We start from the raw sequence: 1063309 nt of genomic DNA, 5'->3' as shown, positions 1-1063309 counted from the left end.
CAAAGTTATACAACTTTGTAATGTATGTTATGTCTGTGAATGGCCCCCTTCCCCGTGTCCTACCACCCCCACCCGTGTACCTGGAAGTGTGGTGCGCTATACATACCTGTCACGTGCCGACTCGTCTCCGATCTTCAGTCAGCGATGTCGTCTTCGGCCGAATCCCTCCGTCCGTCCTGAGTGCCGGCCGCCCTTTGCCGCGTCATCGGCTGCTTAGCCGCGATTGGCTGAGCATAACTGTGCTCTGCCAATCGCGGCTGAGCATCTGATGACGCTGAAGAGGGCGGCCGGCACTCAGGATGCTCAGAGGGATTCGGCCCGGACGTCCGAAGACGACATCGCTGACTGAAGATCGGAGATGAGTCGGCACGTGACAGGTATGTATAGCGCACCACACTTCCGGGTACACGGGTGGGGGTGGTGGGACACGGGGAAGGGGGCCATTCACAGACATAACATACATTACAAAGTTGTATAACTTTGTAATGTGTGTTATTCTGTGAATAATTGTTTACCGCCGCACTACCCCTTTAAGGAAACATAAAGTACTACAACCTATTCTTGCTGCAGATCAGCAGGAGTCCCAGGTGTCAGAGCCCAACTAGTTATACACTGATGGCCTATTGTAAGGCTAGGCCATCAATGTACTATTCTGGAAAACCTCTTTAAAGAAAATGTGTCATCAGAAAGTGACCTATTGTTTAAATTAAGCTTTTCTTTTTTTTTTTTTGTTAACCATATTTTTAAAATGTTTGGGTTTTTTATTTTTTCTATGTTTAAATCTAAACACATTTAACACATTAATGGTGTTCTTATATAATCAAAGTTCCAGTGTTTTACTATCTATAAACTATCTATAAAATAATCCTGAAATCTTGCTGTTTTCATTCTGGCCACTAAGCCTAATAATAAGATGACACCTTCTGAAATTTTCAGAATTTTCCTCTTTATCATCACAGGCTGAAATACAATAAAGGTCACACCAGAATATAGATAAGACAGGATCAGGCCATTCACAGTAGGTGGTGGTCACAGCTCATCACCTTCTTTTCCCTGGCACAGTAATCTGTGTAAAACCCTAACTGCCTTGTTTTGCCAATAGCAACCAACCATAGCTCAGCTTTCATTTCACCCACGAAATGAAAGTTGGACTGAGATTGGCTGCTGTGAGCATAATAACATACATAAATTAAATAAAAATGTTAAAAGCATGTTAAATGTTAAAGCATGAGAAAGGTAACTGGTGACGAATGCAATAAACATTTGCATACAATTCTTTTATTATGGTTTTCTAGTTAATGATATGAAACAATCCCTACCAATGCAATTTTCTAGCACAAGTTCCTGTACAGATGTAATGTTGTGCCTTTCTAGCCTGTGTGCTGTCTCATCGTCATTAGTCCTTGAATTATGGGCATTGTAGATCTCTGCTGTTCACTGTATTACTTTTATGTTCCTACCAACAAAACTGCCACCTGTTCTGGCACATAATTCTACATCCTCACAAAGAACAGAGCACCTTACATGATTGATTTCATCGCTCTCATGCTTTTATGGCAATTTACAAAATGGTTATGCATTTTAAACCCTCCTTTCAACAAAAAAAATAAAAAAAAATACAAAAATAGTAAAGTATTTCCCGTTTTTTGCTGGGAAGTTGATTTTTAGGTAAAGCGTGTATTTTCCTTTTAAAGACAGTCTGGTTGAAAGAAAATAATCACTTTTTATATATTTTCCCAAAAAAAAAAAAACTGTTAGCAGGTGACTAATTACATTTTTAGTAATTATTCGAGTATTTTTGTACATAATTTGTTAACTTTAATAAAATATTCCACTTAAAAATAAGAGCAGGCGTGCATATGCAGTATGATTGTGAGAATTATGCCAAATAATTTATGTATTGAAACGGTTTGTAAATATGTGCTTTTTAAATAATAATTCAGCCATATTGACTTTACAGTTTTGAATGTCAGAAGAAAATATATGGTAAAGAATATTTATGTTTTAGTAAAAGATCTTAAAGCGGGATAGTAATTTTAGCTTTGTACCGGGCTCTTTTGCAGTTTGGAATTTTTAGAACTGGTTGTGGCTTTGGGATATAACATTACAGTGTTGTGATTTTAACATATTTAACAGATGACTGGGGCAAGGAGACTATATGTTTGTATATCTTTGCATATACAGGACATAGATTTATAAAAAAAGATGCATTGCCGTTGGTTTCAATTTTGGCATTATGACATAACAGGCTCTTCTGATTTATCTGTGTAGTATATAGTTGATTTGTTGTACAGTGTTTTACAGCAAGTGTTTTCTTTATGTTCTTTTTTTTTTTTTCTCTCTTTTTTTTTTTTCCTGCGGCCATCTTCTATTTCTGGCAACCAGCAGAAGTGTTAAATTTAATATATGCGTGTATTACTGGACTCATTCATGCATAATAATTATTATGATGAATTCTTTACCAGATGTGCATATTAGATGGTTCAGCAATGGAACAAAATAAAATAAAGTTACTTGGATAATATATAAATATCCTTTGTTTTTCTTTGAAAATGTTGTTTAATCAGTAGGATGTGTGTACAGTGTATGCTATACAATACCATTTGTTCATTTCATTTTCATGAAATTAAAGCATATTTCCACAGATCTCAACAAAACTTTTATGGTATGTGTCTCATGATTTCCAATAAAACCACTATATATCTCGGTTACAAATTCCATGTCTTACCTATCTTTCCAACAAGATATATGTTTTATCTTCTGGGGCATAAATACAATGATCCCTGGATCTCACAATAACTTGAATGCCATTAAAGGAGTAGTGCGGCGCTAAGAAATTATTCACACCCCGTCTGTAATCTTGTCAAAGACATCATCTTCGGGAGGCAGGCCAACCCGCTCCTGCCGTCCCTCATGCCGCGCCCCCCTCTGTCGCGTCATCCGCTGCTCAGCCGCGATTGGCTGAGCAAAACTGTGCTCAGCCAATCGCGGCTGAGCACAGTTCTGACGCGGCAGAGGGGGGCCGGCAGGAGCGGGTCGGCCGGCCTCCCGAAGATGACGTCTTTGACAAGATTACAGACCGGGTCGGTTGACACCGATCAGGTATGTATACTGCACTACAATTCCGGGTACATGGGCAGGGAACAGGGAACACGGGAAGGGGGCCATTCACATACATATCTTACATTAAAAAGTTGTATAACTTTGTAATGTGTGTTATTTTGTGAATAATTTCTTAATGCCGCACTACCCCTTTAAAAGTCTTAATTCATTTGTCTTCAAAATCTGATATATAAACATATGCGTACTATGTAGCTTATGACCACTTTGCCAGACCTTGCCAGCACCTCACCAACAGCCCTATAAACCCTTACTGCTGGGAAAGCACTGATTTAGGAATTGGACTCTGGCCTTTCTGACTTGTAAGCACATAAACATGTAATCACTAATACCAGGCCTACAAAGAAAGATACAATGACTGTGCTAACGTTGTTTCACCTCAGTGAGAGGGATAAAAAGAAGAGATTTTTCCCAATGTGAACCTGTGCCATAAAATGCAGAGACTGGATGTAGCTGGACCCCATGGGTGATTTAGTAACATAGGAATACCATACATAAAAGAACTCTTAGGCAGTTGCTTTCTGCAGTCCTAGAGAATGGATCACATTTTAACGTCAGCAGTTTTCCACTGTCATATAAATCTCTTTTAGAATTGTTCAATTACTTCAGTGTGCACAGTGACTTCTACATGTTTCCTAAATGTGTTTCAGTTTATGCGCTTAGCAGGTGTAAGCATTATCCTTTACATTAAAAAGTAAAAACAAGTGCACACCAGAAACTTGATATTATCCTCTGAGACAGAAACCTTTTTTGTCAAGGTCTTCCAAGGAGTGCTTATTAAGTCTGCATGAAAATATATATAGTAAAGCTCTGCATCACTCTAAAGGGTGAAATTTATGAGCGTAGGAAATCTGGCTGACAACACCTGGGATTATAAAGCACACATTGAAATATGACCCCATAATGTATCACTCTGCAGCTTTGCAACTGGTTGGAATACTGCGGTAAATATGTATGCACATATACTGTATATCTCAGAAATAGCTTCAAATCTCCAACAGTCAAAATTCATTACATTATCAAGGCTTTAAAACAAGCTAGTTATTGTCAATAGCAATATAATTATTTAAATTTTTCTTTATGTACTAAGAAAAGTACAAGCGCCAAATCAATCTTTCAGACTTTTCTCTTAGCTGCAATTCTACATTTAGTAATGGGGAGGGATGAAAACCATTGGATCTTCCTTTATGACATCTATATGCCTACTATATGCCTAATAGGACCTAAGCGATCTCTAAAGACCAGTGTAAGTTTGAAGGTTCAGTGTTTGGCATGGGAAATATATTCTTTATTCCAGAGGAAAAATTATAATGTACCATTATTTGTGAACCTTTTTATCAGTGCAGTAGAATATAGAATTATATCTTATATAAATCTTGGGAAATTTTTAAAAATGTGATGAAAAGATTTCAGCATTTTGCTGCCTTGAATGTTTTTCTCTGAACTGATCACTAGTGTTTGCCTGTTTCCTTAACTTTAAGCTTAACATGTTGATTAGATTTTGGTGGGATCTTTCCAACAATTGCAGCCTCCATACAGAAGATGACCAATCGTTTGTTCCCAAAGAAGGTCAGTTAAAATGAGAGGGGTCTGGGAAAGGCTTTATTTTCATTTACTCATAAGAAGAAACATGTATGTTTTGTGGAGTATGCATGTTAATTTTGGAATAAGGAAAAATAGCTGTCAGTAGAGATGAGCAAAGCGAATCATGATTCGCAGTGAATTGCTCTGTCATTTTACTTTATTCTCTAAGCAAATTCCTGTTGATTTGTTAAGGAATTTTGCAAAAAAACAGCAAAATAGCGGCTGCACATGCTGTATGGAGCATCACTGGGCGGGAGGAAGGGATTAACCATAATCCCTAGCGCCCATCCAATCAGCTGCAGGCCCCTCTGTGATGTCAGCACCTCCCCCTCATCCTCTATATAAGGTGGTTTGTTAACAGAGGCGGCTAGTTGGCTGTGTGTGGAGGAGAGAGCAGGATGGTCGCAGGCAGTTAGAGCAGAGCAGGGAGAGACTAACAGTTATATAGGGATAGAGAGGAATGGAAGAAATTGGTTGATTGGCTAATTGACTTCTTTTTTTTTTTTTAATTTGTGATTTCCAGTTTTTGACACATTTACAACAACATGCTTTAACAAATTTGCCGTTCTGTTATAGTTTCAATACTGGAGCTACTATAGTTTTCGCTGTTTTAATGAAAGTTCGCAAAACAAATTTCCAGCTGCTTCGCTCATCTTTAGCCATGCATATGGCCAGTTGTACAGTGGAGATGAAAGAACAGAGGTAAAAGTCACAGTGTAGAAAATATTCTTGGTGATTCCTAGAAACATTCAGATCGATAATAACCTTAGTTTCTTCAAATGAAATTATACTATGGGTATAAACTGCAATCCTCATAGCTAATAGATGTTCAGTATAGTCTCAAAGACGACTATGGTTGCCATATATCAGCACATGCATAAGTCCTAGAAGTACATTTTTTAATAATTTTTATTGCTTATGTAGAAGATATTTGTAAATTATTAAAATTAAGGATCATATAGATTTTACATAAGTATATAAGAAAGAATATAAGCCTTTCTTAAATAAATTTCCCGCTGAAAACCAGATTTTACCAGCTTCACTGTCTTACAGTAAAGAACCTTTTCACACTGAACTTTTAACCTTAAAGGAGACCTCCAGCCAAAATATGTTTTTATATGTTATGTTATTTTATACGCAAAGTTAGACAAATTCCTAATGTACACTAATTATGGGAAATGAACATATAGTGCTATTTCTCTCAATTTACTAGATCAGGAATGGTTACATTTCTCTATAAGGGTGGGTTCACACCAGGCTCGGACTGGGCCACCGGGGGGCCGGGGAAACCCCCGGTGGGCCCCGAGCTGGAGTGGGCCCCCCCGCTCCTAGGAGGGCCAGGGGCCGCGCCTCCCTTTTTAACTGGAAGCGATCGCAACAATCGCTTCCAGTTAAATGTACGGAAGTGTTCTGATTGACAAAGCGGGAAGCCGTAGTGATGGCGCTGGCGGCACTTCGCAACGGAGCTGCTCACCTGTCAGGAGAAGAGAGAAGAGGAGGCCGGCGACCGACGGGGGATCGTGTGGTTAGGTGAGTAGTCTTGTGTTTTTTGTTTTTTTTTTTATCAGAGGGGGTAAGATAAGGGGGGGGGGGCTGTATACAGGGGGAGGACAACATAGGGGGGGTATATACAGGGGGAGGACAACATAAGGGGGGCTGTATACAGGGGGAGGACAATATAAGGGGGGCTGTATACAGGTTGGAGGACAACATTAGGGGGGCTGTATACAGGGGGGACAACATAAGGGGCTATATACAGGGGGGAGGACAACATAAGGGGCTATATACAGGGGGAGGACAACAGAAGGGGGGCTATATACAGGGGAGGACAACATAAGGGGGGCTGTATACAGGGGGAGGACAACATAAGGGGGGCTATATACAGGGGGAGGACAACATAAGGGGGGCTGTATACAGGGGGAGGATAACATAAGGGGGCTGTATACAGGGGGAGAACAAAAGGGGGGCTGTATACAGGGTGGAGGACAACATAAGGGGCTGTATACAGGGTGGAGGACAACATAAGGGGCTGTATACAGGGTGGAGGACAACATAAGGGGCTGTATACAGGGTGGAGGACAACATAAGGGGGGCTGTATACAGGGGAGGACAACATAAGGGGGGCTGTATACAGGGGAGGACAACATAAGGGGGTCTGTATACAGGGTGGAGGACAACATAAGGGGGGCTGTATACAGGGGAGGACAACATAAGGGGGGCTGTATACAGGGGGAGGACAACATAGGGGGGCTATATACAGGGGGAGGACAACATAAGGGGGGCTATATACAGGGGAGGACAACATAAGGGGGGCTGTATACAGGGGAGGACAACATAAGGGGGGCTGTATACAGGGGAGGACAACATAAGGGGGTATATACAGGGAAGGAAAACATAAGGGGGGCTGTATACAGGGGGAGGACAACATAAGGGGGGCTGTATACAGGGGGAGGACAACATAAGGGGGGCTATATACAGGGGGAGGACAACATAAGGGGGGCTGTATACAGGGGGAGGACAACATAAGGGGGGCTATATACAGGGGGAGGACAACATAAGGGGGGCTATATACAGGGGGAGGACAACATAAGGGGGCTGTATACAGGGGAGGACAATGTAAGGGGGGCTATATACAGGGGGAGGACAACATTAGGGGGGGCTGTATACAGGGGGAGGACAACATAAGGGGGGCTATATACAGGGGGAGGACAACATTAGGGGGGGCTGTATACAGGGGGAGGACAACATAAGGGGGGCTATATACAGGGGGAGGACAACAGAAGGGGGGACTGTATACAGGGGGAGGACAACAGAAGGGGGTCTGTATACAGGGGGAGGACAACAGAAGGGGGGCTGTATACAGGGGAAGGACAACATAAGGGGGGTATATACAGGGGAAGGACAACATAAGGGGCTATATACAGGAAAGGACAATATAAGGGGGGCTGTATACAGGAAAGGACAACATAAGGGGGGCTATATACAGGGGAAGGACAACATAAGGGGCTATATGGGGCAAGGACAACCTAAGGGGCTATACGGGGGAATAGACAACATAAGGAGCTATATGGGGGGTAGGGATGGCCAACATAAGGGGGCTATCTATATGGGGGGATGGATAACACAAGCGGGCCAGTTATAAGGGGGATAACACAGGGAGCCATCTATAAGGGACACTGGTTGGGGGCAATTTATAAGGAGGACAACACTGAGGAGGCATCTATAAAGGGCACTACACAGAGGGGGACAACAATGTATAAGGGTAACTATACTGGGTGCGGTGTGTATACAATAGGGCATACACAGAGAGGGGCATCTACTTTAGTGGACTACACAGAGGGGTCATCTATAAGGGGACTACACAGAGGGGGCTATATACTATAGGGCAGGAATAGGGAACCTTGGCTCTCCAGCTGTTGCAAAACTACAGCTTTAGCTGTGGCTGTCCAGGCATGATGGGAGTTGTAGTTTTGCAACAGCTGGAGAAGTTCCCTACCCCTGATATAGGGAATGCACAGAGGTTGTCATCTACTGTAAGGGAATTACACAGAGGGGGATCTCTACTATAGTAGAGGCACACAGGGCCATCTATATGGAGAACTGAACAAGGGGCCATCTACAAGGTGTGTACACTATATATATATATATATATATATATATATATATATACACACACACACACACATACACACACTACAAATAGTCAGGGCTAATCACTGAGAGAAGGTGTAAAGGGGCCAGTACAGATGTGCAGTGTGTAGAGAGATGAGGATGGTGACAGAGTAAGGAGCCTAATATATTTCTCTGGCAGATTCTGTGGATTCGTGGCTCGGAGAAGTTCTCATAAGGGCCCAGGGCAGATGGAGAAGAAGATGAAAAGGGAAGAACTCCGATCAGAGAAGACGTCCTCTGTGAGTCACTAAATCTATGTGCACTGTAACGTGTAGAGCTGGGGCTACCTCTATATGACTGTATGAGGGGATATTGATCTTTTGTTCAGAGGATTTTATTCAGTAGCAGCGGTGGTGTTAGTCAGTATTTGGTGGTGTTAGTCAGTATGTGGTGGTGTTAGTCAGTATGTGGGGGTATTATTTGTTACTTGTAATCTGGTGTAGTGTTCATTGGTCTTAGTATACCAGATTTGGTCAGTAACAATATAGTAGCAATGGTTGTGGTGTTGCGGTAATATTTCCCCCTTGTATACTGGTAATATTGGTCTCAGTATACAGGATTTGGTCAGTAACAGTATAGCGGTAATATGTATGGTGATACTATTTCCCTCCTGTATACTGGTTTATTGGTAATATCGGTCTTGATAGACAGGATTTGGTCAGTTACTATATAGCGGTAATATGTGTGGGGATATTTGCTCTTTGTATACTGGTGTTATTGGTAGCTGTATGACTTGTATCTAAGTATACAGCGTTATCATACAAAAAAATTGTCTTATAGCCTAATTACACCGGCCAATAATCGGTAACAAGCGCTCCTAGGAAGTCTATTCAGCCGATGATCGGCCCATGTAAAAGTGCCAGAGATCTGCTGACATGCAAGCAAATGTCCCATAGTCGACTGATTTGATCTTTTGTGCGGCTAAGATCATTGCTGTCGGCTGCACATCACCTGCCCTGCTGATTAGCAATCATTTGCAGCCCTATGCTGCCCCATATCACGCCGTGTTAATGGACCCTTATTAATGTTACCATAGATAAGTGCGGTGGCAGAAGGGTGGGCCCCAAAAATGATTTCCCCTGGTGGGCCAAGGCACTCCAGTCCGACACTGGTTCACACTATGAAATTCTTGCGGATAAACTCCGGGGAATTCCGCAGTATGTCCACGCGCCTTTCTGCCGGCTCCATAGACACCATTCTATGGGCCGGCTTTTTCCGCTATTAGCCGAAAGAACTGACATGTCACTTCTTTCGGCGGATAGCGGAATACGCCGGCCCATAGAATGGTGTCTATGGAGCAGGCGGAAAGGCGTGCGGCGATGCACACGGACAGCCGACGGAATTCCGCTGAGTTTATCCGCGAGAATTCCGTAGTATGAACCCACCCTAAGAGGGTGACATCATGACCCGGTTGTTATACCTGAAGGGTCCTGCAGGGGTCGCAATATATGTAGAAACTACAGTAACTTAGATTACGAGCGTTTTGCAAAAAGAGCTCAGACTTTTTTTAAATTGTAACTTGGTTTAAGAGCAATGCTTTGGTTTAAGAGTTCCCTGTACTGGGTGTGAGCGGGAGTGTGAGAGGGGCATGGTCTGCATAGGGTGGTCTACAGCCCTGTACTCTGACCCAGGAAGTCTCCCTCATCTTCCAAATCATAGCAGATCCACTTCAGACTGGGGCTTGCATCAGGGGGGATAGGATGTGGAGGTAATCTCTTCATAGCTGTAACCCTTTTCTCCCCAGACAGAGTGCTGCATGTATGTGCCCACATATGTCCTGCTCATTCCTTCACATTGCTGTATAGAGAAGTTTCTGTCACTGTCCTCCTGCACTGTGATTCTCACTTCCTGATTGGTCCATGCTGAACAAACCCCTCTTCCCCATTGCTGTCATGTGACCACACAGACCTATGACAGCAGCCCTACTTCTCTATTCTAGCCTGTTGTACTACACTACTGCATTATGAGGATCTGCAGCTCCATCCTGTATCTACAAACTGCTGCTGTTTCTTCAGGTTTATGCACATACTATACATTATACTCCACATGCTGATTGCTGTACTGTACAGCAGTTTACAATATCACATATTCAGCTGTTTCTCATTGTTTGTTTCATCTGTTTACATGCTATTCAGAATCATTATACTGTATTTATTTAGCTGATGTGATGTTTAAAATAATAAAAAGGCCATGCATACCGATCTGCACTCCCACTGCACCCTCCTGCTTGAATCTCTGGGTCCCCTTAGCAGTGACTGCCTGCTGAGCCAATCACTGAGCTGCCCTGCTGAAGCCAGTGATTGGTTGAGCAGGCAGTTACTGGTGGGAGCTACCTGGAGATGAAGCAAGAGGGTGGTGGGGGAGCTCAGACTGGTATACATGGCGTTTTTATTATGTTTAACAAGGCTATGGCATTATATTCTTGCAGTGGGATGAAAATTTGCTGTGAGAATGGAGAGCCATAAACTTTTATAGTAGTCAGTATTGCAGCGGATTTTATATAGTAGGTGTGAACGTACCCTACCTGAATATTTTGTATGGGCCATTTATATATTAGCACAAATTGTTGTCCCTTTAGGTGTCTTCTCAAGACTCAATTTAAGTGCTTTGCTTTTCTGCATAACTAAGGTTATCCATTGATCGGGTATCTTTTTTCACAAAATTGTGTTTAACACTAAACTACTGTACATACTTGGTTTAACAACCTGAGGCAACTTCTTGAAGTCTATACTAACTGACCCACTGGCTATTTTTACATGATAGTTCTTAAGCTGCCAGTGAAGAAAACTTTTTACTCCAATCTTACACTACTTGCTGCTGACTTGAAGGAATGTAAAATTCATTCACTTGAAAAAAAAAAAAAAAAAAAAGATTTTCCAGCTGCCTGAGGCCAAGTGCTTACATTGCCTCATAGCAGAAGTGGCCCTGCTCAGCACCATTCCTAAGCTTATATACTGGACATTTCATAATCTTACTGTATAAAGGATTTCTTGGTGGTCTCCCTCCTCAAAATGCATGTTATTGTTGGACAGTGCTGTAGGAGGTTGGGCTTAACGGCCATAGGGTCCAGGGGGTGTCCATTTTAATATTCGCCCCAGGCATTAGAAAGGCTAGAATCGGCTCTAGTGCTGTGAACTCCTTGTATGGAAAGGGGGTGTCAATATCCCTTTAAATCCAAAGGCAAAACCGCTTTCCTTTTATAATAAATTATATTTGACATTATAGTTGGCTGTTTACATCATGTTAGAATAGCCATTTCAAGTGTACACTTGATCTACACTGACAAAATAATAAATAAAATGATGTACCCAGATAGCAGATTGCTGCAAAACTCAGCATGCAGTTATGTCTGAGGCAGATATGTAAGTGATTACAGGTGCCCTCTGATCAGACACTTGCCACAAAGGGTATGAAAGTGCCATTGTGCCCTGAAAAAGGCTCGCAGACAGGGGCGGATTAACTTTACCATAGGCCCCGGCTTGCTCACCAAGCCTGGGCCCCCTACCCCACTGTAACTATGGCAGCACTAGCATAGTGTTTGTAGTACAGGCTAGATAATGTTATGCTGCCCTGATCTGTGCAAAGTTTCTATGCCGCAATGATTTCACACTACAAACGCCAGTAGTCTGTGCAGTGAGCTTATATAGCAGGGGTCCTCAACTGGCGGACCGCGGTCCGAACCCGGACCGCGGAGGCCAGCTGTCCGGACCCCTGGTCAGACCTCCTAACTGCCCCGGATCCGGTCCGTCCCGCTCCCCACCGCACTGCCTCCCGCCCCATAGGCGTACTGTCCTTAGATGTCAGTACGCCTGTGGGGCTGGGGGCAGTGTTGGTCCGGCCCCCGGCTGATACGCGCTCTGTAGGGATGTCCCGGGGATTCCCCAGCAGAGCGCGCACCACAGACCTCAGTGTACGCTGCCGGCCTGTCCTTCCCGGAAGTGCAGGCCGGCGGCGTACGCTGAGGTCACTGATGCGCGCTCTGCTGGGGAATCCCCGGGACATCCCTACAGAGCGCGTATCAGCCAGGGGCCGGACCGACGGGAAGAGAAGAAGACAGCCGCAGCGGGGAACGAGGTGCTAGGTGAGTTGTTTTTGTTATTTTTTTTTTTCGGTCTGGGGGGCATCTACAAGGGGAGAGCGCACAGGTGGACTATATACTACAGGGGGGACCTCACAGGGGGCTATATACTACTTAGGGGGCTATATACTACTGGGGGGAGCGCACAGGGGGCTATATACTACAGGGGGGACCTCACAGGGGGCTATATACTACAGGGGAAAAGCACAAGGGGGGCTATATACTACTGGGGGGAGAGCACAGGGGCGCTATATACTACTGGGGGGAGCTCACAGGGGGCTATATACTACAGGGGACAGCGCATGGGGGGGCTATATACTACAGGGGGAGCTCACAGGGGGCTATATACTACAGGGGGGAGCTCACAGGGGGGCTATATACTACTTGGGGGGAGCTCACGGGGGCTATATACTACTGGGGGGAGCTCACGGGGGCTATATACTACTGGGGGGAGCTCACAGGGGGCTATATACTACAGGGGGAGAGCACAGGGGGGCTATATACTACTGGGGGGAGCTCACAGGGGGCTATATACTACTGGGGGACAGCGTACAGGGGGAGAGCGCACAGGGGGGCTATATACTACTGGGGGGAGCTCACAGGGGGCTATATTCTACAGGGGGAGAGCGCACGGGGAGAGCGCACGGGGAGGCTATATACTACTGGGGGGAGCTCACAGGGTGCTATATACTACAGGGGGAGAGCGCACAGGGGGCTATATACTACTGGGGGAGCAACAGGGGGTTATATACTACTGAAGGAGAGCGCACAGGGGGGGCTATACACTACTGGGGGAGCAACAGGGGGGCTATATACTACCAGGGCAGTCACCCCCTTTGTACCTAATATCAAAGGCCTGGTGAGAGAGAAAAAAATGCCAATTTTCCCGCTAATAAGCAGCAATTCTGTATATAAATAGTTGAACGTTTGTGACAAAGTAACAAAACACGTTTTCTACTGATGTTCAGCTCGGACCTTCACCTGACAATAGACCCCGGTAAGTGGACCTTCACTAAAAGTTGTTGAGTACCCCTGTTATATAGTATAGTTACCTCCCAGCAGACATTGGCCATGCCCACAATACTAAAGCTGCCTAGCTATGCAATACATACACTGAATTGTTGCCAGCAATTGGCTGGTGCTATGTGACATCAGTGGTGGCCAGATGATAGTTAGGGGCAGGGATATTTGGCTGACAGCCTGGATCTCAGTCAGAGACTGGGGTCACATGGTCTGGGTAAATTTTGTTTTAAAGTTTTTATACCATATTATATTTCATACGTCATGGTGCTTGTTTCAGTAAAAAGTGATCTTTTATCATCTGTGGATTGTGCTACCTGGGTGGGGCTTCATGGACGCAGCGCAACTTAGCCTGGCCCACGTGGTCACCGCAGGCCCCGGTGCATAGGCCCCATCCCCTTGCCGCCCATTGGTATGGGCTGGTCTAGAGGGGGTGGAGCCTAGACCTTAAGGTCGGCACGTTCCAATAGCCGTCAAAGGGGTGGGGCCTAGATAGCAATGATGTTGCAGAGGGGGTCTATGGCGCAGTTGTGGGCGGGGCTAAGTGGCGATTCGGTTAAGAAGCCCTCTCCAGGTGGTACAATCCACAGATGATAAAAGATCACTTTTTACTGAAACAAGCACCATGATGTATGATATAAAATAAGGTATGAAAACGGCAAAGTTTACCCTTTACACCTGTATAGAGAAGTCATAATGCAAAAAGGGGGGGGGGAGCAGTGTCACTTTAAGTTACATATGAATACTTAATAATTTTAAATTTAATAATTTTCCTTATCTGGAGTTCCCCTTGAAGGAGGCATTGGGAGCAGTGGGCACTCTGGATAGTTCTTAAAGATCACCTTTAAAGAAGACAGTTTGAACTGCCAACAAGCACAAGCAGCTCCCACAGTTTTTTTTGTTTACTACATTCATTACACCTGTGTCTCTGCCCAGAGCATTTCCAGGCACTTAGCACAAGAAATTAGGTGCCACAGCACCCATTATGTGTCCTGTTATTGACAGCCAGGGACCATTACCTTCATTTTCAGGTATCTTTATTAGGGCATTTAGGGTGCATTCCATGTTCTGTGAAGTTGTCTGTGCGCAAGGACAAATTGGTTGAGCGGCCTATCACTTCAGAGACTGGGAGCAGGCAAAAGCTAGAAGAATACCGGGAGTGTGGAGGGGAATGTATAAACTTTTTTTTTTTTTAAACACAGTCAGCTGTTGGACACGCATCACTATTACACTTACACAGTCGGCGGCCAATTATTCTTCAACAGGTTGAGACAATGATCAGTCGAGGATCATTGATTCGGCCGAACGTTGTCTTTATCATACAGAGCGATAATCTGCTGAATCAGCCTGACTGGGCATATTATCGCTCCGTGTGATAGGACCTTTACCTTGCAGAAAGCAGATCTTAAAAAGATTGCCACAAAAACATGGACCTACCTTTAAAGGCATATTCTCATCAGAAGTTGTGGATAGGGAATAACTAGCTTATTGGTAGAAGTCCGACCCACACTGATCCTGATAATGGAGAAGAGTGTCCCTTAAAAAAATGGAGCAGCAGGGCCATTTCATGGCTAGAGCTTCATTCACTCTGTGGGGCTTTGAAACGTTGCTTAGCTCTGAAATGTCCCAAAGTCTCATATGGAATGCTTCACTGCACTGCCACTCAATTCATTTGGAGGATTTTTGACCTCTGGAACATGAAGGGGCCAGGTGGATAGAGCCTGCCAATCATATATATATACTGTGGATTGGGAATTATGTTTGATGATGAAAGTAAAGATGAATTATTACACTATTGGTGTACTGCTGATTATTTTTTCCTGTTGATTTTTTATTTCAGTCAAAACCAGGATTACCCACCTCACATTAACAGATGTGGATTGTGTGCATTCAAACTATTGGTTCATCATAGGCAATTTCACCTGCTGTCAGCAATAAGGCCAAGGATTAGCACAAAGCTGATAAATGTTCATTGATGTACTCAATATTTTTCTTTTAATCATAGATTGCAGCTAAACTATGGATTACGCTCCCAACAATTGTACATTACTCTAGATGTATGGCCTGGACAATTTAGCACCACAAGCCTGACACTAAAGTGATAACTTTACTTTGCATATTCCCAGTTTTATTTTTTTTCTTTATTGTATTTCAGCATGGCGTATACCATTGCATAAAAACCATTGAACATCATGCAGAAAACATATGTGCATTTCAGATGCCAATTTGTTGCAATATTTTAAAAAAGGTATTTTTTTCTACATGTGGTGCTACACTATACATACATTCAGCCCCTGCACCATGAACAACATTATTAAAGAGGACCTATCACTACTTCTGACCTGTTTGTTATAATAAAATATTTGTAAAAATGTACATTATGGGAGATATTTTTTTTTTTATTTCCTTTTCCTTGTGCAGTTCTTCTTTTAAGTCTCCTGAAATGTATGAATAAATTAACAACCTTACTTTTACGTCTTAACAATTTACCTTCCCTCTTGTCTCTACAGTGTCAACACGTTAATACACCCCAAAACAGTACTTATCAGCTGGTGTATACCCCGCAGGAAGTGGTGTACTCTTTCCATGTCCATTTCAGGAATTGTCCAGATCAGTAACAAATCCCTGCAAAAAAAAAACTCTGGAAAGAATACACTATACTATACTTTTACTATACTTTTCAACTGGAAAGAATACACTATTTCCCCCAGAGCATTCAGCAGCTAATAAGTACTGGAAGGCTTGAGGTTTTTGAAAAGAAGTCATTTACAAATATGTATAACTTTCTGACACCAGTGTAGATAATGTTAGGGTTTGTCCAAGTGGCTACTATATTTGTAGTCTTGGTAGTGGCTCAACTACCTCAACTGTTTTCTGTGTATTAAAAGGGTATTCTGACCTAATAACCTACCCGATACCTACAGCATAGGAGATATGTGTAAGATTGCAGGGGGTCTGACTTATACAATGCTTGGCTACCTACAGCAGCTCCCATAGAGAATAAATGGAGCCAATGTGAGTGGTCAGACCCCATGTGATCTCACACTGATAATTTGGAATGCCCCTTTAATACGTATCCATTGCAATTAGATTTCTTATTACTTTATATTTTTAATAATATATTGTTTTTCTTTTATGTAGTAACAATTGCATTTATTACAGCTATATTTTTAAGTTTTATTTTTATGTTTGGAAGCAAGACATCGCTGGAATTAAACAGTGGATGATTTGAAGACTAGCAATGGAAGTAAAACACTTGGGGAAAGAACCAGAATAAGTTATATGGAAGCTTTAGTCACATATTTCCTAGTGAGGCTGGCAGATTCTTCTCTTTGCTCTTGCATTTGGTAATAGAAGCCAAGAGTGACACAACAACCAGCTCTTAGTTGTGTAAAGTGAGGAAGAAAGCATGTTAAATATTTATACATGACATTTTGTCCTGCCTCATGAGATGGGGTCAGATAAGGCTTCAGTGTAGATTAAACCCTAAAATTCACAGCTCTTTTACTCAAAGTTTTATCTCTTATTTTTTTCTGTGTGCAACAAAATAAGAAAATTGAATGGAGATTTTCTTAGAAATGAAGCCTAAGAAAATAAAGTAAAAAGTTTATATATTTAATTGGGCAAATCCAGTGACAGTGACCAACTTTCAGTGTTAAAGTTTTTCTTTAGTGGGTCAGAGACACTACTACTGAGGAGCTCATGAAACCTACTTGTTATAGGCCATTAAGAGTGAGTGTGATGATGGAAACAACAAATAAATAAACAAACGGTATAGCTGGGCAGTGTCCATAGGAAATGTTTCAGCATATGCCAAGTTGATCATTCTTTGGACGAAGGAAGGAATCCGCCCGTGCATAGAATAGAGTCTATGACACGGGTGGAGACGCGCGCTCCAAACGCTATCCGTGAGCAGGCACGAGGGGCGGATTACACAACAGACTTTCCGTCTAAATTACTCAGTGTTTACATACCCTAATAGAACAATGGCACTCACCAATATAAGAAATATGGATTCTACGCTTAATCCCTGTTCTGGGTTGAGTATTAGCAATGCTCATATGTTCAACTAATACTGCAGTCTCTCAGAGCTACACATACTCCACTCACTTGGATGCATATATAGATCTCCTGTAGACTTTTAAGGGAACCAATCACCTGAAAAATCGATATGAAGGCAATAATATGTGCTTATACACCCTCTAACACACTTTCCACACATATGTCTATAGCAGCTGCCCCTGTCCCACACACCCCAAAATCATATTTTAAAATTGTCCCCGCCGTATGCTAATTCCAGGAAGGTAGTCATGTGGGTGTTTCATCATTCCAATAAGTCGCGGCCTGGGGGGGGGGGCTTTGGCTGTAATCACGCCCCTATGGGCGTCATACACAGCCCCTGTCACTGCATCATAATCCGGGGGCAGGGCTTAGACTGTGTAACTGAGATCCAGCATAGCGGCTCCATATGCTCCTGCACTGTGTATGTGTAAGCTGTCCTCTCACACAGGCAGCTGCTGCCTTACACAGCCTCCCTGAATGAATGGCTAAAATCATTCATTCAGGGACACTCTTATCCCCCCCTCTAGCAGTTACAGTGTGTGGCCCCCTCCTCTCTCTCCTCACATGCTTCTGGTGCCGCTCCGCTCTGTCTCTGATGCTGTCAGAAAGAGATGGAAGATAAGGAGTGCAGTGGCCAGGAGGAGGAAAGGAGAGGGGAGGGGGAAGAGGAGGGGGGCCGCTGCTGTGACAGGATGATGTAGTCACACGGATAACATGTGGAGAGAGCGGAGGGGGAGGGGAGATAAGAGCATCCCTGAATGAATGATTTTAACCTGTGTAAGGCAGCAGCTGCCTGTGTGAGAGGACAGCTTACACATACACAGTATAGTGGGAATAGGGAGCTGCTATGGATCTCAGTTACACAGTCCCAGCCCCGCCCCTGGATTATGATGCAGTGACAGGGGCTTTGTATGACGCCCATAGAGGCATGATAACAGCGATACCCCGCCCCCCGAGGCCGTGAATACTTGGACTGAACAAACGCCCACATGACTACCTTCCTGATACATGTGTGGAAAGTGTGTTAGAGGGCGTATAAGCACATATTATTGGCCTCATATCAACTTTTGAGGTGATTGGTTACTTTTAATGGGGAATGACAGAGAATGCTTGACCAGAAGCAAAAAGAAGATTTCCTTAGTCTTAATATTGCTGTGATCAAACCTTTACTGATCAGACATTAATGACAAATGAAATCATTATGCCATACATACATTCAAATGTAAAAACTCCTTCCAATATTCCTAGTTGTATCTGTGATATAAATATAGCTTTTATTTCTTGATACTCCTGTATTTTTGCTCTCTGATTTACTCTCTATCATTTATGATAGCTTTAGGTGCCATAAAAATCCTCTTTTTTGTAGGGGTGTGTAAATTAAATAAAAAAAAAAAAACTTATTGTTGGCTAAGTTCAACACAAGGGTCACAAATGATGAGAATGCACCTCTTGTGATTAAACATGTAATACTGGGAAATAACGGAAGCGTTAAAGCTTTCTAAGAAATGTTTTGTCAGCATTCCAAATAGTTCAGCAAGTCCATGGAGCCTGGTAACCTTATATTTAATTGCACAGCTTTATTACTACATAGACAAATATGAAATGCACAGGATGGCCAGTTTATAACTTGCCCCTTTCCTGTCCTTAGGTAATAATGTCTGTTCTATTGTCAATCCATTCAATTTATCTCTATGTTTATTTAACAACACCTTGGGGTATCAACGCTTTATTAAAACCATCAACAACTTGTTGTAAGTTAACCTCCTCACTAGCTACTCTACAAACCCTGAAAGTTGACTCTATTTTTATGTGTTTATTTTGTATGAGCCCATCCTGTTCTGGAACCAGGATATTGCCCTTCTGATTGTATGTTTGGGGTCATTGTCCTGCTGAAACACCCACTTCCAGGGCATTTCTTCTTCAGCATAAGGCAACATGACCTCCTCTAGAATTTTAATATATTCAATATTCATATTGGTCCATATTTATGTGATGAATGGGCCCAACTCCAGAGAATAAGAACCATTCCCAAACTGTTATGGTTGCAGCTCCATGTTTTACTATCTTAACAGTATATTGTGGCTCGAATTGTGTTTATGGGTCATCTCACAAACTGTCTGTCGCCTTTAGACCCAATAAGAACAGTCTTGCTCTGATCTATCCATAGAATGTTGTGCCACTTCTCTTTAGGCCAGTCAACGTGTTCTTTGGGAAACGGAAACTTTTCATCACGGGTCTTTTGCTCAGCAATGGTACTTCATGAGGTTTTTTTTTTAAATAGTTTGGTTTCACATACAGTAGTTGTCTCACATAGGATCTTCTTTGATTTCCCTGAAGCTAATCATTGGATGATTATTTAGCATTCTTGTTACTGTATGATCTACATGGATAATAGTATTTCTTTCTTTATTTCTTTTCACATTTAGATTAACATTTTAAAACATTAGAGATCATTTAAGCTGAGCAGCCAATTGTTCTCAGTACTTTTTTAGGCTGGGTTCACACTACGTATATTTGAGGCTGTATTTTTGAGGCTGTATAGCAACCAAAACAAGGAGTGGGTTGAAAACACAGAAAGGCTCTGTTCACATAATGTTGTAATTGAGTGGATGGCCGTCATTTAATGGCAAATATGTGCTGTTATTTTAAAACAACGGCTGTTGTATTGAAATAATGGAAGTTATTTACCGTTATATGGCGGCCATCCACTCAATTACAACATTATGTGAACAGAGCCTTTCTGTGTTTTCAATCCACTCCTGGTTTTGGTTGCTAGGAGGACCTGACATGAGGACCAAATACAGCCTCAAATATACATAGTGTGAACCCAGCCTTATACTGTATGTCTTCTCCCCTCTAATCAACTTATTGATCAAAGTTCTTACTTATTATCTGTTTTTGTTTTTCTTGCTTTTTTTTAATATCTCAGACAGATTGATAAATCTGGGCCAAATTATCTTATCCTATTAAGCTATGCAACATTTGTTGAAATGACAGTGCCTATTTATTCAATTTTATAGCACTACCAAATGTCTAAATGTAGCCTTGTCCTAAACCACATACCCCTGGGTGATATTTGTTATACTGGGGTCATGTTTTTTCTTAACTTGGCAGCAGTGGTAAGTGCTGCCCATAATTGGTCCCTATAAAATGGCCAGTGGTTGGCAATCTCTTGTTATTTGGCTTATCGCATCTTTTGTGCAGGCCATAAAATAATTGCCAGTAGGTTTCACATCTTCGCGTGTAAACGTAAATGTGCGTCCAACTATGATGACATCAAAAGGCTGCATAAAACATACAATGATCGTTTGTGTGCCCAGCTGCATGATTGATTGAGTCTTGTGAAGGCTCTGCTTGCTACAATAGTCGAGCCATTATGGTGCCTTCACACACACCGGAGATCCGCAGCAGAAAATCTGATGCGATAATGTGAAGCTACCCTAACACTTACATTTTTTGTTGGATCCACTTCTGGCTCAAAAACTGCATTTGGCATAAAATGCTGTAAGTGAAACAACATTTAATTAATTCACCAAATCTTATAATGGTTTCACATGTTTTCATTGACCTTCTACATTCACTATAAGATGATCACTATAAGAATACTTAATTTATGTAATCACAGACAAACACAAATATTTCTACTAACATTACTTATTCCTAATAGAACTAATAATGAGTCACATAGGGATAAAATTGAAAACAGCAGGCAATTTTCTAGACCCATTTGTTTTCAAAAATTGCTTTTACTCGTTGTTATTCTTGAAAACACTCAGTTTAATGATCTTTCACACTGGTCATTAATAGTGACCTAAATTTCATGTAACCGGTAGCACATATTTCTCTTATTTCCTTAAATCAAGAGCAACAATCAAAAATACATCTTTAATGAAATGTTACATGCTATGACTAAAAAACAAATTATATAAATGGTCCTATTCTTATATCTTTACCCAGTGATGGACCTTGGATCCCTCACTTCAGTCCTCTGGTGTATAGAGCTGCAGTGAAACCCACACCATCTGTTTTTGTCCCACAGCAACCAATCACAGTTAAGGTTTTATTTTATTAGAATGTGTTAAAGAAAACAAAACACAAACTTTTATTGGTTGCTATGGAAAAATGAGACCATGTGGGTTTTAGGCAGATTTATCTGTTGCAGAAATGTTTTCAACTGTCCCATTTACCTTAATTGTGTTTGCAGAAATCACTTCGAAACTAGAGACAGGTCTTATTTAGTGACAAGTCTGATTACTGATCAAGCTATTGCTCTGTATTGCCCTTATTAAAGCCTGCTTGAAGAAACTCCAGGGTCCACTGGGGTTATTGTTCTCAAGCTCATATTACACAGCACAATATTGAGGCGCAAGCAAGCGCTGACCTGTCATCTCACTGCTAACTTCCTACTCATTCCCTGCTCGTTGCCTGTGCTATTACATGCAAAGACAGCGATTGAGAGCAGTGGGAGGGCTTTCCATTGAAGAGAGCGGAGGTCTGCTGCCACTGCTCCTGTTGCACCGTTGTGATCGTGGTTAGACAGACTCTGTCCCCCTAGGGAATGTGTCACTTTTTGTTTTATTTATTATATTTTTTTCATTTAATTAATATCTTTAAAAAAAAAAGAGTTAGACTTTGGTTTCTGTTTTTGTCTTTTATAAAATGAACAATAATGTGCTGCACTGGGGGCTGCCATTTGCAATAGCATCTGTGTATGTCTCTGTGCACAAAACCTACACAGTTGCTTTATGGCAGCCCTCAGTACAATGGACGGCTCCAGTCCCGTCTGCTACAATGTAGCTGAGAAGAGGGAGCCAGACGCCATACTGCTGGAGCGCCCAGGGAAGGTGCATTGTGTCCAGCACTGACCTCAGCAGGTAGCTGTGCTCTCCCTCTCCTTCTCCTCTTGCTCAAGGCCCTATTCCTCAGAACGATTATCATTCATAAACTCGCTCCAACGACCGCTCGTTAACGATAATCGTTTTACGGTAGAGGTGTAAACGAGCGTACAGCAAAGGCGAAATCGTTATATTGTTGTTCAAAATAGTTTTTAAGCATGTCAAAAAAAAAATCGTTGGTCTTTGAAAGATAATTTGCTAATCATTTTGTAAAATTAGAAATCTTTTAGTCGTTCGTAAAAAGGTAAAAAAAAAAGTAGGTGTGTCGTATGGTCATGATCACCCCGGCGAACGTTTTAAACGACCATGTAACAACCGCAAAATAATCGCTACACTACATATATCGTTCACATACCCACAAAGTCCAGGCAGTTGAACAGTTAAAGTCTTTACTGAAGACCTTTGTAGTGAAGTACAAGTATATATCGAAAGGTGGTACACAGACTCACTTGGACAATAAACAATTATTTCACAGTTCAGAAATCTTGATAATACCATAAGCGTTTGTACTTTGACTTGTATAAACACAGCTGGCTTGCTGGCAGACAAAGTGAGATAAAAGTTGATACTGTTTCAGGTACAGTGTGTACAGAGTCTCTCAATACTATCGACACGTACAGTAGATTAGACCTTGATGAGAATTTAGAATAGCTTTGGCATGTAGTTGTAGCTTTGGGAAGTCTGCAGGTTACAGACTGGGGGACTTATTCAGACAAGAGGTACTCAGCTGGGGCCATTAGAAGAGAGGAATGAACATTCGCCTGATCTATCCTGTGGGCATGGAGTGACACACAATCAGGGATTACAGGGCCACCTAATGGGAGAGTTAGCCATTGATTGTACCCCTTAGGAACCTAGCGAGTGTCAGTAGAGACTCTGCACTTAGGTTAACTACTGGCTTGTACAGTAACCCAGTAAACTTGTGGAGCAATCTGAGGTAGAAGATCGGCCTCCTGGCATGAATAGGTTTAGTCCCGGTCATAGGGTGTATAGTGGTAATAGTAGTGTTATACTGCATCTCGGAAAGGAGGGTGAAAGCAAATTCTGCACATAGGGCGCCATCTATCCTAAGTCCTGCACTATAGAAACAGCGCAAGGAGGGGAAAAAGGTGTAAGTAATGTGCCAGTCAGCAGCAGTGGGGAATAGAGACAGCATATCTGCTGCGCCCCCCTCCCCTTGAAAATAAACATCATATAGACACCAAATAATACTGCCACACAATGACCACATATTACCACCACATAGTGACTAACTATTATCACCAGAGATGAGAGAATCTAGAGTAGGAACGGAGCACTTTGTTTCTATCTGCATTCTACTCATCAGGCTGCGGGCTTTGAAGTCTGCTCCGCTCCCTGCAGCTTCTCCCCAGTTGCTGGGAAAAAGTGGATCCAACAATTCTGTTCATTTCTACTGTAAATTTGCTTATCTCTAACTATGAGCAATACCAATATTGCTCATAATGATGATAATAATGCTTTTATGTGTATAGCGCACACAGATTCCGTAGCACTTTACATAGTTTAGCCAATTATTGCTCCCTGTCCCCAATAGGGCTCATAATCTAAATTCACCTATCTGTATGTTTTGGGTGTGGGAGGAAACCAGAGTACCCGGAGAAAACCCACGCAAACACATTATTGCAGTACATATGTTCCTCTTTTGATTAATAGAATCTGCACTTGATTGCTAGGGGCTATATCCCCTTACCGGCATCACAACGTAATAGTACAGTACATTGTGGTTCAGAAAAGGGTTTATAAGGTCCCTTCTGCTCCTCTACAATATTATAATGCCTTTTCTTTGCCCACAAATTATAATATTCCCTCTTCTTTGCTAACCCCAAATAGCAATAACCCCCCTGTACTTCCAAGTAACCATAATCTCCCTCCTGTGCCCCCATCTCCTAGATAATTAAGTGAAAACACACAATCTACTCACCTCTCCAGTCGCTCCCACATTGCTGTGTCCTGGTGCAGGCTGCATGCATATGTCATGGAACTGCCAGACAAACATCACTAGCTGTTCCAGATCATTTCTAAACCATAGGCTCACCTCCCCTGTTGATGTAACATTATTTATTGGTAATGATGGTGCCTATGTAAAGCTGTGGTAGCTTTTTGTGCTGCTTCTAGCCTCTTGCTCTATAATGCACAAGAATCCTCCTAACATTGCTGGTAATGTAATTTTAGTATCTCAAGTCACAGTGAATTCTTCCAGCTTTGAATTTGAGAAAGATTTTTTTTTTTTTTATAATTCAGGCTTATATTAATTATTGAGATGTGAGGTGATATATGCTATTTAAATAGAAAGCATTGATGACATCATCATTAGAAGTAGCCAATTATTTACTCTGGTAGCCTTGCTTGATTTTATTAATTAACCAGGTTTTTCTGCTCTCTAGCTCAAGTAAATCTGTATGTTACACATCCAATTATCTATAAATGCAACAGCTGTTTCTTGAAGAACAAAATCAAGTCATCATTTACTGGGACTGTTCCTCTATTTATTCACATTCCATTAAAGCTGTTCCCTCTGGTAGATGACTGCCCCTCCTCTCATGTGCTTATCCACTTGACTGGTCAAACTTTTTCCTTAATTTATCTGCCGTGCATTATTTTCCATTTTATCAATATTGGCAATAAATTTACTATATGCAAAAAGTCAGTGAAGACTATGAATCATGTATATTCTGTGTAGTCATCTATATTCTTCTTAAAAAAAAATATTATTTATTAGCATCTGAGGTTCAATTATGGAAAATTAAAGTAATGAAAAATACAAACCCCTTTAGCTCAGATCTTTGCTACATTATCAGCTTCATGATGCCTATTATCTTTATGTTAGGAATCATGAACTGAGAATTTGTTACATTCTAATGAACTAAACTGCTAAAATTGCTGCTGGAGATCATATATATTGCCAATTAACATAGCAGAATGCTTCATTTACCACCTAAGCTGACTTAGATGGTATTGCTTGGTCAACTAGTTCAAGAACCTTATACTTTCTAAATGTTGGCACCATTGTTTGGACATCTAAAAAATTTAAATAGTTAGAGCTAGATGGGCCAAATCCAATAACATACTAAGTATTATGAGCTATAGCTTATGGGGGAAATGGCTGCTTACAAAGATAATGTTTAAATGTAATCAGTCTCTATGTTTACCATGACTGTATAGCATTTATTTCACTTTCATGTTGCCTGAACCAAGTCATTGGGGTGGTGCCCAGTGGCCTCTCCCTGCCCTGCCAGCCTTGATTGATAGATATCTCAGTATATTTTTATTACTATAACCCAAACAGGAAGAGATATATCTGTCAAAGATGGTGCAGTAAGGAGAAACCCCCCAGATAACTCAAAGTTCAAGCAGCATAAAAGTGGTGATAGGTTCCATTTAAACTTGATTTACTGGGTCACTGGTAGGAACTATTACTGCTGAAGAACTAAACTTTCACAAAGATCAGGTCCGCCTAGAATTCTGCACATTGGAGGTAACCCTGTTTGTCTTGTTATTCTAGTATCTGGGTTCCTGATTATGTTGGAAACCACACTCCTGGCAAAATTGACACTTGATGTAAAAGGAATAAAATTATTGTTATATTCTTCCTCTACTTACTGCTTGGCTATGTTATACCTATCCTAGTGCATTGCATTAATATGAGCTTCTTCAATTCTTGTTTTGCTAAAACAAGATTCAACCATTGTGGATGTACTAAACCTATTGAGCAATTTTTCAACCTTTTTGTTGCTACTAAATAAAAATCGATAGGAATCACCAGTCTTTTCCTCCTCTCTCATCCTAAGTTTAGAGACACCTTCATCAGAACCCCACTATTCAGACAAGTATGGTATATACTGTGGATTTGCTAAAAAGAGCCTTCAGCGAAATAATCCTGGTGGTCAAAATGTTTAGTTTGTGTTTATTTAACTCCTTAAGGACCCATGAAGTGCCATTACCTCATGGAATCCTGTCACTTAAGGACCCATGCCGTACCTGTACGCCAGTGGGTCCGGCGGCGCTATGAAGTGAGCTTAGGAGCTAAGCTCACTTCATAGCAAGTGTGGACCAGCTGCTATATGCAGCCAGATCCTTACTGTTAATGACGGGACGCCGCAATCGGCGCAGCCACTCGCAGTTAACCCCTGCAGTGCCACGGGACTTAACACAGTGACAGAAGCTGTAGCTCCTGTCACTGTCCAATTGGGACCCCCGCAGTGTGATGCAGGGGTTCCGATCCTTCTATCTGACTACCGGTGGTCCCTTACCTTCCTCCCGGCAGTCAGATCAGCGATCGATGCATAGTCTGCCACAGGCAGGCTCTATGCAATGATCGCAGATTACACTGCTCAATGCTATGCTAAAAATGTTTTAAAGGTTTTTAAAAACACACCATGGCCCCTCCCCCAATAAAAAATTAAATCACTCCCATTTCCATTTTATAAATAAAACATTAAAAAAACAACATATTATATACCGTAGCATGCGTAATTGTCCGATGTAATAAAATAAATTAATATTTTTCCCACACGGTGAACTGCATAAACAAAAAGCAGTAAAAAAAACGCAACAATTGATAATTTTTATTAATTTAGTTTTTTTTTAATTTATAAAAATTGATCAATGCATCCGATCTATACAAATATGGTACTAATAGAAACTAAAGATCATGGCACAATAAGGGTCACAATAGGGCCATTGTAATCACACCTATTTGCAAAAAAAGTTTTGCTCTTAATAAAAATAGTAAAACATATCACTGTATTGAGACTGACCTACAGAATAAATAAATCATGTCAGATTTACTGTAAAGTGCATTATGTTAACACGGAACCTCCCAAAAATTTGCAGAATTGTGTTTTTTTTTAGCCAACTTCACCCCATAAATAATATTTTGGGGGTTCTGTCATACATGTTATAGCAGATTGAAAGACGCCATTACAAAGTACACCTGTTCCTGAAAAAAACAAGCCCCCACATGGCCCTGTAGATGAAAAAGCGAGGAGGGAAAAACAAAAATGCAAAACTGTAAATTGGCCCAATCCTTAAGGCCATTTTGGGTTCTGTCCTTAAAGGGTTAAACCAAAAAATACATTACCAAAGGAAATACAAATCTATTCATTTTTCTCTACTGATATTTTCTAGTTTTATTGCACTTGTAGAAATGACTAGTTCCACAGTGACAACAGTGACAATTCTACTGGCTCTATATGATAATGAATTCTTTTGCAGAATTACACAGACTCCCTGTTGTCAGTCACGTTTCTGGATACCACAATATGGCATTGCTATAATTACCAGCTTGAATTAGCTGATTCAGGTGTTGAGGAAGAATTACATTCAATCACTGTCTGACAAAGAAACTATTGCGGCAACAGCTGCAGAAAAATATATTCAAAGATATTCAACAGAGCTCTTTGCCTACCTAAAGTAGATCATGGTTTTAATGTTATTTACTTTGTTCCAGGAAAAATGTCTTCGCTATATTCTTGTCATCTAACCTCAGTCTGAACCCTATTCAGATCTGTTTTTATTTGAATACTCCTTTTTTGTTTCACAAAGACATATATCCATAACCACAGAGAAACCTTTACTATACCTATTCTATATAGGCCTTTGTTTTCTAAATGCACCAATGTACCAATAACCAATGAGGAAAGCTTCTCACCGGGTCCCGCGCGCTGCAGCTCCAGAGCGGCCTGTCAGCTCAGACGGGCCGCTCTGAAGCTGGAGCGTGCGGGACCCGGGGAGAAGCAGAGCGCAAGAGGAGCCCTGCAGCATGGATAGGTAATGTATAGAGTTTGGAAATCGTCAGCTGCCGGCCACACATCGCTTTTACAATTAGCAATGCACAGTCGGCGGCCGACAATTATAGGTCCAAACCTATATCAACAATTAGTTGATGATCGTTGTCATCGGCTGATCATTTTGTTTTTTACACAGAGCGATAATCGGCCGGATAGGGCCGATTTGGACGATTATCATTGAGTGTAATAGGGCCCTAAGAAAACACTCAGGGAGGCTGTCATGGCTCTCAATTAAGCAGTAATGTACATCATACTCTACAGGGAGATTTATTTGAAAGAGGCCTTAAGTATTGTGTTGTAAGTTAGGATAAAACAATCTGAACCAGAAATATACACTACATACCTTACTGTATGTGTAATCTTTTGTATTACATGCAATGCTGGAAGTGATATTCATTTTCTGCCAGAAACATTTTGAGACAGTGCTCCATTTTTCTTAACATATTGTCAATTATGTTGGAAGAATAGCAGCATTCTCACATTAGATGTTTCCCCTTTAAATCTTCCACAATGGAAGGCCTGTTCTGTTCTTCCTTTGAGCATACCCCTCAGAAAGAAGTCTAGTGGTATAAGATCCAGCTACCACGATGCCCCTTTGAAATCATTTTGTTGCCGAAAGAAAGGACACACTTCTTGCCAATATGTGACACATTGCTCCAAGTTATTGGAAATAACCTTATTAACCCATTAACTCACAATTATCAAGTCTTTTCACAAACTATTCAAAAATGTCATGGTACACATTGAGGTTCACTGTGGAAATGGGCCTGCACGGTGAACAGCGTAAACAAAAAGCAGTAAAAAAAACGCCAAGATTGATAATTTTTTTTTTTTAATTTATAAAAACTGATCAATACATCTGATCTACACAAATATGGTACTAATAAAAACTAAAGATCATGGCACAATAAGGGTTACAATAGGGCCATTGTAATTACACCTATTTGCAAAAAAAGTTTTGCTCTTAATAAAAATAGTAAAATATCACTGTATTGATTCGGGGTTACTAATTGGCCTTTGGATGCGGCTTAATTGAAAAGTCCATTGAATTTAATAGTAAAAACGGAGAAAGGACAGTGACAAAAGAAAAACTATGTGTGAACAACTAATAAAAAATGTCCGATGTTTGCAAAACATGTCTGAAAATAATGATCATGAACATTATTTTGACATCCGCGGCAATAACGTCCATTATTCAATGCAGTGTATGCATTAGATGTCCATCTTTCCATTGACTTCAATGCATTGCCATTGCAGTCAGTTAAATTGCTGCAAAAACGGACATTATTTTAAATTGTAAAAGCGTCCACCTTTTCTTTATTTTTGACGTTGTGTGAACATAGACATACACTGGCTTTTTAATCATGTAGAGATTTTTCATGAGTGGCAAAGGGATTGTCAGAAGCTCATATATGGGTCTTTTGCACATCAACATATCCCACTAATGAAACCCCTCCTGATTCAAGGACCATGTGTCCTGTATTCCTTTGAAGTCCTTCCCAAATGTCTGGAGCTTGTGACAGTATTAATATGTGTGACAGTATTAATAATGTGTGCGGTGCTGCTCACACTCAAGCAGTGCTGCAAACATTAAAACCCCTCCATGCGAGGAACATTTATAGGGTTTGCAGCTGCACGGGGCATCAGCAACACAGTAAGTATATAAATGTTTAAAGTGTTGATGTGAAGGGGTTAAAGGGGTAATAGTTTTTTCTAATACATTGCTTTTATATAGTTAGATTACGTTGTATTATAAGTTCATTAAAATAAATGTATAATGTGTATCCTATAAGATACAGCCTGATACTGATCTCTCCTGTAAGAGCTGATAAGGATAAAAGGATATAGGCTAAAGCTATATCTCTTAGGCTACTAATAAACCAATGGAGAGGTAGAACGGCACTGTGTTGACTTATAATCCAAGAAGCTTCTAGCTTGAGGGTGCACGGCTCAGGTAACCGACCCCAGGAACCTTCAACGTAGTAATACAAGAGGAAAGAGACGGCACTCCGGAATGAAGTGATGGTGTACTTTATTCACCCAACACAAATGGCAACGTTTCGACTCTACTCTAGAGTCTTTCTCAAGGCTTGAGAAAGACTCTAGAGTAGAGTCGAAACGTTGCCATTTGTGTTGGGTGAATAAAGTACACCATCACTTCATTCCGGAGTGCCGTCTCTTTCCTCTTGTATCTCTTAGGCTACTATATACTGTGAGTTTGGGGACAGAAGTTCTATGTCACTGATGTATCACTTGCTGCGCTTAGATAGGACTCATAACAAGTGCAGTATTAGGTCTCTGCTCCTTCGTCCAGAGATATCATGGGAAATCTAGACTGCATTAGGAGAACTGCATCAGAGGGCAAATAAAAATCTAAATGACAGACAACCCATGCATGCCACATAAACTAAAATAGGTATACACAAAGCATACACAGGAGCATCTACTTTATTATTTAATAATAGCCACTATATAAGAAAAAAAGAAAACTTGGAGCGCCTCTTTAATATAGCCTTTACAGCAATATAGCATATAATGTACAATAATCATCAATAATAAACAACATGACCAATAAATAATAGAAACAGCAATGCACAAAACATATAAAAACTGGTTTCTTTTATAGTTTAATATGTCATCGTTATGGACAGTATTTGTGCTGTTAAAGAAAAAAAGAAATAAGCACTTGAACAAAAAGGCAGCAGTCAAATGAAAGTCACTTACTTTAGACCAGATTATTTCAGGATTTCTTATGTAATTCCTCAAAATTAAAATTTTCCATTGCTTCAAAGAAAGAATGTATTGATTAAAAACTTAAATTCACCACAGGCTAAAAGATTTCAGCTAGAACAGTCACTGCACTTTTGCTCTGTCTGTGCTTTAAGAGCATAAAAACCATTGATTGGCATCTGGTAACAAGTCTATGCTAAAGGCTAGAAGCTCCTACAGCCCAGGTATTTATAGATGTCTGTTAACCCTGTGTCTAGGAAATATATGGAATTAGAAGTACAGCAGGCTTGATAACAAACTTATACATTTTACTTTCATAAAATGTGATGTCATATTTTTCCAGTGTTTAACAGAGAGCTAAAAGTGCAAGATGTTCTAAATGGAGCCATTAAAATGATATTACAGAAGCATGCTTAGTACTAGAGAGCGTCTTTCAGTTATACACCGGCGCCCTGCTATTCATCATGGGAGAAAACCCAATTTGTACAACACTAATCAACACTTCCTTCAAGAAAAGTAGCTCGAGAATGAGAAAAGTGCAAAGAAAAACATGTTAAAAACATACAGACATAACTGTGAAGCCAAAATAAATAAAAAGAAGAATTAAAAGACAGGAAATGAGAGAACTCAGTAATAGTAATGTGTAATTTTACATATTTTATTTTTCTTTAGCATAAAAATTATATCATTTATGCTTTCAACTTTACAGGCTGAAAGAAGCAAGTCACGTTATGTAACAGCATAAAAGAGAATAATGGGTTACTAAGATTAACAGGTTATTACAGAAATACATTGCTCTCTGCTCACTGAACTGGCAGTTGATCCTTGTTTCAGTCATTTGTCCCGAAAAATTGAACCATGTAGCCAAGATGTATGAAACTTTTCACTTGTTTTGTATAGGAAGTAAACATTAGGTAAGCTTTGGGTATTATCATGTAGTTTAAAGGGGTTATCCAGCGCTACAAAAACATGGCCACTTTTCCCCCTACTGTTGTCTCAAGTTCAGGTGCGGTTTGCAATTAAGCTCCATTTACTTCAATGGAACTGAGTTTCAAAACCCCATCCAAACTGGAGACAACAGTAGGGGGAAAGTGGCCATGTTTTTGTAGCGCTGGATAACCCCATTAAAGGCTAATCAGTCAGTGGTCTTCCCCTAGCTAAATTGCTGACCACTTCATAAAGTCCAGGAGGAGTGGAATGATACCTTAGGTTCATGACTGAAATAAACATTGTTCTTTGTCCCAGATGTTGTCACTGCAAGTGTCAAAGAGAAGGGTCCTCTTCCATGCCTGGAGCTTTGCATTGAGCGTTCCCTCCTGCTAGAGTTGTCAATCATATATGAGAGGAGGGGCCAGTAAAGCTCTCAAGGCAGAGAGCTCAGGGCACATACTCTGATACTTTTATCTCGGCTATGCAGGCAGAATGACTGAGACCAAAGGTAAATAGAAATTAATTTTTTTGCTCAGTAGTGCCAGTATGGCAAATATATCTGCTATGTTCTGGTCCCTTTATGATGTGATTGGCAAGAATGTTACAGTGTCTTGTGTGTGCACAGGAAGTCTGTTTCTCTATTCATTTTATGAGAGGATCAATGTGGCTCTCATAGTTATAAATTAAGAAACGGACTTCCTGTGCACACACAATTCACTGTAACATTCTTCAAGAGCCTTCTAAGAGCCATAGCGCTTTTATTTTTTCCCTTACAGGGCTGGTTGGGGTGTCATTTTTTTGCGCCATGATCTCTAGTTTTTATTAGTATCATATTGGTGTAAAAGAACATTTTTGATTTTAAACTTTTATTGGGGGTTTATAAGGGTTTTTTAATACTTTTAAAAACCTATTTTTTTAATTACAATTTTTTTTAGACTTTTATTTCACTGTAAAACATGCAATCATTAGATTGCATAGCATAGATAAGTATTATCAGCGATCTGTGCATAGAGCCTGCCTGACAGCAGTTTGGGTGTATAGAGTATGGGGGCTACCTGCAAGTGGGGGAGTGTATAAAGTATGGGGGCTACCTGCAAGTGGGGGAGTGTATAAAGTATGGGGGCTACCTGCAAGTGGGGGGAGTGTATAGAGTATGGGGGCTACCTGCGGGGGTGGAGGGTATACAGTATAGGGACTACCTGCAAGGGCGAGAGGGTGTATAGAGTATGGGGGCTACCTGCAAGTGGGGGGAGTGTATAGAGTATGGGGGCTACTCGCATGGGTGGGGGTGTATACAGTATGGGGGCTACCTGCGGGGGGAGTGTATACAATATGGGGGCTAACTGCACTCCTGCACCTGCAGGGAGGGAGTGTATACAGTATAGGAGTACCTGCAAGGGGGGGGGGGAGTGTATACAGTACAGGGGCCACCTGCAAGGTGGGGGGTATACAGTATTAGAAACTTTGAAACCTCTTCTGAGTTGTCCTCACCAAGGATGAAAGATAGTGCCTAAGAGCGCCAGATTATGATGATGCAGGATTGTGTATGCACTTATTATAAGCTGCAGGTTTTCTGCACACACACCTTACTTATGGTCTGCAGTCGGCAGGGGGGCCCAAACTATACACTACAGGTATACAGGACCTCCACAACTATATACTACAGGTATACAGGACCTCCACTAACACTGTCAATATTGTATATAACCAGGCTCAGCATAACACTACCAATGTTATACATAACCAGGCTGTATATAACACTGCCAATGTTGTATATAACTAGGATGTATATAACACTGCCAATGTTGTATATAACCAGGCTCAGTATAACACTGTTATTGTTGTATACCAGGTTGTATACTGTATAACACTGCCAATGTTGTATATAACCAGGCTCAGCATAACACTACCAATGTTGTACATAACCAGGCTGTATACTGTATAACACTGCCAATATTGCATATAACCAGGCTGTATATTACACTGACAATGTTGTATATAACCAGGCTGTATATAACACTGACAATGTTGTATATAACCAGGCTCTGTATACAGGCTGATCACATGACATCTCAGTTTGGCTATTAGGTATTAAGAATGTTTAAAGTTTTTAGTTTATATCTAATGTGCATAAGCTACAATTTACATAAACACTGCAGAACTGTTGGGGTATATAGTGTATAAAGGGATATATAGGGCTCCTGGCGATTTCCCCTTAAACAAAAAAAAACCCCAAGGGCATAGATTTGACTCCTGGGTGACCTTGGAACAAATCTAATTAACACACTGACACTTTATACCCGGGCATCGCCGGGTACATTTTCTAGTGTATCTATCTATCTATCTATCTATCTATCTATCTATCTATCTATCTATCTATCTGTCTATCTATCTGCGTATTGTAACGTGAAGGGGTTAATAGAAATCTTAGCTTCATATTTTGTATTCATTTCTGTGATAAAGCAGTATTTTCATACATTGTTAATACATTTTATACTTATTCTGTATGTTTATACTTTTTGGCCCAAATACATATTGGAAATTAAAATATTAATTCTGTTTTTAAAATTAAAAGGTGTGAGTCATAAGGTAAGGTTGGTAAAATCAGATGTGAAGGATATACAAATATTAAAGGAGAACAAATGTGCTGTGTTTGGTACAATAACTTGCCTGTACTGTTTGACCCTCCCATTATTTAAATCAGCCCTGTTTCCTCTCTGAGCTGTGACCCTGTTGTTGCCATGCAACAGTGCAGACACTTTCCCACAATGCCCCTTACTTGCAGGCTAAGTGGAGACCAACCGCTAGTACTTCCTGGAGACTGCAGTTAAATTGAGTATGCGTACTGTATGCCTGGCCCATCTTAGTGGGTTGTTTCCAAGGTTATCGAACCAAGGCAGGCACACGGGGGATTAGTAGGCCTATATCTCCCATACCGCACAGTTTCAGAAATACTTTTAACTTGAAATATCTTTAATTTCACATAATGTATCAGTTTAGCCCTATACTTCTTTATGACACTACCCCTTTTACCAGTAAACACAGAGCTCACCAAAAACATTTGTCCTAAATAATATCACTATTGGTCAATTGTAAATATTTTACAGTTTTCAGTCTAAAATAGAATTTGCTATGAATTATTTATATAATTCAATGTTTTATTGTGCTGAGGAAAGAAAATATTCCCACTTGAGACTGTCACAGTCTTACATGGGTCAAAGCAGAGTCACAGGCAGTTTGACAGATTCATCAGATTGATGTTTGGGAACATCTGATAGTATGAGTACATGTTAGTGCTATCACTGTATATTGTCTGATTTTGGTTTTATTCATGTATTCATTTCCTTTTGCTTACATGGCACTACCATACTCTACAGTGCTGTACACAGACTGTCATCACTCATTTTAGTCCTGGATCCTAATTGCTCTGCCCCCCCCCCCCCCACACACACACACACACTCACTCGCTCGCTGCCGATGCATGCAATAGCGCCGGCAGTGAGCAGGGAAAGAGGAGCAAGCAAACGCTGACAGCGCTCATTTGCTCCTCTCCGCCGCCCCGTGTATTAGAAGCTTAAACCAGATTTCCTGCACCAGCAGACAGCTGATTACAGGGAAGCGAGGCACCTAGGGGGACATTTATCAAGGATGGGCTGGTATACTCGTACACCACTCTCAGATAAAGCCCATCCCACTTTTCCCGACCGGATTTACTAAGAGGCACACACCTCTTAGGTAAATCCAGCAGGACCAGCACCTGTCACACGGCAGGAACGGAAATCTTTACCTGCCCCAGAGCAGGTGTAAATTTCTGCCATTTTTATGCCTGCTATTCTGAAAAAAAAAAAAACCCTAATAAAAAAAAGATATGTATCTGTTTCTAAATATTTAAAAAATCTAGGTGATACATTTATATATTTTTTACTTCCTGCTCTGGTGACCTTATTCCTTTACACATCCTCCAGTTACTGAAAAGGGTTCATCCTGTGTAGCTAATGATCAATCTCTTATGTCCTATTCATCTCCAAACTCCTGGAACCCTCACACTAACTTTCTGTTTTATAACTCTCTTTTCAACCACCTCCAGTCCGGTTTCTGTACCTTACATTCTACAGAAACCAGTCTTACTAAGGTGTCAAATGACCTTGTAATACCTAAATCCCAAGGTAGCAACTATGCTGATCCTCTTGGATCTCTCTGCAGTGCAGTCTAGATCACTGACTCCTCCTCGATATGCTCTGCTCTATTAGCCTTAAGGATTCTGCTTTCTCTTGACTGTCTTCCCACCTCTCTTACCACTTTTTCTGTGCATCATTCACTAGCTGTACTTCTCTTCCCTTACCATTGGGGTTCCATTGAATCCTGGGTTCTCTCCTCTGTTCTTTTTATACAGCCCCTATTGGACAAACTATCAGCAGATTTGACTGTTTGTACCATCTCTATGTTGATTACACTCATCTTTACACCTCTTCCTATACTATCATCCATTGACTCTTTCAAACTCTGAACTCCTAGGTGGACATCAAGAGGCCCCCAGGATTGATGTAGATGTTCATTGCCTCTATATAAATTCCATGTTTCTGGAGCCCCTGACAGCTATACCAGCTCAAAGCTCAAATAAATTTTCCTGGCATTTTTCTGCGCCCCAATAAATTAAATGCGGCACACGCAGAGAGTGCGCCCTATTTGCGTTCGGCTGCACCCACAATCCCGCACTCTCCCTGCCTCTCTGCCTTTTGGTGCAGAGGGCCCAATTGCAAATAAAATATTAGCAAAACTAGCATTTGTGTATAGATTTATTTGCACCATAAAATAGCCGTTGCGCCATATAATAAAAACCCTTGTGTTTCCTCCTATTAATCTACCAAAACTTGACCTTTCCATCTCTGTTTGTTGCACCACCATTATTCCTATGCAGCAAGCCCACTGTCCTGAGGTCATGGTAGACTAATTTTTCTTTTAGACTCTATGGGGGAATTTATCAACCGTGTGCCTGGCATACGTCATGGAAAAGGCGACGATTTTTCCACAAACCACTTGTTTGCATGAAAATCTGCACCTTTACGCCGATGTACACTCTTCTTGCCTGTTGGACGTGCAGGCGGACACAGCAAAGACAGTCTCTGCATGTCACTGCACTAAATATCTATTCAGTTCAGTTATACAAAACTGTTATTGAAAAAAGATCGCCATTTTTTTATTTTGGTGGTTTTCGTGTTTATGCCGTTTACCCTATGGTAAAACTGACATGTTAAATATGCTCCTCAAGTCAGTTTGATTACAACAATATGTAACTTTCATTTCATTTGATGGCTTTTAAAAAACCTAAAAACTTGTTAAAACTTGCTCTATAACCATCCTTATAATGCTTTTATCCTTTGGTCTATGGGGCTGTGTGAGATGTCATTTTTGCACCATGATCTGTACTTTCTATCGGTATCTTGATTGCATATACTGTATGTGACTTTGAATGGCGCTTACGCCATTTACCATGCGAGATCAGGAATGTGTGATACCAAATATGTTTATTTATAAAATAGGAAAAGGGGGGTGATTTTATTTTTTTTACACATTAACTAGAAGTGTAGTATAACTACATTGATCTCTCATTGAGAGCTATGCAGAACATATGTATGCATAGATCAATAAGATTGGGGGGGGGGTCCCACCACTAGACCACCAGGTATGGGGAAAAGAGACATTTAAATGCAGCTGTGAGCTGTCACAGTCCAATATCACCGTGCCCGCTAACTGCCGCGGTAGCCCCATGGCGTAACCCCCTCTGAAGTCCCCTAGCCGACCCGGGGCATACATGTACGCTCTTGGTCATAAGGCAGGCTGTAGTAGTAACCAAGTCACAGCAACCTAGTAGGCTGGCATGACAATGGAACACCAATTATGTGCTTCTCTAATGTTTAAATAGCCGCCAATGGACCATTAACTGTGGAACCATTAAATGACACCATTCCTGATGCCCCATGGTAAATGGTGTCTAATACAGTTGGCTTTTAAAAGGCAGGGAAGGCAGACCAAGATTCCTGATTGGGCTTCCTGCCCATTTATCCTGTTGTCTGTGGTCTCAGCCCCTGGTTCCTGTGGTCTCAGCCCATGACTGCTGTCCTGTTTCCAGCTGTGAGTCCTGCTGTGTTCCTGCCTGCCTTCCTGCCTATATGTCTCCAGCTGCTAGCTGCTAGCAAGCCAAGCCAGGGGAAGCAATCCAACCCACCTTACAGTGGGCTCTGCTGACCAGACCAGCAACTAGAGATGAGCGAACCAGACGGATTTCTGGTTCGTATGAATCAGAAATCTCGGTGGCTGACTCCCGCTGTCTGCCAGCTCTGTGCAGCGGGTGGATACATTGTAAGGAACGCCTGGAAAACTGGGATACAGCCATTGGCATTGGCTGTATGCCAGTTTTCTAGGTGTTCCTTACGATGTATCTACCCGCTGCACGGAGGGAACAGGCAGCGGGAGTCAGCCGCCGAGATTTCTGATTCATACGAACCAGAAATCCGTCTGGTTCGCTCATCTCTACCAGCAACCCTTTAGATTCGGCACCTTGGTGCAGCTTATGCCATCACTAGAGACGGTTCAGTGGATCCACGACTCCAGTCGTTACACCATTTATGCAAAATAATATGTAATTGTACTAAATACACATTTCTGTAAACATAATAATGATTGATAATAATGATGACAGCATTATTTAAAAGGTAGGGACATTGAGCATCCCTCTGCCATCATCCTCTCCAGCAGCCACAGCCCATACAGCTCTGGGAGTCGGGTTGTGACATTACCATTTTATCCAGGAAGTGAAGCCTTGATGCAGTAGTAAGTGCAGGGAAAAAAGCACTTTATAAGCATTTCCCGTAATAAGTGTATATTGGGGATTTGTATAACTTTTGGGGGGAAATACAATACTTTAATAAAAAATTTTGCCAGACTTCTCCTTTAATTTGCCAAGAGGCCTGGGGCCCTGGTGCTGTAATGTTGTGTAGAAATTTACGGAATCAATCCTATTTACAATTCATAAATGTTGGTTATCTGTCTTAAGGCAGGTGCACTTTAATTTATCTACAAGAAAATTAAACTTTTTGATCTTAAAGCATTTCAAAAATATACAAGCACTGTGACACAGCTAAATAAGTAGTAAATAATGCCAAGTGCCCTTACATCTAGAGAAATTCATTTCAAGGGCTCAGTCCCTTGCCATATATTTGTTCCTCCTTCAATTTCAATCAATTGGATTTAAAAATGCACTGCCAGGACATTTCGATCTTGCATAAAATTTCTGTAGATGATCTGACAAAAGTAAGAAAGATGATGATGTTGAGAGGAGTCGTAGGAAGCAGCAGAGTCATATTTTATCACAGGATGCCACAGAGAGTCAGTTAATGTTTTGAGAAAATAACTTACAAATATTTATAATCTCTGAATTTACAAGCAATCTTCCATAGAGTATACTTATTTACTTAACTGTGAGAGTGACTCCATAAACACACCTAATAACTCATAAACACATGGTCGTAAAAATGTATGATGAATAAAAAAAATGGTTCAATGTAACACATAATAATAAACTTAAGAGCTGTATAAGAGCCTCTGTAGCAAGATTATAATTTTTGTGAATGGCATAAAAGCTTTCCTTTTATTATCCAATTTTTCCATTGAATCTTTAAAATGCAATTTGTGCAGTCTATGTTTGCTCACTTTAGAATGAATATATAAACATGTTCTGTAGTATATTGATGGCGAATAAACTATCTTAGCCAGGTACGTGCTTATTGCAGTTTTACATAATTTTACAATAAGAACAATAATAATAATCATAATAATAAACTGCTTGATTACTAGGCTACAAAATAATTTTTCATTATTCTAAATCACTGCAGTAAATGCAATTACAAGCAGAGAACACTATAGTAGTGCTGAGTTTCCTTTTTAAAAACATGCAAATTTATTTGAGGAAAAGGAATAAAAAGACTTCCAAGGTCAAAGATTTTGAAGTTGTTCTAAATTTAAAAAAAAAGTTTATTTTAACAATGTTTTTTTTCCATCTTGGTCTGTCTATAAACGTATTCACTGAGCCAATCGAAGGTAATCATTAAACACAGAATTTGGCTGCATTCACACTTTCCGTAAGTATTGTCTGCACGGTACTGTACTGACACAGCCCCCAAGGGATGGAGTATACAAAAAATTAGAAAGAAAAAACACAATACCTAACTGCAAGACACATTATAACTTGTTCTTATGTGTTTTGCAGTAATCTGATCAGTCGAGCATAGTGCTCAACACTAATAGGGAACAAAGAGAAACTTACTGTAAGGGTGGTATTATACGGCTCGATATTAAGGAGCAAGTGAGTGCAGACCCGTCAGACCTGTCAGATTCCCTTTTGCTGTCTTTGCAATTACATGCACAGACATCAAGCAGCAAGGAGCGGAAGGCCAGGGGGAGTGGTGGTCGCCGTCGCTATCATTGTCATTTTGATAGGAAAGTGAGTAAAATAAAGCCTTATAAGGCTGGCACTAAAAATGCCAAAATTGGTACATGAGAGTTAGCTGAGAGTCAGTGGGGAAAACTAAAATGCAATGTCTACAGAACATTTTTGGTATGGCGCTTTTTTCAGGGCAGTGTGGCATTTTACAGAGCGTTTGCAGTTTCGTGAAATTGCAGCAGGACCTACATTCTGTAAAACCAAATAAATTTAGTGCAGAAAAGAATCGCAGGGGGTGAAGGGCCAAACATAAAAACACCAATATTAATTTACACTAAAATAAACACCAGAAAAACTGCTGGCATGTGTTTTTTTTTTTTTTGGGGTGGGGGTTTGGTTATTTTTTCCTGGTGTTTTTACCAACGAAACAACCATCTTTTGGCTCCCTTCACACATTTGTTTTGTGATGAAATTCATGAATTTGAATTTCTAACATGGATTTTCTGCAGCAGGGACTGTGAACTTTTTCATAAAATTGCCTTATGGCTGTTTTCACACTAGCTGTCAGGTTTAGGAGACATTCATGATTGACCTTCTTCAGTTACCACTGTATTTTCTAACAGGTATATAGAAAATGATTTTCCCAGGCTGACTGTCTGTAAAATTATATGTTCTATATTCATTTATTGCAGTGTTCAAAAGAAGCCAAAAGCCAAATTAAGGGAAAATGACAGAACAATACATTGGTTAAAGCCCTCATGCTAAGTTAGTTCATGTTCCATTTCATGGAATCTGAAGTCATTTACATCTGTCAGACATTACAAGCTAGACAACAGAGAGCTAAAATTTTGGCAATACAGTGGTACCTTGGTTCTCAAACTGCTCGGAACTCATGCATGTAAAATAAAGTTACAAGTTTTAGGGAGCTGGGAGCTGCATTTTTTCTTGGACTTTCTGTTACGGGATACGGACTGCAGTACTGCCACACATGCTCCAAGACTGGGGAAACCAAACATCAGGTATATACATTGCAAAGGGTGAGCTGATAATCCTGTCCTTTCACTTTCAAGGAAAGTTTGCTTTGGTTCTCAAACTCTTGCTCGGTTCTCAAACTTTTCGGTTATCCAGTCTTCAAGTACAGTAATATCGCATATTTGAACAAAAATTTACCTGGAAGTAATGCTCAGAATTCAAATTTTGCTCGGTATTTGAACGTTTTTGCGAGAATGGATGGTAGGTTGTACCTGGTGAGTTTAGCACTGGTGAGGCTTCACATACAGTACAGTACTATATAAGTATTCTGACAACGCACAAAATACAATTTTATTCTCATTTTTACATTATACTATCACTGACTGATTAGGAAATTTCAAATGTACCTTTTATTAATCACTTAAAATACAAAAAAAAAAAAAAATAGAATCCAAACAAAGTCCAAATGTGACATGTGCTTAACTTAGTACTATATAAGACTGCTGGAGTACTGTACATACACAGTACAGTAGTAGTACAGTCAGTGCACCACAATTTACCATATTTTACAGTGTTGGGGTGAGGGGGGGCTATACAGTAAAGGATAAGTGAGAAGTTAGTGACTACTATACTATAATTGCTGGTTTTGTTGAACTTTTCTTTTTTAAAATGTACTATACAGTACAGTGTTGTTCTGTACTGTACTGTGGGGATTTTTTTTTACACTTTCAATGTAATTAATAAGTATTGTTGGTAATTATTGGTAGGTGCTGGAACCAATTAAAGTTCAAGAACCGAGGTACCACTGTATTTTGGGCTTCATCTTACCCACCCATTTAGAGTATGATTTGAAGTCCCATGTGTTGTGCTGCTTTAGGACAATCAGGAAAACTAAAATGTACTTACTGAAATTTTAATTTCCTGGAGTCCGTAGGCAGCACAAGTTTCACACCCTTGATTACTTGTTACTGCTACATGAAAAATAGACTGGTTCCTGGTCTGGTGATCAGTGTTGATTTTTTTTCTAATTAACCTGCCTCTTTAACCCATGTGTTGTGCTGCCTATTCACTCCAAGAAATAAACATTTCGGTAAGTAAATTTAGTTTTTTCAAAAAGGTATATTGTTACTCTATTATATATGATGTCTAAGAAGATATTTAAGCATCCTTATAAATATATCATTATTCTGCACAATCTGCAGTAGGATATTTGAATATTGTATACACCTCACTGTTTGATTTTTTTTCATACCTTACTATAGAGATTTAAACCATCTGTTATGCATGTCTCTCTACATTTACTGTTAACTTTTATGTGATTCTTTTCTATTTAGAAACACAATAACTTGCTTTTTTAGATGAAGTACAATACTACTGAGCGCATGCTTTGTACTTTATGCCTGAGCTGTGTATTCAATTATATAAATCAGACTTGAATAGTTACATTTGGCGTATCAAATAGATCATATCATGCCAGATTTTATTCCAACACTATATCCAATAGATTGAGGTATTGTAGACCTTCCGGGGTGACTGAAGTGACTATCTGTATACACTCCAGAACTGAAAATAGACATTCAATTGTTGAGATAGGGAACAAATTAGCATACAATAAAATGCCTCCAAAAGCCTCATAAATGACAGCAGATGGTGAGGTCAGCTTGTTAGCTACATTTACCTAATTAGAAAGTTTCTCCATATTGTCAGGTATAACAGCTGTCAAAAATGCTTCTCATTGCTGCATGATCATCTCCAATAAACCTGTCATAGCAAAGATTGCCAAAAGTTTCTGCTATGATCAGATAATGTTAGCTAATTAGTAATCTAAATAAAATATCAGAGAAGAACATTACAGATAAGAATAAACATCAGCACATCAAGAAATGAATGGCAATGACATTTTGTCACTGTTGATATTTAAATCATTGCCAGCTTCCTTGTATCACTGCAGGAAAACCTCAGACTTAATAGATACATGCAGGAATGATTCTACATTATTGGTATAAGCACACCTGTCAATATAAATTAACAACTGTTATTTGGCCTCAAAATGATGTCAGTCTTAAATGACAGCTGTCAAACACCCCCCCCCCAAAAAAAAACAACAAAAAAACATACACACAAAAACACAAAAAAGACAACAGCTCACTGCTAATGGCAAGATAAAGACACAATACAGATATAAAAATCGCTAAAACTGACAAAAAAAATTTCCATAATAATATTGAGCCTCTTGGTTACCATTGGCAAATAGTGTAAACCATCCTACCACAATAAAGCGGCCTTATACCTGGGATGAACCTACACTGTACTTTGGCACTCTTCATGGCATATAAGCAGCCTATGCTCTGGGTATGCAGGATCCATCTAATACTGGCATAAATAATAACCACCTAGGTGGGATGGGTGGAGTGCACAACCAAGCAGATGCAGCCACTCCCCTACTCCCCCATCTGCAATACAGAATCTGCGCCTTCTCCCTGGCGTACGCCTTGGGTGGAACCTTCGTAAATGTCCCCCAGAGTGTTCACAAATTACAACTATTGCCCCAGACATCAGAAAGAAATATTTGTGGAGAATTAACCCCTTAATAACCACAGGCTCAAAGGTACGCCCCGCAGCCCATGCCTTAAGACAAACGGTCGTACATTTACGCCCGCGGTTTACCTAATCGCTGTGTGTACACACACAGCGATCGGGTAATGATGGCTGCTATAATAGATAGCAGGCCATCTCTGCTTGTCAGCAGACAGTTACTGCTATTGGCCAATTCAGACCAGCCGATGACAGCTGAAAACAGCTTTCCAGGTCATCGGTGACCCGGAAATCAATGGCGATTGGTGCTGTCGATTGCCTGGCCGGGATCGGCCGGATGATCACGGCGTTAAATGTAAAAAAAAGTGTTTTACCTGAGTCTGCAGAACAGGTGTGTGGGGTGTAGGTCTACTGCCCCCTAGCGGCTGATTAGTGTATATAATACACTAATCAGTAGCTTTGGGGTTTGCAGGTAGTGTTTTTTTTTTATTACGCGCCCTACCGCCGCTGAGTGCTGATCAGCGTCGCACGTAAGTGTGCCACTAATCAGCATCTCCTCCTTTTTGGCGCAGGTTTTTTTTCCCCCTCCTGGTTAAAAGAAAGCCACTTCTTTTCTATATCCTACCGCCAATGTCTGCTGATAAGTACCGCACATAAGTTCGGCATTTATCAGCAAATCCTTTTATGGTTTAGGTTCCCCCCCCCCCCCCCTTACTGTTAAAAGAACAAATAAAAACCACTACATTACACTACACTACTTGAAATAAAGTTTTACACTTCACCACTACACTACAATACACATTTACACACCCCATATACTAATCCCCATATGAAGATGGCCCAAGGTGTTGTCGGCGAAGGAGGCATACGCTCTTATTGCCTCTGACACCGAAACAGCCAGTGAAGATGAATGGGAGGATCCTTTTTTCCTCCATTCATCATCATCATCCAGTGATGATGAATATCCACATAGGCATCCAAGGAGGACGCCTCGGGTTGCCCCCCAGACACGTCATCCCATCTTGCTCCCCGCCCCCCAGATACGTCATCCCATCTTAACCTCCCACCCAAAAAGGTGACCCTATCCCGCCCCCCAGACAGGTGACCCCATCTGGACCCCAGCCGCCCAAAATTAAGAACCCCAGAGTCCTGGTTTTGTAGCATGAGCAGAAATCTAAATTAACCCCACATGCCTCAGAGAAAAAGGCTTTTTCAAGCTCTATTTCTCTGAGGACCTTATAAATTTAATGGTGGCAAAACAGAACTCTTCTTCCTTTGCTAGGCCCATGGAGTGGACCCCTGTTGATGCAGCGGAAATAAAAAAAAGGTGGGGTCTCCTGCTGCACTTGGGCCTCAGGGTACACTTACAGATTTAGGCCATATTCACACAACGTAAGTTCCGCATTAATCACGGCCGTTGTTGCAACGGCATAATTAGTACAGGACTTACGTTGTGCTGCAGGGTGAGGGAATCCTGGCGAGAGTGTATACACATAGTATACACTCTGGCCGAGATCCCTAGCGGCGCTGCGAGAATTTGACATTTCAGTTTTCTGCAGCCGCTATTCAATGAATAGCGGCTGCAGAAAACCCTGTCAGTGCACACAATGGATCGTGCGGCTCCGAATGCATGCTCCATTGTGTGCAGTGGGGAGTTCTGATGCGGGTGGGCACGGATGCGCCCGCAACAGAACTCAGCAGCGCTAAAGATCATCCGTCCAGAACTGGAATACTGTCCGGCATTATCTTTTCTGAGACCGGACGTTCCATGAACCGGCCGGGCCACGGAACGGCTGGTCTCTTACAAGGTTTGAATATAGCGTTGGACGAAGGAAGGGACACCTAAATCCAACCCCCAGAATGCCCCCTATCCTCGGAGTTAGCAGGAAGGTTGTTTGGAAACTGATCTTCCCACTGCTGGATAAAGGTTACCACCTGTATGGGGATAACTTTTATACCAGCACCCCCTTTTCTGGTCCCTCGCTGCCCGAGCTACTCTAGCTTGTGACACAATCCGAAAAAATTAGAAGCAGTAATTAAAGCCCTAATATTTAGCAGCCATAAAGAGGGCCCCAGCACTTCTGGATATGAAGGACCCCATATCTAACCAGGAAAAACCTTTTCCAGGTGATGTCCCCCACACTGAAAAAAAAGGGGAGATCTCAAAAGAAGTGCAGAGTGTGCCATAAAAGGGGGATCAGAAAGGACACCATTTTCCAGTGTGACACCTGTCCTGATCATTCCGGCCTCTGCATAAAGGATTGCTTTAAGGCGTACCACACGTCATTGGAGTTCTAAAATGTCTAAATTGTTTCCCTTATTCCTATTTCAGGGGTCACATTGATCCAGGGATTATTTTGATTGCTATTTTGGTGTCGGGAAGGATTTTTTTCCCTGTGATGAGGCTACTGTCATCTGCCTCACAAGGTTTTTTTTTGCCTTCCTCTGGATCAACATAGGTTGAATTTGATGGACTCCTGTCCTTTTCTACTTTATAAACTAATAATTGGCATAATGCCCACAAATAAATTAAAATTGTCCCTTTTCCCCAACTAAATTGGCATGGCCCCTATTCCCATTAGAGGCTTGCCATGTTCCATTTACAAAGCCCCTGTGCTGCTAAGACACCGAAAATCATTCTGAAAACTACACCCCCTAGGGAATCTAACAAGGGGTGCAGCGGGGATATGGCCCCCTTGGTGATGGGCACATTTGTACCAAGAAAATGAAATAAATCGTATTTTTAATTTTCATAGCACATGTTCTACATATGTGCCCTTCCATATGCTCACTGCACCACTTGTTAGATTCCAGATTTGAGGGATGTAGTTTCCAGAATGGGGTCACTTGTGGGGGGTTACCACTGTCCTGGCAGCATATGGCACATTATGTCCACATGTGGGGTATTTTCATACTCAAGGGAAATTACCCTAGACGTTTTGCATTTATTTTCTCTTTTAACCCCTTGTGGAAATGAAAAAAAAAATCAAGGCTAGACCAACAGTTAGTGTACGGAAATACCCCACATGTGGACTCAAGGTACCATGCGGTAGCAAGACGAGCCTCCAAAGAGAAGAAGCGCCATTTGGATTTTGCAGGCTGGATTTGGCTACAATGGATGATGAACACCATGTTTCATATTACAAAGCCCCTGTGCTGCCAAGACAGTGGAAATTACCCACAAGTGACCCGATTCTGGAAACTACACACACACACACTACATACTCTCCATCCCTCCGGTGACGATCGCCACTCAAATCGCCCGCCGTTCGCGTCTCCGTCACTTTCGGGTTCATGGGAGAGAAAAGGCTGCTGGTGCGCTTGCAAAAGGCTGCGATCCCACAGCTGCGCCTCATTAACCCCTTAAACACTGTGATCTATAGCGACTGCAGCGTTTAAGGTACTCAGTGACATAGCATGTACATGCAATCTATTGAATGAACAAAATTCTATTACAATCTATTACAATGAAAAAAAAGTGTTAAAAAAAATTGTAATCAAGTTTTTAAAAGTATTTAAAAAAAACCTTACAACCCCCCCTCCCAATAAAAGATTAAAATACCCCCTTGCTCAATATAAAAATAAAAATATTAAAAAATAAATAAACATATTACATATTGTAGCGTGCGTAAATGAAAAAAAAAAAAACACAGCAGGATTGCTGATTTTAATAAATTATATATCAGAAAAAAATTAATAAAAAGCAATAAAAAAAATTCTGTTACACCAATATGATATTAATAAAAACTAAAGATCATGGCGAAAAAAAATGACTCCCCAACCAGCACTGTAGGTGGAAAAATAAAAGCTCTGTGGCTCTTAGAAGGTGAGGAGGAACATTGCATTAACTTGACCCGGACATCCGGGAATCAAAGTGCTCTGTCTTGAAGGGGTTAAGTACTATGAGTTTAGAGTCACTGATACAGCATCAGGGTGTGATTACATGTGCATTTTTTGGCTTTTTTGCACCAATTGTCGCTATAGCATAGCATAAAATACAGCTGTTACACAAAAGTGGTTTTCAAATACAAAGCCTTTTTTCTAAAAGTCTAAAAGCCACTGGTTAACCCCCTTTTGACCATAGGTCACTGATGCACGAATGTTCAGGTCACAATAAAGCAGTGTTTCTCTCCTCCTAGCGTTCTAAGAGCAATAAGGTTCCCCCCCAGAGCTGATCATGGCTCATTTTTGCGACATGATGCAAATGGGAGTTTTTGATTGATTCCCCCCCCCCCCCCCCCGATAAATCATTTAAAAAAAAAAAATCAGCAATCCTACAGTTTTTTTCCCTTTTCATTTTACATTGTTCACTGTGTGTGAACAATATTGCTAGCCATTTGCTAATGTCTTTGAAAAAGTAAGCGTGTGCTGACAAAACAAGTCTCATTAGGCATAAGGATTATTTTAAACATCTACTGCAGTTACTAATAGGATGCCTTTACACACACCGGATCTTCAGCGGATCCAGTGCCTAATCACCTCAATGAGAATACATACTTGTACAGTGGGGAAAAAAGTATTTAGTCAGTCACCAATAGTGCAAGTTCCACCACTTAAAAAGATGAGAGAGGCCTGTAATTGACAACATATGTAGACCTCAACTATGGGAGACAAAATGAGAAAACAAATCCAGAAAATTACATTGTCTGATTTTGTAAGAATTTACTTGTAAATTATGGTGGAAAATAAGTATTTGGTCAGTAACAAAATTTCATCTCAATACTTTGTTATACACTCACCGGCCACTTTATTAGGTACACCATGCTAGTAGCGGGTGGTCTTCTGCTGCTGTAGCCCATCTGCCTCAAAGTTCGATGTACTGTGCGTTCAGAGATGCTCTTCTGCCTACCTTGGTTGTAACGGTTGGCTATTTGAGTCACTGTTGCCTTTCTATCAGCTCGAACCAGTCTGCCCATTCTCCTCTGACCTTTGGCATCAACAAAGCATTTCCGCCCACAGAACTGCCGCTCACCGGATGTTTTTTCTTTTTCGGACCATTCTCTGTAAACCCTAGAGATGGTTGTGCGTAAAAATCCCAGTAGATCAGCAGTTTCTGAAATACTCAGACCAGCCCTTCTGGCACCAACAACCATGCCACGTTCAAAGGCATACATGGCCCCATTCATTCTTTCATGTACCCGGATCAGTCGTCCTGGCCCCTTTGCAGAGAAACAGTCCCAAAGCATGATGTTTCCAATCCCATGCTTTACAGTAGGTATGGTGTTTGATGGATGCAACTCAGTATTCTTTTTCCTCCAAACACGACAAGTTGTGTTTCTACCAAACAGTTCCACTTTGGTTTCATCAGACCATAGGACATTCTCCCAATACTCTTCTGGATCATCCAAATGCTCTCTAGCAAACTTCAGATAGGCCCAGACATGTACTGGCTTAAGCAGTGGGACACGTCTGGCACTGCAGGATCTGGCGGCGTAGTGTGTTACTGATGGTAGGCTTTGTTACATTGGTCCCAGCTCTCTGCAGTTCATTCACTAGGTCCCTCCGTGTGGTTCTGGGATTTTTGCTCACTGTTCTTGTGATCATTTTGATCCCACGGGGTGAGATTTTGCGTGGGCCCCCAGATCGCGGGGGGGGGGGGGATAATCAGTGGTCTTGTATGTCTTCCATTTTCTAATTATTGCTCCCACAGTTGATTTCTTCACTCCAAGCTGGTTGCCTATTGCAGATTCAGTCTTCCCAGCCTGGTGCAGGGCTACAATTTTGTTTCTGGTGTACTTTGACAGCTCTTTGGTCTTCACCATAGTGGAGTTTGGAGTCTGACTGTTTGAGGGTGTGCACAGGTGTCTTTTTATACTGATAACAAGTTTATACAGGTGCCATTACTACAGGTAATGAGTGGAGGAAAAAAAAGACTCTTAAAGAAGAAGTTACAGGTCTGTGAGAGCCAGAAATCTTGATTGTTTGTAGGTGACCAAATACTTATTTTCCACCATAATTTGCAAATAAATTCTTACAAAATCAGACAATGTGATTTTCGGGATTTGTTTTCTCATTTTGTCTCTCATAGTTGAGGTCTACCTATGATGTAAATTACAGACGCTTCTCATCTTTTTAAGTGGGAGAACTTGCACTATTGGTGACTGACTAAATACTTTTTCCCCCCACTGTATGTAAGTTAACCCTCCACCGGCTGGAGCATACGTCACCTCCTCCCCGCTCCGGCTTGCTTTTGGGGTTCCCGGCGTCTGCTTGTCCCGCTCAGCCAATCAGTGTGCTGCCCCGCTGCAGCCACTGATAATTGGGGCCAGGCTCCCTATGTAGATAGACTGAGATAATAGTGCCTCCCATAAAGGCAAGGATCTGTAGAATCTGCAGGTACCAAGAGCATCATGAGTATACCATGTACTGGAGGTTTAGGGTAGGTTAGTATATCTTCTTTTTTATTTTTATACCACCCAGAGTCATAATTTTTATAATTTTAATCATTATAATTTTTTATCCTTGGAAAATCCCTTTAAGAGAGGCTTAGCCTACTGCTCATGATGCCTACTACATAAGAAGACCCTGCAGTTAAACGTTATGTAGAAGCATACTGTCTGGTTCTGTTAACCAATTCGATGTTACCACTTGAAAACAGTAGGTTAATATTATTATATGTATAATTGTATATCAAATATAGTTTCAGTGCATATAAATTGATACTGAGGCATTGGGATAGAACCTATAATGGTAAATAGGATCCAACTTTGTATTTAATAGTCTTTGGATCGGAAAGAGAACTGACTTGCACTCTTTAGTTAGAAAGCTTTCTTTTTAGAGTTGACATTTTGTAGTGGTGAAGCTGAAAAGTAAGCGCCCATCATTCCTTATTATATATGTGATTGGTGATTATCTAATATGATTAGTACTTGATAAGTTGAATACTTTAACCCCTTAGCGACCCATGACGTATCTAATACGTCATGGCGCCGCGGGGGGTGTTCAGAGCGGGGTCCAGCCGGGCAGTGCCTCTGTTAGCCGGCGCGGGTCCCGTTGCCGCGTCGGCTAATTAAGCACTTCGATGCAGCTGTCAAACCTGACAGCTGCATTGAAGTGCTTTATGCACACTATCCCTGGTGTCTAGTGGGTGGGATCTCCCCCCCGCGATGCGATCGCGGGGGGGAGATCCATTCTTCTGGCCGTGCCGGGCCTCAGCGTCGGAATGACGCTGATCCCGGCTCGGCAGTAGATTGCTATGGCCTGCAGCAGGCCATAGCCATCTATGACCGATCTCATGGATCTTTGCTGTGTATATACACAGCATTGATCTCTATGAGAGATCATTGCTGTGTATATACAAGCCCCCCAGGGGGGCTTCTAGTACATGTAAAAAAAAAGTAAAAAAGTGTTTTTATTATCCCCTAATAAAAGTCCAAATCACCCCCCTTTTCCCATTTTATAAATATAAATTAATAAATAAATAAACATATTTAGTATTGCCGCGCACGTAATCGCCCGAACTATTAATTAATCACATTCCTGACCTCGCACGGTAAACGGCGTAAGCGCAAAAAAATTCCAAAGTGCAAAATTGCGCATTTTTGGTCGCATCAAATCCAGAAAAAATGTAATAAAAAGCGATCAAAAAGTCGTATATGCGCAATCAAGGTACCGGTAGAAAGAACGCATCATGGCGCAAAAACTGACACCTCACACAGCCCCATAGACCAAAGGATAAAAGCACTATAAGCCTGGGAATGGAGCGATTTTAAGTGACATATATTTGTTAACAATGGTTTGAATTTTTTACAGGCCATCCGATACAATATAAGTTATACATGTTATATATCAAAGTAATCGTAACGACTTGAGGAACATGCATAACAAGTCAGTTTTACCATAGGGTGAACGGCGTAAATGCAAAACTCCCCAAAATCAAAACAAATTCATTTTTTTTTCAATTTGACAGCGCAAATGATTTTTTTTCGGTTTCACAACATATTTTATGGAAAAATTATGCCTGTAATTGCAAAGTACAATTGGTTTCGCAAAAAATAAGCACTCATATAAGTCTCTAGGTGAAAAAATGCAAGCGCTATGGACTTTTAAACATAAAATGGAAAAAGCAAAAACGAAAATTGGCTTGGACCTTAAGGGGTTAATCAAGGTAAACTTGAATGTTTTGCAATCTAAAACAAATGTTTATTTATATCATCAAAATGAAAGTCTATTTGTCTGTCTGTCCCGTATAGACTTCCAAACGCCTGAACCGTTTGACCCCAAATTTGGTCCACAGATACATTGGGAGCCCGGGAAGGCTAGATCGAAGGTCCCGTCCTTGCCAGATGTACAGGAGAGGAGGGGAATGAGGAAGTCCGCCTCATAGAAATGAATGGGAAAATCTCCACACTGCACACGCAGGTGACATAATTAGTTGCAGCTCTGCCCAGCAGAAAATGGCAGTTGGGCGCCTTAGCAACCAATAGGATTACTTCTTTCATTTTTCACAGGGAGCTGTGGTTGCTAGGGCGGCTGCCTCACAACATCCACAGAAATAACTGGTAGACCCCCTACTCCATCTATACAGCACAGGTATACAGGGTGGTATAACCAGCTGCTGCTGCCCTAAGCACTAAACCCAAAGACCCCCATATTTACTCACTAATTAGCATCATGATAGATTGGTAAGTAATAGCTCAAGAGGTCACATTTAACACCACCATATCAGACCTGACCAATACCGCCACACTGTGACTGGATAACACCGACATACCAAACCTGACCAATACTGCCATACTGTGACTGGATAACACCGCCATACCACACCTGACCAATACCACCATACTGTGACTGGATAACACCGCCACACCAGACCTGAACAATACCACCATACTGTAACTGGATAACACAGCCATACCAGACCTGACCAATACCGCCACAGTGTGACTGGATAACACTGCCACACCAGACCTGACCAATACTGCCATACTGTGACTGGATAACACCGCCACACCAGACCAATACCGCCACACTGTCACTGGATAACACCGCCACACCAGACCTGACCGATACCGCCATACTGTGACTGGATAACACTGCCATACCAGACCTGACCAATACCGCCACAGTGTGACTGGATAACACTGCCACACCAGACCTGACCAATACTGCCATACTGTGACTGGATAACACTAGATTTTTTGGCAAGTCTGAACAGGAGGGGGAAAAAATTAAAAAGTTGCTTCCTTCCCCCTGCTCCCCGGTGCTGCACTAATGTGCCTAATGGTAAATACGACCCTGCAGGTATACAGGACACTACAGGTATACAGGACCCCAAAACTATACACTACAGGTGCACGGGACCTCCACCAACTATATACTACAGGTATACAGGCCCTCAAACTATACACTACTGGTATACAGGACCTCCACCAACTCTATACTACAGGTATACTGGACCTCCACCGACTATATACTACAGGTATACAGGACCCCAAACTATACACTACAGGTATACAGGACCTCCACCAACTATATACTACAGGTATACAGGACCCAAAACTATACACTACAGGTATACAGGACCTCCACCAACTATACACTACAAGTATACAGGACCCCAAAACTATACACTACAGATATACAGGACCTCCATCAACTATATACTACAGGTATACAGCACCCCCACCAACTCTATACTACAGGTTTAAGGGATCCCAAACTATACACTACAGGTATACAGGACCTCCATGAACTATATACTACAGGTATACAGGACCCCAAAACTATACACTACAGGTATACAGGACCTCCACCAACTATATACTACAGGTATACAGCACCTCCACCAACTTTATACTACAGGTATACAGGACCCCCAAACTTTACACTACAGGTATACAAGACCTCTACCAGCTATAAACTGCAGGTACAAAGGACCCCCAATCTTTACACTACAGGTATACAGGACCCCCGAACTATATAGTACAGGTATACAAAACCTCCCTCAACTATACACTACAGGTATACAGCCCCCCACTACACACTACCGGTATACAGGACCCCCTTAACTATACACTACAGGTATACAGCCCCACCCAACTATACACTACAGGTATACAGGAAAGATGTTTGAAGTTTTTAGTTTATGTAAATTGTAGCTTATGTACATTAGAAATGGTGCAGAACTGTCGGGTATATAGGGGGATATAGGGCTACTGGCGATTTCCACTTAAACAAAAAAAAAACAAGGGTATAGATTGGCCTCCTGGCATCTTAGAATAAATCTAATTAACACACTGACACTTTATACCCAGGAAGCGCCGGGTACATTTTCTAGTACAGTATATTTTTCAATTTGTATTTAGTTATGATAATATTAAACAGGGTTAATTATCATTTAGTACTAGGGTTATATGGAAGGCCTTTTTTATAATTGCAAATTAAATTATTACTTCATCTTTTTGAGGCTTTGTGGGGGTACTTTCCAGTGCATTCAGGGATTGTGATATAGGTTATACACAAAAGTATAATCTTAGGATATATAAAGAAAAAAACAAACAATATATCAACAAATTAATTCTGAGATATATCAGAGACACAAAGAAACATGCAAAATAAAACATGCAAAAAGTATATGGCTATGTTTATACATAGTATTCAGTAGAATGACGGCTGTTGAAACATTATTCTAGTTCATACGGACAAGCAGAGAAAGGAGCACTGCACCTCACACCTATGGCTGACACTAATGCCTCTCAGCTACATTTAAAAACCAACGCCAGGATGTTGGTATATAATTTGATCAAACCCACTTTATAAGAAGAAAGATGAGGGCACTCACCAGATTCGTGATCTCTTCTTTATTTAAGCGTGCATTAAAAACTTACGGACATCCAGGGCCACATAGTAGACGCCAAGCACTGACGAAGCAGGGTGATTACAGCTGTTTCGCGCGCATGCGCGCTTCTACTGATACCGCCTCTCTCACATGTTCGGGGTTAAGAAGACTTCACTCCGTGACGTGTGTGAGTGGGCGTTACAAAACCAACATTTAAAACCATATTAAAACCAAAATTTTCTGCAAAGTTCCAAGTGGTGACTTAAATGAACATATTTAATTCAACTTTGTCATTTAGTCCGATCTCGCCTTCTGCATTTGTTGCTAGTATGAGGCGGCTTTCTTTTTGTAATAATATTTTATTTACATCTATACCTGCTGTTCCTTTTACTCGCTCTAATCCTACAAATTTTAAACAATCCTTTCTTCCTTGGTGTTTTTCTTTTATGGGTCTTATTAATCTAGTTGCTCCTTTGTTTGTCCTACAAGAATAAACGTGTTCGTATACTCTTCGGTTTAGTTTTCTGGTAGTTTTTCCGATATAATGTACCCCGCATTCGCATACTAAGGCGTATACTACCCCTTTTGTTTTGCAACAAATAAAGTCTTTTATGACACAGGTAATACCGCCTAATGTAACGTTTTTTGTTTCTAGGCACTGTTCACACCATGCACAATTACCGCATTTAAACATTCCTTTTGGCATTGCTGTGCGTATCCAGTTCGGTTCTTTTGTTTCTCTGAACCGGCTGTGCACTAGCATGTCTTTCAGATTTTTACATCTTTTAAAGGTTACTAGAGGTTTTTCTTGGTATATTTTGGACAGAATCGGATCGTTCTGTATAAGGTACCAGTTATTTTGTATGCTGCTGCGTATTAAATTTGCTATGGGGCTAAACTTAAAAGCAAACGCAAATCTGGAATTTTGATTCTTATGTTTTTCTTTTTTTCTTATTAATAACTGGTCTCTTTGTTTTTTTAAGGCTTTATTTTGTGCTTGTAGCAGCTCTCCTTTGGGGTAACCCCTTTGGACCAAACGCTGGGTAAGTTCTTTAGCTTTTTGTATGTAAGCCTCATCGGTGCTATTTATCCTCCTTAGTCTAAGGTATTGGCCGTATGGGACTGCAGTTTTTACGTGTTGTGGGTGGTAACTGTTGAAATGTAACAGTGTGTTTGAGGCTGTGGGTTTTCTATAACTAGTGGTTTTTAGTACGTTGTTATCTATTTTGATCAGGACATCTAGGTATTCGATTTCTTGTGCATTTATTTTGCTGGTAAAGGACATGTTGTATGTGTTTCCGTGAAGATAATTCATGAATTCTTTAAACTCCATTGGGGTCCCTAACCAGACAACAAAGATGTCATCGACAAAACGCCGATAACATCTGAGGTATCTCGAAAAAGGATTTTTCGGGGTGAATATCATTTCTCTTTCAAACTCTGCCAGGAAGAGATTGGCTAAGGTACATGTGACGGGCGTGCCCATCGCTGTACCGCCGCATTGTGCATACCACGTCCCATTAAAAGTAAAGGTATTATTTTCTAAAATGAATTGCAAGCTGTCACATATAAATTGAATGCAATCTTTGTTAGTTTCTGTATTATCTAAAATAGATCTTATTGTTTTCACTGCTAGGTGTTGAGGTATCTTGGTGTATAGGCTTTCTATGTCAATTGTAGCTAGCCATGCCCCTTCTTCCCATTGTGTAGTTTCTAATGCTGCTAGGAAGTCATTTGTGTCCTTAACCAACGCTGCATTCAATTTATATGTGACAGCTTGCAATTCATTTTAAAAAATAACACCTTTACTTTTAATGGGACGTGGTATGCACAATGCGGCGGTACAGCGATGGGCATGCCCGTCGCACGTACCTTAGGCAATCTCTTCCTGGCAGAGTTTGAAAGAGAAATGATATTCACCCCGAAAAATCCTTTTTCGAGATACCTCAGATGTTATCGGCGTTTTGTCGATGACATCTTTGTTGTCTGGTTAGGGACCCCAATGGAGTTTAAAGAATTCATGAATTATCTTCACGGAAACACATACAACATGTCCTTTACCAGCAAAATAAATGCACAAGAAATCGAATACCTAGATGTCCTGATCAAAATAGATAACAACGTACTAAAAACCACTAGTTATAGAAAACCCACAGCCTCAAACACACTGTTACATTTCAACAGTTACCACCCACAACACGTAAAAACTGCAGTCCCATACGGCCAATACCTTAGACGACTAAGGAGGATAAATAGCACCGATGAGGCATACATACAAAAAGCTAAAGAACTTACCCAGCGTTTGGTCCAAAGGGGTTACCCCAAAGGAGAGCTGCTACAAGCACAAAATAAAGCCTTAAAAAAACAAAGAGACCAGTTATTAATAAGAAAAAAAGAAAAACATAAGAATAAGAATCAAAATTCCAGATTTGCGTTTGCTTTTAAGTTTAGCCCCATAGCAAATTTAATACGCAGCAGCATACAAAATAACTGGTACCTTATACAGAACGATCCGATTCTGTCCAAAATATACCAAGAAAAACCTCTAGTAACCTTTAAAAGATGTAAAAATCTGAAAGACATGCTAGTGCACAGCCGGTTTAGAGAAACAAAAGAACCGAACTGGATACGCACAGCAATGCCAAAAGGAATGTTTAAATGCGGTAATTGTGCATGGTGTGAACAGTGCCTAGAAACAAAAAACGTTACATTAGGCGGTATTACCTGTGTCATAAAAGACTTTATTTGTTGCAAAACAAAAGGGGTAGTATACGCCTTAGTATGCGAATGCGGGGTATATTATATCGGAAAAACTACCAGAAAACTAAACCGAAGAGTATACGAACACGTTTATTCTTGTAGGACAAACAAAGGAGCAACTAGATTAATAAGACCCATAAAAGAAAAACACCAAGGAAGAACGGATTGTTTAAAATTTGTAGGATTAGAGCGAGTAAAAGGAACAGCAGGTATAGATGTAAATAAAATATTATTACAAAACGAAAGCCGCCTCATACTAGCAACAAATGCAGAAGGCGAGATCGGACTAAATGACAAAGTTGAATTAAATATGTTCATTTAAGTCACCACTTGGAACTTTGCAGAAAATTTTGGTTTTAATATGGTTTTAAATGTTGGTTTTGTAACGCCCACTCACACACGTCACGGAGTGAAGTCTTCTTAACCCCGAACATGTGAGAGAAGCGGTATCAGTAGAAGCGCACATGCGCGCGAAACAGCTGTAATCACCCTGCTTCGTCAGTGCTTGGCGTCTACCATGTGGCCCTGGATGTCCGTAAGTTTTTAATGCACGCTTAAATAAAGAAGAGATCACAAATCTGGTGAGTGCCCTCATCTTTCTTCTTATAAAGTGGATTTGTATGCTTCCTGTATTTTCCTGAGTGAGCACCAACCAGTGATCCTAGATAAAATTTATACTAAGTCTAACAACTCCGAACAACAAAAAAAGCTCCTAAGCCGGAATCAGCAGCAGTGCCGGTAACTGTGTACTTTTTCTTGGTAATTTGATCAAACCATACTGCCCTATGTACCACGTACAGGTCCTCTGGTCCACATGAGTCCCTACACTACCTCACCACTGTGCCAGTCAGCGACCGCTAACCCTGCAGAGCGAGCACAAACAGGGAAGGGAGGCCATAGAACGGCCGGGGGGGGGGGGCCTTGGAGACTGGTCCTGTGACAGTGGGGTTGCAGGACCGTTCTATGGCCTCCCTTACTTGCTTGTGCTAGCTTTGTGGGGTTGGCGGCCGCTGACTGACACAGTGGTGAGTTAGTGTAAGGACTCATGTGAACCAGGGGACCTGCACATGGAACATGAGGCAATATGATTTGATCAAATTATATACCAACATCCTGGCATTAGTTTTTAAATGTAGATGAGAGGCATTAGTGTCAGTGCTCCTTTCTCTCCTTGTCCGTATTATTCTAGTTTAGGTGGACTAATTGGCCTTTGGGAGTGTCTTTATTTGAAAAGTCCATTGAATTTAATAGTAAAAACGGAGAAAGGACGGTGAAAAAAGAAAAACTGTATGTGAACAACTAAAAAATAATGTCCAGTGTTTGCAAAAGATGTCCGAAAATAATTGTTATGATCATTATTTTGACAGCAGCGCAGGCAACATCCGTCATTTTATATACTGTGTGCATCGGACATCCATAATTCTAAATTGTGGCATTAACAATTCGCAATTCTTTTTAAAAAGAATAGGCGTCTGCCTTTTCTCTTTTTTTGAAGTTGTATGAACATAGCCAATGAGTAGTTTTCCTATCACAGCCATTAAATGGGTCACTTTATTTGGGAACACATTTTTAATAATATTGCTTATGAATCTGCCTGGGACAAAAACTGATTTGCCCATAGCAACCAGGGCAATCAGAGCTCTGCTTTTTTACCACAGCAATGTGAGAGGTGAAAACTGAGCTTTGACTGGTTGTTCTGGACAAATCAAACACTTCAAAAAAACACTGTAATAAAAAGAAAGCCCACAGGGTGGTCCTTTATTTCTAGGGCCTGTTAATAGCTACTGTATTACCGAGAAAATGAATGAAAATATAGATATTTTATAAAAAAATTCACCTCCACTAGGGTTAACAAATTCTCCAAAGACTGTCCTAAACTCTTTCTTTGATGGGTATGCAGGTTACTAACATATAGCATCTCAAATCTACCTCAGAAATGAACTGGTTTCTTAAAAAATTGATTTTGGAAATTGTGATGGAACTTTGTAAATTCACTGCTGAACCTTTAAGCCCTGTAGCATCCTAAAAAAGTAAAATGTTGTTTACCAAATGATGCCAACATAAAGTGGACATATTGCAAATGTTAATTATTAGCTGATTTACAGACCGTAATCACAGAATGTATGAATGTCCCATAGATATCAACCAGTATTTATCACTAACAAAGTACAATGTGTCTTGAAAAAACAAACGATCTTAGAATCACTCGGTTAAGTTTAAGCATTAAAAAGTTTATAGCACATAAAAAGGGAGACAGATCAGATTTAAAAAATGGTCTTGATCCTTGGGGTCACAATGGGCTTGGTCCCTAGGGGGTTAAATCTTTGCTTAGTAGAAGGCTCTATGCCTATTTCAATTAACTCTACTTGGTTTGGTTTCTCCTATGAAGATAAAGTGGAATCCTAATGGACACAATACAGAAGTTGTACAGATGTAGAAGACGGGGGAAAACTTTTTATAGCATTTATATAGTGTTGGAATTGTGATTTATAAGGTGGTAGTTGAATCAAAATCAATATGAAAAACAAATCTTGTTCAACAAATATGACTACTGGTAATGCAATTGTAAGATATCCAAAGACAAAAACTGAAAAAAAAAACAGGCTTATATGTATAATGTACTGTAAGGGCTCTTCTGCAAACTACAGAAAGTGTCAGTGCTCAGAATCATTCATGTGACATTCTTGTTTATTATTCTGGGAATGTCTTTAGCTGTACTTTGCCGATACATTTTGTTGGTGACATATGGCTCACTATATACACATCTATGGATTAGTAGTTAATGTAGTAGCTAATGGGATTCTACAGTTACTCCCTGAACAGAATTTTTATCCTACTGGCTGTGTCATTTATATGTGCGGTTTCAAAAATATTTCAAATGGAAAAAGATAAATAGGATATTTCTACAGCTGTCCAAATAACTGGATCAGAATTGCCATGGTAACTGCTACCAGGAAACACTTTAGGATCCATCCAAGTCAAAGATTTACTATTTGACAAATTCAGTTTTTCTCTATCTGAGATACAAAAATGCACCTGCAATTTTGGATGTACGATAAGCATTTCTGAATGAAACATGCAGGAAAATACCAGTAGAGGAAAAAGCAAAGAGAGAAAACAGAATAGGTTGAAGATGAAAAAAATGACCTTTTTATTTAGATATAAGGTAAATGTGTATTGCAATATAATAAGTGCACCCACTTCTGAGGTACATACAGCAGTAAAAAAAAGGGGCATAAGTAAAAGGAAAAAAAATAAATGTGGACTACAGTAATTATGTGCCAGGGTCACTGATTTAGAGGAACAGTCTAAATATGTATAGGGTGGATTGGCAGATGGAGCGAGCAGGACACTATTCCCACTCTTCCCTCTCTAGAGCGGATTACTAGGTAAGAACATTACATGTTGAGATTTCAAAGAGGATGGAATAATGAATAATGTTTGACAGGGAACATGTTGTTTCTCTGCCATAATGTATCTTTATATTCATCCCCTGACTAATTACAAATCTAGATAATCTGTACAAAAGAATTTTTGTAGCAAAATGGACTGATAAGCTATCCACAGGTTAGTCAGTAAGGGGGCCAACACTAGGCACCCATGACGACTAGCTTTTGACTTGAATGGGAACTGAGCTGCAGTTACAGGTCACCAACACTGCATAGTAAATGGAGTTACACTGCGTTCACTGTGTAGTGTGGGCACCAAACAGCTGATCCGTGCGAGTGCTGGACGTATGCTCCCCAAAGATCAGTCTATCAACGTACTACTCAGAAACTAAAAATTAGAGTGGCTGAACACATTGCTGCTCCTACCATTACTGCTACAAAGTGCTACCTATGAGGAGTCTCCAGGTACTTTCTTAAAAGAAGAGTCTACTGGTTCAGAATGCTTCTCTTGAAACGGTTTGATTTTTGGATTAATATTTATGAGCTGTACTGGCCAGTATGGTCAGTGGTAAGAGCTGATGATCCAGAATCCTGACCTATAGACCAATAGTTACAAAAGTATTCCCTGCCCTGTCGAACCCTTTTCCAGTCCAAAGTGTATTTATGCATCCAATCAAAAGCATCCTTGTATAATATAACTTTTAAGGACTTAAGCACAATATAAGGACAGTATGGTGGCTTAGTGACCAGTACTTTTTTGGAGCCTGCATTACAGTGTGACCGAACATGTCATCTACAGTACATCTACTTGGAGTTTGTATATTCTTCCTACGTTTGCATGGGTTTCTTCCAGGTATTCTGGTCTTTTCCCACACTCAAAAACATACTGGTGGGTGAAATTGACCCATTGTCTAAAATTGCTAATTTAGTCTCAATGGGAACACTGCACTGGTACTGCACTGTAGAATATGGCATTGTATAAGCGACTAGAAATAAAAATATATATCATTTCAGAAATGGGTCATCATAATGAATATATCTTACTCTTTTATAACTTTTAATGTCTTTATTTTACCAGATGCAGCTGTGCAAATTTGTACTGTTAACTATACAAGAAGATTCTGTAGGCCCTCAACTTTGATTATTGAGCTGTTTAAATGTAATGTCAGTACTCCTTGCTACAGTTTTTTTTCACTAAATCACCTTCATGTCACCCAACAGTCCATGGAGCTGAAATAAGTGCTAAAGACATGCACTCACTAATGAACAGAGCAGGGACAGTCACGACCTTCAAGATACTAGTACAGTAATTTACAAAGGATTGGGTTAACCACTCATTTAAAGGCCAGTAAAAAATAAGTTCCAGTTCAGGCATTTTCATTAGCCCACCATGATTCATTAACCACCATTCATTATTGCTGATTAATTTGCTCCTGCTCAGACAAACAGATGAAAAATCTTCAACTTTTTAGTCTGATACAAGAGATACACCTTGGCAGCTGTGAGCATAAAATACATTGACTTATTTTATGTGCCTTTTATGGAGAGGATCAATTTACCACATATATAGAATTTATGTTTACTACAGTCTATGTTCAGTTAACAGAAACTAATGTTAAATTACCATATTTATCTTGGTTTACAGTTTCATAAATATATTTGCAAAGTTGTCATAATGATCAAACATTGTACAGTTCATTATAGACAGACAGATAATTCAGCCAAATCCACCCTGCAATTTAAAATGTGAAGCAACAAAATTAATTAAAAGCAAAAGAAAATTCTATTTTCACATGATCAATGTGATCTGTAAATGATATTGTTTTATGCAGGCTGTTCAACCATTCTTATTATAACTACTCAAGAGTTGGTGCAGCAGTTTGCATTTTAGGAACATGTGTTACATGTGAATATCACATCAGTACAAAATAATGCAATCTATCAATAAATAAAAATAAATAATTTTTTGTGCAGAAATTTTTACAGGATAGGTACCTCACAGACCATCCCTCGAACTGCAGATGGAACTAAAGACACTGGACCAATGAGTAGCCACTATGCAACTATGTTAGCACAGGCTGAGAAAAAAAAGTGCTATTAAGGCCGTACTGTGGCACTCTGTAGCATGAGGTATCTATGCTGTAATATTGGACATTGTTCTTTGTTTCCCTGCATAAATAACTACTTGGGATTGAATAAGTCTTTACAAGTGAACAATAAAGCGAACTCTTTGCTGATGATTAAAGATTAGCATTGTTTGTTGTTCCTTGAGATTTATCTTGAGTGGTGGTTCAGTGTCAATGCAATAAATGATTCGTAGTTGTCACTTAGACTAATGGCCCTATTCCACGGAACGATTATCGTTCGTTTTCGGACGATATCGACCGCTACGGACGATAATCATTCCGTGGAATAGAGTGCAACGATCAGCCGACATCGTTCATGTCGGCTGATCGTTGCAGTCGCTTGTTTTTCAACATGTTGAAAAACAAGCGACTGATATAGCAGCGATCTGCTGCCGTCGCTCCGTTGAATAGGAGCATCGGCAGCAGATGCTGCTATATCCTATGGGCTGCCCGGACGATCTAGCGATCCCCCGGGCAGCCCCCCCGCAGCTCCCCGCCGCCCCCTCCCGCACTCACCCGCTCGCTGCAGCCGCGTTGAATAGCGGCGGCAGCGAGCGGCGAACGAGGAGCAAACGAGCGCTGACAGCGCTCGTTTGCTCCTCCAACGACCCGTGGAATACGGGCTTAAGGGTACTATTACAGTGGTGGTGCAGTGTCAATGCAATAAATGATTCGTAGTTGTCACTTAAGCCCGTATTCCACGGGTCGTTGGAGGAGCAAACGAGCGCTGTCAGCGCTCGTTTGCTCCTCGTTCGCCGCTCGCTGCCGCCGCTATTCAACGCGGCTGCAGCGTGCGGGTGAGTGCGGGAGGGGGCGGCGGGGAGCTGCGGGGGGGCTGCCCGGGGGATCGCTAGATCGTCCGGGCAGCCCATAGGATATAGCAGCATCTGCTGCCGATGCTCCTATTCAACGGAGCGACGGCAGCAGATCGCTGCTATATCAGTCGCTTGTTTTTCAACATGTTGAAAAACAAGCGACTGCAACAATCAGCCGACATGAACGATGTCGGCTGATCGTTGCACTCTATTCCACGGAACGATTATCGTCCATAGCGGTCGATATCGTCCGAAAACGAACGATAATCGTTCCGTGGAATAGGGCCATTAGACTAAGGGTACTATTACACGGAACGATAATCGGCCGAATCGGTCCGATTCGGACGATTATTGCTCTATCTAATAAATACAGCGATCAGCTGATGACAATGATCATCGGCTGATTGTTGTTATAGGTTCTGACCTATTTTCGTCGGGCGCCGACCGCGCACCGCTACGTGTAATAGCGGTGCGTGGCCGGCAACTGATGATATACATTACCTATCCACGTTCCAGGGCTGCTCCTGCGGTCCGCTGCCCGTGATTGGCCGGGCGGCCTGTCAGCTGACAAGCCACTCTGAAGCGAGAGCGCGCGGGACCTGTGGAGAAGCGGACTGCAGGAGCAGCCATGGAACGTGGATAGGTAATGTATGTAGTTTAAACAAGGGCTGCAAGGACATCGGTAATGATGACCTTGCAGCCCCTGTTAAACGATTATCGTGCCGTGTAATAGGCCCAGTAAACGAACGCCGATGTAGCAGATTGCTGCTCGTTTACAGGTATTATCGGGCCCCCATCGGCCCGTGTAATACCACCCTAACATTTAAGGATGTGGGAGCCCTACACTTTGGATTGGATTAAAAACATTTATTGGATGGCTATATTACTCTTACCTTCCTGAGAATAATTTGTTGTATCTTGTCCAGGGCATTTAGCTTCCTTGAGTAGGCTAGAATATCGGTGGCCAAAATGAGTAGAGAAAACCAAGTGATGTAGGGTAAGGTTCCACTGTGGGGTTACCCTTTAAAAGGTGGGCAACACTTGCTAAGGAGGGCATAATAGGACCTAAGTGCAGAAATAGTTGCCTTATACTGGGCATATGGATGGTTCACAACATCAACTGAATTAACAAATAATACATATTCGGTCCATATTAATAACTAGTTTTTGGAAACACATTGATTGGTATATTTTAATGTTGTTATATAAAAGTTTTAAGGGAGCACTCTGTTTTTTTTTACTAAAACATGTGACCTACAGAAATAAGTGGTGGGGCAAAAAGTTGATTGGCTCTATGTTTCACTAGTTTCAACTGTACATATGTCCTGACCATGCAGATACAATTATTTTTCTTTCTATTGTACTATATGTACTGTAAATACAACAAAAAGGTAATTATATATTTATGTGTGTAATGACATTTTTTCCCCCAAATATAACTTATATCTTACCCACTACTCAACACTCAATACCCATGCTCAATACTTAAACCAAAATGTAACATTTGAATATTACCAACAAAAAGGAACATTAACATTTTAAATTCACTAAATTCCCTCCCTTATATACTATATAGAAATGGCATAACAATAAAACTGTAGATAACTCATTAAGAAAGAAAAAAGATTATAGAAAAAGAATTTTTTATTTCCATAATGTTTCAAAGATATAAACTTTGAAGGTATCGATAATGTGTGACTCCAGGGTACTTTATAGCTTATAGCAAGAGGGTTTTTCACATTTCGCTCCGATACTCTGAGTGGGCTTCCTTCCTGAGGGATCAGATTGTTTTTGTCATTTGAATTTTTATGGTGTGATTCCTCAAAATGTTTGGAAACGAAGCATAAAACATGTCCTGGTTTTAACAACCTCCTGAAAGCAAAGGGATTATGATAAAGGTCTGTTCTGTGAATTATATCCCCACTCTTCAGCCAGTGGACTTTGGCATATAACAGCTGTGATTTATAAAGACGATATGTCACAGAAATTAATTTTTCAGTGCTTTAAAAAGAAGATGCCATAAGCTATGGTAACAATTCATTTCTTTTGACTCAAAAATGTTATTACATTCTCCAGAAATGCAGATGAAGACAAAATTGCTTTTGTGAATAATTCCTGCTTTGTGTACTTGACTGTTGATATTTTGCAGATGCTGCCTAACAGAGAAACTAAATGAAATGTAACTATTTAAACTGGGATTAAAGGCCTTAATGTTGTTTTTTTTTCCAGACCTAGGGTGCAGATAAGCTGCACAGCTTAGGAACAAATATACTAAATCTGAATAAATGTTTGCTAGAGGTGAGAGATCCAAATAGAATCTCTCCATATGCTCAGGAATCCACAGAGACTCATTATAATTCCCGGACCTTCTGAGTGCAGTGTTTTTCAGTCATGACAACACTTTCCGCCATTTGATTTTATCTCGGTGCTACATAATACATACTTGTTTGACCTCCTGTGTACAAGATCTTTTCTTTCTCCTATCTTACCAGCCAGGCCAGGTTAAATTATCATTTCAACAGTGTTACAAGAACATGATTAATGAAAATAAAACCAACAAAAACAACAAACCAAGGCTAGTTGAATCAATACATAACAACCTCAATCTGCAAACTTTCTTTGTCAGAAAAACAACAAAGGTCACTTTGCTGACCTGTACTTTTGCCTCGGAGATAGGAAAGTAAAGTTCTGTATGTCATACATTAAACTGCATTCAACTCGAAAAAACAATGCACCCTATGTTTACATAGATGACTTTCATAAGAGCAATTCATTTTCTAAAAGCATAGCTGTCATCTTAGTAATGTCCTTTCGTGAGGCAAAGTGCATTCACCTTGGTTGCCAGGATACTACCTTAATTTTAAAATGTAAAGTTCACACAGCTCTTACAGACTCGTATTAGGAAGACACTGAAGTGGAAAGAAGAAGAATAAAATTTTATGTCAATTCATACTTGGGACCTGATTTGTCAACCTCTGCGAAGAAAAGCTTGAGAAAATCTCATTTGGGACTCAATTATTTCTTGCGCAAGTTGTATGAAAAATATCCCTCAACAGCGATCATGTACAACCAAAAGAAAAAGTGTGTCCTGTTATAGACTGTCAAGCAATTATCATTAAGATTTCTCACACAATATGACATCTGAAAAGGCTTTTGACACAAAGACGATGTGTAATGGTGAATGGCAGTTACAGATGATGTAACCTGTAACCAATTTCCTATAAAAAGTTTTAAATTAGTTTTTAATAAAACATAAGGTATTCAGATGGTGCTAGTGTGGAATTATCTATTGGGAACAAAAGTACAATCGTTTTTTTCAAATGTTCTCAGGTTAGGGAAGGGTTAAATTACTGGAAAAGAAATTAATCACTTGCCGATTATGGCCATGTTCACACAACATAAGTTCAGTATTAATCACGGCTGTTGTTGTACATCGGCAACAACGGCCGTGATTAATACAAAACTTACATTGTGCGGCTGTCTATAGAATCCCGGCCGGAGTGTATATACATAGTATACACTCCAGCCGGGATCGCTAGCGGTGCCGCAAAAAACTGACATGTTTCTGCGGCCCCTGTTCATTGAACAGCAACCGCAAAGAACCTGTCAGTGCACACAATGGAGCGTGCGGCTCCGGCCGCACGCTCCATTGTCTGCAACAGCAAATTGCCATCTAAATTCAGCAGAAATAAAGATCATCCGGGAATCATCTTCTCTGACACCGGCCATTCTGTGATCTGGCCGGGTCACAGAACGGTCGTTGTTTTACAGGATGTGAACATGACCTATAAGTATAAGTGACAGCCTGATTAAAGGCACAGATAGTTTATTACCACACCTGCCTTCACAATGACCATATACATGACATTCTATGAGGGCTGTGTACACAGCCCAGGAGGTGGCATTTCTTGCCCTGGTGATCATGTAATCTCTGGATACTGAGTGGCTGCTGGATCTTAGTAGACACAGATCCGCTCTGTAGCAAGTGTCAGGGGGCTGTATCTCCCCTGTAACTGTAGCTAATATGGCAGTCCTAATAACAAAAGAAATCAGCAATAACAAATATATAGTAGTTTTAACATTCCCCATAAAAGCATTTTATGATATTTGGCCATATGTAAAATAAAGCAAACAGTAAAAAGAAAGAAAAAAAACCCATAAACAAATGACAAATAAAGGGAAACCATGACCATAAAATGCTACAAAAGCTATCAGCATCATGTTATAGAGGAAAGAGAGAGAGGGATGAGCAGATTGATATATCTCTTTACGGGAAAAGATTCAGTATAACTTATTTCTTTATTGATTGAAATCTCTGATCTTTCCATGCTAAAGAGTCCAGTCCATTGAGTGACAATGTCCATGGGAGGTAACACAGAATGATCAGGGATTTAAATTAACATGTTACAAGTTATACTGAATCTTTTCCCACAAAGGTATATATCAGTCTGCTCAGCTCTATAACATGATGGTGATAGATTAGAGAGCATTGTCTTGGTGACAGATTCCCTTTAAATCACAGCGTTTAGCCCTATACCGATGGTGGATAAGGCAGTCAATGATCATTTAAATAGCTGCTTCTGCTCAGTCAAAAGGCAGCTTTCAAAATCACAATATGGTTGGATTATAGCATTGCCCCCAGTTATAAAAAAAAATGTATTGTAATGATAAGGAAAATGCTCTTATGACCTTTAGTAAAAATGAAAATAAAAAGGTTAGAATTTAAACCACAGTCTCCAGCCCTTTCCCCTATATACATTTCCTATGTGACAATGACCGTAATAGAAAGGGGGGGGGTTAAAAAAAACAAACATTTATTTGGCTTTTTTGTTTAACATTTTGATCCTATATAAAAAGGGAAAAAAAAATATAAATATAAAAAATGACATAAGAATAAAGTCCTGTGTATCGTAGAATATGAAAAACATTATATATTTATGATATCAAGCTTATCAAGCTGATATCAAGCGTTCGAATCTGCATGTACTAAAAAAACTAAAATGTGTCTGAGGGGAGAGACTGACTGGTACAGAAGTGGATAAAACTGATTCTTTGCATTCTTTACTTTACTAAGTACTTTAGTCTTATTCCATACTTACTAAAAAGAACTGCAGAGGTTGATTGGTACATCCTAATAGCTGGTTTTAGTTTTGACTCTTTGGCTGTTGTATAGCCCATTACTGCTATCTCCTGCCAAGTCTTGCTGTTCCTTTCTGCTGTTTATACTGGTCAAAGTATGTGCAGGAAACAGTGTCATTTAAAGGAGAGGTCTGGTGTGGGAGGAAAAAATCATTTCAGGCAGGGGGTGGGGGAACATAATTAAGAAGGTATATTTACCCGTCCCTGTGCCCACGCAGCGATGGAAAACCAGATGGGCCTGATGATTAGAGAGTGGTCAATGTTGTACCCATCCTCAAGAGAGGTAGAAGAAAAGAGTCCAGTAACTACAGGCCTGTTAGCTAGACATCTGTAGTAGTAAAATTATAAAAAAACTCTTCTAAAATAAAAGATAATTGACCACCTAAAAACCAACAACTTGTTGGACCCAAACCAACATAGCTTTACTGACTAAGTAGCTTGACAAAGTCAAAAAAGGTGGTGCTGTTTTATTAACCTCTTCAGGACTGAACTGATTTTGGCCTTTAGGACCAGAGCCCATTTTTTAAATCCAACCTGTCTCACTGTATGTGGTTGTAGCTATGTGATGCTATAACTTTCCTTTCTGATTCTGAGATTGTTTTTTGTGACATATTGTACTTAAGGTTAGTGGTAAATTTTGGCTGATATACAAAAAAAACTGAAAAAAAAATTTACAAAATTTGAATTTTTCTCATTTAAACTTTTCTGTGATCACCGTGCAGGTTTATTCATGTAATAATTTTATTGCCAGCATCACTATGCACGCGGCGATACTAAATATGTGGCGCAGCTCGTCACGTCCATCTGCCAGAACTGTGATTCTACTGGTACGTGATTATGCAGGAAGGGGTTAAAAAAAAACTTTCACATATTAAAAGTTTTTTGCGGACAAGGTCGGTGATCAGATCTACAACAATCACATGAATGACTTATAATGTAAGTCCATCGGTCTGTCCTGGTCTCTCCCAGCCTGTTCTTATTATCGGTTGGGATAACTAGAGGTATCTGAAAAACAAACATAAATAAGCAAATGAAGAACGCTCTTCCCTGGTGTACTAGTGGGTTTGGTTAGCGCCTGTGTTTGTGAACTCCAGGAGGACATAAAAAATTAAAGTCCTGTCTGCAGTTCACACCACATTTGCCAGCCACTGTTGCTAGGGCAGCTGGGAAGCGTGGCCAAAGAGTGCTGGGAGACTGTGTTCCCATACTGCATTTATATTTAAAAAATGCACTTATCCCAGAGAGGTGGGAACAGATGGATGTTTCTAACCCCAGAAGAGTTAAGTGGTGATGCAAAGCATCACCCCTTACTCTTAATAGACTGGGCAGAGGCATACAATGTATGCCTCTTGCTCAGCCCGACCAGGGCTCTATAGCATAGAGGCCCATTAAGGAGCAGAAGCTTTCTGGTCTTTAGCAGGAAACCATGTACAGAGCAGGAACTCCTGTCACTATGAAAGGAGTCCAGGCTTCTCCACAGTAAATAGTAGTGCTCTATGTACCACTGTGTACTACACAGTCTCAGGAAGAAAATGGTGATGCTAGACATTGCCACTTACCTCCTGCCTTACACAAACCTGCCGTCCAGTGTGTTTTGGTGACCTCCTTCCTCTGCACTGCAGGCATACTAACAATTGATGTCATCAGGTCTGCTTGAGGGCAGAAATCACAGACTGTTAGTGTAAGCCGCAGTCCCGTGAACATATTTTCAGGCATAATTTAAGCAAATTCCTAGAAGAAATTTTAACTCCTATAATTGTAAATCCTATCTCGTTTTAATAAGCCCACCCACAAGTGGTGAGAGCAGTGCAAAAAGATTAAAAATCAAATAGATGAAAATGTTTGCACAATGTAAAGCTTGGCCTAAAAGCAATGTAAAAGCAATAATAAATCCCCCCTCCAAACAATGTTTTCAAATAATCCTTATTCATTATGAAGCAGTGAGCTTCTAAACAGTCAGAGCACTACACTACCCAACTGTACTTTGAAGAGCTCACTGCATCATAAGTCAAACTATTTTGGACTGTTAATTCTCTTCAAAGTTAGAATAAAAGTGAAACACAGATTCTAAGAGTTTATAAGAACATCGCACAAAGATGACCCAGAATTTAGTGCACAATAGAAATTATTACATGCACAACATGCTTTGAATCTTACAAGACTTGTCATATCCTGCATGGAGAAGGAATATGTGACAGTGATTAAAATGAAGCTAAAAACACATCTAAAAGAAGTAAAATTTAATACTGTGATTAAGAGGACTGAAAAGAAACATATTCCTCTACAAGTAAAGTTAAAGAAGAGAAAGAAGGATGCATTTCTACACAATATCTAGAAATTGGGTCAGTGATTTTAAATTGGGTAATAAAAAAAAGCTATGGAAATAGGCATATTGGATCACAAGCTAGTATTACTGTCTATGGTTATGTTCACACAACAAAAGGCGGCCGCCTTCTCTTTTTAGAAACTTGTCCATTATTGCTGCCATTTAATTGACTTTGATGCAATGCATTGAAGTCAATGGAATGACGGACGACAATTGAATACAGTGTATAAAATGACGGACGTTGTCTGCACAGACATCAAAATAATCATCATTCCAGTTATTCAAAGACACACCTAAAGGGCAATTAGTCCACCTAAACTAAAATAATGTACCAGCTGTCATCATTGCACTGGCAAGTGGACGAACAGTGAAATGACGGCCATCATTTCAAACTCAAAATGACGCACATCATTTTAAACGGAGGTACTGATAATGTCAATGTGATTGATCTTACTACATTGTAACTATCCAATAATTGTGTTGCCTAACAGAAAATGGGTTTTAAATTTTTGCATTAATTCAGAGTTTGATTATATGACATTTGAGCTTATATTGTATATTGATATTTGAAAGGCAATGTTTAATCCACCCTTGCCTGCTGTGTTTTGTATTTCTTGGAATGTGTATTGAAGCATGTCTGGGCATTAAAGGGGTTATCCAGCGCTACAAACATGGCCACTTTTCAACCTCTCTTGTCTCCAGGTCAGGTGTGGTTTCAATTGGTTTACTTCAGTGGAATTGAGTTTAAAACCCCACTCAATCTGGAGACAAGAGAGGGGAAAAGTGGCCATGTTTTTGTAGCGCTGGATCACTCTTTAATCTAGCCTATCTCCTTGTCGAATCTCACAGATGGTAAAAGGGCAGCTTTGAGGTGGTTGAAAAATAAGAGATCTATGATGGTAAGAACAAAAGGCAAGGGTGGCAATATAGTCAGCTTAGTGCTCATTTTTACCCGTTCCCTGCTCTCTGCCTGTGCTATTACACACACAGACAGTGAGTGGGCAGCAGCTGGAGGGGCGTCCTGAACAATCCTTAGATAGTTAGGTAGCCCACTGAAGTCAGCTGCCATCTGCTGGGTTGCTCCTATTACACGGAGCGATGCACAGCAGACTGTAGTTGACATAATCATAATCTTTCAACATGTTAAAAGACCACGGTCAGCTGGCAATCTGCATGTCAGCTGATGGTTGCCTTACAGCATGCGCTATTACACTAAACGATTATCGTCTTGAACGGACAGTAATCAGCCAAGTAAGGCCAATAATCATTTAGTGTAATAGGGCCTTAAGATACGTAAATAGGCCTCCTGATCCTCCGACTGCATTGGGTAGAGGCTTGCTTATGGAGCTGATCTTAAAATATTCAAAGGGTTACTGGTGAACTGTTGGAAACATTGGAGTCATTTGGCTGGAAGGAGGAATTATGAATTGGCTAGTATAAATGTTGGTAGCCTCTACAACAACATCCCTCAGTATGCAGATGAAGAAAGGGCAAAATAATTGTTTGTATATAATAACCAATATGATGCTTTGTTTGTTAACTTTTTGGGGGTTTGTTACAGTTTGTTTTGAAATCCAATGCATTCCAATGTAATGACATCTCCCTATGTCTGCGGATCTGTACCTGATATGGAGGCCAGTTACAGTGCTACTTGGGCCCTGTGTGTTTGTTTTTATGTGACAGCAGTTAAGGGCTGGCTAATCAAAAGAAGTCTTCTGACCTATTTGATCTTGGTTGAGTTTGTTAATCTAGAAGGTGCCAGAATTACTGTAGTTTTGGGAGCAGCGCATCCTTAACATCCTTAGGCTGGGTTTGCAAAAAATGGATAAAAAACTGATGAAAAAAATGGATGCAACTATGTGCATCCGTTTTGATCCTTTTTTCCATTGACTTCTATTATAAAAATAAAAAAGGATCAAAACGGATCAGTTTTTTTTAGCTTACACAAAAACGTGGTAGTCCTCTTTTTTGTGTCCGCTAAAAAAATAATAGAAGTCAATGGAAAAACGGATCAAAATGGATGCACACATTTTACATTTGCATTTGTTTTTTCTATCCGTTTTCCATCCATTTTTTGCAAAAAAACGGATTGCAAAACGTAGTTTGAACCCAGACTTAGTGCATTCCCTTGTGCATACAATTAATAGAGCAAAAGAGCATTCATATTGACAGCCGTAATAACTGAATGATTATTTGTAACCAAGAACAAAGGGTTTCTGATTTGTGTTATGATGAGATTAGTAGAACATTTTATTAATCTATCTGTACGTTTGATAGTATAAAGACAAAAATTACAAAAAAAAATGCTGTTTAGTTGAAATGCTGCCAATGTTATATTTATGCTGGATTTTAACTGACACTTAGAATACTTAGAATACATAATAACACATAGACATTCAATGTAAAATTAAAAACTTGACAAAGAATAGACTGTGTGGGTCTGTAAATGTTTAATTAATTTGTATACTGAACAAAGTTTATTTTATATTATTTTTACATTTCCTGCCAAGGCTACTATATTAATTATCATAAAAAGTTACACACAGAGGCATGTAGTAATAAAAGAAACCTAACTCTCTGTTGACAAAGACATTCTGTGTCCTAATGAACATTCTAAAATTTCAATCTGGGCTGGTTTTAGGCCCAGTGTGGCCCTACGCAAAATTAAAAGTAAGGGCGCATGGGTAGTCCAGTTGGTCTGTCAAGTCCCGTTCCCTAACTTGTGCTACATCTTAGCTGATCTTTGCTAATAGGGTTGTGCTGCTAACTGCAGCTGATGAGTTTCTAGTAATGATAATTTGCAGGTTGCAATGTGACCTACATCAGCCGAGATGCAGAAGAATTAAAGGAATGTGATCTTCATGGTCACATGATGATGCATGAATGTCCAGGTCACACTCATGCGGTGCTCTATATTTTTTTTTTCCACACCTTGTAAGCACCAGAAATATTTTATTTTTCCACCTACAGGGCTGTTTAGGGATTATGTGGCATTCATTCTCTATTTGTTTACCATGTGGGAACAGTGTCATTAACCCCTTGGTGTCCCATGACGTACCTGGTACATCATGGTGGCACTTGGGGGGGGGGGGGTTAAAAGAGGGGTCGCACTGGGACCCTGCTTTGAACAGCGCCACTACTGGCTGCTATCAGAAAGGCGCTATTAGCTGATGCGGGCCGTTCACTGTGTTGGCTAATTGAGTACTTAAATACATCTGTCAAAACTGAGTGCTATGAAAACAATAACATATGCGACTGGTCCGAAGACTCACCAAGCCAGGTACTTTGCATTGGATGAAGTAGAGTTGAATGCAGCCCTAGGAAGTTGTGGAAAACATGGATACAGTTATAGGCTGTTAAGTCAATGCTACTCATGACGTGACCCCTCTCTATACTGGGTGGCTTCTGGCTGCTATCAATAGCTGGGGGCTGACTCTAATAGCCGTCATGAAGCGATCGTCCATGCCGGCTTAATTAATAATTTAGATCACCTTCCCACAGTGAGATCACAGGGAGCCGATCCAATGTAAAAGGCCTCCTGGGCTGCCTGACATCAGTGATTGCTTTAGCTTGTCTACAGCAGGCTTAAAGGAGAAGTCCGGCAAAAATTTTTATTAAAACATTGTATCGCCCCCCCAAAAGTTATACAAATCACCAATATACACTTATTACGGGAAATGCACAGAAAGTGCTTTTTTCACTGCACTTACTAGTGCATCAAGGCTTCACTTCCTGGATAAAATGGTGATGTCACAACTCGACTCCCAGAGCTGTGTGGGCTGTGACTGCTGGAGAGAATGATAGCAGAGGGATGCTCAGTGTCCCTCCAGTGCCCTGTGTCCCTTAGTGTCCATCATCCTCTCCAGCAGCCACAGCTCGCACAGCTCGGGTCATGACATCACCATGTTATCCAGAAAGTGACATCACCATTTTATCCAGGAAGTGAAGCCTTTACATCCAGGAAAAAAGCACTTTATAAGCATTTCCCTTAATAAGTGTATATTGGGGATTTGTATAACTTCTGGGGGGCAATACAATACTTTATTAAAAATTTTCTCCGGATTTCTCTTTTAAGTAATTATGTGCAAAAATGATGGAGTACATATTACATATTGATGTATATATTGATCCCTATGAGCAGTAATGGTATTACTCTTATTTAGTCTTCTAGGGGGACTACCAAAGTGTGTGATTTTTTAAATCACCTCCCCTCTTCCTATCCTCTCCCCATGTGGAATCACCTGAAAAAACTAAAGTAAAAATTTAAAATATGCTGCGTCATGAAGGGGTCATATACACAGCTGTATAAAAACTGCACAGCAGTAAAGAAGGTGATAGCATTGTCCCTGGCAATATCTGTGGTAACACAATGCTCAAAAGAAAAAAGAAAAAACTTCACACAGCTGATGTTTTAAAGCTTTGATAATGGTCTCTCCTATGTTATTCTGTGTCACAGATCAAAGGAGCCACAACAGACATGGTAGTAAATGTTCAAAAGGACTAGTTCCATGTAGTTAAACATCCATGTTCATTTAACCTACTTAAGATTTTAAGTAGAAACAATAGTTCCTGACAGTGAAAAGTCTGTGCATTTCAGATCCTTCTCCAGGACCTTACTTATGACTAAGGGCCCTTTTACATGGACCGATTATAGCTAATGAACATTCCTAAGAACTCCTAAGAATTCTTGGCCTCTGTAAAAGAGCCACCAACAAGCTATTGTCTGACTGAACAGTACATCATGCCTAGTGAAGGTTCTGCAAACCAGCACTGATCTCACCGATGAGCACTTATTTGCTGCCTCACATTGGGCCATGTTAAAAGTGAAGTAAACTGATATATAAATGTGAGCCCCTGCCATCCCTTAAAGCCCCTTCTTATGCACAATGTACAGACATTATTCTAGCTCATTAACAAGCTGGCATCCAGCACCTGGGCTGAATAGGGTCGAACCAACGAATTGGACAGGCCATGAAGGGAATGACAAACACCACTAACAACCTGTCATTTCTTAATGGGAACCTATTAAGTCAGTACCAAGTATAAAGCTGTTGAAATAGGCAAATAGGTGAAAGGGAGGTAAAACAAATGACGCATTTGTGTTTGCTGGTGGCCTATCAGGAAAGACGTGATTAAAAAAAAAAAAGAGGGAAGTGTTTTTATAAAAAAAACTGAACTCATCAAGGAGGCTCAATCTAAGAGAATATTATTTTACTAAAAGAGTAGTAGATGTTCAGAAAAAACTGTCCTGTACATTCATCAGTCAAGGCAGGGGGGTGGGAGGGAGGAGGCTTGCATGCCGTGGCTCAGCATCATTTGTGTCACTTCAGCTTCCAAGGAAAAATGCGATTTTATAACTGCAAAAGGCCATCAGAAAGGCAAATGCATCATTAGTTTTATTTCCCTATCACCTTTTTGCACATGTCTTCAGCTTTGTACCTGGTATGGACCTGACAGATGCTTTTAAAAATCCAGACTCAAAAATAGGACCTAAATGTCCCTGGAAAACCATGTTTTGCTAAGGATAGGCAGTTACCCTAGATTTCAGACATCTTACCCAGCTTACCTTGGATTCACTATGCAATATGCAATCCAATATGCAGACATAAAGGAGGAATCTTAAAATAGTGATCCTGGACCACTACTTATGTCTCTGTACCACACTACATACACACAAATATGTATACACACACACGCACGCACGCACAGCTATCACTATTAAAGCCAGTAATGTAGATATTATATTTCCGCTGAATATGAACCTACACTAGATCCTTAAAATAGCACATAGTCTAAGAGAAATAAAAATAGGAAAGATGCATAAATTTTTTTTTATTATATACAAATATTTAGATCTGTCCCTAGTCTACACATACTGTATCTTTCATTGAAATATAATAAAGTTTTACCCTTGATTAGTTATAGACTAGCTAATATCACCCCAAATTACTGCCTTTTATCATTAGGAGAAATGAGCCAACTGAATACCATAATTACATACTTTATCACCATAGTTTTACACATTAGCTTTTGCTACATTGTCTACCTATTGTACACCTCACAATAATTCTTATCACTGCCAAGCATATCCTGGAATTGATGTGCAGCATATTCTTGTGGTTAATAAATGCTAACAACTTAAGGTATTCACACCTATTTCTTTTTTGGTAATAAGATGTGATACTATTACTGTTTTTGTCATTACATCCTGGAAAAGGATGTGGGTTATGATCTTTTTTTTTATCCCAGCCACCTTTACTAAGTTTCCACTAAAAGGAGAATTATAATCTGTGTTCACTTTTAAGTATTTTATTCACTCACCATTAACAAGAGAACATATTCAAATTAGTAAATGTTCAATAGTGAAATTAGTAAATGAGGGAATGCTCAGTAAATTCAGCAGGAACCAAGGAGACTGGTGAACAGACTTTCAAATAGCCAACAGCTTTTTTGCCTCTTGTTGAATATAGTGTATATGGAAACCTGCATAATGTAGTTTGGTGCATGTCATTTTAAGAAGATGAGTCATATCTGTACATCAACAGAATAAAACAAAGTTTGAAGTTTGGATATTGATAAGTGTGGAGGGTACTGTAAGTTAAAGTGGCAAAACACGAGGGTGGAGGCCAGTGGGTAGAATGTACTGGCATGAATACACTACTGTGCAGATTATGTGCTAGGGAGAATCAGCAGTCAATAATAGTATAGACATCCCCTGCAATGTTGGTATTGCAATCTTAGATTTTCAACTCTTACATTAAAACATATTTTATTATTATTTTTACAAGCCAATGCAGTTTAAATATATTATTCTGTTTTATGACCATACCACTGCTGGGCTAATTGACAGCTCTGATGGGAGCTATCTCACAGGATGATAAGTGCTATAAATGCATAAGTATTTGGCTCATGCCCCCACAATACCATTACTTTATTCTCAAAAACATCTTGTCACAGAAAATAGCTTGGAATAAGAAAGTCATAGGCTACGTTCACACAACGTTTTTCCCTCTCTGTTTAAAATGATGTCCGTCATTTCACTGTTTGGCAGCCCATCAGTGCAGTAACAGCTACTGGTACAATATTCTAGTTTGGAATTACTAATTGGCCTTTGGGTGTGTTTTTATGGAAAAGTCCAGTGAAAGGACGGTGAAAAAAGAAAAACTGTGTAAACAACTAAAAAATAATGCCTGCTGTTTTTAAAAGATGTCCCAAAATAATTGTCACCATCATTTTTTTGGACATCTGCACAGACAATGCCTGTCATTTCATACATTGTGTGCATTGGACGTCCGTCATGTCACCCACAAGCTTAGATTATGGACGGGGATTGAACAGGGTTAAATCTTTTGTAACCAGAGTTTCTCTTTAAACATTTAGTATACTTCAATAACATCTAAAATTGCACAAATATTTTTTTTTTTATCCTGGATGTTTGGTTATTCTTTAATAAACTGTACTATTCCACTGAAAGCAGTCCTTTTTAGGAGCCTATTTGTAGCTTAGCTGACATAACGTTTCAAAAGGTGCATCAAATAAGGAACATAACACCCCCAGAAAATAAACATATCTAAAATCTTGCTTTTGCATGCAATTAAATTTAAAAACACATATTCATGGCGACAGATACATTTTAAAATTAAATTACTGGAGTAACTGTAAGAAAAGTATGGAAGTGTTCCTGCCTGATGAATTCTTTACAACCTGTGACCACATGTATACATCTTATGCTGCATTTACACAGGCAGAATAATCTGACCAATTTTGGAAGCCAAAGTCAGGAATGGACTTGAAAAGAGGAGAAATCTCAGTCTTTCCTTTATGACCTGTTCCCTGTTTATAGTCTGTACCTGGCTTTGGCTTCAAAAATCTGTCAGATAAATCTCTCTGTGTAAACACACCATGAGGGTTCATTTACACAGAAAGATTATCTGACAGATTATCTGCCAAAGATTTGTAGCCAAAGCCAGGAGTGGATTTGAAAAGAGGGAAATCTCAGGCTTTCCTTTATGACCTGATCTCTGTTTATAGCCTCTTTGTGGTTTTGGCTTCAAATCTTTGGCAGATAATCTGTCAGATAATCTTTCTGTGTAAATGGACCCTTATTCCAACCCATTTTTCTCTCTTATATAGTTTAATAGTTACAACCAAGACATAAAACAGACTCAACATAAATAAACTGGGCTACTACAAAGAATCCAGGATCTACTTGTACATGTCAATAACAGCATTTTCTTACAAATTAAATCCCCTCAAGAATAAAAACTGTCTTTATTAAGACCGTTAGGCCATTGCACTTAAGGCAAATCTATCCACATTTCTTCTCAGGAAATCCTGATAGATTTCCTAGTCTTATTTGGTACAGACACCCTTCAGAATTTTTTCCTGAAGGGTGTCCGTGGTGGAAAAAAGTACCGAAAATTATAGGACCTGCCCCATAGAACGGGGAATCTAGAATTCCAGCTAACTCTGGATGCGTATCTGAAAACTGTCCTGAATTCCAAATGCACTGCATGACAGCCCGGTCCAGCACCAGCACTACTAATCAAGAGTGCATCCAGTACAATGCGACGCTGCGTTTGACGGGCCAGAAGCCAATGGCTCAATCACTGTTAGTCGCTTTTCTGGCCACAAAAGGTTGCTCTCTACCCCACATCGCTGCGGCATGGTTTCACTTGTGCACTTGCAGAGCCAGAAGACAGAGAGAGAAGCTGGCCAGGAGCACTGCTGCAGCTGTGCAGCAGATGAGTATGCATTTTGTTTTATACAGTCAGGAAACAAGGATGGCTTCCTAAAGTCTTCTGAAAGGCTCTAACTTGACAAACCCTGCAGGTTTAATAATATTAGTTAAGCTAGGAATTCCTTTAAGGGCAATGCGTACATTGGGGGTGTCATGAGACATGAGCGTGTAGAATCCAAAAGTGAAGGTTCAGGTATGTTGGATTTCAACTGCCCAAAAGATTTGTTTGATAAGCTGTGGCCAGAAAGGCTTTTTCATACTGGCTAAAATACAGTTAATAAGATAGTACAGGGACTTTAGATAATGTTTAAAGGGGTATACCACAGACAAACAACATTTTTGATACATTGCTTTGATAAACTTATATTACTTTGTAATATAATTTTATAGAAAAATTTGTATTTTTTACATACTTACTTCAATCTAGTGGCAGCAGGAAGGGGCGACATGGTCCTGCTGCTGCCACCATTTGTTTGCTCTAAGCCCTGCAGTTCCTGATCCCCTGCACTGAACAGAGTCCTCCCACCCCACCCCCACCCTGTGTACTGTATATTTTTAGTTCATGACGCAAAAAAATGTGTCCAGCCTTACTAACTGGAGTGTTTGTCATGTTGCATTTATTTCTATAGTGCAGGGGTACTCAACAATTTTTAGTGAAGGTCCACTTACCGGGGTCTATTGTCAGGTGAAGGTCCAAGCTGAACATCAGTAGTAAACGTGTTTTGTTAACTTTTCACAAAGGTTGAACTATTTACATACAGAATTGATGCCCCTGTGCGCTCTTCCCCTGTAGTATATAGCCCCCCTGTGCGCTCTCCCCCAGTAGTATATAGCCCCCCTGTGCGCTCTTCCCCTGTAGTATATAGCCCCCCTGTGTGCTCTTTCCCAGTAGTAAATAGCCCCCCTGTGCGCTCTCTCCCAGTAGTATATAGCCCCCCTGTGCGCTCTCCACCAGTAGTATATAGCCCCCCTGTGCACTCTCCCCCAGTAGTATATAGCCCCCTGTGCACTCTCCCCCAGTAGTATATAGCCCCCTGTGCGCTCTCCCCCAGTAGTATATATCCCCCCTTTGTGCTCTCCCCTGTAGTATATAGCCCCCTGTGCGCTCTCCCCCTGTAGTATATAGCTCCCCTGTGCTCTCTCCCCTGTAGTATATAGCCCCCCTGTGTGCTCTCCCCCAGTAGTATACAGTCCCCCTGTGTGCTCCCCCCAGTAGTATATAGACCCCCTGTGCGCTCTCCCCCATTAGTATGTAGCCCCCTGTGCGCTCTTTCGCAGTAGTATATAGCCCCCCTGTGTGCTCTCCCCCAGTAGTATATAGCCACCTGTGCGCTCTCCCCCAGTAGTATATAGCCCCCCTGTGCACTCTCCCCAGTAGTATGTAGCCTCTCTGTGCGCTCTCCCCAGTAGTAAATAGCCCCCCCCTGTGCGCTCTCCTCCAGTAGTATAAAGCCCCCCTGTAGTATATAGCCCCCCTTTGCGCTCTCCCCCATTAGTATGTAGCCACTCCTGTGCGCTCTCCTGCAGTAGTATATAGCCCCCCTGTGTGCTCTCCCCCAGTAGTGTTAACTTTTCACAAAGGATGTTGAACTATTTACATACACAATTGATGCCCCTGTGCGCTCTCCCCTGTAGTATATTGCCCCCCTGTGCGCTCTTCCCCAGTAGTATATAGCCCCCCTGTGCGCTCTCCCCCAGTAGTATATAGTCCCCCTGTGCGCTCTCCCTCCTTAGTATGTAGCCCCACCTGTGCGCTCTCCCGCAGTAGTATATAGCCCCCCTGTGCACTCTCCCCAGAAGTATATAGCCCCCTGTGCGCTCTCCCCAGTAGTATATAGCCCCCCTGTGCACTCTCCCCCAGTAGTATATAGCCCCCTGTGCGCTCTCCCCCAGTAGTATATAGCCCCCTTTGCGCTCTCCCCCTGTAGTATATAGCCTCCCTGTAGTATATAGCCCCCTGTGCGCTTTCCCCCTGTAGTATATAGCACCCCTGTGCTCTCTCCCCTGTAGCATATAGCCCCCCTGTGTGCTCTCCCCCAGTAGTATACAGCACCCCTGTGCACTCTCCCCAGTAGTAAATAGCCCCCCTGTGTGCTCTCCCCCAGTAGTATATAGCCCCCCTGTAGTATATAGCCCCCTTGTGCGCTCTCCCCAGTAGTATATAGCCCCCCTGTGCGCTCTCCCTCTGTATTACATAGCCCCCTGTGTGTTCTCCCCCTGTAGTATATAGCCCCCCTGTACGCTCTACCCCTGTAGTATATAGCTTCCCTGTGCTCTCTTCCCCTGTAGTATATAGCCCCCCTGTGCGCTCTCCCCCAGTAGTATACAGCCCCCCCTGTGCGCTTTCCCCCAGTAGTAAATGTGTGTCACAGCTCTGTATATTGTAAGTGTTATAGATGTTCTTAGAGTCTGGATGGAACTGGAATATTTTCATTCACAGTCAGCAAGTAGAGATCTAAACCTACACTACACCCCTCCCCCCGAAAACAGATGTCCGTTATGCAGCTGATAGCTACACCATGTGCACATCAGCTCTGCTACATCATCAGCTAGTATGGAATACATATTGGGGTGAGGTGATGCAAAAGTAGAGAAAAAAAAAACGTCCTGTTAACTGTGCAATAGTAATGACAGCAGCAGCCAGGAAAGAAAGCTAAGGAGGCGAGTAAGCAAATGGGCCAATCAGGGAAATGCATGATGGGAATTGTATTTTCCTGTCTGGCGCCATCTTGGATATAGATCGACTTTTAGAAAAACTTGTAACTCAGGAATGGCAGCAGCTAGAAAGACAGGAGATAGCTCAAAATACTTAAGAGGACTTAGGGGCCTATTCCATGGAGCGATAATCGGCCGAATCGGAACGATACGGCCGATCATCGCTTCGTGGAAGAGAGAACGATCAGTCGATCAGTCGAACGTGTTTTTTTCCCCATAATAGTTCTAACTGTTGTTTTTTGTAGGCTCTTTCATTGGCTTTCTCGAGGACCTCAAGGGGATATCCTCTTTTTAGCAGCCGTGTGGTAAGTTCTTTTGCCTGTTCTAGATATGTGTCATTTGAGCTATTAATTCTCCATAAACGTAAATACTGGCCATAAGGTACGGCCAGTTTTGTGTGTGTCGGGTGATAGCTGGAATGGTGCAAAATAGCATTGGAGGCTGTGATTTTACGATAGCTTTTTGTATGGATGCTGTCGTTGTCTATCGTGACTAAGACGTCTAGAAATTCTGTTTGGGTTTTATGCCATTTGCTGGTGAAAGTCATGTTCATCTCGTTGTTATAGAGGTATCTTACAAACAGGTTAAATTCTTGTACTGTTCCTGACCAAACCACAAAGACGTCATAGACGAATCTACGATAACAACGGATATATTTTAAGGGTTATCCACTGTGAATACCAATTCTCTTTCTTTTTTTTTTTTTTTTTTTTTAAATTCTTTATTCTTTTCAATTTAACCAATTCAACAATCTTAAAAAAGAACCATTATGAGATTAACATACCATTTCATATATCCAGGAGAATATACACATTCCTCCCTATTTTCCCCCCCACCTCCTCCCCCCCCCAAAACCCCCCACCCTCCCACCCCACCCAGCCCCTGACCAGCCGTAAAAGAGGTAAAGGGAAAAGGAAGAGGGAGAAAAAAAAATAAAAAAAAATTAAATTTATAATAAACCGAAATAATATAACCACACACGTACTTGTCAACCATCTTTTCAAATCCAATCTTTCCACATCCTAATTAACCTTCCACCTCCCGAACCCTCCCTCCCTACTTCAGGGGCTTCCATTCTCTTAATTTTGCTAACCTGATTAATCCATTCCTGTTTAGTAGGTCCTTCCGGGTTTAACCAATTCCTTAAAATTATTAATCTTGCTTGGAACAGAACAGCATTGACAAGGGCATATTGCTTCCCCATCTCGCTGCTCTCTCCCAATACAGCACCTTCAAATCCAAGGGGTTCACATAACACTCCCCTAGCCTGAAGATCGCCCATAACCTCCAACCAGAACTTCCCAATCACTGGGCAAGACCAGAACATATGACTCAAACCCGCATCCTCCATATTGCACCGAATGCAGACCGAGTCTTCTCTAAGTCCTATACGTTTCATTAATACGGGTGTATAATAGGACCGATGTAGAATTTTAAACTGCATTAATTGATACTCCGGATTTGGAGACACCTTGGACATGCTACCCACAATACTATCCCAAAACCCATCAGATAGTGTACCTATTTCCTTTTCCCATTGATTCCTAAACCCACACAGTGCAGTTCTATATTTTTGCTTCCCCAAAATTTTATAGATTTTAGAAATACGGTGCCTAGTGATATCAATACCCCTCAGCTGTTCAATGGCCTCACTAAAATCTACCCTAAAGAGTTCTTTATCCTGGGTCTTAGCAAAGGCATTTTTCAGCTGAAAGTATCTGAATCTGTGCCCCCAATCTTCACTGTTGCCTAACTCACACTCATCTTTGAGAACCCCCCCCCCCCCTTGAAAAAATCTACAACTTTAAACTTATGTGTTTTTTTCCAAAAATTTTGTGTGGGAATTTTAATAAACTCTTCAAAACAATTATTATCCCATAATTCTGTGAAATCCAAACTACCCCTTACTCTGCAAATCCTTTTTATCTCTTTCCAAACTTTGGCTAAGTGTGCCCCAAACCAGTCCTTCCCCTGACTCTTAACTTGTATCCCCCCTGACTCACATTGTGTAATTATGTCTTTATCCTGTTTAACCAAACCTTGATCCCTAAAAAAGAAGAGCATCTTAGTGTCCAATAGAAACGAAAACTGGGCACTCAAGTAATATAGCCTAAAATCCGGTAAATTCAGTCCGCCTTCCTTTAACGTAGGACAAAAATGGGAGTACTTTAGTCTAGCTCTCTTTCTCCCCCAGATTAACCCATTCAGAACAACCTCAAGGCCTCGAAACCATTTATCTTTAATCCAGACCGGAGAGGCTGACAAATCTGGGGGAGCACCACCATCTTTATTAGTGCAATTCTAGATGACATCGAAATAGGTAATTTTCCCCATATCTTAGCTTTACCTTTAATCTTGTCTAAGGCCTTCTTCAAGTTACATTCTATAAACCTATGGGGGTCCACCGTAATAGCAATCCCTAGGTAATCCAGTTCCTGTTCTGGCCTAAGAATTTTAAGTCCCTCTATGGATGAACTCAAATTCCCAACCAAAGGGAGGACTGATGACTTGGTCCAATTTATCTCCAATCCCATAGGTCCTCCAATATTACGAAACCCTTCCACTATAATTGGTATACTTTCCCTGGGATTGGAGACAAAGAGTAGCAGGTCACCAGCGTAAAGAAGTATTTTCTTATCCTTACCTCTAACCCCAAAACCTTGAAATTTACAGCACCTACGCAACCATTCTGCCAAGGGCTCTATATATAAGCAAAATAAAGTGGGGGAGAGGGGGCACCCTTGTCTGGTACCTCTATTGATTTTAAAAGAGGGAGTCAGGACCCCATTAACACTGACTTTTGCCTGCGGGTTTTTATACATTAATTGTATCATGCGAATCAGGCCCTCACCAACACCAAAAGCCCCCAAGGCCTTCCACAAATACGACCATTCAACACGATCGAAAGCCTTGGTAGCATCCAATGCCACCAAGGCTCCATCGCTCCCTTCCGCAATCTGCATATTAAGAAAGGTTCTCCTGATGTTGATGAAGACCGTACGCCCCGGCCTAAAGCCGCTCTGGTCATCTGAGATCACATCCTCCAAAACAGAGTTTAACCTTCTAGTTACCAATTTAGAGAAAATTTTATAGTCTGTATTGAGCAGAGAGATGGGGCGATATGCCTCCACCTCAACTGCTTCTTTCCCCTTCTTTTTAATGAGGGTGATGACTGCCTCCTCCATTGAGCCTGGTAACTCCCCCTGTTCACAGGATTCATTAAGAATCCTCAACAAAATTGGTAGCAGTACCTTAGAAAACCTACGATAAAGTTCATATGGAAGGCCATCTGGGCCTGGTGCTGAATTACCCTTAATAGAGGCCAGGGACTCTTCTAATTCTGTTAGAGTAATAGGCTGTTCCAGGTAGCACATCTTTTCCTCTGGAACCCTAGGCAGCTGTATATGTGCAAATAAATCATTATCTAAACCGACAAGATTGGGATCAGAGGATGCATATAGACCTGAGAAGAAATCCACGAACCTGTCCCTTATCTGGGTTGGATCAGTTATCAAAGAGCCGTCAAGGCCCCGGATAGCTTTAATTTCAGAAATTTCAATCTGATTCCAAATCAGATTAGCAAGAAACCTCCCAGGTCTATTGCCTTCCCTGTGCCGTTTCTTGTCAGAAAATAGCATTTTGTTGTGAGACTTTACCATCATATAATTAGCGTACTCTTCTTGAGCTATTTTTAATTTGTCTAAATACTCCTCCCCTAGATTAGAAGAATATTCCTCCCGAGCTTTATCAATATTCTCTACAAGGGCCTTTTCTTTAGCCACAAAGCTCTTTTTTTTCTTACATATTTCCTTAACGTATAACCCCCTCAAGAAAGCTTTCAGAGCATCCCATACAAACTGGATTTTGGCCGAACCCACATTGTGCTCCAAGAACATCTCAATTTCTTTAGTAATAAATTCTTCATTACCCAATAAAGAAAACCAATGTGGGTTCAGTCTAAACTGACGAATAGTGGCCCTTGCCATGCCCACCCCCCGTGTCTCCCAAATCAGAGGCGTATGGTCTGATATAGATTTAGGCGCATAACTTATATGACTAACCTCCCTTAATCCACCTTGATTGCACAATAAGAGATCAATACGCGAAGCAGACTTGTAGGCCGAGCTAAAACAGGAGAAAATATTGGTCGAAGGATTTAACAATCTCCACACATCATACCATCCCCCTTCCTCCGCAAACCTCTTCAAAGGGGAATTAACAATCATTTGCCTACAGCTCGAGGACCGCCTATCCCTAGGCTCCATCACACAGTTGAAGTCCCCGGATATAAACAAATTGATATAGTCCTTATCTTTACTAAAATTGCATAACTCCAGAAGTACGTCCATGGAGAAAGGGGGGGGAAGATATACAAAAGCCAAAATTGTGCTTATCCCTTCCAGAATCCCCCAGATGAAAACAAATCTCCCTCTACTATCCGACCGATGTCCCTTAATTTCAAGATCTACCTTCCTATGCACCATGACCGTCACCCCAGAGGAATATGAAGAACCAAATGAGTGTAATACGGTTGAGGTCCAGCCCTTTGAAATACACCGCACGGATTCACAGGTAAGGTGTGTCTCAAGGAGGCATACTATCGCCGGTAGATAGCTATTAATCCGATCAAATACACTAAACCTCTTGAGGCGATCACCTAAGCCACGTACATTCCATGAAATAACCTTAACCATCTTAGATCAATCACGCATAGAAAGAACAAAGCACCGGAAGAATAGAAAAAAAAAGAAAGGGGCCCCTAACCCCCCCCCCCCCGGCTGATCCCCGCCCGAATCCCCCACCCCTTTCCACCCCTTTTAACACTTGCCAACATACCAAGGGTTCCTACTACTACACCCTCCTCCCCCCCTGCTGCTCCCATGCCCTCCACACCCCCCCCCCTCCGCTCACACCCCCCCAGCTCAACACTAGTCATTACGGGCCTATCATGCATACAAAATAAATAACAGGGGAGCAAATTCTCCTCATAAACCTTCCCTTTCCAACCAATCAGAGGCTGATAGTGGGTCATTGAAAAACATAACATTGTTGTTATACATGATTCTAAGCCTGGCCGGGAACAACAAGGAGAACTTAATCTCCGCCTGATGTAACCGTTTTTTAACCCCTGCAAAGCTTGCCCTTTGAGTTTGTGTGGCTCTGGAGAAGTCGGGGAAAACCGCCACCTTATTGCCGTTATATTGTAAATCTCCCAAATTCCTCGTCTTCCTCAGAACCACAGAATTTTAGCTATTTACGTGCGTGGGAGGGCACCAGGAGGTGGGGCTCTTGCAGGGACCCTATGTGCCCATTCTATCCCAAATAGTGGGGACAGCTCCGTCTCCCCTACCGTTTCTTTTATCCATTTTTGTAAGAACTCTGTGGCATTATTCCCCTCAGCCCCCTCCGGGAATCCCACTATCCTGAGATTACATCTTCGTGATCTATCCTCTAGTTCTTGCAGTTTGGTCCTAATCTCTAGATTATCTTTCCTCAGACCTTTCAATTCCCTATGTGAATGTTTCAGGGCTAGATCAATAGTAGGCATTTCTTTTTCTATTCCCATCACCCTGTCCTTAACTTTATTAAGGTCATCTTTGATTAATGTAATATCCGACGAGACCTGGGATAATTGAGAGGATAGCCCTGAGATAGCCCTGACACAGTTCTGTACTTCAGCCAATATCTCACCTAATTCTGGTTGGGGGGCTCCTCCTCCCGCCTCCCCCTCCCCTTCGGTGCCCATATCTGCCAATACTGAGTATCTAGTCCCGGGAGTACCTGAATTAGAGACGAGGGAGAGTCTATCTTTAGTACCAGACCTTTTCCCTGCCGGAGGGGTCTTTAAAAATTTGTCCAACCTGGTGCCCTCCCCCTTATCTTTCGGGGAACCTTTAGGAGCCCCTTTATTAGCTGGTTTAGGTGGCATAATTGTAGTAACCTCGCTACAAAAGGGAAGGGGGAAAGAAATAGTCAACTACTTGGAATGCTCATCTAGCAAATTAAAGAACGAATCCAGTATCCTTAACTATAGTATACACATATAATAGGGCAAATACTACTTCTGTATATAAGAGTGCACACCAAGGATATATGATATGCCCTTCAAACGTCCTAGATTGTAAAATTTGTACAGCACAAACAATGGGCACATATAATAGGGCAAATATTACTTCTGTATATAAGCATGAACACCAAAGATATATGATATGCCCATCAAACGTCCTACATTGTAGAAATTGTGCAACACAGACAATGTCACAGCCCTTAGCTCTACGTGCAAAAGCGAAACCAAGGATCAGTCACACGCAGCGCCAATCCCAATGCATAGGATGCAGTCCAATGTCTTTAAGATAAGATTGTGCAACTTCCAATGAGGAGACAGCCTTTAATACAGCATTACGACCAGCGAAGATCAATCGGGCCCCTGCAGGACCTAGGAGAGAGTATATATGGAGCCATAAGTCCGCAAGATCCAATACAGCGGTGAGAAAAGGGAAAGGGGAAGCCACCGCTAATTCTCATGATATTTGTGGAAGGAGAGGAGGGGGGGGGGACCTCAATAAGGTTGTGGGTACCTTCCAGCCAGCATGTTATAATCTCCCGTTTAAGACATGGTGCCCAGACGTCCTGGAGCATACATTTCCGATGCAATTTTCCGCGGTACACCCTATCTTTTCCCTCTCATACTGAACATCCATCGGACTTATAATAGGGCTCGTGATAAGGCATCAAGGGAGTGCAGACAGAAATGTTCAATAACAAAGTCTCGCCACTTATGCTCCTGTAACAGAAGCCAAACCAGTTGTTATTAGTGGCAAGTCCTTCTTTGGAAATCCCACAATCCCAAAAAAAATACATCACAGTACCTCAGAGCTCCTCAGGGCCCATGCGTTCATGTGCAGGTCTCAAAATGGTGGAAGGTGTTTGTAGCTTTCCCCAGGTGACCTGTTCTTATATATGTTCACCCCATCAAACTCAGACCCGACATACCGAGTGCCGAGCATCCGCCGGCACCTGGGGACGCCGCACCCGGATACCGCCACCGTCCACTGTCGCAGCCTGCCACCAGGCACCCCCTCATGAGCCACACAGGGGCTCTCCCCCTCCTACCCTCCACCTTGCTCCATGCTCCAAGGGACTCCTTAGTCCACCTCCTCGACACTCCACTCGTTTGGTCTGCCTTTCCCAGACTTCTCAGCCTCCATGTGACGTCTCCAGCCGGCTCACGTGACTCCGTTCCTCCAACTCCAGCAGCCTCCCGGAAGCCGTCTTCCCCGGAGAAACCGCGATCCATCATTGCTGCCTCAGGCCAGCCTCCTCTCCCTGCGCCACCGGCCGCCGCGTCCCCCAGAATCACCCGGAGCACGACTCGGTCAAGCAGGTAAACGGGCCGTCGGGCAGGGGAGCGTTCATGCCGAGGGAGGGAGGGACGGGGGGGAGGGGGGAATCCGGAGGGTGTTCACATCCGCAGGGAGGATCGCAGCGGCGTTACGTCGTGCCGCACATGTCCACCCCAATTCTCTTTCTAACATGGCTAAGTACAGATTGGCGAGGGTACAAGCGACGGGCATACCCATCGCTGTACCCTCGCCCTGCACGTACCATTCATCATTGAATATGAAGCAGTTGTTCTGGAGGATGAAGAGCAGGACTTCACAAAGAAAGTCTATAAAGTCTTTCCCCTTTTCAGTTTTTTTCTAAAAGTCTTTGTACCGTGGAGACCCCTAGATTGTGCGGTATCCGCGTATAGAGACTTTCAACATCAATAGTCCCCATAATGTCTCCTTCATGCCATTGTACCTCTGAAAGTGTTTGCAAAAATTCATTTGTGTCTTTTACTAGAGATGGCACACTCTTCAAGAGTGGTTTTAGTAGCCATTCTAGATATTTTGATAATGGCTCTATTACTGAGCCTATGGCTGTAACAATAGGTCGACCCGGGGGTGGGTTAATCCCTTTGTGTATTTTTGGTACATGGTACCATTCTGCATTTTTCGGGGATGTGGGGAGCAATTTCTCAGCCATATTTTTAGATAGCACATTATTTTCCACGTAGGTGCGTAAAAAGGTCTGTAACTTTTTTGGATTTTAGGGGTTGGGTTCTCTTTAAGTTTTGTGTATGTTTTTATATCTCCTAACTGTCTTCTACCCTCAGCTTCATAATCTTTCCTCCACATTATAACCAAGTTTCCCCCCTTGTCGGCTTTTTTACATATTATTTCGTTGTGCTCTTTATTCCAGTGTGGTTGAAAAAAAATCATATATTGCCAGGGCTGTATGGAAAAGAAAAACAAGCTATACTTACGGGCCCCTGGTCCCCTGCAGCTCCCATTCAGGTCCTTCTGGTCCCCTCCCACTCGTCTTTTCTGCCAGCTTTTGAGACAAGAGCTCGGAGCACCACATGGCCATGATGTGACACCACTGCGGTCAGTAACTGGCTGAGCAGGCAGGTCCTACTCTGAGCTTTAAAGGGGTAGTGCGGTGTCAGACATTTATTCACTAAATAACACACATTACAAAGTTATACAACTTTGTAATGTGTGTTATTTAAGTGAATGGCCCCCTTCCCGTGTTCCCCCACCCCGGAAGTGTGGTGCATTATACTCACCCCATTACTGTCGACCCTGGCCACCATCTTGGGTCAATCGCGTCATCTTCAGGAGGCTGGCCGGAACGCTCCAGCTGTCCCTCATGCCGGCCCCCCTCTGGCACATCATCAGCTGCTCAGCCACGATTGTATGCATATACACACAGTGGAGAGAAAACATCTAAAGTGTATATGTGATTTATTTTTTTTTCCAAATATTTTTATTAGATTTTTTAAATTTTATCTATAACAATACAGTTACATATCAAAGGAAGACATAAATAGGATACAATATAGTAAGTTTGAAAACAATTTTGCTATAAAAAAACTATAGAATCTAAAGAACAAAAATTAATGCTCTACAGGATCGAAAGAAATGTAGATAAAAATCTCTGTCTTTAATATAATTAAGGAACTCTGAGTACTCCTAGGGTGCCCCTTGCCTCCGCCGTTTGATACCAAACAGTATTACAAAAGTGTTTCATAACAGCTTCCCTCTCCTCCTGCGACATAACCTTTATGAGAAAAAAATTTTGTGGAAACATCTTTGTTGCAGATCGCATCCAGCATTTCCCAATGAAGAGTTTCTTTAAGCAAGGTTGTTAGCTCAGAAATAGTGGGAAGTGTGTCAGAGATCCAGTGGTTTAGTAAGCCTTTTAAGGCTAATAACAGAGTAAGATGAATACATTTTGAGGCTATAGGTTTTTCAAAGGGATCTCCATCCCCGGCCACCACAACATGAAAAACATAACTGAGTAGAGTTAGAGGTATGAATTCATTCCATGTATTCTGAATAAAGGTTTGTACTAATTGCCAGTATGTCTGAATTTGAGAACAAGACCAAACACAGTGTAATAAATCTGCGCTAGGTTCTTTACATTTTGGACAATATGTCAAGAAATCATCTGGCATGGTGGAGTAAGAAAAGTTAAAAGTGTAAATTGCCTTATGGAGTAGCCAGAAGTGGATTTCCCTCAATTTCACACGGGGAGTGGGTGCAGTAACATATCGGATGCTATTTAGCAATTTTTGTTCCAAATTATCTGTTTGTATTTCTGCAGCCCATTTCCGAAGAAAAGGGGGAGGAGATTTGTGTAAGGAATCAACACATATCCTACGGTATATTTGTGAAAGAGATAAGGTAGGAGAAGAATTGGAGCATAGAAATTCAAAATCATTAGTTTTTTCTGCCTTCGCACAAGATTTAACTCTATTAATAGCAAAAGAACACAGTTGTTCAAATAAAACCTGGTGATGGGGAGGGATATCATACATGTCTCTAAATTTTTCCCAAGATAACAACTCTCCCTTATCTGAGTCCAGTAAGTTACTTAAGTCAGTGATTTGTTTTTGTTTCCACACCATATAGTCAGGATTGATGTTACCATGTAGAAAGAGGGGATTGTCCCATAATGGGAAAAACTTAGAAAGACTAAATGGGAGTTTATACAATTTACTTAAAGCTTTCCATGTGGCCACGGTATCAGCGATAATAACATTGTGTTTTAAATGTGAGGGTAGTTCTGAAATAGAGAAGTGAAGAAGCGAAGCCAAAGGCCAAGGAGAAGAAAGAGCAGACTCCAAGGAATAATTAGAAAAAAAAGAAGTACCGTTAATCCAGTCTCTGATGTGTCTGAAAATGGAGGCCAAATTATAGAATCTGATATTAGGTAATTGAGCACCACCTTTATGTTTGGGAAGGCTGAGAGTATCATATGCTATTCTTGGTCGTTTTGACCTCCAAATAAATTTGGTAAAGGCTGATCTGAGTCGAGAAATATCCTTATGTTTTAGTAGTAAGGGGATCATTTGTAAGGGATACAATAATTTAGCAAATTACATCATCTTAATAAGATGAATACGGCCTAAGATTGAAAGGGGTAAATTTTTCCACCTATCAAGTTCTTGTTCCATTTTTTGGAAGATTGGGATATAATTTAATGAGTAGACAGAAGAAGGGGTATGTCCAATTTTAATTCCTAAATATAAAAGGTGTTGTTTTGCTATACCTATACCTTCAGGGTAAATATGGGGAGCCAAGTGTGGTATTAAGGGTAACAATTGGCTTTTAGTAATATTAATTTTAAAACCAGAAAATGAGCCAAAGTTTTTCAAGATTTTTAAAACACCAGGGATGTGTGATGTGGGATTTTCTAGGAATAACAAGGTGTCATCAGTGAAGCAAGCTATATGTACTTCTTCATTGCTTACTTGAATGCCTTTAAATTCAGGTGTGAGGAGAAGAAATCTAATTAAGGGATGTAATGCTACATCAAAAAGAAGGGGGGACATTGGGCAACCTTGTCTGGTTCCTTTAAGGATTGGAAAAGTGTCAGACAAGAATCCAGGTGTATGAATGCGAGCTATTGGGTTATTGTATAAGATAAGATAAGATCTTTAAAAGGTCCTGTAATGCCATAACGAGAGAGGGTCATATCCATCCATTCCCAGTTAAGATTATCAAATGCCTTTTCAGCGTCTAAGGCAAGCAGTCCTGGTGAATGGTTTGGATTTTCCCTTCGTCGTACTACTTCCTGTACGGTTAGAACTGTCCTAATATGAGTTATTGCTGAGCTGCCCTTTATAAAACCAACTTGGTGGCTACTAATCAACCTAGGGAGAAATAAAGCAAGCCGGTCAGTCATAATTTTCGTAAGAATTTTTAAATCTTGATTTATAAGAGAAATAGGCCGATATGAGGATGGAAGTTGTGGGTCTTTCCCTTGTTTATGGAGTAAACTAATATAGGCCATTTCCCCTAAAGGTAACATGCATTTATTATCTATTATATGTTGATATACTTTTTGGAGAGTTGGAACCAGATCAGTATTTAGAACTTTATAAAATTCTCCACTAAATCCATCTGGGCCTGGTGTTTTATTATTATGAAGGGAAGATATTGTTTTAGAGATATCCTCAGGAGAGATGGGGGCATTTAATGATGCCAGAGAAGATTCATCCAATTTGGGAAGATTCAGAGACTGGAGAAACTGTTGACCCGCTAAAGGATCTATAAGATCAGAAGAGTAAAGGGATCGGTAAAATTTTTGAAGAATATTAGAAATAGTTTTTGGATCAGAATGTAATAAACCATTATGATCTTTCATATTTTTGATATGGGAAATAGGGCGTTTACTTTTTGCTAAGTTAGCTAATAGTTTTCCTGTTTTATTACCATATTTATAAAGACGAGAAACATAGTGATCTTTATATAAATTATTAAGTTTTTCTTGAGCTAATTCAAATTCCTTTTTTGCTATACACCAAAGGGATTTATTTTGTTCAGAAGGTAAAGATAAGAAGGTAGTGTATGCATTACTAAGTTTAGTAGTAAGAGTATTGTAAGAGGCGGTCGCTTCTTTTTCACGGGCAGAGAGATAAGATATTATATTGACCCTTAGCACAGCTTTGGCAGTTTCCCAGAACAGTATAGGAGTTGTGGTATGTTGCGAATTAGTGTCGCAAAACTGTGACCACCATTTTTTAGAAGAAGAAGATTTTTGAAGACTTCATCTGAAGCTAAAACTGCTGGGAATCTCCAAATAATGTCTGTTCCTTTAGGGTAAGAATCACGTAGGGTTAAAGTAATCGGAGAATGGTCAGATATAACCATATCATTTATGACAGAGTCATCTAGTAGGCTCAAGTCTCCCTGTGAGACTAACATATAGTCAAGTCTGGACCAAGCCATCTGAAAATGTGAGAAAAAAGAAAATTCTCTTTCTTCAGGATGAAGATGACGCCAGGAATCCACTAGATGAGTACTAGATAACAAATTTGTTAAAAATAATTCAGGAGGAGGAGAATTCCTTGTCAGAGGAGTGGAACGTTTCCTATCTTCATGCGGGTGTAAAACTGTATTGAGGTCACCTCCTACTATTATTTTGGATTCACCATCTTGAAGAAGGGACGATTCTAAGTGTTGGAGAAATGGAGCTCGTCTGTTATTAGGGCCATAAACATTATATAAGCTTATATGTCCAGATGGAGTATCCAAAACCATGTGGTGAAATCTCCCTTCTGAGGTTTGAGAAACAATAAAGTGGACACAATTTCTATGAATAAGAGTTACCACACCACGCTTCCTATTTTGAGCAGGAGATCCAAAGACTTAACCTACCCAAAACCTTTTCATTCTAACATAATCTGATTCAGACAAATGAGATTCCTGTAATAACGCTACATCCGCTCCCAGTCTTCTAAGGTGTTTAAGGATGAGCACTCTTTTGGAAGGAGAGCGCAAACCTTTTACATTCCAAGAAACGATTTTCATAAAACCCAGGAGCGGATGAAGTGATAAGAGGCAGGCACCACAAGAGCACACAGCAGTAGTAGGGATAAGAAAAATATAGATGAGAGATTCATGTTACAATTACACCTGACAGCATAAAAACTGAAAAAAACCTTACATAATATATACAGAGAGCAGTATAGCAATAATATTGCAATATATCTAAATCTTACAACTAAATAAGCAAAAGAAAGTTGGTATAAGACTTCACTTTTTTCACACAGAAACATGCGGAGTATTCGCTGACTCCGAGCGGGCATATAGCCTGGTGAGAAAATAGAAAGATACAAGAAAAAGAAGAAATAGAAAACAAATAGAAACATGGCGAGAAAACGTAACTCGCTAATATCAATAATACTACATAGCAATATCTTTTCCTATACATTTTCCTATTCAAGCAGGATTTGTACAAGTAAACAAATGCCATGACTAATTTGGTAAAGGAAAACTCTTTCTTTAAGGTGAAACCTTAGGAAGTCATAGTAGAATAGGAGAAGCATAAGTAAAGGGAGAAAATGATGGAATATAAAGGAATAGGAGATATAAATAAATATCTGAAGTAAGATGATGACTCTTGTTAGACATGTTAGTCAGTATAGTTCATCACTCCATATCTGCTGAAGGAGATGTAGGACTATCAAGACGTCGTCTCTTGTTCTTATCCCCAGGAGGAGTAGCAGAAGTCGGGTCTCTCAAATTCTCTAGGAGAGACGAAGCTTCTTCAGGGGTCTGGTATACACTGGTAGATCCATCTGATTTGAAGACTTTTAGAATAAAAGGGAAGAGGAGTGCAAATCTTATTTGCTGATGTACTAGAGCCGTACATATTGGTGCAAATGCTTTTCGTTTTTGGACTACTGTAGCAGAATAGTCATTGAATATCAGAATTTTGTGACCTCTTATAAGAACTTCAGTTTTCATTTTCCTAAACGCCTGTAAAATAGCAGCTTTATCTGCATAATTAAGATATTTGACTATCACTTGTCTCGGTTTGTTAGTAGTCGCCTTTTTGGAAGGGGTTAAAGTGTTTGCTGGAGGGCCTATACGATGTGCGCTTTCTACTTGACAAGAACCTTGTAAACCTAGGGTCTGTGGTAATTCTGAGGTACAGATGATGGATAATTGTGACAATGCTATGCTTTCAGGCAGACCTATTATGCAAAGGTTACTCCGTCTTGATCTATTTTCTAGATCATCTGTCTTGTCCCTTAATGTTGCTGTAAGTTTCAAAGTTGTTTGTAGCTTAGATTTAGTCGTGGCTAGTTCATCCTCCACTAACCCTAGGCGCTCTTCTAATTCATGTATTTGGGAGGTATGATGAGAAATGTCTCCCTGTATAGCAGATAGTGAGGTCATTATAGTGGCTTCCAAGGAAGCAGTAATGTCTGGTATTATTATTTTGGCCACTTCTATGGCTAGTGATTTACAGGAAATAGACAGTCCAGGAATAAAAGATTCAGTGTTGGGGTCATTTGTGACCATTTCAGAAGAAGCAGGAGGTGAATGATTTATATTTGTGTCTCCTGTGGTGATGTGCTGCGCTGCTGTGTGAGGAGACACAGCCATCTTGGATTTTGTTTTCTCCCTCTGTGGGAGAAGTATAGAGGAAGAGGGGGCTCTGTGTTGCTTCCCAGCGCGCTGCTGTTGTTTCTCCATGTCCCTAACGGGTAGAGGAGTATGTCACGTGCTCTAGTATTTACCGTGGTAACGGGTTACAGCTGGGAGCCGAGTCTATAGCGAGTTACTGTGGGAGCTCCTTCACAGTGCTGCCATCCTGTGCGCGCTGGAACTGGAAGTCCTATATGTGATTTATTAATCAAACCATATCTATTTTGGTTAAAGCGTAACTATAAAATATTTTGACCATTTAGTTTTAGTTAGTTAAGGCCATTTTAAGAATTTTTGCAATATACAATAATAATCTAAAATGAACAGTTTTTCTAATACATGTGGCTGAATGTGCTCTCAGCCCTCTGCCTGCCTGTGCATTACTTGTCCATTCCTGCTGGCCACGCCCCCCTGGAGATCCATACTCTATGTACGGGTTCTCAGCCAGCAAGGACATGACAGGCAGCTCACACTGTAATCCCCCCACTGTTTTATGTAGTGTAGCGCAGGGCTGGTATATGTAGTGTAGGGCAGTGATAGCAGATAACAGTGTGCACATTCATTATACATGTTCCCATAAGTCTCTGGTGGTCTCTGCTATGTTAGGGAGGCAGCAGGTGCACTGTACCCACAGACCCCCAGCTTCCCACTCCTACCTCAGTGTGGAGCCGGCAGCACTGCATCCCCACTGAGCAGGAAGTAGTGGAGGCTGAGGGGTTTGCTGTGCAGGACAGGCTGAGGCTCGGGGCAGGCTGTCAACAGAGGTGGGTGTTGGCTTTTTTTCTGGCTTTTTGTCAATCTCGCACTCATTTTCATGTGAGCTTTCAACATAAACAGCTCTGAAATGTAAATAGTTTTTTCAGCCAATTTTTTTTAGCACTGCTTATAGAAAACCAAGTTGAAGGTTTTTTTATACATTCCCCAACGAAGTAAAAAGGGGAAACAATTGCTAATTTTTTGCCCATAATATCATAGTTTTATTGGACAGTTACTGGAGCAGTCCACTAAAGACTTACTAGGTACAGGGTCACTGTTGTGCTCTGCCACCCTTACTCCTTCTGGTCTATTTTTTTCCAGCTGTTGCTGCAATGCCACCTCTGTCCAATCGGGTATACATGGACCCTCATTGGGGATTTAAAGGAACAATGTGTCTCCCCCTATTTCTGCCTCCTTCAATCCTATTTCACCAGCACCTATTTGAGGTACTCCATCGGTTCATTCTTGCATGAGTGTTGTTGGATATTTGTGTTCCTAGAGAAGTTGTGCTCCTGTGTTTGCTATTCACTGTATCCTGAGCTCTGCCTGTTGCTCGGATTGGGTTTATTAAATTAGACTATACAACCTGCATCTGAAGAAAACTGCACTGCCCCTGATTGACTACTCTGCTGCTTTGTTCCTGCTACCATGCTGATTCTCTCATTGACCCAGAGATTATTTGTGGGATGGATCAGTAGAGTCTAGCAGGCACTTGTAGTTACTACTGGTGGGTGTGAAAACATAAGAATGCTCTTCAGATTTTTTAAAACTTTGTACTATCCTAGTATCTAAAGGCTATGTTTCATAAGCAAATTACTTATGGTTTAAAGGGGAATTTTTTTTTTCTATTTACATTATTTTCTATGTACATTAAAAGTTATATAGATGTTTCTATATAATGTATTACCATATATGTGCAGTTCTGCCACACTGGTGGCTGATAGAAATCCAGGAAGTGAAGAAAAATGGCGTCTGTACCAATTCACATTGTCTCCTCTGCCTCTGTCTCACATTGTGTGTGTTTGCTGAGGACAGGCTGATGATGCAGACAGGGGGCAGGGTGTGATGTCACAGGAGGCTTGGCTGGATCCCCCAATCCCCTGAGTAATCCACCATATCTGACGGCCAGGAGCAGCTGCTGCACTGATTTCACTAATTGTGCTGTGTGGTGTTACAGGTAGTAACTGTGTGCTGTGTGGGTGGGACCACAATAAAATTATACCAAATGGTGAATAATGCAAATAATTCAGTAACAAAATGAAACTGCAATGTGTGAACTTAGCCTAGATTTTCTGTAACAGCTTTGGGTGGGGAATGAGCAGGGTGGAGAACTCTGGTGAACAGCATTACATTCCTGACTTAGTACTGCATTCTGGGAACTGTTCAACTAGGAAGTACAGAAAGACAATACAGAACAAAAACCCCCCAAACAAATGGATTTTGGGTAGTTTCAAAACTGGGATAGATAGGTAAGTAATGCTATATACTTCTGCAGAAGTTTTATTAACCTCTACCTGAAGTTCCCCTTTAAATGAAGTTTTTAGGTTAAACATATTTTAAAGGCTTTTTGCAGTTTTTTTTCTTCTCATTTTCGTATCTATATTTTAAAAAAACTTAAAATCTAGGCACCAGTATATAGATAAAGGAGGAACACACAATAGCTTTTTCCTCCTTCCTGTAGAATGACTCCTATAAAAGTCCCTGAGCACGCTCAGCAGTCTTTCTTAGGCTTCTAGGACAAGGGACTCAAACTACCAGTGCCAAAAGGCTGGTGTAATTTGCACTAAATAAAATGGTTTTCATGGCTGTACCACAATTTAATGTATTTAGGAAACTTTTTAGACACTTTTGCAACTTGTTCAACAAAGAAGTCAGCGTGTAATGCTGCCGGGGTGACAGCCAGTTATATTCTGTTACTCATTGCTTGTGGCATCCTGGTCCTGTGGCGGCAGGTGTTCACTATTGTCCTCTCTCCTTTTGGCTTGGGCTCTATGCTTCTGCCCCCCCTGCAGTTCCTTCTCTGAATTTTAGAGAGTGTGTGCCCCTGATCACCAACATTTAAAGGACCAGCATACCCCTAATTATTTTTCCTTCACCTTCTACACCTATTCTCAGCTCATCCACTTGTTTCTCCTTGCCTGAGTGTTGTTGGTTTCTTGTGTTCCTGAGTGAAGGTGTGTTTCTGTGCTCTTCAGTGTATCCTGACCCATGCTTTTTTCTCAGATAACGCTTGCCTGGCTGAGTCCTTCATAACTGTTTTCCTCTCCATTGCTGACCTGAACTACCTGACCTGCATCGGAAGCCCCCTGCACTGATCCTGTGCCTCAATATATAACAGATCTCAACCTATGACTTTATACACAGTTTATACTGTTCGCTACAGTTTTATTTTGGCTTTCATGTTGCTGGTACTCCTTTTTAGGTTGTGTACAAATCAGAAAATCCTTCTCTGTGTGGGTAGCCTACTAGATTGGAGCGCATAGAAACTTACAGATTTAGATTGCATATCATGAAATGTACAATAAGATGGATAGCAGTAAAACAGAACAAAATATCCAGAAACAACAATCCAACTTATTTGTGTTGTCTGATCAAGTGTAAGCCATATATTGTAAATCACATACAACAGAAAAAAAGGAAAAATTGTCCGCACATCTATGACTCTGTTCACACTGCAGGTTGCACGCTGCTTGTGGCTAAAGTTATATCTGCAGGAGCAGCGTGCAACCTGCAGTGTGAGTCATAGATGTGCGGCCAATTTTTCCTTTTTTCTGTTGAATGTGGGGGGGGTGGCTACCTCCTGTTAGCTTGCACTCCACCCATGTCCCAAGGGTGCTATAAAACGAGATCATTTGGCTGCTATCTGCCCAGTTGTAGGCTTATTCAGCCCAGGAGAGGCCATTGCTAGTGTGCAAATGCTCGAGTAGGGACCATGTCTCAAGGACGCCTTAACGTGGCGACATGATACACTCTGTTTGATTAAATAGATCACTTTTTAATATCTACAGAGCAGATGTTTACCGTGTGTACGCTGGGAGGAGTATATACGGTAAGCCCTTGCACCTGTGGGTTGCTGTTGCGCCTTTTGTTTTTTGTTTGTAAATCACATAGATTTGTAAAATAAAACAAAACAGCAAGCATAACAACAGATACCAACACCTGTCTTCTGTCTGGCTAAAACAGGAGTGAAGGTGTCACTGCATTTCCTACAGGACATTTTTAAAGAATTATGATGTTTAAAGTGAGAGGACAACAAAGTCATGTTTTTCCTCTTATGGACATAGATAGGCCAATGTTCCCATATATAAAAGAATGTCCTTCTTTGACCCTTAAAGGGGGCTAAGAGACATTAATAACTAAATTGGATATCTACCTGTTTAAATATATTCATCTGTGATAGAGGAAATGTCCCCAAAGTAGGTAATTTCCTTGTAGGTAGCCCCTAATGTAGACATCCCCCTGACAGTTGCCCCCCCCCCCAGTAAATAATATCCCCCAAGTAAGTAGCCCCCCTTCATGTAGGCATCCCCCAAGTTCAATAGGTATTCCCCCAGTAGGCACATCCCACCAGAGGCATCAGTGTTGCAGTCCTTGTGCGTCTCCTCATGACATCATTCATGCACTGAAGCACTGGGGGTGGGAGCGGTCACTTGTATAATGTATAAGTAGATGTATAATGCTACCTGTGGCTGCAAGAGTGAATGGTGGGGCCAAGAACCAATGGCTCCTCGTTGTCAATCATATTGCCGCATTGTTAAAACCACGAGTGCTTATTGCGAATGCTTACAGTTATAGGCCCAACACTTGTCCTGCCGCCCTCTTCTATGAGCAGGTGGCGCTGTTTGAGAAGTGGCCTCATGGCAGAAGTTGGCAAAAAGGATGGATAGTTCATATTCGTTTGTTACAGACTTGCTGTGATATATGCTTACATACTGTGGATTTGTTCCTTTGTCTGGTTGTTATACAATGCACCCCTACTAAAAATCCTAGTTAACTAGCCCAGAAAGGACAACTCTTATAGGTTAAGTTCAGTTCTGCCATCTTGTTACCAGCCAGCAGCATTACAATTATGGACTTATTAGACATTCACATGAAAAGATAAAAATGCCTATACCAATAAACTAAAAAGTAGACAAAACAGTTGTTGGGGTAGTTTTTTGTGGAGTTTTTGCAGCCCTAAAAAGCTATGCAAGTTTTGTCTGACAGCAGCCTTAGAAAGCTTTGGCATGTTTCACTCTCTTACTGTCTATATTTATAGAAATTTATTCCCTTATAGGCATAGACTTTTTGTTACATGGCTGAACATAGAATGCTTCTTTCCACAGCAACAACCTACATTACTCCTTACTATTTATAGTTACCATATAATCTTAGTGATCATTACATTATTCGCCATAAGACACATGGAATTAAAGTCTGAACTGCCAGAATACACACAGACAGGTGATAGGAAAATTGAAACCATGGGGACTAAAGGTTAAACACTGCCTGTAAACAGGCGATAAGCCTGTCGAGAGCTGTCAGGCACTTTTACCACACAGAAACAGTGATGCATACCTAATGATATTTATCTAGTGTACTCTGAAGTATGTTAAGAACTTCTTTTGAGAGATATGCACTAACCTATACTAGGCACTTGAGAAAAAATAACTGAGTTGTTTGCTGTTGCTGAAGATCCAACTACAAAATACAAACAGAATTAATATCTACAATATAGAACTCAGAAAAGACCATTTTAATAGTATATTAGTTGTTCTTCTACTTTTAGAAGGTGCATTGCACCCTTGTAGAGTGAAAAATACAATGATGTACAGGTATTGCACAATAGATTTCACACAAGTGTATCATGTAGTGATAGAGCCTATGGCTTTATCCATATTTTCCAGGACTCCCGGAGGTTGCATCCAACTTCTCCAGACAGCGGAAGTAAAATCCCAAGTGTTTGGGTTAGCGCATCGCTAGCATCAAGTGTATCAAGATTATTATTATTTATTTATAAAACGCCCTTAAATCCAGAGCACTATACAAGCGAAAGGGGTAACAAATAGGAACAATACAAGATCAAAACACATTACATGAAGGCAGACCGGCACATGGGGAAAGAGGACCCTGTCCGCGAGTGCATACAATCTATAAGGTACTGGGAGAGAAACAGGAGGTAAAGTGCAGCCAGTCAAGTGTGATGCAGAATTATTATAGGTTGTAGCCTAGTTTGAAGAGATGGGTTTTTAGGTTACTTTTGAAGGACTTGATGGTGGATGAGAGCCGGATGTGTTGGGGTAGTGAGTTCAAGAGTATGGGGGAGGTCACTGGAGGATTGGAGGTTGTGTGAGGGACGGTAGCGGGATATCAGGTCGGAGATGTACGGAGGGGACAGGTTGTGGATGGCCTTATACTTCAAGGTCAATATTTTAAAGTGAATAGGTTGAGCAATGGGGAGCCAGTGAAGGGATTGGCAGAAGGGAGAGGCAGAGGCAAAGCGAGGTGAATGGTGAATTAGTCGGGCAGCAGAGTTAAGGATAAAGTTAGATGGAAGGCCAGAGAGGATGTTACAGTGGTCCAAGTGGGAGATAATGACAGCATGTACCAGCAGTTTTGTGGAGTCAGGGCTGAGAAAAGAGCAGATTCTGGAAATGTTTTTGAGGTGAAGGCGGCAGAAGGTGGTCAGGGCCTGAAAATGTGGTTTAAAAGACAGGGCAGAGTCAAAGGTGACTCCAAGGCAGCGGACTTGGGGGACAGGGGACAGAGTGCAGCCATTGATAGTGATTGACAGATTAGACAGCGGGCTGGAGCGAGATGGGGGAAAGATAATTAGTTCTGTTTCATCCATGTTGAGATTTTAAAAAACAAGAGGAGAAGAAGGAAGATATGGCCGATAGACATTCTGGAATCCTGGATAGCAAGGAGGTGACATCCGGACCAGAGAGGTAGATATGAGTGTCATCGGCGTAGAGGTGGTACCTGAAGCTGTAGGATTCTATGATATGTCACAAGCCAGAGGTATAGATGAAGAAGAGAAGAGGCCCAAGAACAGAGCCTTGGGAACACTAACAGTGAGGGGACGAGGAGAGGAGGTGGTGTGGGAGTGGGAGACACTAAAAGTTAGATTGGAGAGGTAAGAGGAGATCCAGGAGAACGCTGAGCAAGTAACGCCAAGGGATGAAAGAATTTGTAAAAGGAGAGAATGGTCAACTGTGTCGAAGGGACAAGATAGGTCAAGGAGAAGGAGCACAGATTGTTGGCGTGAGGCTTTGGTAGTTAGCAGGTCATTGGCCACTTTGGTTAAGGCAGTTTCTGTGGAGTGGTGGGGGCGGAAGCCGGATTGCAGGGAGTCAAAAAGCAAGTTGGATGAAAAGTGGGAGAAAAGTTCATCATAGACATGTTGTTCCAAGAGTTTTGAGGCAAAGGGGAGAAGTGAGATGGGGCGGTAGCTGGATAAGAAAGTAGGGTCAAAGGATGGCTTTTTAAGGATGGGTGTGATGGTTGCATGTTTGTATGGCTATGGGAAGACACCAGAAATTAGTGATAGACTGAAGAGATGGATTAGCGCTTGGACAAGTGCTGAAAAGAGGTTGGGGATAAGGTGGGATGGGATCGGGTCAAGTGCGCAGGTGGTGAGGTGGGATGTGGAGAGTAGTTTGGAGAGAAGTTCTTCAGTGATGGTGGAGAGGTGAGTTAGTGGGGAAGAGCACTGGATTTGCAAGAGAGTTAAAATTAACTCCCATCTCCAACATTATTGGCATATCCATAGGATTACCAAGGAGTACCGTACCACAGGATATGCCATAAACAATTGATACATGTGGGTGTCACATTAATATTAAGTATAAGGGCCCTCTGGCCCTATCTGGCCTGCTTGTGGTGGCTTAATGGGTTTCGGAAACCAAAACCAGTCAAACTGGGCAGCAATCCAGGATCTGAAGTTAAGTAAAAAGTGTTTTATACAACTTTGGTCCATTAGTTTTAAGTTGTTTTCTGAAACCTAGACACCTCTGGCTACTGTGGGCAGGCTGCCTAAAGCCTGGGGGCCCCTTGTCCTAAAAATAGGTGTGGGTGCCAGAGGTGGGCACATATCTATCAGATATTCTCTGCACATCCTGTATATGCGGTATAAATGTTAAAAATGGAAATACTCTAACAAAGTAATGTGACCATAAACAAAATAAAATATAGTGGGTGCGATTAAGGAGAGGAATTTCTAGATAAAGAGTACTCCATCCAGATAAAACCACCAATATTTGAATTTGTTATCTGAAAGCAGGTTACAGTGTGGTATGCCACTGTTAGTGTTTTTATGCACCTGTCCAGAAGTTCTCAGGTTTAGTGGTGGATGAGGTACTCTAAAGTTTCCCCACTAGGTGTCAGTGTTTCTAATATATTTACTGTATATGTTATTATTATTATTATTGCTGCACAGCTGAAGGAAGCAATGGGTTAATGTTGTTTGTACCAGGTGTTATGTGCTGACCACTAAGTTGTGCTCTTTCTTTTTCTACCTATCCTATCCTTGCTCTCTTACACTCACAGCCCTGTAGGAGGAGTTAGCTCAGTGTGGGAGGAAGTCAAGCAGTTGAGTTCAGATTAATGGTCTGTGTGAAAAGATGCAGCTAGAGACCAAGAGTTTTCCAAAAGCAACTTCTACTTACACTATGCAGTGCTAAGCACAAGTAAGGGAGAGTAGGCACCAAGAAACACCCTAGCCCACGCCAGGAACCCAAAGTGCAGGACAGTCTCCTAAAGCAAAAGGAGTTGATCCCAGTAGGACAGAGCTACCGTTACATATACAAGTCTACGTATCCTACTGTGCAGTGCAGGTAACTGGGAAACCTCAGACACCTAGCTACCACAAGATAACCAAGGCTGGGGCTTGTGCCACCCACCTAGGATGGGTTCTACGATACTAGGGGGCAGAAGGCAGTAAGACATAGTCTAAACATAAGTACGAGTACTGTATGTGAGTGACGTGGATTGCACATGCTTGGACAAGGGGAACATCACAAGACATCTAACTCTGCCGAGCTCCCTAACATCTGCCTGACCAGGAGACATCTCTCCCCTGGTCTCTTCTTATGCATGTCTATCAGTGACATTTATCAGTGATATACACCAGCAAGTTCCAGGCATCCAATACATGCATCATGTGTATCAATTATATGGCAGATACCTGAACCATCTGTGCCTAACTACTATCTGCAGAACTACTCATCTCCACTACAAACTACTAAGGGCCCTATTCCACAGTAAGGATAATCGGCCGAATCGGCCCCATTCGGCCGATTATCGCTTGGTGAAATAGAGATAACGATCAGCTGATGGTTGTGTCATCGGCTGATCGTTCATTTAGGGCCAGACCTAAAATCATCATTCCCCCACCGCGCATCGCTACGGATGAATAGCGGTGTACGGCGGGCGACCGACGATTTGAGAAGCAGCAGCAGTAGCATGCATTACCTGTCAGGTCTTCTGCTCCGCTTTGTCTTCCTCCCGGGGTCCCGCGCGCTCTGGCTTCAGAATGGCCTGTCAGCTGATGGAGCGCTCAGCCAATCACAGGCCGGGAGCCCCTGCGGCCTGTGATTGGCTGAGTGGCCTGTCAGCTGACAGGCCATTCTGAAGCTAGAGCGCGCGGGATCCGGGGAGGAAGACAGAGCGGAGCAGAAGACCTGACAGGTAATGTATGCTGCAAGGACATCGGTAACGATGTCCCTGCAGCCCTCGCTCAACGATCATTGGGCCGTGGAATAGGCCAAGTAAACGAGAAGCGATCTAGCAGATCGGCGCTCGTTTACATCGTTGATCGGGCCTGCTAATATGGTTATCATCATTCCCCCACCTATATGAACATGGCATCTGTCTAGAGAACTCCTTACTGAGGACAATATTGACAGCATCTCCACATCATTCCCTGATGAACCTATGCACACCACAAAGGGGAAACCTGTGAAGGATCTCAGTTATCTTACATTGTAGAAATAAAAGTACTCACTTGAGCCACATCACCTCATATGTGACTCTATGCCGTATACTTACCAGACAAAACCATTCTGATCTTCTGATCACACCTACATCACACATCTTCAGACAGTCTGCACCTTGACTCCACGACTGTCTATTATAGAGCCAGATACCGCCTGGCTAAGGGACGCCTGACCCAGCGGTTCTCGATATATGTTAGGTAGGGTATAACAGGGCTACCTCCCAGACAGTACCCTAGCCTATTATAATCTTTTTGTACTTCTACTGCACAAAATTGGACTAATTATATATATCACTTCACTGCACTTTATGCTCATACTAATAAAGTCGCTTTTTTGCATCAATTAGGTCTACCACAATAGTCATTTATCCTGTTTTTTTCTTGTTTGTATAGTCGACTTGTGGAGACGGCCGCCATATCCATACAGCTAGGTACTCTAATTCTATTCATTTACATAAACGTGAGTACGAGTATAATTTCACTACTAAAGATCTCTACCAAGGTTCCGTCAAAATACAAGGCTACATTGGGTTTAGGGTTCCTTCAGCAAACTCCTCTCCTCTTCTTTCTACCTTCTACAAAGCACTATAACTACTTCTTCTACTCTTCTCAAGCACCGACCTCAAGCACTAAGTTAAGCACTCAAGTCTGTATCTGTATTTATTGTCTGTAAACGTGTACTGTTAACCTGCAAAAGCTCTACAGTAAAGTGTTTCTAATTTTATATCAATATCACACCACCGCACATCTTGGGTTATCTTTCCCCCTCCCTGTGGGTGGCGGTGCCGACAATCTGTGTGGGTCCGTTGCCACTGCAGGTTGCCGTGACAAGAACCCAAGGGACCCATAACAACACGGAAGGCTACCGACTATTTTGGGGAATACAGCCAGCCATACAAAAAAGCGGGTACCAACATCACACCTGTGTGCTGGACTAGCACTGGTGTCACGACAAATAACATCACTGGTTAAGCTTATAACAAAAACACCCAAATTCACCACAACAGTTCCTTACAGAAAAATTATCTGACAGATTATCTGCCAAAGCCCTGAATGGTTTTGAAAAGAGGAGAAATCTCAGTCTTTCCTTTATATCAACAAGGATTCCTGTCACTTCACCACAGCTTTAACTTGCAAAAGTGTGTTTATTTACAAGACATGGTGCACACATACAATCAGGCAAGACGCGTTTCGGCAAAGTCGCCTTTATCAACTGCCTAATACAAACAGGAAACTGACTGTCTTTATACACGTAAGAGGCACTTCTCGATGACGATCCAAGTATGTCAGTGTCGCTCTCAGTGACGTAATCAGTCACCCGGGAAACCAGTAAACAAGTTCATTACGATGGAATAGAAGTGCCGTGCAGCTGCTACAATCATTACGCGCTGAGTAAACAAGAAATCATGGGTGTAAGTAAGGCAACCCGAACCGCAACATATGAACACACATGTAAACATACCACATAAAAACATGTAAAATACATACAAAAGTTAATACACAACTATAAAGGTTAGTACATGCATAAGAGAGAATACTAAAAGAGCCTACCACCATTCCATTCAATCTATGATAGTAATCTGAAAAATATAAAATACATAAATATTAGATTTGTATATATTAAATTAGCGATTGTCCAAGATGATCAAAAGTAGAATAATGTAGCCAATAAATACATATAGAAAAGGTATAAGATAGTAGTGCCATGAATCTACATAAATCCCGACAATTCATACTCCCAGTTTAACCCTCTAGGTTCGAGGGTCCGGAGAGTATGTATCCAAAACGCCTCACTGCGGCGTAGTAATGTTTTCAAATCACCTCCTCTTTTTGAGGGAAACACTTTCTCAATGACCTGAAATTGAAGTTGTGACAAGTTGTGTTGATGTTCTCTAAAGTGATGTGGTAAGGGGAGTAATGTATTGCCGCACCTAATTGTGGATTTATGTTTGCAAATCCTCGTCTTAATTGCTTGCATAGTCTCCCCTATATACAACTTGCCACATGGGCACTTGATCAAATATACTACGTTTTTCGTGTCACATGTGTTGATATATTAAGATTGTATCCACGGGCACCACGTGACGGAGTGCCGACATTGTAGCTGCATAGTCTTTCCTTTATGACCTGTTCCCTGTTTATAAACTGTTTCTGGCTTTGGCTTTAAATCTTTGGCAGATAATCTGTCAGATAATCTTTTGGTGTAAGTGGACCCTTAACAGGGGCCAAATGATTATCAGCCGGAATGGCCAGTACTCGTCGGAGTATGGCCAATAATCCTTTGGTGTAATAGGATCCTTTGCTGTTCAGGGAACAGGACTGGTGCGTGGGGTCTGTATACAGGGAGAGAGGACTGGTGTGTAGGGGGTCTATATACAGGGGGAGAGGGGGCGTGTCCTGCTGTGCATGAAGGAGGCAGCGTGTTAGCTGAGCTCCCGTTTACATCGGCCTAAAACCGACACAAACCGACCTGACTCGGAGTAAAAACCGGCTCATTCACTGTCTGAAGACACGGAGCACCCTTTGGCAGCCATGAGAGGCAAAGGCAAGAAGAAAGATCCTGCAAAAACCCTGCAGTTTGCCCCAGCTCCCTCTGCAAACCAAGATGGCGCCAGCCCATCCTCCCCAGCGCGCGCTCAGACAGATGGCGCAGCTACACAAAAGAAGGCACCTACCATGACTAAAGGCCCTATTCCACCAACAGATCTGACGACAGATTATCTGCCAAAGATTTGAAGCCAAACCCAGGAGTGGATTTGAAAAGAGGAGAAATCCAGTCTTTCCTTTATCACCTGTTCTCTGTTTATAGTCTGTTCCTGGGTTTGGCTTCAAATCTTTGGCAGATAATCTGTCGTCAGATCTTTTGGTGGAATAGGGCCTAACGTCACCTTTAGAAGCTCCTTTTGAGGAGGTGAGTGACTACACACAAATATTACAACCCCTACTATCTCTGCCTTACTGCAGTGGCAGCTCTCCGTCTGACTCCTCATCCTCCAGCCACAATCTCCTCTCCTACAGTAATGAGAGGAATCAGCAGGGCGCACAGACAGCGTGTCTTTTGGAGATAGATATGCCTTCACTACCTCCTACCCCATTGTCCTGGAAAACTCCTATCTCCTTGCAGAGGAAGCCCGACTCTCCTCAATCCATAACTAGTGCATCTGGCCTGATCACTAATGAGGATTCCCCCCTTACCATGCGCATGATGAGGGTTCTGATGGGGGAACTTAAGGATTCCATACGTGCTGATGTCCTACAGATATGCGATACCATGCAGAAAGATATAAACAGCATTGGTGAACGCACAAGCCATATAGAAACAAAAATGGCAGAATACTCTGCAGCCCACAATGATCTAGCGGACTCTAACAATGCCCTGGAGGAAGAGGTAGAGACACTAAAACTAAAGCTTGCGGACATGGAAGACCGTTCCAGGAGGAACAACGTGCGCCTCCGTGGGGTCCCCGAAACTATACCGCAAGAAGATTTGCTGGACTACGCAACAGATTTCTTTTCTATTTTATTACCCTCTGCCTCCAACTCTGACCTTGTCATAGACAGGATTCACCGTCTGCCCAAACCTAGGAACTTTCCGGCTGCCATTCCAAGGGATGTAATCCTCAGGATCCATTTTTCCCATATTAAGGAACAAATCATGGGCGAAATGAGGAAGAAACCCTCGCTGCCAGAGCGTTTCCAGAACATTTCTATCTTTGCAGATCTCTCCGCCACTACAATGCTACGCCGTCGAGCATTTGCTCAAAGCACCAAGATCTTGAGAGAGAATAGCATCCAATACCGCTGGGGGTTTCCAGTGAAATTAATCATTGCCTATAATGGCAATAAAGTAATTGCCAACTCCCCTGAGGACGCTATGAAGTTATGCCACACTTGGAACCTTCAGCCGCGAGATCATCGCTCTTCTGGAAGCAAAAGGGCCTCGACACCCCGCATCTCCCCGGAGTGGTCCATGGTTCCTCCTTTAAGGCAAAAACTTATCTGAAGCATCTTCCTTAGTACTTTATGTAATCAGGTTTGTGCCTTGATACCAATACCCTGATGGGTTGCAACATGGTGCACCGGTGCTGTTATTTTTCATTTTTGTTATAGAGTAATTATACTTTTATATAATGGTTACTCCAAGTCTAAGCCTCAAAGGCTGTTAGGGACATGTAGTGTATCACCGAGTAGATCTCGGCCCCCTTCTCATGGATACCCCTGCAGTCATCCTTGCTATAACTTGCATATTCCTAACCTATCCTTTTGATGGGTCACCCAGAGTTACTCATAGTTATGTTTATTTCTGTTCATGTTATATTGTGTGTTGTGAATTGTTGTGGCCAACCTGCAAAGTGTACTACTACCTTACATGTGGCAGAATACCCACTGTGTCATTGGATCGTCACTCTTCTTTCCAGCGGCTTACCCTAACTCCCTTTAACTGGTATTATGGTACTGAAATTTCTCTCCCTTAACGTAAAGGGATTAAACTCTTCATATAAGAGGAGCTTATTATGGAGGGAAGCAACGTCCCAAAACGCGGATGTCCTATACATACAGGAAACCCATATTAATGACTCAGATTTCTTTCGCCTAAAGCATAAGAGATATCCTGTAATAATATCCTCTCCAGCCGTTCAAAAGAAGAGTGGTGTATCAATTGCTATAAGGGACAGTGTAGCGGTATCCATCATGGATACTATTGTAGACAAAGATGGCCGCTATGTTATTTTGCAATGCCTACTAAACAATATCCCCTACACACTGGTAGCAATATATGCCCCTAACAAAAGACAACACAGATTTTTACTTTCCCTTCTCTCTACTATATCCAAAATCTGCAAAGGTTCCTTGGTCATATGAGGGGATATGAACAAAACATTATGGCCCTCAGTGGACTCCTCTAATTCCAAGCCACTTACAGAACCCTCTCCTTTCACGTCCACCCTCCATAAACATAGACTGTATGATCCCTGGAGACTCCAACATGCCTCGGAACGAGATTATACATTTTTCTCCCATACTCATAGATCCTATTCCAGGATCGACTATTTTTTAGTGGACCATCTTTCTCTCTCCTCTGTCACTTCTACCAGTATAGGAACGATACTTTGGTCTGACCACGCTCCTATAGTGTTGGAAATGTCTGAAACTCACTCTTCCCCCAGAGACTCAGTGTGGAGATTGAACAACTATATTCTGAAACATCCTTCTTACCTTCCCGATCTGTCTTCCTCTCTTTCTGGTTTCTTTTCTATCGACGGCAATCATGCAGTATCTGATGTTACTCTATGGTGTGCCCATAAGGCCTCCATTAGGGGACAATTTATAAAGCAAGCGTTGTTTGATAAAAAGGAAAAAATGAGAAAACTTCTCTATATACAGGAGAATCTAGCAAACCTACATATGCAAAATAAGCACAAGTATAGTCATGCTGTCGCCACCAAAATATCTCAATTGACTAACCAGCTTCACGAGCTATTAGCACATAAGCATGATTTTGCATTACGCCGTCTAAAGCTCAACTATTACTGGCATGGCAACAAGCCTTCGGCTTTGCTGGCTAAATGCCTATCTAACCAAGCTGCAAAAGCTAGGATTCCGTATTTATTAGACAAGCATAATGTAAAAATCATGGATCCCAAGGGTATTGCCAATACCCTTGCGGAGTACTACAATTCCCTGTATAATTTGTCACATGATACATCCACTCCCCAGCCTTCCCAAATAGATATAGATTCCTTCTTGAACAACCTATCCCTTCCCTCACTTACACAAAAACAAGCTAATTCCCTGTCACAACCAATTAGTGAAAATGAAGTACTGCAAATAATTAGGACCCTAAAAGCCAATAAATCCCCCGGCCCTGACGGATTCACTAACGAATATTATAAGGTTCACCAAAAAATCCTAGCCCCGTACCTCACTAGAACATTCAATGCCATTGTGTCCTCGGGTTCCCCCCCCAGCCGAGATGCTGAGAGCCTTGATAATAACTCTGCTCAAGCCAGGCAAATCCCCAGATTCTCCCTCCAATTTTCGGCCTATATCTCTGCTTAACACAGATATTAAAATATATGCTAAACTTCTCTCTTACAGATTGTCCGACTTGATCCCCCAATTGGTTCATAACGACCAAGTTGGCTTCACCAGAGGTCGTCAAACAGTCGACGGAACAAGGAGAATAATCAACATCATTCACTTGGTGGGTTCACGGCGAACGCCTTCTTTGCTCCTCACCCTGGACGCGGAGAAGGCGTTCGACAGGGTCCATTGGGGATATTTAAAATCAGTGTTGATCAAATTTGGGATCCAGGGCCCCTTTTTACAAGCCGTAATGGCACTATACACCTGCCCCTCTGCCCAGGTGCTCTCTTCTGGCACCCTGTCTAAGTTATTTCCCATGACAAATGGAACGAGGCAGGGGTGCCCCCTGTCCCCTTCCATATTTGTTCTGTCTATTGAACCCCTGGCTCAGGCCATACGAACGGACCCAGTGGTTGAGGGTATTCGCATAGGGGAACGTGATCACAAAATTGGACTCTTTGCGGACGACATAGTACTTTGTCTGTCCTCCCCTAAGAAATCATTGCCACGTGTCTGTAACATTACAAAACTTCGGGAATATCAGTTACTATAAAATTAAGTCCCTGATTTTAGACATAAATGTTCCCCCAGAAACAAAAAGCGGTTTACAAGAACAATTCCCTTTTCAATGGTCCTCTGGTTCAGTGCCATATCTAGGCATCATATTGACGTATCCGCTATCTAAGTTGGTTCAAGTGAACTTCAGATCCCTAATTTCTGACCTAACTAAAGAAACCAATAGATACTCTAAATTACTGATCTCTTGGGTGGGCAGAATAGCCTCTGCCAAGATAGTGATACTCCCCAAGATGCTGTATTTTTTTTAGGAACCTGCCTGTTAAACTCTCTTTGTATATCCTCAAACGGTTACAATCTCTTATCACACAATTTGTCTGGCTTGGGCAGAGGGTCCGAGTGGCCATGCAGTTTTGTGTAGACCAATAGGGGAGGGTGGTCTAGGGTGCCCCAATATTAGACATTATTACTACGCTACAATACTAGACCAATTGCGACACTGGTGACTGAACGACAAATCTAAATTATGGGTAGACATAGAGGCCTCATTAGCACCCACTAAAGCGCTCCGTAACCTTCTCCACCTCTCTAGACTACAGCACATTTCTTCAAAAGACTTTTCACCCACTATGTTGGCCGCTATCCATGTATGGAATAGCCCTGAAATCAAATCTTCTCTTCTTCCTACTAACTATCTCTCCCTTTCTTTGGATATATTGCATGGTCTTATCCCAGATTCGAATTACACTCCTTGGAAACTAGCAGGGATTTCTAGCATAGCTGACCTATATGACAATGGGGTACTACGTCCCTTTTCTGATATCACTTCTCGATTTGGAATTCCCCAAAAAGACTTCTACAAATATTTACAAGCGAGACATTGCCTGAGTAGTTTTACCCCTCCCACTAAATCATCTTCACCCCTGTTTGAGCGATTTTTTGGGAACAGCTCCCTAAAACCAAAAGGTCCCTCTCAGGCATACCACGCACTCCAGGCGGAGCCCCGAATATTCCTTATTTAAAGAAATGGGAAAAGACCTTAATATAACCATTACTCCTGAACAGTGGAGGGACTCCTTTGGGTTAATTCCCAAGGTGTCCCGTTGCGTTAATTACCTTGAATCAGCTAGAAAACTAGTTTACAGATGGTACATGACTCCTGACCATCTTGCTAAACTTTTCCCTGACTCTTCCCCAACCTGTTGGAGGTGTCAGGAAACTACTGGTACACTACTTCACGTGTGGTGGTCATGTGCACGAATCACTACATTATGGCAACAAATACATTCACTCTTAGAGCGTGTTGTGCAGTCTAGGATAGCCTGGATGCCTGAATTAGCTTTACTTAATTTAGGCATGGATAATTGGGCTGTTTCAGACATAACAGTAGTTTTACACATCTTGCTTAGTACCCGTAATGCTATTGCTAAGCGATGGAAAAGCACGGAACTGCCCACTATAGAGGAAATTCTAGCGATAGTTCGCTACAACTATCAGATGGAAATGTCCATAGCACGCCGTCTGAACTCTTTTCATACAGTGCACACCAGATGGAGAGATTATGATTTGGCGTCTAGGCCTTCACAGAGTGTACAATGACGTTCAGTCTGATCACTATTGTGCCGTACATACTCCCCCCTTTCTATATTTTTCTAGTGGGTATTGGTCTTGTACATTTTGTACTTCATCTTGTCTCCTCTAACCAGAGTTTCTTACCATTGACATGTATTTTCTGGAACCATTCATTGTACACTTGTATCTGTACTTTTGCTTTCACTGCTTGTACATGATGTTGGCTCAGTTAGTTCTGTAGTGTTAGTCTGTTTGTTAATACTACTGCTACCTACTAACTATTGGATCTAGCGCTGTATTTTGGTAACTTGTAGTTACCTGTATGTTGATTTTGTTTATTTGAAAATAATAAAAATTATATATCATAAAAAAAATATATACAGGGGGAGAAGACTGGTGTGTGTGGGGGTCTGTATACAGGGGGAGAGGACTGGTGTTTGTGGGGTCTGTATAGAGGGGGAGAGGGCTGGTTTGTGTGAGCTCTGTATACAGGGGGAGAGGACTGGTGTGTGTGGGGTCTGTATACAGGGCTAGAGGACTGGTGTTTGTGGGGTCTGTATACATGGGGAGAGGACTGTTGTGTGTGGGGTCTGTATACAGTGGGAGAGGACTGGGGTGTGTGGGGTTTGTATACAGGGGGAGAGGACTGGGATGTGTGGGGTTTGTATACAGGGTGAGAGGACTGGTGTGGGGGGTCTGTATACAGGGGAGAGGACTGGTGTGTGTGGGGGTCTGTATACAGGGGGCAGGGACTGGGATGTGTGGGGTTTGTATACAGGGGGAGGGGACTGGGATGTGTGGGGTTTGTATACAGGGGAGAGGATTGATGTGTGTGGGGTCTGTATACAGGGGGAGAGGACTGGTGTGTGTGGGTCTGTATACAGGGGAGAGGACTGGTGTGCGGGGTTTGTATACAGGGGGAGAGGACTGGTGTGTGTGGGGTCTGTATACAGGGGGAGGGGACTGGTGTGTAGGGGGGTCTGTACACAGGGTGAGAGGACTGGGGTGTGTGGGGTCTGTATACAGGGGGAGAGGACTGGTGTGTGGGGTCTGTATACAGGAGGAGAGGACTGGTGTGTGGGGTCTGTATACAGGGGAGAGGACTGGTGTGTGTGGGGTCTGTATACAGTGTTTATGGTTTGACGCCAGTGTTTATGGTTTGACGTTCAAACTGACTGCGTCCAATCCCATACTGCAACAAGAGTATTGGATTTTAGGAAGACAGATTTTAAGAAAATGGGGGAGTATTTAGAGAAAGAATTAAGAGGGTGGGATAAAACATCGGGAGCGAACACTCAGTGGGCAGAATTTAAAAAATGCCATATTAAAGGCAACTAGACTATATGTACGAGAAGTTAGCAAAAGTAAAAGGAAGAAGAAGCCATTATGGTTTACTAGAGAGGTCAAGGCCATTGTAAAGGGAAAAAAGGCAGCGTATAGGAAGTATAAGGAGACTGGGAATGAAGCTGACAGAGAGCTGGCAAAATCTGTTACTGCGGGGAATAAAACCTTCTTCAGATATATAAGTGACAGGAAGAAGAAGAAGAAGAATTGGTGCAGCATTCCTAAAATAAGTAATGGGGAGAATACGTTTATTGATGAAGATAAGGCAGTCGCTGACTATTTGAATAGTTACTTCTGCTCAGTGTTTTCAGAAGGCGGCCTTCACAATCACAGGATGGTTGGACACAGCATTGCCTCCAGCTATGCGGGTTCAGCTCCAGTATTTTCAGAGGCTGAAGTTGCAGAAGAACTTGCCCGTTTAAAGCTGAATAAGGCGATGGGTCCAGATGGGATCCATCCCAGGGTTTTAAAGAACTAAGATCTGTGATTGCTGCCCCCCCCCCCCCGACAGATCTGTATAACCAATCCCTGCTAACAGGAGATGTCCCCGATGATTGAAGAACGGCCAATGTTATACCAATTCATAAGAAGGGGAGTAGACAAGAGCCCAGTAACTACAGGCCAGTGAGCTTAACATCTGTAGTAGTAAAAATGATGGAAACTCTTCTAAAAAAGAAGATAATGGATCACCCCCAAGAATCAACAATTTGATGGATCCAAACCAGCATGGCTTTACTGAGGGCCGATTATGTCCGAGTAATCTCATTTCTGATTTCTTTGATTATGCCACAAAAGTGCTGGATGAAGGTGGTGCTGTGGATATTGCCTATCTGGACTTCAGCAAAGCTTTTAATACAGTTCCCTATAAAGAGCTGATAGAGAAGTTAGAGAAAATTGGACTTAATCCCTGGATAGTTCAGTGGATTTGTTGTTGGCTGAAGGATAAATATCAGAGGGTTGTTGATAATGGTGTATATTCTGAGCAGAGACTGGTTACAAGTGGTGTGCCACAAGGGTCTGTTCTGGGTTCTATTCTTTTTAATATGTTACATAGGAGAAGGTTTGGTAGGTAAAGTTTGTCTGTTTGCTGACGACACAAAAGTGTGCAATAGGGTTGATATTCCTGGGGGTGTCAGTAATATGGAAAATGATTTAGCTTTGCTAGATAAGTGGTCCAAACAGTGGAAAGTGAAGTTCAACGTTTCCAAATGTAAAATAATGCACTTGGGGAGGAGGAATCCTCTATCCGAGGATCACATCCGCAGTACTGTGTTGGAAAAGACTTCAGAAGAGAAGGATTTAGGGGTAGTGATTTCTGACAGCCTTAAAATGAGTCACCAGTGCAACCAGGTGGTGGGGAAAGCAAATCATATGCTGGGGTGTATAGCTAGAGGTATAACCAGTAGGAGGAGAGATTGTAATCCCGCTGTATAGAGCTCTAGTGAGACCACATCTGGAATACTGTCTCCAGTTCTGGAGACCTCATCTTAAAAAGGACATTGATAAAATAGAACGGGTCCAAAGACAGGCTACAAAAATGGTGGAGGGTGTGAGGCATAAACCATATCAGGAAAGAGTTAAGGATTTGAATCTGTATAATCTGGAGGAAAGAAGGGAAAGGGGGGACATGATTGAAACCTTTAAGTATGTTAAGGGACTAAATAAGGTTCAGGAGCTTAAGAACAAGATGACACAGTGAGAGGTTAGTTGGGGGAAAGATCAGAAGCAATGTGAGAAAATTTTTTAATTTAATGAAAGACTTGTAGATACCTGGAACAAACTTCCAGCAGAGGTGGTTGGTAAATCTACAATAACAGAATTTAAACATGCCTGGGATAAACATACATCTATCCTAAGATAATAAGAAAGAAAATACTAAAAGATGGACCCAGTGGTCTTTTTCTGCCAACAATCTTCTATGTTTCTATCTTACAGAGCAGAGGACTGGTGTGTGGGGTCTGCATACAGGGGGGAGAGGACTGGTGTGTGGGGTCTGCATACAGGGGGGAGAGGACTGGTGTGTGGGGTCTGCATACAGGGGGGAGAGGACTGGTGTGTGGGGTCTGCATACAGGGGGGAGAGGACTGGTGTGTGGGGTCTGCATACAGGGGGGAGAGGACTGGTGTGTGGGGTCTGCATACAGGGGGGAGAGGACTGGTGTGTGGGGTCTGCATACAGGGGGGAGAGGACTGGTGTGTGGGGTCTGCATACAGGGGGGAGAGGACTGGTGTGTTGGGTCTGTATACAAGGGGAGAGGACTGGTGTGTGTGGGGTCTGTATACAGGGGAGAGGACTGGTGTGTGGGGTCTGCATAATGGGGGAGAGGACTGGTGTGTGTGGGGTCTGCATACAGGGGGAGAGGACTGGTGTGTTGGGTCTGTATATATGGGGAGAGGACTGGTGTGTGCGGGGTCTGTATACAGGGGAGAGGACTGGTGTGTGCGGGGTCTGTATACAGGGGAGAGGACTGGTGTGTGCGGGGTCTGTATACAGGGGAGAGGACTGGTGTGTGCGGGGTCTGTATACAGGGGAGAGGACTGGTGTGTGCGGGGTCTGTATACAGGGGAGAGGACCGGTGTGTGCGGGGTCTGTATACAGGGGAGAGGACTGGTGTGTGCGGGGTCTGTATACAGGGGAGAGGACTGGTGTGTGCGGGGTCTGTATACAGGGGAGAGGACTGGTGTGTGTGGGGTCTGTATACAGGGGAGAGGACTGGTGTGTGCGGGGTCTGTATACAGGGGAGAGGACTGGTGTGTGCGGGGTCTGTATACAGGGGAGAGGACTGGGAGAGGACTCTCCCCCTGTATACAGACCCCCCACACACCAGTCCTCTCCCCCTGTATACAGACCCCACACACACACCAGTCCTCTCCCCCTGTATACAGACCCCACACACACACCAGTCCTCTCCCCCTGTATACAGACCCCACACACACCAGTCCTCTCCCCCTGTATACAGACCCCACACACACCAGTCCTCTCCCCCTGTATACAGACCCCACACACACACACCAGTCTTCTCCCCCTGTATACAGACCCCACACACACACACACCAGTCTTCTCCCCCTGTATACAGACCCCACACACACACCAGTCCTCTCCCCTGTATACAGACCCCGCACACACCAGTCCTCTCCCCTGTATACAGACCCCACACACACACCAGTCCTCTATCCCTGGATACAGACCCCACACACACACCAGTCCTCTCCCCCTGTATATAGACCCTACACACCAGTCCTCTCCCCCTGTATACAGACCCCCACACACCAGTCCTCTCCCCTTGTATATAGACTCCACACGCCAGTCCTCTCCCCCTGTATACAGACCCCACACACACCAGTCCTCTATCCCTGGATACAGACCCCACACACCAGTCCTCTCCCCCTGTATACAGGACCCCACACACACACACCAGTCCTCTCCCCTGTATACAGACACACACACCAGTCCTCTCCCCCGTATACAGACACATACACCAGTCCTCTCCCCTGTATACATACCCCACACACCAGTCCTCTCCCCCTGTATACAGACCCCCCCACACCAGTCCTCTCCCCCTGTATACAGACCCCACACACCAGTCCTCTCCCCCTGTATACAGACCCCACACACCAGTCCTCTCCCCCTGTATACAGACCCCCCCCCCACACCAGTCCTCTCCCCCTGTATACAGACCCCCCCACACACCAGTCCTCTCCCCCTATATACAGACCCCCACACACACACACACCAGTCCTCTTCCCTGTATACAGACACACACACCAGTCCTCTCCCCCGTATACAGACACATACACCAGTCCTCTCCCCTGTATACATACCCCACACACCAGTCCTCTCCCCCTGTATACAGACCCCCCCCCCCCACACCAGTCCTCTCCCCCTGTATACAGACCCCCCCCACACACACCAGTCCTCTCCCCCTGTATACAGACCCCCCCCCACACCAGTCCTCTCCCCCTGTATACAGACCCCCCACACCAGTCCTCTCCCCCTGTATACAGACCCCCCCACACCAGTCCTCTCCCCCTGTATACAGACCCCCCACACCAGTCCTCTCCCCCTGTATACAGACCTCACACACCAGTCCTCTCCCACTGTATACAGACCCCACACACCAGTCCTCTCCCACTGTATACAGACCCCACACACCAGTCTTCTCCCCCTGTATACAGACACACACCAGTCCTCTCCCCCTGTATACAGACACATACACCAGTCTTCTCCCCCTGTATACAGACACACACACCAATCCTCTCCCCCTGTATAAAGACCCCACACACCAGTCCTCTCCCCCTGTATACAGACCCCACACACCAGTCCTCTCCCACTGTATACAGACACATACACCAGTCTTCTCCCCCTGTATACAGACACACACCAGTCCTCTCCCCCTGTATACAGACACATACACCAGTCTTCTCCCCTGTATACAGACACACACACCAGTCCTCTCCCCCTGTATAAAGACCCCACACACCAGTCCTCTCCCCCTGTATACAGACCCCACACACACCAGTCCTCTCCCCCTGTATAAAGACCCCACACACCAGTCTTCTCCCCTTGTATACAGACACACACACACACCAGTCCTCTCCCCCTGTATACAGACCCCACACACCAGTCCTCTCCCCCTGTATACAGACCCCACACACACCAGTCCTCTCCCCCTGTATAAAGACCCCACACACCAGTCTTCTCCCCTTGTATACAGACACACACACACACACCAGTCCTCTCCCCCTGTATACAGACCCCACACACCAGTCTTCTCCCCTTGTATACAGACACACACACACCAGTCCTCTCCCCCTGTATACAGACACATACACCAGTCCCCTTCCCCTCTTATTGTGGATATTGGAGCTCCCTTCCCTGTTTCCCAGCATACAGGAGTGCACAGTGCAGCATCTCACTGCTTCCTACTTCCCCCTTGTAAGCTCAGCACAGCCCCGCCCCTCCTGCTGACGTCACACTCATAGCAGAGGCTACACACAGTGTGAGGCAGCGTGACCCCGGGAAACAGGAAGACAGGCAGGTAATGGCACGTGCGGGCTGCTCACACTGAAGTGACATGCTGTGGTAGAGGCTGACTGCTCTATACACGTTACGGGGCCGGCTGTTCCAGCTGTCTCTGCATCACATAGGGGGTGCAGGAGTTCTGTTTGAGCAGTTACAGGGCGGTTCACCTGTGTATGAAGCAGCATGGCAGCTGTTGCACGCCGCCTGTGCTCTGTGCATTGTGTTCCCATTAATAAAACGTGGTGCTGATGTCCCCAGCCACAGGGTACAGGTCTATCTGTATAGTGCAGACAGCACCGGGCTGTGTCCCGCAGTATAGTTAGTAGCCAGTATCAGACACCCACCAGGCGGCGGGGACAGTTCAGCTTTAGGAGTGGGGAGGGCACGTTGTGGGCGGGGCATCGCAGTGTGGGCCCTTCATCCCAGAATTTAAAGGGGTATTCCCCCCAAGAGATAAAAAAATAAAATGCTCCCAAACCTAGCTAGTCTCACTCACCAAGTCCCCCTGAGAATTTTGAGCCATCTCCCGTCTTTCTAGCTGCTGCCGTTCCATAGTTACAAGTTCAAACTATATCCAACATGGCGCCGGCCAGAAAACTACATCTCCCATCATGCAATGCTTATGCTGGTTGGTACATGATGTAGCAGAGGTGAGTGAGCGGCATAGCAGAGTCGAGTGAGTGAGCGGCATAGCAGAGTCGAGTGAGTGAGCGGCATAGCAGAGTCGAGTGAGTGAGCGGCATAGCAGAGTCGAGTGAGTGAGCGGCATAGCAGAGTCGAGTGAGTGAGCGGCATAGCAGAGTCGAGTGAGTGAGCGGCATAGCAGAGTCGAGTGAGATAGCTGCACAGCAGTTGAGTGAGTTGTGAGGTGAGTGGGGGGGGCTGTAGAGGCAATTGTGCCGCTGCAGGGGGGGTGTTGCGGTGCTGCGAGTGAGTCACGTGTGGGCATTGGGGAACAGTCTTTGCCATGCGCCGCCGGTGAGTCGCGGGGGGGTGCTGCTGGCTAGTCATGGGGGGGGGGCACTTGGTTGGGTGCTGCGGGCTTGTGGGCGAGTCGCAGGGAGGGAGTGCCGTGGGCTGCCGGTGAGTCTTGCCGCCGGGACTTGCTGGATGAGCACTGGAACAGGAGCACAGCACAGGAGCGCTCACATGGCGGGTGTGTTTGTGCTGCGGGTGAGCGCTCCTGTGCTGTTACACCTCCCCCTGCACACACACAGCTGACGGTGCCCGCTCCTGTGCTGTGATACCTATGCTGACATTGTGCAGGATCTGGCTGGCACGGAAGGTAGAGCAGACAGTCGGCTGTGTGTGTGTGCAGGGGGAAGTGTCATAGCGCAGCATAGGAGCAGGGAATGGTTATATCGGGGGGGGGGGGGAGCGAGCCGGGGGATCATAGGAGCGGACATGGCTGTATCTGGCGGGGGGGAGCGAGCCGGGGGATCATAGGAGCGGGCATGGTTGTATCAATGGGGGGGGGGAGCGGGCCAGGGGATCATAGGAACGGGCATGGTTGAATCTAGGGGAGGCGGGGGATGTCACAGCACAGGGGCGAGCGGGGGGGGGGATGACAAGAGCGGGCATGGTTGGAGGTGTGTGTGGGGAGGGGGTCACAGTAGCACTGGAGGAAGCTGAGGGAGACTGTAGCTGTCCTCCCTCTCTTCAGTGGGCTGGGTTAACCTGGCCCATTGAAGAGAGGGAGGACAGGTGATGCCGTCTCGGTGGGTGTGGGCCAGGAGCAGGGAGCGTGTCTGGTTGGACTCAGAGCTGATGATTCTATGTATTCCCTGGGGGTGAATGCACCTAGATAACAGCAAAATTGTGCAGAATCCATAATAAGTTGATATTGGAAAGATGTAAAGCGACGGGTAGGCAACATATTAATGCAAAAATAATTTTGGGGGGAATACCCCTTTAAAGAGCCATGTCCCTATATCAGGGATGGGGAACCTCCAGCCCCCTGGATTCCCATAAGGTCTGGATAACCAAGGCTTTGAGGGGCTAAAGGTTCCCTATCCCTGCACTACAGGAAGGGGGCACATCAGGAGGTTCCCTGTCACTGCCCCCTAGTGTGCAGCCATGCTGGAGAGCCAGTGATCTCCTGCAGGTGGGGTGACCATACAGCCTGTGACCCTGACCAGTCAGGATGGGGGTTCTCTGACAACTGGACAAGCACTGCTGGAAAACACTCATTATATGTTGAAAATATTGTGTCCTGAGGCCGTTGTAAGTTGAGGGACTACTGTATTGGGCAAAATGTTAACACTGTCGAACCAGCCTTATCTATCATCTACCCAAAATGTAAAAACTCTGCAGCTGGTGCAAGGCTACCTCTGCTCTGAACCAGGTAAATAGATTTCACTTTTGTTAGAGAAAAAATCCTGTGCACAATTTTTTTTCAAGCCGTGTGTGCATTGTATTTTTCTATGCCATGGAATACATAGAATCATGGAATCTTGGGCATTACATTGGATTTCTGCTATGTATTTGTCTCTACATTGCTTGAAATGGAGCTTGCCTAAATTCTGGGTCTTGCCTCTCCCCAATGGGTAGAATATGAGGAACCAGGCTGCGGTTCAAAAAAGGACCGTCTTCCCCGTGTCGTTGTTCTATGTGAAAAACTTAAAGCGAATGTACCTGATGGTACGTTTGCTTTAACCCTTAGGGGACACAGCCAGTTTTCATTTTTGCGTTTTCGTTTTTCTTTCCTTGTGTATATAAGGCCATATCACTTGCATTTTTCCCCCTAGAGACCCACATGAGCCCTTATTTTTTTGCCCCACTAATTGTACTTTGCAATGGCAGACATAATTTTTTGCCTAAAATATGCTGTGGAAGCAGAAATAAATTATATGTGTGGTGAAATTTTCTTATTTGTGGGGGGGGGGGGAATAGGTTGTTTTTACGCCGTTCGCCCTTGGGTAAAGGGCTGCATATAGCACCCGGGATCGCGGCAGCTAGGAGTTTAGCCTCATTTACACTTCTCATAACTCCTTAGTGACCGCCAATGCGCCTTTTTAATGCAGTCACTAATGGGCCTTATTCCGATGCCTTTTTATGCCAACTGCGCTGGCATTGCGGGAGATCTTCTGTCAGTATGACAGCCAGGCTCCTGCTGAAAATACCTGGATATTTTAACCTATTACATGGGTTTCGATAGCCCTCTGCTGCTATACTTACCGATCAGAAGCCCAATAAGGGCTGGCTTTTGATCGGTCTCCATTGCATCATCCCAGGGGCGTCTAAAGCCAGAGGCATGGCTGTGTAGGTTGCCTGTCTGCATAGTGCTGCCATGTACAATACACTGCGCTACAATGGTAGTGCAGTGTATTGTAACAGTGATCAGCAGATCATTGGTTAATGAACACTAGTAAAACTAGTGTTAAAGTAAAAAAAAGTGTAATAAAAAAACCACCCTAATAATATAATAACCATAATAACCACCCCCCAAATAATAAAATGACATTTTGCTCCCCATGCAAAATGAATTGTTACATAAACATAAAACGCCCCAAAAAGTATAAGTTTGGTAATGCCACATCCGAAATGACCCAAGCTGCAAAGCCATACCATTATTTGTTCAACACAGTGCTTGTCAAACTGCCTCAGAAAAACAACATAAGGCTGGGTTCACACTACGTATATTTCAGTCAGTATTGTGGTCCTCATATTGCAACCAAAACCAGGAGTGGATTAAAAACACAGAAAGGATCTGTTCACACAATGTTGAAACTGAGTGGATGGCCGCCATATAACAGTAAATACCTGCCATTATTTCAATATAACAGCCGTTGTTTTAAAATAACAGCAAATATTTGCCATTAAATGGCGGCCATCCACTCAATTTCACCATTGTGTGAACATAGCCTTTCTGTGTTTTCAATCCACTCCTGGTTTTGGTTGCAATATGAGGACCACAATACTGACTGAAATATACGTAGTGTGAACCCAGCCTTATAAAAGAGATCGGAAAAAAATTGGAATAAAACTATACAGCTTCCTGCAGAAAATTAGCCCACGGCCAGCTCCGCTACAAGAAAGATTATAATGCCGCCACCCACTTCCCGTTATTTCCGCTGAAATATGTATATGCTAATTAGCCGCTCTGTAGCACTGGAGGCCAGCCCGGAGCCTGAAATTCCTCCTCCTCTCTGCCCCCCTCGCTGACTCGCCTTCCTCAGGTTTCACTGGAATGCCTCCTATTCTAATTGCGGCAGGCCTCTTATTAAAGGGGAACTCTGGATAAGAAAAACTTGTTTTCTATTAAAAGTACATTAAAAGTTATATAGATGTGTCTATACAATGTATTACTGTATCTGTACGGTTCTGCCACACTGGTAGCTGATAGAAATCCAGGAAGTAAAAAAAAAAAAGGCCCCTGTGCCTGATTATAATATGTGCGTGGAAATAAAAAAAAAAATACTAAAAGTTCTTTACTTTATTCCAATATCAATGTTACAGGTACAGTGTGCTGTGTGGTGTTACAGGTAGAGAATACAGTGTGCTGTGTGCTGTTACAGGTAGAGAATACAGCGTGCTGTGTGGTGTTACAGGTAGAGAATACAGCGTGCTGTGTGGTGTTACAGGTAGAGAATACAGTGTGGTGGTACAGGTAGAGAATACAGTGTGTATTGTGGTGTTACAGGTAGAGAATACAGTGTGCTGTGTGGTCTTACAGGTAGATAATACTTCTTGCTGTGTGGTGTTACAGGTAGAGAATACAGTATGCTTTGTGGTGTTACAGGTAGAGAATACAGCGTGCTGCGTGGTGTTACAGGTAGAGAATACAGTGTGGTGTTACAGGTAGAGAAAACTGTGCTGTGTGGTGTTACAGGTAGAGAATACAGTGTGCTGTGTGGTGTTACAGGTAGAGAATACAGCGTGGTGTTACAGGTAGAGAATACAGCATGCTGTGTGGTGTTACAGGTAGAGAATACAGCGTGCTGTGTAGTGTTACAGGTAGAGAATACAGCGTGCTGTGTAGTGTTACAGGTAGAGAATACAGCGTGCTGTGTGGTGTTACAGGTAGAGAATACAGCGTGCTGTGTAGTGTTACAGGTAGAGAATACAGCGTGCTGTGTGGTGTTACAGGTAGAGAATACAGCGTGCTGTGTAGTGTTACAGGTAGAGAATACAGCGTGCTGTGTGCTGTTACAGGTAGAGAAAACAGTATGCTTTGTGGTGTTACAGGTAGAAAATACAGCGTGGTGTTACAGGTAGAGAATACAGTGTGGTGTGTGGTGTTACAGGTAGAGAATACAGCGGGCTGTGTTGTGTTACAGGTAGAGAATACAGCGTGCTGTGTGGTGTTACAGGTAGAGAATACAGAATGCTGTGTGGTGTTACAGGTAGAGAATACAGTGTGCTGTGTGGTGTTACAGGTAGAGAATACAGAATGCTGTGTGGTGTTACAGGTAGAGAATACAGAATGCTGTGTGGTGTTACAGGTAGAGAATACAGCATGCTGTGTGGTGTTACAGGTAGAGAATACAGCATGCTGTGTGGTGTTACAGGTAGAGAATACAGTGTGCTGTGTGGTGTTACAGGTAGAGAATACAGTGTGCTGTGTGCTGTTACAGGTAGAGAGTACAGTGTGGTGTTACAGGTAGAGAATACAGCATGCTGTGTGGTGTTACAGGGAGAGAATACAGTGTGGTGTTACAGGTAGAGAATACAGTGTGCTGTGTGCTGTTACAGGTAGAGAGTACAGTGTGCTGTGTGGTGTTACAGGTAGAGAATACAGTGTGCTGTGTGCTGTTACAGGTAGAGAATACAGCGTGCTGTGTGGTGTTACAGGTAGAGAATACAGTGTGCTGTGCGGTGTTACAGGGAGAGAACACAGTGTGCTGTGTGGTCTTACAGGTAGAGAATACAGTGTGCTGTGTGGTGTTACAGGTAGAGAGTACAGTGTGCTGTGTGGTGTTACAGGTAGAGAATACAGTGTGCTGTGTGCTGTTACAGGTAGAGAGTACAGTGTGGTGTTACAGGTAGAGAATACAGCATGCTGTGTGGTGTTACAGGGAGAGAATACAGCGTGCTGTGTGGTGTTACAGGTAGAGAATACAGTGTGCTGTGTGCTGTTACAGGTAGAGAGTACAGTGTGGTGTTACAGGTAGAGAATACAGCATGCTGTGTGGTGTTACAGGTAGAGAGTACAGTGTGCTGTGTGGTGTTACAGGTAGAGAATACAGCGTGCTGTGTGGTGTTACAGGTACAGAATACAGCGTGCTGTGTGGGTGGGACCACAATGATATCATAAATTACTGCAAATAATTCAGTAACACAATGAAACTGCAATGTGTGAACACAGCCTAGATGTTCTGCAACAGCTTTGGGTGGGGAATAGGCAGGGTGGAGGACTGTGATGAACAGCTGAGGGAAAGCATTGCATTCTGGAACCTGTAGTACTGTGTACAACTGATAAACCAGGAAGTGCAGAAACACAAAACAGAACAAAACCCCCCAAAACAAATGGATTTTTGGTAGTTTCAAAAATGTAATAGATAGGTAAGTAATGCTTTATGCTTCTGCAGAAGTTTAATTTTTTTTAACCTCTACCTGGAGTTCCCCATTTAAAATCTTGGAACACCTGCCACAGAGCCCGCCTTCTGTCTTCTGCCCGGCCGCAGTGTTCTCATGCCGGATCCCGAGCGCCGTCATCAGTCGTGCCAGTACAACCTGAGGACAGCGTGTCACCGAGGGGGGCGGAGAGAAGGTGGAATTACAGATGCCGGGCCGGCCTCCCGTGCTTTAGGGCAGCTAATAAGCATATACATATATCGGCGGAAATAACGGGAACCGCGCAGCATAATAAAAAAGCTACACAAGACCAGACAGTACACTGCAGTGCCGACAGGATAGTATGTATGGCTCATATTTACTAGTCTAATGGTACATTCTCTTTAAGGATGGGGGAACCTGTGAACCTCCAGTAGTTGCAAAACTACATATCCCATCATGCTAATTGGAATTGCATTTTGCAGCAGTTAGAGGGCTACAGGTTCCCCATCACTGGGCTATATGAGAGAATTTTCTAAATTTGGCAGCCCCTCTAAGGCCACTTTTATGTAAATATTTTGTATCAGTTTTATTTAAACCATGAGGATAATACAATGCCTCATTTATGTTTTAGTAAACATGCTGCTCAGTATTTGTAATAAGTCAAAGGGAGGAAGACAAATCTTGCCATTATAGTTTATATCTTTATTGGTGGTTCTACTGGTGGTGGCTAAAATACTGAACAGAAAACACACTGTCTGAATTGTACACACAGCTATGTCATCTTGTTCTCTTCTTTTTGTATAGATGATGGCACATTTCTTTGGAAGAAAACATATCCGTGCATTTGTCAGTGGATTTTTTGTGGCAGTGCCAGTCACTGTGACTTTCCTTGATCGTGTAGCTTGCATAGCAAGAGTGGAAGGTGTTTCAATGCAGGTAAAACATTTTTTTTTATATGTATCTACTTTTTTCTATGACTATTTTACATTTCTGCCTATGTGGCAGAACAATATGTGTTGAAGCTAATATGTGTATTCAGCCACTAAGTGTCTTGCCATCTAGAGGCTAGGTTAAGTAAAATAATGTGTTAGGAAAAATGGCACTTAACTCACTTTGGAACCTCCCTTCAAGGGTTTTTCTGGCTGCTGGTATCCCACCGATGAGAAGGTCAAATGTCCCTGAAATGAAATGAGGTTTCCAAACATTTTTAAGGTGAAGGCAGGTTCCGCCGTCAATAGGAAATAACTTTGTTGGGATAACTATTATTATTTTTTTTTTTAAACCCAATTAAAGGGGTTATACTTGTAGTGCTACACACAGCAAATAGTCACAGGCAATAATTCCCCCACCCCCCAATAGTAATATTGGAGAATTCCTCATTTTTGACCTCAATCAGTTGCTTTAGGTGTAGGGTGTCTATAAAGTACATCTCTCTGGAGGATTTGGTCACCTCAAAGATGTCAGTGGAATATCTTCATTTCTTCTATGGTGTGAAAATTGAACAATTGATTCCTTGTTTCTCCATATACAGTTGATGATTACCAGTGTACAGGGTACCTTTCTAATAAAAGGGACTGTCAAAAGCAAATAATCATGGTAACAATCACCTTTGTACAATACCACTTAAATTCTTGGACAGACCTTTTTTGTCCCTTGTTTTTTTTTCTACATTTTAGATTCGTAAAATAATGAAGGAATATATGTGGAGTTAAGTAAACAAAAAGTGTTAAACCAAAGTACATTTCGTATTTTAGTTTCTTCAAAGTAGTTCCCTTTTTCTTTGATGTTGGCTTAGTACACTAGCATTCTTTCAGTTGGCTTCATGAGGTAGTCACCTGGAGTGGTTTTCCACCAGGTATGCCTTGTCATGAGTAAATTTGTCATATCCCTTGCCTTTATAATGTGTTTGAGATTAACATTTGTGTTGTGCTGAGGTAGGATTAGTAGTATTACGCAGTATTTAGCCCTATTCAGCTTTCGTTCTAATCCACACTATTGCAAGAACCACTAAACAAAATAAAGATAAACATCATCCTATCATCACTTTAGAACATTAGGGTCAGTCACTCTAAAAAATTACAAGAAATTTGAAGGTAACCTCAGGCGCAGTCATGAAAACTTCCCTGAGGACTTTCCTATGAGGGTAAGACCATGAGTTACCTCTGTTGCAGAGGATAAGTTCATTATACAGTAGTTACCAGCCTCACAAACTACAAATTATACAGCACCTCAGATTAGAGCCCATGTAAATGCCTTACAGAGATCACGTACCAGACACATATCAACATCTCCTACCTGTATGGTAGAATTGCTGCAAAAAGCCACTATTGATAAACAACAAAAAGAGTTGTTTGGGCCTAGGAACACAGAAGGAATAGACGTAAGACTAGAGAAAATGTATACTTTGTTTTGAGTCGTAACTTTTGATCCCAACCTCCATGTTTTTGTGAGACACAAAAAGAGGTCAGCAGATGTCTTGTACATGGTATGATTCCTACCGTAAAGCAGAAACGAGGAGTTATGGTGTGTGGGTGCTTTGCTAGCAACACATTTGGTGATTGATTTAAAATTCAAGGCGCAATTAACCAGCCTGGCTACAACACCATCCTATCCAGTTTGCGCTTAATGGGACCATCATTTGTTTTTTAACAGGACAGTGACTCCAAACAACCCCCCCCCCCCATGCTATGTAAGGGCTTTTTAATCAAGACAATTGATGGAGTGTGTTGTCAGAGAATGAGGCTTCAGCCAATTGGTTTGTGATGAGGTGGACTGCAGACTGAAGAAAAAGCAACCAACTCTGGAAATGCCTTTAAGACTGCTGGAAAACCCTTCAAGCCATCTCATAAAGCTGATTAAGAGACTGCCAAGAGTGTGCAAAGCTGTCATCAAAGCAAAAGGAAGCTACTTTGAAGAATCTAAAATAGAAAACCTATTTTGGTTTAACACATTTTAGTTTTTATGTCCTCCAGGATAATTTACAATGTAAAAAAAAACAATAAAAACCATGGCATTAAAAAGTGTGTTGAAACTACTTTTATATTGCACAAAGACTTTACTTCCTCATTCATGCATTATGATATGCATGTTATTGGAAGGGATACCATACAGATGATATAGATCCTGACAATGTAATTGCTTGCTTGCTTTTGACAGTCCCTATTTGTCATTGTAAAAGCACCCTATTAATGGCACTCACGGACCCACTTTTCGCCATGAAACACATATTTGTTTGTAACTTTCAGCTAGTTCTCTGTTATCTAGAAATGAATGTTTTTCTCTCCAAGAGATTTGTCTTTTGGAGAAAGGTTTTAAAAAAAGGTTAATTGGGAAAGATCTGAGAATCCTTACATGTGAAACCGATTAATTTTATGCTAGCTAGAAGAAGCAAACCCAACAGATTACTCCAAACACACTCTTTTGTATATTGGAGTGATTTATGTGGAACACTTGAAAGATGGTGGTTGGAGAGGAGCGAGAGAGGAGTACACCCAGCATGTAGCCTTTTATTGATATGCAGTATATGACCATGGGGCACTCAATAGTCTTAACTTCAAGCTAACGCTGTGTGATCCCAGAAAGTTTGATTTCTAATAAACCTCTTAGACTGCCAGCAGTGTTGTGCTCTCATTATCTGGCCTCTCGCTGGGTTTGAAATTAAAAGTTCTGTCAAAAAGAGCAGGACACTTTTAAAAATGTAACTACATTGTGTTCTAGGACTTCTGGAGTACTGAAAGACAGTGACTTTAATAGTGTCCACTGATAATTTTTTTTTTTAAAAAATTATCTGAAAATGTGGCATATGCAGTTAAACCCTGTTGTCTGTTATGGTTTGTGCTGACTTGATTATTTTGCCACTGCTATAAATTATCCTTTGTGTCTGTGTATTTCCCTGCCAGTCCATGTCTACCACAATTCAGTAGGGAGAAGGAGAATAACTGCATTCATTTTTATGCTGCAATAGAAGGAACCTGATATTTCAAAATGTCACTTTTTATTCTTGGTCTCAAATGTGTACGCCATCCCCTGAGATGTCAGCTAACAAGATGTTATTAACAAGGCACCAAACGTTTATTTCAACATAATAAGCAAAATAGCATCAACTGTTACACTGAAGTGTTATTTTATACAAAATATATCAGTGTTTTGTTGTTTTGCTTGACGCTTATTAACTATTATGATCTGAGAAGGATGTGGTACATCTGACAGTGCAGATGCTTTACAACTTTGGATCATTGATGCTGTTAGTAAATTATTGTTAATACACTGACATTATACAACAGGCATTCTAGTCTCTGCCTTACGCCAGATCTGTTGTACATCCAGGTCAGAAGAGTTACTAGAAAGAAATGGCACAAAAAACACTGCTGCTAGCTGCAGTCTTTAGTATTGCATGTAAGAATGCCATTAAATTGAATCTGTCAGCTGTAGTTTAGCTTCCAAACTGCAGGCACTCTACGATAGCTGTTAGGTCAAGGAGACTCATGTTACATTTCATGAATCCAGCTGTGCTTCCAGAATGTAATAGAAAAGCTTTTATTCTGAAGTACAGCAAGTTCTGCAGCAAGCTGTAACACCTCCTTAGGGTCCTATTCCACGGACCAATAGGGGCCCGATCAACAATGTAAACGAGTGTTGATCTGCTAGATCGCCGCTTGTTTACTGGGCCTATTCCACGGCCCTATAGTCGTTTAATGAGGGCTGCAGGGACATTGTTACCGATGTTCTTGCAGCCCTTGTTTAAAGGTCATTAGAGATGAGGGAACCTGGAGCATGCTCGAGTCGTTCCGAACCCGAACTTTCGGCATTTGATTTGCGGTGGCTGCTGAACTTGGATAAAGCCCTAAGGCTATGTGGAAAACATGGATATAGTCATTGGCTGTATCCGTGTTTTCCAGACAACCTTAGAGCTTTATCCAAGTTCAGCAGCCGCCACTAATCAAATGCCGATCGTTCGGGTTCGCTCATCTCTTAAGATCATACATTACCTAACCAGGCTGCAAGGCTTCTCCTGCGCTCCTTCTTCCTCCCGGTCCTGTGCGCCGCAGCAGCTTCTGAGCGGCCTGTCTGAGCTGACAGACCGCTCAGCCAATCACTGGCCACGGCGGTCCTGGCCAGTGATTGGCTGAGCGGGCTGTCAGCTCAGACAGGCCCTTCCGAAGCTGCTGCGGCGCACGGGACCAGAAGGAAGAAGGAGCGCAGGAGAAGCCTTGCAGCCTGGTTAGGTAATGTATGATGTGTTTAAATCGTTGGTCGCCGGTCGTTGGTCACCGTTATTCCACGTAACAATGCGCGGTCAGTGCCCGATGATTTTAGGTTTTCACCTAAATAAACGATCAGACGATGACACAATCATCAGCTGATCGTTGTCTCTATTCCACGGAGCGATAATCGGTCAACTCGGGCTGATTCGGCCGATTATCGTTCCGTGGAATAGGCCCCTTAGTCCTTCCTCTCATGACTGACCTTGCTTGGGATGGAGGAAGCATTCCAGCTTCCATCTTTTCAGGAGCTTGGGAAAGCCTCTTTGATTCTTTGTACCATAAAATAAAAAAAAAATCTTTCTACATCCTGGAAGCACAGCTGGATATATTAAAGGTACCATTTGTCTCCTTCACCTAACAGCTATCTAATAGTGTCAGCAGTTTGGAATTACAACTGACAAATTTCCTTTAAGGCTCCGTTTACACAAAGAGTAAAACTGGCATAATTCTGCGGCAGAGAATCCCACCAACCTCGGTCTCATAATGGCAGTCTATGGGAGGCTCGCTCAACTCCTCTCTCCGTGCTGAAGAATGGACATGTCCTTTCTTTAGCGTGGAGAGAAGAGGTGCACAAGCCTCCCATAGACTGCCATTATCACATGGAGGCTGGCAGGCTTAAATTTCGCTAGTTTTACTCCGTGTGAATGGAGCCTGAAGGGAACCAATCAGGAGTATTTAGCATCTAATAATAATAATGACGACAATAATAATAATATTATAATAGAGCTGCTAAAGCGCTCCCTTACCATAGTCTGTGTGCCGTCTTCTGTTAGGGTGTATTTGAGAAAACTTTTTTTTATTCCAGTATGTGGTGCAGCGGGAGAGCCGTGACTAGTCATCTGGCTGGTGTCCAGGCCCTGACTAGTCACGGCTCTCTCTCAGTGCGCTCTGCTGGAATTATTGACAGGTAAAGTGGCCTGTTAGAAGCCCAACAACTTATTTTTATCCATAATACCAGCACTAGATGAAAGGCAGACCCCGGGACCGGACATGGCGTGATGAAGTGTAGAAGACGATAATAGCAGTTTGGGGATGGGTATTGGCTGGTGAAGATTTGCTTTAACATGGGAGGAGGGGATTTTCAATACCATGCCTGACCACTTGGGCCTCCTTCAGCCTCTGTAAATGGTTGATAATCACTACAGAACATTTTTAGTAAAAGAGGAGGAGGATTTTAGGTGTAAGTCAATAGCAGAGCGTTAAATAGGGGTAAGGTGGCAGACAGAGATGAGAGAAGATTTAGGGAGGTGCAGCACTGTGGAGAGCTTTGTGGGTGAGCAAGAGGAATTTATATTGTATTCTGTGTTTAATATCGAGGCAGTGTAGTGACTGGCATGGGGGGGGGGGGGCATTGGTATAGTAGCTAGACAGGGAAATAAGTCTGGCTACTACATTGTGAATTGACTGGAGGGGGGAGAGTTTGGAGAAATGAAGTTCAATCAGTAAGGAATTGCAATAGTCAGGAATGAATCAGAGCGACAATGATAGTTTTAGCTGATTCAACAGTAAGGAAGTAATGGATTTTAGAGATGTTAAGAGATGCACGTTAAAGGGTTGGAATGTGGGAAGTAAAAGACATATCGGAGTCAAACAATACACCAAGGCAGCGAGCTTGCCATCTACGGGTTATGGTTGTACCACAAATAGGGAAATGTCAGGGGCAGGTTGGTTAGCAGAGGAAGGAAACATAAGAAGTTCTGTTATAGTTAGAGTGAGCTTTAGAAATAGGAGGAACTTAATGTTAGAGATGACAGACTGTCACTGGTGTTTTGTAGTAGTGATATTGTGGGAGGAGGTATATAGCTGGGTGTCGTCAGCATGGAGAACCAAACTTGCTAATAGTTTGTCCAATGGGCAAAGTGTAAAGTGAGAAAAGGAGAGGACCCAGGACTGATCCCTTAGGAACCCCAACAGTTCCTAAGGTGAATGGAAGACAAGGTGGTAACAGACACTTAGATCATTGTTATTAATGGTCTGTTTAAATAGGCATAGAGAGAAAACACATATCACACCCCTTTTGCATGCCTTTGGGCCCCTCTGGTTAGGGAAGCTCTGAGATACCATTACAGAGCTTCTGCATTTGGGAGCACAGCGTTTCATACGAGCGTCATGCTCAGGGTTTTTTTTTTTAGTGATGGGAAGATGATCTTTTTAGTTCCCTGTCACAGTACCTGCCGACAGCGATGCGTGCCAGTGAACACAAAGCTGCCAAATCTAAACAATGGGCTGCAGACGCAAGTGCGGTTAATTAACTAGAAGCACTAGACATAGGGTTAATAGTTGCCATAAATGTGGATCACATATAGAGATTGCGTATGGAATACACTTTTTCTGTTCATCAATATCAAAAAGGTTTTTTCTTCATGCATTTTTGATGTACATTCTAGCTGTAGTAAAGAAATAGCATCAAAATGGCAATGCTCATCTAAATCATACAAATCATCTGACACTTAAATCCTACCATATAATCTAAACTAAAAGTGTGTGGCTGTATTGCAGTGCTTGATAAATTACAGTGCATTCTCTTTAGAAGCACAGCAAATGTATTCTTTCAGTTTATTTGATGTCTATGAAAATTATCTCAAGATGGTCAATTTTAAGAGCAACTGAAGAGCTTTATGGCTTTCCACTTCAAAATAATAGTTTTTTTTGTGGAGATATAATTGTGACTTCTTTAGTTAGAGTTGACAAAACATTGTACCCGCATTGTCCCTGTCTTCTAAGTTTGTGTTTAAAGAATCAGTCTTGTGTAAACACGTCTATCATGTTCTGGACTTCTATGTATATTGCACTTACTTTCTTGTAGTCCAACCTCCTTTCCGCTTTTTTCATTCATTTGAAATTTTTAGATTTCATCCTGCGTCTCGAATTTTTGCTATCAGCGCCATGATGCAGCAGCATAGCGTCATATGTACAGATAGAGCCAGTATCGTCTATGTCTGCTAGAAGGAAAATGTAATAATCCTTTATACTGTATTTATACAGTCATGGTTATAACTGTGTTAGAGGAGCTGTAACAAAATAGAGATCATGGAGTGTCTCCCCCCCTCCTGGGGAGAACCTATGTGGAATATTCTATGAAATTCGTTATATAGGAGGTTCTAGTAGCTCACATGGGATTCCCATTTAGAGCACAGAAACACATGTAATTTCCATGGAGGGCACCAAGAGATCACATGACTCAACTAAAGAAAATTATTTTAGGAATTTTCATATTGAAAAGAATAGCTAAATAAAGTAATACTAGCTGAATTATTATTAGAGATGAGCGAAGCTCGAGCATGCTCGAGTCGATCCGAACCCGAACTTGGCATTTGATTAGCGGTGGCTGCTGAACTTGGATAAAGCCCTAAGGCTATGTGGAAAACATGGATATATTCATTGGCTGTATCCATGTTTTCCAGACAACCTTAGAGCTTTATCCAAGTTCAGCAGCCCCCGCTAATCAAATACCGAACGTTCGGGTTCGGATCGACTCGAACTTGAACCTGGTTCGCTCATCTCTAATTATTATATATTTGGTGACTAACTAACCATGCTTATCTCCTGTGCTTCTCTCCACCATACTTTTCCCCCCTGCTTCTCTCCCCCATGCTTCCCTCCTGTGCTTCTCTCCACCATACTTCTCCCCCCCGCTTCTTTCCTGTGCTTCTCTCCACCATACTTCTCCCCCATGCTTCTCTCCTGTGCTTCTCTCCACCATACTTCTCCCCCATGCTTCTCTCCTGTGCTTCTCTCCACCATACTTCTCCCCCATGCTTCTCTCCACCATACTTCTCCCCCTGCTTTTCTCCTGTGCTTCTCTCCCCCATGCTTCTCCCCCCATGTTTCTCTCCTCCATACTTCTCCCCCCTGCTTCTCTCCTGTGCTTCTCTCCCCCATGCTTCTCTCCTGTGCTTCTCTCCACCATACTTCTCCCCCCTGCTTCTCTCCTGTGCTTCTCTCCCCCCTGCTTCTCTCCTGTGCTTCTCTCCCCCATGCTTCTCTCCTGTGCTTCTCTCCCCCATGCTTCTCTCCTGTGCTTCTCTCCACCATGCTTCTCTCCTGTGCTTCTCTCCACCATGCTTCTCTCCTGTGCTTCTCTCCACCATACTTCTCTCCTGTGCTTCTCTCCACCATACTTCTCCCCCCTGCTTCTCTCCTGTGCTTCTCTCCACCATACTTCTCCCCCCTGCTTCTCTCCTGTGCTTCTCTCCACCATACTTCTCTCCTGTGCTTCTCTCCACCATGCTTCTCTCCTGTGCTTCTCTCCACCATACTTCTCTCCTGTGCTTCTCTCCACCATACTTCTCCCCCCTGCTTCTCTCCTGTGCTTCTCTCCACCATACTTCTCTCCTGTGCTTCTCTCCACCATACTTCTCCCCCCTGCTTCTCTCCTGTGCTTCTCTCCACCATACTTCTCCCCCCTGCTTCTCTCCACCATACTTCTCCCCCCTGCTTCTCTCCTGTGCTTCTCTCCCCCATGCTTCTCTCCTGTGCTTCTCTCCACCATACTTCCTCCCCCCTGCTTCTCTCCTGTGCTTCTCTCCCCCATGCTTCTCTCCTGTTCTTCTCTCCACCATACTTCTCCCCCTGCTGTTCTCCTGTGCTTCTCTCCCCCATGCTTCTCTCCTGTTCTTCTCTCCACCATACTTCTCCCCCTGCTGTTCTCCTGTGCTTCTCTCCCCCATGCTTCTCTCCTGTGCTTCTCTCCACCATACTTCTCCCCCCTGCTTCTCTCCTGTGCTTCTCTCCACCATATTTCTCCCTCCTGCTTCTCTCCTGTGCTTCTCTCCACCATATTTCTCCCCCCTGCTTTTCTCCTGTGCTTCTCTCCCCCATGCTTCTCTCCACCATACTTCTCCCCCCTGCTTTTCTCCTGTGCTTCTCTCCCCCATGCTTCTCCCCCCATGTTTCTCTCCTCCATACTTCTCCCCCCTGCTTCTCTCCTGTGCTTCTCTCCCCCATGCTTCTCTCCTGTGCTTCTCTCCACCATACTTCTCCCCCCTGCTTCTCTCCTGTGCTTCTCTCCCCAATGCTTCTCTCCTGTGCTTCTCTCCCCCATGCTTCTCTCCTGTGCTTTTCTCCCCCATGCTTCTCTCCTGTGCTTCTCTCCACCATGCTTCTCTCCTGTGCTTCTCTCCACCATACTTCTCTCCTGTGCTTCTCTCCACCATACTTCTCCCCCCTGCTTCTCTCCTGTGCTTCTCTCCACCATACTTCCCCCCCTGCTTCTCTCCTGTGCTTCTCTCCCCCATGCTTCTCTCCTGTGCTTCTCTCCACCATACTTCCCCCCCTGCTTCTCTCCTGTGCTTCTCTCCCCCATGCTTCTCTCCTGTGCTTCTCTCCACCATACTTCCCCCCCCCTGCTTCTCTCCACCATACTTCCCCCCCGCTTCTCTCCTGTGCTTCTCTCCCCCATGCTTCTCTCCTGTGCTTCTCTCCACCATACTTCCTCCCCCCTGCTTCTCTCCTGTGCTTCTCTCCCCCATGCTTCTCTCCTGTTCTTCTCTCCACCATACTTCTCCCCCTGCTGTTCTCCTGTGCTTCTCTCCCCCATGCTTCTCTCCTGTGCTTCTCTCCACCATACTTCTCCCCCCTGCTTCTCTCCTGTGCTTCTCTCCACCATATTTCTCCCCCCTGCTTTTCTCCTGTGCTTCTCTCCCCCATGCTTCTCTCCTGTGCTTCTCTCCACCATACTTCTCCCCCCTGCTTCTCTCCCCCATGCTTCTCTCCTGTGCTTCTCTCCACCATACTTCTCCCCCTGCTTCTCTCCTGTGCTTCCCCCATGCTTCTCTCCCCCATGCTTCTCTCCACCATACTTCTCCCCCCTGCTTCTCTCCTGTGCTTCCCCCATGCTTCTCTCCTGTGCTTCTCTCCCCCATGCTTCTCTCCTGTGCTTCTCTCCACCATACTTCTCCCCCCTGCTTCTCTCCTGTGCTTCTCTCCTCCATGCTTCTCTCCACCATAATTCTCCCCCCTGCTTCTCTCCTGTGCTTCTCTCCACCAAACTTCTCTCCCCCCTGCTTCTCTCCGCTGTTTCTCTCCCCATCCCCAGGTTTCTCTCCCCCCCCTTCTTCCTCACCTACTCCGAGATGGTCGCCGCTGCTGTCCGCCTCACCTACTGGCCGCCTAGAGGGCCCGGATGTGCTCCTCCAATCAGCGGAGATCGGGAGCGTGGTGCGCTGCGGCGGGCCGTAGAGCACACGTTGATTGGATGCGTGCATCACGGCCTGCCGCAGCTCACCACGCAACTGCCCGCATTATAATCCGCCACTGATCACTGCGCATTGCCGGGGAACAAAACACAGGGGCACCATAGTTTGGGGAACTTTCCCCGCGGCACACCCGACCATGTGTCGCGGCACACTGGTTGAAAATCACTGTTTTAGAGCAACATAAAGTGGTGACGGATACCCTAATTCTGCTAATGTGTCTCTTAAAGGGAATGTGTAATCAGAAAATGCCTTATTTAAATAATGTTTTCATGTTAAACATATTTTTAAGAATTTTGGTGACCTTTTCTCTAATTTTACATTTTACTACCTATATTATAAAATATACCTGAAATTTTGCTGTTTTTATTCTCACCTCTGGGGCTAAAACTAAGCTGAGACTTCCTGTTGTGTCTGTGGTGAAGAGGAGACTGCTGTAAAGGGATCTGTACAGGATTACAACGACATTTGACACCAGTAGATAGACGACAATAGCAGCTCCCTGTGGAATGGCCATTCAGGTCACATAGTACGCTCTCTAATGTTTCACATTCATTTCATGGGGACAGGGTCTGTCTTTTGTCATCTATGTTCATGAGCCTGGCTGTAAAGCATGTCACTAAATGCTGTAAAAACAGCTCAGGCAAGATGACAGCACCCATAACAATGAACAAAAATTAAATAAAAAAATAGAAACTGATTAAAATAAAAGAACAGCTTTTAGTATCTGACTCTAATCATTGAAATAAAATATAGGTGATACATTCCCTTCAAGACACATTAACGAAAAAAAAGTGAGGTTCCAACAAAATCCAGTAGTAGAAGAAAAAAAAGTTACTTCTTTATAGATATCAAACTACATGCACCTTTTTGACCATTTGGGCCTTTGTCAAGCATACATGAAGAGGTGCACCATGGAGCTATGAAGGCATATGTGACAAGGCCTTGACCCCTCTCATGGTGCTTCAATAAAATAAGCTTCCCTCCTATAGAAAATAAAACCTGGTGTGTGCATCATTATCAAGTGTATAATGTGACTGTTGTTTATCACGTGTCAAGTAAATACCTTCATCTTCAGCACAGTTTTCACAAAATGTTCAAATAAATATGCTTTGATGCACTGAGGATGGGTCTACCGCCTTGATCCACCCCACCCATGCTTCCTTATGAATATTCACCCGCAGTGATAAATGGCCGGAGTGATGTCTCTGCAGAGTGCTGTATGAATATTTATTAGGAGGGCAGTTGTTCTGCTCCCAGTGCACCAAACCACCTAATTTGTGTATTGTATATATACATTGTGTATATATGTGTGTGTGTGTGTGTGTGTGTGTGTATATATATATATATATATATATATATATATATATATATATATATACACTACCGTTCAAAAGTTTGGGGTCACATTGAAATGTCCTTATTTTTGAAGGAAAAGCACTGTACTTTTCAATGAAGATAACTTTAAACTAGTCCTAACTTTAAACAAATTCACTCTATACATTGCTAATGTGGTAAATGACTATTCTAGCTGCAAATGTCTGGTTTTTGGTGCAATATCTACATAGGTGTATAGAGGCCCATTTCCAGCAACTATCACTCCAGTGTTCTAATGGTACAATGTGTTTGCTCATTGGCTCAGAAGACTAATTGATGATTAGAAAACCCTTGTGCAATCATGTTCACACATCTGAAAACAGTCTAGCTCATTACAGAAGCTACAAAACTGACCTTCCTTTGAGCAGATTGTGTTTCTGGAGCATCACATTTGTGGGGTCAATTAAACGCTCAAAATGGCCAGAAAAAGAGAACTTTCATCTGAAACTCAACAGTCTATTCTTGTTCTTAGAAATGAAGGATATTCCATGCGAGAAATTGCTAAGAAATTGAAGATTTCCTATAACGGTTTGTGCTACTCCCTTCAGAGGACAGCACAAAAAGGCTCTAACCAGAGTAGAAAAAGAAGTGGGAGGCCGCGTTGCACAACTAAGCAAGAAGATAAGCACATTAGAGTCTCTAGTTTGAGAAAAAGATGCCTCACAGGTCCCCAACTGGCATCTTCATTTAATAGTACCCGCAAAACACCAGTGTCAACATCTACAGTGAAGAGGCGGCTGCAGGATTTTGGGCTTCAGGGCAGAGTGTGCAAAACAAGGGTCCGTGGAGTCTCGGTTGCGAGTCTCAAAACACGGTATAGCCAGATATCTCTAGCCTGTTGCCACGGGGTGCCTCTATGATGGGGAGAGCACCACACCACCCTGATAAATAGCCCCTTAAGTCCCACTCAGTTGCGAGTATTGGAACACAAACCGGGAAATACCAGGGTGGCCCCTTTTTGTCAATGTCTAACTCAAGGTACGAGTATTGCAATCATGACAAGGGCTTGCCAAGGCAGGCCTCCATCCACAGACAGCCGTTTCGGGGTTTTTGCCCCTCGTCAGTGTGGAGTAGGATTCTGGCTAGTTGGTGCAATGACAAATCAATCAACAAAACACAGTAGTCACTGAACTCAAGGAGAACAGTGAAAAACACTCCAGTGAAGTACTCAATCAAGAGTCTCCACTGATGACCCCAAAAATTTAAATATGCAAAACAAGGGTCCGTGGAGTCTCGGTTGCGAGTCTCAAAACACGGGAAGTGTGACTTTTCATGGAAAACACAAAATTGTTTGGGTGACCCCAAGCTTTTGAACGGTAGTGTGTGTGTGTATATACATTGTATGTATATATAGTGAATATTTAAAGAAAGCGTTAATGAGGATGAAGGTACATGAAAAAGGACCTTCTACGTTCCATGCACTATGGAAAAATAACAGCAGGTTAGTGTCTTTTAATTATGGAAAAAGTGACACAGCATCAACATAATTACTCTGGCTTCAGATATGGCAGCATAGACCTGGAAACAAATTCACTTTAAAATAGTATTCTAGTCTTATTAAAGGGGTTGGCCACATTATAGTATTTTTATGTTTTTCAGTGTAGAGCATGTACTCACTTAATTTACTCACAGCAGCTCCCTTTGTGCGCCATGGAACGGAAATTAGACTGCCCTCCTCCAGACAGTTTTGTGCTGCTCTTTGTTGATTCTGTTTATAAGATGGCTGAGCACAGAGGAGCATGTGACCCTGCCCTGCCCTCACTGTACTGATCCTGTATATGTCTATGAAGGACACAGAGGGTGGGGCATGGTCACATGCTCCTCCATGTTGGCCATCACACAGCTGGACAGCACAGCCTTGAAGAGGGGAGTCTGTTTTAGCTTTCTGTGGTACACAGGGAGCTGCTGTCAGTATAGCTGTGAGTAAACTTAATACTGTGTAAACTAAGGAATTTTGCTATAAAGTTGCCAACCCCTTTAAGTTTTGCTTTATTAAGCATAGGTAATAACAGGCTGATTAGTCTGGGTCTGACTAATGGGACTCCCACTGGATTTGGAAACAGGAACATAATTGTCTCTGAAATGAAAACTGCACACCTCTTGTGCATGGCCAGCATTCATTTATTCTCTGTAGAGCCATCGGACAATTCTGAGTTCAGCACTTGCCAATGTTTGATAGTTCTATAGAGAATGAATGAAGTGCTGGCTGTGCACACAAAGCACGCACCATTCAGTCTGAGGACAATTTTGTCCCTGTTCTGAATATCTGTGGGGGTTGAGTGGTCAGACCTCCAATCAGCTTGTCATGTCCTATCCTGTGAATAGGTGGTAACTTAAAGAGACTGTCAGTAGGCCTATGCTGTCCTATCTCAGGGTAGCATAAACTAGTGACAAAGAAGCTGAACAGAATGATGTATCACTTAATGTACATTGTTCTGTGCAACTGATTGGGAGATATCCTCCTGAATAACATGGACAGCTAGATTTGCATTTCCAGGGAAATACATAGGGGGAGATGTTTTAAAGGGTGTAAAATTTAGACTGGTGCAAACTGCCCACAGCAACCAATCACAGCTCCTCTTTCCTTTCAGCACTGCCTAAAGCTGAGCTGTGATTGGTTGCTGTGGGCAGTTTGCACCAGTCTAAATTTTACACCCTTTGATAAATCTCCCCCATAGTGCTTGAAAAGAGCGCCCCTTTCACAGTGACTTCCCTTTAAGAGAAACTTTAATCCTGGGTGCCGTCTCTTTAAGAGCGACTTGGGTCCCATCCCTTTAAGAGCAACTTGGCTCCCATCCCTTTAAGAGAGACCTGGGTCACTTTAAGAGCGAAGGGACCCAGGTCGCTCTTAAAGGCACCCAGGTCGCTCTTAAAGGGACCCATTTCGCTCTTAAAGGGACCCATTTCGCTTTTAAAGGGACCCATTTCGCTTTTAAAGGGAGCCAGGTCGCTCTTAAAGGCACCCAGATCGCTCTTAAAGGGACCCAGGTCGCTCTTAAAGGGACCCAGGTCGCTTTTAAAGGGAGCCAGGTCGCTCTTAAAGGGACATATTTCGCTCTTAAAGGGAGCGACTTGGGTCCCGTCCCTTTAAGAGCGACTTGGGTACCGTCCCTTTAAGAGCGACTTGGGTCCCGTCCTATTAAGAGTGACTTGAGTACCGTCCCTTTAAGAGCGGCTTGGGTGCCGTCCCTTTAAGAGCGGCTTGGGTGCCGTTCCTTTAAGAGCGGCTTGGGTACCGTCCCTTTAAGAGCGGCTTGGGTGCCGTCCCTTTAAGAGCGGCTTGGGTACCATCCCTTTAAGAGCGGCTTGGGTACCGTCCCTTTAAGAGCGACTTGGGTACTGTCCCTTTTAAGAGCGACTTGGGTCCCGTCCTATTAAGAGCGACTTGGGTGCCGTCCCTTTAAGAGCGGCTTGGGTACCGTCCCTTTAAGAGCGACTTGGGTACCGTCCCTTTAAGAGCGACTTGGTTACCCTCCCTGCTACATGCCTGCCTCAGCTCTGCTATTTTACTCACTGAACTCTGCTACTTATAATGGTATAGAAAGATCATTGCTCGGTTACCATGACAATCTTTCTCATGTCGGTGAGATAAAATCGTTAAGGACCTTCCATATATTACATCTTCTATTGGCCAATAGTGGACATGTGACTGTGGATGTTGTGATACATGCCTGACAAGACCTTAGAGTTCCTATTGGCTGCTATATTTCAGCTATTTGCATATGTGCTGTGATTGGCTGTTAGCGGTTAGAGTGTGCTTATTATTTCTAATGGGCCACTATTTTTTATGGGAAATTTGGGGTCTTTAAATGTAAATTTCTTAAAAACGACAAATCCGATCGAAACGAAAAATAGATAGCACACCACACACCTCCGCAGTTTGAACAGAGTGTGTGCGCAAAGCGGTTCGGGCTGTATTACGCGCAGAAATATGGCTGAAAGAAACGGAAGACGAAGAATACGGATTACAATATAGTGCTTTTCAAGCACTATAATAAGTAGTCTTCTCCATTATGTGCATGTGCCCAGTAGCCCTGGATATTCATAAGAAGCAGAAAAGTCCGCCCACTAGCTGCTGACTGGCAGTTATCTATCCATGCTGTGCATAGGCAGTCAACTGTCAATCAGTAGCTGGAGGGAAGGGGTAATGGTATGGCAAGAATCCTATTCTCCTGCATATCAGGAGAACGGCTGAATAGAATGAAGTAAGTAATACACTCATCTGTTCAGCATTTATATGACAAGTTTATGCTGCATAAACCTAGTGACAGATTCCCTTTAATGAGATAGGAACACCTATTTAAAATATTTACACTTGTACTGCTTTTTTTCCCTTTTACAAAATGTCATAATGATTGTTATTGTTAAGCAGTGTTGTTGGCCTCTTCTATATCAGACTTATGGGGTACAACAGAAGGATATGATTGTATGGCAAGAAAACTTAAAGCAGCCATGTGCCATACTACTGTGTTACACAGTGTATTCACTGCTGGTTTGCCTCTGGCTTGCAGTTTAAATTTAAGTGGAAATATTGAGCCATGTCAGTACATGCCAAACAAATGCCAACAAGATGATTCTAGCTTTTCGCTAGCTGCCCGAGGCAGATTTTAAATAGTGGCCCCCCACCCCCCAGGAGTGAATATATCACACACATAACTTTATACCAAGAGTTAATATATTGCACACATAACTATAAGTCATCCGTGTATAAACCAGATATTTAACTATATACCAGTGGTGAATATATTGTGTACATTATTATATACCATCAGTGAATATATTGCAGACATAATTATATATCAGCACTGAATATATGGCACACATAACTATATGTGCCAACATTAAATATGTTGCATACATAATAGTGCCAGACTCAGTGGTTGTGGCATAGAGAGAATAGCTAGTGCCATGCCTCTAACATTGTCAGCATAATAGTAAAAGTCTAACAGACCCCCCTAAAAGTGCCAGTCTCGGGGCCCCCTGGAACTTTTCTACCCACACAGACCAAAGTTTTCTTGTACTCTGTGGTACCACTGAATAGCCAGCCCTAGCCCAGGGTGCCGCTGCACAGTTCTTAGTCAGCCAGACCTTTTCATTTTGGTTAAATGAGACTGGCTTAACTAAAATGACTGGGCAGAAGTTCCTGTAAGCTCAGGATCTAGAGAATCTGCTGCTTGAGGTGAGATGCGGCTCTGAACACTGTAACTAGTCAGTGAATGTGCTGTGACCACAGAGACAGTAGTTGAACACCCGATGAAAGCTTCAAAATGCAAATATGAATGGGGAGTAATAACATAAAGAGTAAGTGGGGGATTTAAAGGGGTAGTGCGGCGCTAAACAATTATTCACTAAATAACACATTACAAAGTTATACAACTTTGTAATGTATGTTATGTTAGTGAATCGCCCCCTTCCCCGTGTCCCCCGTCCGCCATCTTGTGCCATGACGTAATCTTCGGCCGGCCGGCCAAACCGCTCCGACCGTTCCTAGTGCTGGCCGCCCTCTGCCGCGTCATCAGCTGCTCAGCCGCGATTGGCCGAGCACAGTTATGCTCAGCCAATTACGGCTAAGTAGCTGACGACGCGACAGAGGGCGGCCGGCACTAGGGACGGTCGGGGCGGTTAGGCCGTCCGTCCGAAGATGACGTCATGGCACAAGATGGCGGACGGGGGTCAGCTAGAGGCAGCTATATATAGAACACTACACTTCCGGGTCTGTTGTGGGTGGGGGAAAACACGGGGAAGGGGCTGATTCACTAACATAACATACATTACAAAGTTGTATAACTTTGTAATGTGTGTTATTCAGTGAATAATTGTTTAGCGCCGCACTACCCCTTTAATAAGTACATATAAACATCTGTGTTCCTTAAATTGTCACAACTTTTTGTGCAGTCACTTCATTACTCAAAAATCTGCAACTTTTTCCTTCTTTATAAATCCTGCTTAAGTAACTGTCCCACTGGTAAGGATCATTTATATACTGTGGGGGAAATTTACCAAGCAAATTGTGGAGTTTCCCACATGTAAGTATTCCTTGGCCAGTAAGGATCATTTACATAGTGTGACTGCTTGACATTTGCACAAGTGACTGATTAAAAGGGGACAAGTTTGAGATCACAGGGAGTCCACGCTCCTCCGTGCTCCTCGGGGATCTCTATATCAGTGTCCTTGCTTCTTTGTTATGAATGAAGCCGCGGTTGGCAGCTCCATTCATTCTTAGTTGGGATGGATGCAAAAGTATTGCCGTTAGGATGGATTTATCATAGGTAATACTAATGTTGATTTTTCAGAAAATCCGCAGCAGAAATCAACAGCTAAAACTTGAATATCTGGCACTAATTGGTCTGTAAGTCTGCGTTTTGATTAGCACCATTGTTCACCATTGTGACTTTTCCCAGAGGAAAAGTTTGAAAGCTCGAAGTTCACCCTTATCCTTAGCGCTCCATGCCCTGTAGAGAGTTGTCAGCAGGTTCTACCCTGCTGATAGTTTCCCTTTAAATGTAAACATGGCTTTAGAGAAGTGTACAGTTTTACAAAATGTGTAAACGGAAACGATTAAATGTATTCATCTTACCTAGCATTTTACAGCATAATATTACTGATTTATTGACACTGCAACAAAGACAGTAGAGGAAAATAAGGAAGAAAGCCATCAGATTTGAGGAGGTGATCTAAGTGTTCTAGTTCCACAGTCTGTTTCTTGTATTACACATTGTATGAAAGTGAATCCCAATTTTTATAGAACCGGTATAGGTTCGGTAGCGGACAGAACAGTACATCACACTGATGTATGTGGTTTATAGCTTTGCAGTTGAACAATCGAAAACATTTAATTAGTGTTTTTATGCCATGAGTCCTAAAGAGAAGAGTGTATGTCATATTTGTGTCACATTTTTTACAGGTTTAAAAAGAAACAGACAAAATCTTTGTCCATTTTGTTTTTCCTTGCACCCTCACTTTGGCTTAGCTTGAGTTAAATGACCGCATTTATCCTCTCAAGTTTTATAGTCCCAGCTGTATACTTTGTATTGAAACCAATGTACTTCTTACTCTTTGACGCTCAGTGATGCTTCTTCTCGGCAACATATACTTGTTCTTCCATTTTTATGCGGGCGATAGATTGGAAGAGGGAGAGAAGGCACAAGGGAAATATTTTTTACATAAAGCTGTCTTCTTTCATTTTCAGCCTTCTTTGAATCCAGGTGGGAGCGATGAATCAGATGTAGTGCTCTTAAACCGATGGAGCATGCGGAATTATGAAGTTCAGCGAGGGGACATTGTCTCTCTAGTGTAAGTGGACATTTTCTGCTTGCTTGTGATCTCTGTTTTCTGTCTGACCGGTGAAGTATGCTGAATGGGAACATTACAATTGCTGACGCAGGACATATGTGTAAAAAGGGAAACAGTTGTTATTTCTCAATGTTATTTCTAATATGCTATGGGTATTGTTGCACTGGGGGGTGAGTGTTGACTTTGGTTTAGTTTATCTCCGTATGTAATAGACTGACCTGATCCTGCTTTATTGATTGCAATTTCTTTTTGACACTGCAACTATAGAAGTAATGAAGCTGCTTTTTCTTTCTGCTGTTTGCGGTCTAGGGTCCGAGCCAAAAGATGGCACTGTTTCACAAATAATAATGAGACTTAATTAAAGTGGAGAAGTTAGTCAATAAGAGACCATTGCAAAGCACGAACATGTGTCAGAGACGCACATGGTTATTTGCGCTATAAGGGATTACGCCTCATAGTCTCTGTACATCACTTCCATTTATAGAATCTTAACCTTTCCTAGCAATGCAGCTTTTTATGTATGTTCATTGCATCTACTTGCTGATTCTCACTTGGATCGCGTGGTTGTTTTTGACTCCTTTGAAAGTAGACCTGACAGTCCTTGTAGTTAGAAAATAGTTAAGGAGCAGAGATTGTGATTTTATCGCACAATAGCATTTCCATGAATGCATTAGTACATGATTAATTGACCTGTGCTGTCCACATATCTGGTGAATCTCACATCCTGTTGTCAGAATCTCTGTGTTACTAGCCTGCTACAAATCGGATGGTCCTCTGGAGTCCTCATTACTCTTTTGTCTCCAGCCGTACAAGGTTACGTTACACTTAGCTTGTGATGGAGAAGATGTTCACCCACCTGGAATAGGTCACAGGATTCATGCTGCTGCAATGTTATTCTTCTCCTTCATGCTGCTAAGCACAGTGAAAATTACAAATACATTGTAATGGATAACGCAACCCTAAAAAAAAAAAAAAAAAAAAAATGTATTCATGCTTTTTTTTTTAATGTCCTGAGGCGTCACCTACAAAAGGATACTGGTAAAATAGAGCAGGTTCATGGACAGGCTAAAAAAGGTGGATACTCTTAAGCATAAAACATAAAAACAGATCTAAAGTGTTAGTGTCATTTGTAGTGTCCTCAGACTGAAAAGTTACTGATTGCACCAGGTATTACTTCTTAGACCTGACACGGGATAAAGACTGGGAGAAGGCGCAGTAGCTCTCCCCAGGTGTCAGTCAATTCCATCTTTACTTTAGTCTATGGAGTGGACAGGTTGGATGTTCTACCGGCCTGTGAGTGAAGTGCACTGCCCCACACTTCCCCAGCTATAACTCTGGATTTCAGCATGTGTCAGGAGTGAGACGTGGTGCGATCAATAACCTTTCACATGTGGACATGTTAAAAGTTACTGCAAACACACTGTAAAACACCGGCCGTTCTGTGACCGAGCGTCATAAAACAGCCGTTGTCAGTGAAGATCATCCTGGCCAGTACTGCAGTAACGGCTGGATGAACTTAATTTCTGTTTAGCTGGGATGGAGGCGCATTCAAGTGTGCCCGCATCCCAATTCACCATAGCACTCAAGGCAAAGTGCGTCCAGAGCTGCACTTTTCATTGTGTGAACTGTCAGTGTTGTGCAGCCGCTATTACTGACATGTCAGTTTTTCCTGTGGCCTCTTGGAATTCCGGCCTGAGTGTATACTATGTATGTGGCCGGGATTCCATTGACTGCAGTGTAAATCGGCAACAACAGCCATGATTAATAGAAAATTTAAGTTGTGTGAACATAGCCTAAAACTGTAAAGAACTAAGGGGAAGATTTATCAAGTTTTCATATACAGTGGTACCTCGGTTCTCGAACTTAATTGGTTCCGGAAGGCAGTTTGAGAACCAAGCAGTTTGAAAACCGAGCAGTGTTTTCCCATAGGAAATAATGTAAATGTGATAAATTGGTTCCAGCAGCCACCAATAATTACCTCCAATACTCATTTATTACACTGATAAGTGCTCAGTATAATCACTACAGTACAGAAAAGCACTATACTGTACAAGACATTAAACATAAGAAATGTTCATCAGAACCAGCAATTATAGTACAGTAGTCACTAACTCCTCACCCATCCTTTATTGTATAGCGTCCCCCCCATCCAAGCACTGTAATGTATGGGAGATGGTGGTGCACTGTTTGCACTACTACTGTACTGTATATGCACTCCAGCAGTCTTATACAGCACTGTACTGTATGTGAAGCCTCACCAGTGCTTAACTCGCCAGGTACAACCCACCATCCATGCTCGCAAAAACGTTAGAAAACCGAGCAAAGTTCGAACTCCAAACACTACTTCTGGGTAAATTTTCGTTCGAATACCAAGCAGTTCGAGTTCCAAAGCGTTCGAAAACCGAGGTATTACTGTAATAAGATTCTCAATGTCCATAGCAACCAGAGCTCAGCTTTCATTTCTCATATTGCTTTGGTAAAATGAAAGCTGAGCTGTGGTTGGCTGCTGTGGGAAACAAAGAAAATCTCTGGGGGCACAATATGAAATTAGTCGGGGGAAAATCAGCAGATGTGGTTGGTAAATTCACAGTGATTTTACACATGCCTGGGATAAACATATATCTATCCTACTATAATAATAGAAAGGAAGTAATATAAAGGCAGACTAGATTGACAAGATGGTCTTTTTCTGCAGACAGTTTTCTGTGTTATCTCTGTAGATCAATAGTTTCCAATGTGGTCAGGCACGGTGAGGATGTGTCACTGCAGCACTTTCGAGGATATGTTTTTATAGCTGTGTTGGCAGCACATCTACTTTAGGAGACTGAGGCTAGTGTTATTTCCTGAGTAAATGTACCTGGTTCCTAACTAAAGTTTCATGTGCTCTTTCTATTGCTGTGCAAGAGTATTCTGTTCAGGTTCCAGGTGTCTGTTGCATATTTGTGGCAGTGAATGATTTCTGACCCACTTTATGATTGAGGGTGGTTCAACCTCTGTGCCCACCACTAATCCCCTAAGAATAAGAATGAAGTCGAATTCAGAGCTGCATCCACTTTATTTCTCCCCTGCACAGGGGTGAGCTGCCTGCCCGTGATCCGTATAAAAATTAGCTTTTTTACACAAAGCTGCATTTGAAATTCAGTCATTTCCTCCTGTAGAGTTTTAACTTGAGGAAATTGTAAACCACTGATGCCATAACAAAAGAAAATATAAAAACTATGTAAAAAGTAGTTGGTTAACATAGGTACTATTTTAGGTTACATGGGTAGTGCTAAGTACCAACCATTATTATTGTAGAGAATTGTAGCATAGCAAATGTGCTGTGTAATATAAACTGTAGACAAAGTACTTCAAAGAAAAGACAAAAAGAGGGCACTCACCCGTTATTTCACTTCTTTATTCTTATTTCATGCAGCCATAATCCATAAGCCTGCACTCGCCGGCAAGGACGCCAAAACCCTCCACAGACACGTGACAGCTGTTTCGCACGTTACCTACGTGCTTCGACTGACGTCAGTCGAAGCACGTAGGTAACGTGCGAAACAGCTGTCACGTGTGAGTGCCATCTTTTTGTCTCTTCTTTGAAGTACTTTGGAAATTAGTGGCTTATACTGCCTTCATAGAGTGAGCACCCCCGTAAGAACTGCTTGTACCATTATACTCACGATCATATATCCTCCACCAGCAACGTATTGAGCCAGTAGCAGTGCCAATCGCTTTATCTGTTTGAAGCATAAACTGTAGACAATCAATGTCTTACGTAAATCAAGCTTCAACATCAATTTCAATACCAGAAGAGAGAAACATAAATAGTTAAAGGGGTTATCTGGTATAATAAAATTGTATTTAGATGGGGCTCACCTTCCTCCCGTATCCCTTTTTTGTTATCTCCCCCCCACTGCCCCCCCCCCTCGCGTGTGCTGTCTTGTCTGTCCTCCCTAATCTCCCTGTTTATATGACTTAGATATATTACAATGCGCCTTTTCAGCGCTAGCTTTTGACGTCTTAACTGTCAGATAAGAGTTTACATTAGCTTTGTCTATGTTTTATAGTTCTGCAAAAATTTGGGTTCAAAATCTTTTGAGTCAGCTTATTATGGATGGAATTCTCTGTCATACTGTTTGTATTTTCTTTGGCTGTGCCATCCTTGTTGATTTCTTTTCTCATTCTCTGAACTATATTTTGGACTGTTTCCATGTCTGCATTCTGTGGAACCCTATTAAAATCAGATTGAACATAAAATTGTATTTAGATAAAATAATAACCCCCAAATATATAACTTATTATTGGTTTTGCATACTTTAACCCAGAGAGGAAAGAGAAAATAGAAAAACTACAAAGTGTCTACGTCTCTCTCAGTAGATAAAACGTGATCCTCTGATGTCACAGGAGGCTTCGCTGCATTTTGTCTGTGAGCTTTAACCCCAGCCCTAAATGATGTTAACATCTGTGACCAGTCCCCCCCCCCATCTGTCATATACACAGATACATAGATATATCTTTGTTGGGACATTTAGGGTGCCTTCACAGGTACCGTATTGCTGCATATTTATCGCTGCGTGTTTGGTGCGATTTTTACATGCGAGTTTTGATTTTCATATGATTTTTACTCAGTGTGAACACATCCTTAGGCAGAGTAAGGTGAGATTACAACATGCTGAATTGTGTAGCAGGTGCTGCATCCTCACTGATAGCCTGCAGTGAAATAAGATGCAACAGGTTTGGGCAGGAAACTGGCAGGAGTACTGGGGGAGGTGAGTAGGCAGGGTGGGAGGACTGTGAATAGCTAATGCTGCGTTTACACAGAGAGATTTATGTGATAGATTTTTTAAGCCAAAGCCAGGGACAGACTATAAGCAGGGAACAGGTCATAAAGCAACAACTGAGATCTCTCATCTTTCCAAATCCATTCCTGGCTTTGGCTTCTGAAATCTGTCAGATAAATCATTCTGTGTAAACGCACCATAAAGAAGCGCAATGCATTTTAAAATTTTCCATGCTGAGCAATTGATCAGCCAGTAAGTGCAAAATATCAAAAAATACAGCTAAGACCCCTAAATCAAATAGATTTTTGTATAGTTTCAGACACGGGTTGACAGGTAAGGAATGCTATATGTTTCTGCAGCATGTTTATTTTTTTTTTGTCTGATGTCAGAGTACCCATTTAAATGGTACCTACAATTACAAACGTGCAGCAGGATACCTTCTCAAAACTCCTGCTGCTCTGATGTCCGCTTCTAAAGTGAGTGCTCTACAGACCTTCCGGAAGCTCCACAGGCTGCATTGTTGGTGTGTTGATTCAATCTATGGAGTTTTAGGCACATCCGTATAGGCTCACTTTAGAAGCAGCAGAGCAGCAGGAATTTTGAAAAGGTATATCCTGCTGCATGTTTGGAATTGTAGGTACCCTTTAAAGAGGCATTGTCATGAAAAAACTTTTGATATGATATGAGAGACATGTCAAAAATTTTCATTGCTCAGAGTCTGAGTGTTCAGACCTTGACCGATCAGAAGAACAAGCCGAGAGAGGCCATGCTCAGTGCATTCCTCTTCTTCTCCTGTCATCTAATGAGACAGCCACATAATGGAAGTCTATGGGGCACATCTCCTCATATAGACAAAGAGCGGGGAGAGGATCACATGGCAGATTTATCATTTAGTTTCACTGATATTTGCAACATCAGATCTGCTGCAGGTCTTGTACATGTAAATGTACCCTGAAGTTGAAAGTGAGAGAAGTAAGAGAATTAAAAAAAAAATGTGCAGAATGTAGTGGGCTTATGCTGGGGTAGAAATACTAAAAAATGTGTACTCACTTATCCACATCTTCTGCTGCCACTGTTCTGATGGAGCCTGATCCCACCTATCTCCATCTTCACTAAAAGCATTGTTTGGTCAGTTAGACAATTGCCACAGCAGTGATCTAGGTGGGGCATTAAATCACATGGTTACAGTTTTTTAAATGTTTTACCCTTGCTTGTGCCCATTGTACTTTAAAGCGAACCTGTCACCTTCCGTGCCGGGATAGAGCCCGGCCGACCCCCTGGTGCAGACTCATATACTTACTGCTTCTACGAAGTTCCAGTCCCGGAGCCCGTCCCACCGCAGAGATATCCCCACGGCGGCATGGGCTCAGAGACTTCGTGGAAGCAGTAAGTATATGTGTCTTTATTGGGGGGTCGGACGGGTGACAGGTTCCCTTTAAAAAGTATTCCCTGGACAGCCTCTTTGATTCTCTCTGTTGTAATAGGTAGCAGTCATATGTTGATAAATCAGAGATAGAAGGTATCCGTTTTGAAGCCATGATGCTTTTTTTTTTAGTAAAATTGTTTCCCCCAAAAATAAAAAGTAAGCTAGCACCTAAATGAGGGATGAAGGTCACTGCCACCAGATTAAAGGGGCATTCACACATTCCATGAAACACAGAACCTACAGACTGTGAAGCTGCGCAGTGGAATGAGTGTTTAAAGGACAAGTGCCATGAAAAACTTTTTCCCAGTAATTGAAGTACATTACAAAGTTATATAACTCTGTAATGTGCTTCAATCATCTATCTGCCTCCCTTCCCTGTCTTTTCCCCCCTCCACCCCCCACCAGGAAGTGTCCTAACTCACACAGACCTAATTACTGTTGTCACCGTCACCAAGCTCTTCTCTCAGCTCCTTCTCCTGTTACAGCAGCCCCCCTCCCCTGCCTTGTCAGGTGTCTCAGCTTGCTCAGCTCCCATTGGCTGAACAACTGCAAGCCATCACTTGGACTGGGGAAGGGGGGGGGGGGGGGCTGCTGTAACAGGACCTAGACCAGCCGTCCTGCTGATGACTCATCCTCACAAGAAGGAGCTGCCTGGTGACGGCAGTAATTAGGTCTGTGTGAGTTAGGACACTTCCTGGTGGGGGATGGAGGGGGGTAAAGACAGGGAAGGGAGGCAGATAGGTGATTGAAGCATATTACAGTTATATAACTTTGTAATGTGCTTCAATTACTGGGAAAAAGTTTTTCATGGCACTTGTCCTTTAAATCTTTGTGGGACTGTATTGACACATCCGCGTATTGACACTGCACAGCTTCACTGTCTGTAGGTTCTGTGTTTCACATAATGTGTGAATGACCCCTAATTCTGCCCCCATATAGGCTAGCTTAAACCTGTTGACACATGCCCTTTAACTCTTCTGGGACTTCTGATGCATGGTATAATACCTTAGTACGTCACATTTCTTTAACATAACAATACGTTTTTAGTTTTGTAAGTTTTCTAAACACTTTCCACTGCAGTATTAAGTAACAAATAAATTTTTTCACATTCTTATCTTTCTTGGTGCTTTTAACAACGTTATCTAAGTACATGGGGAAAGTTGTAGATTGCTATCTCCTCTGGTTTAGACTGATTTCGTTCTGAGTAGTTATCTAGAACTAGCCTTTCAAGTGTAAATGATGTTATGCCATGACAAAAAAATAATGTGTTGACTATCTATGTGAAAGATTTAATCATTGCCTCACATTTTCTTTTAAAAAGTATTGCTGCTATTTCCCATCACCATGACATTACCTACAGAGAGATGAACTTAGCCCTTAGGGGAAGGAAACCTCAAGAAGGACCCTCCTCTCTTTCCCTAGATGGGGGTCTGAACTGCCAAGGTCTTGATGAGGTTGGGGGCCCCATTATTCCCTTAGTCTGGGTGTACTGGCCTTACTTTTTTTTCCCCTCAAGGCAGTCACCTGCAGGGGGTATAAGTGCAGGAGCTGTGGTCCTGGTCCAGAATGTGCGAGTAATAAAGGCAGATATGACAACACACGCCATAGAGCTTCACAATGCGGTTTTGACTTTTAGTCTTTCTCTGCTTCAACCAGCAAGCTGTTGCATCTGCCCGCAGAACCCCGTTTGCAGTACTCTGCAGGATGAGCAATTGTGGCGATTCCAGCCGGTGGGAAACCTCAGATGGTTTAGCCAAGACTTTAGGCATGGTACCTAAAAGAGGATGTACCACCAGGTACATCCTCTTTAATCTGAACCGAATGGTTCCCGTGCACGGCGCCGGTCTATGCACCGGAACCGGATGGTGCACAAGTACTGGAGGTAGGTCGGCCCGCCCCCAGTGGGAGGGAATTCCCTCCCCTGTATGATGCGGCTCCCTTAGAATGAATGGATCCGCGTCATAGAGGGGAGGGAATTCCCTCCCAATGGGGGCAGTCCGGCCGGCCTCCAGTGCTTGAGCATCGGCTGGTTCCGGTGCATAGAACGGCACCGTGCACGGGAAGCCGGCTGCAGTCGGAAAAACGGACCGCGGCACCAGCTTCCCTGTGACAGCGCCGTTCGATCTGTCGGTTCAGATTAAAGAGGATGTACCTGGTAGTACATCCTCTTTAAGAATATACCCCTGGAATATGAAGAATTTGGCTGTGCCGTCTCTTTTTTTTTAGTCTGTTCAGTATATGATCAGACAAGAGATTCAGAACCCTATTAGAGGGACAGAGAGGAATCCCGAACGAGTTGGTTCCACCTTGACCCCTATGGTTCAAGTAATTCTTGTTTCGTAGTAAATTGCTAGATTCATAGTTTGTTCTGAATCTGGTGAAGCTTCTTCTTCAGAAGATGAAATGGACACTTAGTTTTTTCTAGTAGATACAAATCAACTGGTCATGGATCACAAAGTTTTGAATATAGGGGAGCAGAAAGATATTCAAGATATGCTTTTTGAGCAGTAAGATATGAAATAAATAAATGTTTTCCTGTATACAGAAATCAAGATAGAAAAGCCTTTACTCCTAAGATACAGCAGCTTGGGACCAACTTGCAGACGGTCTTTACCATTTGGATATATTCAAGGGTCCAGTGCATAAAAGAGTGGGGCCTTTCCTCAAAAAATCTTGTGAGGCTTTTGTAGTAGCCTTTTAAAGGGGTATTCCCATCTCAATTAATATAGTCAAACTTGTAGGACTTGTCAAATTTATATATTTTTGCAAATACATTCATTTAGCAAACTGACCACCTTCTCCTGATATGCTGCTCTTCCATTTCCATTGTTGACAGCTTGTTGCCTAGGTTACAGACCACCACTCTCCTCTAAAAACAGTGGTCTGGCTGGAGTATATATAGCTAAAAAGTAGATGTGTATAGGTATACAATATGTAAAAATATTCAAACTATAGTGATATATACACCAGCCGGACCACTGTCTTTGGAGTGGTGGTTCGTAACCTAGGCAACGAGTTGTCAACAATGGCAGAGAAAATGCAGCATATCCGGAGGAGACAAGTTTGCTAAATGAATGTTTTTGAAAAAATCTGTAGGAAATTATTAAACAATCAAATGCGGGTGAATAGGAGCAGGGCCTAATTATAAGACCGGCATACGAGTACGCTGGTCTTAACAAATGTCCCCCTGAAGCTACAAAGCTTTTATGTTTTATGGTGTTTTTTCTCTCTTTCATAACATTTTGTAGGTCATTAGTTTTTGTCAAAAAAACAACAAGCTCTGGCATTTTAATTTCGTCTGTTTAGTGGGATTTTTGTCTCCCATAGATCTTTAAGTTAAAATAAATGCCTAAAAATATAATGCATGTGTAAATTTGTGTGGGTGCCACTGCTTCTTATTGTATTTTTTCTTTATTAGAAACCCTTGAATCACATGATCAAACAATTACATGACTTTTTGGAGAAAAAAATACAATGAAAATGGCATCATGGCAGACAAAGAAAATTGTGTGCCATTTTTTAGTCCTAAAAAATGCAAGATGAAACCATTGTCTGAAGGAAACCTAAAGGTGGACCCGAAGTGGAATTGTTTGCATTAACTAATATAGATCCCTCATATATAATAGCTTATAATATATATGCCATTTAATTGATAGCTTTTCATAGTTCATTTTTTACAGGGTGTGGCGTACTTCTCTGTAGTCCAACAGGACAATAGCTTTCATTAAAGCGTCTTGTTTTTTTGTGACCTGTGAGTTTCCCTCTCTTTGATAACTACTGTGCTGTCATTTTTTTATACCACATCGGTAACATATGAGCTTTGATAAATGTTCCCCGGGGCTTTGAGCTTCAAAAAGCTCTTTTATGATAAAAACTATAAAAGACTTAAACATGTCCAAGAATAAAAAAGCATCCTAATTGTTGGGCATGGCTTTTGCTCCTTACATTAACTCTCCAGTTTTAGGTCAGACTCTTGAAGCATGTATAAAAGAAGTGATAAGATAGGTACAGGAGATAAATACATCTTTATGAGCGCAACTCGGGCATGCTCAAGTTCAATCATTCTGCATTTGAATACTGGTGGTCAAAGAAGTTGGGTTTAGCGCTAGGGAGTCCTGCTGGATACACTTTGTTTTTTGGCTAAAAATTTGTGAACCTCTAGCACGCTTGGGTCCTTCCAAACTCTAGCATGCTGCATTGAATATCAGTAGCTTAAGAAGTTGGATACATCCCTTGGGAGTCCTGGAAAAAATGGATACATCCATAGCTTGTATCCTTGTTTTCCAGGACTCCTTATGGCTGCATCCAACTTCTTCAGCCACTGGCAAAAAAATTTCAACCAATGGGACTTGAGCATGCTCCAGTTGCAGATTAATTCAGTTAAATCATGAACCCTGTGAATCTTTTGGTAGTTGCATGACTCCAATTTTACATGGAGACACCATATTACAGTATATTTAATGCCGAAGGGTTGTAATATGGTCATATAGGGACTTACTTTGTCGATGTAGATGCTTGTGCATGCTGTAATGCTGTGTGAATGGACTGTTAGGGTGGGTTCACACTGAGGAATTCTCGCGAATAAATTCTGCGGAACTCCGTCGGCTCCGCTCCGTCTGCTCCGCCCGTGCCATAGACACCATTCTATGCACGGGTGGATTCCGCCGAAAGAATTGACACATCAATTATTTCGTCAGAATCAGCTGGCCCATAGAATGGTGTCTATTGAGCCTGCGGAAAGGCGCGCAGCCGTGCGCGTACAGCCTACGGAATTCCGCAGAATTTATTCGCGAGAATTCCTCAGTGTGAACCCACCCTTAGTTAGAAATCTAGACCAATGAAAGCAGTAGTAGGGAGAAGAGATGGTGAATAGCAATGTGTGGTCCATTGTGTGAATGTATTTGCTTTCTGTGCTGAAACATGCTTGATATGAGACCTAATTGATCAGGTTTGGCGGGAGAGAGGCGACAGGGACCATGATAGACGAGCGTTCACCCTGCAAGCACAAGATGGGGCTGGTGCGGTCGGGTGGCCCGGGGGGGGGGGGGGGGGGGGGGTTTGGGGTCGGTTGTTGGGGAGCTTTGGGGGATGGTTGAACTATATACTGCGCCCCCTGCTGGACCCTTCAGGTATAAACCGGGCAAAATTGAAGCATGTCTGATCTACTAAATTGAGGGAAATATCACTATATGTGCATTCCCTATAATTAGTGTACGTTAGGAATGTGTCTTAACTTTGCTTATGTAATAACGTATTGAAAAATAGATTTTGTCCGGAGTTGTCCTTTAACTGGTGCCAGTCTCACAAGACAATCAATGGTATTCACTTTCAGTGATTTTAATGTTATGGCTAATAGATAATATAGCTTTGCGCAGAATGTTTGTGTACTTTTATTGTATCATCCAGTGGTGAATATTTGTACTGACATGAATTACGTAAGTATGCTAATCCTATCCACACATGTTCTACTGATGATTTTGTTGCCTAAGGCTAATTATAGCAGTTTTTTTTTTTCAACTTATAACTAAATTGAGCATGTTGATATGTAATGCAACAGATGACCTTCAGTAGGCCAGATGATCACTTACAAAATGAAAGATTACATTACTTTAGCTTTCCATTCTAATAAGATGTTTCCGAATATTTATTTTTCTTCGTAAAATGCATGCGAGCATTGCAGTATCTGAGATCTCAGAGCTATAACTGAGTGGGTACAGGACTTGGAAGAATGATAGAGCCCCTTTCTTTCGCAGCCATTGGGATATTGCTTTGGTAGAGCGGAACATTTGAAATTGGACTTAACTCTATCTGACTGCTTTATGTGAAGAATTATGCCGCATCCACGTAACAACTGATGTGGACTGTCAACAAGCAAATCTCACAAATGCTTAACCCCTTAAGGACAGAGCCTGAAATGGCCTTAAGGACAGAGACAAATTTTATGAATATGACCAGTGTCACTTTATTCATTAATAACTTCGGGATGCTTTTACCTATGCGGCTGATTCTGAGATTGTTTTCTCGTGACATATTTTACTTTACATTTCTGGTAAAATGGAGTCGATACTCATAACGAATCTTTATGAAAAACACCAAAATAACGTGAAAAATTGTGAAAAAATGCATTTTTCCAACTTTGAAACCTTTCTGCTTATACAGAGAATGGTTATGCCACATAAATTATATATTAAATAGCATTAGCAACATGTCTACTTTATGTTGGCGGCATTTATTAAACTATATTTCATTTTTTTTTAGACAATAGGAAGCTTAAAACATTAGCAGCAATTTTCCAAATTTTCTGTAAAATTTCAAAATCAGATATTTTTAGGGACCTGTTCAGGTTCAAAGTGTATTTGAGGGGCCTGTATGTTAGAAAGCCCCACAAAGCACCCCATTTCAGAAACTGCACCCCCAAACTCTGCAAAAGCACATCCAGAAAGTTTTTTAACCCTTTAGGGGAGTCACAGAAATAAAAGCGAAGTGTGTAAGAAATTTGAAAATTTTTATTTTCTGTGCAGAGATTTTATTGTAATCCAATATCTTTCATAATGATAAACCTATTACTAGGGCTGGGCGATATTGGCCTAAATTAATATCGCGGTTTATCGTAGATGTAGCCGCGGTAATGATAATTGAACGATAATTATGACATGCCCTGTTTGCAAGCCACACCCCTTTTGCAAACCACGCCCATTTGGCCATGTCAAACTGACAATTTTGTTTCAATAATTTTTTTTTTTTAAAAAGGAACTCACTGAGCAGCAACACAAGGCAGGGCCATTTACTCTATAGTCATTATTATTATTTGTCATTATTAGGGGGTCTCAGAAGAGACCTGGACGTGTATAACCAGGTATACAGCCATACCTGTATATACACATCCTGTATTGTGTACCTAGCTGTATACCTGTATGTACACGTCCCGTAAAGTGTACCTAGCTGTATACCTTTATGTACACGTCCCGTAGTATGTACATGGCTGTATACACACGTCCTGTAGTGTGTACATAGTATGTACATACGACAGGACGTGTATTTACAGGTATTCAGCCATGTACACACTATAGCTGTAGGAGCAGTGCAGACTAGGAAAGCAGGGTGACAACCCCTGTAGGTGCAGTCCTCTGGATCTGAATGAGGAAAATATTCCCCCTCAGATGTGTCATCTGTTTTTATACTGGAAAGTCCCAGGTTGGTATGTCCCACAAGCTGCACCATATTGAAGCGTATGTACTGCATTAAAATCTATTATGATCAGGTACTGCTATAAGACAGAACTTCCTATATATATATATATATATATATATATATATATATATATATATATATATATATATTATACACACACACATACACACACTGAGGCTATGTTTACATTGATGTCACATTCCATTATCACTTACAGAAATAAAATATGGAACCCAACAGCCCCCCTGTCTGTTATTGGGGTTCACCAGGTGCAGGTGGTGGTCATGTGTGGCTGGATCCTGCACTGTTCTCAACGAAAACATGGACAGAGGTGTGAACAGAGCAATAAAGTGACAGTACAATAAAGTAACCGGATCACAAGGGGTCAATCCCATGTAAACAAAGCTCCAGCTCCTGCTAATTGTCAGTGCTATATAGCAAGTAGGCCATGTGATAGCTTCACACTAGGATAGATTCTCCATTTAAATCTCAATTTTTTTCCCCTTTATGCTAAATAAACACAACATTTTTCTGCCTGCAGCGTCAGATGACATTTGAGACAACAACTATATTCCTTCCCAGTGTACCAGTGCTCCCCCTGTGCCCCCATGTAGTAGACAAGCCCCCTTTGTGCCTCCTTCATAAGTAGGTTTGCCAAATATGTGCCACTCTGTGCCCCCATATAGTATAGGAGATCTTTGTGCTTCCATCTAGGTAGGATGTAGTAGTGGAGGTATAGTGGATAAGGGTTGTAATAGTACAGGTATAGATGAGGGGTGTAGTGGTAGTACAGGTATAGATGAGGGGTGTAGTGGTAGTACAGGTACAGATGAGGGGTGTAGTAGTAGTACAGGTAAAGATTAGGGGTGTAGTAGTAGTACAGGTACAGATGAGGGGTGTAGTAGTAGTACAGGTACAGATGAGGGGTGTAGTAGTACAGGTACAGATGAGGGGTGTAGTAGTAGTACAGGTACAGATGAGGGGTGTAGTAGTAGTACAGGTATAGATGAGGGGTGCAGTAGTAGTACAGGTACAGATGAGGGGTGTAGTAGTAGTACAGGTACAGATGAGGAGTGTAGTAGTAGTACAGGTACAGATGAGGGGTGTAGTAGTAGTACAGGTACAGATGAGGGGTGTAGTAGTAGTACAGGTGCAGATGAGGGGGTGTAGTGGTAGTAGTACAGGTAGAGATGAGGGGTGTAGTAGTAGTACAGGTACAGATGAGGGGTGTAGTGGTAGTACAGGTAGAGATGAGGGGTGTAGTGGTAGTACAGGTACAGATGAGGGGTGTAGTGGTAGTAGTACAGGTATAGATGGGGGTGTAGTAGTAGTACAGGTAGAGATGAGGGGTGTTGAAGTAGTAGTACAGGTAGAGATGAGGGGTGTAGTAGTAGTACAGGTACAGATGAGGAGTGTAGTAGTAGTACAGGTACAGATGAGGGGTGTAGTAGTAGTACAGGTACAGATTAGGGGTGTAGTAGTAGTACAGGTGCAGATGAGGGGGTGTTGTGGTAGTTGTACAGGTAGAGATGAGGGGTGTAGTAGTAGTACAGGTACAGATGAGGGGTGTAGTGGTAGTACAGGTACAGATGAGGGGTGTAGTGGTAGTAGTACAGGTATAGATGGGGGTGTAGTAGTAGTACAGGTAGAGATGAGGGGTGTAGAAGTAGTAGTACAGGTAGAGATGAGGGGTGTAGTAGTAGTAGTACAGGTACAGATGAGGGGTGTAGTGGTAGTACAAGTAGAGATGAGGGGTGTAGTAGTAGTACAGGTACAGATGAGGGGTGTAGTAGTAGTACAGGTACAGATATGGGGTGTAGTGGTAGTACAGGTAGAGATGAGGAGTGTAGTAGTAGTACAGGTAGAGATGAGGGGTGTAGTAGTACAGGTACAGATGAGGGGTGTAGTAGTAGTACAGGTACAGATGAGGAGTGTAGTAGTAGTACAGGTACAGATGAGGGGTGTAGTAGTAGTACAGGTACAGATGAGGGGTGTAGTAGTAGTACAGGTACAGATGAGGGGTGTAGTAGTAGTACAAGTGCAGATGAGGGGGTGTAGTGGTAGTAGTACAGGTAGAGATGAGGGGTGTAGTAGTAGTACAGGTATAGATGAGGGATGTAGTAGTGGAGGTATAGTGGATATGGGTTGTAATAGTACAGGTATAGATGAGGGGTGTAGTAGTATATCCTGAGGATATATTATTATTTTTTAAAGATTGGATAGCCACTTTAGGCCACAATCTCACATGCATGCAAATGCATCCTAATCCCAGAAACATTGTGCAACTGCTGGAAAATGCCATTGGCTAGGTTTCAAGCATGTGTTTGCATGCATGTGGGAATGTGGCCTTAAAAGGGGTTGGCTATCTTATAGCTGTTCTTAAATAAAATAGCATTGTTAAAAATATTGGATTTACTGCCTCTGTGCTGTATAATAAAACTTTACACCTGTTGTCCCTCATTATAGCGGCCAGCTATATGGCTTTCCTCTGCCTCTCCACAGCGGTGCAATGCATCCGGAAAACAGGCACAGTTATGCAGCTGTTGGGTATGCTGGGGGCAGTAGTTATGCACCATTTCAGCTGTTGGGTATGCTGAGGGCAGTAGTTATGCACCATTTCAGCTGTTGGGTATGCTGAGGGCAGTAGTTATGCACCGTTTCAGCTATGATGGATGCTGGGGGCAGTAATTATGCACTGTTTCAGCTGTTGGGTATGCTGGGGCAGTAGTTATGTACTGTATCAGCTGTTGGGTATGCTGGGGGCAGTAGTTATGCACTGTATCAGCTGTTGGGTATGCTGGGGGCAGTAGTTATGCACTGTATCAGCTGTTGGGTATGCTGGGGGCAGTAGTTATGCATTGTTTCAGCTGTTGGGTATGCTGGGGCAGTAGTTATGTATGTTTCAGCTGTTGGGTATGCTGGGGGCAGTAGTTATGCACTGTTTTAGCTGTTGGGTATGCTGGGGGCAGTAGTTATGCATTGTTTCAGCTGTTGGGTATGCTGGGGGCAGTAGTTATGCACTGTTTCAGCTGTTGGGTATGCTGGGGCAGTAGTTATTTACTGTATCATCTATGATGGATGCTGGGGGCAGTAGTTATGCACTGTATCAGCTGTTGGGTATGCTGGGGCAGTAGTTATGCACTGTTTAGCTGTTGGGGTATGCTGGGGCAGTAGTTATGCACCGTTTCAGCTGTTGGGTATGCTGGGGGCAGTAGTTATGCACTGTATCAGCTGTTGGGTATGCTGGGGGCAGTAGTTATGCACAGTTTCAGCTGTTGGGTATGCTGGGGCAGTAGTTATGCACTGTATCAGCTGTTGGGTATGCTGGGGCAGTAGTTATGCACTGTATCAGCTGTTGGGTATGCTGGGGCAGTAGTTATGCACTGTTTAGCTGTTGGGGTATGCTGGGGCAGTAGTTATGCACCGTTTTAGCTGTTGGGTATGCTGGGGGCAGTAGTTATGCACTGTATCAGCTGTTGGGTATGCTGGGGCAGTAGTTATGCACTGTTTCAGCTGTTGGGTATGCTGGGGGCAGTAGTTATGTACTGTTTCAGCTGTTGGGTATGCTGGGGCAGTAGTTATGCACTGTATCAGCTGTTGGGTATGCTGGGGCAGTAGTTATGCACTGTATCAGCTGTTGGGTATGCTGGGGCAGTAGTTATGCACTGTTTAGCTGTTGGGGTATGCTGGGGCAGTAGTTATGCACCGTTTCAGCTGTTGGGTATGCTGGGGGCAGTAGTTATGCACAGTTTCAGCTGTTGGGTATGCTGGGGCAGTAGTTATGCACTGTATCAGCTGTTGGGTATGCTGGGGCAGTAGTTATGCACTGTATCAGCTGTTGGGTATGCTGGGGCAGTAGTTATGCACTGTTTAGCTGTTGGGGTATGCTGGGGCAGTAGTTATGCACCGTTTTAGCTGTTGGGTATGCTGGGGGCAGTAGTTATGCACTGTATCAGCTGTTGGGTATGCTGGGGCAGTAGTTATGCACTGTTTCAGCTGTTGGGTATGCTGAGGGCAGTAGTTATGTACTGTTTCAGCTGTTGGGTATGCTGGGGCAGTAGTTATGCACTGTTTCAGCTGTTGGGTATGCTGGGGCAGTAGTTATGTACTGTATCAGCTATGATGGATGCTGGGGGCAGTAGTTATGCACTGTATCAGCTGTTGGGTATGCTGGGGCAGTAGTTATGCACTGTATCAGCTGTTGGGGTATGCTGGGGCAGTAGTTATGCACCGTTTTAGCTGTTGGGTATGCTGGGGGCAGTAGTTATGCACTGTATCAGCTGTTGGGTATGCTGGGGCAGTAGTTATGCACTGTTTCAGCTGTTGGGTATGCTGGGGGCAGTAGTTATGTACTGTTTCAGCTGTTGGGTATGCTGGGGCAGTAGTTATGCACTGTTTCAGCTGTTGGGTATGCTGGGGCAGTAGTTATGTACTGTATCAGCTATGATGGATGCTGGGGGCAGTAGTTATGCACTGTATCAGCTGTTGGGTATGCTGGGGCAGTAGTTATGCACTGTATCAGCTGTTGGGTATGCTGGGGCAGTAGTTATGTACTGTTTCAGCTGTTGGGTATGCTGGGGCAGTAGTTATGTACTGTTTCAGCTGTTGGGTATGCTGGGGCAGTAGTTAAGCACTGTTTCAGCTGTTTGGTATGCTGGGGCAGTAGTTATGTACTGTATCAGCTGTTGGGTATGCTGGGGAAGTAGTTATGCACTGTATCAGCTGTTGGGTATGCTGGGGCAGCAGTTATGCACTGTTTCAGCTGTTGGGGTATGCTGGGGCAGTAGGTATGCACTGTTTCAGCTGTTGGGGTATGCTGGGGCAGTAGTTATGCACTGTTTAGCTGTTGGGGTATGCTGGGGGAAGTAGTTATGCACTGTTTCAGCTGTTGGGGTATGATGGGAGTAGTAGCTAGACAGAGGAGAGAGAAGACTTACAGCATGGGCAAAGGATACTGGACGCTGCAGGAATTGCTGAGGAGGGAGGAGGCACACGACCTGGCAGAGGTCACAGGTCACCACACAGAACGCCGCAGCTGACTGATTTCTGTCCTGATGACCTGTCCGTTACACAGATCAGCAGGCTGCAATGTCGGGGGCTGTAGCGTGCTCCTCACACACCCTGCTTCCCTGTCAGTGTGATGAATTGATTCCCACCGCATTATCACTGATCTCCGCACCGGCAGACTCCTGAGTCCCGGACTCCCCCACCTCACAGCCGCGCTGATCCTCACAGGCACATCTCCTCCTCCGCTCTCTGCATTGTCACCACTGACCCAATCACAGGAACTCAGCTGTCCCTGCGGCCTCCTCCTCCTCCAGATACCGGAGAGCTCGTTCCGCTATAGGAAGGAGCAGGTCAGTGCCGGCTTCAGCAGCTTCGATTAATCGCCCAGCCCTACTTCACACTCCTCTATCTCCAGCCTCTGGCACCCCCGCAGCGGCACTCAGGGACCTCTCCCTATAACTGCGCGCAGCCCCCTCCCCAGCATCAGCACGGCACCTGTTGGTGTCAGTGCTCGGTTCACCGCCGGTCCCCGCATCACGCCTCAAGGCAAGGGAGTGCGGCCCGGGACCCCCAGCACTGCATGCTGTATATAGAGGATGCTGTGAGACCGGGAAGCTCAGTGTGAGAGCGGCCGGAAGGGGAGTATAACCTGTCAGTGTCCTGGGGCGGGCGGGTGAAAATACCGCAGATACCGTCCTAGCGAACTTGAGGTCGGTTAACCGAGGCCAGGGACAGTATCGGTATTTTCACGGTATACCGCCCAGCCCTACCTATTACCAGAGAAATGCACCCCAATATTTATTGCCCCGTTTCTGCAGTTTATAGAAATACCCCATATGTGGCCCTATTGCGCTATTTGACGCAACCACAAGCCTCAGATATAAGGGAGCGCCTAGTGAATTTCAACGCCTCCGTTATATTTGGTCATTTTTGACCGTACCACTTCAGGTTGGCAGAGGCTCTGGGGTGCCAAAACCTAAAAAACACCCCTAAAGTGACACCATTTAGAAAACGGCACCCCTCAAGGAATGTAACAAGGGGTGCGGTGAGCATTTGGACCCCACAGGTGCTTCGCAGATTTTCAGAACAATGTGGTGTAAAAAAGGAACAATTCTATTTTTTACACTAAAATGTTGTTCTAGCCTTCATTTTTCATTTTTACAAGGGGATAAAAGAAAAAAAAAAAACATCAAACATGTAGCGCAGTTTCTCCCGAGTACAGAAATACCCCACAGCCTCCAAAGGGAAGGAGCGCCAATTGGCCTTTGCAAGCTGGATTTTACTGGAATGGATTTCAAGGGTCATGTTGCATTTACAGAGCCCTCGTGCTGCCAAAACACTGGAAACCCCCCACAAGTGACCCCATTCTAGAAACTACACCCCTCAAGGAATCTAACAAGGGGTTCAGTAAGCATATGGACCCCACTGGTGACGGGCACAAATGTGGAACAATGTGACGTGAAAAGGAAAATTTCATTTTTTCACTTTCACGGCACAAATGTGGCCGTAATCAAGGGGTCCATATCCTCACTGCACCCCTTGTTAGATTCCTTGAGGGGTGTAGTTTCCAGAATGGGGTCACTTGTGGGGGGTTTCCAGTGTTTTGGCAGCACGAGGGCTCTGTAAATGCGACATGGCGTTCATCATCCATTCTGGCCACATCCAGCCTGCAAAATCCAAATGGCGCTCCTACCCTTCGGAGGCTTGCCTTGCGCCCACATGCCGCTTTATGTCCACATGTGGGGTATTTACGGACTCAGGGGGAATTGCTCTACACATTTTGTGTGTTTTTTTCTCTCTTAACCCCTTGTGAAAATGAAAAATGTAAGGCTAAACCAACATTATAGTGTAAAAAATGTAATATTTCATTTTCACGCCATATTGTTCCACATTTGTGCCTGTCACCAGTGGGGTCCATATGCTCACTACACCCCTTGTTACATTCCCTGAGGGTGTAGTTTCCATAATGGGGTCACTTGTGGGGGGGTTTAACTGTCTTGGCAACACAGGGGCCTTTTAAATGCAACATGGCCCCTTCGAAATCCATTCCAGCCAAATCCAGCCTCAAAAAGCCAAATGGCTCTCCTTCCCTTTGGAGGCTTACCCTGCAACTGCATGGCGCTTTATGTCCACATGTGAGGTATTTCCGTACTCAGGGGAAATTGCTCTACACATTTAGTGTTTTTTTTTAATCTTTTAACCCCTTGTGAAAATGAAAAAATCAAGACAAGATCAATGATTTAGTGTAAAAATTAAACATTTTTTACACTAAATGTTGGTCTAGCCTTGATTTTTTCCTTTTCCACAAGGGGTTAAAAAAGAAAGTGAACAGAAAACGTGTAGGGTAATTTCCCCTGAGTACGAAAATACCCCACATGTGGATATAATGTGCCATATGGGCACAGGGCAAGCCACCAAAGGGACAGAGCGTCATTTAGAGGCTGGAATGGAGGATGGAGGCCATGTCGCAATTAAAAAGCTCCTGTGCTGCCAGGACAGTAGAAACCCCCCACAAGTGACCCCATTATGGAAACTACACCCCATAAGTAATCCAACAAGGGGTACAGTGAGCATGTGGAACCCACTGGTGACGAGCACATAAGTGGAACATGTGCCATGAAAATGTGGCCCAAATGTGGCCGTCACCAGGGGGCCATATCCCCACTGCCCCCCTCGTTAGATTCCTTATGGGGTGTAGTTTCCAGAATGGGGTCACTTGTGGTGGGTTTTTACTGTCCTGGCCGCACAGAGGCTTTGTAATTGCATCATGGTATCCTCCAATGGGAATGGCGGCCATACCTATTTAGCTGGGGAAAAGGGACAATTATTAATTTATTTGGGGGTATTAGGCCAATTATTGGTTTATAAGGTAGGAAATGACAGGTGTCCATCAAATTCAACCTGTGTTGATCCAGAGGAAGGCAAAAAACCCTCGTGAGGCAGACAACAGTAGCCTCATCACAGGGGAAAAATTCCTTCCCGACTCCATAATGGCGATCAGAATAATCCCCGGATCAACGTGATCAGCCGCTATGGGGCAGTAGAGCGACGCTGCCGGAGATTGCCGACATCCGCCGAACCCGAGGACCCGATGGGATTTCCGACGCTGGACGACCAAACCCGGAAGAAGACGCGAGGACGGCGAGGACCAAACCCGAAGAAGACGCGAGGACGGCGCGGACCGCAGATCTTCGCTCCGGACGCCCAGATCAGGTGAGTATGGTACACCTGCACCACACACACCTGTTCTGCACCCCTCAGCTACCTATATGAGGGGTGCAGAACCTGACAAAACTGTTTTTTTACAGTTTGATCGCCATGATGGGCCGGCCGGTACTGGCCGGACTATCACGGCGATCATGGGGGTGGCATCGGCGCCATCTTTCCCCAGTACACTAATGGCGATTGGTGCTATCTCGGACAGCACCAATCGCCATTGCTTTCCGGGTCACCGGGTCACCAATGACCCGGAAAGCTGTTTTTAGCTGCTATATACTGATCTGTATTGATCAGAATATAGCAGCGATCGTCGGCATGGGAGGGGTTAATCACCCCCCGTGCCGACGAGCAGAGATGGCCTGCTATACATTATAGCAGGCCATCTTCCCCGACCGCTGTGTGTGAACACACAGCGATCGGGGAAACATCGGGCGTAAGTATACGCCCGTTTGCGTTAAAGCCCACCCTGCGGGGGCGTATGCTTACGCCCGATGTCGTTAAGGGGTTAAAGTATATAGTGCCATGTTATTTACAAATGTGGTGGTCATTTTTTTGTAGACCTAATGAAGCTGTCTATACATATGTTTGGTAAGCAGTAACTACACAAATATTTTCTTGTCTTCTAGAATAAAAATGCAACAGTGTATAGGGACAGCACTTATCCAACATATAACCACCGGGTTACTCACCGGGTGATAGTGCTTGCATTTAACCCCTACATCACCATAGAGCCTTGTAAACACATCTATTCACAAATTGGGATATCCAATACGGAGAGCCAACAGATCCAAACACCCAGGGCAGTCCAAAAAAAAGACAATGATCAGCTCACAAAATAGCAAGAAAACAGAAAAAAAACAGGATTGCGCTCAGAATAAATGATGAACAATCAGTAAGGGGCGCCAAGAGAAAATATGTGATACTCACTCCACATGGGGGACAGATCCGTTATCACCTTTATGAAGCCTAAAATAGTGTTCACATGTGCATCTATATATAAAATAACTTACACTCCTGTTGCTCTGTCTGTTCTCCAAACACCGGGTGGTGCGGTGGAAGTGATGTCAACATGCATGCGGCCGGAAACACTCTGCGCTCCACACAGTGGAACGCACCATGTCCCGGTCCACCAGAAGTGGCGTCAATCCTTGTTGGAAGGCACCAAGCATGCAATCGCCTGTGCGCTCCATCCTGGAATGCACATTGAAGCAAAGGGAAAGTGAATCTTAACATATGTGCGCTCCATCCTGGAATGCTCATCACATACTACAATACAGAGAAACAGGTTGCTGATCTCAAGGAGACCAACCAAATAACAACACTGCTGGCTGCTAGTGAAAGCGCTCCATGCAGTGAAATCCTAGGTGCATTGCCCCCTGGGAAACATGAACATGCAAAAGAAGAGCCTCATCGAAGAGTCTTGAAACACAGGACCAGCCAGATATCTCTCTGGAAAAGACCCAGCCAAGGGGTGGCTCCTGTAAGGAAACCACCAAAACCACCACAATAAGTGGCCCTATACGTCAATGTATTGACAAGGGAAAACCAAGCCCAGGTAACCATCCACATACAGCTGTTTCGGAGGGTTGCCCCTCATCAGTGTGGAGCAGGATTCTGGCTAGATGGGAGAAATACGTAGTAGAGCCATAAGAGAAACAGATTGCTGACCTCAGGGAGACCAGCCAAATGATAACAATGCTGGCTGCTAGTGAAAGCGCTCAATGCAGTGAAATCCTAGGTGCATTGCCCCCTGGGAAACATGAACATACATGAAAAGTCTTCGGAGCCTCATCGAAGAGTCTCAAAACACAGGACGAGCCAGAAATACTACAATACAACAAGTCTTATTAAACACAATTGCAAGGGATTGTTGTATTGTAGTATGTGATGTGCGTTCCAGGATGGAGCGCACATATGTTAAGATTCACTTTCCCTTCGCTTCACGTTCCAGGGGATTGCGTGTTTGGTGCATTCCACCGTTGGAAGGCATAGAGGATTGACGCCACTTCCGATGTGCCGAGACATGGTGCGTTCCAACGTGTGGAGTGCAGAGTGTTTTTGGACACTTGCATATTGACGTAATTTCCGCCGCGCTACCCGGTGTTTGGAGAACAGACTGAGCGACCGGACAGTAAGTTATTGTATATATAGGTGCACATTTGTGAACACTACTTTTGGCTTGATAAAGGTGATAATGGATCACCGAAACGTGTTGCCTGTGACCTTTTGGACTTCTGTAATGTGTGACCCAAATTAACCTGTTTACCGTTGGTGAATCCTGAGTGGACTTGCTACATGCCTACTTGGAGGGGGATATAGATAAGGTGCTTTATCTGTCCCCCATGTGCAGTGAGTATCACATATTTTTTCTTGGCGTCCCTTACTGATTGTTCATCATTTATTCTAAGAACAAAAAGAGAAATATTTTGTAACTGGAAAAAGTCTTCACTTCATAGATTGTAAAGACAGTTTCTGTAAAATGAACAGGCCTTTGCAGGACTCTGTAAACAAATGGCTATGCAGAAAAAAAATCAATAGTGCATGGACAGAAAATCATTAGGTGTCCTAATAAAGTTCATGATGAAACTTTATGCATGCCGCCGGAAAGGTCATGTGCTGACTGCATTAGCTCTGGTGACATATTTCTCAACTGTGCTGTAAATACACTGACTGAGAAGTGAGATGTAAAACGGTGGAAACGCACCCCTCGCAAATAATGGTGTCTGTCATGACAACTTCTCCACAGGCTATGCCTAATAACAAGTCCTCTATTCCGCCTTTAACTTTCTTTGTAAGTTTGGTCTAAATTTCTGTCAACTGTTGTTCCATGACAACAGTATGCTTTTGCTCTAATTCTAAAAAAACTGGTTTAGACATTTCTGATTATTCATCTAATAAGTCATGTTAAACTCTGTGCATGGAATATAGGGAATCAGAAAATGTCTTGCTTCATTGCCTGGCAGCTTTTTTCAAGGCTAAAGGAAGGGAAGGTAAAGCATTTCATACATTTCCTATTGATCTAAAGATAGACTAGATTAGAGGTTATCTCTAATGCCCTTGAACACCCTTTGCTGTCAGATATTTGCATTGATAGCTTGCATTGTCTTGCCATCTAATTACTGCTGTGTTACAAAATATTGTACTTCAACACTGATTATACAGTTTTTAATGTTTTGACACACTGTTTAGGAAGTTTGGGAAATGAAATGCTCATCAAACAGGTCGCTATAAAAAAATAAATAAAGATTTATGTACTCAAAACTGTTCACCCAAAACACAAAATATCTTTACATTAAACTATTTATATGCTTTGGCGTGCAAAATAGCAGGAATCACCTTGACCCCTATGTCCAAAGGGATCCTGAAAGTTTGACTAAGCTACTAAACGTGTAACCGCCAGCTACATACAATAAGGGGAGGAAATAAGTAACATAACAATGTTAGGAGTGGGATGTCGTAAGGAGTGTGTAGCAGTTTTCTTTCCCTTACGTGTGTGTGTGTGTGTGTATGTATGTATATATATATATATATATATATATATATATATATATATATATATAATATATATTTTAATTATTATTATTTCATTCGAGACATTTTTCATGAAGTATGATCTAACAGTTTAAATTCATATTTGATATGTGGTCATTCCCTTTAAATAAAAAGAATGTTAAAGGGGGAATTCGGCCAATTGTAAAAATCCAGGGCTGGCAGAGGGGCGAGTGGGAACATAAAAAAACACATTGGGGGACATTTATCAAAGGGTGTAAATTATACACTGGTGTAAACTGCCTACAGAAACCAATCACAACTCAGCTTTCATCTCTGGTAAAATGAAAGCTGGGCTGTGATTGGTTGCAGTAGGCAGTTTACACCAATGTATATTTTACACCTTTTGATAAATCTACCCTTAAATTTACCCATTATACCTGTGTAGAAAAGTCATAATGCAAAAAGGGGGGGGGGGCAGTGTCACTTTACAGCTAAAAAGAATATTTCCTTTTGTAATGATTTTGTATCCTTATTGGTTTGATGATATGGCTAGATGCGTCGTTTGTATAATGTTATTTTGTTATCAGTACCAAGAATAGATTCCTTGTAGACAATTGTGCAATGTCTCTCTTTGGTAATTATGTTAACTTTAATTGTATTAGGAAATTACTGAGTAATTGGAAGATGCACTGTGTTTTGTCGTGAAGTCTTATTAGAAACATATATCAAAAGTAAAAAAAAAATTAGATTAGCTAGTTAGAAAGAATCTTTGCACATATTTAGGTTGATAAATAGTAGCTGTGTGCTCCTGAGAGTTGTTTTAAGGTTGGACCAGATAAAATTCCACGTGTTACTAAAGCCCTTATTACATGGGGTGATATTGAGATGCAAACGAGCGCTGCTGCTCCTTGTTTCTCACACATCGGTAATGGGCCGGTAAGAGCCGAGGCGGCCGCGAGGAGCTGCGAGGGGGGGGGGGGGGGGGGTTGGTTCTGCCCGGGTGATTGCTAGATCGTCCGGACAGCCCATAGAGCAGATCAGCAGAGGCAGTGGTCAGTCCAGCTGTATGTGATGTCGCTCGGCCCTCGGCCTGTCTTCCTGATATACAGGAACGTTCATCATCACCCAGGCTTTAAGATGCCCATAGGAAAGAAAGAGCAGTCCCGGCACAATCTACCCTGTCGCACGCTTTCTGTCAGCTGACTTCCTCGGGTATATGTTCTGTCAGCTCACAGCTGACTTTCTCAGGGGTATATGTGGAGGTGTGCTTTCGACTTTGGGGGAACAGTTTGGGTAAAGCTTATTTCTGGTCCAGCATGGTTCCAGTGCACAAAGCAAGGTTCCACACTTTTTTTTTTTCTTTACATCAGTGTCTTGATAAATGGGCAACAAGTCCAAGAGATACACTTCGCAGTCTTAGAAATTCTTCCCAGAAGAGTGAAAGCTGTTAAAACTACAGAAAGGGGACAAACTCTATATTGTCTACAGATTTAGAATGGGATGCCCAAAAACCTCTGATAAGTATAACATGCATTCTCCCAATACTTTTATCCATATACTGTATGTCAAGTCATGCACCTTTGCTTAAAAAATATTTTCTTTGTTTATTAAACTTAGGCCCTGTTTACATATCAAGATACAGACCCAATACAGATTTGAAAATCACGAAAAAAAATCTTCATAAAAATAATGAGGCTCTTGGTATACCATTTGCAAAAAGTGCAAACCATCCCACCACGATAAGGTGGCCTCATGCCCGAGATGGACCCTACTCTGTACTTTGGCCTCTCCATGGCTAATAATAAGTCTGTGCTTTGGGCATGCAGGATCCAACCAATAATGGCAAAAATAACCACCTGGGTGGGATGGTTTTAGTGCATGACCAAGAAGAGGCAGCCACTCAACTTGGTTGTGCACTCCAACCATCCCACCGAGGGGATTATATTTGTTGGATGCCCAGGGCATAGGCTTATTATTAGCCAAGAAGAGGTCACAGTTAGTGTAGGTCCATCCCAGGCATGAGGCCACCTTATTGCGGTAGGATGGTTCACACTATTTGCAAATGGTAACCAAGAGCCTCACTATTTTTATGAAGATTTGTTTAGCTGTTGGGGGGGGCTGCATTCAGCGATTTTCATATCTGTAGTGGGTCTGTTTCTTGCCATTAGCTGTCAGCTGTTGCCTTTTTGTGTTTTTGTGTGTCTGCAATTTCAGCCAGAGCAAAGTGCTCCTACCTAGTGTGAATGGTTTATACACAATAGTTCCAATGGACATTAATAACAGTATATTAGTCTCTGACTAACAGGGTTGATTAACCATTTTGAGTTCTGTCCACAACTGTACCAAATAATAGCCTTACTAAATAACCACTAACACACAACAAGGCTAAACATTTAAAAATATAAATTTTTTATTAGCAAGATTAAAAAATCTCAAAACATTTCATAGTGCAAAAAGGAATCCAGCAAGGACAAACCGAAACCACAGTACTACAATAATATAATAATCTGCATATATATGGGCAAGCGTATCTAAGACATAGGTATCAGTACATGCAGTGTATCCACATGGCCTCAGGGTCGCAACCGCAGACCTGCACAACCCGAGACTATCTATCCAAGGTACAGTGTCTCTTACCCATAGTGGATTCTGGGGTCCGTAACCCCGACGCACGTTTCGCGTAAGATCGCTTTCTCAAGGGGCCTAGTGTGAATGGTGTTGTAGGAAAGCTGATAAAATTAATCTTTTTGTCTGCATCTCTTTCACATATCTGCTAAATCTGTCCGCATTTGAAGACCCGCAAATGCAGACAGATGTGGACCTATTCATTTCTCATAACCTCATACACGCATCCATACGTGTTTCGAATGTGTGTTGGGACACCCTAGTTACCAGTGAATGTCATAACAAGGAAAGGTACTGTCATGGAATATTTCTGCATTTATGAAGGTGAAAATGTCTCTTATTAGTCATCTTCACTGTAGAAATTAATATGTAAATGCTGATGATGGGTCATCGCACTGTGACTTCTAGCACCTAGTTGAATGATGACACTAGCGAGGTGTTTTGTGTTTAATAGTATTTTCATCCATCCTTTTTTTTTTCTTGCTATATTGTGTAGACAAATATAACTATCTAGTAAAGCAGGATTTTATGTCAGCATGTGAAGAAGCATGTCAAAAACTAACGCATGATTGCTGCAATGCCATGAATGTAACATTATTCTGGATCACAGACTGTTTCTGCTGAAGAGAACTATGTATGGCATGTAAATGAAATCAATGTTCTGTCAGTGCATGTTGATGTCTTATTATACAGTATATTTGTGATATTCTATGAAATATATCTATACCGAATATATAATAACATTTCTCTTTTATAGTTCTATAAAAGGGAATACATTATCTTATTTAATGTTGGATGGAACACAGTGAGATGGCCTGAAGAGAAAGCTATGTATATCAATACTAGAAGTACCCAGCTCTGAGTATAAAGTGTTTGTCTTTTTGTGTGTTTATTGAATTTGTTGCAGGGGTGCCCCAGAGGCCAATATGTGCTCTTGTTTTTTTGTTTATTGGAAAGTCACTAGAAGCATTATATACCCGGAAGGTTTTTTTTTTGTTTTTTTCATTTTAACCTCCAAAATACCTAATAGCCAAACTTTTAGGAGATGAAGTTATAACACTGCATGACAGAACCTGCTGATAAACAAAATTGGCAGATTTTTACTTATTCTAACTCTGGAGCAAGCAACATTCAATCAACCTTGTGAGAAACATGCAAAATGCAGATTTATGACAGCCACCTGCAGCGACTGGCTTTTGCAAGTGAATCAAAATAAAAAAAACTTGTCACTTTAGTAGTTGGGGTCTGAGTGTTCAGACCATGACTATTTTAGGGAACGGGAGAATGGGGCAGCTGAGAATCCCTCTGTCACTTACCATTTTCTTTGACACCACTGTGAACCTGATGTGCACCTGAATATTTTTGAACAGTTTGTGAGTCAACTGGATGATCATGAATTAACAACAGGTTACTTCTAACAAAATGGAGTGATGTGTCACACATCGGCAAGGAGCAAGGCAGAAATTCTCTGTCAGCAACAATAACATGACTAGACTTCATTCTTTAGGGTATACTCAAACGTATAGTCTATCCAAACAAACCTTGCACTGTGGAATAGTTAAAGATTCCGGGTGCCGCATGTAGCCCGGGACCGCGGCTATAAGCGGGCACTGTCCGATCACCGTGCCCGCTAATTAAGTAATCAGATGCAGCTGTCAAAGTTGACAGCTGCATCTGATTACTATATGCAGCCTCTTCCCTGGTGTCTAGTGGGGGGATCGCCCCCCTGCGGTGCAATCGCGGAGGGAAATCCCTGTATCAGTTACCTGCCGGGGTCTGCCCCATAATGGCGCTGGTCCCGGCTCGGCACTCGGTTGTTTTCTGCTGGAGCAGCCAAAAGCAATCGAGTGCCGATCTCATTGATCTATGTAGTATAACTATACTGCATAGATCTCAATGAGAGATCAGTGTACTTATACTAGAAGTCCCCCAGGGGGAATAACCTTATCCCCAGGGAGAATAACCCTAACCCCAGGGAGGCTTCTAGTGTAAGTGTAAAAAGTGTTTCTATTAATAAAAAGCCCCGTGCCCTAATGAAAGTTTTAATCACCCCCCCTTTTCCCATGTTATAAATAAAAATAAATAAATAAACATGTGTGGTATCGCCGTGTGCGTAATCGCCCATACTATTAATTTATCACATTCTTAATCTCGCACAGTAAACACCGTAAGCGCAAAAAAATCCCTAAGTGCATAATTGCTGTATACAATAGTTGTACTTTATAATGATGTCTTTCATTCTACCATAACATGTATGATGGAACCCCAAAAATATTATTTATGAAATATAAATTGGTGAAATTGTAAAATAGAATGCAATATGGTAACTTTTGGGCGTGTTCCTGTGTCTACGTAATGCATTATATGGTAAAAGCGACATGATACCATTATTCTATAGGTCAGTCCAATTATTAATAAAATGGCCCTATTGTGACTCTTATAACGGTTTAATTTTTTCACCTACAGGGCTGTATGGGGTGTCATTTTTTGCGCCATGATCTCTAGTTTTTATTAATACCATATTTGTGTAGCTCGGACGTTTTGATCACTTTTTGTTAATTCTTTTTTATGTATAATGTAACAAAAAAATCGGCAATCCTGGCACTTTTTTCCTCTTTTCGTTTACGCCATTCGTGATGACGATTGTTGTATAATATGTTTATTTATTTGATATGTTTTATTTATATTATTGGAAAGGGGGGTGATTTCAACTTGGGATATTCGTTAAAACTTTTTTACTTTTTTTTTTTTTTTTAACACATTTTAAGTCCCCCTGGGGGACTTTTACATGCAATCAATAGATTACATACACTGTACAGTGCTATGCCATAGGCATAGCATTGATCAGTGTAACAGGCGTTCTGCTCATTGAGCCTGCCTGTGGCAGACTCAAGCAACAGAGCGCCAATCGGACTGCACAGAGGAAAGTAAGAGACCTCCGGTGGTCCGTTAAAATGTTCGGGAGCCACACTGTGGGGCTCCCGATCGGTAGGTGACAGGGGCTGCCCCTGTCACTTACACCTAAACGGCGTTTAAGGGGTTAATGGCCGGCTGCAGCTTGATTGCTGCAGTCTGCCATTAACGGTGAGGGCCCGGTTACTCACTTCAGCTCCGGAGCGCCCTTCATAGCGGGATAAACACCCAGGACTTACTGGTGACAGACTTCCAGGGCTTAACTGTGCATCCAGGGTTGTCTAGGGGTTAAAAAAACGAAAACGCATTTCGGGATCGCACCGATCCCTTTCTCAAGGTTAGACACTGTGTCAATACTCAAGCAAAGAGCTTAAAATGTTTCAGAGAACAATGTCGGCTGATTGTTGCATTCATTGTTGTAGTCATTTGTCTTTCAACAACAAATGACTCATATAGTAACGATCTGCTGCCGTCACTGGGTGGTATAGGAGCGGGGGCAGCAGACCGCTTCTATACGCTATGGGCTGCTGGGACGATCTAACGATCACCTGGGCAGCCCCCCCACAGCTCCCCCCCCCCCCGCTCTCACCGCCGCCACGCGCAATAGTGGAGGCAGCGAGCGGGGAACAAGGAGCAAATGATCGCTTGCAGCGCTCATTTGCTCCTCACAGTCGCCCAGTATAATAGGGGCTTAAAGGAGAAAAAGGAAAAGAGAAAGGAGGAAAAGTTTTATTACAGTATTGTATTGCCCCCCAAAAGTTATACAAATAACCAATATACACTTAATATGGGAAATGCTTATAAAATGCTTTTTTCCTGCATTTACTACTGCATCAAGGCTTCACTTCCTGGATAAAATGGTGATGTCACGACCCGACTCCCAGAGCTATGCGGGCTGTGGCTGCTGGAGAGGATGATGGCAGGGGGACACTGAGGGACACAGGGCACTGGAGGGACACTGAGCATCCCCTTGCCATCATCCTCTCCAGCAGCCACAGCCGCACAGCTCTGGGAGTCGGGTCGTGACATCACCATTTTACCCAGGAAGTGAAGCCTTGATGCAGTAGTAAGTGCAGGGAAAAAAGCACTTTATAAGCATTTCCCATATTAAGTGTATATTAATTTGTATAACTTTTGGGGGAGCAATACAATACTGTAATAAAAATTTTCGCCGGACTTCTCCTTTAAGCCTTTTCCCATTCCTGTTATACGAGGACTGAGCTGAGCAATAGGTACTTTTCTGCAGATTCAGTGGAAGTGAGACCCATAGTGACTGAAATACATTTTTACAGGGTAAGAAAACAAACTTTTTAATGACATTGGGGGGAAGGGATGAATAAAAAAAAGTGTGCTGCACATTATGAAAATTCTGGAATTTTTTGAAAATATTTTATTCACTGATGAAATAATGTCTGGACTTCATAAAATGTTGGTTACTTTTAAACATTTTCGTAAACTGTAAAATATATTAATAATCCTCAATGTAAGTATAATACCTTATAGAACTGAGAAGGCAGACCTGACAAGTTTCTTAACTAGATGGCTTTGTTTCTAGATGTTTTTTGCTAGCACCTACAGAAATGGTTTGATTATTGGAAACCTGAATTAAAAATCAGAAAGGAGTTTGAGAGTATGTAAGTGACAGCCCCCTTAACCCCCCGCCGGCTGGAGCATGCATTACCTACTCGATGCTTCGGCTTACTTCAGGGGTTTCCGGCGCCTGGACGTCGCGCTCAGCCAATCAGTGGCTGCGGCGGTGCAGCTCAATCCCGATGTCAATGCTGCTGCAAGTATGTCTTCTCATTGAAAATCACTGTTACGTGTAAAACTGGCCCTTAACATAAATTACAACTCACTGATAATAGTTGATTCTGCATCATATAATTTAGATTTGGTTTAATGATATCTCTATGCACAATGCACTATTGTGTCATCGTGGAACCCACCAAACAGCTGGATATAAAATTTGGTGCACAGCACATACAGTACATTTTGGTGCACACATTTTCTTTGTCTATATTGTGGAAGTACCTGAAATTCCTTACTATCTCACCATTTTATTTTAAGTGCAATGTGGACCGCTGTGTTTGTTTATTCCCTATATGCCTCTTTTAATGTACAAGTAAGGTTTTTAGGAAAAATTTTATCTTACCAGTAAAAACTTTTTATTTATATGCTGGAGAAGAACCATTTTGTAGGCTTTTCCATCTGTTTTCTTCCATCTGAGTAGAAATGAGTGGCCATTTGAATCGTCCAATATACCATTCTTGCATTATTTGTGGAAAGAACTTTATATGTGGGTTTTCATGTTGATTCCTCTTTACTCTAAGCTTTGTACATTCCGGGCTTATTCACATCTTGTAGTTATGTCGCATTGATGCTATTATGGCATCAGTTTTCTGAAATCATGGCAAAACCTGAGCTCATTAGTTACAAAACCAAGATATGACCACAATCTCAATAAATTCTAATTGTCATACAGCAATATAGAAGCAAAGCTAAGTGGCAGCAAGGCTTTTCAAGCTTCTGAGGGCTGTAACACCCCCTCACCTCCCCTTGCATTCCTGCTTGGAGCTCAGCTTGTACATGATTGTCAGTCAAGCAGTGTCAGGTATGGTAGGGGTAGTTAGGAGGTATTTCAGCTTGCAGCATATCAGAAGCTTGGCAAAGCCTCTCTGACACTTTTCACTCAAGAATAAAGCATTTTTCTAAATTATGGTAGCACAAACGGATATATTAAAGGTAACATGTGTCACCTTGACCTCACAGCTATATAACAGTGTTATCAGTTTGAAATGTAAATAGCATCTGACATATTCACTTTAATAGATGCTTTTTAACATGTACGGGGGGGGGGGGGGGGTCAGTGTTGCAATATGTTAAATAATGCTGTCCACTGCTGCCAGCAACCTATTGTTAATGGTAAAAGCCAAGGATCAGATTCATATCAACTTAAAAGACACATCTCAATCCATTGTTTGCTGTTACAAAGCCAGAATATTCTTGATGGATCCTGAACTTCCCCAGTTACCTGCCAACACATACTGTGCATATGAAACTCATATCACTGTAGGTCACTGAATTCATTTTTAAAATGCCAATTGACATTATTTCTCTGGGGAATTGTAGATTGCAGTCTAGCCCACTACAAATGTGGAAATTCAGCGTTGTAGGAAAAAAAAAATCTAATTTGTAGTACAGAGACAGTCTAAGTTGAATTGGGTTTGCCGTTTACAGCATTTAAATCCTGCTAAATGGTAATAGCAGACTAAACTAAGCCTCGGTGTCCCTGTCTGCTTGCTGTAAGGAAAGCAATTGAGCATTCTTTGCATTGTTCTGACACAACTGCTCCTGATTATTGGCCATTCATCTGTTTTGCATAAATGAAGCTGAAGTTGAAGTACTGATAATTATCACTGCAGTTTATTTCCCTGTGATCCCAGACAATGTGGAGGGATCAATTTGGTCATTCAATCTTGAGAATGTAGTGCAAGTGTGTGAGAGTGTTCATTTTAATTTTTCTTATCCTTACATTCTCTGTTAAACACTATGAAGAAACCTGGATGAATATGATCTTTAAGCAATTTGCTACATGCATGTACATCATGAAAAACCTACTTTATTTTATAGTCAGTGATAAAAAAAAATTATTGAAGTGTGAGAAAGGCCAGCTTCACATGACTGTAATTTTAGCAATTGTGTTATGGTACACCAAGACTTTATGTAGTTTTTTCTCTCTCTCGTAAAAATGGTTGTTGTTTTTTAAGGACTTTTTCATTGGTGGCCTACTATTAAATGTGAAGGACAGCTGAGGGTGCACAACCACTATATGGCCATGTTCACATATGGCACAAACAGCAACTGTTCTGTGACAAGACCGTGTCACAGAAAAGCCACTGTCTCAGATGTTTACCCGGGCGATACTGCGGTATCGACCGGATGAACATCTCTTTATTTGAATTGGATTGCGGGCACATTTGCTTGTGCCCACACTCCAATTAGCCATAGAGCACAATGTAAAATGCATCCGGGAACCGTACTTTATATTGTGTGCACAGTCTATGTTGTGTGGCTGCTGTTCACAAAATAGACATGGCAGTTTTCTTTGTGGCCGCATTAAATCTCGGCCGTAGTGTATACAGTGTGTATACACTATGGCTGTGGTTCCATAGGCTGTAGTGTAATCGCCCACTATCATTAAATAACGGCCATTATTGCAAATCTGCAACACCGGATGTTTACTGAAAAATACACTGTGTGAACGAGGGCTGTAAATGTATGAAGTTATCTGCTTACAGCTTAGTTCCCTGTGTATGTGGTCACTGTACCTCAGGCAGACAGATGATCAACAGGGGTTTCAGACCCCTACCCATCAGGCATTGATGGTCTTTCCTGAGGATAAGACCTCAATCGAAAAGTCCTAGAAAACTACTTTAAAGAAGCAGTTCACCCAAAAAAATTCCCCCCCCCGGTAGCCGCTGGGATGTACACTCACGGAAGATGATCGATGTCCCACGGCGCAGCTCCGTTCCCATCCCGCGGTGCCATTCAAATCCGCCGCGCACTCACTTCCGCTGGCGCTGTGACTCCTCTTCTCTGAGCTGTCATTATAGGCCGAAAGTCACTCGCTTCTATGCATTCTCTATGGAAGGGTACTGGACCATGGCTTATTGTAGTGACCAGAAATGTATTCGTTTTCAATGATATTTTGTAAACTTTAACTCCTAGACCTGGTCTCTGTGTCATTTGGGCAAATGGAGATTTCTTTTTCCTGGACTAAATAGTCATAGCGTCATAAACTCCGTACTTAGCACAATTGTCCTGCTCTGTTCTTATGCTTTAATCTCCAGCATGAGATCTACATAATGAAATTACATAACTCACTCAGTTACATAATAGTTATTTCTCTAAAGAAAACTGACCCCACAACTTAATATACCCTTTAATTTAGTTATTCATGGAAAATTGCTATAAGTCATGTTGGTTAGGAGTTTCTATGTAACTTTTCTCTGGGCAATCTATTTTGCACTGGGTGCTTGTCCTGTCATAGGCTGGGTTCACACACAGTATATTTCAGTCAGTATTTGGTCCTCATGTCAGGTCCTCATAGCAACCAAAACCAGGAGTGGATTAAAAACACAGAAAGGCTCGGTTCACACAATGTTAAAATTGAGTGGATGGCCGTCATATAATGGTAAATAACTGCTATTATTTCAATACAACAGACGTTGTTTTAAAATAACAGCAAATATATGCCATTAAATGACGGCCATCCACTCAATTACAACATTATGTAAACAGAGCCTTTCTGTGCTTTCAATCCACTCCTTGTTTTGGTTGCAATGAGGACCACAATACTCACTGAAATATACTGTGTGTGAACCCAGCCATAGACTGTACCATGACGATTTGGCTACATATAGGATTGTAATGGTCTTTAGTTTCCAGGTTCAGGTTCTTCTTTGGTTACTGGTCAGCATGCTTCTGGGTTATCATATTTGTGATAAAGTGCCACCAATTTTTCTGTTGTCTGCTATGTAATCAGGATGGGACCACAGCACAAAAGAACAAAGTGCTTCTAAGAAAACAGGCTGTAGCTATATTTTGTTGGTCAATTACATATACTTATTACATTGTTAATATATATGCATAGTTTAATTTAGAATTTCAGTTTGCAATTTTAGTAATATCTCAACGAGCTGTTAGTAGGTCTTTAAAAAGCTGAATGTTATCTGTATGAAGAGTAACATTGTTCCATTGCAATCACTCCAGCATTGATAAATTGATATTATGCAAAGTTGATTTTATATCCTAACATTTTTAAGCCATTCTCCTTCAAAATTTGCTGATGAAATCTTGAGATAAGTGGTTCTTGTTCACTGATCAGTATGCCGTGTGTGAGCACATTGTGCTGCCAAAATGAGGTTTACAAAATGGAGGTGCTGAATACAATTATTTTTAAGCATTAGCTAAGCTACAATGTTTTGTAAAAGGACCTGTAACTTTTTATTGTAGTTATGTGAAGAACAGAAACTTGTCCCTTGATTTCTAGATGTCAAGCCTAATACATTACACCGTATCTTCCAGAACACCTGCTGGAGAGAATACGAGAGACTGACCCCAAATCTCATCAATCAACAAACCCTCAGGCTTTAGGACCTGGGATTTAAGACACCTTTTTATAAGCTTCACCCCTAAAATTAAATTTTTATTGTAATTATTAAAAGTATAAATGCAGCACACGACTGAAAACACAAATTGCTAACTGTACAAAAAATATAATATGTAATTCTGATCTTTTAATCCCTACTATAAAGCAGATTATAAGCTTTGCACACCAATACCACCCCAGAATTATATAGTGGGTATAATAAAGCTGACTGCCAGATATGCTGAATCCACCAACATATATTACTTTAGCAATCAATCATTAAAATTTAATTGGCCTTTTCAACATGTTTTGTCACATACAGTGAAATTTGGTTAAATAGTTGGTAATGCGGTAAATACTATTTTACCAATGTATCTCAACCAATTATTCTCCAACAATCTTTATGCAATATAACTCTGAACCGAAGCATTAACCCTGCGCTATACCCCGTAACCTAAGTTAATAATGCAATGGGACCTATTGGTTATTTCTCCACTGTTGTTTTTTTATTTTTTTCTCTGTTGGAATTTCTTTGAAGTACAGGAACGCTGAAATAATTATACTACACATTACAGTTGTCTATGACAGCACCACTTTTGTCCTCACTTTGGGCATGTTAATTGTTTGAGCAAGTGAATCGAGCTGAAAGGGAACCTGTCACCCCCCATGCCGGGGTGACAGGCTCCCGACCCCCCGTTAGAGCCCACCTATACTAATCCCGCCGGGTCCCGCTTCTGGATCCGGTTGGGTGACTGAGATATCAGCCGCTGCAGCCCGGCGCGTGCGCTGAGAGATGAGTCCAACGCTCATAGAGAATGACGGAGCGCTGGACTCTCCTGTCATTCTCTATGGGTGTTGGACTCATCTCTCAGCGCGCGCGCCGGGCTGCAGCGGCTGAGATCTTCATCACCCGACCACCTCCAGAAGCGGGATTAGGTGAGTATAGGGGGCTCTAACGGGGGGTCGGGAGCCTGTCACCCCGGCACGGAGGGTGACAGGTTCCCTTTAATTGCAAAGTAGCTGTGTTTTTTTTATAATCCTGTATAACCCCTTTAAGGACTGTATCCAGAGAGTTGTGGTCATTGATTCCTATTTTAAGTCATGCCATTTAGTACTTGGTCCCCTTCTATTTAACTTTTTATTAATGACATAGAGGATTAGATTTACAGCAATGTTTTTATGTTTGCAGATAACATCAAGCTTTGTCATACAGTACAGTCTATGGAGGATGTGCAGATGTTGCAAACAGACTTAGGGCCTTAATACACAGAATATTGTGTAATAAAGACAATGATCAGCTGATGACGATGATCATCGACTTATTGTGTCTTTAGGTCCGGACCTAAAATCGTCAGCCGTCGCTAGCGCATTGTTACGTGTAATATCGATGTGCGGCCAATGGCTGATGAATCTGTGAAGAAAATAATAAACTGTATACATTACTTCTCTATACTTCCTGTTGCTGTCTTCCTGAAGCCACCGGTACAACTTCAAAGCTGCTCTCTGAAGTGACAGGCCACTCAGCCAATCACTGGCTGGGATGGGATCACTGCGGCCAGTGATTGGCTGAGCAGCCTGTCACTTCAGAGACTGGCTATGAAGTTTTACTTACGGCTGGAGGTGCATAAAGACACAGAGGAGCATGGAGAGGTAATGTATACAGTTTATAGTTAACTAGATACACCAGGAACTGCAGGGACATTGCTGATGATGCTGCTTAATAATCAAGTGGTGCAATAAGCTCAGTAAACAAGCTCTAATCTAGCAGATCAGTGGTCATTTACTAAGGTGATCAGGCTGTGTAAAAAAGTCCTTAGACACACTGAAAAAACAGTGTCTGGTCTTTTTTAGACATGATGATGAGAGTTGAGACTAAGTTTAATCTTGGTTCATTCAGACCAGAGAATCTTGTTGACAAATTCCAGGTGGTCTTTCATACAGTATGTCTTTTACTGTAGAGAGGCCTCTTTCTGGCCACTGTGCCATAAAGCCCTGGCTGTTGGTGTGCCGCAGTGATAGTTGTCCTTCTGTTTTTTCCAATGTGCCCACTTTGGAGCTCAGCCAAAATATGCACTATGATATTTAGATATACATACTGTGGCAGTATCCATGTACACTGTGCCGCTCCTGGTGCTGTGTAAATGGAGAACTAGATTGATAGACAAGGTAACCACCGCGGCGCTCCAGATGAAATCAAACAAACAGGTTTATTCCTCCCATTGGTGCAACATTTCGCTCATACAATCAGAGCTTTCTCAAGCAGAAGAAGCTTAAGAAAGCTCTGGAGCGCCGCGGTGGTTTACCTTGTCTACACAGCTGTGCTGAAGTGGTTTCACAGTGCACACTGCTGGCACCCCCCACAAGAACTTATCCGCACGAGCGCTGCTCCCACTATACACATACATAGATAGATAGATAGATAGATAGAGAGAGAAACCTCAATGGACCACCTGAACAATCTAAGGATCATTCGGGCAATCCCTCCCTGCTCACTGTCTGTGTGTGTAATAGCACAGTGCAAAGAGAGGTGAAACAAGGGGCATGCGAGTGCTGGGCACTGTCATTAACGGCCTGGGCTGCCAAGTAAGGCCAATAATCGTTCAATGCAATAGGGTTATAAGTTAGTACATGTAACTTGGACCACAACCATGTTTTATATGTCTCTGCTCACTTCCCTAAAACATCGGGCCAAGTAATACGACCTTTAGGGTACAAGCACACAGGCCGGATCCGCAGTGGATTTCTTGCTGCCATTTCTACTGTTTCTGCTATTTCATATTGTACCTGCTCCGAGCTCCGGCTTGCTTCGGGGGCTCCGGACGTTTGGACGTCCCACTCAGCCAATCCTGGTCAGCCTGATTGGCTGACCAGGACGTCTAGCCGGGAACCCCCAGAGCAAGCCGGAGCTTGGAGCAGGTACAGTATGACCCGGCCGGCAGGGGGTTAACGGGTCTGTCACTTACATACTTGCGGTGGGATGTTAATCCCTCTGTTAGTATGTCTTCTCATAGAAACTACAGGCAAGGGATCAGCAGCGGATTTCAGTACGAATTCGCAAAATTTAAAAGTATTTTGTTAGACTACAGATAAATTACTAACATGATAAAAATATCAAATTCCTCACATTTACTTACCTAAAATCCCATCATCATGTATTTTTAACTTTGATTAGATATAATGTAGTATAGATAATTACTGTTCATGACAGTCAGGCACGCTGTAGTGCTTATGGTACTGTTACATAGTACTTATACGTGCAGGAGAACGTGTTGTTGATCTGATCACCAGGAAGCTGTTGTGACCTCGGACTGACACATTTTTGCATCATTATATGTTGATTATGTCAGGTGTTCTGATCTGAAAGAGTGCTTAATACCGCAGAATATTCATACTTCAAGGGTGAGGATAACATTAATTATGCCATTTTCCTAATGACCATGAGGTTAATGGCCCACCAGAGGAGCTGAACAAAGCTGTGGCAGCACTTTACTGATAATGACTTTTCTGAGAGGAATATCTTTTGTATAACCTGCTTATGTGTAATAGGTCAGATTTGTATTCTTGTGTATTTCCTTGCTAGTCTTGCTCACAGCCAATAGTGAGGCTTGTTCTTACCTTGATTTTCTCAGTAAGTTTCTAAAAAAACAACAACATGACAATATACCTAAACAGATACATGAACAGGAAGGCATATTAAAGGGGTTGTTCACCAATTTTTTTTTCTTTCAAATCAACTGGTGCCATAAAGTGCAAGAGATTTGTAATTCACTTCTATTAAAAAATCAAGTCTTCCAGTACTTAGCTGCTGTGTGTCCTGCAGGAAGTGGAGTATTCTTTCCAGTGTGACACAGTGCTCTCTGTTGCCTCCTCTTTCTATGTCAGGAACTGTCCAGAGCAGCAGCAAATCCCCATAGAAAACATCTCCTGCTCTCCAGACTGGAAATAATACAACTTCCTGCTGGGCATACAGCAGCTGATAAGTACTGGAATGCTTGAGATTTTTTTAATAGAAGTAAATTACAAATCTCTGGCACTTTATGGCAGCAGTTGATTTGAAAGAAAATTTTTTTTGTTGCACAACGGTCGGAAAGAATTGACATGTCAATAATTTTTACGGCTGTAGCGAAACAACGGTCGCTGTTCAATACAAACGTTCATTGTTTGCATTGACAAATGCAACCCATTTTTTGTATATGAACGGTCAGTTCTTGTTAAAAAATATGTTGTGTGAACATAGCCTGAAAGGGTACTCTAGTGAGTAAAACATTTTCTATACATTGTTTTAATAAAACAATTTTACTTTGTAATATAACTACATTACAATAAATATATACTTTTTTATTTATATACTATTATACGGGAAAGTGACAGCAGTAAGGCCTAATTGCTGCCACTAGAGATGAGCGAACCTGGAGCATGCTTGAGTCGATCCGAACCCGAACTTTCGCCATTTGATTAGCGGGGGCTGCTGAAGTTGGATAAAGCCCTAAGGCTATGTGGAAATCATGGATATAGTCATTGGCTGTATCCATGTTTTCCAGACAACCTTAGAGCTTTATCCAAGTTCAGCAGCCCCAGCTAATCAAATACCTAACGTTCGGGTTCGATCATCTCTAGCTCCAACCAATGTTTTTGTCGGAAACTGCAAGGTTACCAAAGCCCTGGTCCCTGCTTTCCTGCTCTGATCAAGCGCTGCCACTGACAAATCACTGCTAATACAGAGACTCTGCCTGTATACTGTATGTTTTTTATTGCATTAGAATATGCAGAACCCTAAGTTAGGCTGGCTGTCAATAGCATTGTGTGCACAGGCTGCTGGAGCCAGTAATGCTCAATTGCCATTATTCACTCCTATAGGAATCTGAACGCCTGTACCACTTAACCCCAAATTTGGCACATAGTTACAATAGGTATCTAGTAATTTTTCCGTAAAGGTCTTGACCTTGCAGAATATATATTCTGCAATGGACATTTCGGTCCCCTGACATTTTTTAAATGGTATTTTTCCAAAACAATACATAAACACAATAAATGACAGTGATTATGGTTAGGGCGGCCCCTTACCAACCAGGTCTGATGGCCTGCCCTGTGGAAAAGAAATTAAAGTTAGAAACCTGAAAAACCCTGTTAGGCAAAAAAGGCACTTAACTTGGGTCATAAATTGTCATTCCAAAAAAGGGACACCTTAAATGTAAACCAAGTGAAATATTTAAATCACTGTGCAAAATGTTGGCATATATTAATGTAAATGTAGTTAAAATAATGAAATGCAATGCCTCAGCGAGACAGGTTAATGCAGTTGACACTATTGTATATTGGTATATAAAAGCACATTGAAGAACTTCATAGAATGAGTTTGTTGGTGCTAATGTGACAATTAGCCATGCTCTAGGTTTTTACAAATTAGCGCATTCTTAACTGTGTTAATGGTCATCGTCATCTGTTACAGCTGATTTACTCACATAATCTTTGGCAAACTGATTTTTTTTTCAGGCACTTCAATATGTTGTTTTTTTAATGTAGCTGACTGCAGGGATAGCAACTTTTTTTGCCCTCTGAATACCATTAGGCTGGATTCACACTGCCTAAAGGGGTAGTGCGGCGCTAAACAATTATTCACTAAATAACACACATTACAAAGTTATACAACGTTGTAATGTATGTTATGTTAGTGAATAGCCCCCTTCCCCGTGTTCCCCCCCCCCCCCCCACGCTAGATCCGGAAGTGTAGTGCTCTATACTCACCTGATCCGTGTCGACCCCCGTCCACTATCTTTTGACAATGATGTCATCTTCGGAAGGCTGGCCGAACCGCTCCGACCGTCCCTCGCGCCGGCCTCCCTCTGCCGCGTCATCAGCTGCTCAGCCGCGATTGGCTGAGCATAACATAAAATTGCATTGTTTTTTTTTTTTTTTTCTTGCATTTTTGTCACCTTTTGTGGTCCAGCAGCTAGGCCATATGATGGCAGAGGAAAAAAGTTCAGCAGACAAAAATGCCTATGCCACAAAAAAGATCATTCACACATAAAGTCAAAAACGCTAGAAACAATGACAAAAAGAAAACACAAACGCATGAAAAAAATACCATGCGCCACATGGATTGTTCTTGATTTCTTTCTGGAAGTGTGTGTGAGGGCACCCTCAGGGCTGTTTCACATGGTGATTCTCTGGACAAATGTGACAAAATGCCATGGAGGATGCATGGTCCAAATTGTTCGGCTTCCTAGCTGATTTTTGGATCAGTGTCAGGTTTTCTCAAATACAGCATTCTGTAGTCATGATGTTTTTATCACATTAAAATTCTTGGATAACATGGAAAAAAAAAAAAAATGTGACTTGTAAAGAGAAAAACAACTGAAAGACCCTGCATTAATGTGCATCATAGAGTAGAAAAAAACATAGTTTTTTCTGGAGTTTTATGTTCACATTAATTTATGCAACTGAAAATCCATACATCTGAATCAAGGTAAGAACATTGATTTCTGCTAGCCTCATTCGTATGAGACAGCCGATTGATGCTGTCTGAAACTGTAGATTTCAGCAGATTTCCTTGATTGTCATCCATTTATCAGCATAAATCCAGCATACTGGATATTTTCAATTGGTGATAGCCACAATCACAAGTTTATGTTTTTGCCTTTTCTTTTTAACTAATGCTTTAAGTAGTCTTTGTGCATCAAAAGAGCATGGAGTAATAAAGCTAAGAGTGAATTCTGTTGATGATATATATATTATATCTGTATTGAGTAAACACCCACTTGCATTTAATGTGTGTTTTTATTTTAAATACATTACATGCTTTAATAAAGTTATATTAGTAATAAAGAGGCTGCCGTGCACAGAGTGGTATTCACAGGCAGTTTCCCCTGTGTACTGTATTTTCTAATAAGAATATACAGTACAGGAACTGTCCAGAGCAGGAGAGGCTTATTATTGGGATTACCATAGAAAACATCTCCTGCTGTGGACAGTTCCTGTCTCGGCCAGAGATGTCAGCAGAGAGCACTGTGTCAGACTGTGTCAGCTAATAAGTTTGGAAAGACTCTAGATTTTTTAATAGAAGAAAATTACAAATCTATATAATTTTCTGACACCAGTAGATTTGAAAGAAAAAGGTTTTCGCTGGAGTACCCCTTTAAAGGGGTTTTGTGAGCAAAATATACTGATCAGTGGGCCTGTATTACACAGTGAACAGTTTTGTTCTGTGTAGTGGCCGGACGTGGTTACTGCAGCTCAGCTGCAGTTACACATCACCACAGCTTAAAGGGGTAGTGCGCAGCCCTACCACAGACACACAGAATAAACACTTACCATCCCTCCAGTGACAATCACCATTCGAATTTCCCACCAGCCACGTCCCCGCCATCTTCGGTCGTCATCCTCACTTACAGGTCCGGGTGTAGTGAATGGGAGAGAAAAGTCTGCTGGTGCGCATGCGCTCCGGCAGCCTTTTCATTGGCTAGAGCACATCACATGGCTTCCAGCAAGCTCAGCCAATCAGGGCTGAGCAAGCTGAAAGCAATGTGATTCACCCTAACCAATGAAAAGGCTGCTGGTGCGCATGGGAACGGGGCCAGACAGACTTTTAACACACATTACAAAGTTATATAACTTTGTAATGTGTGTTAATTAAAGTGACTGTACCACCAAGCCCAGGCTGAAGCACTGGAGGCGGGCCGACCCACCCCCAGTGGGAAGAAACCCCAGCCCCTTCATGATGTGACTCCATTAGAATCAATGGAACCCTATCATAGAGGGGCTGGAGTTTCTTCCCACTAAGGGTGGGTCGGTCCACCTCCAGTGCTTTAGCCTGGGGCTGGTGGTACAGTCACTTTAAGTAGAAAAAGAAAAAATGCTGCACTACCCCTTTAATAGGAACAGAACCTAGTGCTTATTTTTATTAGTATATTTTATGGTAAATTGAAAGGTGTCTTTACAAGCCATAACAGGTCCTGCAAAAAAAAAAAAAAAAAGCCCCCCAAACCCCCAATATAGCTCATAGATGGAAAGAGTTATGGCTTTTAAAAAAAATTAAGTGGAAAAAATAAATATACAACAATGAAGATTGGTCAGGTATTGTAGGGATAAGGCAACACACTTACTTGCTTAGTAAGTCCCAGCTGAGCGTTTAATTTATTTGCATTACAGTTTGTCATCTGAAAATAAAGAATACATTCTTTGTTTTCTGAACTCCAATTGAGGCCATGTAATTTAATTAGCATCTATTTATCATAATACTGCTGTTTTCTATTATAGGTGATATATGATGATTTGTATGTAAATGTAATAAGGCATATATAAACAAGACTTTTTTCCATCTTCATACAATAAAAGAAAAAACAAAGCTAGGTCTGACATGGTGTTTCTAGCAAAAAGTAGAAAGGTTGTTAACATGGAGTGCAATAAATTATACTGCATACTAGTTCATACTCTGTGTTATGCCCCCTTCACATGTCCAAAAAATCTTATCAGGAAATCCAGACACCAATTAGGAGTGACGGACATCCGTCAGGAGTTTTCTTGAAGGACAATAGTTGAAGATCTTTTAGATCCTTTCTTTTTTTCATCCGGAATTCTGTCACGGGGCGCCGTAATAACGCACACTATCGGAATTGGTTGGCAGGACAACACTGGGCATGTGTCATCTGCTGGCAGCTGCAGCTGGAGGAGCCCGAGAGAGAGCACCCTGCTGGATGCAGAGCTGCAAAGCACAATCTGGGGTGGGTGAGAGGCTGGAGCAATTTTAAGGTGACAGGCTGGGGCAGGAGAGTGCATAGGGCACCCCACCCACCCAGGAAGAGGCAGTGCCTGTACGGCAGACTGGAGCTGGAGCACATTGGGAGTAAACTGTACACACTGCCAGCATGGCCTGGATCCCAGCTCATAGCACTGTTGCTGCAGGAGACACCTTGGTGAGAGCCAGGCAGAACCCCACTGTGGTGTACCAGGGTCGACAGCCTGCTGCTCACCCTACTTGTAGCACCTGCCTTGGCTCCCCCTACAGTTGTTAATAACAGGGGATCAACTATACAGTTGTCACAAAGTGGCACTTACCTTACCACCCCTGCCCTATGTCCCCCCTATTTCTACCTTGTGGGCCCTGCTTTATGCCCTCCCCTCTTCCTTGTGGCCCCTTCCCTATGCCCCCTTTTTTCTACCTTCATGTGTGTGGTGGTCATTGCTGGGATGTATCAGGAAATCCTGAAGGTAAAAACTGATTACTGTCCTGATGGCTTCCTGAAGCCTTTTGTGGCTTCCTGATCAGGATTTCCTGATAGTAAAAACTGTCACTGACATGTGAAAGGGGTCTTAGTTACAAATTTTAGTGACAAAATGGTTAGAGTTTTTTTTAATCTTTCACCATATTACACAGTACGACAGTCATTAGTTATGATCGTTACCACGATTGTTCACTCCATCTGATCCCAGCAAAAGAGCAAACAATGTGGAGTTAGGGTGCGTTTACACAGAAAGATTTATCTGAGAGGATAGATCTGTTTTTCCTTTATGATCTCATCCCTGTTTATAGTCTGTTCCTGGCTTTGGCTTCAAAGATCTGTCAGATAAATCTGTCTGTGTAAACGCACCATTACACGCAACGATTAGCGAACGACTAACAATGATTTTGGTGTCAGCACAAAATCAACGATCAACGACACATGAATGATTTGCCGTTGGCCGTTGGATCATTTCCAGCATTTACAAAAAACTATTATTGTTTAAATTCGAATGAAATAACAAATTTTCAAACAATAATTATCCCGTGTAATACAGCCCTCAGAATGGCTGTAGTGTCACATCACATCAGGAGCCTTAGTGCAGATTTGAGCAAACGCTGAATACAACAATGCACCTTGCAGTGCTTTTTAGTCCAGTAAATTGCCTGGCACTGTAAAGGAAACCCAGGGGACCACATTATGTTCAGTTGTGCCCATTTGGTGTCTGTATTTCTTATTATTCAACAGATTGATCATTATTTTTGTTGTTCTGTTTCTATAATAAAGCAGAACTATGTAACTGCTTAGCTCAGATGTGAATGAGTTCTAAGTGCTTTGGAATATTTCATGTTTTTTTTGCTGGTTACAAATTGTGGGCATTCTTCTGCTGAAAAGCTGGGATTCCAGTAGTTGTTCTCATTTGGTCCTTTTTCACTGGCAGTAGTTTTTGTTTTTTGATGAAAACTATTGTACTTTTATTATTTTCTTTTTAAAGCTTTTTAAACTTCCCCTTTCTTAAAAAAAAAAAAAAAAAAAAAAAAAAACAAGTACAAGTTTACTTTTTGAATCTACTTCTCTTACTGTTGTCCAAAATGCAGAGAGATATTGGAGCGTGATGCAGCATCCTGTCCTCCATTATAGCTATAGTTTGCATTTAGAAAATGAATGCTTTGGACTTATCAGCTAGTCATAATAAAACTCAGGTGGAACAGTCTGCAGTAAATGTCTTTATGTATATGTAATAACAGTAAAAAAATAGAAGTACCAGACGCACAGTCATAAAAGATTAAACTTCCCAGATTTAAAATGGACATACTTCAATGCTATATAAAAAGGAAGGGTGAAATCATTGTAACAATACCTAAGCTAACTTGGCAGAAAAATTAACCAGCGGCCTAGTGTTTCTTGCCAGCTGGTAAAGCTAAAATATTTTTATACTTCAACTTCAGAGCTTTATAATACTGGGATGAATGTTACCATAATTAAAATTTAGCGCCAAATCACTGACATAGACATAACTCATATATAAAATGACTGCAGATCTTTGGTAGTGATGCGGCCCTGATGCAGATGTGTGTCTGTTGAATTAAAGAGTTTTTCTGCTTTATTATTACTTGTCCCCTATGCGCTCCATTCATTTTCTATGATGCCGAAGGAGATAACCAAGTAAAGCACTCGGATCTTTTGGTGGCTCCATAGAAAATGAATGGGGTGACGGGCCATGCGCCGACCTGTGGCTCTATTCAAAACAAAAGAGCCGGGCCGCTGATCTAGAGATCCGCGTGGGGGTCCCATAGGTCAGACTTCCCTTCACTATACATGTCCCTATTCTGTGTGTTTTTTTTATGCAAATGAGCCTCTATAGTCCCACTTTTGAAAATTTGAAATGTGAATAAAATAGCAAGAAAAAGATTGGTGAGTGTCACAATTTTTCCCTATAGTAATTTTCAATGTAATATGCTGTACAGATCACTTTCAAGCAGCCACCTCCTTATCATCTATATAATAAAAATGAAAGTCTGTCTGTCTGTCTGTCTGTCTGTCCCAAATAGACTTCCAAACGCCTGAACCGTTTGACCCCAAATTTGACACACAGATACATTGGGTGCCCGGGAAGGTTATTGCGAAGGTCCCGTCCCCGCCAGATGTACAGGAGAGGAGGGGGAGGGGAAAGAGAGGCGCCCCATAGAGATGAATGGGAAAATCTCCTCACTGCAAACACAGGTGATATAATTAGCTGCAGCAGACATGGCAGTTGGAGCCTTAGCAACCAATAGGATTACTGCTCTCATTTTCACAGGGAGCAATGGTTGCTAGGGCAGCTGCCTCACAACATCCACAGTAATAACTGGTAGACCCCCTACTCCATCTATACAGTACATGTATACAGCACCCCCTACTCCATCCATACAGTACATGTATATACAGGACCCCCTACTCCATCTATACAGTACATGTATATACAGGACCTCCTACTCCATTTATACAGTACATATATATACAGGGCCCCCTACTCCATCTATACAGTACATGTATAAAGGATCCCCTACTCCATCTATACAGTACATGTATATACAGGGCACTACAGGTATACCAAACTGTGACTGGGTAACACTGCCACACCAGACCTGACCAATACCGCCATACCAGACATGACCAATACCGACACACTGTGACTGAATAACACTGCCATACCAGACCTGACCAATACCGCCATACTGTGACTGGGTAACACCGCCACACCAGACATGACCAATACCGCCATACTGTGACTGAATAACACTGCCATACCAGACCTGACCAATACCGCCATACTGTGACTGGATAACACTGCTATACCAGACCTGACCAATACCGCCATACTGTTACTGGATAACACTGCCTTACCAGACCTGACCAATACCACCATACTGTGACTGGATAACACTGCTATACCAGACCTGACCAATACAGCCATACTGTTACTGGATAACACCGCTATACCAGACCTGACCAATACCGCCATACTGTGACTGGGTAACACCGCCACACCAGACATGACCAATACCGCCATACTGTGACTGAATAACACTGCCATACCAGACCTGACCAATACCGCCATACTGTGACTGGATAACACCGCTATACCAGACCAATACCGCCATACCCCCTCGAAAAGACACCAGATTTTCTGGCAAGTCTGAACAGGAGGGTACTGCCCCTCTGCAAGGTGCTACCCTACGCACCAGACCATGGGTGCCTAATGGTAAATACGACCCTGCAGGTATACAGGACACTGACACTTTATACCCGGGCAGCGCCGGGTACATTTTCTAGTAACAGATATAAAAGGAACTTTCAGCTTGGTTTTAATTGATAGTTATTATTGATAGTAAGCATGCAGTAGGCTGCCTGGACATATATTCATAGTTGCTGTTATGCATAATAAGATCAGTTTATCAAAGTTGCAAAAAGGGATAATTATTGGCCTTCAGGCCAGTATTTTTGAAACGGCACTGTTTGGGAACTGTGTGCTTTACTGCTGTGGTGAAAGAGTAGTGGGAGTGCACAAATGATGCTATTGCAAATAAGCGGCCTGGAAACAGCACCACGTCCCATTGATGGAAAAGGTGAACATCTACTATGAGGGTCCACAAGAGCGGACTGACAGGCTACAGTGGAGTAGCTTAGCACCCAAATGAAGCAGAGGGCTATCAGACGTGTGTAAAACATCTCTTAGTTGAACCCTACTGAGTTTGGGTCTCTGAAGCAGATGGATGGTCACTGCCTTTTTGCTAATAAAGTTATATCAGCAGAAATGGTTTCAGTCTTTATTGCAGCATCAGAATTGTCATGTTTTCTGCTTCATCGAACAGATGAGATGTTGGTGTGTCAGATGAGAGAAAACGGAACGCCCTGCAACCATTGCTGGAAGAACACATGCTGGCAAGAGCAATGTTGTGGTCTGGGAAATGTTTTTGTTACATTCTCTGGGTTCACTCATCTATATGGAAGGCACTCTAAATGGCCTCTATAACCTGTAACATCCTACCAGGACCTTATTAGGTCACTCCCAGCCATCTAGCTGCTTTTTGTCCTGCATAATGCATTTACGCTGGATTCTAGTTGGCCCTAATGATGTAACTGCACACCACAGCAGCAGCTGATAAGTACTGGAAGGCTTTATTATTTTTTTGTAAATAGAAATCTTTTACAAAACTGTATAATTTTATGACACCAGTCTATTTGAAAACAAATCTATTTTTCTGGAGTACCCCTTTAACAGCGTGTGCCAGAATCATGCACATGAATACATGTGGCAGTCAGTTTAAAGGACAACTCCCGCGGGACCCCAAAAAAAAAAAAACACAGACACACACAGACACCATACTCACCATCTCTCCGGTGACGATCGCCACTCGATTCGCCCACCGTCCGCCTCTCCGTCGCCGCCTTCCGCCATCCAGCGATGTCTCCAACTTCCGGGTCCAGGGGATGGAAAAGGCTGCCAGTGCGCTTGCGCACCGGCAGCCTTTTCATTGGCTGGAGCGCGTCACATGGCTTCCAGCAAGCTCAGCCAATCAGGGCTGAGCAAGCTGGAAGCCATGTGATGCGCTCCAGCCAATGAAAAGGCTGCTGGTGCACATGCGCACCAGCAGCCTTTTCATCCCCATTCACTTTGCATGAAGACGCCGAGGAGGAAGAAGACCCGGACCGCCCCTCGGCTCTGACGTTGTCGTCACCAGATGCCGCCCCGGAGAAGAGGACCGTGACGATCGTAATAGGTAATGTATACATTCCTTAACTTCCGGGGTGGGGGGTCGGGGGTCCGAAAGTGGGGGAAGGGGGCCAGGCCGGGTATTTAACCACATTACAAAGTTATATAACTTTGTAATGTGTGTTAAATGAGCAAAAAAAATATTTTTGTGGGAGTTGTCCTTTAAACTGCCAATAGACTATGAGAGTATATTGTAGTTTGTACATCTGCACCTAAGGCTAATGCTAACATGTACTATATGTTTAGTTACTTTGAACAAGAATTACTTTGTTGCTTTGCATGAAAACATTTCAAGAAGTATTTTACCCAAGAGTATTCATTGGTATCTCCGCGTGCGTAATCGCCCGAACTATTAAATTATGGTATTCCTGATCTCACACAGTAAATAGCGTAAGCACAAAAAAGCCAAAGTGCAAAATTGCAGATTTTTGATCACGTCAAATCCAGAAAATGATCAAAAAGTTGCATATACGCATTATATACTGATAGAAAGTACCGATCATGGCGCAAAAAATGACACCTCACATAGCCCCATACACCAAAAATAAAAGCGTTTATAAGGATGGTAATAGAGCAGTTTTAAACATATTTTTTTATTTATTTATTTTTTTAAAGCAGTCAAATAAAAGAAAAGTTATATAAGTTGCCTATCGTAATCGTACTGACTTGAGGAACAGAGAACATGTCAGTTTTATCACAGGGTCAACGGTATAAACACGAAACCCTCCGAAATGAAAGAAATTGCGCAAATGATTTAAATTCTGATCTCACAGCATATTTTATGGAATAATTAAGTCTGTCATTGCATAGTACATTTGGTGTCACAAAAAATGAGGGATCATGTGGGTCTGTAGGTAAAAAAAGTGCAAGCGCTATGGCCTTTAAACACGAAGAGGAAATAACGAGTGCAAAAATAAAAATTGGCCTGGTCATCAAAGGGTTTAAGAGAGAATCAAATACAAATTTGTGCACTGACCCCTCAGGTCCTGAAATAGGTATCACACAGTATTAGTATTGCCAGTCAAGAGTCTTAGGAATGTTTTTGTGGCATTCTCTGGGTCTACTCATCCATATGAAAGGCACTGATCTGGATATAAGTTTGTCCTTGCATCCTACACCCATCCATTGTCTTCGCTGGGGGGGATAGGATCTGTTTGTCATATGGCTAAAAATTGTCCAATGTCGGTTGGAAGAGCACGACCAAGTACTTTCTCAGACTTGGACCCAATTGAGCATCTGCGGGAGCTTATGAGAAGTTGTGTTTGCTCTATAAGCTCACTCACACACTCCCTCTAGCAGCTGTGGGATGCACTGCATCTAGGATGGCCCCAGTAACCTGAGGCAATCTACCAGGACCTTATTGGATCACTGCTTTCTGTCCTGCATAACGCATTTACACTGGATATTAGTTGGCGGCCCTAATAATGTAAATTGATTGTGTATTTTTAACATGATAACTTGATTTAAACAATAGGTCACCTTCTGGTGACACATTCTCTGTAATAACTGCAGGTCTGCTCTAAATCACATAATAGATATACTGCACTTTCTACTTGGTTCTGTGTCTGTACTTGAGACCTCATGATGATTCATAGTGGGTGGAGAATGTCTCTTACCTTTATAGAATACGGTTAGAGAACATCACTTCCTGCACTTGGTGTATTTCTCTGTTTGGGATAGTGTTGTATTGCTCTTTGCTTTTTATCTATTTATTAATGATAGTTTCTTGCCCTCTAATGATTTTAGAATTTGTTTTGTGGGAGATGAAGTTTCTAGCCTTGGAGTAACAATTTGGAAAACATGTTTTTACTAGAGATGAGCAAACCTGGAGCATGCTCGAGTCCATCCGAACCCGAACTTTCGGCATTTGATTAGCGGTGGATGCTGAACTTGGATAAAGCCCTAAGGCTATGTGGAAATCATGGATATAGTCATTGGCTGTATCCATGTTTTCCAGACAACCTTAGGGCTTTATCCAAGTTCAGCAGCCCCCGCTAATCATATACCGAACGATCGGGTTCGCTCATCTCTAGTTTTTACTTGACATTACATTTTTATTTGACAGTACATCTATTGTCTTAGCTTCCATGAACAGAAATAATTGCAGTTTTTTTTCTTGTACAGCAAATATCACAGCTAATGCTGCAGCATGTGCTTATGTGGTAACCTTCTAAGAACTATCTCCCATCATAAACCTAATTTATTGCATGTTAGTTGGGGGACATTTTACTCTTCATCTGAGCTGTGTTAATAGCCACTAATAACCTGCAGACAGCAGGGGGATATTAATCAATAATTGCATTATGGAAGCGGTGCACCCCTATATGTCCCCTATGCAACATGAATCCGGTTCATCAACACAGAAATGGCAGCTTTTACCTAGCATTGTTTCCACAACCTTCCTAAATCAAAAAGTGATTAAGAATTTTCAAGAATTATTTCTACTCCATATGACTCACACCACACAGTGTGGGGAAATTGAAGTGAATATGCACCATAAACAACCACATCTATGAAGTACACAAGCATTTGCACAAAGCCTATGGTTGTGGTATAACCACATAATATTTTCACTTATTCATTAGTAATTGCATTGTGCCTTTGCTCTCAAAGGGATACTCCAGAAAATGTTTTTTTAAATAACTGGTGTCAAGAAGTTACACAGTTTTGTAATTTACTTATACTGCTGTATACCCTGCAGGAAGTAGTGTATTTTTTCTAGTCTGACATGATGCTCCCTGTTGCCACCTCTGTCTGTGTTAGAAACTGTCCAAAGCACAAGAGGTTTTCATTAGGTATTTTCTACTGCTTTGGGTAGAAGTGGCATCAGGGGGCACTGCTTCCTGTAGGACATACAGCAGCTGATAGGTACTGGAAGGCTTGAGTTTTTTTTTTTGTTTAAATAGAAGTAATTTACAAATCTGTATAACTTTCTGATACTGGTTGATTTGAAAACAATTTCATTTCTCTGGGGTTCTCCAGACGCCTGACAATAAATACTGTTCTGGGCCATTACATACCCCTTTAACAGTGTACCAGAATCATGCACATGAATAGTAGGAATGAGTGAATTTACAGTAGTAGTGAAGTGCTTCACTAGATCCAGTCCTGGGAAGCTTCTCATACTGTAGTTTCCTAGAATCGGATCCAGCTTAGTCGAGCGACATGGAGTTCAAAGGCAACTAGCTGACAAGCTGACCTCCAAGCCTAGTGAAGCAATTTGCTTTGCTCCTACTGTAAATGCGCTTATCCCTAATGAATAGTAATAAATATGGCAGTCAGTTAAAACTGTTATTAGATTATGCCAGTGTATAGTAGTTTGTACATCTGCACCTACAGAATACCTTCTGAATGCTAGCATGTTCTATATGTTTAGTTACTTTGAACAAGAATTACTTTGTTGCTTTGCATGAAAACACTCTAATTTGTAAGTATTTCTACCCAAGAGTATTCATTCGCATAGATGCCTCCACTGGCTCTTCCAACACCTAGGTGAGAAAAGCATTAAGAAGAGAATGAAAGAGAGAGCTCTGCTCTGACCCCTCAAATCCTGGAATCAGGTATAACATTGTAGAAGTATAGGCAGTCCAAGAGTCTTCATTTAGTGCAAGCCCCAGTACCTCTATTACAACAGTGTCTCCATACTGTAAGGGCCCTAATAATGAATGAAAAATCATTATATTGTTCAAATTTAAGCAATAATCTTTGTGTGTGTATACAGGCAACAATCAAATGACTAACGAAAATGTATTCGCATGTTGTTGATCACCTCATTTGAGCCGACCAAAAAACCATTGTTAATTCTTTGCAAACCTTTCGGTGTATCATTCGTTCGTAATTATGATGATTCAAATACTAGAGTGTATGAATGATCGTAATTGTAATCATAACTAATGACTATAGTTCCATGTATTATGGTGAATGATTTCACTTTGTTTCCAAAAGCCCTTGTTTGTAATATATATATATTTTTTTCATCTGGACCGGAAATGTCAAAGGTTACATTCTGTACCATTACTAGTTTTCCATGCTTCCACACTACTTTACTGAGGCACTGTACATATGCCTGGCCACTCACATGAGACATGAGGAGGTGATCAAAAGATGTTTTTTTTTTTTTGTAGAACTGAGGTGTACATAAACATACCTGTGCCCAATGGTTACAGAATGTACAATTATGCATTTATAGTGTGTGTATGTATATATATATATATTCACTTCCTGCTGTGGGTGGAGGAAGGGGCCCCCCACAGTCACTGTATGTTCTTGCCAACAGCACTGTGCTCCTTGCCTCTGTACTCTGCTACTTCTTTGTTCAGCACTGCTATTCTGTGTACAGCTTTGCTGTGTTAAAGTCCCATCCTACCAGTTCTGTGGGGCTGGGAGCTGGCAGTGTGAAGATTACTACAGATAGGGTGGCAGAGCAGGAGTGGGTCATCAGGCCAGCCACTGTTGATAACACAAGAGTAGTTGTCGAAAACCTAATGACAGACAGCTTGGGGTGCCTAGCAGGGAGACAAAGTGAATAAGGTAAATAGAACTTGTTGTTTCTCAACTTTCAATGACCTTTTGTTTTATATTTAATTGTTGTTTTGAGAATACTCCTTTAAAATTTGTGATAACAGAGGTAAACTTGCTGAGTGCAGTATATATATCGCTGTACAGCTCTTTCACTAACTTGCACAAACATCCTCCCCTAAGCTCATATTCAGTTTTATAGGAAGTGTTTCTTTATATGTATAAATACACGCGCACCCTAAGAGCACTGTAAAGAGACTATATGTTATCTCTTAGAACGTAGTATAACTATACCTGTGCTGACCAGGAAACAAACATTTCTAACTGCTTGCCACTCTGAAAAGTAAGTATACATTCTCTTCACACACACATACAAGCTTACACATCTTTATTAGTTCTGGTCAACGAGTTGATTCTTTTTTCTGTCCTTTTATTTTTGTATTTCAGCAAATACCATGGATACTACAGAGAACACTTCATCCATTTCAATGGAAGAATATGACTATTCCTCAGTTTACTTTGTCAAAACACTGGACCCAATATATTCCATTTTCCAGCCCACTTTATACGCTATTATATTTTCTTGTGGGCTTGTTGGGAATTCCTTGGTCTTGTGGGTATTAATATGTTTTAAGAAGATGAACTCTTTGACTGACCTTTATCTTCTCAACATGGCTATTTCCGACTTGATGTTTATATTGTCATTACCATTTGTAGTTTACCAACGTCTCAATAATTGGGTGTTTGGTGATTTCATGTGCAAAATGTTATCTGCAATGTTTAACGTTGGGTTTTTTAGTGGTATATTCTTTATAACAGTCCTAAGTGTAGATCGATATCTGGCAATTGTCCATGTTGTGTTATCACTCAAATTTAGAACAATGAAACTGGGGCTGATTGTTACATTTGTTGTGTGGTCTTTCTCTTTTTTATTGTCTGCAATGATTTTTTTGTTTGTCAGAGAGGAAACCAATAATACCTTCACTGACTGTACAGTTTCTTATCCCGAAGGTCAGGAATATTGGTCTATCCTGTCATACTTAGAGGTCAATATCTTTGGTTTGGTTATCCCTCTGCTCATGTTAGTGTTCTGTTACTCACAGATTATCAGGAATTTACACAACAGCAGGAATATGCAGAAGAGATATGCTGTGAAGCTGATCCTTATACTTGTCCTTGTGTTCTTTGTATGTTGGACTCCCTATAACATAATTATCTTTTTGAGAATATTAAACTTGTTGGGTGCTTTTGATGATCCTGAGAAGAAGTTGGAAACAGCAATGGAAATTTCTCAAACAATATCTTTTTTGCATTGCTGTTTGAATCCCATCATTTACACATTCGCTGGAGACAATTTTAAGAAGCACCTTTTCTGCATGTTCAACAATTTGTTAAAATACATGCATATAAACAGAAGATGTGGATCATTCGAGAATGCCAGTGTTGATCGATCATCCATTACAGGAAGAGAAACACGTTCTTTTTCTTCAGATGCCATACTTTGAATTTACTATTCAATTGGATAGTGTTAAGACTATAGACTTGTATGTTGTAAAGAGATCTCTGAAGGGATGTTAATAGTTCAGCAAGTGTGACACAAGTCAGATTAACAAAGAATTATTGCTTCACTAAACATTATAGCCAATATTTGACAGCAAGCATAAACTGGTATTACCATGTAGAGGATTTATGACATAGGATATGCTATAAATGTCTTATAAATTAGAGTCTCACTTGTTGGACCAGCGGTCTATTTCAAAGCAGCCATCACCAGATGCTTCTGCCATTGAAATCAGTTGAGAATTGGGGGAGATTTATCAAAGGGTGTAAAATTTAGACTGGTGCAAATTGCCCACAGCAACCAATCACAGCTCAGCTTCCAGGTCTGGTGAAGGAAAAGAGGAGCTGTGATTGGTTGCTGTGGGCAGTTTGCACCAGTTGGTCTTTTCCATAATCCCCATTATCAATTTTGAAAAGAGAGTACCATGGTAACCTCTATTTCAAAACAACGGCCATGAACAGCCATGCTGTGGGGGTCCTGATCAGTCAGTGACAGTTGCTCATTCTGTCAGTGACAGTTGCTCATTCTGTCTCTAACTTCTTTAAACGGTGCGATCGCTATGCATGGTAGCGTTTGAGTAATGACAGGCAGCTGCATGACTGTGGCTGCCTGTCACTTCCTACAGCTCCAGGGAAACTAATGTGTGCAGGGATGATCGCATTGAAATGTCCCCGCACACATTACAACCTCTTCACAGCCAGGAACGTTTATATACTTATATAGCCCTATGGCTGACATGAAGAGGTTAATCTTACATCACACCACAATGCAAGATGAATATATAATTCCTTGCAACAGCTATAAAATTATCTCCTTTATGTCTCCTTTTTCACTTAGGAATCCTTCACTTTATATGTTTGCTTTTTTGTCAGATTTTTAAGTTGTACAACCTAATTTGCCTTTATGATTTTGGATGTGTGATGAGTAGAGGTTGTCTGATGATTACGCTCGATGACATATCTGCCTAAACTTAGGAAAACCCCTTTAAGTGCAAAGAGTTCAGAGTCTATTTTTAGTGTTACTTGTTAAACACTTTTAACACTGATTAAAAATGTTTTTTCTTTTGCTATCAGTCATTAAAAAGTGTACCTATTTTTTTTGTTCCATTCTTAGGGTAGATACACATGTACACAGCAGATTTCACGCGGCAATACTCTATATTATCATGATCTATAGCTCTGCATTCTCGCAGCAGATTCGAATGTAGCCACTGCCTACTTAAAGTATAACTGTTATTTAATAAATTTTTGCAAAAAAGAATAGTGCAAGTGATTTTAAGAAACTTTGTAATAAGTTTTATTAAGCTAAAGAGTTTCCTTCTGTAGTTAAAAAGCTGTTTTCCAGCCTCTTTCTACACTTCTTATTCATTTTCAAAGTCACCTACATTACAGAAGAGCATGGTTAAGATGGGTTTGCTGTGTCCATTAAAGGGACAGTGTCACATTTTTGAAAATTTTTAAATAAAAAGTAACAAGAAAAAAATAGGTGTGTTGTATTTATTTATTTATTTTTTTTTTTTACATTGGTCTTGAGTGTCTTTTATTCAAACTAATGTATTCACAGGTGGCTGCCATTTTCATACTGTCTGTGTGTGACGTCATTTCACGACACACATACAGACACTATACGGCACCTCCATAACATTGGAGTGAACCGACGGAGTCCGTCTGGTTCACTCAAACTGGAGGCTCAGTCACTGTGTACTGCGCCCCCCTGTCACCCCAGCATCTCTCCCCCTGTCACCCCAGCATCTCTCCCCCCTGTCACCCCAGCATCTCTCCTCCCTGTCACCCCAGCATCTCTCCTCCCTGTCACCCCAGCCTCTCTCCCCCTGTCACCCCAGCATCTCTCCCCCTGTCACCCCAGCCTCTCTCCCCCTGTCACCCCAGCGCCTCTCTCCCCGTCACCCCAGCCTCTCTCCCCCCTGTCACCCCAGCCTCTCTCCCCCCTGTCACCCCAGCCTCTCTCCCCCCTGTCACCCCAGCCTCTCTCCCCCCTGTCACCCCAGCCTCTCTCCCCCCCTGTCACCCCAGCCTCTCTCCCCCGTCACCCCAGCATCTCTCCCCCTGTCACTCCAGCCTCTCTCCCCCCTGTCACCCCAGCGGGGTATGGGCCGACCTAGAGGGGGTGGGGCCTAGACCTTTAGGCCAGCATGTTCCAATGGTCAGCGTTGCCTACAACATTGCCTACAACGTCATGGAGGGGTGGGACCAAGTGACCTTCTGCCTTGAATCCCCGCCCACGTAGCACAATCCGCAGATGATAAAAGATCACTTTTTACTTGAACAAGCACCATGACGTATGATATAAAATAAGGTATGAAAACTGCTAAATTTACCTTTTACTTCTGTGTAGAGATGTCAGAATGCAAAAAGGAGGTGACAGTGTCACTTTAACCCTTAGAGGACTCGGCCAATTTCAATTTTAGCATTTTCGTTTTTTCCTCCTTGTGTTTAAAAGGCCATAGCATTTGCATTTTTTCACCTAGAAACCCACATGAGCCCTTATTTTTTGCGTCACTAATTGTACTTTGCAATGACAGGCGGACTTTTTGCATAAAGTATACTGCGAAACCAGAAAAAAATTCAAAGTGTGGTGAAATTGAAAAAAAAAAAACGCATTTCTTTTATTTGGGGGGTTTGTGTTTTTACGCAGTTCGCCCTGGGGTAAAACTGACTTGTTATATATGTTCCTCAAGTCGTTACGATTAAAAGGATATATAACATGTCTAACTTTTCTTTTAACTGATGGCCGGTAAAAAATTCAAACCATTGTTAACAAATATATGTCACTTAAAATCGCTCTATTCCCAGGCTTATAGCGCTTTTAACCTTTGGTCTATGGGGGTGTGTCAGGTGTCATTTTTTGCGCCATGATGTTTACTTTCTATCGGTACCTTAATTGCGCATATGCGACTTTTTGATCGCTTTTTATTACAATTTTTCTGGATTTAATGCGACCAAAAATACGCAATTTTGCACTTTTTTTTTTTTTGCGCTTACGCCATTTACTGTGTGAGTTCAGGAATGTGATTAATTGATAGTTCGGGCGATTACGGACGCGGCAATAGCAAACATGTTTATTTATTTGTTTATTTTTATTTATAACATGGGAAAAGGGAAGGGGGCTTTTTACTTATAATATCACTTTTATTTTTACTTTTACACATATACTAGAAGCCCCCCTGGGCGGCGCCATCTTGGAGAGTTCCCCGGACGGCAGCAGGTACAGACAACGTCCCGGAGGAGCGATCTCACCCACTATACCACCACCGATCATCTGTAGCCGGTAATCGGAGGCAGCTGTCATCTTTGACAGCTGCCTCTGATTACCTGATTAGCGGGCACGGCGATCAAACCGTGCCCACTAATAGCCGCGATCCCGGGCTACATGCGGCACCCGGGATTGCGTCGGTTCAGAGCGCGGCCATCACGCGGCCCCGCACTGAACGCGGCAAGGCAGCCCTGGACGTACGGGTACGTCCAGGGTCGCCTAAGGGTTAAGTATATAAGAAAACTCTTTTACCTAATAAAACCTTTTACAGAGTTTCTTAAAATCACCTGTACTATTGATTTCTGCAATGTGACTGTTAAATGACAGTTACACTTTAACCCATGACTGCTGGACTTTAACAAACTAATGGGCAGGTAATGTATTAGCTTGTTAAAGCCCGGCAGATGATGGGTTAAGTGGGCATTGTCTACGGAACATTGAATTATAGGCCCAGTGTAAAATATAGACTGATGTAAACTGCCCAACCAATCACAGCCCCTCTTATCTTACTAGAGCTGAAAGCTGAGCTGTGATTGGTTGCTGTGGAAGTTTACACCAGTGTATATTTTATTCCCTTTGATAAATCTTCCCCATAGTTTTTAGAAGGTGAGATAATTAAAGAGTTAAAGGGGTTCTCTAGGACATTAAGAAGTTAAAAGAATGCTACAAAATGTGGATCCATGCATAACTAAAGATGTTTCCATATCTGCTCATTGTGCAGAAAAACCTGCTGGTTGGGAGAGTGTCAGTAGTTCTCTGGCAGCCCCACCCTGCTCTCTCTCATCACTCATCCTAGCAGTCTACATATCATGTTCTGCCCCCATCAGGCTTTAGGGTGTGTTCTCACTCTTCCATTTCTCTGTACTGTGGGTGGATATTCAGTGTGGCGCAAGCACAGCTCAGAAGAAGAAGAAAGTTATATCCATAAAACCCCTTCAGGGTAGCTTCGCACGTAACATATTTGCATCAGATTTCACGCTGCGAGTTTGCAGCGAAATCTGCTGCAAATCCTGCTACTGTGATTTTCAATGGGGTGACATACCCGCCCCTTTAAGCCCCCACCGCCTGCCACATACATTACCTGCTCGGCGCTGCTCCGGCTCCCATCCGCTGCGAATCCGCTCCGTGTGAAGCTACCCTTAATTTTTATAGATAGAGAGGCTGGGGACAGGGGTGATGTGAGTGTTGGCAATCTCTGCACAGTGCTGTATTATATGTTAGCACTTACAGTGGTCCCTTAAGTTACAATATTAATTTGTTCCAGGATGACCATTGTATGTTGAGTCCAAAACTCTATGAAAAAAAACTGTCCCCAAAATGACATCCTAAAATTAGAAAAAAAATGAAGATTTAAAGAATAATATGCAGATAACTAATATGGATTAAGTCCTCATATACGACAGCCAGAAAGAGCTACCAGAAGCTGTACAGTACTTTCTATGTAGAGGAAATGAGTGTTTTTAGGGTACTGTACAGCTCACACAGGGTCCCAGAAACATAAAATGAAACTACCCTCACCTGGTTCCCAAAGAAGCAGTTTCTCCTGGCACAGATAGAAAGCAGTACAGGACATGTATTATCACACTGTACTGTAGAGAGGAGATACTAAACAGCCAATCACTGCATGCACTAATACCGGGGTCTTACCAGTAAAATGGCCTCTGTTATTGGTCAATCATCTAATTATTCACATGTGCTGCAAATTTGGACTGCATGTTGAGTCTGGTCTCAAGATACAATGGTCCAGAAAGAAACATTGTATGCTGAAAATATTGTAACCTGAAGACATTGTAAGTTGAGGGACCACTGTATGTTAATCTGTGCAGCGTAGCCAGCCATATGTGCTGTATGCCAGCTGCAATTAAAGGAGAAGTCTGTTGAAAAATTTTATTAAAGTATTATATTGCTCCCCAAAAGTTATACAAATCACCAATATACACTAATTACAGGAAATGCACATAAAGTACTCTGGGAGTCGGGTCGTGACATTACCATGGTTTTCAGGAAGTGAAGCCTTGATGCAGTAGTAAGTGCAGGGAAAAAAGCACTTTATAAGCATTTCCCGTAATAAGTGTATATTGGGGATTTGTATAATTTATGGGGGGCAATACAATACTTTAGGTTACAAACCCACTTGGCGGGTCTGCAGCGAGTCTCCATGCTGCGTTTTTGCAGCGAGACTCGCTGCAGATCCCGGCCCTATGCTTTTAATGGCAGACAAACACGCAGCAGGGATGTACATCCCTGCTGCGAGTTTGTCTGCAGCCCACCCCATTAACCCCCCGGCCGCCGGAGCTGATACTTCACCTGATCCCGGCTCCGGCGGTTCCCGATGTCTTTAGCAAGCCGGAGCGGGGACCAGGTGAAGTATATGCTCCAGCCAGCCGCCCGCAGCCCCGATCGCACGCCCCCCCGCAGCACCGATCGCTTACACGCCCCCCTGCAGCCCCGCCCGCTCGATCGGGGGGGGGGCGTGCGATCGGTGCTGCGGGGGGGGGGGGGCGGCCGGGGCGGCGGGGGGGGCGATCGGGGCTGCGGTGGGTCGATCGGGCGGCCGGGGCTGCGGGGGGGCGGTCGGGCGGCCGGGGCTGCGGGCGGCTGGCTGGAGCATATACTTCACCTGGTCCCGCTCCGGCTTGCTGAAGACACCGGGAACCGCCGGAGCCGGGATCAGGTGAAGTATCAGCTCCGGCGGCCGGGGGGTTAATGGGGAGGGCTGCAGACAAACTCGCAGCAGGGATGTACATCCCTGCTGCGTGTTTGTCTGCCATTAAAAGCATAGGGCCGGGATCTGCAGCGAGTCTCGCTGCAAAAACGCAGCATGGAGACTCGCTGCAGACCCGCCAAGTGGGTTTGTAACCTTAATAAAAATTTTCGCCGGACTTCTCCTTTATTTAGCAGAAATGAGAAATGTTACATTGTAAGTAATAGTCTACTATGTGTTACCTATTTATAATAATAAAACCGAACTCTGTTGACCATTTCCAGTCTTCAAAGAGAAGTCTAAAAATCAAGTACAGAATACAGGAAATGTCAGTCACCACATGTAGTGAAAAACAGAACATGTAAGTGTTTATAATTTATTTAAAAAATAAGTTTAAAGCTTATTATTAAAGGGGTACTCCGGTGAAAAATAATTAACCTGCAATAGAAGGGTTAAGTCAAATTATATAACATTGCAATATACTTACATAATGGGTTCCTGCAGCTTGCTCTTCTTTTTGACACCTGCACCACCCCGCAGGAAGTTGTACACCTGAAGTCCTCCACTTGACTGTCGACCCCCGTTTTCGGCCGCCATTTTGTGACAAAATGTCACTAACGAACTTCTCTGTCTCTCCCCATATGCCAATCATCTTCCTGGTCACCAGGTCTTCCTGGTTTCCTCTGATTGGTCAGAATCAGCCTATCAGCGCCTCCCTGTTTGCACAGGCTCACTGTTCTGGTGATCATAGGAATGCCGGGAACACCCACCAGCAGGGGGCAGCATCACAGAGAGAGATAGGGAGATAAAGCATGGCTGCAGCATCTCCCTCCGTCCTGACTGGAGACTCCTCTCCTCCTGAAGCAGCTGTCAGCTGCCTGCACGGAGGAGCATCCTGTGTGGTTGGATCACCTCTGACCCCCTAGCCCTCTCCTGCCGGGACCTTGCACAGGGACAGCCACAGCTCCTTCCTCCTTCTGTGTCACTGATAAGGTGTGTGTGGGGGAGGGGGTTGTATGCTCCCTGCTAGCTTAGGGTGGTATTACACGAAGCGATTATCGTTCGAATAATCGTTCAATCGGTCGTATTTGAACGATTATCTTTAAGTGTAATAGTAGACAACGATTAAACGACGAACGATTGGTCGTTGGTCGTTTAATAGGTTTTGAATCTATTTTTATCGTTTGTCTTTTACACATCGTTCGCACATCGTTCGTTTGAATAAGATGTCGTTAGCCGTTCCCTGTTCATTCGCAAATTGAAAGGGGAGTGTTCTTGAATTTTGTTGCTCCAATATAACCGATAATCTTTCCGTGTAGTAAAACGAACGATTATTAGGCAACCGCTATTGCGATCGTTGGAGATCGTTTATCGTTAATCGTTAATTGAAAAAAATCGCTTCGTGTAATACCACCCTTACAGAGAAGCATAAGTGTGGAGTTTTATTCCTACAGGAGCTGTGACATTATAGGACTACAGCTCCCAATGTGGTCTGTCTGCTGCCCCCTACCCAAAGGCACAGACAGACCACACTGGGAGTTGTATTCCCACACTGTCTATATAGTAAGGTACCCTGTGACTGCAGCTCCTGTAGGACTGAAAAAACTCCTTATGTGTAATAGTCACCCTGCATACAGTCATAGAATTACTACCAAGTGTTTCATATTACCTTGCAGTGCCAGGCTGGATGTATATGTATACATATATGCAGTGTCAGACTGGAGATATATATATATATATATATATATATATATATATATATATATATATATACATCCAACCTGCCACTGCACATACTATATATATGTGTGTATATATATATATATATATATATATATATATATGTGTGTATATATATATATATATATATATATATATATATATATATATATATATATATATAGTAAGTGCAGTAGCAGGCTGGAGATGGTAGTATCAGGCCTGGTGTGGCAGTGTTATCCAGTCACTTTATGGTGGTATTGGTCAGGTGTGGTATGGCAGTGTTATCCAGTCACAGTATGGCGGTATTGGTCAGGTCTGGTATAGTGGTGTTATCCAGTCACAGTATGGCGGCATTGGTCAGGTCTGGTAAGGCAGTGTTATCCAGTCACAGTGTGTCGGTATTGGTCAGGTCTGGTGTGGCAGTGTTATCCAGTCACAGTATGGCGGTATTGGTCAGGTCTGGTATGGCAGTGTTATCCAGTCACAGTTTGTCGGTATTGGTCAGGTCTGGTATGACAGTGTTATCCAGTCACAGTATGGCGGTATTGGTCAGGTCTGGCAGTGTTATCCATTACAGTATAGCGGTATTGGTCAGGTCTGTTGTGGCGGTGTTATCCAGTCACTTTATGGTGGTATTGGTCAGGTGTGGTATGGCAGTGTTATCCAGTCACAGTATGGCGGTATTGGTCAGGTCTGGTATAGCGGTGTTATCCAGTCACAGTATGGCGGTATTGGTCAGGTCTGGTAAGGCAGTGTTATCCAGTCACAGTGTGTCGGTATTGGTCAGGTCTGGTGTGGCAGTGTTATCCAGTCACAGTATGGCGGTATTGGTCAGGTCTGGTATGGCAGTGTTATCCAGTCACAGTTTGTCAGTATTGGTCAGGTCTGGTGTGGCAGTGTTATCCAGTCACAGTATGGCGGTATTGGTTAAGTCTGGTGTAGCAGTGTTATCCAGTCACAGTATGGCGTATTGGTCAGGTCTGGTGTGGCAGTGTTATCCAGTCACAGTATGGCGGTATTGGTCAGGTCTGGTGTAGCAGTGTTATCCAGCACAGTATGGCGGTATTGGTCAGGTCTGGTGTGGCAGTGTTATCCAGTCACAGTATGGCGGTATTGGTTAGGTCTGGTGTAGCAGTGTTATCCAGTAACAGTATGGCGGTATTGGTCAGGTCTGGTATGGCAGTGTTATCCAGTCACAGTATGGCGGTGTTATCCAGTCACAGTATGGCGGTATTGGTCAGGTCTGGTGTGGCGGTGTTATCCAGTCACAGTATGGCGGTATTGGTCAGGTCTGGTATGGTGGTGTTATCCAGTCACAGTATGGCGGTATTGGTCAGGTCTGGTATAGCGGTGTTATCCAGTCACAGTATGGCGGTATTGGTCAGGTCTTGTATGACAGTGTTATCCAGTCACAGTATGGCGGTATTGGTCAGGTCTGGTATAGCGGTGTTATCCAGTCACAGTATGGCGGTATTGGTCAGGTCTGGTATGACAGTGTTATCAAGTCACAGTATGTTGGTATCAGATCAGGCAGGCTCAATGAGCAAATCGCCGCTAACACTGATCAATGCTATGCTTATGGCATAGCAATCATCGGTGTAGAAATCAAAGTACTGTATGTAAAAGTACCCCAAAGGGACTTCAAATGTATAAAAAAAAAGGTTAAAAAACACTAACACACTACCCCAAAACCCCTCCCCCAATAAAAGTTGAAATCACCCCCCCCATCCCATTATATAAATAAAACATAAAAATAAATAAACATATAATATACCGTAGCGTGCGTAATTGTCCAATCTATTAAAATATAATAAGCGTCATTGCAAACGGTGAACGGGTACACGAAAAGAGGGAAAAAAGTGAGGATTACCGATTTGATGTTACATTATATATAAGAAAAAATTTATAAAAAGTGATCAAAACGTCCGATCTTCACAAATAGGGTATTAATAAAAACTAGAGATCATGGTGGAAAAAATGACACCCCATACAGCCCCGTAGGTGAAAAACTAAAACCGTTATAAGGCTCACAATAGGGCTATTTTATTAATAATTAATTGCCAAAAAAAAGGATTTCATTTAAAAAATATATATAACATAAGAGAATCTATGTAACCTGCATATGGTTGTGTTCGAGCTGACCTATAGAATAATAGTATCATGAAGCTTTTACCGTATAGTGCATTACGTAGACACAGGAACCCCCCAAACGTTACCATATTGCATTCTTTTTTACGATTTCCGATTTCACCAATTTATATCTTCATAAATAATATATTTGGGATTCCATCATACATGTTAGGGTAGAATGAAAGACGCCATTACACAGTACAACTATTCCTGTAAAAAACAAGCACTTACATGGCTTGTAGATAGAAAACTGAAAGTGCTAGAGCTTTTAGAAGGGGAGGAGGGAAAAAACGAAAGCGCAAAGATCAAAATTTGCGCGTTCCACTGGGTAATTTTGGGCCTGGTCCTCAAAGGGTTAATGTGCAACCTTGTTTATATTTTAAGGCTACAAACACATGCCGTATCCACAGCGAGTTTCTCACTGCGAATACGCAGTGAAACTCGCTGCGGATCCCGGCCCTGTGCTCTCAATGGCAGACAAACTGACAGCGGGGATGTACATCCCTGCTGCGAGTTTGTCCACAGCCCGCCCCATTAACCCCCCGGACGCTGCGGGGCAGCGCACTGATTGGCCGAGCAGGACGTACTGGGAACCGCCGAAGCAAGCAGGAGTGGGGACCCGGTGATGTATAGTCTCCAGCGGCTGGGGGGTTAACGGGGCGGGCTACGGATGTACATCCCTGCTGCGAGTTTATCTGCCATTGAGAGCAGTTAAAAAATGTGTAGAAAAAATCCAGACAATGCATGTGGCCAAAACCATGTGTCCATTTCTTCCCCAGTAGCCGGGAGGGGGGGCCCCATTGGAAAGTTTGCTATGGGGCCCAGCCATTTCTAGTTACACCCCTGTGTATGTGTGTTTGTGTGAATGATGCTGCAGTGTGTGTATACAGATAATGTGTGGGGGTACATAGGGGGAGATTTATCAAAGGGTCTAAAATTTAGACTGGTGCAAACTACCCACAGCAACCAATCACAGCTCAGCTTTAGGCAGTGCTGAAAGGAAAGCTGAGCTGTGATTGGTTGCTGTGGGCAGTTTGCACCAGTCTAAATTTTACACCCTTTGATAAATCTCCCCCATAGTGTATATATATGTATTTGTGTGACTAAACCTTTAGTGTTTGTGTATAGATATAGTGTGGGGACCTGTATATATGTCACATTAAAACATAAAGAGACATGTCATATAGAGACCCCGGCACTGCACCAATAAAAGACACCGGCACTGCACCAATAAAAGACACCGGCACTGCACCAATATAGAAAAATGAGAATGCTATTGTACTACTCCAATCAATATGTATACAACACAGCAAGGTAGTGCTGGTCTATATAAATATATATGTATCATGCAGCCTACAGACATAAAGATGTCAGAGTGCAAAAACAAGCTGGGGGAGAGAGCAAAGTATGTATATCACCAGTAACATAGAGCCCAGGATCCAATGAGCCCCAACCTGGACTGCATGTTACTGGTCATATACATACTTTGCTCTCTACCCCGGCTTGTTTTTGCACTCTGACATTTTTATGTCTGTAGGCTGCATGATACATATATTTTTATATAGGAGAGCACTACCTTGCTGTATATACTTATATAGGAGAGCACTACTTGCTGTGTTGTTTACACATTGATAAGAGTAGTACTATAGCATTCTCATTTTTGTATATTGGGTACTGTTCATACTTTGGTCAGATGTACCGGTGGGAAGTTTGTTACATCATGGTCTCCTGGTATGTATCATGTATTTAAAGGGAACCAATCACGCTAAAAACGGCCATAAAGCTAACGAAACGTGCTGGTACATCACCCAGCACGCTTCCCAAACATAACCCTGTACCCTGCGTACCATGTACATATAATCCGCAGAGTCAGTTTAATTATCTCCTGTATGTAAATGACCTGCTGAGTAGTCATGGTGGGCGGGTGGCTTGTTCAAGTAGTCATGGTGGGCGGGTGGCTTGTTCAAGTAGTCGTGGTGGGCGGGTGGCTTGTTCAAGTAGTCATGGTGGGCGGGTGGCTTGTTCAAGTAGTGGTGGCTTGAAAAGAACTGCATGCTGACGCCTGCGCAGTGTAGTACAGCAGCATCTTCTCCCGCTGTACTGCACGTGCAATGCCGCAACCCCCCCCCCCCCCCTCCCGTCTCCCTGTGACGTCAGCATGCAGTTCTTTTCAACACTCCCAGAGGGGCGTAATTACAGCGCCGGAGCCGGCCCAGGACCGTGACTACTTGAACAAGCCACCGGCCCACCATGACTACTTGAACAAGCCACCCGCCCACCGTGACTACTTGAACAAGCCACCCACCATGACTACTTAGCAGGTCATTTACATACAGTGCGGGAGATAATTAAACTATCTTTGCGGTTTATATGTACATGGTACGCAGGGTACAGGGTTATGTTTGGGAAGCATGCTGGGTGATGTACCAGCACGTTTCCTTAGCTCTATGGCTGTTTTTAGCGTGATTGGTTCCCTTAAATGTTTTTGCTTGCTGTGTACTATTTTCAATAAAGATTTTTGGTGTATTGCATTTGTTTGTGCCATGCTGGTGTTTCCATATACTGAGCCCCCACAGAACAATGTATTCCGGTCTCCCAAAAAGCATCCAGTTTTCAGTACACCTAGAATCCTCAAAATACAACAGCTGCAGGCACTACAACTCCCAGCATTTATTGACAGCACACAATGCTAATGATATGGTGTGAGATGTAGTATATTTGAATGGACAATCCTCTGATAATAGCTAGTGCTGTATATAGATTAATTGATGGATCTTCATGGCTGATGGTTGTGACAAACTGCAGCCACTAGAAGCCTCTACACAGCCATCAATTGTTAAAGGATTGTCGTCTCTAGAACTACAACTCCCAGCATACCCTCATAGCAGGCCCGTCTTAACAGCATTATGGGCCCCTGGGCAGAGGTGCGATTTGGCCCCCAGCCCCCCCTGGCCGCCACCATCAAACCCCCCCCCCCCATCTATGCAACCCCGCCCCTAGCCAGTACAATTACGTACAATAAAAAATACAAATTATTGTTAACATAAACTTTAATTCAAAAAACAGTCTCTCAGCAGCACAGCACACATAGCATACCCCAGCACACATACCCCATTACACATAGCATACCCCAGCACACATACCACAGCACACATAGCATACCCCAGCACACATACCCCAGCACACATAGCATACCCCAGCACACATACCCCATTACACATAGCATACCCCAGCACACATACCCCATTACACATAGCATACCCCAGCACACATACCCCATTACACATAGCATACCCCAGCACACATACCCCAGCACACATAACATACCCCAGCACACATACCCCATTACACACAGCACAGCACACATACCCCAGCACACATACCCCATTACACACAGCACAGCACACATACCCCATTACACATAGCATAGCACAGCACACATACCCCAGCACACATAGCATAGCACAGCACACATACCACAGCACACATAGCATGGCACAGCACACATACCACAGCACACATACCCCATTACACATAGCAAACCCCAGCGCTCATACCCCAGCACACATACCCCATTACACACAGCACAGCACACATACCCCATTACACACAGCACACATACCCCATTACACATAGCACAGCACACCCCATTACACATAGCACAGCACACATACCCCATTACACACAGCACACATACCCCATTACACATAGCACACATACCCCATTACACATAGCACAGCACACATACCCCATTACACAGCACAGCACACATACCCCATTACACAGCACAGCACACATACCCCATTACACATAGCACAGCACACATACCCCATTACACATAGCACAGCACACATACCCCATTACACATAGCACAGCACACATACCCCATTACACATAGCACAGCACACATACCCCATTACACATAGCACAGCACACATACCCCATTACACATAGCACAGCACACATACCCCATTACACATAGCACAGCACAGCACACATACCCCAGCACACATAGCATAGCACAGCACACATACCCCAGCACACATAGCATGGCACAGCACACATACCCCAGCACACATAGCACAGCACACATACCCCATTACACATAGCAAACCCCAGCGCTCATACCCCAGCACACATACCCCATTACACACAGCACAGCACACATACCCCATTACACACAGCACACATACCCCATTACACATAGCACAGCACACCCCATTACACATAGCACAGCACACATACCCCATTACACACAGCACACATACCCCATTACACATAGCACAGCACACATACCCCATTACACAGCACAGCACACATACCCCATTACACATAGCACAGCACACATACCCCATTACACATAGCACAGCACACATACCCCATTACACATAGCACAGCACACATACCCCATTACACATAGCACAGCACACATACCCCATTACACATAGCACAGCACACATACCCCATTAACATAGCACAGCACACATACCCCATTACACATAGCACAGCACACATACCCCATTACACATAGCACAGCACACATACCCCATTAACATAGCACAGCACACATACCCCATTACACACAGCACACATACCCCATTACACACAGCACACATACCCCATTACACACAGCACACAAAGCCCATTACACACAGCACACATACCCCATTACACACAGCACACATACCCCATTACACACAGCACACAAAGCCCATTACACACAGCATACATACCCCATTACACATAGCACAGCACACATACCCCATTACACATAGCACAGCACACATACCCCATTAACATAGCACAGCACACATACCCCATTACACACAGCACACAAAGCCCATTATACACAGCACACAAAGCCCATTACACACAGCATACATGCCCCATTACACACAGCACACATACCCCATTACACACAGCACACATATTCCATTACACACAGCACACACTCCTTACTTCATAGCACAGCACACTCAGCAGAGAACACTTACCCCATTGCATACTCAAGAACACTCGCACTCTGATGCTCTATCCCGGGTGAGGGCTCGGGGGGAGGGGTTGTTCTACTGCGTCCTCCGAGGGAGGGGGGGGGAGTGCAGGCCACTCTACTGCCCTGGTGGGGGAGAGCAGACTCCAGCAGCTGTGCACGTGCACTGCACAGGTCCTGTGTGTCGGGGCTAGGAGGTCGGGAGGCGGCTGTGAAGCCACCAAACTCCAGCTGCTCACTTAGGCACCGACGAAATTGCAGAGCGTGCGTGCGTACCTCAATGTAGCCAGCCGCAGCCTGCTTGCTTTAATTGATTAGGGGACGTTTGGCTGCAGAGATCTTTATAAGCAGCCCCAGGCCCGTTTAAAAACCTTGCCTGGCAGGGAGCAGCGTCCGCAGCTGGCCCCTCTCCTCCTCGGGGCCCCGGCTGCACATGCAATAGGTCTGCCACTGGGGCAGGGGCCCCCTAGAATGCAAGGGCCCCCGGGCAGCCACCTACCATGCCCAATGGGTAAGACGGCCCTGCCTCATAGCTGAATAAGTGTAAGGCATTCTGAGAGCAGTAGTTCAACTAGTTGTGGACACAGATCAATCCAGCATAAAATCAGGTCAGCATGTTACTTCTCAATGGTTCTTCATTGGTGGGCACCAATGGGATCATTTTCCCTGGTGGGCCCCAAGTAGCACAGTCGAACAATGGATAGATAGATATTTAGATAAGAGATATAGCATCCCAGTCTCTTGGTGGCTCTGTAGGGGTGGGGGATTTCACTACAGGTTTCCCTGTCACCCCCTCTGTGACCCGCCATCTAGTGTGGCTCCTCAGATGGCACAGCCACAACTCCCAGTATGCCATGGTGACATTACATGATGGGAGTTGTAGTTAAAGGGGTAAGGGGTATTCCCCTCATAATCAAAAAAAATTAAATGCTAGACAACCTTGCCAGTCATACTCACCAAGTCCCTCTGAACATTTTGAGCCATCTCACTCCTCTTTATGTGCTGACATTCTTGTTTTTGCACTTTTTTGTAAATGTTTGTATACAGCTAACATGGCGCCCGCTGGGAAACTACATTTCCCATCATGCATTGCAGCGCTGTCATTGGTCCATGTGTGTGCCGCCCTCTGCTCACTCATTATGCAACAAGTTGGACAGTCCTGCACATTATCGGCATCTTCAGCGGCATCTTCCCTAACCATACCCGTAGTATGTAGTTTTCATACTTGGAGCCCTCCCGATTGCATAACTACAGCTACCATCATGTACTATCACCACAATATGAGGATGGGGCTTTTAGTTATGCAACCAGGAGAGCTCCAAGTTGGAACAATACAACTCCCATAGAGTATTTAGCCAAAACATGACCATGGGTGTTGTAGTTCTGCAACTTGGAGCTCTCCTGGTTACATAACTACAACTACCATCATGTACCATCAACACAAGATAAGGATGGGGATCGTAGCTATGTAACCAGGAGAGCTCCAAGTTGTGTCTCGATCGTTAAAACAGACTGCCGAAGGTCTCTTACCTTCCTCTGTGCGGTCCGATCGGCGATCTGTTCACTAAGCCTGCACAGGCAGGCTCAATAAGCAGATCGCCTATCTCACTGATCAATGCTATGCCTATGGCACAGCAATGATCAGTGAAGAAATCAAACAAATGTATGTACAAGTCCCCCAAAGGGACTTCAAATGTGTAGAAGTTAAAAACACCAATACACTACCCCAAAGCTTCTACCCCAAAGCCCCTCCCCCAATAAAAGTTTAAATCACCCCCCTTTCCCATTATATAAATAAAACAAATAAAAATAAATAAATAAACAGATAATATACCGTAGTGTGCGTAATTGTCCGATCTATTAAGATTTAACAAGCGTCATTGCGAACGGCGAACACGTGAAGGGGGAAAAAAGGCCCATTTTATTAATAACTAATTGCTAAAAAAAGGTTTTCATTTAAAAAAAAATATATAACATTAGAGAATCTGTGTAACCTGCATATGGTTGTGTTCGGACTGACCTATAGAATAATGGTATCACGTCACTTTTACCATAAAGTGCATTTCGTAGACACAAGAACCCCCCAAACGTTACCATATTGCATTCTTTTTTATGATTTTACCTATTTATATTTTCATAAATAATAATTTTGTAATTATCATACATGTTATGGTAGAATGAAAGACGCCGTTACAAAGTACAACTATTCTTGTAAAAAACAAGCCCCCACATGGCCTTGTAGATAGAAAACTGAAAGTGCTAGAGCTCTTAGAAGGGGAGGAGGGAAAAACGAAAACACTAAGATCAAATTTTGCGCGGTCCACTGGGTCATTTTGGGCCTGGTCCTCAAAGGGTTAATCGAACGCCTTCCGCCCCCGCCTGTGGTATCTGCCTGACTCCCTCTGACCCATGAATTAACTAATAGATGCTTCTGGCAGCCTAAACTAGTACCAGCAGGTCTGCAGCCACCTGGGGAGTTCTGTGTGGAGGGAGAGGTAATGCAAAAATTATAAAAAGATTAGCACTCACCAGTTCAACCATAATCTAAATAAAATGAAAACAGTATTACCAAAACAAAGAAGAAAGCTCCAGCCAGAGCTTCACCCAGGCAACAATGGTTTTGTTCAGTGCTAATGTGTATATAATTTTTTCCGCTCAGTAGAAGCCCTGTGTAAGCAGGTGACGTGCCTCTGACAATTATGCATTGAATGAGCATCAATATCATTATTGTGGCAGTGCGGCCAAGCTGCACCAGTTGTTGTGCCTTGTGACAGCTCTGCAAACAAGCGTCAAACACAGAGTTCATAGCTCGCTTGGTGCAGCCCATCGGCCTATGTAAAAGGGCCTTCAGTTTGGTGACTTTCTTTGCAAAAAAAGACATGGGGATGGGGTTTTGTGGTGAATAAACCACACTATAAATCTGCAGCAGATCGACCACAACTGGACCTGGACGGGATGTCACCCCAAGATATATATCTTACTAATAAAGTTTTAATACTATTTCATGTGAATCACCCCTGACAGGAAGTTGAAAATAGAACTACAAAATGTGTACTGTCAACAACTCCTGTCTTCTCCCTCTCTCCATAGGCAATGCATCTTCCTCTGATGTCACAGGAGGCTTGGCTTGATCTTGTGTCTGAGCCCTGCCCCCTAAATCATATGACACTATAGCTCTAACCAGCCCCCTAAATCACCATCTCCCTTTCATATAAACGGATACCTTTATAACTTTATTGTGACATTTAGGCAGAGTGAAAAGTGTTTACAGCATGGTTTTTAACAATGTATGACCTAGATAAAATATGTGTATGTTAATTGATACAACTTTATCCGACTGTGTTACTTTTTTGTGGAAGTTTTTGCTAACAATTTTTCCACAGGACCATTATGGTATTCTTGAGGGGTTATCTGGCATAGCACTTTGATAGCTTACATATAAAAATGTTACAGTCATTTAACCAGTACATGCTTGGAATTGCTAATTGGTTTGGTCATTATGGTTTCTAAATGGTTTTGCTATTAAGGGGTTAAAAGTATGTACACTGTTATTGAGCATGCCATGAATCATGCATGGATGCGGGTAGTAAACCCATATCTGAATACACCAGGCTGTCAGGAGTCTCTGCTCCACTGTTTGCCTATAGGGCAAATATCCTGCTTAGCAACCATTCATTCATTTCTCATTGAAAGCATAATAATTATTCACTAGCAGCTAGCTCAGCATTTTATTTCTTCTGTAACAACATGTGGAAATAGTGATAAGATTTAAAGGTAATGGTTACTTTGTTGAGAAGGATACATTTCCCTCAAATTGTTATACATAGTACATTACATTACATTATTATATTTTACTTTTAAACATATGTATGTTTGTTTGTTTCAGATTTTTAGAAACATTTAGGGGGACTTTTATTATTAAGTCTTAAACGTGCGATTTTTCGACAGAGTATTCATTTGTTTTTTACCCAGCCGCGTTGGAGTAATTTAATAAATATTCATAAATTTGTAAATGAAAATAATTGCAGAATGATAAATTTGGTGCAAATCCCAGATTATGCAATTTTTTGGGTGAGTACTCAAACTCTTTTGGCAAATAATATCTAAAAAATGTTTGTCTGTCTAATGCTGGTTCAATAAATGGGTGCTAAAACCATATATTCAGAAAATAGGTGCAACAGCCTTGATAACTGAACCCTTTAGTATTTTAACCATGAGAGTTCACTAAGATTTCTGTCAAGTTAAAGAGCTTCTCAATTGAACTATGGATCATCTTAATCATTTTTAGTCCAGCATGCAGTCTGCACATAAAGATTATATTTGCCCTTACTTAAAAGGAATACATTATCAGAAAATGACATTAGATGTAGCTCCTATGCTTCTGTGTTAATCTGTGTACTTGACTGTAGATATAAATTCCTAGTTAATAAAGTCTTGTTATTACAGCAGCTTCTGCAGTGATGCAAGGAGGCAGTGTCTGCAATGTGAGGGTAATATTCTAACAAGGGAGGGAGAGGAGCGAAAAATCTAATGTAATCTTACACTAACCTTGACTGACCGTGAGCTGCAAATCCACTGCATTTGTAACTTGGAAAATCAGAGCTTTGATTGTCAGAGCCCATGATAACGATTATCATGTGGAAAATCGTTATCATTCGAATTTGAACGATAATCGTTTCGTGTAATTGCAGGCAACAATTGTGTCCCAGCTCTGGGATCAGACAGTGTAAAAGATCATAGTAATGATCGTTATAACGATCGTAACTAACAACTATCGTTCTGTGTAATATGGTGAACGATTTCAAGTTCACGATAAACAATCTCGTTAGTGATCGTTAATCAGTAAAAATCGCTTCGTCTAATAGGACCCTTAAAGGAGTTATCCAAAGCTACAAAAACATGGCAGCTTTCTTCCAGAGACAGCACAATTCTTGTCTCTAGTTCAGGTGCGGTTTTCAATTAGGCTCCATTCACTTGAATGGAACTGAGTTACGGAACCCCAACCAAACTGTAGACGAGAGGTGCTGTCTCTGGAAGAAAGTGATCATGTTTTTGGAACGCTGGATAACCCCTTTAAGACTCTAAGGATCTGCGAGGTTTTGGTTATTATTACAGATTGTAGTAAAAAAAAAATTCTCTTGTTTATGCAGAGTTAACAGTGTGGTCATTTCCCTCATTTGAACGTTGGCAATTTCTCTTGTATTTTTGGCAACACAGTAGGATATATATGTGAGCAGCAGGCTGTATCGTAAATGGTCATTTTGCACAGGGTTATTTTGTTGATTGCAAACTATTTAGAAACTGCTTTTCTTTATTTGGAGAATAATGCTGATGGTCTAGCATGCTTTGGAGTTGTGTTACGTCATCAAGTCTACTCAGTGTAGTCAAATTGGATACTTAGTATGCATATGAAAAACCAGCAAACTTTTGTCATTGTTGCTGTGATGTTGTAAGGAATCGATAATAAGCTAATCTTTTGCATTCTGCCATATTTATGGCTTGCTGTTTGAGTTGGAAGCACACCTTGTTGATTCTTTGTGAAGTAAAGTAATATTTTTTGTCATTTAATTCAGCTGACTTTGTTTCCTGAAGGTAATAGAATTAGATTTTCCTGAGGCAGAGAATAATTGTGTTAGCAATTTCCTATGTGGTAAGTATTTCAGCAGTAATTCACTTTCAGAAAATCACTTGCTGTACAATAGGAGTTCTTAGGGGGCAAAGCGCTCAGTATCCCATCATTATGTATTAGTACCCAATTCATCACCAAAGTGCTGATCATAACCAGCTATTTGGAATTCTTCTTGATTAGTTAAAATATTTCCATACGTTGAGCGGCCGAGATGTAATTTACATTGGGCCATAGAAATTAAATCTGGTCTTTCACAGCCTTATAAATTTACCTGCTACGTATATAAAGAAGGTCATGTAAAATTGCTCTGGACATCCTGTAGAATTCAGCCAAGTACTGTGATAAAACGAGTTGCGAATAGGGTACTTTGTGGGATCAGAATAAATGATCTTTCATTAAATCTGAGTAGTATAAGACTACAGGTGTAAAGTAAAGCTTCTGCACACAACTGCCAATGGGGATTAAATGTAATTTCTTTTTTTTCCCTAGAACTGTACAGTGTAAACTATGTAATGCATTTGTCTATAATGTTGTTACTTACATGCGATAAGAACATTTGATGACTTGTTATCCATGATTAGAAACACATGGCTGCTTTATTCCAGAAACAGCACAACTCTTGTCTCCATTTGGATGTGGTTTTGCAATGAAGCTTCAATTGACATGAATTGCAGAACTGCACCCAAACTGGAGACAAGTGTTGTGCTTTTTCTTCCATGTTTTTCTAAGCCTGGATAACCACTTAAGGGTTGCTGTTTCCATGTTTTTCCATGCAGTCCTTAGGTTATATCCATCATCTCCAGGCAGCGGGATTCAAATGCCGATCATTCAGGTTCTTTTGAACCCAAACTTTGGGCAAGTTTGATCATCTCTATTGGCAGGGCTTCTCTTTACATTCAGACGGTGTCAATCCCCACTGTCTGGGTGGGAAATGACATGGCAAGGTGACTAACCACACTCAACTTTGTAGTGTTCCTGACCACCTACAAGTTCATACAATCTGTTTATACTTATTGGGCTTTATGGTTACATACTGCAAACAACACTTGTATAATCACTACTTGCAGTCATTAAAGGGGTTGGCCACTTTAAAGTAAAATATGTCAGTGTATAGTAATAGTAGGTGTAGTCACTGTATATACTGACAGCAGCTCCCTGTGTACCTCATAGAGCTAAAATCAGACTCCCCTCCTCCAGGCTGTGCTGTCCTGCTCTGTGGTGTTTCTGTCAATAAGATTGCTGACATGGAGGAGCATGTGACCATGCCCTGCCCCTTGTGTCCTCTACTGAGCCTGTATATACCTATGGAGGACACAGAGGGCGGGGCATGGTCACATGCTCCTCCGTGTCAGCCATCTTATTGACAGAAACACCACAGAGCAGGGCAGCCCAACCTGGGGGAGGAGAGTCTGATTTTAGCTCTATGAGGTACACAGGGAGCTGCTGTCAGTATATACAGTAAGTAAAATACTAATGCTGTACACTGACCTATTTTACTATTAAGTGGCCAACCCCATTAATGATTTAGCTTGTCTTGAGAGATAAACTGCAAAGGAGGATGAGTTTGATCTCGAGTATATTGGATGTGGGGTCAAAATGTCCTGCTAATGGGAAATCTTTGCAAGTATATGTATCACACATGCATACCGGAGTAAAAAACAATGTCACGTTGTAGCACAGTATACAGTTGTAGGTTTTTATTTGTGTGAGTGTCCTTAATCTACCTTTATTGACAAGAAACTAGACATCTTTTTGGCAAAATGAAGTACTCTGGAGTACAACCTTCAGATATTCACCTGATAATTACCCATAAAGGTCATTGTGTTAGAAAAAACCGTAGAGACAGTTTTTTAAATGGAACAAATCACGTAGATCATAAACACATACGTATCTGTTTTATGAGTCTATTTATACACTTTCAGGTTTAATGTGACATGCATTCAAAGTATTCTGGCTGTAACTCATGTGATACAAGCTTGCCACCTGTAGGTATCTGAATAAAAATAGTTCTGTTTAACAATACTCTATGTAGCATAGTATTGATGATCTATCTACATATGTTCTTTTGCCTTTCACTGAAAGGGGATTGTCCTAGATTGAAAAAAGGTCTGCTAATTCCCCCAGCAAGCTTTTCATGCTTGTCAGTGGGCTGTTTTAAGGTAGTGTTACTCTGGCCTATTCACTCGAATGAATGCGTACCATAAAAATATGTCATTTTGCATCACTTATATTTGCTTTGTACTTACAATGCCTTATTGTGGCTGACTGCAGTCACTACTTTTCTGTCATTTATTTTTATTAATTTTTTCAGTATAAATGGATTGTATAATACACTGTATAATATACTGTTGAAATTAAATGTACGGCAACATATACAGTGAAACGGATGAAATAAACTGTGAAACAGATGCAAAAACGTTTTAGGCATTATTCACACTACAGAATTTCCGCTGACAAGTCAATTCTTTTGGCAAATGTCTGAGTGCGCGTGAGACACCCTATTGAATGATAGCGACAAGTAGAACTTCAAGTGGAGTCCCAGCCGTGGACTCTGCTTAAAATTCTGCAATAATTCCGTAGTGTGAACGGCCCCTTAAACTAGAAGAATTCCTACAGTATTTTTACTGTATCCAGTAGATTGGATACACCCCTGTGGCTCTGATATGCTTTTTTTTCCTGTGGGGATCCTAAAATGGTCATGTTACTTCTATTGCAGTATAATAAACTACATCACCCAGGATCCCTCACAACTCTCCTGTGTGGCAGTTTGTGCAGATTAACAGCAACAGAAGTCTAAAGTCCCTGTTACACGGGGTGATATTGAGGAGCAAACGAGCGATGTCAGCGCTAATTTGCTCCTCATTCCCTGCTTGCTGCTGGCGCTATTACGCGTGTTGGCAGCGAGCGGGTGAGAGCTGGGGGGGTGGGGGGCGCTAGATTGTCTGAGCAGCCAATAGAAGATATCAGTCTGCTGCCGCCGCTCCTATTTCACGGCGCAATGGCAGCAGATTGTTGCTATCCTGGTCAATTGTCTTTCAACATGCTGATTGTTGTCTTCTATTACACCAGATGATTATTGGCCGCAACAGCCATTATTGTCCACATACGGATGATAATCGTTTAGTGTAATAGGGCCTTAACTCAAGATGGGTGTCTCAAGGACAGTGGCATGTGCTGTTAAACAGTAGTCCACATACTTGTCCTGCTGATAATGAAAGGGGTACTTCAGCGAAAAGCTTTTTCCCAGTAATTGAAACACAATACAAAGTTATATAACTATGTAATATGCTGTAGTCACCTATCTGCCCCCTTCTCTATCTTCCCCCTCCACCCCCCACCAGGAAGTGAAGTAAACTCATTCTTACCAAATGACTGTTGACCCCAGGCTTTCCTGTGGCAGCCATTTTGTGACAATTACAACATCAAGAGGGAGGCGGGTCTAAGCCCTGTTAAGCCAGCCTCCCTTTGTGAAATGACACAGGTTACTCAACTCTGATTGGCTGAGCAAGCTGTAAGCTATCTAACAGTTTTAAGTAGTCAGTTAGACACCACAGGAGACAAAGTGCATCATGGAAAACCCCAAGCCAGGAAGAAAAGAAAAAAAATTAAGCCACCAACTGGAGGTTCAAGGACCTGCAAACAGCGGGAAATTCAAATGGAGACAGACTAAGGAGAGATTGTTTTTTGTTTTTTTAATAAATGAGTATGTCATTGCAGAGTACGATTGGTGTCACAAAAAATAAGAGGAGCTTGTGGGTCTGTAGGTGAAAAAATATTGGAGCTATGGCCTGTTAAACACAAGGTACAACAAAAAAAGTGCAAAAATTAAAATTGGCTGTGTCATTGAAGTGTTAAGATTGTCTAAAATTTGTGATTTGTTACAGTCTCGCTACATTTTATCAGTAATCATTGCAATAATCCAGATAATTTCAGAAGGTCCTATTACACCTCAAAATTTACAAAAGCAAGCACCAAGTTGTCAGGTCGGCCCCATTCCCTGCCTGCTACACTGTTCTATTACACACACACACACAGTGAGCGGCAGGGCTGTGGAGTCGGTAAGCCGCGGCTCCGACTCCAAATCCTGAATTTTATCAGGACTGACTCCGACTCCTGCTCCTTCATAAATGGCCAGTCATATACCAGGGGATTTATTTATCACACTGGCTCAGCAGCTTCTCCCTAATGTCCTACATGATCATGGGGCGACTTCTGAGGGAAGAAGGCAAAGATATAAAGCAGCTTCTCCTGTGTGTGCAGTGGATGCAGCCAGTCTCCAGCCTCCATGTCCTGAACAACTCAGAACTAGACTAGATGGAGCAGGTGGTCTTTTAGTTTCTAACTAAATATTCACCATACACACAGAAACACTGCTAACAATGCCAGATACCTGAGAGGTCAGCCATAGTGATATAGAGGGGTCAGCCATAGTGATATGAAGGGGTCACTGTGGGTGTGGGGGCACGCCATAGCACACACACACACAGCTGCAGCCATAGCATACACACACAGCCTGCTGAAGCCATAGCACACATACAGTACACACAGCCTGCTGTAGCTATAGTATACACACACAGCCTGCTGCAGCCATAGCATACACACACAGAGCCTGTTGCAGCCATAGCATACACAGATGTAGCCTGCTGCAGCCATAGCACACATACACACAGCCTGCTGCAGCCATAGTAGATACACATACACAGCCTGCTGCAGCCATAGCATACACACACAGCCTCCTGCAGCCATAGCGCGCACGCACACACACACACACACACACACACACACACACAGCCTGCTGCAGCCATAGCATACACACATGTAGCCTGCTGCAGCTATAGCACACATACACACAGCCTGCTGCAGCCATAGTAGATGCACACATATACACAGCCCGCTGCAGCCATAGCATACACACACAGCCTGCTGCAGCCATAGCATACACACACAGCCTGCTGCAGCCATAGCATACACACACTGACAGACACACACATACACGCACACACAGCCTGCTGAAGCCATAACACACACACAGCCTGCTGCAGCCATAGCATACAAACATGTAGCCTTCTGCAGCCATAGCACACATACACAAAGCCTGCTGCAGCCATAGTAGATGCACACATATACACAGCCCGCTGCAGCCATAGCATACACACACAGCCTGCTGCAGCCATAACATACACACAAAGCCTGCTGCAGCCATAGCACACACTCTCACAGCCTGCTGCAGCCATAGCATACACACACAGCCTGCTGCAGCCATAGCATACACACACAGCCTGCTGCAGCCATAGCACACACACAGCCTGCTGCAGCCATAGCATACACACACAGCCTGCTGCAGCCATAGCATACACACACAGCCTGCTGCAGCCATAACATACACACACAGCCTGCTGCAGCCATAGCACACACTCTCACAGCCTGCTGATGCCATAGCATATACACACAGCCTGCTGCAGCCATAGCATACACACACAGCCTGCTGCAGCTATAGCATACACACACAGCCTGCTGCAGCCATAGCGCACACACACAGCCTGCTGCAGCCATAGCACACATACACACAGCCTGCTGCAGCCATCGCACACACACACACACACACACACAGCCTGCTGCAGCCATAGCATACACACATGTAGCCTGCTGCAGCCATAGTAGATACACACACATACACAGCCTGCTGCAGCCATAGCATACACACACAGCCTGCTGCAGCCATAGCACAAGCACACCGCCTGCTGCAGCCATAGCATACACACACAGTCTGCTGCAGCCATAGCACACATACACACAGCCTGCTGCAGCCATAGCGTGCACACACACACACACACACACACACACAGCCTGCTGCAGCCATAGCATACACACATGTAGCCTGCTGCAGCCATAACACACATACACACAGCCTGCTGCAGCCATAGTAGATACACACACATACACAGCCTGCTGCAGCCATAGCATACACACACAGCCTGCTGCAGCCATAGCACAAACACACCGCCTTCTGCAGCCATAGAACACTGAAGAAAAACACCACATTTAGGACAGAGGTTATTGCTACACTACTTATGTCTTCTTCTCCTCCTCCTCTATATTACGCAGGATATGTTTATATTACACTGCTGCTCATATACAGTCACCCAGCATCCAGGAAGAGAACAATACAGATCTCCCCCCACACAGTACAACTTTTCCTCGACCACCCTTATCTAATGGGACCAGTGTCCTATTAGAATGTTGCTTATAATATATATTGATGAGCAAAACTTAGTTCTTTGTAATCCCAGTAGAACATAACCTAAAAAAATGATTTTACAGTCTTTAGCTTGTATTCTTCACATCCTAATTAATTTACAGCAAAACGCTTCTGGTTCTTTATTCAACGGTATTGGGGATAAATATAATTAGTGATACTAATTTCTTTGTTATGAGAGACAGTGCACTAACTTGCTTATGCACACAAATTTAATTTATCAGTTCCTGTATAGCTAGCAATTTCAGAAAGAGCTACTTGCCTGGTAGCAGCCTGAATGTCTAGAATATGTGGAAACATGCAAATTTGGATGGCTTTAAGAATGCTAGGAGATCGTAAATCCTTGTAAACATTTATTCTTTGTGAAAATGCAGGAATTGGTGTCAACTTCACATCTTATAAGACTTTGTCAGCACTAATTACGGGAGTCATGGCATACATACAACTTGTAATCTGTTTACTTAAATATTCATTCTTTGCTGAAATAAAGGCACGTTTCTGAAAGTTAGTATAAATGCAAAGTAGTTTAGTAAGGTATTTGTTTCCATTAAAGAGGCTATACCATTAAAGGTATACTTTTCAGTAATGGATTTCCTGGATAGTGCTGAGTGTTCCCAGCCATTTTATTATGGCAATATATATGGGTAAAAATAAACTCAATTGTGTAATTCTTTACTGATACATTGAGGTTTTTTTTTTTTTTTTTTGTCATTTGGAGAGAAAATGTAACACTATAATACTTTTAAATTGCATTAAATATATATGTATTTTCTTTTTCATTTTTATGCATATATAATTTATTTTACATATTAATCAGCCCGTTGTTTCATAAAAGACATTTTCAAACAATTTTTATTATTGCTATTTGCCCCTGTAATTGGGGCTGACATATTAGCCCCAATTACAGGAGGAATACAGGGGGAATTTATGAAGATTTAATCAATCTGTTGGACTTGAGGCTGTCGAATGGCAGGCACAGAAGTATATGTCATATAGATTTATCCTGTTATTTATGCCTGCTGTCTTGATAAATCAGACACAGGAGGAGACCGTGTGAGCCCTGGATAACATGGATAAAGCCTGTGACTGTATCCATGTTTCCCAGGACTCCCTAGGGCTATTTTCAACTTCGTCAACCACTGATATTCAAATGCCAAGTCACACTCATTTCTGCTGTTGAGGTGTTTTGGTGCACTGGAGGTGGGTCTACCACTCTCAGTGTACCAGTCTGCCCGGCCAGCCCACCCTCTCCTAACTAATATTGTTAGGAGGAGCAGGGTGGTCAGGGTGAATCAGTGCACTGTTAGCACTGAGTGGAAGTCCTGAGCCCAGTGCACCAGAAAAACTCTATTAACCCATTAACGACATAGGGCATATATTTACGCCCTGATGCCGTTAAGGACGTTCAGAGCGGGGCCGCGCGGCGACCCCGCTCTGAACCGCGGCGGTCCCGGGTGCCTCTTATAGCCCGGGACCGCCGGTATTAGCGGGCACGGTCCGATCGCCGTGCCCGCTAATACAGTAATCAGATGCAGCTGTCAAACATGACAGCTGCATCCGATAACCGGACGTAGCACTTCCCTGGTGTCTAGTGGAGGAGATCGCTTCTCCGGGATGTTATCCCGGAGGAGCATTCTCCGTTTCTGAAGCCGGCCGGGGACCGCTCCAGGATGGCGCCGTCCCCGGCTCGGCACTCGTTTACTTCCGGCTGCAGCAGCCGGAAGTAAACGAGTGCCTATCTCATGGATCTCTGCAGCATATCTATGCTGCAGAGATCTCTGTGAGAGATCAAAGCACTTATACTAGAAGTCCCCTAGGGGGGCTTCTAGTATAAGTGTAAAAGTAAAAAAAAAAATGTTGTTAATAGTAAAAAGCCCCCTCCCCTAATAAAAGTCAGAATCGCCCCCCTTTTCCCAGGTTATAAATAAAAGTAAATAAATAAATAAACAAACATATTTGCTATTGCCACATGCGTAATCGCCCGAACTATTAATTAATCACATTCCTGATCTCGCACGGTAAATGGCGTCAGCGCAAAAAAATCCCAAAGTGCAAAATTGCGCATTTTTGGTCGCATCAAATCCAGAAAAATTGTAATAAAAAGCGATCAAAAAGTCGTATATGCGCAATCAAGGTACCGATAGAAAGAACATATCATGGCGCAAAAAATGACACCTCACACAGCCCCATAGACCAAAGGATAAAAGCGCTATAAGCCTGGGAACGGAGCGGTTTTAAGTGACGTATATTTGTTGACAATGGTTTGAATTTTTTACAGGCCATCAGATACAATATAAGTTATACATGTTACATATCGTTTTAATCGTAACGACTTGAGGAACATATACAACAAGTCAGTTTTACCCCAGGGCAAATAGCGTAAAAACACATTTCTCCCAAATAAACAAAATGCGTTTTTTTTTTTTTCAATTTCACCATACATTTATTTTTTTACTGGATTCACAGTGTACTTTATGCAAAAATTCAGCCTGTCATTGCAAAGTACAAGTGACGCAAAAAATAAGGGCTCATGTGGGTTTCTAGGTGGAAAAATGCAAGTCCTATGGCCTTTTAAGCACAAGGAGGAAAAAACGAAAATGCAAAAATCGAAATTGGCTCTGTCCTTAAGGGGTTAAAGGAGAAGTCCGGTAAACAATTTTATTGAAGTATTGTATTACTCCTCAAAAGTTATACAAATCACTAATATACACTTATTTTGGTAAATGTTTATAAAGTACTTTTTTCCCTGCACTTACTACTTCATCAAGGCTTCACTTCCTGGATAAAATGGTGATGTCACGACCCGACTCCCAGAGCTGTGCGGGCTGTGGCTGCTGGAGAGGATTATGGCAGGGGGACACTGAGGGACACAGGGCACTGGAGGGACACTGAGCATCCCTCTGCCATCATCCTCTCCAGCAGACACAGCCCGCACAGCTCTGGGAGTCAGGTCATGACATCACCATTTTATCCAGGAAGTGAAGCCTTGATGCAGTAGTAAGTGCAGGGGAAAAGGCACTTTATAAGTATTTGACGTAATAGGTGTATATTGGTGATTTGTATAACTTTTGGGGGGCAATACAATACTTTAATAAAAATTTGCGCCGGACTTCTCCTTTAATTAAATAAAAATGGCTCAGCAGCCTGTAGCAATCAAGTGTTGAGAGCATTGTATTGACCTCTATGAGCAATAATAGTATTGCTCATAGCAGTCCTCTGGGGAGGGGGAATACAAATATTAAATAAGAAATTTATAATAAAATTTTATAATAAAAAATACCTTTTCTTATAATTAAAGTTTGAACCACGCCCTTTTTAAAATTTTCAATAAAAAAATATGAACAACAACAACAAAACTGTAGTATCACTGCTTGCGGAATCAACCAAACTATTAAATCATAACATTCTTGATCTCGCATGGTAATCATTGTAACCGCAAATCCCCATCAAAGTACAAAATTGTAGATTTTTGGTCACATCAAATCTAGTAATAAATTATTAAAAAGTGATAAAAAAAAAATCACATAAATGCAAGCGAGGTACCGATAAAAATTACAGGTTATGGCACCAAAAATGACCCCTTAACCCCTTCAAGACAGAGCCCTTTGATGCACAAAAGTCCGGGTCAAATGCAATGTTTCTCCCCGCCTTCTAAGAGCCATATCACTTTTATTTTTCCACGTACAAGGCTGGCTGGGGAGTCATTTTTTGCGCCATGATCTCTAGTTTTTATTATTATCATATTGGTGTAACAGAAAAATTTTGATTGCTTTTTATACATTTTTTGTGATATATAATTTATTAAAGGAGAAGTCCGGCCAAAATTAATTTTTGATATGTTGTTACTTATGAAAAGTTATACAAATTTCTAATGTACATTAATTATGGGAAATGCACATATAGAGCTATTTCCCTTAATTTAGTAGATCAGGAAGTGTTAGAAATATCTCTGAAGAAGTGACGTCACGACCCAGGGTGTAATTCCTATGGAGTGTCCAGCAGGGGGCGCTCTCTATATAGAAGTCTATGGGACTTTATTGTTTCTATGGGTTTCTATGTAATGTAATGTAATGTAATGTAGTGTACAGTGCTTTATTGAATGAATACATCTATGGAATACTTTGGGGAGCAAGTGTCCTTGCTCCCCAAAGTATTGCATAAATGTATTCATTCAATACATTCAATACACAGTAAGCCCGCCGATCCGCCGCATTTCCGCCGAATTTCCGCCGCATTCCCGCCGATCCGCCACACGCTGATCCGCCGCATTCCCGCCGATCCGGACCATATACATTGAACTACAGCTCCCATCATCTGCTTCTAGTATGAACAGGTGATGGGAGCTGTAGCTGGGTAATGGATATGACATGCCGCCGGGCGCAGGGGGGAGCCGCTCAGTACACAGGAGCGCTCCCCCCTCCTCCTCCTCCTTCCGTGATAACTTCCGCCTATAGCAATGCTGACTCCCTGCCTGGCCGCCGCTCTCCGCTCTCCCCCCCATACATACCGGCTCCCGATGCATCCTGGTGTCCGCGCTGATGCCGGGAGCCGGTATATGAGAGCGGAGAGCGGCGGCCAGGCAGGGAGTCAGCATTGGTATAGGCGGAAGTTATCCCGGAAGGAGAAGGAGGGGGGAGAGCTGCTGTGTACTGAGCGGCTCCCCCCTGCGCCCGGCGGCATGTGATATCCATTACCCAGCTACAGCTCCCATCACCTGTTCATACTATAAGCAGATGATGGGAGCTGTAGTTCAATGTATATGGTCCGGATCGGCGGGAATGCGGCGGATCGGCGGGAATGCGGCGGAAATTCGGCGGAAATGCGGCGGATCGGCGGGCTTACTGTGTATTGAATGTATTGAATGAATACATTTATGCAATACTTTGGGGAGCAAGGACACTTGCTCCCCAAAGTATTCCATAGATGTATTCATTCAATAAAGCACTGTACACTACATTACATTACATTACATTACATAGAAACCCATAGAAACAATAAAGTCCCATAGACTTCTATATAGAGAGCGCCCCCTGCTTGACACTCCATAGGAATTACACCCTGGGTCGTGACGTCACTTCTTCAGAGATATTTCTAACACTTCCTGATACACTAAATTAAGGGAAATAGCTCTATATGTGCATTTCCCATAATTAATGTACATTAGAAATTTGTATAACTTTTCATAAGTAACAACATATCAAAAATTAATTTTGGCCGGACTTCTCCTTTAAAATCAGCAATCCTGGTGCGTTTTTTTTTTTCTTTTCCATTTACGCCATTCACCGTGCGGGAACAATAATGTTATATTTTAATAGATCTTACAATTCCACACGCTACGATATGTAAAATGTTTATTTATTTTTGTAATGGGTAAGGGGGTCTTTTAAACTTTTATTGGGCGGGAGTTATAAGGGGTTTTTTAATACTTGTATAAAACTTTTTTTATTACACTTTTTTTTACACTTTTATCACTGTAAAATATACAATCATTAGATTGCATATACTGATCTATGCAATGTCATAGCATAGCATAGGTCAGTGTTATCGGTGATCTATGTATAGAGCCTTCCTGAGAGCAGACTCTATACATGGATCGACGAACCAACAGGACGGTAAGGAGCTGCAGTGGTCCCGATCACTCAGTGACAGATGCTTGATCTGTCACTGAGCACCTTGAAGAGGATGTACCATCAAGTACATCCTCTTTAATTTGACCCACCGATAGAACGGCGCAGTCGCGGGGAAGCCGGTGCTGCAGTCCGTTTTTCGAACTGCTGCCCGATTCCCGTGTACGGGATGCCGGCTGGCCCGCCCCCAGTCCTCTAAGACGCGGCTCCATTGATTCTAAAGGAGCCGCATCATAGAGGGGTGGGAATTCCCTCCCACCAGGGGCGGGCTGGCCGGCCTCCAGTGCTTGAGCACCGACCTGGAACCCATGCATAGAATGGCACCGTACACGGGATCGAAAAACGGACCGCGGCACCGGCTTCCCCGTGACGGTGCGTTCTATCGGTGGGTCAAATTAAAGAGGATGTACCTGATGGTACATTCTCTTTAAACCTCGTTATCGCTGTAGATCACAGCGTTTGAGGGGTTAATGAGAGTCAGCTGCGGGATTGCAGCTGACTCACATTACCTCTGGCCCCAAACTCAGTGATGTGAGCAGGATCGCTCTCCCATTGCTGACGTGAAGGGGTAAATAACCCCATGGAGCAAATAATAAGAGAGTTATAAGGATTAGAAAAGAACAGTTTTAAGCAAATTAATTAAATTTTTTAAATAAAATAAAAGTTACATAATTTTTTTTCTTTCTCCAATGAACGATAAATGATTGCAAACAAGCACTTTTGGGATCAGCCTGAAATCATTCACCATAACACAGAAAGATAGTTGTTAGTTTCGATTGTAATTGCGGTCATTCGTATACTCTGGCCTACACATGATGTGTACATACACTGAAAGATTTGTGACCAATTAGCAAACAATGATTTTTGCTTGAAAGATGCAGTCAACAACATACAAATTTTCATTAGTTGTTTGATTATTGCCTGCATACATGCAAAAGTATTATCGCTTAGGACTCGTGGTCCTGAGCCTAGGGCAGCAGTGTTGGGGGGGAGCACTTAAGTGATTAAAAAAAGTATACACTCACCGGCCACACTCACCGGCCACTTTATCAGGTACACCATGCTAGTAACGGGTTGGACCCCCTTTTGCCTTCAGAACTGCCTCAATTCTTCATGGCATAGATTCAACAAGGTGCTGGAAGCATTCCTCAGAGATTTTGGTCCATATTGACATGATGGCATCACACAGTTGCTGCAGATTTGTCGGCTGCACATCCATGATGCGAATCTCCCGTTCCACCACATCCCAAAGATGCTCTATTGGATTGAGATCTGGTGACTGTGGAGGCCATTTGAGTACAGTGAACTCATTGTCATGTTCAAGAAAACAGTCTGAGATGATTCTAGCTTTATGACATGGCGCATTATCCTGCTGAAAGTAGCCATCAGATGTTGGGTACATTGTGGTCATGAAGGGATGGACATGGTCAGCAACAATACTCAGGTAGGCTGTGGCGTTGCAACGATGCTCAATTGGTACCAAGAGGCCCAAAGAGTGCCAAGAAAATATTCCCCACACCATGACACCACCACCACCAGCCTGAACCGTTGATACAAGGCAGGATGGATCCATGCTTTCATGTTGTTGACGCCAAATTCTGACCCTACCATCCGAATGTTGCAGCAGAAATCGAGACTCATCAGACCAGGCAACGTTTTTCCAATCTTCTACTGTCCAATTTCGATGAGCTTGTGCAATTGTAACCTCAGTTTCCTGTTCTTAGCTGAAAGGAGTGGCACCCGGTGTGGTCTTCTGCTGCTGTAGCCCATCTGCCTCAAAGTTCGACATACTGTGCGTTCAGAGATGCTCTTCTGCCTACCTTGGTTTTAACGGTTGTCTATTTGAGTCACTGTTGCCTTTCTATCAGCTCGAACCAGTCTGCCCATTCTCCTCTGACCTCTGGCATCAACAAGGCATTTCCGCCCACAGAACTGCCGCTCACTGGATGTTTTTTCTTTTTCGGACCATTCTCTGTAAACCCTAGAGATGGTTGTGCGTGAAAATCCCAGTAGATCAGCAGTTTCTGAAATACTCAGACCAGCCCTTCTGGCACCAACAACCATGCCACGTTCAAAGGCACTCAAATCACCTTTTTCTCTTCTCGCCCTATGACGGCACCCCTGGAGAGGACCACCTCCTATTCCCATTGGACAGGAAACAGAACACTGGACCTTAAAAGAATCGCCTCCTCTCACCACACCAGTTACTGTTTCCTGTCCCATGGGAGCAGGACATGGAGGGTCTCCTCCAGGGACCTTCATAGGGCTGAGGGATCACCGGCAGACGGGTACCGGCTCCCGAGGTATTTATACCTAAAGACTGAGGCCCGTCCAGCACCTCCAGATGATCGGGCCCCGCGCGTCTCCCGGCCCCTCTGGCGTCCGTCCCGGTGAGTAGGACGGCGGGGATGCGCATGCGCGAACTGGGGGACGCAGGAACGCAATGACGCAGTGGCGCGATGACGTAATGACGTCGGCGCAGCGTCCCCACGTGTCGCGGCGCGCTCCCGGAAGCCGTGATGACGCGGGACGGGCTTCCGGAGGGGGGATGTCCCTATAGGCCTTGCTCTATAGGCCCAGGCCACGGCTTGCCGGGGGTGACGGCGGGAGGGTGTGCCGCATCAGCGCCGCGGCGGGGGCGGGGTCAGCCGGCCCTAGGTGCATTGGCGCCATATTTAAAGCAGCAGAGCTCAGAGTGCCTTGCACCTGCATAAAGAGCCTGCTGCTAGGAAGACGGTTACTGTGTGCTGTGCTGTGCTTTGCTGTGCTGTGCTTTACTGTGCTTTGCTGTGCCAGCTGTGGGGACCTGAGACCAATCCTGGGTCAGATGGAGTCCCAAGGCGCTGAACAATCCCAGACCTCTGCTACAGATAATCCAGCGGTATGGTGTGGTAAGAGGGGTTCTCCCCATATATGTATTTTAAACACACTATCTTATCAGGATGTTATGGTTTGTATTTTAGGAGGGATCCTCTAAAAAGGAGCGTACTAAGATTAAGGAGTGTCCGGTCTGCAGAAAGAGGCTTAGTAGTTCATACAATAAGACCTTGTGTGGGGGGTGCATGAACCGAGTATTAGAAGATCAAGGACCATCCTTCATTAGAAACATGAGAGACATGGTTAGGCAAGAAATCAGGGTAGGTAGAAGTATCTTGTTTCATCATTTAAATTTCGCTTTAGCTCCCCTCTACGAGTGTACTTATTGTTGTATTTCTGCAGGCCTCCCTACCCTCTCGCCCAACTTCCTCTGAGACGCCTGGAGTCAGCATTAACCCACCTCCTGACTCTCAGCCACTGGTCATTGCGGGACCAAGTCAGCAGATGGATCCCTCTCCTATAAATGAGGAAGATCAGGATCTATCACTAGAGGTGGACGATCAGGGTGAATTAGCCTCTGATCCAGAGGAGATCTCAGGGGAGGAATCTGCAGGGTCACTGTTACCAATTGAATCCATAGACGCTCTCATTAAAAATGTTAGACTAACTATGGAGATTGACGATACCCCTCAACCCAGATCCGTACAGGACATTATGTTTGAGGGGTTAGCCCCAAAAAAGAGACTGGTGTTTCCAGTACACCAGAGTATTAAGACTCTTATCTGTCACGAGTGGGCTAATCCAGACCGGAAATTCTTTATCCCACGGGCTGTAAGTCTGGTATTACATCTATCTTTGAAGAAAACTATGTAATATGACACTTATATTGATTCTAACCTTTTTCCTATTTTTAGTACAAAAGGAAATATCCCTTCGGTCAGGAGGACTGTGAATCCTGGGAGGGGGCCCCTAAGATAGATCATCCAGTGGCGAAGATCTCAAAAAAGAATGCACTGCCCTTCGAGGACACAGCAGTGCTTAAAGACCCTCTAGATAAAAGAGCCGATATATATTTAAAGAAGTCTTGGGAAGCATCCACATCCGCATTCAAGCCTTTGATTGCGACGACTTCAGTAGCTAGGTCACTAAAAATGTGGATGACTGAACTTAAAGATAAGGTCAAGGAGAGTAATCCAAATCAGGACTTTAATCAGGCATTTACTACGATTGACAATGCTGTGTCATTTATTTCAGAAGCATCAGCAGATGCCCTAAAGCTGTCAGCCCGATCAGCGGCCCTTTCAAACTCAGCCCGAAGATCTATATGGGTAAAGGAGTGGAAGGGTGATACCACATCAAAGGCCAAGCTATGTGGAGTCCCATGTGAAGGGAAGCTTCTATTTGGGTCTGCCCTGGAGTCTATCCTAGAGAAGGCCTCTGACAGAAAGAAGGGATTCCCCCTTATACCCCAACAGACCAGTAGACCATTCAGGGGAAGAGGTAGGAGACCTAGGGGGGGAAATGTCAGTAGTAGGAAAGATTGGCGACCTCAGAAGAAGAATAAGGGTTTTCTCTTTCCTTCTTCTGACAAAAAGGCCCCTCAATGACATGAGGTCCCTGTGGGAGGGCGTTTAGCTTGTTATTTTTCACAGTGGTGTACAATTTCTGGTAGCACTTTTGTGTTGGATACAATAAAATTTGGCCTTAAAATTTCTTTTTCGTCCTCCCCAGGGGAAAGATTTGTATGTACTGACCTGTCATCAGACCCTGACAAACACATGGCTCTTCTAGCTGAGATCCATTCCCTTCTAAATAAAAAAGTGCTTATCCCGGTTCCCGGGGAACAGAGGGGAGTGGGATTCTACTCCACTTTGTTTCTTGTGAAAAAGCCCAATGGTTCATACAGAACAATAATTAATCTCAAGCCACTAAACAGGGCCCTTACTTACGAGAGGTTCAGAATGGAGTCAATATCTTCTGCTATTCTGAATCTCTCGGAAAACTGCTTTATGGCCACCATCGATCTCAGGGATGCTTATTATCATATTCCTATGCATCCTGACCATTACAGATTTCTGAGAGTGGCGGTGAACATGGGCTCAGAGTTTTCTCATTTCCAGTTTACAGCCATGCCATTTGGTATCTCTCAAGCTCCCAGAGCATTCACCAAGGTAATGGCAGAAGTCATGGCACATGTGAGAGAAAGGAATATCATCATTGTCCCCTACCTTGATGACTTTCTGATTATTAACAATTCACAGACGGCCCTAGAGGCAGATATTAGATTCATAGAGTCAGTTTTTTTCTCTCTGGGATGGGAAGTCAATGAGGAAAAATCCAACAAAACGCCTAGCCAGCGGTGTAAATTCCTGGGGATCTACCTAGACTCCAGGGTTCAAAGATCCTTTCTCCCAGAGAATAAGATCTTACAGGTCCAGACAAGAATCAGGCAGCTCTCGGCTGATCCCCTTACTACTATGAGGTCAGCCATGTCATTGTTAGGACTCTTGACTTCTTGTATCCAGGCAGTACCGTGGGCACAGTATCACACCAGAAGGCTCCAGTGTCAAATTCTGTCTGAATGGGATGGCATAACTGATTCCCTAGATTCCCCTTTTTCTCTATCTCCACAGACTTTAAGATCCCTGTCCTGGTGGGAGCAACGGGAACATCTAGACAAGGGCCTTCCATGGAACATCACGGAAGTAAAGACTATTACAACAGACGCCAGTCCTTCTGGATGGGGGGCTCATACGGGACCTCTTCTTCTACAAGGGAAATGGAGCCCGGAAGAAGCCAGAGAATCCCAAAACGTACGGGAGTTAAAGGCAGTTTTTCTCTCTTTAATACAGGCACTACCAGAGCTTCAGGGGAGAAACGTAAGGGTACTGTCGGACAACGCGGCGGCAGTAGCCTACCTAAATCACCAAGGTGGAACCAGATCAGCCGACCTGATGAGGATCACACACCATATCTTCAGGTTGGCAGAACCTCATTTTCTTTCTCTGACAGCACTACACCTAAAAGGATCAGACAATACAACAGCGGACTTCCTCAGCAGGAACAAGCTAAAACAAGGAGAATGGGAACTATCCCAGGAGGTTTTCCATCAAATCTGCAGTCTCTGGGGGACCCCGAAAGCAGACCTGTTCGCCACCAGGACGAACAGAAAAGTAAGAGAATTTTATTCCCTGTCTCAGAAGGACAACCCCGCTGCCATAGACGCACTAGCACAGAATTGGGACAGCGGCCTCCTTTACGCCTTCCCACCGATCAGGCTTCTATCTCGGGTGATACGCAAAATCAGGCAGGACAAAGCAGACGTCATTCTGGTTGCTCCCTTCTGGCCCAGAAGGGTGTGGTTCGCCTGGTTGAGGAGACTGTCGATAGCAGACCCCTGGGTGCTTCCGGAGAGACGGGATCTCCTACACCAGGGACCAGTACTTCACCCGACAGCACAGAACCTTCACTTAACAGCCTGGCGTGTGAAAGGCAGCTTCTGATTGACAGAGGACTATCCCCTCAGGTGATATCCACACTTTTAGCCAGCCGAAAGAGGGTTACATCAGCCATTTACCTGAGAACTTGGAAGGCCTTTTGTAGGTACGTGAACCAGCCAATCAATGTAATTGCTCCTCCTAATATTCCACTAATTCTGGACTTTCTGCAGGAGGGTCTTAACATGAACTTGAGACCAAGCACTATAAAAGTTCAAATTTCAGCCCTTAGTGCACTTTTTGATTTCAGATTGGCTGAACATCCATGGGTGAAAAGGTTCACGAAAGCTGCAACTAGACTGGCTCCCAGTATAAGATCAAGACTCCCTCCTTGGGACTTAAATATAGTGTTATCAGGACTGACCATTTCTCCATTCGAGCCAATGTTAGAATTACCTATCAGGCTGCTATCCTGGAAACTTGCTTTCTTGCTCGCTATCACATCAGCCCGAAGGGTTAGCGAGATCAGAGCCTTCTCCATCAACCCTCCATACATGACAATTAGGGATGATAGAATTATCTTATCTCCTGACCCTGCCTTTCTCCCAAAGGTGGTATCCAATTTCCACAGGTCCCAGGAGGTAGTTCTTCCCTCATTTTGCACTAATCCATCCAACGATAGAGAGGCAGCCTTTCATACATTGGACGTTAGGCGTATTCTGTTACACTATCTGGAGGTCACTAGGGATTGGAGACAGACTGATAATCTCTTAGTATCCTTCCAGGGAAAGAACAAGGGTAAAGCAGCTACCTCACAAACCATCGCTAGATGGGTAAAACAAGCCATAGGGGAATGCTATAGATCCAGTGGAAAGGATATCCCCGTAGGGTTTGGGGCACACTCCACCAGAGCAGTAGCCACTTCCTGGGCAGAGAGGGCATCAGTCACATTAGAGCAGATCTGTAGGACCGCTACTTGGAGCACTCCACACACCTTCTTTAGACATTACAGATTACAACTATCGTCAACAGAGGACTTGACGTTTGGTAGAAGGGTACTGCACGCAGTGGTCCCTCCCTAGGCGGGGGAAATTCCTAATCTAATCTCCAGGGGTGCCGTCATAGGGCGAGAAGAGAAAACAAGAATTACTAACCGGTAATGTCTTTTCTTTGAGCCCATGACGGCACCCCGCCTAATACCCGCCCTTGAAAGAGATATGACATACCTTGACGTAGTTAATGTATGTTTAGATGTATATACTTTATTTAAAAAAAAAAAAAAAAAAAAAAAAGCGTATATATATATATATATATATATAGACATATAAAGATGTATATAGAGGTAGATATATACATATGGATATATGCAGATATTATATAACACAGTTAGTATGCTATGTTGTGTTTGTTAAAAAGATTCGCTCCTAGGATCCTTGCAAAGAACTGGTGTGGTGAGAGGAGGCGATTCTTTTAAGGTCCAGTGTTCTGTTTCCTGTCCAATGGGAATAGGAGGTGGTCCTCTCCAGGGGTGCCGTCATGGGCTCAAAGAAAAGACATTACCGGTTAGTAATTCTTGTTTTTCCCCCATACTGATGCTCGGTTTGAACTGCAGGAGATGTGCCATGTGATTGGCTGATTAGAAATTAAGTGGTAACGTGCAGTTGGACAGGTGTACCTAATAAAGTGGCCAGTGCGTGTATATTTTAGCAGTAGCTGCTGCTGCCATGCTGTGGCCTGGCAAAAAAAAAAGCAAAAAACATTTCCACCTTGGGTTGAGACCACATGCATCATATCTGAGAATTTCACTGCAAATCTACAGCTGCAGTATTCTCCGCATCTTGTGTTTTTTTTTTTATTATTTCACCGCTTTCTGTGTATAGTAATGACCATACTCCCAGATAGGGTATGTGCACACTACCGAACCTGGGTGGATCAACTGCCACGGATTCCACAGCTTACCCCCACATTCTTCGGGCAGACTGCAGAATCTGCTTGTGCATAGAATAAAGTCTATGGCAAAGGCGGAAATGTGCGCGGCCGCTAGCGGGAGCGAGCTGCAGAAACTGTGGCGGGTGAAACAATTCTTTGCTTGCCTGAAACAGTTCTTTGCTTGAAGAATTGTCTTAATGGGGTATATTCAATCCGAGTGCCTAGGGTAGCACAAATTCTAAACACAATACTGATTGTGCAGAGTGGTCTGAAAAACAGGACATGAGTTTGGATCTGTACCAAGAAAATCTTTAGTGGCGTCCAACAGAACTGCAAATCAGCTATTGCTTTTACTATATTTTTATTTGGCTTCAGCTCTTTTGTATTTCATAGGCCAATTACTTTCTAAGTCTTTTTTTAAAATAATATGTAATAGTATTTTTACTTTAATAGCTTGTTCTTCTTTAGATAACAATGTAATAATGCCTATCATTGCACAATTAGCAGCGCATTCTAGAATATCATTATATCCATTGTTCCTTATGTTCTTTTGTTAAGCGTTAATAATGCAGTAGAATAAAATTGTACTGCATTATATGTTTCTTTTCAAACCCTGAATATTTCTTTCTCTTTTTGTCCATTAAAGTTACCACAGCACCATTATACCTGCAGCCTGCTAGCTTTGCCTTCTTTGAAATCTGTGGGGAGGTTTATGAAGTTACTTGTATAATAGCATGCTACTTTCAATGACAAGGTGGTTTATGCTTCAATGTACATTTCATCCTCAAATCAAACATGTTACAATCTGATTCACTTTGATAATATGAAAAACTAAAAAAATATATTCTCTTCACATTTATATTCTAAAAGCCAATAGAATTTGTACACAGCATAAAAAAAGAATTTATGATAAAAAGGAATTTTTGAATAGCTGGAGGAGTATGCACTTTAGGGGTTGCAAAATGTTTTTTTTTCCCCATAGTGTTTTACTTAATTATATTTTATTGAATTAAATTAAACTAGCCTTATACGCAGTTAAACAATCTTTTTTTCCAATTGGTATTTCATACAGTAAATTTGATGCAGATTTGTGACTTAGCACCAGTTCCATTAATCAGAATATTTTTTATGACTGTAACAACATTCTAATGTATGGGACTGTTGCAGAATTTTTTGCAACAAATTTGCCACATGGTAATATACCCTCACTGTTGATGGTAGGTTTTAGGTATGCCGTAATTCTCCTTAGCTTCTAAGAACATCAAGCTTCTGCAACATCAAGTGCATATACATTACCTTCAGGACTTATAATGTCTAGTCTATAGAATGTCTTACATGTGCATCGTTTTGAATGTGTGGGCACAGGAGCTGTACCCAAGTGATGACAAGAGCCTAGATGACATCTGGGTTCCCACTTTAATGGCTAGGATTAGAGAGAGCTCTCATTCCAAAGATTTTAATGCTTAAAGCTAAAGCAGTGAGGCTTCCTCCATCAGCGGCCTCCAGTCCAGTCTTGGCTCTCAGGCCATGCTTCAGGCATGGCCCAGTATCAGTGGCCCAGTTTAGTTCTCTTTTACTGACAGGCAATAATTCTTTGTTAGACTGAATATATCAAAGCATTAGGTAAGTACCCTAGTGGGACCTAGAAATAATAAACTTTATTAAAGAGGATGTTCCCCCAGGTACATCCTCTTTAATCTGACACAGGGATAGAACGGCGCCGTCACGGGCAAGTCGGTACGGCGGTCCGTTTTTCGATCCGCGGCTCGGTTCCCATTTACGGCGCCGTTGTATCCACGGGTCCTGGGCCGTTGCTCAAGCACTGGAGGTAGGCCGGCCCGCCCACAGTGGGAGGGAATTCCCCCCCCTGTATGATGCGGCTCCATTGATTCTAACTGAGCCACGTCATACAGGGGAGGGAATTCCCTCCCACTGGGGGCGGGCCAGCCCACCTCCAGTGCTTGACCACCGGCCCGGGACCCGTGGATACAACGGCGCCGTAAATGGGAACCGGGCCATGGATCGAAAAATGGACCACGGCACCGGCTTGCCCGTAACGGCGCCGTTCTATCCCGGTGTCAGATTAAATAGAATGTACCTGGTGGTACATCCTCTTTAAATGGCATTAGGAGAACAAAGGTTTAAGGAGATTTATTAAGAGTGGCATGCTTATTTAAAATACAACCCTGTCCCCATTCATGCGGTGGGACCTTCGCAGAATCACAGGGATTGTGCAGTAATTTGACATGGTTTACACCTATTTCCAGGCTGAACCATGATAAATTAGGCGTGGCCTTCTTCCTACCTCACTGTGCCCCCCTGCCCACCCGTCAGGCAAGAGGGCTGGCATATGCTACAGAAAAAACAAAAATCTGCTCTTTTTCCATAGTGTATGCCAGGGCGAATTTTTGATAAATGTGAACCTAATTTTTGATGTTGAGGTGTACAGGACGCAACATAAAGTCTCCTGTCCTCAGCATAGAAAGTGGTTCACACCTTCCAGAATCTCTTTCTCACTGTTTTATGTAAGGACTCGCTTAAAGGTGCGTTTACACAGAGAGATTTATCTGACAGATCTTTGAAGCCAAAGCCAGGAACAGACTATAAGCAGGGAACAGGTCATAAAGGAAACACTGAGATTTCTCCTCTTTTCAAATCCATTACTGGCTTTGGCTTCAAAAATCTGTCAGATAAATCTCTGTGTAAATGCACCATTATCTATATTAACCCCTTAAGGTCAAAGCCTATTTTCGTTTTTGCGCTTTTGCTTATTCCATTTTAAGTTTAAAAGTCCATAGCGCTTGCATTTTTTCACCTAGAGACGTATATGAGCGCTTATTTTTTGCGAAACCAATTGTACTTTGCAATGTCAGGCATTATTTTTCCTTAACATATGCTGCGAAACCGTAAAAAAATCATTTGCGCTGTCAAATTGAAAAAAAAAAAACGAATTTGTTTTGATTTCGGGGAGTTTTGCATTTACACCGTCCGTCCTATGGTAAAACTGACTTGTTATGCATGTTCCTCAAGTCGTTACGATTACTATGATATATAACATGTATAACTTATATTGTATCGGATGGCCTGTAAAAAATTCAAACCATTGTTAACAAATATACGTTCCTTAAAATCGCTCAATTCCCAGGCTTATAGCGCTTTTATCCTTTGGTCTATGGGGCTGTGTGAGGTGTCAGTTTTTGCGCCATGATGTGTTCTTTCTATCGGTACCTTGATTGCGCATATACGACTTTTTTATAGTTTTTTATTACATTTTTTCTGGATTTGATGCGACCAAAAATGCGCAATTTTGCACTTTGGAATTTTTTTGCGCTGACGCCGTTTACCGTGCGAGATCAGGAATGTGATTAATTAATAGTTCGGGCGATTACGCGTGCGGCGATACTAAATATGTTTATTTATTTATTTATTTATATTTATAAAATGGGAAAAGGGGGGTGATTTGGACTTTTATTAGGGGAGGGGATTTTTTATTAATAAAAACACTTTTTTACTTTTTTTTTTACTGTAACTAGAAGCCCCCCTGGGGGACTTGTATATAGACAGCACTGATCTCTCATAGAGATCAATGCTGTGTATATACACAGCAAAGATCGATTAGATCGGTCATAGATTACTATGGTCTGCTGCAGGCCATAGCAATCTATTGCCGAGCCGGGATCAGCGTCATTCCGACGCTGAAGCCCGGCACGGGCAGAAGAACGGATCTCCCCCCCGCGATCGCATCGCGGGGGGGAGATCCGTCCCACTAGACACCAGGGACATGCGGCGCAGTGCCTCTAAGTGCAGCTGTCAGGTTTGACAGCTGCACTTAGAGGCTTAATTAGCCGGCGCGGCAACGGGACCCGCGCCGGCTAATAGAGGCACTGCCCGGCTGCACGTGTCAGCCGGGATCAGCGCCGTTCAGAGCGGGGTCCCGGCGGGACCCCGCTCTGAACACCCCGAGCGGCACCATGACGTATCAGATACGTCATGGGTCGCTAAGGGGTTAATTACCTCATTATTTGTCTGTAATTTTTATCTTGGGATGACAATTTGGGGACATCAAAACCTTGTTTCCCAGAGAGTTGTGGGCTCAGGATACAATATTTTTTACAGTGTTCATTGTGGAATCGATTTATTTTGTAGCTTTAGGGACCGCTGTATTTGTTGGGGGGGGGGGGGGGGCGGGGAAAGCCCACAAACATTGACAGAAAACGAAGTACTTGCAATGATGTGATAAAAACATTTTTAAGTATTGTAAACCATGAGGAGTGTTAGTAGGTAATATCAAAGATTGTTGAGAACAAATTCGTTTTGTAGTGGTAGGTTTTGGATGCATAAGACGCGAAAAATAATCATGGACAAGGGAGAAGCAGTATCTTTTGCAAGGGGCTAAATTTTAGCGGGTCCAGTGTAAGAAGCATAAGATGACCTAGAAGCATTCTCGGGGATACCCCCTCTTGAAATTTGGTATAGATGTAATCTTCCTGGATACACCCCTCTGTTTGGAATAATTCAAAAGTACTGTTCTTGATCCTGTATAGATTTTAAACATGAATCTTACTTTCTATTTAAAAAATTATAAATAAAGATTGAAGTAAAAAAAAGTATTGTAAATCATAAAAAATCTATTCATATTGGGTTTATTGTTATTGTTTATTGTTGGTTATGCCACACAGTGAATGGTTCAAGATGTAAAAAAAAAAAAAAGAAAAGAAAGAAAAGGTGGAAATTCTGTTTATTCCATTCTCCCACAAAAAGTAAATAAAATGTTATAGGTTGTTTTTATAATAAAATGGTAGCACTGAAAAACACATTCATTTATGAAAACAGAAAAAATATGGCTATTGGATTGCAACCAAACAAATATTGCCTGATCCTTAAGGCATGGATCAATATAGCTCAATGCCTCAATTATCAGAACTGCCTTAAAGAGAAACTGGCTTTGCTGCCCGTATCAGCCTAGTAAACATCAATTTTAATTTCTTAAACTGCTGTTGCAAAACTAATTCTCAACTGGTTGAAGTGCAGCAAGAGTAGTTTTTCTCCTAGAAAGCATCAATAAATAATATTTTCACCATATTTTGCCTGCAGCAGTACTTACAGTGATATTAATGCTTTCTGAATGTTTCAGAATTTATTGAAGAAACGTTATTTTACATGGCTCTTCCGTGTAATGGCCCTACAACAAAATATCCAACCCAACACTGAATGTTGCACCTTTTCAGCCTTCCACTGAAATTTCACAATTCCTATTCAAATTAAGGGACTGTCGATGTGAAGCAGGACTGGGCTTCCACAATGACAAATCTGCTTTGTAACTGCTTTCTACTCCCTACAAGCAATGAGGATCCTGAAACTTAACCTATAATGATCTAATTTACTTTACATTATTAGTATTTTAAAATGGGTGTTTGAAAGGTCAACTTTGGTGCTAAGGAAATGGAAAAAAAAAATAGACGGACATAGATCTTATTCTCACCATCCCTCCTGAATCGAGCACAATTAGAAAATCCCTCCAGCCGCGGCCCCCGGCAGCTTACAGTCCATGTCTTCAGTTCATTCTCACTTCTGGGTTCCTCTGTAATGAATAGCAGAGAAAAGGCCACTGGCAGCCTTTTTATTGGCTGGATTGCGTCACATGGCTTCCAGCTTGCTCAGCAAATCAGGAGGGGGGTTAAGGGGGGGGGGGGCATAAAGGTGGAACAGCTCCGGACAGCTGATTAACACACATTACAAAGTTATATTACTTTGTAATGCATGTTAATTAAGAGGAAAAAGAAAGGTCGGAGTTATTTTTATACTCTTTTAAGCCAACTTCATTGGGTAGTTCTCAGGGTTGGGTGTTTTTAGAGGTTTAATAGAATCCATGTAATAGTTCATTCTTTAAAATCTATAAATAATATATTTAGAAGAATAATCCTTTTTTGAAACTCTAATTTAGAGAAACCGTTACATAATGTGATGATGGCAATCTATAGTGGACTATGGGATATGAATTTGCTAAATCTACAAAAAAGGCTCCTGAGATTTAGTATAATTGACCCTATTTTGAGCCTATATATAGCAAGGCAATTACAATTAGCCCAAGGGTTTTTTCATCCAAAAATGGCATTATTTGATTAATAATTAAAGAAGTAAATAAGAATATGCACATCATGCAGGAATTCTGTTCCCTGCTACATTTACATTAAAGCTTATTAAAATAAGTACTGGACATTCAATCACATAATATGGAAATTGACTTTAAAACTTTATTATCTCTAACCTGTGAACCTCTTTTAGTTAATAAAAAAAAAAATAAACTAAAACTTTTTCATTTCTAGCATATTAGTAATCTGGTATGTAAAACTGATGATTTAGTGTCTAAAATTGCTGAGCCATTAGTAGCAAAATAAAGATATGCGGTCTTGTTTCCAGAGTGATTGGATTTATTTGCATATAATTTAGAGAAGCATGCTAATTTTTCTTAAGTTAGTAAATGCTGAAAGCCACAGTTTGTCATCACAATTATTGTTATAAAGCCCTTTACAATTCTTTATGAATGTTTTCTACTTGTTTTTTATTACATTTTTATTAATCAATTACTTTATTTGGCAGGATGTTGGACATTTATTGTTAGAATAATGCGTCAACTTACTGTATTCTGCACTTACTGTATTCTGCACACTGTACATAGCATTCAAATCAGATCCTGTCCCCACTGGGGTTCACAATGTAAATTCTAAATTCACCTAGTAGTATGTTTTGGAATATGGGAAGAAACTGGAGTATCTGGAGGAAACATGCTGCCTGTTCTTGGTGGGAGTTGAACTAAGGACCCCTGTGCTGCAGTGCTGACCACTTTGCTACTAGGCTGCCATTGGACTCTACATATACAACACATACTATATACACAGTATCTAATCTTGGACAACACCTTTAATTAGCACTTTTGTAGCCTCCTGTGGGGGGATAAAAAAAAATTTCTTTAATTTGGAGATGGAAAGAGGTGGTAAGAGATTTGCCTTGAGGTTTTTTTTTTTTAATTGACCCAAGTCACATGTTACAGCTCTTCAGTCTTTATGGAAGAAAATAATTTTTGGAGGGATAGAGGGGCACTGCCATATGCCTTTTTTGCAACAGGTCAGTTTATAACATTTCTGATTGGCTAGGTTTATAACCTTCAATTGTAAGAGCATCTAGGTAAAACAGTGGAATCCCAAAGCAATATTGGTGAAGCCACAGCAGACATCATTACCTAGGGAACCCAAACATGTGCCCCTTGCTGCTGGAGGCCCATTCAGTTGCCATTGCTGCGCCTTCCTCTTTAGCTGTAAACCCTTCTAATGAGTGCTTACAATTAACTACGGAATAATAGTGTCCATAAGAGGCGGATAAAGGCAAGAAGTTACTGGAGAACTAAAATGAGTCAGGCTTAGGAGAGATATCACTAGCAGCTAGAAGCAGGAGGATAAGTAGACAGAGCAAATGGTTGAAGTTTACCTATCATCTTTAGCAGGCAGCAGGATACGCTGTCAAAATCCTGCTGCTGTGTTCCCGATGCAGACTTGTGCTAGAGACAGAGTTATTCCAGCAGCGCAGTTGATTGACTGGTATAGAATGCGCTGCCAGGAGAAATTGCCTCTGGTGCATACCTGCATCGGGAGCGCAGCAGCAGGATTTTGACAGTGTATCCTGCTGCCTGCTAAAGATAATAGCAATGATGATAGTAAATAGTGCATGTCAGCAGTGCATTTGCTCCCTGGGAAACATAAATATGCAAAAAAAGAGCCCTTGGTGCCTCATTTAAGAGTCTTGAAACACAAGACCAGCCATCCCTCCGGTAAGGACCCAGCCAAGGGGTGGCTCCTGTAGGGAAACCACCAAAACCACCATATTAAGTGGCCCTATAAGTCAATGTAATGACAAGGGAAAACCCAAGGCCAGGTATCCATCCACAGACAGCTGTTTTGGGGTGTTGCCCCTCATCAGTGGGGAGCAGGATTCTGGCTATGTGGGAGCAATGCCTAGTAGAGCTATCAGAGAACTAGATCACTGATCTCTGGGAGACCAGCCAAGAGAGAGGAACTGATGTGCATGAAGTCTTCTGAATTCATGGCAAAGACATAACATATAGATAAGTACAGTCTGACACAGTGCTCTCTGCTGCCACCTTTCTCCCAGACAGGAACTGTCTAGTGCAGAGAGGTTGTTTATGGGGATTTACTACTGCTCTGGAAAGTTACTGTCTTGACCACAGATGTCAGCAGAGAGCACTGTGTCAGACTGAAGAGAAAACACCACTTCCTACAGGACGTATGGTGGCTGATAAGTACTGGGAGACTTGATAGTTTTTAATAGAAGTGAATTACAAATTAATATAACTTTGTGAAACCAGTTGATTTGAAAGAAAAATATTTTTGCCAGAGTATCCCTTTAATAGTACCTGATACTCAGGGATACAACAAGATTCATTTTAAAATGATGTAGTAAATCTGAATCTTTTTAAAATAGCTAAATTAACATTTTCATGAGAGTTTGTCTTTCTGTTCATTCATTTTATAAATCTTTTATTTTTTAGCTACATTTCATATACTTAAACTGCTGAATTTATTGTGATCATCCGGTAGTTCATCTCCTGTTTTTATATTTAAGATGTATTTCCAGTAACAGCTGTTTGACAATTATGTCTGTCTTAGATACTTTACAAAAAGGTTAAGATCAGATGATAAAGTGACTTGCACTTTCCTTTGTCATTAGGGTATACTTTTTAACCAATGAACATATGGACGACACTGCAAACTGGAGGAGAGTGTAGGGTGGCAGTAATAATTAGTGCTCCACAAGGTGCTCATTCAACTGAATCCAAGCTAAATAGCCATTCATTAACAACTTGTCTTTCACATTATAAGGGAAATATATGGGATCACTAGGGGTAATATTAAATTTATTACCATCATTTAACTGATGGCTTGAGAGTAATGTCTGATTCCATTGGCATGGTATGTATTTTTGGTATGTTTTTTTTTTTTCCCTTATTTTTTTTGTTATCTATTTGTAAAAGGAAATATAGATATTTTAGAATTGGCGTTTATCCCATTTGATATAAACAACCAAGATGCATTTTCCTTGTTTTTAAGGACACTCAACTGGTTATACTAACATATTGTTGTATTAAAAATAAATCTAGCGTTCTCAACAGAAACATGATGGAGAGTGATTGCTAGGCATGAAGTAATTTAATAGATTTAGTTTGTTAAAATAACATTCAGCTTGGTTGAACACAAAGGACTGATTTGGTGTTTAAATAACAAATAAATAAAATTGAAAACTTGCAATAGAAGTAGCTTGTCGGCACTACACCAATGTATGTGGGCTGAAAAAAAGGGAAATTTTGGCAGCACATCTATGACTCTGTTCACACTGCAGGTTGCACGCTGCTTGTGGCTTAAGTACAGACAAAAAACAAAAGGTGCAACAGCAACCAACAGGTGTAAGGGCTTACCGTATATACTCCTCCCAGCGTACACACGGCAAACACCTACTCTGTAGATATTAAAAATTTAAATATAATTTTTTTTTTTAGAAAAGTGAGGATCTTAACAAACTATTTGATCAAACAGAGTGTACCATGTCGCCAACGTTAAGGCGTCCTCGAGACATGGACCCTACTGTAGCATTTTCACACTAGCAATGGCCTCTCCTGGGCTGAATAAGCCTACAACTGGGCAAATAGGAGCCAAATAATTTCTTTTATAGCAGCCTTGGGACATGGGTAGAGTGCAGGCCAACAGGAGGTAGCCCCCCCCCCCCACACACATTCAACAGAAAAAAAGGGAAATTTTGGCAGCACATCTATGACTCTGTTCACACTGCAGGTTGCGCACTGCTTGTGGCTTAAGTACAGAAAAAAACCAAAGGTGCAACAGCAACCCACAGGTGTAAGGGCTTACCGTATATACTCCTCCCAGCGTACACACGGTAAACACCTACTCTGTAGATATTAAAAATTCTAATATAATTTTTTTTTTTTAGAAAAGTGAGGATCTTAGCAAACTGTTTGATCAAACAGAGTGTACTATGTCGCCAACGTTAAGGCGTCCTCGAGACATGGACCCTACTCTAGCATTTTCACACTAGCAATGGCCTCTCCTGGGCTGCAATGTATGGGGGCTGCAATGAATTAGAAATCCCAGGAGGAAAGCCAGGTGGTGCTCAAGCCACATACTCATAGAAAAGTCAGTCACATAGCAAGTACAAAAGCAGTAGCACTCACTCTTGTCCACTCTTCATGGATCTCTTTGTGTTTGTGAAACTGCATCACATAAAACTTGCTGACATCAGCAGAGAGACTCTAGTCGGGTGCACAGTGACAGCCTTTTCACGTTCACATTGGGCTTCTGGCAGTGGGTTATTCCTCTCTACAAGTTAAAAAAAACCTTGGCCAAGTATGCATTTGTACACATTTGACTGATGACTATCTAAAATGCATGGCAACCCCAACATTACTGACCAAACACTAGGATTTACCTGAATAAATAGACTGAAGTGGTAAAAGTGTTAAATGTATGGTCCAGTCCTAAAGGTGCACATTAGCTGTGTTACTAACAGGGTGAGGTTTTCTTTTCCTTTTCCTTGCACAACTGTTTGGCAAAGTACAATACTTTATAAAGGACAGTTAGCTTTAAAAATCATTTGAAAAAGAAAAACCTGTGCTGTAATGGGAATAAATATATCGCTCAGTGTTTTTACTGGAATGAATGTGACCTTCATGCAGTATTCGGCTGTTGTGCACTAGATTGCCGTTGGCTCTCTCCTCTCGATGGCCTGTGAGTGATCATTGATGGACATAGCAGCTGTGTATGGTGTCTGTCGAGTTGTTGTAATCAAAGCAAAATATTCACAAATGGAAAACTCTTGAACTTTTTATAGACTACTTTCAAAGTCTAAGTCCTTTGATAAATAAAAGCTAAAAATGTATCAAAGAAGTAAAATTCCTTGAGGATTAATTCTCTGTGTTCTAGCTGATAATATTTTTAAACCAGAGTTTTACATTTTACTATATTTATGTTACTGACCTCTTCACAGTAGCCTAAATAATGTACATTTATGAAGCCGGCAAAATTTTGGGGCAGAAATTGATATGTTATGTTAAAATACATTGAACTAACTGAAATAAATAGAAGCAATACTGTTTACATTTTTTTTGGTTAAGATAAATTGCTATGTTGTAGATTTAAATCCCATAACACAGGTTCATTTCTGTGTAGGATTTTATTTCATAGCACATCTTTAACACATTGCTTGTATTTTAAATGCTGCAAACGTTTTTTGTGAAAATCTTCAGCATACATGCCACATTTAGCCTTACCCTTAGGCTGCATTCCCATGTTCTGTATGTACAGTCCACAGGCAGCGTGTATGGCACGGATTGAACTGTGGGAACTCCTAGCCATGTCATTTCAGTACTGCAGAGCGTTAACTGTTTCGGTGCTCACTGCATAATAATGAATTATAATGCAGGGAGTTCCGGCAGTTCAGTCCATGCCATACAGGCTGCCTATGAAATATATATACTGAACATGGGATTCAGCCTGAGAGTTCAGGGCGTGCACCTGTTGTTTCAGGAGATGCATCCATGAATTAGAGGCTGATTCACTTTTTTTTCTTTTTTTTTTTGCTGCAAGGTTACTAATTCCATTGACTAAACCATGTTAGACTGGGTTCACACTCCATTTGGGGAACTCCATCACAAGTTGTGTTTATTTTGCATGAGTGGGCAGAAAAATACTGCAACTGGTCTTTTCGATGGAGGCTCCGAACAGATCCCTGGTGGAAGTGTGAACCCAGCCTTAGCTATCAAAATAGGTATTTAGAATTAGGCTACATTCACATGTTCAGTAGAATTTCAGGAAGGTATATGATGTCTCCAATGGTCCGTAATCTTTGTCAGCATTCTGCAAAAAATGTGTCCATTTTGCATCAGTAATCTGTATTTTTTTGTGAATAAGCAAAGAAGGGGAATGTGATAGTGTAAACAAATGGGAATAATGGTTTAAAATAGTTACTCATCCCTATTTTTTGGGGATTGTTTTATTGGATTTGCGGACCTTTAGGATGTTTCTTCTATAAAAAAAAATTACTAATCTGCAAAAATAATGTCAGTTTTCAAAGCTTTCTATAGGACAAGCTGTGCTGTAATTACAGTTCATACTAAAGCTTGTCAATAATTTTTACAGATTACGGATCAGCAGTGTGAGCAGCCTACTGGGAATCAATGGGCCCTAAATTTGTCCGTAATTGCATATGTGCAGTTACAGACAAGTTTATGGAACTTGTGAATGTAGCCTAAGAGATGAGTGAACCATGAGTGTGCTTGGGCATTTGATTACCGGTAGCTGAAGAAGTTGAATGCAGCCCTATGGGAGTCCGCAGCCTATGGCCATGTTTACATGGTGTAAGAGACCGTCCGTTTCGTGACCTGGCCGGGACACGAAGTGGCCAGTCTCTTAAAAGATTATCCCGGCCGGTACTGCAGTACCGGCCGGATGATCTTTCGGCCTGCACAGTTTTGATGCGGGCCCATCCGTGTGCGCCCGCATCAGAACTCCCCACAACACACAATAAGCAAACGGCCAGAGCCGCTCGCTTCATTGTGTGAACTGACAGAGCTTTCTGCAACGTGTCAGTTCTTTGCGGCGCCGCGGGGGATCCCTGCCCGAGCATATACGATGTGTATGAGTTCCGGCCAGGATCCCATAGAAGGCTAAGCAGCATAGCTTTACATAAAGCCGTACTTTTACGAAAAGTTACGTTGTGTGAATATAGCCTATGGCTTTATCCATTGAGGCTGTATTCAACTTCTGTATCAACCATCATTGGCTGAGCTACTCTTCAGAATAAGCTGGCATTGAGTACACCTTTAAATATTTTTTTTGTTTAATTTTTTTTTTTTAAGAATTTTGTTAATGTTTTTTTTTTTTTTTTTTTTTACATTTTATTGTCTATATTATAAAATAATCCTAAAATCTTGCACTTTTTATTCTCACCACTAAAATTAAGCTTAGACTTCCTGTTCTGTCTGAAGTGATAAAAGTAGGGTGTTGTATAGTGATTTGTACAGCATTACAACTGTATAACACTCTATACATTGCTAATATGGTAAATGACTATTCTAGCTGCAAATGTCTGGTTTTTGGTGCAATATCTACATAGGTGTATAGAGGCCCATTTCTAGCAACTATCACTCCAGTGTTCTAATGGTACAATGTGTTTGCTCATTGGCTCAGAAGGCTAATTGATGATTAGAAAACCCTTGTGCAATCATGTTCACACATCTGGAAACTGTCTAGCTTGTTACAGAAGCTACAAAACTGACCTTCCTTTGAGCAGATTGTGTTTCTGGAGCATCACATTTGTGGGGTCAATTAACCTCTTAAGGACATAGGACGTACCGGTACGTCCTATGTCCTCATTAGCACTTCAAAGCGGGGCCGCGCGGCGGCCCCGCTTTGAAGTGCCGCGATCCCGGGTGCCGCGTGTAGCCCGGGACCGCCGCTATTAGCGGGCACGGTCCGATCGCCGTGCCCGCTAATTAGCTAATCGGAGGCAGCTGTCAAAGTTGACAGCTGCCTCCGATTACCGGAGGCAACGTTTCCCTGGTGTCTAGTGGGGGAGATCGCTCCCCCGGGACCTTGTCCCGGAGGAGCGATCTCCGTTACTGATGCCGGCCGGGGACGCGTCCAAGATGGCGCCGTCCTCGGCTCGGCACTCGTTTGTTTCCGGCTGCAGCAGCCGAAAGCAAACGAGTGCCGATCTCATGGATCTCTGCAGCATATCTATGCTGCAGAGATCTCTATGAGAGATCACAGTGTATATACTAGAAGTCCCCCAGGGGGGCTTCTAGTATATGTGTAAAAAAAAAAAAAAACGTGTTGTTAATAGTAAAAATCCCCCTCCCCTAATAAAAGTCTGAATCACCCCCCTTTTCCCAGGTTTTAAATAAAAGTAAACAAATAAATAAATAAATAAACATGTTTGGTATCGCCGCGTGCGTAATCGCCCGAACTATTAATTAATCACATTCCTGATCTCGTACGGTAAACGGCGTCAGCGCAAAAAAATCCCAAAGTGCAAAATTGCGCATTTTTGGTCGCATCAAATCCAGAAAAAATGTAATAAAAAGCGATCAAAAAGTCGTATATGCGCAATCAAGGTACCGATAGAAAGATCACATCATGGCGCAAAAAATGACACCTCGCACAGCCCCATAGACCAAAGGATAAAAGCGCTATAAGCCTGGGAATGGAGCGATTTTAAGGAATGTATATTGGTTAACAACGGTTTGAATTTTTTACAGGCCATCAGATACAATATAAGTTATACATGTTATATATCGTTTTAATCGTAACGACTTGAGGAACATGCATAACAAGTCAGTTTTACCCCAGGGCGAATGGCGTAAAAACACATTTCCCCCAAATAAAAGAAATGCGTTTTTTTTTTCAATTTCACCACACTTTGAATTTTTTTCTGGTTTCGCAGTGTACTTTATGCAAAAATTCAGCCTGTAATTGCAAAGTACAATTAGTGACGCAAGAAATAAGGGGTCATGTGGGTTTCTAGGTGGAAAAATGCAAGTGCTATGACCTTTTAAACACAAGGAGGAAAAACCGAAAACGTAAAAACGAAAATGGGCCATGTCCTTAAAGGGTTAAACTCAAAATGGCCAGAAAAAGAGAACTTTCATCTGAAACTTGACAGTGTATTCTTAGAAATGAAGGCTATTCCATGCGAGAAATTGCTAAGAAATTGAAGATTTCCTACAACGGTGTGTACTACTCCCTTCAGAGGACAGCACAAACAGGCTCTAACCAGAGTAGAACAAGAAGTGGGAGGCCGCGTTGCACAACTAAGCAAGAAGATAAGCACATTAGAGTCTTTAGTTTGAGAAACAGACGCCTCAAAGGTCCGCAACTGGCATCTTCATTAAATAGTACCCGCAAAACACCAGTGTCAACATCTACAGTGAAGAGGCGGCTGCGGGATTTTGGCCTTCAGGGCAGAGTGGCAAAGAAAAAGCCATATTAGAGACTGGCCAATAAAAGAAAAAGGTTAAGAAAGGCAAAAGAACACAGACATTGGACAGAGGAAGACTGGAAAAAAGTGTTGTGGACGGATGAATCCAAGTTTGAGGTGTTTGGATCACAAAGAAGAACGTTTGTGAGACGCAGAACAAATGAAAAGATGCTGGAAGAATGCCTGACGCCATCTGTTAAGCATGGTGGAGGTAATGTGATGGTCTGGGGTTGCTTTGGTGCTGGTAAGGTGGGAGATTTGTACAGGGAAAAAGGGATTCTGAATAAGGAAGGCTATCACTCAATTTTGCAACGCTATGCCATACCCAGTGGACAGCGCTTGAATGGAGCCAATTTCATCCTACAACAGGACAATGACCCTAAACACACCTCCAAATTGTGCAAGAACTATTTACAGCAGAAGCAGGCAGCTGGTATTCTATCGGTAATGGAGTGACCAGCACAGGCACCAGATCTCAACCCCATTGAGCTGTTGTGGGAGCAGCTTGACCGTATGGTACGCCAGAAGTGCCCATCCAACCAATCCAACTTGTGGGAGCTGCTTCTAGAAGCGTGGGGAGCAATTTCTCCAGCTTACCTCAACAGATTAATAGCTAGAATGCCAAAGGTGTGCAATGCTGTAATTGCTGCAAAAGGAGGATTCTTTGACGAAAGCAAAGTTTGATGTAAAAACAATGTTATTTCAAATACAAATCATTATTTCTAACCTTGTCAATGTCTTGACTCTATTTTCTATTCATTTCACAACGTATGGTGGTGAATAAGTGTGACTTTTCATGGAAAACACAAAGTTGCTTGGGTGACCCCAAACTTTTGAACGGTAGTGTATATATGTATCAGCTGGGGGGTGGGGGGGGGTACAGGTCTATAATAAACAATGTATACTTACCTGCCCCTGTGCCCGGCAGGAGTAATTCTCGGTCTGGTTTCACGTTCATCATGGCCCCGTCTCCTTCTGCAGCAACAGCCGGTTTGTGAGTGCATCAGTGTCCCACCCCAGTTACTAATTGGCTGAAAGGGCAGTCCATCGGCCAGGTATGTGACATTGCAGTATCAGAAGCTGTTGGAGGCTGGTGGTTTGAAGATATCGGGAAGGCATCGCTGTGAGGGCACATGGATGGAGTATACTTTATTATGTTCCTGCACCCCCTGCCTCCCTCTGCTTTTTTATTTTTATGGGACTTCTTCTTATATAGAACATCTTCTTAATAGAACTTTCCTGGTATATTTTCTTCTTAAATATTCAAACCAGCTACTAATACGTTTGCTTGTAATCTGTTTTTGATTAATACATTTTTTAATAGTTTTTTTTTTTTATTTCATGTGTGTCATAAATCTTGCTTGATCTGCTGTTAACAGTATAAAGCAGGGTGCCCATAATGAAGAGTGTGAGATTTACATTTTTAGGTAGTGTCAAAGAAAAATTGAACTTGAAAACTCAATATAAACCTTAGTTTAGGTGATGAAATTTTTTTTTTAAAGAGCTGTGTTTGAACTCTCCTGTAAGAGTTATTTAGTTTCCTTGTTCTCCTCAAGTTTAAACAAATATCATAGTCACATTTAGTGTTTGGCAGGTGGAGATCACCAAGAGACTTCTTATGTTGAGAAAAAGTTCTTAGAAGTTTTACAATGGCAATGAAATCCTTAATCAGCTTCACGGTTATTGATAGTAATTATCTTTTCTTCAGGTGCTGTGAGGCTTCTAGCATCCTTCTGAGGCTTGTAATGCTTTCTACCAGTAACTTTATTGACTAATTAAAATTGCTACTATTTAATATTGCATTACAATATAAACTCTGTATGCCATTGAAGCCTCCACTAGGCTCACACTTAAGTACTGCGTTCACATTGCAGTGACCAAGAATAACTAGATGTTCATTGGTCGAAGACAAAACCAACATTTTCATTTGTAAATTGTAGGGTTTTGCTTTAATTAAATTTTATTAATAAAAGACCGATATGGTAAGCAAAGCAATCTAATCTGCGGTGGCTGATGACAGATTGGGTTATTTACAGCAGTTTAGTTGGTTAACTTTTAAGGCTATGTTCACACAACGTGAACATCTGGCCGTTCTGTGACCCCGGCCAGGTCACGAACTGGCCCGTCTCTGCCCGGATTATCGCGACTGGTACTTAAGTACCGGCCAGATTATCTTTCCGGCCGCAGAGTTCTGATGCAGGCGCATCAGCGCGCGCCCGCATCAGTGCTTCCCCCTGCACACTATGAAGCAAGTGGCCGGAGACGCTCGCTTCATAGTGTGAACTGACAGGATTTCCTACGGCCGCAATTCATTGAATTGCGGCCGCAGAAAACTGACATGTCAGTTATTTGCGGGGCCGCATGAGATCCCGGCCGGAGTGTATACGATGTGTATACACTCCGTCCGGGATCCCATTGAAAGTAAGGCATTGTTTCACCCCACAAAAACTACGTCCGTTGTTGCCATACTATACAGGGAAATTTAGGATGTTTTAAGTGGAACGCATCTTTGTTGCATAAATGAGTCTCTTGTAAAAAGAGAATATCACAATTAGAAGAAAGGGCCTCTTTCCACGTAAATCATCTCTTGAACGGAGAATTAACGAACATTTAAACTTAAAAAATTAACACCCATTGTGAGGTAAGTATAAACAAGACTTGAGCAGTGTTGTTAGTATTATAAACATAGTAATGGCAATCAAGTATAAAAGGCTGTATACATAAACATCAGAGGACCAAGCAAACAATTTATTTTGTAAGGAATAGAAAACTGAAAAAATTTCAGAAAAAAAAACCATAAAGAAAATATTTTTCTCTTTCAGGGAAGCTAGGTGGGTAAAGCCTTAGCCCTTTAGGGTGCCTTCACACCTACCGGATCCACAGCGGATCTCACTTCTGCGGATTCGAAGCGAGAACCGCAGCGGATCCGGTACCATTCACCCCTATGATAGCACATATTCGCAGCGGGATTAAAATCCCGCTGTGAATATGTGCTTTAACCCCTCTCTGTCCGCACCCCCACCGCCGCATTAGCCCATCCTCGGCCGCATCCCCCCATCCCCGCCGCATCCAGCAGCCCGCATCCCCAGCCGCATCCTGCAGCCCGCCGCCGAGAGCATAAAGTACCTGCTCGGCGGCGCGGCTGCAGTGAGGCTCCCGACTCCGGTTCCGCTAATGAGTAGGATGCAGCGGGGGATGCGGCCGGAGATGGGGATGCGGCCGAGGATGGGCTAATGCAGCAACGGGGCTGCCGTCAGCGAGGGGTTAAAGCGCATATTCACAGCAGGATGTTAATCCCGCTGCGAATATGTGCTATCATAGGGGTGAATGGTACCAGATCCGCAGCGGTTCTCACTTCGAATCCGCAGAAGTGAGATCCGCTGTGGATCCGGTAGGTGTGAAGGCACCCTTAAGGACGGAGACAGTCTTCATTTTTGTGCTTTCGTTTTTTCCTCCTCGTGTTTAAAAGGCCACTGCGCTTGCATATTTCCCCTACAGACCCACATGAGCCCTTATTTTTTGAGACACCAATTATACTTTGCAATTACAGACTTCATTTTTCTATAAAATATTCTGCAAAACCAGAAAAAAAAATATATGTGCAGTGAAAAAAAGGTAGAATTCCTTATATTTTGAGGGTTTTTGTGTTTACACCGTTCGCCCTATGGTAAAACTGACATGTTATCTGTTCCTTAAGTCCGTACGATTACAACAATATGCAACTTGCATGACTTTTATATTATTTGATGGCTTTTAAAAAAATTTAAACCTTTAAAAAAAAAAAACTAAATTTGTTTAAAATTTGTCTATTCCCATCCTTATAACGCTTGTATTGTTTGATCTATGGGGCTGTGTGAGGTATCATTTGTTTGCGTATATGGGACTTTTTGATCACTTTTTATTACATTTTTTTTCTGGATTTGATGTAAACAAAAATGTGCACTTTTGCACTTAAGCGGCTTTTTGCACTTACGCTGTTTACCGTGTGCGATCAGAAATATGATAATTTATTAGTTAAGGCGATTACACATACGGGCTGCAATACTAAATATGTTTTTTTTTAAATTAATTTATTTATTTATTCTCCGATTGAGATCAATGCTGTGTATATAATAGAGCACTGATCCATCAGATCAGTGTTCTATTATACTGGTCTGCAGCAGACCAGATGCACTGATTGCTGGGCCGGGATCAGCGTCATTCCAACGCTGAGCCCTGGACGGCTCAGTAAATGGGATCTCCCCTCTGCGATCCCATCGTGGGGGGGAGATTCCCCCCACTAGACACCAAGGAGAGGGGCCAAGCACTATTTAAATGCAGCTGTCAGCTGGATTTAAATAGTTAATTAGCCAGCAGCTGTGATTGGCTGCGCCGGCTAATGCCAGCGATCCCCAGCTGCACATAGCAACTGGGGACCGCGGGCTACAGAGAGGGCTCACACCAGGAGCCCTCTCTGTTTACCAGCTGCATGATGGGTATACTCGTCATGCGTCGTTATGAGGTTAAACAATCAATATGTCAAGATTGGAAGTACATTGTGTTGCTAGAAATATCTTCTTTTGTATCTATAAGCCCTTTTCTGATTACGCTCCTAGTAGATTGAAACTAGTTGAGGGGCATTGTGCTTTATGTTTTGATATCACCACACCATTAGCCTAGTACTGGCATGATAGTAGTCTGCAGCTACATTGGGGCTAGTGTATTACTGCCAGATCAGACATATATGGCATTAATTACTTTATTTTTGTATTGTCAAATCTCTTTTTATTTTATTAGAAAACTGACAGCAGCTACATATAATGGCATAAAAACAAGTCATTTCCCAAAATTTTTGGTAACAGGGTAACATAAACAGAAGTCTTACACCAATTCAAATAAAGTAAGCGGACAAGTCAAGAAAACAATAAATATGCTACTTTCCTTGCCATATGACAAGTCAGAAAAACATGGTATAAATACAAGACCTAGGAAGAACTGGAAAAACAAAGAGAAGGGTGGAGGGATTATACCAGCATCCAGCAGGGGAAGCAGAGAAATTAGAGGAATAATACTAATTTACTGGCTGCCATAATCTCATAGCTAATAGCTAACCACTTTGCCGAAGGCAATCCAGGGGACCACAATGTCAGATACCTAACATTTTGCTGATAGGTTTTGATTGTGCATTGATAGCACATCTTCTACCAGAAGGAAGCTCTATATTGTCAACATATTTGTCTCTTAGTACTTTTACCTTTTTTCTTCTCCAGAGCTCTATTTTTAGGTGAAAACTATAGTCTGGGCTCATTTTTGTTGTCATAAATTTTGTCAGCAATTCTGTATTCCCAGATCTGTAATTGCCAGGTAGACATGGCTCGACTTTGGTCTTAAAATTTGATGGAATTACAGCTTAATTATGCTTGGGTGGAATTTCTTTAGGACCTATATTACATTTAAATGTTTAATGCCAAGCTGTCAAGATAGATTCAACTGACATACGAGTTTATTGTTGCATTTGTGTGGTAAACTCTATACAGTTCTGCTATGGGTACAAATATGTCTAATAATACATTAGAAAAGCACTACATCTTTGCTGTATTTTTATACTTTTATTGTCTTCTGCTAGTATTGGAGTCTTTTCCTTTGTGTTCAGATGAACACCTCAGTATTTTAACACACGTCTTTCATTAAAAAAAAAACTCCCATGTTAACTACTATGACAGATTTTTTTTTAAATTGTTTAGTGTTGGTACCATGTAGCTGCAGACAGCTCCCATTAAATTGATTGGGAGCTGTACTGTAATATGCCAGTGCCGCCACTACACAATTAACTAATACAACTGCTTCTGGCCATTCATTGTGTATATGCAAGAGCTGCATCTCCACTAAATGGCTCATTGGTAGCAGTGCCATTTTACATGGATGGCCAATAAGACATTGATGGTCTATCCTTTGGATTGGCCATCCATGTAAAATGCCTGGAAAATCCCTTTAAATCATCATGCAAAATTTATAGTGGTCTGCTTTACTAAAGTAAAGTTGGTCATACACATACTGTAAGATTGAAGTCAGCCAAACCCACTCCCTCAATGCTGATTGTGCATGTGTTTTCAATAAAGGAGGGGGGTTAAATAGAAACTGACAGCATGAATATGCTTAAATCCGTGTGGCCACTTTCCCATTGCCGATCACATGAGCAGTTCGTAAAAAAAAAAATTTATCCCGGGCTGACAGTGTCACAGTGGCGTGTCTATGACACTGTCAGGGCATGTCCCATTTGGCCTCTGCCCATCCCATTCTCCAGCCAATGCAGTATTCTCTGGCTGCTGCTGCCCCCTCCTACATCTGTCAATCATTCTGGAGGAGGCAAGCAGCCTGAAAGTACTGTTTTGGCTGGAGGGGGGGGGGGGGGGGGAAGGCTGTGTGGGGCAGGTGTTGGCAGTGTCAGTGACACTCAGACTAGGGATACATATATATATATATATACACTACTCGTGTTTGGCAATGGGAGGCTATCAGCACAAATCTTCTGGTATAAGGAAGCTCTGTATGGACAACCCTTATCTCCCCTGGTATCTGATCTGCTATTAGGAGCCCCACATGTTAGATGGTTGGCCACTGTTGCCTAAAGAAGCAGATTTGACTGACATTTATCACATGTGTAAGATGTCCCCGACTTGCAAATCTGTAGTTCAACAAGTAATCCTTGTATCTTCAAGATAGTAGGTGCTGGCCATGGCCATATGTCACATGCAACAGCCACTAGTGCTGAATCATCAGGACCCTTTGAATTAATCTTTAATAGGACCGTTAGTGAATTTTATGATTATTGGTCCAATTTATGGTATTTTTCTCTACTTTATTTAATGAGAAAAGGATTCTGGTAATTAGTTTCACCAAGAAGTTATATATCGATTTTAATTCTATGACATGGACAATAATAAGTTTTTCATTTTCAAAAAAATTATATATTTTGTTTCTAATGATTGTCTTTTCATACAGTGCCCCAAAATAGTATCTTAAAATGTCCTTCTTATGAATTCCTTACCCTTGGTAATTGGCATTTCTAAGGTGAAATGAAGCTGGTGACATGTACTGTGTCTTAATATTGAAAATGGAAAGTATATAATCTACTCCCTCATTGTTATGCGCTGCAACAATGATGATATGGCTTCTTTTGTTAGATACCGACTTATCTTTTTTGTTAAATTAAGAATAGGATGATGAGGGGCCTATGCTCACTTCATAACGGGCTCCATTTTTCACTTAAATTATGTTTTCAATTAATGTGCATTTTTTGCCAATATCTTTTTTACTAGAACAATAGATGAGGCTCTTGCAATGTGCGATGGAAAAATGCCTCTGTGTTTGAATTAATAATTTTAAATTATTTACTATGCTTTCTTTTTCAATAAATATTTTATCATACTAAAGATGAGCTTTATTATACCCTAAGCTTATGGTCAGTCAAAGCTTTAATGGTAACTATTGTAATTGGGTCTAAAATAGTGTTACTATGCCAGGACATAGAAGCCTACAAAGACATGACACAGTTAATGTAGTATTTCAGATGTGCCAAAGGTGGGATGGCATTAGTGATTGAAGTTTGTATGTCATGTTATAAGAGGCTTACAATGTTTAATATTCCAACCTCTTTAGGTCCACAGGTATTTGGGGCAAAGGGATTATCAAGTGCTAAAAATTGAATCCGTCTTTCAGATTGTTCAGTTTGTAGTTCTTAAATTTAAGATTTGTTAAGTAGTATATCTTTCTGGATTTGTTAACAAGTAGTAAACCTGTGTGCCTGGTGGTAAATGAAACATTACAGTTTAAGCACATTTAGTTCTTTGCTGTTAAGTCTATCATTTCAGTTTCGGTAACATTGTAACATTTGCTTAAATGTATGAAATAAAATGACTCATATAGATTATATATAATATATGCATTATAAAAAGAAAAAAATATAAGGTCTCCAGGATCATACTACCTGTTACCACTGTTTACTGACACACTAGGATAATTCTCTAATGTTAATCAATGGATGTAGTTTACTGGAAAGAACAAGAGGAATATCATTGGAGCTGGCTTATGCCATGTGTAGAGGGTGAGGTTTGACCTAAATAATAAGATGAATTAGCTTTCTTTAGCTCCTGCCAACATATTTTGCAATGCTTTACAGTTGGAAAAACAACAAACAAGTAATGCATTAAAACAGAAGTCAAAATATTGTCTTTGTTTTCTCCTTTGCAAAAGTTGAAGAATGGAATACCATAGTAAACTATGCCATTTCCATAGACCAAATCCTATAAATAAATGTATCCATAAATAGCTTACCATATTGATCAAAAGGTGACACATGCTAGCATATGGCATCCATCAGAGACAGTCACTTAACAGACGCATGGGCTTATCGATAGCTTTTTATGACGTATCTGTTGAACAGGTGCTATTTTAACCCATGGGCGAGGAAGTCCACCATTTGGAATTGATTTAAAGGGACATTCTAGCAACTAAAATCTTATCCCCCTATCCACAGGATAAGTATGTACCCACAGGGGGCCCAACCTTTGGGATCCCCAGAGATTTTAAAAACGGGGACTTGAAGTGTTACTGTTGTTATAACTTTCAGGCTGGGTTCACACTACGTATATTTCAGTCAGTATTGTGGTCCTCATATTGCAACCAAAACCAGGAGTGGATTAAAAACTGAGAAAGGATCTGTTCACACAATGTTGAAATTGAGTGGATGACCGCCATTTAATGGCAAATATTTGCTGTTATTTTAAAAACAACGGCTGTTGTATTGAAATAATGGCAGTTATTTACTGTTATATGGCGGCCATCTACTCAATTTCAACATTGTGTGAACTGATCCTTTCTGTGTTTTTAATCCACTCCTGGTTTTGGTTGTAATATGAGGACCACAATACTGACTGAAATATACGTAGTGTGAACCCAGCCTTAGGCTATGTTCACACTGCGTATGAATCCGTCCGTAGTGCGAACCGCGAATATACGCACGTAGTTTTGAGGTTGATGCGTTCGCTTGAAAGTATACGATATACGCCCGCACAGTGCACACTACGTATGAGCTTACGGCCGGATCGTATACGGCGCTGTGAAAAATGAACAAGACCATTGTTTGAGGACGGAAATGTTGAAACTCACAGCCGTGGATTTCCATGCGGTCCCGTACGGAATACTTATTTCAGCCAAATTGAACTTGATTTTTCGATCCAAAAGGTTCTGTGTGGTTTATGGGGCTGGGCGAAGATTTCCAAGTAAATGACCTGTTTCAGATCGCTTTGAAACAAGCTAGGGAAGCAGAACTGTACTACGGGCGTATGTTCGCGGTTCGTACGCATCCGGCCGCATGTCGATTTTTCGCACTACCGTAGTTTCAGCCGCACATGTACGTCAGCGTAAGACCTGCGTACAGATTCGTACGCAGTGTGAACATAGCCCTAAAATGTAAACCAACAGTAGATGTGATATAAAGCAAGTTTGCAATTTTCATTCATTCATTTTTTTTTTTTTTTTAGTTATCACACTTTAAAATGAAGCTGAACATACCAGAAATTAAGGGCCATTCTCCTGAAGGCAGATTTTTAGTCTGGTTTAGTCACATGACTGCCTTCTTTTTGAGCTCTCAGATGACCTGCACTTCCTGTGTTTAGACTCTTTGGAAAAAAAATGTCACTAAACACAGGAAGTGACATGTTTTCCATGGTAACTAAAAAAAAAAATTAAATTAAATAATGACTGTAAATTGCAAACATGCTTTATATCACATCTACGGATAATTTAGATTTTCAAAGCCAAAAAGACAGTGACACTTTAATTCTCCCATCTGAATGAAGCAACAAGTTGGCACAAACACTATTTATTCACTATGGAGCCTGTGGAGATAGTTGGGTTGCCGTACTCCAGAGGTCAGGTAACCAGCAATCAAACTTTAACACATCCATCTAAACAGTGGCATCCATCACCCATGAGCTGTAATGGGATCTGTTAAAGAAATATTAATCTATGACGGATGCCACTCTTAGGCCTGCTTCGTACTAGAGGTATACATAATATTTTATAAAAAACCTTTAGGGTGCGTTCACACGTATAGGATCTGCAGCAGATTTACTTTGGATCTGCAACTTCAAAATTGCGCCATCAAATCTGCTGCAGATCCTGTACTTGTGAACGCACCCTGAAGAAGTATCCACCTATGCAAAGCCAACCCTTGGATACCAGCATCTATAAATAAAACAATATCGCAAATATCTGAATCTGAAATATAGAAATTTATTGCAAGCCTGATGTACATATGCATATTTGCTGAAATATTCTCAGTACATAAAGAACAGTTTTCAGTTTTAGGTGTAAGTAGGGTTACATTCTAGTAACGCATTATTAGTGGTATTTTCCCTTTTAGAACAAGGTGTAGCAAGGTACAGAGCCACCTTGTGTGATATTATTTTACCTTTCATTACCATGGTTGGATCTTTATGTACCTTGAAGAACTTTCAGTTATGTCTTTTCTTTCATTTACTTCAGCAGCAATTGTAACCTCCACCATTGCCCATAATGCTTGATTTAACATCACAATTCTTTTCATGCATTTTTGTTCAAATGTTTCTTCCCTTTAGCACTGACTGTGCACTTAGACTCCTGAGAGCCTCTTTGTCCAAATATCGTTCAAAAAGATGTAATATTTCCAGTTCTGTTTGCTTTCCACTGCTTTCTCCCTCATGGATACGCAGGAAGTGATGAGGTTTATTTGATGAAGCTTTGATCGCGTCCCACTAGGATTTAAAAACTCATACTTTATTTTTAGCAATGCCAGAGATATTTTGAGATCTTGGAAGAAAAAAAATCTTTTCAGGACTTAAGACTTAAAGAGTGCATGTAATTTTTATTTAGCTTTGCTTCGTTTTTACGTTGTTCTTTTAACCCCTTTGCATACATGGATGTACAGTTATGTCCTGATTGTGGCCTTATAACCGCAATAGTATGTAATAGTATGTTAATTTAATCGTATGGGCACAGGATATGTGCCATCAGAGGTGGGTGACAGCTGTAATATACATCCTACTGCAGTGGCTTGGATACATAAGGCTGATCCTAGCTGTGCATCCTCCTAGATGCTGTGGTCAATGCGAACCCCATGCCCTGCCCCCAAGGGTCCAACAATGAGCCTGTATATGTAAACAGTGAGAAATACAACTGATCCTGCAAAAGGCATACCCCTGTATAGCTACATTGTACATTTAAAAAGTTATGACTTCTAGTGCATGAATGCAACAACAATAACAACAAAAATTCCTAAATGTCAAAATAGGCTCCATTCTCTGAAAAGCTCTGAAGGCATACAAAGAAGATTTAAAACAAAAAAAAAGGGTTATGACCCTTTGCTAAAGCTTCAATTTGCTGTACGTCTCTGTTTAGACACCTGCTCTGAAAAATATGTCATTAGGTACCAGTTCAGACATATTTACATATGCACATGGGATGCTGATGTTAAAATAGCAGACTATAGTCCAGTCGCACCTGCTTACTGTTAGCAGTGCTGATAGATGAGTAGGATAATTGATGGGCTAAACACATAAATACATGTAGCAGGAATTACATCTGCCAACCATTATATCGAATCTAGCAAATGAATTCTGATATGCCAGACTGAAAAAAAAATTATGTAACTGAAATCATGAGATGAAACAGATAAATAATGTAACAATCCGTATTGGTAACTTTGAGTATTCAGTGATGGGCATATTCTGATGCTTCATTTCTATGCATATTGCATTCTGGTTTTCATACTATTGAGCTAAATCATTTTACCCTTTGCCTTTAAAAACCTTTGCACTATTTATTTTTTTTATTAGTTTTCTAAATGCAAGATAGTCTAAATATTCTTCATTAGAAATATACTACTATTTAGCTTCTAGTCAAACAACGGTAAGATAAAGTCCATCAGAGTTTGACAAACTTTTCACTCTCAGTATTAGAGATAACAACAGCAGGAAGTTGCACAATAGCTCAGAGACAAATAATTTTTCAACTATGCCCATAGCCTTTACAATCATCAAAAGGTGTTTTGACATAGTACATTATAACCACAGCAGAAACTATGTGTACATGTAGTTGCACATATACATGATTACTACCAGGGCCAGACTGACCATCTGGCAGTTTTGGCAAATACCAGATGAGACTGTGCCCTCTGTGGGACACTCTTCTTCACCCAACCAGTAAATCAAGTATTCTTCTATTTTGCACATATCATGGCAAAAACTACACACTTATCACCACAGCTTCTAGCTGCCACAAAATCTTATATCCTACCTGTATCTACTACTAAACACCAAAGTAAGATTTCAAGTAATATAGATTGTGAGAAGTAACTAGAGTTTTGGCTATATTATTTCCTTTTTTCTGTAATGCTTTTCATTTTTTTCTCCTTGATGTAACAATGTCCAATGTGTCTTTTTCCGTCTTAGTATCATTTTACAGGGCTTGGCAGCACTTTCCCTTTGGGTTTTCTAATTACAGTGTATTTTTCACTATGCCTGTGATAACCAATTTGTTCAGCAGATCATCCATAATAGCTTTCAGTAATGTGGATATAGCTAAGGACGTCTCGAATGAATGTGCTTTATGATGAAAATACTGTATAATGTGCTCCACCTTAATTATCTATCTTGACATGGTTGCAAGTTGGCTGCTATTGTCTCATGTAATCCATTTCAATTCACAGTGCATTTTAACATCTTTCTTTATTACTCTAAACTCCTAATCCCAAAAAGATGTTATAATGTAGATAAAGGAAAGAGATTCTTAGTCACTACTTGGGGACTCAAAAAAAATATTCCTAAGGCTTCCCTTAGAAACACATTTTGAATTGTGTTTTTTTTTTCTTTTTGAGCTAAAAAAACACCCCAAAAATTGCCAGCAGTTTTCTGGCCTCTCGGCTAACATCTGACCACAGTGGTTTTGGTGTTTTATTCCATCATAATGGAATCTAAATCTTTGGTAATAGCGCTCCACCAAATTTCACTGCACATGGCGTCGATAGCAGATAAAAACATTGGGCGAAATTGCCTAGGCCACCAATTCTGTGCTGGTAGAAGAGAAACACTGGCCCCAGAATCCCCCTTATGTTTTGGGTGTGTTCTTGGTTTGAACATTAAAAGGACTTAAAGGAGAAGTCCGGCAAAATTTTTTATTAAAATATTGTATTGCACCCCAAAAGTTATACAAATTACAAATATAATTTTATTAGGGGAAATACACCTAAACTGCTTTTTTCCCTGAACTTACTACTGCATCAAGGCTTCATTTCCTGGATTAAATAGTGATGTCACAACTTGACTCCCAAAGCTGTGCGGGGGCTGTAGCTGCTGGAAAGGATGATGGCAGAGGGATGCTCAGTGTCCCTCAGTGTCCCCCTGCCATCAACCTCTCCAGCAGCCAAAGCCGGCACAGCTCTGGAAGTTGGGTCGTGATTAAAGATGAGCGAGTAGTGAAATATTCGACTTTCGAGAATTCGAATCGAATAGGCACCGATATTCGACTATTCGAACGAATAATCAATCCCATTATAGTCTATGGGAAAAAAATTTGAGGCACTTGAAAATCCAAATTTGATCACTTGGAGGTCACCAAGTGCCCCATGAAACCTCCCTAAATGATGCCAACACCTCCGGAATGACACTGTGACATCAGAGGGGGGCCTGGGTGCACCCAACACCCCAAAATCACAGTATAATGCCACTCTCCGCAGTTGCAAAGGAAAAATATTTGCGAACGCTTTACGAATGTTTACGGCAATGTTCACACATTTCCTTCGTATTTCGTGCGCATCGTTACATACATGATTCCAATGTGCGTCCGTAGAACGTCACGTTATACGCGCGTATTACGCTGTACGAATGCTAGGCCGCAGCAGAGCAGAGATTAGGCATCTTGCACTATAGGTATCACGTGCCTTTTACTGGGCAACCGGCACAATAGGTATCACTTGCCTTTTACTGGGCAACTGGCACAATAGGTATCACTTGCCTTTTACTGGGCAACTGGTACAATAAGGTATTACATGCCTTTTACTGGGCAACTGGCACAATAGGTATAATGTTTATGTGCCCTTAGTGGGCTAAACCAGGGACACTATAAGTCACTTGTACCCACAGGGTACTGGAATGAATACAGCTGCTGATGCTGATGCTGCTGCTGCTGTTGTATCATCTATTTCTTAGCACTGTGAAGTGCTTTTGATTCAGAGATGACTTTTTCTCTTGATCTTAGCCCTGAAAAGGACTTTTGGGTTCAGTAGTAATCCTGCCTAACCAAAACGCTACTAAAACCTATCTCTCCCTGCTCGAAGATCTGTCCCTGGCTAGGTTGAAAGCTCATCTGCGGTCGAGAGGCGGAAGTCAATTATTAAATATTCAAGGTTATGTGGTTCAGCCATCCAATGAGGGTAGACGCCGTTTTCGCGCTGCGTGCGTACTCCCAGGGTCCCTCACGGCCTCCCTGCATGGTGATTGGATTAAAAAAAGTGCCAAGTGCTATGGGAGGGCTTTCAAATGTTTCCATTTGTATAACTTTTGGGGGGAAATACAATACTTTAATAAAGATTTTCGCTGGACTTCTCCTTTAAATTATTTTTCATGATGCGTACTATAAATAAGCTTTGTCATGTTTTACAACTGTCGCACAACTGTGCATATTGTGAAAAATAAGTTAAGGTATTTTAGCATTACCTGTACTTATATCTGCTTTTCGGGATTTTTAACAAGTCTGTCATGAAGCATAGAAACTGGGATATTTTGCTCCATGGGTGTAGCTCTATTTACTGCGGCTGCTCTTTTGGATTGGAATTAATGCTTGCTGTTCAGCAGGGAAGCACCCCATTGAGCTATACTATTGAACTCTGTTTGTGTCTGCAACTGGCTTGAATACGACAGCATGGCCTAAAGACACAGCTGAGACTGGGATGGCAGCTTGATTTTATCACTTGTCAGAAGACACTTCGCTAAGCGCTTTTACGTTTACATGGATGTTTGTTTCTTTATGATTTGTTGCCGATTCTAAGGTTTGATTTCTACCTACCATTGCATTGTGTCTTCCAGAACCCCTTCAACCTTATCTAGCCACAGCTAAGCAAATCTGAATACTGTTTCCAAATATATAAGCTGCAAGAATAAATTGGCACACTAACTCTACCATGTTCTAAAATGTGAAAGGTTGGTCTATAAAATGAGGATGCTGGGACTAGGGGAAAACATATGTAAATGGGTAAGTAGCTGGTTGAGTGATGGAAAACAGAGGGTGGTCATTGATGGAACATACTCTGATTGGGTAATAGTTACTAGTGGGGTACCACAGAGGTCATTGTTGGGTCCACTTTTTTTCATATGTTTATTAATGACCTTGTAGATGGGCTACAGAGTAGAATATCCATTTTTGCATAAGATACTAAACTGGGTAAAGTAATCACCACAGAAGGATAATATAATATTAAAGAGGGATTTGGAAAAGCTGGAGGCTTGGGCAGAGAAATGGAAGTTTTATGTGGATAAATGTAAGGTTACGCATTTGGGCCGTAGAAATAATAAGTACAGTTATGTGCTAAATAATAAAACACTGGGTAAAACTGCTTCTGAAAAGGACCTGGGGGTATTGGTTGACGGTAAACTCAACTTTAGTGATCAGTGCCAGGCAGCAGCTGCCAAGGCTAATAAAAGAATGGGATGCATCAAAAGAGGTATAGATGCTAAAGATGATAACATAGTTTTGCCTCTTTATAAATCACTGGTCAGACCACACATGGAATACTGTGTACAGTTTTGGGCACATAAGGGTATATAAGAAGGACACAGCTGAACTGGAGCGGGTGCAGAGGAGGGCAACAAAGGTCATTAAGGGAATGGGTGGGTTGCAGTACCAAGACAGATGTTTAAGCTTAGGGTTATTTAGTTTAGAAAAAAACATGTTTAGAGGTGATCTGTTCACAATGTACAAATATATGAATGGACAGTACAAAGATCTTTCTTTTTACTCCTACTGTAGGTCTGTAACTATGACAGGGAGGCATCCTCTACATATAGAGGAAAGATGATTTCACCATCAGCACAGATGCAGATTCTTTACTGTAAGAGCAGTTAGACTATGGAACTCTCTACCACATGATGTTGTCATAGAAAATTAATTAAATAAGTTATATATTGAAAAATATAATATTACAAGTTATGGGCATTAGATTTCCAGTGATACGCTGATCCAGGGATTATTCTGATTGCTATTGCAATTGGGAAGGAATTTTCTCCCTGTGATGGGGCAATAGTCATCTGCCTCATAGGGGTTTTTATTTTCCTCTGAATCGACGCAGTAGGGTTTCTCTAGATTGAACATGATGGACTCTTGTCTTCTTTCAATCTTAATAACTATGTTACTATGTTACAATCTAATAAATTGCCACGTCATGCTGAGAAAATGTGTAAAGGGGGAGATTAATCAGTATTAAGCCTTAAAATTATTTTTGCTCCTAGAAACAGCATTTCTGGAGTATGTTCTCAATGCCCTCTGCATGGTGCCATTCTATTTTATTCAGTTGACTTCCATTACACGTCTATGACAGCAAATACACGCAGTAGAGACGAACGAGTATAGACATAACATTATTTGTTTTGGTCACCCCCCCCCCAAAAAAAAAAAAATAAAAATAAAAAATGACCAATTGGAAATGACCAAAAAAGCACCCACAAATTGGACCAAAACCTACAGATTATCCCGCAATAAACAATGGACTGCTGAGGACTGTAATGCCTCCTCATTCACTCTCCCATCCCTGAGGCTGCTTGGAACTCTGCTGTCAATCAAGCAGGGACAGGGTAGGGAGGAGGAGAAAGCAGGCATTACAGGCTGCAGCAGTTCAGGCGCTTGGGAAAGCTTTTTTGACACTTCACATGGGAAAATGAGAGTATTTTTCTATATTCTGGAAGCACTGTAAGATATATGAAAGGTAGTTTGCAGCAGGAATTGCAGATGACATTTACTTTAAACAGTCAATGCCAAAATGGGCTGTGACACTAAGCGGTAAAAGTCTACAAGAACACCTATAATAATTTCTTTTAACAATAATAAATTAGGTTGCAGTTTTAAATACTTGATGATAAAGATGAGATACGCCACTATTTGTATATAATAGGATTATATGTGTACCTTTGGGGATGTTTTCATTCACCCTTTCCCCAGCCACTTTTCTTTTTGCACTTTTGTTTTTTCCACCTCGTGTTTTAAAGGCCATAGCACTTTTTCACCACCTACAGACCCATATGAGACCTTATTTTTTGCAACTCCAATTGTACTTTGTAATGACACAATTATTTCCTAAAATATGCTGTAAAAAAGAAATATTTGCATTGTGCAAGGTTTTTTTCCCAGGTTATTAATGGAAAAAACAACAACTGTTTTTTATACACACTAATTGGTAGTCCTTCTAGGGGACTTCCATGAGCAATGCGCAGGGTGCTCATAGAGATCAATGCAGTAAATATGTACTGCATTGATCCATCATAATAATGCCTTATTGCTAAGGGCTGTTGAAGCCTCTAGTAATCAATTGCCAAGTCAGGATTTGCACCATTACTTCGCCAAGTAAGTATGGCGGATCCCTTCCCCTCCAGCAAGGGAACGCCACAGTTTTGAAATTGACATTTGAATAGTGAATAAAATGGCACAACCAATCGGTTCCTACTGGCTAATAGCCAAGGTCCCCAACTGCTGATAGTAACCGAGGGCCGCATGGTACTGAGGGGGCTCATGTTGTACCCTCTTAGCACCACAATGGCATAGCCTGATGTCATGATGGGTTAAGGGGTTAAAGGCAACCTGTCACTGGTGTTGTGTGTTTTAAACTGCAACCACAATGTTTTAGGGCTTTTAGGGTAGAATCACACATTTAAGATCTGCTGCAGATCTTATGCTGTGTTTAAAGGGAATGTGTTACCTAGATTTTTTTTTACCGATGAATCAGATACTAAAACATAAAAAAAACATTCCACAGGGAGCTGCTAGTGTCTTAAGGGCATATTACATGACACAATTTTCCAGGGGAAATAAGCTCGCTTCCACTTCTTACTCCACTCGCTGCCTGTGCTATTACACGTACAGACAGCTAACAAGAGGGGCCGCCCTGAACAGCTGGTTATCAGTAAGGCTGATAATTGTTTTGTCGAGTAGGGCCTTTATACTGGTTTTATCTATCTACATGTGTCACTGTAATGCTGTACAGATCACTTTACTGCAGTCTCCTCTTATCACCCCAGCAGGAATTATTTTTTATAATATAGATAGTAAAATGGAAAATTTGAAAAAAACATCACAAAAAATAATAAAAATATGTTTACATAAAAACTTGACATAAACAATAGGTCATTTTCTAATGACACACTCCCTTTAAAGCGTAACTGTCATGTTTTTTTTTATTGCAGAAATCAGTAGTATAAGCGATTTTAAGAAACTCTAATAGGTTTCATCAGCCAAAAAAGCCTCCTTCTGTACTCAAGAAGCAATCTCCCAGCCTCCCCCTGTGACTTCTTATCTGTGCATTATCAGGCAAACACGTCTTCATTACAGAGAAGCCAGTGAAGACGGGTTCTGCTCTCTCCATTGTAAGCCTATGAAGGGGGGAGGGGCTGAGGGAGATGAGGGAGCAGGAAGAGGTGACAGGAAGGTCAGCTGTTTGTAGACTGTCTGGGCACCTAAACCGCAGGATTCAGGTGTCAGAAAGGTCAGTGCTTATCTATGAACTTACTGAGAGAAGATTGCAGGGTGTTGTGCTGTGCAGGGCTGCTCCGTGCTCAGTCACTCCTAACAGCCCCTCCCCTCTCCATAGCCACATAATGGAGACAGAAATCCTACTGCTTCTGATGTGAGGTGGGAGGCTGTGAGATTGCTTTTTCAGTCCAGAAGGAAACTCTTTTAGTACATAAAACCTATTACAGAGTTTCTTAAAATCGCTTGTACTGTTGATATTCAATGTTTTCAGAAAAATGGCCCTGAAATGAGAGTTACGCTTTAAGCGTTTAGTTACAGTGATATCTGTAATGTCAAAGCTGCAGCAGATCTGCCCCCTTACACAATATTACAAACATGCCTGTGCTATGTTACAAAAATTTACATTTGTATTGAAAATATTATTGCAACGTGCTGTATACAAATTGAATACCCAGAGTCACAGGGGCAGGCACATGAGTTCCATTCACTGCTGTAAGGCCAATATACAGCTTCAAAACTGACCACTCTTGGATAATGTGCATTCACCTCGGCTTGTGAAATCAGCACTAGGAACTACAGTTGGGTATACTGAGGCTGTAATGCAGCATTATAGCAATTACTCATGAAGTCGCATGGCCCACCCTAGTCACTTTAGATACTGTTTTTCCATACAACTTTCCATGACCTAGCACAAAAAGTTTCTAGTACTGTGTAAAAAGCTCTACTGCACTGTGGATTTTGTTTGAAATGGACAGCTCTGGTCAAAAGTTGGCACAATGTGAAGGTACTATAGATCTGGATGAACATGGACATGTGCAGAAATCCATCCTATAAAAAAATAAAATGCCCAAAAAGCATACAAGTGAACTTACCGATCCCCCATGACACCTTTCCCACTTGCCTACTCTGCTCCTTGCCCTGGTTTCAAACTTATAAGATCCTAGTTTTACATCATGGCACCTGGCCGGGAAACTACATCTTCCAACATACATTGCATCTCAGAGTCAACCGCCATGTACCCGCCCCATCTCATTCTGCTTCTGCTTTGGCCAGGTGATCACTAATAGGTGAGTCAGTTACAGTAGACATGCTACAGTTAGCTTGGCCCACAGAAGAGACAGTGATACCATGTCCTCTGTTTTAAAAGAGAAACAGATCACTGATCTCAGGGAGACCAGCCAAACGATGACACTGCCGGCTGCTATTGAAAGCGCTCAATGCAGTGAAATCCTAGGTGTATTGCAGCTTCAGGGTGTGATTCAGCATGTGATACAGACAAACGGACCAATTCATGAAATGGAAGCCTATTACAAACAAGCTTAGATTATACATGGGGATTGAATAGGGTTAACAATTTCCTAAAATGCCAGTTATCCCCCCGTCCATATGTTTGTACAGTGATGCCAGGTTTTTGTACATAAAACATAACTACTTAATCCTAAATTTATGGGATTGTTTTTGAATTTTTTTCTTTTCATTTTAGAATATCACTTTGAACCCCATTGGAATCCGGAAAAGAAATTGCATGCTGATATAATTTCTACTTAGCATTCAGTATTACAAAATATTCTTCTTTGTATATGTAGTTATCAAGCCTCTAATGGATTGCAGATCCTATATGATAGATTGTTGTGTTTCCTAGTTGGATTTGGAAATGAATGCAGGACATAGATTGCTGTTTTGAGCTTCCCAGTGTGCTTGCTTTCTTTTAATGCCTGAATGCTGCTCTTGCTTTTATGATTTTGATAGCTGAACTCCTCTGGGGAGCATAACACTGCATTGCTTGTTCATTGGATTTGAGAGGTGTCATTATTTGTCTTGATAGTTTTGAGACGACATACAAGCAAGCGTTTGCCAACAAAGCTGTTTTTTTTCTGTTGTTGTAGGAAACATAGCAGTGCAGAGACATATTATATTGCTTATAAAGAGTAAAAATGTGTACATTATAAACCTTCACTTTACTGTTACCAATGTAGATTACATAGATAAATAACACACCTTTATCATGGCACACTTGTTTACCACCCAAAAGCAAGGGAGAGCCTACTGAGAGACATCATTAAAATCTTTGGGGGACATTTATTATCAGGCTAAGGGTAGCTTCACACGCACCGGATCTGCAGCGGATTTTACGCTGTGATTTGCAGCGAAATCCAATGCGGATCCGGGGTGTAGGGAAATTCTATGGGGTCCCGTACCCGCAGCAGAATTTTCATTGCGCTGCAGATATGGGACCCAGCCCCTTTAACCCCCGACCGCTCTCTGCCCGCAGCCCCGGCCCAGAGCATACATTACCAGCGCGGCTGTGTGAAGCATACATCACCTGCTCCAGGCTCCTGCTAGCTTCGGAGCCACCCGGTAACTCCCGGTGGTCAGCTAATCAGTACGCTGCAGCTGCGGGGAGATGCTGGGTGGCCCCGAAGCAAGCAGGAGCCTGGACCAGGTGATGTATGCTCCTGGCCGGGGATGACAGGGGTTAAAGGGGCCGAGTTACATATCTGCAGCGAAATGAAAATCCGGAATGAAAATTTTACACTACCAGGATCCGTAGCGGATTTCGCTGCAAACCTGCAGCGTAAAATCCGTGAAGGCACCCTAAAATCTTATGGCGCAGATGGACCTGATGCGTGTAAATTTTTATTTGTATCATGTCTTTGTGCACCGCTTGTGCCAGAGGGTGGGGGAGGGGCATAAAGGGGTTGCGGCACAGGATTTATGCAACATCACAGAACTGTACTGGTATGTTTTCAAAGACCCAAAAACCTAAATAACATAGTAAAGCCCACAATGGCTGATAAGACAATCTCCTCCCTTTGTTAATACCATTGCTACTAATAATTGTAGTGTTATATAAGTTATAAAGGTGAAACTGAACATTTCTCCATTCTTGGCTGTTATTGCCAAGAATGCCATCTGATGGGTGATTGCAGAGAAGTGCGAATATATACAAAAATAAAAATAGGTGGGCACTACGAAAAAAGTCTCTCTAGGTGCTACATTCCTACATACATTATAGACATAAAGCACAAAAAGGTGAAAATGTGAATGCTGTAACACATGTAATAGCATATTTAATTTTATCTTCTTGGTACTTAAAGGGGTTATTTAGCATTAACAAGAACTACAAAACTATCACAGACTGTTTACTTGGTCACCGAGCATAGCAGTGCAGTGTTTTTGGCCCCTCCATTTCCCCCCTATTCTTAACATACATCGCTCGAAAGCTCACTCTATAAATCGCTCCATTTTGGGTTTACCGCAGTTTTTTTCCCAATGTTTCCCTATGCACCTTCTGTCTTCTGAAGCTTAAGCGCGTGGAATCGGGGAGGAAGCAAATCGTCAGCCGTCGGCCGCACATTGCTATTACACGTAGCAATGCGTGGTTAGCACCTAATGATTTTAGGTCAAGGCCTGAAGAAACTAATACTTCTTCGGCTGATCATTGTCTCTATTACATGGAGCAATAATCCGATTCGACCAATTATTGCTTCATGTAATAGGGCTTGAAATCCTTCCCAGCCATGTCTTTTGTGCCTTGTGCCTTGGTTAGGATAAAAAAATATCTTTTATTCTGCAATAGTCGAGTTAATAAGGGGGGGCATGCACACTGTTTAGGCAAGCAATGAATCCTGGAGAGATTCTGCCCAGGGGCTTTCCTAATGATGAGGAGAACGGGGAGGAAGAAAGGAGAGGCATCATAGGGCTAGGGCAAACAGATGCTTTAAGCCACACCTCATTGACTCAGATGTGGCATATTAAAAGATAATTTTTTACCCCAACCAAGGCACCAATCGCTTTTTAAAGGATTAGTGGTTTGGGGAGGGGGGTTGATTGATACAGTATCACTTTAAGTGTAGTGTCCCCCTCAGAGCTTGTAAGGCCATATAAACCATGGACCAGACCTCTATCAGGACAATAAAACTTTCACACTGCTTTTCTAAGTTCTTCCCTAACAATGTATGGCTGGCTAATCTTCCCCCAACATACAGATGTTTCTGCTTGTCTCTTGTCTAATTTACCTCTCCTATTTCTGTGTTCTTTTGTGTATAAATATGTGCTTCTTCAGTTATTGTTTTACGCTGTGTCTGATGAAGAGGCCAGTACTGTAGCCTCCAAAACTCACACTTTATCATCTTTTTTTAGTTAGCCAATTAAAGTTATCAGATTTGATGTATAATTTCTTAAGGTAATGCTATCCTTTATGACATAACATAAATCTGGGTTGAGTTGTAATACCACACACAACCAAAGGACAAGTGATGCTATATATATATATATATATATATATATATATATATATATATATATATATTTATTTTTTTTAGTAAGCAGCTATGTTTTTCTAATCCTAGACAAACACCTTTAATTGGGCGCCAGCTACAGGGCAGCATTACATTTTGCTTATTATATTCCTGTTGTGTTATTTTACAGTGATGTGTAATATGTACTGATACAATGCCCTCTAAAATTCTGTTTAATTTTTCATTTATTTTTTTTTTGCATTTTATGCTTGCTTGCACTGTGGAATATTTGGTGTGATATAAATAAAGCATAATAAATTACAGAACTTTCTGCTTATCAAACATCATTGCTTTCATTATATTTTACTTGAAGGGTTGTTCAGACTAGTATATGATGTCTTACTGGTTTTGCTCAGTAGGTGAGAAGTGATAAATAAAAGTAAGTGGAATAAAATACAGCTAGAGGGTAGGATAAAAGGAACTGTATTGGATAATACAACAGGGTATGTATAATTTACTTTATACATGCGGCGACAGTATTTGAAAATGTTTTGGGCAATATACATTGCAAAATAACATTTTAGCCAGTTTGACATGTTGACTTTAGGTATTTCTGGTGTTCAGAAATTCTGAACACAACATGCAGCTGATTGTTATTTCAAAGACCAATGTCTTTCTTTCGACTGAGTAAAACCCTAATTATAACTTCCATCTGGGTGTATTCTTACCTTGTATCAATGCGGGCTAAAATACTTAGGTGGTGTGATGTGTTTGGCATTTTTTTATTAATTTATTATTTAACGTTTGAAAAAAACAACTGCGCCACCAGGATCCCCACGCCGGCGTCAAGCAGGTACCGCAAAATACCAGTACCAGTACCCGCAATGGTATGGTTGTAAAATTTTTCAAAACATTTTTTTATATTTGTGGAAGTTGTTGTCTTTAATTGTACTGTTATATCTCTATATCCATACACTTCATATTTGTTTAATATATTCATAGCACATATTCGAACAGTGCCACTTAACTTATACTTTACATGTATTCAGTCAATATGCCTGAACTGCTAAATTATAATGTAACAAGCAGGGGTGGGACATTGGGCAAACAGTGAACCGTTTTTAAAGTAATGTGTTAGCAGGCTAAATGGGGAAGTGTAAGGCCCCTTTCACATGTCCGCAATATACGGTCCTTGTATGGGCAGTAGACTGCAGATCTGATCTTGGCGCTCCTGACATCATGATTCATTATAAAGCTCGGGAGTTTTGAAACTGTTTAATTCTCTGAAATCCGGTCAGCATTATACTGTCCATGCACGGACCATATATTACGGATGTGTGTTTGAGCCCTAAGGATCTGTGAGACTTAAGGTCCAAACTGTAATGGCTAAACAACTGGATCAGAACATCTCAAAAACTGCAGATCTGATGGCGTGTTCCCGGTGTGCAGTGGTTAGTACCTACCTAAAGTCATCTAATTCAAGGGGTTATCCAGCGTTACAAAAACATGACCACTTTCCCCCTACTGTTGTCACCAGTTTGGGTGGGGTTTTGAAACTCAGTTCCATTAATGTAAATGGAGCTTAATTGCAAACCGCACCTGAACTTGAGACAACAGTAGGGGGAAAAGTGGCCATGTTTTAGTAGCACTGGATAACCCCTTTAAGGACAGCCATTGAAGTGGTGATAGAACATGGATTCCCAAGACTTATTGATGTCTGTGGGGGACAAAGGTTTGCATGCTTATAGCAAAACTGTCACAGTCCTCTAAAAGTATTTTTATATGTATATTTGAGGCTGTATTTGGTCCTCATGTCAGGTCCTCATAGCAACCAAAACCAGGAGTGGATTGAAAACACAGAAAGGCTCTGTCCACACAATGTTGAAATTTAACGCCATATAACGGTAAATAACTTCCATTATTTCAATACAACAGCCGTTGTTTTAAAATAACAGCACATATTTACCATTAAATGACGGCCATCCACTCAATTACAACATTATGTGAACAGAGCCTTTCTGTGTTTTCAATCCACTCCTTGTTTTGGTTGCTATACAGCCTCAAACATACAGCCTCAAATATACGTAGTGTGAACATAGCCTCAGTCTGTAAAACACGGATGACACATCATACCAGGCACGGAAACAGTCCAAGTCGGGCATTCAATGTCCATTTTGTCCATGTTTCATGCGTGAATGCAGCCTTATATTTTACAACCTCTCCTTCTCACCCTTCAGTGTCCCCGCTTCTTTCCATTGTTGGGTTAAAGGGGTTATCCAGCGCTACAAAAACATGGCCACTTTTCCCCCTACTGTTGTCTCCAGTTCAGGTGCGGTTTGCAATTAAGCTTCATTTACTTCAATGAAACTGAGTTTCAAAACCCCACTCAAACTGGAGACAACAGTAGGGGGAAAGTGGCCATGTTTTTGTAGCGCTGGATAACCCCCTTTAATCACAAGCAAAAATGTCTGTTTCCCTTTCATTTTCAAAATAAAGTTCTAATATTGAACAAACCCCTTACATTTGTTTATGTTCTATACATACATCTTTCTATCAAATATTAATGATGATATTTTTTTTAAAAAAAGTAAACCACCTATTTAACTAGCTTGACTTACCTTTATTGAGAATGTTTTTTTTCAGGGAATTAGGTTGAAAGTTACAAGTTGTGTGGGATGGCTTGTCGTATATGTTTATAAAGGACAGGCTCTTAGCATGATTGTGGGGTAAAGAATTATCACACAATGTATCACTGTGACAATACGTTATACACAAATGTTTCTTATTTAGTGTGAGTAAACATCCGCTAGTTTCTCAATGCATAAATAGTACAAAAGTCATATACACTAGTGTTGCTTTACTGAAATTGAAAAGTGTGTCTCTAAGCAACAGACTAGCTACATCAGAATTAAGGATTATTTCAGTGCATCTAACTACATGACTTATGTTTGAACTTGGCTTTTATACTGGTTCTTGGCTTCTGTTATTACATGAAAAGAATTCACTTTTTTTTGAGTGTCTAGAGGCAAATTATATGCAATTAGTGAATTGTTGTAGAAAAGGTTTTATTTATAAATCCTGTTAACTTAAAAGGGTTTCCAGGCCCAGAAAAATGTTAAAATCCGGGTGTAAAAATTAAATAAAATAATGCTTTCATCTGCTCTTATCCCCCACTGGTGCTATCCTGACAGGTCTCCGTACCCGCTGCTCTCTGCTGGTTCCTGTGGCATGTTACCCCACAGGAACTGACCGTTCAGCCACCTACTAGCTGAGGTCAGTGAATGGCTGCGTGGGCAGTTTTTTTGGGGATGATGAGTCATAAAAGTAGTAGTAGTGAGTATCAGGGACAGGATTACATGGTTTTTGCAGATGAAACTGTCAGTGAAATGAAATAGAAATAGTGTGAGAATATGTTCCTGTTAGTGTCTTAATTTAGCATCATTTAGAACTGTCACAAGAGGCAGAGAACAAACTCTTCTCCTCTGATAGATTAAAAATTGCACTGACATGCACCACCACAATCCCATTCATGGCTAATGCACAGGATGTCAACATGGTTGTATGTGTCAATTAAGAGAGAGCGAGCACAATGTCACAGCAAGGGGTGCTGTGGCCTGTAGACCTCCCATGACCCCCCTGGGCCCCCATAAAAGTGGAAATTTTGGGAAACTAAAGGCAGAAACAGCTTATATAAAGGTATGGAATGTATCCTTACACTAAGAGCTACTTGACTGTGCTAAAGTAATATATACAGATTGTTCCAGTGGACTTCTACAAGAGTAAAACACGTAATAGATAGTACACCTATAACAGTCTGTTATAACTATATGTCTACAACAACATCCTCTAAATGATAAACACAGAAAAATTAGATACAAAGAAGTCTAAAATTAATTAATTTTATTGCTAAACCAGAAATGACAAAAAAAAACAAACAAAAAAACTAGAGGCAATCACCAACAAGACACCGTCCAAGCATTTAAATGGGATGGGTCTTATACAATCACATGGGTCAGTGCAACTACATATAATGTAACACAGGTTACCATAGATTATCACAATTGAAGGTGTGTTTTTACAGTGGATATTATTTGCACACAGTGGTGCTACACAAACTATCCCACTTAAGACACAGCATAAATTACATTGCACTATGCCAACATCTCACCAGTATACTGAGACTCTCGCTCCTAATCACTTAGGAGCAAAGATGTACTAGTGTATCCAAAATAGCTGATGCTATGTGTTATACAGATCACCCATTATATATAGAATAATCATCTCACCCATAATCCTGGACTGGAACCCCGACACGCATTTTGCGATCCTTTCTTAAGAGGTGAGCTTTCATATGTATTAAAGGGGTAGTGCTGCGCTAAACAAATATTCACAAAATAACACACATTACAAAGTTATACAACTTTGTAATGTGTGTTATATATGTGTTTCCCCCCACCCACGCTAGACCCGGAAGTGTTGGTGCATTATACTCACCGCATCTCGTGTTGACCCCCGTCCGCCATCTTGGGACAATGACGAGTCGTCAGGACTCAGGAGGCCAGCCGAACCGCACCATCCGTCCCTCGTGCCGGCCCCTCTGCCGCATCATCAGCAGCTCAGCCGCGATTGGCTGAGCATAAATGTCCTCAGCCAATCGCGGCTAAGCGTAACTGTCCTCAGCCAATTGCGGCTGAGCATAACTGTGCTCAGCCAATCGCGGCTGAGCACAGCTATGACACGGCAGAGGGGGGACGGATGAAGCGGTTCGGCCGGCCTCCCGAAGACTACGTCATTGTCCCAAGATGGCGGACGGTGGTCGACACGAGATGCGGTGACTATAATGCACCAACACTTCCGGGTCTAGCGTGGGTGGGGGGAAACACGCGGAAGGGGGCCATTCACATACATAACACACACTACAAAGTTGTATAACTTTGTAATGTGTGTTTTTTTGTGAATAATCGTTTGGCGCCGCACTACCCCTTTAAATGGAACATTTCTAGTAGGAGATATCTAAAATAAAACTATCCATTCATGATTTCATTCTTCATGACTGTAAGCCTTTCTATGCAAACTTTCCATTGCCTAGGACACATTTTAATTTTGCTGTGTACCTAAATATCCTGTAAAAGGCAAACTAATGTTTTACAAAGCTTTGTCCAAGCTTTTTCTGTGATGTTTTTTCATGTTATCTTTCAGTACTCTAGCCTGAGGAATATTCCGTTCCCTGTAGCAGATATTATACCAGTATAAAGAAAATGGCTAAGGGTATGTTCACACTAAGGAATCGGCGAGGAATTTGAAGTGGAATCCGTGCTTAATTTCCAGTTGGTTCCGCTTGAAATTCCGCCTGCCAAAATATAAACAGAGCAGTGTCCCATTGTTATCAATAGGATTTCCGCTCTGTTGTACACACGGCGGAATTTTCATGCAGAATTTTTCACTGCTGATCCTTTTTCCGCCCTAAGAATTGATATGTTAATTTTTTGGGCTAATTCTACTGGAGAAATCCCATAGAAGTCAATGACGCTTGAATTCTGCTATTTATACTTTACCTGCGGAATTTTAAGTGGAATCCATAGGAAATTAAGCAAGGATTCCACTTCACATTCCTCACCAATTCCTCAGTGTGAACATAGCTTCAGGGTATGTTCACACATTCAGGTTTTTAATTGCAATTATTGAATACAAATCCAGGCATGGACTAGATAGAGAAAAAGTCTTAGGGGCACATATATCAATGTGCGCTTTTTTGTGCAGCTCTAATTAAAAATTTCCCAGGTTTAATGCCACTGGCTTTATCAAAAGTGCACGCCCCTTCATAAATCCAGCGTAGAGAAGGGTGCTATACAGCAGGCAAAAAACTCTGTCAGGTCGAAGCTGGCATAGAATTTTAGCTTGTTTTCTGTATAATTTGGGCAAACATGTTGACAAATTTTGCGTAGGGGGGCGGAACATATCTCCCCTCCGCCCATGTGGCACACAAGGCGCAAATTTGTACAAAAATAATCACACAGTTTTTGCGCAATGGGGGGGTCCTTGCACAAAAAAAATTGTGATTTTTTTTTTTTTCAAGTTTGCACTAGATGCAGAGCTTGATAAATGTGCCCCTTAGGCCACATATACATGCTCTATAGATTACAGATGCTACGGAGCGTGAAGCTGCGGGCCAGCATTGGGAAGTGATGATACATGATGCCGTGAGCTCCAAACCTATACCAATCTTTCTGCTACTGTAAAGACACAGCCATATGTCTGTGTCTTTACAGTAGGTAGAATATTTGAATAGGGTTGGAGCTCCTGACTTCATAATGATACATGACGCTAGAAGCCTGTAGCTTCACGCTCCGTAATCTATGGAGCGTGTGCTTTATTTATGATTTGTTCCTGGCTGTGTATTCAATATTGAAGCTCTCTCGCCTCAATGGAACCATGTCACAAATGGGAGGGGAGATCGTCACACTGGGGGCGGGCAGGCCAGATTCATGCCCAGCCAGTACTCAGTAATAGACCGCCCCCTGTGCGTGGGATCTGGGCGGCTGTTCAAAAATTTACTTAAACCGGCGTCTGATATGATTTAGTAATATCACACTGCCTTAGCATTCACCCGATTCATTAACCTCTTAAGGACCCATGACGTACCGGCACGTCATGGATCACTGTCACTTAAGGACCCATGACGTGCCGGTACGTCATCCCTTTAAACGGGCGCCGCGGCCGGCCGGGTCCCGATCGGGGGAGATAGCCTGCTATAATACATAGCAGGCCATCTCTCCCTGTCGGCATGGAGGGTTGTTAACCCCCCCCATGCCGACGATCGCCGCTATTGGCTGATAAGCCCATAGCGGCGATCGGAACCTTTCCGGGCCATCGGTGGCCCGATGACCCGGAAAAAAATGGCGGTCGGTGCTGTCCGAGGACGGCACCGACCGCCATTACTGTAAAAAGTAATGGTGGTCACGGTACCACCGTCCCGATCGCCGTGAACGGCCGGCCAGCCGGCCGGCCGTTCACGGCGATCAAAGTCCCCACAAGTAATAAATACCTGCTCCGGACCCCTCAGCTAGGTAGCTGAGGGGTCCGGAGCAGGTATTTGTACATTACTCACCTGTCCCGGGGTCCTGATCGGCGTCTTCCGGGTTCCCGGCGTCCACTTCCTCTTGTCGGGACTTCGGCTTCTTCCGTGAGTCCCGATCGGCTGTTTCCGGCTCCAGCGTCGTCTATTTTCGTATTTTTCCGGCTCCAGCGTCGTCTATTTTCGGATCTTGCGCTCTGCTGCCCCCTAGCGGCTGATAAGTGTAATACACGTATCAGCCACTACAGGGATGTTCAGAATGTAGTAAAAAAAAAAAAATTTTTCCCAATTTTTTTTTTTTCTATTTTCCGCACCCTATCGCCGCTGAGTGTTGATCAGCATCGCACGAAAGTGCGCTGCTAATCAGCAACTCCTCCTTTTTGGCGTAGGGTGTTTTTTTTTTATATCCTACTGCCACGGTCTGCTTATAAGTGCCGAACATAAGTGCGGCATTCATCAGCAACACCATTTTTGGCGTAGGTTTTTTTTGTATACTTACTGTAAAAAACACGTAAAAAAACACTACATTACACCACACTACATTGAATAAAGTTTTACACTACACCACTACATACCCCATATACCAATCCCCATATAAAGATGGCCCCCAGGGTGTTTTCGGTGTCGGACGCATACATTATTATTGCCTCCGACACCGAAACAGCCAGTGAGGATGAATTGGGGGGATCCTTCTTTCCTCCATTCATCCTCATCCTCCTCATCATCCAGTGACGTGTCTGGGAGTAGCGTAGCGTACGCTGCCCCCCAGACACGTCTTTTCCGCCAGTACCGTCCCAATAAGAGATGACGGTATGGCGTGAAATTCTACAAACTCTGTGAGAGTACCTCAGGGTACACTTACAGATTTAGGGTACGTGCACACTGCGGAATGGCGAAGGATAACCCTTCGTGCATTCCGCAGCTGGCACCCGCCGGCGGACTGATGCAGGTGCGCGTCTCCGCCTGTGTCATAGACTCTATCCTATGCATGGGCGGATTCCATTATCCGTCATTCCATCAACACGTTGGACGCAGAGCGGAATCCGCCCGTGCATAGAATGGAGTCTACGACACGGACGGAGACGTGCGCCTGCATCAGTCCGCCGGCGGGTGCCAACTGCGGAATGCACAAAGGGTTATCCTTCGCCATTCCGCAGTGTGCACGTACCCTTAGAGTGTATGAAGGAAGGGACACCCGAATCCAGCCGCCAGATGCCCCCCCCCCCATCCTCGGAGTTAGTGGGGAGATCGTCCGGGAACTGATCTTCCCACTGCTGGATAAAGGTCACCACCACCTGTACGGGGATAACTTTTATACCAGCACCCCCTCTTCTGGTCCCTCGCTGCCTGAGCTACTGTAGCTTGCGGCACGATCCGAACATATCAGAAATAGTAATAGCGCCCTAATATTTAGCAGCCATGGAGCGGACCCAGCGCTTCTGGATATGAAGGACCCCGTATCGCACCAGGACAACATTTTCCAGGTGACGTCCCCCACACTGGAGAACAGGAGACCCCAGAAGAAGTGCAGAGTGTGGCGTAACAGGGGGATCAGGAAGGACACCATTTACCAGTGTGACACCTGTCCTGATCACCCCGGCCTCTGCATACTGGATCGCTCCAAGGCGCACTACACGTCATTGGGGTTCTACATTATCTAAATTCTGTCCCTTATTCCTATTTCAGGGGTCACGTTGATCCAGGGATTATTCTGATCGCCATTATGGAGTCGGGAAGGAATTTTTCCCCTGTGATGAGGCTACTGTCGTCTGCCTCACGAGGGGTTTTTGCCTTCCTCTGGATCAACACAGGTTGAATTTGATGGACACCTGTCATTTCCAACCTTATAAACTAATAATTGGCCTAATACCCCCAAATAAATTAGAATTGTCCCTTTTCCCCAGCTAAATAGGTATGGCCGCCATTCCCATTAGAGGATGCCATGATGCAATTACAAAGCCTCTGTGCGGCCAGGACAGTAGAAACCCCCCACAAGTGACCCCATTCTGGAAACTACACCCCATAAGGAATCTAACAAGTGGGGCAGCGGGTATATGGCCCCCTGGTGACGGCCACATTTGGGACGTGAAAATGAAAAAAATGGTATTTTTTATTTTCACGGCACATGTCCTACACATGTGCCCATCACTAGTGGGGTCCATATGCTCACTGCACCCCTTGTTAGATTCCTTATGGGGTGTAGTTTCCAGAATGGGGTCACTTGTCGGGGGTTTCTACTGTTCTGGCAGCACAGGAGCTTTGTAATTGCGACATGGCCTCCATCCCCCATTCCAGCCTCTAAATGGCGCTCTGTCCTTTTGGTGACTTGCCCTGTGCCCATATGGCAAATTATGTCCACATGTGGGGTATTTTCGTACTCAGGGGAAACTACCCTACACGTTTTGTGTTCATTTTCTTTTTTAACCCCTTGTGGAAATGGAAAAAAATCAAGGCTAGACCAACATTTAGTGTAATTTTTTTAAAATTTTTACTCTAAATCATTGATCTTGTCTTGATTTTTTCATTTTCACAAGGGGTTAAAAGATAAAAAAAAACACAATGTGTAGAGCAATTTCCCCTGAGTACGGAAATACCCCACATGTGGACATAAAGCGCCATGCGGGTGCAGGGTAAGCCTCCAAAGGGAAGGTGCGCCATTTGGTTTTTGAAGGCTGGATTTGGATGGAATGGATTTCGAGGGGCCATGTTGCATTCAAAAGGCCCCTGTGTTGCCAAGACAGTTAAACCCCCCACAAGTGACCCTATTATGGAAACTACACCCCTCAAGGAATGTAACAAGGGGTGTAGTCAGCATATGGACCCCACTGGTGACGGGCACAAATGTGGAACAATGTGGCGTGAAAATGAAATATTAAATTTTTTACACTATAATGTTGGTCTAGCCTTGAATTTATCATTTTCACAAGGGGTTAAAAGAGAAAAAAACACACAAAATGTGTAGAGCAATTTCCCCCGAGTCCGTAAATACCCCACGTGTGGACATAAAGCGCCATGTGGGTGCAGGGCAAGCCTCCCAAGGGAAGGAGCGCCATTTGGATTTTAGAGGTTGGATTTGGCTAGAATGGATGATGAACGCCATGTCGCATTTACAGAGCCCTTGTGCTGCCAAAACACTGTAAACCCCCCACAAGTGACCCCATTCTGGAAACTACACCCCTCAAGGAATCTAACAAGGGGTGCAGTGAGGATATGGACCCCTGGATGACGGGCACATTTGTGCCATGAAAGTGAAAAAATGAAAATTTTCACTTTCACGTCACATTTTTCCACATTTGTGCCCGTCACCAGTGGGGTCCATATGCTCACTGCACCCCTTGTTAGATTCCTTGAGGGGTGTAGTTTCCAGAATGGGGTCACTTGTGGGGGGTTTCCAGTGTCTTGGCAGCACGAGGGCTCTGTAAATGCGACATGGCCCTTGAAATCCATTCCAGTGAAATCCAGCTTCCAAAAGCCAATTGGCGCTCCTTCCCTTTGGAGGCTCGTCCTGCGCCCGCTTGGCACTTTATGTCCACATGTGGGGTATTTCCGTACTCGGGAGAAACTGTGCTACATGTTTTGTGTTTTTTTTTTCCTTTTATCCCTTTGTGAAAATGAAAAATTGAAGGCTAGAACAACATTTTAGTGTAAAAAATACTTTAGTCTTTTTTCAAGCCATATTGTTTGGAAAATCTGTGAAGCACCTGTGGGGTCCAGATGCTCACCGCACCCCTTGTTACATTCCTCGAGGGGTGTAGTTTTCTAAATGGTGTCCCTTTAGGGGTGTTTTTTAGGTTTTGGCACCCCAGAGCCTCTGCCAACCTGAAGTGGTACAGTCAAAAATGACCAAAAATAACGGAGCCATTGAAATTCACTAGGCGCTCCCTTATATCTGAGGCTTGTGGTTGCGTCAAATAGCGCAATAGGGCCACATATGGGGTATTTCTATAAACTGCAGAAATGGGGCAATCAATATTGGGGTGCATTTCTCTGGTAATAGGTTTATAATTATGAAAAATATTGGATTACAATAAAATCTCTGCACAGAAAATTAAAATTTTCAAATTTCTTACACACTTAGCTTTTATTTCTGTGACTCCCCTAAAGGGTTAAAAAACTTTCTGGATGTGCTTTTGCAGAGTTTAGGGGGTGCAGTTTCTGAAATGGGGTGCTTCGTGAGGCTTTCTAACACACAGTCCCCTCAAATACACTTTAAACCTGAACAGTTCCCTAAAAATATCTGATTTTGAAATTTTACTGAAAATTTGGAAATTTGCTGCTAATGTTTTAAGCTTCCTATTGTCTAAAAAAAATGAAATATAGTTTAATAAATGCCGCCAACATAAAGTAGACATGTTGCTAATGCTATTTAATATATAATTTATGTGGTATAACCATTTTCTGTATAAGCAGAAAAGTTTTAAAGTTGGAAAAATGCATTTTTTCACAATTTTTCACGCTATTTTGGGTTTTTTCATAAAGATTCGTTATAAGTATCGACTCCAATTTACAAGAAATGTGAAGTACAATATGTCACGAGAAAACAATCTCAGAATCAGCCGGATAGGTAAAAGCATCCCGAAGTTATTAATGAATAAAGTGACACTGGTCAAATTCATAAAATTTGCTCCGGTCCTTAAGGCCATTTCAGGCCCGGTCCTTAAGGGGTTAAGGGTCCATTTACACAGAAAGTTTATCTGACAGATTATCTGCCATAAATATGAAGCCAAAGCCAGGAATGGATTTGAAAAGAGGAGGAATCTCAGGCTTTCCTTTATAACCTGATCTCTGTTTATAGTCTGTTTCTGGCTTTGGCTTCACATTTTTGACAGATAATCTTTCTGTGTAAACGGACCCTAAGAGGTGTACACGCATGCCGCATTTTTGAACTGTAATTGCAACAAACTAATCGGTCAGTTTTGCCCAGAAAACCACTCAAAAACATAATAGAAAAATACTTGTAGTCTGTGCTTCCAATTTATATCAATGCTTCAATGAAAGAAGGCTTATTGAAAAATTTTTTGTGCTTTCCTTTAGCTATTCTGCTGTACGCTACAGTCTAACTTTCTGACTGCCAAGGGGTTAGGTAAGGAAAACACATATATATGCCGAGAGAGCTAATGTTATTGCATGTAACATTAGCTCACCTAGTTATTCTTTTAGAATACATTTACACTACCCTGTGGCATCACAAGAGATTGCCTTTATCTGATTCTCTTGTAGGGTGGCGGTCGATGTGTACTTGTAGTTTACAATATGCAAATAGCAAAACAGGCCTGCTTTAGCAATCATTTGTCTAAATGTATAGAAATGAAATGTTATGTCTCTGGTGAGGCAGCGTTCTCTTCCTGGCCTGCCTGCATGCGTGCTGGATTCATTTATTGTTTAGATGAAATGAAATGACTGCTGTTCAGTAAACAAATTGGGACTCTCTTAGCTGCTCTTTGTCATAAATAATCGTAGAGGAGATTGGATTCTCCAGATTTATTGCTGAATTAAATGATCGCTGAGCAATATGCACCTGTCCTTGTCCTCTTCCCTTATTGCTATCTTTATTTCCCAAAAGTTTATAGTTTTTCCTCTTTCTTTAGTGCTTCTAGGATTATATGATCCATGACCCTGAGGGTATAAAAATTGTCTTTATCTGCGTAGGGTAGTTATTTCTTGGTTTGGCTCAGGGCACCTCCTGTGGTCAGGTCAAATGGCTCTCGTTTTTCATATTAACACTGACTGATGTCTTTTTAAAAGTTGTTTGCTATATAAATACCTTCACATATTTCAACAGCTTCTAAAAGAGCTTGGGGCTGACTTCTGTATCCAAAGCTATGACATGTGACTAACAGCCTCCGTATTTTGCTGTGCAAGCACTGGGCTGGGGGTGAGAGCAAAGAGCAAGAAGAGAACGGTTCTTAAAACCAGCAATGACGTAGCTCAAGGGTTTTTACAGGATATAACTTAGAACCTATATCAAAGGACATCATATGACCCTCAAACACAACAGAATGACATTACTGTAGTTCTGTGGTGTGAATGTAATTTTGTAGTTTAATCTGTTATTCTGAACCTTTCATACTTTTTACTAAACTCCAGTTACTTACATAAAATGTCTTTTTTCCCCTGCTATCCACTACTCGTAAGACCACCTATAGAAATCAGGAGAATGAGATCTATGTCTATGCTCCCCTTGTTATTATGTCACACTATGCATTCTATTAGTAGTAGGAATTTATTGCTATTGTACAGGGTCCATTACTTTTTAACAGGTGCACTAAATGGAATTATTACTTGTGGTGGGGCCTGTGGGTGGTTTGTGATACCTACCCGAATCACCTGTTGAACATGTGTGATATGCATTGGCCTTATGAAGTACAATATTAAGATTTTTCTCAGCTATCTAAAAAACATCCTAAGGGTTCATTCACACATACAGGATCCGCAGCAGATTTGATGCTGCAAATATCATTGGCACTTAAAGTGTAACTTTCATTTACAATATTTTTGTAGAAATCAATAGTACAAGCTATTTTAACAAACTGTATAATAAGTTTTGTTAGGCAAAAAAGACTTGTTCAGTACCTCAAAAGCTGTTTTGCCTCACTACCTCACTTCTTATCTGCTCATTATTAGGCAAAGTCATAATCATTACAAAGGAGCAAAGTGAAGACGGGTTATGCTGTGTCCATTATAACTTATGAAGAGAGGAGAGGCTGAGGGGGATGAGTGAGCATGAAAAGGAGGCAAGCATCTGTGTAGTTTGGAGACAGTCTGGGCACATAAAGCACTGGATTCACAAGTCAGAAAGATCAGTGCGGGTCTGGGAGCTCAATGAGATAAGTTTTCAGGATGATATGCTCTGCAGGGCTGCCTTTTCTCCTCTCTATGGTCACTCATGCCCCTCGGCCATTCCCTCCTCCATAGAGCATTATGGACACTAAAAAGCTGCTACTTCTGAAGTGAAGGGGGAGGTTGCAAAACAGCTTTTTGAGTACAGAAAGAGACTCTTTTGCTTCATAAAACCTATTACAGAGTTTCTTAAAATTTGTTGTACTATTAATACTTATTGATTTCTTAAAAGTGACATTCAAGTGACAGTTACGCTTTAATGACTGAACACAGCATGAAATGAGCAGCTTCAAACCCGGGCCATCAAATCTGCTGCAGACCCTGTACGTGTGAATACACCCTAAGGCTATGTTCACACTACGTGAAATACCGCCGCTCCGTGACCCAGCCGGGTCAGGGAACGGCCGGTCCCTGCAAAGATCATCCCGGCAAAACCGGCCGGATGATCTTTCCGCCCGCAGTGTTCTGATGCGGGCGCATTTGCGCGTGCCCGCATCAGAACTCTCATAGCACACAATGAAGCAAGCGGCTGGAGCCGCTCGCTTCATTATGTGAACTGACAGGGTTTCCTATGGCCACAATTCACTAAATAGCTGCCGCAGAAAACTGGCATGTCAGTTCTTCGCGGCGCCGCATGGGATCCCGGCCGGAGCGTATACTAAGTGTATACGCTCCGGCCAGGATCCCATAGAAGAAAAGGCAGTGTTCCACTCCCCATGGCAACAACGGCCGTGCTTTTACATAGTGTGAACATAGCCTAAGGTTTTTTTTACACTATTTCCACTAGTATTTTGGTTGGTATTTTTTTTTTTCAACCAAAATCAGGACTGGGTTGAAAATACAGAAACATGCATATCTTTCCTTAATAAATTTGCCCTGTATGTTCCACTCCTAGTTTTGGCTACAAATACTGATAGAAATACTAACCAAAATACTACGTGTGAACATAGCCTAATATTGACTCTTTCTGGCCAATCTGCTTTTCTGTTCTCAATGCAGTTTTCTACTAGATTTTTGGAGCAGAACAAAGTTTAGTTTGAGGTAAAATTAGCTGCCTTCCACATCTTCATCCACTGGGGAGTCAGAAAAGTAGACAAGGAATATCAAACCTTAGTTCAAAGAAAATACAGTGAACACTGGAGAGAAGTTCTACCAAGAGTGTTTGAGCAAATGGATGGTAAGTGTGTAGTATATTTTTACCTCTTCATAGAAGTCTGTCTACCTTTTAAATATAAAATAAAAACCTTCAGCTCAGATGTATCAGTCTGTCTAAGATAAAAATGTGTCTGGTTCTTATCTCAGACAGATAGCCACCAGTCACAACTCAGCTTTTGTTTCTTAAAATATTACTATCTGTCACATTTTTGTCTTAGTTTGATAAATCTTGGCCTTGGCATATAAAGAGGACTTTGATTCTGAGGAGGTATTCTCTCATTCCATGCACAGTCCAAAAATACAGACAATGTGCTATAAAACAAATTCAGAGTCCCTGGCATCATTATTCATTATGATACCAGGAGCTCCGAAACTGTTTAAATCTTTGCAATGTGTCAGTACAGTAGCGTGAAATTAGTTCCTAGAATCATAACGAATGTTGATGCTGTTAATTCTGTTCTGTGACACATTGTCAATATTTATGGAGCATGCATAGAGAGAGTGAATGCCTTCTGACATCAAAAGCCTTTAAAGTAAATATGTTATCTAAAAAAATGTTTTTTAATTATTACAGCCAGATTCTAAGACATGTTACTTTTTTCTAATTTGTTTTTACTTTTTGATTGTAATTTTTATTTTTAATTTCATTTTAGTACATCAATGTGTGAGGCAGCTATGTGGCCTAAGCTGTTTTTTAACAGAAGTTAGAAATATGCTTTACAGCAAGCCCCATGTACTTACAAACCAATAAAGCTACTAGATAACTATTAATCAAGGTGTGTTGATTGAAGAATAGTCCCATTCGTTATACTGACCCCTTACCATCAAAGTGATAGGCTATGTTCCCATTACAGAAATAAGCCGTCATTTACCAAATAATCATCAGGATTATTTACGGCCGTCTTTATTACCAAATGGCCTCCTGTTCCCGTACTGGGAACATAGCCATATCTGGCAATGGTGTTTTAATTTTAACTCTTCGCCAACATTTGCATTCAATGTATTCTTGAAAAAAGTGACTTTAACTTTATTCTGTTGGTCAATAGCAATAATAAAATAAAAACGTAACAAAATATTTTTGCATTTTGACATGTGTAACTTGAATGTTTCCATTAGATATGAACGCAGCAGCTTTATATGAAGCCAAACTGATCATTGATTGAATCCATGTTTTCAAGGCATTTTCCAGGCGGCCGTCAGGATCTATTCATCCCCTTGATGGAGCTGCCACTCTGCGGGATTCAAATAATAATTATTATTATTTATTTATAAAGCGCTCTTAATTCCAGCGAATTCCAGACAATCGGTTTTGCTTTGTATGAAGCAAAATGAAGCTGCTTCGCTCATGTCTAATTTCAATCTATGGAGCTGTAGGGCTTGTTTATTTGAAAGGCAATTTGTAGTTTTTGTTGGTCTTATATTGGTGTATATGTAGTTTTTTGCCAATTGTTTAAAGGAGAAGTCCAGCGAAATTTTTTTATTAAAGTATTGTATCGCCCCCCCTAAAGTTATACAACTTACCAATAGAAACTTACTATGGGAAATTCACAAAGTCTCAATTTCCTGGATAAAATAGTGACGTCACGACCCGACTCTCAGAGCTGTGCGGGCTGTGGCTGCTGGAGAGCATGATGGCAGAGGGATGCTCAGTGTCCCTCCAGTGCCCTGTGTCCCTCAGTATCCCCCTGCCATCATCCTCTCCAGCAGCCACAGCCCGCACAGCTCTGGGAGTCGGGTCGTGACATCACCATTTTATCAAGGAAGTGAAGCCTTGATGCAGTAGTAAGTGCAGGGAAAAAGCACTTTATAAGCATCTCCTGTAATAAGTGTATATAGGTTTTTCGAATAATTTTTGGGGGGCAATCCAATACTTAAATACATTTTTTTTTACTGAACTTCTGCTTTAATCCATAATGTTTTGAAGTCAGAGTAATTAAAAATAGCAATTATATCATTGGGTAATTCTCGCTTAGAAAATAGTCACCATGCAGGATAAATAATGTTACATTGTATGGGTAAACTAAGATTTTATTAAAGCATCTAGTCTTGAGATACAGTATATTCCAGTGACATGTGTCAATACAGTGTCAACATGTGTTAGGTTCTAAGTAATGAACTTATATTACATAAAAAAAAGGAAAAGCATGTGCAAGGTAGAGACATTAAGGCTGTCTGATTACACATGTTCTCGCCTTAAAGATGAACAGACAAGGGACAAACTAGACGAGAGCTAAAGGGAGACCATAAAAGGATGAGCATCATGTCCAATAAAAACCACTATGTGAGACAAAATCATAAATTTTATTAATTGTCCATGATAATTTGAAAATTTCGGATCCTGCTGGGGCTCTGGGGGACATGTCAGTAATGTATATTTACTTGTCCCGCTCCCTAACACTAGACACTTTAAACAGATTTTTTTTTGTGGATTTCATTTGGTTTTGTAATTTCTCTTTCTTAAATACTTGATAAAGGGGTATTTTGGTGGCCCTAAAATGAGTTGTTGTTGGACATTCAAAATTAAAGGGCAACAAAGGTATAGCAACTGGCACTACTACCCTTACTCTGAAATAGCAGTGGGTATATAATAGGAGTAGGACATGCTATTCAGATGTCCCACTGGTTGTGCATCCACATAGCACAGTCTTGCAAGATAAACTTCATATAGAAGAAAAAAAAATGTACCTGTGGCATCTCTGCATTCTGCTATTTTTTACCCAGTTATCCAGCTGGCTTCCGATCCTTGAAGCTTAAAGAGAATATTTTATCAGAAAAGAGAGATGTTGTCTAACCCCTTAACAACCCATGATGTATCTCATACGTCTTGTTGCTGAAAGGGGGGTTCAGAGAGAGGCCGTGCCATGACTCCACTCTGAACCGCTGCAATCCCAGCTGCTTTCTGCAGCCCGGGACCGCAGCTATTAGCGGGTGCGGACGATGGCCATGCCCGCTAATAAGGACATTTAAATGAAGCTGTCAGACATGACAGTTAATCGGGCGGGATAATTAATGTAACGTGTTAATAGACTGGGTCATTACGAATGTGGCGATACCAAATATGTGTATTTTATTTATAGGGGGTCATTTATAAAGGGGGTGGGGAATGTATATATTTATTTTTTTAGTTAGTTAATAAATTAATTAATTTATTTATTTTACTTTATTTTATGTGTGTGGTGTTTTTTTTTACTGTAATTTTATTATATGTATAATGCATTACAGCATTCTAGGGACTGCAAGGGGAGACAGAGAAAGAATGACGTTCGGGGAACGTCATTTTGCAGGAAATACCTGCATTACATGACATTCCCCAAACGTCATACTGCAGCAAGGGGTTAAATTAAGTTTCAGTGTTTTTTCCATTTCCAATTTTCTATTTTTTATTATAAAATAATAAATGTTTTTTCTTTGAAGTTAAGTGATCTGCACAGCATTACAGTTATAGGTGACACCAGTAGACAGACAGCACCACTACAAGACAATAGCAGCTCCCTGTGGAATTACCCCTTTAAAGGTCACAGAATACGCTTAGTAATGTTTCATATTCATCTAAAGATGACAGGTTCTGTCTGTTGTTGCTTATGTCGATGAGGTTTGCTGTAAAGCATGTCACTAAATGCTGTTAAAACAGCTTGGGCAAGATGGCTGGACCCATATATATGTACTAAAAAAAAAATTACAGTCAGAAAATAGAGATTGCATTTGAGTTTTTGCTCGTGGCACAACACCCTAAAGCCCCTATTACATGGGGCGACTAGAGGAGCAAACAAGCGTTCTCGTTCCCCGTTCCCCGCTCGCTGCCGCAGCTAATACATGCAGCAGCAAGCGGGTAAGTGCAGGGGAGGCCTCAGGAGGTGCGGGGGGGGGGGGGGATGCCCGGGTGATCACTAGATTGCCTGGGCAGCCTATAGATGGCGTCAATCTGCTGCTGCCGCTCCTGTTCCACTGTGCAATGGCAGCAGATCGCTGCTATCACAGTCGTTTGTCTTTGAACATGTTGAAAGACAAAAGACTGCAACGATCAGCCGACATCATTAGTCGTAACGGTGGATAATCGTTCCGTGTAATGGGGCCTTAAAGCGACTCTGTACCCACAATCTGTCCCCCCCAAACCACTTGTACCTTCAGATAGCTGCTTTTAATCCAAGATCTGTCGTGGGGTCCATTCGGCAGGGGATGCAGTTATTGTACTAAAACAACTTTTAATCCGGCAGCGCTGTGTCTAACGGCCGGGGCTTACATTTGTATATGCATTAGGCTGGCACCACCTCTCCGTCCTTCCTCCCCACCCTCCTCATCATTAGGAATGAACCAGGAACATTTACTGCTGTTTGAGCTTTGCACAGGTGTATTAATGATCCAGCCCATGTTCATTATGCACACAGGAAGCAATCTGCCTGGATCATTCCTAATGATGAGGAGGGTGGGGAGGAGGGACAGAGAGGTTGTGCCAGCCTATTGCATATACAAATGTAAGCCCCGGCCGTTAGACACAGCGCTGCCGGATTAAAAGTTGTTTTTATGACAATAACTGCATCTCCTGCCGAATGGACCCCAGGACAGATCTTGGATTAAAAGCAGCTATCTGAAGGTACAAGTGGTTTGGGGGGGGGGGTCAGATTGTGGGTACAGAGTCACTTTAAAGAAATGCAAAAGAGACAGCACATCCACCAGAAATCCTTGAGGTTTATTCACACACCAGTGCGACGTACTATGCCGATACGTGAATAAACGCTTACTGTGCGAGATCAGGAATGTGATAATTTAATAGTTCGGGCAATTGCGCGCGGCGGCGGCAAGCCACAGCAATCTTTTGCTGAGCTGGGATCAGCGTCATTCCGACGCTGAGGCCCGACACGAGCAGAAGAACGGATCTCCCCCCCGCGATCGCATCGTGGGGGGGAGATCCGTCCCACTAGACACCAGGGATGCATGGATCAAAGCCTCTAAGTGCTGCTGTCAGGTCCTGCGCCGGCTAATAGAGGCACTGCCCCGCTGCACATGTCAGCCGGGATCAGCGCCGTTCAGAGCGGGGTCCCGGCGGGACCCCGCTCTGAACACCCCCCGCGGCACCATGACGTGTCAGATACGTAATTGATCGCTGAGGGGTTAATTGCAGGGGCTTAATGTAAGCTACCCCTTTTAATTTCACAATGAGGACTCTTTAGCTTTGAAGATATTACCCTATGGTGCGTCTGTTATCTTTTAAAGCAAGACTGTACAACGTGGTTTTGACTTGCTTTGAGCACCATGACATAGTGGACATCCTAAAAAGAGTGTATTGCATCTGTTGTCCCATTGACGTCCCTTTCCTTCTCAATGCAGCAATAGGGTATTGATGGGTCTATTAGATCATTAAAACACTTTAGCAATACATTGCAATGCAGGTTTGGACCTGGCATATTTATAATGCATCTAATGAAATAAACACTTAATTATAGTTTACTGTAAACACCATATAAAAGTAAAATCATGCCCCCCATTAACCACCCTAAAAAATTATAAAAATCGACCACCTGTCCCATAAAAAGTCATTATCAGGATGCAATAAGTAATACAAATACAGGGTAATAAAAAAAACACACACATTAGCAACCTAAACCCCCAGTGTGAGCTGTGTCTTTTTGCAAAACCGTGGAGAGGCGAATAGTGACAGGTACCTTTTTAATAAAAAGGCTCTTTACCGTCCTCCATAGAGCCACCTCTGAAGCCTGAGCTCTGGCAATGCTTTGAAGAGCCATCTCAGACATACTTCATAGGATATAGGCAATATAAGTTGCTGAGCAGGACTGTTATGAGCATCTTAGCAGTTTATAAAAGAAATGCAAGTATTTTTCTATTAATATGCAAATACTAAAATGTAAACAATTTATTTTTATCAGGTATTTACCAAAAGTGAGTCGATTATATAGAACTGTATGTGGCAAGTTATGAAAAATGTCACATTTGAAAAATAACATTTATGGAATAAAATGTGTCCAGTACACATCCTCGTTCTTGTCTCAGAGAATAATCGGTTTGTACATGTAGAATATGTGTGCCAGCGGCATTGTTTCTGGGATGTGTCAACCTTTAAGACCAAGTGTCATTCGCTGTGTAAGAAAATGATTTGTATGATGCTTAAGAGCTTGTAATTAACCTGATTTTTATGTGTTTATTTTAAGTGTTATTGACAATAGAATTTTTTTTAATCCTGTACATAAAATAGCATTGTATTGGTTGTGCATTATCTTTATTATATACAGAGGAAAGGATTATAGGGCTATTGCAGCCCTATGCAACATAAATGTTCAAGCAAATTTGTCAGCTGCGATGTACATTCCAAACTTCTAACACTGTAAAATAGTTGTTAAGTCAAGGAGACACATGTTATACTTCATATATCTGTCTGTACTTCCATGTTCAGAAATGTTTTTTTTCTCCTTTTTTTTTTCTTTTTCTACTGTGCAAAGTGCCAAAAAGGCTTTCTCAAGCACCTAAATGACTTCGAGCTGGTATACCTCCTCTCTCTCTTTCCATTCCTGATCTCACTTGTGGCTTAGTTTCTAGCTGTCAATCGAGGAGAAAAAGGAGCAAGGAGCCATTCCAACTTTCTGCAATTAAGCAGCTTGGGAAAGCCTCTCACACTTTGTATAAGTGAATAAAAACATTCTTCTACCTTATGGTAACACAGATTGATTGAAATGTACCGTGTGTCTCTTTGACCTTACAGCTAACAATGTCAGTTTGGAATGAGAATTTCAGATAACAAATTCACTTAAAATATCTTACATAGGATCGTCTCTCCAAAGACAAACAAAAAAAGTGTGTCAACTACTGGGATTTCTATCATGTAACCACTGCAACAGAATTAAAACATGATTGTGATAAACATATATCATATAAGATAATAATAATCATAGTAAATGGAAGTAAGGGAAGACTAGATGGACCAGTTGGTCTTTTTCCTCCGACAATCTTCTATGTTTCTATGTAATATTTCATCACAAATTTCCCCTGCAGCCAAACTTGTGGATGAGTATATACCTGACCATTTATGTCTATCAACATATATTTTACGTTTATTTAGCAGCTTTCATCTTGGCTAATCTTGGAGAGAAAGTGGAGGACTTATCCAGTTGCCCTTGTGGTACAGCCAGATACAGTAAAAATACTGCAGACCTTTTTTGCTGCATATGACTATGTGAGTCATAGGGGCAGTGACTTTCCTTAAGGAGCCCGAAACAGCTGTATGCAGATGGGAAATCTTTCCTTTTGGAGAGATTGTTTGGCTTGGCATAAAAACCCCAGTCAATGTTCTAAGGCTCCTTGAATGAGCGAGGCTTGACTTGAAGGGACATCTGTTTGCTCAAGAGGTGTAAGAGCTATTTTGCATATCCTTATGACCATATGAGAAATTATACCTTTTATTGCACATTGCTTGATTTTTACAGTGGGATTACTCACTGTATTGGAGAGAAGAAAAAAGTATTTGGGTAGGTATCCTGGCGCTGGCAAAATTTCCTTCACAATGAGTGGAGTATAAAACATAAAATGGCTGATTTATTTGATAAAATCAGTAAAAATGTACAGAAAATAAGCAATTACGTGTTTCGTGAGTTGCATCTCCCTTCATGAGATAGCATCACACCAAAACTAAACACAAGAGTGGTGCTGTCTCTGGAAGAACATGGCCATGTTTTTCTAAGGCTGGATAACCCCTTTAAGGATCTACTCTCATCAAACAGATAGTACTAGCAGATTGGTGGGGTGGGTTGTTAAATACGTAGTCACTTTAAAAAAGGAAAGGGAATGCTGTGAATGCTAGCCTCATATTCTGCTATTATGCTGTGAATGCTAGCCTCACATTTATACCCCCTGAGCCTTATATTCACACCCCCTGAGTCTAGCATTCACATTACTTTTTAAAAGTAAAGTGACAAATGCAGATAGTCAACCATATAGTAAAGTCTCTGTATCTTGGAAACAAAAGATTGAAAGGGCAATCAAACAGCACTCCAACTGTGTCTGCAGTGCACAAAGCAAATAACATAGCAAATGATGAATGAATCCCAGCACTCGCTATTCCCTGCTCTTTGGATTTTATTGAATCAGTGTAACGCTGCACGCGTTCCGACCTACATCAGTCTTATTCAACAGCTATTGAAAAAGACCGATGTAGGTCGGAACGCGTGCAGTTCTGATTCAATAAAATCCAAAGAGCAGAGAAAATAGTGAGTGCCAGGATTCATTCATCATTTGCATCTTGGAAACGGGAGGGTGCAGACACGGAATAAAAAGGCATTGATCTCAGCACACCCAAGGCTAGAAAATGATGTGAAACTTAATTTCTTTATACTAACCACAAGTCCTCATTTAAAGGGCTGTTTTATGAGCTGATCACTGCCGTTCTTGCTCCTGCCACTTCTGGCATTAAGCTTGTCAAGCATTTCACCTGCAGGTAAAATGAAATACTACATGGTGACTATACAGGTAAATGGTCCTCCATGTTATCAATATTAGATTGCATGAGCCCACCAGATCCCAAGCCGCCCTTACAATCCTATCTCCATTTGGGCTCTTGAGTCTTCATAGTGGGTGACCATCTCTAGAGTTGTAATGAGACAACCTCTCATAATTAATAATACAAACCTAACGTGACTGTAAACTATGTAATAGGTAACATGTAGTAATAAAATAAAAGTAATCAGAGACCAATATATTTAACCTATATTAAATGGAAACATAAACATTATGTATATGAAGCTAGCAGTGTAGTCGTATCACTGGTGCATTCCATAAAGTGTAAATGTGCTGAGCCAGGGTGACTACAATGGAAGTAATAATGGATGCTTCTCAAAGCAAGCAATCTTGAATCTAATCTTTGTGCTCTTGAAAGTACCGATTTACAAAAACTATTCTTGGGTAAGTGTGTAGAAAAGCAATTACTAAAGTTAACCTTTAAGAAAAAGAATTGGTGTAAAGGAACACTTTACATTTTCCTAATGTGAAAACCACCAGCATCAGCTCTTTTGCTGCACATTCATTAATTTGCCTATTACCTAAGTTTTTGGCTGTTAAAGAAAATGGATGTTGTGGAGCTCTCATTGGTGTGGAAGTAGAACAGCTTATCATTTGTTGTTTTTTCTGTAAATGTGTTTGTGCTGAGCGAATAAATGAAAACCGCAGAAAGAAAAAATAATTGCACTAGGTGATCAAATGATGGAGGTTTTCTTTTTATTATCATCTGAATGTCATTTATGAGGCTGAATTGTTGCTATACAGGGCTACAAACAGTGTATGTCAGCAAAGAGCAGCTCAAGTGTTTCAGATAAAAGTCATTTTTGTGAGTTTATTATAGCTCTATACAATTGGAAAATAATAGGAATTCTGTAAAGAGTACTTGGTTTCATCAGGTTCTCTCTATACAATCTGAAATGCTGTAAGAATGGCCTACTACAGTGTGAATGCCCTCATATTCAGGCACATCGATTTTGTTTGCAGTGATTTAACTAAGTAGTAAGGTCATAAAATGGCCTGTTGTTAATATCAAGTTTTTATGTTAAGCATATTTTATATATTTTAGTGGGGTTTTATGTCACTATAAATAAAAAACCAAACCAACCGAAAAGCTCATAGGCTGACACTATGTTCTGCAACAATCACTTCTTAGCAGCAGGGATAAGCGAACTTGCTGAACCTGAACGCTCAGTTTTTGACTCTCAGTGGCTGGTGAAGTTGGATGCAGCCCTAGGGACTCCTGGAAAACATGGATACAGCCTATTCTTCATCAGTGGTTTCCAGGACTCCCTATGGCTTTATCCATCTTCTCCAACCTTTACTATAAAAGGTAAAGTTCCTTCGCCTTGCACCTTGACCTTTACAAGTTGTTATGGAACATTAGGATATCTCTAAATGCTGTTAGTCCTTTGTGTAATGTGTATAAATACATGCATCTTAAAGGGGTTATCCAGCGCTACAAAAACATGGCCACTTTCCCCCTACTGTTGTCTCCAGTTTGGGTGGGGTTTTTAAACTCAGTTCCATTGAAGTAAATGGAGCTTAACTGCAAACCACACCTGAACTGGAGACAACAGTAGGGGGAAAAGTGGCCATGTTTTTGTAGCGCTGGATAACCCCTTTCAGGAACAAGATCGTGGAGTTAATAGCCATAATATCTTAAGACAATCTGGATCTGGTTGCTATAGCAGAGATATGTTCTGAGATATAATTTGTACATGAAAGATGGAGTACATAAAAGAAAAGATGGGGTAGCCATTTATGTTCTTTGTTCTAAAGGCCAACATTGCCTGTGTTTTTATGGGATTAAAGGGATTATCACAAGATTTTACCTAGGATGTGCAAAAAGTATCTGAATGGTGGGGGACTGAGTGCTGGCTCTCATCATGGGAACAGAGTTTTCCTTTTACCCTCTTAGAGCCATAGTATAGTATGCTCAATGAAGCATCATTCATCCTCTATGGTACTGAAAAAGATAGCACAGCACTAGCCTCTTTGGTAGTCCCACAACAAGTAAATGAAACAGCAGGGGAATATGGAACAATTATTGTGGTTGTTGGGGGCCAAGTGGATGGTTCTTCACAAATAGGATGCTCACTACATACCCTATGGGGGACATTTATTAAGTCCGGCTTTTTTTACGCCGGACTTATAAATGTCCCCGCATCTCCGGCGCTACGGAGATTTATGTAGAGGCGGACTGCCTCTACATAAATCCCGTGCGCGTCGGTGCGCACAGCCGAAAACCTATGCCACCTGAAAGGTGGAGTAGGTTTTCGGCGTATCTTTGTGCGGAAAAAATGATAAATAGCGCGGACTCTGAGTCCGCGCCCCCCGTAACGCCCCCTCCCCACCCCCTCCCCGCCCCCCGGCGTACTCGGCGGAAAGTGCCGATATGCAAATATTTTATTCGCAAATCGGCCATTTGCGAATAAAAAAATACGCAAATCGGCACTTTCCGCCGCAAATCATCCGTACGCCGGATGATACATGTCTCCCTATGTGTTCTTATGCAGTGTTGCCTGTTAGTAAAAAAAGCTGGCACCCACTAATAGGAATCTATATATAGCAGTCCTGTGGGCATTTTTGTGACTCACAGATGCTATATTTCACTACCAGCCCCTGGACTTGCACCACAGGGTCAGCAGTCAGAAGGCAATCGGAGCCCCCTTACTGTTATATATAAGCACTGTGTTATGTATTCTCACTACAGCCAGTTATTTTTATAGTTTTTTTATTTTAATTCAGCCTGTACACCTAGGTGAAGAAGCAGCTTTTCCGAGCACATTTCAAGTCTGTATGGACAGATAAATAGTAAGCCTTGTGTTTCTCCATGATTACTGGCCATTTAGAGTTGTTGAATTTCTCCTGTCACTGTGCCCTTGGACCTGTTAAGTGGGTCCAAATAATGACATCATGCAATATAAAAGCAATGATGATGTGTAGCACGGTTCATCTGTCATGGTGCTGTGACAGAAATGGGCATTTCCTAAAGGTACTTTAGTGAGAACTGACAGAAACTGAGCTTATTGCAGTAATATATGGAGCTTTTGGAAGCATGCAAAGCCATTTTAACATTTGCAATAAATCCTGTAGACTGCCTTAACTAATAAGACATTTCCCTTTTTCCCTTCAGTGTGTTTCTACGCTTTCCTGTTATTTAGAAAAACAATACTTTAACATTTGAAAAATTTGCACTGTATGTAAAGAAGGGAATGCTAGATTTGTTGAGCTCAGTCCTGTGATTTTTGTGGGTAGAGTGAGGGCTGAAGTTTTTTTGGTTTGTAATTAGCAGTAGATGCTCGTGTGACTTTAAAGCAAACCTGTCAGCAAGAAAACAGAGGTGTAAATAAGCCCGTACTTTTACGTAGTGTGAACATAGCCTAAAAGTGTGCATACACAAACAAGGTACCTCTAGCACAGTTATTAGAATAGACTCCAATTGTATTGCAACTGTTAAGTGGTTAAACCCATCCATTGGTGTTGGTAATGTAGCCATTTGTTACCGCTAGTTACACCCACAGAATAGCTACACATCAAAATAAAGTGTATAGACAAAACCCTTAGCTACAACTGGTAGTCAAAAACATCACAAATTACCCCAGAAGCATCAGAGACTAGCACAAGCAGACTAGCATCTTTATAAAATAGAATGGTTAGAGAGGGAGAAAAAACATCTAACCTGCTTTCTCCAGACAGAGCCCCTGCTACTAAAGGGCCGACCTTGCCAAACTGTCTACTAGATTACTAATAAATCCCTAAGCTTTACTACCGACTCATCGCCTTTTCTATAAACACAAAAACAGAAATTGAATCTTTTCCAAAGTGTTTCTGTCATGGTAACACAGCTTCCTCAGGCGAAGAGAAAGTACAGATAAAGACAATTGCTGGTAGTAAGTTGTGTATAGCTTCCTGGATGCAGAGAAGTGTCTATTCCATTCACAATCTATCAGTTTCTTTACACTCAGAAAAACTTTTATGGGCTCAAATATATTTTGGTCAGTATTTGGTCCTCATTTTGGAACTCCATTTTAGTTTATTTTAGGATGCATATAAAGAGAAAACAAACGGTGCCCACCAGATTTTACAGTGCATAATAATCTGGCTTTACTAAGACATCTTGGGAGCGGGGGAGGAAAGAGTCGGGTGAGCGCAGTTTCGCTGCTTTGTCAGACCCTTACGTGTCTCCTATGGCCATAATCTGTATCCATGTTTTCCATGATTCCCTAGTGCTGCATCCAACTTCTTCAGCCACCGGTATGCCAAACGATCAGATTTGAGCATGCACGAGTTGTGTTCATGTCTAATTAAGATATTATTGAGAAATTATAATTGAGATTATCTAGTACTGTATAATGTACTATTTTTTTCTGTCTATCTATCTTTGTGTTATTTTAATTATATCCTCCAAAATTGCTATTTGTTGTCCTTTTTTCTTCTTAACTATTTGCTATTTATAATGGACTATGGTTTCTTTCTTAATTTTAATACTTAGAAGATTAGAAGATACAGTTGAGAAAAAGCCTAATTCTTCCAAATTAAAATAAAAAAGTCTGATCAGTGCGGAGAAGAAGAATTAGCTGCAGGGCCACTACAAAATAGCACAGTATTGAGCATTAGGGACTGACATTTAATCCACATAATTGGTTATCACCCAGTGGGCTAAAACAATGGACGGCATAATTATGACTTAAAAGGAAAGCAAAACTGTTAATACTCTGCTTGACTGGAAATTGCTTGTAAGCCAACATTGCTTTGTGCTTGTACAGTAACACAATATTTTTTCTTAGCACAAATGCAGTTGTAAGTGAATACTTTACAGTCGCTGCAAATGTTTGTTACATATTGTCCCTTGCATTATTTTGTTGTTTGTTTTATACGGACCTTGAAGTTATTAAATCAAATAATTTTCAACAAAGCAAATGTGATATAAGCACGGTGCATAATATTATTGGTTTAAGGCTATGTTCACACACCGTTAGAGACCGGCCGTTCCGTGACCGGTACTTAAGTGCCGACCGGATGATCCGTCCGACCGGAGCCGCTCGCTTTACTGTGTGAACTGACAGGTCTTTCTGCTGCCAGAATTCATTGAATTGACATGTCAGTTTTTTGCGGCCCCGCATGGGCTCCCGGCCGGAGTGCATACGTTGTGCGTATGCTCCGGCCGGGATCCCATTCATCAAAAGGCATTGTTCCACCCCGCAAAACTACGGCCGTAGTTCTGCGGCGAGAACTATGGCCGTAGTTGTACGTTGTGTGAACATAGCCTAAGAATGTACACTACCGTTTAAAAGTTTGTGGTCACATTGAAATGTCCTTATTTTTGAAGGGAAAGCACTGTTCTTTTCAATGAAGATAACTTTAAACTAGTCCTAACTTTAAAGAAATACACTCTATACATTGCTAATGTGGTAAATGACTATTCTAGCTGCAAATGTCTGTTTTTTGGTGCAATATCTACATAGGTGTATAGAGGCCCATTTCCAGCAACTATCACTCCAGTGTTCTAATGGTACAATGTGTTTGCTCATTGGCTCAGAAGACTAATTGATGATTAGAAAACCCTTGTGCAATCATGTTCACAGTCTAGCTCGTTACAGAAGCTACAAAACTGACCTTCCTTTGAGCAGATTGAGTTTCTGGAACATCACATTTGTGGGGTCAATTAAACGATTAAAATGGCCAGAAAAAGAGAACTTTCATCTGAAACTCGACAGTCTATTCTTGTTCTTAGCAATGAAGGCTATTCCATGCGGGAAATTGCTAAGAAATTAAAGATTTCTTACAACAGTGTGTACAGAGTAGAAAAAGAAGTGGGAGGCCGCGTTGCACAACTAAGCAAGAAGATAAGCACATTAGAGTCTCTAGATTGAGAAACAGACGCCTCACAGGTCCCCAACTGGCATCTTCATTCAATAGTACCCGCAAGGCTGCAGGATTTTGGGCTTCAGGGCAGAGTGGCAAAGAAAAAGCCATATCGGAGACTAGCCAATAAAAGAAAAAGATTAAGATGGGCAAAAGAACACAGACATTGGACAGAAGAAGACTGGAAAAAAGTGTTGTGGACGGATGAATCCAAGTTTGAGGTGTTTGGATCACAAAGAAGAACGTTTGTGAGACGCAGAACAAATGAAAAGATGCTGGAAGAATGCCTGACACCATCTGTTAAGCATGGTGGAGGTAATGTGATGGTCTGGGGTTGGTGCTGGTAAGGTGGGAGATTTGTACAGGGTAAAAGGGATTCTGAATAAGGAAGGCTATCACTCAATTTTGCAACGCCATGCCATACCCAGTGGACAGCGCTTGATTGGAGCCAATTTCATCCTACAACAGGACAATGACCCTAAACACACCTCCAAATTGTGCAAGAACTATTTACAGCAGAAGCAGGCAGCTGGTATTCTATCGGTAATGGAGTGGCCAGCGCAGTCACCAGATCTGAACCCCATTGAGCTGTTGTGGGAGCAGCTTGACCGTATGGTATGCCAGAATGGCCCATCCAACCAATCCAACTTGTGGGAGCTGCTTCTCGAAGCGTGGGGTGCAATTTCTCCAGCTTACCTCAACAGATTAACAGCTAGAATGCCAAAGGTGTGCAATGCTGTAATTGCTGCAAAAGGTGGATTCTTTGACGAAAGCAAAGTTTGATGTAAAAACAATGTTATTTCAAATACAAATCATTATTTCTAACCTTGTCAATGTCTTGACTCTATTTTCTATTCATATCACAACGTATGGTGGTGAAGAAGTGTGACTTTTCATGGAAAACACAAAATTGTTTGGGTGACCCCAAACTTTTGAACGGTAGTGTATGTGTTCTCGTTTAGAATAACAAAGTAATCGAAACTTAATTTCTGCAGCACTTGCCATCAGGAAAAAGAACACCCTCACACTCATTATAGACTCATTGGTTGCCAGTCCCATTTGAATTAAGTGAGTTTGGGCCATATTTATCTAATCTCCATAAGGCATGTTTATAGTTTTATGTGAGGATCTTACGTTTTAAGCAAGATTTGACAACAGTTTAATGTGTATGTTTACTTGAAAATCCAACTTGGCTTCCATTTTCTGTTTTATATTATTTTTTTTATTTAACCAGTGCTGCAAATCCCCTTTCCCAATAAAATATATTGCAATTATCATGTCTGGCGTACAAAGACTAATATTTCATGGCCGGAAAGCTTACTTGTCATTATGCATTTTCCGATAAGTGTGCAGTGGCTCCTAAGGCCAGAGGATCAAGAAACCATGAGTACATCCACGCAGGGTAAGTTCAGTGCACAAGCCTTATTGAAACAAAATAGTGCTTGTGCACTGAATTCGCCAAAGTTGAGTTGACATACCCATGGGTACCTGAGCTTCTGGTGGCAGGAGTGACTGCATGCTGTGATTGGAAAAAAGCCTGCCTAATGACAAGTACCAGTTAAAGAGGTTCTCCCATATTAACTAACATAGTTGAACTTTAGGGCATGTCAAGTTATATATACAGTACACTATATCCCTGTACATCTACCTACATTATAGCTTTATAAACACAAGACAGACCACTGCTTTTGGAGCAGAATGGTGGCTGGTAACCTAGACAATGAGCTGTCAGCAAGGAAAGGAAAAGAGCAAAATATTAAGGGCAGTAGAAGTAAAACCATCAGGGTGCTAAAGGGGCTATCTTAAAGAAGGAAAAGCAATTGTTTTCTTTGTTTCTTGCAGTTTTCTTTTGCCTCTCAGTAATGTTGTGTGGCCATTGGTTATGCAGTAATCACAATGCAGTACCCCCCCCAAAAAAAAAAATAAAAAAAAATCCTCCACTTCACGTTTCAAGCATTATAATCATTATAATTAGTTCTGAGATTAGTGGGAGCTTGGATTGGAGTGCTGCTAGTAAGAAAATGTATTTCATTTCCTTCCCTCTTTACATTTTACCCCTTTTAGCTACTCCTATTCATTATTCTTTGGCAGAAGCACCTTCTTGTTTGTTGGATGACTTATATGGGGCCCTTGCACACTACGAAAATCAAGTGGATAAGCTCCAGCGCATTCTGTGCTCATTCCCTCTTGAAGATCTGCTCATCCTATAGCCTCCATTCTATGGTCTTGTGGATTCCATTGTCCATCCAAAGAATTGACGTGTCAATTCTTTTTTGGGTGGATGGCGGAATCTGTCTGAATAGAATGGAGAGCTTAATGGTTGGGTCAAGGAACCTTCTGATTGGAAGTGGGTATTGTATTCCCACATTCCTAGGCTTCTAAACGAATAAACAAACTGGAGGGACTGTGGTGAAAATGCTATAATAAATCTTATAGCATGTATTTATTAATAAACATAAACATGTACATTAACCCCTTAACGACATCGGGCGTAAACTTACGCCCTCGCGCCCTGGTACTTGGCGCATCAGGGCGTAAATTTACGCCCGATGTTTCCCCGATCGCTGCGTGTTCGCACACAGCGATCGGGGAAGATGGCCTGCTATAAATCATAGCAGGCCATCTTAGCTTCACGGCACGGGGGGTGGTTAACACCCCCCGTGCTTACGATCGCCGCTATAGGCTGATCAATTCAGATCAGCCAATAGCAGTGACCGGCACCTTTCCGGGTCATCGGTGACTCGATGACCCGGAAAAAAATGGCGGTCGGTGCTGTCCGAGGACAGCACCGACCGCCATTACTGTAAAAAGTAATGGTGGTCACCGTGCCACCGGCCCGATCGGCCGGCCGTTCACGGCGATCGGGCCGGTGGCACGGCGATCAGAGTCCCACAAAATAATAAATACCTGCCCTGGACCCCTCAGCTAGGTAGCGGAGGGGTCCAGAGCAGGTATTTGTACATTACTCACCTGTCCCGGGTTCCTGATCGGCGTCTTCCGGGTTTGCGGCGTCCTCCGTCATTCCGTTCGGTCTTCGGGTCTTTCCGGCGGTCCCCGTCGTCTTCTTTCGGCTATTTTCGGCTCCAGCCTCGTCATTTTCCGGATTTTGCGCTCTGCTGCCCTCTAGCGGCTGATATGTGTAATACACTTATCAGCAGCTACAGGGATGTTCAGAATGTAGAAAAAGTTTTTTTTTTTTTCCAAATTTTTTTTTTTCTATTTTCTGCACCCTATCGCCGCTGAGTGTTGATCAGCATCGCACGAAAGTGCGCTGCTAAACAGCAACTCCTCCTTTTTGGCGTAGGGTGTTTTTTTTCTATATCCTACTGCCACGGTCTGCTGATAAGGCATTTATCAGCAACTCCTTTGTTGGCGTAGGTTTTTTTTTTATACTTACTGTAAAAAAAACACGTAAAAAACACTACATTACACCACACTACATTGAATAAAGTTTAAGACTACACCACTACATACCCCATATACCAATCCCCGTATAAAGATGGCCCCCAGGGTGTTTTCGGCGTCAGAGGGATACGTTATTGCCTCCGACACCGAAACAGCCAGTGAGGATAAATGGGGGGATCCTTCTTTCCTCCATTCATCCTCATCCTCCTCATCATCCGGTGACGTGTCTGGGGGTAGCGTAGCGTACGCTGCCCCCCAGACACGTCTTTTCTGCCAGTACCGTCCCAATAAGAGATGACGGTATGGTGTGAAATTCTCCAAACTCTGTGAGCGTACCTCTGGGTACTCTTACAGATTTAGGGTACGTGCACACTGCGGAATGGCGAAGGATAACCCTTTGTGCATTCCGCAGCTGGCACCCGCCGGCGGACTGATGCGGGCGCATGTCTCTACCCGTGTCATAGACTCCATTCTATGCACGGGCGGATTCCGTCGTCCATCCAAAGAATGAATACGTTGGACGGAGAGCGGAATCCGCCCGTGCATAGAATGGAGTCTATGACACTGATGGAGACTTGCGCCCGCATCAGTCTGCCGGTGGGTGCCAACTGCGGAATGCACAAAGGGTTATCTGTCGCGATTCCGCAGTGTGCATGTACCCTTAGAGTGTATGTAGGAAGGGACACCCGAATGCAGCCCCCAGATGCCCCCTCCCCCCCCATCCTCGGAACAAGTGGGAAGATCGTCCGGGAACTGATCTTCCCACTGCTGGATAAAGGTCACCACCTGTATGGGGATAACGTTTATACCAGCACCCCCTCTTCCGGTCCCTCGCTGCCCTGTAGCTTGCGGCATGATCCGAACATATCAGAAGTAGTAATAGAGCCCTAATATTTAGCAGCCATGGAGCGGCCCCAGCACTTCTGGATATGAAGGACCCCGTATCGCACCAGGGCAACATTTTCCAGGTGACGTCCCCCACACTGGAAAACAGGAGACCCCAGAAGAAGTGCAGAGTGTGGCATAACAGGGGGATCAGGAAGGACACCATTTACCAGTGTGACGCCTGTCCTGATCCCCCCGGCCTCTGCATACTGGATCGCTCCAAGGCGTACCACACGTCATTGGGGTTCTACATTATCTAAATTCTGTCCCTTATTCCTATTTCAGGGGTCACGTTGATCCAGGGATTATTCTGATCGCCATTATGGAGTCGGGAAGGAATTTTTCCCCTGTGATGAGGCTACTGTTGTTTGCCTTACGAGGGTTTTTTTGCCTTCCTCTGGATCAACACAGGTTGAGTTTGATGGACACCTGTCATTTCCAACCTTATAAACTAATAATTGCCCTAATACCCCCAAATAAATTAGAATTGTCCCTTTTCCCCAGCTAAGTAGGTATGGCCGCCATTCCCATTAGAGGATGCCATGATGCAATTACAAAGCTTCTGTGCGGCCAGGACAGTAGAAACCCCCCACAAGTGACCCCATTCTGGAAACTACACCCCATAAGGAATCTAGCAAGGGGGGCAGCGGGGATATGGCCCCCTGGTGACGGCCACATTTGGGACGTGAAAATGAAAAAAATGGTATTTTTTATTTTCTCGGCACATGTTCTACGTAAGTGACTGTCACCAGTGGGGTCCATATCCTCACTGCACCCCTTGTTAGATTCCTTATGGGGTGTAGTTTCCAGAATGGGGTCACTTGTCGGGGGTTTCTACTGACCTGGCAGCACAGGAGCTTTGTAATTGCGACATGGCCTCCATCCTCCATTCCAGCCTCTAAATGGCGCTCTGTCCCTTTGGTGGCTTGCCCTGTGCCCATATGGCACATTATGCCCACATGTGGGATATTTTCGTACTCAGGGGAAACTACCCTACACGTTTTGTGTTCATTTTCTTTTTTAACCCCTTGTGGAAATGGAAAAAATCAAGGCTAGACCAACATTTAGTGTAATTTTTGTAAAATTTTTACTCTAAATCATTAATCTTGTCATGATTTTTTCATTTTCACAAGGGGCTAAAAGATAAAAAAAAACAATAAATGTGTAGAGCAATTTCCCCTGAGTACGGAAATACCCCACATGTGGACATAAAGCACCATGTGGGTGCAGGGTAAGCCTCCGAAGGGAAGGAGCGCCATTTCGTTTTTGAAGGCTGGATTTGGATGGAATGGATTTCGAGGGGCCATGTTGCATTCAAAAGGCCTCTGTGTTGCCAAGACAGTTGAAACCCCCCACAAGTGACCCCATTATGGAAACTACACCCCTCAAGGAATGTAACAAGGGGTGTAGTGAGCATATGGACCCCACTGGTGACTGGCACAAATGTGGAACAATGTGGCGTGAAAATGAAATATTACATTTTTTACACTATAATGTTGGTTTAGCCTTGAATTTATCATTTTCACAAGGGGTTAAAAGAGAAAAAAACACACAATATGTGTAGAGCAATTTCCCCCGAGTCCGTAAATACCCCACATGTGGACATAAAGCGCCATGTGGGCGCAGGGCAAGCCTCCAAAGGGAAGGAGCGCCATTTGGATTTTGGAGGTTGGATTTGGCTAGAATGGATGATGAACGCCATGTCGCATTTACAGAGCCCTCGTGCTGCCAAAACACTGGAAACCCCCCACAAGTGACCCCATTATGGAAACTGCACCCCTCAAGGAATCTAACAAGGGGTGCAGTAAGGATATGGACCCCTTGATGACAAGCACATTTGTGCCATGAAAGTGAAAAAATGAAATTTTTTACTTTTACGTCACATTGTTCCACATTTGTGCCCGTCACCAGTGGGGTCCATATGCTCACTGTGCCCCTTGTTAGATTCCTTGAGGGGTGTAGTTTCCAGAATGGGGTCACTTGTGGGGGGTTTCCAGTGTCTTGGCAGCACGAGGGCTCTGTAAATGCGACATGGCCCTTGAAATCCTTTCCAGTGAAATTCAGCTTCCAAAAGCCAATTGGCGCTCCTTCCCTTTGGAGGCTCGTCCTGCGCCCCCTTGGCACTTTATCGCCACATGTGGGGTATTTCCGTACTCGGGAGAAACTGCGCTACACATTTTGTTTTGTTTTTTTCCTCTTATCCCTTTAAGAAAATGAAAAATTGAAGGCTAGAACAAAGTTTTAGTGTAAAAAATAAATTTTTCTTTTTTCACGCCATATTGTTCGGAAAATCTGTGAAGCACCTGTGGGGTCCAAATGCTCACCGCACCCCTTGTTACATTCCTTTAGGGGTTGTATTTTCTAAATGGTGTCCCTTAAGGGGTGTTTTTTAGGTTTTGGCACCCCAGAGCCTCTGCCAACCTGAAGTGGTACAGTCAGAAATGACCAAATATAACGTTGAAGGCGTTGAAATTCACTAGGCGCTCCTTTGTATCTAAGGCTTGTGGTTGCGTCAAATAGCGCAATAGGGCCACATATGGGGTATTTCTATAAACTGCAGAAACAGGGCAATAATTATTGGGGTGCATTTCTCTGGTAATAGGTTTTATAATTATGAAAAATATTGGATTACAATAAAATCTCTGCACAGAAAATTAAAATTTTCAAATTTCTTACACACTTAGCTTTTATTTCTTTGACTCTCCTAAAGGGTTAAAAAACCTTCTGGATCTGCTTTTGCAGAGTTTGGGGGGTGCAGTTTCTGAAATGGGGTGCTTTGTGGGGCTTTCTAACATACAGGCCCCTCAAATACACTTTAAACCTGAACAGGTCCCTAAAAATATCTGATTTTGAAATTTTACTGAAAATTTGGAAATTTGCTGCTAATGTTTTAAGCTTCCTATTGTCTAAAAAAAATGAAAGATCGTTTAATAAATGCCGCCAACATAAAGTAGACATGTTGCTAATGCTATTTAATATATAATTTATGTGGTATAACAACTTTCTGTATACGCAAAAAAGTTTCAAAGTTGGAAAAATGCAGTTTTTCACATTTTTTCACATTATTTGGGTTTTTTTCATAAAGATTCGTTATGAGTATCGACTCCAATTTACCAGAAATGTAAAGTACAATATGTCACGAGAAAACAATCTCAGAATCAGCCGGATAGGTAAAAGCATCCCGAAGTTATTAATGAATAAAGTGACACTGGTCATATTCATAAAATTTGTCTCTGTCATTAAGGCCATTTCAGGCTCTGTCCTTAAGGGGTTAAACACAAACATAAATAGTAGGTTATGTCGATATGTTGATTTTGGGCATAGATAGAGGGGGTAGAGATATGTGATAGGTTACCCCTGGCTGACCCTGCCTAGTGCTGAGGTGGGACCTCTGGTTCAGGCATCCCCAAATGACTGGAGGGACTGATCCTGTGCTAGGGTTGTGTAGGTCTGTCCCGTCACAGATATCGGTTGTCTTAGTACATAAAGATGAAGCAATATACAAAATGGATAGCATATGAAAGGCAGGTATAGATGTTTAAGTTGTGATTCTGATATCCCTTCTTCCGTTTATCCAACACGTTTCCCTTGTTCTATGACGACAAGTTCCTCAGGGAATAGGAAGAATGTTGAAGTATAGTTTGCGATATTCCTGTAAGTAGGGACATATGTTCAGTCATACATAAGGGTAGTGAATACTGGTAGAAAATGTGTTTGAATTTAGTGCAGAAGCATACCTTAGTTAGGCTGGGTTCACACTGCGTTTTTGCAATTCGTTTTTTTCATCCGTTTTTTGAAAAAAAGGATGAAAAACAGATTGCAAAAACAGATGCATTTGTGTGCATCCGTTTTGATCCGTTTTTCCATTGACTTGCATTATAAAAAAACTGATCAAAACGGATCAGTTTTTTTTGATGGACACAAAAACGTTGCTGACGCTATTTTTTTTTGTCCGTAAAAAAAAACGGATCCGTTAAACGTATGCTAAAAACACAGTTTGAACCCAGCCTTAGGGTAACAGTCTGATCCAATAAAGTAATATTTTCGTATTGAGTTATCAGATGAAGTGCTGGGGGTGTCCCCCTAGTCAGCTTGTGGGGGATCACCGTTTAACTCTCTGAGATACGTCAGGTGGAGTTTGTGGTCTCTTTGTCCTAGAACAGTCAATACCCCAAATTATATTCTGGAAGAAACATGTACTGGTGAATTCATAGTACCCTAGGTATTGATGCACTCACCAGGTTTGTGTCTGGTCTCCTGCGTTAGAGAGGTTCTGCCTCTTCGATATAGCCAACTGCTTAAATGAGCTGTAATAGAACAAATAGCATAGAGATTCAAGGCCTATAAAGAAGCCGCACTTAGTGATATATGGTGAAATAATATGGTATATACAATGTATGATAAAGAGTGTTACAGTTATAAAAGCCGATATTAACATATGTGTGATGATTCATTAGCTAGTGGATGTTAGCATAAATTGCTACATATAGTGGTAACTATTAGCCCAGCCCTCCGGATAGTAGTCAAATAGTGTAGTAGGTTCAGTATATAGTACTGAGCGCCAGAGTTAAGAGAGCCGACATTGACATCTGTGTGGTATTGGGATATAAATTGCTACATGTACAAGTAGCTACTCACTCAGACCCCAGATCGTATTTGTAAATAGATGTAGCTTTGTAGATGGACGTAGCTTCTAATCCTGCAGAGTGATGTGCTGCGGAGCATTCACTGGGGCTGTTCTGTAGTCTCAAGGGTGCTGAGACAGCTGCCGTCTGAGAGTCAGTGCCGTTGGAGGCGCGTCCTCGTGTGCGGGCTTCTGTTAGTTAGTGTCGGCTGTTACGGTGCGGGGCGCCTATATTCATATCGAGGCACGTGCTTTTGAGGGGGCAGGGTCTAATGACGTTGGTCTGACGTGTCCCGGGGATTGCCGTGTAGCGATTAACTTTTGCATGTATAGGTTAATGATATCTGTTGTGTTATTTAACTGCTTATATATATATATATATATATATATGTTCTGCCTTCTGAAACATAGGGGAGGGAAATAGTAATAATGAATAGCTGTAGGATTCTATATGTAGATACGAGATATTAACTAGAATACATTAACGGTAGAGGAGCAGAGCTATATTATTGACAAGATGTAGGTTTGGATAATCACACGTATGGTTTGAGAGTTAGAGTTCGTGTTGTGGGTTCTACTGTAGGTATGAATACCATGGGATGTTGGGTTATAGATGGAGGTGTATATAATGAATTATGATGTAGGTTCAGAGATGTGTATATTAGATGATTCACATATGGATAATGCTCTAGGTTTGATTTGTATATAGAGTGGGTGGTGTGTATATAGGATGAATTGTTGATGTTATATTAATCTACTTTATTATAATTTTAGACATGGGGTGTAAACATGGGGTATTGTCCTGTATATAGGGTCAGACTAAGTAAGGAGTGTGTGTGAGATGTGGGTGAACATGGTTATAGTCTGAGAGATGAACTCCGTGTAGATATGTAGTATGCTGGAATTTAAGTAGGAGTATTGTGGTGGGAAGGGTAGGTAATTCTCTTAAATAAAGCTGGTGTAGAGTAGTGGGTCATTCAAGCCCTGTGGTTCTAAGGTTTTGAGTCTGTATGTCCACTCTGCTTCTTTTCTAAGTAGGTGATTATCAAAATCTCCTCTTCTGATGGATCTGTTGATTACTTCGATGACTTGAAACTGTATCCGGAAAGGTTCTTCTGGGTGGGTGGTGCGCATATGGAGGACTATGGGTTTTGGTCTGCTATGCTCAATGTCTCCAACATGTTCCAAAATTGGTAAGCTGAGTTCTCTTATTGTTTTGCCGACATATGATTTAGGACAGGGGCAAGTAGCCAGATAGATTACTCCCGAGCTTTTGCAGTTTGCAAAAGTGTTATTGAAAAATGTTTTCGGTACCTGTTGTACTGAAAATGTTTTGGAAACCTTTATGAATTGGCAGGCCTTGCAGTTTCCACAGCGGTAAGTTCCTTTCACCTGTCATGTAAGCCATGTTCCCTGGTTTGTTGGTGGGGTGAAGTGGCTATCTGTAAGAGAATCTCCAATATTTCTTTCTCTTCTAAAAGTGATGGTAGCTTTATTGCTGATCATTCCTTTGGTCAGGGGTACACTGCGTAGAATAGGCCAAAATTTGTTCAGGATTTCCCTTATTTGCGGGGCTGCAAGATCAAAGGTTTCAATAATTCATGTTTCGTTGTCCGTCTTAGTGTCAATTTGTTTGGGGATCAATAGGTCTTGTCTGTTGCAGTTCAGGGCAAAGTGAAAGGCTTTTTTAGCACTTTGTTGGGGTATCCCCTATTCCTGAATCTGGCTCTCAGGAGATTAGCTTCCCTTTTAAATGCCTCTATGGTGGAGCAGTTTCTATGTAGGCGTAGAGACTGTCCTTTTGGAATGTCCCTTTTGAGGGGCATGGGGTGGTGGCTTTCCCATCTCAGCAGGCTGTTACCCGCTGTTTGTTTACGGTAAACTGTAAACTGTTTTGTTCCAGGTGAATGTTGACATCTAGGAAGCAGAGGGTGATTTCTTGTAGTTCTGATGTAGTTCCAATTTCATTTTCGTTAAGGGAATGAACAAATTCATTGAATGATGTTCGTGTTCCTGTCCATACGATCATGATATCATCTATAAATCTTCCCCACTAAGTGATTTTGGGGTGGAATGATGTGAATTTTGCTCCGAATACCATGGAGCCTATGGGACGGGCAGATCTTCAAGCAGGAGCGCAGGAGGGGGTGGACAAGTGCACAGAATTCCTAGTGCACAGATTTCGGTAGTGTGCAAGGGCCCATATCCTTAACTGTATTCTTCCTTATCAAGCTATCCTGCATTGCTGCTTATTTATGTTATATGATATCAACAGTAATCCACTGGGTCATAGAAAGTAAAGACAAAATGCTCTTAAGTATTAGATGCAAGTGCTCTTGTGTATAATTTATTTGGAATAATGGTAATCAGAGACAGAGTATTCGACGTTTCGGTGGTGACACCTTTATTTAGGAGTCTGTGTGTCAGAAGGCAGTTGGAGATGCGGAAGTGGATGGATTGGCAAAACGGCGCCTGTCTGGAGATGCAGGTCCGGTTCTGGCTTGGGAGCCCACGGTGGCCCTGGAAGCATGAGGTTCCAGATGGCAGGACCAGGAACCCGGACCAGGCGGTGGTCTGTGGTGTGTCCATAGTGTGGGGGCCAGCGAGGCTAGGTTGCTTAGTGATGACCTAGCCTAGCTGGACCGCGAACATCATGGACCACCGTCTGAGAAGCAATTCCAGTATGTAGACTGAAACCACACCGCCAGCCACACCTCTTAAACTGCTTTGCTGGGACCCATACTGGTGCATTGTGCAGCACATAAAGAAACTGGGGCATTAAAATCATTTTGACTTAGTTGGCCCCCCCAACTACAGATAAGGGCAGTTTACACTAAATCTTGACCTTTTCCTTGGATCTGGCCAGAAGAGGAGATGGTTTTAGGAAAGATATTTACTAATATTTGGATCCATATGCATCTCTAAATTCTTAAATTGGGTAACCCTGGTCGTCCACCTCCTGATAGGAGGGAAGAGGATCCAGGGACAATAGTGACAATTTATCCCAATTAATTAATAGGCCAGAGTACCACCCAAAAGTAGATATGAGGTTCATGACTGACTGCAGGGAGTGACCAACATCTCCCAAAAAGAGGAGCATATCATCTGCATATAATGCTGTTCAATCCTCAATTCCGCCATGTCCCAAACCCACTATCTCCCCCAAGGCCCAAACCATTTACCTTAACCCCTTAACGACATCGGGCGTAACTATACGCCCCCGCAGGGTGGGCTTTAACGCAAACGGGCGTATAGGTACGCCCGATGTTTCCCCGATCGCTGTGTGTTCACACACAGCGGTCGGGGAAGATGGCCCGCTATAAATCATAGCAGGCCATCTTAGCTTCACGGCACGGGTGGTGGTTAACACCCCCCGTGCTTACGATCCCCTCTATAGGCTGATCAATTCAGATCAGCCAATAGCGGCGATCGGAACCTTTCCGGGTCATCGGTGACCCGATGACCCGGAAAAAAATGGCGATCGGGCCGGTGGCACGGCGATCAGAGTCCCACAAAATAGTAAATACCTGCCCTGGACCCCTCAGCTAGGTAGCCGAGGGGTCCAGAGCAGGTATTTGTACATTACTCACCTGTCCCGGGCTCCTGATCGGCGTCTTCCGGGTTCGCGGCGTCCTCGTCTTCGTTCGGGTCTTCGGCTTCCTCCGTGACGTCACGTTCGGCTTCTCTCGGCTATTTTCGGCTCCAGCGTCAGCTTTTTCCGTATTTTGCGCTCTGCTGCCCTCTAGCGGCTGATATGTGTAATACACTTATCAGCAGCTACAGGAATGTTCAGAATGTAGAAAAAGTTTTTTTTTTTTTTTCCAAATTTTTTTTTTTTCTATTTTCCGCACCCTATCGCCGCTGAGTGTTGATCAGCATCGCACGAAAGTGCGCTGCTAATCAGCAACTCCTCCTTTTTGGCGTAGGGTATTTTTTTTCTATATTCTACTGCTACGGTCTGCTTATAAGTGCCGCACATAGGTGCGGCATTTATCAGCAACTCCTTTGTTGGCGTAGGTTTTTTTTTTATACTTACTGTAAAAAAACACGTAAAAAACACTACATTACACCACACTACATTGAATAAAGTTTGACACTACACCACTACATACCCAATATACTAGTCCCCATATAAAGATGGCCCGCAGGGTGTTTTCGGTGTCGGACGCCTACGTTATTGCCTCCGACACCGAAACAGCCAGTAAGGATGAATGGGGGGATCCTTCTTTCCTCCATTCATCCTCATCATCCTCATCATCCAGTGACGTATCTGGGGGTAGCGTAGCGTACGCTGCCCCCCAGACACGTCGTTTCCGCCAGTACCGTCCCAATAAGAGATGACGGTATGGTGTGAAATTCTACAAACTGTGTGAGAGTACCTCAGGGTACACTTACAGATTTAGGGTACGTGCACACTGCGGAATGGCAAAGGATAACCCACCCTGATGCAGGCGTGCGTCTCCACCCGTGTCATAGACTCCATGTTATGCATGGGCGGATTCCGTCGTCCATCCAAAGAATGAACACGTTGGACGGAGAGTGGAATCCGCCCGTGCATAGAATGGAGTCTATGACACGGGTGGAGACGTGCGCCTGCATCAGTCCGCCGGCGGGTGCCAACTGCGGAATGCACGAAGGGTTATCTGTCGCGATTCCGCAGTGTGCTCGTACCCTTAGAGTGTATGTAGGAAGGGACACCCGAATTCAGCCCCCAGATGCCCCCCCCCCCCCATCCTCGGAACAAGTGGGAAGATCGTCCGGGAACTGATCTTCCCACTGCTGGATAAAGGTCACCACCTGTACGGGGATAACTTTTATACCAGCACCCCCTCTTCCGGTCCCTCGCTGTCCGAGCTACTGTAGCTTGCGGCACAATCTGAAAATATCAGAAGCAGTAATAGAGCCCTAATATTTAGCAGCCATGGAGCGGACCCAGCGCTTCTGGATATGAAGGACCCCGTACCGCACCAGGACAACATTTTCCAGGTGACGTCCCCCACACTGGAGAACGGGAGACCCCAGAAGAAGTGCAGAGTGTGGCGTAACAGGGGGATCAGGAAGGACACCATTTACCAGTGTGCCACCTGTCCTGATCCCCCCCGGCCTCTGCATACAGGATCGCTTCAAGGCGAACCACACGTCATCGGAGTTCTACATTATCTAAATTCTGTCCCTTATTCCTATTTCAGGGGTCGCGTTGGTCCGGGGATTATTCTGATCGCCATTATGGAGTCGGGAAGGAATTTTTCCCCTGTGATGAGGCTACTGTCGTCTGCCTCACGAGGGGTTTTTGCCTTCCTCTGGATCAACACAGGTTGAATTTGATGGACACCTGTCATTTTCAACCTTATAAACTAATAATTGGCCTAATACCCCCAAATAAATTAGAATTGTCCCTTTTCCCCAGCTAAATGGTATGGCCGCCATTCCCATTAGAGGATGCCATGATGCAATTACAAAGCCTCTGTGCGGCCAGGACAGTAGAAACCCCCCACAAGTGACCCCATTTTGGAAACTACACCCGATAAGGAATCTAACAAGGGGGGCAGCGGGGATATGGCCCCCTGGTGACGGCCACATTTGGGACGTGAAAATGAAAAAAATTGTATTTTTTATTTTTTCGGCACATGTTCTACGTAAGTGCCCGTCACCAGTGGGATCCATATGCTCACTGCACCCCTTGTTGGATTCCTTATGGGGTGTAGTTCCCAGAATGGAGTCACTTGTCGGGGGTTTCTACTGTCCTGGCAGCACAGGAGCTTTGTAATTGCGACATGGCCTCTATCCTCCATTCCAGCCTCTAAATGGCGCTCTGTCCCTTTGGTGACTTGCCCTGTGCCCATATGGCACATTATGCCCACATGTGGGGTATTTTCGTACTCAGGGGAAACTACCCTACAAGTTTTGTGTTCATTTTCTTTTTAACCCTTGTGAAAATCAAGGCTAGACCAACATTTAGTGTAATTTTTGTAAAATTTTTACTCTAAATCATTAATCTTGTCATGATTTTTTCATTTTCACAAGGGGTTAAAAGATAAAAAAAAACATTTAATGTGTAGGGCAATTTCCCCTGAGTATGGAAATACCCCACATGTGTACATAAAGCGCCATTCGGGTGCAGGGTAAGCCTCCGAAGGGACGGAGCGCCATTTGGTTTTTGAAGGCTGGATTTGGATGGAATGGATTTCGAGGGGCCATGTTGCATTCAAAAGGCCCCTGTGTTGCCAAGACAGTTGAAACCCCCCACAAGTGACCCCATTATGGAAACTGCACTTCTCAAGGAATGTAACAAGGGGTGTAGTGAGCATATGGACCCCACTGGTGACGGGCACAAATGTGGAACAATGTGGCGTGAAAATGAAATATTACATTTTTTACACTATAATGTTGGTTTAGCCTTGAATTTATCATTTTCACAAGGGGTTAAAAGAGGGAAAAAAAACAAAATGTGTAGAGCAATTTCCCCCGAGTCCGTAAATACCCCACATGTGGACATAAAGCGCCATGTGGGTGCAGGGCAAGCCTCCCAAGGGAAGGAGCGCCATTTGGATTTTGGAGGTTGGATTTGGCTAGAATGGATGATAAACGCCATGTCGCATTTACAGAGCCCTCGTGCTGCCAAAACACTGGAAACCCCCCACAAGTGACCCGATTCTGGAAACTGCATCCCTCAGGGAATCTAACAAGGGGTGCAGTGAGGATATGGACCCCTTGATGACGGGCACATTTGTGCCATGAAATTGAAAAAATGAAATTTTTTACTTTTACGTTACATTGTTCCACATTTGTGCCCGTCACCAGTGGGGTCCATATGCTCACTGCCCCCCTTGTTAGATTCCTTGAGGGGTGTAGTTTCCAGAATGGGGTCACTTGTGGGGGGTTTCCAGTGTCTTGGCAGCACGAGGGCTCTGTAAATGCGACATGGCGCTTGAAATCCTTTTCAGTGCAATTCAGCTTCCAAAAGCCAATTGGCGCTCCTTCCCTTTGGAGGCTCGTCCTGCGCCCCCTTGGCACTTTATCGCCACATGTGGGGTATTTCCGTACTCGGGAGAAACTGCGCTACACATTTTGTGTCTTTTTTTGCCTCTTATCCCTTTAAGAAAATGAAAAATTGAAGGCTAGAACAACGTTTTAGTGTAAAAAATAAATTTTTCTTTTTTCACGCCATATTGTTCGGAAAATCTGTGAAGCACCTATGGGGTCCAGATGCTCACCGCACCCCTTGTTACTTCCTTGAGGGGTGTAGTTTTCTAAATGGTGTCCCTTTAGGGGTGTTTTTTAGGTTTTGGCACCCCAGAGCCTCTGCCAACCTGAAGTGGTACAGTCAAAAATGACCAAATATAACGGAGGCGTTGAAATTCACTAGGCGCTCCCTTATATCTGAGGCTTGTGGTTGCGTCAAATAGCGCAATAGGGTCACATATGGGGTATTTCCATAAACTGCAGAAACGGGATAATAATTATTGGGGTGCATTTCTCTGGTAATAGGTTTATAATTATGAAAAATATTGGATTACAATAAAATCTCTGCACAGAAAATTAAAATTTTCAAATTCCTTACACACTTAGCTTTTATTTCTGTGACTCCCCTAAAGGGTTAAAACACTTTCTGGATATGCTTTTGCAGAGTTTGGGGGTGCAGTTTCTGAAATGGGGTGCTTTGTGGGGCTTTCTAACATACAGGCCCTTCAAATACACTTTAAGGCTGGATTCACACGCTGTAACTGTGCGGCTGTATTTTTTATGCGGCTGTAAATGTGCGGGTGAAACTCCGGCCGTGGGAAAAAATAGACATGCGGCTCAAAACATACGGTCATTTACTTGGAAATCTGGTTCAACTAAAAATATCAAATAAAATGTTAAGAAAGTGATGGAAACACCTCTGGATGCATCTGGGAAAGCAGGGAACACAGTTTACATGAATCGCTATTACCGGGGTTTGCGATCCTCTGCACTATAGCCGATGTCTCTCATGGTTAATATATTGAATTAATAAAACACATTTTCTGTCTAATAAAGTCCCTTTTATTGTTCAATAATTAAATGTAAACGATTCCATCATTTTGCAATTAAATATACTGTTAAAATAAATATATATATATAAATAAATGTATATTTATATATATATATTTATTTTTTGACAGTATATTTAATTGCACAATGATGGATTCGTTAGAATTAAATTATTGACCAACGAAACTGAATTTATTTAAACGAAAATGTGTTTTCTTAATTAAATATTAATTAGTACAGGAAACTCCATAAGCCGGTAATTCATATGCCAGCAATAGAGCATTCTGTACTAATCATCACTTAACTTTAATGAAAACATCAAATGTTTCTTCTAATTATGTTATGACAATAGCATTATTAGAAGAAACATTTAGAATTATATGTGCGCTCAGCTGATTGGCTGATCGGCTCAGCGCACATATAATTAGCGGGTCCGCAGTACAGTGACTTCATTGTGCTGCGGACCAGCGAAGAGGACGCATCGGGGTGAGTATAGAGCTCTCCCCACCCCCTCCCCAGCACTGCACCCCTCCCAACAAGGAAGGGGGGTCACTTAACCCCTTCCTTGCTGGGATGGGTGCAGTCTGACATCAGTCTGGCCCCCAAGGGGTTAAGGGGGATGCAATACATCCTCCCTTAACCCCTTGGGGGCCAGACTGTAAGCAGCGATCTGTAAAGATGCTGCATACTGTAAGGTGCACAACACCGCTCACAATGATGGGTGTTGTGCTCCTGTTTGTGTGTTTTTGTGTGTTTCTCCCTTTTTGTTTTTCAGATATCGGTATCCTGGGGATTACGTCGGATTCCATGGACTACGTCGATGACCAGCGTTTTTTTAATGTTTTTTTTAATAAAATGGTCAATGAGGGGTGTGGGGGTGTTTTTATTTGAATAAAAAAATTTGTAAACTTGTGTCTTGTCTTTATTTCTTTACTTTATAGACTTAGTAGTGGAAGCCGTCTAATAGACGGAATCCATTACTAAGTCGGGGCCTAGTGTTAGCCGGTATAAAATGGCTAACACTAACCCCCTATTATTACCCCAGTACCCAATGCCACCAGGGGTACTGGGAAGAGCCGGGTGCCAGTGGTCCTGGAGCGTCAAAATTGGCGCTCCTGGACCGGGCGGCAGCAGGCTGGTAAGATTTAGGCTGGGGAGGGCCTAAACCAATGGCTCTTCCCACCCTGGTGTTACCAGGCTGCTGTCGTTTGGTTTTTAACCCGTCTGGTTATAAAAATAGGGGGGACCCTATGCGTGTTTTTTTTTAAATAAATAAATAATTAAAAAAAAACGCATAGGGTCCCCCCTATTTTTATAACCAGCCGGGTTAAAAACCAAACGACAGCAGCCTGGTAACACCAGGGTGGGAAGAGCCATTGGTTTAGGCCCTCCCCAGCCTAAATCTTACCAGCCTGCTGCCGCCCGGTCCAGGAGCGCCAATTTTGACGCTCCAGGACCACTGGCACCCGGCTCTTCCCAGTACCCCTGGTGGCATTGGGTACTGGGGTAATAATAGGGGGTTAGTGTTAGCCATTTTATACCGGCTAACACTAGGCCCCGACTTAGTAATGGATTCCGTCTATTAGACGGCTTCCACTACTAAGTCTATAAAGTAAAGAAATAAAGACAAGACACAAGTTTACAAATTTTTTTATTCAAATAAAAACACCCCCACACCCCTCATTGACCATTTTATTAAAAAAAACATTAAAAAAACGCTGGTCATCGACGTAGTCCATGGAATCCGACGTAATCCCCAGGATACCGATATCTGAAAAACAAAAAGGGAGAAACACACAAAAACACACAAACAGGAGCACAACACCCATCATTGTGAGCGGTGTTGTGCACCTTACAGTATGCAGCATCTTTACAGATCGCTGCTTACAGTCTGGTCCCCAAGGGGTTAAGGGAGGATGTATTGCATCCCCCTTAACCCCCTGGGGGCCAGACTGATGTCAGACTGCACCCATCCCAGCAAGGAAGGGGTTAACTGACCCCCCCTTCCTTGCTGGGATGGGTGCAGTGCTGGGGAGGGGGTGGAGAGCTCTATACTCACCCCGATGTGTCCTCTTCGCTGGTCCGCAGCACAATGAAGTCACTGTGCTGCGGACCGGCTTATTATATGTGCGCTCAGCCGAACAGCCAATCAGCTGAGCGCACATATAATTCTAATTGTTTCTTCTAATAATGCTATTGTCATAACATAATTAGAAGAAACATTTGATGTTTTCATTAAAGTAAAGTGATGATTAGTACAGAATGCTCTATTGCCGGCATATGAATTACCGGCTTATAGAGCTTCCTGTACTAATTAATATTTAATGAATAAAACACATTTTCGTTGAAATAAATACAGTTTCGTTGGTCAATAATTTATTTCTAACGAATCCATCATTGTGCAATTCAATATACTGTCAAAAAATAAATATATAGATAAATATACATTTATTTATATATCTATTTTTTTTAACAGTATATTTAATTGCAAAATGATGGATTCGTTAGAAATAAATTATTGATCAACGAAAGTGTCTTGATTACAAAGAAAATGTGTTTGATTAATTTAATATATTAACTATTAGAGGCATCGGCATTCGGCATCATTGCCGGCTATTTTTGAAGTACTCCGTACGGACCGCCTGTCAATCCACGGCCGCATATTCAGCCGCAAACAATGGTCTTGTTCATTTTTTACGGGTCCGTTTACGATAGGGCCGTAGATTCATACATAGTGTGCACTGTGCAGCCGCATATCCTATACTTCCAAGCATACACACGAACCACCAAAAATACCGCCGCACAATTACAGCCGCAAATACAGCCGCACTCTTACAACGTGTGAATCGAGCCTAAACCTGAACAGGTCCCTAAAAATATCTGATTTTGAAATTTTACTGAAAATTTGGAAATTTGCTGCTAATGTTTTAAGCTCCCTATTGTCTAAAAAAAATGAAAGATCGTTTAATAAATGCCGCCAACATAAAGTAGACATGTTGCTAATGCTATTTAATATATAATTTATGTGGTATAACCACTTTCTGTATACGCAAAAAAGTTTCAAAGTTGGAAAAATGCATTTTTTTCAAATTTTTTCACATTATTTGGGTTTTTTTTCATAAAGATTTGTTATGAGTATCGACTCCAATTTACCAGAAATGTAAAGTACAATATGTCACGAGAAAACAATCTCAGAATCAGCCGGATAGGTAAAAGCATCCCGAAGTTATTAATGACTAAAGTGACACAGGTCATATTCATAAAATTTGTCTCTGTCATTAAGGCCTTTTCAGGCTCTGTCCTTAAGGGGTTAAAGGAGACCTGTCACCCCCTGTGTCGGGGTGACAGGCTCCCGACCCCCAGCTAGATGCCCTTACACTGACCTCATCTCGCCGAGTCCCACTCCTGGAGCCGGTCCCAGGACGGAGGTATCCTAGCTAAAAGCCGGCGCACGCACTTTGGAGATAGGTCCGGCGTCCATAGAGAATGAATGGAGCCGTGCCGTGTCCGGCTCCATTCATTCTCTATGGACGCCGGACCTATCTCCACAGCGCACGTGCCGGCTTCTGGCCAGGATATCTCCGTCCCGGTAGCGGGACTCGGCGAGATGAGGTCAGTATAAGGGGATCTAGCTGGCCGTCGGGAGCCTGTCACCCCGGCACGGGGGGTGACAGGTCCTCTTTAAAGGCTTAATAGCAGGAGCAAAAAAGGAATGGGCAGAGGGGGGAATGAGTCAGACAGTAACCCATTGACCCTGAGTCTTGCCCTAGGTTCTGTGTATAACAACTGATCCAGAAAATAAACACCGTCCCGAAGTCCATATTGGCAAGAACACACCACAAGTATTCCCACTCAACGCTGTCAAAAGCTTTGGCACTCACCTTCTTCCTAGTTTTCTGGTTGTCATAAAATGTCACTCTCCTCTCTAACTTGAGTTTATCTACTCAGTATGAGTTATGCCGCAGCTGCTGTTGTTTTGAAATGTTAAGTGCCACTGGATGTTACATCAATTGTGATAAAATAAAAGAAAGAAATTGAACATAAACATAAAAAATCCAAACATACCGCCTGCCTTTTGCTTCTGAAAGTTTCTCTTTAGTTAGGTGTCTTTTAAGCACAGCTTGACATAACTCCTTATCATTCCGCCATACATATTACAGCATATGTTGAAGAGCTGATTTACAGATCTGTTTACAAACAGAATGATAAAGCATTGTTTTAGGAAACATTCCAAGCTTAATATATGTGTGACTTGTAGAACACTATATACTTGTTTGTTTGAGCAAACCTTGCCTCAAGCCCTTCTTGTCTACCCTCAAGCTACTATTTAATATTAATGTCTAACTGGATGTGTTGCTCCAAAAGTCCCAAACTGAGAAGAGTTTGATTAGAACTTTTGATCTCTGTTAGATATGAAGCTTGTATGCTCACAGTAAAATTCACTAGTTTCGAACTAAAAATAAAATAAAATTCCCTGCTTTTCTTGTCTAAGTAATTGGAGTTATCCAAGAGGAACTGATCTACATTAGAGACCACAATGTCCTCCCTTGTGCATAAGGACCATTTAGAAGAATTTTTTTCTATATGAAATACATGCTGTAAACTCAGTTTAGTTAATTAAATATTTCCTTGACAGCCACTTCTGTATAACTTATTTTTGAGATATTTAAAGGGGATATGCAAGATCTACATACATGTGTAACACTTGTTTTCTTCATCACAAAACAAGGTCAAGTCATATTTTTTTTAGAATTCTGCATTATGCTATTTCTGGAAATGTATGAATAATGCTAGGGCTTCATTTTTACATTTTGTAAGATTAATTTTAACTATGGAGCTATTTTGTTTTAATTTATGTTGTGAGGCATGGCTCAACCCTCTCAGGTCTTACAGGGATTTGAGTACAACCCTTAACTTCTAATGTAGTTTACATTATGTAAATGATGTCCGGAAAGAAGGAGAGAAGAGGTAAAAGAGAAGAAGAAAAGAGAGAAAATAGAGGGGGGAAAAAAGGTAACCACTGTTGGTTTGAGAAAGTAGAGAAATTATTGGACCTCTTGGGGGTGGAGCTGAAGAGGACATTATATATGTACTTAGAAGTGACCCCATACAGTGCAAGGGAGAAGGGTTTCCCATGGAAGAAGTTTCCTATCTAAAAGTTCACTGAAAAGGAAGAGGAATAATTGAGAAAGAAGAGATGGTCAACAGTCAGTGGTTTACTTGGGATGTTTTATTATGGAAGGGAAGTTAACTACAAGAGTGGAAGAGACATGAGAGGGGACAGACAGTAAAAAAGTGAAATTATTAGCAATTGTGGGTTTAATTTGTTTGGGGGTGTTTTTTGTGATGTGTTTTACATAATTCTTTTGTTTAACAAAAAGAAATCTAAAAAAGTATTTATAAGTAGTCAAAGGGGTTGTGTCACAAAGAAAACTAGGTGTATAGTGATGTATTACGATAAATGAAACATACTTCAAATATACAAGCATTTCTTAAAGTGTATCTTTTAGGAGATATAGACTTACTAATTTCCCATGTGCCTGCATTGTTTGATGACCTTTTGCCCTTGCTTAAAGCCCACTGAGCATCCAGTAGGTTGGGTCACTGATGCCCAGCCTAATTGCAGTCACATGATTTGTCCCATTAGTACTGGCAGTGGGTTTTAACTTTATATGCAAGCAAGGGGGATTGTGAAAAAGTATCTGTAGTGTTGCATGGCAACAGCAGGGTCACAGTTCATGGAGGAAACCAGGTGGTGGTCAGATATCTAGGGAAGAAAAAAGATGTAGTGATGTAAGCTACTTTACTAAAAACAGCACGTTTTCCTTTACCTATATGGTACGCATCTGATTTTACTTTTACTGATCTTCTTTGCTTCATGACACCACCCCTTTAAAAGTTCATTGGCTAGCTGAACCCTTAGCCAAGACCTGTATTAGGGTTATAGCAAAGATGCTTCCGATGTCAATTTAAGAATCCACTTTGCCACCACTTCCATATAGAATTTTTTTATCATCTGTAAGCTGCAGGTAGCCGTGGGTTCAAATCAGATATACAAAACTTTCCAGTATATTTTTTCTTTGTATAGGTTCTATTCCTAGTTTTGGTGCACAAATACCGATGTGAAAAACTGAACAGAAGTATAAACTTGGCTTAGGGATATGTTGCTCTACTCGTCTACTGAAATATGTTACAGATAGATTTTACTGCAGATCTTACCACTAGGCTATATTCACACATGGTAAATAAAACATTGATTTTTTTTTCTTTTTAGCTCTGTACTATTGATTTTAGTTGGGCTTGCACAGTCCAGCAAATGCATGGAAGAGATTTTTCTCTCTCAGAATTCATTCTAATAGTTGTGCTTTTTGTGAATTTACCTTAACAAGGGGTAGTATAATTTGAGAATCTGCTGCATGTTATCTGCCGTTACCTTCTTATGTGCATTGTATGTTATGTTGTTGGGGATTGTGACCACATAAACTGTCATGAAAAACCACAAAACACACGTGAACATGTCCTAAAAGTGTACTAGTGTGAAATAGTAGTGTCCCTTCAGAGCAGTAGATGTGTCTTCTGAAGAGGAGCCACCTCTGTGATATATTATAAATGTGCTGGAATATCAGTACTGAATTACTTGAATTAAAAATCTCAGCATGATAGAACCAACCAGAGAAAACACAAATCACGTTTGAGCCGCACATGTTTTCCTGATGCTAGCTACCGTACATTTTCAATTCTTTATATACTTATGTATATAAGGACTTACTTTTTATATGATGTAATAATTTTCTCTTACACATAGGTCAATAATAAAGTAGATTGCTTTTCAATCCATAATTACTATGCGTTATATTTTACATCTGAGAAAAAGAGTAAGAAAAAATACATACTGTTTGTAAAGAATTCCCCACTGAAAAAGCTTTTATTTTTCAGTAAATGACATAGTACGCACACAGACTGTACCCAAATCACCAAGGCGATGAATGTTTAAAGCATTTCTACATCCAGCTGCCTCTCTTGGTAATTAGATGAGTATAATGGCACTTGCTTAGAGATAGCTAATTACAAAAAATCTATGGCTCCCAAGACTAATTATTTGAGTAATGATAACGTATTAGCCATTTCTAAATTTCAGTCTCAGTGAACCATGCTGCATGCCAACATATAAGCAATGTATGTCAAGAAGTGCATAAATTAGAATAAATCAAATACCTTCTGCACCTTCCGAGAATAAGGCTTTGTCATTTTGTTTCATTTCAGCCTATGTTCATTTGTGCCCTGTCGTAGCAATTTCAATATTTTAGATAAGAAACATGTGGTCAGAAAATACTGATTTCCAGCACAGATAAGTTTCTACAGAAACGAAACTTTCTTCCTTCTTTCAGTAATAAAGTCATTGAACTTCATCATTGAAAATATTCTTTACATAATGCTGCGTTTACACAGACAGATTTATTTGACAGATCTTTGAAGCCAAAACCAGGAACAGACTATAAACAGGGATCAGGTCATAAAGGAAAGACTGGGATCTATCCGCTTTTCAAATCCATTCCTGGCTTTGGCTTCCAAAATCTGTCAGATAAATCTTTCTGTGTAAACGCACCATAACTGTTTAGTATTTCAGACAATGGGGGAGATTTATCAAAGGGTGTAACATTTAGACTGGTGCAAACTGCCCACAGCAACCAATCACAGCTCAGCTTCCAGGTCTGGTGAAAGGAAAGCTGAGCTGTGATTGGTTGCAGTGGGCAGTTTGCACCAGTCTAAATTTTACACCCTTTGATAAATCTCCCCCAATGTGTTTTTCACCAATAATTCAGAGAGTAAAGAAAGTAAAATTATGCTAGAGATAGTTACTGCCACACATAACTTCTGGGGCATCTAATTGACCCAGAGGGCTCTAAAAATCTCTTTTGTATACAAAGCACAAGTTAAAATGTCCATTTAGTGGGCGAGAATACACCGGGACTTCACCATAGTAAAGCAAGACGTTACCAGAAACTTCCTTCTAGTGTCCCTGTAATTCTGTTTAGCTTGGGGAAATTTTATATTATCTTGAGCTTTGCTCCTCTAAACCTTCTTGAGGGTGCCTTCACACCTACCAGATCCACAGTGGATCTCACTTCTGCGGATTCGAAGTGAGAACCGCTGCGGATCCGGTATCAATTCAACCCTATGATAGCACATATTGGCAGCGGGATTAACATCCCGCTGTGAATATATGCTTTAACTCCCTGGTGCCCGCAGCCCCGCCGTCGCATCCCCCATCCCCGGCGGTGGCACATCCCCCCCCATGCCGGCCACATCCCCCCATCAGCCCATCTCCGGCCCGCCGCCGCGAGCATACGTTACCTGCTCGGCAGCTCGGGATGTTAATCCCGCTGCGAATATGTGCTATCATAGGGGTGAATTGATACCGGATCCGCAGCGGTTCTAGCTTCGAATCCGCAGAAGTGAGATCCGCTGTGGATCCGGTAGGTGTGAAGGCACCCTGAGGGTACGTACAGCGTATTTTCTGCAGCGGATCCGCAGCAGATTTCATTTAATTAACTAAACACAGCATCAAATCTGCACCATCAAATCTGCTGCGGATCTGCTGCAGATCCTGTAGGTGTGAACGCACCTTAAGGGTAGCTTCACACATACCGTATTTTCTGCTGTGGATCGGCAGCAGATCCGCTGCAGATTTGACTAAATGAATGAACAGAGCATTAAATCCGCATTGTAAAATCCGCTGCGGATCTGCTGCGGATCCGCAGCGGATTTTACAATGCCGATTTAATGCTTTGTTCATTCATTTAGTCAAATTTGCTGCGGATCTCCTGCGAATCCACAGCAGAAAATCAGCTGTGATACGGTAGGTGTGAAGGCACCCTAAAGAGAAAAGTTATAATCAAGCTGTGCCAGTATATGCCAGTTTGTTAGAAATCAAAATAGACATATTCCTTAAACTGTTAATGCATGTGTAAAATGTCATAACATAACTGTGATACGGTATTTATGATATATTTCATTTTAAGATGCAGTTTGTGCTAGAATTTTGGCTTAGTCTGAGTTCCCCTATGTTTGTTTCCTTGTCATGGTAAACATAGGGTTCAGCCAGAAGATCTCAGAATAGTGCCATTTAAGTTAACATCTGTCACCCTATTAAAACTAGAACTGAAAGTTAGACCTTAAAGACTGTTGGAGAGACAGGAAATAGACTCCTATAATGAAATCATACCCCCAGAAAAATTAGTAATAAACAATTATCATATAAAATATATGATGTGATATTTAATTTATCACATTTTTTAAAACACAAAAAATAATATGTAAAGGAAGGAATGGAAACACCACAAACAGTGGGGAAAAAAAGTATTTAGTCCGTCAAAATTTCATCTGAATACTTTTTTATATATCCTTTGTTGGCACTGACAGAGGTCAAACGTTTTCTGTAAGTTTTCACAAGGTTGGCACACACTGTTGTTGGTATGTTGGCCCATTCCTCCATGCAGATCTCCTCTAGAGCAGTGATGTTTTGGGGCTGTTGCTTTGAGATCTAGAGACTGGCTAGGCCACTCCAGGACCTTGAAATGCTTCTTACGAAGCCACTCCTTCGTTGCCCTGGCGGTGTGCTTTGGATCATTGTCATGTTGAAAGACCCAGCCACGTTTCATCTTCAATGCCCTTGCTGATGGAAGGAGGTTTGCATTCAAAATCTCACGATACATGGCCCCATTCATTCTTTCATGTACCCGGATCAGTCGTCCTGGCCCCTTTGCAGAGAAACAGCCCCAAAGCATGATGTTTCCACCTCCATGCTTTACAGTAGGTATGGTGTTTGATGGATGCAACTCAGTATTCTTTTTCCTCCAAACATGACAAGTTGTGTTTCTACCAAACAGTTCCACTTTGGTTTCATCAGACCATAGGACATTCTCCCAATACTCTTCTGGATCATCCAAATGCTCTCTAGCAAACTCCAGACGGGCCCAGACATGTACTGGCTTAAGCAGTGGGACACGTCTGGCACTGCAGGATCTGAGTCCCTGGCGGCCTAGTGTGTTACTGATGGTAGGCTTTGTTACATTGGTCCCAGCTCTCTGCAGTTCATTCACTAGGTCCCCCCGTGTGTGATCATTTTGACTCCACGGGGTGAGATTTTGCGTGGAGCCCCAGATCGAGGGAGATTATTAGTGGTCTTGTATGTCTTCCATTTTCTAATTATTGCTCCCACAGTTGATTTCTTCACTTCAAGCTGGTTGCCTATTGCAGATTCAGTCTTCCCATCCTGGTGCAGGGCTACAATTTTGTTTCTGGTTTACTTTGACAGATCTTTGGTCTTCACCATAGTGGAGTTTGGAGTCTGACTGTTTGAGGGTGTGCACAGGTGTCTTTTTATACTGATAACACGTTTAAACAGGTGCCATTACTACTGGTAATGAGTGGAGGAAAGAGGAGACTCTTAAAGAAGAAGTTACAGGTCTGTGAGAGCCAGAAATCTTGATTGTTTGTAGGTGACCAAATACTTATTTTACACCATAATTTGCAAATAAATTCTTACAAAATCAGACAATGTGATTTTCGGGATTTGTTTTCTCATTTTGTCTCTCATAGTTGAGGTCTACCTACTGTATGATGTAAATTACAGACGCCTCTCATCTTTTTAACTGGGAGAACTTGCACTATTGGTGACTAACTAAATACTTCCCCCCCCCACTGTATGCAATGGAAAAGAGCTAAATCAAGCACCCAGCAATGCAAGTAGATTTAGAACAATAAAGGAAAAGTCCGCCGAAAATTTTTATTAAAGTATTGTATTGCCCTTATACACTTATTACTGGAAATGCACATAAAGTGCTTTTCCCCTGCACTTCCTACTGCATCAAGGCTTCACTTCCTGAATAAAATGCTGATGTCACGACCCGACTCCCAGAGCTGTGTGGGCTGTGGCTGCTGGAGAGGAAGATGGCAGGGGCACACTGAGGGACACAGCATTCCTCTTCCATCAGTGCATGTGCAGAATACAATATATCAATGGCAGACATTAACATTATTCAGCTCCAAGTAAAATTTCAAAATGTCTGTGAATTGCACACTACCTACAGTGATTGACAAGCAATAAAGTTACAGTAAATTGCATCTAGCGCGAAGGATGTTCTGAAACATGCGTTTGAGTGTTTTCCTTGAGCCACCCTCCTCCTGGTAATGTATGTCACAATGTTCTAATCCATCTTTTTGTATTTTGTACTTACTGTGACTTTTTGTTAGCCTGTTCACTTACACTACTTACCTTTGCTATTTTGCATGTCTGGTGCTATGGGTATTCCTCTGCGGGAATTCGGACTAGATGCAATTTATTTTTCGTCTTTTGACCCCTTCACGCCAGTAATCTGTATGTATACGTTCCTACTGCACATACCCCGTGCATTAGGAATGTACATATACATCCCTGACTGTGAAGGGGTTTGATGTGTGCGGGACCGCTACAGTGAGAGTGGTCCCGCACACATTAGTGTCCCGCAGTTGCCTCTCATTAACCCCTTAAACGCAGCAATGCACATTGATGCAGCGTTTAAGATGACAAAAATTTTCCTGTTAAACAGTAAAATAAGACTGTAATAAAAAAAGTGTAAAAAAAAGTTTTTAAAAGTATTAAAAGACCCTTATAACCCCCCAATAAAACTTTAATATACCTCCTTGCCCATTATAAAAAATATATAAATAAATAAATCAACATATTACATATTGTAGCGTGCGGAATTGTCATCTATTAAAATATAACATATTTGTTCCCGCGCGGCGTAAACGAAAAAAAAACCCAAAAGCCAGGATTGCAGATTTTTTTAAATTATATATCAGAAAGAAAATAATAAAAAGCGATCAAAACTTTTTTTTTTTACACCAATATGGTATTAATAAAAACTAGAGATGACACCCCAACCAGCCCTGTAGGTGGAAATATAAAAGCGCTATGGCTCTTAGAAGCCGGGGAGGAACATTGCATTAATTTGACCCGGACATTCGTGCATCAATGGACTCGGTCTTCAAGGGGTTAATAAATGTGATGAATTCATAAATAAAATATATATTTTTATATGAGTATTGTCTATTTCTAATTTTTCTGGGGGTATTATTTAATTATAGAAGTATATTGAGCATTAGGATACTCATATCTCTCTTTTTTTCTTTGTGGGATCAAATTTTTTTCGGTTGTATAGAGACATGAAATAGATCTATTTTAATGAATAATTTTAACTAAAGTACATGTCAGTTCTGCATATTATGTGACTGCTTACTAAATGTTCTTTTCGACTATAGTTTTATAGTTTTTTTTTATTTTTTTTGGAGAATGTAAATTGTTACTTTCCTTTCCAGTAACTTATGACATGTCAAGTTACAAATCGCACCTGGTTTCACTCCTGAGAACAGAATTCACACATACAGCCAGATGGAGCGTGCATCTCATTCCTCGGCCAACAGGGAAATCTAGAAATCATAATATATTGACAGCCATGCTGCCATGCACTCCCCTTTGCTGTATCTCAGGATTGCACTGGGTTTCAAAAGTGAGTCCCAGTGCCATCAGTAACTTTTGGCATGTCTGAGAATATGTCAAAAGTTTATGCCAATGGCATTAGCTCTTGAATAATTTAAGGGAGTTATCTGGTATTTTAATGTTAGATTATAGGTGGTTCAACTCCTAGGACCCAAAACATCAGTTGTTTGAAGAGGCTCTGTAATGTTTACTGCTGTTTGCCCTTGCAATTGCTATAATTTTAGCAGTTGAGGAACCTCCGTATTGTGCTGTTTACTTGATCCAGGACAATGCTGCCGTTCCCTTTGACATTAAAGAGGCCACCACTTTTTCTAACAACTGATTGGCTGGTATTCTGGGAGTCAGAACCCTGATGCTCTATTATTAATGGCTTTTGTAGAGGCTAGAACATTCATTTTTAAAGACTAGATAACCCCTTTAAGAAGTATGGCTTTCAGGACCTCCATAATTTGGCCTCTTGGCATCAGTGACAGAAAGCACATGAAGCAGAATGATTGATAAAAAAACAGTGATAATGCCCCATATAGACAATGAGCTAGAACTATTTTTTCTGACCTGCCTGTGTCATATAAATCTGACTGTCAGCACCATGCTTAGCCATAATAATGAGTGTTGTGCGGACTTGTCAAACTGTTTAGGTTCAGGAAAGTTCTCCGAACCCACATGCTCTGCACTTGATTCTCCGCAGTCATAGAAGTTGGAGGCCGCCCTGGGGACTGCTGAAAAACATGGATACAGCCATGGGCCAAAGGCTGTATATAGGCTGTTTTCCTGGCAGCCCTAGGGTTACTTCTAACTTCTGCAGCTGTGGGAATCAAATGCCAAGCGTTTGGGTTCAGAGAACATTGCCAAACTCAGTTTGCAGGTCCACTCAACACTTATACTGATACACCCACACTTACAGTATCGCTCTAATACAAAAATGTAGTAGAAACTTGTGCTTTGGTAACAACAGAGAATGAATAGTCCAGAAAAAGCTGCCTGTGCATAGAGCAGTGTGGCTACATTTCCATAGCTGTATATTTACAGCAGCAAAAAAGATCAGATCAAAAAGCCCTAACATATTATTTATTTATGGGGGTGGAGGCTCTGTCTTTTTTTTTATTTGCCATGATGGGATACTACACAGTTTTCAGCCCTATAAGCTTACCATGTAACTTTAATGCAGCTGTGTGAAAACTTCTTCACTTATCACTAGGTTTTTATAATCAGATGGCAAAGGTCTCTCAGTGGGAACACAAAAATAATTCTAAATGCCCTACATGAGCGTGCCGTAAATGGCTGTATCCTGCATTTAATGCTTGGTATGGTCTCTGTATAAATCTAATTAAAAGTCCATTACAAGCTTAACATATTCATGAACATTCAGTAAATTAATTTCTTTAGATAATCCAGTAACAAAATGTCATCTGTACTGAAACCTACACATCTCTTCTTAAAAGGGGTTGTTTTTTTAACTCCTTCTTGACATCTGACATACATGCATGTTATATTAGGAAGGTTGTATGAAGCAGGCTGAGCATTGACCCTGCTACAGATACCAGGGGTATGCTAGAAGTGTGTTATACTTTATGCCCACAATCAGTGGCTGAGATTGGAGATAAAGCTTATCCTGGTAGTTACATTCTGCGGACAGTATAGTGACAAATAGTTAAATAGCAGGTGGTGGTCATCTAGTTGCTACTGACCTTACCCCTTGACTATTGAAATAATAAGAAATAAAATGAAAATTGTTTAAATAATTAATGTTTTTATGTTAAACATATTTTTAAGGAATTTGTGGTGACATTTTTTCAAATTTTCCATTTTTTATGATAAAATAATCAGTTTTTATTGTCACCATTAGGGCTAAAACTAAGCTAAAACTTCCTGTTCTGTCTGTAGTGATAAGGGGAGGCTGTTGTAATGTGATCTGTACAGCATTGCAGCAACATGTGACACCAGTAGATAGAGGAGACAATAGCAGCTCCCTGTGGAAAGACCTCTTCAAAGGCCACAGAGCATGCTCAGTGATGTTTTTTTATTCAGCTAAAGCAGACATAGTCTGTCTATTGTCTTCTATGTCCATAAGTCTTTTTGTAAAGCATATCACTAAATGCTGTTAAAAATAGGGCTCTGGAGTCAGTAAGCCGCAGCTCCGTCTCCGACTCCTGAATTTAATCAGGACCCACTCTGACTCCTGACTCAGACTGCAGCTCCTTCAGATATGGCCAGTCAGACACCAGGGGACTTATTTATCCAACTAGTGTAAAGTAGATCTGGCTCATCAGCTTCTGTGTAATGTCCTACATGATTCTGGGGCGACATCTGAGTGAATTAGGCAAATATTTAAAGCAAATTTTTCTGTGTGAGCAGTGGATGCAGCCAGTCTCCAGCCTCCATGTCCTGAACAACTCAGAACTAGACTAGATGGAGCAGGTGGTCTTTTCCTGCTGACAATCTTCTATGTTTCACCATACACACAGAAACACTGCTAACAATGCCAGATACCTGTGATATAGAGGGGTCACACATAGTTATATAAAGGTAATACATAGTGATATAGAGGGGTCAGCCATAGTGATATAGAGGTCAGACATAGTGATACAGAAGTCAGCCATAGTCCCATATTTATCAGCTCTCTGCTGAGCTGAGCTCCTGCTGGTCTGAGCTCCTGCATCATCGCGGCCCCACAGGAACTATCCACACAGCCAGTCAGTGACTACAGTTGTGTCCCGCCTCACTCACTGATTGTTCTGAGTGGGGCTATGACATCACAGGATTGGGAGCATGTTGCACTGTGGGGGCACGAGTGCGGGTAAATAGGACTTCTTTATTATGATCCCAACCCCCTTTCCCCCCTGGATTTTTCACTGATGTCCAAAATACCCCTTTAATTTTTGCCTTTGTAACACACACAGCCTTTTGCAGCCATAGCACACATGCAGCCTGCTGCAGCCATAGCACACACAGCCTGTTGCAGCCATAGCACACGCAGCCTGCTGCAGCCATAGCACACGCAGCCTGCTGCAGCCATAGTGCGTTCGCACACACACCCATAGACTGCTGCAGCCATAGCACACACACAGCCTGCTGCAGCCATAGCACATATACACACACACACACACATAGCCTGCTGCAGCCATAGCACAAACACAGTCTGCTGCAGCCATAGCACATACAGCCTGCTGCAGCCATAGCGCACACACACACACACACACACACACACACACACATATCCTGCTGCAGCCATAGCACAAACACAGCCTGCTGCAGCCATAGCACACACAGCCTGCTGCAGCCATAGCACACACACACACACACACACAGCCTGCTGAAGCCATAGCACATACATACACACACACACACACAGCCTGCTGCAGCCATAGCACACACACACACACACAGCCTGTTGCAGCCATAGCAAGCACACACCCACACACACAGCCTGCTGCAGCCATAGCATGCACACACACAGCCTGCTGCAGCCATAGCAAGCACACACCCACACACACAGCCTGCTGCAGCCATAGCATGCACACACACAGCCTGCTGCAGCCATAGCACACACATACAGCCTGCTGCAGCCATAGCACACAAACACACAGCCTGCTTAAGCCATAGTGCGTGCGCTCACACACACACCCTGCTGAAGCCATAGCACACACATAGCCTTCTGCAGCCATAGCATACATACACAAACACACACAGCCTGCTGTAGCTATAGCACACACTGAGGACAGAGGTTACTGCTACACTACTTATGGCTTCTTCTCCTCCTTCTCTATATTATACAGGATATCTTCATAATACGCTGCTGCTCATATACAATCATCCAGCATCCAGGAAGAGAACAGCACAGATCTCCCCCCAACATAATGGACTCTTCCAGCTCAGAAACAAGCTGCCAAATAGAGACCAGATTACTCATATATAGAGGAAACTAAATGTATGATAAAGACTGATAAAACCGAAACTATATCAATGGGAACATTTATAAAATCCATATGAAAACTCATTTATGAAATTTTAAACGTTTTTTTTTTTTTAAAGCTCCACAGTTCTGGTTAAAAACAGCCCAGGCAGTATGGCAGCCCCCATAACAATGTACAAAAAAGTGTGTGTGTGGGGGGGGGGGGGGGGGGAATTACAGACAGGAAATAGAAACAGATTAGAATAAAAGAACATGTTTTAGTATCTGATTCTAATCAGTAAAAGAAAATATAGGTGACACATTTCCTTTAATAGTAGGGCAGAATATTAGAACCCAACAGACATCAAGTAGAAAAAACATATAGACAATTTTTTTTAATGCCAAAACCAAATAAAGCTGATTGCAATCCACCATTAGATGGCCCTGGCCAATGGGACTAGTAGCCTTGCAGGTTGGCCAATACAGTGTGCAAATACATAACAGCAAAGCAGACAAAAGAAAATATATAATGACAAAAGGACCAGATAACTCCATAGGCAAAGCTGTGCAATGCCCCTGATGAACTTCCATACAAATTTCTAAAACACACAAGACAGACTAGACAAGACATAACAGTATATGACAGCAGAACACAAGCAATATTAGACAGACTGAGGAATATATAGACAAAACACATGGCATCCATGCAAACCAAACCATATGAAATCATATCAAACAACATAACTAGAATGAAACAGACTGGACAAGGCAGACACCAGAAAGCTCATAGCAGCCAACAATCAGTCTCAAACAGACAGTCAAGCAATATGACCAGCACTAAAAACCAACAAATGGACACATTATATAGATGACAAATCATCTCAAACCAGACTGCAAAAACTTTGCATTAACCCATAAAATCTAAAACGGCAGCCAGAAAATAAATAAATATATGATAGGCTTCACACCATGGTTTGGGAAAGCCCCTTTATTAACATATCACTGAATGTACAATGTCTGAACATATCTTTAATCTTAAACCTGTTAGAGCCCTGACGTCTTGCCTATTCTGTGGATGTGGGATAAGTTTTAATGGTGGCAAACCCCTTTAGGGTGCTTTCACACATACATGATCCGCAGCAGATTTAATGGCCCAGATTTGATTTGCTTTGAATCTGCAACTTCAAATCTGCGCCATAAAATCTGCTGCAGATCCTGTACATGTGAACGCACCCTTAATAGGTGTATAGGCATAGCATGAAAAATTATTTTAAATCAAGCAAATTAATTCAACAAAGCACAATCCATAGCATAGAGGACTGTAGTGTCAAATGAAAGTTTTAGGGCACAGTGTCACGTATCCAATTTGACAATATATAGTGACAATGAGGTTTGTATAATAATGGCACTCTGATACTTGTGGTTACTGCTCACAGTTGGTTAAACATCATTTTTCGGAATGGCTATTTGCAAAATCTACAGGAGCTTGCTTTTCTTCTGCATGTGCAGTGAGTTTGATGATTTAGCTTAGATAAAGCAGGATGTGGTTATAGTCATGTAGAGGTGACATGCATACTGTGGGAGGATTGGGATGTAGCAGGTTACCATGCATAGTCTTAAAGTGTTTATTACCGAGCTATTTTTAAGTCTAATCGCCTATTTTCAAGAACATTTCAGTGTATGTAATTTATCCTTATAAGCAAAGTGCCTTCCTCCAGATACAAATAAGCCTGCTCCTTGCAGCCACCTACTGGAGGTAGTATTCCTGCAAGTCAATGCTCAACTCTTTTAAATGGGTTATCCAGCGCTACAAAAACATGGCCACTTTCCCCCTCTCTTGTCTCCAGTTTGGGTGGGGTTTTGAAACTCCGTTCCATTGAAGTAAATGGAGCTTAATTGCAAACTGCACCTGAACTGGAGACAACAGTAGGGGGAAAAGTGGCCATGTTTTTGTAGCGCTGGATAACCCCTTTAAGAACCTTGAAACAAGACTGGGGGATATTAAGCAGAAGATTACATGGCCCATGAGACTCTGCACATCAGTTTTGTATACTTTACACCTTGAATTTATTCTTACCGTATCCTTATCCTGTACCAGTACAGTTCAATGACTGCAAGTTTTAGGACAATAAGGAATACCAATATATGTTGAATATGTTTATCCACTTTATGGAGAACCAGACTTGGCAGCTATATTGCTGGTTTAAAGGAAAGTATAAACTTACATACTGCTCTTACAGGAGTGGACCCAGTTTACCCCACTACTACTTTTATGGGAGAGGATTTAGGGATGCAGGGATAACTGTCAGTCACCCTTCCCTATGCTACAGCACTGGTGACACAGGCTGCTTCCCTAAGTCTGATGCCTGTTCTAATGCTAATATGCATAAGAGTAGACATTAGGGGAGGCTCCATATGTAACTGCAATTCCTATTCCTATTGCATACCTCCCTACTTTTTTGATGACCAAACAAGGGACACTTGTAGTTTACTCTAAAAGATTTTGACAGACATTTCTATACTTTTTAATTTTAGGATGTTCACACACACACACACACACACACACACACACACATACAGGATCTGCTGCAGATTGATGCAATCACAGATACAGGATCTGCTGCAGATTGATGTAATCACACATACAGGACCTGCTGCAGATTGATGCAATCACACATACAGTGCCTGCTGCAGATTGATGCAATCACACATACAGGATCTGCTGCAGATTGATGCAATCACACATACAGGATCTACTGCAGACTGATGCAATCACACATACAGGATCTGCTGCAGATTGATGCAATCACATATACAGGATCTGCTGCAGAGTGATGCATTCTCACATACAGGACCTGCTGCAGATTGATGCAATAACACATACAGGACCTGCTGCAGATTGATGCAATCACACACAGGATCTGCTGCAGATATATGCAATCACACATACAGAATCTGCTGCAGATTGATGTAATCACACATACAGGACCTGCTGCAGATTGATGCAATAACACATACAGGATCTGCTGCAGATTGATGCAATCACACATACAGGACCTGCTGCAGATTGATGCAAGCACACATACAGGACCTGCTGCAGATTGATGCAATAACACATACAGGATCTGCTGCAGAGTGATGCATGTATTTAGTTACATTCATATCTGCAAATCTGCGGTTGATACTGCATATGTGACTGCATCCTTAGGTCCCACTCACACATCAGTAACCATGTATTTATTGTAGACCGGATTATGAATGTGTTTCAGTAAGTGTCTCATGTCCATTAAAAGGATCCATGACACCTACAGATGTGTGTATGGGCCCGTATGAACTGTATGTGTGACAGCGCCATAATGTCACATGATTCATCTGAATATAACAATTTTGAGGATCCAACTTGCACCACATGATGGAATAATGTGCACATTTGAGTCTGTTGTACAATGGGAAACCAGACACTTTCTAGAGCAACATAAAAAGTTTATTAATGCAAATCTAATTCCTAGGTAAAAAAGAGGGACATGTAAGAGGCAAAGAGGGACGTGGGTCAAAAGTAGGGACTGTCCCTCCAAAAGAAGGACACCTGGTAGATATGCTATTGTGGTTACCATGGTTAATGGAAGGTCAATTATACATCAACTACTCTTAGGGGGGTGGGCCCCCACAGATTACCTGTTTTTATCCAAAGCTAAAACTATCAATTATCAAATTAAATAAAAAAAAATTACTGCTAGTGGTGATTATCAGGTAACTGATAGCATGAGGCCTAGATATAGCAGGTATTATACCGCTGGTGAGTGTGTTGGAATGTATGTTTGCACTATTACCTTTTACACACAGCGATACCTATGAGAGTGAGCAAGTCGCTCATCACTTCCATTGATTCCACGGACTGGTTTGGTCCAGGAGCAATTCTCTCCTGCTTCTATTAATGCTGGTTCACATTACTGAAGTGTTTAACACAGAAAGAGCTTGGGCAGCTGCAGTCCGCGCAGGCTTGCTTGGGGTGTCCATTTAAAATTTATCACTGCCTGCTAACATGTTTCATCGGACTCCGTTGGCTTTATCAAAGTGGCAACATGGGTGAAACGTGCAGGCGAACCATGTTAGCAGGCAGTGATAAATTAAAAACTGACACCCTTCTTCTTCTTTTTCTCTCTCTTGTCTGTATAAGACACTGTGGGGACACTTTACACATCACACATATCCCTGTCACATTAAGTTGGTTCCGAGCGCTTTCTGTGTCATAAACACTTCAGTAATGTAAGCCAGCAATTATAATGGCAGGTGAGAATTGCTCTCGGACTAAACCAGTCCGTGGCATCAATGGAAGTGATGAGAGACTTGCTGATTCTTTTAAATTACATTTGATAAGCCATTAGAATTTAGACTTAATGTATATCAATAAAACCAGGTCACCCCCCTTAGAGTAGTTGTTACCCTGCAGTTCCTGACACAACCATTTACATTTTCTTTAATAAAGTCATATTACAAAGTTAAGGAATGTAAATAAAAAATATTTAAAAAAAAAACTACTTTACTAGTTGTTATGAAAACCCCATCAAAATAGTTTATAGTCAATATATTCATAGGCTTGGTTTAAATAATTCACTTTTTAATTTTATTAGTACTTGTGTACAGATTTCTGTTTAGCAACAGGGCAAACATTAGCAAGTGCCACATAGAGCAATGCATTATTGGCTTCTGTGGCTAATTTAAGGTAACTTACAAAACAGATGTATAAGTTCCTGCCTTTCAGATATTGGAATGCTTTACTGTTCCTGTTATTTAATTTAATCAAGTGCAGTTCATTTTTATCAGTTACGGTTCAGTGCTAGTCTTCTGGTGCAGCTAGATGCTGCTCGTTCATGTTAAGTTTGCAGCTTAATTTGCAAAAAAGCTGTCTTATTAAGAAAAGGAATATTGTTTTAGTTCATTTTATTTGGCTAGTCCTAGGTAAGTTTGTTTCATCTTGATGTAAGCTTCAGCAATGATTTCAGTTTTGCAGTCGGAACACCCAATGGAGGAATTTATTTCACTGAAACAATGCAATTATGAATACCTCAAACTTAACAAGCATTCAGACCTGTTTGACCAACAGCACTATGGAGCAGGGTCCAAATGGCAGAGTAGATGGGAGGATGCACACCAGAACTCCTCCAATCCCACTATAGGCTGCTAAGCATGAAATGTGAAAAGAATCAAACAGCATCCAAAAGTAGTGCAAATAATCTTCCAATCTTTATTTCATGCCCAAGTTCAAATAAGCAATGTTTTAACCACAAACGATCTTAAAGTACATTGCTTTGTGGCTTTATGCATGAATAGACTGGTGCCAGCGTGGAGATGCTGGAACTGCGGTCCTTTTTTTCAACCGCGGCCCAGTTCTCTCACAAAGCATCAGTTTATTTGCAAGCACTGGCCCTGCATGAAGCACTGGGGGCTGGCCCACCTGCACTCAGTGTGACAATCTCCCCTCCCCTCTGTGACGCGGCTCCATTATAATCAATGTCTAAGGTCACCGTCCTCTAAGGGTAGGAGCATTTCTATAGCTTTTTGTTTTTATGTGTTTGGTATGAAATAGAGTTGTGACCTGATTTAGAATTTCTCAGTTTGGCAGCCGATTGTTAATGTATTATGGCAAGAAAATAAGAAAACAGAATCAGGGCACCTAAAGCTACTAGGGGATATAAAAAAACTAAAATGTTCTCTTACTGTCTGCAGGTCCTTTTCAGCAATGCATTACATTTTATAACACTACATACTCTATGTGTTATACTGAGTGTGTGGCCAATACTTTTATATTATGTTTTCTGTTAAATGATGTCTTCTTATATAGTATAGTATAGTATAATATAGGTTTTTATTATACTACCCAGCAATGTCCTTCACAGAATGTAAAACTGCTTATCCACAAAATGTTGGAAACTGTAATTCTCAACCTTTTACATGAGTGAAAACAATAGTAGTTTAGTTGCTAATCTTTGTATTTCATGGACAATAAAACAAATGAAAATCACAGAACAATCTAGAGGCTGTTGCATGTGGGGAAAAATAGCAAAATGTATAATTTTTAAATCCACTATCATAGACGTGACCTTTCTTTTCGACAAGAAATGTTTCGTACAAATGTAGCAGGTAAAAGTGACAATTGTTGTTATCACAATATAAAACTTTGTCCACAGTTCAACAATACACAAATGCAGGAGTAACAAAGAGTCTGATGACAAATTTAACTCTGCTTCATCTGTTCTTGAAATTTCTTGAGTCTTTAAACAGTAACTTCAGTTACAATATATCTGCAATCCAAACAGTGGCACGTGTAATTTATTACAATAGATCTCTATATAAATGTAATCTAAAACAATGTATTTGCAAGTGACACCCTGCCATCGCTGTGTGATACAATGTATGTATTGGTTGCAAAATTATGTACATTTGCTGCGAAAACTTCTTTGCTAAATTACAATTTCATGGTTACTGTCACCTTAAACAATGCCATACCCTATACTAGTCCGATGAGAGACAAGACCCTGAAAGTAAGGCTTAAGTGTCAAGGAGCTTCACAATAGAGATGTCAAAAAAATTGTGCTGCTAAAAATTCTAAATTCACCAGGAAGAAAGGAATTCGTTTCACAAATGTAAATATAAAATGCATGCCTCTTAATGTGTCAGCTTGTCAATAGCAATAACATTTCACTATATTTTCTTTATTGCCCTTCATTCTTTTCACTCGCAGCATTATAAGTGGATTTTAGAGAATGAATGGAATATTTACACAAAGCAGTTGAATTATGTGTTTGTTTCTTATTAACATACCGCAGCAACTTGTTACTGATAAAGCAAACCAGTTTGAAGTTTAATTCCAAATTTCTTAAATATGTGTTTGTGTCCCTTGGGCATTTTACAGTAGTAAAACCTCTTTTCCTTTTGTTGCTATGGAGACTGGTTTAGGAAGTAGTGCAGAATAGACTACAGGTACTGACTTACTATGACAGTTTTAACAGTACATTTTAATCAGGATGCATATAGTTAAATGCAGATTTTTCTTCATCCTTTTGGTGCTAATCTGCAGTCAATGTTCTCCAGTTCTACTACTATAGATGTTAAGAATGAAGAATCAGAACTGGAACCTGTCCACCATGCCAGTGACCACCCAGGATGCCCAGCCCTTACAAAGTAACATTCCCAGCACTCCCCACTTCTCTGCAAATAGTTTATTTACACAAGGACCATATGTACAGGCTCTGTATAAAGACAAGAGTGTGTATCGGCTATGGCCACCTTCCTTGGCTAGTCTAATAAATGCCGTATTGCTCACTATCGTATACATAAAATATGGCAAAAACAATAACGTAAGACATATTTGCGTGCGGCACATCCTCCAATGTCACTGGTAATCATTGAGGCACAACAGGCGTGGATTAGCTTATGAAGAGGAAGTCAGACATACCAGCATATAGAGTTCTTTTTGCTGTCAAGGTAACATTAAACTATAGCATTTGGCATAATAGATACACGTGACAGCGGGGTGGCAATTAAATATATATATATATATATTACTAAAGTTAAAACAGAAGACAAACATATATGGTATTACATGAGCAAATTGTGGTGTCAGTATCGCAATGGTCATCCTAACACCAAACGAACTCAGCTTATAACGGACGTCTGAAAGAAATAACTTTAGTGACGCTGATACATAGGCAAGTGTCATATATACAACTTCAAAAATGTATATAATAGAAATATTTAAAAATGAAAATAATAACAAATTATTTAAAATATGTGTCTTATAATAGAACAAATTTATATGACATTGCTTATTATATAAAAATAAGATCTAGTCATGAGATATTATATATTATGCAGAGAGCAGTATTAAACCGATATCAGCTTTGACCAGAGCCAAATTTTCATCAACAGGAATTGTAGAATTGAGGAGATGAATAATACCAAAGGACAATTGTACATAATCAGCTCCCTGGGGGATGGTCTAAAGAGAATGGGAGGATAATGGAAACAAAAACATTAAAAAAAGAAAAAGAAAAAAAAGAATGCTAGAAAGATACTACTGTTAGTACAATTCCTTACCAGAAAAGCAACTTCAAGAGCTCTAGCACTCTCCTCCTCCTTCAGCTCCCAGTCTTTCTTTAACAGTCTCCTCTGATCCCCAGTCATCATCAAATAATAACTGTAAGTGGTAAGGGGTGGTGTTCAGCAGGCTATTTTGTTTTAGGCCTCTGATGGTGCACAAGCTATATTGTCCTGATATCAACCCTGTGCAACAACCACCTAAAATAAACATATCTGTGAGTTTTGTCAGTGATTTGTACTGTATAAACAGCAGCAATTTGATTTCTAAATGCAATAAAATGAAAGAAACAAACTAAAAACTGACAAAGATGTAATTTGTTTCTATCCAGGTTTACAATCTTCTTTAAATTTATCATCATTTCCCAAGTAAAGAACTACTGAAATATGAATACTTAGATTACACTTAAAGGGTTTGTGTCAGGAAGAAAACTAGGTGTATAGTGATGCATTATGTTAAATATAACATATTTCAAATTTACAAGCATTTCTTAAAATGTATCATTAGAGAGATATAGATTCACAATTTCCCATGTGCCCGTTTTGTTTCATAACCTGTTGCCCTTGGTAATGGCCCGCCGGGGATCCACTTTCTTGGGTCACTCATGCTCAGTATAAACACAGTCACCTAACATGTCCCATTAGTACTGGACGATGGTTTTCACTTTCTTGCAAGCGAGGGGGATTATGGATCAGTGATGTAAGCTTCCTTACTAAAAACAGCATATATGTTTTCCTTTACATACATGTATGTGGTACACATTTTATAATACCTTCTTTGCTTTGTGACACCATCCCTTTAAGTTTTTTTCATTATGGCAATTCTGATTCTCTTCCTATAGACTTTATATTGTGCTCCCCTATATATACTCCTTCTCTCTTGGTAATACTTGTCCCATATCCACAAGATACCATCCATCACAGTTAAATACTCAACATATTCACATATAGTCTCAGATTTATGAGGCTATTCGTCAGCTGCATACATCTGCCATTAAGTGTGCCATTTCAAAAACAATTATAGGGTATTTATACGCTCTATGTACTGTACATAAACTAGTTAACATACAAACTGAACATGATGTGAACATATCTTTAGGCTGCATTTACACACCAGATGTTTGCTAGTTGGCCCAATATGGTGTTTTGGACCCTGAGGCATTTTTCAAAAAAACATTGTGCTCTACATTTTTGAGGGAGGTACATGTTGTGACTGCCTACATCCACTTGTGTTGTAGTTCATGGAGCTCAATTATTACATATACAGTTGTAATAAAAAAGTTTATCCCACAAAAACATTTACTACCTGTCGACAGGATATGTGGTAGATGTATGTTTAATGTGGATTCTACTACTAACCCCCCTAGCAATCACCTCCTCACTGGATGACCACAATAAAGGGGAGTCTATATACACCAGTGGTTATGCATGTGATAAATACAAATAACTCAACTTAAAAAAAAAAAACTGGCCACAGGTCCTCTTTAAATGAACTTTTCCTGTAAGTGGGTCATACATTATTAAGATATTGTATTTTTGACATCTTCTTTGTGAATTTTGTTCAGCTTCTTAGATCTTTAGCGTATCTATGCTCGCCTCTGTTTTGAGCTCTTTACTATTGCTCTGTGTAACTCATAGAGTAAAACAGATTGTGTCTTTTTATGGTTTCATCCACTTGCCTGCAGAAGGTCATATTTTATGTTACCAATCTGCTTTGGAGGCAGGGCAGCCTTTAACCCTTGTGAACTATTCGAGCAGGAGAAGAAGTATAGGCTGTAAAACCTAAAATGGATGGTTAAATTTTATGATGGCAGAAGACTTAGGGAAATTATTGTTCCATGCTGTAGGATTGCAAAAATAAATGACTTAAAAGTCTTTCAGCCTCTCCCTTACTCCCTACATAATTATTTCTGATGTTATGCTTTAGTAGAACATGGTATGAGTTGCAATGAGCTGTGGTGTATTATTTTATGAATATATTGTCACCTTCATGTTCATATAGCGGCTGTACCAATCATTTTTCATTGCTTCACTTTGTTTGGTTTTCTCCATACGCTTGAAGCTACAGTTAAGAGACCAGAGGGGAAAAGTAACTGGTGACAGACACAAAGAAGAATCTTGTGAAGAGGATTAGAATTAGAAGTGAAGGCATTCTCTGAAAGGAAGTTATTGGAAAGGAGATTGTAGGGATGAATATAGAGAAACAAGTTGTATTTGTCTCTGTCTACATAGAGTTGTATGTGTCACTGTCTAAATACAGCCACAGCAGTAAATTATACATACACACACACACACACAAAAACACACACACACACACACACACATATATATATTATGAGTATTATGCGGAAATTTATTTCTTAGAATATGTAAAACACAATGATTTCCTAAACCATGCTGGCCATGTAAAGCTAAAAAAGGCCATTTGAACATTTAGGGGGAGATTAATCAAACATGATGTAAAGTAAAACTGGCTCAGTTGCCCCTAGCAACCAATCAGATACCATCTTTCATTCCTCACAGACTCTTTGGAAAATGAAAGGTGGAATCTAATTGGTTGCTAGGAGCAACTGAGCCAGTTTCAGTTTACACCATGTTTGATAAATCTTCCCCTTAGTATACAGAATTATACTGGCTTCAGGCTGAATAAGAGGGTTAAGATGGGTGCACTGAGCCAGTTTTCAAGTACCAATATTTAGGGAACTGTATGTTTTTTCATTTTATAGTTACTTGAGTATGTTCTAAATAAAAACACAAAGGGTAGCTCCACACAAGATTAGGGGTTTGTATAACATTAAAACCTGTCCCATCCAGGCATGAACTCCATTTGGTAATTGGCATCTTGTAGAAACAAAGGAAGAGGTCTGCACAGCTGAAATATATATTTTACAGAGGTGCAAAAATTAATATAAAATTGGAGTCTTGTAGTGACACCTTTCAGGTGTCTGTTGAAATATCCCTCCATACTTCTGCTGGGGTGCTGGCCACACAATTAGCCTTGCGCTCCTGCAGCATTGATTGACACACCCATACACACCCTGCTGCTGACCACTCAGCCACAGCATGAGCAGACCTGGCAGACCCAGGGCTCCCAACCCCTGTCTGTCGCCACAGTGATAGATAAAAAAACATCTGTCGTCGGGGTGCAGAGAGGTAAGTGGAGTAACCCGCTGGGGAGGTAGATGTTAGCGGTACCCGGGCTGCCACTGTTAGATGTTATAGTCACGTTATTGGCACAAGGGTGCAGGGCTAGACCACGGGAACTTGAGCAAGCGGGACCCCAGGACAATTCTTTGTTGCCCTTAGTCAAGGCACCAATAACTAGACCAATGCCAGGGTTCAGAAACAACGGGAGTTGTGTGTTTATTAACACGGAGGTTGTCAATAGCAACAGTCTCTCTGGATGCAACTAGTGATAGGCAAACTTGGATATAACTGAGCAAATGGGTGATGTTGCAACATGCTGTAGTGTGATAGTGTCACTTTGGGTGAGAGGAATCTTAACGGAGGATGAGGGTAGTAGTTCACTGAGAATGATGCCGGGTGGAATGATACTGAACATGTCCTTCCCTTTTGAAGGTAGAGGGAGAACAAACAACTAGAAGGGGAGTGACCAACTGACCCCAGCCAAAAGCTTGACGGTTATTGGGGTTACTATGGCAGCCGGGGAAAGTCACATGACACTAGGCCATTTGCATCACCACACCATGTGACATTGACACATATGCAAATCAATGTACATAAGAGAATATGAGGAACACAGAGAATAATACCAAACTTGAACACTGGGGGCACAACATTAGCTGAGCTCTTTGCAGTGGCCATTAACCCTTTCCAGTAATATAATATATAGGACTTTTCCTGTACTGGGACACTGCATACCTCCCCACTATGAATGAGCCGACCTCGGCGAATCAGAACTTTGAGGGACATACAGGAGACATAGGTGAACAAGACAATAAGACAAAAGGAAGAAATCTGTGTGTGTTTTCCACGCTTAAGGCACAGGTGATGAGAGACTTGACAAAAAGATACAAAGAGAAAACCCTAGTGGCAGGACTTCAGCTAGGGGTGCCTAACGTACTCTGGCGACCAGGAAGCTAGTGCGTGAACCATCTGACATGTGAGCCAGGACTACTCAACTGCTGGCGGGCGACCCTCAAATTCCAGACAGGTTGGACAGTAGGTTTACAGTAACAATGGGTTACCCTACTGGAAAAGACACTTGGAACCTGTGTTAAACCTTGGGTGTTTTGACAACTTGAGCAGGTGTTTCATACATGGAGTGATCTGGACACCTTGAGAAGAAGAAAAGAAGAAAATAATAAATGCAAGCATACATTGGGGTAGCCCATACATATCAATCAATCATACGGTCCAATTGTTCAATAGGCCATGCACACGAAAAGGTGCTAAAAGTGCAGCATAGGATATGTTAACAAGTGTGGGTATTGAATTTCACTATATGTAGCAACTACTAAGTGTTGGGAGTGTGTGATCGAACAGACCAGGGATAGACAAACAATGGAAACACAAGACAGGGAAACATAAAACAAAAATACTCTGAAGTCTTGAGGAAAACTGGCTCAAAGAATCTTTCCAGTTTAAAATACAATGACACAGCATATAATGAAAATACCATACTCTTTAGAAAAATACACTCCCTATGAGGTTACCCATAGGAACTCACTTCTTACTCAGAAAAGGGGAAGAAAACATATGAATCTATATGAAAATAAACTCTGGTTACTGTAGTGCAATAACTAACTTTTATGAACCATAAACTCTTGGAAGTGCTTTCGATAAAAAAACTAAACAAGTGTCTCTGTATTAGGAGAGTCTCTTTTGGCAATTAAAACCATCGTCTTTAAAAAGGCTCTGAGAACAGGCACCGAAGAACTGTATAGTAACTGAGTGTCCTTTAAGCCTATGGCTGGGTAGTGTACAACAAGGTGCTTGGTCAGGAGAACCAGGTTCAAAGCTTAAACATTACGTAACTTTCTAACTAAGGCAATACAGTGAATACAGTAAGATACATATATACAATGGCATATAAACAAGCGGAAACAGTGAAAACAGGCAGGATGGCCACCTTGGCCTAGCTTCCAGATGAAGCCTAATAGAAGTGTGCAGGAGGACCCCAGATGATCTCTTTCTTCTTCTCCCAGGGGTAGTAGTAGCGAGAAGATGATGGAGCAGGGGCATCGTTTGACGCAGTTGTGACCACAATGCTGGGTGTCACTGTGGTGATAGGGGAAATTATAGGGGCCACATGATAAGTGACTTTAGTGGTGGAAGTAGCGGCTTTAGCCACAGCGGTGGAAGCAGCAGTGCTGGTTACCGTAGTGGATGAGCCCAGAGGTTCAGGAGTAGCGATAAGTGAGTCCAGGAGTTTGAAATCCGGCCAATCCTCGTCCCACTGCTCCGATGAGGAAGGCATTAAGGGCCGTTGCACCAGATTCCTGGGCCGGGTAACAGCTGCTGCCCAGGGGCCCTTCTGGGACCCCACCAGAGTGTACTTCACGACTTCCCCGGGGGTGAGGTTATTCAAGTAGGCCGGCTGTTGATGAGCACCAGCAGCCCGGTGTATGATCAGCCCGGAGTCCATGATCAGACCATACCCCCGTTGTTTATCAGATTTTGTGACAGTCCCCCTTTTCCTCTCCAGAGGGGCTGCACCTGGCCTGGGTCTCTCCAATTTGCGACTGAAGAGCCCATCGGACGTGGCATTAGACTCTAGATAAGGAGTGTAAGGATGACCCCACAGCGGAGCATAATCAAGATAAGGCACTTATGGAGGTGGTGCTGTTGCTAGGCCAGCCTGGGCGGACCATCCTCAGATCGGGCGGACCCCCAGCTGCTCTCGCTGTCAGGCGGGAGCAGCGCTAGCAGACAAGCCGGATTAAGTGCCGGTAAGTGTTCGGGCAGCTCTGGTAGCACAGGAGCAGCGGCCACAGGTACGCGCTCCTCGCAGGTGACCATCTTGCTGCGCACTGGTGGGCTTTTCAGGACGTGGAGGGAGGAGCGTAGAGCCCGGAAGCCCGACTCATCAGTCTGCCCAGCAACAGTGATGTCATCCGGCTGGAGTATCCAATCAGGGAGGCCAACAGCGAAGTCTATGGCACCGGTCCATTCCCGCGCTTTGGCAGCGTGGTAGTTAATTCCTTCCTCTTCAGGGCATAGCGCAGTTACAAATCTCCAAGTTGTAGGCCCTGACAGGGGACGGCGAGCATCTTGTACTCTGGTTAGAGCGATGGGCACCTCGATTACTTCCATGATAATATAACAAGCAGTCCACTTTAGTAGCCCCACCTGAGTCAAAGTCTCTCTGAGGGTACTGGAAGTTGGCACAACTTGTTAGAATCCTGTTCGTGATGCCGAAAAGTCGCATGGAGTAACCCGCTTGGGAGGTAAATGTTAGCGGTACCTGGGCTGCCACTGTTAGATGTTATGGTCACGGTATTGGCACGAGGGTGCAGGGCTAGACCACGGGAACTTGAGCAAGTGGGACCCCAGGACAATTCTTCGTTGCCCTTAGTCAAGGCACCAATAACTAGAGCAATGCCAGTGTTCAGAAACAACAGGAGATGTGCATTTATTAACACAGAGGTTGTCAATAGCAACAGTCTCTCTGGATGCAACCAGTGATAGGCAAATTTGGATATAACTGAGCAAATGGGTGATGTTGCAACAGGCCATAGTGTGATAGTGTCACTTTGGGTGAGAGGAATCTTAACGGAGGATGAGGGTAGTAGTTCCCTGAGAATGATGCTGGGTGGATTGATACTGAAGAGAATACTTGCTGTTGAGGATGAGAAGATGATTGCGAGTGGAGAACGGCACCCAGATCTTGAATAGAAGGGAGAATCTTGAGAATGAGACTGGTCAGGACTGGACCTGAGTATGTTTCTGAGATAGTGGAGAGGATCACATTAGGTTGCGGCCTTTTTTGAGGAGCAGCAGGGAACACGTCCTTCCCTCTTGAAGGTAGAGGGAGAACAAACAACTAGAAGGGGAGTGACCAACTGACCCCAGCCAAAAGTTCGACGGCTACTGGGGTTACTATGGCAGCTGGGCATAGTAACGTGGACACATATGCAAATCAATGTACATAAGAGAATATGAGGAACACAGAGAATAATACCAAACTTGAACACTGGGGGGCGCAACATAAGCTGAGCTCTTTGCAGTGGCCATTAACCCTTTCCATTACTATAATATATAGGACTTTATCCAAGTTTGCCTATCACTGGTTGCATCCAGAGAGACTGTTGCTATTGGCAACCTCTGTGTTAATAAACGCACAGCTCCCATTGTTTCTTAACCCCGGCATTGGTCTAGTTATTGGTGCCTTGACTAAGGGCAACAAAGAATTGTCCTGGGGTCCCACTCGCTCAAGTTCCCGTGGTCTAACCCTGCACCCTCTTGCCAATACCGTGACCATACCATCTAACAGTGGCAGCCTGGGTACCGCTAACATCTACCTCCCCAGCGGGTTACTCCATGCGACTTTTTTTCATACTGAGTTGCGGCCTTCCCTGAGGAGCAGCAGAGAACACGTCCTTTCCCCTTGAAGGTAGTGCATAAGTTCCTGACCAAATCTTATTTTTTTCAGTGTGGCTAGGACCAGAACCCTGCTGAAAAAGACCTGTTGTCATACTTAGGTGTTCTTGGTCTGCAACAATATTTTAATTTTTAAAATTATATATTACTGGGTTAAAATAGGGAAAAAAACTAAATGTATCTGGCCCTGCACCCCCTGCTAATGTCCCAAAGTTTTTGTTGGGCTCAGTCTGGTACCCTAATCATCTGTCTTTTTCCTGCAAGACAATCACTCAGTGCGAGACCTGCCCAGACAGCTAATCACTAGCCACAGCAATGTCCCTTCTTAGCCAGTGATTGGTTGAGTTGCCCTGAGTTCTTGTCTCAGCAGCAGGTAGAAGACAGATGATCAGATGACCACACCGATCTGAATGGCAGCTACAGGGGTCTGGGGCTAGGTAAATATAAGTTTTATCTATATTTTAATCCAACCCCATGGTCTTGCTGCAGTAGTTATTTTGTGGGTTCATACCAGATGAAATAGCCCTCCCTATGTTCATTCCCAACTGACTCACAGTGAGACAGTAAAATTAAATTTTTTGGTGGAAGGAATCGTATTTGAGGCAATCTCTTTACATTATGTGTGCACAGCTTGATGTATTGAGTACTTTCCCTGCCCCTCTCATGGAGCGGAGAGACCTAGAAACTATTAATGCTAAAGTTCTGTGCTAAAGTAAAGGCAGTGTACAATATGATCTATTACCCTGAATCAGGCGATAAAACTCTTATTTTAATCCATTACCCCAATGCTGAGTTATCAGAATAACTCTGCATATTGAGAGATAAAGCCCACAGACCCTGAAGGATCAAAACTTTGACATGTCTGTGTGACGTGTTAGAAGTTTTTTTTTTTAATTACAGTAACTCTTTAAGTGACAGAACTCGAATCTGGCATATCAGCCATAATGTACCTCCAAGCCCTTATTTTCCTACAGAAAAAGATAACTAAAAAAAAGAACTGAACAGAATTTATAACAACTCAACCGAAAAATGCTAAAGGGAGTAATTCTTTTTATTGATACGTTGGAGTGTATCTGCAATGCAGATCAAAGGAACATTTACATATCTGTTTACATATAGTTCTGATTAGTTTCCATAGTGCTGTAAAACAAGGTATGCATTAATGCTTGTAAATTTTCACACCATTGTTCTGTTAATGCCTACATGATATCCTGCTGTGCCATAAAAATACTGCATGAAAAATCACAATGTAATTAAATGTTTACATGTTCCTGGAAGAGTTTGTAAGAGGTAGGCTGATTTCTGTACATGGAGGTTGGATCATATCTATAGTGACAGATAAGCCATCTGGAAACTCTCAAGATATGGACTTTGCTTTATGAAGCAATCAATAATGCTGATGCAAATGAGCAGGAAGACATGTGCCTCTGCTCCTGCCCGAGAAATATTTTACTGCTTGATTAATGAATACAAGCAGCCTAATATCATATAATTACCAATGACAATGATATTATATTGTTCTAGCACCTTACACTATAGATTTTAAGAGGTCTCAAGGGTGAAATCTTTCAGTTTTCATTAAGGGTTTTGATTTGTGATTTTATTTTTTCCCCTAAAAATAACACCATACAGTACCACGTTCTGTAGATACCATAATGAGATGTTTAAAGGGAAAGCATAAGAACGTGAGATGCAGAGTGATGTCACTGCAGAGCATTGGATGAATATGTAGAGGCAGCGGGGCCTAATTTACATATTGCATCAAAAATGCAGGTGCTTTTTCTTAAAAAAGAGGCTAGCACTTCCATAAACACTTTTTCTATATTGTAGTAGATGCATAAAATAAGTCCATACATGGAGCAAAAACACCAAAGTAATAGGTTAAAAACAGGCAGGTTAAATGCGGGACCTGACACGTTTTGGGTCTGTATGACCCTTACCCCTAGATAGCAACAACACAGCTATCTAAGGTTTAAATGCCTTAGAGGGGTATTCCAGAGATTTTTTTTCTAAATCAATTGGTGTTAAAAAGTTATAATTTTTTTTTTTTAAATTACTTTTACTGAACAATTTCAAGTTTTCTAAAACTTAGCAGCTGCCGTATGTCCTTCAGGAAGTGTTGTATTCTTTTCAGTCTCAGGCTGTGTTCACACTATGTAAAACAACGGCCGTTGTTTTCACCGGCTGGATTTTTGCGGTCAAATCTACAGCTGTAGAATTACGAGCATACGGGCTGGTCGTGAAACACCAGTTGTTGTTTAATATTGAATGTTTTTAATCGGGCTGAAACATGTCATTTAATTGAAATACTGCGACTAGCCCAATAAACCACTCAGTAAATTTTTTACATTAAAATCATTTGGCCGAAATAAATTTTATGTGTGCGGCCGCATTGAAATTCACGGCCGTAGTTGTAACATTACCGGCCGCAAATAAATTACATGTTCATTTTTCGCCGGTCCATACGAACTACGGCCGTAGTCTTATACGCTGTGTGCATCGTACGACCGTAGTTCGTACGAATTGCTATATCGTATCATCCTCAAAACAACGGCCGTAGTTTTGCGGTAAAAACTATGGCTGTTGTTTTACATAGTGTGAACATAGCCTCACATTGTGCTCTCTGCTGCCACCTTTGTCTATGACATGAGCTGTTCAGAGCAGCAACAAATCCCCATAGAAAAGCTCTTATGCTCTGGACAGTTTCTGTCATAGACAGAGGTGGCAACAGAGAGCTGCATTTCTCCTGTGTCTTTTTAAACTGTTATTTTGGTTTTCCTGTTCCATGTATGGACTTAATCTACTCATCTACTACAATAAAGAAGAAAAAACGGTATGTATGATACCACCCTTGTAATGGTTACATATAGCGTCTTTAATAAACATAAAACAATACATGTGTTTGTGACTTTTTTTTTTATTTGAAGGAGCTTAAGCCATTTCATTATTTATGCATTTAGTGTATTATTATACATTTATTATATTATTTATACACTTTATGGTTCACTTTTGTTTTTCTGATTTGCTTGGAAAAATTTGGTGTATTAATGTTGTATCTAGTATAGCTTGCCAAGGAAAAAAATAAAGAGAGACAGGCTTGTTGTTTGCATGTCATGAAATAAGCCCTGTCCTTAGATGCCTGCTAAGGATGTATAAAGCTTTCTTTAGAAGCTCAGAGATTTAAAGTAGTGCCATAGCGAGTGGAGTGCTTTGGATTGTCTTGCTACAGTATTTAATCTATGTAAATAATTAGAATAATATCCATTTTAATAGTATAAGGTAAAATGCTGCATCAACATCCAGATGTAATCCTGCTTTTTCATTGATTTAGACTGCCAGGCTGAAGCAATGTATCTTATTGATGATTTTGCCATTAGGTGACTATGTGCAAATCATGTATTGATCTGTCATAAGGAAGCTTTTTCATCTGTCCACATAACAAATGTATATAAATGGTCATCCCGACTACTTAAAATCTCACAATATATTACTGTGTACAGGAACAGCTTCTAGAAATCAAACATTTAAATTGTTGAGTGCAATTTAACTCTATTAAATATATGTAGAATTTTACATGACAAACAGAATAGTTCCCCAACTTACTATATGCTGTTACATTTTCCCACTACCTTAATATAACCCACAAAGGAATAATAGTCCCAATGTCGGTAACAAAGTCAACACATAGGGTCGCTCTTTGACATGCAATTAATCAGAAGTTAATTAAGTGAATAAAAAAAAAGTTATTAAAATTCTAATTACTAGCCTCCCCCCTGAGCATACAGTCATGGTGTTAGGGCATATCCATAGTTATATAGGGAAAATCTGAAAACAGGTATTGTATAAGATATTCTCTTTAGATAATGCAGTAGATAGACACTGTTTCACCATTGTGCATTAATCTCCTTCCCCTTCATGTAACATGCTCCAAATGTATCAATTTCTATTGATAAATCCACTGGAGGAGAAAAACTAAGCTAGTTCATACCTGCTGTTTCCAATATTTTTTTAACCTGTGGTATATTGTGTGTTTTGCTTTAGGTGCACATCTCTGAAGCCCAGTTCTCTTTTTCTTGTACATTTGCACATTATAAAATTTTGGTTTCGACGATATGGTATCTGACCCAAATGGTTTTTCTACATGTATGGCATGGGGTAAAATTGGACAACAGTCAACAGTGAGTGTCCACTGCATATTACAAGTAACATTCTACGGTCATGGCTGTAAGCAGAGGTAACCCCGATCTTGGCTGTTTAAACTTTGAGATGCCACAGTCTATAGCAGTGCTTCTCAAATCCAGTCCTCGGGCCTCACCAACAGGTCATGTTTTGAGGAAATCCCATACAAAGAACACCAGTGATAATACCTGATGCACTGACTATAATTATATCACCTGTGAAATACTAAGGAAATCCTCAAAACATGACCTGTTGGTGAGGCCTGAGGACTGGAATTGAGAAGCACTGGTCTATAGTGACTATGACATCTCAGCTGATAGGGAAAGGGAGGGGGCTTTCACTCTATAACTCCTCCACACCAACATAATTGTTAGGTCATGCATTTCCATGGCAGCCTGAAGCCTAATATATTCCTATTAGTTATTGCCAGAGATATGGCCTAATTAGATGCCTGTCAATTTTAATTTGACAGAGATATTACTGTGCAATAGAGATTGTTTGCAATGTATTTCTTCAAGTGATTGCATGGTGAAATCTTCTGGTGGAAGAATTATATTTCAAAAAAGTATCACTGGCAATTAAAGAAGGTCATTTTCCACACTTAAAAGAGTTTTCCAGGCAAAATGGTTCAGAGTTCTCTTGGACATAGTGTACAAAGACCAACTGCTTTCGACCCCTTTAATTGGTATCCCCACCCAATTACCTGTACTAAAAGACCACATTCCCACATTGCAGTGAACGCCATGTTAGTAAAAGTCTTGGCAATATCACATGGCCATTGAAGATGACTCAATAGGGGAATACCTCCCAAAAATGTGAGCAAAGAGTGGTTAGAAAAACGAATGGTACCAATAAAAATGATAGAAAACCCCCTCAGACAGCACAGTTTTCAAAAAAAAGCATACAAAAAAGGGAGTAGCTACACTAGTAATACGAAGTAACAGTTCCAAACTCCTTTGAAAATTGAAGTGTCAAGTTTATCATGAATATATTTTGTATATTTAGTGAATCCAAATATTGTGCTGATCTTCTAAACACTTAGAGATGTTTACATTACTTAAAGCTTATGCAAGTAAACACTAGTGCAATGCAAGTAACTCTTTTCATACCTTAGCCAATGAAACAATGACACAAGCCTTAGTAGAAGAACACTTGTCCCCTGGATATATATACTGCCTACCATCATTGAATATATGGGATAGTTTCTGACTATAAATCGTGTCATAGTTTTTGATTCTTTTGTGCACAAGATAATACTTTTAACTTGTAATTTGGAACAGACAGTCAATATGACAGCACTCTTGGGGTGCATCCAATTTAGTAGGAAGCTATACAATAGCTACAGTATATGCAAATATAAAAACTATACTCAGGAGAAAAACTGACCCTATTGATACAAAGTTACCATTAGATGTTGTGATTTAAATATTAAGCAAGAGAATAAACTAAGAATGATTACACAGATTAATCAAAAAGACAAAAAATCGGGATTGTGGGGAAATTCTGCGGAATCTGTTGGCGCTATACAAATAAATGTATTATTATTATTATTACTTCATTATGCTTCCAAGCCTGGTGCATAACAACTATACTTATCCTTACCACCACCATTCTACAAGAGGCAGACCCAATCCGCATTGCTTCTTCTGTTTGGGCTAAGCCATTTAGTGGCTGCAGGGTGTACATTTTAAGAATATTCATAATAGAATTCCTGTTTATTAAGCAAGAGCTTGTAAAAGTACTGTATGTGACTACAATTCTTAGGATAAAGACTATAAAATGGAAGGACAGGTTATGCAGAATCACACACATTTTCACAATATAGTCAATGATGTACTGGTCATGTTCGCACACAGTAAAATAATACTAAAATATGGTCCTATTTTCAATGTAATGATGTAGTCCATTAAAGTTAATGGAAAATTAGCCAGCCAACAATGTACTCCTTTGTACACTTAGAAAGTTACTTGCATTACTTGCAGTTACTTGCATTGTATTTCCAGAACACACTGTTTTTAAAAAATCTCAAATATTTTCAATGTTTCCTAGGATATCAATATAAAGAAATTCTGCAGGTTATAAAGAATTATTGCTGTGCTTGGATACATAATTTGAAAATGCCTTTAAGCATGATTTGGCTTTGCAGAAACCCTTGTAAAGATTACCTCCTGTGGGACACACTGCCTCTAAGTTGAACACTAGAAGTAATTGTTGCAGCTTTTTGCCAGTTGAGTTCATGAGGAGGGAGAAGAAAACATTTAATGCCTAGAGATGGAAACGTTCTCCTGTACAGTAGTCAAATAAATCTGTCCAACTGTTCTCAACATGCTTCATACTGCCACATTAGAGGGGTAAGACCTCAGAAAATAGCCAGAGTATCCAATATGTAAGCTCCTCCAATAACAGAATCTCAGGAAACTAAATAATTTTACCATACTTATATGTAGAAATGATTATGATCGGGGTATGTTTAACATACAGTATCTACTGGGGTATTAAATTCAATGGGAGTGCACAATTTAAGGCTATGTTCACATTATGTAAAAACGGCGGCCATTGCGTTGGGGAGGGGCACTAGGCAGGGTTGCCCCCTGTCGCCCCTCCTTTTCGCACTCACAATAGAACCCTTGGCGTGCTTGTTGCGGTCTACTTCAGACTTTGAGGGTTTCTGTAGGGGAGCATGGGAGGAACGTGTATCCTTATACGCTGATGACCTCCTGCTATACGTCCGTGATATTAGCAGGTCACTACCAATGATTATGTCACTTATTGAGGAGTTTGGCCGTAATTCCGGCCTTTTAATAAACTGGTCTAAATCAGTTGTTATGCCCTTGCACCCGCTTTCGGACACTACACAATTGGTCTGGTCCGGCTTACAAGTAGTCACGTCCTTTAGGTACCTCGGTATCATGATAACGCCAGATGCTAGAGACTTCCTAAAGATAAATATGACCCCATTGCTGCTCAAGTTCCGCTCTAAAATTGACATATGGTGCAAACTCCCGCTCTCAGTCATAGGCAGGGGTAATCTACTTAAGATGATTTTAATGCCACAGCTATTGTATATCATTCACAACTCCCCAGTGTGGATCCCTCAGAGGATTTTTCACAAAATACAATGTTTATTTAGAGAGCTAGTGTGGCGAAGGCGGGCGGCGCGAGTTAAACTAGAAACCCTGCAGAGGAGTAAAGAGGCGGGAGGGTTGGCCTTGCCTAATCCGTACATATACTTCCTCGCTTCCCAACTACAGCAGATTAGGGGATGGGGACAGCTACAGTCCATGGGACAAACGGGGCGGCTGGTGACCTGGGCCAGTGGCCATAGTCTGCCTATTATGGCATTGGAAGCGGGGGTCACAAAATGGGGTGGGAGAGAGACCCCTACACTGGCCTTAATGGTACGGGCGTGGAATAAGGCCAAGGCCCTGTTGGGCGTTACTGGATTCACGATTTATACCCCATTGTGGCGGAATCCAAAACTGCCTGAGTTTTTTAGATTGGAAGGATTCTCCCCATGGGAGAGGCGAGGTATAGTATATCTGCATCAGTTAAAACAAGAGGATAATTTTGTGTCCTTTGATCATATTCGGGAGACTTATAATGTCCCTAACACACAGTTCTACCGATACCTCCAGGTACGTCATGCGTATGTGGCCCAAGAACGTACTGGACCAATGACTACCCCCTCCCATAACTCCCTAGCATATATCTCCACAGATAACTCGGCCAGGGGTCTTATATCGACAATATATGCAGATCTATTGTGTGAGCACCTTCAAAAGTACCCTCTGTCTGTCAAAGAGAAATGGGAGGCGGATGTGGGAGACATCTCAGACGATCAATGGAATGATGTACTTGAACTTACTACTAAGGTATCTCTGAGTGAGGCACAGCGTCTCTCACAGCTGTATCTCCTCCACAGGGTATACAAGACCCCAATTCTCCTTCATAAGATAGGCTCTTGGCCGGAACCTAACTGCCCCTGTTGTGGTGCTGAGGAGGCAAACTTATTGCATATTCTGTGGGGGTGTACACAATTGGAGGGCTTCTGGAGGGGGGTTGTGGAGATCGTGAGGAGGGCTTACTCGGTGAGCCTTTCTTTTGATCCCAGGGCATGTATACTGGGGATTCTGGAGTTCTCAGATGCGGATGAGCACACTCTCCTGGCGGTGCAGAGAATGCTTTATCAGGCACGTAAGGTTATAGCTGCCCATTGGATACAACGTGTCCCACCTACCAAGCAGGAGTATTTGCAAAAAATGAATAATACCTTGAGATTGGAACGCGCAGTGTATATAAAAAGGAAGTGTCCTCAGAAGTTTGAAAAAATATGGGGAAGATGGGTGGACACCCCGGGTCTCCCATCTAGGGCGTTGTTGCAGATTTGCAGGCTACCACCACTTCCCCCTAGTAATATTCTACCATAGTTCACTGGTACAAAGAAGGGTGTCATGTGCAGACATATAGAGTCTCTCCACGAAGGCCTAGGAAGCAGTAGTGAGACAGCTTTAATTTATCTCAGGTCTATCTTTTACAATGGTGTTTATACAATACTCATATTAAGTTTGGATACAGTATAGTGCTACATATATGGTTGTGTATCTATATCGAGTCTATTGCTGCGGCCTCCTGCGTGAGGTCATACAGAATCTTGGCCTGTTCTTTTTCTCCTCTTCTTGGCAATGTCTTACAGTCTTGTTTTGTTTCCCTTTCCCTTTTCTTTTTTCTTGTGTAAAGTTGTATGTCTGAAAATGGAAAAACTTTCAATAAAAATTATCTGATTTAAAAAAAAAAAAACGGCGGCCATTGTTTGACCTGGAAAACAACGGCTTCTGTTGTATATTTTCTTGTGGCCGATTCTGCCATATTGGCTGCTGGAAGATCATTTTATTCCTATTTGGAATGCGTACACATTTGGATGTACCTGCAATCCAATTAGCCATAAAACTCTGTGCAGAACGGCCAAACATTGTGTGCGACAAGTCAATTGTTTGTGCAGCCGTAGTGAACAACAGCCTTGTGAACAACGGCCATCCATGCATTATTTTATGACAATAACGGCCATTGTTTTAATCAACAACAGCAGTTCTTGTCATAAAAAATACACTGTGTGAACATAGCTTAAGAACAACCCCCCCCCCCTTATTTTGGGTCATGGTAGTATGGTAGTACCCTATCTCTGACTCTCCACTAAGCTGTCAAGTGTAGTCATAACTGCAAGTGCTTGTCAGGAGTGCCACTGGGTGCTGCAAATGATAACATCTCAAGGGTCCCAGTGTATTGCAGGAGGGTGCCACTGGGCCCTTTGATGCGGCAGGCCCAGTAGCACCTGCTATGCCCGCTACAGTGGTAGTTACACCCCTGCTGCTTGGGATTACCTATTTATCGCAGGCTGCACTTGGAATAGCCATTGGTTCAAAAGCAAGATCACAAGTCCAGAGGCAGTATGGCAGATAGGGCTAAATTGTGAGTGCTACCCGTTGGCTGCTAACATTATGTGTAAGATAGTGAGATTAGACCGTCTGTTTAATCACAGCCTTGCATACAGGTTAGCCACAATTTATTAGATAATCGACGTTCGGCACTTCCTGTTGAAATAACAGAGAAATTTATTTGTGACAAATAATTTATTCTGGCATATTTTAAAGGAAATCATGCATTCCTATTAAAGTAATAGGGTGAAAACTTCAGTGTGAACCCCGTTTAAGACCGGAGCAGATTACCAAGAATCATCTGATAGTAACAGTTTTGCAGTACCACTATGGTAGGCAGGTCAAAAGTCAAGAATCTCAGGTAAAATTTCAAGGCTCAAAAGTAAAAAAAATGCCAGTAGTTATGGTTAGTACCAGGCATGTCCGAGAAATGGTAACATCTGTGTCTATTCATCTAAAGCTTTATCATACGTGTGAGCTGTGTTCCTAAAATGTACAAAACAAAAGAATAAGTGTAAAGTAATTACAAGAAAGACAAAAATATAAAGCAAGAGTATTGCTAAAAAAATAAAGCTTTTTATTATTTTACTAATGTAAAATAAGCATTCCACAGTATATGGGTAAAAAGGGAACAGGTGTTCACTCACTGTGCCGCCAAACCAATTTGGCATTAGGCCATTAAGCAGAATCTAAGGCCTCATTCACATGCCCATAATGTGGCCTTTAATTGTGGACTGCACTCTTGGCCCATACACGCTCACATGTCCATACGTGTTAGAAGTCCGTGATCCGTGCAGCACCATACTATAGATGCACACACATAGTGCGGTCCAAAATTACAAGCATATGAATGAGGCCTAAGTACCCTCTGGTTTTTCACAATTATGCTGGTTCTGGATGTAAACGCTGGATTTCTGCTGCTAGAGGGTACCAGATCACTCTCTATATGTGGTCCTGTTGTGGGTAGTCCCTTGCAGACCAGGTGCCTTGTTACATGGGACTGGGAGGTTTAGGCAAAAGTCCTTGGAAATATCAAGAGCAGGAGCATGGTGATAGCAGGAGGAAAGCAGGGCTGGAGACAGAGATGTTGGCAGAAAACAACAGGACCCCAGGGAAAAGCTGGTAAACTCAGCTGACCCAGCACAGTTATGACAAGCTGACAGATTTGACAGGCTGACAAGCTGATGGTCGAGCATTGCAAAACACTTTGCTTTACTATAACTGTACATTCACTCATCCCTAGTATTATTGTATCTGTATAACAGATACATACTGGATCCTGCATGTGGAATATCATAGTCTTGTCATGTTTCAGGCTCCTGAAACTTCGTGTACAGCTGCTGACAAACGTTTTTGTTGAAGAGTAGGGCTCATGCATTGAACTCACAAACACTTGAGATGTTTTCACATCTTAACTTCTAAAGGCAGCTGCATCTGTCCATTGAGGTTTAGGAACCGCAATATTGTGGTATACTAATATATAGCAGACACCTGACTGGACCTGTCCAGAACAGGAGAGGTTTTCTATAAGGATTTGCTATCTGGGGTCATAAGCTGTTGTTTGGGCATACTGCAGGGCTCAGGAAGGAAGCAGCTCCATTTTACAGATTCAGCACAGATTTAGCTGAAAGAGTTTTTGAATCCCATGTGCATTTCGTGGTATGAATAAAGTGGATACTATATGGAGTCTTATGGAGTGATATGGATAAAGTAGGAACTTTTGATAATTTTGGCAATTATGACACTTTTCTGTCTTTCTGGCATTCAGGAAGCAAGATAAAAATTATTACAGTATTAGGCTGGGTTCACACTACGTATATATTTTAGTCAGTATTGCAGCCAAAACCAGGAGTGGATTAAAAACACAGAAAGGATCTGTTCACACAATGGTGAAATTGAGTGGATGGCCGCCATATAACAGTAAATAACTGCCATTATTTCAATATAACAGCCGTTGTTCTAAAATAACAGCAAATATTTACCATTAAATGGCGGCCATCCACTCAATTTCAACATTGTGTGAACAGATCCTTTCTGTGTTTTTAATCCACTCCTGGTTTTGGTTGCAATACTGACTGAAATATACTGACTGAAATATACATATACTGACTGAAATATACGTAGTGTGAACGCAGCCTTAGGCTCAGGTTAAAACAAGCTGGAAACAATGAGAAAGTAATTTAGGTAGACTCAACTTCTTCTCCCTACAAATAGGGAGAGAGCTCTCAAAAATGAGGAGAAGTCACATGAGACAGCCCAGATGACTCTCAGCCCCTTCACCAGCACATTTTAAAAGAGAGCAAATCATATCCAGTTGTAATAAAAAAAATAATCTGTCCCTGTTATTTGGACAGCATGACAATGATTTTTTTAGGCCTTATTCCCACATTCCAGACAACACGGACGTAGAAGGCCTGTAGTGGATTCCTCCCGCAAGGCAGCAGCTCCAATATGATGCTGGGAGCGGGGAAACTGAATGATAATGTGCTGCGCTGTAATGACACAGCTGCGCAGTTGCTTCATCACAGCGCTGCGCATATTCATAAGGTTTCCCCGCTCCCAGCATCTTATTGGAGGTGCCACTGTGCAAGGGAAGGGGGGGATTCCACTACAAGCCTTCCATGTCCATGAAACACGGAACATGGGAATAAGGCCTAAGTTTTGTAAGACTCCATGCTATTTGGTACCATGCTTGAAATATTCCCTTTCTGAAATATATTGAAAAATGCATAGGTAATAGAATATTACTTAGTTCTATATGAATGGAGCATTCACACTTTGCTTTTGAAATCATTATTTATGTCTACCAGATGCAGACGTCTTAGGAGTTTGTGCATATACTGGGCAGATTGTACATCACCATGTGCTTATTCCCTGGCCAAATATTGATTTCACTGTGGGTGCTACTCCTCCTAGTCTTCTGACTCACATATACTGACAGGATAGCTCTTACATGCTTACATTTACATGCTCAGAAGCTAGAGGCTCCTGCAGTGTAACATAAGAACTGAGCTAGACCTATGCTACAGAAAGGTTCCTGACTGCTTCTACCGGTCTGTACCTACCTAACATGTTATCTTCCCTTCTATCAGCAACCCTCCATGTGCTTTGCTAGAGAAGAGAAGAAGCAAAGAGAGGCCCAACAGCTCGCTTTTTATTTGTTTACTTTTGCTTAACCGTATAATATTTATTATTAGATTGCATCTAAAAAGTCTTCAGACCCTTTAATATTTTTCTCATTCTATGTTGCAGCCTTGTACTAAAATAAAACCAAACTAAGTTTTACTCCGTTTTTCTGCATCCAATACCCTAGAAGTGAAAATAGAATGTTAAGAGATCTTTGCTAAAATACATTTTTCCATTGACATAAGTATTCAGACTTTTTACCCAGATATATAAGCACACTATACCACTACCAATGCCTTTTAAAGAGAAACTATCACCTACCTATCTACTGTCCCTAATGTGTCTCTATAAGAGTCCCTACATCTAACTATAAAGATACATACTGCCTTTGCAGTCTGTATCTGATACTTTGCCTGATCCTCTGCTCCCTGGCTGTATCGGCGGACGCCGCCATCTTGATGACGTCACTGCGTTCCACCGCTAGAACCCACCGCAGGAATGCTGTGATGTCACCAAGATGGCGGCACCCACCGGACCAGCCAGTAAACAGAGGATTGGGTAAAGTAATAAATACAGACTTCAAAGGCAGTCTGTATCTTTATAGTTACATTAAGGGACACTTATAGAGACGCATTAGGGACACAGTAATACACAGCGATCTCGCACTGGATAGCGCGAGATCACAGTGTATTAACAGATCGGCTGGAAAAAGATCATGGGATTCTATCCAGCCACTCTGCATGCCGGGAAGTTCTGGTCTCTCGCCGACTCTTTTGAAAAGAGCCGGTGCGAGACAGGAAAGTGAAAAGTGCATAATTCAAAAACGCGGCTGTAAAAATAATTAATTATATTTACAAATATTATTAAAATAACTATTTACATTTAATAACTATTTACATCTAATTTTTTAAAAAATTTCCGTCCATGATTGGTTCTCTTTAACTACATTTAAATGCTGCTGTCAGTTTTGAAATGGTTAGTTAGCCAGCATGGCTAATCGGTCCTTGACTGCCAATGGCAGCTGCCATTGTCTATGGATAGCAGCTGGGAGTGGCACATTTCAGGGGGGGTGTCACTCTGTATCCCAGAAGCGAAATTAGGGGGGGGCAAGGGTGTGGTGGCTTCCTGGCCCACTCAGGCAGGGGCCCACTGAAGTCCCAGACGGTTAAAGCTGTCTGCAGAAGCTATTGCTTTTGCAGACAGCCTAACACGTCCGTAGGGGCCCCCAGACGTCATCAGCGCCCGGCAGGTGCGGGCCTCCTGCTCCTGGGGGCCCCACTCAGTCACCTGATGCTGCCCCTGGCCGGGGATGTTCTGCTCTCTCCTCTCTTCCTGTTTCCTCACATGTTGCACAGCACGCTGTAGCTCCTCCCCTCAGCTACACACTGCTCTGCATAGGGCTGTGTGTGTGGAGGGGAGGAGGGGCAGCCATGTGATGAGAGGAGCTGAGGGATCCTGCAACTGGATGGCTGCCAGGGATTGTGAAAAGGAGCAGCAGCAGCTGACTGACAGTGAGTGACCATCATCATCATCATCATCTGTGTGTCTGTCAGGCTGCTGCTGCTGTGTGCTGTAAGTTATAGAGGGCAGACAGAGTGAGGGGTAGTACAGAGAGCCCCCGTCCTAATGCTGGAGCCTGGACATCTCTGTATAGGCAGCACTGCAGCTTCACTGAACTAGTTTTAAGTTTATTTGTTTTCTGCCAATAACTTTGCCCCCCTCCCCTGTGCAGAGCTCAGTGCAACATGGTTGTTCTTTTTATTCATCTACCCCCCCTAAACAGCAACATACTATGTGTCCCATCTGTTCCCCAACAATGTCACCTCCAGTGTTTTATCTCCCTTACACCACCCAGAATGCATGCAGTCTTTTACCTCCCCTTAGGCTATGTTCACACAAAGTTAGTTCCATGGAAATCACGGCCGTTGTTTCAACTCTGTGCTGCAGGCTAACGGGATCCCGGCCAGAGTGTATACACATTGTATACACTCCGGCCAGAGTACTGCAGTACTGGCAGGGATGATCTTTTCAGAAACCGGCCTTTCCATGGTCTCTTACATAGTATGAACATAGCCTAAGGGCCCTATTCCACCAACAGATCTGACGACAGATTATCTGCCAAAGATTTGAAGCCAAACCCAGGAGTGGATTTGAAAAGAGGAGAAATCCAGTCTTTCCTTTATGACCTGTTCTCTGATTATAGTCTGTTCCTGGGTTTGGCTTCAAATCTTTGGCAGATAATCTGTCGTCAGATCTGTTGGTGGAATAGGGCCTTTAGAATATCTCCCATGCAGAATATGGGAGATGTTCTGTCAGTGAATGCTTCTAGGAAATAAAGATTCAGCAGGTCTTGTCTAATGGTGCGTTTACACAGACAGATTTATCTGACAGATCTTTGAAGCCAAAGCCAGGAACAGACTATAAACAGAACAGGTCATAAAGGAAAGACTGAGATTTCTCCTCTTTTTAAAGCCATTCCTGGCTTTGGCTTCAAAGATCTGTCAGATAAATCTGCCTGTGTAAACACACCATTACCGATGAAGTGACGTATGTATGTATGCTTATCAAGAATGGACTTTAGTATCTGAACAAGCTTATTATTCGCGTTTCATTATACACTAACACTTTGGGTGTTTTTGAGTTGGACTTGCTATATTGTGGAAAACAACTCCCTACCACTGAAATTGGGAATATATGGGGTTAACTAATGTGATTATCCCAGTAACCTACAACACATGATGGACACTTTTGAGAACCAATGATCACTATGTAAGATTTTTTGTACACCTGTATATAAACCCACTGTTATGTTCACATACCGTGCTTGAAGATGGCGAAGTCTGTTCGCTGAAACATTGCTCCTTGGTATTTTGTGTGCTGCACTGATTTATTGTATTTTTTTTGATGGAATAAAACACCACTTTTTCATGTTATATCTGAGTGCTGTGGACTATCTACTACCTATTTACTACGTCCTTGGTCAGGATTTGATCCGCTGGCACCACCTGCTAATCCTGGAGTGCTGCTGAATTATCATAGATAGATAGATAGATAGAAAAGAGATAGGTAGTGATGCCGTTTCTAACCTTAGATAACCCTTTTAATTTTCACATGGTTCTATATGTGAAATGTAGAAGCCTCTATAACTTTTCTCAATCCTTATTCACTATGAGTAATGTAGTAGAATATAGTCTTTGTTATTCAGAAAACATTGTCGTCTGCCAAGTTCCCTATGGGTAACATAATCGGTTGGGGGCCCACTGAGACTCACTCGCCCCCCCTTAGCTGAACCCCTTGCTACGCCCCTGCTGTATCCCCTTAGGGATTCAATGATGTGCAAGGAGACCTAGGGGACATTGATTGCTCATAGGAATCAATGCAGTATATACTCCGGACTTGTTTTTGCATGTGTGTTACTGAACAGACGTTGACCTTTTGGAAGTTTCTCCCATCTGCACACAGAATCTTGTTCAAATGTCTCCCCCGATTACTCCTTTTAAAGGGGCAGGTTATCCCAAACTTCTTCCATTTAAGATTTAAAAAAGGCCAGTGTACTCTTGGGAGGTTTCAGTGCAGCAGAAATTTTTTGTACCCTTCATATCTGTGCTTTCATCCAATCCTGTCTGTGAGCTATACACATAAGGGGAGATTTATCAAACTGATGTAAAGTAGAATAGTCTCAGTTTCCCCTAGCAACCAATCAGATTCCACCTTTCACTTTTCAAAGAGTCTGTGAGGAATGAGAAGTGGAATCTGATTGGTTGCTAGGGGAAACTAAGACAATTCTACTTTACACCAGTTTGATAAATCTCCCCCATAGTTCTTTCTACCTAATGGCTTGATTTTTGCCCTAATTTCCTGTTTAGCTGTGAGATCTTATATAAATGGATGTTTTTCCTAGATGTAAATTTCAGGTGTCATAGTAAAGGGTTGAAATATTCTTGTCTATATGAAATTTTAATTTTTAATAAATAAGCAAAAATATCTAAAATTCAGTTTTCCCGATTTTTTTTACCCAAAAGTACTTTTGGGTGTTTGTTAGCTAGTCACCTATGTATTAAAACTAAATCCTACACTACCTCTGCCTCTGCTCCAGAAGGTCTCCCTCTCAGTCAGAACACAAGTGAGTCTAGTATCAGGAGACCTTGGTCTGTATGACAGCTGTCATTGGCGGCACAGTGGTTTGATCAGCACCCCTGCAATGCAATTTAAGGGTGTCAAGGTTTTTAATTACCCTCCCTTTTCCCATTTCCAAATAAAAATATAAATAAAACCCCTTTTTTTCATACCACCACATACTGAATTGTCCGAATGATCACATTTAAAATCCATATTTGGCAAGATCAATGCAACCAGCATAAATGAAGGGGAAAAAAAAAAATATATATATATATATTTATATATATACATATATATATATATATATATATATATATATATATATATATATATATAATCATGTAGAAAAATAGAGAATGTTAGAGGGCACTCACCGTTAAAAATATATCTTTACTTCTGAAACTTTAAAATCCTCATGCAGGTGGATGCAGTGTGCGGGGATGCCAGTATCCTAGCTGATTGCAGAGCATGTGACAGCTGTTTTGTGTGGTAGTCACACTTCTACTGACGGCTACGGACATTTTTGCAACTTTTTGTGCGACTTTTTACAATTGTCATTAGAAAAGTCACACACATTAGACTCCTTTGTAAATGTCCCTTTGTCTTAAGCCCGTATTCCACGGGTCGTTGGAGGAGCAAACGAGCGCTGTCAGCGCTCGTTTGCTCCTCGTTCGCCGCTCGCTGCCGCCGCTATTCAACGCGGCTGCAGCGAGCGGGTGAGTGCGGGAGAGGGCGGCGGGGAGCTGCGGGGGGGCTGCCCGGGGGATCGCTAGATCGTCCGGGCAGCCCATAGGATATAGCAGCATCTGCTGCCGATGCTCCTATTCAACGGAGCGACGGCAGCAGATCGCTGCTATATCAGTCGCTTGTTTTTCAACATGTTGAAAAACAAGCGACTGCAACGATCAGCCGACATGAACGATGTCGGCTGATCGTTGCACTCTATTCCACGGAACGATTATCGTCCGTAGCGGTCGATATCGTCCGAAAACGAACGATAATCGTTCCGTGGAATAGGGCCATTAGAAAGTTAGGAGGAAGAAAACAAGCAAAAAAATCTAAATTTGTGGAGTTGGGACATTTAAAAACGACTGGCAGAGAAAAGTTTTTCCAATCTGAAGTGTATATACTTTATATACAAATAGCCTTATTGTGATATTTTACTCTGTTTTGTTCTTCTGTTAGACCATGTGACTCACCCCATTCAGATTTTAGGTTTACACAGCAGACATCAGTTTTTCCATTTGTGTTTACCCTGTCTCACTTTTTATTCCCGTCAGTGTCAGTCTCATAGGTATGACCAGAGACCCTCTGTGATTCAGGTTTGTTTATTCTATGACAATTACAAATCACAACATTTTTTTCTAGGAATGTTTCTTTAAAGTCACAGCTAAAAAGACACTTGATGGATTTTGTTGCTTTAGAAGTGTAAATAAAGTTCTTCTTCACAAAGATTTTTAGATTAAACATTTTTTAAGAAAGTAAAATGCACACTTTGTAAGTAACATCAAGAGACATTGAGAGCTGCCTGATAGAGACAATGAAAGCTCCCCTGATAATGAATGTCCTTGATTTTGTTTGCCAGTCTTTCAAGCAAACCGCTGTGTAATATTGCTGGACTGTGAGCTCGTCTGAAGGGTAATCCTGTAAATTTATTGCTGTCTGCTAAGAAGGAGTGGTGAGCCGTATTAATTCACTACTTTTACTGGCTTGTTTCCCATACACGATAGGCCAGGACACTTTATACCAGACCAAAATCTTCTCTTTACTTTCTTATCTGGACATAATAAAAGAAGAATTGCTAATAGCAATATAACAGCTGTATGATCATTTACAAATACATGTGGAGTGTGCTTAAGGACCTTATATAACATACCCACATCACTTCACATAATTGCATATGCCTTATAAAAATGATATCTCTGCCACACTCCTCAGTACACAGGAAGAAAATTAATATCATGACTAGTGATGAGCGAACTTGCCAAAATGTCGGATTTGGTGGAACCTAAATTTTTCAGCATTTAACTTGCGGTGGCTGGGGAAGATGGATGCAGCCCTAGGGAGTCCTGGCAAACATGGATACAGCCATGAGCTGTATCCATATTTTCCTGGCAGCCTTAGGGCCTTTTTTTATGACCAGCACTTCCAAGGATACTATTTACACTATGAGGCTGGGTTCACACTACGTATTTCAGTCAGTTTTGTGGTCCTCATATTGCAACCAAAACCAGGAGTGGATTAAAAACACAGAAAGGATCTGTTCACACAATGTTGACATTGAGTGGATGGCCGCTATATAACAATAAATAACTGCCATTATTTCAATACAACAGCCGTTGTTTTAAAATAACAGCAAATATTTGCCATTAAATGGCGGCCATCCACTCAATTTCAACATTGTGTGAACAGAGCCTTTCTGTGTTTTTAATCCGCTCCTGGTTTTGGTTGCAATATGAGGACCACAATACTGACTGAAATATACGTAGTGTGAACCCAGCCTGAAGGTGTACTGCCATGGCTGAAGTACAGACACAAGAACAAAAGAGTGCATCAGCACACTGCAGTTGCCAAGATATATGGTTAAAGGGAAACAATCAACAGGCTAGACAAATCTAACCTGCTGATGGCTGAAGATGAAGGTATGGTTCTCATCTTCATCCTTGGCGCTGTTCCCGGTGTAGTATAATCCTGTGTCCGGTAAGGCTGTTTGGAGCACTTGGGGTTCTAGTCCATACCTCTAGTCTATAGTTCCCCTTAATATTGACATTTATACTCCTACAACCGGCCCTTGGGCCAAATACCTCTACTCTCTGTGTTTATATGTTTTACATATATACCAATATCAATAAAAATTCTGGACAAATAATTCACTAACAATTGTATGCAAAATAACAAGACTCTTGAGAAAGCATTGCATGCAAAACGCGGCGTTGGGGTGACATGTCAGCTTATGTGATATTTGTGGTAGTTTATCTGCATATATGGACTGTTCCGGGGTTGTGTGATTAAAGTATACTGTAGTTGCACTTGTGTTGTGCTGCTACTAGTGGATTGCTTATTTCCTTATACAGTAAAACCAGTACTAACTAGACCAGCCAGCTCTTTAGCCTTTATAGTTCTTGTATGTTGTTATCCCATATATGCCACATACTGTAATTATATACTCAATATTACCACATGAATTCTCTCCATATTTTGTTTACAACAATTCTTATAACAAATTGTTATTATGCTAATTTGTTTTGTGTATCAATAATACATATGCTATTTTGTATGTAATAGTTGGTGAATTATTTGTACAGAATTTTTCTTTGATACAGATTTATAGATATTAAGACTTGCTATAGAAAAAAATAGAAAATGAGGTTGTTAGCAAACCATTTGATCAAATAGAGTGTACTATCACATTAAGGTGACCTCAGAAGGAGGACGTATGCTATATACAATATACACAGAGATGAGTTGGATCCTACATGCCCAGTGTGTAGGCTTATATTAGCCCAAGAAAGGACAATGTATAGTGTTGGTCCTCCCTTTGAGGTCGCCTTAATATGGAGGAATGGTACACTCTATTTGATCAAATGTTTTACTAAGAACCCTTATTCTTTCTACTGTAGTTTTGCAAGTTTAAATATTTATATTAACCATATACCTTGGCATTTGCAGCGTGCTGTTGCTTTCTTTTGTTCTTGTGTCTGTATTTGAGCCATGACAACGTGCACTTGTATAGTGTGAATAGTGTCATTGGGAGTGCTGTTCATATTTTAGTTTTTGTTAAAGCGTAACTATAATTTCAGTAGCCAAAATATGAAATTACTCAAATAAAAAGCCCATGTGTTACCCTTTAAAAAGAGCCCTAAACTGCATTGATAGCGTGTACGCTCGCTGAGATATCCCCAGTTGTTTGCTCAGAAGAATAAATGAATTTTTCTTCCGGCTGAGAGAAAGTGGGCGTGGCCTATCCCTCATCTCCCTGGTTGTGTCCCTCCATTCACTGAGCAGCACCTTAGCAGATGTATCACACAAAGTGGGATCAGATAGAGCCCAAGCATACAGTATCACAATGTAAGATTAGATACAAAGCACCAGCCGATGGTATGACACACAGTGGGATTAGATACAGTCATCTGCTCTCATTACACTGTAGGATAATGTCAGCCATGAAGGTGAAGCACCTGCTGCAGACCTCTGATAGTGAATGTTATATGTACTATGGAAGGACTACAAGCTGTGTTGTGCTGGGACTTGTAGTCTTCCCCTCAGTGACTCACCCACTCTCCCTCATGCAGTACATTGGAGTCATGGCTGGCATGTCCCTCCTTGTTGAAGCACTGAGTACTTGTTCCTCTATCCATCTCCTCCCCTGCGCTGCTCCTTACACACAACACCCTCAGCTCTGCTTAGTGACCTCTGTGAGGGGAGGGGGGAGAACGTGCTGCTAGGAGGGGGAGGAGGTTTTGTTTCTGTTTCTCTCTGTGTTAGGGTGGTATTACACGAAGCGATTATCGTTCGAATAATCATTCAATCGGTCGTATTTGAACGATTATCTTTAAGTGTAATAGTAGACAACGATTAAACGACGAACGATTGGTCGTTGGTCGTTTAATAGGTTTTGGATCTATTTTTATCGTTTGTCTTTTACACATCGTTCGCACATCGTTCGTTTGAATAAGATGTCGTTAGCCGTTCCCTGTTCATTCGCAAATTGAAAGGGGAGTGTTCTTGAACTTTGTTGCTCCAATTCAACCGATAATCTTTCCGTGTAGTAAAACGAACGATTATTAGGCAACCGCTATTGCGATCGTTGGAGATCGTTTATCGTTAATCGTTAATTGAAAAAAATCGCTTCGTGTAATACCACCCTTAGGGCTGTTATCTGATCCTCCTGTCAGAGTCTGTACTCTAAGTATGGATCTGCAGGGAGAAGGTGTGTCCAGCAGGAATGCAGAAATAACTCAGAGCCAGACAGAGCGAGGATTAGATATTCTATATCAATTCTAAACATCTACTGTATATTAACCATATATCTTGGCATTCGCAGGGTGATGTCGCACTCTTTTGTTCTTATGTTCACTAGGCACTGTCAAACCGATCCTACTGCCAGGATTTTGGTGTAGGGTGGCATAATGTTTTTTAGCTGGACCTCTCTAGTCTTTATCCCAGGTACAGCTCAGTCTTCCATTGATTTTGTTGTGGAACCAGTGGTATGGCCATTTCTCTGGTGTGTACTAGGAGCCATTTTTTATCACATCACCAGGCCGTAAGTTGCTTGTGCAGTGAGCAGCCTGAGTAGCCTAAATGTGCTACCATGGCCTGCAGCGTCCAGACACTTGTCTCCCACCAAGTATTGTATATCATAGAGCAGTGCTTCTCAAACTGTGAGGTGGGCCTCACCAGTGAGGCGCCCCCTAGTTGTTGGTGAGGCTCAGTTGGGGAGGGAGTTTCACAGTCCTTTCCCTGACTGCAACAATCTCTGGTTTAGGGACACTACTGACTTATTTTGTACTTATTTAGTGGTATACAGAGATTAGGAGACACAGGAAGGGTAGACTGAGCAATAGTTTTTTATATTTGCCTGGACTTCCACTACAGATGGTGAGGCCCCAGCATCCTCTTGGTTAGTCTGGTAAGGCCCAGGCATCATTTTATCTGTTGGGTGAGGCTCCATTAGAAAAAGTTTGAGAAGCACTGCCATAGAGGGTCGGCAATTGAGAAAGCAGCTGCCAGCAGTGGATCTTGATAACATACATGTCCAGTGCATTCAGTGTAGCACAACATTCCTCATATAACCATTAATAACCATTTTCAGCAGCACACACACAAACACACACACACATATATATATTTTTATTCTTTTATGCAAGTAATATTAGGGGAGCATGAAATGAATGTGTTTTGATTATTTTATTTAGGAACAGTGTGGTATTTTGGTTCAAGAAACACTAAAGAACTGAAAATCTCATCTAGAAGCCTGAAGATGCCATAAATTATTCAGTGTTGCCCTGAATTTACACTGTGACTGTGCTGTAAAGTTTAGTTTAATAAAAGTAGTACCTTACATGACAAGACTGAAGCAATATCCAGCCTTATTAGTACATTTCCTAAAGGGATCATCTAGGATTAGAAAAACATGGCTGCTTTCTTCAAGAAACAGTGTCACACTTGTATTCAGGTTGTGTGTGGTATTGCAGCTCAATTCACTTGAAATAAATGAAGTGCAACAAACATGAGGACAGGCATGGCACTGTTACTGGATGAAAGCAGCTACTGTATGTTTTCCTAACCCTGGATATCTCTTTGAGGCTACGTTCACACGCAGTATAAACAACGGCCATTCCATGTGCACAGGCGTTGTTTAACGCTACCTAAGGCTATGTTCACACTATGTATGTGTGCGGCTGTATTTTTTATGCGGCTGTAAATGTGCGGATGAAACTCCGGCCGTGGGAAAAAATGGACATGCGGCTGAAAACATACGGTCATTTACTTGGAAATCTGGTTCAACTAAAAATAACAAATAAAATCTTAAGAAAGTGATGCAAACACCTCTGGATGCATCTGGGAAAGCAGGGAAACAGTTTACATGAATTGCTATTACCGGGGTTTGCGATCCTCTGCAGTATGCCGATGCCGATGCCTCTCATGGTTAATATATTGAATTAATAAAACACATTTTCTTTGTAATAAAGTCCCTTTCGTTGTTCAATAATTTAATTCTAACGAATCCATCATTTTGCAATTAAATATACTGTTAAAATAAATATATATATAAATAAATGTATATTTATATATATATTTATTTTTTGACAGTATATTTAATTGCACAATGATGGATTCGTTAGAATTAAATTATTGAACAACGAAACTGATTTTATTTCAACGAAAATGTGTTTTATTAATTAAATATTAATTAGTACAGGAAGCTCCAGTAAGCCGTTAATTCATATTGCCGGCAAAAGAGCATTCTGTACTAATCATCACTTTACTTTAATGAAAACATCAAATGTTTCTTCTAATTATGTTATCACAATAGCATTATTAGAAGAAACATTTAGAATTATATGTGCGCTCAGCTGATTGGCTGATCGGCTGAGCGCACATATAAAGAGCCGGTCCGCAGCACAGTGACTTCATTGTGCTGCGGACCAGCGAAGAGGACACATTGGGGTGAGTATAGAGCTCTCCCCACCCCCTCCCCAGCACTGCACCCCTCCCAGCAAGGAAGGGGGGTCACTTAACCCCTTCCTTGCTGGGATGGGTGCAGTCTGACATCAGTCTGGCCCCCAAGGGGTTAAGGGGGATGCAATACATCCTCCCTTAACCCCTTGGGGGCCAGACTGTAAGCAGCGATCTGTAAAGATGCTGCATACTGTAAGGTGCACAACACCGCTCACAATGATGGGTGTTGTGCTCCTGTTTGTGTGTTTTTTGTGTGTTTCTCCCTTTTTGTTTTTCAGATATCGGTATCCTGGGGATTACGTCGGATTCCGTGGACTACGTCGATGACCAGCGGTTGTTTGTTGTTTTTTTTTTCAATAAAATGGTCAATGAGGGGTGTGGGGGTGTTTTTATTTGAATAAAAATTTTTTTTAACTTGTGTCTTGTCTTTATTTCTTTACTTTATAGACTTAGTAGTGGAAGCCGTCTAATAGACGGAATCCATTACTAAGTTGGGGCCTAGTGTTAGCCGGTATAAAATGGCTAACACTAACCCCCTATTATTACCCCAGTACCCAATGCCACCAGGGGTACTGGGAAGAGCCGTGTGCCAGTGGTCCGGGAGCGTCAAAATTGGCGCTCCTGGACCGGGCGGCAGCAGGCTGGGAAGATTTAGGCTGGGAAGGGCCTAAACCAATGGCTCTTCCCACCCTGGTGTTACCAGGCTGCTGTCGTTTGGTTTTTAACCCGGCTGGTTATAAAAATAGGGGGGACCCTATGCGGTTTTTTTAAAAATAAATAAATAATTTAAAAAAACCGCATAGGTTCCCCCCTATTTTTATAACCAGCCGGGTTAAAAACCAAACGGCAGCAGCCTGGTAACACCAGGGTGGGAAGAGCCATTGGTTTAGGCCCTCCCCAGCCTAAATCTTACCAGCCTGCTGCCGCCCGGTCCAGGAGCGCCAATTTTGACGCTCCGGGACCACTGGCACCCGTCTCTTCCCAGTACCTCTGGTGGCATTGGGTACTGGGGTAATAATAGGGGGTTAGTGTTAGCCATTTTATACCGGCTAACACTAGGCCCCGACTTAGTAATGGATTCCGTCTATTAGACGGCTTCCACTACTAAGTCTATAAAGTAAAGAAATAAAGACAAGACACAAGTTAAAAAAAAATTTTATTCAAATAAAAACACCCCCACACCCCTCATTGACCATTTTATTAAAAAAAAAAAAAAAAACAACCGCTGGTCATCGACGTAGTCCACGGAATCCGACGTAATCCCCAGGATACCGATATCTGAAAAACAAAAAGGGAGAAACACACAAAAAACACACAAACAGGAGCACAACGCCCATCATTGTGAGCGGTGTTGTGCACCTTACAGTATGCAGCATCTTTACAGATCGCTGCTTACAGTCTGGCCCCCAAGGGGTTAAGGGAGGATGTATTGCATCCCCCTTAACCCCTTGGGGGCCAGACTGATGTCAGACTGCACCCATCCCAGCAAGGAAGGGGTTAAGGGACCCCCCTTCCTTGCTGAGAGGGGAGCAGTGCTAAGGAGGGGGTGGGGAGAGCTTTATACTCACCCCGATGTGTCCTCTTCGCTGGTCCGCAGCACAATGAAGTCACTGTGCTGCGGACCCGCTAATTATACGTGCGCTCAGCCGATTAGCCAATCAGCTGAGCGCACATATAATTCTAAATGTTTCTTCTAATAATGCTATTGTGATAACATAATTAGAAGAAACATTTGATGTTTTAATTAAAGTAAAGTGATGATTAGTACAGAAAGCTCTTTTGCCGGCAATATGAATTAACGGCTTACTGGAGCTTCCTGTACTAATTAATATTTAATTAATAAAACACATTTTCGTTTAAATAAAATCAGTTTCGTTGTTCAATAATTTAATTCTAACGAATCCATCATTGTGCAATTAAATATACTGTCAAAAAATAAATATATATATAAATATACATTTATTTATATATATATATTTATTTATTTTAACAGTATATTTAATTGCAAAATGATGGATTCGTTAGAATTAAATTATTGAACAACGAAAGGGACTTTATTACAAAGAAAATGTGTTTTATTAATTTAATATATTAACTATTAGAGGCGTCGGCATTCGGCATCATTGACGGCTATTTTTGAAGTACTCCGTACGGACCGCCTGTCAATCCACGGCCGCATTTCCAGCCGCAAACAAGGGTCTTGTTCATTTTTTACGGGTCCGTTTACGATAGGGCCGTAGATTCATACATAGTGTGCACTGTGCAGCCGTATATCGTATACTTTCCAGCGTACGCATGAACCACCAAAAATACCGCCGCACAATTATAGCCGCAAATACAGCCGCACAGTTACATAGTCTGAACCTAGCCTAAAGCTGTAATTAAAAATTATGATTATTAATTCAAGCTGTATGTAGTGTTAACCTCTTAAGGACCCATGACGTACCGGCACGTCATGGATCACTGTCACTTAAGGACCCATGACGTACCGGTACGTCAGCCCTTTAAACGGGCGCCGCGGCCGGCCGGGTCCCGATCGGGGGAGATAGCCTGCTATAATACATAGCAGGCCATCTCTCCCTGTCGGCATGGAGGGTTGTTAACCCCCCCCATGCCGACGATCGCCGCTATTGGCTGATAAGCCCATAGCGGCGATCGGAACCTTTCCGGGCCATCGGTGGCCCGATGACCCGGAAAAAAATGGCGGTCGGTGCTGTCCGAGGACGGCACCGACCGCCATTACTGTAAAAAGTAATGGTGGTCACGGTACCACCGTCCCGATCGCCGTGAACGGCCGGCCAGCCGGCCGGCCGTTCACGGCGATCAAAGTCCCCACAAGTAATAAATACCTGCTACCTAGCTGAGGGGTCCGGAGCAGGTATTTGTACATTACTCACCTGTCCCGGGGTCCTGATCGGCGTCTTCCGGGTTCCCGGCGTCCTCTTCATCTTGTCGGGACTTCGGCTTCTTCCGTGAGTCCCGATCGTCTGTTTCCGGCTCCAGCGTCGTCTATTTTCGTATTTTTCCGGCTCCAGCGTCGTCTATTTTCGGATCTTGCGCTCTGCTGCCCCCTAGCGGCTGATAAGTGTAATACACGTATCAGCCACTACAGGGATGTTCAGAATGTAGTAAAAAAAAAAAAAATTTTCCCAATTTTTTTTTTTTCTATTTTCCGCACCCTATCACCGCTGAGTGTTGATCAGCATCGCACGAAAGTGCGCTGCTAATCAGCAACTCCTCCTTTTTGGCGTAGGGTGGTTTTTTTTTATATCCTACTGCCACGGTCTGCTGATAAGTGCCGAACATAAGTGCGGCATTCATCAGCAACACCATTTTTGGCGTAGGTTTTTTTTGTATACTTACTGTAAAAAACACGTAAAAAAACACTACATTACACCACACTACATTGAATAAAGTTTTACACTACACCACTACATACCCCATATACCAATCCCCATATAAAGATGGCCCCCAGGGTGTTTTCGGTATCGGACGCATACATTATTATTGCCTCCGACACCGAAACAGCCAGTGAGGATGAATGGGGGGTCCTTTGTTCCTCCATTCATCCTCATCCTCCTCATCATCCAGTGACATGTCTGGGGGGTAGCGTAGCGTACGCTGCCCCCCAGACACGTCTTTTCCGCCAGTACCATCCCAATAAGAGATGACGGTATGGCGTGAAATTCTACAAACTCTGTGAGAGTACCCCAGGGTACACTTACAGATTTAGGGTACGTGCACACTGCGAAATGGCGAAGGATAACCCTTCGTGCATTCCGCAGCTGGCACCCGCCGGCGGACTGATGCAGGGGCGCGTCTCCGCCCGTGTCATAGACTCTATCCTATGCATGGGCGGATTCCATCATCCGTCATTCCATCAACACGTTGGACGCAGAGCGGAATCCGCCCGTGCATAGAATGGAGTCTACGACACGGACGGAGACGTGCGCCTGCATCAGTCCGCCGGCGGGTGCCAACTGCGGAATGCACAAAGGGTTATCTGTCGCGATTCCGCAGTGTGCATGTACCCTTAGAGTGTATGAAGGAAGGGACACTCGAATCCAGCCCCCAGATGCCCCCCCATCCTCGGAGTTAGTGGGGACATCGTCCGGGAACTGATCTTCCCACTGCTGGATAAAGGTCACCACCTGTACGGGGATAACCTTTATACCAGCACCCCCTCTTCCGGTCCCTCGCTGCCCGAGCTACTGTAGCTTGCGGCACGATCCGAACATATCAGAAGTAGTAATAGAGCTCTAATATTTAGCAGCCATGGAGCGGACCCATCGCTTCTGGATATGAAGGACCCCGGATCACACCAGGACAACATTTTCCAGGTGACGTCCCCCACACTGGAGAACGGGAGACCCCAGAAGAAGTGCAGAGTGTGGGGTAACAGGGGGATCAGGAAGGACACCATTTTCCAGTGTGACGCCTGTCCTGATCACCCCGGCCTCTGCATACAGGATCGCTCCAAGGTGCACCACACGTCACTGGGGTTCTACATTATCTAAATTCTGTCCCTTATTCCTATTTCAGGGGTCACGTTAGTCCAGGGATTATTCTGATCGCCAATATGGAGTCGGGAAGGAATTTTTCCCCTGTGATGAGGCTACTGTCGTCTGCCTCACGAGGGGTTTTTGCCTTCCTCTGGATCAACACAGATTGAGTTTGATGGACACCTGTCATTTTCAACCTTATAAACTAATAATTGGCCTAATACCCCCAAATAAATTAGAATTGTCCCTTTTCCCCAGCTAAGTAGGTATGGCCGCCATTGCCATTAGAGGATGCCATGATGCAATTACAAAGCCTCTGTGCGGCCAGGACAGTAGAAACCCCCCACAAGTGACCCCATTCTGGAAACTACACCCCATAAGGAATCTAACAAGTGGGGCAGCGGGTATATGGCCCCCTGGTGACGGCCACATTTGGGACGTGAAAATGAAAAAAATGGTATTTTTTATTTTCACGGCACATGTTCTACACATGTGCCCATCACTAGTGGGGTCCATATGCTCACTGCACCCCTTGTTAGATTCCTTATGGGGTGTAGTTTCCAGAATTGGGTCACTTGTCGGGGGTTTCTACTGTTCTGGCAGCACAGGAGCTTTGTAATTGCGACATGGCCTCCATCCCCCATTCCAGCCTCTAAATGGCGCTCTGTCCTTTTGGTGACTTGCCCTGTGCCCATATGGCAAATTATGTCCACATGTGGGGTATTTTTGTACTCAGGGGAAACTACCCTACACGTTTTGTGTTCATTTTCTTTTTTAACCCCTTGTGGAAATGGAAAAAAATCAAGGCTAGACCAACATTTAGTGTAATTTTTTTTTAATTTTTACTCTAAATCATTGATCTTGTCTTGATTTTTTCATTTTCACAAGGGGTTAAAAGATAAAAAAAAACACAATGTGTAGAGCAATTTCCCCTGAGTACGGAAATACCCCACATGTGGACATAAAGCGCCATGCGGGTGCAGGGTAAGCCTCCAAAGGGAAGGTGCGCCATTTGGTTTTTGAAGGCTGGATTTGGATGGAATGGATTTCGAGGGGCCATGTTGCATTCAAAAGGCCCCTGTGTTGCCAAGACAGTTAAACCCCCCACAAGTGACCCTATTATGGAAACTACACCCCTCAAGGAATGTAACAAGGGGTGTAGTCAGCATATGGACCCCACTGGTGACGGGCACAAATGTGGAACAATGTGGCGTGAAAATGAAATATTTAATTTTTTACACTATAATGTTGGTCTAGCCTTGAATTTATCATTTTCACAAGGGGTTAAAAGAGAAAAAAAAACACAAAATGTGTAGAGCAATTTCCCCCGAGTCCGTAAATACCCCACATCTGGACATAAAGCGCCATGTGGGTGCAGGGCAAGCCTCCGAAGGGAAGGAGCGCCATTTGGATTTTAGAGGTTGGATTTGGCTAGAATGGATGATGAACGCCATGTCGCATTTACAGAGTCCTTGTGCTGCCAAAACACTGTAAACCCCCCACAAGTGACCCCATTCTGGAAACTACACCCCTCAAGGAATCTAACAAGGGGTGCAGTGAGGATATGGACCCCTGGATGACGGGCACATTTGTGCCATGAAAGTGAAAAAATGAAAATTTTCACTTTCACGTCACATTTTTCCACATTTGTGCCCGTCACCAGTGGGGTCCATATGCTTACTGCACCCCTTGTTAGATTCCTTGAGGGGTGTAGTTTCCAGAATGGGGTCACTTGTGGGGGGTTTCCAGTGTCTTGGCAGCACGAGGGCTCTGTAAATGCGACATGGCCCTTGAAATCCATTCCAGTGAAATCCAGCTTCCAAAAGCCAATTGGCGCTCCTTCCCTTTGGAGGCACGTCCTGCGCCCCCTTGGCACTTTATGTCCACATGTGGGGTATTTCCTTACTCGGGAGAAACTGCGCTACATGTTTTGTGTTTTTTTTTTCCTTTTATCCCTTTGTGAAAATGAAAAATTGAAGGCTAGAACAACATTTTAGTGTAAAAAATACTTTAGTCTTTTTTCAAGCCATATTGTTTGGAAAATCTGTGAAGCACCTGTGGGGTCCAGATGCTCACCGCACCCCTTGTTACATTCCTTGAGGGGTGTAGTTTTCTAAATGGTGTCCCTTTAGGGGTGTTTTTTAGGTTTTGGCACCCCAGAGCCTCTGCCAACCTGAAGTGGTACAGTCAAAAATGACCAAAAATAACGGAGCCATTGAAATTCACTAGGCGCTCCCTTATATCTGAGGCTTGTGGTTGCGTCAAATAGCGCAATAGGGCCACATATGGGGTATTTCTATAAACTGCAGAAACGGGGCAATCAATATTGGGGTGCATTTCTCTGGTAATAGGTTTATAATTATGAAAAATATTGGATTACAATAAAATCTCTGCACAGAAAATTAAAATTTTCAAATTTCTTACACACTTAGCTTTTATTTCTGTGACTCCCCTAAAGGGTTAAAAAACTTTCTGGATGTGCTTTTGCAGAGTTTAGGGGGTGCAGTTTCTGAAATGGGGTGCTTTGTGGGGCTTTCTAACACACAGTCCCCTCAAATACACTTTAAACCTGAACAGTTCCCTAAAAATATCTGATTTTGAAATTTTACTGAAAATTTGGAAATTTGCTGCTAATGTTTTAAGCTTCCTATTGTCTAAAAATAATGAAATATAGTTTAATAAATGCCGCCAACATAAAGTAGACATGTTGCTAATGCTATTTAATATATAATTTATGTGGTATAACCATTTTCTGTATAAGCAGAAAAGTTTTAAAGTTGGAAAAATGCATTTTTTTCACAATTTTTCACGCTATTTTGAGTTTTTTCATAAAGATTCGTTATAAGTATCGACTCCAATTTACAAGAAATGTGAAGTACAATATGTCACGAGAAAACAATCTCAGAATCAGCCGGATAGGTAAAAGCATCCCGAAGTTATTAATGAATAAAGTGACACTGGTCAAATTCATAAAATTTGCTCCGGTCCTTAAGGCCATTTCAGGCCCGGTCCTTAAGGGGTTAAACAATGACCATTTGCAGGAAACAGCCTTTGTTTGTACAGTGTGTAAACATTACCTCAGTGTACTATGATACCAGCAAAAGAGATGACTTATCATATTTACCAAAAGATTTTGTTGAGACAATCCCACACCTGAACACACCTGCCATTTTTGTAAAGCTTTGAACATATGGTAGAATTGTGTTTAAAGAAAGCTTTGTGTGCTGAAGGCCATAGTAATTTTTTTTTAGTAGCCACAGAGCATTATGTGAGTGATGTCATAGAAGGGCATATCATTCTGAAGTTTGCGACCTACAGCATAGAACATAGACCAGAGTAACAGAATGAATGGTCCTGGTATATAAATAAAGGAATTATTGTTGTTATTATTCTTATTATTATTATTATTATGGTATGTTTCACTTCATATACTATGTATACTGGTTTTCTTCTTTGAAAGGATAACCACTGTTAAAGTCCAGGAATGAATGTACGTTTTCTTGCAATGCCATAGTTTTAACTCGGGATACCTGTCCTGCTGCTTGTACCAAGGCTGATGCTGTCACCAGCCAAAATAAAAAAGACTTAAATAAAGGTTCTTGTTTTTTATTCTTTGCTCACAGAATGCTTACTCACCATCAGTATTTCTAAGTTATTTGTAAGCCCTTACATATAATAGTCAGAAAAAGCTACTGGAGACTGTACATTGTTTTCTATGTAGAGGGTCAGTTCATTTTCAGGGTCCTGTACAGATCACACAGGGTCCCAGAAACATAAAATGATGCCGCCCTCACCTGGTGCCCAAAGAAGCCACTCATCCTGGCACAGGTAGAAAGCAGTACAGGACATGTAGTATCACACTGTACTGTAGAGAGGAGATTCTAGACAGCCAGTCACTGCCAGGGCCGTATTTACCACTAGGCACCCGTTGTCCAGTGTCTGGGGCAGCACCAGGGAGCAGGGGGAAGAAAACAACTTTTTTTTTTGCTTTAATTTTTTAGTCTCTCACCTCCCGTTCAGACTTGCCAGTAAATCTGGTATGCTTTCGAGGAGGGGGTGGTGTCAGTCCCTAGTAGCCATGTGCTGTTACCAGGATTATTGGCCATACGCCTATTGGTTACCACATGAGGATATCAATATGATAGATATCAATATGATGTTAACAAACTTGAAAATCCTGATGCTAATTGGTGAGAGAAGATGGGGCATCTTCAGGTGTAGTGCCTAGGGCAGCAGCAGCAGCTGGTAATATGGCCCTGGTCACTACATACACTTCTTTAATACTGGAGTCTTACCAGTAAAACGGACACCTTTGTTGGTTGGTATTGGTTTATTATCTAGCTGTTTAGATGTGCCACAGATCCTGACTCTGTAGCGTTGTAGGTTGAGTCTGGTCTCAAGTTACAATGATCCAGAAAGAACCATTGTATGTTGAAAATATGGAATAACCCGAGGTCATTCTAAGTTGAGGAACCCCTGAACATGGACACTCTTTGGGTAAAAGTATGCTTTTAAATTAACAGCTGCCTCTGTAAGGCCCTGAAGAATGAACATGTTCATTCTTCAGCGCGTACAGAGCAGGAGCGCGCGCCTCCCATACTCCCATTCCGTCGCGGAATTCCGCTACCTTTGCTCTGTGGGAACGGGGCCTAAGACAGAATATGCCAATAGCACTAATTTTACACATAGTTCCCTCCTGAAATAAAACCTGGATTTCCTATAAAAGAGAAGTCTTTATATCTCCCGTCTTGTAATAATATTGAATGAATGTGAACTGCAATGCATTAATAAAAAATAAAAAAATAAAAAGTTCTAACATTTTACGTGAGTTAAAATTGTATGGATGATTATACAGACAAAAATGTCTGTATAATTATATCATAGATCAAAGGTCTCTAGATCATAGATGACGATCATGTTTGCAGTTTTTAGACCTGTGGTCAAGCTGGAACTTGTATGCATAATACACACTTCCACAGTACTACATAGGCTACGTTCCCACATCTTTTTACGCAAAAAAACGGCTCTTGTTTTAAAATAGAGATCATGATCATTATTTACGGCCGTCATTATCAAACAATGGCTGTTATTTTATGACATGGGAACATAGCCTATAGGTCTCTTATTCTCAAGCAGCTCTTTAGGGAGCACTTTCCTATGTCTTTGTTATTATATCAGTCCCCTACATTTCACAGACAGCAGGAATCTGCTTTTAATATAACAGCCAAGACCACCTTTTCTAATACACTCTTATACAACAGCACAAGGTTGCACATAGAGTTTTGTCTGCACTTGTATTCACCCATGTGCCTTTTACATATAAAGTATTATTAGATCACAGCACAAGAAAGGACCTGTCCCCTGGGGAAATGGTAGAAAATGTTCCTATTCTTCTTATGATCTAAAGCAGGATTCTTGCTCTCCTGAACATGTTAACCATGTAAATCTAGAGGTAAATGGGTATTCCAGCCAATACAACTTATCTTTTGTCAGACTGCAGGTGCAGTATCCCAGAGAGGAGTCCACTGTCTTTTCTAAATAGGTATAGGTTGGTACCATGTGTGTATATAACCTCTGAGACTGTAGTCTGTAGTATGCAACTCCTGCCACCAGATGTCACTGTTCTACTGCACAGCTGATAGCTAAAACTTTAAAGGGGTTAACTGATGTCTCTAGTATTGATTGTGTATTTTTTGCCATTGTCTTCTGATTTCTAGTAACCAATCCCCAAGCTAATTACCTCAGGAGCTATACCCTATCACAGAGGGTTATTCTAAGTGTATTGCCCAATCAGATGCCCTCCTGTTAGCCATATATATATATATATATATATATATATTAGTGAGGTGGGACTTATGGGTTTAGCTTTAGGCTGCTGTTCAGTCTGTTCACAGCCTATGAGAGAGAGCAATGTCACAGAGCCTGCTAACCATGTGTTTCCAGGCCTGCTGTGGGACTTCTGTGTTTTCTTCTGACTACTAGATCCTAGCCATGTCTGGATAGAGCATCTCATGGAGCCAGGAGGACGGGACTAACCTATTTATATTGAGAGACTGTCTTCTGTATTTGTGCTACCTCTTAAGTGCAAGGGCCAAGTCTCTACTGCAACTTGCTAGTATGTCCCTTATGGGTCTCCTGGACAACTAGCTCTTCAACTAGGTGGATCTGAACTCCCTATTATCGTGTTGCTCTGTGCCCACATAATAGTATCAGAGGATGTCCTTTCCTGTGGATTTAGGACTTGTCTCTAACAGCCCCAGCTGAGCCACTCTGCCAAAATAGGCCCCTAATCTGTAGCTGCAGTATCCTAACTAACCCACGCTCTACAACTAAAGTCTATTACAACTAAAAGTCTACTTCAACTAACTTCAAATGTCTATTTCAACTAACTACAAGCGTAGTGCAACCTACAGTATATTCAACTTAGCTTCAGTATTGTGTAAGTATATTCTAAGCAGCAGTCTTATCTCAAGTGTATCCAAGTATTACAAAGCACCATTGCACTTCTAAGGATTGTCAAGTCTTATCAGGACTATATATATATATATATGCAAAAGTGTGTGGGAACTTTGTGTATAGGTGGCCTCCCTACTGCAGTGTTATCACCTTAAACAAAAGGTGCAAAATTCTGTATCAAAGTATTACAAGTAAAAGCTAATCTTGGTTTACTTCATCTGACTCTCAATTGCCCCTTTGCTCCCACACATGCCAGCACCTGTGTAAGGTACTCCGTGCTCCCCAACATCTGCCCCCCCCCCTGTGTTTTTGCTGCTACCCCCATGGCCTGCTGCACGGGGACACCCTGTGATCTCAAGAATGGTGTTTTAAGCCTCCTAAAAGGATGGAGTGATGGTCCTGCATGTGTACTGCTGCTTATTCATTGTCTTTTGGAGCTGTTGGAGATACAGTAGCTGAGTTCAGCATTCCGCTATCTTTCACAGCTCCCAAGTACAAGTTTCCCTGTTGAATAGACCAAATACTGGCATATGCGCACTGCCACTTCTTTTATTGTCTGAATGGTCTGTCAGAGATAGCCAAATGCTGTACTCTGCTATCTCTGGTAGCTTCTATAGACAATAAATGAAGCATATGCGACCACCACTCCATTTGGCAGGTAGAGTTGTGACTTCATTCTTGAGATTGGAGTGGGTGCCAGTACTGGATAGAGGACAAGTATGATTGGCTAGAATATCCATTTAACCATCAGTTTCTGCTTAGACTTTTATGATATACTGTTATTTTGTGTGAATACAGTACCTTAACTTTCTGGATTTTAACAACGGTCAGAAATGCAGTTATTTATAACTGGAAAAGCGCAGTAAAAGTGCAGTACAAAATTCCCAAAGTGAAATATAAATAGATCGACAGTGTATTTTATAGGTGGATCATTTTCCTATTTTTCTGTTTAAAACAGCTCAACAACTCAATTCTTTGTTGGCCTTTTGTTCAGGGCACTTAGACTAGGTAATGGTAGAGAAATGATTGAAAGATCTAACATATGTAGGAGACATCTGAAAAAGTAAGTTTGTACACCATTTCTAAAGCATCTTCAGTTCGCACAGGAGTATTGCTGTGATATGGGTTCTAGGGGGCCGTTCTCTAAATATATCTCTATGGTTACAGATCCACTAGCTACCGTGCTCTTTGTAGTGTTAGCAGCAATATTTTTTCTTCTCTATGATATGCTATGAATACATCTCTGTTTAAAATCGGATTTTTGAGGTCTCCAGTAGTAAGTCTTTGTTCGTTAGTCTGTGAAAAATTCAAGCCGCTTCTGTCAGGGAAGTGTGGCCATCTCGAATAGGAGCAGATGGTCTGCAAATGCTGGGTAGCTTCAGTACTTGGCTTGGACTAGTGCTGCAGAACACCATTTTCACACTTATGTTATCAGAAGTCTCCCTCACTAGCTGCTAGATGTTAATTGTACATTGCAATATGTGGCTATTTGTAAGTGACATTCAACCACACCTGCTGTGTAGGCTGAGATTGACGGGTTCTTAAGAAATGAATTCTTCTGCAGTGATCTAGTTTTATTAATGTACAGTACATGGCATCAATTCATTACCATGTAACAATGCAGAGAGGCGGCTTTCAATGTCCAACTGTTCTCTTTCCCTAGCTTTCTACTATGTATGAATGCTTAACAATTGTTTTGTTAGCTTCTTACAATGGACATTGTAGAGATAGGGATGTAGTTTTATTGTTTGACTGCACCAAACATCCTTCGGCTTATTAGTCATCACAATTTCTATTGTCTATTTAATTTTACATAAACATTTACCATAATATACATTGTAACTAAACATTTTCTTCTGGTGCACTTTTCTTACCAGTACATAGTCATTTTGTGCATCAGTTGTCTCCTTTCTTTCACAGAGGACAAGAACAGTACAGTTTTTATACTTATCTCATAGTGAAGTAAATTATCAAGAAGCTACCCAAATATTTAAAGGGGTTGTCTAGCGAAAATCTTTTTTTTTTTTTTTTTTTTTTAAATCAACTGGTGTCCGAAATTATATAGATTTGTAATTAACTTCTATTAAAAAATCTCACGTCTTCCCATACTTATTAGCTGCTGTATGTCATGCAGGAAATGTTCAATTTTCAAGCTGACACAGTGCTCTCTGCTGACATATCTGGCTGAGATAAGAACTGTCCAGAGCAGGAGAGGTTTTCTATGGGAATCCTTGTAGAAAACCTCTTCTTATCTGGACAGTTCCTGTCTCTGTCAGACTGAAAATTAAATAACATTTTCTGCAGGTCATACAGCAGCTAATAAGTATGGGAAGACTTGAGATTTTTTAATAGAAGTAAATTACAAATCTATTTAATTTCTGACACCGGTTGATTTGAAAGAAAAATATTTTCGCTGGACAACCCCTTTAACCCTTAGGCGACCCAGGGCGTACCTGGTACCAGGGCCGCCCACAGGTGCTCAGAGCGGGGCCGCGGTCCAGGTGCCGCATGTAGCCCGGGGCCGCGGCTATTAGCGGGCACGGTCCGATCGCCGTGCCCGCTAATTAGATAATCGGATGCAGCCGTTCCCTGGTGTCTAATGGCAGAGATCGCACCCCCCCCCCCCCGGGACGTTGTCCCGGAGGAGCATTCCCCGTGGCTCGACATTCGGTTGCTTCCGGCTGCAGTTTCTAGTATAAGTGTAAAAGTGGGAAAAAAGTGTCATTAATAATAGAAAGCCCCCTCCCCTAATAAAAGTGTCAATAAATAAATGAACATGTTAGGTTTTTTTCCAATTCCACCACACATTGAATTTTTTTTCTGGTTTCGCAGTGTACAATTAGTGGCGCAAAAAATAAGGGTTCATGTGGGTTTCTAGGTGAAAAAAAATTCAACTGCTATGGCTTTTTAGGCACAAGGAGGAACAAACGAAAACGCAAAAATTAAAATAGGCCCGGTCCTCTAAGGGTTAAATCCTGTGCATTATGGATACATCTTCCCCTGGGGAGGAATAAAGGCATAACCCACACACTAAGTACTGTTCTGACATGTTAAAATGTTTCATGCAATTTTTCTACATATTACTACAATCTTTTATTGATGGGTGCCTAGACATTTAATACAGTACACCAGGTACAGATGAAGCCATGGTTAACATGATCCCTGATGTAAACATTTATTTATATTTTATTATTTATTTTTAATTCCTACAGATGTAAAAGCTAATCTTTGGTGAACCAACCATTAGGGGAATTATATAACAGCAATTTCCAAATATACATCGGAAACAGCAGGGGTTTCATCAAGCAGCAGGGAATGCAGTCCTGCTGCGGTTATCCTAGACCTTCATGTGTTAATATGAGGAGTGACTTCTGTGTATGTGCACAGGTTCTGTATATTATCAGCGTAGTCTTGGTGAATAATGCCCTTTCTTAATACTGAACTGACACTGAGCAATTCTGTACCTATCTAGTGACAGTGAAAGGACAGGGAGTTGTGCACCAGCATGAAGCTAGTGTGTGTCCTGACTGGCACATCAATAGATTTCATTAGGCTAATGTGGAGTGGACTTGACGGGTTACCGTATCGCACATCAGGCAGCTTAATGAGGCATTCTGGTGTAGGCCATGTCTTCATTTATAAACTGGGTGCTTTTGTGATACCTTTATTCCTGGGCTGTGTTTTCTAATGTGATTTGTCTTCATTTATAAAATATGTTGTTCTCTGATGGTGTCATAATAATCTGTCTTTTCTCAGATTTTATGGTGTTCTGCTTTTAACTGTTTGTCTTATTTCCTATGTTGTTACTTGAATTGGTGATGTTACAGCAATTTTATTTTTTTTATTCCCGGGCTGTGATTTTTTTTAATGAACTTTCACCAATATTTATGTTATATTTTCATGTGATGATGTCACTATAGTATCTGTATTTATTTCTAGGCTGTGTACTATTGTAATGATGTCACATCTAGTGCTGTCTAAAGACTCTAGTCCAAAACATACCTGAAAGCTGATTTCCTGGACAGATTATAGCAGCTATGCAGACACAAGCTATGTTCACACAACGTCAAAAATTGAGAAAAGGCGGCCTCTTTTGCAATTTAAAATAACGTCCGTTATTGCCGCAATTTAACTGACTGCAATGGCAATGCATTGAAGTCAATAGAAAGACGGACGTCCAATGCACACAATGTATTGCATAACGCACGTTTTTACCATGGGCGTCAAAATAATGATCATGTTCATTATTTTCGGACGTCTTTTGCAAACAGCAGACATTTTTTATTAATTGTTCACACACTTTTTCTTTTGTTGCCGTTCTTTCTCCATTTTTACTATTAAATTCAATAGACTTTTCAATTAAGACACACCCAATGGTTCCCCTTTAGGTACAACGCCTTTTCTGACTTTGAAGCTATTATTATCTATAGAATTTGTATGCGGTGAACATAAAATAAAATAAGAAAATATGTTTCACTCCTACAAATGATTTGAAACAGAGCAGTGAATAGTTGAGGAAAATCAGTGTTAGGTAATAAAATAATAACTAATGTTTTCCACATGTAAGCTGTTATTTAGAGAACAATTGATTTTCCCACTTTAAAGAAGATGTAGTGTCACTCCAAAAGTTATGTATTATTCTGCTTAAACATTGTTTGGCTACTTAGCAGCCAGTTTATTTTTCATTGTTTTTCTATCTCTACAGTACAGTAAAATTAAAAAAAAAATTCACAAAGATTGTTTTCCGTTCTGGATGAATTCAGCAACAGAAATATGTGTTGACCTTTGTGGTTTAGTACCTTTCTCATGTGAGTTCCAGGGAGGCAGCAGTGGGAACAAGAACATCCAAGTAGTTAAAACTACACAACACTCTGTTGTATTGCATGTGAGGTTATGTAAAACATTTGTAGCATAATGGTCATAGCAGTGAATTACATATAATATTGCCTTGTAATCAAAAGTTTTGATTACAGTATGATATAGACTAAACGTTGTCAAATTGTATGCAACTCTATGCACTCTTAGGGACAGGGGCCCTCATTTACTAAGAATATCAGATTTCCAAAAACTCTACACATCAGGGTTTTAGTTTTCCAAACTCATAGATTTATTACCAGCCTGATTCCCCTAAATTTAGCAGGTTTTTCACATGACAAGACTAAGGTTGCATTTACACACAAAGATTTATCTTACAAATTTTTGAAGCCAAAGCCAGGAACAGACTGTAAACTGAGAACTGGTCATAAAGGACTGAGATCTCTCCTCTTTTCAGATCCATTCCTGGCTTTGGTTTCGAAAATCTGTCAGATAAATCTTTGTGTGTGAAGGTACCATAAAATACAACCTTACAGCTCAGAAGTCGTGGCAGATTTGTAGAATGCAACACCAATAAAAAAAAGTTATGGCTTGTTTAATAAATATGTCGGTTATAGGTGTTTTAAAAGGAGCATTCCCACTTTTAAAACACAAAGGTACAAATTAATAAATCCTGAGGCTTATTTGGGTTCGTCCAAACCCCAAATTTATGCATTTGATTACAGTGGCTGGAGAACTTAGATGTAGCCCTAGGGAGTCCTGGCAAACATAAATCCAGCACAAGGCTGTGTCTATGTTTTCCAGACAGCCTTAGGGCTACATCTAAGTTCTCCAGCCACTGTAATCAAATGCTGCACATTCAGGTTCAGAGGAGCCCAAGTGTTCTCAAAGTTCGATCATCTCTACTGTCTCTACTACTAGGCACAAGTTCCCATCCTTGGTGTAAATTCCCAGTCCTGCAAAGTGCAAACCTGATCAGTGCAGTTTCATCTGTACTATGTCATTACAAAGCAAACAGGAGCATATAATATTATGTGAATGGCTAGAGAAGTATGGGAGGAAGTAACTATGTGTGTAGTACTGCTACTAATCTCTGAGCACTAAGAATGAGGATGAGCACTAAAATCACATTATCACCACTCTGAAGGGCTACACATAGTTTTTTTTTAATGTTTTTTGAAATGACAGGTACGCTTCAAATATTTGGACATGTATAACTTAATGATAGCATAAAAGGAGAATATGTCAGCTCACCCTTGATAGCCACAATTAGCGCAGGTGTGTGTGGACCTCCTGGAAGTGAAGCACGTTCTGGCTGTATTGCGGGCTGCAACCCGGAAAGTCCATGAAACGAAAAATTCCATCCACGGCTTCAATAAAATATGGTAGCTTTATTGGGACATCACAAAACAAAAAAAAAAAAAAAAAAAGATTAAAACATACCGACGCGTTGCAGGGTTAGAACCCCTTAATCTTGGCAAATGTATGTGGGTAACAGGTTTATATGTGTATGGAATGTGATGTCCCGCCTCGGGATAGACACGCCCCAGACAAAGGAGAACGGGAGCACCTGTTCAAGGTCACATGACCATTAACATCCATTAGTATAACATCATAGAATACAATTGAAAACAAATACAAAATATATACATCAGATACAAATATATACACAAATTTCTGGAAAGAAAAAACAATAAATGATAATATAAATAAACATGTAGTACAAATCTGACTTGTAGTTTAACCCTTTTGGGTATCTAGTGCTGAGGTTGATAATCCACAGTGCCTCCCTCTTGCGTAACAGATGGGTCCAATCTCCCCCCCCCCCCCTGTTTGGGTATATTAACCCTTTCTACAGCTGAAATTTTCAGACCATTCAAGTCCCCTCCATGACACTCAACAAAGTGTCTGGAGAAACCAGAGAGTGAGCGTGGGTGGGTAGAGACCAAAGCTGTGCGTACGTCACTCAAATGCTCCCTGATACGAGTCTTGAGCTTCCGGACACTGGATCCCACATACTGCAGATTGCACACAGTATAGTGGGCAACATACACTGTGTGCGTGGAGCTGCAGTTGATGAAGGAACGTATCCTGAAGCTCCGACCAGTAACACATGAAAAAACTGAGGACTGCTTAAATGCATATTCACACATGCTGCAGCGTGGTGCTGCACAGCGAAAAAACCCCTTCAAATTGAGCCAATTCTCACTATCTGTCTCTTTAGTGCTGATATCACTCGGTGAGAGTACATTTCCTAGGGTTTGGCCTCTCCGGGCTACATACCTTACCCTAGCATTCAGGACCTGTTCACACTTGGTGTCTGCATATAACAACGAAATATATTTATTGATAATATTACGAATTTCACTGAATTGCGGACTATAGCTGGTAGAAAATGTTAGGGGTTTAGCTAAAGGGTTAGTGTCTGCTTGGGCATCTGCTGCCCTATCACACAGATGGTACGACCTATAGTTTTGTTCAGCTATACGTCTTGCTCTATGTATGATATGAATTTTATAACCCCTAGCCAGGAGTCACTTCTCCAAATTGTCTGCTTCCTGTATGTAGCTATCCTGGCTAGAACAGTTGCGGATGAGATGGATATATTCCCCAATGGGGAGATTTCTGGTGATATGAGGTGGGTGGCTACTCCTGGCGTGTAGTACACCATTACCCGAAGTGGGTTTACGATACAAACTAGTGGCTATTTTACCGTCCTCAAACCGCAATTGTACGTCAAGAAAAGCTATAGTGTCTGGCTCATACTGTGACGTGAACTGTAAGTTTAGGGTATTGCCATTGAGGTAATGGTCAAAGTCTGCAGCCTTTTCTGGGGACCCCCGCCATATTAGGATTAGGATATTATTATTATGATACTTATATAAAATTGTATAACAGTATGGGAGATTTTTTCACACTATTTACATTTACATATTACATTTACTTATTACATTGTTTTAGCTCCATTAGATGCTTTTTGTTAGAATATTTAGGAAGTTTAGTAAAGTTCATGCGATTGAAAGGCCATGGGGCCTTAACTGACATAAAACACAAAGAAAACCAAAAATTGATGTAATTATATTGACACATGTAATTGTATTGACACCTCAAGTGACTGAACATAGGTTACATTTGCACGTTTCTTGTTACTCACGAAACACTGATATGGAATGCCTGTAAAGGACTCTCCCCCGCCCGGGCAGCATCTGTGATAAGATACTGGGAGCGGGGGAACTGTACTGATATGCGCCGCGCTGTAATGAATCAGCCGCTTGGCTCTGTCATTACAGCGCTGCGCATATCTGTACAGTTCCCCCGCTCCCAGTATCTTATCACAGATGCTGCCCGAGCAGGGAGAGAAGTCCATTACAGACATTCCATGTCCATGTTCTGTGCCTTAGGCATATAGGGTCTCAGGTGCACAGGCCAGCAGAGACTGTAAATACACTAGATAGCGTAAGATAAGCCTCTTTTTTTCAACATTTCCTAAATATGCAAATTACATGTTCCATCTTAATGAGCAGACTTTGTTTTTTTCTTTAGGGAATCTTGCAGTTCTCTGCTATCTGTCTTATCCAAGCATTTTCTTTGGGTCAATTAAAAGATGCTGAAAAGTTGCTGAGACTATTGTTGTTACTCAATGAGGATTAATCTTTTGCCATACAGTGGATATGGAAAGTCTACACACCCCTACTAAAAATGCTGATTTTTTTTCATATAAAAAATGGAAGACATTTTTTCATATTTCGTTCCCCCTTCAGTGTGAGCCATGATCTGTACAATTCTATTGAAAAGCAAACAAATCATTCTGAGGGTGGAATACAAATGAAACTAAAAATGTGGTTGCATAAGTGTAAACACCCTCTTAGTAGTAAGTGCGCAGCTGCCATCATATAAAGGAATTCTGATTAACCCCATATGAAGTTCAAATTTTTCTGATATTTCCTTATTTGCATTTTATAGCAAAAGCTATGGTCTGTAAGTAGCTTACAACAAATCAAATGAATCTCACTGTTGAAAGTTATCAATAGAAAAAAGGTACAAAAATATTTCAAAGGCATTCTGACACGATCGTAGGTAGGGTACAGCCTGAGAAGGGCGGGGAAGGACACAGACCGTGCGGGGAAGGCAGCTGACCCTGCCTACTTACCTTGGCGTCTGCGAAAAACCATCTCTTCTTGCGATAGGGTGAGAACACAAAACAAGGACAAGATAAAATTATTATACAAAACCTAACAAGCAGCAAAGTTTTAACAGTCAATATGTGTAGCCGGCTCAGTACCTAGAGACTTGCTGCTCCGCACGAGCCCCCACTCCAACAGCGTGTAGTACTTGGCAAAGGAAAATCACCTGGGCTCAGCGATGCAGTGCTCAATAATGCTTTATTCTGTGATCCTTGGAAACCAACGGTAATATTACATAGGCTCTCACAGTCTCACGCCAACATGTTTCTGGTACGTCACATACCCTTAATCATGGCTGAGGTTGAAGCCATGCAGGTGAGTATAAATAGGTGGTCCGACTCCGCCCAGAAGCATGAAGGCGTCAGAACTTTACATATACACACACCCATAATAAACAAAGTGCAGACTAAAACCAATTTTTGCATTCTACTTTGCAGTGATGAACTGTGTCCAGATAATCAGCAAATATCATGTACAGGGAGAACAATGAGATAAAAAGCACAGTATGGAACAGTTAACATGAAACCTCTAATAATACAGCTGGAGTTCTCTGCGGAGGTTCAAACCATGTGGTACAGTTGTATTTAAATGAAAAATCCAATAGGCTTCTTTTTTAGCTAAGGCGTTTCTAATGTCGCCCCCTCTTGGTGGCAATTGTACACGGTCAATGGCAAAAGCTCTAAAGAAATTCAGATTGCCCTGGTGAGTGTGCACAAAATGATGGGAGGCTCCAGATAGGCTGCGTGTGGTGGAGTGTCCTATGTCGTAAATGTGCTCCACAATACGGGTTTTGAATTTACGTGTGGTGCAACCTACATAGATGAGATTACAATGAGTGCACAAAGTGATGTACACTACGTGTGTGCTGTTACAATTCAAAAAGCAGCCTATCTGGAACTCCCTACCAGAGCTACTGGTGAATGATTTTGTGGGCAGTGCCACCAAACAGGTACGGCAAGGGACCTGTCCACACCTGTAAAAACCTTTGCAGCTAAGCCACGTGGAAGACCTCTGCTGTTTGGGGGCAGAAGGGGAGAGAACGTTCCCCAGGGTCGAAGCTCTACTAGAGACCACCCGACATCCTGACTGTAAGATTTGATTCAGTATTGGGTCACTTCGCAATATATGAATGTGTTTGAGGATGATATCCTTGATCTGTCTGAACTGGGGGCTAAACATGGTTACCAGTGTAGGAATATGTTGAGTGATTGACTTGGGCTTCCTAACTAGCAAGTCATGTCTGTCTCGATGGTTTACCTTATTGGCAGCCCACCCCAGCATCCAAAGTGGGTATCCCCTGGATAGCAATCTATCCCATGTACATTTGCTATCTTCTCTATAAGCACGCTCCGTATTACAATTACGGCGCATGCGGGTTAGCTCCCCTATCGGTATGGATTTGATGGTGTGCCTGGGGTGGGAACTCGAGGCATGCAATGTGGTGTTGCCTGACACTGGCTTTCTATGTGTTTTGGTCTCAACTATATGTGAAGGGATGCCCGTGAGTTCAAGATCAAGGAAAATCATTTTGTGTTTGTCAACATTGTGAGTGAAGCGGAGACCCATACCATTACTGTTCACATATTCAACAAACAGTGGCACGTCAGATTCAGGGCCATCCCAGATTAATAGCAGATCGTCTATGAATCTGGCGTACCACCGTATGGAATCCAGGAATGGATTGTCGCTAGTATAAATGTAAATTTCTTCCCAATGGGACATGGTGAGATTTGCAAGCGAAGGGGAGTATTTGGCCCCCATAGAAACACCGCTTGTTTGTAAATAAAACTTGTCACCAAATTTGAAATAATTATGCGACATAAGGAACCAGGTGGTACTTTTGATGAAATCAATGAGTTCCCTGCTATATCCACTATATTTGTCCAAATGGAATTGGAGAGCCTGCATCGCAACCGGGTGTGGGATACTGGTGTACAACGATGTGACATCCAGTCCCAACCAACAATATTCTGGTTGCCAGGTAAAGTTCTCCAATGCGGACAAAACCGTGCCTGTATCTTTAAGATATCCAGGGACTCTCTGTACGAGGGGCTGCAACAGGCAGTATCTCATCTATGTAGGTTGCACCACACGTAAATTCAAAACCCGTATTGTGGAGCACATTTACGACATAGGACACTCCACCACACGCAGCCTATCTGGAGCCTCCCATCATTTTGTGCACACTCACCAGGGCAATCTGAATTTCTTTAGAGCTTTTGCCATTGACCGTGTGCAATTGCCACCAAGAGGGGGCGACATTAGAAATGCCTTAGCTAAAAAAGAAGCCTATTGGATTTTTCATTTAAATACAACTGTACCACATGGTTTGAACCTCCGCAGAGAACTCCAGCTGTATTATTAGAGGTTTCATGTTAACTGTTCCATACTGTGCTTTTTATCTCATTGTTCTCCCTGTACATGATATTTGCTGATTATCTGGACACAGTTCATCACTGCAAAGTAGAATGCAAAAATTGGTTTTAGTCTGCACTTTGTTTATTATGGGTGTGTGTATATGTAAAGTTCTGACGCCTTCATGCTTCTGGGCGGAGTCGGACCACCTATTTATACTCACCTGCATGGCTTCAACCTCAGCCATGATTAAGGGTATGTGACGTACCAGAAACATGTTGGCGTGAGACTGTGAGAGCCTATGTAATATTACCGTTGGTTTCCAAGGATCACAGAATAAAGCATTATTGAGCACTGCATCGCTGAGCCCAGGTGATTTTCCTTTGCCAAGCAAAGTTTTAAAACAGGACCCAAGAGAATAGTAAGGTAACAGCTGAAATCAGAAGAAGCCAGGTAAAAATACAGGAAAGACACTTAGCAGGCTTGAAACAAGTCTAATAGCCAGCGTAGATAACAGGGTAATAATTTACTATAGAGAAGGTCAGGGGCCCGGCCTAATAAGTGATTGGGGCGTTTCCCTGATCCGCCAACAGAACACATGTGGCAGACAAAACTGACTGTCAGTGACACCTGCCAGTCAACATCTCTTAGATGGAGCACAGCTGCTGCCATGCCGAGCCCCCTGACCAATGACTCGGGCCTGCACTGTCCCTGGTAATTAGAGACGCTGTTGGGTATTCCTGACGTCAATGGAAGGTGGTGCTGGAGCCAAATGGTTGGACGTGCTGCTGTGTGTGTGGCTAATGGGATTGGCCCCTGTGAGTCCAGGGTGACGCTCCTGATGCTGTGGAAGACATTGCAGGAGCATGGCTATGTAAGGCTATAACACATTTGATATACCATGGAACACACTGAAGAAGTCATCAAGAAGTGGATAAAATTTGGCATCAGTGACATCAATTAAAGTGAATGTCTGTCAAAAATCATTTAAAATAATGTGGGTCGGGAGGGCACCACTATGTAAAAATTGTTTAGGGTACTACTATGCAAGGATAGCAATACATAATAGAAAAAAGAAAAAGCCAAGCACAAAAGTGCAGCACACCTGGTATGAATAGAATAACATATATAATCTTTATTTCAGCACAGAAAAACTGAATAAAACATTTAATAACAAAAACCACCATATAGCGATACCACAATACAGTGTGCTAAACTCTGTCCAGATGGTGATAAATTTGCATTTTGGGGGAGATTTATTGAGCTATCTTATAGTAAGATTCCCTTTGTTGCCCAAAGTAATCAACCAACTCCGCTTTCATTTTACTAGAGCAATATGAGAAATGAAAGCTTTTGGGGGGGGGGGGGGGGGGGGGGGGGGGAGTGCATTTTATAAAGCGAAAAATATGGTAGTTAAAGCGACTCTGTACCCACAATCTGACCCCCCCAAACCATCTGTACCTTCGGATAGCTGCTTTTAATCCAAGATCTGTCCTGGGGTCCGTTCGGCAGGTGATGCAGTTATTGTCATAAAAAAACAACTTTTAAACTGGCAGCCCCGTGCCTTTTGGCCGAGGCTTAGTTTGTGTATACATTAGGCTAGCACACTCTCTCCGTCCCTCCTCCCCACCCTCTTCACCATTTTTCCTATTCCTCTGCAGTGAAAACTACACAGGTGCCTTAACGATCCAGCCCATGTGTCATCCTCTCACAGGTGACGAATAGGAGGCAATCTGCCTGGAGCATACCTAATGATGAGGAGGGTGGGACAGAGAGGTTGTGCCAGCCTAATGCATACACAATGTAAGCCACGACCAAAGGTCACGGGGCTGCCAGTTTAAAAGTTGTTTTTATGACAATAACTGCATCACCTGCCGAACGGACCCCAGGACAGATCATGGATTAAAAGCAGCAATCTGAAGGTACAAGTGGTTGGGGGGGGGGGGGGGGGGTCAGATTGTGGGTACAGAGTCACTGTAATGCTTACATTATATATGCTGTTTTAATTTTGATTTTGTAGCTGCAGTGGCCTGTTTAGTGCCCCATTGCACTGCTTATGATTCTGCATTTCACTTTGAGCTGGTGAGCAGGCCTTTTTTATCAGTTTACTCATCTGCAGCAGTGCATGGCTGCTGTCCAATCAGCATTCATCTTCACTGGGCCAACTAAAATCACTTCCTGTATTTGGTCTCTTTTCTTTCTGTTACTAAAGACCAAATGGCCTTAGTGATGGAGCCTAAGTGGAGCAGTTTTCCATTTAGTGAGGTTACTAGTGGCTGAATATATAGCATTGTATTTCATATAGAAAACAGGAAAAATAAATTGCAAAGATGTAGTATATCACCTCCATTGATTTACCATTATTTATTGGCAATGACAGTGCCCATTTTAAGGTTTTGCAAAAAATAAATAAATAAATAAAAAAGTTCTGTCAGGCACTTTTGACTTTGAATGGTAAGAACAGTGGGGAAAGAAGTAGCTAGCTTCTCCTCTTATTTGGTTTCAATAGAGACCAGTTTAGCTTGAAGCCTAGGACTTAACTATTTGAAAAGAAGGGAAGACATGGAATTTTTTAGGAAACAAGTTTTATTATGTACCCTGAAGACTTTTTGTTCATATGTCTGGGAAGATACATTAATATTTTATTTTCAATAGCTATCTCCAGGTATGCCAGAATGAAAACAAAACAAAACAATGCATGTTCTCAGCATGGTGATAATGAGGAAACATCTCTTTCTTCTGTTGTTGATGTATGGTAAATGACATGCTCCTATGTAATTGCGTTTTTGGTCTCAGGATGTCTGTTGTTAATGAGGTATTATTGTGCTGGAAATGTACTACTCACAATGTTATATTACAGAGAGAAACATAAGATAGTGACATTTACTTGATTGCGTTTATAGCCGGTTCTGTCTGTTCTTTTCCCCTTCAGACTAGTACTTCTATTCTGTAATCTGAGAGTGACCTCAGCGTGAGCTTTGTGCACTCACCAACAAGTAATTAGGTTTCTGGCACATTTCTTAGGCATAGATTTATGTGCTATGTTTATTGTGAACTTCAGGAGTTTATAGACAGCAGCATTTGAGTGATTTCATTTGGCACGGTTAAACATGAGATCCATGGTATTTTTATGCATCATGAACTCCTTGTTAATATTGGCTTCATAATTTATATGCATAAAACAGTTTTTATCTGAGAAAGCTTTGTAGAGAAGTAGGTGCTAATGAATGTTTTAATCATATCCGTATTTGCTATGAGTTGCAAAATGAAAGTCTTATTTGATTTTTTTTTTAAATCCTTCATGAACGTACAGTAGTGCTGCAAACAAAAACAGAAAAGGAAAGTTTGTTGTATAAAGGCTCACAAATTGGATCTTCATAAGCAAGAAATTAAACTTTTGATGTGTCAATACTTTGTAGTTCATAAACCTGATAGTAAGGGCTGTAAAAGGCTCTGTTCACATCTGTATTGTGATTTCTATTCAAAATGAATTCAGCTCCAACAGATTCCAGTGGTATTACACAAACCCCATGGGCATTATAGTTAGGTTCATGAGGTAATCACAAGGGCTGTGTACAAGAATAAAGAAAAAGCAGAGTTCACACACCAAACTGCAGAGGCCATAGAAAAGAAACTAAGGACAATTTGTAAAAAAGACCAATGGAGAAAGTGTCTGTACACCATACTAGGCACAAAGCAAGAGTAAAAATAAAATAGTTAGCAAATATGTCTATAACCTCCCCCCTTTACTTCCAGGGCTCATATCAGGACATTTGTCAGGCATTTCTCTAAGAAAATGAATGAACTCGCTCTTTAAATTTTCCCTGTTAAAGTGCTTCTACAAAACACCATCTTCTGCTATTGGTTTCCATGGTGGAGCTATAATTCTGTTTTCACAGTGTTTGGCAATAAAGCACATTTCTAGAGTGGCCTAATTTTACACTGTGGTGTATACATTTTTATCAGCTCTTATTCACACTTTTTTAATTCACGCTTTTCAGAACCATTGTATGCTTAATTTTATGTGCAGTATGCACTATTGAAGTTTTTTTTTTTTTTTTTAAACAATTGCCCACTGGATACATTTCTTAAGTGACAAAAAAATGTCGTGTTTTTGCAGATAGAATGCATCAACATCAAGCCAGTGTCTTTCTCACTTTTGTGAAATGAGGATTAGCAGTCTTCTGTCAGCATTGTTAAGTGGCTAGAACTGTCAAACATACAAAGTGAGAAAATCTCCTGAACAGTAAAGAGTATGTGCTACCTATATTAGACATTTGAAGTGAGATATCGTTGGAATTTACGTGAAACTAAACACACAATATACAGCATATAGTTTTCTTTTGGTTGCATAATGAACAACATGCTCTTTAATTAAAAGTACAACGGGAAAGCACCTTTTTAAAGTTATATTGCAAACTGGGCCAAAGCCAAAATAGAATGTGGGCCTGTTAAGGATTCTGAGTAAAGCCATGTTTGTCTTTTAGGCTGTGACTTTGACTTTGCATTATGTTCTTTTTAAATTGCCTTTGTAATGAATTAGTTGTCGTAGTAACCTACATGATGTACAAGAGTGTATGAAATCCATGCACATAAGAAAGGGCTGGTTATTGTTCTTTATATTATGATTTATTATTTACTTTTTACTTAAAATCCTGTACAGTGGTGCTTTTGATTATGAGCATAATTCGTTGCGGGATCGTGCTTGTAATCCAAATCACTCTTAAACCAAAGCAAATTTTCCAATAAGAAATAGTTAAAATGCAAACAATTGGTTCAACACCCCAAAAATAATGTTTTTTTTTATTCTGAATAACATGTAAAACAAATGAAACAAACATTCAAAAAACAGCAGAATATGTGATATTATAAGTTACTGTACAGTAATAGAGAGGATGGGAAACACAAGGGATGACAGAGACTGCAGGAAGCATGAAGGAATGAGCAGGGCATATGTGGGCACATACATGCAGCACTCTCTGTCCGGGGAGAGAGGGGTTACAGCTATGGAGAGACTACCTCCACAGTCCTGTCCTCTGATGCAAGCCACAGCCTGAAGAGAAACTGCTATTTGGAAGGTGAGCGAGTACAGGGCTGTAGACACACTATGCAGATCATGCCCCTTGCCCACTCCCCCTCCCACCCAGTACAGGGAGCTCTTAAACCAAAGCAATGCTCTTACACCAAGTTACAATTTTGAAAAACTGTGAGCTCTTCTTGCAAAACGCTCTTAATCCAAGTTACTTTTAAAACAAGGTACCACTCTACTTGTATTTACAGAATTGGATATTTTCATTTTTCTTTCATTAAAGTTTGTTTTATTGTGCAAGTGATTTGGACTGGTTAAATAGTCGCAGTTGTTGTTTTAAATACCATCCCCTCATGTAATAGCCTGTATCATTTCTAGACTATTTGTATATCATTGTATTTACCAAAAATGACTCTCTTCCCCAATCACAAGATGTCACACTTCTCTAGAAACGTCTGTTGTTTAGGCAATCCCATCTCTAGCAGCAGAGACCATGATAAAACAGAAGAAGTGGGGGTGGGGGGTAGCTATTGTTATGCAAAAGAAAGCCTGGAAAATATACGTACAATCCGAGCTTGTCTGAAGGTCTGTGCTTTGTTATCTCTTTTCACCTGTACAGTTCTGGGAAGCTGTCCCTTGTCCTAATAAGAGGCAATGATTTTTGGTACCCAATCAAAATTAGGTTTTACCCCTCGAGAGGTAACATTGTTACCACTCTGAAGGGTTAATGTACAAAAACCTTTTCCCCCCATTACTTTATAAGTACAAGTGTACTTTAAATAAGGCTTTGTTCACAGGTCACATTGGCATTTTCCCCCTTTTGCTGTGTTTTTGATAGCAAAAATAATGAAAGCTGAGTAAATCAGGATGCTGACTGCTCCTGGCTTTATTCACAGTATAGTGTAGTTGACCTGGCTATTAAGGACAGTTGATTGGTTGCAGCACTAGCTGTCTGCATTTTGTCATTCAGATAATGTTAGCTTACCTCTGGGATACACTCAAAGGAAGACATTTATTTAGACTGGTGTATACCCCACCTTCTTCCTCCCGCTGAATTCAGTAAGAGGCGCATACATCTTACTGAATATGGTCGGCCATGCGCCCAGTGTACCAAATCTACACCTACTTCCAGCAGGTGTAAATTTGAATCATGATTTGTGCTTGCGAGCACCGCTCTTTCTCGCCTTGTTGCTCCCCCCCAAGCTCCCTTGCCCGTCCATCAGGCGAGCTGGGGATACGGCAGGCGTACGCTAGGAAGAAGGGTTGCATCTGCGCCTTCTCTCTGGTGTACGCCTAGGTTGGAGGACATTTGTTTATACTAAAAAAGTCCTATGATATCACACGAAGAGCTATAGCAGACCATGTAAGACAATGCAGACAATGTAAAGGCTGCATTGAAGAGCACCGTCCAGTGACCGATGGGAATTTTTACAGTTAACTGCAGCCTTATCTAAATTTGTTTGAAACCAGTGATAAAGATGTCCATCATGGCTGTTAGGTGCTACATTATGACATATATGTTTATCATGATGATCTCAGGTGTGCTGCCAGTGCGCTTGCAAGATCACATAGAAAACAGGACAGTAATGGTCAGTCCTGTCCTGTTGCGACAGCTTGTTCTGGAGAGCTAGCAGTTAACCTCTTCTGTGCTATGATTAAGCATTATAGCACCACTGTACAAAGAAAGGACCATCCTTTATAAATGTGATCACCAGTCCCAGTGGCATAATATAAAGCTGAAGTAACCATAGAGACAGACTAAGACCTGATGGAGGTCCCCAGGGCAGTCCCATGTGTATTCCTATTAGGGCATGCTTGCAGAGTAAAACCTAATCACTGACGAAAATGTTATAAAAATAGCTTACACAGGGAAATCAATATCACTGAAAATGTCAAGAATTAAAACTTTTAATAAAAATTTATAAAAGTGCATATGCTGCAAATTGTATTATGACTCAATAGTTGTCTATGCATAGTTCTATTCATAGGCCCAGTACACTGGCATGCAGGAGTATACCAGCATGTTGTTATAAAAAACAAGATCTATAGTTAAATTTTCTATGTGGCACAGAATAACAGAAAATGCAACAAAGCTAACTGAAAAATTATATAAAAAAATAATAACTAATATACAGTATAAAACTAAGACAGCGTGGTAATCTCATGAGGACAACAGCTAAAGCTAAAGTTAAATGATTTGAAATACCAAGACATGTCTGGTTCTAGAGCCCAAGAAGGGCAGGGTCCTTTGGCAATTAGAGTGTTTTTTTCTGGGTAGGGGAGGTTTTTTAGTCATACTGATTAATGCTCAGCGGCCAGTTCCTGTCCATATGGCAAGTCACAGGAAGGAGGAAAAGACACTGTGGGGGAGGCTGGGTTCTTGGGAGGAAGGCAGCAGTGATGGAGCGGGCAGGGTAAGAATATTACTTTGTTTTCTTATTTTTTCCTTGCTGGGAAAACTACTTAACCCTTTAATGAAGGAGACAATTTTCATTATTGCATTTTATTTTTTTCTTTCCTCTTATTTAAAAAGCCACAGCATCTTAATTTTTTTTCATCTACAGACCCATATGGCCTCTTATGTTTTGCAACACCAATTGTGCTTTGTTATGGCACTCCACCTTTATTTATATATTTAAAAAATATATATTTTTCAATTATACTTTTGTAGTCCTCCTATGGGGCTTCTTTGAGGGATACCATGATTACACATTATCATTGTACTGCATTGATTGATGATCTTGGCACTTGATTGCTAAAGTTTGCTTAAAGCAGGACCCGGGTTGATGGAAATACTATGTGTGAACATAGCCTTAAAGTATTTTTGATACACACCTGACTGACCGAAATACTGCCCTAAATATTATGTGTGAACATAGCCAGTTTTCAATCTGTTGATGAACTGTGATTCTGTCAATTCCAAGAAATAACTCTTGTTTAGGGTTGAACAGAGCATTTTAACTGAGCTATCATAATGTATTTAAGCTAGGTTCCCACCATGAAATGGTTGCACTACATGGCTTTGTTCACACAACACACTTTTTTTTTATTAAAAAAGCAGCCGTTGTTTTAGATTTACAAAAATGACTGTTCTTTTCATAATAAAATGATGTGCATTAAAGTTAATGCAAACAACGGTCAATATTTCACACAATGTATTGAACAACAGACGTTGTATGCTATGGCCATCAAAATAATGATTATGTCAACTTATTCAGTTCCTTGTCCACAGGCTTCAATGCAATTTGCATTTACAACAACGACTGTTGTTTGGTACTCAAAATAATGGTCGTTGTTTTAAGTGCCAAATAACGGCCACTGTTTGTACAGTGTTTGATAGCTTATGGCTGTATCCATGTTTACCAGACAGCCTTAGCTCTGCATCTAACTTCAGCCACCGGTAATCAAATGCCGAGTTTTCGCTCATCTCTAGTCTTTATGCAAATAGAATTTAAATACATCATAATCTCTGCATTTTAAAATCCATCCTTCCTTTTGCCAAAATCTTTTGTAAAATTACACATTAACAGACTGCCCTGAGCACATTAGGAGGGGTTGAAATACCATAATATTGCTTGAATAGTGTGAATAATCCTTATCCTGTGTTTTTTACAGTTTCAAGCCAAAAGTTATGTGCAGAGTGAACTGACTCTAAAACTATTTTATTCATTTATTGCTTTGGGCAGTAGTGACATTAATATCTCTGAACGACACATTATTGTGGTATTACTTGTATGTACAGGAATCTGTTGCAGACTGTAAATTCCTAGCTAGTCCATAAAATACAAAAACTCTTTTCATTGTCTAAAAAAAAAATAATGGATTGCTTTTTTGGTTGTTAAGCCATGGGAACTTGTATAGATTACTGTGATTGTAATTGTTATCATTATAATTTCACAGTGAATACTACTAATGGATTATCAGTATTCTAGCCTGTAGAGTTATCATTTATCATGTTTTTCCAATGTGTAAAAAATATTTGCGGTTATTGATTTTTTTTTTCCTCATGTAGTTCAGAAAAAAAAAAAAGTGGGTTGCAACCTTGATGGGAACAGAGGTTGATAATGATGGATTGTGGACTTGTGTCTTCACACTCACCTATGGTATATCCCTAGGACATATCCGACCGCCTTCACCCTTACTGATCAGCAGAAGAACCTTCTTTGGACCTTCGAAAGCACTGTGTCACTTTGTCTCTTCAGCTGTTTTTTAGCAGTAATAGTAAATGGGAAGAGCATAGTAGAGGCATCAGAAGATAATTTGGCATAGTTTATTTGCTAATAGCACTTGTTTTTTTTCCTTCTGATATTTGGCAAGAAAACATACTACTATTAGGCTATGTTCACACAACGTCGTTTTGTTTTTTTTTGGGAAAAATAACGTCCGCAGTTTGACAGCTGTAAATATTGTTCATGATCATTATTGACAATCGTCATTGTAAAATGTCAGGCGTTATTTTAAAGACAATGGATATTTTTTTCCATAAAAAGATGTTGTGGGAACATGGCCTTAAATTGTAGTAGTCTCCCTTAGCTCCAGTGTCTAATATTTCCTCTACACAGTTTCTTAGCTGTATAGCTATATTATGTTTGTAAACTTCTGTGTGCATATGCGGCTTCTTATGGAAGTTTAGGTTGTTGTGGAAATGTCCTCAGCATCTATGAGTTCTAGGAAAGAATGCTATTATTCTTAAAAGGGCTTGTGCATGGAACGTGTTGGCGCTTGGGACAATCTCTGCATGAATAAACTGATGCCATGATGGGCAGGAAATCACAATACAAAACATAATACACACTCCTTTTTGCTACAATTTTCTAAGCTAGATAGATATGTCAGACAGTTTGGGCCAAATAATCAGACAGCTTGCTCGACCGGGCACTATCTCCCCTGATCCCCACATACACATGCATGCTCTAGATAAACAAATTACAGCTTCAGCTTACTGAACTTAGTCTGGTGTAAGCTGGGTACAATCAGTTCATTATATAATAAAGAATTGGCAAAAACACCTCTAATTAACTTGTTATTCATAGGACTAATAATTTATCCTGCACACTGCATGACTTGTAAACATGCATCACGGTAGATAATTATTCCACAGTGCAGGCATTTAGACCATTTAGAAAGTCAGACGCCAGTAATAAGCTACATATGGCAATAAATAATAAGGTTTGCTTTGTGGATCAGCTATATATCTTTTTTTATCACAGTGAATGTCATGCCATTTATTATATATTTAATATTAATTGCTTATACTGTATATTGGTTGGGAATATTGTAACGTCAGCTTCACATCCCTGACTTTCATAGCTTGATATATTGGCTAGCAATTTCTTCAGATATTTTCAGATTTAGAGACATCTAAATGTAATCTGACATCCATAAAAACATAAACTACAAAGCCAGGATGAAACCTCTGTTGAAATTGAGTGGATGGACGTCATTTAACAATGGCAGAACAAGGTCAAAACAACGGCCATTGTTTGATTCTAACAGCACTTATTTGCCATTAAAATGAGGCCATCCACTAGCCTTTCTGGGTTTTCAATCCACTCCTGGTTTTGGTTACAATATACTAAGCAAAAATACTGTGTGGGAACATAGCCTTGTAGTGTTCAAAATACGTCTGTATTATTACCTCAAAAACCTGTGTTTGAACATAGTGTTACAGTATTTTCGCTTAGAAGTGTGCTCCAATGTAATTAAAGCATACCTGTCATCAAGTATGTTAAAAAAAAAATACATGCAGGCTTGCTTGAGCAGTGTTTGTGATTCCTTCTGGACCCTTTTTTTTAAAAAAAATCTTTTTCTATTTTGCTTTGGCAGCAGTTATCCCCATTCCTCTGTTCAACTTGTCTGCACTCCTCCTAAACTCTGTGAGTGTGTACAAGAAGTGATGTCATCTGTCCTCACAGCCAAGTAAGGGCAGGAGTGCAGTAAAGAAAGCTCCATAGTAATTGCAGCACACAGGGTACAGATTATATATCACTCCCATATAATTTTATGATTCTAAAACTGTTTATATTAGTATACTAGAAAATGTACCCGGCGCTGCCTGGGTATAAAGTGTCAGTGTGTTCATTAGATTTGTTCCAAGAGTGCTCAAAAGGCCAATCTATACCTTTTTTTTTTTTTTTTTTGTTTAAGGGGAAATCGCCAGGAGCCCTATATACCCATATATACCTGACAGTTCTGCACTGTTTATGTAAATTGTAGCTTATGCACATTATAAATAAACTAAAAACTTTAAACATCCTATATACCTAATAGCCAAACTGAGATGTCATGTGATCAGACTGTATACAGAGCCTGATTATATACAACATTGACAGTGTTATATACCGCCTGGTTATATACAACATTGGCAGTGTTATATACAGAGCCTGGTTATATACAACATTGGCAGTGTTTTATACAGCCTGGTTATATACAACATTAGCAGTTTTATAATGAGCCTGGTTATATACAACATTGGCAGTCTTATACAGTATACAGACTGGTTTTATACAACATTGGCAATGCTATGCAGAGCTTGGTCACATACAACATTGGCAGTGTTATATACAGCTTGGTTATATACAATATTGGCAGTGTTATATACAGCCTGATTATATACAACATTGGCAGTGTTATATACATAGCCTGGTTATGTACAACATTGGCAGTGTTATTGCCAGGTACATAGACATAAAGATTTTTACCTGATACAACTCTGGAGCAGCAACATACAATTGTCCATGCGGAAAACATGCAGAATCCAGATTTATTCCGCCACCTGCAATCGTCTAAAAGGTATTGTTTCATCTAAATTAATCAGTGGAATTAGTGTATACCTGTAGTGTGTAGTTGGGGGGGGGGGCTGTATACCTGCAGTGTATAGTTAGCGGAGGTCCTGTTTACCTCTAGTATATAGATGGTGAAGGTGCTATATACCTGTAGGTTATAATTTGAGGGTTGTGGATACCTGTAGTTTACAGTTTGGGGGTCCTGTATACCTGTAGTGTATAGTTTTGGCATCCTGTATACCTGTAGTATATAGTTGTTTGAGGTCCTGTATACCTGTAGTGTATAGTTTTTGGGGTCATGTACACCTGTAGTGTATAGTTTTGAGTTTCTGTATACCTGTAGTATATAGTTGGTGGAGGTTCTTTATACCTGTAGTGTATAGTTTTGGGGTCCTGTATACATCTGAATTGCCCATCCACTCTCTTACTGAAAGCTCAGAGCTTGCATAGATTTCAGCTACAATTTACATCTGCATGTAGCCATAATTAATGATACTTGTGGTGCATTTAAAGGTCATGTCCCCATTACTTGCGGCCACATGGGTTTCGATCAGGTAATATGGCAGGCAGAGAGGACTCACCATGCTGGCCATATTGCCTCCTCTAAGGGTCCTTTTACACACACACAGATTTTTCTGGCAGATTTTTGAAGCCAAATCCAGCAACAAACTATAAACATGGAACAGGTCATAAAGAGTTTTATAGTGTTACCCAGACTACCCATTTAACTTTTATTGACATATAAATAAAAGGTTTTGGTGCATTAAGGGTGTTCCTTTACCTCAGTGCACCGATTTGCCTGCTGGCTCCTTCTCTACTCCAACTAATAAATATTCATCCATTTCAAAGCTGCTGAGAATGACGCCATTGCAGGATGCCAGATGAATATTTATTAGTAGCTGTACTGCACAAGCTGGGGTGAATCAGGGCACTGAGGGGTAAAGGTCCTCCCCTCAGTGCCCTGATGCATATTGCAGTACATATTATTAAAAGTTACCATAACATCAAAGCAAATAGCTATAATAAAGGCACTCCTAGTCTCAATGTCACCTGCCATGTTCCATGTTTCCTAGTCTCCCTGTCACCTGCCATGTTCAGCTCCATGTTTGTGGTGCTGCATGTTTCATTGTTGTGAATTAAAAGACCCAAAACAAGCAGGAGTAATGCCAAAAACATGCTTGGTCAATGGACCTTTAAAACTTAACTTTAAAAACTAAAAGGGTTTTTAACTGGATCACTGGAGATGAGGTTTGATAAAAAAGAAACAGAGGTATCCTGGAGTCATAACCCTTTTAAAGGAGATACCCATTAGAATGCTGCATCTACTCCTACAGTGGTTTGCAATAAATTAGAATATAAACAATTTTTTTTTCAGTAATTTGCTGGCCAATCAAGCACAGTGATGCTGTGGTTAGTAAACCAGGTCTTGGTACTTTTGGCAGTGTGGACAGGTGCCAAATCCTGCTGGAAGATGAAAATTCCATCTCCATAAATCTTTTCAGCACAGGGAAGCATGAGGTGCTCTAAAATATTCTGGTAGACGGCAGCGTTGACTTTGGTGTTGATAAAACACAGTGAACCTACACCGTGTTGCATACTGAACCAGACTAATGGTGCGTTTACACCGGCAGATTTATCTGACAGATTTTGGAAGCCAAAACCAGGAATGGATTTGAAAAGAGGAGAAATCTCAGTCTTTCCTTTATGACCCGTTCCCTGTTTATGGTCTGTGCCTGGCTTTGGCTTCAAAAATCTGTCAGATAAATCTGTCTGTGTAAATGCACTATGAGGGACCTTTTATAACACTTAGGAAGCCACTGCAGGTGTTTTGGGTTAATTATTCTAATATTGAAATACTGACTTATGGGTTTTTCTTGGCTGTAATCCATAATCATCAACAGAAATAAACAGAAATTGAAAAAGTTTACTCTGTATGTAATGACTCTATAGAATATATGAGGTCTCTTTTTGAATGGAAATACTGAAAAAAAATTGTTGATATTTTAATTTATTGCAAACCACTGTATATGTAAGCTTGGGAGCAGTTCTGACATCCATTTCCATTTGTGTTTCTGCACCACACTGGAGGGAAGCACAAGCAGATCACCATACAAATGTGAAGAGGGCTTAACAATATCTATTCACAGTGGTCCTCATGTTTAAACATGATAGCAGATAAAAGTTGATAGAATTGCCTATAGAAACTAATCAGATATCCAGTTTAAGTGCGGAAGATGAAAGCATAGGTTGGCACACTTTTCCATTTTATGTAGTGAAAATATATTCTGCGCTCCAGGGAGGGCGAAACAGCGTAGCATAGTGGCAGCCCGTACATGACTGGGTGGGCAGTAAGGGGTTAACAGTGCCAAGGGTGGGGGGGGAGCAGGAGAGAGGTTACCTGTAGTTCAGGGTATAGTGAAATAAGGGGGTTGCTAGGTGAGAGCCAATGGGGGTGGTGGGAATAGCTTGGGGAAGGAGGGGGCTAGGTAGGAGTTGGAAGTGAGGAGAAAGAAACTTACCAGTCTTCTGAAGCTACAGGACCTGAGACGGAGCATGGATACTCAGCCTGCAGCAGACTTGTCAGCATTCATGGCATCCCTGAGGGGTGTAACGGCTCAGCATGGGGCCGCCTGGGTCCAGGCTCAGCTTGCCCAGGTGATTAGGGAAGCGGACGGGGGGTTGCAGTCCCGGGGGGCCCGCCCGTCCGCACGCCGCCGGCGCCCGCCGGAGCGGCTCAGCCCTGGAGTCCCCAGCCGTTCCCGCCGCGTAAGGAGCCCTTCACAGGACCCTCCGGCCCCTCCTGGCAGGCACAGCTCTCCCCTGCACAGGAGCCGGGCTGGGAGGAATCCTGCAGCGCGGCGGGGTTCCGGGCGGCAGGGGGAGGGTCACGTGGCTCCTTCCTCCCCCTCCGTTACGGCAGCAGTAACAGGACCTGCGGCGGCTGGCCCCTCTCACAGCAGGAAGCAGGGGGCAGCCCAGCGACGAAGCAGAGCCGGGACCCGGTCCCAGGGGGAGAAATTGCAGCCCAGAGAGGTGAGGAGAAGGCGATCCCGGGCAGCAGCTGATCCGGGGGGGGAGGCGTTCCCCTCCACGTCTCAAGGTGCAGGGCGGAGGGTGGCCGACGGAGTAGTAGTCCCCAGCACGTCATCCGTGGCGGCCAGCCCTCCTGTCGCCGGCGGCTCATCTGGACAGCGAGTTCAGGTGGCTCCGCCCACGCTGGACGTTGCTGGAGAGGATCTGGGAGCCGGGCCATCTTCCTTGGACGACGAATCTGACAGCCTGGAGGAAGGAGAGGTTCGTGGTGCTGCGACAGCAGGGGTGCGATCTCGGATAGCGGCTGTTCCGGCGTCCGCTGAGAGTCAGCCTGGTGAGTCTTTTTCTATGTCTGTGCTGTCCCCTGTTTTGTCCCCTGTGTCTTCTGGTGTGGCTGGAGGTGTCAATGTGCGTGTAGGGGATCAGTGGTCGGGGGGCGGGGGACAGTTTGCAGGGATTGGAGAGGCAGTGGCGCAGTTTTTAACTAGCATGCGGGGGTTGATGGTACAAAGCGCGGGTTCGCATGCGACAGTGGCGCCGCCAGCGGCAGCATGGGTGGGTAGCGGTGCTGGGGCGGTGGGACAGGGAACTCCGGTGGCGCAGGCGCCTGCAGCTGTTCAAGCGGCACCTACGGTGGGGCCCGCGGTCAGCGATGCCTCTGTCCGCTTGGATGACTCGGCACGTGGGGAGGTGTATGTATGTTTTGATGGCCCGCTGGGGGCGCATTTGAAACAGGAAGTGCGTGAGAGGATCTGGAAGGATGAATACGTGGAAATATTCTCCCTCCTTCCTCTGGAAAAATTTAACATTGAGAAGGGTAAAGCAGATGAGAGTAAGAAGGAGGAGGAGGAGAAGCGGCGGTATCGACTGATACCCCGCACTTTTACGAATTGGCTTCAAGCATTCGCCATTTTGGCGAGTGTAATTGGAGAGAAGGCTCCTCAGAACTGCTCTGCTTTATTCGGCTATATGGATGCTATAGGGGAGGCTTATCGTGTTTATGGCGGAACTGCTTGGCTGCGGTATGACGAGCAGTTCCGCCAGCGTAAAGCGGTAAGGCCGGCGCTGCGTTGGGATCACAAGGACATAGCATTGTGGATGCGGCTGATGGTGGCATCACGCGCGCCTTCGGGCGGGGGCCGGGGGTTCGTCTGGGTCAGCTGGGTCGGCCGGAGCCTCGGCCTCCCAGCGCCCGGGTTGCTGCTGGCAATACAATGAGGGTAACTGCCGGTATGGGTCCAGCTGCAGGTTCAAGCACGAGTGTGGAACCTGTGGGGGGAACCACCCTCAGTCCAGATGCTTCCGGAAATCCAAGGGTCGTCCCGCCGATGCTGGCCAAAAAAGGACAGACGCCGGTGAGCATAGAGGCGATGCTGCCACTGCTAAATGAATACCCTGACCAGAGGGCGGCGCAATTGTTGAGGGATGGGTTTATGTGGGGCTTTCGTATTCCTTTTGCTCCAGACGCACCAATTTTTCGCCCGCAGAATTTGAAGTCCGCCAGAGCGCATCCGTCTATTGTGAGCGAGAAGTTGGGCAAGGAGGTGACTCTTGGACGCATGGCGGGTCCGTTTGCAGACCCGCCGTGGCCGTACTTGCGGGTCTCTCCTTTGGGTCTGGTGCCAAAAAGGGAGCCTAACAAATTTCGTCTAATCCATCATTTGTCTTATCCGGAAGGTGCTTCGGTAAATGATGGAATAGACCCGGAAGCATGTTCGGTATCATATGTCTCATTTGATCGGGCGGTGGAGTGGGTGCGGCGGTGCGGGCCGGGGGCGCTCATGGCAAAAACGGACATTGAGGCCGCATTTCGGCTCCTGCCGGTGCACCCTGATAGCTTCCATTTGTTGGGTTGTATGTGGGAAGGACAGTACTATGTGGACTGCTGTTTGCCGATGGGGTGTTCCATTTCCTGTTTTTACTTCGAGGCTTTCAGCACGTTTGTGGAATGGGTGGTGCGCAAGGAGTCGGGGTTGCAGTCGGTTTTGCATTACCTTGACGATTTCTTGTGCGTCGGCCCGGCACGGTCGCCCATTTGTTCTGTCCTGCTGCATACAGTGGAGCAGGTGGCGCGTTGGTTCGGCATTCCTTTGGCCCCGGACAAGACAGAGGGACCTGCCACTGTCATTTGTTTTTTGGGCATCGAGATTGATTCGGTGTCAATGGAGTGCCGGCTGCCACCTGACAAGTTGTGCGAGCTACGTGCGTTGGTACGGGAGTTCCTGGGTTTGCGAAAAGTGCGGTTGCGCCAGCTTCAGTCCCTTTTAGGCAAGCTTAACTTCGCGTGTCGCATCATGCCCATGGGGAGGATTTTTTGCCGGCGCCTAGCCGCTGCCACTGCGGGAATCCGTTCCCCCCTGCATTTCATTCGGCTTACAGGGGATCATAGAGCAGATTTGTGTGTGTGGAATGAGTTTTTGGCACAATACAATGGGCGTTCGGTTTGGCTGGATGACTGGGTTGAGAATGCGGACATGGAGTTGTTTACGGACGCATCTGGTTCAATTGGCTTTGGTGCATACTTTGGGGGAGAATGGTTTGCAGGCGGCTGGCCTGACGAGTGGCGCAAAAATGGTTTGGTACGCAACCTGGCGTTGCTAGAGTTGTTTCCCATAGTGGCGGCAGTGGAAGTCTGGGGGCCTCGATTCCGCGGCAAAAAGGTGCGTTTTTGCTGTGACAATCTGGCAGTTGTTCAGGCCATCAATAGCTTGTCGGCATCCTCGCCGCCGGTGGTGACTTTATTGCGCCGGCTTGTTTTGAGGGGGTTGGAACTGAATGCATGGTTGTCTGCATGTCATCTTCCGGGGTGCAGGAACTCCATTGCTGATTCGCTTTCTCGTTTCCAGTGGGACCGTTTTCGGGAACTGGCGCCAGAGGCGGAGCAGCATGGGCTTTCCTGCCCCGATCATCTATGGAGCCTGGTTTGCGGACTGCATTCGGTCTGATGGCAAGGGCGGTTAGCCAGCCTACATGGCGGGGGCGTGAGGAGGTGTGGCGTGAGTGGCAGCAGTTTTGTAGGAGAGTGGGGTCGGATGGGGCGAGTGGTGAATTGATCCCACTGTTGCTGATGTTTGTCGGGGATGCGTTTGGAGCGGGGGCTTCGGCGGCCGGTATCGCCAAGAAGCTCTCCGGCCTTTCGTTTTGGTTTAGAATGATTGGTGTTCAGGACGTGACGAAACATTTTTTGGTCCGCCAGGCAATGGCGGGGTACAGGAAGGCGAGGGTAGCAAGGGATTTCAGGCGGCCGGTGTCCTTTAGTATCCTGGGGGATCTGGTGAGAGTGTTGGAGACCTTGTGTACGGATGGGTATGAATGGGTGTTGTTTAGGGCTGCTTTCTCGTTGGCATTCTTTGGGGCCTTTAGGATTGGCGAGTTGGTCAGTCGTTCCTGTGTGTCGGGAGATGGATTGCAGGTAAGGGATGTAGAAGTGGGAGAGGGGAGTGTGTCCTGCTGGCTTCGTAAGTCGAAGACCGATCAGGCGGGGGGGGGAAGCATATAAGGCTCTATGCGATAGGGGATTGCGCGGCATGTCCGGTCAAATGCGTATCAGAGTACTTGAAGGTTCGCTCGGGAGGTAGGGAGGGACCCCTCCTGCTACATAGGGATGGTAGAGCCCTCTCTCGTTTCCAATTTGTGGCAGTTTTCCGCAAGGGTCTGGTATGCTTGGGTTTGCCGGCAATGGAGTTTGCCTCTCACTCCTTCCGGATTGGCGCGGCCACGGAGGCGGTTAGATGTGGTTTGTCTGAGAGTGTGGTTCGTCAGATTGGGAGGTGGGAATCTGCTCGCTTCCGGTCGTATGTGCGGATGGACATGATTTGAGGGGAAGGAGGCGGTTTGTTCTGTTGGTGTTCTTTTTCCCTTTGTGTTTTTTCTTCTTGTTTTTTTTTTTTTTTTGTTTGTTTTTCCTTTTGTTTTCTTTGGTTGTTTTTCTCTCCCTAGATTGTGCGTGCCTGACATGGATCCTGGGGCACTCGTACGTTCGCCGGGGGGCGGCACGGGCAGACGTAAGAACCAGCGGTAGACAGCTGGGTTTTCAGAGGAGTGAAGTCCGCATCCGGTGGATCGGTGTCGGGGGCTTATTGTGGAGCGGGGTGTTACCAGAGTTTCATTTCCACGCTAGGCTGGATAGGCCCCCAGACATATTAGTCTTGCACGTCGGGGGCAATGACATCGGGGTGCGTGCTTCCCGGGAATTGATACGGGACATTAAATTCGACATATTGAGGCTGTGGTCCATGTTCCCAGGGGTGGTAATAGTGTGGTCAGAGGTGGTGGCTAGATTTGTGTGGCGCCAGGCCCGGTCGGTGGACAAGCTTAACAGGGCTCGGGGGCGCATTAACAGGGAAGTTTCCCGCTTTGTGGCACGTAATGGTGGCGTAGTTGTTCGCCACAGGGAGTTGGAGGTGCCAGCTTGGGGTTTTATGGATGCTGACGGGATTCACTTGAATGAGGTGGGGACGGACCTTTGGTGTTCAGATTTGCAAGACGGGATTGAGAAGGCCATAAGGGTGTGGAGGGACTCGCAGGCACAAGGTGTCGTCCCTGCTCGCTGTGGCGGAGGGGGGGTCATCGATGGCTCGGACTGAGGGGGTTATCAGGAGGCCCTGTGGAGGAATGGGGAATCCACGTGTCTAGCTGGCAGCTAGTGGGAGTACGGAATGTGGTTACTACTTGGGTGGGATGATATGGTGATGGGCAGTACGTGACAGATTTGTCAACCCTGAGTCGGTGCGTAGCGACTGGGGATCATTATTCTAACTGTACTGCCATTTATGGGCCATCCGTGACCTCCTCGGGATATCAGTGTTATGGTTATGATAATGGGTTGTTATTGAAGTTTATAGGTAATATGTTTATTACAGAGTTGGTATATATATATTTGATATCCCTGTTATTTAATAAATAGGCTGCTGTGGCCATTATTCCAATTCTACATGGTGTTTGGTGTTTATTTAAAGGGGCTAGAAGGGGGAGGAGGGGAGGTGTGGTTAAGATATTATTCCCTACCCGTAATCTGCAATACCCGGGTCATGTTGACAGACTATATCCTTTTATGAGTGAGACCTATTATCTTACAGTAGACAATAATACAGTAGGAAAATTGCAATGATATCAGAAAACATTTGAGAAGGAATATTGTTGTGCTGCGGCCTCAGAATTTTAATGTTTTATTCACAGATATGATTTTGCTATATGCAGAGTATTTCAGCTTTGTATTACATAAAAAAGTTCCTTATAACCCTGTTACAATTCACTCTGATTGATCACCTGCCAGGCAGAAGTGACCTTAGAAAACTTCTTGGAATAGGAACATTTATAAGGGTAGTGCCATTAAGAAAACTAGGTGTAAACTGATGCATTATGTGAAATTAACCATATTTCAAATGTACAAACATTTCTGAAACTGTTCAGTTTTGGCTTCAGGCCCGGCGTAGATTTTCAGTAGAAAGCCCAAGTCTTACTGCAGTGAATCATAGTGAATCTCTTAAGACGGCTTGGTAAACTCCAACACACACTGGAATGTAACCCATCTGAGGTTGTCAACCATTCATCTCTGTGTCAGGACTGTACTGTGTAACTTAACTCCAGCCAGCCATAAAGCCTTGAGGGAACTACAAGACCCATCATTATCACCTATCCAAGTGCGGCCTCCTTACAACCTCTGCAGCTGACCCCCATGAGAGAGAGTTACAGGATAAAAGGCCTGTGACAAGACTATATTATTTTTTTCCCTGTTTATCTCTCGCTTTTCCCCTCATATTCCGCTATGTGTATATATATATATATATATATATATATATATATATATATATATATATATGAAGATGCGGACGGCACCGTGTGGCAACTGCTCAGGTGGGTGCACAGCCTCCACAAAGTCAGACCCAGACTCCACTTGAATACAAACAAAGATGAAGATAAGGCGGCACTCCAGCGTATAGTAAATAAGGTTGTGAGTTTATTCACCCATCATGTGCAGTACAACGTTTCAGCTTACTCAATGAAGCCTTTTTCAAGCAACACATACATTGCTTGAAAAAAGCTTCATTAGAGTAAGCTGAAACGTTGTACTGCACATGATGGGTGAATAAACTCACAACCTTATTCACTATACGCTGGAGTGCCGCCTTATCTTCATCTTTGTTTATATATATATATATATATATATATATATATATATATATATAATTTGTATGTTTTCTTTTCTTATAGGTATTTTTTCATATGAAACATATGTATGTTTGTGGACATTTCTGTAAGCCTAGTGTTAAACATAGTGTTTAAAGATAAACATGACCTTTACTATGTTATTAGTTGGACAAACACAGCTAGAGATCTTTGAAAGCACAGTGAAGCAGTTATTGACACCTAACATAGGGCAGCTTTCTTCTAGGATTAACCTCTTCATTGTGAGAGCGCCTAAGGCTATGTACACACATATAGATTAATTATGTGTTTTTACCTTGATTTTGATGCTATTATGTGCAATTATAGTAAAATAGTGCTATTTTTGCAGAGATTTTGATAGAATTATGGCAAAAAAAGAGTGATTGTATTGTGATTGTGCAATGTGTGGCGAAATCACAGCAAAAATTCATAATTAATGCTAATTAAACGACATGTGTGAACAGCCTGAGTTTATTTCTTTATGTTTAATTAATATAATTCTTTCTTTTCAACTATGGACATATTAAAGCGACTCCGTACCCACAATCTGACCCCCCCAAACCACTTGTACCTTCAGATAGCTGCTTTTAATCCAAGATCTGTCCTGGGGTCCGTTTGGCAGGGGAAGCAGTTATAGTGATAAAAACAATTTTTAATCCGGCAGCGCTGTGTCTAACGGCTGGGGCTTACATTTGTATATGCATTAGGCTAGCACACCCTCTCTGTCCTTCCTCCCCACCCTCCTCAGCATTAGGAATGCTCCAGGCAGATTGCTTCCTATTCCCCCCCTGTGGCAGCCCAGCACATGGGCTGGATCGTTAATACACCTGTGCAAAGCTCAAACAGCAGTAAATGTTCCTGGATCATTCCTAATGATGAGGAGGGTGGGGAGGAAGGACAGAGAGGGTGTGCCAGCCTAATGCACATACCAATGTAAGCCCCGGCCGTTAGACACAGCGCAGCGATTAAAAGTTGTTTTATGACAATAACTGCATCCCCTGCCGAACTGACCCCAGGACAGATCTTGGATTAAAAGTAGCTATCTGAAGGTACAAGTGGTTTGGGGGGGACAGATTGTGGGTACGGAGTCGCTTTAACCCTTTTAGGACGGGGCCAATTTTAGTTTTTTCCTCCTTGTGTTTAAAAGGCCATAGCACTTGCATTTTTCGACCTAGAAACCCACATGTGCCCTTATTTTTTGTGTCACTCAAAACCAGAAAAAAATTTAAATTGTGGTAAAATTTTTTAAAAAAACCAACGCATTTCTTTTATTTGGGGGGTATTTGTTTGTACGCAATTCGCCCTGGGGTAAAACTGACTTGTTATGCATGTTCCTCAAGTCGTTGCGATTAAAACTATATAAAACATGTATAACTTTTCTTTTATCTGATGGCCGGTAAAAAATTCAAACCATTGTTAACAAATATAGGTTCTTTAAAATCGCTCCATTCCCAGGCTTATAACGTGTTTATCCTTTGGTCTATGGGGCTGTGGGAGGTGTCATTTTTTGCACCATGATGTTTACTTTCTATCGGTACTTTGATTGCGCATATATGACTTTTTGATCGCTTTTTATTAAATTTTTTCTGGATTTGATGCGACCAAAAATGCACAATTTTGCACTTTTTTTGCGCTGACGCCGTTTACCGTGCGAGATCAGGAATGTGATTAATTAATAGTTCCGGTGATTACCCACGTGGTGATAGCAAACATGTTTATTTATTTACTTTTATTTAAAACATGGGAAAAGAGGGGTGATTCAAACTTTTATTAGGGGAGAAGGCTTTTTACTAATAACAATACTTTTTTTTTTTTTTACACATACTGTATACTAGAAGCCCCCCTAGGGGACTTCTAGTTTATACACTTTGATCTCTCATTGAGATCTTTGCTGCATAGTAATACAATACAATGATACAAAGAGATCAGTGCTCGTTTACTTTCGGCTGCTGCAGCCGAAAAGAAACGAGTGCCGAGCCAGGGTCGGCGCCATTTTGGAGTGGACCCCGGCCGGCTTCAGTCACGGAGATCGCTCCTCCGGGACAACGTTCCGGAGGAGCAATCTCCCCCACTAGACACCAGGGAACGGCAGCCTCCGGTAATCATAGGCAGCAGTCAACTTTGACAGCTGCCTCCGATTACCTTATTAGCGGGCACGGCAATCAGACCGTGCCCGCTAATAGCCGCGGTCCCGGGCTACACGCGGCACCCGGGATCGCAGCGGTTCAGAGCGGGGTCGCTCTGAACACCCCCTAGGGACATATGACGTACCGGTACGTCATATGTCCCTAAGAGGTTAAAGAAACACTCCACATTTGATAATGCTTTGCCTAAGATCTTGTTGATCGGCACTCATTTACCCAAGCAAGGTATCCTTCCATAGACAGCTGTTTTCTTTGAATACACTTTCTAGGCTTTGCTCCCACTAGCCAGAATTCTGCTCCACACTAATAAAGGGGAAAATACCCCCAAACAGCTGTCTCTGGATGGATACCTTGCTTGGGTATTTTCCAAGTCATGTCATACTTGACTGTGGCTTGTTGGAAAGTGGTTTCCCTGACTGAAGACCCCTTTTGGCTTGGTTGTTTCTTCCCAGTAGAAGGCCTGGCTACTTCACTGACGTTAAGTAAAACGTGATGGTGTCTCTGCAATATTTTTGCATAATATTTTTATGAAACTGTATGTTGCTACCCTGTGCTATGTGCAAGGGTGACAAAATTTCATCCAGTGGAAGTACGAGCATAACTATACAGGTAGAACATTACAGTCGCTCCTGGGCCCTAGTGTCTGTGCGGTTCTATTGTTTCATATGGCACCAGTACTATAAATTGATAATGGCCCTTGAAGGGTGGTTTGATACAAACTTCGCACATGTACCTTAAAGTATTGATTTGTGTCTGTGGATGGTAGAAAATGGGCAGTGGTTAATTCCACAATTACCATTACATGTGCAGAAATTCATTTTCTTAAAGGGATTGTCCTTCAGCAACACTGGTATTATACAATAGAATCAGGGTCACTGTCCACGTTTTGCAAGGAGCAGTGGTCTAGCATTTTCTCTATTGCCCCATTCTATAATTATTTCTCTGATCTCAGCATGTGTGTAAGCTTAAAGGGGAACTATCAGAAGGTTAGACAAATCTAACCTGGTGATAGCTTCCTGTAGCGCCTGGAATGATGAGAAAGGAAGTTATGCGTCTTACCTTCCTCCTTGGTGCCAATCCTGCACTGTTAGTCGGCGTAATCTTCAGCTGGAAGCACTGTTAGATGCATTGCTCCACCCCGACAGCATCATCTGGCCCACCCGCTCCATTGATTATCAATGGGACAGGCGGGCCGTATGATGCTGTGGGCGCTGGACAGTGCTCCTAACAGTGCTCCAAGCTGAAGATTACTCCGGCTAAAAGTGCAGGACCGGTGCCGAGGAGGAGGGTACATACCTTCCTCTTCAGCATCCTGGGCATTATAGGGGTGGTATCATCGGGATAGATTTGTCTAACCTGCTCATAGTTCCCCTTTAAGTGTTGTTGGGGAAAAACTCTTTAAAAAACCCTGAAAGAAGTCTCTAGCCAGCTCCCATATTACATGGTGCTAATGGTAGCAGTCAAATTGCCATTTCATAAAACTTCTGACATGTCATCATCTTTGTGTCCATACCCATACCGATCAAAATTCTTCCCCAGAACTGTGACTCGTTTGCCATTTTATCAAATGACAGTATCTTGGTGACATTGGGCGTCCTGATTATGCCTACAAATAGAGAAAATACTGACATACTATTGTGAGGAGGAATATAATACATGAAAGCTGACTGGATTTTCTGCATGATTTCTGTCCTTTATGCAGCATGGATATTGTTCTGCAAACACAAGTGTCGACTTGATGTCTGCTCTAGCCATTGCCTCAGCTGCATAAAAGATGTTGCTTTTATTTTTATTGCAAACGCAATTACCATCTTAAACACATTTCACAAGAGGAAAAAATCAAATCAGGATTTGATGAGGCATTAATTGTAAAATCTGTTTCTTGAGCCAAACAAACAAATGCTTGACCTATGTAAAACATTAAAACAGTCCGAGTGATTCTTGTTTTACATTTCCCTTGTGTAAGAAAAATCATTAAACCATTGAAACGTTGCTTCCATTTGCAAAATATAGGCCAGGATAATGGAGGGAATTTTCTTGTTCTAGGCTTGCCTAAGTGCTCCTTTACAATTTAGCCTGTATTTTTCACCACTATATCCATTGTAGGTTTTGTACGTTTATGCATTAATGCAGAATCTTTCTGTTGGGCGGTCAAAGCCATTTTCCAGCCTGAGGGGAAAGAGCAGAGAACTAGCTCAAATATTTGCTTCACATTAATCTTCTCTGGAAATAGCAGCAATCACTTCCCACAACCCATGGAAATACATGGAAATACAAGGAATAAAAATAGCAGAAATTACCCCAACATATTGACAGCAGGGATTAAAGCCATTACAGAATTAATAAGCGGATTGCATGTAACCAGGTTTTTTTTTTCTTTCACATTATCAAATACGTTTTTGTAATTGTCCAGTATGCTAACAGTTTTATGTAAGAGTACCATTGACAGTCTGGTTAATGTTAAGGCACCCGTAAAATACCCAAACCAAGGAGTGTTGGTGCACCATACAGTTCTCTGTGGTGGTCCCATTTACAAAGACTGCTCCTGTGGAACATTTGGTTTGCTAAAATGGCTAAGCTAGAACATTTGTATAAATGTAAGATCAATTCAGCTGTTCATTGGGGGAACAGGGTCAAACTAACGTTGGGTCGGGATTTTAGGTCATATCAATGACAGATACTCGAACACAAAGAACATTTGTATTCTAATGCTCTACAGATAATTTGCAGCTGTGTGACAGAAGATGAAAGTGACCCAAACTTATGTCTCTTTAAAATAATAAAGATTTGCTAAAAGCTAGAAATGAACCCAAGATTCTAATGGGGCTACCAACAAAGCATTCATATTGTATATCATTGGGAAGAAACTGTCAAATTTGCTTGGACACTCAGATAAAACGACCATTAGACAGAAAAAAGTTCCCATTGTTCATCTGCTGTTGTTAGGGAAGGTTAAAGCAAAGGGTATAGACTGTATATATTACAGACTGGTTAGGATAGAGAACTCTGAAAAATGATTGCCACACCGAACTCAGAATTGTCTCTAGAGATGAGCGAACCTGATGGATTTCTGGTTAGTACGAACCAGAAATCTTGGCATCTGACTCCCAGCTGTCTGCCGGCTCCGTGCAGCGGGTGGATACAGCGTAAGGAATGCCTAGAAAACTGGGATACAGCCTATGCCATTCCGTTCCTTACACTGTATCCGCCCACTGCACTGAGCCGGCAGACAGCGGGAGTCAGATGCCGAGATTTCTGGTTTGTACGAACCAGAAATCCGGCAGGTTCGCTCATCTCTAATTGTCGCCTTAAAGAGAACCTGTCATCTGCTGTGTCTCATTGAGCAGGGGCAGCTGAGCCCCTGAGTAATACAAAGTTTTAGTATAACATGTCATTTATTGGTCTAAATTGCAGCACACTCTAAGTTTCAGAGTCCAGTGGGTGGTCCTAATCAGTGATTGACAGCTGTACCTAAATACACACTCATAACATTACACTGTCAGTCACTGATTTAGACCACCCACTAGACTCTGAAATCCATTGTGCCTGGATTTAGATCAATAAAAGAATATATAATATATATATATATATATATATATATATATATATATATATATACTTGCATGCTCCAAACCGTATGGCCAATATGACATTTTCCTTAAAGGGTGTTGTCTTATGAAGGACAAATCAACGTCAGAAAGATGACCCTGTTTGTAGTAGCCGGAACAGAAAGCTGCTGTGTTAGATGCCTGGCCCATTCATGCTCAATCATGTGAATTGCTGTCCTGTTCTGTAACATCTCCCCTCCAGTGGCTGCTGAACAGGGAATATATGGCCAGACATGGCTTTCTATGGCTATAACTGTGACAGGGGATAAACAAGCTTTACCTGTGTGCTACCATTCTATTGGGTTTTCTTCATGAGACCTATGATATAGTTTGGTTGTTGATCTAGTAGTAGTATGTGATAAAATGCACTCACAGTGTCCTCCATAACGTTATAAACCATTTTTATTCTCTATCTTCTACCATTGATTTCTCTGTTGTTCTCATCCTGTCCTATAGCAACCAATATGCTGCTTAATAGCAAATGGCTTGAGACTCTAAAATAAGTTGGTATAAAATTATATTTGCAATTCATTTTATAGAAACTGACTTAGCATGAAAATGACAAAACAGGACACTTGGAACACAGTCGTGGTTGTCGTAAACTTGAGATAATGCACTGGCTAATAAATACATTTTTCTCTCCACATAAAACAATATGGATATTTACAGCTAGTAGCAGTGTCTGCTCATGGCACTGTACTCCAGACCATCACATTTGTTAAATATTCATAGGGATGAAAGTATAAATATCCTTCCTTTAAATTTTCAGTGTTGGAAGAAAGCAATTTTTCATATTGCAGCGCCTTTGGGTAATTTATGAAACATTTTCTACATTCACCTGCATAAATTCAAAATGAAGCTTTTGGTAATACACTATTCTGTTGCCACAGGGCAGGCACGCCAGGCAGTATTGTGAATGCCAGACACTACACACACGTCATAAAGGAACTTTCCATCAACATTTAGGCTTTTTTTTTTTTTTATTGCAGTAGGTAAAACTGTAGTTACTTATATGTACTGTATGTTTGCATATTAGATATTTGCAATGTGGAATTGAACAGAATTAACCCCCTAATTGCAAAGCTCAATTTTTTGTTAGCTTTTTTTTTTATCATTGGGTTTTAAAAGCCATAACTTGTTTTTTTGTAATCTTCAATGGCACCTTTTTGTGTACTTACAGCTTATTGATTAACTTTTGTTAATTCTTTGTAGAGGGGAATAGAAAAGAAAGCAATTCTTCCATTGTTTATTTTACATTGTTAGGCTGTGTTTACACTCTCAAAATGACGGCCGTTTTTATTGGACGCCTGTAATTTAATGGCAAATAACAACATTTTTTTTAATAATGATGGCTGCTATTCATGTGGTAATGTCTGTTGTTATAAAATAACGGAATTATTTGTCATTAAATAACATCCATACAATTAAAATGGCCGTCTTTTTGACAGTGTGCGAACATAGCCTAAATCTTTTGTCATTTACTATGTGGGATTCACAGTGTAAACTATTTATAGTTTAGGGTGGCAAGGCCTTAACTACGTATTAGATCAAGGAAAGGCTGACCATTTAGGCACTGGAGCAATGCTAAGGCCCCTTCACCCTTAGTTTCTATACCTCCTTAAAGGGAATCTGTCACTAGGTTTATGCTGCCTTTAATGAGGGCAGCATAAACTAGTGACAGAAATGCTGAGCAGATCTATGTATTACTTACATCATTTTGTTCAGCCGTTCTCCTAATATGCAGGGGAATAGGATTCTTGCCACACCCCTCCCCCACCCTCCAGCTGCTGATTGACAGTTGACTGCCTGTACACAGCATGGATAGACAACTGCCAATCAGCAGCTGGTGGGTGGAGTTTTCTGCTTCTCATGAATAATGAGGACTACTGGGCTCACTGACATAATAGAACAGACTACTTATTGTCCATGTTATTCAAGAGGATATCTCCATATCAACTGCACAGAACCGTGTACAGTAAGTGATACATTTTTCTGTTTAGCTTCACTGTCACTAGTTTATTCTTTCCTGAGAAAGGACACCATAAACCTGCTAACAGAGTCTCTTTAATTTAAGTGCAGAGCATGCAAACAAAGAGAATCATGGCTATAATGGTGAGTAAAAGGAAGGGGGGTCTTGACAACTTTCAGCCTGCCAATTAACTTTACTTATTCCAATTCATTACCTGTGGGTGGAGACCGTTAACTGATTTTTCTCAGCATCCCAGTACCCTTTTGCTGCTTTGTACTGGGAGCAGGGCAATTAAACATGCAGCTCTGATCATTGCTCTTTTCATTGGAATCAATTACTTAAGTACCCAGAATTCAAATGTTTTCATGGGATACTAGCAAAACCTCATTTTATTCATTCTGTAAAGTGTCATGGCCCACAGAAGCAGAACAAACTGATGTGTTTATTAGACATGGAAAGGAATTTGTCAGCTTTTGAGAAAGACCATCTATTATATATTCTCTCTAAAAAAACACCTGCCTAACAATGCCCTAAGCTATCACTTGAAGAGGAAAAATACAGTCAAGGGACCAGGTGCCAGGCACATCAATCAGGAAGGCTCTTGATGTACGGTGGTATAACAGTACACTTTATTAAGTTTTGACACCACATTTCAGGACTGAACAGGTCCCTATGTCAGGTCATCCTCTCTATCAGCAGAGGTTTGCCTGTTGGGATTAGTGGATGACCTACTCACCATTTAGTATGAGAGACAGCTCTACCCTTGGCTTTTTTAATGTCAGGCAAGTCATGGTATTGAGCTGCTAGCCACCTAAGATGCTGTTGGTGACACAATGGGCAAATAGGTAGGTGCTGATCTTCCTTTCCTCAAGCTGACTTATACAAGTCACAAAGGGCAATAGTTCCTGAAGACTTGGGAGCTATGACTATGTACAGAAAATCTTACAGATGACTTATCTTTCATGACTAATGAAGGAGAATATGAATGTCTGGAAATACTATGTTCCACCATCTCTGTACTGCATAATGTCACTGTGCATCGGCACATAAGGTGTGGGGTGACTGGGACATATTTAATGGTTTTCACCTTTAAAACAAAAATTGGCACTATATTTTATGGTTAAGATTAGAGATGAGTGAACCGGGAGCATGCTCGAGTCGATCCAAACCCGAACTTTCGGCATTTGATTAGCGGTGGCTGCTGAAGTTGGATAAAGCCCTAAGGCTATGTGGAAAACATGGATATAGTCATTGGCTTTATCGATATTTTCCAGACAACCTTAGGGCTTTATCCAATTTCAGCAGCCACCACTAATCAAATGCCGAACGATCGGATTCGGATCGACTCGAGCATACTCGAGGTTCGCTCATCTCTAGTTAAGATATAATTCCCTTTTTAAAAACAAATATCACAATCCAACAGGTCTTTATCCAGGATAAGCAAAAATATAGATCTTTTTCAGGACTGTGCTCCCATGTAATTTTGGTTCAGTCTTGAGCAGAGCACTTAGAGGTATTTCTCTCAGCAGTCCTTCATCATGTGACAAGTCAACCTAATATAATATCTGAGTTTTGAGAAAAACTCAGAATATACCTTATATGAGTTCAAGATTGAGCTATTTAAAATAAGCCCTGAAAGTGACTGCTGAACAGAAGCAGTCCCTCATGTTGTAAAGCCTGATATAAGCATTGTTCAGTCGGTTGGCCACTTTATAGTAAACTTGCTCAGTGTACAGTATTAGTAAATGTATTCATAGCACTAACTGACAACAGCCCCCTGTGTGCCTCAGGAAGCTAAAATTAGACTCCCCTCCTCTGTGCTGTGTTGTCCTGCTCTGTGGTGATTCTGTCCATAAGATGGCTGAAAATGAAGGAACATGTGACCATGCCCCGCCCCCAGTGTCCACCACTAAGCCTGTATATACTAAGCCTGTAATTCTTTAGTTTAGGGGTATCAAACTGTGGCCCTCCAGCTGTTGCAAAACTACAATTCCCATGATTACCACAGCTAATGGTGCGTTTACACGAAATGATAATTGGCCCGATCGTACGATTAACGATGTCGGAGTAACGATTTTTTTTTCATAACGATCAGCGTTTATACGGTACGATAAATCGTACGGAAAATTCGTTTTGCGATTGTTTTGCGAACGCTTAAGCCTATCTCACACATTGGTTAAATCGGCGAACGACTGTTCACACGGAACGATTTGCGAATTTTTTGCGAACGACGATTTGATAACATGTTGAAAGATCAAAATGAGCGATGTATCGTTCGTCGTTTGATCGTTCGCTGTGTTTACACGTACGATTATCATTCGAATTCGATCGTTATCGCGCAAATTCGCACGATAATCGTTACGTGTAAATAAACCATAAGGGTCCTTTTACACAGAAAGATTGTCTGACAGATTATCTGCCAAAGATTTGAAGCCAAAGCCAGGATTGGATTTGAAAAGAGGAAAAATCTCAGGCTTTCCTTTATGACCTGATCTCTTTTTATTGTCTGTTTCTGGCTTTGGCTTCAAATCTTTGGCAGATAATCTGTCAGATAATCTTTCTGTGTAAATGGACCCTAAAATTGTGGTATGCTATACGTAGCAGGTATCAGTCTGACACATTGGTCTCTTACACTCCGTGCAGTCAGCTTCATGTTCTTAGTTAATTACAACGTCCTACAACTAAATATAATTTCTTTCATGAAGCAAGGAGACTAAATGCATTAGCATCCCAGCTCTTCTATAATCATTTCTTTTTGTTGTAGGTTAGACTAGTTGGAGAGAAGAAGGCTGCTGACCATTTCCTTATACAAACAAGCGTGCTTAGCATCTGGGAGGTTTAAGTACAACAGCATGTGGATGATAAATGGATGCTATGGTACTTTGTGTTTGTACTTGGAGGCAAACTGGGTCAATCACTTCTCTATGCAGAAAATGTTTTAGTCTGCATTTATGCTTATAATAATGGGAGCACTTCTACTTTTCTGTAGACCAGACTAGGTCACATCTTTTTGTTCTTGGTTTTGCTGCTCTCAGCTATTGTCTGTTTAAAACTATCATATTTTTCTTTGTATTGTATGTTTGTACTGTATATTCATTTTATATGGTGCACCAAGATTTTAAGTATTGAATATGACAAAGAAAGAATGTTATAGTTTAGTTGTGCCTTTATATTGTATTTTTCTTTAGTGCATATAGCATAGGTTTTAGATAATGCTGAGAAGGGATGTGTGTAGAAACTCTGAGCATTAGCCATGGTCCCTCTAGTACATGTTCAGTCAGGAGCAGCAGCCAGGAACAAGTCTGAAATGAGCTGCTTATATCAAGCTGCTGCTCCTCACTCTTCACACCCCACAAGATATCATATTTATAGAGAGAGTAATGTAATAGAGAAATATTTGTAACGTCTATGTAGTATCTTATAGCCTATAAATAAGCAGATGGATCTTTGGGTTTGTAGGCAATGTTTATGTGTAAATACTAAATAGGGTCTTTGTTACTATTTCTTTACCAGTGCCCCCCCCTCCATTTTTCACTCTAGCCATTGGCAGCTTCATATTACACTACAGTAAGAGCCGAATACATTTGTCATTCACTGAACGGCCATTTTACTACACATCCATCTAGTGATACATAGACCACATGTAGGAGCTGTACATAGATTTTGCTACATCTTGATAATGTTGTGTAGAAATATTGGCCCATATGGACTGGACTGCTTCTTGCAGTTGACACAAATTAAATGGAAGTACTGACATGTTCTAAACAGCCCTTTCAACCTTGCCTTGCTTGAAAACATTTCATTCTGGAAACTGTGAAGACCAGGGATTCATTTGATCAGGCAATGTTTTTCCATCATATCGATCCAATTTTTGCCTTCTGGAGTCTTGCCTTTCTGTTCCTCTTAGACAGCAATGGTCATCTATTGCCCACTATTGCAAAGGAACAACACTTTAGATATAGCAGCAGCATTTATGTACAAGTATTTGGCTGCATTTATCTGAGCACCATATTTTTAATATCTTTAAAATATAATCTTGTTTTGATTGTGGGCACATACTACACAGTAAATATACCAGTTGTTATCTTTCTAGACTGTTTATATTCTAATGCTCCTATGTTCCTATAATAGACATGTTTGAGGAGGATGTTATAAAATAATTGGAATCATGCAGAGTTGTCATGTACCATTCATCTCACTAAGTCAAGTGGCTCTGGTAAAAGTATTATCTTTTACAAATCCCTTCAACATCATCATTTTCTCAGGCAGGGTGTTCTGATATTATTGGTTCCTTATCAGGCACAGTATTGGGAGTTTTAAATCATGTGAAGCTACATATTTTAAATGTATTTGGTAGAAAAAAATAGACATATAAGATACATGAGCGCGTTTTGCTGACCTATACAGTACCTGCATTGTAATAGGTCATATTTCAGCTCTTTTGTTTGTGACAAATAGCCTAGAATGAAAAGCTCTGTCCGAGGTGCTGAAATATCTTGTGATTGATGATTGTGTCTAGCTGATAAATTCTAATGCCAGTGTATGAACCGCAGTGATTCATCAACTATGGTAAAATTGTATTCACAGAAATAGGGTTGAACGCAAAACAATTTAAATGTGTGGCATTTAATATTTGTTACAAATGCTGTTCATTTAGCACAACTGGCGACTGTACAGTTACACATTGCCTAAATATACTTTTTCTAGACATGAGGATGGAAATCATCTGACGTATTTTACACTCTGTTATTGTAGTAGACAGATGTTGTTCTTTCACCCTTTATAGCTTTGCTTCTCCAAAGAGACTAATTTACTAAAGAGTGATAATTGTTTTATTTAGTACTAAATTCTACCACCCAAACCTTCTCTAGGCTTTCTACTACTGTATTTAACTGTTTCCTTTTTGCTTCCACAAAGACCCCCAATATACTGCACTACTCTATGTATTATGTAATATCTAAGTGTCTAGCAGGTCCCCTCTGGCCTGCTTCTTATCCACTTCATTTACCTAGTTAGTATGGTTGAAAAAACACATATGTCCGTTTACTATCCAAACTAATGTGACAATGATAAGGGGCAACTCATGACACATACAAATTCAGCCTATACTGTGCTCTATAGAGGAAGGTACCAGATGAAGAAAATGGGTTATAGTTTAAGGCTATATTCCCACACCAAGATTTTATCTCGAAATGACGGCCACAAATAATGTTCATGAACAATATTTGCAACTGTCATTATCAATAGTAAGACGTCATGTCACACCAAAATCCTGTCATGGGAGCATAGCCTAAAATGGATCTGGGACTGGTAAGGGCTTTGTGTGAGTGTGGGTGTGTGTGAAGAATATGGAGGAGCACTGTTGTGGACCAAAATGGGTAAGTGGTTGACTACTTGAATTGTCAATGGACAAATCATACACTTTATGTAAAAATATGCCCTCATACAGCTACATTGGCTAAAAATTATGCCTGCAACCCTTTCTTTTGAGACTTAGTTTACTTTCTCTTTAACATTATGCTTTTTCCTTCTTGCCTTCTAAAAGTCTTAACTGTTTAGTCTTTCCATCTAGAGTGCTATATAAAGGCTTGTTATTGTGCAAGAATAGTTGTAATTTCTTCTGACTCCCATCATTTTACCATAGAATTTATCTAGAAAAAATGGACTAATTTAAAGAATCAGTTATTAAAAATAACTTTTGACATGTTATCAGGCATGTCAAAAGTTACTGATCGCAGCAAGTCTTACTATTGAGACCAGGGGATATAGCCAGGGGGCAGTACGATCCATTCTGCGGCCGTATCTTCTGATTGGCTAATTCCGGCAGTGTATTGTAAGTCTATAAGGCTATTTTGTCAGGCATAGTGAGCTGCTGGGGAGTGGATGGCATGGCTGCCACAATCTCTATACTATATCTCCTGATTGCAGTAAGTTTAGGCAGTGCATATTACATGTCAAAATATATTTTTAATGACTCTGGGGCTGTGTAAAGGCTCTTTTTTTTGCACTTTAATCTGTAGCTTTTATCAGTATTATGCAGTTGGAACTTCGATTTTTATAATTTTTTTCTGATATATGATGTGACCATAAGGCTTTTTTTCCATTTATGCCATTTACCTAGCAGGTTTAATAACATTATATTTTAATACTTTGGACAATCCTGTATGTGATGATACAATTTTTTTTTTATATATTTTTTTTTATTATTTGAGAAATAGGAAAGTGGGATGATATGAATATTTGTGGTATGATTTTTTTTTTTTTTTTTAACTTTTTTTGTTAGATTGTTTATACTAATCCATGTAATACTATTATATTGCATAGATCAGTTAAATATGTGCCCTGCTAGTAGAGCCTGCCGGAGGTTGGATATCTGATGTTGGTCATTAACAGTGGGAGTCTTCTGCAGATAGCAGTTGACACCCTCCATGAATGTAGTGAGCTTAGCTCATGACACCACTCCATACTCCCTTTCATGATTGAAGTAGTCATATGGTGGCTCTGAAGGGTTATCTTCAGACAGTGTATTTTTATGTTCAAATAACGCTGAGTTGACAGACTTTAAATACACCAGATTTATTGTTGTGGTGCAGGCTGTTTAATAAATCTGTCACATCTAAATACTGTTTACTCTAGGTTTAGACCAAGCATTAGTTTACTTAAGGTGATACTGTCACCCTGTACTCTATGTGCGGTTCTCTGTAGTGGTCAGTGTCACCTAGGCGGGGCTCCATGGCAGTTGGGCCACCTCTCCCCAGGAGAGAGAGGGCCCAACTACTGTGAAGGCCCGCCTAGGTGACACTGTCCCTCATGAGGCAATTTAAGAGCAGAAAGAAGAAACAGGAAAGTGTGATACAGATCTATATTGAATGTGCAGCATCTCAGCTTGTGGATGGTGCAGAGAACTGGACGTAGAGTAAGGGGGTGACAGTGTCACAATTTTGAGCAAGGTTTTACACCTAAAAATGAGATCCAAGCACTAAGGGGCACATTTATCAAGACTGGTGTACTCTTAGGGCCCTATTCCACGGGATGATTGTCATTGAGTTTATCGTTAAGTCGTTCGAATCTAAGCAATAATCGTTCGGTTGAATAGCAGTTAATGATTAAAGACCAAACGAAAAATGGCTGGCCGTCCCTGCACCTGGCACAGGGATTGTGGAACACATGTACTGTACACCTGCTTGGGAGTACACCTGGCATATTTAATCCAAGTGAAATTAACTACTTTAGAATGTTTTTCCTCACAGTGAGGTACAAACTTACTTGTGCCATGGGGACTTTTATAAGGGGGCTGGGTGCAATCTGGTGGGGTGGTGCAATATGGAGAAACATGATCATTCCTAATCAGTATTGTCTGAGTGGGCTGTCACTGCTGAGATCAGTCCATCTTGAAAGTAGCGTTGGGAGCATCAGCTGGGGACCTGGAGACGTGATAGGAGGACCCCTGGGGGAGCGCAGTGAGCTAAAAATAGCATGATTATGTTCTGTGCAGCCCCAGCAGAATATAAAACAATTTAAATGGCCGAAGTACCTCTTTGACTTAGTGAGGGACAATGAGCCTCAATTGTAGAAGTATCCCCTTAGGCTATGTTCCCACGACGTACTAAAGATCGAAAAGAACGGCTGTTGTTGTTAAACAGTGGCTGGAAATAATGTTCATAAACATTTTTTTTTCTCGATCATTAGTACATAGTGGAAACATAGCCTAAGGGTGTGCTCATATGGTGAACCCCCTGTAATACATGCCACCCTTACAGTCTATGGCCCTCCATTCTTGTATCAGATTTTTATATCACTGTGAGAATGCAATGAAAGCCATATTTAACTAGCTGCCAGGCTGGTCAAAATAATGCTTATCTGCCTACGCTCCTGTTTCAGTCTACTGGTCCTGGCTCACTGACGTCGCGCTCAGCCAATCACTGGCTGCGGCAGGACAGCGTGCTGATTGGCTGAGTGGGCTATCAGTGAGCTGGGAGCAAGAGACTGAAGCAGGAGCGTGGAGAAGGACCATATTCAGATAAGCATTGTTTATTATTTTTTACCAGGACAGCAGCTGATTAATTAAATAAGACTTTCACTTCATTCTCACAGTGGAATAAAAATCTGCTGTTAACTCATTATGTGTGAAGGCACATATAATGTAACATAACATTATAACACATGTAATGTGTTATAATGTTTAATGTGCCTTACTTTTAGTAACAGTGAGATCTTTTTAAAAGTTTTATTCTTATGTAAATGATAATAAACCCAAGTATAAAATTTGAAACACATTACTAAGCATATCCTAATGAAAATGTTTTTTTTTTTTTTTTTAGAACACAAGCAATTTCAGCTTACATATTTAAGCCAGAAGAGAGGTATAACTATTATAAATGGGTAATAACGCTAAAAAGGCATTAAAGTTCATGATGTAGCTCTATGCCTTGTGAAGATAAATGGGTCTTCTTAATGCTTACTGGTAACTCAATATCTAATTTTAAAAACGTTCTCTATAGGGGTGGAACATTGCTTGTAGAAATATTCCACTATTATCTGTCTGGATTGCTGATTTTAATTAGCAGTTCCACCTTGGTAAAAATTGAACTTTTACTTATATAGCAAAACCCAACAGAAACATTATATGCTTGTGATATTAGATTTAAATGAAAATAACAGTAAATAAAAATAAATATTCTCTTCTTCTCTGTAGAATGAGGTATATCTTTATTCCTTAAGGGTCGCTCTCCTTATGTACCAGTCTGTCTTTTACGTTATTCATGTTATTTTTTTCTTCATTTTATGTTACGTTCTGCATGTGTAAATTCTGTATGTTAACCCTTATACACTGTAGAGTGCTCTGAAATCAAGGGCCCTTTAAAAATATTTAATAATAATAATAATAATAATAATAATAGTCCTATATTCATCTTGTTATATCTTATCCTGCTTACATAGCACCTTCATTTTACTAATATTTTTCTTATTCGCTACTTTACTTTTGCTTATATTTCCTATTCATATGTCACTTGAGAGCAGGCAGAGCCAAGTGCTTGAAAGCAGAGGACAGCATCCAGCTAAAATTAGTGATAATAGTAGATGCTTTTAATTTAAGTGCATGAATATTTGATGTTATTTCCACAACCATGTCCTGCTGTTCTGGTACCCACCCTCAGTCACACTTCTTGAAATGAGAGGATTATGACATTTTAAAAATGACTAAAATGTTTGAGAATAGATAAAAGACAGTAACCAAAAATATCCTAATAATGATCTACTAGTGGTCTGGTTTGAGCGATTATATTTAAATGATCAGGGACGTCCATAGAGAAGTGGGTGCTAATTAATACCATTATGGATTTGATACTATTTGGATAAGTTACTTACAACCCTTGGCTGCCTGTTCTTCCCTGATTTGGTATTTCAAAGAGAGCTGTGCAGGTTTAAAGTACCCACTGAATGATTCTATGGTAAATATATATAGCCTTGCATATACATCCGATTCTTAAAGTGTCACTGTCATTATAACTTTCAAAATCTAAATCAACAGTAGATGTGATATAAAGCAAGTTTGCAATATACATTCAATATTATTTTTTTTGTTGTTATGCTGTAAAACAAAGCTGTACTTACCAGAAAGCCAGGTCTAGTCTCCTGAAGGCAGATTTTCTGACTTGTGCTGGTTGAAAGAATACAGGCTAAACACAGGAATTCCGGGCAGTACAGAGAGTCACGGCTCAATGTGTCCATCAGTCACATGACTGCCTTCTCTATGTGAGCGCTCAGATGGCCAGGGATACACTGGACTTCCTGTTTTCTGACTCTTTGAGAAAAAAAGATTCAGTAGACAGGAAGTGGTGTTTTTCCATGATAACTTAAAAAAAAAGAATGTAAATTGCAAACTTGCTTTATATCACATCTACTGTTGATTTAGATTTTGAAGGTTATCATAACAGTGGCACTTTAAGCCTACTTTGTCCCAGCAATGATGCTGGGAGCTCTTCCAACATGCAAGTTAAAGCGGCTATCTAGACTGAGATAAACAGCTTTTTTCCTCCAGAAGCAGCACCTTTCCTGTGCCCAGGTTGGGTGTGCTTTTGCAGCTCAGTTCCATTGAAGTGAATGGAGATAAATTATAGTACTACCCACAACCTTAGAACAGGTGTAGTGCTGTTTTTGCAAAAAAAAGTAGTCGCCCCCTCTAATCTTGAATAACCTATTTAAATACACTGCCAAAATAGTGGGTGTTATGATTATTATTATTAATATTATTATTATTGTTAACACTTTATTAATGTTACTATTTGTGCCTGTGGTGCCTCCCTCTATATTCAGCACCAGGACATGTCCTGTTATCTCATGCTTCCAGCTACGACCCTAGTGTATGTACTCTTAATTCTCTTTGTGTGACCACCATACAGAGTGTTTTTTGTTCATACTAATGGTAATTAGCACTATTGCAGCTGGTGTGTTGTGCCTTCAGGCTAAATGGCAGTTCAGTGTCTATGAGCAGAGGAGGCTTGAATATAAATATACACATATAAAAGATATTCCATAACTAAAAGCGCTTTCTAACCATTTTGCATGCTCTTCACCAATTTTCCCCAGCATACATGTAATCTGTAGGAGATGTTCCATACACTTCTGCTAATACAGTGTAATGAGGGTATATTCCATGATACATTGTGGGGACATTTTCAAGTGTGACAATCATTGTGCTGTCTATCTTTAGGAATGGATGTCCTCTACTTAGATTTATTTATTACTCTGGTGTAGGGAACATAATAAATCTGTCCTATTGTGTCATTAAACACATCAAAATCCTATCTGATGTGTGCCAAACATCTGTCCCATTGTACAGTTGTCAATAGGTTTGTTAGAAATATGTAATACATACAGATTACCATCCATATGCAGCCCATATTTGGGAATGGGTTGCTTTTTTCTGGGCTTCTTCTGTTTTTGTGGATCTCCAAATATAGATGTCATATGAATACCATTGCTATGTCTTTTGTGGACAATGGATCCTGTGTTTCAAATGACTGCTAAAATAATGAATGTGTGAACAAGGCCTATATTTTATGCATTGTTTAGGTGGAAGTAACCTGCATCAAAACATTATTTACAGGCCAGACAATCTAAAGCTCAGACTGCAGAAACTAAGACAAAGAAGACTAAAAAAATTAATACCAGTAATATTTATATGTCTGAATGAACATAAACCCTGATATATAAAATTCCCTTTAGTCCACCGTTGGTTTTATATTTTATAATGTAAATGAAGCATATTTTCACTAGTCAGTAAGATTTTTAGGCCTTACAAGTGTACAGACACATTGCACTGCTTCATAGAGTCCAAAATAATTTTCATAAAGATTGCATATGGCTAATATTTAGCGTACTACAGTTGACATTACTCTAACAGTGCATCACATAAGAAAGTAGTCATGGCACAGGTATTTTTTATTTTAATCCAAAAAGTGTTTTTTTTCCATAAAAAAGATTTACATATTTACCATCTTTACTACGCTACAGAAATGTCCATTTTGTAACATCACGTGTCAATTCTATTTAATTTTGTCACTTGAAAAACTCTTGGCTAAAATGTGTAATACATCACAGAAGAAGAGGTATTGCTCAGTTCAACTACAGTATAATGTAAAAAATTGAAACAAACCAAAGAAATTACATAAAACAAAAGATATATATATCTGTATTGTATTTGACAAAGGGAGTCATAGTTCTTTGTTGTATCTAGTTTTTATTGTATTAATGACTTGCGTGTCTGGCTTGTAAGTATGTTAAGCCTTAGGATACTGTATCATTATGCTGTCTTTTGTTTCCTAGAAAATAGTCTTCCTGCTTTTAGAGGAGCACAACTAGAACCTTGTGCTTTATTTTTTTTGTATTCCATAGGTCACATTCTCTTAGAGTTGTTGTTATGGTATCATACTGGGAACTTGTATTACTGTAGATTTCACTTCTAGAGATGTGCTTTCATTGTCAAGATTCCAAAGGCTCAGCAAAGGAGGGTAAAGGTTATTGTATGCAAATGGTGGCGTCTGCAAAAAATTGTCACTGCATCTCCTTTCAGAAAAATGTCTTAAGTATATAGATATATAGTTGAAAAAGTAAGCCACGGTAATGATCCCAAACAGGCCACACATGATTATAATAAGAGCCGTTGTTTTAAAGGTTTCATTATGTTTTCTCACAGTATCAATTCCCTTTGTGGTAACATTAATGCACTGCTTTTCCACCTGCTCATAGATGTTGGGTATATCTATGCAAACCTTATATTCAGTCAGAGGACTTAGGCGTGTTAAATTGTATTGTTTAATGTCTGTTGGCATTCGAACACTGTGAGCAATGCTGGTGTATTCTGCATTCAGCGATGCAATCCACTGCACGCTAGATTTCAAAACCTTGGACTGGGAATTCCAAGACACCAAAACAGAATTACTTTGAACTTCCTTGATCTCAATACTGACTGATCCATTAGCATCCTCCGGTAGGAATCCATCTACTGTGATGATGACTGTTTTCAGATCTGCACCAACCAGATTCTTTGCTACACAGGTATAAAGTCCGGCCTCTAAAACAGTTATGCTGGTAATTTCCAGTGTTCCTTCAGCATGGACATAAAAAGGACCATTAACTGTATTAGGCTGAAGTTTAGAGCCAGACGGTAAAATCCAGTAAATGTCTGGCTCCGGTTCTGCTGTAGCTCGGCAATGTAATGAAACAGAGCTGCCAGTACTTATATCCAGATTGGAGGGAAAGCTCTGGGGAGCAATAAGTGGTAAGCATATTTCCATCATTTCCCTGAAGTGTATATGTCTAACATTCAGACCCTGAAATTCAGGGGGATCCACACAAAACAATGAATCAGTTTCCATAAAACGGATGCTTGTTTTATTCATATTTATCCAGCGGTTCACACAGTCGCATCTGATAGGGTTGCTGTGTATTCCTAATTCCTTAAGGTTAGGCAAAGCATCTATAGTGCTCCTATATAGGGCGCTAAGAGAATTGCTGTTTAGCATGAGTGTTTCTAATTTAGGAAGTCTATAAAATGCATTGGGATGAATATAGGCCAGTTTTGGGTTATTAGTTGCTTCTATTTTTCTCAGGTCGGGCAAATTTTCAATGGCAAGACTATCTATTGAAACCAGCTCAGGCATGTTATTAATGCCCAGCTCTTTCAAGTGTAACATATTGCTAAAATCTCCTCTTTGTATTCTCCTAATAGGATTTTTATTTAGATCCAAAAATTTCAGGTTCAGAACCTTTTGAAGAGCAACAGAGGGGACGTTTACAAATCTGTTGTCATAGAAAGAAATGCTTTCCAAATTTTCCAGGCCTATGAAGGCATTATCGGATATTTCCGTGAGATTTATTCCCGCTAAAACCAGACTGCGCAGATTGATAAGAGGCTTAAAGTTCATATCTTCGATTTTGATGATTGGATTTTCACCAATCATGAGAATCTCCAGATGTGGCGTTGCTTCAAACCACTGACTATTAACCACTTGCAATCTATTTGAGTTAAGGTGAAGTCTCAGCAAATTGCCAACCCCAGCGAATGCGTTTGGAGAAATTGTGGATATCAAGTTATGATTAATGTAGAGCTCTTGCAAATTTACCAGTCCAGAAAAGCATTCCTCTGTCAGTTCCACTACTTTATTTTCTTCCAGGTATACAGAAAGTACCTGGTGGGCATTTGTGAAATTGATATTGACCATAGTGGACAGATTGTTCTGTGATAAATCCAGCCCTGTAAGATTTACTGGAAAATGATCCACATTTTTAGCTTCCTCAATGTTATTAGCCTGTAAAAGTAAGACCTGGGTATTTGCTGGGAGTCTGTCAGGGATGCTGTAAAGATCTAATGCATTGCAATCCACTGTAAAAGCTTCAATATAAATAGATTGTGGTGTAAACCATGGTCGAATCTCACATGTGCACTTCATGGGACAGTCCAGGTTTTTCTGTGCAGCCTGCACCAGTGCAGTGATGGTGAGTCCAAACAGCATGTTCATTATGAGTTTTATTTCCCTCATTTTTCAGTTCTTGACACTGGTTTGGCAGCACACAATAAGAGCTTGTCGTCTTCTTCTAAATATTAATAACTGATTGGTCACTTCATGAACATATAGCTGGCATTCAACACACAACACTGTAAGGGTTCTTTCTCAGGAAGCCAAGTGCAGTCTCGTTTTTCAAATGCTCCGCACATACTGTGCAATTGAAGGTCATGCTATTCTTGATAGACATCAAAAAGCCATTGTGGCAATGCGAGTTCTGTAGGTGGTCATTGAAGAAGCAATTCACTTATTTCCCCATAGCCGATTAGTAGCTGAAGTAATAAGCAGTGAGATCTAAAAATGAAAAAAAGAAAGGTAATAATTAGTATAAAGGTATAAATAAATCATGGCGATACATTAAGAAAGTGCATAGTAAAAGCTTTACGCAAACAATGGTCTATACTCAAAGGATGAATTGAGGAGTACATGCTGAGAAGAAGAACATTGCATTTCAGCCTTCTTCCAGTAATGTATGATAATTGTTATGGTATATCTTTATACAGATAAGGATTTTATGAACATATAAATATTGTATGCATCCCTTCAAACGTGTTTTATAGCCTATCCAAATCAGTGCGTAATTTCCAAAAAATCCAATCTATGGGTTATTTTTTGTGGCCTTGTCTATTTGAATAGACAAGGCCACAAAGGGAGGTGGGTGACCTTGTATTGGAACAAAAAGCTGGAATGCAATAAACTCTGGCAGACATGCTGCAAACATTTCTTACGTGGTCGTACATTAATTTAGGCTACACTTTGTTCCATAGTATTAATAGCAGATTGCTGTGGGAAGAGGGGACAGCAGCTGCATTATCTACAATCAGCAGATCGACTGATAACTTGTTTTTCAGAAGGGCTTGTCTGTGACATTGAGTTCACATGAACCTGGTGTGCCATGTGTCCAGCTACTGCCTGGCAAAACAATATGCATTTCATTGTGAATTGTCATGGATTTGCTTTGCAGTTTATCTCTGAGCAATTTTGCAATGTTAAACACTTTAAAAAAGTTGTACCATTTAAAAGCTTATAGCCAGTAACTGCAATGCAGAACCATGATAATTAATGGTAAAACATGCATGGGTTTACCATGCAGTAATTGGCAAATAAATATGAACTGTGTGTGTAATGGCATTGGTCTTAAGGTACACATTAGATAGAAAGTTAATGGTTGAACAGACATTGAATGATGACATACCAGTTTTAGTCCATGTTGGGCCGTACAGTTGTTTAAATTAAACATATACAGTATGATTATAGACACTGGCTGAAGTATTTTGTGTATTTATCGAGCAGTCACTCTGATGCATAACCCTCTTTTTCCATTATGGGAGGTACTAATGTATTACTAATCTGACTTTAAAGAATTCAACCTGTATTTACACCCTTTTCTAATATTTTCACTAGTGATGTATTGCTGTTTAAGCTGTGATTAATGGCAGCCTAAATAAGTCTATTAAATATAAATGATTACCTTGCACAGTATTTACAGATTTAGCAAGAATTACAGCATGAGTTGGTACTGCATGCTGCTACAGTTTGGAGGCTATTTAATTGCTTTGGCTATATTTTGTGTACTTAAGCTGCAAAACATGTTACAGAGTATTAATCTCCATTCACATCAAACATTGCCATCAATTTGTGGTATGTGATGCAGAGATATTATTTGCTTAACCCTCTCCTTTTCTAATTGTAACACAAATTACTGGCTGAGGCAGGAGCAGGGGTGGTTACCTCTGGCAGGTTACTGGCAGTGTCGGGGCATCTTTGTCTGTCCGTGCTAATAGGGGGTCTCTGGGCAGTCTCTGCTATGGCCCTCAGGAGGGGGATATGGTTAGTGCTATTTAGGGGTCTTTGCAGAGGGGAGGTAAGGGGGATCACTGCTGGTATACATCTATATGTGTTGTATATTCACTGCTGGTATACATGTAACATAGAACAGCCAGGGCCCTAACATGTCTTTTAGATGCTTTAATCCAACATGGACAGTGATACAAACGGTACACCAGCAACCAACGTTTCGTACACACTGCACTTTATAACAGCCAATACAGACACAAAGAGCAGCGTGTGCGAAACGCTAATGACATGTAAGTGCTATGGCTTCTTAATGTTCTTTGTTCTCAAGATTTGTACTGTACAGTATTTCTGAAACTGTTACAGAGTACCACAACTTTAGAAGATCCAAGTGGAGCATAGCTAAATGTATCCACACTATATGCTCCGGGTTTTGTGATAGTGCCGAGGTTTGCACCTGTGTTGATTGCTTGCGCGTAGACATGTATATATGTTGTATATTCACTGCTGGTATATTTGAAAAATGCTGGTGTACAGTTGTGTGTGGTACATACACTGCTGGTGCTGGATAGTTATGTGAGCAATATATACACTGCAGGTATGTAGCCATTTGTGCTGTATAGAAACTGCTGGTATATAGTAATGTATGTGGTATCTACACTGATAGCACATAGTTATAAGTGTAATGTATATACTGCAGGTATATAGTTATGTATTTGGTATATACACTGATAGCACATAGTTATAAGTGTAGTATATATACTCCAGGTATATAGTTATGTGTGATATGGGGTAGGGTTTAACCCCTTAAAGGGGTTGTCCGGCGATAAAAAATAACAACTTTGTAATGTATGTTATGTCTGTGAATGGCCCCCTTCCCCGTGTTTCCCCCCACCCACGCTAGACCCGGAAGTGTGGTGCATTATACTCACCGCATCTCGTGTCGTCCACGGTCTCCGATCCTCAGCAGTGACGTCCTCTTCGGGAGGCCGGCGGATCTTCCCGAGTGCCGGCCGCCCTCTGCAGCGTCATCCGAAGCTCAGCCGCGATTGGCTGAGCATAACTGTGCTCAGCCAATCGCGGCTGAGCAGCTGATGACGTGGCCGCGTCATCAGCCGCTCAGCCGCGATTGGCTGAGCACCGTTATGCTCAGCCAATCGCGGCTGAGCGTCGGATGACGCTGCAGAGGGCGGCCGGCACTCTGGAAGATCCGCCGGCCTCCCGAAGAAGACGTCACTGCTGAGGATCGGAGACCGTGGTTGGCACGTGACAGGTAATGTATAGCGCACCACACTTCCGGGTACACGGGTGGGGGTGGTGGGACACGGGGAAGGGGGCCATTCACAGACATAACATACATTACAAAGTTGGATAACTTTGTAATGTGTGTTATTCTGTGAATAATTTTTTATCGCCGGACAACCCCTTTAAGGACAGAGCCAATTTCGATTTTTGTGTTTTAGTTTTTTCCTCCTTGTGCTTAAAAGGCCATAGCACTTGCATTTTTCCACCTAGAGACCCACATGAGCCCTTATTTTTTGCGTCACTAATTCTACTTTGCAATGACAGGCTGAATTTTTGCATAAAGTACACTGCGAAACCAGAAAAAAATTCAAAGTGTGGTGAAATTGAAAAAAAAAACACATTTTGTTTATTTGGGGGAAATGTGTTTTTACGCCATTCGCCCTGGGGTAAAACTGACTTGTTATATATGTTCCTCAAGTCGTTATGATTAAAACGATATATAACATGTATAACTTATATTGTATCTGATGGCCTGTAAAAAATTTAAACCATTGTCAACAAATATACGTCACTTAAAACCGCTCCATTCCCAGGCTTATAACGCTTTTATCCTTTGGTCTATGGGGCTGTGTCAGGTGTCATTTTTTGCGCCATGACGTGTTCTTTCTATCGGTATCTTGATTGCGCATATACGACTTTTTGATCGCTTTTTATTACAATTTTTCTGGATTTGATGCGACCAAAAATGCGCAATTTTGCACTTTGGGATTTTTTTGCGCTGACGCCGTTTACCATGCGAGATCAGGAATGTGATTAATTAATAGTTTGGGCGATTACGCACGCGGCGATAGCAAACATGTTTATTTATTTATTTATTTACTTTTATTTATAACCTGGGAAAAGGTGGATGATTCAGACTTTTATTAGGGGAGGGGGCTTTTTACTAATAATGATACTTTTTTTTTTACTTTTACACTTATACTAGAAGCCCCCCTAGGGGACTTCTAGTATAAGTGCTTTGATCTCTCATTGAGATCTCTGCAGCATAGATATGCTGCAGAGATCCATGAGATCGGCACTCGTTTGCTTTCGGCTGCTGCAGCCGGAAACAAACGAGTGCCGAGGCGGGGACGGCGCCATCTTGGAGTGGTCCCCGGCCGGCTTCAGAAACGGAGATCGCTCCTCCGGGATAACATCCCGGAGGAGTGATCTCCCCACTAGACACCAGGGATGACGCTGCGTCCGGTAATCGGATGCAGCTGTCATGTTTGACAGCTGCATCTGATTACTGTATTAGCGGGCACGGCGATCGGACCATGCCCGCTAATACCTACGGTCCCGGGCTACAAGTGGCACCCGGGACTGCCGCGGTTCAGAGCAGGGTCGCCGCGCGGCCCCGCTCTGAACTCCCTTACCGGCATCAGGGCGTAAATTTACGCCCGATGTCGTTGAGGGGTTAAAGGGGTACTCCAGCGGGGGGACACTTTACTGCTTGGACCTGCGGGTCCCGCATCGCGGTGCTCCGGTGCCCGGTTCCCGGCCGCTTCCTGGTGTCTGACGAGGGCCCGAGACAATACGTCTCAGGTCCGCTCAGCCAGTCAGTGACAGAGGCAGGATCTGAGCGGTCTTGAAAAGGATCCCACCTCCTTCACTGACTGGCTGAGCGGACCTGAGACGTCACGTCTCGGGCCCGTGTCAGACACCAGGAAGCGGCCGGGAACCGGGAACCGTAGCGCCACGATGTGGGACCTGCCGCTGGAATCAGGGAGGTAAGTGGACGTCTTTTCCCTCAGCCACCTCATCCCCGGTCCCAGCAAAAAAGTGCCCCCCCCCCCCCCCCCCGCTGGAGTACCCCGTTAAGTATATACATTTATATTTTCACTCAGGGCAGCAAAAAAAACTGGAATCACCCCTACTTCTTATTGTAGTCAACTAGATTCCTTTGAGGCATTGCTAAGTCCTGAATCAAGGGTCATATGCCCAGATTTATGTATAGAATTATATAGCCCTGTATACTTAATCACAAGAAACAAGGGTATGAGCAAATGTACAGTGCTTGTCAGCTGGCTGCCTTTGAACTCTGCACTGCTCTGCTTGCCTGGAAAAGCTGGATACAGCCCTGGGAGAAGTTTCCAGGACTGTATTCAGCTTTTCCAGGCAAGCCAACAACCAATCTCAGTAAAGTGTTTCACTATAACTTAAAATTTGCTCATCCCTAGTTGTATGGGATTTAATTAATGAAAGATCCTTAGTTATTGGAGTCTAAAACATATCTTTTATTCAAGATACACATAAAACCCCAAATTAAACAGAACTGCCACACCATCACAAAAAAAAAAAAAAAATCATAAAAACAATCATAAAACGTTTGCCACCCAGACAGATATATATAGCAACAGTGTATATAGTACAGTAATATTGTCATTCATGTCCGTTGAATGTATGGTATATGGCAACCAGTGTTTTGGCTTTTGTTGGCCGGTTTGTTTGTGGACGTGAGACACTATTGTGTTATTTGGGGTTTTATGTGTATCTTGAATAAAAGTTACATTTTATACTCCTGGGGCCATACTGTGATTATTCGTTCATGAGGGTGTCCTATATTGTGGTCCAGTATATGGACTTTTTCTGTGATTAAAGGAGATTTCTAAAATGCAGCAGGGCGGGAAATCAATTACAGGTAGTAACTTACCTCTCCCTGTGCTCACAGTGAGTGGTGGGGCTGGCCTCGGGACCCCCTCCAAAAGTCATTTTCCCCTGAGTTGAGAAGACATCACAGTTTGGGGGGAAAAGACCTGTCCTAGCTGCTCAGCCAATCAGTGAATGGAGCGGCGTCCTGCCCTAGTCACTGACTGGCTGAGCGGGCAGTCCATCAGCCAGGTTATAACAGGGAGAGGTAAGTTCCTACTTGTATTGAATTTCCCCCCTGCGCCTGCTGGCTGCCATATTTTAGAAATCGCTGGACCTCTCCTTTACTCCTTAGTTATTGGAAGAGAATTCACATTCAGAGCACCTTCACACATGATGAAAGTACTGCTGATTTTCCTCAGTGGAAAATCTGTAAAATTACCACACAATTCCACACTGACATATTTGTAGCAAGTTGTATTGATGTAGATGCTGATTTGCCTTAGCAAATCTAGATAGAAAAAAGCAATTAACATTGGTGTATTTGCAGCATTTTTACATTATAATCTACAACACTGTATTTCTGTGTAAGTGTGGATCTATTTGAATAGCATGGGTGAAACCACTGGGCCGGTTCCCTGGGTGCAAAATGTATGCAACATTTTAAAGGCAGGCTTTGAACTCAAAAGGAGGCAGATGCAGAAGAGATCATGTGACGTGACTGCTATTCTGCTTATATCACCTAATTCAGCAGATGCAGGCCCATTCTAGACATGACCCATCCCATTCATAGAAAAGACAGCCTTCTGCTGCTCTATATATACAGAGCATTACATTCAGCGTATGCACCTCTGCTCGCCGTTGTGGAAAAGTGGAAAGTGCGGTGGCAGGAGTCGCTCCTCCTGTGTGTACATTCTGTGTAGTACACGGCCAATCATAGTGGTGGCTTCTACATCTGTATAGCCTGTCTGAGCTCAGTATTTTACACAGGATTAAGCCAGCCAGCCAAAGTAAAGCTAAGGTAATGTGACTCTATTATTATTTATAGCACTTGTATTATTAATGTGATAGTCACAAGGCGACTGCACGGGATTAATGTTCTGCTGGAGTTAGGGAGCACATTAGTGGCCTTTTCCTTGGTACAGGTAACCCTCACTATACCACTAGGTGAACTTACCCATATTAAGCTATAAGGCTCCAAAATAATGTACTCCGGTTTAATCCTGATACAAATGTTTTTCAGGGCTCTGAATGACCTATCCATTATGTGATAATCTGTGCTGTTGTCTTGGGGGCCGCTTCTATCTGCTAATACATTCATTTTCCTGCCATTTTCTTTCTCATTCTTTACATGAATATAGAGATCCTGAATTAGTACGGAAATGCTTAGAGGTAATCTCTCCAGCCCATGATAAACAGGTGTACAATGTTTTCTAGACTCAGAAACACGGGGGTTACTCTGTAAATTGAGCAATGACATTTGCAGTGTATAAAGGGATACCTACATAGACCTGACATTTGCTGAGGCCTTTCCGGCTATATACTAATAGTGGCTATGTATTTAGTTTGCTCATAGCAGCATTTACCAAGTTATTAGAAGTGTAGCCAGCTAAGTCACACTCCAGAAAGCCATTGTGATTTTCATTCCCCTACCTTTTGGCAGTGATGTATGGTTTCCAAAGCCAGATACAGTTGGCTACTTATGATAGAGAGAGATAGAGTGCAGATATGGTCATATATCTTCTATAGGTCATTTAACCTCTGCTAGCACAGCAATAAGGACATGGCTGAACAAGTAACGCAAGGTTTGCTGACCTCAACTGCCTGAAGGGCTGCGGACGAAAACCAAAATGTGAAATCTTTACTTATTTTCAGGAAGATTCCCTCTGCATCCTGAAGCACTTGAGCAGTGATGAAATGCACTTAGTGGAGCTCTTGGAGTCTGACCCCATGTTCTGTGCTATTGTACATCTGGAGTTATGCATTTGATAAAAGTATCATGTAATTTGTTGCAATAGCAGACATTTTGTGGATCTAGAGTGCCCGCCTGCTGGGATGATGCATGAAACATCATGTGCGACTTCCTAGTGCAGTGGAACACAAATGATGATTATATTTTTATTTACATTTGACAGTAGGCCCTGCCAGAAATAGCAAGAATATATCTACTATAGCACAGCCATTAGCAAGTACTTACTGTATCGATCTATATTTTCCAGTCTTAAAGGGGACCTGTCATGTTCAGAATACAGTCCAATCTACTTGCATCATGTTATAGAACACGAGTGAAGCAAAGTGATATATAGTTTGTGGGAAAAGTTCCAGAATAGCTTCTCATTTATTCATGTAAATCTCTAAACATTTAGGGCTATGTAGTCAAGTGGGTGGGTCCCATTGACAGTCCTCGATATGCACAGTTACATAGAAACATAGAAGATTGTTGGCAGAAAAGATCACCTGGTCCATCTAGTCTGGTCTTTTAGTATCCCCTTTCTTATTATCATTGAATAGATATATATCTATCCCAAGCATGTTCACATTCAGTTATATACAAATCGCTTTAAATGAGTAATTAGGACCAACCCTTTGACTTAGCTGAGCATGAGCAGAGGTTTACATGAATAAAAGACAAATTGTCCTTGAACTTTTCCCACAAATGTATATAACAATCTGCTCTGCTGTTCGCGCTATATGAAATAACATCTTCATATTGGATGGCAATTTAATTTTCACAGATTTCCAGGTTAAATGTACAATAAAAGACTACATATAATATTATATTGTAATTTAATATCACTCTGTAGCCTACAACTCCCACACACTTTCTCTGTAGATGATTAATACTAATACAGCCTTAATTGAAAACTATGTTAAATATTTCCTCATATATAACTTGTGACAATGGTTCCTTAGTAAAACTATATTGCTGGTCCTGTTATTAACTTCTCTTCAGTATAGTTATCCTGCTTTTACTCTGACAATAGCGAAAGTAATTGTTTTCTAATACTGCCTTGTGTCCGCACTACTTCCCTTGTCTCATAGTTATCAAGAGTCTTCAATTTAGAACAAGTAATAAAGTTACAATAAATACATTGGATACATTGATTATACCATTGGTAATAACATTAGGCATATATGTGTAGGATATGAACTAACAGCATTTTTGATTCTTATGATGCTTTACATTTAGGACATAAGTCTTATGGCCAGGCCCAGACTTGTGGCTGTAATATCGGCTTTGAAGGGGTTTTTATGTTCCATACCCCTGCACACTGTACACATGGTAAATGTTAAGCAGTGTTTTTGCTGCCTTTATACATTCAAGTGCATGTAACAGTATATTTCCATAGACTACAAAAGTTATTCCCTATCAGCTTGTATTCTCAAGATCAATGAGGATTCTAGCGGTTGTACTCCCACTGATCTCTAAGTTTTCCCCTATCTTGTGTATATGGGATAACCTGATGAAATGAGAACACCCAATGTAATGGTAACTCTGCTACATGTCATATGTTCTGTCTTAGTTACCTTTAAATAAAAATTGCATTTGCAATGTATAAACCCTGTCACTAGCGCTTCTAGAATTGATAGCTGTACATGTGTGACCTTTCTCATTTGAGCGTTATCCAAATTGCATTCTATGCACCATTGCTCATAATACTGTGTCACCATATTTTAATTATTGTCCAGGACAAGAAGAAGTAATATTGTCTAATGTGACCTGATGTATTTTAGAGACAGTAATACATTTCCATTCTGTTACGCCACTGATAATTGTTGCCTACAGCTAAACATTATGGATAATGAGAAGAGTAATATAATAATGTCGCTATAGTAAGCTAAGACTGTATTGAGCAGCTCAGGGCTGTTTAGTATATGGGACATAAAAGAAGTCTGAATAAATGCTGAAGAGTGTTCCTCCTTTTCCGTAACATGGATAACATCATAAAGCAATCAGTTTTACTAATTAATATCCCTGAGGCTTATGAGTTTTGCCAATACTCCCAAAGAGTTATCCATCCGGTAAAGTATGTGCTTGACATAAAACTTTATTAGAATGTATTAGCAGTTAATATTCTCATGAAATACATTATGGGAATAATCTCACAGGAATATGTGTTAAAATTCTTATCTTGCACAGTGGAAATATGTATTGTCACACAAGAACAAATGTCATAATGTCATGTCAGCTTTCCTGACTTGTCTTAGTAAATACCAGCATTCCCCATAAAATACCAACATTGGAGCACCTTTCTTAGGCTGGGTTCACATCATGATTTCGTCCTCAGAGGCACAGGTATGTCGGTATGAACGGTTTTGCTGACATATCTATGCTTGAATCGACATTTGCCTCATTTGCCCCAATGGAGTGATGACAAAGTATGAAAGTGCTGTGGAATAGGTTGGCACTAAATAAATAAAGGAACTATTATTATGTATCTGTTGTTCCTGGAAATGTATAACTAAATTGGCAACCTAGCATTACAATTTTCCTTGTTAAGGGTGGAGATGAGCGAATTTACAGTAGTAATGAAACAAATCACCTTGTTATCTCTGCAATCCGCTCATCAGCCTGCTGCTCCTCCCTGGGTGCTGGGAAAAGCTGGATCCAGTCCTGAGAAGCTTCTCCCAGTTTCCCAGCACTGGATCCAGCTTTTCCCAGCTCCGGGGGAGGGGTGGCAGTCAGTGAGAAGGCAGCAGGCTGATGAGTGGATTACAGCGATGACATGGCGATTCCCTTTATTATTACAGTAAATTTGCTCATCTCTATTAAAGGGGTAAACAGAGAAATTGCTTATACATTGTTGGTTTAAAATTGTGCTTTAGTTATGTATACCACAAAAAAGGATGGGACAGTGTAGTAGACTATGCTGTATCCAGTAAAAAAAAAAAAAAAAAAAAAAGTCAAAACGTGTATGATAAACGTGTATGATAAACATATATACATGTACCAGTGTACACCTTTAGATAAAAGCCATAGGCATGAACATGCCCTATGAGTAAGAAAACACCTCTGCAGCCATGTATACTTGGTTGCTGGATTTTTCTTTTTATCTGCTTTTCATACAGGCAGCAAGCTGATGAATGCCAGCAAAAATATAGGTTAATTGGTTTGTTGTGAAGTTGCCCATGGTGCACGAATGAGCTTCACCAAGGGCAGGGATTGATGTAAATAAATCATGCAAAAATGCTCCAATTGGCTTGATAAATAGAGGAGAATAATAGTTTAGTTGGCAGACATTAAATTTGCCATGAAATTTACTAATACGCCTGTATTTTTCAGCACATATTAGAGCATCTTTATTATTTTATATATGTGCATATTTATTAAAAACACATGCACTATTTCAGCCATTGTGCACATGAAAAACACCCTTTGAAGTCTGCAGAGTGAAATGAATATGCTAATTTATCGGTTTGTTTTCATTATTGCATCTGTACTTCACAGGGGCTGTATTCTGTATTTCAGTTTCCACTCTAAAAGCCCATAGGTATTATGGATCTGTAAAAGGCATGCACTAGTATTGATATACTGATGCAATATTATTGGTTACACTCATGTAAAAACTGTCCGTAAATGGATTCTCATGTTGTTTGTCCTCCATTTTGGCAAGTATTGTCATTCGGAAGATGTAATAGGAAACTTCAATTGCCTTTGCATTATAATCTTGTATTCGTGCTAGTAAACAGTTGCGGTCATGAAGCTCAATGTAAATGGTTTAGGGAGCATCCCACCGACCTACAAGTGGTAATCCTTTGTCATGTGCATAGTTCCATATCTAATTAAATATATCTTAAGTTCTTGAGCTAAACCAGGGAGACGTGGAGCATTGTTTATGCATATGGTATGTCTTGAAAGTTCTCAGCACATCAAAGATGGCTTTGTTTATCCTCCACAGAGAGCCTTTGCCTGCATACAGTTATCTTATTAAAAAGCATCTAAATTCTTCAATGGCAAATGCTAATTAATATTTTTTTATTCAAAATGGGAAAAAAAATGTTGATGTCATTTGACCCTTTGAGGACTAATTATGCTCTTCCAGAGAACGCTTGCTTTGCCTTAATGAGGTTTGTATCAGTGGCTGTCATTGATGGCTTACGCACTGGTTCACAAGGGGGTGTCACGAATGCCTGAAATGGGAGACATTCAGCGCATGAATAAGCTCTGCATTGTTTCTCGTCACTGGAGCAACAGACAGCTAAGAGCCAAGTCACACTGGGCAAAATGGAGAAAAGAGAGCATCAGTTCTTGGCAATCTATCTCTTTCCACTTCAATAGAAAGTCAGTGATGAGAATACAATTGCAGCAGTAGCACTGCAACGAGCCATGCTGGCAATAAGGCAAACAGCTCCTGTCGTGAGCACCAGTTTAGAGGTGGCAAGCATTATCAAACCGCAGCTGTTCTCACAAAGGTGTCTCCTAAAACAACACAGAAATATGCTGGCAATTTCTGTCATCGTGACTGTTTCAGTGGAAGACACGGGCAATGGTCAATGTACAAAGGTGCATTGCACACGTGTATGAGTTTGGCTAAATACAATAGCATTACAAGAAAAGCAAGTGGTGGTGTGAATGATAAGTTACCCTCAGATGGCTAGTTAATAGTTTACCATTGTGAGAACAGTCTCTTTCATAGCAGATTAGTCTGTATTTTATTATATTTTTATTATATAGTCACAAAAACTATACATCGCTCATTTGCCTCAGTGATGCTCACAGTGTCGTAAAGCGAATGTACCATCAGGTACAGTACATCACTTTGTTTTTTACACGAATGCTCAAGGCACTGGTCTATTCCCAGGCACGAGCCCAGCATGAAGCACTGGGGGTGGGCTGACCGGCCCCCCAGTGTGACAAGCCCCCCCCCCCTTTGTGACGTGGCTCCATTAGAATCAATATAAACACTTCAGAGAGGGGTCAGGGGATCGTCACGCTAGGGGCCTGCAGGTCTGCCTCAGTGCTTCATGCATCAAAACATAAAGTGATGGTACATTCACTTTAAGGGTAGCTTCACACATACCATATCGCAGCGGATCTTCGCAGCAGATCCGCAGCAGAGTTGATAGTGCGGATTTGATGCTGTGTTCATTCATTTAGTCAAATCTGCTGAAGATCTACAGCAAAAAATCTGCTGCGATACGGTACATGTAAAGTTACCCTAAAGGGGTATTTCCACCGTATCTATTTATGATATATTTACAGTTGGTGCCATATCTGTCTGATAGATGTTGGTCTTGCCTCTGGTAACCCAACCTCATTGAAGGTGCAGCTCCTTTCCCAGATATGAATGGGGAGGTGGTGGTACATACAGTATAAGCAGTACTCACCCAATATGTTTCTCCTTTGTTCTACTAACTATCCCTTAGTTGAGACCTGTACATGTCATACGTTGATGGCCCCTCCTAAGTATAGATAATCGCTGGTCTTCCTAGGATATATGCTAGTTCTGGTATCTCCAACATAAAAGGCTGTTGTTCCCTCTTTCTATATGTTTTAGGACAAGACATTATAATAATGCAGTAAATACATTAACTTTGTTTGGTACATGATTTCTCATTCAAATAGTGTCATATTTGCTGTTCCCCACTAGCCAAATATATATAACACACAGTATATATAACACACAGACCTGAATATTTCCTGCTCCCCTTTACTGGTAAAGATGCCATCAGAAAGCAGACAATACAGTCATGGATCAATGTGCAATAAGGAACACTATTGTGAATTAGAGATTTTACCCTGGAAGTATTCTGTGTGTTTAGTCGTGGCTAAGTATTAGGTTAAGTGGCACTTTGTTGATAAAGGACAGAAAAAGAAGTGATTTATAATAGTCTGTGACTCAGAAGGAGGAAATAAAATGTCAGAATTGCACATAGATTGCAGGGCTATGACTAATCCTTAGAAGATAGCAATTGTTACAATGAACCAAAGAGAAACAAGTCAAATGGTCACGGTCAGCCATTGTACTGCTTGACCTAAGGAAGAATTTTTAATCTCTTACATATTACCATATAGTGACATAAAATGCTGAGTATAGCACAATTCTTTCATATGCATGTCCATGTCACAATGTTAGAGTAATTCTATTTGTATGTGCAGGCATTAGCGTAACACTTTTTCCAGCATAGGCATTAAAAGATTGAATGACAACTCCATATGTTTTGTACGTTATATATACTGTTTAGGAGCTATGCTTATGATAGCAGTTTTCTGACATGTCAATAAGAAATATTTTTGCTGGTTGAGAGGTGGCTATATATTCATGGATAGGGGACCAGTGGGAGTAATGGAAAAAACACCTACTTACATTCATGTGTAAGCACATCAATCATTTGTGTATAATGGCATATTTGCATATTGGGGCATGAAGTTCCACAAAACCTAAATGCTGCTGTTTTGCTGACAAAACTACAGTATGGCTGTAATGTGTGAACATGCTCTAAATAGGACACTAAATGCATGGTCATGGACCTGAAAATGAAGATTAAGGGGCACATGTATCAATGCATTAATATAGCAATTAGCACTTTTTTTTGCACAGCTCTACTTTTACATTTCCCTAGTTTCACGCTGCTGGATTTATTAAGTGGTGCACGCTTCTAGATAAATCCAGTGTAGCAGAGGCTGCTGCACAGCAGGTGGAAAATAATCTTTGCCAGCTCAGCGCTGGCATACATTTTTATCCAGTTTTTTTCTAATTTGGTCAAAAATGTTGATCATTTTTGTATACTGGGAGGACACACTTTTCCTCGTGCAATGCTGTTCCCCCCTCTCCGCCCCCTCTCCGTCCATATGGCACAAACTTTTTTTTTTAAGTGCTAATTAAGCAAAATATTTAGATTTTTAGAGTGTGTACTAGGTGCAGAGCATTTGTTGGTTAAAATTCAGAAATAAATAGTGGAGTTACTTAAAAATGGATGACAGGAATTTGGGAAAAAAAATTGTTGAAAAAACAAAAAGTCGCTGAAATATAAATCCCCTTAACATGTAACTTTTATTAAAACATCATTTTAAAAAAACCACATGAATAATCTTCCTTCTGTGCTATAATCAATATGATCCCTTAAGGAAGATTATTCATGTGGTCTTTTAAAATGATGTTTAAGTATAAGTTACACTTTAAGGGGATTTATATGTTAGTCATTTTGGTCTTTGTAGTTGGTTGCCACAATTTAATTATTAATAGGTGAAGGATTATTTAATGTCATTGTCTTGTACAGACCCTAACACTCTGCAGAGGCACTCCTCACTACTACTGAATAAACCTCAAGTTCATCTGAAACAGAGCGGGTGGAATTTGATTACCACTGGCTGAAGACGTTTGATGCATTCTTATGAAGTCCTGGAAAACATGGATACAGCCATAGACCAGGCATCCTTAGTCTTCAGCCACTGGTAATCAAAGGCCACACGCTTGGGTTCGGATGAACCCGAGTGTTCTTGAAGGTTTGCTCATATCTACTTACTACTCTAGGGTTCTTCTTGCATTCAACACTCTGCAAAGGCAAACCTCATTTCTCTAGGGTTGTTTCTGCACTGAATAGTCTGGAGAGGCACATAACACTTCTCTAGGGCCATTTCTGTACTAACCAATCTACAAGGGCACATAACACTTCTCTAGGGTCGATCCTGCCTTGAACACTCTGCATGGCACACTTTACTCCCCCAGGATTGTTCCTGCACTGAACAACCTACAGGGTCACATCTCAGGATTGTTTCTGCACTGAGTAGTCTGCAGGGACACACCTTAGGCTGCATTCACATGTTTCGTGTTCCAGGCAGTGTAATGAGGCAGCATGCTGACGACTCTGTTTAAGGCGTTCCATGTCCGTGTGAATGCAGCCTTACTCTTCAAGCTTTGTTTCTGCATTGAACACTCTGCAGATACACTTCTCACTCTTCTTGGATTGTTTCTACATTGAATACTGGGCACACATTACTCTTCAGCCTTAGAGTGGTGGCCTGGGAATCCTCGCTGAAGATGCTGTTCAGCGCACTTTCCAGAACACGGACGAGTGGGATGATGTCGTTGATCCCATAGTCATGCCTGCTCACAAACAGAGTCGCGTCCTCAATAGGGATCAACAATTGGCAGGACATGTTTGAAGAAACCTGTGCAATATGAGGTTTATCACATGTGCCATACAAGGTGTATGACCCAGCCCTCTCTGCTGAACTGCAAAGACAATGTTCCTCCCTTTGTTGGTTACAACACTTCCCACTGTTAATTGACGTGGGGTCAGCCATTCATATATCTCCTCCCTAATGGTCTGGAGGAGCTCCTTTCCACTGTGGCTTCGTTCACCCAGGCTCACAAAATGGAGGACAGCCTGAGAGCGCCGGGCCTGAAATCGTTGGTAAGACACCAGGGCAGGTTGGACTGCAGTCAAAGCGGTGGATGGTTGCAAGCTGGTGGAGGCAGAACTTGTGCAGAACTTTCCACCTAAAGCACCGTGGAGGTGACAGTGACAAGAATGGGCTAACTTTCTGATGGTCTTCCGGGAGGATGTTGACCCAATGGGCAGTAACAGACATGTACTGCCCTTGCCCATAATTAAAGGACCAGACATCAGCACTGGGGAGCACGGTCTTGGACACCAAGAATACCAATGAGTCGCGAACATTTTTCTACACAACTGTGCAGTGATGGGACAGCTGATGGGGCTTTTTTTTTTTTTTTTGGCTGGGACAGTGATGGGACTTTTTTTTTTGACTATTTTTTTTAACTTTTTTTGTTGCGGTTAAACGGGGTTCTCCTATTTTATTTTTTGAAGCTTTATTCAAGTAGATCACCTTGAACATTGAAGTTGCTTTCATGTGTCTTGGTTGATACTCACAGACAGCTGTCACATTACATTTTTGATTAGGCAGCACCCAGGTATATCTGAGGAGACTAATTTAAGGTCTCACCCTAACAGGGGTGACGTCACACTTCTTGATATTCACAGAAAACCAGGATACAAGGGATTATAGGAGCAATAATCCCTTGTATCCTGGTCTATTCTGTGATTTTATTTGTTATTGTTTTTTTAACCAGATTGGTTATGAACTTTCTCAAAGTTCGGTGACGAACAGAATTTTTTGCAAAGTTCGTAACGAATCTGGTTCATTCCGGTTCGGTTCGTTCATCCCTACTCCCTAGCGTAAACAAAGCAGACAGCAAAAAGTTTACACTGCCCACATGTAATAATAACTTCTCCACAAAACATGCACAAAGCAGCTCATAATATGGTAAGGGTACTAAAACACAGGCTGATGGGGGCCCGATAATAACAGTAAACAAGTGCCAATCGGCTCTCGTTTACTGAGCCTATTACACTTCCCGATAATCGTTTAACAAGGGCTGCATGGACATCATTACTGATATCCTTGCAGCCCTTGCTAAACTGGCATACATTACCTATCCCAGGTCCAGGGCTCCTCTTGCGGTCCGCTTCTCCCCGGATCCCGCGTGCTGCAGCTTCAGGGCGGCCTGTCTTAGCTGACAGGCCGCTCAGCCAATCACTGGCCGCGGCGGTCCCAGCCTGTGATTGGCTGAGCGGCCTGTCAGCTAAGACAGGCTGCCCTGAAGCTGCAGCACGCGGGACCCGGGGAGAAGAGGAGCAAGAGGAGCCCTTTACCATGGATAGGCAATGTATTTATTTTGCAAATCGTCAGCCTTTGTCCGCCCACCACTATTACACGTATCGGTGTACGGTCAGTGGACGACAATTATAGGTCAAAACCCATATCAACGATCAGCCGATGACAACGATTATCGGCTGATCGTTGTGTTTATTACACGGAACGATAATAGTCAGGATAGGGACGATTATCTTTCAGTGTAATAGTACCCTAAGTGTGAATGTACCCTAAGGCTATGTTTCCACTTATTTTCAGTCCATGTTTTTAGCTATATTTTGCATGAAGCTATGCAGAACCCCAAAATGACACTAATATGCTAATGCTTAATAAAACTACTTAAAAACAAAAACAACAGTTATTGGTTAGATTCTATGTAGCTGGATCCCACCCCACTCACTGGGTAGTTGTCAGAGGTCCTACAAGTCCCTATATCGAAACCATATGAAGAGTAGAGCTCCTATGCAGTGAGGACATGTGTGGGGTGGTTTTTCCCTCCCTGGGCGAATTATGTGAGACATTTACCCTGCATGCTTATTTTGCACTACTTTTCATATAGTTTTGATATAGGGCTTGCAGGGCCTCTGACATCTACAGTACAGGCCCTATTACAGGGAACAATAATCTTCCATAATTTTGCATTAGTGTATGTAATCTAGAACATGAAAAGTAGAAATATATTTTTTTTTTTTTCTTTTTTTTAAAGATTCCACTGCTGGTGTTGGCTGATCTCCAAATACTCTGGATATATGTGAGAAATCTAATGCCCCATTAAAACGGTGTAGGAATGACTAGGGAAAGAACACAAAAGATCAAAGCAAGCACATAATAGATCTCATTGATTTTTTATATGGGTGGTATTATTAATTTATATTTTACTGTTTTATGTGCATACCAGGTATAGTAACATTTTTACCAAAGCACTGTTGTTGCATCTGAACTGAGTGCTATAAGGCTGGCTAAAAGATCAATTGCTATATAGACATAATGCTTATGGTGGGATCTAGTTGTTTAGCATTGCAGACATTCTATATTTAAGACTACTACATATTATTTTTATATTCAGTTCTCATTCTCTCTCTCTCTCTCACTCACTCTCTCTCTCTCTCTCTCTCTCTCTCTCTCTCTCTTACATGCCTGTCTGTACTGTATGCTAAAAGCCTAGTATTCCCCTGTCTCAAGTATATTGAAAGCAAAGCTAATAATGATTGTCAATGCCACTGTATGTGAGAAACAAACAAAACATGGGAGTCTGTACTATACAGATGAAAGTGTTTCATGATTCCAATACTGAATGTAATGTCTGAACATGGTGTAAACCGTAGCTTCATCCTATCACTAAATGCTCTTGATTCAATTGAACAGATATTGTAATCAATGACACAGTGTGCGCAATAAATCTTGGCTGACAATTATTCACATCTAAAGTTTAGAATCCCTTATAAATAGATGTATTGATTAAGGTGTCACTAGTATATAATTTTTCTATCAATTTTCCTTATGGCATGCTAAAATAGCTCTGTCCCCTCTGTAAGAGAAGACCCCCTTTGCTAGATGACAGACATCTGTTCTTTATGGAGGTCATAACCTTGTATAGCAGTGTTTCTTCGTCTATGGTCATTAGGCGGATTTTCTTTTAGTCGAGCTATTCTTACTTGTAGGATTTTTTTTCATACTGAGAAAATAAAATCTTAAGAATTCCACTTGATATCATGTGAGGATATATGTGTAAATGAGGAAAATTTCCGAAGGAAGAGCATGTAACATAGCTTAAGGCTTTCTTTCCATTTAGGTATATGGATGTAATGACATGCTGGTGTTGATATTGCTGACAAGTGATAATTTACAGAGCAGATATTACTCATTAACATTCCCTTTATAGAGAATAAGAAATGAACATTTGAGTCTTGGCAGCGTTTTATCGTAGCTGATATGATTTATGTAGCTTCATAAATTATGCGCTTGTAGAGATCCTGTCACCGCTAATTATGAAAAAAAACCTGCATTTCGATTTATTTTTAATTCTGTGTTTTGCTCAGCCGAGCACTGTTGTATTTGTAGCTGATATTGTACATGTTTTACCAAACAAATGATGTTCTATTGTGTTCCGTATGTGTTTTTTTTTCTGTATTGGTGTATATATTACTGCTCACTGTTAGGTAGTGATGGTTTTTATGTTCATGTTTAATCTATTTTAAAAATGAAATAACACAGATATTATCACAAACATATTCAGAAAATAGCTGGACAGGGTTGAAGACCAGTTTGAGGGGTTTAAGACAGGTAAACTTGCTTACTTCTGTCTATCCGGTTATATTAACACCTTAAGAACAGATGCCGTACTGGTACGGCATGTGTCCACTAGGGGGATTCAGAGAGGGGTAACGCCATGACTGCACTATAAATCCCGCTGTTGATAGCACCCAGAGACTGCGGCTATTAGCAGGCATGGCACGATCGCTGCGACTGGTAATTAGATACAGTAAAACTGACAGCTGCATTTAAATGCTATTAAAAAGCATCATTGGTGGTGCAGTGGCATTGATCAGGCTTCCCCTAATGTGATCGGGAAAGCCCGATTACCGTTACCTAACAGGCTGGGTCTCAGCGTTCCTATGACACTAATCCTGACTCGCTAATCGATTGCTATGGGCTCCAGCAACCCTTAGAATCGAGCAACAGAATGATGGACTTAATGTAATATATATATATATATATATATATATTACATTGAATCCTGTTAAGTTAAGATCAATTAAGTGTATAATGTTGACCCCTAGTGTAGCTTAAAATTAATATAGTTGAAAATACAAAAAGAAACAGTGGTTTTAATAATAAAAAAGATCTTCCCTCCCATATTGAATAACCACCCTATTCCCATTTTATAAATAAAAATAAATAAGCAAACATATTTGGTATTGCCACGTGCATAATTGTCTACACCATTAAATGATCACATTCCTGTTCATGCACGATGAACAGCAAAAGTGCAAAACAAAATGTCAAAAGTGCAAAATTTTTTGTCACGTCAAATCCAGAAAAAAAATGTTATAAACAGTGATTAAAAAGTCACATATACGCATAGTAGTAAAGATCATGGCGCCTCAAGGTCCATTTACACAGAAAGATTATCTGACAGATTATCTGCCAAGGGTTTGAAGCCAAAGCCAGGAACAGACTATAAACAGAGATTAGGTAATATAGGAAAGCCTGAGATTCCTCCTCTTTTCAAATCCGTTCCTGGCTTTGGCTTCAAACCATTGGCAGATATTCTGTCAGATAATTTTTCTGTGTAAATGGACCCTTAGACCAAACAATAAATGTGTTATAAGAATAGTAATAAAGCAATTTTAAGACCATTTAAGGGGAGATTTATCAAAGGGTGTAAAATTTAGACTGGTGCAAAAATGCCCTCAGCAACCAATCACAGCTCCTCTTTCCTTTCCAGGTCCTGTGGGTGTGTTGGGGGCGGGAGGAGAGAAATTACTCAATAATAGAATTAAGTATTATAATTAGAATTTAGAAATTGAAATGATATCTAGCCACTACCCACTAAATAACATTATGCTAATTTGTTGATTTGTAATAACTAAAGATACATGTTTAATATATAAGTTATGCCTTATTTTCTTCATAGGGACTATAAAAATCCAGCTCTTCGGGACATATTTTTACATTGTGCCTTATGTAGACATGAGACAAGATAATTTGGATTTCCATCTTTTGGACTACAACACAAATAATGTAATAGCAGAGTGCTTCGGCAGTAGTGATGTACTGCATTGGTGTTATTAAAACATGACATTCAGTCAGACTTGGCATGTAATAGAGAATTGAATTCCCTTTTGACATTTGCTTCCATTTTTTATGGGGTAGGGGAAGGGGGATGGTTGTTCTTTTTTATTTTTAGCTATCAAGTCAACAATTCTTCATTCATTTATTCCTAACCAATATTGTGGAATGATCTCTGGCTCCTCTCTTCTGCAGAATAACATGTTCTACAGCATCTTTAGCTTCTTTATGGAGACATTGCATTAGTTTGATGGTTCCCATGTGTGTGTTATCAGGAATGCTAATCATATCTTCGATGTATCGGAACAATTAAGAGCATGCAACAAAGGGAATAATCAGAAATGTCATTTAAATCTATTATCTACCAGGTTCAAGAAGAAGCTTATTTTTCACAAATCATGAAACGTAATTTCCTCCTTTGTTTCATTCACAGTATGACGTTGAGCATTAATGTTTGCATTTCCTATCCTTGGAGAGTGAACTTTTTAAAATTGCTTGTTGGTGTGTAGGCGGCTCTGTTTTTTTCTTGTAAAACAAAAGAGCTCCCGGCATCATATTGATACATGATGCCGCGAGTTCCTGATACAAGCTTGCAGCTTCACGCTCCATAGCATCCATGATTTATGGAGCACGTGAACACCCCCTTAGTTTTTCTTCTCCCACTGCAGTTTTTGATCTAAAACTAATAGAGACACTAAGACTCCTGTTACACGGGACGATTATCGTGCAGAAAATCGTTATATTGCTGAATTTAAATTATATTCATCCTTTGTAATTGCAGACAATGATCGAAAGTGTATTGTTGATCGTTGATTTAGACCTGACCCTAAAATCAGTGTTAATTGTTTGCTAATTGTTCACTGTAATTTCAAATTCGTTCGCTGTAGTTCCGCATTCGTTTACTATTTGTTTAGTGTAATTGGACATTGTTCATTCTGTTGCTGAAGTAAACGATCATAGTAATGATTGTTATAACAATCATAACTAACGACTACCGTTCTGTATAATATGGTGAGCGATTTCAGGTTAACGATAAACAATCTTGTTTGCAACCGTTTATTACTGATTAACAGTTGATAATCGCTTTGTCTAATAGGACCCTAAGCCTAAAGTATGTCTTAGTTTTATTGGCTGTGTTCTTTAGGACAATCTGTCGTTCAATTTTATCATCCATTGCAACAAAAAGAAGACTGGCTCTAAGGATCGACAGTGGGAGGATTCACAGAATGTCCAGAAAAATATCTCCCCTTACATGTTTACATACATGAATGGCATTAGGGGCTCAGATTGAACACTGCAAATGTACAGACTTTGCAATATAGACTTACTGTACATGATCTTCATCCTGACATTTAAGCCATTTTCAAATAGCATATTAGAGAATCTTGAGTAAAAATAGTGAGTTTCCCTATTCTTCCAAAATAGAAAAAAATCCTTCCAACATCTTTCCAATAAGTTGGACAAACCCTTTAATGGTTACCTGTCACAAAGCCGATTTCTCTTAATCGGCATGCAGACACAGCTGCACACAGGTTGCCATGGATATGTCCCACATCAGCTGAGTTTTGTGCATGAACCCTATTTTAATTAATAGAGTATGTGTACAGAACACGGCTGGCATGGAATGTATCAAAGACAACCTGATCCTCCAGCAGAAGCTGCATCGGCATGCCAGTCAGGAGAGATCAGCTTCATGACATGTACTTGTTAAGCCTTACAGAGTTAGAGATCCCCATACACAGAAGTCAGAAGTTGTCAAAACTATGGAGTGGCCTCCTGACTCCCCCAAACAAGTAATGGTGGAGGAGCGAAAGATCAACAGCAGTGCACAAGTGCGCGTAATGCTTCTAACCAATCAGCATTCATCCTCACTGCGCCAATCTGTGCAGAGCAGAGGGACACCTGACATCACTTCCTGCATTTTGTCTCTTTTCTACTGTTACTAAAGACCAAATGGCCTTAGTGACGTAGTGATGCTTTGAACTGATTTTTTTTTAGGTGAGACACCTAGGGGGAGATTTATCAAACAAGGTGTAAAGTGAAACTGGCTCAGTTGCCCCTAGCAACCAATCAGATTCCACCTTTCATTCCTCACAGACTCTTTGGAAAATGAAAGGTGGAATCTGATTGGTTGCTAGGGGCAACTGAGCCAGTTTCACTTTACACCATGTTTGATAAATCTGCCCCCTAGTGTCTGAAAATATAGCATTGTATTTCATACAGACAACAGGTAGGAAAAGAAATTAAGTTGCAAAAAGATGTAGTATATCACCTCTCCTGACGGTTGTCATTACCAATAAATAATGCTTAGTGCCCATTTAAATGCATTTTACCCTAGAGAAAAAAAATCTTAATATATTGTATTGTATTAAAAAACTGTGACAGTCAAAAAGAATACGAGCGTGTTAGAATGGACTAGATATACATTTTATTCCTGTAGACATCAGTTTTCCTTGTGACATTTGCTAATGTTAAGGTAGGAAGTGTGAAAGAGCTAGATGTTAAAACGTACTAGCGTTTTATCAGGCTGCGGTGTGGTGATGCATTTATCATTTGATGTTGACAGAACTAACCAGCAGCAACTGCGCAGCTGGCACCAGCCATACCTCTACATTACCATCCCTTAGACAAAAAATAAAGATAAGAAATACTATGTAACGATTTCTTACTTGTAAAATTGTCATGATAGGATTAAATATGAGTTCTCAGGAAGTAGAGAAAGAAGTGCTGTGTATTTAGAAAGTAGAGACCAAGGCAACCTTTAAATACAGACAATCCAGATTGCCTTTAATTTGCCTGATTGTCGGACATGCAGCGTTAATTAAGATTTACCTTGCCAAAATGGTTTCTGCTAGATGTGGGGAATCAGGAGAGCTGTGATTTCTGCCGACATGCTGGTTTAAGAGAAGCTACATACAGTACTTCAGAAGAAGAAGAAAGGGAAGCGGCATATGACAGATTGATTTAATGGAATGGTATTTCACAAACAAATAGAACAAAGTGTGATGTGGGGTCGCCATCTTATCTGCATGTTACAAGGTATTTTATGCACTCCTATATTGGCACACGTCCCATTTAGAACAGGTTATATTCCCAGTTCATGAAAGATGAATGTGATGTCACACTAAAGATGCTCGGCTAACAGAAATGAAAGACATCCTTGGATGTTGCTGCAATGATAGTGTGATTGCATTTGAAAATGCCTATTTCTGAAAACCACCTCATAGACCTGCAGCGATTTCTTTTCTCCTATGGAATCCATAGAGAAATCACTGAACTGTAGATTTAAGACAATTTCATCTTTATGTTGCAAACATTGGTTTACACTGAATAAATATTAAATGGGAGCCATAATTGGAGGCATCTGTATAAAATAAAACATCAAATGATGAGGATTTATAGGATGAACTATTTAAATTAAATAAAGTCTATGTTTTGCTTGTAGAAGTGGAAAGGGTGTTCCGGCTAAAGACACGGATAGCATATACATATGCTAGTAAGGCTGGGTTCACACTGTGTTTTTCAATAATTTTTTTTCATTCATTTTTTTTAAACAGATGCATTTTTGTGCACCCATTTTGATCCCTTTACCCTTTTCCATTATTAAAAAAAAAAAAGAAAAAAAAAAAGATCAAAATGGATCTGTTTTTTTTTTTACTTACACAAAAACGTAGTCAAACTTTTAAAAAAAATGGATCCCATTTGATCAGTTTTTTTATGGAAGTCAATGGAAAAACAGATGCACACAAATGCGTCTATTCTTTTCATCCCTTTTTATGAAAGAAAAAAAAAACAGATGAAAGAAACGGATTGCAAAAACGCAGTGTGAACCCAGGCTAACATCAAAATAATAAGTTATTTATAATCCCACTATGCGAATGGTACCTCACAAAAAAAAAGGGATCAAAACATATCAGGTTATTAAAGTTATGGGTGGTAAAACAATAAAGTTTTGTTATTTTTGAAAAGTAGTAAAAATATCAGAAAACCTCTGTAACTTCAGTAGCATTGACCTGTAGAATAGGGTTAACATGTAACATGCATGCCATTGAGATGGAGGTGTTTTCCTTCTAGTCTGACATGGTGCCCTCTGCTGCCATCTTTCCTGGGTTTCTATGGGGATTTGCTACTGAATAGTTCCTGTTACGGACAGAGGTGGCAGCAGAGAATACTGCCTCAGACTGGAAAGAATACACCACTTCCTATAGGGCATACATCAGTTTATAAATGTTGGAAGGCACTGACACCAGTTGATTTAAAATAACAATTTTTGTTCTCCAGAGTACCTCTTTAACCAGGATTTATGTTATACTGGAAAGCAACTAGCTCGGGCATCATAAGGTTTTCTTTCCCTCTAAGACTCCTCCCAATGGGGGTTGGTATTTTGTTTGCAAGGCTTTCTGATGACTGCATTTGGCAGCGGAAACAAATTTAATGACTAAAAAAGAATGGTGAAGCATTTATGTTTTAACAAATTTCAACTGAGATCAATTTATGGATTTTTAGTTATTCCATGACAATGTAAATGAAAATATGTTTGTTTCAAGAACAATACCACAAAAATTGAACACATTTTTTCAATACTTTCAGCTATGTCCCTTTTGCACACATGCTGGGTACCTAAGTGACAGGAAGATACACATTGTGTGTCTAGTCTATACCTAGCAGGCATACAGATCAACAAATTGAAATCAATACTTTAGTGCTGTTATCTAATTTCCATGTTTACCATTTGTTTAACTTTAAAGGATGAAGTTTGTGAGCTCCTCAGGATAAATATACCAACACAGGGAAAAACAAGAATATCATCAATACATGCCTCATCTATCTGTGGGAAGGGAACAACACAATAATCAAGTGTCGTGTACCTCTAACTCAAATTATAGCAACACTGGAAGAGTGAAATCATGTTTACTACTGTGATTGTGCACAGCAGGACCAAGGCACATTTACACGTACCGATGATCAGGAGCAAACCTTTCTTCAGGCAGTATTTACTGCATGTAAACAAGGCCCCGATCAGCCAACAAATGTTAGTCTGCTGAGACCAATGCATTTTTATGTTTCTGTTTAAATTGTACCTGTCATTATACAGATTTACCCCAACCTGTGTGCAGTCGCTCCTGCCCCAACCTGAGTCAATTGCCACTTGCCTGCTCAGGCATACCTGCAGACAGAATTGAAAGTTTATAGTGGTGCAGTCATTTGCATTGATAAGGCTTAACTGTTCAGGGCTTAAAGGGGTTATCCCAAGATCTGAACTTATCCTGTGGATAAGGAAGTGCAGATTATATGTTTGGGTGACTTTACTTATAGTGCTTTTACAGTACAGTTTTCACTGTCTGTCTTGAAATAATGGGCACACCATTAGGGGGACCAGCCAAAGATAAAACTGCCGACTGCTGGTTAAAGCGCTCAATACAGTGAAATCCTAGGTGCATTGCCCCCTGGAAAACATGAATATGCAAAAAAAGAGCCTGTGGAGCCTCATTTCAGGGTCTTTAAACACAGGACTAGCCAGATATCCCTCCGGGAAGGACCCAGCCTAGAGGTGGCTCCTGTAGGGAACCCACCAAGACCTCCATATTAAGTGGCCCTATAGGTCAATGTAATGACAAGGGAAAAACCAAGGCCAGGTGTCCATCCACAGAGGGATCCTTCCCGGAGGGATATCTGCCTAGTTCTGTGTTTCGAGACTCTTAAATGAGGCTCCTCTGGCTCTTTTTGCTTGCTTGCTCAGGCATAGTTGCAAACAAAATTGTACATTTATACTGGTGCTGTCATTTGCATTGATAAGGCCTAAATGTTTACAGCCTAAAGGGGTCATCTTAAGATCTAAACTTATCCTTTGGATAGGGAATAACTAGCTGAATGGTGGAGGTCTGATCACTGGGACCCCAACAATATAGATTGTTGCATTGATTTTCCATAGGGCTTCTGAACAATGCCAGACTCCATTAATTCAGGCACAATCGACCTACGTTCTCTGGACCATTGGCGGTTCCAGTTGATGAACCTTCAGTAATTATCTAGCTGTCTTTTATCCTGTGGATAAGGGATAACTTTGGATCTTGGGATTACCCCTTTAATGCTCCAGATACAAACTTTTCCAGGAGCTCCTGAATTTGGAGTTACAAACTCCTTGTTTTTTGCAGCTTGCAACCATATTATATTTTTCTAACACAGTTCCTTTTTAGTCTTCTTTGCTAAACTACTTCCATCATTGTTTTCCAGGCAGAATTTGTTTACAAATGCTGCTTACAAGAGTGGCTAGTAAATAATTTCTGTAATGAGGAATGTAACCCACTGAAAGACTGGAGCTCATAAATACGGATAGGTACAACAAAGTAGAGCCTCAGTTTACACTTCTCTCTAGACAGAATGTTCTTGTAAGATTTTGCTTTGTCTACCTGTTTTATAAGTGATCTGTACCAAATAATACATTTAAGTGTATGGACTCACAGTGTAGAAAATATGTAACAAAAGAATACAGTATGTTCCCCGATGAGGCTCTTGCTGGGTAATTCTTAATGAAAAGCTTCCAGTTCTGGCCACTGCGGGATAGGAGCAGCGTGATGGTGTGGAGCTCTATGGCTCATTAATTACCTTAGCGCACAAGATGACAGCTAATCCTGTGTAAGCTCACCAACGTTTCTGTTGACGGCTACATGATTGCTATCAACCTGGAGTAAGCAGGATCTGAAGCTTTGATCATGTCCTCCTACATCTACAATCTCTCTATGCAATGTTCTGCGGGCTTCATCTGTACCAGGAGAGATAACAATGTTCTCTCTCATTTACAAAAAAAATATTCTAATTCTACTGATTTTGCATGCAAGTTTTAATCTACTTTTGAATAAAACATTTCAGCGTCGAGTGGCTACAGACACTTTTGCATATAAAAAGAATAAAAATGCGTTCACTTTGAGTCATTTGTTCTCACTTTTTAACGCTCTTAGGATATTAGCATTGTTAATGTGACAGGGGTTAATAAGTGTAACTACTTATTTAATGGGACTCATGAAGTGCTATGATATTAAATCACATTTTTCATAAACACAGCTATGTGTTAACTCATGCAAGATAACTTTCAAAAAAGTCACTTATTTGGGACTCATTTAGAACTAGCCATCTGTAAAATGAACTGTGAATAATATTTGCCTGCTTACAAAATTAACCTGTACCATCTGTGTCAAGATCTGTTTTTCACATTCCAGCATTGATATACCGCCTCCCATCATTTTGTCTGCGTTTTCTATATTTTGATATTGTTTTCTAGTTTTGATGAATAATTTATAAACTGATATCTTCCACCTACCCACGGTGTCTCTTTTATAACATACCAGCTTAAGCCTGCAGTAAATTACAAAGTTAGACACTTGATTTCACGGAAATATAAAAATAAATGTACATCATACAAAGACCAGCTGAGCCTGATCCCTGGAGTCAGTCCATTACTGGTTGCATTAAGGTATTCTGCCTGCTTATTTTTAATTAATTTACATTAGTTCAGCCTGTTAACTGGTCAGATAAGGAAGTGCAGATTGTATGTTTGGGTGGCTTTACATAGTGCTTTTGAATCTTTTATATTTTATAAAAAATATTCCTGATTTCCGTTTTTACTACCTGTTTTGAAATAATGAGGCTATATTCACAAATAGTATTTCAATCAGTCTTTTGGTCAGTATTTTTTCAACCAAAATCAGCAAAATTATAATGGAACAATTTGCACAGTTTGGCTATGTTCACACAATGTAATTTTTGAGTAAAGAAGGGTCCCGATTGCAATGGAATCAGCATCCATTCTTTACTGCAGGGGCGCCATTGCATTGAAGTCAATGCAATGCCACCCGCTGCCTTCACAAAGCATTATGTTAATGCACGTTCTTTAGAACAGACGTTAAAATAATGTACCTGCCTATAATTTCCGGATGCTGTTCAGGGAACAGCGTCCGCAAATCAATTAGCCTTTACTTCAATGTAATGTGCGGCAGCGGCTGCACATTACATTGAAGTTAAGGCTAATTGATTTGCGGACACACCCGATGGTGCCCGCAAGTCAGTGTGAAAATAAGAACGTTCCTGCAGCTGATACAGAGGAGCTGATACAGAGGATAAAGGAAAGTCCTGAATGCAGCCCTACGTCCCACAGTTAAACTGTGTCCATTGCTATGCACCGGATGCTGTTAAACATAGTGTGAACATAGTCGTTCAGTGTTTTCAACCGACTAAAGACTGATGGATATACTATGTGTGAACATAGCTTTACTCTGTGTGTAATTCAGTTTTCTTGTTTATATTGTTTTACTGAGTCTCAAGAGTTTTTTTGTTTTTTTTTGAAAATTAAGAGAAATAAGTGACTGCCATTTCCACCAAGGTCTTAATGACAGTATTCTAGTTCACATCTCATACGGTCATATTGCTAGGATATGTCATCAATGGCTATTTTCTAGCATTTTTCCTATAAGCATCTGTCACTAAAATGTACACATTGTGAGAACGAAGAGGATGTAGCCCTAGTGTAGTTCTGTACCCCTTCTTAGTGTTACATGCACCGCAGTGCCCTTGACACCTAAGTGCCACAGTTTTCTGCACAATCAGGTGGTTTGGGGGAAATCAGTGAAGAGGATACAGCTCCACCATCACTAGAACCTTTCCATTGTCATGGTTGATGAGGATCCCAGATGTCTGAACCGTCCACCAATTGTTAAGGGGTGACATATTTTAGCAATATACAGTTAAAAGGGATTTGTCACTATTTAAGGGGAGTATACACTCCAAAAGGTTGTTTTGCATTTCTTATTTTCTTTTTCCAAAGTCACCAGCATAAAAAAAAACTGTACTTACCTCCCCAACCCCATACAGAAGCCATTATGGCAGTGCCAGGTCCACTTCCTGGTCCCTATCTCGACACAAGGAGATGCCTACGACTGTCAATAGCTGATTAAGTGGGGTCACCTTTGAGGACAGTGATTGGGAGAGTTAGTGCAATTTTCCTATTGATTTGTTTGATGTGCTCAGTAATGGGTATTTGCATATATGCTTGACAGCGCAGTAGCGGTGATTAGGTTACTGCTTATTAACATACTCATAGTCAAGTTTACTTAAAGTATACCTAACATGGATTCATTGAATGTAAGTTGTGATTATAAGGAATGTACTGGATCTGTTTCTTTTTTTTTTATTCTAACATGTTATCTATTCCTAGGTAGCCTTAGACAGTGAAAGGCTTTGTATTTAATCAATTGGCCTTCACTAAGCTTGGTGGACAGAAGCATAGTCTGTCTATACATCTTGGCACAGAACAATGAACTACAATATTGACCGAGCGTATTATGTACTTCATCGGAATACAAATGAAACTATGTGCTTGTCATCCTTGCTAGCTATGTATATAAACACCTAAATTTGTGGCTTTGCCTCGTGATCTCTGTGGTTTTGGTCACATTCATCTTATGTAATCAATACATAAAACACTGTCTTGCAGCAGTGCCAGAGTGAAGCAAACAGCTCATGTAGGGCACAGTTTAACAGCTGGCATAATCTAATATAAGGAAGCACAGCAGAATGATACAAATTATAATTAGCATCCTTACGGAGACAGGACTCTGTAGACTAAGACATCTAAGCTGCTCATTGGTTGTACTATAGCGACAGACTTTTGCTAATAGGTGTGTGTGGTGCTTGATCCTGATGGCCTCTTGTCTTTACAGCAGTGCTAGGGAGTCACAGGTCTAAGTCTTCGTAATTTTAGAGTCTGTGGGGGCAGGAAACAATGAAATGTAAGGCCTCCTGGGTCACATGTAGCCAACAAGCTACAGGAAGCCATCACGTCTTGCTATTATTATATTCAGCAGGACTATTTAGTAGGCTTTGTCGTCTCTTTATGCATAGAAATTGCAGGTTTTTCTACAGAAGTGCAGTCTCTCTTTTTTCTGCATGTGAGTGTGCTGGAGTGCTGCATTAAATGTTGGAATCAAAGGGGTACTCCAGAGGAAAAAAGTTTTTTTTGTTTTTTTTACCAATACAATGCTTTAATGAGGTTATTACTTTGTAGTATTTCTATATTAAAATAAATGTATAGTATAGTATATATATATATATATATATATATATATATATATATAGGGATGGTCCGAACCGAGTTCGGTTCGCGTTCGTACGAACCCGAACCCTCGGTAATGATTCCCGCTGTCTGCCCGCTCCGTGGAGCGGGCGGATATAGCGGGAGGACCGCCTGGAAAACTGGAATACAGACATAGCCATAGGCTGTATCCCAGTTTTCCAGGCGTCACTCCCGCTGGATCCACCCGCTCCACGGAGCGGGCAGACAGCGGGAGTCTGCTGCTGAGCGTTTGGGTTCATACGAACCCGAACCTCGGCAGGTTCGGACCATCCCTAATATGCATTTTTTTGTTGACTAGCAGCAGTAAGTTGTGACACCAACATTTTTGTCAGGAATTGCGGCACTATCTAAGCCCAGCAGTTCCCAATCCCCTGCACATTGCTATCAACGCTCACTATACTAGAACCAGTAGCCGAGTGATAGCAATCACTGCTCCCTCTGCGAAGGTTGACGCACATCGATTATGTTGGGAAGCCTTTCCCTGGTTACTGTATACGGGGGGAATGGCACCCTGCTTTTTTAGTGCTGTGTGGCAATCCTAGATCAGAGCAAAAGGATTGGGATAAGCCCTGCAGTACCCAACACAAACGTTGGTGGCAGCAGATGGAGCCGCTCACTTCTTACTGCTGTCAGTTAGTGATGAGTGAACATTTTCGTAAATGTTTGTATGGCTATGTTCACACAACATTTTTTCAGCTCCATTTAAAATTATGTTAGTAATTTTGAGTCTAAAATAACGGACATTGTTAAGCTTTCTGGTCTCCCCTGTTGGTACATTATTCTAGTGTGGGTTACTAATTGGCCTTTGGATGCATCTTAATTGAAAAGTCCATTGAATTTAATAGTAAAAATGTGAAAAAAGTGAAAGAAAAACTGCGTGTGAACAACTAATAAAAATTTTCCGATGTTTGCAAAAGACGTCCGAAAATAATGATCATATTCATTATTTTTACGTTTGTGGTAAAAGCGTCCGTTATTCAATACATTATGTGCATTGGATGTCCGTTTTTTTATTGACTTCAATGCATTGCCATTGCAGTCAGTTAAATCGCGGCAATAACTGACTTTTTTTAAAATATCAAAATCAGCTGCCTTTTCTCTATTTTTGACGTCACCGATCGCAATTTGATGATCAGAATGGTTCTACCGATAAATTTCAAACACGTTCGAACATGAAAAAATCTATCTCGCGACGTATGCAACTGTGCAATATACGCCTTGCGCCTGATAATCTGTATGTTTGTAGACCAAAACATACGCCTCTGATGTATTTTTGTGATTTCTTTGTGGATATTCGGCGAACATGAACATGAACCGATCACGATCATTTTCTTTTATGTTCTTGTTCGGGAATCCGAACCGAACATTGGGATGTTTACTCATCACTACTGTCAGTCAACAGAACTGCATATGTAAACAGAAAACTATACATTTATTTTATCAAAGTTATATAACATAATAATATAACATTATTACGGCTATGTATTAGTCATAAAAAAAAATCTCCAGAGTACTCCTTTAATATATTGAAAATAAAAAGTCTAATAACTGAGTACAATGAAAAGTTTGGTATGGACGTATACATATTTATCAATGTGTGTATTTGTCTATATTTGTATAAGTTGAAAAGGGCTGCGGGTTACTGTAAAGGATGAATAGAAGTAACTTTGCAAAGAAAATAATAAACAGAAGATTCTCGGAAGACATGAAATGCCTGTGGGCATATACTTAGGCATACTCAAGGCTTTATTACTACTCTAGGTGCACTGTAGTGCTTCCAGGCATGCATTTTGGAAAACTTCTTTCATTCCTTCAACGTTACAATCTCCAGATATGTTAATGCGAACCTTTAAAGGAATAATTCTGAGGGCAAAATAACCCATGACCCGGTAAGGTGATTCTTGGCATTCCAGTATAAATAAATTGATCAGCATTCTCTCTTAATTCATCTCTCCTAAAGCAGACATTATTATGGCTTCTGTAGCAGAAGCGAGCCCTAACTGTAGATTATACAAGCAACAACTGCTATTATTTAGTGAGTTATATAAAACCATATGAAATAGAGGCTGTACTAATATTTACTTGTATTTACAGTATATTGTGACACTAGCTGATATTGAATGTTCATTGATATTGAACATTCCTTTCTTTCCCCCTTTTTGGCCAGTCTACCTTGGGACCCCCTGCTTTAGCTGCACAGTGGCATTGGGTTGCTTATTGTTCCTGGATCTGACTCTATATTTATCAGGGTTAGCATCACTCTAGGGTCATCACTCAAGTCTTTTCCTGGCAACTGTGCAACTGACACCTGTTCGTCTTTTGGGGCTAACCCATGGCTCCATTACTGACAATGTTTTTATCTTGTTCTCTGGCCTGGTTATTTCTCACCACTGCTTTGGTGATGACCCTTTATTGTGTTCATAACTATGCTAGTACTACATCATTGCTACTGCCACCAATTTATGATGAATCTGGGAACCATAACTCAAAAAATACTGAAATACATGTGTTGTTTTGAATGAAAAGAAAACAATGTGCAAGGTGGAAAACAGAAATATGGCTTTTTTTGGCAAAAGCAGGCTGAAAATATTGAGCATGTAAATTTTTTTTGGTCATAATCAATTACGGACATTATTCTATACTCCAATTTCATATTGACTTCAACAGAGTACTGCATTGAAAATACAGCTGTATTATTTTACTGTGCTTGAATGTGGTATGAATTTAACTATATCCCTACTGTGCACTACAATTAGAGATGAGGGAAACGGGCTCTTTTAGCTTTGTATAAAGCTGAACAATTGGCTTTTGAATCCTGCTGTCTGCCCACTCCGTGGAGAAGGTGGTGACAGCCCCAGGACCACATGGAAAACTTTAATACAGCCCTGGAAAACATGGATACAGCCTATGGTTGGCCTCAACCTCCTTCATGGAGCGGGCAGACAGCGGGATTCAAAAGCCAATCGTTTAGCTTCACTCATCTTTAATTACAATACACAGCAAAAATTTGAGACATACCCTAAGATTTCTGACATGTATTTCTGTCTGTGCGATTTTGCTGCTGTTATAGACATGGATTAGCCCAATTCAGTAGAGCTAATCTGCATCCTGGTTACCTGACACTCTCTTCACAGAAAACCTGTCAATAAGTTACATGCCACAAAATCATAATCATTTTCTGAATCAGCGGTAAAAAAAGTACTGCTATGTATGCTCTGATTTAGAACAATAGGATGTATATTGCATGTATATAGAATACGTGACAGAATATACATGAAAAATATTTCATTTACAGCTTTGATGAGTAGTTTCTTCTGAGTAGCATGCACATAAAATGACCGTCGCCATGTGCTCTCCCAGATTTTTTGTAATTTCACCGTCTATATCGGGAATACTAATGCTATAAATTGAATGAAATAAAATATTGTGTTTTACAAGACAAGGAGCAAGATAAGCAGCAATAATTGCTTATTATATAGCATGCACCGATTAGATGCATTTTCCTCTTCTTTAATATATTCATTTTGTCATTTGACATTTTCCTTTTGCTGCCTAGCAATGCAGAGAAAGTTCAACTGTTATTGAGGCAAAACCAGCTAAATACCAAAGAAAAATGTGTTAACTCACAACACAGGTCATAGCCTCACGTTGATCCACCTTCCCCCATGGGAGGTGGGGATAGATTTCTAGGGGTATACAAATGTTTATGATAAAAAGAAAGAGGAACGCTTTAAAAATGTGTAACTAGAACTTGTCTGTGTCTGAGCAGATGGGGAGAGGAAATTTATTGATGCAATAGTCTGCAGTGAAATTAGATGTTCTGCAACAGCTTTTGGTGAGGAACTACTAGGAGTGCTGGGTGGGAGGACTGCGAAGAACAGCTGAGGTGAAGCAATGCATTCTGGAACATGTGGTACTGAGCAACTGCTCAACCAGAAAGTGCAACCACAAAATACAGAACTGAGACCTCCAAAACAAATGGATTTTTGGTAGTTTCAGAACTGGGTCACACAGGTAAGGAATACATATGCTTTTGCAGCAGGTTTATTTGTTTATTTAGTTCTACCTTATGTCAGAGTGCCACTAAAGCAAGAAAACAACTTCTGTATAGATAATAAGTTACCCCATTATGTAAAATAGATCATTTTATTTCTGTTTATTTTTTAGAGCACTTAGGGGGAGATTTATTAACCTGGTGTAAAGTAGAATGGTAGATTCCACCATTTTTCAAAGAATCTGTGAGGAATGAAAGGTGGAAGCTGATTGGTTGCTAGGGGCAACTAAGACAATTCTACTTTACACCAATCTTCCCCTTATTGTTATTACCCAAACAATAGATATTTTTGTTTTACACTTTTTGTATCACGTTTTTTTTACATTTGTTTAATATACCCTTATGTGTTATCATTAACCATTTATTAAATATGCAGCTTAGTTTTACTGGGAACCTACTGTACATTATTATCCTTACCATTTATGAAATACTCAACTTTGTTTTACTCAACTAAGTTTTACTGTGAATGTATTATTTATTATCTAAAACCTATATTCAATACCATGACTGAATGAGAGAGAGAGGTTGATTAAGATTCCACAGATACATATAATTCTAATTCCCCAACAGTATGTTTAGTTTTCTGCTTTAATCTTCCTTAATTTCCTCGCTATATGTGGATTGAACAGCTCTTCACATAAGGTGTCTCAGCATGCAGAACACTTCTTCAGAACTACTTCATTATACTGTATGATCTCTCCAAGAACATATTTCATATAAATGTACTGTACCTGAAGTGGATCTGTGTCTTTCTGTAGTGCTGCATTTTGTAGTTCTACATTACTGAAAAATCACTGCAAGTAGACACCTTTTTATCTAAGGCTGCGTTCACACTGCATTTTTTGCAATCCGTTTAATGTACGTGTTTTTATATGGTTACTTTTAATATAATCAAATAATTTCTTTAAATAATGGAAATCAGTGGAAAAAACTGTAAAATGTCCAAAAAAGGTAACAGCACAACCTGCCAATAGGTCAAGTACCACAATGTAGGAAAATGCACGCCTCACCAGACTGGGCTCAAAATCTGGACCATCCAAGTCTGTAACACATGGAGGCAGCACATTAGAAGATGAAAAAATGTGTTTTATTCACTCCCCAGTGGAAAAAAACTAATCCAAACGGATTGCACGCAATTGTATCCGTTTTTGCTTTTTTTTCTCCATAAAACATATACGTTAAGCAGACTACAAAAACGCAGTGTGAACCCAGCCCTAATTATGTAGTCCTAAGTAATGTAAAATATAGGATGGAACAATTAAGATCAGTCCTTACAAGCTAGGAGGACACAAACTGATCAATTACATCAGGTCGACAGTGCACAATGTAAGGATTCCTGCATTTAGATACATTTTAGGCATCACTTCTCCTGAATATCAGCACAGCAAGGTAAGCTTGTACTGTAAGTGGTGAATAGCTTCAACAGCTTAGTAGAAAGCCCCAAGGAAAACGTTAATATGCTGTGCCTATTATAAGACATGTTCAAAGCAGCTGTTGTATGCTTGCTCAAGTGTTTTCTTCATGACAGTTTTTTTTAAAGGTACGGCGCAAAACTATATAGACATGTAATTTCTTTCTCGGCTATCAAGTAGGCATGAGGCCTTCCATTGTTCACATAGTAATCAGAATAATAAAGCCAGTAAGAATACAGCTCATTTCATTATATCAATAATTAAACCTAGTGGGAATTCTGCTATGGATTATCTGCCGGTTGAATGAATATCACATTTTTGGAATCATGTGCATTCTGAATTTATTCTTGCTTGTCAGGAGTTAATGACTTGGCGGATCTTGGAAAAACATGTCTGAAAAGCCTTGTCTTATAGGTCCACATTATTATATTTGTTCAGAATTACAGATAATGTGGCTGAAGTCTTGGCAGAACACAGGGTAATATCGCAGTAGAAAATTATGCAGTTATGTGACCGAAAAAGCTGAGAGATTGTGTCGGCAGTCGCTCTGATATGCTAGACTGAGTATGAATACATAATCTATCCATCAGAAGAGGCTTTGACTGGTTTCCTTTCAATTAGCTGCCCACAACAAATTCTGATAATGCACATTTGCTCACGCATTTGTGTAGTATGAAATAATTTGACTAAAATGCGTACTCTTATACTATGTCTTCAAATGGCCAGAATTAAATTCACAACATCATTTTTGTATTAATGAGAAACACATCTGTGAAGTTTTGGTAAGTTGGAGCAAATCTATCATAAGCTCTACCATGCTGAGTTAAAGGGGTATTCCCATCTCAACTAACAAAGTTAAATCTGCAGGGCTGGTCAAGTTAAATATTTTTGCACATACATTACATCCTAATATTCCCCCTCCTTTCCTAACATAGTTAAACACTCCAGGTTGAACACTGCTGTGTTTTATAAGCGAAATAGATTTATGGACTGACTATATATTACACAGTCTAGTCTTATTATTATGACCACTAGCTACTGTCTAGAGTAACTACCATGTGCAGTATGGACAGCAGCTTGACGGGTTGGAAGTGAGTTAATATGGTCCTGGTAGGTTGTTACAGGTATCTGGAGCCATACTGACTGACTGACAGCTGTTGGGTCCATAGAGAGGATCCATAGTATGAACACAATGATTGTCCTACAGGTACTTATTTGGGTTCACATGTCACATTGGCTTCCTGGAAGATCCCATCTTCCCCTGGAAAGACAATTACCACGTATGGGAAAATATGACCTGCAAGGATGGATTCCTACCCAAATTGGTTGGGTGTACCTTCCACATGGATGAGTTGGACCATAGAATACCAAGAATACATTCCCAAGAGCATAATGCTGCCATAAAGCTGTATTTGTCTAGCAACGGTTGCGGGGCTCTTGTTCTTTGATGTTTATTTTCTGACACCAACGTCCATCTGTTTAAAAAAGCATGAAATGTGACTCATCGGAGAAGGCAACCCTTCTAATCAGCAGAAGTCCAACTTCGATACTGCTGTAAAACTGAACTTCTGTCTATGCAGCTTCAGTAGCAGAGGTGTAGAACCATCTGCCGGCTGCAGAACCCCATGCACAGTAGGAATCACAGAACTGTTGTTTTAGACACAGGTTTAGTAGCCCTCTGGTTCATTTTGACCTTTGGCCCAATAGTCACCAGCCAGACCACTACTTTTACAGCAAAGCAGTGATCAGTAACCTAGACAACAAGTTTTCAACAAGGGGAGAAAGAGAGTTGGCATGTCACAAGGAGGCAATCCTTTTACTTCTCACTCCAGGCACGAGAACCACTAGTGCTATCCAAAGTAGGACTGTCCATAGCCAAAGATGGCCTGTAACTAAGCAGGAAATTATGTATTTTATGTACTCTATGTCTATAAGTGTTGTTGTCTAAAGCTGCCCATCGTGGGGGTTTCATCTATTTGTATAAAGTGTATGGGGGACCTCCCGAGTCCAAACCTGTGTGCGGCTTACTCCTCCCCTCCCCATAGAGAACATAGGAACTTTCATGTGAATGGGAAGGATGGGAGAGATAACTGTTGGACGAACAGTTCCATGTGTATAGGCACCCTAAGGGTATAAACCCACACACCGTATACACAGCGTATTTACTGCTGCGATATGCAGCAAATACGCAGCAAATACGCAACAAATACGCAGCAGATTAGATCTAAATAACTGAACACAGCATCAAATCTGCTGCGTATTTGTTGCGTATCTGCTGCGTATATGGTGTGTGGGTTTGTACCCTTAATGTATTTTGTAGGTTTCGTATGTGGATTCACTATGGTCTTGCAGGAGATTTTAATACATGTGAATCTTGCTTACAGTCCAAAAGATTAAATAAACACAGCAAAGCTTCAATTGCAGGAAAGTTTTATTTCACCATAAAGATTGTATATTTTGAAACATTGTATTTTTTTTCTAAATGAAGCTTTATTAGCTTTTCTTTCCTGCAACTGAAGTTGGTGCTGTTCTTTGGATGTTGTGGAGGGATCCATGAAGGTCAGAACCTAATGATGCATGCTCAAACATTTTATGGTATCTTTATTTCACTTTCTGTGACGTGTAGTGCCACATATCCCAGAAACCTGTACAGTCATATACAGCAAATCTTACCAATTTTCAAACAAAAGGCATGAGTCAGAGTTGAATATGAGATTATCTTCTAGCTCCCTATGAATCAGAATCCAGAAATACTCTTTACATGCAATACATAGGAGCTGCTGCCTCCATCATTCCGATCACACTTGGCTCATTGTCCCACTACACCTTTTGGTTATTTAATATGACACATTCTAGACTTCCTTTCTGTCCATGTTGTTTTTAGTAACATCATTTAACACGCTGCCCCAGAGGTGCAGTTTAACTGATGGCACTCAACTTATTGATTCAGATCGCTCTCAGAAGAAATGAAAGACAAATACATAATGTCAGAAGACATGATAGATTCCGGAGAGCCCTGCTCTGCTTATTATGCTGAGCTGAGTAAACAACTACATACAGACAATTGATTCAATAAATGTATGTTAATTAGGCCAAGCTTAACATGTTTTTCTTCCTCTAAATTCATAGGAAACATTTCTGATATTTTTAGCCCATTGGGTTATAGCATTTAGCATCACATTCTTCACAGGAGAATCTTCATGTATAGAGATGAGCTGTGTTATGCTGATTTACTATATCTTTCCTCTATATGTATCTGTGTGCTACCATAAAAAATGGTTGTAATTGATATATTCTGATATATTTGGTTGGTATGTATAAACCACGTTATATAGGCATAGAGCTTTATGTAATCTCTACCTTTTGGTATCATCAGACTGACCCAGTTTCTTGTTAACCATGATTTACATTCTAACATGTATCAACACAGATTGCTGCCAGTTTTATCATGATATATTATATAATATTATTATTATATTATTGCCCATGCTTTCTCAAAACCAGACCTTAGGACATTGCTGAGAAGTTAGTATACCTAACAACAGCGCCTCAACTCTTATGATTGACTTGTGATAATATTGGCATCATCATTACAATGTTAACATATTATATTAGGCTTCTCTATGGATATTTATAATCCATGCTGCTTTGGCCATGTTGTCTTAAACGCATACTATATTGGTGCATCTGTTCACACCCCAATGGCAGAGCATTAACAGAATTTTGGTATAAAGACGTCAACTATTATTGATTTAGTTCTATTTTGATGTATTTGGTGACCTTGAAATGACAGCTCATATGAATGTGTCACTCAGTGTATATAGGAGTAAACATCAGTCTAGTTCTATACCCATACTGATTGCAAATGGTCTTGAATGTGTAGATACAGAATATCATTTATTTGGAGTATATGAGAACTTTATACTTAAGTGGTTAAGATGGCAGGTTGTTTTCTTGCTATGACTACTGACTTCCAGTATGTAGTCCTTTATCACTTCATCACACTGGCGATATAGAGTATATTGTATTGATCAAAATGATAGATACTGTATTTATATCCCTTTTTATCAAGATGGCCTCGATAACTGCAGTGCATGCCTTATAAATATAATGTAATCATAAATGTGCTGCCCTTGGTCTGTTAAAGGGGTTCTCTGATAGCAGAGGTGTTTAGCAGTGGTATTCAAATACAGCAGCTTACTCACTGACTTCCATATACAAACATTGCAGAATGCAGCAATGGTCACGTGGACTCATGAGTTTGCTGTTTGGCTTCGTTTAGCTGTGCCAGAGAAGGAGATTGGTTTATCAAATAAACTAAGCCAGACAGTTAGCCTCTCCAGACATGTCACTAGCCATGTGCCAACACACAGGGAGATGGAGGAATATTCTTGTGATTTATAGCTGTCACTGGTTCCCTGAAAGACTTCTGAGACCAAATGTTTGAGGCAGCAGTCAGTCATTGTCATTTTGCCAAGTCACTTAGTAAGTTGATTTATTTAAATTTTTAATAAATTTAGCGCCAACTCATTCTGAAGCTCAGAAATTAGGGCTCACAATCTGAAATTATTCCTCTTTCTTTTTTATTCTGGGAAGAAACCAGAGTTCCCAGTGAAAACTCACACAAACACTGTGAGAACTTACAGTACAAACTGCTTCCTGATACCATACTGACACGTGACTAGTGCAGCCATTTACTGCCCACAGTGGTGATGTCAGGATGAAGGGCACATGACTACTGCCAGTGTTAGGGGGGCCTATAAAAGCTGGAGCAAGAGAGAATTTTAAGGAGTAGGTTGCGCTTTGTCATTGTTCTATCAAAAGCAGCTAACATATTTTTTCAAAACCCTCCTTAAAAATATTTGTTTTAAAAATAAAAATGTAATTATTACTGCATGTATTCAAAGCACTGTGTCTGTATGTACTAGCCTATGTTATATATATATATATATATATATATATATATATATATATATATCTTAATCTTTGCATAAAATGTCTTATATATAGTGTGTGCACAAGCGAATGAGATGTGTATACCTGAGAGGTGACTTTGAAAGAATGAAGTGTATACAGCTTTCTTTACATCATTCTTATAAGCTTTAATAGAAGACATGCAGTATGTCAGTATACAATGCTGATAGGCTCCACGTGGTATACATTTGTCACTATGTATAGAAAAGCATAGTCTACTTCACGATTCCATACTGCAAAAAATATATACTGCCTTAAAGGACATTCTTTTGTCATATGCCATGTTAATGAGGGCCTATGCACACGTTTCTTGTGTATGCCATGAGTCCTGGTGGTGTACAAGCTGAGTATAGGGCCAGAATGAGTTGTGAACAGACCTTAAAATGTATTTTGCTTGTATGTTTACCTACTATTGACCAGTGCCCTTTAAACTAGAGGATTAAGAGTCTACATCTAGCAAGAGTCTCTGGCAACAAATTGAACTGCATATCCATCAGAGCTGTAGCTGTGTGCGAAGATATATGGATTCCTTTTAATTGGCTATTTCACTGAAGAGGTTTATACCAAATGCAATGTCAACCAATTACAATATGAAGTGGTTTTCAATTCAAAAATGAGAAACGGAATCATCAAGAAGAGGATTTTTGCATCTTAAGGTTGCTAGGATTCTTTTCAGCCTAATGTCGCTATACAAGCACTTATAACTTTTATTCAATTTTCCAAATATATAAATAAATATATATATATATATATATATATATATATATATATATATATATCTTACTGTGGAATTGGCATTTTTTCTAACTCTTGCACATAAATACTAATAGTTATTACTAAGATCAATTGCTGGTGACAGCATTTGGTGATTTGGTGGTTGCTGGTGATGGCATTTGGTGATTTGGTGGTTGCTGGTGATGGCATTTGGTGATTTGGTGGTTGCTGGTGATGATATTTGGTGATTTGGGGGTTGCTGGTGATGGCATTTGGTGATTGGGTGGTTGCTGGTGATGGCATTTGGTGATTTGGTGGTTGCTGGTGATGATATTTGGTGATTTGGGGGTTGCTGATGATGGCATTTGGTGGTTGCTGGTGATGGCATTTAGTGATTTGGTGGTTGCTGGTGTTGATATTTGGTGATTTGGGGGTTGCTGGTGATGGCATTTGGTGATTGGGTGGTTGCTGGTGATGGCATTTGGTGATTTGGTGGTTGCTAGTGATGGCATTTGGTGATTGCTGGTGATGGCATTTGGTGATTTGGTCGTTGCTGGTGATGATATTTGGTGATTTGGTCGTTGCTGGTGATGGTATTTGGTGATTTGGTGGTTGCTGGTGATGGCATTTGGTCATTTGGTGGTTGCTGGTGATGGCATTTGGTGATTTGGTGGTTGCTGATGATGGCATTTGGTGCTTGCTGGTGATAGTATTTGGTAATTTGGTGGTTGCTGGTGATGGCATTTGGTGATTTGGTGGTTGCTGATGATGGCATTTGGTGATTTGGTGGTTGCTCGTGATGGCATTTGGTGATTTGGTAGTTGCTGGTGATGGTATTTGGTCATTTGGGGGTTGCTGATGATGGCATTTGGTGGTTGCTGGTGATGGCATTTGGTGATTTGGTATTTTTTGGTGATGGCATTTGGTGATTTGGTAGTTGTTGGTGATGGCATTTGGTGATTTGGTAGTTGCTGGTGATGGCATTTGGTGATTTGGGGGTTGCTGATGATGGCATTTGGTGATTTGGTGGTTGCTGATGATGGCATTTGGTGATTTGGTGGTTGCAGGTGATGGCATTTTGAAGTGCACTCGGCTCCCTATTAATATGGCCACTAGTGACGTGTATGAATAGAGACCAGAGCTATTGAAATTGTATATAGTTCATAGCACGTGCCTGAGAGACACTATAGCTGATCTAAGATTTTAGGAGCACAATGTTACAACTGGAATGTAAAATGTATGTTTCAGTATAAAACTAAGGCTTGGAATACCTCACAGTTATGTGTTTGACATTTTCAATCTGTCGTAATGTTTAAGCTTATTGCCTTGGTAACCATATTAGGTTAGACTAGGTAGCACTCAAGCATTGCATATCATGAATATAAATGTTACATCAAATGCATTGTGTATATATTTGGATAAAAGCAATGGCCCGTGACCAATGTTGTTCTGTAAAATTACCATGTAATGCAATTTTACCAAAGCCATTCTTTCCAGAGGGGGCCCACAAGGATTATTCCGCAGTTCTTACAAACCACTTTTAATCTGTTGATAAGTTAAATCATTTCCTTGGTGGTAACAGAGTATACATTTGCTCAATTTTCTGCTAAGGCCACTGATACACTGCCAAAAGCTTTCTCCAGAGTGCATCATGTTCGTGTTCTAGCTGGGTAAAGCTGGGTTGTATTATTCTCATTTAGCATTCCATGAATTCCTGGCACATGTCCAGGTTCTGATTAAATTGTGTCATCCAATCCAGAGTTAATCAATAAATGAACATATATCACTTTTTAGCTTGCTCTGTGCAGGTCCTGGGATACTGAAGGAATTGTCTGAATGTGTTGTTTATGATGTAAACATATATCTAAACTGTGAGTTCTGAGATGTTTATTTGCTCTATATATCAACAATCATTAACCAAATGAACAAATTAGCTGGTATGTTATGTGGACATGATAGATAGATAGATAGATAGATAGATAGATAGATAGATAGATAGATAATGTGTATGGTATGTACAGTATTGGTACACATACATCGTTCCTGTCCATATGTAAAATAGTAAAACTGCATGTGATCATATGATTGGAACTTTATCATATGCCAAATTCCTGACTTAAAGAACCTCACATTGTCTTAAAGAACAAAAGTCTGTTTCTTGGCAACTGTGTGTGAAGTTAAAACCTTCTGGTAACAGCCTTTATACATGCCCTAGACACACAGAATGTTATCACAAAATATGGTAAATATAAATAGGGGGCCATTGTGTACAAGAGCTTTGTAATCAGCGTCAGGAAAGGAATAAAGTGACATATTTTTACATAAAAAAAATAAAATAATAATAGTAATTTAAAAAATTGACTGCCTGGCATCCTAAAGCTTGTTTGTGTAGCAGCTCATGGCAAAACCCTTTATGATTAAGGGATTAGCTGGAAATTTCACACATTGGCATATTATTAGCTGCCAACATCAGCTGCATTGTTAGAAGGCTGTCCATGCACACAGTATGCCTCTGCGCGCTGATGGATTTGTAGTACGGTGACTGTGCGTGGGTGACACTTCTTTTTATATATTACATTACTTAGCAAGCTTATGCTGGGAGTAATAACTCTTAATGGGCAGTTATACAAGCCGACTCCCAGAGTCCAGCAGCAGGTTGCATCTGCCTTCCATCAGGAGGGGGGCGAGGAATCAGGCATACTTTTTGTGTCATATGAAATCAGGTTTCACAGGCAAGTCAAGCAGATCTTCAGCTAATATGGAAAGATGCGGGATAATCTAAACTTCTTCTCGTTTCATGTCTGTCAGCTCACAAATAAGATAGATTAGATTAACCCCTTGAAGGCGGCGACTACCCATTTATGCAGGCAAACATAGTCCTAGTCAGGGAATTTGTGCTAGCTGTGAAAGACTAATATGTGGATTTCCTTTCAAATAAAGCATATCTCTAAGCATGCTGCCTCTCCCAAAGGTGCTTGTGACTGGAGGCTTTTCTCTTGTCTAGTTAACCTGTCGAGTGCTGGAGGTGAATGCACTGCATCATTTTAAAAACGTGTGCTCAACCACAATACACTTTGTAGTTTAGCTTGTGAAGTCTTCTTACTACTATATAACAGACAATCCCAACAAAGCAATTGATAGAAAAACATATTACAATGCCTGGCCATGAGGATAATAACTCTTAAAGGAGATTAGGGCTGCTTTGGTTTATATAAGTGATTTTTTTCCCCCTCTTATTTCACATGCGTCAGTCAAAGCTGCATTAGTAAACCAGCTATTCACAATGTCTCTTTAGACTGGCAAGAGGATATGTTTTAAGGGACGTCATTTACCACAATCCCTAAGATGTAGCCTGGCAGAAATCCAATAGCTGTGTGTGTGATATGCTCATTCAGGCTCTAGGATCTCAGCTTTTATAGTCAGGAAAACATTGACAATGTCTAAACAAGCTCTCTATAATGTCCTCATGCTTCTAGACCCAAAATGAGGAAGGAACTGGAATTCTTCACCTCCAGGACTTGAGCATTAGAAGCAGAAACAGTATTGTACAACTAAATAGTATATACCTTAACATTTATAATTCTTTGCAAGCAATCTACATGCAAAATGCATTCGAAAAAGCAACGCTAAGCAATACACATAATTTGTAACTTACCCGCCAAGAACACTTTGTATCTCCTTTATATTCCTCAGACTGCAGTACATGCACGCTGAATCCTGGATTTAAATAGGGGTATTTATAGTTGTCTGCACATGCACATATCCTACAACATGAACAGAGCAGCTCGCCTCTTGCTAAGATCCTTCATAGCTGCCAGTGCTTTGTTTCTCTGTGGCTGATGCTGACAATCCAATACAGAGATGCTGCTTGTGTAGACTCTACCCCTTCTCCTCCTTTCTGTGGTGTTGGTGCTAGTGGTTAGTGCTGCATCATTCACCCGATCAGTTGTCACACTGACATGGTGCTGCCTGCTCAGCGATCATTAATAACTGAACACCCTCCACTCCCCAGAGAGGAGCCAATAGCTTCAGAGTGCCAAGATACAGTACTCACAGCTGCTCTAGTCTGGTTGGCTGAAACAACATGCCTATTATATGACATTGCTGCTTAGGTACAAATACATGAAACCAGCCTTCTTCTCTCCTCTATTTTTAGGCAAAGACCACATTTTGTTGCTCGTGTTCACTTCTTTTTGTACCATTCTAATGCTATTGGACTTAGATTACTTATAATAATCAAGAAGCTAAAATTCTATAATAAATAAAAAATAACAATAAAATGTTATGATGAAAATATTTAATAGTTATGTTATTCCAGTTACATACAATTCCATGTATGCCTACTACATGAATATTAATGAGAAATCCAGAAATATCAGGTTGCATTTATACAGTTGTGTGTCTAGATCTGTGTTTCCCTAAGGCACCCCAACAGGTCATTATAAGGTGATACAATTATAGTTGGTCCATCAGATATCACCACAACTGTTGCCTGTATGGGATATCCTCATTGATCTCTTGGTGACCCTAAATAGGGTCAGAAGAGCAAATATTTTTACTCTTTGCATGTTTATTTCACTTTAGAGTCACATTTTGCATACTTTTCATTACATCATGTACATTTTTTTAAGGGAATATGCTTAACGTGATGCCAGCTTGAAAATATATCCCAAACTGCTTACATGGCTACATACTGTAGCTATCCATACCTGTATTATTGGTGTCTGAAGCTGCAATTACCTCCAGCCACGTACAAGTCAAATCCAATTTCACCAAAACCAGGCGCAAAGTGCACTAATATGAAACTTAGAAACTGTTACAGCCAGTGCAACCTATTGCTGTGCCCTGGCTCTAAATAAACGTAGCTTAGGCACAGTGCCTGGGGCTCAAGGCTTATGGGAAACAGCAGAGCACAGGCAATCAGTGTGTATGGTGGTGATGGTCGGTTGTTGGGGGATACTGCTATTTGTCCTATCTGCCTAAGGCACCAAATGACCTTGTTTTGAACTTGATAATCTTTCTATTTAGTTTTACCAGAACAATATGGCAGCTTCCTTGTATACCTTACTTTGTTCCCCTTGGTAAGATTTTCTAATGCTTTCCTAATGCTTGCATCGGCTTTACTTTGCCGATAATCGTTCAGTGTAATAGCCCATGTGGAAAGGCAACGATTAGCCAACATAACCGATGTCAGCTGACCGCGGTCTTTCAACATGCTGGAGAGTCACTATTTTGTCAGCGACAGATGTTGCTCTGTGTAATAGGATTTGCAGCAGCATACTGCTACTGACATCAATGTTCCATCCTAACTATCTAAGGATCATTTGGACGGCCCCTTCCGCTGCTCCCCACTCACTGTCTGAACGTGTAATAGCACAGGCAATAAACAGGAAACAAGGGAGAATCGAGCACTGAGCTGACAAGTTGGCTTCCCCTTAATTATTGGGCAATGTAATATGGCCTTAATTATTTCAAAAGATTTTTATGAAAATATAAAGAACAGCATCATTGTATGTAAAGTACTCTATACCCACATAATACAAAACACCAGCAATTGTCATAAAAGAGAAGGAAAGGAGAGGAGGAAAAGTGCCTAATAAATAAAACATAACTTTTAAAAGTTATGTATATAAAATCCACCTACAATGTGGACCTTTATACTATGATACACACACTAATAAAATCTTCGTAAGTTGTCATATTGCCAGCATACACAGTATAATAGTTGCTGCAACAGTTATCATCCAGTCCACTGCAGATGGTCCAGGACCTACAGACAACAACATGTAGCAGCAACAATCTGCCGGACCAGACATTGCACATACCATCAGCATAGCACTCATGTAATGCCTAGACTTTTATACCCATAGGGGGAGATTTATCAGAGGGTGTAAAATTTAGACTGGTGCAAACTATCCACAGAAACCAATCACAGCTCAGCTTTAGGCAGTGCTGAAAGAAAAGCTGAGCTGTGATTGGTTGCTGTGGGTAGTTTGCACCAGTCTAAATTTTACACCCTTTGATAAATCTCCCCATAGAGTATATTGTCCACTAATGGCCACTGCATATAAAGGGCAATATTTCAATGGTTAGCAGGACCAGGGCATGTGAGTAGCCGCTGTGCGGCGGATATAAGACTCCTTACTGCTACATGGTATACCCCTGCATAACCAAGTTGCAGTGCCTGAGTATATTGACATTACTAGTACCACTATATTGGCACCGGAGGGTGAGGGTTACAGAGGGAAGGTCCTGAGGAGAATTGCATATTGCTGTTGCTGCATATTAGTTGGACATGATTGCTGTTTATTTGTATGGGCCTGGAGGCAGCATAAGATTATACTTACCTGTTCAGGTCCAGATGATATTTGTTGCAGCAACCATTATACTTCTGGAGCTTTCATCCATGTGTCAGTTATGGAATTAGGGTCCACATTGTTGGTGGATTTTATATGTATAACTATTAAAAGTTAGATTTTATTACTAGCCCCTCTTTTTTCTTTTCTTAAAATATAAAGAAGTGGTTTACAAAACGGCTGATAATTCATAGATGTCATTTGGTTTATTACAGAGGAATAGCATTAGGGCCACCCATTTGCTGAAGGTTAGCATTAAATAGACATCTCCCAGAGACAACCTAGGAAAGGTCATCTCCAAGAAGAGGCTAATATACACAAAAGATATTGGGACTACAAATCCACAACACAATAATCAGAGCTGGGTTGGGGGATTGTCCTAAATAGGTGACCCCCCCTCAATATATTTTCACACATATATGGCAGATTGTCAATTTGCTTCCATTGTGCAGCATTGATGCCCAGGAGCTTTACGTTAAACCTCTGCTTTATTACTTGCTGCTGTGGTTAGCAATGTAATCCTGGGAGACAGGCTGAAAACTCTAATTTATGTCATTTTTCTTAATTTACACTTCATTTTATTTTGAGGTAAATATGTCACAAAATATGTGTTATCTGGCTCTTTCAGCCCAAATGTTTCTTGTATTATGGTTGAAATAATTGTTTTCTAGGTCAGAGTGTCTTTGAAACACCTGTAATTATTGGCTGCATTTCTTTGATGAGTATACCACAGATTTTCTATTGTGCTTCCTTACATCATCAGGGCTTAGTCCAATTTGAGCAATGTGTTTTTGGAAGAAAATACATGTTCTTAGCTAATATTGTATTGTTTCTAGTCAAATGTGCTTTTCTCAACAAAATTTCCAGTTTATATCTTTATAGGTCATTACTGTACATGCTACTCGGAATTTCTTCTAAATATAATAATTTAGAGGGCACTAACAAGAATCCATAAAAATTAAGGACCATGAATTTTATTCAGATCAAGGACGCCTCATGGGCTTGTGTTTCTTTTTACCCCCCCCCCTTACATACTTGTCACAATGTATGATGAAAATTAGTGTAAATGCATGGCATAAAATATATGCCTGCAGGAAAACCCCTTCATGCCCCTTTTAACCCCTTTCATGTCCAATATATAAATATATATATATTTTTTTTCTCAATGTGAGCAGCCCCACACATATTTGTGTCCTGGGCATAATGTAGCTGCCAGTATTCTACTCCCTAAGTGCCAGGATCTATAGCGATTGCAGCATTTAAGAGCCAAGGATAAGTACTTGTCACTGACTGATTGGGCAGTGTCGGATCAGCGATCTTTTCATAGAGAATACCGATCAATGTCATGCAATACTGTAGCTCTTAAGCCTGTCTAAGGATACGTAGGGCCCTGGAAGTCAAATCCTTATTAGAAGGAAGCAATGACATCACTAAAAATATGTAACGGTGCACTATGCAGGGGAAACTCATTTAATTACTTAAAGGGGTTTTCCGGCTAGGGAAAACTATATATAAATCATTACAAGTATATAGGAAATAATAAACATCTTGTGCTTACCTCTCTCCCTGCTCCCCCAGTATTCTCCTACGGGTCTCCAGGATCCCCCACTGAATGATCCTGCCTCCACTTTTGCGACAGACTCAGCCAATCACTGGCCCTGGCACTGATCCTTCTTGGTCAGTGATTGGCTGAGCAGGTGTTCACCCCCCAAGATGAGTGTGTCTGCGAAGTGGAGGCAGGATCATTCAGCGGTGAATACCAGAGACCTGTACCAGAGACACGCACCAGGGGAGCGTGGAGAGATGTTTATTATTTTCTATATACTTGCAACGTTCTATAAATAGTTTTGCCTAACCGGGCCCCTTTAATGTATTGCTGCAATGTGTTATATGATGCATATATGATGTTATAACTTTCAAAATCTAAATCAACAGCAGATATGATATAAAGTTACATTAACATAATATATATAAATATATATATATATATATATATATATATATATATATATATATCTTACAGACCAAAAGTTTGGACATACCTTCTCATTCACACTGAAGGCATCAAAACTATGAATCAACACATGTGGAATTATATAGTATACTTAAAACTTAAAACTACAAAAGTGTGAAACAATATTCTAGGTTTTTCAAAGTAGCCACCTTTTGTTTGATTACTGCTTTACTGCTTTGCTTTGCTCTTGGCATTCTCTTGAGGAGCTCCAAGAGGTAGTCACCTGAAATGGTCTTCTTGAAGGAGTTCCCAGAGAGGCTTAGCACTTGTTGGCCCTTTTGCCTTCACTCTGCGGGTTCAAGTCTGGCGACTGTGGAGGCCAGGTCATCTGGCATTGCACCCCATCACTTTTCTTCTTGGTCAAATAGCCCTTACACAGCCTGAAGGTGTGTCTGGGGTCATTGCCCTGTTGAAAAATAAATGATGGTCCAATGATGGTCCAACTAAACGCCTAGGAATAGCATGCCGCTACAATCTACAATTTTTATAGTCATGAAAATACAGAAAACTCTTTGAATGAGGTGTGTCCAAACTTTTGGTCTGCATACATATATGTACATTTTTTTTTGTTATTGTTATGTTTACTTTTTATAAGTAATATTTTATGTGTGTGATATAATAGTCCAAAACAATTAGGGATTTTTTTTTTATTCTATCTATTTTTTTTATATATTTTTTTTTTACCAAAAGTAATGTAGTAACTTATAGTTACTATGTAGTGACATAGTTAATAAGGTTACAAGAAGACAAAAGTCCATCATGTTCAACATAGGGAAACCCTACTGTATTAATCCAGGGGAAGGCAAAAAACCCTATGAGGCAGATGACAATTGCCCCATCACAGGGAGAAAATTCCTTCCCGACTCCAATGACAATCAGAATAATCCCTGGATCAATGTATCACAAGAAATCTAATGCCCATAAGTTGTAATATTATATTTTTCAAGAAAAGCATCCAGGCCTCCCTTGAACTTATTTAATGAATCAGCCATGACAATTTATTCAGTTGAATAGACTTGTCAACATCTCCATTGTTCACAATGGTGTTTATGCCCATTCAACAGGATATTTTTGCTCTCATCAGAACCAAATTGTATCCCATCTTGAAGCTGTTTAAGTCATCCGGTATCCATGTTTTCCCGAACTCCCTAGGGCTGCATCCAACTTGCTCATCTCTAGTCAAAATCTGTTGTAAAAAGGATCCAGCATGGCTTTTGTAGCTCTGTTATAAACAAGAGCCATGATGCCAGTTTGAGCAGAACTCCTAGATCTGTCAAAGTTTTACATTTAAGTAGATATTACAATGAAAGAGAATCCTGAGGAAAAAACAAGAATTTGTTATATCCTGTTAATGTTCTTTATTGGCCCAGAATTACTCATTACAAGTATTTATTATTTTTACCACAATGTTGTGTGTTGTCTACAAAACATATTTGCTAGTTAAAAAAAGGATTTTCCCACAGGTTTATGTAGGTATTTGATAGTGCTGTTTTTACCACCCATAACTAGAAATAATTAATTCTAATTCCCATTGCTTCACTGCCTCTTTCTTTACCTCTTCACACACAACAAAGTACTAAGCTGTCATTTATAACAATGATTTCTAAATGGCTCTGAAAGATTACATGAGGTTACACAGTCTTGTTGACATCTCTGAACTGTGGCAACTGAAGGCAGATGTCACCAGTCCAGTATGAATGAACAGCACCCAATAAGTAAGGAGCATATCCATTGTATATCCCCCAACTGAAATACATAAGATTTATGAACACTATTTCTCCAAGTTCATGCTACATTTATGTAGGGCAGGGGTCCCTGACCTTTTGCAATTTGTGAGATGCATTCAACTTAAAAATAGAGGCGACCAATAAAGAAGATATATAAAAAAAATGCACATGCCAATAATGTGTTATTGGCGCATCCAAAAGATATGTGGCATGTGCAGAAATTCCATGTATGTTGTTTGTGTTTGTGCAGATGCTACATATGTTTTGTATGTGAAAAGTGCCGGGATCTGACTTTGTGGATTCATTCCTGGTACAGGGGAGTTGCATATCAGAGTATCTCCCCATTGTATATATCTGTGCACTGCTATGTTTTTACATTTTGTAAATCTAATAAAGATTACTGGAATGTGCATTTTCTATATATATTTTCTGTATATCTCAGGCTCTTTTCTTATTTGTTGCCCATGTTTATTATTAGAGAAAGTGATGGTGCGTTTACACGTAACGATTATCGTGCAAATTTGCGCGATAACGATTGAATTCGAACGATAATCGTACGTGTAAACACAGCGAATGATCAAACGACGAACGAGAAATCTTACAACATGTTCTCGTCGTTGGCAAAAAATTCGCAGATCGTTCCGTGTAAACAGTCGTTCGCCGATTTAACCAATGTGTGAGATAGGCTTAAGCGATCGCAAAACGATTTTCCGTACGATATAATGTACCGTCTAAACGCTGATTGTTATAAAAAAAAAAATTGTTACTCCGACATCGTTAATCGTACGATCGGGCCAATTATTGTCTCGTGTAAACGCAGCATAATGCACTCCCTTTATTATTTATGATTCTGTGGGCCTATACTTTGATGCATGGAAATATACTTAAAAAATAAAAAAATAAGCACATTTGCTTGCAATATTAATAAAGTAAATTTAATGTTCTATCCACTGTAGATGCAGATGAGGATGAGACTCCTATGGCGAGCCACACTATTAGGTTTCGTTGGCTGCTGGAGGTTTCTGGGACACTTCTTGGTAATGACTAATGTAAAAGAGATCGCTATTGCCGTAGCAGTGAATATTAACAATACATTTTCATGCTTTCCGTGCAGTTATATAGTTTAAAAAAGTAGATTTTGTGGATGATGAGTATTGCATCATCATTTTGGATGGATCTATTTTATTACAACATGTGACAAATCAGGGTGGATTTGTTTTAAATCAAACTGATTTAAATCACGATTTAAATCACGATTTAAATCACTAGTCCGGAAGGCTTGATTTAAATCAGTGATTTAAATCAAAGTTTCTACCTAAACTAGTTCTTGCTACTTTAACATGCAAGTAGATGAAGATTTTTAGAATCACTTTTTATATTACTTTTTTCTCCCCAGTTTAATGGGTTAATCATTCATATTTGGACACCACTGTTCTGTTGTACTTAGGAAGGAGAAAAATAATCCTGAACTTAATAACAATTTAAATGGATTTATTCAACTGAAACAATAACAACATTACAGCATACGTTATTTGCTTAAACAAACATCCATGTTAACTAATTTGGCTAAACAAAAAAAAAAAAAAAAAAAAAATAGTCCAAACAATCAGAAACATATTGTCTAACTTCTTGGACTTGGTACTGAAGGGGATGATTCTGTATTCATAGGTTTGTAGAACAATAGGATTAAGGTCTTTTTCTCAACTCTGTTCATGTTGTAACATTTGAGAACATATACAGCCTTTATTCTACTGAGTTAAACAACTCAGCTTTATCTCATGATGGAAGAACCTTTGGATGGTAAAATATTTTCCTCAAAAAGCAGTTTATTGAAAAAAATCCGATTTAAATCAAAAAAATCCGATTTAAATCAAAAAAATCCGATTTTTTTGATTTTTTTAAAAAAATCATTGATTTTTATCCACCCTGTGACAAATGCATTTTATTAAATGAAACCTGCTACAACATATGCGTTGCATCAACTATCTGCCTAAGCTAAAATCACAAGAAAGTCTGCCAAGTCAATGCACACCCTAAGGCTCTGCCAAGATGAGCAGCACTGAAAAGTTATTTCACAAAGGTATTTGGCATTGCTGAGTGCGTGAACAGCCCACATATCACCATAACTATCAATGACCTAATGGATTTTACATGCACTTTTCTTCTGTGTGTGTTTGGCATAAGTGAGTTAAAAAGCTTTTAACTGGATGCAGCCTAAGGTTAAGGTGTTCCTGCTTGAAGCAGTGTTTTGCTAAGATAAAAATTCTACAAAAGGGATTTGCTTTCCAAATGGCTCCTGTTATTCAATGAAGAAGCTTTTTATGTGATTCTTTGCATGCTCTTGGTTTCATCTGCATTCCTTATCCCAGTTAGATACCTCTAACATGTTAATGTTTATTTAGGTGTTTAAAGGGTACTCCTCATAACTGACCCCTTTGACACCCCTTTGTTCCTCTCCTCATGTAGTTTACCCACATGTTTCTCTTACCCATTTGACATTTATTATGCAGATACTATGGGGGGATTTTCTTACAACAGATAATGGCCATTTATGGCTTATATATGGCAAATTGTACCAAATTGAACACAATACATCATACATTTGAATCAGAGATTAGCGAATTTACAGTAAGTTCAAGTTCCTGTGCTCGGCATTTGAATCCCATGCCTAGATTGATGCAGCTCTAGGGCTGCATGGAAAACATGGACACAGCCAATCTCTGTATATCTCAAGGTATATACCGTATAGTAGGAGCTTCATTGATGTACTATATGTATGAGGTTATACTTTGTATATTTAAACAGTTTTATGTCTCTTACTAATATTGTATGTAATATTGAGATTGTTTTGGACATCAACAGGTATACTAACATCCAAGGAAAAGTTATACGAACATCCAAGGGCCATCCAACAATCCAGTACTAAATATGGTTATGCCTAAAAATACAGCCATTATTGAAAAAACAAACAGAAACTTTCCAGTTAGCTGGCTCTGAGCCATTTCTGTGCAGCTGAAATGGTCAAAGAGAAAAATCTCTGTGACACAGCGGAGCAGAAGCACCATAGGCTACAGTGATCCACGTTTATAGCACATAATGTAACCTTCATTGTCAGGGTCTTGGGACATGCTTGTGAATGAAATCCCCCATCAAGTTAAAGAAGGATTATTGTGCTTTAAGAACCTGGTGTATTAAATGTTTGTTTATGCGAGATCCTTAATACCAGTTTATCCACATAATGGCGGTTGAAATTAAATATACAAGGTTTAATGTTGATGCCATTACATTGAATATATAAATGTTGTGTTAGCTATTAAATTACAAAGGGTAAAACATATAAAATATTACCATATTTTACCTAAGGAAGAGTAGATATTCTGGAACAATGATCTTCTATTTAAAGGGACCCTGTTCTGTTGAAAATGCAAACCAATGAGCAGGCATCAAGAGAAGCTAAGCAGATTGATAGTTTTTTTTCTACATAAAGTCTTGTTTGTAAAATTTTCAGTTTATTCTAGTTTAAGAGTCCACTGGGCGGTCCCACTAAGTTATTGACAGTATCTCTGTATTCATATTTATACAGGGATGGCTAGGAATTACTGATTAGGACCAGTCACTGGACTAAAGCTCAGCTCATCCTGCTCTGTAACATTTTGCTGTAGATTAAACTGGGGCTGAAAAGCATAAACTTTTATTGTTCTTAAATGTTAAGATTTAGGGGGACATTTATCAAGATGTACTCGTACACCATTCTTAAATAAATCACTGCTCCCTTTTCTCTGGCCAGATTTACTGCACACCTCTTAGTACAGCCAGCCGGCCCTGTGTCGGGCGCAGGAGTTGCGCAAAAATCTACTCCTGCTTTGAAGCAGGTGTAGATTTTTGCCTGGTTTTCCCCTGTTTCCCATCACCCATCAAGCGAGATGGGGTTACAGATGGCATACGCCAGGGATAAGGCAAGAATCTGGGTCTTCTTCCTGGCGTATGCATGATAATCTCCCCCTTTTAAAGTGACACTGTCACCACCTTTTTGCAATATGACTTCTCTACACAGGTGTAAAGGGTAAATTTAGCAGTTTTTATACCTTATTCTATATCAAACATCATGGTGCTTGTTCCAGTAAAAAGTGATCTTTTTATCATTTGTGGATTGCGCTACCTGGGTGGGGCTTCACAGGCAAAGCACCACTTAGCCCCACCCACAGTGCCACCGTAGACGTCATCTCTTAGGCCCCGTCCAGGCCGCTGAGGGAGTGGAACCTATACGGTGATGACGTCACAGTGGACGGGGCTATGGAGCAGCTGTGGGTGAGGCTAAGTGGCGCTTCGGTTGTGAAGCCCCTCCCAGGTAGCACAAGCCGCAGATGATAAAAGATCACTTTTTACTAGAACAAGTACCATAATGTATGATATAAAATAAGGTATGGAAACTGCTAAATTTACCCTTTACACCTATGTAGAGAAGTCATAATGCAAAAAGTGGGTGACAGTGTCACTTTAAGCTCTCTTTTCAGATTAACAATGCTATTTTACAAAATTGGAAAATATGGTAAATCATAATTATATATAACTGTGAGTGATCAGAAATACTAATTTTAGATAGTACAGATGGTTTCAACATATTTATAAGAAAAAAGCAGAGTTCCAGCTCGCTACCCGCACCAGCATCTCACCATTCACTGCACTGATCTCACCTTGACATATGTACGCTTGCATTACACTTTTGTTTTCTATGTATTATGCACCATTACTTTTATCTACAGTATAAGTAATGGTGCATAATACATCTGAAAAACGTCATTTATATCATTTGGAATTTATTCTACATAGTTTAATCCAATCCAAAGTAACCATTGCCAAGAAGGTAATCACGCAATCTTAATTCTATGTATACCGTGTTCCCTGTTGCGTGCTTTGGTGCATGAATGTCATGCTCTTTTCACATTAATGATCACGTTGATTGATATTTTTTTCTTCTCTTTGTAAGAAGGTAGATTTCTCATTCTGTTTATTGATGTTTGTCCTGTGAAATCACTGGCACTTGAGTTTACATTTAAAGCATAAGTATGTGTCTGTAAAGCACAATGTTTTGTGCGCTATTTATTTCATCTCTTTTGGCTCTAGAGATAGTATTGTGCCTATATTTGTTGAAATAGTGCTCATAAAGCCTTATTTATTTCAATTAAGAGGCTATACGATGGATACTCTGTTCCCTTCCTGTGCATTGTTCATTCATACTGGACTAGCTTCCATCTGTCTATTGCCTCTAATGAACAGACAGGCTTTGTGTTAATTAGGAGGACTGCTATTGTTTTCTCGAGTACTTCAACTGAAACTTGCTTTGATTATTGGACAGTACAATTGATGTTCATTTGGTTATTCATCAAAGACTAATCCACCCTTATTAACTCATTTAACACCTGGATCCCTTTTACTTATTTGCATTTGCTTTAAATTAGACTAGCTCAAAACATGTTTTAATATGGATTTTTAAATAAATCATTCAAATTTAGCATGTATTCATACTGTATACACTTTAGTTTGTGAAGAAAAGAAAAAAAAAAAGGTACAAAGTTCCTGTTTGTGGCTAAATGTTCAGCTCAAGCAAAGCCTGTGAAGCACAGCATGTCCAAAAAATTACATCCTATTTATAGCTATGTTTCAATGCCCATACCTTGATTTCTTCACCCGAACCTATTTTAGAACTAGTAATGCGTGTGATCAGGAATGCTTGGAGGAATGGAAAGCCAAAGCACTCATCAGTCCGCAATAATGAGATCCATTATTAAAAATTAGGTTAGGATGTACAAGACAACAGCCGGTTCCTTTGACAACAAAGTCTATAAACATTGGTTGCACAGTACTCCAAAAATAATCTGACATGGTGCTCACTTCTTTAGTAAAGTACAATGCCCATCTCAGGACAGAATTACATTAGGTGTTTTTGTTATTGTTTTTTGTTTTTTAAACAAAAAAATAGAAGAATTACAAATTTGGCACATCGGCCCAAATTTACCAAACTGTGTAAAACAGAAACTGGTATAAACTGTCCATAACAACCACAGTCTGGATTTTAGCTCTGGTAAATTGGTGAGCTTTGATTGGTTACTGTTGGCAGTTTACACCAGTTTCTATATTACACAGTTTTATAAATCTGACACATTTTGTTTTTGTTCAAACACACTGCACTTAACTGAGAGGCAATGTTTTTAGCTTTTTTATTATTATTTTTTTTTTACAAGAAATAGTGGTGTTTTTTAGAGATGAGCGAACCTCGAGCATGCTCGAGTCCATCCCAACCCGAACGTTCAGCATTAGATTAGCGGTGGCTGCTGAAGTTGGATAAAGCCCTAAGGCTATGTGGAAAACATGTATATAGTCATTGGCTGTATCCATGTTTTCCAGACAACCTTAGAGCTTTATCCAACTTCAGCAGCCCCAGCTAATCAAATGCCGAACAATCGGGTTCGGATGGACTCGAACCCAAACCCGGTTCGCTCATCTCTAGTGTTTTTCCTTCCATAGATGTCTATAGAGGGGAAAAAAATTTGAAAAATGTCTATATGCATGTTGACGTTTTTTTCTGGTGTTTTCTATCAACTCTTTAATAGAAATCCTGGAATCACACGATGAAAGAATTACATGACTTGGGGAGAAAACAACAGAAATAAAAACCCCTATATTCAGAGAAAACACCAGAAAAAAAAACACCAAAGGAAGGCAAACATTTGTTTATTTTCAGCCTAAAAATAAACACCATGCAAAATTGGTCTATGAGGAAAGCCTAAATGCGGCAACATACTGTAAAAGCAGACTAGTGCAGTCATCTTCTCTTGGATTGGTGAGGGAGATGATAACATGAAGGAACTTCTGCATGACTATCCCCATCTCCAGTAGGAGAGGTGACAATAACAGGATGTAATCATTCTTCCAGTTGCCCCCACTTCCACCTTTCTTAGACACACACAGAAACAGGTAGTAAAACTTTTCAAGCTGCTTCCCCATATACCCTGAATATGGAGGCTGGTATGAGGGTAGGTTTTGAAAGCTAATTTTCTGGGCAATAAAAAAAGCATTACATTGATGCTACACTTGAAAAAAAAAGAAAAGAAAAATGTAAACATTCTCATGTCTGCTTGCAAGGACTTTTACACCATTGTGAAAACCTTTCAGAGAAACAGGATTTTTATTACGATGATGGCCAATTTGTGATAAAAACCATATTAACATATTTGTACTTAATGGTTAATTTTTTTTTCAAATGACTAAAGACTGTAGATATGGCATAAAACCTAAGTGGAAGGGTCACTACTCTTTACATGGCTGTAATATATGGTCTGTATATGATCCTCTGTTGCTGATAGTATTGTACCGATGCTAGTCTATGGGCTAATGCACATGGCCATTAATTTAATGGTCCGTGCATTTTCTGGGAGCCTGGACTGCAAAAAATGGGACATGCACTTATACAGCCCAAATTTCAGCCATAGAATTCATACATCCTTTACACATGAACAATTTGTGATTGCAGGCTTCCCACGGATGACACTTCACAGGCCATATGTGCCCTATAGATCTGCAAAACCAATATGGCCATATGACGTAGGAATAGTAGTTTCAATAAGGCAGACCAAAACGTTATCTTCCAGCAGAAGATCAATGTATAAAGCTTTGTACATTAAGAGAGAAGGAGACCATAGACAGATACAGAATGCAGTGAAAGAAGAAATAGACATTCCAGTCAATAAGTACTGTCAGAAGAAATCTTGCAAGTAGGTGTTTCAGAGGATAAGTAGAAATCTCTACACCACTTCTCTGAAGGGATAACAAAGCCAAATACTATAACCGGTGTTGGTTGAGACATACCAGTATTTTGCAGTGGATCAATAGAAAAAGATTTTCTTTTCGCTCATGAGTTTTAGTTACCTGAACACCCACAACTAATCCAGTACTCCTTGCAAAGGTTTAGTTTAGATCTTTGTGAAGAAGAGGACTTACTGTAACAGGATTATAACCTGTTATATACATTTTTTGAGTTTTTGTGGGACTACTTGAAGACCAGAAGCATTGAAGACTGTCTTGGAGTTCTTTCTTTGTAGTCACCATATCTACTAAACATCCAGTAATGCTACTAAAGGTTTGTTAGTACAGTCAGAGCTTTTGGTTAACTAAGATCATAACGAATTTGTAGAAATTTGTATTCTCTGCTAGATAGTAACTTATTCATAAACTCTTAGAGGGAGAATTATCAAACATGGTGTAAAGTGAAACTGACTCAGTTGCTTCTAAAAACCAATCAGATTTCACCTTTCATTCCTCACAGACTCTTTGGAAAATGAAAGGTGGAATCTGATTGGTTGTTAGGGGCAACTGAGCCAGTTTCACTTTACCCCATGTTTGATAAATCTCCCTCTAAGGGCACAAACCCAGTTGCCGAATCCGCAGCGAGTTTTTCACTTCGAATACGCAGCAAGACTCACTGCGGATCCTGTCCCTGTTTACTCAATATCCGCAGCCTGCCCCTTTAACCCCCCGGCCACTGGAGACTATACATAACCGGGTCCCCGTCCCTGCTTGCTTTGGCTTGCTTCGGTGGTTCCCGTCCCGTCCCGCTCGGCCAAACAGTGCGCTGCCTCACCGCAGTGCACTGATTGGCTGAGCGGGACTTGAAGACACTAGGAGCCCTGAAGCAAGCAGGAGTGGGGAGCAGGTAATGTATTGGTCTGGGGGCGGGGGTTAACGGGGCGGGCTGCGGACAAACTCGCAGCAGGGATGTATATCCCTGCTGCGAGTTTGTCTGCCATTGAGTAAACAGGGTCGGGATCTGCAGTGGATGTGGATGGCCGCCATTTAATGGCAAATATTTTCTGTTATTTTAAAACAACGGCTGTTATATTGAAATAATGGCAGTTATTTACTGTTATATGGCGGCCATCCACTCAATTTCAACATTGTGTGCCACTGGTTATATTTACTTAAGATACTTCACACTTTCAGTAGTTTCCATTTATATTGTGCCACTCCATTCATCTGCATATCTAGAACAGGTTTGTTTTTGAAACATGCTAATTCATGCCCTATGTTCAGTTTTTGATGTATTAATTGATAATCTGATGTTCAGAAGTGTGTCTGAACTTTAGTGTTGTGACAGATATGCTAAGACAGATGACATACAACTATTTTTGTGACTTACTGACATTATGCATTGTAAAAATAAAACCAAACTTAAACTGACAATTAAAATCAATATGGTTGACATTCAGTGTGATTTAAAGCTTATGTGTTCACTAAGTAATAAAAAAAAACATAACCAGAAAATGTGTTTTTAGGTTGTCATCTTTTCTAGGTATCAAACCAGTTGTTAAAGCTAATGCATCTAATATTACAGCTTGCAAAGCAACTGTCACTCAAGCTTCCCAGACCATATGATGACTAGTGCTATACTGTTGCGTAATACTTTATATACCATATATTATATCTAAAGATGAGCAAACCGGGTTCGGGTTCGAGTTGAACTGCAAGACTTAGAGTCCTGCAGTTGCCGATAAAAGTGTTGGTGGCAGTAGAGGGGCTGCCACTAAACAGAAGTACATAGGTATATTTAAAATAAATAATTGATAAATAAACTTTTTTTAAAAAAAAAGCAATGTGTTGGCAAAACAATAAAATACAATAAAAAAATGCCCAAGTCTCTGGAGTGCTCCTTTAATTTTATAGATGCAACAATTACAGCTGTAATCTTAAAGTCTGTGGGAACCCAGAGGCCTTCACTAGAATTAAGACAGAATGAATGTGTTATGGCCTCAAAACCTGTGTGAAAATATTACCTAACACTGCTTAAATTATAAACACTGATAGAACGGTTAGAATGGTCTATATATGGTTTGAAGCAGTTACTATTAATTAAATTGTGAGCTTTGAACAGGTTTACATACACAATCTATTCTTACCATTGGTTCAGTTTGCAAGTCTATTTATATTAATTATATCTATTTTATATTTAAATTAAAAAATGTATATAGAAAATGAGACTCAACAACAATGTGAAAACAAAGCCTTACATACACTCAGTAAGAAGCTAAATGTTTTTGGAAAGTTTAAAGACTATTTGAAAATTGGCTTGAATTTTAAATTTAGGAAACAAATGAACAATAGAAAAATTAAGTGTAAGACTATGTTCACACACAGTTTTTTCCCCCAGTATTTTGGTCAGTATTTTTCAACCAAAACCAGGAGTGGATTGAACACAGAAAGGCCATATACTAAATTTCAACAGTGTGTGAACGTAACCTTTGTGTTTTCAATCCACTCCTGGTTTTGGTTGAAAAATACTGAGCAAACATACTTATTGGGAACAAAGCCCTAAGGTGTCCATGGCCTTTGAAAACTTCATTAACAGTCTGCATTAAAAACATCTTATGTGAAAGTACTGCAACTATCCTGTTCACATGATGGCCACTAATGCTGTGAATTCTGGTTATGGCTATGTTCACACAACGTTTTTTGAGCTCCGTTTAAAATGATGTCTGTCATTTTAAATCTAAAATAACGGACGTCATTTAGCAGCCTGGCCTCCCCTTAGTGCAATGACTGGTGTTTGTACATTATTCTAGTTTGGGATTACTGATTGACTCTTTAGTGTGGATTAATGGAAAAGTCTATTGAATTTAATAGTAAAAATAGAGTAAGAACGGTGACAAATGAAAAACTCTGTGTGAACTACAAATAAAAAAGTCAGCTGTTTGCAAAAGACGCCCGAAAATAATTATCATGTTCGTTATTTTGACGCCTGCGGCAAAAACGTCTGTTATTCAATACACTGTGTGCATTGGACGTCTGTCTTCCCATTGACTTCAATGCATTGTCATTGCAGTCAAAGCTCGCCAAAAGACATTTTTTTTTTTTACTGGGAAAATCGTCCGCCTATTCAATATTTTTGACGTTGTGTGAACATAGCCTATTCCTGTAACTTTGATTTGTGCGTGTAATATAAGATAATGCTATTTTATGAAGACCAGTTACTGGATGTTTTTAGTACAAGTGGAGATACCCAGATCAAATGACTGATTAGTTACTTTCCATATCATGGGAAAATGATATATTTTAAACTGTCATATGTAATAAGGAAACAATTTTTCTCACTGCATTGCTTCCCTCTAGTGGAATTTTTTCCAGAAGAGGGAAATACAGTTCTGCATATTAAGAAATCATGTATTTCCAGCATTGAGGCTTCATTATTATAATCTGACAGCTGTACTTGTCAAGTCATTAACCACACAGTCTTGTGAATAATAATAAACAGCAGCAAATCCTACTCCAGTCCTTGTTGCACACAGCTATATGATTCAATAATCTCAGACAAATAATAATGCTATCTCTTTATATTATCACATTGTATATTTCTAGGGTTTCTTCCAGCAGTGCTTTTAGTCTGTTTTAGCAAAATAATATGATGCAGAAACATATTTTGGATGTTTAGCGTGTATCAGGAGAAGCAGTCATATTTTCCATGTTATTGCCCAATGATAGATGTACTTCTTTGTTCTAAATCAGAAAATTCTTTTTTTTTTCAGCGACTGTCTGCTCCCAGGGACCCTTCCCAGAAAATAATAGGGGTCATTGACCCTACAAATTATTTTTTGCCTTTGTAGGCTTGATGTATTTGAAGAAAAAGTGAAATATAGCTTGTCCAAATTTTTTAAAGATCTATTTAACCTGTTACATACCGAATTATAATTCTTTCCATTATATGATATGTAATTTCTGTAAGATTAGAAAATAGTTTTGGCAGAAAATAACACATAATTTGTTTCATTTGCATATCAAAGACAAATGGAGTTGGGCTTTTATGATGGCAAAAAGTGACAAAACCCTCATTTCGTTCAAAAATGTTGCACCTTTTTGCCACCTCCACTACTGATGCCAAGGGGGTGGATTGAGGGTAGGACAGCGGACATGGCTGTGTGCAAAACAAGAATGGTCTCCACTTGTACCATATTTATGACAATTTTTGTCTGCATGGAGACAAATAACTTGTAGATGAACTATAGCTCGAAGCTGGCATTTATATAATTGAAATTAAGACAGGCTTATTAGATGCTGGTCTTAATAAATCCCTGCCCAAAATGTGCTATCCCTTCCCATTTTCTCATCCATACACTAATAATGAATGTTAAAGCAATATTTTGTGAGCAAACAAAGCCAAACAAAGCCAAGTCTTTTCAGTATCACTCAGAATATGTGTGACCTTAAAACCTTAGGCTATGTTCACACTATGTATTAACAACGGTCGTTGTTTGACAAGTCCATTGTTTGCTGTGTCAAATTACGACCTTTGTTTGACATGTTCCTGTTTCTGATATTACCATATTGGCCGCAGGAACGTCACTTTACTTTATTTAGATTGCGGGCACATTTAGGTGTAATTGCAATTCAATTAACCATAGAGTTCAATGCAATGTATGGTCATCAGAACGGCCATACGTTGTATGAACGGAAACATGTCAATTATTTCCTCAGCTGCATTTGAACAACTGGCATTGTTCAATACAGTGTGTGGACAATGGCTGTTTGCCCCCATAGGCTTTAATGCAATGCATTATTTTAAGGCAAGAACGGTCGTTGTTTTAAAAGTTAACAATGGCCGTTCTTGCTTTAGAAAATACAGTGAGTGGACGTAGCCTTAAGCTGGCCTTACCCATTAGATACCAAAAGACCAGTCTGTGACACATACCAATCTAGGTAAATCACATTTAAACATATATTTCTGATGTAGTTTATTATTATGGTGTAATTAGAACCTTGTCGCAAATTAATTAGGTATCACATAAAGGCATTGCTTACCTTCACAATCCTTTTCTAGTTTTATGTAAAGGTATTGTCTCACCTTGACAATCCCATCCAGAGATATTTGGTGAAGTTTTGCCCAGGTATACATTCACCCTCCAGTGGCTGCTGTAATAGAACTGTAGTACAGTAACCTGGCTGATTCAACTTGTTTAGCCCACTTGTTTAGCTCTCTACTTTGGCTCATACAGTTGGGTCTTGAGCCACCTCCTCCTCTTCCTAGCCACATGCTTGAATGGCAGCCTGAGCGCTGGTAACTTAATTCAAATCCCAGTGCTCAGGCTGCCAATCAAGCATGTGTGGCAGGTAAAAGGATGATGGCAGCGTGACTACATGCCCCTGCAGCTCCACCTTTTAGCCACAATACCTTACAGGGAGGTAATTGGTTCCCCTTAATACCACACATAATAAAGTGTTATTCTGATTCAGAAGATAAACAACTCAATTTAAAAATCTAAGCTTCAAGGTTCTTTTACATGGGCCAATTATCAGCGAGAAGCTTTCCTAGAAATGCTCATTCAGATAATAATCGTCTGTGCAAAAGTGCCAGCGATTAGCCAACAAGTAAGAATTTTTTTTGCAGTGGTAAAATCTATTGTTATTCAGTATACATCTCTCTGTGGACACACAAAAATGCCTTTAATGGTGCCTTGAAAAGACACTGCAAACATGTGCCACTCTTGCTGATTGGTACTTGTTTGCGGCTGTTGAATGTAAAAGGGCCTTAAATGTTAATGTTAAATGGAGTCAAACTGGCGGAATTCCCGCCAGGCTCCGTGTCATACAGGCAGTCTATGGGAGGGCTCGCGTGCCTCCTTCTTCCGCACCTCTCGGCTCAGAAGAATTGACAAGTCAATTCTTCCGTGGAGAGAGAGAAGGCGTGAGCCCTCCCGTAGGCTGCCTGTATGACATCGAGCCTGGCGGGATTCCACGGCAAGGAGTTCCGCCGTAGAATTCAGCCAGTTTTACTCCATGGAACTAGCCCTTACAGAGTGGTTATTGTGCTCCAAGCTGCCACCCCTGTCCCTGTGGGCAACTGTCTAAAGCAGAAGCAAATACCCAGAGAAGATCTCTCCATTCTTGTGCTCTGGACAGAACTACACAATTTACTCCAGGGCTAGCAGCGGCTATGTACTGTAATCTTCTTGAATTTTTTTTAAATAGAGGTAATTTATAACCCTGTATAACTTTCTGGCACTAGTTGATGCACTAGTTGATTTTATTTCTTCCCCCCTCCAGAATAACCCTGTAACTTAATTTTAAACTTTAAGGTTTGTCAGGAGTCATGAAATAAAGCTGAAATTCTGAAAGTTAAAGGGATATTTTGTCAAATAATAAATTATAATATATAATATATATAATAATTTTAATTTATTTTTATTTTTTAAAGTTCATTTTGCAATATAACATTCTTAAAGAAAACGTAAGTGCTCTGTCTGTTATGGGGATATGGTTACTGAGTGGTAGAACTAGTTGATTATGCACCAAATATAGTTCATATAAGGAAGTCTGGTATGCTGCATTCACATTCTGTTATTGTTTTTCCCTTGATGAAGCCAGTTTGCTGGCTAAAGTCGGGAGAGCAGTCGAGGGGTTTTAAAATAATCTCCAATCATTGACTTCAGTATAGTAGAATAGTGTACAGTCTGAAGCTAATACACTCACAGTCACTTTAATTTTCTCACATTTTATAAGCCATTAATAAAAGTTGACTCTCAGAGATTGGAATTTTTTGTTAACCTTTGATTGCTTTGTACTTTACATTATTGTATAACATCCTGTGAATATGGGGAAAAAATTGTTTGTCTGTTGCGCTGCAGTTTTTGACACAGTCATTGGTGGCAGCTGAAGGGCTGCATTGGCCCTTACTTCTGTCATTTAATGTATGGCTGGGTTCACACTACGTATATTTCAGTCAGTATTGTGGTCCTCATATTGCAACCAAAACCAGGAGTGGATTAAAAACACAGAAAGGCTCTGTCCACACAATGGTAAAATTGAGTGGATGGCCGCCATATAACGGTAAATAACTGCCATTATTTCAATACAACAGACGTTGTTTTAAAATAACAGCAAATATTTGCCATTAAATGGCGGCCATCCACTCAATTTCAACATTGTGTGAACAGAGCCTTTCTGTGTTTTCAATCCACTGCTGGTTTTGGTTGCAATATGAGGACCACAATACTGACTGAAATATACGTAGTGTGAACCCAGCCTAAAAATGTATTCAAAATACACTTTCTTTAATAAAGTTATATTACAAAGTTATATAACTTAACAAAAGCTATGTAAAAAAAAGTTTGCCTTTATATTAATGCCACCATATCTAGCCTGTCTGGCTTTCTATGATTGCTGTATTGCCAACCTGTTGCTGCAGAACTCTCTGCGTAGCTGTCGTTTTCAAGTTCCTTTGGAGCACTCAAGATTGGAGCCCTTTAATGACCACCAGAAAAGCAAAACATGTGGTCATGATAGAGTTAAAATACTAGCTCTTAGGGCCCTATCTGACATATTCTTGAAGCCAAAGCCAGGAATGGATTTCAAAATAGGATAAATCTCTGTCTTTCCTATATGACCTGTTCTCTGTTTATAGTCTGTTCCTGACTTTGGCTTCAACGATCTGTCAGATAGATATGTGTGTGTAATAGGGCCTTGCTGTCATTATCAAAAAACAGCCAATTTTCACCAAAAATGATGTTGTGGGAACATAGCCTCATACTGTATACAGTAGTAATAATCTATACATATTGTGAATTTTACTAAAGGGAGACTATTAGGTCTGCGTGTTGCACTGAAGCATGTTTAAGTTATATATTCCTGAAAATCCCTCTGCACTCTGAGAGATAAGTGATGCTTCAAGGTGACTTTATTCTGACAAATTGAACATGGACAGAAAATAACGCTGAATGTTTTGATCAGCAGTAAACCTATAATGTATATATGGTGCTCTGGAGGAGATCATGAGGATTGTGTGTATGGAATGAACGTCGCTTTAATTAGGAATCAGATTTTTGTCAAAGGTGAATTCTCTGCTAGATGTAGAATTCCAGGCAAACCCTTATGTTATGCAACGAGACATTTCACAACAGCAGTAGTGTGTAATAGGAGAGAAAATCATAGCTACAATTTCTATTCCTCTTCTGCTGCTAATAAGGAATAGCTGCCATGATCTCCCACACACTGTATAATTTGCTAGCAGTTCTTTACCACCTCCTTGTCCTCCTTTTCAGGGTGTATGGAGCATCATAGTCATGTTAAGAACATTTTCTGCAGATATGTGTCATAAAGAAAGTCAGGTATCTGATATATCATATAATCACAAACCACATATTGTTCCTAGTGCTGGTTGGTATTCTGGCTAATGAAACGAAAATGTACACTCGCAGTGTCACATCTTGCTTCGATTCATTTGAACACAGATTTCTTCTTGGCGGCATCTGCTTCTTAACAATTTCTTTAAAAAGAACATGACTTAGAAACATGTGGCTGGCCATCTCCCATGTAGCGTTTAAGTAGGCTTACTGGCCATGATCTTCAAACCCATTTAAAAGCTTTTCTATGTAGCAGGAACACTCTTAAAGGGATCCACAGTTAATTGGAATCCCCGCGGTATTATCTCTCAATAATCAAACATCTGCAGTTAAATGCAAATCAGAAGCACCAGGGAGGAGGATGATATTGGAAAAAATGTTTTGTATAATTTTTCTGTATTTCGACACATCACAAACATATATTGAAGGGACAGGGTGAACTTTGTTCTGTTTGCATATGGAAAAAAAGTTATTCAAATATAATAAACATAGGTTGTCACTATAATTACAGCATGTCCAGCAGGATGTCATTTCTTATAGTGTATCCTAGCACCAGCTTGCTATGCTGTATAAGTGGGATAATTATATTTTGTGTGTTTCCAATTTTATTTACAGTGACATTAATATGCTACTAATTAAATGTAGCCATGTGGCCTAGTTTGATGTTTAAAAACAGTGCTTTTTATGTCTTATGTATATCAAAGCTATATTTTTTTTCTGGTAAATTAATCACTTAAGGTTGCCTTCACACCTGCGAATTTGCTGCGAAATCCGCAGTGGGTCCATTCTCAGTGCATCCCTATAAGAATACATACTCGCAGCGGGATTGACATCACACTGCGAGAATGTAAGTCAACCCCCCGCCGGCTGGAGCATACATCACCTGATCCATGCTACGGCTTGCTTCAGGGGTTCCTGGCATCTGCATGTCCTGCTCAGCCAATCAGTGCGCTGCCCCACCACAGCCACTGATTGGCTGAGAGGGACGTCCAGCCGAGAACCCCCGAAGCAAGACTGAGCAGGTAATGTACGTTCCGGCCGGCGGGGGGGTTAACTTACATACTCGCAGCGTGATGTCAATCCCGCTGCGAGTATGTATTCTTATAGGGATGTACTGACAATGGACCCACCGCCATAATCAGAAATAACTCCAATCCTAGCCATTGCAAGCAAGGTCTAAGCTATGTTTGGCATTACATCTGCAGATGCACATGCACAACTCTGGAGTTGCCAAGATTAGGTCATAAATTTAGTGCCAAGTTTTAAAAAATTGTCTAGTCATTAAGGGGTTAAAGGAAGTCAAATAATGATTTCTAATGCTGCGTTTACACAAAGCGATAATTCGCCCAATCGATCGTTTAACGATTTTGAAGCAACGATTTGGTTATTATAACGATCAGCGTTTAGATGAATAAATCGTTAGAAAAATCGTAAGAAAATTTGTAAGAAAAATCGTTAATGCGATCGTTTTTAAGATCGCTTAAGCCCATATTTTACATAGGGTGACTCTTTGAAAGACTGTTTACACAAAACGATCTGCGAATTTTTAGCGAACGATGAACGACGATTTGAGAACATGTTAAAAGATCAAAATGAACGATTTTTCGCTCATCGCTTGATCGTTTGCTGTGTTTACACGGAGCGATTATCGCTCAAATGCGATCGTTATTGCGAAAATTCAAAAGATAATCGTTCCGTGTAAACCCAGCATAATTTCTATAGATAATGTTAGCATGTTGTCAGAGGGGGAAGGAAACAGCTTAGAACTTTCGAATTTGAAAGCCCCTTGTAGTCCATTTAGATTATGGCTATGTTCCTACTGGGTAAAAGTAAGGGCAACAAATGGTTGTGGACATGAGAAACAACGGGCATTATTTGCCCTTATTTTTACATTGTGGGAACATAGCCTATATTTAAAAATTCATATATGAGGAAATCACTTTATCTTTTTTCATAAGAAAGACCAAACTAGTAGAAGACAGTTTACTGTTTAATAAATAAAAATGCATTAAAAATTACATAAAAATCATTTAATTAAAATTAATAAGTAGGATTAAATAAAGCTGTTTTCAAACACTGACAAGCTCTTACCGGATAAAACACACTTTAATTGAAACTATTGTATGAAGAGATTATAGTTTCAGAGAGTGCTATGTCTGAAGATGTGGTAAATACTGGAAGAAATAAGAAAATACAGTAGCGTTTCATCAAATTTCTTGCTATTGTTCTTTGTCTGGTTGTGACCCATTTTTCATTTGATGGTTTGTTTAATGACAAATAGAGTTAATTTTTTTTTATAGGAAAAACATCAAATATTACAATAATTACATTCTTTAGAAATGCAGTTTCCATGGCAGCATGGGGAAAATATTTTGACAAATATATTAAAATTTCTGAACTGACAAAATGGTACATTGGAAACCTAGGCAATGTAACTGTTGCATAGAAGAGCTACTCTCTAAACTAATTCGATATCAATGTTTGTTAGGAATATATGTAACCCTTCCTTTTATCATTATCTATTATTATTAATCTCTATTATTATCTGTTATAAGTATAAGTTATTGTATACAGTTCCTTCTCTGCTCTTCATGTGTACACATCCATATCATTGCCCTTAAAATAGCAGCTTACATGCTTTTTTGAGTAATAGGGAAGGTGTATCTTTGTTGTGGCTAGACCATTCTTTTCAAAACCAGTGTGCTTTGGCTAGTGGCAGGAATTCATGCTCTACTATGCTAACCCAGCCAATGAAACCAGGGCACAATCTACTTTTAGTGGCTAAAGAACTCATATCTAAGTAACTGTCTATTAACCCCTTCACGTCATCAGAACGTATATATACGTTCCTGCTGCAGATGCCACCTGCATTAGGACCGTATATATAGGTTTCCTTACAGTGAGGGGCTTTAGATGTGTGAGGGACCGCTGCAATGTGAGCGGCTCCACACACATCAGTGTGTCTGGAGCCCAGCATAATGACAGGTAGTGGCGATCCCACAGCTGCCTGTCATTAACTCCTTAAATGCTGCGATCTATAGTGATCACAGCATTTAAGGAATTCAGTGACAGGTTAAGCACCTATCACTGAATGATCGGTCACTGAATTACTGTTCACCAACGGGCGGGGGGTAAGACACTTGCCTTCATCATGTCAGATCGTCTGTGCATAGACTCTGCTCTCAGGCAGGCTCTGTACAGATCGCCAATAACACTGATCTATGTATGCTATGGCTTGTCCATTATAAAAATTTTTTAAAAAAATTAAATAAATTAACATATTACATATCGTATTGTTGTTCCCGCATGGGGAAGGGCGTAAAAATAAAAGTGCTATGGCTCTTAGAAGGAGAATACCGGGCACCAATGACCTCGGTCATGAAGGGGTTAACTAACCAACAGAGATTAACAGTGTAACCCTGATACATGGTTGAATAGCACACTCTGAATCAAGTAAAATTTAAGCCCCAGTCTGGATTTAAAGTGTACCTCCAAAGTTACTGTCCCACACCATCTCCAGCTTCAGCAAAGACTCATTTCACACTTGGTGATACAGTTGCTTAGGTAACCATTTTATGCCCAATAAGTTTCATGTAATAGCCCTTTTCCAATTATTATGGCCCATGCACGGACCTTGCTGGGTGCTAAAGGGTTGCCTCAGTATCTGTGGCACCCAGACTTAAATTCATTGAAATCTCTAGTGGTAATGTGTCGAAATAATCTGTGACAATACCAGTATATATACCAAAAATTTATTTTTTTCTCTAACCAACTATTTGTGGAGGTATATTGCTAACATACGCCATCATATTCTGGTTGGAGTCTAATTGAATATGGCTGCCGCCCTGGCTATGGGAATAAAGTAAAGTTGTTGTTTTTTTGCATTATAGGTGGACTAGAGTTCCATAACTCAGTCTCCTACAATATACTATAATTTTATAGTTGAAATTTCAAATGCCATAAAAATCTCTCCTCAGGTGCTAAGACTGATTGCCGAAACATGTCAGACCGTTTGTTGTTTCCATGCTGTGAGCTGACTTTACTATGTTTAGTAGGATCAATAAAGCAAGTTTTGATTTTATCATCGGACTCTGTGCTTGATATTACTTTAGAATTTTATACCTTTAAATTTATTAATATAGCAAACCCCCCCAAATAAACAAAATAAATAAATAAAATAAAAGAATAATACCAGTTAGAGATTAAAACTTTTCTTATTAAACTTTCTAAAACAGAACAACAACCACAACAGAAGAAAATAACATGTAGACACATGTTATATCCTACAATAGCTTTTGTTACACAAGTTGTCAAACAGTCACATCTTTAAATAAAACGATTGAAAGTAATTATGTGTTATTGTATCCATATCTATTTTTTTTTTCTTTTTAAAGATAATTGTGAGGAAAAATACATTACAGTAATGATTTTGCAGCACATGAACTGTTTTAATTATATCTTGTACATTTTCTGGGTCCCTTTGTTTGGTGACAGGGCTATGTGAATGTATACACATTTGTTATCAAGTCTCTCAGCAGGAACACTGCCTTGTGGCATGACTCCTATTTTATGCGGCATTACATTTCTTTTAAATAAAGGTGGCCAAACAATGTTTCCAGAAACAGCAAAACATGTACCTCTATAGCATATGGTGACAAGTGCCAGCAGAGTAGCATTATATAGTCTAGTACACCTTGTCCAGTATGCTACTATAATGTAAGAACCATTGCAACATTAATTTCCTAAATGCATTGGGTTTTTACTCTAACCCACTCCTCACACTCTGTGAAAAAGTCTTCCCAGATCCTTTTTATTCTGTACAGTTTGTTTGGTTGAAGTATGTATTCACACGGAGTCTTTATATCAGTATATGTGTTGTCTTTTGTACCTTATTCAGCACATAACTAAAAGGTATATGTGCCATAAACTATCTTTGCACAATAGCTCAAGGTAGGGCTACAATGTAATGTGTATAGGGGGCTTTCTAACAGGTCTCACAACAGGCACAATATAACCACACATACGAAGCAAACTGATCTGCCATAACATTATCCAGAGCATAAAATGACCTTAAAATGACAGAGCATAAAATGACCTTAAAGCAAATGTGCCATCAGGTACATTCGCATTTGCCCATGTATAGAAAGGCGCCGGTGGCACCGTCCTCGCCCCCAGTGAGAGGAAACCCCTGCCCTTCTATGACGTGGCTCCATTGATTCTAATAGCCCATCATTGACAGTGAGGACCAGGCTTCTGATAGCAGCCGATCCTCACTCGCTATGAAGTGAGCTCAACTCCTGAGCTCACTTTATAGCTCTGAACCCTGTGAGAGGTAAATGTACAACCTCGGTTGTTTAGGGGTTAAACAGGCATGTTAATAAGCACATGGCTAGATTGGGGAAAGTCCTCTGGGCATACCTTTTTTTAAAAGTGTCCTCTGGGCATACCTTTTTCATAGTCCTCTCTATCAGTGAGATATATGCCTTTTTGTTATTATGTGATTGAGGCTCAAGTGGCCAGCTTGCATTTCCCAGCATGGCAAGAGCCCAGGATAACCGTACGGCAGGCACAGGTCAGGCAGGTTTCACTGTTAGGCGTGTGCCTCTCAGTAAATCTGGTGGGGTAATTGGGGGTGGGGCCTAATTTAAGACTGGCGTACTCATATGCCAGTCTTCACAAATGTTCCCCAATGTGTTTCCCTTGCTCCAGCCTCCAGCATTACCCTGTCATCTATTTTTACATTTTAAATAAAATGCAGAATTGAATACTAATAAAAGCATCATATCTGAAAAAGTCATTGCTCAAATGCTGTCTATGCACACAATGAGAATTCTGTGGCCTCAGCTACTTTCCATTTTTGAGGTCTATTGCTATTTTATGTGTTTTATTTCATAAACCATTACAAGAATTTTTTTTTAGCTTTTCCCCCATAATGTTAAGAAAAGAGTATTGCTTGTACATACAACGCTTTTAGTCACTGAACAATCCATTACATAGAAAGTGTCCATGCTCCTAGTAAACCACTCAATCATTGATATCTTAAGTGCCTTGTCAGCTGTACATGTAAGAACTTACTGAGAGAAGCATACTGTAGTGATATGTATTCCTCATAGGTTCGTCTGCTAATGCCAGACTGCCACAGTTCTTAGAAGAACAAGATAAACACTAATGGAGCTGTAAACTTCTCAGAGTAAATAATCTCCCCTGGCTTTCCCTTTAATCCACTACAGATATTGCCTGGTGTGCAAATCTCTGCAAATCTTTGCTGTTATTAGTCCATATAACAAATTACACCCGGGAAGTGCAATGGGTCGAAATATGGGGATCTACAGCAGTTGCGCATTTTCTGACAACTTCTCCCACAGGAGAAACATCCATGTGCAAATCTGCATTCCTACCTTCATTTACTAATAATTTTAATCTTTATTCATATCTATAAATATATCACTTACATACTAAACAGTGCCTAAGGAGGGAGAGGGGAGAAGAGATTAAAAAAGGCACTTATGATGCAAGAGGAGACATTTTACATTTATATGCAGGGTTCCACTATTGTTCAGCCAGAAGCGTGACCACTAGAGATGAGCGAACCGGGTTCAGGTTCGAGTCGATCCAAACCCGAGCGTTCAGTATTTGATTAGCTGGGGCTGCTGAACTTGGATAAAGCTCTAAGGTTGGAAAACATGGATACAGCCAATGACTATATCCATGATTTCCACATAGACTTAGGGCTTTATCCAACTTCAGCAGCCACCGCTAATCAAGGCTCAAGTTCATCTCTAGTGACCACCAAAGATAAACGTATGAGCTGCTCTTCTTTTACTTCTTTCCTTTTTTTTTTATTCCATACGTTTTAATTAAAACCAAAGTTTTTCATATTTTACAGTGTAATGTATCACACATCAAGATGATGGATTCAGTCAATGCAGTAACACAGGCAGAGGGCTTTGCATAAGTGCATGAGTACAGTAGTTATTGGGAGAAGTTATAATAAAACAATTCTTAGCAATTCTTGTATTGTAAACTGCCTAGGAATGAAAGGTAAAGCTCTGTAGTGCATCTAAAGGGAGGACACACTGTGCTTTAGATGCTCAACAAGTAATAAAAGTAGAACCAATAAACAAAAACAAGTGAAAGGTAAAAAGTGAAGAATATTTGGACATCTTTCCTAATCATATGTTTGTCCCTCCTAGTAGAATTTCCCCTGTAAGCTGAAGCTTGTGTGTGGAGACAGTACTTGCACTAATGTTGCAGTAGATTTGGGAGACAAATGCGCAGTTATGGTGCACTCACACGTACAAGATCCACAGCAGATCTGCAGCAGATTTTGTTGGTGCAGATTTGATGTTGTATTCAGTTATTTAGATCAAATCTGATGCTAATCTGCTGCGGATCTGCAGCATAAAATATGCTGCAATGTGGTTTGTGGTAAGCTACCCTTAAAGGTCTGTTTAGCCAAGCTCTCCATGACATAACGGAATCTGGGAATCTCCACAGAACCTAAGAAATTTATATGAGGGAGAACATGTCAGTTCACACATTTACACTGTTCACACATTGGGGGCCATTTATTAAGTCCGGCGATGAAAAAATGATAAATCGCGCGGACTCTGAGTCCGCGCCCCCCCCGTTCCGCCCCCTTCCTGCCCCCCCAGCGTACTCCGCGTGAAGTGCCGATATGCGAACATTTTATTCACAAATCGGCCATTTGCGAATAAAATCATTCACATATCGGCACTTTACGCCACAAATCATCAGTACGCCGAATGATGCATGTCCCCCATTGTGTGCAGCAACTAATTGGAATCCAGGCGCGCACGGATGTGCCCGCATCCCAAATCATCAGAAGTGAAGATCATTCGGCCAGTACTGCGGTACCAGCCGGGATTATCTTCTATGACACAGGCCGTTCTGTGACCCAGGCCAGGTCACAGAACGTCCTTAGTCTTATGAAGTGGGAACATGGCCTCAGTAAGGACAGTAACCACCCGTGTACCTCATAGAGCAAATATCAGATTTCCCTTCTCCATGCTGTGCTGCCTTGCTCTGTGGTTATTCTGTCCATAAGATGGCCAACATGGAGGAGCATGTGACCATGCCCCACCCCTAGTGTCCTATATACACCATATACATGCTCAGTGGTGAACACTGGGGGCGGGGAATGGTCACATGCTCCTCCATAATGGCCATCTTATGGACAGACTCGCCACAAAGCAGCACAACACGGCCTGGAGAGGGGAATCTGATTTTAACTATTGGATACAAAGAAAGAAAACTGTAATACTGTTTCTTTCGTTATATCCCATCCTGCTCAAAAACCTTCTCAGCATCTGTGCTGGGAAGTACCAATGGGGTATTGTTTTAGATTAATTGTATGATAGTAAACTGTTTCTTATAGAACCCTATGTAAAGAGCTCCTCTAAGAAGCCCCATACATTTTAGAAATGAATTAAGTATTCCTTACTGAAAATAGCTGCCTTTAGATGGAAAAGATGATCATGGTGTTTCTAGAATGGTGTGACACCTGAAACAAAATGGTAGATGTTTAAGAACAGTATAATCATTGTAAAGGCTGTTTTGTATATATTATACAGTACATGCCGTATGCAAGAGACTTGAAATATTATTCTGACTCCATTTCCTACAAATTAAAGTGTCATAAACTGAACATATGTCCTTTTAAAATTTAAACTAGTTTTTCTTAGCCCATTTAGTAGACAGAGACAGTGAAAGTACTGCAGTCGATGAAGGTGTAGAGTCTTTGCACTTGAATGCATTTCTCAGCAGGAAGATGCCCCTCGTGACACAAATCCCATTTTACGTGAGATTGATTTTTCTGTTGAGTTGAGCTAGGTATTCATTGCTTCCAAAAGGTAAAAGAAAATGTTTTATTTAATGGTATATCAAAAATACATTAGAGGTTGTCACATTGCACCGCTAATCATAAGAATGATTTAAGTTAGATCAGATTATTGACTCCTTTTATCCATAGGAGACTGACTAAAGTACCCAAATTCTATTGCATCTATGTATTAAGCTAATTTTCTACCTAATTGTTGTGCATGTGGCAAACTTCATTTCCTTAATGTAAGGTGATCTGTAAGATGAAAAGTGCACATAGAATTTGGTGAACAAGGTAAATAGATTTCAGCAGTACTGTCTATCCTTCTTATTGATGAATTCCTCTCTGGATGTCCCTAGCCAGGTCTTATGTTAGAAGTGCTTATTTCCATCAGAACATATAACTGTATAGTATTTTTATATATTGTGTGCAATCGTTTTCATATAACAGATGTAATAAGCCATGTGACGGATTAACTGTATATTGGGAAAGTAGTCCTAAAACAAGAGTTACAAACATATGGAGCTATTTCTGTATACATAGGCTGATGTAGATCTCGCCTCTTGTGGGCTTTTATACATCTTGCAGCCATTCAAAAAAAAACTTTTCAACCAAAGTGGGCACAATGTGGTCCCATTAAAACAAGTGTCCAGAGTTGTTTGGCTGTGTCTCATGTTGCATTAGAGATGCTCTTTTTTTAACCCTTTGATTACAGGTCAATTTTCTTTTTTTGCACTTTAATTTTTTTTCCTCCTTGTGTTTCAAAGGCCATAGTGCTTGCATTTTGTCACCTACAAACCCACTTGAACCCTTATTCTTTGCGACACCAGTTTTACTTTGCAAAAAATATTTGTGCAGTGAAATAGAAAGATTTTTATTTTTTATTTCAGGGGGTTTCATTTGGTAGGATTGACATGTTATCTATGTTCCTTACGTTAGTACAATTACAAAGATAGTCAACTTATATAACTTTTATTTTATTTGGCTGCATTTAAAAAATTAAAACCATCCTACTAGACATGAGCAAATTGACAGTAATAATGAGGCACTTTGCTTCATTATCTTTGTGTTCTGCTCATCAGCCAGCTGGCGTTTAGCTCACACTGCTCCGTGCCACTCCTCCCCGGGTGCTGGGAAAAGCTGGATCCAGTCCTGGGAAGATTGGAGAAGTTTCCCAGGACTGAATCCAGCTTTTCCCAGCACCCAGGAAGGAGCAGCAGTGAGTTAAAAGGCGGCAGAATGATGAACGGATCTCGCACGGTAAACGGCGTAAGCGCAAAAATATCCCAAAGTGCAAAATTGTGCATTTTTGGTCGTATCGAATCCAGAAAAATTGTAATAAAAAGCTATCAAAAAGTCATATATGCGCAATCAAGGTACCAATAGAAAGTAAACATCATGGCGCAAAAAATGACACCTGACACAGCCCCATAGACCAAAGGATAAAAGCGTTATAAGCCTGGGAAGGGAGCGATTTTAAGGGACATATATTTGTTAACAATGGTTTGAATTTTTTACAGGCCATCAGATAAAAGAAATGTTATACATGTTACATATCGTTTTAATCGTAAAGACTTGAGGAACATATAAAACATGTCAGTTTTTTCATAGAAACAAAGCGTAAAAACACAGTCCCCCCAAAGAAAAAGAATTGTGTTTTTTTTTCAATTTCACTGTGCATATAATTTTTTTCTAGTTTCGCAGCATATTTTATGCAAAAGTTCAGCCTGTCATTGCAAAGTACAATTAGTGATCAAAAAATAAGGGCTCATGTGGATCTGTATGTGTAAAAATGCAAGTGCTATGGCCTTTTAGGCACAAGGAGGAAAAAACGAAAACGCAAAAACGAAAATTAGCCTGGTCCCGAAGGGGTTAATATGTATTCACCTTGTGTGATTTGGCTAATATAAACCTTCGGATGGTGCTCTGCATAGATCAGCCCATTAAATATAAAGTTCGTAGAGTAAAGATGTGGCACTCTCCCAAAATTCTGTTTAAAATCAACCTTTATTCCTTACATGGGTTGTGGAGTGGAGACTCATAGACAGGGGACGTTTCATTTCATGCACCAAACAGTGTACGCTTTGTCAGGGACCTTGACAAAGACCACACTGATGCGTGAAACGGTCCATCGCCCGTCTATGAGTTTCCACTCCATGAGCAAGGTAAGGAATGGTCGATTTTAAACTGAATTTTGGCACATCTTTACGAACTTTGTATTTTCACTTTTTATAACAATTTATGCAAATTTGATGTTTCCAAAAATCAGCAATTTATCATTTTATTATTTGCATTATATTATTTTGTTTGTTTATTTATTTATTTTTATTTATAAAATGGGAACAGTGGGTGATTTATTGTCATGGGATTTTTTTAAATTAATTTATTAATAAAATTGTATTAATTTCTCATAGAGATCAATGCAGTACATATGTTTTTTAAAATTGGTGCATCATTACTAAGGGCGGCTGTTATTCTATACTGCGTCCAATTTTCCATTGACTGCAGTGGAGCGTATTATTACATTGAAAATACGATAATATTTTACCTTTATTTTATGTTGTGTGAACAAGGTCTAATCCTGGCGCTTTGAAGTCTGTCTACTCTAAGGGCCCTTTTACACAGAAAGATTATCTGACAGATTATCTGCCAAAGATTTGAAGCCAAAGCCAGGACTGGATTTGAAAAGAGTAGAGATCTTAGGCTTTTATGTATGACCTGATCTCTGTTTAAAGTCTGTTCCTGGTTTTGGCTTCAAATCTTTGGCAGATAATCTGTCAGATAATCTTTCTGTGTAAAAGGGCCCTAAGTTTGCACATAGACAGTTTTGGTGCATCTGGGCCAATCTAAAAATCAGTCTGTTACTTATCTACTGTCTATCTGTCTGACATTTATATTAAAATGTTCTTCATCACTTGCATTTTCTTTGGACACTTCCAGGTGATACCTGTTTTGTGTTGTGTACCAGTAAATAAAATTCCCACAAGTCTCTATTGTTATCAATAGCTCAAAAACAGCACAAAGTTATTTGTATTTATAGGAGGTGTGTAAGAAAGGCAGTAAAGAGAAAAATATTTCCCAGACCCTGGAAGTGAAAAGACTGTAGAGGCTTAGATAATGTGAGTAGAGGAAGGGAAGCACAGCAAGAACTTTATATACTTACAGTATCTATTACTGGAGTTCAAAAGAAGTCCATTACATTACTATGGAAAAAATCATTTTGACTAAAACACCAATAAAAGCATGTCAGGCTGGAAACACACAGCAGTTTTACAGAAGAGAGAAGTACAAGTCCTTCCTTTATATTTCCCAGCCCATTTTCCAGCCTACTTTTGTTTTTGGCACAGAAACTGCAGTGGGAGTTAAAAAAACAAACACCCCCCCCCCCCCACGAAAACAAACAAACAAACAAAAAAATGCTGTGTGTTTCCAGCCTCATGTGGCAGATTTCTTTAAGAAAAGTTTCTTTTTTACTGAGGTTGTAATATTTCTCTTTGAAGAAAGAGCTAATCTGGTGTGTGGAGTCATCAATGCTCTACTGGGAAGAAAATATAATAAATAGCTCTCCTCTGGGTAGGAAGAAGGCTAGCTTTTGTTGCCACCTACTTAAAAAGTGTTACGAAATGCTGGCGACAGCGCTGGAGCCAGGGAGGTAAGCGTATGTTATTGTTTTCACGCACCCCCTCCCCGGGCATTCCTGAAAAAGAGGTTCCCTTTAGGACTCCTAAATAAGGTGTGAAACATGGCACATGATCTATGTGTTTGTTTAAATGTAACAATCGATACACGTGCCCCCAGTTTGTAGCTAATATACTTACAAAGAAGGCCTAAAGCTTTCATTTAAGTATAGTTTGCTCATAGTGTTTGTTAAATGCAAGCCAAGGTAGAAAATGTGACAAATTAGCTTATAATGTAGATTTACCTTATTCACATTTGTAGACGGATCCAGCAAACATCATTGTGCTTATTTAATGCTTATAAATAGGAGCAGATGAAAGCTAGTGTTTGGCAGAATTGGACATCTCTGGGACTTTACTAACTGCTTATTGATTTTAGAAAGCAAATAAAAACTACTGTTTAAAAGGTATTTTAAAATCACAAGGTCATGCTATTTATCACCTTATCGACATAGTGTTTTCTTTTCCCTTTCAGGAAAGATAAAATGATTGTTGCATAATGTATAGAAGTAGTGTTAATTGATTCTTAATATATAGTAATAATTCATATAGTAAATATATTTCTGTCTTTTGTTTTTTTAGGTTGTCATGTGTTAATATCTTAATAATGTTTGTATGGTTATTTCTTGTATTGGGTAATATTTTTTTATCTACTTGTAAATTACCCTAGACTATAAATGCCCAGATGGTTCAGAATTAACTTTTCAAAAATGTTCCTAAATATTATATATAATATATCCAAATATAGTTTGCACTGGCATGGAGATTGTAGAGAGGATAACTGTGTGTCGTTGACAATCTTCCTCTCCATAGAGAAGGCAGGGATGTTTTTTTAACATTTCAATGACTACTGTGTATTAGGCAAAGCAGGAGCCAGATAGTTTCCTGTTTTCTGTCCTGGTAATTATATGGCTTAGCAGGAGCCACATACCCTTCTCTTTCTTGTCCAGGTATTTATGTAATGGCTAGGTACCAGGTAGCTGCAGTGACCTGCTTGGTCTTAGCAGACCCTTCCTTGCAGGGAGTATTAGGGGGGTTGTATTTCCTTGTAACTGATGCTAATATGTCAGCTCTTGTTATAGGGAAAATCTTTTTTTAAAAAACTGTACTAATAAAATAGCCTGAAAGGTCGTTTATGGGTGATATACAATAGTGGATTATAATTAGAGATGAGCAAACCTCGAGCATGCTCGCGTCGATCCGAACCCGAACTTTTGGCATTTGATTAGCGGTGACTGCTGAACTTGGATAAAGCCCTAAGGCTATGTGGAAATCATGGATATAGTCATTGGCTGTATCCATGTTTTCCAGACAACCTTAGAGCTTTATCCAAGTTCAGCAGCCCCCGCCAATCAAATAACGTTCGGGTTCGGATCAACTCAAACCCGGTTCGCTCATCTCTAATTATAATAGATCCATTTTGGGCAGTAGACTGGGGCCCTGAGTTCCTGGGGGGGCCATTCGCCACTGGTGATATAACGAAAAAAAATATTACTAAAATTAAGTGTGGTTTTCAGTACACGATGTCAGCATCTGAGAAAGTGGCACTATTTCCTATTTTATCTGGATCCACATTGTAAAATTAAATTTGAATGCTTCCAACCAAATGATACATATATATATATATATATATATTTTTTTTTTTTTTTAGGCTGGGTTCACACTACGTATATTTCAGTCAGTATTGTGGTCCTCATATTGCAACCAAAACCAGGAGTGGATTAAAAACACAGAAAGGATCTGTTCACACAATGTTGAAATTGAGTGGAAGGCCGCCATTTAATGGCAAATATTTGCTGTTATTTTAAAACAACGGCTGTTGTATTGAAATAATGGCAGTTATTTACTGTTATATGGTGGCCATCCACTCAATTTCACCATTGTGTGAACAGATCCTTTCTGTGTTTTTAATCCACTCCTGGTTTTGGTTGCAATATGAGGACCACAATACTGACTGAAATATACGTAGTTTGAACCCAGCCTTATAATGAGAAAAATATCTGAATAGTGGAGAAAGAGATCATATTTTACATACCATATTTTCTAGCCTATAAGACGACTGGGCATATAAGACGACCCCCAACTTTCCGGTTAAAATATAGAGTTGTCTATGTTTACACAACGTTTAATTTTTTTTAGCTCCGTTTAAAATGATATCCGTCATTTTGAGGCTAAAATAACAGACATCATTTAACATCCTGGACTCCCCTTAGTGCAATGACTGGTGTTTGTACATTATTCTGTTATTTAATTTAATAGTAAAAACAGACAAAAAAAAGGCAAAAAAAAAAAACTCTGTGTGAACAACTAATAAAAAAATGTCCGCTGTTTGCAAAAGACGTCCGAAAATAATGATCATGTTCATTATTTTGGCGTCCGAGGTAAAAAGGTCTGTTAATCAATACTTTGTGTGCATTGGATGTCCATCTTTCCATTGACTTCAGTGCATTGCATTGCAGTCAGTTAAATCATGGCAATAAAGGACATTACTTTAAATATCAATTCTATTTTTGATGTTATGTGAACAGTCTTTGGTATATACTTGTGGTATAAAAATACCCCTCTTCCAGCACACACTAAATAAAAATTAGGAAAAACATCAGACAACAGTGAGATCTGAGAGGTAGAGAAGGAGGTACAGTAATACCAGTAGGATACAAGGGCAGCCAAACGGGTGGAAAAGTTATATTTTCTGGGCACAGCGCCACTTTACCATATCTTTTTTTCCCCATACCCCAGACGCCTGCAGCTTGCTCTGCCCTTCATAAAGTCATCACATACAGCAGAGACGTGTCGATTTTTCACCTACCCTTACTGTATGCGCGACCGCAAATTCTCCAGTCTGGTTCCAAAGTTTTTTAGCACCCGCCCTATAAGACGACAACCAGCGTAAAAGACGACTCCTGATTTTGAGATGATTTTCCTGGGTTAAAAAGTAGTCTTATACACAGAAAAATACAGTATGTATAAGGGAAAAATATATTATTAATAATAATAAAAAAGGAACTTTAGCTAGGCATTCGATTGTTGGCGGGCACTTTGGCAGTATATGACGATAATTTTTGAATGTATGTGCAGCCATACATTATCTTACACTGTACTAAGGAAGGGGCCCCTCTGCATTTCTTTGCTCTAGGCCTCCACTAGCCTTTTTTTCACCCTGTTCAGACTGATGAACCATATTGTTATAGCTGGGCACAAATAATTGCCTTGTCTGTGAGTGCTTGCTATCCAAAACAGTGGTGAGGATTATTATTACTTTAAGTACCTATAATTCCACGTTTCTAGTGTTTGTTCTACTATCGTTTCCAGTTCCATCTAAAAGATTACTTTCTTTGCAGCAATACAATAATGTCTAATAGTTCAATATTGATCTATGACATTCTTGTAGAAATTTTAAATGTTGCCAGCCAAGAGCCACTTCAGTACATAGGGAAGTGTTCTCAAGATGCTTTTCTGTGCTGTACAAACTGTGCATGTGTTTGAAATGGGTATAGAAATGTACCTATTTGTTTCTGTTATAGTACATTTTAAGCAATTATTTCAGATAGGATACAGTTGCTGAATGAGACTGAAAGTTGTCAAAATGAGTGGGTGACCAAGAAAAGTAGTCCGTCTAGCATTGCTGCACATTGTCAACCATCATTCTCCTGCTTGGATCTCTAGAGCTCCCTCTCATGCCCTTGGACTTACTTCCTAAAGGAACAAGGGGGGAGATTTATCAAACATCTGTGAGGATGGGGTAAGATTTATCAAACATCTGTGAGGAATGAAAAGTGGAATCTGATTGGTTGCTAGGGGAAACTAAGACAACTCTACTTTACACCAGTTTGATAAATCTCCCCCAAGGTTCTTTTTTCTTAGTCAAAGTGGCACCCCAGGATCTATCATTGCCTGAGCAATAGCATTTCTATGTTTCTTTGAAGTTTCTATGGGCATTCTTTACAATTAATTTCACTATATAGGGGCTTAAAGGGTACTAAAATTTAAAAAAAAATATATATATTATGCTGCTGGGGCTTGGAGAAAATGGCAAAAAAGGCATATTTACCTAACCCAAGCCCCTTCTGGCTCCTCGAAGCTTCTGTTTACTTTTATCCAGCCTTATCTCTTTTTCCTGCTTCTGGGAACCAGCGCTTGGTGCAAGAGCTGCTGAAACAGCCAATCACAGGTTGAGACAGGACATCACTTTGGCTTGTAGAGAATACTGGACCAGGGAGCGGAAGGAGAAGAAAAGGAGCTGCGGGGGACCAGCAGGGGCCTTGGGTAGGTAGACATATTAAATGTTTTTACTGTCCAGAGTCTGAGTGTTTAGATCCTGCCAGATCAAAATAGCGAGCAGGAAGAAGCATGTGCTTAATGCATTCTCTTCTGGCTCTGTGTCGTGTGAACTGGACAGACTCCTAATGCAAGTCTATGGGGCCATCTAAGCCTCATAGATATAGAGCGGGGAGTGGAGCTTGCAGTAGCGTGTGTCTCTCCCTGCTCATTCTGCTAACTGCTAATTGGTCAGGTCACTTTTAGGCTGATGATAAAAACTTTTAACATGTCCCAAAAACACACTTTTGGGAGAAGAAATGTTCTATGTAGTGATGATCGAATACTGTTCGATCGAATAGATATTCGATCGAAAAGTGAGATATTCGATATTAGTACGAATATCCTGCGAATATTCGATAAATATTCGATATGCGTTCAAATCCCCCAGCTTCCGGTTTTACTCTCTAAATGGTCAAATAGATGTTTTTCACTAATCGAATACTTGTTCCCATAGACTTTAATGGGATCGAATATTCGATCGAATATTCGAATATTTGCGGGATATTCGTACGAATATCGAATATTCGAATATCTCACTATTCGCTGATCACTAGTTCTATGTATCAACAGTCACAAAGATACCAATTACTTACACACGTCGAGTGGTGAGACCTCACCACTCCTCAGTGTACAACGCCCAAGATTATCTCAGCCAGGCCTGCTGCAATCCCTCCAGACAAGAAATAATATCTTCCGGTTTCAAGTGCAAGAGGAAAAAAAAAAGATCGGGCTATATTCCAGCTAGTAACGATGTGTAGCAGGGATTACTCACATCCAGAAGGGGAGCTTGGAGACTACTTCCCCCACCTCACCCGTGGTTTACCTACAGGGAACTCCTTCGTATTGTATTGTGAGGTCTTCACTTTCTGGGACTGACTCTTTTGGGATCTTTGTTCATATTGCTTGATGCTACCTCCCAGCTAAACACAGGTATCGTACAGTTTAGGTATAGAAAATGTATTACAAGCTCAGTGTCTATCTGCTGATATTTTTCTCTTTAGGATTTTTGTTTTATTGGCAATATTTGGGCACGTTTTACAAAATTTTTACTTTCACAAAATTTTTATATGCCTGTGCTAGTTGGTATTTTTCTTTTTTGCATTTTCTTTGCCTTTAGCCTAGGATAATAGGGAGCTATTAGTTAGCCTAAAGTGCCTGATCTTCTAAAAATCATACGGGGTCAGTGACTAATCACTTTTTCCAGTTATTCTAAAGAATTTTTACTTTATGGTTACGTGTGAATTTTGTTATAAAAGTCACTTCATTTCTTCTTTCCTTGTTTGGAACAGTTTTTTTCTTTTTTTCCTTTAATGTGTTAATCATTTTTAGTTTTTTTCAATTTTTTTCCTGCTTTTTCTTTGCTCCTAATATTATTTTTCTAGTTTTTCTAGTTTTTTGTGTTTTTTTTTTTTCTAGAACTATCTTAGAAAGGCTATGCAAAAGAGAGAGCTTTTGGATTTTTACATTAAATACACTTGTTTCGGATGGTCTTAATGAGATGTTAGAAAAAAATATAGGGTCATTTTGTATTTTTCATCTATATAGTTCTTTATATATATATATATATATATATATATATATATATATATATATATATATCTTTTATGTAGTCTGATATGTATTTTAATGATCTAATCATTGTACTTCCGATTATGTCATAGGAAAGTGGGTTAGGTCAAGAAAATAGGTGTTTTAAGTGTCTTTGTTTTTGTGTAAATTTATGACCCTGATGAAGGGGTCTGAGAGCGCGATATGAGTTGGGCTTGCAATAAATCTTCAGTACCTAAAGCAACTGTACAATACATGTATTTAGCTGGGAGGTAGCTTCAAGCTATACAAAGATCCCAGAACAGTCGGTCCCGGCAGGTGAAGACCTCACAAGACTGTGGTTGATATGAAGGAGTTCTCTGTAGGGAGAGGCGTAGCTAGGCTCTCCTGCACCCGGGGCAAAGATTCAATTTGGCGCCCCCCCCCCCCCTTGTGTGCACAGTAAGCACGGGGGGGGGGGGCATGTGGTCCCTTCACTGCTGGTATATAACATCATAAAATCATGAAGTACCTGGATTGTTTTTATGAACAATGATTATCAGGTAGCTCTGGGCTCAATCATCATTTTCTAAATGCAGCGATTTTGCACAAATTATAGCTAAACAGCAGCCAGGAGACAATACAGTATAGGAAGTACCTCTTTTGATCAAGTTAAAATTGTCATCTGCCTCCCCACACTGACAGAGGGCAGAACTTCCAGGCTGCCTCATACACTGTCATCCTTCTCTCTGCTCCCTGTGATGCCCCCCCCCCGGTCTCTGCACCTGGGGCAGCTGCCCCCCTGCCACCCCTCGCTACGCCCCTGCCTGTAGGTGAACTGGGCGTAAGGGGAGGTCTCCTAGCTCCCCTCCTGGTTGTGAGTAATCCTTATGCTCCTAACTCTGCTACACATCGTGACTAGGTGGAATATAGCCCACTCTCCATTTTTGTTTGTTTTCTCTTGCAGTATGAGTACATAAAATTATTTTTGTGCTACTAGACAGCCTATCCAAAGATAGCTTTTTAATTTTTGGTACACAAAGACAGCAAATTCTGATACATTCATCATTAAATTTTCAGAACATTTCATCTCTGCTGCTGCTGCTCATATTTGTGCTTTAGCTGCAAATGTTATCATGAAAAACTCTAATTTTATTCTGCCTGCAATGAAGTCCCACTGGAAATGCTATAAAATCCAAATATATGTTTAATTTTTTAACTTTCTGGTAGTTACAAGTGTATGCTCATAGCTTAACGGTTAGTTCGATAAGATCTATGAAGTAGGACCTGTCAAAATGTTTTCTTTTATTACAGACAGTAAGATATTTTTTTTCCATCTTGTTATGGTAAAAGAGAGAAATATGAAATATTTAACATACATATAAAAAGAATAAAATATATTTTTGGAAATGGGTAAGTAGAATACATTGCTAAAGAGCTTTTCCCATTGCTATAGAGTTAGACCATAAAACATTAAATGTAGGGGGCTGGTTTTATCCCTGTTTGCTAGTTCACAGAATATCCTGTATGCTTGGTCACCCTATAAATAGGATTTTTAAAACTGCTAAATAAAATGCTGTAGTTACTGGAAAAACATCTTTTATTCTGGAGCACAAAGCAGGGGAAGAGCCATGAACTAATCATTTGGGCGGTGATTGGGTCATCTCTTCCAGACACCGCCCAGATGACTAGTACACGGCTCTCCCCCTGCCTTGCGCTACAGAATAAAATATGTTTTTTCCAGTAACTACATTGAAGACACCACAGATATAGTAGGGGTGCTGTGTAGGAGCTCTATTTGCTGCAGCTGGGAGCTATATCAGCAAGATTGTTTATCTACCATCTTGTTGTTGTTGAGTCTGTGTAGCTCCTTTATATACCTAACCATACTGCTCCTTATGATATATGGTAGATCCAACAAGATGTTGCTTCTGGTTTCTTATGGCTTTCTTTTTGTTTCCTCTTCCTTTTCTTACAGTAGCCCTATGTAAGATACATGAATTGAGGAAAGTTTGTATACAGGGGATGAGAGTGTTGAGAGGAAGGAAAGCATCTTTTTTTCAAGGAAGAACTGTAAGTGTAGAAATTGTTCTTATTAAGTGATTACATATCCCTAGAATATGCCATCACCTTATGATTAGTGGAATTCCAATGATCCAACATTCATTGTGCAGGGCAACATGAATAGGGAAGTACAACATTTCCTTTATCTCACAGATCCTGCACAGATTTTCCACTGCAATGCAGTGCTCTCAACAACTCACTATGTAGTAAAAAATAGTCCCCTTATATACGAACTATGCTAATATATCTGTGTTACATGTCTTACATTTTATGCTGGATCTGTGAGACAGGAAATCTCCTTACATGTCTTTATACTTCCATCATCTCAAGACAGCAATGGGGACTGAACACAGATGAGGAAGCAGTCAATAACCATCAGCAACAATCATGAAGAGTGGCATGTAGCACAGACAGGACTTCAAAGTGAGATTCTTCTTCTTGCGCTGTTGGATCCCTGCATACTGTTGTGCTACATGAGGGCTTTCCTCACTGACCCAACTGCCACACAAGCAGGAGGAAAAGAGAAAGCAGAGCAGAGCCTGGCAGATAAGGTTGCTGTGACAGAAATATTTTAGGTAGGCCAAAGAAACATCTAAAGTCTTAAAGGGGTTAGACAGCGCTACAAAAATATGGCCACTTTCTTCCAGAGACAGCCCCACTCTTGTCTCCAGCTTGGCCGGGGTATTGCTACTTAGTTCCATTGAAGTTAATGGAGCTTAATTGCAAACCCCACCTGAACTGGAGACAAGAGTTGTGTTGTCTCTGAAAGAAAGTGGCCATGTTTTTGTAGCAGTGGATAACCCCTTTAAGAAAGGGAGGCGCTCAGGAAGAAGAACACTATGGGGGATTCACAGTGCTCTCCACTTGTGCCTTGTGCCCATGGAATTTACCCAGCCTGTCTTCCTTCTGCTGGACTCCTGACAACCTACTGTATAAAGATTTATAGTATTAGCTTCAGTGCATCACATTAAAATCATGGTTTCAACGTGTTGGTCGTTCAAGGTTTCAAGGTTGTTGGTCATGGCCTAATATGTGGTCTAATTCATCTTAAAAACTTGTGATGCTCCAAAGAAGACTTTAAACAGGGGAAGCATATTATCTGACCAATATTAACCATAGCAAAACATTATTTTTTTGAAAAATGTAAATGAGACATATCCAAGTCAGTCCTCATAGGTTACAGCCTGCCAAAATGTTAGGATGGCTGTAATGAATAGGCAAAATGACAAATTACCTTGGCTGAGCTCTTTCTTTTTCCAATCAACGTCAAAACATGATCTGCTAATGTTCTTTTCACTATAGCACAGAATAAAATGTGAAAAATAGCATCAAAGCGTATTGCTGTTTTCTCCTATAATTTGACCTCCATTAAGGAGAAAGAATCATGTCAGTAATACTAAGTAATACCAAGCAGGTGTTAATAATGACTATCCGCAAAGTACCTCTTTCTAACTCATATTACTTTGAAATAATACATAGAATATTGTGGTTTACAGTATAGTAAAACTTTTGAATTCTTTATATAACAACTTGATTCCTGTATAGTTTGTACTTTTTGCAAGCTTCTCTGTTAGGATTGTGTTGCTCAAGAGGTGATAGGAGATATCAGAATCAAAGTTTTCCTTGTCATGTCAGCAGCAGCAGTAGCTTTGCTTCTGGAAGAGAATATTTCTGTGTACTGTACATTGGCATCATGTGAGGCACACAGAATGCCAAAGGCACTGTCGTATAGCATGCAGGGACTCTTGTGTCTCTGGATGAATGTACAGTAAGTGAACATTAGACTGTTGCAGCAGCAAAGATAAAATGGTTGAAGTAGAGGTGAAAGAGAAAGTAGAAGTAGGAGAAAAGCCAACCTGTGTAGTGCCACTTAATTTGGCGGTCTCCTTACAGGAGCCACCCCTTGGCTGGGTCCTTCCCTGAACAGATATCTCTCTTGTCCTGTTTTTGAGACTCTTGAATGAGGCTCCTCGGACTCTTTTTGCAAACCTGTTTAGAGTGTAGGAGACCACTAGCATTAAAGGCTGTATAGTAGATTAGGAGGGGATAGGTGTAAAGTACCCATGGCCCCATGATGCTGAACAACATAGGTTGGATTCTATTCAGGATGCTATTATGTTTTCTTTAACCCCTTCCCTGTAAGCGATATTTGGCACTCCTCATCTTCTAAGAACCACTACCTTGTTTTACCATATACTGAGCCAAATGAGGCCTTGTTTTTTAGGGACAAGCTGTATTTTTTAAAGGCACCCTTTATTTTACAATGAAATGTATTGTAAAAAAAATAATATTTGTGAGCTACTTCTATAAAATTCAAGCAAAAAAATTGATCTTTTGCCTTGTCATATTCTAACCCATACAATACTATCTTTTTGTCTACAGACCATTTTCATGTCTTATTTTTTGTGTCTTGATCTGTAGTTTGTTTTTTTTTTTTTTTAATAGATATACAGTGCTAGGCAGTTTGAGAACCGAGCAGTGTTTAATTGGTTCCAGGACCCACCAATAATTACCTACAATACTCATTTATTACATTGAAAAGTGCCCACTTTAATCTCTATAGTACATTACAGAACTGCACTATACTGTACAGGACATTATAACACAAGAAAGATTCAACAAAACCAGCAATCACAGTACAGTAGTCACTAACGCCTCACTCCTCCTTTACTGTATAGAGTCCCCCCCCCCTTATCCCCCATGGAGGTGCACTGACTGTACTACTACTGTACTGTATATGCACCCCAGCAGTCTTATACAGTATAGGATGGGAGATGGTGGTGCACTGACTGTACTACTACTGTACTGTATATGCACTCCAGCAGACTTATACAGTACAGGATGGGAGATGGTGGTGCACTAACTGTATTAATACTGTACTGTATATGCACTCCAGCAGTCTTATACAGTACTGTACAGGATGGGAGATGGTGGTGCACTGACTGCACTACTACTGTACTGTATATGCACTCCAGCAGTCTTATACAGTACAGGATGGGAGATGGTGGTGCACTGACTGTACTACTACTGTACTGTATATGCACTCCAGCAATCTTATACAGTATAGGATGGGAGATGGTGGTGCACTGACTGTACTACTACTGTACTGTATATGCACTCCAGCAGTCTTATACAGTACAGGATGGGAGATGGTGGTGCACTGACTGTACTACTACTCTACTGTATATGCACTCCAGCAGTCTTATACAGTACTGTACAGGATGGGAGATGATGGTGCACTGCCTGTACTACTACTGTACTGTATATGCACTCCAGCAGTCTTGTACAGCACTGTACTGTATGTGAAGGCTCACCAGTGCTAAACTCACTAGGTACAACCCACCATCCACGCTAACAACAATGTTCAGATACTGAGCAAAGTTGGAATGTTACTTCCAGGTCAATTTTTTTTCAAATACCGCAGTATTACTGTAATTCAAGACTGGGTGCCTGAAAAGTATTTAAGAACCAAGCAACAGTTTGAGAACCAAAGCAAACTTTCCTTGAAAATACTGTTTGAATTCTGAGCAGTTTGAGAACTGAGGTACCACTTTATATATATTAAGCCCCTCTACAGGACAGTCATTATATTGCTGCAGATAGAGCAGGCTCACTTTGTGTACTATAAAAAGGTGTATTGAGAACCTACCTCCAAAATTGCATAAATTACACCAGGAAAGGTGATGATAATGTTTTTTATTGTTACAGCCAAAATTAATTTCATAATGTGATCACCCTTTTGTGCACAGATAAGTAAAATAGATTAATGACCATGATATCTATTTAAGATGAGTGAATCACTCTAAGCGAAGCAAAGCGCTTTGTTTAATGAGAGGTGGCTCCTCTGATCCCCAAGTAGTATAATGCCCCTTTCTGTGTCCCCAAGTAGTAATGATGCCTTGTTCCAAAGTAGGTAATAATGCCCTCCTCAGTGACCCCCAAGTAGTAGAATGGCCCCCTTCTCTGCCACCAAGCAGTAATAATGCCCCTTCTGTGCCCCCCAAGTAGTATTATGTCTGCTTCTCCTCCCCCAAGTAGTATATGGCCCCTTTTGTGCCCGAAGTAGATAAAATACTCCATTATGTTCTCCTAAGTATTAATAATACTCCCTTCTGTGTCCCAAGTAGTAATAATGCTTTCTTATGTGTCCTCCCCCTAATTATGATGTTTTTTGTAGCAAAGTAGAAAACAATAGAAAAAACCCTACACACCTCTCCAGTCGCTGCCACACTGCTTTTTCCTGCCATATTCTGCCTGGTGCAGGCTGCACAGTAGTCTCATCTTCTAGCCTGTGCCAGGCAGCAATGGCGGATTATAATGTAGGCGGTTTGGGCGGCCGCCCGGGGCCCGAGGCTCCGGGGGGGCCCATGCCTTGCCGCCCACATTTTAATGCCGCCCGGGAGGCCCCCTCGCCACTGCACTCTTGTGACCGCAAGCATTGTTTCGCTTGCGGTCACAAGAGTCTCCGGCTGATGCGCGGCTGCCGGGGGTGTCCCGTCCTCTCCCCGGCAGCGCGCGCATCACACAGCTCCTAGTGCCGCCTGGGGCCCTGACTTCCGGTACTGGGAGCGCACGTACCGGAAGTCAGGGCCCAGGCGGCACTAGGAGCTGTGTGATGCGCGCGCTGCCGGGGAGAGGACGGGACACCCCCGGCAGCCGCGCATCAGCCGGAGACTGCAGAAGGAGAGAGGATCGACGGGGGAACGCAGGGTAGGTGAGTTATATTTTGTTATTTTTGTGTTATTTACTCACTGGGGGGCATCTATAAAGGGGGGGGGGAGAGGGGTCAGCTATAAGGGGGGGGGGAGAGGGGGGCCAGCTATAAGGGGGGGGGAGAGGGGGACCAGCTATAAGGGGGGGGGGGGAGAGGGAAGAGGGGGACCATCTATAAGGGGGGAAAGGAGGACCAGCTATAAGGGGGGAGAGGGAAGAGGGGGACCATCTATAAGGGGGGAAAGGAGGACCAGCTATAAGGGGGGGAAAGAGGGGGACCATCTATAAAGGGAGGGGGGAGAGGGGGACCATCTATAAAGGGAGGGGGGAGAGGGGGACCATCTATAAGGGAGGGGGGGAGAGGGGGGGACCATCTATAAGGGAGGGGGGAGAGGGGGACCATCTATAAGGGAGAGGGGGGACCATCTATAAGGGAGGGGGGGAGAGGGGGGACCATCTATAAGGGAGGGGGGAGAGGGGGACCAGCTATAAGGGGGGGAGAGGGAAGAGGGGGACCATCTATAAGGGGGGGAAAGGAGGACCAGCTATAAGGGGGGGAAAGAGGGGGACCATCTATAAAGGGATGGGGGAGAGGGGGGGCCATCTAAAAGGGAGGGGGGGAGAGGGGGGACCATCTATAAGGGAGGGGGGGAGAGGGGGACCATCTATAAGGGAGAGGGGGGACCATCTATAAGGGAGGGGGGAGAGGGGGGACCATCTATAAGGGAGGGGGTAGAGGGGGACCATCTATAAGGGAGGGGGGAGAGGGGGACCATCTATAAGGGAGGGGGGGAGAGGGGGACCATCTATAAGGGAGGGGGGAGAGGGGGACCATCTATAAGGGAGGGGGGGAGAGGGGGACCATCTATAAGGGAGGGGGGGAGAGGGGGACCATCTATAAGGGAGGGGGGAGAGGGGGACCATCTATAGAGGGGGGAAAGGAGGACCAGCTATAAGGGGAGGAAAGAGGGGGACCATCTATAAAGGGAGGGGGGGGAGGGGGACCATCTATAAGGGGGGAAAGGAGGACCAGCTATAAGGGGGGAGAGGGAAGAGGGGGACCATCTATAAGGGGGGAAAGAGGGGGACCAGCTATAAAGAGGGAAAGAGGGGGACCATCTATAAAGGGGAAAAGAGGGGGACCATCTATAAAGGGGAAAAGAGGGGGACCATCTATAAAGGGGAAAAGAGGGGGACCATCTATAAAGGGGAAAGAGGGGGACCATCTATAAGGGGGGGAAGAGGGGGACCATCTATAGAGGGGGAAAGAGAGGGACCATCTATAAGGGGGGGAAGAGGGGGGCCATCTATAAGGGGGGAAAGAGGGGGACCATCTATAAGGGGGGAAAGAGGGGGACCATCTATAAAGAGGGAAAGAGGGGGACCATCTTTAAAGGGGGAAAGAGGGGGACCATCTATAGAGGGGGAAAGAGGGGGACCATCTATAAGGGGGGGAGAGGGGGACCATCTATAAGGGGGGGAGAGGGGGACCATCTATAAGGGGGGAAGAGGGGGACCATCTATAAAGGGGGAAAGAGGGGGACCATCTATAAAGGGGGAAAGAGGGGGACCATCTATAAAGGGGGAAAGTGGGGGACCATCTATAAGGGGGGAAAGAGGGGGACCATCTATAGAGAGGGAAAGAGGGGGACCATCTATAAGGGGGGGAGAGGGAGACCATCTATAAAGGGGGACTATCTCCTATAGGATTAGCACCCTCCTCTCCTGACATCCTCTGTGCTGCTGGGACCTCCCCTATAGATCAGCACCCTCCTCTCCTGACATCCTCTGTGCTGCTCGGACCTCTCCTATAAGATCAGCACCCTCTTCTCCTGACATCCTCTGTGCTGCTTGGACCTCTCCTATAAGATCAGCACCCTCCTCTCCTGACATCCTCTGTGCTACTGTGACCTTGGGGGGGGGGGGCTACATCAGGGGACCAGGTGAGGTGGCGATATGTTTATTGGGGGCAGTGGAGGTGGGGTGGGCAATGCTTACTGGGGGTAGCAGCAAGGGACCAAACATTATGTTTATTGGGGCCAGCAGGGAGGGGAGGCAGGCAGTGTTTATTGGGGACAGTGGGGGGGGGGGCAGTAGCAGATTATAATGTGGGCGAATTGACTGGGGGGGGGCCCAGGTTGGGTGGACAGCCCGGGGCCCAGGGTACATTTAATCCGCCACTGCCAGGCAGTCATCACCAACCATTCTAAATCATTACTAGGCTGGCATATTGTGCTCTGCTGTCTGAAGGTGAAAGGCACAGGGAAGAGAGCTGATCGCTCACTGTTGTGTGCTTCCTGTCAGCTGTTTCTGCCCCCCCCATCTTCAGGATTCAGTCACAATTGATAACGGTGCCCCCCTGTATAGTAAAGGACAGCATTTTATTTGCGTCCCTGCTCCTGGATGCACATTCCATAGTGTGCCTCTCTATATGTAACTTGGTTGCATGTTACTGGAAACTCTGAACTGTTTAGACCTAGGGTGTTGTGTGAGGCCTGGCACTGAAATTGGAGGAGACAGAGTAGAGGTGTTCTCATTCCTCTGGAAAACCAGGACTAACCTGGAAAGTTCCATTCCTCTGGGGAGAGGGTACCCTGACAAAGTTTTAGACTATTAGTAAGATATTCATCAGCCTCACAGCAATTCTAGGCTGATATATGGGAACCAGGACACTGCATATCTTTAGTTTACTACAGTCATATATATGATATATTTAGCAGTTTGTTTTTATAAAAGTTGTAAGACTGGCAGAATATAAATACTGGTTGGAAAAGATAAAATAATCAGGGTTAAATATTCTTTGTGTACTCTCATAAAGAACAATGTACAATGCATTGCTTGTTTCAGAGTCAACCATCGTTATTTTAAAATAATCTTCTTTGGTTTATACTATACAAGATTTAGTTTAGACTGAGGCTCTATTTATTTGTAGATGCTAATCGTGTATCTTTAATACGACACTGGGGCATGATGAAGTCTGGTAATATGTTCTACTGAGGAGAGCCTGTCTTCACTGCTTCCATTTATATGATTTGCAGCAATTCTGCAGCTTCCATTGCATGCATTATGGTAAAAACTCACGCAGTTAATCTACTACTGAGGTAAAATGTTGTCTGGCTGATATGTGTTTAAATAAGAACAGGTCTAATGGCAATGAATGGCATTTAGCGGGTAAATGTTCACTGGCTGATACAATTTGATTGAGTTCATAGTTGAAATTAAAAGATTCTTACTCTATTGTAAGTGTTCCAATGATCTTCATAACATATCTATATGTAGAATGAGAAAAAATAAAACCTAAGTGAAAAAAAAATCAAAGCAGTGTCTTTAATCCATAAAGCCATAATCATATTTCCCACACACACACACAAGACTCTGCTCTTATGTGTCTTGTTAACAAACCCTCAGAAGCAGCAGCTGCTTGGAGGACATTTTAAAGCAGTACTGAACAGTGTAAACTGTGAATCAAGCACTGGCATAAGATACAGCAGTTACTAGATCATCTCTGTGTCTGTCTGCTTCTATCTCTTTTATCAGTGCATAACATGAATAATCTAAGGTCCTCTGTTATGCTATGTGCAGCTCTGCTATTACGGCAGATTGTGAGATCTCGCCCACCTGTCCCTTTATAGCCGTGAGGTAGTGACGTGATCGGCCTGACTACCTCTCTGAACTCAGATAGGTATTCAGAAACCTAGACAATGAGCTGTAAGCAAGAGTAAACATAACCAATGGCAATGTTTCATAAATTGTAATGCCTTACATTTTTAGAATACCCCCCTAAGCCTGATTGGTAATAGGAAGGCACAGAGAATCTGACTGGAAGTTTGTGTCCCCCGTTCATGACTGGATAGCAATGTTGCCTGGTTTAAAGTTTTTTTTTTGTTCTATGTGGCATCACATAGAATAAAAGGTAAGAGCATTAGAATGTGACCAGGTTATGTTTAATATAAGCAAGATAGGATGACTACAAAAATTAGTTGTTGGCTAATGGTAAAAGAGTAGTTTTATACTCACATGGCCACATTTAAGTTATTTATGTCAGGTACAATTCCTTGACCATCTGCAGATCAGCTGGATTGGAATGGGTTTCTTATTAGGTCCTATATTGAGAGAAGCTCAGCAAGAGGATTGGGTAGTGCAGCTAAAATACAGTTGCTAAAGTTAAACTGTATAATGGCTGCCTCAAAGTGACCTAATGCTGATTTTTTTTTTCTTTCCCAATTTTGCTTTACCATAATTGTTATATAACAGGAAAATGCATTTCATTTAATTTCCAAAAATATCTTTTGAAAATGTGTTTTTTTGTGGCTATTTCCACAAACAAATATAATAATAAAAAAATAAAAAGATATTGCTTACAGTTTTCTCTATAGCTTGCATAATAAACTGGTTTTCCTAGTACCTACAGGTCTATTCAGCTTGGTTGTGTAGATTGACAGAATGACCCTGTATCATTAGAGAGTGGGCCAGTGGATGACATTCCTATTGTACAGCTAGAGGCAGAATGGCAGTGCTATACACAGTATATACAGAGAAAGTTCTGTATGCATCTCACCCTGTCACTCCCTGATCCCGAGGGAATGCCTGTACTTCATCACTTCCTGGAGACTGTAATAAACTATGACATTTCTCTGTCAACTGGCTCATGTTCATATAAGCTACCATAAAACACATGCTGTACTTGCTGTACTCTCCATACAGAAAATACAAAATAGAAATGTGTCTTCAAACATAGAACAAAAACATTACAACTAATTTATCAAATCACAATCAGATTAAAGCACATTCCCTGTGTTGTAGTGTTTTCTGTATAATGTACTTATTATATATGCATCTTCATTTACACATAAGGACGACCTGTATCCAACCCCGCAAAAATGAGACTATCATTACGTTGCTTAGTGCCATGATTACATACCTTTTTAGTTTTGTTTTGTTTTTAATACGCATTTACTGTTCCTGAGATATGAGGGTTTATAATTTGTCTGTCCAATTATAAACCCTCATATCTCAGGGACAGTAAAGGTGTGTGAATATTTAACATTGAAGGGACGTGTATACTTCGTATTAACCCCCCCCCCCTTTTTTTTCAAATCAAGTTATGCAGATCTGTAAATTAATTCTGTTAAAAAATATCAAGTCTTACAGTACTTATCAGCTGCTGCATGTCCTACAGGAAGTGGTACATTCTTTCTAATATGACACTGCACTCTTTGCTGCCACCTTAGTGAATTTCAGGAACAGTCCACAACTGAGGTTTTCTATGGGGATTTGCTACTGCTCTGGACAGTTCCTGTCACAGACAGAGGTGGCAGTAGTAAGCAATGTGTCAGACTGGAAAGAATACACCATTTCCTGCAGGGAAGTGTTGATTTGAAATATTTTTTCCCCTCAGGAGTAAGAAACAGATCGCCAATTGCATCAGTAGCTGTGAAAAATGTGATTTTTTTTTTTAACTTTCTTACCTTAGCTGCACAAAATGTTAGGAATATAAATTGGTAGCTTGACCATTTGTTTCCTATGCAATAATTTAGCATTAATTTCCAGAAGCCTAGTTAATTGATGACTCTCCTGCATAGCTTTAAAGTGTTGCTGACAAATAATGCAAAATCATTCAGCATACATCTAGTTATAATTGATTTTGTAATTTCAACCATTGGCTTTTTACAAATATCACCACCCTGCATGCTTCAGCTAAAATATGCTTCATCCCCTAAGATACTAGAGAATAATTGCAGACTTTCTACCATTATGGATCAGAGCTCTGACCAGAAAATGAGTTAATGAAGGTAGAGCTGTAAGGAACTCTGTTTTTTCCTTCTTTGCCAGATTGAATTTTTCTTTGTTGGAAATATGATGACTGAAAATTGCAGCTGACAAAAATGACATCATGAATTATAAAGGACACAGATTTTATCTCACATCAAGGCAGCTGCATCTGTTACTTTAATATGTCTTTGGAGGGAAACAAAGGAAGACTAATTAATGTACTTATGCAAATTTGACACAATACAATGACTAGACCTGGCAATATCCGTTATATTTATTTATTTGTTCAATTATAGACTACTGAAATGTTTTGCCAACAAATAGTATTTTTTACAGTTAGATTTCTTAGCAATACTGAAGCTTGACATACACATAATGTGAATGTAGTCAATTTGTATAGAGGCCCGATGGCAGATGTGAAAGAAGATGAGGCTGTAGGATTTTGATTGACTATTTGTGGCAAGATTAAAGGGGTACTCCGCCAGAAGTGTGATGTCACAGCACAACTACATTCTGGTGCTTCCATTCTGTGCTGTGACGTTAGTTGCAGTGGGCTTCTCTTCCTTGAGCCGTCTTCACCTTCAAATGCTTGTGTGCAATACTCTCGCTTATCACGAGAGTATTTCAGTGAATACATTACACAAGAATCTGAAGATGATGGCGGCACATTGAAGAAGAGACACGCACTGCCGCTGACGTCACAGCACAGAGTGGTGGCATTGAAATGCAGCTGTACCATGATATCACACTTCTGGCAGCAGAGCTTCTTATGAAGATAGGCTGGAGTACCCCTTTAAGAATAACTTGAAATGGTGTTAAAAAAAAAAGCAATTTATATAACCTGCAACTTTTTTTGTATTTCTGTTAGTCTGCCTAGTTCTCTTTAACTCTTTTCAATGGGTAGACTATAACTAGTGTGGTGCTGAACAACAGTTTCAATGTACTTACCTAGCCAGGCTCCTGCATCAAGCAGCACATCCGCTATAAATGGTATTATGTTGCAAGGGTCACCAGTCTCATTGTCATCAGGGCTAAGTAACCAGTTAGAGTGCAGGAACATCGCGTCAATCATGCTCTGCTTTAGCGTCCCATGATCTCACATTATTTGGCTATTGACCCTTAGGCTTGTCATTCTCTGCCTGCTAATCCTTATAATACATAACCTCCAGGTACTGACCCGACTAGTCAACTAAGCTTATTATAAGCAATAGTAATGTTGTTCATATTGTTAACTCCATTACATTAGCAATCCATATATATATATATATATATATATATATATATATATATATATACACGTTCTTACTGCCGATGCCCGCAGTAGGAACATGTATACACATTCCTGCTGTGAAGAGGTTTTAATGTGTTAGTGTGGGGCCGCCTCAGTGTGATTAGCTCACACACATTAGTGTCCCTGGAGTGGGCAATAATAAAAGGCAGCTGTGGTCAAGCAGCTGCCTGTCATTAACCCCTTAAACACCGCAATCTATATCAATTGTGGCGTTCAAGAAGGTCTGTGACAGGATAAGTACCTGTCACTGACTCATCAGCCCCCTACAGCAGGCGTCCCAATCACTTTCCCTGACAGGCAGGGAAAGAATAGTTACACTCATCCTGTCGGATCATCAATCTTCTCAATGAGTCTGCCCTTAGGCCGACTCTATGTGCAGATTGCCAATAATACTGATCAATGCTGTGCAATGGAATAGCATTGATCAGTACATGTGGTCCCCAATAAATGTTTATATCACCCTCTTTCCCATTACACTAATAAAAATATGTAAATAAAGAATAAAAATATTATATATCATAGTATGCGTAATTGTCTGAACTATTAAAATATTATAATATATTGTTCCCACACAGTGAACAGTGTAAATGAAAAGAGGAGGGGGAAAACATTATTACAAGTTGGATATATGATCCAAATTATATATATCCAAAAAGGTACAGTAGTTAAATGTTTTTTTTTTCTGTAGATTGCTTTTATATATGAATTATAATTATTTTTTTTTTTTAAATGTGACCAGGCACTTTTAGTCAGTTTGGTAACACAGTCTGTGGAGCCAGCTCGGGACTCTAATGGAGAGATTTATCTGACCAATTTTGGAAGCCAGGAATGGATTTAAAAAGAGAAGAAATCTCAGTTTTTCCTTTATGGCCTGCTCTCTGTTTATAGTCTGTTCTTGGTTTTTGCTTAAAAAATCTGTCAGATAAATCTGTCTGTGTAAACGCACTATAATGCTGCGTTTACACGGAACGATTATCGCTCGAATTTTCGTAATAACGATCGCATTTGAGCGATAATCGTTCCGTGTAAACAAAGCAAACGATCAAGCGATGAGCGAAAAATCGTTCATTTTGATCTTTCAACATGCTCTCAAATTGTCGTTCGTCGTTCGCTAAAAATTCGCAGATCGCTTCATGTAAACAGTCTTTCAAAGGTTCACCCTATGTAAAAGATGGGCTTAAGTGATCTTAAAAACGATCGCAATAACGATTTTTCTTACGAATCTTCTCAGCTTGACGGGCGCGTCCCTGTCTCCTAGGTAGCATGCGCGCCGCCTCTGTCTTAATTTAAAGGGTCAGTGTGCCTTTAATTGGGTGTTGCTCTGAAGCTCTCCTAGAAATTGCAGCCCTGTCCTGCCACATGTGTTGGAGCCTCTACATGCTTCCCATTAGCGAGTGGCCCAGCTCTTGTGTATCCTGCCTGTGTATCCTACCCGTGTATCCTGTCCATATATTCCTGCCTGCCCGTGTATCCTGCCCTGTGGTTCCAGCCATTCCCGGTTTCTGCCATCTGACTGCTGTCTCAGTTTCAGCTGAGCCTCCTGCTGAGTTCCAGTCTATCTGCCTACTTATCTTTAGCTGCACATCGCCACCGCCACTAGCAGGCCAAGCCGGGGGTAGGGACCTGGGGCTCGCCTGCCGCAGCAAGCCCATCCTGCCTTGCATCGGGCACTGGTGGGGACCAGCGGCCACTTAGATTCCGCTCCCTGGTGTGGCTTACATCATCACTAGTGGTGGCACAGCAGATCTACAACTCCCTATCTATGTAGCCATGTAAGCAGGTTGAGATTTTCTGTCTAGCTGAACACATATTCTCTGTTTTTAATTGTTTTAACTATTTTATCACACTGTTTAGGTGCATATATAAAAATTTTCTTAGGGGTTCAAAGAAAATAGCAGGAATGTCCTAAAATATGTGTCAGATTCCTTGAGCTTTCTGGGTTAAAAAAAAAAAAAAAAAGTTCAGCCTGTGGCACCATTTATTTTTTTTACTTCCATTTTGAAATTTAGTTAAACTGACAATTCTGTAGGTACATGACCTCCAGTGTCTCATGCAGTTCAAATAACAATAATATATTGTGCCAAATAGAACCTCTAATGAAAAACCATGGTATTTATTATGACCTGTTTCTGGAGCTGTAAATAAAGGGTTTCCGATTGATTACACTTCACTTGCTTGATCTCTGCTGCAATAAATAATAGTATAAGGCATTAGAGTAACATGCACTGCTTGTATCACTTTAACCTTCTTAGTTTAACTGGTGCCTTGGGGATGAAAAGTAAGATTGTCTAATAATACTGCTGGCAGGGAGGACAATGCTCAGCATTACTGTGCTGTATCTCTGGGAGATTATTACTATCAAATGTGGAATTCATTTCTAATAAAAGGGACTTGTTTCCACTTCTGTTTACTGCCACTTGCAGCTAAGACTATCCCATAAAGCATTTTGACAGACTCTTTGATTTTATGTATGAATTTATTATCGTTTTCCTAGTTATTCCTTAGAAATGACATGTGTTTACACGCTTAGCACTCAAACATTTCACTTGGCTGAATATACGATGAATTCAGGCAAACGTTATTGTTTCTGTGGCACAAAGATAGAAAAAATCTTTCCCGAAATATGTTTAAGATATACAGTAAGCTGATGATGAACTGATGACATTTTACCATCATTGTGTCACTGGAAAAAAAACCTTCCATATTCCCTTTATAAAAGCCTATTTCTAAGATACCCAGAGAGATACCCATAGAGCAGGGGTGGGGAACCTTTTCCATGTCGAGGGCCAGTCGGGAATAATAAAATCATTTGAAGCCGCAAACTGTTCGCGGCAATTAGTAGCATGGGTTTGCAGCACCCGGGGCAAGGCAAAGTATTGTGCCCCTGCTATTGCAGTTAAACCCCAGTGATGCCCCTTGTAGTCTAGTTAACCCCCTAGTCATGCCCCTTGTAGTCTAGTTAACCCCCCCAGTGATGCCTCTGGTCGGCCTAGTTTACCCCCCCCCCCCCAGTGATGTCCCTGGTAGCCTAGCTAACCCCCCAGTCATGTCCCTGGTAGCCTAGTTAACCCCCAGTGATGTTCCTGGTAGCCTAGTTATCCCCCAGTGATGTCCCTGGTAGCCTAATTAATGCCCCCTAGTGATGTCCCTGGTAGCCTTAACCCCCCCCCCCAGTCATGTGCCTGGTAGCCATAACCCCCCATTCATGTCCCTGGTAGCCTCAAACCCCCCCCCCCCCCCCAGTCATGTCCCTTGTAGCCTCAACCCCCCAGTCATGTCCCTGGTAGCCTAGTTAATCCCCCAGTCATGTCCCTGGTAGCCTAGTCAACCCCCAAGTCATGTCCCTTGTTGCCTAGTTAACCCCCCCAGCCATGTTCCTTGTAGCCTAGTTAAACCCCCCCCAGCTATGTCCCTTGTAGCCTAGTTAACCCCCCCCCCCCCCGCCCCAGTCATGTCCCTGGTAGCCTAGTGCCTGTCCCAAATAAAAAAATAAACATCCCACTCACCTTTCCTCCGCTCCCACGCTGCCCAGGTCCTCTTCTATCCTCTCAAGCCTGTGCCGGTCTCCTCCTGCAGGCGGTGCGTGATATAATGACGTCATCGCGCCCGGCCCACAGGAGAAGGAAGATGTGCGCCACTCTGGGGGGGAAGGGGACTCACAGCATCCTCCTGTGTCTGGCAGCCGTCACAGACACAGGAAAATACTGTGTATGCCGGCTCCTGCACCACCAGAGCGGCGCACATCACAGGAGAGCCGCGGGCCGCATCAGGAGGTCTCAGGGGCCGGATGCAGCTCGTGGGCCAGAGGTTCCCCGCCTCTGCCATAGAGAGAGAAACCAATTTTACTTGTAGGATATACTTTTTCCTTGCCTTTGGTTTGAGTCTTGGTAATCTACTGGTCCAAAAGACTGGTTATGCAGAATGGTTATCTAGGAACAGAATCTCTGAGTAATAGTTGTACCAAGGCAGAAACGGTGGTGGTGGTGGAGGGGGGCTAAGTGGTTGCCAGTAGAGAAGTCTTGGAAGTCCTACAGTTGCTAAGCCAAAATAAATCAGTTGACCTCCATTGATACATCAAAAATAGAGTAAAATGCTAGCCGCGGTGCAGTACCTAAAATGCAATATAATGAGACATAAACTACTGAAACCCAAACTAGGTGATATCAGGAAAAGAAGTGGGTCAGCAAATCAGAGTAGGTACAAACAAAGGGCAGTCACATATCAAGTAAATAATCGTAATGTGATGACTGGTAGATGACCCACAGACACAAAGACAGAGTGAGACCCTGATGCTGCTCCCGCTAATCTGTCCCTTCTTTTTGGGGAACCTGACTCCTTAACAGGCTGGCCCCAACCAGAAGACTTCAGGCTACATACAAGAAAGACAAGGCAAATGGTAACACAATAAAAGAGAAATCAGCAAACCTGGTCAGTAACAGTCAGGCTACGAGCTAACAGGTCACGAGGGGAAGTCCAAGAAACTAAAGCCAAGGGCTGGATTGGGGCATAGACTTCAGCCCCTCCTTCAGAAGCAGAGCTGACTGGCAGAGGTGTCTGCCAGCCAGCCATGGCAGAGAGAGAACAGCTGAGTAGTGCGGCCGGGGAGTGATGCAGCCCAGGCCAGACACTGGTGACTAAGGACGCCATTGGATGAGGTGTGTCCTCGCGGCCAGCAGTGCTTTCTTCCGCTGTTGCGTGCTAGTGTCAGGAGCTGGGAGCAGTGGCAGGCACCAGCTCTTGACACAGAATTGCAACAAGGTACAGGGTAAAGCTACTATGCAGTTGCAATCAAAATTATTCATTCCCATTTCACATTAGCTTTATGTGCAACATTTAAATTTTTTTAGCAGTTTGCAAACAAAACTAAACAAACAAATAAACAAATAGAACAATGAGCAATGCAAATATTTCAGGATAATTAATTACAAAAGATTTCTCTAAATTGATCCTAAAATGTGGACTAAATTCTGCAGTCGGGTTTGGTGGCAGCAGGCATTGAGGTTTCTGTTTTCACAGTAACAGACACAGGGGCGCCTCCTGGTGTAATACGCCCAATAGTGATCCCCAAATAGAAGTGCAATTGGAATGCACTTAGGCACAAGTCTAATAAAGGCGTAGTTAACACCGCAGCTATTCCTGGGGGCACCACCAAAGTGGTCAGCAATGCAAAGAGATGATCCACAGGGGACCAATGGACCTAGAGACCCCTTGATAAAGGCCTGTTCAGACTCCACAGGTTGAAAGGCATTGCACTAAATAAACACTAGATTGGAATCCCATATGCGTGCGCTATGTCGCTTAATGTGAACAGTGCACATGAGATTTGGTTCTGAATTATTCACCTCTACACCTGCGCTGATCATGAACAGTGGGGTCTCTAGATCCATTGGTCCCATGAGGATCATCTCTTTGTTTTCACAATAAAGCTCATAAATGCTAAAGGCTTTTATTCCTGAAATGCAACATTTACAACAAAGCACAAATTAGTTCATATATGCTCAACACCGTATAAATAAGCAACAAAGGTCTTCTGTTTGGGATGCATTATGTTTGCAGAAGGCCATAACGGCAAAAGAGTGCTCTGCTAAGTACTAAAGACCCTTCTCTTAAAGGGGTAGAATGATTCTGAAACTGCAGTAGCCATTAAACTTATGGAGAATTTGGAGAAATCACTTGTTCCTGAAGTGCAGCAAGTTGTAACAGCTTCTTACTAGTGATGAGCGAATAATGTTCGATCGAATAGTAAGGTATTCGATAGTATCAAATATTATCAAAAAGTACGCCGAATATTCAATAAATATTCGATAAGCGTTCAAATCCCCCTTCCCTTTCCCTGACGTGTCATTGTAGAATTGGTGAACCTCCAAGTGGTCGAATAGATGTTTTTCAATAATCGAATACTTGTTCCCATAGACTTTAATGGGATTGAATATTAAATCGAATAGTCAAATATCAGGGAGATACTCGTACGAATATCGAATATTTGAATATTTCACTATTAGCTCATTACTACTTCTTACTATCCCCTCCCATACCTGCTCCTGACAGTGTCAGCAGTTTGGAATGTAAATTACAGCTGACAGATTCCCTTTACATAATTTTGATCATAACTGATAAAGCTTATATACTAAATACTATCTTCTCTGATTTGCTTTCTGGGGTTATTGTGTGTTCACATCTGGACTACCTATGTTATGGAACACAGACAGGTGTCCCCTTTAAAAATATCCTCATTGACTCATAACCTACTTTTAGTCTAATGTCCTTTCTATAATGATCAATGTGAAAAATAATTCCGTATGTGTTTGTGGGGTTTTTGGTCTACAATAATTCTCATGCTTTTAACTCTGCTTGTGTCCATTATGCCAAGTCAGATAATAATGCTAGGTTGAAGAAACATAATTTCAGTAATGGATTAGTCTAAAACCTTTAATAGCCATGGGACTTGATACTTTCATTTTAGTCTACTTCTCTCCTCTGATTATAGAAGGCCACTGCAGTGACAGTCAAATGCATCTTCTTAAATTAATGGACACTGAGCCAAGTGCCATTTTTTAATTTTATATTCTGGTGTCCAACAAATTTATATTAGTTCATATCTCACCTAAATATTAATGTATGTCTGCAGAAGGAACTAGAGAATATAATATTATAAAATGACCCTCGAGATCGCTATAAAATTCTGGCACCCAATCAACTGATCTGTGTTTGGGTTAGCAATTTTCAGATAATGTTCTAAAGTGGTTCCTGAGCCTGTGACAAGTTTCATCTCATCCTACTTCCAGTGTCTGGCTGGTCTCTATGAGTGTGAAATGAATCAGACATCTCCTGACACAGTAAATGTTTCAAAATATCTAATGAAGTTAAACTGCTGCTCAAAGTGTGTAATAATTTACATTTGTGTCTTTCCCGAGAATTCTTTCAACCGCTATCACATTATTTTATATGGCCCTAATATTGCAATTGTCTTTTAAAGTACTGTAGCTGTCATATGCTAATAGTCCACATCATTTCATTCACCTAGTAATTCATGCAGAAATTAAAAATGAAGCTTATACTGTGAGGTTAGCTGAGGGCCACAGTATCACTGGTATATCCCAGATGGTGCTATATATTGCATCAGTGCTTTTATATTATTGCTAGGTAAATGATCAGGTATACATTTTGTCATACATATTATATAAGGAAAATAATTCCTTTAAAATATGAAGGATTGCATGCTATATATTATACGTTTGCCAGAAGCCGATGTGCTATAATTATTTACTGCTGCATTTGAGAAGTTTCATAAGGTAGTGATTAGAGCGAGCAGGGAAGCTGCCCTGAGTCTTATATAAAATAGCAATTCTCAAACCTCCTGCTGGGTAATATGCTGCTGGCAGATAAGTCTGCATGTTCAATGTGGCATTTATGGAATATCCAAAGAGAGGAATGGAGTATCAAAATATTCTTTATGGCACCTCCATAGATGACAAGTACAAACCATTTCAAGTTAGCCAGAGACAAATGTTACAAGGTGGGGAAACTAAGTAGAGTTGACCATGCCTCTGCGCATCTCTACCATTATACCCAATGTGCAAAAGAGGAGCCCGTGGAGCCTCATTGAAGAGTCTCAAAACACAGGACTAGCCAGATATCCTTGCGGGAAGGACCCAGCAAAGGGGCAGCTCCTGTTAGGAAACCACCAGATCCACCATATTAAGTGGCCCTATAAGTCAGTGTAATGACAAGGCATAAACCAAGGCTAGGTAACCATCCACATACAGCTGTTTCGGGGTGTTGCCCCTGATCATTGTGGAGCAGGATTCTGGCTAGGTTATTATACCCAATGGTAATTGCAGAAGCAGTTTAGCTTTCAGCAGTTGGTTTACGTTGCAAAATAATGGTGTAAGGGACCCAAATGTACAATTGATGGTTAGTCTCAATGCTGGCACCCCCATCGGAAATACCTCTATAGAGATTTTCCTATATATTTTGCATAATATATGTGTCAGGTGCTGGCTGGCTTCCCGTGTCTCCGGAGAGTGTGTCCGGCCTCCTGACAACGACGTCCCCTGCAACCGGCCCGGCTGGGTGCAGGGAGTGCGTCGATGGCATCACTGAAGAACGGCCCGGCCAGTTGCTAGGATTGTTGCAGCAATTTCCTTTGCTTTTGTGCTTTTGTCTGGCTTGTCTTCCTTCAATGTTCACTTATACAGGTTATCGACTGTCGACCAGTTGTCCGCTGCCACCCAGGGCAGTTGAGGCAATTAGGCAGGGACAGCTGGGTGGGTACCAACGCCAGGGCAGCACCTGTCCTTTGTTGTCCAGTTCCCTACTCTGACAATATACAGTAATCCCTAAATATGTTGTGTTGTTACAAGTACAACATCCCCTTTAAATGATCTCAACAAATAGAAACCTTGTTCAATTAATAAGGAATTAGTAACATTTATGTTGTGTCTGTTCTCGATAACTAATTGTGTTATTGTTTGAATTATGTACTTACGCCTGATTCTTTTAATTAAATATCTGTCTCTGGGATCACATGTTTGCTTTAATGTGTGTGGAAACATAATTTTGGTAAATATTTTTGTGTTGTTCTTTTATCATATAATTCTTTCGCAAATGTCAAATGGATTATTTGTGCAGACTACTTGAGTTGGCACAAGTCTGATCGACTGTAAGACCAGGCACATCAAATTGTTTTGTTTACCAGTGTAAAGCATTTGTGTATTTAGGACTTTAAGCAGAAGTGCAGCTGTTAATCATTTTCATGGCTATATTGTGATTTTAAATTTGTATTTTGAATAAAATACCTATCCATGTTACATGGATATGTCTTACTACAGCATATGAACAATATGCGGGGGAAAGGGTAGGGGTTGAGTTGGTAATTTTCATGTTTGAGCCAAAATGATGAGCAGTTGTTTCTACCACTCGGTGGGGGGAGGGGCAGAACCGCATGTGGTCCGACCATTTGCTAGGTATGTGAGCGTGAGGAGGTGCACAGGGACTGAGTGGCACGTTGAACTATGGGGGTCCTAATTACAGGAGTACAGGAGTGGTGGTAATGCCTACTTGCCTTGCATGTAAAACATATACAACTTCCAAAATACAAAAGCACAAGGGCAAAATATCTAAAAGACTAAACTTCATGTTAGGGTCCAATACAAGGATTGCAATTCCATAACAAGGATCAAAAACTGTTAAAAACAACTATCCACCATATACACACCCTGCTTCTAATAAAGGCAAGATATCCCTGTACTTAGTCTTTACTACCAATGGCTATATGAAAGAATATATTAATCGAGAGGCGGACATATCACTTGTACAGCCTGTTCAGCTGCACAGGGGCCAGGCCAATAGAGAGGCCCACCAGGCTCAGACTCTAAAGTGTCAGGTCAGCGTGTCAAATGTCTGTAGTGGGCCCCCCAGGCGGTAACGGCACTCGGGAAGTGCGAGCCCTCTGCTCCTGTGGGGCCCACTTAGTGACTGGATGCTGTGCCCAGCTAGGGCTGGTTCTCCTCTCTCCTCCTGCACGCTGCTGCTCACAGTCCCTCCCCCTCCTGTACTCTACTGACCGGCATACATTGTGTGAGGAGAAGAGGACAAAGAGCATGTGATGACAGGGACTGGAGGGATCCTGCAGGGTTATGGCTGCCAGGGACGAGACTGTGAAAAGGAGCAACAGCAGCAGCTCTGACAGTGAGTGATTATTGTCAGTGTGTCTGTCAGGCTGCTGGAAGTTGGAAGATAGAGGGTGGACTGTGTAAGAGAACGCATAGAGCCCCCCCCATCCTCTGTTTGATTGTAATTTTATGTTTTTGTTTTGCCAATAACTGTGCTCCCCTCCCCCTGTGGCATGTTTATTTTTTTTTCATCTCCCTCGTAAGCAGACACATACAGTACATGTATCCCACCTGTGCAGCCACATACAGTACATTTATCCCACCTGTTCAGCCACATACAGTACATGTATTTCACCTGTGCAGCCACATACAGTACATGTATCCCACCTGTGCCCAGTGATTAAGGGACCCTTTGTTCTATCCCCTATAAGTGCTGTTCTGGGGGTCAGTTCCACACTCTAAGCTATATATTCTGATCTCCCACACAGTATCCAGTGTACAATGCACCAAGGACCCTCCAAGTACGATAGCTGCAAACACTACAACTCCCAGCATTTACTACAGTCTGCAGCCCTCATGATATGCTGGGATTTGAAGTACAAATGAGCAGACAACTCAAGGGGTTACTTTTAAGGCAATAGCAAATTAGCATTTATGTACTACATACCAAGGTGTGTGCACTAGTCTTGCCATTGATAGTTACATGCTTGGTAGTTCTGGCTATTCATAAGCAGCCATTTCCTTGCCCACTGACAGCTGATTAATAGCATTCTGCTGGGTACCCTTGGGGCAGTCTACAGTAAATAAACCATCAATAGAATCAGGGTATCTGTCACTAGCTAAGGCTGGACACACACCAGGTTTTTTTTTTAAAACTACCACTGTGCAAAAACCAGGAGTGAATTCAAATTAGATGGAAAATATAAAGGGAGGACCTATACATCTCTTTTCTGTTGGATCCTCTTCTGGTTTTGGCACAAATACTACTGTGGCAGTTTAAAGTGACTTTGTACCCACAATCTGACCCCCCCAAACAACTTATACCTTTGGATAGCTGCTTTTAATCCATGATCTGTCCTGGGGTCCATTCGGCAGGTGATGAAGTTATTTAAAAAAAAAAAAAAAACTTTTAAACTGGCAGATTGTGTATGCATTAGGGATGGTCCGAACCCGCCGAGGTTCGGGTTCGGCTGAACCCGAACGCTCGGCATCGGATTACTGCTGTCTGCCCGCTCTGTGCAGCGGGCGGATACAGCGGGAGGACCGCCTGGAAAACTGGGATACAGCCTATGGCTATGGCTGTATCCCAGTTTTTCAGGCGTTACTCCCGCTGGATCCGTCCGCTGCACGGAGCGGGCAGACAGCGGTAATCATTGCGGATGGTTCGGGTTCGTACGAACTCGGTTCGGACCATCCCTAGTATGTATTAGGCTGGCACAACCTCTCTGTCCCTCCTCCCCACCCTCTTTATCATTAGGAATGCTCCAGGCAGATTGCCTCCTATTCCTCACCTGTGGCAGCCCGGCACATGGGCTGGATTGTTAAGCACCTGTGCAGTGTTCAGCATGGAGAAAATGTTCCAGTGGCATTCCTAATGCTGAAGAGGGTGGGAAGGAGGGACGGAGGGGTGGTGCAAGTTAGGACACAGATACTGCCATTTGGCACGGGCTGCAAGTTTAAAAGTTGTTTTTAGGGCAATAACTGCATCACCTGACGAATGGACCCCTGGACAGATCTTGGATTAAAAACAGCTATCTGATGGTACAAGTGGTTTGGAGGGTCAGATTGTGGGTACAGAGTCGCTTTAAGGCTATGTTCACACTACGTAAAAAAACACGCCCGTATGTCATAGCAAAGGCCGTATTTGCGCAAACAACGGCCGTTATTTTGCAAATAACGGACGCTGTTTGCGCAAACATGGCCATTGTTATGAAATACCGGAGTGTTTTTTACGTAGTGTGAATCCAGCCTAACGAAAAGAAAAAAAAAACAGCCATGTGTGTTCCAGCTCATGCTGTCTTTCCTTAGAATACTGCTGGCTGCTTAAGGAGCCTTATACAAATGCTTTATCTGTTATAGAAGGCAAATAACATTGTCATATACCTGATTTAGCACTCTTCAAGATCCTTCTGCCAGAATAAAATAGAAAAGTTCAGAGTGAAATTAAGCTATCTATGCAGAATTCTGATTGTCTCAGAAACATGCAGGAAATCCTGCGGACTGACAAACAATATATAGAATTTTATTTAATGTTGCTTTTAGCATCAATGGCAAAATTAGACCTATACTGGTATACTGACATGTATTTTCATGTTTGCTAATTGCAATCCTACACAATGAAAGGAACTCAGTTTACCGGAGCAATAAAGAAAAGGCCTACTACCCATTTGATGGATTCCACAAATGTAAGGTGACAATAATAGTATGTAAATGGAATGGTGTGAAAGTATTATTTCAAGCCTACATAATGTGTCTTAGAGTAGGGATAAATGATAATTTCATGCCTATTTCAGCATATCAGAGAAGGAAACATGGATATTTAGGGAATGGCTAGTAAAGGCTTTCTTATTCTCTTCCTACCACACCCACAAATTCTGCTGCCTGAGATCTCAGTATCAGTCTCATTACAGTGCTGACCCCTTCGTTTCGTGCAGTAATTTACTATGGCCTTTGTAGCAATGAGGAAGCCCGGTTGAGGCGAAACGTACATAGGGACGGCTGTGACCCTCATAGTAAGAATGGGTGAGTGCTGATAAGACTAAGGGTTTGTGCTTTGTCTTTTTTTGCTTTAATAGTAGTTCACTTTATTTAATCCATGGTAACAAATATAGTGGCATTTTTACTAGACAATCCCCTGTGAGGCACCCAGTGTTAATCCATTCATTCTATGTTGTTTGTCAGTATTATATGGAATTGTATTAAGATTTGGTTGTTTTTAAATATATTTTTAAAGTGTTTTTTATACTGTTCTTATCATGTTATTAACACAATCATGGTAAATAAATATTTTTCTGCAATGATTCAGAACTTATGCCCATAATTTTATCGTGTATTCATCCTTGTGGTGGGTTTCTTCTGTGTATATGGTAGAGTGACACCTAGGGCTACAGTTTAGGGCTGTACCATATTTATACTGAAGATGATTCAGTCCCTCTACTGTGAACCATTTTTGTATATAAGTATTAGTTCAAGCCTACATAATGTGTCTTAGAGTAGGGATAAATGATAATTTCATGCCTATTTCAGCATATCAGAGAAGGAAACATGGATATTTAGTGAATGGCTAGTAAACTATGGCCTTTGTAGCAATTATAACAGCTAAATGATGTGAGGGCTGCATGATATTCGCTGGTACGTTTTTTATTATTTATTTTGGTGCAGAATATTAAGTCAACTGAGGCAATACATCATTGGTATCATAAGGTGCATCAGAGGTGAATATGACATTAGACATTTAGATTTACTATTCAAAATGTGCCATTATTCTTCCTCTTCCAGAGTGTCAGGTTTTGCATGAAGTTCACTGCATTCAGCATGTCAGTCAAGAAAGAATTGTTGGGGGACAGTGGGGCCAGATGCCTAGACTATGACTAGATGCCTAAGACTAGATGCTGCTGCAACTTCTCTGTGCCACATGCTGGGACCACTGTTTTTAGAAAAAGTGTGGCATTGCAGCACACATATGAACACAGCATCAGAACGCTGTTTACTACTGCTGTGAGGTAATAAGGCCAGTATGTGTGACAATAGGGAACAGACAAATTGTTTTTAAATGTAGAATTTCAACAGCCTGGTTATACTATATTCTGTTTAGCTTAAAGTGTCACTGTCGTTATAACTTCCAAAATCTAAACCAACAGTAGATGTCATATAAATCAAGTTTGCAATTTACAATTATTATTTATTTTTTAGTTATCATGGAAAACATGGCACTTTCTGTTTTCTGTATTTTTTCTCAAAAAACAGGAAATGGTCAGAAAACAGGAAGTCCTGTGTATCCCAGACCATGTGAGCACTCACATAGAAGACAGTCATGTGATTTACCCTTAGGGGACACAGCCAGTTTTCATTTTTGCGTTTTCGTTCTTCCCTCCTCGTGTATATAAGGCCATAGCGCCTGCATTTTTCCACCTAGAGACCCAAATGAGCCCTTATGTTTGCGCAACTAATTGTACTTTACTATGGCAGATATAATTTTTGCCTAAAATGTGCCGGGAAACCAGAAAAAAATTATATGTGTGGTGAAATTGAAAAAAAAAATGGTTTTTTTTTTATTTGGGGGGGGGGGGGGGGGGTTGTTTTTACTCCGTTCGCCCTGGGGTAAAACTGACTCGTTATATATGTTTCTTAAGTTGTTACGATTACAACGATATGTAACATGTATAACTTTTATTTGATTTGATGGCTTGTAAAAAATTAAAACCTTTTAAAGAAAATATATGTTCCTTAAAATTGCTCCATTCCCAGGCTTATAGCGCTTTTATCCTTTGGTCTATGGGTCTGTGTGAGGTGTCATTTTTTGCGCCATGATGTTTTCTTTCTATCAGTACCTTGATTGCGCATAAATGACTTTTTGATCGCCTTTTATTACAATTATTCTGGATTTGATGCGACCAAAAATGCGCAATTTTGCACTTTGGGATTTTTTTGCGCTGACGCCGTTTACCGTGCGAGATCAGGAATATGATTAATTAATAGTTCGGGCGATTACGCATGCGGCGATAGCAAACATGTTTGTTTATTAATTTATTTATTTATAAAATGGGGAAAGGGGAGGGGATTTTGTGTTATTAAAAATACATTTTTCTTTTACTTTACACATATACTAGAAGCCCCCCTGGGGGACTTCTAGTATATGCACTCTGATCTCTCATAGAGATCCATGCAGTATAGTTATACTGCATGAATCCATGAGATCGGTGTTCTATTGCTTTTGGCTGCTGCAGCCAAAAGCAATAGAATGCCGAGCCAGGATCGCAATTGTGCCGCAGGGCGGGCGATCCCCCCACTAGACCACCAGGGATGGATATGAGCAAGTATTTAGAAGCAGCTGTCAACTTTGACAGCTGCTTCTAAGTACTTAATTAGCAGGCACGGCGATCGGACCGTGCCCGCTAATAGCCGCGATCCCGGGCTACATGCGGCACCCGGGATCGCGGCAGTTCAGAGGGGGGTCGCCGCGCGAACCCCCTCTGAACTCCCATAGCGGCACGAGGACGCTCAGTAACGTCCTGGTGCAGCTATGGGTTAATGGACACATTGAGCCGTGATTCTCTGTACTAGCCAGAATTCCTGTTTAGTCTGTTGTTTTGAACCAGCAAGTCATGAAATCTGCCTTCAGGAGACTGGACCTGGATTTCTGGTAAGTTCACCTTTGTTTTACAGCATAACAAAAAAAAAAAGAAATTAAGAATTTTAAGAAAAAAAAAGAATTTAAATTGCAAACTTACTTTATATCACATCTACTTCAGATTTTGAAAGTTATAATGACAGTGACACCTTAAGGGTATGATTTTAGGAAATCCAGAGCTTGCTTTGCAATTGGACCTCTGCCACATTTACTGTGACAGACCTGCTTTTTTGTATTATAATTTTTATTTTGTATTAATTAAAATTAATATTTTGTATTGTTTTGTTGCATGAAATAAGCGAGGGCAAATGGTTTACTTTCACAATGATGAAAACAGTCTCTAATGTATAGAACTAGGGATGAGCGGACCGAACCGTTACGAACTTTGCAAAAAGTTCGGTTCGGTACCGAACCGATCTGTCCAAAAGTTTGTTACGAAGTTCGTTAAATTGCAACGGCGTCGCAAAACTGTATTGTTTTCACAGAATGGAAGAGGATATAAGGAATTATTACTCCTATAATCCCTTTTGTCCTGTTATTATGTGAATATCAAGGTGTGTGACGTCACTACATGAACAGGAAGTGCCTGAGCGTCCATGCTCTTTCTCATTGTGTGTCTAGACTGCAGAGAGAGAGGAGGTGTACGTTAGGCAGAGAGGGAAAACACATAGATTACATATCCAAACAACTGGATAAGTACAGGGAGAGATAGAAAAGGAGTATATATTGTTTGCGAGAGAAGCAGGAGAGAGGAAGATAAAAAAAAAAAAAATCGCAAGATCCAGGGAAAGCTTGATAAGCCCATACTTAGTGAAAGAGGCTGAGAAATCAAGGGTTAGGTAGAGAGAGGGAGAGATAGCCATCTAACTCAAAAATTGTGATATCTAGGGAGAGATAGGGAGATAAAAAAAAAAGAAATACGGAGAGAAAAGTGAGAAGAGTCACTCAGGACATGTAGCATTGAACCAGCTACTGTTCCGTGACAGAGAGGAGATGCTAGACGTTGCTGCTCTGCTGGGTGCCGTTAACTGCGTATAGCCGCAAGCAAAAAGTTTAAAAAAACTTCAAAAAAAAAAAAAAAAAGTTTATTTGTTTGTTTGTGATCAGCTGTTCTAGGTGACGCTAAGTCAGCGCCCCACAAAAGCCGTCCGTTTGTGCTCTGCTGGTTGCCGTCAAACCCGTTTAGCCACCCGCAACCAAAAAAAGTTAAAAAATAAAAAATAATTGTTTTTTTGTGATAACCTGTACATTTCTGCTTTGCTGTGTGCCTCCAACCCACAAAGCAATAGTCACTGAAACTTTGTGCCTTCTGGACGATTATTTCTTTTTCAAAATTTACACCAACCAAACAACTATGTCCAAGCGTCCTACTTCCAGCACTTCCCAGGCAAGGACTGCAATGGCAGGCGGTGAGGGTAGGAGGAGTGGCAGCACCAGGCCCGGTGGCAGCCGGGGCAACAGGCATGGCAGCAGGGTGCAGCTACCCCAGACGCCCACGGGTCATGTAAGAACCACACAGCCAGCGGTTCTAGATTGGCTTACCCAATCCTCCAGTTCCACTGCCCAAAGCTCCCAAACGAGGTCGGCTGGATCATCCGACACCACCCTTACATGGGACGGTCGGCGACAGTCCTCTGCCCCGTCCCCTGTTATTAATATGCCACTCACCTTTGGGGCACCTTCTGCCAGGGAACTCTTGGCAAACCTTGATTTGCCCTTGGATGCTACCTCATCCTCCTCAAGTAGCCTTTCCTCGATAATACTGGCCTTAAATCAATCAACTGCTGCCTCCTCCTCAAGTAGCCTCCCCTCGATAATACTGGCCTTGAATCGATCAACTGCTGCCTCCTCCTTAAGTAGCCTCTCCTCGATAATACTAGCCTGGAATCGATCAACTGCTGCCTCCTCCTCAAGTAGCCTCTCCTCAATAATACTGGCCTTGAATCAATCAACTGCTGCCTCATCATCCTTAATTAGCCTCTCCTCGATAATACTAGCCTGGAATCGATCAACTGCTGCCTCCTCCTGCTCTTCAAGTAGTCTGTTTTTAATTATACTGGCCTGGAATCAATCAACTGCTGCCTCCTTCTACTGCTGCTCAAGTAGTCTGTTTTTAATTATACTGGCCTGGAATCAATCAACTGCTGCCTCCTCCTCAAGTAGCCTCTCCTCAATAATACTAGCCTGGAATTGATCAACTGCTGCCTCCTCCTCCTCAAGTAGACTCTCCTCGATAATACTAGCCTGGAATCGATCAACTGCTGCCTCCTCCTCAAGTAGCCTCTCCTCAATAATACTGGACTGGAATCAATCAACTACTGCCTCCTCCTGCTGATCAACTTGTCTCTTCTCAACAATACTGGCCTGAGAGGCGAGCAATTAACTGCTACCTCCTCCTGCTGCTCAACTTGTCTCTTCTCAACAATACTGGCCTGGGTGCAATCAAGTGCTGCCACATCCTCCTTGTAAACTTTTTTTTTCTATATTTTTTGTCACTATTTTGGCACTTTTATTTACTATATTTTATTATTATTTCTATAATTATATTTTTTCTCATTATTTTTGCACTCCCCCCCCCCCACACACACTTTTCTCATTGTAATATCAACTGCAACCAAACGAGAGTATACCCTATCACACTCCCACTATTGTAGCTGCAATTATTCAGCTTTTAGAGCAAGGTTCATTTTCGGTTCGGTTCGGTTCGGACCAATCCGAACTTCACGAAAGTTCGCCGGATCGAACCGAACTTTTCAAAAGTTCGCTCATCCCTATATAGAACCCTTTCATATTTGCCAACCCTTTTTCTTTTTGTAGTTGACAGAGTGAGTGTCCATGAACACAAAAATATAATGAATTAGGTTATCATATCCTCACTATGGAGATGCCTCTAAAACTCAGTATAAAGTTCCTGACAATTGTTTACAACTAGAAATAATTTTGATCGAAAAACTACTTCCAAGTCACATTCTCTGGTAAATTAGATTTCCTCTTTGAACTCTGTTGATCCTTTTTTACGTAATCCAGGGAATACTTTTCCATATTTATTCTCCAAATCTCCTTTATTTTGTCAGCAGCTGTATGACATACATTATTTGATATGGAGAAATTATGAGCCCCGTGATGACAACAATTCAATTTTCTTATCCACATATCTTGTAGACATACAGCTAATAAATCCCACCGCATCATCTTCTTTCATAAGGTACAGCAAATAAAAGCTAAATAGTGAGTATGAAAATAAACACTCTCTTGTTTGTCCTTTAATTAGTCTGTAGTGAAATTGATTGTAATGTTCTAGTAAATAAATGCAAAATATGGAAAGAATTATTAAAAAAAATAGAGAAACAGTGTTTGAATTGAGGTATAACAGTTCTTTTCATCCTTTATATTAAAATATTAGGCAATGTATTACTGGGTTATCTAACATTATTTGTTTTTTTGTTTTCAGATGGTATTTAATGACCCTTACTAATGGTGTGTTTACACAGGCAGATTTATCTGACAGATTTTTAAAGCCAAAGCCAGGAACAGACCATAAACAGGGAACGGGTCATAAAGGAAAGACTGAGATTTCTCCTTTTTTCAAATCCATTCCTGGTTTTGGCTTCCCAAATCTGTCAGATAAATCTGCCTGTGTAAACGCACCATAATAGATTGCAATTATGAATGCAGCAGCTCTTTCGCACATTACCCCCAATCATGGGGTCGGTAACCTCCACTTCCATGTTGGTTTTAAAACAGCAGAGTACTTCCTCTCCATTCTTTGCTTGTGATGTGCTTGAAGGGGCTGGCTGTGTTGCTCAGTTATTAACTAAGCCAGCTCCCTTTTTCATCACACCTGTTTCAGAGATAACCAAAGTGGTTGAGTTTGCTATTAAACTAAGCCATACCTCTTTCAGTACATCAATACTGTGAGCATGTTTGCACATAGTTTTTTCGAGTAGTAGTTTTTGCATCAGCAAAAATACATAACCTAGGTTTAAATTCTATCTACTTTGTCCTGGGGCCAGACGAAGCGTGTGCGTCGTGTGAAACGGTCGTAGCCTTTTTCTTTTTCCTTTTTTACAACTGGAAACTGGAATAAAGAGTAATGTTTGATACAAACTGGTGAGTGCCACAATTATTTTTTTAGCTCTACTTGGAATATTTTACTGTAGACTTATCTGCATGTTGAGCACCACCAGTGTTAGCGAGTAGGCTGCATCAGCTATATTCAAGCCTTGCGGGACTACAGCTGAGGACAATCACAACTGTTGAATCTGCCTAGATAGTGCAGAGTGACTGCTCTTTATGTGCCTATTTTGTCCTGTCTTCACCCCTTTCAGGTACGTTTGATCTATTTCTGTTACCCCCCCCCCCCCCCATTGTTCTTGTACTTTTGATCAATGCCTGGGAAAGCAGGAACTCATCCTCTTCTACTCTCTCTGCATTGGTACATATTCTTGCTAAGGCCTAGCTTCATTAGTTTTCTCCCATTGTTTCTGGTAAACTCTCCTGCAGTGATACAGGGAGAGATGTAGTCAGCCAAATTCTTCTCTCCGATTGATTTAGTAATCGGTGGGGGTCTGAACACCCAGACCCCAACTGATTTAAACTTTTGACTTGTCTCTATGTTATACCAAGAAAGTGCGGGGTCCAACAGCACTGTAGACAGGAGTTTGAACATTGAAGTAGAGGAGGATGCACACTAGCTTACCAGCAGCTTGTTGTCTACATGAAAGAGCAAGAGTGTCCAAAAGCATCTGATTGTGTGCAAAAGGTTTCAAGCTTTTATTTCATAACTGAACATAAAGCAGCAGCGTTTCAAGCATGACTAGGCCCTAGGTCAAAACGTTGCTGCTTTTTTCTCGGTTATGCAATAAATGCTTGAAACTTTTTACACAATAGGATACCGCTGGACTCTCTTGCTCTTTCATGTTGTCATGTAAAAGGTTTTGTTAAATGACAGTAATGTTTTAAGTCAAACTGAGGTAAAAAAGATCAGTAGTAAGAAGCTGAAGTGGATACAGGGAGTACAGACTATTGTGTTATTAGAAAAGTTGCTGTTATATATACATTTTGAAGTAGAAATCCACCTGAGATAGACAGAATAATCAGCCAGTGTAAGGTCAAACACAAGCAACAGCAGAAACGGTGTAAATAAGGTAACTATAGTAGATACATTTGATGCACTTCTACTATACGCTATGTTCACACAATGTTTTTTCAGCTCAGTTTAAAATGACATCCGTTATTTTGAGTCTTAAATAACCGATGTCATTTAGCTGTCTGGCCTCCCCTTAGTGCAATGACTGGTGTTTGTACATTATTTTAGTTTGGAGTTACTAATTGCCCTTTGGGTGTGTCTTAATTGAAAATTCCATTGAATTTAATAGTGAAAACGGAGAAAGAACGGCGACAAAAGAAAAACTGTGTGAATAACTAATAAAAACGTCCGGTGTTTGCAAACGACGTCCGAAAATAATGATTATCTTCATTATTTTGACGTCTGTGGATAAAAACATCCGTTGTTCAATGCATTGCCATTGCAGTCAGTTAAATCGCGACTTTTTTTAAATATCGAAATTGGGCGCCTTTTCTTTATTTTTGATGTTGTGTGAACATAGCCATATTGCGGTTTTCAATAGTGTGTCCTATAGTTATTTGATAGATCATTTTGCTGTTTAAATCTTGTTCTTTACATGCCTAGTTCTTTACATGCAGCAGCTCTGTGGAAAATCATAACAGATTTATGGTTTATTGACATTAAAGGGGTACTCCAGTGGGGGGGCACTTTTTTTACTGGGACCGGGGAGGAGGTGGCCGAGGTTCCAGCGGCGGGTCCCGCATCGCGGCGCTCCGGTGGCCGGTTCCCGGCTGCTTCCGGGTGTCTGACGCGGGCCCGAGATGTGACGTCTCAGGTCCGCTCAGCCACTCAGTGAAGGAGGCGGGATCCGTTTCAAGTCCGCTCAGATCCCGCCTCTGTCACTGAGTGGCTGAACTATCGTCTCGGGCCCACGTCAGGCGGAACCCGCCTCTGGAACCGGGGAGGTGAGTGGACGTCTTTTCCCTCGGCCACCTTCTCCCCGGTCCCAGCAAAAAAGTGCCCCCCCCCCCGCTGGAGTACCCCTTTAACATTGAAGTTAAAGTGACTCTGTACCCACAATCTGACCCCTCACAAACCACTTCTACCTTTGGATAGCTGCTTTTAATCCAAGATCTGTCCTGGGGTCCGTTCGGCAGCTGATGCGGTTATTGTCCTAAAAAACAACTTTTAAACTTGCAGCCCTGTGCCCTACGGGCGTGGCTTAGAGTATTTGTGCCCTAACTTTGCACCACCCCTCCGTCCCTCCTCCACACCCTCTTCATCATTAGGAATGCCACTGGAACATTTTCTCCTGTCTGAACATTGCACACTCACTGTCACTGGAACACTTTCTGCATGCTGAACATTGCACAGGTGTCTTAACGATCCAGCCCATATGCCGGGCTGACACAGGTGGGGAATAAGAGACAATCTGCCTGGAGCAATCTTAATGATGAAGAGGGTAGGGAGGAGGGACAGAGAGGTTGTGCTACCCTAATGCATACACAATCTAGGCCACACCCATAGGGCACGGAGCTGCCAGTTTAAAAGTTGTTTTTAGGACAATAACTGCATCACCTGCTGAACGGACCCCAGGAGAGATCTTGGATTAAAAGCAGCTATCTGAAGGTACAAGTGGTTTGGAGGGGTCAGATTGTGGGTACATAGTCGCTTTAACATGAAAGGGAAGATGTTTGATTGAGAATATACAGTATTGCTTTTATATTTTTTAATGTGTCTATATAAAATCTGTACATCTAAAATATAAAGTTGTTTAATAGATCATTTTGCCTTTTAAATCTTATTCTTTACATGCCTGTTAGGCAGCAGCTCTATGAGAAATCATAACACATTATTGTATGAATATTCTAAATAACAGGCATAGCCTTATTGTGCGGATTAACATATACTGAATTAAAGGAATTCGCCTATATATGCATAATAGTGGAGTGTATACAGTAATACATTTCTTATAAAAGGGGCCAGAAAAAAATCTGTCTAACTGCACAAATTAGGTTGATTAATATCCAGTATCATGCTTAGCGCTTTAAAGCTTCACTTATTAAAGTCTCCAACAGCAGATTATAAAAATAAGCTTACATCAGCATAGCACAATGATTGCAGAAATGTAAAATATATTTTTGTTATTGTAAAAAATAATTCTGAGAAAGCCACTACAACAGTATTATTAGCAGAAAGAGAAATATACACCAGCTAGTTCACAGAAAATGATCAGTGCTTGACATTAAGTTTTTTTTTACACTTTGTATGGATTTCCTTGGAAATTCTCAATTAGTGAAAATCTAAGAAATGTTACTTTTTACATATTAAACAGGGTGGTGGGTCTTTACTCTATGATGGAACATGCTTGTCTAACAACTTGCTTGGCCTCATTGCCTTCTAAAATGAAAAGTATAAAATTGATTTTCCTTCTCTCTCATATGTTCCCTTCTGCTTCAGTAAGCATGCAGATAGCCCTTTCTAATATCTGCACCATCTATGAGCGTTATAATGAGTGATAGAGGCTAAAGCATTTCATCTGGCACATGTAAAGATATTCTACCCCTTCAAGGTTAAAGAGGTATCCCGGGAATTAACAGGCAGGTGATAAAAACAAAGCAAATAATATATTAACCTTCCTTGGTCCCCTGCCATTATCACTGAGCTCTGACCTCTGCTTTCCAGCACTTCTGGGTTTAAGGTTTGCACATAATATGGGCCACTGTGGATGAATGGCTGAGTGGCCAATACCATGTTGTTACCCTATACATTGAGGTGCTACACAGCAGGAACCAAAGTTGTCCAACATTGCTATCTTTAAAAGTCCTTGTTTGCAGTCTTTACTTGTCCTCCTGTTCTACTTTCATTAGGGTCCCCATACACCTTATACTTTTGTCGGCCAAACCTGCAGTTGTCAGTATAAGGTATATGGGGCTTTCCCAACCGTCTACTTACGGATGATGTCAGTTGACATCGTGGTTGGGCGTCATGGAAAAACACTGCCCGACCCCTTTGTTCGGTGAGAAATAAGCATACCCTTCTTCAGTGTATGTGGAGGGCGGGACACAGACAGGAGTAATAACTGACAGCCAACTGAATGTTCGTCAGTTAGTTATTGAAGATGTATGGCCACCTTTAGTCCACCAAAGTTACAGTACCTTTATTGGTTCTCCAGTGCTATCTTTATTCATCCTCCAGTGCTATCTTTATTCATCCCCCAGTGCTATCTTTATTCATCCCCCAGTGCTATCTTTATTCATCCCCCAGTGCTATCTTTATTCATCCCCCAGTGCTATCTTTATTCATCCTCCAGTGCTATCTTTATTCATCCTCCAGTACTATCTTTATTCATCCCCCAGTGCTATCTTTATTCATCCTCCAGTACTATCTTTATTCATCCCCCAGTGCTATCTTTATTCATCCTCCAGTACTATCTTTATTCATCCCCCAGTGCTATCTTTATTCATCCCCCAGTGCTATCTTTATTCATCCCCCAGTGCTATCTTTATTCATCCTCCAGTGCTATCTTTATTCATCCCCCAGTACTATCTTTATTCATCCCCCAGTACTATCTTTATTCATCCCCCAGTACTATCTTTATTCATCCTCCAGTACTATCTTTATTCATCACCCAGTGCTATCTTTATTCATCCCCCAGTGCTATCTTTATTCATCCTCCAGTACTATCTTTATTCATCCCCCAGTACTATCTTTATTCATCCTCCAGTACTATCTTTATTCATCACCCAGTGCTATCTTTATTCATCACCCAGTGCTATCTTTTTTCATCCCCCAGTGCTATCTTTATTCATCCTCCAGTGCTATCTTTATTCATCCCCCAGTGCTATCTTTATTCATCCCCCAGTACTATCTTTATTCATCCTCCACTACTATCTTTATTCATCCTCCAGTGCTATCTTTATTCATCCCCCAGTGCTATCTTTATTCATCCCCCAGTGCTATCTTTATTCATCCCCCAGTGCTATCTTTATTCATCACCCAGTGCTATCTTTATTCATCACCCAGTGCTATCTTTATTCATCCTCCAGTGCTATCTTTATTCATCACCCAGTGCTATCTTTATTCATCCCCCAGTGCTATCTTTATTCATCCTCCAGTGCTATCTTTATTCATCCCCCAGTACTATCTTTATTCATCCTCCAGTGCTATCTTTATTCATCCCCCAGTGCTATCTTTATTCATCCCCCAGTGCTATCTTTATTCATCCTCCAGTGCTATCTTTATTCATCCCCCAGTACTATCTTTATTCATCCTCCAGTGCTATCTTTATTCATCCCCCAGTGCTATCTTTATTCATCCTCCAGTGCTATCTTTATTCATCCCCCAGTGCTATCTTTATTCATCCCCCAGTACTATCTTTATTCATCCTCCAGTACTATCTTTATTCATCCTCCAGTGCTATCTTTATTCATCCCCCAGTGCTATCTTTATTCATCCCCCAGTGCTATCTTTATTCATCCTTCAGTACTATCTTTATTCATCCTCCAGTACTATCTTTATTCATCCCCCAGTGCTATCTTTATTCATCACCCAGTGCTATCTTTATTCATCCCCCAGTGCTATCTTTATTCATCCCCCAGTGCTATCTTTATTCATCCTCCAGTGCTATCTTTATTCATCACCCAGTGCTTTCTTTATTCATCCCCCAGTGCTATCTTTATTCATCCCCCAGTGCTATCTTTATTCATCCCCCAGTGCTATCTTTATTCATCCCCCAGTACTATCTTTATTCATCACCCAGTGCTATCTTTACTCATCACCCAGTGCTATCTTTATTCATCCCCCAGTGCTATCTTTATTCATCCCCCAGTGCTATCTTTATTCATCAACCAGTGCTATCTTTATTCATCCTCCAGTACTATCTTTATTCATCCCCAGTGCTATCTTTATTCATCCTCCAGTGCTATCTTTATTCATCCCCCAGTACTATCTTTATTTATCCTCCAGTGCTATCTTTATTCATCCTCCAGTACTATCTTTATTCATCCTCCAGTGCTCTCTTTATTCATCCCCCAGTACTATCTTTATTCATCCCCCAGTGCTATATTTATTCATCCTCCAGTGCTCTCTTTATACATCCCCCAGTGCTATCTTTATTCATCCCCCAGTGCTATCTTTATCAGTCCACCAAAGCTATCTTTCAGTAAATATGTGAATGCTGTATTATCAAGTGATAATAGCAACTATTACCAGAGGTTCTGCCCAATACAAAAAACATAATTGGTATGCCATAGTTTACCATGGTTTACCATATGGGAAGTGCATGTTTTTATGTGTCTCACCTGCATTTCCCACACAACTGAAAATTGTATCAAAAAATAATGACAGGCTATTTGCCTTTAGTTAATTGAGTTCAAAATCAGCCCTGGCAGCTGGGGCCACTGTTGGACAGCTAGCAAGCTCCTCCTGCAGGTGTTATATTAGAAGTTATGCTACTGATGCTAGGTCAATGTTTTTTGCAAACTTATGTTTTGATCATATGTTTTTTTTCTTTTTATCCTTTTGGTTCTTTAGAATTTTGTGGATTGCTTATTTTATGTAATAATTTTATACGTGGGGGTGGGGGTGGGGTGAGGGGTAGGTAAGCACACATTACTTGTCTCTGAGGGGTTGGAGGGGAAGACAGCATCTCAAAATATGTATAACACCTTACTATATCTTAATATATATTCTATAAATATATCTCCCAACATTTATAACCAGGATGCCATACTTTTTGTAAGGGCTGTGCTTCATAACCTCTTTGGTTTAGAAACCCACAGTCATTGGTATATTATTCTTCTGCCTGTGTGTTGTGCCATTTATTACTCTTCAGCAAATATTGTATACAGATTTTGAACTACATCATTTAGCAATATATTTTCCATTGTGCAGTTATAAAAATAGGAGAAATACACCATTTTGACATCTTAAACTACTCAGGGGCATAGTTAGGATTCATGGGACTCCATAGCAATTTGTGTACATGTAAGTGACCCAATGTTCTCTTATATGCTGCAATACAAAGAAAAGAGTTAAAAAGGAACACAATGAGGTCTCTGCCTCACTGCTCCTGCACTGATAACCCCTGACCTCTGCATGGAGCTCTGGAGAAATAAGCTGTGAAGCAGAAATCTTGTCTTTTACTTACTAACTCTTTTTTATGTTGCAGCATGTAAGTAAACACTGGGTCACTTACACACTGCAGTATATAAGGGGTTAAGCAGAAGGACACAGGATGAACTTACCTTCTTTCCCGGGCCCCCCTCCTGCATGGGCCCCATTGCAGCTCTCTGCCCTGCCTCTATGGTAGCTACGCCACTGAATATAGTGTTTACTCAAAAATCTGACATAGTAGAGGGGTGAATGGAAAAACATAGAGCACCAACATTTTGATAAATGGTCTGCCTAGTTGTTCATTTTGGGAGTTAGGCAGAAATAATAATAATAATAATAATAATAATAATAATAATAATAATAAAATTAATAATAGTAAGATATGAGTGAATTTCCAGTAAAAAAGAAGTAAACCACTTTATTAGCTGCTTATCAGCTTGCTGCTTTAGAATTCCATGCCACTCAGTGCCGCTCCAACCTAGGTGCCTGGAAAAGCTGGATCCAGTCCTGTGAAACTTCTCCTAGGAATGAATCCAGCTTTTTCTGGCACCAGGGGTAGGGCAGCACGGACTTCAAAGAAAGTCGGCTGATGAACAGATTGCAGAGCTAACAAAGCGATTTGATCATCTTTAGTAATAATGTTATTGTATAGTGTTGATCCAGAAGAAGGCAAAAACCCTCATAAGGCAGATGACAATTGCCCCATCACAGGGAGAAAATTAATTCCCGACTCCAATAAGGCAATCAGAGTAAATCCCTTGATCAATGTCCTATCAGTGCCCATAACTTGTAATATTATGTTTATTGAGATAAGCATACCTTGAATTTAATGAATCAGCCGTGACAACATCATGTCGCAGGGAGTTCCATAGTCTCACTGCTCTAACAGTAAAGAATTCCAGTCTATGTTCCTCTGTTTCCTAGCACTGAGCCGGTTACTTACCTAAAATATGTTTTTCCCTATTCACAACATCCTCATTTTGTAGACCAACCTTTCATGCGGCTCAGTATGAAATGCCTTTGAAAATCCAGATACTCAACATCCACAGCCTCCCCCAGGTCCAGTCTATAGCTTACGTCCTCATAGAAGCCGATCAGATTAGTCTGACAGGACCAATCCCTGGTTCATGCTGGTGCTGCGATATAAGATTAGTTTCATTCAGATACTCCAGTATAGCATCTCTTACAAACCCCTCAAATACTTTACGTACTATAGATGTTAGATTTATGGGTCTATGATTTCCAGGATTACTTTTAGACCCCTTCTTGAATATTGGTACCACAATGGCTATGCTCCTGTCCCGTTGAACAGCCCCTGTCTCTATCCACTCTTTAGAATACGGGTCTGTGTAAGAGTAAAAAAAAAACTCAAGTCTTTAAGTACTTATCAGCTGCTGTGTGTCCTGCAGGAAGATGTGTATTCAGTGATGTATTCCAGTCTGACACAGTGCTCTCTGCTGCCACCTCTGTCTGTAACAGGAGCTGTCTAAGGCAGGAGAGGTTTTCTATGCGGATTTGCTGCTGCTCTGGATAGTTCCTGTCACAGACAGAAATGGAAGCAGAGAGCACTGTGTCAGACTGGAAAGAATATACAGAGTATGCAATAGCTCTTTTAAATACACGTCTTTACAAATCTGTGTAACTTTTTATTTAACTTATTATTAGTTATTTATATTATTATTATTTATATTATTACTTAGTTATTTATATAACTTATTTTAAAAACATTTTTTTTCTCCAGAGAACCTCTTTAAGTGTAAAGCCCTTTTTTTAGCCTTGTTTCTGGAACAGTCAATACAGTTCATTGGTTTTATTTGCTACCCTAATTTTACCCTCAAAAATGTTATAGTCACCAAGAAAATCAATATCTGATGAGAAGCATGTACACAAACAAACAAACAAACAAACAGTATATGGTTGCTGTTGAAAGTGTAGCTTTGCAATCATATGTAGAGATGAGCAAAGCGAATCTGGTGAATCAAGATTTGCTGCAAATCACGCTGTCATTTTGCTTCGTTCTGCGAAGTGAATTCAAGCGGATTCGTCAAGGAAATTCGCAAAAAAACAAAATGGCGACCACACATACTGTCTGAAGCCTCACTGGCCGGGAGAAAGGGATTAACCATAACCCCGAGCACCCGTCCAATCAGCTGCAGGCCCCTGTGTGATGTCAGCACCTCCCCTTCACCCTCTATATAAGGCAGTTCGGTAACGGAGGTGGCCAGTCGGCTGTGTGTGGTGGTGGGAGCAGGATGGCAGCAGGGAGAGACTAACAGAGTGGGCAGATATACATAGGGACAGAGAAAAGAGGAACGGCGGAAATTGGATGATTGACTGGCTAATATATTTTTAAATTGTGATTTTCAGATTTTAACACTTTTACAACAACATGCTTTAACAAATTCGCCCTTTTGTAATAGTCCCAGTATTGTTACTACTATAGTTTTGGCTGTTTTAATGAAATTTCCGTATGCTTCGCTCATCTCTAGTTATACTGTATGTGAAAAAATATTAGTGATTTTAATGAAACATTGTTTTCTTTATTTTGTACTAATTTTGACATTTTCCATTTTTGTCTTTTTTAGTATGTAAAGCTTCATTCTTAAATGAAGATATGCATTGTGGGAATATTTTTGTCAGTTGCACAAAACTAGGATATAAGGTGATATGTCTAATGGTAAAATGAAGCTAAAACACTACCTGTTTCCAAGAACAAAAATATGAATTTTGAAAGTGCGCTTATATGAATGGATAGAAACCTGAAATAGTTCAACACTGAAATGTCTAAATGTACTTTCAAGAACCTATCTTCCATGAGCTTTAAATGTCATATTCCTGCTTGAGTTAGCAGAGCCTTTCCTGTGAAGTATGTACTAAACATCTTTTCAGCATCTGTCTACTATTTTCCCATTCCAAAGATTTATCCACTTAAAAAAAAGATTTGAAATCCTAGTGTCAACAGTCAGTCATAATATTAATCCCATAAGGTTCACAAGGGACCGAATTTCTGAATATTTTTGCTGTGGAATTGTGCAACTCCACAGCAGCAGTAGCAGATTTTTATAAATCTCATCTACATAATACAGAAGAGTTTTTTGGATCATTGTCATGTTGAAAGACCCAGCCACGTTACATCTTCAATGCCCTTGCTGATGGAAAGAGGTTTGCACTCAGAATCTCACGATACATGGCCCCATTAATTCTTTCATGTACCCGGATCAGTCATCCTGGCCCCTTTGCAGAGAAACAGCCCCAGAGCATGATGTTTCCACCCCCATGCTTTACAGTAGGTATGGTGTTTGATGGATGCAACTCAGTATACTTTTTCCTCCAAACACGACAAGTTGTGTTTCTACCAAACAGTTCCACTTTGGTTTCATCAGACCATAGGACATTCTCCCAATACTCTTCTGGATCATCCAAATGCTCTCTAGCAAACTTCAGACGGGCCCGGACATGTACTGGCTTAAGCAGTGGGACACGTCTGGCACTGCAGGATCTGAGTCCCTGGCGGCGTAGTGTGTTACTGATGGTAGGCTTTGTTACATTGGTCCCAGCTCTCTGCAGTTCATTCACTAGGTCCTCCCGCGTGGTTCTGGGATTTTTGCTCACCGTTCTTGTGATCATTTTGACCCCACGGGGTGAGATTTTGCGTGGAGCCCCAGATCGAGGGAGATTATCAGTGATCTTGTATGTCTTCCATTTTCTAATTATTACTCCCACAGTTGATTTCTTCACTCCAAGCTGGTTGCCTGTTGCAGATTCAGTCTTCCCAGCCTGGTGCAGGGCTACAATTTTGTTTCTGGTGTCCTTTGACAGCTCTTTGGTCTTCACCATAGTGGAGTTTGGAGTCTGACTGTTTGAGGGTTTGCACAGGTGTCTTTTTATACTGATAACAAGTTTTAAACAGGTGCCATTACTACAGGTAATGAGTGGAGGAAAGAGGAGACTCTTAAAGAAGTTACAGGTCTGTGAGAGCCAGAAATCTTGATTGTTTTTAGGTGACCTCATAGATCTCATAGAACAATAGGCAGTGTTCCACTTTGTTGCCGATGGCAACAAAGGCCGTACTTTTAGGTAGTGTGAACATAGCCTAATCATAGAATTAGCAAAAATTGCAGATGTTTGAATAGCCATGTGGAAATCCATGAGACATTATTTTGTAGACGTGTTAATGAGGCTTAAAGGAAAACTCCAGCGAAAATTTTTATTTAAGTATTATATTGCCCCCCAAAGGTTATACAAATTACCAATATACACTTATTACAGGAAAAGGTGATTTGTGTAACTTTTAGGGGGCAATACAATACTTTAATAAAAAAATTTCTACAGACTTCTCCTTTAAGGGTAATTAGCCATTTTTTTCTCTTAAACTCTCTGTTGTTTTTATACTATGCCGATACTGATCCATGTATATGTATATACATGTATATACTGATCCATGTATATTGTAAACTGATTATTTATATAAAAGATTGTAGCCCATTGAAAAATTCTCTAAAGATAAGTTTGTGGTTTTGAACTAAACTACTTTAAAGAAAACAGACCAGCCTAGCAAATATTATGTGGCTATGAATTTTACATTTTTGTACTTATCCTATTATGTTACAACCTGATAAATTTTCACTTTATATTTTCTTGACGTTTCCAAGGGCTTAGATTTCCTTGAATCAACTTCAATTGTTTTACATTTATTTCCCTAAGCTAGACAGAACTTAGAGTCCTTTTTTTAAGCTGTGTCCCAAAAGTCCTTTTACAGAAAGCCACAGGGAGAATGGAGCATTATAGATCAAATCCTTTGCAACATCTTTTCAAAATTAGTGTTTCTGATCTTCAAATATTAAATAGATAAAAAAAAAAGGGAAGAGGTGAGAAATCACTGTGCAGATGTGAGGATGCCCTGAAATCTTGTGCACTCATCGCTATTTTAATAAAGACAATGTCCTGGCCATTTCAATCATTTAGGAAGCTAGTACAGAATTGCTTCAATGTCTACTCTGAGGAGACTTGAGGTGGATATCTTTGAAATACAAATAAGATGTGCAATAAATTGCAACAAAGCTCTTGTAAGCCAGGAGAATTGTTATGAATAGTGTAGCAATAAGACGCTGAAAAGAATATGATTTGTTATGTAAGTTACATATAAAAAAAATGCGCCTGCTTAAGTTACATTATCTTGTTTTGTCTTTTCAAAATTGTACAACGTTTATTTCCCACCCATTTCCTTTCATAGATTTATGCATAAAATATTATCTACTTGTGGCATATATCAAAGTTCAACTCAAGCTGTTACCTTGCATAAAATAACAAACAATATAAGGCTATGTTCACACTACGTAAAAGTACGGCAGTTGTTGCCGATGGCAACCACGGCCGTACTTTTGGCACTGTGGAACAATGCCTTACTTTCAATGGGATCCCGTGCGGCCCCGCAAATAACTGACATATCAGTTTTTCACTGAATTCCGGTGGCAGAAAGCCCTGTCAGCTCACACAGTGAAGCGAGCGGCTCACTGTGTGCTATGGGAAGCTCTGATGCGGGCGCATCAGAGCTCTGCTGCCGGAAAGATCATCCGGCCGGTACTTAAGTACCGGCCAAGATAATCCGGCCAGAGACCGGCCGTTCTGTGACCCGGCCGGGGTCACGGAACGGCCGGTCTCATACGACGTGTGAACATAGCTTTAGGCTATGTTCACACTACGTATATGTCCGGCCGCATATTTTTCGCGGCTGGACATATACGTGTAAAACTCCGGCCGGGATTTACACAAGTTGCGGCCGGCTACGTATGGTCCGCGAACTTACGCCCGTAATGTATGTACGCTTCCTGAGTGACATACGTAGCGATCTGACAGCGGTCTTTTACTTGGATATCTTCGGCTAGCCCAGGACACCCCACAGAACCTTTTGGATCGGCAAATCAAAGTGTAAAAAAGAAGTAATCACCACTCCGTACGGGACCGCATGTTACGCTACGGGCGTAAGTTACAGCATTTTTTCGTCCCGAAACAATGGTCTGGTTCTTTTTTTACGGCGCCGCATACGATCCGGGCTGTAGTGTGAACTGTGCAGCCGTAGATCCTATACTTTCCAGTGTACGCAAACTACGTAAATCTCCGGCCGCTTATTCACGGAGTGCGCTACGGCCAGAAATTTACGTAGTGTGAACAAAGCCTTAATCTGCATAAATTTAGCAACCACACTCAGTTTCCTAATTTCTTTTACTTATGAACCCCCGAGGGGCCAGATTGACTGTACCTACATGTACCTATTTACAGTTCACACTGTACCTATACCTATTGACTGTTCACACTGTACCTATACCTATTGACTGTTCACACTGTACCTATATAAGCTGGGATGGGTGCTATGTATAGCCCCCAACACACCTACCAGCCCCCAGCTCCCCACACAACTACCACCCCCAGCCCCCAAAACAACTACAGCTCCCCAGACAACTACCACCCCCAGCCCCCCACACAATTACCACCCCAGCTCCCAACACAATTACCATCCCCCAACACAATTACCACCCCTAGCCCCCAACACAACTACCAGCCCCCAGCTCCCCACACAACTACCACCCCCAGCCCCCAAAACAACTACAGCTCCCCAGACAACTACCACCCCCAGCCCCCCACACAATTACCACCCCAGCCCCCAACACAACTACCACCCCTAGCCCCCAACACAACTACCAGCCCCCAGCTCCCCACATAACTACCACCCCCCAGCTCCCCACATAACTACCACCCCCAGCCCCCAACACAACTACCAGCCCCCAGCTCCCCACATAACTACCACCCCCAGCCCCTAACACAACTACCACCTCCAGATCCCCACACAACTACCAGCCCTCAAAACAACTATAGCTCCCCACACAACTACCACCCCCAGCCCCCAACACAACTACCAGCCCCCAGCTCCCCACACAACTACCAGCCCCCACTCACCTCTCACATTGTTCCTCAGTAGCAGCTTTCTCCTCCTGAGGCTCTGGTCCCAGTGGTGGCTATTTCCACATACAGGGAGCTTCCTGAGCAGCCGCCTCACACACAGCTCTGCTCCCTTCCCCTGAAGCTCCTATCTCCAGTACTGCAGCGCCTGCACGCTCTTCTCTCCTGCCTGTCCCTGACATGTGATGGCAGCAGCAGGAGTGGAGAAGATAACAGGAGAGAAGAGAGTGCAGGCACAATAGGACTGGAGATAGGAGCATCAGGGGAAGGGAGCTGAGCTGTGTGAGGCTGGCTTTGAAATGGACAGAGCATCTCTGAAGCCATCTGACACTGTCAGCGGCTACTGACAGATCTGCTGACATTGTCAGATGGATTCAGTTGCAGTCCCCAATCGCACAGGTCGCACACTCCAAAGGCCAGCCCTGCTGTTAACCATTTTACTTGGTTTTAATGCTTATGGTAGTTTCTTGGAGGCTTGTCTACCTTCTAAACTGCTCCTGAATAGTATTTTCTGTATTAGGATTGTTTGCAATAGAGTGTTTTTGATGTGCTACCTGTATGTGCATATGCTTTTTTCTTTTGGAGGTTTATGTATTTTGTATATGCATTGGTCAGCACTCTATGGTATATTGTAGTGATGCCTACCGTTTGTTTTTTTTTGTCAATACAGCTGCAATGACATATTAGCCTGACAATTGACCACAGCATTCATTGACAGCAGCCAGTTTGTTCAATGGTATAAAGAAAAACCATCAGAGCAGGAGTGTGGAGAAATATAAAATGTCAGTAAGTTAATTTTGATATTGGGAAATGGGTTTAGTTTCATGGCAGCATTTTTAAAATTCCATTTTCTGCAAAGGGCATTTTGCCTCCTCTGCTTTGCTATTTTCTGGCTCTAGTTGAAACTCTTTTTTTTGTGATCAGCAAAATTAAATTTGGATGTGTTTTTTGTCTGCCATCTTCCAAATTACTCATTCAGTGTTTTAGAGTAAATTGTGTATTGGAATTTTATAGCGATTTATATGTAAATAGCCTAGTTTTTTCTATATTGACTAAAAGTGGTATGCTAGCATTCCTAGTAATCCAATCTAAGTTGTATTTTTTGTTCATGGCACTCTCCATTCATAATGGCACTTGAGGGCAAACAGTTTGATCCTTCTGTCAACATAATTTTCCCATGCAATAACAGAGAGAGAAGGAAATTTTGCTTCAAGGATTGAATGTTGCTATTTTCCAAGTGTTACAATACCAGACATGACATAACAGCTGAGCAGGGAGCAGCAGCACAGTTCTTTCTAAATGCCAGGAAAGCTTTGTACTGTCTATCCCTCTTTCAACAACACAGATTGTCATTTCCAATCAAATACTTAAAAAATGAAATATTTTGTTTGAAAATAAACTCATAATCATAATGAAAGTGTTAAAATTTTAGGAAGAAGGTTTGTTTGAACAGCCAACCCATTCCTGTCAACACAATCTGCATAATAATTTGAACATGGCACATTAGCTAGAACAATTCCTGTCTAATTGTCCTACAGTATGTGAATGGAACACGTGAATGTGCACTTATACTTCACTAAATTATCTGACCATTTTACCACACTACCAAGTTTCCGTAAGCATGGTTGAACCTAATAACCGATAATAATAACCAATTCACTAAGATAAAAGACTAAACTTGTTGCACTCACCCTGTTCAGTGCTTTATTGTTGATACATTAGCAGCAACATAATGCTCTATGGAATATTTAAAGCGTAACTGTCATTTCAGGGTCATTTTTCTGAAAACATTAAATATCAACAGTACAAGCGATTTTAAGAAACTCTGTAATAGGTTTTATGTACTAAAAGAGTTTCCTTCTGGACTGAAAAAGCAATCTCCCAGCCTCCCCCCTCACATCAGTAGCAGCAGGATTTCTGTCTCCATTATGTGGCTATGAAGAGGGGAGGGGCTGTTAGGAGTGACTGAGCATAGAGCAGTCCTGCACAGCACAACACCCTGCAATCTTCTCTCAGTAAGTTCATAGATAAGCACTGACCTTTCTGAAACCTGAATCCAGCGTTTTAGGTGCCCAGAGAGTCTACAAACAGCTGACCTTCATGTCACCTCTTCCTGCTCCCTCATCTCCCTCGGCCCCTCCCCCCTTCATAGGCTTACAATGGAGAGAGCAGAGCCAGTCTTCACTGGCTTCTCTGTAATGAAGACGTGTTTGCCTGATAATGCACAGATAAGAAGTCGGGGGGGGGGGGGCTGGGAGATTGCTTTTTGAGTACAGAAGGAGGCTTTTTTGGCTGATAAAACCTATTACAGAGTTTCTTAAAATCGCTTATACTACTGATTTCTGCAATAAAAAAACATAACAGTTACGCTTTAAACCCAGCACACTAGTCAATGGCTTTTCCATTTTGTCCTACGCCTTATAAAGGCATATTAAGAAAGCATTAAAATATGAAAACCTCTGGTTCACTGAGTTTGAGTATGCCATTATGCCATTTCTGTTCTATTAACAATAAGGGTACGTGCACACTATGGAATTTCCGTCAAGACTTTAAGCGGATTTTGCTAGGCGGCAGAATTGACATGTCAATTCTTTGGGCGGACATGCTATATTCATGCTGTCAGTTTCCCTTTGCTATTGGCCGCACATCTCCTGTTTAATCAGGGAGATGTGTGGCTGATAAGGTAAAATTTTGAAGCCTCTCTGAAAGATGCAACCAGCCAAGGATCAGGCATTTTCCTGCTCCTCGGCTGATTGCTGTAGCTTTTACACATGCTGATTATTGGCAGTAGGAGCGTTTCTAGCATTGCTCCTGGCCGATAATCAGCAAGTGTAAACCGTGTCGGACTGGGGAACCTTGGGCCCACCAGGGAATTTAATTCTAGGGGCCCACCCTACATATACCAAATATAACCGTCACCAAACCTTTCACTTTACTATAGTGACAGTGAGCTGGGTATGTGACCAGTGATGCTAGCTCACTGATAGTAAGGGCTGTATTAACTGTTGCTGCTGCCCTAGCCACTAAACTTGAAGACGCCCCACCACAGGATTGGAAGGTAATAGCTCCAGGCTTAAAAATATAAACAAGAAAAAGTTGTTTTCTTCCCTCTGCTCCCTGGTGCTGCCCCCTTACAAGGTTCTGCCCTAGGCATCGGACTACGGGTGCCTAGTGGTAAATACAGCTCTGCTGCTAGTAACTTGTCAGTCACTCTATTCGAAAAGCATAGGGGGTGTGGGAACATATAAAGAAAGTATATATCTTTACGGTATATCCGACAGCATATAACGGCTTCCTTAACGATATCGTTAAAGAAGACACCGGCCTACTGCAGCTTCTCCAGCTGCAATGCCACATACGTGGCCAATGGATCACCCACTCAGCCAATCAGTGACTGGGGCAAAAGAGACCCGAGAGCAACTCTATGGGGGCACAGGGACTAGTAACTATACTTTCATTATTATCTTCACACATTTCCCTGCCTGCCTGTCATTTGTCAGTTTCACAAGACTTCTCTTTTAGGGAATCTGTCAGCTGTAATTTGTGTTCCAAACTGCTGACACTGTTAGATGCTGTTAGGTCAAGAAGACACATGGTACCTTAAATACATTTGTATGTGCTTCCATAGCATAGAAAATGTTTTTATTTTCTGGTATAGAAAGTCAAAGAGGTTTAAACGGCTTAACTGACACCTGGAAACTGAGTCCCCAGCAGGTTTAGCTGTAGGGGAGTTACAAATAAGTGAACATAATGGGGGACATTTATTAAGTCCGGTGTTTTCTGCACCGGGCTTAAAAATGTCCCTGCAGCACCAACGCTTTGCTGATTTAGAGATGATGTAGAGATGCACTACCTCTACATCAATCCTGTGCACACCAGTGTGCGCACAAAGGGAAAACTACGACAGCTCAGGGCCAGCGTAATTTTCCTTATAATTTTTCAGCAAGACAAATTATAAATTGAGTGGACCCAGAGTCTGCGCCCCTAGTTTTGCCCACTCGCTGTCCCCCTGGCGCAACAGGCAGAAAATGTGCTAATGCGAAAATTTGTTCGCAAAACAGACACTTGCAAATAAATTTATTCTCATCTGGCCAAAAAATTTTATTTTTATTTTTGTTAATAATTCCCCCCCATCGTGTACACACATATTACATAAAAAGTGTACAATATATACACACATCATACACAGATATAAAGAAATGCACATTACCTATATCCATACATAGTGTACACACACACGCAGCATACGTACATACACACATCATGTACATATATAAACAAATGCACATTACATATATGCATAGATAATACACATGTGCACCATACACACTTACATACATACTTTATGTTCACAGACTTTCCTCTGTCACAGAAAATCACCAGGTACAGCTCACATGCTGTCAGATCTGCTGATCCAAGGCCACACTGTGCAGGCTGCAGCCCCTTTCCCTCTTTTCTCCTTCTGCGTCCCGACTCCGACTGCCAGCAGCAGCACATAGAGCAGATGGAGGCAGCCTGAAATGAGACCTTAATATGGCTTCTATTTCAAAGTCTTTCAGTAATTATTAGCTGATGTATGTCTTGCAGGAAGGGCTATATTCTTTCCAGGCTGACACAGTGCTCTCTGCCGCCACTTCTGTCCTTGATAGGAACTGTCCAGAGCAGTAGCAAATCCTCATAGAAAACTTCTCCTGCTCTTTACAGTTCTTGTCATGGACAGACTGAAGAGAATACACCACTTCCTGCAAAACGTCCTACTTTTTCGTGTTTTTGCTGCCACTTTTTCAGAAATTTTCTCATTTTAGGGTTAAGTACTATTGGTGTTTTATCCCCTGAGATTTTATTTTTTTTTTTCAGTACAAGTCATGTAATTCTTTATCATGTGATTCCAGGTTTTCTGTTAAAGAACTGGGTAAAAAACACTAACTTCCATGTAGACATGACAATATTCCCCACTATAGAAGTCTGCAGCAAAACACCAAACACAGCCTGCAACATTTTCACAAAAAACAAACACCATAGAAGAAAAATGTCCGACTTGTATTGTGTTTTGGTTTTCGCCATTTACTATCAGCTAACATCTGGTCACAGCGTTTTTGACGTCCAAAGATGCCATATGACATATTAATGAAAAACACCTAGTCTGAGTCTAGCCATATAGTACATAAGAACATACCCCGCTCTCAAAGTTATTCACAGGATAAGGATAACCAGACCGTCCCCACTGTTTATTTGAGAGGGACTTTCCCTACATTCTTGTGACCACTGGGACCCCTCCCCCCTCTAATCAGCTTGATATCCACTATCCTGTGGATTGGGGGGGGGGGGGGCATCTACATAGCCCACACACTAATTTTCACATAGACATTACAGTACAGTACAGTATTCCCCCTTATAGAAGTATGTGGCAAAACACAAAACACAGTCTGCTAGGATTGCACAAAAAAAAAAAAAACATAGCAGAAAAATCTGCTAAAATCTGGTCACAGCATTTTTTAACACCTTCCCTCCCCCCCCCCCCCCCCGCAAAAAAAAATAAAAAAAAATGCTATATGACATATTTCTGAAAAACCCCAGTCCAGCCATAGAACATTTCCACAGTCTGGTGACCACTGGGACCCCTACCAATTAGCATGAAATCTGCTATCCTGGTGGGGAGGGGGAGCGACACTTTGCATTGCCCCTGATGCTGCCCACACACAAGGGCCACTGGGTTGTGTATATATGATGTATATTTATGGTGGTGTCCATGCTGCTATGATAGGTGTCACCCTGTCACTTAAAAAAAACCTTTTGACAACGTTGCAGTTGTACAAACCTTGCGATGCATGTTTTTCTTTTAATCCAGGGATACGCATATACATGCAGGAGTTTTACTATCCACTGCTCCATCCCACTTACGCTCATTGTGCAGGTGATAGATCTGTGTAGCATGCAGATATCCAGCTTTATGCAATATGTGATGAATCCCCAACTCCCAAGCATAATAAGGTAAACCAAAGAACGCAAAATAAAGACACAACACGTAATCAGGTGTCAATGGGTGCCAATTTTATTTAAATTACATGACACTGAAAATGGCAGACCCCCGACTCATGAAGAGTCACCCTCCAGCACTCAGGCGAGGAAAAAACCCCTGTGGGGGAAACCTTGAGGGAGCCATGGCTGGAGAGTTGCCCCTCCCCTGGGCTTAGAGGGTAATACCATACTATAAATATAATAAACTGTATGTGAGAGAAATCTGCCCACAACATCTGTCACCTTATTGATGGGTAGGCTGATGTATCTCTTCTCCCTCACAGATCCAGGTCCATTTCTCAAGATGGTGAAGACTCGATGAAGTGGTAGTCTAAAGCAGACCACCCCTTTTCCCTGCTAGAACCTCCAAATTAAATCAAGGGTCGGGGGCAGTAAAATGGTAAAGCTCAAGGTCCTCTGGCGCATCCAAGATGGCACTGATCAGGGACGGTTGCATTGCTTTATGGAACCTTCTTTATGACATAAGCGCTTGTCATCACAGTGCACGGTTTCCATGGTTACTGCAGGCAAACACATCTGAGGCATTAACCCATTAATGGCTTGTAATGCGCTTTACTGGAGAGGTCACTAAACACACTTGAGACCAAGCAAACAGCTTGATAATATGGTTTGATGTGGCCCATAGCAACCAATCACAGCTCAGCTTTCATTTCTCATATTACTCTGGTAAAATAAAAGCTGAAATGTGATTGGTTGCCATGCGCAACTGAGGCAGTCTAACTTGCTCATAGCAACCAATCAAACCTCCGCTTTAATTTTATGAGAGCTTGTTAAGATATGAATGGTGAGCTGTGATTGGTTGCTATGGGTGAATCAGACCATGTTTTGTCTCTGGGAGATTAATAAAGCTGCTCCATTGCTGTAAGCTGCTGCTTCCCCATAATGCTTTGCAGTCAGCCCTTCTTCCATAAATCACAACTTTTTGGAGGGACACTTGTGGTTCACAGACATTTCTATACACTACAATTCCCAGCATTTCCTGTGGGAAACCACTGCTATACGGTTATATATGGCGGATTTGTCAACATGAAGGAGACAGCTGACAATCTGATGTAATTGTATGTGGGCTGCTAAAGAGTATTATAAATAAAGCTGCTGAAATGAATAGAAAAGGAGGGGATCCCTACCAGGAAATTCTCCACACTACAGACAAGCAGTATGGATGGCATGTAAAACTACATTTCCCAGGCTTTCATAGGAAAACTGATCTTGCAATTAGTTGATCACTGGAGAAACTGCATTGACTGTATAAATGGGGTTGTTTAAAAGTAAAATAGTCCACTCCATGGGGTACACCATGAAAAAAATCTTTTAAAACAACTGGTGCCAGAAATTTGTAATTTACTTCTATTAAAATCTCCAGTGCTTATCAGCTGCTTTATGTTCCATTGTGACACAATGATCTCTGCTGCCACCTCTGTCCATGTCAGGAACTGTCTAGAGCAAGTTCAAGACATAGACAGAGGTGGCAGCATAGAGCACTGTTTCATACTGGAAAAAAAAATACACCAACTTTCTGCAGGACATATAGCACCTGATAAGTACTGGAAGGCTTCAGGGTTTTTAATAGAAGTAAATTACAAATCTATATAACTTTCAGTCACCAGTTGGTTTAAAAGATTTTTTTTTTTTTTTGCTGAAGTACCCAGTGTATTTTTATATAGATTATATAAGGAAGCTGGAATGTCACATATTATAGGGGAGATTTATCAAACATGGTGTAAAGTGAAACTGGCTCAATTGCCCCTAGCAGCCAATCAGATTCAAAATTAAAGGTGGAATCTGATTGGTTGCCGGGGACAACTGAGCCAGTTTCACTTACACCATGTTTGATAAATCTCCCTGTTTGTGTATTGCTAAGGAGTTGTACTGCGCGCACCTGTCTAAATGTTTGAGTTCAACACAGTTATCCGAACCCAAACACTCTGCGTTTTATACCCCGCGGCTACATGATTAGACTAGGCAGCTTTCGGCTGGGTTCACACTGTGCATTTTTGATGCAATTTTGTTGGTGAACTCCCAAGTCTCTCAATAATTTCACCAATCAAAACGCATGTTAAGAATGCAACAGATACTGTATACGCATTGTGTGATCACAGCCTTCTCCCAGAAACAGCTCCACTGCTGTCCGTAGGGTTGTATTGGCTATTGTAGCCGGCTCCATTGAAATGAATAGTACTCCACCTGCAGCTTCTGGACAGGTTTTGCAAGAAGGCAGCCAGGTTGTTCTGAATCTAGACCTTCTTCCCACCCTCCTATGTACATACATGTCGTTAATGCAGTAGGGTCCTATGGAGCAGGCTTACTATGGTCATGATGGGGGTTGTAGTGTTTTATGTATGTCCAATAAAAAAAAATTGTATTATGGTCTTGTCTAGTTGTCAGGTTATGTGGGGGTTGTGGTGTTCCATGCAGAGGGTGTAATAGAAATAAATTATGGTCATGATAGGGGTTGTGGTCTTCTATGTATGCAGCTTAAGGCTAGGTTCAGACTATGTAACTGTGCGGCTGTATTTGCGGCTGTAATTGTGCGGCAGTATTTTTGGTGGTTCATGCGTACGCTGGAAAGTATACGATATACGGCTGCACAGTGCACACTATGTATGAATCTACGGCCCTATCGTAAACGGACCCGTAAAAAATGAACAAGACCATTGTTTGCGGCTGGAAATGCGGCCGTGGATTGACAGGCGGTCCGTACGGAGTACTTCAAAAATAGCCGGTAATGATGCCGAATGCTGATGCCTCTAATAGTTAATATATTAAATTAATAAAACACATTTTTTTTTTAATAAAGTCCCTTTCATTGTTCAATAATTTAATTCTAACAAATCCATTATTGTGCAATTAAACATACTGTTAAAATAAATATATAAATAAATGTATATTTATATTGACAGTATATTTAATTGCACAATAATGGATTCGTTAGAATTAAATTATTGAACAACGAAACTGATTTTATTTCAACGAAAATGTGTTTTATTAATTAAATATTAATTAGTACAGGAAGCTCCAGTAAGCCGTTAATTCATATTGCAGGCAATAGAGCTTTCTGTATTAATCATCACTTTACTTTAATTAAAACATCAAATGTTTCTTCTAATTATGTTATCACAATAGCATTATTAGAAGAAACATTTAGAATTATATGTGCGCTCAGCTGATTGGCTGATCGGCTGAGCGCACATATAAAGAGCCGGCGGTCCGCAGTACAGTGACTTCATTGTGCTGCGGACCAGCGAAGAGGACACATCGGGGTGAGTATAGAGCTCTCCCCACCCCCTCCCCAGCACTGCACCCCTCCCAGCAAGGAAGGGGGGTCACTTAACCCCTTCCTTGCTGGGATGGGTGCAGTCTGACATCAGTCTGGCCCCCAAGGGGTTAAGGGGGATGCAATACATCCTCCCTTAACCCCTTGGGGGCCAGACTGTAAGCAGCGATCTGTAAAGATGCTGCATACTGTAAGGAGCACAACACCGCTCACAATGATGGGTGTTGTGCTCCTGTTTGTGTGTTTTTTGTGTGTTTCTCCCTTTTTGTTTTTCAGATATCGGTATCCTGTGGATTACGTCGGATTCCGTGGACTACGTCGATGACCAGCGGTTGTTTGTTGTTTTTTTTTTTTTTAAATGGTCAATGAGGGGTGTGGGGGTGTTTTTATTTGAATACATTTTTTTTTTAACTTGTGTCTTGTCTTTATTTCTTTACTTTATAGACTTAGTAGTGGAAGCCGTCTAATAGACAGAATCCATTACTAAGTCGGGGCCTAGTGTTAGCCGGTATAAAATGGCTAACACTAACCCCCCATTATTACCCCAGTACCCAATGCCACCAGGGGTACTGGGAAGAGCCGGGTGACAGTGGTCCCGGAGTGTCAAAATCGGCGCTCCTGGACCGGGCGGCAGCAGGCTGGTAAGATTTAGGCTGGGGAGGGCCTAAACCAATGGCTCTTCCCACCCTGGTGTTACCAGGCTGCTGTCGTTTGGTTTTTAACCCGGCTGGTTATAAAAATAGGGGGGACCCTATGCGGGGTTTTTTAATTATTTATTTATTTTAAAAAAACCCGCATAGGGTCCCCCCTATTTTTATAACCAGCCGGGTTAAAAACCAAACGACAGCAGCCTGGTAACACCAGGGTGGGAAGAGCCATTGGTTTAGGCCCTCCCCAGCCTAAATCTTACCAGCCTGCTGCCGCCCGGTCCAGGAGCGCCAATTTTGATGCTCCGGGACCACTGGCACCCGGCTCTTCCAGTACCCCTGGTGGCATTGGGTACTGGGGTAATAATGGGGGGTTAGTGTTAGCCATTTTATACCGGCTAACACTAGGCCCCGACTTAGTAATGGATTCCGTCTATTAGACGGCTTCCACTACTAAGTCTATAAAGTAAAGAAATAAAGACAAGACACAAGTTAAAAAAAATTTTTTATTCAAATAAAAACACCCCCACACCCCTCATTGACCATTTTATTAAAAAAAAACAACAACAAACAACCGCTGGTCATCGACGTAGTCCATGGAATCCGACGTAATCCACAGGATACAGATATTTGAAAACTAAAAAGGGAGAAACACACAAAAAACACACAAACAGGAGCACAACACCCATCATTGTGAGCGGTGTTGTGCTCCTTACAGTATGCAGCATCTTTACAGATTGCTGCTTACAGTCTGGCCCCCAAGGGGTTAAGGGAGGATGTATTGCATCCCCCTTAACCCCTTGGGGGCCAGACTGATGTCAGACTGCACCCATCCCAGCAAGGAAGGGGTTAAGTGACCCCCCTTCCTTGCTGGGAGGGGTGCAGTGCTGGGGAGGGGGTGGGAAGAGCTCTATACTCACCCCGATGTTGTCTCTTCGCTGGTCCGCAGCACAATGAAGTCACTGTGCTGCGGACCCGCTGATTATATGTGCGCTGAGCCGATCAGCCAATCAGCTGGGCGCACATATAATTCTAAATGTTTCTTCTAATAATGCTATTGTGATAACATAATTAGAAGAAACATTTGATGTTTTAATTAAAGTAAAGTGATGATTAGTACAGAATGCTCTATTGCCGGCAATATGAATTAACTGCTTACTGGAGCTTCCTGTACTAATTAATATTTAATTAATAAAACACATTTTCGTTGAAATAAAATCAGTTTCGTTGTTCAATAATTTAATTTAAACGAATCCATCATTGTGCAATTAAATATACTGTCAAAAAATAAATATATATATATATAAATATACATTTATTTATATATATATTTATTTTAACAGTATATTTAATTGCAAAATGATGGAATTGTTTAAATTTAATTATCGAACAATGAAAGGGACTTTATTACAACGAAAATGTGTTTTATTAATTCAATATATTAACCATGAGAGGCATCGGCATCGGCATACTGCAGAGGATCGCAAACCCCGGTAATAGCAATTCATGTAAACTGTTTCCCTGCTTTCCCAGATGCATTCCAGAGGTGTTTGCATCACTTTCTTAAGATTTTATTTGTTATTTTTAGTTGAACCAGATTTCCAAGTAAATGACCGTATGTTTTCAGCCGCATGTCTATTTTTTCCCACGGCCGTAGTTTCATCCGCACATTTACAGCCGCATAAAAAATACAGCCGCACACATACATAGTGTGAACATAGCCTAATAATAATAATGTAATATGGTCATGAACGAGAGTAGTAGTGTTTTAAATTTTTACAAAATAAAACTATGCAATAAGTCCCAATAGGATTCCTTTAGCGAAACATAAAATCTTAAAGTGTTCCACATTCTAGACAAATAACATTATAATTCAGAATGAAAAGCATACTACAGGTATTGCAGTATGAATTTTGTAAGTTTGTGTAGGACAGATGGTATAAAGTGTCCTTTTCTATAACTATATGGGGAGGTATCTCTCAGGGAGTGAAAGAGTAAAAACCTGGTGATAACAGGACCTAAATAGTTTTCAGATTTTTCCCCATTGACTTTTAATTTAATTTAAAGAGGTACTCCGGCTAAAAGTTTTTTTTTTCCTCAAATCAACTGGTGTCAAGAATTTATATAGATTTGTAGTTCGTACTTTTATTTTAAAAATTCAAGTCTCCCAGTACTTATCAGCGACTGTATGTCCTGCAGGAAGTGGTGTATTCTTTCCAGTCTGACAGTGCACTCTGCTGCCAGTTGATTTGGAAAAGAAATCTCTACAGTAACCCTTTAATTTCAAAATCCACACTGCAGCAAATTCTTTACAAATCTGAACCAAGATTGTTGAATAGAGATGAGCGAACCGGGTTCGGGTTCAAATCCATCTGAACCCGAACGATCAGCATTTGATTAGCTGGGGCTGCTGAACTTGGATAAAGCTCTAAGGTTGTCTGGAAAACATGGATACAGCCAATGAGTATATCCATGTTTTCCACATAGCCTTAGGGCTATATCCAACTTCAGCAGCCACCGCTAATCAAATGCTGAACGTTTGGGTTCGGATGGACTCGAGCATGCTCGAGGTTCGCTCATCTCTATTGTTGAAAACTTTTCTGCTTTTTGGTGTTTTTTTCCCCTGCCATTTTTCCTGCTGTTTTCAGCTTATTGTGTAAATTACTATTGGCGTTTTATCCCCTGTGTTTTTTTTTTTTAATTTAGTCATGTGATTCTTTCAGTGTCGGACTGGGGTACCTTGGCCCCACCCTACATACACCAAATATAACCAGCGCCCAACCTTTCTCATTACAATAGCGACTATGCACAGAGCTGTGTATGTGATCAGTGATGCTATCTCACTGCTAGTAACTTGTCAGTTAGGGATGGTCCGAACCAAGTTCGGTTCGGGTTCGTACGAACCCGAACCCTCGGTTATGATTCCCGCTGTCTGCCCGCTCCGTGGAGCGGGCAGATCCAGCGGGAGGACCGCCTGGAAACTGGGAGACAGCCATAGCCATAGGCTGTATCCCAGTTTTCAAGGTGTTACTCCCGCTGTATCCGTTCGCTCCACAGAGCTGGCAGACAGCAGGCGTCTGCTGCCGAGCGTTCAGGTTCATACGAACCCGAACCTCGGCAGGTTCGGACCATCCCTATTGTCAGTCACTCTATGCAAACAGCATACTGTGCCACTTAAGTTTCTTGAAAAGAGAAGTGTCGTGAAACTAACAAATCTCAGGTAAACGTGTGGTGCAGGAACATAATAATAAAAATATACTTACCAGTCTCCATGCCCCCTAAGGAAATTGATTTGGCATAAAAGAGGGTATGGCTCAAATGCTCCAAAAATAGAAAAAATTGTCAAATACCCCAAAATCAAAGCCAAAATAAAAATTGTGACAAGTAAAACTAGAGATTTTTAAACAGTCTGAGCTACTTTCAAAAATCAAGTAATATATTCGAATTTTTAATGTAAGAATTAGAGATGAGCGAACCGGGTTCGGGTTCGAGTTCATCCGAACCCGATCGTTCGGCATTCGATTAGCAGTGGCTGCTGAACTTGGATAAAGCTCTAAGGTTGTCTGGAAAACATGGATACAGCCAATCAGGGCCGGATTAAGGGAGGGCACCAGGGGCACGTGCCCCGGGGCCTCCACCACTTAGGGGCCCCCACCAGCTCGAACCCTAGCAGAACGGTGCTGCTTACCCAGGATATCAGGCCATGTAATAGGGCCCTAACACAGTTAGCAACAGCACGCAGAAAGTGCTGTGTTCTCACATTGCGTTATTAACACAAACACAATGTGGGAATACATTCTCATACTTAGTCCACCCCCCCTCTGCTCCTGTCTATAGGGCCTGGCATCTTCCCCTGTACTGCAGCCTCTAGTGACCACGTGCATAACAGAAAATAATGCTGACCCATACAGCCAGGAGCGAGGAGGGGTCTGTGCTAATTCACCTACAGTAAGCAGCCATCTGTATAAATCCCGGTATAGTTTATTTTTATTTTTTTTTTGGGGGGGGATTGTCGCCCCGGGGCCTCCACCAACCTTAATCCGGCCCTGCAGCCAATGACTATATCCATGTTTTCCACATAGCCTTAGGGCTTTATCCAAGTTCAGCAGCCACAGCTTATCAAATGCCGAATGTTCCGGTTCGGGTGGACTCGAACCCGAACCCGGTTCGCTCATCTCTAGTAAGAATGCATTTTTTACCCCCCCCCCCCCATGTAGAAGTATACACCTTATGTGACTCTATATATCACAAAAAAAAACATGCAACTTTCTCTAGGATTGGGCCAAGCATTAGAATCCGTACCTTAAAAGGTACCTGTCATCACTGTCATGGTAACTGAACCCACAAGTCATATGTGGGCTTCTCCACCACCAGCCTTGACTTTTTGGGTATTAGAAGATTTATCAATGAAGGGCTGGCAGAATAGTATAAAGCGATGACCTTAATTATGTAAAACTTGATGATAGCAATGTATTTAGGTGGGAAGCCTGATTTAAAAAAAAATAGATTTAACAGTAGTTTACGCTATGTACAGTGTTATCACAATTGTTTCATATTAGTAATAATTATATTAATCAAGAAAACCAGTAAATAATACATTTCTTCTAACTAATCTAATCCATATTTCCTCAATCAAAGTCAACCATAAATATGAATATTCATCTGTTTTAATTTTGCAGCACTGCTCCTCTTCACTTTCTTTAATGTAAAAATTAGCACATTAAATTGAATACATTTGCTTACTTAGCTAGCTGAAACATGCAACATTTAATATTATACAAAATGACCTTCACTCAACGTTAAATAAAAGATGTACAATGTACGATAAAGAGAATTCAAGGTTTAGACACTGTATAATATGTGTGAGGATGTGGATTAACATCCTCAGGAAGTGGAAAAACAGAATGTCTGAACTTTATATTGTAAAAGTTTTTACTGGCACACATATTTATAACCTGATCAATTTGAGTGTGTTTGCATGCCAATGTATTATTGATTATGGATCCCTGGCATAGTATAGTGCTGTGCTATAAATTTTAGATTTAAGCTATGGAACATTGGGTTATTCATATTTTAGATATCTAGTATATTAACCAGAAGTGATTATAATATATTTCTTTTAGTAATATTTTTATTGCTTCTGTCAATATGTTTTTCAGCTTACAGGTACGAGCAAGGCATATGGCCTTTAACTTTTTAAAGGTAATGTGCTAGGATTTTATGTTAACCATATATTTCTAAGACCTTTTTGGTGGTGTTTTTTTTTTTCTTTCAAATTTCTATCTCTAAATGCTGTTGCCTCCATAATAACTCAAATTAGAAAAAAATCAATCAGAAAATATAAGTAGAATAGAAACAAAAACATTTGTAAAAATATTATTCCCTTGGCTTAGCTGTATGAAAGCTTGTTATATTTTTTATACCCTCCCCCCATTTTGTGATATAAAGGGTACCGTACATACATATGTATTCCCGTGTTTTGAGACTCACAACTGAGGCTCCACGGACCCCTTCTTTACATACATATCCTTACCTTACCTTTTTTTTTAATACAGTGCTTTAATAAAGTTTATTATGCTTCAATATGAACTCATTCAAATAAGTTTTTTTTTCTTTATTTTAACTTCATTTTATGTTGAGTGGAAGCAGAAATGGGCAATGCAGGCCTCTCTGCAGCCACCAACTTTTGTGTCCGGAACTGCAGAGTTGTCCAAGTTCTGGTCCCAGCACTAGTGAAACAGAGCAACCCCCCCATATTGTATATTCTTATTAGAAAATATAAAATACTGGGGGAGGCTGCCTGTTTCTGCCATTTTGTGAGTTGCGGGCTCAGTACAGTGAGCTTGATTTTTATCATTGCTTGCTCCGCTACAGCCACTAGCAGAGTGAGCTGTAAAAATAATCATCTCTTGCTGTGCAGAGGCTGCCACGCACAGAGGGAGACTGACAGGCAGCTTTCTCCCATGTACTTTATATGCTAATAACAATATACAATACATAACATGGGGCTGCTCATATCAGTGCTGGATCAGAGCAGGAGCGCAGTTTCCGACATGAACATTGATGGCAGCAGAAAGGCCCATGCTGCTCCCCTTCATAAATATGGTGTTTAGGTCACCAATATTCATTTCCAGACTGAAATAAGTGAAATTAGTATATGGAAAAAGTAGTAGTACATACTGTACAACGCTTGTTTGAGTAAGCTTTTCTTGCAATAAACTGGAAAACTTTGTATGTCATGTTCTGTGTTCATGTTTAGCTTTGTTTAGACATAGGAATTTCTTCTAAAGGAAGTATTTTTATTAATGCTGGATGGTTTTCTGCATAAAAAAAGGTTTGGAGCAATGACTTAAATAAGCTGTGATGTGACCTTTTCATCTTTAGAAGGATCCACCCATTCACTCTCCTTATTGTCCTTCTTGTTGATTTTCATTTGTCATACCTCCAGTCCATAATGCTGTCAGGAGAGCTATAAAAATCATGGGTCTTGATTGGAGCAGTTGTGTAAAAATAGCACATTTAGTAGCTATGTGAGATGAGGAAGACATAAATGTTTATGTACAAGAAACTCAGCTGATCTCTTCTGCGGATTCTTGGAGGTTTTGTTGGCTGAGTTTTATATATTAGTTAGTAAACTGTTTATACAGTATGCATTAGGAAAGCTTTATATTGCTGTCTGATGATATCAGTGATTCCTCTTTATAAATCTTTTTTTTTAATGGTGTTTTATTGATTTGTCACATACTATGTGGAACATAACCAGTACTACATATAGTTTGTATCTAGCAAATCATCAAAAATTTAAAGGAATCACATTGCCTACTGTATATAAAAATATATTAACCTTTTCCTACCTTGCAATATTTAGCATCAATATTCTTGTCTTTCTTTTATCCCTGTCTTCCAAAAGACATAGCCGCTTCACTTTTCAGTCAAAATACTAGTATTAGGAATTGTTTTTATGTAATATTATGTTTTAATGTCACAATTTAGCTTTTCTCATTCCGTGGGCTCCAGTTTGAGCCATTGTAGGAAAGTTAGGAAGTTAGCATTTTAAAGGTAAGAAAGGTTACTAGTAAAGAATGTTCCCAAGTAAGACAAATAGTCTCTCGACTAGTGAAAGGAAAAAGGGGGTGCTGGAGGTCTGAGAACAAGGATGAGGAGATGGTCTCTGATTTCTGGTAGTTCATTTAAAAGTGCAAGAGTGCAGTGTAGGCCAGTAGAGTGGTGAAAGAGATCCAGGGGAAGGTAAGTCATTGGCATAAGCAGCTACTTTGTGGTGAGTACCACCAAGGGGATTCTTTTTTTATCATCAATATTTTGGATGTGACAAAAGGGGGGGTTGAGACAGAGCATACAAATCGATGGGAACAGAGGAAACACCTGCTTGGGCCATTGTAGTTGGCAAAGGACAAAGAGAAGTGTCCCTTCTTAAACCCCAGTTTATTCTATCAAAGGCCTTCTCGGTATTTGTTGACAAATGGCCCAAGGGTAGGGATTTAGAAATTACATGATTCTTCAGGTTACCCTACAGATATTTATTCAAGCTTCCCTTGTTGGCATAAAAAGTGAGTCTATGTGAATAATACGATGCAAATGAGGAGCGAGACAATTGTTTATCTAGTTCCTAAAAGTCCTTAATTTGTTTTAAAAGTATAGTTTACTACAAGCCTATTCAAGAGTTCTATTACAAAATGGTTGCTATAATTGAATCCATAGAATATCAATATGTATAGTAGGATACGTGTCAGTAAAATTGTAAAATTTCTGCAAGTCAAATCTTAAAGGACAACTCCTGCGGGACCCCCCCAAAAAAACAAAACACAGACACACACAGACACCATACTCACCATCCCTCCGGTGACGATCGCCACTCCATTCGCCCGCCGTCCGCCTCACCGTCACCTGCCTCCGCCGTCCAGCGATGTCTCTTGCTTCCGGGTCCATGAGAGAGAAAAGGCTGCCAGTGCGCTTGCGCACCGGCAGCCTTTTCATTGGCTGGAGCGCATCACATGGCTTCCAGCAAGCTCAGCCAATCAGGGCTGAGCAAGCTGGAAGCCATGTGATGCGCTCCAGCCAATGAAAAGGCTGCTGGTGCGCATGTGCACCAGCAGCCTTTTCTCTCCCATTCACTCTCAATGAAGACACCAAAGAGGACCACCCCCCAGCTCTGAAGTCACTCGACACCAGAGAAGAGGACCGTGACGACCGTAATAGGTAATGTATACATTCTTTAACTTCCGGGGTGGGGGGTCGGGGGTCGGAAAGTGGGGGAAGGGGGCCAGACCGGGTATTTAACCACATTACAAAGTTATATAACTTTGTAATGTGTGTTAAATAAGCCAAAAAAAATTTTCGCCGGAGTTGTCCTTTAAAATGTCACTGTCGTTATAACTTTAAAAATCTAAATCAACAGTAGATGTGATATAAAACAGATTTGCAATTTTTATTTATTATTATTTTTTTAGTTATCATGGAAAACACGGTAGTTCCTGTTTTCTGTGATTGATGAACACATTGAGCCGTGACTCTCTGTACTGGCCGAAATTACTGTGTTTAGTCTATTTTTTTTCAATCAGTACAAGTCAGAAAATCTGCCTTCAGAAGACTGGACCTGGATTTCTGGTAAGTTCAGCTTTGTTTTACAGCATAATAACAACAACAAATAATAATAAATGTAAATTGCAAACTTGCTTTATATCACGTCTACTGTTGATTTAGATTTTGAATGTTATAACGACAGTGTCACTTTAAAGGGGTACTCCAGCGGGGGGGCTATTTTGGGATCTGGCAGGGGAGGAGGTGGCTGAGAGAAAAGACATCCACTCACCTCCCCGGATCCAGCGGCGGGTCCCATATCGCGGCGCTCCGGTTCCCGGCTGCATCCTGGTGTCTGACGCGGGCTTGAGATGTGACGTCTCAAGTCCGCTCAGCCTGTCAGTAACAGAGGCGAGATCCGTTTCAAGTCAGCTCAGATCCCGCCTCTGTTACTGACAGGCTGAGCGGACTTGAGACGTCACATCTCGAGCCCGCGTCAGACACCAGGAAGCGGCCTAAAACGTAAATTTTAATCTGGTTACATAAGATCCACCAATAAACAGTCATATTTTTAAGTTTAAAAAAAGGGGGCTCATGCGCATCTGGAATTAATATCTCCTGGTTCAATCAGGCATTTATAGGTACAGTTATAGTCATCACTATTATGCCATGTGTATCCATATGTATTGCACTGTTTATTGGTGGATCTTAAATAACCAGATTAAAAGTTACATTTTAGGCATGATTCCATATTTTCTTTAAGATATAATTAAATCCAAAAAATTCAAATACTAAACTTTGGCTATAACACCAACCTGTGGCTTACTAACATACAGTATTAATGATTTTATGTTTTATGTGAAAATCCTCTTAACCTGTTGAACGTTTTGGTTAAAGTGTATATTATATCTTTCATGACTCTTCATGACTTAAATTAAAAAAAGACATGTTAGGACTGTCAGGCTTATTGATTTTTTAAAATTGATAGATAGAAAGATATATAGACAGACAAGGAAATAAATATATGTAATCTGTATATTAAGAATTTGTAATTCTGCCAAAATTATATTGTGCAATTTATTAAAGTTTTAAGACAGTGATCTTATTTAACATATTTTTTGTAGTAATTAGGCAGTTAAAGAGAACCAATCATGGACGAAAGTTAAAATTTTTTTTTTCCCTAATTAGATGTAAATCATCATTTTATTAACATTTGTAAATATAATTCATTATTTTTATTGTCACGTTTTTTAATTATTCACTTTTTATTTTCCTGTCTCGAGCCGGCTCTTTTCAAAAGAGCCGGCGCGAGACAGGAAACTCCCGTCATGCAGAGCGGCAGGAAAGGTTCCCATGATCCTTTGCCCGCCGCTCCGTTAATACACAGTGATCTCGCGCTAAACAGCGCAAGATCGCTGTGTATTTTCTAGTCCCTTTCCTCTAATCTATTTATGAAGATACAGACTGCCTCTGCAGTCTGTATCTTTATACTTTACCTATCCTCTTCTTCGGTGCAGCAAGGCCGGCGCCGCCATCTTGATTACGTCACTTGCGTTCCAGCGGTGGAACGCAAGGCCCGTAATCAAGATGGCGGCGCCCGGCCGTGCGGCACTGAAGCAGAGGATAGGTAAAGTATAAAGATACAGACTGCAAATACAGTCTGTATCTTCATGAAGTCTATCTATGAAGATACAGACTGCCTTTGCAGTCTGTATCTTTATACTTTACCCGATTCTCTGTTCCCTGGCTGTTCCGGCGGCGGCGCCATCTTGATGACGTCACGCTGGAACGCACCGCTGGAACGCAAGTGACGTCATCAAGATGGCGGCGCCCACCGGAACAGCCAGGGAACAGAGGATCAGGTAAAGTATAAAGATACAGACTGCAAATGCAGTCTGTATCTTCATGAATAGAGTTAGGGAGAGATGTACTGTCATAATAGGGACAGTTATATTTAGGTGATTGGTCCTCTTTAACTTTAACTCTGTGGCATTAAAATGACAGACAGAACAAATGACTTATTTAGAATTTTATAGTCAGTGAAAATTTACAGTGAACATCTTGTCAGTAAGAGATTCTTTCAATTATCTAATGAGGAAATAATGAATACTGAATGCTTGGATGTATTACCGTAGTATGACTCATTGTTCCTTGAACCTTGGTGGTTTGTAAAACATGATAAAAGCTTCCTGTTGTGAAAAAGTTACATAGACCTGTTGAAAAAAAAAGTGTAATAAAAGTACTTTTCAAATATTTCCATACTTAATTTTTCAAAACAATACATCTTCAATTTTACAATTTTGTCAAAAGGACCTAGAGATAGAAAGAGAGAACAAAAGCAGGGACTTCGTAGGGTATAGTTATAGTCACATAATGGGTTGCAGTAAATGCTAGAAGACCTACACTAACCTTGCATGAGTACAACACTGTGCAGAATGTAGAATGGTGTCCACATAGTCTGATTGTTTATAAATAAGTATACATATTTTTTTTATATTTTTTGAGTGTTTGTGCACACTTTATGTCATGAATTGCTATTTCATGTGTCAGATTTTTTTCAGACACATGTCGCCCCCACTTAGCTGTACCGACTTTGTCTAGCTTTTCAAGTTTATTTTTTTCATCTCTATCTGCTAAGATATAACAGTTTTCGCATAATAATCTTCCCCTCTAATGGGGCCCTAACAGAGAACATTTAAGGGCCATCACTAGGTCCCTAAACATCCTATTGGTTATTCAGTATCCCACTGTGATTGCATTGTGGGAGGCTGAATGGTTTAACACAGGTGTGTCCTCAACTAAATGCTGTCACATTGACCACAATATCAAGTAGGTTAAATAGCCGTGGCTGAAATTATTTTTATTCCCACTCATTGTAGTCAGGAGTGAGCTGTTTAAGATTATCAGCACCCACAATATGAAGGTGGATCAGCTCTATATACCCCATTCAACATTGGGCCATGTTCACACACTGTATTTGGCCATTAAACAATGGCCATTGTTGCAGAGTGCAACAATGTTTGTTGTTTAACAGCACTGCTTAACCCTTTGAGGACTAAGCCCAAAATGACCCAGTGGACCGTGCAAATGTTGATCTTTGCACTTTAGTTTTTCCCTCCTCCCCTTCTAAGAGCTCTAGCACTTTCAGTTTTCTATCTACAGGGCCATGTAATGGCTTATTTGTTACAGGAATAGTTGTACTTTTTAATGGCGTCTTTCATTCTACCATAACATGTATGATGGAATCCCAAATATATTATTTATGAAGATATGAATAAGTGAAATTGTAAAATAGAATGCAATATGGTAACTTTTGGGGGGTTCCTGTGTCTACGTAATGCACTATATGGTAAAAGCGACATGATACCATTATTCTATAGGTCAGTCCGAACACAAACATATGCAGGTTACACAGATTCTCTAATGTTATATATATATATTTTTATGAAATCCTTTCTTTTTTTGGCAATTAATTATTAATAAAATGGGCCTATTGTATAATGGGTTTTATTTTTTCACCTACGGGTTTTTATTAATACCATATTTGTGATTTATTTATTTATTTTTATATGTTTTATTTATATAATGGGAAAGGTGGATGATTTCAACTTTTATTGGGGGAGGGGTTTTAGGGTAGTGTAATAGTGTTTTTAACTTTTTTTTTTTTTTTACACATTTGAAGTCCCTTTGGGGTACTTTTACATAGATTAGTTTGATTTCTACACTGATGATTGCTATGCCATAGGCATAGCATTGATCAGTGTTATCGGCGCTCTGCTCATTGAGCCTGCCTGTGCAGGCTCAGTACAGCCGATCGCCGATCGGACCGCACATAGGTAGGTAAGAGACCTCCGGTGGTCCGTTTTAACGATCGTGACCCCCGCAGTCACACTGCGGGGGTCCCTATTGGTAAGTGACAGGGGACTCCCCCTGTTACTTACACTTAAACGCTGTGGCGCGATCGCGGCGCTTAAGGGTTAATCGACACGCGGCAGCACGATCGCTGCAGCGTGTCATTAATGGTGAGGTGCCCGCTGCTGATTGCAGCCGGCCCTCACCTGCTATGAAGCGCGCTCAGCTCCGGAGCGCGCTTCATAGCGGGAGAACCACCCAGGACGTACAGTTACGTCCAGGGTCGTCTGGTGACAGACTTCCATGACGTAACTCTACGTCCTGGGTCGTCTAGGGTTTAATTGTATAGCAGTCTATGGAACCACGGCCGTAGTTTATACACACTGTATACACTATGGCTGTGGTTCTCTGCGGCCGTAAAGTAAAAGGTAAGTACGGCTTCTGGCTTCGTTGTGCTCTATGGCTAATCGGAGTGCGGGCACACCATGTGTTTTCCCACCACATTCTTACATGTTTGTAAGATTATTGGCTGCAAAATGTCACCATGTTACCAGGAAAATAAGATGTCATCAGCAATTTACACTACACAGTCAACAAACCAAACTCATCTCTTGGGCCTATAGGAAACATGATTTGTAAGACAATACTAAATCATGGAGTAGCTGAGGTACCTGTCTTCACATTTTCTCTGACAATGATCCAGAAACCCCTGGCATCCCAGTGGAATAAAAAAAAACGTGTTTCTGTAATGGTTCTAATATCATGCACCTAATTTCATGAAGAATCCTTTTTCCAGACAGTGAAGTCAATATAGGAAAGAGCCAGAAACTTGGGACGAAAAGCAGCAACAAAACCATCATTCAACGCTTACAAAAAATGCAGGTGTCAACAAAATGTTCTATCACTGAATTTTTTTTATAAGCCATAGACACAAGGGTGCAGTGACACAGTTTTAGCGAGCAATGATTAAAACTAGATGCTTTTTATATTATTATTATTATTAATATATATATTTTTTAAATAATTTATATTTTCCTGGAAATTGGATACAAGATTAATATATAAATAGGACAGGTCAGGTCATAAGCTTCATCCACACATCAGTCTTTCCTCTGGGACCTCAGAAATCAGGATCAGTGAAATTCTGGAGAAACCAGTGTGGCATCAACTGAAAGGACTGATAGGATGATACATGGTACATCCGTATGCTGCCATTTAAAACTGACCCGACTTCTGTTGGAGCCCATGCTCTGCACAACCAGACCGTATAAGTGCAGGTTCTACTTTTACTGATGTTTGGATGTCCACATTGAAATCAATGGGTTATTTTTCTGTCCATAAATCAGGATCCTGATTTACAGACAGAAAAAAACCCTGAGGTGTAGATGAGGCCTTAAAGGGAATCAGTCAGCTTTAATTCACGTTATAAACCGCGGACACTATTATAAAGCTGTTAGGTCAACGAGACACAGGATACCTTTCATATATCTGTCTGTGCTTCCAGAATACTGAAAGATGCCTATATTATGAGGAGTCAAAGAGGCTTTCCCGAGCTCCTGAAGTGCACAAAGCTGTAACTCCTCCTTACTCGCCCTCCCATGCCTGATCCTGCTTGGGAGAGAGGAAGCATTCCAGCTTGCATCTATTTGGGAGCTTGGAAAAGCCTCTTTGAATCTTTGTACCAGAGAATATAGAGCATTTTTCTACATTCTGAAAGCACAGACAAATATATGAAAGGTATCATGTGTCTCCTTGTCCTAACATCTACCTAATAGTGTCTGCAGATTGGAATGTAAATTACAGCTGACAGATTCCCTTTAATGTCTCCATACAACTTAGACTAATGGTGGCTGAACCTGCTGCTCACGGTGGATGTAGCCACCGGTATAAGGTGTGTGGGGCCCTTTGTTCAGATTACACAAAAACATTAAGTTGTGCCGAACATTCCTGTACAGGGCGGACAGGTGGCGGGTTTTAGAGATAACTGACGGCTAGATGATTGTCCATCCGTCAGTTATTTAAGGTGTATGGGGACCTATAGTGTGTGTTAGATGTATATCAGTTTCTTTTCTCCACACAATTATATGTCTTGTGAGTTTGCAATCGCCTTTTGTTGCCGGATTGTGCTTTTGTTTAAGAGCGACTCAGGAACAATTGTTTGTGTGGCAAAGCCTTTTACATCCCATTGTCTGCACTGCTGGCTAATCTCATACTGGCTCAGCCAATGTTACTGTACATGATTAATTTAGCTATGTTGTGAGGTAATGTGGTCTAAATGATAAATGTCATAATGATATTCTCCTAACATACTAGCTCCCTAAATGTCACTGTATCTTGCCTGCAGTCATTTTATATGTGAATGAGTTTCTGAAATACAAACGCTACGGCGATTAGCTGAAAGTATGCTCTTAAAATAGGTTACAGGACGCCTGGATTAACTGCTTTGCAATGATCTTCATTTACAAATATGACAGGATAACTGGCATATTCAGACGCCAACTTTCCGTAAATTCATGGCTGATTGGGCAAGCAGAAAAAATTACTGACAAAACATTTGCAACATATAACTAGAACAAAGAAATAAAAAGAGCTGGCGGTTAACTTACATTTTCCAATTATGATCTCAAGCCTTTCTCTATTGTACATTATGATTGATAGAAATACATGAGTGCATGTGAGAAGAAATGTAATTTGTATGCCTAATTTCTTAAAAATACAGTATATGTACAATGTATAGCAGATATAGTAGTATATAAACAATAGGAAAGGCAGGAGAGGCAGCTGCATTCAGAAATGCTATGTTTAATGCTTGGCAACCAGAACTGAAGAGGGATCATAGAGAGAACTACAGTATGGGGGGTGGGGGTTGAGGATGTATGTGGAACTTAGCATTGCTGCGTCTGCATACATCGGTAAAAAACAGCTTACTTAAGAACTTCCTTGGGTGGGTAGGGTGTGCAGGGGGCTTGGCCTCCCCTTGCATCCAATTTGCTATGATTTATGCTTTTCAGCAGGTGTAAAACATGGTGAAATTCTACTCCAGCTCAGAGCTGACTTGGATTTCTGAGCCTGTCATTGGCAGGAATTTAGTTACAACTGGTGTACACCAGTCTCGATAAATCAAATCCCCTTTCCCCAATATTCATAGTGGTAATTTAACCAGAAGGATACCATCTCACTAGTCAAGCATGACGATGGGTCATTGATAGAGATGAGCGAACCGGGTTCGAGTCCATCCGAACTCGAACGTTCGGTATTTGATTAGCTGGGGCTGCTGAACTTGGATAAAACTCTAAGGTTGTCTGGAAAACATGGATACAGCCAATTACTATATCCATGTTTTCCACATAGCCTTAGGGCTTTATCCAACTTCAGCAGCCACCGCTAATCAAATGCCGAAAGTTCAGGTTCGGATGGACTCGAGCATGTTCGAGGTTCGCTCATCTCTAGTCATTGAGGAAGTGGGAATGTTTTTCTGCATCAGGAGCTGGCAATCTTAAGTATACCAGACAACATGGTTTCACAGAAACACCCGGTAATTTTAAACAAGAACAGGATTTCCACTGTTGAAAAGTGATCAATGGACTTTCCAGCAAGGCAATGATTCCAAGCACATCTCCAAGTCAGCCAAAGTTTAATCCAAATAAAATTCCTGGAAGGTCCTACAGTGGCTTCTCAGTCACCAGTTTTAAATTCCATTAAAAATTGTTTAGTGGGATTTAACTCCTTCCCCTATACGAGATTTTTGGCATAAATCTTGGTATTGAATCTCCATATTCTGACTTCTGTAACTTTGTCATTTTTTAATCTACGAAAATATAGGAGGGCTTATTTTTCTCTGCTATGATCTGACTTGGGTGATGGGACATTTTATTTGCTTTTTATCTAATAGATGATGTGACAAAAAAATGTAGCAATTTTGTCATTTGATATTTTTCATTTATGCCAATCAGTGTGCGGAATCAATAATGGTTTATTTTAATATTTCAGACAATTCTGCATGAGGTGATATCTAACATGTTTGTGATTTAAACTTTTAATAGGGAAGTGTTTTTTTGTACTTTAATTTTTTTTTCTCACATTGTTTGAGTCCCCCTAGAGGACTAAAATATGCAGTCATTAGATTGCATATATTGCTCAATGCTTTGCTTTTGCATAGCATTGATCAGTTATATTGGTGCTCTGCTGATTGAGTCTGCCTCAGGAATACTTAATCGGCAGACCATAATATAACTGATATAACTAGCCAGGGCTGCCATTGAACATAAGTGTAACCCTTTATGAGCCCTTGCAACCAATCGCCACCCCCTTTCTTTGCTGTGGAAGTGCTGATCAGAGCCCTGAGAAGTATGGTACCTCTGCTCTGATCATGAGTGCAACTGGGAGCAGACTGAATTACACTCCAGTAATTGCAGACAGGTGCCAGCTGTAACATACAGCTGACACCCACTGCATATAGTGCGGGCTCAGCTTCTGAGCCTGCACTATAGGCAATGACCACCGAGCCATTGTAAAAGGCGTATTGGGAGTCCTTAGGAGGTTAAAGAAGGAAGTTGTAGCATGGAAGCGACCAAAACATCACTGAGCTAGAGGCTTTTGCACTTGAAAAATGGACAATGATTCCAATCAAAAGGGCATATGAAGCCTGTCAGCAATTACCAAAAACATTTGTTAGAAGTTAATAAAAGATGCTCCAATAAGAACTGAAGCTGTGGGTTAAATAATACTGCACATGCTAAGATTTATTTGAACATCATTGTTAACTTAACTGTTAAATGAGTTTTTTTTTTTTTTTTATTGTCATTAAAAAGACAATCAAAACCCAGTGTGATCCCAGTGTTACTATGTACTGTATCAGTCCAGCGTAGGCAAGAGGTTTATTATGGTGACATAAAGCAGTCTTCATCTTGATACAGTCCTATATAATCATCAGGTCAGTGATTGACAGTAGACATTTTGGTTCTTCGCTGGTATCTTCTTTTTTAGTTTTCCTCAGGCTTTCCAGGCAATTACAGTCTTTTTCATTCAGTATGGTATGTGACATAGGCCTGCATGTCATTGTATTTTTCTATGTGCTTATATGCTGTCAAATGAGAGGAAAAGCATTGATGTTAGAAGGACACAACAAAGCCTGCATGGTGGCTTGCAAGAGAAGCTGTGGTCTTTTCAGACTACTGTATCACATAATTCTTTCAATCTTAGCTCAAGAAACAGTAAAGTGACCAGGAAAAGGCTTCATTTATCAGGTTTTCTACTGTAGAAAGTGACATTGCTAACAGACTTGTCGTATACTCTGCTGGGGACTTCCGGAACAAGAATCGCCTCAGTAACACACTGTGGGCTCTGAAAGAGAAGAGTGCGCACCTAGAGAAATGCAGAGGTGTGACAAGTGAATTTTTTTTTATTCCAATGGGTTCACAGAGGGCTATACAGGGTCTGTACATGGGGGGCTATTTCTGTACAGGAGCTGCATGGAGGGGCTATAACTATATGAGAGCTGCAAAAATTACCTATTACTATATAGGGTCTGCAAAGAGGTTGGCCTAAAACTATATTAGAATACAGAGAGGACCCAATACTACAGTATATTAAAGACAGAGGGAACCAAATACACACAGACACAAGCCTGTCTGTGTCTGATCAGTGCTGTAGTCACTTATTAGTTCTACAGTGTTAAAACAGCAACTCCCAGCATATCCTTAGCACTGCTTAGTACTTACTGTGTGCTGTAGTTTCAGATGGTAATTATTTAGCACTTTGTCTTACTTGGCAAATGTTATGTTTAATTTTTAGTATCATTATGGAAATTATCTATGACATGCAATACTGCTGGCATCCATCACATCAAATAGGGAACCTGTTGTTAAATTAATTATGTGTACATGTATTATGTGTCTGTAAAACTAGGTTTGCAGTGTGTTAAATTTCTGTATCATAATTAAACATCAGAATTGTATCAAAGAGGTATGTCACACCAGACATATTCATTTTAATGATGTAAATATACAATTATAATTGGGTTAAATTATATTTACACACATAAACTTTTAAGAAATGTATTCAGTCTTTAAAAAAACATTTCAACCTTTGAAATACCTCTCTTATGGCAATACTTTGAAACTCAACTACTCTAAAGCTCTCAGGCCACCCACAAAAAGTTTTTACTACTGTATATCAATATTTTTGCCACTTTTTTCATAGACTTTTAGCCACATACTTGTAAACACTGTACAGATTTGCCAGAAGTCGCAAACAGTGTCAATGCTAAATACAGGTTTTCTACTCTGACAACATATCTTTAGTGACTGCTTATCTTGGCAATCATTGATTTGCTCATTTCTGCTGACTGGTCACTTCGAAAGGAAAGTTTTAAGGTAACATAAGACTTGACCAATAGTGCTCCATAAAGTGAATGTACCAAAAGATACTTTGCTTCAAGATTTTTACATCAATAGACTGGCACCAGCGTGGGGATGCCGGTGCTGTGGTCCTTTTTTGAACCGCGTCCCAGTTCCCGAGCACGGTGACGGTCTATTCCTGGCCACTGGCCTGAAGCACTGAAGGCGGGCTTGTCCCCAGTGTGACGAAACCCCCTCCCCTCTGTAATGTGGCTCCATTGATTCTAATGGAGCTGCGTCACAGAGGGGAGGGCAGAACATCACACTGGGGGGCGGGAAGGCCTGCCTCCAGTGCTTTGGGCCAGGAATAGACCGGCGCCGTGTGCACTAACCAGGCCGCGGTTAAAAAAAGGATCACGGAACCAGCATCCCCACGCCGGTGCCAGTCTATTGATGTAGAAATCTTAAAGCAATGTACCTCATGGTACATTCCCTTTAAAGGGTTGTCTTGGGAGCAGTCTTCTGCTTCCTTGTGCTTAATTAGCTATAAGAATACTGCAACATGTTAATGTATTCCGGCTATAAGGAAAAAAAGAAAAAACATAGAAGGTGAACAATCCCTTATAGTTGTAACAAAAAACATTCTATTTCAATTAAAGTCAATTATTGTCTGTGCCTTGTATGTATTTAATAGAAGATCCTAACAAACCTCATAACCCCATAAGACACAATCTGAAATATTTTTATTTTCCCTTGGAATAAAGTTAGAATTTTCATTTTTGTTTCATTGACCTCCTAAATTCCCTTCTGATATGAGACATTGCTGTGTTTTCCTTTGACTAAAATCACTGTGAGCATTTTCCATGTTTCAAACCAGACTACATCACGAGCAGTTAATGGAAGCAATGTTTCAGTGACTATTAGAGGATTTGTTTCACTGGAGTCATCTTTTAAATGCTGCATCAAGCATTAAAGCAAATGGAAAGCACTCTGTAGCTGGGTTGACATTTCAATAACTGGTCAGTGAAAAAGAAATGTTTTAATCTTGATTCTCAGCATGCTTACATTAAACAGAAATCTGACAAGCGTAAAAACAAATTAAGTGCTTCTGAATAAAATACCATTTATGTCTCTTTCTTAACAGATCTTACAATATAGGCAATAGTTTACTATATAGATTTTCTTAGTTTCATACATTTGCATACCCTGGTAGAATTTTTGCTTTCGTGTCCTTTTTTTTAGAGAATATGAATGATAACACAATTTTTTTTTCCACTCCTGGTTAGTGGTTGGGTGAAGCCATTTTTTTAAATCATAATGACAACTAAAAACATCCAAATTACCCTAATCAAAAGTTTACATACCCCACTCAGTCTCCTGACCTCAATATCATTGTGCCACTCAGGGGAGATCTGAAGCACACAGTCCATGCAAGACAGCCCATGCAAGACAGCCCATGCAAGACAGCCCAGGCATTTACCATCTGAGAAAATAAAGAGCCTCATCCACAACAACCACAAAATACGTCAAGTTGTCATTCATGTTAGAGGTGGCAATACACAGTATTTAAAACTGGGGTATGTAAACCTTTGATCAGGGTCATTTGCATGCTTTTGGTTGTCATTATGATTGTAGTATGACAATAAATGGCTTCACACAACCACTAACCAGAGGAAAAAAGATGTTGTGTTATCATTCATATTCTCAAAAAAACAAACAAAAACAAAGCAGAACAATTCAAATGGGACATGCTAACTTTTCAGCACATTTTCTGTTTTACAAGCTCTGAGTAATATTACAAAGGATTAAAACAAAAAAACAAACAAGAAAATAAAAAAAAACTATTTGTGGGCACTCACAAACCAGGTTGCATTATATTACCACTACTACTGTCTACCACAAAAGAAAGAAAAAAAATAGGCAGGTATAAGATAAAATGCAACCTAATTAAACTTTCCCAACTTAGAAGGCTCTGGAGGATGTTCTGCTGCTCCAAATGAGACAAAAATCTGACAATGGGCACTTAAGATTATGCATTCACCGTTTACAAACAGTTGCCACATTTGACGCTGTAGCAGTAACAGTAATTGAGGCTTTTACAGATGCACATGAACAGTGTTTAGTGAAACTTGGCGTTTTTCAGGTCGGCGTTTGGACCTGAACACAGACTTCATTGCCAATGGGTCCATATTAAACATTTTTAGGCTGGGTTCACACTACGTATATTTCAGTCAGTATTGTGGTCCTCATATTGCAACCAAAACCAGGAGTGGATTAAAAACACAGAAAGGATCTGTTTACACAATGTTGTAATTGAGTGGATGGCCGCCATATAACAGTAAATAACTGCCATTATTTCAATACAACAGCCGTTGTTTTAAAATAACAGCAAATATTTACCATTAAATGGCGGCCATCCACTCAATTTCAACATTGTGTGAACAGAGCCTTTCTGTGTTTTTAATCCACTCCTGGTTTTGGTTGCAATATGAGGACCACAATACTGACTGAAATATACGTAGTGTAAACCCAGCCTTAAAGCGACTCTGTACCCACAATCTGACCCCCCAAACCACTTGTACCTTCGGATAGCTGCTTTTAATCTAAGATCTGTCCTGCAGTCCATTCGGCAGGTGATGCAGTTATTGACCTAAAAAAAATACTTTTAAACTTGAAGCCCTGTGCCAAACGGGAGTATCTGTGCCCTAACTTTGCACAACCTCTCTGTCCCTCCTCCCCGCCCTCCTCATCATTAGGAATGCTCCAGGCAGATTGCCTCCTATTCCCCACCTGTGGCAGCCCGGCACATGGGCTGGATCGTTAAGGACCTCTGCAATGTTCAGCATGGAGAAAATGTTTCAGTGGCATTCCTAATGCTAAAGAGGGCGGGGAGGAGGGACGGAGGGGTGGTGCAAAGATAGGGCACAGATACTCCCGTTTGGCACGGGCTTCAAATTTAAAAGTATTTTTTTAGGACAATAACTGCATCACCTGCCGAACGGACCCCAGGACAGATCTTGGATTAAAAGCAGCTACCCGAAGGTACAAGTGGTTTGGGGGGGGGGGGGGGTGAGATTGTGGGTACAGAGTCACTTTAACATAATTAACATAGCTAAAGTGCCACCTATCTGGGACTTTTGTGTAAAAAATGATAATTATTTAATGACTGGAAAGTGCATAAGCTAAACTGCCTGATTGTTTACTTATTTGGAGCAGCAGAAAACACTCCAGAGCCCTCAGAAAAGAGGAAAATTAATTTTGCTTACCTTGTACAATATTGGACAATCACTGTTAAATACTATATACAGACAAAAATCTTTTTATATGACTTAATAACGCATATGTACTGTCAGGATTGTGCTGTAACCTGGTGTGAACTGAACCTGTTTTTGCTTCTGTGTGCCACACCCGCTTGCTTCTCTGCTACCTGGCAATGCGGGAGTTAATCTGATTTCCTAGGAGACTTGATTTTTCCAGCTGAGTAGGTCTTTAGACTGACAGGAATCTCTACCTCTCTGGAACCTGGATATCTAAGCGCCGATCCAATGGGGATTCGGACTGGGCTCTGGTTCAGTATAAAAGGAAGCTAAGACAGAGTTCCAGCGCTGGTTATTAGCTTAATACCCTGATCCCAGCTTCCCTTGTCTACTCCTGCGATCCCCACTCCTAATCCCTCTGTTTTGCTCGACTTGATACCTGACCTCCTGCCTGACTTTTTGACTACCCGTTTGCTTGCTGATTTTGTACTGCGCTGCCTGTTTGGATTTTTGACCCGGCTTGTTTGACTATTCTTTGATGTTGTTTGTCTGTCTTGTTCCGTGTGCACAATTTAGGGAACGTTAACTTGGTTGTCCACGGTCGCCTGGGGCCGACTGAGGCAAGCTGGTAGGGACAGTGGGTGGGTTCAGACCTAGGGCCCACTGTCTTGTCGTGTCTATACCTCCCTGTCCTTACCTGTACGATACAAGAGGTGAGCAAATCGCTCATATAAACTAAGCGAATTGTCTCATTTGATCTACTCTCAGCTCAAGCCACCGGCCTTACAGTGCTGCTCCGCTCCCTGCCGCTCTACTCCGGGTGCCAGGGAAAGGCTGGATCCAATCCTGGGAAACTGGGAAAAGTTTCCTAAGATTGGATCCAGCTTTTGCAGGCATCCTGGAAGGGGAGCAGCACTAAAAGGTCGGCAGCTTGATGAGAGGAGCACAGATCTAACTAAGCGCTTCACTTCGTTGAGATGAGTGATTCACTCATCTCTATAGAACACCATAGTCCCCTCTTGAAAAGTAAACCTAATCCATGTCAGATTTCTAAAGGAAGCAGACATAGTAGCCTACAGTACCATAATGTGAAAGGCAGGTATACAAACCATTGAACAATGTATGTAAAAAAGCAATATCAAAGTAGTCTGCTACCCAGTCAAGGGAAGGAATCAGCACCTTACTTTACCACATGTGTAACAGATCATCCAGTTTTCTCAGAAGTCTAACATTAAGAACATATCAAACAGTCTATACATACCAATCATCTATGCAATACCTTAATTTTTTATTGTGATTAGAACATCTATCTAAACATATAACAATCTATTAAATGGTTCAATTTATTTTTTTAGCTCAATATTGATTACTTAGTACTGTTTGTATGCCTATTAAGAAGCATAAAATACAGAGAAACGTGTGATGACATTCATTGTACATTGCCTTTCTTCTAGATGCAATGCCACCATGCATTAGCACTTACAGCAGCCTAGATACCTTGAAGGGTGCATTAACACGTACAGGATCTGCAGCAGATTTGATGGCACAGATTTGAATCTGCAGCAGATCCGCAGCAGATTTGATGGCCCAGATTTACTTTGCATTAAATCTGCAACTTCAAATCTGCGTCATCAAATCTGCTGCAGATCCTGTACGTGTGAACGAACCCTTAAAGGTCAGGGCAGAGACACATGAATTCTTCCACAAAAGAAACCAAACTCTGAACTCCACATCTCATTTTTTACAGTCTAATTTTACTCTAATCTTTATGAGATTATGTTGTAATGGATTAAGGGGTATTCCTGTAAAATAATGCTTTGTGTGTTGCTGGACATACTGTAAAAATAGAAAACAAGCAAAACTTACCCAGGGGCAATGGCGATCATCTCTTCTGCCTACTTCCAGAGCACGGCCTGCCTGGTTAGTCAATCACTGGCCAAAATGGAACACTACTGTGGCCAGTGAACTGTTGAGCAGGCTGGTGGTGCTCCAAGTCCTCATTTTAGAAGCAGGGAGTAGAGTTGAGCAGCAGGGGGCTATGGAACCTGTGGGGCACTGAGTTAGGTATCATTTTATGCCAACTGACAATTCAGGTGTGAAACGTGGATAAACAAATGCTATTTTTTCAACATATTATTGTAAATGACCCCTATAGAATTATTTATCTGATATCTTAAATAATTTCCAATTATCTACTAATGGTATGTGTCTTTAAGGCTATATTTACATGCGGTAAAATACTCCTTTAATTTTGAGGTAAATGTATTTTCAATATAATGATGCGCCCCCTTGGAGTCAATTGAAAATTGACCAGCTGTGCGCAGTATAGAACTATGGGCGTAATTGATTATGACCATCCAAAAAATGAACATTATTTACAACCTGCTTCTGCAAAATATGGCTTAAAAAAAAAAAAAATCACAGATTATTTTAACTCAAAATTAGCCATATTTAGCTTTTATTTTACTTTGTGTGACCTAGCCTTATGCTGGGTTTACACGGAACGATTATCTTTTGAATTTTCGCTATAACAATCGCATTTGAGCAATAATTGTTTCGTGTAAACACAGCAAACGTTCATTTTGATCTTTGAACATGTTCTCAAATAGTCGTCCGTCGTTCGCTAAATATTCGCAGATCGCTTTGTGTAAACAGTCTTTCAAAGATTCACCCTATGTAAAAGATGGGCTTAAACGATCTTAAAAACGATCGCAATAACGATTTTTCTTACGAATCTTTTAACGATTTTTCTCTGTTTAAACGCTGATCGTTATAATAACCAAATCGTTAATCGTTTGATTGGGCGAACCTAGAGGAAAAACAAAATTAAAAATACTGCAGAGAAGATATGGCCTTGTTCCTCAAAGACCTTCTACAATGTAGTCTAGAAGGTGGCCAGCTGGAGCAATACCCTTGAGGGAGGTGAAGTCAAAGTCTCACTACAAAGACAATTATGGTCATCTGGGATTGGAAGGACACAGTTAAAGAAAAATAAAAAAAATAAAACATTATATATATATATATATATATATATATATATATATATATATATATATATATTGTAGGGATCTTCCAGGGGGATGGTGTGTTTGGACACAGTTCACAAGACTTGGCTTTTTAGAATAACAGCTTGGCGTTTATTGGCAGCATAAACGGTCCAGAGAACATAAGTACAGCAACACCGTGCTTTTTAAGAATAAAACAAACAAAAAGGTCTTGCCCGTCTAGGCACTTACTAACAAGCAGGTCACCTGTCTGACACTTCAATCCGTGGTATCGCACGGTATGAATAAGCCCCAGCAGCGGCAGTATTCTTTCCAGCTCCCAGCAAACACAGCATGCAGGCTGTTCACTCCTGGCTGAGAGACCTTACCTGCATCTCTGTGGAGCTCTTACCTTCTCAGGCTGATTGCTCACCTGATGGCAAAACCCAAACTGGATCGGGGGGGGGGGGAGGGAATGGCAAGTCCCACTACCAAAACCTACCTGCCATTCCATGTAAATCCAGGCCCGGTAAAAATAAATAATAACTCAGCAGCATAGCACTGCTGAGCAACAGATCCCTCCTGGACTAGCCATCTCACCGTGCGTACAGTGTCCATATTAGGACATAGTCAGAGGTCAAAGTCAAGAATCATTTTGACACAAAAGTGACTACTGATTTTGATTACTGACTCTGATAACTGACTCTAACTTCTGATTACTGACTACTGACTCTGATTACTGACTCTGACTACTCACTCTGACTACTCACTCTGATTAGTCACTACTGACTCTGATTACTGACTCTGATTACTGACTCTGACTACTTATACCTGACTTCTGATTAAATAATGTGTAATATCTGATCTGTGAAATGTCAGTAGTTAGTAGTCCCCATTCAGTTTCAGTTTCACTTTTACTTCAATTGCCAGGCAGCCCCTAGCTTGCAGTATTCAGGTAACAAAATGAAGTGATATCTGATCTCTGACTCTGATCTCTGACTTGGTCAGGAGTGAGGAGTCAGTGTGATCTCAGCAGGAGGGGCGGGGCTTCGACCAGAAGGGAAGGAGTTGTGTTGACCTTACAAGCAGGAAGTAGGAAGCAGTGAGCTGCTGCACCATTCACTCCTGCAGAAAGGGTAGTGACTAAATCCCATACCGCAAAGGGACCTCACTGGGTGCGCGCACACAGCTCCCAGGCAAGCCCCACCCCGGCCGAATTTAATTGGCTGCTCCACTCCGGGCTTCCTATCAGTTGAAATCAGACCCTGCCGGACCCCTGACCCTAATCCGATCGTTTAGTATTACGATTAGGGTTGGGGTTCGGATTAGGGTTCCTAAAATCATCTAACTATCCCCTTCCCACACAACAACCCTAACCCTAACCCTCGGGGTTTGTGCTAATCAGGAGGGTTAGGGTTAGGGTTGGGGCTGTGGGGAGGGTTAGACATGAGAAATCAGTGGGACGTAACCCTAATCCGACCCCCAACCCTAACCCTAATACTAAACGCTCGGATTAGGGTCAGGGGTCCGGCAGGGTCTGATTTTAACTGATAGGAAGCCCGGAGTGGAGCAGCCAATTAAATTCGGCCGGGGTGGGGCTTGCCTGGGAGCTGTGTGCGCGCACCCAGTGAGGTCCCTTTGCTGTATGGGATTTAGACACTACCCTGCAATATCCACAGTAACATGGGGGAGGACTGGTGTGTGTGGGGTCTGTATACAGGGGAGAGGACTGGTGAGTAGGGTCTGTATACAGGGGAGAGGACTGGTGTGTAGGGTCTGTATACAGGGGGAGGACTGGTGTGTGTGGGGTCTGTATAAAGGGGAGAGGACTGGTGAGTGGGGTCTGTATACAGGGGAGAGGACTGGTGTGTGGGGTCTGTATACAGGGGAGAGGACTGGTGTGTGGGGTCTGTATACAGGGGAGAGGACTGGTGTGTGTGGTCTGTATACAGGGGGAGAGGACTAGTGTGTGGGGTCTGTATACAGGGAAAGAGGACTGGTGTGTGGGGTCTCTATACAGGGAAGAGGACTGGTGTGTGTGGGGTCTGTATACAGGGGGAGAGGACTGGTGTGTGGGGTCTGTATACAGGGGGAGAGGACTGGTGTGTGGGGTCTGTATAATGGGGGGAGGACTGGTGTGTGGGGGGGTCTGTATACAGGTGCAGAGGATTGGTGTGTGTGGGGTCTGTATACAGGGGGAGAGGACTGGTGTGTGGGGTCTGTATACAGGGGAGAGGACTGGTGTGTGTGGGGTCTGTATACAGGGGGAGAGGACTGGTGTGTGGGGTCTGTATACAGGGGGACAGGTCTGGTGTGTGTGGGCTCTGTATACAGGGGAGAGGACTGGTGTGTGTGAGGTCTGTATACAGGGGGAGAGGACTGGTGTGTGGGGTCTGTATACAGGGGAGAGGACTGGTGTGTGGGGTCTGTATACAGGGGAGAGGACTGGTGTGTGGGGTCTGTATACAGGGGAGAGGACTGGTGTGTGGGGTCTGTATACAGGGGAGAGGACTGGTGTGTGGGGTCTGTATACAGGGGGAGAGGACTAGTGTGTGGGGTCTGTATACAGGGAGAGAGGACTGGTGTGTGTGGGGTCTGTATACAGGGGGAGAGGACTGGTGTGTGTGGGGTCTGTATACAGGGGGAGAGGACTGGTGTGTGTGGGGTCTGTATACAGGGGGAGAGGACTGGTGTGTGTGGGGTCTGTATACAGGGGGAGAGGACTGGTGTGTGGGGTCTGTATACAGGGGGACTGTATACAGGGGGAGAGGACTGGTGTGTGGGGTCTGTATAATTGGGGGGAGGACTGGTGTGTGGGGTCTGTATAATTGGGGGGAGGACTGGTGTGTGGGGGTCTGTATACAGGTGAAGAGGACTGGTGTGTGTGGGGTCTGTATACAGGGGGAGAGGACTGGTGTGTGTGGGGTCTGTATACAGGGGGAAAGGACTGGTGTGTGGGGTCTGTATACAGGGGGAAAGGACTGGTGTGTGGGGTCTGTATACAGGGGGACAGGTCTGGTGGGTGTGGGCTCTGTATACAGGGGAGAGGACTGGTGTGTGTGGGGTCTGTATACAGGGGGAGAGAACTGGTGTGTGGGGTCTGTATACAGGGGGAGAGGACTGGTGTGTGTGTGTGTGTGGGGGGGGGGGGGGGATCTGTATACCGGGGGAGAGGACTGGTGTGTGTGTGTGTGTGTGTGGGGGGGGGGGCTGTATATAGGGGAGAGGACTGGTGTGTGTGTCGATCTGTACAAACCAGTCCTCTCCCCTGTATACAGACCCCACACACACCAGTCCTCCCCCTGTATACAGACCCCACACACCAGTCCTCTCCCCCTGTATACAGACCCCACCCACCAGTCCTCTCCCCCTGTATACAAACCCCACACACACCAGTCCTCCCCCCCTGTATACAGACCTCACACACCAGTCCTCTCTTCCTGTATACAGACCCCCCCACACACACCAGTCCTCTCTCCCTGTATACAGACCCCACACACCCCAGTCCTCTCCCCCTGTATACAGATCCCACACACACCAGTCCTCTCCCCCTGTATACAGACCCCACACACCAGTCCTGTCCCCCTGTATACAGACCCCACACACCAGTCCTCTCCCCCTGTATACAGACCCCACACACCAGTCCTCTCCCCCTGTATACAGACCCCACACACCAGTCCTCTCCCCTGTATACAGACCACACACACCAGTCCTCTCCCCCTGTATACAGACCCCCACACACCAGTCCTCTCCCCCTGTATACAGACCCCACACACACCAGTCCTCTCTCCCTGTATACAGACCCTACTCACCAGTCCTCTCCCCCTGTATACAGACCCCACACACCAGTTCTCTCCCCCTGTATACAGACCCCCCACACACCAGTCCTCTCCCCTGTATACAGACACCACACACCAGTCCTCTCCCCCTGTATACAGACACCACACACCAGTCCTCTCCCCCTGTATACAGACACCACACACCAGTCCTCTCCCCCTGTATACAGACCCCACACACCAGTCCTCTCCCCCTGTATACAGACCCCACACACCAGTCCTCTCCCCTGTATACAGACCCCACACACCAGTCCTCTCCCCCTGTATACAGACCCCACACACCAGTCCTCTCCCCTGTATACAGACCCCCCACACACCAGTCCTCTCCCCTGTATACAGACACCACACACCAGTCCTCTCCCCCTGTATACAGACACCACACACCAGTCCTCTCCCCCTGTATACAGACACCACACACCAGTCCTCTCCCCCTGTATACAGACCCCACACACCAGTCCTCTCCCCCTGTATACAGACCCCACACACCAGTCCTCTCCCCTGTATACAGACCCCACACACCAGTCCTCTCCCCCTGTATACAGACCCCACACACCAGTCCTCTCCCCCTGTATACAGACCCCACACACCAGTCCTCTCTCCCTGTATACAGACCCTACTCACCAGTCCTCTCCCCCTGTATACAGACCCCACACACACCAGTCCTCTCCCCCTGTATACAGACCCCACACACCAGTCCCCTCTCCCTGTATACAGACCCTACTCACCAGTCCTCTCCCCCTGTATACAGACCCCACACACACCAGTCCTCTCCCCCTGTATACAGACCCCACACACCAGTCCTGTCCCCCTGTATACAGACCACACACACCAGTCCTCTCCCCCTGTATACAGATGTCCCCCACACACCAGTCCTCTCCCCCTGTATACAGACCCCACACACACCAGTCCTCTCTCCCTGTATACAGACCCTACTCACCAGTCCTCTCCCCCTGTATACAGACCCCACACACCAGTTCTCTCCCCCTGTATACAGACCCCCCACACACCAGTCCTCTCCCCTGTATACAGACACCACACACCAGTCCTCTCCCCCTGTATACAGACACCACACACCAGTCCTCTCCCCCTGTATACAGACACCACACACCAGTCCTCTCCCCCTGTATACAGACCCCACACACCAGTCCTCTCCCCCTGTATACAGACCCCACACACCAGTCCTCTCCCCCGTATACAGACCCCACACACCAGTCCACTCCCCTGTATACAGACCCCACACACCAGTCCTCTCCCCTATATACAGACCCCACACACCAGTCCTCTCCCCCTGTATACAGACCCCACACACCAGTCCTCTCCCCCTGTATACAGACCCCACACACCAGTCCTCTCTCCCTGTATACAGACCCTACTCACCAGTCCTCTCCCCCTGTATACAGACCCCACACACCAGTCCTCTCCCTCTGTATACAGTCCCTACACACCAGTCCTCTCCCTCTGTATACAGACCCCACACACACCAGTCCTCTCCCCCTGTATACAGACCCCACACACCAGTCCTCTCCCCCTGTATACAGACCCCACATACACCAGTCCTCTCCCCTGTATACAGACCCCACACACACCAGTCCTCTCCCCTGTATACAGATCCCAAACACTAGTACTCTCCCCCTGTATACAGACCCCCACACACCAGTCCTCCCCCATGTTACTGTGGACATTGCAGCTTCCTTCCCTCTCTTTCTGCAGGAGTGAATGGTGCAGCAGCTCACTGCTTCCTACTTCCTGCTTGTAAGGTCAACACAACTCCTTCCCTTCTGGTCGAAGCCCCGCCCCTCCTGCTGAGATCACACTGACTCCTCACTCCTGACCAAGTCAGAGATCAGAGTCAGAGATCAGATATCACTTCTTTTTGTTACCTGAATACTGCAAGCTAGGGGCTGCCTGGCAATTGAAGTGAAAGTGAAACTAAAAGTGAATGGTGACTACTAACTACTGACATTTCACAGATCAGATATTACACATTATTTAACCTCTTAAGGACCCATGACGTACCGGCACGTCATGGATCACTGTCACTTAAGGACCCATGACGTGCCGGTACGTCATCCCTTTAAACGGGCGCCGCGGCCGGCCGGGTCCCGATCGGGGGAGATAGCCTGCTATAATACATAGCAGGCCATCTCTCCCTGTCGGCATGGAGGGTTGTTAACCCCCCCCATGCCGACGATCGCCGCTATTGGCTGATAAGCCCATAGCGGCGATCGGAACCTTTCCGGGCCATCGGTGGCCCGATGACCCGGAAAAAAATGGCGGTCGGTGCTGTCCGAGGACGGCACCGACCGCCATTACTGTAAAAAGTAATGGTGGTCACGGTACCACCGTCCCGATCGCCGTGAACGGCCGGCCAGCCGGCCGGCCGTTCACGGCGATCAAAGTCCCCACAAGTAATAAATACCTGCTCCGGACCCCTCAGCTAGGTAGCTGAGGGGTCCGGAGCAGGTATTTGTACATTACTCACCTGTCCCGGGGTCCTGATCGGCGTCTTCCGGGTTCCCGGCGTCCTCTTCATCTTCGGCTTCTTCCGTGAGTCCCGATCGTCTCTTTCCGGCTCCAGCGTCGTCTATTTTCGTATTTTTCCGGCTCCAGCGTCGTCTATTTTCGGATCTTGCGCTCTGCTGCCCCCTAGCGGCTGATAAGTGTAATACACGTATCAGCCACTACAGGGATGTTCAGAATGTAGTAAAAAAAAAAAATTTTTTCCCAATTTTTTTTTTTTCTATTTTCCGCACCCTATCGCCGCTGAGTGTTGATCAGCATCGCACAAAAGTGCGCTGCTAATCAGCAACTCCTCCTTTTTGGCGTAGGGTGTTTTTTTTTTATATCCTACTGCCACGGTCTGCTTATAAGTGCCGAACATAAGTGCGGCATTCATCAGCAACACCATTTTTGGCGTAGGTTTTTTTTGTATACTTACTGTAAAAAACACGTAAAAAAACACTACATTACACCACACTACATTGAATAAAGTTTTACACTACACCACTACATACCCCATATACCAATCCCCATATAAAGATGGCCCCCAGGGTGTTTTCGGTGTCGGACGCATACATTATTATTGCCTCCGACACCGAAACAGCCAGTGAGGATGAATGGGGGGTCCTTTGTTCCTCCATTCATCCTCATCCTCCTCATCATCCAGTGACGTGTCTGGGAGTAGCGTAGCGTACGCTGCCCCCCAGACACGTCTTTTCCGCCAGTACCGTCCCAATAAGAGATGACGGTATGGCGTGAAATTCTACAAACTCTGTGAGAGTACCTCAGGGTACACTTACAGATTTAGGGTACGTGCACACTGCGGAATGGCGAAGGATAACCCTTCGTGCATTCCGCAGCTGGCACCCGCCGGCGGACTGATGCAGGGGCGCGTCTCCGCCTGTGTCATAGACTCTATCCTATGCATGGGCGGATTCCATTATCCGTCATTCCATCAACACGTTGGACGCAGAGCGGAATCCGCCCGTGCATAGAATGGAGTCTAAGACACGGACGGAGACGTGCGCCTGCATCAGTCCGCCGGCGGGTGCCAACTGCGGAATGCACAAAGGGTTATCCTTCGCGATTCCGCAGTGTGCACGTACCCTTAGAGTGTATGAAGGAAGGGACACTCGAATGCAGCCCCCAGATGCCCCCTTCCCCCCCCCATCCTCGGAGTTAGTGGGGAGATCGTCCGGGAACTGATCTTCCCACTGCTGGATAAAGGTCACCACCACCCGTACGGGGATAACCTTTATACCAGCACCCCCTCTTCCGGTCCCTCGCTGCCCGAGTTACTGTAGCTTGCGGCACGATCCGAACATATCAGAAGTAGTAATAGCGCCCTAATATTTAGCAGCCATGGAGCGGACCCAGCGCTTCTGGATATGAAGGACCCCGTATCGCACCAGGACAACATTTTCCAGGTGACGTCCCCCACACTGGAGAACAGGAGACCCCAGAAGAAGTGCAGAGTGTGGGGTAACAGGGGGATCAGGAAGGACACCATTTTCCAGTGTGCGACCTGTCCTGATCACCCCGGCCTCTGCATACTGGATCGCTCCAAGGCGCACTACACGTCATTGGGGTTCTACATTATCTAAATTCTGTCCCTTATTCCTATTTCAGGGGTCACGTTGATCCAGGGATTATTCTGATCGCCATTATGGAGTCGGGAAGGAATTTTTCCCCTGTGATGAGGCTACTGTCGTCTGCCTCACGAGGGGTTTTTGCCTTCCTCTGGATCAACACAGATTGAGTTTGATGGACACCTGTCATTTCCAACCTTATAAACTAATAATTGGCCTAATACCCCCAAATAAATTAGAATTGTCCCTTTTCCCCAGCTAAGTAGGTATGGCCGCCATTCCCATTAGAGGATGCCATGATGCAATTACAAAGCCTCTGTGCGGCCAGGACAGTAGAAACCCCCCACAAGTGACCCCATTCTGGAAACTACACCCCATAAGGAATCTAACAAGGGGGGCAGTGGGGATATGGCCTCCTGGTGACGGCCACATTTGGGACGTGAAAATGAAAAAAATGGTATTTTTTATTTTCACGGCACATGTCCTACACATGTGCCCATCACTAGTGGGGTCCATATGCTCACTGCACCCCTTGTTAGATTCCTTATGGGGTGTAGTTTCCAGAATGGGGTCACTTGTCGGGGGTTTCTACTGTTCTGGCAGCACAGGAGCTTTGTAATTGCGACATGGCCTCCATCCCCCATTCCAGCCTCTAAATGGCGCTCTGTCCTTTTGGTGACTTGCCCTGTGCCCATATGGCAAATTATGTCCACATGTGGGGTATTTTCGTACTCAGGGGAAACTACCCTACACGTTTTGTGTTCATTTTCTTTTTTAACCCCTTGTGGAAATGGAAAAAAATCAAGGCTAGACCAACATTTAGTGTAATTTTTTAAAAATTTTTACTCTAAATCATTGATCTTGTCTTGATTTTTTCATTTTCACAAGGGGTTAAAAGATAAAAAAAAACACAATGTGTAGAGCAATTTCCCCTGAGTACGGAAATACCCCACATGTGGACATAAAGCGCCATGCGGGTGCAGGGTAAGCCTCCGAAGGGAAGAAGCGCCATTTGGTTTTTGAAGGCTGGATTTGGATGGAATGGATTTCGAGGGGCCATGTTGCATTCAAAGGCCCCTGTGTTGCCAAGACAGTTAAACCCCCCACAAGTGACCCTATTATGGAAACTACACCCCTCAAGGAATGTAACAAGGGGTGTAGTCAGCATATGGACCCCACTGGTGACGGGCACAAATGTGGAACAATGTGGCGTGAAAATGAAATATTAAATTTTTTACACTATAATGTTGGTCTAGCCTTGAATTTATCATTTTCACAAGGGGTTAAAAGAGAAAAAAACACACAAAATGTGTAGAGCAATTTCCCCCGAGTCCGTAAATACCCCACATGTGGACATAAAGCGCCATGTGGGTGCAGGGCAAGCCTCCGAAGGGAAGGAGCGCCATTTGGATTTTAGAGGTTGGATTTGGCTAGAATGGATGATGAACGCCATGTCGCATTTACAGAGCCCTTGTGCTGCCAAAACACTGTAAACCCCCCACAAGTGACCCCATTCTGGAAACTACACCCCTCAAGGAATCTAACAAGGGGTGCAGTGAGGATATGGACCCCTGGATGACGGGCACATTTGTGCCATGAAAGTGAAAAAATGAAAATTTTCACTTTCACGTCACATTTTTCCACATTTGTGCCCGTCACCAGTGGGGTCCATATGCTCACTGCACCCCTTGTTAGATTCCTTGAGGGGTGTAGTTTCCAGAATGGGGTCACTTGTGGGGGGTTTCCAGTGTCTTGGCAGCACGAGGGCTCTGTAAATGCGACATGGCCCTTGAAATCCATTCCAGTGAAATCCAGCTTCCAAAAGCCAATTGGCGCTCCTTCTCTTTGGAGGCTCGTCCTGCGCCCGCTTGGCACTTTATGTCCACATGTGGGGTATTTCCGTACTCGGGAGAAACTGTGCTACATGTTTTGTGTTTTTTTTTTCCTTTTATCCCTTTGTGAAAATGAAAAATTGAAGGCTAGAACAACATTTTAGTGTAAAAAATACTTTAGTCTTTTTTCAAGCCATATTGTTTGGAAAATCTGTGAAGCACCTGTGGGGTCCAGATGCTCACCGCACCCCTTGTTACATTCCTTGAGGGGTGTAGTTTTCTAAATGGTGTCCCTTTAGGGGTGTTTTTTAGGTTTTGGCACCCCAGAGCCTCTGCCAACCTGAAGTGGTACAGTCAAAAATGACCAAAAATAACGGAGCCATTGAAATTCACTAGGCGCTCCCTTATATCTGAGGCTTGTGGTTGCGTCAAATAGCGCAATAGGGCCACATATGGGGTATTTCTATAAACTGCAGAAATGGGGCAATCAATATTGGGGTGCATTTCTCTGGTAATAGGTTTATAATTATGAAAAATATTGGATTACAATAAAATCTCTGCACAGAAAATTAAAATTTTCAAATTTCTTACACACTTAGCTTTTATTTCTGTGACTCCCCTAAAGGGTTAAAAAACTTTCTGGATGTGCTTTTGCAGAGTTTAGGGGGTGCAGTTTCTGAAATGGGGTGCTTCGTGAGGCTTTCTAACACACAGTCCCCTCAAATACACTTTAAACCTGAACAGTTCCCTAAAAATATCTGATTTTGAAATTTTACTGAAAATTTGGAAATTTGCTGCTAATGTTTTAAGCTTCCTATTGTCTAAAAAAAATGAAATATAGTTTAATAAATGCCGCCAACATAAAGTAGACATGTTGCTAATGCTATTTAATATATAATTTATGTGGTATAACCATTTTCTGTATAAGCAGAAAAGTTTTAAAGTTGGAAAAATGCATTTTTTCACAATTTTTCACGCTATTTTGGGTTTTTTCATAAAGATTCGTTATAAGTATCGACTCCAATTTACAAGAAATGTGAAGTACAATATGTCACGAGAAAACAATCTCAGAATCAGCCGGATAGGTAAAAGCATCCCGAAGTTATTAATGAATAAAGTGACACTGGTCAAATTCATAAAATTTGCTCCGGTCCTTAAGGCCATTTCAGGCTCTGTCCTTAAGGGGTTAATCAGAAGTCAGGTATAAGTAGTCAAAGTCAGTAGTCAGTAATCAGAGTCAGTAGTCAGTAATCAGAGTGAGTAGTCAGTAATCAGAGTCAGTAGTCACTAATCAGAGTAATCAGAGTGAGTAGTCAGTAATCAGAGTCAGTAATCAGAGTCAGTAGTCAGAGTCAGTAGTCAGTAATCAGAGTGAAGTCAGAGTCAGTAATCAGAGTGAGTAGTCTGTAGTCAGAGTCTGTAGTCAGAGTCTGTAGTCAGAGTCTGTAGTCAGAGTCTGTAGTCAGAGTCTGTAGTCAGAGTCTGTAGTCAGAGTCTGTAGTCAGTAATCAGAGTCAGTAATCAGAGTGAGTAGTCAGAAGTTAGAGTCAGTAATCAGAGTCAGTAATCAGAGTCAGTAATAAGAGTCAGTAATAAGAGTCAGTAATAAGAGTCAGTAATAAGAGTCAGTAATCAGAGTCAGTAATCAGAGTCAGTAATCAGAGTCAGTAATCAGAGTCAGTAATAAGAGTCAGTAATAAGAGTCAGTAATAAGAGTCAGTAATAAGAGTCAGTAATAAGAGTCAGTAATAAGAGTCAGTAATAAGAGTCAGTAATAAGAGTCAGTAATAAGAGTCAGTAATAAGAGTCAGTAATAAGAGTCAGTAATAAGAGTCAGTAATAAGAGTCAGTAATTAGAGTCAGTAATTAGAGTCAGTAATTAGAGTCAGTAATCAGAAGTCAGTAATCAAAATCAGTAGTCACTTTTGTGTCAAAATGATTCTTGACTTTGACTTCTGACTATGTCCTAATATGGACACTGTAAGCCTGGAATGAAGGTTTAGACTGTATTCCCACCTTCTGTGTTCCTGACGGAACACGGATGAGGAATGCCTGTAACGGAGTCTCCCCCGTCCGGACAGCATCTGATAAGATGCTGAGAGCGGGGGGAGAACTGTACTGATATGTGCCGCGCTGTTATGACAGCACTGTGTGCGGCTGATTCATTACAGCGCGGTGCATATCAGTACAGTTCTCCCCTGCTCTCAGCATCTTATCAAATGCTGTCCGGAGGGGTGGAGACAGGCATTCCGTTACAGGCAGCCTTAGTCCGCACTAGTAGTGGATCAGCAGGTGCCAGTTTTGCATAAACACTTGACAAATTTGTAACGTTTGTTTCCTGGACTGCCTGGAGCTTAAAATCTTATATTTATGCCTAGTCTTATAGACAAGTTTCATTTATTATGTGCAACAACTCTGAGCAGTCTTACACCTGTACAAATTAACACTAAAAACTTACAAGTAAGTTTTTGTAAATGATACACATGCTGCACAAAAACATACATTGGCTGATTGTACAAACAGGGGCGGATTAACTTTACCATAGGCCCTGGGCTGGTCACCAAGCCTGCCCCCCCCCCCAACCCACTGTAACTATGGCAGGACTAGCGTGGTGTTCATAGTACAGGATAAATAATGTCATGATGCCCTGAATTGTGCAAAATTGCTGTAAAAAAGCAACGATTTTTGGCAAATCATGGCAGAACTGTAGCCAGGAGATATAACACCACTAAAAGTATGTCTTTTTTGGGTGGCCATGGGCCCCCCAGAAGCTCAGGGCCCCGGGCTACCACCCAAAACTGACCTATTATAATCCACTACTGGGTACAAATGCCACAAATAATACACATATTGAGCTGCATACATAAAAATGAGATGTAACAGTTAACGGGGTATTCCCAACTAAACAAGTTATTCCCTTGAGTACCAGATGATGCTGCTCCATTTATTCTCTATAGAGCTGCCATAGATAGAGTGACTTGAGCAGCAGTGTGCATGTATGGCCCACAGCTTAATCCAGTGGGGATTTCTGGGTCCCTGTATTTAAAATGACAGTGTACCCTAGAAATTTGATCTCTCCTAGCGATCTCTTAGTTATGCCCTATCCTGTGGATAGGGCATAACTTGTCCAGATAGGGGGGATATCCCTTTATCACCACATTATAATATAGTTAATAAGCTTTGAATGTTGTGTCATAGTATTTCTCATGCTTTGCTTATTTTTGGCTTTGCAAGTTTTCAGTATTTGTTTTGTATATTGTCATTCATACAATGATTACTTGCAAAGTATTTTTTATTGCTTGGCTAGCAAAAATTAGCAAAACTAAATGACCCTGGTGCTACATGTTTTGTTAACTTAAGACTGAGAAAGTATTTCCCATGACATAGCTGTAATGGAAATTTTGTCATCTTAAGTGACATTGTACAGCTTTTGCAAAAATGCTGATTTACAGTTTGATACTAATAATCTACAGTATAGGAATAAAAAGTTACTTTTCAAGTAAACTTTTATTTTTGTTCTAAAGACATTTACTTTACTTAACCCCTTCAAGACAGAGCCCATTGATGCCCTGTGATGCAATGTTCCTCCCCGCCTTCTAAGAGCCATACTGCTTTTATTTTTTCACCTACAGGGCTGGTTGGGGTGTCATTTTTTGCGCCATGATCTCTAGTTTTTATTAAAGTGGTACTCCGGGCAAATTACATAATTTAACACTGCACTTACAAAGGAAAGTTATATAACATTGCCATTTACACTCATTAGGACAGCTGTAATGTTACCCGTTTCTCAAAGAATCAAAGTCCCACAGGAAGTTCTGTAGTTCAGGAAGAAGGAAACACATCACGTCTCAATGCTGTTCCACAGGTGCCATATTGAGACGTAATGTATTTCCTCTCTGTCACAGGGAAACCCGCCCCTCAACACATCCTCTGCCCGCCCTACTCCTCCTCTGCCCGTCCCACTCCTCCTCTGCCCGTCCCACTCCTCCTCTGCCCGCACCACTCCTCCTCTGCCCGCCCAGTTTTACAATACATACTATATTATCTGTCGGGCTCCCTCCTCTGCACGATCTCAGTCTCCTCTGCTTCTCAGATCGGCAGCTGCCTGCAGCATCAGATGTCACAGATCTAATAGGAGGCATTTGGCACCCTTTCAATGCCAGATGCCTGCTAGGAGATCACTGGTGTCTGATGCTACAGGATTCTCCTCCAGAATGACTGAGAAGCAAAGGAGACCTCGGACACCAGATTCAGCTATAACTCATAGTCCAGCAGCTGACAGCAAGCTGCAACATCTTTCTGGAGCTGAAAAGGTTTGTTTCAATGCTCCCTGGAAGATCCTGGCTAAGTTCAAGCTCCTGAAAGATGTTGCTGCTTGCTGTCAGCTGCTGGACTATGTGTTATAGTATATATTAAAAGTAGACAATGGTGGCTGCAGTTTTATTCACTGGACACCCAAATAAGGGGGCTGGGTTGTCAGTATTTACCATTACTGCTTGTGTAGGGGACTAAGCTGTGCAGTGGGAGGGGAATAGATGGAGGGAGGCAGAGAATAGAGGAGCTAGGAATGGAGGGTGGGGCTTTGGCCATGTTTGTGGGTGGGAGGAGGAGGTGGGAGGTTTACAGAGGCAGACCAGGGAAACAAGGCATTGTGGGGGCTGTAGGAATATGCAGCACACAGACACTGGACCAAACAGGAAGCTGGAGATGTAATCAGCAGCAACAGAAAACAGTGCAGGGGGCAGCTAGAGCAGCCAGAGTGGGAAGAAATGTGACAGAGAGGAAGCCAGTAACCATCCCCCAGTGTGTGAGGAGTTAAGATTTTACAGGGGGTGCCTGGAGTACTCCTTTAATATCATATTGGTGTAGCAGAAAATTTTGATCACTTTTTATAATTTTTTCCTGGTATATAATTTAATAAAATCAGCAATCCTGGTGTTTTTTTTTCTTTTTCCGTTTTCACCGTGTGGTAACAATAATGTTATATTGTTTATATGTTTAATATTTTTATTTTTATTATGGTCAAGGGGGTATTTTAAACTTTTATTGGGAGGGGGGTTATAGGGGTTTTTTAATACTTTTAAAAACTTTTTTTATTACTTTTTTTTTTTTTACACTTTTTATCACTGTAAAATATGCAATCATTAGTGTTATCAGCGAACTATGCATAGAGTTTGCCTGAGAGCAGACTCTATACATGGATCGCCGATCCGACAGGATGGAGGTAAGTGACTTACCACCACCTGTCGGCACATGGCTGCGGGGGTCCCGATCACTCAGTGACAGAAGCTTGTTCTGTCACTGAGTACCTTAAATGCTATAGATTGCGGCGTTTAAGGGGTTAATGAGACACAGCTGCTAGATCGTAGCTGCCTTCATTGCCTCTGGCCCCGGACACACTGATGTGTGCGGGACTGCTCTCACTACAGCAGTCCCACACACATCAGTAAGCCCCTCAGTCAGGAACATATATACATTCCTACTGCACGGGGTATGTGCAGCAGGAACGTATATATACACATGTTACTGACTGGAAGGGTTTAAAAATATGGAAAAAAATAGTGTAGACTAAAAGTGGTGACTGATCCATAACCCTTATCATACCCTGCTGAAATTGAAATCATAATGCAGAATAAATATTTTTCCTGTAGAGTACTGTAAATCAATATGTAAAGTGTGGTTATATACTAGAACAAAATAGGTACTCTAAAAAGTACAGAACTACTGTGCACTCGCCATGGTACAAAGATGTCTACAAAATGGTGAATAGTCTGAAGCATAAAACCTCAGATATCAGACTTGAACACCTTCTTCCTTAGATCCTCAGTGGATATGAGGAAGGAGGTGTTCAAGCCTTCGAAATGCATAATCCATAATAAAACTGTGCTACTCCTGATGGAACTCTTGGAATTGCCGTAGAATGTATTAAGTGTATTACAGTGCAGTCTGTGGCACTTCAGGAAGATCCATACAACGTCTTGTGTCAGAATAGGACCGCCCACCTGCAGGATTTTTGGTCCTGCCACAGTCGCCAAGTGATCAAAATCTGTATAATTTGGAGATGGAAAAGGGACATCATCAAAATCTTTAAATAAGTTGAAAGGCCTAAATTAGTTTAGGAAGGAAGTGTGGCGCAATCTGAGGTTAGCTAGGGTAAGGCTATAATTAAAGGAAGTATTATAAGAGCAGACTGCATTAACCAGGGGTCTTTTTCTGCCAGCAATGTTATATGTTTCTATATATACACCCTATTGATATTACTATATTTTTGTGGGCTGGACTGTAATGTATACAGCTGGATTGACATTTCCTCCTATTTCTTCACTTCCTGCTTGTGTTTCTTGCACATTCACAGAAGATATACTATAACTCCATGTAACAAACAGACACCTTGAAAGTAGATGCTAATGGACATATATATAGAATTTTTCTCTTACAAAATTTTACGAGTTGCTTCATTTTAAAGGGGTAGTCCAGAATAATTTCCTAATTAGCCATGCTGCTGGGGCTGCAAGGGACATGACAGTAATGTATTCTTACCTGTCCTGCTAGAGTCTATGCTGACTAGGCCATTTCCTATGGAAACAGCGGATGTTGTCAAAACGCTGTCAGAGGTAACAAATTAGCCTGGCAGTAGTGGGCTAACTAGGAAGGGGCTTTACATTCTTGCAGCAGAATGAAAAATCTGATGAAAGTATGTAAAGCCATAGAAAATGACCGCACCCAGTATCACTGTGGATTTTGTTGTGGAACTCACAGAGAGAAATCAGCTGTGTTACAGTATACGCGAAGGCACTGTGAAACTCTGGAGACAATGTGTATATTCCATTGGTAAGCTCTCTGCTTGCTTCTTGGAGTAAGCAGAGAGTTCTAAAGTGTACAGAATTATTTACATTTGGCAGGTAGAAGGCAAGTAAAACGTGAATTCAATATCCTGAAACTTTAGCCAAGAGGGGCATTATGTTAGCAGCTATTGCTCTACAGTCCAATACCTCTCCCTAGCATTTGTTATTGTTGGACCATGAACTTCTAATGTTCTTAGACGTATGCATTTAAGGGACCATATTGAAAGAATTTGCTATTTTTTTTTTCTTTTGCATAAAGTTATGTTAGTTTGTCCATTTTACTAAATACAAAAACGTAATATATGTTTGTAATATTTAAAAACAAAAAACCTTTGCAATGTCCTAGAGATACTGTATGTCCACATTTTTATATCAGAGTCTGGGTGTTCAGACCCCCACCAATCACTAAAACCAGCATGTAGGAGCACTTTCAAGTGCATTATATCCTACTCTGTTTACAGGGGTAGAGATGGATGTCTATAGAAGTCTATAGAACCATCTACTGTGGTAAGACAAAGAGAAAATTGCTTAGCCACACACTTCTCCCAACCTCATCTTGGAATCGATGGAAGTCTGAACATCCAGACACCGACCGATCAAAAGTTTGTGACTTTTTTATAACTTTTTATTACAATTTTAGGTGACCAAAAATCAGCAATTTAGCATTTTTTTGGTGTGCCTACTTTGTTTACTATGCGAGATCAGGAATGTGATAATTTAACTTTTATTTTTACTGTAACTCTAAGTCCCCATGAGGGACTTCTGTGAGTATTGCACTGATTTCTCATAGAGATGTGGCTGCTGAAGCCCATAGTAAAGGACTACCGAGCTAAGATTAGTGCCATTACATCGCTGAGCCAAGACCCGGAAAGTAGGAAGGACGCCAGCTCAAGAACACCACAGATGGGATTTTAACAGCATTTAAATGCCTATATCAGTTTTGAGCGTGGCACTTAATTAGTTGATTAGCCGGGCAATGCCTGCACTAATTAGCCGCTGAACTGCGTGACCCCTCTCTGAACTCCCCTAGTGGCACTATGACGCAAGGTTACTTCATGGGTTGTGAAGGGTTTAACTGTGTGTTGGGAAACTATTGGGGAAATTAACTGTGTGTGGGGCACTGTAAGGGGAATTAACTGTGTGTGCGGGTACTTTTTGGGGAATTAACTATTTGTTTGGCACTATTGTGGGGATTAACTGTTTGTGGTGGCAATATTTGAGGGTATTAAGTTTGTGTGGCACTATAGTGGGAATTTGTAGACCGTGCTGTGTCTAAGTAGAACTATAGTTATGGCATGTGGGCCAAGTTCTCTGAAGAGCCTGGGGACCATGGTACAGTCAATCCACCACTGGTGTCCACGTCACTGCCGTAGACGCTGGATGCTGCCTGCCATAGAGGAGCTAAAATACTAGGCTGCAGCCCAGTCATCCCCATAGGTTGGGGGTACACGTGTCATGGGCGGTACGTGCAGCAGTGACCTGGGCGCTTTTCTCCCTAAACTTGCCTATCCTATACTTGTCTTGTACCATCTTATCCTATGCTTGTTATATTATAGCAATTTATGATATAATGTATCATAGTGTACAGTGGCGGGGGATACACACCACTTTGACAAGGCATGCCGTTCTGACAGTGCCAGGAATAATGCATGCTCGTTTCAGTAGATATCAAGGTTGGGCAGCAACGTTGTCTAATTTTTTTCATTTTGGCCTACTGTTTATTTGAGATTGACACCCCTGGTGTAGACTGTACAAAGTGGCACTGTTTTTGCCTTTTCAATCACCTCCGGCCACCAGAAGCTGGTTGGACATGGTCGGGGGGGCCAGATAGGAACACTGCTTTAAATGTAAAATGGTTGATTGGTGTGTAAAAATGATTTTTTATTTAACCTTGGTCAAATGTTATAATTTGTATATTTACATTGAACTGCTTGTTCCATGCTGAACATGAGCTTTTGTTGCAGATCAAGACTTTTTATCAGATTTTATGGGTTTAGAGTAATATAAAGAAAAAAGAGGCATTTTACTGTTTTCTGTTTAGCTGTAATATGATATGAGATTCCTGAGGCTTAAAAAAATATATACAATTTATGGCTGGGTTCACACTATGTATATTTGAGGCTGTATTTGTGAGGCTGTATAGCAACCAAAACCAGAAGTGGATTGAAAACACAGAAAGGATATGTTCACATAATGTTGTAATTGAGTGGATGGCTGTCATTTAATGGCAAATTTTTGCTGTTATTTTAAAACAACGGCTGTTATATTGAAATAATGGCAGTTATTTACTGTTATATGACGGCCATCCACTCAATTTCAACATTGTGTGAACAGAGCCTTTCTGTGTTTTCAATCCACTCCTGGTTTTGGTTGCTATGAGGACCTGACTTGAGGACCAAATACTGCCTGAAGTATACAGTGTGTGAACCCAGCCTATAAGTGTAATAATTGTATAGAATGTAGAATGATTTTTCATTTTTCAGGCATTCGTTCAGGCATTCTTATACATCTCTGCAGCAAAGTATATATGCACATCCTTTGTAGACAATATTAAATATTCAGAAGCTGCATTCGGCCTATAATTTGGAAGTGTAAGATAATTCTCAATGTTTAGCAATATATCCATCTCCATAAGCAAACTTATAAACATATTGTGGATCCCAGAATGTAGAAACACAGCAGCAGCTTTATTAACCATATAAAATGCTACATTACATTCCCTGAGGGCATCTCCAAGATCAGAATAAAAGAAATGACAACAAATTCACTAATCTTCAGTATGACTAAAAAGATATCCAAATTTATGTTCAAAGCTAAAAATTTAGCTCTAAGCTATCTTTTTTTTCTGTAACTCACTAAATAATAACAGCATATTAATATAAATTGTCATTCAGAGACTAGGTACTGCCAGTCCGAACCCAATGCTTTGATTTGTGTTACTTGGGTATTGTAAATAGCTAAAGCATGCTGTAGAACAGGGATGGGGAACCTTCGGCCCTCCAGCTGTTGCAAAACTACAATTCCCATCATGCCTGGACAGTCAATGCTAAAGCTTTGGCTGTCCAGGCATGGTGGAGATTGTAGTTTTGAAACAGCTAGAAGGCCGAAGGTTCCCCATCCCTGTTGCAGAATATACAATAAAGTATTGTTTTTAACATTTTTGCTTTTTATCATTTACAGTCTCCCTTAAATGGGCACTGTCACTAAAAACAACTTTTGACATCATCAGACATGTCCAAAGTGATTGATCACAGTGAGTCTCACTCCAAAGACCCTTTCTGATCAGAAGATATAGCCGGGAACAGATCACAGCAGCGCGATCCTCTCGACCACTGCCCCCTTATTCCGTCAATATTTTCTCATAGACTAACATTGAGAATATTGACTAACTGTACAGGCAGCGAGGGAGTGGATTGCGCTGTTGCAATCTCTTTCCGGCTATATATTCTGCTTAAAGTGGCACCCGCGGTGATCAATAACTTGTCATTAGGTTAAGTTTTTATAGTCCAGGAATTTAGGACTACAATTCACCCTTATTCCACAGAACAGAGTTTAGAGTGGATATAACAGTTTCCCCATTGGGGAATTGTTACAGTTATAGTATGTTCATACATTCAGGTTTCTAATTGCAATTAATGAAAACAAAGCTAGTGACAGATGTAAAAAGAGGCGAAAACTCTTTCCTTTAGGAACTGACCTCTATTTTATTTGTCTGTTCCTGGCCTTGGCATCAAAAATTGCAATTAAAACACTGACTGTGTGAACACAGCCCTTAAGAAACTACATGTTGGATAATATATTGCTTAGTTCCCACCAGCAATTAATTCATATTTTCCTGTGTGAGTTTCTTAGCTAGCTTAAATTGCTCTGAATCTCTGTGGCCACTTTCAAAGGTGCCATTAAAATCTTGATGACCAGACTTCAAGTCAGTTCTTGATTTTTAGCTGCAGTATAAGCTTCCTACTTGGTATTTTTAATTTCAGTACATATTACAAAATCTCATTTCCATTGACATAAATGCTAGACTGGGACATCTTTATTTTGATGCTGAGTAAACTAATTAGAAAAAGTAATCTTGTTTTTAATAGAAGATTTCTATTAACATATTTTAAATAGGTATACTCAATGAAAAAAGATCTCGGCATGGATTTGCAAAGGAATTTTTTTTAACCTTAATGGTTCCTACATTACATTAAATCTTTCTTAAAAAGTAGGTTAGAGGCAGGACCATGTCCAAGAAGTCTTTTGTTACATTTGTCATTTGTTAGAAAATATGCGGGACATTGTGATTTGAATAGGACATACAGAACATCACTTTTAACACTATTTCCTCCTGTCACCCCTACAAACAGACTAAACGGGGCATTGAAATGAGAAATTTGTAGCATGTTCTGTTTCCAATGGTACAGGGCTTCACTATGACTTTAGTCACACAAGCATGCAAGTTCTGTAAGTTAAACTAGATGATGCAACTGTTGCACATCCCAAGTTGCATAGCATTTTTCCATTTAAATAGAAGTAAATATATGAAAAGGTTGCACATTTAATTTACTATTCACATTAAGAAAAACAGTAAAACTCTTGCATGTTATGGCAAAGCAGCATTCAATTCTGTGCATTTCCTGTTCCATAAGTATTTCATTAAAAAATCCTATCTATCTATCTATCTATCTATCTATCTATCTATCTATCTATCTATCTTTGACTGAAATCAACTGTATCCCGTTCTTAGTTTAAATCCAATTATACTTAATCTGGCCACAGACATTAGACTTGTGTCAAGTGGACCTGACCATGTGTCTAATATGGCTTGTGTCCTCCTGACTCTGAAAACTGAAGAAAAATAGTCATCTCACTATGTTACCAGGGCCGTTTTAAAGCGACTCTGTACCCACAATCCGACCCCCCCAAACCGCTTGTACCTTCAGATAGCTGCTATCCTGGGGTCCGTTTGGCAGGTGATGCAGTTATTGTCCTAAAAACAACTTTTAATCCTACAGCGCTGTGTCTAACGGCCGGGGCTTACATTTGTATATGCATTAGGCTGGCACAACCTCTCCTTTCCTCCTCCCCGCCCTCCTTAGCATTAGGAATGATCCAGGAACATTTACTGTAGCCCATGTTCATTATACACACAGGTGGGGAATAGGAAGCAATCTGCCTGGAGCATTCCTAATCATGAGGAGGGCGGGGAGGAAGGACAGAGAGGTTGTGCCTGCCTAACATATGCAAATGTAAGCCCCGGCCGTTAGACACAGCGCTGCCGGATTATAAATTGTTTTTAAAACAATAACTGCATCACCTGCCGAATGGACCCCAGGACAGATCTTGGATTAAAAGCAGCTATCCAAAGGTACAAGTGGTTTGGGGGGGACAGATTGTGGGTACAAAGTCGCTTTAATACATTGCTGGGCCCGGACCACAGCCCTCAAGAGTGCCCCCCACGCGTTATCAGAATTGGAGCTCCATAAACAGTGTAATGTACTGAAAGTGACCTCACACTGTATTAAAAGCCCCAATACATACAGTAGTTACCTTATAACACTATTTCCACCATCCAGTGATTACATATTACATGAAAACTGCACTGAACAAAACAGAAAGATATCACCAATGATACCATTACATAAAACTGCCACACTATGACCCCTATCACTACAAGCCTATAACAGAGTGCAGATTTACAGGGGGCGTCTTCTCCTATCAGTCTGTCACCTTTTCTTTTTCTCTCCATCCAACGTGGACCACCTTGAAGTCTTCTCCTGGCTGTGAATCCTTTCTCCAGAATCTGCCAGACAAATATTTTAGGCTCCAACTAATACAGTAGTTAGGTCCCTTGTACCCCTATATAGTAATTACACCACTCTGTACCCCTATATAGTAGTTACACCCCTCTGTGCCCCCATAGTTTTAAGGTGTCCCTGAGGAATATAGGCCTCTGTGTGCTCCCACAGTTATATACAGCCCTCCTGTGCCCTTCCCCAGTAGTACATAGCCCCCTGTGTGCTCGCCAGTAGTATATAGCCCCCTGTGCGCTCTCCCCAGTAGTATATAGCCCCCCTGTGTGCTCCCCATTAGTATATAGCCCCTCCTGTGTGCTCTCCGGTAGTATATAGCCCCCCTGTGTGCTCCCTAGTAGTATATAGCCCTCCTGTGCGCTCCCAATTAGTAGCTCCTCAAGTGTTAGAGTCCTTTTAAAGGATATCTGTAAGAGGTAAGTTTTATTATCATAGATATGGTCATCTGCTAGTGATATTTGTTTTACTTACCATTTGCAAACAGTGGAGGAAGTAAGCCAAAGCCTGGTTACAACCTGAAAAGTGACCATGTCATGACAGAGATAAAACTGAACCAGTGGCGTAGCTACCATAGAGGAAGGGTAGGCAGTTGCTCTGGAGCCCGTGCAGGAGGGGGGCCCGGGGGAGATGGTAAGAGCGTGTTCTTCTGCTTAAACCCTTATGTACTGCAGTGTGTAAGTGACCCAATGTTTACTTACATGCTGCTACACAAAAAAGAGTTAACAAGCAGAAGACGAAGATCTCTGCTTCAATGCACTGATAACCTCTGACCTCTGTTCTTCAGCTGGCAATCAACCCTGCAGAGGTCAGGAGGGGTTATCAGTGCAAAAGCAGTAAAGTGTATATATATATATATATATATATATACACACTCACCGGCCACTTTATTAGGTACACCTGTCCAACTGCACGTTACCACTTAATTTCTAATCAGCCAATCACATGGCGGCAACTCAGTGCATTTAGGCATGTAGACATGGTCAAGACAATCTCCTGCAGTTCAAACCGAGCATCAGTATGGGGAAGAAAGGTGATTTGAGTGCCTTTGAACGTGGCATGGTTGTTGGTGCCAGAAGGGCTGGTCTGAGTATTTCAGAAACTGCTGATCTACTGGGATTTTTACGCACAACCATCTCTAGGGTTTACAGAGAATGGTCCGAAAAAGAAAAAACATCCAGTGAGCGGCAGTTCTGTGGGTGGAAATGCCTTGTTGATGCCAGAGGTCAGAGGAAAATGGGCAGACTGGTTCGAGCTGATAGAAAGGCAACAGTGACTCAAATAGCCAACCGTTACAACCAAGGTAGGCAGAAGAGCATCTCTGAACGCACAGTACGTCGAACTTTGAGGCAGATGGGCTACAGCAGCAAATGACCACCCGTTACTAGCATGGTGTACCTAATAAAGTGGCCGGTGAGTGTGTATATATATATATATATATATATATATATATATATATATATATATATACAAAGCACTGCGGCACTCCGATAAATGTGTTAAATTCAAAGGGGTTTATTCAATCCATCAAACAGGCAAAGGATTGAATAAACCATTTTGAATTTATCACATTTATCAGAGTGCCGATATGCAGTGCTTTGTGTTGTGCATAGGGGAGGGGGGCCCTTATAAAACTTTTGCTATGGGGCCCCATGAATCCTAGCTATGCCCCTGAGCTGAACACAAAGCAACTCTGTGCTGATAACATTTGAACCACAAGGAATATTGCAAATCTGGTCTTCTTTGCCATGCTACAGTACATAACCCTTTTCTCATCGGAAGAAACTTGCCCTTGATCCAATATGGCATTTTTCAACATGGTGTTAATGTTTCAGACATAGCCTAAAGAAAGGTCCCCTCACCCTTTACTTCCCTTTTGTCTTTAAAATATAAGAGTGTCCTGAGACTTTTAAGTCACCCTGTAGATAATAGCATTCAGGTAGCAAATATTTTACTTGCTGGGTCAAGCTGTTATATATTATGGGTATGTATTTAAAGGGGTTATCTTGCAAAAAATCTTTTTCTTTCAAATGAACTGGTTTAGAAAGTTATATAGATTTGTAATTTACGTATATTTAAAAATCTCAAGTCTTCCCATCTTTAGCAGCTGCTGTATGTCCTACAGGAAATGTTTTCTTTTCAGTCTGACATAGTGCTCTCTGCTGCCAAGACAGGAACTGTCCAGAGCAGCAGCAAATTCCCAAATAAAACCTCTCCTGCTCTGGACAATTCCTGTCTTGGACAGAGATGGCAGCACAGCAGACTGAAAAGACTAAAAAGAAGACAAGTATGGGAAGACTTGAGATTTTTAAATAGAAGTAAATTACAAATCTATATAACTTTCTGAAACCTGTTGATCTGAAAGAAAAAGATTTTTGTTGAATAACCGCTTTAAATGGCTGGACCGGCCATTCCGTGACCCGGCCGGGTCACGGAGCAGCCGGTCTCTGAATAGATTATCCTGGCCGATACCGCATCAGAACTCACCACTGCACACTATGAAGCTTGCGGCTTTTTTTGCGGCGCCACTAGGGGTCCCGGCCGGAGCATATATTATGCGTATATGCTCCGGCCGGGACCCCACCGACAGCAAGCCAACATATTTTTTGTAATAACCACGGCCATTGTTTCAATCGACAACAACGGCCGTAGAAATACGAAAAATATGTTGCGTGAACATAGCCTTATATGAATCCTGCCCAATCCCCACAAAAGACAAGGGAACACTCCCTTTGCCTAGAGAAAAAAAGTTCAATCTCTGGAGGCGACAAGCCTTTTTTAGAAAATCTATGGAACAGTCTACCTAAGGGTCCATTTACACAGAAAGATTATCTGACAGATTATCTGCCACAGATTTAAAGCCAAAGCCAGGAATGGATTTGAAAAGAGGAGAAATCTCAGGCTTTCCTTTATGACCTGATCTCTGTTTATAATCTGTTCCTGGCTTTGGTTTCAAATCTTCGGCAGATCTGTTAGATAATCTTTCTGTGTAAATGGCCCCTAATGCTATGTTTACACAGAGCGATAATTTGCCCGATCGTACAATTAACAATTACGAAGTAACAATTTTTTTTCTAACGATCAGCGTTTAGATCGAACGATATATTGTACAGAAAATTCGTTTTGCGATCGCTTAAGCCTATCTCGCACATTGGTAAAATCAGTGAACGACTGTTTACACGGAACGATCTGCAAATTTTTTGCGAACGATCAAAGACGATTTATTAACATGTTCAAAAGATCAAATTGAACGATTTTTAGCTAATCGCTTGATCATTCGCTGCGTTTACACAGAAAAATTATCGCTCAATGTGATCGTTATCGCGAAAATTTGCCCGATAATCTTTCCGTGTAAATGTAGCATTAGGATCTGGTAACAGCAAAAACAGTGGAGGGTTTCCAAAAAGGCTTGGACAGGTTCTTAGCTCAGAATAACATAAATGCATATGTATAAAACATAAAATCTACCCATCATCCGCCCCCTTCCCTTCCTCCATCCTCTCCTTGGCTGACCTTGATGGACATGTCTCTTTTTTTCAACCATACTAACTATGTAACAAAAAAAATTTTCGTGGATGCCTCACAGGTCTTGCTGAGAGATGTGCCACTAGCATAGTGTAGTACTAAGGTTAATTTTCAAAATAAGCACTGTAAGGTTACAAACCCACTTGCCGGATCTGCAGCGAGTCTCCTTGCTGCGTTTTTGCAGCGAGACTCGCTGCAGATCCTGGCCCTATACTTTCAATAGCAGAGAAACTCGCAGCAGGGATGTACATCCCTGCTGCGATTTTGTCTGCAGCCCGCCCCATTAACCCCCCGGCTGCCGGACATTATACATTACCGGGTCCCCGTTCCTGCTTGCTTCGGGGCTCCCGGTGTCTTCACGGCCCGCCCGGCCAATCAGTGCGCTGCGGCGGGGCAGCGCACTGATTGGCCGGGCGGAACGTGCCGGGAGCCGCTGAAGCAAGCAGGAGTCGGGATCAGGTAATGTATATCGCCCCCAGCCCCCGGCCACACGATCGCCCCCAGCCCCGCAGCCCCCGGCTGCACGATCGCCCCCAGCCCCGCAGCCCCCGGCCGCACGATCGCCCCCAGCCCCGCAGCCCCCGGCCGCACGATCGCCCCCAGCCCCGCAGCCCCCGACCAGACGATCGGCCTGCGGGCGATCGTGCGGCCGGGGGCTGGGGGGCTGCAGGCGATCGTGCGGCCGGGGGCTGCGGGGCTGGGGGCGATCGTGCGGCCGGGGGCTGCGGGGCGATCGGGGCTGCAGGGGGGCGGGCAGGATATACATTATCAGGTCCCCGCTCCTGCTTGCTTCGGCGGCTCCCGGCACGTTCCGCCCGGCCAATCAGTGCGCTGCCCCGCCGCAGCCGGGCGGGCCGTGAAGACACCGGGAGCCCCGAAGCAAGCAGGAACGGGGACCCGGTAATGTATAATGTCCGGCGGCCGGGGGGTTAATGGGGCGGGCTGCAGACAAAATCGCATCATTGATGTACATCCCTGCTGCGAGTTTCTCTGCTATTGAAAGTATAGGGCCAGGATCTGCAGCGAGTCTCGCTGCAAAAAACGCAGCAGGGAGACTCGCTGCAGATCCGGCAAGTGGGTTTGTAACCTTACAGTGCTTATTTTGAAAATTAACCTTAGTACTACACTATGCTAGTGGCACATCTCTCAGCAAGACCTGTGAGGCATCCACGAAAAATTTTTTTGTTACATAGTTAGTATGGTTGAAAAAAAGAGACATGTCCATCAAGGTCAGCCAAGGAGAGGATGGAGGAAGGGAAGGGGGCGGATGATGGGTAGATTTTATGTTTTATACATATGCATTTATGTTATTCTGAGCTAAGAACCTGTCCAAGCCTTTTTGGAAACCCTCCACTGTTTTTGCTGTTACCAGATCCTAATGCTACATTTACACGGAAAGATTATCGGGCAAATTTTCGCGATAACGATCACATTGAGCGATAATTTTTCCGTGTAAACGCAGCGAATGATCAAGCGATTAGCTAAAAATCGTTCAATTTGATCTTTTGAAAATGTTAATAAATCGTCTTTGATCGTTCGCAAAAAATTTGCAGATCGTTCCGTGTAAACAGTCGTTCACTGATTTTACCAATGTGCGAGATAGGCTTAAGCGATCGCAAAACGAATTTTCTGTATGATATATCGTTCGATCTAAACGCTGATCGTTAGAAAAAAAATCGTTACTTCGAAATTGTTAATTGTACGATCGGGCAAATTATCGCTCTGTGTAAACATAGCATTAGGGGCCATTTACACAGAAAGATTATCTAACAGATCTGCCGAAGATTTGAAACCAAAGCCAGGAACAGATTATAAACAGAGATCAGGTCATAAAGGAAAGCCTGAGATTTCTCTGCTATTGAAAGTATAGGGCCAGGATCTGCAGCGAGTCTCGCTGCAAAAACGCAGCAAGGAGACTCACTGCAGATCCGGCAAGTGGGTTTGTAACCTAAGGAAAGAAAAAGGATAAGGTTACATGTACTATAGAAGCCTCACAAATAAAATGATATCTATTAACAGCTATTATACTTGATGAGGAGATATCATGGTTTCTAGCAATTCTAGCTTCTTTGCTTCTGGCAATTGAATTATGATTCAGTGTCTTTTGGAATGCAATTTCCAAGTTTCAGATATTTTAATTAAAAGGCTTTAAATAATGCAGCACATTTCAATGTGTTTACTTTTTATTGTCTGGATTTAATTTGAAAATTGGGATGTGCCACCAAATCCCAAGCTACACTAATTTGCTTTTTATATGTGAGCTGACAATATAAATTTTGTTTTAATGTGCTTCTTTTAATTTATGTTTGTGGAAATTATAACTTAATTCTCAGTGCTATTAGCATATGCATCCAGAAAAGACACCCTGACTCTGAATTTAATTGGTACTGATAACCAAAACCTAATGACAGAGTCAATAAAATCATTATGTTTTATGGTATGTAAGTGACTGAGAAAGTCCAAGGGTACAAGATGTGTGGTGGAAGATAAGTTACTTATTTGTTCACTCAGCGAACAAAAAGAAATAAAAAATATATATATATATATACACACACACACACACACGCACTGTATACACACGCCTATTATAGTAACACACTGTGCAAAACTCAATAATCTCCAGATACTTGGATCCATCTAGGATAGATTATAGATTTTTTGTGACTGCGGAGTAATAGCCACCTGTTAGCCACAATGCAACCCCATTAACTTGTATAAATGATGGAGTCACATGACACTGATGTAGCCCCAGCCTTAAGGTAGACATATGACTGCTGTGGCCAGTTGGCTGCCAACTTTATGTATCAGAATGACGTGGCATCACTGCGGTGGTAATAAACAACACTGTCTGAAGGCATATTTTATTTTCAATATGTAAATTAAAGTTTCTAATAGTGCTGTATGGCATTTCATTTACTTGCAGTCTACACACTATATTGAATAGGATTTAGAATAGGAAGAGACTTGTTGCAGCGGTTTACTTCTTCCTTATTGACATCTCTTTATGCAGTATGAATAAGCTACATTTAAAATGATTATGTTTGGCCATCCGTCAATGCAATGACAGCTGCTGGTAAATTATTCTAGGTTATGGTGCGTTTACACAGAGATTTATCTGACAGATCTTTGAAGCCAAAGCCAGGAACAGACTATAAACAGAGAACAGGTCATAAAGGAAAGACTGAGATTTCTCCTCTTTTCAAATCCATTCCTTGCTTTGACTTTAAAAATCTGTCAGATAAATCTCTGTGTGTAAACGCACCATTAGTTGGACTAATTGGCCTTTAACTGAAAAGTCCATTGAATTTAATAGTGAAAACGGTGAAGGGATGGTGAAAAATGAAGAAATGTATGTGAACAATTGACAAATAACAACCACTGTTTGCAAAAGACTTCCTAAAATAATTGTCATAATCATTATTTTGACGTCTGCGCAGACAACGTCCGTTATTTCATACGTGTGCATTGGACCTCCGTCTTCCAATGACTCCAATGCATTGCCTGGTCCTTTCACTGAGTACCTTAAACACGCGATCATTATAGATTGCAGCATTTAAGGGGTTAATGAGAGGACGCTGCAGGATTGCATCTCATTATCCTCAGCCTCGGACACACTGATGTGTGCGGGGCCGCTCTCACTGCAGCAGTCCCGCACACATCAGAAGCACCTCAGCCAGGAAAGTATATATACATTCCTACTGCACGTGGTATGTGCAGTAGGAACGTATATATACAGATTACTGACATGAAAGGGTTAAACAGCCTGTAAGTCAATAAGGCATGAGAGGTCTGCAGTGAAATTGGCTAAAAGGCATTAAAATTAAAGGTTCTACAAAGGTATGGCATTCAAAGATCTAAGAGCAATGTGTAGTTCTTTATTCACTGGCAATACTTTTTAAGTTCATCAGTGTTGTTATTTTTACACATACACAGTTCATTAGAATTTTTACATGGCTAAAAACACCTTCAATGCCACTTTCACAACCTCCACATTTTATCTATATTGACCATCCTTTAAATTATAAATAAGGTCTCCAGGCAAGAATCTGTCTCTTACTGTATCTTGTAACTTTTATGTTTGAAACATATTAACATGTTGGTTATTGCACTTGTTTATTTTTTTGACCAGTGTTGTACCATATTATAGTAAAATGATGAAGCTGTGTTCCCACTACAGGAATGGACCATTATTTAATTGCAACACGCGTCAGTCTATTGCTAAGGATGGCCACAAATAATGATCGTGATCATTTCTTGTGTCTGTCATTATCAATAGACAGCCATCATTTCACACTAAAATCCCATAATGGAAACACAGTCTTAGTCTGTGTTAGGATATTTTTCACAGGCAATGAAAACCTGCTTACTAGATACATATTTACATGGAATGAAAATTCATATTTCACCTTCATTGATATTAGATTACTTAGTTTTATTTGATAGTACAATGTCTTATTGAATTTGGTGGACATGTGATCGGAGTAAAACTAATTTCAGTATACTGTATAATCCAATATGTTGATTTCCATTCTTTTTTTATTATATAGTATTGTATTACCCATCTAAATGTCTCCCTTAAGGCAAATCAGTTAGTGTATATAATACAGGAGCTACATCACAACTTACATTTACAACACTTGAATGTATGTCTCTAAATCAGACCTGATGGCCAATTGGAGCAAATATTTGCTGAGTGAAGAACAGGTTGACAGGTCTCTAAACCTAGCACATCCAATGGACTAGAGTGATGGAGTTTACAAAAAAAAAAAAACAAATTACTCTTTTTTTGTACTCTTAGTAGAGATATGCGAAGCAGCTGGAAATTCGTTTCACGAGGTTTGCGAATCTTGGGTTAAATTTGTTAATATTCGCCAATCTAGTCTTAACGAATTTTAATAAAACAGCCAAACTATAGTAGCTACAATACTGGGACTATTACAGAAGGATGAATGTGTTATTGCATATTCTTGTACAAGTGACAACAATTTGAAAATCACAATTTTAAAACAAAATCATCCAATTTCTGCCATGGACAGCAGTGGACATGGGTCAAACAGCGGCATAGCATCTATTTTCTCCCAGGACAGCAGTGGATATTGGTAAATGAGTGGAGTAAAGTGACACTTTGACAAATTTTTACAACACAGTAGGAGTGGAGTGTGAGCACTGATTATGTATGTTGACTAATGAAAATGAATTTTTGTAACACAGTAGGAATGGAGTGTGAGCAGTGATTATGTAAGACGCATGCTCAATTCACTGATGACAGTAAATTGGTTTAACTCAATAGCAGTTTACAGTGCTCAGTTAATAATATGGACTGTGTCTTCATTGGTCCCAGTAAATTCCTATAGGCACCCAGTTACTTGGTAAACTGGACACTTGGTTGACAGCTTTAAAAAAAAAATCACCTGCCACCATGTTTTTTGCAAATTTTGTAACAAATCAGTGTGAATTTGCTTCACAGAATGAAGCGAATTGACAGCGTGATTCGCAGCGAATCTTACTTTGCCAGATTCGCTTCGCTCATCTCTAAACAATAATGACCATTACTTACAGTATATGGTTCCCTGTTTATTTCAGCAAATTGCAAGGTGCCAATAAATAAGGATACACAGACCTGTGGAGTAAGTTAGAAAACACAAATAATAGTGAATATTATCTCTGTGTCTGTCCATAGGCTAAGCTTACTTTCTCCATAGCCAATATAAAGAAAGACTGTATTAAAAATGCAAGGTTATATATTGCATGCTGAAAGTTAGAAAAATTGTCTCGAGCAGAATGTCATTCACTACATAAATAATTAACACAGCATATTGAAGTAGGTTTATGGAGAGGCAGAAAATATTGCACACTATAACATAAAAGGCAGAGCAGAGTTTGAAATGATAAATCTGATAATAAAGAATACAATAAATAAAGCAGTCACTTCTTTGTGAAAGCTACTACATCTATTGATTTTGTCTTTCTTTGTTCCCTGTATATTCTTGATAAGTAAGATACATTGAAATGCAGTCTGGTTATATCATGAAATGTGGCTGGAAATCTGCTAATTTTAAAACAGTGTCATCTATAAAATCATAATGGCGGAAAAAGTCACATAAATCATTTTCAAAAGCTAATCTCATATTTTTGAGCAGAACACAGAGCATTCTATGAAAGACCTGTTTACATGATGGTTCTGTAAATGTACAATTACTCATCTCTACTTCAGTTGCTTATTGATGCACCAGCATTGCAAAGCAGTATAACTTATGTTGCTTATTATCCAATAAATCCCCAGCAAACCACTTCTTTTCTTTACTAGCATGTATATCTTCACAAATACATTAAATGCTGCCTAAGACTTTCATTCTATCTTTATTGTTGCTTTCCTGTGCATAGTAATGTTTATTACTACTATATTTTTTATTTTTTACATTGGCATTTACAAGGTGCCATAAGAGTGGGGTGAAACCAAATTAACCTTAGTATCCACTGACAGACCCATTGCACTATTTAACCCTAGCTGGGAGCTTTTCCAATACCATTATGTCATATAAGGTAATTCCTGTTGCATTCATACATTAAAGTGATATTGTCACCCCCTTACTCTATGTGCACCATCCCCAAGCTTAGATGCTGCACATTCAATATATACCTGTATAACACTTGTCTGTATCTTCTTTCTGCTGTAAAATTGCTTCATTTTATCAGTGGGCAGTGTCACCTAGGTGGGGCTTCATGGCAGTTGGGCCCCCATCTCTCTCTTGGGAAAGGGGGTTTACTAACTAAGATTGTGGATAGTGTGGAGGACCACACATAGAGTAAGGGGGTGACAGTATCAAGTGGCAACTGCTCATAGAGTCTTTTCCATCTTTTACCAGTTTAGCTATTACTTAACAGCATATAAAGGAAATGAAGTAAACTCTAATTTGTCCATAGCAACCAGTCAAAGCTTGGTTTTCATTTTTCATAGTTTTGCTAAAAGGAAAGCTGAGCTCTGATTGGTTGTTATGGGCACATACTGTACAATAGTTTCAATAAACCTGCCTAGGTGGGAAACTACCAGGGTATATAAGACTACTAGCCACAAAACAATAAAACAAAGACATGGGTTGACCTCTTGGGCACCCTTGGAACATATCCATTGAACACACAAACAGACAGACGGACATTTTAGATCTGGGCAAAGCCAGGTATGTCTTCTAGTTGTAAACGGAAAATAAAAAAATAAAAAAAAAACTATTTATAGTAAGCTCCTGAGCTCCCTCCCATATTTTAAATTTATGTCTGTGCAACAGTTTTCTAGCTCGGTTAAAAATAAAAAATAAAAAAAGCTCTAACTGGTATTATATGTTGGCCACTTTATAGTAAAATATTTCAGTTTACAGTGCACTCGCTGCACTTACTGACAGCAGCTCCCTGTGTACCTCATTGAGCTAAAATCAGACTACCCTCCTCTAGACTGTGCTACCCTGCTCTGTGGGGAGTCTGTCCATAAAATGGCCGACATGGAGAAACATGTGACCATGCCCCGCCCTCAGTGTCCTCCATAGACATATACAGGCTTAGTGGTGGACACTGGGGGTGGAGCATGGTCACCATGTCTTATATACAGGCTCACCACAGAGCAGGACCGCACAGGAGGAGGGGAGTCTGATTTTAGCTCTATAAGGTACACAGGGACACAGCTTCTTTCAGAAATTGATTGCCACACAGTTTTGGAACTGAGAATGACATGATGGTAATTGGTGGAGATTCATTTTGATCAGTAGAAAAATGATTTTGTGCATTTTTAAATAATGTGTTTTTTTTTTTTTTAAACATGAATCACTAAATGTGTGAGGATATACATTTGTTTTGAGGCAGAATTGTTTGTGCTGCTGTGGGATTTAGATCTGAAATCCTTTAGAATTAGCTATATTTTGTTTCATCCTTGATACTTGTATTTGGGTGATGTTTTTACGTTTTATAAAATGAAATGATTTTGTGCAGTACACACGTTCAGTCTTCACAGTGTCATGTAGTTATTTTTTGGGACTTGTTCTGGAATTGAGTTTTAACAAAATCCTCAGTTAACCTTATCTTCTGTAACATGAAAAGCTTTCCAGAGAGCAAGTGCTTGTGACAAAACAGTGTATTGTAATAATTTTCCTGCAGTTGCGCCAATAGTTCTATGTTAACAACTTTAAAGAATGTTTCTCTTGATATAGTATTTTACATACAAATTTACAACTAAATAAATATAAACAGCGGTGCATTTATCTTCCAAGGTATATGTGTTTTATATTAAAGGGGAACTCCAGGTAGAGGTGAAAAAAATAATCCTTCTGCAGAAGCAAATAGGCTTATGGTGCGTTTACACAAGCAGATTTATCTGAAAGATTTTTGAAGCCAAAGACAGGAACAGACTATAAACAGGGAACAGGTCATAAAGGAAAGACTGAGATTTTTCCTCTTTTCAAATCCATTCCTGGCTCTGGCTTCCAAAATCTGTCAGATAAATCTGCCTGTGTAAACGCACCATTACTTACCTATCTATCCCAGGTTCAAGAATGCAATGCTTTCCCTCAGCTGTTAATCATAGTCCTCTACCCTGCCCATTCCGCGCCCAAATCTGTTGCAGAACATCTGGGCTGGGTTTACACATTGCAGTTTTACTGTTTTACTTAATTATTTGCAGTACTTTATCATTTCATTGTTGTCCCACTTACACAGCACACTGTTACTTCCTCTGTGCCGTTTAGCATCATTTAATTGTGTTGCTGCATCATTTTTGTGAATATGCTGCAGTACTGCAATGACACTCCAACATGTGTGAACACAGCCCTAATTTCACTGCAGAGTTTTGCACAAGTTGTTGCACCTGCTTCTGGCTGGTCAGAGATGGTGAATCACTCAAGGGATTAGGGGATCCAGCCAAGCCTCCTGGGAGATCACGCCCTGCCCCCTGTCTGCATCATCAGCCTGCACTCAGCAAACACACACAATGTGAGACATAACTTTTGTCTCTTAAGGTGAGAGAGCAGTGGGAGCAGGAGACAATGTAAAATGGCACAGAGGCCATTTTTCTTAACTTCCTGGATTTCTATCAGCTACCAGTGTGGCAGAACCGTACAGATACAGTAATACATAATATAGACACATCTATATAACATTTAATGTACTTTTAATAAAAAACAAGTTTTCCTTATGTGGAGTTTCCCTTTAATGCTGGGGCACAGTCTATTCATACGTACAATGTACAATGACCTAGTTGGAAACTGTGGGCACAAAGGACATTGATTATATATAATATAATTTATTAACCCTTAGGCGACCCTGGACGTACCCGTGCGTCCAGAGCCGCCTACATGTGTTCAGAGCGGGGCCGCACAGTCCCAGGTGCCGCATGTAGCCCGGGACCGTGGCTATTAGCGGGCACGGTCCGATCGCCGTGCCCACTAATAAAGTAATCGGATGCAGCTGTCAAAGTTGACAGCTGCATCCGATTACTTCAATGCAGCCATCCCTGGTGTCTAGTGGGGTGGATCGCTCCTCCAGGACATTGTCCTGGAGGAGCGATCCACACATCCTCCTCCGTCCGCGCTCAGTGCCGTAATGGCGCTGATCCCGGCTCGGCACTCGATTGCTTCTATTCAGCATAGATCTCAATTTGAGATCAGAGTACTTATACTAGAAGTCCCCCAAGGGTACTTCTAGTATAAAAGTGTAAAAGTAAAAAAAATAAAAGTGTTGTTATTAATAAAAGCCCCCTCCCCTAATAAGTGTGAATCACCCCCCTTTTCCCATGTTATCAATAAAAATAAATAAATAAACATGTTTGATATCACCGCGAGCGTAATCGCCCGAACTATTAATTTATCACATTCCCGATCTCACACGGTAAATGGCGTAAGCGTAAAAAAAGTGCAAAATTGAGCATTTTTGGTCGAATCAAATCCAGAAAAATTGTAATAAAAAGCGATCAAAAAGTCACATATGCACAATCAAGGTACCAATAGAAAGAACATATCATGGCGCAAAAAATTACACCTAACACCGCCCCATAGACCAAAGGATAAAAGCGCTATAAGCCTGGGTATAGAGCGATTTTAAGGAACATATATTTGTTAACAATGGTTTGAAATTTTTATCATATCCTTCCTTATTCAGAATCCCTTTTACCCTGTACAAATCTCCCACCTTACCAGCACCAAAGCAACCCCAGACCATCACATTACCTCCACCATGCTTAACAGATGGCATCAGGCATTCTTCCAGCATCTTTTCATTTGTTCTGCGTCTCACAAACGTTCTTCTTTGTGATCCAAACACCTCAAACTTGGATTCATCCGTCCACAACACTTTTTTTCCAGTCTTCCTCTGTCCAATGTCTGTGTTCTTTTGCCCATCTTAATGTTTTTCTTTTATTGGCCAATCTCTGATATGACTTTTTCTTTGCCACTCTGCCCTGAAGCCCAAAATCCCGCAGCCGCCTCTTCACTGTAGATGTTGACACTGGTGTTTTGCGGGTACTATTTAATGGAGATGCCAGTTGCGGACCTGTGAGGCGTCTGTTTCTCAAACTAGAGACTCTAATGTGCTTATCTTCTTGCTTAGTTGTGCAACGCGGCCTCCCACTTCTTTTTCTACTCTGGTTAGAGCCTGTTTGTTGTAGGAAATCTTCAATTTCTTAGCAATTTCTCGCATGGAATAGCCTTCATTTCTAAGAACAAGAATAGACTGTCGAGTTTCAGATGAAAGTTCTCTTTTTCTGGCCATTTTGAGCGTTTAATTGACCCCACAAATGTGATGCTCCAGAAACACAATCTGCTCAAAGGAAGGTCAGTTTTGTAGCTTCTGTAACGAGCTAGACTGTTTTCAGATGTGTGAACATGATTGCACAAGGGTTTTCTAATCATCAATTAGCCTTCTGAGCCAATGAGCAAACACATTGTACCATTAGAACACTGGAGTGATAGTTGCTGGAAATGGGCCTCTATACACCTATGTAGATATTGCACCAAAAACCAGACATTTGCAGCTAGAATAGTCATTTACCACATTAGCAATGTATAGAGTGTATTTGTTTAAAGTTAGGACTAGTTTAAAGTTATCTTCATTGAAAAGTACAGTGCTTTTCCTTCAAAAATAAGGACATTTCAATGTGACCCCAAACTTTTGAACTGTAGTATATATATATATATATATATATATATATATATATAAATATATATATATATATATATATATATATATATATATATATAATAAAATGGGAAAAGGGGGTAATTTCAATAATATTTTGAAAAATATATATTTTTTATTTTTCAAGGATTAAATTGCTCCTACAGCTATATGCTATGTCATTGAATAGCACTGCTCAGTGATATAAGACTCTAGATGCATATTGTTAATCGGACAGCATGGAGGTATGAGACAGGGAAACAGATTGGGACTCCTGTTGTGGGGGTTCCAATCAGTCATTTTCTGTTCCCAAAGTCAGCCTTGTCTCTGACCCATTTAAATGCCTTAATTGCTTTATATAACAGCGTTTAAGGGGCTAATGCTGGACAGCAATATAATTGTTGCCATCCGTCATTGAGTACTGCCTGCCATCAGCACCCACCATCTATGAAGAAATCTCAGCTCCAGAGCTTGCTACGGAGTACAATAGCAAAAGCAAGGCGTCCATTACGTCATGATGCGTTAAAGCCCAGGCTTTCATGCTGTACAACATGGGTTGTGAAGAGGTTGAAGGTATATTCCAGTCACACCTAATATGGTTAATATGGTATGACTGGTCAAGTATTTCTGCCTATACATTAATTTAGCAAATTTGGCTCCTTCTCCTGATATACTCTCTCTTTTCCTCCCATTGTTGACAGTTCTTTGCGTAGGGTACGAATGAGCACTCTTAAAATTACACACACACACACACACACATACATACACACATACTATATATATCAGCAGGCTGTAGGTAATGCATTCTGTGTATTTCATATACTGAACCCCAAATACAGCCATGTGCATATGGAATAGCAATCTTGTAACAAATTAAAATCAGCATGATCCCTATGTCTGTAGTAAGCACATAAACATGTCAATTAAATTTATGGACTGACCAGTAATTGCTTAATATAAATCAATAAACTTCCCTTCTCCATACTAGTAAAATACACCACAGCTGACAAGATTATTGTTCCTGTTAGAGGAGAAAAGAACTTTGTCCTGAATCACTGTATGTGTCCATGGCATATCAGCAATACCTCATGGTCATCGCATCATGGTTAGCTTTCACATAGTGTGTTGACCCCTTCCTCTGTGTGGCAGAAGGTATCATTTGTCAGTGACGGATTGACAGCAGGCAAATTGTTAGGGCCCAGGGGTGTGGTGCCAGTATTTCAGATTTCTGATCTGACAGCAGATCACACAGCAGCAGGCCACGTGTGGTTGATCCAAAAAGCAAGTATCAGGTAACATGTTTGGTATGTTAGCAACAATAAACCACAATAGGCAAACTGACCCAGCAGTATAACAGCAGGCGAGTCAAACAAATTTCCACGAAAGCTATTCAGCGTACTTTGCATCAACTAGGGTACAATGGCTAAAACCTGTCAAGGGTGCCTCAAAAACATCTAGCATGGGTCATGGAAAGATGTCAATGGACATTGAACACATGGGAGAAGGTCATCTGAAGTGACAAGTCTCATATCCTAGTGAACCGTACAACTGCCTGACAACCAACAAAAGCACAATAACTGATGGATCAGGAGGAATGCAGCAGGAATAGGTCAGATTAAGAATGGAAGATGTTCAGCATCTTGTAGAATCTGTGGCCCCACATCTGGAAGCTGAGATCGCCCAAAATGGTGGACCAACCTATTATTGGGTAAGTGTTCCTATTGCAGTAATCATTTAGTGTACAGGAGGGAACCTATGGGTTAAAGATAATATATATATCAAAATTGCTCCTAAAACACAACACTTTCAGTCCTTACCATAAACGTTCCTGACTTGGCTTCTTATGGTCCTTTTAATCTGTCACCGAATGACACTGGTTTATAACCTACAGTATATGCAATTACAGACTATTCTAAATGTATATTGAAGTGTAGCTCAATAAACTCCACATTTTAGTGAAAATAGAAAGGCAGGTGTCTAATGAATGTATGTATCAGCAAATGTCTATATTTGAAGAATTGGAGGAAGATGCAGCTGCTAAGCTGACAATATGTGCAAAAAGTCAAATATTATTTCTATGCTTTAAGTGATTTATTGTGAATCAACCTAAGTTTCTGAATACTGTATGTGACTATTCAATGAAATTCCTTGGAAGCATCACTCATTTTTGCATAGCTGAGCAGATCTAAGAAGACTTCCTTCAAAATGAAAAATGTGCAGCTGGCAAGCACCTTGTTTGAATTTATGTACCTAACACTTCTGCTCCTTCTCTATGTGGGCCTTGAATTTAATTTCAAAGTAATTACATCTTTTTTAGCTTTGCATCATTGCAGCAATGCAGCAACGTCAGCAATTTAATGGTATACCTTGAAAATTGGATTTGTGGCTCCACTGCAAGTTTGATGGCATTCTAAAAATAAGAACCAGGAGGGCTACTTTATAAAATAAGATGAGGAACAAATTACTGATTAATGGTTCTGTAATAAAGCACTGCTAAATCCCTTGCTCATGATGTACAATACAATTTACTAGGAGGTATATATTTGCGCTAGTATGGGAGTCAAGAATGAAAAATGATTCAACAAGATAATAGGAACCGTGCATGTTAAACATACATAACTTATACAATAATATACAGGCTTCAAGGAAATTTTCATTAGATAATTGGCTTCTTTTTGCTTTGAGGCATTTCCATACCTCTTTTTGCAAAATTCGAACCAAACAATTTATATAATGTCAACAATTGTATTATTCTATATTTAATAAATAATTTCTTGTTTTTTTTTTGCTGTACAAAAAAAGGCATAATATCCCTCTGGAATACTTTTACATGTATTTTATTAATAGTATAATGTAACAGAATCCCCCTTTGAACCAATGCATAGCGCACTATTGCATATAAAAGGCACTGGCAGTTTTTAGGTCATTCATATACTCTTACAGACTTGGGCTATGGTCACACAATGTAATTTTAAGTAAAGAACGGATGCTGATTGCAATGGAATCAGCATCCGTTCTTTATTGTAGGGGTGGCATTGCATTGAAGTCAATGCAATGTTTCCTGCTGTGTTCATACAGCATTATGTTAATGTCTGTTCTTTAGAACGGGCTTTAAAATAATGTACCTGCCTATTATTTTCAGATGCTGTTCAGTGAAAAAATAATAGCTGTTCACACAAGGTGGCCGCACATTACACTGAAGTGAGTGACTAATTGATTCAATGTTTAAAAAAGAGCATTCCTGCTGCTGATACAGAGGTATTGGCTACAGGAACGTGCTGAATGCAGCCCGCCGGCCGGCAGTTTACCAGCATCCGTTGCTATGCAACGGAGGCTGTTAAACATTGTGTGAACATAGTCATAGGGGGGAATTTATTAAGACCGGCTTACCCATGCGTGGGTCTTACATATCATTCTGCCTCTCTGACCAACTCCATATTTATTGAGATTGTGTATCCGAGGCTTCCTGACTGCTTTCAGGCATAGGAAAGCCATGGCCTTTATGCTATGCTTCACCCCACCACCCCCACTTGGCCAGCCAGCCAGCCAGCCAGCCAGCCAGACCTGACAAAAAACCCACATTTTTGTGGAGACTGTAGGTCTTCACCTGTAGGTCTCTAAAATTGCAGGTACTCTAAAATTGCTTCATTTTATTGATGGGCAGTGGCACCTAGATTGGATTTCTTGGCAATTGGATCATCTCTCCTGTATGGACAATGGCAGTTGGCTCCATATCCCGGGTGGGTAGAGAGCCTAACTGCCATGAAACCCCACCAAGGTGCCACTGTCCACCGATAAAATGAAGCAATTTTAGAGTAAAAAGAAGACACAGACAAGTGTTATACAGGTATATATTGAATGTGCAGCTTCTAAGCTTGTGGATGGTGTGGGGAACCGCACATAGAATAATGGGGTGACAGTAACACTTTAATTTGTTAGCAGCTGGTCATGGGTGTTACATAGGATGGTTTTCCCTTCAACATTACAAAATGACTTGCTGCACACCATTTATAAATAAGGGCCAGCTAGCCAGAAATATGTCAGATTTTGTGTGTTATCTGTTTGCTATTTGTGTATGGATATTTTTTAATGGATCTTCAGTTAATGGACTTTTTACTACAGAAGTTTGTAGGAGATTTGTGTGAATCCAAAAAAGATGTACGGCTTTTTGCCAATGCACATCCTGCTTGCCTGGTAGGGGGGCAGGGGAGGTGGCAAGAGGCAAAAGTGGTTTTACCTCACCCTGTGCCAGATTCACCATGATTTACTCCTGCGTAATAAGCGTAAATAGTGAATATCTATGCCAGCTTAGCATAGCAGTCTCAGATCCACCTGATTTATTACAACCCAGATGCCTCCCAAGAGAAGTGTCTAAAACTTAAAATAAATACAGTGTAAGTTATAAATGAGACAATTTTTGTGAAGGAATCATAACTTATGTGGCCATTTACACACACATATATATATATATATATATATATATATATATATATATATAATATATTTGAGTAAATTCACATGGTTTTAGTCGGTGTTTAAGCTATTAAGTAGAAATTCTAGAAGTATTCAGTATTTTATTTTAACCTGGATAGATTTGCATATTTTATTCAATATCATTTGGTACATCTACCTACTTTGCATTCAACAATTTTTAATTTTAGTTTAATATTGCCCAACTCAGCTTGTTTTTTTTCAGTAGGTGCAATTTTGTGCCTTAGGCTTATCTGGCTATCATGCCTGAATACTTTTCCACCTCATACAGCTTTACTGATTTATGCCTGTCACAAGTAGGTGCAGAGAGCAACCCTTCAGCCAAATACACTATAAAATTATACAGTGGCATCTATTGGAGGTATACATTTGGAAATCTTCCTAATGAGACTGCAAACACAGCATTAGTGATGAGCGAATACTGTTTGATCGAATAAATATTTGATCGAATAGTGAGGTATTTGAATATTCGATATTCATACGAATATCCCGTGAATATTCGACAAATATTCGATAAGCATTCAAATCCCCTAGCTTCCGGTTTTACCATCCAAATGGTCAAATAGATATTTTTCACTAATCGAATACTTGCTCCCATAGACTTTATGGGATAGAATATTTGATCGAATATTTGCAGGATATTCGTATGAATATAGAATATTCGAATATCTCACTATTCGCTAATCACTACACAGCATGCATCTACCTTAATTTTTCATTTTCAGCTAAACCCTAAATAAGTGAAGTTGTCATTCTGATATCTTTAATTTAACACTTTAATTAAATTATGTTACCTAATCCTACATTAAGCTCTTTGGAAGGAGCATAATTTATACACGAAAGGTTTCCCTAGAGTGGCTTTGATAAATCAAAGGTTTAAATGTACAATTATATTATTATTGGCAAAAAGTGACCATTCAGTGATTGAATATGCTCCACTTTGATTTAAGCTGATACTTTTCGAAGGTCATTACTATTATAGCTGAGTGGGTGTGAATTAACACTAAGGTCAGTAATTAGCCTACATAGTGTACATGCTAATGAACCCTTATGAATGGAAGTTAAAAAGCATCCCACATAAATAGCCTAAATTTCATGCCACAATAGTATATTGTTTGAATAAAAAAATACATTTATATTTCTATGCAGTTGTTACTTACAACAAATTTACTGTTTAAAATCCAGTTATCTATTACACATGAATAAAAAGTATATTTGTATAAAAAACATTTTTGCAGCAATATAATAAATCAACTCTGCAACATTTGTGACTTGTGAAGATTAAATGTGACTCCTCTGATGAGATGAAATAAGTAGGTTCTATTTTCATCCAACCCTATGAAGCTATTTGATAGCATTTTCCCTATTATTACACACATTGGCAGCATGAAAACATCCCCCCCCCCTTCCAACCTCCCTATGGACAATGGATCGTTCTGGGCAGACATAAATAGCAACATATTTTTCCCTTAAGAAAGATTAAGTACAATGAGAGGCTTATAGAGCAACTGTTTTGTGTCAAATATGAAATACTTAAGCCAGTGAAATTTAATATCTATAAGCGTTGCTGTCATTTTAAAGATTTAAAGAAATTACTCAAGTAGTTTGCATAAAATACATTATTCTTTGGCATTCAATATTTAGCAGGGATAAAAAACTATGCAAGGTTGCAAACAAACAATTCTAAAGTGGTCCCTTTCTAATATTGTCTATTTTTTACTATAAATCTGATAGATTTGACTTAATTGAGAAACTTTGGACTCTTTTTAGGAAATGAATTTAATAATAATAATAATAATAGTATTAAAAAAATAATAATAATAATATATATATATATATATATATAGATCCAACAAATCCAGCAGCACTTTGCAATTCTGAGGGTTAATAGACAATTTACAATTAATAGACAATTTAGTTAATAGACAATTACAGAATTGGGCTATGTTCACATGACTTTTCTTTCTGTCTTGTATTTTTTTTCTTTTTCTTAAAATGACATTAGTCATTTTGAGTACCACATGACAGCCATCATTTTGCTTTTTTGCACCCGTCATTACAGTGACAGCTATTGGTACATTATTCTAGTTCAGGTCCTTTTGGGTGTATTTCTTTATTTAAGGTCCATTGAATTTAGTAGTGAAGATGGTAAAAGGACGGTGGAAAAAAATTTATGTGAATAACTGAAAATAAAGTACATTGTTGGACTTCAATGCATTCCATTCAGTTATAATTCAGAAATAACAGACGTTATTTAGAAAAAAAAGTGGAACTTTTTCTTTAACCCCTTTATGACCACGGGCGTACATTTACGCCCCCACTGCCTGGGTCTTAACACAAAATGTAAATGTATGCCCTGCCGAGGTCCCGGAGCGGGCTCATGAGCTGAGCTTGCTCCATAGCCGTTGAGGACCGGCTGCTATCTGCAGCCAGGCCCTCACCCTCAATGGCGGGCTGCCGTGATCACGGTGATGCCCACCATTAACCCCTTAAAAGTATAAGTGACTGGAGCATCTCCGGTAACTTAGCGATCGGGACCCCCGCAGCGTGTCTGTGGGAGGCCCGATCAAATGGCCTGACTGCCGGAGGTCTCTTACCTTCCTCCATGCAGTCAGGTCTTTAGTCGGATGATCAGAAGACAGAAGACAGCCGATAACACTAATCCCTGCTATGCTATGGCATAGCAGTGGTCAGTGTATGTAATCTAATGTAGTAGTGTAAAAGTCCCCTAAGGGGACTTAAAAAGTGTAAAAAAATTATTTATAAAAGTTTTAAAAAATGTCCCAAAGCCCCTCCCCCAATAAAAGTGAAAATCATCCCCCTTCCCATTTTATACATAAAACACATAAAAATAATAAAGTAAATTAACATATACCATAGTGTGCGTAATCGTTTGATCTATTAAAATATAATATAATTCCTGCACGGTGAACGGCGTGAACAAAAAGCGGTAACAAAAATGCACAGATTGCTTTTTTTAAATGACATTTTATGTAAAAAAAATTAATAAAAAGCAATCAGTACATTTGAGCTAGAAAAAAATAAAAACTAATAAAAACTAGAGATCATGACGCAAAAAAATTACACTCCCTATGACCCCGTAGGTGAAAAAATAAATGCGCAATAGGAGTTACAATAGGGCCATATTAAATATACCTATTTGCAAAAATATTTTTTACTGCTTATAAAAATAGTGAAACATTAGAAAACCTATGTAAATATGCATATCGCTGTGTTCAGACTATAAAATAAAGAAAAAATGTAAGTTTTACCGTAAAGTGCATTACCTAAACATGGAAGCCCCCCAAAATTTGCGAAATCACATTTTTTGACCCAAGTTCACCCTATAAATGATATTTTGGGATTCCGTAATTCATTTTATGGCAGATTGAAAGAAGTCATTACAAAGAATACCTGCTCATGAAAAAAACAAGCCCCCACATCCCCCTGTAGGTGGAAAAATGAAAGAGTTATGGGTCTTTGAAGGCGAGGAGAAAAAAAACGAAATTGCATAAGTGACAATTGGTCCGGTCCTTCATGCCATTTCAGGCCTGGTCCTTAAGGGGTTAACACAATGGAATCATAGCCTTACACAGTAACTTTAGTATCTTGATTACTTCATTTCTGACGTTTCCCTCTTTAACTATGGTTTGTTAAAATAAATTGGACAGTAAATAAATATTGTGTTTCTAAAGAATATGCTGTTAAAATTTCGTCCTGCTCATTGCCAACTGACTTAGATGCAGGCAGATGCAGATGTTCACACATTACAATGTACCTTTTCAACATTTGCAAAACCATGAGAGTAATATTGCACGTAAATGTAAGTCATTGCAAGATAAGGCTGCTAAACTGTGTGTTGTCAAATGGGGAAGCTATTTGTCTAATGAATCAACAGAAATTGGTAAAACTTTTATTTATTTGCTGGCAGTCTTTCATGCTTTCCTCTTGCGTTTGAGGCAAACCATCTGCTCTCTTGTCTTCATTAGCCCAACTTCCTGTCTAATGCCTATGCTGTAATTCCTGTTCTTGCTGGACACTCTAGTCAGAAAATCACCCAGCTCTATGTTGGATTCTCCTGTGGATGTAGTGTATGGGGTTATAGAAAATTAGATGTACAGTAGTGGGAGGGAGATATACAGTAGTTTGCTGAATTCTCATCTAGGATATACAGGAACAGGAAGCCAACAACAAGTGTTGTTTCAACTCTTTTTGATATATAACCCTCAGCAATGTCTTTTTTATTAGCATTTTGCCAGATGAATTTCAAGAATTTAAATGTCAGTAAAAAATATCTGGCAATCCTAACTTTATAAAATGCCCTTCTTGTGCTTCTTTATAATATGCATACAATATGTGATCAGATGCAATATATAACCTGTATGTAAAATTTGGTTAAGTAAGGCTTACATTTTTCTTCATCATAATCTGGCATCATGTCAAAGACGCCTAAACTGAATTGATACAATGTCAACACAAGAGTGAAAAACCTATTTCTGCATTGTCCGCCCTATTGAGCGCTTCTTCATTTATTTCCCAATGCTTCATTTATCATTGATTACATGATCATATCCCCTTTCTTCCTTTAGGTCTCCAAAGAACCCAGAACAGAAAATTATTAAACGAGTGATTGGTCTGGAAGGAGACGTTGTAAAGTAAGTCGGAAAGCAAAGAGAGATCCTGCTTTTCGGTACACTTCTATATAACACATTTACTGTAGGGTGATTAACTACATGTTTCGTAAAGGACAAAAAAGCATGAGAATATATTTGTTATTCATAGCGGAACCTCACCTTCCTATGTTTTGTATACAGCACACAAATGCTGAACATTCTATTCTATCATGCCTTAAAATAATCTTTAGATGTTTATTTCCTTTTAAAAAATGCAGATGTCACACATTTAACAGCTGGAGATACTGTACATTATTTTTATCCTAGTGCTGGCATATTATGCACAGCTATGCATAGAATTATATTGCTCACAATTTTCTATGCCCCAGTTGAGCTTACAACCTATGTATGTAACCAAGGTCATGCTTAAAGGTAGATGATTTGCTTTCTAGTATGCTGTAGTCTGGCTGAAAACTGAAGACCCTAGAGAAAATACATGCAAATGATGACAAGGCTAAAACATACTGTTTTCTAAGACTGTAGAACAAGACATAAATTCTAGCGTCTGTCACCTATGTACCGTCTATGTAATACTGAGTCTCTTACAGATGTTTTTTCAAAACCATCAGTCTGTTGGGTATTATAATGTGATAGAGCGAGCTCCCCATTTATTTATCTCATAGCCAAAGGTCCTCTGGAAAACGTGTTATGTCTCCACTACATAAACATGTAAATTACTACATAAAATGCAATTCATCAAGGAAAATGTTTTTGCAACTTTTTGCAACCTCCATAGATTACAGCTGATATCTGTTGCACCCTACAGTCAGACAACTTTATTATGCACATATTGTCAGAGGATCTCTGTAACCGAAAGAATCCCTTTTTCAAATTAATTTAGACATTAGAAACATATTTAGACTACCATTCCACTATAGGAACAAATCAGGGAAAGACGACCATCTCACAGTATTGATTGTTTTTCGTACCTGTCAATATTATGAGAGGGCTGCCTTTCCCTGCTGCTGTATGTTCCCATAGTAAGAACATAGCGTTAAAGTGTTTATTTTTATATATTTATTTATTTTTACTGTGTATACTCATCAGTAAACTAACTATATATTTTGGCCAATAATTGTTTTTCAATTATGTGTTGAAAACGGCTTTGACTAAAAATTACATATAGGATGTTGCAGGAGTAAAAATAAACCTTTGAAATTTTTTGAAAATTTAAGTATAGAGTTATAATAGTTTATTGATGCAATACACCAAACACTATTGTACACTAAAGCAAGCAATTGAATAACACAATTAAAATGCAACTTTATTTTCTGAGAACTTCTCCGCTGTAGTGATTTTCTTGCGCTAGCCAAACATAGAATGGAATTACGAAACAAGGACACTTAACTATGTTTCACATAATGTAACATCGTGGATTCTAACTGGTAATTTGTACTAGGGTATGATTTGCACGTACATGATAAAGCCTTGACATTGCACAACTGGGACATTGATTGGAGTCTGAATTGCTATCTTTGTTTAGTGGTTTGGGTAGTATGTAAGATCCCGATGTGATCATTGCAGTCATCAAAAATCCATCTTGGATAATTTGAGTTGACACAGCTACACAGTTACCAGAGATCTTTACCCACAGATTGATTTTACAGAAAAAAATAAATAAATAAAAAAATAAAAGGGAAAAAAAGAAGTATTTAATGACCTTGGAAAAGACATTTTTCAAAGGTCAAATGGCTTCATTAAACTGTAAGGTTTCTTTCTTCAGCCATATTTTGTAAAAATTATGTTATAGAAGAAATGCATTTGTACTTTTATTAGTTAGTATACCACATATTAGTTATAGAAGTAATAAATAATATCAAATAGAAGCAAATTTGGATACTAAAATTTTAAATCATTACATATAATGATGACCGGATTGGTAGTACAGATTACAATAAAAAGGTTTGTGCACATTTAATAAAAACAGTGGCGGCTGTTTGACATGGCTGTTGTTTGCGGTGTCAAACAACGGGCTGCTCTTTTATATGTTCCTGCGGCCGATACTGCCATGAACTGCAGGAACATCATTTTATTTTATTTGCATTGCGGGCAGAGAATAACTATACATTGTGTGAACATAGTATGAACAATGGCGGTTGTTCACACTCTAGCAAGCGCAAATAATTGACATGTTGGCTGAACAACGTTGTTTAATACAGTCTGTGAACAGCGGCCACTGTTTCCATAAAGCTTAATACAGTCCATTATTTTAAGACAAGAATGGCCGTTGTTTTAATCGGCAACAATGGCTGTTCTTGTCTTAAAAAATATACTGTTCGTACATAGCCTAAAAGGCTTTTAGTATTATGTACAGATAATAGAATAGCAGGACATAAGTAAGCTACTGCCTTTTCTGTATCATGTATTTGACACTCTTAGGTGTCGTATTACATAAGATAGAAGCAGTTATTTGTATTGAATTAGAATGTAATTATTTTAGATTTATAAATGATAAACTGCACATGTAGTTTTACCATTTATCTGCTCAGAATTTTGTTTGCTGTTTGTTCTTTAGTTCTGCTATTCTTGTTAAGAAAGATAAGAAAGTCATAAACAAAGTCAGCCATATGGGAAGCTATCAGGTACTCTTAAAGTGACTGTACCACCAGGCCCAGGCTGAAGTACTGGAGGCGGGCTGACCCACCCTTAGTGGGAGGAAACCCCCTCCCCTCTATGATAGGGTTCCATTGAATCTTATGGAGTCACGTCATGGAGGGGCTGGGGTTTCTTCCCACTGGGGGTGGGTCGGCCCGCCTCCAGTGCTTCTGCCTGGGCCTGGTGGTACAGTCACTTTAAACCGAGATACTGTATGATTGTTTATATGCTCTCTGGAAGCTCCCGATTCGGCAGATTATTGCTTTTTGTAATAAAGACAATGATCAGCCGATGATCTTTGTCATCAGCTGATCGTTGATATAGGTTAGAACCTATAATTGTCGGGCGCCGACCTCACACAGCTACGTGTAATAGCGGTGCACGGCCGGCGGCTGACGATATACATTACCTATCCATGCTCCAGGGCTGTTGCTGCGCTCTGCTTCTCCCCGGGTCCCGTGCGCTCTAGCTTCAGAGCGTCCTGTCTGAGCTGACAGGCCGCTCAGCCGATCACAGGCCGGGACCGCCGCGGCATGTGATCGGCTGAGTGGCCTGTCAGCTGACATGCCGCTCTGAAGCTAGAGCGAACGGGACCCGGGAAGAAGCGGACCGCAGCAGCAGCCCTGGAGCGTGGATAGGTAAAGTATACCGTTTAAGCAAGGGCTGCAAGGGCATCAGTAATGATGTCCTTGCAGCCCTAGTTAAAAAATTATCAGGCCGTGTAATAGGCCCAGTAAACGAGCAAATCGGCGCTTGTTTACAGTCGTTATCAGGCCCCTATTGGCCGTCTAATAATACCCTTAGACTGCAAAGAATAGGGACCGGTGACCCTTGTTCTTTACATCTGTCGATGGACAACTACTAGATCTCTTAATGGAGCACCAGAAAATTGCAATTGAAAATATGGAAAATATATCATTCATAGTCCTTACCAGTCAGTAAAATGAAAGGGCAGCATCACTTAATCGATCAGTGGAGAAAAAATTATTAGAAAAACACAGCTACTTTCTTGCAAACACAGTACCACTTTTCTGCCAAGGTTGTGTGTAGTATTACAATTCAGCTCCATTCACTTTTATGGAACTGACCTCTGAAACCACACCCAAACTTGAGATAAGAGTGATGCTATTTTTGCATGATATTCCTTTAAAGGGAATCTGTCAGCTGTAATTCATGTTCAAAACTACTGATACTGTTAGGTCGAGGAGACACATGTTACCTTTCATATATCCATCTGTGTTTTTAGAATAATTTTAGAAAATTATTTTATTGTCTGGTCCAAAGAGTGAAAGAGGCTTTTCCAAGCTCCTGATCTACTGCAGTGTCTTCTCTCTCACTGCTTCCTGCCCGAATGACACCGGGCAACATCTATGTGTCTGGAAATGAAGCTCAGCTTATTTACTAATCAGTGTTAGTGATAAGCGAACATCCCTATGTTCGGTTCAGATCCCAAACACAAACATAAAAAAAATGATTGTGATCAGTTTGTGTTCAATGAACACTTGCAAACACTCACAGCGAACATACAGTGGAATCAGACGTTTCAGTCTACGCACATGCATACAGATTATCGGGTGCAAAGCATAAATTACACATTTGCAAACATTTTGGCCTAGAGTTCCGCACATGCGTACAAATTATCAGGTGCACAGCGTAAATGGCGCAGTTGTGTATGTTTTGGTCTACGCACATGGGTACAGATTAACAGGTTCAAAGCGTTAATTGCGCACTTGCGTACATCACAAGATAAACGTTTGCATGTTCGAATATGTTTGAAAATGATCGTAATAACTATTCCAATCATTGAATAAATTGTGATTGGCGAATTGTTCGCTCATCACTAATCACTAACTAGTGACCTATTTAACTGAAATCTATATATAGGAATATGGTAATAAAAGAAGATGAAAGCAATTATCATTGTTTTCTGTATGCAGTAAGGGATATACAGTACATATAGAAATAAAAGAAGATTAAAGTAATTATCATTGTTTTCTGTATCCAGTAAGGGATGTATATATTTTTTTACATTTCCACCTAATAGATTTTGAAGCTGCCATGAATAATTTCCTGTTGTATATTGTCTACTTAGCTGTATGTATTTTTCAGCGAATAAGCCGGGTGTTTTCTTTTGTAACCTCAATGCATACGAGTGATTGCTATAATAATCATAATTAAGTGTTAATTCTGCACAATATAACTTGTTTGTTGCCACAAGGTGATTTTGAAATTAGTCTTGATGGTTCATACAAGCAGAACTAATGAGGTTTTAAAATAGTTCTCACTACAGCCTATGAGGTTCAAATAGGAACGAGAGGGAAAATGGCTTTCTTTTTCATTATCATGAAACTAAATATTGTTGACGCTGTTTCAGTTTGGTAAATTATGTGATAAAGCTGTAATAGGTTTAGGATAAGATGAGCTGTTAACTATTAGATTTGGACTTTATCATGTGGGTACTGAATTTTACTACAGCAAATGTTCTTTGCTTTTTATCTAGATCAATATAGTGCAGACTTTCTGTCCACATTCACTGCCCTGTGTTATATCAAGTAAACTAATGCCAAATTACAATAATAAAGGCACATCTGGAAGGAGATTGTAGAAATGTGTTTTATTTAATTTGGCAAAGTGAACAGATTGACAAATTTCCTATACTGGAACTATCCCTTTTAAGACAATGCAAACTTAGGCTGGTTTCACATGAGGGGAATATAGATGCTATTCTATGTCTATATTACAATCACGAGTCCTGGCCTAAGGCTACGTTTACACGTAGCAAAATTAGCGGAGTGCCGTTAGCCTCCCTCTCATAATGGGAGGTGCGCACTGCTGTTTTTACAGCGTCTCTCCGCGCTGAAGAATGAACATGTTCATTCTTCAGCGCGGGAAGAGCAGCAGCACACGCCTCCCATAGACTCTTATGAGAGGGAGGCTAACGGCAGTTTTACTACATGTGAACGGGGCCTTACCAACGGCCAAACCAGGGCTGGTGTCTGTTATATGGGTGTAAAATGTGTCAGTATTATGCTTGTATTAAACTGGATTCAAAGAGTATTTTGGCCTCCTTCATCTTTAATGGAGAAAATGCTGTTCCTTGATAGTAAGGTAAAGTAAGGTAAATGAATTGACAAATGAATTAGCAAATCGAAATGCAGTTCATATCAAATAATCTCTAGATATCACCTAAATGTTCAGAGCAAAAGGAGCAGTATGGGATACGTTTTTGGAATGATCTAGAGTATCTTGTATAACTGTTTTGAAGTCGGTTTTCTGTTTTCTAACTCTTAAATGTTCCATGTCGGGCTTATAGACATTTGACAGTCTATAGATTGGGAAGCATGTCAGTGTGGGTATGGTGGTTAGGGAATTGCCAGCACAGACTGACTGATATACTTCCCATTCTAGTGTATTATTCTATTATCTGGAGGAACAGGACACACCTTTGCTATGCAAGGCTAATATTTTTCTTCTAAGTACTTATGTGAACAGCTAGGGTAAATGCAGTATCCTGTAGCAAAAAGTAAACAGGATTATGGTATGATGGTAATATCTCAGCCCTGTTGCGTTTCTTTTTCCCTTCCTTTTCTCATCCTTGTCTCTTTGGCCTACTTTTTGCAAAATAATGATGATCAAAAATTATGTAAGGCTAATCTAAATGTTATGGATGATGACATTATGGTTCACACAAGCATAAATTGCTTAACCCCTTTAAGACAGAGCCCATTGACGCACGGATGTCCGGGTCAAATTAATGCAATGTTCCTCCCCGCCTTCTAAGAGCCATAGCGCTTTTATTTTTCCACCTACAGGGCTGGTTGGGGTGTCATTTTTTATGCCAGGGTATCTAGTTTTTATTTATATTGTATTGGTATAACAGAAAAAGTTTGATCACTTTTTATTAATTTTTTTCTGATATATAATTTTAAAAAGTCAGCAATCTTGGTGTTTCTTTTTTTTAGCTTACGCCGTTCACCATGCGGGAACAATAATGTTATATTTTAATAGATCAGACAATTCCACATGCTATGATATCCAATATGTTTATTTTTTTATATTTTGTTTTATAATAGTCAAGGGTTTTTTTTAAATTTTTATTGGGAGGGGGTTTACAAGGTTTTTTTTTTAAACTTTTTTTTAAATCTTTTTTTTTATTACACTTTTTTTTCACAGTAAAACATGCAATCATTAGATTGTATATACTGATCTATGCTATGCCATAGCGCAGCATAGATCAGTGTTTTCGGTGATTTATGCATAGAGCATGCCTGAGAGCAGACTATCCATAGATGGCTGATTCGACGCATTCATAAGTGGATTAAACCATAAGTGGATTACCTCCGCCCATCGGCGCAAGTGATTGGGACCCCCCCGGCATGGCTACAGGGGTCCCGATAACTCAGTGACAGGAGCTGGTCCGGTCACTGAGTACCTTAACCCCTTAATGACCCAGGGCGTATATTTACGCCCTGTGGCTGCCTCGGGGAGTTCAGAGGGGGGCCGCGTGTAGCCCAGGACCACGGTTATTATCGGGCAAGGTCCGATTGCCGTGCCCGCTAATAAAGTAATCATATGCAGCTGTCAAAGTTAACAGCTGCATCTGATTACTTATGCAGCCCGATCGGTGGTCGTATAGTGGCCGTAATGGAGCTGATCCCAATTCAGCACTCGAATGCTTTCGGCTGCAGCAACCGAAAGCGATCGAGAGCCTATCTCATTGATCTATGCTCTATTACTATACACCATAGACCTCAATGAGAGATCAGTGTTCTTATACTAGAAGTCCCCCAGAAGTGCTTCTAGTATAAATGTAAAAGAAAAAAAAAGTGTTATTATTAGTAAAAAAAAATCAACAACCCTCGGCTAATAAAAGTTTGAATCACCCCCCTTTTCTCATGTTATAAATAAAAACAAATAAATAAAAAAAAAAAAAACATGTTTGGTATCGCCGCATGCGTAATCACCCAAATCATTAATTTATCACATTCCTGATCTCGCACGGTAAACGTTGTGAGCGCAAAAAAATCCCAAAGTGCAAATTTGCACATTTTTTGGTCACATCAAATCCAGAAAATTTTTAATAAAAAGCAATCAAAAAGCCGCATGGACACTGATAGAAAGAACACATCATGGCGCAAAAAATGACACCTCACACAGCCCCATAGACCAAAGGATAAAAGCGTTATAAGCCTGGGAATGGAGTGATTTTAAGGAACAAATATTTGTTACAAATGGTTTGAATTTTTTACAAGCCATCTCATAATATAAAAGTTATACATGTTACATATTGTTTTAATCATAACGACTTGAGGAATATATATAACAAATCAGTTTTACCCCAGGGTGAACGGCGCAAAAACAAGTACCCCCCAAATAAACAAAATACGTTTGTTTTGTTGTTTTCAATTTCACCAGACATGTAATTTTTGGGGGTTTTTGCAGTGCACTTTATTAAAAAATTCAGTCTGTCATTGCAAAGTAGAATTAGTGGCGCAAAAAATAAGGGCTCATGTGGGTTTCTAGGTGGAAAAATGCAAGTGCTATGGCCTTTTAAGAACACATAGGAAAAAAAAGTACAAAAATGCATGTTGTCTCTGTCCTTAAGGGGTTAAACACTGCGATCGCTATAGATCACAGCATTTAAGGGGTTAATGATCCCTTATCATTATCCTTATCATTATCCTCAGCTCCCTTGACACTAATGCATGCAGGGCCACTCTCACTGCAGTGGTCCCGCACACATCAAACCCCTTCAGTGTCAGGAACATATATATACATTCCTACTGCACAGGGTATGTACAATAGCAACATATATCTACATATTACTGACATGAAGGGGTAAACAATAATTTAAAGATCATTTAGCAATTGTTTGTGGTCCTTTTAAGGTCATTTTACACGTAACGATTATTGTTAAAATTTTGAGATAGCGATCCAAATTTTGTGATTGCTGATGTAAGTATAGCTAATGATCGAACAAAGAACGATAAATTTTTAATCGCGGTTACAGATCGGTTCATCGAAACAGTTGTTTGCAGATTCACCCTGGTGTGTGGGTTGGCCTTAAAGGCATGAACGATGTGTTGAATAATATTAAAGTGATGGAAATAACACAATTCTGGAGCAATTTGTCTCAATGTGTAAATTACAATAATTTCAAACAACCTCTAAACAATCTTCAAAAGATTGTTTAAGTAATTTTTCTGATTGTGTAAAAGGACCATTGAATGCTGCTGTATGATATGACTTAAAGCGCAACTATAATTTTTTTTTTTTTTTTTTTAGTTAGCCTAGGTCATGATAATAATTTTTGCAATATATTGTAAAAGTGAACCGTTTTTTAAATACATGCAGATGAATGTTCCCTCAGAGCAGTGTTTGACTCTGAGCTACTTGTTCAAAACTGTCCCACATTCCTGAGAATCCGTCCTCTGCCTCAGCAGCAGCTTTGTACGGATTCTCAGACAGGTCCCCGCCCAAGTCCCGCCCCCTTCCTTCATACCTTCCCTGCAGCCCTGGCACTGTGGCTGCTGTCTTCATGGCTGCCCTGCTAGTGTGGCCGGACCCCCTTCAGTCTCATCACTGCTGATTCATGACGACCGGTGTCCAGCAGGGGTGTGCCTGACTATTACCAACTATGCCAGTGCCGCTCCCATGCCCGGTGACAGGTCCTGGAGCCCTGCCACAGCGGGCAGGGGTGTTCCAGAGCCAGCGGGGCTGCTGCCATATACCTGGGTCTGAGCAATGGCACTCTCTGCCCTGCCCCCGCTGTTGCCGGGCCCCAGTGAGCCTGGCTCACTCCTCCTTCTCATCATCCTCTATCACTCTCATCCCCTCGGACTGTCATCATCGCCCCTCATTGTCATTCTATCTCACTGTCATCATCCACTCTCACTCTTATCATCCACTCTCACTCTCATCATCCACCCTCATTCTCATCATCCACTTTCACTGTCATCCCATCTCACTCTCATCATCCACTCTCATCATCCTCTATCACTCTCATCCCCTCAGACTGTCATCATCCACTCTCACTGTCATCCCATCTCACTCTTATCATCCACTCTCATCATCCACTCTCACTCTCATCATCCACTCTCACTCTCATCATCCACTCTCACTCTCATCATCCACCCTCACTGTCATCATCCACTCTCACTGTCATCCCATCTCACTCTCATCATCCCATCTCACTCTCATCATCCACTCACTCTCATCATCCACTCTCATCATCCACCCTCACTCTCATCATCCACTCTCACTGTCATCCCATCTCACTCTCATCATCCACTCTCACTCTCATTATCCACTCTCACTCTCATCATCCACCCTCACTCTCATCATCCACCCTCACTCTCATCATCCACTCTCACTGTCATCCCATCTCACTCTTATCATCCCCCCTCACTGTCATCCCATCTCACTCTCATCATCCACCCTTACTCTCATCATCCTCCTCACTGTCATCCCATCTCACTCTCATCATCCACTCTCACTCTCATCATCCACCCTCATTCTCATCATCCACCCTCACTCTCATCATTCACTCTCACTCTCATCATCCACTCTCACTCTCATCATCCACCCTCACTCTCATAATCCACTCTCTTTCTCATCATCCACCCTCACTCTCATCATCCACTCTCACTCTCATCATCCACCCTCACTCTCATCATCCACCCTCACTCTCATCATCCACCCTCACTCTCATCATCCACTCTCACTCTCATCATCCACCCTCACTCTCATCATCCACTCTCTTTCATCATCCACCCTCACTCTCATCATTTACTCTCACTCTCATCATCCACTCTCACTCTCATCATCCACTTTTACACTCATCATCCACTCTCACTCTCATCATCCCCACTCACTCTCATCATCCACCCTCACTCTCATCATCCACCCTCACTTTCATCATCCACTCACTGTCATCATTCACTCTCACTCTCATCATCCACTCTCACTCTCATCATCCCTCTTATTATGCCCACTCCCCCTCCACCTTGCCCCCTCATCACCTCTTACACCCCCGACCTTTCTTCTCCACCTCACCACCCCTCTCCATCCCCCTTCCCCTCCTCATTCTCTAAAAATTTGCACACAAAAAAAAAGTTGATAGGGGAGATTTATCAAACATAGTGTAAAGTGAAGCTGGCTCAGTTTCCCCTAGCAACCAATCAGATTCCACCTTTCATTTTCCAAAGAGTCTGTGAGGAATGAAAGGTGGAATCTGATTGGTTGCTAGGGGCGACTGAGCCAATTTCACTTTACACCATGTTTGATAAATCTCCCCTGAAAAGTTTATACAATTCTCCTCCACTTGCTTTTATTTCAGTTAACCACCTAAAAGGGTTAATACAGGTCCCATGGCTTGTTTTGAATTCTTTGAGGGTTAAAGTTTCAAAATGATGTGCTTTAGGGTACAAACACACACGACGTATCCGCAGCGAGTTTCTCGCTACGTATACGCAGTGTTAACCCGCCGGCCGCCGGAGACTAAACATTACCTGATCCCGGCTCCGGCTTCCTCTGGCTTGCTTCGGCGGTTCCCAGTGTCTTCACAGCCCGCTCAGCCAATCAGTGTGCTGCGGCGGGGCAGCGCACTGATTGGCCGGGCGGGACATGCCGGGAGCCGCCGAAGCAAGCCGGAGGAAGCCGGAGCCGGGATCAGGTAATGTTTAGTCTCCGGCGGCCGGCGGGTTAATGGGGCAGGCTGTGGACAAACTCGCAGCATGGATGATCATCCCTGCTGGGTGTTTGTCTGCCATTGACTAAACAGGGATGGGATCCGCAGCGAGTTTCACTGCGTATACGCAGCGAGAAACTCGCTGTGGATACGTTGTGTGTGTTTGTACCCTTAGGCTAGGTTCAGACTATATAACTGTGCGGCTGTATTTGCGGCTGTAATTGTGCGGCGGTATTTTTGGTGGTTCATGCGTAGGCTGGAAAGTATAGGATATGCGGCTGCACAGTGCACACTATGTATGAATCTACGGCCCTATCGTAAACAAACCCGTAAAAAATGAACAAGACCATTGTTTGCGGCTGGAAATGCTGCCGTGGATTGACAGGCGGTCCGTACGGAGTTCTTCAAAAATAGCCGGCAATGATGCCGAATGCCGATGCCTTTAATAGTTAATATATTAAATTAATAAAACACATTTTCTTTGTAATAAAGTCCCTTTCGTTGTTCAATAATTTAATTCTAACGAATCCATCATTGTGCAATTAAATATACTGTTAAAATAAATATATATATATAAATAAATGTATATTTATATATAAATTTATTTTTTGACAGTATATTTAACCCCTTAAGGACAGAGCCAATTTCGATTTTTGCGTTTTAGTTTTTTCCTCCTTGTGCTTAAAAGGCCATAGCACTTGCATTTTTCCACCTAGAAACCCACATGAGCCCTTATTTTTTGCGTCACTTATTGTACTTTGCAATGACAGGCTGAATTTTTTTCGCATAAAGTACACTGCGAAACCAGAAAAAAATTGAAAAAGGTGAAATTGAAAAAAAAAAAAGCATTTTGTTTATTTGGGGGAAATGTGTTTTTACGCCATTCGCCCTGGGGTAAAACTGACTTGTTATATATGTTCCTCATGTCGTAACGATTAAAACGATATGTAACATGTATAACTTATATTGTATCTGATGGCCTGTAAAAAATTTAAACCATTGTCAACAAATATACGTCACTTAAAATCGCTCCATTCCCAGGCTTATAGCGCTTTTATCCTTTGGTCTATGGGGCTGTGTGAGGTGTCATTTTTTGTGCCATGATGTGTTCTTTGTATCGGTATCTTAATTGCGCATATATGACTTTTTGATCGCTTTTTATTACAATTTTTCTGGATTTGATGCGATCAAAAATGCGCAATTTTGCACTTTGGGATTTTTTTGCGCTGACGCCATTTACCGTGCGAGATCAGGAATGTGATTAATTAATAGTTCGGGCGATTACGCACGCGGCGATAGCAAACATGTTTGTTTATTTATTTATTTATTTACTTTTATTTATAACCTGGGAAAAGGGGGGTGATTCAGACTTTTATTAGGGGAGGGGGATTTTTACTATTAACATCACTTTTTTACTTTAACACTTATACTAGAAGCCCCCCTGGGGGACTTCTAGTATAAGTGCTTTGATCTCTCATAGATATGCTGCAGAGATCCATGAGATAGGCACTCGTTTACTTCCGGCTGCTGCAGCCGGAAGTAAACGAGTGCCGAACCGGGGACGGCGCCATCTTGGAGCGATCTCCACCACTAGACACCAGGGAAGTGCTGCAGCCGGTAATCGGATGCAGCTGTCATGTTTGACAGCTGCATCTGATTACTGTATTAGCGGGCACGGCGATCGGACCGTGCCCGCTAATACCTACGGTCCCAGGCTAGAAGCGGCACCCGGGACCGCCGCGGTTCAAAGCGGGGTCGCCGCGCGGCCCCGCTCTGAACGTCCTGCTGTCGTTTGGTTTTTAACCCAGCTGGTTATAAAAATAGGGGGGACCCTATGCGTTTTTTTTAAATTATTTATTTATTTAAAAAAAAAACGCATAGGGTCCCCCCTATTTTTATAACCAGCCGGGTTAAAAACCAAACGACAGCAGCCTTGTAACACCAGGGTGGGAAGAGCCATTGGTTTAGGACCTCCCCAGCCTAAATCTTACCAGCCTGCTGCCGCCCGCTCCAGGAGCGCCGATTTTGACGCTCCGGGACCACTGGCACCCGGCTCTTCCCAGTATCCCTGGTGGCATTGGGTACTGGAGTAATAATGGGGGGTTAGTGTTAGCCATTTTATACCGGCTAACACTAGGCCCCAACTTAGTAATGGATTCCGTCTATTAGACGGCTTCCACTACTAAGTCTATAAAGTAAAGAAATAAAGACAAGACACAAGTTAAAATTTTTTTTTATTCAAATAAAAACACCCCCACACCCCTCATTGACCCTTTTATAAAAAAAAAAAAAAAAAAAAAACAACCGCTGGTCATCGACGTAGTCCACGTAATCCAACGTAATCCACAGGATACCGATATCTGAAAAACAAAAAGGGAGAAACACAAAAAACACACAAACAGGAGCACAACACCCATCATTGTGAGCGGTGTTGTGCTCCTTACAGTATGCAGCATCTTTACAGATCGCTGCTTACAGTCTGGCCCCCAAGGGGTTAAGGGAGGGTGTATTGCATCCCCCTTAACCCCTTGGGGGCCAGACTGATGTCAGACTGCACCCATCCCAGCAAGGAAGGGGTTAAGTGACCCCCTTTCCTTGCTGGGAGGGTTGCAGTGCTGGGGAGGCGGTGGGGAGAGCTCTATACTCACCCCGATGTTGTATTTTCGCTGGTCCGCAGCACAATGAAGTCACTGTACTGCGGAGCGGCTCTTTATATGTGCGCTCAGCTGATCAGCCAATCAGCTGAGCGCATATATAATTCTAAATGTTTCTTCTAATAATGCTATTGTGATAACATAATTAGAAGAAACATTTGATGTTTTAATTAAAGTAAAGTGATGATTAGTACAGAATGCTCTATTGCCGGCAATATGAATTAACGGCTTACTGGAGCTTCCTGTACTAATTAATATTTAATTAATAAAACACATTTTCGTTGAAATAAAATCAGTTTCGTTGTTCAATAATTTAATTTAAACGAATCCATCATTGTGCAATTAAATATACTGTCAAAAAAAATATATATATATAAATATACATTTATTTATATATATATATATTTATTTTAACAGTATATTTAATTGCAAAATGATGGAATCGTTTAAATTTAATTATTGAACAATGAAAGGGACTTTATTACAACGAAAATATGTTTTATTAATTCAATATATTAACCATGAGAGGCATCGGCATTGGCATACTGCAGAGGATCGCAAACCCCGGTAATAGCAATTCATGTAAACTGATTCCCTGCTTTCCCAGATGCATTCCAGAGGTGTTTGCATCACTTTCTTAAGATTTTATTTGTTATTTTTAGTTGAGCCAGATTTCCAAGTAAATGACCGTATGTTTTCAGCCGCATTTCTATTTTTTCCCACGGCCGTAGTTTCATCCGCACATTTACAGCCGCATAAAAAATACAGCCACACACATACATAGTGTGAACATAGCCCTAGGGTGCATTCACACACACCGGATCCGCAGCAGATTTGATGGTGCAGATTTGATGGTGCAGATTTGATGCTGTGTTCAGTTTAGATCTAATCTGCTGCGGATCCGCTGCAATACAGTGTGTGTGAAGCTACCCTTATGGGGTTTCTATCACACTTCAGAAATAAACTAGTGCAGAGGGCGGGGCAGGGGAGCAAATAAGGTGGAAGGGGGAGGAGAGGGGAGACCACGCCCACTTTCAGTCAGCCAGAATAAAAATTCATTTATTCTTCTGAGCCAAACAACTAATGATATCTCAGCGAGCGCACAAGCTATCAATGCAGTTTATGGCTCTTTTTAAATGGTACACATGGGCTTTTTATCTGAGAAATTTCATTTTTTGCCTATCTAAACTATAGTTACGCTTTAACTTTTCTTCTGTATAGTTTAGATTTTTGAGAAATTCTCTCCATTTTTTTCCTCTCCAGATTTTCATTGTTTTGTTGAATTTTTGTTTCTGATTGGAATCCCTTGTACCACAATCACTTTCCCAATAAATAAAGTGTTAATTTAATGTATTTTGTTCAGATAAGAAAAAAAGAAAAAGTTCTAAAACTTATGTCTCTCCTACATCCTACAAATTCTTTATTCCAAACACCATGAATACTTATTTTAGAAAGTAAAAATAAACAGCTTTTTCTCACACTTCTGTTATCACTTTACAAACACAAAGAACTGTTTGATCACCTTTTGTTTATAGTTTACATGATAGCTTATGAGACCTTCGGATATCTCTATATAAATAATAAAGATAGAATAATTACTTTCCAAAGAGCACTTGGTTGTTAAACATATAATTGAATGATGTTATAGGCAAGTTAACACTGAAGTTCATAAAATCAGACAAATGTGCTTTGTAGATGAAAAAGCCAATTATGTGAAACATGGCAGAAATACATTAATTTTTTAAAAGCACTTCCAGCATATTTGTAGTAAATCTTGGAGCTGCTGTTATATGTTTCCGGGAGAAATAATCCACCTTTATCATTTTAAGTGTTTAATACTGGAAACTCTTGAAGTATAAAGTATTACAATGCAGAAAACTTACAGCTGTACAAAAGAAGGCAGAACTGGACTTATCACAGTTTTCATAGAGTAAAATTTTGTAAAACAGGCTTTCCTTCTTAACTAATGCAGAACTTGAATTGAATTGGTTGAATAAATAGATAAATGTAATTTGTTTTCAACAGCAGTGTTACGTTCAGCTTGTTGATTGCAGTATACACTCAAGGGCATAGTACACTTGAATGTGGCAGAGTAGTCTTAAAGGGGTACTCCAGCAAAAAGCATTTTCCCAGTAATTGAAACACATTACAAAGTTATATACCTTTTGTAATATGCTTCAATCACCTATCTGCCCCCCTTCCCTATCTTTTCCCCCTTAATCCCCCACCAGGAAGTGAAGTAAACTCATTCTTACCAATGACTGTTGACCCCAGGAAACCTGATTGGCTGAGCAAGTTGTAAGCCATCTAACAGTTTTACAGAGTCAGACAGACATCACAGGACACTAAGTGCATCATAGGAAAGCCCAAACCAGGAAGTAAAGAAAAAATGAAGGCACAAACTGGAGGTTCAGAGACCTGCAAACAGTGGGAAATTCAAATGGAGACAGACTCAGGAGGGATAGTAAGTAGGAAAACTATGTTTGATTGATTGTTTTTCTTTAAATCAGTGCTGGGGTAACCCTTCAATAATACAAACAGCCTTTGAGGGATACTGCAAGACTCCAGCAGGTCAACCAGAGTTGGGTTACACTCAAAGAGACTGTTGTTTTATTCCACAGTCTCCCCTACTTAGGTGTTTCAGGTGTGGCTCCACCACTCATTTGGTATGGATCAGTCTGCAGGTCAACCAGAGTTGGGTTACACTCAAACAGACTGTTGTTTTATTCCACAGTCTCCCCTACTTAGGTGTTTCAGTTGTGGCTCCACCACTCATTTGGTATGGATCAGTCTGCACCTTTGTGGGTTCTAGTGACTGCTAAACCACTGCTTTTTACCAGTACTTTTTAATATCTGGACCAGCTGCAGTTTTGAATGTGTAGCTTGCATGTCTCCCAACACCCTGCACAAGAGGAGTATGTAGTCATGTGGTTGCACCAAATCCACTCCCTAAGGTGCCAAGAGACCTGAAAAGGACTTGGATCTGTGCCCCCTACTACTAGAACTGCAGTGCAGAACCTCCCAGTGGGCTTTGTTCTGGTGCATGTCATCTTGGATGGTTTAATCCATTTCGCTTCTCACCTGTCAAGCCAGGCTGTATAGTTCAGCCAAAACATTGCATGGGTGAATAAACCCTTTAGAATTTCTACCAAGTTGTGGTGCGGTCATCATTTAAAATTCTATAAGCACTACAGTACAGAGCTTGCTGCAAAAATGGACTCCACTACCTCAGCCTGAGTCTCCTACTGGGCTCGCATAGACACTGGCTTCTCCCAATGTAAACTGGCAGCTAGGAAACCAGCAACTCTAACAGAATATGGTGAAGCTGCAGTGCACAACAGCCCTCCAGTCCTTCAAGGTGTTGTCCCATGGCAGCTTTTTCTCACTAAAACTTTCAGATGCCTATAAATATGCCAAAGAAGTGTTTTATCATTTGTACTTTATGTGTTTAAAACACACTTTATCAAGTATTTTGTGGTCCTACTTTTTCTCCTGTTAGAAAGGCTGAACAGGATTGATGGTGGGATGCCTCGAGGTGATTAAACTAGAGAAGTTGCTTACTACAACTCCCATAAGTCCTTGTGTGCACCCCTGCTGCCCTGGCTGCTCACAGCTGCTGCTTCACTGCCTCTATATTATTGCCACTATTGTGCCAAGTAATGGTAATAGCCTCTGCATATTGTGTTTACCAACACAACAGCAGTCCACTACTCTATGTTCCCTATTTTTGTGAGACCAATAACAGTCACCATTCAGAATAGACTTGCTGAAGATGACAAGTGTTGTTCTTTCTTATTACAAAAAGGTCAGCGGAGCCTCAGTTACGAGTCATGGGACTAGCCAGATATCTCTTCCAGGGAAGGACCTAGTAAAGGAATGGCTCTTTTATGAAGACCACCAAAACCACCATATTAAGTGGCCCCTTCAGTCAATATCCAACTCAGTTATGAGTCTGATGATGTGACTAGGGAAGAACCAAGGCCAGGTATCCATCCACAGACATCTGCTTCAGGGTGTTGCCCCTCATCAGTGTAGAGCAGGATTCTGGCTAGGTGGGAGCAATGCCTAGTAGACCAATACGGCAAACAGATCATTGATCTCAGGGAGGCCAGCCAAAGGAGACACTGTCGGCTGCTGGTTAAAGTGCTCAATACAGTGAAAAACCTTGGTGCATTGTCCCCTGGGAAACATCAATATTAGAGATGAGCAAACCTCGAGCATGCTCGAGTCTATCCGAACCCGATTGTCCGGGATGTGATTAGCGGAGGCTGCTAAAGTTGGATAAAGCCATAAGGCTATGAGGGAAACATGGAAATAGTCATTGGCATGTTTTCCAGACAACCTTAGAGCTTTATCCAACTTCAGCAGCCACCGCTAATCAAAGCCAAACGTTCGGGTTCAGATAGACTCGAGCATGCTCCAGGTTCGCTCATTTCTAATCAATATGCAAAAAGGTCTGCACAGCCTCAGTTAGGAGTCTTAAAACACGGGACTATAGCCAGATATCCCTCCAGGGAAGGCCCAGCAAAGGGATTGCTCCTGTACGGAGACTACCAAAACCACTCTCTGATTGGCACTCTTTTGATCACAAGGTTCAATGTTCACAAGGCTACTAAATGCATTACTGTTGGATGCACAAAAGATCCTAGCCAATTATTGTGAAAGAGCATTCTTAGGAACTCATATATGCCCTATGAATGCGCCTTACCAGTGCAGGACAGCGCAGCAGAAATTCACTAGTTGACATTCTCTCTACTCTCTTTCTGTAATACTAATACTAATAGTAATACATTATGCATAATATATTACGACAACAATAATAATCTCTCCTTAAAGTGATATAAGCACAATTTTACACATGAGGTTTACCCCACTTACATGTTCACTATTTTCAATTTGCACCAGGCTGATCAGTATAGAATCTAATGGCCTTTCTCTCTCTGCAGCAGATAGACCTTTACTGTGTAAAATGTGTTAAAAACAATATTCATTCAGTGACAGTGTTCAATAATACCACAAGTATCTCTGGGGGTGGATTAGAATATTCAGTTCATGTTCCCAGGAGCTAAATGACATATAAAAATCTAAATTCACGCTGCACTAGTAATGACATTTGACACATTGGAATTTCATTCGGCAATGCTCCAGAAATAACAGCATTTTTTTAAGAGCAGTATTTGCTCTGCATCATGAAAACATATTTACAGTATACTATTTGTTTATAAGAATATGTATATAGGAGACGCACTATTTAGAAAGCTATTTATTCTTCTAAAATTTAAATGATTTCTACACAAGAACCATGTAACCAGCAAATTCTCTTTGACTTTAAGACCCTATTCACATACTGCATGATGACAAAATCTCCCAATACTTGCGCCCAAAATATAGCCATGACATGTGCATCTGTAAACCAAAGTTGCATAAGTTGCTTATACTGTAATTTGCAGAGGTAGTTTTTTAATGATACAGTATACCATAGAATTAATAAGTAATTTTGACTACCTGTTCTGCTTCAGTCAGTTAAATGCTATACTGACACATATGGAGTAAAGTACTTTGGCATGGTCTCCACTCGCTACATTAACTTTTCAGATTGATAATGTACTATGTATAAAACATGTAAAAAGTTTTGATTGGTCAAATGAACAGTAGAGCGGTGCATGCTGCTCATTCTGTATCCAGATCACATGACAAAGATTTAGGAGAAAATGTACTAAGTATATACTTTTAACCCCTTAACCACGTTGGGCATACATGTACGCCCTGGTGCAGTCCCAGGCTATGGAGCGGGCTCAGGAGCTGAGCTCGCTCCTTAGCAGATGGGGACTGGCTGCTATCTGCAGCAAGGCCCTCACCCTTAATGCGTGGCCGCTCGCCATTAACCCCTTGAATGCATCGATCGCAGCGTTTAAGTATAAGTGACCAGAGGATCTCCGGACACTTAGAGATCAGGACCCCCGCAGCCCCTATACAGCTTACCTCCGTGCAGTCTTCTGATGTCAGAATATAGCAGATAACACTGATCCCTGCTATGCTATGGCATAGCTGGGATCAGTGTCTGCAATGTAATGTATGTATGTGATAGTTTCCTAAGAGGACTATAAAAGTCAAAATAAAAAAAATAAATAAATTACAAAATGCCCCAAAGCCCCTACCCTAATAAAAGGGAAAATCACCCCCCTCCCCTCCCAAGTTAATTAACACATAATATACTGTAGCGTGCGTAATCATCCGATCTATTAAAATAAAACAATACTATTCCCACACAGTGAACGGTATGAACAAAAATCGGAAAAAAAACGCAGATTGCTTTTTTTTTAAATGATATTTTATGTATAAAAAAAATTATAAAAAGCGATCAATACGTTTGATCTAGAAAAAAATGTTACTAATAAAAAACTAGAGATCATGATGCAAAAAATGATGCCCCATACGACCCCGTAGGTGAAAAAATTAGTGCGCTATAGTAGTTACAATAGGGCCATTTTAAATATACCTATTTGCTAAAAAAAAAGTTTTACTGCTAATAAAAATAGTAAATCGTTAGAAAACCTAGAAAAGATGCTTATCGCTGTGTTCAGTCGGACCTATAGAATAAAGAAAAAATGCCAGTAAACATGGAAGCTCCCCAAAATTTGCAGAATTGCATTTTTTGACCCAAGTTCACCCGATAAATGATATTTTGGGGGTTCCGTCATTCATTATATGGCAGATTGAAAGATGCCATTACAAAGTACACCTGCTCCTAAAAAATATAAATCCTATATGACCAAATTCTATATAAATGGTGCGGCTCTAACAAACCACATAAATCCTACAAATATTGTGCACACCAATAAATATACTATAAGTCCAGAAGTAATAACTATTCATTCCTTTATTCAAAAAAAAAAAATATAAGGACATACAATTTTAAAAAAAGTAAGACATGCAGAAAATGGCACCGGTAAACCACAGATCGCACCTGGACCAGAAAATATCAGAAAAACCTGGGTAAACAGCTACACTAGATACATGTAAAGTGCATGTGCAAAAAAATTGTATACTTAATGCAGTCAATAGAGTGTAGTCTGAATATGTAAACTGAAAGAGTTATGGGTCTTAGAAGGCGAGAAAGAAAAAAACGCAAAAGTGACAATTGGCCCGACCCTTAAGGCCATTTCAGGCCCGATTATTAGGGGTTAATGGATCATTCTCCTGATTGATCAGGATTTAAACACTCAGACTGTGACCAATCAAAAATTTTATTATATTGCTCTGAGTTTTTTGTAAATGACAGTGCCTATTCACATAAACTTTCTGACACCTTAAAAGGATTATTTTTCCCCATTTGGATACACTTCTAAGACTATTCTCCATTAACAAATACATGTACCTTTATCCAATTATAAATTCCTCTTATGAATATGTAGAGTGGAACTGAGACTAAAAGCAGCCCTGACACACAAACCCCAACAGAGTACATACAAAGTTTGATGTCTACACACTGGAGTATAGTGACACTGCCTCTGTCCAATGGGGATACTGATAAGAAGCATGGGCAAGAGAAGGAGGAACAGAAAGATGACTGCCACACCAAACAACCTGCTGCTAGCTAGCATTAGGATCTTGTGGACTGTAGCAGGCAAGTCTGAAATATGGTTGAAAAGTCTAATCATTGATTTACATTATATGGGGGCAGACAGGATTTACCAGGATTGTGCACATGGCCTACTCTGCAAATAAACAAGAAATCTGCCCATGCCTGGATATCTGCAATGCATTTACTGTGCAATGTTGGCTTACTTACCATACTATTTGTATATGTAAACTTGAATATTGTTTTCAGATGTTGACATGCTATTGTTAGAACCACAGCAAATGGTGTGTATATAAGGGGGAATGTAAGGGTTAAAGGAAAAGTCTGGCAGGGAAAAAAAACAGTTTAGGCAGAGGGTGGGGGGAACATAATAAAGAACATAGATATACCATTCCCTGCGCCCATGCTGCACTGCATCCCGCTCCAGGGCACCTGTCGGCATTCTCCAGCAATCCCTTCTTCCTTGTCATGATTCGGCTGATTGATGCCCTGCTCAGCCAGGCAGTGACTGGGGCGGGACATTGCTGCATTCACTGATTGGCTAATGGGGAATTTATCAGCCAGGTCAGTTATTTCCCCCCCGAGTCATGACAATGTTGGAACTCCTTCCGGTGGAGGTGCTAGAGGCTCTTAGACGGAAATTCGTGGGTATGGGGAGAAGTAAGTAGTAGTTGTTTATTATGTTTCTCCCTGCTCCTGATGGCTGTCAATTTTTTTTTTAATTGCTAGACTTTTCCTTTAAGGAAGAGAGAATGCTTTTTTTTTTTTTTTTAACTTAAAATAATCAAACTGGATACAACTTTAGAGCTTTAGGAGTACATGTTGGATTTATGAGTATATAACATAGAACAGATTTGTTTTTGCCCTCTGCTACTGTAGCACATTTATAATCTCCTCTGTGGATTAGTGTTCAATATCTTTCTTGGAGTTTACATATTTCTCCTGAAACTAAATACTTGCAGCTCATGTTACTGCATTATAATATTTCAGGGTAAAGAAAAACAAGTTATGTTGCAGCCAATGGAAGAATCAAGCTTTCTTTAGTTGAAGCCTTTTTATATTTGCCTTTTTTTGTAAACATAATTTCAGATTTTCTCCTTTTTTGAGTATTAGTGGATATGCTGTTCCCCTAAGAGCAGAGTTACAAATCAGGTATTTGTAGAGCAGTGTGAAGGACAATCCTCAGGAGAAGGTGCATGCTTAAAAGGATTAGTTTTCCTTTTGAAGATTTATGTTTTCCAGTGTTATTTTCTTTCCTCGTTGAATACATTGTGTGAGATGCTTGCTGTAGAATATGCATGCATCTGAATTTGAAAGCTTTTTAGATTTTCTCCTGCCAATGAAGTTGTGATCACACAGAGTAGTAGAAAACTTTTACTTTTCCTTTCTTTGGGTTAATTCCTTGGGTACATCTTGCGTGAGTGTTTACCTCTAAAACTAGCATATCTTATGGGTATTAGTACCAACTAGTGATTTCTTTGTTAAGCAAAAAAAAGTGTATTTTCAAAACTTAGGGGGACATTTACTATTGAGCCAGAAATGTGCAATTTTTAGACAATATGTCTGTTGTTTCCCATAAATTTGTAAATAGAATATTTTCAGAATATTCACAAAAAATGTGCAAACAAATTAACCTGGTACTGACCAGATGTAGGCATTCACCACTTTGTGCAACTTTTTAAGAAGTTGTTAATGATAAATAGGGCACAAATCCCTGATTAGGGTCTGTTCACACTCACAGACTCGCTGCGTAAAACTCGCACAGAACTCACATCAAACTCACACGAAAGTAGCTGCGTTTTTTGTGGTGTTGAACTCACCTGTGAAAATCATGTGAAAATCAAAACTCGCATGTAAAAATCGCACCAAACACGCAGCGAGAATACACATACATTGACTTGATAGCAATCAGTATCGCTGTGGATTTATGTGCGAGAAACTAGCACCGATAAATACGCAGCGAGTCTGTACGTGTGAACAGACCCTTATGTGAATTTTTGGGTGAATAATCAAAACAGGCATATTCCCCCTTAGTTCTTAAAGAAGACCTATCATTACCTTTTTGACTAGTAAAGGCAATGTGTAGGGTGGGCCATAATTATGGATACAGGGGTTGCTGATATCACCTTACCATTTGTGGCATATTTGGCGTACATGGGGGGGGGGGCATATGAGGCTGGATGACACCCATGGCGGCCACCTGCAAAGCTGCAATTTTGGATTCAACTTAACTTTTTTCAATGGGAAGGGGGTCATCTGACACATCAAACACATACCGAATTGCACAAGAAAAACAATGGTGTGCTCATTTTTAACATAGCTTTAATCATTATCAAGTTATATGCCACACGGTAAAGTGATATCAGGAACCTAGTGTATGACCAGTCTGAATATGCTCCCATATTCCTTAACCTAATAGATTGTAAGCCCTCTCAGGCAGGGTCCTCTTCCTCCATGTACCAGTCTGCCATTTGCCTTCATGTAATGTATTTTTGATCTTGTATTGTTCCTGTTTGTAATCCACTTACCTCTGCCCTGTTGGATGGGCAGTCTATGCATAGAGTTTACTCTCAGGCAGGTTCTGTGCATAGATCGCCAATTACACTGATCTATGCTATGCTATGGTATAGCATAGATCAGTACATACAATCTAATGATTGCACATTTTACATTTAAAAAAGTGTTTAAAAAAGTGTAATTAAAAAATATTTATTTTTAAGTATTAACTAGGGATGGTCCGAACCCTCCGAGGTTCGGGTTCGTATGACTTGGTTCGGACCATCCCTAGTATTAACCCATTATAAACCCAATACAAACCCATGAGAGACGTTCCCAGGACTGCATCCAGCTTTTCTAGGCCCTTTGAGTGGCATTCAAATTCAGTAGCTGGCTGACAAGCCGACTGCCGAGGGTAGCTCCGCTTATCTCTAGTTATTAGCTGTATGTTTAAAAAATTATATATATATATATATATATATATATATATATATAGATTTATCAAATATGCTATGTTCGAAACCAGCCTAAAACAATGTTAACGTCATACCTAATGTAGAAAGAAACTCCATAAAAGATTCCACTGCACACCAATACAATAAACACTTTTACAAAAATGCTTAAACCATATCACTGTTCAATTTCTTAGAATATTGTATCCTGAACCGAGCATCCCAATATGTCCTAGCACACTGTGAACGCAGACAGAACATTTTTTTCATATAAGCCAAATCAATTATTGTTGTTCATCTTTTCATTTTCTGATGACAGCCATATGGAATGAGAAGTTTCTCATTTTTCACAATCAAAACATGCCAGTTTTCACAGGCTTTTAAATCTTCTAGATGAAGATGTCTTTTAAAACCAAAATATTTTTCAAAACCCTATCATAATTCCAATTTGGATTTGTTCTCCTGCATAGCTTTCATTTTGCTACAATGATATGGGTCAGTCTTTTGGTTGGACATAAGATTTGTACATTACTTATTACAGCTAAAAGGAAGCATATAATGTTGTATTATTTTTGGTAAGCTTCCTGCATCATCTCCTTTAAACTAAAAATAAAAAAGCGGGAACATAGATGTACTACCACACTTGACCTGTGAACAGATGAGGCATTGCTTTTGGAACACTTAAAGGGTTATTCTGGGCATACAATTCATTTTTATATTAGGTCATTTTAAAATTAAAAAGAAGGTACTCACCTGCCCGATGCCCCACAGCTCCAGTTCCAATACCACTGGATCCCCATGAATCCCTGCTGATTCCCCACTGCTGCCTGCTTTCTCTTACGTGTCATTCCAGGAAGCAATGCCCACTCAGCCCAGCTTCATATGAACCCTAATGACACCTGCTTCTCTTATCCATAGTTCTACTACTAAACAAACCCATTAAGAATTTGTTTAGTTTACTGTATGGGTCTAGTTGTCTTCTAAGCAGATGAATGTTATGTTCTCTTATTTTTTCACTAAAATATTCCATGTGAAGAAGAAATGGCAGTAAAGAGATTTAGTTAAGCTTAAGGTTAAATCCAAGGTTAATGCTGGGTATAAAGTATGTCCAAGTTTTGAAGTATTGTCTTCCCTACTATAATCTCAATTTGTATTCACTGCATTGAACAAGGTGTTTGATTTCTTTGTCTCTAGGCAAACTAGAATACATTTACTTTTGTTATATATTGTAAATAATTAAGGTGTGAGGTTACATCAGGAATTGCCTGTTCACACATTGTATATCTGTTTAGGCATAACAACTTTGCTGCTGAGCTGTTGATGTGCCATATGCATATTATGGGTGTTTATGAGTGTGTGTGAAAAAAATTCTCAAAGCCACTTAAAGATAACTAGTGCTGAAAACTATAGCTCACTGACGCTTTCTGTTTTGGAAACAAAGTATACTTTGATATGAAACATAATACAGTGAATGTTGTTCTTTTAACTGAACGTACAAAAAATGTATGCGTACAATATTTCTCATAGCTATATTTACAGCAATAGAATAGTTTAATGCTGCATTTTTTGCCACTGATGCTTGGTGTCCACACTTCAATTACTAGTAGAATTTTCTTTATTAGGCGGCTCATGCTTCTTAGAGTGCGAACACTGTCAAATTGTCTAAACCCCTGTCCTGTCAACTGAAGCCTTACAAATGCCCTCTTAGGCTGGGTTCACACGCTGTAACTGTGCGGCTGTATTTTTTATGCGGCTGTAAATGTGCGGGTGAAACTCCGGCCGTGGGAAAAAATAGACATGCGGCTGAAAACATACGGTCATTTACTTGGAAATCTGGTTCAACTAAAAATAACAAATAAAATGTTAAGAAAGTGATGGAAACACCTCTGGATGCATCTGGGAAAGCAGGGAACACAGTTTACATGAATTGCTATTACCGGGGTTTGCGATCCTCTGCACTATAGCCGATGTGTCTCATGGTTAATATATTGAATTAATAAAACACATTTTCTGTCTAATAAAGTCCCTTTTATTGTTCAATAATTAAATGTAAACGATTCCATCATTTTGCAATTAAATATACTGTTAAAATAAATATATATATAAATAAATGTATATTTATATATATATTTATTTTTTGACAGTATATTTAATTGCACAATGATGGATTCGTTAGAATTAAATTATTGACCAACGAAACTGAATTTATTTAAACGAAAATGTGTTTTCTTAATTAAATATTAATTAGTACAGGAAACTCCATAAGCTGGTAATTCATATGCCGGCAATAGAGCATTCTGTACTAATCATCACTTAACTTTAATGAAAACATCAAATGTTTCTTCTAGTTATGTTATCACAATAGCATTATTAGAAGAAACATTTAGAATTATATGTGCGCTCAGCTGATTGGCTGATCGGCTCAGCACACATATAATTAGCCGGTCCGCAGTACAGTGACTTCATTGTGCTGCGGACCAGCGAAGAGGACACATCGGGGTGAGTATAGAGCTCTCCCCACCCCCTCCCCGGCACTGCACCCCTCCCAGCAAGGAAGGGGGGGTCACTTAACCCCTTCCTTGCTGGGATGGGTGCAGTCTGACATCAGTCTGGCCCCCAGGGGGTTAAGGGGGATGCAATACATCCTCCCTTAACCCCTTGGGGGTCAGACTGTAAGCAGCGATCTGTAAAGATGCTGCATACTGTAAGGTGCACAACACCGCTTACAATGATGGGTGTTGTGCTCCTGTTTGTGTGTTTTTTGTGTGTTTCTCCCTTTTTGTTTTTCAGATATCGGTATCCTGGGGATTACGTCGGATTCCGTGGACTACGTCGATGACCAGCGTTTTTTTAATGTTTTTTTTAATAAAATGGTCAATGAGGGGTGTGGGGGTGTTTTTATTTGAATAAAAAAATTTGTAAACTTGTGTCTTGTCTTTATTTCTTTACTTTATAGACTTAGTAGTGGAAGCCGTCTAATAGACGGAATCCATTACTAAGTCGGGGCCTAGTGTTAGCCGGTATAAAATGGCTAACACTAACCCCCTATTATTACCCCAGTACCCAATGCCACCAGGGGTACTGGGAAGAGTCGGGTGCCAGTGGTCCCGGAGCGTCAAAATTGGCGCTCCTGGATCGGGCGGCAGCAGGCTGGTAAGATTTAGGCTGGGGAGGGCCTAAACCAATGGCTCTTCCCACCCTGGTGTTACCAGGCTGCTGTCGTTTGGTTTTTAACCCGGCTGGTTATAAAAATAGGGGGGACCCTATGCGTTTTTTTTTAATTATTTATTTATTTAAAAAAAAAAAACGCATAGGGTCCCCCCTATTTTTATAACCAGCCGGGTTAAAAAACAAGCGACAGCAGCCTGGTAACACCAGGGTGGGAAGAGCCATTGGTTTAGGCCCTCCCCAGCCTAAATCTTACCAGCCTGCTGCCGCCCGGTCCAGGAGCGCCAATTTTGACGCTCCGGGACCACTGGCACCCGGCTCTTCCCAGTACCCCTGGTGGCATTGGGTACTGGGGTAATAATGGGGGGTTAGTGTTAGCCATTTTATACCGGCTAACACTAGGCCCCGACTTAGTAATGGATTCCGTCTATTAGACGGCTTCCACTACTAAGTCTATAAAGTAAAGAAATAAAGACAAGACACAAGTTTACAATTTTTTTTATTCAAATAAAAACACCTCCACACCCCTCATTGACCATTTTATTAAAAAAAACATTAAAAAAACGCTGGTCATCGACGTATTCCATGGAATCCGACGTAATCCCCAGGATACCGATATCTGAAAAACAAAAAGGGAGAAACACACAAAAACACACAAACAGGAGCACAACACCCATCATTGTGAGCGGTGTTGTGCACCTTACAGTATGCAGCATCTTTACAGATCGCTGCTTACAGTCTGGCCCCCAAGGGGTTAAGGGAGGATGTATTGCATCCCCCTTAACCCCCTGGGGGCCAGACTGCACCCATCCCAGCAAGGAAGGGGTTAAGTGACCCCCCCTTCCTTGCTGGGAGGGGTGCAGTGCCGGGGAGGGGGTGGGGAGAGCTCTATACTCACCCCGATGTGTCCTCTTCGCTGGTCCGCAGCACAATGAAGTCACTGTGCTGCGGACCCGCTAATTATATGTGCGCTCAGCCGAACAGCCAATCAGCTGAGCGCACATATAATTCTAAATGTTTCTTCTAATAATGCTATTGTCATAACATAATTAGAAGAAACATTTGATGTTTTCATTAAAGTAAAGTGATGATTAGTACAGAATGCTCTATTGCCGGCATATGAATTAACGGCTTATAGAGCTTCCTGTACTAATTAATATTTAATTAAAAAAACACATTTTCGTTGAAATAAATTCAGTTTCGTTGGTCAATAATTTATTTCTAACGAATCCATCATTGTGCAATTCAATATACTGTCAAAAAATAAATATATAGATAAATATACATTTATTTATATATCTATTTTTTTTAACAGTATATTTAATTGCAAAATGATGGATTCGTTAGAAATAAATTATTGATCAACGAAAGTGTCTTGATTACAAAGAAAATGTGTTTGATTAATTTAATATATTAACTATTAGAGGCATCGGCATTCGGCATCATTGCCGGCTATTTTTGAAGTACTCCGTACGGACCGCCTGTCAATCCACGGCCGCATATTCAGCCGCAAACAATGGTCTTGTTCATTTTTTACGGGTCCGTTTACGATAGGGCCGTAGATTCATACATAGTGTGCACTGTGCAGCCGCATATCCTATACTTCCAAGCATACACACGAACCACCAAAAATACCGCCGCACAATTACAGCCGCAAATACAGCCGCACTCTTACAACGTGTGAACCGAGCCTAAATGTGAATCATTGAAATACTGAAAACTTAGAATCTAGCAAGTTTTACTATGCCTGGTTGTAAAGGTCGTTAACAGGAGTGAGATAAGGATATGCAAAATTGCTCTTACATCTCTTAAGCAAAGAGATGTCCCTTCAAGTCAGTGGCTCACTCTATCTAGGCGTCTTAGAACATTGACTGGGCATCTATGCTAAGCCAAATAATCAGAAAACAGGAAAGACTTCCCATCTGCAGACAGGAGTGAAGCAACAAATAAAATGCCATAGTGTATCTACATACAAATAAAACAAAAGTCCAACTGCTCTCTTCAGCTCTGTGAAGAAAGTTTTTTACCCCTCTCATTTAATTAACAACCATGAGAAAAGTAATAAGCAAGTATAAAGACAGTATAAGCACATATCTGAGAAAGGGACCACTCCAGGCCAAAGGCCAAAGTAAGAGTATTCTTTAATAAAGTATCAGTGGAGTTATGCAACATCATGCTTGCACCAATTGTGTTATCCATATGAAAGTCACCAAAAAGGGTTCCTTTTTTTGCTCTTAAGTATTTGGAAGGTACTTTACTAGTACATTATTCTTGTCAATTGGGAGGTTTCTCTTATGCCCCATTTACACGTCCGTGTCAGTTTTTACTGTCAGGAAATCCTGATCAGGAGGCCTCAAAAGACATTAGGAAAGCATCAGGATTTCCTAACAGTAATCCGTTTTTACCTTCAGGAAACCATCAGGAAATGCCTTCAGGATTTCCTGATGTGAAAAAAAAGTTATTTCATTATGGTCTAGTGTGCCAACATATATCACAAGTACCCACATCGCCACTCGTGTACTCTGCCACTGCATCCCCCTCGTGTACCCTGCCACTGCATCCCCCTTGTGTACCCTGCCACTGCGTCCCCCTTGTGTACCCTGCTACTGTGCCCCCTTGTGTACCCTGCCACTGCGTCCCCCTCGTGTACCCTGGCACTGCATCCCCCTTGTGTACCCTGCCACTGCGTCCCCCTCGTGTACCCTGCCACTGCGTCCCCCTCGTGTACCTTGTCACCATCTTCCCCTCATGCCATGTGTTATCCTCTAATCTGTTGCAGAACTTCAACTCCCATTTTGTGATGTAGTCCTGCATATTACCACACAAACCATGATGTAGTTCTAGTGTGCCACTGCCTCCCCCTCCTATACTATGTCATCCTTTAATCTGTTGCAGAACTACAACTCCAATTATGAACTGCCAATAGGGCATGATAAAGTTTGTAGTTCTGTAACAAAGAGAACAACAGGTTGCAAAACTACAACTCCCATCATGGACTGTCAGCTTTGACCTCCCTACTCGTCATCTTCTTTCGTTATAGGAGGTGACCATGGGTTGATAGCCCCTGAGGTGAGGCTTCTGGCAGAGGATGGGGGGGGGGGAATTGGGGGTTGGGCAGCAGGCTGTGAGGTCTTAGGGGGAGGGGGTGTTTGGGTGGCGGGTGCTGAGGTCCGGGGGGGGGGGTGTCGGTCGGTAGAGGTCCGTGTGTGTGTGGGGAGGGTAGGTCCGGCGGCAGGCGCTGAGGTCCAGGGGGGAGGTGCAGCCAGGCCAGCAGCTGCTGAGGTCTGGGGGTCGAGCACTGAAGTGTCCGGGGGGGGGGGTTGGTTAAGGTCCATGAGGGGGGGATGGTCCAGCGGCAGGCGCTGGGGTCTAGGAGGTCGGGTGGCGCTGCTGAGGTCCGGGAGGGGGGAGGAGGCAGCAGGAGCTCAGGGGGTCGGAGGTGCCGGGGCAGTGGCAGGAGACTAGGACAGATGGGAGCATTGGCAGCAGGAGGCTGGGGCAGCCAGGGAGCAGTGGCAGCAGGAGGCCGGGGGAGCTGACTGGTGGATGAGAGGGGTACGGGCAGCAAAACAATCCGGAACCCTGGACGCTTTCCTGAGCATCAGGAAAGCGGCCGGGGTTCGGGCGCTCCTATAGACTTATATGGGAGCGTAAGAGCCGGGTTTTCAGATAAAAATAGGACAGGATCAAAAAAATCCTGACCTATTTTCCGGAAAGGATACCCTTCAGAAAAAATACTGAAGGGTGTCCGTGACTAATGTATCCCTATGGGTCCGGAAATCCAGACGTGTGAAGGGGGCCTTAATGTGTGACCCCGGGCATTGGCAGTGGATTAATGTTTGCACTACATGCATCAGAGGTCTCAGGCTCTTAGCTTGAAGTAGATATCATAGGTTAGTGCAGAGATTCCTGTGTCATATTTATCCCTTGCTCTTTATCGTCCTGTACATAAGCACTCTCCATTTTGTATTCTAGTTGTACATAAAAATGTATGGTATAAAGTTGTTTACTTTCTTGCATGCCGTAACATAAGAAGATGAATATTCTTACCATACAGTAGATTTCAGCAGCAAAATTATCCTTTGGCTTTTGGTATCCAGACCAATTTTTCAAGCTTTCAAACATAAATGAGTATCCAGAAAGGGATAAATAACTATAATGAAATGAAATAATAAATTTACAAGCATCTATGATTTGACTTAAAGCGACTCTATACCTACAATCTGTCCCCCCCAAAACTACTTGTACCTTTGGATAGCTGCTTTTAATCCATGATCTTTCCTGGGATCCGTTCGGCAGGTAATGCAGTTATTGTCCTAAAAAACAAATTTTAAACTTGCAGCCCTATGTAAAACTTTTGTGGCTTAGAGTACCTATGTCCTAGCATTGCGACAGCCCTCTGTCCCGACAGGTAATGAATAGGAAAAATCCCGCCCAGGGGCAGTCCTAGTAATGAGAAGGGACGGAGGGGCTTTGCAATCCTAGGGCACACACACTCTAGGCCACGCCAATTTGACACAGGGCTACAAGATTAAAATTTTTTTTTAGGACAATAACTGCATCACCTGCCGAACGAATCCAAGGACAAGTCTTGGATTAAAAGCAGCTATCTGATGGTGCAGATTGTGGGTACAGAGTCAATTTAACATCTACAAATTCCCGCAGGACAAACCTATCCCAAGAAAATGTATAAGGACCAAAGTCAACTTAATACATACTACACGTACAAAGACATATGGCCCATGAAAATAAACACGTAGAAATGCAAGTACATTTTGTAGAGGCTTGCTACACTTTAGTCAGCAATTAAAAACAATTAAAAAGAATCAAACTTGGAGGAAAGAGGCGACACAGTAAGTGAAACATGGCAGTGATATAATATATAGAGATGAGTGAATAGTATTCGATTGAATAGCTATTTGATTGAATACTGCAGTATTCGAAAGATTTGAGTTCGATCGAATATTCGAATCTAAATTAACTTTACTAAAACAGCTAAAGAATTACTTAGCTGTTTTAATAAAGTTTACTGCTCCCTGGGAAAGCAGGGAAGCAATAATACAGGGATCGTTAGTGGTTAGTGATCCCCGGCAATAATGCTGATTACTGTAATAGTTGATATATTTAATTAATAAACAAATCCATGCTTTTGCAATTAAATATACTGTTAATAAAAAAAATAATAATAAATATAATAAAAAAAAAAAATATATATATATAAAAACAAATGTATATATTTATTTATTTACAGTATATTTAATTGCAAAAGTATGTATTTGTTTTAATTAAGCTATTGAACAACGAAAATAACTTTATTAGAACAAAAATGTGTTTTATTAATTAAATATTAACTACTACAGGAAGCTCTATTGCCAGCAAAACCTATTGCCAGTAATACAACTGAATGTAATAATTAATACTTTACTTTAATTAAAACAGAAAATGTTTCTTCTAATGATGCTATTTTTTTTTTATCACAATAGCAACATTAAAAGATTTATATGTCCACTCAGCTGATTGGCTGAGCGGACAAATAAAGAGCCGATCCCTTCACACTAAGCTCAGTGTGCCGTGGACCGGTGAAGAGAGAAGATAGAAGAAAGAAGAGAGAAGATAGAAGACATCGGAGGGTGAGAAGAAAGCTCCCTCCCTGCACTACACCCATCCCAGCAAGGAAGGGGGGGTCACTTAACCCCTTCCTTTCTGGTATGGGTGCAGTCTGACATCAGTCTGGCCCCCAAGGGGTTATGTGGGGACCCTTACTTAACCCCCTGGGGGCCAGATTGTTCAGTATGGCAACTGAAGGGTTAAGGGGGATGCAATGCATCCTCCTTTAATCCCTTGTGTGCCACACTGTAAGCAGCAATCTGTAAAGATTTGATAGACTACGTCGATGACCAGGGGTTGTTGGGATTTTTTTTAAATAAAATGGTCAACAAGGGGTCTGGGGGTGTTTTTATTTGAATAAAAATTATTTTTCACTTGTGTCGTGTCTTTATTTCTTTACTATATAGACTTAGCAGTGGAAGCCGTCTAATAGATGTCAGACTGCAATTTTGACGTTCCGGGACCACTGGCACCCGGCTCTTCCCAGTACCCCTGGGGTAATAATGGGGGGGGTTAGTGTTAGCCATTTTATACCGGCTAACACTAAGCCCTGACTTAGTAATGGATTCTGTCTATTAGACGGCTTCCACTACCAAGTCTATATAGTAAAGAAATAAAGACACGACACAAGTGAAAAATATTTTTATTCAAATAAAAACACCCCTTGTTGACCATTTTCTTAAAAAAAAAAAAATCCCAACAACCGCTGGTCATCGACATAGTCCCTCGAATCCGCCGTAATCCACAGGATACCGATATCTGAAAAACAAAAAAGGAGAAGCATACACAAAAACACACAAACAGGAGCACAACACCCATCATTTTTAGCGGTGTTGTGCACCTTACAGAATGCAGCATCTTTACAGATAGCTGCTTACAGTGTGGCACCCAAGGGGTAAAGGTAGGAGGCATTGCATCTCCCTTAACCCTTTGGGTGCCATACTGAACAATCTGGCGCCCAAGGGGTTAAGTAAGGGTCCCCACAAAACCCCTTGGGGGCCAGACTGATGTCAGACTGCACCCATACCAGCAAGGAAGGGGTTAAGTGACCCCCTTCCTTTCTGGGATGGGTGTAGTGCAGGGGGGAGATCTTTCTACTCACCCTCCGATGTCTTCTACTCTCTTCTTTCTTCTAACTTCTCTCTTCGCCGGTCCGCGGCACACTGAGCTTAGCTAAGCGGACATATAAATCTAAATGTTTCTTCTAATGTTGCTATTGTGATAAAAAAAAATAGCATCATTAGAAGAAACATTTGCTGTTTTAATTAAAGTAAAGTATTAATTATTACATTTATCTGTACTATCGGCAAAAGGTTTTGCCGGCAATAGAGCTTCCTGTAATAGTTAATATTTAATTAATAAAACACATTTTTGTTCTAATAAAGTTATTTTCATTCAATAGCTTAATTAAATCAAATACATACTGTACTTTTGCAATTAAATATACTGTAAATAAATAAATAAATAAACATATATATATATATATATATATATATATATTTTTTTTTATTTTTTATTTTATTAACAGTATATTTAATTGCAAAAGCATGGATTTATTTTAATTAAGCTATTGAACAACAAAAATAACTTTTTTAGAACAATATTTTTTTTAATTAATTAAATATATTAACTATTACAGGAATCGGCATTATTGCTGGGGATCGCTAACCCTGGTAATACTAATTCCTGTAATACTGATTCCCTGCTTTCCCAGATGCATTCCAGAGGTGTTTGCATCACTTTCTAAAGATGTCTTGGACTTGGTGACCTCCAATTTGTCGAATCTTGATTTCAAGGTCCCAAGGATTTTTCTCCAATAGACTATAATGGGATTTGATATTCGGTCGAATATCAGGAGCTAGTCGGATCAAATCCAATCTAATCGAATATTTCACTATTCGCTCATCTCTAATAATAGATAAATGCTAGGCCATCAGATACTGTATGTGTAAAGTAGATGAGCAAGAAGCTCGGTGCAAATTGTAAATAACTGTGTAATAAGCATTACCAAGCCCTATTACCGCTCTGATAAAATCCTCTGCTGTCTGGTCCAGATACTGTGCACCTCCACCAAATGTACATTTTGTACTCCTTCCTTTGAGGGTTACAGAGCTGATGTTTCCCTTCCCCTGAACTGAGTGTGGCCAGTGACAAGTCAACAGCACTTCCTGTAATTAGAGTCTAAGGCTGCATTCCCACGTTCCGTGATCCTGACGGATCACGGACGTGGAATGCATGTACCGGAGTCTGTATTCATAAACGCCGCGCTGTAGTAACAGCACCGCGCGGCTGATTCATTACAGCGCGGCGCTTATGAATACAGTCTCCCCCGCTCCCAGCATCTAATAGCAGATGCTGTCCGGGCGTGGGGGGACTCCGGTACATGCATTCCACGTCCGTGATCCGTCAGGATCACGGAACGTGGGAATGCAGCCTAAGTTTTGTCCATTTGTGATAAGTAGTTAGTAAATGAGCATTTCAAAATGAACTAATATTCAAAGTGAACTATATGATTTAGTTCACTTTCCTGGCAAAGATCCAGGTAATGTGGTAAAAGAGCATTGCCTGCCCCCCTAAAAACAATATTAAGTCAAAATGTACATTTTTGCTTTTTTTACAGCATAACTACAAAAGATAATGAATGTCTATTGCAAACTTGCTTCATTTCACATCTACTGTTGATTTAGATTTTAAAGTCATAACAACTGATACACTTTAATGCTATTCCCCTGAACTGTGCCAATAACCTCCTTAGACCATTAGGGAGGTTTAAATTCATATGAATTATTTTTTTCCTGTTTTATGATGTCTAAAACCTTAGTCCTATTGTCAGATGTGTCTTAGGTTGCATTCACACGTTCCGTAAATACGTTCCATTCACAGAACTCCCAGCATTGTCATTCATGATGCTGTGAGCTCCAAAACAATGAAATCTCCGCACTACTAGCACTACTAGTCTAGATTAAATAATTAGATAGGATAATCAATATCAGATTGTTGGTGTGCTGACCTCATTTGAGTGGAAGCTGAGCATCAGTAACCCAGCATGGCCAATGCACAATGTGTAATGTGCATTATCAGCACAGGCTTAATTTTATCTTCATGGATGACAATGCTCCAGTTCTTTGAGGTTCGCTATGTGGAGGCTTGTAACTCTGTACCCCAGAACCACAATGGCATGAGGACTGCCCTTCAAAAAGAGTGGGATGCCATGCCTCAGCAGACGATAAGTTAACTTGTAAGATGTCTGCTTCTGTCTCTATTGTTTTGTGAATGTGGGCAAACATGGTCAAGGTAATAATAATGATCTGACATTGATGACCTACTAAGAAGATAGGTTATCAATAATGTAGCATGGAAACTATCATAAGTTAAAATAATTCAATAGTATCACAGTCTCTGCTTGTGGTGAAAAAGCCTTTTTTTGCTAATTTTCAAAGCAGAAGATGCAAACTGGAGGCACAGTATTGCAGAGGTCCGGAACTTTCTCAGGCGCTGTACGGCATCAGCAAGGGTACTTGGACTGATGAGAGTCGTAGTGAAAATCTATATCTTTCAAGTTTATGTCTAGCTTGTGGTAATGCACAATGTGCGCCCTTCCCGTTTTCTCTTTACTCTAGTCATTTCTTGCTAATTTTACACTGGTCTTACTAAAACAACATTTTCCTTTCCAAATATGTGACAAATCTATCATGTCTGCAGAACCAACCCAACTGTCAAATTCACGTAAAGGTAATACAGTACGTTATGGAGAGAATCATACTTGGTGTAATGTGTATTTTGAGCCTAGAGGCATAGATTGAGTCTTAAAGAAGATGTAGAATTGAGGCTTTTTATTCCTTCATTTCAAATGTCTAGTCTTTTATTCCTATAGTATATATGTGGATTCTGTTTCCTAAAGACATAAAACTATTTTGCTTTAGCTCCAAAAATCATGGATTTAGAAGGTTTTTTTTTAAAAACAAAAATCTGCAGCTGGAACATACATGTTTCATGCAAACTAGCATGTGGATCTGCATCTGCATGCAGACTAGCTCCATTGTATGATGTTAAGGTTAAGCTTTGAAGTTTTTCAGTAGAGAAGCCATTAATGGAAGCTGTGGATTTTAATGCAATTTCCTATTCTCATAAATTTTAGTAGTATTGCAGTGCAATGAAAGTGTCAGTACAAGAGCTTTGGCAGCATCATTACTGTATTATACATACATAGCTGACCATTCATACTAGTAACCAGGATTGAAAATAATTCCCAGCCATTATCCACTGAATAGCTGCATTAAAATTGGAAAAACCCTCCCAAAAATAACTTACTTTTTAACTTCGACTGTGTCTCAAATCTGTCACTTTTTTTTTTTTTTTTTTTTTAAATACAGTTCTGTATTGACACCTGCCTACACTGTAACACCACCAACAAACAAGAGAGAAAGCAAGTTATGCTAGTAATGAAACAATAAATAGTTGGACAGGTGCATTCAAGAGTTTAAAGAAAGTTACATTAAGATAAACTGTTCAGTGTTTCAGTACATTTTGCCCAACTTTCTGTTTTCTAACAAGAAGCTTGTTAGGTGGTGTTTGGTGATGTTGTTACAGTGTGGGCAGGTGGGTTGTCCTACACTGTGTAAATGGTATAGTGACAAGCCACAAGACATTGTTGTGATGCTCTATGGCACATGACAAGATACTGAGACACTGACATTTTTTTATTTTGGTATACCCACCACTGATGTTGGATTTTGCGTCATAAAATTGTTTGAGATGAGGAAATTACCATTGCATGTTTCTACTTAATGCCCTACTTTCATGATATAATATCACTGTAGGGTGAACTTTTATATATTCCTTAAATTTCTCCAGCAGGCCAAATATCCTTAATTTTTTGTGAGTAGTATATATTGCTCTGGGACCTGATATTGGAGATGTCCGGAATAGTAAATTACATATATTTATTAAGTGGTAGCATTAGCTATGACCCCCCCCCCCCCCATAGTTCAAACTAATATCCCTTTTTTCAGTTATTTCACTTTTGTGTATGCTAATGATTATGAATTAAGTATAAAGACTGACATGTAAGGTAAACCGTTGGCAGCACAGTGGCTCAGTGGTTAGCACTGTAGCCTTGCAGCACTGGAGTCCTGGGTTCAAATCCAACCAAGGGCAACATCTGCAAAGAGTTTGTATGTTCTCTCCGTTTGTGTGGGTTTCCTCAGGGTACTCCAGTAGGTGAAGCGCTGCGGATTCTGTGTGCGCTATACAAATAAAATAAATAAATAAAATAAACAGAATCTTAGAGGTAATATTGAATAAAGCCCTCCATTGACTGAAAGCTTTCTCCCTATATACAATAATAATAATAATAATAATAATAATGCCTTTATATAATGCTAACTTATTCCGAAGCACTGTACAGAGCTTGACACTTTGACACTTTGACACTCACACTCTAAATTCCAAAATGGCCTATCAGTATGTTTTAGAATGTGGGAAAGCAGATCACCAGTAATAGATAGAAACCTGTCAATCAAGATAGAAACCTGTCAATCAGAGGCAGGGAGGTGTCAAATCCCACAGCTCATTCATTTCCTAGACAACTAGTTCAGAGCTCTTTAAGCACAAAATATGGACAAGGCGTTACCTAAATAAGTGAGTGCTCAACCTCAATGGCATGAAATAAAGTATAAAGCCATTCAGAGAAGAAAAAGCATGTCATATAGTAAGAGGTGGCACATGTCAGTGTAAAAATATATTCATTTTAATAGCTACAAAAATACAAGTGCAATAAAAAAAATTAAAACAACAGATACATAGGACTGTACAAAATTGGGTTGTAATCAAGACCCCAGTCTAGAGCCAACATGAGATGAGATGCAGATGTCATGGGTAGTAACTGCTCAACAAAATATGGTATGACTTAATATATTTAAATTGTATAAATAACATGAAATGATCTAAATTATCATTGTACCTACCAAAGATATATTCTATACGGGTGTTTTTGTTTGGATGAAAATTTCTACACTTGAAACACTTTTAGTATTTAGAATCATAATATTCCCATCAAGAGGTTTTCTGCTTTGGGCATTTTTTGTTTGGTTAGAAGGTCTCCCCAGAAATAAACTAATTCCACTGCTGAGATAGTAGTGACACCTTGCAAGAAATGTTTAACTCTCCTGCAGTTCTGCCACAGGGCATTGGCTCCCTAGAGCAAAGAGAAGGGAGGGAGAGCTCTTACATTATGTATCCTGGTTTGAACACCTTTCTCTTTTAATTCAGAATGGCCCTATAAAATATAAAAACTTGGGCCTCTTTTTCAAGCACTGTTTTTGCAGGCTTTTTAATTAGATAGTCTTAAGGGGTGTTAGACAATTTCTAATACTGCTGCTGTTATATGGAAAACCAAAAAGAGCCTATGCATACCTCTCCACGCTCCTCTGGAGTCCTCCTATGGATCTCCAGGGTCCCCCACTAATGGCAGCCACTTCCACTTCTGAGAATAACTTGTCTCAGAAGTGACAGCCCACTCAGCCAATCACAGGCTGCGATTATTAGTCAGTGATTGGCTGAGCGGGCTGTCACTCCTGAGACAAGTTTGTCTTAAAGGGGAGGTGGCTGCTATCAGTGAGGGACATCAGAGACCTGTTGGAGGACTTCGGGGGAGCGTGGAGAATTAAGCATAGGCTCTTTTTTGTTCCCTATTTAACAGAAGCAGTATATCAAAAGTTATCTAACGCTGGACATTAAGTATCTATAGAAAGAATTATTTAAATAGACTCAATTTAATAAATAATCCTTTTTGGTGCTCTACAATAAAAAACACATAAAAATATTGGAAAAAGGAGGAGGAAGAAGAAAACAGTCAACAGTGTGCCTTACTGGCCTCAGGGTAGCTGTTTTGTGTAGGATTTTGCTTTGAATTTTAGAAGTCCCATAGGTACTATTAGGTATCTATGCATATTTGGACTGGTTATTTTGTTTTGATTAGTTGTAAAAGAAGAAATCCACAAATTCTAGTACAGTGGTACCTTGGTTTAAGAGTAACTTGGATTGAGAGTGGTCTGCAAGAAGAGCTCACAGTTTTTCAAAATTGTAACTTGGTTTAAAAACATTGCTTTGGTTTAAGAGCTCCCTGTACTGGGCGGGAGGAGGAGTGCTTCATGCTCCCTGCAGACTCAGTCAGCACTTGTGTTTCCCATCCTCTTCATTACTGTACAGTACATTATAATATCACATATTCAGCTGTTTGTAAATCTTTGTTTCATTTGCTTTACATGAATAAAATAAAATATTATTTTGGGGAAAATTTGCTTTGGTTTAGGAGTGATTTGGATTACAAGCACAGTCCCTGAACAAACTATGCTCATAATCCAAGGCAACACTGTATGTTCATGGTGTTATTCCAGTCGCATAGAGAGACCCTACAGAATTTACTTTGGATTTGCTGTTTTTCTGCAGCAAAATGTGCAGCAATAAAACATCTTTGTTGATTTGTTTCCTTGTTTACTTGTTAAAGTCAATAGGAAAAATCAGCTGAAAATGTTTAGCATATTCATATGATGTTGGGAATTTAAAATAGCTTCCTAGTTAAGTTTGCTCATGGGTTACTTTTTTCTTGTGGATGAAATTAGAGATGAGTGGCTTTACAGTTCAAACCAAGAGAACTGCTTCATTAGTTCGGCAATCTGCTTATCAGCCTGCTGCTTTTGAAGTCCATGCTGCTCCATCCCCGGTGCCAGGAAAAGCTGGATCCAGTCCTGTGAAAGTTCTCCCAAGATTAGATCCAGCTTTTCCAGGCATCTGGGGTGGAGTGGCATGGACACCAAAGGCAGCCGGCTGATAAGCAGATTGCCAAGCTAACAAGCGATTTTCTTCATATGAACTGTAAATTCGCTCATCTCTAGATGAGATTATTGTAATACACTCTGGATTTTCCACAAACAAATCTTCATGGATCCTATATAACCCCTGTTAATTATAGTACTATTCTTATGAACAGTATTTGCATTTGTAGTAAATTGCATTTAATATAAAAAGTTGCATTAAAATTTTAACTGTGATGTCACTGTACAAATCAGAATAAATCACTTTTTTTCTTTAACCCCTTGCCGCAAAATGACGTTTGGGGAACGTCATGTAAAACAAGTAGTTCCCGCAACATGACGTTTCCCAAACGTCATGCTTTCCCTGCCTCCCCCCGCTGTCCCTGACGGTGATCGGGCAGCGGGAGGAGGCTATGTCACACAGCATCCTCCCGCTGCCTCTGCCCGGAGGGGAGCCGAGCTCCCCGCGGGCAGTTAACCCCATAAACGCCGCGGTCAATGCAACCGCAGCGTCTATGGGGGAGATTTGTGTTCTACCGCCGATCGGGCGGCGGGAGGAGGCTGCAGAACGTTGCCTCCTCCCGCTGCCACAACTGATGTGTTCCCCGCCCCCCCTCATCCCCCGATACAGACGGATCGCCGCTATTACCGTTATTGTGGCGATCTGCCGGTACCGGGCATTACCGGCGCCGCCGACAGCTTTCATCTCCCCCCACCGTGAATCCACGGTGGGGGGAGATGAAAATGTATCTCCCAGACACCAGATCAGCCCCCCTAGTGCCCCGATCACTAACCCTTTCCCCTCCCCGGGCGGCCATCACATCCAAGATGGCCGCCCCCATCCCTGCGAACAAACGATGTTTGTTCGCAGGGATAGAAATGAATAAATGATCAAAACCCCATGCTCTCCGCCACTGTAGGTAGCAGAGAGCATGGGGCAGTGATCGGGGACCTCCCCGTGTGGTCCCGGAGCAGGCGATCGGCGATATATACTATATACCACTGATCGCCTGTTCCCAGTGCAAAGATGCACTTTTTATCCCCTGTCACCATAAATCATTGGTGACAGGGGATTAAAAGTGATACAGTGTCGCCCCCCCAAGTCGCCCCCCACCCCCGTCACCCCTGTCCCCCAGTCACCCCCCCTACCCCTTATACATTACCTGATCCTGGAGCTCCTTCCTCCTCGGTGTCCTGGCTGGTTATGAAGTGCGCATGCGCTTCACAACCAGCCAGCTCTGAAAATTTTAAGTGACAGAGACCAATTTGGTCTCGGTCACTGAACTATGATTACTGTGATAGAAAATATCACAGTAATCATAGTAATACAGTGAACATGAATGTATAAAGTACAAAAAGTGAAAAACATACAAAAAAATAAAACACACACTTTTCATTATAGTAATAATTGCAGTTTACTCCCAAATTACCCCTAACCCCCCAGATTACCCGTAACCACCGCAGGTTGCCCATATCCGCCCCAGGTTGCCCGTAATCACGCCAGATTGCACGTAATCACCGCACGTTGCCCCTAACCCCTGCGTGTTGCCCCTAACCACCGCACGTTGCCCCTAACCACCGCACGTTGCCCCTAACCACCGCACGTTGCCTCTAACCACCGCACGTTCCCTCTAACCACCGCACGTTGCCTCTAACCACTCCAGCAAATTGGCGCTCCCTTCCTTCTGAGCCCTGCTGTGTGCCCATACAGTGGTTTATGCCCACATATGGGGTACCGTTTTACTCAGAAGAAGCTGCGTTACAGATTTTGGGGTACGATTTTTCTCCCATTCCTCGTGAAATTAAGAAATTTTAAACTAAACAAACATATTATTGGAAAAATTCGAGTTTTTCATTTTTACTGTCTACTTTTGAATACTTTCCTCTAATACCTGTGGGGTCAAAATGGTCACCACACCCCAAGATGAATTCTTTGAGGGGTGTACTCTCCAAAATGGGGTGACTTTTGGGGGTGTTCTCTTCTGCGGACACTACAGGGGCACTACAAATGCACCTGGCGCTCAGAAACTACTTCAGCAAAATCTAAACTGAAAATGCTAATTGGCGCTCCCTTCATTCTGAGCACTCCTGTGTGGCCATACAGTGGTTTATGCCCACATATGGGGTACTGTTGTATTCAGGAGAACCTGCTTTACAAATCTGGGGGTACTTTTTTCTCTTGTTCCTTGTGAAATTGAGAAATTTCAAACTAAACAAACATATTATTGGAAAAATTTGTGTTTTTCATTTTTACTGTCTAATTTTGAATACTTTCCTCTAATGCATGTGAGGTCAAAATGCTCATTCTACCCAAAGATGAATTCTTTGAGGGGTGTACTTTCGAAAATGGGGTGACTTTTGGGGGGATTCTATTCTGCGGACACTACAGGGGCTCTGCAAACGCACCTGGCGCTCAGAAACTTCTTCAGCAAAATCTGCATTAAAAAAGCTAATTGGCGCTCCTTCCCTTCTGAGCCCGGCTGTGTGCCCATACAGTGGTTTACGCCCACATATGGGGTACCGTTGTATTCAGGAGAACCTGCGATACAAATTTTGGCATGCTTTTTTTTCTCATGTTCCTTTTGAAAATGAGAAACTTTAATCTAAATGTATATATTATTTGAAAATTTAAATTTTCGATTTTTTTACGGCCTAATTGTGAATACTTTCCTCCAGCCCCTGTAGGGTCAAAATGCTCATTATACCCCTAGATTAATTATTTAAGGTGTCTAGTTTTCAAAATGGGGTCACTTATGGGGGTTTCCAGTATACAAGCCTTCTAAATCCATTTAAAAAAAGAACTGGTCCCTAAAAAAAATCAGTTTTGGAAATTTTCACAAAATGTGATAATTTGCTAATAAATTTCTAAGCCCCGTAACACCCTAAAAAAGTAAAATATGTTTCCCAAATTATGCCAGAATAAAGAAGACATATTGGTAATGTGATTTAGTAACTAATTTATGTGATATGACTTCCTTTTTTAGAAGCAGAGAATTTCAGAAGTTCATAAAATGCTAAATTTTCAAATTTTTCATGATATTTTGATGTTTTTCACAAAAAATACACAAAGTAGTGACCAAATTTTGCTACTAGTATAAAGTGTCATGTGTGACGAAAAAACAATAGCTAGCATACGTTAAAGCATCACTGAGCTATAAGCGCATAAAGTGAGACAGGTCAGATTTTGAAAAATGAGCCTGGTCATTAAGGCCCAAACAGGCTTTAGAGGCAAGGGGTTAAAAGTGTAGCTCTGTGTTATTAAGACTTGGTCCCAGCACAAACTTCCAATTGATCATTTCATACTTGCAAATCAGCTCAGAGTGCAGTGGAATAAGTTCCATTTTAAATTCAAAGCTTTGCCAAAACTGATTAATAATTATCTATTTCATTACATTCGTGCTGAAGCGTTGAGAGCTTACCTGGCGTTATACTGTATGAGTTTCTGATTTTATTCCTGTATGTATTTTCCTGCCACTGTACAGATTCCAGTTGAATGGGTTATATGCTGGCTTTGCTTAAAGTGCAATATCATGATGCACTAAGCTAAAATAATTTTAGATTGTTAAGTTTTCTGCAGAAAAACATCTTTAATACATGTATCAAAGAAAAAAACACAATATAAAAAATTTAATGCATGTAAAAAAAAATACAAAGAACTATGATACAGAAAGCTTCAGGCAAAGCAGGATTAAAGAGGATTTCCCCCAAATAAAAGTAAAGAGCACATAAAGTAACTTCTCAATATAAATGCTTTAGTAAAGGTATTTCTATGCCAAGATACCTTTCATTCTTTAGTGGAAGTTGAATACATTTGAATACAATTGTTGCTTTTGAACTGAGATTAAAAATAAATAAATAAATTTGCCAAAAATTCAGTTTGGATTTATTACAAAATACTCATATTTTCAAGTACAGCCCAACATGCATCCCACCAATTTAATTCTGCATTAGTTTCTGAGTGCTTAATTTTTCTTTGAACAATAGCTGTTCCACAAATGTCTTAGGCCCAATTCACTAGTGATGAGCGAATAGTATTTGATCAAATAACTATTTGATCAAATAGTACGCTAGTCGTACTATTCGATTGCATTTGAATATTCGAATGAAAACGCAGTAAAAATTCCATTTGCCCTCCCACCCCCTGGTGCTTTTTTCCAGCCAATAAACAGGCAGGGGGGGGGGAGGCAGGACTTTAAAAAAACAACAACCTCTAACTGTGATTGGCTGGCTAAACTACGTCACCTCCTGAATATAAAAATAGTGATTTCAGATTCGTGTCACTTGCTGGCTAAAGTGGGACAGACTGTATACCAAGGAGAATTAGCTTTTAGGTTAAGTTAGGTAGGAAGGGACCCCCAAAAGCCCTTGTTAGGGCTAAAAGTATAAAAACCATATATTTAGAAGCTGTTGTGAGACAAGCAGTGTGTTGATAGTGTATACGGCTGCATACTGTGATTGCGGGATAATAGCTGTTATCTTGCTACTACTGTTTTGTAGAAATCGTTAAATTTCACTATTACGTATTTTACACTGCACCTGTACCTGCAACCCATCTATAATGGGTTTCGATATTCGTTTGAAAATACGAATATTGGGAGCTATTCGAATCAAATCCTGAATGATCGAATACTTCACTATTCGCTCATCTCTACATTCATACATCCCTAGTCTTCTGCGTAGCTATGGACCTGCAGCTATGGACAAGACTATGGATGTGCATCCATAACTGTCCACAGTTGCACAGACCCATTCATTAACAATAGGTGATCCGTGCCGCAACTACGGGTCAAACAGTGGCTTGCCTGTTTTTTTTTGTGGAACAGATCATGGCCCCCACATGGATCTGTAACACCTACAGATGTGTTTATGGGGCTAAAGAAAACAATGGGTCCTTATAGTGTCCTCATTTGTAGTTCCGCAGACAGAGTAAACGGATGTGTTATAAAAGCCTTAAAGTAATAAGGAGAACATGTATGTATTTGATCATATTAAAAGTCATATGGGTTCCTCAAGAGCATAGAGTAGGAGAAGTCCTTTATATTTCTGATTGCAGTTTACTTCTGGCTTTTGCTAAAAAGAAAGAAAAACAAACAAACAAACAAACAGAAAAAGCTATGTAAGAACCGCTTTGTATTTTCTAGAATGTAATTCTCCACTCCAGGAATCATAGGTGTATCAGGCGCAGGTCATAGGCAGGAGCAAAATGTAGCATGAAGCTAATAAGAGTATTAGTTTGACGCTACATTGTGCTCCAGTGTGGGACCAACGCCTGATACACCTACAGATGTAGTCATGGTAAACATGATCCCTGACGCAACAATTGTGCCAATTAAGTCACGTTAAGTCAATTAAAACATCGAGTTTAACATGTCATTGTGCTCAAGTTAACACAGGCTACATCTGTATGCTTCTTGGAGTGGAGGATAACATCCTATTACTTACCCTGGAGTGGGTTCACAGGAAGGCTTTAGTCCATAACATATTCCCTTATTGCTGTCTTGAGACTTGTGCCTCACCATTGCACAATATTATCAGGGGAGGGAATTTGGTAAGATTTTCTCTTGTTTTTAGTGATATACCTGAGATTCTGCACCATGGAGCGCTGTCTATTTGTACTTCTCTTTGTATTTTATGTCACGGTCCACCAAGAGATAAAGAACTGCTATATATACCAGTCTTTTTCTTATACTGAATTGATTTCCCTGCAGTTTTCCTGCTATAGAATTTGTAGGTTTGTTCTATTGAAAGGATATTAGAAAATTGCCTTAATTTGTTTAGACATTTTCCCAAGCTAGTACAGTTGGAGGATTTATTGCTAAATAGAAACATAGCTAGCTTCACAATAGTCTTTGTAATTATATTTTTTATAGTTCTTACTGTAACTACAGTTTACTATTTATTCCCATTTAGAATGTTGTTTTTCATAGGAATCATCATATCAGAGACAAAAATAAAGCTCTGTTTCAGAATCCAGAACACCATAACATGATGGAATCAGATCTGCCAAGCAGGATGTCTGATTCCATCACATTGTGGCATTCTGGATTGAGTAGGGTTGAGGAGAACGAAATGTAAATATAGATATCATAATTTTAGAAAGATATTGCAAGAAATGCAAATGTAGGGGATCTGTTTCAATGATGTTTATTCATTATATGTACAAGCTGAGCAGTATGGAATTATAATTTGTATCAAAAAAATGTGTGGAAAAATAAAATAGTTTTTGCCTGTTAGAAAAGGGGGCCATTGGATTTTAATAAATGTCAGTGATCAGACAGCAAGAGGGAAGGGAGTGTTTGTGGCAAATATATTTAGAAATAATTACTAATGCATTTTAAACCTTTATTTTAAAGTGTACCTGTCATTTAAAAAAACTTTTGACATGTGATAGAGACGTCCAGGTTCAGACCCATACCAATTGGGAGAATGAGTCGGGAGAAGACGCACTGCAGCATAGTCCATTCCCATTCTGTGTTAGAAAAAAGTCAGGGTCCATAGAGCTCCATTAAAAGCTCAACAGTTTTCTAACACAGAGCAGAGGGAAGACACACTGCAGTGCATCTTCTCCTAAATCGTTCTCCCACTCAGTACGGGTCTGAACACTCAGACCAGACCAATCAGAACTTTTGACATGTTCCTATGACATGTCAAAAGTTTTTTCTTAAACAGCAGGTACACTTTATGGCTATGTTCACACAGAGTATTTCCTTCGGTCTTTTATTCAGTCTCTTTTCAACCAAAATCAGGAGTGGAACAAAATTATAATGGCAAGATTTGCCCAGTTTCTGTGTTTTCAACCCACTTCTCGTTTTACTTAAAAAAAAAAATATACTGACCAAAAGACAGAAATACTATGTGTTAACATAGCCGAAGAATGAAACTACAGCAAGTTTAGGTTTGCAAAACCCTGAACGCTTTGCATTAGGCTCCTGGTGGCTGGAGACGATGGATGCACCCATGGAAGGTATACATTCTGTGGTTTCACTCATCTCTAAATATAAGATTGCATGAATCCACACCTCAGACCCAGAATTTTGGTAAAAAGCTTTTTCAGTTACAATGCTTCCTGTTCTTGTCATTAGAGTGAAAAGGAAGTTGACATTGTACTGTAGTGATGCTGGCGATTTTCCATTGCTAAGGCTTTTTCATAAGATTTTCCATTGCTAAGACCAAGGCTTGCTAAAGTGTTCCGTTATAAGCATAACATAATATTTATTCTTCTTTTTCTACATGGATGTGTCATTTCAGTCATTAATCCTGTGCTGCTGATGTTAGGGATGCTCTCCAAAATATCTTTTGTTCTTTTAGATTTTTCCCCTTACTCTAATGGCCAATTATGTCTGTTTTTTGTCTTTTTTTGCCTGTGTGCTCTTTTTGTAACTACTGTACTAATGATGCATTTTACTACATTTTACTTATCACTGTGCTTAGAAGCCTTTTAGATATTTTGATGGCTTGCAGCCCAGGTAAGGCCTTGATTTGTATTGTAATTGTAGCATTATCTGCAACTTCAGCTGAGCTAAACTGTTTTTGTCCCCTTCTCCGAGAACGATTCTTCTTGAGAACTGAAACTGAGAATCAGGAAAAATAGCATTTTTAAAAGTTGGCTTAACAAACCACCAAATTCTGTCTTATAAAAAAAAAAAACAATTGCAGTCAAGCAGAAAAGTACTGTGACCATCACTGAAGGCATACAGTACATTCTTCTACCATATTCAGCAATCTTGACAGCTTTGATACTTGAACTATGCACAACAAAAAATCTGGAGGGTTTGTAAAAAAAAAAAAAAAATTATCACAATGGAATCAATTGGAATTCCAGCACAGGAAAAGGCACATTTTGATCTTTTCACTGGCAGCACAAAACCTTTAAAATCATGCATTTTTTTTAAATAGTAGAATATTTTTTTCTTGTGTTAGTCTACTTCAGTGAATTTAGATTAAACAATATTGACAGCATGAAACAGTTTGGATGCTGCACATATCACAGCCTTTTACTAAACTACTTTATAACATAGTGTCACTGTGCTTCAGTGTAAACTAAAGTCTCAATAATGCAATTGACCTCAACTGACTCCTGCTACTTATAAAGTAAGTCAGTGGGGTTCAAGAGAAATCTAACTAGGTCAGCTATTATGTACATAGATAAACTCTGGAGAAAAGAATCACTGACAAACTATGTAGATATATTCCACTCTAGGAAACCCCAAAGGTCCCAAACCTTTTGCAACTTGTCATGTCTGAAATACAAAATAAAGCACTGAATAGTAAATGTGAAAAGATGTGGCTGAATAATATAGCTTTCATGAAATGTAGTATTACACATTGTGTTTGATTATATGACTTGAATAAACAATGTATCCACTGTCTACCTGTAGATACCATAAATGTGAATTGAAGGTGTGACGCCAGAGGGAACTGATCCATATACTTCTTCTCTCAGATTATCTCTATTATATATATATTGAAAAAAAACAAAAAAAAAAAACAGAAGGTGCAACAGCACAGTCTGTACTTAAGCCACAAGCAGCGTGCAACCTGCAGTGTGAACAGAGTCATAGAGGTGCTGCCAATTTTTCCTTTTTATCTCTATTATATGACCAGAGGTTTATTTGGACAGGGTCTGTTGTAGAACTCCACAAGATAAGTTTGCACTGGGACTGATATTGTATCCGATCTGTGCTAATTGAATTTAATAAGTTAGCATTTTAGAGATGGAAACAGGTCAGATATGAGTATGTGAAACTACTTTGTGACTTCTAGGCAACAAGTGGATTCTTTGATCCACTGTCAAAGTATTTGAGATAGCGTACATCTCACTGGTTAGAACATTAGTACTGATATTGATTATTATGGGAGCATGCACCATAGCAGTTCCCAGATATCACATGGGCTTTATCACATGCTGGAACTCGGAATATAATTGCAGGCTAAAATAATCAAAATAGTTTGCATGAGTATCAGACAGTTGGAATAGATCTGTGAAGTCAATGAGGTCTACACATTGTTAAGGGGATATTCCTTACATTTGTAGGCTATGTTCAGACTTTTCTAGCCGGATGATCTTTAGTGCCACTGAGTTCTAATGTGGGCGCATCTGTGCCCGCATCAGAACTTCCCACTGCACACAATGGAGCGTGTGGCTGGAGCCGCACGCTCCATAGTGTGCACTGACAGGGTTTTCTGCGGCTGCTATTCCTTGACTAGCGGCTGTAGAAAACTGACATGCTAGGGATCCCGGCCAGAGGGTATACTATGTGTATACAGTCCGGCTGGGATTCCCTTAGCTTTCAGCACAATGTACATTCCAACGGTCGTGATTATTTCTGAACTTATGTTGTGTGAACATGGCCTTACGCCGGGTTCACGCGCTGTAAGACAGCTGCAGTACCGGCTGGATGAACTTAATTTCTTTTTATTTGGAGCAGGTCTCGTATACACTTTGTATTTTTATTTATTCTAATTATTTAACTGTGTATTTTGTAACCTCTGTACTGTATGTATTGTGGGAATTAGCTGTGGTAATCGCAGGATTGACTCATTTGGCAGACAGAGACAGGGACACACAGTCATAAAGTCCAATAATAAAAATCCAGTTTATTGTGGTGCCGACAACAGAAAATAAACAGCCTTTCCATATCAGGCAGATTCAATGGCAAAACACAAAACAAAACCCTGCTCGTCTGAGCACTAACTAAACAGTTCACCTCTAACTAACTTCAGCACCTTACTACCAGGCACTGGTATAGCTACTGACATAGCGGTTTGGCACCTCCAGGCATGACACAGGACTGAGGAGGAGACTGAACACTCTGCCTGGCTTCTCTATATGCAGCGGCTGCAGGTGCCGCTGATTGAGCCTCAGCCTTGTCCACTACCAGAAGTGGACTATGGATTGGGGAACCCGCCCAACTCTTCCCCAATCAAGAAAACTCCAGGCCCTATTTTGGCTTCCTTACAAAGCCAGATAAGGTTTTTCCTACAAACACACTGGGTACTCCCTGGAGCTATAACACATATGATAGGAATCTGGGAGAAACATACCTGCCAGCTATTATTTCCCCAGTCACTATCTCACAGTATTTTTTTTTTTTTTTAAGCGCTGCGTAATCTGTTGGCACTATACAAATAAATATTATTAATGTTATTTGGAATGCGGGCATTGCAATTAACCATTGCAGACAATGTAAAGTACAGATGGAGCTGCACTTTACATTGTCTGCACTGTCAATTTCATGTGGCTGATATTCAATAATAGATGACACACAAAATTGACATGTCAGTTTTGAGTGTGGCTGCATGGACTCCCAGCCGGAGTGTTTACTGTGTGTACACTCCGGCCGAGATTCCATGGAACACAATGTCATGAGACATTTTCAATACAGTAAATAGCGTCCGGTGTTATAACGACCATTATTTATTGAAAAAATACATTGTGTTCTTTATTCTGTATATTCAGTGTTATCCATTATGATTGATTGATCATATATTATATAATTAATTTGAATTAACTCTTATGTGGTATTTATTACTTTCAGAAGTTGAGTGTTCTTGTAGCCTTCATATTAAACATATTACGTTTAACGTTTCTGCCTACCAGTACTTACTCTCCCATAATAATGACTATCCTCTGCTTTGCTTCTTCGTCTCTTTGTCCTATTTGTATGGATTTTTTTGCTGCTTTCAGAATCCTTACAGCTAGGGATGATCCGAACCGAGTTCGGTTCGGGTTTGTACGAACCCAAACGCTCGGCAATGATTCCCGCTGTCTGCCCTCTCCGTGGAGAGGGTGGATACAGCGGGAGGACCGCCTGGAAAACTGGGATACAGCCATAGCCATAGGCTGTATCCCAGTTTTCCAGGTGGTCCTCCCGCTGTATCCACCCGCTGCACATAGCGGGCAGACAGCAGGAATCTGATGCCGCGCGTTCGGGTTCATACGAACCCAAACCTTGGCAGTTTCGGAACATCCCTACTTACAACCCTTATGAGTGTTTTATTTTTGTTCTACCTCTTCATATTTCTACTCATAGAGACTCCATGTTATAATTTTTTGTCACACATGACTAGGAGTAAGGCAGGATTTTACATAGAATTCTACTTCTTTACCTTTCTTATTTATATGCTCATTTCTGAACAGCCTATAGCCTGCAAAATAGCAGCCTAGTCTTGGCTTTCTTTCAGCTAACAATCACTTATACCCTCTAGATTTTATCAACATTATTAATTCTATTCCTTAGTCTAATTATTAAGGCTTCTGATATAAGAATACATACAGTTTAAGTTTTATCCATTTCTCCTTTCCTCTTATCACAATCTAGCCCTTCCCACTGCTCCACTCCAAGTTTAATTATTTATCCCCTCAATCATTAGTTTAAGGACTCCTCCAGCCTCTTAGCAATCTTCTATGTGAACACAGCTGCATGTACCCTTTGCATTTAGGTGTAGCCTAATAATCCCCCATCATCATTGTTATGAAACAATTGGATATATTTTTGCTTCCTAAGTTGAATAGACTGATAAATTATTGTTTTATTGTATCTTTTTTTTCTATACACTTGTAGGGTAGAACCATAAACATTTATACACTATTCAGATGCAAGTAAATCCCTCATGAAATACTACACCTACAATGAATATGCCCAAAAGAAATGATCACAAATTTGCTACCAAAAGGAGAAAAATTTAAATCTTTTTTGAATACTATTAGAACAAACAACATACATCAGTATGCTGAACAAATCATAGACCATATTGTTTATATAGATGCACAAAAGCTAATGTAATGCTACTGTATATCAAACCTGGTGTCCCAGAATAATGGCCCTCACCTCACACTCCAATGCCGTTTCACTCCTGCTTTGTCAGTAAGCTTCAGCATGTTGTGCACATTTTTGAGCTGCTGATCACATTTGTTTTTGTAAGACTTATTCAGTTTGTTGATGGTGCTCATTGTTACTATTTTTGGGGTTAGCATTTGTACCTCTGGAAAACCACAAAGTAACCACCATGCATAGCACTGACAGTAGTTAAATAAGTTAGAGGTGAATCGAAAAGGTCTTGTTACAATTATCCACCTGTTTATGAAAAAAAAACAATATTTTCATGAAAAAATAAAAGCTCTATGGCTCTTAGAAGGTGAGGAGGAAAAAACGAAAATGTGCCCATAAAAATTGGCCCGGTCATTAGGCCATTTTGATCTGTGTCATTAAGGGGTTAAGGAAAATTCCAGACAAAACGTATTCATTGTGCTATGGGGCCAAATGCAGGATATGATGGATCATGACCTTGATATCTGTACATATTTTTTGGTGTCGAATTCATGCATCACCACTACCACTCACTTGTTCATGCATCACCATTGTGTCCCTTTAAATATGTTTCACAGCCATCTTTTTTTTTGTTTAAACCGGTTAAATAGATATACAGTGGTACCTAGGTTCTCGAACAGAAATGGTTCAGGAAGGAAGTTTAAGAACCGAGTAGTGTTTTCCCATAAGAAATAATGTATATGTGATTAATTGGTTCCAGCAGCCACCAATAATTACCTACAGTACCCATATATTTCATTGATAAGTGTCCAGTGTAATCTCCACAGTACTGTACAGAACAACACTATACTGTACAGGACATTATAGAACAGCACTATATACTGTACAGTACATTTTAAACAAGAAACATTCAACAAAACCAGCAATTTTAGTACAGTAGTCACTAACTCCTCACTCATCCTTTTCTGTATAGTACCCCCAACACCACCACCACCACCACCACCACAGCACTGTACAGGATGGGAGATGGTGGTGCACTGACTGTACTACTACTGTACTGTACTGTATATGCACTTCAGCAGTCTTATACAGTATAGGATGGGAGATGGTGGTGCACTGTCTGCACTACTACTGTACTGTATATGCACTCCAGCAGTCTTATACAGTACTGTATGTGAAGCCTCACAAGTGCTAAACTCACCAGGTACAACCCACTATCCACGCTCACAAAAACGTTAAGATACCGAGCAAAGTTTGAATTCTGAACGTTACTTTCAGGTAAATTTACGTTTGAATACCGCGGTATTACTGTACTTCAAGACTGGGTGTCTGAAAAGTGTTTGAGAACCAAAGCAAACTTTCCTTGAGAATACTGTTTGAGTTCCAAGAAGTTTGAGAACTGAGCAGTTTGAGAATCGAGGTACCACTGTATATATACATATGACTTCACCACTCTTACTTTTTATTTTTTGACAATAACAAAATACGTTTTCGTGACAATTTGAATATAACTTTGCTCTTTTTATGTTTATTTACAATAAGGTGCATGTTTTGTATGGTTTTTATTGCAATGGAAACTTTGGTCCCTTAATATTCAAGCAGTGCTCTGAGCCTTTCTTGGTGCAATGATTAATCTTTAATGGATGCTGTTAAAAAGAACCTTTTATCTAGCTGGGTTCCATTATGATATTGTATCTTTGTCATTGTCATTTCAAACTGTAGACATATATTAAATGATGATTACTTGAAGTGCCAATCAGGGGCCAGAAGAAATGTGTGCTTTGTGTGAAATGTGTGTTTTGTCATTCATTCATAAAGAAGTAGGAATGGCACTTACTGCCATGCAGCCCAGATACTCTCACTCTCTACAAGCCATCTCTCCTTCCTCTATAGTAATAGAACATTTGCTGTCATTTTATTAAATTTAAATTATTTTACACTGTATACAGGTGGCAATACTTATGTTTTTGGGGAGTTATTAGTTGTAAAATGCAAACATACAATTTGGTATAATTTTCTGAAGTCATTCTTATTCTTGAGCTCCACTGTATCCCTTAATTATATGACTCACATATTCCCTTTCATTCGGATTATACTATTATACGAGTATCTTTTACAGTTTTATGCTGGCAATGAGAATATGTCACTATGACAGACCTCTTTTAACCAACATCAATGTGATGTCATTTCACTGTCAGCTCTGAAATCGACATCGCTTAATTTTGCCAGAGAACTGTCTAAAATGCTGTCAATAGTATCGGCTACTTCTATAAAATGTGCAGATAGAAGTGCAAATGTTAACTTACTCTTTTAGTAAAAGGATTGTTATTATTTTTTTAATGTTTAGCCAAAATGGAATAACAAATACATAAAAATGTTCCATTTTTCCAATACCTTATCAGTTTGACAGTTTGCTGCAATTTAACAGTGACTGTAAGAGGTTACTCACAGGGGATTGCTTGCACTGGATACAAGTGTCACAAACTGTCATCTGGGAAAAGTATTAAGCCTGTGCCAGGTTTCAGCTCTTGAATAACATGATAAGGTATTATTCATATAAATCTGTAAAACTAATAGGTAGTAAGTGTGTATATTATAGTCACAGATTTTTGCTGATTGTTTATACCCTGCATCTGCTTAAAAGGGTAAAGGGAAAAAGATTGTTTTCAGGTTTGTAAATTAGGACTATTAAAAAAAAAACCTTCAAACATTCCAGAACTTTATGTGAAAAAGTGTGGGAGAATAACATGCCTTACAATCAGCCAACATTGTGCATGTTTGCTGATCATTGTCCTTTTGTCCTCTGTGGCAAAGATTCGACCTGTGTGCCAAAGACTGCGCTTTTGGCATTAGGTCCGTGCCTAGTTTTCTTATGTTCTTTGCTTAGGTCTTTTGTTATCCGGTCCATGTTTTCCCAGTTCTCCATACACTTTCCTTGTTGTGGTCTGTGCTCTAATTGTGTCTGCTGTGTTTTGATTGACAGGTCTCCTCACCTCTGGCTTTCTGTGTTCTCTTGTGTGTTTGTCCTGCTCAGCCTATCTGCTTGGAGTCCGAGACTTCTGCTCCCTTATAAGCTTCTCCCTCCCTTCAGTCTGGGCTCTTGATAGCTTTGTTCAGCTTGTCTGTACTGCTAGATCCAGCCTTTGCCATTCTGCCTGTTTTCTTGGTTCCTTATCCCCCTTGCCTGATTCTTTCCAGTGTTTATCTTTTGGTTTTGTGTTCCTTGCACTGTTCCCAGTTCTTCTTGTTGTATCTCTGGCTTTGGCTCCACAGTTACCTTGTTGTATCTCTGGCTTTCGCTCCACAGTTACCTTGTTGTATCTCTGGCTTTGGCTCCACCGTTACCTCGTTTGGTCTGCCTTATTGGTCCTGTCCTTCTGTGTGACTTTGCTTTGCCATTGTACCTTATTCGTCTGTACTGTGTCTTGTCTGCGTTTGCACTTAGTCGAGCACAGGGACCGCCGCCCAGTTGCTCGCCACCATCTTAGGGTGGATTGTGGCAAGTAGGTAGGGACAGTATGAGGGGTGTTAGCTACAGGGCCCACTTGTCCTGTGTGTCTCTGTTCCAAGGGGCCCTGACACCTTTATTACACAAAGTGATTATGGGCACAACGGCTGACATCGGCTGAATACGGCCAATAATCTATTTGTGTAAAAGGGCCTTTGGAGTATTAGAGATCATCAGGTTTCCTTATCCTTTCCTACAGTACCTTTACAAAGAAGAAATTTAAAAAATTCTCAGCTGCTGTTACCTGCAGTAAGTTATGTATTCTTTCCAGTCTAACACAGGGCTCTCTGCTCATGTCACCTCTGTTCATGTCAGAAATTGTCCAGAGTAATAGCAAATCACCATAGAAAAGCTCTCTTCTTCTGGACAGTTCCTAACAAGGACAGAGGTGGCAGCAGAGCACTGTGTCAGAATGGAAAGAACACACCACTTCCTTCAGGACATACAGCAGATGGTAATTTTTTAATCTTCTGTTTGATAAGAAAGGGCAGGATAAGGAAACCTGATGGTCTCTAATACTCTAAGGCATCTCATTCTCTCACACTTTTTAACCTACTTGTGGCAGAGTATTTTTTTTATTTTATTTTTTTAACACACAAACTTTTTTGCCCAATTTATCTAGATTTTTTAAAATTTTTATCAGATTTGAGATTTATAACTTTATTAATTTGTGTACAGCATTTATAATGTCTCAAGTTAGCTTTGTCAAGACTAAGGGAGCATTCATAGATTCCGTGCATGGTCCATTTAATGGTCGATAAGCTGTGGAATGGAATGGAATAAGGAGCTCCTGGCATCATAATTCATTATAATGCTGGGAGCTCTGAGTCAGTTGAAATGTTCATGCTACTGTACTGACACAGCCGTGCAGCTGTTTCAGTATTGTATCATGAAGATTTCAACTGATTCAGAGCTTCTGGCATTATAATGAATCATGATGCCAGGAGCTCCATATTCCAGTCTGTAGCACATCTTTCGTGCACAGACTGTAATCACAGAAAGTGTCAATGTCCCCTAAGGAAAAACAGTATATTGTCTTGCAGTTAGGTTGGCTTTTATAAAAAATAAAGAGGTTAAATATTTAGCGCAAATTCTTTAAATTATGCATTTCTTTTAAGAATGTAATAAAAAGCCTCAATCACCAGAGAGGTATAATATAATAGAGGAAAGAATTAGTAATTGAATTTAGTCAGTAGGGGCCACTTCAAATAGCCTAATCCAGTGGCTTGGTTTTGTTCTTTAAATACACTTTTCTTTGCACATAAAATGGATTTCTGTCATGAAGAAGGCTCTAAGGTGAATGGAGAAGTCACTTTGACATAACAAAATAGAATAAAAGCTTCATATTTTCCTTCTCTATACACAAGATTTTTTTTACCTATACTATCATTACTCTCAGCTATCATCCTGATAAATTGTGATAAATAGTACATTTAACTGGTTTCACTTTTGCTAAGGAAAGTGTTAGATTATTCTCTTATAGGTGTACATGCTGTAGAGATAGCCAGTACTGTTATTTAGATGATTTTCCTGGAAAACCAAGTGGTGTGGTTTGATGGAGGCGATGACATGACAGTGAGGTCAGGGACAGTCTTATCTAAAGTCTGTTAGTGTACCCTTTATTAGGTCAGTGAAGTTATAATATAAAGTTGTTCATGGGAGTCCGAATGAGAACAGTGCCAGAAAGTTTAATACTTATTTAGATTTATACCTATTTAGGGATCCAGTGCACAATGTAGCAGCTAAACAATCAAAAACTCTACTTAACTAATATTTTACAGTAAAATCCACCTTCATCAATACCTCTTTGGCTTGCTTTTGGAGACTGTACCCAAATCTCACCTTTTGTTTTGGCAGTTTTTGTATTCATTTTTTATTTTAAATTCATTTTTATTCATTCGGTAATGCTTTTCAGTGGTAAACGACCACCTTTCTCAAGCCAGATATCTGGTATGAGAAAGGAGGTTGTTTACCACTGAAAAGCGACGCTGAATGAATAAACCAATTGAGTTCAGCTCCTGCCTTGGATCTGGTGAACTTTGTTGACAGGCTCTCTTGGAGGGGGATTAGATACTAGTTTTTTATCCCTTAGACAGAGTAGGTAATTCAGATACGCACATCTTGCATATTGAGCTTTGGATACAATTTTTTTCCCTGTTATATTTATGCTTTTTTAGAAACAGAAGATTGTTGTCAGAAAAAGACCATTTGGTCAATTTACAGTAGTCTGCCCTTTTAGCATGTCCCTTCTTTTTATCTCTGGATAGATATATGATATATGTTTTTCTCAAGCATGTTTAAATTCAGTTATTGTATTTTTTGCTTCCGCCATTTACTGTGTAAGATCAGGAATGTAATAATTTAATAGTTCAGGTGATTTGGCATGCGGAGATAGCAAATATGTTTATGTATTATTATCATTATTATTGTATTTAAAAATGAAAATGGGGGGGGGGGGCTTGGGCATGTTCTACTAGGAAACAGGGTTTAACATAAATAATATCAAGTGGGTTATGAGTCAGAAAAGGTATGCAATTTACCCACTTTAACAGCCTAATAAGGCATAGAAGTTAGACAATTAAAACAGTTAACAAGAACTACCATGGCAAACCATCACACCCAAGGATACCAATTTCTAGAGTTGCAACATTCCTGGCAGATAATAGCAGACTTTTTTTTATTTTAAAGGAAAGCCTCATGACTTGACAACAGAGTCATGTTGGTTTATCTAAAATTGAAGATTTAAATGGAAACCCTATTTGTTGAATTTGTTCTTTTTGTAATGCCAATATTATGGGTCGCATATTTCTCTTGTGTTCTAATATATTTGGAGTGATGTAATGATATACAGTACCAAGGCTGGCATATGTGGCAAGGCTAAACGATTACACACTGACTGTAACTTTTGGTCTTGCACCTCTCAGTAGTGAAAATTAGTATGACATTGCATGGTATATCTGGATTGCGTGGTTGGGTAGCTGTACAGGGTTGGTGGAAGGAGAGGCAGGCGCCACCATAATTAAGGCCTGTACTGTCAAACAGATCCCTGGTATATCCTGGGATAGTAAGGGTGCCCCAAGAGGTTGGTACTTTCTTTTCGGGCTTGGTGAAGTTACCAGGTAGAAGAAGAATGGTGCTGATCAAAGAATGCTTATAAGGGATGCATAGTGTTCCCCCACACACAGCTTCTGTTACCAATGAGTGTTTAGGATCTACAGGCCCAGCTGCAATATCTACAATATCAGAACCTTTATGCCTCCATGCCTAACAATATCTCATCTTGTATCCAAGGTCAATTGTTCAGTTTTCCCTAATAAACTTATCCATATCAATCTAAGGCTATGTTCACACAGCATAAGTTTTGTATAAATCACAGCCATTGTTGCTGATTTGCAAAACTTACGTTGTACTTCAGTCTATAGGATCCAGGCCAGAGTGTATATACATAGTATATGCGCCGTCCGGGATCCCTATTGGCCGCAGCGAAAACTGACATGTCACTTTTGTGCGGCCGCTATTCATTGAATAGCGGACACACAAGCCTGACAGGTCACACAATGTAGAGTGTGCTATGGTGAATTGGGATGCTGGGTCACAGAACGGCCGATGTCATAGTGTGGACACACGGGGGACATTTATCAAAGGTACGCCAGAGGTGTACCCCAGGAAGAAGGTGCAGATTTGCCCCTTCTCCCTGGCGTAAGCCCGGGCTGGCGGAGCTTGGGTGTGTGTGACAAGGCAGAGAGGAGGCTAGGCCTCCCTCCATGCCTCATTTTTCATGATTTATGCTTGCTCGCAAAATCTACACCTGCGTGCTCCTCTGCCAGGGAGAAGGGGGCGAGGATTAATATAAGACCGGCGTACTTGTACACCAGTCTTCGAATATCCCCCTCAAAAGTGTTTTGTTTTTTTGTTTTTTTGCCCACTTGACGGCCGTCTTTAAGGATGGCCATCGTTTTGAGGCTTGATAATGGCAAAAAAAAAAAACTGTTTGTGAACATAACCTAATATTGTAATCATTTACATATATTATCTTTACATTAACACTTATAAAATTTCATTTGATATTGTATTTCTTCTTAGAATCAGTGCTTAGTTCAACATATTTACACATGTCAATGGCGATTATTAATATACAGGTTTTGAAAGAAATGCATTTTATTGTTTAGACTTAGAAAAATCCATATGCAGTTTTGAAATATATCAGCCAGCACCTCAAGGCACATTTAAAAGAAGCTGGATAAAAGAATATCATCAATATAAATCTAAGATATATCATCTCTCAATACAATGTTGCCCTGTGAAGTTTACCCACTTTATTGTATGTGATTTACTGGAACAATTTATTTTATCTCAGCGTTTATCAAACGTTTGTCAGCTTAATTTTTTTTTTTTTTTTTTTACCACAAACATATAGTTCGAGTGAATTGCTCTGAAAAATGTTTTATTGAGAGTTTTTTTTATTAAATCAATACTTTTGACAATAACACTGTTAAAAAATTCAATTTACAGTAACTGGCTTTAGTTTAAACCATTTAAAATGCTTTTAAAAAGGTCAAATGGCATGTGGCTTAGAAGAAAAGGTTCGACTTTTGTTTGACTTATATGCACCAAGTTTTAAAACTCAGTTTTGGTACAGTATAATAAGGCATCTACAAGATATTTTAGTGAATGAGAGATGAAAAGACACGCTTCATGTATACTAATGAATATATGCTATGGTTTACTGATCCACAGCAAAATAATGCTCATAATAAAATACATCTAGCTGCTATGATAATTTACAGCAGTGTAAAAAGCTAATTGGAAATGCGACCTAAGGGGCTAATAAGCCAGCATTCCAACTCCCTGCAACGATCCATAGGATAAGCAATCCATGGCTATGTGTCTGTGGCTTTTGGGATATTATAGTATGTGGTTAATAGTTACATTCTTAATTCAGAGATTTATTACTAAAGCTAAGGTTTCTCCAGGGGTCTTTAAGATACATGGAATTAACTTAGTCATATATTTGAGTAGGGTTGCATGAATCAAATTCAGATTTCTAAAGTTTTTTTTTATTTTTTATCAAAGAGTTTAGTGTTTAATACAGAATAGAGTACACCTACACAAAGCAATTAACAGCTATCATACTGTACGTGTGCTGCAGTAACAGTCATGTAAATCTAGCACATTATTATGTAATCCATGATCTTGTATTTGATGGATTCCTTTGCATTATGTTTTAAAGCCATGCACTGCAGGTTGTGGGAATCTATGAAAATGTTTAACTCTACCTTTCTAGAACTTATTCACATCATTCTGAAGGTAAGAAAAACAGCAGTATTTTCCAGAGAGCCATGTTAATACACATACGTATACGTCAAATATCTCTAACCTTAGGCTGAGTTCACACGACATAAATTTTCAATAAACACCGGCCGCTATTTATTAAAAATTAAATGAACATTGTGTCCTATGAAATCCTGCCCAGAGTGCATACACTCTGTATACACTTACATTCTGTATACACTCCGGCCAGGATTCCATGTGGCCGCATAGAAAACTGACATGTCAGTTTTGTACATTGTGTGAGGGCAGACAATGTAAACTGCAGCTCCAGCTGCAACCTGCCTCAAGGTTTACTGCAGCTGTCACAGTAAACCTTGCTGCTGGACAAGGCTCACAAAGCCTGTTTACCTAAAGGGGTAGTGCGGTGCTAAAAAAATATTCACAGAATAACACACATTACAAAGTTATACAACTTTGTGATGTATGTTATGTCTGTAAATCGCCCCCTTCCCCGTGTCCCACCACCCCCGCCGTGTACCCAGAAGTGTGTGGTGCATTATACATTACCTGATCCGTGTCGAGCCCGTCCACCATCTTGTGCCAAACGTCATCTTCGGACGGACGAATCGCTGCCGCCGTCCCCCCCTCCGCCGCGTCATAACTGTGCTCAGCCGCGATTGGCTGAGCACAGTTATGCTCAGCCAATCGCGGCTGAGCGGATGATGACGAGGCCGCGATTCGGCCGTGCGTCCGAAGATGACGTTTGGCACAAGATGGCGGACGGCCTTGACACAGATCAGGTAATGTATAATGCACCACACACTTCCGAGTACATGGGCAGGGGGTGGTGGGACATGGGGAAGGGGGCGATTCACAGACATAACATACATTACAAAGTTGTATAACTTTGTAATGTGTGTTATTCTGTGAATAATTTTTTAGCGCCGCACTACCCCTTTAAATGAGCTCACTTATGAAATCCCCCTCACCTCCACTCTGTTGTTTGCAGCACATGGTCGAGACGGAAAGGAAGGGCAGAGGGTATCTGCAGACTTCCTCTGCTTGCCTGTCTGCCTGCCTAATACATCTCCATTACTTAAACACCTGCTCACTGAACCCTGCTCTTCATGAAAGTTACTATAAGTATAGTTATGTTTAGGGTGTGTATGTATGTGTGCTGTGTGTTATGCATATGTTTGCTCTGCATATGTTTATAATGTGTTCACTGTATATTATAGGATACATGTTTGGTATGTATGTGTATTAGAGTAATTATGCTGCTGCTCTTATTAAGGCATATTCCAGATTATTCCAAAATAAAAAAATAACACATACTTACCTACCACAGGGCTCGCTTGTGGTCACCCACTGCACGCTCAAACTGCCATTTCCAAGACAGACTTATCAGCAGTCACAGTCCGATCAGCCAATCACCGGATGCAGTGCTGTTCCTCCTCAGTCAGTGATTGGCTGAGCAGGCTGTCACTACTGATAAAAGTCTGTCTTCGAAGTAGCACCAGAGTGTTCAGTGGGGGTCATAAGACATCACAGAGGGAGCCCTGAGGTAGGTATGTTGTTGTTTTTTGTCCCCAGTAACATAATATTATAGTAAAAATTCAATAATATAGAATACCCCTATAAATAAAAAAGGACATGTATACAATACCTGCTGGGTATCAGGGGTTTAGCCCCATTAATGTCCCAGCAGGTGTGCAGCAAATTCCCATTATGCACAATGTCAGAGGGAGGTGCTTTATCACTCCACTTGTCACTTCCACTGCTCCATTATCATTATGATCCTTTCATCAGTAGGAGCATATGGCTGGTGCACACAATGATCATTGTAGCCAGCATATGGAGTTGTAGCTTTAAGATGTTGGTTGCAATTATCAGGAAATCTCAAGCCCTACTGGCTGATTGTTAGCCACTAGCATTTGAGATTTCCTTTTAATTGAGACTGAAACTTGGACTTCAGATGCCGACTGCAATGATCAGTGTGTGTCCACAGGATACAGACGCTGGTATGGGTTCATTCTGTATGGAGTTGCCGAAGAGAGCAGAGTACAGAACTTGTCTGTTTCCAGCCGCTTCGTAGAGAATGAGTATTGCTGCAGGCATGACACATGGCCATATTCCAAACAAAGGAGCTGGGGCCGATTTGGAGATCGCCAGAGGGTAAGAAAGTTAGACCCCTTGCAATCTCTTACTTGTTCCCTATCCTCTGGATAAGGGACAAGTTAGTTTAAGGTGGAAAACGTCTTTAGCAGCATTTTTGGATTCTTGGTATGAAAATAAGCACAATAAGCAGATCTACAAGCTGTCTGGAGGAACAGACAGAATCCTAGTTGCGCCACAAGCCGATTAGTTGTGCTGCTCAGGTCAGGGGTTGAACTGGGCCTATATACCAGTGGTTTTGTCAGATGGCCTCCTTACTACTTGTCTGTGACGTCACAAGACCCTGCTGGTGGAAGTTTTTTGGTACACACTGCTGGCCAGAGTGTGCCCATACTCTGTATTCTGCACTGCTTACTTCTGGAACATCTCCGTCTATTCCCCTCGCATGGACTGCTTCTGTTCCACCCCACCATTACTGAACATAATACTTTACAGTGAAGGTCGATGACTGCTTACCTCCTGCTGTGGACCGTGTCCGTATGGCTTGTTGCTCTAGTAACTGCTCCAAGACACCAAGGTGCCTTATGCTGGGTTTACACGAAGCGATAATTCGCCCGATCGTACGATTAACGATTTCGAAGTAACAATTTTTTTTAATGACGATCAGTGTTTAGACGGAACGATATATCATCCAGAAAAATTAGTTTTGTGATCGTTTTGCGATCGCTTAAGCCTATCTCGCACATAGGTTAAATCGGTGAACGATTGTTTACACGGAACAATCTGCGAATTTTTTGCAAACAACCAACGACGATTTGAGAACATTTTCAAAGATCAAAATGAACGATTTCTTGCTCGTCGCTTGATCGTTCGCTGCGTTTACATGTACGATTAACGTTCGAATTTGATCGTTATTCTGCAAATTCGCACGATAATCGTTCCGTGTAAACGCAGCATTATACATCTTAATTATGAAATAACCTTGTCAGGTAGCACCTTTTTGTTATTATAAGAAAACAATAGCCTGGATTTACAGTATCAAACTGCTGGAAACATGCACTGTCTGGCTTTTTTTACACAGTAACTAAGGGGGGAACCTGCTAACCCCACTCCCATAGACCCATACCCCCAAAAAACACAATAAACACGTTTGGCGGAAATTGCAGCATACGCTGCACTTTATTTAACATTGTAAACATAAACGGGGAGGCCCGGCACAAATCACGACCTTTCAGCCAGGAAACTAAAAGCGACCATTTACTGAGGGTAGCCCGGACCAGACCTTCCCTCCCCCATTGGCAGCAGCGCTCCCGTATAGGAGAACTGTTCATGTCAATGAGGCCCCTAACCTAAAGTGCAAACCTGGGCTGAAAGGATCGTGATTTCCGCTACCAAAAGTAGGGCCCCCCCGCACCAGCCCTACTTTTCCGCCACCAAACTTTACTTACCTTCTTATCCTTGACCGCTGCTCCAGGGATTCCTGCAACAAATTTTTTAAATTGCCCAAGCCAATGTCCGACAAAATGTTTACCTGCATGGTACCATGCACTTGTGATCCAGTAGATCATACCCAATGGTGGTACCTCCTAGACCACCAACCAATTGATTCCTCTTGTTTACCTTTTTACGGTTTCTCAACTGCCCTCCAACGGGCAATGAAACACATCACATTATTATTATTATTATTATTATTATTATTATTATTATTTATTTATAGAGCGCACTTAATTCCAGAGCGCTATACAGGCTACAGGGGTAACAAACAACATTACAAGATCAAAACACATTACATGAAGGCAGATGGCAGGCTGATACATGGGGAACATTATCAACCAATGAACTTGTCACCAACTCCCCTAGGATGGGATCACCACCTGCCAGACACAACTACGGCTATGCTAACCAATCTTTCTTGCATTAGGTACTAATGCAAAAAAGTCCTTCCTCCCACCCCTGGACAGTGCATCAGCTATCCCATTATTAACCCTTGGCACATGCTTGGCCTGAAACTGAATATTCAGCTGCAAACACCTCAGAACCAGATGTCTCAATAATCGTATAACAGGCTCTGAACTACTTGACAGGCTATTGATGCCGTTAACAACACACATATATTCTGACAAAAAGATTGCCCATTTATCTCTTAGCTCCTGCCCCCATAGCTCCACTGCCACGACTATAGGGAACAACTCCGACAACGTCAAATTCTTTAACAATCCCCTGGTTTCCCAACTAACCACCACTTACCCCCAAAACCATAAGACCCAGCTCCATCAGTGAACAATCTCAATTTCTGATTGGATGCTGGTTCCCTAACCCAAACCGCAACTACATTAAAACCCCGTAAAAATGTGACCCACACAGCAAGATCCTCTCTCAACTCCCTTATAATTCTGATCTTGTGGTATGATTTTCTGACCCCCACCGTACTCTTCTCCAGACGTCTACTAAATATCCTTCTGACCCCCACCGTGCTCTTCTCCAGACATCTACTAAATATCCTCCCCATAGGAACTACCCTGCAAGCAAAAAAAGTGGCACTTTTTCACTCCCATGCACCTTCAGTACCAATGCCCTAAAGGTAACCCCTTTCTCCTCCGTAAGTCTACAAACCCTTGCCTCTGAATCTATCTCAATCCCCAGGTACCACAGTCTCATTGTAGGCTCAACCGTTTTCTCATGTGCCACTGGAACCCCCAAAACCTTCTAGGAACCCAGCAAAGTCCCTCAAAACCCCTCTACAAATCTCTGACTGCTGTGGCCCAATGAAGAGAAAGTAATCTAAATAGTGAGGCATTAGACTCCACCAAGCACCAATGTCGGAACAAACTGAAAGTCTCAAAAAGTGCACAAGATATGGCACAACCCATTGGTAAACACTTGTCAACATAATACCGCCTCTTGAAACCACAACCAGTGTACTTAAAACTAATAAGATGTAGAGGGAGCAATCTCATCACTGACTATGTCCACCTTTGCCATCAGTGCACCCCTCCCCGCGCCCCTTACTAACTGGACAGCCTGCTCAAACGACTGATAGTGTACCTCACACAGGTCCTTGTCAATGGCCCCATTAACTGACCCCCCCCCCCCCGGGGTACAACAGATGCTGGATCATTCTAAACTTCCCTTCCTCCTTTTTGGGGACTACCCCTAATGGAGACAAGACTAAATCCTCAAATGGGGGTTCACAAAAAGGACCAGCCATCCTACCCAACCCCACCTCCTTCTCCACTTTCTCAAGCAATATCTCGGGGTGCTCTCTAGCTGATTTTAGGTTCCTAATTGTCCAAGATCCCAACACAACCCCAGACACTGGCAACTTAAACCCCTCTAAAAACCTTTCAGCAACTCCACCTTTTCTCTATCTGGGAACACCCGGAGCCAGTCCCTTAACATGTCCACCCTCACTGGTGTTGCTCCCTTTTCCTCCAACCTGAAAGGACAGAACCCCATGCCCACTATTGCTAAACACGCTCTTTTTAAAACAGTCTGCTTTCGGATGGTTCGAACCACAGTTGTTGTAGTTATGCCGAAATTTACAAGCAAAGCCCCTGTTACAGGCCCTCATTATATGCCCAGCAAACCACCTTCCCCTTGTTTATAAAGCTGCTATGCCCGCCACCCCCCGAAGCCACTGCCTTCTCCCTTACAATTAGCCCTGACCACAAGTCCAAGTCTTTCTGCCCAAAACTTAATATACTATTCCCCACCATCTTCCTAAAGTTTTATCATACTCTGATAACACCTCCCCCCAATAAAAAGAAAAGGCATCAATGATCAAGTCCATGTACCCATATGTCACCACATATCTCTGGTTTCTGTTCTGCCCATACGCTTGCATAGACCACAAACCCCATTACCCAACCCAGAATAAACCCCCTCGTACGTTCCCCCGCCCCTTTGTTTTCCTCCTTCTCTGCCACCACCTCCCTGGACAAGTCAAAATTATCCACAAACTTCCCATCCCGTATCATTCTTAAGATCTTACGAGGCAGGTGAGAATATGTGGGGGACAGACTACATGCATACGTATCCCCTACCCCCAATGCCCTGCTAAGTACAGTCAATTCCTTAGTAGCCCCCCCACTGCACTTCCCCCCCCCCGCTTCTTATGCTTCAGTATCTTCACCCACTTCCTATAAACCCTCAGCATGCCTCCTCCTTGCCCATCTGACTCCTCCTCATCCAAAGAATCAGAGGACTCACCCAGTTCAATCTCCTTCTGTTTCATCACTGGATTCTCTGTGGCTGTCATCATCTGGGCTGTAGTCGTCCCTCCTGGTGCGCCTTCTCCGGATCCTTCGGTTCTGAAATGACAAGCTGAAGGGGGCCAGCATCTATTCGGCACAGACATAACATTACTGTTGCTTGGGCCATCTTGCTATGGGGGAGGTCTGACTTGCCGTTGTAGCCTGATGACTTACTGGTAGTGTGGGCCCGACTGCTTGATAGTTCCCCCCCAATAACCCATAACCTGGGAACCCGAAACAGATGGGTACTGCTATGGCCAATGGAGCCCCTGTGCTGAGCAAACTTAGAATGAGGGCCAGGGAGGTGGGCAAGGTTAAAGGACACTGAGTTCATTGCATTAAGGGACCCCCATGGCCCTCCCCAGGAAATCGGCATTACTCCCCCTAACCAGTGCTGACCATAAGGTATGGCAGCCTGAACACCATGATGTGCAAAAGGGGCAGGGGGGAGAGGGAACTCGCTTAGGCTGGCCGGGGCGATATTACTGCTCAGCTGACCGCAGACCGGAGCTGCTGCCATGAACTACTGGGCCGGCGCTCACTGCAAAGCCTTGTGTGGCTGTGACGTGACTTCGGTGTGGACCGGAAGTTCGTCACCGCTGGCTGGAGGTGGTGGGGGCACATCAAGGCCATTAGCCACATGGCCGCCGATCGCTGTACCAGGATGAACCGATCCCAGAGGAGCAGTGTGCTGAGCGGGCGCCAAAGAGAAGAGGGAGACTAGAACTGGTGGGGAAAGTAGCAGAGGAAAGTGGAGCAAGCACAGGGGAAGAGGAAGGAAGGTTGGATGGGGATAACAATGTGAGTAGACGGGATGGAGCCAGAACCCCCCACCCCACACCCCGGGCTACGTGATGTGGCACCCCCCCCCCCCCCCTTAGACGGAATAAAACCCCAGGGGACGCTTACCAGCTTTAGTAGCAGTCGGCTTCCTCTTCACTGCTCCCGCTTGCCACCGGATCTGCTTCACCTGAAGCTCCTCTCCTTGCTGAGCTGGGACGCTCCGAACTCCTCGATGTGCTGGCTGCTCATCTACAGGCCACAAGCTCAAACTGCCGCTGCAAGTTTCTTTCTTCAGGTTTTATAGCTCGAGCAGCCGCTGCAAGCTTCTTTCTACAGGTTTTATAGCTCGAGCTGCCGCTGCAAGCTTCTTTCTACAGGTTTTATAGCTCGAGCAGCCGCTGCAAGCTTCTTTCTACAGGTTTTATAGCTCGAGCTGCCGCTGCAAGCTTCTTTCTTCAGGTTTTATAGCTCGAGCTGCCGCTGCAAGCTTCTTTCTTCAGGTTTTATAGCTCGAGCTGCCGCTGCAAGCTTCTTTCTTCAGGTTTTATAGCTCGAGCTGCCGCTGCAAGCTTCTTTCTTCAGGTTTTATGGCTCAGGCAGCTGCTTCAGTCTCCCCAGGTGATCTTCTCTCCTTAGGTGATCTTGAAAAAGTGCTGTGTCCCCCTGGTCTGGCTACCTGTCCTTTTATACTCTACAACCCCGCCCCCTTTATCACCTAGCTCAGCTCACTACCTCCCCCAGGTATTCCCTCCGCATACTAATGACCTCTTTGTCTTTACACAAAGGTCATACCTGTTCCCCCCTCCCCCACCCTCTATCAGGGGCCATCTTAGTTTTAACCAAACTGCCACCATTAAGCTCGGACTTCAAACTAACAAAACCCCACTAACCCTGTCGTGGTCGCAGAGACCCCCATTATGGCTCCTCGCTGGGAGGCCCCTTTATCCCCAACTCGTCACACTAAATCACAGCTCCAGTTATATATATATATATATATATATATATATATATATATATATATATATATATATTAATGAGCACTGGTAAAATAAACCTGAGCTGTCATTGGTCGCTAAGGGAAAAACACAGTGTGTGTTTCAGGCAGCTTGATAAATCTGTGTCATTGAGTTAAAGTTTACAGTGACTTTCCTCATTTACCATGTTAGGTGGCATGTAATCAGTTTATTTTATTTTATTTTGAGAAATTTGAAAACAAGTGTAAATTTTTGATGACAATAAAGCGATAGATAGATAGATAGATAGATAGATAGATAGATAGATAGATAGATAGACTGACTGACTGACTTGTGGCTAACCATGAAATCTGATAAACCTCACAAATGTTCTGGAGACTGCTAAAATAAAACTGATTTTGTCTCTTTCTTAAATTTCCTCAGGAGACTGAAAATCCTGATGACTTATTTTAAAATTCCAACAATTGTTCTTGAATACTCGATATGTGTGCACATATTTCAGATGCTTTAATGGTTAATATATTATAATAAACTTTTTACTTTTGCTGAACTCGACATTTGCTTTCCAAATCATTCTGTCAATTAGGTGAAAGTAGAAGATCTCAATTTAAGTAAATACTTGCAAGGAAACTAAGCCTGTACATCCTTATCACTTGTCAGATGTTTGACACCAGTAAAGGCACCATGCAGTTCCCGAGGACAGTGAGATGTTGTACTATAGCTTGACATTCTTTCTTGTCAGGAAAAACAACTTGTTCTGAAATGTACTATATACTTATTTTGCCAAAAGTCAAAGACTACCAGTTATATATCCTTAAAGGTAATGTATCACCTAGATTATTTATTTCTTTTACTGATCAGAGTCAGATAAAGGAGCTTTTATATTTTCTGAGTTACGATACGATATTAAAGGGGTAGTTTAAAAAACAAAACAAAATCTTTCAAATCAACTAGTCCCCGCAACTGCCATTGATTAGTAATTTACTTCTATTAAAAAACCTCCAGTCTTCCAGTACGTATCAGCTGCTGTATGTCCTGCAGGGAGTGGTGTATTCTTTCTAGTCTGACACAGCGCTCTCCGTTGCTACCTCTGTCCATGCTGGGAACTGTCCAGAACAGTAGCAAATCCCTATAGAAAACCTCTCCAGTTCTTCAGACAGTTTAACCCTTTAAGGACATGGCCTATTTTCGTTTTTACGTTTTCGGTTTTTCCTCCTTGTGTTTAAAAGGTCATAGCACTTGCATTTTTCCACCTAGAAACCCACATGACCCCTTATTTCTTGCGTCACTAATTGTACTTTGCAATTACAGGCTGAATTTTTGCATAAAGTACACTGCGAAACCAGAAAAAAATTCAAAGTGTGGTGAAATTGAAAAAAAAAACGCATTTCTTTTATTTGGGGGAAATGTGTTTTTACGCCATTCGCCCTGGGGTAAAACTGACTTGTTATGCATGTTCCTCAAGTCGTTACGATTAAAACGATATATAACATGTATAACTTATATTGTATCTGATGGCCTGTAAAAAATTCAAACCGTTGTTAACCAATATACATTCCTTAAAATCGCTCCATTCCCAGGCTTATAGCGCTTTTATCCTTTGGTCTATGGGGCTGTGCGAGGTGTCATTTTTTGCGCCATGATGTGATCTTTCTATCGGTACCTTGATTGCGCATATACGACTTTTTGATCGCTTTTTATTACATTTTTTCTGGATTTGATGCGACCAAAAATGCGCAATTTTGCACTTTGGGATTTTTTTGCGCTGACGCCGTTTACCGTACGAGATCAGGAATGTGATTAATTAATAGTTCGGGCAATTACGCACGCGGCGATACCAAACATGTTTATTTATTTATTTATTTGTTTACTTTTATTTAAAACCTGGGAAAAGGGGGGTGATTCAGACTTTTATTAGGGGAGGGGGCTTTTTACTATTAACAACACGTTTTGTTTTTTTTTACACATATACTAGAAGCCCCCCTGGGGGACTTCTAGTATATACACTTTGATCTCTCATAGAGATCTCTGCAGCATAGATATGCTGCAGAGATCCATGAGATCGGCACTCGTTTGCTTTCGGCTGCTGCAGCCGGAAACAAACGAGTGCCGAGCCGAGGACGGCGCCATCTTGGACGCGTCCCCGGCCGGCATCAGTAACGGAGATCGCTCCTCCGGGACAAGGTCCCGGAGGAGCGATCTCCCCCACTAGACACCAGGGAAACGTTGCCTCCGGTAATCGGAGGCAGCTGTCAACTTTGACAGCTGCCTCCGATTAGCTAATTAGCGGGCACGGCGATCGGACCGTGCCCGCTAATAGCGGCGGTCCCGGGCTACACGCGGCACCCGGGATCGCGGCACTTCAAAGCGGGGCCGCCGCGCGGCCCCGCTTTGAAGTGCTAGTGAGGACATAGGACGTACCGGTACGTCCTATGTCCTTAAGAGGTTAATAGAAGGAAATTAAAAATTTCTGCCACTTGCTGAGACCAGTTGATTTGAAAGATTTTTTTTTTTGTGAACTACCCTCTTAATATCGCATCTCCACCATATAAAATTTTACTGTAACAGCCTCCCCCTTCACTTGTGTTTACTTAGCTTATTATTAGCATTATCACTTCAGTATACATGTTTCCAGCATTTTTACTTCACAATACCCTATATAATGCCTGATATAACTCTCAAATCACAGCTTCTGTGTGGCTGGCACTACAGCATAATCTCGTTGCTCTCCTAGACATGTACACTCCCCCTACGCTGTAAGGGGGGCGTGCCAAGTTGGGGAGCGCATGCACCCGCCCATGTTCATGAGGCAATGCACAACGTTCTGTATTTTACATAAGAAGCACCGTCACTAGTCTCCAGAGTTCTGCCACTGCATGATATCTATCAGAAAGTGTCCCACCTAGGGCTTAGTAAGTATTCTGTTTCGCCACTTCACTTCATATTTTTGAGTCTGACTGTAAGTTGTGTGCCACCTGGGTGGTAAGGTTAGCTCTAATATCTCATTATAAAACAATTTCTTTTACCACATATGTTCCTTTTTTTCTAGAATACACGTCAGCTTTCCATTGAAGGTTTTCCTGGTAGACCTGGGGGTCTGTGAGTAGCCGCATGGTGGCATGTGAAATGACAGCCTGGCAGCTCTATATACTCCCTGGATGTAATATGGTCCCTGCAGCCCTGTGATATCTAACAGGGATTGATTTAAAATCTGCACAGCTCAGATGGAGGATTCACACATTGCTGTTTAAATATGGTCTCTATACAAGAGTGTTTTGTAACCTATTATGATATTCTCCTCTGATGACACTACATAATTGTGGTAGAAATGTGTTGGGAAAAATTTGATTGTTGAGATCCTGGTATGCTGTGTACATATATTATAGCCAGTACCTATTCTTGGTGATAGGTTCATGTGACTGGTGAATTTTAAAGTATCACTTGGAAAAACTTTTGACATGTTATAGAGACATGTGAAATGTTTTGATTGGTTTGGGGCTGAGTTTTCAGACCCATATCAATCATGAGAGCGCTTCCCGCTGTGTGTCAGTGGGCTCCATAGACTTGCATAGAAAATCAGTCAAAGCCTGGCTGATCATGTGACTCAGAGAGGGAGAGGATTGCGCTTAGCATGATCTTCTCTTGATTCGTTCTACCGATCAGTACAGGATTGTTCAAAACTTTTTACATGTCAAAAGTTTTTCCAAACGACAGTGACTCTTTAAATACTAATAAAGGTTATGTATGTTGTAAGACTTTCCAACTTTTGGCTATTGATTTTGACAAGGAAATTCATAGCATCTCAATTGAATGCGCTGGATTGCACTATTTTTGTATGAGTTTAAATTTCATAAAAAATAAAACATACTTTTTGCTGCTTAACAATCTACTTAGTCAAAGTGCAGTACTGTCATTGGAAAGTGCTATTTTATCCTTTGAACTTTCTTAGTACTGATGGCTTGGTATTGACAGGCATTCAGTGTTCTCTGATGTTTTTATTTCCTTCTTTTTTATTATTTCGGTTTCATTTTGGGTTTTAATAATAATATAAAAAAAATAGTGTTCTTTTGTAACAGTTACTCTTAAAGATTTTATTTTATTAGCAATGTTTCGGGCCCTTCTATAAATGAAAAAGTAACTAAATGAAAGTTATTTAGAACATTCAGTACGTGCATGAAAATATAACTTAATGATTAAAATATATTAAAAAAATGTTTGAAGCCTTTTTAAATGTGGTACTTGGTGGCAAAGATCATCTAAGGTCACATCTTTTTTTTGTTGTTGTATGGTAAAGCAGGACCTAATTGCATGTTACCAGCCACTTTAACAGTTCTCATTGTTTTTCATGCTTGAATAAGGACATACTTAGAGCTGGAAACTGGCTATTTCAGAGCTGAGAGTAATGTTAATTGGAATTTTGACAGTGATCATATGTGGTAACTTCAGCCTCTGTTATTAAAATGTTTCACTTGAAGCTGTAATAATGAGCCGATGTGCACAGTTGTTTTTGTGTACTGCGGGTTTTCTGCAGGGTTGTCCATCTATCCTGGATTTCAATGTCAGATCATATCAGAGGTGATTGTTCATCTGCTGGGCAATCAATGTCTGCTCCATAATAGCAGACCTCTCACATTATACACGGTTGGCAGAGGTTCCAAGTATTTCTCATTTCAAAATGTCAAGAATAAAATGATTTATGAGTAAGAAAGTCATATAACAACCTTCTAATTCTACTGTGTTTTGTATAATCATTAATGCATCAAGATGATGATAACAGCTTGCTTTTGTATTATCACTGCTCCTTTTGTTAAAGTTGTATAGCGATTTTGTTCAATGATAAGCACAGTATTCCGATAATATATCACGAACAGGAATGAGATATATATGGCTGAAATAATTTCAGATCTCTTTGAAAAAAAAGCTTGATTCGATTTTTTTTCCCTTCTAGTACTTTATCTTTCCAAATCATTTTCATTTCTTTTTAATTCTATTTAATTAACAGTACATTTTTAATGAATGCATCGATGATTGGTATTCACACCTTGAATATGGGGAGTGTCAAACTACTTGAAAGATTAATCTACTAGTACTTGTATGCATAGTGATGTCAGGCACTGTTGAATTTATGACATTGTCCTAGTGCTGAGAATAGTGACGTTATTTGGTTTTAAATGTATCTCTCACCCTCAGCCTAACGGTAGCTTCACACGTAACTGATCCGCAGCGGATTTCACGCTGCGAATCCCTTGACTGTCACTTTCAATAGGATTACGTACTTGTAGCAGAATTGTTATCCCGCTGCGAGTATGTAAAGGCAGGCCCCTTAACTCCCGGGCTGTGGGGGGGTTAAGGGGGCTTCCTTTTACAGACCTGCAGCTGGATGACATTCGGCTGGGAGTATGTAATTTTGACCGTGACAGGAGGGGAATCACAGCGGATTTTGCTGGGAACTCGCAGTGTTAAATCTGCTGCGACATCCCGCGAGCACCCCAGATTGCCCGTCACCACCCCAGATTGCCCGTCACTACCCCAGATTGCCCATCACTACCCCAGATTGCCCGTCACTACCCCAGATTGCCTGTAACCACTCCAGATTGCCTGTAACCACCCCAGTTTACCTATCAGCACCCCAGATTGCCCATCACTACCCCAGATTGCCTGTAACCACCCCAGATTGCCTGTAACACCCCAGATAGCCCCTAACCACCACAGATTGCCCGTAACCACCCCAGATTGCTGTCACCTCCCCAGATTGCCCGTCACTTTCCCAGATGGCCAGTCACCACCCTAGGTTGCCCGTCACCACCCCAGATTGCCCGTCACCACCCAAGATTGTCCATTACCACCTCAGATTGCCCGTCACCACCCCAGATTGCCCATCACTACCCCAGATTGCCCGTCACTACCCCAGATTGCCTGTAACCACTCCAGATTGCCCGTCACCACCCCAGTTTACCTATCAGCACCCCAGATTGCCCATCACTACCCCAGATTGCCTGTAACCACCCCAGATTGCCTGTAACACCCCAGATAGCCCCTAACCACCACAGATTGCCCGTAACAACCCCAGATTGCTGTCACCTCCCCAGATTGCCCATCACTTCCCCAGATTGCCCGTCACTTCCCCAGATGGCCCGTCACTTCCCCAGATGGCCAGTCACCACCCTAGGTTGCCCGTCACCACCCCAGATTGCCCGTCACCACCCAAGATTGTCCATTACCACCCCAGATTGCCCGTCACCACCCCCAGATTGCCCATTTCCACCCCATATAGCCAGTAAACACCCCCAGATTGCCCGTAACCATGCCATATAGCCAGTAAACCCCCCCAGATTGCCTGTAACCACCCCAGATTGCCCATAACCACACCAGATTGCCTGTCGCCACCTCAGATAGCCAGTAAACACCCCAAGATTGTCCATTACCACCCAAGATAGCAATAAAACACCCACATATTGCCTGTAACTAAAATGACACTCCATCTTCTGAGGCATGCTATGTGCCCATACAGTGGTTTATGCCCACATATGGGGTACCATTGTACTCAGGAGAACCTCTGTTACAAATGTTGGGGTGCTTTTGCTCCCCTGTTCCTAGTGAAATTTTAGAAATTTCAAACTAAACAAACATGTTATTGGAAAAATTCTTTTTTTATTTTTACTGTCTAGTTTTGATTACTTTCCTTCAATACCTGTGGGGTCAAAATGGTCACCACACCCCAAGATGAATTATTTGAGCGGTGTACTTTCCTAATTGGGGTAACTTTTGGGGTGGTTCTATTCTGTAGACATTACATCATGCACTGAAAATGCTAATTGGGGCTCCCTTCCTTCTGAGGCCTGCTGTGTGCTCATACAGTGGTTTATGCCCAGATACGGGGTACCATTCCACTCGGGAGAACCTGCGTTACATATATTGGGGTGCATTTTCTCTCATGTTTATTATGAAAATGAGATACTTTGATCTTAACAAATATATTATTGGAAAATTTCTATTTACCATTTTTTTTACGGCCTAATTGTGAATACTTTCCTCAAGCCCCTGTAGGGTCAAAATGCCCATTATACCCCTATATTAATTCCTTAGGGTGTGTAGTTTCTAAAGTGGGGTCACTTATGGGGGTTTCCAGTATACAAGACTCCTAAATCAACTTAAAAAAGAATTTGTCCCTAAAAAAAAATCAGTTTTGAAAATTTCATGAAAATTTGATAATTTTCTGATACATTTCTAAGCCTCGTAACACCCTAAAAAAGTGAAGTATGTTTACGAAATGAAATCAGAATAAAGAGGACATATTGATAATGTGACTTACTAACTAATTTTTGTCAAGTGACTTTCTTTTTTTAGAAGCAAAAATTTCAACGTTCGTAAAGTGCAATTTTTTCAAATTTTTCATGATATTTTGATGTTTTTCACAAAAAACACACAAGACAGTAAAGTAACATATGTTATGAAAAAACAGTCTCAGAATTGCTAGCATACGTTAAAGCATCACTGAGCTATAAGCGCATAAAGTGAGACAGGTCAGATTTTGAAAAATGAGCCTGGTCCCTAAGGGGTTGAAAATGTTCCTTTTCAAATATTTTTTCTTCTTGTATATACATTTATATATTTATTTGTATGAATGTATATATGTGTTACACACTGTCCTCTATACTAAGACATGTTGTCTATTCTAGGATATGCACAATACCATACTTCACATCTCTGCATGTTACCATGTGCTGTCTATGCACAGTCAATCTTTCTGACATCTGATTAAAGATGCTTTTAGGTTACCTAGTTATTTCTATTAAGGCTGGGTGACAGCTTGATTCTGGTGATGACCTTGCATGCAATAGTGCACAGTGCTTTCAAACCTATCACACAAATTAACAAGCTTCTTGTAGAGGTACCAGGTCATTAGCCTCTTAATTTACATGGGGTTGGCACAAGAAGAGGTTAATTATATTAAGCCACCTAAGAAACTTTGTCATTGGGTTTATTAGCCGAAAAATGCATTTTTATCATGAAAAAGCAGTTTGAAGCTCTCCCCCCTGTCGTCATTGTTCCCCATGGAGGGAGCTAAATAAAACACCAAAACAAGACAACAAAGAGTTAATCTACAAATACATCACCCTCTATCTCCTCTGACAGTCAGCACTGACCTCTCTGACCTCTGAATACAGCGTTCACCCAGCTCTGTGCCTGTAATCCTTTGTTCTCTGCTTTCTGCTGTCAGCTAACTCCCTCCTTCCTCCTCCCCCTTCCCCTCTCCCTAGAACAGACAGGGTACGTCTGATGCAACAAGTCACAGTTTCCTGATTTTTTGCAGTGGATGGAAAAAAAGAGGGAGGGGGACCTGGGAAAAGTATTTTTAAGTGCAGATAATGGCATATTTGACTAATAAACCCAATTACAAAGTTTCTTAAAATCGCCTGGACTATTGATTTCTGCAAAAACAAAAAAAAAAAAAAAAATACGACAGTGACTCTTTAAGTCTGAAATCTATTGCTTTATGTATATATGCTGTTTTTGTACTATTATTTTCTATGCTTTATTTGTCAAAACCCCAGGAAGATGTGGCTCTAATGACCTTAGCATTATTGCAGTTTCTGTACAATAAGTTCTAGGTGTATCCATGGATCGTATAAAACACTTCTCATCCAATCTTACCCTACCATCATGAATCTATATCACCATCCATATATGGCAACACATTTCCCTGTGGAATTCCTCATGCGAGGCTTCTAGTGATGGTGACTGATCAGATAGAGCCCTAAGCATCGATATACAGACCACAGGCTCTAGAGGCCCTGTCTCCGATTCCTCTGCTAGCAATAGCAGTAAGTTGTGATGTGCTTTTCCATTCCCTGCCTGGTAGACACTATATTAGATCACTTTAAAATTACTTACTTCCGCTACCCTTACATTTCGCCATAAAGCCATGTCTAAATGGTGAACTGCAAGGAATGGAATAATGCATTGCAACCTACTGCTATTATGCCTGGAATGTATAGAGTTGTTTAGTGTCTATTTAATCAGTTGCCATCACTAGAGGTTTTGAAAGAGGAATCCCACAGGGAAATGCGTTGCTCATCTGTGGATGGGGCTATAGATTCATGATAAGCATGAGCAAAGGAATTATTAATGTAGCTGTGGTAATCAGATGTATGTTCAAATCATTATGTTTAAGATGATAACTCCTGTAAGGAAGCAACAAAAGGATCACTGATTAATGCAGAGGTTTTTGTTTTTATTTGTCAGTTTTTCCAAGGTATGTCCCAAAAAGGTTTTAGAAGTAGATACTCCCACCAAAGGTGCTTTTAAGTGCCTGCAGCCTGCTGGCAGCACCAGCAAGTATCAGTGCCCAATAGCCTGGCTTGAAAAGGAAGAATGCCGTCTTGTACTACTTGGTAAGGAGTTTGTATGAACTCTCCTGTGTCTTCACACAACACAAGAAACCTTGGGAGTTTGCAGCCTAAACATCCAGTTTTTGTGGGGAAAAGGTTATATTAAACTCCTTCTCCCAGGCCATAACATAAGTGGGCTTATAAAAGGGAGCTAGGGCAAGTGAGGCGGAGTATATTTGCAAAAACACTTTCTTGGTGTCACATCCGCGGCCGCGGCACATACCTCTCGCCGCGCCGCTGCTGCCCCATCTCCTGCTCTGTGCCGGGGCTCCTCCTTCAGCTCCCTGTCAGCCCGAAGGGCGCGTCCCTGTCTCCTAGGGAGCGCGCGTGCCGGCTCTGCTATAACTTAAAGGGTCACTGTGCCTTTAATTGACTGCTGCTCTGCTCTGAGATTCTCCTATAAATTGCAGCCCTGCCCCACCACAGGTGTTGGAGCCTCTGCATGCTTCCTAGTGTGTTTAGTCCCAGCTACCTGTTTGTGCCCATCCTGTGTTCCTGCACATTGTTTCTGCTACCTGCGGTTCCCTGTATCCAGATGCCTACCTGCCTGTCTGCCTGCTTGCCTACTGTCCCTGCTACACCTCGTCCGCCGTCACTAGCAAGCCAAGCCAGGGGTAGCGACCTGGTGGTTGCCTGCCGCAGCAAGTCCATCACGCCTTGCGGCGGGCTCTGGTGAATATTAGCGGCCCCTTAGACTCCGCTCCCTGGTGCGGCTTACGCCATCGCTAGTGACGGTCCAGTGGATCCACGACTCCAGTCATTACACTTGGGCAGTGGAGAGAAGGATATTAGTTTATCCAACCAATTCGGGCAGGTTGGTATGAGAAGGCACTGAAAGAAGTGCAAGAACTGTGGCAAAATATAGGTTTTACTGTAGTTATTTTGCCCCTTCCAATAGAAACAAAGAGACAGCACATCCAAGGTGAAGTGAAGATTTAATATCACACCAGTTTAAGATGTTTCGGCATAAGCAAGCCTTTCTTAAGCCTGAAAGACGTGTTTATGCCAAAACATTGCAAACTGTTGTGATATTAAATCTTCACTTCACCTTGGATGTGCTGTCTCTTTGTTTCTATTGGATTGTCTACCAACTTTGGGGCGGCTTGGCGAGTAGTGCACCCACCTAATACCTGATGATACTTTTTCTTTGCTGTTGTACTACAAGTGTGGACTGTTTTTTGCCCTTTCCAAGATACAAATAGGATGTTGAGGTTTGAAAGAGTGCTTTTTATTTTAGACAGCAAGGGAGTGTAGTTGGCCAAATATAATTTAGTTGGGTCCAGGGTCAGATGGGTGCCTAAGTGTTTTATAGATGACTTAGCCCTAGGGGAGGGGAGGGAGGATTTAAGTTTGGTTGTTATGTTGGGGGAAGGGGATCTTGATGTTGATAGGGTCAGATTTGGTAAAGTTGATTTTGTCAGATACTTCCCCAAACTCCCCAAGTAAATATATCAACCAATTAAATACTAAAAATTATTTTATTCATTGTTTACCTACTGTTGTAATTCAACCTACAAGGGTTCACGATCTTCATATAATTGTCATGTACAGTATCTGAACAGGTTGTAGAATGTTTTATCTGACTGTGCTAATGCTAAGTAGTTTGATTATTTAACCCAGTGACAAATACCATAGTAATAATCTCAAGACAACAGGATATTTCCTCATCATCATAATACTTTAACCTTGACATTGTTACATTTCTGACTTTAATCATGTAGATGATTGTAAATATTGGAGATGTACTGTAGATAGATGTAAATATTGTTTTACCACTTTTATTGATATTTGATGTAGAACAAGTATTACTTCTGCACATCATTTTTTATTTCCAGACATATCTTTGTAAATTTTTGAGTCTCTTTAAACCAAAGCTTTTCTGCATTTTGCAAAGCATAATGCTTCTTATTTTAGATCTTTTTGACGTTAAGAATTGAGTATGAATGTTAATATTTCTAGTCAACCTGCCATAGCTACATAACACTGTACTGGAAGCTTTAAAGCATCAAGCTGAACTGTCTAAATGGCTATGTGCAAAAAGCAGAAATGTCTCTTTCCTCTAGGTTCCATGTTAAAGTAACTTGCTTTAGACTAAAGCAGAATTAAAAAGAAGAAAAAGAAAAGACTGAACTGCACTGTCCTTTCTTTATTAAATTGTATCTTGTGTCAGAAAGGAGATAGAAAAGATACTGTAATAAAATGTGGGTCCTCCATTGCTTATACCTTTTAATGGATAAGTGAAACATGAAGACATATAGAAAGCTCTTTAGAATGTCTACATCTTTTCTGGTTTATTGGAATAATCACATATTTATATGTAGAAATACATAGGAATAATGTTGTAAAAAAAATGTCTGCCTGAAAATCTAGCTGACAGAGAAGAGTATAAATTTAGACACGAGGAAAAACAAATTAGTAATACTGCTAAAGCCTCATAAGTGGAATAAATGGCCAAATTTGTTAAGAAGAGTGGTAACACCTTCAGATGTATTAGTGACAGAAAGAAGAAAAACATGTGGCAGCACTGAGATTAGTAATAGCGAAAATAGCTATAATGATGATGATAAAGCGATTGCTGACAATTTGAATAGCTACTTCTGCTCAGTTTTTTTTAGATGATGGTTTTCAAGATCACAATATGGTTGGACCACAATAAAGGGTTAAGACTTGATTGAGATGGTCTTGGATGTGGCATTAAAAATGCACACTTACTGCACATGATGTGGGAAGGTAGGGAATTAGGGATGTTTTGGGAGAAAGTTTTTTTTTTACAGAATATACAAAGAGTGTACTTAGTGACTGTTTTCACAGACCCCAAATGTTGTTTCCTGTGTATTTTGGATTTTCCAGACCTAGAAGATTGTATTGTGTTGGCTGCCAGGAAGATTATAGCTGCCCATTGGAGCCAAGCTAGCCTCTCCCCCCTAAAGTGAAAAAATTAGTTTCTAAAATGAACAACATTATCAGACAGAAGAGGGATCTTTACTAGAGATGAGCAAACCGAATTCAGGTTCGAGTCCATCCGAACCCGATCGTTCGCCATTTGATTAGCGGTGGCTGCTGAAGTTGGATAAAGCCCTAAGGCTATGTGGAAAACATGGATATAGTCATTGGCTGTATCCATGTTTTCCAGACAACCTTAGAGCTTTATCCAACTTCAGCAGCCATAGCTAATCAAATACTGAACGCTCGGGTTCGGATGGACTCGAACCCAAACCCGGTTCGCTCATCTCTAATCTTTACGCAAAATGAAAATGTCCCATGAAATTTCAACATATTTAGGGTATATGGCTTAAAGTCATACTGTCACCTGGGGTTAGAGGGTGATGTTCACAGCAGCCATACGCTTGCTAGCTTTGTATATATTCCTATGCTGTTGTCACAATAATGGATACCAAATTATTATGAATGACAGATATTTAATAGATACACTTTTTCCCCATATTCTTTCTATCCTGGATTTGTATGTCTCAGCATCACCATATTATTTACTGTTCCTATAAATGAATGTTGTATGATTTTATAATGGTATAATTATAATATTCTTGTTTGTTTCTGTTTGGGTTGTCTCTGTAATCTCTTCTTAGAAATGCCCTTGCCTCTAGTTTTAAGGGTTCAAATCCATTTAACATTAAATAGGGCGACAGGTCTAAATGTTGTCCACTCCAGAGTTTATAAGGAGCACCAGTCTGTGATTGTTGACCCCTGAAGGATTTGTAGAAACAATCCCTTCTAACACAAGATATTCCTGATGAATAGAAATTGGCCAATGTTGTACCCATGCACAAAAGTAGTAGAAACTAGTATAGACCAGGTAGTTTGTTTGACATCCATAATGGTTTTTGATTACCTTAAACCAAAAATTTGTTGGATCTAAAACAGCATAGCTTTAATTTGCAACTCATTTCTTTGCCCATGCCACAAAATTGCTGGATGGTGGTAGTGATGGATATGCTCTATCTGGGCTTCAGCAAAGCTTTTGTATACAGTTCCACATAAAGAGCTGATTTATTATTAATAGGGTATTCCAGGCAAAATTTACAGATGTACAACAAAATTTACTATCCACAGGATAGTAACCGATCAGCATAGTGCTGGCACCTGCACCAATCAACTGTTCAGCGCTGAATTTACACAGTGTAGCTGTTGCAATGTGTAACTGCAGTTCAGCTCCCGTTCAAGTGAATACAAGAGAATAGAGCCCTACAAGGAAATTGTGATTCTGTACCAATCACTCTTTCACTTCAGTGGTAATGAACCTTTCTAAAATGCTTGCCCTTTTTAACTGTTGTATAGTAGTCTTATATGCATTTGCAAGCATTCTAATAAATGCTGAACATTAGCTTGTATACATCTCTGCCAATCACTGCTGATTATTGGTAATAAATGTAATCTGTTTTATAATAGAATTGTCTTTTTCTCCATTGAAGCAGAAATTCACCTGACATGTTGTGTAGTGCAGCTATTAAAAATATGTAGGAAATTGCTTGCCCAGATAAATCACTGTGAAACTTAAATGGAAACATGACAGATGTTTATTATTGTAGACCAGGGGTGCCAGGGTAGGTACAAATTACAATTAGAGTCTCAAATCTTGATTAATCAAATAAATTGTTACACGGTCAGCAGGGCTTACTAAATCTCAGGTGACAGTGCTATTTCATGTTCCAGTTGCTCTTCGACTCATTGAAAAGCAAAGAAAAAGAATTATATTTAGCTGTATTTTGGTTTTCCGGAACGTATGAAAGAGGGTTTTCTTTGCCTGAGTGTTGTTGGATCCTCACCTTCCTAGCAAAGGCGTGTTCCTGTCATTCTGGTAATATTCCATAATTCCTGACCCATGCCAGTTTACGCTTTCTGACAAAGCCCCATCTGTATCACTTGCCTCTCCTGTTGTTTACTCGGATTACCTGACCTGTCTCTGAAGCTGCGTGCCATAATCCACTCCCTGGTGTGACCAAAAGTCAACAATAGAGTCCAATACACCGTATTGCTCAGGGTGCCTACTAAAGGAGTCGCTAACTCCCTGATATGCAACAGTCAATGAATGAAATAGACACGCAGGGCCGGTTTTAGACTAGATGTGGCCCTGGGCAAAGTTAAAGGTGGGGCCCCAAATGCTGAAATATTTTAGCAACAATTTAAGGTCCCCATACATTTTACTCTTTTGTTGCTGGTACCTGTTGCTCCTGGTGGGTTCGGCCATCAGTGTAAGGTGTATGGGGCTCTCTGGACAGTCCTCTGATAGATGATATCAGTGGACATAGGGGATCAAGCTTGATGGAAAATCAATGCCCAACCTCTTTGTTCTAAGAGAGATAAGCCGCCATCAGATCTGTATGGCTATGGCTTTACCCTCTCATAGAAAACACAGGAAAACTCAGATGTGCCAAATTTCTGTGTATGGGGAGGACGGGACCAGATGGGACAGATAATTGTCAGCTGAAGGATTGTTCAGCCAGCAGTTATTGGAAGTGTACGGCCACTTTTAAGGCCGTATTACACGGCCTGATATTCTGCAGAAGTGAGCGCCAATCTGGTAGAATGGAGCTCGCTTAGAGAGCCTACTACAGCAAAAGCTATGGAGGAGATTTATCAAACTGGTGTAAAGAAGAATTGGCTCAGTTGCCCCTAGCAACCAATCAGATTCCACCTACTTAGAATCTGAGTAATGAAAGGTGGAATCTGATGGGTTGCTAGGGGCAACTGAGCCAGTTTCACTTTACACTATGTTTGATAAATCTCCCCCTATGTGTATATATACAGTATATCATTAGTGATGTGTGTGCAATCCTTGCTGTATATAGTAAACAATAAAGATATAAATATACTACCTGATCATGTTCCCCGGTGTCCTCAGGCCGTGTCTGTGATATATACTACCTGATCATGTTCCCCGGTGTCCTCAGGCCTTGTCTGTGATATATACTACCTGATCATGTTCCCCAGTGTCCTCACAGAGCGATAGCGTCCTGATTCGGACAATTTTCGCTCCATGTATTAGGGCCCTTACTCAGTTCAGAAGTTTACATGCCGCTACATGTCAGGACTACCGCTACATGCCGGGACCTCAGCTACATGTCGGGACCGCCGCTACATGTCGGGACCGCCCCTACATGTCGGGACCGCCCCTACATGTCGGGACCGCCCCTACATGTCGGGACCGCCCCTACATGTCGGGACTGCCCCTACATGTCAGGACCGCCGCTACATTCTGGGACTGCCACTACATGCCAGGACTGCCGCTAAATGCCAGGAATGCCGCTAAATGCCAGGACTGCCCCTACATGCCAGGACTGCCGCTAAATGCCAGGACTGCCCCTACATGCCAGGACTGCCGCTAAATGTCAGGACTGCCCGCTAGTGGTGTAAATACAAGAACTATTTATATGAATTGCTTTAAAAAAATAAATTTAAAAAAATCACTATAATCAGGACCAAATATTACCTCCATACCGTTATTGAAGAAAACACACTATATATAGGCCAATATTACCACCATAAAAGTGACCTCCCCATAATGACTCTATATACACTATATACAGACCAATATTACCGCCATAGAGTGACCACCGCATAATGACTCTATATACACTATATACAGACCAATATTACCGCTATAGACTGACCACTGTATAATAAATGACTGTATATACACTGTATACAGACCAATATTATGTGGCTGTCACCCTATGGCTGTACTATTGGTGTATATAGTGTATATATAGAGTCATTATGTGGCAGTCAATCTATGGCAGTAATGACTCTACGCTATATACAGACCAATATTATTGCCATAGGCTGACCCCTGTATAATGACTTTATATACACTCTATATACAGACCAATATTACCGCCATAGAGTGACCACTGCATAATGACTCTATATACAGACCAATATTACTGCCATAGACTGACCCCTGTATAATGACTCTATATACACTGTATGCAGACCAATATTATGTGGCGATCACTCTATGGCTGTACTATATATACTGTACTGTATATAGTGTCATTATGTGGTAGTCAATCTATGGCAATAATGACTATATATACGCTATATACAGACCAATATTAATGCCAAAGAGTGACCACTGCATAATGACACTATATACAGACCAATATTACCGCCATAGAGTGACCACTGCATAATGACTCTATATACAGACCAAAATTACTGCCATAGACTGACCCCTGTATAATGACTCTATATACACACTATATACAGACCAATATTATGTGGCTGTCACTCTATGGTTGTACTATTGGTCTGTATATAGTGTGTATATAGAGTCATTATGTGGTGGTCACTGTATGGCGGTAATATTGGTCTGTATATAGTGTCATTATGTGGTAGTCAATCTATGGCAGTAATGAGTGTATATATATACGCTATATACAGACCAATATTAATGCCAAAGAGTGACCACTGCATAATGACACTATATACACTATATAAAGACCAATATTACCACCATACAGTGACCACCACCTAAGGACTGAATAGCACCTTATTTTTTTCTCAATAAAATACACCGTGTTGCCTTAGTGATGTCATCATACACTATACATAGGAGCTGCAGCCAATCACCGGCCTCAGTGGTCACCAGAGAATGGCTGCAGCTCCTATACACAGTCTATTCACCTCAACACTTGGAGTCAGCAGTGCTTATACACACACACCATTATATATATATATATATATATATATATATATATATATATATATATACAAACACACTCACACACCCATGAAAACACATTATACAGATACAAACCATCCAGTCCACACACTATACAAAGGACATGTAACACACACTACATTCATGCATTATACACCTACATTCATACACATTACACACTACATGTACAGAATACTTACCCCCTCTAGCATGCTGGGTGTAGTGGTGAATCCCCCTCATGTTCCTTGCAGCAGTAGCAGGCTGTCATCCTCACCCGGCAGCCCTCTCCTCCATCGTCCCGACAGTTCCACACCAGAGCAGGAAGTCACGTACAGTGAGAGGAGCTGGAGGGAGGGGGATCAGGGACGGAGCCCAGCGTCCTGCAGCCTCTGCGTGACCCCTGATAGCAGCAGCCAGGGATCACTCCCAGACGCTGCAGGACGCTGTCTGTGCTCTCCTCTCCACTGGAACTGCGGTAGGGGGCCCCTGGGGGATGGGGGCCCTGGGCATTTGCCCTGCTTGCCCCCCCTAACGCCGGCCCTGTAGACACGGTAACGCAGTTAATGCTTTTCTTTCACTGTATTAACAATTTTCACAGTATTTCACAAACTACATAAATAAATCAAACCTTGTGACAGCAAATAATAGACACCCCAAGTGCGGACACTGTTAAAGGGATCCTGTTTTCCCGCCTCGCACGGGTGCTCGTAATTTCCAAGTGCCCTACTGGCTGAAACCTCCGTTGTGAGGGGGACGCCGGTAGCTGGTGTAGTGGCGCTAGGTTTCGTAGGTAGACCTCCTCCTTTCTCAAGCTTGAGAGAGGAGGAGCTCTACCTCCAAAACGTAGCGTGACTACGACAGTTCTATTCATATGCAACACTTAAAGCAAATGTACCATCAGGTACATTCGCTTAAACTACTATTTGGGGCACAAAGGGACCTATTATATAGAACAAAGGCACTATATATTAGGCACAGAGGGGGTCTAATTACTATATGGGGGCACAAAGTGGACCCAATTTCTGTATGGGGACACAGATAGGACTAATATTATATGGGGACATAGAAGGGCTTAACTACTATATTGTAGCACATAGTAGCCCTAACTTTTGTATAGTGGCGCAAATGGACCTTAATACTATATGGAGGCACAGAAAAGGCTTGACTTCTGACCATTGTCTTTTAGCAAGGAACCTAAAATATTTATCTGGCAGATTCTGCAAATAAGCATCCTGGACCTGGGCAGATGACTGTGATCAAGACAGAGTCTGTTAGTCTCTTCATAAAAGTGCACTGTCATCCTTTGTGTGATCTGCAGAATTTATGTAGAGCTGGTATCTACTTCTATGCAGTCACTGTATTGGGAGATATCGGTCTTGGTATACTGAATTTCATTCACTCTAGTCACTCTAGACTGCAACTACCCTGCTGTAATCTATAGTAGTCGTGTAGTGGATAGAATTTTAACAAATCTCATCCATGTGCCAAGGTACCAATAGGAAGTACAGATCATGGGGCTAAAAATTACACCTCACACATCCCCATAGACTAAAGGATAAAAGCGTTATAAGCATGGACATAGAACAATTTTAAGAAACATTTATTTTCTTTAAAAGGTTTTCATTTTTTTAAAACTGTCAAATAAAAGTTATGCAAATTGCATATCGTTTGTATTGTACCGGCTTGAGGAACATAGATAACAAGTCAGTTTAGGACAAACGGCGTAAATACAAAAAAATAAAAAAAAATGGTGTGCTTTTATTCCAATCTCACTGCGCATACCATTTGTTTTTGTTTTGCAGCGTATTTTTTGCAAAAATTAAGTCTAGTATTACAAAGTAAAATTTGTGGCGCAAAAAATAAGAGCTCATGAGTGTCTGGCGGAAAAAATACAAGTGCTATGGTCTTTTAAACACAAGGAGGAAAAAAAAAAAAGCAAAAACGAAAATTAGGTTAAGGGGTTATTATGAATGCAAAAATACACGTGTAATCTAATAATGCGAAACTATCCTACAAGCAGACATTTGTTTATAGCTTAGTATTAATAAAACATCCTTTTGGCATTTGATTGGTAGATTTATGTCAAGATTTTTGGTAGGTGGGATGGATGGTTTAGGTACTGAAAAACATTGTGGAAAGTGATTTAATCAGAAAAAAATAAAAAATTGGCAGCACATCTATGATTCTGTTCACACTGCAGGTTGTGCTGGTTCACGCTGCTTGTGGCTTAAGTACAGACAAAGAAAACAAAAAGTGCAACAGCAACCGACAGATGCAGGGGCTCACCGTATATACCCCTCCCAGCGTACACAGTGTACTCTGGGAGGAGTATATACAGTGAGCCCCTGCACCTGTCGGTAACTGTTGCACCTTCTGTTTTTTTGTCTGAAAGTGATTTTATGACATTTAAAGTGTACCTGTCATTATATTTTATCAAAATCTAAATCAACAGTAGATGGGAAATAAAGCAAGTTTGCAATATTCATTCATTATTTTTGTTGTTGTTATCATGCTGTAAAACAAAGCTGAACTTACCAGAAATCCAGGTCTAGTCTCCTGAAGGCAGATTTTTTAGACTTGTGCTGGTTGAAAAAAAAAAACAAAACAGACTAAACACAGGAATTCCGGCCAGTATAGAGTGTCACGGCTCAATGTGTCCATCAGTCACATGACTGCCTTCTCTCTGTGAGCGCTCAGATAGCCTGGGAAACACTGAACTTCCTGTTTTCTGACTCAGAGAGAAAAAAGGCAGAACACAGAAATAACTAAAATAAAAATAATGAATGTAAATTGCACATTTGCTTTATGTCATATCTACTGTTAATTTAGATTTCGAAAGTTATATTGACAGTGATACTTTAAAAACATAACAAGTGTGCATACAATAGTTTTATGGAAAGCATATGTATATCTGTAGTTAGTCGCTCCACCAGGTACTGTAGTTATGTCCCACCAATAAGCAGCAGGTAGTCACCCCATTAGCCCTATTCATTCACACCATGCCCCTCCAGCATATCCTCCCATCCAACTACACTGTGTCCCTCAACATGCCACCCCATTTATCTATACCCCTTAATATGTAACTAGCTTATCCTTCACCTTCTGACCAGGGCTTCAGTCATCCTCCTTGCAGGCTGACTAATGCTGCACTGGTTCGTCTATGTGACAGCTGGCAGCCACAGCAAGGAGGAGACAGGTATACAGTGAAGTAGAAAGTGGAGCCCTGCAGGCCCCCTGGCTATGAGGCCATTTTGTGTTTGTGACATCTATAGTAACACCATTAGTTACATGTTATTAAATGGCTTTGCTTGTAATGTATACAACGTAATTCCCATACAAATATTTATAGGATAAAGGACATTGCATTATATTTGGCATGCTCTGCTTCTATTATGTGTTTGCGCGGCATTACTTCCTAAGAACACCAACGTTATTACTTTAATTTGCTTCTTCTGCGATGCTACCTTCTGTTACCGCCTGTGTCCTATGAGGCCTCTACAACGGCAATCATAATATAGCGCACATATCATCAGGAGAACTCATTTAAATTTTAATGAGCACATGCTGTGTCAGGTTGTGTGCCCAATTAAAGCTTTTGCCACTGGGATAGCAAGGCATTTTTCCAGAGATTACATTTCTCCACAGTACTCTCCACTCTACATTATGTACTGCTGCTCTCCATCCCGTGACTGTTACCTACAAACCAGCAGCCTGAAACTTTCATTTAACATGTTCATTAAAGTCATTCCTAATTTGCCACAGTAGATACTAGTATACAATGAGCTTTCTACACTGACAGATAACATAATTTGATCTATTTTGTTCTATTAAACTCGTATTCTTTATTTTTAACTTTTTAAAGTAACAATTACAAGTTTTGTTTAACAGTCACTATGAATATCAAGATCAATATCATTCAGTTGTATGTTTTTTCCCCGCTTTCTGGCACATGGGCTTCTACATCATTTATTCAGATGAATGGGACAGTTGCACATATTTCTACCACAATTCTGTTGCATGTGAATTTACCTTCCAATTTCACACAAACATACTGGTATCTTCCCATAACATGTATCTGCAGTACAGACATTATTGAAATACCATTATGAAATTACATCAGTTTGTCATTGTTGTTAATTCAGCAATGCATCTATTTTACTGTATAGTAAATACTGATAAGTTGTCTTCTACGAAGGAAAATTAATTGCTTGGAAAAATCAGATGCAATGCAGATGAAATACTGGTGACCTACTGATGCAAAACATATCAAAAACTGTACAGAACACATATAAATACATGAGGGTATTTTTTACCTGCAAAATAAATGAACGCATTTGCATATATTTTTATATTTTTATTTTTTTGTACAGTGCCCAAAAGCCCAAAGTAAAAATAAGCTATTGTGAAACAGCCATAAAGAGGTATTTTAATTTGGGAAAAGTTAAAACTCTCATCCTCTCCATATCGCTTCTTTCACTAATATTTTTTTTAAAAAATATTTTTAAAGCAACTCTGTACTCATAATCTCACCCCCCAAACCCCTTGTACCTTCAGATAGCTGCTTTTAATCCAGGATCTGTCCTGGGGTCCATTGGGCAGGTGATGCAGTTATTGTCCTAAAAAACAACTTTTTAACTTGCAGCCTTGTGTCAAATTGGGGTGGCCTAGAGTGTGTGTCCGCCCTGGGATTGCAACGCCTCTTCATCCCTCCTCCTCACCCTCCTCATCACTAGGAATGCCCTGGGCAGTATTTTTCCTATTCATCACCTGTCTGAATAGTACATAAGTGCCTTAACGATCAAGCTCATGTGCAGTGTTCACACAGGGGATGAATAGGAAAAATAGTTTTTTTGGGCATTCCTAATAATGAGGAGGCTGGGAAGGAGGGACGGAGAGGCGTTGCAAGCCCAGGGCATGGGTACTCTAGGCCACGCCAATTTGACACAGGGCTGCAAGTTTGAGGGTAAAGTCACACGGACGGATCCGCAGCGGATTTTACGCTGCAAATTCGTAGCGAAATCCGCTGCTGATCCTACGGCATTGAATTTTAATGAGGATACATAATCGCAGCAGGATTTACATCCCGCTGGGAGTATGTAGGTGACAGCGATATTAACCCCCCGCCATCTAGAGCATATTTTACCTGATCCACGCTCCGGCTTGCTTCAAGGGCTCCCAGCGTCTTCACGTCCTCTTCAGCCAATCAGTGGCTGCGGCGGGGCAGTGCACTGATTGGCTGAGTGGGACGTCAAGCCGGGAATCCCCGAAGCAAGAGGAGAGGGGAGGAGGTAAATTATGCTCCGGCCGATGGGGGGGGGGCTGGGGTTAATGTTGCTGTCACGTACATACTCCCAGCAGGATGTAAATCGCGCTGGGAGTATGTATCCTTATTTAAAGTGATCAGCATAGGATCCACAGTGGATTTTGCTGCAAATTCGCAGAGTGGGATCCGCTGTGAATCTGTCCGTGTGAATTTACCCTGAAAGTTGTTTTTTAGGACAATAACTGCATCACCTGTCGAATTGACCCCAGGACAGATTTTGGATAAAAAGCAGCTATCCAAAGGTACAAGTGGTTTGGGGGGGGGGGGGGGGGGGTCTGACTGTGGGTATAGAGTTGCTGTTTCAGTGGAACTTGAAGATGTGAAGGAAGGTGAAAGCAAGGAAAAAACATTCCACAGTCATATTGGGACACCAAGGTTTTTTTTTTGTATCTCAGTCTTTTTTTATTCTATTCTATAGTAAGGGAATGTTCACACATACCATACTAGAGCTGATTTCAGGCTGCTAGTTTTGCTGTGAAATTCGCTGCGATTCTGATTAGTTGTAAAAGTGCTACTGGTATGTTTAAAATAAAGGTGCTTACCTGTTCACACTCCCCCAGTGCCTTTCTGCTTGCGTCTCTGGCTCACCCATTCAATTCTCTGGCAGTCACTGATTTGGGGAACTAGCTGGAGGGCACCAAGAGAGTGCAGACAGGTAAGCATGGCCTTTTTATTATTTTTAACATAACAGCAATACTATACATTTACTTTTTTAACCCTATGGACTCCATTTTTGAAGTTGAATTAAAATCTGCTGCAAGGATGGAGTGTCATAGACTTTAATGCTAATCAGAATCACAGCGTGAAATCTGCTGCGATACAGTATGCAGAAATGTTCCCATGAAGATAAAACTTCAACAAATTAAAAAAAATAATAAAAAAAACAGAATAAGAACTACATGCCTGATTCTGAGTTCAAGATTAGTTGTTACAATTGTAAATTAATATACAGTCCTTTGACCGAAGTCTGATAATCTCATAACATTATGAAACACTGTAACATAGATAATTCATTATTTTAATTACAATTTTTTGTTTTTATTTCTGAACAGAACAATGGGGCACAAGAATCAATATGTAAAGATTCCCAGTGGATATATTTGGGTAGAAGGTGACCATCGTGGACATAGCTTTGACAGTAATGCCTTTGGACCTGTAAGTGTGCTCTTTATCCAAAATAATTGTTAAGTATGTAAGCTGTATGTATTGCTACTTTACTGAAACATTGCAAATGTGATTTCCTTTTTATGGTAAGGCTATGTTCACACAACGTATCAGACCGGCCGTTCCGTTATCCCGGCCGGGTCACGGAACATCCGGTCTGTGCCCGGATCATCGCAGACAATACTTATGATCCGTCCGGCCGCAGAGCTCTGATGAGGGCGCATCAGCGCGTGCCCGCATCACAGCTTCCCATAGCGGCCATAGCCGCTCGCTTCACTGTGTGAACTGACAGATCTTTCTGCGGCCGGAATTCACTGAATTCCTGAAGCAGAAAACTGACATGTCGGTTATTTGCGGCCCTGTATGGGATCCCGGCCGGAGCGTATACGATGTATATACGCTCCGGCCGGGATCCCATATCAGATAAGGTTATGTTGCGCTCCGCAAAAAGTAAGGCCATATTTTTACGTGGTGTGAACATAGCCTAAAACTAGATATTGCAGTTAATTATAAGGATAAATTGAGCAAAACTAAGAATGATTCAACCTAAGCTTACCAAATTACACTGCAGTTTTAGGCTATGTTCACACAACGTATGTTATACGTAAATCATGGCCATTGTTGCAATTACATTGTTGCAAACTGTGGTTTATACAAAACATATGTTGCATTTGAATTCCATCCGGCCAAACAAAAAACTGACATGTCAGTTTTCTGTGGCCGCTATTCACTGAATATTGATCGCACAAAACCTGTCAGTTCACGCAATGTGCGCATTGTGTGCAGTGGCGAATTGGGATGTGGGCGCACACAGATGCGCCCGCATCCCAATTCATCAGAAATGAAGATCATCTGACCGGTAATGCAGTACAGAACGGTCGGTGTCTTACGCCATGTGAACATGGCCTTATAGTGTAAATCACCAGCAAAAACATGAGATTAACAAACTAGAAAAAAAAATATTAACTAAGAATGTAAAACAGTCATGTGCAAATAAATGAACTGAGTATGATTTGGTTTACACTAATGATTTCCCTTTGTGGATATAATAGCACATTCAAATAAAAAATAAATAGATAAATAAAATCTTTGCCTACTATCAGCCCCTCTTGGTCTTAGTGGATCTTGGGCAAAGCACTGAAGTCCTTACTGAGGTAAACAAGTAATAGGTAGAAGTTAGTTATTGCCGTTATAGAGTTTTGCATATTCTCTTTAGCATGGGTTCACATCTCCTACGTATGTAAAGCTTCGTCCCCCTTAACCTCTAGACAACCCTGGAAGTACCCGTACGTCCAGGATCGCCTACGGGGGGGTTAAGAGCGGGGGGGCCCCGCTTTGAACCGCCGCGGTCCTGGGTGCGGGGGGTTCCGCTTTGAACTGCCGCGGTCCTGGGTGCGGCATGTAGCCCAGGACCATGACTATTAGCGGGCAGGCCAAAATAACAGAAGGTTCCAACAGCACCTCGGAGTTACTCCAAAAGTTGATCGCAAATAGAAGAGTAGGATGCACGCAGGACGGCTCACAATCCTTGGTGTGAGCACTAAACTGTAGAAGAAAAGGGTCCCACAGCATCCGATGCAAAATAAAGTGTGTTTATTCACACATCAGGGTACCCTGATGTGTGAATAAACACACTTTATTTTGCATCGGATGCTGTGGGACCCTTTTCTTCTATTAGCGGGCAGGGTCCGATTGCCGTGCCCGCTAATCAAGTTTTCAGATGCAGCTATCAAAGTTGACAGCTGCATCTCAAAACTTACTGCAGCCTCATCCCTGTTGTCTAGTGGGGTGGATCGCCCACCCCCCCACCGTGACATAGTCACGGAGGGGCAATCCTTGCATCCTGCATAGGCCGGGGTCTGCGCCGTAATGGCGCTAATCACGGCTCGGCACTCGATTGATTTCAGCTGCAGCAGCCGAAAGCAATCGAGTGCTTATCTCATTGATCTATGCAGTATAACTATACTGCATAGATGTCAATGAGAGATCAGTGTACTTATACTGAGTCCCCCAGAGGGGCTTCTAGTATAAGTGTAAAAAAAAAAAAAAGAAGTGTTATTATTAATAAAAAGCCTCCTCCACTAATAAAAGTTTGAATCACCCCCCTTTTCCGATGTTATAAATAAAAATAAATAAACAAACATGTTTGGAAACGCCGCTTGCGCAATGGCCCGGAATATTAATTTATCATATTCCTGATCTCGCTTTGTAAACGGCATAAATAACACATCATGGCGCAAAAAAATGACACCTCACACAGCCCCATAGACCAAAGGATAAAAGCGCTATAAGCATAGGAATAGAGCGATTTTAGGGAACATATACAGTATTTGTTAACAATGGTTTGAATTTTTTACAAGCCATCACACAAAATAAAAGTTATACATGTTACATATTGTTGTAATTGTAATGACTTGAGGAACAAATGTAACAAGTCAGTTTTACCCCAGGGCGAATGGCGTAAATACCCCCCAAATAAAAAACAATTAGAGGCGCAAAAAATAAGGGCTCATGTGGGTTTCTAGGTGAAAAAATGCAAGTGCTATGGCCTTTTAAGCACAAGGAGGAAAAAAAGTGCAAAAATTCAAATTGGTCCAGTCCTCCAAGGGTTAAAGGGGTACTCCGTCCCCAGGGGTCATTTACCTCCCTGCTTCCAGCGCTGGGTCCCAGATCGCGCCACTCCTGCGGCCGCTTCCTGGTGTGAGCTGCCGCATGAGATGTGACGTCTCAAGGCAGCTCGGCCATTCAGCGGCCGTAGCGGAGTCCCGCTAAATCAAATGAAAACTCTGCAAGTATGTAAACCTATTCAAACTGACAGTACTAGGAATCACAGCGTTTCCTGAGGAACCTGGTATGTGTAAACTCAATCTTTTGGGGTAAAATAATTTTTATATTTTACAACATTAATGCAATTTGCAGTTTTATATATTTGTTATGCACAAGTGGCATCTGTCTATCAACACTATGCATCTATAAGTTAAACAGATACAAAATTAGTTTCCGACTTTCATCTCTTCAGAGGCAATGCTATCAATGTGCTATTTCTAGGAGCGATGTTCCAGTTTTAAATCCACTGTTTTGTTGATGCTTTGTATGGTGTTTTAGCTTAAGGTTTCTCTTTTCATAGTAGCTCATTTTAATTCCCTTGAAATATCATAATGCTTGTTTCTTTTCTTGCTAGCAAGACCTCCAGGTATAATGCTCAGTTTATTTTTATTCTTTAGCTGTTAAGGGTGATTACTTAGTCATCTTCTAGAACTGTGTGTGCTTTTTCTAAACCGACAGCCATCGGATGGGATTTATTACTTTAAAATAGAAAATTGCTGAAAGTATACAGTGTGTTCATGTTGGTGTATGATTTCTTCTGCTCGTGACATTGTAATAGCTTTTGATATGTTACACTTTTCAATTTAGAACTGCATTGCTGAATCATTTTAGCGCTCTCAATATGTTGTAAAAGAAACCGTTTAGTATGTTTGAGTATAAGAGTTTTAAACATTGTATTAAAAATGATTCTAGGTTGACATGTAACACTATCTGGTCTACCGATTTAAAATACTTTGGGAAACAATTTCATGTCAGTGATAGAGCACAAACCTTTTATTATCACATGTAGAGGAGAGCGAAAGTTGCTGAATAAAGGGTTATTCCACTGACTATACAATTACATGCCTGGTTCTAGAAGATGCTTTATTATATTAAATGCCTATGGGGTACAATGAAATAGGTTTAGTAAGTCATATGCACCCTTAGATAAACACATTCTCCTCAACAGTTCTTTTCACTCAGTTTTGATCTTCAGCACTATAGAAAGCCAACAAGTGAGTAATATGATCCCAGTGTGTTGTGGGATGTTGGATCAAATATACCCCTATATCCGGTGTCTAAAACATTCGAAAAACGCTTATTGTGTCAATTTGTGTTTGTTTGTTTTTTTTTGTTTTTTTAAATCAAAGGCAGAAATGAATACCTTTTGCTCAAAAACTGAATGAAAAACTGCCACAATGCTTTAGGTGGAGTTTATGTACCTTATGTCTAAAGGTACATTTACATGTAACGTACCGCAATGGATTTCACGCTGCAAGTTTAGTGTTGTAAAATTTAATATATTATGTTAAAAATAATAAATAAGCCATGCTTACACTCACCCGGTGCTCTCCTACTTGCACCTTTGCGTCCACCCTCTCACTAGCTGAGACGGAACAGCTCCGGTTGATTGACTGATCGGGATGTCACTGATCAGGAATCTAAAGACACAGGCAGGAGGGCACCAGGGGAGCAGTCAAATAAAATAAAAGTTATATAAGTTGCATGTCATTGCAAAGTACAATTGGTGTTGCAAGAAATAAGGGCTAATGTGGGTCTCTAGGTGAAAAAATGCAAGTGTTATGGTCTAAAGACAAGGAGGAAAAAATTAAAGTGCAAAACCAAAATTTGACCTGGTTATCAAAGGGTTAAAGGTATAACTGCCATCAATATGGATTCTTTATCTGTGGATCTGTTCTATTTCATTGAACTTGACTTGTCTTGTTGACTTTTCTCACTTGCTCCTTGGTAAACCTCCTGGAGATGCAAGCAGGAGGATTAAAGGGGAGCGCAGCAGGTTGAAAGGGCAACTTTATTGTTCTCAACATAATAGCAGCACTGTTCTTTCAATTTTACAACACTTTCGACTCGACACTTTGGGATGAAAATTTACAAACAGCCAATCAGCCGGAGCTGTCCCATCTCAGCCACAGATGCAAGCAGGAGAGAATGGAAGAATGCAGGCAGGGAAGCATGGCTTCTTTATCATTTTTAACATAACAATATATTACATTTTACAGTACTAAAGGCTCCTTTCTCACAGTGGAATAAAAATCTGCTGCGAGAATGGAGTGTCATAGACCTAAATGGTAATCAGAATTGCCACGGATTGCAACAGATTTCACTGTGAGAAACTTTAACTTGATGGGGACATCTAGTTAAAGTGCAAATAAAAAAAAAAATGTTAAAAAAAAGTTAATAAAAAATCCCCTTCCATAATAAAAGTTTAAATCACTCCCCTTTCCCATTTTATAAATAAAAATAAATGTAAAAAATAAATATATTTTATATGCTGCGTGCATAATTGCCCAAACTATTAAACTATTGTATTCCTCATCTCGCACGGTAAACTGTGTAAGCGCAAATTCCAAAGTGCAAAATTGCTTATTTTTTGATACATCAAATCCGGAAAAATTGTAATAAAAAGTGATCAAAAAGTCATATATACATTAGCAAGGTACCGATAGAAAGTACAGATAATGGTTGTCTTCCCTTTATGTATTGAGTAGGGAGGAGAAACTACCTAAAAGCCTATACATTATCACAATCTCTTTACCTCATCCAATGCATCCCTATTCATATTCCTTAAAATTATTTTAAGAAGGACTTTTTCACGCTTTCTTTGGCACAAAGACAAGCTTTGTATAGCTTATGTTAAACTGGTTCACTGCTTATGTTAAACTAGGCCTCACAGTGGTTTCTCCTTACCAGACCTCAGGACACACTGTGAAGCCTCTTACCTTGCCAGATGGCTTTCCCTCATTAGGAATATACTGTCTCCCTCTAGAGCCCCCCATATAGATATGGAATTATCCTTATTGACTTCCCCCCGAGAATTATTGTTATGGAATACGCTTTTATTAATTTCTTCCTCTATTCCCAACGGTCCCCTTCTTTTGGTAACTTTATCCTGAAGGAAACTTGTAGTCAGGATGACTCCTTCTTCACCCCCTCCCCACTTACCTCTGTTCACCTATTGCCTGCTCTTATGTCAAAGTCACCCGCGCCTCCTCCGCCCTTATGCAACCATTTATCGCGTCACTGTCTTAGAAATTTATTTTGTAAGCATAAGCTTCTGGATATAGCTGGACTTTTGCCTTCTAAACAATTCCAATCCCAACACGTCCAGAACCTATGCCATTGACATGCCTCATCCATGAACCAAATACGAGATATTAATTGGTTGGAAAGGCTAGTTTTATTCCCTAAAAATCCTCTGAGGCCTATTTCTAAAATATAACAGAAAAAAGAAAAAATTGGCACTACATCTATGACTCTGTTCACACTGCAGGTTGCACGCTGCTTGTGGCTGCTTGTGTCTATTTTTAAAATATATGCTGGCCTTATTACTCTTTCAGAAGATTCTAAACCGGCATGCCTTTTGGCATGGGAGCAGGAGCTACAGACCTCCTTCACCGCTGATCAAACCAAATTTACCATGACTCACTCCCATGGTTTTTCGCTTTGCGTCCACATCCAGGAATCCTATTTTAAATTATTCTCCCGCTGGTTTAGAACCCCAGCTTTTTTATTTGATCACGGTATCACCCCTGACGGCTTATGTTGGTGTTGTAGCAGAGAAAGAGGATCTATCTCCCACATATGGTGGCACTGTGCAATCATCCGCTCATATGGGATCAAGTGATCTCGATGATCTCTCAACTACCCGGACCTAAACCAGATATTGCCCCTTCCCGCCACTTTACACCTAAAAGAGACAACCCTTTCACACACCTATTAGCTGCCGCTAAAATGATTATCCCTCTATATTGGAGAACTGTGGATCCCCCTCCTGTGGCCAGGTGGATTGAAAAGGTTGAAGACATCAGACAAATGCAGGAGGTCTGTAGCTGGCACAACCTTTCACACTAAAAATACTCCTCCCTCTGGTTCCCTTGGACAGAACTGATGCGTAAAACGTTTAGTCCTACTACTGCTTCTTAACTTCTCCCTTTTTTTGACCCTAAACTACACCCCATATCCCTCCCCTCCCTCCCCCGTTATGTTCTTTGGTTTGCACTGTTTGCATGGACCTGCCCCCCCCCCCCCCCTTTTCTTTTTGTTTTCAGTTAGCTGTAATTTGCTGCATGTTACAAGGAGTTGTTTTCTTGTGCATCATGGCCCATTCTGGGGAAAAAATGAGAAATTTTTTAAACTGTGGTTATGAGATGAAGGTTTGACAAAGAATACATTTTCCTTTTTATAAATGCTGTGGCTCAGTGAAAGACAAAGTTCTGTTTTCAAGATCACTAGGACTGTCACTGTGGTTCATTGGGGGCATGTGCAGACTGTATTACTACTTTGTGATATATATCATATATGTTCTATTAGAAGATGTTCTTTTTTCATGTGAGCATTACTTTGCTGTCCTTTAAAACTAAATATGGTAATTCTAAATGTGTGAAAAAAATGTCTTGAAGCCTATTACTGTGTCTGACATTGCCAATATACAGCACATTTTGCAATGTTCTCATTTATTGCATTTCATAGATCAGGTAATATCATAAATGGACAGATTTATTTTTTAACAAGAGGAAAATACAACATTTTTTTTTCAAATACACAACTATTATCTCTGTGAGAGAGAAATGTGTGGATTATTTTTCCTTGACAGCAGTGACTTAGGGACATTGTATTTACAAATACTTTTCCAGCTGTCCTTGCGATGGTCTATCACAGGCGATTGAGAAGAGATATTACCTAACTATCCATTTTGCTAAAATAATAAACATTCAGATTACTGACAAGTCTTAGGCTAGGTTTATACTGCGTTTTGCTGTCCTTTTAAAGTGTGCTTTAAAAGGAAAAAAATCAATGCAAACACAGAACAATGCCATACCTCAGAATCCGTTTTCCAAAAAACAACCCAAAAAATTATTTGAAATGTACACGAAAATGTGGATGACCACGTTTTTTTGCATGTTAGGTGGCAGAAATAGAAAAACGGATAAGATTAGCTTTGCTTGAAATGCATAATTATTTCTGCATCATTAATGCTACACATAATATAAATCACAATACCCATATGCATTTATTAAAGAGGTATTTTTTCCTGATACTTATGGTAACTCTAAAGTATATAACATAATTCTTTGGAGAGATCCTTGCCTCATTTATGTTGAAAATTGTTGGGTGATGTTACGATAGATAGATAGATAGATAGATAGATAGATAGATAGATAGATAGATAGATAGATAGGAGGAGCTAAGTGACTTTTCTTTGTTGTGTTAAATGTTATTAGCTAGTTTTACATTGCACAAAAGTTCATGATGCAAAGTTTATTTAAAACATAAAAAAAAGTTTTATTTCATCGAAGGATACATTCCAACTTGCATTTATATGACCAAAATTATGATGTTTACTAAAGCAAGGGTTCAAAGATCAATAAATCTGCACTTATTTTGAATGGATTCCACAAAAACATGGCCCTCTTTGTTATGTAAAATGTTTTAATTGGGCTGTCATTTATGAAGCGTTATACATATGACACAAAGCCAACTACACAGCTGACAATCATACTGTGTTTGGCAATGGCAAAACAAAACAGTTCTGAAGTAATTGAATCCAGATGGTTGTACTTCCTCTTTACCAAGTCAAATGATGCTGTTCCTCTGTATCCCAAATGCCCAAAATAACATTAGTTTATGCACTCATTTTTGTGACTAGACAAAGAAAACATATGGGTTTCTCATAAAGGAGTCTATTGTTTGTTAAGAACTAATATACCAAGATTGTTCAGGAGTTGTTCATCCTTTCATCTTTAAATGAGAATGCTTTGTCATAAAAATGGATGCAGGGAAGCAGAGTGCAGATTTTCTGCAGGTTGACCAAACATTTTGGACACTGGTGATAAAAGCTGGCGATCGCTGAGTGCATTTACCGTTCCTTCCAACACACCTGCACATTACTTTGCTGAATCACAAGCTGCCAGCAACAATCAAACAATCTCAATACCAACATCAAGACAGAGGAGGCAGGTATTAAATTCTAAGGAAAATGTGTCTACTTGACAAAATGTACTTTCAGTTTACTGACTTTTGACAATAAAAAATATATGTTGAAAATGTGCTAAAGCTAAAGTGATGAGCATTAAAGGAGAAGTGCCATAAAACAAAAAAAGGCAGGAAGACGGGGTGCGGGAACATAATAAAGAATACTTACCTATGCTTGTGTCCCATAGCACCGCTTTAGGGTCCCATTGACAGCCTTCCCAGTCACTGACTGGCTAGGTGGGCAATTGATCAGCGGGGCTCAGATGTTGCAGCTGGAGAAGCTTGATATGTGACCAACCCGGATTCCAGCTGAAAATGACAGCCAGCGACCATCAGCAAGACCCTGGAGCAGCACTACGGAGGCATGAGGACTGGTAAGTATACTTTGTTTATTAAGTTCCCGTACTCCCCTGTCTGCTTATTTTTTATTTAGTGGGACCTCTCTTTTAAGTAGTGAGTGAAAAGAAATAAATAAGTATAATTCTGTAGACACCATTTTCTTCTCATTATTATTATTATATCCTAATATATTTTCCTCTAAATGAAGAATTATATATGGCAGTACTTACTGTAAGCTTTAAGTTTGCATAGTAGATGCTAAGCAAAGCCCTTTTTCTTCCTAAGAACCATAACAGGTTCATTAACATACATATTTAGCATAAAGTCTCACTATGCTGCTTCGTTTGTAGTCAAGACTTGCTGTCGGACATAGATGCCTGGGTGTCACATGACTCCTTGTACTGCTAAATCCTATAGTATAAAAAAGCTTATAATTAGCTATAAATGAGTTTTCAGCAACAGATGTCCCTATAAACCATTTAAGTATTTACAATTAGTGATAAGAGATCATCCAAAAAATGTCCAGGTTTGGCTGCGTAGATGAACACAAACACTCATCGTTCATTTCCCATCTACTGGAGAAATTGTATGCTCCCCTAGGGCTGCAAGAAAAATATGGATACAGCCTATGGCTGTATCCATGTTTTTGAGGACTCGGACAGCATCCAATTTCTCCAGACACCAAGGCCAGTGATGGCCGGCTAGAGACACAGAGGAAGACTCCAGGGTAGCGTGGACAGGTGAGCATACAACTTTTTTTTACATGTGCGGCTGCTATCTTGAACACATTTAACCCTTTGAGGACCAGGCCCAAAATGACCTAGCGGACCGCGCAAATTTTGATCTTAGTGTTTTTGTTTTTCCCTCCTCCCCTTCTAAGAGCTCTAGCACTTTAAGTTTTCTATCTACAAGCCATGTAAGTGCTTGTTTGTTACAGGAATAGTTGTATTTTGTAATGGCGTCATTCATTTTACCATAACATGTATGATGGAATTCCAAATATATTATTTATGAAGATATAAATTGGTGAAATCGTAAAAAAGAATGCAATATGGTAACGTTTGGGGGGTTCCTGTGTCTACGTAATGCACTATATGGTAAAAGCGACATGATACCATTATTCTATAGGTCAGCCCGAACACAACCATATGCAGGTTTACGCAGATTCTCTAATGTTATATATTTTTTTTAAATGAAATCCTTTTTTTTGGCAATTAATTATAAATAAAATGGGCCTATTGTGACGCTTATAACAGTTTTATTTTTTCACCTACGGGGCTGTATGGGGTGTCATTTTCTCCGCCATGATCTCTAGTTTTTATTAATACCATATTTGTGAAGATCGGACATTTTGATCACTTTTTATTAATTTTTTTTAATATATAATGTAACATAAAATCGGTAATCCGCGCACTTTTTTCCCTCTTTTCGTGTACTCCGTTTACCGTTCGCAATGCCGCTTGTTATATTTTAATAGATTGGACAATTACGCACGCTACGGTATATTATATGTTTATTTGTTTATTTATTTTTATATGTTTTATTTATATAATGGGAAAGGGGGGTGATTTCAACTTTTATTGGGGGAGGGGTTTTGGGGTAGTGTGTTAATGTTTTTAACTTTTTTTTTTACACATTTGAAGTCCCTTTGGGGGACTTTTACATCCAGTACTTAGATTTTTACACTGATCATTGCTATGCCATAGGCAGGCTTAGTGCAGCAGATCGCCGATCGGACCGCAGGGAGACAGGTGAGAGACCTCCGGCGGTCCGTTTTACCGATTGGGACCTCCGCAGTCACACTGCGGGGGTCCCGATCGGTAAGTGACAGGGGACTCCCCCTGTCACTTACACGCCGCGGTCGCGACGCGATCGCGGCGTTTAAGGAGTTAATGACAAGCGGCAGCGCGATCACTGCAGCGTGTCATTACCGGTGAGGTCCCGGCTGCTGATTGCAGCCGGCCCCCACCTGCTATGAAGCGTGCTCCGCTCCGGAGCACGCTTCATAGCCGGAGAAACACCCAGGGCGTACAGTTACGCCCTAGGTCGTCTGGTGACAGACTTCCATGGCGTAACTATACGCCCTGGGTCGTCTAAGGGTTAAAATGAAGATTGCACAATACTGCTTTGTTAACTAAGCAAATTTTTGCAAACTTAATTGTGAATCCAGCTTCACTGGAATCAGATTCATCACAGTTAGTATACACAGCAATTGTAGAGGACCTGACACCTTTCCTGACATGTCGGTTTTTGTGAATTCTAAATAAATTAAATAAAATGTAAAACTCTACATTATGTTGGTTCTCCATGCAATATATTGTTTATGTTAAGGGATGTATCACTATACAGTCTGACAGTGTTCACTTATTGTTAACAGTATCAGACTTTATAGTGACACATTCTACAGACAAGGAGAATGATAAAAAAACAACAAAAACATTCTTAAAATATTTTTAAAATATTAAAATGGTTATCTACTCTGAATTCTGTTTATACTTAATACATTAACAGTATTTTTTTTTGTATGCAACTATAATTCTCTGAAAGCCTCTCTACTCATCTTCCTGTATTTTATCCAGCAAGCTAAGACACAGTAAAACATATACCGAACAATAATTGTTCATTTAGGAACAGGCACTCTTTACCAACACCAGCATTTGGGTCCAAGAAGCTGTCAACATTTTTAACATCCTCCAAAAATCTATTTCATTATAGGTATTTCTCAGGTAAACAAATCTTATATCTGCAGTGTAGAAACTGCTTCTGCTTTTAGTGTGTGGAAGCTTTACTCTTGATATTATGCTTTACCATCTGTGCACCTTACATCAAGTCAACTGCCCTTCAAAAGGATAATAATTAGGCTGACAAAATTCAGTACATACATCACCCTAATTTAGACCTAGTTTTGCTTAGCCAGACAGTTAAAGTACCACAGAGCTATTGCATATAATAATAAATAAAAGGTTTTAGCACACAAATACATGTGTTTAAAAAAAACTAAGAAAGGAAAAAACAAAAGGCTATTAAAGGTGTAAATAAATTAAAGGAAATTATCACTGGGGGGGGGCTAGTATTCATTAGGGACATGTTACGAGGAGCATACCACCCGCTGTGCACCAAACTACATCATTAGCATATTATTATTATATCAAACTGGGACGCTATATAGAAGGCACCGTTTTGCTGCTTTCTGAGGTCTACAAATAGTTGAACTTTTTTTTATAAATTAGCAATTAATGTTGGGCTCTGTTCATGCTTCATTACTGTCTGTGTCAGCTAAGGAGTATAAAAAAGTACTTTTAGCATGAGCCAGGTCAATAGAGCCCTCTAGATAAGTTCAGTGTATGTGGTAGAAGCTTTCTTAGGCTGGATTCACACACATTGCATTTGCAGCTAAGCTGGTGTGCTCCCGTATGCTTCTATGGGTCACTCAGCCCACTCAGGCAATCACACACTCCAGCGGGACAGTGCACTGATTGGCTCAGCGGGCTTTCAATGCACAGGAACCAGGAGAAGCATGCAGGAGTGCGCCAGTGGAACGCAGACAGGTAGATTATTCCAGCTATCTTTTCTATCTATTTTGTAAAAGAGGATCCTTACTATTAGAGATGAGTGAGTCATATCTGCATTTATATCCCTCAGGCTGCTGGCTTTCTGCAGAGGGAGGATACCACCTGGGAACCGCCTGGAAAACCTGGATACAGCTAAGGCTGTATCCACATTTTCTGGACGATCCCCAGGCGGTATTTTCCCTGTTAATGAAGCTGGCAGCCTGAGGGATATGAGCGCAGATCAGTTTTGCTTTGTACAAAGCAAAATTAACCCCTTTGTGCTGCAGCTAGTTTGGACCTTAATGACCAGGCTAATTTTTCAAAATCTGACCTGTCTCTTATAGCTCAGTGATGCTTTAATGTATGCTAGCGATTCTGAGATAGTTTTTTCATCACATATGGCACTTTATGTTAGTGGCAAAATTTGGTCACTACTTACAAAATATCATGAAAAATTTAAATAAATTAGCATTTTATGAACTTTGAAATTCTCTGCTTCTAAAAAAAGAAAGCCGTAGCACATAAATTAGTTACTAAGTCACATTACCAATATGTCTTCTTTATTCTGGCATAATTTGGTAAACATATTTTCCAAAACTGATTTCTTTTAGGGTCAAGTTCTTTTTTTAAATGGATTTAGAAGTCTGGTATCCTGAAAACCCCATAAGTGACCCCATTTTGGAAAATAGACACCATAAAGAATTAATCTAGGGGTATAATGAGCATTTTGACCCTACAGGGAAAGTATTCACAATTAGGCCGTAAAAAAATGGAAAATTAAAATTTTCCAATAATATATAAGTTTAGATTAAAGTTTCTCATTTTCAAAAGGAACATGAGAGAAAAGGCACCCCAAAACTTGTAAAGCAGGTTCTCTTGAGTACAATGGTACCCCATATGCGGGTGTAAACCACTGTGTGGGCACACAGCCGGGCTCAGAAGAAAGGGAGCGCCAATTAACTTTTCCAATGCAGATTTTGCTGAAAAAGTTTTTGAGCGCCAGGTGCATTTGCAGTGTCTCTGTAGTGTCAGCAGAGAGAAAAAAAAAACATAAGTCACCCCATTTTGAAAAGTACACCCCTCAAAGAATTCATCTAGGTGTGTGGTGACCATTTTGACCCCACAGGTATTAGAGGAAAGTATTCAAAATTAGACAGTAAAAATGAAAAACTCAAATTCTTCCAATAATATGTTTGTTTAGTTTGAAATGTCTCAATTTCACAAGGAACAAGAGAAAAAATGTACCCAAAATATGTAACGCAGGTTCTCCTGAGTAGAAAGGTACCCAATTTGTGGGCGTAAACCACTGTATGGGCACACAGCGGGGCTCAGAAAGGAAGGAGCGCCAATTAGCATTTTCAATGCAGATTTTGCTGAAGAAGTTTCTGAGTGCCAGGTGCGTTTGCAGTGCCCCTGTAGTGCCATCAGAGTAAAATCTCGCCATATGTCACCCCATTTTGGAAAGTACACCCCTCAAAGAATTCATTTTGGGGTGTTGTGAGCATTTTGACCCGACAGGTATTAGAGAAAATTATTCAAAATTAGACAGTAAAAATGAAAAATTTTTCCAATATTATGTTCTTTTAGATTGAAATTTCTCAATTTTACGAGGGACAAGGGAAAAAAAGTACCCCAAAATCTGTAACGCAGATTCTCATGAGTAGAACAGTACCCCATATGTGGGTATAAACCACTATATGGGCACACAGCGTGGCTCAGAAGGGAAGGAGCGCCAATTAGCTTTTTCAGTGCAGATTTTGCTGAAGAAGTTTCTGAGCTTCAGGTGCGTTTGCAGAGCCCCTGTAGTGCCAGCGGAGTAAAATCTCCCAAAAAGTCACCCCATTTTGGAAAGTGCACCCCTCAGAGAATTCATCTTGGGGTGTGGTGAGCATTTTGACCCCACAGGTATTAGAGGAAAGTATTCAAAAGTAGACAGTAAAATGTAAAAATCGAATTTTTCCAATAATATGTTTGTTTAGTTCGAAATTTCTCAATTTCACGAGGAACAGGTTAGAAAGTTTACCCCAAAATCTGTAACGCAGTTTTTCCTGAGTAGAACGGTACCCCATATGTGGGCATAAACCACTGTATGGGCACACAGCAGGGCTCAGAAGGGAAGGAGCGCTAATTAGCATTTTCAGAGCAGATTTTGCTGAAGAAGTTTCTGAGCACCAGCTGCGTTTGCAGAGCCCCTGTAGTGTCATTAGAATAGAATCCTCCCAAAAGTCACCGCATTTTGGAAAGCACGCCCCTCAAAGAATTAATCTTGGGGTGTGGTGACCATTTTGACCCCACAGGTATTAGAAGAAAGTATTCAAAATTGGCCAGTAAAAGTGAAAAACTCGAATTTTTCCAATAATATGTTGGTTTAGTTTGAAATTTCTCAATTTCATGAGGAATGGGAGAGAAAACATACCCCAAAATCTGTAACACAGGTTCTTCTGAGTAAAACGGTACCCCATTTGTGGGCATAAACCACTGTATGGGCACACAGTGGGGCTCAGAAGGAAGGAAGTGCCAATTTACTGGAGCAAAACCGCAGCTAGTAATAAGAAAAGCGCAGTTACTAAAATAAAAAAAAATAAAAATGAGATTACAGGCAATGTGGGGTGGTTACGGACAGTCTGGGGTGGTTATGGACAGTCTGGAGGTGGTTATGGGCAACCTGAGGTGGTTACAGGTAATCTGGGGTGGATACGAACAACATGGGGTGGTCACGGGCAACCTGCTGTGGTTACGGGCAATGTGGGGTGGGTACGGGCAACGTGGGGTCGTTACGGGTAATCTTGGGTGGTTACAGACAATCTGGGGTGGTTACGGGCAATGTGGGGTGGTTACTTATAAACTGAAGTGCTTATAGGTAGTCTGGGGTGGGTACCTGTAATCTGGCGTGGTTACCGCAATCTGGAGGGGGTCATTGGCAATTTGGGGTGGTCCTAGGCAACATGCAGTGGTCAGAGGCAACGTGCGGTGGTCAGAGGCAACGTGCGGTGGTCAGAGGCTATGTGCGGTGGTCAGAGGCGACGTGCGGTGGTCAGAGGCGACGTGCGGTGGTCAGTGGCGTCGTGCGGTGGTCAGTGGCGACGTGCGGTGGTCAGAGGCGACGTGCGGTGGTCAGAGGCGACGTGCGGTGGTCAGTGGCGTCGTGCGGTGGTCAGTGGCGACGTGCGGTGGTCAGAGGCGACGTGCGGCTGTCAGAGGCGACGTGCGGTGGTCAGAAGCGACCTGCGGTGGTCAGAGGCAAGGTGGCGTGGTCAGCCAGTGGTTACTGGCAACCTGGGGGGATTATGTGCAACCTGGGAGGGATACAGACAATCTGGGATTGTTACGGATAAAGTGAAGTGCTTATAGGTAATCTGGGGTGGGTGCCTGTAATTTGGGGTGGTTACGGGCAATCCAGGGTAATTATGGACAATCTGGAGGGGGTCACTAGCAATTTGGGGTGGTTACGTTCAACGTGCGGTGGTTACGGGCAATGTGCGGTTGTTAAGGGCAACGTGTGGTTGTTACTGGCAACGTGCGGTTGTTACGGGCAATGTGCGGTTGTTACTGGCAACGTGTGGTTGTTACGGGCAACGTGCGGTTGTTACGGGTGATTTGGGAGTAAACTGCAATCATTACTATAATAAAAAGTGTTTGTTTTATTTTTTGTGTGTTTTTCACTTTTTGTACTTTTACACATTTTTTTCACTATATTACTGATTACTGTGATATTTTCTATCACAGTAATCATAGTTTAGTGACAGAGACCAAATTGCGCACATCAGAACCAGCTTGGACATCGAGGAGGAAGGAGCTCCAGGATCCGGTGAGTATATGGGGAAGGGGGGGGGGCTGACTGGGGGGGGGCGACTTGGGGGACAGATCACATCACTTTTTATCCCCTGTCACCAATCATTTATGTTGACAGGGGATAAAAAGTGCTGGGGAGCACATGGCACAAGCGATCAGCGGTATATAGTATATACCGCTGATCGCTTGTACCGGGACCCCACGAGGGGGTCCCCGATCACTGCCCCATGCTCTCCGCTACCTCCGGTGGCGGAGAGCATGGGACTTTGATTCATTTTTTATTTTCCATCGCTGTGAACAGACATAAGTCTGTTCACAGCGATGGCGGCGGCCATCTTGGATCTGATGGCCGCCGCGGGGAGGGGGGTTAGTTATCGGGGCACTAGGGGGGTCTGATCTGGGGTCTATTGGACACTTATTTCATCTCCCCCGCCGTGGATTCACGGCGGGGGAGGGGAAAGGCGGCACCGGTAATCCCCGTTACCGACGGCCGTCGCTATAACGTTAATAGCGGCGATCGTCGGTACGGGGGGGGGGGGGTCGGGACAGACCCCACACGCTGCCCCAACCCCTCAGCTACCTCCGGTAGCTGGGGGGATGGGGTGGGGGCCGTCCCGGCCCCGCTATCTTATTCTCTGCCATTGCCGTAAAAAGCTGATGGCAGCAGAATAAGGACCCTTAGTGACCGCCGTAAAAAGCTGTATCGGCTGTCACTAAGGGGTTAATCTGGTTTGCTCATCTCTTCTCACAATCTAATTCACTTATCTAATTGGAAAACCAAAAAGTGCCAAGAAAAACAGATACTTAGTCATATGTTGTTCTCAGGAATTGCTGTTCTGCATGTAAGACAGAAACAGCTTAATATAATTGTCATGAACTGGGTTTACCCTTTTTTTTTTTTTTGGGATAAATCCCTAAAATAATTATGTCAACAGTCATGTATTAAGGCTAAAAGATTATATTAGTTATTTGTTTCCTGCTTGATGAAGAGGCAAAGAGGAGTTGTTTGTGCCACACTCTGGCACACCTCACCACTCCTTCCCCCTCCTTCTTCTTCATTAATAATCAATGCTGCCCGGCCTCCTGCTCGCTCAGCTGTCAGCCAGTGTCTCTGATTGCAGACCAGTCCTCTATAGGCAGTTTATGTCTAAAAGAATCACTCAGATATACTATAGTTGAATCTCTCATCCCAAATGTGTAGGGGCTGTGGTCTAGGGGTAACTCTCTCCAGTCTAGAGCTGCCAGCAGTTTGGTCTCTGGTCCTGATGGAGATTTATCATTGTTAAGGCTATGTTCACACACAGAATTTTTGCTCAGTATTTTGGTTAGTATTTTTCAACCAAAACCAGGAGTGTATTGAAAACACAGAAAGGTTATGCTCACACAATGGTGAAATTGAGTGGATGGCAGCCACTTAATGAAAAAAATTACTGTTATTTTAAAACAACGGCAGATATTTGCCATTAAGTGATGGCCATCCGCTCAATTTCAACAGTGTTTCTATAGCCTATGTTTTCAATCTACTCCTGGTTTTGGTGCAAAAATACTGAGCAAAAATATGGTGTATGAACATAGCCTTAAAAATGATACAATAATGAGAAAAAAATAAAGACCTTTTTTTCATGTCCATCAGGGAATCTGAACCAAAGAATGAACTGCTGGCAGGTCTGTAGACAGGTGAGTTACCCCTAGACCATAGCTCCCACACATTTTGGCTGAGAGATTCAACTACACTACCGTTCAACAGTTTGGGGTCACCCAAACAATTTTGTGTTTTCCATGAAAAGTCACATTTATTCACCACCATACGTTGTGAAATGAATAGAAAATAGAGTCAAGACATTGACAAGGTTAGAAATAATGATTTGTATTTGAAATAACATTGTTTTTACATCAAACTTTGCTTTCGTCAAAGAATCCACCTTTTGCAGCAATTACAGCATTGCACACCTTTGGCATTCTAGCTATTAATCTGTTGAGGTAAGCTGGAGAAATTGCACCCCATGCTTCTAGAAGCAGCTCCCACAAGTTGGATTGGTTGGATGGGCCCTTCTGGCGTACCATACGGTCAAGCTGCTCCCACAACAGCTCAATGGGGTTCAGATCTGGTGACTGCGCTGGCCACTCCATTACGATACAATACCAGCTGCCTGCTTCTGCTGTAAATAGTTCTTGCACAATTTGGAGGTGTGTTTAGGGTCATTGTCCTGTTGTAGGATGAAACTGGCTCCAATCAAGCGCTGTCCACTGGGTATGGCATGGCGTTGCAAAATTGAAAGGTAGCCTTCCTTCTTCAGAATGTCTTTTACCCTGTACAAATCTCCCTCCTTACCAGCACCAAAGCAACCCAGACCATCACATTACCTCCACCATGCTTAACAGATGGCGTCAGGCATTCTTTTAGCTTTTTTTCATTTGTTCTGCGTCTCACAAACGTTTTTCTTTGTGATTCAAACACCTCAAACTTGGATTCATCCATCCACAACACTTTTTTTCCAGTCTTCCTCTGTCCAATGTCTGTGTTCTTTGCCCATCTTAATCTTTTTCTTTTATTGGCCAGTCTCAGATATGGCTTTTTCTTTGCCACTCTGCCCTGAAGGCCAAAATCCTGCAGCCGCCTCTTCACTGTAGATGTTGACACTGGTGTTTTGCGGGTACTATTTAATGAAGATGCCAGTTCGGGACCTGTGAGGCGTCTGTTTCTCAAACTAGAGACTCTAATGTGCTTATCTTCTTGCTTAGTTGTGCAACGTGGCCTCCCCCTTCTTTTTCTACTCTGGTTAGAGCCTGTTTGTGCTGTCCTCTGAAGGGAGTAGTACACACTGTTGTAGGAAATCTTCAATTTCTTAGCAATTTCTCGCATGGAAAAGCCTTCATTTCTAAGAACAAGAATAGACTGTCGAGTTTCAGATTAAAGTTCTCTTTTTCTGGCCATTTTGAGCGTTTAATTGACCCCACAAATGTGATGCTCCAGAAACACAATCTGCCCAAAGTAAGGTCAGTTTTGTAGCTTCTGTAACGAGCTAGACTGTTTTCAGATGTGTGAATATGATTGCACAAGGGTTTTCTAATCATCAATTAGCCTTCTGAGCCAATGAGCAAACACATTGTACCATTAGAGCACTGGAGTGATAGTTGCTGGAAATGGGCCTCTATACACCTATGTAGATATTGCACCAAAAACCAGACATTTGCAGCTAGAATAGACGTTTACCACATTAGCAATGTATAGAGTGTATTTGTTTAAAGTTAGGACTAGTTTAAAGTTATCTTCATTGAAAAGTACAGTGCTTTTCCTTCAAAAATAAGGACATTTCAATGTGACCCCAAACTTTTGAACGGTAGTGTATATCAAAGTGATTCTTTTAGACATAGTGTGGGAGATTTATTAAACATGGTGTAAAGTGGCTCAGTTGCCCCTAGCAAAAAATCTGATTCCTCTTTTCTTTCCTCACAGACTCTTTGGAAAATGAAAGGTGGAATCTAATTGGTTGCTAGGGGGCAATTAAGCCAGTTTCACTTCACGCCATGTTTGATAAATCTCCCCTAAACTGTCTACAGGGAACTGATCTGCAATCAGAGACACTGGCTGACAGTTGAGCGAGCTCATAAGGGGACTGCCAGCTATCGCACACTGTCAGCACCTGTGGTAGGGCCCAGGAGCTGACAGATTCCCTTTAAGACTGTATTCAGCAGTGTAAAGGGAACCTAACAGATTAAAAATGCCGTCCAATCTCCAGGCAGTATGTTATAAAATAGGAGGAGCTGAGCAGTCTGATATAGCTTTATGTCAAGATAACTTGTTATTTATCGATATATATCTTGTAAGCTCTCATGGGCAGGGTCCTCTCTCCTCATGTACCAGTCCTCCATTTCACTTCATGTAATGTGTTTTTGATCCTGTAATGTTCTTGTTTGGTACCCCTATTGCTTGTATAGCGCTCTGGAATTGAGGGTGCCTTATAAATAAATAAATAATAATAATAATAATAATAATAATAATAATAATATATCGCTGCCCAAGTAGGTGGTGTCTTTATGTATGTGTGCATATAGAGAGAACTGTTAGTTACTGAGTAGAACCACTTGACTGGATAAATTAACATGAATAAATGGCAAATGACCTAAAACTTTTCCTACTATTCTAAACCAAGCTGCCTGCAGATTGTACTGCATATTCAAGATGACAGAGTTTACTCTTAAAGGGTTGGCCAACAAAATAACTGGTGTGTCTGGGCTTGTCCAAAAATAAATAAATCCATTTTTACGTACTTTATTTATTTTTCTTTTTGTGCTTCCTCTTTTCATTCGAAATGCAAAAAGTGCTCACTCCCAAACCCTCAACATTATATGACAATGTTCACATAACGTTGTTTAAGTCAAAAATATTGCCCTATTTTAATAATTATGGTTGTAAATAAAGAGCATGATAAATTAAAGGTTTTAGCACATACAAATACATGCATAAAAAAAAGAAAAAAAGACTATTAAAGGAGTTAATAAATTAAAGAAAATCTATCTGCAGCCGTCACTGCAGGGGGTGGCCTTAGTATTCATTAGGGACATGTTATGAGGAGCGTACCACCTACTGTGCACCAAACTACGTCATTAGCATATTATTGAAATGAACTGGGAAGCCATATTGAAGCCACCGTTTTGCCCCTTTGTGAGGTCTACAAATAAATTAACATTACTAAGTTGTTTAAGGCAAAAATATGGCCTTATTTTGATAATTATGGTTGTATATAAAGAGCATGATTAGTATTTATGGCAGTAGTTATCAAAATATGGCTGTATTTACGTCTCAAAAACATTGAGTGAACATAGTGTAATAGTTAAAAGTTGTAATAATGTATTAGAATATATGAAATGTTCTATAATAACTACTAAACAATTTTATGTTTAGGACCTGTGTTAGAACCATTCTAGTGGTTATTTTATTTACTACAGACACTATACAGTTAATAGTTGAAGTCAATTTATAGAAGTGAGAGATCAACATTGTGGTAGCTGAAGAATAGATTATCATAAATTAGCAATCTTAAGAATAGGAAGTGTTAGGTGTGGATGAGCAAGCTTTGTGGAAAGTAACTGTTAGGAGTGTGATGTGGTATATCATTTAAAATGCTGATCAAGAAGTGGATGAGAAACTTTCTTGACAAAGGAATAATTAACAAGATAATATATCCAGGTGTTTGATAAATGTGTGTAAAATATTTGTTAACTTTTTATCTGAAAATTATCTTTCCCAAATAGTTTAAATTTTGAAAAAAGTTAACTTTTTACCTAACAAATGGAAAAGCTAGTATGCAAGGTGGAACTGTCACACAAGAGGATCCACCACAAGCCTCATTAAATTCAGCACAGGCTATGATAGCGCAAACTCTCCGCTTTGTTAAACATTGCGTGCATACATTCTGAGCCTCCTCAAAAGGGTCCATACTGTGAAGGTAAATCAAGGCTTTAACTTTTAAACTTACAGCCCTATGCCAAACGACCGTGGCCTAGATTATCTGTGCTCTAACTTTGCACCACCCCTCTGTCCCTCCTCCCCACCCTCTTCATCATTAGGAATGCCACTGGCAGAATTTTTCCTATTCCTCTGCAGTGAACACTGCACAGGTGCCTTAACGATCCAGCCCATTTGCCGTCCTCACACAGCTGATGAACAGCAACATACCTGCCTGGGCATTCCTAATGATGAAGAGGGTGGGGAGGAGGGATGAAGAGGTTGTGCCAGCCTAATGCATACACAACCTAGTCCATGGCCATTTGGCACAGGGCTGCAAGTTGAAAAGTAGTTTTTTAGGACAATAACTGCATCACCTGCCGAATGGACCCCAGGGCCTTCAGCTATCTGAAGGAACAAGTGGTTTTGGGTGGGCAGATTTTGGGTACAGAGTCGCTTTAAATATTGCTTGAATTTTGCTTGAATTCTGCTTAAATTTTGTTTGACTTTCGCTCAAATTCTGCTCCTAATCTGCCATAGTTTAATAGTCGAGGAATTTCAAGCAGAAAATATTCCTCTTCATCTCCTTGCTGAACAATTGCCTATTCCTCAGTGTCAACATACCTTAAAGGTTTTACACAACTATCCCTTGTAAAAAGACTAGTGTTTCTACTCTTTACAGAGTACTGTCTCCTGAATATAATCTGCCCCTCCACATCCATAGTCTGGCAGCTTGTCCGCAGTTCTTCGCTTAACTCCTACCCCCTACTGTGATTTATAGCTTAGCATGCCGCAAAGACTCATCTCTTTCGTCTTGTCTCCCCTTCTGCTGTCTCCTAACCTCTTATGCTATATCTCCAGTGGTTCCATAAACTCTGTACTGGCCCACCCAACACACTTATAAGCATTTTCTGATTTTATGTTCAATGGCTGAACCATTTGTAAATTAAGCACTTACTGCCTCTTGTGTTACCCCCAATCCTCCTAAGCTCTTCCAAGTAGGTCCCTTATTAGTTTTATTATTCTTAATATTTATTTAAATTATTCAATTCTGTAATGTGTTTATGTAATGTAATCCCTATATTGTGTGTATGAGAAAAAAAGTGTTTTGGAATCTGTTGGCGCTATACAAATAATAATAATAATAATTATTATTATTATTATTATTATGCTTTCTGCTACTGTTTAATTCATTTGTGCTCACACAGCAACTTGCAGACACTGTACATCAAATCTTCTTTCACCCAGCTACTGTCTATATTACTGGCTTAAAATAATCTCCAACACAGTGCCAGCCTGTTCATTCTAAACACTGCACTTTTCTCCAGCACAATGTACACAATAGCAAATATGATAGAGTATAAAGCTTATAAGTACGTGTTCTACTGTCAATGGCCAGAGAAGTAAGGGGAAGAAGTCCGGATGTGAGTACTATTACAAAATAGCTGTCATGCTCCCTGAAATTGAGAGAATGAGAAATAGCTTAGATCCATGTAAGAGACTGCCTGGAGCTCATTACAAGCAGTATTGCCACTCACCACCTTGCCACTACTCTGAAGATTTAATGTAACAAAACATGCCGTTTTTTTAAATTATTTTAAAAGTATTGGTACACGACAGTAATAAATACCACTTGCTACTGGGATTAGTTCAAACTTAAATTTAATTAATATGCTCACATGTGATTAGTATTTGAAAGTACAAACGCTATTATTACAAACATTTTATATGGATTGCTTTTCATGGTAAATTTAAATGCACAGAATCTGTTCTGCTACTTACCAATAAAACAGATAAAGAAGTAAGGCCATTTACCAACAAAGGGTTTAAATACTACAAGGGATTGTTTGGGTAATTAAAATGGTGTCGCCTATTCCACACCCTAATCTATCTAAACTAAAGCCTATATCTAGAAAAACAAACAAACAAAATCTATACCTGTTATATCCCTGGGCATGGGCTATATATAAGTTTATATGTAGACCTGTTGAGGCATCTAAGGTAATTATCTGAGGCAGAGCAGGAATTCTTTTGATGTTTCTTAATGATCATCGTTATGTCCATTTATGTCCACTCACACAAAAATGTATCACAATCAACAACAGTGCTTTTTATCTACCAGTAATAAAGGGCTTATCAAGCATTACAAAAACATGGCCACTTTCCTCCAGAAACAGTGCACCTTGTCTCCAGTTTGGGTGCAGGTTTTGTAACGCGGTTACACTGAAGTGAATGGAGCTTAATTGCAAACCACACCTGACCGGGAGACAAGAGTGGTGCTGTCTCTGGAAGACAATGGCTATGTTTTTGTAGCATGAATAACCCCTTTAACTACTGTTAAATGGGCACAAACAATATCTCTCCCTTTAAATTATATAGTACCTATTGCCATGCTTAACCGCATAGTGCTGTGTTTAGTCCACAATGTGAGAATGCGGTCTAATAGAAATGCTTTTCTCTGGTGGCAGGTGCTGCAGATGAATTAAACGCTTGCTGTCATATTAACCTTCTGATTTCATTTGATAACTGATGGCTCTTATAATCAGCCTGTAACTGGTAATTAGCTTATTACTTTAGAAGCAATCTAAAGGCCCTATTACACATGGCATATAATCATTTTGTGTAATAAAAGGCACTGATCAGCCGACTTCGTGCAACAAGGCATCGTGCAACGATCCATAAGGCAGTGCAAGAGGTGCAGCGGAAGCAAACCACCGCTATCCTTAATGAGCTACCCGCCCGAGCAGACACCGCCCCCCCCCCCCCGCGCTTGCTATTACCTGCTCGCTGTTGGCATGTGTAATAGTGCCGACAGCGACAGGGGAACAAGGAGCAGGCGAGCTTTGACCTCTCTCTTGCTCCTGCTGATCATCCCATGTAATAGGGGCTTAACAAAGAAAACTGAAACCAAAGTGGACTACTCCTTTAACATATTTATGTGTCAAACATCTGCATCCCCACTTTAGGAACAAAGTAGTTTTGCTACCTGATTTTGGTAGGGATATAGGAAAGCATGCATAACTCCTTTCCCTTAATTGAAATAGACGTTAAAGAAATCTCTTGAGCACTCTTAGACATGTGTTATTAATATATAATAATATGTTATAAACATGTTTTGCTGGAAAACACATTTCAGTGCTGATATGAATAAGATTTACATTATTTGCAATAATTGTTAAAAACAAATATTTCAAATCATGACACATCTCATCCATAACACTTATTATAACTGTGTATATTTTATAGAAATTAAATATATAAACTGCAAAGCTGTTATAAAATGTTTTTGAACACTTTACAGAACTCTCAAATACTATTTCACCACTTCCCCTTGTCATAATCAAATATTCCTTTCACTAAAATCAATGTGACAATTATAACACAGGAATGCTTTCTGATTAATTGAAAACCCATTATTTTTCACTGTAATTAACGGTAATTTTTGACTCCATTCACAGCATGTTTGTTACTGTATTCCTATTGTGACTAATTAGGACATTCAGAATCCAATTTGATTTCCTGCCAAAGTATATACTTTTAGGAGCTCTACTACTAACAAGCTGGTTATTAAAATGTAGCTGATGTCGTCACCATTATCATTAAGTGCTAATATTATTTATTGTGTTCCACACCAGTGCAGGCAAAAGTGTAAAGTGCCTTCCATAAAACATTTTGGTTGGATTCATATTTAGATTTCAATTTCTTCCCTAAGTGTTAGATTAATTAAATTAATGATGCTTCTTGCACCACAGTACATAAACAATCAAACTTGATGTTTTGATTTGTTACAATCTGTTTTCTATAATTAAAGCCATCTCTGTATGTGTAGTAAAAATAACCAGTAGGTATTAAATTGTTTGCTACTCCCCTGCTTGTGGCGCTTTTCTTTCTGACCTTAATAATCCTAACCTGTTACAGGCATAGTAAAAAGTCAAGTAACAAATACATTTCAAATGGTATTATTACTAATATTGTATTTTTTAATGTATGTAATATCAAATTATTATAGCTGTATATACCCAGGCTGTGCCTTCCACTGAAATAAATAGCTAGCTACTGGAGTGCGGGAATTTTTAAATTTGAAAAGATATAAAAGACAAGGATGGAAAAGAGAAGCTATGTGAGTTAAATACACAAAATTGCAGACTTTGGGTATTACAACCCAGGCAGACTGTCTTATCACCCAACTATAAATGTGCAGCTCCCGAGCTTTTAAGTGTACAGACTAGTGGTCGCCATACTCAAGATGAATATATGATCATAAGTTCATCTGATGCTGGAGCTAAAATTAGAAATGAGCGAAGCAGCTTAAAATTTGTTTCGCAGGTTTGCAAATATTGGGTTGGATTCAGTAAAATTCAATCAGTGGGGTGGTGGTACTCCATTTGATGACACATAGAAGTGGTGCTTGGGTTTGGACCCAAACTCCTACTCACCTTCTGGTCACAAATTTTACAGATGACGGAATGGTCTTTTTCCCCACCAAGATGGAAGAACGGCCACACCGCTGATTGCAGTGGGCGGTTCTTCTGAGCAGGCACACTGGTAGCCTCTTCTTTACTGCTGATGCTGCAGCTTTGTGGTACCTGTTGAGTGCCAGGGCCTTGCTGACAACTACTGCTTTTTTCTATCCCTCCCCCCCCCCCCCCCCCGACCCAGAATCCTTGGATGGAACCGACATATTTTCTTTGTTTGTAAACTGAACTAAAGATTTGTAAACTATCTTAACACCTTGGCATAATTTGTACCCCCAACATTGACTTGATATAATGCAGAAACATGAGGCTGGTCAATTGTTACACACAACCAGTGACTGACTTGCTATACTGCAGTACCAGCAGCCAGTCACTTCTTATTCATAACCAGTGACTTTCCATAATGCAGAAGCAGCACCCAGTTTATTTGTATACTGGACGCTGGTTGCACAGCTTTCACAAAAATCTACCCACAACCTACCCACAATCCATCCTTCTGTCCTCTCCTCTCTTTCCCTATCTCTCTTTTCTTCTCTCTCTGCACTAACTGCCTGCTGCAACCTGCTCTCCACTATACATATGGCCAACTGCCCGCCTCCAGGAAATGAATCACCTTATATAGAGGGAAAGGTGCTGACATCACAGAGGGGCTTGCAGGTGATTGGGTGGCTGCAAGGGATTATGCAATGTGTAGGTGTGTGTGTGTGTATGTCTATGTTCACACAACGTTTTTTCAGCTCCGTTTAAAATAACGTCCGTCATTTTGAGTCTAAAAAAAGGATGTAATTTAGCAGCCTTGCCTCCCCTTAGTGCAATGACTGGTGTTTGAACATTATTCTAGTTTAGGATTACTAATTGGACCTTGAGTGTGGCTTAACTGAAAAGTCCATTGAGTTTAATGGTAAAAACCGAGAAAGAATGAAGACAAAAGAAAAACTGTGTGTAAACAACTAATAAAAAACGTCCGCTGTTTTCAAAAGAGGTTTGAAAATAATGATCATGTTCATTATTTTGACGTCCGCGGTAAAACGTCAGTTATTCAATACACTGGACACCTGTCTTTCCATTGAATTCAGTGCATTGTCATTGCTGTCAGTTAAATCGCAGCAAAAACGGATGTTTTTTTATATCAAAATCGGATGCCTTTTCTCAATTTTTGACGTATGAATATAGCCTATGGAGTAGATTTTTTTTGTATAATATGAAAATATCTAAACTTCTTCTTCTTTTTGCACTGTGTTGTAAACATTAAATACAGTATAGCTCTGCGTGTGTGTCAATGATATAAAATTGTAATGTGAAATTATAGACAAGAAATGCATTTTACATATATTAACTTCTATAGAAAACTGTTTTGAATTTAGCAGGTTTTTTTTTTTTGCATGTTACGATTATTAAAAAAAAGAAACGGATTGTCCCTTTAACCCTAAGCTGATTCAGAGAAGGAATTTAACTAAATGCAATTTTTCTTTCTATATTTGTAATTTTACATTGTATCTTTATTTGCACACCATATGCTAATCTGTTAAAGGCTATTACATTTCTGAAAGTAGTAATTAAATGTCGCTGTGAAAGGAATACAGGCGAGCAGGTGCTTCTATTGGATAGTCATAATTGTCACCAGTATACTTCCAGGCAGCAAATTGCTACCACTCTACTTTAAGATTAAGATGCTGCTTTTATACAGCTCATAATCATTTTACAATAATTTCCGCTCTCACATGTACTCATCTCACCACTTCTTTGTCATAACTTTGAAAAGAATTCAGCAAGATGCTTTGGAGGTGTTTTTGTAACTGAGCTTGTGTTGCAGAACACAGCATTTCTCCCTGAGGGAATCCTATGTCCCAATCCTTCATTTTTACTTTAAAAACTGTTTATAAGTAAAGTCATCGGAAAATTTAAAACAAAATAATTCTAGTTTAACTGTTGTTTTTTTTTCCCTTGGTAAATTATCATTGACTTCATGTATTCTGTAAATGCAAATTTGCACTACAGGTTTAATCTCTCCCTTAAAGAGGTTGTACAAAAAACAAAGCTATATATATATATATGTTATATATCTTTGTTTTTTGTACAACCTCTTTAAGTTAAGTAAGATGTTTAAGTCAAATGTGGGAGGGGAAAAGCATAATTAAAGTGAATGTGCCATTAGATACAACGCTTTTCTTTTTTACATGAACAGACTGGCGCCGGCGTTGGGATGTCGGTGGCGCGGTCCTTCTTTTGAACTGCCACCTGGTTCCTGCACACAGCACCGGTCTATTCCCTAGCACCGGCCCGACATGAAGCCCTGGGGGCAAGCCCGCTGGTCCCCAGTGTGATACAATGCCCTCCCCTCTGTGACACGGCTTCAATGGGGAGGTTATTACACTTAGGCCTGGTTGGACCACCTCCAGTGCTTCATGCCGGGCTGCTGCTCGGCAATAGACTGCAGTCATGCATAGGAGCTGGATGGCGGTTCAAAAACGGACAGCGTCACTGGCTTCCCCACATTAGCACTGGTCTGTTCATGTAAAAAAAAAAAAATGTTCCTAGCGGTACATTCACTTTAACCTTATTGTAACTCTTAGTAAAACAAAAAGTAACACATAGGTAGCTACAAGAGGAAGCAAAGTAATTGGCGTTCTTAACACACAGTTGCTATGGCTTAACATGTATAGGTAGGTAGAGGACAGGGTAAAAGAAGGTTAACATTAAAAGCCAACGCTTACCAGCAGCAGGGAGAAGAAAGTACTCCTGCTGTGTGAGACCAGTGTGTAGAGTTACTGGCACTGTACAATAAGAGACACATACTGTATGGCTGGTCTCACAAGAAGGGGGACTTCCAGCAACATCATCACAGGACTTAATCTTTTAGTTGTGGATTAATACTGTAATACACCTTTATATAAACTGGGTGTGCACCCCTAAGTACTGGTGTGTTAGAGTGGTATGGGGTGCACATCCGGTGTATATAGAGATTGCATAAGATGTATGGGTTCCAGCGTATGGGCGGTATGTACCGGCGGGCCAGCTCAAACAGATTAGTTTACTATACTTGTCGGGCCAAATATAATTACATTGTGGACCAGATTTGACCCACAGCCAGAGTTTTACATTCCGGCACTACATAAAGCTGGGGTCTTAGATACATGGCCCATATGCAGTTCATGGAACACCAGAGCTCCCTACAGGGGTGTTGCTAGTTTTAGGATGTTGCACTCATAATAAAAAGTCCAACCGCGTAAACCTGTCCCTTCGCTAACTCTCTATGGCCCTGGCAATGCTTATAAACATAATTGTGAATAATGCTGCCACATCAAAACAAGTTTCATCAGTGAAGATGGTAGCAAAAATGGGGAAAAGTGTGCAAAAAAGTTTAGGTATACAGAGACCTGGTGTGGGTCATCTGGCTTGGTGTAAGTTGCACCAAACGAATGACACATATTATTGGAGACCAGGGCGGAATTAGTAGGGCAGCAAGTCCACATGGCTCTAAAAAGCTGCTAATTTTCAACAAGCCACGGGTCCTTTTTCAATTTCTGATAGAGCCTAGTGAAGACATATTGTTTTTTAACCCCTTAGTGACAAAGCAAATTTTTGTTTTTGCACTTTTGTTTTTTCCTCTTCATTGTGTTTGGCCTTTATGCCGTTTGCCCTTTGGTGAAACTGACATGTTATCTACACTCACCGGCCACTTTATTAGGTACACCATGCTAGTAACGGGTTGGACCCCCTTTTGCCTTCAGAACTGCCTCAATTCTTCATGGCATAGATTCAACAAGGTGCTGGAAGCATTCCTCAGAGATTTTGGTCCATATTGACATGATGGCATCACACAGTTGCCGCAGATTTGTCGGCTGCACATCCATGATGCAAATCTCCCGTTCCACCACATCCCAAAGATGCTCTATTGGATTGAGATCTGGTGACTGTGGAGGCCATTTGAGTACAGTGAACTCATTGTCATGTTCAAGAAACCAGTCTGACTTGATTCTTGCTTTATGACATGGCGCATTATCCTGCTGAAAGTAGCCATCAGATGTTGGGTACATTGTGGTCATAAAGGGATGGACATGGTCAGCAACAATACTCAGGTAGGCTTTGGCGTTGCAACTATGCTCAATTGGTACCAAGGGGCCCAAAGAGTGCCAAGAAAATATTCCCTACACCATGACACCACCACCACTAGCCTGAACCGTTGATACAAGGCAGGATGGATCCATGCTTTCATGTTGTTGACGCCAAATTCTGACCCTACCATCCGAATGTTGCAGCAGAAAGCGAGACTCATCAGACCAGGCAACGTTTTTCCAATCTTCTACTGTCCAATTTCGATAAACTTGTGCAAATTGTAGCCTCAGTTTCCTGGTCTTAGCTGAAAGGAGTGGCACCCGGTGTGGTCTTCTGCTGCTGTAGCCCATCTGCCTCAAAGTTCGACGTACTGTACGTTCAGAGATGCTCTTCTGCCTACCTTGGTTGTAACGGTTGGCTATTTGAGTCACTGTTGCCTTTCTATCAGCTCGAACCAGTCTGCCCATTCTCCTCTGAAGTCTGGCATCAACAAGGCATTTTCGCCCACAGAAATGCCGCTCACTGGATGTTTTTTCTTTTTCGGACCATTCTCTGTAAACCCTAGAGATGGTTGTGCGTGAAAATCCCAGTAGATCAGCAGTTTCTGAAATACTCAGACCAGCCCTTCTGGCACCAACAACCATGCCACGTTCAAAGGCACTCAAATCACCTTTATTCCCCATACTGATGCTCGGTTTGAACTGCAGGAGATTGTCTTGACCATGTCTACATGCTTAAGTGCACTGAGTTGCCGCCATGTGATTGGCTGATTAGAAATTAAGTGGTAACATGCAGTTGGACAGGTGTACCTAATAAAGTGGCCGGTGAGTGTATGTTCCTCAAGTCAGTGGGGGAGATTTATCAAAGGGTGTAAAATTTAGACTGGTGCAAACCGCCCACAGCAACCAATCACAGTTCCTCTTTCCTTTCAGCACTGCCTAAAGCGGAGCTGTGATTGGTTGTTGTGGGCAGTTTGCACCAGTCTAAATTTTACATCCTTTGATAAATCTCCCCCAGTATGTTTACAATAATAGCCAATTTATATAACTTTTAATATCCTGCTTTGTAATTTGCCTACCCCCTACACACCCCACACACACCCTCAAACACCAGGGATGGCATTTAAAATCCATTTAAATACCACTGTACAGAAAAGGGTCACAACATGAGCCCTCCCTGTCATGAGGCACCAATTATCTCATGGGTCCTTAAGGGGTTAAACAAGTAAACAACTGGAATCCCAAAAATAAATGTATTCAATCATCAAATTGGAGAATTTGGTTTACTCTGCCATGAGATCTATACTGATGGAGATAATCTGTTTTTAGATTCATAACATTTAGCATAAGCGATTATGAAGCTTACTGGTATTTTAAAGTTTTCAAACCACTATAATAATCAGTACATCTCTGTAGATATCTACCCAATAAACCGTGCCATATTTTAATAATCAGTACATCTCTGTAGATATCTACCCAATAAACAGTGCCATATTTTAAAACAGAGACTAGAGAAGCAAGGTCACATTAAGTGTAGTTTGGCTGACAAGTATATGCCTCTGACTTGATGATGTAAGTAACATCATCAGCAAAATGGCATTATGGAGCTACATTATCAGATCAATAATTTGTTGACAGTTCATCAAGTCAGCAGCACAGTAAGTCACCGCAACATTTATATATACTGACATGCTCTGAATGCATGTTGATAAATTAATAACCAATGACTGTAACCAGACAGCTTGAAAATGATGGTTATTTAGTTCTTTTTAGCATCCCCTTTCAGGTTTTCATATAGACATTCTGACATGAGTTTAGACTGAAATGCAAAACAATGTTCACTCATTACTGTGCTCCACTGTGTCCCCCCCCTCCCCCCCACTGCAGTAACCAGTCAGGGGACCTAAAGAGCAGTTCTCTGCTTCGCCTCTATATCAATTGCCATCCATCCATCACATGATCTGCACTGTCATTATATTAACTTTCACTTAGTTTAAGTTTGTGACAATGTTAGTAATTCTCCACGAACAGCGGACGTTATTTATCTTCCATGCATAAACAGATGCAATCTGTTGTTCTGTGGTGTATTATACTGTGTGTGAACAGAGCTTTGATGTGTGACACACCAACAACTGGTAACTTAATAGTCACATCATTCAATTATATGTAAAAAAAAAAAAAAAAAAAGAATCTTTTTTTTAGGGTTTTGAAAATATCTACACAAAAACCCTATATAAAGCACCTTACAAGACTTTTACAGCTCCAAAAGGAAATAGCTGGCAGTATATTACAGTCTATATTATAGTATACTATGTTTCGATCAGCCTTAGTGTAAACAAACAGAAGCTCAGTATATACACTAATAAATATATGAACTTTCTTCCACTAAGAAAATAACTAAGGTGGCAAAACATGTTTGTAAAAAGTTTACATCTGAATTTATGCATCTCCAAACACATCACTCTAGAAATCTTATAAACCTTTATCCAATGCCTGCCACTGTTCACTTAAAGGGGTACTCCAGCTTAAGGTAAAAAAAAGTATATCTGTAACACAACAGCACACTGTATTCTCTACCTTTTAAACCACGCAGCACGCTGTATTCTATACCGGTAACACCACACAGCACGCTCTATTCTCTACCTGTAACATCACACAGCACACTGTATTCTCTACCTGTAACACCACACAGCACACTGTATTCTCTACCTGTAACACCACACAGCACGCTGTATTCTCTACCTGTAACACCACACAGCACACTGTATTCTCTACCTGTAACACCACACAGCACACTGTATTCTCTCCCTGTAACACCACACAGCACACTGTATTCTCTACCTGTAACACCACACAGCACACTGTATTCTCTACCTGTAACACCACACAGCACACTGTATTCTCTACCTGTAACACCACACAGCACGCTCTATTCTCTACCTGTAACACCACACAGCACACTATATTCTCTACCAATAACACCATGCAGCACACTATATTCTCTACCTGTAACACCACACAGCACGCTGTATTCTCTGCATGTAACACCACATAGCACGCTGTATTCTCTACCTGTACCACCATGCAGCACACTGTATTCTCTACCTGTAAAGCAGATATTGAAATAAAGTAATGATCTTTTTAATGTAATTTCCCCACATACCTATTATGATTGAGCATATCTAATCTTTGAAGTTAAGCCACACAAAAAGGACTTTATCTGATATTATGTTACATGGGACATACTGTTTATGCTTATTTTTAGTCCAGGTGGGATTGGCAGTGCAGGCTCTCATCCTCTGTGCCATTAAGCATCAATTCATTGCAGTAGTGCATTATTTTTGTGAATACGCTGCAGTACTGAAATGAAACTCCAACATAAACATAGCCCTAATTTCACTGCAGACTTCAGCACAGTCCGTGAAATTGCAGTAGCTGCTTCTGTCACTCCCTGTCTGCTCAGGTGTAGGCTGGAGGGGCTGGTTAGAGATGTTGAATTGGTGAATCACTCAGCGGTGTGAGAGATCCAGCCAAGCCTCTTGTGACATCAGAGATGATGCGTTGACACATTGGAGAGAAGCTGGGGGTCAGTACAAGTTTTGCAGTCCTTCCATTTTCCACTTCCTTTCAGTCGTGAAAAGCTAGAAAGCCATGGAAGTTAGGACTATTGGTAATAACATTATATTAGAAAGTTATATATTTTGGGGTGATAGATTGACTCAAATACACTTTTCTCATACTGAAGAACCCCTTTAAATACTGGCAAAGCTTACAAGACAAACATTGGACTGTTACAGATTTTTTGTATGATAGTAAAAAACCCTCCTTGCATTACTTTGCAGATATAATCTCCTATTCTATGTCTTTCAAGCTACACAGCCCTGGCGAGCCCCTCCAATTCTCCGTAGGAGCTACACAGCCCTGGTGAGCCCCTCTAAATTCTTAAAACTGGCTACAAAAAATATTCACCCGTCGAATACTGGTACTTGAATAGAAAAATCCAATTATTCACCTAAAAATAGGGGCTAAGGGGGAAATTTATCCAGGGCTTTGTGCCTATTTTTAGGTGAATAATTGGATATTTCGCCCAGTTTTGGTCTATTTATGAACCAATATTCGACAGGTGAATATTTTTTAGATGCAACTTTAAAAAAAAAAAAAAGAATGCCCTTTTTGAGTATTTACCCAAAAGTTTGCATAATCCAGGCTTAGCACCCAATTTATTTACAAACAGGTGCAGGCCTATGTCTGGTCAGTACCAGGTGAATATGCTTGCACAATTTACTATGGCAGTACTACATGTCAGTCAAATCAGTCAAAAGATATTGGAACAAAATATACACTAATCCCCACAAGACTCCTTAGTAAATGTCCCTCTAAGTCCTTGATAAATAACCCCCAAAGATTCTTCAAAGTTGCCCTTTAAGATGCCATCTTTTATATGCAGGTTTATCTAAACATATTCATAGATTCTTATGATAGACCTACAGTATATGATGCTTTCAGTATAGGTCGACAGATCATATTAGATTATATACACTACATAGACAGCTCTGTTACCCCCCCCCCCCCCAGCTCTGTTGCACATACAATTAAAACAGCTCTATTGCACTTACCTACATAAACAGCTCTGCAACACATACACACCCACCCACACAAACAGCTTTGCTACACATTAATTTTAATAAAAACAAGTCCTGCAAGTGTTTAGTATCTATTAAGTCCTGCTTTTTCTAACTGATCACATGTATATATTTTAAAACGTTGCCCAATTATACTAGGTTAGGTTGATCTGGCACTGCTGGACCACTCTGACTGTGGACTATTAGACACAGGCACTTTTTAGGAAGGTTTTCTGATGCTAAATAATGTGTTATAGTCTTACAAACATAATATATTTTTATTTATTAACCCCTTCCCTCAGTAACATGTATATATGCATTCCTACTGCACATACCCCATGCAGTAGGAATGTATATATACGTTCCTGCACTGAAGGGGCTTCTGATGTAAGCAGGATTGCTGCAGTGAGAGTGGTCCCATACACATCAGTGTCCGGGGCCGGAGGTAATGAGAGGCAGCTACGATACCGCAGCTGCGTCTCAATAACCCCTTAAATGCCGCAATCTATAGCGATCGTGGCATTTAAGGTACTCAGTGACAGATCATGCATCTGTCACTGAGTGATCGGGACCCCCGCAGCCATGGTGCGGGGGTCCCGATCGATTGTGCCAACAGGCGGGGGTAAGTCACTTACCTCTGTCCTGTCGGATCAGCAATCAATGTATAGAGTCTGCTTTCAGGCAGGCTCTATACATAGATCGTCGATAACTCTGATCTATGCTATAGCATAGCATAGATCATTACATGCAATCTATTGGTTGCATGTTTAACAGTGATAAAATGTGTAAAAAAAAAAAAAAAGTGTAATGATTTTTTTTTTAAAGTATTAAAAAACCCTTATAAACCCTGTCCCAATAAAAGTTTAAAATACCCCCTTGCCCATTATAAAAATAAAAATATTGAAAAATAAATAACATATTACATATAGTAGCGTGCGGAATTGTCCGATCTATTAAAATATAACATTATTGTTCCCGAATAAAATTATAAAAAGCGATCAAAATTTTTCTGTTACACCAATATGATATTAATAAAAACTAGAGATCATGGCGCAAAAAATGACTCCCCAACCATCCCTGTAGGTGGAAAAATAAAAGTGATATGGCTCTTAGAGGGGAGGAACATTGCATTAATCTGACCTGGACTTTTGTGCATCAAAGGGCTCTTTCTTGAAGGGGTTAAAGGAAACTATTTGTTACCCATCTAACAGTCAGCTTGTAAGCTTTTTCTTCTCCCATGCTGCAGTGTTATTTCCTTGTTCTGACACTATTCAGATTTCATTGGGCACCCTTGTCACTTTGCTGAGAAGGGAAATCACTGTTTTCTTAGTTTTCTCATAGAGAAAGATACAAAACAATTATGTTTTTTGAAATGGCTGTAAAGGCACTTTTTTCACCAGATTCTATGAAGTAGAATTGGTTGGTAGTAGGTACGTATTCCTGCTTTATTAAGAAGTGTATTCTTGCTATCATCAAAAACCCCTTTGCACTTTTATTGGACCAACAGTTATAAAGTTTGCCTTGTATGTGATCTGTAATCGTAAAGATATTGAGTATGAATTAAAAATGTTGTCACCCAATTAGGGAAAAAAAATCTAAATTACATTTCATACGTGCCACCCATCGTTTTGTGTTTTAAACAATCATTGTTGGACTTGCATGTTAATATGATGGTGGACCTTATCACTAGAGATGAGCGAACATGCTTGTCCAAGCTTGGTACTCGTTCGAGTATTAGGGTACTCGATAGTGCTCAGTACTCGGACGAGCATCTCACGATAATCGAGACAATGCCATCTTCCTCTTCCTGCATGGGATGTGTAGTTCAGCTATACCTATCCTCACTGTGCTGTGTCCTGTGCATGTGGTGCCTCAAAAAAAAAAGCGCCAGTTACACACATACTCTATACGACTACCCCCAAATCTGCGACTACCCCCAAATCTGCTGTCAGTAGTCAATTTGAAGGAGGAGGAAGAGGAGCAGACTGTTGCCGAGATTGAAGAGGGTACCTATTCTCAATCCGTAATATCTGTTGAGCATGTATGGGCTGGGTCAGCAAAAATGTATTGAGGGCCACCACCCTGAATCGTTACAAGAGATCGGGAACCCCACAGCATGGCTGCGGAGGTCCCGATTACTAGAGATGAGCGAACAGCCAGATTTCTGGTTCGTATGAATCAGAAATCTCGGCGTCTGACTTCCGCTGTCCGTTCCCTCCGAGCAGCGGGTGGATACATCATAAGGAAAGCCTGGAAAACTGTGATACAGCCAATGCTGGCTGTATCCCAGTTTTCCCGGTGTTCCTTAGGCGTTCCTTACGATGTATCCACCCGCTGCACGGAGGGAACAGACAGTGGGAGTCAGCCACCGAGATTTCTGATTCATACGAACCAGAAATCCGTCTGGTTCGCTCATCTCTACCGATTACTTAGTGACAGGAGCTTGTCCTGTCACTGACTACCTTAAATGTTTAAGGGGTTAATTATCCTCAACAAGAGTCTGTGGAGCCTCAGTTACGAGTCTCAAAACACGGGCTAGCCAGATATCTCTAGCCTGTTGCCAACGGGGTGTCTCCATGATAGGGAGAGCACCACACCACCCTGATAAATAACCCCTTAAGTCCCACTCGGTTGCGAGTATTGGAACATAGACAGGGAAACAACAGGCTTTTGTCAATGTCTAACTCAAGATGCGAGTATTGCGATCATGACAAGGGCTTGCAAAGGCAGGCCTCCACCCACAGACAGCCGTTTCGGGGTATTTGCCCCTCGTCAGTGTGGGGTAGGATTCTGGCTAGTTGGGGCAATGACAAATCAACCAACAAAACACAGCAATCGCTAAACTCAAGGAGAACAGAGAAAACAATTCCAACGAAGTACTCAATCAAGAGTCTCCACTGATGCCCCCAAAAATTTAAATATGCAAAACAAGAGTCCGTGGAGCCTCAGTTACGAGTCTCAAAACACGGGCTAGCCAGATATCTCTAGCCTACCCCACACTGACGAGGGGCAAATACCCCGAAACGGCTGTCTGTGGGTGGAGGCCTGCCTTTGCAAGCCCTTGTCATGATCGCAGTACTCGCATCTTGAGTTAGACATTGACAAAAGGGGCCACCCTGTTTCCCTGTCTATGTTCCAATACTCGCAACCGAGTGGGACTTAAGGGGTTATTTATCAGGGTGATGTGGTGCTCTCCCTATCATGGAGACACCCCGTTGGCAACAGGCTAGAGATATCTGGCTAGCCCGTGTTTTGAGACTCGTAATTGAGGCTCCACGGACTCTGTTTTGCATATTAAAATTTTTGGGGGCATCAGTGGAGACTCTTGATTGAGTACTTCGTTGGAATTGTTTTCGCTGTTCTCCTTGAGTTCAGTGATTACTGTGTTTTGTTGGTTAATTATCCTCAGTGACGGACACACTGATGTGTTCAGCCCCTTCAGTCAGGAATGTATATGTACATTCCTAGTGCACGGGGTATGTGCAGTAGGAACATGTATATACAGATTACTGACGTGAAGGGGTTAAAGGGGTTATTAAGAGTTAGAAATAACACAGCTACTTTCTTGCTAAAATAGCACCACCCCAGTCCCCAGGTTGTGTGTGGTATTACAATTCAGCTCCATTCACTTCAATAGAACTGAGCTGCAAAGCCACACCCAACCTGAGTACAGGAGAGGTGCTGTTTCTGGAAGAAAGCAGACATTTTTTCTAAGCCTGGACTACCCCTTTAACACAGATACATGATCTTATATGTAAGGAGTTATGATCAGTAATTGTCAACAGAGGAATTATAAATAGATTAAATAAACAGAGTCTGGATGCACTGAGTTTAAGCCACAGTATAAACACTTGTTTTCTTGTTTTCTCAAAAGCTCAAAGTCAAATACAAATGTCTAAATGACATTAAACTTTAATTGCTGCTTGCTGAAATGAGTTAAATGAAGGGCATTCTAGAATTAAACTAACAGCAGGATTTCCTCGTGCATGCTCAGCAACATTCAGCTAAGTACCATCAGCTAGGATATCTGTGCACTTACTAAATTAATAAAATATAAAAATCTTTAATTGAACTTTAAAATGGGGCTCACTGTATTTTAGAGAACAGGCTGAACTTTCCAATAAATCAGATTAGATATTTAGGTAGAGTAAACCTCATATTATTCTCATAATTTTGAGAGAATTTAGCAATGTAACAATATACATTTTCCTGTTGTAAGCCTACATGAAAGTATAGTACAAGTATAATACAAATTTATTTTCTAGTAACTATTTCTGAAATTTTCTAGCTTTTCTACTAAAAATACAACTTGGACTAGTTAAAGGGTTTATCCAGTGCTACAAAAACATGGCAAACAGTTCAGGTGCGGCTTGCAATTAAGCTCCATTCACTTCAATAGAACTGAGCAGCAAAACTCCGCCCAAGCTGGAGACAACAGTGGGGCTGTCTCTGGAAGAAAGTGGCCATGTTTTTGTAGCGCTATAACGTTAATAGCGGCGATCGTCGGTAAGGGGGGGGGTTAGGGCAGTGTGTGGGGTCCGTCCCGCCCCCCCCCCTTACCGATGATCGCCGCTATTAACGTTATAGCGCCGGCCGTCGGTAAAGGGGATTACCGGTGCCGCTGCCGCCTTTCATCTCCCCCCGCCGTGAATCCACGGCGGGGGGAGATGAAATAAGTGTATATCAGACCCCAGATCGACCCCCCTAGTGCCCCGATAACTAACCCCCCTCCCCCGGCGGCCATCAGATCCAAGATGGCCGCCGCCATCCCTGCGAACAAACGATGTTTGTTCGCAGGGATGGAAAAGTTTAAATAAATGAAAGCCCCATGCGCTCAGCCACCGGAGAGCATGGGGCAGTCATCGGGGACCCCCCCTGTGGGGTCCTGGTACAAGCGATCAGCGGTATATACTATATACCGCTGATCGCTTGTACCATGTGCCGCCGGCACTTTTTATCCCCTGTCACCATAAATGATTGGTGACAGGGGATAAAAAGTGATGTCCCCCCACCCCCCAAGTCGACTCCCACCCCCCCTGTCACCCCCGTCCCCCAGTCACCCCCCTACCCCTTATAGATTACCTGATCCTGGAGCTCCTTCGTCTTCGGCGTCCTGGCTGGTTGTGAAGTGCGCATGCGCTTCACAACGAGCCAACTCTGGAAAATTTAAAGTGACAGAGACCAATTCGGTCTCTGTCACTGAACTATGATTACTGTGATAGAAAATATCACAGTAATCATAGTAATACAGTGAAAATGAATGTATAAAGTACAAAAAGTGACAAACATCAAAAAAATAAAACACTTTTTATTATAGTAATAATTGCAGTTTACTCCCAAATTACCCCTTACCCCCCCAGATTACCCGTAACCACCGCACATTGCCCGTAACCACCGCACATTGCCCGTGACCGCCTCCAGATTGCCCGTAACCACCCCAAATTACATGTACCCACCCCAGATTACCTATAAGCACTTCAGTTTATCAGTAACAATCCCAGATTGTCTGTAACCCTTCCAGGTTGCACATAACCCCCCCAGGTTTCCCATAATCACGCCAGATTACATGTAACCCCCCAGATTGCACGTGACCACCGCACCTTGCCTCTGACCACCGCACCTTGCCTCTGACCACCGCACCCTGCCTCTGACCACCGCACCCTGCCTCTGACCACCGCACCCTGCCTCTTACCACCGCACCCTGCCTCTGACCACGCCACGGCGCCTCTGACCACCCTAAATTGCCAATGACCCCCTCCAGATTGCGGTGCCCATGCCAGATTACACGTATCCACCCCAGATTGCCTATAAGAACTTCGTTTATCCGTAACCTCCCCACGTTGCCCGTAACCACCCCAGATTGTCTGTAAGCACTGCAGGTTGCCCGTAACCACCCCACGTTGCCTGTAACCACAGCAGGTTGCCCGTGACCACCCCATGTTGTCCGTAACCACCCCAGATTACCTGTAACCACCTCAGGTTGCCCATAACCACCCCTGGTTGCCCGTAACCACCCCACATTACCTATAATCTCATTTTTTTTATTTTATTTTAGTAACTGCGCTATTCTAATAACCATTACTAGCTGCGGTTTTGCTCCAGTAAATTGGCACTCCTTCCCTTCTGAGCCCTGCTGTGTGCCCATACAGTGCTTTATGCCCACATATGGGGTATCGTTGTACTCAGGAGAAACTGCGTTACAGATTTTGGGGTACGTTTTCTCTCCTGTTCCTCGTAAAATTGAGAAATTTCAAACTAAACCAACATATTATTGGAAAAATTCGAGTTTTTCATTTTTACTGGCCAATTTTGAATACTTTCCTCTAATACCTGTGGGGTCAAAATGGTCACCACACCCCAAGATGAATTCTTTGAGGGGTGCACTTTCCAAAATGGGGTGACTTTTGGGGGGAATCTATTCTGCTGACACTACAGGGGCGCTGCAAACGCACCTGGCGCTCAGAAACTTCTTCAGAAAAATCTGCACTGAAAATGCTAATTGGCGCTCCTTCCCTTCTGAGCCTGGCTGTGTGCCCATACAGTGGTTTATGCCCACATATGGGGTACCGTTCTACTCAGGAAAACCTGTGTTACATATATTGGGGTGACATTTCTCTCCTGTTCCTCGGGAAATTGAGAAATTTCGAACTAAACCAACATATTATTGGAAAAATTCGAGTTTTTCATTTTTACTGTCTAATTTTGAATACTTTCCTCTAATACCTGTGGGGTCAAAATGCTCACCACACCCCAAAATGAATTCTCTGAGGGGTGTACTTTCCAAAATGGAGTGACTTATGGGGAGATTTTACTCCGCTGGCACTACAGGGGCGCTGCAAACGGACCTGGCGCTCAGAAACTTCTTCAGCAAAATCTGCATTGAAAAAGCTAATTGGCGCTCCTTCCCTTCTGAGCCCTCCTGTGTGCCCATACAGTGGTTTACGCCCAAATATGGGGTACCATTGTACTCAGGAGAACCTGCGTTACAAATTTTGGGGTACTTTTTTTCTCTTGTTCCTCGTGAAATTGAAAAATTTCAAACTAAACGAACATAATATTGGAACAATTCGAGTTTTTCATTTTTACTGTCTTCTTTTGAATACTTTACTGTAATACCTGTAGGGTCAAAATGCTCACCTCACACCATGATGAATTCTTTGAGGGGTGCACTTTCCAAAATGGGGTGACTTATGTTTTTTTTTTTTTCTCTGCTGACACTACAGGGGCACTGCAAATGCACCTGGCGCTCAGAAACTTCTTCAGCAAAATCTGCATTGGAAAAGCTAATTGGCGCTCCCTTCCTTCTGAGCCCTGCTGTGTGCCCATACAGTGGTTTACCGTTGTACTCAAGAGAACCTGCGTTACAAATTTTGGGGTGCTTTTTCTCTCATGTTCCTTTTGAAAATGAGAAACTTTAATCTAAAAGTATATATTATTGGAAAATTTTAATTTTCCATTTTTTTACTGCCCAATTGTGAATATTTTCCTCCAGCCCCTGTAGGGTTAAAATGCTCATTATACCCCTAGATTAATTCTTTAAGGTGTGTAGTTTCCAAAATGGGGTCACTTATGGGGGTTTTCAGGATACCAGACTTCTAAATCCATTTATAAAAAGAACTGGTCCCTAAAAAAAATCAGTTTTGGAAACTTTCACGAAAATGTGACAATTTGCTGATAAATTTCCAAGCCCCATAACACCCTAAAAAAGTAAAATATGTTTACCAAATTATGCCAGAATAAAGAAGACATATTGGCAATGTGACTTTGTAACTAATTTATGTGCTACGACTTTCTTTTTTAGAAGCAGAGAATTTCAAAGTTCATAAAATGCAATTTTTTTAAATTTTTCATGATATTTTTATGTTTTTCACAAAAAACACACAAAGTAGTGACCAAATTTTGCCACTAACATAAAGTGCCATATGTGACGAAAAAAACAATCTCAGAATCGCTAGCATACATTAAAGCATCACTGAGCTATAAGAGCATAAAGTGAGACAGGTCAGATTTTGAAAAATTAGCCTGGTCATTAAGGCCCAAACTAGCTGCAGCACGAAGGGGTTAAAGAAAGTGTAGGTTCTATAATGAGAAAGATTATTTGGAATTCTATTAACACATATCTTTTTTGTATCTTTGATCCATCAAAAGGAATCTGTTTTTTTTTTGTTTGTTTTTTTGCAGATAGTGACAAAGAAAATAGTAGGTGCAGCCGATTTAAAAGAAGGGAAATGAATAATTACATGGATCCAAATAAAGCAAACTGGGAGATAAGTCAAAACCAGAAAACAATTATGACCTACTACTGAAAGCTAAAATAGAGTTAATCAAGGTTAAAAGGTAAATAGTTGAAATCAAAGTATTTTAGGAGTGATACCTTTATTGGTCAACAAAAATTGTTAGAGCTGTGAGCTTTTGGGATTCACAAGATCCCTTTGTCAGACAAGTTCACAAATGAATGACTTACAGAAACAGCACAACATTTTAGGGATGTTACAAACAAGAAGAGAGAGACATCTTTGAATTGGGGAGAGGGGGGCTGAGGGGGTATTTACATCACATTGACAAGTCAGGGCAATAAAAAGGACTTGTATATTAAAGCTTATTTGGAAGTCCAAGATTCTTGGATACTTGGCCAATAAAGGTATCACTCCTAAAATACTTTGATTACAAGTATTTACCACGATATGGATTTTTCTGGCTAACACGGTACCATACTATACATTGTTTTTAAGGTTAAAGGGGAACTCCACATAAGAAAATTGTTTTTTTATTAAAAGTAGAGATGAGCGAACCGGGTTCGAGTCGATCCGAACCCGAACGTTCGGTATTTGATTAGCGGGGGAGACAAAAATTAAAGGCCTCTGTCTCACATTGTGTGTGTTTGCTGAGTCTAGGCTGATGATGCAGACAGGGGGCAGGGCGTGATGTCACAGGAGGCTTGGCTGGATCCCTTAATCCCCTGAGTGATTCACCATCTCTTACCGGCCAGAAGCAGCTGCTGCACTGATTTCGCTGATTGTGCTGTGTGGTGTTACAGGTAGAGAATACAGTGTGCTGTGTGGTGTTACATGTAGTAACTGTGTACTGTGTGGGTGGGACCACGATGAAATGATAAAGTACTGCAAATAATTCATTAACACAATGAAACTGCAATGTGTGAACACAATCTAGATGTTCTGCAACAGATTTGGGCGGGGAAGGGGCAATGTGGGGGACTGTGATTAACAGCTGAGGGAATGCAATGCATTCTGGAAACAAATGGATGTTTGGTAGTTTCAAAACTGGGATAGATAGGTTACGCTATATGCTTTATGCTTCTGCAGAAGTTTCATTTTTTTAAAACTCTACCTGGAGTTCCCCTTTAATCTCCAATAATAAAATTATAGGGAATGTGATGGGTAAAACAGTAGAAATGTTACATCCCCTAGTGAAATATTAGATATTTTTCCAGATTACTATAAGAACATCTATACAACAGATTTCAATTATGAATTTTGCTTCAATATCTAGATGAAATTAACGTCCAATAGTCACAGAAGCACAAACAAATTTCTTAGATACCTCCATGGCTGGGGGAACGAAGTACGACGATGTAGGTAGGTATGGCCCTGGGCTTTGATGGGCTTCCTAGTGAGGGCTAAACGTTGGCTTGAGATGGAGTTCTTAAAAAAACATTTCTGGTTATGGAGGACTCATTTAAAAAATGCACACTAGTGGAAATAATGTAAGAAAAGATAATGGTAGAATTGCATTACCTCTGGCTAGTGTTGGAGAAGATAGGTTTCTAAGACTGTACGGGCAGCATGGTGGCTCAGTGGTTAGCACTGTAGCCTTGCAGCGCTGGGGTCCTGGGTTCAAATCCCACCAAGGGCAACATCTGCAAAGAGTTTGTATGTTCTCTCCGTGTTTGTGTAGGTTTCCACCGGGTACTCTGGTTTACTCCCACACCCAAAAACATACGGATAGGTGAATTTAAATTGTGAGCCCTATTGGGGACAGGCAGCTATAATTGCCCAAAAAAACTATGTAAGGTGTTGCGGAATCTGTGTGCGCTATACAAATAAAAGTATTATTATAGATTAGGATCCTATGTAGACAGCCAATGATCAGAATTAATGTGAATGGCAGCCTATAAGAGCCATTTAAACTGACAAGACAGACCTGCCTTGAATGTCCCTAAGTTTTTTTATGGAGTTACATCGAATTGAAAAAATAATGCTATACACAGATGATGTGCTATTATTCTTGAAGGACACACAAAGGTCAAAAAGGGGGGTAATTAATTTGATCAAATATTAATGGAACTACATAGGATTTGGTATAAATTGGTCTAAATCTAATATCTTACTTTTAAATAGGCATTATACTTTTGACATATAACAGGGAATAACAAAAATTTTCATTGATGACAGTTCCACTGCTGAGACCCCCACTGATCAGGAAAATGAGCTAGAAGTGCGCAATAGCGCATCTAGCTCCCTCAATCCCACAGCAATCTCTGTCTAGGCATGTCTATTATAAATCTATGAAGCGGCCTTGACATAGATTAATGACAGCAGTGAGACCTCCACTGGTCAAAACTTTTTACATGTCCCAGGGACATAGAAAGCAAAAAAAAAAAAAAGCACTCTAATACCACTGTTTACACTGTGCATGTTGCATGCTGCTGTGGCTAAAATACAAAACCAGAAAAATTTACCATCTCAGCACCTGTTAAGGTAACCATTGGCCTCTCTAGGACTATAGGTCTAGGATGGAGTGCAAGCTAAAAGTAGGTAGTCGACCTGTGCAGGTTGCATGCTGCCGTGGCTAACATACAGCTTTTTGTGTTCTGTGTTATACATGGGGGGGGGGGGGGGGAGGTGTAATCCACATAGGATCTATCTAATTTCACTGGCTCGGAAGGGTACGTTCCAGCAGATACACTGCCCTCTTCTGAAGCAGGTGGTTGAGGGAGCTTCTGGAAATGCCAAAGATTGCATTGTAATACACCTAAAATGGAATTTATGGTGCTTACAGAAGCTCCATCAACCACTTGATTCAGAAGAGGGCATCGTATCTGATGGAACTTATACTGTAGGTAAATTTTAGATCCTTTGGGAACAGTTTATAAGGAAACCCCACGAAAAACCAATATGGTTTATAAAGTGGAGGAGAAGTTGTTAGGGCCATTCCATTACATATGGGATGCATAAGATTAAGATTTTCTCATGTATGTCTTGGTTTTTATATTACTTAGGAAATAGGATAACCAATGTAATTTATTATGGCTATAGTCCATAGATGTTAAAGTTGTGCTGACAAGTTTATTTTCTTCTATATTATAAAATTTTGCTATTATCAGAACTGTAAGCAGTTTTATACTGATAGGGGTTTGTTGGATTAGGATGTGAATACAACAATGTATATGATCTTGTTGGGATTTTTATATACTAGTTATGCATTCAGGCCAATACCCAGACCATTATGCATAATTCATTTCACATAGCAGCATGAACTTTGCTTTTTATTAACATTGTATTACAGATACATTGTTATCCAAAATAACTGTCCCAGTAGGGAGTTATATAAAGGTATTACAAATCGTTCTGTGAATAAAAGAAATAATCATGCAGACAAACAATGCAATATAAGAGGTTTTAACCCAGCTTAATGTGTGTCATATACAGATGTTGCTTAGGAAGCAATAATTAATAGCTACAATGCAATTAAGCTAAGAAAATCCATGGTAGGAGTATGAATCCATTGCACGATGTGTATGTATCACACATTCCTCAAGAGAAGCCTAAAAACAAAGTAGAACAAGAGGGTATTGTGTTAATGTGTTTTGACCATCTGACGATAGTCTCATGGTACTCACTGGCATGGAGGTAAATAGGAAACCATAAATCACTTGGAATGTCCTGTAACAAATTTTTGGCTATATTACTTTTGGCTCCCAAAGAACAGTTCATAAATAATTATAAAAAAAAAAAAAAAAAAAGATTTTCTGTGATATAGAGATAGAGATTCTCTCTCTCTCTCTCTCTCTCTCTATAATATATATATATATATATATATATATATATATATATATATATATATATATATATATTATAGAGAGAGAGAGAGTTAAAGATGACTACTTTTGTGCATTGTAAAATTATATATATATATATATATATATAATATATATATATATATATATATATATATATCTTACAATGCACAAAAGTAGTCATCTTTAACTCTCTCTCTCTCTCTCTCTCTCTCTCTCTCTCTCTCTATATATATATATATATATATATATATATTTAACAGGGGCATTGCATGTGAATTTTTTCCTATGTCATCTTAATACACAAAAAAAGAAAATTACGGTATAGCGTTTTTGGCACCACTTGGGAAAGTAGCTGTATATAATATAATGGTTACAAAGCAACAAATAGTATAGACAAATCTAGTCTGAAAACCAGAACAACCTGCCCTATAGATCTGATACATTATTTAAAGTAATTATTGACTGCTGTAGAAAAAAACTAAGAAAATAATTTTTTACTTCAAAATACAAACTTTAAAGAGGCTTGCCCATGAAAGACAACCCCTTCAGGATAAGATAAACTTTTTTAAGTAGAGTGGCAGCACTCATACCTCATGCTTTGAAGATACTGCTAATGGCACTACTAAGATGAAAACAACTATCCTCTGTACTAAAGTGTCCAATAATATGGGTCTGCATCAAAAATAATGTGGTGCTCACTTCTACCGTACGTGCAGGAATGCAAAAACTGTATCAATTCAAAAAAGAAGAAATGTGTAGAGGGCACTCACCATAAAACGGGTTCAGTAGAAACGTATTCACATTACGCGAAACAGCTGCCATGCTGATTAGAAGGATCGGGCGTCTGCTCTCCTGCTTGTCCTATAATGGCATTTTTAAGAAAATTATAAATAAAAGATAAGTTTTATGGTGAGTGCCCTCTACACATTTCTTCTTTTTTGAATTAGCACTCATACTTCTGCTTCAATCAGTCCCAGCAGTCAGACCACCACCAATTACACATTCATCTTCTGTCCTGCAAATAGGCAATAAAAGAGAAGGGGTAAAGGCAGCGCTCAACCAACAGTCAAAAATAAAGAACATTTCACTCCTACAGATAGGGAATGAGTCTCTTTTCTGGGCAAACCCCTTAATTTTAAAGTCAAACATATACATACTCCTAAATGAAAATAAAAATCACAATTATTGATTCAAAAACCAAGGCCTCTTAGGAGCATGTAATCTTAAAATGTAAGATATTCACAGATGGAAAATAATTGTCTAGGTCCTTTATACTCTGGACATTCAGTTTTTATATATATATAGTTAATGTTGGTGCTGCACAGAAAATAACAACCAGCCCGTACTCACCTACCACATTACCTCAGAGGTCCTCCTGTTACAATTTTGGGTCCCCTGCTGAACGTTCTGGCCGCTACTTCTAAGACTGACTAATCTTGGCAGTGACAGCTAGCTCAGTCAATCACTGACTAGAGTGGGCCAACGCTGCGGCCATTGATTGGCTGAGCTGGCTGTCACTGCCAAGATGAGTCCGTCTTGGAAGTAAGGGCCAGGTTTTTCATCAGGGGACCTTAAGATGTCACAATAGAGTGTGGTAGGTCAGTATGGATTGGTTGTTATTTTCTGTGCGGCACCAGCAATATCTATACAAAAAAATTAGAATGCCCGGAGGACCTCTTTAAGGGACTAGACAATTTTTTTTCATCTTTTTTGTGACTGCATAAACCTATGGTAACTTTTCTTCAAAGGCCTTATTTAAATGTGCCTATTTTGGTGATTTCTTTCTTCTTTTTTTTTTTTTAAACCAGTATTTGTAAGTTTTTTTCATGACACTTTTTCTGTGCTTAGGTTATATTCCTAGTTTTATTCTACAAATACTGATGTGAAATACTGACCTAAATATGCAAAGCCCAAATATCAGTTCTCTTGCTGACTACACAAGTAGGGATTTTTTTTACATGTACAGTACAGTGAACAGCAGGGGATACACCCAATATGCAGTACACCTCATGTACAGTATACATCAGGGCATACACCACATATGCAACTCATGTACAGTATACATCAGGGGATACACCACATTTGCACCTCATACATCAGGGGACACACCTCATATAAACCTCATGTACAGTACACAGTAAGAGATGCACCTCATGTACAGTATACATCAGGGGATACACCTCATATACACCTCATGTACAGTAAAGGGGACAGACAGACAGACAGACAGACAAAAGAGGAGGCAGAGATATTAATAATAAAGACAGGCAGATGAGAGAGCACAGATAATCTAACCAGCAGGGGAGAAAAATAGGGAGGAAGACAGAGAATCTCCATGGCGTATTTGTTGGCATTTTTCCCAGATTTTAAGGCAGTGTGAAGCCAGTCTAAGACAGTTTTAGTAAATCTGCACCATTGTTTTTTTAAAGCTTTATATTATAGCAAAATATAGGGCAGTTTTATGCTCTTTCTATTTTTAAACTATATTTTGAAAGAGTGACAGTCAATGGCTTTTCCTGTGTTCTTCTACTTGAAAGGCCCTGTTAAATAACCTTCACATACGCAGGGTTGTTTACTATGTTCTTTTGTCTTTGCTGTGTCCTTTTTGCTAGCAAATACAGATACGGTTGCATTTTTACTACAAGCACTTGAAATACCTTGACTGCACATAGGTGTTCTACATATAATTAATTCTAAAACCAATTGACTGTTCTAGTGTGTGAGAGTAATGGGTTGAATAGTAATTCATGTAATTATTTTGCTATTTCATACCTGTATTGAATATACATGTCCTATTTGAGATCTATTTTCACGCTGACATTCAAGAATATTTGCCAAACAACCTAATTAAAGTCGCTGTGATTAAATGTGTAGTTCAATAAAACATATTAAAAAAGGTAAATGCTTACAAATGCTGTATATACTTCCTTAGGCTATGTGTAAAGACAACAACCGCTGCCCTTGTCAAACAATGGCCGCTGTTTGACATGTTCCTGCAGCCGATACTGCCATATTGGCAGCAAGAACATTTTATTTTATTCAGATTGCGGGCACACTTGGGTGTGCCTGCAATCCAAAATACCATTGAAATCTATGCAATGTATGGATGTCAGAATAGCCATACACTGTGTGAACATTGTAGAACAACAGCTATTGTTCGCACTCTAAGGCTAGGTTCACACTACTTAAAAGTACGGCAGTTGTTGCCATCTGCAGTACCTTATGCACCTGTGAACATTGCCTCTTGTTCTATGGGATCCCGGCCGGAGAGTACACACATTAAAAGAAAAAAGTCTGTAAGAGATATAAAGTATAAAAGATTGTAAAAGGACAAAACTTTTTTTTACTTTAAAATATTATAAAATGCTGCTAAAGCTTCAAGCAGGAAAGTAGTGGCCCAGTCAGTCACATATGGAAATATAAGAGGGAAGAAAAATTGCAACATAACATAAATTAGTAATGGTGAGAATACCCATTTTTAAGCTCATAAAGTAGTCACTGACCACTTAAATAGCTACTTCTTCTAGTTTTTATGTTAAGGAGGCTTTCAGAATCATAATATTGTTGGACATAGCATTGCCTCCAGTTGTATAATATGATAATCCCCTAGGAAATACACATAGTCAATTTAAAAAAAATAAAAAATAAATTCAGATTTACTGCCCATGCTGTAGACCAATCAAGCTATTTCCAACTCAGGTATATATTTTCTACAACAGATCAATGTCACGAGTAAATGCATCATGCAACCCATACCCCAAAACAGTATTATCCATGCAATATACCCATGACTATGTTTCTCAAAGAGGACAATTCCCTTTTCCTTTCTATAGCTGTGGGGTTTTTCATCACTGGCACTTGTTAGCCGGGCACGCATGGTGACTGGCTAATAACTGTTAGATGTTAGATGTCGCACAATGGTTCACCAAAAGGTATTCGTTGTGTGAGCTTTTAACGGCTCTTGTGGTTTCTTGAGAGGTATAAGGCTATACAGTGGTGCCTTGGATTACGAGCATAATTCGTTATGGGACTGTGCTTGTAATCCAAATGCACTCTTAAACCAAAGCAAATTTTCCCATTAAAAATCATAGAAATGCAGACAATTGGTTCCACACCCCAAAAATTATGATTTATTATTCTGAATAACATGTAAAACTAATGAAACAAACATTCAGAAACAGCAGAATGTGATATTATAAGTTACTGTACAGTAATGGAGAGGATGGGAAACACAAGGGATGACAGAGACTGCAGGGAGCATGGAGGAATGAGCAGGGCAGATGTGGGCACATACATGCAGCACTCTCTGTCTGGGAAGAGAGGGTTTACAGCTATGAAGAGATTACCTCCACAGTACTGTCCCCTGATGTAAGCCCCAGCCTGAAGTGGATCTTCTATGATTAAGAAGGTGAGGGAGACTTCCTGGGTCAGAGTACAGTGCTGTAGACCCCGCTATGCAGACCTTGTACCTCCTCCACTCCCGCTCTAACTAAGTACAGTGAGCTCTTAAACCAAAGCAATGCTCTTAAACCAAGTCACAATTTTGAAAAACTGTGAGCTCTAAAACCAAAACGCTCTTAAACCAAGTTACTCTTAAACCAAGGTACTACTTGTAGTAAGAATTCTTAATGGGGTATATATTATGGAGCATGATGTCCTCTAACTGTGATATAAGACCCTCCTAAACTACCAGAAGCAATCTGTTTCAAAAAGGCAGGTTACCCTGCCTTATTTACTGTGCATTCACACATGAATATTTGCTTTTGGTTTATGCTTCCTAAAACCCGCAGCTGATTTTTAGCTGCTGTCAGTATTCTGTTCCTTCTAGTTGCCTCTTGTATACAGCTCCTGCTATATGTATATAACAGAGACATGATGGGCCTTGTAGTTGTACTATGTATATAACAGAGACATGCTGGGCCTTGTAGTTCTCCTGGGTAGATAACAGAGACATGCTGGGCCTTGTAGTTGTGCTATGTATAACTTCACTCACAGCACCCACAGACTGGATTCACTAGACACTGGTTTTACTTCTCCCACAGCACCCACACATTACACTAGCCTGGACTGGTCTTTATTTAAAAAAAAAAAAAGGAAGTAAATGTATTCAGTAAGAATTTTTTTGTTGGTTTTAAAAGATCTACTGTATCTCTGTTCTGCTATTAAGTAGATATAGTAGATATATGGAAATAAAATTTCTGATACTGAAGCAATACTGCATTTATTTACGAAGATATTGCATTAGATAAACTCTTGCTAAAAAAAAAAAAAAAAAAACATGAAAGCAGGTTAGTGCCAGAAAGATGACTTGACAAAATGTAACTACCTCTAAGCTATTTCTGCTACAAGTAGAACATATAAATCCACAGCACTATTATTTCTTCTTGGATGGGGATTAATCACCACTCCTGTGACAGTATAGCCTCTGCAAAAATGCAACAGTAACTTACTCTGATGATTTATTTCACTTCTATCTTGCAAAGCATAAAAATGTGCACTTCTTACTCTATCTATTTTTATATGTTTTAATTTTTATTTATATCAGCTCCTATCCATATGTGTTTGTACATTATGTACTAATTATGGATGAGAGATTAGTGTATGGCAAGCTTCTTTGTATATATCTTTATGGATATATTGCAGCATACTTACCAGGTGCAAATGAGAAGTGAGGGTTGAGTAACTTGTATTAGGGTCTTTTAATTGATGTATGTTGTCTTTGTAGAAAATGCCTCTATCACCGATTGATGAATTGGGCCGGAATAATAATGCAGTGATCCCGAGCGTAACAATGAACTCTGGATGACATATGCTGTTTGCGTGGAGAGTACTCCTATTCTCTGTCGTGAATAGCGCATGGAGTCTAAGTTTGTGGATTACATCGTCTCAGTGCAGAGAGATTCTGATCCCATCCGAAATCTCGCAAGATTAATATCAAAGCCAAAATATTACACATGCATGGAATCCATCAGCGTCACTTCTGAATATGAACTTCTTGTTATTTGAAGGTGTTGATGGCTGACAATTGCTTATAGTTATCACTGTTTTGTTTATAATGTTAAATAGTGTTTGTGTAATTGGCTGGATTTGACCGGGCTACCTGGAAGTGTTTGTATTTAAATTGACTAGTTTCATTTCGTTTGTATTTAACCCTAGAATGCATGACCATAAAAATCTACACTTTCACATACCTGGGGCCTTTTAGGCCTGTGTGCAAATAGCATGGAATAACTCAAATAAAAATACTTTTCAAAGTTTATTTTAAAATTGCAAAGTAAAGATGCATTCCCACTAGTGCTGGTGTCTGCCAGGAGGGGATCTGTAATGGAACTGACCTCCTGGTAACCCCAGCTAAGGCTGGTAGAATCTGGGCATTCCGGCAGCCTTAACTGGAGTTACCAAGAGATCAGATCCATTACGAATCACCTCCTGGCAGACACCAGCGCTAGTGGCAATGTATCCTAAGATGTGAATAATTCAAAACATAATTATGTGCAAAAAACAACAAAAAAGTAACTGAACGGGCTTAAAACGCCCAATATACACATTCGATATAACTCTTTATAATAACGTTTTTTGGCTAAAAGTTGCAGTAAACATGCTGCAGGAATATCTCTTTTCAAAGTTTCCTTTTCAAATTTACTAATGACCGCAACATCTATCACACGTTATCTGTTCGGAAGAATGATCCTTGCAGACATTTTGTCCACAAGTAGTACAGACACGCTCCTATTTCCTGTCCTTCTTTGCTGGACAAATGTAACATCGCTTTCTTTTTTTCCTCATCTCTTGGCTCTGGATGTTCCGGAAAACGTATACCACATCTGATCATATTTTCTGTTGTTTGCCTTGGCAAGCATTTTTTGCTGCTTCTCTCCATCATGGTAGGCATTAAAAGTTCATAGCAAATTTCCGTCAAGTATAGAAGTCTTTTGTCCTTTCTGTTGGCATGGAATTTTGGATGAGTCTCACTATAAACAATATAGGTATTGAGGGCTGACACATCTAGCATATTATAAAAAAGAACTATAGGCCAACGTTTTGTCTGCCTCTTCCACGTATACTCTCCAATCATTTCGTCCATCTTGTCAACTCCTCCTTTGGTTTTATTAAAATGCAAGATTATTTCGGTTTCAGTTTCCTGTTATTGGTGTCTATACTTGCATCATGGTGCATTGTACTCAGTAATATCACCGATTTTTCCTTCTTAGCTTTATAAGACACCATTGTTGCTTGATTGCAGAAGCCAAATACACTATCATAAAGTTGTCGATGTTGATTGTGCTTGATGGTTGGAGGAATTTCTCTGCGGTTTTGCTTCATTGTACCAACAAGTGTAATTTGTTTTTGAAGCAAAAAATTGGCCAGTTCTAGATTGCTGAAGTAGTTGTCCATTGTTATATTTTTTTCCAGAAGTGTGTTTACTACGTCAGAACATAGGTCCTTCTGGACTGGAGCATCAACATCTTTGCCACAGTAAATCAGACCATTCATTCCATAACAGCTTGAAGCATCACACATCCAGAAAAATTTAATACCATATTTAGCAGGTTTTCTGGGCATATACTGAATGAATTCGCAACGTCCCCTAAATGCAAGAAGTTGCTCATCCACTGTCACATTTTCACTAGAATGGTAATGCTTTGTACAGTTCTTGATAAAAAGATTCCAGATGTAGCTAATGGGGGCAACAGTAAAGACAAAAAGTAGGATCGCATGTAAACCTAGTACGGGCCTAAAAGGCCCCAGGTATGTGAATATGGGGTATTCACAAAAAAGAGTTGTTATACCGAAATGCCTGTAGCATAAAAATATATGAACAACTGGAAATGACTAACAACTATATATCTGAGGAATACCTAGAGTTTCAGAATTCTAACTAAAATAATCTTGCAGTAAATAGAAAACAATTAACAGAGCGGGCCTGCGAGGCCCCAGGTATGCATTCTAGGGTTAAAGCGACTCTGTACTCACAATCTGTCCCCCCAAACCACTTGTCTCTTCGGATAGCTGCTTTTACTCCAAGATCTGTCCTGGGGTCCATTTGGCAGGTGATGCAGTTACTGTCCTAAAAAACAACTTTTAAACTTGCAGCCCTATGCCAAATGGCCGTGGCTTGGAGTATCTGTGCCCTAACTTTGCACCACCCCTCCGTTCCTCCTCCCCACCCTCTTTCCTATTCCTCTGCAGTGAAAACTGCACAGGTGCCTTAACGATCCAGCCCATGTGCCATGCTGACACAGGTGATGAATAGGAGACAATCTGCCTGGATCATTTCTAATGATGAGGAGGGTGGGGAAGGAGGTTGTGCCAGCCTAATGCATACACAAGACCCGGCTGTTGGGCACAGGGCTGCCAGTATAAAAATTATTTTTTGGGACAATAACTGCATTACCTGCCGAACGGACCCCAGGACAGATCTTGGATTAAAAGCAGCTATCTGAAGGTACAAGTGGTTTGTGGGGTCAGATTGTGGGTACAGAGTCACTTTAAGAGTGCAGTTCTATAGATTGTATGCCTGAAGAAGGCTCTAAGACAATGGAGAGCTGTGTTGCATTTTGTTATTAAGGTTTTTTTTTATTATTTTACCTGAAGTTGGACCCATTGTCACATCTATAGTGAGCTGTTCACATTACATGTTGCACATTACATGAGCAGCATTTTCCACCCATGCCTATATACCTGCGCTAGGCTTTTCCTAAGTGTACCTGTCCCAGATGGTCTCAGCTGGGAAATTTTCTCTATTTTGTACATTTCAGTTCTGATTGGGAGTGTCTTTGAGCAAGCAGCGGTGAAATAGTGGGTTGTTTAGGTTCAGGAGGATGGGGACATAGAGACATCCAGCTAGAAGTATGTCTATGCCATCACTGAGAGCTCATTTATACAGGGAGCTTGGAAAGACTGATAGGTTTACCCTATAGAGTCTAAGTTAATTTGCTTGATTGATGGAAGCTTTAAATGTCTTGGAAGTAGGAAACGTGTTGGATGTACATTAATACTCTACCTGGCCATTCTGTATGTCTGACGTGATAGACAGAAAAAATGTCATCAGACCAGTAACTAATAGACCTCTCATTTATTCATTAGATTCATGTTATTTAAGTAGCTGCTTTATTATACTACATCTATTTTATCCAAAATGGGGGCCATAACATTCAGTAATAAATCCCTGTAGTTACTTTGTATGGCATTTAATTGTCCTTGGTTACAGCAGTAAACCATGAGAAGAAATTGCTCTTCATAAGGTGGTAGATTTATTCATAAAAGGCCTTTGCTGTCCGAATTATTTTAGTGACTTGTAGTAGGGTAGTAGTATAGCCCATAAACAATGAGGACTCCACTCTGAGTATTTCCTAATAATATAAATAACTCTTGTGCTGCATTCATTTTATTATTTCCCTTGCATGAATAAGATCACGGAGGAAATCTACTTTTCTGGGATACTGCCAGTAAAAGCATTGCACTTTGTACTTCTCACTATGAGCAATGTATGAATTTCAATTTGGTCTGAAGAAAACTGCTAATGAACTCAACTGAAGTGAGGCTAATCTGCCAAAAGAACTGGAATGCTTACTTTGTATTTAGAATTTTACTTTGCCAGTTCTATTCCACGGATTCTCAGATAAAAGTAAAATCTACAGTAGCTTTGAATATATATTTAAAATGACACAAGGGAATAAAGTCTACTTTGAAGGTTTAGAAGAAATGTGTTTCTTATATTCTTGACATTACAGTTGAATAGAACTTTAAAGAAGTGCTTGGCTTCGAAAACACGGACTGTAATGATTAATGTTAATGCCCCAAATCTGCATCTTAATTAAAATGACTATTTTTCTTGCTTTTAGATGCTGAAGATTTTAATTATTTCATTCAAAGAACAGTTAAAAGTTAATTTACCATTGGAAAATGTTCCCAAAACTATATATAGAAAGAGATAATTACGTTTCTATATAGTTATCGATTTCTTCTTGATACAATTTTCACTTTCAAAGTTTTGGCCATTTTCACCAGAATAATAATACATGTTTTGTCAATACATCTATGGTGAAACTAGATTTTCAAAAAGGACAGCACCCCTTGGGGATTGATTGACTTGTGGTGTGAACAAGTAGGCAGATCAATTACATTAGTAGACCTGACTACTTGAGAAATTAGGTGAAAAGACTCATACTGTACCAATAATCACACTTGGGGACGTTGAATGGAACTTTGAAATAATGGCAGTAATATGTACTCTATACTCTAATTCTTTATGGTAAGTTCTGTAGCAATTCCATAGAACATTTCATCTATTCAGCAATCACAATGTATGTTAATTTCTCCCTCTGATAAGTTTCTAATCTCTTGTTTAATCATGGTAAAAATATAGCATAACATACAGGTAATGTAATATACTAACAATTTAGCATAGCAGTTTATAAATGCAGCTATATTATGTTGCTTCTTGTCTACTATACTTTACTTTGTAATTCATAGCTGCAACAACTTCATTGATTCCCACCACATTTTAAAGAGTTTCACCATGAATAGAAGTTATCCACTATTAGGAAAGAGCACAACTAGCTGAGTGCAGGGGGTCCAATTGTGGCAGTCATACATGGGCACTGCCAGTCTATTCAGGAAAGAAATGTCAGGCCTCCAGTCTAGGGATTGAGGTGGGGAGGTACTGGTCAGACTCCCTATGAACAGATAGTTATCTCCTATCCCCAGGATTTAACTTGCATTCATAGGACAAGCCCTTTGAAACAACTTTTGCATACCAAGCATGTAGACATATTTCTTCCTTTTTCAAGTATGATGGAGACATACTTTATTCTTTATAGGATTCATGCTAGGACTTTGATTTGGCCACTTCAAAACCTTAATTTTGTTTCTTGAGCGTCAATTATATATGAGCTTGCCAATTTTATGAGTCATTTAGATATGAGCTTGCCAATTTGTACATTGGGTGATTATCCTGTTCCACATCTTAGCTACACTTGAGCTTTAGATCATAAACTAATAGCCAGACATTCCAAAGAGAGCAGAATTTAACTTCCTAGTACATTACCCCAATATGCCAGATCTGCTGCAAAAAATGCACTCCATATATGCACACTTTAGGCACTCTCACCCTGCTGCAACTCACCTGTCCGCCTTGCAGGGAAACTTTGGCCTTCTCACCCAACAGAAGCCCAAATGGAAGTCCACATGATGATATATGATGTCCATATGATGCGAAGAGCCTGCAAGCAGCAGCAGGCCATAGTCGAGTTTCAGCTGAGGCACACACACTGATAAGTCGCAGCCAGAAACAACAATTTACACCAAATGAGTGGGCCACCATGTGGGTCATTTGTGCTGTCTTGAAATTAGAGATGCGCGAATTTACAGTAGGAATGAAGTGAATGAAATGAATTCCTATCGGGATTCTGCGCATCAGGTTGGGGGCTGCTCCACTTCGTGCTGCTCTTCCCTGGGTGCTGGGGAAAAAAATCAATCCAGTCCTGGGAAACTTCTCCCAGGGAAACTTCTCTTTTCCCAGCACCCAGGGAGGAGCAGCAGAGAGCAGAGCAGACTTCAAAGCCTGCAGACAAATGAGCAGAATGCAGATAGGAATGTGATTTGCTTCGGTCCTACTGTAGATTTGTTCATCTCTATTTGAAATGCTTTGAGTACGCCACAAATATGCTCAGCACTAAAAAAAAACATCATCAGCTTTAGCATTCTCACCCTATTCCAAGCAGCAAAAAACTTCCAGCTTTGATGGAATATGTCATGGTGGCATAGTTGGAAGAAGAGAAGGGAGGAAGAAGGTTAAATCCCCTAGTTGTTGGTCCACCTATCCACACCTCAGTCAAGTTAGAGTTTTAAAGAAGGATGAAGATGCGGATGAGGAGCAACAGGAGGTGTGCTTTCAGAAGGGTGACACCTAGAGAAGCAACTAGGTGGCAGTGGAGCATAAACTGAAGGATGCAGAGGTGCCAGGGGGAAGCCACCTTTCACCAAAGACAGCATATACTTCACTTAGGGCAGCCTCATTCATATGTGCCATTATATGCTGCAGTGCCTTAGAAATGACCGCCGTGTTGCAAGAATCCTAAATAGTGCTTACTACTGGGTGGACACCTTGTTGGATCCCTGCTATAAGGATAACATTGTGTTCTTAAAACTAAGGACAGAGGAGAGAAAAATAAAGGAATAAAAAAAAAAAACTAGTGGAGGCACTGCTATCAGAATGCCCATCAGACAGTCAGGGCTCGTGGAGAGCAACAGGCAAAAGAGGAGGAGGTCACTACAAGTAATGAGCGAACATGTTCGTAAATTTTTGTATGTTCGTATGGCCATGATTTGTTCAATGATGGGAGTGGTTATAACATGCAAACATTTATCTCGCGAAGCACGCAACTGTGCAATTTACGATTTGCATCTGATAATCTGTATGCATGTACGTAACTCTTGACGGAAACATACGCAATGGCGTAATCAACGCTTTACTCCTGATAATCTGTAGGCATGTGCCTAAACCGAAATGTACGCTTCTACTGTACGCTTCCAGCAGGGGTAGATTTGGATCATGATTTATGCCTGCGATCAGGCATAAATCCTAATAAATACAGCGCTGGATGAGGCCATGCCTCCTCCTTGCTGCGCTACCCTTAGCCCCCCTGCCCACCCATTGGACAAGCAGGGGATACAGCAGGTGTATGCCAGGGAGAAGGGATGAATCTGCGCCTTCTTCCTGGCGTACACTTGTGGCGAGACCTTTGTTAATGTCCCCCAATGTGTTTTAATGCAGAACCTCTATTTTTGTCAAGTTCATAGTTTCCCTTTTAGTAGAGGTAACCAGATATCATGGCTTACCAAGAGAGTAATTTACCAAGGTGGGTTTATATGGCTCCCAGTGTGTTTCTTCAGCAGGCTGCTAAATGAAAACATTTTTTTTTAAATGCACCAATGTTGTCTATGGTCTGTGCTTCTGGTAGAAATAAACGAAGACGAGGTGGACACAGAGCTAAAAATAATTCTGTAAAACCTACATTAACCCCTTAAGGACCGGGGCAATTTAGATTTTTGCGTTTTCGTTTTTTCCTCCTTGTGCATAAAAGGCCATAGCAGTTGCATTTTTTCACCTAAAAACCCACATGAGCCCTTATTTTTTGCGCCACTAATTGTACTTTGCAATGACAAGCTGAATTTTTGCATAAAGTACACTGCAAAAGCAGGAAAAAATTCAATGTGTGGTGAAATTAAAAAGGAAAAACAACATTTTGTGTATTTAGTGAATATGTGTTTTTACGCCGTTCACCCTGGGGTAAAACTGACTTGTTATATATGTTCCACAAGTCGTTACGATTAAAACGATATATAACATGTATAACTTTTATATTATCTGATGGCCTGTAAAAAATTAAAACCATTGTTTACAAATATACGTTACTTAAAACCGCTCCATTCCCAGGCTTATAGCGCTTTTATCCTTTGGTCTGTGGGGCTGTGTCAGGTGTCATTTTTTGCGCCATGATGTTTACTTTCTATCGGTACCTTGATTGTGCATATACGACTTTTTGATCGCTTTTTAACATTTTTCTGAATTTGATGCGACCAAAAATCCGCAATTTTGCACTTTGGGATTTTTTTGCGCTTACCGTACGAGATCAGGAATGTGATTAATTAATAGTTCGGGCGATTACGCACGCGGCGATAGCAAACGTTTATTTATTTATTTATTTACTTTTATTAATAACCTGGGAAAAGGAGGGTGATTCAGACTTTTATTAGGGGAGGGGGCTTTTTATTAATAACAACAGTTTTTTTTTTAACTTTTACACTTATACTAGAAGCCCCCCTAGGGGACTTCTAGTATAAGTGCACTGATCTCTCATAGAGATCTCTGCAGCATAGATATGCTGCAGAGATCCATGAGATAGGCACTCGTTTACTTCCGGCTGCTGCAGCCGGAAGTAAACGAGTGCCGAGCCGGGGACGGCGCCATCTTGGAGCGGTCCCCGGCCAGCTTCAGTAACGTCCCAGACAACGTCCCGGAGGAGTGATCTCCCCACTAGACACCAGGGATGACGCTGCAAACGGTAATCGGATGCAGCTGTCAACTTTGACAGCTGCATCCGATTACTGTATTAGCGTGCACGGCGATCGGACCGTGCCCGCTAATACCTGCGGCCCCGGGCTACAAGCAGCACCCGGGACTGCCGCGGTTCAGAGCGGGGTCGCGGCGCGGGCCCGCTCTGAACGTCCTTAACGACCACAGGGCGTAAATATACGCCCGTGGTCATTAAGGGGTTAAAAGTTCTTAACATATGAAAGCGTATATAAGTAATTAAGAATATATCAAAATATACAGATGGCATGTTAGGAGACTGGCATACAAAAAAGAAAAAAAAATCAATGTGATGTGCACTCCAATTTCTCCACTTTTCTTCAATACCTCAGCAAGTCTTTTGTATGAAATGCAGCCCAGTTTTTCAGAAACAGATGAAGGATAAAGAAAAAGTTGTAAGTATGGCACTTAACGTTGATAGGCCTATAGAGTTTAACCTTTTAGACTAGCTATATGTGTTTTAAGGCAGCCGGTTCTTCAACTAGGCTGCTGTTTTATATGAGACTGTGGAGACTCAGCACAGTATAAAAACTAATAAAAGAAATTGGCAAAATTGCCATAAAAAACTTGTCCCACAAAAAAAATAAAAAAGCCGTAATATGGCAATGTTTCCCTGGGCAGCAAAGAGGCTTGATTCACCTCTGCCAGCCTATACCTGCCGCTATACTTGTATAGCTTTATAATTAATTAGGTCTGTGCACAATGGTGTAAAGAACAGATACAAATCAATAGAGCACTGTATTCAGGACACTAAGCCTTGGTTCCTGGTAGGCAGGTAAAAATGAGATATTTGTGCAAGAATAGGCGACAAAGGCTTGGCAGGCAGTCTATCTTCCTTTCCCAGGAGTATCAAACATTCATAGCAAAAAGTTTAATATATATTAAATGAAGGGGTCTACATCACATTCAAAAGTAGAACAACTTTAACTAGCGCTTTAGAATAAAATGTCAACTTATTGCACAAGTCAAGATAAAAAATGAATGCTAACAACCCAAGTGCAACCTACTCCCAGTCTAACATGTTTCAAGTGCATATACACTCTCAGTTATTGTCGCTGAGAGCACACATGAGCTCAAAACATGTTTAACTTTGAATAGGTCACACTCAGGTGAAGCTCATGCATTTTTTTTTTTATTAAATGTTTATTCATTTTTATAATACAATGTGAAACAAACAGAAATAATAAAAAAAAACTAAAAACCCTCCATTTTTCCCAATATTATGAGACTTTACCTAGGTTACCCAGATGCGCCCACACAGCTAGTTCCCTAATACAATTAGTCTGAACTGCATTAATAATCTTAGCTATCGTTGGCAATTCAGTACTCTTCCATTTCTGTGCTATTTTAGATCTGACTACAGTGAGAACATATACAGTCACAGAGATGTCACATGGGTCCATATTAGATAAGTTCATATGAAGAAGAGCAGTTTCAGGTCCCCACTCTAGCGGATACTTTAGTATTCTGCACAATAAAGAGTATATCTGCATCTATAGCGGTTTAATCACTGCACACAGTCACCAGATGTGAAGGAGAGTTCTCTCCTCTGAGTGGCATCTCCAACACAATCCCGAGCTTTTAGGAAACATCTTATTAAGTTGGTGTGGAGATAAATGCCATCTATATAATAGCTTACGCATTGCTACCACATGGGTAATACAGCAAGAACATTTATAGCTATAAAGATAAGTGTCCGCCCATTGTTCCTCTGAAAATGTCTTATGAGGATCTGACTCCCATTTCCCCTTAAATGGCAATAAAGACTTTTCATAAGCATCTGCACTGTAGGCCTGGGATATACCATGAGCTGTTTGAGTAGTGCTGTAAAAGAACTGCTCATACTTACTATCCGGGGCTGCCTGCCTAGTTGGTAAGGTCGCTACAAAATGACGTAGTTGCAGGTACTTAAACAAATCCTGCTTAGAAATAGAGAACTTTTCCACCAGCAAGGAGAATGGGTAAAGGCCAGTTTCATTGTACAGATCTTTTAAAGTTATTATTCCCTTCGCTCTCCAACTACCAAGATTTAAAGTGACACTGTCACCCCCTTTGTGCCTTCTGACATCTCTACACAGGTGTAAAGGGTAAATTTAGCGGTTTTCATACCTTATTTTATATCATACGTCATGGTGCTTGTTCAAGTAAAAAGTCATCTTTTATCAACTGCAGATTGTGTTAAGTGGGCGGGGCCTCATGGCATTAGCGCCACTTAGCCTCATCCACAACGTCACCATTGGTCCCGCCCCCTTGGTCCCATTGGTGGGCCGACCTAGAGGGGGTGGGGCCTAGACCTTTAGGCCAACCTTTTTCAATGGCCGACGAAGGAGCGGGGTCAATGGTGGTGTTTTGGGCAAAGTGGCGCTAATACTGTTAGGCCCCGCCCACTTAACACAATCTGCAGTTGATAAAAGATCACTTTTTACTTGAACAAGCACCATGACGTATGATATAAACTAAGGTATGAAAACCGCTAAATATACCCATTACACCTGTATAGAGATGTCAGAATGCAAAAAGGAGGTGACAGTGTCACTTTAAGTCTGGGATACTGTGTTGAATTACTTCGATAGGCAAATCTAAGTACCTAATGGGCAGGAGTGGAGGGCAGGTAGCCACAATCTTCCAGGTTTGTATAGCTGCCTTAATAGTCGGACATGGTGGTAGTAATACACCACCAGGGAGTCGAGACTTCCACAGTAAGGTCTTAAGATCTGTGACATTAGCTATTTCTATCTATATCCACCCACTGTTTGGATTGATCCATCAACCATAGGGATTTTAATCGGTCTAAAATTGCCACATGATAGTATCTCAGAATATTAGGGCAGCCTAACCCTCCATCCTTCGGTGGCAAACAAAAAATCTGTTCAGATACTCTTGCCTTCTGGCGGTGCCACACAAAACTCATAAGAATTTTCTGAAGATGACGCAGAAGGGTTTTTGGTAATGGAATAGGTAAATTCCTAAAATAATATAAAATTTTTGGCAGCATAATCATTTTGGAAACCAAAATTCGTCCTATCCATGAATTAGGTAATTTAGACAGTGATTTATTATCTTGCTGTAGTATGGCTGTCAATTTGTTGAGATTTGTTGATGCTAATTTAGATATGGGGAAGGTAAGGGTGATCCCTAAATAAGAAATTTGACACTCTGCCCATGGGAATGTATATTTCGCTTGTAATATTTGCTGAAGGTCACTAGGAATATTCATATTTAATATTAGAGACTTAGTATTATTAACTTTATAGTAACTAAGGTTCCCAAATTCTTGCAGAATGTGTACAATCTCTTTAAGAGATGCTTCAGGAGATGACATACATAGGATTACGTCATCAGCAAATAACCCTATTCGGTGTTCAGTATGGCCTATATTAATTCCTAAAACTGTAGTAGCTTCTCTGATTCTCTGGGCCAAATGTTCTATAACCATGGCAAAGATCAAGGGTGACAGTGGGCACCCCTTACAAGTGCCATTTGATATATAAAAGACCCTTGAAAGTGTACCTAAGGTGTACACTCTGGCCATTGGTGTAGTATATAATGCCATTATTGCTCTATGAATATCTCCCACAATGCCAAACCTACTCAGAACTTCACCTAGATAGCCCAAGTGTACCCAGTCGAACGCCTTCTCCGCATCCAATGTAAGGAGCAGAGAAGGCACCTCTTAACAAATCCTACCTGGTCGTTCCTTACAATGGTAGGTAAGATATTTAAAGTCTGCTAGACAAGATCTTGGAGTATATTTTTAGATCAGTATCAGAGTAGCGAGATTGGTCTAAAATTACTGGGGATATCAGGGGTCTTGCCTGGTTTTGGCAGAGTTACCACCAATGCCGCTACCATTTCCGGGGGAAAAGACCCTTTCTTGATAGCAGAATTAAAGGCTAGCACTAAATAGGGGACTAGTATTTTTTTTATGTACTTTGAAGTACTCATTGGTAAGGCCATCAGGCCACCGAGATTTTTTAGTCTTGAGTGATCTGATGGCCTCTATGACTTCTTCTTTTGTAATTGGGGCAGATAGTATGTTAGCCTGATCCTGAGGTATAACTGGATCATATATGTAAGGGATCCGAGTGCGTTATTCCCTTGCGTGGACTTGCTTAGCTAACACTGCCCCTGTTTTGTTCCCATGCCAATAATGTTCTAATTTCAGTTGGCAAGTGCTAGCTCATATTTATGGGCTTGGAGCTCATGCAATTTTGCAGTCCGTAATGATATCTCTTGTGCTCTTTCTCTATCAAATTTGTCCTTATTTAATCTATGTAGACCCGTTAACAACAGTTGAGTACGGGTCACTTCCAATATATACTGTCTTTTAAAATAAGAACCTTGTTTTATGAAGTGCCCTCTAATAGTCGCCTTATGGGCGCACCACAGAGTAATATCAGAAACCTGCAACTAGGGATGGTCCGAACCGAGTTCGGTTCAGGTTCGTACGAACCTGAACTCTCGGTAATGATTCCCGCTGTCTGCTCGCTCCGTGCAGCGGGCGGATCCAGCGGGAGGACCGTCTGGAAAACTGGGAAACAGCCATAGCCATAGGCTGTATCCCAGTTTTCCAGACGGTCCTCCCGCTGTATCCACCCGCTGCACGGAGCGGGCAGACAGTGGGAATCTGATGCCGAGCGTTCGGGTTCATTAATTTTTTTATCTGGATTTGTCAAAGAACTTTAGCATTTTAAATATTGTACTCTTTGCTGGTAGAAATGCATATCAGTAGCATGACGGCTTAGTGGTTAGCACTGTTGCCTTGCTGCACTGGGGTTCTGGGATCAAATGTCACCAAAAGGCGGCTCTTGATAATATTGTGTTATGTAAATAAGCCATACACATGAAGACACGGGCCGGATTATGGTTGCTGGAAACCATAGCATTTTATATCTGATGGTATCTGCAATCGCTGCAGTCTCTGTCAGTTACCTACAGTATATTATCAAATAAATTATTTTCCTGGAGTTCTGCATCTTATCATTTATATGTTGTAGGATTACACACCCCAGCATGTACAGGTTAGGAGTTGTAGACCTGGAATACGTTTACACTAGAGATTATGAACCTACAGGCAAGTTGGGGTTTTTTTTTATAGCCATTTTATCATATCACAAAGGCATGAGGTGCTAAAATATTTGTGTAAGACAAGTTGACGTTTCCATCTGTACCATTCTGAGGACATGTGACACCCTAATCAGTTTTTATTTATTTTTTTAATGAGGTGGTACAAATAAAAAACACAATTTAGCAGCTGTTTTTCATAATGTTTTCACGCCGTTTACTAAACGTTACATATGACATATTATCTTTATCAGGTTGGTACGATTTCAGTGATATCCATGTTATATAGCTTTTGTTAATGTTTATGACATTTATACTATAAAAACTTTTTGTGTCTTACATATCGTAAGAGCAGTAATATACATATATATATATATATATATATATATATATATATATATATATTTTTTTTTTTTTTGCCAATGGATTTATGTGGAGTTTTTTTGAAGCACAAACTGATGCTTTCATTGGTACACCTTTTGGGTACATGTGACTTTTTTACTGTATTTGTTAGGGTTAGCTTTTTTTTTTTTTACGTTGTTAATCGGGTGGGATTATTAATGTAACGGGTTAATAGACGGGGTCAGTACAGATGTGATGATACCAAACGTGTATTTTATTTATAGGGGGAACATTAATAATGGGGAAATGGGAAATGTGTATACTTATTTATTTATTCATTTATATTTATTATTTTAATTTATTTATGTTACTTGTTTATTTATCTGTGTATTCGTGTTTGTTTTTTTTAACTTTCACAGTGTATGAATTGTCAGTGTAACATTGATAGGTCATACAATGATCGGGGGGGGGGGGGGCAGCCTCTTCCCACCGCCAATCACAGCTAGAGACAGAGGAGGGAGGAAGAGAAAGCATGAAATCCGTGGATGTCATGAGGCAGTAATTCAAAGTTTTTCATGATATCCCCAGACGTCATATTGGGGTGAGGGGTTAAAACATGTATGTATTCCATCAGGGAACCCTTTTTCTGGCAATGCCCAAGGAGGGGGTGGGTGAAAACAATTACATCCATCTACCTCCCTGGTTTCGTCACTGCCACCTGCTTTCTGCTGCTCCAGTCCCCTAATGTGCTTCCAGGTCTTAAGACATGACGTTGCAGGGCTTGCTTAGCTATTCAGCATCTGTAGCGGTTTCCTGCCTCTGCTACTGAATGGCTGAGCAGGCCTGCGGCGTCCCACTGGGGGACGGCAGCAGCAGAATGTGGGTGGCAGTGCTGGGGAGACGGGGAGCTAAGCAGGTGTAATTGTTTCTATCCACCCCATTCCTGGGCATTGCCAAAAAAAGGGTACAGGTCAGAATACCCCTATTAAAATAACGTAATTGAAAACTGCTGGGTCTCCTTAAAAAATTGTGTCTATCTAAAAAATTGTCCATACAAATAATACAACACCTATACACTCTTTCAGACCCATCTGTGTCTGTAATTCCAAATAAAGTGAAGATGAAGATGCATACAGAAATATCAAATATTGACATATTGAACTATATTTTCATGTGTATTCCCTATTAAACACATCAGAGTCAAAATGTCTAATAGGTGAGTGATAGAATACGAAAATCACATTTTCCAGCTGTTGTTAGAGATGGAAGAGTAAAAGTAGGTCTTAATAATAAGTATATATTAAGGTTCATGTTAGAATGGATAAGGCATCTATTTCAGAGTAATGAAATGAGACAAAAAATAAACAATGCAGGAGGGAATCCTTTCCCTTAGGGAATTTTAATCTCACTGACATGGTAGGAGGCGGATAGACACCGCTGACAGCTATGAGCAGAGTGCTGAATTGAAGCAGATCTGTCACTCGCATTATACTGAATGGTGACAGCAGTTTATTATAGTATGTGTGACTTTGTTGCTAACATTAACCTTCACAAATATAGAACATTTTTAAAACCTTTTGCTATAAACTTTAAGAAATGTTCTTTTTATTTTATGAAATATAAACCATCTATTGCCATTTACCATACGTTATAAGGACACTTCTAGGTTTTAAAGGAATGACATTTGTCTTCTATTGTAAACTATCTCAATTATTTCTTAACCTGCAATAAAACGACAGGCATAAAGCACGCACTCTATGAATCTGATAAAAATGACACTAATTCATAAACACTTTATAGTACTGTAATAGTTATTGTTCAGTGGCACGGAAAAAGTAGTGTTATTTTTCCCAGAGGAATTTTTTGTTAACATAGTTGCATAAAAAGGATTTATACTGTCACCACTGCATTTCTTTCACAGCCCAGTGGGATTTGGGAAAGTATAATGAGAAATTTCTAAATATGCATGTATTCATTTTTCAGAACTACAATACCTTCCGAGTGGCATACATAATAACAAGCTAAAGAGAAAAGGTTTATGTTCTAAATGAACAAAATATTTCAAAGCTACATTATGAGATAAGAAGCAGGAGCAGCGTCAAAGGATTCAATATACTTGTTACCCAGGTGTTCTAACTACTTGCTGTTTCCTTCTTGGAACAACCATTGTGGGTGTATAAACTACTGTAGTTGGAACTTTCCGGAATGAATAATAATATCATCACCCAGTGTTTCTTGGGGTTTTTGCAGCTGCCTAAAAAATGACAGTGAGTGACAGAAGGATGAATTAACACTGATAACAATGTTTAACATTGTGCTGCATGATTACCTAAATTTCACCTATAACCCTTAGTTTTCCTTCATGCATGATTTAGAGAATAATCAAAATACATCCATAATACTCCATAAAAACTGCTCCTAAAACTGAGACACAGGTCACATAGCCTATTGCACCATTTTTTGTATGTTTTGATAAATTAAGGCTTATGGGTGCAGCACACACTTAAATGGGAATCTGGAAGAGCTCGGACACAATCCAATTTGCTGATAGTGTTACATGGGTCACAGCACCCTATTCAGCATGGTATCTGTAGCTCTTCTGTCCCTGTAGCAGAAGATGTGAAAAATCTTAGTATGACCAAGTGTCAAACAGGGATTGCAGTGCAAAGAAGAATTTGGTCTGGAAAAACAAGGTCTGCACCTCCACAATATATTCAATATTCTTTAAACAAATGCTGATTTGGGGTCAGCTCACCTGCTGTATCCGCTCTCGGTGCACGGCAAAGCCTGGAGCCATTCAACATTCAATATTCTTTATTTTAATCCAATCAAAAAGACAAAAAGTTAAAAAATCTTTAAAAACACACACATGATCCTACCACTGGCCCCAATAAGGCACAGTGACAAACTGATCCACCCCCCATATTAGTACAGAGAAAGCAAAAAATAATTAATAAATATAGCAATATAAAGTTCAAAAAAGTGTATGTAAACTATCTGACCCTATCATTAATTGCCACAAAGTGCAAGTTCATATAATGGAATAGAACAAAACTATATCCTGGTGAGAAAAAGAAATAAACAATATACAATAAAGTGAGAAAATATATATAGAAAAATATACAAACAGATAATGTAAACAATCACATACGCTATCTCACAGACGGATCAGGCAGATTAACCCTATGCCTTCTGTCACGTGGACTTCATCAGGGATCCCTGGGGTAATACTTCTTTAGGGAAATTTATATACACATATACGTGTGTGTGTGTAAGGCTGGCTGGGTTTTTAGAATTATACCCTTGCACCTCCTGTAAGAAGAGTTAGGGTATTATTAGCACAATGCTGCCACAATTACTGCTAAAATTATACGGCAGCTAACCACAGCATGCTAGCATGGTTATGCCCACGTGCAGTTGCTTCTTTTTTGTAACGTGAACTAGAATGTCACCTTAACATGTAGCCACAACCATCAAGAGCTACCTGTACCTGTCTGGTGCTATGATCCTCAAACTTGATGGGTAAAACTAGCAAGTGAATGTGTTTAACAATAGATATCCACTCACTACATAGAGGTGGTAAGGCGAGTTATGATGCATTGCTACTCACCCACCTAGACTAGCAGTTGCTAACCCAGAGGCATGACATACATACTGTATGCTTTGCAGCCAATTTTATGGACGCACATTCTTTCCATCTGGCCTCTTTTTAAACATGGGTTAGAGGGGTTTAAAATCTAACTATCAGTATGTAAGCATAATGCCCCTCACCAAAAAGATAACCATTTTTAACTTTACATTGGCATAGATCTTTTACATTAAATTTATTGCATTGTCCTACTGTACCATTCCTTTAAAATTGTGACAGAAAATTAATAAATCTTGATTTGTGCTGTACTTTGGCTAGAAGTGATGTTTCCCATAAATGTTGTTATTATTATCATCGGAAGTCAATACTAAATTTATTTTTTCGGAGATCTGTAGGTGACCATTCTGTCATTAAACTGCATAAATGTAACATAAGGGGTAGTGCTTAGATATTCATATGTTACCAGAAATGGTTCACAAATATATAGTCCAAATATGTAGACAGCATGGGCCCCCATGCAGGGATTGCAGGAGCAGTACTGACAGCCAGGCCCCCTCTGTATCTAACAGGAAAAGAGAAACCTCAGTTTCTGGTAGATTAAATCTTTACATGCCATAATCTGATGGAGACCGCAACATACTGTATAAAGTGTATACTTATCTATCAGCATCTGGAAGACAAGATCACTGATGCCGATGGGTCCTCCATGGCAGCCACGGGGCCTTGTTAGAACCCAAGGGCTGCTATGGATTCCTGAGTTCCCCGCAGGGTACATTGCCTGACATGCTAAATACAGGCTGCAATGGACTAGAACAGTTTTTAAATAAAAAGTATATATTGTGGTAAATACTTGTGATCAAAATATTTTAGTAATATCTTTGTTGGCCAACAAAAATTGTTAGAATTGTGAGCTTTTGCGATTCAAAATATCACTTCGTCAGACAAGTTCACAAATGAATAAACTTGTCTGAAGAATCAAATGAATCAACTTGTCTGACAAAGGGATCTTTTGAATCCTGAAAGCTCACAATTCTAACAATCTTTTGTTGGCCAATAAAGGTATCACTCCTAAAATACTTTAATCACAAGTATTTATCACAATATGGATTTTTCTGGCTAACACGGTACTATACAATATATTTTTTTTCTAAAAAAAAACAAACAAAACAAATAAGGAGAAATAAAATAAACAATACATTTTCCCTTTCCTGATCTTGAGATAGGGAATTAGGGTGATGTGGCAGGCCTGTGCAGCCATTAAGTGGCTGTAGCAGTTTCCCACTGGGCATTGCCGAAAAAAAGGAGTTCCAGGTAAAATACCCCTTGAGGGAAAAAATGTGTAATGGGGAGAGGTTAATTATTTCTTTTATTATTTTAAATTATATTAAAATCTCTGGAAAAGTGTCTGAAATTCTCACATTATTATTATTTTTAAATCCTGTAATGTTGGAATAGCAGCTGTTTTTTTTTATATACTATGTACACTAGGGATAAGCAACCCAAACCGTAACGAACCAGATTCCTTACAAACTTTGCAAACAGTTCTGTTCGTCACCAAACCGAACTTTGAGAAAGTTTGTGACAAATCTGGTTAAAATAACAATAACAAATAATATCACAGAAAAGACCAGGATACAAGGGATTATTACTCCTTTAATCCCTTGTATCCTGGTTTTCTGTGAATATCAAGAAGTGTGACGTCAACCCTGTTAGGGTGAGACCTTAAATTAGTCTCCTCAGATATACCTGGGTGCTGCCTAATCAAAAATGTAATGTGACAGCTGTCTGTGAGTATCAACCAAGACACGTGAAAGCAACTTCAGTGTTCAAGCTTATCGAATTTATTAAGTGAAAATCTCTCAGTTTATATCTTTACAAGAAAGCTTCAAAAAATAAAACAGGAGAACCCCGTTTAGCCGTAACCCCCCCAAAAAAAGTAAAAAAAAAGTAAGAAAAAAAAAAAACTGTCAAAAAAAGTCCAATTACTGTCCCAGCAAAAAAAAAAAAAGTCCCATCAGCTGTCCCATCACTGCACAGTTGTGTAGAAAAATGTTGGCGACTCCCACTATTGTAGCTGCAATTATTCAGCCGTTATAGCAAGGTTTGTTTTAGGTTTGGTTCGTACGAATCCGAACTTCACGGAAGTTCGCCGGATCGAACCAAACCGAATTTTTCAAAAGTTTGCTCATCCCTAGTGTGCACTATTAGCTGCTTTTCCATAGGATTAAATAAGACACATTATAAGAATAAAAGGACTACTTTTTAACCTATTTGATAGCAAGTTTTATGTCCATTTTACAGAGTGTGAACTTAGCAGAAAGATTGAACAAGCTTTACACTAACATGGCTGCATAAAAATAGCATGTAGTGTCTGTGTGGTATCTGTTCTTATCAGTTTCATATCTGATACGTCCCCTATCTGGGGCTCATATATTAAATGGATTTTTAGAACAGGGACCTGGAAAAAGAGCTTACCCTGTCCTCTCTAGGCATTGACCTGGTATTGCAGTGCTGTCAGGTTTAAAAAAAAAAAAAAAAAAAAAGCTGCATAAAAATAATAATCTACATTGTTTTTAACATGATTAATCTCCACTCCATGTACAGTAAGTTAAACATTCCAGCTGGATGTTTTAGGCAGCATCTGTACATACACACGATTCCCCATACATCATAGGATGTGGAGCTCAAAATGCATTTGATAAAAAAATTTCTTTCTCTGCAAACTTAGTGGCTTCTAATTATTTTCATTGTGATTCAGCTTGTGCTACACGGCAAATGTCCAGATGATTTTCCATGTCACAGAATCAATGTGCTAAGAGTTTAGATTCAACATCTGTTGCTGTGCAGTAAGATATTATATATGCCAACCTAACACCAGAAAAAAGTCTCCACAAATATTAAAACTGTCTGTTTCAATTGAGTCAGCGAAGTTGGTCTTGTATCTTATTCTAAATCTAATTAGGACATTTCAAGTTTCCAGATGGATAGTTTGCTTTGCCTATAATTTTCAGTTTTCAAGACTAATCATTTTTATCCTCTGGTTCTTGCAATTAAATCTGTCTTCCAATAAGACTCAATCATGCCCCTGCCTGAATATTTCAGCATTGTATGTAAAATGAGCACACAGCATACACTGTACTGAATAAGCCTATTTTGTTTCTTTACTAGACATATCTTTACCAAAACTGTTGTCTTACATTTATACAGTAGGACATGTTTCCATTTATTACAGAATAGAGAGATCTAAACATTGCAGAAAATAATTAATATAGTTATAGTGAAGCCTGTTTAAGATATAAACCATATACTGTATTTTATGTATCAGTATAATCCCCCCCCCCCAAAAAAAAGGAAAAAATAAGAAATAACATAATGGGGCTATACAGTTAGGTAAAATATACGATTACCTCCCCCTCCTAGAGTCTAACAATTCATTCCATACATGTCATTACTAGAGATGAGCGAATACGATTCAATCGAGTAGGTATTCGATCGAATTCAATCGAGTAGTGAGGCGAGTACGCGGGAAACATTCAAAAGCCCTTCCATCGCAGTTGGTGCTTTTTTGAATCCAATAACTATGCAGGGAGGCCGTGAGGGACCCTGGGAGTACGCACGCAGCGCGAAAACGGCGTTTATCCTCATTGGATAGCTAAACCACATGAACATGAATCTTAAATACTTGGCTAAAATCAAGCGAAAAAGTCATCTCTGAATCAAAAGCACTTCTCAGTGCTAAGAAATAGATGATATAACGGCAGCATCAGCATCAGCAGGTGTATTCATTCCAGCACCCTGTGTGTACAAGTGACTTATAGTGTCCCTGTTTAACACCACTAAGGGCACGTTATACATATTGTTCCAGTAGCCCACTAAGGGCACTTGATATATACTGTTTCAGTAGCCCAGAAAAAGGCACGTCATACATACTGTTCCAGTAACATTCCTACAGCATTACGCGTGATACGTGTGAATAACATGATGCTCTGCGGATGCACATTGGAGTCATGTATGTAACACTGCGCAAGAAATACGAACGAAATGTGTGAACATTGCCATAAATGTTCGTAAAGCGTTCGCAAATATTTTTCCTTCGCAACTGCAGAGAGTGGCATTATACTGCTATTTTGGGGTGTTGGGTGCACCCAGGCATGCTCCCCCTAATGTCCCAGTGTCATTCCGGAGGTGTTTGCATCATTTAGGGAGGTTTCATAGGGGACTTGGTGACCTCCAAGTGGTCCAATTTTGATTTCCAAGTGCCGCAATTTTTTTTCCCATAGACTATAATGGGATCGAATACTCGATCGAATAGTCGCATATCGGTGCCTATTCGATTCAAATTCTCGAAAGTTGAATATTCCACTACTCGCTCATCTCTAGTCCTTACCTTATCTTTCTACTTCCCCCAGTTGTAAGCATGTTGTTTTCTGCTGAAGACATAGAAAACTGTGTAAGAGCTGCTGAGTCTGTCTCTGCTTTCAACCCCCTCCTTCCCCCTCCCTTCAGATGATTGACCTAAACAAGTCCCTATTTGCAACATTGAAGCAAATTTTGAATGAAGGGAGTTAGTTCAGCATCTTGACCTCAGATTAACCCTCCCAGTATTACAAAGAACATACAATGTTGCAAAAAAAAGCCTGCCAGTCTGGAAGTGAGGAGGGGTTAGAGAAGAGACGGACTTAGCAGTTCAGATACAGTTTTCTATGTCTTTAGAAAAAAGCAGCATTCTCTGAAGGGAGGGGGAGGAGGGAATTGAGAGCAGCCTGCCAGTCTGAAAGGGAGGAGGGGTTAGAGCAGAGAGAGACTCAGCAGCTCTCATATAGTTGTATATGTCTTTAGCAAAAAAACAGTATGTTGAAAGAAGGAGACATGACATGTAAATGATTTATTAGTTTCCAGGAGTGGGGATGATTCCACATATGTTTTTCCTAACCGGATAACCCCTTTCAGGTGACATACTCACCAGCTCCGATCCCCCGCAGCTTCCATTATGGTCCTCGCCTCTCACAGCTGCTTCTCAGTGACACCTTGATACTTGTGAAACTGTCCACTAAACTGGGGCCAATGCTGTGGCCAGTGTTTGACTCAGTTGACAGTTCCTGAAATGTTGTTATGTTACAGAGGCCTGGAAGAATGGTGAGCAGCAGGAAATGGAAGCATCAGAATGGCAGCTGTGGGGGATCAGATTTTTTTCTTCTTGTCACCTTGAGCTAATTTAAGTTATTTTTTTCAACAACCTCTTTAATTTCCCCAGAGATATTTTAACTTTTCAAAACTGTGGCAACTGTAAGCTTTCTGTACAAACTGTTTTTGAAAACTGTCTAAAGTAAAAACAGTTTGTGTTGCCCATAGAAACCAATGATAGGGCAGATTTACATTTTCAGGAGGAGAATATGAAATCAAGTTAAGCTTTGATTGGTTGCTAAGTGATTTATTTTAGAGAATTTCACAAACCTTTCTGTCAACCAATAAGGGATGCAATAATGAAGGACATTCTTATGTTGGTTTGTATTGTTGACAGTATTTTATCCATTTACTTAACCCCTTTAGAGAGGGTTTAGAGAGGGGTCATACTGTGACCCCGCTGTGAACAGCGCAGATCCTGGCTTCTATCAGCAGCCGAGACCCGCAGCTATTAGCCAGCGTTGCTGGTTGCTGCACTTGACTAATTAGCCATTTAAATGCCACTGTAAAAACTGACCTTCATTAAAATAGTTTAAACGAAAGTCTTCCCTGGTGTCTACTGGCAGGATCGCCCACAACCCAGCACAATGCGATCTCAGAGGGATTAGCGTTGCAGCACCTCAGCGCCGCAGTGATGCTGAACCCAGCTAAGTACTCAATTTCTACAGGCTCCAGCAGCCCATAGTAATCGAGCACTGATCTTGGTGATCAATGTACTGCATTGATCTCTATGAGAGATCAGTATAGTTAGCATAAAAGTCCCCAAGGGGGACTACAAAGTACAAAAAAATCATATAATAAAAGTTTTACTCGCCCCCTTCCCATTTTATAAATAAAACTATACAATTAGGGCATTCCTTAACAAAAGAACCTTACAAAGTGCAACGTTGCTGATTTTTAGTCACATCACATCTGGAAAAATTGTAATAAATAATAAGAATAATACATGATCAAAAAGTTGCATATATGCAAGCAAGGTATAGATAGATAGTACAGATCATGGCACAAAAAAGACACCTCACACAACCCCGTACACCAAAAAACAAAAGTGTTATAAGGATGGTAATAGAGCAATGTTGAGTTTTAAAAAAAAGTTTACATTTTTTAAAATCACTTAAATAAAAGTTATATAAGTTGAATATCATTGTAATCATACTGACTTGAGGAACATATATAACGTGTGAGTTTTAGGGTGAACAGCCTAAACACGAAACCCCCCAAAATGAAACTAAAATAGTTTTTTTTCCAATTTCACTGCGCAAATATTTTTTTCTTATTTCGCAGCATATTTTATGGAAAAATTAAGTCTGTCATTGCATTGTACAATTATTGTCACAAAAAAATAAGGGCTCACGTGGGTTAGTAGGTTAAAAAAATGCAAGCACTTTGGTTTTTTAAACACCAGGAGGAAAAAAAGAAAGTGCAAAAACTAAAATTAGCCTGGTCCTGAAGGGACTATGTATATGTATGTAAATGTATGTACAGTATATTTATTTACTATAGCACTTGGTCCACACACTTTAATAAACCATTTCCCCCAACACAATGTATATTAGAACAATGTTTAGTCCAAATCAGTGTTGTAGTTTTATCGGTACATCTGTCCTTATTATATGTTTTGTCCATATTATCCTGAATGCTGTCCTCAGTCTTGTACAGTGAATGAAAAGAATCTGTCTCTTTTTTTTGCTCAGAAACAATGACATGTTGGGAAGAGCCATCAGCAGTTAACATGTAGGTAGATAGCTGCCTGTGCATTTAACCTTGTCTCGATGTGTCTCCACACCTCCTAAAAGTCACAATTTTGAGCTGCTGTCCCATGAGTAGGACAGCTAATATGTGAAGTGTGTTTCAATGTAGTTTAAGGGGATGTTTTTGGACATAATTGTTTCCTGACATCAACTGTTAGGGCATATGCCTGTGTGTGCGCAGCTGGGGAAACTGCTCATCCATCCTATATTTTACAATCCAGCTTAGGTAGTGACATTACTGCTCAAAAGAGAACTTGCGTAGATAGATGGGGAAAGCAAAGCTTTTACATTTATTTTTATTCTTAACATAAATTTAAAAATACGAAATATCGCAATTGAGCTTTCATTGTCATTTTATTGTGGAAAGCCAAAAACTAAATTCTGTGCATGGGACTTAAAAATGATAAAAGCCTGTCTGCTTAAACATAATCCATTGGAAACAGTGATACAGTAGCTATTTGTTTCGACAACTGCATGTAACCCAGCTATAAAGCTGACAGAATTACTTGGGCATTGTTGAGATAATGTGGCTGGTGCAGTGATAATGAGTCAATCCAGGAAGTTGGAAGAAGTGAGAAGGGTTATATGAATTTTATTTTCACTTCCTTTGTAGAAGTAGTGAAAAGGTCAGATATAAGCTGCTGAAGATTTCCTCCCTGTGGTGTATTGCCTTTTTTTCCTTGAACACTGAGAGCATATCATTTATGTCTATACCTTAACACAAATAGCAGAGTAAGCTGATCGAGTAAATTATTTCTATTGCATGTGTTTAAAAAGTGTTTAATTTCAGTCCGAATATTTTTACCAAAGCTTTTAAATAATATATTTACAACATGAGCGCAGTTTATGTGTAGTATATACATAGGGAAGAGTTCATATTTCATGTTATTTCTTTTCATAGCTAGAAGATTTTTGTGCTCAGTATTGTTTGTGTGTTAATTTATTCTGATTTAGCTGAAGACAGCTAAAATTGGTAGAGGCAGGCCCGGACTGGTAATCTGCCTAAAAGAGCAGATTCCCAGTGGATTGCTTTCTTTTATGACACAGTGGGCAGCAATAAGTTGCAGTTCCACTTTCTCCTTTTTTACTAGTTTTTATACGCTGGATGCCAGCAAGCGTCAGGACTTTGTATGCAAAGGCCACATCACAGGTAAAGTTCTCAGGCTATTTAGAAATTAGGTCTGTATTAGTTTAGTGTGTCCTTTCTGGGGTCTGTATTCATTTAGGGCATCTTGTCTGATGTCTGTATTAGTTCAAAGGGTCTGGTCAAGAGTTTATATAGATAGTCTGATCTAGGTTTTAAAGTGTAAGTGGTCTGGGGTCTGTATTAGTTTTGTGGGTCTGGATTGAGGTCTTTGTTTTATAAGGGGGTCTAGTCTGGGATCTGTTTTGGTTTAGATGTTTGTTTGGGGTTTTGTATTTATTAGGGGTTTAGTTCTGGAGGTTTGTATTTTTAAGGGAGCAAGGGTCGGTATATTAAAGGGTCTGTCATTAAAGGGGGACATTGTAGTTATGGGTGACTTCAACATGCTGGATGTTGATTGGAATATCCCTTCTGCACTTACATGTAAAAGCAAGAATGTAATGGAGGCCCTTACAGGGGCATCTCTAAAACAGCTAGTGAAGTCACCTACCAGAGGAGAGAACATTCTAGATTTAGTATTTACTAATGAGGATCGGGTGTCTGAAGTTAGAGTGGAAGAAAATCTAGGTTCCAGTGACCACCAGTATCTATGGTTTGACGTACAAACTGACTACGTCCAATCCCATACTACAACAAGAGTATTGGATTTTAGGAAGACAGATTTTAATAAAATGGGGGAGTATTTAGATAAAGAATTAAGAGGGTGGGATAAAACATCGGGAGCGAGCACTCAGTGGGCAGAATTAAAAAATGCCATATTAAAGGCAACTAGACTATATGTACGAGAAGTTAGCAAAAGTAAAAGGAAGAAGAATCCATTATGGTTTACTAGAGAGGTTAAGGCCATTGTAAAAGGAAAAAAGGCAGCGTATAGGAAGTATAAGGAGACTGGGAATGAAGCTGACAGAGAGACGTATACAAGTATACAAAAGGAGGCAAAGCAGATTATAAATGCTGCTAAAGCCTCAAAAGAAGAAGAAATGGCAAAATCTGTTACTGCGGGGAATAAAACCTTCTTCAGATATATAAGTGACAGGAAGAAGAAGAAGAATGGCTGCAGCATTACTAAAATAAGTAATGGGGAGAATACGTTTATTGATGGAGATAAGGCGGTCGCTGACTATTTGAATAGTTACTTCTGCTAAGTGTTTTCAGAAGGCGGCCTTCACAATCACAGGATGTCTGGACACAGCACTGCCTACAGCTATATGGGTTCGGCTCCAGTATTTTCAGAGGCTGAAGTTGCAGAGGAACTTGCCCGTTTAAAGCTGAATAAGGCGATGGGTCCAGATGGGATCCATCCCAGGGTTCTTAAAGAACTCAGATCTGTGATTGCTGCCCCCCTGACAGATCTGTATAACCAATCCCTGCTAACAGGAGATGTCCCGGATGATTAGAGAGCAGCCAATGTTATACCAATCCACAAGAAGGGGAATAGAGAAGAGCCCAGTAACTACAGGCCAGTGAGCCTGACATCTGTAGTAGTGAAAATGATGGAAACTCTTCTAAAAAAGAAGATAACGGATCACCTAAGAATCAACAATTTGATGGATCCAAACCAGCATGGCTTTACTGAGGGCCGATCATGTCAGACTAATCTCATTGATTTCTTTGATTATGCCACAAAAGTGCTGGATGAAGGTGGTGCTGTGGATATCGCCTATCTGGACTTCAGCAAAGCTTTTGATACAGTTCCCCATAAAGAGCTGATAGAGAAGTTGGAGAAAATTGGACTAAACCCCTGGATAGTTCAGTGGATTTGTGGTTGGCTGAAGGATAGATATCAGAGGGTTGTTGTTAATGGTGTATATTCTGAGCAGAGACTAGTTACAAGTGGTGTGCCACAAGGGTCTGTTCTGGGTCCTATTCTTTTTAATATGTTTGTAAGTGACATAGGAGAAGGGTTGGTGGGTAAAGTTTGTCTGTTTGCTGACGACACAAAAGTGTGCAACAGGGTGGATATTCCTGGAGGTGTCAGTAATATGGAAAATGATTTAGCTTTGCTAGATAAGTGGTCCAAACAGTGGAAATTGAAGTTCAACGTTTCCAAATGTAAAATAATGCACTTGGGGAGGAGGAATCCTCTATCCGAGTATCACATCAGCAGTACTGTGTTGGAAAAGACTTCAGAAGAGAAGGATTTAGGGGTAATGATTTCTGACAGCCTTAAAATGAGTCACCAGTGCAACCAGGCGGTGGGGAAAGCAAATCGTATGCTGGGGTGTATAGCTAGAGGTATAACCAGTAGGAAGAGGGAGATTGTGATCCCGCTGTATAGAGCTCTGGTGAGGCCACATCTGGAATACTGTGTCCAGTTCTGGAGACCTCATCTAAAAAAGGACATTGATAAAATAGAACGGGTCCAAAGACGGGCTACAAAAATGGTGGAGGGTGTGAGGCATAAACCATATCAGGAAAGACTTAAAGATTTGAATCTGTATAGTCTGGAGGAAAGACGGGAAAGGGGGGACATGATTGAAACCTTTAAGTATGTTAAGGGACTAAATAAGGTTCAAGAGGGGAGTGTTTTTAGTAAAAAACTGAGCTGAAGAACAAGAGGACACAGTGAGAGGTTAGTTGAGGGAAAGATCAGAAGCAATGTAAGAAAATATTATTTTACTAAAAGAGTAGTAGATATCTGGAACAAACTTCCAGCAGAGGTGGTTGGTAAATCTACAATAACAGAATTTAAACACGCCTGAGATAGACATATATCTATCCTAAGATAATAAGAAAGAAAATAATAAAAGGGCAGACTAGATGGACCCAGTGGTCTTTTTCTGCCGACAATCTTCTATGTTTCTATGTTTCTATGTATTTATTTATGGGCCCACCATATAATAAATTTTTGGATATTTCTATAGAGGCTAAGAATGACTACAGAACAGGAAACTCTGCAGATATTGGCAGAAGTCTTCATGAAGGTCTAGGTCAGAGAAGAAAAGGAACAGTGAGCTTCAATCAGAGAAGATGTCAAATGTGAAATTACCAGATTAGAGATCCCTCCTGATAATGACAAAATTATGGAGAATTTTTACTTAGATTTTTTGTGGCACTGGTACGCAATAGAAACTTTTCAAAGTGTTTTTTGTGATCAGCTACTCAAATTACATAAGATACACTCAAAGCTTTACAGCAAAATCTTTCTTATCCAGTGTAATTTATATCAACTAGGGAGCTACTGCTGTAGTGCAAAGCTATAACACTTGAGCTGCATGGAATGTTGTGCACCGAAGCTGTCACTGAATAGATAAAATCAATGGGGGAGATATATCAAACAAGTGACACTGGCTCAGTCACCCCTAGCAACCAATCAGATTCCACCTTTCATTTTCCAAAGAGTCTAGGAGGAATGAAAGGTGGAAACTGATTGGTTGCCGGGGGCAACTGAGCCAGTTTCACTCTACACCGTGTTTGATAAATTCTCTATAAAAAGTCCTCCTGTTGTCTAGGTCCAATTGACAACTCTGGTGTTACCAGTCCCCTTGTGTGTGGGGTGTTTCCCTACAATGTCTGATACTGACAATAATAAGTTTACTGTCAGACTGTATAGTGACAAGCCCTTTAACACAACCAATACATGGCCAGGTGGAAAAACAGAAGTCCACGTTAGGTCACCTATAATTGTTGTTTAGGTAATTATCTTTTACTATTTCCAAAAATCCGCTTCCTTTGCTGGAACTGCAGGTTTCTGCTTTCCAGTTTATATTTGGGTAGTTAAAGTTCCCCATAATAATGACTTCACTCTGCTTCGATGTCACCTCCATTTGTCTTATAAGGAGATTTTCTGCTTCTTCCACTATACTTGGAGATTTATAACTCACTCCTATAAGAATTTCATTATTCTTCATCCCTCCCCTTATTTCCACTCAAAGAGACTCCACATTATCATCGCATATATCCTCCCTCAGAATGGGCTTAAGGCAGGATTTAACATATAGACAGACCCCTCCCCCTTTCTTATTTTTATGGTCATTTCTGAACAGACTATAAACTACTCACAATCCATCCTCTTCTGCTCTTTTTCCCTCTTCCTGCTGCAACCTACTCTCCACTATACGCACAGCCGTCTGCCCACCTTCAGGAAATGATTCACCCTATATATAGAGAGGGAGGTGCTGACATCGCAGTGGGGCTTGCAGGTAATTGAATAGGGCCCAAGGGATTATGGCTAATCCTTTGCTTCCGTCAAGAGACAGTACTGTAAACTAACATTTGCGTCCAACATCTTGGCTGACATGCTTAGCGAATTTGGTAACAAATCGCTGTGAATTCGCTTTGCTCAGCTCTACATTTAATTTATTGCTGCCCTCTGTTGGCATACTGTAAGTTACTATTATAACCCACCAGGGATAAAGATAAGGATTGCTACATTGATATACATTGCACAGTAACAGAAATAAACATGACTTACCGTATAGACACATTGGGGGAGATTTATCAAACATGGTCCAAAATGAAACTGGCTCAATTGCCCCTAGCAACCAACCAGATTCCACCTTTCATTTTTCAAAGAGTCTGTGAGGAATGAAAGGTGGAATTTGATTGGTTGTTAGGGGCAACTGAGCCAGTTTCACTTTACACCATGTTTGATAAATCTTACCCATTACTTTTATAAGTGGCCAAGTATGTTACTTACACCTTCATGTGAGCACTAGCTTGCCCCAAAGTATTGGCCCTTTTACTGCTAGTAAGCTGTGTGTGCCAGAGTGTATAGTTGTAGGAGTAGGATATCTGTCAATCATGTAAATAGTGATGGCACTGATTGATGTCAAAGATTGTGTAGGTTTGGGTGTGATGTACAGCCAATTTGCACCTTCCCAGAAAGGTGGGTGTGATTTTGGAATCAAGTGAATTGATTAACCTCTTACATTCACATCATAATAATTTAAACAAAATTCATAATATATCCACCCCACCAAAAATATAATAAATGTATTATCTTGCTTTATTTAGCAAACACATTATAATTTTTAAGATAAACGGAAAGTATTTTGTCCACTTTTAAGTAGCCCATAAGAATAATTACCAAAATGCTATATGGTTGACTGTATTTCTGGACCAGCCGCAATAGCTGGAGACTGAGAAGTAAAATTCTTATTAAGTACATTAATCATACCATGCACTGTAAATATCTCCCCTTAGGTAGTCACTTTCAAATAAGTATTAGATTTCTATTCCAACCCGTAAGTCTCCGTACTGTTTGTGCAGTAATGTAATGTTTCTTAATATCTACTTTGCCATGAATGTGTGTGCAGAACAGAATTTCTGTAAGCACATCAGAGCACAAAGGCAATGAATTTCAACACTGTGGTAGCACAGATTCATGGTGACTTATAAGGAGATTATTTCAGCAGGGTAGATATTCACATAAACTGATTTGAGCCAAGGGTCTTCAAGAACAATGAGGTTTTAGAAAGTATTGTATTTCATAACTGCATGTTTTATGGATATCTCTTTAAAATGTTAAATAAAATATGTTCAAAAACATTTTTTTTTTCTTTTAAACACTGGTAATGTAAGATTAATGATTGCTAAGTAATTAAATAAAATAGCCACATAAAGGAATAAATAACACTGAGAGCAGAGGGTTTTAGATGTACATTCAGTCTGTATATCTTCACTAGCGAGTTCTTTTTCTGGCTTAGTCACAGACACAAGGCTAGGTGGCAGTCTCTTTTCATTAGTGCCACTTAGCATTATAAACTGTTTATAGCTCTGCAACTTAACATTGGATGAAAACATTTGGAACGTGTCTAAATGCTTAAAACCAGAAGTAAATATATTTGGGATGTGTGATGCTTGGAAGCCTGTGCAGAAAACAAACATTTCCTAACATCAAACACAGTCTCTGTGCTAAGTGCAATCAATTCTAACCAGATTATTTATTACAGAGCACAATATGAACGTGGAGTATTTTCTAGAGAGCTGGGTGTAGCTGACATGGATTAAAATGATAGAAAATGTCACCTTGCTAAGAAGCCCACTGTGGGATTTACCATGCTATTTGAAACCATTGATTGGACCTTGCTAAGCAACCATTGTGTCTTTCCTTGTCTTTCATGGGCTGCTAAGAAAGTGCTTGCACATCTATAGTTTCTTATGTCCCCTCCACCTTTGTCTTAATTGGTTTTCATGTAAGGACACAACAAGGGTAAACCAAGTACCTGACAGGCAAATATCTTTTAATTTAAAATCCTTGAAGATGGGTGCCTACCTTTTATACGTCTGCATTAGAGGAATACAAATTCTAACACACTCCATATTAATATGTTACGTATGCTAGATGTCAGTCTTTGTATGTAAACTTTTATTATAGATTTAGTACCAGACAAGTGGAAAATTCATTAAATCTGAATGTAAATGATGAGCTGTATGAGTGAATAAAACTGTGCTATTCAGATTATTCTCCATAATAACATCTACAGAATGTACTAGGATGCAAACAATATTTGATTAAGCTGAATGCACTGTGCATTATGTAACTGATTTTAAAAGCTAAGCTTAATTAATGTAAACTGTGGTTTATATGTGCACTTTACTTCTACAATAGGCTGGGTTCACACTACGTATATTTCAGTCAGTATTGTGGTCCTCATATTGCAACCAAAACCAGGAGTGGATTAAAAACACAGAAAGGATCTGTTCACACAATGTTGAAATTGAGTGGATGGCCGTCATTTAATGGCAAATAAATGCTGTTATTTTAGAACAACGGCTGTTATATTGAAATAATGGCAGTTATTTACCGTTATATGGCGGCCATCCACTCAATTTCACCATTGTGTGAACAGATCCTTTCTGTGTTTTCAATCCACTCCTGGTTTTGGTTGCAATATGAGGACCACAATACTGACTGAAATATACGTAGTGTGAACCCAGCCTCAATGTATTTAGCTTGTCACCTCAAGTAATCCCACTGGTTTAAAATCATCCCAAAAAGAAACTCTTCACTGTAGGTCTTCTTCATGTGTGGAATGGATCATTATTTAAGATATGTGTGTATATGGGAAAGTTATTGTTATGATGCGAGATATATAACTTTATGCTTGTGGGCAGAAATCCAGAATATGCAAGAGGCCCAAGTACCCTGCTCCCATTGACTCCAATGGGAAGCTGGGAGCTACACAAAAAGAAGAAAAATCACAGCAAAATAGCACTATGTATTCTGTAATTGTGTCAAAATTGGCTGAAAGCAATGCTATCCATTTATCTTCCCAGTTCCAGCACTGGGTCCTGCTTTACGCTGCACCAGCCTCTGGTCCCCGTCAGTTTTCTGGTCAATGACGCAGCTTGAGATGTGACGTTTCACCCTGCTCAGCCATTCAGTGGCTGTAGTGGGGTCCCACCTTTGCTGCTGAAAGGTTGAACGGCTTGAAAAATCATAGTGGCCAGGGACGATAGACTGGTGGACGTTGATGCTTTCATCCACCCCCTCCCTGGCTAAAGTAAAAAAAAAAAAGCCCTCCTGCTTGGAGTACCCCTTTAAAGCCAATTTACACACAACAATTATTGGAACAATTAACATAAAAATGAGCAAACAGAACAATACATTCTTTGTGCAGATAAGATAAATAACTGTATTATAAATGGCAAAGTGATAATGAGAACATTAGTCAAATTGATTACTCACAGTCTACTCGATTGATATTGTTCAGTGGTAGCATGTAATTGATATTCCCTTGGCATGTCTTTACTGTAATATTTCTACAAACAAGTATATTATTAGTTTAAAGCCTCATTAATATTTTCAGCATATTTATCTTCATGCTATCAACTCGGTCCATTATACTTCTGTCTTAACCTTGGTTTTCTTGTGTAATTTGCTGTCTCCGCTCAGAATGTAAGAGTAATCTATGGTAGACATCTGGTATTATTTCAAATATGTCATAATTGGTTGTATTTTTATGTTGCTGAACATACACGTCATGTTTCTTCTACAAGATATGTGCCTGCTGTACACTGCAAAAGAAATGCATTTTTATATTCTACTTAAATTTTTCTATTTTACTGTCAACATTTAGCCTCACTTCTAGAATGAAAATACAGAAGGAGGTTTAAGGAGATAAAGTGTTCCTGTCCCTTTAGTTAAACTAGTCCATCCCCCCAACCTCTGTCTGACCTTAGAGTTTGTTTACTATGTACCAGGTAAAAAAAAAAAAAAAAAGTTCGCTTAGTAGTGCTTTCAGTTATGTGCTTAGTAATCTAAAGAATGAAAACATTACAACATTTCATGAAATTACAGTCATTAAGTAAGTCTGTTACCTCTGCAGAAATGGATGAAAGATTGGTGTACCTATTTAAGATGGCTTTCAACAAAATGGATATATAACAGTAATATAAATAGTGTTCCATTAAAACTACAGTAAATAACAGAAACCCTACAGCGCTCTCTCTCTCCCTGGGTTTGGCACACACAGCAGTGGCAGTTTTCCAAAAACGGTGTGAAATCAGTATTGAGATTAATCAAGAATCTTTCTTGTTTCTGACAATAGGAGCACTTTGCTCATCTCACCCCTGTCTTGTAATATATGTAATATATGATAAGGCAGCTTTAATAAGCAGTGTGTAATAGTAGACAGGGTTGGTATAGGGGGTGTGTTGACGTTCCAGATCAGAAGTCCCAATAACATTAACGTGTACAATATATAACGGGAAAATACATATCCTGTCCCTTCCATTGTTTTCTATAGCTAAAAAGGTACAGTTCTAGTGTACGTAAAGGTAAAGGCTAAGACATTCTACACCCAACCAGGTGTTTCCTTGGAGTGTATCATATAGTGTCCCTTTATCAAAGGGGTACTGTTATTTAGAAAAATAAAAAAGTACACATATTTGGTATTGCCACATCAATAATGTAAGCAATAAAATGATCACACAAATTAAAGCGACTCTGTACCCACAATCTGACCCCCCCAAACCGCTTGTACCTTCAGATAGCTGCTTCTAATCCAAGATCTGTCCTGTGGTCCATTCTGCAGGTGATGCAGTTATTGTCATAAAAAAACAACTTTTAAACTGGCAGCCCCGTGCCCTTTGGCCGTGGCTTAGTTTGTGTATGCATTAGGCTAGCACAACCTATGCCTAATGCATACACAATGTTAAAAGCTACTAAAGAAATTGTGACAAAAAATATTTTAACCACTTCATGACCAAAGGTCATTGATGCACAGATGTCCAGGTCACACTGAAGGAGTGCTGTCCTCCTTACCTTCTAAGAGCCATAACACTTTTATTTTTTGACCTACAGGTCTGGTATACAATATACTTAGCCAGTATTATCAGTGCCCTTCTCACAGAGTCTGTCTGAGGCAGACTTTATAAGAAGATTGTGGTTCTGACAGGACTGAGGTAGTATTCTTTCTCCCTCTGTCGGGAACCCCACAGTCATGCTGGGGGAGTCCAGGTATATCCCCTGTTACTGACACCTTTAAAAGCCACAAACTATATAGATTGTGATGTGCAAGGGGTTTATGACAGGTAGCTGCTGTCATTATGTCTGGCTCCTTGTACATTAATGTGTGTGCGGATGCTCACACTGAAGCAGACCCACACGCATTAAAACCCCTTCACACCAGAAATGTATAATAACATTTCTATTGCACAGGGCATCAGCAGTAGGAAGGTATGTAGCCACATGGCTGACATGAAAGGGTTAAAACTGCATGTACTATTCTTAAATTACTTTTTACTACGATAGAGCTATGGCTTTCTCGTACAAAACTAGCATCTATAAATGCATTCACTAAATCTAATTTTGAGAGAAACATGATCCAAGTCTTTTAAAGGGGCAATCCAAGTTGATATAATTTTAATTTAATGTGCTTAGCCTGGGCAGGAAACATAAAAAGTATTTGCTGACTTTTCTTGCTCCCATTACTATTTCCCTGCAGCTGGGCATTGCTAGTTGCCCGCAATCCACCTGCTGTGTTTATAATTAGGGCATTCACTGTCTGCTCAGCCAGTCAGAAACCACAGCAGTGTCCTGCCTCAGCACCCAATTGGCTAAGCAGGCACTCGAGGTTAGAAGAAGAAAAAAAATAACTTTAAATCCTCTTTTAACAAATAAATATGTGGTCTTAAGTGTGCATAAATATTTTTGATAGCCATATGTTATGTCTGACATCTGTAGTAATAACAATGATAGAAAGAAAAAAAGATAATTGACATTATAAAAACCATTAACTGTTGGACCTAAAACAGTATGACGTTTCAAAGGGCATATCGTGTCAAACTATCATTTATTTTTTTATGTATACAACTAAAGTGTTAGATTGAAGGTGGTGCTGTGGACACTGCCTATCTGGACAAGCAAAGCCTTTAAGGGTGTGATCACAAGTACAGGATCTGCAGCAGATCTGCAGCAGATTTGATGCTGTGTTCAGTTATTTAGATCCAAATCTGCTGCGAATATTCTGCGATACGGTGTGTGAAGCTACCCGAAAACACTAAAAATAATGAATTGGACCTAATCTCTGGATAGTTCAGTGGATTTGTGGTTGGCTGAAGGAGAGATATCAGAGGGTGGTTGTTAATGTAGTATATTCTAAGCAGTTTCTCATTGCCGATCATTTAAGTAGTGTATACATACTGTTTGTGCTGCTCTGTGATCCAGCGTCATCCTAAATTTTTTTTTTCCATTCCTGGGCTGTCAGCACTCAGCCTGCTCTCCAGCTGAAGAAGTATTGTCTGGCCGCCTCCTGCCTCCTCCTGTCACTCATTCTGGAGAAGGCAGGTGGTAGCGGGGGAGGGGATAGTGGGCATAGGCTGTGCAGGGTGGACGCTGACAGTGTCACCGACTGGCCACTGTAACACTATCAGCCATGAGATGAAACAAACAAACTAAATTTTTTTAAGAAGATGCCTGATCACAGAGCAGCATGGACGATAAATACGCACTGCTCATGTGATTGACAATAGTAAACTAATAGCACAGATATATGCATATCTGTGCTGTTAGTTTCCCTTTAAGCATTAAACTTATCAGGAAATACTTAAAGAACTTAATCTATCCAGTCTAGGGAAAGAAAACAAAAGGGAGGACAAACATTTATCTATCCCAAGAAAAAAATGAAAAATACAATGTTATGTCTTAGCCAAACTATTAAGTCCCTATTACACCAACAGATGTCTGACAGATTAGCTTACAGATTTTTTCAGCCAAAGCCAGGAATGGATTTGAAAGAGGAGAAGAAATCTCAGTCTTATCTTTACGACCTGTCCATTCGTGATATAATCTGTCAGACAACTTTTGGTGTAATAGGGCTCTTAGAAGAGTCAGTTCAGCAGCTACTAGAGGTTTTACTAGAATATAGTTTAAGTATATACCTGCAGAAGTTAATGTGGCAGGAATACAAAATGGACACCCGACAGGTGCGGCACCTGTCATTTGGACATTTAAACGCCATGATCACTAATTGAGGTGGCATTTAGATGGCTAAATTACTGACTTCAGGGGGATTGTTGATCATTAGCAGCAAGTGTCTGCATGTATTTACTTTTACAACAATGTCAAGAAATGGCTACCTTGAGCATTCAAACACTTGACACTTAAAAAAATACATACAAAGGGGTTCCGAGATATGCAACCTGTAGATTTGTTTTGTTCCCACTCTTCATATACCATTCATTTTTATAAGGTTATTTTATTTCAGACAATGTAATTAAGTCTCACAATGGCTGTACCTGTGTTAATTTTTGTTGCACAGTTAGCAGGACAAAAATGTGAAAAATCAGTTACAGTATCTTGAAAACAGATATGGCCATTCTGTGCAATAAACATCAGCATACTATTCCGCTTTTAGAAGTAGCAAAATGATTTATAGTATAAGTACATGTGTAATCAGTGTAAATTATACAGTGTAAATTAACTAATAGAACTCTAGCTTGTCAAGCAAAAAAATTATTGCACATAGCTTTGCCCAGCCATAGCCTCTTGGTAAGAAAAGTTTATAGCATCTAGAACCATAAAATTTATATAAAAAGTGATGTATTTAATGTTCTGTAAACAAAATAAATAGTGGGAGTGCAAAGAAATATTTTATATGTTAGGGCTCGTTCCCACTGAGCAAAAGCAGTTGAATTTCTGCGCTGAATCAGCGCTGAAATTTCAGACGTTAAAATAGGTGCAGAGCTAATTTCCATTGTGTTGAATGGAAATTCTGCTCTGCAGTTCACACAGTGGAATTTCCGCACTGAACTAATCCGCTTTCCGCCAGAAGAATGAACATGTTCATTCTTCCGCTAGCGGAAGCCTATACAAACCAATGGGGCTCTGATTTTCTGTTTTAGCGCGGAATACGCGCGTATTCAGCGCGGAATGCAAGCGTAATACAAGCGGAAATTACTCGCTGAATCAGTGCGGAAATGGGGAAAAGGGGGGGGGGAGGAGGATTCTAGTATATGTTCTGGTATAGTCTAGTTTACTTACCAAATATTCACTGAATTTCAGCGCTGAATGCATGCGGATTCAGCGCGGATTCCTCGAGTATTCCGCGCTGAATTTGTCAAGAGCTGATTACGAGCTGAACACTTTCCTAGCAGAATACGCAGGGATTCTGCTTACATTCTGCTTATATTCTGCTCGGAATTCAGCGTCAGTTGATTTCAGGCGGAAATATTTCCTTGCGTAATCCGCTCCTTTTGCTCTGTGTGAACGTAGCCTTAAGGTTTAAGAAAAAAACTGATGTAAAGATTACACATTCCCAAGATAAATAGCAATATATCATACATCTAGAAAAAGTAACAAAAACATGTATTGTCTAGGTGGGAAAGAAAAACGATCATAATGTGGATAGCAAAATCTACTAGACCAAATATGTTAGCAGTTTGCCTCTTGTGGGTAATAAAGATCAGATAATACTGAGGTGAATCCTGAAAAACAATAGAATATTATCGTAAATAGTACAAATTTCTGTCAGTTTCATAGACCCTGATGCATTGAATTCTTTGAATCAAAAAGTCTCCTCATTATGAAGGTATAGGAGGCACAGCTGGCAGCAAACGTGGCCTCTACCTTTCGTCTGCTGGAAGAAAATTGATGCAGCATACAACATCAAAAGACTTGCCGTCACTGACCAGAGACATGATGAATGACCAGTTCCAAGTGTAAATAATCTGCTTGTCCTTGTAGAATATTAAACGTAATGGTAATGACCCGGGTTAGATGGTCACTGCCCTCCACCTCTAGAATGCTCATTATTTTTTTGGTGCTTGCCTTTCTCCAGTTTGACATTATGAGTGAAGAATATCATTCCCTCAGTGCAGCTGCATAAGAGGGCAAAGTAAAGGATAGGAAAGATTTTTTAACAATATGTACGTTTTGTTTCTTGTCTTGGAACAAAACACCTGACGTATTAGCTATAGTCATTTTTATTGATATTCTATTTTTTCTTTGTATGCTTATCAAAGTAGGTGGATAAGAAGCTCCAGCAATATGTTAGAGCTATAGTAGCAGAGAAGTCAGTAGCCTGTTTGGTATCAGCCTTAGAGCCATGTTGGATTTGAGGACAGCTGGGATTTCCCCTGCTAAAGATCAGACGAAATGCGGCAATTATGTCACCAGGTCTGCAGGAGGCTATGGTTCAACTTTTCTCCCCTTTGGCATGACTGGGGAGCAAAAAGCTAATAAGTATTCCCCTTAAAGGAGAAGTCCATGCAGACCTTTTTTTTTTTTTTTAACAAGTGCCAGAGAGGGGGAGGATAAAAGAAATAACATGCCCTCACCTCCCAGGCTCCAGCTCTGGTGGCTGACTGATCCCAGATCCCCGGCTGCTCTCTCATGGGGACTCGGGTCGTGACATTAGGTCCGCTCAGCCAGTGGGCAGCTGTGGCAGGGTCATGCGTCTAATGTGTCTGACAGTAACATATTACATTTTTTTTGTTCTAATTTTTTTTATATTTAGTTTAAAAATCCCTTTAAGGGACAAAATATACAAAAATTAGAATGATCAATAATATGTTTCTGTGGGAGATATAAATGATTCTTTGGCTGTCATTATTGAAGGTGTATGGCCACCATTACCTGAGCACTACAAGGTGCTCAGTTGAATATCAAGCCCAATCAAGCACCCTGGTGCTCGACACAGCACTATACTTGACCGAGCATGCTCCCCTAACACTAATACTTATCTTCTACTGGGTCTGGTATTTTGTATCTCACTAAACGCATTATGTATCCTCAGTGGCGGATTATAATATGGGTGGTTTGGGCGGCCGCCCGGGGCTCCGGGGGGGCCCATGCCACGCCGCCCACATTATAATCCGCCACTGACTGTCTGATGCGCGGCTGCCGGGGGTGTCCCGTCCTATCCCTGGCAGCGCGCGCATCAGAGAGCTCCCCGTGCTCCTGTGGCTGTGACTTCCGGCGCACGGGGAGCTCTCTGATGTGTGCGCTGCTGGGGATAGGACGTGAAACCCCCGGCAGCCGCACATCAGCCGGAGGCTGCAGAAGGAGAGAGGCTTGATGGGAGAACGGATGGCAGGTGAGTTGTGTTGTGTTTTTTGTTTTTTTGTGTGTGTTATCGGAAGGGAAGAGGGGGACCATCTATAAGGGGGGGCAGAGGGAAGAGGGGGACAATCTATAAGGGGGGGCATAGGGAAGAGGGGGACCATCTATAAGGGGGGGGGCAGAGGGAAGTGGGGGACCATCTATGAGGGGGACCATCTATAAGGGGGCAGAGGGGGACCATCTATGAGGGGGACCATCTATAAGGGGGGGCTGAGGGGGACCATCTACAAGGGGGGGCAGAGGGAAGAGGGGGACCATCTATAAGGGGGGCAGAGGGAAGAGGGGGACCATCTATAAGGGGGGCAGAGGGAAGAGGGGGACCATCTATAAGGGGGGCAGAGGGAAGAGGGGGGCCATCTATAAGGGGGGCAAAGGGAAGAGGGAAAAGGGGGACCATCTATAAGGGGGGCAGAGGGGGACCATCTATAAGGGGGGGGCAGAGGGGGACCATCTATAAGGGGGGAAGAGGGGGACCATCTATAAGGGGGGGCAGAGGGAAGAGGGGGACCATCTATAAGGGGGGGCAGAGGGGGACCATCTCCTCTCCTGACATCCTCTGTGCTGCTGTGACCATCCCCTATAGATCAGCACCCTCCTCTCCTGACATCCTCTGTGCTGCTGTGACCTCCCCTATAGATCAGCACCCTCCTCTCCTGACATTCTCTGTGCTGCTGTGACCTCCCCTATAGATCAGCACCCTCCTCTCCTGACATTCTCTGTGCTGCTGGGACCTCTCCTATATGATTAGCACCCTCTTCTCCTGACATCCTCTGTGCTGCTGTGACCCTGTGACCTCAGCTATAAGATCAGTGCCCTCCTCTCCTGACATCCTCTGTGCTGCTGTGACCTCCCCTATAGAATTAGCACCCTCCTCTCCTGGGGGGGGGGGGGCAACAGCAGGAAACCAGGTGGCAATATGTTTATTGGGGGCAACAGCGGGTGAACAAGTGGCAATATGTTTATTGGGGGCAGTGGAGGTGGGGTGGACAATGCTTACTGGGGGTTGCAGCAAGGGACCAAACATTATGTTTATTGGGGCCAGCAGGGAGGGGAGACAGGCAGTGTTTATTGGGGAGAGCGTAGGGGGACAGTAGCGGATTATAATGTGGGCGGTTTGGGAGGATTGACCGGGGGGAGAGGGCCCAGGTTGGGTGGACAGCCCGGGGCCCATGGTACATTTAATCCGCCACTGTGTATCCTGTGTATCATCCACTTGTGGTTGAATGTCACATTTATTTCAAATAATTCACCATACTTAAATATAAGTCATAAATATGTAAAAATGGCACAGATAAAAACTACAAATCACAGTGCAAAAAAAAAAAAAAGAACCATCACATAGCCCCATAGACTGAAAGATAAAGTTATAGGAGTCACAATAGGGCAATTTTAATTATTAAAATAAAGTGTAATCTATTTTAAAGTAGTAAAATAAAATAAAGGGTAATCATAATGACCTAAAGAATACAGATAACTTGCCAATGTTATTACATAGTGAAAAATATAAAAAAAGGCTCTCATATAAAAAATAAAAGAGTTATGGTTTGTCAAAGGTAACGAGGAGAAAACAAAAAACCCCAAAAATGAAAAATGGCTGCTTCCTTAAGGGGTTAAAGTTTTTTCTTCAAGTCTTCTGCATCAGTTTAACCCCTTAAGGACAGAGCCTGAAATGGCCTTAATGACAGAGACAAATTTTATGAATATGACCAGTGTCACTTTATTCATTAATAACTTCAGGATGCTTTTACCTATCCGGTTGATTCTGAGATTGTTTTCTCGTGACATATTGTACTTTACATTTCTGGTAAATTGGAGTCGATACTCATAACAAATCTTTATGAAAAAAACCCAAATAATGTGAAAAAATGTGAAAAAATGCATTTTTCCAACTTTGAAACTTCTTTGCGTATACAGAAAGTGGTTATACCACATAAATTATATATTAAATAGCATTAGCAACATGTCTACTTTATGTTGGCGGTATTTATTAAACTATCTTTCATTTTTTTTAGACGATAGGAAGCTTAAAACATTAGCAGCAAATTTCCAAATTTTCAGTAAAATTTCAAAATCAGATATTTTTAGGGACCTGTTCAGGTTTAAAGTGTATTTGAGGGGCCTGTATGTTAGAAAGCCCCACAAAGCACCCCATTTCAGAAACTACACCCCCCAAACTCTGCAAAAGCACATCCAGAAAGTGTTTTAACCCTTTAGGGGAGTCACAGAAATAAAAGCCAAGTGTGTAAGGAATTTGAAAATTTTAATTTTCTGTGCAGAGATTTTATTGTAATCCAATATTTTTCATAATTATAAACCTATTACCAGAGAAATGCACCCCAATAATTATTGCCCCGTTTCTGCAGTTTATAGAAATACCCCATATGTGGCCCTATTGCGCTATTTGACGCAACCACAAGCCTCAGATATAAGGGAGCGCCTAGTGAATTTCAACGCCTCCGTTATATTTGGTCATTTTTGACTGTACCACTTCAGGTTGGCAGAGGCTCTGGGGTGTCAAAACCTAAAAAACACCCCTAAAGGGACACCATTTAGAAAACTACACCCCTCAAGGAATGTAACAAGGGGTGCGGTGAGCATCTGGACCCCACAGGTGCTTCACAGATTTTCCCAACAATATGGCGTGAAAAAAGAAAAATTTATTTTTTACACTAAAACGTTGTTCTAGCCTTCAATTTTTCATTTTCTTAAAGGGATAAGAGGCAAAAAAAGACAAAAAATGTGTAGCGCAGTTTCTCCCGAGTACAGAAATACCCCACATGTGGCGATAGAGTGCCAAGGGGGCGCAGGACGAGCCTCCAAAGGGAAGGAGCGCCAATTGGCTTTTGGAAGCTGAATTTCACTGAAAAGGATTTCAAGGGCCATGTCGCATTTACAGAGCCCTCGTGCTGCCAAAACACTGGAAACCCCCCACAAGTGATTCCATTCTGGAAACTACACCCCTCAAGGAATCTAACAAGGGGCACAGTGAGCATATGGACCCCACTGGTGACGGGCACAAATGTGGAACAATGTGACGTGAAAGGGAAAAATTTCATTTTTTCACTTTCATGGCACAAATCATCAAGTCATCAAGGGGTCCATATCCTCACTGCACCCCTTGTTAGATTCCTTGAGGGGTGCAGTTTCCAGAATGGGGTCACTTGTGGGGGGTTTCCAGTGTTTTGGCAGCAGGAGGGCTCTGTAAATGCGACATGGCGTTCATCATCCATTCTAGCCAAATCCAACCTCCAAAATCCAAATGGCGCTCCTTCCCTTCGGAGGCTTGCCCTGCGCCCACATGGCGCTTTATGTCCACATGTGGGGTATTTACGGACTCGGGGGAAATTGCTCTACACATATTGTGTGTTTTTTTCTCTTTTAACCCCTTGTGAAAATGATAAATTCAAGGCTAAACCAACATTATAGTGTAAAAAGTGTAATATTTCATTTTCACGCCACATTGTTCCACATTTGTGCCCGTCACCAGTGGGGTCCATATGCTCACTACACCCCTTGTTACATTCCCTGAGGGGTGTAGTTTCCATAATGGGGTCACTTGTGGGGGGTTTCAACTGTCTTGGCAACACAGAGGCCTTTTGAATGCAACATGGCCCCTCGAAATCCATTCCATCCAAATCCAGCCTTCAAAAACGAAATGGTGCTCCTTCCCTTCGGAGGCTTACCATGCACCCGCATGGCGCTTTATGTCCACATGTGGGGTATTTACGGACTCGGGGGAAATTGCGCTACACATTTTGTTTTTTTTCTCCTCTTTTAACCCCTTGTGAAAATGATATATTCAAGGCTAAACCAACATTATAGTGTAAAAAATGTAATATTTCATTTTCACGCCACATTGTTCCACATTTGTGTCCGTCACCAGTGGGGTCCATATGCTCACTACACCCCTTGTTACATTCCTTGAGGGGTGCAGTTTCCATAATGGGGTCACTTGTGGGGGGTTTCAACTGTCTTGGCAACACAGGGGCCTTTTGAATGCAACATGGCCCCTCGAAATCCATTCCATCCAAATCCAGCCTTCAAAAACCAAATGGCGCTTCTTCCCTTCGGAGGCTTACCCTGCACCCGAATGGCGCTTTATGTACACATGTGGGGTATTTCCGTACTCAGGGGAAATTGCTCTACACATTAGATGTTTTTTTTTATCTTTTAACCCCTTGTGAAAATGAAAAAACATGACAAGATTAATGATTTAGAGTAAAAATTTTACAAAAATTACACTAAATGTTGGTCTAGCCTTGATTTTTTTCCATTTCCACAAGGGGTTAAAAAAGAAAATGAACACAAAACGTGTAGGGTAGTGTCCCCTGAGTACGAAAATACCCCACATGTGGACATAATGTGCCATATGGGCACAGGGCAAGTCACCAAAGGGACAGAGCGCCATTTAGAGGCTGGAATGGAGGATGGAGGCCATGTCGCAATTACAAAGCTCCTGTGCTGCCAGGACAGTAGAAACCCCCGACAAGTGACCCCATTCTGGAAACTACACCCCATAAGGAATCTAACAAGGGGTGCAGTGAGCATATGGACCCCACTGGTGACGGGCACTTACGTAGAACATGTGCCGAGAAAATAAAAAATACAATTTTTTTCATTTTCACGTCCCAAATGTGGCCGTCACCAGGGGGCCATATCCCCGCTGCCCCCCTTCTTAGATTCCTTATGGGGTGTAGTTTCCAGAATGGGGTCACTTGTGGGGGGTTTCTACTGTCCTGGCCGCACAGAGGCTTTGTAATTGCATCATGGCATCCTCTAATGGGAATGGCGGCCATACCTATTTAGCTGGGGAAAAGGGACAATTCTAATTTATTTGGGGGTATTAGGCCAATTATTAGTTTATAAGGTTGGAAATGACAGGTGTCCATCAAACTCAACCTGTGTTGATCCAGAGGAAGGCAAAAAACCCTTGTGAGGCAGACGACAGTAGCCTCATCACAGGGGAAAAATTCCTTCCCGACTCCATAATGGCGATCAGAATAATCCCCGGATCAACGTGACCCCTGAAATAGGAATAAGGGACAGAATTTAGACAATGTAGAACCCCAATGACGTGTGGTGCGCCTTGAAGCGATCCAGTATGCAGAGGCCGGGGTGATCAGGACAGGTGTCACACTGGAAAATGGTGTCCTTCCTGATCCCCCTGTTACCCCACACTCTGCACTTCTTCTGGGGTCTCCCGTTCTCCAGTGTGGGGGACGTCACCTGGAAAATGTTGCCCTGGTGCGATACGGGGTCCTTCATATCCAGAAGCGCTGGGTCCGCTCCATGGCTGCTAAATATTAGGGCGCTATTACTGCTTCTGATATGTTCGGATCGTGCCGCAAGCTACAGTAGCTCGGGCAGCGAGGGACCGGAAGAGGGGGTGCTGGTATAAAAGTTATCCCCGTACAGGTGGTAACCTTTATCCAGCAGTGGGAAGATCAGTTCCCGGACGATCTTCCCACTAACTCCGAGGATGGGGGGGAGGGGGGCATCTGGGGGCTGGATTCGGGTGTCCCTTCCTACATACACTCTAAGGGTACATGCACACTGCGGAATCGCGACAGATAACCCTTCGTGCATTCCACAGCTGGCACCCACCGGCGGACTGATGCAGGCGCACGTCTCCGTCCGTGTCGTAGACTCCATTCTATGCACGGGCGGATTCCGCTCTCCGTCCAACGTGTTCATTCTTTGGATGGACGATGGAATCCGCCCGTGCATAGAATGGATTCTATGACACGGGTGGAGACACATGCCTGCATCAGTCCGCCGGCGGGTGCCAGCTGCGGAATGCACAAAGGGTTATCCTTCGCCATTCCGCAGTGTGCACGTACCCGAAATCTGTAAGTGTACCCTAAGGCACGCTCACAGAGTTTGTAGAATTTCACGCCATACCGTCATCTCTTATTGGGACGGTACTGGCGGAAAAGATGTGTCTGGGGGGCAGCGTACGCTACGCTACCCCCAGATACGTCATTGGAGGATGAGGATGATGAGGATGAATGGAGGAACGAAGGACCCCCCATTCATCCTCACTGGCTGTTTCGGTGTCGGAGGTAATAATAACGTATCCCTCTGACGCCGAAAACACCCTGGGGGCCATCTTTATACGGGGATTGGTATATGGGGTATGTAGTGGTGTAGTGTCAAACTTTATTCAATGTAGTGTGGTGTAATGTAGTGTTTTTTACGTGTTTTTTTACAGTAAGTATAAAAAAAAAACCTACGCCAACAAAGGAGTTGCTGATAAATGCCGCACTTATGTGCGGCACTTATAAGCAGACCGTGGCAGTAGAATATAGAAAAAAAACACCCTACGCCAAAAAGGAGGAGTTGCTGATTAGCAGCGCACTTTCGTGCGATGCTGATCAACACTCAGCGGCGATTGGGTGCGGAAAATAGAAAAAAAAAAATTTGAAAAAAAAAAAAAAAAAAAAAATTTCTACATTTGAACATCCCTGTAGCTGCTGATAAGTGTATTACACATATCAGCCGCTAGAGGGCAGCAGAGCGCAAAATACGGAAAGAGCCGACGCTGGAGCCGAAAATAGCCGAGAGAAGCCGAACGTGACGTCACGGAAGAAGCCGAAGACCCGAACGAAGACGAGGATGCCGCGAACCCGGAAGACGCCGATCAGGAGCCCGGGACAGGTGAGTAATGTACAAATACCTGCTCTGGACCCCTCGGCTACCTAGCTGAGGGGTCCAGGGCAGGTATTTACTATATTGTGGGACTCTGATCGCCGTGCCACCGGCCCGATCGCCGTGAATGGCCGGCCGGTACCGGCCGGCCGTTCACGGCGATCGGGCCGGTGGCACGGCGATCACCATTACTTTTTACAGTAATGGCGGTCGGTGCCGTCCTCGGACAGCACCGACCGCCATTTTTTTCCGGGTCATCGGGTCGCCGATGACCCGGAAAGGTTCCGATCGCCGCTATTGGCTGATCTGAATTGATCAGCCTATAGCGGCGATCGTAAGCACGGGGGGTGTTAACCACCCCCCGTGCCGTGAAGCTAAGATGGCCTGCTATGATTTATAGCAGGCCATCTTCCCCGACCGCTGTGTGTGAACACGCAGCGATCGGGGAAACATCGGGCGTAAATTTACGCCCTGATGCGCCAAGTACCAGGGCGCGAGGGCGTAAGTTTACGCCCGATGTCGTTAAGGGGTTAAAGCTCTCAAAAACATCAGAAAACACAACAGAAAGAATACCACTGAAAAAATGAATACATTTAATAGGCTTTCCAGTGTTTATGATTTATGTGTAAAAGCCCATATGTTATCAGTATTCAAGCTCTTGAAGTTTGCACATTGACAATGTTCCCTAAGGTGATCCATCCATCCATACACTATAATGAATTATCAGTAACTGTGCAATCTCTCCTTGAAAAAAATCTACCTCTGCACTAACTGCTTTGCAAGATATATTGACATTTTAAAGGCATGTTCACAAGGTTTACATTTCTTGTGAAGTCTGATATGTATTCTGCAGCAGAATCAGTGTAAAAACTGCATTCCATTGTCTCCAATAGCGATTTACACAGTAGCTTGTACGGAGCAAATGTTTCTACTGCAGATGTGTTCAAGGAAACTGCTCGGTAGCCTGAAGATACATTAGCTCAATGGAACTGGACTGCATTTTGTCAGAAACTTTGTAAAAATCTACTGCGTACGTTATGAAAATCCACAGCAGATATCTGGTATTTATCTATACTGCGATGTATCAAATGCTAAAGGACACCTTAACGTTGGTGACATGGTACACATTCTGTTGAATGTGGGGTGTGTGGCTACCTCCTGTTGGCCTGCACTCCTCCCATGTCCCAAGGGTGCTTTAAAAAAGATCACTTGGCTCCTATCTGCCCAGTTGTAGGCTTATTAAAGCCCAGAAGAGGCCATTGCTAGTGTGAAAATACTAGAGTAGGGACCATGTCTCTGAGGACACCTTAATGTGGCGACATGGTACACTCTGATTAAATAGTTTGCTAAGATCCTCACTTTTTAATATCTACAGAGCAGGTGTTTATCGTGTGTACGCTGGGAGGAGTATATACGGTAGGCCCTTGCACCTGTAGGTTGCTGCTGCACTTTTTGTTTTTTTGTCAAATGCTAAAGTGGCTCAGATGAGCTACATCTAATGGAGGGTTGTTGGTTCTTTGTTTGTTTTTCTTTATAAAGATAAAGTAAAAAGATAGATAAAGATTAGATAAAGTAAAAAGAAAGAAAGATAGCCCCTGCACGCTTCCAGCTGAATAGGATACATGCTGCTCCTAAGGTACATTAAAGTGACACTGTTACCTTCTTTTTGCATTCTGACATCTCTACACAGGTGTAAAGGGAAAATTTAGCGGTTTTCATACCTTATTTTATATCATACAACATGGTACTTGTTCAAGTAAAAAGTCATCTTTTATCAACTGCAGATTGTATTAAGTGGGCGTGGCCTCGCAACATTAGTGCCACTTAGCTCCGCCCACAACACCACAGTTGCCCCCGCCCCCTCGTTGGCCATTGGAACAGGCTGGCCGAAAGGCCTAAACCCCACCCGCTTTACGTCAGCCAACAAATGGGCGTCAAGGGGGCGGGACAAACTGTGCCGTTTTGGGCGGGGCTAAGTGACACTAATGCTGCGAGGCCACGCCCACTTAATACAATCTGCAGTTGATAAAAGGACACTTTTTACTTGAACAAACACCATGACGTATGATATGAAATAAGGTATGAAAAACACTAAATTTACCCTTTACACCTGTGTAGAGATGATGAAAAGCACAAAGGGGGTGACAGTGTCACTTTAAGGTTTTCCTCTCATCTCTAATTATTACCACTAAAGCTCAGGGCCGCTGTCTCTTATGTAAATACTTGTGAACCTACTGTCTTAGGTCCATAGTGCTGCAGTGTCAGCTCCCCTTTCCTCTCTCTCTTTAACCTCTTAGTAGCAACAGTCCCTTCATGTCTGTGTGCTGCTGTTGTATGTACACTATTCTGCTTCCTGTATCTAAGATAACCTAATAACTTATTCTCCCTTTTGTCTGCAGGCTTGTCTCCAGCAGCAGTTCAGTTCAGTGCCTAGTCTTACACCTTTCTTGCTGTACTACAGCAGTTTCTAGCATTTTTATTCTGGAGCAAAGAAAGGGAGGGGGGTGGGGGACATAATTAAACCTTTTAGATATGTTCAAATTCGTTAGGAATCTGTTAAAAAAAAACAACGGCGATGCAAAATTGTACTTTTTTCACAGAATACACCAGGATACAAGGGATTATTACTCTTATAATCCCTTGTATCCTGGTTTTCTGTGAATATCAAGATGTTAGACGTCACCCCTGTTAGGGTGAGACCTTAAATTAGTCTCCTCAGATATACCTTGATGCTGCCTAATCAAAAATGTAATGTGACAGCTGTCTGTGAGTATTACCCAAGACACATGAAAGCAACTTCACTGTTCAAACTTATCGAATTTATTAAGGTAAAATCAGTTCATATCTTTAAAATCAGGTTAAAAAAAATAGAAGAACCCCGTTTAGCAGCAACAACAAAAAGTTAATAAAAAAAGGCCAAAAAAAAGTCCCATCACTGTCCCAGAAACAAAAAAAGTCCAAAAAAAGTCCCATCACTGTCTCAGAAACAAAAAAAGTTAAAAAAAAAAAAAAAAAAAAAGTCCCATCAGCTGTCACATCGCCTGTCCCATCACTGCACAGTTGTGTAGAAAAATGTTGGCGACTCATTGGGATTCTTGGTGTCCAAGACCGTGCCCCCCAGTGCTGATGTCTGGTCCTTTAATTATGGGCAAGGGCAGTACATGTCTGTTACTGCCCATTGGGTCAACATTCCGAACCATCTGGGAGGAGAAGGAGATATATGAATGGCTGACCCCAGGTCAACTGACGGTGGGAAGTGTTGTAGCCAACAATGGGAGGAACATTGTCTCTGCAGTGCAGCAGGGAGTCATACACTTTGTATGGCACATGTGATAAACCTCATAGTGCACAGGTTTCTTCGAACATGTCGTTCAAATTGTTGATCCCTTTTGAGGACGCGACTCTGTGAGCAGGCATCAAGTACATCATCCTACTCGTCCGTATTCAGGAAAGTGCGGTAACCAACATCATCAGCGAGGAATCCCAGGCCACCACTCCAAGGCTGACCATCCTCCTGCTCCATGACTAGTCTGTTCTCAATAATACTGGCCTGAGTACAATCAGGTACTGCCTCCTCCTCCTCCTCAAATAGTCTCTTTTTAACCATACTGGGCTGTTTGCAATCAAGTGCTACTGCCTCCTCCTCCCCCTCCCCCACACTGGGTCCAATACAGTACTATTACTGCTGCTGGTCCCACTGTCAAATGTCTGTTTTCCATTCTACTGGGTCCAAGGAACTTTGTGTCCTATGTCCTGTGTAATCACTTACACCTTGACTAAATTTTTTTCACTATTTTTGCACTTTGATTTTTTTTCCACTTTTTTCATTGTAATAGCAACTGCAACTAAACAAAACTATACCCTATCAGACTCCCACTATTGTAGCTGCAATTATTTAGCCGTTATTGCAAGGTTTGTTTTGGGTACTTTTCAAAAGTTCGCTCATCCCTAATTGACACGATTTAAAGGGGTTGGCCACTTTATAGTAAAATAGATCAGTACAAAGTATTAGTAGGTGTACTCAATGTACTGTATATACTGACAGCAGCTCCCTGTGTACCTCATAGAGCTAAAATCAGACTCCCTTCACCAGTCTGTGGTGCCCTGATCTGTTTTGTTTCAGTCCATAAAACGGAGGACATGGAGGAGCATGTGACCGTGCCCTGTCCACTGTGTCCTCCATAGACATATAAAGGCTCAGTGGTGGACACTGGGGGGCGGGGCCTGGTCACATGCTCCTCCATGTCAGCAATCTTATGGACCAAAACACCACAGAGCAAGGCAGAGCAGGGGTCTCTGATTTTAGCTCTATGAGGTACTGTACATAGGGAGCTGCTATCAGTATATACAGTGAGTATGGTTACCAATACTGTACACTGAGCAATTTTACTATAAAGTGGCCAACCCCTTTAACTTACTGCACTGGCAATGCACTGAAGTCAATGGAAATACGGATGTTCAATGCACACAATGTATTGAATAGCTGATGTTTTACCACAGACATCAAAATGAACATGATCACTATTTTCGGACGTCTTTTTCACAGTTTTTCTTTTGTCACCATTCTCTGTTTTTACTATTAAATTCAATGGACTTTTTAATGAAGCCGCATTTAAAGGGCAATTAATAATCCCAATCTAGAATAATGTACAAACACCAGTCACTGCACTAAGAGGAGTCCAGGCAGGCTGCTAAATGACATCCGTTATTTTAGACTCAAAATGACAGATGTCATTTTAATCGGAGCTGAAAAAATGTTGTGTGAACATAACCTGACAGGTTAGTTGGGGAAAACATCAGGAGCAACATCAGAAAATATTACTTGTTTCAAACAAATTGAAGTCGTAGGTAAATGTACATTAACTTCATTTAACCCCCTAGACGACCAAGGACGTACAGGTACATCCTGAGCTATGAAGCGCGCTCCAGAGTGGAGCGCTCTTCATAGCAGGTGGGGGCTGGCTGCAGTGAGCAGCCCAGCCCTCACTGTTAATGAAAGGCTGCAGATTGTGATTAACCCCTTAAACGCTGTGGCGTTTAAGTGTGACAGGGGCAGTACCCTGTCACTTGACAATCGAGGCCCCCGCAGTTTGACTGTGGGGGTCCCGATCGTTTTAATGAACTGCCGGAGGTCTCTCACTTTCCTCACTGTGGTCCGTTCGGCACTCTGTTGATTAAGTCTGCCACAGGCAGGCTTAATCAGCAGAGCGCCTATCACACTGATCAATGCTATGCCTATGGCATAGCAATGATCAGTGTGCATAATGTAATAATTGTATGTAAAATTCCTCCAGGGGGACTAAAAATGTGTTTAAGTAAAAATGTCTTTATAAGTACCCCAAAGCCCCTCCCCCAAATAAAGTTTAAAACACCGCCCTTTCCGATTATATAAATAAAACATATAAAAATAAATGATTAAACATATAATATACTGTAGCGTGCGTAATTGTCCGATATATTAAAAGATAACAAGCTTCATCTCTAATGGCGAACGGCGTAGACTAAAAGAGGGAAAAAAGTGCCAGGATTGCAGATTTTTTTGTTAAATTATATATTTAAAAAATTATAAAAAGTGATCAAAACGTGCCATCTTCAAAATATGGTATTATTAAAAATAATGCCGGAAAAAATTACCATACAGCTCCGTAGGTGAAAAAAATACAACAATTATAAGCGTTACAATAGACTCAGTTTATTAATAATTAATTAGAAAAAAAAAAAAGGATTTCATTAACAAAATATATATAACATTAGAGAATCTGTGTAAACTTGCATATGGTGGTGTTCGGGTTGACCTACAGAATAATGGTATCATGTATCAGGTATCATTTTACCATATAGTGCATTACGTAGACACAGGAACCCCCCAAATGTTACCATATTCCATACTTTTTTACAATTTCACCAATTTATATCTTCATACATAATAATTCAAAAATGAAAATTTGCGCGGTCCACTTGGTCATTTTGGGCTTGGTCCTCAAAGGGTTAAACATGTGGGGATAAACGTGTGTGTGTGTATATATATATATATATATATATATATATATATATATATATATATATATCCTAAGATAATAAGAAAGGAAATACTAAAAGATTTTTGTCAGAGAAACTACACTTTATCCACTCTGTAGCTGCGAAGGAGGAAATCTGACAATTAGAAATGAAACCTGTACAAATGTCCAGAAATACAGTTTTCCCCATGTATACACGCAATGGCTTATTCTGACATTTCATCTGATAGCCTAGTAGTCTAGACATGCTGTAAGTGTAATAACCAGTTGAAGGATTTGGAAATGTGTACATTTAATACATAATAACCTCTACATTTTTTTTTTATGATGCATAAGATTTTATGGTGCGTTCACACCTACAGGATCTGCAGCTGATTCTCTGCAGCAGATTTCATTTAAATAACTGAACACAGCATCATATCTGCTGCAGATCCTGTAGGTGAACGCACCCTTAAAGAAATTTTAATATTTTGTGTGTGTGTCGGGGGGGGGGGGGGGTGTCTATAACTAATCTATATAGCTATAAATTATCTAGCTTTGTTCTTTCAGAATAAGGAGAACATACACTTAAAGGGGTGTTGCTTTTTTGACAAGGCCTGGGAAGGGGCGGGAAAAAACAATAACATCCTCTCTGGTTCCAGTGCTGCCACCCTCATTTCACTGCTCCTGTCCCTGGTATCCGTCCCCTTCCATGGTTCTGAGATTTGATAGGCCTGCTCACTGGCACCTCTGCCACTGACTGGCTGAGCGAGCCTGCAACATCATATCTCAGAACCCTAGAAGTAGCCAGACACTTGGGCCCAGAGCAGTGGAATGAGGGTGGCGGCACTGGAGCCAGGGAGGTAGAGGATGTAATTGTTTTCACCCACCTCTAATCCAGGCTTTGCCAAAAAAAAAGGGGGTACCAGCTGGACAATCCATTTCTGGTGTTTACAACAGTTTTCTCCTGGTGTAGAAAAAGGACTACAGTGTTACCTCGGTTCTCAAACTTAATTGGTTCCAGAAGGCAGTTTAAGAACCGAGCAGTTTGAGAACCGAGCAGTGTCTTCCCATAGGAAATAATGTAAATGGGTTTAATTGTTTCCAGCACCAACCAATAAAACGTTTACATTGAAAAGTGCCCAGTTTTATCTCTTTAGTACAGTGCAGAATGGTACTATACTGTACAGTGCATTATATACAAGAAATGTTCAACAAAACCAGCAATTATAGTACAGTAGTCACCAACTCCTCACTCATCCTTTACTGTATAGAGTCCCCCTAATCCCAGCACTGTAACAGATGCGAGATGATGGTGCACTGCCTGTACTACTTCTGTACTATATATGCACTCCAGCAGTCTGAAAGAGCACTGTACTGTATGTGAAGCCTCACCAGTGCTAAACTCACCACATACTACCCACCATCCACACTCGCAAAAACGTTCAGATACTGAGTACTTCAAGACTGGGCACTCGAAAAGTGTTTGAGAACCGAGCAGAGTTTGAGAACCAAAGCAAATTTTTCTTGAAAATACAGTTTGAGTTTCAAGCAGTTTGAGAACCGAGCAGTTTGAGAACCGAGGTACCACTGTATTAAAAAAAGATTTACTTTTTTTCTCACTATACATTCCCGTTAGCTTGACAATTAGGAACAGCTTTTTTTTTGCATTCCCCACATTAGCAACACATATCAAAGTTTTACAGTAACAACAATATGAAGAATGCCCAGCTACAGTGATTTAAGTTCAGCAATAGAAGAAAATTGTAATTGGTATCAATTATACATACTAGGGTGTATTTGTCAATCAGTTTATATAGTCCAAGTGGCTAAATAGTAACAGTATTTAGGTGTATGTAGTATGTACATTCCTGCAAGGTTTTTTTCTTCCCCTAAATAGATGTACAATTTGACAGTCTACATAATTCTAAAATGGTTTATGGACGTTATTTCACTGTAACATATTTTTGAATAAAAGAATAGACCACTAGGAAATAATGACATCCAAAAATTGAGGAACTGTGTTAAAAATAGAAACTCATATAGCAGTCTTTTTACCCTAGCAACAATTGTACTGCAAATGAATGTGACTTCTGATATTAGCATAAAAGGAAATATATGCAGTTCCTCAGCTGTCAAGTTGAAACACATTTTCATACAAAAGGCTTCATTTAGCATTTAGTAGGTTATTTTTCATCTTTCTAACAATGTATTTTCATATTCTATAATGATTTTTTAAGATATCAAGAGATAATCCCACCTTCATTATTATTCTGATTATTCACATATGTTCACTATACCTTTCTGACATACCGTACACTTCTTTTGGATATGCTTAACATTTTTGTTGATCTTATAAATAAACTTATAATGTATAGAGGTGAGCGACCACTAAAATGCTATAATTTTCATTACTTGAGGCACATTTTCTGATGCTTGAGTGCTCGAATCGAGTAACGAACCCCATTAAAGTTAATGGGAAGCATTTTTTCAGGGGCCTCCTATTTGGCAAAGGGGAGGTTTTTTGGTACACCTAAAAACCTCAGGAAGTGATGGAAACACCACAGAAATGAAACTCGAACAGTAGAGGGAGCATGCACAGATACATTGAAGACTCTCAGGTCCCTAAATTGTGCCACTTTTACATACTGACAATATTGTGCACCCTACCCAAGATAAAAACTAATTTAAACTGGGGGGACAAGTTAGGAAACACTTTTTCCTGGACATCCTTCTACAGCCCTTTATAGCTGGCTCATCTCTCCTTAGTTTCCGTCATCTCTGACAACCATATATGTCGTAGACAAGGGGCAAGACTCATAGACTCATGAAGCCAATGCAACAGGCGCAAGGGTTGCCAAAAATTAAAAGGAAAGAGGGAATCTTGTGCATGCTTCATTAAACATAAAACATAAAGAGAGCCCCATGCACACGTTGTAAAAATAGTGTGCAAGAACCTGGTGGCAACCCTCCTTATATGCGATGGAGAGAACCTGTTGTGGCCCTGTGAAAAAATCTGGGTAAGAGCCTGTTGTAACCCTCTTTCTAATTGTGGGTAAGAGTCTGTTGTTACCCTGTTAAAAATTGTGGATAAGAGTCTGTTGTGATCCACCATATAATTGTGGGCAAGAGCCTTTTGTGAGCCTAGTTATAATTATGGGTAAGAGCATGTTCTGATCCTCCTTATAATTATGGGTGAGAGCCTGTTCTGATCCTCCTTATAATTATGGGTGAGAGCCTGTTCTGATCCTCCTTATAATTATGGGTGAGAGCCTGTTCTGATCCTCCTTTAAATTATTGCTAAGAGTCTATTCTGATCCTGTTAAAATTATGGGTAAGTGCCTCCTTATATTTGTGGGTAACAGTCTGTTGTGGACACACAAAACACAAAAAAATACAACAGCTCACCACTTATGGAAAGATACAGACCCAATACAGATAATAAAATTGCTAAAAGCAGCCCCCCAACTGCTAAATAAAAAATCTCCAATAAGGCTCTTGATATACCATTTGCAAATAGTGTAGACCATCCCATCACGATAAGGTGGCCTCATGCCCGAGATGGACTTACACTGTACTTTGACCTCTCCATGGCTAATAATAAGCCCCATAAGCAGCTAAACCCAGGGACAACTGAAACATCTGTGTCCCCTCATTTTACCTTTTAAAGTGCTCTGTCCTTTGTTACATAGCAGTATTTAGATCTCCAGGCTGTGTTGCTGGGTTGTTCAATAATAATAAATGTGGTTAATAACTCCCTTCTGTTATAAAGGAAATGTGCAGTATGCCTCTAGTCATTTCCCCTTTATACCAAGGATGGTGGGGTGGAGTGGGACAATTTTTGTGGAACCTGATGGCAAAGAGTTTCTCCAAAATCTACAGAAACTTGCTTTCTAGTGTCAATATGATCAGACAGTTGTCACATTGTCAGATAAAATAGATTCTCAATCCTTCAAAATGCCCCTCTGTATTTAAGGGAGCTCTGTCAAAAGTACCTCTAGTTGTTATCTCACAACACCTGCTGATGTGTTAAACACAGTCAAATGCAGCAATGCACTAGATTCCTTTTGGAGGAATGTGGACATCATTAGGTAGCATTAACATACACTTTAAGGCTACGTTCACACTACGTAAGTTTCCGGCCGTAGCGCGTTCCGTGAATAAGCAGCCGGAAACTTACGTAGTTTGCGTACAATGGAAAGTATACGATCTACGGGCGCACAGTTCACACTATGTACGAACTTACGCCCGGATCGTATGCGGCGCCGTAAAAAATGAACCAGACCATTGTTTCGGGACGGAAATGCTGTAACTTACGCCCGTAGCGTAACATGCGGTCCCGTACGTAGTGGTGATTTCTTCATTTTGCCAGCTTTTTGTTCCGATCCAAAAGGTTCTGTGGGGTGTCCGGGGCTAGGCGAAGATTTCCAAGTAAAAGACCACTGTTAGATCGCTACGAAGAGCGCTCGGGAAGCGTAAGTACGCTACGGGCGTAAGTTCGCGGTCCGTACGTATCCGGCCGCAACTTGCGTAAAGTCCCGGCCGGAGTTTCATACGTATATTTTCGCGGCCGGACATATACGTAGTGTGAACCTAGCCTAAAGCAGAGTATATAGGTAATAGTCTTGAAGCAGTTGTCCAGTTAATAATCTTTTGCCCTTGGTTACAATTTGCCTGGCGCAAAGGTGGGTCACACATAATCAGTTTCCTAATCTGTTCCATTATTATTGGCAGTTTATCTCCACTACATATGCAAGCAAGGGGGGGGGGGGGGTTAGAGGAAAGAAATGTGTGATTGTGACATGGCAACAACAAGGTCATAGTTCAGAGAAGAAAACAAGAAATGATCAGATACAAAGAGGGGAAGAACAGTACAAGGCTATAGGTCATTTTACTTAAAACATAACATTTGCCCATATTGCACATGTACATATTGCACATGTACATATTGTCAGGACTGTGCGCTGGCGCTTATCGGTTGAGGCTGTGTGGCCAAGAAGACACTGAGTTGGTGTTTCTGTGCAGTTCCAGAACCCTGTCTGAACACAGGTCTATTTTAGTTTTTTTCAGCCCCACCCATCTTGCTTGTTATGCCTTGGCAGCTTCAGGGTTAACCTGCTGCTGTGCAGGTGAGCTGTGTGGAGGATTAGGGGCCGGTCCAATCAGCTGCTGGACTGATCCTCCCAGATCCTCCATAAATAATGTGTTAGTCCAGCAGACAGACGCTGGCTATTAGTGTTCCTGCTAGGCTAAGCATGCTCTTGATGTAACTTCTAGTTCTCTTGATCCTTTTGCTTGTTCTCTGACTTCTCTGTTTTGCTGCCTGCCCTGACCAATTTTGCTTGACCTTGACTACCCGACTGCCTCGGTTTTTGTTCCTTAGCTGCCCGCTGTTATTGACCAGGACTTTTTACATCGCCTCATTGTATTTGTTTGTCTGTCTCTCTTTTGAGCCTCACCTTACCAGCGTAGGGACTGTCCTCGTGGTTGTCCGCAGGTGCCTAGGGCTGTCTTGTTGACAGTGGGTGGGGTCAGCTTAGGGTTCACTATCCCTGTCTTGTCAGACTGCCTTTTGCCATACTCAACGCTAACATATATATTTGATTTTACCAACCTTGTATTTTATCACTCCTAGTGAGTGTTCTTGCTAAATGTAGCAGGGCCATTCTATAATCTATTGTCTATGATGACCCTGACTAGCATGCATTATAAGGCTAGGAAAGAAAATTATTAAACTGCACTTGTAAAAGTACAGTTAAAAAGAATCCTTAACGAAAATATGTTCTCATAAAATAACCTATAGTTCGAATCAATATAGTTTTTATGTTAAACATATATTTTAGAATTTTTTTTTAGATTCTATTTTATCATCTACATTACAAAATAAACCTGAAATATTGCAGTTTTCTTCATGGCTGCTAAGCCTAACAATAAGTTGATGCTTCCTGTTTTGTACAGATCACTTTTCAGCAATGTTTTTAGCAATATGTAGATAAGATGCCATTCACAAAAGTCATGGTTAGAGCTCAGCCCCCCCACCCCCCACTCACATAGCATGCCTAAAAATAACTTTTCTATAGAAGTCAATAAAGTCTCCTCCAGTCTATTGTTTCCAAAAACTTAGTTTTTTCCGCTAAAAAAGTATAAGGAATTTAGGTGATGAATTCACTTTACATTGTTAACACAATTTCTTAATCAGATAAGTAAAACTGGTTTATTTTGCTTCTAACATTTGTGTAATATATATATATATATATATATATATATATATATATATATATATATATATATATATATATATATGTCATCCTTCAGGAACTTTGTTATTGGAGTTTGTTTTCAATTATTTCTAAAGCTATAGCTATTTATGAAGGAAAGGTTATATAGCATTCCAAAAACACATTTTATGCCTAGAAGCATTTATTGATTAAAAATGAAAATTATTAAGGAAGAACGATGCTACAGTGTTCAGTAAGGTAAATATTAAAATATTGTTTAAGCATAAAATCTTAAAATCATGTTATTTTCCTTATCTTAGCTTTTTTTTTTATTAGCCAGTTAAGATTTTGGAATTGGCAATCAAAGCTAAAAAAAATACGAAGGTGTAATCAACTAAAGTGCCAGTAAACAGCTTTTGTTTGACATTTATTCTTCAATAAAAGATATGAATCCCCCCCAGTGTACAGTATTATTTCATGAGATTACAAATATAGAGAATACACTTACCCATGTACATCTGGGGTTGTTGCACTTTAGCCCAATATGTATATAAATTAGTTAAAGTGACACTGTCACTACCTATTTGCATTTGACTGTTCTCCACAGGTGTAAAGGGTAAATGTTACAGCTTTCATTACTTATTTTATATTATACCTCATGGTGCTTGTTCTGGTAAAAAGTCTTTTTTATCACCTGTGGATTGGTATATGTGGGTGGGGGCCTCGAGTCATATGTGCCACATCGCGCCGCCCCTAGCGTCACTTAGCCCCGCCCAATTGGTGACTATCTAGGGGGGTGGGGCCTACAGCTTTAGGCTGGCCCTTCCAATGGCTGCTGAGGGGGCGGGGCCTATGTGACGATGACGTCACGGATGGGGCGAAGCTGAGTGGCGCTAGGGGTGAAGCAATGTGGCACATAGGATGCGAAGTCCTGCCCACATATACCAAGCCACAGGTGATAAAAACAACTTTTTACCAGAACAAGCACCATGAGGTGTGATGTAAAATAAGTAATGAAAACTGTAACATTTACCCTTTGCACATGTGGAGAGCAGTCAAACTGCAAATAGGGGGTGACAGTGTCACTTTAAACTGTTTTCTGTACATAATTTCTCAGTGATAGTGATGAGCGAGCATGCTCGTCCGAGCTTGGTACTCGTTCAAGTATTAGGGTACTCAATGGTACTCGTTACTCAGACGATCATCTCGTGATACTCGAGAAAATGGCATCATCCTTTTCCTGTAAATTTGGGTGCAATTTCTCAGCCAATCAACATGCAGGAGACTCTTTGGTACATTCTGCGATCACTTGGGACCCATACGTGTCGATAGCAGCGATTGGTTGGCCAGATCAAATAACCCTGACATATAAAAATCTGTGTCGGCGACGCTCAGCTCACATGCATGCTGGAAGAGAATAGGGACAGAGCTGCTGCTGGTCAGGGAGAGCATTAGGGAGGGAATTAGCATTCCAGTAGGCAGGGATACTATAGAGAGAACCCAACAGCCCTTGTAAGGGCTTAAAATCTTTATTTCTTGAATTACTCCAGACTGCTGTCTGGAACTTGCAGTGCAGCTACCATGATTTTAGCAGCACACTGTGGTGATTGGCTGCTGACAGAAAGGGGACAGCAGGTGTTGCATACAGACCCCAAAGAAGTCCTTAGTACTATTATATTTTTTTGTGGCTGGCGCTGCTGCTGCTGTACATTGTATTGCTGTGATTTGTAGTACAGCTGCATAGAACCTCACTGCTCATTGTCCTGTGTAACAGGTCGCATACACCATATACCTCCACTTACAAACAGACTGTACGACAACCTCCAAAAACGAGTGTGACCAGTATATTTTCTTATTTCTTCATGCATCCATATACAAGCTCACTGCTAATTGCCCTGTGTAAGAGGGAGGCATACACTATATAGCATCACTTACCCACAGATTGTATACCACAACCTCCAAAAACGAGTGTGACCAGTATATTTTCTTATTTCTTCATTTCTTAGTGCAGCCATATCCAAGCTTACTGCTAATTGCTAATTGTCTGAGTAATATATTTTCATGGCTTGCTGTTATCTGTAGTGCAGCTATCTTAATCTTGACTATGCAGTGTCCATAAAATGGTGACCCCCAGGGGTAAGGGACGAGGACGTGGACGTGGGGTTCCAAGCGATGCAGTGGGCAGAGGCCGTGTTTCTGGGCAGGGTGACACAGCAGCACCTGTTGAGGAGGGAGCAGTGACACACCGCAGACATTCACTCCCTAGCTTCTTCTCACAACTTATGGGGTCTCAGGGTACACCGCTATTGAAACCGCAGCAGTGTGAACAGATGATCACGTGGATAGAGGATAATGTGTCCAGTAACTTATCCACCACCCAGTCTTCCACACTAGCCAAGGTAGCAGAACCCTTGCTCCAGCAGATCAGCCTCCTTTCCCACAGCCTGGCCCCTCCAGGGAAAGGAGGGATTTAGATCTAACATGCTCCTAGGAAATCTTTTCTGGACCCTTCCCTGACTCTGAGCAACCGGTGCAGTTGATCTGTCCCAATGCCCAAACTATGCAGCTCACGCAGTCAGTGGGTGATGACAGTAGGGACTTGCAAGTGGGGTTTGAAGAGGTGTCTGATGATGACAATGAGACCTGGTTGTCAGACAGTGACGTTGTTGTCATGGCTGTAAGTCAAAGTGAGGAGCAGAGTGAGGAATTGGAGAAAAAGCTGGTGGATGAGGACCAGGTGACTGACCCGAGCTGGGTGGATAAGCCGAGTGAAGACATTGCTTCTGAGGGGGAGGCAAGTTCAGCCACAGGACAGGTTGGAAGAGGAAGAGGGGTGGTCAGAGGGAGAAGCAGGGCCAGAGCAAGTAGATCAGCAACTGTTTCACGGAGTTAAACTCCCGTGGCTAGGCCTAGATGTTTGCAAGTCTGGAGGTTCTTTAAAGAAACTGCAGATGACCGACGAAATGTAGTGTGCAACCTGTGATATGCCAGGATCAGCAGGGGAGCCACCACTACCTGCCTAACCACTACCAGCATGTGCAGGCATATGAGTGCTAAACACCCCACTCAGTGGAACCAAGGCCGTAGAATTACTGCAAGTCACACCTTTGCTCCTTCCCCTGTGTCACGTGCTGGCTCTGTCAGTCCCCCCCACCCAGGCCCCAGGCTTTTAGGAACCCTCAGTACTCTTCTGTGTCAGGCCGAATTTTTGTGAGGTTGAACGCCTGCCTTATCTACCTTGTTCACTGAGTTCTCCCCCCCATGCTGTGTCAGGCATAATTTTTGGGAGGTTCCACGCCTGCCTCATCTAAAGGCTGGTAAAGGCCACTTCATGGTCTTTTTTTAATTTCCAATTTCAATTTTCAAAGCACACTGCAGACATTCACTCCCTCGCTTCTTCTCGCAACTTACGGGGCCTCAGGGTACACTGCTATTGAAACCGCAGCAGTGTGAACAGGTGATCACGTGGAGAGAACATACAAACTTCATGCAGATGTTGTCCTTGGTGGAATTTGAATCCAGGACCCCAGCGCTGCAAGGTTACACTGCTAACCACTGAGCCACTCAAATTCAAACTCAAATTCAAATTCAAAATCAATCTCAAAATCAAAATCAAATCAGCGGTGGGGAGAAGTGGTGAGTCACATGATACAGGGAAAATTTCTCCAACTGTTAAAGTAGTCAGGGGGTGTCATGGCCCAGCCCAGGTCAGTCTAGTAACTTAAAAAGACAAGTTATTAAGGGGGGAGGAGGGGAGCAGTCAGCTTGTCAGGCACTGGCAGTGGAACACTCTCCAAGGCCTTTGACCTTCAAAGTGACCTTCAGGCCTTTGACTGTGGTCGCATATGCCTTGCCCATCTTGGTCTGGGTCAGCACTATTGTCTTGAGGTTGACCACCAGGCTTTTGCCCAGAATTTGGCGTAATAGTGCGATTAGGCAGCCTCAGAGGCAACCATGCATGCTGTCCCTGCTGTTTCCTGTCCATTTCCGTGGTGTTCCGTGGTGTCAGGCTAAGTTTTTGGGTGGTTCATATGCTACCTCTGTTTTAATGGTCCCCTGTGTTCTCACTGCCATGCTGTGTCTGGCTAAATTTGGGGTGGTTCATATGCTACCTCTGTTTTAATGGTTTCCTGGGTCCTCACTGCCATTCTGTGTCAGGCTAAATTTTAGGGTGGTTCATATGCTACCTCTGTTTTAATGGTTCCCTGTGTTCTCACTGCCATGCTGTGTCAGGCTAAATTTGGGGTGGTTCATATGCTACCTCTGTTTTAATGGTTTCCTGGGTCCTCACTGCCATGCTGTGTCAGGCTAAATTTTAGGTTGGTTCATATGCTACCTCTGTTTTAATGGTTCCCTGTGTTCTCACTGCCATGCTGTGTCAGGCTAAATTTTGGGGTGGTTCATATGCTACCTCTTTTTTAATTGTTCCTTCTGTCCTCACTGCCATGCTGTGTCAGGCTAAATTTTGGAGTGGTTCTTATGCTACCTCTGTTTTAATGGTTCTGTCAGGACTGACTAGGGGAGACACAGACAGTGTGGTCCCTGATGCTGAACCCGCCCCAGCTGTCCCTACCTGCTTTCCACACTCTGCCCTAGGTGGCAGCGGGCAACTGGGCGGCGTTCTCTATACTGCAGCAAGTGGTAACACACAACGAGACAAGACACTACACACACAATAAAAGGGGGGTCAGCGGTCCAAGTCGGCAACTTACGGGAAGCACAAAAAAGGTACAAAATCAATATCGAGAAGAGAAGTCGAGGTCACAAAATCCAAAGGTCAAAATACACAATATAGTCAGGTCACAAAAAGCTAGATCAAGGAGGCACTAGGAAACTAGGCTCTTTCACAGGCAAAGAACTAGAGACAAGTGAAACAACTTATAGGACTAGAAATCCCAGCCCAGCCCAGAAACCAACAGCTAACTGGGTGAGCCAGTTGTCAGTCAAATCACTGTGATAGGAAACACCTAGTGCTGATCAGCAGAGGGAGAGCAACACTGGACTCTGCTACATCCAGGAATAGCAGAGCAGAAAAAAACATAAAAGCAGTCTGACTGCTATGGACGGCGAGCTGAATGCATGGCTCGAGCCCTAACAGACCCCCACCCCCCTTGAGGAGGGGACTCCGGACCCTCACGAGGACCTCCAGGCTTGGTAGGGAAGGTTGAACGAAATTCCCTTAGCAAGTCTGGGGCATGGAGCTCTCGTGCAGTTACCCAAGTACGCTCCTCGGGGCCATAACCCCTCCAGTGGACCAGATATTGGACGGAGTTGCTCATCCTCCTAGAGTCTAAGATCCGCTTGATCTCAAACTCTATTTTTCCTTGAACCACCACTGGAGGGGGAGGAGAGCAAGCGACTGCTGGAGGAGTGTATTTTTTCAACAGACTCTTATGAAAGACTGGATGTACTCTCAGCGAGCGCGGCAACTGTAACTTGTATGAGACCGGATTGAGGATCTCAATAATGGGAAAGGGTCCAATCAACCTGGGGGCAAATTTAGTAGACGGTACACGGAGATGCATGTCCAGGACGGCGCTTACGGTTGGCAAACAATATATGTTGTTTTTGTGAGCCAGTCAGTCGCCAGACTCTCTGCCTAAACTGTGCACAGTTTTTGTGTCAGGTCTTTGATGGACGGATATGGTATTTCGGGGTTTGGTAGTGCAGAGTATCTAGGGTGGAATGCGTAGTTACAGAAGAACGGCGTCTGTTGGGTTAAGGCATTCACATGGTTGTTCAGCGAACTCTGCCATGGGCAGGTATTCAGACCACTTGTACTGATTGTCAGATACATAGCATCTCAAATACTGAATTACAGATTGGTTTATGCGTTCCTTTTGACCATTAGTCTCCGGATGGAACGCCGACGAATATGACAATGAAATACCCAGAAGACCACAGAAGGCCCTCCAAAACCTAGATACAAACTGTACACCACGGTCAGAAACTATGTTCATTGGTATTCCATGCAGTCGAAGGATATGACATGTAAACAGTTTAGCTAGTGTCTTAGCGTTAGGCAACTTCTTTAAAGCCACCAAGTGGCACATTTTACTATCAGTAACAAAATCCATCAAAAGATAGGACCACGGACGAGCAGGCAAGGGCATGGGTTGCAACAACCCTTCTAGTAGAGACCTTGGGGTTTTAGCCCGAGCACATATTTCACAAGATTTTACATACTCTTTAACATCTTTCTGCCAAGAAGGCCACCTGTAGGTAACCTGTGCCAGCAATACCTGGATGACCTGCTAGACTGGATGCATGTACCTCTCTCAGAACCGCTAACCTTAGATTCAATGGCACAAACAACTTGTCAGTGGGGACACCTGGTGGCGCGTCCCCCTGGGAGTTCAGGATAGCATTAGTAAGATCAATAGCAAGAACAGTGCCAGGGAGTAGGATAGTTTCTGGTCCTTCTTCGATGATTTTACAGTCCCCAAATCTCCTGGACAGAGCGTCGGCTTTAATGTTTTTAGCACCGGGACGGTAAGTAACTATGAAGTTAAAACGGGTGAAAAATAAGGGCCAGCGTGCTGGTCTGGGATTAAGCCTTTTAGCTTTGTCCAGGTACAGTAAATATATGTGGTCCGTAAGGACTGTAATTTGGTGTCTGGCCCCCTCCAGGAAATGTCTCTACTCCTCCAAAGCCCACTTAATGGCTAGCAATTCCCCGTTGCAAACATCATAATTGATTTCAGAAGTGGAAAATTTCCTGGAGAAGTAAGCTACAGGTCGCAGGTTAATGAATGGTTCTTTACCCTGGGACAAAACCGCACCCACACCAAACTCGGACGCATCAACCTCCACCACAAATGGCTGTTCTGAGTCAGGATGCACCAATACAGGGGCAGAGGAAAAACTGCGCTTTAACTGTTCAAATGCAGCTTCGGCCTCTGGGGGCCAGGAGATTGGGTTTGGACCTTTCTTAGTGAGGTCAGTCAGTGGTTTAACAATGAGTGAGAAGTTTCTAATAAATTTTCTATAAAAGTTTGAAAACCCGAGGAACCTTTGAAGTTCCTTTAAGGTAGTGGGTCTAGCCCATTCCAAGACCGCTGACACCTTTTTGGGGTCCATTTGGACTGACTCAGGAGTAATGACGTACCCCAGGAACCCAATCTCCTGCACCCCAAACAAACATTTTGACATCTTAGCACAAAGGGTATTCTTACGAAGTCTGGACAAGACCTCGCGAACATGTTTAACATGTAACTCCCAATCTGGATAATAGATAAGGATATCATCCAGATATACCACCACGTACCGATCAAACAGATCACAGAAAATATTGTTAACAAATCTCTGGAAGACGGCAGGGGCATTACTCAACCCGAAGGGCATGACTAAGTACTCAAAGTGCCCTTCAGGAGTGTTGAAAGCCGTCTTCCATTCGTCATTCTCTCTGATCCGGATCAGGTTGTAGGCACCCCTGAAGGTCAATTTTCGAAAACCAATGGGCACCTACCACCTGGTTGAGCAGGTCTGGGATCAGAGGAAGTGGATGCAGGTCTTTGATGGTTATTTTATTAAGCTCCCTGTAGTCAATGCAGGGGCGTAATCCTCCGTCTTTTTTTTCCACAAAAAAAAATCCTGCACCCATAGGTGACACTGAAGGCCTAATGTGACCCTTCCTCAGACTGTCCTGAATTTACTCACGCATTGACTCTCGCTCTGGGGCAGAAAGGTTAAAAATATGGCCTTTAGGAAACCTACCCCAGACACAAGATCAATGGCGCAGTCGTATGGACGGTGAAGAGGTAAGGCATCAGCGATGGCTTCATTAAAGACATCAGCATAAGCAGAAATAAATTCAGGAATATCATGCATATTTCTGACTGAACATACAGCAGGAAGCACCTGAGCCAAATGGGAATCACAAGAACTTCCCCACTTTACCAGCTCGGTGGTTCTCCAGTTGAACACCGGATTGTGCTGACGCAACCATGGTAAACCTAAAATAATGTCAGCAGCTAGCTTTTCCAAAACAAAAAATGAAATCTCCTCCTGGTGAAGTCACCCAACATGCATGGTAACCTCAGGAGTGCAATAGTTCACTGCTCCGCCCTGACCTGATGCCTTTTTTTTAAGTAATTGAGAAGCTGCCCAAATCTGATCTTTCATAATTCATAAATTGTGTAATTAACAAATTACACAATTAAAAGAATGAATTAAAAAAAAAAAACTGTTGTCAGACTGGATACATATTTGCCCTTGAATAATTCACAGTGGCTTCATTCACTTTTAAATAAATAAATAAATAAATAAGTGCTGCAATATTTTGCTAAACCTTTTGCTATTAGTCACTTTTCCATTTCATAGTTAGTGCTTTCTTGCTCAGTTACAGTCAAAAAAGTAAAAGAGAACAGAGACAAATATTTGACAGAAAAGATGAAGTAAAGCACAAAGCTACAGTACCTCATGGATTTCCTCTGTTCATCTGCCTCTATTGTTGTTTTGTGGTTTGTTTTTTTATGAGTGTCTCCCAGGGGACTGTTGGTCAGCACACACTTACAAGGAATGTCATCAATTCTGCATAGTTAAGACTCCCACAGGTCCTATTTTCACAGCAAAGTAGATTTTATTTTTTCGAGCTAAACTTCAGGTTTTATCCTAGGAATTTATATTCTTGATGCCTGAAGATTTAGATTTCAGCAGCGCATGCCTTTATAATTTGTTAAAAACATATTTAATTGTTGTTACTATTTGTGAAACTTTTACATTCATAAAATGTTCGTGGTTTTACAAAATGGTTTAATTGTGTCTTTTTAGAAATTCTCTAAATACATTTTCCCCTCGATTTCTATTGTTACGGGGGGAGGAAACATCAACTGGAAATTAGCTCTTCTCAAGAAAAAAAAAAACATCTCTAGTCATGTTTCAAGCTTCTTTAGGCTATGTTCACACACACACATCATAGAATGAAAGTAAAATATAGCCATCATTTTGAGGTTAAAATACAGCCGTATGTTCAATATACTAATGTGCTCTATTGCACACACTGTATAGAATAATGGGCATAATTAAATCTGACCATCCAAAAAATTAACATGCTCTTTATTTACCACTTGCTTTTGCAAGTTCACACATTGTTTTTTATTCACAAAAATTTACGATCATATTCAGCTTTTCTTTAATTGTATGTGAACCTAGCCTAAAGGATTCAAGCATTCAAATAGTAGATAAGTATGTGTCTCTTAACAGCTAGCACTTGTATTCATCTTTCTATCATGGTATATATGGTACTAACAACAATGTTGTCATTGTAGTGGGGATGCCACAGGGTGGCCACCCACTTATAGGCACTGGTGAGAATCCCGGCAACTCAGTGGCCATTGCACAGGCACTGTAGCATGCAAATGCTCATGTTAGCCAGGCTGCTCAAAGGCAAGAACTAGCTGTCCTACTTGGGAGGGGTCTCCTCTGCATCCCCTGCATCCCCACAGCTGCACTCCAGTCCCACCCGTGAGCTGCTCTGGGTAGCATCATGCTGTGAGGACAAATTATTCTCCTCCTCCAGAACTGGAAGGATGGCCCTTGTTCGTCCTCTTCTGGTTCTTCATCCCTCATAGCCTGAATGTATATTTGAAGCAGATATAGGGTGGGGGTGGTAGTGCTGTTGGTCCACACTTTCAGTGTTCAGTGGTCCAGTGCATTCTGCAGTTGATACTTGACTATGGCCTGCTGATGTTCACAGACTCTTTGCAGCATATGTAAAGTGGAGGTCCAGCTAATGGGTATGTCACAAATGAGGTGGAGGGTGGGAAGGCCTGCAGCCTGAACAAGGGAGCCGCAGCCTGGAAAACTTGAACATAAATTTAACGCTATTATAGTGTGGTTTAAAAGATTTGCTCATCAGTATGCACCGGTCTTAGCTCCCCCAGTGTCCTTTTCCTCCTTTCCCGCAGCTGCCAAAATCCTGTTCAGCCAATCACAAGACACTGACCACACTTTTTCCAGCATATGTGGCATATCAGAGTAATGTGCCAAGAAGCTCTGCACCACCAAGTTCAGCACATGTTCCAGGTAAGGGATGGACATCAAACTGGCTTGACCCAGAGCTGCTACCAGATTTTGCCCTAGTCACACAAAACCTGGCCAGGCTTCAGGTCCTTAGGTCTTGACAGACTTGCCTTGTCTGTCTGCTGTTCTAACCCTGCCCACAGATCCTGGGCAGTGTGGGCTTTGTCTCCCAAGTAGATTATTTTGAGCACAACCTGCTGTTGCTTTTTCTTATCTGTGTTGAAATTGGATGAGAAGATGGCAATGCAGGAAACAGAGTAGTAGTAGGAGGCAACCAGGGGCAAGGATTGCCATCCAGCAATTCTGGGTGGTGGTAGAAGAAGTGCCAAGACCTTCCTTGCTGTGTGCCAAGACCTTTTGCACTGCTCCCATTTAGAAGCGGGACTCGTGGGTGTGAAGGGGTTATTTGCACTTTTGCTCCCTGGTTTGGGGATGAAAAGTTGGGACGCTGCCCTGGGACCATGTGTACATAGCTGGTGATGCTGATGGTGCTGCTACTGCTGTGTAATTCTTCCTTTGTGGGAAGACCGGTGGCCCTCTTACTGGGGAGGGTGATTAAGAGGACAAAAGACCAGTTTGCTGTCTTTTCTGGTAACTGATCCACTGTAGCATATGCTTTGCATTTAGGTGCCTTATCATGCAGGAAGTACAGGTTTTTGTGCAAACCACCCGTGTCCCGTCCTTGGCACTTTCACAGAAGAAATGCCAAGCCAGAGAACTCCTCTGAACTGCCTTTGGCATGCTCATTTCCTTGTTGTGGTGGGCAGTACCAACTGAGTAACAGCAGGGTCGTCAGCTGTGCTATTGGACCCTGCTACCTCTTTTGCTCCATTGCTGGGGCTGGTTGACCACAGCTTTTTTCTCTGTAGTGTCATGGCCTTCAGTCCATGTGGGGTCTAGGACCTTACCATCACCCCTGCCATCATCTTCCACCCACTCCTCTCTGCTGCCCTCTATCTATACACTGCTCTCAGTGACTGGTAAATGGGTTTTATAATTTCTCTGATGGGTTTTAGAGATGTCTTGTGATGGCCCTCTGCCTATTTGCAGTAGAATTCTCATGTACTCATCCTCCATCAGATAAGGTTGGGTATTAGTGCATTTCAGGTCTATAACAGCATTACTCAAAGTGCAATAGTAATTGATCCATAACCTGGGGATCATACTGTTTTGAAGATTTGCAAGAGGGTGAGCAGGAGGGGTCTATGCGTTCCGAAGCAGAGAAGTGGGTTAAAGACAACCCCATGGAGCTAGAGGCACTATGTGTTATGAAATGAACCAAGGCCTCAAATCTTCACTAACCATTCTGAAAGCAATATTGGGTTCTAGTAAATGTTGTAGCAGACCCTCACACTGGCTTGTACCAGAGGAAGATGTGATATTTTTTTGGTGTAGCAGGCGCAAATCTAACACAGCCACTACCATCACCACCACCAACACCACGGCCTCATCCTTTCTTACAGCAATTGTTTTGTTCTTCTTGTGTTGAAAAGGCCATAGTGCTTGCATCTTTTCACCTTCAGACCCATATGAACCCTTACTTTTAGCAACACAAATTGTACTTTGCAATGACGGACTTAATTTTTCCATAAAACATGCTGTAAAAAAAAATAAATGTGTGATCTGAGCCGGGATCAATGTAATTGTGGTACTGAGTCCTGGCGCGGCAGAAAGCAAAGATCGCCTCTCGCATTGTGGGAGGGAGGGCAATCCCCCCACTAGACCCCAGGTTATGGCTTTTTCAAGCCATTTAACCAGGCTTCTACTCACCTCTTCATGAAAACAAATTAGGTTGGTTTGACAACTTCCTGAGAAAGCTGGTAATCTCATACCTTATATCTCAAGATATGTTAAGTTTAGAACCTTAACATTATTACATTAATAGGGTGAGCCACGTATTCATACAAAATTGTGAGATGTAACTAAATGTAATTGTTTTGTTTTTTAACCAAAAGAGGAATACGATTAAAGCTAATAAAAAGCATGGACAATATGAGAGAAAAAATATTACCAGAATATGTTAGGTCCAATTATTGCAAGCTGTATGACATTACACCACATTTTAGCGATGAGAATGTAACACCTACTGAGAAGAAATATAAATATTAATAATCTGTCATTTTTAAAAGAAAAATAATGCCAAATTCTTTAGGATAGAAGAAAATAAAAGTGTATGCTAAAATAAAAGTCATGTATTTTTAATGCTTATGACATTTAAATAGTACATTGTGGCATTTAAGATTGATCATATTTTCAATTAAAATTCAATAAAAATATGCATTAATGATAAAAGTGATGTAGTTAAGTTTTAAATATTTTTTCAGGGGTGATCTAAGGCCCTTTGGGCTATTGGTCCTTTGCGCCAGTGTGTATTTAATGATAAAAGGAGACAGCTTTTGTATTTGCATTACTATTCTGATGCTTAATATCAGGGCCCCCGGGAACAAAGACACACAGGACAAGTGGGCCTATAGCTAAGACCCCCCACACTCTCCCTACCTACTTGCAGTGCAGGTCCTAAACAACCAGTCCGCAACTGGGCGACGATCCCTGCACTCAAATAAGTGTGAACACAGACAAGACACAGTACAGACGAACAAGGTACAATGACAGCAGACAAGGCAAAGTCACAAAGACACACAGAAGGACAGGACCAAGAAAGCAGCAAGGAACGGAGGACCAAACGGAGGACGAAAGCCAGAGATGCAACCAGGTAACAGTGAAGCCAAAGCCAGAACAGTGGAGCCAAAGCCAGAGATGAAGCAAGAAGAACTGAGCACTAAGCAAGGTAAACTGAGGACTAAGAAGAACACTGAACCAAAAGACAAAGAAGCTAATAAACAAGTAAGGGATCAGGAAACCAGGAATACAGACAATATCACAGAGGCTGGATCTAGCAGACAGACAAGCTGCAAAACTATCAAGAGCCCTGAGTGAAGGGAGGGAGAAGCGTATAAGGGAACAGAAGTCCCGGACTCCAAGCGGATAGGTGGAGCAGGAGAAACACACAAGAAATCCAGAGGTGAAGAGACCTGTCAATCACACCACAGCAGACACAATTAGTGAACAGACCACAACAAGGAAAGTGCATGGAAAACTGAGAAAACATGGACTGGATAACAAAAGACAAGCAGAGAACATAACAAAACCAGGCACGGACTTAATGCCAAAAGCGCAATCTTTGTTGCAGCGGTCGGATCTTCACCGCAGAGGGTGGCACTGATGCCTTTTCAGGCATGATCATGATCATGATCATGACACTTACCAGTATTTTCCAATACCTTATAGGTTCTAAAGAAGCAAGCAAATTTTCAGTTTTTACTTTTTGTCATGATTTGTCATGGTTTGTGCGCTTATTTGTTGAGGAACAAGTTTTTTTTTAATTTTTTTTTTTGAGTCCTTCATTTTACCATATCAATTCCTTTCTGTCGCCACGTCCTGCTGCGGGTAGGGTTGGGGGATTTCAGAGAAGGGTCGTGCCGCGATCTTTCTCTGAACCGCTGCGCTTCCAGCTGTTAGCAGCCAGGGACCTCTGCAGTTAGCCAGTACAACGAATCGCTGCACCCGGCTAATTAGCCATTTAGATGCAGCTTTCAAAGCCATCCCTTGGGTCTAGTGGAGGGGGGATTACAATGTAATTGTGGAGGGTTGATTCCTTCATCTTACCCCACTGGTTCTCAGATAAAAGAGATAAAAGTCCCCCAGGAGGATTAAAAGTTAAAGGGGGAGATTTATCAAAGGGTGTAAAATTTAGACTGATGCAAACTGCCCACAGCAACCAATCACAGCTCAGCTTCCAGATCTGGTGAAAGGAAAGAGGGGCTGTGATTGGTTGCTGTGGGCAGTTTGCACCAGTCTAAATTTTACACCCTTTGATAAATCTCCCCCAAAGTGTTATGTTAAAAAAAAAAGTTATTTTATTCATAAAAAAAAAATCCCCTCCCCTAAGTTTAAATCACCCTCATTTTCCCATTTCTTAATATAAATAAATAAATAAACATATTTAGTATCGATGTGTGCGTAATTGCCCAAAGTATTAAATTATCACATTCCTGATCTTGCCAGGTAAAAGGCGAGTGCAAAGTGCAAAATTGCAGATTTTTTTGTCACACTAAATCCAGAAAATCTGTAATAAAAAGTGATCAAAAAGTTGCATGATACTCATAGAAAGTACAGACCATGGTGCAAAAAATGACACCTCACACAGCCCCATAGACCAAAGGATAAAAGCTTTATAAGGATGGTAATAGAGTAATTTTAAATACATTTAGTTTTTTTAAGGTTTAAATTTTTTTAAAGCATCCAGATAACATAAAAGTTATACAAGTTATTATTATTGTTGTTATATTATTGTTATCATACTGATGTGAGGAACATAGATAAGTGTCAGTTTTACCTTAGGGTAAATGGCGTAAACACGAACCCCCCCCACCTCAAATTCAAAAGAATATTATTACAGTAATACGGTGCACCTCACACCTATGGCTGACACTAGTGCCTCTCGGCTGCATAAAAAACATCAGAATTTTGTGTATGAATTGATCAAGCCACACTGCCCCATGTACCGCGTGCAGGTATCTGATACACATGGGTCCCTACACTAAGTCCACACTGTGTCGGTCAGTGGCCACCACCCCCGCAGACGTGCATGAGCAGGGAAGGGAAGCATCCACCGGCAGTGCTGGCTGGGAGTTTTTCTGGGGGGGCATTTTTGGGTCTGGTCCTGTGGCATGGGGGTTGCAGGGCCGTTCCATGGCCCCCCTTCCCTGCTCATGCACGCCTGTGGGGGTCCTGATCGGTAAGTGACAGAGGTCTCTCCTGTCACTTACACTTAAACGCCGCGGTTGAGCCGCAATCGCTGTCCTTTAATTATGAGCAAAGGTAGTACATGTCTGTTACTGCTCATTGGGTCAACATTCCCCCAGAAGACCATCAGAAAGTTAGCCCATCCTTGCCACCGTCACCTCCCTGGTGCTTTAGGGGGCCAGTTCTTCCTCCACCACCTTGCAACCATCTGCCGCTTTGACTGCAGTCCAACCTGCCCCAGTGTCTTACCAACTATGTCAGGCCTGGCGCTCTCAGGCTGTCTTCCATTTTGTGAGCCTGGGTGAATGGAGCCACAGTGGGCAGGAGGTCCTCCGGACCATCAGGTAGGAGATATATGAATGGCTGACCCAAGGTCAACTAACGGTGGGAAGTGTTGTAGCCCACAAAGGGAGGAACCTTTTCTCTGCAGTGCAGCAGGGAGGGCTGAGTCATACACCTTGTATGGCACCTCATAGTGCACAGGTTTCTGTGAACATATCCTGCCAATTGTTGATCCCTTTTAAGGACGCGACTCTGTTTGTGAGCAGGCATGACTATGGGATCAACATCATCCCACTCATCCGTGTTCTGGAAAGTGCGCTGAACAACATCATCAGCAAGGATTCCCAGGCCACCACTCCAAGGCTCAATATCCTCCTCCGTCAATTGTCTGTTCTCAACCATACTGGCCTGGGTACAATCAGGTACTGCCTCCTCCCTCTCCTCAAATAGTCTATTCTCAACCATACTGGGCTCTGTGCAATCAAGTGGTGCTGCCTCCTCCAATAGTCTCTTTTCAGCCATACTGCGCTGGGTGCAATCAAGTGCTACTACCTTATCCTCCGTCAATTGTCTGTTCTCAACCATACTGGGTCCAATACAGTACTATTACTGCTGATGGTTCCACTGTCAAATGTCTGTTTTTCACCCTACTGGGTCCAAGGAACTTTGTGTCCTATGTCCCGTGTAATCACTTACACCATGGCAATTTTTTTTTTTTTTTCACTATTTTTGCACTTTGATTTTTTCCACTTTTTTCATTGTAATACCAACTGCAACTAAACAAAACTATACCCTATCACACTCCCACTATTGTAGCTGCAATTATTAAGCCTTTAAAACAAGGTTCTTTTTAGGTTCGGTTCGTACGAATCCGAACTTCACAAAAGTTCGCCGGATCGAACCGAACCCAAACTTTTCAAAGGTTCGCTTATCCCTAATGTTCACCAATAAGTTAAAAATAAGTCTGTATTTCCAATACATGCGCTCCACCGAAATCTGTGGGAAATTTGACAGTGTTGCACACCATATTGCATAACGGCATTGATTGATTAGCGCCATCAAAATAATGAGCATACTCATAATTTACCACCTGCTTTTGCAAAATTTGACCATTACATGCCATTTTTATCTATATTTTGGGGAGGAGAGCACTTTAAAACTTTTCCATGACTTTTTATTCTTTTTTTCCACATGTGTGATCAAAACAGTAGTTCTGGCATTTTTTTTATTGCTGTTTATGACGTTCACTTTATTGGGTAAAAAACATAATGTAATAATTTAGACAATTGTGCACTAAAGAAAAGGGGGAAGGATGGTTTTAATTTTTATTGGAGGGATCATTGGAATTGCTTTTATACTTTATTTCATCCAAGAGCTGATCTGTCACCGAATGAAAACTGCAGACAGTCCTTGAGCAAGAATGCTGCCCAGGCTTTTTAACCTATATGCTACTGTGGTCATGAGTCAGCACGTGAAGCCTTTTTCAGTCCCTATATGCTCAGCTTGTAACCAAAATGGGGAAAGATTTCCATTGCCATATCACAGAAGACACATCTCAACAAGAACCAGCTTGGATGTTCTCTTTAAACAGCTCATTAAGATGATGGTAATAGTATCCTTGTGGGTTGTGTTAGGCTCCATGGTTGGCAGCTTTTTATTACATTTGAAGCCAGTCCAATATTTTACAGTGGTTTTGCTTCATTTATATTTTCATGTCTCAGGCAATAAAGCACCTTAAGCATTATATGGCCCGACCCCTTGTGTGACCACAGGGTAGCTAATCTATGGGTGGGTCTGGGTGGTGGCTTCCCTTCTGATCCATGCTTCTTAGCCTTCTTGGCTATTGGCCTTTACGGCGGATAATCGGTTCGTTTCATAGAAGACAACGATCTGCTGTTGTTGCTTCACCTAACAGGAGCCGCGGCAGCAGACCGCTGCTATCTCTTATGGGTTCCCCCCCCCCCGCATCTCCTCCACCCCTGCACTTACCCGCTTGCTGTCAGCGCGTGTAATAGCGTTGGCAGTGAGCGGGGAACGAGGAGCAAGCGAGAGCTGACCTAACAGGTTGATGCTTGCTTGCTCCAGCTGATTGCCCTGTGGTGTAGTAGGGGCTTAACTGAAGGATAATTACTCTGTTTTGAGGAACTTGTGAATTGCCTAAGAACACTTATGAATGATCGAATTATGTTAAAGGTAGCATTTGCAGTTTATTTTTTGTTAAGGGCCATCAACAAGTTTCTGAGCAGAGGTAGGACTTTAAAGATCTGGAGAGACAGCTACATTCCCTGCAGGATCCTCACTGTGTGTCTGGACCCTTATGGATGAGCGGAAATGTATAAAAAGGGTCATAAAAAGACACTTCAAGGAGGAGTCTTAGTATTTTTTTATAGGAGCTAGATTCTGTTTAGTGCTGTGGAGGTTTATTGACTTGGACCTGTTGTTGGCATACAGGGAGGTCATGGAGTACAGATTACTTTTGTTGCTACAGGAATGAATGCTCACAAATTTAGATAAGTGAAAAAGAGAGGAACAGGATTAGCAAAACTACTGCCCCATTTTTTTCTCTGAATTTGCACTACAAGATCAATGTCAAGGTACAGGCCAACTGGCTAAAACAAGGGTTTAAAACTTTAGCTGTCATGGCCTGATGGGAATTGTTTATTTTTTAACAATTAACCCCTTAACGACATTGGGCGTAAACTTACGCCCTTGCGCCCTGGTACTTGGCTCATCAGGGCGTAAATTTACGCCCGATGTTTCCCCGATCGCTGCGTGTTCGCACACAGCGATCGGGGAAAATGGCCTGCTATAAATCATAGCAGGCCATCTTAGCTTCTCGGCACGGGGGGTGGTTAAAACCCCCCGTGCTTACGATCGCCGCTATAGGCTGATCAATTCAGATCAGCCAATAGCGGCGATCGGAACCTTTCCGGGTCATCGGTGACCCGATGACCCGGAAAAAAAATGGCGGTCGGTGCTGTCCGAGGACGGCACCGACCGCCATTACTGTAAAAAGTAATGGTGGTCACCGTGCCACCGGCCCGATCGCCGTGAACGGCTGTCCGGTACCGGCCGGCCGTTCACGGCGATCGGGCCGGTGGCACGGCGATCAGAGTCCCACAAAATAGTAAATACCTGCCCTGGACCCCTCAGCTAGGTAGCCGAGGGGTCCAGAGCAGGTATTTGTACATTACTCACCTGTCCCGGGCTCCTGATCGGCGTCTTCCAGGTTTGCGGCGTCCTCGTGTTCGTTCGGGTCTTCGGCTTCCTCCGTGACGTCACGTTCGGCTTCTCTCGGCTATTTTTGGCTCCAGTGTCGGCTTTTTCCGTATTTTGCGCTCTGCTGCCCTCTAGCGGCTGATATGTGTAATACACTTATCAGCAGCTACAGGGATGTTCAGAAATTTTTTTTAAATTTTTTTTTTTTCTATTTTCCGCACCCTATCGCCGCTGAGTGTTAATCATCTGTGGCGATAGGTGCATAAGTGCGGCATTTATCAGCAACTCCTTTGTTGGCGTAGGGTTTTTTTTTTATACTTACTGTAAAAAAACACGTAAAAAACACTACATTACACCACACTACATTGAATAAAGTTTGACACTACACCACTACATACCCCATATACTAGTCCCCGTATAAAGATGACCCCCAGGGTGTTTTCGGTGTCAGAGGAATATGTTATTATTGCCTCCGACACCGAAACAGCCAGTGAGGATGAATGGGGGGATCTTCTTTTCTCCATTCATCCTCATCATCCTCATCATCCTGTGACGTGTCTGGGGGTAGCGTAGCGTACGCTGCCCCCCAGACACGTCTTTTCCGCCAGTACCGTCCCAATAAGAGATGACGGTATGGTGTGAAATTCTACAAACTGTGTGAGCGTACCTCTGGGTACTCTTACAGATTTAGGGTACGTGCACACTGCGGAATGGCAAAGGATAACTCTTCGTGCATTCCGCAGCTGGTACCCGCCGGCGGACTGATGCGGGCGCATGTCTCTACCCGTGTCATAGACTCCATTCTATGCACGGGCAGAATCCGTCGTCCATCCAAAGAATGAACACGTTGGACGGAGAGCGGAATCCGCCCGTGCATAGAATGGAGTCTATGACACGTGTGGAGACGTGCGCCTGCATCACTCCGCCGGTGGGTGCCAGCTGTGGAATGCACGAAGGGTTATCTGTCGCGATTCCGCAGTGTGCACGTACCCTTAGAGTGTATGTAGGAAGGGACACCCGAATGCAGCCCCCAGATGCCCCCTCCCCCCCCATCCTCGGAACAAGTGGGAAGATCGTCTGGGAACTGATCTTCCCACTGCTGGATAAAGGTTACCACCTGTACGGGGATAACTTTTATACCAGCACCCCCTCTTCCGGTCCCTCGCTGCCCGAGCTACTGTAGATTGCGGCACGATCCAAACATATCAGAAGCAGTAATAGAGCCCTAATATTTAGCAGCCATGGAGAGGACCCAGCGCTTCTGGATGTGAGGGACCCCGTATCGCACCAGGAAAACATTTTCCAGGTGACGTCCCGCACACAGGAGAACGGGAGACCCCAGAAGAAGTGCAGAGTGTGGTGTAACAGGGGGATCAGGAAGGACACCATTTTTCAGTGTGACGCCTGTCCTGATCACCTCTGCATACTGGATCGCTCCAAGGCGTACCACGCGTCATCGGGGATCTACATTATGTAAATTTTGTCCCTTATTCCTATTTCAGGGGTCACGTTGATCCGGGGATTATTCTGATCGCCAATATGGAGTCGGGAAGAAATTTTTCCCAGTGATGAGGCTACTGTCGTCTGCCTCACGAGGGTTTTTTGCCTTCCTCTGGATCAACACAGGTTGAATTTGATGGACACCTGTCATTTTCAACCTTATAAACTAATAATTGCCCTAATACCCCCAAATAAATTAAAATTGTCCCTTTTCCCCAGCTAAGTAGGTATGGCCGCCATTCCCATTAGAGGAGGCCATGATGCAATTACAAAGCCTCTGTGCTGCCCGGACAGTAGAAACCCCCCACAAGTGACCCTATTCTGGAAACTACACCCGATAAGGAATCTAACAAGGGGGGCAGTGGGGATATGGCCCCCTGGTGACGGCCACATTTGGGACGTGAAAATGAAAAAAATAGTATTTTTTATTTTCTCGGCACATGTTCTACGTAAGTGCCCGTCACCAGTGGGGTCCATATGCTCACTGCACCCCTTGTTAAATTCCTTATGGGGTGTAGTTTCCAGAATGGGGTCACTTGTCGGGGGTTTCTACTGTCCTGGCAGCACAGGAGCTTTGTAATTGCGACATGGCCTCCATCCTCCATTCCAGCCTCTAAATGGTGCTCTGTCCCTTTGGTGACTTGCCCTGTGCCCATATGGCACATTATGCCCACATGTGGGGTATTTTCGTACTCAGGGGAAACTACCCTACACGTTTTGTGACATTTTCTTTTTTAACCCCTTGTGGAAATGGAAAAAAATCAAGGCTAGACCAACATTTAGTGTAATTTTTGTAAAAATTTTTACTCTAAATCATTAATCTTGTCATGATTTTTTCATTTTCACAAGGGGTTAAAAGATAAAAAAAAACATTTCCCCTGAGTACGGTAATACCCCACATGTGTACATATAGCGCCATGCGGGTGCAGGGTAAGCCTCCGAAGGGACGGAGCGCCATTTAGTTTTTGAAGGCTGGATTTGGATGGAATGGATTTCGAGGGGCCATGTTGCATTCAAAAGGCCCCTGTGTTGCCAAGACAGTTGAAACCCCCCACAAGTGACCCCATTATGGAAACTGCACCCCTCAAGGAATGTAACAAGGGGTGTAGTGAGCATATGGACCCCACTGGTGACGGGCACAAATGTGGAACAATGTGGCGTGAAAATGAAATATTACATTTTTTACACTATAATGTTGGTTTAGCCTTGAATTTATCATTTTCACAAGGGGTTAAAAGAGGAGAAAAAAACTAAATGTGTAGAGCAATTTCCTCCGAAGGGAAGGAGCGCCATTTGGATTGGGGGGGTTGGATTTGGCTAGAATGGATGATGAACGCCATGTCGCATTTGCAGAGCCCTTGTGCTGCCAAAACACTGGAAACCCCCCACAAGTGACCCCATTCTGGAAACTGCACCCCTCAGGGAATCTAACAAGGGGTGCAGTGAGGATATGGACCCCTTGATGACGGGCACATTTGTGCCATGAAAGTGAAAAAATGAAATTTTTTCCCTTTCACGTCACATTGTTCCACATTTGTGTCCGTCACCAGTGGGGTCCATATGCTCACTGAACCCCTTGTTAGATTCCTTGAGGGGTGTAGTTTCCAGAATGGGGTCACTCGTGGGGGGTTTCCAGTGTCTTGGCAGCACGAGGGCTCTGTAAATGCGACATGGCCCTTGAAATCCTTTTCAGTGAAATTCATCTTCCAAAAGCCAATTGGCGCTCCTTCCCTTTGGAGGCTCGTCCTGCGCCCCCTTGGTACTTTATCGCCACATGTGGGGTATTTCCGTACTCGGGAGAAACTGCGCTACACATTTTGTGTCTTTTTTTGCCTCTTATCCCTTTAAGAAAATGAAAAATTGAAGTCTAGAACAACGTTTTAGTGTAAAAAATTTTTTTTTCTTTTTTCACGCCATATTGTTCGGAAAATCTGTGAAGCACCTGTGGGGTCCAGATGCTCACCGCAACCCTTGTTACATTCCTTGAGGGGTGTAGTTTTCTAAATGGTGTCCCTTTAGGGGTGTTTTTTAGGTTTTGGCACCCCAGAGCCTCTGCCAACCTGAAGTGGTACAGTCAAAAATGACCAAATATAACGGAGCGTTGAAATTCACTAGGCGCTCCTTTATATCTGAGGCTTGTGGTTGCGTCAAATAGCGCAATAGGGTCACATATGGGGTATTTCTATAAACTGCAGAAACGGGACAATAATTATTGGGGTGCATTTCTCTGGTAATAGGTTTATAATTATGAAAAATATTGGATTACAATAAAATCTCTGCACAGAAAATTTTAATTTTCAAATTCCTTACACACTTAGCTTTTATTTCTGTGACTCCCCTAAAGGGTTAAAACACTTTCTGGATATGCTTTTGCAGAGTTTGGGGGGTGCAGTTTCTGAAATGGGGTGCTTTGTGGGGCTTTCTAACATACAGGCCCCTCAAATACACTTTAACTGGGTTCACACTATGTATATCTGAGGCTGTATTTGTGAGGCTGTATAGCAACCAAAACCAGGAGTGGATTGAAAACACAGAAAGGCTATGTTCACATAATGTTGTAATTGAGTGGATGGCCGTCATTTAATGGCAAATTTTTGCTGTTATTTTAAAACAACGGCTGTTATATTGAAATAATGGCAGTTATTTACCGTTATATGACGGCCATCCACTCAATTTCAACATTGTGTGAACAGAGCCTTTCTGTGTTTTCAATCCACTCCTGGTTTTGGTTGCTATGAGGACCTGACTTGAGGACCAAATACTGCCTGAAGTATACAGTGTGTGAACCCAGCTTATAAACCTGAACAGGTCCCTAAAAATATCTGACTTTGAAATTTTACTGAAAATTTGGAAATTTGTGGCTAATGTTTTAAGCTTCCTATCGTCTAAAAAAAAAAAGAAAGATAGTTTAATAAATGCCGCAAACATAAAGTAGACATGTTGCTAATGCTATTTAATATATAATTTATGTGGTATAACCACTTTCTGTATACGCAAAAAAGTTTCAAAGTTGGAAAAATGCATTTTTTCACATTTTTTCACATTATTTGGGTTTTTTTCATAAAGATTTGTTATGAGTATCGACTCCAATTTACCAGAAATGTAAAGTACAATATGTCATGAGAAAACAATCTCAGAATCAGCCGGATAGGTAAAAGCATCCCGAAGTTATTAATGAATAAAGTGACACTGGTCATATTCATAAAATTTGTCTCTGTCATTAAGGCCATTTCAGGCTCTGTCCTTAAGGGGTTAAAGAGCCACAGTTTTACACCCTTGGGCTAAAGGTTTTAATGTGATGGATCATCAAACCTGAACCATTACTGGCCACAGGATTGGAGACAGCTTTGCCCTTCTCAGGAACTGTGTGCAGTACATCAAAGACCGCTGTACATCTGCTGTCATCTTCAATTTTGACAAGAAAAAAATCTCTGGCTGTGTTTTACACATATTCATGGGCAGAGTGCTGTGAAGGCTTGGCCTGGGTTAAATGTTCTACTTCATAAATAACTTGAAAAAGATATTACATGTCTCTCAGGCAATATTTTTCAGGCTCTTATGTTGCAATCAACCATCTCAAATTGAAGTCATACATTTATTTATATATATCTAAATTTATTTTTTAGCAAGAAATATTACTTTCATAGCAATTATCAATTTTATGTTGTGGAATTTTATAATTTGTCCTTCATTGGCCTTTAACTACAGAAGATTATATTATTGCCTTTATAGGAATTATAGAAAACATGCAGCACCATTGTCATCTTTTGGAAATAAGTTTAAAGTGTAAAGTTGAGCCTTGTATTTTTTTGAACATTTTAATGGCTTTCTAAACATGCTTTGTTGTGCCTTAATGCTTCAATAAACTGCCTGTTGTACAGCTTTATGATTTATCTTGTTTAATGGCCACAGTTATATGCCTCTGGTTAGTCATGTGAAATACAGCCTTCTAAATCAATGACTCGTTTAAGTGTAGGCAGATTATAACCACATAATATTCATTTTTTTCCCCTCTTTCGCAAACTGTGCTTATTCCAGTCATCCTCTATTGATGATAATTACAAGTTTACTCTGCTGAGTTTTTTTAGAATTTGGTAATTATACATTAAAATTAGACTACTGTCTTAAGAGAAGCCCATTTAAAACAATCATGTAAATTAAATATTGCCATAACCGTGGAAGCAGTGGGCTTTTGATCTAGCACATCAGATGAAACAACACCAGAAAATACAAATAAACATCGCTTGATGTGTGCTTAAGCTGATTCATTCTCTTGGCAGGGTTACACTTACTATAGCTTAGCTGCTTGAGCCAAGTTACATTTTGTGGATCAGCCTGTAAAATAATGATAATGACTGCTTCAGAAATTTACATGTAGGGTATTTAGGGATTAGCAAATCTTTGTCTTCCTTCAACCTTTTCACAAAACCGCTAGGTTACATTTTTGACTTTTTATGTAAGTAATGAGTAAATGTTCACAGTCACTTTGTAGAACTATTCAGAGAGTCCAAGAGGATATGATTCTCCTTACTATTCTTGGAAGCTATAGGCAGTTGTGTCAGGTTGGTTGGTAATTATGTAAAAGGATGTGAGTGCATGGGTGGTTATTTGGATGCTAGATTCAGAACTGGGAATGTGTGTGATGACAATTGTGAACAGAAAATAAAAGCCATCCAAGAGCTTTTTTTTATAATGTGTTGGACAAAGTAGAATACAGATTCTTCTGTATTATAAAAATATAGCTTACAAGTATTGGATCTTTGTGTATATGCTTTACCTGGGGCTGCCCCCCAGCAAGAAACAGCTTTGCATTCTTCTGCCTAAGATTACGTCATGCATTATAGGATCCATGTAAATAGATGAAAAATGTATTTTTATTACTAGAATAAATCACTGAGGCTGACTTCACACTGCCTTAAAAGTTAGGGAAAACACTCCAAAAAAAAAAAAAACATGGCGTTTTTTTAAACTTAAAAACAAACAAAAGATTTTCATCTAGCGCAACTAAGTGAAACTCATGAAAGGATCGTTACTCACGATGTCTTTTTCTTTTACTTCCTCCTGGTGGTGAGATGTTATAATCCTTCCAGTTTGGGGTTCCAACAAGGTGGATATAGTCCACGCTGGGAGTACGCCCCGGCCGGTGGCGTAGTCTCAACCAGCTAATGTTCCGGTAAAGGTTCACTGTGACGTGACAGGGTTTGTTACGGAGTAAGATGAGGACCAAACTTTCTCCAACGCGTTTCAGCGTTACTAACGCCTTCCTCAGTTTAAAAAAAAAAACAAAAAACAGCCAGATGTTAGATGGAAGTCAATGAATTTTTATGACATGTATATGAACATGGCATTTTTTTGGTGTGGTGCTTTTCCTTTCCTCTCTGGTGTTTTTGAGGTTCTTTGGCAGTTGTTCCAAAATGCAGCATGCTGAGGATTGTTTTTTATTGCAAACTGTCGTTTTTCTTCCATAGGCTTATAGGAATGCTCTGGTCATCTCAAAAACGCCATAGCTTTATGTATGGAATTTTTACCCTTTGGTGCAGCAACTATGTCCCATGGTGGCAGAGGAAACATAAGTTCAGGCATCTTAGTGCACACAAAAAAGAAACCACAAAAAAGATTATTCACACGTGAAGTAAAAAATGCCTGAGCAAACGCCATAATGCAAACACATGAAAAAAAGACAACAACATTATGCGCCGCACTGGAGTTTTGTTTTTTATAAGTGTGAGGGCACCCTAAACCTCATTGTGCATCCACATTGTGCTTATGGGCATCTAGAAGTGAAGTCTTGCTTGCAGCTTTTACCTCTGCATTCTATAGAAATGCCCTTTGATATGACCTCCTTTGTGTTGTAGACTTTCAATTTTTAAAGGTTAGTTCAAACTGGTTCTGTAAAAGGGGTTATCCATCTCTTGTCTCCAGCTTGGGCAAGTTTTTGATGCTCAGTTCCATTGAAGTGAATGGAGCTTAATTGCAAACCGCACCTGAACTGGAAATTAGACTTTTTTTTTTGTTTTTTTTTAAACGATATTTTATTAGTGGCTTATGTAATATTTGAACATACATATTGAAAATTCATTACATATTCAAAAAGAAAGTCGCTCACAGGCAACAAAGGATTGTATGTTTACAATATCATACAGATACTACGAGCCTTTGTAATAACCTTAAAAGATATATTATCATATACAATACAATGTAGTCTTACCAAAAACATAAGTAGAAAAACAGTAATTTATAATATCACCTTAAAACATTGTATAGATGTCAGATATTCAAATATGCTACCAATAGAATGGAGAGAATTGTCTTTAACAGAGAAAGGGAAAAGCTTAAGATATTTGGAGTGCTCCCAGAGTTTCCCTTTGGGCGGCCATGCAATACCAATCAGTGTCCTTAAATTGATTAATGACAGAGTCTCTCTCTTCTATAGTAAAATCATGAATTAGAAATTGTGTCCATTTGGACATAAATGTTTTTGTTGATTTTTCTTTGGTGCGCAATACATCCAAAAGTTCCCAATGAAAGATCTCCTTCAGAGCGGAGATTACCTCAGAAATGCCTGGTAGAGTATCCAGTATCCAGTGTCTTAATAAACATTTCAGGGAAACTAATAGAGTTAAATGAATTCCTTTAGAAGTAAGTAATTTAGGAAAGGGAGTAGTAGAGTCTATATCAATAAAATGAAAAAGATAACTAAGACGGAGAAGTGGTATGGCATGGCCCCAAGTGGACAAAAGATAGAGCCGCACAGAGTCCCAAAATTCCTGTGCTCGCGTGCAGGCCCAGGCACAATGAAACAAGTCTGCTTTAGGAAGTGAACATTTCGGGCAACTGTTTATGTGAGAAGTGTGGGAGTTGGAAAAAGGAATATTAAAGGCATATATAGCCTTGTGTATAAAGCGGAAATGTATTTCACGTAGAACCACATTGGGAGTGGCAGAATGCACTAGTTGAGATCCTCTAAATATTTGTTGGGTCAGATCCTCTGAAAAAATTACGGAGGACCATTTAAAAAAAAAATTTGTCTAGATAAATTCTTTTGAGAGCGTGATCTAAGTTCTCCATATGTATGTGATAAAGAATTATGAACTGGTGGTGTTGGGAATAGATTATCAAATTCTATATCAGTTTCTGCTTCTGCTATGTCCCGTACTCTGGAATTAAGAAATTCAATTATAGAATCGTTTTGAGGTAAATTAAATGAGGACAATTTAAATCGTGTTCTGACGATATCCCATGATAAGAAAGTGTTGGAATTAGTATCCAGCAGATCCCCAACAGAAGAAACATGTGCACTCTGCCACTCTGAGTAGTCCAATTTGTCTGAGTCAGGTGGGTAAAGTGGTGAATGCCACAGAGAAAATCTTTTCGATAGGCAAAAGGCTAAACCATATAATTTTCGTATCGCCTTCCATGTGGCAATGGTGTCTTTAAAGATAACACTTCTCTTAATTTCTGGGGGTAGTTCTGGTAATTTAGCATGTAGCAGGGTGGGTAAAGGCCAAGGTGCTGCTAAAGCTTTCTCAATTAAAATATTGGAGAAATATGACGTGTCCATAATCTAATCTTTAGCATGGCGAAAGAGAGCGGCTAAATTATATAATATAATATCTGGGCATTGAGCGCCACCTTTAGAAGTAGGGAGACAGAGAGTGGAATAGGCAATACGAGGTCTCTTTGATTGCCAAATAAATTTAGTGAAATATGATTGGAGTAGGGAAACGTCAGAATGTTTGAGTAAAAGGGGTATTGTTTGCATTGGATATAACAGTTTTCCAAAACACATCATTTTGATTAAGCGGGTACGGCCTAGAATTGACAATGGTAGAGATTCCCATCTCTGGAGATCTTGTTTTATTCTCTTAATTATAGGGCGATAGTTCAGGGAATATAGTGAGGAGGGAGTTGTGCCAATCTGGATTCCACGATAAGTAATATAGGATTTAGCGATGGAGACCCCCGCAGGACCCGAAGTAGACCTCTTATGTGGAGTTAGGTAAAGAAGTTGACTTTTATGTATATTGATTCTATACCCAGAGAAGGAACCAAAAAATTTTAAGGCATCTAATACTGCCGGAACATGTAGATCTGAGTTATCTAAATATATTAAAGTATCATCAGCAAAGCATGTAACTTTGATGATTTGGGAACCAACCCGTATGCCTGAGAAAAAGTCAGAAGAAATAAGATATCTAGCAAGAGGCTCCATCGCCAAATTGAACAATAGAGGGGATAGGGGGCAACCCTGTCTGGTACCTTTTTGTAAGGGAAAGCTATCTGAAAGGAAACCCGGGGTATGAATTCTAGCTTTCGGAGATGTGTATATTGTGGAAATAAAATCTTTGAATTGACTTGTGATACCAAATTTTGTTAAGGTCATGTCCAGCCACTCCCAGCTGATATTATCAAAAGCCTTTTCGGCGTCAATTGCCAACAGACCTGGAGAGTGGCTGGAACGACCCCCAGATTGGACACCAGACTGGGCCGCTAGTACCGTTCTTATATTAGTGACACCAGAACGTCCTTTTATAAAGCCAACTTGATGGCTGCCTATTAGTGATGGTAGGATGTCTGCCAATCTATTGGTCATAATCTTTGCCAACAATTTTAGGTCTACATTTATTAAAGAGATTAGCCTGTACGAATTAGGAGATGTTGGATCCTTCCCCTGTTTATGAAGTATTTTGATATATGCAGTATCTCCCGAGGGGAGCATGTGATGGTCAGTCAGAATAGTTTGGAAAGTAGAAAGAAGAGTGGGGGAGATGACAGAAGATTTATAAAATTCCGCACTATAGCCATCAGGGCCTGGAGCTTTGTTATTTTTAAGTGTAGAGATAGTGGCAGTAATTTCCTCCAATGTGACTGGGGCGTTGAGAGAATCAAGAGAAGGGGTATCAAGAGAAGGTAGAGTTAATGACTCTAGAAAGTTCTTACCAGCAGCCAGATTAAGCCTATCTTTGGAATATAGTGAGCGGTAAAATTGTTGTAAAAGTTGTGATATGACTTTAGGATCTTTTTGTATATTACCCGCTGTATCTTTGAGAGCAGGGATATGTGTAGTAGGTCTACGTCCTTTAGCAAGGTTAGCTAACATTTTCCCTGATTTATTACCATAGCGGAATAAACTGGATATTTATTGATCTCTATATATAGCATTGAGTTTTTCCTGTGCAATTTCGAAAGCTTGTCTAGCTGCTGTCCATTTAGATTTATTGTCATCTGTAGGGGAAGACAGGAAAAGAGTGTATGTAGAGCGCAGATCTTGGGAAAGTTGAAGATTTTTTTACGTGCTTCACGTTTCTGGGCAGCCACATAAGAAATGATTTGGCCCCTTAGAACTGCTTTTGCAGTCTCCCAGAAAAGTATTGGGGATTGTGTATGTTCAGCATTGTTAGAATAAAAGTCTGACCACCATTTTTTTAATAGTTTGATAAATGATTCATCATTAGCTAAATGAGAAGGAAATCTCCAAATAATATCGGATCCCTTCTGAAAAATATCTCTTAATTGTAAACTAACAGGGGAGTGTTCCGAAATTACTATATCATGAATTTCAGAGTCTTCTACTCTGCCAAGAGAGTCCGGTGACACTAAACAGTAGTCTATTCTTGACCAGGCAGTTTGGGAGTGAGAGTAAAAAGAGTATTCTCTACCATCTGGGTGTAGATGACGCCAAGAATCAGATAGGGAGGTAGAATTAAGGAAGTTGGATAAATGATTATCTGATGAAGTATATACAGTAGGGGTCTTAGTTCTTTTTCTATCTTCAGTTGTATTAAGAACAGTATTTAGGTCTCCACCAACTATTTTAAGATTATTGTCATCTTGCAGAATGAGGTTTTCCAATTTTAAAAAAAATTCAGGTCTCTGAGTGTTGAGACCATAAACATTATATATGCTATATTTGCCCGCTGGAGTGTCAATAAGAAGATGACATATCCTGCCTTCGTCATCTTGATATTGAGATAATACCATACAGGCTAAATTTTTATGTGTAAGAATAACTACCCCGCCTTTACGGTTAATAGCTGGTGAACCATAAACTGCACCCACCCAAAAAACGTTTGAGTCTGAAATAATCTGATTCAGTTAAATGTGTTTCTTGCAATAATACTATATCGGCCCTAAGTCCCTTAAGGTGTTTCAGTATAGAAGTCCTCTTAGATGGGGAACGTAGTCCCTTAACATTCCAAGTGATTAATTTCATAAAATATTAATAGAAGAGGAGGTGTTAAAAAGAGACCCTGGAAGCACAATAACATAGTGGGTAACCCTTTCAGGCAGAAAAAGAGGATAGCATGTAGCATTTTCAGACAAACTAAAGGTGATATACCTAAGAATAAAACAGTTAACAATATAAACTAAGCAAATAAAGTGAGATGTGGACTTCACTTTTTTCGTATTGTCCAATGTTCGGAGCATTCGCAAACTCCGCATTATGGAGAAGAAATAAAGAGAAAGAAATAACTGGTGGAGAGGTCACATCAACCTCCGCTCCACTAAATGAGTATATATTAAAATTAAAGACATACACATCCCTACCCTCCTGAGAAATGCGTGAGTTGTCACAGGGAAGCAAATAAATAAAATAAAATAAAATAAAAGGAAGAGCCAGTATATAATGATTAGTACTTAAAGAAGTTGTACTTAAACCTAAAACCATACAAGGTGGAATTATACAGATACATAGATATACATGCACACACACACACACACACATATACATATATACATACATAAATACATACTTACACATAGACACACACACCACCAAATGCATTACTACCTAGACTAAAGAAAATAATAATGTAGTAACAAGGTGTCCCTAATATAGTATTTAGTCAACATATATAGGAATAAATAGAGAAAAAATACTCAGTTTTAATGAGCAGCATAGCGTCCAACAGAATAGAGATGGCGTTCATAATCATTCCATTTTTTCTACCGTGTCAGTAGGACTATCCAAACGTCGTCTCTTGTGCTTGTCTTGAATAGGTGGAGTGAGACCCTTTACATCTTTAAGGGAAGAAATGGCTTCCTCAGGAGAACTGTAAAGAGAGGCTGAACCATCCGATTTGAAAACTTTAAGTATGGCAGGATAAAGAAGAGCAAATCGTATTTGATTTTTCACCAATGTTGAGCAAATGTGTGCAAAAGCTTTATGTTTTTGAACCACTGCTGCGGAGTAGTCATTAAACATGAGGATTTTGTGGCCACGAATTGCAACATCAACTGTGGATTTTTTAAAGCTTTGTAAAATGTTGTTTTTATCATTATAATTCAGATACTTGACAATCACTTGTCTGGGTTTCTGTTCCTTTTTATTTGCATCTTGCTTTTGTATCGCTGGTGGGGGTCCCACACGGTGAGCTCTTTCCACAGTAATGTGACCTGGGATACCCAAGGCTTGGGGAATTTCTAGAGAACATATAGCATGTAATTGCATGGCTGGAATGGATTCAGGTAAACCTATAATACGTAAATTGTTGCGCCTAGAGCGGTTCTCTAGATCATCAGTCTTTGTTTGCAATGAAGCTGTGATATAGCGTTGCTATATCTCCCTGTATGGTTGCTAGGGAGGAAACTATAGTGGCCTCAAGAGAGGATTTTATGTCATTTAATATCATTTTGGACACTTGAATTGCCAGTGCCTTGCAAGACATATTTAGTCCTGGTATTATGGTGTCACAGAGGTCCGGCACTGGGGTTTGTGAGGTATGTGTTACCTCTGTGTGTGCCTCAGCAGCAGCACCTCGTGTCGGCGCCATCTTAGGTGTCCCTGTGACAGAGCTGTGAGGTAAATGAAGGAGGGCTTATGGGGAGGTGTATAAATGGTTCCCCGCTTAATGAAGTGGTGCCTCCGACTCCTCGGCACTTAGAGAAGTCAGAGGTGTGGTCCGGGAGGGCCGGTAATGTCAGGAGTCAGAGCGGGGAGCGATATTATGAGTGGAGGGTGGAGGAGCTCACTCACACTGCTGCCATCCCATACGCGCCGGAACCCGAGGTCCAACTAGATTTGTGTTGTCTCTGAATAAAAGTGGCCATGTTTTTGTAGTACTGGATAACCCCTTTAATCTCTCTGAGTTCTTGATTTTCTTTCACCATATAATGCACTGAAGAATGTGTAGGTGGGACAATGTAAAAGTTGTAAGATCAGGGTGATGGACTGTGCAGCAAACACATCATGGCTTTAAGATTAATGCATGGGTTATCTATTTTTAAGTCATCATAACAACACTTAAATGAATATATATAGATTAAGTCTGTCCTTTGCAGAACATTCAATTTGTTTTGTGTTTTTTTTCCCCATACAAAAATGGATTATTTTCGATTTGTTTCTAAGAGGTAGATATAATGAATGTAAATTGCTATTGTTACATATTTTGTGTAAAGGGAGGTTTAGCTGTTGCATTTAATGAGTTTAGGATTTATGAAGGCCATTAGAACACTTGCTGTGCTTTTACACTTGGCTCAATTTTTCTTATGCAAATTCAGTTGCAACAATATTTATCAAAGAATTACAACTATACTGAAACAAACAGCTCTTTGTGCCATGAAATCTTAATCACGGAGCACTGTCTTCTGGCTTCATCTTAAAAGCTTAAAAACAGAAAAATATATAAACTAAAACGTAAAGTAAAAATTATAATGTTAATACAAAACAAGTATTCTGTTGGATATTGACATTGATTAAACCATTCCTATCATATATTTCTAGATTACAATCTGCATCAAAAATGGTGCTTACCCATTTATACTGGTATAATGAAATTCAGCCATTGTTTAATGCAATTATTGACTCCTACAGGATACAATTATTACAAAATATTGTAAAACAACCAGTGTAGTTAGAACAAGTGCCATGTTTATGCTGGGAAAAGAGTAGTCATTCTCTTCTCAATGATATCCTAGGGAGAAGCCTCTTACATATCATCAGCCATCATCGTCTAATCAGCATTCATGCAGTTAAGAAGGAGATAATTCTGTGGAGAATTGTAGTAACTGCACTAAATGACAGGTCTGGTTATATCTAAAAAGTTTTGGTTTCAGAGAATTAATTCCTGGTTTGTCTAAACATTCCATTTTGATGTTAAGAAAATTAACACTTTGTTAATTTACCATAATAATTCTGTAGGTAATGTTCTGGAGGAAATTCAACACTATTAATAAATGCTGCATGCCCAATTTAAGCAAGATCACACCCCTATTCTGGGCCTGGCAGAAAAGTGTTTTTGAAGTGACTAAAAAGCATAATAAGGCTATGTTCACAAAACTATTTTCAAGAGCCGTTATTTGATACCCAAAATAAAGTTGAGTACCAAACAATGGTCATATTTTAGCATGTTACAACAGCTACAATATCAGCCATTGGAACATTTTTCTAGTTGAAAGTAGTGATGAGCGAACATCCCGAACACGAATATAAAAAAAGATCATGATCAGTTCGTGTTCGCCGAGCATTTATAAACAAATAACAAATATACAGTAGAAGCGTACATTTCGGTCTACGCAGATGCATACAGATTATTAGGTGCAAAGGGTAAATTACGCTGTTGTGTACGTTTTGGCCTAGAGTTTTGCACATGCATACAGATTATTTAAAGCGTAAATTGCCCAGTTGCGTACATCATGAGATAAACATTTGCAAGTTTGAACATGTTCGAAAATTGACACTATAACCATTCTGATCATCAAACAAATTGTTCTTGTTTGATGATCACGTGTTTGATGATTATGATTATTATCATGTTCCTACGAACATTTACGGACATGTTAGCTCCTCACTAGTGAAAAGCCCTTTTGGTTGTGTCTTTAATTAAAAGGTCCATTGATTTTAATACAAAAGGACGGTGAAAAAAAGTACTGTGTGAACAAATTAAAATAATGCTTGCTGTCCACGCAACAATTGCTGTCCAGATGTTACTTTATACGGTGAGTCAACCAATGGCCGCTGTTTCCATAGTCTTCAATGGAAATCAGTGAAGAGTTAAAACAATGTCCGTTATTTTAAATTCAAATCACGTCCATTATTATGTGAGCATGTGAACATGGCCTAAACTTGGAGTTAAGTCCAGTGTGCCAAATTTTGGAAAGAACTCTGACACAGACACATTACTGTATCTGGACCAAAGAGTGTACAGTGGGGGTGTTCTTTACAAAGAAATCAATTAAGATAATGCTTGTTTTTTTTATTTAGAAATTGTTAAACTACTTTTCAACTTTACTGAAGTTCTGTGACCAGGCTTGACAAATTATAAACTTGCCACCTTTTCAGATGTTCTTTTAACATTTACTTAGGGGTTGATAGTTATCCTTGAACAAAAATTAGTCATGAAGAAGCCATGATTCATGCAGTTACACCGTACAGAATTCAAAGTTCAAAACTAAAAGTTTCATATCGCTTTTGATTTCGAATGATTTATATGTTGTCTGGAAAGGTGTTGTTTAGGTGAGTTTTTGTTCTCTTGTTTTGTTCTTTGCTTTCTGGATCACTCTGCCTAAGGCACTTGTATTACCTCTGCATTTAAATGGTGATGTTTACTGCAATGTACATTCAACATCTTTCCTGTTAAATATGATCTCCCGTTGTGACATATGTGACACTGTTAACACATTTGAGACTGTTCTTTCTTCTAATACCACTGTAAGTGACAATCTTTTTTTTCAGGGTATTTGTGTATTCTAATTTTTTGCGCAGCTAGAGCTAAAAGTTATAGGGCTATGTTGCATTCAAAACTCCCCTTTAAACCAAATTCATCAAAAAAATTGGCTAAACAACACTAATTCTAAACGTTTGTATGCTTCTATTCACTTGCAATCTACTGCTGTAAGCCTGCTAAGGGCATAGAAAAGACTATTTAACTCACAAATGTAATGGAGCAAAAAGCAAAGGCCCAGAAAAAACAGAAACACCACATACTTGAGAATACATGAACAAGAGTACACACTCACATAGGAAAAAATAAAAGAAAACAGAAAAAAGAAAACAAAAAAAAAATTAATAATATTTGGAAGCACTGATGTCAAATTCTGGCAGATGTATATGTATCAAAGCAAAATAGAATCAATAAGAGATTAAGTATCACAGTCATAGAATATTAGTGGCACATGTTTATGTTAAAAGGGTTGTCCAGGATTGGAAAAAGATGTCCACTTCCTTCCAGACACCCCTTTAAGGCAGCTTAAGGCTATTTACAGTTTGGGGCTATGTTCACACTACTTATATTTGATGCTGTAAGTTTGAGGCTGTATAGCAACCAAAACAAGGAGTGGATTGAAAACACAGAAAGGTTCTGTTCACATAATGTTGTAATTGAGTGAATGACTGTCATTAAATTGCAAATATGTGCTGTTATTTTAAAACAACGGCTGTTGTATTGAAATAATGGAAGTTATTTACCGTTATATGGTGGCCATCCACTCAATTTCAACATTGTGTGGACAGAGCCTTTCTGTGTTTTCAATCCACTCCTGGTTTTGGTTGCTATGAGGACCTGACATGAGGACCAAATACAGCCTGAAATATACATAGTGTGAACCCAGCCTAAGGCTATTTACAGTTTAAGGCTATGTTCACACTATGTATCTGTGCGGCTTTATTTTTTACACGGCTGGAAATGTGCGGCTGAAACTACGGCCGTGGGAAAAAATAGACATGCGGCTGAAAACATACGGTCATTTACTTGGAAATCTGGTTCAAGTAAAAATAACAAATAAAATCTTTAGAAAGTGATGCAAACACCTCTGGAATGCATCTGGGAAAGCAGGGAAACAGTTTACATAAATCACTATTACCGGGGTTTGCGATCCTCTGCAGTAATGCCGATGCCTCTCATGGTTAATATATTTAATTAATAAAACACAATTTTGTTGTAATAAAGTCCCTCTCAAGCCTCTCATGGTTAATATATTTAATTAAACACATTTTTGTTGTAATAAAGTCCCTTTTGTTGTTCAATAATTAAATTTAAACGAATCCATCATTTTGCAATTAAATATACTAAACTAAACTGATTTTATTACAACAAAAATGTGTTTTATTAATTAAATATTAATTAGTACAGGAAGCTCTATTAAGCCGTTAATTCATATTCCTGGTAAATAGAGCATTCTGTACTTATCAACACTTTAATGAAAACATCAAATGTTTCTTCTAATTATGTTATCACAATAGCATTATTAGAAGAAACATTTTGAATTATATGTGCGCTCAGCTGATTGGCTGATCGGCTGAGCGCACATATAAAGAGGCGGTCCGCAGCACAGTGACTTCATTGTGCTGCGGACCAGCGAAGAGGACACATCGGGGTGAGTATACAGATCTCCCCACCCCCTCCCCAGCACTGCACCCATCCCAGTAAGGAAGGGGGGTCACTTAACCCCTTCCTTGCTGGGATGGGTGCAGTCTGACATCAGTCTGGCCCCCAAGGGGTTAACGGGGATGCAATACATCCTCCCTTAACCCCTTGGGGGCCAGACTGTAAGCAGCATACTGTAAGGTGCACAACACCGCTCACAATGATGGGTGTTGTGCTCCTGTTTGTGTGTTTCTCCCTCTTTGTTTTTCAGATATCGGTATCCTGTGGATTACGTCGGATTCGGTGGACTACGTCGATGACCAGCGGTTGTCTGGTGTGTTTTTTTTTAATAAAATGGTCAATGAGGGGTGTGGGGGTGTTTTTATTTGAATAAAAAATTTTTTTCCACTTGTGTCTTGTCTTTATTTCTTTACTTTATATGCTTAGTAGTAAAAGCCGTCAAATAGACGGAATCCATTACTAAGTCGGGGCCTAGTGTTAGCCGGTATAAAATGGCTAACACTAACCCCCCATTATTACCCCAGTACCCAATGCCACCAGGGGTATTGGGAAGAGCCGGGTGCCAGTGGTCCTGGAGCGTCAAAATTGGCGCTCCTGGACTGGGGCGGCAGCAGGCTGGTAAGATTTAGGCTGGGGAGGGCCTAAACCAATGGCTCTTCCCACCCTGGTGTTACCAGGCTGCTGTCGCTTGGTTTTTAACCCAGCTGGTTATAAAAATAGGGGGGGAACCTATGCGTTTTTTTTTTATAAATAAATAATTTAAAAAAACCGCATAGGGTCCCCCCTATTTTAAGTATATAAAGTAAAGAAATAAAGACAAGACACAAGTGAAAATTTTTTTTTTATTTAAATAAAAACACCCCCAACACCCCTTATTGACCATTTTATAAAAAAAAAAACACCAAACAACCGCTGGTCATCGACGTAGTCCACCGAATCCGACGTAATCCACAGGATACCGATATCTGAAAAACAAAAAGGGAGAGACACACAAAAAACACACAAACAGGAGCACAACACCCATCATTGTGAGCGGTGTTGTGCACCTTACAGTATGCAGCATCTTTACAGATCGCTGCTTAAAGTCTGGCCCCCAAGGGGTTAAGGGAGGATGTATTGCATCCCCCTTAACCCCTTGGGGGCCAGACTGATGTCAGACTGCACCCATCGCAGCAAGGAAGGAGTTAAGTGACCCCCCTTCCTTACTGGGATGGGTGCAGTGCTGGGGAGGGGGTGGGGAGAGCTTTATACTCACCCGATGTGTCCTCTTCGCTGGTCCGCAGCACAATGAAGTCACTGTACTGCGGACCGGCTCTTTATATGTGCGCTCAGCCGATCAGCCAATCAGCTGAGCGCACATATAATTCTAAATGTTTCTTCTTGTTTTCATTAAAGTAAAGTGTTGATTAGTACAGAATGCTCTATTTACCGGGAATATGAATTAACGGCTTAATGGAGCTTCCTGTACTAATTAATATTTAATTAATAAAGCACATTTTTGTTGTAATAAAATCAGTTTCGTTGTTCAATAATTTAATTCTACCGAATCCATCATTGTGCAATTAAATATACTGTCAAAAAATAAATATATATATATATATAAATATACATTTATTTATATATATATTTATTTTAACAGTATATTTAATTGCCCAATGATGGATTTGTTAGAATTAAATTATTGAACAACGAAAGGGACTTTATTACAAAGAAAAGGTGTTTTATTAATTTAATATATTAACTATTAGAGGCATCGGCATTCGGCATTATTGCCAGCTATTTTTGAAGTACTCCGTACGGACCGCCTGTCAATCCATGGCCGTGAATTTGCACAGTTCCAGCCGCAAACAATGGTCTTGATCATTTTTTACGGGTCCGTTTACGATCGGGCCGTAGGCTCATACATAGTGTGCACTGTGCAGCTGTATATCGTATACTTTCCAGCGTACGCATGAACCGGAAAAATACGGCCGATGATTTACAGCCCGCAATACAGCCGCACAGATACATAGTGTGAACATAGCCTAAGGCTATGTTCACACAACATACGGACAACGGACGTTGTTTGGCACTTAAGGACAACAGCCGTTGCTGCATTGAAAATTGCAATGAGATCAATGCAAATCAATGCAAATGGCTGAAAATAATTGACATGTCAATTATTTCAACGGCCGTTGTTCAATACATTGTGTGAACAGTGGCAGTAGTTTGCATTGACTTCAATGCAACATATTTCACTATAAAAATGGCCATTTTTTTAATTGAAAACAACAGTCTGTCTTGCTTTGATTCATTTTCATAAATCAATAGTTTCATTCTGTATTTTATCTTTGTTCTAAAATGTAGAGTAAATTGATTCAACGGGGTACCATTTTCTTCAAATTTTTACATTGATCATTGTCATCACTGATTGTCATCTTTTCCAAAGCATTCTATAGTATGTGTAAATAACTGGACTAATTGTTTAAGAGCAGCATCTGACTTCACAAAACAATTTTTTGACAGTCAGTCCATTTTTAATGCTTCAGCAACCAACCGTTTTGCTGTCATAGTCTTTATCACACATACAGTAGTATTTCCTTCAGAGTTTTAAATGTTTCTAATATATCTCAAATTTCATGTTTTTAATCCAGAGATTTTTCGGTCTTTATCCAAGTTTTAGCTGACATAATTTATTGTGGTATTTTTGTGACATGCAGGCCAAAAAAAGGTAGGTAGATTTGTGCACCAGAATTTTTTGCCACATGGATGAGCCAAATTATGTCAATAAAATCAATCCAAAAACTTACATTTCAAAAAGGACTTGTCTATGGGCATATCCTCAATACCAACAGATTTTTTTGTATAAAAAAATTTATTTTAAAACATTACATTTCGTAGGGAACATGGATTGGAATTGTAGGGAAAATTTTTTGATGAATTAAAAAGTTATGGGATTTTTGTTGTAGATCATTTCCTTTGAGACTATGAACACATTGCAGTTGCATTTCAGTTTTAATGCAGTACTTTTGTAGTACTTACTGTTGTAGTCCTTTATAATCACAGTAAGGCTATGTTCCCACTTTAGGAACATAGCAGGGAAAGGCAGCCATCTTATTATTATCACGGCCACAAATAATGAACATGATCATTATTCACAATTGTGATTGTAATGAGACAGACGCTTTTCCCCACTATGCAATACAGTTGCAACATGTGAACACATCATTAACCCCTTCAGAACCAGATCCCATTTTTTTAATTCAACCTTTGTCACTTTATGCGGTTGTAGCTATGTGATGCTATAACTTTTCTTTCTGATTCAGAGATTTTTTTTGCGACATATTGTATTTTAGTGGTAAATTTTGGCCAATATGCAAAATAAAATTTCAGCGGTTACTGCACAGGTTAAATCATGTAATAATTGTATTGCCAGCGTCATTACGCATGCGGCAATACTAAATATTTTTTAAAATTTCTTTCCCAATATTTATTATTTTATTGGAGGCTATGGGGTTTATATATGAATTTTACTTTAATATTAATATTTTTTGGTGAGTTTTTTTTTTTGTTAACACTTTAATTTATTGTCCCACCATGGGGACTTTACAGTACAGTTGCCTGATCACAGGCATATTGCAATGCAGTGCTGATCAGCACTGCAATGCATAATGCCTGTAATAGGTAAAGCTGATCAGACACTACGGAATTCTCGCGGACAATGTCTGCGGAATTCCGTCAGCTGTCCGCCCGCACGGGCACGCGCTTTTCCGCCAGCTCCATAGACACCATTCTATGGGCCGGCGTATTCCGCGATCCGCTAAAAGAAGTGACATGACACTTCTTTCAGCGTATAGCGGAATACGCCGGCCCATAGAATGGTGTCTATGGGGCCGGCGGGAAAGGCGCCCAGATGTGCGGGCGGACAGCTGACGGAATTCCGCGGACATTGTCCGCAAGAATTCCATAGTGTGAACCCACCCTTAGGCTGAGCCTGATCAGCCACCATAACAGTGACATCAGAAGGCTTTGGGGAAGCCTCCTGACATCACAGCAACCATCTGGGATGTGAGATTTTACTGAACAGCCCCGTTGGGGAACAAAGGGAGGATTCTCCCTTCTTGCGGTAGTATAGGCGCTGCGATCACACTGATCGCAGCACCTATAGGGTTAACTGCCAAGATCCGAGCTCTGCTCAGATCTCGGCAGTTGCCTGGCTATCACTGACAGCTGGACCCCCTCGCAGATAACACGGACACAGCTCCTGCACCTGTGTCATCCCTGTCCTGTAACTGCACGTCCATCTGTCGTAATGGTGTGCAGAAATAGATGTGCTGGTTAAGGAAGGGGTTAAAAGTTATTTTAGGCCTATTCCTCTTTTGTCTGTATTTTTTCTGTTGTTTTTTTTTTTTTTTTAATGCATTTAAGCCTATGTTTCCACATGTGAAAACAACGATCGTATTTCAAAACAATGGCTGTTATTTAAAAAAAAAAAAAAAAAAGACTTTGCACTATGGCAATCTTTTTTACATAGTGTGAACATAGCCTAATACGCTTTCCATTTTTGAGGTATTTCTTTCTTTCCACATTTGGATATAGCTAGTTATCCCTGTTAGGAGTAGAAATTACTGTCTGTTGTTTCTTTTTTTTTTGTATAATTGTGTCTCATTGCACCAAAAATTGTATGACACAATTACTCTGGAATGTGTACGTAAATGATAAATGAGTAGGAAGTGGGTTTGCTAAAAGCCACACACAAAAACCCACCTTATTGATAAACCCCCCTAACTGTCTGTTAATGGAGTCTCACACAATGTTCCCACAATGTCTTTTTTTTTTTACCATTTAAGGCCAAATAATGGCTGATATTTCATGATGGCAGCCGTTATTGTACATATAACATCCATTATTTGTCCTCAAATGGCCAAATAAAGACATTGTGGGAACATAGCCTAAATGTACGAAATCCAGACTTGTGCTCTACTGTTATTATAGATGTATAATGAAACTAAAGTCAAGGACAGGACCTGATAAATATATCATCATTATAAGGTGTGGTGACCTCTTCTGTTTCCAGAGCAATTCTGAGTCTGTAAATAAAAGTCAAATGGAAAGATGAGCTCCGTTTGTAATTGAGATTTACCATCCTTCCTCTTTTTCTGTAAGTCAAATGGATTGCCTTGCCTACTCTCTTTACTACTTGCATAGTTTTCTGCTAGGTTTACCAGAAAGTGTAGAGGCTTCTTCTATATAAATATTTTACAGAGGAAAATGAAATACAAACCACAGCTACAGTAATTCAGGAATGTCTCAAGAGGTCAACATATCTAAAACAGATTATTTGTTTTATTAGACAGTAAAAATAAATCAAATAATGTGCTATATTAAAGTGTACATTGTGCTATATTGTGCGCACACACTGAGATTTTTCCCTGGACTTTAAGGCTACGTTCACACAACGTAATTTTTTTAAAAATAATCACGGCCATTGTTGCCGATTTGCAACAATGGCCATGATTAATGTGTATACATTGTGTATACACATTTTTTTTTAATAATCACGGCCATTGGTGCCGATTTGCAACAATGGCCATGATTAATCGAAAATGTACACTGTGTATACACATAGTATACACTCCAGCCAGGATCGCTAGCAGCCGCAACAAAAACTGACATGTCATTTTTGTGGGTTGTGCAACCATGACAGTGCACACAATGGAGAGTGCGGCTCTGGCCCCACTCTCCATTGTATGGAACGGTGAATTGGGATTCGGGCACACATGGATGCTCCCGCATCCCAATTCAATAAAAATTAAGTTTATCCCAGGCGCTACTGCAGTACCGGCCGGGATTAACTTCACTGACACTGGCCATTCTGTGACATGGGAGGGTTACAGAACGGATGATGTCATATGTTGTGTGAACGTGGCCTAAAGTAGCACATAAAAAAATCAAAGCATACAAAAAATGCACACAAAATATTAATTCTCTTATTCCTATTCTAATGTCTTATTTTGGATTTATTTTACTGTGTGTGTGGTGTCCCACCACGGGTCTTGCTATTGGTTACACCCATCGCAAAAGTCTGTACTCATATGTGTAAGTGGTAATGTAGCAGAATTGCACAACTATAGAAGCTAAAGGGTTATTGTGTTTCTTATGTATCACATGGATCTGTACACCCATGAGAGTTCTCTTTTGTTCTCTCCTATCACCTTTCTCTTTGAATCTTTCACACACACTCCTCACCCACTCACAGCACAGCTTACATGCGCTTTAGGAAGGAAGTCACATGGGTAGACGAAGTGTGGGATCTTCTTACTCTGGATTGTGTAGAGGAAAGACGCAAGCTAGGACGCTCCCTACAGTAGTCAAGTTGGGCCCTGGCTTCAGCCAGGTCCCCCAGTCAAGTTATTTGTGGTCCAGACGTTGCGCAGAGCACATGCACACACTAGACCTAGACACAGTTTCCCCTCAAGCAACATTACCAAACACTATGCAGTGTTAAGTCGCTGCTAGAGAGGACAAGTCAGGGATCATCTCAACCCACACCGAGAACCAGAAGGAACACAGTGCAGGACATTATCCATAAAAAGTGAAGGAACTGATTCGGATAGAGCAAAGTTGCTAGAAGCCTATGCACTTTATGTTACAGCGTGGGTGTAAGCAGGGAACCCTCATCCCAGGTAACAAGGTCTGGGACTTGTGTCACCCTATAGGACGGGTTGCCCGACACTGGTGGGCAATAGGTGGTACAAAGACCAAAGAGTCAAAACACTGGCACAAGTATTCTCTCTACTTTCAAGTATTCTACCTATTCTATCTCTGAATTACCAGTAGGGCACAGTACTACTTGTTGTGGGACTCTCTCGACATCCTCCTCTCTACTCTTTTGTACAGTGTCCATATTAGGACATAGTCAGAAGTCAAAGTCAAGAATCATTTTGACACAAAAGTGACTACTGATTTTGATTACTGACTCTGATAACTGACTCTGACTTCTGACTACTGACTCTGACTACTGACTCTGATTACTGACTCTGATTACTGACTACTGACTCTGATTACTGACTCTGGTTACTGACTCTGACTACTGACTCTGACTACTGACTCTGATTACTGACTCTGATTACTGACTCTGACTCTGACTAATGACTCTGATTACTGACTTCTGACTAATCACTCTGATTACTGACTACTGACTCTGATTACTGACTACTCACTCTGATTACTGACTACTCACTCTGATTACTGACTACTGACTCTGATTACTGACTCTGATTACTGACTCTGACTACTGACTCTGATTACTGACTCTGATTACTGACTCTGATTACTGACGATGACTACTGACTGACTACTTATACCTGACTTCTCATTAAATAATATGTAATATCTGATCTGTGAAATGTCAGTAGTTAGTAGTCCCCATTCAGTTTTAGTTTCACTTTGACTTCAATTGCCAGGCAGCCCCTAGCTTGCAGTATTCAGGTAAGAAAATGAAGTGATATCTGATCTCTGACTCTGATCTCTGACTTGGTCAGGAGTGAGGAGTCAGTGTGATCTCAGCAGGAGGGGCGGGGCTTCGACCAGAAGGGAAGGAGTTGTGTTGACCTTACAAGCAGGAAATAGGAAGCAGTGAGCTGCTGCACCATTCACTCCTGCAGAAAGAGAGGGAAGGAAGCTGCAATGTCCACAGTAACATGGGGGAGGACTGGTGTGTGGGGTCTGTATACAGGGGAGAGGACTGATGAGTAGGGTCTGTATACAGGGGGAGAGGACTGGTGTGTGGGGTCTGTATACAGGGGAGAGGACTGGTGTGTGTGGGGTCTGTATACAGGGGGAGAGGACTGGTGTTTGGGGTCTGTATACAGGGGGAGAGGACTGGTGTGTGTGGGGGTCTGTATACAGGGGGAGAGGACTGGTGTGTGCAGGGTCTGTATACAGGGGGAGAGGACTGGTGTGTGGGGTCTGTATACAGGGGAGAGGACTGGTGTGTGTGGGGTCTGTATACAGGGGGAGAGGACTGGTGTGTGGGGTCTGTATACAGGGGAGAGGACTGGTGTGTGTGTGGTCTGTATACAGGGGGAGAGGACTGGTCTGTGTGGGGTCTGTATACAGGGGGAGAGGACTGGTCTGTGTGGGGTCTGTATACAGGGGGAGAGGACTTGTGTGTGTGTGGGGGGGGGATCTATATACAGGGGTAGAGGACTGGTGTGTGTGTGGGGTCTGTATACAGGGGGAGAGGACTGGTGTTTGGGGGGTCTGTATACAGGGGGAGAGGACTGGTGTGTGGGGGGTCTGTATACAGGGGAGAGGACTGGTGTGTGTGTGTGTGGGGTCTGTATACAGGGGAGAGGACTGGTGTGTGTGAGGGGGTCTGTATATAGGGGAGAGGACTGGTGTGTGTGTGAGGGGGTCTGTATATAGGGGAGAGGGCTGGTTTGTGTGTGTGTGTGTGGGGGGTCTGTATATAGGGGAGAGGGCTGGTGTGTGTGTGTGGGGGGGGTCTGTATATAGGGGAGAGGACTGGTGTGTGTGTCGACTCCCCACACACCAGACCTTTCCCCCTGTATACAGACCAAACACACATCAGTCCTCTCCCCTGTATACAGACCCTACTCACCAGTCCTCTCCCCCTGTATACAGACCCCACACACCAGTCCTCTCCCCCTGTATACAGTCCCTACACACCAGTCCTCTCCCCTGTATACAGATCCCACACACCAGTCCTCTCCCCCTGTATACAGAGCCCCCACACACCAGTACTCTCCCCCTGTATACAGACCCCCACACACACCAGTCCTCTCCCCCTGTATACAGACCCCCACACACACCAGTCCTCTCCCCCTGTATACAGACCCCACACACACCAGTCCTCTCCCCTGTATACAGACCCCACACACCAGTCCTCTCCCCCTGTATACAGACCCCACACACCAGTCCTCTCCCCCTGTATACAGACCCCACACACCAGTCCTCTCCCCTGTATACAGACCCCACACACCAGTCCTCCCCCATGTTACTGTGGACATTGCAGCTTCCTTCCCTCTCTTTCTGCAGGAGTGAATGGTGCAGCAGCTCACTGCTTCCTACTTCCTGCTTGTAAGTAGTGATGGGTAGTTCGTGAGTGATTAGTTCAAAATGAACTAATCTTCAGAGTGAACTATTTCATCTAGTTCACCATCCTGACAGATTAGTTCATTATGAACTAAACAGAAAGTGGGAGGAGCCAGTCCAGTGATCCCTCATCCAGCTCCAGGAAACAAGCTCCCTGCTCTCACACTTGCTCTATAGCTCCTGATGCTGTAAAATAAGGTAGTAAAACACTATACCGCACACATCACATACAAATATAATAGTAATAATATTAATAACATTGACATTGCACAGTAGACAGACACAGCCCATATGTGTGTATAAGAGAGAGAGAGAGAGTTTCTATGTGTGGTTCATGTCCCTCACCTGTCTTTGGGATTAGATCGGCCTCCTGGAGCCTAGAAGATCAGTCTTGCTAAAATATTTACCCCCGGCTCCTGTTCTGTACTGTCAGTACTCTACACTACCACAGGGGGCAGTGCTGGGCTCAGTCATATGCATCACATTGAACTAGACTGTCCTGATTCACTCTCAAACCATTTCGTTCAGCAGTTCATCTAGTTCATTTAGTTCACAGGTCACATGATGCCTCTGTCTATCAGCTCCTCATAGGATATGACTGGAGAATCAGCAGGCTGTTTTAGAGGAAGATTTTCTTTGCCCCCATAGCAACCAATCACAGCTCAGCTTTCTGATATTGCTCTGACAAGTGAGAGAACTGGAGAATGATGAAAGTTAAACATTTAAAAAAAAAAAGTAAGCTTTCCAGTACTTATCAGTTGCTGTATGCCCCACATGAAGTCATGTAATCTTCCCAGTCTGACACAGAGCTCCTTGCAACATGACATTCTGTGGGACATACTGCAGCTGATAAGTACTGGGAGGCTTGAATATTTAAAAAAGAAAAAAAAGGAAATTACTAACTTGAATAAATAACTTTTGAATTTATTTTCTCCAGAGTACCCCTTTAACAAAAGTTTGTTATATAATGATCAGATGTATTAACTATATCTGATCATTTTAACAGACTATAACTCATCCTAGGAGCCGGAGCTTCTGTGTAATGAACTAGAACTGTTCAATATCTTCTCAGCAGAATCCAGTGAAATACTGAACTAAATGAACTAATCTTTTGAACTAATCTTGTCAGTGAACTAGTTCATAGTGAACTAATCACCAAAACGAACTAGATTTCCCATCACTACTTGTAAGGTCAACACAACTCCTTCCCTTCTGGTCCAGGCCCCGCCCCTCCTGCTGAGATCACACTGACTCCTCACTCCTGACTAAGTCAGAGATCAGAGTCAGAGATCAGATATCACTTCATTTTCTTACCTGAATACTGCAAGCTAGGGGCTGCCTGGCAATTGAAGTGAAAGTGAAACTAAAACTGAATGGGGACTACTAACTACTGACATTTCACAGATCAGATATTACACATTATTTAATCAGAAGTCAGGTATAAGTAATCAGTAGTCAGAGTCAGTAGTCAGAGTCAGTTATCAGAGTCAGTAGTCAATAATCAGAGTCAGTAATCAGAGTGAGTAGTCAGAGTCAGTAATCAGAGTGAGTAGTCAGTAATCAGAGTCAGTAATCAGAGTAAGTAGTCAGTAATCAGAGTCAGTAATCAGAGTCAGTAGTCAGTAATCAGAGTGATTAGTCAGAAGTCAGAGTCAGTAATCAGAGTCATTAGTCAGAGTCAGTAATCAGAGTCAGTAATCAGAGTCAGTAATCAGAATCAGTAGTCAGAGTCAGTAGTCAGAGTCAGTAATCAGAGTGAGTAGTCAGAAGTCAGAGTCAGTAATCAGAGTCATTAGTCAGAGTCAGTAATCAGAGTCAGTAATCAGAATCAGTAGTCAGAGTCAGTAGTCAGAGTCAGTAATCAGAGTGAGTAGTCAGAAGTCAGAGTCAGTAATCAGAGTCAGTAGTCAGTAATCTGCGTCAGTAATCAGAGTGAGTAGTCAGAGTCAGTAATCAGTCAGTAATCAGAGTCAGTAATCAGTCAGTAATCAGAGTCAGTAGTCAGTAATCAGAGTCAGTAATCAGAGTCATTAGTCAGAGTCAGTAATCAGAGTCAGTAATCAGAATCAGTAGTCAGAGTCAGTAGTCAGAGTCAGTAATCAGAGTGAGTAGTCAGAGTCAGTAATCAGAGTCAGTAGTCAGTAATCAGAGTCAGTAATCAGAGTGAGTAGTCAGAGTCAGTCATCAGAGTCAGTCATCAGAGTCAGTAATCACAGTCAGTAGTCAGTAATCAGAGTCAGTAATCAGAGTCAGTAATCACAGTCAGTAATCAGAGTCAGTAGTCAGAGTGAGTAGTCAGAGTCAGTAGTCACTTTTGTGTCAAAATGATTCTTGACTTTGACTTCTGACTATGTCCTAATATGGACACTGTACTTTTGAACTTTCTACCTTTCAGCATGCAATCCAACCAGAACAGCTGTATCTCCTCTTCCACTCTCAGAACAGATCTGGCCTATCAAGTATAAAGTACTGTATCAAGGCAAAGCTGTATTATCTGCTACTTGTATCAAGTATCTTCACAGTAAACAAGATTATAGTTTTTCTAATGGGACTCTGTGGTTCTTCACCAAGCACCAACACAGCAATCATGCTTTACTTGGGTAATCTCCCCTTTCTGTGGGTGGCAGTGCCAATACTCCAGGTGGGTCACTACTCCACTCCGGACCACCGTGATAATTGCCCAAGGGACTCCCAAACAGCCCGGCAGGTCACAGATCACAGGGGACAAGGCGTAGCTAGCCCACCTAAACTAAAACCAGGTGTGCCAGAATTCCTGTGTGCCCAATCGGCACTAGCGTCACAACAAGCCATCAACAGGCAGGGCTGTAATTTGGCCAACCACTACACCAGTGGAGTCACACTGGTGTAGTGGTTGGCCACTACTAAACGGATTCCAAAAATGTAGTGTGAATCCAGCTATAAAAGAAATATTGAGATCTCCCCTCTTTTTAAGACCATTTCTGGCTACTTAGCGACCCCGCTCTGAACCGCTGCGGTACTGGGTGTGGCATGTAGCCTGGGATCACAGTCAAAGTTGACAGCTGCATCTGAATTCTTTTTGCAGCCAATTCCCTGGTGTCTAGTGTGGAGAAGCGATCCACACATCCTTTACTGGCTGGGGTCAGCGCCGTAATGGCTGATCCTAGCTCCGCACTCGATTGCTTCCGGCTGCCCCCACGGAGGCTTCTAGTATTTGTGCAAAAAAAAAAAAAGTGACAATATTAATGAAAAGCCCCCTCCCCTAATAAAAATTTGAATCGCCCCCCTTTTCCCATGTTATAAATAAAAATAAATAAACATGTTTGTTATCGCCGCGTGCGAAATCGCCCGAACTATTAATTTATCACATTCCTGATCTTGTACGGTAAACGACGTAAGCGTAAAAAAATCCCAAAGTGGAAAATTGCGCATTTTTGATCGCAAATCCAGAAAAATTGTTATGAAAAGCTATCAAAAAGTCGCATATGCGCAGTCAAGGTACCGATAGAAAGAACGCATCATGGCGCAAAAAATGACACCTCCCCACAGCCCCATAGACCAAAGGATAAAAGCGCTATAAGCCTGGTAATAGAGCAATTTTAAGGAACGTATATTTGTTAACAATGGTTTGAATTTTTTACAAGTCATCAGATAAAAGAAAAGTTATACATGTTACATATGTTACATATGTTACGACTTGAGGAACATATATAACAAGACAGTTTTACCCGAGGGCGAACGGCGTAAAAACAAAATGCGTTGTTTTTGTTTTCAATTTCACCACACATTTATTTTTTTTCTGGTTATGCATTGTACTTTATGAAAAAATTCAGCCTGTCATTGCAAGGTACAATTAATAAGGGCTCAGGTGGGGTTCTAGGTGAAAAAATGCAAATGCTATGGCCTTTTAAGCACAAGGAGGAAAAAAACGAAAGAGCAAAAAATTATCATTCAAATTCGCACGATAATCGTTACGTGTAAACTCAGCATTACTTAGTAGGTTGGCGTGCACACAAGGAATGCTGGCCTTAGTAGTTTTGGACCTCACAGGCAAACACCAATATGAAACAGGAAGTGAAGAGAACATGGATGGTAGGGAACAGCTACTCAGCAGCCACAAAAAAGATCATATAGCAGCGAAACATGGCAGGGATATTTAGATAAGCCTTAGACACACCAGCGTTTTTCCTTTTTTTATGCTTATAGTTGAACAACCCCTTTAAGTGGGGATGCTATGCAAGGTGAGGGGCAGGGTGTGGGCAGGAGTGCCTGGATGGGGCAGGGATATGGGGTGGAATAAACAGGACGGACATTCTGAGCATGTACCGAAAACACTACTGAGAAATGTAGTCTGAAAGCAGTGCACAGGAAGAGGAAAAGAGATGGAGCAGGAAGGAAAGACTGCATCAGAGGAGTGGGATTACTGTAAAACCACCTGAAGAGTGGTAAAATGGGTAAGAACCTTGCATTTTTTAAATCTAGCTTTCCAGAGTTTCCCTTTAACCCCCTGAAGGCCTCCAGCAAAAGCTTTAGTTCTGTCTGAATACAAGTTTGGGCTTGGATTTACTGAGTTTGGGCTTGGATTTAGGTGAACCAAATCGATAACCCCTAATAATGACCATGCCTCTTCCTTTGTCTGCCTTCTTAATAATGATATCATCTTTTTTCTTAATTTATCTAATGCTATTTTTTTATTAATACATTATCAAGAGCAATAACATGAAAACACACAGCACAACACAGGAAAAGAATCATTTTTAAACAGGGAATGCAAGTGTTTACTAAAGCACAGGTCAATAGAGGTCAAAGGTCCTCTTTAATTGACACAATTCAATTGATTTAATTATACGTTGCTTTGCTTGTAACTCAAAAAATATAGCCTGGCAATGGAAAAAAAATATGACTACTACAACTACTTCAAGAGAAAACACTTCAGCGTAAGCTGGATTTTAATAATTTATTGTGTGGCCTGAAAAAAGGCCTGGCACTAGTTTTATGGACGAAAATAAATAAAAAGGAATTAATTGCTTGCAGCCTTTTCTTCAACAAGATTATGAAAAAGGTTCAATGAATGTCCAAGCATAGAAATCAATCTCTGGGGACTCAATTCATCATCTGCAATTAATGAAGTGCAATTCAACAAAGAAATACACTCAATTGAAGAAATTTAGATAAAATGACTGCTTGAAGATCTTCTTTAGCTATAATTTTGTATTAAGTATAACTGTGACAATTATATCTGAGAAAAGGAGAATGTTCAAGCCATTAGGAAATATAATGCAGTATTTAAAAAAAAAAAAAAAATGTGTGATGATAATCTAATGTGTGTAGCCTCTTTACAACTGTTTTTTAAAGTAACTATTGTTTAGCCGTAGAACAAGAAAAATTTTGGTTAATCTCATAAGGACACAATGGATTTTGAGACAATTTTTATTTTTGCGTTTTCTTTTTTTCCTTCCTGCCTTCTAAGAGCCACAGCACTTTTATTTTTTTTTACCTACCTTTTTGGGGTGTAATTGTTTGTGTTACATTTTTATGCTATCATATCTGTGTAAATAGGATTTTTTTTATTATTTTGCGGGAAACAATATTGTTATATTTTATTTATTTAATGTTACACGTTTTATTTGAAATAAAGTAATAAAGTGATTTAAAATTTTATTGGGGGAATATTTTTGTAAAAACATTCTTATTTACTTTTTTACACTTTGTAAATCCCCCTAGGGAACTATTACATTCAATCAATAGATTTCTTACACTGATCAATGGTATGCCATTGTATAGCATTGAACAGTGATATCTAGAACTCTGGAATTAAGGGCGCATTAAAAATAATAATCTGCACTCGACAATCAGACTGCATGGAGGTAAGTAATTGACCTCTTAAAGTCAGGGAAAACTGGGGGGAAAGCTGAGCTCCTTTCACTTAAACGTTCTATTGTTAGCATCGGACTTACTGTGTGGCAGTTTCTCACTGGGGTTATAGCTACTCAATGCAGCCAACAGCTGTTGGGTATGGACTCCTGAGCCCTTTCCATACCATCTTAAAGGGAAACAATCACTAGAAAAGCATATATCAATAAGTTGGTATACAGCCCTCAGCACTGTTTCCAGCCATATGAGTAATCATTATGAGCGTTACTTTTATGGCCTGAAAACTAATTTTGTAAATGTCATATACATCAGAGCAGTCCTCAGCCTGCTAACTAGTCACACCTGGCAGAAACTATATTTTTAATGGCCTTGTAGATGGATGTCACAATAATATATTAAATTGTTTTTTTATATAAATTATTTTAAACTGTGTAATGTAATAAATAGAAAAGAGAACAAAACACTGATACAAATAGATCTTGGTATGTTGGAGGCAGACAACTAATAAATTAGTTTATTACACTGTTTTTACAGTTCTCACACTGTAAAATAATACCATAGTACCGCTGTACAATTGAGTAAAAATGTATGGTAGTTTTTTTAAATTTAAAAAATATTTGCCATTAAATGACGGCCATCCAATCAATTTCAACAGTGTGTGAGCATAGCCTTTTTGTGTTTTCAATAGCCTCCTGGTTTTAGTTGCAAAATACTGACTAAAAATACTGTGTGAACCTAGCCTGAGGGTAGTTTCACACACACCGTATCGCAGCGGATTTTCTGCAGCTAAAAATTGATGAAAACAGGCTTAAGGGTGCGTTCACACATACAGGATCCGCAACAGATCCGCAGCAAATAACTGAACACAACTTCAAATCTGCATCATCAAATCTGCTGCAGATATGCTGCGGATCTGTTGCAGATCCTGTACGTGTGAACGCACCATTAAGCTTGTTTTCATCCATTTTTAGCTGCACCAATGTTTCTACCTCCTTTGTACTCAGTATCCTCCTTACATCTGAGTGTTCTTTATACTTCCATTCAGTAATCTTTGTTTCATTTCTATTTTTTTTCAAAGATGTAAGAAAACCAAGAAGTATTATTATATCAGTATTATATAGTTTGACACTTGCTTTGTACTTCACAAATTTACATGCTATATTATTAATAAATAACTTGGTGATAAAATTCAGTATGCTATTCAAACATACAATAAGAAAATGAAAAACAGAAAAGAATGCATGTATAAAACACAAAACAAGTGAGCAACACTTTACTGTGAACTACAGGGACAGGTATAATACCTACAAATTATTTTCTGAAAAACAAGTTTCTATTGTGGAATGAAAGGGATGGATTCGTAGGATATAAAGGGGGCTTCTATCATTATCGCAACTCTCTGGGATTGGTCAAATTCCAGTGATCATTGATGTTCAGTGGAAAATGTAAAACAGCATGTGCAAAATATTTTATTGTATTTATCTTTGTAGTTCACATGTTGAGATTTACCAAAGGAAATTCTCACTGCTCAATTTTAGCTATTTTATTCTGTAGTTTAGAAAGAGAGGGGAAATTGCCTGAAAGGGAAGAGTGAGCTCTCAGTATGAACAGCATTATGTGCAATGGTTAGACAGAGCAGGGAGTCTATAATGAACATCTATGTGCATGTCATATAAGTGATATCAGAGCAGGGATGTTGTTTTTGGCAACTTCTCCTGTACAGACCAGTAACATTCAGCCATAGTATTATTTCCTGTGGTGGAAATAACGGTGGATATAACATACAGAGTTCCTGGACAATCACTTTGTTAAGACCCTAAAAGTGGAAAAGCTGCCGATGTAGACACACTGGGGGGGGGGGGGAGTGGTGTAACTGTACATCTGTCTTACCTAAAACTTTGTCACGGTGTCCCACACCAGATAGGAGAGAAGCGTGTCTCAGTAAATTTGGCTAATCAAAGGCTGCCATGCTGCAGTCTGGAATTTCGCCATGATTTACATGGTAAATCAGGCATGGAGAAGCCCATAGATTTAAAAAATAATGCTCTATTTACCCCTTCACGTCAGTAAACATTCCTACTGCACATACCCAGTGCAGTAGGACTGTACATATACGATCCTGATTGAAGGGGCTTTTGATGTGTTCAGGACCGCTGCAGTAAGAGTGGTCCCGCCCACATCAGTGTGTCCAAATCTGAGGATAATGAGAAGCAGCTGCGATCCCGCAGCTGCCTCTCATTAACCCCTTAAACACAGCGATCTATAGCGATTGCGGCATTTAAGGTACTCACTGACAGGACAGTGACCGATCGCTTGTACTGACGGGCCGGGGTAAGTCACTTACCTCCGTCCTTTCAGATCGGCCATCCATGCATTGAGTCTGCTCTCAGGCAGGCTCTATGCATAGATTGCCGATAACACTGATCTATGCTATGCTATGGCATAGCATAGATCAGTATCAAAAATACAAAAAGTGTCTCGTGTGAACTGAAATTCAAGTGCCTTGTATATATAACTGATCAGCCCCGGTGATGTGCACTCTCAGATATCAGGGCTGCCACTAGCCCGTTCACATGCAGTCATATCAGAAAAAAAGTACTGGAGTGCCGTATAATTACATACGATATTGTTTGTGTTGCCTTATGTTTCAAACAAAGAAGAAAGGTAGACTCACGTTTCAGTTGCTTGATACTGTTCGTTTATTTCAAACGTTTCCGCATGGTGGATCCATGCTGGTAGCTAGTGGGCTCTCAGGTGTGCATAGGACGGAGTGGGCGTTCCTACTGCCGTGACGCGACGTTTCGGGGCGGACCCCTTACTCATGCATGAGTAAGGGGTCCGCCCCGAAACGTCGCGTCACGGCAGTAGGAACGCCCACTCCGTCCTATGCACACCTGAGAGCCCACTAGCTACCAGCATGGATCCACCATGCGGAAACGTTTGAAATAAACGAACAGTATCAAGCAACTGAAACGTGAGTCTACCTTTCTTCTTTGTTTGAAACATAAGGCAACACAAACAATATCGTATGTAATTATACGGCACTCCAGTACTTTTTTTCTGATATGATAGCATAGATCAGTACATTCAATCTAATGATTACATATTTTACTGTAAAATAAAAGTGTAAAAAAAAGTGTAAGAAAAAAGTTTTGAAAGTATTAAAGGAGAAGTCCGGCCAAAATTAATTTTTGATATGTTGTTACTTATGAAAAGTTATACAAATTTCTAATGTACATTAATTATGGGAAATGCACATATAGAGCTATTTCCCTTAATTTAGTAGATCAGGAAGTGTTAGAAATATCTCTAAAGAAGTGACGTCACGACCCAGGGTGTAATTCCTATGGAGTGTCCAGCAGGGGGCGCTTTCTATATAGAAGTCTATGGGACTTTATTGTTTCTATGGGTTTCTATGTAATGTAATGTAATGTAGTGTACAGTGCTTTATTGAATGAATACATCTATGGAATACTTTGGGGAGCAAGTGTCCTTGCTCCCCAAAGTATTGCATAAATGTATTCATTCAATACATTCAATACACAGTAAGCCCGCCGATCCGCCGCATTTCCGCCGAATTTCCGCCGCATTCCCGCCGATCCGCCACACGCTGATCCGCCGCATTCCCGCCGATCCGGACCATATACATTGAACTACAGCTCCCATCATCTGCTTATAGTATGAACAGGTGATGGGAGCTGTAGCTGGGTAATGGATATGACATGCCGCCGGGCGCAGGGGGGAGCCGCTCAGTACACAGGAGCGCTCCCCCCTCCTCCTCCTCCTTCCGTGATAACTTCCGCCTATACCAATGCTGAGTCCCTGCCTGGCCGCCGCTCTCCGCTCTCCCCCCCATACATACCGGCTCCCGATGCATCCTGGTGTCCGCGCTGATGCCGGGAGCCGGTATATGTGAGCGGAGAGCGGCGGCCAGGCAGGGAGTCAGCATTGGTATAGGCGGAAGTTATCACGGAAGGAGGAGGAGGAGGGGGGAGCGCTCCTGTGTACTGAGCGGCTCCCCCCTGCGCCCGGCGGCATGTGATATCCCTTACCCAACTACAGCTCCCATCACCTGTTCATACTAGAAGCAGATGATGGGAGCTGTAGTTCAATGTATATGGTCCGGATCGGCGGGAATGTGGCGGATCGGCGGGCTTACTGTGTATTGAATGTATTGAATGAATACATTTATGCAATACTTTGGGGAGCAAGGACACTTGCTCCCCAAAGTATTCCATAGATGTATTCATTCAATAAAGCACTGTACACTACATTACATTACATTACATTACATAGAAACCCATAGAAGCAATAAAGTCCCATAGACTTCTATATAGAGAGCGCCCCCTGCTGGACTCTCCATAGGAATTACACCCTGGGTCGTGACGTCACTTCTTCAGAGATATTTCTAACACTTCCTGATCTACTAAATTAAGGGAAATAGCAGTATATGTACATTTCCCATAATTAATGTACATTAGAAATTTGTATAACTTTTCATAAGTAACAACATATCAAAAATTAATTTTGGCCGGACTTCTCCTTTAAAAACCCCTTATAAACCCCTCTCCCAATAAAGGTTTAAAATACCCCCTTGCCCATTAAAAAAAAAAAAAAAAAAATTAAGAATAAAAAAAACATATTTTATATGGTAGCGTGTGGAATTGTCCGATGTATTAAAATATATCATTACTGTTCCCATACGGTGAGCGGCACAAAAATTGCTGACTTTTTAAAAATTATATATCAGAAAAAAAATAATAAAAAGCTATCTAAATTCTTCTGTTACACCAATATGATATTAATAAAAACTAGAGATCACGGCGCAAAAAATGACACCCCAACCAGCCCTGTGGGTGGAAAAGTAAAAGCGCTATGGCTCTTAGAAGGCGGAGAGGAACATTGCATTAATTTGATCCGGACATCTGTGCATCAATGGGCTCTGTCAGGAAGAGGTTAAAATAGGCACAATTAAAACATACCTCCAGTGCTGCAATGTCATACGCTGTGCAACTGTACAATGCCCAGTGAGTGCTATTAATTAGAATAGGGTTCAAACATGAAACTCGCTGGTCATCTCACAGTTGCTTTAGCAAACTGACTCCTTGGCGTGAGCTGTGTTACTAGAAGTATGCTTTAAAAGCAATACTTTTTCAAAATTAAGAATTCACTTTATAGTCTTAGTTAAAGGCAAAACCACTTTTCATTTCAACAAGCAGTGTTATAAAAGTTAGTATGTTTCTAAAAGTTGCCACATACAGTTATTTCCCAAAAATGCTTGTGAAATGTGGTTAAAAGTATTGACACAGTATATATTGTAAAAGCAAAGAAAAGCTGAGGAAAATTATTGCTTTTAAATCTGTTGATTCTGAGTTCTGTTAGCTAGTAAAAGCAGGAATGAACAATTTCCAATACTTTACTTTCCTATGTTAAATAGTCCGATTAAAAAGTTAGATATTACTCAAAATGTTGCAGTTTAATGTTTCTTGTATTCTTTACACAACTTTGTAGTTAAATTAAATCATGTTAAATTGTATGATAAATGTACAGATTTTTTATTTATTTATTTTAAGCTGATAGACACAGAGTATAGTAATGAAACCCCATATTTGTTCTTTGGGTTTGAGCCATGTGGCATAGCTATGATGGTAACTTTTTATAGATATACAGAGGTGCCTTGGATTAAGAGCAGAATTTGTTCTGGGACTGCACTTGTAATCCAAATCCACTCTTAAACCAAAGCAAATTTTCCCATAAGAAATCATGGAAATGCAGGCAATTGGTTCCACACCCCAAAAATAATGATTTCTTATTCTGAAAAATATGTAAAATAGATGAAACAAACATTCAGAAACAGTAGAATATGTCATATTATAAGTTACTGTACAGTAATGGAGAGGATGGGAAACACAAGGGCTGGCAGAGACTGCAGGGAGCATGAATGAATGAGCGGGGAATATGTGGGCACAGTATAGCAGCACTCTCTGTCCGGGGAGAAAGGGGTTACAGCTATGAAGAGTCCTGTCCCCTGATGCAAGCCCCAGCCTGAAGTGGATCTGCTATGATTTGGAAGGGGGGGGGAGACTTAGAGATGAGCGAATCTGCCGGATTTCTGGTTCGTACGAACCAGAAATCCGGCAGGTTCGCTCATCTCTAGGGGAGACTCCCTGGGTCAGAGTACAGTGCTGTAGACCCTGCTATGCAGGCCATGTCCCTCCCCCACTCGCCGTCCCACCCAGTACAGGGAGCTCTTAAACCAAAGCAATGTACTTACACCAAATCACAATTTTGAAAAACTGTGAGCTCTTAAACCAAAACGCTCTTAAACCAAGTTACTCTTAAACCAAGGTACCACTGTAAATGTTTCTTGCAATAATTATCAATGTTGCATAGCAAAAACGTAGTAAAAGAAGGAATGAACTAGGGTAGGAACAATCCTTTCAGGAGGGAAGTGAATATGGAAAACTGGGGCACAATACTTTGTTCTGTTGTAAGTTATAACTGCACAATCATACAATTAACCCCTTTGTGTCACATTCTGTTTTCGTTTTTGCACTTCCCGTGTTTAAAAAACCATAGATAGCGTTTTCATTTTTTCACAAACGAAAAAAATAAAAAAAATTAGCTCTAATTTTCCGCTACACCGATTGTACTTTGTAATGACAGGCTTATTTTTTCCTTACATATTTCCTTAAATTATTTAGGAGTTGAAATTAAATATAAAAGCTATTTTTGACATTTCAGGTGGGTTTCGTGTTTACATCATGTGGTGAAAATGGCATGTTATCTATGTTCCAATGATAACAATGATAGGCTATGTTGACACACAGTATTTTTGCTCAGTATTTTGGTCAGTATTTTTCAACCAGAACCAGGAGTGGATTGAAAACACAGAAAGGCTATGTTCACACACTGTTGAAATGACTGGATGGCCACCATTTAATGGCAAATTATTACCGCTATTTCAAAATGGCGGCTGTTTGCCATTAAATGGCGTCCATCCACTCAATTTAAACAGTGTGTGAACATAGCCTTTCTGTGTATTTAATCCACTACTGGTTTTGGTTGCAAAATACTGACCAAAATACTGTGTGGGAACATAGCCATTTTATATAACTTTTTTTTTTTTATAAAATCTTAAAAAAAAAGTATTTAAAATTATTTTATTCTTAAACTCATAACACTTTTATTTTTTGCCTGTATGAGATACAGTACACTACCGTTCAAAAGTTTGGGGTCACCCAAACAATTTTGTGTTTTCCATGAAAAGTCACACTTCTTCACCACCATACATTGTGAAATGAATAGAAAATAGAGTCAAGACAGTGACAAGGTTAGAAATAATGATTTGTATTTGAAATAATATTGTTTTTACATCAAACTTTGCTTTCGTGAAAGAATCCACCTTTTGCAGCAATTACAGCATTGCACACCTTTGGCATTCTAGCTATTAATCTGTTGAGGTAAGCTGGAGAAATTGCACTCCACACTTCTAGAAGCTCCCACAAGTTGGATTGGTTGGATGGGCACTTCTGGCGTACCATACGGTCAAGCTGCTCCCACAACAGCTCAATGGGGTTCAGATCTGGTGACTGCGCTGGCCACTCCATTACCAATAGAATACCAGCTGCCTGCTTCTGCTGTAAATAGTTCTTGCACAATTTGGAGGTGTGTTTAGGGTCATTGTCCTGTTGTAGGATGAAATTGGCTCCAATCAAGCGCTGTCCGCTGGGTATGGCATGGCGTTGCAAAATTGAGTGATAGCTTTCCTTATTCAGAATCCCTTTTACCCTGTACAAATCTCCCACCTTACCAACACCAAAGCAACCCAGACCATCACATTACCTCCACAATGCTTAACAGATGGCGTCAGGCATTCTTCCAGCATCTTTTCATTTGTTCTGAGGCTCACAAACGTTCTTCTTTGTGATCCAAACACCTCAAACTTGGATTCATCCGTCCACAACACTTTTTTCCAGTCTTCCTCTGTCCAATGTCTGTGTTCTTTTGCCCATCTTAACCTTTTTCTTTTATTGGCCAGTCTCCGATATGGCTTTTTCTTTGCCACTCTGCCCTGAAGCCCAAAATCCCGCAGCCGCCTCTTCACTGTAGATGTTGAAACTGGTGTTTTGCAGGTACTAATTAATAAAGATGCCAGTTGGGGAACTGTGAGGCGTCTGTTTCTCAAACTAGAGACTCTAATGTGCTTATCTTCTTGCTTAGTTGTGCAACGTGGCCTCCCACTTCTTTTTCTACTCTGGTTAGAGCCTGTTTGTGCTGTCCTCTGAAGGGAGTAGTACACACCGTTGTAGGAAATCTTCAATTTCTTAGCAATTTCTCGCATGGAATAGCCATCATTTCTAAGAATAGACTGTCGAGTTTCAGATGAAAGTTTTCTTTTTCTGCCCATTTTGAGCATTTAATTGACCCCACAAATGTGATGCTCCAGAAACACAATCTGCTCAAAGGAAGATCAGTTTTGTAGCTTCTGTAACGAGCTAGACTGTTTTCAGATGTGTGAACATGATTGCGTAAGGGTTTTCTAATCATCAATTAGCCTTCTGAGCCAATGAGCAAACACATTGTACCTTTAGAACACTGGAGTGATAGTTTCTGGAAATGGACCTCTATACACCTATGTAGATATTGCACCAAAAAAGACACATTTGCAGCTAGAATAGTCATTTACCACATTAGCAATGTATAGACTGTATTTCTTTAAAGTTAGGACTAGTTTAAAGTTATCTTCATTGAAAAGTGCAGCGCTTTTCCTTCAAAAATAAGGACATTTCAATTTGACCCTAAACTTTTGAACGGTAGTGTATATTTTTTTGTTCTGTAGACAAAGAAGATCCTCTGCGGGCACCACCAATATATTGTTAACTGAGTGCTAGCCACTAAACTCCAACACACATGCAACGCAACAAAGAACAGAGTGTAGATAAAACAGGCTGCACCTCAAAATATAATGTACAAAATAACAATAAGTTTGTTTATACACAACCAACTAGTACAAACATTTAAAACCACTAAAAACCACATGTAAATCAAGCACCGAGCCAGGTGCGGCTTCATGTGCGACTGTGCACCTCCCCAGGAAAAAGGATGGAATAACCAAGAGCTGTCTATTGAGAAAAAATAATATTAAATTCACATATCATAATATATACCAAAGATGGAACAAATACAATAGAGTAAAGACTAAGCTGATACAAATGGATATATGCTGAACAAAATGCAGGTAATGTATGGTAGCCACTGCAACAAAACAAATAATAAGAAACAATCAGTATAATGTACGTAGTCACATAACAGAGAACAGCTCAAGTGGGGGTGCAGGGAACAAGAATCCCCACGCGTTCTGTCCTAAGACTTCATCAGGGGTTTCCTGGGGGTGGGGGGGGTGCACGGTTGCACGATGAGCCGCACCTGGCTCAGTGCTTGATTTACATGTGGCTTTTAGTGGTTTTAAATGTTTGTACTAGTTGGTTGTGTATAAACAAACTTATTGTTATTTTGTACATTATATTTTGAGGTGCAGCCTGTTTTATCTACACTTTGTTCTTTGTTGTGTTGCATATTTTTTTGTTCCATGATCTGTACTTTCTATCGGTATGATGCTTGCATATATGCAACTTTTTGATCACTTTTTATTATTTTCTGAAATGTGATGTGACCCAAAAATCAGCAAATTTGCATTTGGACATAGGCTGTGCCTGTTCAGTCGGTGGAAGTTAGTAATAGCCGAGCACTTGTCGCTACTGTTGGGACCCGAGCTGAGCTTGGATCGTGGTAGTTAACCCTATAGATGCTGTGATCAAAGCAATAATAAATGAAGAAAAAGAAAAATGTAAAAAAAGAAAAAAGTACACATATTTAGTATCTCACGAGAATAACAATGCTGGCAATAAATTTATCAAAATATTCAAAATGATAAAAAATTCAGTAATTTTTATATAAAATTTTATGGATTTTGGACACAATTTTGCATCACTATAACTACGTAAAGTGAGGCAGTTCAGGGCTCTGATCTGGGGGTTAAACTTTTTTGTTAATTTTTTTTTAACACATTTTTGTAGCCCCCCTAGGGGACTACTATAAACGATACTATGATTGGTTATAAAGATGAATGCAGTACATATGCACTTCATTGATGCATTGAATCTGCACTTGATTGTTAGAGGCTGTCAAAAGCAGTATAGTTGGTGTTCAGATGAGCAGGGTTTACTTTGTGTTTTGCCTGAATATAAAGGCTGTATTTCTTTTGTTTTCCGGCATTAAAAAAAAAAGGATACATTTAAGTTGCTGTCAGGAATGTGACTTTGCGCTCCTCGGTCCGTGCTGGGCGACCGAGGAAGCGCTGAGCCTCTGGTTGTTTTTTGTTTGCAGTTCTGTCTGAATGCTGTCTTAGTTTCCCAGCCACACCCGCATTGCCTGTTACACTCTGGCAGTGCAGGGGTTACTCCTTATAGGCCTGTCCAGCTGAGCTAGGTGCTGGGATCAGGGCTGATCCAATCAAGTGCTGAACCCAGTCCCTGATTCCAGATAAAAAAGCAGCAGGCTCTTCATTTCCCTGCTGGCTTTTGAGTGTTACTCAGCTAAGCGCTTCAGCTCTCCTGGTTCTGTTACTTCTGTTTCCTGACCTATTGCTTGATCTTCCAACCTGCTTTGTCTGCTGCCTGCCCTGACCTCCTTGCCTGTCTCTGACTCTTCTTCTGCCTTATGTTTTTGTACCTCGCTGACCGCCGTTGCTGTCCCGGACCGTAGACTTTGCATTATTGTGTTTGTTTCGTCTGTCTTGTTTTGTGTATCACCTGGTGTAGGACAGGGACTGACACCGTGGTTGTCCACTGCCAATTAGGGCAGTTAAGGCAAGTAGGTAGGGTCAGAAGGTGGTTTCTAGTGGTTAGGGCTCACTGTCTCGTTCTGTTCCCTACCTACGTCCGGCGCAATTTGTGACACGGTCTTTGACTTCCAATTCTGCTTTTTGCCTTGCTCTACAGAACTAATCTCCCAGGTAGAGATCACCAAATATGGTAAAGTCAATATAGAAAGACAGGCTTTAAATAAATAGGTTTTAAATATCCAAGTTTATAAAAGCATTAATATCTGAATACCCAATACATATGTCAGGATGGTATCTTTGCGGAGTGTCATGCGTCCCTCTGCTCATGCTGTGCGGCCGAGAAGGTGCTGATTTTCTTGCATTCTGTTTCTGTGTTTTGTTTTGTAGTGTGTGAACACTGGTTATTTGCTCACCTTGAGAGACACACCCGACTTTACCTGCTGAGTTCTGTCTGGCCATGTCAGGGTTAATCTGTGTTTTGGTTCTGCTGTGACTGACAGGTCTTCCTGCCAGTGGATCTGTTTTGTTCTCAGCTGTCTGTGCTTGGAGTTCAGGGGGATGGTCCAATTATGTTCTGGATCAGAACCCTGGCCTCCTATATAACTACCTCAGTCTGGGATATCTTTGCCGGATATTGAGCTTTTCTCTGCCTGGTTCTGTGTTTGCTATTCTTGCTCTGTTTATTCTGACTCTGCTTTGTATTTCTGACCTTTCCTGCTTGCTGCCTGCCCCTGACCATACTGCCTGTTTTTTGACCTTGCCTTTGGATTGTGATTTTGTACTTTTGCTGCCCGATTGTTGTGACCCGGACTGTCGACCATTCTTTATTGTGTTTTGTCTGTCTGTCTTGTCCTTGTGTCCCACCTAGCCAGTGCAGGGACTGACGCCCAGTTGCTCGCCGCCATCTTAGGGCGGATTGTGGCAAATAGGTAGAGGACAGTGGGCGGGGCTGAGCTTAGGGCTCACTGTGTTGTCTTGTCCTGCTGTCCGGTTCCTGACAACATATAAACACAAATTCAGTATGCATTATACTGTATAGGCAGCACAATGATTAATTGTATAGAAAATATACATGTATTGGCTATGTTCACACAATGTCAAAAATATTGAAAAGGCGGCCGATTTTTACATTTAAAAGTGTCTGTTTTTGCTGAGATTTAACTGACTGCAATGACAATGCGTTGAAGTCAATGGAAAGACAGATGTCCAATGCACATGGCATATTGAATAATGGACGTTTTTGCAGCGGACGTCAAAATAATGAACATGATCATTATTTTCGGACGTCTTTTGCAAACAGTGGACGTTTTTATTTGTATAGGCAGTTCGGCTCACTGCACCTGCATGCAATATCTCCTCACCAGGTGCACGGAGGTGTGGGCTTCACCAATCCAGAACAGCAAAAAGGAAGATTCCAGCACCCAGAAAGTCAATATTGAATTCTTTATTGTTACATCTGAATAAAACAATAAAACCTGAAGATAGCTTGACAGTATCTGACGCGTTTCGATCTATACAGATCTTAATCGTAGCTTAGCGTCAGCTACTGTCAAGCTATCTTCAGGTTTTATTCGAGATGTTACAATAAAGATTTCATTATGGACTTTTCGGGTGCTGGAATCTTCTTTTTTGCTGTTTTTTATTTGAAGTTCACACATTTGTAGTTTTTCTTTTGTCACCGTTCTTTCTCGGTTTTCACTATTAAACCCTTCATAATGGGCAAGGGGGTCTTTTAAACTTTTATTGGGGGGGAGGTTATAAGGGTTTTTTTAATACTTGTATAGATCTTTTTTATTACACTTTTTTTTTTTTTTTTACAATTTTATCACTGTAAAATATGCAATCATTAGATTGCATATACTGATCTATGCTATGCCATAGCATAGATCAGTGTTATCGGCGATCTATGTATAGAGCCTGCCTGAGAGCAGACTCTATACATGGATCGCCAAAACGACAGGACGGAGGTAAGGAGCTTATCCCCGCCTGTCGGCACATGCGATCGTAGAGCTGAGCGAAACGGTTCGGCCGGTATGGACTCAGATTTTTGGAAATCCGCTCCGATTTTTTTTTTCTTGCTTTCTAGAAAGCAGGAAGTTTTCCGGGCGGGAAAAGCGCTTTCCCATGATGCCCGGAACACATCCAATCAGTAGGGATCTTGCACTAGCCCACCCCCTGTGTGACGTCGGTATTGCTTTAAGAGAAGCGGTCACATGACCGCACCACGCAGTCGGCACAGAGAGAGGAAGGAGGTTGTTACTGGCTGCAGTGCACACAGCTCATGATTATCAAAATGCTGTTGCTGGTGCTGCTGCTGTTGTGTACTACAGACTACTGAGAAGATATTGTAGGAAAGGAAAGGAAAGATTAGGAAAGGGGAGAGGAGAAACATATAGTGATTGAGAGATAAATATAAAGAGGGCGAAAGATAGATAGATTAGGCATAGGACAGCAAAGGGTGCACGGAACAAAAACGTGCTCTACAGATATACAAGTCCTATACTTCTGATAGTGTGTATATCACATCCGTCCTATCCTGAGAGACAAAAATACCTGATGCAGGTGTATAGCATATAAGTCTTTAAAAAAGTGCTATACATATAGACCATTTCGATACTTGGGCCCTTCTGATAGTGTGACTACTGGTGTGCCTGCCCTTGCCTCCATGTTGACTACTGCTGCTCCTGTACTGGTCTCTGTGTTGGCTACTGCTGCTCCTGCCTGTCCTCCATGTTGGCTACTGCTGCTCCTGCATAGCCTACATGTTGACTACTGTTGCTGATGCCTGTCCTCCATGTTGACTACTGCTGCTCTGGTACTGGCCTCAAATGACTATTGCTGGACCTCCACTGGCCTCCAATGACTACTGCTGCTCCTTCACTGCATTTGTGACCTTTTTCCTGCATAGACCCAGTAATGGTGAATTTCCTGCAGAGACCCTGTAATGGTGAATATTGAAGTCTAAAAAAAAATTGACTTTGAGATATCGAAAAGTTAATGATGTTACTGACATGTAGAGCCCTAAATTCAACCAAATACACTATCCCCATATAATATAGATGCTTTAAACTATGAAATCCGAAGAAATCCGAAATTCGGGCGAACCCAACTTTCCGAAAAAATCCGCAAGTCCGGTCGGAGCGAACTTTTGAAATGTTCGCTCATCTCTAGTGATCAGGGCCCCTGATCTTGGTTACTATTTGCAAACGGTGTAAACTACCCCACCACGTTAAGGTGGCCTCATATCGGGGCAGTCCTACACTGTACTATGGCCTTTCCATGGCATGAAATATGCATATGCTCTGGGCATGCAAGATCCATCTTATACGAAAGTAATTACACCACCTGGGTGGGATAGGTGGAGTGCACGACCAAGTAAAGGTAGCCACTCCCCCCATCTGGAACACAGAAATTTTTTTTCTCCTAGAACACCATTTACACTAGGCAGGAGCACGTTTCTATGGCTGAAATGGCAAACACACAAAAACACAGAAAAAGGCAACAGCTCACGCAATGGCAAGATGCAGACCCATCATTGAAGTTTACACCATTTGCAAATGGTAACCAAAAGCCTCATTATTTTGTGGGAATTTTTTTTTTGAAGTTGGGGGGTACTGCTTTTAACTATTTTCATGTCTATCGTGGGTCTGCATCTTGCCATTGCGGTGAGCTGTTGCATTTTTTCTGTGTCTTTGTGTGTTTGCCATTTCAGCCATAGCAACATGCTCCTGCCTAGTGTGAATGCTGTTCTAGGAGAGCTGACCAAATTTGTCTTTTTTTTTCTGTGTTCCAGATGGGGGGAGTGGCTGCTTTACTTGGTCGTGCACTCCACCTATCCCACCCAGGTGTAATTACTTTTGCCAGTATAAGATAGATCTTATATGCCCAGAGCATAGGCATATTTCATGCCATGGAGAGGCCATAGTACAGTGTAGGACTGCCCCGGTATGAGGCCACCTTAACGTGGTGGGGTAGTTTACAGCATTTGCAAATGGTAACCAAGAGCCTCATTATTTTTGTGGAATTTTTTTTTGCAGTTGGGAGGGGCTGCTTTTAACTATTTTCATGCCTATCATTGGTCTGCATCTTGCCATTGCGGTGAGCTGTTGCATTTTTCTCTGTTTTTGTGTGTTTGCCATTTCAGCCATAGCAACGTGCTCCTGCATAGTGTGAATGGTGTTCTAGGAGAGCTGACCAAATTTGTCTTTTTTCTCTGTGCTCCTTCCTACTGGGTTCATTTCTGGCTTTGGCTCAAAAATCTGTGGGGGCAGCCCCCCCCCCTTGAAAGAAAACAAAAACAAAAAAAAAACACCTTATAGGTGTCAGTTCTGTTCTCCATTTTTACACAATTGGAAGAGAAATAAGGATCTAATTTTCTTACAGACAATTTAAAATGAATTATATTTTCAGGCTGTTAAAAACAATTATCAAGGCGGCCATCAAACAGCCAAAAACTAACCAGCCTAACAGTTGATCTTAATGGAACTGAAAAAAAAATGTAATTTACTAACTTAATTTTAATTGTTTTCACAGGTTTCACTTGGACTTCTTCATGCTCATGCAACTCATATTCTGTGGCCTCCTAGCCGCTGGCAAAAACTTACTCCGCTAATGCCTCAGGAGCGCAAGCCAATACTGATTGACAAAGAATGATCTCAATTATATATTATTTTATATATATTTTTTACATATTGCTAAAATTGACTTGGCACATTAATTCAGTCTATACTTCATGTCAATGTTATTTTTGGATATTATTATACTACACCCTTGAGAGGCTTCTGAATTATATAATTTTATCCTGATTCAATAAAATACCACAAATCTTTAAAGTGTATTATTTTGGTGATTCAAGATGTCCATTTTTTCTGTAAATGTCATAAAATTCCTGTTCCAAAAATAAATAAATAAAAAAATTTGTTTCATTGAATAAAAAAGGTTGTCCCTAAAATACTACAGACATGGCAAATGAGACAGCTCCCAAATATAAAACCAATTATTGAAATAACTAAATTTTTTTTTTTTACTCAGAAAAGTGCATTTAGAAAGAGAGAATTTCCTTTCATTATTATTTTGTTGGGTATATAAAAAATTGTCCAATATAAAAAAAAAAAACAGCTCACCCTTGCTAGTGATGCTTGTTGTATAACCCTCGGTGAAGCACGGATGTAAGCGGGCCGAATCCCATCCACTGAACAATCCAAATGAAGTGAAAAAGAAATCCGGAAAAAACTATACATTTCAGAGCATCAGCTTATTAATCATGTGATTAACAAGCTAATGCTCTGAAACACATTGGGGGAGATTTATCAAAGGGTGTAAAATTTAGACTGGTGCAAACTGCCCACAGCAACCAATCACAGCTCAGCTTTCAGCTCTGTTAAAAGGAAAGAGGAGCTGTGATTGGTTGCTGTGGGCAGCTTGCACCAGTCTAAGTTTTACATCCTTTTATAAATCTCCCCCATTGTTTTTTCCGTGGATATCCATGTGTTTTTAAACATGTTTTTCTATTTTTGGAGTAAACTCTTACTTAATGCATCTGTTGGAGCCAGATTTCTTTTTCACATTCATTTGGACTATATAAAAGTTGGTCTTCACAAACCTAAAATATGGATAATAATAGCATACACACATTTAAACAAAAATCATCTGCATGTACACAGCAATGACACCACCAAGATTAGTATATATGTTGTTCAGTGTATCTTGCAGCAGTAGTGTAGGAAGTGTGTGTGCTATATCCCTTTTTGCTGCACACAACCTATGAATTATGCATTGTAAACCAATTTGTTTAATATATGTCTGCACAAATGACTGACACATGATATAATATATATATATATATATATATATATATATATATATATAATATTTTCCAGTGTATTAGATGACTTTTGAACCCTGGAAAATCTGCTGAAAAATCGTTGGCCATCTTATATGCTGATATCGGTCACCGCATACAGTGGTAGGAGCTAAAAAAAAAGGGCCCGATCCCCGCTGTATGTGATGATCGCTATTAGCGCCCATGCCTGCCCCGCAACCCCCTCCTCCCACAGGAAACAAAAAATATAAGCCATGAGCTCACCTGTCACCTGATCCCAGCAGCTCCTCTAACGGCAGCCACGCGTCTCTTTTCTCACCTTCCTGACACTGGCAGCATGTTACGGAGACACTGGCTGCGCCAGATGTCCCTGCAGCTTGTCATTCACCTGAAGCTCTCCCAGCAGCTGAGTGTCTCTTCTGTCATCTTCCTGGTGCAAGCAGCATAGTACAGAGAATGCACAAGCCTGGAGGACAGAAATGACTGCACCTATGGTTAATACGAAAGCTTGTTCAGCTACATTAAAAACCAACATCAGAAGTTACTGTATAATTTAATCAAACCATATTGCCTCATGTACCACGCACAGGTCTCTGATACACATGAATCCCTAAACTAAACAACACTGTGCTGGTCAGCGAATGCCAGCCCCGCAAAGCAAGTGCAAGTAGGGAAAAGGGGGCCATAGAATAGCCTGGCAACCCCACTGTCACAGGACCAAACTCTAAGCCCCCCACCCAACCCCACATACACCACAAGTGTGAACAAGGTGTTACTACTCACCATTGCACCAGCAGATAGAATGGGAGAAAGGGGAGGTACTTACCATAGGTACACAGGTGCTTCCTGCTAATTTGGATCACATGGGTCTTACAAGGGAGGAGTGCTAGCCACAAAGAAAAAAGCAACAGGAATACATAAAATGCACAAGCTTGTAGAAACAGGAATAGCTGCATATCGCACCCATGGTTTATATGAAAGCTTGTTCAGCTACATTAAAGACCAACATCAGAAGTTACAATATAATTTGATCAAACCTTATTGCCTCATATACCACATGCAGGTCTTCTGATACACATGAGTCCCTACACTATATACTACATAGTACAGAGACACTGCCTATGCTGGAAATCCCTGCAGCCTCTGTCATTCACCCAGGGCCGTATTAGTAGCTGCTGCTGCCCTAGGCACTAAACCTGAAGGCGCCCCATCTTGACATACCAGTTAGCATCATAAAGAAATGGGAGCGTGGTTTTGGCCACATGCATTTATCTACATGTAGAAATATTATCTGAATCACGTTTTTCATTGTTTTTAACTGCTAAATACCAATACCACCATACCCCAAACCCCCACCCCCTTTTGAAAAGACACCAGATTTACTGGCAAGTCTGAACAGGAGGTGGGAGACCAAAAAAAAAAAAGTTGTTTTCTTCCCCCTGCTCCTTGGTGCTGCCCCCCTGCAAGGTGTTGCCCTAGGCACCGGACCACGGATGCCTGAAGGTAAATACGGCCCTGCATTCACCTGAAGTGCCTCCAAGGGTGAATGACAGGTATCAGGGACTTCCGGCACAGGCAGTGCCTCTATACTACGCTACCTGCACCAGGAAGATGACAGATGAGATGAGTGGCTGCTGGGAGAGGAGCTGCCGGGAACGGGTGACGGGTGAGTTCATGGTTTATTTTTTTCCAAAGGCGGCCCTACTCAGAGGGGATGGGACACTGCCAGGAGGAATTGGGCAGTGCGGGCTACTACACTGCAGGCTCTCACAGACCCCCAGCACCCCCGCCTCCTGCTTGGGTTATCCCCTGCCTGACTGCAGCAGGGCTCCCAATAGTCTGCATAGATTTTAATTTAAAAGTGGGTGAACGGCTGCAGCTGATAAGCCCCCCTGCGGCCAGGCAGGGGTTAACATTTTATGGCGTATAAGACGACTTTTGAACCTCTGGAAATCTTAAAAGTCGGGGGGGCATATACATATACATACATACATACACACACATATTAATAGTGTCATTTTAATGTCAGCATGTTTGTTATTCAGTGGTAGACTTCCCACTTTGGGATATTACCAGCAAAAGAAGGCTGTCTATTGATAATGACAGCCACAAATAATTATTAGTGATGAGCGAATAGTGAGATATTCGAATATTCGATATTCGTACGAATATCCTGCGAATATTCGAATATTCGATCGAATATTCGATCCCAATAAAGTCTATGGGAACAAGTATTTGATTAGTGAAAAACATCTATTTGACCATTTGGAGGGTGAAACCGGAAGCTGGGGGATATGAACGCCTATTGAATATTTATCGAATATTCGCGGGATATTCGTACGAATATTGAATATTCTAATATCTATTTGATCGAACAGTATTCGCTCATCACTAATAATTATCATGATCATTATTTGTGGCAGTCATTGTGAATAGATGACTACCTTTTGTCATTAACCCCTTAAGGTCAAAGCCAATTTTCGTTTTTGCACTTTTGCTTTTTCCACTTTATGTTTAAAAGTCCATAGCGCTTGCATTTTTTCACCTAGAGATGTATATGAGCACTTATTTTTTGCAAAACCAATTGTACTTTGCAATGACAGGCAATATTTTTCCATAACATATGCTGTGAAACCGGGAAAAAATCATTTGCGCTGTCAAATTGAAAAAAAAAAGGAATTTGTTTTGATTTCGGGGAGTTTTGCATTTACGCCGTTCGCCCTATGGTAAAACTGACTGGTTACGCATGTTCCTCAAGTCGTTACGATTACAACGATGTGTAACATGTATAACTTTTATATTATCTGATGGCTTGTAAAAAATTCAAACCATTGTTAACAGATATATGTTCTTTAAAATCGCTCCATTCCCAGGCTTATAACGCTTTTATCCTTTGGTCTATGGGGCTGTATGAGGTGTCATTTTTTGCGCCATGATGCATTCTTTCTATCGGTACCTTGATTGCGCATATAGGACTTTTTGATCACTTTTTATTAAGTTTTTTCTGGATTTGATGCGACCAAAAATGCGCAATTTTGCACTTTGGATCAGGAATGTGATTAATTAATAGTTCGGGCGATTACACGCGTGGCGATACTAAATATGTTTATTTATTTGTTTATTTATTTATTTATATTTATAAAATGGGAAAAGGGGGGTGATTTGGACTTTTAATAGGGGAGGGGATTTTTTTATTAATAAAAAAAATGTTTACTTTTATTTTTACTGTAACTGATAGTCCCCCTGGGGGACTTGTATATAAACAGCACTGATCTCTCATAGAGATCAATGCTGTGTATATACACAGCAAAGATCTATTAGATCGGTCATAGATTGCTATGGCCTGCTGCAGGCCTTAGCAATCTATTGCCGAGCCGGGATCAGCGTCATTCCGACGCTGAGGCCCGGGCTGGCCAGAAGAACGGGAGATACAGCCCACTAGACACCAGGGATGTGTTTATCTAAGCATCTAAGTGCAGCTGTCAGGTTTGACAGCTGCACTTAGAGGCTTAATTAGCCGGCGTGGCAACGGAACCCGCGCCGGCTTATAGAGGCACTGCCCGGCTGCACATGTCAGCCGGGATCAGCGCCGTTTAGAGCGGGGTCCCGGCGGGACCCCTCTCTGAACACCCCGCGCAGCACCATGACGTATCAGATATGTCATGGGTCGCTAAGGGGTTAAATGATGGCACGTTCCCATAGTGGGCACATACCCTTACTGTGTTTATTTCTTTTTCATACCATTTTTTGTATGATCATAATGCATGGGAACTGCATAATAGTCTAAATATGTGACTTCAGGACTATACTATAGTTTTAGTATTGAAAGTTGAATAGGTGTTTATATTTTGGGTGGTGGGGGTTGTGAATTTTTTCTTTTACATGTTTTTAAAGACTTTTGAACAACGCAAGATTTTTAAAGTCATTCAAGTGTTCAAATGTGACAACAATGGCTGATACATATCACTATCTTTGACATATCCAACATCATTGGCAGCCATCATTTCGTCTCAGCATGAATCAGTGAACAGCACTGTGGTCCACTGGTCTCTTTCCTAGCATAGATGCTACCTGGCCCATGCAAGACGATGAGCCTTTGGAGGTGCTACAGTGTGGGCAGGTGTTTATAGTCAATATAGAACAGCCTAGGTAATAGCAGGGCAGTTTCTAGATCATTTTGGCAACACACTCAATTCAGCCCTGGAGAAGAAAGGGGGGCTTTTATCAGGATTCGGGTTACTAGGAAGAAGCAGTGTTATTATGGCATAGAGCGGTTACACCCCTAAGAGATAATGATTTCCTAAACAAAAAGGCTTACTACTGTTTAATCAATATAAATCTCTTTATTATCTCAAATAACAATAAAATCGCAACATGGAGTAAAATTCATGCACACAAGGAGTACTGTCTAAATATACAAAAATAATATAGATACAACAGTGTACCCATAAGATGTAAAGGTATCCACTACTGATGTGAACACTGCCTATAGGATGGTATTGGCTTTGGTGCTCTGTATTGCACTAAATGTCTCCTGCTATTGCACTAAACCCAGATAAATGAAAGTATCTAAACAGTAATGAGAACGTTCTCCTAACAATAAATACACTAACTGGGAAGGAAAGACAGTACCTGATATAACTGTGTGCTGCCACCTCTAACGCACGTTTCGCGTACCGCTTGTTCACAGAGGAGACTCCTCTGTGAACAAGTGGTACGCGAAACGTGCGTTAGAGGTGGTAGCACACAGTTATATCAGGTACTGTCTTTCCTTCCCAGTTAGTGTATTTATTGTTAGGAGAACGTTCTCATTACTGTTTAGATACTTTCATTTATCTGGGTTTACTGCAATAGCAGGAGACATTTAGTGCAATACAGAGCACCAAAGCCAATACCATCCTATAGGCAGTGTTCACATCAGTAGTGGATACCTTTACATCTTATGGGTACACTGTTGTATCTATATTATTTTTGTATATTTAGACAGTACTCCTTGTGTGCATGAATTTTACTCCATGTTGCGATTTTATTGTTATTTGAGATAATAAAGAGATTTATATTGATTAAACAGTAGTAAGCCTTTTTGTTTAGGAAATCGTTGATAGTGACCCAGGCAGGTCAGGTGGTCTTTTTAGGATATATACCCTAAGAGATAATGTTCAACCAAATACAAAATCATCACACAGGGACTCACAGGTGCTGCTTTCTTTGATCTGCGGCACCATTTTCCTTTTCCTCTCCAACCGGACCACCATGATGATTTCTTTCAGCTACAATTCGTCTCCTCAGAACCTGCCAGACAGACATCTCAGCCTCCGCACTTATCCAGCAACTTCCTTCCCTTTTCCCTCCTATAGGCTCCTAAACTATAGTAATTCTGCTGCTTGGTGCAGTAAAGTCTGCAAGGTGTGACCTTCATTACACTGACATACAGGATACTGGGAAAGCTGTGTGACCTCCATTACACTGACATACAGGATACTGGGAAAGCTGGGTGACCTCCATTACACTGACATACAGGATGCTGGGAGAGCTGTGTGACCTCCATTACACTGACATACAGGATACTGGGAACGCTGTGTGACCTCCATTACACTGACATACAGGATACTGGGAGAGCTGGATGACCTCCATCACACTGACATACAGGATACTGGGAGAGCTGGATGACCTCCATCACACTGACATACAGGATACTGGGAGAGCTGGATGACCTCCATCACACTGACATACAGGATATTGGGAGAGCTGGATGACCTCCATTACACTGACATACAGGATACTGGGAAAGCTGTGTGACCTCCATTACACTGACATACAGGATACTGGGAAAGCTGTGTGACCTCCATTACACTGACATACAGGATACTGGGAAAGCTGTGTGACCTCCATTACACTGACATACAGGATGCTGGGAGAGCTGTGTGACCTCTATTACACTGACATACAGGATGCTGGGAGAGCTGGGTGACCTCCATTACACTGACATACAGGATACTGAGAAAGCTGAGTCACCACCCCCTGTAATCCCCCCTGTGCTGTCCCCATTGTAATAATCCCCCCTCTGCTGTCCCCATTGTCATACCCCTCCCCTCCCTGTGCTGCCCCTCCCAAATAGTAATAATCCCCTCTGCTCCCCCTGCATTGCCAAACACAGACACACACACAAAAAAACATTATACTCACTTTATTCTTGCATAGGGGTCCCTCTTTCCTCTTCTTCTCCAGCCTGCAAGGAGCAGGCCGCTGCCGCCCCTGCACACATCTCTCTCCAGCAAACGCAGTGAAATGACGTCATTGCGCTGCTGAAGGGAGATGTCTACAGGTGCAGAGTGCTCGGCTGGGTCGGAGCGGTCCGGGGGCGGAGCTACGGGAGGTCCGGGGGTGGAGCTACGGGCAGTCCGGAGGCTGAGGTCTAGGCAGTCTGGGGGCGGAGCTACGGGAGGTGATTGTTCAGAGGGGCAGGTGATGGGGCAAGCGAGCTAGCAGGCGGGCGGCTGGTCGGCCGGGGGTGCGCGTAGCTAAGTGGAGTCTGGGGGGTGCCATCAGCGCCCCCTAGCTGTCGGCCGCCCGGCCCGCCCGCCTCTAGAAACGGCCCTGGGTAATAGGCTGTATCCCGGAATTCTAGGCAGTCCCCAGGATGCCTCCTCCTTTCGCACGGACTGTCAAGGCATTAGCAATTAAATGCGGAAGATCCTGCTAGGTTCGAGTTCAATCGAACCTCGCTTTTTCCGCTGTTCGAGCAAGCCTAGATAGGGAATAACTACCTGAAGACTGGGTACCTTAAATGGACTGGTCCGCACTTTTTTCAGACCTGAATCCCATAAAAAGTTTATGGGATCAGCTGAGTCGTTGTGTAGAGGCTTGTAATTCTGTACCCCAGAACCTCAATGACCCAATAAGAGTAGGATGTCATGCCTCAGCAGACAATAAGTCAAATTATGAACAGCATGAGACGTTGTTTTCAAGCTGTAATTGATGCTTTAGGGCATGAGACATTGACTTTTTTTGTTGGGGTATACCCACCACTGTTGGGTTTTGTTAAATAAATAGTTTGAAATAAGGAAACCACCATTGCATGCTTCTACCTCAATGCCTACTTTTATAATATAATATCACTCGGAAAGGAACTTTTTACGTTTTCCATAAATTTCACAGAAGTGAAATATCTCTTTTTGTGAGATGTGTGTGTGTGTGTGTTTGTAATCTTGTAGGAATATTCCTTTTTTTATTTATTTATTTATTTATTTTACAAATAGTCTTGCTAAATGAAGATTAAAGAATAAAGTGACACCTTAACAAGTCAGAATTTCTAGGGCAACAGCTGTGCTGATTTTACAGCTTTAATATTGCTAGCTCATTGAAAAAAAGAAAAGCTATTATAGTTGGCCTCTTTGTGACTTTTTTTGACAGGTATAATTTAGTATAAAAATGCTAAAGCTTGAATCCATTTTTTATTGTCAGTGATCAACATAAACAATACAACAGATGTATGCTGGTAAAAATAGTAAGTGAAAGCTGGAGTATGTATGTGTTGTACATTTACACATAAGTTAAAAAGATGCAAAACAAATTAGACAGATAGTTGCAAGAATAGCATTTAATGTTTGATATGTATGCAGTACACATTTAAAATAAAGTGTAATGCTGAGAAATAAAATTTAGTCATTTAAAGCGACTCTGTACCCACAATCTGTCCCCCCCCAAACCGCTTGTAACTTAAGATAGCTTCTTTTAATCCAAGATCTGTCCTGCAGTCCGTTTGGCAGGTGATGCAGTTATTGTCCTAAAAAGCAACTTTTAAACGGGCATCCCCGTGCCCAATGGCCGGGGCTTAGAGTGTGTATGCATTAGGCTGGCACAACCTCTCTGTCCCTCCTCCCCACCCTCCATATCATTAGGAATTGTCTCCTATTCCTCACCTGTGTGAGCCCGGCACATGGGCTGGATCGTTAAGGACCTGTGCAGTGTTCAGACAAGAGAAAATGTTCCAGTGGCATTCCGAATGATGAAGAGGGTGGGGAGGAGGGACGGAGGGGTGGTGCAAAGTTAAGGCACAGATACTCTTGTTGGCCATGGGGCTGCAAGTTTAAAAGTTGTTTTTTTAGGACAATAACTGCATCACCTGCCGAATGGACCCCAGGACAGATCTTGGAATACAAGCAGCTATCCGAAGGTACAAGTGGTTTGGGGGGAGTCAGATTGTGGGTACAGAGTCACTTTAAAGATGCAAAAGGTGTGCCCAGTGGTATATTGAAAAAAGTATTCAATATATACATACTACAATAGGCTATGTTCACACAAGGTTTTTCTTTCAGCTCTTTTTAACCCCTTCCCCCAATATGATGTTCAGGGATGTCATGAAAAGCAGTGCCATTCTGCATCATGATGTCCCTGGACGTCATGGTTTCCCTGCCTCCCCCCGCTGTCCCTATCTGAGATCGGGCAGCGGGAGGAGGCTGTGTCACACAGCCTCCTCCCGCTGCCTCTGCCCGGAGGGGAGCCGCAAAACCCCTGGAGTTAACCCCATAGATGCCGCGGTCGATGCGACCCCAGCGTCTATGGGAAGATTTGTGTCTCCTGCTGATTGGGTGGCGGGAAGAGGCTGCAGCAAGTTGCCTCCTCCTGCCTCCACTGCTGTAATCGTCCCCTGTACTGTCCGGGCTCCTCCTGTAATGTGCGGGCTACCCCCCACCCCCGGGCCAGGTCCCCCCCCCCACTCGGCGACGATCAAGCTTCCTCCGTGCTCCCCCGTGTTCCCCCAATCCAGCTACCTCCGTGCTCCTACCGGCTCCCCCAGATGCGTCTCCCCCGTTCTAGATCCCCCAGATGCGGCTCCCTCGTTCTAGCTCCCCCAGATGCAGCTCCCCCCGTGTTCCCCCTGTTCTAGCTCACCCCGTGTACCCCCGCCCCGTTCTAGCTCCCCCCGGTCCGACTTCTTCTCCGGATACGGCTCCCCCCCAGTGATATACAATCAGGTCTGATCGTTTGAATCAGCTGCAGGGACCTGATCGTTTGAATGAGTGTCAGTGTGTAACACTGACACTCATTCACTATATAATGCATTACAGCACTGATTATGTGCTGTAATGCATTATATATGTACCTGCAAAAGTAAAAAACACACACAAATACATAAATAAATAAATAATTAATTAAAACAAATAAATTAAATAATTAAATAAAAACATAAATAAATAATTAAAATAAATATACACATTCCCCATCCCCCTTTATAAATTATCCCCTATAAATAAGATACACATATTTGGTATCGCCGTGTCCGTAATTACCCTGTCTATTAACCTGTTACATTAATTATGCTGCCCGATTAACACTATTAAAAAAATAAATAAAAAACTAAACAAAATGACAATCTTGGCCCCTAAAAAATATACAAAAAAGCTATCAGAACGTCACATGTACCCAAAAGGTATACCACTAAAAACGTCAGCTTATGCCGCAAAAAAGAAAGCCCTCACCTAACTCCATTGATGAAAAAATAAAAATATTACTGCTCTTACAATATGCAAGACACAAATAGTTTTTATAGCAGAAATGGCATAAACTATAACAAAAGCTATATAAAATGGATATCACTGTAATCGTACTGACCTGACGAATAACGATAACATGTCATATGTGACATATAGTAATGGGTGTACAAAAAAAAGATGACAAACAGCTGCTAAATTGTGTTTTTTATTCGTACCACCTCATAAAAAATTTAATTAATAATGATCAGGGTGTCACATGTCCCCCAGAATGGTACAGATTTAAACGTCAACTTCTCTTACACAAATATTTTGACACCGCAAGGCCTCTGTGACATGATATAATGGTTATAAAAAATCTGAAATAAAAACAGGCCCCAAAATTCACCAGGCCTCTGTCATGTCTGCGGCCTGTGGTTGAGTCAGGTGACGCACTGTGGCCACATAAGGGGGATTTCTAGAAACATTGGAATAAGCAGAATAAATATTGAATTCCATTTCTCAGTTAGTATTTGCTGTGTTAGAGGAAAAAAAATAATCAAAATGGAATATCTGCCCAAAAAATTAAAGTTTTAAATTTCCCCTCCAACTTGCTTAAATTTTTGCAAAACACCTAAAGGGTTAATAAACTTATGAAATGTCACTTTAAATACTTTGAGAGGTGCAGTTTTTACAGTGAAGGGATTTATGGGGGTAACTAACATACCGGCCCCACAAATCCACTTCAGAACTGAGCTGGACCCCAAAAAAGTCTGAATTTAAAATTTTCCTTTAAATTTGAAAAATTGTTGCATAATTTTGAAGCCCTCCAACATCCTAACAAGTAAAAGGACGTTCACCAAAGGACATCCCCATAAAGTAGACATGTTGTAGATGTTGCAGTAATAATTAGTTCATGTGACATGACTATCTTTCTCAGAAAAAGAGAATTTTTAATATAAAGGATTGTAAATTTTTCAAATTTTTGCGCAAATGTTGTCTCTTTTATGAAAAACTACTGAGTGTATCAACCAAAGTATAACACAAACATAAAGAGGAATATGTCACGAAAAAACAATCTCAGAATAACCGTGTTAGTTAAAAGCATCACAGAGAGACGGGTCAGATATGCAAAATAGGCTGTGGAGGCAAGGGGTTAAAATTGCATTGCAGTCAGTTAAATTGCTGCAATAAAAGACGTTATTTTAAATTACAAAACAGCCTCCTTTTCTCTACTTTTGACATTGTATGAACATAGCCTAACTGACACATTATATTTTCTGTATTGTTGTCACAAGATCTTGACTCATCTGCTAAATTAACATAGATCAATACATCTATGGTTATCTATGTTTAAGGCTATGTTCACACAAACCTTTTTTTTTCATTTCCATTTAACCCTTAGACGACCCAGGGCGTATAGTTACGCCATGGAAGTCTGTCCCCAGACGACCTAGGGCGTAACTGTACGCCCTGGGTGTTTCTCACGCTATGAAGCGTGCTCCGGAGCGGAGCGCGCTTCATAGCAGGTGGGGGCCGGCTGCAATCAGCAGCCGGGACCTCACCGGCAATGACACGCTGCAGCGATCGCGCTGCCGCGTGTCACTAACTCCTTAAACGCCGCGGCGTTTAAGTGTGAGTGACAGGGGGAGTCCCCTGTCACTTACCGATCGGGACCCCCGCAGTGTGACTGCGGGGGTCCCGATCGGTAAAACGGGCCGCCGGAGCTCTCTCACCTGCCTCCGTGCGGTCCGATCGGCGCTCTGGTCACTGAGCCTGCACAGGCAGGCTCAATGAGCAGAGCGCCGATAACACTGATCAATGCTATGCCTATGGCATAGCATTCATCAGTGTAAAAATCCAAGTACTGTATGTACAAGTCCCCCAAAGGGACTTCAAATGTGTAAAAAAAAAAAAGTTAAAAACACTAACACACTACCCCAAAACCCCTCCCCCAATAAAAGTCTAAATCACCCCCCTTTCCCATTATATAAATAAAACATATAAAAATAAATAAATAGATAAACATATAATATACCGTAGCGTGCGTAATTGTCCGATCTATTAAAATATAACAAGCGTCATTGCGAACGGTAAACGGCGTACACGAAGAGAGGGAAAAAAGTGCGCGGATTACCGATTTTATGTTACATTATATATATAAAAAAATTAATAAAAAGTGATCAAAACGTCCGATCTTCACAAATATGGTATTAATAAAAACTAGAGATCATGGCGGAAAAAATGACACCCCATACAGCCCCGTAGGTGAAAAAATAAAACCTTTATAAGCGTCACAATAGTCCCATTTTATTTATAATTAATTGCCAAAAAAAAGGATTTCATTTAAAAAAATATATATAACATTAGAGAATCTGTGTAACCTGCATATGGTTGTGTTCGTACTGACCTATAGAGTAATGGTATCATGTCGCTTTTACCATATAGTGCATTACGTAGACACAGGAACCCCCCAAACGTTACCATATTGCATTCTTTTTTGCGATTTCACCAATTTATATCTTCATAAATAATATATTTGGGATTCCATCATACATGTTATGGTAAAATGAATGACGCCATTACAAAGTACAACTATTCCTGTAACAAATAAGCCCTTACATGGCCTGTAGATAAAAAACTGAAAGTGCTAGAGCTCTTAGAAGGGGAGGAGGGAAAAACGGAAACACTAAGATCAAAATTTGCGCGGTCCACTGGGTCATTTTGGGCCTGGTCCTCAAAGGGTTAAAATGACATATGTCATTTTCAATGTTTGGCTGCCTATCAGTGCAATAACGGCTGTTGGTACATTATTTTAGTTCAGGTGGACTAATTGCTCTTTGGGTGTTTCTTTAATTGAAAAGTCCATTGAATTAAATAGTAAACACAGTGAAAGAACAGTGAAAAAAGAAAAACTGTGTGTGAACAACAAAAAAATAACCGTCCGCTGTTTGCAAAAGACATCCAAAAATAGTCATGATCATTATTTTGCGCAGACAATGTCCGTTATTTAATACACTGTGTGCATTGGACATCCGTCATTGCACAAACGCCTTTTTAAATTAAAAAAGCAGATGCCTTTTCTTTTTTTGAACACTGTGTGAACATAACCAGTAGTTGATAGTCCAGATAGATTGTAGTGGATTAGTATCAGTCAGTATGTTTTGTAATGAGAAGGAAAGGATAAAAAATTTATAGTTTGTAGAGAACATTAGGAGTGTAACACCCACCTCCCCCATATATTATATATATATATATATATATATATATATATATATATATATATATATATATATATATGTAGAATGAATACAGCTTTATTTAGCTTTTATTTTACTGTGTGTGAACTAAGCCTAAAACTACCACACATTTATTCTGCAAACATAAGGTGTCAGGTTATAGAATTGGAGGACACAGGACAGGTGAGGCCCGAGCACTGACACCCAACCCGCTGACTGTGCCTGTTTACCGCAACTGCCAGTGGCAACGGATAACTGGGCGACAGTCCCTGGCCTGAACAGGTGTAACACAAAATGCAGACAAGACAGACAAAACACAATAGTAGCAGGGTGAACAGTCCAGGTGAATAACAAACGGTCGTTGCAGTAGAGTAAGAAGAAACGTCAAAATCCATGCCAGAAATCAGGAAACCAGGGATACAATCTGGATACAAATGTTAGATTAAGGGATACTCTAGGGAGGCTTTATCACAGGAAAGGAAGGGCACACAGGGGAAAATATTTATGGATGCGTACTCTTGCAGGAGGCCTGCCGTATGCTCCGGCAGTGCTGGGAGCCGAGAGTGACAGCTGGCTCCTGAAATATGGTGTATATATAATGGCTAGGCTTTCTGCATAAGATACAGTGGTCCCCCCCTAACTTCTTGGTTTTAGGAGTCTCAATGTGTCACTTTGAGACAGGAACAAGCAGGAGGCCATTGTTGAGTGAGAGCAGGTGTCACATACAATTTGTAAATCATCAACCTTTGTACTTTTATCAGGCTTTCCAGTATTTTTGGCAACAAAAAGGGAAGGGGTCCCCATGATGTTAAATGGGTCAGTCATGATTTACCTCATCACCTCAGCTATATACAGAAGTCATAAGGCTAATGTGCAGTAGGCCTAAGGGTATTGGGTAAAGGAGAAAGACGGATGCTTTTAGAACTCCCGACTGGTAGGTTAAAACCTAACTTTTATTTAATCTGTTTGACTTATTACTGCTATGAAATGGTGCAGTAACACAATGGAAATGCTTGTGTGAACACCGCCTTATAAGTTACATTTTTTGTAAGATGGATTAAACTAAATTCTAATTTTATATACCATAAACAATGAAAACACAGCCTTGAGACAATGTTTCTTTACCTGAGCAAAATTGGACATTTATTTATTTCTGGTCTTTTCTATGGAAATGTTTTTCAAGAGCACATTTTCACTTGGTAAAGTTATCTCTACATCATGTAAGTGATGAGTGCATGTATTTAATTGCTTTTATATTGCTAACCTAATGATTTTGTGCTTTTGCTTTGACAGAAGTAATGTAAAATACAAGACTACAAATTACAAAGGGCAGCATTCAAAAGAGTAATTCAGTGCTTCATACATATATTCAATATTGTTCTGCTTAGTAAAAGTTGTTCTTAATAACAATTTAATGAACTTTCTGCAACCAATATCTGTGAATGAAAAGCACATCTGAGGTGGTGTGTACTGTTGTACGCTTGAAACCATCCTGACAACATAGGTCACACATACTTTGCCTGCTGCACTTGTCAAATAAAGCACAAATGATTAACACAACAGAAGCTGTAGGTGACCTGAGCTGGTAATTCTCCAAGGCACAAGGGACCTTGAAAAGTAGATCAATTAACTACATAGACTGTGCTTTAGCTACATAAGCTCCTTCACATCAAGCCATCACTTGTGTTTGATAAGACTGCAAAAGGTCATGTCTTTTATAAACATATTGGTAGCAAAGAAAATAAAGAGTAATAAATTAGCAGGGATTCTGAAGAATGTTAAAACCTAAAATATACAGAGAATGGAAGCCAATTACTGTCACGACACTACACATACAGCTATTGTGTGTGTGTGTGTGTGTGTGTGTGGTTTGTTTGTTTTTTTGCAACAGTATATGATACAACAAACATATTTGTTTTGCCTTTATTCATATGGGAAAAATTTTCAAGGCAATAAACCCAGTTGTAGTTACAAATTATGTAACAATTTTTGACCAATTTTTTTTTATGGTAAAAATATTTTTAGTATGCTCACAAATTGTCAAAAAAAATCTATGATCACATTAGTATGATCACAAAATGATTAGTAAAACTTGGGCTGCTATTATATAAAATAGAGGGGCAGAGATTAGGGAAGGGAGTGGTGCACAGTTAATGATGGCTGGCACCAAGTGCGGAATTTAAATGTTAGTGACAGGAGCAGCTCCTATGACTGACCGATCAGGACCCCCTGCAGTGTGACTGCTGGGGTCCCGTTCATTTTCCCTGACTACAGGAGGTATAATACTTTCCTCCATGTGGTTCAATTGGCAGTTTGGTCGTAGAGTCTGCCTCAGAGCGCCGATAATACTGATTAATGCAATGGAATACCATTGACACAAAAAAGGTTTAAAGGGATCCTGTCAGCTCCTGGGCCCTACCTGTGCTGTAGTTGGCAGTCCCATAGTGAGCATGGTACCTTTTGGTAATTTGTCCGTGCAGTGGATTATGCACAATCCTACTGTAATGAAGTGTCAAAGTGTTGTTTGTGCAACACACTGACATGCCTCACCACTCCTTTATTGGAGTGGTGTTGTTTCAAAATAATTGCCGTTATTTGCCATTAAACGACAGCCATCCATTTAATTTCAACAGTGTGTTAACATAGCCTTTCTGTGTTTTCAATCAACTCTTGGTTTTGGTTGCAAAATACTGAGCAAAAATACTGTGTGGGAACATAGCCTTAAAAATAATACAATAATGAGATTTAAAAAAATGAAGACCTATATTTTATTTCCATTAGGGGATTGGAACCAAAGGATGAACTGCTGGCAAGTCTCTAGACAAGTGAGTTAACCTTAGACCCCAGCCCCAACACATTTGGGCTCAGAGATTCAAATATACCCGAGTGTGTCTTTCAGACATAACCTGCCTACAGAGGACTAATCTGCAATCAGAGACACTGACTAAGAGCTGAGCAAGCAGGAGACAAGGCAGCATTGATTATTTATGAAGAAGAGGGAGGAGGAAGGGTAGGTGAGGCATGCCAGAGTGTTGGCCACACAACACTTTGACTCTTCATTACAGTTGGATTGTGCATAATCCACTGCACAGACAAATTAACAAAAGATCACTAGGAGACTGCCAACTACACCATACTGTCAGCACCTTAGGTAGGGCCTGGGAGTCAACAGATTCCCTTTATGTCTTATATCCTATAGCAATAGTCCAAAGTAAAGAGTAAGTCCATGGCTCTAATTTAAAAAATCCAAAAACTCACTATTTAGTACATCTTAAAAAAGTAGAAAACAAACAGGATAAAACACATGCCGACGCATTTCGAGGCACAAGATTATGGGTAACAATTAACAGGTTTATAGGCTTTAAAATGTAGACCCAATGATAATGCAACACCTCTAAATGGGGTGGAACTAGTCATGTGATCGCTATCTAATCAAAGACATAGGTATTGCAAGAAAAACATGCGGAAAGGAAGGCGTAAGGGAAGAGGGAGGAGGGAAAATATCTAGAAAAAAACTAATGGATAAATTGCAAATAAGAAAATCATACATAGACTCAAATAAAGCAGCTTCTTCAATATAGATACAACAGGTAACTGTACATCAACAATATGTTATTTAATTCTGGTAAGTAAACTTTGTTTGGCAGAGCCTACATATTGGCGACTACAGATGTTAACATGGGCAAGATACATGTGTGGTGTTGCAATTCATAAACAACCTGATAGGATATGTATACCCAGTGCTCATGGAAACAAAGGAAAAGGGTTATATATTTAAAAATTTAACATCTGGACAGTTCACTAGTACGAGCCCTGCACTGTAAGCCAATTATATCCTGTTGTTTTCTCTTCCTTAAAAACATTGAACAATATAAGCAATCTACTTGCTTGCAGATATTCCCTAGAGGGACTTAAAAAGTGCAAACAGAATATTAAAGTTATTTATTTATTTTTTATTTTTTTTAAGTAACCCCCCTCTAATAAAAAAACAACTAACCCCCTTTTCCTATTTTACATACAAAAAAATACAAAAAAATAAGGTAAGTATATTAGGTATCGCCGTGTGGATAATTACATTAAAATCATATATGCTGACTGGTTAGACAGGTTAAAAAATGAGCTCTGGTCTAGAAGGCCAAAATCAGTCCAGTCCAGGGTTAAAAAAACAATACAAAAGCTATGTAAACATGCGTATGTTTACAGAAAAGAAACAGTGACTATTCCCTGTTAAAATGGGATAGCTGCCACCCTAAAGTCCCTAAAATATACTTTTTGAACAGTACCTATAAGTGCGCCGCAATTGTACCACACTTGCAGAACTTAAAGGACAACTCCCATGAAAATTTTTTTTGCTTATTTAACACACATTACAAAGTTATATAACTTTGTAATGTGGTTAAATGCCCGGTCTGGCCCCCTTCCCCCACTTTCCGACCCCCGACCCCCCGGAAGTTAAAGAATGTATACATTACCTATTACTGTCGTCACCTTCCTCTTCTCCCGGGCGGCATCTGGTGACGACGACGTCAGAGCTGGGGGGCGGTCCGGGTCTTCTTCCTCCTCAGCATCTTCATTGAAAGTGAATGGGAGAGAAAAGGCTGCTGGTGCACATGCGCACCAGCAGCCTTTTCATTGGCTGGAGCGCATCACATGGCTTTCAGCTTGCTCAGCCCTGATTGGCTGAGCTTGCTGGAAGCCATGTGATGCGCTCCAGCCAATGAAAAGGCTGCACCGGCAGCCTTTTCTCTCCCGTGGACCCGGAAGTAAGAGGCATCGCTGGACGCAGGTGACTGTGAGGCATACGGCAGGCGAATGGAGTGGCGATCGTCACCGGAGGGATGGTGAGTATGGTGTCTGTGTGTGTCTGTTTTGTTTTTTTTTGGGGGGGGGGGTCCCGCAGGAGTTGTCCTTTAAAGTGTCTCTGTCATTAAAACTTTCAAAATCTAAATCAACCGTAGATGTGATATAAAGCAAGTTTGCAATTTACATTCATTTTTTTTTTCTTGTGTTATCATGGAAAACATGGCACTTTCTGTTTTCTGACTCTTTTTTTCTAAAAACAAAACAAAACTGGAAATACTCAGAAAACAGGAAGTCCTGTGTATCCCAGGGAATCTGAGCGCTGAGAGAGAAGGCAGTCATGTGATTGATGGACACATTGAGCTGTGACTCTCTATACTGGCCGGAATTCCTGTGTTTAGGTTGTTTTTTTTTTTCAACCAGCACAAGTCAGAAAATCTGCCTTCAGGAGACTGGATCTGGATTTGTGGTAAGTCTAGCTTTGTTTTACAGCAGGATAACAACAACAAAAAATAATAAATGTATATTACAAACTTGCTTTATTTCACATCTACTGTTGATTTAGATTTTGAAACTTAAAACAACAGTGACACTTTAAAATAAAAGCAGAATTACAGGACAGACTGCTGAGGAAGGGGTACTCCAAAAAGGTTTAAAAACAGCATTAGGTAGGCAGTAAAAAGGATCAGAAGTGAAGTTCTAATACGAAAACTAAAAAGTGGGGCAAGTGAACAAGTGATGTGTATAACAGAATCCTTCAATAAAAAAATAGCAGGATGTCAGTAGGATTCTGTCATCAAAATGTCCTTTAATAAAACTGAATCCTTTTGGTCCAGCACGTGATGGTGCACACAAAGACGCCTTAACCACAAAGAAAGATTATTCACGCATAAAGTCAAAATAGCAAAAGCGGATAGGGAAAACACAAAAATGTCTTTGTCTTTTTGTCTTCAATGCCAAAATAGGATGTTTGCAACAGCAAACTACAGTATGCTACGGATGGCAAAATAGTTTGAACCCCTTGTGGTATTGTATTGTGGATTTTAAAGGGCAACACCGGAGGTTGTTTTTTTTTAGCTTATTTAACACACATTACAAAGTTATATAACTTTGTAATGTCTAAATAACCTATCTTTCTCCGACCCCCGCCTTTCCGACCCCCGATTCCCCCCCCCCCCAGAAGTTAAATAAAATATACATACCCGATTACGGTCGACCCCGTCCTCTTCTCCCAGGCGCCATTTTGTGACAATGTTGTCACAGCAGGGAGCGGGCCTGGTCTTTATCCTGTTTGGCGTCTTCTGCTGAAGTGAATGGGACATGAAAAGGCTGCTGGTGCACTTGCGCACAAGCAGCCTTTTCATTGGCTGGACCGCATCACATGGCTCCCAGCTTGCTCAGCCCTGATTGGCTGAGCTTGCTGGGAGCCATGTGATGCGCTCCAGCCAATGAAAAGGCTGCCGGTGCGCATGCACACCGGCAGCCTTTTCTCTCCCATTCACTTCACACAGACCCGGAAGTGAGGGAGTTCTAAAGACCGGAGCCGGAGGTGACGGAGTCATGGGCGGCGGGGGATTCAAGTGCCGATCGTCATCGGAGGGATGGTGAGTATAATCTGTGTGTGTATCTGTGTTTTGTTTTTTTACGTCCCGCCTGAGTAGTCCTTTAAGTGTATGGGTTCATTATCGAGTAGAAACCATTCTCTTCAGATTTTTTGTTTTTTTTTACAGTTGGTATTATGTTTGCTTCTAGAATTTTCTGGAATTTTATTAAAGCAATTCTATCATCTTATAGTCCTCTCCTGCTTTGTGGGTCCCAAGCATTTTCATATTGAGACTATTAGACAGCTGTTGAGAACCAATGGCTGCTGTTCTTGTGGGACAAGTTTAGAGCAGTGTGTGTATTTATAAAGTATTTTAAAGCGACTCTGTACCCACAATCTACCCCCCCCCCAAAAAAAAAACTGCTTGTACCTTCAGATAGCTGCTTTTAATCCAAGATCTGTCCTGGGGTCCGTTTGGCAGGTGATGAAGTTATTGTCCTAAAAAACAACTTTTAGGCTTGCAGCCCCGTGCCCGATGGCCGGGGCTTAGAATGTCTATGCATTAGGCTGGCACAACTTCTATGTCCTTCCTCCCCGCCCTCCTCATCATTAGGAATGCTCCAGGCAGATTGTCTCCTATTCATCAGCTGTGTGAATACTGAACATGGGCTGGATCGTTAAGGCACCTGTGCAATGTTCAGGCAGGAGAAAATGTTCCAGTGGCATTCCTAATGATGAAGATGGTGGGGAGGAGGGACGGAGGGGTGGTACAAAGTTAGGGCACATATATTCTAAGCCCCGACCGTTGGGCATGGGGCTGCAAGTTCAAAAGTTGTTTTTTAGGACAATAACTGCCTCACCTGTCGAATGGAGCCCAGGGCAGATGTTGGATTAAAAGCATTTATCCAAAGGTACAAGTGGTTTGGGGGGGTCAGATTGCGTTTTATACTGTAAATACATGTCTTTTTTAGATTGAGCTTGATAAGCATCAGTCAGCAAAACATAATGTAGCAACAGTCTTTATAATAAACAAGACAAGTTTGATAATACTGATTATAGACAGTTTAGCTTCTGATTACGTAAACAAAAAAGTAACAGAATTACAGCTTTAAAGGAGACCTCTCACCCCCGTGCCGGGGTGACAGGCTCCCGACCCCCAGCTAGATCCCCTTATACAGACCTCATTTGGCCGAGTCCTGCTCCCGGAGCCGGTCCCAGGACGGAGATATCCCGGTCAGAAGCCGGCGCGCGCGCTGTGGGGAGAGGTCCAGCGTCCATAGAGAATGAATGGAGCCATGTGCGTGCTGCAGAGATGAGTCCGGCTCCATTCATTCCCTATGGATGCCGGACCTCTCCCCGGCTTCTGATCGGGATATCTCTGTCCCGGGGTCGGGAGCGGGACTGGGCGGGATGAGGTCAGTATAAGGGGATCTAGCTGGGGTCGGGAGCCTGTCACCCCGACACGGGGGCGACAGGTCCTCTTTAACTCTAAAGGCCTCATACAGCCAATCAGCCCTTGGAAAAATGCCAAAGTTTAGCTGATGAACAATACAGTCATTGTGTCGCTGGACGCATGGTTTATCATACCTTGTGAAGGCACTGCAAGCAGGTGCTGATCTCAATGATCAGCACTCATTGTGGCTGAATTGCAAAACCCCTCCAAAAGTGGGGACCATATGCCTTGGTTTAAAGATTTTTTGTAAACAAGGTGTACTTTGTCAATTTAAAACTTGTGCTAGTCTTGGCTCGTCCTGGCAGGGACAGCCTGTTTAATCACTGCAGTGCTGTCCTACTTCAGTCAATGATTGGCTCAGCAGGCTGTTGCTGCTAAGATAAGTAAGTCTCACAATTAGTGGTGGAAGCGTTCAGCGGGGGACCCAAAGATGCCACAAGAGAACCCCATGGAAGCTTGGTTAGCTAAGAATAGGATGTTTATCATGTTCCATGCAGCCCCGGCACTATAAAAAAAGTTTAAATGGCCCAAGTACCTCTTTAACCATCTAGACACAGGCACATGTTTTTGGTGGTTTGTCACATGTACAGTAGCTTTCATGTCAGAAAAACGACCCAACCCCCATCCCACTGCATAACCTACAAGTGATGCTCAGCCGTTTGCCTGTTGTATTTCATATAGAATCCACAGTATAAAATTCACAGCAGATTAAGTATGTGTGAATGTACCATAAGCCTGAAAATATAGTCTTAACAGTGAGATCCTCAATGATCACAATTTGTGAAAAGTTTAGGTAGTCAGAAGTGTCAAGCTCTTTTCTTTTATGTTATAAAATTTGGGCTTATTTTGGCTTGTAATTCAGAACATATTTTTGGCTATAGATGACAAAAGGAGAGTCCCAACACTTTGGCTGTATAGCTCCCTGACATACCTGATAGAAGCCCTGCTTAAGTCTCCAGCAATTGCAAGGACAGGGTGCCTGTATCCACCTAGTTAAAGTGACTCTGTATCCACAATCTGACAATCTGACCCCCCCCCCCCCCCCAGCCGCTTATACCTTCAGATAGCTGCTTTTAATCCAAGATCTGTCCTGGGGTCCGTTCGGCAGGTTATGCAGTTATCCTAAAAAACACTTTTAATCCTACAGCGCTGTGTCTAACGCCCGGGGCTTACATTTGTATATGCATTAGGCTGGCACAACCTCTCCTTCTCTCCTCCTCGCCCTCCTCATCATTAGGAATGATCCAGGAACATTAACTGCTGTTTGAGCTTTGCACAGGTGTCTTAACGATCCAGCCCATGTTCATTATGCACACAGAAGGGGAATAGGAAGCAATCTGCCTGGAGCTTTCCTAATGATGAGGAGGGTGGGGAGGAAGGACAGAGAGGTGGTGCCAGCCTAATGCATATACTAATGTAAATCCCGGCTGTTAGTCACAGCGCTGCAGGATTAAAAGTCGTTTTTAAAACAATAACTGCATCACCTGCCGAACGGACCCCGGGACAGATCTTGGATTAAAAGCAGCTATATGAAGGTACAAGCGGTCGCTTCAAATAAAACAGCATGTGTACTGTTGCTCTATTCTCTATAGTCCTGAAAGCTATAACTGAAAGATACACTTGGCTCCATGTTTTTCATTTTACTAGAGAGATAGGTGTTGTAGGAGAAAATAGCTTTAGGCTATATTAACAAAAATACGGTAAACTACGGCCGTAGTTTTAATTTAAAACACAACATCCACTATATACAAAAAAGTGAACCTGTCAATTTTTTACAGTCGCAGTTCGGCCCACTGTGCATTAAAATCAATGCAATTTTCAATGCAACAACAGCCATTGTTTGACACTCAATACATTTGTTGTTTTCGAGTGCTAAATAACAGCCATTGTTTATATATTGTGTGAACATAATGTTTTTTTTTAGGTGGAAATACGGCTGTATTTTGATAATTATCATGATCATTATGTACAACCATAATTATCAAAATACGGCTGCATTTTCGGTGGGTGGTGATGTGGATTTTTGCAACATTAAAAATGCCCGGCAATGATCAAATCCCATCTCGCATTAAACTGTAATTCAGCATTTAAAATGAGAATAACTGCAGAAGTACTGTATAGATTTGTACTATAATTTACTTTAAAAAATCTACTGCAGTAGGCTGTTTTATATTTGGATAAAGTATAAAAAAAGGAATTCAAAATCATTGAGGCATAAAAAGACTAATTATAAAATGCATACCAACAACAGGTTTAATTATTGTCAAAGGTAACAGTGCTCTAAAAATCTTGTAGAAATTAAACGCTGCAATATTGTATTTTGTGGAAATACAAATATTCAAATCTTCTAAGAGCAATAATGCAGAAATTCTCTCCCATGGCTTAGACTAACGAATTGAACACTGTTTCATACTCCCCACACATAAAACAAAATTAATGAGTGAAACCATTATTTGAATCTGAATAAACATTACACTGCTTAATAGCATTTAAAGGACATCTAATCCTGATCCTCAAGGTTATGCAGAAAAGATGGATGGATGGATGGATGGATGGCCAAAATTGCCTTGTTAAAGGTCACATGTCTCTTTTTTCAAAATGAAGCCAACAGCTGAAGTAGGTGCAATTTGACACACAGTCAGGTTTATTGAAAAGGTTGCAAGCAAAATAAAATTTAACAAACTGCGACAAAAGAAGTGTCCGGCACTTACAGTACTATACACTTACTATACATGCAACATCCTTTACTATCAGCTGTTAAGCTTCTTCCTGCCAGTTTATAAAACACTTTAGGCAACTTTTTTTTGTTTAATTTCTCAGGAATCTCTCTCAAAGATAAACTTTCTGGGGGGGAAATTAACTGGTGTTTCACACTGCCTAAGCATTCACCTGATTCATTAAGACTCTGTATACACCCCTGAATGAATCAGAAACTGCATTGGCTGGCCTGCATGCCACACTTTGAAATGTACACTGGCTCCCAAGCTAGTGTACATTTTAGTTACAATATTGTAATAAATCCAGCTGTGCCTAGGCCACACCACTTCAGGCAAAACATTGAACACTATGGGGAAGATTTATTAACATTGTACGTCACTTTTTTTGTGTGAAAAGTAGCAAAATTTTGATTAATCATGTGCGACTATCTAAAATAGTGACACATGTATCGCAAACTCACTCCACACTAGAGGTGGTGTATTTCATCACCTATAATGTGGAGCTGGTATGCTCTGTGGGTTGGGTACAGTGCACCCGGTCCACAGAGTGTAAGGGGTTAAGTAGTGATGCAGCAGCATCACTACTAATCCTCTGTGGCTGTACAGTAAGGAGCATGGGAGTTACAGTCTGGCTCCCAGGGACTTAACCCCTTACTTGTTGTTTGTTCTTGCTTGTTTTTTTTTTTTTCTTTTTTAGATACCGGCATGTAGAGGATTACTTCGGATTCGTTTGGACTATGTCGCTGACCAGTGGACTTTAATGTACAATAAAATGGTCAATGAGGGGTTTGGGGGGTGTTTTTATTTGAATAATAAAAAATGTCTCTGTGTATTGTGTTTTCTTTTATTACTTTACATACTTAGTACCTGAAGCTGTCTGATAGACAGAATCCATTACTAAGTCACGGCTTAGTGTTAGCTGGTATAAAATGGCTAACACTAACCCCCCCCATTATTACCCCAGTACCCAATGCCACCAGGGGTACAGGGAAGAGCCAGGTGGCAGTGGTCCTGAAGCATCAAAATTGGTGCTCCTGGACTGGGCGGCAGCAGGCTGGTAATATTAGGCTGGGGAGGGCCAGCAAAATAAAAGGCCCTTCCCACCCTGGTGTTACTAGGCTGCTGTTGCTTGGTTTTTAACCTGGCTGGTTATGGAATTTATTGTTATTTATTTAAAAAAAAAAAAAAAAAAAAAAAAAAACAGTATCGGATTCCCCCACTTTCCATAACCAGCCAGGTTAAAAACCATTAGTTTAGGCCCTCCCCAGCCTAATATTACCAGCCTTCTGCCCACCATGCCAGGAGCGCCAATTCTGGAGGACCACTGGCACCCGACTCTTCCCAGTACCCCTGGTGGCATTGGGTACTGGGGTAATAATGGGGGGGGGGGGGGGGGGGGTTAGTGTTAGCCATTTTATACCGGCTAACACTAGGCCCTGACTTAGTAATGGATTCTCTCTGTCAGACAGCTTCCACTACCAAGCCTGTAAAGTAATGAAAGACAACAAAATACACCTAGAATTTTTTTTTTATTCCAATAAAAACACCTCCACACCCCTCGTTGACTTCGCTGGTCATCGACATAGTCCAAACGAATCCGACGTAATCCTCTGCGTGCGGGTATCTGAAATAGAAAAGGAGAAGAAAATGCTCATTACCTAGGAGGCAAACCAGGGCCAATGAGACTATTAAAGGAGAATTCCGGGGTCTGTTAAAAAAAAACAATCACCAAATAAACAAGGGATCTTTTCCTCCTTTTTAATAGTAACAGTTTGAGCCCCAAATTGCCACTCTAGGACCCCCACATCGCCTGTTCTGATTATCAGCTGGTCTCTTCACACTTCCTGTCAGAAGTCCCAGCTCCTCTTCCTTGCTGCTGTAACTGTCACGCCCACTGTATACTCCCCTCTGCTCCTTGTCCAGCCCACTCAGTAAAGCCTTGCTCTGTGTCCCAGCCCCTGAATGTTACCAGCCCCCCAATGCTTAGCCTGTAGTCCTGCCACATCCTCTGTGGCATCACTTGTAGTGTCTAATGTGCACATTACAATTCACCAGGTACTATACACAACCCCCCTCTCCTCCCCTTCTGATCACAGCACACAGTGTCTTTATAGTGTGCCTGCACAGCCTGTTATGTTTTGTCCCCCCAGCAGCCCCCACCTCATCCCTTCTCATCCCAGCACACACAAGCTTTCAGTGAGCCAGCCTCCTCCAGGCAGTCATGCTGCATCTCCCCCCTGCAGCACAGCTCCTCCCATTCTGAGTACAGCATGGAGCTCTCAGTGTAATGATGGGTAGTTCGTGAGTGATTAGTTCAAAATGAACTAATCTTCAGAGTGAACTAGTTCAACTATCATCCTCATCATTCCTCATCAGCGTTCTGATTGCTGTACAGAACGGGTTCTTCTCAGTGCCTCTACACAGGAGGGAGGCATCTGTATGCATATGTATGAAGCTGGGAGGCGTGCCAGCAGCTCAGAGGAACGCCTGCACAGTGACGTAGTCGGCCCCACATCACGATCCAAGGTGCAGCAGGGACCCTGCACTCGTCGTGACGTCAGCCCAGAATGCGGAAGTAAGCCACTTCCTGCAGCTGGGGACACAGAGAAAAGTCTGGTAAGGGGCCATCATCTGACATGAGTGTACATTTGGAACTTATATTACTTTTTTATGTGGGGAGGAAGTGGGGGGGGGGGAAATTTTGTCACCGGACTTCTCCTTTAAGAGACAATTCTGAGACTATTTAGAGACAATTCTGAGCCAAACAAATCAGCACCACAGAAAACAGACCAGGCTTATCTTTGATAGTAAATTGCACGTAAATTCAATAGACCAGTCTGTTCATGCCATAGCAGAAATAGACCACATCTAGAAAAATCCCCTGTTGATAAATCTCCCCCTATATTTAGACCTAGCAGGGCTGGTGCAAACTGGCAGTAAGTTAGCATTTAAGCGCAAATGGGAGCTTGTGCAGTGATCCAAAATATCTCAGGAATGATGTTCAGGAGGTTTATTGGAATAGAGCAATTACTTATTTCAGGGTTACATCCCTTTTTTAGATTCGGAGGCACAGGCTTGGATATACTAAAAGTGAGGCAAGGTACGCAAATGAAAGGCACATGTAATGTTCACTAGAATTGCTTACAGTTAGCAGTGCCTGTGAAAAAGGCTGGGTTCACACTGTGTTTTTCACTTTCCTTTCAACGTAGTCAACACTTTATTTGTCTATGTTAAAAAAAAATGCATTTGTTTTGATTTGTTTTCATAATGGAAGTCAATGGAAAAACAGATCAAAACAGATGGCACACAACTACATCCGTTTTTGCATCCATTTTTGCATTAGTTTTTTTCCATGAAACATACACTACCGTTCAAAAGTTTGGGGTCACATTGAAATGTCCTTATTTTTGAAGGAAAAGCACTGTACTTTTCAATGAAGATAACTTTAAACTAGTCCTAACTTTAAAGAAATACAATATATAAATTGCTAATGTGGTAAATGACTATTCTAGCTGCAAATGTCTGGTTTTTGGTGCAATATCTAAATAGGTGTATAGAGGCCCATTTCCAGCTACTATCACTCCAGTGTTCTAATGGTACAATGTGTTTGCTCATTGGCTCAGAAGGCTAATTGATGATTAGAAAACCCTTGTGCAATCATGTTCACACATCTGAAAACAGTCTAGCTTGTTACAGAAGCTACAAAACTGACCTTCCTTTGAGCAGATTGAGTTTCTGGAGCATCACAACATCAATTAAATGCTCAAAATGGCGAGAAAAAGAGAACTTTCATCTGAAACTCTACAGTCTATTCTTTCTCTTAGAAATGAAGGCTATTCCATGCGAGAAATTGCTAAGAAATTGAAGATTTCCTACAACGATGTGTACTACTCCCTTCAGAGGACAGCACAAACAGACTCTAACCAGAGTAGAAAAAGAAGTGGGAGGCCGCGTTGTACAACTAAGCAAGAAGATAAGCACATTAGAGTCTCTAGTTTGAGAAACAGATGCCTCACAGGTCCCCAACTAGCATCTTCATTAAATAGTACCCGCAAAACACCAGTGTCAACATCTACAGTGAAGAGGCGGCTTCAGGATTTTGGCCTTCAGGGCATAGTGGCAAAGAAAAAGCCATATCTGAGACTGGCCAATAAAAGAAAAAGATTAAGATGGGCAAAAGAACACGGACATTGGATAGAAAAAGACTGGAAAAAAGTGTTGTGGACGGATGAATCCAAGTTTCAGGTGTTTGGATCACAAAGAAGAACGTTTGTGAGACGCAGAACAAATGAAAAGATGCTGGAAGAATGCCTGACGCCATCTGTTAAGCATGGTGGAGGTAATGTGATGGTCTGGGGTTGCTTTGGTGCTGGTAAGGTGGGAGATTTGTACAGGGTAAAAGGGATTCTGAATAAGGAAAGCTATCACTCAATTTTGCAATGCCATGCCATACCCAGTGGACAGCGCTTGATTGGAGCCAATTTCATCTTACAACAGGACAATGACCCTAAACACACCTCCAAATTGTGCAAGAACTATTTACAGCAGAAGCAGGCAGCTGGTATTCTATCGGTAATGGAGTGGCCAGCGCAGTCACCAGATCTGAACCCCATTGAGCTGTTGTGGGAGCAGCTTGACTGTATGGTACGCCAGAAGTGCCCATCCAACCAATCTAATTTGTGGTAGCTGCTTCTAGAAGCGTTGGGGTGCAATTTCTCCAGCTTACCTCAACAGATTAACAGCTAGAATGCCAAAGGTGTGCAATGCTGTAATTGCTACAAAAGGAGTTTGATGTAAAAACAATATTATTTCAAATACAAATCATTATTTCTAACCTTGTCAATGTCTTGACTCTATTTTCTATTCATTTCACAACGTATGGTGGTGAAGAAGTGTGACTTTTCATGGAAAACACAAAATTGTTTGGGTCACCCCAAACTTTTGAATGGTAGTATATACGTTAAACGTATAGGAAAAACGCAATGTGAACCTAGCCTAAGCCGAATAAGAGTTGCATGGGATGGTCATTGCCAATTTTTAACTTTTCTACAATCGTACATTATAGCATTAAAAAGTTATATTGGAAAAGGGATTTTCCTTTTGTCCTAAGCCTAGATTTAATAGGACAACAATACGAGAGAAACAAGTAGATGACACTACCTCAGTCCCATACACATAGAGCGCTTTGATAGACCGCCAACAACTCACAGCCCAAGTGGTACTTAATCAAAAGATAAGAATGTCCAAAACTTAACAATGTAGCAATAAGAAGATGGCACTCACCAACTAGGTATAATCATCCGGCTTCATTTGACATACGAGGTGCAGGGGAGAAAAAAGTCAGGAGACCGTTTTGTGGCAGAACACCGCTTTGTCTAGCCCTCACGTGACTTCATGACGTCATCCCTTATATACAAACTTTATTCACACGTGAACACATGACAAACCAACAATGTTAGATCTAATAGGTTTGAATACTTAAATAAGAAATACTGCACTAACTGGGTACTTCAATATAAACCCAGTGAGTTATGCTACCCCTAATGAGTTAGAACCTCATCCCCTTCCCCTCTCTATAACCCTTTACAGCATATTGAAATGTTCATTGATACATTTCCTGGTAATTACAGATTTTGAAAAATTAATGAGAATGACTATTTTTATTTTATTTGTTTTTAATTATTGACTAGTAAGAAATATGCAAGTACAAGAACATATGTAAAAATAGGTGCAAATACTTTGGGACGCGGTCAAAATAAACATTCAGATAAACAGTCAATAAGCCAATGGTGATTGTTATTTTGGTATCCATGTAATCAGAAAAGAAAGAGGGAGGAATCTAGGTATAACATGTTGACCTTATTCATTCAGTTCCTGTGAAGTTTGATAATGAGGAAAATAAAGGTAAGAAGGAAATGAGAAAGAGAAAGTGTTGGGGGAGGGATGTTGTGGAATGGGGGTAGAGGGAGGAAATATTCAAAGTTTGTGCTGTGCTCAGAGAAGAAATTAAATGGAGGAAAACACAGAGGGCAGAGCCTTGTGTGATACCATATGGAATAAAGAGTGTATCATGAATTTAAACCTTGTAGCTACTTGGGCTTTGTGCATTTCACCCCTGTTGGTACAGTTAGTCCTGGATCTAGGCGGCTGGCTGTGGGTTAGGAGTCTGGGATGCTCCCAAAAAATAAGTGGCTTGTAGATAAATGTAGGGAGAGAAAATGTTTACTGACCATAAAGAGGTGCTGCCTGTGCAGAATATTTTTACATATGGCATGTTCATTAAAAAATAGCAGTTTATTGTGAAAAGTAATGCATACAGGAAAAAGCACTTTGGGGAATTCCCCTTCATCAGACCTAAAAACATGCATGTTTTTGGATCTGATGAAAGGGAATTCCCCAAAGGATGTTACAGTAGTGTGTTTCCAATGGCGTGGGATAAGCATACAAGCAACCAAGGACATGACGCAGTAAACTTTTCTTTAGACCTGAGAGGGGGCCAGGGATCATTGGCAATAGATCAAGATAATGGGAAGATATTGGGATTTTCTTCATGCTAGAGGGTTTTAAAAATTTAAGATTTTTATTGTTCAGACTTTTGTTCAGCTGACAGTTATTGAGATGTTTGGGAAAATTTAAGCTGTCCCTACAGCGGAGGCAGAGAGAGAGGCAGGAGTTTGAACTTGCTGCATCACTCTTGCTTCTTCCTGCTTTGGGGCACAACTGATTAGAATGGGGATTCCGGTCATTATGAAGGGAATCCCTGTTTCTTTACAGTGTGTTCCCTGCAGCAGGGAGGAGCAAGAGAGATGTGGCAAGTTCAAACACCCACCTGCTCCTGTCTCTCTCTCTGCCTCTGCTGTCAGTGCTGAAGCATGAGTGCCAGCGGCCTGGAAATGGGTGCCGGCAGATGGGGCAGGGTAGAGGAGTTGTTCCTGGTAGCGGGGAAAAGCAGCAAGCCCAGGGAAAAGCTCCATCAGATGGATGCCAGATTAGTGGTGCAGAGGGCTGCCGGAGCGAGGGCAAAGGCAGCCCTGAGGAGAACTCCAAGATCTTGGGCAGTCTGGTGGAGTGGAGTGGAGAGGAGCAGCAGTGGCGGATCTGGGGCAGTCTAATGGACCAGGGAGGAGCAGCGAGGCTGCTGGATAGGCGGTTTGGAGGGCGGTCAGCACTGAAACAGCCTTTTAGAACCGAGAATGGTGGTATCGCAAAAAAGGAGAAAGGAATTTCTATAGGCATCTTTTGTAAAGTGTGCAGGAGAACATTCATTTTGATAACATTAATGTGGCTAAACCACAAGAGATGTGTTTAAGATTGTAGGCAAAAAGGTCTTTCCAAGCGTCAGGGCTGTGGCGGCGTCCCGCGCTCCGGACCGCCGCCGCACCCCCTCCCCTTGTCCTGCAGCCGCCGGTGTCCACATGCAGGGACCCGGCACTGCTGCCACTTCGGCCCCGGGGATGCCTCACCTCGCCCCACTCCTGTCCGCCGCTGTGCCGGCCGGCGTGCACGTCCCCACCTCCTAGGGCGCGCGTGCGGCTGCTATCTCACAGTTAAAGGGGCAGTCCGTCTCTAATTGGTTCCTGCTCACACACACTCCTATAAATTCCAGCCCTGCCCCACCACAGGTGTTGGAGCCTATACATGCTTCCCATAGCGTTTGGCCCAGCTCCCTGTTGTTCCTGACCTCAGTCCTTGTTCCTAGTTCCTGTCTGCTGTCCCGGTCCCTAGCTCCTGTCCTCTTCTTAACCCATTGTTTCCTGAGTACTGTCTTCCACCAGCGGTCACGCCTACAAACCTCTGCCTGCACTATCTTCTGCCTACTGCTCCTGCCACGCCTCGTCTGCTGTCACTAGCAACTAAGCCAGGGGTAGTGACCTGGGGGTCGCCTGCCGCAGCAAGCCCATCCCGCCTTGTGGCGGGCTCTGGTGAAAACCAGCGGCACCTTAGACTCCACTCCCTGGTGCGGTTAGTGCCATCGCTAGTGACGGTTCAGTGGATCCACGACTCCAGGCGTTACAGTAGGCTCCAACCATGGATCCCGGCGAAGTGCCTGACATCCGTGACGTAGCCAGAGTGGTCGCCCAACAGGCTCAACTAATCCAGCAACAATCGCAGCAGATCCAGCAATTGACTGCCGCCTTACAGCAGCGTACTACAGACCAGCGCACACCACCTCCTGCTGCCTCTTCGAAACTTCGACTGGCTCTCCCGAGCAAATACGGTGGTGACTCCAAGTTGTGCAGAGGATTCCTGGCTCAATGCACCATGCACATTGAATTATTAAGCAGCCAGTTCTCCACTGAACGCTCTAAAGTGGCTTTCATCATCAGCCTCTTGGAGGGTAGGGCCCTGGCCTGGGCCACGCCACTGTGGCACCGAGATGACCCGATTACTGCCAATCTCCGAACCTTCCTGGCAGAGTTTCGCTCTGTCTTTGAGGAACCTGCCCGTGCGTCTTCAGCAGAGACTGCTCTACTCAATCTCTCACAAGGGAGTTCCTCCGTTGGCGACTATGCCAGCCAATTCCGCATGCTGGCAGCAGAGCTAGACTGGAATGAGGCCGCCCTAGTAGCCACCTTCAAGAAGGGCCTGTCCAGTCGGGTGAAAGACGTGCTCTCCGCCCGTGACCTTCCTACCTCCCTGAATGAACTCAGCCTACTGGCTACCAGGGTCGATACTCGTTTTCTGAAAGAGAGGAGGAGGCTCGGCAAGAACAGCGACTAAGCCTGTCCCGTCGCCATCATCAGCTGGCGCGGGTCTTCCAGAATCCTGTCATTCCGGTGTCCCAGCCGACTCCAGAGGTTCCTAGGCAGGTAGAACGAGCTCGCCTGATGAGAGAACCCGTCGTCTGGAGCTGAATCTCTGTCTCTACTGCGGTGGCCCTGATCACTTCCGGCAGAGATGTCCCCAACGTCCTCCAGCGTCCGGGAGATGCTTGCACCTAGGACCAGTGGGTGAGGCCTCCCTAGGTGTGAATGCCACCTCTCCAAGGTTGTCTATGCCAGTCTCCCTCCAGACACCCACGGGTCAAAATCACCAGACTACTACCTTTCTCGATTCTGGGTCAGCAGGCAGCTTTATTGCAGCAACATTGGTCCAAAGATGGCGGCTACCCGTGACCCAATTAGCCAGACCCCTGACTATCTCCTCGGTCACGGGCGAGATTCTTACCGACCATGTGCACTACCAGGCGGCACCTCTAGTCCTCCAGGTGGGCGCTTTACATCAAGAAAAGATCTCCTTCTACGTCCTGCCCCATTCTTCTTCCACCATCCTCCTGGGACTCCCTTGGCTGCAATAACATGCCCCTAAGCTGGACTGGAGAACGGGGAGATTCTCAGTTGGGGTCAGGACTGTTCCAACCGGTGTCTGAAGTCACCTCAGCCCAAGTACTGTATCTCGTCACCTTACCCCGCCAAGCCTCAATCCGGCCTACGGGCAAAATACCAAGACTTGGCTGATGTCTTCTCTGCCAAGAAGGCGGACTCTCTACCACCTCACCGGGCGTACGATTGTCCCATAGACCTCATTCCTGGGACTTCTCCTCTACGTGGTTGGGTGTACCCTCTCTCGGTACACGAGACTGAGGCCATGTCCTCCTACATCTGGGAGAACTTACAGAAGGGTTTCATCCGCAAATCCACGTCCCCTGCTGGCGCAGGATTCTTCTTTGTGCAGAAGAAGGACGGTTCTCTCCGCCCATGCATAGACTACCGGGGCCTAAATAAGGTGACTGTCAATAACCGATATCCTCTTCCGCTTATCCCCGAACTATTTGACCGTCTACGTGGAGCCAGGATCTTCTCCAAGCTGGATCTCAGGGGAGCGTACAATTTAATCCGTATTCGTGAAGGAGACGAATGGAAGACCGCTTTTAACACCAGAGATGGGCACTACGAATACTTGGTCATGCCATTCGGCCTATGCAATGCCCCAGTGGTCTTCCAGGAATTCGTCAACAACATATTCCGAGACCTCCTCTATGTCTGCGCCATCGTCTATCTTGACGACATTCTGGTCTTCTCCCCTGACCAGCAGACCCACGTGACACAAGTCTGTCAGGTCCTATGAAGACTACGGGCCAATCATTTGTACGCCAAGCTGGAGAAGTGCGTTTTCCATCAGCGCAGCCTTCTGTTTCTTGGGTATATTGTCTCCGATCGGGGTCTACAGATGGATCCAGTCAAACTCTCAGCTGTTCTCCAGTGGCCACGTCCTGTGGGACTCAGAGCTATCCAACGCCTCCTAGGATTTGCCAACTACTATCGGCAGTTCATCCCACATTTCTCTACCCTGGTCGCACCCATTGTGGCTCTCACTAAGAAGAAGGTGGATCCCAGACATTGGCCACCTGAGGCCGAGCAAGCCTTCACTAGCCTAAAGTCTGCCTTTGCCTCTGCTCCTGCTCTAGTCCACCCTGATGCCACCAAGCCATTTTCACTTGAGGTCGACGCATCTTCAGTGGGCGCTGAAGTAGTCCTCTCGCAAAGTGATGCATCAGGCAAGACCAGAACCTGTGGGTTCTTCTCAAAGACTTTCTCCCCTGCTGAGAGGAACTATACTATTGGTGACCGAGAACTCTTGGCAATTAAGTTGGCACTGGAGGAGTGGCGTCATCTCCTAGAGGGGGCTAGGCATCCGGTCAACATCTACACGGACTACAAGAACCTTCTCTACCTCCAATCGGCCCAACGTCTCAATCCCCGGCAGGCCAGGTGTTGGATCTTCTTCTCACGATTCAACTTCATCATTCATTTCCATCCATCTGAGAAGAACGTGATGCTGATGCACTGAGAAGAACGTGAAGCTGATGCACTTTCCCGAGCATCTGATGTTATGGGGCAAGAGGAATCCCCTTGTCACATTATACCTCCCTATCGCCTAGTGCCAGTCGCCACCTCTACTCTTCAGAGAGTGCCTCCCGGAAAGACCTATGTGTGCCCTGCACTTCGAAGACGAATTTTGAAGTGGGGTCATTCCTCTTTGGTGGCCGGGCATCCGGGAGCTCAAAAGACCGGGCAATTGATCTCCTGCCACTACTGGTGGCCCAATCTCCTCCAGGATGTCAAGGACTTTGTGGCTTCCTGTGCCGTTTGTGCCAAAAACAAGTCATCCAGTCAAAGACCTGCCAGCCTCCTTCAGCCCTTGCCAGTTCCAGACAATCCCTGGCGCCACATAGGGATGGACTTCATCACTGATTTGCCTCCATCTGCGGGCAACACAGTTATTTGGGTGGTTACAGACTTCTTCTCAAAAATGTCTCACTTTGTGGCTCTTCCTGGACTTCCATCTGCTCCCCGTCTGGCCCAGTTGTTCTTTCAACACATCTTCCGCCTACATGGTCTTCCCCTTCACATCGTGTCCAACAGAGGCTCACAATTTTTCTCAAAGTCTTGGCGTGCCCTCTGCTCACAGCTCCAAGTGAAGTGGGACTTCTCGTCTGCCTATCACCCCCAGACCAACGGGCAAGTGGAGAGGGTCAACCAGATCCTGGGCAACTATCTACGTCATTTTGTCTCAGCTCGCCAAGACAACTGGTCCAGCCTACTTCCATGGGCAGAGTTTTCCTACAACCATTTGGACTCGAGTTCCACAGGCAAGTCACCCTTCTATGTGGTCTATGGGCGTCACCCTCGTCCTCCTCTGCCTCTCTCTCCATCCTCCGAGGTCCCAGACGTGGAGGAATTGTTGTCTGACCTGCAGTCGATCTGGGAACAAACTCGTCAGTCTTTGCTCAAGGCATCTGACCGCATGAAGGACCAGGCAGATAAGAAAAGAAGACCTGCCACAAACTTTCTCCCTGATGACAAAGTCTGGCTTTCGGACAAATATATCCGACTCAAGATTCCCAGCTACAAGTTGGGTCCTCGATTCCTCGGTCCTTTCTCGGTGCTAAAACACATCAACCCAGTCACCTACAAACTCTGTCTACCCCCTACTATGCGGATTCCGAACGCCTTCCATGTTTCCCTCTTAAAGCCAGTGGTCCTCAACTGATTCTCCAATAAATCTTCGTTCTCTGCTCCACAAGCCGTCTCAGATGACGTCTACATTGTTAAAGACATTCTGGCGATGAAAACTGTCAGAGGAAGACGTTTCTTCCTAGTGGACTGGAGAGGTTTTGGTCCTGAGGAGAGATCCTGGGAACCCGAGTCTAACATCCTAAATTCCACCTAACACCACAGGTGTTGGAGCCTCTACATGCTTTCCACAGCGTTTGGCCCAGCTCCCTGTTGTTCCTGACCTCAGTCCTTGTTCCTAGTTCCTGTCCACTGTCCCGGTCCCTAGCTCCTGTCCTCTGCTTAACCCATTGTTTCCTGAGCACCGTCTGCCACCTGCAGTCACGCCTACAGACCTCTGCCTGTTCTATCTTCTGCCTACTGCTCCTGTCACGCCTCGCCTGCTGTCACTAGCAACCAAGCCAGGGGTAGCGACCTGGGGGTCGCCTGCCGCAGCAGGCCTATCCCGCCTTGTGGCGGGCTCTGGTAAAAACCAGCTGCCCCTTAGACTCCGCTCCCTGGTGCGGTTAGTGCCATCGCTAGTGACGGTTGAGTGGATTCACGACTCCAGGCGTTACATAAAGTGCATTGCAGTAGGGGAGGATAATTGAGGTGGTATAAGTCATATAGATTTATTGGGATTTCAATTCCTAATGTAATGGCATGCAATCATGTCCGTTTTCCCCTACCTGCTGCTGGTCACTCTGTCCTGTGTAATCTGTACACTCTCCTGCTCTGAGCTAGCCTCCTTGAGGACTGGGCTCCCTTTAGTGGCAGGCATGCCCCTGTTAAACTGTAGTTATAGCTCAGCTCACAGGTTCTGGAGAATTCTAGCCTGTTTACTTGAGGGTGTATATATGTGATGTACACCCCTTGTGTGGAGGCACGGCCGGTCACTTGCCAGATGGTTAAGTGTGACGCCAGTTCTATGGTAGTTGGCCGAGATATAACCTTGCCCAGTGATGGTAACTTGTTGTGACACCAGTGCCTGTTGGGCAGACAGGCATGATGGCACACCTGCTTTTATTTTAATGGACCGGCTATACCTTGTTCCCCTGTTGGCAGTGACCTGCCGGGTTCTTGCGGGTACTTATCAAAGTGGTCTGGAGTGTAGTAGTGACCCACCCAGACTATTGGTACTGCCACCCACAAAAAGGGGAGATGACCCAAAGAGTATGTGTGTTTTGTTTCGGTGCTTGATGAGAAATCAAAGAGTCTGTTTAGCATAAATATAATCCTATTTACTCTGAAGATACTTGAGCTAGTCAGTAGATAATACAGCTTTGCCTTTTTACAATACACTTGATAAGATACTTAATACTTCAGGATCCAGATCTGCACTAAGAGTAGAGAGAGTGATACAGTCGTGCCGACTGATTTGCGTGATAAGAAGTAGAAGAGAGGATCAGGAGAGTAGATAGTAGGATGTCGAGAGAGTCCCAATCGAAGTAGTGCTGTGCTCTTCTGGAACTTCGGAGGAAGAAAAAGAAGAGTACTTGAGAAGAGAAAGAATACTTGTGCCTGTGTTTTGACTCTTTGGTCTTTGCACCACCTATTGCCCACCAGTGTCGAGTGACCTGTCCCAGAAGCCCCAGACCTTGTTACCTGGGATGAGCGGAATGCTGATGCTTACACCCTCGCTGTGAGATAGAGGTCATAGGCTTCTAGCAACTTTGCTCTATCTGGATCAGTTCCTTTACTTTCTATGGATACTGTCCTGCTCTGTGTCTCTTCTTGTCTACGACGTTGGTTGAAATGACCCTGATTTGTCCTCTTTAGTGGAAACTTAATACTGCATAGTGTTAAGTGGATTTACTGGAGAATAAACTCTGTCTAGGCACATGTGTCCTGTGTCTAGACCACAACTTAGACTGCAACTTTCTTGCTTCCTAACATCCTTCTAGCCATTTGGATCTTGTTCCATTTTTGATTCTCAGCTCAGCTCCAATCCGAACAGTTCTTTTTCAGTGCATATTTCAGTGCAGAAGAAGAGCATCTAGTTCTAGGCTCCTGTACTCCTTCACTATTATCAGTTGGTGGTCACCAGAGACCTTCTCTTAGGGTAGTGACATGGGAGCTTCCAGCAGCAAAGCCCATCCTGCCTTGCGACAAGCTCTGGTGGAAAATTATAGCTGCTCCGCTTCTTGGCAAAGGTATGTCAGCACTCCTATGTGATCCAGGTAATCCACCTTCTTGTGCCAGGTCCATCTGTTACACCTTAGTATCTAAAAGGTAGATGGTTTTCTACGTAATGGGAAAGAAGCATGTAATTGATGTACAATGTTGTCTGCAAGAGAAATGTTTTAATGCCTTTGTTATGGTAAAGTTTACTTTAAAATTGTTAGCTTTCCCATATGCTATGAGTTTACTGATAATAAGAGGTTGTCAGCGTATAATGTTTTATATTGATGCTAGTTTAAGGCCAGATATGTTGGCATTGGCTTGTATTGCTTTTGGCAGATGCTCGATGACAAATGCTTAGAGCAATTGCGAAATGGGGCAACCTTGCCTTGTGCATTGTGGATCGGGATGGCGTCCGACAGTTCATTTGCACACACTCGCTTACATAGATATTAAATATCCTGAGAGTTTGACATAAACAGAAGAAGGTCCTCAAGTCTCTTGCTGACAATGACAATATCCTAATCAAACTGGCAGATAAAAAACTGCTCCCTTAATAAGGAGGACTACATAAAAGATCTCTGGTACCTCTTTTTACCAAAGAAGGAATTATACACAGTATAGCACTGAACTTACGTTGTTTGTCAAGGATTGTTTTCAAAAAGGGGTCCACACTAAATGTGAAAAGGAATCAATCGTTATTACTGAGCCCTCTAAGCCCCTAATTTATAATTTAGCAGAATCCATTAAAATCAGACAAATCCACTGGACAGACCTATAATTTCCAGCATTAATTCTGTTACATCAAACCTTTGACATTAAATTGATCTGTTCCTACAGGAATATGTTGTCAACTTAGATTAATACATCACAGACTTCATAGATTTCATTAAAGCAGTCATTGATATACCTTGGGATGCTAATTATCTTTTTCCCCCCCCATGGAAATATAATCTCTCTATACTATTATTGATTATAACCAGGGTATAGAAACAATTGCTTACTACCTGCAAAAGGATCAGAAACTATCTATGGATCAATGCTAATCTATTGTAAAAGCAATTAGGTATATTTTCAATTCACAATATTCATTTTTTAAATAGGATCCTTAGACAACATAGAGGGACTGCTATGAACAGTAAATTAGCAACAAATTTAGTTAACCTCTTTGATGGGCATTTTAAGCATATTATATCTTTATCAACCTCCTCTTCTCCCACTGTAACACATAAAAGTACATAGATGACTTTATCTCCTTTCTTAACCCCTTCACATCCACAATCTGTATATGTTCCCATGCCCTGTGCAGTGGGAATGTATATATACATTCCTGGACTGAAGGGGCTTTAAATGTGTACAGGGCCGCTCCTACAGTATATGAGCGGTCCCGCACACATCAGTGAGGCCAGTGAGCTAATGACAGGCAGCCGCTGTCATGCAGCTGCCTGTCGGTACCCCCTTAAATGCTGCAATGCATAGCAATTTCGGCGTTTAGGTAGTCAGGGACTGGACAAGCACCTGTCACTGACTGATTGGTCCTGATCACTTTTACCATCAAGCATGGGTAAGCCACTTACCTCATTCCTGTCTGATCTTCAATCTATACATAGAGTCTGCTCTCAGGCAGGCTCTATGCACAGACTGCTGAAAATACTGATGAATGCTATGCTATGGCATAGCATTTTTCAGTATATGCAATCAGAGCATTGTATAAATGAGTCCTTATATATTAAATATAAAATGTGTAAAAAATAAAAATAAAAAAGGTTTCAAAACATATTTTTAAGAAACCCTAATAAAAATGCCCCAACAAACATTTATATTACCCCCTTTCCCATTATATAAATAAAAATATAAAAAAATAAACATAGCAAAAAAACAAGACATAGGATTGTTGATTTTTTAAAATTATATATTAGAAAAAAATAATAATTAAAAAAAAAAACAAAAGCAACATTTTTCTCTTACACCAATATGATACGAATAAAAACTAGATATCATGGCACAAAAAATTACACCACAACCAGCCCTGTAGGTGGGAAAATAAAAGTGTTATGGCTCTTAGAAGGCAGGAAGGAACATTGCTTCAATTTGACCTTGACATCCGGGCATCAATGACATTCGGTCATTAAGGGGTTAACTACAAAATCCAATATTTTAAAGTTCATTCTTTTAGTTATTGATATCACTCAGTTTTTAGATCTGGTAGTATTGCACACTGAGGATAACAAAGTTAATACCAAAACATTAAAAAAAAAAAGTTGATAGGAATATCTATTTACATGTTCATAGTGCACATCACAAGAAATTCATTATAAAGAAAAATTGCATGAAATCATCTGACACCCAAGAACGAAGTCAAATGTTATAACACACTTTCAGTGCAAAAAAGACAAATGGCACAAATAAAATCCAAAATCAACCTGCCTAAAATGTGCTACAAACCTTACTCTGGCAAAGTGCCTTCTACCCAGGAAAAACTGTAAAAAAAAATGACAATTATCCTCATACAGTTTTATCACTACATTCTTTATAAGGGTACATTCACACGTACTGTACCAGATCCGTGGTGGATTTTTTCCCGCGGATCCCCAGCAGATTTGCAGCAGATTTAATCTAAATAACTGAACACAGCATCAAATCTCCTGCAGATCTGCTGCGGATCCTGTACGTGTGAACGCACCCTAAGGGAATATTATATAATCAAATGCATTTTAAACAAACTTCTGAACATTCTTCTAGAAGACACCTAAGATTATATTTAAATGAGCACAAGCTGTAAAAAAAATATTTTAGCACTAAGTGGTCTTTGGAACTCTCAAACAACAACATGGTTTAATCAAAATAGTTAGGAGTAGGGATGGTCCGAACCTGTATCCCAGTTTTCCAGGCAGTCCTCCGGCTGTATCCACCCTCTCCACAGAGGTGGAAGACAGCGGGAATCATTGCAGAGAGTTCAGGTTCGTACGAACCCAAACCTCGGCAGGTTCGGACCATCCCTAGTTGAGAGCTTCAAATGCAAACAGCCAAAATGTAAGTGATGCTCTACCATTAGACATGGAAGAAAACACTTTGGGGGACATTTACTAAGGATTCTAATTTGTAGGACTCTTCTAATCAGGATTGGTGTATATTTTTGTCCAATATTTTGTGACTAATTTATTAAAATGTAGCACTGCCTTGGTAAATGTATCTAAGTGAAAAGGCGCAAAAAAAGGCGCAAAAATGCCAAAATTGTGCAAGCATATTCACCTGGTACTGACCAGACGTAGGCTTGCACTTATTTGTGCGACTTTTTAAAAAGTCGCAAATGATAAATTGGGCACTAATCAAGGATAATCTGAACTTTTGGGTGAATACTCAAAACAGGCAGAAAAAAAAGTTGCATCTAAAAAAAAATTCACCTGTAGAATACTGGTATATAAATAGAACTTAGACTTATGCTGGGTTTACTTGGAATGATTATTGGCCCAATCGTACGATTAACGATGTCGGAGTAACGATTTTTTTTCATAATGATCAGTGTTTAGATGGTACGATATATAGTACTGAAAAATCAGTTTGCGATTGCGCCCCCCTGCTCGCAGCCCGCCATCCCCCCCCGCTCATCCGCAGCCCGGCCCCACGGTCAACCGCAGTCCCCTGCATCGCCCCGATCACCACCCCCGCCACTCCGATCACCACCCCCGATGCCGCTCCGATCGCCCCGCTGGAGCTCCGATCGCCACCCCCGCCGCTCTGATCACCCTGCGCCGCACACCCCCCCGCCGCCGCCACCGCAGCTCCGATCGCCCATCCCCACCGCCACTCCCATCGCCCAGGCTACGAGCATACGTTACCTGCTCCGCGTAGCAGGTCTTCGAAATCCCCGGCTCCCCTCTTCAGTGCATTGATTGGCTGAAGAGGTGAGACGGGAATTTCAAACGGCTCCTCTTCGGCCAATCAGTGCTCCCTTTTCAGCACTGATTGGCTGAAGAGGAGCCGTTTGATATTCCCGGCTCCCCTCTTCAGCCAATCAATGCACGGCAGCACTGATTGGCTGAAGAGGGGAGCCAGGAATTTCAAACGGCTCCTCTTCAGCCAAGCAGTGCTGAAGAGGAGCACTGATTGGCTGAAGAGGAGCCGTTTGAAATTCCCGGATGAGCGGGGGGCCGGGCTGCTCTTCTCAAACACATATGGAACTTTAATGATTTCACGATTACACCAACTGAGCAGGTCCTCATTTTTTTTTACATATTAGGCTAAGTTCACACAATATATTTTTTTAATTAATCTCGGCCATTGTTGCAAGTTGCAACAATGGCCATGATTAATTCAAAAAAATACTTTGCATTGAAAATTAATGGAATCCCGACAGGATCGTATACACTCCAGCCGGGATTGCAAGCGGTCGCACAGAAAACTGACATGTCAGTTTTGTGTGGCAACTATTCATTGAATAGCGTGAACATAGAACTGTCAGTTCATACAATGTAAAGTGTGGCTTCGGCTGCACTTTCCATTGTGTGCTATGGTGAATTGGGATGCAGGCGCACACAGTTGCACTCGCATTTGAACACAATGTGAATTAAGTTCATCCGGCCGGTACTGCAGTACTGGCTGGGATGATCTTCACTGACATCAGCCGTTCTGTGACAGGGCCGGGTCACAGAATGGCCGGTTTCATATTGAGTGTGAACCTGGTTTTATAGTGTATGTTTAGTATGTGTTTTTATTTTTTTATTAGCATGTTGTTATTATTACATAATATTTACACACAAAATTACTGTCTTTCCTATTTATCTTAACATAATTGTATAATAATATGTATTCTTTAAAATCACCACATTTATATTTATATCTTTTTAATATGTATATTTTATATGTTAAGGGTTCCTAATAACTGCACTTCAGGAACTTGGGAAAACCTCTTGATTTTTTGTACCAGAGAATAAAAGCATTTTTTATGTTCTGGAAACACAGATAGATATAAAAAAGGTATCATGTGGCTCCCTGATCTAACATATAACTAACAGTGTCAGTAGTTTGGAACCAAAATTGCAGCTGACACATTGCTTTTAAGACTACATGTGGTTGTAAAATGATAGAATAATTGTGAAATAGTAGAAAAGTTTTACTAGTGGCCTTCTGTGTAGTTGTAATGATAAATCACTGCACTGACATATTTGTCTCTTTATAATACAGTAGCTTGGTTATTTATGTAACTCATCTATTCATCATTTTATGGTTGTTCTCCTTAACAAAATAATATCTAGCTTTATCATTCATTATAATATTTTTCATTAAATTCTTAATATTAATAAATGGAAATATCACAGATCTAATCATGTCATCATTTGGCTATTTCAGAAATCTATCATCTTTGTATGCTCCTTCTCCAGGCTTCTGTACATTGAACAGTGAACAGTGGATTTAAATAATAATAAAAAAAATAGCATTAAAACTTTTTAACCTGTTCAAGGCTGGGTCAATATTAACCATTATGACTAGGTATGGTCCGAACCTGCCGAGGTTCGGGTTCGTATGAACCCAAACGCTCGGCAGCAGATTCCCGCTGTCGGAGCGGGCGGATACAGCGGGAGTAATGCCTGGAAAACTGGGATACAGCCTATGGCTGTGGCTGTATCCCAGTTTTCCAGGCGGTCCTCCCGCTGGATCCACCAGCTCCGACAGCTCCACGGATCGGGCAGACAGCGGGAATCATTACCGGGGGTTTGGGTTCGTACTATCCCTAGTCATAATGGTTAATATTGAAGTCTACTGGAAATCTTTTGACCGTGCATACAGTATAAAATAATGGCAATAATTTATTAGAACTGTCTAAATAATTATTATTTTTGCTCTGCTTTTACAAATTACATTCTCTCCCCCCCCCCCTCCATTTGTTCACACATTGTTTTATTTTCACTCAAAATCATAGTTGTTTTTAACTTTTATTTTACTGTGTGTGAACCTAGTCTAAAACTACTTTGGGTATATGCAATAGATAGGCACTCTGCATACAATATAGTGGCTCCCACCATTCTTGGTTTCAGGAGTCTCAGTGTGTTACTTCTGGTGCCTTTTCACAGAGAAATTTATCTGACAGATTTTTTAAACCAAAGCCAGGAACAGACTATAAACAGGGAACAGCTCATAAGAGAAAGACAGAGATTTCTCCTCTTTTAAACCCATCCCTGGCTTTGGCTTTCAAAATCTGTCAGATAAATCTCTGTATAAACGCACCATTAGACAAGCAGGCAGCTGTTGCTGAGTGAGAGCAGGTGCCACATACTATTTGTTAATCATCATCCTCACCATTTAATTTAGGTTAGTAATGGAAATAGTAAAAGACAATTACCTTTTCCAAATAGTGCAGTAACCAACAAAAGTGGGGGCAATTCTGGTACAGTAAAGGTACAGGTAGGGGTCACCTATGTAAAAATGACCACAACATAATAATTTTCATGAAGAAAAGGCCAATCTACTAAATGCATTCTTCTCTACTGTATTCACAGAGGAAATCCTTTAAAAGATGACCTGACCAGGGATAATGTAAAACCTCTTATAAATCTCATCCGCCTAACACATGGGTCTCCAAACTGCGGCCCTCCAGCTGTTGCGAAACTACAACTCCCATCATGCCTGGGCAGCTAAAGATTTGGAATTGGCTGTCCAGGCATGATGGGAAATGTAGTTTTGCAACAGCTGGAGGGCCGCAGTTTGGAGACCCATGGCCTAACACAACAAGATCAAGATGTTTTAAAAACATTAAAATACATAAATTACTGGCCCACAAGGCATTCATCCCAAAGTTTTCTAGGAATCAAGTACTGTGTTAGACAGACCCTTATTCCTAATATTTGAAGGTTTTATAATAACAGGGATTGTTTCACATGACAGGCACATACAGTACCTAATATTCAAAAAGGGGTCAAAAAGTGATTCTGGAAACTATAGACCTGTAAGCCTAACATCTACTATGGATAAAATATTTGAGGGTTTTGTAAGATGTGCTATACTGGAGCATCTTAATGAGAATGATCTTATGACACAACACCAGCATGGATTTATGAGGGATAAATCTGATTGGCTTCTATAAGTAGGTTATAGACTGGACCGGGGGGAGGCTGTGGCTGTTGTGTATCTGGACTTTTTAAAGGAATTTGACACTATGCCGCATGAAAGGTTGGCCTTTAAAATGAGAATGCTGGAACTAGCGGAAAATATATATACAGTAAATGGATAAGTAACTGGCTTATGGTTCACAGAATGCTGCTCTCGGCCCTTAAACTTAAAGGGAACTAATCAGTTTTATTATGCCGCGTGAGGCCAGTAGAGGGGTGGCATCTAGACACCTGGGCTGTCACGACTCGTCACGGTCTCTCTGCCTGTCATGGGCGGCTCCCTGCCCAGATGACTAGTTGCCTGGCCTCGCGCTGCCTAACAAAACTTCTTTTTCACCTTTATAAATCCACCGCTACAGCCACGGCTGGTATACTCTGCGAGATGCACAGTCTATACAGTGGTCCCTCAACATACAATATTATTGGTTCTGGGAGGGCCATTGTATGTTGCGTTGAAGCCCCCAAGAGTAGAAAAGACAGATAGATAGATAGATAGATAGATAGATAGGACATATATCAGCAATCACACAATCCACATAGAGGTAAGACTATATGCAGTCCTTGGACTAGCTTATACCAGGGCATAAGTGATGATCTAAGAAACCAAACTGTTTACAATGCTGGCACTGCCTCGGATCCAGCCTGGCACACAAGGGTCTTCCTTCCTTTCTCCCTGACAGTGATCTTTGCAGGGTCCTCCTTTTCTTCCTGATAGCACTGGCACACACAGGCTACTCTTCCTTCTTTCCTCCGGCAATGGACTGAATGCAAGGTCCCCCAGTTTCTGAATTCCCCAGTGTCTTGGCCTCACACACTCACAGAAGCCTACCCACACTAACAGTAGCCTGCCCACATTCACAGTAGCCTGCACACTATCACAGTCCCTTGGCCAGAAGCTGCTGTGTTTTCTCCTGTCTCTGCTGGTTGCAGATGTTCCCTTGCTTGCAGCCATAGGTCTGCACTGTGCTTTACACTGCATGTGTAGGGAGTAAAATCCCCCTCTTTACAGTCTGTTGGATCCTCAGAGGTACACAAATAGTTAATCAGAGATCCAGTGACTGTCCCCAGCCTGACAGGGAGGAGGTGGAGACAGACATCCTGGGACAGTGCAGCACACATTGACTGATAGGAAGCCTGCAGACTCCTACTGCTGCTGCTGCTTGCATGTAACTTGTTACCTGTGCCCCTTCTTTTCTTCTGAAAGTCTGCAGCTGCTGGACGGTGTCAGATGTCGGTAATCCCTGCACAAAGGCAATGCAGAGCAGTCCTGACGGGGATGAATGACATCACAGCTGCCTGGAGGCATCGTATCCTGATGCTGGATTCAAGGAACGATGCTCTGTGAGAAGCCATCGTATGTATGTTGGAGAATTACTGTACTGTGCTGCTGGGAACCATATCAGCATAATCGTGCTGGTTGATTCTCTTTAACCTCTTAGGGACATATGACGTACCCGTACGTCCCCGCTCTGAACCGCTGCGATCCTGGGTGCCGCGTGTAGCCCAGGACCGCGGCTATTTTCGGGCACGGTCTGATCGCTGTGCCCGCTAATAAGGTAATCTGAGGCAGCTGTCAAAGTTTGCAGCAGCCGAAAGCAAGCGAGTGATGATCTTATTGATCTTTGCTGTATAAGTATACAGCAAAGATCTCAATGAGAGATCAAAGTGTATATACTAGAAGTCCCCCAGGGGGGCTTCTAGTGTATGTGTGTAAAAAAAAAATATAGTATTGTTATTAGTAAAAAGCCCTCTCCCCTAATAAAAGTCTGAATCACCCCCCTTTTCCCAGGTTATAAATAAAAATAAATAAATAAACATGTTTGCTATTGCCGTGTGCGTAATCGCCTGAACTATTAATTAATCACATTACTGATCTCGCATGGTAAACGGCATAAGCGCAAAAAATCCCAAAGTGCAAAATTGCGCATTTTTGGTCGCATCAAATCCAGAAAAATGTAATAAAAAGCGTTCAAAAAGTCGTATATGCGCAATCAAGGTACCAATAGAAAGTAAACATCATGGCGCAAAAAATCACACCTGATACAGCCCCATAGACCAAAGGATAAAAGCGTTATAATCCTGGGAATGGAGCGATTTTAAGGAACATATATTTGTTTACAATTGTTTGAATTTTTTATAGGCCATCAGATAAAAGAAAAGTTGTACATGTTACATATCATTTTAATTGTAACAACTTGAGGAACATGCACAACAAGCTTTCCCCCAGGGCGAATGGCGTAAAAACAAATACCCCCCAAATAAAAGAAATGCGTTTTTGTTTTTTTTCAATTTCACCACACTTTGAATTTTTTTCTGTTTTCGCAGTGTACTTTATGCAAAAATTTAGCATGTCATTGCAAAGTACAATTAGTGACGCAAAAAATAAGGGCTCATGTGGGTTTCTAGGTGGAAAAATGCAAGTGCTATGGCCTTTTAAACACAAGGAGGAAAAAACGAAAACGCAAAAACAAAAATTGGCCCCGTCCTTAAAGGGTTAATAACCCCATTGGGGTAATTTGAAAAGTATCAGATTTTTTTTTTCTGATTTGTCGCAAATATGTGACAGAAATCATATAAATTAATTTTATTTATTTATTTTTTTTTTACAGATTCACCATAAATCTCACGAACTTTTTTAATAGATTCACCATAGATCTTACTATACTCAGAAAGTGGTAAAATACAAAGGGCTATGGCTGCAAATCTGTGGATACATTTTTCTTCGCTTCTGATACACTTTTTCATTCACGAAAAGACACAAATTTTTTTCCAGGCCCGGGGGGGGGGGGGGGGGGGGCTCTTTTCATCACTAAATTCTCAAATTTAATAGCATCAGTGTGAATTTAAATCAAATTATGTAATACTATTTTTTTATAGCATCAAGGATGGATCATTAAAAGTTTTTTTAGTACTTTAATTTCCAGCAACGTTTATAGTTCTAAAATGTTTTATTCAGTAGTACAGGACTTTACTTGTAAAAGAGAATGTTACAAATTTTCTTTTGTTTTCAGATACCTCTTTCCCTCTGTAACAGTGCACAATGTAATACAGTCAGTTTTGCTTTCCTTATCATTAAACAGTATAGTGAGCAACACTGCAGGATTCCCCATCTACAGTTTTAAATATTGATGAAGGCCATCTCCTCAACATGTTTTATTGTTTAAAAATCTCCCCCACTCCTTCCCTCTCCAGATGCGCAGCTGTTCTGAAAACATCTTTTTCATCTGCAATATCTAATACTTAATGCTTATTGAAACTAATGATTCTCTCTCCTGCTGGTGCAAAGTGAATTAAATTACAGTCATGAGTGTAGTAGACTATACAGGCGAATCCCTCACCATGTTTAGCTGGTAATAGATAGCAATTTTCTCTTTGTCTTTCATATTGTCTGTAAAATAGTGCAGATATTTTAAAATCTGCATTTATATTCTGCACCCCATAAAAATACATTGATCCTGTATCAATGTATCATGTAACATACAGTATATGCAGATAATTGTTCAAGTAAGCCCACGCTGAAATGGCAAATGCTTTTCACATTTAGCCTGTGCTCACACATAATATTTTGGCCAGTTTTTCTGACAGTATTTTGGTCAGTATATGTAGCCAAAATCAGGAGTGGAACTGATAGAGAAAAATTATAAAGGAGAGATGTGGACAGTTTCTGTTTTCATCTCACTCCTGATTATTTCACATATTTTTAATTCTTATATATGTATTTCTTAAAAAAAAAAATTGTGCTCAAGAGTCAAGAATTTTTTGATGCTCAAGTGTTTGACTTAAGTAACGAACCTCAATGAAATCAATGGGAGACTCAACCATTTAACCATCTGCTTGGCAAGATGAAGGGTGACTGGTTCTCTTTCAGGCTATGATCACACATGAAAAACAGTGACTGTTGCTTGACACAGCCGTGTCAAACAACAGGTGCTGTATGTGATGTTCATCACTTCATTTGAATTGGAATGCGGGCACATTTGGGTGTGCACGCACTCCAATTAGCCACTGCACAGCTCATTTGTATGGCCGCTATTCATTGAATAGCAGGCGCACAAAATAGACATGCCAGTTTTTTGTGCAGATGCCTAGAACAACGGCCGTAATGCGTACAGTGTGTATACACTACAGCCGTTGCTTTATACAAGCTAATAGAAAAGCCACACTATTAATAAACATTGTAGCGTAAATGTGGCCTCGATGTGTATTGCAATAAAATATTGCATATTTTCATTCAAATTTTTTGTATATTTCAAAATACACATTTTTATGCAACACACATTAGGAACTGCAGAGGTTGCATCAATGTCTTAGCTACATCAAAAAGGCAACATCCCGCACTCATAGTTAATAAATACAAAAACATCCTTTATTTAAAACACGTTAGAACTCTGCCTGTATGTCGTCAATTGACAGCATACCGCCATTGTCCTAATGTGTCCTACGGTAACCCAAGCGTCGAGCATAGTGCTCAATCGAGCATGCTCACTCAACACTAATATCCTTAATTTACCACCTATACAGCATTAGAATTTAATGCTATTTTCCTCCATTTAGAAGAGCTAGAGTCTTTTAATTTATTGGTATTAAGAAAAAGGACATTTTTATTCAGAACCCACATTACCCATCATTTCTAGGGGCATGTATCTGAATGTTAGGCATACACACTTAAATAATGTAGTCTCATATCCTCTGTATTTCTTTATAAAATGCACCTTGTGACAATAATAAGCACCAAGCACTCATTTGTTAACATTTAGAGAAGTCAATACATTCAATATTGTGTATAATTTAGAAAATGACAGCAGCAGCTATTTATTAAGTACAATACATTACTGCTGACATAATGACAGAATACATGGCCTGTGGTATAATTGCTTGTTCTTTACTAGTTAGCCTTCGCATGCCATAGGCCTTGCTCACACAAGTGTATTGAAATGCTGTTTAACATGCTCACAAAGTCTATGGCTATTTTTCATCTGGATTTACATTAATATTGATTATTTAAGCTCATTGTTTTGTCGGTTTTTCATCTAATGTAAAAAATATCTACATGGATATTTCTTTCTTCTCTGAAGTTTTCTTGGCTATTGCGAAATATATACTTATTAAAGGCTTGTGACTTGCCAGATTCAGTAGACTTAGGAATCTATTATATGGGTAGATTAGCAGCCGAGAGGACCAACAATGGTCTGTGTAATAGGGCCAGCCATTAGCTAATATATAGGCAAACGCTTATTCATCGGCTGATTGGGTCATGTTGACCTGTCAAAAAATCTTTCTTTGCGGCTGTAATAGGAGATGTGTGGCCTATGTGTGATGTTGACAAGAATGATCCTGCAATCATGAAAATACCCCTTCCTTTTCCATCCCATTGTGTGAACCTTGCAATGGGCTCTGTAAAGTAAAAGCTTGTTTACACTAAGCATTGGCCATCTATTAGGGCCCTTATTCATGAGAACAGCATCTCTCCTGACAAAATATTGTTTTATATGGCTCTGACTGCTAGAACTCATCATTTGTTGCCCAGGTATTGTTGCTTACATTAGTGTATTTATGCTAACTTTTTGGCATTGATCCTTTATTATTTTAATTTCCTAGTTAAACTTGTTCTTTTGTTTGTCACTAAAATCATCAAGAGTCTCTGGAAATATGTACTAATGTTATAAAGAAATTATGAAAGGGGGGGAGGATTTATTAAATGTGCTTTTTTTTTGCATAGGTAAAAATATTTGATGGCTAAGCCAAAGGACCTTTACAGCGTAGTTTAAAAAATTAACTTCGCTAGGGCAGGAGTGGATTACTGTTGCACAATTTCTTGCACAACAACTGAAAATTCTCTCTAAATCTAACTTAGAGTAGCTAACCAATGAACACACCCTGACCCATCGCAGCCTGCAGAAACTGAGCGATTCCCTTTATAAATCCTGCACAATGTTCTACGCTGTAAAAGTCAGTATTAAACAGAAATATAGTGCAACCAAGATAATAAACCTGCCGCTATATCTTTATACTTAACATGGGTATTGGTAAAACTCCTCTTTCTTGGGTTATAGACACATTTAAGAGTGTATACTGTCTTTAAAATCTACATATGCTAGGTAACACCTCCCTAAAAAAGCCGAATACCTTGTCATGTGATCATTTAAAAAAAAATTTTTTATTTAAAGTAGCAGGCATACAAATACTTAAAGGGGTAGTGCGGCGGTAAAGAATTATTGACAGAATACACACATTACAAAGTTATACAACTTTGTAATGTATGTTATGTCTGTGAATGGCCCCCTTCCCCATGTCCCACCACCCCCACCCGTGTACCCGGAAGTGTGGTGCGCTATACATACCTGTCACGTGCCGACTCGTCTCCGATCTTCAGTCTGCGATGTCGTCTTTGGACGGCCGGGCCCTCCGAGCGTCCTGAGTGCCGGCCGCCCTCTTCAGTGTCATCGGCTGCTCAGCCGCGATTGGCTGAGCATAACTGTGCTCAGCCAATCGCGGCTGAGCAGCCAATGACGTGGCCGCGTCATCAGTTGCTCAGCCGCGATTGGCTGAGCCAAACTGTGCTCAACCAATCGCGGCTGAGCATCTGATGACGCCGAAGAGGGCGGCAGGCACTCAGGACGCTCGGAGGGATTCGGCCCGGCCGTCTGAAGACGACATTGCAGACTGAAGATTTTAGACGAGTCGGCACGTGACAGGTATGTATAGAGCACCACACTTTCGGGTACATGGGGGGGGGGGGGACATGGGGAAGGGGGCCATTCACAGACTTAACATACATTACAAATGTCACGAGTGGCAGGTGAGGACAAGACACGAGACAGTGGGCCCTAAATCTGCGCCCACCCACTGTCACCTGCCTACTTGCCTCGGTCGACCCTAAGCGGTCGCGGACAACCACGAAGACAATCCCTATACTGAATAGGTGCAAAACATAAAACGCAGATAGACAAACACAATGCGGAAGGTCAACTAGCCAAGTCAGAACCGAACGAGCAACGCAGTACAAAATCAGGAAGAAGCGGGTAGTCAAGGAACAGGCAAAAGGTCAGAATCCAGGCAAGGCGATATAGAAGGAACAGGGCAGAGTACAGGGAAGAACTGGGGAGCTGGGATCAGAACAACTAATAGCCAGCAAAGAGAGCTGACAGTGATTACACTTTATACTGGGTCAGGAGGCCGGACCAGCACATCATTGGTCCGACCCTCTGATCCCAGATATCTAGCAGCTGATCTGCTACAGACCGAGTGGCGGAGCGATCCGCCCCTCAGCCTGAGCCTGATGCCATTCAGCTGCACAGGCTGGGCAGCCGCCACGAGTGACTCGGAGCCGCGGCGTCCCTGGTTACCAGGGACGCCGTCGGGTCTCCGTGACGTCACCCGGCTCAGGCGGCCACCTCGGCGCTGGGTCCTAGCGCCGACAGAAGAAGCCGGGACCGAGGAGGACGCCGCAGGAGCCCTGCCAGGTGAGTTTCTAACATTACCCCTCCCTTTATGAGGGGCCTCAGGACTCTTATTTAAAGGACCCGGCTTGAGAGGGTTACATGAGTGAAATTGTCGAACAAGACGCGGCGCATGCATGTCCCTACTTGCGACCCAAGTGCGTTCTTCAGGGCCAAATCCCCTCCAATGAACCAGGTACTGCAAAGAACTCTGGACCCAACGAGAATCCAGAATTCTCTCCACTTCGTACTCCAGCTCTCCTTGAACGACCAAGGGAGCAGGGAGGACAGATGGCAACACCGGATCAACATATCTCTTTAGCAGAGCTTTATGGAAAACATCATGGATCTTCATACTCTTGGGTAGTTGCAACTTAAAAGAAACTGGATAAATGATCCTTAGAATTACATAGGGATCAATGAATTTAGGCAACAGTTTACCGGATGGGGTTCTCAATCTCAAATTTCTGGTCGAGAGCCATACCTTATCCCCCACCTTGTATTCTGGGCCAGATATGCGTCTTTTATCAGATTGTCTTTTAGAACATTCTTGGGCTTTAACCAGGTTCTGCAGAGCCTGGGCCCAGACTGTGCACAGTCTTTTGTAGGTCTTTTCAGTGGATGGGTTGATTGACTCGGCAGCATGAACGGAAGAGTACCTAGGGTTAAACCCGAAATTGCAAAAAAAAAGCGACATTTTTAGGGACTGATTTTCACGATTATTTAGTGCAAACTCAGCTAAAGGTAAATATTCCTTCCATTTGTCCTGAGAACCTGCAACAAAACATCTTAAAAACTGTTCTAATGACTGGTTTACTCTCTCAGTTTGCCCATTAGACTGAGGATGGAAAGCTGAGGAAAAAGACAAGGTTATACCCAGACGACCACAGAATTCTCTCCAGAATTTAGATACAAACTGTACCCCCCTATCAGAAACAATATTTTCGGGAACCCCATGCAGGCCGAGAACATGATTAATAAATAGGGAAGCCAAACTACGTGCAGTAGGGAGTTTACTAAGAGGGCTTAGATGACACATTTTAGAGAATCTATTGATGACCACCCAAATTACTGTTTTACCCTTGGATACTGGTAGATCAGTTATGAAATCCATAGAGATATGGGTCCAGGGTTTGGTAGGTACTGGCAAAGGTTGAAGAAGTCCCTCCGGCAATCTACGAGACACCTTAGACCTAGCACAGACCTCACATGCATCCACAAACAATTTTGTATCTCTGGCCCAAGATGGCCACCAATAATGATGAGCCAAAAGATATCTAGTTCCAGCAATACCTGGATGACCTGCTAATACAGAGCAATGAGTCTCTTCAAGCACTCTAAGGCGGAGGTTCGGGGGAACGAAGAGTTTATTTTCTGGGGTGTTTTTAGGGGCCATGGCTTGCGAGTCTATCACTTGAGCAGCTAGATCGGGCTGTAATATGGCTACCACCACCCCAGGGGATAAAATAGTTTCAGGGTCCTCTGTGGAAGTACTACTGCTATTGAAACTATGTGATAAAGCGTCTGCTCTTACATTCTTGGAGCCAGGTCTTAAGGTTACCTCAAAATCAAAGCGTGTGAAGAAGAGTGCCCATCTGGCCTGCCGAGGAGTAAGACGTTTAGCTTTATCTAGATAAACAAGATTCTTATGATCAGTCAATACCTTAACCTTGTGTTTAGCCCCTTCTAAAAAATGCCTCCACTCGTCAAAGGCCCATTTTATAGCAAAAAGTTCTCTATTGCCTATGTCATAGTTACATTCCGCTCGAGAAAATTTTCTAGAAAAATAGGCTATGGGTTTGAGATTGGTGAGTGTATCTGAGCCTTGTGAGAGAACAGCTCCCACCCCCACCTCTGAGGCATCCACCTCAACAATGAAAGGTTGCTCAAAATCTGGCTGAATCAATACTGGAGCCACTGAAAAACATCCTTTAAGTTTGTCGAAGGCCAGAACAGCTTCAGGAGTCCAATTTACCAAATCCGCTCCCTTTCTAGTCATATCAGTAAGAGGTTTAGCAATTACGGAGAAACCCTGAATAAACTTCCTATAATAATTAGCGAATCCCAAAAATCTCTGTAAGGCTTTAAGATTGTTGGGACGATCCATTTCTTAATGGCCGCTATTTTAAGGGGATCCATTTCAAAAGAATTGGAGGTGATTCTGTATCCCAAAAATGAGATCTCCTGAACACCGAATTGGCACTTTGACAACTTAGCACACAAATGGTTTAATCTCAGTAGTTCCATAACTTTACGAACATGATAGATGTGGGAAGACCAATCAGGAGAGTAAATCAATATGTTGTCCAAGTACACCACTAAGAACCGACCTAAGTACTCACGAAATACGTCATTCACAAAGTGTTGGAACACTGCAGAGGCATTACATAGCCCAAAGGGCATTACAAGGTATTCGAAGTGTCCCTCAGGGGTATTAAAGGCGGTCTTCCACTCATCCCCTTCCTTTATCCTAATCAGATTATAGGCTCCACGAAGATCAATCTTGGAAAACCACTGAGCCCCTACAATCTGATTAAACAAATCCGGGATCAACGGAAGAGGATGTTGGTTCTTAATAGTGATTTTATTTAACTCCCGATAATCAATGCAGGGACGTAGACTACCATCTTTCTTACCAACAAAGAAAAACCCTGCCCCTAGTGGAGAGCAGGAAGGACGAATATGACCTTTGCGTAAACTATCCTTGACATATTCACGCATAGCCTCCCTTTCAGTCCTAGATAAATTAAACATCCGACCTTTGGGATATCTAGACTCAGGAATTAAATCAATAGCACAATCGTATGGGCGATGAGGAGGTAATTCGTCCACTGATCTTTCGTCAAACACATCAGCAAAATCAGATAAGAATTCGGGGATCTCCCCTTCCAATAAAGAACATTCAGTTAAATGCAAAGAAATACAATGGGAAGCACACCCCGGTCGCCATTGGATAAGTTCCCTGTTTGACCAATCAAACACTGGGTTATGCTGAGTCAACCAGGGCAACCCCAAAATAATGTCTGAGGACAAATTATCCATAACCAAAAAATCAAGAAACTCAGAATGAATAGAACCTACTTTTACCTCAAGACGGGGGGGTGATATATCTCACCCTACCCTGCGCCAGTGGTGTAAAATCCGCCCCAGTGATACTCAGCGGGCACTTAAGCTGAAGTGGACATACTCCCAGACTGGACCAGAAACCAGAATTAATAAAATTAGCAGATGCCCCAGAATCGATATGGGCCGATCCTGAAATACTTATTTCCCCTAAAGAAAGAGTAATAGGCATCATCAATTTGTTTTTTCTATCGAGCGGTACCTGTGCGCCTGAATGACCCCCTCGATAGTCATTCAGGCGCTGGAGTTTTCCGGCGGCGATCCAGGCCTGGAGGTACACTCCCGAACACGGTGTCCAGCTTTGCCACAGTATAGACATAGATTGTGCTGTAATCGATAGACTCGCCTTGCCCTCGCATCCGTGGCTCCAAGCTGCATGGGTTCTTCTTGAGGAGATGACAGAGAAGGAGCAGGTTTAGGAGGAAAAAAGACAGAGGATGAGGATTTACAAAGATCAGTGGTTAACTTCTCTCTACGTCTCTCCCGCATGCGCCTATCTACCCTTATAGCTAATGTCATGGTCTCTTCTAAGGACTCAGGAGGTGGGTAAGCCACTAATAAGTCTTTTAACTGATCAGAGAGACCTACACGGAATTGGTACCGTAATGCAGAGTCATTCCAACCAGATGGGATACACCACTGACGAAATTCTGCACAATAGTCTTCCACTGGTCTTTTTCCCTGTTGTAGCGAGGTTAATTGGCGCTCAGCCACTGCAGTCCTGTCAGGGTCGTCATATAGCAGGCCAAGAGCTGAAAAAAAAAAATCAACAGAACTTAATTCAATGGCGTTGGGAGGTAGGGAAAATGCCCATTCTTGTGGTGGTCCTTGCAGAAGGGACATGATAATTCCCACCTTTTGGTTCTCGTCCCCAGAGGAGCGTGGACGTAACCGAAAAAATAATTTACATCCCTCCCTGAAGGTCCGAAAATCCTTTCTATCCCCCTTAAACTTTTTGGGGAGTTGTACCGGTGGTTCGGGCGGAGAGGGGGTCGTCATAGTCACTTGGCGGGGAGCAGCCTCCTGTTCCTGGACACGTTCCGCAAGTCCTTGGACCAACATGTTCAGGTTCTGCATCTGCTCTACCAAGGTCTTAATGGGATCCATGATACCCCTCGGGAGACGTATAAATAATATTGGGCTGGCTATTCTGTCACGAATGGCAGGTGAGGACAAGACACGAGACAGTGGGCCCTAAATCTGCGCCCACCCACTGTCACCTGCCTACTTGCCTCGGTCGACCCTAAGCGGTCGCGGACAACCACGAAGACAATCCCTATACTGAATAGGTGCAAAACATAAAACGCAGACAGACAAACACAATGCGGAAGGTCAACTAGCCAAGTCAGAACCGAACGAGCAACGCAGTACAAAATCAGGAAGAAGCGGGTAGTCAAGGAACAGGCAAAAGGTCAGAATCCAGGCAAGGCGATATAGAAGGAACAGGGCAGAGTACAGGGAAGAACTGGGGAGCTGGGATCAGAACAACTAATAGCCAGCAAAGAGAGCTGACAGTGATTACACTTTATACTGGGTCAGGAGGCCGGACCAGCACATCATTGGTCCGACCCTCTGATCCCAGATATCTAGCAGCTGATCTGCTACAGACCGAGTGGCGGAGCGATCCGCCCCTCAGCCTGAGCCTGATGCCATTCAGCTGCACAGGCTGGGCAGCCGCCACGAGTGACTCGGAGCCGCGGCGTCCCTGGTTACCAGGGACGCCATCGGGTCTCCGTGACGTCACCCGGCTCAGGCGGCCACCTCGGCGCTGGGTCCTAGCGCCTACAGAAGAAGCCGGGACCGAGGAGGACGCCGCAGGAGCCCTGCCAGGTGAGTTTCTAACAACAAAGTTGTATAACTTTGTAATTAGTGTTATTCTGTCAATAATTCTTTACCGCCGCACTACCCCTTTAATATACTTTAATAAAGGGAAACTATAAGCAGGTAGAAGCACCTAACCTGCTGTTACGTCCCTTTAGAGCACAGGACGGTGTAGCACTTACATTTTTTCACCTACACACCCACATGAGCCCTTATTTTTTGTGACACCAATTTTACTTTGAAATGGCATTCTTATTTTATCCATTAAGTATGCTGTGAAACCGGCAAAAAAAAATTTATTTGCCCAGTAAAATAAAATTAAAAAAAGTTTTAATTTTGTGGGCTTCGTGTTTACGCCATTCATCCTCTAGTAAAACTGACATCTATGTCATCGAAATTAAAGTCTGTCTGTCCTCTATAGACCTCCAAACGCCTGAACCGTTTGACCCCAAATTTGGCCCACAGATACATTGGGTGCCTGGGAAGGTCCCGTCCCCGCCAGATGTACAGGAGGGGAGGGGGAACGGGAAGAGCGCCCCATAGAAATGACTGGGAGAATCTCCACACTGCACACACAGGTGACATAATTAGTGCTGCAGGTCTGCCCAGCAGTAATGGCAGTTAGAAGCCTCAGCAACCAATAGGATTACTACTTTTATTTTCAAAGGGAGCTGGAATCTGATTGGTTGATAGGGCCAGCTGCCTCACAACAGAGCTATTGAAGGGGGGAGTGTATACAGCATGGGGGACTACCTGAAGGGGGTGTGTATACAGCATGGGAGCTACCCGCAGGGGGGAGTGTATACAGCATGGGGGCTCTCTGCAAAGGGAAACAGTGTATACAGTATGGGGGATACCTACAGGGGGAGTGTATACAGTATGGGGGCTATCTGAACGGGGAGTGTATACAGTATGGGGGCTATCTGCAAGGGGGACAGTGTATACAGTATGGGAGATACCTGTAAAGGGGATAGTATACAGAATGGGGACTACCTACGGTGGGGGAGTGTATACAGTATGGGGGCAACTTGCAGGGATGAAGTGTATACAGTATGAGGGCTACCTGCAGGGGTGGAGAATAGGGGAAACCTGCAAGAAGGGGGGAGTGTATACAGTATGGGGGCTACATAAGAGGGGGGAGTGTATACAGTATGGAGCTACCTACAAGGGGGGAGAGTGTATAGAGTATGGGGGCTACCTGAGGGGTTGGAGTGTATACAGTATAGGGACTACCTGCAGGGGGGTGTATAAAGTATTGGGGCTACCTGCAAGTGGGGGGAGTGTATACAGTATGGGGATACCTGCAACAGGGGGGAGTGAATAGAGTATGGGGGCTAACTGCAGGGGTGGGGGTGTATACAGTACGGGGGCTACCTGTGGGGTGGAGTGTATACAGTATGGGGACAACCTGCAAGAAGGGGGGGTGTATAGAGTATGGGGGCTACCTGTGGAGGTGGAGTGTATACAGTATAGGGACTTCCTGCAAGGAGGTGTGTATAGAGTATGGGGGCTACCTGCAAGTGAGGGGAAAGTATAGAGTATGGGGGCTACCCGCAGGGGTGAGGGTGTGTATACCATATGGGGGCTACCTTCAGGGGGAGTGTATAAAATATGGGGGCTACCTGCAGGGAGGGAATATATACAGTATAGGAGTACCTGCAAGGGGGGAGTGTATACAGTCCCTGCAAGGTGGGGGGAGTGTTGTCCTCACCAAGAATGAAAGGTAGTGCCTAGGAGGGCCAGATAATGATGATGCAGGATTGTGTATGCACTTAATATTATAAGCTGCAGGTTTTCTGCACATACACCTTACTTATGGTTTGCAGTCGGCGGGGGGACCCCCAAACTATACACTATAGGTATACAGGACCCCAGAACTATACACTACAGGTATCCAGGACCTCCACCAACTATATACTACAGGTATACAGGACCCCCCAAACTATCACTGTCAATGTTGTAATGTATATAACCAGGCTCAGCATAACACTACCAATGTTGTACATAACCAGGCTGTATATAACACTGACAATCTTGTATATAACCAGGCTCAGTATAACACTGTTAATGTTGTATACCAGGCTGTATATTGTATAACACTGACAATGTTGCATACAGTATAACCAGGATGTATATAACACTGCCAATGCTTTATATAACCAGGCTCTGTATATAAAACTGTCAATGTTGTATATAACCAGGCTCTGTATACAGTCTGATCACATAACATCTCAGTTTGGCTATTAGGTATTTAGGATGTTTAAAGTTTTTAGTTTATTACTAATGTGTATAAGCTACAATGTACATAAACAGAACTGTTAGGGTATATAGTGTATAAAGGGGTATATAGGGCTCTTGGGGATTTCACCTTAAACAAAAAAAAACAAGGGCACAGATTTGCCTCCTGGGTGACCTTGAAACAAATCTAATTAACGTCACTTTATACATGTTCTAGTGTTATACATGTTCCTCAAGTAAGTACAATTACAACTATATGTAATTTGTATAACTTTTATAACTGTTATACTTTTGTATAACTTTGGCGGTTCTGTGCGCTTACGCCGTTTACCGTGCAAGATCGGGAATGTGATAATTAATTAGTTTGGGCGATTACACACACGATGATACAAAAAAAGTTATTTATTTTTATTTATAGAATGGGAAAAGGGGGTGATTCAAACTTTTATTAGGGGAGGGGATTTTTAATTAGTGAAAAAATTCTGCAAGGGACCATTGGGATGCGGTTGCATTCGAGTGTACACATAGTACAAAATGGAAAGTGCGATTACTATTCATTGAAGAGTGGCTGCAAAAAACTGACATGTTAGTTTTTTGTGCGACTGCTAGGAATCCCGGCTGGAGTGTATACTATGTGTATACACTCCGGCTGGGATTCCTTTGACTTTTAATGCAATGTATATATTAAATCAATCACGGCTGTTGTTGCAAACAGCGGCTGGGATTATTTCAAAAGTTATGTTGTGTGAACATAGCCTGATTTGTTTACACTTACAAGAAGGTATTAACCCTTAGAGGACCAGGCCAATTTAAATTTTTGTGTTTTCGTTTTTCCCTCCTTGTACTTAAAAGGCCATAGCACTTGAATTTTTTCCCCAAGAAACACACATGAGCCCTTATTTTTTGCGCCACTAATTGTACTTTGCAATGACAGGCTGATTTTTTTCATAAAGTACACTGAGAAACCATAAAAAAAATTCAATGAGTGGTGAAATTGAAAAAAAAAAAACGCATTTCTTTTATTTATTTTTTGTTTTGTTTTTACACCGTTCTCTCTGGGGTAAAACTGACTTGTTACATATGTTCCTCAAGTCGTTCTGATTACAACGATATGTAACATGTATAACTCTCATTGTATCTGATGGCCTGTAAAAAATTCAAACCATTGTTAACAAATATATGTTCCTTAAAATCGCTCTATAGCCATGCTTATAGCTCTTTTATCCTTTGGTCTATGGAACTGTGTTAGGTTTCATTTTTTGCACCATGATGTGTTCTTTCTTTCAGTACCTTGATTGCGCATATGCAACTTTTTTATCGCTTTTTATTACAATGTTTCTGGATTTGATGCGACCAAAAATGCGCAATTTTGCACTTTGGGATTTTTTGGCGCTTACGCCATTTACTGTGCAAGATCAGGGATGTGATTAAATAATAGTTCGGGCGATTACGCACGCGGCGATAACAAACATGTTTATTTAATTATTTTTATTTATAACATGGGAAAAGGGGGGGTGATTCTGACATTTTCTAGGGGAGGGTTTTTTTTATTAACCCCTTAGAGACCAAGCCTATTTGGACCTTAATGACCAGGCTCCTTTTTCAAAATCTGGGCAATCTGGGTGGTTACGGGCAATCTGGGGAGGTGACGGGCAATCTGGGGTGGTGATGGGCAATCTGAGGTGGATACGGGTAATCTGGGGTGGTTACGGGTAATCTGGTGTGGTTACGGGTAATCTGCGGTGGTTACAGGTAATCCAGGGTGGTTACGGGTAATCTAGGGCACTTGACTTTGGTGACGGGTAAAAAAGTGCCGGCACCATTTGGAACAAGCGATCAGTGGTATATAGTATATACCGCTGATCGCTTGTACTGGGACCACACCGGGTGGTCCCCGATCATTGCCTCATGTTCTCTGCCACCTCCGGTGGTGGAGAGAATGGAGCTTTGATCATTTTTAGAAATTCCATCACTGTGAACAGAGTCTGTTCACAGTGATGGCGGCGGCCATCTTGGATCAGATGGCCGCCCAGGGAGTGGAGGGTCAGTGACCAGGTCACTAGGGTTAATTCTGGGGACAGGGGGGGACATGTTCTCATCTCCTCTCACCGTGGATTCACTGTGAGAAGAGATGAAAGCGTTCAGCTGCGCTGGCAATGCCCGTTACCGGTGGCCGCCGTTATACTGGTAATAACGGCGATAGCTGGTGAGGGGACTGGCCGAGACTGAGCCCACACTCTGCCCCAACCCCTCAGCTACCTCCGGTAGCTGAGAGAAGGGGGCTGCGGGCATTACCGGCGCCGCTGCACTATTCTGCACCATCGCCATAAAGAGCTGATGGCAGCAGAATAGATCCCTTTAGTGATCGCCGTAAAAATCCATATCGGCGGCCACTAATAACATAATACATGTATTCTCTAGGGTTCACTACGGTTACGGCGATACCACATTTGTATAGGTTTTTTTAACTATTACCACTTTGGCGCAATAGAAACTATCTTCCTAGCAAAAACCCACAAAAACTGTCGCTGCATTGCAAGATCCATAGCGTTCTTATCTTTTGCGCGACAGAGCTGGTTTGGGGCTTATTTTTTGCGGGAAGATCTGTAGTTTCTATTGATACCAAGTTTTATATGTATATGACTTTTTTATCTCTTTTATGACGTATTTTCTAAAGTGGATTGATAAAATACAGCTATTCTGGTACAGTTTTTTTTTTTGTCTTTTTTTACAGCGTGTGTCGTGCGATATAATTATTGATATAGTTTTATAGATTGGGTCGTTACGGACGTAACAATACCAAATATGTATAGGATTTGAGTTTTTGATCACTTTTATGTCACGTTTTATTGGGTATAGGGAATGTAATGCATCTTTATTATTGGGGGGGCTGGGGGGGGCTGTGTTGTGTTTGGTGCACTTTTTTTTACTTTTTGTTACTTTTACAAAATCCTCCGCTCCAGGCAGTTACAGGAGGGTGTCAGCGGTCACACTGACCGCTGATCACCCGCCCTGCTGCCGCCGCCGCCGAGCTGTACGTTAAAAGGCGTACGCATCGAAATAAAGCCCATTAGTGGCCGCCGTGAAAAGGCAGCATGGCGGTCACTAAGGGGTTAATAACAACACTTTTTTTTTTACTTTTACACTTATACTAGAAGCCCCCCTGTGGGACTTCTAGTATAAGTACACTGATTTCTCATTGAGATCTATGCTGCATAGATATGCAGCATACTGTAGATCAATGAGATAGGCACTTTGATTGCTTCCGGCTGATGCAGCCGGAAGCAATTGAGTGCCGAGCCGGGATCAGCGCCATTACGGTGCTGGGTCCGGCCAGAGGAGGATGTGTGGATGGAGGAGCGATCCACCACACTAGACACCAGGGATAGCTGCATTCAAATAATCGGATGCAGCTGTCAACTTTGACAGCTGCATCCGATTACTTTATTAGCGGGCACGGCGATTGGATCTTACCGGATCTTACCGAATAACCGTAGTCCCAGGCTACGAGAAGCACCCGGGACCGCAATGGTTCAGATATAACAGATATAAGCACATGCACATTTAATATCTACACCCTTAGTGCTAACACACACACACACACACACATACGCATATTACATAACTACAAAAATACATACAACACAAACATACAAACACCCTTGCTTTTTATGCAGGGAGGCTGCAGGTGGTCCACATGCCACTGACTTCCTTTCATTCTTTTTTTTTTTACACTGTGACAGGACCATGGGCAAAGTGGTGAAAGGAATATTTATTTTACCAAGTTTTCTGTCTTAAGTGTGTAAAAAAGTGGCCAGGGAATGTGGATAGCCAGGAGAACCTGTTTCTCTGCAATATGGTTTTAAGTAAGACCTGGCAAATAGGGCCCTGCTGCTTTGGAGTAGGGAAAAGATGGGTGCGCTCCTACTCCACTTAGCCACTGCAGTTATTAGGAATAACTGTGGTTAATCAGGTTCAAGTCTGAGGTGTGCTATAAAAGAGCAGACAGCTCACAAGATGGTGTTTCTGTCTACTTTTGGGTAAAATTTCATTGTGAGCAACAAGTGTGCATGTTATGTTTAAGAGTCTTGCACTAGGCTCAGCTCTGTTTAGTTAGTTGTGTAATGTTTAGTGAGTGGCCAGACGGCATAGGTTTTCTTTTGAGGTGTTTTCCCACAGTTACTACAAGCAATCTTTAGCATAGTATCCATAATAGGACATGGTCAGAAGTAAGAGTCAAGAATCATTTTTACACGACTAAGTGTGACGACTAATTTCTGATACCTGACTTCTAACTGCTGACAACTGAATACTGACAACTGACTTTTGACTCCTGACTACTTATACTCGACTTCTGATAAAATGATGTGTGATATCTGATCTCTGAAATGTCAGTAGTTAAGTATTACAAGTCCTAATTCTGTTTGAGTTTCTTTTTCACTTTAATTGCTAGGCAGCCCCTAGCTTGCATTATTTAGGTAATAAAATGAAGTGATATATGATCTCTGACCTGTGAGAAGTCAGAAGTCAAAAGAGAGAAGTCCTGTCACACTTGTTCATTGCATACAGAGCTGAGTTTTCAGTCAGCAACTTTAGTGCTTCTGCTCCAAGTCAGCAATAGATCAGCTATTTGCAAAACTGAGACAAATACAATGTGAAGTGATATCTGATCTCTGACTTGTCAGAAGTGAGAAGTCCTCTCTCACTTCTTCATTGCATGCAGAGCTGAGTTTTGAAATATTGTATTTGTCTCAGTTTTGCAAATAGCTGATTTACTGATCTATCATTCACTACCTATATCCAAGCCCTTGCACGCTCCTGTCATCTACATCTCAAAAACATCTCCAGAATTTGCCCATTTCTCACCACTGACACAGCTCAGACTCTGACTTTTGCCCTGATCCATTTCCCTCTTGACCCTTGTAACTCCCTACTAATCGGTCTTCCTTTCTCTAAGCTCTCCCCTCTCCAGTCTATCCTTAACACAACAGCCAGGCTAATCTTCCTTTTCAGCCGTTACACTGAAGTCTCCCCTCTGTGCCAGTCACTGCACTGGTTACCCATCAAGTCCAGAATTCACTTCAAACTCCTCACCCTCACCCATAAAGCTCTCCACAACTCTGCCCTTCCATACATCTCCCCCCTCATCTCCACCTATCATCCTACACATGCTTTACGCTCTGCTAATGATCTAACCGTAACATCTTTGATAATCAGAACCTCCCACTCCCGCCTCCAAGACTTCTCTCGTGCTGCACCAGTTCTCTGGAATGCCCTACCCAAAGACCTCAGACTTGTGTAAAAATGATTCTTGACTCTTACTTCTGAATCTTACATGAACAGCACAAAATTTTAAGCAGTTAATGAGTAAATATAATAACTAACAGGATGTTGGTCAGTTATTTGGAATGGAAACACATTAAGTAAGGCTAGGTATGTAGGGAATATTCACACATTGTATGTTTGTGAGGCTATAGTCCTTGATGTGTGCAGTTACTTATGGTTTTTGACAACCTCACAGATTTTTGAAAGATTTATAGAACTCAAATGGTGAGAGGTATTGGAAATGATTCAAACTGGTAGGGAGTCAGTCGATAAGCTTTGATATCCTGCTGAATTTCCAGAGCCTCAAATGTTATTCTGCCTGCCTGGAATTATATTGCCAACAAACAATATTTTAAAGGAACAGACAGTAGAGAGTGGTTTAAGAAATGGAGCAGCATGATGAAATATGTTAAATAATATCTAGAATAGTTTCACAATATGGAGCTAAAAATACAATTCATGGGAAAACTGGAATGTTGTAGTAGTCTATGCTGTAAAATATGAATACGGATTCCAACATATAACCCACTGTGCTAAGTAGGCAAATATGCATGACTACCAATAGGAGAATTGTACTTATAGTTAAAACAATATACAGTAACATTTATAGTTACAGAATACTGGTTTTAGAGGTAACAACATAGCTTGATGTAATTGTGTTTCATTTTGGCAAAATGTACCTGCAAGAGAGCTGCCATTTTCCTGCATTACCGATATCAGATCGTTATTATTGTAACATTTTAAACAAACCTTCAGGTGAGCTTTGTAATAAGCTTTGTACATCATTATGTTTTCCTTAGGGCACTTTTATACAGCTACAGTGACAAGAACTGTATTGTAATATGATTTAATATTTATTTTTTGGTGCTTGAGCTAGTGTAAATATATTCTATTATAGCTGTTATATACTGTTTTTCATTAACATGTTTTTTAATTAAAAAGAAACCAGGGCAAACTGTGTTAAATGTGATGTGCTTTTGTTTTAATCAAGTTTTTATACTAAACTTTTTTTATTAGTAATTTCTATTGTTTGTTTTCTACTTTCCATTATACTATCTGTATTATAAAATAATCTGGAAAACTTTTAATTTCCAGTTTTGCCACTAAGTTTAAAGGGACACTCCACCCACAATCTGCCCCCACAAACCACTTGTACTGTCGGTTTGCTGCTTTTAATCCAAGATCTGTCCTGGGGTCCGTTCGGCAGGTGATGCTGTTATTGTCCTGAAAAACTACTTTTAAACTTGCAGCCCTGTGTCAAATTGGTGTGGCATAAAATACCCCTGCCCTAGGCCTGCACCGCTTCTCCGTTAATTCTCCCTGCCCTCTTTATCATTAGGAATGCCCAAAGACGGATCTTTCCTAATCACCACTTGTCTGAACACTGCACATGTGCTGGATCAAATAAGGCACATGTGCAGTGTTCAGACAAGTGATGAATAGAAGAAATCCTGCCTGGGGCATTTCTAATGGTGAAGAGGGAAGGCAGAAGGAAGGAGAGGTGGTGCAGGCCTAGGGCACCGGTACTCTAGGCCACTCCAATTTGACAGAGGGCTGCAAGTTTAAATATTGTTTTTTTTAGGACAATAACTGCATCACCTGCAGAAAGGACCCCAGGACAGATCTTGAATTAAAAGCAGCTATCCGAAGGTACAAGGGATTTGGGGGGAGGGGGGGGGCAGATAGTGGGTACATAGTTGCTTTAATAATGAACTGTATTCCTGTTCTGTAAAGATTACTTTTCGGCAGTGTCCTCCATGTCATCATTCAGGCAAAACTACAGTGAAAGCTGACACCAGTATATAGATAACAGATAATTACACTATTTCCATAAGTTAATGATCAGAGCTCAGTCCCTTCATTCTTGCACCATGAACTTTGCATGGATCACAGAGCATGTCCAGAAAACTCTCACAAATAAGTTATTAGGGTCCCCTGCAATTCATTGTTCTTATGGCCATGGGTAGAGACACAATGTCTGCTGCCAAACACAGTATTAAAACAGTTCACTCTTTGTAATAGCACATTCTATCAGATCTAAGTATGTATGTAAGTGCACACCTCACCAGGCCCGGTCCTAACTCAGCATGTCCGTCAAGTAAATTCGCCAAGACAGCACTCAATACTTTTGTGAAAAAATAAACAAAAAATAAGTAAATAAAATAATAAACCAGCCTTTATTCCATCATGCAATGTTTCAGTAACAACGTTTCTCAAGCAGTGAACACTGTATGTGTCTTAGTGCCATTATCCCTGTTGTATCCGCACCATGTATACTTCTAATGCCGGGTCTCCCGTGTCCAGCGCAAGTCGGACGTTGACACAGGAATCCCTTGAAAAGCTTTGTAAAGCGAAACAGCTTTTACCTATCATCATCATCATGCATTGTCTGCGTCTTACCTGCTAAACCTTGCTTTGTTGATATGGACGAATCAAATAAACAAGCACCGATATTTTCACGTAAAAGGTGGTGAGTGCCGCTTCATTTCTATTTCTTATTGGACTGTATGCTTATTATATTCACTAGAGCTGAGCACCACACCTAGATAAAGATCACCTGCCTGCACTATTGGTGCCCTATTGGTAACCACCACGCTTTTTCTGCTTTTCTCTAAAGAGCCACTTCTCAAAATAAATAGGACATTAAAATGCACGTTTTACAGTGAAAAAAACATGCCTTTTTCATTTTTTTTCACAGCAAAAGAACCCCTAAAGCTTCACTATTGTAGCTGCCGTCGTTTTGCTGTTTTAGTGTGTTTCATTTAAGGTTCAGTTCATCAATGTTTAGCGAACCTGTCGGACCAAACCTTTGAAAAGTTTGCTTATCTCTAGTCAGATGGCCTGTTCTAATACAGTGTCTGGCAGCAGAGTAAATGTCATTGACTTTGCAGCAAAGTTCAGCGAACTTGCCGAACCGAGCTTCTGAAAAGTTTGATTATCACTGGTCATAAAATTTTTTGTAAAGTATATTTCTAAACTCTAATAAAAGCAGCACAGGCAACACAGTTGCCCCATAATAATGTACTGAAAATGAAATATAAACATATACAAACAGAAAAAGGACTAAATTAGGCAAAATAACAGGTTCAGTATCTGGTTATAATCAGTAAAAATTAATAAATAAAAGCTTCAAACCTTACCTTCATACTCAGTGTTGTTTTTGAGAAATCTTTACTATATTAAATATGCAAATTAGGTGGTTTGGTGCATGGAATTTATAGGTGGTACTTTGCAGAGACAACCCCCAGTGCTCATCACTGCAGAGCACCGAATGAATATTCCAGAGAAAGGACAAGCCTTTGGATATGCCAAATTTGCATATTGAATAAAGTTAAGTATTTCAGAGAACGGCACTGAGGATGAAGATCAGAAAATTACCCTCATTCTTACCTGTGCGCTATTGGAACATAACAGTTAGGAAGTAATTTGCCTGAAAGGACAACTAATAACTATTTATTTTTTCAAAATTAGGGATACTTTAAACATTGGCAGCTAACTATATGTACTGTAATTTCACGTCCGGATAAATCTCAGTGCAATACCAATATGCACAAGAAACAATCCATGAATATTCAGAGTGATCAAACTGAATTAAAGCTATAAGAATTAAAGTCATTATAAACTGATTCAAAGGTATAGAGCAAAACTAACAGATGGCCATAAAAGGTAAGTAAGGAATAGAGATGAGCGAAATATTCAATTCGATTGGATTCGACTCAAATAGCTCCCGATATTCGACTATTTGATCGAATATTGAATCCCACTATAGTCTATGGGAGAAAAATCCTTGGGACCTGGAAATCAAGATTCGGAGGTCACCAAGTCCACGACATCTTTAGAAAGTGATGCAAACACCTCTGGAATGCATGTGGAAAAGCAGGGAAGCAGTATTACAGGGCACGGTATTACTGGCAATAAGCAATTGCCGGCAATAATGCAGATCCCTGTAATAGTTAATATTTAATTAATAAAACAAAGTTTCGTTCTAAAAAAAGTTATTTTCGCTTTTCAATATCTTATATTATAAGATATTGTATATTAAAATATATTTTATTGAAACGAATCTATGCTTTTGCAATTAAATATACTGTTAATAAAAAAATAAATATATAAATAAATATGTATATTTATTTATTTACAGTATATTAAATTGCAAAAGTATGTATTTGTTTTAATTAAGCTATTGAACAACGAAAATAACTTTATTAGAATGAAAATGTGTTTTATTAATTAAATATTAACTACTACAAGAAGCTGTATTATTGCTCGCAAAACCTATTGTCGGTAATAAAGCTCAATGTACTAATTAATACTTCATTTTAATTAAAACAGCAAATGTTTCTTCTAATGATGATATTTTTTTTATCACAATAGCAACATTAGAAGAAACATTTTGATTTATAAGTCTGCTCAGCTGATTGCCTGAGCGGATATATAAAGAGCTGGTCCCGTCACACTAAGCTCAGTGTGCCGGGGACCAGCGAAGAAAGAAGAGAGAAGATAGAACACATCGGTCAGTGAGTAGAAAGCTCTCCCCCCCTGCACTACACCCATCACTTAACCCCTTCCTTGCTGGGATGGGTGCAGTCTGACATCAGTCTGGCCCCCAAGGGGTTAAGTGGGGACCCTTACTTGACCCCCTGGGGGCCACATTGTTCAGTTTGACACCCAAAGGGTTAAGGGGGATGCAATGCATCCTCCCTTAACCCCTTGGGTGCAACACTGTACGCAGCGATCTGTAAAGATGCTGCATACTGTAAGGTGCACAACACCGCTCACAATGACAAGTGTTGTGCTCCTATTTGTGTGTTTTTTTGTGTGTTTCTCCCTTTTATGTTTTTCAGATATCTGTATCCTGTGGATTACGGCGGATTCGCTGGACTACATCGATGACCAGCGGTTGTTGGGATTTTTTTTTCAATAAAATGGTCAACAAGGGGTGTGGGGGTGTTTTTATTTAAATATTTAAAAAATATTTTTCAGTTGTGTCTTGTCTTTATTTCTTTACTATATAGACTTAGTAGTGGAAGCCGTCTAATAGACGGAATCCATTAATAAGTCAGGGCCTAGTGTTAGCCGGTATAAAATGGGGAACACTTACCCCCCATTATTACCACATTACCCAATGCCACCAGCGGTACTGGGAAGAGCCGGGTGCCAGTGGTCCCGGAGTGTCAAAATCGGCGCTCCTGGATTGGCTGAGCGGACTTATAAATCAAAATGTTTCTTCTAATGTTGCTATTGTGATAAAGAAAAATAGCATCATTAGAAGAAACATTTGCTGTTTTAATTAAATTAAAGTATTAATTAGTACAATGAGCTGTATTACCGGCAATAGGTATTGCCTGCAATAATACAGCTTCCTTCCTGTAGTAAATATTTAATTAATAAAACACATTTTCGTTCTAATAAAGTTATTTTCGTTGTTAAATAGCTTAATTAAAACGAATATATACTTTTGCAATTAAATATACTGTAAATAAATAAATATACATATTTATTTATATATTTATTTTTTATTAACAGTATATTTAATTGCAAAAGCATGGATTCATTTTAATTAAGCTATTGAACAACGAAAGTACTTTTTTAGAACAAAACTTTGTTTTATTAATTAAATATTAACTATTACAGGGATCAGCATTATTGCCGGCAATTGCTAAGTGCCGCTAATACCGATCCCTGTAATACTGCTTCCCTGCTTTCCCAGGGAGCATAAACTTTATTAAAACAGCTAAAAAATGTTTAGCTGTTTTATTAAAGTTAATTTAGATTCGAATATTCGATCACATACTCTATCGAACTCAAAATTTTCGAATAGTGCAGTATTCGATCAAATAGCTATTTGATTGAATACTATTCGCTCATCTCTAGTAAGGAAAAGCAAAAAGCAAAAAAAAAACAAAAAACAATAAGTGTGATTCCCATAAGGTCTAATTAAACAATGAATGCTATCTCATCTTAGCCAGACTGCATAGAAATTCCCTGTTTGGATCACAATTATACCAATGCCTGAATAAGCATCAGAAGCTTAGTGATGAAAGGCTTGAGATGTAAATAAGGGTTAATCAGGAAACCAAAAGAAACTGAACATACTTAAACTGTACCCAGTGTTATAAACAACTGGTAGGGAAAAATGCTGGGTGGGTAGCCTCCTTCTGAGAGCGTCTGGATTGCGCAAATAGCATTGCTGGCCAGTGTAGTTAAAGGAGAAGTTCAGAATTTTTTTTTATGAAAGTATTGTATTGCCCCCCAAAAGTTATACAAATCACCAATATACACTTATTATGGGAAATGCACATAAGGGGGAGGTTTATGTTTATGGTGTAAAGTGAAACTGGCTCAGTTGCCCCTAGCAACCAATCATTCTACCTTTCATTTTCCAAAGAGTCTGTGAGGAATAAAAGGTGGAATCTGATTGATTGCTAGGGGCAACAGAGCCAGTTTTACTTTACACCAAGTTTGATAAATCTCCCCCAAAGTGCTTATTTCCCTGCACTTACTACAGCATCAAGGCTTCACTTCCTGGATTAAATGGTACTGTCACGACCCGACTGCTGGAGAGGAAGATGGCAGAGATATGCTCAGTGTCCTTCCAGTGCCCTGTGTCCCTCAGTGCCTCTCTGCCATCATCCTGAATATGGAAAGAAGGAGGGCACCACAAAATAAAGACAAATGGGGTGCTACAGTACTAAAATGCTAAACAGTGTACCAAAAAGAAAAAAGAAAAGTACTGAACCAGCACACCCAAAATAATGTATCAAAAATATATTTTATTAAAGCACAAACACAAGACATAAAAACATTTAAAAACATGTGTACATAGTGCTAGCCACAATAAGCTGCACTAGAACCATTGTCCACAAAATGGCAGTTGTGTGCTGCCAAAATCCCACTAATAAGAGAAAGCAGTATGATGATGCCTGTATATAGGGGAAAAGTGCAGGTAATGCAAATATAGACAGAGAATAAGCCTAAGTGCAAAAGATACAATTGCCAAAAAAGGCTATACAATACAACCTGCACCGCGGCCTGTATGGAGGGGACAAATGGAGGAAAACCGCCCAACGCGTTGCGTCGCACAGTGCGACTTCGTCAGGGACAAAAATATAGTGCTCTGTACTGTCTTATATACCTGTATTATTGCTGGCAAATAGACGCCACCTGATGCCGCCAGACCGTCGCTCCGCGCGGACCGGGAGTGCCCTCTGAACCGTGATGACATATCGCGCATGCGCACTGGGGCATGAATCCATAATCATATAATTAAAGAAATATTCTATCTCCGCATAAATCGTGTGGCCGAAGACAATGTTGGCCATTGCAATGTCTTTTAATTAAACATACTGATTAACTCTCTAATGTAGACCCGTGTCGTGCGCACGCGCACTAGGTAAAGCTTATCACTGAATAGTACTGGGAACACTAAGTATGGCGTCCGTAGCTCCGCGCATGCGCATGATCATGCCTGGCCGCTGAATTTAGAGATAACAGTGGTATAAATGTCATAGGTCTTGCTATGTGGCAGCGCATGCGCAAATAAAAGGATGGCAACCATTTTGTTGTAGTCAATTGTCAATATATGTACAATATTTATAGCCATACTTAGTGCTCACACGATACATAGATATGGTCCAAATTGTGACCAATAGAAGTGCAGACTACATCTAAATTTGGTGCATCTGCACTTATGTAAAGAAACTCAATGGCCACACTAGTGCATTTTACAGAGAAATAACAATAGCTATAAAATTCATCAGCTCGATTTGTAAAACACATAAATAAATGTACCTGGCTACCTCCAAAATATTAGTATGCAGCCTGATATAACACTAATTGGTGCAGAAAATAACAATATAAGTGCCACAAGCTATATAATATAAGCTATATATAAAGTGTATTCCAATACTAAACAAATAAACCACTGCAGCATATAAAAGCACCATTGTGGGCACTTAGTGTCCCCAAGGGTGTACATGTGACCAGTCACACAAAAACAATAAAGATGAGCAAAAATCCAAATAAATAATATACAAATGATATAATATAGTATATATAACTGTGACATAATGTATAAAAACTTATTTTATATATATATATATATATATATATATATATATAATTATGATGACCATATGGAAGTAACCATGTACATATACATAACAAAAAATCCAAAGCGAGCTGTATTCATGACCCATGGAGCAAAGGAGAAACGGCCCTGGGGCCAGGGAAGCGCCACTGAACAGAGAGAGCAGACAAACGCATTCTAGTGTATTCCAATCCAAATTAGTTCACAGACTATTTGTAAGTCCAATTGAGCCTGGAGACTTAGATATACAATTACATTGTCTAGTGGAAACATGAGATATTGTATGTTGAACATGAGTAATAGATGTACCTTAACGAGGAACAATGAAAAACATACCATTAGAAAGTAATAATAAGACCTACAAGGATACTATATCATGCTAAAAAGGATGTCCTTATGACTACATGTAGTAGAAACATTATGAAAAACATGCCTAATGAGTTGATATGTGGCCAAACCGAATAATAAGAGAAAAATAAACGATAAAAAAATATAGAGAAAAGTATATAAACGTGAGAACGATAAGGTGAAGAAGAAAAAAAGAAGCAAAAAGAGAAAATAATTGAAAAAAGTGCTATAACATATGTGCAGTGTCGGACTGGGCCACCGGGGGACCGGGGATTTCCCCGGTGGGCACCGAGCAGGAGTAGGCCCCGCCCCCCAGTCAAAGGACACAGGGCTGGTGACCACATCAATGTGGTCTCCACCCAGTAAGCCCAGCGGGGCCCCCCGTGTTCCTGGGGGGCCCACTCAGCCGCCGACTGCCGCTCCTCACCCTTTTAACTGGAAGCGATCGCTTCCAGTTAAATGTGGCAGTCTTCCGATTGACAGCGCAAGATGCCATAGGCTTCCCACGCTGTCAATCACTCTTGGGACCGCAAGCAAGAAGCTGCTTGCGGTCCCAAGAGTGATTGAAAGCGCGGGAAGCCTATGGCTTCTTGCGCTGTCAATCAGAAGCGTACCTCCGCCACCCCTGACAGATGCGCAGCTCCTGGTCCCGGGCAGCTCCGTCACCACTGAGCTCTGTGTGCGATGTGGCAGCTGGGACTTCCGGTACACGCAGCGCATACCGGAAGTCCCAGCCACTGCGGCGCGCACAGAGCTCAGTGGTGACGGAGCTGCCCGGGACCAGGAGCTTCTCGTCTGTCGGGGAAGAGAGAAGAAGAGGCCCGCGACCGACGGGGGAGCGTGGTGACAGGTGAGTTGGGTTTTGTTTTGTTTTTTTATCATAGGGGGACATCACTGGGGGCTATAGGGGGGGATGGACATCACTGGGGGCTATAGGGGGGGATGGACATCACTGGGGGCTATAGGGGGGATGGACATCACTGGGGGCTATAGGGGGGGATGGACATCACTGGGGGCTATAGGGGGGGATGGACATCACTGGGGGCTATAGGGGGGATGGACATCACTGGGGGCTATAGGGGGGATGGATATCACTGGGGGCTATAGGGGGGATGGACATCACTGGGGGCTATAGGGGGGATGGACAATATAAGGGGGGCTATAGGGGGGATGGCCAGCATGAGGGGGGCTATAGGGGGATGGACAATATAAGGGGGGCTATAGGGGGGGATGGCCAGCATGAGGGGGGCTATAGGGGGGGATGGACAGCATGAGGGGGGCTATAGGGGGGATTGACAGCATAAGGGGGGCTACAGGGGGGATGGACAGCATGAGGGGGGCTAAGGGGGGGATGTCCAGCATGAGGGGGGCCATAGGGGGGGATGGACAGCATAAGGGGCACTACGGGGTTATGGACAGCATGAGGGGGGCTACGGGGGGATGGACAGCATGAGGGGGGCTACGGGGGGATGGACAGCATGAGGGGGGCTACGGGGTTATGGACAGCATGAGGGGGCTACAGGGGTTATGGACAGCATGAGGGGGGCTACGGGGGGATGGACAGCATGAGGGGGGCTACGGGGTTATGGACAGCATGAGGGGGCTACAGGGGTTATGGACAGCATGAGGGGGGCTACGGGGGGATGGACAGCATGAGGGGGGCTACGGGGTTATGGACAGCATGAGGGGGCTACAGGGGTTATGGACAGCATGAGGGGGGCTACGGGGGGGATGGACAGCATGAGGGGGGCTACGGGGGGATGGACAGCATGAGGGGGACTACGGGGGGATGGACAGCATGAGGGGGGCTACGGGGGGATGGACAGCATGAGGGGGGCTACGGGGTGATGGACAGCATGAGGGGGGCTACGGGGGGATGGACAGCATGAGGGGGGCTACGGGGGGATGGAAAGCATGAGGGGGGCTACGGGGGGATGGACAGCATGAGGGGGGCTACATGGGGGATGGACAGCACTGGGGGCTATAGGGGGTGGACAACATAAGGGGGGCTATAGGGGGTGGACAACATAAGAGGGCTATATGGGGGGGGAATGGACAACATGAAGGGGCTATAGAGGGATGGACAACATAAGGGGGCTATAGGGGGATGGGCAACATAAGGGGGCTATAGGGGGATGGACAACATAAGGGGGCTATAGGGGGATGGACAACATAAGGGGGCTATAGGGGGATGGACAACATAAGGGGGCTATAGGGGGATGGACAAGATAAGGGGGCTATAGGGGGATTGACAACATAAGGGGGCTATAGGGGGATGGACAACATGAGGGGCTATAGGGGGGAATGGACAACATGAGGGGGCTATATGGGGGGAATGGAAAACATGAGGGGGCTATCTATATTGAAGAAGGACAACATGGAGGGGCTATATATATGGGGATGGACAACATGAGGGGGTCTACCTATATGGGACATGGACAACACTGGGGGCCATCTATATGGAGGACTGAACAAAGCACCATCTATAAGGTGTCTACACAGAGGGGACCATATACTATAACGGATATATATTATATATATATATATATATATATATATATATACATACATACATACATACATAGAGTCAGGGCTACCCACCAAATGAGGGTGTAAAGGGGCCAATTCAGATGTGCAGTTAGTATAGAGATGAGGATGGTGACAGAGTGAGGAGCCTAATATTGTTTGTCTGGCAGATTCTGTGGATTCGTGGCTCGGAGAAGTTCTCATAATGGCCCAGGACAGATGGAGAATAAGAAGAAGAGGGAAGAACTCTGATCAGAGAAGACGTCCCCTGTGAGTCACCTGATATAACTGCAGTGTAATGTATATGGTGTATAGAGCCTGTGTAGAGCTGCGTCCACCTCTATATGACTGGATGAGGTGATAGTGATCTGTGTACAGTGGATTATTCAGTAGCAGCGATGGTATTAGTCAGTATGTGGTGGAGTTAGTCAGTATGTGGTGGTGTTAGTCAGTATGTGGCGTTGTTAGTCAGTATGTAGTGGTGTTAGTCAGTAGATGGTGGTATTAGTCAGTATGTGGTGGTATGTGTCACTTGTAATCCGGTACTGTGTTTTATTGGTCTCAGTATACTGGATTTGGTCAGTAACAATATGGTAGTGATGGTTGTGGTGTGGTGTAATATTTCCCCCTTGTATTCTGGTATTATTGGTAATATCACTCTCAGTATACAGGATTTGGTCAGTAACAGTATGGCAGTAATATGTGTGGGGATATTTGCTCTTTATATACTGGTGCTATTGGTAGCATACAGTAGTATACAGTATTCTCATGCAAAGAAAATTGTCTTATAGCCCAATTACACTGGCCAATTATCGGTAACAAGCGCTCCTAGGAAGCCCCATGTAAAAGTGCCAGAGATCAGCTGACAAGCGAGCAAATGGCCGATAGTCGGCTGATTTGATCTTTTGTGCTGTAAAAATCGTTGTTGGCCGCACATCTCTATATATTCCTGCCCTACTGATTAGCAATCGTTTGCAGCCCTACACTGCCCCATATAACGCCGTGTTAATGGACCCTTATTAATGTTACCATACATAAGTATAGTGGCAGAAGGGTGGGCCCCAAGAATGATTTCCCCTGGTGGGCCCAAGGACTCCAGTCCGACACTGCATATGTGTGAAAGTAAACCTAAAAATAAGTGTCCGTGTGCCCCACAAATGACATGTTGTAGACCCAATGTGTAGCTCCTAAGTGAAGATAAAAGTGAAATGTATATGTACAACCAAAAATACTAACTCAAGTGAAAAAAAAAACAGTAAGCCTGCTCTAATAAGTGCAGGAGATGCTGCACAAAAACTGTGAGTGATGTGGAGTATGTGAATGTCGTGAGTGATGTGAAAATGAGTCTGTGTGAAATGTGATGTGTGAACTATTGTGAAAATGTATGAAAAATAAATCAAGAAATACCTACCATATCTAATGTAGATCCTGAAAGATGCGTATTCTTCAGATATTGTAGGCAAATCGGGCAAAATACAGACGGGACCAATCGGTTCATATGTAAAGACTTGTGAATTACTGTATATGAAAAAAACTATTTTTAGGTTGGTGGGAGGAGCAGCATGTGTACCCCATGGCTTCATTTCAAAACCGGGTTTTCTTTTGGTATCGATGCATTGATGATATTGTTTTCTTGTGGACAGGTACGGAGGGAGAATGTCGCAAATTCATTGAGGAATTAAACCTTAACCCCTTCAACATTCATCTGACATCACATGTTTCCACAGAGGCGGAGGAATTCTTGAACTTGATGGTACAACTACATGGTAATCACATTAATATGACTCTTTACAGAAAACCAACAGCGACCAATAGTCTTTTATCGTATGACAGTTTCCACCCAACACCCACCCGCAATGGAATTCCAGTGGGACAATTTCAAAGAATTAGGAGAAACTGTTCGGAGACCACAGAATTCAAGAAACACGCCTGGGAACTTACCCAAAGATTCAAAGCTCGCAAATATCCTCATAGGATTATTTCCAGAGCATATGAAAAAGCTAAAAATGTGGATCGTGCAACTACTCTAACACCAAGACAACGTACCACAAAGGAAGAATTACATTTTATTACACCATATAACAATCAATGGAAGGAAATGTCAAATATTCTGAATAAGAACTGGCACATCCTATTGGCGGACACGAGAATAGCTCCACATATCCCCTCAAGGCCACTCATCACAGCCAAAAGGGCAACAAACCTGAAAGACCTCCTTACTCAAAGTCATTTTAGGAGCCCTACGACACCTATTGGCAGAGGACATAAACATTCTGGAACATATGGTTGTGGGCAATGCAACATTTGTCAATTTATCAAACCCACCAGAGAATTTAAGGACCCACAAAACGGCAAAATATATCCATTAAGACATTACATCAATTGTCGTACTAGACAGGTGATTTATGCTATCTTAAGCCCTTGCCAAAAAGTATATGTGGGGCAAACATCTCAGGAACTGAGAAAAAGAATTCAAAAACATCTATCTACCATAAATCTGGCTAAACGTGACTTCTAGCAAGGCAAATCATTAACAGCAGTGGCGTCCCATTTTTTAGAACAACATCAAGGTAAGACCCGGGGTCTTCAAGTGGTGGGTTTGGAAAAAGTCATTATGGGTCCAAGGGGTGGAGACTGCAGTAGCTCTTTACTTCAAAAGGAATCTAGATGGATATTTGAGTTAAATTCCATTAATCCCTTTGGCATGAATGAGGAGTTGCTATTTACTGTTTTTTTGGGTTAAATTTTCTTTTTTCATATCTTAGAGAAATTCACAAGTCTTTACATATGAACCGATTGGTCCGTCTGTATTTTGCCCGATTTGCCTACAATATCTGAAGAATACGCATCTTTCAGGATCTACATTAGATATGGTAGGTATTTCTTGATTTATTTTTCATACATTTTCACAATAGTTTACACATCACATTTCACACAGACTCATTTTCACATCACTCACGACATTCACATACTCCACATCACTCACAGTTTTTGTGCAGCATCTCCTGCACTTATTAGAGCAGGCTTACTGTTTTTTTTTCACTTGAGTTAGTATTTTTGGTTGTACATATACATTTCACTTTTATCTTCACTTAGGAGCTACACATTGGGTCTACAACACGTCATTTGTGGGGCACACGGACACTTATTTTTAGGTTTACTTTCACACATATGTTATAGCACTTTTTTCAATTATTTTCTCTTTTTTTCTTCTTTTTTTTTTCTTCACCTTATCGTTCTCACGTTTATATACTTTTCTCTATATTTTTTTATCGTTTATTTTTCTCTTATTATTCGGTTTGGCCACATATCAACTCATTAGGCATGTTTTTCATAATGTTTCTATTACATGTAGTCATAAGGACATCCTTTTTAGCATGACATACAATGAGCCTTTGTAATAACCTTAAAAGATATATTATCATATACAATACAACGTAGTCTTACTCGCTTCGGGTTTTTTGTTATGTATATGTACATGGTTACTTCCATATGGTCATCATAATTATTTATATATATATAAAAAATGTTATACATTATGTCACAGTTATATACACTAAATTATATCATTTGTATATTATTTATTTGGATTTTTGCTCATCTTTATTGCTTTTGTGTGACTGGTCACATGTACACTCTTGGGGGCACTAAGTTCCCACAATGGTGCTTTTATATGCTGCAGTGGTTTATTTGTTTAGTATTGGAATACACATTATATATAGCTTATATTATATAGGTTGTGGCACTTATATTATTATTTTCTGCACCAATCAGTGTTATATCAAGCTGCAAATCGAGCTGATGAATTTTATAGCTATTGTTATTTCTCTGTAAAATGCACTAGTGTGGCCATTGAGTTTCTTTACATAAGTGCAGATGCACCAAATTTAGATGTAGTCTGCACTTCTATTGGTCACAATTTGGACCATATCTATGTATCGTGTGAGCACTAAGTATGGCTATAAATATTGTACATATATTGACAATTGACTACAACAAAATGGTTGCCATCCTTTTATTTGCGCATGCGCTGCCACATAGCAAGACCTATGACATTTATACCACTGTTATCTCTAAATTCAGCGGCCAGGCATGATCATGCGCATGCGCGGAGCTACGGACGCCATACTTAGTGTTCCCAGTACTATTCAGTGATAAGTTTTACCTAGTGCGCGTGCGCACGACACGGGTCTACATTAGAGAGTTAATCAGTATGTTTAATTAAAAGACATTGCAATGGCCAACATTGTCTGCGGCCACACGATTTATGCGGAGATAGAATATTTCTTTAATTATATGATTATGGATTCATGCCCCAGTGCGCATGCGCGATACGTCATCACGGTTCAGAGGGCACTCCCGGTCCGCGCGGAGCGACGGTCTGGCGGCATCAGGTGGCGTCTATTTGCCAGCAATAATACAGGTATATAAGACAGTACAGAGCACTATATTTTTGTCCCTGACGAAGTCGCACTGTGCGACGCAACGCGTTGGGCGGTTTATCTCCATTTGTCCCCTCCATACAGGCCGCGGTGCAGGTTGTATTGTATAGCCTTTTTTGGCAATTGTATCTTTTGCACTTAGGCTTATTCTCTGTCTATAGGGGGAAGTGGCAGCATATTATGCACTCTTAAAACCTTATTTTGCATTACCTGCACTTTTCCCCTATATACAGGCATCATCATACTGCTTTCTCTTATTAGTGGGATTTTGGCAGCACACAACTGCCATTTTGTGGACAATGGTTCTAGTGCAGCTTATTGTGGCTAGCACTATGTACACATGTTTTTAAATGTTTTTGTGTCTTGTGTTTGTGCTTTAATAAAATATATTTTTGATGCATTATTTTGGGTGTGCTGGTTCAGTACTTTTCTTCTTTCTTTTTGGTACACTCTCTGCCATCATCGTCTCCAGCAGCCACAGCCCGCACAGCTCTGGGAGTCGGGTTGTGACATCACCATTTTATCCAGAAAGTGAAGCCTTGATGCAATAGTAAGTGTAGGGAAAAAAGCACTTTATGTGCATTTTCGCGAGTCAAAGCTGATGGTGAAATCTTCCTTTAGATGTAGAGGATGCCCCCTTGTCATGGTTACAGACCTAGGAGTAAAAAGACCACTACAAAGATCTCTGTACTGTCCATTCATATATTTGTACATTGTAATCAGATCGCCCCTAAGATGTCTTTTTTCTAGCGTAAATAACCCCAAGCTTGATAACCTGTCCTGGTACTGTAACCCACCCATTCCCTTAATGACCTTTGTTGCCCTCCTCTGCACCCGCTCCAGTTCAGCTGTGTTGTTCTTATATACATGTGCCCCAAACTGCACACAGTATTCCATGTGTGACCAGTGATTTATAAAGAGGCAAAACTATGTTCTCATCCTTAGCATCTATACCTCTTTTGATGCATCCCATTCTTTTATTAGCCTTGGCAGCTGCTGCCTGGCACTGATCACTAAAGTTGAGTTTACTGTCCACCAATACCCCCTGGTCCTTTTCGGAAGTAGTTTTACCCAGTGTTTTATTATTTAGCACATAACTGTACTTATTATTTCTACGGCCCAAATGCATAACCTTACATTTATCCACATTAAGTGAAAATTATTATGTTAATTTGTTTTCCCTGAGACCCATTGGCATCACAACATATGGGTATTTTCGCCCCTGCGAGCCCCTGGGACGAAGGAATTTTAATGAAATAAATAAGCAAAGCTTTAATCCCCTCCTCCAGGAAGTATAATAGGCCCCACCTTCCCCACACACCTCAGTCAAATTATAACGAAACAATAATACAGGGCGGGTGCCTTGTGATGCCAATGGGTCTCAGGGAAAACAAATTAACATAATAATTTTCACTTCCCTATCGTCCCATTGGCATCACAACATATGGGGAACTAGCAAGTATCCTCATTGGGTGGGTCATTAATTACGGCAGCAGAAAGTACGGATTTAGCAAATACCGTTCTGGATGAACATAGAGACTGTAACCTATAATGGTTGACAAAGGTGGAAACTGAAGACCAGGTTGCCGCCTGACATATGTCCTCAATGGGCACCGATGTGCGCTCTGCCCAACTAGAGGCTACAGCCCTGGTTGAATGAGCTCTAGTGAACTCAGGTGGAGACATTCCAGCTGAAGTATAACAGAGGCCTATACAATCGCATATCCAACGCGATATTGTAGGTTTTGAGGCCTTTTTACCTCTGTTTTTACCAGCAAACAAAATGAAAAAATTTTCCTCTTTACGAAAAATCTCAACTCTATTCAGGTATAACCTGATAGATCTGGAAACGTCCAACAGTGAGAGATCCAGGACTTCTTCAGATGAAGATGCAGGAGAGAAAACAGGAAGGACCACCGACTGGTTAATGTTGGCGTGAGATGCCACCTTCGGAAGAAACCCTGGAAGGAACTTCAAGATGACCTTATCCTGAGAAAACATTATGTAAGGGGGCGCAGAACCCAAAGCCTGTAGCTCCCCTACCCTCTTGGCAGAAGTAATCGCCAAGAGAAAGGCAACTTTAAACGAAAGGAACTTGAAGTCCGTTTCTTCCAATGGCTCGAACGGCGGAAGACATAGACGTCTTAACACTAGGGATAGATCCCAGGTATCTACCTGTCTCATCAGACTAGGCCTTAGCCTAGTCACAGCCTTAACAAAGTTTTTTACCTCGAGGATCTGAAAGAGACGGCAGTTCAGGTGAGCCGATAGGGCTGCAATCTGTACCTTAATGGATCCGGGTCTCAACCCCTTATCGAACCCCTCCTGCAGGAATTCTAGCAACTGTGGAGTAGATGGTTTTGCAGGGTCGATCTCCTTGGTAGAACACCAGTTCTGAAAAATTTTCCAGATTCGGAGGTAGGATTTATTCGTAGCACTACTTCGTGCATGAGAAAGAGTATGCAAAACTTTCTCAGAAAACCCGGTATTTAGTATGGTCCCTCCAGCCTCCAAGCTGTTAGGCTGAGGCTGGCTAGGTCCTTGCACAGATGATGTCCCTGGGATATCAGATCTGGCTGTAGAGGGAGTTTCCAGAATTCTCCCTTGCTCATGTTCATGAGTAGCGTGAACCATGACCTCTTCGGCCAGAATGGGGTCACCATTATAATTGTCGCCTGATCCAATCGAATCTTCGCTAGAACTCGTGGGATTATGGTGATGGGTGGATAGATGTAAGCCAGCCGAAATGCCCATGGTATGGTCATCGCATCGACTATTGTCGGGTTGTCCGCTGCATATAGGGAGCAAAATCTCGTCAGTTTGGCATTGCTTGCTGATGCCATAAGATCGATTTGGGGAAGTCCCCATCTGCGAGTTATCTGAGTGAACACTCTCCTCGAGAGAGACCACTCCCCTGGGACCGTAAGTCCTCGACTTAGTCGATCCGCCAGAGTATTGTGTATCCCTCTGATGTGCATTGCAGATAGCCTGGACACCCTGGTCTCTGCCCAGATGAAAATCTTCTCCACCTCTTTGAGGAGCAAAGGGGATCTGGTACCTCCCTGTTTGTTCAGGTAAGCAACGCAGGCAACGTTGTCTGTCCTGATCCTTACAGACTTGTGCAATATTATTGGTGAAAAATGAAGAAGAGCAAGATAAATTGCCCTCAGTTCTCTTACATTGGAGGGAAGCATGGATTCTAGGGGACTCCAAAGTCCCGATATTGTTCTGTCCGACAGGTGGGCTCCCCATCCTGTGCCCGAAGCGTCCGTCGTTATGGTGACCCAGTGTGGCTCTGAAATCAAAACTCCATGTTTGACCTGCCTCCACCACATCAGGGATTCTCTTGTTCGTGTGGACAAGGTATGAACTGTGTCCAGATCCTCCAGTCTCCGGCTCCAAACGGCTAGGACCTCTGTTTGTAGGAATCTCATGTGCCACAGTGCCCAAGGCACTGCCTCGGCTGCTGAAGCGAGGAGTCCTAGGAATCTCATAAGGGTTCTTATGGAGACCTGGCGAGGAGGAACAAGAAATTGAGCACCTGCCTGGATTCGTTCGACTCTGGGAGTTGATAAGAATAGTCTCATCTGTGCAGAATCTATCAGAAATCCCAGGAACACCTTGGTTCTGGATGGGACTAGATCTGATTTGTCTAGGTTGATAAGCCAACCCAACTGCTGAAGTATGTCCTGGACATAATTCAACTGCTGATTCAGAAGATTCTGAGTCTGAGCCATAATCAACCAGTCGTCGAGGTATGGGATGATCTTTATCCCCTCCAGACGAAATAGGACCATCATGGCCGACACTATCTTTGTAAATATGTAGGGAGCAGAAGTTATCCCGAATGGGAGAACTCTGAATTGATAGTGTCTTACCTGGCCTCTGAGATGGATGGCAATCCTCAGATATTTTCTGTGCTCTCTTAGAATAGGAACATGGAGATAGGCGTCTTGGAGATCCACCGATGCCATGTAATCTCCCTCTTGGAGGATTGCTCTCACCGACTTTATGTTTTCCATGCGGAATTTTCTTTTCACTATGAATTTGTTTAGAAACCGCAAGTCTATAATAGGTCTCCACCTTCCTGATGGCTTGGGTACGAGAAATACCGGCGAGTACACACCTTGACCAATTTCCAATGGAGGAACGTCTTCCAGCGCCTGTATGGACAAGAGGTGAAGAATCTCCTCCTCCAGAACTATCTGTTTTTCTGGTCTTAGTTTTCGAGAGATTAGAAACCTTGGAGGAGGAAGGAGAGAAAAATGAAGGACATACCCATTGCGGATAAGGTTTACTATCCACAGATCTTTTATTAACCTCTCCCATGCCGGGAGAAACAAACTTAGACGCCCCCCTACCGGGATACTTCTGGCGTCAGAAGTCGGGTTTTTTATTGTCCTTATTAGGCTGCTTGCCTGGTCCTCTCCTGGAATAATTCTTCCCTCTTTCTCTGTACTGGTATCTAGTCCTTCCACGCTGAGGAGATTTGGCTCTCCGAAAGGACTCCCGAGTTTTATAGGATAGAGGAAGAGACTTCCCTTTTTTGTCTGACATCTCTTCCATCAGTCTGTCCAGCTCCGTGCCAAATAGCCTTCCTGGTTGGAATTCCATGTTGCACAACTGAAACTTGGAATTTGCATCACCAAACCAGGGTCTTAGCCATAATGCTCTTCTACCAGCAGTAGACAGAGCCATTGACTTAGAGGCTAGTCTTGTCCCTTGCGATGCTGCATCGCAGAGAAAATCTATGGCCATATTTACTTCCTTGAAGGAGCGAAGGATCTTATCCCTGCTTACCCCCGATTCCAAGTTTTCTTGGATCTTAGCCAGCCAACGCCTGAGGCTTCTAGAAACCTCGAATGAGGATATGGAAACTGCCCCTTGGGCAGCGGCCGCAGTGTAAGATCTCTTAAAGGCCACCTCGACCCTTCTATCCATAGGGTCCTTTAAGTTAGAGCCGTCCTCCGCAGGTAAAACCGTGCGTTTAGATAACTTGGCAATGGCTGTATCGACCTTGGGAGGTTCTAACCACTCCTTACATTGGTCCTCCTTGAGGACATATAAGGTTTTGAACCTCTTACTAAGAACCGGGGCTTTCTCCGGTTTTTTCCACTCCGTTTGTAACATGGTCATAGATGTCTCTCCGACATGAAAAGCCCTAGGCTTTCCCCTGGAGGACTGACCTTCCTCTAATTCTTCAGGATGGATCTCCGCCTGCACCGCCTTCCTTAGCTTATAGATCCTATCGGTGGTGAAGTATCCCTTGAACAGCTCTTTCTCATCTTCCGATGTGGAAGATGACTCAGACGAGGAGGAGGACTTGTCCTGTTGGCTTTTAGACAGAACCGACCCCTAGGGTAGAATAATATATATCAGATTCACTGAGAGGCACCATTTCTCAGCCAGACAATATATACTCACAGGCTGAGAAGTGGAAGGAGATATGCTACGCTTACTCCTCTTCTTGGAAGTATGCTGGACTATTTGACTAGCAGCCAAAGACTTTTGTACATAGTCCTTAACCCACACAACAACGTCCTGGACGTCGGGTTCATCATTGGACCTAGGTTTAGGTCTGCAAGACTCACAGCGAACTGTAATACATATATATATATATATCAACATCCTTTTTCTCTCAAGAAAAAAATGGAATAATCTTATCTGAATAGATGATCTTCATACGGTATTCATATCCGTCCGGCAACGGAGTCTCACAATCTGCACAAGCAAAATGTTTTCTTTTTGAAGACTTTTTACTAGATGGAGTAGTATCCATTTCCGACATCTAGGAAGAGCAAATACATGTTTCAATAGACCTAGTCTAATGAACAAACATGATAGACAGCAATTCCAAACCATGCCACAAGGTGGCAGCAGAGTACTTACTTTCAGTATAGCAGGTAGCTTTACCAAGTAGCTGGAAACAAGTAGTGGTGGATACTGTGTACTCTGGCAAGCAGGAACAGCACCCAAGATCTAACCGAGATCAGACCTCACTCAGACGGCCACTGTCTCTCTATATATACCTGCAGCTCTGCGGTGGAAACGCACGCACCGCGAGCTGGCCCGAAACCGGAAGTGACGTAGCGCCGACGCGGCGCTGACACGCACGCGTCATGCGTTCCACAGCCCGGCCAAACCGGAAGTGACGTGACACCGCTATGGAACGCACTATGCGTTCCACAGTAACACAAGCTAAAATAAGCATACCGCAATCCTGATGAGCTGGATACGCCATGCTGCTGAATACCGGCCTGATGCGGGATCCTGCGGTGACACCTGGACATCCTGGCAACTCCACAGGTATCTTAAATAAAGAAATAGGGAGGAGGGAGAGAGTCCCCTAGGGCTTTCAGGAAACGAAGAAAAAAAGACTGAGGTGTGTGGGGAAGGTGGGGCCTATTATACTTCCTGGAGGAGGGGATTAAAGCTTTGCTTATTTATTTCATTAAAATTCCTTCGTCCCAGGGGCTCGCAGGGGCGAAAATACCCATATGTTGTGATGCCAATGGGACGATAGGGAAACTTTATTTGCCATTTCACCTCTCAAGCCTCTAGCCTCTCCAAATCCCTCTGTAATATATTATCCTTCTCTGTGCTGATTACTCTACCCAGTTTAGTATCATCTGCAAAAATGGAGATTCTACTCTGTAGCCCCTCTACAAGATCATAAATAAAAATATTAAAAAGAAGTGGACACACTGTTTGACGATCTCGGTCTTTGTGACAGATTGCCCTGTCTGTCCCCCTAATAATTAAGTCCCCCACTACCAGTACCTGCCTGGCCTGCCCTGAACTCCTATTTCCCACCTTAATGGAGCAGACACCCCCCTGGCTTTCAGAGACAATGTCCTGCTGCAGCAATGCCACCCCTGAATTAACATCCCCCTCATCCGCCAATTTGGCAAACTTGTTGGGGTGTGCCAGATCAGGACTGGCCTCCCTTGCACTCTTCCCTCTACTCTGTTTTCTAACTGTGACCCAACTAGTTGCCTCTTCCTCCTGCACCTCCATGCTATCACTCTCTCCCACATCTACCCCTTGGAACATTTGCTCAGTAACCACAGACCCCTTTCCAGTTTGCCAATGCATCTCAATCTTTGTGGCTTCTCATTTAGATCCAGGATCTGGGCTTCCAAACTAGCAACATGCACACATCTCCCACAATGGTATGCACCCTCGATTGGTTGATCAAGGATTGCATACATCGCACAAGATGTACTTTGAACCGCATTGTCAAATATGGAGCTCATTTTTATGGGGATATAAAGTAGAAATAAAAAAACAAACAAACAAACAACAATAGCAACAAACAATTTGTTTAAAGCAAACAAATAAACAATTTGTTTTTCTCTAAAACTCCCAGAATCTAAAGTCCCAGAATATTAAAGTCCCACACTTGAGACAAAAACACGCTTCAGATCAAAAACTTGCACGCTCCAAAACTCGCTCACAATAGCAATGTAAAAGAACTTAGCTTGCAGAGATAGCTGCTTCTGGCTCCTGTGTTGGAAGGGGTATTAAAATGAAAAATAAGTGAACCCATTCCTCAGTAGCAATGAGTATAAATAGTTCCATACTTCCAGAGTCCTTTTTATCTGATGGGGTGGACTGCTGATCTGAAATGGATTAGCCTTTCTCAATTGAAAAAGATACATGTTTAAGTTTACATTATATGTGATGGTAGATTCAATGAAAAGATATAGAGACTAGATCACATCAAGATACAGAAATGTTTCTTCAATATATGATAGTTGATACAATCATAAATGTACCAGAATATAATATATATTATATATCCCATCATATGGTGTAACACAGGACAGACTCAGGGCGCCAGTAAGCGTCCTGGCCTCGAGCCTGATGTGTAGCTTGCTCCGCCAGGTCATTATAGAAACCCATACTGTTCCATCTCTAAATTGAGGCCTCTAGGTCTGGGACTCAATTCTTTACATTTTAGACAGATAATCTCCCCCTCCTCAATCCTTAGGTACACAGTTAAAGGACGGTGAAAAAAGTAAAACGGTGTGTAAACAACTAAAAAAATAACATCTTGTGTTTGCAAAAGATGTCCGAAAATAATTGTCATGATCATTATTTTGAAGTCCGCGCAGACAACATCCATGATTTTATACACTGTGTGCATTGGATGTCCCATCATTCTATTAACTTCAATAGTGCATTGAAGTCAATTATACGACGGCAATGATAGACGTCTTTTTAAATAGAAAAGGCAGCCACCTTTTCTCTTTTTTTGACGTTGTGTGAACATAGATTAATAATGTTCATTATAAAATACAATACAAGAAAACACTGAATTATGACATTGTAAAATAGGCCCTATAAAAAATACTTTATAGAAGTGCACTATATGTCTAACTCATACTTCTAGTTCAGTTTTACAAATTTTCCATTCAATATATTGCATATTGACTTTAGATGTGAACTTTCAACATCAAGAAATATTACTGCGTAGAAAAAGTCAATCCAAAAAATTCATAAAACCCTCATTTCTAGTTTCACATTCATCTGTCTAACATAGATGAAACAGAATATATGAAAAAAATCAAGGGAGCAATATTGGTACTGAAAGAATAAAATGACTTTGTACTTTGGAAAAAAAATCCTTATTGAATTGTATCATTGTATTCAGGGCAAAAAAAAACATAAAAAGATATTGCTTTACTTATCTGATTTTAAAAATTGTGAAATTTAGGTATACATTTGTTCTCGGAAGTAAAGTTCTGAAAAGTAAACATCATATTTTGTATTCCACTAACATCCACTACAACAAAAAACACCTTTTGAACTTCTTGATTCTTGTTGATTCTAGATTCTAGTGTAATCCCAGTACTGAAGCTAGCACCTTGAATTCTGCTAATCATCGCTACTAAAAAATTACCTTCAGGTTGTAGAATAAGCTCTCCCCATGAAAATAATAGTTTTTAGTTCTACAAGGTGCTACATAATATAGAAGTGATAGAAAATAATAAATAAATAAATAAATTAATGTGGTAGATCCTGAATAGCAATAGAGGGAAATACACTATTCTAAAGTAGAATTTTAATCCTTTAATTCTATCGCACATCACTAGGATACCATTATGAGCAATACCTTTTTGACTTTTGACACCCCCACAGATCCTGAGAACAAACTGATGGGGGTTCTTTCTGCAATTCACTTGCACAGCAGTGCTCATTACCATCTGCTGTACAGGGAATTGAAGCAGAACTCTATTCAGGTGAATAGGTTGTGCTGCATTTCCCTGCACAGTATGTGGCTGGAACTTTCACTGTGAAGGGACCACAGGCCTAGTTCATTCTTTATTCCTATCTAAGCAATATATCTAGCTATGATGTAGAAATCCCTATATATGTGTATACATATATATACACACAGTCATGGCCAAAAGTTTTGAGAATAAGACAAATATTAATTTTTACAAAGTCTACTGCTTGGCAATTTGCATATACTCCAGAATGTTATAAAGAGTGGTCAGCTTAACAGCAATAACTTGTTAAGTCAATATTTGCCTAGAAAATGAACTTTATCGCCCAAAACACATTTCAACATCATTGCAGCCCTGCCTTAAAAGGACCAGCTAACATCGTTTCAGTGATTGCTCAATTAACTCAGGTGTGGGTGTTGATGAGGACAGGGCTGGAGATCAATCTGTCATGATTAAGTAAGAATGACACCACTGGACACTTTAAAAGGAGGCTGGTGCTTGGCATCATTGTTTCTCTTCTGTGCAGTCATCATTGCATTGCACACAAATGGCCTAACTGGGAAGAGTATCGCAGCTATAAAGATTGCACCTCAGTCAACAATCTATCGCATCAGCAAGAACTTCAAGGAGAGAGGTTCCATTGTTGCCAAAAAGGTTCCAGGGTGCCCAAGAAAGACAGAAAGCGCCAGGACCGTCTCTTAAATGTGTTTCAGCTGCGGGATCGGGCTACCAGCAGTGCAGAGCTTGCTCAGGAATGGCAGCAGGCAGATGTGAGAGCATCTGCACGCACTGTGAGGCGGAGACTCTCAGAGCAAGGCCTGGTCTCAAGGAGGGCAGCAAAGAAGCCACTTCTCTCCAGAAAGAAACATCAGGAACAGACTGATATTCTGCAAAAGGTACAGGGAGTGGACTGTGGAGGACTGGGGTAAAGTCATTTTCTCTGATGAATCCCCTTCCAGATTGTTTGGGACATCTGGAAAACAGCTTATTCGGAGAAGACGAGGTGAGCGCTACCTCCAGTCTTGTCTCATGCCAACTGTAAAGCATCCTGAAACCATTCATGTGTAGGGTTGCTTCTCAGCCAAGGGAATCGGTTCTCTCACAGTTTTGCCTTAAAACACAGCCATGAATAAAGAATGGTACCAGAATGTCCTCCAAGAGTAACTTCTCCCAACCATCCAAGAGCAGTTTGGCGATCAACAATGCCTTTTCCAGCATGATGGAGCACCTTACCATAAAGCAAAGGTGATAACTAAATGGTTCAGGGAACAAAACAGAGATTTTGGGTCCATGGCCTGGAAACTCCCCAGATCTTAATCCCATTGAGAACTTGTGATCAATCATCAAGAGACAGGTGGACAAACATAAACCAGCAAATTCTGGCAAAATGCAAGCATTGATTGTGCAAGAATGGACGGCTATCAGTAAGGATTTGGTCCAGAAGGTGATTGAGAGCATGCCAGGGAGAATTGCAGAGGTCCTGAAGAAGAAGGGTCAACACTGCAAATATTGACTTGCTGCATTAATTCATTCTAACTGTCATTATAAGCTTTTGTTACTCATAATATGATTGCAATTATATTTCTGTATGTGATAAAAACATCTGACAAACACACCTAAAACCAGAGGGCAGCAGATCATGTGAAAATATATTTGTGTCATTCTCAAAACTTTCGCCATGACTGTATATTAGTGATGAGCGAATACTGTTTGATCAAAGAGATATTTGATTGAATGGTAAGGTAGTCGATAATATCGATTATTATCGAATAGTACGCAGAATATTCTACAAATATTCGATAAGCGTTCAAATCCCCCTTCCCTTTTCCTGAGGTGTCATTGTGGACTTGGTGAACCTCCAAATGGTCGAAGAGATGTTTTTCAATAATCAAATACATTTACCATAGACTTTAATCGGATCGAATATTCGATTGAACGTTCGTATAACTGGGAGATATTCGTACGAATATAGAATATTCGAATATTTCACTATTCACTCATCACTACTGTATATATATTACATTTCCGCTGGAAACTATACCATATCGCTGTCCAGTAAAAATGATTGTCATTTTGGCAGTGTGTCAATATAGTCTAAGGAAGCATTACATTTCCAAACAGCCCAAACCACTGTTAAAAATCTTGCACATTCTTAGGCTATGTTCACACAAAGTTTTTTCCTCTCCATTTTTTGGAAAGGAAAAAGTGGCATCCATCATTTTGTTGTTTGACTGCCTGTAAATGCAATGACATCTGTTGGTACATTATTTTAGTTTAGGTGGACTAATTGGCCTTTGGGTGTGTTTTCATTGAAAAGTCCATTGAATTTAATAGTAAAATTGTTAAAAGGATGGTGAAAAATGAAAAACTATGTGTGAACAACTAAAAAATAACCATCAGCGAACTAAAAAATAACCTCCAGTGTTTGAAAAGACATCTGGAAATAATTGACATAATCATTAATTAGATTTCCACACAGACAATGTCTTTCATTTTATACACTGTGTACATTGGATGTCCGTCATTCTATTGACTTCATTGACTGATTGCATTGAAGTCAATTACATCACAACAATAACGGACATCTTTTTAAATTGTAAAAGGTGGACGCCTTTTCTCTTCTAGTCTGTGACTGTGACTGTCTAGTCTAAGTTTATACTGTCCAAGAATAAGATAGCTTTAGATTATTAGCCCCATGTGTGTGCCAAAATTTACTCCTAGAAAAAAAATCTAGTGTAAATTACACACCTTTCTTTTGGAGACTGTGCCCACTCTGTTTACACCTGACACTCCTTATGTACAATTTACATCAAAACCTACAGTAAACTATATAATGATATGAAAAGGTCACTATTTTGACCTATTTACTGTGATACACCAACGCATAAACTGTTTAAAAAAATTGATAGGATTCAATTACTTACTGAAAGATACAAAATGTCAAGCCCTGTGACAGATCAATTACTATGAATGATGTTGGTGTAGCTTGATCGAATGTGAATTTACCTTAAAATAACAATTATTTTGAAAAAAATTTGAATAAGATAACCTCTCTCAACTCAATTACTATTTTATGAGTGCAAACTGCTGGTGCTTTTTTATTGATTAGTTTAGTGTACATTATATAGTACAGTATATAGTAGTGAAGATTTATAACTTATATCTACAGACATACTGTAGCTTTATTGCAAATGAACAAAATCAACTCTTTAGATTGCTTAGTCATTTTTTTTATCATCATACAAGCTGGGATTTCTCATCAGAAGGATAATTTATTATCTATCAGCAAATTACACCTGAAAGATGACTTCCCAGCAGTAATGAATAAAGATTAAATTGTGACATCAAGTTGTTTACTGTTATTTGACATCTGTGCAGGAACCAATATGCATGATGGAAATTTCAAGCTAATAAAGCAAAGACTCACAGTAAATTGGCATTTCAGTAGATACAAAAAACGCTCATTAAATGTTTCATTAGAAGTAACATGAAATATTTGTGACAACATTACTAAATATTATTTATTTAACTCATTTTAGTTATAAACATAAAGAATTCTCTTCCAGGCAAAAGATAATAAAGATTTGTGCTCAGTTAACTAAGTACTACCAAAAGATTGTAACTGACATTCCTTAGGAATGCTACACTCTTAGGCAAGTGCTGTATACATAGAAAGCACAAACACAGGCTCAAAACCCTATTTACTTGACAAATTATTGGGATACTCTATCTGCTAAAAACCAGTGTCACACAAGAACATTTTTTGCTCCCATATCCTAGCACTATTGCGGATTTAATTACCTGAATTGACAGAATTATAGATCCCTATAAATCTCTTCATCCACAGTTTATCTTCCACCTAGTAAACTTCAGTATAGGATTCAATTTTCCCACGCATTTCTTAACAATGATCTTAATTGATATGTTTTCTTTCTAAATGTTTACAAACAAAATGCGGAGATGTACAGAGAAAAAACTAAATGTTAATATTGGAGGTCGTGCATTTGTCTGAACTATGTACTGTACCTTCATATAGCTACAAATTTGTTCTTCCTTACCTCTCCTCATAGCACAACACAACTCAAAATGTGTGCCACGAGATGACTAGATTATCAGAAAACATGATTTGATCTGTTGGATAATGTATGCTATGCTCTGTGGGCATGTTTGACCAGCCAACGCTTGTCAAGAGGGTTACGGCCTGCTGAAGATTTTACTGATCCATACTGTAGGCTACATACATACAGTTAGGCTATGTTCACACAACGTCAAAAATGCGCCTGATTTTGATATCACATGTTCACATGTACAGACTCGCAGCGTAAATCTCGCTGCGCGTCTGTCAGGTCCTGGCAGTTCACTGTCACTACATACTCGCAGCTGTCTGAAAGACCGCTGCGTGTATGTACTTCTGCCAGCCTCTAAACCCCTTCTGCTGCCGCTCTGGCTCTGTATACATTACCGCTCCTCGCTGCACGTAGTCCCGGAGTACTGCTCTCCCGCCCGGCCAATCAGTGTGTTGCCAGCCACAACCACTAATTGGCCGGGTGGGAGACCCTAAAAAAAGTCTGTTTTTGCCACGATGTAACTGACTGCAATGGCAATGCATTGAAGTCAATGGGAAGAATGACCTCCAATGCACACAATGCATTGAATAATGGACGTTTTTACAGCAGACATCAAAATAATGCACATGATCATTATTTTCGGATGTCTTTTGCAAACACAAACATTTTTCATTAGTTGTTCACACACAGTTTTTCTTTTGTCGCCGTTCTTTCTCCGTTTTTAGTATTAAACTAAATGGACTTTTCAATTAAGCCACACAAAGTTCAATTAGTAACCCCAAACTAGAATAATGTACAAATACCAGTCATTGCACTAAGGGGAGTACAGGCTGCTAAATGACGTCCATTATTTCAGACTCAAAATGATGGACGTTATTTTAAACTGAACTGAAAAAACGTTGTGTCAACATAGCCTAAGGCTACGTATACATAGGGGGAGATTTATCAAACTGGTGTAAAGTAGAATTGTCTTAGTTGCCCCTAGCAACCAATCAGATTCCACCTTTCATTTTTCAAAGAATCTCTGAGGACGGAAAAGTTAAATTTGATTGGTTGCTAGGGGCAACTAAGACAATTCTACTTTACCCCAGTTTGATAAATCTTCCCCATAGTATCTTGTTCAGTATTTTTGTCAGTATTGTGTTCAGAATTTGCAGCCAAAACCAGAAATGGAACAGATGGAGCAAAATTATAATGGAAAGATTTGCCCAGTTTCTATGTTTTCAACCCAATCCTGGTTTTGGTTGAAAAAATACTGACCAAAAGACTGAATGAAATACTATGTGTAAATGTAGCCTAAATCTGCTCCCTTAAACAGTGTTCTCTGGTATTTTGGTATAGATTGCTATTCTTAAAGGGGAATTATCAGCAGGTTAGACGAATCTAACCTGATGATAGTCCCCTATTTCTCAAAAGATGCAGAGGTCCATTGAGACCCTTAAGAGCACTGGGGCACCTGTTAAGAGCTCCATAGTGCCAATCCAATCCACCCCCGGCCGGCGCGATCCATTCATTATCATTAGAAAGGGTGGTCCGGCCGGGCCGGATCAGCATTATGGGGGCAGGCATTGCTCCTAATGGGTGCCCCAGAACTCCTAACAGTCTCATCGGAACCATGGAGCAAAAGACTAACTGCATCGGAACAACGCAGAGGAGAAAGGAAAGACACATACCTTCCTCCTGTGCATTTCCAGTGCAATAAGGGGCTATCAGCAAGTTATATTTGTCTTACCTGCTGTTAATTCCCCTTTAATAAAGGTTATAAGTGTAACCAGTAGGAGTCTGACTGTCAGGGCCCCTGGGACAAAGACACACAGGACAAGTGGGCCTATGGCTAAGACCCCCCAAACTGTCCCTACCTGCTTGCAGTGCAGGTCCTAAACGACCAGTCCGCAACTGGGCGGCGTTCCCTATGCTGCAGTAAGTGCGAAACACAAAACAAGATAAGATAAACTAACACAATAAAGAATAGTCTGCGGGCAAGGTTGGCAACAAACGGGCAGCAGAAGTACCGAGTCAGAATCCACAAGCAAAGTCGGGGTCACGAAATCCAGGTCAGAAATACTAATAAACACGGAACGGAGATACAAGGAAAAGGTACAAGGAACTATACGCAATAACAGACAGCAAACAAGGTACACGGTGAAACAGAAACCAGAGACAATAACCAGGTAACTAGAGGACAAGGCAAGGAACACTGAGGACAAGCAAGGCACACTGAGGACTAAAGGAGAACACTGAACCAAAAGACAAAGAAGGTAATAAACAAGCAAGGTATCAGGAAACCAGGAATACAGACACTATCACAAAGGCTGGATCTAGCAGAACAGACAAGCTGCAAAACTATCAAGAGCCCTGAGTGAAGGGAGGGAGAAGCTTATAAGGAAACAGAAGTCCCGGACTCCAAGCGGATAGGTGGAGCAGGAGAAACACAAGAAATCACAGAAAGCCAGAGGTGAAGAGACCTGTCAATCACACCACAGCAGACACAATTAGTGAACAGACCACAGCAAGGCAAGTGCAGGGAGAACTAAGAAAACATGGACCGGAACACAGATGACATAAGCAGAAAACACAGTAAAACAAGGAACGGATCATGGCCAAAAGCACAGTCTTTGGCGCAGAGGTCGAAACATCGCAGCAGAGGGTGGCACTGGTGCCTTTTCAGGCGCGATCATGACACTGACTATAGGGGCCTTTTTCCATGGGATGATAACACTATGTAACACAAGTTTTGTTCCCAGTTTTTTTATGTTATATTCTAATTGCTTGTGTCTAAAACAAATTAAAAATTGCTTAAATTCATCATAAACTTCGCTTTTGTGACCACGGCAACGAAAATTATGAATTTTTATTATGGAAACAGACGATTTTGCATCTTCTCATTTATACAGTCAGACTAAGAAGACTATAGGCCTTGCAAATTTTTACAGATTACCAAAAAACGCTCAGAAGTGTGTGTTTTTCTATGATTTAACAATATACTATCAAATTCACGAATCAATCCCCAAATATAGTTGCCCATCAGGTCCTTGTTATATTGTCCTGGTGGAAGCGCTCGCCTTGCTCCTCTGAATAAGCTCCCATGTTCTCTTTGAACTTATCAAGATGAGCAAGGATATGGATTTTGAGTAAAAGAAATTTGAACAGCGCTCCATAGAACAGGTCAAGAGGATATGTGGTAGGTGAGAGAAATGAATGAAAAACTCTGACCTTGTGGGGTTGTGCAAGAGGAGGCACAACACTCAACAACCGCATGTGAAGGATCGCTGCCGCTCCCAGGTAAACCATACAAGATGGATAGCAATAAAACAGACCTCCCTTCAACAAGGGTGTGTTTGGGCGCAGATCCAGAAGTGATGCAAAAAACATAATTATTTAAAATTTATTAGTAATATAAAAATTCATGGCGATACTACGAGTTTCTAAACCGGTCTGGATTCTTTCTCAACTGTCATCTGTCATCTTACTGTGCCACTGATGAAGGAGTGAACCTGACACTCTGAAACGCGTATGGCTAAACATTATGCTCCCACACATGTGTAAGAGCAAGTCCTGTACACCATTTTAACTATTGGGGCCCCATTCAACATATGCCATTTTCTCCAAACAAACTGCTGGTTACACCTGAATATTGCTGCATCAGAAACTGACAAAAAGAGGACGGTGAGAGCATCCAGAGCGTGGCCGCGCAGAGTGTGTGAACTGCTCCTGCCACTACACAAGGACGCATTGCCACAGGCTGGCCCTGATTGCTTCTGCTGCTGTATCTCCATCGGGACGGGTGAGAGGTGTCACAGACACCAGACGCTTTCTTTACTACTACACAACCTCCACCCTAGACAAATAAGAATGTGTCTGTAGAATGTACTTGGACTGGCACTGTATAGTACTACAGATCCCAGCAATCCCAGTCATTCCAGTACTGGTATACTGACAAACACACTACAGATCACAGCAATCCCAGCCATTTCAGTACCAGTATACTGACATACCACAGATACTCACCAGGCTCATGTCTCCAGAGCAGTTTTTGGCAGAAGCATATGACTAAGAATCCTGCTAAAAATCTACAGTTTGTGATTTTCTACTGTTGGTTATAGACTATCTATGGATTGATATCATTGTTGCTGATTGATACAAGGTTGCTACCTTGGGGAGCACAAACTGCCACAACTACGTGACTGCATCTGAACTACTGTACACAGCAAGCTCCGTGGCACATAGCTGCCTATTATATCTATAGCTACTCTGCCGATTGCTGTTCGGACATCACCCATTACAGACTTAACCCACAGTGCTGGCATCCAAATATTCATTTATTTATTTTCCCGCCAGGGCCCGGCGGCATTTTTACTATTATCTTTTATTGTACTTTATTGTTTCCATGATCATTATATGTGATTTTATATATTCTAATTAAATCAGCATTTTATATTGTTATTTTATTATGTTTCAATACTATATCACATAGGGCTGCTGTGACTTAGAGGACTATATAATTTTTGTTTACACGTCATCTGTCATTCGTCTCTCAGGAAGGGCTATAGTGACCCAATATAACTGTAGTTATACAGCTACCAGTCCCAGAAAGTTCTAGATAATTCTGGACAGTTCTAGAAACTTCTTGATAGTTCTCACAATTCCAGAAGTTTCTTACGTATCTTGAAATATGGCGAAAATCCTTAAAAATAGATCAATTTCAAAATATCATTGTGCTGACCACAAAAACAAAGTTTACAGAGAATAATAACTTTTTTCTATTCATTTAGGGTACAAATAATGAGAAAAACACACTTAACGACTGGGAACAAAAATGTTTTGGAAAATTGTTACATGGTGTTATCGTTCGGATAATCGTTAACTTATTTGAATCAAAATTGTTTGGTTGAATAGCAGTTAACAAATAAACGACCAACGAGAAATCGCTGATCGCTTTATAAAAACTGGACCTATTTTTACTGTTGCTCGTTTGCAAACCGTTCTCATGGAATAAGACGTTTTGTTCAGTCGTTCGCAGTAGCGGCAAACACAAATGCTACGACAAGATGACCACAAGAATCATAAGTAACGATCATTGTTCCGTGTAAATGGATGAACGATTTCAGGTCGTTCGCAATAGCGGCTGTTTGAGATCATTTATCATTAAAGGAGAAGTCCGGCCAAAATTATTTTTTTATATGTTATTACTTATGAAAAGTTATACAATTTTCTAATGTACATTAATTATGGGAAATGCTCATATACTGCTATTTCCCTTAATTTAGTGTATCAGGAAGTGTTAGAATTATCTCAGAAGCAGTGACGTCACGACGAAAGGTGTAATTCCTATGGAGTGTCCAGCAGGGGGCGCTCTTTATATAGAAGTCAATGAGTACCATTGACTTCTATATATAGTGCGCCCCTGCTGGACACTCCATAGGAATGTAATGTTATGTTATGCACTGTACTTTTGGGGACTTCATGAATACATTTATAGAATACTTTGGGGAGCAAGTATCCTTGCTCCCCAAAGTATCCCATAAATGTATTCAATGAATAGATTTGCAGGGCACCGAGCAGGGAGGGAGAGGAGTGCCATCTACCTCCCCCCTCCCTGCTCGGCGCTGGGAACATATACAAAGTACTACTCCCCCATTATCTGTAGATAATGGGGGAGTAGTACCTGTGCTATGCCTATCACCGCCGCCGCCGCTCACACAGGGGCTGCCTCTGACTGCCACTCACTCCCACCCACCCGCCAGCGCCGCTACTCACTATCCGGCCGGCCGCGCCGCTCCTCACTATCCCTGACTCCCGCCCGCGCCGCTACTCACTATCTGGCCGGCCGCGCCGCTCCTCACTATCCCTGACTCCCGCCCGCATGCCCCGTTCCTCACACTATCTGGCCGCCGCTCTCTGCTCATGCATGACGGCCGCGTCAGCCCGCCCCCACCCCGGCTGGGAGCACGGCACTTCCTGGGGGCGGGCTGACGCGGCCGTCATGCATGAGCAGAGAGCGGCCAGATAGTGTGAGGAGCGGTGAGGAACGGGGCGTGTGGGCGGGAGTCAGGGATAGTGAGGAGCGGAGCGGCCGGCCGGATAGTGAGTAGCGGCGCGGGCGGGTGGGAGTGAGCGGCCGGCTGGATAGTGAGGAGTGGCCGGATAGTGAGTAGCAGCGCGGGCGGGTGGGAGTGAGCGGCAGTCAGAGGCAGCCGCTGCAGATAATGGGGGAGTAGTACTTTGTATATGTTCCCAGCGCCGAGCAGGGAGGGGGGAGGTTGATGGCACTCCTCTCCCTCCCTGCTCTGTGCCCTGCAAATCTATTCATTGAATACATTTATGGGATACTTTGGGGAGCAAGGACACTTGCTCCCCAAAGTATTCTATAAATGTATTCATGAAGTCCCCAAAAGTACAGTGCATAACATAACATTACATACACTGTAATTCCTATGGAGTGTCCAGCAGGGGCGCACTATATATAGAAGTCAATGGTACTCATTGACTTCTATATAAAGAGCGCCCCCTGCTGGACACTCCATAGGAATTACACCTTTCGTCGTGACGTCACTGCTTCTGAGATAATTCTAACACTTCCTGATACACTAAATTAATGGAAATAGCAGTATATCAGCATTTCCCATAATAAATGTACATTAGAAAATTGTATAACTTTTCATAAGTAATAACATATAAAAAAATAATTTTGGCCGGACTTCTCCTTTAACGATTATTTTTTTCATACAATGATGCATGGGACTCCATGTGCTGAAGTACAATGCTATATCCGGTGATTTATATATTTGATATACCAATATTTCCATGCATGTGGCTTCTATTGAATAAAATTGGAGGCATATAGAGGTACGGTCCCTTGCATATCTATATGCTCCGTACTTTTCTATACAAGATAGAGCCATAGGATGGACAAGTGCATAGGGAAGTAATAATGTGTTAAAAGTGCAGTACTATACAGCACTCTAAATTGAAGATCTGTTTAACTGTTTACAGTATTCCTTCAGTATCAAGTCAGTATGTTTAATTATTTAATATGATTTCCATATGCGTCCTGTAAACACCGACATTTTAAAATTTTACATTTTAATGATTAATTTATTTTCATGTTCTTTTTATACAGTGATCACAACAAGAAAAACAATCCAATACAACATTCAACTCTTGCTCTTCATTTTTATTCCCTGATGCTGCTATTCAATTTACATTTACCCCTTAAAGATCACGGGCGTACATTTATGCCCCCACTGCCTGTGTCTTAACGCAGAAAGGCTTAAATGTACGCCCTGCCACTGTCCTGGGCTGTCTGCAGCCAGGTCCTCACCCTCAATTAACCCCTTAAATGCCGCGATCGCACCGCGACTGCGGCATTTAAGTATAAGTGACCGCAGCATCTCCGCAGAGATTACTTTTTTTGACATTTTATTTATAAACAAATTAACATAAAGAGATCAATACATTTGATCTATAAAAAAAAGTTACTAAGAAAAACTAGAGATCATGACGCAAAAAATTACACCCCATACGACCCCATATGTAAAAAAATAAATACGCTATAGGTGTTATAATAGGGCAATTTTAAATATAACTATTTGCAAAAAAAAAAGTTTTACTGCTAATAAAAATTGTTGAACATTAGAAAATGTAGGTAAACATGCATTTCAGTGTTCAGACTGACCTATAGAATAAATAAAAAATGCCAGTTTTACCATTAAGTGCATTACGTAAACAAGGAAACACCCCAAAATTTGCAGAATCAACTTTTTTGACCCAAGTTCACCCCATAAATGATATTTTGGGATTCCATAATTCATTTTATGGCAGATTGAAAGATGTTGTTACAAAGTACACCTTCTCCTGAGAAAAACAAGCCCACACATGGCCCTGTAGGTGGAAAAATGAAAGAGTTAAGGGTCTTAGAAGGCCAGGAGGAAAAAATGAAACCGCAAATGTGACAATTGGCCTGGTCCTTAAGGCCATTTCAAGCCCGATCCTTAAGGGGTTAAAAGGTTAAATTGTTCACAACTGGCTGAATTCCCTGGTATTGTATTTACCACAAACAGTTGAAAAAGAGTCAAAAAGTAAAAAGAGTTTCAGCTCCCCCTTAACCAGCTGTGCTTTTTCTTGTGTGGTTCCCCTGTTCAGGAGCGCGTGGAACAGTGGAGCGGACTGGGCTCCGTATTTCATGCAGTCAAACATTAGGATTCCACAACTCCTTGTGTACTTTTTCAATAACACAAATGTTTAAATTATCTACTTCATCATTGTGGATTTCCTGAAAGTGTCTGGAGAGTCCAGACATAGACTTCTTTGTGGATCCTACATTTGCCTGGGTACGGAAATCTCTAAGATGTTCACTAAATCGGGTTTTGACTTTTCTGATGGTGGATCCTACATATTGAATTTTACAGGCAGTACATTCTGCAAGATATACTACATGTGTGGTATCGCAATTAGTAAAACTATTCATTTTAAAAGTACGGCCAGTGTTGGTAGAAGTAAACATGTTTTGTTTCGTTCAATGGGGACACATAGGACATGTGGATGCTGCACATTTATAGAAACCTGTACTTCTCATCCACTGTGTTTGAGTATTTGTTGATTCTCTGTTAGGCAGTGTGCTAGATGCCAGAAGATTGCCTATGGTCCCTCCCCTTCTTGCTACACATCGTACCCCTGCCGCAAGCACCTGTTCACACTTGCTATCTTGAAAAAGCATGGGTATGTATTTATTTATGATGTGTTGTATTTGTGAAAATTGTGAATTAAATGGAGTGGAAAAGGTGAGGAGAGTGGATGCTGAAGATACATCCCTCTTGTCATATTGTTTATTTCTGTCTTGTAAGTGATACATCCTGTCCTTACTCTCTGCTATTTTTCTCGCTCTGTTTATATGATATTCCGTGTAACCTCTCAACCTCAGTCTGTTGGTAAGATCTGTTCCTGCTTGTATATACTGTAGGTCCCCTCTTCCGAAAAACTTCCTGTACTGTTTAGTAGTTATTCTGCCTTCCACTAAAGTTAGAGTTATGTCCAGAAACACTATAGTAGATTTATTGTATTCATGTGTGAATCGCAAATTCAGCATGTTTCCATTTATATAATTCACAAGGTTTTGTGCCTGGTGCTCGTCGCCTGTCCACACTAGGAGGAGGTCATCTATGTACCTGCTGTACCACTTGATCAGTCCCCTGTAGGGGTTGTTGGCACTGTACAAGATTACCTCCCCCCAATATGACATAAAAGTATTTGCCAGCAATGGCGAAAAAGTGGCACCCATGGGACAACCTCTTATCTGTAAAAAAAATTGTTCTCTAAACTGAAAAAAATTGTGCGATAACAGAAAAAATGTAACATCTAATATGTACTGACACAGCGATTGCTCATAGTTGCTGTATTTGTGTAAATGATATGACAGTTCTGTCAAGGCTGTGTCATGTGAAATCGATGGATAAAGAGCAACAACATCACAAGACAGCCATGATGCGTCTTTGATTAGTGGTAGTGTATTTAGATTGGCCAACAAGCTTTTACTATCCCTAATGAAGCCAATGCTTCTTTTGGCTAGTGGCTGCAATAAATCATCCAGCCAAGTGCATAGTCACTCCTGTAACCATCCAATGCCTGACACTATCGGGCGTGTGTGTGTGTGTGTGTGGGGGGGGGGGGGGGGGGGGGGGGGGAACCCTTATGTATTTTAGGTAGAGCATGGAACACCGGTATTTTGGGATACTCAGGTAATAGGTATTCCTGCTGTTCTTTGGTAAGAAAACCCCGCTCTACGCCCGTATCAAGAATGTCAGCAAACTTTTTAGTCACAGTTTTCGTGCGATCTGATGGAAGAGATCTGTATGTGGTGGGGTCATGAAGAATGGCCAATACCTCTCTCACATACAGGTCTCTATCCAAAATTACTATAGTCTTTGTCTGATGGGCATATAATCACATTTGGGTTAGCTGCTAGTTCTTTTAGGGCCTGTTTTTCTCCCCTAGTGAGGTTGTTTGTTTGCTGTTATCTAAATGGGATTTATTGGATAGACTAGTAAGTTCTTCCTCTATTTTAGTTTGGAAGCTATCCATGATGGGGACCCTGGAAATCAGAGGGTAGAAGTCTGGATTGGGAATAGGTCTTCTTATTGTATTTTTCATTACACGAGACCCCAACACTCCATCACTCTAAGTCCAATAAAGTCTGTATAGAAAAAGTAAAAAAAAAGTTAAACAAAGAGACTTTTTACAGATCTGTATACACTAATCGTATGTTTTAGTCTCCATTGACTTCTAGACTGGAATTATGCATGGGCAAATTAACTAAGCATTCGATTAAATTCTTCACTTCCGTTGTGGTTGCACAGCAGAACCAAACCCTTTTAACACAAAAATGTTTGCCATAATAGGCAACCCCTTTAATAACACTGCATTCTTTTGTCATATGGAACTAAAAAATATATACCCTAATGATTGTGTGCATTACTGCAACTCAGCCTCATTCCCTTCTGGAAAGCTGAGCTAGAAAAGCAAAGGCTCGCATGGCCCTGTTCCTGGATGAAAGCAGTAATGTTTCCCTAATTCTGCATAACCCCTTTAAAAATATACAAGTACAGCATGTAAAAAAGTTCTTAGAAATCATCTCCTTTGGCCAGAAGATATCCTGCTGCTTGTCATGTTGTCCCACCACTTCCTATTTTCAGATAGGAATATAATATAAGAAAATAAATAATAAATGACTAAAACGAAACAATTATCAGAAAAATAACCTAAAGTGAAATTTTCCAATATTAAAAAGACAATGCTATGCTTCCTCTGTTTGTGTTCTTTGAACATTCTTCTTAAACACATTGCTTTGTTGCAAACCAATATTACTATGTTTGTATTTTTAAATATTCACATGGGGTTGTATTTTCATGAACCAAATGAACACTTTACAGGCAGGTATCTCTATTATATTCTTCTTTTGATCACTCTCAGCTGAAAAATCAGCATAGTTCATCGTGAGCACTTTATGCTAAAGATTTGGTTGCTAGGTGATAGGAAACCGTGAAGTCAGAACATATAAATAAACCCTTTTCCTCTCCGTACAGGAAAGCTATGCTTTAAGATTGTGTTTCTAACTATCTAATGATATGCTAATTAAAGTAGGAGACTGTGAAAATATGCCATTCTGTTTCCATCTGATTAGTTACTATATTTTCCGACGTAAATATATATTTTCCAGACTTACTGCTTCATCAAAACATTTGTTTGCTAATACAGTATAATGTATGCCTCAATGTAACAAAGTCTCTTTTATGCACTTAGAAAGGCTATATTTTGCAGTTTGTTACTATGTTAATGTATTTATTAACTATAATTTGTACAGAGCTCTTATATTCTGTAACCCTGCCTATCTCAGGTATACATTAACCTGGAGCAATTTCACACATAGCCAGTGAAACTAAGAAGGTTTCATGGTGTGTGAGGAAAAAATTTAAATGCATACAAGCACTAGAAGAACACACAATCTTAAGTTTCACTTCATAGCCCCATGTTACAAAGCAACAGTACTTACCACTCGAGATGAGCAAATTTAAAGTAATAACAAAGCTCAGTGCCGCTCTGTGCCGTGCCGCTCCTCCCCAGGTGCCTAGAGAAGCTGGATCCAGTCCTGAGGAACTGGGGAAAGTTTTCCAGGACTGGATCCAGCTTTTCCCAGCACCCAGAGCTAGCACGGTGCGGCACGTCATTGAATTAAATGGAAGCAGATTGCAGAGATAATGGAGGGCTTCATTATTACTATAAATTCGCTCATCTCTACTTACCACTCAGCTGCCATTGCAATAATAACAGCAATTATAACAACAGCATATAATTCCTTTTAAATGGACTAATATCTATACATAAAGTCCAAGCAGTATTTCAGCACCCACTTAGGCCACATGCATACCTCCAGTAAAATTAAGATGGATTTCTTATGTGGAAATCCGTATACATTTCCAGACCCATAGACGTCTATTGGCAAAGAAACGGTTCATTTTATTTTTTTCTGAAGGATGTCAGTTCTGGAAAACAGATCAGGAAATTTTAGAACCTTTCAATTTTTCTTTGTCCATAATTTCGACACAGATGACCCCATAGTAGTCTAGACAGCTCAGAATGTGCATTCAGAAACTGGACAGATTTCCAGAGGCATTGCTAGACACCCCAAGAGTCAGCACCCAGGCAAGTACGGCCGGTTGATGCACCTGACCCTTTAACTGTATGCGCCACTGGTTAGGACGACATACCGCTGGAGTAATAAATTATCTTGCATTTTTTGTTCTAATTTTTCTATATTTCCTTTACACATCCCTTCCTTTGCCTGAGCCCAATATCCTGATAGCGCATACTCGCTTAAAAAACTAACACATAAATATGCATTAAGCCTCTAAGAACCTCTGTCACTAAAGCTACTTTAACGCGCTCGCAATGTAACAATTTTTCACAACATACTTTTCTTTTTTTTTATTCCTACATTCAAGAAAAATAAAATTCTGTTTCTGCCTATATACCTGTAAGAGGGCATATTTTTGGTTCTGTAAAAGTACTTAAAATACCATAAAATGCACACATATACATGTCACTTATGTTTGTTATTATAGTGCTTGAAAAAGCACTAAAGTGTAATCTATTCTTCTTCTTCTTCTTCTTCTTCCAGCCATTGTTCTGCGATTAATACAGCCCGAAGCGCTTTGCACTCAGACTCCATTCAAACTGCGTTTCAAAGCCCTCGACGGTGACAAGTGTGCTATTTATTTTTGATTTCGATCGGGTTTGTCGTTTAAAAAAAAAAATTACAATTAAAGACCCCTAATTTCCCATAGAAAAAAAATGGCCCATTGGAAATAATAGCCACACTGTAAACACTATCAGTCAATCACAGCACATATGCAAAAAGCTGAAATATTGCAGTCAATAGAAATTCTAAAGTCTTGTCGGTCGATGCCTCACAACATCCACACAGTCACATGTGTACTATTGGCCAATAGAAGATATAGAAGATGGAAGGTTCTTAACAATTTTGTCTCACTGACATGAGTAAGATTGTCATGGTAACAGAGCAATGATCTTTACCATTATAAGTAGCAGAGGTCAGTCAGTGATGTAGTAGAGCCGATACCCAAATGACTTAGCAGAGGTCAGTCAGTGAAGTAGCAAAGTAGAGGGGACAGTACCCAAGTCGCTCTTAAAGGGACGGTACCCAAGTCGCTCTTAAAGAGACGGTATCCAAGTTGCTCTTAAAGGGACGGACCCAAATCGCTCCTAAAAGGACGTTACCCCAGTTGGACGTTACCCAAGTCGTTCTTAAATGTACCCAAGTCGCTCTTAAAGGGACGGTACCCAAGCCACTCTTAAAGAGACGGTACCCAAGCGGCTCTTAAAGGGATGGTACCAAAGTAGATCTTAAAGGGACGGTACCCAAGCCACTCTTAAAGAGACGGTACCCAAGTAGCTCTTAAAGGGACGGTATCCAAGTCGCTCTTAAAGGGATTGTACCCAAGACGCTCTTAAAGGAACGTACCCAAGTCGCTCTTAAAGGTTCAGTACTTAAGCTGGTCTTCAAAGGATGTCAATGATTGTCATCAGTGCTGTCATTGATGATGTCATCAAAGATGTTATCACTATTCGATGATGTCATCGATGATGTAATCAATGATGTAATCAATGATGTCATCAGTGATGTCAACGATGATGTTGTTGATAAAGTTATCATTGTTGTCAATGATTGTAATAAGTGATGTCATTGATGATGTAATCAATGATGTCATCAGTGATGTCAATGATGATGTTGTCGATAAAGTTATCATTGTTGTCAATGATTGTCCTCAGTGATGTTATTGATGATGCCATCGAAGATGTAATTGATGATGTCATCACTATTTGATGATGTCATCAGTTATGTCAACGATGATGTTGACGATAAAGTTATCATTGTTGTCAATGATTGTCATTGATGATGTCATCGAAGATTTCATTGATGATGTCATCACTACTTGATGATATCATTCATGATGTAATCAAGGATGTCATCAGTGATGTCAACGATGATTTTGTCAATAAAGTTATTATTGTTGTCAATGATTGTAAACGGTGATTTCATTGATGATGTAATCAATGATGTCATCAGTGATGTCAACGATGATGATGTCGATAAAGTTATCATTGTTGTCAATCATTGTAATCAGTGATGTCATTGATGATCTCATTGATGATGTCATTGAAGATGTCATCAGTGATGTCATCACTACTCAATGTCACCAATGATGTCATCAGTGATGTCGACGGTGATGTTGTCAATAAAGTTATCATTATTGTCAATGATTATCAGTGATGTTGTCAATGATGTCTATGATTGTACTTTTAATGATGTCATTATAGTGCTTGAAAAAGCACTATATTGTAAACTGTATTCTTCTTCTTCTTTCAGCCATTGTTCTGCATTAAATACAGCCAATCACAGCACATATGCAAATAGCTTAAATATAGCAGCCAATAAAAATTCTAAGGTCTTGTCAGTCAATGCCTCACAACATCCACACAGTCACATGTCCACTGTCGGCCAATAGAAGATGTAGAAGATGGAAGGTCCTTAACAATTTTGTCTTATTGACATGAGTAAGATTGTCATGGTAACCGAGCAATGATAATTATAAGTAGCAGAGGTCAGTCAGTGATGTAGTAGAGCCGATACGTGTATTACGTAGCAGAGGTCAGTCAGTAAAGTAGCAAAGCAGAGGGGACAATACCCAAGTCGCTCTTAAAGGGACGGTACCCAAGTCGCACTTAAAGAGACGTTACCCAAGTCACTCCACTCTTATCAATATTTTTCAACTTTTGACACTGTCACAGCAACATGGGGTAAAAAATGTGCCCTTTTGTAATAGTCCCAATATTGTAGCTACTATAGTTTTAAATAATATTCGTTAACATGTAATTCGCGAATATTTGCAAATGTGTACGAATATTCGCAAACTTCGCGAAACGAATTTCCGAGTGATTCGTTCATCTCTAATGAAGAGTACAAAGTGTTACATATTACCTCAGGCGGCTGTAGTGCCACAGTATGTGTGCAATTCCCAGAATGATGCTATGGCTGAGCTCAGTCCTCTAAACTATTCAACAATACTTTACTTATTCCCTCTTTAACAACATGCAGTCCCACAGACAAAAAAGGGTGAGAAATTGCAGTTATATTCTTTCCTCCCTTTGTGCGTTACTCTAGATATTTTATTACGATCGGAAAGGTTTCTTAGCATTTACAGGGACAAAAGTCATGGGTTATTATTGACAGGTCTGCTTACTTCATTCCCAAGTCCATTTCCCTACTGAATAGACAAAGCCTTGCTAGCAGCTCCCCTGGAATAATTTTCATGATTATAATAGAGACATTGCTGTAAACACCTTTTTTTTTTTTTTACTTTAAATATTTTTTATTGAGAAGAAAATTCAAAGACCAACACACATAACTGCGGCTACACAGAGCCCAAGTGCAAATAACAATAAACAATCTTAGATGTACTGTAGTAGTTGCAATGGTACATAGAAATAAAAGGAATGACGGCTAATCCATGTGGGTCAGCAAAAAGATGCCTGGTATGAACACATTTTTTGTTTTTGTTTAATTGGTTTCCAGAATACAAAATGAAGCAAATTCCCGAATATCATCAGGAACAGGTCAAATTTTACAAATAGAAAACACCTCCACTCCACCTAGAGATTCCCACTGGTGCAGGTCCAAGACGTGGACTGATCTGCGATCAGGGACATTGACTGACAGCTCCGCAATCTATGTTTCTGGTCGGCAGCAGACCAGAGTAATAGAACACTGATCTAATGGATTGATCACTGTTCTAGTGGTGTGTATATACTGTAAAAGTCCCCCAGGGAACTTCTAATTAATGTGTATGTAAAAAAAAAATTATTAATAAAAAATCCCCTCCCCTAATAAAATTCAGAATTGCCCCCCTTTTCCTATTTTATTAATAAAAAACCAGAAGAATTGTCATAAAAAGTGATCAAAAAGTGGTATATATGCAAGTAAGGTACTGATAGAAAGTACAGATCATGGCGCAAAAAAATGCTGTTATTAGTCAAGTCTTTGATCCACAACTGAAGATAAATTGCATAATCCGCAGCAAGGAAAACATTCTGTTGCTAATATACTGCAGAATTTCTCCACTGGGTAGCTGATACTACCTGAATTCCAGCAGCCCAAAAAAGCCAGCCAATTTTAGCAAGGACTTTCTTAACAAGTAAAGAATGAACTTGAAAGGGTGGAAACTCCAGCTGATTTTGAGAACTTTAATCAATTGTGTATTAGAATTGATCAAAGACAAACTGAAAGGAAAAAAAAAACATTCCTATTCTTTCAGTCAAGCAACCCAGAAAAATACTACAGTTATACCTGAACCTATGCAGATTGATGTCATTCATAAATCCCTTACTACAGCAGAAAAGAAGAGCCAATTTACAGAAAATCTTTGTCTGTATGGGGGGGGGGGGGGGACCAGGACATGTTATAAAATGCCCAAACAAGATCCATAGAACAATTTCTGTTACTGACAAAGTACAAATCAAATCGGAAACATCTAATCAATCGAATAAATTCTATTTCTGCTTTAGCATTAGTGACAGTCTCATTTCATTGTGCCAATCCACATCTGCATGGAAACACATCAGATTACTTGTTTTGCTATGATAGACTCAGGAGCTGGTGGAAATTTCAAGGACATCACCTTTGCTCATGATAATAACATTGCACTGTTAACAAAGTCAGCACCTGTACACATGAAACAGTTCATTGATCACCACTATCATCTAAACTTGTCACTCTAAGACCATGCAAGACCTTATCAAGCCTGATCATCATGAAACCATTCATTTTTCACTGATTGCTTCCCCAAAGTTTCCAGTGATTTTAGATATTTCTTGGTTGTCTATTCACAATGCATCTATAGACTGGGAAACACACACTATACCATTTCATTCAGAATGTCTGCCCAAACCTGTTTCTTGATTGTCTGTGAATCCATCAATCTCTAAACCTTCCACCAAAGACTTGCTTATAGACCAGCATATAAAGAAACTCAAGATGTTTATGATAAAAAAAATAACTGCAGTCATCCATACGATTGTCCAATAGAACTTTTACCTGCTACAAAACTACCCTTTGGTCGTATCTACTCCTTTTCTGAACCAGAACTAAAAGCCTTAAAGGAATATATAGAAAATAATTTAGAAAAAGGCTTTATCTGACCATCTACATCTTCAGCTGAGGGACCTTTGTTCTTTGTGGAGCAGAAAGATTCTACTGTACTTTCCTGCACTGATTATAGAGAATTTAAAGTGACTCTGTACCCACAATCTGTCCCCTATCCAAACCACTTGTACCGTACCTTCGGATAGCTGCTTTTAATCCAAGATCTGTCCTGGGGTCCGTTTGGCAGATGATGCAGTTATTGTCCTAAAAAACAACTTTTAAACTTACAGCCCTGTGTCAAACTGCTGTAGCCTAGAGTATCTGTGCCCTAACTTTGCACCACCCCTCCTTCCCTCCTCCCCATTTTCTAAACAGAGACATTTTTGGAGGGAGCTGCTAATCCTGTTTATCCGTGGATCCAAAAGACTATGCTGGAAGCCCTTATTCATCGTATACTGTATGTGTATATATATATATATATATATATATATATATATATATATATATATATATTGTGTAGGGATCTTCCCCTTGGACACAGTTCACAGCAGACTTGTATTCATAAAAGAGCAGCTTGGCGTTTATTTGTAGCATAAACAGTCCAGCAAACAGAAATACAGCAACACCGTGCTTTTCAGTATAAACCAAACAAAAAGGTCTTGCCCGTCTGGGCGCTTACTAACAGGTTCTCTCACCTATCTGACACTTTATAACATGGCGTCTTTCGCCTGGGTATCGCAGGGTGTATTTTAGCTCCAGCAGTGGCTGCGTTCACAGCTTCCTCTAAACACAAACAGACTGTTCACTGGCTGAGAGCAACGACCTGCAGGCTCTGCAGAGCCTTTACCTTCTCAGGCTCTTCAGAGCTCACCTGATCACAAAACCCAAACTGGATCGGGGGAGGGAATGACAGGTTCCACTACCAAACCTACCTGCCATTCCGTGTAAATCCAGGCCCGGCAACAATAAATAATAACTCAGCAGCATAACACTGCTGAGCAACAGATCCATCCTGGACTTACTATCCCACACTATGTAGCAACCTAGGTCAGATGTACACCCCCTCGAACACTTCTCCAGTTACATGTTTACAATATATATATATATATATATATATATATATATATATATATATATATACACACACATATATATCCCCCCTTTAGCCAATTTCTTAGTACTTATATATCCACTTTAAAGTGAAGCTAGGTAAAAAGTAACACATATGTGACTATTTTATGATAGTGTTTTTTTTTTTTTTTGTTCACCAATAAGCATATCTAGGAAGAACTCTTCATACTAGGTTTTAGGAGATAGTTTTTGGTTTGAATGTTGGTTTGAATGTTGGGGTAGAAGAAGATATCTAAATAATTAGAGATGAGAAAATCGCAGATGTAAATAAAGTGAAGACGTAGGCCTGTCAGCGTTGCTTTGCTCCCTGCTGCTCCATCCCGGTTGCCGGGGAAAAGCAGGATACAATCTTGGGAAAGAGAGCAGAGCAGCGCTGAAAGGCCGACGGCTTTATGAGAGGAGCACAGTTCAAAAGAAGCACTTCACTTCCTTTATATCTGCTATTAGCTCATCTCTATAAATAATAATCAACAATTGAACTTTGTAAAAGGGCCAGGGCCGTATTAACAGCTGCTGCTGCCCTAGGCATTAAACCTGAAGACGCCCCATCTTAGGGAGCGTGGTTTCGGCCACATGCATCTGTCTACATGTAGAAACATTGTCTGAATCACGTTTTTCATGGTTTTTAACAGCTTAAAACATAAAATTTCCATATTGAATCAATTATTAGAGCCATCTGCATATTGTCTGACGGAATTACACAGCAATACCAGACCTGAACAATACTACCATACTGTGACTGGATAAAACTGCCATAGCAGACCTGAATAATTCCACCATAACCCCCTCTCCCCCTTTCGAAAAGACACCAGATTTACTAGTAAGTCTAAAGGGAGGTGGGGGACTAAAAAAAATAAAAAAAAAGTTGTTTCCTTCCCCCTGCTCCCTGGTGCTGCCCCCTGCAAGGTGCTGCCCTAGGCACTGGACCATTGGTGCCTAGTGGTAAATACAGCCCTTACAAGGGCCAAAATAAATACTGTATACCTAGAAATAATCTAACCTAGTAGCAAAGCTAGGGTTGTCTTACACTTTTATTCCAGCGTGCATTCACATGTAATGTTTGTGTTACTTCATACGAAATGAAAAGTGTACACAATCAATGTAAGTACTTTATAAAAGTGGATAGTTAAGGATGTGATATTGCTTTCATTATAAGTGATAAGGTTATCACAATCAAAAGTAAAGTACAGATAAAAAAAAAAAGAACATAATAATCAGTACTAAAAAGACACAATACAGTACTCTTAGATACAGAAGATGAACATGCCTGCAGTCTTCAATCAAGCCACAAAGAGAAAATACATTGGAAAACAGAAATATCAGCAGGTGTTCTTTGGCAAAGATGTGAACTGATTTGCAGGAGATTTGGCAGAGTTCAAAATTGTTTAGGTTGTGTTAAAGCTCTTTTTTAGTATGTCTAGTTTTTTACCTTATAGCATAGTATTTTTACTTAAAACACTTGTAAATTTGAAAGATACCTTAATAACTATTGCTTTTAATTGCTGTGTGTGACTAACATAATTACCAATAAAATAAAAATCATCATTACCACAATTGATTAATCATGTTAAATAATTTGGAAGGTTTCTAATACTTGCATTGAAATAAAGATCTTGAGATGGTAATTATCATCATATAAATAGGCCTACTGCATGTAGGCAATATAAATAGTTTACATTACTAATGGGTATGTATATTCTATAGTAATCTTAGTATTTTAGTAAATTTTTACTTGAAACAAAATAGCTCCAGTGCTTTAACAGTGTACAAAATAAAAAGTAAAAATGTTTTTAAAAATACCCCAAAGCTCCTCCCCAATAAAATCACCCCCTATCCCATTATACAAATGAAACATGTAAAAATAAACAAACATCTTATATACCAGACATGGAGAGAAATGAGCAGCTGCATCTCACACCTATGGCTGACACTAATGCCTCTCAGCTATATTTAAAAAACAACGCCAGGATGTTGGTATACAATTTGATCAAACCATATTGCCTCATGTACCACGTGCAGGTCCCCTGGTTCAAATGAGTCCCTACACTAAACTCTACACTGTCTCGGTCAGCAACCGCTAACCCCGCAAAATGAGCGCAAGCAGGGAAGGGAGGCCACGGAATGGCCATGCAACCCCACTGTCACAGGACCAAACCCAAAAGGCCCCCCTCCAAAACCGAGCAGGCACCGCCGTAAGAGAAAGCTGTCATCAAGCAACACAAGTGTGAACAAGGTCTTACCACTGGCCACTGCACTGAAGGTAGAATGTGAGGAATGGGAGGTACTTACCATGTGTGCACAGGTGCTTCCTGCTAATTGGGGTCTCATGGGTCTTACAAGGGGAGTGCTAGCACGCAAAGAAGGGGGAAAAGTAAAATACGGACATGGAGAGAAAGAAGCACCTGCACCTCACACCTATGGCTGATACTAATGCCTCTCGGCTATATTTAAAAACCAACGCCAGGATGTTGGTATACAATTTGATCAAACCATATTGCCTCATGTACCACATGAAGGTCTCCTGGTTCACATGAGTCCCTACACTAACTTCACACTGTGTCGGTCAGCGACTGCTAACCCCGCAAAACGAGCGCAAGCAGGGAAGGGAGGCCACAGAATGGGCATAAAATCCAACTGTCACAGGACCAAACCTAAAAGGACCCCCCAAACCCAGCAGGCGCCGCCGGTGGAGAAAGCTGTCATCAAGCCACACAAGTGTAAACAAGGTCTTACCACTCGCCACTGCACTGGAGGGAGGCCATGGAATGGCCATGCAACCCCACCGTCACAGGACCAAACTAGTGATAAGTGAATAGTGAGATATTCGAATATTCGATATTTGTATGAATATCCCGCTAATATTTGAATATTCGATTGAATATTCGATCCCATTAAAGTCTATGGGAACAAGTATTTGATTCGTGAAAAACATCTATTTGACCATTTGGAGGGTGAAACCAGAAGCTGGAGGATTTGAACGCTTATCAAATATTTATCGAATATTCGTATGAATATCGAATATTCGAATTTCTCACTATTCAATCGAATATCTATTCGATCGAACAGTATTCGCTAATCACTAGACAAAACCCTTGTGTTGTTTGGCGGCAGCTTTCTCCGCCCGTGGTGCCTGCTGGGTTTGCGGGGGGGCACTTTGGGTTTGGTCCTGTGAAATTGGGGTTGCAGGGTCATTCCATGGCCTGCCTTTCCTGTTTGTGCACACTTTGCGGGGTTGGCGGTCGCTGACCGACAGTGTGGAGTTAGTGTAGGGACCCATGTGAACCAGGAGACCGGCACGTGGTACATGGGGCAATATGGTTTGATCAAATGATATACCAACATCCTGGCATTGGTTTTTAAATATAGCTGAAAGGCATTAGTGTCAGCCATAGGTGTGATGTGCAACAGCTCTTTTCTCTCCATGTCTTATTTTATTTTTCTCCCTTTACTGAGCAGCTGGCACTCCTGTTAGTACTCGGGTCGTGCGCTCGGCTCGGCTTGTTCAGCCATAATGCTTCACATGCTTTTCACATACTCAGCTCTGCTGTTCTTTGTTATAGCAGAGGCCAGGGTTTCACTCCCCTGGCTGTTCAGCATAGGTGTTGGGTGTGTGCACTGATTATTGATTGACAGCTGACTTACCAGTTAGCTGTCTGTATCTGGCAGGACCTGGAGCCTCAGCCCCAATCAAGTCTGGGGCTGGGACTCCAGGCTCCATAAATATCAGACCTGTGGTCTTATTTCTTGCCTGCGATAGAACCTGGTTCCTCCTGTGTATCTTGACCTAGCATTACTCTGACTTTGTACTTCTGATACCTGACCTTTTGGCTTGGACCTCGACTATTCTTTGGATCACGATTTTGTACCTATATTGACCGGCTGTTACCGACTCGGACCTCTGACTTTCCCTTGCTTGTTTGTTAGTCTTGTCTCTGTTTTTCGTGTATGCACTTTGCCAGGTTAGGGAACACCGCCCAGTTGTCCTCAGCTGTTTAGAGCTGTCGCGGCAAGCAGGTAGGGCCATCTGGGGTGGGTGCCAGTTCTAGGGCTGCACTCGTCTTGTTTTCCCAGACCCCCTACCTGACAACTCCTCTTTGTAAGACCCACATGACCCAAATTAGCAGGATACACCTGTGCTCACATGTCAAGTACCTCCTATCTTTCCCATTCTACCTGCAGCAGTAATGGTGAGTACAAGACCTCATTCACACTTGTGTTGTTTGGCGGCAGCTTTCTCCGCCGGTCGTGCCTGCTAGGTTTGGGGGGCACTTTGGGTTTGGTCCTGTGACATTGGGGTTGCAGGGCCATTCCATGGCCTCCCTTCCTTGTTTGTGCATGCTTTGCGGGGTTGGCGGTCGCTGACCGACACAGTGTGTAGTTAGTGTAGGGACCCATGTGAACCAGGAGACCGGCACGTGGTACATGGGGCAATATGGTTTGATCAAATTATATACCAACATCCTGGCGTTGGTTTTTAAATATAGCCGAGTGGCATTAGTGTCAGCCATAGGTGTAATGTGCAACAACTCCTTTCTCTCCATGTGGTATCTTACATACTAGATCGTGCGTTAATTTTCCGATCTATTAAAATATAACAATAGGGAATGGCGTAAACGAAAAGAGAGGTAAAGGGCCAAGATTGTTGATTTTTTTTCTTTTTTTTTGTTACATTATAAATAAAATAAAAAAATTTAGGCTATGTTCACCCAACGCCAAAAATAGAGAAAAGGCAGCTGCTTTTGCAATTTAAAATAACGTCCGTTTTTGCCATTATTTAATTGACTACAATGCATTATATTAAAGTCAATGGAAAGACGGACATCCAATGCACACAATGTATTAAATAACGGACGTTATCACCACAGAAGTCAAAATAATGATCATGTCAATTATTTTTGGACGTCTTTTGCAAACAGCGGATGTTTTTTATTATTTTTTCACACAGTTTTTCTTTTGTCACTGTTCTTTCTGCGTTTTTAAGGTGCGTTCACATGTACAGGATCTGCAGCAGATCCACGGCAGATTTTATGGCGCAGCTTTGATCTGCAGCTTCAAATCTGCGGATTTGCTGCAGATCCTGTATGTGTGAATGCACCCTCACTATTAAATTCAATGGACTTTTCAATTAAGCAGCATCCAAAGGCCAATTAGTAACCCCAAACATAAATAATGTGCCAACAGCTGTCTTTGCGCTAAGGGAAGGCCAAACAGCTAAATGACATACGTTATTTTAGACTCAAAATAACGGTCGTCATTTTAAACGGAGCTGAAAAAAACATTGTAAAATGGGTGGTAGTCAGCTCACCCGACACTCATCCAATCCGTGTCCTCAGATGACCCAAATCGTAGCTCCCAAAAGAAGCAAAGTCTTTTTGTGAGTCCAGCACCACAGGACCATATGGGTCTTCGTATTCAAAATCTTTATTGCAAATCCATAAAACACCAGAAATAAAAAGACAGTTGAAGCGTTTCAGCGTAGGCATACACCTTAGGGGACATTTCACCAGCTCTGGTGAAAGAAAAGAGGAGCTGTAATTGGTTGCTGTGGGCAGTTTGCACCAGTCTAAATTTTACACCCTTTGATAAATCTCCCCCCCCCCACCACCTTGTTCACAACATAAAAAGAGATCAAAACATCCGATCTACACAAATAGAGTATTAAAACGAGCTAATGGCGTAAAAAATAACATTCCCTATAAGTGAAAAAATAAAACTGTTATAAGGTTCACAATAGGGCCATTTTAATAATAAATATTTGGAGTAAAAAAAGAAGCTTTCATTAAAACTTTTTTTTTTTTTAATCTGTGTAAACTTGTGCATATTGTTCTGCTTGGACCAACTTATAGAATAATGGTATCATGTCACTTTTACTGTAAAATGCAATATGTAGACGTGGGAACCCCCCAAAAGTTACAATTTTGTGCTTTTTTGTAATTTCACCAATTTATATTTTCATAAGTAATATTTTTAGGGTTCCGTCATACATGTTATGGTAGATTAAAAGGCACCAATACAAAGTCCACCTGTTCCTGAAAAAACAAGCCCTTAAATGGCCCTGTAGATAAAAAAAAAAAAAAAAAAATTGAAAGGATAAAAGGCTATAGCTTTTAGAAGGCGTGAAGGAAAAAAATAAAAACACAAGAATGAAAATTGGTGCCATCATTTAGGCCATTATAGGCTGGGTTACGAAGGAGTTAAAACAATATCAAATATATAAAATTATAAATCTGAAAACAGCAAATGAGTCTGCCTTGCCTTGTTTAACCCCTTTCCCCAATATGACGTCCAGGGACGTCATGAAGAGCAGTGCCATTCTGCATCATGACGTCCCTGGACGTCATGGTTTCTCTGCCTCCCCCCACTGTCCCTAGCAGAGATCGGGCAGCAGGAAGAGGCTGTGACACACAGTCTCCTCCTGCTGCCACTGCCTGGAGGGGAGCCGTGCTCCCCCTGGACAGTTAACCCCATAAACGCCGCAGTCATTGCGACCGCAGCGTCTATGGAGAGTTTCTGTGTCTCCCACAGATCGGGCGGCAGGAGGAGGCTGCAGCACATTGCCTCCTCCTGCCGCCACTGCCATCATCCTCCGGTCCCCCAAACTGTCCTCTCTGTGCTCTCCCTCCCCATGCCCTCCCTCTCTCTCCCCATGCTCACGCTCACCCGCCCCCCCCCCACCGGCCGATCCGGCTTTGGCTCCCTCGTTCTCCCCCTCGGCGATCCGGCATTCCTCCCCCCCCCCCCGAACCGGCTCTGATTCCCTCTCCCTTCCCGTGTCCTCATCCCCCTGTGTTGCGCCCCCCCCCCCCCGGATCGCTCTCTGGCTCACTCCCTGTGCGCCCCCCCCCAATCCGGCTCCCGTCGACCTCCTCTTGCCCTCACCCCCCCCCCGTGCTCAATGACCAGGTCCCTGCACAGGGACTTGATCGTTTGAATGAATGAGCTGTCAGTGTGTAACATTGACAGCTCGTTCATTCACTATATAATGCATTACAGCACACATCATGCACTGTAATGCATTATATATATATATATATATATATATATATATATATATATATACATATATATATATATATATATATCTGCAATTGTTATAAAAAAAACACACAAATAAATAAATTCATAAACAAATAAATTAAAACAAATTAAAAAATTAATAAAATAAATACATTAAATAAATATACATATTCTCCATCCCTCCTTTATAAATGATCCCCTATAAATAATATACACATATTTGGTATTGCCGCGTCCGTAATGACCCTGTCTATTAACCCGTTACATTAATTATCCCACCCGATGAACGCCATAAAAAAATAAACAAAAAACTAACCAAAATGAAATTTTTTTGTAAATCCCGCCCCCTATAAAATATAGAAAAAAAGCTATCAAACCGATATATGTACCCAAAAGGTGTATCACTAAATATGTCAGCTTATGCCGCAAAACAAAATCCCTCACGTAACTCCATTTGCGAAAAAAGAAAAATATTACCGCTGTTACAATATGCAAGACACAAACAGTATGTATAGAATAAATGTTATAAAATATAACAAAAGCGATATAAAATGGATATCACTGTAATTGTACCGACCTGACAAATAATAATAACATGTCATATGTGACGTATAGTAAACAGCATACAAAAAAAATGATGAACAACACCTGCTAAATTGTGTTTTTTATTCCTGCCACCTCATTAAAAAATAAATAAATATTGATCAGGGTGTCACAGGTCCCCCCGAATGGTACCGATAGAAACTTCAACTTGTCTTACACAAATATTTTGGCACCACAAGGCCTCTGTGACATGGTATAATGGCTAAAAAAAAAACTGAAATAAAAAAAGGCCCCAAAATTCACCAGGTCTCTGTCATGTCTGCGGCTTGTGGTTGATTCAGGTGACGCACTGCGGCCACATATGGGGGATTTCTAGAAACATTGGAATAAGGAGAATGAATAGTGAGTTCCATTTCTCAGTTAGTATTTGCTGTGTTAGAGTAAAAAATGGAATAAAATAGAATATCTGCCCCAAAAAAAATGAAAATTTTAAATTTCCCCTCCAACTTGCTTAAATCTCTGCGAAACACCTAAAGGGTTAATAAACTTATGGAATGTTACTTTGAATACTTTGAGGGATTTACGGGGATAACTATAATACAGGCCCCACAAATCCACTTCAGAACTGAACTGGTCCCTAATAAAATCAGAATTTGACATTTTCCTGAAAATTTTAAAAATCACTGCAAAATTTCAAAGCCCTCTAACATCCTAAAAAGTAAAAGGACATTCACCAAATGACGTCACCATAAAGCAGACATGTTGTAGATGTTGCATTAATAAAAAGTTCATGTGACATAAGTATCTTTCTTAGGAAAAGAGAATTTTGAATATGAAGGATTGTAAATTTTGTGTAATTTTTGCGCAAATGTGTTTTTTACAAAAAACTACTGAGTGTATCAACCAAAGTATACCACAAACATAAAGAGGAATATGTCATGAAAAAACAATCTCAGAATAACTGTGATAGTTAAAAGCACCGCAGAGTTATCACTACATAAAGAGAGACAGGTCAGATTTGAAAAATAGGCCCTGGTCATTAAAGAGAACCTATCATCTAAATTTCACTGTCCCTAATATTAAAGTATATCTTTCCCTAAGTCTATCTATGAAGATACAGACTGCCTTTGCAGTCTGTATCTTATGCCTTACCTACTCTTTCGTATCTGTGTAAGCAAGGCCGGGCGCCGCCATCTTGATGACGTCATTTGCGTTCCATCGTTGGAACGCAAGTTGCGTCATCAAGATGGCGGCGCCTGGCCTTGCTTGCACAGAAACAGAGGATTAGGTAAAGTAGAAGATACAGACTGTAAAGGCAGTCTGTATCTTCATGAAGTCTATTTATGAAGATACAGACTGCCTTTGCAGTCTGTATCTTATGCCTTACCTACTACTTCGTGCCGGTGCAGCAGGGCCGGCGCCGCCATCTTGATTAAGTCTTTGCGTTCCACCGCTGGAACGCAAGTTACGTCATCAAGATGGCGGCGCCGGCCTTGCTGCACAGAACAGAGTAAGTAAAGTAGAAGATACAGACTGTAAAGGCAGTCTGTATCTTCATGAAGTCTATTTATGAAGATACAGACTGTCTTTACAGTCTGTATCTTCTACTTTACCTAATCCTCTGTTCTGTGCAGCAAGGCCGGCACCGCCATCTTGATGACGTAACTTGCGTTCCAGCGGTGGAACGCAAAGACGTAATCAAGATGGCGGCGCCGGCCCTGCTGCACCGGCACACAGTAGTAGGTAAGGCATAAGATACAGACTGCAAAGGCAGTCTGTATCTTCATAAATAGACTTCATGAAGATACAGACTGCCTTTACAGTCTTATACTTTACCTAATCCGCTTGTTTGGTGTAGCTAGGCCGGGGGGGGGGGCGCCATCTTGAAGACGTGACTTGCGTTCCAGCGGTGGAACGCAAGTGACGTCATCAAGATGGTGGGCTCCCACCGGCCTTGCTGCCGCTCTGCATGACGGGAGTTTCCTGTCTCGCGCCGGCTCTTTTGAAAAGAGCTGGCGCGAGGCAGGAAAGTAAAACAGAAATATTTAAAAAACGCAGCTTTAAAATTAATTAATTATATTTACAAATATTGTTAAAATTAGGATTTACATCTAATTAGGGAATAAAAAAAAAAAAATCATTTTCGCCCGTGATTGGTTCTCTTTAAGGCCAAAATAGGCTGCGGAGGCAAGGGGTTAAATGTTTGCAATCTTTTGACTTAAAAAGTTAGCAGCATACATGTATTTTTGAACAGTATTGTTAGAATTGCCGATTCATATTCTACTAGGTGTAAAATTTTAAATCTAAATTCATCAGCTCATCCCAAATGATATGTAACCATCAGTCAGTTTTCAGCTTGCATTGAGTGCTGTCAGCAGAACAATATTCATAAAATGAAAAGTCACTAAAGATGCCCCCACTTTTTTTATAAGTTTGATAGAATATAGACTTTATGCCTGATAACTCTTTTTTCAATATGCTCTCATTATGTCACATGTTGATGTGTTCTGTGTGATTATTATAGCTAGAAAACTACGATGAGTATTTTTATATCATTCTCCACTTTTCAGGCAATGTAGAAAACTAGAAGTAAAATTTTAAATTCTTTGAACTAAATGCCTTTCCTAGTAATAAATATGCAAGTTAGAAACCCATAAGGCGCATATCCAACTGGAATTGCCAACATGGGTCCAAGAAAGACCTTTCTTAAATAGTGTACACAAAATAATATAGTTCTTCATTGGAGCTCCATTGATGGATCACACAGATCCATCAATGCAGTGCTATGGTCAGGTGACATTTGGCAGTACAAAGTTGAAACAAGAAATGTGGGAGGCTAAGGGATGGCATTATAGCACAGCCTGTGGCACTAATATGCTCTGGCAGCCACCAACTCTCAACTGCAGCCTTCCTCCGTATATGTGGATGGCCATGAAAATTATATTAATTTGATTGCTCATAACCAGTGTAATGCATTTGCATTACATAGATCTGTTGGTAGAATAGTGAAGAAATTAGGTCATACATTTTAGAGGCTAACTGAGTATATTTGTAAGCCTTTGGGAGTCTACCCTACTTCATCAGCCATGACAGTATACAAAACTGAATTTACAGACCTATTTACACATTAGACAGTGTAGGGATCTTCCCGGGGAATGGTGTGTTTGGACACAGTTCACAGCAGACTTGGCTTTGTAAAATAACAGCTTGGCGTTTATTTGCAGCATAAACAGTCCAGCAAACATAAATACAGCAACACCGTGCTTTTAAGAACACAACAAAAAGGTCTTGCCCGTCTGGGCGCTTACTAACAGGCAGGTTACCTATCTGATTCTTCAATAGGCTGTATCGCAGGGTATGAAGTGGCCCCAGCGGCGGCAGTATTCCTTGCTCCCAGGAGAATCAGCATGCAGGCTGTTCACCCCTGGCTGAGAACAAACACTGGATCCTCTGCAGGGCTTTTACCTTGTCAGGCTGATTAGGGTCAGAAACACCTGACCCCAAAACCTGACCTGGATCGGGGGGAGGGAATGGCAAGTCCCACTACCAAAAACCTACCTGCCATTCCATGTAAGTCCAGGCCCGGCAATAATAAATAATAGCTCAGCAGCATAACACTGCTGAGCACAGATGCCTCCTGGACTCACCATCTCACGCTACGTATTAACCTGGGTGAGATGTACATCCCCTCGAGCACTTTACCAGTGACATGTCCACAACAGATATCAAAGGATTTTGGTAATTTAAAAAATTAAATACACACAGAGAAGGGTCTGCTATTGACCTGTTGTAAAAAAAAAAAAAATGCCACTGAAGAAAATGCCACGGCATTTCATAAACTTTCATTGACTAATGATCTAACATCTGTCTGCTGGCATTTTTGCCAAGTTTTGGGGCAATGTGAAATCAGCCTTAGGCTATGTTCACACAACGTTTTTTTTCAGCGCCGTTAAAATGACGTCCGTTATTTTGAGTCTATAATAACGGACATTTTTCAAAGCCTGGCATCCCCTTAGTGCAATGACAGGTGTTTGCACATTATCTTAGTTTGGGATTACTAATTGCCCTTTGGATGCGGCTTAATTGAAAAATCCATTGAATTTAATAATAAAAACGGAGAAAGAACGGTGACAATAGAAGAACTGTGTGTGAACAACTAATACAAAACGTCCACTATTTGCAAAAATGTCCGAAAATAATGTTAATGTTCATTATTTTGACATCCACGGCAAAAAATTCCGTTTTCCAATGCATTGTGTGCATAGGACGTCCGTCGTCCCATTGACTTCAATGCAATTGCATTGAAGTCAGTTAACCCCCTTAACGACCGCGGGCGTATATTTACGTCCTGCGGTCGGTAAGGACGTTCAGAGCGGGGCCGAGCGGCGGCCGCGCTCTGAACCGCGGCGGTCCTGGGTGCCGCTTGTAGCCCGTGCCCGCTAATATAGTAATCGGATGCAGCTGTCAAAGTTGACAGCTGCATCCGATTACCGTTTGCAGCGTCATCCCTGGTGTCTAGTGGGGAGATCGCTCCTCCGGGACGTTGTCCCGGAGGAGCGATCTCCGTTTCTGAAGCCGACCGGGGACCGCTCCAAGATGGCGCCGTCCCCGGCTCGGCACTCGTTTACTTCCGGCTGCAGCAGCCGAAAGTAAACGAGTGCCTATATCATGGATCTCTGCAGCATATCTATGCTGCAGAGATCTCTATGAGAGATCAAAGCACTTATACTAGAAGTCCCCTAGGGGGGCTTCTAGTATAAGTGTAAAAGTAAAAAAAAAAGTGTCATTATGAATAAAAAGCCCCCTCCCCTAATAAAAGTCTGAATCACCCCCCTTTTCCCAGGTTAATAAAAGTAAATAAATAAATAAATAAATAAACAAACATGTTTGGTATTGCCGCGTGCGTAATCGCCCGAATTATTAATTAATCACATTCCTGATCCCGTACGGTAAACTGCGTAAGCGCTAAAAAATCCCAAAGTGCAAAATTGCGCATTTTTGGTTGCATCAAATCCAGAAAAATGTTAATAAAAAGCGATCAAAAAGTCGTATATGCGCAATCAAGGTACCAATAGAAAGAACATGTCATGGCGCAAAAAATGACACCTGACACAGCCCCATAGACCAAAGGATAAAAGCGCTATAAGCCTGGGAATGGAGCGATTTTAAGGAACGTATATTTGTAAACAATGGTTTAAATTTTTTACAGGCCATCAGATACAAGAAAAGTTATACATGTTACATATCGTTTTAATCGTAACGACTTGTGGAACAAGTCAGTTTTACCCCAGGGCGAACAGTGTAAAAACACATATCCACTAAAAACACAAAACCTGTTTTTTTTTTCAATTTCACCACACATTGAATTTTTTCCTGCTTTTGCAGTGTACTTTATGCAAAAATTCAGCCTGTCATTGCAAAGTACAATTAGT

At 41.2% G+C, this 1063309-nt stretch overlaps 3 protein-coding genes, 1 long non-coding RNA gene and 1 pseudogene across 11 annotated transcripts; 3 read left to right on the top strand and 2 right to left on the bottom strand.

Annotated features, from left to right (window-relative positions):
- The first annotated feature begins 121344 nt into the window (after positions 1–121344).
- IMMP2L (inner mitochondrial membrane peptidase subunit 2) lies at positions 121345–937887 on the top strand. Of its 7 annotated transcripts, none has more exons than XM_069976146.1 (6): positions 121345–121415; positions 128702–128833; positions 147922–148025; positions 666061–666126; positions 759325–759427; positions 937588–937885. In XM_069976146.1, the coding sequence occupies exons 2-6, from the start codon at positions 128702–128704 to the stop codon at positions 937705–937707; spliced, it is 525 nt and encodes a 174-aa protein (XP_069832247.1). In that variant the 5' UTR covers positions 121345–121415; the 3' UTR covers positions 937708–937885. The 7 variants fall into 7 exon arrangements, with proteins under 7 accessions (XP_069832247.1, XP_069832240.1, XP_069832250.1 ...); XM_069976139.1 differs by lacking the exon at positions 121345–121415 and adding an exon at positions 121975–122049 and having other exon boundaries at positions 937588–937887; XM_069976149.1 differs by lacking the exons at positions 121345–121415; positions 937588–937885 and adding exons at positions 121975–122049; positions 850651–850680.
- Positions 240691–245013, top strand: LOC138775775 (uncharacterized). 2 transcript variants are annotated; one of them, XM_069956032.1, is made up of 4 exons: positions 240691–240847; positions 240931–241516; positions 242650–243619; positions 244882–245013. In XM_069956032.1, the coding sequence occupies exons 1-4, from the start codon at positions 240731–240733 to the stop codon at positions 244925–244927; spliced, it is 1719 nt and encodes a 572-aa protein (XP_069812133.1). In that variant the 5' UTR covers positions 240691–240730; the 3' UTR covers positions 244928–245013. The 2 variants fall into 2 exon arrangements, with proteins under 2 accessions (XP_069812133.1, XP_069812128.1); XM_069956027.1 differs by having other exon boundaries at positions 244870–245013.
- LRRN3 (leucine rich repeat neuronal 3) lies at positions 448410–497416 on the bottom strand. The gene is made up of 2 exons (XM_069976106.1): positions 497066–497416; positions 448410–451342 (listed from the first exon to the last, which is right to left on the bottom strand). The coding sequence occupies exon 2, from the start codon at positions 451022–451024 to the stop codon at positions 448901–448903; it is 2124 nt and encodes a 707-aa protein (XP_069832207.1). The 5' UTR covers positions 451025–451342; positions 497066–497416; the 3' UTR covers positions 448410–448900.
- On the bottom strand, positions 612070–660705 carry LOC138796544 (uncharacterized). Its single transcript, XR_011363773.1, has 3 exons — positions 660588–660705; positions 651387–651449; positions 612070–612412 (listed from the first exon to the last, which is right to left on the bottom strand). It is a non-coding gene; the product is annotated as an uncharacterized lncRNA (long non-coding RNA).
- LOC138780511 (U2 spliceosomal RNA) lies at positions 832009–832185 on the top strand (annotated as a pseudogene).
- Positions 937888–1063309: the final 125422 nt, after the last annotated feature.

The sequence above is a fragment of the Dendropsophus ebraccatus genome, chromosome 1, assembly GCF_027789765.1.
Source record: "Dendropsophus ebraccatus isolate aDenEbr1 chromosome 1, aDenEbr1.pat, whole genome shotgun sequence".
Lineage (NCBI taxonomy): Eukaryota > Metazoa > Chordata > Amphibia > Anura > Hylidae > Dendropsophus > Dendropsophus ebraccatus.
Note: the sequence above shows the minus strand (reverse complement) of the source record. Positions and strands in the feature narration are given on the sequence as shown.

Excerpts from the sequence above, each read along its gene's own strand:
- LOC138775775 (XM_069956027.1), top strand. The coding sequence starts at position 240,731 with ATGTTTGAGGGGTTAGCCCCAAAAAAGAGACTGGTGTTTCCAGTACAC. Across the intron at positions 240,848-240,930 it reads AATTCTTTATCCCACGGGCT|TACAAAAGGAAATATCCCTT; the intron begins GTAAGTCTGGTA and ends TCCTATTTTTAG. Across the intron at positions 241,517-242,649 it reads TAGACCATTCAGGGGAAGAG|ACTTTAAGATCCCTGTCCTG; the intron begins GTAGGAGACCTA and ends CTATCTCCACAG.
- IMMP2L (XM_069976114.1), top strand. The coding sequence starts at position 203,763 with ATGGATACTACAGAGAACACTTCATCCATTTCAATGGAAGAATATGAC.
- LRRN3 (XM_069976106.1), bottom strand. The coding sequence starts at position 451,024 with ATGAGGGAAATAAAACTCATAATGAACATGCTGTTTGGACTCACCATC.